We start from the raw sequence: 934,538 nt of genomic DNA, 5'->3' as shown, positions 1-934,538 counted from the left end.
TTTTCTGCACATAATATCAGGGTCTGTAAGGAAATGCTCTGTTGTTACAGATGAGGAAACTAAGGTCTGAAGAGGTTGAGCGACTGGTCCAAAGTCACACAACTACTTAACTGTGTATTAGACTTGAACATCAGGAGTCCTAAACTCTTTCCATCATACTATGTAAAACCAGACTTCTTTGAGACATTGTACACTCCCAGGATTAGTAGATATGCAGCTCAGCTTTCAAGCCTTCTCTCTCCGTTTCTGTCTGCCCTCCCGCCTGCCTGTCTGTCTCTGTCTCATTCTGTCAACACTTTCCTCACAGGGTTGTTGGGAGGATCATATCAGATAATATTTGCAAAGCGCTTAGCACAGTTCCTAGTGCATGGTGGGTGCCAAATAAATGTATATTCCCTTCTCCTTTCCCCCTTCTGTTTCGCTCTGCTTCTCGGTGTCTGTCTCACTGTCTCTGTCTCATAGGCTGATAAATATTTCTACACTTCCTTCTTCCTCCTCGTTATAGGGATAGGGTAAGTTCTTATTGATAAGGTTCAGTACTCGTGTTTGTACTTCTTTATGTTGGGACACAAGGGATTTCATATTGTGCATGTCGGGAAATTCCTATTATTTCTAACTAAAAAATAAACTAATTTTTAGACAAATATACACAGACAGAAAACACAAAGGTTACCGATATCTCACTGGTTCTTTAGTGTCAGTTAATCTCAAAAGTGGGGAATGTATTCGCAGTGGACCAAAGCATGACTCCAAGGGGTCTTTGGCATAAATCTAAGAGATCACTAATAGGAAGATAGTTCTCAACTTTGCTAACTGCAAGACTTATCTCCAATAGCAATCCTACATACTTCAAAATCCATATTGCCCAATATTCCACTTTGTCCCCTCCTCTGACTGGCTTCCTATGTTGTTATGGCCATCAGTCCCTTGGGATACATAACTAAATCCTGACTTTGCAACTTGCACTAATATCCACAGGCAACATTTTCTTTCCCCCTCCCCATTGTATCCATGCCCTGCCTTCTCCTGCTCCCCAGTTCACTCATGGTGAACTTTGTGTTCTAGAACATGCTATGGGGTGGAAAATCAAAACTATGAACTGCTTTTCATTTTAGTGGGACAAAGTGATTAGCATCGGATGAATAGGAATGAACAGATTTTGATTTGTATCAGACTTCATTCCATCTTTCCCCAAACCTCCTCCAACTCCCCACCCCATCCCACCTGCTGCCCCCTCCATCTCAGAACTTTTTCATTTCTGTAGAGTACCTCCAATCATTACAGTCACCCACTTTTAAAACCTCCCTTTCATCCTTGACTTCTGACTTTCCCTCACTGTTTGTATTCTATAAGTTGCCAAATATTATTAATTCTACCTCTACACATTCTCTTAAATCCATCCTTTTCCCCATATGCCTGCAGTTACTTCCTTCATTCAAGTCCTCATCATTTCTCACAGACTATTAAATTAACTTCCTAATTGTTCTTATCTCAATTTTTCCCCTACTTCAATCAATCAATCCACTTCACAGCTAACTGATTGATAGTCCTAAAACACTCCTGAGCAGGTCTACTAAGTTCTACTGGCTACTTATCAATATTAATATCAATTATTATTTTATCTTTGTCTTAAATATTTTATAGTTTTTCTTTCATTATGTACATAATTATTAGCACTACAGCATATGTAGTTAATTAGTAAATAACTAAACACAAACACGTAGAAAGTAAATGCTTTAAATTTTTTATTGATGTCATATATGATAAAAAAAGATATGGAGACCACTACTCTTTGATGTTTACCATCCTTCCTATGGTTTATATTTTTATCTACACATCTATCTATATCTATTTATCTATCTATATCTTCTTATGTTTTATATCTATGTTTATATATCTTACTTATATTTATCTAGGTATACAGATATGAAATACAATATGTAATCCTGGCTAATTATTATACTATGTGTATGATAACTTACACACAGTATCAATAGAGATTCCCAAGTCTTAATTTAGAAATAAATCTGCATATTAATGTTATTTACTATTTTTGTAAGGATTAGCTTTTAGCAAAAGCAAGAAGCAAGAGATCCTGCAAACCAACATTCCACACAGAACTCTGAGTTTCTGAGTTTCTGAGAATAGTTGGTGGACTCTGGAAAGAGGGAGAGTCTGTTTTTTCCCTAGAAGTCAGGAGAGCCAAGAGGGTTTCTGTTTGGTATTTCTGGGGTGCACCCAGAGAGTCATTGATTCCCTCTTTGTTGGCTTTCTTAATATTCTGCCTGTTCCTGCCTGCTGTTGCTGCTGGTGCTGCTGATGTCAAGTGGATTTCAACAGAGCTATTACTGGAACTACTGCTTGAATAAAAGAGGACTCCTGTGTTGTTGTTAGATTCTTTGACTTTCGTCCTTGTTCCTACCAAAACCCCCTAACCTTAATTACTAATTTAAGAATTTAGTTTAGAGGGCAGAGTCAAGATGGTAGCATAGAGGCACAAAAGTTCAAACCTCTGAAAACCCTTCCTTACTGATTACAACTAAATGTTCCTAGGGGACTGAAAATCAAACCTAACAACAAGACAGAGCCAAGGAACCCTCCTGCTGGACTCAATGTAAAAGGTACACTCCCCAAAAACCTGAACTCGAGAGCACTCTGATTTAAGGGGAAGGAAGAAGGAAGGTCCCAGGACCCCTCCCCCAACTAGAATGCTGAGCCTCCAGTGGTAGCTGGAAGCTCTGGGCGGGCAAGGATGCTGGTCTAGAGGGAATACCTTGTGAGCAAAGCTGTTCCAAGGTCAGAGTGTTGAACACAGGCTGTGAGAAGTGAAGAGCAGGCAGCCTAGTTGCAGCAGAAGAGACACTCCATATTGCCAACCCCCTTCCCAAGGTTTTGGCCTCAGTGCACACCCAGGTCTGCAACTCAGCTAAGTTTAATCTCATCAAAGCCTTCAGAGGGCAAGGAAGCTCAAGCTCCAACACCCCTCCCCAAAAGACTGCACAAGAGATTTGCTGACTAAGCCCCAAGGGTGAAGGAAAGCCCAAAACCACAGATCAAACACAGAATGAAAGGAGCAAGATTGCAGGCAACTGCACTCTTTAGACAATAGCCCTTCTTTAGAAGGGGTAAATATGAGCAAACAACAGAAAAAGAAAAAAGCAATTACAATTGACAGCTTCTATACATGCAATAAACAAAGAGCAAATGTAACAGAGAAGGATGAAGGAACACCAAGCAAAAAAAAACAGGAACTCCAGCAAATTGGATACAGGCTTTGGAAGAACTCAAAATACAATTCAAAACACAATTAAGAGAGGCTGAAGACAACTAGGAAAAGAACTAAAAAAGCAAGATAAGTCATCTGGAAAGAGAAAACACTGTCTTGAAAGCCAAAATTAATCAGCTTGAAAATGAGGCAAAGGACACAAAAGATGAGGCAAAGAAGATGAGAGACGAGGCAAAGAAAAGGAAAGATGAGGCAGAGAAGATGAAAGATGAGGCAAAGAAAATAAAAGATGAGGCAGAGAAGATGAAATATGACCTCCAAAGAAAATCAGACCAGAAGGAGAGGATGGCCAAAAAGCCAGGAAAGAAATCCAGTCTTTAATATACACAATACAACAACTAGAAGCAAGCAATATCACAAGGCAGCAGGACACAATTAAAAAAGAAAAAAAAAGAATGAAAAATATGAGGAAAATATGAAGCACCTCATTCACAAAACAGAAGATTTATAAAATCATTCCAGGAGAGACAACTTAAGAATCATTGGTCTAACAGAAGACCATGACAAAATAAAAAGCCTGCACACCATACTACAGGAAATTAACAAAGAAAACAACTCCAATATTCTAGAACAAGAGGGAAAAGTGAAGATTGAAAGAATCCACAGATCACCTCCTATACTTAATGCCCAACTAACAACACCCAGGAATGTTTCAGCCAAATTCAAGAACTATCAGACCAAGGAAAAAATATTACAAACTACTAAGAAGTAATTCAGATACCATGGAACCACAGTGAGAATAACACAGGATTTAGCTGCCTCTACACTGAAGGACTGAAAGGCATGGAATATGATATTCCGGAAAGCAAGGGAACTATGTCTACAACCAAGAATCAATTACACAGCAAAACTGACAATATTCTTACAGGGGAAAATATGGTCATTTAACAAAATAGAATAATTCCAAGCATTTGTAAAGAAAAGACCAGACCTGAAAAAAAATTTGATGCCCAAGCACAGAACTCAAAAGAATCATCAAAAAGTAATTAAGAAAGAGGGGGAAAAAAACATTTTTTAAGAGACCCAATAAGTTAAAATGATATATATCCCTATAAGAAAAGAGGTCATGGCATAAATACATACATATGTATATATATACAACTAGAGCTAAAAAAAAGAGGTTAATACTAAAAGAAATGGGAAAAGAAACAAAAGGGGGTAAGTTTATATTTCACAAAGAAGCTACACTGGAAGGGTAAAGAGATTGGAGATAAGAAATGCTCAACTCTTATGTGTATTGAATTTGACTCAAAGAGGGAAAAACAATACAATCCATTGGGACAGAGAATAGATTTGCGCCCTATGGGGAAATAGAAGGGTAACAAACTGACTGGTGGGGAGGGAAGCAGTACAAGGGAGGGAGAAGGTGGGGGGGGGGGTTAGTATCAAAAGACTGTAAAGAAAATAAGAGGGAAATAAGAAGGGATGGGGGTAGAAAGCGAAGTAAAAAAGAGTGAGAATTAGGGGGACTGATTAAAAACAAAACATTGGTATAGAAGGAAATAGAGAAAGAAGAAAAGGCAAGAATAGGAGTGAACATCAAAATGCTTGGAAATACGCAGCTAGTAATCATAACTCTGAATGTGAATGGAATGAACTCACCCGTAACATTCAAGAGAATAACAGAGTGGATTAAAAACCAAAACCCTACCATATGCTCTCTACAAGAAGCAAATATACATAGGGTTAAAGTAAGAGGATGGAGCCAAATCTATTGGACATCAACAGATAAAAAGAAGGCATGAGTCACAATCATGATATCTGACAAAGCCAAAGTAAAAATAGATCTAGTTAAAAGAGATAGGGAAGATAAGTACATCCTGATAAAAGGCAGTATAGATAATGAGGAAATATAAGTACTCAACCAAATGGCATAGCATCCAATTTTCTAAAGGAGAAACTAGTGTACCTCAAGGATGCAATAGATAGAAAAACTATACTAGAGGGGGACCTGAACCTTCTTCTATCAGAACAAGATAAATAAAACAAAAAAATAAGTAAGATGTAAGAAAAGTGAATAAAATCTTTAAAAAATTAGAGTTAGTAAATATGTGGAGAAAAATAAATAGGGACAAAAAGGAATACACCTTCTTTTCAGCAGCACATGATACATTCACAAAGATCAACCATGTACTAGGCCATAAAAACATTGCAAACAAGTGCAAAGGAGCAGAAATAATAAATACAACCTTCTAAGATCACAATGCAATGAAAATAATAAATAGTAAGGGTACATGGAGAGGCAAACCAAAAATTAATTGGAAATTAAACAATCTAATTCGCCAAAATCAGTTAAAGAACAAATCATAGAAACAATTAATAACTTCATTGTAGAAAATGACAATGATGAGATATCCTTTTAAAACCTATTGGACGCAACCAAAGCAGTATTCAGGGGGAAATTTATATCCTTGAGTTCATATATCAACAAATTAGAGAGGACAGAGGTCAATGAATTGGACATGCGAAATAAAAAAAAAAACTAGAAAGAGAACAAATTAAAAATCCTCAGACGAAGACTAAATTAGAGATCCTAAAAATCAAAGGAGAAATTAATAAAATTGAAAGTCAAAGAACTATTGATTTAATAAATATGATTAGTAGCTGGGACATAGAAAACAAAATTAAATAGACAAAGTACTGGTCAATCTAATTTAAAAAAGGAAAGAAGAAAACCAAATTGATAGTATCCAAAATGAAAAGGGAGACCTCACTGCTAATAAAGAGGAAATTAAAGCAATCATTAAAAATCATTATGCCCAATATATGGCAATAAATATGGCAATCTAGGTGATATAGATGAATATTTACAAAAATATGAATTTCCTAGACTAACACAGGAAGAAATAGATTACCTAAACAACCCCATATCAGAAAAAGAAATTGAAGAAGCCATCAAAGAACTCCCTAAGAAAAATCCCCAGGTCCAGATGGATTAAAAAATGAATTCTACCAAACATTCAGAGAATAACTAATCACAATATTATACAAATATATATTTGACACAATAAGCAAAGAAGTAGTTCTACCAAATTCCTTTTATGACATAAATATGGCACTGATTCCAAAGCCATATAGGTCAAAAAACAAACAAAGAAAACTATAGACCAATCTCCTTAATGAATATAGATGCAAAAATCTTAAATAGGATACTAGCAAAAAGACTCCAGCAAGTCATCACAAGGGTTATCCACTATGACCAGGTAGGATTCATATCAAGAATGCAAGGATGGTTCAATATTAGGAAAATCATCCACATAATTGACCATAACAAGCCAACCGACAAAAATCACATGATTATCTCAATAGATGCAGAAAAAGCCTCTGACAAAATACAAAACTCGTTCCTATTGAAAACACTAGGAAGCATAGGAAGAGAAGGGCCTTTCCTAAAAATAATAAACAGTATATATCTAAAACCATCAGCAAACATCATTTACAATGGGGATAAACTAGAAGCCTTCCCAATAAGATCAGGAGTGAAACAATGATGCCCATTATCACCTTTATTATTCAACATTGTACTAGAAACACTAGCAGTAGCAATTAGAGAAGAAAAAGAAATTGAAGGCATTAAAATAGGCAATGAGGAGACCTAGCTCTTTGCAGATGATATGATGGTCTACTTAAAGAATCCTAGAGAAGCAACTAAAAAGCTAGTCGAAATAATCAATGACTTTAACAAAGTTGCAGGATACAAAATAAACCCACATAAGCCATCAGCATTTCTATATATCTCCAACACATCTCAGCAGCAAGAATTAGAAGGAAAAATTCTATTTAAAATCACCTTAGACAATATAAAATACTTAGGAATCTATCTGCCTAGACAAACATAGGAACTATATGAACACAACTACAAAACATTTTCCACACAATTAAAACCAGATCTAAACAATTGGACAAACATTGATTGCTCCTGTGTAGGATGAGCTAACATCATAAAAATGACAATCTTACCCAAATTAATTTACTTATTTAGTGCCATACCCATTGAACTACCAAAAAACTTTTTTACTAGAAAAAGTCATAACAAAGTTCATTTGGATGAACAAAAGATCAAGGATATCCAGGGAAATCATGAAAAAAAAAAAACAAGCGAAGGAAGGAGGCCTTGCAGTCCCAGATTACAAACTCTACTATAAAGCAGTGGTCATCAAAACAATTTGGTACTGGCAAAGAGACAGAGAGGAGGGCCAGTGGAATACACTTGGGGTAAGTGACCTCAGCAAGACAGTCTATGATAAGCACAAAGATCCCAGTTTTGGGGACCAAAACTGACTATTTGATAAAAAGTGTTGGGAAAATTAGAAGACAGTATGGGAGAGATTAGGTTTGGATCAACATCTCACACCCTACACCAAGATAAACTCAGAATGGGTGAATGACTTGAATATAAAGAAGGAAACTATGAGTATAATAGGTGAACACAGAATAGTATATATGTCAGATCTTTGGGAAAGAAAAGATTTAAAAACCAAGCAAGAGCTAGAAAAAAAGCCACAAAATGTAAAATCAATAATTTTGATTACATCAAATTAAAAAGGTTTTGTGCAAACAAAACCAATGCAACCAAAATTAGAAGGGAAGTAACAAATTGGGAAACAATCTTCATAAAAAAAACCTCTGACAAAGGTCTAATTACTCAAATTTATAAAGAGTTAGACCAATTGTACAAAAAAATCAAGTCATTCTCCAACTGATAAATGGGCAAGGGACATGAATAGGCAATTTTCAGTTAACGAAATCAAAACTATTAATAAGCACATGAAAAAGTATTCTAAATCTCTTATAATCAGAGAGATGCAAATCAAAACAACTCTGAGGTATCACCTCACACCTAGCAGATTGGCTATCATGACAACAATGGAAATTAATGAATGCTCTAGAGAATGTAGCAAAATTGAGACACTAATGCTTTGCTGGTGGAGTTGTGAATTGATCCAACCATTCTGGAGGGCAATTTGGAACTTTGCCCAATGGGCACTAAAAGACTGTCTGCCCTCTAATCCAGTCATAGCCCTGCTGGGTTTTTACCCCAAAGAGATAATAAGGAAAACACATGTACAAGAATATTCATAGCTGCACTCTTTGTGGTGGCCAAAAATTGGAAAATGAGGGGATGCCCTTCAATTGGGGAATGGCTGAACTAATTGTGGTATATGTTGGTGATGGAATACTATTGTTCTAAATGGAATAATAAAGTGGAGGAATTCTATGTGAACTGGAATGACCTCCAGGAATTGATGCAGAGCGAAAGGAGCAGAAACAGGAGAACATTGTACACAGAGACTGATACACTATGGTACAATTGAATGTAATCGACTTCTCCACTAATGGCAATGCAGTGATCCTGAACAATTTGGAGAGATATATGAGAAAAAACACTATCAGAGGAAAAACTGTCGGAGTAGAAACACAGAAGAAAAACAATGCTTGAATACATGGGTTGAGGGGATATGATTGGGGGTATAGACTCTAAATGAACATCCTAATGCAAACACCAATAACATGGAAATAGGTTTTTATCACGGATACATGTAATACCCAGTGGAATTGGGTGTCAGCTATGGGAAGGGTGGTGGGAGGGAAGTGAGGGAAAGAATATGATTCTTGTATCCAAGGAATAATGTTCTAAATTGACTAAATAAATGAAAATATTTTTAAAAAAGAAAGAAAAAAGAATTTAGTTTAGAATAATTATAGAAGGTATAAGGGTTTTAATCTCTGTTTGAGTTGAGTTAGTTATTCCCCAATTCCCTTTTCCCTTTTAACTAAATAAAGCTATTATTTATATAGTTAGGTAGATAGGTAGGTAGGTAGTTTTGAACCCTTCTTTTAACCCACCTATTACACTATGCAACATTCTGGTATAGAAAACACCCAGCACATTTGCAAAGTACCAAATAAAAACCTCATGAGTAACAAAAGTGGTATTGACATGGGAAGAATCTACAGTGAAATATAGTAAATATCACCTGTTGAAAATTTGGTAGATTTTTTTCTTTAGGACATCCCTTGTCCATTCTTTATTTAATTAATTTACCCAAATTCACAGTCTTTGACAACCACAGCAACCAGGAACAGAACATATCTCTTTCACAGCAACCAGGAACAGAACATATCTCTTTTCCCCCTTGATTAATTTAAAGGAACAAAAGGAACATTATCTACATTATCAGAGGGCATCCACAATCAGAAATCCATTGCCAGTTTCATCATTAACATTATTGACAATGAGGAGTATGATAATTGTCTCTATCAATCTCAGAATCTCAGAATTATTAAGGAAATTCAGTGGCCATCTGGTTCAAACAATGATTGAAGAATTCTCTTATAATCTTGCTGAACAATGGTCATCCAGCCTCCATTTAATGGCCTCAAAAGGCAGCACACTGACTGTTTTTCAACATCTCATTTTATTTGGGGGCATTCCTCCCTTTTAGGAAGTCATCTTTATAGTGAGCTTAAATCTACCTCTCTCTAATTTCCATTAACTAGTTCTGCTTTCTGTGGCCAAGAAGAACAAATTAATTATCCTCATCACAGCCCTCCAAATACTTTAAAAGAGCTATCAATCCACTCTGAGTCTTTTTTTTAAAAGCTAAACCTCCCTAATTTCTTCAGCTAATATTTATGTGGCATGGTTATAAAAAGTAATATTAGAAACAGACTCTCCACCCTGGACATTACTCCTGAGACCTACAGTGCCTCCCCCTAGTCCCAGCTCAGATAACAAGAGATAAATGCCAAATACATTATATAGGAGATAATTGCTCTAGGGGTTCAAAGGAAAGAGATAGAATTGTAGCTATAATGTGTCATGCAGCATAGAATAGAATGTAACAGCTTGGGGTTTCTCAGAAGAGCCAGTTATGGGGACTCAGTGCCCAGAACTCTGAGCTAGTCCAGCAATACACAGACTCCAAGCCCCCTGCCCAAGCAAACATCTATAAGCAAAGAAAAATATAATGTGAATTACTAAAAGAAGTTATACAAGTTATTTTTTAAACATTTGAAATGATACTTCATGTAAGAATATTAGAGTAAAGAATTAGAAAGGGAAAATGGTAACATAGAGGAGAGATAGATGGAAAGGCAACACAAATGGTACAAAATCTTACACAAATAATATATTACCTAAAAATTAGAATGGGCTAGACAGAAATCATTCATTTCATGAGATAAGTAAGTCAAAAAATTGTTTAAAAAAAGATAAAGTTTCTCATATTAAAAACAACTGACCTGGAAAACAGATCAAGAAAATATACTTTATGCTTGTTGACTCTGGGGGTTGGGGAAAAGGGGAGGGAAAGAAAATGAATCATGTAAATTTGGAAAAAAAATATTTTTAAATAAATAAGTAATTATTTAAAAAGAAAAGAAACTATAATTTAAAAAACAATGAACTACCTAAAATCACACACACACACACACACACACACACACACACAAAGTACCTTAAAAATTATATTTCAAGGAAACATTAAAGAAAAGACCACTTGTCTTAAAATTGTGAAAATAACTACTAGTCTTATTCTGTAAGTAAATTCAAAGGGAAAATGCTCAAGAACATCATACCCAAAGCCCAAAACTTCTGTTATTGAAAATGTTAAAGAAAGTTCTAATTCAGAGGAATACACAGGATCACACAAAATTTAGTGAACAACCACTATAGAACAGAGAAAATGCAACATAAAAATTTTAAAGTCAAAAGATATATTTTTAGGGAGTGGCTAAGTGGCTCAATGGATTGAAAGTCAGGCCTAGAAAAAGGAGATTCTGGATTCAAATCTAGATTAATATACTTCCTAGCTATGTGACCCTGGGCAAGTTACTTGATCTCCATTGCCTACCCCATGTACTCTCCTGACTTGAAACCAACATACAACATTGATTCTAAGATGGAAGTTAAGGGTTAAAAAAAAGATATACATTTATAACCAAGAGTAAATTGCCCAGAAAACCTAAATACAATCCTGAGAGCAAGAAGAGAAGAATCTTTAATAAAGTAGATAACTTCAATTATTCCAAATGAAAATAATTATATTGCAAATGAGCCATCAAAAACTACTTATAAGGATAAAATGTTTTCATTTTAATGAGCAATAAGGGATGATACAAATGTTCCCTTGGACCCTAAAAATCACTGGGGGCCTTAGAGTCAAGCAAGATGGAAAACCTGGTCTGGGGGAGGGGGTTGTTTTGTTGTTGTTTTGTTTTGTTTTTATTGCCTTAGAAAAGGAAAGGAAAGAGGGATGGGAATGGCAGAGAGGGGTTGATCTCACAAACTTGGAGGTACAAGCAGAAATTTATATACACAAGTAAAGAAGCAGGTATTATATGAACCTTAGTTTCATCTGAATTAGTGAAAGGAAGAATAAACACATGCACCAATACATGAATTTGGTGTAGAAATACTTCCACTTAAAAGGAAACAGGAAATGGGGAAGAGGAAAAGAAGGAATGAGGGGATGAGAAATAGTAGATCAAGGAATTGATTAAACAAAACAAACCCAAAGTTCAGAGAGGGCATTAACAAGATAGGTTTTAGAATAAAGAAAGATAAGAACTTATGATTAAGGTCTAGGTAAAAGGAAAAGAATGGGCAGCTAGAAGGATTTAGGAATACTCATCTTTCTGAGTTCAAATTTGACCCCAGAAACTAGCTGTGTGACCCTAGGCAAGGCCCTTAACCTTGTTTGCTGCAGTTTTCTCATCTGTAGGATGAGCTGGAAACAGAAATAAACCATTTCAGTATCCTTCAAATCGAGTCACAAAAAGTTGAACATTATTGAAAAACAAAAGAGGAAGAGAATAGGGTTAAGGGAGTAGAAACATTTTATCAAAAAAAGAGTATTGGTATTAAACATCCCACTTCCCTCTTCTTAAGAGGAAAATAATAATACAGGGCTGAAGGAAACAAATGATTAAAGGTTTTGCATAAACAAATTCAATTAACTAAAATTAGAAGGGAGACAAACAGTTAACTGTGGGAGGGAATATGTATCCAGTTTCTCTGATAAAAATCTTATTTATGATATATATGTATATGTATGTAAAACAAATTCAAATTCATAAGAATGAGTTGTTCTCCGATTGATAAATGGTCAAAGAAATAAGTAGGAAGATCCCAAAGAAGCTATTCATAGCCATATAAAAACAAATCACTAATAAAAGAGATATGCAAATTAAGACAACTCTAAGCTTCCATCTCATACCCATTTTGTCAAAAATGATAAAAAAGGAAAATTATATTGTTGGAGGGACTGCAGGAAAATAGAAGCATTGTTAGAGCGGTGAATTGGTACCCTCATTTGGGAAATCAGTTTAGTACTGTGGCCCCAGAATTTTTAAACTATGCATATAAATTGACATAGCAATTCTAAAGGAGACTGCATCAATTGAGGAACAGCTGATTCAATGATAGTATATAAATGAAGTGGAATACTCATGTAATATAAGAAAAAAAGAAACCTTGGTAGATGTATATGGATTAAGGCACAGTAGAACTAGTCAGTTGAACTAAGAGAAATATTTACACTATAACAGCAAGATTATAAAATGAGTAGTTTTGAAAAACTTAAACACTCTGAACAATCCAAAGAGCAGTTGTGACTCTGAAAAAACAAATGAAGAATACCCATTTCATGGCAGAAACTTGATATGCTAATACATACAATGAGACACTTTTTTAGATGTGGCCAACATGGGAATTTGTTTTGTTTGATTAGGCTTATTTGTTAGAAGGGTTTTGTATTTTTTTAAGTGGAATATGGGGTGGAAGGGAGAAAAATTAATGCTTCAGCCTTGAAAAAAAATAATGTTTAAAAAATTTTTAATTTTAAAATAAAAATTATAAATAAAATGAAAGTTAGGGAAGACTAGAAAGAAACACATAGAAGCAAGCCAGCTGTGAAAGTAACAGGTTGACATTGTTATATTTTTTATAAAGAAAAGAAAATTGTACACAATACAGAGCTCCAGTTTTATGTACAATCTTCCTTTACTGTACCAACTATATATGGAAATTCCACCTTTTGTTGGGTATTTGTTAAAATTCAAAAGAAAAAGAGAATTTTAAAAAGAAAAGAAATGGACTGTTAGAAGCTGAGCATCAAGCTGAGACTTACTGAAGGAGAAGTGAAGACTGAAAAGAGAAAAAACTAATGTTCCCTGAAATATCAGAAGGGTGAGTTTTGTCACACCTATGTTCTACATTTGTGTCCCATTATTATTGTACTCTTAATTTAAGCCAACTCTTCCCATGGATATTTTGTAGAGTGAGTCCCAGATTTATGGAAGAAATATTTTGTAACTACTATTCTTATTAATACTTTTTTAGTATATGGCTTTTATTTTTTTGTTCATTCATTTCAGTACTATCTGACTCTTTGTGACCTCTTTTGGGATTTTCTTGGCAAAGATAGAGCAATAGTTTGCTCTTTTCTTTTCAAGCTCATTTTACAAATGACGAAACTGAGGCAAATAAGGTTTGGTGACTTGTCTAAGATCATACACCTATTAAGTGTATGAGGCCAGATTTTAACTCAGGAAGAAGAATCTTCTGACTCCTGACCCAGAATTCTATCTATTGCCCCATTTACCTGCTCTGTGAATGCTTTCAATTTTTTTTTAAATCTTACCTTCTGTCTTGGAATCAAGTGGGAAGGGTTAGACAATGGGGATTAAGTGACTTGTCCAGTATCACACAACAAAGTGTCTGAGATCAGATTTAAATTTAGGATCTCAAGTCTTCTCTAGGCCAGGCTCTCAATCCACTGAGCCACCCAGCCGTCCGACCATGAATGTTTTTTCTAAGAAAAAAAAAAAGAAATGAAAAATAAAAAAGTAGCAATCTCTTAGAGTCCTTATATAGCTGTTCTCAATTTCCAATTGTTAATCTATTTGCTTACGAATTCTGGATTTTTCCATTGGAGCAATAAGTGATAGAGTCAGAGATCAGCATGCAAAAATCTAATTATACCTGTGGCATTTCTTACTAAATGTGCTTCATACATTGCTGATAATAGTCCTCCAGAAATTAGCCACCATGTATAACAATGTTTTGATGTGAAGAGTTCAGAGTTTCCACCTGAGAATCATTTCAGCCCATTATCTTCCTCCTATCGCTGTAGAATAAAATACCACCTGTACCCCAACCCTGCACCTATTACTTCTCCAGTGCCAAGTCATTTGGGGAATTCCCTTGACTGAGAATTGGCAGGATTTATGCTACTTGAGAGAGTAAGGCATGGTCTCCAGGATTTTAAGTGCTGTGGGAGATGGGGCCCATGTTCAGAAACTTCGCAGCATAAACATTCAGAAACTTCACATTTCTTGATGGTTCTTATTCTTGTTTTTGATCCCAGGAATTGGCTCACTTGCTTCCTTTTCTATCTTTTGCTTCTCTTTATATATATGTTCTTAGAGATCATCTCAACCTCTATGAATTCAATTATTATCTCTGTGCAGGTACCTCCAAAATCCAGGGATGGTGTCCCAAAAGTCTTAATGCAGATTTGAGTTAGTAAAGCTTAAATCTGCATTAAGACTTTTAGGACACTTGGTAAATACAGCCCTAATCTCTCCTTAACTTCATTCCATAATCACTGGCTGGCCATTTACACCTACATGCCTTTAGGATACCTAACATATGCCCAAAATAAAGCTACTTATCTTCTCCCACCCCAAAATCTATCCCTCTGTCAAACTTTCCTCCACAATATCTTTCATCCATCTCCTTCAATTCACTCAGAGCCTTCACCCTAATTCAGGTCCTTCATTAAAACATACCAACTTAATTTATATTTTATCCTAGAAGCAAACCTCTTCGCATCTCAGAGCCTCCAGAAAATGTGAAGGTTGGATGAGTTGATCTCCAAGGTCCCTTTCAGCTCTCAATCTAGCTCCTCATCTATAGGAAGCTGCTGTAGATTTATGAAAAGGCAAGTGGCAAGGTCACAACTGTGTTTAAGAAAATCACTTGGGTAGTTCTTTGCTAGATAGATTGGGAAGAGACTGAAACAGGAATACAAAAAACAAAACAGGCTATTACCATTGGACAGGCAAAAGGTGATGATGGCCTGAATTAGAGTAGTGACTGAGTGAATTGAAGGAAATGGATGTTGGTTAGACAATTAGCTTTAAGAAAGCATTATTTATTAGAAAAAGAACAGTGGTTATAAAACATCTTCCACACATTAGAGATATAGTCTCCCACAATTATATACACAGTCTCAGGAAAAGTGGTTACAAATTAAACTTCCTAATTACTAGAAGTCCTTTGCTAAAATCCTCAGGATTACAGGTACGGTATAATTTTTCTACTAGGTCCTTAGGACAGCTTATGTCTACTTTTCTTCATCTTCTTAAGCCTGTTCTCAGTTCCTCTTGCAAATAAACACTGCCATCAGCTGTTGCTATCCTAGAGACTATTGGGATGCATATTAAAAAGTACAAATCCTTAGTCTTCTGAAGCTTAAGAAGTTCTGTAGCTAAGAGGAAATGGGGGACAGGGAAGGAAACTGAGGCAAGGAATAGGTCTTCCCCCTATCCCCTAAGGAATTCCTTGTCAGAGTTTGACTAGAACTGCTTTCTCCTGACTCCAACACTTGCTGGAATCTTTAATATCCCAACTAGCTTGTTAGTTTTATACAGGCTGCACTTGGTTTCAACCAATCCAAAAAAAATTCCTTTAAGATGTCATTGCAGTCTTCCACAGACATATAAATCATAAAGTACTCTTCATATTCGGTATAAAGTCTATGACTGATTGAATGATTCAGTGTGAGATATCTCAGCCTAGTAAAAAACTGACATATGAACTCCTCTAATTAAGATATTAGGATATAGCATCTTGTCACTTACTTTTTAAGTTAGGTGGGGTAACTGATCAGGCTCAGACCTACTTTTTACTATCCTGTGCATTTCTAGTTACAGATACTAAAAGAAGGGGAAGGGATATTATGTAATAAAAAGAAGAGTGAGTTGAGAATGAGAAAACCTTTCTTTCTCCTAGTTCCAGTTCTGCAACTAACTTTCTACTTTTACCTTGGACAAATAATTTTACCTGTGAGACTCAGTCCTTTTATCAGTAAATTAGGAGAATGAATTAAATAATTAATATCATTTCCATCTTAGAATTCTATGATTCTGTTCTGGATAGGAGGGAAATTAAATCATAAGCAGAATAAAACTTTTAGATGGAGGGGAAGAATAGAAACGGTATGGAGCTAGGTATGCTGCCAAGGAGACAATAAGACCTAGTTTACTAGAAATGAAAAAGTCCCTAAAATACAGAAAATATGTTATATTTGGTGAGGAAGGTGAAGAAGAAATAGCTTTGGAGAGAGAAGAATATCCTACTCTCTACTTCCCTTCACTTGAAATCAGCCTTGCAGAACCTTTTCTGGACCAACCCTAAGGTGAGGCAGAGGTGTGATTCTAAAGGAAGGGGGTTCCAGGCAGCAGTTGATAGAAAAGAGGATATATTAAGAGCCACTAGGACTCCAGGGCAACAAAGTCTTAGTGGAGACCCTCTGACATATTAAATTGGTACACATAAAACAAAAGGCTATTGTGTTTAAGTCCCAAATTTAACATTAATATTAAAATAATTATTAGCCATTTATTTTGTTCCATTAAGGAACATTTAAGATGAAGCCTTCAGGAGGATACAAGCCTATAACCTAGGCCAAAATATCCCTTTTTCCCATATCAATAAGGATTATTAAATCTCTACCATATGTCATGCATGATGCTCGGTCCTAAGGATACAAATACAAAGAATGAAATAATCATAGATCACAAGGAGCTGACATTCCAATGTGTGAGACAACAATTACATATATAAATAGATACATCATGAATCAAAAGTGAATAAATATAAATATATACAATGCAGCTAAACATAATATAGTTCAGAAGTGAGACCATTAGCATTTGTGGGGACCAGGAAAGAAGATGATGTTCTGAACTGCAATCTCAAAGGAAGAAAGAATTCTGTGAGGCAGAGGTGAGTGAACTGTAACTTCTAGACATTTGGCTTGGCCACTGTTAAGGCACAGAGATAGTAGATGGATTACCATGTGAAGAACAAAAGAGAGAAGACTAGTGTATCTAAACTAGGGAGTTCAAGAGGGAGAGTAATGTCCAGTGGAGCAGAAAAGATCTGCTGGAGCTAGAATTTATATGCTGGAATATAGAACTTAAATATCTAAATAGTAGAGGTTATAATTTATCCTAGAGACAATTTGAAGTCACTAGAATTGGCTAACTGGGAGGTTATGTGTTCAGATCTGTATTTAAATAAAATTATTTTAGCAGTAGCATATAGGATGGTGTAACAGTTAAAATTTAGGGGAGACTGAGACAGGTAGAAATTAGTTTCTCTCTGCAAGGAGTATTATATTTTATGAGGTTTGTTAAAGGTTGAGAATTTAAGAATATACAAGTAAGAAAAAAACACATGCCTAGGCCAGAGGCCTAGACAAGACCTCACCTACATTATGGAAAGAGCCACGTCTCCCCAAAACGGAAGTCCAAAAGAGAGCGCAAAAGCCTTTGCAATCAGCTTAAATCCCTTCTTGATCTCGGCCCAGGTGAGATTACAAAGCATTCTGGGGAAGTGGAGCAAAGGCTTGGGGGGATTGAAGTCCAGAGTTTGAGTCTATTTTTACATTCCCCGGATTGATCGTTGTTGGGGGGCGAAGTTTCCTCAAAAAGGAACATGAGAACATAATCAACTTAAACATTACATTAATTTGAGGATAAGGGAAAAACAAAACAAAACCAATAATTGCTGAATGCATTGACAAAAAGCCAGTTAGGGGGCAGTCCCCTTTGGCATGAAAGTATACATACAAATAAATGTTCAATCAACCACACCCAAAGTTCAATTTTTGTGCAGCTGTCTGGTTTGGAGGCTTCTTCATGGTATCTCCTCCAACAGTTCAGTTCTGGATTCAGAGAGGTAGCATCTACTTTACCTAAAATTCTTCTCAAAAAGAATTTAAACTTTGCAATTTAAATGATATTTTTTACATTCCCCTGTTAAGAGGGTGATTGACAAATACAGGATCACTTAGGGATGCATGGCTGAGGTATGAGGTATATGAATCAATTGGCAAGAGAAATTAACAAAAACATCAGAAAAATACAAAAAAAAAGAAAAATTTCTGGATGAAAATATAGACTATCAAAGTCTTATGTGTAAAAATTCCAAGTAAAAGAAAAATAAATCTATAACAGGTCCTTGAATCAAGGCCCAATTAAAATGATCGAAGCAATGATGCATTTACCCAGTCAGTGGCCAGGACTACAGAAAGGTACTACATTATGAAAGGCAGAAAAGAAAGGGACCAGATTATAGAAGCCAAGTAGGAGCCAAGTTTGGGGGATACTCGTCTGTGAGTATTTTCAGAGTCAGTGTGGACACAAGGAAAGCCTATGTCGTAACAACATGTTAAACACAGTAACCTCTAGTCTTCACACTAGGTTCAAGACCTTTGTATTGGCCTAGAAGTGCATCAATCCATCCTGGATTGGCTTTTCTTTGGCTCTGTGCAATGGCTTTGTTGTGTATATCTTGTCCTGGAATCAGACAGAATCATTAAGCAAAGTCCCATAATTTATTTAAATAATTAGTGGCATCATTTTTATAGTCACAAGCTTTTTGGGGCATGCATTAGCAAATGTATCTTAAACTTGTAGTACTGAAAAATCAAAAAGGTTAAAGAAAATCTTAATGCTGGTGTCATGTGCTTCAAATATAAAAAGAGAGAAAAAATTAAAAAAAAAACTGAAAAAGTATATTGCACATGCAAGAAAAAGATAATAATAAAAGCGCTTTAAAAATTCAAAAATGTAGCTTATAATCATTGACATGCTGTGTCAGCTAAGAAAATATAAAATGCAAGTCTTTCTCACCAAAAATGTGATCCATATCCTCTTCATGTCTGACCATGCTCTACTGTGAGTATAAGGCAAATGAATTGAACAAGGTTAACAATTTTTTCATTTTTAAAAATACAGTAGTACAAATATGTAGTTATCAATATCCCCAAAATTCTCAATAGCCCAATTAATTACAATAACAAACAAACACACTATCATATTTCACATAAGTTGCTGTATGGCATTTTTAAAACCTATGAATTGATGGATATTTGTCACAATTTTTACAAACGTAGCAATCTTTCAACCTTGATATTTAAACATATTTTTAAACAAAGTAAAACTCATCTTGGGTTAAGAATATAATCAAGAAATCTATATATCATTCTGGTGCAAGTAAAGTAATGAGCTGAAGAGTATAAATAAAGGGGTGCTCCTTTTTGGGGAGACTTTTTAGGGGTACAAATGCCCTGAAATTAACTGCCCAACTTCCATTCACATATTTAGAAATGCGGGAAGGTTGGGGGTTATAAAATGTATTTCACTTCAGCTACTAGAATGGGCCTTACCTCGTGGTAGGGGCAGGCAAAAATAACCAGAGATTGTTAAAAAAAAATTCCAAAAATCATATTTAAAAAACCCTTAAAATCACTTGAGATATTTAGCACATTAATTTTCCAAAGGTTGCTCTACAATTATAACCAGTCCTGAAGTCCATCTATGTGATAATTTACAAAGTCAAAATAGAAAGGCTGTTTTTTTTTTTCATATGGGCTTAATTACAATAATATTTGTTCAATAGTTATAGGGGAAAAGCAACAGAATTTTAAAACTCAGTACATTCAAAATAAATTCAATCAACCTTCAGTGTAACAGAATAATATTCAATCCAGTAATATATGAATTTAACATCACAAAGTTAAACCTTAAATAAAAAATGCAATAGAATACAGAGATTTTTATAAACTATTGGAGTTTGAAAAGCCTCAAAATTTATCCTTTAGTCTCTTTGAGGTTCTTTAGGTGTGTTTTTTTTTCTTTTAATTAAATATCCATTTAAATGTCTATTGTCCGAAGGCAGAATGGTAAGGGCTTGACAATGGGGTCTGAGCGATCTGCTCCGGGCCACACATCCATGAAGTGTCTCAGGCCAGATTCCAACTAGAGACCTCCCCTCTCTGGGCCTGGCTCCCAGTTCGCTGGGCCACCCATTTGCCCCTTCAAAGTTAAAGTTGAATCTTTGGGCTGAGTCTGTTCCCTGACAGGCAGGTGAAGTCAATGAAATTACCAGAAGAGTCAAAAGGTATTCTTTTAAACAGCCCATTGCTATTAAGTTTCTGTTTGAAAAATCTGTTTCTTCTCCTTTCCCTTTCTCTCTCCCCTGCTGATTCCTCCTCCTGCCCCAGTCCATGTGGAGCCCAGGCCGCCCAAGTGGAGCCAATACCCCCATTTTGTTACCAGCTGATAGAAATGAGTCCTGAGTGATCTGCTCCAAGGAACTGGGTTTGTTGGGAAGGCAGGTCACCAGGTGATTGCAATCTTGGTGGAATCAGGTGGGCCAGGTGAGCGAGAGAAAGACCGGGGGGTGGGCAGGGCTGGGAGCCGGAGTGCAGACAAACAGGGCCGGGAGCTTGGGCACCAGGTGAGAGGCCAGGAGCAGAAGCAGGAGCTGGAGAGGGCCGCAGGCAGGAGCTGATCAAGATGGTTTTCTAAAAAGCATCTTGGAGAAACATGGCTTTAAAAAAATCATTATCTAGGCTAAAAAATTTGAGAAGTTCTCATCCAATCTAGTGGTTGCCAAAAACTGTAACAGTTAAAATTTAGGGGAGACTGAGACAGGTAGAAATTAGTTTCTCTCTGCAAGGAGTATTATATTTTATGAGGTTTGTTAAAGGTTGAGAATTTAAGAATATACAAGTAAGAAAAAAACACATGCCTAGGCCAGAGGCCTAGACAAGACCTCACCTACATTATGGAAAGAGCCACGTCTCCCCAAAACGGAAGTCCAAAAGAGAGCGCAAAAGCCTTTGCAATCAGCTTAAATCCCTTCTTGATCTCGGCCCAGGTGAGATTACAAAGCATTCTGGGGAAGTGGAGCAAAGGCTTGGGGGGATTGAAGTCCAGAGTTTGAGTCTATTTTTACAACGGTTTGGAGTGGAGATAGACTTGAAGCATGGATAATAATTAGTAAGATATTGTCATAATCAAAGCAAAAGTTGATAAGGGCTCCAGCTAAGATGTGTATAAGGAATGGGACATGAGATGCCATGAAGACAGAAACTGCAAACTTTGGCAACTAGTTGGATATGGTTAAATTTTTTTGTGGTTGAGACTGAAATATATTAATTAAGTGGTCGCCTGGGATTTAATTTCTAAATTGTAATATGAATTACTAAAGTAAATGGAATTTGTGGTAGTTTCATTTACAATATGTACAATAGAAGGAAGATATTAAGGAATGAGACAGATAAATCATCTCCTTTTCCTCATCTTTTATTTTCTTTGCCTCATCCTTCATCTCTTTTACCTCATTTTCAAGGTGATTAATTTTGGCTTTCAAGACACTATTTTCTCATTTTAGTTCAAGTGCCTCTGTTTCCAGATGACTTATCTTGCTATTTAAGTTCTTTTCCCAGTTGTCTTCAGCCTCTCTTAATTGTGTTTTGAATTATATTTTGAGTTCTTCCAAAGTCTGTGTCCAATTACATTGGGGTTTCTGTGTTTTTGCTTGGTGTTCCTTCATCCTTCTCTGTTCCATTTGCTCTTTGTACATTGCCTGTATAGAAGCTGTCAATTATAATTTCTTTTTTTTTTCTTCTGTTGTTTGTTCATATTTTCCCCTTCTTTTCCCCCTGTAGTTGCCTGCACTCTTGATCCTCTCATTGTGTTCTGAATCTGTGGCTTTTCTGTCAGCCTTCACCCTTGGTGCTTAGCAAGGCACTCTGAGCAGTCTGTGGGGGAGGGGTGTTGGAACTTGAGCTTCCTGGCCCTCAGAATGCTTGATGAGATTAAGTCCAGCTGAGTTGAACTTGCAGAGCTGGATATGCCCTGAAATCAAAACCTGGGGGGAAGGGGAAACATGGAGTGTCTCTGCTGCTGTGACTAGGCTGTGTCCTCTGTGCTTCTCCTCAAGCTGCCTCCCAGCCACCTGTATTTGGAGCCCTGAGCCTGGCACAGCTTTGCTCTCAAGGTACTCCCTCTAGGCTAGCACCCTTACTGTCCCAGAGATTCCAACCACTTCTGAAGGCTCAGTACTATGGGTGAAGGAGGATGCCTGGGACCTTCCTTCTTCCTTCCCCTTAAACCGGAGTGTTCTCCAATTCAAGACTTTTGGGGGGGGGCGTACCCTTTCAGTTGAGTCCAGCAAGAGGGTTCCTTAGTTCTGTCTTTTTGTTAAGTTTGGTTTACAGTCCCCTAGGAGCATTTATTTTATAATTGATGAGGAAGGATTTTCAGACATCTGAACTTTCACTGCCTCTATGCTGCCATCTTGACTCTGCCTCCTAAAATTTCATTCTGAATGAAGGTCTGCTGCAAAATATATGGGTAGGGGAGATTAGAAAAACAGAAAACACTGGATCCAATGACTATTTGCCTCCCTAAAATTTATCCAGCTGAGAAACCTCATTTCAGCCTGGCAATGAGAGATTGCCTAGGGGCTCATTATTTTTAATAATCTACATTAATAAACTCCCTAAAATAGCAGGGTAAAGAACAATAATAGGAAACTCCCTGGCCATTGCCATGGACTAAATCTCAACTTTACCACTTTTACTATATCATCAGCAGGCCAGGTTGCTTTGAAGGCAGGAATCTGAGGGAAAGGACCTCTCCTTCTCAAGAGGAGGAAGAGGAGATGAAAAGAAGGAAAGTGCTGAGACCAAATGGGAAGGACCCAAAGCTAAATTCATGGAAACAGAGTGAAGAGAAGTGAATGCAACAGAAATGGTCTGGGAGATTTAGCTCTATCCCCTTCTTTTTGGCGGGCTAAATCCTTTCTTTAACTAAATTTTGTTGTCTATATCTGCTGGCCACAGAAGGTTTACAGACCCAAAACTAGAAGGAAAGCTTAGAGATTACTACTCTGACTCCTTTATTTTAAATGTGTCCTGTCAGTGCCTATCCCTCTACCTCACACTCACTGTCTAAATAAAACTATATTAAGGGTACCTTCATCCTCAATTGTTAGTCAGATGGCACAGCTACCTCATGGTAATGATTTTTACTGAAAAGATATTGGATGAATAATCATTCCCCCCATGCAACCTGGAGCACAATCTCCCACAAATGCATACAACATCATTTAAAAGAGGGGATATATGCTTGCAGAAAAGCAAAAGTAAGGAATGAATGTTGCCAAGATAACACAAATCTTTATCAAGGTCCTGATGTCTTTTCTCTCCTTTTACTGTCCTCATACTGCTTCTCTTAGTTGAAAAGTGTCTGTGCTTGGAAGGTTACTCACCTAATCAAACTTCCTGGACCTGATCTTCTTAAAGTTCAGCTTAGTTCTAGCTATACTTCTCTGTCTGCTTTTTGTTGAGCATATTATCTACTATTGAGAGAGAACTTTCACTCTGATGTGCTAACACTGATAGGGAATTAATAAATTATTTTCTCTCTTCCGACCAATTCGATCTAAAATAGGTAGAAGGTAAAAGGTGAACAATAATTTTTACTTAAGAACTTGGTTCTTCCTCCATATCAAGCTTGCTTTAATTTTCAGGGATGACTCCTTCAATGTACAGAGCTCTTCCTGTCTCAAATGATGCTAGAGTGAACAAGTCTACCTTTTAAAGGCTCCCTAGAGTGTAGTGGATTCTTCAGTCTGCCAATGATTTTCCTATAATTCTATCCAATTGTATTCAGAAACTTCACTCATTTTAAAGGAGCAAACTTCAAAAGTGCTTTAGTAATATATCTTTGTATGAATATTTCCTTTGCTCTTTCTTTTCACTATTTTCTCAGATATTTTTGATTTCCCCAGAAAACCATTCTTGAAAATTAATTTATATATATATACACATATACATACACATATATAATATAATTATCCCAAAAATTATTTGAACTAATTTTGGCACATTCCCAATTATGATGATGTGGAGAAGTTTCAAGTGCGTTTCAAGGACCTTGCACTAAGAAGTCTAAGCAAAGTCTACTTGGTATATTTCTAGAATAATATCAAATGGAATGGAATAGGAACTCCCAGCCTAACAGAGATAGAGGGCCTGATATTATAACACCTCTACAAATATGATTACACAAATTAAATCAAGCAAATATTTTTTAACCCTTACTTTCTGTCTTAAGAACTACTCTAAGACCAAAAGACTTAGACAAATGGGATTAAATGGCTTGCCTTGGGTCAAACAACAAGGAAATATCTGAGGCCAGATTTGAACCAAGGTCCTCCTGACTCCAGGCCTGGCACTGTTGTACCATCTAGCTACCCCTAGCAAATAGTGTTTTATGAAATTCTGATCAGCTACCAATTTTCTTGATGCTTGTAGAATCCTATCCCAATTCAAAGACAATGAAGAAAAGATAAGAGGGAAAATATGGTCTAATACAAGATCCTAGAGGATGAAGGGTTTCCTTGTCAGGGACCAGAGATATGGAGTTGACTCTCCTTTAGGTGAGAAATCAAACCATTCCTCTCTTGGGGGCCCACAACAATTAGGGAACACAAATTATTTCTAATTAAACCTTGCAACACATAGGAAAGGAAAAAATCTCTAATTGATGGCTATAACACATTTGGGATAAAAGTTGTCTTCAGTGGATCTTGCATTCCCCAGGGCATTTCTAATGGAGGTTCAACTCTTCTTGATAAGACAAGCAGAATTTCTTAAAAAAGAAATCCAAGGGTAGAACCAAGCTGGTAAAGAATGCCCAGGGACGCATTTGATTTCTACCAAATTATTCTCCCAAAACCAATGACATAATGTCTCAAAATGAAATCTGGAGCAGAATAAAATATGTCAAAGTAATTTTTCAACCTGAAACAACTTAGAAGGAAGGCCAGCATAAGAGATCTATTGCACTAGAGTGGAGATGGAATACAATGTACCAGGGCAGTGTGAGGATAGGATTAACTTTTCCTTTTGTCTATTTTTAGCTAATCAAATCAGGAACTTAAAGTATCCCTACTTACCATTAAGTAGGAGAGTTCACAAGTAACTTAATAGAGTAAACTCACACCTTCAAAGGCCACTGCCCACCTGCATTGGGCAATGCTAGGCAAATTGAAAGACTGCCATTGGTTTCTGTGAAGAAAGAGGAGTGACAGTAAGTGGCATGAAAAAAGAAGCATAAAAGAAGAGACCAGCATGGTCTAGAGGCTTTCCTTTAATGGCTTCTGAAGAGATTTGATTTCAGAGATTCCTGGTGTTTGGAGTGAGTGTCTGAGATTTCTGCCTTGGCCTTGGAGAAGGCTGCATTGGTAGAACTCTGGATAAATACACCATGGGGACCTCTACCTGAGGATTATGGGGAATTCCATGTGGAAACAAGGGATGTAGAGAAGCCCCTCCCAGGACTGTTCCTGGCTTCTCAGGAGAAGGGCTGATAGGCTTATTAGAATCTGTCTCTACATTTTTCCACTTTCACTCTTTCTGCCTCTTAGTAAATAAATCTTCTAAAAGTCATTTTGACTTAAGCTATAATATTTTTAAATTGGCAACCACAATATTGCTTTAGAACTTTCATATTAGCATAAAAACCTAAATTTAAACTCTTGCAGCAGGTCCCACAGAGAAACAATTGAATCAGCAGCCAAGGCTTCCAGAATTCTCACTCATGTATGGCAAGGAGGGTCAGACAATTACTCAGAAGATCACAGGGCTCCCTTTATTGGCTCTAGGTGCAAGTCTCTTCTTACATTATCCACACACAAAACCTTCAGCACAGTTACAGGGTGAGGAGGAACATGAGGATAAATCAGCGCTTGTAGCCACAAGTGGAGGGGACCCTGGTCACAGTTTCAAGGAATAAAAGGTACTTGGAGTTACTTACAGATCAGAGAATAGGCCCATATAGTATTCTTTGATAATTTTTTGTAATATATACAAGATTTTCTTGATCATGGCTTTCAGATAGTCCAACGATTCTCAAATTATCTCTCTGAGATCTATTTTTCTAGGTCAGTTGTTTTTTTCAATAAAATATTTCATGTTTTCCTCTGTTTTTCCATTCCTTTGATTCTGCTTCATTATTTCTTGAGTTCTCATGAAATAATTAGTTTCTAGATCTGATTTTTAAGACTTGATTTTCTTCTGTTAGTTTTTGGTTCTCCTTTTTCAATGGACCCATTTCTTCTTGCATTACTTTTATTTCTTCTTGTATCATTTTCATTTTTCCTTGCATCACTAGCATTTCTCTTTTCCACTTTTCCTCTGCCTCTCTTAATTGGTTTTTGAAGTCCTTTTTAAGTTCTTCTAGGATCTGTTTCCAATCCATGTTTTTCTTTTGGACTTTGGGTGCGTTTCATTTGTTTTCACTGTCCCCTTCTGTGTATGTATCTTGCTCTTTGTCTGCATAAAAATTCTTTAGTTAGATGCTTTTTTTTCTTGTTTGCTTATTTTCCTACCTAATTATAGGTAAGATGGGGGGGTGATGTGGTGGTCTGAGGGCTAAGAGCTCTGAGAACCCCTTCCTCATGCTGATTCAATTGACCCTTAAAATGCTGATAGCTTAAAGATTTGCCACAGGTTTAGGTATAAGCTTTTGATCTCACTCTGATCTTGATCAGGTCAAGGGCTGGTCAAATTTCTAACACCAGGCTTAGGCTCAGGTTTTTGGTCTCACTGTGTACTTGATTCAATCAGGCACACCCTTGATTGTCCTATTTTAGAACTCTACCCTGAGCTTTAGGCAAAAAGATCAGTACTTAGAACTTAGAACTATCATCCACCCCCAAAGTGTGAACTAAATCCTTATCCCAAATCCAGACTAGAATTTCCTGGCCTGGGGCTCCAGACTTCTTCACAGGTTTGAAATTTCAAGGGATTTGGGTTGGCTTGTACCACTATTTGCTCAGGCAGGGTCTCAGGGATTGGATGTTGGCTTAGGCATAGTTATGTTCCTGAACCTTAGACAGCACATGTGGTGTGTGTGTGTGTGTGTGTGTGTGTGTGTGTGTGTGTGTGTGTGTGTGTGTGTGTATTGCTCTTGGCTTTCTTTTTCCTCTTTGTTACATCTTCTTGCTGGCTCTGCTCTCCTTTCACCTCAGTGCCCCCGATATTCATTGTCTACCTTTTGAGTTTTTCTTTTCTAGAAAGTTGTTTCAACCTGTCTCCTTGTTGGTTCTTTCACTACTGTATTCATTTAGTGACAATATTTTAATCTTGGTTGGAGAGGATTCTCATGGTGTCACAGAGCTGCTCTGGATTACTCCACCCCTGGAACATCTAAACACACTTCTCCTTACATCAAATCACCTTGAAATAACTTAAAGTAGATAAACCCCAAGTGCCAGCTCTGAAGATTGCTACAGAAAGAACTTGAAGCTTGGAACAGTGTTTCCTTCCCCACAGTTACAGAGCCCAACTTTTAATAGTTTTTTAAACTAAAAGAAAAAGGCAGGAAAATGAGAAGAAAGAAGAAGGAGAAGAAGAAGAAGAAGAAGAAGAAGAAGAAGAAGAAGAAGAAGAAGAAGAAGAAGAAGAAGAAGAAGAAGAAGAAGAAGAAGAAGAAGAAGAAGAAGAAGAAGAAGAAGAAGAAGAAGAAGAAGAAGATCCAAGAAAAAATATTAATTGACTTCAAGCTGAAAAAAAATTAATGGAGGAGTTCAAAAAAGATTTTAAAAATCAAATAAGAGAGATAGAATAAAATTGGGAAAACAAATTAGAATGAGCCAGGAAAATCATAAAATAAAAGTCAGCAGCTTGATAAAAGAGGCACAAAAAAGTACTGATGAAATTATTATATTAAAAATCAGAATAGGCCAGTTTGTAAGAGAGGCACATAAATCCAAGGAAGAGAATAACTTTTAAAAAAGCATAATTGGTCATATGTGGAAAGAGATAAAAATTTCACTGTGACAAAAAATATTTACAAAGCAGAATTGACCAAATGGAAAAGGAAGTACAAAAGCTCACTTAAGAAAATCATGTCTTAAAAATTAGAATTGGCCAAGTGGAAGCTAATGATTCCATGAGAGACACCATGAAACAATCAAAGTCAAAAGAATGGAAAGAATAAAAAAAAATATGAAATATATCATGGGAAAAAGCACTGACCAGGAAAACAAATACAGGTGAGATAGCTTAAGAATTATTGGTCTACCTGAAAGTCATAATCAGAAACAGATCATAGACCTCTTCTTTCAATAAATCATCAAGGAAAACAGCTTTGATATTCTAGAAACAGAGGACAAAATAGAAATCAAAAGAACCAATTAATCACTTCCTGAAAGATTGAAAAAGGAAAACTCCCAGGAATATTATAGCCAAATTTCAAAACTCCTGGGTGAAGGAGAATATATTGCAAGCAGTCAAAAAGAAACAATTCAGATACCATGGTGCAACAGTCAGAATAGCACAAGACTTAGCAGCTTTATAAAAAGGATCAGAGTCTAGAATATGATATTTTAGAGGGCAAAAGAGCTACTAGGACTTTAACCAAGAATCACTTATCCAGCAAAACTAAGTATAATTCTTCAAGGGAAAAACTGCATATATAATGAAATAGAGGATTTTCAAACATTCCTAAAGAAGAGAGAGGAGCTAAATGGAAATTTTGACTCTCAAATACAAGACTTAAGAGAATCATAAAAAGATAGACAGTTAAGAGAAATCCAAAAAAAAAATCCCAATATGTAGAGGATTCTTGTTACCCGTAAGAACTTTGTCATTATTAGGACAATTAGGAGTTTACATGGACAGGGCAAGGGTGTGGGTTGATTATGATGGGATGTTATAAAAATTAAATTAAATTAAGACATGAGAAGGGGGAATACATTGGGAGGAGGAAGGGAATATTAGAATAGAGTGAATTATAGCACATAAAAGAGGCATGAAAGAGTGTTCACAGGAAGATGGGGAGGTGGTGGGGAGAACATGTGAATCTTACACTCATTAGAAATTGGGTGAGTGAGGGAAGAATGTACACAATCAGTCTGGTATAGAAAGCTACAGGAGAAAAAAGAGAAGTGAATAAGAGAAGAGGTGTTAAGGCTAAAAAAAGAGGGCAAATTGGGAGAGGTAAAGGTCAGAAACTAAACAGGAGTAAATATGATGGAAAGCAATGCATAGTAATTATAATGGTGCAAAAAAATTTTACAAGTCTCTCTAATAAAGGCCTAATTTCTTAAACACATAGAGAAATATATGGAATACAAGCCATTCCCCAGTTGATAAATGGTCAAAGGATATAAGCAGGCAGCTCTCAAACAAAGTAATCAAAGCTCTCTATAGTCATAAAAAATGTGTTCTAAATCACTATTATTTCAAGAAATACAAATCAAACAGCTCTGAGGTACCACCCCATACCTATCAGATTGGCTATTATGACAGAAAAGGAAAATGAAAAAACTTGGAGGGGATGTAGGAAAGCTGGACACGAATGTACTGTTGGAGGAATTATGAACTGATTCAAACATTCAAGAATGGAGTTTAGACCAATTCCCCAAAGGTATAAAACAGTACATACCCTTTGACCTACCAATGCCATTACTAGGTTTGTACTCCAGGTATCAGCATCATATTTATGTCATAAAAAGAATTTAGTATGATTCCTTCTTTCTTTATTTTGCCAAATAGTTTATTTAGTACTGGGATGAATTGTTCTTTAAATGTTTGATAGAATTCACTTGGGAATCCATCTGGACTGGGGATTTTTTCTTAGAGAGTTCTTTGATAGCTTGTTCTACTTCTTTTCCAGAGATGGGATTATTTAAGTATCCTATTTCCTCTTTTATATACTACTGGGAAATTTATATTTTTATAAATATTCATCCATTTCCCCTAGATTATCAGTTATTGTCATATAATTCAGGAAAATAACTCCTAATGATTGTTTTAATTTTCTCTTTATTAGAGATGAATTTGCCCTTTTCATTTTTGATACGAATAATTTGGCTTTCTTCTTTCCTTATTTGAATCAAAACTAATTCTCTATTTTTTCATAAAATTAACTCCTAGTCTTAGTTATTAGTCAAATAGTTCTCTTACTTTCAATTTTATTAATTTCTTCTTTGATTTTTAGGATTTCCAATTTGGACAACTGGGGATTTAAAATTTGTTCTTTTTCTAGTTGTTTTAGTTGCATGCCCAATTCATTGATTTGCTTTTTCTCTATTTTATAGATATCCAGGTATATAAATTTTATTGATATTCAGGTATATACATTCCCTTCCCCCCTCCCAGAGCTGCTTTGGCTGGATCCCATAAATTTTGATGTTGTATCCTCATTGTTATTCTCTTTAATGAAATCATTGAGTGTTTCTATTAATTGTTCTTTGACCCATCCCTTTTGAAGAATTGAATTATTTAGTTTTCAATTAATTTTTAATGTTTCTTTCCATGAACCCCCTGTCAAGGAAGCTCATCCCCTCCCCCTCCTCAGTAACTTTACCTGTCTATCAAACATTCCTGACACACCACAGTTGTGTCAGGGTTGCGTCGGTGTACGTTCTGTACATCAATAAAAGTTAAGGTTTGGGGCAGAATCGGGGGAGACCAACAAGACGACCAGGGGGAGACCAAGGAGAAGATGAGGAGAGAAACTGTGAGGAGAAGAGACAGAGCAGGCAGGTGAGGGGGAATAAGTAAGAAACTGGCAGGATGAGGCAGGTTACTTAGGAATGATTGTCTACCCTTCCTAATAAACTTTATAAAAATATATATATGTGGGTAGTAGAAATATTATTTTTTTCATTATTACAGATGGCAACCATAGTCAAGGATTTTTTTTAGAACCTTAATTTTCTTCTGAGAGAAGATTTAAGTCTTAGGTAAAGCTTAAGTAAGATAGAAGCTGCTTCAGTTATCTAGCCTGCCTTCATATTCGAAAGTACCTTGGCAGAGAGAGGGAACTGACTGCTGTTTTTCCCCGGATCAGATCAACTCCTGCCCTGGTGGCATTCTCCCCCCCCCCCCCCCCCCCCCGCCCCCCACTCCTCAACCCACCCCTTTTCTTTTTCTTTCAGCTTGAATAGGGGTGAAGGGGACCTTTTTGCCCAGGGAATGAGGTGGGTTTTAGGACCCAACAGGAACTCCTGCTCTTTTATTTTCCACAGCAGGAAAGGTCCTAGAGTTCCTCCTTTCAGCCTAGTGCAGTGCAGAGCTGGGGGATGCCTTGAATGGATCCTAGGGGTGCTTCCAGGCTGTGGAGTAGAGTTACGGACTCCCTGGGGCAGTACCAACACAGAACCAGGGACCCAGGCAGGGGAGTGGCTGCTCTTTCAGTCTCCCCAGGTGGCCACCCCCCCCACCTGACCAGACTGGATCCACTTTAAACCAAGGGGTACTAGGACCCAACGGATCTTTTTCAGCCCAGAGTCTGCCTGACTTTCCCCACAGCTGCTGCAGCAGGGATGAGCTCAGTCACTCATTAAATTAATTTTGAGGTTCCTTCCAGGCTGTGTTAAGATTAGGAACTCCCTGCCTCCCCCCCCAACTTTGAAGGGATTTAACTCCATTTTTCTTTCCCTTCTCCCTTCCCCCCCACCCAAACAGTCCTTAAACCTGGGCTAGGAGGAAGTGTTCTTTTGAAATTTGTTCTCTCTCCCTCTCCCACCCTCCAACTTTGCTTGTAGCCACATTTTACTTGGGAGCTCCTGTCTTCATTAGCATTTTAAAAGGCACTCTAAGCTTTCCTGGAAGACTGCCAGTCTTTCTTTAGCATTTAAAAGACAATTTTTTTTTGCCTTCTCTTTAGCTGACTACATGCTTAGATGGGTCTACCCACAGGTGCCTTCTACTCTACCTGCATTTATAGTGCCACCCACTGTCGAGAATTAAAACTGCAGGAAAAAAATTTCCTTTGCTACTGTTACTAGTGATCCAAAATAATGCTATTAATTTGAATACATTTAAATAAAAGGATTATTAATAGGAAATATTAATAATAATAAATTTAAATTAAAACCAAATTTCCAAATTTGAACAAAGTCAACATTAAATCAAATTAATTACATGCAATATTAAGGGATAAATTTAGAACACAATAGTAATAATACTATCAATAACAATAATTAATAAGTTTCAATAACTTATTAGCCTTTATTATTAATTACTAATGGCTATTATTGATTATGGATACTTGTTTTGGCTTATGGTTGCTAATTATTAATAACAATGATTATAATAAATGCATATTATTTATTATTGATAATATCATTAATAGTTATGATAAATGCATATTGTTAGTAATTATTAATAGCAACAATTATTAAACTAAATACACATTCATTATTGATACTATTGCTGTGTAACAATAACTGTTTCTTTACATTAGCTTTTTATTTTAAACCTCTTATTGCTTTCCACATTAACATTGAAGAACTTTGTGTCTCCCTTTTTTTATGTTTTAGGAACTTTTAATTGTTTAAGCTGATCATTTAGCAAAACTCATACGAGCTTAAATAGGACATACAGACTATACAATATGGAAATACTGCAACACACCAAAGGAAATCAGGAAATATTCCTCCTGATTCAGCCCTGCATAAACTTTTAAATTGTTGGAATGATCCAAATTTACCTAAGGAGAATTGGATGACAAAGAAAGAAGCTAGAAAGCTCTGTAAAGCATGAATGGGCATATCTTTTACCTGGCCAAAATATGACTCTTTTGACTTCAAGATCTTAAAAGATTTGAAGTTAACCATTAAAAACAAAGAGTCCAAAGATTATAAATACTGGTACTTATGGGCATATTTCATAGATGAATCAACTATTCCCTCCAGTAAGAAAACCTTTCTTTCTTTTGAACCAAACCATTCTAACTTAACTCCTTCAGTGAAATCTAGCAAGACCTATGAGAAGGTTTCTCCTTATACTGATCCAAACCAGGGCTTGAACCCCTCAACTCTTCTCCCTGTCAGACCTCATTCATCCCCCACTCCTCCTATCCCTTTTCCTCCCAATTTACCTCTCTACCCTTCTTTGCCCACCCATCTTCCCTATCCGCACCTATACCATCCCTACTTTCATCCTTTTCCTTATCCTCCTTCCTACTCACCTTACTGTGACCCCTCTAGACCTCACCCATTCTACTCTTCTCCACCCCATCCCCAACACCTCCCCCATTCCTCTCCATCCCAGGCCCTTCTGATCCTTTCACTCTACCTCCCCACCTGCTGACCAGCTCCATTCTACCACCCCACCCCCTTCCCCTACCAGCCTCACTACAACCCATTCCATTGAACTCCAGAATACAGGTCAAGCAGAAGTTGCCACAGATGATTCAAATAAAGGTCTTTTCCCTCTAAGAGTTGTCCTTACATATAACAGATGTAGAGATTTAGTAAATGTTAGACATCATACACCCTTTTCTCCACAGGACATTGAGAGATTCAAAGAAAAAACACCTTCATATGAAGCTGAGCCTGAGGTGGTGATAAGTTTGAAAGCATTTTTCGCACATATAATCCCATATGACTTGATGTAGAAGATTTGCTCCAAGCCTTGCTAACAGAAAGGGAAAGAAATAAGATTCTTTTTCTTGTTAATCAGGCCCAAGGAGAGGGAACAGCTCATTGGTCAACTGAAGATCCCAAATTCAGAGCAAGATTACTTACAATTATGCCAGGCTAGAAATGCATTGATAAAAGCTATGAAAGCATGTTCTGATAGGCCTGGTACATGGACTAAATTTGAAAATCTTAAGCAATAAGATAGTGAAAATCCTGCCCAATTTATTGATTGGCTTATCAAGCTAGGAGGAAGATATATTGAGCTTGATCTGGATAGGGAAAGGGATGTTAGACAAATCAGAATGCAATTTGTCAAAAATAGTTGTAAGGTAGTTAGGAATTATTTTATGACTAGCTGTCCAAATTTGCCTACTATGGACCTTGAAGAATTGAAAAGAGTAGCAGTTTATGCTTTTGAGGGACATGAGGAAAAGGAGAAAGAGAACACTGATTTAGTAGAAGCATTAAGGAAGGAAATAAAGGAATTAAGGTCTAAACAAGGTGAGAAAGATAAGGAGAATGCTACTTTAGTAGAGATATTGAGGAAGGAAATAAAAGAATTAACTGAAACAGTTGTAAAGGTAAAGCAAGGAGAGATCATAGCTCCCTTACAAGAATCCACAAAGCAACCACTAACGTTATTTTTGTGGAAAGATGGGTCATGTGATTTTAAATTGTAAGAAGAGTAATCAGATAAAAAGGAATGGAAGTTTCAGGAATAGTAATATAAATAGGAGGAATAGTTATTCGAATGAAGCTAATCAAAACTTACACCCAAACACCTGTACTCAATGTAGGAAGTCCCCTCAGCATGGGAGACTCCAGAGGTGTGGACAAAGGGATTGTGATGACTGATGGTACTTGGGAAGGGACAGAACCTCAAAGAGTCTGGAAGTGAATTTTTAAGCCTTTTCAGATCTCACTGCCTTCTTGATGTTAACTGTTTTAGTTTATTCCCCTCCCCAGAATGGAGAAGTCTGTGTAACTCAATTCTAAATACAAGATGTATATAATTTAATGTTAACCAATTTATGAGTTATCAAAATTGAAATTTTCTGTTGCATTGCCTTTATTTGTACCTCCACTATGATTGTACTATAGAAGAATACCTTTTTTGCCTTTGTTAATTGTCACACAGAGCTGATGGATGAATCCTATCACATTGGTTTCAACCTATATACAAGTTTTGGAGAATTTACTTGTCTAATAATCTCAATTGATTTTTTTTTTAAACCCTTACCTTCCTTCTTGGAGTCAATACTGTGTATTGGTTCCAAGGCAGAAGAGTGGTAAGGGCTAGGCAATGGGGGTCAAGTGACTTGCCCAGGGTCACACAACTGGAAAGTGTCTGAGGCCAGATTTGAACCTAGGACCTCCCGTCTCTAGGCCTAGCTCTCAACACATTGAGCTACCTAGCTGCCCCCTAATCTCAATTGATTTTAATGGGTATTCAGACATGGTTTTCAGATATCTGGGAGCATCACTACCTCTAATCATATATTTGCTTGCCTCTTGAGTTGTTTGTAACAAGAGGTAAGGGTCTATTTGTAGTTGAAGTAGAGTGCAATAGCATTGTTGTATTTTCCCATCTCTGCATTTATTGTAAATGTAATGGATGACGTATCTATAGGGATTTTCACTTTTTTAGTCCTCAACTCCACATGAAAATGGTTGGGACATATTGGAGACAGTTCTGTTACACTGTTACAGTCTCATTCATGAGGGAGGGAGGTGCTCAAGTGGCTTAGTTATCTTGTGATGTATTATAATCTCATTCAATAGGTGGGAATGATTTTTCCTGTGAAGCCTAGTAGTTTAAACATGGATTTCTTCTATTTGTAATTCTTCATCACCAGTACAGAGGTTTTTTCTGGGTTTCTCTCCCACCAAATTTTGGAATTATGGTGATGATAGACTTTGTTAAAAACATCTTTGCCAAAGTTGAAAGATTGGCTAAATCTGTAGAACTTGTGACAAGCATTCATAATTTCAAAGGTTTTTACATGTCACACAGCAAGTCATGTAAATCCTAATGATAGTGGGTTTATTTGCTATTGTCATTAATGGACTCTTATAATTTTGGGGATTTTGGTACTTCTTAGAATCTGTATTAGTTGTTGTACTACTGTTTTTAAAAGACTTTTACCTAGTGAAAGAACTCTGTATGCTCACATTGTGGATCCTGACCAAGTTAAGAGTGATATAAATTTCATTTCTGAGTGAGCACCTTTTGTGTTGTGTCTCTGCTTGGCTAACACATTGTCACATGGAATGTGAACTGTGAAATTATGATTTTTTCATTTTTTTCCTCTTTATGTTTACAATAGGATATTTGATTTTTTTCTTTCTTCTTTCCTAACCTTGGTGATACTTAACGTACATGAGATCAGTATTAATATTTTTTTACTTGAAGGATAAAGTTTACAGTATCTATTAACTCTAGTAATATGCATACCCAAAAGGCTTTTGACTATGGAAACCTGCCATTTATTGATAAATGTTCTGGGACTTTGTTTAAAGATTATGTATGATTCCAGGAGAAGGGAACAAAAGAGCCACTATAAAGTGCCAAGTAGCACAAGGTCAAAAAGGACCAAAAATCCAATCCAGGGAGGATTGTTGAACTTCTATGCCAATACAAAAGGATTTGAACCTAGTGTGCAAATCGAGGTTGCGGTGCTTGACATATGTTAAGATGCAGGACTTCCTTGAACCACACTGCATGTACAATACTTTGAGTCATGTGCCTCAGGTTGGCTATCATCCTGGCTCCCCCATCTCTGACAGTGATGGTACAATCAGATCAGGGAATGATTTTCTCATTTGCCGCTGAAATTTAGTCCTTTCTCTCTTATAGTTTGGCAATTTTCTGTAGTCCTGGCTGCAAACGGGTTAAATGCTATATTGCTGCTATTGTCCTACAGGCTTGTGAGACATAAGTCACTTTAATTGGTCCTTGCTGTGATTCACCTGTTACAGGTTTAGTTATTTTTATTTTTTATTCAGACTTTTATACACGTAAGATTTTTTAAAAAATTTTATCCTTCATTTCTTATTTTTATACAGAATTTCATTAATGTTTACTCTTTTATTTGGGATTTTTTGAGTGTTTTGTTTTTGTTTTGTTTTTTCTTTTGACAATTGTTTCATATACCTCATAACTCAGTCATGTATCCCAGTGTGATTCTGGTGTTGGTCAACACCCTCCTTGGGGGGCGGGGGGGTTGTGTAATTATCCTAAAATGCAAGATTTAAAATTTTTTGGAGAAATTTTAGAAAAAGAAACTTGCCAACACCCAAAATCAAGAAAGTGGATCCTTTTGGAGCAGGTGCTGTAAAGATGCCTGAAGAAGCTACACATTGCATCAAAAGACCCAGAATGAACTTTGGGATCTAATGAACTGAACTGAAGGGGTTGAACATACTTTATTCTGAATGTAAACTCTTATGCCAAAGGGGACTGCCCCCTAGTTTGCATTTTGTCAATGAGTCTATCAATCAGTTTTTGTATTTTACTCCCATCTCTAACTATTGTAACTCATTCTTAGAAAAATGCAATATTGTATGTACTTTTAGCTAGAAGGCATTTAGTTATAAGATAGTTATATTTAAATGATCCATTGGGGAGACGGGTCTCCCAAAGGACCACAGGGGGATTGTGTCAAGGAAGCTCATCCCCTCCCCCTTCTCAGTAACTTTACCTGTCTATCAAACATTCCTGACATACCACAGTTACTCCAGGGTTGCGTCAGTGTACGTTCTGTACATCAATAAAAGTTAAGATTTGGGACAGAATTGGGGGAGACCAACAAGATGACCAGGGGGAGACCAAGCTGAAGACCATGAGGGAAGCATGAGGAGAAGGGACAGGGCAGGAGGTGAGGGGGAATGAAAAAGAAACTGGCAGGCTAGGATCCATGCAGCCAGGTTACATAGGAATGATTGTCTACCCTTCCTAATAAACTTACTAAAATATATATCTCTGGGAAGTAGAAATATAATTTAATTTTAATTATTAAAACCCTTATTGATTATAATTTTCATTGCATTATGATCTAAAAAGGATGAAATTATTATTTCTGTTTTTCTGCATTTGGTTGTGATGTTTGTTGCCCTAGTACAGTGATGGGCAACATTTTGAGCCCAGTGTGTCAAAATTTGCCAGAAAACCAAGCATAACTCAGGTGATGTGTCACTTCAAGACAAAAAACAAACACAATTTCATGATACTTATAGTTTAAATAACAAAAATGTACAATTATAGTATATAACTGCATTTAATAAAATAAAAACTAATTATTTAACTTACCTGCTTAGTGACTTCTTTGTTCATCTGTCAGTCAGTTTCTTTTGTTGGTCTTGATATTATTTAATTTGTCTGGGGTGCCAGGAACTAAGTTAAGTGAGGGGGAGGGGGAATTCTTTTTTTTTTTAAACATTATTTTATTTGGTCATTTTCATACATTATTCACTGGAAACAAAGATCGTTTTCTTTTCCTCCCCTCCCCTTCCCCCCCCCCTTTCCCTCTCCCATAGCCGATGCATGATTCCACTGGTTATCACTTGTGTTCTTGACTCGAACCCATTTCCCTGTTGTTGGAATTTGCATTATAGTGTTCATTTAGAGTCTCTCCTCAGTCTTATCTCCTCCAACCCTGTAGTCAAGCAGTTGCTTTTCATCAGTGTTTTTACTCCCACAGTTTATCCTCTGCTTGTGGGTAGTATTTTTTTTTAGATCCCTGCAGATTGTTCAGGGAAATTGCATTGATACTAATGGAGAAGTCCATCACCTTCGATTGTACCACAGTGTATCAATCTCTGTGTATAATGTTTTCCTGGTTCTGCTCCTTTCGCTCTGCATCACTTCCTGGAGGTTGTTCCAGTCTCCATGGAATTCAGGAGGGGGAATTCTTTAACTAACCTATTAATGACTTTTTTGTTGCTGAGTTTCATTGGCTAAATCTTTAATTTAAGGTTGGTATTTTGTACACTTCAAGCGCAAGCAAGCACTACTAACTTCATCTGTCAATCTGTTTCTTTTGTTGGTTTTGATATTATCTAATGCTGAGAATAAGGTCTCACAAAAGTACATAGAAGGAAAAATTGTGAGTAAAGCCATTGCTATATTTTTCAGGGTGCTAAAAGTGTCTGGTAATTCGGTTCCAGGCACTCCTCCTTTGCACATGGACTAGAGCCCTGCCCAGTCTTCCACTGGACTAACCCCATCCCACCCCTCCCCAGCCAGCTGGCCTGGGGACACTGAGAGAACAGTGGCTGCCACCCATCAACCTACCTGGTGCTCTTTCTGTGCATGTGCTCCTCCCAGTTGCCTGGCATGCACCACCTGCTGCTTGCTCCCTGCCCTTGTGGCTAGCAAGTGGAGCAGCCCTTCCTGCCCCTTCCCCCTCCCCCTCCAGGCTATGCCGGGGCATGGCCACAGCCACAGTTGCAGGCGTGTGGCTTCCTGGGTGCCTCCTGGGTCCCAAAGTGAGCTGAGCCCTCATGTGGCTGCATGTCATGTCATTGAAAATAGCTATGTTTGTTAGTGCTGACATGCATGTCATAGGTCCACCATCATGACCCAAGTACATGGTTGAGTTTTTTGTGAAAGTACCATGTGCTACTGAAAAGAAGCTAAATTATTTTTATCCCCATTTGATTTTTTCCAGAGATCTATTAAATCTAACTTTTCTAACATTTCATTCATTTCCTTTACTTATTTCTTGTTTATTTTTTAGATAGATTATCTAGTTCTGAGAGGTGAAGGCTGAGTTTCTCTATTAGTATAGTTTTATTGTCTATTTCCTCCTTAAACTCATTTGGTTTCTCCTTTAAAAATTTGGAGGCTATACCATTCAGCACATATATGTTTGTATTGATATTACTTCATTGTCTATACTACCTTTTTATCAAGATGTAATTATTTTCCTTATTTGTTTTAATTAGATCTATTTTTGCTTTAGTTTTGTCTGAGATCATGGATTGCTACTCTTTTTTTTTTATCTTAGCTGAAGTCCATTAGATTCTCTTCCATTCCCTTACCTTTACTCTGTGTGTGTCTAACTACCTCAAATGTGTTTCTTGTAAACAACATATTATAGGATTCTGGTTTATGATTACCATCATATCAGAGTATGATTAACCTTTGTGTATTCCTTTCCATCTTGTTTTCCCATTTTAATCCTGTACTTTCTCCTTTTACCCTGTTCTTCCAACACAAGTGTTTTACTTTTAATCACCTCTTCCCATTCCTCCTCCATTATTATTCCCCTCCCCACCACCACATTTTTCCCCTCTTCTACTTCTCTCTAGGGTAAGATAGGATTCTATACCCTAATGAGTCTGTTTGTTATACCCTCTCTGAGGTAATTCTGATCAAAATAAGGTTTTAAACATTGCCTGTTACCACCCTCATTCTCCCCCACTACTGTAATGGTTGGGGTTTTTTCCCCACATCTCTTTAGGTGATATAATTTATCCCAGTTACCTCTCTCTTCCCTTATCTCTCTTTTCTTTATTCTTTCACTCCTTGATTTTTTCCCAGTTTATCCTAAACAGCTTACTCCCATACCTTCTGTCTATGTATATTTCTTCTAATTACTATGATAATAATAAAAAAAATTAAGAGTTACATATATCTTTTCATGATTAGACATATGGTTAAACTTGCCAAGTCCCTTAAATTTTCACTTTTTTCTTGCTTACTTTCAGCAAAGCAATGGGCTGGGATTATCCTGAAAGATTTATGACTGGGAATGGAGAACGGAGTTTTCTTTCACATCAGTATATTTATGGTTTTTGGTTATGTTCTCACAACAATGAATAATATGGAAGTATGTTTTGCATGACAATAAAAATATATTTTTAAAATTCTCTTTCTTATTTACCTTTTTTTGCTTCTCTTAAATTTTGTATTTGGACATCAAATTTACTGTTTAGGTCTGATCTTTTCATCAAGAATGCTTGGAAATCTTCTATTTTATTAAATGACCATTTTCCCCCCTGAAAAAGTATAGTCAGTTTTTTAATGGGTAGGTGATTCTTGTTTGTAAACCCAGTTCCCTTGCCTTTGGGAATATCATATTCTAAGCCTACTAATCCTCCAAGATAGAAGTTTCCAAATCCTGTGTAATCCTGACTGCGATTCCATGATATTTGAATTGTTTATTTCTAGCTGTTTGCAGTATAGAGACCCAGATGGGAGGAATAGCGACCCCCCCACGGGAGTACTATAACATATATCTGTGGGAATAACCTGAGGTGGAAAGAGGAGGCTAAAGAAAATGGGCAAATAATAATGACTCAAAGACAGAAGTAGAAACACACGGGGAGTAACACGAACTCCGAGGAAGCAAGAGCAATAAGAGAACAGGTGGGGAGTATCAACCCCTTGCTACTCCTAGACAGGAGAGTCTGCTTTGGGGATGACAACGTCACTAGAAAAGTGGGGGGAGTCACCACTCCCTGGTTCTGAGGCACTGGGGCAAAAGAGTCGCTAGGAAAGGTGGAGTCTCTACTCCTGGTGCCGAGGCACTGAGGTGACAGGAGCGCTAGAAAGGGGGGTGACTCAACTCCTTGGTGCCTCCTATAGACAATAAAGTCTGAGCATTAGTAGGAGGCACTGGGGGCGGCACTAGGAATGAAATACAGAGTAGCAAGAATGGTAAGAGGAGAGGAGGGTAAGGGAGAGAGAGAGAGGCAGTGAAGGCCAAAGGGCCTGGTCAGAGATAGCTGGTAAGAGATCAAGAGAAGAGTTAGTAAGGAAGGAGTTCGAGCTTGTCCCCTGGTATTTATTGAAGGTATTAGGAATGTATACGTAACATGACATGGGTATTTCCATTGGTCAAATTGACAATGATGATATCAAAGAGGTGGGGATTAAATCAACCCCGCATTTTGCAAATGAGTGTAGTCTGAGGGGCAACACCCCAATGGAACTTAGCGCTTTGCTAATGACCTTACAGTATGACCCTAAGGCAGCGTGGCCAAGCCAAGACCTAGCCCAAGAATTTGCCCGGCCCTTGCTAGTGTCTGGGTGTGTCCCCTTTCATACAATGACCATCAGGAGGTCTGACCAGGTGTCTGGTCAATACATCAATCATACTATCCAGATGCTAATATGCCTGGCATGCTACATGCAGTATTTTCTGTTTGACCTGAGAGCTCTTGAATTAGGCTATACCATTCCTGGGAGTTGTCATTTAGAGATTTATTACAGGAGGTAATCTATGGATTCTTTAAATTTCTTTTTTACCCTCTTATTTGAGAACATCAAGGTAGGTTTCTTTGATAATTTCTTATAATATGATATCTAGGCTGTTTTTTTACATCATGCCTCTCCTGGATCTATTTTCCAGATCAACCTTTTTTTAATGAGATCTTTCATATTTTCTTCTTTTTTCATTCTTTTGATTTTGCTTTATTGTTTCTTGATGCCTGATGAAGTAATTAGCTTCTACTTGTCCAATTTGAATTCTTAAAGAATGATTTTTTCCCATGACCTTTTGAACCTCCTTTTCCATTTGGTCAATGCTATTTTTCATGGAATTCTTTTCTTCATTGGATTTGTGTGCCTCTTTTAAAGCTCTTATTTTCTTTTTGCATTACTTTCCTTTCCCTATTTTTTCTCTACCTCTCTTATTTGATTTTTTAAAATTCCTTTTTGAGCTCTTCCCTGGTCTGAGACCAATTCCCATTTTTGTTTGAAGTTTTGCATGCAGCTGCTATGATCTCACTGTTCCCTACTTATTCTGTGTCTTTTTCTTCTTGTCCCTAAAAAAAAACATTTTATGGTTAGGTATTTCTCTTGCTGTTTGTTCATTTTCCTAGCCTTTAAAAAAACTTTTTAACTTTTATTTTTATCTTAAAGGTGGGCTCTGTCCTCAGGGAAGGGGGGGCACTCTCTTGAACTTCAGTTTTTGTTTTTGTTTTTCTTATTTCTTCCTTCTCTAGTTCTGATTTTCTGCAACTTTCAGTTCTTTCAAGGTGATATGATAGCCTATGGACTGGGAGCTCTGTAAATTGCCACTGTTGATTCAATCTCCTCTAAGGACTGTTATGGCTTGCAGAATGCAGAGCTACTTTGCCCTAGGTCTCAAGGCTTCACCATAGGCTTGAACAGGCCAAATTACACCATGGATTTGGTGTCTCACTGCAGGCTTGGGCCAGGGCTTGGGACTTCAAGGAGGGGCCTAGGGTGCTCTGCTGTTGGCTTAGTCAGGGTCCTAGGGTCTCAAAGTTGGTTTTTGCCCAGGTTCAGAATCTAATGCTATAGATGGGGGCAGGGGGTTGAAATCCTTTGTGCATAGTTTTATTTATCGTTTCTGTCTTTTTTTCAAGTTGTTTTCTGTAAGAAAGTTACTTCACTCCATCCTTTTGTTGGTTCTCTGACTCCAGTATTCATTTTGAGGTGCTATTTTAAGGTTGGTTTGAGAGGATTCTCAGAATAGTTTTCTGTACTACTATTCTATCATCTTGTCTCCATTCCCCTTTATCCCAGAATTAAAAAAGGGGGGGGGGACCTATGTGTACAAAAATATTTAAAGCAGCTCTTCTTAGGGGGCAAAGATTTGGAAAGTGAGGGGATACCCATCGATTGGAGAATGGCTGAGTAAGTTATAGTATATGATTGTATTGTGCTATAAGAAATGACAAGAAGGAAGAACTTAGAAAAACTTGGAAAGACTTACATGAAATGAAGCAGAGTAAAATAAGCAGAATCAGGAGAACACTGTACAGTGACAGGAGTACTTTACAATGAACAACTGTGAATAATAGCTATACTCAGCAATACAATGATCCAAAACTATCTCAAAGGACTCATGATAAAAAATGTCATCTATTTCCAGGGAAAAGGATGTGAGTCTGAATCCAGATCAAAGCAAACTTTTTTCACTTTCTTTCTGGAGTAACACCTCCATGCAAGAAGAGAGCCCTTGGGAGGCATTACTGCCAATTAAATACCAATAATGTGATCTTGCCAATGTGGAGATGCAGGAGAGATTATAGGGAATTCTGGGAAATATGAAGAACTTCTGGGAAATGAAGGTTAGAGTTCAAAATCTCCATTTATACACATGATTATACATGTAAAATCTATATGAGCTTGCTTACCATCTCAATGAGGGGGTATTTGAGTGAGTGAGGAATAGAGGGAGAGAATTTGATACTCAATATTTGTTTTAAAATATTGGAAACTGTTTTCACATGTAATTGAGGAAAAAATTAAATTAAATTAAAAAAGAAAAATACAATCCAGGAAATTCCCTAAAAGTTATGAAGCTCAAAATGTGGGGAGGGTGGGATTTCATACTTAAAGATGATTACTGGGGCTTTTTATATATACTCAAAAGGAAATTTTTAAAAATTACAGTTGATAAACCCCCACAATGTGCTCTAAGTATGCACTAGTATTATAAGTACCAGTATTCTGTGAATGCAGCATCTATACTGTTTATAATAGTAACAGGCATAATAATACCATCAAAAGCAGCACTTTGGCATCCAGTAAGGCAAAAGTTGCCTCAAAGCAACTGGTATGACTTGTAAAGTACGCACAATAGGGAACAAATTGTCTAATTAAGTCTGAAAACAAAAGAAAAGAAAAAATGCAAAAATTTCCACTCAAACCTTACAAAATTGGACTATGCCAGATGGAAGTCCTAGACAAGCCTTCAGAGTATAGCTTTCCCTTTGGTGTTACCCCTTCAATTCATATTCATGGTTTGGTTACTAAGGGAATAAATACACCAATCTCAACTTATTTTGTGGTTTAAGAGGTTAAAAATATAGTTCAAAAACTCTAACCAGTGCCTGTACCTTTAATTGTCAGTCATTTTGCTCAAAGCAGAGGCATTTTATGAATAGCATAACATGAACAATTATAATAAACATTTCCTCCCATAAACCTTTGGCACATGCTAGCACAAATACCCACTGTTCAATGGGAAAAGTGGGTCCACACATAGTCAAGAAGCTAGGGACTACATATTACAGACTTCACTCCAGCACTGAAGATGTCCAGTGATTTTTCTCATATTGTAGTATCCTCACATTTCTTTCCCTGGATGCAACATCTCTGTTAAGCAAGTTAATCAATAGGACCCTCTAGGTCTACTCTTTTCTGCAGCTCATTTTGACTCTGAAGCTGAATTATTTGGCTCTGCTCATCTTTTTTAGCTCCCATGTTTCCTGATGAGTGACTTGCTCCCTTGCAAGGTGCTATTTTTACTAGGGGAATGGGAGAGAGAAATATTCTCCCTGCCACCTGCTGGACTCTGGTAGAAGTGCAAAACAATTAGGGAAACAAAAGTGGCACAAAAATGAAGATAGCAGAGAGAAGAGATTTCAAGTAGCCATGAACAACTGGAACTTTTTCTCCTTCAAAGGTAGAATGAGTAAAAATGTCCTGAATTTTCTTAGCAATAATTTCATCTTTCAAAAAGGGAAAGGAAACAACTAGTTTAAATTTTATTCTAAATCTGATTCTCATTAACTAGAAGGAACTGATTGCTGTTATAAATTACTGGAACTTTGGAAGGTGGTGACCATTCCCTCTTGGAATTTGTGACCTAGATTTGGGGAAATTAGGTTTAAAAGTTTTCAGAATAAATACTGGTAGAATTTCACAGATCGATACTTTAAAAACTCATGGAAAACAGAAGTACCATGAAATAAAACAAGAAATGTTATTTTACAGTTCAAAAAAGGAAAGAGCACAAAGGACTCAAAATACAAACTAAACTTCAGTTCTTGGAAAAAACTGGACTGGATCATTAAAAGGCTTATTGGTCAACACCCAGAAAAAGAAGTAATAAAGCCAGCATGACTTCAGCAAGAATTGATTATGTCAAACTAAGCTTATTTCTTTCCTTTTCTCTTTAACCAGATTATTAAACTAGCTGATTAGGGTGATACTATTGACATAATTTATCTAGATTTTAGTAAAGTCTTTCTTTTGGTAAAGATATTTTATTTGACCAAGTACATGTAATATTTTCTACATAAATTTTCTTAAGTTATATGATCCAAATTGTCTCTTTCCCTCCCTTCCCTCTCCCTTCCCAGAGATGATAAACAATTTAATATAGGTTATATATGTTTCATAATCTAGCAAAGCTTTTTAAAATTATTCTTACTTTCTATTTTAGGATTGATATTATTAAATATCAGTTCCAGGGCAGAAGAGGGGCAAAGGCTAGGCAATGGGGGAGGGGGCAAGGTCACACAGCTAGAAAATGTCTGAGGCCAGATTCAAATTTACCATTTTACCAGATTCAGTCTTCCCATCTCCAAGCCTGGTTTTCTATCCACTGAACCACCTAGCTGCCCCTTAGCAAAGCTTTTGATCAAGTATCTCATATTATTCATATGGAGATGGAGACTTGTAGACTAGAGGATAATACAATTAGATAGATTGAGGATTAGTTGGATGGCTAGACTTAAAGAGCTTTTAGATGATAGATTCAAGATTAGAAAGGGTCTTGTCAAACTACCCTGGAACTAAATCTATTATAATGAAAGTTAATAATGACAAATATAACATACTTAGGCACACAAAAAATCAGAAAATCAGCTCCACAGGTATAAGATGAGAGAGATGGATGGACAACAGTAATTCTGAAAAAGAACTTATAGTTTTAGTTAGCTTCCAGTCCAATGAATCATCAGTGTGATGCAGCAGCCAAAAAAAAAATGGAATTCATCCTCCATGTGGCAGTCCTTTAAATAGTTGAACACAGCTACCATATTCCTCTAACTCCCTCCTTCCCCTACCCCAGTCATCTTTTCTCTAATCTAAACATGTCCAATTCCTTCAAGTGATTCTCATATGGCATGGACTCAAGACCCCTCACTAGACTGGTTACCCTCCTCTGGACAGTTTCCAAGTCATCAATGTTCTCATTAAACTAAACATATTATTTCAAATGAGGTCTAGTGCATATGAAGTACAGTAGGACTATCATCTCCTTACCTCTATCTAGATTATGGGGTGGGAAAACTAACACTATTACTGCCTGTTTTGTAATGTTGGCAAACTAAGAAAGCTTTTTTATGTTTTAAAATACAGTCAAACTTAATTTTAAAATGTAAAAATTATTCTTAGTTCAGAGCAAAGAACAGTAGTCTTTGGTGCTAGGGCTATAGATTGCCAACCCTTGCTCTGAATGCACCCCAATAATGCATGATTTTTTTTCTTTATTGCCATTTCTACCTCCTTTATAAGCACATCTAGAGCTGTGATGTTGGGTTATAAATGTAGTGATTCCACTTTCTGTGACGGGAGAAATAGTTTGTTAGAAGAATTTTTGCCAGTCTTCCTCATTTATCTCTAGTTTGTAATCCTCTATCAGTTTTCAACCTTAAATGCCCTTGACTTTGCTTAGTTAGTTACCTTGCCAAGTTTCCTTTAAACTAATTTTACCCTTCACCATTATTCTCTGCTCTAAGAAAAAATGCTTTGTATTGAATGGGTGATGCTGCTGGTTGATTCTCAATATTGACCCTGGCTCTAGGACAGACTGCATGCAGAAAGGTAATGAATGACTTGCTACTTACCCTAATAATATAATCCTGCCCCATGAAGTGGATCACTGTGCAAAAAGAATCATTCTCTGTGCTGCCCCTTGGTGTTTCTGATTCTGCTCCTGCTCATAATTGCTTCTTTACATTGAGAAACCAATTCAGAACTGCAAAAAAATTGGTATCACCCACCCTCCTAATGGTCCAAATTTGGTCCCTCTAAAGAGTGGGAGAGATCAGGGTCTGAGATTTGTGGTCTTAATTCTTCCATCTCTAATTACTATATCAGGAGACCAATAAATTACTATCCTTTCTTTTATTTTCTTTTTGCTGAACTTTCTGGCTTATTTTTTTCTTCCCAGTTTTTCCCATGCCAAATGTCACCCATCCCTGAGATTAGCATTGTCTGGTAAAAAAAAAAATCTTAGACATTTATGTCATGAAAGGTCATTTAGACCTTCTAGTCCTTGCAACAGAGGTATGAGGTAGGGTAATAGAACTATCTACCAACATCTCTTGCCATTAGTTCTTTTCATTAAAAAGGAATTGAAACTGTGCTTGAAACCTAATTGGCTACATTCAAACCCTTAATGGAACTTCCTGGTAACCCAACTACAAAAACGACCAGAGGTAACTATGCTCCTCCCTCAAGCTTCTGACTGACACACAAGCATGACTAATGCTAGCAAAAGTAAACTGTATGCAGTTGAATCAATACTGTATCTTCACTAATATTTCTTCCCTACTATGGCGAAGTAAGCTTCCTTTTGCTTGCTGTTAGATGGTTTATAAGTGCCACATTTTGTTACAGTCTTGAACCTGAGCTTCTAAATTAACCTGGTTAACTTCTGGTGTACTCTAAGGTACAAATTCTTTTTTGTTATTCTGATGTCACTTTTAGCAAGAAAACCAAGGCCAATACAATTCAAGTTCTTGGAGCAATATGCATATTTATTGGTCAATGGGAAAAGATCTCATTTAGAATAACAATATCAAATTAAAGTTTAATGATGGTATTAAGATAATATGGGTCTCAGCACTCTATGGAAGAAAGGAAAGAAGAAAAGAAGGAAGGAAAGGGGGAAGGACATAAGCATTTATTAAGTGTCTACTACTTTCCAGGCACTGTGGTTAAGTGCTTTAATGATACCTCCATTGGTCCTCAAAATAACTCTCAGATATAAGTACTCTTATTACCCTTGTTTTACAGTTGAGTTGAAGGAACCAAGGTAAAGAGGTTAATTTATTTGCCCAGAATCACTGAGATCATAGAAGAATCTGAGGTCAGATTTGCATTCAGGTCTTCCGGACACCAGGTACAGTGCTCCTTCTACTATGCCATATAGCTGCCTTTCCTGAAACATTGACAAATGTAGAAGCAGAATTAGGCCACATAGAATTAAGGACAATTTTTATTTGGCTTTGTTTCAAGTGTTGCCATAAAAAAAATCATAACTGCATGGACAGATTACTAGTAATCTTACCTTACCTAAGTAAGGCTTACCTCTCTATAGCTATCTAAATTGGTCTTCAAAAAAAAAGTCGGGCTATACCTGAAACTTTATCAACATGGTAGAAGGAATGAAAGAAACAAACATTTATTAAGTGCCTACTATGTGCCAGACATTGTATTAGATGTTAAAAAATATTCCTTTTGATCTTCACAAAAAACCAAGAAGCAGGTACTATTGTTATCCTCATCTTATAGGTGAGGAAACTGAAATAAACAAAAGTTAAGTAAGTTGCCTAGAGCCATAATAAGTAAATACTAAAGGTCAAATTTGAATTCAGGATTTTCTTTTTTTTTATTTTTAATTTAATTTTTTTTTGGTTACAATAATCACTTTATTTCCCTCCTTCCCCTCCACCCACCCTTCCCACAGCCAATATGCAATTTCATTGGGTATTGTGTCCTTGATCAGAACCTCTTTCAATGTTGTTTGCACTAGGATGTTCATTTAGAGTCTACATCCCCAACCATATCCCTTCGACTCATGTATTCAAGCAGTTATTTTTCTTTGGTGTTTTTACTCCCATAGTGTTTCCTCTGAATGTGGATAGTAGTTTTTCTCATAGATTCCTCCAAGTTGTTCAGGATCACTGCATTGCCACTAATGGAGAAGTCCATAACATTAGATTGTACCACAGTGTATCAGTCTCTGTGTACAATGTTCTCCTGGTTCTGCTCCTCTCACTCTGCATCAATTCCTGGAGGTTATTCCAGTCTCCATGGAATTCCTTTGAGCACCACATATATACCACAATTTGTTCAGCCATTTCCCAATTGAAGGGCATCCCCTCATTTTCCAATTTTTGGCCACCACAAAGAGCGCACCTATGAATATTCTTGTACATGTCTTTTTCCTTATTATCTCTTTGGGGTACAAACCCAGCAGTGCTATGGCTGGATCAAAGGGCAGACAGTCTTTTATCACCCTTTGGGCATAGTTCTAAATTGCCCTCCAGAATGGTTGGATCAATTCATAACTCCACCAGCAATGCATTAATGTCCCAACTTTACCACAACCCCTCTAGTATTCATTACTTTCCTTTGCTCTCATATTAACCAATCTGATAGGTGTGAGGTGATACCTCAGGGTTATTTTTATTTGCATTTCTCTGATTATAAGAGATTTAGAGCACTTTTTCATGTGTTTATTAATAGTTTTGATTTCTTTAACTGAAAATTGCCTATTCATGTTACTTGCCCATTTATCAGTTGGAGAATGGCTTGATTTTTTGTACAATTGGTTTATTTCTTTATAAATTTGAGTAATTAGACCTCTGTCAGAGGTTTTTGTAATGAAGATTGTTTCCCAATTTGTTGCTTCCCTTCTAATTTTGGATGCATTCGTTTTGTTTGTACAAAACCTTTTTAATTTGATGTAATCAAAATTATTGATTTTACATTTTGTGGCTTTTTTTCTAGCTCTTGCTTGGTTTTAAAGTCTTTCCTTTCCTAAAGATCTGACAAGTATACTACTCTGTGTTCACCTAATTTGCTTTAATTTTCCTTCTTTATATTCAGATCATTCACTCATTCTGAGTTTATCTTGGTGTACAGTGTGAGATGTTGATCCAAACCTAATTTCTCCCGTACTGCCTCCCAATTTTCCCAGTAGTTTTTATCAAATAGTGGGTTTTGGTCCCCCAAACTGGGATCTTTCTGCTTATTATAGACTGTCTTGCTGAGGTAATTTACCTCTAGTCTATTCCACTGATCCTCCTGTCTGTCTCTTAGCCAGTACCAAATTATTTTGATGACCACTGCTTTATAGTATACTTTGAGATATGGGTCTGCAAGTCCTCCTTCCTTTGCATTTTTTTTTCATGATTTCCCTGGATATCCTTGATCTTTTGTTCTTCCAAATGAACTTTGTTATGGTTTTTTTCTAATTCAGTAAAAAAAATTTTTGGTAGTTCAATGGGTATGGCACTAAATAAGTAAATTAATTTGGGTAAGATTGTCATTTTTATGATGTTAGCTCATCCTACCCATGAGCAATCAATGTTTCTCCAATTGTTTAGATCAAATTCAGGTTTTTCTAATAACCTCAGTGCCAGCAGTTTATAATGAATGCCTCCGAGAGACCTTTAATTTGGACAGCTGTATACTTGTGCTATATGTAAGATATATACAAATTATTGGGGAGTGATTTTAATTGCTAAAGGGAAGGGGAAAAGGCTAGGTTAGGAAACATGAAAGAACCTAGGTAGGAAGTGACAGCTGATCTGCATTTTGAATTCTAGATTCTGAGGCAAAGGTGTGGAAAATATATAAAATATATAATTTCCTAAATAACAGGCATTCCCAAATTGATAAATGGTTAAAGAAATGAATAGGTAGTTCTCCCTTAAAAGTCAAAGCTGACCTAGCTACTCTATCTGACTAATATAGTCCCCAAAATTAACTAACTTTCTATCCTAAACTAAAATTATAAACTTAATAAATAGAGAGGAATAAGTCAGATTTCTTTCCTGCTGCTCAGATGAAATTTCAACTTTTAGAAAGTCACCAAATTCTCTACTTAGCCTTTACTCTCTCTCCTGCCACCTCTGGCAAAAAAAGAGGTACTGCAACCACTCTTGTCTGCTAAGATGTTTTTCAAGAAATAAATTCACCAGATCTTCTCCAACTCTCAGAAAAAGTTCTTTGGACTACCTTCCTTGACCCGGACAGACCAGAGTTTCCATTGGCTCAACTGACTTTCCCAAGGCTCCTTGAGAAAGTTCTCTTCCCATCATTTCTCTTTGAGATTCCACACTCTCTTAAAGAAGTACAACTCACTCAACTCTTCTCTTATCCACTTATTTAAAATCTATGAGTAAATTTGGCTATTGATTACCTAATTACCAAACAACCTACTACACTATAAAAATTTGAAGATGAATTTACCTGACACCAGGCCTGGGCCCTCTATCCACTGTCACCTATTTGCCCATAACACAGGTAGACATCCATTCTTTGAAAATTTTAGTTGGGGGGCATGCCACTATCTCCTGAGACCATTCATTCTCCTTCTGAGGACTTAGAAAGTTTCACTGTTAGAAAGTGGTTCTTTTTGTCTTCCATCATGCTTAAAATAGCCTTTGATTTGAGCTTTTTAAAATATGAATAAAATAAATACAATACACCCTGACACACACTCTCAGTCAGTCAAAAAAGCATTAATATGCTTTCTATGTGCCAGACATTGTCTAAATCTCTAGGGATACAAAGAAAAACAAAGACAGTCCCTAACCTCAAGGGACTCACATTCTAACTTCAGAGAAAATTTGTAAATAATAAGATGAATACAAGACACATACAGAACAGATGGAAAGTAATCTCAGAGAAGGCATTGGAGACCAGCACCTAGGAAGGGTCTCCTGCATAAAGGAGGATTTGAGGTGAAGTCTTAAAGGAAGCTAAGGAAACTAACTGGCAGAAATGAGGACAGAGGGCCTTCCAGGCTTAGGAACAGAACAAATGCAGAAACCCAGTATATAGAATGTTTATCTAAACAGCATTATTTGTGATTGAAACAAAATAGTGAGTGCAACTTCAAGAATGAGAAAGCTATTTTTAATATTTTAAACATTTTTTCTCCCACTAATGTGCTTATTTTCCTGAAAAAATAATTGTCACGTTCAGCTTTGATGATCTGACAGATATGAGGTAGAAAATCTATGAATGAATTTAATTTACTCTTTACTTTATATTCTGCAACTTTGCTGTAGTATTTTTTCATATGTTATGGGCAATTTGTTTTTCTTCCCTTGAGAACTACCTATTCATTTCTTTAACCATTTATCAATTTGGGAATGCCTATTATTTAGGAAATGATATATTTTCAGAAGATATGGCTGTAAAGATTTTTCCCAATTGTAAATAATGATAATAAAGATGATAATGATAGTTAGCATTTGCATGTTGCTTTAGAGATTTTTTTTAAAGTACATCACAATTACCTCATTATATCTTCAAAATGAACACTAGAGGTAAGTGTACTTATTATATCCATCTTATAGATGAGGAATCTGAGGGAGACAAGTTAAGTAACTTTGTTCAAGATCCTACAGTTGGGAAGAGTCTAAGGCTATAGTAGAAATCAAGTCTTCTTTATTTCAGGTCAAGTTCTCCTTTGTGTTTCTCTTCTAATCCTCTCCGTAGGATTTATTTGTGAAAAATATTAAAAAAAAATTAATTCCATTTATTTATTTAATTAATTTAGAATATTTTTTGATGATTACAAGATTCATGTTCTTTCTTTCCTCTCCTCCCTCCCCACTTTCAGAGAGAATGAGCAATTCCACTGGATTTTACTTGTATCATTGATCAAGACCTATTTCCATATTATTAATATTTGCAATAGAGTGATTTTTTAGTCTATATCCCCAATCCTTCCCAATGAACCAAATCATCTAGTAAATGTTTTTCGTCTGTATTTCTACTCCCACAGTACTTTCTCTGGATGTGAATAGTGCCCCTTCTCATAAGTTCCTCAGAATTGTCCTGGATCATTGCTTTGCTGCAACTAGAGAGAAGTTGATTCCATTTGATTATGCTGCAATGTATCAATCACTATGTATAATGTTCTCCTGGTTCTACTCCTTTCCCTCTGCATCAATTCCTGGAGGTCTTTCCACTTCACCTGGAAATCCTCTAGTTCATTAGTCCTATCAGCTCAATAGCATTCCATCACTAAGAGACACCACAATTTGTTCAGTCATTCCACAATTGAAGGGCATCCCTTCATTTTCCAATTTTTTTTTCCAACACAAAGAGCTCTTTTATAAATGTTTTTGTACAAGTCTTTTCTCTTATTATCTCTTTGGAGTACAAACCCAGCAGTGCTATGGCTGGATCAAAGGGCAGACAGTCTTTTTTTTTTTTTTTTAAATATATTTTATTTGATCATTTCCAAGCATTATTCGTTAAAGACATAGATCATTTTCTTTTCCTCCCCCCCACCCCCCATAGCCGACGCGTAAGTCCACTGGGCATTAGATGTTTTCTTGATTTGAACCCATTGCTTTGTTGATAGTATTTGCATTAGAGTGTTCATTTAAAGTCTATCCTCTGTCATGTCCCCTCAACCTCTGTATTCAGGCAGTTGCTTTTTCTCGGTGTTTCCACTCCCATAGTTTATCCTTTGCTTATGAATGGTGTTTTTTTTTTCTCCTGGATCCCTGAAAGTTGTTCAGGGACATTACACCGCCCCTAATGGAGAAGTCCATTACGTTCGATTATACCACAGTGTATTAGTCTCTGTGTACAATGTTCTCCTGGTTCTGCTCCTCTCGCTCTGCATCACTTCCTGGAGGTTGTTCCAGTCTCCATGGAACTTCTCCACTTTATTATTCCTTTGAGTACAATAGTATTCCATCACCAACATATACCACAGTTTGTTCAGCCATTCCCCAATTGATGGGCATCCCCTCGTTTTCCAGTTTTGGGCCACCACAAAGAGCGCAGCTATGAATATTTTTGTACAAGTCTTTGTGTCCATTATCTCTTTGGGATACAGACCCAGCAGTGCTATGGCTGGGTCAAAGGGTAGATATTCTTTTGTCGCCCTTTGGGCATAGTTCCAAATTGCCCTCCAGAATGGTTGGATCAGTTCACAACTCCACCAGCAATGAATTAATGTCCCTACTTTGCCACATCCCCTCCAGCATTCATTACTTTCCTTTGCTGTTATGTTAGCCAATCTGCTAGGTGTGAGGTGATACCTCAGAGTTGTTTTGATTTGCATCTCTCTGATTATAAGAGATGTGGAACACTTCTTCATGTGCTTGTTAATAGTTTTGATTTCTTTATCTGAGAACTGCCTATCCATTTCCCTTGCCCATTTATCAATTGGAGAATGGCTTGATTTTTTGTACAATTGATTTAGCTCATTATAAATATGAGTAATTAAACCTTTGTCAGAGGTTTCTATGAAGATTTTTTCCCAATTTGTTGTTTCCCTTCTGATTTTAGTTATATTGGTTTTGTTTGTACAAAAGCTTTTTAGTTTGATGTAGTCAAAATTATTTATTTTACATTTTGTGATTCTTTCTATATCTTGCTTGGTTTTAAAGCCTTTCCCCTCCCAAAGGTCTGACATGTATACTATTCTGTGTTTACCCAATTTACTTATGGTTTCCTTCTTTATGTTTAAGTCACTCACCCATTTTGAATTTATCTTGGTGTAGGGTGTGAGGTGTTGATCTATTCCTAGTCTCTCCCACACTGTCTTCCAATTTTCCCAGCAGTTTTTATCGAATAGTGGATTTTTGTCCCAAAAGCTGGGATCTTTGGGTTTATCGTATACTGTCTTGCTGAGGTCGTTTTCCCCCAGTCTATTCCACTGATCTTCCTTTCTGTTTCTTAGCCAGTACCAAATTGTTTTGATGACTGCTGCTTTGTAATATAGTTTGAGGTCTGGGACTGCAAGGCCCCCATCATATGTGTTTTTTTTCATTATTTCCCTGGATATCCTTGATCTTTTGTTCTTCCAAATGAACTTTGTTATGGTTTTTTCTAAATCAGTGAAGAAGTATTTTGGTAGTTCAATGGGTATGGCACTAAATAGATAAATAAGTTTGGGTAGGATGGTCATTTTTATTATATTGGCTCGTCCTATCCATGAGCAGTTAATGTTTTTCCAATTGTTCAAGTCTAGTTTTAGTTGTGTGGCGAGTGTTTTGTAGTTGTGTTCATATAGTTCCTGTGTTTGTCTTGGGAGATAGATTCCTAGGTATTTTATTTTGTCTAAGGTGATTTTGAATGGGATTTCTCTTTCTAGTTCTTGCTGCTGAGCTGTGTTGGAGATATATAGAAAAGCTGATGATTTATGTGGGTTTATTTTGTATCCTGCAACTTTGCTAAAGTTGTTGATTATTTCAATTAGCTTTTTGGTTGAATCTCTAGGATTCTTTAAGTAGACCATCATGTCATCCGCAAAGAGTGATAACTTGGTCTCCTCCTTGCCTATTCTGATGCCTTCAATTTCTTTATCTTCTCTAATTGCTACTGCTAGTGTTTCTAGTACAATGTCAAATAGTAGAGGTGATAATGGGCATCCTTGTTTCACTCCTGATCTTATTGGGAATGCATCTAGTTTATCCCCATTGCAGATGATATTAGCTGTTGGTTTTAGATATATACTGTTTATTATTTTTAGGAATGACCCTTCTATTCCTATGCTTTCTAGTGTTTTTAATAGGAATGGGTGTTGTATTTTATCAAAGGCTTTTTCTGCATCTATTGAGATAATCATGTGGTTCTTGCTAGTTTGCTTGTTGATGTGGTCAATTATGTGGATGGTTTTCCTAATGTTGAACCAGCCCTGCATCCCTGGTATGAATCCTACTTGATCATGGTGAATGATCCTTCTGATCACTTGCTGGAGTCTTTTTGCTAGTATCCTATTTAAAATTTTTGCATCTATATTCATTAGGGAGATTGGTCTATAGTTTTCTTTCTCTGTTTTTGACCTGCCTGGTTTTGGAATCAGTACCATGTTTGTGTCGTAAAAGGAGTTTGGTAGAACTCCCTCTTTGCTTATTATGTCAAATAGTTTGTATAGTATTGGGGTTAACTGTTCTCTGAATGTTTGATAGAATTCACAGGTGAATCCATCAGGCCCTGGGGATTTTTTCTTAGGAAGTTCTTTGATGGCTTGATGGATTTCAATTTCTGATATGGGATTATTTAAGAATTCTATTTCCTCTTCTGTTAGTCTAGGCAGTTTGTATTTTTGTATATATTCATCCATTTCTCCTAAATTGGTGTATTTATTGCCATATAATTGGGCAAAGTAATTTCTAATGATTGCCTTAATTTCCTCCTCATTGGAGGTGCTGTCCCCCTTTTCATCTTTAATGCTGTGAATTTGCTTTTCTTCCTTCCTTTTTTTAATTAGATTGACCAGTACTTTGTCTATTTTGTTTGTTTTTTCAAAGTACCAGCTTCTTGTCTTATTTATTAAATCAATAGTTCTATCACTTTCGATTTTATTAATTTCTCCCTTAATTTTTAGGATTTCTAATTTGGTTTTCTGCTGGGGGTTTTTAATTTGATCGCTTTCGAGTTTTTTCAATTGCATTTCCAATTGATTGATCTCTGCTCTCCCTTGTTTGTTAATATGAGCTTTCAGGGATATGAATTTGCCTCTGATTACCGCTTTGGCTGCATCCCAAAAGGTTTGAAAGGATGTTTCGCCATTGTCATTTTCCTTGATGAAATTATTAATTGTTTCTATGATTTCTTCTTTAGCTAAACGGTTTTGGAGTATCATATTGTTTAATTTCCAATTGGTTTTAGATTTGGTTTTCCATGTACCATTACTAATCATTATTTTTATTGCCTTGTGATCTGAGAAGGCTGCATTCATTATTTCTGCTTTTTTGCATTTGTGTGCTATGTTTCTGTGACCTAATGTATGGTCAATTTTTGTGAATGTGCCATGTGGTGCTGAGAAGAAGGTGTATTCCTTTTTATCCCTATTTATTTTTCTCCATATGTCTATTAATTCTAATTTTTCTAAGATTTCATTCACTTCTTTTACCTCTTTCTTATTTATTTTTTGATTTGATTTATCTAAATTTGATAATGGTTGGTTTAAGTCTCCCACTAGTATGGTTTTATTGTCTATTTCTTCCTTCAATTCTCCTAGTTTCTCCATTAGAAATTTGGGTGCTATATTATTTGGTGCATACATGTTGATTAATGATATTTCCTCATTGTCTAGAGTCCCTTTTAACAAAATATAATTACCTTCCCTATCCCTTTTGATCAGGTCTATTTTTGCATTGGCTTTATCAGATATCATGATTACCACTCCTGCCTTCTTTCTATCAGTTGAGGCCCAGAAGGTCTTACTCCATCCTTTAATTCTGACCTTGTGGGTGTCAACCTGCCTCATGTGTGTTTCTTGAAGACAACATATGGTAGGGTTTTGGATTCTAATCCATTCAGCTATTCGTCTACGTTTTATGGGTGAGTTCATCCCATTCACGTTCAAAGTTATGATTGTCATTTGTGGACTCCCTGGCATTTTGATTGCCTTCCCTAATTCTAACCTTTTCTTCTTCGGCTCTACCTTTTAGTCCAGTGATTTACTTTGAATCAGTCCCCCTTGTCCCCTCCCTTGATGTTTCCCTTTTTAGTCCCTCCCTTTTTGTTCCCTCCCCCTCCCCCCTCTCTTTCCCTCACTTTTTGTTCTCCCTCTCCCCCTCCCCCCCTTGGTTTTCCCTTCTCCTTACCCTTGTTGGGTAAGATAGAATTCAAGATCCCAATGGATCTGGATGTTTTTCCCTCTCAGAGTTGATTTCCCTGAGATTGAGGTTTAAGTAACCCCCCCCCCTCTCTTCCTCTCCTTCTTATAGGAGTTTTCTTCCCCTCCCCTTCCCCTGTGAATCTTTGTGTGAGAACCATTATTCTATTTGGTCTTTCTTTACCCCCTATTTATACATTACATTTTCCCCACATATTAGTATACATAGGTTGATATAAATGTAGTCCTTATAGAAGAGAGTTTGAGTAAAAGAAGATAACATTTTTCCCCTTTCCTTAATATTTACCTTTTCAGGTATTCCTTGCTCTTTGATTTTCGGTATCAAACTTTCCACAGAGCTCTGGTCTTTTCTTTGCAAAAAGTTGGAAGTCTTCTATTTTGTTGAATGCCCATACTCTCCCTTGGAAGTATATAGTCAGTTTTGCTGGGTAGCTGATTCTTGGTTGGAGACCCAGCTCTCTTGCCTTTCTGAAGATCATGTTCCATGCCTTACGATCATTCAGCGTAGAACTTGCGAGGTCTTGTGTGATCCTGATTGGCATTCCTTTATATCTAAATTGTCTTTTTCTGGCTTCCTGTAGGATTTTTTCTTTTGTTTGATAGCTTTGGAATTTGGCAATTACATTCCTGGGAGTTGTCTTTTGGGGGTTTAGTGTAGAAGGTGTTCTGTGAGCTCTGTCAGTGGATGTATTGCCCCCTTGTTCTAGAATCTCTGGGCAATTTTCTTTGATTATATCTTGTATCACCATGTCCAGTTTGGTGTTTATTTCTGGCTTTTCTGGGAGTCCAATTATTCTTAAATTTTCTCTTCTCCCCCTGTTTTCCAGATCTATCACCTTGTCGGTGAGATATTTTATGTTCTCTTCTAATTTCTTGGTGTTTTGGCTTTGCTTTATTAGTTCTTGCTTTAAAGCCTGGTTTTCTTTTACAGTTTGGTCAAACTGGTTTTGTAGATGCGTGAATTTCTTTTGCATCATTTCCCACTTTTCCTCCCAGAGGGCTTCCATCTTTTTGGTCCTTTCTGATTCAAATTCTTCATGGGTTTGTGGAGAGTTTCTATTTCCTTTGGAAGATTTTGGAGAATTTTCTTGTATATCTTCTTCTATCTGCTCTGTATTTTGTATTTTGGCTCCATAGAATGTGTCCAGAGTCACCCCTTTCTTCTTATTTTTCTTGGTATTTTGGGGCTTCTGTGCTTCTGTGGAATTTGTCATCTCTGAACGTGGAGGATTGGCTTTTCTTGTCTTTGTCTGGTGATCAGTGGCTTTAGTCCTGGGCAGATGTTGGTTCTATGAGCGTTCCCTGGGTTAAACTGAATATGCCTCACTGGAACTGGAATGGAAGGGTCGGACCACGAGGCCACACTCTCCCCCTGGCTCGATTTCCGGAAGTTGCCTTCAGAATCGCTGGCCGTGAGGCTGTTTCGTCGGCCTGCGGGGGGATGGGCTGCCGCTTCCCCAAGCTCCGAGAGCACAGACTTTCACTGAGACTTGGATAGCAGGATCCAGCCCGTGAGGCTGTCTTGCCCGCCCTGAGGGTTGCTGTTGTTTTGACCAGCTCTCTGCAGCGGAGGCCCCAGGCAGTAACTTTTACCTGGACCGACCAGCTCTTTGTAGCGGAGGCCCCAGGCAGTAACTTCCACCCGGACCTACAGGCTCTCTGCAGCGGAAGCCCCAGGCAGTAACTTTCACCCGGACTGGGACTTGGGTAGAAGACCCTGAGGGTTGTTGTTCCTCAGACCCTGCTCTCTGAGCCTTCCGGGAGCCTTGGACTCTGCGCTCCTACCCCTGAGGTCCGAGGGATCTCGGGTTCTGGCTTTTAAGGGGAGCCGTACCTTTTGAACCGGGTCCAGGTCCAGGAGGAGGGTTCCCAGGGTCTGTGCTGTTGATCGTTTTGAATTTCGGCGCCTTAGGAGCTTCTAGTTTGAGATCGGTCGGGAAGGGTTTTCCGGAGATCTGAACTTCAGCTTTCTCTAAGCCGCCATCTTAACCGGAAGTCCCCAGACAGTCTTTTATCACCCTTTGGGCATAGTTCCAAATTGCCCTCCAGAATGGTTGGATCAATGCACAACTCTACCAGCAATGCATTAGTGTCCCTATTTTGCCACATCCCCTCCAACATTATTATTTTCCTTTGCTATCATATTGGCCAATCTGCTAGGTGTGAGGTGGTACCACAGAGTTGTTTTGATATGCATTTCTCTAATTGTGAGAGATTTAGAACACTTTTTCATGTGCTTATTAATAATTTTGATTTTGTTATCTGAAAATTGCTTATTAATGTCCCTTGCCCATTTATCAATTGGGGAATAGTTTGATTTTTTTATACAATTGATTTACCTCCTTATAAATTTGAGTAATTGGACCTTTTTCAGAGGTTTTTGCTATAAAGATTTTTTCCCAATTTGTTGCTTCCCTTCTAATTTTGCTTGCATTGGTTTTGTTTGTACAAAACATTTTTAATTTAATGTAATCAAAATTATTCATTTTATATTTTGTAATATTCTCTCTCTCTCTCTCTCTCTCTCTCTCTCTCTCTCTCTCTCTCTCTCTCTCTCTTGCTTGATCTTAAATTCTTTCCTTTCTCATAGATCTGACAGGTATGGTATTCTATGTTCACCTAATTTACTTATAGTTTCCTTCTTTATGTTTAATGCATTTACCTATTCTGAATTTATCTTGGAATAGGGTGTAAGATATTGATCTAAACCTAAATTTTCCTATACTGTTTCCCAATTTTCCCAGCAGTTTTTTTTCAAATAGTGAATTCTAGTCCCTAAAACTGGGATTTTGGGGTTTACCAAACGCAGTCTTGCTAAGGTCATTTACCCATAGTCTATTCCATTGATCCACTCTTCTGTCTCTTAGCCAATACTGTATTGCTTTATAGTACACTTTATGATCTGGTACTGGTAGGCCCCCATCCTTCACATTTTTTTCATTATTTTTCTTGATATTCTTGATCTTTTATTCTTCCAGATGAAATTAGTTATGATTTTTTTCTAATTCTATAAAAAAGTTTTTTGGTAGTTTGATAGGAATGACACTTAATAAGTATATTAATTTGGGTAGGATTGTCATTTTATTATGTTAGCTCACCCTACCCATGAGCAATTGATGTTTTTTCCAATTATTTAGATCTAGTTTTAATTTAGTGACAAATGTTTTGTAGTTGTGATTATATAATTACTGTGTTTGTCTTGGCAGATAGATTCCTAAATATTTTGCATTGTCTAGAGTGATTTTAAATGAGTTTCTCTTTCTAACTTCTGCTGCTGAATTTTATTAGAATAAAACAGAAATGCTAATGATTTATGTGGGTTTATCTTATACCCTGCAACTTTGCTGAAATTGTTAATTATTTCCACTAGCCTTTTAGTTTATTTTCTAGGATTCTTTAAGTATACCATCATGCCATCTGCCAAGAGTAATAGTTTAGTTTCCTCATTGCCTACTTTAATCCCTCCAATTTCTTTTTCTTCTCTAATTGTTATTACGAGCATTTCTAATACAATATTAAATAACACAAGTGATAATGGACATCCTTGCTTCATTCCTGATTTTATTGGGAAGGCTTCTAAGATGTACTCCAATTCAGATGATACTGATTTTAGAAATATATTGTTTCTTATTTTGAGGAATAGCCCTTCTATTCCTATATTTTCTAGTGTTTTTAGTAGGAATGGATGTTGTATTTTGTCAAAGACTTTTCTGCATCTATTGAGTTAATTGTGATTACTCTTGGTTTGATTATTAATATGGTCAATTATATGAATGGTTTTCCTAATATATAATATAAATTCCTGGTATAAATCCCACCTGGTCATAGTGAATAATCCTTGTGATAAATTGCTGAAGTCTTTTTGCTAGTATTTTATTTAAGATTTTTGCACCTATGTTCATTAAGGAGAGTGGTCTGTAGTTTTCTTTCTATGGCTTTGGTCTGTCTGACTTTGGAATCAACACCATATTTGTGTCATAAAAGAATTTGGTAAGATTCCTTTTTTGCTTATTTTGTCAAACAATTTGTATAGTTTTGGTAATAGTTGTTCTTTAAATGTTTGATAAAATTCATTTGTGAATCCATCTGGCCATGGGGGTTTGTTCATAGGAAGTTCCTTGATGACTTATTCAATTTCTTTTTCTGAGATGGAATTATTTAAGTATTCTATTTCCTCTTTTTGTTAAACTAGACAATTTATATTTTTCCTAAATATTCACCCATTTCACCTAGATTGTCATATTTATTGCCATATAATTGGGCAAAATAGTTCTTCGTAATTGCCTTAATTTCCTCTTCATTAGAGATAAAACCATCCTTTTCATTTTTGATGCCATTAATTTGATTCTCTTCTTTCTTTTCTTTTTTTACTAGATTAACCAGTACTTTATCTTTTTTGTTTTTTCAAAGTTCCAGCTCCCTAATATTACTTATTAGTTCAATTGTTCTTTTACTTTCAATTTTATTAATTTCTCCTTTAATTTTTAGGATTTCCACTTTAGTATTTATCTGGGGATTTTTTTTTAATAAATCCTTACCTTCTGTCTTGGAATCAATACTGTGTATTGTTTCCAAGGCAGAAGAGTGGTAAGGGCTAGGCAATGGGGGTCAAGTGACTTGCTCAGGGTCACACAGCTGGGAAGTGTCTGAGGCCAGATTTGAACCTAGGACCTCCCATCTCTAGGCCTGGCTCTCAGTCCACTGAGCTACCCAGCTGCCCCCCTGGGGATTTTTAATTTGTTCTTTTTCTAACTTTTTTAGTTTCATGCTAAATTCATTGATCTCCTCTCAATTTTGTTGCTATAGGCACTTAAAGGTATACATTTTCCCCTGAGTACTGTTTTGGATTGTATCCCAAAGATTTTGATATGTTGCCACCTCTCTTTAATGCCCCTCTTTTATGAAGTCCATAATTATTTCTATGGTTTCTTTTCTTTTCTTTTTTTTGCATGGGGCAATCACCTTTACTAAGACAAGTACCCAGTAGCCTCACTGTACTTTCCTCTCCTTCCTACACTCTTTGATCCAGTCAAATCACACTCTGCTCTTCATATACACTTAATGTTCGGTCGCCATTCCTTTGCACTCACCATCCTTTGCCTCATGGAGCCCTATTTTTTTCCCCAATTTAAACATTATTTTATTTGGTCATTTTCAAACAATATTCCTTGGAAAAAAAGATCCTTTTCTCCCCCCTGCCCCAACACCCTTCCCCTAGCCAAAGCACAATTCCACTGCGTATTACATGTGACCTTGATTCAAACCCATTTCCATGTTGTTGGTATTTGTATTAGGGTGTTCATTTAGAGTCTCTCCTCATTCATGTCCCTTCCACCCCTGTAGTCAAGCAGTTGCTTATCTTTGGTGTTTTTACTCCCACCATTTGTCCTTTGCTTGTGGATAGTGTTTTTTCTCATAGATCCCTGCAGAATGTTCAGGGACATTGCATTGACACTAATGGAGAAGCCCATTGCATTCGATTGTACCACAGTGTTTCAGTCTCTGTGTACAATGCTTTCCTGGTTCTGCTCCTTTCCCTCTGCATCACTTCCTGGAGGTTGTTCCAGTCTCCATGGAATTCATCCACTTCATTATTCCTTTTAGAACAATAGTATTCCATCACCAACATATACCACGATTTGTTCAGCCATTCCCCAATTGAAGGGCATCCCTTCATTTTCCAATTTTTGGCCACCACAAAGAGCGCACCTATGAATATTCTTGTACATGTCTTTTTCCTTATTATCTCTTTGGGGTACAAGCCCAGCAGTGCTATGGCTGGATCATAGGGCAGACATTCTTTTATCACCCTTTGGGCATAGTTCTAAATTGCCCTCCAGAATGGTTGGATCAATTCACAACTCCACCAGCAATGAATTAATATTCCGACTTTGCCACATCCCCTCCAGCATTCATTATTTTCCTTTGCTGTCATATTAGCCAATCTGATAGGTGTGAGGTGATACCTCAGAGTTGTTTTGATTTGCATCTCTCTGATTATAAGAGATTTAGAGCAATTTTTCATGTGCTTATTAAGAGTGTTGATTTCTTTGGCTGAAAACTTCCTGTTCATGCCCCCTGCCCATTTATCAGTTGGAGAATCGCTTGATTTTTTGTACAATTGATTTAACTCTTTATAAATTTGAGTAATTAGACCTCTGTCAGAGGATTTTGTTATGAAAATTGTTTCCCAATTTGTTGCTTCCCTTCTCAATTTGGTTACATTGGTTTTGTTCGTACAAAACCTTTTTAATTTAATGTAATCAAAATTGTTTATTTTACATTTTGTGACTCTTTCTATGTCTTGCTTGGTTTTAAAGTCTTTCCCTTCCCACAGGTCTGACATATATATTTTTCTGTGTTCACCTAATTTACTTATAGTTTCCTTCTTTATGTTCAAGTCATTCACCCATTCTGAGTTTATCTTGGTGTAGGGTGTGAGGTGTTGATCCAAACCTAATCTCTCCCACACTGTCTTCCAGTTTTCCCAGCAGTTTTTGTCAAATAGTGGGGATTTTTTTCCCCAGAAGCTGGGCTCTTTGGGTTTGTCATATACTGTCTTACTGGGGTCACTTACCCCAAGTCTATTCCACTGATCCTCCTTTCTGTCTCTTAGCCAGTACCAAATTGTTTTGATGACCACTGCTTTATAATAGAGTTTGAGATCTGGTCTATGGCTTCTTTTTTGACCCATCAGTTTCAAAGAATTATATTATTTAGTTTCCAATTAATTTTAAATTTGTTTTTCCATGGAGCTCTGTTTATTATAATTTTTATTGCATTATTATATGAAACAGTTGCATTTATTATTTCTGCTTTTCTATGTTTGTTTGCAATATTTCTATGCCCTAGTACATGGTCAACCTTTGTATATGTACCATGTACTGCTGAGAAGAAGGTATATTCCTTTTTATCTTTGTTCAGTTTTCTCCAGATATCTATGAACACTAACTTTTCTAGCATTTCATTCACTTCCCTTACTTCTTTGTTATTTATTTTTCAGTTTTATTTATCTAGTTCTGAAAGGGGAAGATGGAGATCCCCCATTTATATGATCTTACTATCTATTTCCTCCTTGAGCTTCTTTAATTTTTCCTTTAAAAATCTAGATACTATGCCATTTGGTGTATAAATGTTTTGTAATGATATTACTTCATTGTTCATAGTACACTTTAGAAAAATGTAATTTCCTTCTATATCTGTTTTAATCAGATCAATTTATACTTTAGCTTTGTCTGGTATCTTGATTGCTACTCTTGCTTTTTTTAAAAATTTAGATGATGCATAATAAATTCTGCTACAGCCTTTTACCTTGAATCTGTGTGTCACACTGCCTCAAATGTGTTTCTTATAAACAACATATAATAGGATTCTGGTTTTTAATGGACTCTGCTATCCACTTCCTTTTAATAGGTGAGTTCATCTCATTCACATCCCACTTCCTGCTCCCTCCAATTACTTCCCTCTGTCCTTGTCTTATTCCCCTTCTACTTCTCTGTGGGTTAAGATAGATTTCTATACCCCACTTATTAGGATAAGACAGAATTCTATACCCCACTGAGTATACTTGTTTTACCCTCTCTGAGGTGGTTACAATGAGAGTAAATTTTAAGTATTTCTCATCACCACCCTTATCCTCCCCTCTCTGTAATGATTTTCACATCTCTTTAGGTTATATAATTTACCCCACTTCATCTCTCCCTTCCCTTTTCTCTCAGTGAAATACTCTCTTTCAGCCCTTGGTTGATTTTTTAAATATATTCATTTACATACATATAATATGCATATATTGTTAAATATATTTACATATATTTCATATCATGCTATACATCATATCATCATAATCAGCTAACTTCTCTAACCCTGGGCTTTAGGCAAAAAGATTAGTACTTAGTACTTAGAACTATCATCCACCACAAGGTGTGAACTAAATCCTTAACCCAAATCCAGACTAGAATTTCCTGGGCTAGGGTTCCAGACTTCTCCAGAGGGTTGAAGTTTCAAGGTGTTTGGGGATAACTCTATTTGCCTATGCAGGATCTCAGGGTCTGGCCATTGGCTTAGCATAAGTTCTGAACCTTGGACAGCAGATGTGGGGTGGGCATGTGTGGCTTGCTCTTGGCTCTTTTTTTTCCTCTTTGCTATAGCTTCTTGCTGACTCTGCTCTTCTTTCACCCCATGCCCCAGATGTTCTTTGCCTACCTTTTGGGTTTTTCTTTTCTTGAAAGTTGTTTCACTAGTTGTTGGTTCTTTCACTCCTGTATTCATTTTGTGGCACTATTTTAACCTAGGTTGGAGAGGATTCTCATGGTGGCACAGAGCTGCTCTGAATTACTACACCATTTTGGCTCGTGTGATCCAATTTTTGAAAAAAACTCACCAACAATTTCTTTTTTTTTTACTTTTAAACATTATTTTATTTGGTAATTTTCTAACATTATTCATTGGAAACAAAGATCATTTTCTTTTCCTCCCCCCCTCACGCCTCCCCTTCCATAGCTGATGCATGATTCCACTGGGTATCACATGTGTCCTTAATGCAAACCCATTTCCATGTTGTTGGTATTTGCATTAGGGTGTTCCTTTAGAGTCTCTCCTCAATCATATCCCCTCCACCCCTGTAGTCAAGCAGTTGCCTTTCCTTGGTGTTTTTACTCCCACAATTTGTCCTCTGCTTGAGGGTAGTGTTTTTTCTCTTAGATCCCTGCAGATTGTTCAGGGACATTGCCTTGACACTAATGGAGAAATCCATTATGTTCGATTGTACCACAGTGTATCAGTCTCTGTGTATAATGTTTTCCTGGTTCTGCTCCTTTTGCTCTGCATCACTTCTTGAAGGTTATTCCAGTCTCCATGGAATTCCTCCACTTTATTATTCCTTTTAGCACAATAGTATTCCATCACCAACATATGCCACAATTTGTTCAACTATTCCCCAATTGAAGGGCATCCCCTCATTTTCCAATTTTTGGCCATCACAAATAGCTCAGCTATGTATATTCTTGTACAGGTCCTTTTCCTTATTATCTCTTTGGGGTACAAGCCCAGCAGTGCTATGGCTGGATCAAAGGGCAGACAATCCTTTATCATCCTTTGTGCATAGTTCCAAATTGCCTTCCAGAATGGTTGGATCAATTCACAACTCCATCAGCAATGGATTAATGTCTCAACTTTGCCACATCCTCTCCATTGCTGTCATGTTAGCCAATCTGATAGGTGTGAAGTGATGCCTCAGGGTTATTTTGATTTGTATTTCTCTGATTATTTGAGATTTAGAGCACTTTTTCATGTGTTTATTAATAGTTTTGATTTCTTTAACTGAAAATTGCCTATTCATGTTACTTGTCCATTTATCAGTTGGAGAATGGCTTGATTTTTTGTTCAATTGGTTTAGTTCCTTATAAATTTGAGTAATTAGAGCTTTGTCAGAGGTTTTTGTAATGAAGATTGTTTCCCAATTTGTTGTTTCCCTTCTAATTTTGGATGCATTCGTTTTGTTTGTACAAAACCTTTTTAATTTGATGTAATCAAAATTATAGATTTTACATTTTGTGGCTTTTTTTCTAGCTCTTGCTTCATTTTAAAGTCTTTCCTTTCCAAGAGATCTGACGAGTATACTATTCTGTGTTCGCCTAATTTGCTTATAGTTTCCTTCTTTATATTCAAGTCATTCACCAATTCTGAGTTTATTTTGGTGTAGGGTGTGAGATGTTGATCCAAACTTAATCTCTCCCATACTGTCTTCTAATTTTCCCCGCAGTTTTTACCAAAGAGTGGGTTTTGGTCCCCCAAACTGGGATATTTGGGCTTGTCATAGACTGTCTTGTTGAAGTCATTTACCCCAAGTCTATTCCACTGATCCTCCTTTCTGTCTCTTAGCCAGTACCAAATTATTTTGATGACCACTGCTTTTCAATATAGTTTGAGATCTGGGACTACAAGGCCTTCTTCCTTCCCATTTTTTTTTTCATGATTTCTCTGCATATCCTAGATCTTTTGTTCTTCCAAATGAACTTTGTTATGTTTATTACTAATTCAGTAAAAAAGTTTTTTGGTAGTTCAATGGGTATAGCACTAAATAAGTAAATTACTTTGTGTAGTATTGTCATTTCTATTTTGTTAGCTCGTCCTATCCATGAGCAGTTGATGTTTTTCCGATTGTTTAGATCTAGGTTTAATTGTGTGGAGAGTGTTTTGTAGTTGTGTTCATATAGTTCCTGTGTTTGTCTCAGCAGATATATTCCTAAGTATTTTATATTGTCTAGGGTGACATTAAATGGAATTTCTCTTTCTAATTCTTGCTGCTGTGATGTGTTGGAGATATATAAAAATGCTGATGGCTTATGTGGGTTTATTTTGTATCCTGCAACTTTGCTAAAGTTATTGACTATTTTGATAAGCTTTTTGGTTGATTCTCTGGGGTTTTTTAAGTAGACCATCATATCATTTGCAAAGAGTGATAGCTTGGTATCCTTACTGGCTATTTTAGTGCCTTCAATTTCTTTTTCTTCTCTAATTGCTATAGCTAGTGTTTCTAGTACAATGTTAAATAATAGAGGTGATAATGGGCATTCTTGTTTCACTCCTGATCTTATTGTGATCTTATTGCTTCTAGTTTATCCCCATTGCAGATGATGTTTGCTGATGGTTTTAGATATATACTATTTATTATTTTTAGGAAAGGCCTTTCTATTTCTATACTTTCTAGTGTTTTCAATAGGAATGAGTTTTGTATTTTATCAAAGGCTTTTTCTGCATCCATTGTGATAATCATGTGATTTTTGTTGATTTGCTTGTTAATATGGTCCATTATGTCTATGGTTTTCCTAATATTGAACCAGCCTTGCATTCCTGGTATGAATCCTACATGGTCATAGTGAATAACCCTCATGATCACTTGCTGGAGTCTTTTTGCTAGCATCCTATTTAAGATTTTTGCATCTTTATTCATTAAGGAGATTGATCTCTAGTTTTCTTTCTCTATTTTTGATCTGCCTGGCTTTGGAATCAGTACCATATTTGTGTTGTAAAAGGAATTTTGGAACTCCTTCTTTGCTTATTCTGTCAAATAGTTTGTATAATATTGGGATTAGTTGTTCTTTGAATGTTTGATAGAATTCATTTGTGCATCCATCTGGACCTGAGGGTTTTTTTCTGGGGTTTGTGGTAGGTAGTGTATTTCTTCCTGTATTAGTCTAGGCAATTTATATTTTTGTAAATATTCATCCATATCTCCTAGATTGCCATGTTTATTGCCATATACTTGGGCATAATAATTTTTAATGATTGCCTTAATTTCCTCTTCATTAGCAGTGAGGTCTCCCTTTTCATCTTGGATACTATCAATTTGGTTTTCTTTTTCCTTTTTTAAATTAGATTGACTAGTATTTTGTCTATTTTATTTGTTTTTTCAAAGTACCAGCTTCTACTCTTATTTATTAAATCAATAGTTGTTTGACTTTCAATTTTATTAATTTCTCCTTTGATTTTTAGGATCTCTAATTTAGTCTTCATCTGAGGATTTTTAATTTGTTCACTTTCTAGTTTTTTTTAATTTGCATGCCCAATTCATTGACCTCTGCCCTCTCTAATTTCTTAATATATGAGCTCAAGGATATAAATTTCCCCCTGAATACTGCTTTGGCTGCATCCCATAGATTTTGAAAGAATGTTTCATCATTGTCATTTTCTTCAATGAAGTTATTAATTGTTTCTATGATTTGTTCTTTAACTGATTTTGGAGAATCGAATTGTTTAATTTCCAATTAATTTTTTATTTACCTCTCCATATACCCTTACTAATTATTATTTTAATTACTTTGTGATCCAAGAAGGTTGCATTTATTATTTCTGCTCTTTTGCACTTGTTTGCAATGTTTTTATGACCTAATACATGATCAATCTTTATAAATGTACCATATGCTGCTGAAAAAGGGTGTATTCCTTTTTGTCCCTATTTATTTTTCTCCACATATCTACTAACTCTAATTTTTCTAAGATTTCATTCACTTCTCTTAACTTTTTCTTATGTATTTTTTGGTTTTATTTATCTAGTTCTGATAGAGGAAGGTTCAGGTCTCCCACTAGTATAGTTTTTCTATCTATTTCATCCTTGAGTTCCCCTAGTTTCTTTTTTAGAAATTTGATGCTTTGCCATTTGGTGCATACATGTTGAGTACTGATATTTCCTCATTATCTATACTGTCTTTTATCAGGATGTACTAGATCTATTTTTACTTTGGCTTTGTCAGATATCATGATTGTGACTCATGCCTTCTTTTTAATAGTTGATGCCCAATAGATTTGGCTCCATCCTCTTACTTTAACCCTATGTATATTTAACTTCCTCATGGGTGCTTCTTGTAGATAGCATATTGTAGGGTTTTGGATTCTAATCCACTCTGCTATTTGCTTGCATTTTATGGATGAGTTCATTCCATTCACATTCAGAGTTATGATTACCAGCTGTGTATTTCCCAGCATTTTGATTTCTACTCCTAGTCCTGCCCTTTCTTCTTTTACTATTTCCTTCTATACCAGTGTTTTGTTTTTAATCAGTACCCTTAATTCCCATCCTTATTTTACTTCCCTTTTTACCCCCTCCCTTCTTATTCCCCCCTGATTTCCTTTATATTCTTTTTAAACTGCCCCCCAGCCTCTCCCTCCCTTGTACTGCTTCCCCCACCCCCAGTCAGGTTGTTATCCTTCTACTTCCCTATATGACAGAAATCAATTCTCTGCCCCAATGGATTGGATTGTTCTTCCCTCTTTGAGTCAATTTCAATACACGTAAGAGTTGAGTATTTCCTATTTCCAACCTCTTTACCCTTCCAGTGTATTGATGTTCTCCCCCCTCCCACCATGAGCTTCTTTGTGACATATAAATTTACCCTTTTTGTTTCTTTTCCCATTTTTTAAACATTAACCTCTTTTTTTAGCTCTGGTTGTATATATATATATATATATATATATATATATATATATATATATATATATATAGTTGTGTCTTGGCATTTCATTCTATACACTTTGTCACTCTTCCCTTTAAGTGTAATTATTCTAGCTTCCCAGGTGATGATAACAATTTTTAAGAGTTACTAATGACCCACTCTTTTCTTATAGGGATACATATCATTTTAACTCATTGGGTCTCTTTAAAAAAGTTGTTTCTTTTTGTTTTGTTATGTTTTTCTTTTTTTTCCCCCTCTTTTTAAATTACCTTTTGATGATTCTCTTGTGTTATGTGCTTGGGCATCAAATTTTCTGTTCCGGTCTGATCTTTTCTTTACAAATGCTTTAAATTCTTCTATTTTGTTAAATGACCATACTTTCCCCTCTAAGAATATAGTCAGTTTTTCTGGATAGTTGATTCTTGGTTGTAGATCTAGTTCCCTTGCTTTCCTGAATATCATATTCCATGCCTTTTGGTCCTTTAGTGTAGATGCAGCCAGATCCTGTGTTATCCTCACAGTGGTTCCCCGGCATCTGAATATCTTCTTCTTAGCAGCTTGTAATATTTTTCCTTGGTCTGATAGTTCTTGAATTTGGCTATAACATTCCTGGGAGTTGTCAATTGGGGATTAAATACAGGAGGTGATCTGTGGATTCTTTCAATATCTACTTTCCCCTCTTGTTCTAGGATATCAGGGAAGTTTTCTTAGATAATTTCCTGTAGTATGCTATCCAGGCTTTTTCTTTTTCATGGCCTTCTGGTAGACTAATGATTCTTAAGTTGTCTCTCCTGGAACAATTTTCTATATCTTCTCTTTTGTGAATGAGATGTTTTATATTTTCCTCAATTTTTTTCATTCTTTTGATTTTGTTTTATAGTGTCCTGCTACCTTGTGAAGTCACTTGATTCTAATTGTTGTAGTCTGGTTTTTAAAGACTGGATTTCATCCCTGGCTTTTTGGACATTCTTCTCCTTCTGGTCTGATTTTCTTTGGATCTTTCATCTTTTTGCCTCATCTTTCATCTCCTTTGTCTCATTTTTAAGCTGGTTGATTTTGGCTTTCAAGACACTATTTTCTTCTTTTAATTCAAGTGCCTCTGTTTCCAGATGACTTATCTTCATTTTTCAGTTCTTTTTCCAGTTGTCTTCAGCCTCTCTTAATTGTATTTTGAGTTCTTCCATTGCCTATATCCAATTTCCTGGGTTTTCTTTTTCTTTTTCTTTTTGCTTGGAGTTCCCTCATCTTCTCTGTTCCATTTGCTCTTTGTTAATTGCCTGTATAGAAGCTGTCAATTGTAATTTCTTTTTTCTTTTTCTGTTGTTTGCTCATATTTACCCCCTTCTTTACTCCCTGCTGTTGCCTGAGCTATTGCTCCTATCATTTTTTTGTGTGTGGTTTTGGGCTGTTTTTTTCTGACTTCACCCTTGGAGTTTTGTCAGTAAATCTCTCAGTGCAGTCTTTGGGGGAGGGGTTTTGGAGCTTGAGCTTCCCTGTCCTCTGGAGGCTTTGATGGGATTAGGTCTGCCTGGGTTGCTGTATGTGCTCTGAAGCCAAAACCTTGGGAAAGGGGTGGGCAATATAGTGTGTCTCCTCTGTTGCAACTATGCCTCCCATTCTTCACTCTGCCTTTCTCCTCTGTCTGCTTCCCCTCTGCCTGTGTTGGATGCTCTGAGACTGGCACAGCTTTGCCCACAAGATACTCCCTCCAGACCAGTGCCATTGCCTGCCCAGAGGTTTCAGTTGCTGCCAGGGGCTTAGTGCTCTAGGTGGGGGAGGGGTCCCAGGACCTTCCTTCTTCCTTCCCCTTAAACCAGAGTGTCCTTGAATTCTTTCTTTTGGGGGCATACCTTTTAAGCTGAATCCAGCCAGAGGGTTCCTTGGCTCTGTCTTGTTGTTAGGTTTGATTTTCAGTCCCCTAGGAACATTTAGTTTGCAATCAATAAGGAAGGGTTTTCAGAGGTCTGAATGTTTGCTGCTTCTATGCCACCATCTTGACTGCCTGTACTCTTGAGTACTCTTGAGAAGAGAATATTCACAATGTGATGATAATGCTACTTATTACATTTATGTAGCATTTTTCACATGCATTATTTCATTGAATGCTGTTTTTCTCACTTTATAGATGACCACCCTGAAAACCAGAGTGGTTAAATGTCTTACCCATTCATACATGTAGGAAGTAATGGTAAAGCTACAACTCAGAACCATGGATTCCTGAGTCCTGAACATGAAATGTCTCTTATAGGTCATCTAAGCTCTCCTCTTTATTTTACAGATAAGGACTCTGAAGTCCTGAGAATAGAAATAATATACCCATGGTCATAAGACTACTAAGTGGTAGAATCAGTATTTGCCACCATATATTTATAGAACTTTGCGTTGGAGGGGGTCTTAGAGGCCAACTAATCCTATCATCTCATTTTACAAGATGAGTACATTTGAACCCAGATTTTCTGACTCCAACTGCAGGGCTATCATACAGTTATAAAAAGATGACTAATTTATTTTATTTTCTAGGTTATATTTATTTAATGTAACTTCCATTTATTAAAAAAGAGGGGGGAAGTGCTACTATTATTTGCATGAAATGTGCTTCAAGGTATTTTTTTTTCAAAATAGGAATGCTTTTAACATTTAGAAATTTTAATCTTGTCTATGATTAGAAGGATATTTCCCATTAAACACTAAATGGATTTATCCCAAATACATTACTATGGCAGGGTTCTCAAGTTACCCCTCCCCCCAAATTTTCTTTTTTAATAATAATACAAGAATGACAACAGTAGTAATTGGTCATGAATATAAAAATACTTTCCTCTAATGTCATGTTAGAAAAGCTGCTGATTCTTCTAGATGGTACAGAGGATATAGTGTGCTGGAGTCAAGAAAACTTGAGTTCAAATCTGATATTAAAATCTGACAACTTAGAAGTTGTCTAACCCTGGGTGAGTCACTTATTCTCTGACTTAGTTTCCTATTTGTAAAATGAGGATAATTTTAATACTTACCTTCCAGGGTTTTAATGAAGATCAAATGACATTGGATTTATAAAGTGCTTTGTAGATCTAGATAATTGTTAGCTATTACTATTACACTTTTATTTATTGCTTGAAGAGTTTTATAAACAATCACCAAAAATGATGATTATTATAGTCCAAATTTATATAAGATTTGCAAGCACCTTTTATGTATATTATTTTAATGACTTCTCACAACAACCGTGTGAAGAAAGCAGTTCAGGTATTTTTTTCAATGTTCAGTTTATAGATGAGGATACTGAAGTTGGGAGGAGTAAAATAACTCTAGTTAGTGTCATTAGCAACCAGAGATAATTCCTTTTCCTAAACATTTGAGTAGGCAGCTAGGTGATGCAGTAGCTGGAGTGCCAGGCCTGTAATCAGGAAGACTTACATTCCTGAGTTCCAATCTGGTTTCAGACACTTAACTAGCTGTGTGATCCTGGGCAAGTCATTTACCCCTGTTTGCCTCACTTCTTTATTTGTAAAAAGAGCTGCAGAAGGAAATGACAAACCATTCCAGTGTCTTTGCCAAGAAAACCCCAAATAGGGTCATGAACATTTGGACATGACTGAAAAAAGGCTAAGGTACCCTAAGGTTACTGGCTGACCAAACTTGTGTCAGGCTGCCCTGTGTTAGCTCAGAGAAACAACAAAAGGCTGTTTTCCACTAGAAATGGATTGCTCACACATTTTTCTTTTGTTTTTGAATTTTCATTTTAGTTCCAAGTTTTCTCCTTCCCTCCAGGCCCTCCCTCAGCCACTGAGAAGGCAAGTGATACGATTCTCATTATACATTTCACACATTTTTCACAAGAGGATTTGCACTAACGGATTAGAGCTACTGAAGATAGAAAACCTTTAAATTAAAGGATGATGAAAAAGCATTAAATTAGTATGTAGGTTTTCATTAATGCATGTCAACGAAATGCTGATACCTCTACATTTCTGAGGGTATTCTACCAATTAGCCTCAGGTTTATTCCACAGAAGCCTTTCTCTTAGCTGCCAAAATTTAAGCAGCACCTGGTGAATTTTTTTCTGCCACCTTTCCATAATGTCAATCTAATTTATTGAAATAGTTAATGGTTAATTGTAGGGTCATGTCAATGAAGATTCTTCAGACACAGGTGGTATATTTGACCCTGTCTGGCCATCTTTCAAATGCCTGTCATTAGTCTCATGAGCCAATTCTGATGACAGTGTGGGCATGATTAAAATCATATCCATCATTACCCTGGAAAAACAACTCCAACTGTATCCCCTACTGATTAATTGTGGGTCAACAGTGTTATTTTTATATGTGTAGACAGCACATTTAGACAATACTTATACAGTTACTGCCAAGTGGTTTCAAAATAATCTATGCTACTTCTGTCTGACATACTTATCACCAGTGTTGACATTTCCAATTCAAAAAAAAAATCTCCAAATTTCAGAGAGTTGGTGCTAATTAGACAGGTGGCTTATAGTAATACATGCTGTGATAACTTCGTTTTGTAGTAATTGTAGACACTGTGTCCATATAACTGTAGCTCAAAAGTTCTGGTTTAGAAACATTCATTGTACAGATGTATGTGTGTGTGTATGTGTGTGTAATACCCACAAAACAGAAATTCAAAGATTTTCAGTGACAATAAGACATTTTTTTTAACTGTAGATCCCTTTGTATGCTGAAAATGGGAAGCTGATAGGCCTACCTCCTAGGCTCAAAGAACTTAGGAAAGCAATTTAGAGAAGACTATGTTTGCATGGCTATTCTTTATGAATGTAAAATTTGTCATAATGGAAATACAACTTGCAAATCAGTTTTGGCTACTCTCTTAGGTAACCTTCAGGGGAATGTTACTGGAGAGCAATTGTTTTTGTCCTTTTCTAGGCAAATATCCATCCCAATCTTCATTTTTAAATATAAAAACTATGTTAGGAAGATATAGGTCACCTATAGTGCTATTATTGGATAAATTTAATAATGAAATAGACTGATTTACATAGTTTAAAGAACTAGATTGTATTCTTTTTATGTTTTCATATTTTACTTTCTTTCAAATAAATTTTATCATTTTGTGGCATATCACCTCAATCCATTCACCATGGCCAATAAACTTTCCTTAAAAAAAAAGAAAAAACAATTAAATAAGATCAACCAGAATTGTGACTTCATGTGACAGTATCCAACATCTCAAATCCAATCCTTGTACTTCTTTGTTGAAGGGGATGGGGTGGAAGCATCCTTATCTCCTCTGGTTCCAGCTTTGGTCATTTAAAAATAATTACGGAGCAAATATTCTAATTCTTAGATTGGGATAACCTCTTTTCCTACATGGTACCTCCAGAATATTCACCCCAGGTTTAAGTATATACTCTATATGTTCACTTCCATTCAAAATGATAGCTTATATGGGTTTCCACCAATATATTTACACATTAATACAAAGTCAAGGTATGCAATGAAATAACATAGTAAAAACATTTGCAATAGAATATTCCCTTTTACTGTAAAGTATAAATATGTACCCTATAAATAAGGAGAATGAGCATACATAGGGATGGCACACAAAGGGGCCACAGGTGAAGGTATGTAGAAATAATTTAAATCTCTGATGATATCATTTACCTTGCCTTTCCCCACACCCAATGACAACTGGAGGTGTTGTACTACTGCTCTTATTGGACTTTCTTTTTATTTTTTAAACCTTACCTTCTTTCTTGGAATCAATACTAAGTTTCTGATCCAAGGGAAAAAAGCAGTAAGTGCTAGGCAATTGAAGTTAAGTGACTTGTCCAGGGTCACACAGCTAGGAAGTATTTGAATCCAGATTTGAACCCAGGACTTTTTGTCTCCAGGCCTGGTTCCCAATTCACTCCATCAACAAGCTGCCACTTTTATTGAACTTTTTCAATGGATATGTTGTTTTATGACTCCTGGTTTCATATCATGTTAATTACTGTGCATATATTGACCCTGGCTGTGTCACTCTCAGATACAATACTCTGCTGGTTCTTATTAGTCTCAGTTAAATGTCTGAGTAACTCCTGCAGACATCGTCTGCTGGGCATTGCTTCATGCTGCTTTCTCCAGGGCCCATCTTTCCAGGATCATCTTAACTATCTCACTCTTGGGTCTGATAGGGTATAATGATTAGAATTTTGTCTTCATAAAGACAAGCTGATATCTAGTTAGTCATGGTCACCTTGCCCAACTCCCCAATCTGGGCTAAGATTAGGTCCTTCACTTTTGACTTGATATCTAGCTAGAGATCAAAGCCTTCTGTTATAGATGATGGACTAGTTTATGGTTATTTACTTTTTGATCCTCCTCAAATCCTTTTCAGAATGGCCTAAACTGAATTTGAACCAGAATGAAAGGCAAACTAAATAGCTAAGGTCATTTCCATCTTATCCCTCTAAACCACATTCCTATCTTTATTTATATATCACTTTCAACAGTAAAGCCTAATTGTTTTGGCACTCTGTTTTGACCTGTGGAAAAAATTTGTCTTCCTGAACTTATAAGTAAATGTATAATCCTAAAGTTTTCATTTGTATATTAAATTCATTATTAAAACAAACTCTTTGGGTATATTACAATTTGACAATGAGGACATTGAGTACCTTGGGCAGCCAGTATAGGAATTTATCTTTTAACACTTTAATTTCACCTGCACTGCAGTTACAATATAAAAAAACCGAGTGTCTAGGGTAGCAATATTTTTGTCTTTTATAATTCCTATCTTGAACTTTATGTTCTTGATACATAAAAATAAGTATTAATCCAGACTTAATTACTATGTTTGCAGTCTTGGGTAAAACATTTCCCTTCTCTGAGTTCAGTTTCCTCATATGAAAAATGAAGGGGCTGGATTGCATGATCTCTCCAGTCCCTTCCAAATCTAATTATCTATGAACCTATGAGTTTAATTAAGAGTTGCAAGATTACCAGCCCCATATGTAAAATGAAACAATTCCTTTCCAAATGAACCCATCTGCCAGATTTTTGAGTTGTCTATAAAAAAAGAAGAGTGGTTATCTGGCCAAAAGTTACCTAAAGGACCTTGAGGAGGCAGGAAATGTTTTTCTTTAAATTTCAATTTTGTGATCAAATCCTGTTTTAGTCATATATAATTTAAAATTGTAATAATGTCCTCCTTTCTACTACTCCTCAATAAAGGAAGTTTTTCCACCATGGAGGACTGAGTGCAGGGAGCAGGATGTAGGGTAAAGGCAAGAGTTGCAGTTGATGACAAAAGAGGGATCTTTTCCAGCACTTGTCATCTCAATCTGTTGTTCACTTAGGACATTCTAGTTGAATTAGAGAAGAGAGAATAGAAGGAAATGAAATTGTCCCTTCTAATCTCACCAACTCTGAAAGGATGAAACTGATGTGGAATTGTTACCTTTCAGTTTGTGATTTCTTTCTTTTTGTAAGGTTGGTGTTAATTACTTACCAAGATATCATAAAAATCTGTTAAAATTTGCCACAGAGTGCTAAATGTGAATGGTAATATTCATTTCAGTGTTGTATTAAAAATAACAAATGTCCAAGCCAATAAACAGAGCTCAGGAGTGGTATAGAACAGAGATGGCATTAGACAGAATGAGGACTCTATTATAGTATTATTAAAGGTCAAAAGAAAGGACATAAAGAACTTCAGTCATCTAAAAGGAAGGTCAGAAGATAATTCCGTTGTGTATGAAGTAATATAATATAATACAAAGTAGCAAATATGTTTATAATATGGAAAGATCTCCAGGGCTCTGCAATCTTTCCAAACGTGACATTCAGTTGGTTTGATTATGGACAGGCTTATTCAATTACATCATTGAATGTTATTTTGTTGTGTAAGGTTTCACAGGAGGTACTTCCAGAAGCAAATAACTAATATGAACTGATGATAGATTTTTCCATTGATAAATGGCATCACAGCCCACTGGCTTAAGAAAACCCTAAATACTTGTTAATGTAAGTTTATACATTTATCATTCTACTACTGATAATTAATACTATATTCATAATTCTATTAATTACAAAAATTTTGGTCACATCTATAATTATCTCCATTGAAACACCTTTCCTTTTTTGCCTCTCTCTTCTCTCCCTTCTCTAACATTGGCAGATTGTAAAACATCTTATAGAGTAACATGGATTTCAGATAGTTTAGATGACTTTCCCATTTGACTCAACCAAGGTATTTGTAGCTTTAAGTCCAACTACAATCAACTCATACTTATCCTGTAATATCTAATACTTTAATTATCAGTATTTGTGGCTAATAGTTTAAGTAACTTCCCCATGGTTATTTGGCTCATGTCAGAGCAGGGATTTATTTAGTTTTGTCTTTGTATCCTCAACAAGACAGAATGCCTGGCATTTAGTAGATGCTTAAATGCATTATGAATTAAAGTCAAGTGAATTCTTAACTATTTCTTTGTTTACTGATGCATACAAATGACTGATGAACCTAAGGCTTTTATTCAAACAAATAATTGATTAGACTTGGTAACTAAAACATTGTATAAAACTGAACTTTGTATAAAATCTTGCATGCTTATATAAATAGATGATAGATGGGCAGTTATGTAGATATCTATAGATAGAATAGATGAGAGGTAGATATATAGGTAGATGGATAGATATATGCTAGATGAGTAGGTATGTCATAGGTAGATAGATAGATAAATGGATAAATGGATGGATGGATGGTTAGACACAGAGAGATAGGAAGAAACAAACAAATAAACAAGAAGAAAAAAGAAAGCGATAGATGGATAGAGAGATAGATAGATAGATAGATAGATAGATAGATAGATAGATAGATAGATAGATAGATAGATAGATAGATAGATAGGTATAGGTTTGTAACTTTGACTTAATCAGTGTAGGGAGCTCCCAGTGAGAAATTCCCTCTACCGATATATATTGGCAAATAGTGTGCTATTCAGTCTCGAAGAATTGTTTCTCACTTAACTAAGGGTTAATTCATATATCCAGTATATGTCAGAGGTGAGACTTAAAGCCAGATCATTTTGATTCTTATCAGCACACACTCCAGATTACCTCTCAAATGCAACATATATGTCAAATAAAAATAAAAAGTGTGTGGGGGGAGGGGGAAAGAGTATTAAAAATTGAATATTGAGAATTGGGAGAGTTGGAGTTAGCACTTGAGCTGAGTCTTGAAGGAAGCAAAAGATTCCAAGAGATAAAAGTGAGTTGGTAATGAATCCTAGTCATAATAGACAGTCTGGTTTAAAGGCACTTCAATGGCAGTGAATATTGTGTATGAAAAGCAATGAAAGGGGCCATTTGGCTGAAATAAAGAGTGAGTGAAAGGGAGTACTAGATAAAAGTCCTGGACAGAAAGATTGGTTGGAGTCAGATTATGGATAGCTTAAATGCCAAAAAGAGAAGTTTATATTTTATTTTAGGATTGACAGCAAGGAGTTCTGAAAGATCCATGTTCCTATTAACTGACTACTATCCTTTGAATCTGTGTATGTTGTAGTTTTTATTGCTTTGTTGCTTTCTCTCATCCCAGAAACCAGTCCTTTCTCCTTGATTATAGTTTCATAGACAATATCCATTTGAGTCCAAATAGCCTTTAGTAGCTGGCATCATAGATAAGATCCTTCATATCTCCCTTGTTAGCCATCATTGAACTCTGAAGCATATAAATCCCATACTCTCATCCTCCTCAACAAAAGACTGCACTCAAAGATCCAAAATCATCAGTTTGGAGGCAGAGGTAGGTGAAAACTCTTTTCTCTCCATCAACAAACATTCTGAACCTCTTCAAAAGCGGGGAGCATCTCTAATAGTATAAGAAATGGGAAATTCACATGTAGGCTCTGAGACTAACTCAAGCCCCAATTCTCACTACCAGGCTGGATCCCAAGAGTCTTTCCTCAGGGTCTGAAGTGAAAACTTAAGTGATTGTTTCTCTAGTGCTTTTTCTCACATGCCCTTAACATTGTGCTTCTCCAATTGGTTATCTATTGATATTAATTAAACAGCCAGAGTTAACTGGCTTTTAAAACTGGATATTTACTAAGGTGATATAGGTAGACTAGTGCTCCAAATAGTCCTCCAAACCAGGTTCACACTCTCCTATAAATACATATTTTCCAGGGGAAAGTTAGATCAAACAAGAAAAATACACGTGACAAAATTCACATCCCACTTAACGGAAGTTCTCTTCTCCTTTGGGAGAGACCCCCTGAAGATCCCCTTAGTCTTAAGGGATAGGTGTGAAGGAGTTGTTTGTTGGACTCCTTGTAAAGTCTGGAAGCTGCCTTTCCCCAGTGTGTCCTTTCCTCCAGATGCAAATGCTGCTGCCATCTATTGCTATTCAAAAGAGACTGCAAAGTAGTCCTTTCATCAGCTTAATTCCACTGGTTCAAGGGAGGGAGAAAAAAGAGATTTTTCTTCCTCCAAGTTATTTCCTGTCAGGGACATGGGTGGAATAGAATAAACTACAGGACTATATAGGCATTGAAATACCTAGGTTCTATATTACTTTGCTATTTTATACAATAGTATAGCCATGGTTGGGTAGTTAAGTGACCTAGTGGATATGTCATCAAGTCTGGAATCAGACACAAAGGGAAATCATGTAGCTAGAAGAGATTAATAGATGGGAAATTCATGTTTCCAGTGATGCAATCCCTGTTATCTTCTGGTGAAGTCATAACGAAGCTCTACTGTCTCCATTGGACATATCATCTTTGTCAGATGCATTCCACTAGATGCATAGTTTCCACTGGATGACACCAGGCATGACTCTACTTGGTAGGTGGCTATGAAGCCCCTCTCCCCATTTCCAGCTTCTGGCTTTAGCTGAAGTCCTTGGCTATAGTCTTAGCTCTTCCTGAGGAGTGGAATAGTCCCTGCCATCCTCATCTATTTTAGAAAAAAAATCAGCCCCTCCTTTATCTCGACGCCAGGACCAGAAGAACTCTTTCTGCATATATGTGGGGGAAGTGGGGAGAAGGGGTGCAGGCTTTTCAGTTTTTTTCCATTAAAGAGTGATCCAGATATAGGGCCTCTGATCCTTGACTTTCAAGGCTTGGTTTTTAGAAACTTTAAACTTGTAGCTGTCCAAATCAATATATTTGTGTAATTTCATCCAGCAATGTTCTGAAGTAGTGGAATAGGAGTAGAGAAGGTGAATGATGAGAATAATCCAGGGCTTGGATTTAGTAAAGGCAAAGTGTCAATAGGACAAGGAAGCTAGGAATTCAAAATTGATTAACTAATGAGTTATGATTTTGAAGGGAGGAAATTAAATCCACAGAAGAGATAATCTGGGAAAGCATGGAGAGATAAAGTAATGGGAAGTTTTGGTGAAGACAAAGAATAAATTTGAGAGTGAGATGAGGGCCTGGTAGGGATGAAGGAATGAGAAGGCTATAGCTAGATTACCAAACTGTAGAGGGAGCACTGTTGTGGGGGAGGACAATGATATGTCTGAAGTATTGTTACATGTGCTAGAATAAATAATAATGAATTAAGTTTTAGTTATGTGTGACTAACAATAGTTTACATGTTTGTAAGCCCTTTGGGTATCCCTTATCAAATATGGGTGCCCCACAATACCTGCCCATATTTCAAGATACTATGTGGGTCCAAAAAGAACATTTGAGTTCCCACTAGTGCAATTACTTTTTCTCTGGTCAGTCAGAGGATACAAGTAGTTGAAAGTGAAATCATTAAATTAAATGGCATAGTAAGAAGATATGCAATAGAACATTACCTGCCTCCCATAAACCTAAGATAACATTCTCCTACAAATATATGAAGACATTTAAGCATGAACAGTGCATAAGGGGCTTAAGAGTAGGGATATTTGTGGTGGGACACCTTCAATGCTTCAGGAGGACTGATGGTAATGTCTTCTGACAGGCACTATATCTGATGCAAAGTAGGTGCTTTTAAAGTATTTGCTGATTGCTTGATATAGTATTTTATAGTTTCAAAGGATGTCACAGATGGAGGAATGGGCTTACTCTCAGAGACCCCTGCTAACTGATCTGTAATATTTATAGGGAAAGATGGGTGGAGAAGAAGAACAGGGGATAAGGAAGGTTTGTAGCAGGGAATGGAGGAGTTGAAGGGAGAGAGGGAATATGGTTGCCAGTGAGGCAAAAGGAGAGAGATGCCCCCTGCTGAGAGGCTATTTTTGAACAAAATGAGGTGTCTGAGAAATGGGCCACTTATGATAGCCTGTGGGGATGTCTTCTCTATGGATTGATGCTGAAGATGCCTCAGAGCAGGTAAACATGGACCCTCCTGGGGGACAAGCCTTTCCCCAGACTTTGGTCGCCCAGCAGGGGTCCTATAAGAACTGTTTGTAATTGAATGACTGTTCTGAGGTTCAGCTCCCTCTATGCCCCATGAAAAGATAGTCCTTTTATCTGACTGAGATATCCAAATAAGATAAATTTTAATAACAAGTTCAGATTGGAGAGGTATCAGGGAATAGGGATTTCCCTATATAAAGTTTTAGTTTTTCTCAGCTTTGGAGCTGAGACCAGGCCTCACAGGCTGGTAGAGGGTTTCTCTTATTCCTGTCTTCGCTATATCTGTGGTAGTTTTCTTAATTTCAAAATCTTAGCACTAGATAGCAAGCAACAAGAAAGTTCTGACCTTAAGAGCTGGTTGGGCCTGTCTCTTTGGGCTGAAGAAAATAGAGGCACTTCTATCCAGAGACTAAGAAGAAGCAACTCCTCCCACTTCCAAGGCCAGGAAGGAAGTGCTCATCACAAGACCAACTGCCACTCCCAGTTTCCCCTTCCCCCACCAACTGTCAATTTCTTCTCTCTCTAATATTCCCACTGTTGCTTGTTCCAACACAGTGGTAAAAAGTCAATAACTTGACATAGTTTTCCTTTCTACAGATTCTGTTATACAACTTCTTGGTTTTGGGTTTGCTGTCATTATATGCTATAGGAAGCCCTCCAGAAATCACTGACCAAAACAATAATCCCCAGCAACAACTCTAGCTATCTAGATAGTCAGATGTTGCCCAAGGACAAGTATTATAAACTTACAAAATACAGCCCAATGACTTCTCAGATTTGAAAAGATTTCCATGGCATACAAGCTGTTTCACTGGAGTTCAGTCTATCAACTATCTCTGGGAATGAGAGAGACCTGGAAATCTGCACCATCAGTCAGCTACTTAGAGGTCATAAACTCCTCCTTGCCAGAAACATCATTACTTTAATATGAGATTCTCACTTGACTAAACCTTAGCATTAGGAAACAAAAATCTTGTACCTACCTTGTTTCAATATTCCAATTGTTTCAATATTCCAAAAGCACAAACACATTACCTTAATCATTTTAACAACTGCCAGGAATGGAAAAAGAAACTATTAATTATACATATAGTAAATTGAAGTTCAGGAAGTTTTATGACTTGCCCACTATCATAACTAGTAAGTGTAAGCTAGAAATAAGTTCTTCTGACTCCAACTAGGGTCAGTGTCATTACACCATACAAATCTAAGGTGTAATAGTGAATAGGATGCTGGGGTTTGAGGCAGGAAGACTTGAGTTCAAATTTGGCCTCAAATGCCTATGAGATGTGTGATCCTAGGCAAGTAACTTAATCTCTGTTTGCCTCAATTTCCTTAACTACAAAATGGAGACAATAACAGCATTTATTGTTATGAAAATCAAATGAGATATTTGTAAAGTCCTTAGCTCAGTTCCTGGTATGCTGTAGGCATAATATAAATCCCTATTCTCTTCCCTTTTCTTACATTCAGGAAATTAAATTCAATCAGTGTTTTGATTGTACAGGAACAGCCAAGGTAGATTTAATTTAACCTATGATTTATCATTGGGAAGTACCTCAATATTTCAAACTGTTGTGAAGATTTAAAAAAAAGTATATAACATCAATTATTCTGGCTCTAGTATCCCTGAGAAAAATATGTAAAATCAGACCAAGTAATGCTGTTTTCCGTTTGCTGCAAAAATATAGTCCCTTTTCTTTCTTTCATAATGTGACAACTTTCTGTAGTCCTGGCTACTGATTAGATAAACTGTTGTAGAGAAAGAAAAAGGCAGCAGCTCCAAAGAGAGTTCATAGTTTTTTAGGAGTTTGTGAGTGTGGGTGGGTGGGTGGGTGGGGTAGGGGAAAAGCCTTGGCAGGAGAAATGTGGCTTAAAAAATTTTATCTAGGCTATCTTAAAAAATTGAGAGGTTCTTCTCCAACTAGTGGTTGGTATCAATGTACAAATTAAAATTAGACCTCAATAATACAAATATTATATTTTAGAAGATTTATTAATTATCATTAGAAATCAAGGAATAAAGAGGATATAAAATAAGACCACATGCCTATGGCTGATTAGTCCATTTCAAAATCCCCACTCACCACCATCATGTTAACTGACAGGGCCAAAAAGAGGGCAGGACCCTCCATGTCCCCGCCTAATATCCCCTGTCTACAGGAAGTAGGTAACAACAGGAAGTCAGTGGGCTCCAGGGAAATGTACTTCTTTTTTACGGTAACAGATTTTCAATTATACACCATTCTCCTGAGCCAATGAAGTTTCAAAGATTATTTCATTGACTTTTTAGGGGAAAACTAGTTTAGGCTATGTGGCTTAGTAGATATTGTACCTATTCTTTTTTTGTTATGATTTTTTTCCACCCCTTCCTTCCCCCCTCTTAGAGCTGACAAGCAATTCCACTGGGTTATACATGTATCATTGTTCAAAACCTATATTGCACCTATTCTTTAAGGGTAAGGTCCAGAAAGTTTTGGTTTTCTAAGGGACCTTCTTCCATTTAAATCACCTTAAGACTAGTATTGAACAACCCTAACCTTTGTAATAGAAGTTGACTGATACAGGCTGCACAGAAGAAGGAACTTAGTTCATGTTAAAACAAAAAGTAGAAATAAAAGGCCTCCAGGAATGAAATTGCCCATTGAAGGAACATAGTACCAAGGGAGCTAATATAGAGGAAAGCTAAAGTCAGAATTCCCTTTATTTACCTCTTCCCCAGTTTGGGAAGGATCTTAACCACCTGCTCCATCTGGGGAGGGATGTCAGTTCACAATTGATTTCCTAATGTCAACTGGTGTTAATGAGTAGGAGCAGGGCCAAGAGCATCAGGGTCACAGAACAAGTATGACACTTCTAGTTTAGGCATCAATCCTTATCTTGAGTCAGGGTCATTTGTAGCAAGGTAGCTAGGAAGTGGTAAGTCTCTTGCATATGACTGTATTTTGAGGTCTAAGCTAATAACAAGACTTATCTTCTCCCATTACCCACACAATATTCTCAAGTCCATTAACCAGAATAACCAGATCCTACTGAGAATCCAACCAAGGAGGATAATACCAATTTTTTACCTTTTTAGAATCTTCTGCTAGGGATTCAATGTTGTCACCAGTTCTGGTAAGGCATCCCCTTTCTTAAAGTAAATTCAATTTATGTAAAGACATTTTCAATTTCCCTGTGTCTTTAGAAAGCAAAATACCACCCCAAAATGTCACTCCTTTGTTCCCTGAGCCCCAAGATGTTATCTGAACCATCACACAGGAAAAGAGATCTTCCTACTGAAGGACTCTAAGCCATTTCTTTTGACCATCAGGAACCCTTTGAAAGAGCAGGGACCTTGAGGCTCTAGGAAAACTCCATGTAGGGAAGGAGAAAGTGTCAGAACTATAGCTAAAATCATTTGGTCTTATAGGATAAATCTTCTTGGAGTTTGAATTTAGGAAACATCTGGACAGGAGCAGCACTGATTTGTCATGTTGTATATAGTAGTGATGTCGATTTGTAAGAGGGCATGGACAGTCTAGAGACTTTTTTAATGTAGTTCTGAATTGCTTTCTGGAATGGCTTAATCTAATTCTCAGTTCTGCCATTGCATTAGTGTTCCTGTACTCTGACATTCCCTCTAACAATTGTCAAGTTTCTTTTTTTGTCATCTTTTCCAGTCTCATGGATGTGAGGTTGGACCTCAGTTTTAATGTTTTAATCTGTATTTCTCTTATTATTACTAATCTCAGGGTTTTTTCATGTGACTATTGATAGCTTGGTTTTCTTTCTTTGGGAATTTCAATGCTATTCAATGCATATAAAGAATTGTCTATTTATCACACTCTCTCACCTTAGAGTTTAGCTTTCATTTAAAAAATTATATTGGAAGGATGTAGCTAGGTGGTAGATTGATTGTTAGAGATGGGAGATTGTGGGTTCAAATTGGCCTCAGACATGTCTTAACTGTATAATTCTGGGCAAATAATTTAACTTCCATTATCTACCTATTTCCTCTCTTCTGCCTTTGAACCAATATGCAGTATTGATTCTAAAAGGGAAAGTAAAAGTTTTTTTTAAAACAAACTTTGTAATATTGCTTTTTTTCAAATTATCTTTGCTGCACAAGAATAGTGAAAGACCTTGAGTTCATGTCATATGAGGATTAGCAAAAGGAATTGGGGACACTTAGCTTGAAGAAGAGAAGAATGAGGGGGTTAGAGGAATGGGGCATGGTATCTCTAATATTTGAAGGGCTGTCAAGTGAAAGAGCAATTAGACATGTTCTTGTATCCATAAAGCAAAACCAAGAGCAGGAGCAATGAGTAGAAGTTGCAGAGAAACATTTAAGCTTGATAACAACTCAGCCCTTATCCTTCTTGGTTACAAGGCAGTTGTTTTTGTCTTTCAATATTTTTTATTTAACTGATTTTTTTTTGTTTGAGCAGTGCCATTTTACAGAGAGTCCTTTAACAATTAGAGTCCTTCCTTTACAATTAGAGCTTACCAAATATGGAATGGTCTACCTTGGGAGATAGTGAATTTTCTATCTCTGGAAAGAAGTCTTTCAGTCAAAACTAGATGTCCACATAAGGGGATTCATATTTGAGTGCAATTTGAACTAGATAACTTCTAACATCCCTCCTAAACTAGGATCATGTGATTTCATTTATGTGGCATGATACAGTAGAAAAAGTTTTCAATTAAGGAATCAGAATTTAAGTTCTTGCTGCTATTTGCTTCCTGTGCGATTATGGACAAGCCATTTCCCCATTCTGGGCCTCAGGTTTATTATCTCTGCGATGGCAGTGTTGGATTAGGTGGCCTGTAATGTTTCTTTTATCTCCAAACCGATAATTCTATGAATTGGGTTAGAGAGGGATAACTTTACCTACCAAATTTACCATTGTGGAAGCCTCTTAAAGAGGTAGGGTCCTACAAACTGAATAAATATGTCCAAGGTACTTTCTAGGGATAGGCACAAGATAATATCTTGAATTGCTTTATTCACTGTTCCATTTTCTAGGCTTTTTACAAATAAATGAAATAGCTAGAACATTCCACTGCAAAATGAAAGCTATTATGATTTGGGCATTCATTTAGGTCACGGATTCCTTTTGCCCTGGTTAAGGTGAAACTGGGGACTCTAAGCAAAATGGTACTGTTCAAGCCTAAAAAATCAGTTAAATAAAAAATATTGAAAGAGAAAAACAAATTGCCTTGTAACCAAGAAGGATAAGGGCCAATTTGTTTGAATTTCAGGAAAATCTAGGGCTCTGAAAAGATCAAGTAGCATCTGACCTCATTTTCAGAAGGATATGGGACCAAGAGAAACCTTTCATTTCTCTAATTTTATGGAAAAATTACAGATAACATTCTTTCTTTACCTTTCCTCTTGTAATTGTACTCAAAAACATAATATAATTAAGGAAACAAGTATATTAAACTAGAGTTTTGTTGTGTTTTTTTTTTAACAGAAACAAAAAAACAAAGCCTCAAGCAGTGATGTATTTCCCAGAAGATTGGGCTAAATATTCCTAGATGAGAATGAGCCTTTCTTATCAGCAAAATTGAACAAATATAGCAATATGTTCCAGGACAATGCCATCAGATTTATTCTTCTCTAGGGGCAGGACATAATGAGAGAGAGTTTTCACCTTGATTATCCATCTACCTAATGCAAGCATAATTGGGGTCATATTTGTTCATTTTTAAAAACTGTCCTTGCTTCTGGATTAGCATGTGACACAGAGCTGGCTGGTGGGAGGAGGTGGGGAAGGGGTGTTACTTTGAGATAATGAGGATGTTTCCTTATTAACTGCTGATCAGGGAGAACTGATAAGTGATCAGTGAATCTTTAAATGAGTAATCCTACATTTGGTATTATCTTCTCTTCCGAGTTTGGTGGATTGGATGGAGTATACTTGGGATTGCTTCCCATAAAGGGTTGGGAATGGGCAGCTAGGTGGTTCAGTAGATCTGGCCTGGAGTCAGGAAGTCAGGAAGATTCCTACTTCCCAGGTTGAAATCTGGCCTCAGACACTTACTAGCTATGTGACCCTGGGAAAGTCACTTAACCCTCTTTGCCTCAGTTTCCACAGCTATAAAATGACCTGGAGAAGAAAATAGAAAACTACTCCAATATCTTTGCCAAGAAAATGAGGTCATGAAGAATCAGTCATGACTGAAAAATGACTAGACAAAGGGTTGAGGAGGCAGGACTTACCCTTTCCCCTGTAATAGAATAGATGCTAGAGGAATACTTGAGGATGTCTATCAATTCCCTAGATGACTAATTGATTATTTTTCCTACCCTCCTCCTCCCTCAATACTTCCTTTCACCTCCCACTTCTGAAGCCTTTAGCTTCACCCCTCCCTCCTCCTTCCCAGAGTGGACTATGAGGTTTAGAGAAAATACTCTTTCTCTCTTTCTCAAGTAAGGGAGTTTATTGGGAAAGACAGGACAAGGATGGAAGACGAGGTGAGAGGAATGGGGTTATCTCTAGTCTATAAGGAGGGTTAGGAGGATTTGAGAAATATCAATCCTGTCACATCTGTGACACTAAAGTCTGTCAGGGAGATGGGAGGATAACTGTTTAATCTTCTTTCTTCTTCCTTCAAACTCAAATCTCAGAGACACCAAAAATATCTTCTTCACCACACTCAGCCACCAGCAAAAGTTAGTTCACAAATTTCTTCCCCAGCTCCCAAAACCACACTGGTTCCTCAGCCTAAGAGAGAAGCTAACAGGGATCCTGTTCAGAGCTTCTCCTCCTTTCAGCCTGACTTGGCTCTCCAACTGTCTTTCCTGGGAACATTCTATTTGGAATGTTCTTTTTTGATTGACAGCTGAGGTCCTTTACTTTGTGTTGCATGCTTGGCTTGGCTTGTAAATCCTCTCCTTTAAACCCCCAAAACAATTTCAATGCAGAACTGAATATATAAGGCACATGTTCTATTAGAAATGCCTGAGCCAAAGTTTGGGGCTGCCATTTTTGTGTTCTTTTCTGACCTTAGGAGAGTAAGTATCTTTTCTGATATGGTGTGTGCAGACTTAGAGATGATGTCAGTTGGAAAGATCAGGAGCTCCTGAGTCCTTCTGATTGGAGTTGACTGGTAGAAAAGGAAGGAGTTCCTACCTATTCTAAGTTGTTTGAATAACAAGCAATCACCAACAAAAAGTTGGACCCAAATCTCTCCCATTTTACTAGAACAAAAGGACATGGAATTGTTTAGACAGTACAGAACAATGCTTATTCTACAAATTCCAGAACTTTTCTATCTTCTGATGAGAATTAAGTATCAACTTCCTGGGAGAAAATAACAGTAATAATTGATATTTATTATTTTTGTCAATGTGTGCTTGCTAATTATGTTCAACTTTTCTTATGTATGTAGCAAATAAATATGTAGCAATACCTGATTCACATTGTAATCAGTTCCATATGTTTTATTATTCTCTTAGAGTCAACAAACATTTTTAAACATTTTCTATGTGCCAAGTACAGCTACTTAGTACCCCAAGAGACTTAGGAATGAGCCCAAAACTAAGTTATAAGTAAGTTATCCCTGGGGTGCTAGAATAGTAGTTTAATAGGTAAAAAGGATGAGAAAATGAATTGTATTTATTTCCTACATATAAGAACATTTCAGAAGACACAAAAGACAGACAGTGTGCACTGACAGGATTAAAACAAGATTCAGTAGTTTCACTTACAATTATAAGGAGTCTGATATTTAAACATGATTGAAACATAAAACAGTCTGTGAGTCTTTGCTCTATTAAAACAAAAAACCTCCTGTCACTATCTTTGGCTGTCTATCATTTTCTCTCATACAGAAACTACCAAGGGGCAGCTAGGTAGTCCAGTGGATTGAGAGCCAGGCCCAGATATTGTCAGTAGGTCCTGGGTTCAAATCTGATCTCAGACAATTGCTAGCTGTATGACCCTGGGCAAATGACAACCCCCATTGCCTAGCACTTACATTTTTCTGCTGTAGAATCAATATATAATATTGATTCTAAGATAGAAGGTAAGGATTATATACTTGGGTGACTGACTGTCCTCTTCAGTCTTTTCCCCCCTCTATTTAAAGACCATTTTTTCTTGTGTCACCTCCTCTAAATTTTCATGTCTACCAATCACAGCAGATGCTTTTTTCCAGGACTGCCCATTCTTTAGTTCTCACCTTCTTTGGTTAGATTTTCTCCAGGACTGTTCATTCTTTAGTTCTCACCTTCTTTGGTTAGATTTTATCTTTTTGGGTTACTTAAATCCTCTTTTATTAAGTTTACCTTTTGTAGTTACTTAACACATTTTTGTAGTTAAAATCTAAAAATAGATTGTAGCTTACAATTCTAGCTTCACTATAAAGGAAGAGCTAAGTACCTTCATTGTTACAATCAGGAGATAACTAAATCCAATCTTCACAATGGACATCCTTGCTTCACTCCTGATCTTATTAGGAATGCATCTAGTTTATCCCCATTGCAGATGATGTTTGCTCATTGTTTTAAATATATGCTGTTTATTATTCTTAGGAAAGGCCTTTATATTCCTATACTTTCTAGTGTTTTCAATAGGAATGTGTTTTGTATTTTGTCAAATTATTTTTCTGCATCTATTGAGATAATCATGTGATTTTTGTTGATTTGTTGGTTGATATGGTCAATTATGTGGATGGTTTTCCTAATATTGAACCAGCCTTGCATTCCTGGTATGAATCCTACATGGTCATAGTGAATAACCCTCATGATCACTTGCTGGAGTCTTTTTGTTGGCATCCTATTTAAGATTTTTGCATCTATGTTCATTAAGGAGATTGATCTATAGTTTTCTTTCTCTATTTTTGACCTGCCTGGCTTTGTAATCAGTTTCATATCATATCATAGAAGGAATTTGGTAGAACTTTTTCTTTGCTTATTATGTCAAATAGTTTGTATAATATCAAGATTAGTTGTTCTTTGAATGTTTGATAGAATTCACTTGTGAATCCATCAGACTGTGGGGATTTTTTCTCAGGGAGTTCTTTGATTGTTTGTTTAATTTCTTTTTCTGATATGGGATTATTTAAGAATTCTATTTCTTCTTCACTTAATCTAGGCAATTTATATTTTTGTAAACATTCATCCATATCATCTAGGTTGCCATATTTGTTGCCATATAATTGGGAAAAATAGTTTTAAATAATTGTCTTAATTTCTTCTTCATTAGAAGTGAGGTCTCCCTTTTCATCTTGGATACTGTTAATTTGGTTTTCTTCTTTCTTTTTTTTTTCATTAGATTGACCAGTAGTTTGTCTATTTTGTTTGTTTTATCAAAATACCAGCTTCTGGTCTTATTTATTAATTCAATAGTTCTTTCACTTTAGATTTTATTAATTTCTCTGTCAATTTTTAGGATCTCTAATTTGGTTTTCATCTGGGGTTTGTTAATTTGCTCTCTTTCAATTTTTTGACTTGCATGTTGAAATCATTGACCTCTGCCCTCCCTAATTTGTTAATATATTAATTGAAGGATATAAATTTTCCCCTAAGTACGGCTTTGTCTGTATCCCATAGATTTTGAAAGGATGTCTCATCATTGGCTTTTTCTTCAATGTAATTATTAATTGTTTCTATGATTTGTTCTTTAACTATGTGGAATCATATTATTTAATTTCCAATTAATTTTTGAATTGGCTCTCCATATACCCTTACTGATTATTATTTTTATTGTATTATGATATTAAAAGGTTGCATTTATTATTTCTGCTTTTCTGCATTTATTTGCCATGTTTTTGTGCCCTATTACATGGTCAATCTTTGTGAATGTACCATGTGCTGCTGAAAAGAAGGTGTATTCCTTTTTGTCCCTATTTATTTTTCTCCATATATCTATTAACTCTATTTTTTCTAAGATTTCATTCACCTCTCTTACTCTCTTTCTTATGTATTTTTTGGTTTGATTTATCTAGTTCTGATAGAGGAAGGTTCAGGTCTCTCACTAGTACAGTTTTTCTATCTATTGCATCCTTGAGCTCTACTAGTTTCTCCTTTAGAAATTTTGTGCATACATGTTGATTACTGATATTTCCTCATTGTCTATACTGCCTTTTATCAGGCTGTAATTGCCTTCCCTATCTCTTTTCATCACATCTATTTTTACTTTGGCTTTGTAAGATATCATGATTGCAACTCCTGCTTTCTTTCTCTCAGTTAAGGCCCAATAGATTTTGCTCCAACCTTTATTTCTAACCTTGTGAGTGTCTATCTGCCTTGTGTGTTTCTTGTGGACAATATATGGTAGGGTTTTGGTTTATAATATACTCTGGTATTTGTTTTCATTTTATGGGTGAGTTCATCACATTCATGTTAAAAGTTACTATTGCTACTTGTGTATTCCCAATATTTTGATATCCTCTCCTAGTTCTGTCCTTTCTTCTTTTTGCTATATCCTTTTAAACTAGTGGCTTGCTTTTAATCAGTCCCCCTAATCCCCACCCTTAATATGCTTCCCTTTCTGCCCCCTCCCTTTTTGTTCCCTTAGTTTTTTTAGGGTCTGTTAAGTTCCCTCATCCATCTCTTTCCCTCCCTTTTTGTATTCCCCATCCCCCTCCCCACCTTAGTTTTCTCTTCTCACTTTTCCTGTAGAGTAAGATAGAATTCAATACCCCAATGGATCTAGATGCTGTTCCCTCTCAGAATTGATTTCACTGAGAGTAAGGTTTAAGTATTAGCTATTAGCACTCCCTTCTCCTTCTTATAATAGTATTCATCCCCTCCCCTTCCCATGGGCCTCTTTGTGTGGTATAGATTACCCTATTTATCTTATTTCTTCAAGTTTCTCTTGGTGCCATCTTTGATTACCCCCCTCCTTTTTCTTTTTTTGGCATATCATCGTATACCACTTGTTACCCAAATCTCTTCCTGTGAATGATTCTTCTAATTACTAAAATAGTGAACATAATTTTTGAGAGATACAAATAACATTTCCCCCATATATTATTTATAAACAATTTGATCTTATTGAAGCTCTTAGAGAAGAAAGTTTGAATTAAAAAGAAAACATTTTCCCCTTTTCCTCTCTCTTTCTTATTTACCTTTTCATGTTTCTCTTGATTTTTGTGTTTGGACATCAAACTTTCCACTTAGTCCTGGTCTTTTCTTTACAAATACTTGGAGATCTTCTATTTTGTTGAATGCCCATACATTCCCCTGGAAGTATATAGTCAGTTTTGATGGGTAGGTGATCCTTGGTTGAAGACCCAATTCTCAGAAAGGAAAGATCCTTTCTGAATATCATATTCCAAGCCTTGAAGACCTTTAGTGTGAAAGCTGCTAGATATTGTGTAATTCTGTTTGGTGCTCCTTGATATTTAAATTGTCTCTTTTTGGCTTCTTGTAAAACTTTCTCCTTAGCTTGGAAGCTCTTGAATTTGGCAATTAAATTCATGGGAGTTGTCTTTTGAGGTTTTAGTTTAGAGGATGTTCTATGAACTCTTTCAATGTCTATTTTGCCCCCTTGTTCAAGAACATCAGGGCAGTTTTCTTGAATAATTTCTTGTAGTATGATGTCAAGATTTCTGTTTATTTCTGTGTGTCCAGGTAGACCAATTATTCTCAAATGTCTCTTTGTGATCAGTTTTCCTGATCCATCATCTTGTCAGTGAGATATTTTATGTTTTCTTCTATTTTGTCAGTCTTTTCACTTTGTTTTATTAATTCTTGCTGTTTTGCAAGATCATTGGTTTCTAATTTCCCAATTCTGGTCTTTAAGGCCTGGTTTTCTGCTATAATCTTTTGATTTTTCTTTTCAGTTTGGTCTATCCTGCTTTTTGTGGCTTCCAGCCCAATTGGGGATTTTGTCCTTTAGACTTTTATTTTCTTTTTTGAACTATTTCCCACATTTCCTGCCAGAAGACTTCCATCTTTTTGGTAAACTCCAATTTAAATTCTTCAGGAGGTTGTGGCCAATTTCCATTTTTTGGGAAGGTTTTGGTGCATTTATTTGTATTTCCTCTTCTGCTATTTCCTCTGTGGTCTGGATTTTTCTTTCATAAAAATTATCCAGGGTCAACCCCTTTTTCTTGTTTTTTGTGGTTTTGGGAAGTTGTTCCTGAGCACTGTTTGCCATCACTATAGTGGTTTTTCCTTCCCTTTCCTGTCAGAAATCTGAGTGAGGAGGGCAAGCTCTCTGTGTATGGAGCTAAGGAGCAAGGATTTTGCCTGAGGCCAGCTCTCGAGTCTGCAGCTTCTGCTCTTTGCTGCCCTTCTCTGTGCTATCTCCCCTAGGCTGCCCATGGTCTGCGCTCTTCAGCCTGCTGGGGTTTCAGGTTCATCTGCCCTCAGGGTTAGGTCTTTGGTGGTCTTAGTCAGCTGCCTAGGACCTAGAGGTGGCCCCTCACTTGCTCTAGAGGTGCTCCTCACTCACTCACTGATTCTAGCATGCTGGCTCTGACTCTGGCTCCCTAGTTGGTGTGGGGGAGGTTGGATTGGCTCGCATTTTGGTGGAAGCTTTTTCACCCCCTTATGGTGTAGAAATGCCCAATTCCCACGTACCTTCAACGCTGCACCCTACTATAGAGTCCCTTCGTTCATATGAATTTGTTTTTTTTTGGCCTTTTGAGGTAGTCTATATCAGTAGGTGTTGAGGAGAGGAAGAGTCCTGCATCTAGACTGCCTCCATGTTTACTCGGAAGTCTCTCTGTCCCCACTCCCTTTTATATGTTATATTCATCCAGCAGAATAAAAGCTCCTTGAATGCACAGACTACCATATCCATAGCATTTAGCACAGGGCCACACTTGGTAAACATTCTGTGCCGCCCCCCTCCTTTGTCACATCCAAATCCAGCACCTACCAAGAAAGGAAAATGCAAAGCAGACAACATATTTAGGGAACCAGGTACAAACTCATCTAGCTGAATGTCATGCAGTGGTATCACTGCTGAAAAAAGATTGCTGTCTGTCCACCCAGTCTCTTTATGGGACTTCTAATAATGGAAAACACTATTTGTCATATGGGAAAGTAAAAGGAAGAGGAGTCAGAGGCTATCTTTTATTTTTATATTAAAATAATTTTTGTTTTCTGTTATTTTGATCTAAATATAAAAAATGAGAAATCCACATGCAGAAATTAAAAAACAAAACAGAAAAAGAGAATTGTATATATAATCATGAATCTTGATTGGCTACAGTTTGATTTATTCCAAAGAATATAACAAATTCAACTGTTTCAAAGCTTTTCTTCTTTTCTGTCTTCTGTGAATTAAAAAAAAAAACCTGTTTTAATAAACTGTTCCTATTTTTTCTTAAATAATAATAGGTAAACAAAACAAATCTGCATATCAGTCATATTTTTTAAATGTCTAATCTTTATCTTAAAGTGTATAACCTCTCAGTCAAAAAGGGAATAATATTCTTTAAATGGTTCTGATGAAGTTAGTCACTACATTAATCAGAATTCTTGAGCCTTTCAATTTAATTTTCTTTGACATGCTATATTCATTGTAAAAAAATTTTCCCAGGAACAAAAGATCTAGAATATCAAGGGAAATACTTTTCACCTTATATTCAGCTAATTAGAATAAATAGGAATAATCATTGTTGTGGAAAGGCAGACATATACTTCCAGACGTCAAAATATATTATGAAGCAACAATAATCAAAACCATTTAGGGGAAGTTAGATTTCTCAGCAGACAGAGAACCAGGCCCAAAGACGGGAGGTCCTGGGTTCAAATTTGTCCTCAGTCACTTCCTAGCTGTGTGATCCTGGGCAAGTCACTTAACCCCCATTGTCTAACCCTTACAGCTTTTCTACCAATACACAGTATTGATTCTAAGATGAAAAGTAAGGATTAAAATAAATAAATAAATAAATGAAATAAAAACCATTTGGCACTGGTTTAAAAATAGAAAAATAGATCACCAGAACAGATTAGATAAGGAAGAAACAAATAGTTGAACCTAATAATACATTCAGAAACATAATTTATCTAAAAAGCATACCTTTAGCAATAGTAGGTGCTTAATAAATGTTTATTGACTTATGAACTGATAAGAACTTCTAGGAAACTGGAAAAAAATTTAGAAGAATTTAGATTTAGATCAATATCTTAAGCCTTATTCAGTAATAAATTCAAAATTAAATACATGCCATGAATATTAAGATCACACCATAAAAATGAAGAGAAATAGATTATATACCTTTCCTAGTTATGTTGCAAAAAATGATGTCTTAATTGAACAGGGAAAAGAGGTAATTATGGAATATAAAACATCAAATTTGATTACATGAAACTGAAAACCTTTACAAAGACAAAATCAAGGGACCTAGGATAAGAAGATAAGCAGTCCACTGAGGGAAAATATTAGTATAAAATATCTCTGATAAGAATTTGATATCCAAGATATGTAGACAACTACAGAGGTCTCTCCCACCCCACCTCAAGTAGGGATAGTCAATATTGGAGGAACTGTGGAAAGACAAGAATATTAATTCATTGCTCCTGGAGTTATGAGTTGGTATAACCATTTTGAAAAGTAATTAGTAATTATGCAAAGAAAATTACTTAAATATTCATGCTTTTTGTCCCATAGAGATCTTTGGGGGGGGGGAGAGGAAGACTCCATGTACCCAAAAATATTTATAGCAGCATTTATTACAGTAGCAAAGAAATGGAAACAAAGTAGATTCTCAACCACTGGGGAAAGGCTAAATAAATTATGGTATAAAAGTGTAATGGGATATTACTCTGCTGTAAGAAACTACAAACATAAATACCAAGAATCTTGGAAAGGCTTACTATATTCATTAAAAAACAATGTAAATTGATACAATAACAATCAGAAAATAATTGAAACAAAGTGTCATATGAGATGATTCCTCCCACAGATCCTTTGCAAAAGTTGGAAATTACAGGTGTGGAACACTACATATAGTAAGAGATTTTTTTTTCTTTCTAGATTTATTGATTGGCTTGGTCCATTTTTTTCTATTTTTTCCCCTTTTATTCTTTGTCATAAAGGATTCCTCTCTATTGAGGAGAGGAGTGATTACAAGGGGAAGTACATGTGATGTGAAAATATAAAAGATACCAATAGTAACATAATTTTCAAAAGGAATTATTCTCCTGGTTTTGTTTACTTCATTCTACACCTGTTCATAAAGATGTTCCTAGATTTCAAGGAATCCATTCCTTTCATCAATTTAAGTTATCAGTTTATTGTCATATAACTGGACATGATAGTTTCTAATAAAATCATTTATTCTTCATATTTTGTGAATTCTCCTTTTTCATAATTGTTACAAGCAATTTGGTTTTTTACTTTATAAAATATCAATTTTTGTTCCATTTTAAAAAATAGTTTGTTCCTAACCTTATCAATTTACTTTTTTCCACTTTTAATTTTATTGATCTTTTCTTTGATTTTAAGAATTTTTATTTTGGTGTGTTTTCTTTTTTTTTCTTTTCTATTTTTCTTTACTTGTATACATGATTCATTTTTTCTTTCTTATATTAACAAAAGTGATTAGAATTTTTAAGAAAATATTTCTCATAAATACTCTTTGACTATATCTCAAATATTCTGGTATGTAATATTACTATTTTAATTTTATTTGATGAAATCATCAATTATTTGACCCATTGATTATTCAAGATTACATTATTTAGCCTGAAACTACTTTTTACTCTTTCTTTAAAGTCCTTTATTAGTTAAATTTTAAGGTGTTGTGATCAGGATAGTGTTTATATAGTGATTCTGTTTTTATGTATTTTTGTCAGTGAAGTTTTTATGTGCTAATTTATGGTCAATTTTTATGAAGGTGTCATACACAGCTGAAGAAAAAGTGTTCTTCTTTTGATTCCTATTTAGAAATTGTTAGTGATACCTCATTCCTAAGTTTTCCAAGATTTTACTTAAGTCCTTTATTTTTTTATCTTTCTGTTAGATTTGTTAGTTTTGAAAGGGATGCATTGAATTAAAATATTTTTCTTCCTATTTCTCTCTGTAAATCAGTTAACCTTTCCTTATATATTAGATGTTATGTCATTCAATGCATTGTATTTTTATTAGATTGTAGTTTATAGTGCCTTTGATTAGTTGACCCATTTGTCTTTTTTAATTGTTTATTTTGCTAAGAAATTATTTTCAGGTTTCTTGGTGGAACTATGAAATACAGAATGCTTGATTGCTGTGCTGGCCCAGTCTTCCTGCTGTAGATTCATCATGGGCCACCTGCACTTTCCACTGCATTTGTCTCTTGGACTATATGGGTTGCTGTAGTGGTACTATCACCCTTTGTAGTTTTGGTCTATAGTACCAGGGTGCCAAGATGCCAGTTCTATATTTCAGACTTCTTGGAAGTTAAGCATCCACATCCTGGTCCTGTCTTCACGTGTAGTGAACTTTTGGGGGTCAATTATGTGCTTTGTTACTCTGAAAGGATAATGCTAAGAATCTATTGACTTTAGGCTTCAGTTTAAAGTACTAACTTCTCTCTCCTTTGCCTTGCTTATCCTCAAAATGCTCACAGGCTTCTGGCAATCTTCTTGTGAAGGAGCAAATAAATCAATGAATAAACAAGACATTTATTAAGTGCTCATTATGGGCCAAGCATTGTACTAAATGCTGAGGCTATAAATGGGAAAAACAAGGGAGACCCTGCTCTGAAGAAGTTTACACATTAATTGAGAGAAAAAAACATATAAAACAAATTTCAGCAGCATGACATATAGAAAGACCTGAAAGTCATAAGAATATAGAGGCAGAATAAATGGGTAGGCCTCTGATGCATGACTGGATTAGATAAGAGAGCTTAGTGGTGTGGTTATATTGTAAGGCCCAGAAGACTTTGGTATGAAGTGGTAGGTTCAGAAATGGTGGCACATGTCAGTAATCCCTGCTACCAGAAAGGATGAAGGCCATGAGTCACTAGAGCTTAGGAGATCTGAGTTAACAGTGACCTAGTCTGATTGAGTGTTCATATCAAGATCAATATCAATATGGTGAGTTTCTAAGAAAGGGGGCCACCAGGCTGCCTATGGAGAGAGGTAAACCTAGCAAGGTAAAAAAAAAAAACAGGGTGGATGAAAGCTCTTGTACTGATGAAAATATTGGAATCAGGCTGATGGGTGACTGTTGTACTTCCTATCTTGGCAAAATGTGAAGACCCAGTCCCCCAAAATCAAACAAACAAAAAAGAATGTAGCATTATGACAGATGGCAAGGTGTCAGAGTCCTGTATCTTACTAGAAGTCTTAGAGTTGGTTACTCCCAGCTCATCCAAGTGTTGTGAGAAACCACATGGATTTTCTTATTGATGCCCTACATTGGGTCTAGATTATTTTGGATCAACTGATAAAAGCAGTGGTACTATGTTTAAGCCACTCATAATAGCTCATAGAAATCTATTGTCAAATTTCCTGTGTGAGTATTTACATATCACAAATGATCAAATGCTGCAAATTAGGACTGGATTTATTATCTTATTGATTTTCTAGATTTAAGAAAGTGGTGGAGAAAATATTAGTCATTCAAATTAAACTTAAAAACATATCATCCTTTTCTGAAGAGTCAGTTGCTAATGTTTACCTGCACACCATTGGTCAAAGGAAAAGAGAAAGTGTTCCTCTACAGTTCAGTTTTAAATTGGATAAAGAAATGTATTGTGACTCTCTTTGATTTTCTTTAAAATTCTTCTTCTCTTGTATTTTTAGAACTTTCTGAAGTGTTTGGGAGAGAGCTGAGTTCCTCTGGGATCTTTTTCCTCACCATCTTTATTGCTTTGGTATGCATATAGCAAGGACTGACCTATCTTCTAGCTATCTCTCTTCCTTCACTTTTTCAGATATCATCATATCAGGTATCATTTGGGAATTTTTGTGAAGGGTCATCAGGAGTGGCTTTCTCTACCTTTGGCATCATAGCAACTACTCTCACAGCAGAAGCTCAGCTTAATAAACTTGAGTTTGAGTCTCTGTTTATTCTTTTTTGAATTTTTCTGATTATAGGAAATTGAGAAGCTACTCCAAAATGAATATGTCCAGGCTTAGAAGGAGCCTGTGAGTTTGAGAGCCTAGATTCTCATTATAGACATACTGTGCTGTGAGAGATGCCCTTTCTACCACTACAATACTTCTTTGAGGAGAAGACCTTTTAGTTAGGATCCATGTCCTTCTGGTTTGGCTTACCAGAAGATATGGACCTGGGAGAAATTTTTTGAACAGTACAGAGCAAAGCTGAAATGTGAACTGCTGTTATTTCACAGTTTCACAAACTATTTTATGCATTGCTAGTTTTAAGTCTCAACTTTCTGAAAAAGTATAGCAATAGTCATATTATTGCTGCTTAAATTCTTCTTGTCAATATGTGATTCTCAGTCTTTTGTGCTTAGTATTTCCTTTGCATGGAGGAAATAATTAACTGTTTTATACTTAATGTCCATTTCTTAGAAGGCACTCCCTGCCTTTTACAGAAACTACAAGCATAAGCTAAATTCAAGTAATTTTCCCAAGGTTCTAGAGTGAGTACAGAAAAAGCCAAAGGTTAGAAGAAAGAGTCAAGAGCTTCTTTTAGGTTGTCAGTTTCCTTCAGGACTGAATCAAAATAAATAAAATATGCATAATGACTAAAACAATGTAAATGAAAATCAATCAATATTTGTTAAGCTCTTACTAAGGGCCAGGTACTGTGTTCCCTTCAAGTCCCACCCCTCAAAGAGCTTAGAATATAATGGTTAAGAAAAATGAAAAAAAATTCAAACAAGTCATATACAGGATAAAGGTGTGGCACTAGAATTAAGATTCATTGAGGGAAGGCTTCTAATAAAAGATGGGATTTTACCTGGGACTTAAAGGAGGCCAGAGAGGTTAGTTGGCAGAGTGGAGGAGGGAGAATGTTTCAGGTAAAGAGGATAACCAGAGAAAATGCTTGAAACTGAGAGACAGAATATCTTGTTTGTGTAACAGCCAAGAGGTCAATGTCACTGGATTGAAGAATCTGTGTTGGGGAATAAGAATGGAAAGGTAGGAGGGGGCTAGGTTATGAATAGCTTTTGAAAGCCAAACAGAATTTGGTATTTAGTATTTGATCCTGGAGGCAATAGGGAAACTGAAAAATTCACTAAAAGGAAGTTGAATGGTGTATAACTAAAAACATTGTCACAGTCTCTCAGAACAAATAAATAAATAAAACCCACCTTCCATATCATGGCTGACAGTTGGAGAACTACAAGAATTACATTGTCAGATGGGGTCACTATATTGGACATGTTTGTACAATAATTTTTTTTATCTCAAGAAGCAAGTTAAAAAGAATGACATAAAGAGAAAAGCATCACTAAGTCATATTTTTAAAAATAAGGTCTCTGTTAAAAAAAGCTTTATATAATCTTTTAAATGACCATAAGTGATATCTTAGGGTCTCAGATTTTAAGCTTATGATTCTGGAAACCTTGATTGTTTAAGATCTGCTGCTTTAAAATTTTTTTTAAACTAATTTTGGATGGAATCATAGATTCAGGGCTAGAAAGGCCGCTAGTGATCCTCTAGCCTCCCTGAATCATAGTATTTATTGTAATCTATCCACTTGCCCATAATTGGTGTCAGAATTGTAACTGGCAATTTTTGTCATCAGGCAAGAAACACTAATCACACCCTGAATTCATAAAGGGGATAAGGAGAGCATTGCAGAAACCTTGAGCCACTGAGTGATTTTCATTGGGGAGTCTATTGTAAACCAAGAGATGGAGGGGTGGCAAAGCAAGGATAGTATATATGGAGGAACTTGTCTGGAATACTGCTATGGAGAGGTTGAAGGAGAGAGGAGAAAGAAATCTTTTGCCTTTCTGTGTCTCTCTAGTGCTTAGAATAGTGCTTGACACCTAATTGGAGCTTAATAAAAGGAGGCAGCTAGGTGATGGACCTAGAGTCAGGAAAACCTGAGTTCAAATCTGACATCAGATACTATTTGTGACCCTGGACAAGTCACATAAATCCTGTTTTCTTCACTCCACCAGAGAAGGAAATAGCAACCATACCAGTACCCTTGCCAAGAAAACCTAGTGGACAGTATGGTCCATGGGGTCATGAATAATCAGACATAAACCAAACAACAAAAATAATAAAAGTTTATTGACTAACTGATTGACCATCAACTAATTATTGCCAATGAAAAGCTGTGTGGCATGGCCTCACACGCCTCAAAGTCAAGAAGGGTTGGGTTCAAATACAGCCTCTGACACAAATCAGATATATGAATCTGGACAAATCATTTAATTTCTCAGTGCTCCAAATGACTTTCTCATGGTATAAAATACAAAACACTTGTACATCAGCTTTAATGGGAAATATTTCTTCTCTAAGGGTTCCACTAATAAAATCACAGGTTGATACCCCCAGATTTCTAACTAAATACTAAACCCAGTTGTTTCCATAGATGTGGACTAAAAATACCTAAAAGCAGCCCCTGCAAATTTTGGTGCCCTTGGGAAAAGCTAGTTTTGGTTGGTGTTCTAGTTTGTGTCTATGTCCATGTCAAGTAACAGGGACGCTAGACTAGATGGATAACTATAAGATTCCAGTTCATGAGGAAGAGAGCTGGTGGGAAAGAAAATTTATCACAATGGGCAGGAGCACAGGATAAGGTAAAAAAGACAAGGTTATAAACTCTGTGGTCAATGAAGTTTGAGGCTACACAATAATTCCTATTTCACCTTACATCATTGGGGAATAGGGTATTCTACATAAATTAATTATACAGATAATTGAAAATCAGTGCTTTAAATGGCAATTCAATTAAAAAAAACAGTTGTGGATAGGATCATAGATTTAGAGCTGGGAGAGCTCTGAGGTTATCTGGCCCAAACCAAAATATTTTTTAAATATATCACACACTTCCTTGCCTTATTTATATTGAAAATGGTTTAACCTTTCCTTAATGACTCAAGGTCAGGATTAAATTAATTAGTTTTCGTATGATGCTGCAAGACAGATTATAGAGATGTAGAGAAATGTTTGTCCCTAAACTAAATGTTCCTCTCATTCTGTGATTTTTTTTTGTTCTTTTGAGTTTTGTGGTTTTATAGCTCCTCTTGTCACTCATAGATTGCTGTCACACAATTGTCAGTGTATCTGCTTCTAGCATCTCTTGTAATTTGTTATTTTTAACTTGCTATGGGATAGTAAGCCAGATGAACAAGATTGTTTAAATTGTGTCCAAAATAAGAATAAACAGATACTGAGTAAAAGGATGGGGAAGAGGGGTGGGGGGTCTTCTATAAGTTTAGGTGCAAGGGCTTTATGTCTCAGAAGCCTTTTTTGCCTAATTTCAAGTCCTTGGCTCAGTTCCGAAAAGGTAATATTGTCCAGTGAGTGTTTTGTACAAATGAAATGCTACTGTAGGCAAATGGCAGTCTGGAAATTCAAGACCAGTGAAATGCAGGGCAATGGCATAGGTCCAGGCAAGAGATGATATCAGGTACTCTGAGGTCAGCATGATTAAAGATCAAGTAAAAGGCAAAGCTGGGCAGGCCACAGTCAAACACAGTCTGAGTGAGAAAGTTAAACTCAAATAAGAGGTTGTTGCAGAAATATATTTATATATTACATATTTGCATGTATATTTGTATCTATGAATCAAATTGGTATTCATTATTATTGTTCAGTCATTTCAGTTTGTCCAATTCTTCATGACCCTATTTGGGGTTTTCTTGGCAAAGATACTGGATTTGTTTGCCATTTTCTTCTCCAGTTAACTTTCCAGATGAGGAAACTGAGGCAAACAGGGTGAAGTAACTTGCCCAAGGTTACACATACACACAGTGTTCAGGGAAGACCTCTGGTGTAATGATTTTCCAAGCCCTTTTCAGGCCTACTTTCCTCCTTTGGTATCCAATTGCCACCCAGGTCTCACCACCACCTCCAAAAAATTGTAACATGAGCAATGGCCACACTCCAGTAAACTGTTCCTTTAGGTGGGCTAAGCCTTGTTGAGGGTAAGCTACCATTGAGTTTGTAGGGTGTCTCCCCCAGGCATGTGAAGACTCCCTGCAGTGGAAGGAGCAGATGAGAACAATTTGTTCCAATGGCCATAAAGCTGGAGAAGCATTTGCTGGAGAGCTCTTAGATTTTGATTAAATCTCAAAGTAGTCAAGGTCATCTACTGTTTCCTGAGCCATGACTAGTCATCTTGACCTTTGTCTTGCTATTGAACTTCAGTGACTCAGGAAGAGATAGTGAGGCTGATGACTTTGTGCAACTCTGCCTCACTTAAATCCAATTTATTTGAGTCAAAAGAAATCCCTAGGGATGTTGTTTTTGTCTTCTTTGAGAAGGAACGACAATCACCACACACACATCATTTTTTATGTTCTTTGTATCCATAGTTTAGGAATGAACCCATGATTTCTGAGTAGAAGAAAGCAATGCAGTTTCTGTCTATCACTCCTCCAAACAGAAAAAGGTAGAGTCTAGCAGCAGACCCAAACCCAGGTTAGGAACTTGTACCTCTAATGCTTCACAATGTACCTGGTACATAATAAGAGTTTAATAAATGCTTATTGAGGATACTTTCTCCTTCCCTCTTACCCCCACAACTCAGATGAAAAGGTGTCACATATTGCTAAGTTAATGCCTCTAAGTGAAGTGAGTAAAACTAGGAGAACATTGTATACGGTAACTGCAGTGTTGTAAAGATGATCAACTGTGAAAGATTTAGCTACCCTAATCAATACCATGATCCAAGATAATTTCAAAGGACAACATGAACAAAGTTATCTACTTCGAGAGAGAATTGATGAACTCTGAATGAAGATACTTTTTTCACCTATTTTATTTCCTTTGCTTTTTTTCAACATGGCTGATATGGAAATGAGTTTTTTTTAATAACTTTGCACATATAACTGATCTCATATTGCTTTGTCTTCTGTGAATCTTGAAATTTCTCAGACTTGTGAATGTTAAAAAATTTCCCATTGGAGAATTCTCCATTGGGACAATTCCCTATTGGGACTATTCCCCATTTTAAACAGTGAAGCTACTTAGATCTAAAATGTGAGAACTCTACTTAGATCAGAAATGTGAAGACCTCTACTCCACCCATACTTAAGCCTGCTTTAGGGGAGAAAACTCCTTGCTGAACAATGAAAAATACTTACCCCCATACTTAAGCCATGCCTATTTTTAGAATTAATACAAAGGGGTGCTAAGTACCTATAAAGGTCAGGCAACTTGTGAACTTACAAGGAGCAAAGAGGAAAAAACTTACTCAGAGATTCTAGCCTACTCAGGTGTGGATTACTAAAAGGATTAGTCTACTCAGGTGTAAATTCAGAATGGGCTGTCCTTTGGAAAACGTCTACTGTGATTGGTAGATGGAAGAACTTAGGGGAGGTGACATAGGAGAAAACCCCCTATATAAGAAAAGGACTGTCTGTTGAAAAAAGATAGAGTCTCTTGAGAAAGAGTCTCTAAGGAGGCTGTTAGAAAGAGAGTGCTCTAAGGAGGAGGCTCTGAAAAAAACAGTCAGCTGGGAAAGGCTGTCTTGAAGGGTCTCTCTTGAGGCTCTAAGGAGGCATTCAGATTCAGGATTGAGCTGGTGAAGTCAGCTGAGATGGAGCTGGCCTGGTGTCCCCCTGAATCCTTGCTTGAACAGATCTTATGGTGAGTGATTAAGGACTGACTGATCTTTTTTTTTAGGGCTTAGGCCTGGGTTGGCCAGGGCTGCCTGGGCCGACCTATTCTTTTCTCATTTATTTCCTTTCTCTCTCTCTCTCTCTCTCTCTCTCTCTCTCTCTCTCTCTCTCTCTCTCTCTCTCTCTCTCTCTCTCTCTTTGATTCCTCATTGTATTATTAATTAAATTCTCTATAAAACCCAGTTGACTTTGGTATATTCATAATTGGGAATATTTCCCTGGCGACCACCTTAAATATTGATTTAAAACAAGACACTGTAGTGAAAACATATTTTCTTTGGTCAAAATTTACTCACCCACTCTTTATCTTCTACAATTTAAGTTTTCCACTATTTTAATCATCACAGTTTATACAACCAACTATTTTAATTCTTACACTTCTCAATGGGTAAGCAAGAGACTAGAGGGTAAGAGAGAATTTGGGACTAATTTTTTTCTAATGAATTTTAAAATTAACAAAGCATAATTATTTTTTAAAAATAAAATTTATGCCTTAACATATACCTTCAAATACATTCCCTCCAGTTACCCCCATAATCTGCCTCCTGTATCTTCATTGTATTCTTTTCTCTTTTAACTGGCAAAATATATTGGCCATTTTCTAACCTTCATTGTGGGATCATAGATTTGGAATGGGAAGGGACTTAATTCATGATCACCATTTTACAAATGATAAAACTAAAAACCAGAGAGGCTAAATGACTTACTCAAAGCCATATACATTATAAGTATCAGAGCCAGAATTCAAACTCAATTCATTTGACTCCAAATTTAAGGAACTTGCCTGACCTTTTCTTGACACCTGATACATTAGATCGTCTTCCTTAATAATACTCCAGTGGATCCATGACCTCATCAGTCATTATATTGCCTAGAATTAAGCAGATCACATTCTATGCAGATCCAGTCCTACTTAGTCTATGGGAATCTTGACCATATTCTCCATAAGCTTACCAGAGGCAGTCCACCTAATATGTTGGAGGCCTTCCTTTTTCTTTCTAGGAGGTGTTTGAGGTCATTAAAGAAGCATTGCAATTTTTGAAAGGCAACACAGCTGGCTATCCAAGACAGTTCTTGAGCACACGAGGTTTGACATTCTATTAGATCATGTACCTCATTGTACTATCTGTCTTGCCATTGTAGAATATTCTTCTTCCTGTTGCTTTTGGCTTTTTTCTCTAGGGCAAAAAAAATCACATGAATGCTATCATTGTTTCTGGAAAGGGCAGATCAATCAATAGCCCTTTGGTTCCATTGGCCATCACTTTTATTGCCCAGACCAAATCTCCCTTCCCTGGCTATTCCTCCTTTATATGTCTCATCTCTCCATTAGAATATAAACTACTTGAGGGAAGGAACTATCTCACTTTTTAGCATACTTCTTGGCAAAAGGCAAAGAATAAGTTTTTCTATTCATTCTCTTCCTCCTGAATTCAATTCTGGGTTTAACTTTTTGATCTCTGCTCATCATCCTAAGTAAAATGCTAATGGGTGAGTTCTATAGGTTGTCCATCCAAGTGTGGGTCATAATACAAAATGATATCTTTCATCTCCTTGATATTTCCTGTGTAGATGGTCAGACCAAACTCTTTTGGGTAGTTGTAATTCTTTTTCAGGAAGTTTTGTAATGACTCAGGGCTTAGTGCAACCTGCACAATGTCATCAGGAAACAAGAGCATCTGGAGGAACTCACCATTTGAACACTTTTTTCAACTTGGAATCTGCATTTGATCTTCACCATGAGTAGAAATTAATCTGGGCAAGTCTATATCTACATCTACATCTACATCTACATCTACATCTACATCTACATCTACATCTACATCTACATCTACATCTACATTTACATCTACATCTACATCTACATCTACATCTACATCTCTGCATCTTTTTTTTTGTGCTTCAACTGATGTTTATGCCCCAGGGATTATTGAACAGGATTATATCTTTCAAGGTACATTAAACAATTTGGAGGTATGAATGGAAGACACTTGATTGAAAAGTTTATAAGATAACATTTTATTCAAGTCAAACCAATAGGCACTTATTTAGGACCTATTGAATGCTAGGAACTGGAAAATGTAAAAAAAGGAAAGAAAACATAATCCTTGCTCTCAAGGAGCTCACAGTATTTTTGGGGGAGAGGGAAAAGACAATGTGAAAACAACTTTGTACATATAAATATTTACAAGATAAACTAGGAATAATCCTAGAGGCCTAAAATTAAATGAATAGACGGAATAAAATACTCACAAGTGTATCTTCAAAGCAAATTCAAGAAAGTACGTGAACATAATTATAAAATATTTTATGCATATAAAGTTAGATTTAAATAACTGGAAATGTATTTATTGTTCATGGATGGGTAGAGCCAATATAATCATTAAAATGACAATCCCACTTAACCTAATTAGAATACTTCAATGCCATCCCAATTAAATTACCAAAAAATTATGGAAGTGGAAAAAAATAATAAAATTCTTTTGGAAAAACAAAAGGTCAACAATATCAATGGAAATAATGAAAAAAATATTACAGAATAAAGTGTAGGACTATCATATTTCAAACTATATTATAATTCAATAGTTCTTAAAATTATTTGGTAATGGCTAAGAAATAGAAAAATAGATTAGTGGAACTGAATAGACATATAACAAACAGTCATAAAAGATTATACTAAAGGGGGCAGCTGGGTAGTTCAGTGGATTGAGAGTCAGGCCTAGAGATGGGAGGTCCTAGGTTTAAATCTGGCCTCAGTCCCTTCCCAGCTGTGTGACCCTGGGTAAGTCACTTGATTCCCATTGCCTAGCGCTTACCACTCTTCTGCCTTGGAACCAATACACAGTATTGATTCCAAGATGGAAGGTAAGGGTTTAAAAAAAGATTATAGTAACCTTGTGTTTGACAAAGGTAAAATCCCAAGCTTTTGGAATAAAAATTCACTATTTGGTAAAAATTGTTGGGAAAACTGGAATGTAATTTGGCAAAAACTAGACAGACAAATATCTTACACCATTTACCAAGATAATATCAAAATCAGTAAATGAACTAGATATAAAGGGAGATATATCAACAATGATAGGATCAGAGAACATATTATTTATCAGATTTATGGATAGGAGAAAAATTTCTGAATAAACAAGAGATAGAAAACATTGTGAAATAGAAAATAGATAATTTCAAATACAAAAAAACTGAAAAATGTTGTAGAAATAAAACTAATGTAATTAAGATTAGAAGGAAAGCAAGTAAGTTGGAGAAAAAATTTATAGACATTATCTCAAATAGGGAACTAGGTCAAATATATACAAATATAAGCCATTCCCCAATTGATTAACTTGAAATAGATAAACAGACAGTTTTTGGATGAAGAAATAAAACCTATATTCAACTATATGAAAAATTGCTCTAAATCATTATTGATTAGAGAAATACAAATCAAAACAATTCTGAGAAATTATCTCACCTGCATCAGATTGGCTAAAATGGTAAAAGGGCAAAATGACAAATGTTGGGTTTGGGAAAATAGAATACTAATACATTGTTGGTGGAATTGATGTTGGTGAATTGATGCTACCATTTTTGAGAGCAACCTAGAATTAAACTCAGAGTTACCATGTATACCTTTTGACCCAATAATACTACAATTAGGTTTATTTCCTAAGGTGATTGAGAAAAAAGAAAAATAACATTGTTTTAAAATCTTTATAGCAGCTCTTTTAGTGGTGATAAAGAAACTGAAGGGATGTCTATCAATTGGGGCAAGGGTGAACAAGTTGTGATAAATGATTGTAATGGAATAAACTTGTGCCATAAGAAATTACAAACAAGATGATCACCCCCAAAAAAGAAATGATGCAAAGTGAAGTGAGCAGAACTAGAACATTGTACACAATAACAACCATAATGCTTGAGGATCAACTGTGAATGATAATTTATATTAACAAGGCAAGGATCCAAGACAAACTCCAAGGGATTCAAGACAAAAAAGATTATCCACCACTTCAGAAGGAACAGAGTCCAAATGTAGATTGAAATACACAATTTTTCATTGTTTTCTCCTTGAATTTTTCTCTAATGTAAGTAATAGGAATCTTGTTTTACAAAACATGACAAAAGGGGAAATATGTATTATATGATAATAATGACAATTTCTATCATATTCCTTACTTTCTTGGAGAGGCAAGAGGGGTAAGAGGAAGGTTAAAAAAAGAATGAGTCATAGATTTTGGAAGTATATAATGTGAGAATTTTTTCCTCTTGAATAAGCATAGTTATAATTTATTACATATTTATAACAAATCACATGTATATTGTTATGTAATATTTTATATTATGCTATACTTTTAAAAAGAGGAGGAGGAAATAGTCCCAGAGGGCAGGCATTAAGATAAAGGTGATCTGGGGAGAGCACTTTGCATATCTATTGAAAACAATTCTTTTTTCCTATATAAAAGACAATGAGCAGGTGGGATTTTGAATTATCCAGGATTTTCAGTCAATTATCTGACAGTAAAAATGTGCTTCATTGGGGCAGTTGGGTAGTGCAGTGGATAGAGTACCAGACTTGGAGTCAGAAGGACCTAGGTTTAAAAACTAGCTATGTGATCCTGGGAAGGTCACTTAATTCCAATTGCCTAACTCTTGCCACCCTGGGTAAAGGTTTTTTAAAATATGGTTTATTTCCAGAAAAAAAATCTAACCTAGTAGAATAAGGTTTATTAAATCCTAAATTAAATCCTAAAAACCATTGGCAGTAAGGACTTACAACTTCACAAAGACTGATGGGAAAACTAGGGGAATGGCTGGGAAAAGGAAATTAGGTTTAGGTCATCCCAGATCATATATCACAATAAACTCTAAGTGGATACATGATCTAAACATAAAAAGTCATATCATATGAATATAATTAGACAAGGGAATAAAATATTCTTTTCACAACCATGAACAGTGGAAGAGTTCTTTACCAAAGAAGATATGGAAAGGACCATAAAAATTAAAATGGTCACTGTTTATACAAAATTGCAAATCTTTTACAAAGTGAACTGGGAAAAAATCTTGGCAACAAATTTCTTTATAAAGGTCTAATAACCAAGATTTAGGAGAAATTGATAGAAACACATAAGAATAAGGATCATTCTCCAATAGATAAATGATTAAAAGACATGATCAGTTTTTTAAAAATAGAATAAATAATAGTATCAATAACCATAAGAATATTTCTCTAAATTACTACTAAGGGAAATTAAAATTTAAAAAATGTAAGGTTCTATCTCACACTTAGGTTGACAAAAAATTAAGAAAAAAGAAGTAAAGAGCAATTGTTAGGTCTGTGAAAGAACAGGTAGATTGTAATTCACTTTTGGTGGAACTTTGAATTAGTCCAGCCATTCTAGAAAGCAATTTGGAACTATGCCCTAAAATCTCTAAACTACATACTGAGCATATACGAAAATATTTAGAGAAACAGGGTGAATGCTGATCAATTGGGAAATGGGTAAATGAACTATGCAGTATGAAAGTAATGTACTATTGTGCACTACAAGTAATGACAAAAGGAATGGAGAGGGGAGAAAGTATGACTTTATTAATCTTCTACTATTATATGAGGTAGGTGCTATTAATATTTCCATTTTGCAGTTCAGGAAATTGAGGCTGACAGAGGTTAAGTGACTTGCCCAGGGTCACATCACACAGCTAAAAAGTGTATGAAACCATATTTGAACTTAAATCTTTCTGACCCAAACCCAGTGTTCTCTCTTACTGCTCTACCTACCTTCCTCTAGGATGAACTTAGAGAAACCTGAGAAGACTTGTACAAACTAATGCCTTAATGTTTTTGCTGTTTTCTTGAACAGCAAGCAGTAGGAGGGAAATTTATACACTGGATGCAATATTATGAAGGAAAAAACAAAACCAAAAAAACCCTTTGAATGACTTCACAACTCCCATCAGTGCAATGACCAATCACAACTTTAGAAGCCCGAGAATGTTTGGCTTCCTTCCTCTTATTTGAGAGGTGAAGGATTGGAAGAACAGAATGAGATTTATATTTTCAGATATGACTGATATATGGATTTGTTTTTCTTACCTATGTTTATTTGTTACAAGTGATGACTTTTATTTTGGGGTATAGAGAGAGTTGTGGGTGGATAATTATAGTAATGCCAGGGGAAAAAAGGCATCAATGAAACATTTAAAAATACACAAAATAGAAAAAGGAAGTTAAGAAGAAGATACAAATGGAAGAGTTTTGTTACAATTTCTATCTCAGAAAAATCTCTTGTTATCTTTCAGGTAATAAATATAAGGCTCCTTTCTCAGGCACCTGGCCTCAATCAACTCAAAAGCCTCTGAGGATACAAATATAAAAGTTCCTGCCTTCTCAGAGTTTATATGCTAGTGTGGTGTGTGTGTGTGTGTGCACGTGTGTGTGTGCTTGTGCAAACTGACTGATATTGAGGAGTGGTGGCCAGAGAAGGGAACCATAATCAAGGTAGTGACATGGATCCTGAATAGAGCCACAGGGTTGATAGTCACATTCTTTTCAAGGGCAAGGGTGATATTAATCTATTACTTCTTCTTGCATTGAGTATCATAAAACCCTCCTGATTATCCTTCCTTTCTTTAGTCTATTCCCTTCCAATGTACATACCACCCTTTTACTGCCCAAGTAATCTTAATATACTTCTCTGACTACGGTACTCCTTGCTCTACTTTAGGGACTGCTTATGGTCATCATTAAAGGCATTCAAGGACCTCTACAGTGTTGCTTTAATTTACATGCCAAGATTATCTCATGCTGCACTTGCTTCATAGTAGTCTACATTTTCTATCAAACTAGATGACTCTCCTCCAGTCTCTTTTTCTGTTTTTTCTCCCTATGCCTTTTCCCAAGTGATTCCACAGGTGTATATATAACCTATCCTTGAACATGCATGATGGAGGGGACCTTATACCCCCTACTTCAGAGCAGACTCACATAGACTCTGGCTGCCTTCTATCTGCATTATATAAATAGTAGAAATTTTGTATCTTTGAACTACATCTCCCAGCATTCCATTTCTCTTTCATCCCCACCTTGTGTGCTTGCATATTGTATTTAGTTGCATGTAACTCCACCTCTCACTCCTCTTCTCTTGTGACCACAGCTGAGTTAGGTCCCTTTTTACTCTAGCTTTTTGTTTTAGTTATTATTAATACATCTTATTAAATATGGTACTTAGAGTTATTATATATTAATTTTTAAGCTTATAGTATCAAGGATACTTTTAATTAGCCACCTGGCCTGAATCCTATGAACTTACTAAGTAAGCAATCTCTTCCTCTCAGGTTGTCTTTTCCTGCTGGCCTTAAGATATAAGGATGACACTGAGCTCCAAAGGGTTGGGGAGGGGATGCCCTCTATTCCTGACCAGCACCATGAAAGCACGGCCTCTTCAAAAACCCTTTTCAGGGGCAGGCAGGTGGATCAGTAGACAGAGAGCCAGGCTGAGAGATGGGAAGTTCAAATCTGGCCTCAGACACTTCCTAGTTGTGTGACCCTGGACAAGTCACTCAACCTCAGTTGTCTAGCCCTTACTACTATTCTGCCTTGGAACCAATACACAGTATTGATTCTAAGATGGAAGATAAGGGTTTGTTTGTATGTCTTAAAGCCCATTTCATGGATCTCTTCTTTGTATCTTCTTTTCTTTGGTACAGGCCCTATAAGATCTCTAAGGGCAAGTAGCACCATCACTTCACACACACACACACACACACACACACACACACACACACAACCCCTACACACTTCTTGGACACTCATTCAATAAACATTTATTAACTATGTGCCAGACATTATTCTAGGCATTGGGTTAAAGAGCAGGGTATTTGACTATGGGACATTTGTACCTGTACTAGTAGCAGCTGTGGCAAAGATATCAGGCGACAATGTGTGAGGGGAAAGTGACTCACAAAGAGAGAAACTACCAGAAAACAGATTTCACTTGGCACCGATCAGACTATGTGCAGTGAAAATGAAATGTAAACTGAAAATTACTCAGTGAGAGTTGCCTATGATTTGTACTTCTTTTACTTGACAATTCTTCAAAAGTTACATAGTGAGGTTATGATTATTGTTTATCACTTCCCTTCCTGTATGGGAATAAAACTACCTGTTGATTTTTGATTCTTGTTTGTTCTTTAGACAACTTTTTTACTTCCTCCTCACCCCCACTGGGAGAGGACTCATTAGGTCAGATCCAAAAATAGAATTGTTGACTCAGGAGTGTAAGGTGTGAGGTAGCATTAAAGCACTGAGAAACTAGTTCCCCACTGAGAAGATAACTAAGCTTGAGAGCATTATATCCAGGACAAACTTTAAGTCAAGTAAAGGAGAGAGATTAGCAAAGGTCACTGGTCCTATGGGCCTCGCCCTAATGGTGCCTGATTAGACATTGTGCCAACCTGAGACTCCTCACTGCAATTCTATCTGTTGCTGTCCCTTTCTTCCTTCAGTGTCCAATTCAGATGTCACCTCCTCCCTGAAGCTTGTCTTTCTCTTTTTTTTTTTTCAAACCCTCACCAATACTGTATGTTGGTTCCAAGGCAGAAGAGTGATAAGGACTAGGGACTGGAGGTTAAGTGACTTGTCCAGAGTCACACAGCTAGGAATTATTTGAGGCCAGATTTGAACCCAGGAACTCTCATCTCTAAGCCTGACTCTAAATCCACTGGGCCACCTCACTGTCCCCCATGAAGCTTTTTTTGACCTCATCTCTTCAGTGAAAGTGGTCTTTCCCTTTTCACATAGACTTTTTCTTGTATTTTTATTTGCAATCATATTCTTATTTCTTATATATTAGTTATTTGTGTACCTGTCTTCCCTCCCCCAATTTCAATTGATTGAACTACCTTCAGAGCATTACGTATCTCTCTTTGGATCCCCAAATCTAGCAGTGTCTTGCACTTAACTTATAAATCCATCATATAAAATCGTACATCATATAAATGTCTCTACCAATGAATATTGCAAACTTCTGTGACAAGGTAGGCAGTCTTGGAGAGCTGTGGCTAAAAACCGCATTACCTACAGTTGATCTAGTGATAAGTCTTGAATTTAGCTAGGTTGAACCTTAGCTTAGAGTTTTCCTGATGAAGATGCATTATTGCAGGGTCTTTCCTGCCATCTGGTGTTCATGAAAAGAAACATCCAGAAACTGGATTAAATAGGAATGTTCTATTACATCTGAGTGAAACTAACTTCTGTATAAAAGTTCCTGTCCATTCAAGGGAAGGTGTTCTAAAAATCCTTTAAAGGTCTGAATATCCAAGATATTTAAAAATTTAATACAAACACATAAGGTTAATAGTCACTTCTCAATAAATAAATGGTCAAAGAAAATGTACTGACAGTTCTTAAGGGAAAAAATCCAAGCTATTGACAACCACATGAATAATGTTCCAATAACTAGAGAAATCCACATTTAAAAAGCCCTGAGATTTTACCTCATAATACATCAACTTAGCAAAGAAAGAAAAGAGGGGAAAAAGGAAAATACCAATTGTTAGAAAGGTTGTGGGAGGACAGGCAGTATTAGTAGAGTTATGAATTGGTATGACCATTCTGGAAAACAGTAAGAAACTACACCAAAAAAAGTCACTAATATGCTAACACTATTAGGCATATATCTCAAGGAGGTCAAGGATAGAAGGAAAGAACTTCTATGCATAAATATAGATATTGCAGCATTTTTTATTGTAGCAAAGAAATGTAAACAAAACAGGTATTCATTAATTGGGGAATGGCTAAACAATTGTGATATATAAATGTCATTAAATTTTATTACATCATAAGAAATGAGGAACATTCCAGATTAAAAAAATGTGAAGAGATTTTTTTTGGGGGGGGAGACTGATGAAGAGTGAAGTATATAGAAGCAAGAGAATGATTTACATGACAATAAGTAAAGAAGAAAAAACTGAAAGACTTCAAAACTGGCCAAAGCAATATCATGATTTCAAAAAGTGGAAGAGAAAATATACCTTCTACTTTTTCAAAGAAAAATGAACTAGAGGTAAATGCTAGCTACCATCAGCTTCATAATTTGTCTATTTAATATACATGCCTGTATGCAGGTGTGTGTATCTATGTCTATCTGTCTAGACTCAGGTGGGAAAAGTGAGTAATGATAGATATTTAAAAGGTGTATTAAATAAGCAAATGATGATGCTGATGATGGCATTTATACAATGGTACCTTGACATGCAAATTTAATTCATTCCATGGCCAAACTCATAACTCAATTTGCTCATGTGTCAAATCAAATTTCCCCATTTAAATGAGTGGAAATGAAATTAATCTGGTCCAGCCCCCAAAAAAACATGTAAATTTTTTGTTTTATATGCTTTGAAATATGAAAGTGTTCTTTATAAGTATCAAATAAATATATTTATAGATAACAAGAAAGAATGCAAGGAAATAAACTTGCTTATGAAATGTTATTTACCTTTAAGGTTCCACCAAGATGCTGGTGGAAAAGGTTTTCATTTTGTGCACTATTGCTTAACATAACTTACTCTCTACATACATAATGCTACATTTAAATGCAAAATTGACTTTACACATTACTTATGATTTGTAACTTTATTGCTAAACTTAATTGCTATTTTTTAACTTTACTTGATTATCATAATTTTCTTCATTGAATTTTGGCTGTTTTGCCACACTTTCCTTGATTTCACTTACAGACTGTTTCATCAAAAACCTTTCCATGATAATTTGTTTTTTCCTCCCTTTCAGAATGTTTCGATAATGGGTGAAACAAGTGCCATTACACAGCTTCAACACATGACCTGCTGCAACTTTTTCTGGGTGTGTCTTTTCAATAAACTGTTTAATTCCCTCCCTCCCCAATCCTCAACATTTCCTTAATCTTGCTTGTATTGATTACTTCATTCACCTTGGGCTCCTCCCCATTAATTTCCATGTAAAACCTTTGTTTCCATCTGCTGCTGCTGCTATAACTCCTTCAATTCCTCCCTCATCAGGATCCCTAGTTAAAAGTTAAGAAATTTGCCCCAAAAATTGATAAAAAAGACAAAATAAAGAAGAAAGCAAAAGCAATTTAATACAGATACTCACAAGGCCAAATAAACACTGAACTAAATGAGACAGTCTCATGTAACCTGTGAAACCAAATGTTCATCAGGCTATCTAGTGAGACACGAGTCTCAAATATACACTTGGGACTTAAAGCAAAAAATCCCAATCATGAATGTTCATATCTCAAATTGCTTATGACTTAAGCTGCTCGTGTATCAAGGTACCACTGTATATTGCTTTAAGGTTGCAAAGTGCTCCACAAATATTATTTCATTTTTCTTTCACAACTCTGGGAGGTAGGTGCTATTATTATGTCCACTTTGCTGATGAGGAAATTGGGAGAGACTCAGTTAAGTGACTTGCCATCTATTAATGGCCTTAATTAATAAGTCAGTCAATAAATATTTAGTATATCGGGTGTTTGAGTTGTTCATGGAGGACTAGTACCTCTGATGTTAGGACCTGCTAAGACCTTTTCAGAGCTGTTCATTCATCTTTGGTGTCCACCTCTTACCTAACTCTCACCTGTGGCTCCAAGAAATTGTAGCATGCAAAGCAGACTTACTCTGTTAAAACAGTCTTGTCAGATGGTCTAAACCAGGATGAGAGTAATCAACTGACTTCAAATCTATCAGTGAATTAAGAGGGGGAGGGATGTATAGCTTAAGTATGTGAAGACCTCTCCAAGTGGAAAGGATGGAAGAGAGGAATTTTGTTGTATAATAGCCATGAAAATGGTACTGTGGCATTTAGAGCTTGGTTAAACATTGAAAATGAAATGTCATCCACTGCATCCCAGGTCATCACCAGTCATCCTGACTTTTGCCTTGCCATTTGACTTTGAAGACTTTGAAAGAGAAAGTAAGGCTGACAAGTTTGTATAACTCTGCCTCATTTGAATCCAATTCATGAATAAGTCAAGAAATCATCACATGATGTCATTGTTCTTTGAAAACCAAGGACAAACAGTAGAACAAAAAAGTAAGTGCCTAACTATGTGCTACAATGGGCTGGGCATACAAAAAGAGGCAACAGACAGTTTGTGACTTCACGGAGCTTGCAGTCTAATGAGGTGGGCAATGAATAAATATGCCACAAGTATGTATATATATGCATATAGATAGATAGATAGATAGATAGATAGATAGATAGATAGATAGATAGATAGATAGAAAACAGATAGGAGAGGGAAGGCACCAGAATTAAGAGGGATTGAGAAAGACTTCTTTTCCTGATTTATAATTAACTAAATAAAATAATTGTGTACTTAGGTACACAGATAGTAGAGAGGGGGAAAACAGAAAGGGGAAGGGTAATAAATAGAGCAGTTTGTTTCTATATTTAAAAAAAATTAAAGTAAAAGTAAAACTCATTATAATGGAGAAATCTCCTGGGTTATACGATATTTTGTCCTGGGCTTTTGATTTTATTGGCATAGCAATTCCAGTTATTCTAAATCCCTTTGTCAAAGGAGATAATAGATGCAGAACTTGAAGGGACTTAAAAAGTCATCTATTCTAACTCTCTTGTTTTATATAAGGTAACTAAGACCCACTTAGGCACCTATTGGATTGCTATGGAGTGCTGGGCCTGGAATAAGGAAGATTCATCTTCCTGAGTTCAAATCTGACCTCAGACATTTACTAGATGACCCTGGGCAAGTCATTTATCTCTGTTTGTTTCAGTTTCCTCATATATAAAATGAGCTGGAAAAGGAAATGGCAAATCATTTCAGGATCTTTTCTAAGAAAAGCCCAAATGGATTCTTGAAGAGTTGGACTGAGCTCAAAAACAATTGAACAAAGTCAAACTGAGGCTCCAAAAGGTTAAGTAATTTGCCTAAGGCTATACTGCATAATATAGGGTGTTCCAAAAGTCTTAGTACAGTTTTAGTTTTTAATAGTTTCAAATAGCACTAAGACTTTTGGTACACCATACACTGGAAAAGCAGAGGAGTTGAACCCAGAGCCTCTGATACTAGAATTAGTGTTTTTTCCTCTATAATCTACTGCTTGACACTTTTATAATAGTAATGAGGAAACTGAGAGTCTTAGAGAATTGCCTGGGGCAATGAGAGTGCTGATGACTTACTCAGAGTCTCTGAATCCTGTGTTGATCACAGTTCCCAAGGTTTTAGAAGTTATTTGCCTTTACAATATTATTGTTATTATATAAATTGCTTTTTTTGTTCTGCTCACCTCACTGTACCTCCGTTCATAAAAGTCTTTTCATCACTTTCATCCTTTCTCACAGCACAGTACTACTTCCATCATGTCATACACCATAATTTGTTCAACTATTTCCTGATCTGATTAATACTTCCTCAGTAGATTCTATGATTCTGATCAGGTGGTGAGAAATAAGAAACAAGTGATATATGATGGTACCACTGATTTTATGAAAGAATAAGAAAAAGTTCTTCTTTACTTTGGTGGACCTTGTTTGAAGGATTTATGAATAGGCACAATTAATAATGATCCATATTGAAAAAGCATGGTGGGCTCATGATCTGAATTGCTGTTGGACATATACCATGATAATTTTAGGATTACACTGACGTTCCCAAATTATGTAATAAAGAGGGATAGAGGATGATTATATCTATAGGTATATGGTGCTTAGTGTTCCTGTTCTGACTCCTTATTTCTTTACCTATTCCTCTTAGCAGGGGAAGGGCAAGATTAGAAGGAGAGATAATCAGTGAAACTGGATAAACTGGATCTAGGAGACTGACTTCTGGAAAGTAGAGACTTGAAGCTATTCAGATTAGTCTTGATAGCTTAATTGGGAGTATTAGTTGCAGCCAAGGCCTTGAGCAAAATTTCAAAGCAGACAAAGTTTGTTACCAATTTTACTGTAAACGTCCATATGGTGTGAGCTGGGTCTATTGCCACATGTAGAGGAAGCACTCCCTTTGGGCTTTCTCCTCCTACTGGTCAGCTCAAGGACCAATGTGAATGCTCCCCCGGGGTGGGGAACAAGCACACCTTATCCATACTTTGTGTATGAGTATTACTCTTGCCTCCTTATCTAGATTCCTTTCCCACTTCCTACTATGCTTTCCCTTACTCAGCTTTTATTCTGTCCTATAGTTCCATAGTCTCTAACTATTTTTAACTGAGTATCCCTATTAGTGAAAAAAATTTTAGTTGTGTGCTCTCACATATATATCTTTATTTTATTAGATTGACCAGTACTTTGTCTGTTCTATTTGTTTTTTCAAAATGCCAGATTCTAGTCTTATTTATTAATTCAATAGTTCTTTCACTTTTGATTTTATTAATTTCTCCTTTAATTTTTAGGAACTCTAATTTACTTTTCATCTGGGGATTTTTAATTTGTTCACTTTCTAGTTTTTTAATTTGTATGCTCAATTCTTTGACTTCTGTCCTCCCTAATTTGTTAATATATGAACTCACGGATATAAATTCCTCCCTGAGTACTGCTTTGGCTGTATCCCATAGATTTTGAAAGGATGTCTCATCATTATTATTTTCTTCAATGAAATTATTAATTGTTTCTATGATTTGTTCTTTAACCAATTTTGGAGGATCATATTACTCAATTTCCAATTAATTTTTTATTTAGCTCTCCATGTACCCTAATTATTACTTTTATTGCATTATAATCTGAAAAGATTGCATTTAATATTTCTGCTTTTTTTGCACTTGTTTACCATGCTTTTATGCCCTATTACATGGTCAATCTTTGTGAATGTACCATGGGCTGCTGAAAAGAAGGTGTATTCCTTTTTTGTCCCTATTTATTTGTCTCCACATATCTATTAATTCTAATTTTTATAAGATTTAATTCACATCTCTTAACTTTTTCTTATTTATTTTTTGGTTTGATTTATCTAGATTTGATAAAGGAAAGTTCAGATCTCCCACTAGTATAGTTTTACTATCTATTCCTTCCTTCAACTCCATTAGTTTCTCCTTTAGAAATGTGAATGCTATACCATTTGGTACATACCTGTTGAGTACTGTTATTTCCTCATTGTCTATACTGCCTTTTAGCAGGAGGTAATTACCTTCCCTTTCTCTTTTAATCAGACCTACTTTTACTTTGACTCTGTCAGATATCATGATTGCAACTCCTGCCTTCTTTTTCTCAGTTGAGGCCCAATAGATTTTGCTCCAAAGTTTAATCCTTACTCTGTGAGTGTCTACCTGCCTCATGTGTGTTTCTTGTAGACAACATATGGTAAGATTTTGGTTTCTATTCCACTCTGGTATTTGCTTTCATTTTATGGGTGAGTTGATCCCATTCATGTTCAATGTTATGATTGCCACTTGTGTATTCCCCAACATTTTGATATTCTCTCCTAGTTCCACCCTTTCTTCTTTTGCTATATCTTTTTAAACAGTGGTCTGCTTTTAATTAGTTCCTCTAATCCCCATTCTTATTATACTTCCCTTTCTGCTCTTTCCCTTTTTGTTCCCTTCATCTTATTTTTTAAGGTCTGTTAATTTCCCTTCCCCCTCTCTTTCCCTTACTTTTTGTACTCCCTGCCCCACCCCACCCCCCACCTTGGTTTTTCCCTTCTCACTTTCTCTGTAGGGTAAGATAAAATTTGATGCCCCAATGGATCTAGATGCTCTTCCTTCTCAGAATTGATTTCACTGAGAATAAGGTTTATTAGAACTCTCTTGAACTTCCAGTCAAGATGGCGGCTTAGAAGCAGCGAAGTTCAGACCTTGGAAACCCTTCCTTACCGATCGCAAACTGAGTGCTCCTAGGACACCGAAATTTAAGCTGAACAACAGGACAGACCCAGGGAACCCTCCTCCCAGACCTGGATCAAAAGGTATGGCCCCCCAGAAGCTAGAACCCTAGATCACTCGGATCTAAGGGGTAGGCAGAAGGAAGGTCCCAGGACCCATCCCCCCCAACCCAGAGTGCCGAGCCCACAGCAGCAGCAGGAACCTCAGGGCTGGCAAAAGGGCCTCAGGGCTGGCTATTTTGAAGGACTCTCCTTGAAAGCAACCTGAGACAGTCTCTGGGGTGCCCAACACAGATGGCAGAGAAACATAGAGAGAAGGGGGGAAGCCTGTAGCCCCCTGGCTGGGTCCCTCCATCTGAGTCTCTTGGTGTAGTCTCTGGGGGTGGGTTGTTGGGGGTTTGAGCTTCCCTGTCCTCTGGAGGCTTTTGATTGGCTTAAAGTCCAGCAGTCAATGAGGATGGGTGGGGAGCCTGGGCTTTCCCAGGAAGGTAGATACACATAGGGCGAAAGTAAGAGGATGGAGCCCAACATATTGGGCATCAAATGATAAAAAGAAGGCAGGAGTAGCAATTATGATATTGGATAAAGCCAAAGAAAAAATAAATCTAGTTAAAAGAGATAGGGAAGGTAATTACATCCTGATAAAAAGCAGTATAGACAATGAGGAAATATCAGTACTCAATATGTATGCACCAAATGGCAGAGCATCCAAATTTTTAAAGGAGAAACTAGAGGAGCTCAAGGATGAAATAGATAGAAAAACTATACAAAATAAACCCACACAAGTCATCAGCATTTCTATATATCTCCAACCCAGTTCAGCAGCAAGAATTAGAAAGAGAAATTCCATTTAAAGTCACCCGAGACAATATAAAATACTTAGGAATCTATCAGCCGAGACAAACACAGGAACTATATGAACACAACTACAAAACACTCTCCACACAATTAAAACTAGATCTAAACAATTGGAAAAACATTGATTGCTCATGGGTGGGACGAGCTAACATAATAAAAATGACCATCCTACCAAAACTTATATATCTATTTAGTGCCATACCCATTGAACTACCAAAAAACTATTTACTGAATTAGAGAAAACCATAACACAGTTCATTTGGAAGAATAAAGGATCAAGGATATCCAGGGAAATAATGAAAAAAAATACAAAGGAAGGTGGCCTTGCAGTCCCAGATCTCAAACTATATTACAAAGCAGCGGTCATCAAAACAATTTGGTACTGGCTAAGAGACAGAAAGGAGGATCAGTGGAATAGACTTGGGATAAATGACCTCAGTAAGACAGTCTTTGACAAACACAAAGACCCCAGCTTTTGGGACAAAAACCCAGTATTTGATAAAAACTGCTGGGAATATTGGAAGACAGGGTGGGAGAGATTAGGTTTGGATCAACACCTCACACCCTACACCAAGATAAACTCAGAATGGGCGAATGACTTGAATATAAAGAAGGAAACTATAAGTAAATTAGGTGAACACAGAATAGTATACATGTCAGACCTTTGGGAAGGGAAAGATTTTAAAACCAAGCAAGACTTAGAAAGAGTCACAAAATGCAAAATAAATAATTTTGACTACATAAAATTAAAAAGTTTTTGTACAAACAAAACCAATATAACTAAAATTAGAAGGAAAGCAACAAATTGGAAAACAATCTTCATAACAAAAACCTCTGACAAAGGTCTAATTACTCAACTTTATAAAGAGCTAAACCAGTTGTACAAAAAATCAAGCCATTCTCCAATTGAAAAATAGGCAAGGGACATGAATAGGCAATTTTCAGTTAAAGAAATCAAGACTATTAATAAGCACATGAAAAAGTGTTCTAGATCTCTTATAATCAGAGAGATGCAAATCAAAACAACTTTGAGGTATCACCTCACACCTAGCAGATTGTTCAACATGACAGCAAAGGAAAGTAATGAATGCTGGAGGGGATGTGGCCAAGTAGGGACATTAATTCATTGCTGGTGGAGTTGTGAATTGATCCAACCATTCTGGAGGGCAATTTGGAACTATGCACAAAGGGCGATAAATGACTGTCTGCCCTTTGATCCAGCCATAGCACTGCTGGGTTTGTACCCCAAAGAGATAAAAAGGAAAAAGACATGTACAAGAATATTCATAACTGCACTCTTTGTGGTGGCCAAAAATTGGAAATACTATTGTGCTAAAAGGAATAATAAAGTGGAAGAATTCCATGGAGACTGGAGCAACCTCCAGGAAGTGATGCAGAGTGAGAGGAGCAGAACCAGGAGAACACTGTACACAGAGATTGACACGTTGTGATACAAGAGAACGTAATGGACTTCTCCAGTAATGGCTTTACAATGTCCCTGAACAACCTGCAGTGATCTACGAGGAAAAAAAAAAACTATCCTCAAGCAGAGGACAAACTGAGGGAGTAAAAACACCGAGGAAAAGCAACTGCTTGACTACAGAGGTTGAGGGGACATGATCAAGGAGAGATGCTAAATGAGTGCCCTAATGCAAATACCAACAACAAGGAAATGGGTTCAGAGCAAGGACACATGTGATACCCAGACCAATTGCGCGTCGGCTAGGGAAGGGGTGGCAGGGGGGAGGGTTTTGGGGGGAGGAAAAGAAATTGATCTGTTTCCAATGAACAATGTATGAAAATGACCAAATAAAATAATGTTTTTTAAAAAAAAGAACCCTCTTACTCTCCTTCTTATAATAGTATTCTTCCCCTCCCCTTCCCATGGACATCTTTGTGTCATATAGACTATCCTATTGTGAGGGTAGCCATCGGGTTGTCGTCGACCCCTGGTGAACTAGGGTTTTGCTCACCCAGCATGTGAAGACTGTTTCAGTGGAACAGGCGGAAGAAACCAACAACAAGGTTCAATGGCTAAGATGGCGATACAGCAAGGCACTGTGGAGTGCTTAGGGCGTGTTGGAGCACAAAAGAGAACACAGCCATCCAATGCAGCTGATGAAGTCTCCAGGTGTAATGACTTTTCGTGCCAATGGACCCAGGCTTCCAATGCTGAGAGAGTGGGACTGTCTCTGTGCATCGACTTTTCCACTTAAATCTTCACGCACAAGTGTCTTTGTGCACAAAAACGCACAAAGACAATCGTCATCCTTGGTTACCAAGAGACTACTACTCATTTATCTTATTCCTTCAAGTTTCTCTTGGTGCCATCTTCTATTCCCCCTTCCCTTTTTCTTTTTTTTGCATATCATCTTAGACCATATATTACATCAATGTCTACCTATGAATGATTCTTCTAATTACTATAATCATGAATATAATTTTTGAGAGTTACAAATAACATTTCCCCATATATTAATATAAACAATTCAATCTTATTGAAGCCATTAAGGAAGAAAATTTAAATTAAAAAAACATGTTTTTCCCTTTCCCCTCTTTTATTTACCTTTTCATGTTTTCTTGATTTTTGTGTTTGGATATCAAACTTTCCACTTAGTTCTGGTATTTTCTTTACAAATACTTGGAAATCTTCTATTTTGTTGAATGCCCATACTTTCCCCTGGAAGTATATAGTCAGTTTTGATGGGTAGGTGATCCTTGGTTGAGGACCCAATTCTCTTGCCTTTCTGACTACCATATTCCAAGCCTTGTGGTCCTTTAGTGTAGAAGCTGCCAGATCTTGTGATCCTGATTGATTCTCCTTGATGTCTGAATTGTCTCTTTTTGAGTCCTTGTAAAATTTTCTCCTTAGCTTGGAAGCTCTTGAATTTGGCGATTATATTCCTGGGGGTTGTCTTTTGAGGATTTAGTGTAGAGAGTGTTCTATGAACTCTTTCAATGTCTATTTTGCCCTCTTGTTCAAGAACATCAGGGCAGTTTTCTTGTATAATTTCTTGTAGTATGATATCAAGATTTCTGTTTATTTCTGGGTTTTCAGGTAGACCAATGATTCTCAAATTGTCTCTACAAGACCAGTTTTCATGGTTTATCATCTTGTCAGTGAGATATTTTATATTTTCTTCTATTTTGTCAGTCTTTTGATTTTGCTTTGTTAATTCTTGCTGTTTTGCAAGATCATTGACTTCCAATTGCCTAATTCTGGTCTTTAAAGACTGGTTTTCCAGTATAATCTTTTGATTTTCCTTTTTGATTTGGTTTGTCCTGATTTTCATGGCCTCTTGCTATTTAATTTTGGTCTCCAATTAGGAGTTCCTTTCCTTTAAACTGTTATTTTCTTTTTGAACCTTTTTTCTACTTTCCTTGCCAAAATTCTTCCATCTTTTTGATAAGCTCTGATTTAAATTCTTCAAGAGCTTGTGGCCAATTTCCATTTTTTGGTAGGTTAGGATGCATTTATTTGTATGTCCTCTTCTGCTCTTTCTTCTGTAGTCTGGATTTTCCCTCCATAAACATTATCCAGGGTCAATGCCTTCTTCTTGGTGTTGGGAAGTTGTCTTTCCCAGTCATTGTTTTCCATCATTAAGCTCATTTTTCCTGCCCTTTCCAGTCAGAAATCTTAGTGAGGAGAGCAGGCTTTCTGTGTATGGAGCTAAGGAGTGTGGTTTTTGCCTGAGTCCACCTCTTGAGTCTCTGTTTTTGTTTCTACTATTTGCTGCCCTTCTCTGTGCTATCTATGTGTGGGTGCCCAAGGTCTGTGCTCTTCAGCCTGATGAGTTCTCAGGTCTACCTGCTCTCAGGGGTACATCTTTGGTGGTCTTAGTCAGCTATCAGGGACCTAGAGGTGACACTCGTTTACTCACTGATTCTAGTGCACTGGCTCTGACTTTAGGGCACTGGCTCTGTGTATGGAGGGTTGATCAGCTAATGTTTTTTGTGGCAGCTCTTTCACCCCCTTATAGTGTGGAAATGCCCAAATCCCACGTACTTTCAATGCTGTGCCCTACTATGGAGTCCCTTCGTTCATATGAATTTGGTGTTGGGTTTTTTTTACCTTTTGAGGTAGTTTATATTGGTAGGTGGTAAGGAGAGGAAGAGTCCTGGATCTACACTGATGCCATGTTTACCTGAAAGTCATATATCTTTATTTTAGATAATACACATATGACAAAATATATTACATGTATAATGGGTATTTGATACATGTCCAAACAACCTAAAATGGTATCTGATTTTTTATTTCTATTAAAATTATGTTATTTCAATGCACATAGTAAGCACTTAGTAAATAATTCATTTATTCATCACCCCGCTGGGAGGCTCTGAGGCCCTGCTTCTGGGTGACAGGAGGATTGGTGAAGGTGGGAACATTCTACATTGTTATTCTCAGTGATTGGGAACAATCTCTTTCCTTTGGCTACATAGTTGAAATTGGCTTCATCTTTTCCCTCCCCTAAAACCATTACCTTCCATATTAGAATCAATACTCTATTGGTTCTAAGGCAGAAGAGTGGTAAGGGCTAGGCAATGGGGGTTAAGTGACTTGTCCAGGGTCACACAACTAGGACGTATCTGAGGCCAGATTTGAAATTAGGACCTCCCATCTCTAGGTCTTGCTCTCAATCCACTGAGCTAGCCAACTGCCCCAAATGGCTTCCTCTTTAAGTTATGTGCTTGTGACAATTTCTTTCCTGTGGAATTCAGGAGTTGAGGACTTAGCCACTCCCAGACAGTGATAGCATGTGGTAAGAGAACAGAACCTTCACACTTCCCATCACATTCTCCTTCACACCTCCCATCCCAGACCACATGGCCCTGAGAAATGGGCTTTCGGTCTTGATCTATTTCATTTATCCTTGTCAGTTGTAGGTACAGGGAGTGGAGCCCTTCACCTGGGAGTTCCAGGCCAAATGTTATAATCCAGGCCAGATGTTGTAGCCAACCCACAGGAAAGTCCTCAGAGGTCATGGTCCAAGGACACTAATTCAAAGTGGGGCTTTGGATTTGAATTAGATAGGGCCAGTGTTACATAGGAATTGAATTAAACTGTAGATTTAATCCCCTCCTCTGTCCAGAAACTGAGATGGTATTAGTGGACAAACAGTAAGTTTGTTCCTTAGAGGCATTGGAAGAAATGTTCACTCTTATTATACCTTTGAAATAAACATTCCTTTGGAAAACTTAACATAAATATTAAGTGGTTAAATGGACCTAGGATGCTTGGACTCCTAAAACTGAGAAAAAACAATTGTCCAAAGGCTTGAGCAAATGGCAGAGATGAGATATTCTTCACCCAATTAACTGGTAAGGTTATTGGAGAACTCTGGGATGAGGGATGTAACATGGCCCCCAGAGAATAGAAAGATAAAATAATCAATATGAAATGTGTAACAAGACTAAGGGGGACATGAACCACAGAATCTTAAAATTCAAAAGGGATCTTAGAGGTTATCATGTGAGCCTTTTACAGAATGCAAGAATCTTCCCTCCCAATATTTCTGACTAGGGATTATTTTGTCTCTATTTCAACATTCATTGATTTCATTAGACAGCAGCCCTCTTTCTCTTGAAGTCATCTCTGGCTTTTAAAATGTTCTTCTTTAGGCTGATCTGAAATGTACCTTGTTGTGATTTTTCACTCTTTGATCTCAAATCTGGCCATGTAAGCATCACAAACTCTTGCCCTTTCTGCATGATGGACCTACTTGAACACATCTATTACATATGCTCTTCTTTTTTTGTTCTCTAGATGAAACACCCTCAATTCCTTTAGCTGATAATAATGATATTGATAAATAGTATTTATATAGCCATTTAAGAGATTTTCTTTTCTTTTTTTTTTTTTTGTAATACAACTCTAAGACTTAAAACACACTTTACAGCAAGCCCTGATACAGGTAGATTTCCTCATTTCTCATATGAGGAAAGAAGCTAAGAGGGATTAAAATGACTTGCTCAAGGGGACATGGTGAGGAAGCATTATTATATCCTTAAGAAAAGATAGATAGGAATCATATGCACTAGTCCTCTGCCTTTTCTTAGGGCAACAAAAACCAAGTTGATTGTCTTCTTCCAGATACAGTCTAGCTTATCAAGGAGCTCACATTTTGATGGAAAGATAACACTGAGAAATAGAAATACAGTTTAGAGATGGTTTATATCTCCCAAAGTTGTGATATTACTAATATCTTCCAGCTTTTCCTTGTAACATAGGTCATATCCATCCTTCCTATTTCCATTTTGTGACAGGGATCAGTTTTCCTTAAAAGGAGAAGCAGTAACCCCAGAATCTAAACAGCCCCTATTTCTTTGTGTGAAAATTTATTTCTAATATTTTATTTCTATTTCTAAATTTTAAATTGAAGGTTGGGCCTGTCCCTAAAACCTCTTTCTTCATTCCTTTGTTCCTAGCAAATCTAAGGATTGCTTTTCACATTTCCTACCCCAGAGTATCTACTAAGTTGGGTTGATTGAAATTGAAGATTGAGAGCTCCCATTTTGCCCAGTAAACTAAAAATCTAGCTTAGGCCAGATGTGTCTGTAGGCAGTAGGACAGCATCCTGGAGTTCCTTGTTGTGGTGAATGGACAATGTCACTCTTAACTGGACATAACCTGATTTCTTTATCTAGACATTAGAATCCTAGGACTAGGAATGGAATTTTCCATCATCATGAAGGAATCAAAGAAGGATTGTAAAAAAATATTCTTCCTCCCATTAGATTAGGGAAGGGCTGAATAAAATGCTTCCAAAATTATATTTAGTGATACTGTATATCTTTGATCACTGAGAGAGACCAATTAATTTATCAGTTATTGCTAGCCTGCTCAATAAATTTATTTTCCTACTTGGAATCCAGTCTCAGAATTTTTAATTTTCACTCAACATAGTTTCCTAGTCCCCTAAAGCTCAAAAAGTATATGGAACTGGAAGTGGGAGAGGGTGAGGGTCTCTTAGTCAGGTATGTGAGTGGAGAGATGAGGACCTGTAATAGAGATATGCCTGTCTTTTGTAATGAAAAGGCAGGTGTATAAAAAGAATTTGTGAGAACCTCTACTAGAAAAAAACTGTTTCATAATACACATTTTAGTGTATAAAGAGGAAATCAGAGTTCTAAGCAATGAATCTCAACAAGATTTTCTTGGTGACGACAGTCAACTCTGGATTTCTAAAAAAGTGGCACATTTAAATAGGTCCATCAAATGGAATAGCACATTTTTGGGGGCCTGAATACAAGTATATAAGTAGTTTTCAATAGACAGAATTTATAGGCAAAATTTTCTATCAAATGTCTGGTAGATATTGATCTGGGGCCCAACAATCTAAAATGTTACTAAATGTTTAATTTTGTGGTCAAAGTCTGTCCTTGTAAAGTAAATAAGAAAGTTACTGACCGTACCTGACTATAACATACAAATCAGGTAGAGACCTTGAACCCATAGTCAATGTCTTGTCTAAAAATTAGGACAAGGAAATATTTGTAAAATCTCTTGCAAAATACACTGTGAAGATCAATTTTATGGAGATAAGTAAAGGTGCATGCATCCACACAACAACTATTTATTCTGTTAACTGTCTATATATTGTGATTCATAGTACATCGCTCTTAACACAAAAATACAATATCTTTGCTATAAATATTTCTTCAATTTTAATGAAGCTGTGGCACACAGTGGCCTGGTAAAATGTCTTAGCAGACAGACTAAACCAGGTTGAGGGTAAACAACAGGCCTCAAACCCATTGATGAATTAGGGAGATATCTTTCCTATGCACATGAAGACTTCCTCCAGTAGAATAGGTGAGAATAATTTGTTCCAATGGCCATGAATGTAGCTGAGCAGATACTGGGGCGGGGGCACTTTGTGTTTTTTCAGACATCAAAGATAATAAGGTCATCCACTGCATCCTAGGCTATCACCTGTCATTTTGGCTTTTGTTTTATCACTGAACTTCAATCACTCTGGAAGAGAGAATAAAGCTGATGACTTCATCCAACTCTTTCCCACTTAAATCCAATTCATGCATGAGTCAAAATATTACCCTTTGATGTCATTGATCCTTTTGGAAACAAAGGATGAACACCTTTACTTTAGTATTTATACATTCTCTAACTGGTCAGGAAAATTATACTGCTCCATTACAGCAGAAGGCTTTCTTTCGGTTTTGATTTACATGGTCTATTTAATAACAGTCAGCTCCTCAGGTTAATGTTGGCATTTGTTCATTGTTGAACATTGAAAATAAAATATGTATTGATCTAACATTCAAGTTACACTTAATAATGCATCTCAAACTGAATATAAAAATTATTAGTCCCTTATAATGTTTGATATTAATCTTCAAAAAAGTCTAACTTGAGAAAAAACATATCTGAGAATCTGATTATTTGAGTTTTTAGATTGATTACTCAAACAACTATGACTTAGGGAAATTCTGAGGTGGTCCAACAATGGAGGAATTGATATAATCAGGCATAGTTCATGAGCACAATTCCCCTACCAAGCAACACTCTCAATTCATCTATTTTCTCTCCCAAGTGATTGTCTATGGCCAACACTCCCATGTTTTCATCTGTATCCAACGATAATTACTAATGAGTGCAAAAGGCTGGAGAGCTTTATCTTTTTCCTTTCCACAAAGGCCTGCTCTAATCTAGAGTCAGGTATGGAGTATGTTCCAAGTTCAATACTGAGTATGGTCTTTAATAAACCAAGTTAAACTGCCTTTTACAAACTCTTTGGTTCTATTCCACTTCAGTGCTCTGGGAGAAAATTGCTTAAGCTGAGATTAGGTCCACTTCTAGAATCCTTCTAAAACAGAAAGTGGAACTGTATTCAATGTACATTAAGAATTGGGTGTTGGACAAGTATTTGTTTCCTATTCACATAAGAAATGCTAAACACAAAACCCCACAAGCATACTTTGACAGAAAAGACATAAATCAGGATTCATTCATAATTACTGTGATGATACTCTCCCAGGAGGCTAAGGCTTCTCATCAGAACATGAAGCAGTCTGGGGGCTTGCTGAATTAACATTTTTACTTTTTACCTCAGCACTGCATTGTCCCCACAATATCTAGGTCTTCTGGCCAATCAGGTCAAAGATAAGGCTCTTCTTTTTTTGGGTGGTATTCTTCTCTCATACAAAAATTCCCCCTGCCTCCAGGTAACTCTGGCTAAGGAATCTAGAACCTCTGGGTCTCTCAAGCTTCTGAGGGCTTAGACACATCCATGTCAAGTTGGTTGTTTGGTCACTTACACTCAGGAAAGAAACAAAAACAGAGGCAATTAGGGCTTTCAGAACTAGTTTCCAGTTCATTTTGTCAGGAGATATTTCTTGCCAAATTCTCACAGCTGTGGAGTGGTCAGTATGGGTCAGAGGGAAACTTTAGGGAAGTTTCTGAGCTATATAATACCATCTTCAGGGCCAAAGGAAGAGGACAATAGGGGTAGAGCACAGGGCTTGAAATCAGGTAGATTATTCATGAGTTCAAATCTGGCCTCAGATACTAGCTGTGTGACCCTGAACAAGCCACTTAACCCTATTTGCCTCAGTTCCTCATCTATAAAAAGAGCTGGAGAAGCAAATGGTAAACAACTCCAGTATCTTTGCAAAGAAAATTCCGAATGGTGTCATGAAAAGTCAGACTGAATCAACTAAACCACAATGAGCCAATGCTGCTCAATTACCAGTAAAGGGAAGGTGCTGACCTCCCCAAAGTGCCCAAGCACTGAGCTAGTATATTTTGAAGACAGGAATAAGGTAGGGATGTCTGCAAATACCCCACTCAAACCCCACTTAAACATGTTCTCTCTCTCTCTCTCTTTCTCTCGCTCCCCCCCGCCCCCCCGCATTCAGATAATAGTAGGACAAAGATAAAAGTTCTAAGAAATGTTGAAGAGAAACAAGTAGGACATTGTCAAGATTTAATATAGGAAATGTGGAGAAAAAGGAGTCAAGGATGATCCCAGAGTTTTAAGTCTTAAGGATCAGGAAGACTATGAATGTATTGACAACAATGGAAAGACTGGGGGAAGAAGGAAAACTTAAGATGAGATGGTATCTATAAAAACCGTTTGGAAATCTTAAAGCAATATATAAATGTTAGCAATTATTATCAGTTTCAAGTGGCAATTGAATGTTCAAGTGGAGATATCCTGTAAAATCATAAAGTTAAAATGGACTTAAGTTTTTCCGTTCAATTCTCACTTAATCAATTAGGATAATGTAAAACTTTGTGATTAAACCAAGATCATCTGGCTAAATAGAGCAGAATGTAGGCTAGAAATTGGATCTTGGCTACCAGTTCGGTATTTTTTTCTACCCAAGCATGATGTCTTTCTGTGAAACTGGGAAGTATGAAAATGAAAATAGAATGGAATATCTGAGTTAAATAAGCATATTAGATGTTATTAGCATACATGCGGAAAGGATAAAAAGTTGTCTGTGTCAAGATCGAAGATGTTGTTGAAACAGAGAAAACATCAAAGATTTCACAATGAAACTATACAAATTATTGTAAATGATTAGAGAATACTAGATATGAGTTGTTTCCAAATATTGATACTTTATCTTTTATTTACAAAGGTCAAAGTAAGTGAAAATAGTTAATATTTAAGCACTTTCCTGTTTGCATCTTTCTTTTTAACAGAGAGAAGTCATTTCGGTTGCTTGTGTGAGAATCCTTCATCATGATTTCTCCTGTGTTAGCCCTGTTGGTGAGTTTTCTTTGCCATTGTGTGATTGAAGGACGGAGTAAGTATTTTTTATTTGCAAAATAATTAATAACTCAACTATTTAATACTTATAAAGGTTGAAGAAAATTTGATAAGTTCCTTTACAATATTGGTGTTAAGGGATAAATCTAATATTTATGTCATGGAATTACCATGCATTATTAAACTTTTATAACGTACAGATGGGAATAGAATTTGAAAATTGGTATATACAAATTTATATAATTACAAACATTTATTCTAGTGGAAATTTACCATGTTAATGACCTAATATACTGTTCAAATATGTTAAAACATGTCTCATAAAGCCTTCAGAATACTTGTCTTTTCTAATAAAATAGTTACATAGACCATGGTATGCTAGAATCTAAGAATGATGATCATTTAAATTTACCATTTATTTGCTTTCCTACTAGATAGAGGGCTGAACCTAAAACTGGGAAGATCTGAATTCGAATCCAACATCAGACAATTACTAACTGTGGTACGAGGCAAGTCATTTAACCTCTGTCTGCCTCAGTTTCCTCATTTGTAAAAAATGAGGTGGAAATAGCACCTATATTCAAAGATTATTGTGTGGACAAAATGAGATCATATTTATAAAACACTTTGCAAACTTTAAAAGAACCATAAAATGTCATTATTAATATTATTATAATTATTCTTTTTAATGAATGTATTCTAAAGCCGTCTTCTACAATGAAGTATATATTGTTAATATATACCTTAGGATCTTATTTACTTTTTCAACATTAATTCTACCTCACTTTTTGGAAGATGACTTCTGTTATTAAAGATGTTCTTGCCTACTCTCTATAAAATTCATAGGATCATGATTTTAAACCATCACCATCTCATTTTATAGATAAGGAAAAGTTAGAGACTGATATTTGCTCATGTTCACAAAGGTAAGTGTCAAAGACAGGATTTGAAGCCAGGTCCTCTTACATCTAGCTTAGGTGGTACAAGTGATAGAATACTATTGAATCAGGAGGATTTCAGTTCAAATCCAGTCTCATACACTTAATAGCCATGTGACTCTAAGGAAGTCACTTAGCTGGCATTTGCCTCAGTTTCTCATCTATAAAATGAGGACACACTGGAGAAGGAAATGACAAATAACTTCAGTATCTTTGCTAAGAAAACTCCATGGGCAAGATTCTATGGGGTCATGTAGAGTTAAACATGACTGAATGTCTGAACAACGACAATAACTCTGATGCCCAAGTCAACTTTCTTTCAACTGTTTTTTATTGTCTTCTCTTAGTTTATTGTAAAAGTAGTAGAAAAAATGATAAGAGAAAGTGGCAAGGAGAGTCCTTGGCAAAGCTGTAATTAGAGGAAAGATTTTAGGTTTTTCCTCTGTTCCTTTACTTTCCCCTCCAATGTATCCAGTGCCCTTATTCTTTTCCTGAGCTCCCGATGGCCACCCATTCCTGTGGCCTGCTCTCTCTTTTCAACAATTATATGCCATAAACCTTTTCTTTCTTCCTTCTTCCCTGTCAAAGTTTGTTTCATATTTTTAGAGTTTTTCTCTCCTTTCCAAATACCTAAGTCAAATAGAAATACTTATTGTTGATAAAGGAGTAGTATGATGAAGGAGTATATGATCCTTTCAAAGTATACATGTGTTTTTATGAGGCAATTTTCTAGAAATATTGACTTAAACTAAAGCAATATGTCCTTCGGGAATTTCAGGTTCTTGTGATAGTAGGATGAAGATACTTTTGGAAGCGTATGATGCAAAGGGCTCTATGTTCAGTGGTGCCACTTGCACATTTCTGGCTCCTACCACCCCTTTTTGCTTTCTAAGGTTTCCTAAATACCAGATATCTAATAGGAAGACCACAGGAATGTCCTTGGCCCCCTTGTCTTTTCTTCTTCCCTTATAATAGAATCCTGATCTTTTAGATAATTTAAGGAAAATTCAAAATAATACATGATGTATATAGTAGGAAAGTTTATAAAATAGTTGGAAAGGGTAGTGCCATAGGAGATCTTGATTTTGAGTAGTGTTGACTTGGATGACCAATTCTGCCCCTAATTGTGTGACTTCAGGCAAATCGTTAAACGATTCTCATTTTCCTCATTTATAAAATGAGGGTGTTGGTCTAAATAATCTTTGAGGCCCCTTCTAGATCTAAGTTTATAATCCTATAAAAATTCATATAATTTAATCTTTTATTTTCTTTTTTAAATAACTATTACCTTTGGCCTAGAGTTTATACTGAGTATTGATTCCAAGGCAGAAAAATGATAAGGACTAGGCAATTAGGGTTAAATGACTTGTCTAAGATCACACAGATACTTGAAAGTATCTGAAACCACTTTTACCCATGTCCTCCTGACTCTAAGCCTGGTGCTCTATCTAATCTTAATTCTAAGTACCAACTTGGAATACCGAGTCTACAAGTGGTATGGGGGAGTTAGAAGACCTGAGTTTGAGCCTTGGCTCAATACTCAGACATTCATGACCAAGGACAAGTCGCTTATAACCTCTATGAACTAAGTATCAAATCTAAGACAGAAAAGCAGTAAAGACTAGGAGACTAGAGTTAAGTGGCTTGCCTGGCACCACATAGCTAGGAAGTATCTAAATCCAGATTTGAACCCAGGTCCTTCTGAATTCAAGCCTTGAACCCTTCTATCCACTGAACTACCTATCTTCCCCCCCTTGTAATACTTTTAATTCATACTCCACAGAGTTGATACAAAGAAAGCCCTTTGTAAATCTTGTACCACTCTGTAAATGTTAGTAACTATATTTTGCTTACTCTTATCTAACTTCCTTCTGCCTGATTTTGACTGGGGAATATAAATTCTAGCTGTGTTTCTCTGGATTTGGCTTGCCACGATTGCTGAGTTTTGATCTTCTAGAATCAATTTGCCAGGGTATTCTTCCCACTCTACCATCTGTGTAATTAGAATCCGATACCCTAAAAACTGATACCCTAAAACCCAGCAGCCCACTTTCCTCACATTACATGCTGACTAGGGAGGATATAAATTTGGTGTAGCCCTGCCTCTTGCTCTCTTCTCTTCCTGTCTGGGTTTTGGTGGAACAGGCTTTTTAAGTAGGCAAGGAGAACTTAGTCACGTAGTCTTAATTTTGTTAAATAATTAGGTTTTTTAACTTCTATTTCCTTTTTATTCCTTCTACTTCAAGTGATTATTAATAAAGTCTATAAAATATAATTCTTAGAATGTTGGATATTAGTTTAAATCCTACATATATACATTTAGTTCTGAATTGTGTGATATGAGAGGCTAGGGCTTGGATAAGACGTTTCCAAGTACAACCCTACATACCTCTCTTCTTCACATATCCTCATTTTACAAACCTGTGTTAAATTTATGGTTGAACTGAACTATTTAATTTGTGGTCGCCAGGGATTTAATTTCTAAATCCCAAAATGAATTACTAAAGTAAAATATAATTTATGGTAGTTTATTTATAACAGAGAGAAAATATTAAGGAATGAGATAAAGGGAGAGAGAGCTCTGCTTCCTCAGAGCCAGGTAGAATCCTAAGGCCCTAATCAGGGAAAAGGAGTCTCAAGATGATGGGCCTTTCTTGGAGGTTCACACCTCCATAAAGGGCAAGGAAATCAGCCTTTACACTCACCAAGGCGACCATCTAAAAAGAAAGCAGTATGAGGTCTCCTGTATGAGCTCCTCCAGGGGTCAAGTTCCACAGCCAAGTGTCTTCACTCCAAGTCTGAGTGTCTGTCTCCAGTCTCTCCTCAAGTGTCTGTCTTCCCTCCAGCTCCTAGTGACTGTTCTTCACTCCAAGCCAGAGTGAGTCTCTTCCAGTCCAACTCTGAGTGACTGAATTGATCTTCAGTCCAAGTCCAAGTGACTGATTGATCCAATGTGTCCCTGTTTCTACTATTTAAAGACCTTTTTCTCTTGTATCACCACCCTTAAATTTTATATCTACCAATCACAGCAGATGCTCCTCTCCAGGACTGCCCACTCTTTCACACCTGGGTCACAGACACTCCCCACACACACACACACTCAATGTATAAAACGAGTGTTCATACCTTTTTGTGGTTAGTTCACACCTTTTTGTAGTTAGTTCACACCTTTTTATGGTTAAAATGGGTAGATCTACTTTAAGTACTTGTTTTATACTTTGGGGATTTAAATCTAAAAATAGACAAGTATTTACAATTTAATCTTCATGATAAAGGAAGAGCTAAGTACCTTCATTGTTACAATCAGGAGAGAGCTAAATCCAATCTTCTCACCTGGAGACATCTAGATATCCCAGTGGCCTGGACCTAGAGTCAGGAAGGCCCAATTCAAGTTTTGTCTCAGATACTTACTAGCTGTCTAAACCTAGATTAGCTCCTTAATCTTTGTCTTCCTCAGTTTCTTCAGATATAAAATGCTGATAATAATATTGCCTACTTCTCAAGGTTATTGTGAGGATCAAATGAAATAATATTTGTAATATACTTAGCACAGTGTACAGTAGGAGGTTAAAAATGCTTTTTCATTTCCTTTCTCCTTCATCAACTTCCTTCCCTCCTTCTCCTCCTCCTGGTCATCACCTGAGAGAATACCTTCTAAAAAGTTTCAGCAAGAAAGGAATCTCCATCAGCTCTCTCACCCTGGGTTTTAGGCAATAGTATGCTGATATATGTTTAAGTATTGACTCTGGGGGGAAATGTATGCATTATTATTTGCATTATTAACATTTCTCCATCATTTTCTTAAACCTAGACAATCAATAAAACAATAAATCAAGCCCTAATTTGTAGCAATGATCATTTATGAGGTATAAATGCTCACACTGAAAATTTAACATTCTGCTCTCTCTAGCTGGTTTGAGCTGGTTCCAGTATATTTGTGGTTCAAGCCTTCACGTGTCCCTCATTTCTTCCTTATATGGCTGCCTCTATGTTTCAATTTTCAACAGACCACTTCTCTCTCATTTTTCTCTTTCTCTTTTTTGGCAGTGGTATCCTAAAGTAAGTTCAACTAGTTCCTTGAAACAAATTTTACTAAATTTGCTGCCTTTCTCCCCAGTTATTTTTGGATAATTGACTATTAAAGGCTAAATGACTGTTGTTTTGCTACTTCTATCTGAGCAGTTATATATGACACTGGCTCCCACCAAGCATCACTGAACAGAGGTCGCCAACATTCTTTCTATAGCCCTCTTGTTTCCAGATGAATAATTTCTTTTCTTGCTCTGAACTAATACTTCAATGTAGGCCTGTCCCTAGCTCTTTGTTATTAGCTAAGCTTAGCTGGTAGAATCATTGTACATCATTATAGGTCTGGATTTTGAAAGACAGCATAAATTTAAATGTCAAATCTGTTTTTTGGTGCAGGGAGGGGGTGGATCCTAGATCTGTGATTTCATTAGTCTAGGGAACTCCTGATAAGGAAACTATCTATATCAATGCAAAATAGCAACCATTTTTCAATTTATATTCTTAGAGATTACCTTGGTCAACTGAGATGAAGGCATGTGAAGTTACCTTTAACTAACAGACCTCAACAAAGAGAAAATTTCCTGACTTATAGCCACCTTACATTATTTTTACATAGTCCCATGTAACTTTCGGGATGCATTTATATTAATATGCATTAATAGTGATCAGTTGATTATAATATAAAGGACTGTCTAACCATTTATCTCCCATAGAAGAATATAAGCTCTTTGCAGGAAGAAACTATTTTTTCCCTAGTATTCCAAGGTCTTATATAGAGCTGGTACATAAATGAGTATACTACTTTCTAAGACATTTTTCCTGTATTAAATTTGTTTTGCTCTATATTGATTTAGGCTTTACTACAACATAAATATATTATTAAGGGCACTTACTTAGGTAAAAAATTGTTTGAAGGATACATTTTTTTTCAGAGTGGGCATGAAAATCTCAGAACTTTTAACACTCCTCCCTAAAAACACTGTTTGTGAAGAAATCATTTCATACTTCATTTATTTGTTTGCAAGCAAATAAAAACCTAGACCACATCTCTTTTTTCCTTTCTAATGCTGGGCACTGAGTAAAATAAAGCTAACAGAAAGACAGTGGGACTTGATATTTATGTACTTTGTTTAATTTTTTTAAAGCATTACTGATATGTTTTTATATTACAGTAATTTTTGGATAAATCATGTTTCTTTATTAACCATACTCTTGTAACAAAGAAAGATAGTTAAAAACAACAACTACAAACAACAATCTAATAAAGTGATCAAATCTGGCAATCTGTGCAATATTCCATTTCTTTTTGTTTGTTTTAGTATTTTACTGTCTTTATTTTTTTATATTACAAATACTAACAGATTACTCTCACTTCAGAAGTCTCTTCTAACACACAAAAAAGTTAAGTAAAACTAATAATACAATGACCTCATCTGAAAGTGCGTTCAAAACTTAACATCCATAGTATCTTCCCTGTATTTAAAAAAAGAACAGAAACCTATTTTTCTCTTCCTCCTACTTCCTGTCCCATTGAGGAAAAAAGAAAAATAAATTTCTTGTAACAAATATGTTTAGTCAAGCAAAACAAATTCATTTGATGGTTGCACACAAAAATATGTATATCTCATTCTGTAAGCTAAGTTCCTCACTTTTTTGTAATGGATATGGTATGTTTCTTCAACAGTCCTGTGGAATCATATATTATTGTTGCACTGATCATACTTCTTACAGTTTTCAAAGTTGTTTATCTTTATACCATTGTTGTATAAATTATTCTGGTTCTATTCATTTTTATTCTTTAGTTTATAAGCATCCTTGCCTGGGCTCATTTTGTAATATTGATGTTAAAATAAAAATTGTTCTATTGGTTCTACTTGCTTCGTTCTGCATCACTTCTTCTAAGTCTTTTCATATTATTTTAATAATCATCAATTCTTCATTGCTTCTAGCACACATTTCTTCCAGAGTTCTTTCTACCAAAAGAATTGATATGTATTTTATCATCTCTTCTCCAGGGTCAAGATTATTCATTGCAATTTCTTGGGTTTTAATTTCAATTTTAGTTTCTCATTTCTTAGTTACATATATTATTTTCTTGGTTCTTACTTCTACCTTCCACTTATATTTCCACTTACTTCCACCATACATCAATTTGTAGTTCTTGCCATACTTTTCTAATTCTTCCTATTCCCATATTTTGCTTTTAAAAAGTAAATGTAGAGGTTCTACTGAAAGTTCTTGCTTTGTTTCAGATTGTCCAAAGCCACAGGAGTTACCATTTTCTACAGTTGTTCCATTAAAATGGAGTTATGAACCAGGGGAACAAATTTTGTATTCTTGCAAGCCTGGTTATGTGTCGAGAGGTGGAATGAGAAGATTTATATGCCCTCTCACGGGAATGTGGCCCATCAACACCCTGAAATGTCAACGTAAGTCAGCTCTAGGTTATATCATCTTTCCCCAACTGGAATGCAGGGGAATCTTTGGGACCCATTATGGGTTTCTGTGGGAGTGTTCAGACCCAACCAATACTGTAGAAGTTAAAGGAATGACAATGAACAAGAACTAAAAAAAGAAATTTGGTAGAAAAAAATTATGCTTATTTGGGAACAGGAAAGATTAACCTGGAGATATTGTGACAGTACAAGATAAGATTTCATTACAAAACATAAAGGAAGGGGAAAACATTAATAAGAAATGAAAAAATGATACCTTAAATTCAACTTAATTAATGCCAAATGGGTGCAAAGCAGGAAGAAGTTACTGAGGCAATATTATATACCATTGTGCTTTTGCATTGAAATGAGAAAAGGTATATTTGAAACAAGTTTGCAACTTTTGAACTATTGTTCGTCCTTACTATTCTCCATTAGCTTAAAATAAATTCCTTAGGTTGCATATGCAGTACAGATAATACAATCAAGTAAGTCCAGTATTTTTGATAATGTGTGTAGTCAGATAAATTTATCCAGACCATCTCTGTGGCAATCTAGGTCAATAAATAAGTACTCAAAAGTTACAATAGAAATTGTTCTGTGGTCTGGTAATTTTGGATACATGTCCTTTTGACAATCTATTAAACTTATTTTATAAAAAATACTTATACATTAGATTTTTAAATGGAAAAGTCTATGAAAGTATATTAATTTTTGCTATTTTTCAAATTACAGCAAGAATATGCCCTTTTGCTGGAGTTTTAGAAAATGGAGTTGTGCGCTATACAACCTTTGAATACCCTAATACTGTGAATTTTACTTGTAATAAAGGGTAAGATTTTCAACTAGAGATTTAGAGTTGGAAGAGACCTCAGGGGTTATCTGGACCAATTCCCATATTTTAGAGATGAGGAAATTGAGTGCAAAAGAGTACTTTGCCCAAGGGCAAAGAGATGGTAAGTGGCAACATCAAGATTTGAATTCTGTGGAATAAATTAGTTAAGTAAAAGGTTCATTTCTATATTCTTCAAATAGAGCAAGGGCGGGGGAGCATATTGAGTGTCTCAAATTAAATTTCTACTGATTCATCTCATTTTTGGATTAATCATTTGCCATTTATGGGCTTCTTGTTCTGTCTTTTTGTTGTATTACTTATAAAGGTAAGAATAGTGATTAAATATTCTTTGCTGAACTAGTTTCTCTACTAAATTAAAAAATAAGTGTAAGAAGATTATGATTTCTAGAAGATATCATTATTAGATTTAATTTTCCTATTTCTAAAATACTGAATTCTGGAAGAGGTAGAGTTAAAACAGTAAAACAACACAAGGATTTCATTTAAATTCTTAGTGAAGTCTCAATAATAGGGTTCAAGAATAAAAGATTTTAGGAATGAATTGAAGAAGTGAGGCAAATAAGATTGCCTTGCTTATAGAATAGGGAAAGTAAGTAGCAAATTCTGATGGGGAGAACAATGAAGATGTGCTCATAAATTTTTATAAACTGGAGCTCCAAAAAAAGTATGTGTGATCTGTTTTTAATAATAATTTGCATTATTAATATTTTCTGAATTATTAATACATTATTATTCAAATATATGTATTTATATTTATCATTATTAACATCTGAGGTTGAATTAAAATCTGATCACAGATACTAGTTGCAAAGCCGTAGGCAAATCACTTAAATGTTGTCAAATGGGGGTAATGACAATACCTCTCAAGCACTGTTGTGAGGATCAAATGAGATAATAATATATGTAAGCGTCACTTAGCATAATGTTATGAAAAGTGTAGGTGCTAAATGTTTGTCCTCTTCCTTTCCTTTTCTCCACACTTTTTTTTTTGGCTAGCCAATTAAAAAAACAATAGATCAAGACCTAGTTAATTTGTGGCATTTGCTGATTTCTGGGGCACAAATGCTTATATTGAGAATTTAACAATTGGATCCCCTGAGCCTGTTCAAGATGATTCCAGCATGCCCTTATCAATGAGGAAGAACAGAACCTATTTATTTTTCACATAGTCAAACATAACCAGTAAGAAGGCATTTATTTGCTGCCTACATGTCAAGTCAAGTATTTGAGATTTTGTTGGTATTGTACTCCCTCTTGATAAACATCATGATCCCTCTATAATTTAGTATTTGAGAATACTAAATTAATCTCAGCTAAAGATTGACCTTCTAAGGGAAGCCTTTTCCAGTTCCTCTTAATCTTAATGCCTTCCCTCTGAGGTTGTATCCAGTTTTCTAAGTACTTACCTTGTTTGTGTATACTTGTGTGCACTTCCTCTCCCACAATAGAATGTAAGTTCCTTGAGGACAGAGACTGTTTCTTTTTATCTCCAGCACTTAGTACCTTGCCAAGATCCTTCATCTCTAAGCATATCATCCTATAATCTTGTATGTTTTACTTTTCAAGCAGTGATACTGTGATAACACTGTCCTTAAGAATAAATATTGACAGTAGATCTTTGATTCAAAATAGAGGTGAAGGAACACTATGAGGCAAACAGTTCTTTTATCTGATCAAAGACTTTTTAGTGTCACCATTCAATGAATTCATGAGCCTGTTGATAACTGACCAACCCAAAGAAAGTTCTAATGCCAGGAAAAAAAAATATGAATAGCAAACTTTGAGTCAAAAATACATTTTCTTTTATATATTGTTAGTTTCTTCCCCAGAAAATGAATAGCAAAGATGCTAGGTTTGATTCTTGTCCTTGCTCCTGGGAAGAAGGGGGCTATCATAGCATTTTTCCCTTTCTGGGGTGTTCAGATTTGTGATTTCATCAGTAAAGGACTAGGTGGTACATTGGAGCCAATAGAGGAAATCCAACCTTGGACACTTATCTGTTATGTGACCCTAAGCAAATAATTTAACCTATTTGCCTCAGTTTCATCTAATGTAGCATAAAAATGACAATAGCACTTACTTCCCAGAGTTGTTAAGAAGATTCAATGAGAAAATATTTGTAAAGCACTTAAGAGAGTAACTGGCACAGAGAAGGCTTAAGCTTAATAAGTGCTTCTCTCCCTCCCCCCCCCCCATTTCCTTTGTATGGGAACTCCCTCCACTAATTCAGATCAGCACCTTTGCCACTTAAAGTTTTAGAGCTGGAGCATTGAGAGATTAAGTGACTTGCTCATTTTGGCATAACCAATATGTTTCAGAGGTAGGTCATTCTGAATATTGAGTTGAACATACTGTCCATCATTTGCACTTTCTGATGCATAAAATAAGCAATTAACATTGCTAGTGGTTATAAATGGGAAATTCTGGATGATTATTCCATCAGAAATATCATCATCTTGTTCCTTAGTGACTTGTCTATGGCATGAGAATTGTGCTTCCTCCATTTCCCATTTCTCATGACAATTTATTCTGTTTGCTGATATGCTGAGACCCTTACTGTAGGGCAAGCAAATTGCTCATTTGGAAATGGTATATTTTCCCTTTCATGTCTGGAAGACACTTATGATCTGTTAGAATAAATTATCTCATTCCACAATGTAACAATTTCCCCATTTTCAGATTTCATCTCAATGGGACTGCTTCTGTTAAGTGCACAGAAGAAGGAAGATGGAGTCATTCCCTACCCATCTGCTCTCGTAAGCATCTAAAGTTCCCTTGAATTCTCCTTTCCTGGCTCAGAGGAGTGCAACAAAGGGATGCCTTTAGAACTATAAATGGAAAAAATCTTTTCTCTACAGCTGGGATTTTTACCTAATTTAGAATAGAGAATGCCTTTATTAGAATTGGTGGTTGCTAGGATTGGTACTTCCAATATTTCTATAGAGCTTTTTACAATTGTCATTGTGCCTCTGGGGCGGTTGATATTATATAATTAGCAGTATTCTGGGGAGCATCCAGGGTTAGGTCCAATCCCATTCCATATTGGGTCTTGCCTCTATCAGGGATTAGGATTTAGCATTCATACTTCTCTCCAGGAAATGTTGCAACAGTAATTGCAGATAGGATACTGTTTCAGGGCACTGAACAGGAGGAAACATTTTCAAGCCCCTAAAATTGTGGGTTTATGTAAATCTAATATGCTCATCTGTAGGGCATACAAATTATCTGGCAAAATAAGAATTATTCTTCACATATGAAGTATTTATTTAATGTAGTGAATAGAATGCTAGATTTGTGATCAGGAAGACATCGGTTCAATTGTGCCTTAGACATTTATTGGGAGACCTGGGCAAGACATTTAAATTCTTTCAGTTTATAAAGTCCTCATGTGTAAAAGGAAGATAATAATAGAACCTAATTCTACTGAGAGAAAGTGAATAACACATATAAAGTGAACCTTACCAGCTAGTAATTATTATTATTGCATGTTAGATGAGATCTATCTCAACTAAGGGAAGTGGAAGCCACATCAAATGCCAGGAGCATATTATTTAAAGCATACAAAAACAACAACTGATATCTTAAATCCCACAATACACAACAGATCAGTTAGAGTTTGATTAATCACTTTTAAAAAATTATCTGTAAGGGGAATCTAGGTGACTCAATGGATTAAGTGTCAGGTCTAGTGATAGGAGGTCTTAGGTTCAAATCTGGCCTTAGTATTGATTCTAAGATACCATGTAAGGTTTTTTTTTTTTAAGAACATTGCCCACTGAATTTACCCGCTATGTGCCAAGCACTGTGCCAAGTACTGAAGATACAGAGAAAGGCAAAAGATTGTTTCTGTTTAAGATAGAGGTACCCTCAAAGGTAATGGAGGAATTAGGACGATTTGGAAGAAAGGTAATAAATTTAGTTCAGGACTTACTGAGTTTAAGTTATCTATGGGGCATTCAATTGGAGGTGACTAATAAACGATTGGACATATGAAAATGAAGATCAGCAGGGATATTATTTGAGAATCCTCAGCATAGAGATGATAACTGAATCCATGAGAGTTGATGAGATCACAAAATGAAATAGTATATAAGATAAAGAAAAGATGGCTCAGGACAGAGCTTTGGGGGACATCCACAGTTAATGGACATGATCTGGTTGAGGATCCAGCACTCTATCCATTGTGCCACTTAGCTGCCACATGGTAACCATTATTATTTTTGTTATTATTATTTTGAAACGGGGCTTCCCTATCTCACCATGCCTAGGAACTCAGTAGCCACTTATGAGTCCAAGATTATTGTTGCATGGAAACATTAATCTGTTCTGTTTCCAACTTGGATTAACTTGCTCCTCTTTAGGCTACATGGTAGCCTTTCCTCTCATGTTTCTGGGGACTTTCTATATTGGTGCTAGACTTGAATGGTCATCCAATTGACTTTTGCACTACTGAAGTTCAGAAATCCCAAGCTAAAGCAATCCTCCAGCTACAGTCTCTCCACTAGCAGAAATTATAGGCATGTGCCACCATTCCTGGCTCCTAATTATAACATAGGATCCAGGTGTTATAATTCACTGGACTTTGGTGTTGGAAGATCCACTATTTAACATAGTTTGGATTTTTAAATATATTTTAATTGAGTCCTATAATTTTATATTACTTTAAAGATTAGTTTTAGCTCACAATTGGAAACTTTTTTCTCTCAACACTGTGATTTACTTTTATTTTCACTTTATTTCTATCTTTGCTTTTTTGAAGGGATCAAGATTTTAAGATTCAATTAGTCATTTAGAAATTGTGATATTTTCTTTTTTCAGCTATAACTTGTCCTCCACCATCCATACCTAATTTTGCCACACTAAAACTGCATGGGACTTCAGCTAAAAACATCTCCTTCTATCAAGACACAGCAGGCTTTGACTGTTTGCCCCATTATGCAATGTTTGGGAATGACACAATTACATGTACAGAAAATGGAAATTGGACTGAACTACCAGAATGCAGAGGTAAGTGCAACAATAAGCCAAAATAATTATTTTATTGGTCAGGAATGTATCTTACATTTTGAGAAAACTCATTGCCAAATATTTATCACCACATACCTGGGTCAATTGCAAGAAGTATTTATGAAGGCAGCAATAAGCAAGATTTGGCAATTAGATATGTGTAGTGAGGGAGCCTGGGGAAGCCATGATAATTGAAAGTTATTAACTTGAATTCCTAGAAAGATGGCAGTGCCTTCAACAAAAATAGGGAAGGTTAGTGGGGGAGGTACTTTAAGAGGGGGAAATAATGAATTCTGTTTAGGACACATGAAGTATAAGATGTCTACAGTCATCCATTTTGCAATGTCCAATGGGCAATTGATAGTACAGTACTGAGACTGAGGAGAGAGACTGGGATTGGATATATAGGTCTGGAAATCATTTCCATAGAGATGAGAGTAAAATTCATTAGAATTGATTAGTCAGGTAGAAAGCAAACTAGAAGAAAGCAGTTAAAAAGAACTCAGAAAGTAGAGAGTGTTTAGGAAGAAGGGTATTTAAAGAGAGGGTGTTCAATGTAGTAGATAGGCAGTGAAGGATGAAGATTAAGAAAAGACCATCCCAATTGACAATTGACAAGAAAAAGCAGTTTCAGGTGAGCAATGAGTATGGAAACCAGTTTGCAAAAGGGTGAGGAGTGAGTAAAAGGAAAGAAAATGTAGACAGTGAGTGTAACAGCAGATTTATTGAGGAAGGGATGAGTAATGTAGTATAGATAAGTGGTTATAGGGTCTTGTGAAGGGTTTTTATTTTGTTTTTATTTATATCAATAAGGGATATTTGTGCATGATTGAAGGCAGTTGGGAAAGAACCAGTTAATAGGAAAAGGGTGAAGACTCAAGGAGTGGTGGGGATAGTGACTGAGAATGAATGGGATCAAGTACATAAGGAGATTTGTCTTAGAAAAGAGAAGGGTTACCTCTTTGTCAAAGACTGAATGAAGAAAAGGAGAAAAAATACAAGATCATGTCAAGGAGTTTTGAGATAAGAATGGAATATGGAACTCATAAGAAAACCTCAATTTTCTCAGATCAGCTGAGAGGGTTGGGGAAGAAGACACAGGAGGCTTGAGGAAGGAAAAGGAGGTAGCTATAGCGGGGAGTGAACTATGGAATCAATCAATTAGGGAAGAATAAAAGGATTATTTGTTGCAGCCCAGTTGATATTGGGTAATATGAATTTCCCAGTCAACATAGGAAACTGATCCTGAATAAGAGTAGAGGAGACTTAAGATGAGAGTAATTCATGGCTGAAATTTGGCAAGAAAAGAATAGGGCAAGAGGCCAAAGAATTCTAGAGGAGAAAGCAATATAGAGTTGAAATGGCTAATTATTAGTTTATAGTTGGAGCAAAAGGAAAGTGAAATCAGAGTGGGCATCATGGCCCCAGAAAATACTGAAATAGGTAGAAGAGAGGTAAAGTGTAGAAAGAGGTAGAATGAACAGAAATTCCGGGTAGGTAAGTAAATATCAGAGTTTCTAATTATGGAAGTGGATTGTTTATGTATAATAAAAAGATCTAGTATACTTCCATTCCTATGTGTGCCTGAAGTGGAGTGAAGCCTTGGTTGGACTTTGAAATATATGCTTTTATTTCTAAGAAAAGTTAAATTCTTTTCAAATATTTATTGTGAAAAATCTATCTAATGACTCCAGAGCAGAAATAGCTGTAGGTGTAAGGGTCTTGTGTTTATAAGGACCAAGACCAATAAACTCAGTGAGTGGAACTCATTAACTAAATATTTATTGAAGGCTGATCTTGATGGAGTTAGGGTACCAAAGGGCTACTTGATTATATACTTAACTGTAGGATTCATATAGAATGAGAACACCAACAAGAATTTGTTCTGTTATTTCTAAACTAAATAATGATGTTGTGGGAAAGGTTGGAATATATTAATAGATCTATTATATTTTTATTTTCTTATTCAAGAGAAGCAGGATGTGATTTTTTTTTCTTTTGGAAAAAAGTGCCATAAAGATTGTTAGCAGCTACATATAATTTGTAATAAATGCCTTGTAATTCAACTGGTTTGGCAGATGGTCAATAATTATCACAGATTTTTAAATGTTTTTAAAATAACATCACTAGAGGCCCTTGAAGAGGAAAGAAAATAAATTATTTTTGCTTTTCAAATGGGCAGAGGTACACAGAGGAATACACAAGGTCATAGGAATGTGCTGGAGTCAACTCATATTGGCTCATGAGAGTCAGTTGTTAAATTTCTAGCATTCCCACCTCAGAAGTTAGTAAATGCTATACATTAGGACTTTATTAGTTGTTCTATCACTTGGCTAGCCACCAAAAAAAGTGATGGAAATTGTTAATATTGCAGATTTACTTTAAAAGTATGCCATGTTTATTTTTTTCCCCTAAGAGAGCTTTGTTAAACATTTGCTGGTATATGGCTATCTATCATAAAGATTTAAAATTTAAAACTCGTAATACTGATCATCCATTATAAACCATAATTGCATTGTTGTCTCTTTCTCTTTAACAAATATTTCTGTGTATATATTTTCAGAAGTAAAATGTCCATTTCCAACAAGACCAGATAATGGATTTGTAAACTATCCTGCAAACACTGCACTTTATTATAAAGACAAAGCCACTTATGGCTGCCATGAGACATATGCCCTAGATGGACCAGAAGAAGTAGAATGTGGAAAATTTGGTACCTGGTCTGCATCACCAACATGTAAAGGTATGGAAATGGATTATGTATCATGGAAATTCCTTTAAAAAAAAAGAAACACCCCTTACTTTCTATCTTAGAATCAATACTGTGTATTGGTTCTAATGCAGAAGAGTGGTAAGGGCTAAGCAATGAGGGTTAAGTGACTTGCCCAGGGTCATACAGCTAGAAAGTGTCTGAGGCCAGATTTGAACCCCGGGTCTCTAGGTCTGGTTCTCAATCCACTGATCCAACTAGCTGCCCCCTGGAAATTCTTTGGAATTATCTTTACATGCCATATAATTTGTACTATAGTCATGCAATGGCTACTAATGATTACTGTCCTATGCAATAGTAACTGTATTTCACATGATGACTTCATATGAAGGAAATTTGCTTGGGATTAGACTTGGCATATATATATATATATATATATATATGTGTGTGTGTGTGTGTGTGTGTGTGTGTGTGTGATGAGTGTTGGAATGTATGGTTCCAGGTAAGGTTAGGAGATCCTTCCATGCTAAAAAAGACTTTAGGTATAACTGTGGCAACAAACTAAGCCTACCTATGGAAGAACACATCACCAGGAGGATAGTCACTTGCTGATGGATTAATTTTTTCCAGCTATCATAACCTATGAAACAAAAATACAAATTGGCCATTTGTTTTCTCTGTCCCTCTTTCTCATCTGCAGTGATAGTGGTAGAATGACAGGGCAATTAGAGGGTACTAAGAATCACATTTTTTAGATCATCTATAAATTTTAATTTAATTATTGACACTTTGAAAGTGAAATTTTTGCCACATGATACTGTCAGGAGTGAAAAGAGTAGAACCAGGAGAACATTATACATAGAGATGGACACATTGTGGCACAATTGAACATAATGGACTTCTCTACTAGCAGCAATGTAATGATCCAGGACAGTTCTGAGAGACTTAAGAGAAAGAATTCTATTCACATCCAGAGAAGGAACTATGGGAGTAGAAACACAGAAGAAAAGCAACTGCTTGATCACATGAGTTGATGAGGATACGATTGGCGATATAGACTCTAAACAATTACTCTAATGCAAATATTAATAACGTGGAAATAGGTCTCCATCAACGATACATGTAAAACCCAGGGAACTGCTTTATAGCTTACAGGAATGGGGAGGGAGGAGAGGAGGAAAAGAACATGAATCATGTAACTGTGGAAAATATTATAAATTAATCAATTAAATAAGCAAATTTAAAAAATAAAACATAAAATATACTGCTGGTGGGGAGATGAATCATATCACTCTTGCATTTTGATTAAACAAAACCATAGGAAATATAGGATAGAAAGAGAAGATGAGCTGGTCATATGGTGACAACAAAGGATCACAAGTGATCATTCAGTGTACTCTACTATTACCTTTAACATGTCAAGAAAAATGAAGAGAGGCCTTTATTACTTTAGGTGAACCTTCTGTGGTGAATTTATAGGGGGAAATGGACAAGATTAGCCAAGAATAAACAGGCATATGTGAGTAACAATCTAAATCAAAGGAAGGATCTTTCAAAACGATAGACTTCAGATCTATTTGAACACTTTATTATATACTAAATATAGTCTAACTTGTGTTATTGTTATTTAATACTAGAATATAAACTCTTTGAAGGTAGGCACTGTTTTTCATTTTTGTATATTACAGCACAGTGCCTTCCTAGAGTATGAATTGATTAGCAGAAAATAACAAGAATTTCATCATGTGAATTATTGGTGACATTGAATTTAATACTTTCTCCAGTTCACTTCATGGACGACCCATAATATGCACCCTCCCCAAGGGAAATTTTCACCAAGCATTCTATAATTTGATTAAATATTCACAAATCTTCTTTCTTCCAGCATCTTGTAAAATTCCTGTTAAAAAAGCTACTGTGTTATACAAAGGCGAGAAAGTGAATATCCAAGACAAACTTAAGAATGGAATTCTGCATGGTGAAATCATTAGTTTCTTCTGTAAAAATAAAGAAAAGAAATGCAGTTATACTGAGGATGCACAGTGTTTAGATGGGAATCTTGAAATTCCCAGCTGCTTCAAAGGTGAGTTTAAAAGCTTAAGCTTTAAGGAAGAAATCACAAATTACTCAGTGTTCATTTCTTTTTGTCTTTGACTCTAGTGAGCTAATGATAATATTATCATTTCTTTGGTACATGGCCTTAATGGGATAGCTAAGTGATACAGTGGATAAAGTGCTGGGGTCTAGAGTCAGGAAGACTCTCTTCCCAAGTTCAAATCTAGCATCAAATACTTATTAGCAAGGTCCTGTTTATTTTTTTAAATACTGTTTTTTTTGGCCTTAATTTCCTCATCTGTCAAATGAGCTAGAGAAGGAAAACACTGTAGTATACTTGCAAAAAACAAAACAAAACAAAACAAAACACCAAATAGAATTGTGAAGAGTCAGAAATAATTGAAAAGTGACTAAACAACAATTGCTTGTCACATTTCGTAGTGAATAATTCCATCCCTCTCTCCTTATTTACATTCCTTATTAACCCAGTGGGCATACATGTGTGCATGTGTATGTAGGCTGAAGCCCTAGCTCTCAAAGTTACCTAGATTCTCTTATTTCTTATCCTGAATCTATAGAACTATTTGCTACATTTTTTCTCTCAACTTAAACAAAGTAACTTCATTCAAGGATCAAAATCATCTTATGTGACTTAAATATACATATACATATATATATAAATTTTGTTTATGGATATATATATATATATATACATATATATATAGTTTGATCTTGTTAGGAAGCTCTCTTAAGAACTGTACATTTCACTTATAGTAATCATCTTTTTTTTTTCTTTCAACAGAACACAGTTCTTGGGCTTTCTGGAAAACAGATGCATCAGACAGAGAGCCATGCTAAAGTTGTTCACAAATTCAGAATTCAGTATGAAATATTTGTATCCCTTAAAGTAAAAGTTGGAGGGAAAAAATACCCAAGTTGTCTGTTAAATTCTTTCAGCTCTTCTAAAACTTTTTAGTGACTCGAACATCTGGAACACCATCATTTTCATAATGGTGAAGTAGACAGTGGAACCACTGTTCAGTATAGTTCAATTTCCCAGCTCTGTTCTGTTATTTCAGAAAGACTTGACCTCAAAACTCCAGATAAATGAAGTATAAGTGGCTTTTAGCTTGAATTGTCTATGCATTTTCCTTAAGTCTCTATTATGTAATATCCCAGAGAATCTATTAAGCAGTAAATTGGATAGACAGGCTATAATTAAATACAAATATTTTATATTTAACAATTAATAATGTAATGATTGTAGTTGTATTCAAATATATTTTGCAGAGTTTATATTTCATCTACTGTGAGGTGTTCTGAGTAATTCTCATAAAGCTATATTCACCTATAGTCCCAGACCAAGAACGAAATTACTTAATTTACTTTTAATAGAATTAGGTTGGACTCTGTTCTGTTTCTGTATTCTGTAACAAATTTGAGGGCCATTTTTTATGTAGCCAGGTTGAAGATGGCTGGGTGTTATGTTCAGGATAGTCACCTGGACAAAGCATATCACGTGGCTCTCACTACTGATGCCTTGTTCATAGCTAAAGTTTTTCTTGCAGTTCAAGAGCAGTCAGGCACATGGATAGGCTTGGAGATGAATAAAATTGAAGAAATTCTCTCTGTGACTCATCATCACTTCAGCCTGATCTGAGGAAAATCTCTTTTCTTTTTTGGGTTCTCTCTCTCTCAGTCTCAAATAGCATACATATTGTTTTGGACTGAAATCATTGTTACTGCCCCTATTCTTTAACAATGGCTCTGATAACACAGAAATACAAATAAGCATTTAAATAAACAAGCTTTCTGGTTGTGATGGTTTCTGGGGGTTGGATTCTTTCTCTGCCTCTTCTCTCAATGGGAAGAAAGTAGTTTGATCAGGAAATGAGCTTTTCAAGGGCTGGGAGTGATTTAGGTTTGTAAAAAGCTATAGACTGGGCTCTAGACATCTTACTAATCACCATAATTCTGGTTGATCTGCTCTTCACTTCAGTTCAACTCTGGCCAGCTGTCTACTTGCCTTCCCAGAGAGCTGTCTGGATCTTTCTGCTTTCCTGAATCTTCATGCCTTAGTTACTCCTCTTCTTGTTCCATTGTACAAAAATTTCTATTTTACATGCTTTCCCCAATTTCTGTCACAGAGACAGGTCTTAATCTCCTATTCCATGGAGACTAAGAAGAGCATGAGAGAGTTTGCAAGTCCTTTTATCCATTTCTCCTGGAAGCTTCTGTTCCAGAACATAAGGTTCTTTCCAAGGTCAGAAAAAACTCTTAAAACTTTGGGATAACTTTGAGTAATTCCTCCACCATCATTCATTCCACAAAAACTCCAAGACAACATCTCTGAGGGAAAGGTTACATTTATAGAAATGATTAAAACTTTCAAGGTGAAAATGATGATTTGATGTTGGTACCTCTATTAGAATCCAGGCCTAAAACTAGCTCAATGATAGTTAAAATGCAATAAAACATATATGGACCATAAAACAAAATAAATGCCACTTTACTAATTAAGAGTTTTCTTTAAACCCTGCCTTCTGTCTTAGAATTAATACTGAGTATCAATTCTAAGGCATAAGAACAGTAAGGGTTAGGCAATTAGAATTAAGTGACTTGCCCAGGGTCACACAACCAAGAAATATCTGACGCCACATTTGAACTCAAAACTTCTTGTCACTACACCTGGTTCTCTATTCACTGAGCCACCTAGCTGCTCCTAAAAATCAACATCAAAATTAAAAGGATACAAAATGTAACTCCTCATTTATCTCCATGCAAGCAGGGAACTAAGAAGACAATATTCCCTGTAGAGTAGGAATTCAGCTATATTTGTTAACTGTATCTTTTTAAAACTTCAAGTAGCAAGGAAGCGCTTTAAAGGATGAACTCAGCACCATACACCTTAGCTAAGCTGCTCCCTAAGGTACAGAATGTCAGCTGTCCAGAGGCAGATATAGTGGAGGAAGCCCTGGACCTAGAGTCAGAAAATCTAAATTTAAATCTGGCTTCAGATACTTACTAGTTATGTGTCCCTGGGAAAATTATTTAATATCTATCTTCTCTCAGTTTTTTTTCAGCTGTAAAATGAGGAAAATAATAGTACCTACCTCAAAGGGTTGTTGTGAGGCTCAAATGGGACAATATTTTAAAGTACTTAGATTTAGTAGGTGTTTAATAAGTGTTCATTTCCTTCCTTCCTCCCAAGGAAGAAGGGAAACAGAGACTGAGGGGGGAAAGATGAAAGGGAAAGGAAGGAGGAAGCAGTTTGGCAATGGCTTTAGAAGCAGAAGGAGTGGGGACATGCACTTAGGAACAAGCAGACTGCTTCTTTCCAGCACTTACCCCTCCATCCCACTTAATGCCTACACAAAATCAGCACAGTTTCTATCACATCCCACCCCTTGGTGCCAAGGTCCCCAAAATTTTCTATGGAACTTTTCACCACCAAAATAATTGTAAAAAGCAATAGTAGAAAAATGAAGGAGACACTAAATGTAAATATCAAAAAGAATATTCTGGAGAATTGTGGGAGAGTGATATCAGGGGGAGTTCATAAGAATCTTCTGAATTATAAACAATCATGTTGGCCAGGAGCAGCATAAGAAACACCAGTTTTAGCCCCTAATACCACCCATTCAGTGTTAGTCCATCAACCAAAACAATCCTTTCTCTCGAAACCCTATCAGGAAAATGCTCCAGAAGTTTGGTCCCTTTAGAGATTTTTGCCAAACAGCTACCAGCTTTTTTTCTCTGGGAGTTAGATGAATACTCTCTCACCTTGATCCAAGAGCTCAAAATAGATTCCCACCTTTCCCAGGTAAGTTCATCTGCTATGAATGGATTTGCCATAAAAGAGTTTCTTTCACCTCTCTCATATCATTAAAAAGCAATTCTTCCTGATAGTTCCACTCCTTGGTCCCCCAAGTTTTTCTAAAAAAGAACTGTCCAAACCACTATAAAAGAAAGAAAACATGACAGTTAAGGGGAATTGTTTCTCCAGGCAAGTAGAGAGTTAGAAACCTTGGGGTGTGGCAACTCCACAGTTGATGGAACCATAAAAAGGCCTGGAAAATATCAAATGTGACTGCATTTAAGTAGACCATCCTGATTAAGTGAGTCCTCCAGAAAGTATGGTTCCAAGAACATGCTGGATGGGTGAGCACCAACGCCTTTCTTGGATTAGTGCTAATTTATGAACAGGTTCTGAGAGATAGGATACCCAACCCTAATAATCAAGACTCTGGTGATAAAACTCTTATTTTTTCTTGTGTTCCATAATACCAATTGTCTGTGGTTGGTATGGAAGCTGGAAAAACCAGTAAATATAGTAGGTTTGGCCCCAGTTTTAGCCTTCTCCTCAATAAAATGCATGCCCTGCTTAAAGGTTCATAAAAAGTATCTATTTCTAAATAAGCTGTCATATTAGTAGATTTAACTGGCACTATAATCTCTTACTCTAGATATCAACTCCATTGAGGGCAAATTTCTTGCCCTTGATGGAGAAGAGTAGTCAAAATAATTTGTCCTTCATAAGCAGGTGCAAAACCATGTGATATTATGGTATATTTAAAGTTCTAAGGAAGACATTCTAATTGGCATAAAAAGGAGCACAAATGGCCAGAAATAAGTATATTGTCCTTAGTTAAAAGGATCATGGGATTCCACATCCACTACAACATATCATTAGGAATTAATAAAAATAAAAATCTCTTTGTATCTATCTTGCAAGGATCTCTCAAATACCAATCAGCCGCTAGGTGAATGTAATTCAGCCCACTGAGATTTGTGAAACCCAAAGAAACCATGTGTCCCCAGTTATGGATGAATCCAAGTGTATGGTATATATTTCTCTTGAGGGGCAAAACGATCAGAAAACACAGCAAAAAGAGGTCCCCTGGATCCCTGTAGGCAGGGGTCCATTGAATTGTTGGGGGAACTTAGTGGCTAGAACACTGGACCTAGAGTTGGGAAGACCTGAGTTCAAATCCACTCCCAGACACTTATAAATTGTGTGACATTGGACAAGTCATTTAACTGCTATCTGACTCATTTTCTCCAACTGTAAAATAGGGCTAATTGCACCTATTTCCCAGTGTTGTTGTGAGGATAAAATGAGATGATTATAAAGAATTTAGTATAATTCCTAGAACATAGTAAGTACTGTATAAATTTTAATTATTATTATTTGAGAAAAAGCATTACAGCTGTACCTGAAGACCTCAACTTCCTGAAACATCACAACTTGTTATTTTGGTTTTTATTATATTTTAAACCCTCACCCTTTGTCTTAGTATCAGTTCTAAGAAAGAAGAAAGACAAAATCTAGGTATCATAGTTAAGTGACTTGTTCAGGGTCACATAAGTAGGAAATGTCTGAGGTTAGATTTAAACTCAAGTCCTCTCATCACCAGTCCTGGTACTCTATTTAACTGCTCCAACATCACAATTTGTTAATGAAGAGCAGTGAAAACTGAGGGGACCAGTTGGGCTAGATCTTGGATGTACTATGTCCATTTAACAATGGAATCATACTGTGCTTACCCATTTTGTTAGAGGAATTTTCTCATGTCACCCACTCAAAATAGGTAACTCTAGACTAAGGGTAATAGTATAACCCTGTATCATTTATTCAGTAGCAATAAGGGTCAAATAACAGAGAGGTAACTACTTTTCAAATGTAATACAGCAAAAATGTATGACTTGAAAAGCTTAAAAGTCAACTAGCAACATTCACTAAACATCTGCTATGTTCTAGGCACTATTGTAAGTGCTGATGATAAGAAGAAAGGTAAAAAATAGTGCTTTCAACAAGTTCATGATTTAATGGAAGGGAAAACATGCAAACACTTATTTACCAACATGTTATATACAGGATAAATGAGAGGGAAGGCACTAAGATTAAGGAAGACTTCTTACAGAAGATGAGACATTATATGATATTTCAAGGGAGCTAGGTAGAAAAGAGGAGAAGGGAGAAAGTTCCAGGCAAAAAATACTTGGAGTCAGGAGATAGTGTCTTGATCAAAGACCAGCAAAGAGGCTGGAGACACTGGATTACTGAGTTTGTGGAGAGATATAAAGCAGTGGTATAAAACAAATAGAAACAGATCCCTGTGGGCCTCATATTGACTTAGAAAATAATAAATTGACATTATGCATGTCATATTCAATATTTTGTTAAACATTTTTCCAGTTACATTTTAATCTGGTTCAGGCCCCGCTTGGGGATTTTACAGGTGCTTATGGCAGGCCTGAGTTTGGGACAACTGGTGTAAGGTGTAAAAATATGGTAGGGTAAGAAGGGGCCATATTATGGGGGGTTTTAAACACCAAACAGATGATTTTCTATTCAAGCCTGGAGGTGATAGGGAGCCACTGGAGTTAGTGAAATGAAGGCATGACAATCAGACATGTGATTTAGGAAGAGAAATTTGACAATTGAGGGGTGGATGAATTGGAGGAAGGAGAGACTTGGAACAGAGAGATCAACCAAATGACTATGCACCAGTCCAGGTATGAAGTGACAAGGATCTAAACAGTGTCAAGAAGATGGAGAAATGAATGGGAGAGATGGAAGAAACTTAGAAATGACAGGATTTACTAACAGATTGAATATGGAGGGGAAGATAGTGAGTAGCGGAAAAGACATCTGGTTTGTGATTTGGGATGACTGTGAATATAGGGGTACCTTGACAATAATAGGGAGTTCAGGAAGAAGGCAGGACTTTTTTTTGAGGGGAGGAAGGAGAGGGTGTGAGTTCAGTTTTGGACATGTTGAGTTTTAATATAATCTTGAACTGGGACATTGTTTTTGATATCTAATAGGCTACTGGAAAAGTGGGACTGGGAGTCAGCAGAAAGGTTAGGACTGAATAAATAAATATGAGAATCATCAGTATAGAAATGTTATCTGAATCTATGGGAGCTGATGAGATCAAGTGAAATAGTATAGAGAGAAAAGAGATGAAAGACTGAGGGACTTCCACAGTTAATGGACATGATCTGAATGAAAATCCAAGAAATCATCCTTAATTTAACCACATTTTTGGCACCTACCAAAGATTCTGCTGTCTGATTCCTATAATAAGATACTTGCAAGAATATGAACCCCACAAGATCAAAAGGACCCAAGAAAAGAGATTGCCATCCAGCTTCCTTTAGATCTTCCAAGGCTATATACTTGAAAGAGTCAGACTTGTGAATAACTTGGTAAATGAGGGTCATCTAAATATCCAGAGATTGATAATATGATTTCTCTAAAGCTTGAAGATTCCAAATAAGCCTCATGACTTCCTTTTTAGTTGGTAGGGTGTGTGTGTGTGTGTGTGTGTGTGTGTGTGTGTGTGTGTGTGTGTGTGTGTGTTGTGTGCAATCATCTGGGCTTCCCCCATCCCATGTATTCCCTGTGTTCTCTTGGAGTTTATCTTCTATCCTTTGTTTCTCATTAGTTTTTACCCAAACTAGAGCCTCTGCTATCTTGACTTCATTCAGTCCAGACAATATAAAATTGTTAATATAAAATGGACATCAATGCTCCAGAAGGTGGAGTCTCCTTTGAATTGCTGTTCCTAAAGCATGGTAGTATAAAGGTAAATTTAAATAACTCTGAGAAAGGACAATAAAGGTACATACAACTCTTCCCCATGTGAAAGTACCAATCTCAGTCATAGAAATAAAGTAAAAGGCATTGGCATGACCATTTACCCTACCTATACTACTCACACACTGGGGTCTGGGTTACTTGGTCTACATCTCTGATAGACAGAAATGGTCAGAACAATCAGTATAATAAACTGACTGTCCAAAAGGAAGGCTTTAATCAGGTATAATTATTGATTATAAAGAGTTAAGGGGGAGGGATGTGGGCATAAATCTAATCCACCAAACCCAACTCTTTAAAAAATTTAACCATTTACTGTGTGACCCTCAATGGGGGAATCAACTGTAGAAGAAATTTATCTCTATGGGGCTAAGTATATAGAACTCCCCATTTTATCCAATTGGAAGGGAGCTTCCAATTAATTCAGCTGGCTTTATAAGAACAAATTCTCTGTAAGCTGTCCCAATCAAGGGAACTCTGCAATTGAGGAGGTCTCTGAATTGACTCCATTAGACCACATCTTTATTAGCCATTGCTATAATGATTCATCAACTTATTACATTTCTTCTCCCTGTAACTGCCCAAGCTCTTTTTTTGGTAAAAAACCTATCTACTCTCTGACTTCTTTTTAGGGGAAGTGATTCCTAGGAGACAGTGTTCCAGGTGGTAGTAACAGAATCAACCAAAAACCTTTTTAACATCTGTTCTTATTCTGATCCATCTTCACTTCTGCTTCTATTCAATTCTCCTGTAATCCTAATTTATGTAGGTTTTAAACACATTCTCTAGAAAAATCCCTGGTAGTCAGAGACCATATTTTCTACTTAAAACTGGCTTCTACTAGTGTTGCCCTCTTATAAAATTAAGAGATCCATGAAAAGTATTCTGCCTTCAAGGCAGAATTTTTAGTTTCTTTACTCTGCCTTTGATTGCTTGATACATAAGGATGATTTATTTTCACTGTCTTTGCATTGACCATACAGATTATCCAAAATAGTCAATAAAAACCATGGAATACTAAAATTTCCACTTTCCTTATCAAGCATTCATCCTGTCAATTCCATTTGGATAATACCACTTTCTTTTTATTCCCATAAATTCCAAATAAGATTTTAACAATTAGAAATCAAGTATTGTATTTGGCTTTGTAGAAGTATATCTATTCCTCCTCTTGGCCCAAAATTCTATATTTCATAAATATTAAGTAATATGTCTTCAGTCTGAAACTATTTACAAACCCATCTGAATGAAGAAAACCTCATCATTTCTTAATCATATTTCTAGGAAAATATTGTCTATATTAACTTCTTATTTTCCTTCCTTTATTGTTTGTAAATGAGAGGCAGAGTCAACCCAGGAAGAATTCTTCACTGAAATAGAGTTATGATCAGACTAAAGGAAGAAAGAGGACTTTGATTTAGTTAGTAGAAATATTTGTTAGTTCACCTTTGATCAAGCTAAAAATATTCCATAAAGAAGGAATTCTTAACCTTTTTTTTTGTGTCATGGACCCCTTTTGGTGTCTGAGTTCCTCTATGACTTCCTTCTAAATATTGTTTTTAAATAAATTAAAACATAAAATACCATAAAGGAGATAAATTATATTGAAATACATTTATCAAAACATTAGAAACAATAACAATTTCAGGAACTCCATGAATCTGAGAGATGGAGTTGAGAATCTTTTCCTTAGAATGAAAAATGAGAGCCTGAAAAGTTTAGGAAAATGATTCTCCAGGATGTGCTGATATGCTAAAGAGACTGTTGTTCTGTTTGATGAATCAAGCTGCTACATGAATTGTGTTACCATGTTTTATTTTATTTGTTTATTTTTAAAATCCTTACCTTCCATCTTAGAATCAATATTGTGTATTGGTTCTAAGGCAGAAGAGTGGTAAGGGCTAGGCAATGGGGGTCAGGTGACTTGCCCAGCTAGGAAGTGTCTGAGGTCATATTTGAACCCAGGATCTCCTGTCTCTGGGCCTGGCTCTCAATCCACTGAGCCACCCAGCTGCCCCCATTTTATTTTATTTTTTGAGAATTTTTTTCTCAATTTTTTGAGAATACTATAAATAATACCATGGAAATGATTTGGTCAAAGCGAGATTTTCTGCTAAGCTTAAAATCTAGTTCAGCTCACAGGTCTTATTGTGTTCCTGCTGTTGGTTTTTATTGTCTAAACTGGCTCCTTTCATGAGAAGTCACACGAATTCAATTAATTAAGCATTTTTTTAGCACTTACTAGGTGCCAAGCCCTGTGCTAGGCCTGGTGATACAAAGGCAAAAATAAAACAGTTCTGCCTTCAAGAAACTTACATTCTATTGTGATGGGGCATCGCCTAACAAAGACTTGTCACAATTACATGACTGTACATTTATATTCTCTGGGTCCTATAGTAGGTAGAAACCACCTTTTTCAACATGCACTTCTGGTTTCACTATCTGCCAGTCATGTAATATGTTTTAACTACCCTTCTTTCTTCAGTATTCTTATCAGGTTCTTTATCTATTTGTAAAACAGTGACAGGAAGACTATGGGAAATGTTGGGAATTTTTTCCAGATAATATGTTTACATTAAAAAAATTTTTTTAATTTTAATTAAATTTAAATTAAATGTCTGGAACCAAAACCTGAAAGAGCAATGCCTTGTTGTCTAAATCAAAAGGGTTTGATTCTAAAGCCACCTAGCTGCCCCTAACCAGGAATTCTTTCCCTGCAGTTTGTGGACTTGACTATTTTTTGTTTTTTAAACATAGAGAAATGCTAAGTATCAGTTCCAAGGCAGAAGAATTTTAAGGGCTAGGCAATGAGGTTAAGTGACTTACCCAGTGTAACATAGCCAGTAAGTATCTGAGGCCAGATGTGAATTCAGGGCCTCTCATCTCTAGACCTAACTGTCTATCCATTAAGTCACCTCATTATCCCAAGATACCTTTAAAAAATAATTAATTTGGAGCAGCAAGGTGACTCAGTGGATAGAAAGCCAGACCTGGAAATGGGAAGAACTGGGTTCTCTAGCCTCTGACAGTTCCTAATTATGTGGCCCTGGGCAACTCATTTAACCTTTGTTGCCTAGCCTTTACCATTCTTTTGCCTTGGAACCATTCTTGGCATCAATTCTAAGACAGAAGATAAGGGTTTAACAAAATAGAAAAAGGGGGGAAAATCTCAATAACTGTATTTTAATATAATTAAAAAATAGTATTACATATTATAGTTTATGCATTTAAAAACTTTATTCCATAAAGAAGTCCATGGTACAGATAAAAAAGTTAAAACAGCTTTGCTCTAGAGAAAAATAAAAAAAGGCTATATAGCATCTCTTCTTGGCTATAATCTTCAGTATATCCAGTGTTCAAAGAAAGAGATGGGCTAAAAATGATGAAGGCAAAGTCAATGGCCAGATACAATAATTTCTTTAAATTGAGCAAGGAGATAGCTTGATTTCTGACATCAGGAAAGAATCCAGAATGGGTCTGAGGTTTTCTCCTCTCTATGTAATCAAGACAACAATTTGTTTTAAGAGCCATAAAATTAAAATGTCCCCAAACACTCTATTTCTATTTTTTCTTCATGCCATCTACCTATGGTTAACATTTTCATTTCCTGAATACACGATAATTCATAATTTAAACTCTTGTGGCTTATAGACTGAAAATTCTGAATAGCTTCCGATTGCACTCAAAGAATTTTACTGGCTAGAGGATTATTTTGCTTTTTATCTCTAATGTGATTATATAATAGTAATTCTTGTTATTTATAAATCATCTTCCATCCAAAGAGCTCAGAATCATTCATCTATCTTATTTTAATGTTACCAAGTATATTAATAATGCAAATTGGTGAACCAATAACTGAAATTTTTTTATCTAGTATGTCAGATTATGCATAAGTACTGAATCTAAAGCCATCACTGGCTTAGAAACAATAAATGAAAAGAAAATATTATGATATGTTACATTTTATGAACATTTTATGGGAGAAAATGTTCTGTTAAAATTATTTGCCAAATCTGGAAAGAAAACAAGGACATTTTCCATTATAGTCAGCTCTTGATCATCTTTTCCAAACAGTAGCACTTTATCTAATATGTTCCCTTTATGTTTGCCTTTGGAGTATTTCTTGTGCTTCCAATTCAATAATGTATGATGTTTGTACTGCTTAAAATCAAACAATAGACCTCATTATGTTAGCCCACAAAATGTTCAAGTGAAAAAAATTTTTTAAGGAAAGTTGGTTGATTATTAAGATACCACAAAAGATAGAGGCAAATATGCTAATTGTCATTGACAACTCCAGTTTCCATTCCCCATCTTCCCCAACTAATGGTAAGGTGAGGCATATTACTGTAGTCACCGTGGCTTAAGATAAGGAGATCAAAATCAGGTTGTCATGCCCCTTTCCCTCTATCATGTTGATTCTGGGACTGCTTATAGCTTTTCCAGTCCGAGTCTTTTATAGAGCTGATTCTTGTTCAGGTATGGGAGGTAATAGCTGACCTCAGAGATCCATTCCAATACTCAGATTCAGTGAAATAATTACAATGTTCCATCATTGTCTTCCTGATAGCTTCATGTAGGAATGTACTTGGGATAATGGCATGATGTAAAATTTTCAACCAAGCTTTCTTTAATTTGATTTTTGTCTTTGTGTGTTTCACTGTTTTGTGAGGTGTTATTGTATGTGATCTTCCATCTACTATCTCTCCTTGGTAGTGATTTACAAATGAGTTCATATTTTAACCTAGTGTTGTATCTCATTTTACTTGACAAGGAAATAAATTATTTGCTGGTTGATGTGGTTTCTGGGCTCTCATGGCTTCTACATTTTGCTAATATTGAGTGAATTTTTTCATAAAACAATACTAATCAAGTCCAATACCTTCACTTTTTTTTCATTTCTTAATATCCATGGCTTAGTTTAATAAGTTAAGTTGAAGCTATTACAATTTAAGCAGTATTTTTTTTATTATTTTCCTCCCTTCTAGTTTGCTATTGTTTTTTTAATCTTTTTAAACAAGTTGATGGTCTAACTACAAATTGGCAGCAAATTCTGATGAAAATTGAAAATCATATATTAGACATTTCTTATTTGTTAAGATAGTTACATATTTACAATATTGTGAAGTGTTTACCTAAGGCATTTCAGCTCTCTTCTTGAAGAAAATATTCATTCTGTATAGACATGAAAAGCTATTTTAAAATATTGAATACTGTGTACCCCAAAGAGAAAATCAGAATAGTAATAAAATATTACATTTAATTTCTATGATATCTGTATCATCAGTCTATTATGATGAACTATTCAAAATGAATAGATTGCTTCAATTAAACTCTAGTTTCATTATGAATTTGAAAATTGTCTAACACCATATGGAACAAATTGGATCAATATTCACAGCCAGCCAGCAGCAGCAATTAAAAACCACTCTTGTGTGAAGATAATTAAAATTGAACTTGATCAGGCTAAAATTATGATTTTTGTCTTGGAAAAGAAGCAGGGCTATTAAATGACCATTTTAGAGAAAATTATAAATTTGCTAAAATAGATATCGATTAAATGCAGATTGTACTGTTCCTTTCTTTCCAGAAATTTTAATGAGTCATTTAAAACAGTATGAACTGTTGGGTTGACTAGAGGTCAAGATAGATCCAATTAAAAAATAATTTTTTTATAATAGAGCTGAATGCCCAAGTAAGGGAAGAAGGAAGGGAACAGCAATTAGTAAGTGTCAATTATTTGCCAGGCACTGTTTTGAGCCTTACAACAACTCTATGAAGTAGGAACTATTCTTATATCCATTCTACACTTGAGGAAATGGAGATAAAGTGACTTGCCCATGGTCACATGGCTAGTAAGCACCTAAGGCTAAATTTGAACTCAGGTCTTCCTGACCTTATGCCCAGCACTTTGTATAATGAGTGACCTAGCTGCCTTGTCTATTTACCTCAGGTTAGGAAAATAGAATTAGATATGAGTGACACACACTTAGCAAGATATTTATAAATCAGTGCAATAGTGACTGGTGTGAGATAGGAATAGTATGTCATTAGAAGGCCAAAAACAAATTAATCAACCAAAATATATTTATTGAGTATTATTACATGCTAAATAGTGTTATTATGCAAGATGCTATAGAAGATAGAGTGGAAAATGTGTGTCTTTGTTCTCAAAACATTTGACATCTGGTCAGGAGATAATAGGATTATAGATTTATAGAGGGATGGGACTTAGGAGCCATATAAGTGAGTGCTTTCATCATACAGATGAGGAACTAGAGAGATTCAGTGACTTTCCCAAGGTCACAACGGTAGTAAGCACTAGAGATAGTATTTGAACCCTGCTTCCTAACTCTGGAGTCAATGCTAACACATTCTCCTTGGTTAAATAATGAGAACCACCTGTAGACCTTTCTGTCCAGCATAGGGATACAGAGAAAGACTGCTGGAATTCTGCAAGAGTACTGAATTAGATAAGCTGAGATAAGTTGGGAGTATAGCAGCAAAGTCATCCAAGTCAACTGGAGAAACCTAATGTCAGCAAAGCCTGGAAAGCAGAATCTCTGAACTCAATGGTCTTAGGGTCATCCTGAAGTTCCATCACAGGAGTTATGTGGGAGTAATTCCAGAATCCTCTGAACAAAGCATCAGGAGGAAGGGTCTCCAATAAAGCCTAACATGGGGGGAAGGAGTAGAGAGAGGTTCAAGAGTCATGTGGAGGACCTAGGCAGAAGGCAAAATTGGAGCAGACTCAGAGTCCCAGGAGAGGCTTAGTCTTAGACACAATACACATGACAAAGCAGTCCATTCCAGAGTACAGAAGTAGAGCTGACCCAAGTATGACACTCCTTCCCTCAACCCAGGCTGATGACAAAAAAAAACACTAACTCCTGATGTGGAAATACCTCAGACTGGAAGTCCAAGGAGTATACCCCAAAGAATAGTGCAACCTCACAATGAGTCCACTTAAAGCCTCAGAGAAAACATTTTCTGTTTACAAGCACCTACTTATAAGAAATTACATGATCTTTTTTAAAAAATGAAATAGCTAAGGAGGAAAGAATGGCAAGTAAAATTGACACCCTAGAACAGATGGTGAAAAATATCACATTAGAACTGAATCCCCTGAAAATCAGTTAGCCAAGCAGATAATGACTCTATGAAACAATAGTATATAATATTAAAATAAAATAACAAAAATTTAAGAGAAAAAAGTAAGAAATATACTATCCAAAACAATTGTCTAGGAAAACAGAGCAAGAACAATATAAGAATTTCCAGACTCTCTGAAAATCATGAACAACAAAAAAGCCTGAATACCATATTTTAAGAGATTATAAGGTAACAATTAGAATTCATAGAATCAGAAGAGAAAATGAAAAGAGAAAAAAAATCCACTGGTTACTTCTTGAAAGAAACCCCAGAATGAAAACTTCCAATAACATCAAAGTCAAAATTTAGAGATTTTAGATAAAATGAAAATATCACAAGCAGCCAAAAAGAGGTTTCAAATAACCCCCAGACACTATCAGGACCAAATAAAACTTTGTTGCTGTCCCTGTAAAAGAGATGAGAGGAGAACTTGGAATCTACCATTCCAAAAGGTCAAGAGTAAAATTATAGAGGAAAATATGGATCTTTAATGAAATAGATTTCTAACTATTCTTGATGAAGATGTAAGAACTATGTAGAAATTTTGTAATAGAACAGGACATAAGTGAAACAATAAAACACTTATTTATTTGAAAGAGACTATGTGGAGCTGATTTAAAAACATGTCAATAAGGGTATAAGAAAGAAGTGGCTTCTAATAACCCTCTGTCTTTTAAGGTCATGTAAAAATATATAAATGGGTAAAACCCTGTGGACTTTTTATTCTGGTTTGATGGTCTCAGGAGAAAACAAAAAAGGGAACTTTGGAATAGGGAACAAAGGAATAGAAAGGAGTCAAAATCACTCACATAATAGTAGTTCATATTTAATCATGGAAGACAGAATGGAGAAATATACATTCCATGAAACTTACTTTCATCTGAACTGGAAAAAGGAAAACGAAACATAATTATAAACCCATAGTCACTCCACCATCCCAAGCCTCCTCTCCCTCCACATTAATATCTCAGCATAGAAAAACATTAAACTCAAAAGGGAAATAGGAGGTAACACAAACAAGAGTGAAAGAGATGGTTTAAGAGGGAGGGCAGAATAAGCAAGAAAAAAGTCATAAAACAAATTAATTTCAAAAAAAAGACTCTGAAATGAGGGAATCAAAAAGAACCAAAGAAAGAGTAAAAAGATGGAACCAAGGGTGAGGTTAGGAGAAAAAAAGAGGTACAACCAAGTAAAAACAGAATATTTCATTTATAGATCAAAAGTATCAGGGAAATTTCTTCTCTTTTACCACCTTTTTATTTGTAAAAAGGAAATCATAGGAGTAAGAGAGGAAAAAAAATACACATGAAGGGACAGAATTAAGGTATATTTATAATTAACAATCAATTATAAACAAAAATAATATATACCCACAAAACAGAAGAGATTAATAGGATAGATTAGAAACTGTATTCAATAAAATGTGCCTCATAAGAAACACACTTGAAAAATGAAGATTCATATGGAGTTAAAATAAGGAGCTGGAGTAAAACCCACTTTATGCCAGCTGAACTAAAATAATCAGGGATTTTAATAATACTTTCAGATAAGGACACAATAAATAGACATGATAAAAAGATATAAGCAAGGATATTACACTGGGTTTAAATGCAATATCAGTATTGCAATCAGTACTCAAAATATATACACCAAATAACATAGTATCTACATTCTCAAAGGAAAAATGAATCACATTGGGGAGAGAAAAACAGCAAAACTATAATATTGTAGGAACTTCAATGTAAATTTTCAAATCTAGACAAATCTAACCAAAAGATAAACAAGAACTTAAAGATCTAAATAACCCCCCCCAAAAATTAGAGATGGCACATATCTGCTGATTATTGAATGGGAGTTGAAAGGAATTTATATACTTCTCCCTTTAAAAAAGCTGACCATGTTTTGGGGCATAAAGCACTAATAAAAATATAGAGAAACAAAAATACTAATTATATCATTTACTGATCTTGTTACAGTAAAATTATTTGAAAGGGAACTTAAGGAGAGAATCAAAAAATTGAAATTATATCCAGTTAAAACAATTGGATGTTACAATTCTAAAATGAATCAACAAATAATTTATAGAACTAATAGAAGGTTTCATTAAATAAAATAAAATAATGAATTGTGAAAACCAAAAAGTTTGTATCAGAAATGAAGGAGAATTCATAATAATTGAAAAGGAAATAAAGAATTTCTCAGAAATTATTTTTCCCTATAATATGCCAACAAAAACTGAAAATTTATAGGAAATGAATAGGAACAAAATTTAAAATACCTAGATTGACAAAAGGAGAAATGGACTATTAAAAATTAATAGAAAAAAATTAAGAAGATATAAATGAACTCCAAAATTTGGACTTACAAGTAAATTCTAGTAAGTATTAAAATAAAAATTAATTTTAATAATACATCAATTATTTTCTATACTAGGAAAAGAGCCTCTTCTTATGATACAAATATGGTTTTACTATACAAACTAGGAAAAGATAAAGCAGATAAAATTATTGACTGATACTCTAATGAACATTGATGAAAAAAATTACATGACATATTAGCAAACAGGATACAACAATATATTAAGATTGTACACTATTATCATCTTGGATTTATATGAGGAATTCAGTGTTGGTTCAAAATGAGAAAGACTATAAATGTTGAAAATATAAATAATAAAAACTCATGATTAAATTAACTGAAATGGAAAAGGTTTTTGACAAAAAAAGAAATAGCCATCCATTTCTTAAAGACTGTGGAAATCATGACTGTTTCCTTAATATAGCAAATAATACCTATAAAGCCAACTGCAAGCATTGTATGTAATGGAGTCTATTCCAATAAGATAGAGGCAAAGCAAAGATATACTCATTACCACTACTACTATTTACCATCACCCTAGAATTGTTAGCTACTGCAAAAAATACAAGAAAAAAAATCAAGAAAATAAGCCAAGAGGGAAGAGGGATCAAATGTGTTCTTTTTTTATAGTTTACATGAGTATTACTTAGAAAACCTTAAGAACTAAAAATTAATTTCAGTGATTGATAACTTTAGCAAAGTTACAGGATAGAAAATAAATCTAAATATATCATCAGTATTCCTATATATTACCAACAAAACCCAGCAGGAACTGCTAAAAAGAGAAATTCCATTCAAAATAACTACAGAAGATATAAAATATGTGGGAGTGCATCTATAAAATTTGATCTAAGAATTATATTAATTTAATCATAAAACCCTCTTTACAGAAATAAAAACAGATCTATGCAACTGGAAAAATATTAATTACTCTTAGGTAGTTGAGGCACATGACTATGGCTTTAGTGTACAGTGGGATGTATACCTCTGAGGTTTGATATAAACATGAGGGAGGGGTGAAAATGGTTGCCTAAAGATATAACAGTAGGTAGAGAAAGAAAGGTTCAGGTTGCAGAAGGGAAGACAGATTATCATTTAGTGAGGTATGAATACATAAGACTAAGGAAAGCAGGAAAGGGGACTTAACTGTGTCTATTATAATAGTCTTTAGCTTATCCACCATGCCCTGAAAGGAAAGCTGTCACCTACCCTCTGGACTCTCAATTAGAGTGTACATTCTACTATACACCTGACTCAAAGTAGTAAGTCTGCATTTATAGGGCAAGGGAGTCACATGCTTATATGCCTGTGAGTAATAAACCGGTAGATTTATGGTCCTCTGAGTATTTATGTTCCTTCTTGGAACCTTCTTACCTATGACCTTCTCACACATGTACTGCCTCACTTTCCTGCTAAACAAAATTACTTCAATGCAGTGCTACTGATATTACTGTTATTGGTATTTATTGAAAAAATGTAAGTGCACAGTATTTAAAGTGAATACTTTTTTTGCATTACAAAGGCATACACTATATAACAATATTTTAAAAGAATAAATTATTGCCTTTACTAAATGTATATTTCTAGTTTTCTATACTAAAATGCTAATTTACCAGTCTAATTGATGAAATCATAAAACACAAGTCCAGAGGACTGGAGACAAATCAGACCATCTACTTTCCTGCCATAGGAAATAGTCTTAAAATCCAGAATAAGACATGCATTTTTAGATATGACCAATGCTTTGCTAAACTAGGTTGTGAGGGGCTTGCTTCCTGTTATTGTTTTCAGTGTTCATTTTTGGGGGAAGAGTATAGTCATAAATGCTTGTAAAAGTAAGTAAGCAAAAAAAAAAGTAAGAATAAAATCAGTTTGAGAATAATGCCCCTTTTCTATATGATTTAATGAAAAAGGAAGAAAAAGAAATTTGGTGCTCCCTACCATGATAAAAACTAATGTGTGAAAAAACAGCTGGTTAATATATGAAGGAGAGACACAGACTGTATTGGGGATTGGATAGAGAACTGTTTCTGGAATGAATGAATGGACTGAGATAACCTTTTCAGGGGGGAAAAATTATTGAATGTAAAGCATTGTGATCCCTTATTCTCATTTGTATGCCACCTTTTAGGATTGGAAAACTTCACACTCACAAATTGATAAATTATGCCATTGTTTTAAAACAATGGGAAATGCTGATAGTTACATTTCTTGAGTTTTCTTTCATTAGGAAAGATGAGTCACTGACCAAGAGGCTGTGAAGAAGGTGTGTTACAAAGTCAGCAGAAGAATTAGCTAATGGGAAGGCTTCAACTACTGTGCTGAGAGTCTGTTAATTGTTTAGAGAAAGGTTGAATTTTCATTGAAGACAGTTGAATTACTCTAGTGCCATTTACTGTTTGAGAGATATGGAACCTCTCAAAAGTGTCCAGTTTCTTTTTACTGGCCTTCCTGGTTTGAGATGGAGAATTAAAAGAGAAACAATTGATTTTTGTAGTTGCTTGCTGGAAGAACTGTTTGGACAATGTACAATCCTGATGAGTAAAGACCTGACTGGACTTTTCTGCATTTCCTTCATCTTAAGTTTTGAGGTGAACTCTACTTTGCTATATGAAACTTTTGAGAGAATCATGGTACTTTTCAGCTAGCTAGGCTAGTCTGAATAGACCAAAGAACTGATATTAGGATCCTTATAGTTTTTTGGTTTAAGGGTCCTCTTTATAACTACAACAGCATGATACTTATGTATCTGTTTAAGAGTGATTCTGAGTTGAATGCACTTGTCATTGTTTCATTAGTTTAATAACAGAAGATGAATTAATTTGCAAAAAAAGAAACAACTATCAAAGAAATGGTTTTGTGTACTGTAAATGCTTCACAAAGGGACCAAGATATTGAGATATTTAGTGTAGAGTTGTAGGATATGAATTATCCTACTTATGTGTATCTCTTCTGAAGGTTTCCATAAGTGTATGCTTACTCTCCCCCATAGACTCCTCCACTTGTAAAGATGGGAAAGTGTGACTCAGGTATATATGTGTGGACTATGATGTTTTTTTTTATTATTATTGCATTTGTCTTACATTGCAAAATAGTGATGCTATGGTTATCTTTGATTTTATCTTTTCTTTAAATGAATTTTTTGTTTTAGAGTTAATGGTGCCATGATAATTGACTTTGTATAAATGGGAAACACACTAGTGCAGGTTCAACAACTACAATGTTAGGGAACATGTATTTCACCCACTTCCAAATAAGATTACCCTTTGAATTACCAATCAGAATCTTAATCTTGTGAATGTGTCCTTTCTTTGAGAACCTCAGTGTTGTTGGAGTAGGGGCAGGTTTATTTGATCAAGCCAGCTAATAGAGTAAGAGGGGTTGCCATATCCACATAGGGATTTCATATAACTTTAAAACACAAAAATCAATCTGTCAGCACTCTTACTTCCTTTCCCTTCTGGCCTCATTGTGTGTGTATAGTGCTGTGTGTAGCTTTATTGGCATTTTTTTAATAATGGTTGTAAGAGTACTCTTAGTTGAGTTCCTCAGAGTTCTATTTATATAAACTGGACAGTCCCTTTTAGAGATTTAATGTGCCACTTTGGATGTGCTATGTCCATCCTGGATCATGTGAAATGAAAGACCAGCTTCTCTTGCTTCATGAATAAACTATCACAGAAAACATTTTCCAATAAACAACACAGACAGACAAAAACAAAAACAAGTTCCTTCAGGAACATGACTTCTGGAGTAGATTTAAAGAAACTCCTTTTTCCCACTACCCACCTCCTTTTGAATATCTTGAGGGTCTTAATTAGGGTAAAATTCAAGTATGAAGGGAAAAGTTAGGAATGTAGAGTGTAGAGACAAATTACCATTTACCAAAGAAAATAGTTTTGTTCAGCAAACTGTTATCTTCTTAGCTCCTACATGCTACACTGCTAGAAGTAGACTATTAGGAGTATTGAATATATTTTGTTTATACTTTCTTATATATAATGTCTTTAGAATATAAGCTACTCAAGAGGTGAGATAATTTTACCTTTGTCTTTGTCTCCCTAGTGCCTAGCTCAGTTCCTGCCACGTGATAATAACAAAAATGTAATTAATTCTTGTTTGAGTCATGTTATGAACATAATAATGGAGACATTAAAATAGAAATCAATTCAAATTATAGCATATGCAATGAAGGTAGTCTTAGAAGTCATCTAGTCTATCTCCTTACTTTATAGAGGAGAATACTGAGGCACAGAAAATTTAAGTGAGTTGTTTAAGTGACTTAGCTCACATAGGTAGGAGAGATAGAATTTGAATGCCATTTTTCTGAATAAGGGTAGATAAAACATTAGAGTTTTGGTAACAAGACAGACTCAGCAATGTAAATGTGGGAATCTTCAACATATATAATAATAGCTAAAGCCATGAGAAGGAAATAACAAAAAACAATTACTTTTGTAATTTAAATGTCTTAAAAGATTAGTGGATATTAAGAATCTAATTTTTAGCTTTTATAAATAAATGACTATAAAATAAAATTTAAGTAGGCAGTCTTTTTTTTTGCCATGATTCGTTCTTAGAAATTACATAAAACAGATTGTGAAGAAGTGGGTCATATTTTCCTACTGCAACAGCAGTAGAAAGAACAGTAAATATGGAACTGGGAGATGTGTTTGAATACTGGTTTGATTTAGGAGCTATGTGGACAATTCTCCAAGAAGCAACACTTCTCAGGAAATCCCTTTCTTTCTCTTGAGCAGGGATGTTTAATATTTTTTGTGTTATGGGGCTCCTTTGACAGTCTATGGATTTCTCAGAATAATATTTTTAAATGCATAAAATACATTGCAGCACAAAGGAAACCAATTATATTCAAATTCAATTAGCAAAATATTTTATAAATCATGTTCATGGACACCAAGATCCCCTACTCTAGATGGTCTAATCCCTTATTCTGAAATCAGGCATGTGATTGAGAAGGAAGAGTAGGAGGGCTGTGAATAAGGCCATTCCCTCATTTTTCTTCTGACAAGTTAGCAAGCACCTAAGGAATTGGATTCTAAGTCCCTATAACAGAAAGCAGGGGAAGCAAGTGGAATTAGTGGTAGTGGAATATCCAAGAAGGGGGAAAGACTAGGGCCAGCAGTTAGTGCGATTAACTCTATCTGGAGCTAGCCAGTGATTTCAGTATGTTCCCTTAAAAGCTGACATCTCATCAGATTTCAATTGGAGTATACAATTGTTGCCAGAAAGATCCCTTAAAAGCAAAAAAAAAAAAATTTCACAACACTCCTCTGGTTCTTGTCCTCATACACCCATGACTTAAACTCATACATAGTGACAGCAGGATCATAGAGTCCTTGGACTGAAACTGTGTCACTGTAAAAAAGAAGATGGTTGGGAAAAATTGGGAAATAATGTCAAACAGGTATTTAACATTAGTGATTGTCGGCTTGTAAGTAGAGAACTTGCACAGATCAGAGCAGCAAATGTGGACCTCCAAGATAAGAGATTATGGCTAGAGACTTTTAGAAGAAGGTATTACCAATCCATGCACTAGGAAATGGATGGCAAGGGCCAGAGGCCATTGAGAAGGTGGCAGAGCTGAAGGCAGAGGGGACTCTGGGATCGTCCTACTTACTGTACTCTGCCTTTTTAATAAATGCTTTAAGTAGAGGAAGGGTAGTTGGTTGAGGAGGGGTTAGCCACATTTAGTTCATGGAGTAATAGAGGAATAGAAATTGAGTAGAGTTGAAGGCTTAAGTTAATATAGAAGAGATGCTATTCAAAATACATTGTCACCTGGATGAGTTTTTCTTACAGGCAGACTGGAATCAACCAGTTGCTGAAGGATATTAAGGCTAGAAGAGATCAACAACACTATGCTGGGACAGAATTAGATCTCTGTAGCAAACCATAGAGTACTCTGGCCACCGGGAAACTACTTTTCTGTCTGTTCTGGGAATCCCTAGCAGGACTGGAGCTGAGGCAGGAGAATGATGTATTTTGTGGGGTAAAAACTTCATTTCCCTCCTCTCACTAGGTTATCCTTCTGGTCCCAGGATATTCCTGAGATGATAGACAGGTGCTGGACATGCCTGAAGAGATACTACAGAGCCAAGATTGGAAACCATTCTGTAAAATCATCAGTTCTGATTGGCATACAACTCTGTTTATGTTAGATTTGGCACCTCAGTGAGATGTCTGCAAAGATGCTGAGAAAGAGGAATCCTGTTGTGAAATTAAATGAAAAATAGTAGCAAACTGTACTTCATTTAAGTGAATGCTCTTACATTTAACTTCTTTTTTTCACTGAATTCACTGAAATGCTATTTTTTGTTCAAGAGAGCCAAAAGATTCATTTCTCACAAAGGGGCCTTAGATCTGGTCTCTCATGGACTGGATTGAGTCCTGGGGAAGCCTGACCTCTAAAGAGAGAGGTCAGGTTTTTCCTCCTTGTCTGTGGCTTTTTATGCTGACACTCTGGAAACCCGGGGAAATTTTTTCAAGCACAGATTTGGCTTATGTCTAGGACCTTACCAAAAGTGATTAACAGTTCCTTCCAAAAAGGTACTCAATTAAAATAGATTAGGCCTAAGGCCTATTTCTCTCACAATAAAAGAAATGCTTTAAAAAAACCCAAATCCCACAAAGTATATATCAACAAATAATTAAAACAGATTTAAGCCTAGGCATTTTGCATGTCTCTCCTCACTGATGGAAAGAGTGATTACTGGTGCTTGGTCTCTTCTTGAGAAATGGAATCAGCAAGAGGTTGTGAATGGAGAAATGTTTCTTCTGGCTTCTGGCTTTGAGAAAAGACACTTATAATTCCAAGCTCTCTTCTAAATATCTAGCTGGCTCAGGGGATAGAGACCTGATTTGGAGTCAGGGAGACCTATGTTTAAAATCCTAACTCAGGCAATTTACTACTGTGAGAACTTGAGTCTCTTAACTTCTCTCTGCCTTAGTCTCCTTCTCTGTTAAATGGTGTGTGTGATCATAGTAGCACCTGCTTTACAAGATTGTTATTAGAATCAAATGAGATAAAGCATTTTTCAGATCACATTATTATTATTATCTTTAAGGAGAGGCTCCTGGAGGACTTTGGGAGGAAGCTAACATGTAAAGATGGTACCTGTAACACACTCTTTTTTTTCTAGCTTCTTGCACTAGGAACGGTAATTTCCTCTAGGGTGATATCCAGGAATATCTCTCTCTCTCTCTCTCTCTCTCTCTCTCTCTCTCTCTCTCTCTCTCTCTCTCTCTCTCTCTCTCTCTCTCTCTCTCTCTCTCTCTGTGTCTCTCTCTCTCTGTGTCTCTCTCTCTCTGTGAAATATCTCATTCTCTTGCTTGCCCTTTGACCTACCATTGCTGGATCTGTACCCCAAAGAGATAATAAGGGAAAATACTTGTACAAAAATATTTATAGCTACACTCTTTGTGATGGAAAAAAAATGGAAAATGAGGAGGTATCCTTCAATTGGGGAATGGCTGAACAAATTGTAGAATCTGTTGGTGATGGAATGCTATTATGCTGAAAGGATTAATGAACTGAAGGAATTCCATGTGAACTGGAACAACCTCTTGGAAGTGATGCAGAGTGAAAGGAGCAGAACCAGGAGAACATTGTACACAGAGACTGATACACTGTGGCACAATCGAATGTTAATAGACTTCTATTAGCAATGATCCAAGATAATCCAGTGGAATTTATGAGAAAGAACACCATCCACATCCAGAGAAAGAACTGTAGGAACAGAAACAAGGAAGAAAAATGTATGATCGATCACATGGTTCAATGTGGATATGATTGGGGTTTTGACTTTAAAAGATCACTCTATTGCAAATATGATTAACATGGAAATAGGTTTTGAACAATGATACATGTATAAACCGGTGGAACTGCTTGTCAGCCCTGGGAAAGGGGATGGAAGGGTGGGATGGAAATCATGAATCATGTATCTATGGAAAAATATTCTAAATAAATAAAAAAATCTCATTCTCAGAGGGAGAGCTCATTTATTTACTTTTCTGGCATATCCTAATCTCTCTGACTTCTTTGATTTCTGTTTGATATTGGCTTAGATTAAAGGGCTTATTTGTTTTTCAATCTTCATGATGGTTTGTGTAACTAGTTCTTGGTAGAGAGTCAGGCTTTCAGATATAGTTTTGAGTACTTTATTAAGGGATAGTGACCAGGAAGAGGAGCATGAAACTCATTTTCTCTAAACTAGTAATATTTGATGGGGGCAGATAGTTATAGTTATAATGGAATACTGCCTTTCTAAGGAAAGCAAAATGGTTAACCTTGCAGCCCCAATCTTCTACTCTCCTCTAGGCAGAAATCAAAATATTCCTTGGAAAGGAATTGAAGAGACTCTAAAGAATTAAAGTCACCACTCCCTGAGAGATGAATTTAAATAAATTTATGGTGGGGGGGAAGTAAGGGGAAGAAAAATTCTTTTCCCACTCCTCTTCCTTTCATCCCTCCTCACCTCTCGACTGAGAAGGAATGTCACAGTCCTAAGCCACATGTTCAAAAGAGGATATGAGTATAGGAAAGAAAATTTTCTCTTCTTTTAAAATTGACTGAGTGGGAAAACTTTTGCTGTTCAGTGGGTAATCCTCTTTGATTCAGCTACTTGTCACATGAGGAACAACTAAAAGTTCTACTTGCCACATCTTGATGGAAGTGGCTAGGGTCTGGGTTTAGAACTGTGCTAAGGAAGTACTTCAGTCAGAACCCATTTCTCAATGGGAGCAGTCATGCTACAGACCTAGTCCCAAGTATACTCCATGAGATGGTCATTACTACAATTATATAGCCTACACATTTTCAAAAAATGTAATAAGGGCAGCTAGATGGCTCAGTGGATAGAAAAGCAGGCCTAGAAATGAAAGGTTCTGGCTTCAAATCTAGCTTCGGGTACTTCCTAGCCATGTGACTCTTGACAAGTCACCTAACTCAAACTGCCTAGCCCTTACCACTCCTTTGCCTTGGAAATGATATTAGTATAAATCCTAAGACAAAAGGTAAGGGTTTTAAACATGTAAAAGAAAAAAAAAAGACAAAATATGTCACAATGTAACAACTATAATATAGAGGTCATCCAGAAGTGGGTGGAACTGTTTGGTTGAGAGCTATTCCTTCTTCCATTTGGTCTATTTTTGTTCTTCCGTCTTAGAATCAATACTTTGTATTGGTTCTAAGGCAGAATAGCGGTAAGGGCTAGGCAATGGGGGTCAAGTGAGTTGGCCAGGGTCACACAGCTGGGAAGTGTCTGAGGTCAGATTTGAACCCAGGACCTCTCATCTTTGGGTCTGGTTCTCAATCCACTGAGCTACCCAGCTGCCCCCCTTCCATTTGATCTTTATTTCCTCTACCCAGTTATATTACTTTGGATTTCCCCCTTATATATTCCCAGTGCCTAACAGACAGTAGACACTTAATAAAAACATTCCTTTCTTGATTGGTTAATTGTTTTAATATAGTAGCAAAATAGAATGCGATTTGTGTTGTTGTTTTTTAAACTCTAGAAGACTTCAAGGAGTCCTGGAGCATTACTCTTGTTTCTTTTTAATAAGCATCTACCACACGTGCAGACCCCATCAACTTTGGGGTCTGCAAGTGTGGTAGTTCTACTATGTGGTAGTTCCAGGAGAATTGTAATGTTATGTAAGGGAAGAGACTTGAAGGTACAGCAACAGACAGAATTGGCTTAAATGGTTTTAATCATCTAACTACATGTTGAATAGGAAGCTTTTTGATTGGCTATGGTGGCATTCAAAAAGACTTGTTAATCCAACATCTTACACCACATTTCACAATATATCTAGGTGGATACATGGCTTTTATATTTAATGTCATAACATAAATATATTAGATAAGAAATATGTATTTCTCATGGCTATGGGTAGGAGATATAGTCTTAACCAAATAAGAGAGAGAAGCAATTACAAAAGATAAAATACCCAAGAAACTGGAAAGCTTTTACACTGATAACAATTAATGTATCAAGGATAAGAAAGGAAGAGATCTAATAGGAAAAAACCTTCATATCAAATTTCTCTGATAAGGATTTGGAAGCCAAGATATATAAACAATTTATTTATATACATACATATATATATGTATATAAATAACTCATAGCCATTCTCCAATGGATAAAGTCAAAAGATATGAACAGTTCTTAAAAGAATTGTAAAATATATTAATTGTATGAATGTTCCAAATCATTAATAAGATAAATGCAAATTCAAAAAAATCCTGAAGTTTCATCCCACATCTTTCACATTGACAGAGATCACAATGTTGGAAGGGTTATAGGAAAATTGGCACTGTTGCATTATTGATGGTGCTGTGAATAAGTATAACCATATGGAAAGCAATTTGGAAGTATGCAAATAAAGTGATTAAAATGTCTATACCCTTTGACCTAGAGATTCCATTACTAGGCTTATACCATAAGGAAGACTTAAAAAATGATTCAAAAATGAATGTTGCAAAATTATTAAGAATAAGTATGACTAAAAAGAAGAGTTATGAAAGGACATTCCCAATTTATCCTTTTGTGAAGGTGAGAGGACAATTATTGTTGCACTTAGTACTTTTTTTCAGATTTTTTTTCGGACATATTAATTGGTTGTGCTTAAAAAAAAATGCTATTTGATCCTGGGTTCAGATCTGGCCCAGACATTAGCTGTGTGTCCCCAGGCAAGTCACTTAACTTTCATTGCCTAGCTTTTATCACTTTTCTGCCTTGGAACCAATACAAAGTATTGATTTTAAGACAGAAGGAAAGGCTTTTAAAAATATTGTTTGATATATAGGAGGGCTCTCTTGGAAGAGGAAGGGGGTGGGATACTGGGAGAAACTAGGATGATATAGGAAACAAAATATATCAATTAAAACATTTAAAAACAAAACAAAAAGACCTGTCAGCTTCAACTATGTTATCTTTGCTTCATTATTTTCTGTGAAATTTGGGGGACTCCTTTGTTCATGGAGTCCAATGAAGGTTATATAGTCTTCAATCTTTGTAGTTTCAAGAGGCTAGGAACAGGGAGATGAAAGCTGAAATCCAGGTCAATTCTCTCCATTAATTCTCTCCTCTCGACTCCTCCATACCCTGCAACAAACCTCCCATTATCCTCCGGTTTTTCATATCCTCCCCATCTCTCCCAACAAATATTACATACTTCAATGATGTCTTAAGACTCAAGGAGCAACTTTTGGGGATAAACTTTGGAACATAGTCCAGTGGAAGGATTCATTGGGTGGACATGCTGCATCTGCTTTTGAACTTGGTAGAATCATTGCTATATAGGAGCTAAGTCAAGTTTTGAGCCTAAACTTTCCTGCCCCCATCAAAGTAGAATGGGAAGATTATGCATCCAAAGAACTGAGGAAAATATTTATATATCAGTTTTCCAAAAACGTGAAAGATATCTCCTTGTAAAAGCAATCCCATATTAAGTGGCAAAATGGAACTGGAGGTGTTAGTCAAGTTTCCCTTAAAGTGAAAGGACACAGCCTGTCAGATACTTACCTTTTTTCTTTAAGGCACCTGAAGGATAGATGAAACAGACCAGACCATGAAAATGAGTCAGAGCATAATTTTACACTTAAAAAATAAATTTTAATGTTTTTGTTATTGAGTTTTAAAAAAAACATTTATTTATACTGTAAAAAATTAGTTCCCAGGCATCTCTTCTCATCTCTCCTTCCTGCACCATAAAAGGCATCAAAAGACAAAAAATATGTATATATACATAAAATATACAAATTATGTTTTTCATGTTTCCATTTATTATTTCTTTTTCTGAGGGTGATCATTCACAAGTTATTCTTTAAACATTAGTTCTGTAGCTGTATATGCTTTCTTGGTTCTACTTGTTTCATATAGATCTCTCCAAGTTTTTTTAAAAAATTAACCTATTCATTATTTCTCATGGTGCAGTAGTTTACATTCCATCATATGAGTGATATACCAGAGCTTGTTTTACCATTCCTCAATTGATGGATATCACCTCAATTTCCAGTTCTTTGCAGAAATGGACCGAATGATGTTATTTTGGGGTCTGAGGGTATACACAGTTTTATAATTCTCTGGCCATAATTCAAGATTCCTCTCCAAAATGGATCAGTTCATAGTTACATTAACAGTATATTAGTGTCCCATTTTTCCACATACCCTCCCACATTTGTCATTTGCCCTTTTATCATTTTAGCCAATCTAACAGTTGTGAGATGATATATCAGAATTATCAGAATTATTTCGATTCAATTTCCCTAATCAGTAGTGATTTGGAGCATTTTTTCAAATGCCTATATATAGTTTTGATATCTTCATACAAAAACGTCTGTTCATACCTTTTGATCATTGTTATTCTGAACCTGACAAATATCAACTAACAGGAGTATTATAGAAAAAGAAGATTGAACATGGAACCATAGAAAGGTATTATATACAACTTGCATTAGGTAAATATTCAGCATATTTGTTTCAAATCTATCCTGTTTGCCCGTGGCTCTTTCTAAACCACCTTGTGCTTTCTTTGCATTAAAAAATTGCTTTAACCCTTAAAAAAATTTTTTTTGACATCACATTTGAAAATCCTTTTCTCCTTCCCAAATTCCTCCCCTCATTAAAAAAAAACAACAACACCTCTATAACAAGGATAGTAAAGCAAAACAAATGCACAAATTGACCATGTCTGAATATAAAGGGTAACCTAAAAGTTTTAGCAACTATATTTCTATTACCTACTTATCTAGTTAGCCAACTATATTAACCTATATTTTGAGTGCCCTGACTCTCTGTCAGGAAGTGTTAACAATACTTAACTACCAATCCTCTGCAGTTGTAGTTGGTCATTACATAGATCAGAGTTCTTCAGTTTTTCAAAATTGTTTTTTATGGAATATGTAGTTATTGAAGAAATTTTTCTAGTTTTGCTCATTCCACTCTGCATTAATTTGCATGTCTTCCCAAATCACTCTGAATCCATTCCTTTTTATCACTTAAGGCACAATAATATTTCAATACAATGATAGTATAATTTGTTTAACCATTCCCTAATTGATGGGTATCCTTTTAGTTTTGAATTCTTTTCTTTAACAAAAAGTACTGCTATAAATATTTTCATACATATAGTTCCTTTTCTTTTTTCTAGTATATATTTTTGGAATAAAACTAATAGCGGTATTACTAGATCAGAAGATATGAACAGTTTAGTATTTTAGGAACACCATTTTCTTCTTGTTGACCTATCTGATTGTACCTTCTCAGTCATCATTGTTGGATCCTTATCCAGATCATGCCCTCTAACTATAGGTGTCCCACAGGGTTCTGTTTTGGACCCTCTTTAATTCTCCCTTTATACTACTTTACTTTGAAATCTAATCAGCTCCCATAGATTTAATTACCATCTCTATGCCACCTATCTGTCCTCACCACCCTACTGGTCTATAACTGCCTTTCAGATATCTCAAACCAGATGTTCAGTAGACAACTTAAATTCACCATTTTTAAAACTGAGAGGATAACAAAAATGGATGAGAAAGTGAGACCCAACAACATTTTTTTTTTACAGGAAACACACTTGGAAGGTAAAGATTAACAACATTTAGAAAGGGCTCAAGAAAAAAAAATCATTTCTCAAGTGGACTCAGTTTGGTAGAAGGGATTTTATCACCAAGGTGCTTCCTATACTAGGAGGAAGGCAAAGGGGAGTAGGGGAGATCAACACCAGCAAGATGGCTGGGGTGTCTTCACCTGAGTGGAGAAGGGTGTAGCCCGCTCTACATGGGTCTAGCCCACTCATTTATAGGGTGGTTGTCAGGGATGAGGTAACCTGGATTGCCTCCATTGGTCAAGATAGGCCACTTGGATGATCCTGAGAGAGGGTATGGAACCTAGTTTCTGGGGTGGGGGAGAAGTTCTTAGGCTGCTGGTCAGTTTTGCAGGAGTGCATTTGTCCAGGTCTGCAGATAAGTCCTGGTGCCCTGCCAGGCAAGTGCTAGTACTAGCAGGTGCTGGGGGAGGGGCAGTTAGTTTCAGGATTGGGGGAAGGAAGGTTTTGGTCCCCTGGTCTATCACATACCAGAATATTTAGAAAAGCACTTTTTGTTATAACAAAGAACTGAATCAAAGTAGATACTGTACTCATTCCCTGGGAAACATAAATTGTGGTCCATCGATGTTTCTGAAATGTTATTATAGTGTACAATAGACAGTATGATGTGTACAGAGAAGCTGATGCAAACTAGTATGTAAACCTAGGAAAGTAATACATACATAAAAACCACAAAAATATAAATAGAAAAACCAACAACTATAAAATGATTGAAACTGAATGTGGCAAAATTAGGAAGAATAATGAGTTATAAAGAACTTTAGGTTCAAATAAGAGATATGAAGAAGACACTTGTGTTTCTTGAAAGAGGTCTTGGTCCATTGCATATATGAAGTAGTATTTTTTTTCATGTATTAGTTGGCTTTAATGGATTCTTTTTCTCTTCCTTTTCTTGTTATACGGGATAGTTCATTGGGAGAGGAAGGAGGAAAGATGCAAAGGGAAATCCAGGTGGTATAAAAATTTTTTAAAATCGATAAAAAATATTAAAAAAATTTTACTACTTTGCCATTACTTTCTGGGCTTGATGATGGGCCTGAGCGAATCTGGACCTTCCAGGATTTAATTAATAATAACAATACTTGGCATTTATATAATTACTTATGGTTATCATTTTATCCTCACACACACAAAAAAAAACAAAAAACAAAAACCCTGGGATGTAGTTGTGCTGCTATTATTCTCATTTCACAGATAAGGAAACAAACAGCAGCAAAATCACTTGCCCAAGAACACACCGCTAGTGTTTGAGGTTGCATTTGAACTCCGGTCTTCCTAACTACAGATCCAGGGCTCGAATCACTGTACCACACCAATATCATTAACCCAATTCCGGAGATGAAGAACTGGAGTCTCAAAGTTATTTATTCCTTGCAACCTCCAGGAGGGCAGTCTTTGGTATTCTCTAAAATTGTCTATTTCCCCGAGTACTTAGCTCAGTGCTTTTGGTAGCCGCTTGGTGAATAGCGGTGTAAGTGAACTGCACTGAGCTCAGTTTCAGGGATTTTCTCTTGTCTCTCACTAAGTGTACGCAAACAAGAAACAGCCTGAGACGAATTCAATTTTCTTCACTAATTCCGGCCTAGAACTCCAGAGTGGTTTCTTTAAAGAAGCCTGCCCACTTTCCCAGCCCGCTAGTTTTCAGGAACTCTTGGAAATCCGGTTCTTCCCAACCTGAAGATGGTGAGGGGTCAGAGAGGCCTGAGAAATACGGGATCCAGAGCTCCGGTAAATTTCAGGCTGCGTAGTCTCGGCGGGCGGTGGAAAAAAAGGGGAGGGGGAGATCGCTATAGCAACGGCCCCATCCATTGGCGGTCCGGGCCTGGGAGGGCGGGCCTTCAAGGACGGAAGTCCTCCCCTCTATCCCATCCTTCTACCCTACTTGCTGGGCGGCCCGGGCGGTGGCTGCGGCACACTAGGAGGAGTAAGCTGTGGTTTGAAATCGTTTGGCGGCGGCAGGCGGCGGCTGTGGCCGCGGGAAGCTGACAGGACGGCTGATCGTAGGGGCGCCAGGTTATTGTAGCTTTTTAGGATTTTTAATTCTTCTCCCATGCAACCCAGGGTCCCGAGTGGGAGTTGGGGAGGCAGTGGCGTAGGGTCCACCGCTCCCTCTCTGTGTGGAGGTCAGGAGTCCTTCCTTAGGTTCGGGGGAGATGGAGGAGAAACCCCTTCTCCCCCACCCGCTATTACTGTACCTTTTATTCCCCTCTAGTCTGGGGTCGGGACACGCGCTCTGCCCCCAGGGCGACTCACATTCTTCTACGATCTTTCCCGGGGCCCAGGCCGGGCGTGGAATCTGTGGGAGCCTATAGATTCCAGAACGTCCCACCTGAAGAGAAATATGAGGTCTCTCTTTCCCGGTCTCTCTCCCGTACTTTCCCCCTTTTCCCCCTCCCCCAATTGGCTCTCGGTTAAACCGAAAGTCCATCTGGACCAGTCAACAAATATCTTCAAGATCACACTGTAATCCAGGCACTGCGCTTGGAGCTGGGATTTAGAGTCAAAAACGAAACAGCCTTTTGCCTTCAAAGAACTTACATTCAGTCAGAATTAAAAAAAAAAATACGGTAGAAGCATATGGTGTGAACAGACTCTATCCTGATAGAATCCGTGGATCTGAACATAGTTAACAATCCACAGACATCGCCTCCCCCACCCCCCCATGTGGCAGGTACTGTGCTAATCACCCTAGATACACAAAGAGGTTCACTAATCTTAATTGGAGGGTAGGTGGGTGCACAGTGTATAGAGTATAGGGCCTGGAGCCTGAAAGACATCTTCCTGAGTTCAAATCTGACTTCAGAGATGGTATGACCTCCAGCAAATCACTTAAACCTGGTTACCTCAATTTTCTCATCTGTAAAATGAACTGAGAAGGAAATGGCAAATCAGTATCTTTGCTAAGAAAACCAAAGGGGCGGGGGTCACTGAAGAATCAGACATGAACTGAATAACAGCAATCTAAAGGAGGAAACAAAAACAATATTTATTAACAAGCCATGTGCAGTATAAAAGGGAATTAATAGACATAAAGCACTAGAATTAAGAGAGATTGGGAAAAGCTTACTGTAAAAGATGATATTTTAGTCAAAACTTAAAGGAAGCCAGGGAGGTGGAGATGAGGGAGAGCATTCTCAGCATGACTGGATTGCCAGGGAAAATGTTGAGTAGAAATAGAGTTCTTTTTCTTGGAATTGCAAGGATGCCAGTGCTATTGGATAAAAGAGTTAAGAGATATGGAGTAAGGTGTAAAATGAAAGGTAGGAAGGAGTTAGATTATAAAGAACTTTGAATGCCAGAAGAAGATTTCGTATTTGATCTTGGAGGCAATAGGAAGCCACTGGAGTTTACTGTGTAGAAGGGATGACTTGGTTTGACTTGCACTATAGAAAATCACTCTGGTGGCTGAATGAAGGATGGATTAGCGTGGGAAAAGATTTACTGCAGGCAGACCCATCAGCAGATTGCAATTGTCTAGGCATAAGGTGAACGGGGTCTGTATTAGAATGGTGGCAGTGTTGGAGAAGGGGGCTCATTTGAGAGAGATTGCAAAGTGAAACTAACAGACTTTAGCAATAGATTGGATATGGGAGTGAGAGATAGTGAAGAGGCAAGATTTAGCAACTGATTGTCTTGTATGGAGTAACTGAATACAGTTGAGGATAATGCCAAGGCTGAGAGCCTCTGAGGAAACTGAAGTATATTGGTACCCTTAGAAGACGAATGGATTTTTGGAAAAGATAATGAGTCCTGTATTGGATATAATGAGTTTGATACGTTTAGTGAATATATAGTTTGAAATGTCAAATAGGCATTTAATGATGTGGGTCTAGAGCTTAGGAGAGACTGGTACTGGATAAATAGTTGGGAAAGAGGAAATGACTAAGCTTCTTCTAGTAGTTTGGCCAAAAAGTGATAGAGGGCAATAACTTGAGAAATGGTTGTGGCCAATGTGTGACCGCAAAAATGTGGGTTTCCAAGACTGTGAATTGCCAAAACTGTAAATGTTTCAGCCAAACTGTAAAGATATTTTTTAGAGTCTTGATTTAAATAAAAAATAAGTGGTCACCATGGGAAAATTCCCAAATATGAAAATACCCAAGTCAGCTGGGTTTTATGGAGATTTTAATTAATACAAATGAAGGAATCATGGGAAGAGAGAAAGAGAGAGAGAGAAAATAGTAGAAAGGGCCTAGGCCATTAGGCCTGAGCCTTAAGAGAAAGCGAGTCAGTCTTTATCACTCACCACAAGATGGTATCCAAGCAGGGTTCTTCTACTCCAAACTGAAATTAGCCTCCAAACTGAATTCAAATTGTAACTGAATTCAATTGCCCTGAACTTGTTCCTTTGCTTCCTTTTAAAGAGATTTTTCTCTTATGTCACCTCCCCTAAATTTTCACATCTATCAATCATTGTAGACACTTTTCCCCAGGACTGCCCATTCTTAGTTCTCACCACTCTTTAGTTCTCACCTTCTCTGGGTAGATTATATCTTCTGAATATTTCACACCTCTTTTGTTAAGCTTGCCTTTTGTAAATTGCTTGACCTTTTAGTGATTAATTTAACCTTTATAGGTATTTTGTATTAGATCTAAAAATGGACCATCTAGCTTAAGGTTTTTGCTTCACTATAAGTAATAGTTGGGGACTTTTCATTGTTCAATCAGGAATTTGCAACTTTATCTTCCCCTAAGGCACTGTCTGAGCAGGGTGAAGTAATTTCAAAATTCTCAATACATTCCTGACCAAGTACCTCCATTGTAGAAAATGGGGAATAGCTTAATCAAATCTTCTGAAGTACAGTCTGAACAGTTTTAAGATTCACAAATGCAGGTGTAAGAAAGGGAGAAAAGAGCATGCTTGTCTATACAGTTAAAAGAATATAGGTAGGATGAGGTCAGAGATTAAAGAGGAAGGGGATGATTGAGTCTGTGAGGGAAGATTCTAAGGAATGGATTCAAAGGCATTCAAAGAGATCAGTCTTGGCAAGAGCAACCTTATTGTCAGAGAGTGAAAGGGTTAGGTAGAGGGTCAGGGATGACACCAAAGGGTTTTGGTATATAGAATAGAGGAGAAGAGATGTTCCATGCCAAAGTCTGATGTGAAGTCCTCAGGTGAGAGGGAGCAGAAAGTGGGAGGCATAGGAGGTTTAGATTTAGAATATCATGTGAGGGAAGTCAGATATAGAATCCATTAGAGAGGCATAGAAAGATTACTTTGCTGCCCGAATTCTGGGGTTGGGTAGATAACAAATATGTAATGGACTCCAACAGCTTGATTGCTTAACTACTTCCAGCTTGCTTCGAAAGCATGTGAGTAGTACAAGAAGAAGCAGATGGTAGGAGTAATCCCAAATTGTTCAGCCATACCCAGTTGGGGTTTCCTTGGCAGAACTACTGGAGTGGTTTGTCATTTCCTTCTTTAGCTCAGGGTTAAGTGACTTGCCTGGAATTACACAGATAGCAAGTTCCTGAGGTCAGATTTGAGCTTAACAAAAATGAGTCTCCTTGACTTCAGTCTAGGCATTATCCACTGTGCCACCTAACTGCCTTCAATCTAAGGTTAGAATTTGGTAGAGCACGAGTCTCTTGAGAACAGAGGACAATGTGGACCTTGAATTAACTAATTATAGAGTTGAAATAGTGAAGGGAATAAAGTGAGGTTAGAGAAAGAGTGATTGATATTTTAGGACTAGTACTGTGGGATGAAGGAAATGGAATAGATTCAGAAGGCTCAGACATAGGGAAAATTGAAATAATAGTTTGGAGGGAGAATGTCAAGAGGTTTTGATTATGGAAATTTTTGAATATGAATAAATAGTTCTATGGTGTGATTGTGGATGCTTGAAGTGGAATGGTAGAATAAGTCATAGGATTTGAGGAGACTGATATGCTGGAGGGTTAGGATCTTTGAAGGAACATTAATTTAGGTGTTTAAGCCTCCTTGTATGAAGGTAAGAGTTGAGGAGAGGAAGAATATGAAGTATACTAAACTTGAAAAAGGAGGGAAATGATTTGGGAACCAGTATACATCAGCGCACCATGAACTGAATTGAATGATAAATTTGAATCTAGTGAACTAGTGAACTTCTAGTGAAAAGGCTACTGAATGAAACAAAGGGGTATTCAAGTTGCTTAGAAAAAGACTGGGGAGCAATGAGTATTCCTCTAGGTCACTGAGATGAAGCCAGGAAGTAAAGAATGAAAGAATGTACATCCAGAATTGGAGAGGAATATAGTGGTGTTTGACAGAAGCCAGATTTCATTGAAGGCCAGAGAAGGAAGGAGCTAAAGAAGACTAGAATGAAGCAAAATGTATTTTCTGGAACTAGGATTCTAGAGGCTATAATGAGTATAATAATGATAGAGTGCAGTGGACTTGAAGTCAGTATGACTGAAGTTAAAATTCCACTTAAGATACCTACTAGCTGTATGATCTTCTGCAAGTCACTTAACTACTCTGGGCTTCAGTTTCCCAATCTTTAAAATAAATGGGTTGGAATTCATGGTATGTTAAGGGCTCTATCACCTCTAAATCTATGATCTTATTCCTGAGTGGTAGAGTTGGAGGATAAAGATTTGTTGATAGGTTATCACTAGTACTCCTTTCCCTTTCAATTCTTTCCCCCATCCCCCTCCAAAAATCATTTCTTATAACAAATTAACATAGTCATCCAAAATATAATGACTATGTCTGAAAGTGTTTATTTCATTCTTTTCTTTTATGTCAATGGGAAGCATGTCCCCACTTCCCATTTGTAGTTGTAGTATTGATCTGTTTTCTTAAGTCCAAAGTTTTTTTTTTGTTTTTTTTTTAAGGGTTGTCTATAAATTGTTCTCTAGCTTTGGCACACTTCACTTTATATAAGTGATTATAAATCTTCCCAGGCTTCTCTAAACCTACTCCTTCATTTTTTTTTTTATAATTCAGTAATATTTGGTTACATCTATATACTATAATTTGTTCAGTAATTCTTTTTTTGATGGGTATCTTCCTAGTTTCCCATTCTTTGTTACAACAAAAAATTCTATGAATATTTTTCTATAAATGGGTTCTACTTTTTTTCCCTTTGGAGTTTATGCCTAATAGTGGTATCACTGTGCCAAAGAGTACAAACAGTTTAGTAACAACTTTTTGAATATAAGAAAATTTAGGTAGTGTTGTCATTTTTGTTATTTTGTCATAGCCAAAGCAAAGGTGATTACTACCTACCTCTCCACTTATTTAGATCTGTCTTTTTTTCTGTGTCTTGGAATCTTTTCCTGTTATATTTGGGTAGCTCCACTTAATAGATGGCTTCCCAAATAGTTTACATTTTCTATAATTTTTTTGAATGGAATTTTTAAAAATCTTCTGATGGGTTTTGTATAAATGGAGATTTTGAATCTTTGACTTTATTTCCCAGATTTCCCAAAATTCCCTATAATCTCTCCAGCGTCTCCATGTTGTTGCGATCACTTTATTGGTATTTAAATGGTAGAGTTGGCCCTTCTCCTTGCTAAGACACCTTACTTATGCTTCAAATTCTGTTTCATCTCATTTGCTTGAGGAGCTTGCCCATCTATCATATTCTCTATTTCATTTTCAGTCTATTTCCTTTCTCTAGAATACCCCATTTATAAAACAAAAACAAAAAACAACCTTCATTTGATCCTTCCATCAACTCAAGCTATTATTTTATTTTCTTCTTTTTCACTGTCAGACTTTTCTACAATGAACTCACTGTACTCACTTTTGCCATTTCCTTCATTTATCACTCTTCTCAGGCTTCTGATAACATCACTACTAAAATGACTCTTTCCTTAGGTTGCCAACAATACCTTTACAGCTAAGTTCAGTGCCCTTTTTTCTGTCTCTTTCCTTTTCTGAATTCTCAGTGATTTTTTACTCCATTGATAGCTCTGTCATTTGGAATGCTATCTCCTTAATGGATTCCTTGACACTGCTTCTAATTATCCTCCTGTTAAACCATTCTTATTTATTCTCCTTTGCTGGATCATCATTCATTTTCTGCTTTCTTTCCATGGGTCTTCTGCAGGGATTTTTCCTATCCCTTTTCTATCTCTATAGTTTCTCCTTGGGAAACTTCAGTAGTTTCCATGGATTGAAGAACCATTTCTGTGCAAATCCTGAACTTCACTTGTGTCATCAATTGCCTGCTAGTTAATCCCTTCTACATATTCTGTAGGTATCTCAAATGTGTCCAAACAGAATTCATCTTCTCAGGCAAACTTGCCTTTCCAAATTGTCTTATTTCTATTTAGGATACCACTACCTTGTAACTTTAGTGTCATCCTTGACTCTTTCCCCCACCTTCCATTCAGTTAGTTGCCAGATCTTGTCCATTCTATCTGCATGACATCTTGTTGCCCTTCCATTCTCTCCCGTTATGTGGTTACCACCTAATTTAGGCCCTCATCACTTTTTACCTTGACTGTATAAGGATAATTTAGGGTTGTAACCTAATCTAAATTAATTTGGTCACCAGAGAAAATCCCAAATAAAATACCCAAGTCAGTTTGGAAAGTTATGATGATTTTAATTAATATAGAGGGAAGGAATTAAGGAGAAGAGAGCTAAAGAGGGTATAGGATTTCTCCCACCTGACCTGTGCCAGGGGAAGTTCAAGACCTTTGCCACTGAGGTCTTTGAAGAAGATTAGAGGCTTTTCTAAGAGGATAGTGTTTGGAAGGTAAAGGAGAAAAGAATCAGCCTAAACTCTGAGAGAGCTCAGTGAAGATGCCTCACCTGAACTGGGATATTAAACTCACCGCCAACCCCGGACAATAGCTGCCACCACGGCAAGATGCCAAAATGCTCAGCAAGCTGCCACCAGAGCCACCTCTCCACAGAAAGAGGCCGGAGAGAGGCAGTTACGAGTGGTTGGTTAAACTTGACCGCGTAAATATGGTTTCAAATCAAAAATATAGTGGTTGTCAGGGAAAAATTCCCAAATACGAAATATACCCAAGTCAGCTGGGTTTTTATGAGATTTTAATTAATACAAATGAAGGAATTAAAGAAAGGGAGAGAAACAGAGTAAGAGGGAATAGTAGGAAAAGGGCTAGACCAGCTTAGGCCAGTCTTAAGGCTTAAGCCTTAAGAGAGAGATCAGTCAGTCTTTTATAAACTCACCACAAGATTTGTCCCAAGCAAGACTCTAGTGTTCAGAAACCCACCAGTTCACCTTTGGCCAGCTGAATCTCCAGCTAGCCACCCAGTTCTCTGAGAGAGACTTCCTTTTAAAGAGAATTTTCTCCTATGTCACCTCCCCTAAGTTCTCACATCTACCAATCACAGTAGACGTTTTCCAAAGGACAGACCATTCTTAATTCACACCTGAGTAGACTAAACTTTTGAGTAGTTCACACCTGAGTAGACTAAAATATCACACCTCTTTTGTTAAGCTTGTCCCTTGTAGGTTTGCAAGTTGCCTGACCTTCATAGGTACTTAGCACCTTTCTAAAAATAGACTTAGCTTAAGGCTTTTGCTTCACTATAAGTATGAGTTAAGTACTTTTTCATTGTTCAGTAAAGAGTTTACAACTTTATCTTCCCCTAAAGTATGCTTAAGTATGGGTGGAGTAGAGTTCTCACATTCCTGACTAAGTCCCTTCATTGTTTAAAATGGGGAATGGTCTTAACCAAGTGTTCTGAAGTAGGGTCTGAGAATTTTTAAGATTCACACAGCCCAGGGGTCTGTCAGTTGTTTCTGATTTGTCATTAGCTAGCACATGTCTGTCATAGGCCATCCTCCTAAATACTTAATCCTTAAGTATGGGTGTAGACGTTCCTGTTTTTGTTAGACTAAGTATGGTGGAGTAATCTAAAGTTCACAACTGTTGTAATAGACTTGTATTTCATCTCCTAGCTTCTCATTTTATTTTACTCTCATCCATTCTTCCAACAGTTATCACAATGATAATAGTTAGCATTTATATAGTATTTAAGGTTTGCAAAGCTTTATGTATGATTTTCATTTTAAAAAATATTTTATTCCCCCCCATTACTTATATACATAATTTAAAAAATCTCTTATCTTCTGTCTTAGAATAGATGCTATATATCAGTTCTAAGGGAGAAGAGCAGTAAGGGCTAAGCATTTGGGGTTAAGTGACTTGCTCAGGGTCATACACACATATTATACACACAAACACATTTATATATTGTAAGGGGGAAAAGAGGTTTATTTTTAAAAGCGTTGGACTGGATTATTTAAGTGTGGTGGCCAGGAATTTAATTTATTGCAAAGAGATTTATTTACAAAATGTAGAAAGAGTGAAGTAAGAAAATAAGAGAGAGAATAGGGTAAGATATCTAGCTTAAGCACTAAGTAATTTACTCTCCTGTCCCTGGTTCAACCTGGGCAGGGAGAGTTAGTCCTTAGGTCTCGGCAAAGCTGAGAACCTGGGGAAGTCTCTTCAGAGAAATCCAGCAGTTAAGAGTCAGCTTTTTCACTCACCACATGTCAGTTCAAAGGAAGAGATTTTAGAATAGCCTCACCAGGAAACAGGGTCTCAGGTCCCGTCAGCACATTCTTCACCCACCTCTACTTCAAAGAATGAAGAACTGCCAGTAGCACTCCATTCAGGAATTTGTAACTCCCTTTTAAAGACACTTTCTCTTATATCACTTCCTGTGCCTTCCCCTAATTCTACATCTACCAATCACAGTTGGAGTCCTGCTTTAGGACTGCCCAGGAGGCAGTCAGTCCATTCTGATTCATCATTCACTATAGCACACCTGGGTCACAGACCTCCCACACTCAAGTGTGAATGGAGTGTTTACACCTTTGGTGATTAAATCTAAAAAAGGGCAGGGGTTATATTTTAATCTTCACAATCAGGGGAGAGTTAAATTTAATCTCCACAATATGTATATATATATATATATAAATATTATATATATATAATATTTTTACACAAGCAGATCATTTTCCCTTGTTTAAAAAAATCTCTTTGGGATACAGATCTAGTAATGGTATTGCTGGATCAAAGTGCAGTTTTAGAGTCCTTTGGGCATAGTTCCAAATTCTTCACCATAATAGTTAAATCAAAATTTTTAAATCAGGTTAAATCAGAACTCCACCAACAGTATGTTAGTGTCCCAATTTTTCCAAATCCCCTTTAACATTTATCATTTTTCTTTTCTATCACATTGGGCAATCTTATATATGTGAGGTGTTTTCAGAGTTGTTTTAATTTACATTTTTCTAATCAAGAGTAATTTAGAACACTTTTTCATATCACTATTGATAGTTTTGATTTATTCACCTGAAAATTGCCTATTTATATCCTTTGACAATTTCCAGTTGGAGAATGACTTATATTTTTATTAATTTGACTCATTTTTTATATAGTTGAGATATGAGACCTTTAATCAGAGATATTTGCTGCAAAAAAAATTTCCCCAGCATTTTGCTTTCCTTCTAATCTTGACTACATTGGTTTTGTTTGTACAAAACCTTTTAAATTTAATATAATAAAAATTGTCCATTTTATATCCTATAATGCTCTATTTCTTGTTTGGCCATAAATTCTTCCCTAAGCTATAGATCTGACAGATAAATTATTCTATGATCCCTTAATTCGCTTATGATATTACATTCTATGTCCAAGTCATGTATCCATGTTTACCATATCTTAGTATACAGTATGAGATGTTGGTCTATATACAAACTCTGCCATTCTTTTTTTTCTGTTTTCCCAAAAGTTTTTTTGAAATAGTGAGATTGTGTCCCAAAAGCTTGGATCTTCTGATTTTCACTAAATTACTGTGGTTATTTACTACTGCGTATTATGTACCTAGTTGATTCACTGATTTACCACTCTGTTTCTTAGAACTAGATTGTTTTGATGATTCCTACTTTGTAATACAGTTTGAAATCTGATATTGCTAGGCCACCTGCCTTTACATTTTTTTCATTAATTCCCTGGATATTTTTGACCCTTTGTTCTTCCATATAAATTTTATTATTTTTTTTTAGCTCTATAAAATAATTTTTGGGCAGTTCAGTGTGACACTGAATAAGAAGATTAATTTATGTAAAATTGTCATTTTTATTATATTGACACATTTATAATGAGAAATTAGTTATGTCATCTCATAGGAACTTTGTAATGTTAGAGTCTGACTTTTTCACTAATTTTCCCCTAAACCTTTAGTGGATTCACACTATTTCTGGGACAAAATAGAAACTCCTTAGCCTTGCATTTAAGGTCCTCCTCAATCTGTCTTCTATATCCTTTTCAGTCTTATTTCATACTAATATGTTGTTCCCCAAATGTAATACTCCATCTCCCTCTTTGTGTTTACACAAGCCGTCTCTAATACCTAGAATGTACTCCTTTACTAATTGCCTCTCAAAATAAGTCTTCCTTTATTCAGCTCAGATTACTACTTCTTCCATGAAGGCCTTTCTGATTATTCTTCCTTCTTTTTCTACCCTAAGCACATTGTTAAGACTGTTCTCTTCTTTAATTTTTTTCATATTATATTTTTCTCCTAATAATAATTTTTAATTATAGCGAAGAAATGGATGATAAGTCTTCTGGCAGGCAGCTTTTGTTGGACTTTATTCTATGTCTGTTAAAAGCCACATATTCAAAACTTTTCTTGTATAACAGAAAGATCTCCTAGAATTTGAGTTCAGTATTCAAGAACCCAGTGTCACCTTCCTAATTAACCTTTGGTCTTGTTCAGAACATTTTAAAATAAAAGTTTATCATAATTTCTTAGTGGGAACAGATTTTTTAAAAGGAGAAAAATCTCCAAATAACCAACTGCATTTTATTTTAATAATAAAACGCTATATTTCATTATAATATATGAGTAAATGTTGAGTCCCTTGGCATCTATATAATTTGGACTTATTCATCATTCTGTTGCACAGTGCCTTTCTCAATAAATGCCATCCAACACTTTTTAAAAATATCTTTTTATACTGTTATTGCTTGTTGAATCAAGGCAGTTTACTTTGATACAAGTTCAATATCACTTCCCTCAAGAATTAACTCTTCTTTTGAGGCTTGAGAAATTGCACAAGCAGCATTTGGGCTTACATCCACTGGATTTTTCTACCCATGAAGTTTCTGATTTCAATAAGTGAACCATTTTCTTTAGTACAAATGTTTGATTGGGAAGGGATCACATATAGCTCTCTTATTATGGGGAAACCCCCTGGTAATGCTTTTAATTTTGTTTCATACTTGACAACAGATTGGGTGAACTGTTGCAAGTTTTTCCAACATTTAGATTTGAATTTTCTTCAAAGGACCCTTCATCATAATTTTCTGGACTCTTAGAGATATATTAACATTTTATGAGATGCTGAAAAAAATATGGTTGCTGAGAATGGTCTTCATTCTCAAAAGCATAGATGGTCCAAAGAGCTGTTGTACTTATTTGTATATATATACTGGATCCCTCAGAATAATGTAAGCTCCTTGAAGGAAGAGACCATTTGGATTTTCTTTATGTCCACACACACAAAAATGAAAGATATGGATTAGGCATTTCATGTTTTTATATATTTTTAACTTTAAAGATAGTATGATAAACAGAAGGAAAAATAATCTTGCCATATATCTAATCATAATTTCCACTTTGCATTATTCTTAGTTTACTTTCTGCTATTGGTAGATAGCAGAAATTTCTTTTTGAAAGTCTTTGTGGATGATCTCCTTTTAAGGACTTTTCACTGTGCTTTTTTGCACTAGCTACCAATTCATCTGCAACATGGTCAGATGAGTGGAGATTGGGATTTCAGAATTCTAATATGATTTATCTCTTCTTAATGACTTTGCCTGTCATTAATTCTACTTGGACTGGACTTTTTGGACTAATTATTGTAATTATTGGACTTCATTTTTCTTTTCTATAAAATTAGCTTATTTTAAAATAACTCAATAAACCATTTTGAAGAACCTCTTTGCCCATTTCACAGTGGTTTATTGATGGCTATTCTTTTTCATCTCTTCCCTAGTCTCATGCCACCAAAACCCCAAAAGAAATAATTTGTTTTATATATTTTTGCTGTTGCAAAATGTGTGGCTTTATGGGCAGGTATGTACCATATGTGATATGAAGTGGATATACCTTGCTTAAGTCTCAGTATATTTCTATTTGTTTTTTAACTGAACTTATAATTGCTCTCCAACTATGTATAATAATATATAGAAGTACAAATTATAACCATTGGTTACTAGACCTAATGGTTTAAAAATTCAAGATCTAATGGAATATGTTATACAAATCAAGAAAGAATTTGTTATAAAGTTTTAGGATATAGAAGGAACAAAGCTGAAAAGAGAGGACATATAGCTTTGCTTTCTAGACTTATTGGTACACGGAACAAATGTTTTAAAACTACAAAAATAGATTTTAAGTCACTCTTTCTCTAATATGTTTTTTAAAAAAATAAGGACATAATTTAAAAAAATTAAGTAAATGCTTATTATAGACCCTATATATAATTCCTTTCACAGCAGGACTCATAATTTAAAGGAGTCACAATTTAGAAGTAATTTTACTAAAAAGGCCCAGAATTGTGACATTTCTTACTTTATATTTAATATTATTGGCAAATGGGAAGACATGTGTACCAATTTATTTAAAACTTTAACTCTTGTAGACTCCTTGATTGGAAATGGCAAGAGAAGAAGAAAAATGGGAGAGCTTGGATGCAGAATTTGATCACTACGTGGTAGATATGAAGCCTTTTGTTCTAAAATTACCTCATCATTCAGGTAAGACTGCTCAGTTTATTTCTTATGTTAAGATTTGTATTTTGAAATTCAGTTGGGGAAATATTATGGTCCAGGTAAAAGTCTTAGAATCATGGGACTTCAGTTCAAATCCTATTTTTACTACCTGTGTGACCTTGGATGAATTAATTTAACCTCAGGTTCTCTACATCTGTAAACTGAGAAGGTTGGACTAGATATATATGATAATTTGATCTTTGATGCTATAATCAATTGATCCTATAATTAATTGTTTTTAGGATATTTTAAATTGTCTCTAATAACATTTGGTCATACTGAATAACTTAAAAAGTTGAAAAAACCCAATTCTTTCTTAACAAATAAGAACAGAACAATCCAGTAACATTTTCTCCCTTGTATCAGAATAAATAAATAGGAAGTTCACTGTCATACTATATACTCTGTTATAAATGAAACAATTTTATAACAAAGTCCTTTTGGTACTTTGACACCTTAATAAAAGAACATTTCTCAGTGAGCTTTTGATTTTCAAGTAGTAGTTGAAGGTAATAAAAAGGGACCTTAAGCAAAATTAAATATTTAGCATAGTAAATCTTTAGGGTCCACAGCCTTTCTTTTTTTCATCCTTTTTCTTCCTAAGGTATAATTTTCTCCTGTTTTAGGCACAATATTTTCCTTCTAGCCTCTATAATCACAAAAGAATATGATCATATATTCATTTATTGAGTGATTAAACTATTAAGAATGAGTTTCTTCCAGTATGTTGATTATTTCAATATTTGCATGTTAAACCTTTTGCCTATAGTTGTGAATGAAAGATTTTTACCCCTTTTAAAAGGTTTAAAGTATGGTACAAAATAATAGATATCAAGGGAACCATTTCTTCCACCATGAAAAAAGTGCTTTAAAACACAAAAAACAGAAAACTTAACACATGCTTTAAATACAAATTATGACTTATTACATCTTTTATAGTTTTTTGAGAGAGATTTTCAGGAGACTTGTGTACTAGCTTAACAGATATTCATGTTTGCTTTATATCTCTGAACTGCAACTCCGGGTTCATATTTTCTGATCATGTAGTCATGCATAGCTCATCCTTCTGGGAGTAATCATTTTCCCTTTAGGAAGGGTATAGTTGCAGGGACTACCTTTCATTGGCAACTAGAACACAGTTCAGTAACTCTATAACTCTTTAGCTCATGAGTTATCTACCAAATCTAGAAACATCTGTTTCTCAGAATTGTTGTTTTATCACCTGTGTTTAGGGAAAGAAACACAAAACAGAAGAGAGGTAGTCAAGGTCCTGAAGTCCAATATTAGGCTTATCCAGGCATCTGTTCTTTACTGCGGTGTGCTTATATCTACCATAGCTCCTGCTAGAGATAGAGAAGAGGGGTGGAAAAGGGAAAAAAAAATTCTCTCCCTCATCCTCTTTCACTATCAGGAAGTTGAAAGTTTTTTAACCAACATGTTTAAAATAGTGAAAGAGGGAAAGCAAAGGCAGAGACTCCTTTTAAAGCCCACTGGATAAACAGTTCTTCTTGGTTCAGTTAACAATCATTTTTAACACAGGCCTGTTGTCATGGGGACAGAGAGACCATATAGAAACCTCTGATCTTGCATGTCCTTTAGCAGAGTGCACATGTCTCATTGAAGTGGCTCTGCTCCATAGAAATTACTCCAGTCTATCTTGTTGCCACAGATAAATTTAGTCGGGGAGTGGGTTGTAGTAGTTTTCTGTGGCATGGAAAAAAACGCTTTTTAGTGTTTACAATGGACCAAGTACTGTGTTAAGCACTGAGGATAGAAACAGAAAATTGAAATAGAACCTATTCTCAAGGAAGTCACATTCTATTGAGAGAGACAACATATAAAGGAATTCTCTCATGTTTATGGACAAGGAGACTGAAGGTTTAGGTTGGGCCATGGATAATCTCACTTGTAGTAGGAGGAAAGAAAACAAAAATCTTCCTATTTTAACTAATCTTGAATTTTTTGAGTAATATTTTTTTATTTTTATATCACCTATGTTTCCTATACACCTCTCCCTCTCATAGTCATTTCTCATATGAAAGAATAAAGTAGGAACAATAAAGGTTAGTCTTTTTAAATTTAAAGATAATTTTTATTTGCTTATGAAAAGGGCAGCTCAATATAGTTAAATGAAGAATAAAACATGTTTTTCTGTTCAATGTAATTAAAAAACTTCAAACTTAAAACAACACAGAAATCTAAAGTAACAACATTGCATTTAAAATACTTATTAAAAAAACAAAATGCTGCTAAAACAATTAAAACTAACCAATTGTTATGAATAAAAATTAATTTTGGAGCTTTTTATACTAAATTTATAAGTATTTATTAGTAAAGAGAAAGAAACAGAGAAAGAAGAAAATTATACCAACCTAAACTCAAAGTGTCCAGCTATGTACTTCATCTTGTCCTAGATTCCCCATGGGCCCTGGTCCATTTCACAATCTGGGATGAGGGGTCCCAGCTACCCACATGGTCAGACCAGACAAATTAAGGCCAGGCAAGGAATGGGCTTGAGTTCAGGAAAGAACCAGAGCTCTAGAGACCCAGTTCCTGTATTCCCAGCCTGATGTGGTCCCAGCCAATTGGTTACTGCTTGCCAGAAATGGTTTACATAGATAAACACTGGGACTTCAAGAGAGCTCCTTTCACAAGCCCCACAAATGGCAGAGAGAATGAGCCTGTTTCACCTGCTAGCTTTTCAAGCTTAGTCCAAACCCCACCTTAAGATACTCCAATGGGCCAGGGTTTCACCTCAGTCTCCACACGTCACATCTCCTCACTTCTGCTGGTCAGGAATCTTGCCTGCCACGCTGACAAATTAAGACTCATGACTCTGTGATCCCTATTATGTAAGATTTCTGGGATAAAATTGTCTCCTAGTTATTTAATTCACACAGAGTATATTAACTGAGGCTAATATTAGTTGAAGTGTTTGACACCTGTGGTCCTTCCATCCTCTGTAACGAAGAAAGGGAGAGACATATTCTTTAGGGCTAAACTTTGTTATTATAATTTCACAGCATTTAATTTCCTAAGTTTTCTTGTTCTTTCCATCTATACTACAGAAGTTATTGGGTATATCATTTACTTCCTTTACTTTGTATTGATTCATAAATGTTTCTGCCTGCTTCTCTGTATTCATTATATTCATAATTTCTCATAGTATAATACTATTCTATTATAATTATGTGTCATAACTTAAGATATTTTCCAGGAAATTCTGTATTCAAGTCCAATATACTTGATTGTATGACCCTGGGCAAATCACTTCACACTTCAGTGCTCTAGGCAATTTCTTGGACAATAAATTGGAGAAAAGGTGCTTTTCTTCATTGAAAATTTCCTTACTTGCAATTCCCTCCATTGATTAAACTACTAGTTTGGAACCACCTCTATTTTCCCTGCTTCCTCCCCCACCCCCCCCCACCTCCCCATTCTTTCAGTCACTGGTTTAAGCTCATTCGTTTCCTCCAGCTGGAGTACAAGTATTGTCAGTACAGAGGGGAAAAAGCCCTACTTGCCCATCTTATTTATGGTTCTGATAAATATCATTTTTAAATTTTAAAAAAAATTTCCTCCTTTTTCACAGATTCTGCATCATTTTTTTACTGTTCCTGTTATTTCACAGTGTTAGTTCTTCACCCATTGACATCACTACTTCTGCTAGTGAAGCTACTAGGGACAAAAAGCTTTGTTTCTGTTTTTTTTTAAACCTTTACCTTTCATCTTGGAATCAATACTGTGTATTGGCTCCAAGGCAGAAGAATGGTAAGGGGTAGGCAATGGGGGTCAAGTGACTTGGCCAGGGTCACACAGCTGGGAAGTGTCTGAGGCCAGACTTGAACCTAGGACTTCCCATCTCTAGGCCTGGTTCTCAGTCCACTGAGCTACCAGCTGCCCCCTGTAGCTTTGTTAACAAAAAATATTAGGGGCCTTAAGGCATATTGGCAAGAGTATTAGATTCAGAGTCTGGAAATACCTCACTTTGAATTCCTCATTAATTGTAGTATGTACTAGTTGTGAAAGTAAGGGTTGACTAAGGGCTTAACCCTTCTGAACTCTACAGAGTTTTTTTTTTTTTTTTGTTAAATGGGAGTACTAATATCTGTAAGGATAATTTAGGGTTGTGACCTAATCTAAATTTGATTTTTGGTCACCAGGGGATATCCCAAATAAAATACCCAAGTCAATTAGGAAATATATGGTGGTTTAATCAATATATAGGGAAGAAATCAAGGAGAAGAGAGAGGGAATAATTTGGGTTTCAGGAGAAGGGTCTTGGGGGTTAAGTTCAGCCAAGATTTGTAGACCATGACAGAACCAGTCTATTAGCTGAGCTATAGGGAAGGTGTTTTACATCTCCATTTCGGAGATGTAATTTTCTGTATTTTAGGTTCAGATTTTTGCATAATTTTCTATATTTTAGCTTCAGATTTTTGCATGGTTTCCTGCATTTTAGTTTCAGATTTTTGCATCTTTTTCTGCATTTCAGCTTCAAATGTGTTTATGTTAGCATTTCTTTTTTTTTTAACCCTTACCTTCTGTCTTAGAGTCAATACTGTGTATTGGCTCCAAGGCAGAAGAGTGGTAAGGGCTAGGCAATGGGGGTCAAGTGACTTGCCCAGGGTCACACAGCTGGGAAGTGTCTGAGGCCAGATTTGAACCTAGGACCTCCCATCTCTAGGCCTAGCTCTCAATCTACTGAGCTACCCAGCTACCCAGCTGCCCCCTATGTTAGCATTTCTTAACACAATATTGAGGAGTACAAAAATGACATTACCTAATGACATAAGAAATTTGAGGTATCCCAAATTCCTTAATGTCCCTAATTCTTCAACTGCCATATAAATGTCGGAGAATGTAGTATTCATTTATATATATTTTGTAGTTATTTCCCTAGTGGGCCTCGCAAAATATGTGGGGAGCAGGACAAGGCCAAAACTTTCTTCAGGTTTCTCTCAGTGCTAATTAAGAGTAATCTAGGCAGTATTGTCAGTGAGGGTTGCCTAATTGGGTTGTTTGTTCCCTGAGGGAAAGGGGATTCTTAGTTAAACAACTTTCCCAGTCCTGCTGCTTTTAGGTTTTTTAAAAAAGCACAGCTGTTTTCAATTCAAATTAAGGAGAAAAGAGAGAGAAAAAAAATGTTTTATACTTATCTGCTCTACCAGTTGTGTTTTGAAGCCAGTTAGCTGTTTAAAAAGACTGACTGATTTGAGCAAGTAATAAAGAGAGAAAGGAAAGAGTTTTCACAGAAATTTGAGGGTCCTCGTCACATCCTTTGTGGATTATGCAGACTATAAGGATAATTTAGGGTTGTGACCTAATCTAAATTTGATTTTTGGTCACCAGGGGATATCCCAAATAAAATACCCAAGTCAGTTTGGAAACATATGGTGGTTTAATCAACATATAGGGAAGAAATCAAGGAGAAGAGAGAGGGAAAGATATAGGATTTCTCCCACCTGGCCTGTGCCAAGAGAGTTCAAAGTCCTCCGCCATGAGGTCCTTGAAGATTAGAGGCTTTCTCTAAGAGGATAGTGTTTGGAAGGTAAAGGAGAGAAAAATCCATGTGATCTCAGAGAAGAGCCTCACCTGAACTAGGTTACTAGGCTTCCTCCAGTATGGTATCAAGGAAAACTCACCACCAAACCGGACAATAGCTGCCGCCATGCCAAGATGCTGGAATGCTTAGTACGCTTGGCCAGCTGCCGCCAGCTACCTTTCCACCACAAAAGAGACCAGAGAGAGGAAGTGATGCAAAATATATAGAGGATTTTACATCCCTTTCCTGCATCTCACCTGTACCAATGGTAGCTTAAGCTTTACTTAGGGAAACCCAGGAGTCTGTTTCTGATTTGTCATTTGCTAGCACATGTCTATCATAGGCCATCATCCTAGATACTTAATATGAACATAATTACATTTATATACACATATTAGTTATTATTACAGTTTTCTTGCTGTGCTGGTAGATGGCACATAACACAAGGAATTAGGAATATATTAATTCAAAACTGGCCTCATATACTGTATGACCCTGGGCAAATCACCTATTTTCTTCATCTATAAGATAAGCTAGAGAAGGAAATGTCAAAGCACTCCACTTTTTCCAAGAAAATCCCAAATAGGGTCATGAAGAATTGGAAATTCCTGAAAAAAAACAACATTGTTGCTGTAAAATAACTTGGAAAAGTGAAATTTCAGTAAATAATTATCATGTGATTCATGTTTAATTGATAAATAAAAAAATTTAAACTGATCATTTTGAAGAAATGATAAATTTTGGAAATAGACCAGGGTTTAAATTCTGTCTCTGATCCCTACTGTATGATTATGAACTGGCCACTTTAACTATCAGTGCCCCAGGCAATTTTTAAAGGTTATATGTTACATATTATTTTTTATACATATTTGTGAAAGGAGTAGAAGTAACTCCTCATATTATTTTTACTTATAATTTTTATATGAAATATGTCAAGTTTCCATTATTTGTTCCTAATTGAAATTTAAGTGATTTATTTAGACTTGCATAATTTATAAACCAAGAAATCAAGTTTTTCAGAAATATGACTCATATTCCCATGCTAGTAATGACATTTGCAAAGTGGTAAATCCAGTACTAATACATTTTATAGGCACAACAAATAAACCTGACCTTTATAAACCCAAGGGATTTAAGGCAGAATTATGATTTTGTTAGAGATATAATCTTCAATTTTAATTTGACTGATGATAGATTAATGTTAAAATATAGTTTTTATGAGAACTAAAAGTATGCTTTTGCACATCAAAATTGTTTAACCAATGAATGTGGATTAGAGAGTGCAATGTTTTTAAAGTAGATTTTTAAAAGGATAATTGTTTTATGGAATTATCTGTAAATAATACTCAATTACTTTCAGGGATATTAATAGTAAATCCTCTGAATCAGATAAAAATCCCTCAAAATTATTCCTCTTAATGGATAAAAGTTTTGAAATTTATTTTCCTAGTAAGTTTTTAAAAAGCTAAACAATGATTGTATTTTATCTCTTTCTAGATTTCTACAGCCGGAATTACAGATGGATTTCTACAGTACAACTATTAAACTTGATTTATTTCTATATTTTTAGAAAGACCCTTACATTACCTTTTGCTTGCAAAAGTTATATTTATTCCAAAATTATTTTTTTTCTGAAAGTATTTGTTAATAAAAATTTTCATAACAGTTATCAAAGTTATATTCTTGGGCAAAAACAGCTCAACAAAAAATTTATTTAAGCATATCACTGTTAGATACTAGAGCTACAGACTCTTCTTTAGCACAAAAGACATGTACACAAATAACAAATCAAAGGAAAATGAGAAGAACAAAGACAAAAAGTTTACAAAACTGCTCACTATATGTTTTTTGTAATGTCATCTTTTATTTTCTGGAGAATATGATAGTAACGGATGTCATATTTTTCTAGAGCGACAAAGGTGTGCACTTTGGATTAGAAAACTCTGTGAACCTTCAGGAGCAGGCACAGGAATAATGGGTAGGAAGAATCGGAACTTGTATGCAAAACTGTTGGTACATATGCTTAAACGAGGAGTTTTAGAAGGTCCTTTTACATACCGACCTGAACCAGGAACATTGAAAACTTTACCATCTTACATGGTGAGTATCATTCAAATATAATATTTTATTTCTTTAGAAGGGATTGCTAGCTTATCATCGCTTCTGCAGAAAGAGTATTCCAACTTTTGGTTAAAAAAAAAAGACAACCCCCCCGAATATTTAGGACTTTGAGGTTTCATACCAGTCTGCCTTTCAGAAAATAAAGTAAAAATCAAGGGCCTAGATATTTAATCTTAAATTACTTCTTCCTTACTATTGTGTCTTGTATCTAACTTAAATTATTGTTAGAATGCATACATATATGTATACATAAAATATATACATAGGTACACACATATTGAGAGTTCAAAACTTTTATATTTACTTCTGTTCCTCTTCATTATTTTACTTAAAGAGAAATGGACTTTTAGAGAATAGCTTTGCAAAATGATTGTGGTTTAGCTGTAGCCATCAACTTAAAAGATGGATTCTTTCCCATTTCACAGCTTTAATTTTTATTTATATATAATGAACAAATAATTTTTCTTGGATAAAATTCAGCCCTATAAAAGCCTGTGAAAATTCTTTCAAAACTTGATAATATTAAACGAAGAATTGTACTTTATAAATCAACTTTCAAAAACACATCAAACCTTATTTTGCTATCAGCATTTACTATGTATCATGAAGAATGCTGTTGAATGAAATTGTATCAGAAGACCTCAAAGTTCTTTCCAACTTAAAATTACATTATATTATGATAATTAAGTTTCTGTAGTAAAACATGGGCTCTCTAATGTCAGTCAGAAGTGCTACAGGTTGATTTATTTTCCTTGGACAAAAAAATGCAACATTTTTGTTGTGGATGTGGTGGATTCATGGCCCTAACCATTGTTGGAAGGTTGTTGAATTTGAGTACCTAAGTACTCTGCTAGAGTATCAAATGATGATCATGACAGTAAGGAACAAATTTGTAACATTTCTTTTACCATTTCTTAATGGATATCTTATACATCTTGGCAATTAGTAAAATAAACTTAAGACATATTTTCTTAAAAAAGGTTAAAATTAAAATTTCTTATATTGGTTTGCTGCAGATTGAGTCAGATGTCTGTGGCTTTCTATGAAAAATTTAAGATCAGTAATTTTGGGGAGTAGTAGTTATATGAGATGTTATTGAACTAAAAATGAAATAAGCTAGATTACTAAATAAATTGCCATTATATTTTAATGTTTATAAGACTAATTCTCTGTTCTTTGGGATGGAGGTCAGGCTTTCATATACCCACAAAGAGAAGGACCTCTTTGGGGGAATTTGTGCAGAAAAAACAAATAGTTTTCTCTAAAGAATACATTGTTTTGCTATATTTAATGGGATAATGATCTGGCACAGTGATTGTTGGACTGAGTGGAAGTTGCTTAGATCTTAATGAAAAAAAATAAAATTTTCATATTTCACTGAACTTCACTCAAAAAAAGTATCAAAATAGAATTTACAAATCAATTCATTTTTTTCACTGATATATTGCAATTTCAGGGCTATTTTATCTTTCTGGTAAATTTCATTTGATAGAGGTTTCTGACACTTTGGATTTGTCTGGTTCTTAGTCTAAAAGTAATTAACATAACAATCTCTAAAAAGAATGCTCTGAATTTAAAGGACACTGCAGGAAACCTATTGATAAAGCTACTAAGAATTTTCATGTAATACAAATAATTATCTCAGAATTTTAATGGATCAAAAATTTTAATTTTAAATCAGTGTTTTTTTAATTTGAATGTTGCATGTATTTGAAAATCAAATAGCTTTTTTTCCAAAGAATTTGAATTTTTCCAAAGAATCTGAAAGCTGATGGAAATGATAACCAATTGAGTTATGATAGTACATTTAAAAAGATTTCTAAATTGTTTTTTAATAGTCCATCTATTTGGATGAACCAAATTTAGCAAGAGCAAAATGTTCAAATTCAGAGGGATTACCAGACTGGGTAAAGAGTGAATTAAGGACAAGTGAACACAGACTGAGTAATTCATGGAGACTTTCATCTGATGAAGAGAGTATATTTATGCAACCACCACCAACTGGACACAGGTATGCCATAAAGATAAAACTTTTTACTTCTGGCTATTTTTATATACTGCCAATTTATTTAGTTCCTAATTCATTTTTATCATGTAAAATGAGGAAGTTAGAATAAATGCTAATGTCCTTTATGGTTCTATCATCTTTTTAATTATACTTTATCGTAAATGTTTATTTACTATATACATATACACATATATACACATTCATTGCACATATATTCATTTACCAACAAAAACTGATATTGTATATTTCTATAAGTGGTTTTGTTTTTCTACTTAATAAGGAAGAGCACAGAATTTTAGAATGGGCAAATTTTGCACCTAGTCCAGTTCATACCTGAAAGAAATTCATCATTGTAACATAATGACAAATGGTAATCCTGTTTCAGCTTGAAAATCTCTAATGAAATGGAATTCTGTACTTCCAAGGAAGCTATTAAAGCAAATAAATTTAGTCATGGTGCATTGTGTTTGGTTATCAGATCTATTAGAAACACCGATTTATTAATTTATCAAGCAATTGCTAAGACATTTGAGCATGGTCAAACTTTTACCCTGGTGCAGGCCCTCATCACCTCATGCCTGGCCTCCCTGCCTCAATTCTCTTCCACACTAGACAATCCTCTACTCATCAGTCAAATTGAGCTTCCTTACTTGAAAGTCTTACCATGTCACTCCTTATCCCCCATTCAATAAACTAGTGGCTTCCTGGCATTGTCAAGATCAAATATAAAATTATATATTTCCCCTTAAAACCCTTCATAACATGACCCCTTGCTACCTTTCCAGATTTCTTTTACCTTACTCACCCTTCATAAACTAGTGTGATCCCATGTCATTGTTCACCTTTTTGTTTCTCACAAGTGCTATTCCATCTCCTTGCTCTGCATATTTTCACTAGCTGCCTCCTAGATCTAGAATTCTTTAGACTCTTTCCTCTTTCCTCTCTTGAAGTCTCAGCTATGACCTCACCTTTTTATTTATTTATTTTTTTAATATATTTTATTTGATCATTTCCAAGCATTATTCGTTAAAGACATAAATCATTTTCTTTTCCTCCCCCCACCCCCCATAGCTGACGCGTAAGTCCACTGGGCATTAGATGTTTTCTTGATTTGAACCCATTGCTTTGTTGATAGTATTTGCATTAGAGTGTTCATTTAGAGTCTATCCTCTGTCATGTCCCCTCAACCTCTGTATTCAGGCAGTTGCTTTTTCTCGGTGTTTCCACTCCCATAGTTTATCCTTTGCTTATGAATGGTGTTTTTTTCTCCTGGATCCCTGCAAGTTGTTCAGGGTCATTACACCGCCACTAATGGAGAAGTCCATTACATTCGATTATACCACAGTGTATTAGTCTCTGTGTACAATGTTCTCCTGGTTTTGCTCCTCTCGCTCTGCATCACTTCCTGGAGGTTGTTCCAGTCTCCATGGAACTCCTCCACTTTATTATTCCTTTTAGCACAATAGTATTCCATCACCAACATATACCACAGTTTGTTCAGCCATTCCCCAATTGATGGGCATCCCCTCGTTTTCCAGTTTTGGGCCACCACAAAGAGCGCAGCTATGAATATTTTTGTACAAGTCTTTGTGTCCATTATCTCTTTGGGGTACAGACCCAGCAGTGCTATGGCTGGGTCAAAGGGTAGATATTCTTTTGTTGCCCTTTGGGCATAGTTCCAAATTGCCCTCCAGAATGGTTGGATCAGTTCACAACTCCACCAGCAATGAATTAATGTCCCTACTTTGCCACATCCCCTCCAGCATTCATTACTTTCCTTTGCTGTTATGTTAGCCAATCTGCTAGGTGTGAGGTGATACCTCAGAGTTGTTTTGATTTGCATCTCTCTGATTATAAGAGATTTAGAACACTTCTTCATGTGCTTGTTAATAGTTTTGATTTCTTTATCTGAGAACTGCCTATCCATGTCCCTTGCCCATTTATCAATTGGAGAATGGCTTGATTTTTTGTACAATTGATTTAGCTCATTATAAATATGAGTGATTAAACCTTTGTCAGAGGTTTCTATGAAGATTTTTTCCCAATTTGTTGTTTCCCTTCTGATTTTAGTTACATTGGTTTTGTTTGTACAAAAGCTTTTTAGTTTGATGTAGTCAAAATTATTTATTTTACATTTTGTGATTCTTTCTATATCTTGCTTGGTTTTAAAGCCTTTCCCCTCCCAAAGGTCTGACATGTATACTATTCTGTGTTTACCCAATTTACTTATGGTTTCCTTCTTTATGTTTAAGTCACTCACCCATTTTGAATTTATCTTGGTGTAGGGTGTGAGGTGTTGATCTATTCCTAGTCTCTCCCACACTGTCTTCCAATTTTCCCAGCAGTTTTTATTGAATAGTGGATTTTTGTCCCAAAAGCTGGGATCTTTGGGTTTATCGTATACTGTCTTGCTGAGGTCGCTTTCCCCCAGTCTATTCCACTGATCTTCCTTTCTGTTTCTTAGCCAGTACCAAATTGTTTTGATGACTGCTGCTTTGTAATATAGTTTTAGGTCAGGGACTGCAAGGCCCCCATCGTATGTGTTTTTTTTCATTATTTCCCTGGATATCCTTGATCTTTTGTTCTTCCAAATGAACTTTGTTATGGTTTTTTCTAAATCAGTGAAGAAGTATTTTGGTAGTTCAATGGGTATGGCACTAAATAGATAAATAAGTTTGGGTAGGATGGTCATTTTTATTATATTGGCTCGTCCTATCCATGAGCAGTTAATGTTTTTCCATTTGTTCAAGTCTAGTTTTAGTTGTGTGGCGAGTGTTTTGTAGTTGTGTTTATATAGTTCCTGTGTTTGTCTTGGGAGGTAGATTCCTAAGTATTTTATTTTGTCTTAAGGTGATTTTGAATGGGATTTCTCTTTCTAGTTCTTGCTGCTGAGCTGTGTTGGAGATATATAGAAAAGCTGATGATTTATGTGGGTTTATTTTGTATCCTGCAACTTTGCTAAAGTTGTTGATTATTTCAATTAGCTTTTTGGTTGAATCTCTAGGATTCTTTAAGTAGACCATCATGTCATCCGCAAAGAGTGATAACTTGGTCTCCTCCTTGCCGATTTTGATGCCTTCAATTTCTTTTTCTTCTCTAATTGCTACTGCTAGTGTTTCTAGTACAAGGTCAAATAGTAGAGGTGATAATGGGCATCCTTGTTTCACTCCTGATCTTATTGGGAATGCATCTAGTTTATCCCCATTGCAGATGATATTAGCTGTTGGTTTTAGATATATACTGTTTATTATTTTTAGGAATGACCCTTCTATTCCTATGCTTTCTAGTGTTTTTAATAGGAATGGGTGTTGTATTTTATCAAAGGCTTTTTCTGCATCTATTGAGATAATCATGTGGTTCTTGCTAGTTTGCTTGTTGATGTGGTCAATTATGTGGATGGTTTTCCTAATGTTGAACCAGCCCTGCATCCCTGGTATGAATCCTACTTGATCATGGTGAATGATCCTTCTGATCACTTGCTGGAGTCTTTTTGCTAGTATCCTATTTAAGATTTTTGCATCAATATTCATTAGGGAGATTGGCCTATAGTTTTCTTTCTCTGTTTTTGACCTGCCTGGTTTTGTAATCAGTACCATGTTTGTGTCATAAAAGGAGTTTGGTAGAACTCCCTCTTTGCTTATTATGTCAAATAGTTTGTATAGTATTGGGATTAACTGTTCTCTGAATGTTTGATAGAATTCACAGGTGAATCCATCAGGCCCTGGGGATTTTTTCTTAGGAAGTTCGTTGATGGCTTGTTGGATTTCAATTTCTGATATGGGATTATTTAAGGATTCTATTTCCTCTTCTGTTAGTCTAGGCAGTTTGTATTTTTGTATATATTCATCCATTTCTCCTAAGTTGGTGTATTTATTGCCATATAATTGGGCAAAGTAATTTCTAATGATTGCCTTAATTTCCTCCTCATTGGAGGTGCTGTCCCCCTTTTCATCTTTAATGCTGTGAATTTGCTTTTCTTCCTTCCTTTTTTTAATTAGATTGACCAGTACTTTGTCTATTTTGTTTGTTTTTTCAAAGTACCAGCTTCTTGTCTCATTTATTAAATCAATAGTTCTATCACTTTCGATTTTATTAATTTCTCCCTTAATTTTTAGGATTTCTAATTTGGTTTTCTGCTGGGGGTTTTTAATTTGATCGCTTTCGAGTTTTTTCAATTGCATTTCCAATTGATTGATCTCTGCTCTCCCTTGTTTGTTAATATAAGCATTCAGGGATATGAATTTACCTCTGATTACCGCTTTGGCTGCATCCCAAAAGGTTTGAAAGGATGTGTCGCCATTGTCATTTTCCTCGATGAAATTATTAATTGTTTCTATGATTTCTTCTTTAACTAAACTTTTTTGGAGTATCATATTGTTTAATTTCCAATTGGTTTTAGATTTGGTTTTCCATGTACCATTACTAATCATTATTTTTATTGCCTTGTGATCTGAGAAGGCTGCATTCATGATTTCTGCTTTTTTGCATTTGTGTGCTATGTTTCTGTGACCTAATGTATGGTCAATTTTTGTGAATGTGCCATGTGGTGCTGAGAAGAAGGTGTATTCCTTTTTATCCCTATTTATTTTTCTCCATATGTCTATTAATTCTAATTTTTCTAAGATTTCATTCACTTCTTTTACCTCTTTCTTATTTATTTTTTGATTTGATTTATCTAAATTTGATAATGGTTGGTTTAAGTCTCCCACTATTATGGTTTTATTGTCTATTTCTTCCTTCAATTCTCCTAGTTTCTCCATTAGAAATTTGGGTGCTATATTATTTGGTGCATACATGTTGATTAATGATATTTCCTCATTGTCTAGAGTCCCTTTTAACAAAATATAATTACCTTCCCTATCCCTTTTGATCAGGTCTATTTTTGCATTGGCTTTATCAGATATCATGATTACCACTCCTGCCTTCTTTCTATCAGTTGAGGCCCAGAAGGTCTTACTCCATCCTTTAATTCTGACCTTGTGGGTGTCAACCCGCCTCATGTGTGTTTCTTGAAGACAACATATGGTAGGGTTTTGGATTCTAATCCATTCTGCTATTCGTCTACGTTTTATGGGTGAGTTAATTCCATTCACGTTCAAAGTTATGATTGTCATTTGTGGACTCCCTGGCATTTTGATTGCCTTCCCTAATTCTAACCTTTTCTTCTTCGGCTCTACCTTTTAGTCCAGTGATTTACTTTGAATCAACCCCCCTTATCCCCTCCCTTGATGTTTCCCTTTTTAGTCCCTCCCTTTTTCTTCCCTCCCCCTTCCCCCTCTCTTTCCCTCCCTTTTTGTTCTCCCTCTCCCCCTCCCCCCCTTGGTTTTCCCTTCTCCTTACCCTTGTTGGGTAAGATAGAATTCAAGATCCCAATGGATCTGGATGTTTTTCCCTCTCAGAGTTGATTTCCCTGAGATTGAGGTTTAAGTAACCCCCCCCCCTTCCTCTCCTTCTTATAGGAGTTTTCTTCCCCTCCCCTTCCCATGTGAATCTTTGTGTGAGAACGATTATTCTATTTGGTCTTTCTTTACCCCCTATTTATACATTACATTTCCCCCACATATTAGTATACATAGATTGTAGTCCTTATAGAAGAGAGTTTGAGTAAAAGAAGAAGATAACATTTTTTCCCTTTCCTTAATATTTACCTTTTCAGGTATTCCTTGCTCTTTGATTTTCGGTATCAAACTTTCCACAGAGCTCTGGTCTTTTCTTTGCAAAAAGTTGGAAGTCTTCTATTTTGTTGAATGCCCATATTTTCCCTTGGAAGTATATAGTCAGTTTTGCTGGGTAGCTGATTCTTGGTTGGAGACCCAGCTCTCTTGCCTTTCTGAAGATCATGTTCCATGCCCTACGATCATTCAGAGTAGAACTTGCAAGGTCTTGTGTGACCCTGATTGGCATTCCTTTATATCTAAATTGTCTTTTTCTGGCTTCCTGTAGGATTTTTTCTTTTGTTTGATAGCTTTGGAATTTGGCAATTACATTCCTGGGAGTTGTCTTTTGGGGGTTTAGTGTAGAAGGTGTTCTGTGAGCTCTGTCAGTGGCTGTATTGCCCCCTTGTTCTAGAATCTCTGGGCAATTTTCTTTGATTATATCTTGTATCACCATGTCCAGTTTGGTGTTTATTTCTGGCTTTTCTGGGAGTCCAATTATTCTTAAATTATCCCTTCTCCCTCTATTTTCCAGATCTATCACCTTGTCGGTGAGATATTTTATGTTCTCTTCTAATTTCTTGGTGTTTTTTTTTTTTTGCTTTATTAGTTCTTGCTTTAAAGCCTGGTTTTCTTTTACAGTTTGGTCAAACTTGTTTTGTAGATGCGTGAATTTCTTTTGCATTATTTCCCACTTTTCCTCCCAGAAGGCTTCCATCTTTTTGGTCATTTCTGATTCAAATTCTTCATAGGTTTGTGGAGAGTTTCCATTTCCTTTGGAAGATTTTGGAACATTTTCTTGTATATCTTCTTCTATCTGCTCTGTATTTTGTATTTTGGCTCCATAGAATGTGTCCAAAGTCGCCCCTTTCTTCTTATTTTTCTTGGTATTTTGGGGCTTCTGTGCTTCTGTGGAGTTTGCCATCTCTGAATGTGGAGGATTAGCTTTTCTTATCTCTGTCTGGTGATCAGAGGCTTTAGTCCTGGGCAAATTGTCGGTTCTATGAGCTTTCCCTGGGTTAAACTGAATATGCCTCACTGGAACTGGAATGGAAGGGTCGGACCACGTTGCTTTCCGGAAGTTGCCTTCAGAATCGCTGGCCGTGAGGCTGTTTCGTCGGCCTGTGGGGGGATGGGCTGCAGCTTCCCCAAGCTCCGAGGGCAAGGACTTTCACTGAGACTTGGATAGCAGGATCCAGCCCGTGAGGCTGTCTTGCTCCAGGCAGTGACTTTCACTGGGACTCGGATAGAAGGCCCTGAGGGTTGTTGTTCGAGGACCCTGCTCTCTGAGCCGGGCTGGGCTGCGGCTTCCCGGAGCCTTGGACTCTGCGCGCTCCTACCCCTTAGGTCCGAGTGATCTCGGGTTCTGGCTTTTGAGGGGAGCCGTACCTTTTGATCCAGGTCCAGGTCCAGGAGGAGGGTTCCCAGGGTCTGTGCTGTTGATCGTTTTGAATTTCGGCGCCCTAGGAGCTTATAGTTTGAGATCGGTCGGGAAGGGTTTTCCGGAGATCTGAGCTTTAGCTTTCTCTAAGCCGCCATCTTAACTGGAAGTCGACCTCACCTTTTTAAAGAAACCTTTCCCAGTACTTTAATTTTAGTGCCTTCCCTCTGAGATTATCTCTAGTTTATCCTGTATATCTCTTATTTGTACGTAGTTGTTTTCATATTTCTCCCTCATTGGCTTGTGAACTTCATGAGAACAGGGTTTTTGTTTTTGTTTTTATAAAAAGAGGGCTTTCCCTAGCACTTAGTGTAGGGAAATGATGGTGACCTATGGCACCTGTGCCAAAAGTGCACACAGATACCTTTCTGTGAGCACGCCTACAGTCACTTGCCAGAGCTCATTACTAGAAAGCCAGAGAGTCTGGGGCTAAGCTGTTCCTCTCTCCCTCTTCATGTGCCTGAGGACATTCCTCACTTCCCCACCCCTCTACCCATCAGTCAATGTGAGCATTTCCTCTCTCCCCTGTCTGGGATAAGAAGCTGGGATCGGGGGCTCATATGCTGTGTGAGGGGACAGCATAGATGGCAACCTGTTGAGTCTGTGGCAAAGGTGATTCTCATGGTGGTGATGGAGAAGAGCAGTTTGAGGGGAATCTTAGGTCACAATGTTGCACATAGCTGCATGGGAGCAGAGCACTCAGGCTACTCTCCTCCCCTTCATGCTCCTCTCATAACCCACACCCCTGCCTAGCAGCTCAAAGGACACCCTGAAAAAAATAAAAGGAAATGAATAGACAAGTCAATAGAAGGCAATATGTTGCAATTAAAATAGGAGAATTAAAAGGGTGGTTATTATTCATTAATAGGAACTAGAAAAGGCCTGACCATAGCAAATTCAGAATTTCTGTTGGCCTCATAGCTAGGTTAAGGATGGTAAATTAATTGAAGTAGCTGAACTAGCTGATTTACAAATGAAATAAATAATTTTGTCTGTCTATCCTATTTAGTATTCATTGTGCCTGAATAAGAAGTAGAATAATGGCAATGAGGTGATTTGTTGGATAGGGGGAAAAGGAGGATCTTAACTCCCTAAATGTTTGTTAGTCCAATAGTCTTCCTACTTTTGATTCTCTTAATCTCTTCTTTGAGTTTTAGGATTTACAGTTTGGTGTTTAATTGTCTATATTTCAAGGTTCTGCTCTGCTCCTAAGATAGAGGTAAAATTATGCTTGGAGTAGGACTAGTTGCCTTTTGGTCCCTTAGTGTTCACTTTGAAGTGGTGACCCAGTTGGTTTCTTGTGGGCAAGCTTGTAGTTGTTTCATCCAACTGGATTCCATTCCCCTTGCTGCTGGTTTCCCCTTTATCCTCTGTAGTGAGCTATTCCCTGCTCTGCTGTTTCATTGCCTTGGGCCTTGTGGAAACATGTAGGGCTGCTTCGGGCCCTGCCCTTTTGCTACCACAGGCCATGTGGAAGTGAGTAGTGGTGGTACTGGATTGTTGCCCCATGGAGAAATTGAGTAGGGGCTCTCTACTCTTGCCACTTCCTTACCTTAGACCATGTGGGAGCATGTTAGGCTGGTCTGCATTCTGCCAGTTCCACTGATGTCACATACACTGGGTTACTCTCCCTTCTCATCCTGGTGAAATGTGTTCCTCCCATTTTCCTTTGTTTTGAGCTGCTTTATTTTTTATTTTTGTGTGTTTGGAGGGTTTGAGCAAACTAAATATCCCCTTACTCTGTTATCTTAGCTTCCAACATGCAACTTCTATGACCCCCATTGCCTAGCCCTTACCAGTCTTTTGCCTTGGAGCCAATACACAGTATTGACTCCAAGATGGAAGGTAAGGGCTTTTAAAAATAAAATAAAAACAAAACAAAACAAAATAAAAAACAAAATTGCATGCACATAAAGAATTTTTTTGGAAAATAAAATGCTTTGACTAAGAGCTAAAATTATTTACACTTGAAAAAATATTTTAAATGCCCTTTTTTTGGTAGCCTATTAATTTAGTTGCCTTTAATTCAAAAACAGTGAGGTATTTGGTGGTTTTAGTTATTGTTAGTAATATTAATCATTGTAAGCCTATTAACCTGAAGTGCTGTAAGTGATAGGGAAATGAGTTATTAATTTAGTCATATTGATTTAATCATCTAAGCCATATTACTATTCACCATAATAGAAAAAATGTAAATGAATGAGATCTTTATTTAAAAATAAAATTGTATAGCATTTGATGGCTATACTGAATAGATAGATATAATGAATTTCTTTTAGGAGAGAAAAAAGAAATCCAGCAAACTCAGAAGAATATTTACATTTTGGGTAATTAGAGGGAAGGGTATGTGATTTTCATAAATTGAAAGTATTTAAATTATTATCTAGTTAGACAAGCATAATTATTAAATGATTTCCATTTAATATTTTGAATCTATATGTATGCATATTTATATATTAGTAATGTTGGTCCATAGTTCTGTTTCTTTGCTTTGTCCTTTTCTAGTTTAGGTATTAGGACTATATTGTCTCATAAAAAGAATTTGATAGAATGTTATTTTTCTCAGGTTTCTGGAATAGTTCATGTAGCATAGCAACTATTGGTTCTTTAGGTCTTTGATGAGTTCAATAATTTATAACTTGTAGAGATCCCTTAAGTCATCTGCATAAGATCAAATAGCAATGTGCAATTTGGGTTTACTATTCTTTGGGAGGGGTCTAGTACTGTGGTTTCATCAGTGTGGGGACCTCCCTGTGCAAAAACTCTCTCTACCAGTACAGATTGGAAATTTCTATAACTTTAGAGTTTTAAAGAGATATTTAGGGTTCTAAGAGGTTAAATGTGTAGTCCATGGACATTTAGCTGCTATGCCATTACATCTTGCTGCTTATAATCTCTACCATTAAGATGTTTATTTTTAAAATGATATAAATTTGGAGAATTTGAAATGTACCACAAAAATGCTTTTTAAATGTTTATTGTAGTTGTCACATGGAAGACTTCTTTCATAAAGATAATAGATTTATGGAAGGGTCCTTAGAGGTTTTCTAGTTCAAGCCCCTTGGATGAGGATATGGGTCAAGAAAAGAAATAACTTGTTCCAGCTTACAAAGTAAGTAGCAGTGGAAATATTTGAACCCAGATCTTCTGATTGAAAACCCAATATTCTTTCTACTCCATTGCATCAATGAGTAGATTTCAAGAACTATTTTAATCAATGATCAGTATCTCATAATTAGTAAAGTAAAATCAACAAAAGATTTAGGAAAAACATGCTTAATTTACTTGTGGGCCAAGTGAGAAGGTAAGTTATTGATAGTAATTAGTACAAATATACTAGTTACCATCAAATAATTTGGCATATAATAGCTTTTTGGAATACCTTTACTTATATATTTTCTGAATAGTTTAATTTTTGATTCTGCCTAACAGCTTACCATGTGTGGAGGTAAAAAAGCAACATACCTTTGTCAGTATTTTACAGAACTCATGTTTGATGAAAGCAATAAATCCTCTAGCTAAATATAACAAAGTCCTTTTGTGAATTTTAGATTTACTCCACTCTGCTTAGTCTAACAAAACAGGAATGTCTACCCCCCTACTTAAGGATTAAGTGTTGAGAAGGATGGCCAGTGACAGACATGTGCTAGCAAATGACAAATCAGAAACAACTGACAGACCCTCTGGGCTGTCCTAAGTCAAGCTTAAGCTACAATTGGTACATGTGAGATGCAGGAAGTGATGTAAAAACAGTTTTTATATTTCGCGTCACTTCCTCTCTCTGGCCTCTTTTCTTGGAGAGGTGGCTCTGGCTCTGGTGGCAGAGAGGTGGCTTGTGGCAGTGTGCTGAGCATCTTGGCATCTTGGTGTGGCTGCAGCTATTGTCCGGGTTTGGCGGTGAGTGTCCTGGATACAGTAACTGGGAGAAGCTTAATATCATAGGTCAGGTGAGGCGTCTTCTCTGAGCTCTCTTGGAGTTTAGGCTGATTCCTTTTTCCTTTACCTTCCAAAACACTATCCTCTTAGGAAGCCCCTAATCTTCTGAGAAAGTCTCGTGGTAGAGGTCTTTGAACTCCCCCTGGCACAGGCTAGGCAGGAGAAATCCTGTACCCTTTTCCCTCTCTCTTCTTCTTAATTCCTTCCCTCAATATTAATTAGAACACCATAAAATTTCCAAACTGACTTGAGTATTTTATTTGGGATTTGAATTAAATCCCTGGTGACCAATTAAATTTATATTCAATCTCAACCCTAAATTTACCCTTACACTTTTTACCTTACTTCCTAATTCTGGTATCATAACTTTTTTTTGTTTTATATTATGTCTGTGAAAGAATATTCTTTTTCTAAATTTACCTATTTTACATTGTGTTCACAATGGACTTAGGTAAAAAATTAGTATCTTTAAATGTTGACCTAACACCTCCAATCAACTCTGCAAGAAATTGTTTTTAAAAAGTTTAAGAGGCTTATACTATTTGACACATGTATGTTTTTTATAGTGAATAATTTAGTGTTACTTAGAACTGAAGTTTAATGCTGCCTCATAAATTTTACAGCCACTTCAACTTGTCCTTTGAAAACCCTCTTTAATCTTAAAAGATTTTCCCCCTTAGTGTTTCTTTTTTGATCACTTTATAAAATCCTGCTTTACTTAGACCTTTTTGTATGTGAAGTATTTCTAATGGCATTTTAGATTATGCTGTTTGTGCCCTAGCCTTTTTATATTATTAAAGATGCAGAGTCCTTTTGAAGCCTTTTTTAAAGGACTCTTTTATTCAATAGAGATGGTAAGTGTGCCTTACCTTCATTCTTCTTATGAAAGAAAATATGGAGCCTCGATTCAAATTCTGTTTGGAAGTATTCTGAGGCTACCATATTCTCTCCCCCATCAATCCTCACTACATTTACACTCGGCCAAACTTAAAATTTATGATTGTTTTCAAATAAGCAACTTACTCAGTACATAAAAAAGATAGTCCATTGTGTTTATTGCCTCTTATTTCTTTTCTATATTATTTGGTTTAAGATCTACATTATTGAATATGATTTAAAAGAAAAATTTTAGGACCTATGTTCCAAATTAACTATTTCATTCAATACTGTTCTTAATTTGTACTTTTAATCACCTGTTCTCATGATTAAATCTTTGCATGTTGTTATACACAGTGAGATATTTTTTGGTTTCTTTTTCATAATTATTTGGGCTACTTATAACCTATTACTAAGTCAGTTTAACTTCCCAAGTTGCAGTTTCCTCATTTGTAAAATGGAGAGATTTGGTTAGATGATCTCTAAAATGTTTTCCAATTCTTAAATCTATGATCCTATAAAACTAAGACATTGGCTCGACTCTGTTTCAGTCATTTTTTCTTTTTTCTTTGTCATCTTAAAATTCTAGCAAGTTCACTAATTCTTTCAAGATACTAAAATAATTTTATATTACTGCAGTAATTAAATGAATGACTAATATTCAAACATGTCTATATAATTCAGTCAACAAGTATGTATTAAGTATTTATTATGTGCTAGTCATTGTACTAAACATTGAAAATAAAAAAGGGAGTATAGATAAAGTCCTTGCTTTCAAGAAGCTCACATTCTAATGGCAGACTGGCATTAGAATTGTTTGGGAAAGATCTTTAGAAGGTGGGATTTTAGCTGAATCCTCAAGGAAACCAGGGAAACAAGAGATGTGAAGAGGCAGAGAATTTTAGCCATGGGCTACCACCAGTGAAAAAATATAGTCAAGAAAGGAAGTGTCCTGTTTGAGGAAGTAGGCCAGTGTCATTAGATCATAGAGTTCATGGAGGTGAATGGAAAGATGGGAGATCATAATGCCAAAGAGATAATTTTATATTTTATTCTTGAGAAATATGAAGCTATTGGAAGATATTGAATAAGCGAGTGGTGGTATGGAGTAGGGTGAGACTTGAGGCAGAGAGATTACTTAGGATATTATTGAAATGGTACAGACTTTACCAGTGAAGTGCCAGAATGTGGCATAAAGGAAGGATCTATGTGACAAGAGAGAAAAGAATATAAAGTATACTTTTTTTCACCCTTACCTTCCATCTTAGAAACTATACTGTATATTGATTCCAAGGCAGAAGAGCAGTAAGGGCTAAGCAATGGGGATAATAGACTTGCTCAGGGTCACACAGTGTCTGAGGTCAGATTTGAATCCAGGACCTCCCATCTCTAGGTCTGACTCTCAATTCACTGAGTCACCTAGCTGTACCCTACAGTAAACTTTTGACAACAGGTTAAATATGTGGAACAAGTCAAGCGAGGTGAATGATACAGAAGTCATGAGTTTAGGTGATTAGGAAGATGTTGGTATTCTTGACAGCTGGTACCCTTGACAGAGTTAGGAAGAGAGAATTTTGGGGAAAGATAATGATGCTTATGCTATTTTGGGAATTATTTAGTTCCAGATACTTATCTGGATACTTATACTATCCAGATAGATAGGACATCTAATTAAAAATGTCCAAAGGCAGTTGACAATGTGGAACTGGAACTCAGGAGAATAAGTAGAGATAGATATATAGTTCTGGGAATCATCTGCACATAGATAGTATTTGAACTCATGAGGCTGATGAGATCACTAAAGTCAAAAAAAGAAAAGAGAGTCCAGAAAAGACCATTGGAGAACACCCACAAGTTTGATCTGGATGAAGGAAGAACCAAACAGGTAGATGGTAATGAAAACTTAAAGAAGAGAGAATATCTAGAAGAGGGTAATTGGCAGTGTCAAAGCCTGCACATAGATGAAGAATGGTTAGGACTGAGTGAATGCTATGGGATTTGGCAATTAAGAAATATTTGCTAATGGTGAAGAGAATATTTTTAGTTGAATGATGATGTCAGAAGCTGAATTGCAGATAATTTAGAAGTAAATAAAAGAGTAAGTGGCATCATTTCTTGTAGATGACAGTCTCAGGGAGTTTAGCTAAGAAATGAAGTATATATATATATGTATATATATATATATATGTATGATAATATCCAGTAAGAATGAGTGGGGATCAAGGGTACACAAAAGAGGTAGCCTTTGGCAAGGAGAAAGGCCCATTTTCCCACCCAAAATAGGCCTGGAGACAATGAAGATGTTTAAATGATAGAAGAAGAGCAAACAAGGAGAAGATGGGGGTAAACTCTTGACTAATTGCCTCAGTTTTTCTTGGGAAATATGAAATGAGGTCCTCAACTGAGAGGGCAAGTAATCAGTGCTATGGGAAGTGTGACTAAAGATTAAAAGGTTTGGAATGGCTTTTGTAGTGAGTAGAATAATGAATTGACCATGGAAGTATAAAAAGATTGCCTCTCAATAGCAAATGCCCATTTGAGATTATGTAACATAAACTTATGGTGGAATTAACTTTTTTTTTAAACAGATGAGGATTTCTATAATTTTGAAGGTCTTTAAGTCTATATCATATGAAGGTTGGTTGAAAAAATGGGCATTTTTAGCCTGGAGAAGGGAAGACTTTTGGGGGAGAGGAGGAATTACACTGATTATATTGTCCTCAGAGGACAAGAATCAGGAGTAATGAGTAGAAGTTGCAAAGAAGCCAATTTAGGTTTGATGTCAGTAAAAACTTTCTAATAATTCGAGTTATCCAAAACTCACTATAATTAGAGCTATTGACAGGTAATAGGTTCCCTTTTCCCTTTCTCTTCTTTGAGTGCTTCAAGCAGAGATTGGTAACTGCTTGTCAGGTATGTTACAGTAGGGGATTCCTTTGAGTGTATGGGTTGGACTAAAATGTAATTATGGCCCTTTCCAACTCAAATTCTGTGAATATCTATCTATCTATCTATCTATCTATCTATCTATCTATCTATCTATCTATCTATCTATCTATCTATCTAATCTCATTGGTGTGAATTCAACCTCCACTGGGATAGATGTGTTTCCTCATCTTCTCTGATACTCATTCATAGACTCTATAATTTCTTCCATGGAAGATCTACTAAGGGTACCACATGCCTTCTGCTGTACTGTTTAGGAGACATGTAAAGTGGTTAATTAAATTAATTAATGTTTATTGTAGACAGTGTGTTACATAAAAGTCAACCTCCAGTGTTCCACTGGATTCTAGAAGTGGTTTTAGTTCTTAAGCAGCAGAGCACCAGCTAAAACGTTAACAAGTTTGACAGGGTGGTAAGGTTGTATCCCTATCATCCAAAGACTAGTGTAAGTAAATAGGCCTTCAGGCAATCAAAATAATAATAGCTAATATCCATATAATGCTCCAAGATTTGGACTTGATACAGTTCTCTCTCTTGTTCCTAACAATAACCCAAGAGATAGATGCTGTTATTATCCCCATTTTACAATTGAGGTAACTGAAACTAAATGAAGTGTGTCTTGTTCAGAATTGCACATCTAGTAAGTGTCTAAGGCAAGATTTGAACTCAGATCTTACTTTATTCTAGTCCAGGGTTCTGTTTACTATAGCAAAATGTTTTCTACCACATCAGTTCACAAAGACTATCTAACAAGGAACAGATGGATTGTGATTTGCACTGAGTACTTCCATTGATAAAAATCACAGATTGTTAAGGTATTGAAATAGTATATTAATTTTTAACCAGATTTATAATACTTATGATTTATTTTTCTTGTGTATTGTATGTACACCATAGTGATACAATATGGCATTGTGGATAGAATCAGAAAGATCTAGGTTTAAGTCTAGCTTGTGAGACAAACTTTCTGACTGGTAAATTAGTAAATCTCTCCGCATTGCTGATAGCTTTCTCAGACCTAGAATTGTAAGTAGTTTCCAATTTGAGAATTATCCTTACACTAATGAAATCCACAGATATGGACTAGAAAAAAGAAATAGAAGTCATCGTATAATTAATATGTTCAGTCTGTGCCCATTTTATAGGACTTGAACCAAAAGTTTTCTATTTTAGATTATTATGTATACTTATGATTGCCAAATCATTGCTTCTGTGACATTTGGTTATATATTTGATTTATCTGAGGGCAAGTTCTTAACTAGGGGCATACCTACCAATTAATGACAAAATCTGATGCATTCTTCCCCCTCTCTGTGAGTGCAAAGACCATATTTGGCTATAATATGATGAATACATCTTAGAATATTATGTAGTGTTTGCTTTGTGCAGTTTAATAAAATGGCCAGAAGATGGTGATAATGTATAGAGATAGGGACTGAACTTGGGACTTTGTTGGTTGGGAACTCCCAGGGAGGAATGTCCTCTATTAATGAAGGTTTACTCCTTCTAGAGTTACTAACAATCTTACCTGCCAAGCCTAAATCAATCTTTATTTTTTTCCTCAATCCTGTATCCTTTTTTTTTACTTTTCTTCAACCTTTGACAGTGTTGATCACCCTCCCCCTTGATACTCTCTTCCTTCTCTCTCTCTCTCTCTCTCTCTCTCTCTCTCTCTCTCTCTCTCTCTCTCTCTCTCTCTCTCTCGATAGTACTCTCTCCTAGTGTTCTTCATCCTTATTTTCTTTTGCTGTATCTTCATCAAAGTCACATATGCTAACTGTGGGTGTCCCACAGAACTCTTCTCTTCTCCCATTATACTGTTTCACTTGATAATCTCATCAACTCCTATGGATTCAGCTAGCCTCTCTGTGATGATCATTTTATTCAGCCCTAATCTTACTGCCCAGCCACCTATTGGACAGGAACATCTTGAAGTGAATTGCCATAGACATCTTAAACTCATGTCCAAAACTGAACTTGTTTCCCCTTCCCCTCCCCCCCACTTTCTCTTCCTTCTAAATTTCCCTGTACCACATCAAATGTACCACAATCCTCAAATGAGATATTTAGTTTTTTTTAATTAATTAATTTATTTAGAATATTTTCCATGGTTACATGATTCATGTTCTTTGTCTCCCCTCTTCTCTCCCCCCTCCTGGAGCTAACAAGCAGTTCCACTGGGTTATACATGTATCACTGTTCAAAACCTATTTCCATATTATTAATATTTGCAATAGAGTGATTCAAATGAGATATTTTTAAAGTACTTAGCACAGTGCCTGACATGTAGTAGACGATTAATACCCTTCCATGCCCTCTCCATTCTCCCAGGCTTAAAACCCAAATTATCACCCACTACTGCTCATTTTTCTCATTCACAATATTCCATTTGTTGCTGAGATCTGCCAGTTTTTGCCACCATCCTAGGGGTACAGACCCCTTATCACTTCACAGTTTGATTATTGTAATATCTTTCTAATTTGTCTCCCTGCTTCAAAGTCTCTCCCTACTCCAATCTGTCCTTGACTTAGCTTTCAGTGATCTTCCTATAGTGCAGGTATGACCACATTACTTACTCAGTAAATTCCAGTGGCTATCACCTCCAGGATCAAATAGAAATTCCTGTTTAGAGTTCAAAACCCTTTATACTCTGTCCTCTCTTTTCATTCTTCTTATACCTTATACATACTTTCCCCCCACATACTATGTGATCCAGTGACACCAGCATTCTTGCTGTTCTTTGAATAAGAATTAGTTTCCAGATATTTTCACTGACTGTCCCATGCCTAGAATGCTCTCCATCCTCCTTTGTCTCTTGAATTCCCTATTTTTCTTCCAGTCCCAGCTAAAGTCTTATCTTCATACAAGTCATTCACAATCCTTTTTAATTCTAGTGCCTTCCTTCTGTTGATTATTTCTTGTTTATATCTATATGGTTTATTCATAAATGGTTATTTGCATGTTGTCTCCTCCATGAGAATGTGAGCTCCAAGTGGTCAGAACCTATCTTACCTTTCATTGTATCCCCAGTACTTTGTTTTGGTGCCTGGAACATAGTAGATGTTTAATAAATGTTTATTAATTGACTTGTCTACATATTTTAGTTTTAGACTATAGAAATGACTTTATCTCTCAGTTCTCTAGGCAAGAGAAGTTAAGTAACTTATGTAAGGTTGCAAAGCCATTGTATCAAAAGTGGGTTCTGAACCCAGGTCTTTTGGGCTTTCAGGTCAGCTTTTTATCCATTAAATATTCTGGAGTGATGAAGCTTCTTTTTTTGCTGGGATTGGGGAGATTAGGGGGTATGAAGTAGGGGATAATAGGAAGTTCATGATAGATAACCTTTATGTTCTCAGTAAAGGAGGAAATGAAGCCCTCTCTGGACTGGGATTGATATTAGAGGGTTTGGGAAGAGGTTTAAAATAGCTACCTTGAGAATATGAGAAAATCAGAGAAGAATCAAGGGGTTTCCATTCAGTAGTAAGGTCCCAACTGAAATTTCATAATGTAAATTTTTAGTGGATTTTTATTTGATTGTGCTACCTTTTTTTAGTGATAGTCAGGAGACCACTTAATTAGCTGGACATATTCCCAGCATGGTGCCATCTCCATGATGAAATTTAGATAATGAGAGATTAGTAAGAATTATAAGAACTTTGGGTTAGCTTGAGCATAGACCTAATAGGACCAAACATAGCAGTTGATGTCATGTTAGAGATAGGTTCAACAGAATTTGTTTTTTTAACTCTTACCTTCTGTCTTTGAATTCATTCTATTTTGGTAAATATGCTTAAATGTACTCTAGAGACTTCCCATGGATTCTATTAGAAAGCCAAAGCAATTGATCACTGACTGGCAGCTGGTACACTATCTCCTTCCCCAATTACTCATGGTGGTCCATTGGTATTTCACTGAGGGAGGAACATGTTTTGGTGGCAAACTCTTCAACTCACAGGTACTTTCCCATGAGCTGCTCATGAAATGATCGTTTGAAGCATAATTGCTCACCATAAAAATAATTCTGGGACTCTTACTGTAGGGATTTATAGAAAATCATTAACCACACTCATTGCTCTTGGTGAAGCAACGAAAGTATGGTTAAACAGTATTGGAATTCATGATAATTTGAACACAGGCCAGGATTATGTTTAATTTTGCATTAACATTTTAAAAATTGCTAAATTAAATTAAGTTCAGCAAACACATTTAATATATAACTTGTTAAGATATAATGATTAGATGAGACATGGTCCTTGTTCACATAGAACTTACATATTTGTAGGGAAGATTCGACATAATAAACATATAAATAGAAAGGAATACATGAGAAATGCAAAAGAGGTGGTAACAGATAATTATTGATTGGGGATATCAGGCAAAGTTTCATTGATTAGGTGGCATTTGAATTGAGATTTAAAGAATAAGTAGGGTTCAACAACAACAAAACCAAAAAATATTTTTGATGTAGTAAATATGGAAGGAATTTTGGTATAGTGGGTATATAAAAGCACTAGTTTTAAGGATAGAAGAATTGACTGCAAATTCACTTAAACTTTGTTGGACTGCAGTTTCCTCATTGGTAAAATGATGGGGTCACTTCTAGTTCTAATTCTGTGATGCCAACATTGAAGAGTAAAAGCATTCCAAGCATAAGGAACAATGTTAGTGAATATACAATGGTGGGAAATCATAGAATGTATTTAGTAAATGTTGAAGAGTTTAGTTTGGGTAGAGTTTGGGTAGAGTTAGAATACTTTGATATAAAGCTGAAAAGATACATTATTGAATGCCAGTTGAGTGATGCTGAATTTCAGTTAGTAGATAAAAGGGAGCTCTACTAAAATCTTTAGGCAGAACTGACTGAATTAGTTCTATAAAATGTCTGGTGTATTATAAAGAAGGAATTGGAGGAGGAAAAGAATTATTCTAGGTGTCCTAGTAGATTGTTATTATGGATTTTAATCAAGATAATGATGATGATAATAAAAGTATTTGTTTTGTATCTTAAGATTTGCCAAATGCTTTACATGTTACCTCATTTGTTCTTTGTAACAATACAGGGAAGTAAATGTTAGTATTATTTTCCTTTTACAGATAAGAACACACTAAAGCACAGAAATCTCGATTATTTGTCCAGAGTTACAAAACTACTTAGTATATGAGGCTATATTCAAACTCAGGTCTTCTTTACTCCCAAGCTGCTATGGAGTGGTCTAGCCTCCCACAGGAGATGGGGTCTTGGAGGTGGGATGGTGTCGGCAAAATGATGAATGGGACACAGCTTTCTATTCAACCTGCAGCACAGGTTTCACAGGATAAACTGCTCCCCCTTGGCTGAGGCTTGGCTTTATTTTATACCCTCATATTCACACATCTATTTGACACACAGTTTCATTCTCAACATACATGTTTCCATAGAACTTAACAGCTGATGTGGAGCCTAAGGAGATAGTCAACAAAACATTGTTGCTAAGTGCAGGGTCAGAGGGTAGAATCAACATGACCCAGATACAGGTTGAGGAATTGAGAGCACAGATTTGCCAGAAGTTTTTATGCCTAGAAAATAGGGTCCTATCTAAGTGGTTATATAAGAATCCTTAGGTTTAATTTTGTAAGTGGGAACTCCTGGTATTATTCAGGGATACCAGAGTGGGACATCTGTATTAACACTGTAAGCACGTTGCTCTCATCTATTTTTCCTGAGGCTAAGTAAAAATAATAATCATAGCAATTCTAATAATAAGGGGATGTTAATAAGGAAAGTCACTTAGGGGGGTTTCAGTGGGTGTTTCCATCCTTCCTGGGGGCTGCTTTGCAGTCCCTGTTTTCCACATGTGACCTTGTCAAACGGCGTGGTCTTTGATGGCTCCCAGCATCAAGCCTTAGCACTCTACACACTGTGCTATCTACCTACTTTTTTACATAGATGATAACAGGGGAAAAAGATTCAAAGGTATAGATGTGAAAGATTTTAGAGTCATGGAATACATATGCTATGGTAACTGATTGGATATGTGAGGAAAAGGAAGAGTCAAAGCTAACATAAAGCATTTTTTAACATGGAAGACACTTTCAGTTTTTTGAGTTATAGCACCTTTGTTCATATTTTACCTCAGATATTTATTACTTATGTGACCTTTAACAAGTCTTAACTTTTCTGGATCTTATCTTCCTCATCTCTAAAAAAGAAGGGTTTGGGCCAGGTGACCATCTCTGACCTTTTTTGTAGTTAGAGATGTAAATCTGGAGGTTGGAAGAGAAGTCAGTGTCAGAGATGTGGGAATCACTGGTATAGTAGTAGTCTCTAGGAAGCCGAGAATGACTATTGTCTTTGTGCATTATCATCTATTGATGTACCCTCATGTGGCTTTGAAGTCCAAAGGCTGAGGTGCAGAGTTTGTGGCACATGGGGCATGGGACGCCAGTTGTTACGGGAGGTGTGGTTGTGGCCTGGTGTTGGCGTTCACGCGCAGCGGCAAGACGTCAACGTCGTTCATCTTCAAAGGTGGTGGCGGCATGGTTAATGTGGGTTCGCCAGCTGCTTCTGACAGAGGCAGCGAGTTCTAGTTGCTTTGGTGTAATGCCAGCCCACTTCAAGTTTGACTTTAGCTGATCCTTGTATCTTTTCTTTGGTTGGCCTTGTTTTCTGAGTCTAGCTGACAGTTCACCATAGGTATTCGCTGTGGGTCCATGCGGATGATGTGTCCAGACCATCGTAGCTGGGTTTTGAGGACCATTACTTCTATGCTGGTGGAGTTGGCTCTGTCGAGGAGTTCCTGATTGGTGATTCAGTCCTGCCATCAGATCCTCATGATTGGCCAGAGGGAGCGTTGGTGGAATTGCTCCAGCTGTTTCATGTGCTTCTGGTACAGTGTCCATGTCTCGCAACCGTACAGGAGCAAGCTGAGGACCACTGCGTTATACACTTTGAGCTTCATTGCAGTGCTTACACAGCTGTGTTGGAGGACTTTGCAGCACAGCTGCCCGAGTGCCTGGCTGGCCTTTTGGATCCTGGCATTGATCTCGTGGTCTAGGGACCCGTCGTTGACTATGGTGTTGCCCAGGTACTTGAAAGTGTTGATGTTGGAAAGCTGTGTGCCATTGATAGTTATGCACGGCTGGTTAGTTGGCCTCCCTGGTGCAGGTTGGAACAGCACCTCTGTTTTGCTGAGGCTGATAGTTAGACCAAACAGTTTTGTTGCTATAGAGAACCTGTCCACAATGGTTTGAAGATGATTTTCTTGGTGGGCCATGAGAGCACAGTAATCTGCGAGGAGAGCTTCCAAGATGAGTCTCTCTGTTGTCTTTGTTTTTGCAGTCAGGTGGTGAAGGTCGAATAGTGAGCCATCCAAACGGTATTTGATGTAGATGCCCAGGTCTAGATCCATCACAGCATGTCGTAATACTTGGGTGAAGAATAGGTTGAACAGCACAGGAGCAAGGACACAGCCTTGTTTCATGCCATTGGAGATGTTGAAGCTGTTGGAAGTCACTCCACCAGCTAGGACTTCCCCTGTCATGTCAACATGAAAGAGCTGGATCAGTTTGACAAATTTTGCTGGGCAACCGAGCTTGCTAAGGATCACCCAAAATGCTTCCCTGTTTACTGTGTCGAACGCCTTCATCAGATCTATGAAGACAATGTAGAGACTCAGGTTCTGCTCAAGGCATTTTTCCTGCATTTGCCTCACCGTGAATACCATGTCGATGTTTCTGTGATCTGGTCGGAAGCCATGTTGTGATTCAGGCAGGTTCTGCTCTGAAACAGATAACAGGAGTCTGTTGAGTATAACACGGGCGAGGATCTTTCCAGCAGTGGAGAGTTATGAGATGCCTCTGTAGTTGTTACAGGCTGCTCGTGCGCCTTTGTTCTTGTATAGGACTATGATAGGGGCATCTCTGAGTTCTGAGGGCATGTCTTCCTCTTCCCATATGCTGGTCAGCACTATGTGGAATGCCTGGAGCGCCTTTCCATTTAAGGCCTTGTACACCTCGGTTGGGATCCCGGCTTTACTGGGTGCCTTGCCTGCAACTCATTTGTTTAATGGATTTTTGGACTTCTTCTAATGAAGGAGGGACATCAAGTTGCTTGATGATGCGGTTTTGGGGGATCTGGTCAAGGGCCCTTTGATCGACTGAGGATGGTAGGTTGAAGAGCTGGCTAAAGTGTTCTTTCCACCTGTTGCTGATGCCTTTTTTGTCTTTTATGAGAGTGTCACTGTCAGAGGATAGCAAGGGCATGATGGCAGATTTTAATGGCCCATAGACAGTCTTGAGAGCACTGAAAAATTGTTTATAGTTTTTCGTGTCAGCAAAGCACTGGATTTCTTCTGCCTTTTTTTCCCCACCATTGGTCTTGCATTTTCCTGATCTCACACTGCGCCATGGCTTGGAGAGACTTGAATCTGTCCTTTTTAGGAGCAGAGTTTGCGTTATTTTGCCACTCCATAAAGGCTTCAGGGAGGGGTGGCACCCTTGGTAAGGAAGGCTTGTCATGCCCTCTTAGGGCAGCTCTCCAAACTCTGACCCCTACCTGACACCCAGCTCTCACTTTTGGCTCCCAGTATTTGCTAGCATGTGGCAGCGGCCACACCCCGGGCAATGGATTTGACAGGGCGACCAAACCTTGTGAGGGTAGCCATTGGGTTGTAGACCCCTGGTGAATTAAGGCTTTGCTCACCCAGGATGTGAAGACTGCTTTGGCCGAACAGATGGAAGAAACCAATAAGAAGGTTCAACGGCTGAGAGGGTGATGCAGCAAAGCACTATGGAGTGCTTAGGGCGTGTTGGAGCACAAAAGACAACACGGTCACCCAATGCAGCTGAGGAAGTCTCCAGGCATAATGATTTTTCGTGCCACTGGACCCAGGCTTCCAATGCCGAGAGAGTGGGACTGTCTCTGTGCATCGACTTTTCCACTGGTATATAGGTGATAAGCTCAGGGCACCATATAGCATTGCCAACGCTAATGTAATATTTATTGGGAAACAGAATAGGATTGGGAAAAATAGGGATAAATGGGGAATAATGGGAGGTTTGTATAGGGGTAAGGAGGAGTTAAGGGTAGAGAGGGAACACTGTTTGGTGAAGCAGGGGAGGGAGATGCCCCCTGCTGAGAGGAAACCGCAGGGGTCCAAAGAGGTGTGTTTGTCTTTGAATGACTGAAACTGAAGTTCAGCTCCCTCTATGACCAGAAAAGATAGTCCACTTATCTGACTGCGAATTCAAATAACATAAAGTTTAATAACTAGTTGGGATTGGAGTTTTTTCTCAGTTTCAGACCTGAGGCCAGGCCCCAGAGGCTGGCGGAGAGTTTGTCCCACTCCTGTCTACTCTCGTTCTAATTCAGAATCTTAGCAGTACACAGAAAGCAAACAAGAACAATTCTAACCTTCAGAAGCCTGTGTCTTCGGGCTGAACCAAGAAGAGCATGCCACTCCAGACTGGGCTGAACAAGCTCCTCTCTCCTCCAATACCCGGAAGCCAGTTCCACCCGGCAGGAAGGAAGTGCTAGTCACAAGACCCAACTGCCACACCCGGCAGGAAAGAAGTGCTCTAGCCACAAGACCCAATTGCCACTCCCAGTTGAGCCCTTCCCCCACAAACTGTCAGTCTTATTTCCTTTCCACAGTCGTCCCCTTTTTTGTTGTGACCTTCCCAAGGTCACATATTTATATTATAGTTACCAATTTACTAAATCTACTCTAAGGAATTCTTAGCAGGAAAATTTGGGCAAGGGTAGTTTGGGGGTTTTACAATAAATTCATTACAATAAATGTTGAACAAAACTATTACAAGAAATTTGAATCTTAGTGCTAATACTACTTACTCTACATTAACTAAAACTAATATCTTATTTACAGAAATTATTTACATATAATACAACAATATACATTGTTCCACATCATGATGTCAGTCAACTAGAAATATCTATTGATCTTTCTATTTGCCTAAGACCTTATGGAACTAACTATATACATATTTACATTTTGCATTAATACAATTTCAGACACTTATTTATATAAACAAGGTCTCTTAATATGTCAGTTTGTGATTTTGTGTTTTGTGTCTAATAGTGTTGTGTTGAATTAATACTCATCAAGTTTCTTCAGATTTCCACTTCTCATGTTGACTGATGGATCTCTTCTTTCTTCCATGTTATGTAGTGATGCATGCTATTTCCCTAAATGTGAAATTACTTTTGTTTTATTATTTCAACACACTCAGTCTTAAATATAAGTCTCATTTTCCATCTGTCCTCTAATATAAACAAATTTACAAGTTCAAAGTCTTAGCTGTCCATTTCAGCTTTTTTTTGTTTCATTTCTAAACTAGTAGCTATTAAACAAATTTACAAAGTTCAAAGTCTTAGCTGTCCATTTCAGCTTTTCTTCTTTGTTTCTTGTCTCTAGCGTCTTTTCTTGATGCTTTTCCTCTGGGCTGGTTTAAAATCTTTTCCTCTGGGTTGCTTTTCCTCTGGGCTGCTTTTCCTCTGGGTTGCTTTTCCTCTGGGCTGCTTTTCCTCTGGGTTGCTTTTCCTCTGGGATGCTTTTCTTCTGGGTTGCTTTTCCTCTGGGCTGCTTTTCCTCTGGGCTGGAAAGTTGTCTCAAACATTATGTGTCACTATTATTTCTTTATTATGTGCTTTTATGTTAATCAGTTTTTGTTTTCATTTCTCAGCACTATCTGTTGTCTAATTATCTTCGATGTCTGTTACAATGGTGTTGAACTTTTTCTGGTTCACGTGGGAACAGTGAAATCATGCGTCGTTCCCTGCAACTTTTATAGCTGTTGGGGTAGTAAGCAATACTTCATGTAGTCCACTCCATTTTATGTCTGTAACCAATTTTCTATTGAAATTTTTTAAGTATACTATATCTCCTGGTTTGATGTTGTGCAAATTGTAATCCAGGAGTACTGTTTGTTGTATCAAGCCCATTTCATGCAATTCTGCTAATCTTCTCTGTAAAGCTTGTATGTATTTTGTTAATTGACAATCTCCACCTATCATGGCAATGTAAGCTGGTTTACAAGTCCTTCCTTGCCAAATTGCGTGTTCATATAGCATCTTAAATGGAGAGATGTGCAAATCTTCACTGGGTCTTATTTCCTTTCCACACTAAGAATAATCATATTAAATAGTTCTGAAAGTAATAAAATTGTATTTCATTAAAATATTCAATACAGATTCAGGCTTTTCACTAATTTAGATATATTCTAATCCAGAGTCCATTTTAATTAGATTGATGAAAGAATTGGCCTTCATTCTATAAAAAACATAATTCCATATTGTGTAATTTGATTTTGACCAGATTAAAACAAACCTTGTACTCCTATATTAATTTGTAAAGATTTTATATGAGAATCTTTAAAAATTATATTTTGTATTTTAAAATAGATTATAAGCATTATTTACAGTGTAAATAAATTATGCTTTTAAATCCATATAAATTATTAGAAAGATAAAATTCACTACTTAGAGATAGGCAGTTCAGTTCAATAGTTTTTTAACATCTATTTTGTGTTAGGTGACCTGGGATACAAATAGAAAAATAAAATATTCCCTCACCTCTAGGAGTATATGTATGAATTACTTAGAGGAAGAGAGATTATTTACCATGTATACAGATAAGTAAATAGGAAATAATATGAAGAGTATAGGGAAAAAAATGAACAAACAAGTACTATGATGCAACTGTTCTCCCAAATAAAGTTGCCCTGGCCCAAATAATTTTGCAATAATGTTAGTAATTTTACAATTAAGTGTAATCCAAATTCTAGAAGTTTCACACTATAAAATCTTTTGTCTGGTCTTTGGCACCATTTTTGCCATCCAGTTCAGCCTCAGCTCCTTATTTTTATCTTATATCATATAAGCATTTTTAAAAGAGGTCACTGATAAGAGGCAAAGTTGCCTTTGTCTTTAGTGGCTACAGCCACATCACAAAGACAGCTGCAGAGTTACAAAAGAAAATGAAAATAAAGTATTGAGATGAAAGATTTTTTAGTCTAGCCTCTGCAAATTTAAAGTCATAGTCCTTTTACAAAGAGAGGGTTAGGTACTTGGATTCTGAATCTCCAACTTCTTTTTGCCTCTTCTCTTCCCTAAGTTATATTAAGGCTTCTCAAATTTTTTTCCTTCTTTTCTGTAGAAGTATCCTTCCCAGTTATGGATTGATTGTTTTGTCTTTTAAGAAATAGCATCCAAAATTTTATTTTATAGTCTTGATCTTTAGCCATATTGTAAAGCAGGATTTCTAAGGAGGGTTTTTAAGTAGGAAAAAATTAGCAGCTCTTTCTTTATATCTCCATTTTTGGAAGTCACAATATTCTTTAGCTCCTCTGTGCAGTCTCTGCAAACATACAGAAGACCTTATTTATCTGTTTCTTGTCCTTAGACCAGCTACCACCCCTCTCCATATCCTCTCATGCTTTGTCACCTAGAACAGAGGTTCTTAATGTGTGTGTGTGTGTGTGTGTGTGTGTGTGTGTTTGTGTGTGTTTGTGTTTGTAATGGGCCCCTTTGTCAGATGAGTGAAGCCTAAGGATCCTTTTTCATAAAAATGTTTCTAATGGGATAAAAAATTCATAGAATTGCAAAAGAAACTAATTTTAGTTAATAAATTAGTAAGAGAAAAAAATTAATAGATTTCAAATTAAGAACCTCTGATTTAGAAAAATATTCCATTTCTCCACTGATTTCCTTCCAGCTGAAGACCCTTGGAATTCCTTTAATGACTTGAGGTCTCACATATTAGTTATGTTGGTATATCTAAGCAGGTCTATTCAGTCCACAAACTTGAATGCCAGCATTGGTGAACATTTTAGAGATCACATGCCCAAACTGCACCTTTAAGCTGCCTTACACCAGAAAGTGGAAGAAGGAAGTGCTCAAATTGGGTGGCTGGGTGTAAGAGCAGGGCATGCAAAAAATGTCCTCTGGTGCTGTGGAGAGGGGGAACAGAGCAGCCCCCTCCAGTATGCCTTCACTAACAGGGCACAGGACATTGCAAAGACTGATTTTAAGTTTTTATAATCTAAATTCTGTTTGCACATTGTTTTTTTCCCCATTTCCAGTTATATGTGTGTGTGTGTGTGTGTGTGTGTGTGTGTGTGTGTGTGTGTGTGTGTGTGTGTGTGTATTTTAAACATTATTTTATTTGGTCATTTTCAAACATTATTCATTGGAATCAAAGATCATTTTCTTTTCCTCCCTCCTGCCAGCCGACGTGTGATTCCTCTGGGTATCACATGTTTCCTTGATCGGAACCCATTTCCATGTTGTTCGCATTTGCATTAGGGTGTTCAATTAGAGTCTCTCCTCAATCAAATCCCCTCAACCCCTGTAGTCAAGCAGTTGCCTTTTCTTGATGTTTTTACTCCCACTGTTTGTCCTCTGCTTGTGGATAGTGTTTTTTCTCCTAGATACCTGCAGATTGTTCAGGGACATTGCATTGACACTAATGGAGAAGTCCATTACGTTCTATTGAACCACAGTGTATCAGTCTTTGTGTATAATGTTCTCCTGGCTCTGCTCCTTTCATTTTGCATCGCTTCCTGGAGGTTGTTCCATTCCCCATGGAATTCCTCCACTTTATTATTCCTTTGAGCGCAATAGTATTTCATCACCAACATATACCACAATTTGTTCAGCCATTCTCCAATTGAAGGGCATCCCCTCATTTTCCAATTTTTGGCCACCACAAAGAGTGCAGCAATTCTTGTACAGCAGCAGAATATTCTTGTACAAGTCTTTTTCCTTATTATCTCTTTGGGGTACAAACCCAGCAGTACTATGGCTGGATCAAAGGGCAGGCAGTCTTTTATTGCCCGTTGGGCATAGTTCCAAATTGCTCTCCAGAATGGTTGTATCAATTCACAACTCCACCAGCAATGAATTAATGTCCTGACTTTGCCACACCCTCTCCAGCATGCATTACTTTCCTTTGCTGTCATGTTAGCCAATCTGATAGGTGTGAGGTGATACCTCAGAGTTGTTTTGAGTTGCATCTTTCTGATTTGGAACAATTTTTCATGTGCTTATTAGTAGTTTTGAGTTCTTTAACTGAAAACTGCCTATTTATGTCCCTTGCCCATTTATTATCAATTGGAGAATGGCTTGATTTTTTTGTACAATTGATTTTACTCTTTGTAAATCTGAGTAATTAGACCTTTGTCAGAGCTTTTTGTTATGAAGATTGTTTCCCAATTTGTTGCTTCCCTTCTGATTATAGTTACATTGGTTTTGTTTGTACAAAACCTTTTTAATTTGATATAGTCGAAATTATTTATTTTACATTTTGTGACTCTAAGTCTTGCTTGGTTTTAAAATCTTTCCCTTCCCAAAGGTCTGACATGTATACTATTCTGTGTTCTCCTAATTTACCTATAGTTTCCTTCTTTATGTTCTAGTCATTCACCCATTCTGAGTTTATCTTGGTGTAGGGTGTGAGGTATTGATCCAAACCTTCCACACTGTCTTCCAATTTTCCCAGCAGTTTTTATCAAATAAAGGATTTTTGTCTCAAAAGCTGGGGTCTTTGGGTTTGTCATAGACTGTCTTGCTGAGGTCACTTACCCCAACTCTATTCCACTGATCCTCCTTTCTTTCTCTTAGCCAGTACCAAATTGTTTTGATGACCACTGCTTTATAATATAGTTTCATATCTGGGACTGCAAGGTCACCTTCCTCTGTATTTTTTTCATTATTTCCCTGGATATCCTTGATCATTTGTTCTTCTAAATGAACTTTATTTTTTTCTAATTCAGTAAAAAAGTTTTTTTTGGAAGTTCAATGGGTATGGCACTAAAGAGATTAGATAAGTTTGGGTAGGATGGTCATTTTTATTATGTTAGCTCGTCCCACCCATGAGCAATTAATGTTTTTCCAATTGTTTAGATCTAGTTTTAATTGTGTGGAGAGTGTTTTGTAGTTGTTTTCATATAGTTCCTGTGTTTGTCTCAGCAGATAGATTCCTAAGTATTTTATATTGTCTAAGGTGATTTTGAATGGAATTTCTCTTTCTAATTCTTGCTACTGAGATGTGTTGGAGATATATAGAAATGCTGATGAGTTATGTGGATTTATTTTGTATCCTTCTACTTTGCTAAAGTTGTTGATTATTTCCACTAGCTTTTTTGTTGATTCTCTAGGATTCTTTAAGTAGACCATCATATCATCCTCAAAAAGTGACGGCTTGGTCTCCTCATTGCCAATTTTAATACCTTCAATTTCTTTTTCTTCTCTAATTGCTACTGCTAGTGTTTCTAGTACAATGTTGAATAATAGAGGTGATAATGGGCATCCTTGTTTCACTCCTGATCTTATTGGAAAGGCTTCTAGTTTATACCCATTGCAGATGATGTTTGCTGATGGTTTTAGATATATACTGTTTATTATTTTTAGGAAAGACCCTTCTATTCCTATGCTTTCTAGTGTTTTCAATAGGAATGGGTGTTCTTTTTATCAAAGGCTTTTTCTGCATCTGTTGAGATAATCATGTGATTTTTGTTGGTTTGTTGTGGATATGGTCAATTATGTGAATGATTTTCCTAATATTGAACTATCCCTGCATTCCTGGTATAAATCCTACTTGTTCATAGTGAACAACCCTCCTGATCACTTGCTGGAGTCTTTTTGCTAGTATCCTGTTTAAGATTTTTGCATCTATGTTCATTAGGGAGATTGGTCTGTAGTTTTCTTTCTTTCTCCATTTTTGACCTGCCTGGCTTTGGAATCAGTACCATATTTGTGTCATAAAAGGAATTTGATAGAACTCCCTCTTTGCTTATTATATCAAATAGTTTGTATAGTATTGGGATTAGCTGTTCTTTGAATGTCTGATAGAATTCACTTGTGAATCCATCAGGCCCTGGGCATTTTTTCTTAGGGAGTTCTTTGATGCCCTGTTGGATTTCTTTTTCTGATATGGGATTACTTAAGGATTCTATTGAAGAAGTCTTCTTTTGTTAGTCTAGACAATTTACATTTTTGTAAATATTCATCCATATCGCCTAGATTGGCATATTTATTGCCATATAATTGGGCAAAGAAGTTTTTAATGATTGCCTTAATTTCCTCTTCATTGGAGGCAAGGTTCCCCTTTTCATCTATGATACTGTTAATTTGCTTTTCTTTTTTCTTTTTTTTAAATTATATTCACCAGTGCTTTGTCTATTTTGTTTGTCTTTTCAAAGTACCAGCTTCTAGTCTTATTTATTAGTTCAATATTTCTGTCACTTTCTATTTTATTAACTTCTCCCTTAATTTTTACGATCTCTAACTTGGTTTTCTTTTGGGTGTTTTGTTTGCTTTCAAGCTTTTTGAGTTGTATGTCCAATTCATTGATTTCTGCCCTCTCTAATTTGTTAATATATGCACTCAGGGATATGAATATTTCTCTGACTATTTCTTTGGCTGCATCCCATAAGGTTTGAAATGATGTCTCACCATTGTCATTTTCTTCAATGAAATTATTAATTGTTTCTATGATTTGTTCTCCAACTATCCGATTTTGGAGTATCATTTAATTTCCAATTGATTTTTAATTTTGCTCTCCATGTACCCTTACTGATCATTATTTTTATTGCTTTATGATCTGAAAAGGTTGCATTTATTATTTCTGCTTTTTTGCATTTGTATGCCATGTTTTTATGACCTAGTGTATGGTCAATCTTTTGTATGTGCCATGTGGTGCTGAGAAGAAGGTGTATTCCTTTTTTTCCCATTTATTTTTATACACATGTCTATTAACTCTAATTTTTCTAAGATTTCATTTGCCTCTTTTACCTCTTTCTTATTTATTTTTTGATTTGATTTATCTAAATTTGATAGTGGTTGGTTCAGATCTTTCAGTAATATAGTTTTACTATCTATTTCCTCCTTCAATTCTCCTAGTTTATCCATTAGAAATTTGGGTGCAAAACAGTTGGTGCATACATGTTGATTAGTGATGTTTCCTCATTGTCTGTACTCCCTTTTATCAGGGTGTATTTACCTTCCCTATCCCTTTTAATCACGTCTATTTTTGCTTTCGCTTTGTCAGATATCATGATTGCAACTCCTGCCTTCTTTCTGTCAGTTGAGGCCCAATAGGTCTTACTCCAACCTTTAATTCTGACCTTGTGAGTATCTACCTGCCTCATACGTTTCTTGAAGACAACATATGGTAGGGTTTTGGATTCTAATCCATTCTGCTATTCATCTACGTTTTATATGTGAGTTCATCCCATTCACATTCAAAGTTATGATTGTCACTTGTGAATTCCCCAGAATTTTGATATCCTCCCCTAATTCTGACCTTTCTTCTTTTGCTATAACCTTTTAAACCAGTGGTTTACTTTAAATCCCTCCCCCTAATCTCTTCCCTTGCTATGCTTCCCTTTCTAGCCCCTCCCTTTTTGTTCCCTTCTTGTTTTTGTTTTTTTGGGGGGCTCTGTTAATTTTCCTCTCCCCTTTCCTTCCCTCCTTTTTTGTACTCCATATCCCCTACCCCCCTTAATTTTCCCTTCTCTATTACCCTGTTGGGTAAGATAGAATTCAAGATCCCAATGGATGTAGATGCTCTTCCCTCTCAGAGTTGATTTCACTGAGGAAGGTTTAAATAATACCAGTTAGCACTCTATTTCTCTCCTTCTTATATGAGAATTCTTCCCCTCCCCTTCCCGTGTGTATCTTTGTGTGACAAAGATTATTCTATTATTTTATTTCTATTTCTTCAAGTATATCTTGGTACCATCATCGATTCCCCCCTCCCTCTTTCTTTCTTTTTTTTTTCTCAAAATCATCTTAATGCCCCAATCTTTCCCTATGAGTGATTCTTCTGATTACTCTATTAATGCATGTAATTTTTGGGAGTACACATAACATTTCCCCTATATATTAATATATATAATTTGATCTAATTGTAGCCCTTATAGAAGAGAGTTTGACTAAAAGAAAAAAAATTTTTTCTCCTTTTCCCTTTCTTTCATATTTACCTTTTCATGTTTCTTTTGCTCTTTGTGTTTTGATGTCAAACTTTCCACTGAGTTCTGGTCTTTTCTTTACAAATACTTGGAAATCTTCTATTTTGTTGAATGTCCATTCTTTCCCCTGGAAGTATATAGTCAGTTTTGATGGATAGGTGATTCTTGGTTGAAGACCCAGTTCTCTTGACTTTCTGAATATCGTGTTCCAGGCCTTGTAGTCTTTTAGCATGGAAGCTGCCAGGTCTTATGTGATTGTGATTGGTGCTCTTTTGTATCTGAAGTTTCTTTCTTTGGCTTCTTGTAAGACTTTCTCCTTAGCTTGGAAGCTCTGGAATCTGGCAATTACATTACTTGGAGTTGATTTTTGGGGATTTAGTATCGAGGGTGTTCTATGAACTCTTTCAATTTCTATTTTGCCCCCTTCTTCAAGAGCTTCAGGGTAATTTTCTTTGATTATTTCTCGTAATATGGCATCAAGATTTTTGTTTATCTCTGGTTTTTCAGGTAGACCAATGATTCTCAAATTGTCTCTCCTTCCTCTGTTTTCCTGGTCTTTCACCTTGTCAGTCAGATATTTATGTTTTCTTCTAATTCGTTAATTTTTTGACTTTATTAATTCTTGCTGTTTTGCAAGATCATTGTCTTCCAGTTGCTTAATTCTTGTCTTTAAAGACTGGTTATCCTTTTCAGTTTGGTCTGCCCTGCTTTTTGAGGCTTCCAGCTGTTTCTCCAATTGGGAGTTCTTGTCTATTAGACTGTTGATCTCTCTCTCTGAATTTTTTCCCGTTTTTCTTGCCAGAAGGTTTCCATCTTTTGGATGAGCTCCAATTTGAGTTATTCCAGAGCTTGTAGACAATTTCCATTTTTTCGGGAGGGTTTTGATTTTGTTTAAATTTCATCCTCTTTTTCCTCTGTAGCCTGGGTTTTCCCTCTGCAAAAGTTTTCAAGAGTCACTTTCTTCCTATACTTCTTGGAGGGTTGGTCTTGGGCACAATGAGCCATCCCTTTGGTGGTTTTCCCTTTACTTTTTAGTCAGAAATCTGAGTGAGATGGGAAGGTTTTCTGTGGAGTTAGGTGGTGGGGCTTTTGCCTCAGGCAGGTTCTGGTGTCTCCGCAGAGTTCACAGTTTGCTAGAAAGCCTGTGGTCTGTGCTTTCCAGTGTGCAGGGGGTCTCCTGTGTAATTGCTCTTAGGGGTACATCCCTGGTACTTCTTGTCAGTTCCCAAGGACTCTGGTGTGCCCCCCACTCACTATAGTGAGGAGCAGGGCTTTTGCCTCAGGCAGACTCTGGAGTCTCCGCAGTGTCTGCAGTTTGTAAGAGTACCCGTGGTCTGTGCTCTCCAGTGTGCAGGGGTCTCCTGTGTAACCATTCTCAGGGATAGATCCCTAGTAGTCCTAGTTAGATCCCAAGGACCCTGGTGTGCCCCCCACTCACTACAGAGACGTCCCTCGCTCACTTGCTGTCTCTGGTGAGTGTGCTGGTCCTGACTCTGCTTCTGTAGGTGTCAGGTCACATTTGGGTGCGAGCTTTTTCTCCTTCTTATAGTGTGGAAATGGTCAAGCCCCATATACCTTCAGTGCTGCACCCTACTGTAGAGTCCGTCTGTTCTTCCAAAGATGATTTTAATGTTCTTTTGAGGCAGTCTATTTCATTGGGTGCTCGGGACAGGAAGCGATTCGCATCTAGATTGCAGCCCTGTTTACCTGGGTCTCCAGTCTCCAGTAATATATTTTTGCTATGGAACTAATTGACCTTTGCAACTTAGTCTCACCTTAAGTTGTACTTGAGGTTGTAATAGAATGGTTCCTATAATGTTTGTATTATTTTATGGAGCGTTTATTAAGTATACATATTCTATTGTAATATTTTCTGATTTTGTATTTATAAAGCACATTTTTTCAATTCAGTTCAAAGAACATTCCTCAACAAAAATAGGAGTTTGTAGAGGGCATAGTTTTTGTTTTTATTTCTTTGATATAAATATAATTTCGAACATATTAAGAAGCAAATAGACACTTGGTAATGCCAGATTGATGTTATGGAGAGAAATTAGAGATAGACATGTAAATTTGGATGTCATCAATTTAGAGAAGATAGTTAAACCTATGGGAGCTTATATCACTAAGAGAGAGTATATAGAGAAAAGCGATGAGAGATGACAAGAGTTTTGGGGAGATTTCTACACCTAGAAGCAGGCTGACAATCCAGCAGTAAGGACTATGAGGGCATGATCAAAAGGAAGGGTAAATATAAGATCATAGGCTTAGAGTTGGAAAGAATTTTTGAGGTAATCTAGTCCAAACCCTTCATTTTTCAGATGAAGAAACAGGTTATATAAAAGTAAGTGATGGAGTCAGGAATAGAACTCAGATACTTTGACTTGAAATCCAGCTCCCCCCATCCCCCATGAATTTCGAGTCTTTCACAAGAATTAAGAAAGAACAGCAAAATTCGTGGAGGTTAAGGAAAGGAAGCATATATGAGGAAGTGTTTAAAAATGTCAAAAACATTAGATATATAAAGTAAGAACAAAGCCATTTGAGTATTGCAGGAGTTTTAGGAGCCAGATTGCAAGACATTGAGAAACAAGTATTTATTAAATGCTAGCTCTGTGCCAGACACTGTACCAGTAGCTAGAGCTATCAATAAAAAGAATTAAACAATCCCTACTCTAAAAGACTTTACATTTTATCAGGACAAACAACATCTCTCTCTGTCTGTTGGTACATAGTTATTCAGATCATTCTTTCCATCCATCTATCTATCTGTCTATATATCTATCCTTACTTCTAGGCACAAAGAAATGGGATATTATTCTATCTCCCTCTTATTAAGGTTCATCTGACCTGGACTGTGCAAGGTAAGTAGGATGAAACTGACTACCAGACTCCTAGCATTATTTGGTTTATTCTCCCATCCCAACTCTCACCTCCACTTTACTTCTAAAGCTTAGCTTTTGGCTCATGTCTAGGTTCTTCCCTAAGAAGAAAGTGTAAGGAGTATTCAATGTATAAATAAATTAATGCATAAGACAGGTATTTATTTCTTATACACAAATGAAATGCTTAATGCAAAAGACTTATAAGCATATATTTAAAGAAAGACTTCAGTAGGAAAGAAAAGAAGATTTCACTAGGTTGAATATTAGAAATATATGAATAATTGATATAATCTACTGGAAATGACTACAAGTAATGGTATTAAGGGTATATGTAGAAGGGTGAAGAAGATTCATAAGATACTGAGAAAAAGAATAGTGTGTTGAGATGACTTTAAAGGGGTTTTAGAAAATAAAATAAAAAATGAACTCATGGTGAATGACAAAATTATTTCAGTAAAATAAGATGGCAAGTCCTCAATTGAGGGAATGGGATGGCTTATGGAGAAAACATTTGGAAAAAATTTCTTGTGGGGAATGAGATGGATAAACATAATGGGAGAAATAAAAGTATTTTCTATAGTGAGAGCTCAGTTAAAATGCATAACATCAATTTATAGTATACTTAATCAAAACAATGTGACTTCCTGCATCAATATTTAGCAGCATATTTATACGTATATGTATGTCTGTGTATATTTTATGTTTTAACTCGATGTGAGAGTTATAAAAGTGGTCACCATTTATAAAATATTAGCCCCTAAGTCAAAAAGACTGTTAGCAGCTTTTATTTACAACAAGGTAGAGATAGTGAAAGTGGGAAATATAGGAAAGAGACAATGCCTGGTCTAATCTACTAGCCCTAAGACCTTCTCAGGTGAAGTCTGACTCAACCCCTGGCAGGGGCTTCCCCAAGTCCCAATCTCTACATGGATTTCCTGGTAGTCCTTAGCCAGAAGTCCCAGGGTGTCTTCAGCCACAGTTCCACCAATGCAGAATGATTCCAAGGAAAAGCATGCCTCTTCAGCTCTACTCACTTTTATGGAATCCAAGGGAAGAGTTTCTCCAAGGAACCAGCCTCTCCAAAACCAAGAAAACAAAGAGTCCTCCTCAAGCATAGCTCATCAATGCAGAGTGAATGAATCTAGTCCTTGGGCTTGGCCTTTTATCCCCCTTTTCCCAGTTCACTTCCTGTCTCTCCCCCTTTTTACAGAAACCAGTTGCAGTCTCCCACTTTGTCTAGCACTGCCCAAGGGGTGGTCCGACCAGTGCTTGTGGCCTTTGGGGGTATGAACTAGTAAGTGACTTCTGAGCTCTCTTACTTAATGGTTAGCTAGGTACTAAGTAAGGGTATTTTAAGTTCTTGATTTGATTAAAAGTAGGTAAAGGGAGAGTTAATTCTATCTTCCCTATATATGTATATATATATGTTCATTTATGTATATATATATATAGAGAGAGAGAGAAAGAGAGACAGAGACAGAGAAAGAGAGAGACGTAGAGAGAAAGAGAGACACAGAAAGAGAGGGAGAGACGGGGGGGGAATGGAAGGATTTAGTTGGTAATGGGGTAATCCTGGGCTTTATTCATTTATATATATATTTTTTTAATTAATTATTTTATTAATCAAAAAGTAGTAGGGGAAAAAATATGGAAAAATAGGAAAGAGATACATAGTTCACTTTCCTTATTGCTCCATTTAGCTTGCTATTCTGTGGCTGCCATTAGGACCCCCTAGCCACACTCAAGTGGAAGTCTAGTCAGCAACAAACATGGAAGAGAAGAGATCAAAACCTGCTTTTGTATCAGTTTATCAAACCTTTTCTCTGCCCACTAACTCTCACACATCACATCTTGGGAGTACTTTCTATTTTTCTATTTTGCCTGCCCCTATCTCATGATACTTTTTCTTTTTTCAAAATTTATTTACTTATTTTTTAGAATATGTTTCCATGTTTGCATGATTCATTTTCTTTTATTGTCCTCTTCCCTCTCTGCTCCCAGATGCAACAAGTTCCGGGTTATACAAATGTGGTCACGTGATACCTATTTTCATATTATTCATTTTTGCTATAGAGTGATTTTTTAAAAGCCTAGACTCCAAATCATATACTCATATATACATGTGATAAGTGATGTCACATGTTTTGCTTTTGCATTTCTACTCTTATACTTCTTTCTCTGAACGTGGATAGCATTCTTTTACATAAGTCCTTCAGGAGTGTCCTGGCTTGTTCCATTGTTAACTGTTACTTGTACCAAGTTCTATTTCATTGAATTTTTCCACAATGTTTTACTTTCTGTGTACAATGTTCTTCTGGTTCTGCTCATTTCATTTTGTATCAGTTCACTAAGGTTCGCCCAGTTCACATGGAAAGCCTTCAGATCATAAATACTTACAGCACAATAGCATTTCATCACCATCATATACCACAATTTGTTCAGCCATTCCTCAATTGATTCTTTAGGATTCTTTAAGTAGACCATCATATCATCCTCAGTGATAGCTTGGTCTCCTCATTGCCTATTTTAATACCTTCAATTTCTTTTTCTTTTCTGATTACAGTTGCTAGTGTTTCTAGTACAATGTTAAATAATAGAGGTGATAATGGGCATCCTTGTTTCACTCCTGATCTTATTGGGAAGACTTCTAATTTATCCTTATTACAGATGATACTTGCTGATGGTTTTAAATATATACTGTTTATTATTTTTAAGAAAGGCCCTTCTATTGCTATACTTTCTAGTGTTTTCAATGGAATTCGTGTTGTATTTTGTCAGAGGCTTTTTCTGCATCTATTGAGATAATCATGTGATTTCTGTTGGTTTGGTTGTTGATATGGTCAATTATGTGAATGGTTTTCCTAATATTAAACCATCATTGCATCCCTGTTATAAATCTCACTTGATCATAGTGAATAATCCATGTGATCACTTGCTAGTGTCTTTTTTGCTACTGTTCTATTTAAGATTTATGCATCTATGTTCATTAAGGAGATTGGTCTATAGTTTTCTTTCTGTTTTGGTCTTGCCTGTTTTGGGAATAAGTACCATATTTGTGTCATAAAAGGAATTTGGTAGAACTCCTTCTTTGCTTATTATGTCAAATAGTTTGTATAGTATTGGGGTTATTTGTTCTTTAAATGTTTGATAGAATTCACTTGTGAATCCATCTGGCTGTGGGGATTTTTTCTTAGGGAGTTCTTTGATGGCTTGTTCAATTTCTTTTTCTGAAATGGGATTATTTAAGAATTTTATTTCTTATGATAAGCTAGGCAATTTATATTTTTATAAATATTCATCCATATCACCTAGATAGATGTATTTATTGCCATATAATTTGTCAAAATAGTTTTTAATCATTGCCTTAATTTTCTTTTCATTAGAGGTGAGGTCACCCTTTTCATCTTTGATGCTGTTAATTTGGTTTTCTTCTTTCTTTTTTTTATTAGATTAACCAGTACCATATCTATTTTATTTGTTTTTTTCAACGTACTAGCTTCTAGTCTTATTAATTTAATAGTTCTTTCAGTTTCAGTTTTATTTCTCCTTTAATTTTTAGAATTTCTAATTTAGTTTTCATCTGTAGATTTTTAATTTGTTCTCTTTTTAGGTTTTTAATTTGCATGCCCAATTCATTGTCCTCTTCTCCCTCTGACTTCTTAATATATGCACACAGGGATATAAATTCCCACTGAGTACTGCTTTGGCTGCATTCCATAGATTTTGATATGATGGCTTCTCATTGTCATTCTCTTCAATGAAATTATTAATTGTTACTGTGATTTGTTCTTCAACCAATCGATTTTGGAGAATCATATTGTTTAATTTCCAATTAATTTTTATTTCCCTCTCCATGTACTCTTACTAATTATTGTTTTTTGTATTATTGTCTAAAAAGTTTCATTTATTATTTTTGCTCTTTTGCATTTGTTTGCCATGTTTTTATGCTGTGCTACATGGTCAATCTTTATGAGTGTACCATGTGCTCCTAAAAAGGTGTATTCTTTTTTGTCCCTATTTATTTTTCTCTGTATATCTATCAATTCTAACTTTTCTAAGATTTCTTTCACATTTATTACCTCTTTCTTATTTATTTTTTGGTTTAATTTATCTAGAACTGATAGAGGAAGGTTCAGGTCTGCCACTAGTATAGTTTTACTATCTTTTTCTTTCTTAAACTCCAGTAGTTTCTCATTTAAAAATTTGAATGCTATACCATTTGGTGCACATATGTTGAGTACTGCTATTTCCTCCTTGTCTATAGTGCCTTTTTTCAGGATGTAATTGCATTCCTTATCTCTTTTAATAAGATCTATTTTTACTTTGGCTTTATCATATATCATGATTGCTACATCTGCCTTCTTTTTTTCAGTGGAGGCCCAATAGATTTTTATCTAGCCTCTTACCTTTACACTGTGTACTTGTCTGTCTCATGTGTGTTTCTTGAAGACAACATATAGTAGGATTTTGGTTTGTAATCCACTCTGTTATTTGCTTCTGTTTTAGGGGTTAGTTCATCCCTTTTATATTCAGAGTTATGATTACCACCTTTGTATACACCATCATTTTGATTTCCTCTCCTAGTCCTGCCCTTTTTTCTTTCTTTGTTTCCTTCTACAAAAGTGTTTTGCTTTTAATCAGGTCCCCTAATACCTACTCCTTTTTTACTTTCCTTCCCATCCCCAGCCTTCTTATTCCCCTCTTATTTTCTTTGGCCTATTGACTTTCCTCCCCCCTATCTTTTCCTCCCTTTTTGTATTCCCCACTCCACTCCCCCTCTTGATTTTCCCCTCTCAACTAGATTAAGATAGAATTTGATACCCTAATGGATCTAGATGCTCTTCTCTCTGAGAGTTGAGTCCACTGAGAGTAAAATATAAGTATTACCTATTCTTCTTCCTCTCCCCATCCCATGTGCCTCTTTTTATAGTATAATTTATCATATTTTTCTTATTCCTTCAAGTTTTTCTTGTTGCCATCTTCTATCCCCCTTTCTTTTTACATATTCTGTTAAACCATTTAGTATCTCAACCACTACCTATGAATAATTCTTCTAACTACTATGATAATTAATATGATTTTTAAATTTTTCAAGTATAATTTTTCCATAAAGGAGCATAAACAACTTACTGAAGCTCTTAAAAGAAAGAAATTTCCCTTCTTGTTATTGTTTACCTTTTCATGTTTCTCTTGAGTTTTATATTTCAACCTCAAATTTTCCATTTATTTATGATCTTTTCTTTACAAATACTTGGAAATCTTCTGTTTTTTAAATGCCCATGCTTTTCCCTGGAAGTATATAGTTGTTTTGATGGATAGGTGATCCTTGGTTATAGGTCCATTTCTCTTGCCTTTCTGAATATCATATTCCAAGGCTTGTAATCCTTTTAGAGTGGAGCCTGTCAGATCCTGTGTAATCCTGATTGGTGCTCCTTGATATCTGAATTGTTCTTTCTGGCTTCTTGCAATATTTTCTGTTTAGGTTGGAAGCTCTTGAATTTGGAAATTACATTCTGGGTGTTGTCTTTTGAGTATTTAATGTAGAGAGAGATCTATAGACTTTTTCAATGTTTATTTTACCCTCTTTTTCAAGAATATTAGGGAAATTTGTTTGGATTTCTTCTAGTATGATGTCAAGCTTTCTGTTTATTTCCACATTTTCATGTAGGCCTATGATTCTCAAATTGTCTCTCCTCAACATGTTTTCCAAGTTGGCCATCTTTTCAATGAGATATTTCATATTTCCTACTAATTTGTCATCCTTTTGAATTTGCTTTATTAATTCTTCTTGTCTTATGAGATCATTCGTTTCTACTTGCCCAAATTTAGTTTTTAAAGACACGTTTTCAGCTATGATTTTTCATATAAACAAAAAAACACATCCACATGTGTGATTTTTCCTTTTGGTTTGGTCTGTTCTGCTTTTCATAGTTTCCAGCAGGTTACTTCTGATCTTCAGTTTGCTCATCATTTCATTTGATTTCTGGGTTTCTTTTTCGAAGTGGAAGATTCTGCCTTTTAAACTGTTATTTTCTTTTTGAATGATTTCCCGCTTTTTTCTTGCCAAATTTCTTTTATCTTTCTCATTTGGTTCATCATCTCAAATCTCAGCTCCTTAGGACCTTGTGACTAATTTCCATTTATTTTGGAAGGTTTGGATGTGTTTTTTTGTTTGTTGTTCTCTGCTATCTTTTCTATAGTCTGGAATTTTTCTCCATAGAAATTATCGAGGGTCAAGGTTTGTTTCTTGGATTTTTGGTAGATGCTGATTGCAATTCCTTGGTGTGGGTGGCCATTTCTGTACTAGTTCTTTCTTCCCTTCCCAGAAGAAGGAGGGCAAGCTCTCTGTGTATTGAGCTACAGAGTGGTTTTGCCTGAAGCTATTTTTCAGTCTTTGCTGAGTCTGCTGTGTGCAGCTCCTCTCTGCCCTTTTTCTGCACTCGGTCTTCTCATTCCTCAGCTTCCTGGGGTTCCAAGTCTTGCTGCTCTCTGGTATAAGTCTGTGGTGTCCTCATCCAGCCCACCAAGAACCTAGCGATTGCCCTGTGCTGGCTCTGACTCTGCACTGGCTCTGACTCAGGCACTGTAGGTGGGGTGATCAACTCGAGCTTTCGTAGAAGTAATTTTACCCCTCTAAGGGGTAGAAATGTGTGAGGGGTTTTTTATAAAATGTTGGACTGGATTATTTAAGAATAGGGTTGCCAAGAATTTAATTAATTTCAAAGAGATTTATTTTAACAATTTATTTATAAAATATAGAAAGAGTGAAGGTAAGAAAAATCAGAGAGAAGATAGGGTAAGATATCTAGGCTACACACTAAGTATTTTTCTCTGGCCCCAGGCTCAAATCAGGCAGTGCTAGTTAGTTCTTAGCCGTAGGGGCCTTGGTCTTGAGCCAAGGACCTGGGGATGCAGGGAACCTCTCTCAAGTGGCTAGGTCTCTCCTGAGGCTAGTCTCTTCAGAAAATCCAAGGAAAGGAGTCAGTCTTTCACTCATCATGTGTTAGTCCAAAGGGAAGCAGTCTGAGATCTCAATCCTGAGCTCCTCCAAGGTCAAGTGGAAGAAGATAGGCCAGAAAGCCTCTCTGCCAGAAAGCCTCTCTTCTCAGTCAAAGCTCCTCCAAAGTCAAGTCCAAGACAAAAGACTGAAGAGAGCCCTCACAGGAAGTTTTTGGCATTTTTAAAGATCATTCCTTTTCGTCACTTTCTGTGACTTTCTTCCATTTTACATGTACCAGTTACAGCAAAAGCTTTGCTTAGGACTGCTCAGGGGCTGTCAGTTGATTCTGATTGGTCACCCATTAATGCACATGTGGGTCACAGACCTCCCCCACTCAAGTGTAAGTGGGGTGTATATGCTTCTGCTGATTCAATTTTAAAAATGGCATAGGAGAGTTAATTTAATCTTCATATCCCCTTATAGCGTGCAAATGCCCAAACCCTGACTACATTCAAGACTGTGCCTTTTGGATGAGCACCTTCACTAGTATGATTTTGGTTTTTGTCATTTTGAGGAGCTTTATAAGTGGATGATTTGAGAAAGTCCTTTGAGTCAACTCTGTGGCCATTTTAACCTGTATATCCCCTGTATAGTTTGGAGGATCACTTCTTTATAGTTTGAGATCTGGTAAAGTTAGGTCTCCACCCTTCACATTTTTTTCATTATTTCCCTTAATATTCTTGTTCTTTTTTCTTCCAGATGAACTTTGTAATAATTTTTTCTAATTCTATAAAAAAAGTTTTGTGGTAGTTTGAAAGGTTTGGCACTAAATAAGTAAATTAAATTAGGTAGGATTTTCATTTTTATTATATTAGCTTGTTGTACCCATGAATAATTGATGATTTTACAATTGTTTAGATCTAGTTTTAATTGTGTTAAGAGTGTTTTTGTTTTGCCGTTATGTTCATATAATTCCTAAATTTGTCTTAGCAAAGAGATTCCCAGGTATTTAATTTTGTCTAGAGTAATTTTTTAATGGAGTTTCTCTTTCTCTCTTTTGCTGCTGGGTTTTGTTGCAAACATATAGGAATACTGATGATTTATATGGGCTTATTTTGTACCCTGTAACTTTGCTAAAATTATTGATTGTTTCTACTAGTTTTTTAGTTGATTTTCTTGTATTCTCTATATATACCATCATATCATCTGCAAAGAGTGGTAGTTTAGTTTCCTCATTGCCCATTTTAATACCTTCAATGTTTTTTTTCTTCTTGAATTGCTACTGCTAGAATTTCTAGTGCTATATTAAATAATAGTGATGATAATGGACATCCTTGCTTCACTCTTGATATTATTGGGAAATCTTCTAACTTAGTCCCATTGCAGATGATACTTGCTGATGGTTTTAAATAAATATTGTTTATTATTTTTAGGAAAGGCCCTTCTATTCTTATACTTCCTAGTGATTTCAACAGGAATGGATATTGCATTTTTTCAGAGGATTTTTCTTCTATTGAGATAATCATGTGATTTCTGTTGGTTTGATTATTGATATGGTAAATTATGAGGATGGTTTTCCTAATATTAAACCATTCTTGCATTCCTGGTATAATTCCCAATTGGTCATAGTAAATAACTCTCATAACTTGTTGTAGCCTTTTAGCTGTGATTTTATTTACAATTTTTGCAAGTATGTTCATTAAGGATATTGTTCTATAGTTTTCCTTCTCTGTTTTTGGTCTTCCTGGCTTTGGAATCAATGCCTTATTTGTATCATAAAAAGAGTTTGGTAAGACTACTTTTCCAATTTTGTCAAATAGTTTGTAGAGTATTGGGATTAATTGATCTTTAAATGTTTGATAGAATTCACTTGTGAATCCATGTGAGCCTGGTGATTTTTTCTGAAGGAGTTTTTTGATGGCTTGTTCAATTTCTTTTTCTGAGATAGGATTATTTAAATATTTAACATTTTTTCATTCATGTTAATTTGGATCTCTTCTTTCTTTTTCTTAATTAGATTAACCAATACTTTATCTATTTTATTTTTTTCAAAATACCAACCTGGTTTTATTTATTAGTTCTATAGTTCTTTTACTTTCAATTTTATTCATTTCTCCTTTGATTTTTAGAATTTCCAATTTGTTCTTTATGTGAAGGTTTTTAATTTGTTCTTTTTCTAGTTTTCTTAGTTCTATAATCAATTCATTAATGTCCTCTTTTTCTTTTTGTTAATATAGGCACTATGGGATATAAATTTTCCTCTGATGGTTTTGCAGTATCCCAAAATTTTTGATAAGTTGTTTCCTCATTGTCATGCTCTTCAATGAAATCATCAAGTGTTTCTATGATTTGTTCTTCAACCAATTTTGGAGAATCCTATTATTTAATTTCCAATTAATTTTTGATTTTCCTCTTCATGTACCCTTACTAATTGTAATTTTTATTGCTTTATGATCTGAAAGAGTTGCATTGATTTGTTCTGCTTTTTTGCATTTCTTTCCAATGTTTTTATGCCCTAAAACATAGTGAATCTTTGTGAATGTGCCATGAGCTGTTGAAAAAAAAAGGTATATTCTTTTTTCTCCCTATTTATTTGAGAATTCCCACTAGTATAGTTTTACAATCAATTTCTTCCTTAAGCTCCTTTAGTTTCTCCTTCAAAAATCTGGATGCTATACCATTTAGTGCAAACATGTTGAGTACTGATATTTCTTTATTGTCTATATTACCTTTTGTCAGATGTAATTACCTTCCCTATTTCTTTAAATCATATCTATTTTACTTTTGCTTTGTCAAATATGATTGCGATTTCTGCTTTCTTTTTCTCAGTTGATACCCAGTAGATTTTGCTACAGCCTCTTACCTTTACCTTGTGCATTTCTACCTGTTTCATGTGTATTTCTTGTAGAGAACATATATTAGGATGTTGGTTTCTAATCCGCTCTAATATCTGCTTCCATTTTATGGGTGAGTTCATTATATTCACATTCAGAATTACTATTACCACTTGTGTATTACCCATCATTTAAATTTCTTCTTTTAATCCTTCCCTTCTTTCACTATTTCCTTCTATACTAGTGTTTTGCTTTTAATTATTACCCTTTTCCCCACCCTTACTTTATTTTCCTTCCTCCCCCCTTCTCTTCTTATTCTCCTCTTATTTTTCTTTAAGGTCTATTAATTTTCCTCCACCACCCCCCCCCACACCTTTCCCTCTCTTTTAATACTCCCTGCCCCACTTCCCTCCTTCATTATTCCCTCTCAATTTCCCTATAGGGTAAGATAGAATTCTATACTATAGTAGATCTGGCCATTCTTCCTTCTCAGAATTTATTCCACCAAGAGTAAGGTTTAAGTATTTCATATTATCACTTTCTGCCTCCCCTTCTTATGATAGTATTCAATCCCCCAACCCCTGCTGCCATGTACCTCTTTATGTGGTATATAATTTATACTATTTTTCTTCTTCCCTCATGTTTTTCTTAGTATCATCCTTACTTCCCCCTTTTTAAAAATATCATCTTAAACAATTTAGTACCACAACCTCTGCCTGTGTTAATGAAAATAATTTTCAATAGTTATAGATATCATTTTCCATATAAAATATAATCAGTTTAACCTTACAGAAGCCCTTAAAATGTTTTTCCCCCCTTTCTTGTTTACCTTTTTATGTTTTTTTTTTTTTAATTTTGTATTTGGGCTTCAAATTTTCCATCTAGTTCTGATCTTTTCTTTATAACTACTTGGAAATCTTCTGTTTTGTTAAATGCCCATACTTTCCCCTGAAAATATATAGTCAGTTTTGATGGGTAGGTGATTCTTGGTTGTAGACCAAATTCTCTTGCCTTTCCGAGTATCATATTCCAAGTCTTGTGATCATTTAGTGTGGAGGCTGCCAGATCCTGTGTGATCGTGACATGGGCTTCTTGTTATCTGATTTGTCTCTTTCTGGCTACTTGCAATATTTTCTTCTTGGCCTGGAAGCTCTTGGATTTGGATATTACATTCTTGGGGGTGGTCCTTTGAGGATTTAAAGTAGAGGGTGATCTATGGACTCTTTCAATGTCTGTTTTGCCCTCTTGTTCAAGAATATCAGGACAGTTTTCTTGGATACTTTCTTGTAATATAATATCAAGAATTTATTTTTTTTTCCAAGGCTTTCAGGGTGACCAATAAATCTCAAATTTTGTCTCCTGGATCTATTTTCCAGGGCTATTGTCTTTTCAATGATCTATTTCATGTTTCCTTCTATTTTTTCCTTCTTTTGATTTTTTATTTTATTAATTTTTGCTGTCTTGTGAGATCATTAGCTTCTAATTGCTCAATTCTTGTCTTTTAAAACTGATTTTCAACTATGATCTTTTGATAATAATGCTTATACTACCTATTTCATAGGATCATGAGGAAAGTGCTAAAGTGCTATATAAATATGAATTGTTATTCTGGTATCTTTTCAAGTGATAAATCCAATGGTAGTATGTCTATTCTTCTTTAGAATGTTTTGTCTCCAATATTTAGAACAAGAATAGGAAGAAATTTTAAATACTTATTTTGTATCTGAATTTAAGATCTATTTGTAAATAAAGAAGCCACCTTTTCAAAATAACGTAAGAAGTATGACAATCAAGTAGTGGCTAGATTTGCAATATGGATATTCTTTTAAGGATACTTAATATATTTTGTGTAAATGAAGCAAATATTAAGTGATACACATTGATATTTTTCTTATCCACTTACTATGGGTATACAATTTCTAAAACAAATAGTACTAATTCCACATAAATAAGAATGCCATTAGAAGAAGCTTTGTATATGTTAAGCTAAAGTAATTGAATTCCTGAATTCCTGATTGTTATTGTTTTGTTGTATAGCAGTAAACAACGATCTACTGGGGAGCTACGAATGAGATCACATTCTGTGAGTCCAATTCACCGATCAGAGGAGGAAAATCTTGGCACACATATTGCTGTAAGATCAGGTTTTGTTATTATTGATTGTTTCTTGTCTTTAAGTACTAAGTTTAATTCCCCACTAGGTTTTCATTCTGTGTTCGAAGAATTTTAAAGGTTTATATGCAAGTAATGAGTAAAGCTAGTATAGTATAGAATAATAATCACTGTATTTGGAGTCAGAGGACCATAATTTAATTCATTTTTCACTTACAATCTTTGTAATCTTGGACCTAAACTTCATCAAATGCAAAATTAGGAAGTTGGGCTAGATTGATTCTAATAGCTCTTTTAGCTCCTTATGCATTATCATTATTAATAAACTACTAGATTCCTGTTAGAAGATCATTTGTATAGCATTGCCCAGATATATATATATATATATATATATATATATATATATATATATATATATACTGATCTTGAATTAATGATGATATATTTGGATGATATATTACTTGCAAGGTTCAAATGAGATGAAATTCTTTGCAGATCTTAAATTGCTATATAATTACATATTGCATTCTCTAACTGGTTTGCTCCCTTAGAAATCTATGACATTGGTTCCAAATAGGTTCAGGTGATGCAATACTGGATAATTTAGCATATGCTGTAAGGAAAAGCAATTCAAAGCTTATGCCCTATGTCATGATGATTTATTTATAATTACCTTTGTATATGAAGTTAAGTACTTCTGAAACACTTGGCATGCTTTGATAATAGTTATATTCTCTTGCCTCTAAATGTGAATATATATTTGTTATCTTAAAAAAAACTATACAAATTTGTTAGCACTGAAGTTTTCTTTCAGATAATATTTTTCAGGATAAGGATAAAGATTGGATTGGGTTAGATAACTCTATTGGCTAGATTGGAGAACTGTTTTTACTGGTATAGGAAGGTCCCTGGGGACTTTAACAATGCTAGTGTTCATCTTCTCTGCAACTTATAGCCTTAGGGAGTTGACTGGAGAGTCAACTGAAGTCAAATTAAATGATCCACCATTAGTATGTGTCTGAGGGAAGACCTGAACCCATTTCTCTTTCTCTAAGGCCAACTCTTTATGCACGATACTATGCAGTTTTCCCTGAAAAGAAGATGATGTTTTATCATCAAAGTTACCTTAGTATCTTTTTGGTAAATTTATTATCATTATTATTTTTAGTATTTTTTAGTAAACTTACTATCTTTAGTTGATATCTACATGAGAAGTTTTTCCTTTGTCCCACTTTTTATTAGGCTATTTGTATATATTGCCTTAACTTGAATATCTGATTATCATCAGTTAACCACAGTTTTTCTTGGATTTTTAAATGTTTGGCATAATGGAGTTTTTATTTATAAAAGAATAACTACCATTGTGGTTATAGAATCATAAAGTTAGAAATGGGAAGAATCTTAGAGGTAATTTAATGTTTTAAAACACATTTTCCCTTTTAGTTCTAATGTATGAATAAGTACAGATGTTAGGATAAAGATATTCTTGGATATAAAAACAAAACTTTTTAACAAAGGTAATGAGACAAAATGATCTTTCCATGAGTTTTTTTAATTGCTATGGTACACAATTAATCTTTTTGTAAAAGAAATTAAAGAAAAAAGTGATTAATTTTTAATACTGAATTTAAATTATGAATTATTGTGTTATGTACTATAGTGAAATGTGTTATGAGCATTATGATAATAATGTATTATTTTTTATCAGAAACAGTTTTCTTTGAGGCCACTAAGATTTCACATACACAAAAATAAAGTAAATCATCTTAGGTATTCATTGCTTTGTCTTAATTTTTTAAAAATGTTTATATTTCAGAGAGATTACTTCAAGAAATCTTCAATATCTATGGATGACAGTGAACTTGAAGCTCGTCTTAATAGTTGGAATCTTGGGGTAAAATAATTTTATTATTTTATTTTGAAGGTAATACCAAGGAGCTGAAATAGAACTAATTTCCAAAGTTACCAACATAGAATAAGTATTTTTGAACCAAGTGCTTACTAACCCTGGAAGTTATAGTAAAAAAGAGTGTTGTACTTTGGAGATTTTGATTTGAATTCCATTCTAGATATTTCCTAACCATTGGACCACAAATTACTTAAAGACTTAGCTTTAGTTTTCCCTTTTTGTAATGGAAATAACACTTCTTTTACTACTTACTTTTGCAGCATTGTTAGGAGCAAAGCACTTTGCAAAACTTAATGCACTATATGAAAACAAATTATCCTTAGCACTGGGTGGTATTCCAGAAGTAAAAAGCCTGGACAGGAAATTAACAATTTTATTCCCTCAGTTTTGTTGAGGAGGTTTAGGTGTAGATGAAAAATTTAAATTATAATACTGGCTAACTATATGAGAAAATGATAGATTCTCATGATCAAATGCTCTATTATTATAGGAGATGAGATGTTTATTGACTAGAATGATTGGGAAGTAATTCATGCCTTGACTTTAAGTGGGGAACATTCAAGACAGAATTTAGAAATAAAAAATTGGGTGTGAGGATGGACATGGTTATGCCTCTTGAGACTCAGTCAAGTAATTTTTAACCATGTATTGTACACAGAAAATAAAGAGAGGATGAAACTATAGGTCACCTGGCCAAGGAGAGGAAATAGATGAAGAATTCTGGAAATACCTCATAAGCATAGCTTATAGGCACAGTAGAGTCAGTGGATAAAATAGAGACTTATTTTTTCCAGACTTCTATTGAAACATTTCCTTAATCAGAGTAATTAATAACTTCTTGGATTGCCTTAATGATAATTTCATCCTTTAAAAAGTAAAGAAATCGGGGGCAGCTGGGTAGCTCAGTAGATTGAGAGCCAGGCCTAGAGATGGGAGGTCCTAGGTTCAAATCTGGCCTCAGCCACTTCCTAGCTGTGTGACCCTGGGCAAGTCACTTGACCCCCATTGCCTAGCCCTTACCACTCTTCTGCCTTGGAGCCAATACACAGTATTGACTCCAAGATAGAAGGTAAGGGTTTTTATAAAAAAAAAAAAAGTAGAGAAATCAACAAGAGGAAATTCCATTCTTGATCTTCATACTAACAAGGAGGAACCAACTGGTATTTTAGAAATGGTGGACCTTGCTGGCAATTACTACCTCTTCCTAGAGTTTGTGTTAGAGAAGTAGAAAAAAAATTAGGCATAATCTGAAACTCATCCTATATTTGGAAAAGCATATTTCAGAGGAAAGATAAGGATCAGTTCATTGAAATAAGCTAAATGCTATGGGGATGTTAAAATAATTTAACTATAAAAATGTTGCAAATAAGAACAGCCAGGAATGTTAACATGGGAATGTTAAGTGGGGGGAACTCCATGTTACTGTTTGGGCCTGCTCAATGGATAACTGCTGGAGACAGATGGAAAAAAACCAAACAAATAAACTCTAATAAATATTGGAAAAGGTGTGAGGAAAGGTAATGAAGGTTGAGGATTAGGATCCCTAAATCTAAGAGGGGGTTAATCTTCTACCGACTTCCTTCTAGTTTGCAAGAACTTGCTTCTTGCTCAGGATTCCCTGAGCCTAATTTACAACTCCTTATCACTGAACTGAATCCCCAGAATCTATGCTAAATAACCTATTCTAAAAATTATCATATATATACATATATATGTTATCCATTGCCTTCTTGTATCCCTTTAAATCACTCTTCATTTCCCAGTACATTCTCAAGTACTGTGGAAAGTGTTTTGTAGTTGTGTTCATATAATTCCTGTGTTTGTTTTGGTAAATAGATTCCTAAATATTTTATATTATCTAGGGTGATTTAAAATGGAATTTCTCTTTCTAACTCTTGCTACTGAGATGTGTTGGAAATATATAGAAATAGTGATGATTTATGTGGGCTTATTTTGTATCCTGCTACTTTGCTAAAGTTATTAATTATTTCCACTAGCTTTTTAGTGGATTATCTAGGATTCTTTAAGTAGATCATCATATCATCTGCAAAGAGTGATAGTTTAGTCTTCTCATTGCCTTTTTTTTTAATACCTTCAATTTCTTTTTTTCTTCTCTGATTGCTATTGCTAGTGTTTCTAGTACAATGTTAAATAATAGAGGTGATAATGGCCATCCTTGCTTCACTCTTGATCTTATTGGGAAGGCTTCTAATTTATCCCCATTGCAGATGATGCTTGCTGATGATTTCAAATACATACTGTTTATTGTTTTTAGGAAAGACCTTTCTATTATTGTACTTTTTAGTGTTTTCAATAGGAATAAGTGTTGTATTTTGTCAAAGGCTTTTTCTTCATCTTTTGAGATAATCATGTGATTTCTCTTGGCTTGGTTGTTGATATGGTCAATTATGTGGATGGTTTATTGTTATTTAAGATTTTTGCATCTTTGTTCATCAAGGAGATTGGTCTGTAGTTTTTTTTTTTCTGTTTTGGTCTTGCTTGTTTTTGGAATCACTACCATATTTGTGTCATAAAAGGAATTTGGTAGAACTCTTTCTTTACTTATTTTGTCAAATAATTTGTACAGTATTGGGGTTATTTGTTCTTTAAATGTTTGATAGAATTCACTTTGAATCCATCTGACCCTGGAGATTTTTTCTTGAATTCTTTGATGGCTTGTTTAATTTTTTTTTCTGATATAGAATTATTGAAGTATTCTATTTCTTCTTCCATTAATCTAGTCAATTTATATATTTGTAAATAACCATTCATATCACCTAGATTGCCATATTTATTGCCACATAATTGGGCAAAATAATTCTTAATAATTACTTAATTTTCTCTTCATTAGAGATGAGGTCACCCTTTTCTCTTTGATGCTGTTAATTTGGTTTTCTTCTTTCCTTTTTACTAGATTAACCAGTACTTTATTTGACTTGTTTATTCAAAGTACCTACTCCTAGTTTTATTTATTAATTCAATAGTTCTTTTGCTTTCAATTTTATTAATTTCTCCTTTAATTTTTAGGATTTCTAATTTAATTTTTATTTGGGTATTTTAAATTTGTTTTCTTTCTAGTTATTTAATTTGGATGCCCGATTCACTGACCTCTTCCCTCTCAGCTTAATATATATGCACACAGGTATATAGATTTTTTTTCCTGAGTACTGCTTTGGCTTCGCCCTATAGATATCGATATGATATCTCCTCATTGTCATTCTCTTTAATGAAATTAATTGTTTCTATGATTTGTTCTTTAACCTCCTGATTTTGGAGAATCATAGTATTTAATTTCCAATTAATTTTTGATTTGCCTCTCCAGGTACCCTTACTAATTATTATTTTTATTGCATTATGATATGAAAAGGTGTCATTCATTATTTTAGCTTTTTTGCATTTGTTTGCCATGTTTTTATGCCCTGTACATAGTTAATGTTTGTGAATGTACCATGTGCTGCTGAAAAAAAAGGTGTATTCCTTTTTGTCCCCATTCATTTTTCTCCACATATCTATTAACTCTAATTTTTCCAAGATTTTATTCACTTCTCTTACATTTTATTTTTTTTTTTGGTTTGATTTATCTAGAACTGATAGAGGAAGGTTCAGGTCTCCCACTAGTATAGTTTTTCTATCTATTTAATCCTTGAGCTCTACTAGTTTCTCCTTTAGAAATTTGGATGCTATGCCATTTGGTGCATACATTTTGAGTACTGATATTTCCTCATTGTTTATACTCTGTTTTATCAGGATGTCATTATGTTCCCTATCTCTTTTAATCAAATTTATTTTTACTTTGACTTTATCAGATATCATGATTATGACTTCTGCCTTCTTTTTCTCAGTTGATGGCCAATAGATTTTGCTCCATCCTTTTACCTTTACCCTGTGTCTGTCTGTCTACCCTCCTCGTGTGTTACTTGTAGATAATGTATGTTAGGATTTTGGTTTGTAATCTACTTTGTTATTTGCTTCCTGTTTTATGGGTGAGTTCATCCCATTCACATTCAGAATTATGCTTACCACCTGTGTATTCCCCATCATTTTGATTTCCTCTCCTAGTCCTACCCTTTCTTATTTCGCCATTTCCTTCTATACCAGTGTTTTGCTTTTAATAAGTCTTCCTAATCCCCACCCTTATTTTACTTCCCTTCCCACCCCCTCCCTCCTTGTCCCCCTCTTATTTTTCTTTAGGGTCTATTAAATTCTCTCCCCCTCTCTTTCCCTCTCTTTTTGTACTCCCTGGCCCACTTTTCCCTTTGGCTTTTCCCTCTCAACTTCCTTGTAGGCTAAGATAGAATTCGATACTCCAATGCATGTAGATGCTCTTCCCTCTCAGAATTAATTCCACTTAGAATAAGGTTTGAGTATTACCTATTAGCATTCTTTTCCTCTCATTATAATAGTATTCTTCTTCTTCCCCTCCCATGCACCTCTTTGTGTAGTATAATTTACCATATTTTTCTTATTCCTTCAAGTTTCTCTTGGTGCCATCTTCTTTTACTGCCCCATTTCTTTTTTTTATATATCATCTTAAATCACCCTATCCACTACCTATGAATAATTCTTCTAACTACTATGATAGTTAATACAGTTTTTCAAAGTTACAAATATCATTTTTCAATTAGGAATATAAACCATTTGACCTTTCTGAAGCCCTTAAAAGACAAAAATTTCCCCCTCTGTTTCTTGTTTACCTTTTCATTTTCTCTTGAATTTTGTATTTGGACATCAAAATTTCCATTTAGTTCTGGTCTTTTCTTTAAAAATACTTGGAAATATTCTATTTTGTTAAATGCTCATACTTTCCCCTAGAAGTACCTGGTCAGTTTTGATGGGTAGTTGATCCTTGGTTGTAGACCCAATTTTCTTGCCTTTTTGAATATCATATTCCAAACTCTGGGATCCTTTAGTGTGGAGGCTTCCAGATCCTGGGTAATCCTGATTGGTGCTCCTTGATATTTGAATTGTCTCTTTCTGGCTGCTTACAATATTTTCTCCTTGGCCTGGAAGCTCTTGAATTTGGTGTTTACATTCCTGGGGGTTTTCCTTTGAGGATTTAATGTAGAGGGTGATCTATGAACTCTTTCAATGTCTGATTGCCCTCTTGTTCAAGAATATCAGGGCAATTTTTTTGGATAATTTCTTGTAGCATGATGTCAAAGTTTCTGTTTATTTCCAGGTTTTTAGGGAGGCCTATGATTCTCAAATTGTCTCTCCTTGACCTGTTTTCCAAGTTAGTCATCTTCTCAATGAGATATTTCATGTTTCATTCTAATTTGTCATCCTTTTGACTTTACTTTATTAATTCTTACTGACTTGTGAGATCATTAACTTTTACTTACCCAGTTCTAGTCTTTAAAGACTGGTTTTTAGCTATGATCTTTTGATTTTCCTTTTTGGTTCATTTTGTCCTGCTTTTCATGGTTTTCAGCAGGTTAATTCTGGTCTCCAGTTTGGTTATCATTTCATTTGATTTCTAGGCTTCTTTTTCCAAATGGGAGATTCTATCTTTTAAACTGTTATTTTCTTTTTTAACTATTTCCCACCTTTGTTGCCTAGTTTGTTCTAACTTTCATACTTAGATCTCCATCTCCATTCTGATTTCCTGAAGAGCTTGTGACTAATTTTCATTTTTTTAAAAATATTTGGATGTTTTTTCTTGTTTGTTGCCCTCTGCTGTCTCTTTTGTACACTGTTGTTTTTCTCCATAGAATTTTATCTAGGGTGAGTGTTTTTTCATGTGTTTTTTGTGGTTGTATATTGTAGTTCCTGGGTGTTGGGGGGCATTGCTGTATTAGTGTTTTCTTCCCTTCTCAGTCAGAATTCTGAGTGAGGTGTGTAGGCAGGTCTCTGTGTATTGAGCTAGACTGGTTTTTGCTCTGTCCTTATTTTTCAGTCTCTACTATGTCTGCTATGGTTAACTCTTCTCTGCCCTATCTCTGTGCCCAAGTTCCACGATCCTCAGACTTCTGGGGTTGCAAGCCTTGGCGCTGTCATGGGTAAATCTGTTGTATCCTCAGCCAGCCCCCTGAGAACCTAGAGATTACCCTGAGCTCACCTCTGTCTCTGGCAGGGTAGGTGGAGTGGGGTAGGGGTAATCAGCTTGTGCTTTGGTAGGAGTGATTTTGTCCCCTTATACCGTGTAAATGTCTAAATCCTGGATACCATCGAAGCTGAGCCGTACAATAGAGCTACTTCACTCATTTTAGTTTGGTTTTTGTCCTTTTTAAGAGCTCAATTTCTGTCGGTGGTGAGGAGAAGAAGAACCCTCCTTCTACTTTGTAGCCATTTTAGCCCAGAAGTCCCCATGTGTTTTTATTTTGAGTAGTAATCATAATAAATTGTATTGTTTCTCAACATACCTCTGCTATTTTAAAAATATCATAAAGGGGGCAAGTTGGGTGGCTCAGTGGATTGAGAGCCAGGCCTAGACATGGGAGATCTTAGGTTCAAATCTGGCCTCAGCCACTTCCTAGCTGTGTGACCCTTGGCAAGCCACTTTACTCTCATTGCCTATCACTATTCTGTCTTAGTATTGAAACTATAATACTTAAATTAAAGTATGATCCTTAATTTCCATAGCTTATTAATATTTACTTGAACAGGAGAAGGCAGACAGAGAGAAAAGGCCTAATTTTATCCTGTCATGTGGTCAGTCACCCAATGGACCCCTTAGCCACATTCCTTTTGCCACATGTGGGAGAGAATAGAGAGACTCCACTTTCTGCATACTCACTTTATTCTGTCTTTACACATGGATTAGTTTCCCAATCATTTTCAGGTCCAGTGCCTAGGTCACTGTCTAATGACCCACCCTCCGTGGCCTGACATAGAAGCAGGCAGGACACAATGGGTCATTCTGGGACAGGGCTTCTCTCATACAATTTTAAGATAGAAGGCAAGGATTTAAAAAGCAAGAATAAAATATTCAACAGTAACTTTTAAGACAATGATTCTTAAGCTGAGATTTATGCACTGTTTAAAATATTGTGATTTGGGAAATTTGAGATCATTTAAGCTCTGAGATCATTTAAGCTCTGAAGTTCTGAGCTGCAGTGGCATAAGCTTATCAGGTATTCCTATTAAATTTGACACCAATATGTGCCCCCTAATAGCACATGTATTTGTGTGTCTGTGTAAAATCAGGAGGGGTTGATCTAGCTTATGTTGGAAATAGAGCAGATCAGAATTCCCATTCTGTATAAAATGTGGTATCAGACTAATGAATAGCCATTTTACTTTAGCCTGCATTGGAAATAGGGAGACTTAATCTCAAAAAACCCTAACTTTTTTGGACATCTATTTTAGTATAATTGATTTTATGCATTAAAAAATTATTCTGAAGATTCATTAGGTTTTGCCAACTTATCAGAGGTGTCCATGACATACCCACAAAAGTTTAGAATTCCTGTCTTAAGAGATAATTACAACACTGATCTATTTAGAAGGTAGTTATTCCCCTTAAAGTAGTAGCATTCCTTAGATGAAGATTTCTGCCAATAGCCTGTTTTCTAATTTATTTATATAAGTTATAAAATAGTAGCTTTCTTTTAAGGAAGGTACTTACAAGGAATCTTACAATTCTATATTACCTTAACAATTAAGAATCTTAAATGTTTATCAATATATTACTTGAGTGTTAGCTTGTTGTGGGCAGGGCTTATATTTGTAAAGGTCTGGATTTTTTTAATCTGTTGCCTTATTTATATTTTTTTACTTTTCTTTCATGTTTCTCACAGAAGTTTTTTTCCCTCTTTAAGACTCATTTTCCAATAGTATAATTAAATTCTATCAAGGATAGAGTACTTACAAAACTTTTTTCTTTCTTTCTCATTGAAAATTTAACAATTTTTGAAATAGTCTCTCTCTTAGCTTATATATCTCCTTACACTCCTCCCCTTGCTCAGTATTGATTGAGGTTTTAAAAAACACTATCTGTCCACTCAGATCTTAAATGTGGGTCTGTGGTTAAGTAGCCAATACTATGTATTCCTGTTTCCCATTTTCCTCACCCAACACCCTCACTCTCCCTACCTTGTGTGTCCTCAAAATTAAAGTATTACCATTTAGATCAGGTCTGCCTGCTTTCTGACACCAAAGATGGGGACTGAAGATTTGGAGAGAATCATACCTTTCCCCAAAGAGGAGAACTAGCTCAAGTCCAGGGCTGAGGATTGACTCAGGTCTCAAAGGGGAAAAGTGGCAGTTGGCATATTGGGAAGATCCAGAGGCAAGACATTTACCTTGCCTCTCAACAATAGCTAATATCAAGAAGGGAGGCTGTTGGGTCATTTCTCTAAATCGTTCTCCTCCAGTTCTTAACCTCCACCTCCTAAACCCTATCTCTTAGGGGACATATTCTGTCCCTCTGGAAGCCAAATTGTGCTATCTTCTTCAAAGGGAAGAGAGGCGAAGATCGATCTTTTCCCTTTCTCCATTTCTTCAGCCCTTTCATACCCTCTCTCCAGTTCCCCAGTGTATATGTGTGTGACCTCTTTCTGGTCATACATTAGACGTGCATTTTAATTGGTTTTTGTCTTATTTATATGATATTACTAGAGTTTCATCATTCTTACAGAGAAATTTCCCCTCTTTGTTTTTTATTCACTTTATATTGGTATTCTTTTTTTAACTGTTATGAGAAAATAATGTTTTGTAGGAAAAAAGCATGAAAGTAGTTAATGTTTAAACTAAATGTTTATACATCACTTGAAATTCATGTTATTTGTACATTACAAAATGGGAACATTTAACTTAAAAGCACATCTGACTGATATTACTAAGTCAGAAAATAGATTGCTTATTTTCCAAAATATGTACTATGGTACCCTCTTTTCATTTTAAAAATGAGAATATTATGCATTGCACATCATAAAAGGGTTATGAAATCAATCAAAATATTACAAACAAATAAAGATTGGTGTTCTGTTTTTACTTCAGTTAGAATAAACTTTCATTTTTTTCAGCTTGGCTACTTGATGAAAAATATTCAGAATTACATAGAGTCCATGATTTTTATAATGCCTTTATTTAATTTGATGGATGAACAAGATAATTATTACTGGATTCAACATAATTAGTAATGAAGATACTTTTATATCATTATTATAGCTGTAAATGAGGATTAAACTAACTCACAAATGATTTTCATTAGAATATAAGATCCTTGAGAGTAGGGATTGTTTCATTCTTTGTATTTGTTCTCTAAATCATGTCACAGTGCTTGAAATGAATACATAAGAAATCCTTGTTTGACTTATTGCTTTTTTAATTAAAGTTAAATTAAAATAAAAAATTAAAATTAAGGTTTAATTAAAATAGAATATCGTATAGAAGTTTGTCCGATTTTGTTTTCTTTCATTTGTATTAAAAACTACTGAGAGATGGGATCTGCTTTAGGTTCTGGGAGCCTGTATTTTTAATGTGTTGATGACAGTGAATGTGTTTACAAAGTGTGAGCCACAGTAGGGAGCACTCAAAAGGTCAATGGAAAGGCAATCACCTTTCAAATAATGGCTGGAATGATAGCAACTGTGATGTTAGTAGAATTAGTAGGAGTGGGAGATAGCTATTTTCCAATACTATGTGCACATGCCCCATAAGGAAGGCCAGTACAAGTGATGTTTCTGGCATTTTCCTAGAGCAGTGGTTATCAACCTCTCAATTTGTAGCAATGAGAATACATAATGCATATCAGGTATTTACATGCTGAATCATAACTGTAGCAAAATTACAGTTTTGAAGTAGCCACCAAAATAATTTTTTGGTTTGGGGTCACTGCAACATGAGGAACTGTATTGTGGGGTCACGGCATTAGAAAGGTTGAGAACCACTGTAGAGGGATTAAAAACAATGAAAGGCAGGATTCCAGATTCCAAGCACAATAACTGCATGGAATAAATTGATGTTAGTAATTAACTACTAAAATGGTATACTTGGTTTTAGGGAAGCAATTATGTTATACCATAGCAGTGGTTTTTAGGATTATTTGATTGGAACAAGGCCACAGATAATTAACAACAATAATGATAATAATAGCTAATATTTACGTAGTATTTTAAGGTTTGTAAAATGCTTCTTTTGCAACTCTCTGTGATCTGGGAGTTTTGCCAATGCTTGGTCCTGTGTGTGAGTTGTAACTCTCCAGGATTGGAGCTTATAGGATTAATTCCATAAGCCTCATCTGTTCATGAGTCCTTTAACATGCCAGGAACACACACACAAAAAGAAAAAGCCACCTTTCCCCTCAAGGAGTTTACATTATCTTAATCTTCTATGATCAGAGTGCCCTTTCCAAATTTCTCTTCATGCTGTCTATAATCAACTTTGAGATTTTTGACATCAGTTTTCCTCTATGTTATTTTCTGCACCTGTCATAGCTTTTGTTAATTTCATTTAAGTATTAATTCTTTGGATGTCACCTTGCCTTTCTGAGCCTCAGTTTCCTTATCCAAAAAATGAGTTTATATTAGATTTTTCTAAGATTCCTTCCAACTCTTCACATTTTATTCCTTAGTGGAAACATGGAACAAAATGAATGGTTACACTAATAGCATCATAAAAAGGTTTTTTTTTAAAGAACCATTATTATTAGCTCCTAAGGAAGTACAGATAATAAAATATGGGAAAGGGGTTCCTGTTCCCTGTAGCACTTTGCTATGAAAATAGTTTTGACATACCAATATAATGTAAGCTTCGTGAGTGCAAAAACTGCTTAGTTTTTGTCTCTTATCTCCATATCCAAGTACATGCTTCAAAAACAAGATGTCTAATAAATGTTTGTTTAATTGAAAATACTTTAAATTTATGCCCAAAATCCTGGTTCAAATGTTATTTAAAAATATTCTATGGGAACTTAAATTGTAAAGCCTCTTAAATTGTAGTCTTTAAAGTCAGTTAACTAAAAAGTAAAAAAAAAATCCTGGGTTTTAACCAATCAATAATGAAAACTTAATTCCCTGTTTTGTGGTTTGCATATGTAATTCCTTTTCCAATCTAGTTTGTTACTCGTGGATATAATATACCTTTTCCCTTATGTAGTTCCAATTCTGAAGAAGCCATCCTATAAATTTATTATAGGACTTTTCTTTTAAGGTGTAACTAGACTTCTTCACTCCTACCTCTAGGTTCATGGTCATTTTGGAGGTGGGTTTGGTAAATTATTTCTCTTCATCCAAATAGAGCTCAACAATTATAGTTTTATCTATATATACTCATTTTTGATGGAGGATAACAATTGGGGGGGGAACAATATCTTAGAGTTGCAGAAGAGTGTTTTTCACTTGTATAATTTAGACATTTATAAAATACAAAATTTGCCTTTTGACATTTGAAGTCTTTTTACAACCTAACCCTTTCCTGCTATTTTATTCCTTTTCATGTGCTCCATAATCTAGTGACCCTGGCCTTCTTGAGAGTAGGGATTGTTTCATTCTTTGTATTTGTTCTCTAAATCTGATACTCCTATCTTCCAACTCATTGTTTTTTACTTATTGTATCTATGACTAGAATGATCTCCCTCTTTTCCTCTTGTTTCCTGGCTTCCTGGCCTTTCTTTAAGACTTAACTCAAATCCTTTCCTGGTTCCTCTGAAATCCCTTTCCAATTACATTTTGCTTATATTTTTTGCTTGTTGACTTCCTAATTAGAATGTTAGACTGCAATCTTGAGGACAGGAACTGTGTATTTGCTTTTTTTTGGTATCCTTAGGACTTCTCACAATGTCTGACATAGGATTTAATGCATGTTGGCCAACTGTTTAAAATGATCTATCTTTTTGAAGTAAAATGTTCTTCATTATTTTTTTGCTGCTTGGTGATGTTTCTTTTACAATGCAGAATAATTCTTAAATGCTGCATTTTTTAACATGGCCAGTAATTTAGGACAATGGTCTAATGGATGTGTAAGATGCTGAAAGATACAAAAAAACAGTGCAAGTATTTGGTCAGATGTCCCCTTTTTTCCCTACGCAGTTCTAGTCCCTTCTCCCTGCCTTCAGCCAGTGTTGTCTCCCATGCAAGCTTCTCTCTAGGCAGCCAATAGGCAGGTGGAGAGTTGTTTTCCCTGCCTAGTCCCTCTCCTGACCTTACAATGGCAGCAACACACACTTAATATGTTCCCTGGACCAATTAATAACTTAACTTAATATGGTTTCCTGGACTACAACTGAGTATCTTTTCTATAAGGAGTACTTTTTGGGAAGACATGGAACATAAGCCATACTCCAGCTTTTTTGTAGTGATTTTCCCTAACACTCCAGGAGTCTGGCCATAGTAAACTAATAAGAAGCAGAAAAACCCGACTTCTCTCTTTTAGTAGTCAGGCTCCCTAGAATTTAATCTATACTCTGTGAGTCCAGAGAACAGTTTCTTTTTGGATAACCTGGAGTCAAGAACTTCCCTTTCTGAGAAGGATTCTGGCTCTGGGCCTTCATTGACCAGGCCTAGTCCTTGTGGAATTTAACCACAAAGTGAGGGGTTCAGGCTTTTTATCTCACATTTGAGCTTATTTTTTTCTGCTCTGGGACAGAACTCAGAAAAAGTATCTAAAACAAAGCCTAGGAATAGTCCTTAGGGGTTTTTTTCCCAAAAGGGATTAATGGAGTACCATCTAGAAAAATACTCAGTATATTAAATCATTATCATTCTCCTTGCTACCCCCTGCCCTCAGCCTCTTTTCTCTGCTGACCTTCAGGAAGACAAGGCTTATGCTAAACCTAAGGAGAGACAAAAAAGATAAACCAAGAACACCAGACAGAAGTGGAAGAAAGTAGTCATTGGTATAAAGGGAAGGCAGTGGCAACTGCTTTTCCCAGTGGGCTCAGGTTTCAATTTATCAAGCATAGAACTTTCAACCCTGTCCTACACAACCTTCCTTTCTCTCACGTTACACCCCCTGTACCTTTTCCCTACACACACACACACACACACACACACACGCACACGCACACGCACACGCACACGCACACGCACGCATGCACACACATACACACACAAAGCTATTGGACAGCTTAGAAGAAAATGAGTAAGGCTATTCACTCAGAAGAAATAAGGATCTACCTAACTTCCTGCTTGCCATAGCCTTGTGTTTCCCCCACTCCCAATCTGGAGCAACTGTGCTTCCCTCTTCTCCATAAGAAAATCAGTTAGAAGCATTTCTCTGTCTGTCCTGTCCCTGCCTCTCCTTCTTTTGGAGCAACTACCCTCCATATATGGAACTTGACTTCCAGCAACTATGTCCTTACTTCTTTGAAGTTAAGGAAGATGAAAATTTATTAGCTGAATTTTAACAAATACGTTTGCAAAGTAATTGATAGGATTGAAAACTACCATAATTTAGTCAAAAAGTACCAGTAATGATATAATTTTTCTATTTGGATATATCTATCTTTGGAAAAAGACTTTGTTTTCTAGCAATAATACTCATCATAAAAAGAAAGTTTAGAAATAAACGGGTTAGAAACAGATTTGAATCACTTTGTAATAACATTAATCAAGATTTTAAAGATAACTGAGCATATTAAATCCCATAACACTTGCTAAGATGTTATAATAGAAATATTTTCCATGAAAACAAAATTTTTATGTTATTAGTAAATAAAATAAAAAACTGAGATACATTATATTTCATCTTTAACTTATCAGCTTAACTTTGATCTTTTTCATATATTTTTGTAATATATGTTATAGATTGGTTACAGTACATATTTTAAAATTAAATGCATATTTGGGGTATGTGCTCCAAAACTTTTTACTGATTAGGTGCACAATTTAAAAAAAAGGAACCAATGATTTAGCAGAATTGAAAATAACCAATTTACAAAGGTTCTTTCTGGTCACAGGTATAGAAGAGAATGCATGTTATTAATTTTTTATTATTTAAAGGTTCTCATTAAAGTTTTTAGAATCTTTTTATTTTTAATTTTCTTTTTCATTATAAACTCCATCATCAACAAACTTTAAAATTTCAATATATAAAGCACAGAAAAGGAGGATTATATATGAAACTATGAACTATTATGTCTAGTTTGGTTTTTGAAACATATATTAAATTGAACACAGTAGTAACAAAATTAACCTGTTCGTTTGTATTTCATTCTAAGCTTCCTTCTGCTCCTTTCTGTACATTTTAAAAAATATTTCATTCTCATTGTTTTATTTCTTTTTTTCTTGCCTTAATATTTCTCATTACCTTTAAAAAGACTGGTATCTTGAGATGAATCTTTACATAACAATAGTGTTATGCATCTCCTGTGAATCATTAAACAATTTTTTGCATGTTACCAAATTACTACAAATTATCCCTGTGGGTTTTGTAATAAATAGTATTAACATTTTTTAGGAAGAGGAACTGAAGCACTAAAGTCAAGATTTAGAGTATGCATTCAATCTTAAACTTTACTATATTTTATGTTTTCTTCTTAACTTTTTTGAGTATTACAGACTTACCATAAAATAAGTTAACATAAAATATATTTTCATGTAACAATTCAGTTTTTTGTTATAAGAAAATCTTTACACACTATAAGATCTAATTTTGATTTTCTGATTTCAGATCGAAAATCCAAGATATCTACGAGAGAAGCCCATTCCAGTATCTTTGGTAGGTGTTGAATGACTTGATTTTTTTTTCAGAAACAAATATTTTCCTCTGAAGTGTATGTTTAAAAGTATTCTCTCTCAATCTTGTTTATGGAAATGAATTCTCTTTTTAATCAATCTTGTTTGCTATATTGATATTATTCAAGCATTTTTATATCTACTAATAGCTCATCTTACTCAGTTACAAATTAAAAATAAGAAAATGCAAACATTCTTAAATATATTTTAAAGTATATATGAGGCTTTAAAAGGTATTTAAATTAAATTAAATCTTTCTTATTCAGCAGATGACTGCTAAATCAAATCTAGGGAAGGCCAGTAGTTTCCATGATGAACAGTTACTCCTTCTTATACATGAAAAAGAGGTAGGATTGAGATATTTCTAAAATATATAATAGGTGATATAATTTGCATATTTGATCTAATGTTAGCAATTCCTATTTAAATATTAGACAAATTTTTCATTTTTATTATATAGTTATATATAATTTTGATTTGGTTTATAATTCATGCCTTTCTCTTTTTTACCTTGTGATACTTCTTTTTCTTTTTTATGTCTTCCTTTCTTTTTCCCCTCCCCATCTAAAATCTTAGCACTGAATCTAGCTATCTAAAGCCTTGAAGTATGATATAATTTGGAAATATTACCTACCGTATCTAAGTAGTGGCTGTGCTGCTCAGATCGATCATTCCACTTTCTCCCTTATCAGAATTTACTTGTATATTTCATTCCTGTTAAGTCATTGACAACTCGATGGTTGAGTTGATAAACTAATACATTTAATAAATCATAAGGATTTTGTGTTACTCCTCTTTGGATGTTTAAAAAGGAATGCTCATAGGTATGTTGACTTATTAACAAAGGTGGCACTTTTGTAGGAAGTAAAGCAGGGAGATTTTTGGATGAGATGAGCTTCTGGAAACCTCTCAAGGTGTAATATGTAGGCAAGCATCAACTATATTTACCTTCCAAAAATGCTTCATGCGCTCTCTCTCTCTCTCTCTCTCTCTCTCTCTCTCTCTCTCTCCCTCCCTCTCTCTTACTCTTTCTCCCTATTTTTAAAAAGTGTATTCCACATTATTAATTATTTATGATAGTTTGATCATGTATGAAAAATTTTTGTGTTGGGTATTTTGGAAGTGATAATGTGATAAATTTGGAAATACTGAACTGGATTCAGTTTGTGTAACAATGAAGATTATGATACAATCTTGAAAAATCTCTCCCTCTCTTTTTTTTCTCTCTCCCTTCCTCCTCCTCCCCCCTCCCTCTCTTTCCATCTCTCCCTCCTTCTCCCTCTCTCCCTCTCTTTTCCTCCTATTCCCTCTTTCCCTCTCTTTCCCTCCCCCGCCTCTCTCTGTCCCCCCACTCCCACTTCTCTCCTGACAAAATAATTTGATTACAGGTTTATGAAGCCAAGTATTTTGTTAAACTTTGAGAATACAAAGAAGAAAGTGAAACATTCCCTGTCCTGAAATATATTCTAATGATGGAGACAACATATGTGTAGAGTGTTCCAAAAGTCTTGGTCTGCTTTGAAGTTTTAAGTATATACATATGTTTATATGTATATGTATATCTATATACATATGTTTATATGTATATCTATATTCATATATAAATATCTATCTGTGTAGCTATATAAAATAGCACATAGTTGTGAGGAAAGCACAGGAGTTGGAGGTTCAGGATAGGCTTCCTGTGGAATATGGTGCTTGAGCTAAGTCTAGAAAGAAACCAGGGATTCTAGGAGGCAGAAGTAACAGAGGGAACACCTCTTCAGGAATGGGGGAGAACTAGTACAAAGTCAGGAATTATGGTGTTATGTGTGGGTAACAGCAAGGAGGCCAGTATGATTAGACTGCAGAGCACATGGAGAATCTTGTACTATAGACAAGAAAGGCAGGAAGGGACCATTTTGTGGAGATTTGTAAATGCCAAACAAATTTCTCTTTGGTCGTAGGGAATTTCTAGAGTTTTTTTGAGGGAGGAAGAAGCAGGTAGGGAGATTGGGTACCTTTCATGGAAGATAGATTGGAGTGGGAAGAGATGTGAGCCAGGAAGGCCAAATATTAGGATAGTGTAGGGGTTCAGGTGAGCTTATGAGGGCCTGAACTAAGGTGGTGGCCCATATGCATAGAGAAAAGAGGTGGGAGTCTGAAGTGAAACCTTTGTGGATATGGAAATAATAGATTTGGCAACTGATTGTCTATGTGGGGTAAGGGAGAATGAAGACATACCAGATAGATAACTGACAGGATGGCAGTGCCCTCAACAGAAGCATGTTTTGGGAGATGAATAAGAGATACTGAGTTCTTTTTTAGACAGATTGGGTTTTAGATGTCTCCTAGACAACCATTTTGAATTGTCCAGGAGATAGTTGGTGAAAAATAAACACATAGAGTATCCATGGGGTCAGAGAATCATAGATTTTAGAACTTACTTTAATATCAGAGTTCAACCTTTTATAGGTAAAGAAACTTAGGTTCAGAGAAGCTAAGGGATTTTCCCAGGTTCACATCAGCAGTCAATGTCAGAGTCAGAATTTGAACCCAGGTCTTCCCTATTCTGGGTTCGGTGCTCAATTATGTTAATTTGCTTTTCTGATGTAGGACTTCAGCTCAGTGAGAAACTTGGGTTAAAACAAAGACCTAGGAGTCATCTGAAGAGATTTGATAATCAGACTAATTGAAGCTTATAAAATCACTAAATGAGAGAGTATATAGAGAAAGAGTTTAAGGTTCTGGAAAAAAGCCGTACAGAATAAACAGTGGACATCGCATTGAATGATGAATTAGCTTAAAAAAGAGTGATCTTACATGTGTCAGGAAAGAGTATCATAAAAACCCATAAAGAAGAGTATCACAGCTGCAGAGAGATTGAGAAGGAAGAGGACTGAGATCAGAAAATATTTAAGAGATCATTGATCACTTTGGAGAGAGTCATTCATATTGAATAATAATGGAAGCCACATTGCCAAGATTCAAAACACTATGGGTTTCTCAAAATGTTATTGCTAAGATACATTTTAGAACTCCATTTCTGAGGATTAAGAAATTAGTAGGATAAACTTGGCTTTCATTTTTAAATCAAAATAAAAAAATTAAATATTGTAAGATGCAGAATTTTGGGATTTGCTATGGAAAGGGTTTTTTTGTATGAAATTAAATTTTATTTCTTTTCCTTTTATTAAGGGGCTCTTAAGGATTTTCTAATTTCACATTTAGAAGTTTGTACTTTTAAAGAAGATGTAGCTTCTGGGGGCAGCTGGGTGGCTCAGTGGATTGAGAGCCAGGCCTAGAAATGAGAGGTCCTAGGTTCAAATGTGGCCTCAGACACTTCCTCTCTGTGTGACCCTGAGCAAGTCACATCACCCCTTTCTTTCCCCACTCCCATTGCCTAGTCCTTACTCTTCTTCTGCCTTGGTACCAATACACAATATTGATTCTAAGTTGGAAAGTAAGGGTTTAAAAAAAAAAGATGTGGCTTCCTTAACATCCTATTTGTAAATGAAAGTTAAATATCTACAAAAGAAAATTACATCTTACTATTGGAGACTATTTTAAGCCTTTTCAGAACAAGTTCATTTTTTTTATAATGGAGAGGATATTAATTTTTCCATTGTGTAAACTATATTCATTCTTACTTTAGTAAAACTCCATCTACTTATTATTCAGTTGCTATAAGTTATAGATTGATAATATTTTTACCTGCTGCTGTTTTAGAATTAAAAATACTATTGAAGAATTTACAAATGAAATAAGGAGCTAATTTAGATATAACATTACTTGTATTCTGATCCTCCTTCTTTAAACTGAGGTTTTTAAATTTTTGTAGCTTTTTTTTGGGGGGGGGGTTCGTTATTAACTGCCTCCTATTACATTCCTTATAATTTTTTTCTTTTAATTTTCCCTGGTGTTTAGTTTTTCATTGGAAAGACTATATCACCTAGAATAATTAAGAGGACACTTTGGCTTTTGATGTTTATGATAACATATTAATACAGGATTAAACAACACAGTTCTGCCCATGTAAATGTATTTTAAAAACAGAAAACCATTTAAAAGTGTTCTACTGCATTAGACTCATTTTTAAATGTGTGGCTTTTTTCCACTTACAACCTTACATTTTTTGGAAGTATATATTGAAAAATATGACCCTTTCTGTGGCATCAGTGATACATTTGCAAATAAACATGAGCTCACACTGTATCTTAATATTGGATTTTGAAAAATGCCCTAGCTAAAATAATACTTTTGTGTAATTATGTCTTTTTACTTATGAAATGTACTAAATAACTTTTTCTCAATCATTTCAAATTTTTGAAAGTATATATAGATTAACAATGTATATAAGATCTATTTTTGATAAATTTCATGTAGCTGAAATCCTTTTTTTGACTAATACTAACAGATTCAATTAGAGAAGCATTTATTAAGTGCCTACTGAGGGCTAGACATTGTATTAAGCATTGGGGATACAAAGACAAACATGAAACAGTTCCTGCCCTCGAGGAGCTTGCATTCTGCTAGGGTGAGTAGCAACATGTATAAAGATAATGAAATGCAAAATATATACAAATAAAATAAAAAATTAGCTTTTTCTGGGTGGGGAGGGTAAAGTGCTAACAACTGGGGTTTCTAAGATTGATGTCCTCCAGGATTGTGGTACCAGAACTGAGATCTGAAGGGAAATAATGACTTATAAGAGGTAGAAGAAAAGGGAGAGACCATTTTGGGGGTAAGCTGAAGGTTGGTAAGCAGAGAATAATGGATTTCTTTTAGTTTATTATATATCTTTAAAAGTTTCAAAATCTTTTTGAAAAAGATTTTATTTTTTATTTATAACATATATACATGTTATAAACAGCGGGATTTGCATTTATTTCTTGAAGTAGTAGTAAGCTTCTGAAACCCCTGGAGTAGTAGAGTGACATGATTAGTAGACTGTACCTTTAGGAGTAACAACTTGGCAGTGTTAGAGACAAAACTTGTAGGAAAGGCTTAGAGTTAGCCATGAGTGGAGGGAAGGGGACACATGTGAAGAGATATTAGAGTAATAGAATTGATAAGATCTGGGAACTGGTTAAATGTGAGGGAGAGTTGAATCAAGGATTGATTTGAGAGTGAGAACCTGGGTAAGAACCTAAGGATTTAAAAGGATGTTCTTGAGAGAAATTATGAAGTTAGTAAAAGGAGGGAAGTTTTTGTTTTCTTTTTAAAAATAATTTATAATTTATTTTTTAAGCATTCTTTTCTTTTTAAATTGAGTTCCAAATTCTCTTCCTCCCACACACTACTCCCTACCTACTGAGAAGGCTAGCAAAATGATATCAGTTAGATATGTGAAATCATGCAAAGCATATTTCCATAATAACCATATCACAAAAATGAAAAAAAAAATTAAAAGGCAATAAAATTATACTTCAGTTTGCACTCATAGTTCAGCCTTTCTCCCTATATGGGGTATACCATATTTTTTATTATGAGGCCATTTTAATTGTCTTAAATCCTTGTATTGACCAGCAACTTTAACAATCGTTCATTACAACATTGCTGTTTCTATGTACAATAATCTCCCAGTTCTTCTAACATAATTTTGCATTGGTTCATATAGGTCTTGTCATGGTTTTACCAAAGCTCCCTTCCTCATAATTTCTTATAGCTCAATGATATCCCACAATCATATACAACTTATCCAACCATTCCCCAATTGATGACTATCCCCTCAATATCAGATTCTTTGCCACCACAAAGAGAAGTGCTATAGTTTTTGTACTTACAGATTCTTTTCCTTTTTCTTTGATCTCTTTGGGATATTGACCTGGTAGTAGTATTGCAGGATCAAAGGGATGCACAACTTTATATTCTTTTGGGCCTAGTTCCAAATTGTTCTCAGAGTAGTTGGACAAGTTCACAACTCCACCAGTAGTTTATTAGTGTACCTATTTTTTTTCATCACCTTCCAGTCATTTCCAATGGGTGTGAGGTGGTACCTCAGAGTTTTTATTTGCCCTTCTGTAATCAATAGTTTTAGAATTTTTTTAATTGACTGTTTTATTTCTTCGTTTGAAAGCTGCTTTGTTCACATCGTTTGATAATTTATCAGTTGGGGATGGCTCATATTTTTATAAATTTGACTCATTTCCTTCTATTTTTGAGAGATGAGGCCTTTAACAGAGAAACTTGGTGTGAAAAAACTTTTGATATTACTTCATTGCTTCTGGCGAGTTAAGTTTTTCAGTTAAAATAATGAGTTTGTTTTTAGGTACTTTTGAGATATCTGGGTGGAGATTTTTGCCAGGACTAGAACTTTGGATTTATAGATTTGGGAGTAATCTACATAGAGGTGATAATTGAACCCATGGGAATAGATGAGATCTCTAGGAAAAATAAGAGAAGAGATCTCCAAATGATGAGATTGGCAAAGATGATGGGACAGGGATGGTTATCCAGCAAAAAAGAATAGGAAGAGGCAGGAGGAGAACCAAATTTCTTTCAAGGTTCAAAACCAGAACTTCTTCCAAATTTTAGTTAAGTCCTGCCTTCTGCAGGAAACTTTTCCCCGTCTTCTGTCATTTTAGTGCCTTCCCCTTGATATTATTTATAATTTATCCTATATAGATCTTTCTTGCATACTGTTTGTGTATTTTCTCCTCCATTAGACTATGAGCTCCTTAAGAGCAGGAACTATCTTTGCTGTTCTTTGTATCTGCACTGCTTAACATAGTATCTGGCACATGGTAGGCCCTTAATAAATGTCAGTTGATTGACCAGGTGAATAGGGTCATGAATGTCCAGGGGAAGAGTACAATATCCAAGGAGATAAGAACAATGTATTGAGTCAGATACTATAGAGAGGTCAAGAAGGATGAGGATTGAGGAAAGGTCTTTAGAAAATATGTGAATTTTCATGGATTTTTTTTTATAATGAACATTAACTTTAAAAATGAAAATTACATTTTGAACTTCATTTGTCAAGTTACATTTGACAGAAGCATATTATTATGAGATATTCTAAAGAAATAACAATGGCCAATCATGACTCCAAAAGACAAAGGATGAATCATGCTTCTCTCAACTCTTGGCAAAGAGGTGGTAAATCAGTTGCAGAAGTTAAGACTCTCATAGATTTTTTTTTTTTACACTTTTGAAATGTCATTTTACAAATTGTTTTTTGGTTCTGTTTACTCTATGTCAGTTGAGATAAGCACTCCAGATTTCTGTGATTGAATGGTCCCCTTTATAATTTTTAACAATTTGATAATATAACTATTTCATTAAGATGTCGGGAAAAAAAAGTCTTTACCTTCTTTTTTTTCCCCCCTTTTTGAGGAACAAGCTTAACAATGACTCAGTTTGGTGACTTTTTGGGTATAGTTTCAAATTGTTTTCTAAAATGGTTTATAGCTTTATACTTTATAGTTTTATCCTTCATGACAACTATACTTTTATTCTAAAAATTTTGATATGTGATTTCATCATTATAATTTTCTTTCACAATTATTGGGCTTATTCTTCCAGTTACTTATTGTTTAGGATTTCATTGTTAAATCTCCATTTGGTTTGGTGTCTTTTGTTTGTGTTGTCTGAACTAACTGCTATTTTTATTGCACTGTGGTCAGTAAAGGAAGTATTTACTATGTTTGCTTTTTCACATTTTTTTGCAATATTTCCTTTTCTTAAATATTTTTGAAATATTTATTTAATTAGATGATTTAGAATATTTCCCAATGGTTACAAGACTCATGTTCTTTCCCTCCACTCCACCTATGTGATAATTAAAATGTTTGGGAGCAAGGGAAATATATATATATCAATTATGACCACTGAAATATGTTTTCTACTGTGTCTTGGTTTTACATAAATATAAGATGGTTGCCAGGGAATATATTCCCAATTTATGAATATGCCCAAGCCAACTGGGTTTTATAGAGAAATTTAATTTATAATACACTGATTAATCAATAGAAAAAGAGAGAAAGTAAGAAAGGAATAAGAATGAATAAATTAGTCAGTTGGTTTTATCACTCACCCAAGATCTCTCTAGGTAAGGCTTCTCATGCCAACCTCAGGCTCCACCTTCAAGAGACCTCCTTTCAAGAAATGTTTCCAGAGAATTCTCCTCCTTCAGAGCCAGCCTTCTCTTCTGGTCCTCCAACAGAGCAACCTCCTCAGTCCTCCTTCAGAGCCACCTCGCTCAGAGCAAAAAACTCTCCTCTCAGCAGAAAACTCTCCTCCCTCTGTCCTCAGACCCCGCTATCTTTAAGGAAACCATCTAAGTTCCCTCCCCTCAGTTCTCACATCTCCCAATCACTGTCAATGTCTCCCCTGTGCCAATGGTGGCTCTAGTTTAACCCAGGACCTCCCAGAAGTCTGTGGCTTTGCACATGTCTGTTGAAGGTCATATTCTCAAATAATTAAATCTTGATCTTTGCTGCAGCCCTTCCTAAATCCTGTTAGACTGAGTAAGGTGGAGATTGTAAGTTCCAAGACCTGGTTCTGTCATTCCAAGTATCTCTATTGTATCAATTCTAAAATCAATCATGACTTCCTGTTCTATGCTTAAGCATAGGTCAAAACCCTTTCATTTGTTTAGCAAAAGGTTTCTGTCCTAAAGTAATCTTAAGTAGGGAGGATAAGGATCCTCCCATGCCACGGGGTTTCACATTCCAATAGAGTTCTTACTATTAGTAGGAAATTTTTTCCAAGTATGAAATTTCCCAATGGTGAAATTTCCAACATTCATAAGTCTAAGAAATTTTAAGGTTTACACCCAATGCCCTCCCATATCTGATTTGCAATTCAAAATCAATGGGGATAAACTAGAAGCCTTCCCAATAAGATCAGGAGTGAAACAAGGATGCCCATTATCACCTCTATTATTTAACATTGTACTAGAAACACTAGCCAAAGTGATTAGAGAAGAAAAAGAAATTGAAGGTATTAAAATAGGCAATGAGGAGACCAAGCTATCACTCTTTGCGGATGATATGATAGTCTACATAAAGAGTCCTAGAGAATCAACCAAAAAGCTAGTTGAAATAATCAGCATTTCTATATATCTCCAACCCATCTCAGCAGCAATAATTAGAAAGAAAAATTCCATTTAAAATCACCCTAGACAATATAAAATACTTAGGAATCTATATGCTAAGACAAACACAGGAAATATATGAACACAACTACAAAACACTCTCCACACAATTAAAACTAGATCTAAACAATTGGAAAAACATTGATTGCTCATGGGTAGGATGAGCTAACATAATAAAAATGACAATCCTACCCAAATTCATTTACTTATTTAGTGCCATACCCATTGAATGACCAAAATTTTTTTTTTACTGAATTAGAAAAAAAACATAACAAAGTTCATTTGGAAGAACAAAAGATCAAGGATATCCAGGGAAATCATGAAAAAAAAAATGTAAAGGAAGGAGGACTTAAAATCTCAGATCTCAAACTATACTGTAAAGCAGTAGTCATCAAAACAATATGGTACTGACTAAGAGACAGAAGGGATGATCAGTGGAATAGACTTGGGGTAAATGACCTCAGCAAAACAGTCTATGATAAACCCAAAGATCCCAGCTTTTGGGACCAAAACCCACTATTTGATGAAAAGTGCTAGGAAAATTGGAAGACAGTATGGGAGAGATTAGGTTTGGATCAACATCTCACATCCTACACCAAGATTCACTCAGAATGGGTGAATGACCTGAATATAAAGAAGGAAACTATAAGCAAATTACTGAACAGAGAATAGTATACTTGTCAGATCTTTGGGAAAGAAAAGGTTTTAAAACCAAGCAAGAGCTAGGAAAAAATCACAAAATGTAAAATCAATAACTTTGATTACATCAAATTAAAAAGTTTTTGTACACACAAAACTAATGCATCCAAAATTAGAAGTGAAGCAACAAATTGGGAAACAATCTTCATTACAAAAACCTCTGACAAAGGTCTAATTACTCAAACTTATAAAGAGCTAAACCAAATGTACAAAAAATCAAGCCATTCTCCAATTGATATATGGGTAAGGGACACGAATAGGCAATTTTCAGTTAAAGAAATCAAAACGATCAATAAGCACATGAAAAAGTGTTCTAAATCTCTTATAATCAGAGGAATGCAAATCAAAACAACTCTGAGGTATCACCTCACATCTAGCAGATTGGCTAACATGACAGCAATGTAAAGTAATGAATGTTGGAGGGGATGTGGCAAAGTTGGGAAATTAGTGTATTGTTGGTGGAGTTGTGAATTGATCCAACCATTCTGGAGGGCAATTTGGAACTATGCCCAAAGGATGCTAAAAGACTGTTTGCCCATTGATCCAGCTATAGCACTGCTGGATTTGTACCCCAAAGAGATAATAAGGGAAAAGACATGTAGAAAAATATTTATAGCTGCTGTCTTTATGGTGGCAAAATTTGGAAAATGAGGGGATGCCCTTCAATTGGGGAATGACTGAACAAATTGTGGTATCTGTTGGTGATGGAATACTATTGTGCTCAAAGGAGTAATGAAATGGAAGAATTCCATGGGAAGAGGAACAATCTCCAGGAATTGATGCAGAGTGAGAGGAGCAGAACCAGGAAAACATTGTACACAGAGACTGATACACTGTGGCACAATCAAATGTAATGGACTTCTCCATTAGTGGCAATGCAGTGATCCTGAACAACATGGAGAAATCTATGAGAAAATCCACTATCTACATTCAGAGGAAACTGTGGGAGTTGAAACACCTAAGAAAAACAACTGCTTGAATACAGGGATGGAAGGGATATGGTTGGGGATGTAATCTCTAAATGAACATCCTAATGCAAACACCAACAACATAGAAATAGGTTCTGATGAAGGACACAAGTAATACCCAATGAAATTGCGAATTGGCTGAGGGAAGGGTGGGTTAAGGGGAGGGAGGGAAAGAATGTGATTAACTAATTCAAATGGGGAAAAAAATAAAATAAAAGCAAACATTTAAAAAAAACTGCTTTCTGATTTCCTAGAAATTTTTACCGAGTAGTGAATTCTTATCCCCAAAGTTTGCACCTATATTTTTGTCAAATACAAGATTACTATGAACTTTTACCATGGTTTGTTGTATGACTGTTCTGTTCTTCTGATCTACTTTTCTATTTTTTAGCTAGCACCAGACAGCTTTGATAATTACTGCTTTATAATATAGTTTAGAATGGAGTTTTGTTTTTTTATGATTAATTATCTAGATTCTCTCCTCCTTTCCAATATTGAGCCATTCTTATATCCCTGGTAAAATCCTACTTGGTCAAAATGAATAGTTTCATGGATAAATTGTTGTAGTATGCAAGGTTTTGCTTAAAATTTTAAAGTCAAAGTTTATTAATAATAGTGGCCTATTATGGGGGAGTGTTATAATGAGAGTTCCTCAGGAAGGAATGAGGGCAAGATTACAGAGAATGGGCAAGAAAGCACTCATACCTGGAATTTCTGCACTTTGTGATTTAATCCACACACTACTCTCTACTCAACAGTCCCAAGAGTTAAGATATAATTCTGAGCCATGGGAACTAAACAATAGCAAAATGGATTCTGGGAAATGTTATCTTCCTCGGATTCTGGGAACTCAGTATTTTCTTCTAGCTTTAAACATATGGACATCTGGAGCAAAGACCTTGAATCCCTCAGTCTCCTTATCTCAAAATTGCTCTTCTCTGAGTTTGTACACCTCGCCTGAACTTACTCAAGAATGCTACAGGGGAAGGCAACAAGACAAGGAGGGTTTAATCCTTTATGTCCTCTACCGTGGCCTATGATAATTTTCTTTATTTTATTGTATTTTTCCCTGATTTAGGTATTAGGACTATATATCATAAAAGGATTCTTCTGGTAAGGTGGTTTCCCCATCAAATTTTTGAGAACAATTTGTGAAGTCTGAGGTTTAACTGTTCTTCTAAGTTTTTATGTAAGTTTTATAGAAGGGGGCAGCTGGGTAGCTCAGTGGTTGAGAGCCAGGCCTAGAGATGGAAGGTCCTAGGTTCAAATTTGGCCTCAGACACTTCCCAGCTGTGTGACCCTGGGCAAGTCACTTAACCCCCATTGCCTAGCCCTTACTGCTCTTCTGCCTTGGAGCCAATACACAGTATTGACTCCAAGATGGAAGGTAAGGGTTTAAAAAAAATAAAATTTTATCGAATTTCCGGACCAGCAACATTTTCCTTTGGTAACTCTTTTACATATAGATTTATTTACTTTTATGAAATTAAGTTATTTAAGAGCTCTATAATATTTTATAATTTTGAAAATATTCTTCAATTTCTTTTGAATTCTCAGTTTTGTTGGCATATGGTTGTGGATAATGTGTTATGTTATTTTTTATTATGATTTTGCTTTGATTACCCATTACTCATTTGCTGTCTTATTGATATAATTTTCTGTTCTCTTTCTCATCAATTTATCTCCGCCATGCCTGTAACATTTTTTCACATCACCCACCCCTCTACCCAGCAGCCCTATGGAGGCTTTCTCCCTCCCACATGTGTGGTAAGGTGTCAGGGGTGGGGCATACCCAGCATGTGGTGGGGGGAAGGGCACAGCACTCCATCTCTTAAATTTTCACCATCACTGCCTTAGGGGTTTTCTTCTTAGTTCTTTTTTCCTCTCTTGCTTTTATCTAGCAAGGATCTTTTTGCTCTCCCCTTTGCCTTTTTCTTCTTAGTCAAATAGATTCCCTCTTCTTTTCTTCTCTTTCAACTGTTCATTAGGTTGTTTTGCATTTCATTTTTTGTGACTCTTTCCAAAAAGGATTTCTCTTATTTTATTTTCTATCTTCTATTTCTGTCTATTTGTAACCTTCGTTATCTGATTCTATCTAAAATTAAATTCTTTTTAGTTCATAAAGAGCTTTTCCCACAGAAGCTCAGAGAGGTAGTGGGTGAAATCGTTTGAAATTATAGTCATATATCCCCAATCCCTAGTCCAATGGATTGTGTCTTAGGACAAAGCTTAATTTATTGTCATTTTTGTATTTATGAGCTTCACTAAGTACTTTAATCAGTGTATGACCTCAACCCCAACTTTTAATGATGATATTGGTTTGTTGTCTGTGGTTCCTTCAGTGTAATGTAGTTTCATTGTTTATCACATTTAGTATTTTGAATGTTTGTTTTTGCTTTGTCTGATAGTATGAATGCAATTTCTGCTTTTTTTATCCACTTGCTGAATAATACATTTTTTTAGCCCTACATTTAAATTTTGTTTCTATTTTTTAAAAAATGTGTTTCTTATAGACAAAAGAGTTATTTTTGCTATCCTTTAGTCATTTTGTATTATCAGTTACTTATCTTCCTTTTTTTTTGTTGTTTAAAGTTTCTCATGTCATCGTAAGTATCCCAAGTGTTCCTTCTATTCCTCTCTGTGCTACCCCAAGAGCCATCTTTTATGACAAATAGTATTTTTAGAGAGGTGAAAAAAATCCAAAAACATGTGCAGTGTCTTTGTGGACATTCCACCTCCACAAAGGGGTTGTTTTTCATATCTCTTCATTTGAGTCTTAGTGGATCTTTTATAATTTTTAACATTTATTTTCTATTTTTTGGTATTTTATTTGTTCTTTCTACTTACAGTGTTATAGTTACTGTGTATGTTGTTTGCTTTTCTTTTTATTTTAATTTTTAAAACTCTTACCCTCCATCTTGGAATCAATACTGCATATTGGTTCAAGGCAGAAGAGTGGTAAGGGCTAGGCAATGGGGGGTCAAGTGACTTGCCCAGGGTCACACAGCTAGGAAGTGGCTGAGGCCAATTTGAACCTAGGATGTCCCGTCTCTAGGCCTGGCTCTCAATCCCCTGAGCCACCCAGTGCCCCCTGTATGTTGTTTTCTTGTTTCTACATACTTCACTGTGTATCTTTTCATACAGATCTTTCCATGCTTCTCTGCATTTATTATATCATTTCTCATAGCTTGATAATATTACATTACATTAAGTACCATAGTTTGTTTAGCCCTTCCCTAGGTGATGGGCTTTTACTTTGTCTCCAGTTCTTAATTTTGGAATATATTAGGGCTTTTTTCCACTGATGGCTTCCCTGGAGATAAGCCCAGTAATAGAATCTATGAGTCAAAGAGTAAAGACTATAATTTTTTTTTTTGCCAAATTCTGAATTGCTTTCCAAATTAGTTTGCCTTTTTTTTTTGCCAATGTATATGGTATGAAGTAAAACTTCAGGGTTCTTTTGATTAGCCTTTTTTATTTAGAACATTTTTTTATGTGATTGTGAATACTTTGCATTTTTTCTTTTGAGAATTGTTTGTTTATATCTTTTGATCGTTTGTTAATTAGGGAAATGCTATTAGTCATACATATACATATATACTTATATTTAGTAATTGTTTATATATCTTTATTATTAATTGTTAATATAGTTTAGGTTGAGTTGTTTTCAGATGTATATTTTTATCTTTTTTCATTATTTTTCTTTTAATATTTTACTGATGATTATTTTTGTTCTGCCAATGGTGGCCCAGTATATGGGTGGTGATAACTCCCAGATCGATAAAGATTCTTCCCCTGTGTTTTAAAACATTATGTTTTTCTGTTGGTGGTGGTGTGTGTGTATGTGTGTGTGTGTGTGTGTGTGTGTGGTTGTATTTGTGACTTTTTTTTTAAACCCTTACCTTCCGTCTTGGAGTCAATACTGTGTATTGGCTCCAAGGCAGAAGAGTGGTAAGGGCTAGGCAATGGGGGTCAGTGATTTGCCCAGGGTCACACAGCTGGGAAGTGTCTGAGGCTAGATTTGAACCTAGGACCTCCCATCTCTAGGCCTGGCTCTCAATCCATTGAGCCACCCAGCTGCCCCCTGTAGTTGTGACTTTTTATGCCTTATGCCTGCCGATTCTTTTTTTTTTTTTAAGTAATCATGATGTAACAGTGTAAGGAATCTTTGAACTATATGTCACTGGGCTTTCTCTTTCCCACTTCTTTTTAGTATATTTCTTACTATACTTATCAATTCTCATCTTTGCTTTGAAGTCACCAAGTATGAAAGTGTAAATTGATTAAATTTTTAGAGTTAAAAAATTAAGGCATCAACTACAGTGTATGACTTATAGAGTTTAAAAGTTCCTTTAATAATAGAAGTGGTATCTGGTTAATAGAAACCCAAAGCTTTTTGTTCTCAAAATTAACTACAAAGATTGAAGCCTTTATTTAGTGGCTGTAAACTTTTAAGGTCTCCCATATTTGAGGATCCTTGAGATTCTATGCCATATATATTCTGTTAACTTGGAGCCTTAAAAAAATTGTTGCCTTCTGTCTTAGAATCGATTCTGAATATCATATCCAAGGTAGAAGGGTAGTAAGGGATAGGCAACTGGCATTAAGTGACTTGCCCAGAGTCACAGAGCCAGGAAATATCTGAGGCCAGAAGTGAAACCATGACTTTCTGTCTCCAAGCCTGGCTCTCTGTTCACCAAACAACCTACCTACCTCAACAAAGGGTTTTAGAGATAAATAATTGTGTCCTATAGCATTTTATACTAATATATTAAACCAGAAATAACCACTTACATTAAGAATGTATAAAAACTACTTTATCTTGTCTGTTTTCCAAAATTTGTAGAAATGAAAAATTATTTTCCTATACCTGCACAAAATAGAATAGAAATATTACCCTAATTGATACAATCTTTTTTTTTTGAATGTTGGCCATTTGCCTCTAATTCTATATTTTTTATTTCTTCTTTTAAAAATATTTTTATTATGAACTTAACCAAATAAAATGGGCATTTTCATCCAAATAATAAGACAGAAGAAAGAAGATTATATAAAAAATTATGTCTAATTTTGTCAAATGTAATTTTCTTACAGTAAGTTCAACTTGTCATTTAAAGTTGCCTTATTCCTCTATGCTTCTTTCCTCGTCTCTACTCTGTATTCTTTTTTTAAAAAATGTTATTGAATTAATTGATTTAGGATATTTTTCCAGGGTTACAAGATTCATATTCTTTCCCTACCTTTACCCAAACCCCCTCACATAGCCGATGCGCAAATCCTCTGGGTCTTACATATGGCATTGATCATGATACATTTCTATACCATTGATACTTGCAGTAGGGTGATCATTTTGGGCCTATATCCCCAATCATATCCCCATCGACCCTTGTGATCAAGCAGCTGTTTTTCTTCTGTTTCTTTTCCCACAGATCTACTTCTGAATGTGGATAGTATTCTTTCTTGTAACTCCCTCAGAATTGTCCTGGATCATTGCATTGCTGCTGATAGAGAAGTCTATTACATTCAGTTGTACCACAGTGTATCAGTCTCTGTGTATAAGGTTCTCCTGACTCTCCTCCTTTCACTGCATCAGTTAATGGAGGTCGTTCCAGTTCACATGGAATTCTTCCAGTTTATTATTCCTTTGAGCACAATAGTATTCCTTCACCAATAGATACCATAATTTGTTCAGGCACTCCCCAATTGGAGGGCATCCCCTCATTTTCTAATTTTTTTGCCACCACAAACAGTGCAGCTATGAATATTTTGATATAAGTCTTTTTCCTTATGATCTCTTTATGGTACAAACCCAGCAGTGGTATGGCTGGATCAAAGGGCAGACAGTCTTTTAGCTCCCTTTGGGCATAGTTCCAAATTGCCATCCAGAATGGCTGGCTCAATTCAATACTCCACCAGCAATGCATTACCTAATTGATGTAAACTTAAAGCACTATATGAAGCTTTTGCTTTGACAATTTGGAAATTGTTTTTAAGTTCTTTACAAATTTTTTCAGCTTCTTAATCTATAATTATAGGTTAACATATTGTTATTTTCATTGTGGTATTTTTTCAAATATTTAACATGGAATCTTTAATATGACAAAACTAGTACCTCATGAAAATATGTTTCTTTTTTCTTTTGGGCATATGATAAAATCAGTTCTCCTATTTCCTATCTTTGTTTCTCTAAGGAGTATTAATCAGTCTGCTTTCATTTACTTTCCTTCTTTCATTTATTTTTGTTCATAGCAAGAATGTCCAGATAGAATTAAATTTCTCTACAAGTACATATATATGTATATATAAACATGTACTTACATTCTCTTTACATATGTACATATATTTATTCATCATTGAACAAAGATTTCAAACTTAAATTACTAGTAGCAAAGTTGAAATTTTTAGATAGTGTAAAAATAGTGATTTTAGCACCCTCTTTTATCTTTTCACACTATTTTAAAGTATTTCTTTGTTTCATTTATTGCTATAGCCAAAAAATTCATTAGTAAGTATGATGAGACTCCATATTTAATTGTTGTATATCTCAACCACTCATTGGTGATGGAGCCATACTGTTCAGTGATAAGAATATGATCCTGGAGAGATGGGCTAAGCTCTTCCATATTGTTCTCAATAGTCCTTCATTAATCAATGCTGAATCCATTGATTAAATATTTTATTAGGTTGAAGCACCTACCTTGAAGAGTTGTTCAGAGCATCAAATGTGATAATATTGATAAAATGGGCTTAGCCCAGTGTCTGGCACATAACTGTTTTTTGCCCTTTGTTTTAAAAGAGAACCAATCAAAGTTTTAATTTGCTCCTGCCTTACTTCCACCTAATTGTGTTATATATTTTTTTGTTCTAAGACTACCTTTCCTGAATTTTTAATATTTAATTCATAAATAGCTGAGACAAATCTTGCCTTTAAGTTGCCTGATATCCCTTGTTTGTCATGTCAGTGTTTTGAGAGAGCACTGAGAAAGAGAGAGGGGCTTCTAGTAAGAGATTGGAAGGTAAAACTCAGCCCATTGTTTCAGTTATGCTTTCTAGCTGGGGGCATAAGCAAGAATCACTTCACAGAATCACTAGAAATGAATGCCGAAGGTTACTTATGAATATACATTTACATTGCTGTCCAGCTTTTGAAGTGCTGAAAAAAAGTATTTTTTTGGTGGAATTTGCTTTTCTGGGATCAGTCTTGGCAATTCTCTCTCAACTGAACTTGAGTTACCTATTGGTTGAACTTTGCTGGTCCAGATCATGGCCTGTCAGCTGCATGTTTGTGCCACTGTCTACTTTGTCCCCAATTGCCTCATACAACCCATCTCTAATGGAAAATAGTCTTTTGCAATATTTCTGCCTGTGTTAATGCTTTGGCTCATTTGGACCACTCATTCTCTATTTATGTTGATACAGCCCACTTGACTATGCCTGATTTTTGCTTATCCCTCACTATTTATTGGCTAACCATATCCTTTCGCACATATGTCTGTAAATTGACTTTCACCTTTTTTTTAAATCTCTCTGGGAACCTGACTGTTTTCCCTTGTACTTTATACAGTGGATTCCTGTTTAGCAATGTCCTGCCTATCATTAGGCTTTACCATTGGTCAGAACCGACAACAATATTCAGGTTCCTTTGTCTATGCCAGTGTTCCTTAATGTTTACATAGGGACTAGAAAGAGTGCTAGCCTATCTTTCTTCCATCATAAAATATCTGTGCTGTATCCTTCTTCTGTTCTTTTAGTGTAAGTAGATAATTATAAATGACATGTGTGTGTATTACACTAACATCTAATATGATACATGCATATTTTGTACAGGTGGTTTTTAATTCATCTTGAATTTTGTAATTGTAATATAAAACTTTTAAAAAAATAGATGCTCTCTATTTAAAAATGTGTCAGTTTGCTTTACATTTATAGCTGGACAGAATATAGAGCAGATGCTTTGCAACAATATTTGGCCTAACAAAATGGATTTTATTATGAATATAGCTTAGAAGAATTATTTAGTGAATGTAATAAGGTTTTTAAGTGGTCATTCATTTCTACAATTTGTATTTATTTCATTTTTCTCAATATTTTTAGTAAAATATTTTACATTTTATATACATTTTCATTATTTTCAACAAACATTTAATTATGAAGGAAATTTTATGCTGTTGGAAGGGGACAAAACATTTTAGCAAACATAAGATGAATAAAATCATTATCCTTAAGAATATTAGTGTCAACAGAATAGTATACATGTCAGACCTTTGGGAGGGGAAAGGCTTTAAAACCAAGCAAGACATAGAAAGAATCACAAAATGTAAAATAAATAATTTTGACTACATCAAACTAAAAAGCTTTTGTACAAACAAAACCAATGTAACTAAAATCAGAAGGGAAACAACAAATTGGGAAAAAATCTTCATAGAAACCTCTGACAAAGGTTTAATCACTCATATTTATAATGAGCTAAATCAATTGTACAAAAAATCAAGCCATTCTCCAATTGATAAATGGGCAAGGGACATGGATAGGCAGTTCTCAGATAAAGAAATCAAAACTATTAACAAGCACATGAAGAAGTGTTCTAAATCTCTTATAATCAGAGAGATGCAAATCAAAACAACTCTGAGGTATCACCTCTCACCTAGCAGATTGGCTAACATAACAGCAAAGGAAAGTAATGAATGCTGGAGGGGATGTGGCAAAGTAGGGACATTAATTCATTGCTGGTTGAGTTGTGAACTGATCCAACCATTCTGGAGGGCAATTTGGAACTATGCCCAAAGGGCGACAAAAGAATATCTACCCTTTGATCCAGCCATAGCACTGCTGGGTCTGTACCCCAAAGAGATAATGGACAAAAAGACTTGTACAAAAATATTCATAGCTGCGCTCTTTGTGGTGGCCAAAAACTGGAAAGCGAGGGGATGCCCATCAATTGGGGAATGGCTGAGCAAATTGTGGTATATGTTGGTGATGGAATACTATTGTGCTAAAAGGAATAATAAAGTGGAGGAGTTCCATGGAGACTGGAACAACCTCCAGGAAGTGATGCAGAGCGAGAGGAGCAGAACCAGGAGAACATTGTACACAGAGACTAATACACTGTGGTATAATCGAACGTAATGGACTTCTCCATTAGTGGTGGTGTAATGTCCCTGAACAATTTGCAGGGATCCAGGAGAAAAAAACACTATTCATAAGCAAAGGATAAACTATGGGAGTGGAAACACCGAGGAAAAGCAACTGCCTGAATACAGCGGTTGAGAGGACATGACAAAGGAGAGACTCTAAATAAACACTCTAATGCAAATATTATCAACAAAGCAATGGGTTCAAATCAAGAAAACATCTAATGCCCAATGGATTTACGCGTCGGCTATGGGGGTTGGGGGGAGGAAAAGAAAATGATCTATGTCTTTAACGAATAATGCTTGGAAATGATCAAATAAAATATATTAAAAAAAAAAAAGAATATTAGTGTCAAGTATTGGGCAAACAGTTTTTGAAAGAAGTTCTTAAGGTTCAGTGGGTAGAGTTCCAGGCCTGCAGTTAGAAGGACTTGGATTCAAATGTGGCCTTAGATACTTCCTAGATATGTGATTCTGGGTAAGTCAGTTAACTCCAATTCCCTAGCTCTTATTATTTTTCTATCTTGGAATCAATACTTAATATTGATTCTAAGAAAGAATTTTTTTAAATACTTAAGATTTTCCTATATGAATAATGTTTATAAGATTTATATGAAATATATTGTTATTTTACTAAGCCTCTGATAGGCCTCACTCTGAAAAGAATTGTGACTTAGGGGATAGAGAGCTGGCCTTGGAGCTAAGAAGACATAGGTTCAAGTTTGTTATCTGACACAAACTGGCAGTAGGATCACAGGCAAATCATTTAACCTGTGAATACCTTAGCCAATTTTCTCCCGACCATAAATTGTTGATAGAAAGAGCTTCCTTACCTGGAAGTTACCTATACTAATAAAGTAAAAAGGCCAGCCTCAATTCTGATAGTCTCAATCAAAGAATAGATAACATATTCAAAAAATACATGTACACAGTCAGAAGACACATGCAAATGTAAAAGTTGAGGATGAAGATGGGATATTCATAGTTAAAATATTCCATAAAAGGTCAAGGAAAATATGTCTGTATCTTTGTAAAACTGAAATAATTTTGGGCACAAAATTTACTTATGGAAAATGACCTTTAAATTTTAGTTAAAACTAAAAGAAAAATCTGTGTTTGAAATTTTTTGCCAATTAAAAAGGAGGAAATGTTTAAGTTCCTTGTGAAAGAGTGATGTTTAATTACATTTAATTTTATATGTCCCAAAGCAAGCTAATTTTTACAATTACATTTTTTCCTTCTGAAGTTGGAGATGAAAACAAAAATTTTGGAAGGTAAATTTCATGAGGAGAAGCTTAAATTACAACAGAAACATGATGCTGATGTCCAGAAGGTAAGGTAAACTTGTTCATTAATCAAATATTTAATGCATGCCTATATCCAAAGAATTCTGTGGAAGATATAAAGATGTGTAAAACTGAAAAATTGGAATTTTCTCAGGTAACTGATAGCCTAGTAGGAATTTTTGAAAGCTATTTATTAGACTGCTTTAGAGCTCAAATTGAACAGATATTTAGTAAATTATTTTACTTAAAGTGGGAACAAAATAATAATCTTAAACATTTGGGAAACAATAATATAATTAATTTTTAAAATACTTATTAGCATAAATGAATTGTCAAAATTGAATCCCCAGAAACGTGTGATGTTTGACAGTTATATTGTGATAATTCAAAAATATTTATAAAGTACCTCTTTTGTAATTAATATAATGCTAGGTACTGGAGAAGATACTAGGATCACAATCTAGTAGGAAAATATGACACCTTCACAAAAAAAACTAATACAAAATAGTACATGATAACTGTATAGCTGAGGGTCAAGAAAAGGAATAGATTCAGGGAGCAAGTTATATTTGAGGTATAAATCTGAGATATATTTGAGCCTTAAAGGATTTCACTTGATAGAAAATATTATATTTAGAATTGAGGAAACTGAGGTCTAAGAAACTTGAGTGACTTGTTGGAGATCACACAAATAGTAGAGCTATATTTTGAAGCCAGACTCCCTTATTCTAAATCTATTGCTCTTTCTACTACACTTCAGGAACATTAAAGGGTATTGTGAATACTTTGATAGTAGTGTAGTATTTGGTGGAGAAGAATACCATGAGTTAGGTCAAAGGAGGTGGAATAGGAGTATGGAGGAATTTCAGTGAATGACTGAATTTGAATTTTATTAAGTAGAGAGGAGGGAGAAATTAAAGGAACTTGAGCATTATGATCAGATCTATGAATAATGAAGTTAAGTTTTGTTTGGGTTTGGATGATGAAATAGAGTAGAAATGGGAATATTTGTTAGTTTGAAGGCTGTTATAAGTCTAGGAGCTGTATAAGTGAGTTTCTTGGATGAGAAATAGAATAGATGGGAAGGGCAGATAACAAGGGATTTTGTAAAGATGTAATCAATGAGACTCTGTAAGTAATTTTATATGGGAGTTGAAGGAGAGGGAGAGTCAGAGATATTGAAATTCTAACATGGAGGACAGAGTGAGTGGTGGTGTGATTGATAGAAATGTTGAAGTCAGAAGGAGAATCAGGTTTTTCGGGAAACATAATAAGCCTAAGTTTGAGATTTTGGTGGGTTATTCAGGTGGAATATCTTTTATGCAGGTGAAGACATGAGTCTAAAGTTTGGGAAGAGTTCAGGTTGTGAATTATAGTTTTGAGAGTTATGTAAATAGAGGCAGTAGTTGACACCAATGAAATAAATGTGATAGTTAATGTCAAAAGTATAGGAAGAAGAGTGGAGATTAAGGACAATACCTTAGAGCAGTGATAGTGAAACTTTTAGAGACCATTGTGCTCCCCACAAGTGCTGGGCATACTGTGCTCTCTCCTTACCCCACAGAGGGGAGGGAGAAAGCATTCCCATTGGGCTGCTGGGTGGAGGGAGGGGTGAAGTAAGAAATATTCTCAGTGAGTGTAGAGAGGGGGAGGGGAGTTACCTGAATGCTCTGCTCCTCTCCAGCTCTGCCACCTGTGAGCCACTCATCTGACCCCCTGTGCACTCTCATTGGCTGCTGGGCAGTGAGGCGGGTGATGTAAAAAATATTAGGCAAGGTGGAGAGGGGGAGGCAAACAGCTCTGCCTGAATCCCTCTGCCTTTCTAGTAACGAATTCTGGGGGAGGAAGGGTGGTGCTTGTGCCCACTGAGAGTGTTCTGTGTGCCACCTTTGGCACCCATACCTTAGTTTCACCATGATTTCTTTAGAGAATACCATAATTATATTGTTCAGGATAAGTATTAATGGAGAAGGAGCATTTAGGTAGAAGAACCATGAATTTTTCTAAGAAGCCAAGGGATGACAGTATCTAGAAGGTGATGAGAAAGAGTTTGTTTATCATATGTTGGAGGAATGTGAAGGAGGATGAGAATTGAAATTGATTTAGTGATTAGGTGATTAGTGACCTTTGAGAGTAATGTCAGTAGATTGGTGGGTGCAGAAGCCAGATAGCTAAGAATTAAAGAGTGATTATTAAGTGATGAAGAGTAGACTAGGTGTAGCCTACACTTTAAAGAAGTAACACTTTTAGAGGAGTTTTTCTATGGGAAGAAGAGTTGAAAAAGACTTCTTAAAGATTTTTGTCCTACTTAATCATTTTTATAAGCAGATGGATAATAGAGATAATAGAGATAGAGATAAGTGAATCTCAATAGAGATAAGTGATGGTGTGAGTGTAAGGAAAGGATTACTGTAATAAGATGACCTGGGAGAAGATGAGATCAAGATTATAATTAGGGAGGTTAATTCTTATTTGGAAGAAGATTATATCTCCTCTTCTGAGTAGGAAAAAGTGTTGGGAAATAGTGATAACTGGATAGTTAAAAGAAATGATTTGATTGGAATGAGTACTTTTTTCACTGACATAGATCAGATCCTCTCTTAAACTTAATGAAATCTTTAAGAGTTTCTGTGACTAGAAAATGCACTGTCTTTAAGCCAACTTGGTGATAATCAGAATCAAAGAATCAGTGAATTTTAGAAATAGAATGGACTTCAGTAGCCATTAGTCCAAACCATAAACTTTCAGAATTCCTGTTATAAAATACTTGAGAAGTGGTCGTCTAATACCAAGGAAGGGGAAATCTTCTCTTGTGGTAGCCTATTCCAGTTTTGGACAGTTCCAGTTGCTAAAATCTTTCTCTTGCAGTCAGATGCACATCAAAGCATACTATCTTTCACATTAGTTTATCTAAATTTTATTTTGGGGTTTTGGTTCCAATATGGAAGTGTGTTTTGCATGGTAATACATGTCTAACCCATATTGAATTGCTTACCATCTCAGAAAGAAGGGAAGGAGGCAGTTTGGATCTTATAATTTTGGAAAACATATGTTGAAAATTATTATTATGTGTAATTGGGAAAATATCTTTGAATTAAAAAAAAAGTTTTCCTTGAACTAAAGCCTAAGTCAGCTACTTCACACTTTTCCACCTATTGTTCCTGGTTTTGCTTTCGAGGGTCCTACAGAACAAGTTTAATCTTTCACTAAGTTGCCAACAGTTGAAATACAGCTTTAATGTTTCTCCTACTTCATTCTTCTGTAGGCTAAATTTGCCCAGTTCCTTCAACCAATCCCCATATGAAATGGACACAAAGTCTGTCTTGGTTGCCTTTCTTTGGACACCACCAGTCTTGTCAAAGTTTCTACATTATGGTGTACATAAAACTTCACAATACTCCAAAGGAGGTAATAAATGGACAGTATATAGAGGAACTATGACTTCCCTATTCTTGTCAGCTAAACCTTTTACTGAAGCTGAAGATGGCATTCGCTTTTTTAGCTGCCACAACACACTGCTAAGTCATTGATTTTGCAGTCCTCTAAAATCCTCAGAACTTTTTCAGAGCAACTGCTGCCTAGCCATATCTCCTTCATCTTATACTTCTGAATTTGATTTGTATATATATGTATAAGACTTTGATATTTATCCCTAGTGAATTCTTATTGTGTTTAGCCCAATTCTGTACCTTGTCAAGGTCCTGTTAATTCCAAGCTATACAATATACTGTTAGCTACTCTTCCCAGTTGTCTGTCTTCTGTAAATTTGATGAGTGTATGTTCTCTGTCCTTTATCCAAGTCACCAATAAATATCTTAAATAGCATAGGATGAAACACAGATACCCAGAGTATTCCACTAGAGACCTCCTATCTTTTGAGATTGACTGTTCAATAAGATCTTAATATATCTGATTGTATTGCCATCTAATTGTTCATCTTTTCCACAAAATCATATAAGATTTTTCATCAAAATCTTTGCTAAAACCTAAATAAACTATACTCAGAGCATTTTCCCTCTTTTAGCTTCCCTAAATGCTGTCACAATAGGAAATAATGTTAGTCTAGAATGCTTATTTTTGTTGACAATACATTGACTCGTAAATACTGCTTCTTTATTCATCAAATACATGAAAGGGTTAAATAGTAGTTTAAAAAAATAAAAGAGCAGCTTTTAATAACTTAAGTTTTAATGAGAATATAACAGTTATAAATTGATATTACCCCTTTAAGACAGAGAAACAAAAACTTCTAGCACATTTTAACAATAATTTAGTTTAATTAAAATGGAGATAGTAAAATAATATAGTAAATGAATATAGTAAAGGAGGGAAATATAGGAAAGAGGTAGAGAAATAAATTTCCTACTATCTAACTGGCTATCCTAGAACTATCTATAACAGCCTATAATTACTATCTAAAACTGCTTATATTTAGCTATAACTGCCTATAACTTCCGCTAATAACAACCACTCCAGAAAGTTCCAATCCAATCCAGCTTAATCAAAACCAACCCAATCAATGTTTAATCAAACCCAAATTAGTTCTGTCAAAGAAGACCAGCTACCTTCCAAAAAGTTCAAGTTAGGGAAAAAAACCTAATAGCCCAAACCAAAATCCAAAATCCAGAAGGCCCTCTTATGGCTAAAGCCAAAAGCCCTCTCAGTATGCTCAGACCCGCCTTTATATTCCAGCAATTTAACACCAATCACCAACTAATCACTAACCCACACCACCAGCAACTAACTCCCCATGACCAACTCACTCCCAGCAACCAATTTTCCCGCACCTGCCAACCCTAACTGTCAGCAACTGACAGCCTGACCAATTGACACACGGCCCCTTTTATAACCTTCATCTACCTCACTTCCTGTCTTAATGGTTCCTATTTCCTGTTACTGTGGACCGGTTAATTCCTACACATCTCTAGGGTAAGAGGACCTCCAGATCCCCTGTTAAATTAGAGAAAAGGAATAAAGAATTCCTTTCTACATACATCTTTAAAGATCTTTTTTTAGAATTTACGTATAAATCAGAGTCAAATTTCTTGGCTTGTAGTTTATAGGCTTTGTTCTTCTCTTTTCTTGTAAAACAGAGATATTTTTCACCCTTCTCCAATACTGTGCTAGCTCTCTTTTTCTGTGGTCTTTCAGATATTATTGGTAGAGATTAGTAAGCACATCTGCAAAGATATGAGGGAATAGTCAGTCTGGGCTAGATCATATGAATTCATCATAGGCATTTAGGTGAGCTCTTACTGTCTCCTTATTTATATTTGCTATTAACTGTTTTAATGATTTTTTATTATTATTTCCAGAATAAAGCTTGTTTTCCTTCTGAGAGAAAAGTAAAATGGAATAACAGCTGAACAGCTTTGCCTTTTCCCCATTGTCATTTATCATCATTTCATCTGCCCTCTCAAAAGTTTTATCTTTTCTTTGATCCTTCTTTTCCCTCAATATAGTTTTAAAAAAAAAACCTTATTTTAAGGGTTAAATTGATCATAGAACATTTAGAATCTTTGAAATATGGATAAAACAAATGGAAAGAATTCTGATTGGATAGTTGTATTCTTCTTATTATGGTAGTTGACTTCTATTATTAAGTATTTGAGAATGGGAGAAAAATTTGTAACCATTCAGAAGAATGATATAGTTATGAAATATAAATTTGAAGTGGATCAAATTAATGTAATTTCATTACTATATCCAGTAATAATTGACATCCTGAGAGCCAGAAGAAAGACAGAGTACATTATAGGGAATTCTCAAGGTTAAGGATTAGTAAGCTGGAGGTGAGGGAAAATTTGGACAGGGTAGCAAAAGATTTCAGAGTGGTGGCTAGTGAATCATTCAAGTGGCAGAACTTGTAGTTGAGAAGGTATAGTAGGGAGTAAAGCATGTGTGTGGGAAATCAGAAGATTAAAGATTGGTCAAGGGTTAGGAGCTTATGATGAAGATGAAGAGCAGGTTTAGTGCAAGTAAGAGTTACAAGGATAGAGATTGTTAATAGATTGTATAATTTGAAGATGTGTGGCAATCGTGGGATTGGAAAAGAGGGGTTTGTAGATTTGTCTTCAAGGGCATTCCAGTTTTAATTAGAATGGAAAAATAGAAAGAATATTTGAGAAAAAGTTTAAGGATGCATTATAACTAGGACTGAGGATTACAGAGGGCAGAGAGGAATGGGTGAAGAGAGAATTATGAGAAATTGAGTGGGCCTGGGAAAAAATACAATCAAACTGAGTAGGAATTGTGACATTTAAAAGTAGTGGGAGCCATAAACTGTAGTGATTAAATATGGTGGAAGACTTAAATTGTGATAGATAAAAGAGTGGGTGAGTAAATTGTGACCACAGAAAATATGTTTCACTACAGTGTCTTATATCAAATCAAATATAAGGTGGTCCCCAGGGAAATATTCCCAATTATGAAATATATCCAAGTTAACTGGGTTTTATAGAGAATTTAATTAATAATACAATGAGGAATCAAAGGAAGAGAGAGAGAGAGAAAAAGGAAATAAATGAGAAAAGAATAGGCCGGCCCAGGCACCCCTGGCCAACCCAGGGCTAAGCCCTAAAAGAAAAGATCAGTCAGTCCTTATTCACTTACCATAAGATCTGTTCAAGCGAGGATTCAGGGGGACAGAGTCTCCCCAGAGGGAGTTCCAACCAGAGTCAGCCTCCCTTGAGAGACCTCCTTAGAGATTGTCTTTCTCTCAACAACCTCCTTAGAGGCTGTCTCTCAAGAGACTGTTTTTACTTCAACAGTCTGTCCTTTTCTTATATAGGGGGTTTTCTCCTATGTCACCTCCCCTAAGTTCCTCCATCTACCAATCACAGTAGATGTTTTCCAAAGGACAGCCCATTCTGAATTCACACCCGAGTAGACTAATCCTTTTAGTAATCCACACCTGAGTAGGTTAGAATCTCTGAGTAAGTTTCTCACCTCTTTGTCCCATGTAAGTTTGTCTGACCTTTATAGGTACTTAGCACCCCTTTGTATTAATTCTAAAAATAGGCATGGCTTAAGTATGGGTGTAAGTATTTTTCATTGTTCAGCAAGGAGTTTTCTCCCCTAAAGCAGTCTTAAGTACGGGTGGAGTAGAGGTCTTCCCATTTCTGATCTAAGTAGAGTTCTCACTGCCCAAATGGGGAATGTTCCCAATAGGGAATTGTCCCAGTGGATAATTCCCCAATGGGGAATTTTTTTAACATTCACAAGTCTGAGAAATTTCAAGACTCACAGAATTAAAATTCAGGAGGAAAAACTATGGATATTGAAATTGTGTTGACAGGGATTATGGTCTACTGGAGTGGGAGAACACTGTATCATCATGTAAAAGTTAAAATTAATCTCAAACAAAAGTATTATATTTTAAGAGATTTGTTAAATGATCATTAGAAGTAAAGGAATAACAAGGCAACAAATAAAAAAACCATGTGCCCATGGCAAATCAGCCTGTTCAAAATTCCTCCTTACCACCGTTGAGACAGGAAGCCAAAGAGGCCAGAGCAGGAACACCCACTGAATTTATCCCCTGTCTACAGGAAGTACATATGGACAAGAAGTTGGTGGGCTCCTGGGAAATGTAGTTTTTAGTGTAACAGATTTTCAATTACATATTCCCCCCTGATGATCATTTTGAGAGACTAGTCTCCTCAGTTGATCATTTAACATAATCAACTTTTAAATTACAATAATTTGGGGATAAAAGGGAAAAAGAACAAATCAATGATTGTTAGATGCATTGACAAAAATGCAATTAGGGGGCAGTCCCTTTCAGCATAAGAGTATACATACAAAAGCAAATGCATTCAACCCTATACAGTTCAAATCACCACATCCCAAAGTTCACTCTGGATCTTCTGGTACAGTGTGTGATCTGTGCAGGCATCTTCATGGTGCTTTTTCCAAACAGTTCACTTTCTGGATTCTGAGAGGTACCATGTTTCTTATCCTAAAATTTCTCTCAAAATAACCTAAACATTGCATTTTAGAATAATAATACATTCCCCTCTGAAGAGAATGTTGAAAAACATAGGGATCACTTAGGGATGCATGACTGAGTTATAAGGTATTTGAATCAATGAACAAGAGAAATAAAAAACATAAAAATAATCCAAATAAAAGAGAAAAATAATTTGTGGATGAGATATGAAATGTCAAAGTCTTATGTGTAAAAATTCTAAGTAAATGAAAAATAAACCTATAATAATGCTTTGAATCAGTGCCCAATTAAAATGATTTATGCAATAATGCACATACCCAATCAGTATTCAGGACTAGATAAAGTATGCCACTCTATGAAAGACAGAAAAGGGACTAGATTTATGGAAGCCAGGTAGGAGCCAAATTGAGATACTTGGTAGAATGTGGAACAAGGAAGACCTGTGCCTTTGACATATGTCAAAATAGCCGCAACCTTGAAACCCAAACAAGTTCAAGTCCTCTTGTCTTGGTTCAAAATTTCATCAAGTCCACTGGGATTGGTGGGTCTCTTTGACCTTGTACTTGATAGGCACTATGCAGGTTAGCTTTGGACTTCTTTGGCACTATGCAGTGACTCTCTTTGTATTCCCTTCTCCTAGAATCAGACAGAATCATTAAGTAAAGTCTCATAATTTTTTAAACCATCAATGGCATCATTTTTATGGTGTAAAGCTTTTTGGGTATGCACTGTACATTAGGGCAAATATATGTTTTAACTTATATTACTGCAAAATAAAAAAAAAATTAAAGAACATCTTCTCATTACCTGTGATGTGCTTCAAATACAAAAAGGAGAGAAAAAATAAAACTGAAATACTATATTGAACATAGAAGCAAAAACATAAGAAAGTTTTAAAAATAAAAAATATATAGCTTACAATCATTGACAGTGTCAGCTAAGAAAAGGAATAATACAAAGGTTTCTCACCCCCAAAATGAGACCTATTTCATTTTTAACTTGACCATGAACCACTGTGTGAGTGCAAATGATTTTCCAAATAAAACAGCAGTATAACAGGTAATGCACATTCAAGAAGTATCAAAATCCCCAAAGTTATAATAGCCCATTTAATGATAATAGAAAACAAGTCCACTATCATTAGGATTCACATGAGTCTGTGGTATGACATTTTAAAAAACCTTAGAAGCTAATGGATACTTGTCACAAGCTTTTTGGGTATAGCAATCTTTCAACCTTGGGTGAGATATTTTTTAAAAAATCTATTACTGCCATCATTACAAAAATGTGGCAGAGGAGTCTAGAAAAGACACAAACCTCTGTACAGTTGATGTTGGGTCTAAAAAAAAGTCACCAAGAATCTAGATCATTCTGGTGAAAGGGTAGAGTAAGCTGAAGAGTTACAAATGAGAGATACTCCCAAGAGGAATCCATCCAGGAGTATCACGCCTCGGACTCCAGACTCTTTAAAGTTCCTTTGCTATACATTTAAATTCCTTTTCTCACAATAAGGGAGAATTCCTCCCTGAACATAGTGTGGAGGAATCCCAAATTGGATCTATCTTAGAGACTGGGCAGGCCCAAATGACAAGGGGTTTTAGGGAGATGACTTTCTTTCAGGCAAGATAATCAAAAGAACCAGTGCACTCAGGAATGGTAGGAAGAAAAAATAGCCTAAAACTGGGAGCTGTTTGAGATAGGTAATGCATTGCTCTTTCATAGAGTATGCCATGCTTGCTATTTTACTTCCTGTTTGGAAGAGTAACCTTCCTTCCCCTTACCCTAGAGGTAAAATGCTAGGGAGCAGCTTGCTTCCTCTACCACATGGACAGGGAGTTAGGAGGCTAATTATTGCCTAAGAGAAACACACTGGGACTTTTACCAGCTGCCCAGAAATTGACTCCAAGGACTCCTAGTTTGTGAGTTCCAAAGACACAGGGGCAGCTACCAGCAGCACAACAAGAGCAGCAATAGCAGTCAGAGCCAGTGCCAGAGGATCAGGAGATCAGGAGCAGATAGCTGGAACAACACAGGAGACTAGATTGGCAGTAGTAACTCCACAAGTAGCAGTGATAAATGCTAAATGCTACTTGAGCAGATGGGTGAGAGAAGCGGCTTATCTATTCTCTGCCAAGGCCCTCAAACTAAAGCATCCAGGCTGGTAGGGCAAGTGGCCAATAAAAAGTAGGGATGGCAGAAGTAGGGCAGTAGCTCTGAAGAGAGTTGGGAGTTCACGAGGGGCGAGGAGAGGGGGAGTCGTGGTAGGAGAAACATGGCTCAAAAAAAATTATCTAGGCCATCTTGAAAAACTGAGAATTCTTTTCTCCATCTTCTGGTTGCCAAAATGTAAAAGTTAAAATTAATCTCAAATAATGAAAATATTATATTTTAAGAGATTTATTAAATGATCATTAGAAGTAAAGGAATAACAAGGCAACAAATAAAAAAACCATGTGCCCATGGCTAATCATCCTGTTCAAAATCCCTGCTTACCACCATTGAGACAGGAAGCCAAAGAGGCCAGAGCAGGAACACCCACTGAATTTATCCCCCGTCTACAGGAAGTACAGTCAGGAAGTCAGTAGGCTCCTAAGAAATGTAGTTTTTAGGGTAACAGATTTTCAGTTACACAAGCATGTGGGTATTATTAGAGGTAAATTTTTCAGTGTACATAAATTAGTTAATAAAACCAACTTGTATAATTAACCCAAAGTTCTAAATGGAATGTAGAGTAGAAATTCAAATGAGAGGAAAGGAAAGTTTAAGGATATGGAGTGGTTATTAATATATGAAAGATGAAAAGTAAATGGCCTAACAGAGAAGGAATGTAGAGATTTATGCAAAAGAACTTGGTTTGAGTCTTGGCTCTGCCACTTGCTCATTATATATCTTGACACAAGTCTGATTCTTTCTGAATTGGAGTTTCTTTATTAAATGAGGATGATAATACTCCTAGGATGACTTTGAGGAAAAAGCTTTGTAAACTACAGTGCTAAGACTAGAACCCAGACTGATGATTCCATTGGTTGAGGGAGCTTCCAATGAGGGATTTCCCCTATCAGTGGAGGCTGGCTACTAATACAACTTAAAGTCTTGGCTGTTATGAGCATTTAGAACTAAGAAGTTGCCCACAGAGTCATAGCCAGTATGTATCAAAAGTTTAGCTCATTCAGGTTCTGAATTGTTAAATTTATTTGTGGTTGGTCTCTGAATATTTAATTATGTGGTTGCCTGGGATTTAATTTCTAAATCCCCAAATGAATTATTAAAGTAAATGGAATTTATGGTTGTTTATTTACAATATTTACAATAGAAGGAAGATATTAAGAAGAGGGAAAGGGAGAGGGAGAGGGAGAAGGAGAAAGAGAGAGAGAGAGAGAGAGAGAGAGAGAGAGAGAGAGAGAGAGAGAGAGAGAGAGAGAGAGAGAGAGAGAGAGAGAGAGAGAGAGAAAACTCTGCTTCTTCTGATACCAGTTAGGATCTCTAAGCCCAGACAGAGGAAAAGAGTCTCAAGAAGATGGGCCTTACTTGGAGGCTTCATGCCTCCAGAAAGGCAGGGTCACTAAGTCAGCTTTTCACTCACCAGTGGTGACAGTCTAAAAAAAATCTGGGTGTCTGTATTCTGGTCGCTCCTCAAGGTTCTGTCTTCCAGTCGCTCCTCCAAGTCAGTGCCCGAACCTCTGAATGACTGTCTGAATGTCTGAGTCTGAATGAATTATGATCTGAATGTTTGAATCTGAATGATCTGAATGTCTGAATCCGAATGAATGATCCAAATCGAAATGATCTTCTTCTGCCTTTTGGTCCTCTTTTTAAAGATCTTTTTCTCTTGTGTTACCTCCCTTAAATTTCATGTCTACCAATCACAGCAGAAGCTTTTCTCCAGGACTGCCCATTCTTTAGTTCTCACCTTCTGTGTTTAGATTTTCTCCAGAACTGTCCATTCTTTAGTCCTCACCTTCTCTTGTTAGATTATATCTTTTTGGGTTACTTAACACCTCTTTTGTTAAGTTCACCTTTTGTAATTACTTAACACGTTTTTGTGCTTAATTTACCTTTTGTAGTTAGTTAACACCTTTTTGTAGTTAAAATCTAAAAATAGATTGTAGCTTACAATTCTAGCTTCACAATAAAGAAAGAGCTAAGTATCTTCATTGTTACAATCAGGAGATAGCTAAATCCAGTCTTCACAGAATGGTCCAGAAACCAGTGATCTATCCCACTTCAAACTGTATGCTGTAAAGTGTTATTAACTATGATAATAAATTTAGTGTCCTGTTGTTTTTTGCCCACATTGATGTTTATGAACAACCTAATAATTCATGCTTGTATAACTCTTCCATAATTATATTTTATGTCCACCTTTCTCCTAGATCTCTCTTGATACTGGCATTATATTTCTTGTGTTAAAATAGAATGTCAGTTCAAAATAGTAGAGATTGGCCTTTCTGGTGATATTACTTTAATTTTTAGTTTACTTTTAAAAAATCTTTTGTTATAAATGAAGCTTTTAATAAATCACTGTGTAAAATATAAATTGTTATTGCTAGAATCCTTGGTTCTTTGAATATTTTGAAGGCAGCAATATTATTGATGGAGCTACCTAGTAGTTATCCTTCACTCTCACTATGTAATGGGCACATGCTTTTCCAAGTATATAAATCCTCAATGGAGATTTTTATCACTTCTAATACACAGGTAATCATTGGCAATATGTTGTACATTAGCATCATGTTTTATTTTTTTTAAACCCTGTTATAATCAATACTAAGTAATGATTCCAAGGCAGAAGAGTAGTAAGGGCTAGACAGTTGGGGTTAAGTGACTTGCCCAGTTACACAGCTAGAAAAGGCCTGCCTTGAAACCAGGACTTCCCATCTCTGGCCTGAGCTGTCTAGCTGCCCCCATCATGTGTCTGTTTATGACCTTTCAGATGACTTTCAAACTTGATTTTTCCAAATTCTCTAATCACTAGAAATATGGAACATTTTTTCATATGATTAGAGGTAGCTTTGATTTCTTCCGCAAATTGCCTGCTTATCTCCTCTGACCATTTTTCAATTGAGGAATCACTTATATTCTTATAAATTTGACTCAGTTCTCTCTGTGGGTTCAGATCTTTCCTCAGACATTTTATGACCCTAAAAAAGTATCTTTTATCTTTCTCCTTTATAAGGTGATGATACTCACATCTTATTAACAGGTTGAAATGAGGATCAAATGAGATAATATATATTTTACCAATCTTACAGTATTGTATAAGTATAAATTATCATTATTATTAATGTTAAGTTGTATATTGTCATGTTCCTTGCTGCAGAAATCTTTCACATCTATTTAATGTGTAAGAAAAGCAATACTTAATAAAATGTTTTATATGTTTACAGATTTTAGAAAGAAAGAACAACGAGACAGAAGAATTGAAAACTTTATATAAAACAAAGCAAAATGAAGCTGATGATACTATTAAAAAGCTTGAGAGAAAAGGTGATGTAACATGACCTTTTTAATAGAAATTTCATTCTATTTTATTTTCATTTTCTTATAGGTAGGTGGTTGTATATTAAAAAAATTGTTTCTTGCATTAGATTAACCTTTGGTAATAAGGAGCCCAAGATAAATACATGCATGTTGCTAGACTTGCTCATGACGATAGCATAAATGATATTTTTTATTGGGGACAATTCTCTATGGTTCTTACTTAACAGATAACCTCCTGATCATGTTTACTTTATCAGATCTTACATGAATTACTGTGCTGGGGGGGTTTAGGGGACCTGTTATAACTACCTAAAGCCTAGGAAAATAACTCCTATTTTTCTTCTACAATTCAGCAAATATTTATTGAGGGCCTACTATATTACTGTCATTATGCTAGTATATTTTATCTAGTGCCATTTTTATCCTCTCCGTGTTTTTTTTTCCTTTGTCATTCTTTTACATGTGCTCCTATAAATTCTACATGTAGTATTTATTACATTTACTTCTCTCAGTCCTTTTTCTGTAGGTGCCAGTGCAGTTCTTTGACCATCCTTCTGTTAACAAATCTACATTTTACTAGTAGGCACTACAAGGAAATAACCAAGATGTCTATGCAGTACTATGCTTCCAATCCTCTGGGCCAACAAAGCTTATATTTGTCTAACAATTAGAGAGCCATGCAAACAAGCATATGTATAGTACTATTACTTTGGTGTAATCCTGTGTCAATGTATGATCATTCAGTGACTCTCAGGATGGTCTCTATTTGGAGAGATCACTTGGAAGGAGTTAATGGAAAGAACTCAGGATTTGAATTGGTGGAAAGGAAGAATAGTGGTTTTGGAAGAGGGAAATAGCATATAGAAATTTAGGAATTAGAATAATCTGAGTTGGTTCCAGTGAGATTGAATTTCAGGGCCAGTAGAGAAATTTAGATAGGGATGAGAGCACAATATTGTTATGGATATCCTTAAGTGCTAGAGTTAATAGAGTTTGTAATTTATGCTGTTGGCAATATAGAATTTTTGAAGATTTTTAAGTGGAGGAGTGGTGAGATAAAGTGATGTTTAAAAAAGAATATCTTGCATTATTTAGAAGTATGCTTAGGACATAGCAAATATTTAATATATACGTATTCAAATACATATATATTAATAGTAAGTTGATGAATGATTAATGAAACAAGGATCTGAGGTAAGTATGAAAGATAGGATCAAGAGTTTAGGTGGAAGGACTAGGTTTGCTAAGCATGATGAATACTTTCTTTGAAAAAAGGGAGAGAGACCTCCCCCCCCTTTGGACCCCTCCGCCCCCAGCCCCATCTCTCCCCTTACCCTCCCCCAAGACAGGAGGACACAGTCTGAGCTTCTGGGCCAAGGGGGCTCACACCTGAGCTGGACCAGACAGAGGTTGCACCTGGCCTTATGGGCTGAGAAGAAAGCCAAGGTCATTGCAGTGATGAATGTCGTAGAAGAAAACCAGGGGCCTGGGGAGCCACAAAAAGTGGAGGAGGCCAGTCCTCCTATTTTGCAACAACCTACTGATGATGCTTCTCCCACTGTGGCCACCACACCTGAGCCAGTGGGGGCTGATGCTGGGGACAAGAATACTGCCAAGGCTGCTGCTGATGAGCCTGAATATGAGGATGGCCGAGACTTTGGTATTGGGGAGTTGGTATGGGGAAAACTTCGAGGCTTCTCCTGGTGGCCTGGCCGAATTGTATCCTGGTGGATGACAGGCAGAAGCCGAGCAGCTGAAGGCACTCGATGGGTCATGTGGTTTGGAGATGGCAAGTTCTCAGTGGTTTGTGTTGAGAAATTGATGCCACTGAGCTCCTTCTGCAGCGCCTTCCACCAAGCCACATATAACAAGCAGCCTATGTACCGGAAAGCCATCTATGAGGTCCTTCAGGTGGCCAGCAGCCGCACTGGGAAGCTGTTTCCGGCCTGCCCGGAGAATGATGAAAGTGACACAGCCAAGGCAGTGGAGTTGCAGAACAAGCAAATGATCGAATGGGCTCTGGGTGGCTTCCAGCCCTCTGGCCCCAAGGGCCTGGAGCCACCAGAAGAAGAGAGAAATCCCTACAAAGAAGTTTACACTGATATGTGGGCCCCAGTAGAGCCTGAAGCTGCTGCCTATGCCCCACCTCCACCAGCCAAAAAACCCCGAAAGAGCACAGCAGAGAAGCCCAAGATCAAAGAGATCATTGATGAACGCACAAGAGAGCGGCTGGTATATGAGGTGCGGCAGAAGTGCAGGAATATCGAAGACATCTGCATCTCCTGTGGGAATCTCAACGTCACCCTGGAACACCCCCTCTTCATCGGAGGAATGTGCCAAAACTGCAAGAACTGATTCCTGGAGTGTGCCTATCAGTACGACGATGATGGCTACCAGTCATATTGTACTATCTGCTGTGGGGGTCGAGAGGTCCTCATGTGTGGGAACAACAACTGTTGCAGGTGCTTCTGTGTGGAATGTGTGGACCTGTTGGTGGGACCAGGTGCTGCCCAGGCAGCCATCAAGGAAGACCCCTGGAACTGCTACATGTGTGGGCACAAAGGCACCTATGGGCTGCTGCGGCGGCGAGATGACTGGCCGTCGTGCCTCCAGATGTTTTTCGCCAATAACCATGACTAAGAGTTTGACCCTCCCAAAGTTTATCCCCCAGTCCCAGCTGAAAAACGGAAGCCAATCCGGATGCTATCTCTTTTCGATGGAATTGCCACAGAACTATTGGTGCTGAAGGACCTGGGGATCCAGGTAGACCGCTACATTGCCTCAGAGGTGTGTGAGGACTCCATCACTGTGGGCATGGTGCGGCACCAAGGGAAGATCATGTACGTGGGGGACGTCCGCAATGTCACCCAGAAGCACATACAGGAATGGGGCCCTTTTGATTTGGTGATTGGAGGCAGTCCCTGCAATGATCTTTCTATTGTCAACCCTGCTCGGAAGGGTCTTTATGAGGGCACTGGACGGTTCTTCTTTGAGTTCTACCACCTTCTGCATGAGGCCCGGCCCAAGGAGGGCGATGATCGCCCCTTCTTCTGGCTCTTTGAAAACGTGGTGGCCATGGGGGTCAGTGATAAGCGGGACATCTCACGCTTTCTAGAGTCCAACCCTGTGATGATTGATGCCAAAGAAGTGTCAGCAGCGCACAGGGCTCGCTACTTTTGGGGTAACCTTCCCGGTATGAACAGGCCATTGGCATCTACCGTGAATGATAAGCTGGAGCTTCAGGAATGTTTGGAGCATGGCAGGATAGCCAAGTTCAGCAAAGTGAGGACCATTACGACTAGGTCAAACTCCATCAAGCAGGGCAAAGACCAGCATTTCCCTGTCTTCTTGAATGAGAAAGAGGACATCTTGTGGTGCACTGAAATGGAAAGGGTCTTTGGCTTCCCAGTCCATTACACGGATGTCTCCAACATGAGCCGTTTGGCAAGGCAAAGACTGCTGGGCCGGTCATGGAGTGTGCCTGTGATTCGCCACCTCTTTGCCCCCTTGAAGGAATATTTTGCCTGTGTGTAAGGGACATGAGAATGAACTGGGATAGTGACATCTAATCAAAGCAAAACCACCAAGAACAAGAGGATGGAGAGAAGTAGCAGCACCCGGAAAAGAAAAAAGGAATTAAAAACAAAACAAAACACACACACACAAAAAACCCCACCACAGATATGAAAACATCACCGAGCAAAAGGGTTGGACATCATCTCCTGATTTTTCAATGTTAAACTTTGATCCTATTTAAAAAAAAAACCAAGCTTCCCCTCAAAAAAAAAAAAAAGGGGAGAGAGAAGCCTGGCTATCTGAGTAAATAATGGTGGTGGATGTTGTTGTTTAGTCATGTCCAGTTATTCATGATGCCATTTGAGGTTTTCTTGGCAAAGATACTGGAGTCGTTTACCATTTCCTTCTCCAGTTTATTTTAGAAATAAGCAAACTGAGGAATATAAAATTAAAAGACTTGCCAAGGGTTATACGGCTGGTAAATGCCTGATTTGAACTCAGGAAGATGAGTCTTTCTAACTGCAGGCCCAGCACTCTAACCACTGTGCAACCTAACTGCCTGAGAATGATGGTGCCACTGAATAAAAATGAGAAAATTGAGAAGGTGGGTTTACGCCTTGGTGGGTGAGAAGATGAGTATTTTGGTATTTAGATTCTTTGGCTGAAACTATATTTTTCACTGAAAACTAGTTCAGTAGATGCCAGTTAGTACAATAGATGGCAGTACAAAGTACAATACAATGAGAATATACATATTTTTATATATGATTCCAACATTGACAGTTGCTGAAATTTAAGAATTGATAAACATGAATTATTTCTTTTTGTTAATATTTTTCAACTGTCAAAAAGTTCATACAAATTTCATGTCTTTTTAAGTCATAAAATTTAAAATTGTGCTAGAGCAAAATTAAAAATCAGTTCTTAAGCCATTTCAATTTTTAAATCTAGTTTAGTTTTGGCACCATTAAAAAGTTACAGTTATCAAAGCCTTTGGTTTACTTGATTTAATATGCTGTACATATTTTCTATAAAATATAGTAATTAGTGAAGTTTCTTTGGGAGTTGTCAGGATTCATTTTTGTTAGCAAAAAAAAAAATATTCTTCATTAAGCTGAGAAAATCTTAAATTTGAGCAAAGTCTGCTGCCAAATTTGGATTTATAGCTAAATGCCATGGATTTATTAAGGCTGAAATTCTACTTAATTCACAGACAGTTTGAATAACCAGTAATGAAAATTGATATTTAAGTAGCAAGAAAATATTTTAAATAATTTTTAAAGAAGTAACAGCAAAACTAAATGTGTTTAAAACACTACTTTATTAGGATAATATTGGAAAATGCAATTATCTTTTGATTTCTATATCAAATTTGCAATGGTCTTTGAAAGTTATATCTTGGATTCATCTAACACTTGATTTTTTTTGACAGTCCAGACTCTTATTCGTGACTCCCAAGTGATTAGAGAGACTAAAGAAAATCAGATTACAGAGTTAAAAAAATTATGTGAACAAAGCACAGAATCCTTGATCAATGATTGGGAGAAAAAGGTATGGTACATAAAATAAACAATTAAGGAATAAAATTTCCTGAGTCATTTTATGAAATATTTTTCATTGATCAATTTCTCAAAATATAATTCTTTAAAGAATTTTGTTAAATGGTTGTAGTGTCTTTTGCAGCTACCACACAATACTTTACAATATTTATTTATAGGGACCTTAAAGTTAAAAATTTGAATTTTTTTAACTCTAGTCTAAATTACAACAGTGGTATTATTTCTTGCCTATTAATTGATGCAATAAAAGTCTCACTATTCTGACCACAGCCACACAGTTACTTTTGAATTTATCTGTAATTTATATTTTATAAGAATTTACATTAATATGAATTAGTAAGATGGTGCTGAAGGTTAACAGTAGGCAGACAGCACCAATAGACAGCAGATACTTTGCTGCCCTGGGTTCTGCCACATTGAAGATTGGCCAGGGAAGTTTAGCTTGGATAGATTTATGGAGTTTTTGTTTTTTATTTTGGCTTTCTCTTGCTACTAGATATAGTTTTCCCTCTTGTCTTTGCTTTCCCCTTTATTTAATATATCCATAGTCTTAATTGCCTCTGCTTAATTACATATAGTAGAAAGAGTATTGGACTAGGAGTTCAAGAACTGAGACTTGTATCTTGACTTCTACCACTTATTATTACTCATCTTCTCTGAGTCTTATTTCTCTTATTATTAAAATAGGTATAATACTATGTATTTTCCTGTCATAGGAGTATTGTGAAGATCATGAGATTCTCTCTAAAGTCACAAACAAATAAAAGCCATCTATTAATATCTGTCTAGTTAAGAATGCCCTCTTCTATCTTTTCCCAATATTCCTAGTCCTTGATTTCCTATTTGAGATTTCTTTATAGGAAAAAAAGAAGAGAGAGTTTTTGTTCAGCTAATTGCTAATGAGTGTATTTAGATTTCCATTTGGAGTAGATATCCTCATATATAATAAAAATACAATAATACAGTAAAAAGGGATGCCATTGATAAATCTGCCAGTTAGTCATGAGTACTGTTAGATGATGCCACTTGAACTTTTTAAATGGGAGTCATAGAAATAAACAAGATATCTGCAGGAAAGGAAACTGTTTTTTAACAGGATATTGTAGTTCCTCATGATTTGTGGAGGCTGAAGTAGAATCAAACATTGAGACAATTCAGATTATTGTGCATTGTCCTTGGTAGTGTGCTAAGGATGAAGAGATCCAGGGTCATATAAATGTAACCAACCGAAGGCTTATAGAGTGTATATGGACTTTTTCATCATTTCAGAGCATCTACAGAATGCAGATCACTTCACTGTCTTCACAAATAGATGTAATTTTACAGACATGACAATAACAATTCAACACTGCAGATAATTTAGTTTCCAACCCTGAGAATGAAATCTAGTAAGGTATAACATGCGTGCCAAGGTGTTGAAACTTGACTTTTATCTCATCTTGGAAAATGTTACCATTTTTAAAAATGTGAAGAATGATTAAACTTCAGAATCACTACAATGATATATTTGCTGAAAATACCAAGCAGCAAAAAGTATCTGTTAGATATTAACAATAGATTTTTCCTAAACCCAGGAAATAAGGATGAAAGACATTTTAATATTATTAGGTTCAGGATTCGATCCTACAATTTCAGTAGCAAAGGAAATTCCCTGTTGAGACTCTGTCCTTCAGTGCAAGCAACTCTGTACCTCCCGGTTTTAAAGAGCTGTCAAGAGCCTGAGAGATTAAGCGATTTACCCAGGATTTTGCTGCCAGTATGTGCAGAAGAGAAATTTTAAAGGCTTTCACTCTCTATCCACCATACAACTCTGCCTCTATTATTACTATGGACGTTCTTCTTTTTCTATTTTATTTTAAAAATTTTTTATTGAGAATATTTTTTCATGTTTAAATGATTCATAATCCCTTCCCTCTCTCTGCTCTCTCCTCCCCCCTTCCAAAGCTGACAAGCAGTTCCACTGTGTTAGACATGTATCATTGTTCAAAACATATTTCTGTTATTTATATTTAAGTAGAGTGATCTTTTAACATCAAAACTCTAATCACATCCCTATCACTCTGTGTGATCCAGCATATGTTTTTCTTTTGCATTTCAGTTCCCACAATTTTTTCTCTGCATGTGGATAGTGTTCTTTCTCACAAGTTTCTCTGGATTGTCCTGGGTCATTGCATTGCTGCTAGTAGAATAGTCCATGACATTCGATTGTGTCACAATAATATATCAGTCTCTGTGTAAAATGTTCTCCTGGTTCTGCTCCTTTCATTCTGCATCAATTCCTGGAGGTCTTTACCAATTCACATGGAATTCCTCCAGTTCATGATTCCTTTCAGCACAATAATATTCCATCACCAACATATACCACAATTTATTCATCCATTCTCCAAACAATGGACTCACACTCATTTTCCAATTTTTTGCCACCACAGAAGCATGACTATGAATATTTTTGTACAAGTTTTTTTCCTTATTATCTTTTTGGGGTACAGACTCAGAAGTGGTACATCTGGGTCAAAGGGCAGGCATTCATTTGAAGCCCTATGCACATAGTTCCGAATTGCCCTCCAAAATGATTGAACCAATTCACAAATCCATTAGCAGTGTATTAATGTCCCAATCTTGCCACATCCCCTCCAACATTTATCACTTTCCTTTGCTGTCATATTGGCCAATCTGCTAGGTGTGAGGTGGTACCTCAGAGTTGTTTTAGCAATCTCCTTTTTAAAAAGGTTATATTCCAAAAGTTCTTCTGCAAGTTATTTCAGTTTTCAGGATGAATCATAAACCCTTTTTAGATTATACTTTGTTATACATATTAGGTTATTATAATTTTCTATTGTATCACAGTTATGTTTATTTATAATATTTTAATTATTTGTGTAAGTGTCCTTTCTTTTATTGGGCTATGAGCATGATGAAGACAAGGACTTGAGCATATGGGTCAGAGGCAGAACATGAACCCAAATATTCTCTACTGTGGCTAGATCTCTAGTAGAAATTTAGGGCTTCCTTTTGAATAGTTGTAGCAGCCCCAAACTTCATAACCCTGCAGCCAATCTGAGAGTGAACCACACTGAATTTTTCATGTCAGTCAAAAGGCTTACTATGTCATAGACATTATGCTAAAGAACGGTAAAAACAGTTTATACCCTCAGGGAGTGTACTTTCTAATACAAACAATAACAAAAAAATGATTACTTAAATGACATGTACAGAGTAGATGGAAAGTAATTTGTAAAGGGAAGACATTAGCATATTTTTCAGCCAACAGACATATATACTCTATTATTGGGCCCATTCTTGAAACTTTTCTAGTTTGTCATAACTTGTCAGAATTAGTGCTCCAGTGGAGGGGTGGATTGGTAGAATGGACTGGGATTGGATCACCTTAGTGAGCTTGTGTTCGATGAACCCAAAGATCCCAGCTTTTGGGAAAAGAACTCACTATTTGACCAAAACTGCCTGGAAAATTGAAAAACAGTATTTAGATTTAGATTGACATCTTACAGTCTATACATACCAAGATAAATTCAAAATGGATAAGTAACTTGAATAAAAAGAGTGAAATCATAAATAAATTATGTGAACATAGAATAGTATATCTGTCAGATCTATGGGAAAGGAAGGAATTTGAGACCAAGCAAGAGACCGAGAACATTGCAAAATGTAAAATAAAAGACTATGACTATATATTTGTATTAAATTAAAAAGGTTTTGTACAAATAATACCAATGCAACCAAAATTAGAAGGAAAGCAACCAACTGGAAAAACATTTTTATAGCAAAACTCTCTGACAAAGGTTTAATTTCCAAAATATATAAGGAACTAAGTCAGATCTACAAAAAATCAAGCCATCCTCCAATTGACAAATGATCATGGGACATGAATAGAAAGTTTTCCCGTGAAGAAATCAAAACTACCAATAAGCACATGAAAAAGTATCCTAAATCCCTCCTGATTAGAGAAATTAAAATAAAAACAACTCTGAGGTACTGTGAACAAGGGGATGACGAGAAACAAGAAAATTTGAAGTTTGAAGAAATGCTTCAGAAGAGAAGCAAATGGAACCTCACAAGACCTGGTGGGATAGGATGGAATTCCATCCAGGTTCAAAAACAGTTGGAGGAGAAAAACCAAAGTTTTTCTTATCTGGGACTCTTTGAAGCTGGGAGGGCATACTATAAATCTCTTAATCCTCTGCTTGAACAGAAGATTTCAATTCACAACTGGAGCCAATTTTTCAGATAAAGACTTTTTTTTTTTACCTTAAGGGAACCCAGAGCTTATTCCTAAAAAGATACCTAGGTCAAACCCTCAAAAGCTATATAGGAAAGAAATCTTAGGGACTTCCTCTTCCCACTGCCCTTTCATTTCTTTTTCAACAACTTTATACTCAAATAAATTGGATATCTTGATTTATAATAGAACTTGAATCAGAGTCTATGTGTTAGGAGGTGAGCTTCAAATCCATCAGTTAAGAAGGGGACTGGGGGAAACAGACTTACCCTTTAGTCTAGACTGACTAACTCAATTGGTAAAGCTCAACTTAGAGAAAAAGGGAGGAAGTGTCATGTAGTATTCAGTCTCCAAAAGCTGAACATTAGCTTCTCGGCCTTTTGGCTAAGATCAAGTGTAGTATCTGTTCTTATCAGTTTAATATCTGATACATCCTCTATCCAAGGACAATATATTAAATAGATTTTTGTAACAGGGAGATGGAACAGGAGCTTGCTCCTTCCACTCCACGCATCGACCTGGTATTGCAGTACTTCTGGGCAAAGGAGAAATTTACCCAGATGTTTCTTCTGTGTAAAAATGGGTCACATGGTCCGAGACTGTTATTTAAAGGCACAATTATTCCAAGCTAATAACAAACAAAGGTCTTGGAAGAGCAGCAATAATGCACAAACAAATACAAAATGTTGTGATTGTAATCGCAATAAATTATTGCAAGCACCAAATTTAGAAACCATTGAGAGATACATCCAATAAGGAGCAAAACTATGTTATTAGCAAGTAGTCTCAGGTGCTGCCAATCGAAGTCAGCTATGAAGCCAGGTGCATGGGGTAACATCAAAAAGGTAAAATGGGAAAGGAAATAGGAAAAATGAAAAGGAAGGAGACTACATGCAAATAGAACTTGGGGTGCCAAAAGCACAAAATAAAACTAAAGAACAGATAGAAGAAGAAATACAATTAGATAATGATGTAACAGATTAAAGAGAAAATTTTTGGAACAGTAGAACAAGCTACGAAGAAAGAGGAAGAAACAGAACTGGCAACAGTCTGTAATACACAAACTGTAAATGAATTAATTGAAGCATATGAGCAAACAACAGAAGGGTCCAATGGGGAGGAAAATGCAATAACAGAGAACATTCAAATTAGCAGACCTCCTGGAGACAATGACATGGAAAGCAGGGATGATATTACAAAAGAAAATACCAATGACATAATAGAAAAGTCAACTTTAAATCCTTATGCAGAAGAATTCCAACCAATAGTAACTGCACAAGAAAAAGCAAACACAAACATTACTATGCCATCCTTAAGTCTCCATGATAATTCAATTCCATTGTAAACTGATGATGAATTTCAAAATGAATGTTCAAAGCAACAAGAAAAGTCTGTAGATGAAGAACAAAACTGGGATTTGAACAAAATAGAAATAGAGGCACCTATGGTCCAAGTGTGCCAACAAAATGAGAACACAGAACCAAGGGTCATGATAAAAGTGGGTAATGAGATCTACCCAGCTCTTATCAATACAGGGGCAACTAAATTTGTTTTAAAAACATCTCCCGAAGACAGCCAAATCACAAGTTACATATAAATAATGGGGGCTACAGGGAAAAAACAGAGAGTACCAAAACTGTAATATTTATTGGGAAAGGAAATGGGATTGGAAAACTGGGGGATAAAGGGAAGTTTGTATGGGGTATGGAGGAGAGAGGGTATATTGCTTGGTGAGGCAAGGGAGGGCGATGCCCCCTGCTGAGAGGAAGCAGCAGGGGTCCAATGAGGTCTGTTTGTCTTTGAATGACTGAACTGAAGTTCAGCTTCCTCTATGACCAGAAAAGATAGTCCACTTATCTGACTGCGAATTCAAATAATATAAAGTTTAATAACCAGTTGGAATTGGAGTTTTCCTTAGCTTCAGAGCATAACGCCAGGACCCAGAGGCTGGTGGAGGGTTTGTCCCACTCCCGTCTACTCTATATCAGTCCAGTTTTGTATAATTCAGAATCTTAGCAGTAGATAGAAAGCAAACAAGAACAGGTCTAACCTTCAGAAGCCTGTGTCTTCGGGCTGAACCAAGAAGAGCATGCCACTCCAGACTGGGCTGAATAAGCTCCTTTCTCCTTCCACACCAGGAAGCAAGTCCAACCCCGGCAGGAAGGAAGTGCTAGTCACAAGACCCAACTGCCACTCCCAGTTGGCCCCTTCCCCCACAAACTCTCAGTCTTGTTTCCTTTCCACACTTCCTTTTCAAAGCTCTCCTCGCTAATACAGTACCACCTTATACCTAGCACACTGGCCAATATGGCATCAAAGGAAAGTGATAAATGTTGGAGGGGATGTGGCAAAATTATGATACCAATGCATTGTTGGTGGAGTTGTGAATTGGTCTAGCCTTTGTGGAAGGCAATTTGAAACTATGCAAAAAGGGCTTTAAAAGTATGCCTACCTTTTGACCCAGCCATACCACTTCTGGGTTTGTATCCCAAACAGATAATAAGGAAAAATACTTGAACAAAATAGTCATAGCCACACCCTTTGTGGTGGCAATAAATTGGAAAATGAGAGGGTGTCCATTGACCAGGGAATGGCTGAACAAATTATGGTATATGATGGTAATGGGATATTATTCTGCTGAAAGGAATAATGAACTGGAGTAGTTCCATTTGAATTTGAAACACCTCCAGGAATTGATGCAGAGGGAAATGACCAGAACCAGGAGAACATTATACATAGAGACTGATACATTATGGCACAATTGAACACAATGGACTTTCCTACTAGCAACAATGCAATGACCCAGGACAATCCAGAGGAAATTATGAGAAAGAACACTGTCCACATGCAGAGGAAGAACTATGGGAACAGAAATGTAGAAGAAAAACATTTGATGATTGATCATGTAGTTCAATGGGGATGTAATTAGGGTTTTGATGTTAAAAGATCAGTTTACTGCAAATATGAGTAACATGGAAATAGGCTTTGAATAATGATGCATGTATAACCCAGTGGAACTACTTGTCAGTTCCAGGAGAGAGGAGGGAAGGTGTGTGAGTGTGTGTGTGTGTGTGTGTGTGTGTGTGTGTGTGTGTGTGTGTAAAATTCATGAATCAAGTAACCATGGAATAATATTCTAAATTGAAAAAATGAAGACCAACTAAAGTTAGGGCAAATAATTTATAAGTATAGTATGTCTGTATTAAGCTATTGAAAGTACTGGTGAAGCCAGGTATATGACCCAGTAGCTGCACCACTGGGTCTAAAATCAGGAAGATCTGAATTCAAATTTAATCTCAGATACTAATGTGACTCCAGGTAAATTATTTAACCTGTCTAACTTAGTTTAACCACTTACAAAATGAGGTGTGGTAATAATAGCACATAATTCTCATGATTGTTGTACTAATAAAAAGAAACTTTGCAACACTAAAAAAAAAAAAGAATAATTAGTACTCCACTGGCATACTCTGAGAATCTAAGCTTACTTATAATATCACTGTGAGATAGTCAAGTACTATAGGCTCCAAGCATGTGAGGATTTTGAAAAAAATTGAAAAGTGGGGTATTTTAAGGTACTTAAAAAATCCATTGATGTGATTTTTAATTATGTTTTTATTGTGCAGCTTCATAATGTGGTTGCAGAGATGGAGAGAGAAAAATTTGAGCTCCAAAAGAGACATACAGAAAATATCCAAGAACTGCTTGAAGACACAAATATACGTCTTTGTAAAATGGAGGAAGAATACATGGCACAAACAAAGGCTACGGTAAGAATTAATATATAGAATCTATAACTGGATGGATTTTTTATACCTTCAGTTATTATACAGAAGATAAATAAATTCTTTGATTAAGTTAAAATTTTATATTTCATTTCAGAGTTTATGAATCCTCTGACACATTCATAAAATTATAGATTTAAGTTAGGATGGACCTTAGAAATCATTAATTCCAACCCCCTCATTTTCTTAAACCTTTACCTTCTGTCTTAGAATTAATACTGCATTTGTTCTGAGGCAGAAGAGCAGTAAGAGCTAGGCAATGGGGGTTAAGTGACTTGCCCAGGATCATAGAGCTAAGAAGTGAAGCCAGATTTCAACCTAGGACATTCCATCTATAAACTTGTCTCTGAGTCTGTTGAAACCACCTAGTTATCCCCTATGCCCTCATTTTAGGTTATGAAACTGAGGCAGAGAGAGATTATGATTTTCCCAAGCAGAACTGGGTTTGAACTCAGGTTTTTTAACTTTGAATTCAATACTTTTTCATATAATAATATACTCAGATGTTCTAGGGAAAGACCATGCTTTCCATACCCCTAGCAAATAGATGTAAGGCAGTAGTGGAATCTAGTGACAAGATAAAGGGACAAAGATGATAAAGAACTTAAGATGTCAGGTGCAGCAATTAGAGGGATCAAAAGGCATTTTCCAATTACTTGCAGAGTGCAATGTCTGTTATTTCTGCCAATAATAAGTTTTACATGACTTATCCACGGACTTCTGGGTAAAAATGGCTGCAGCTTAGATGCAGGAATCGACCTTTCCTCAACGCCTACTGATATAGTCTACTTCTATAGGAAAAAGAAACCAAATTCATATGAACAAAGGGACTCCACAGTAGGGCACAGCATTGAAGGTATGTGGGATTGGGCATTTCCACATTATAAGGGGATGAAATAACTTCTACCAAAACTCGAGTTGATCTACCATTCCCCACCCCACCTACAGAGCCAGTGCACTAAATTCAGAGCCAGCAATCACTAGAATCAGTGAGCAAACCAGGGGCACATCTGAGTCCTCAGTAGCTGACTAAGACCACCAAAGGCCTGCCCCTGAGAGCAGCTAGACTTGAGACCCTAACAGGTGGAAGAACACAGAACTCAAGCATGGAAATAGCGCAGAGAAGAGCTGCAAACAGTAGAAAATGAGAAGTCTTGAGATGTGGCCTCAGGCAAAAACTGGGCTCCTTAGCTCTATACACACAGAGAGCCTGCCCTCCTCCCTCAGACTTCTGACTGGAAAGGGAGGGAAAAACCAGCATAGTGATGGCAAAAACTCAACTTCCCAACACCAAGAATAACAAGAAGAAGGCTTTGACCCTGGATAATTTTTATGGAGAAGAAATCCAGACAACAGAGGACATAGGAGAAGAGGACCTTCAAATAATGCATCCAAGCCTTCCAAAAACAATGGAAAATGGCCACAAGCTCTTGAAGAATTTAAATTGGAGCTTATCAAAAAGATGGAAGAATATTGACAAGAAAAGTGGGAAATAGTTAAAAAAACAAACAAACAAGAAATCATAGTTGAATACCAAAAGGTTAAAGCAGAAAACCAGGCCTTGAGGATCATAATTGGGCAATTGGAAACCAATGATCTTGCAAAACACCAATAATTAACAAAGCAAAGTCAAAAGACTGACCAAATAGAAGAAAACATAAAACATCTGAAAAGATGATAGATCAGGAAACCAGAGCATGAAAGGACATTTTGAGAATCAGCGGTCTACCTGAAAACCCAGAAATAAACAGAAAGATTGACATCACACTACAAGAAATTATCCAAGAAAACTGCCCTGATGTTCTTGACCAAGAAGGCAAAATAGACATTGAAAGAGTTCATAGAACAACCTCTAAACTAAATCCTCAAAAGACAACCCCCAGGAATGTATTTGCCAAATTCAAGAGCTTCCAAGCTAAGGAGAAAATTTTTCAAGAAGCCAGAAAGAGATAATTCAGACATCAAGGAGCACCAATCAGGATCACACAAGATCTGGCAACTTCCACACTAAAGGACCACAAGGCTTGGAATATGATATTCAGAGAGGCAAGAGAATTGGGTCTTCATCCAAGGATCACCTACCCATCAAAACTGACTATATACTTCCAGGGGAAAGTTTGAGTATTCAACAAAATAGAAGATTTTAAAGTATTTGTAAAAAAAAGACCAGAACTAAGTGGAAAGTCTGATGTCCAAACACAAAGATCAAGAGAAAAATGAAAAGGTAAATAAGAAAGAGAGAGGAAAGGGGGGAAAGTGTTTTTCTTTATTTCAATTTTCTTTTTTAAGGGCTTCAACAAGATTAAATTGTTTATATTCATATATGGAAAAATGTTATTTGTAACTCAAAAATTATATTCACTATTATAGTAATAAGAAGAATCTTTACTAAAGATTGGGGTAATAAATGGTCTAAGATGATATGCAAAAAAAGAAAAAGGGAGGAGGATAATAGAAGATGGCACCAAGACAAACTTGAAGGAATAAGATAAATAGGATAATTTATATCACATAAAGAGGTGCATAGGAAGGGGAGGTGAAGAATACTCTTATAAGAAGGAGATTAAGAGAGTGCTAACAGGAAATAATTAAAACTTATTTTAGTGAAATCGGTTCTGAGAGGGAGGAAGATCTAGATTCATTGGGGTATAGAATTCTATGTTATCCTACAGGGAATGTGAGAAGAGAAAAATTAAGGGGGAGAGTGGGATGGGGAGTATAAAAAATAGGAAGGAAAGAGGGGGGGTAGTGAATTTAATAGACTCTAAAAAAATAAGAAGAGGAAAAAAGGGAGGGGGCAGAAAGGGAAGTAAAATAAAGGTGGAGATTATGGGGACTGTTTAAAAGCAAACCACTGGTTTAAAAAGATATAGCGAAAGAAGAAAGGGCAGAACTAGAAGAGGTTATCAAAATGTTGGGGAATACAGAGGTGGTTATCAGAACACTGAATGGGAATGGAATGAACTCATCCATAAAAGAAAAGCAAATACCAGAGTGGATTAGAAACTAAAATCCTACCATATCTTGTCTACAAGAAACACTCACGAGGCAGGTAGATACACACAGGATGATGGTCAAATGCTGGAGCAAAATCTGTTGGTTTTCAAATGAGAAAAAGAAGGCAGGACTTGCAATCATGATATCTGAGAAAGCCAAAGTAAAAACAGATCTGATCAAAAGAGATAGGGATGGTAATTACATCCTGATAAAAGGCAACATAGACAATGAGGAAATATCAGTACTTAATATGTATGCACCAAATGGTATAGCACCCAGATTTCTAAAGGAGAGACTAGTGGAGTGGAAGGATGAAATAGATAGAAAAACTATACTAGTGGGAGACCTGAACCTTCCTCTATCAGATCTAGATAAATCAAACAAAAAAAATAAGAAAGAGGTAAGATATGTGAATGAAATCTTAGAAAAATTAAGAGTTAATAGATATGTGGAGAAAAATAAATAGGGACAAAAAGGAATACACCTTCTTTTCAGTAGTACATGGTACATTCACAAAGATTGACCATGTACTAGGGCATAAAAACGTGGCAAAGAAGTGCAAAAAAAGCAGAAATAATAAATGCAACCATTTCAGATAAAAATGATAATTATTAAGGGTTCATGGAGCAGCAAATCAAAAATTAATTGGAAACTAAATAATATGATTTTCTAAAATCAGTTAATTAAAAACCAAGTCATATAAACAATTAACAATTTCATTGAAGAAAATGACAATGATGAGACATCCTTTGAAAATCTATGCGAAATAGCCAAAGCAGTACTGAGGAGGAAATTTATATCCTTGAGTTCATATATTAACAAATTAGGGAGTGCAGGGGTCAATGAATTGGGCATGCAAATCCAAAAATTTGAAAGTGAACAAATTAAAAATCCCCAGATGAAAACTAAATTAGAGATGCTAAAGATTAAAGGAGAAATTAACATAATTGAAAGTGAAAGAACTATTGAATTAATAAATATGTCTAGAATCTGGTACTTTGAAAAAACAAAATAGGCAAAGGAATTGTCAATCTGATGGGGAAAAAAGGAAAGAAAAAAACCAAATTAACAGTATGCAAGATGAAAAAGGGGACCTCACCTCTAATGAAGAGGTAATTAAGTCAATCATTAAAAAGTATTTTGCCCAATTATATGGCAACAAATATGGCAATCTAGGTGATATGGATGAATAGTTGTCAGTAATTGGGTTCTATGGCTTTCCAGAATATCATATTCCATGCCTTTCAGCCATTCAATGTAGATGCAACCAGATCTTGTGTTATCCTCAGTGTGGTTCCATGGTATGTGAATGGCTTCTTCTTAGCAACTTGTAATATTTTTTCCTTGGTCTGATAGTTCTTGAATTTGGCTATAACATTCCTGGGTGTTGTCAGCTGGGAATTAAGTCCAGGAGGTGATCTGTGTATTCTTTCAATCTCCACTTTTCCCTCTTGTTCTAGAATATCAGGGCAGTTTTCTTGGATAATTTCCTGTAGTTTGAAGTCCAGGTTTTTTCTTTTGTCATGGTGTTCTGGTAGACCAGTGATTCTTAAGCTGTCTCTCTTGGAACGATTTTCTTAATCTTCTGTTTTGAGAATGAGGTGCTTCATATTTTCCTCAATTTTTTCATTCTTTTGATTTTGTTTCATAGTGTTCTGCAGCCTTGTTAAGTCAATTGATTCTAGTTGTTGTATTCTTTTTCTTAAAGACTGGATTTCATCCCTGGCTTTTTGGTCATCCTTCTCCTTCTGGTCTGATTTTCTTTGGAAGTCATCGTTCATCCTCTTTGCCTCATCTTTCATCTTCTTTGCCTCATCTTTCATCTTCTATGCCCCATCTTTCATCTCCTTTGCCTCATTTTCAAACTGGTTGATTTTGGCTTTGAAAACACTATTTTCTTGTTTTAGTTCAAGTGCCTCTGTTTCCAGATGACTTATCTTAGTATTTAAGTTCTTTTCCCAGTTGTCTTCAGACTCTCTTAATTGTGTTTTGAATTGTATTTTGAGCCCTTCCAGAACCTGTATCCATTTAACTTGGTTTCTGGATTTTTGCTTGGTGTTCCCTCACCCTTCTCTGTTCCATTTGCTCTTTGTTCATTGCCTGTATAGAAGCTGTCGATTGTAATCTCTTTTTTCTTTTTCTATTATTTGCTCATATTTTCCCCTTCTTTACAACCTGCCATTGCCTTAGCTCTTCCTCCTCTCATTTTTTTGTGATTTTGGTCTTTTCTTTCTGCCTTCATCCTTGGAGTTTTGTCAGTAATTGGGTAATTTTTGGCTGTAATCCCTAAAATCTCATATATTTGATTTAAAATTCCATCTGTAAAATGGGAACCTTTATCTGAGTTGGGACTCCAAATCTTGGAATAATTTCTCTTAGCAAGATCTTTACAAATGCTGACATTTTTAGCAGATAGAAATGCTTCTGGCCATCTAGTCAATTTATCTACCAGTACTAAACAAATCTTATACTTTCCTGCTTTTGGCATGCTGATATAATCTATCTACAGATTTTCAAAAGGGCTGTATGTTAATGGCCTCCAATCAAAACCTTTTTTTCTTAAATATATACTAATTGAATCTTTGCCATATAGAAAGGCTTGAACAGACTTTATTAGCCACAGTGGTTATTCTTGTAACCACTCATACCCTTTTTATTGTATCAATAAAGGCTCATGCCCCAAAATGTCCTTTGTTATGTATAGATTGGCATATATGGTTGTAAAAAAATTTTAGTAAGATAGGTTTTCCATTAGATGTCATCCAGATCCAACTTTCTTCACTAGCTCCAAACCTTTGCTTCCATTTATGAATCTCACCATCCTGATGTGCTTTTTGAAGATCTGTTGACTCGATGATAGAGAAATTCATAATGTCGGCTGCAGCATTCTGTGCTGCAAATTTCGCTGTGGCATCAGCACGGTAATTACCCTTGGGCACTGGATCTCTACCAAAAGAACAACATTTGCAGTATAGCATAGCCAATTGCTTTGGTTTTTGGATAGTTGCCAGCAACTTTCTTATAATCCCAGCATGAGTTATCTGTTTCCCTCCAGATGTTATAAAACCTCTCTGTTTCCAGATCGATCTAGTCACATGACAGATTGAAAACGCTTTTCACAAATCTGTAGGCAAGATAGCCTTCAGCCAATATACAAGCATGTTTTAAAGCGATTAATTCTGCCCCTTGAACACTCATACTCGTGCGTAATTAAGCATACCATAGCGTGTTAAACTCTGTTATTACTTCTGAACCTGTGTGTTATGTTTATAACAGCGGAGTGGGGAGGAGAAGGGAATAAAGGGATGGTGAGAGAGAGAATAAGTGTGTGTGGTAGTGTAATATTTATTGGGAAAGGAAATGGGGATTGGAAAAATGGGGGATAATGGGAGTTTTGTATGGGGTATGGAGGAGTTAAGGGGAGAGAGGGGATGTTGCTCGGTGAGGCAAAGGAGGGAGATGCCCCCTGCTGAGAGAAAGCAGCAGGGGCTGATAAGGACTATTATTCCTGGAATGACTGAAATGAAATTCAGCTCCCTCTATGACCAGAAAAGATAGTCCACTTATCTGACTATGAATTCAAAGAATATGAAGTTTAATAAACAGTTGGAATTGGAGTTTTTCCTCAGCTTCAGAGTTGAGGCCAGGCCCAGAGGCTGGCGTAGGAATTTTCCCACTCCCTTCTACTCTATATCAGTCCTGCTTTGCCTAATTCAGAGTCTTAGCAGTAGATAGAAAGCAAACAAGAACAGGTCTAACTTTCAGAAGCCTGTGTCTTCGGGCTGAACCAAGAAGAGGCGGCACACCACACCAGACTGGCTGAACAAACTCCTCTCTCCTACAACACCAGGAAACCAGTTCCACCTGACAGGAAGGAAGTGCTAGTCACCAGACCCAACTGCCACTCCCAGTTTCCCCTTCCCCCACAAACTCTCAGTCTTGTTTTCTTTCCACAGTGGAAATTATCAGTGATGAGTTAAAATCTGTTTAGCTCTCATCTCCCTAATGAAAGGATTCAAGAGGGGTATCCCTCTAATGATATTTAAGCAGAGGTGGACAGAGACTGATGCCCAGACTCGAGGCTTCTTTGGTTTGATGAATAGACTTTTCCCTAGGCCTTTGTTAAAGCCTGGGACCCACAAAAACCTCCTCTGGACACAGTCCTGTTGGGAAAGGCTGAATGGTGGTCAACGCTGGATTTGACTTTGACCAAAGCTTGGTAGATAGCCTTTCCCAGTTCCCTCTTTCTCCCCTTATAATTGTCTTTATTATCCTTTAAAAAACAACCTTAATCTTACTGTGATTTACTCAGAAGGGTGGTTTGTTTAACAGGAAATAGGGAGAGTTAGGAAGGAGGGATTAGGAGACCATATAAAGTCACATAAGCAGTTTGTGTCTTCTCTGCTCATCTGAGCCAAGTGGTTAGGCTTCTGCATTTCCTCTTCCTTTCTTGTAAAATATCTACTAGACTAATCTAAAGTAAGTCCATAGTGTCTTTCCTGGGAAGGCACAGGTTGGGACAGTCTTTGGGGTGACCCCTGCAAGTCTTAGGGGTGAAATTCCCCTCAACAGCAGATGGTGGTATCTCTGCTCCTTTGCTCCAGTGAATTCAGGAAACTTTCTGTTCCTTGAGGACAAGGAGAAATTGAGGAAATCTTCAGGTTTCCCAGTTTTGGGTCCTGAACTCAGGTCTTCCATTCCCTTCTCACTCTGAGTCCAGAAAGCAAAGACCCCCTCCTTTGTTCCATTTCCCACAAGCCTCTTTTCTCCTTCCAACTGTCACTCCTGTCCCTGCTTGCAACATTCCAATTGGTTCCTTTCTGTGCCTTGCTCATTCCTTTATGTGTAATAAATACTATTTTGCACAAGTGAAGAGCCATCCGTGAAAAGCAGAAGATCAGGATTTTATATTGGTATGTCTTAAATATCTTGTCTTGGATGTTCTGCTATCCCTATACCGGTCATGCATTCATGTAGTGGTTCCTCATTAGTTGATAAGTCAGGTAATACTGTTGCTGGATTTAAAGCACTATACATTTTGAGTTGTATGGTTTCATATCTCAGAAGAAACTATTTCATACTTTGCTATCCATTGATCAGAGAACACTTGAGCCTGAAATCTAAGCATAAAGGCTTCATCTTGATGTGAGCAATATACAGTGAGTGGACACACAAGAACCAAATCTGCAGACTTCTGCACCAACAATGCAGCAGCTGCAACACCATGGAAGCATGGAGTGATTCCAGCTGCAATTGGGTCCAACTGTGCACTGTAATTAGCTACAGGGTGGTGATTTGGTCCTAGGGTTTGTACTACAACTCCTGAAACTATTCCTTTACACTCATGAACAAATAACTGAAAAGGCTTAGAGTATTCTGGGATCCCAAGGGCTGGAACAGCCTCTTTAAATTTTGTTATTGCTTGTAGATATTCAGCCTTGATTTTCAGTGGTTCAGGTTTTGAATTTTTTGTTAGATCAGTGAGACATTTGGTCAATTCACTGTATCCCAAGATCCACTAGCTACAGAATTCCATTATGCCAAGTATTGCCCGCAGTTGACTCTTTGTTTTTGGTGCACTAAGCTTTTGGATGTCAGCTAATTGCTTTTGGGAAATACTTCTAGAACCCCCCAATAGTATGAACCCTAAATACTCAATTCTTGGCACTCACCACTGAAACTTTGCTTTGTAGATCTTATGTCCTTGCTTATACAACTTACACAAAAGAAATTTGCTGTCCCTTAAACAGACTTGTGCATTTGGAGACATTAGAATAATATTATCAACAAAATGCACTTGCTTGCTTTCCTTAAACCGAATAGTCTTTAGGTCTTTATTTAGGATTTGGGAGAACAGGGAAGGACTTTCACAGTATCCCTATGGAAGAAGACTCCAACAGTAGTTATTTCTCTCCTAGGCAAATGCAAAATTTTGGGGGGAATCTTTATGTATCAGGATAGAAAAGAAAGCAGAACATAAGTCTACTGTAAAATATCTGGCACGGCTGGATATAGAGGAGATAATTGTAGCTGGGTTTGTGATAATTGGGTGGGGTTTTACAACATAATCATTGATTGCTCTTAAATCCTGTACAAATCTGTAGGTGCTATGCCCATTTTCATCTAATTTTGTTTTTTTTTCACTGGGAGTATTGGAGTATTGAATTCTGATATGAAGGGTACTATAATTCCTTGCTGTACCAATGATTTGATGATTGGCCTTATCCCTTCCACTTTTTCTTTGCTTAAGGGATACTGAAGGATACAAGGTAGAGGGCCCCACTTTGTAATTACCCTAACAAGAGCTGCTGAATAGAGTAATCCTATATCTGTAGAAGAAGATGCCCAGAGAGAGCTTGGTATATCATCTGGTATAGAGTAAACTGAACTTCTTTGTCCCTCTGTCTGAACTGTATCTAAGAATAACACAGGAAACAGGCTTAAAGATTTCGCAAACTATAAAATTAAATGTTTTAGCATTTCATTATCATTCAAAATAATTTCTGTATTTTTATTTTTAAATCAAACTGTTGAATTAAAATTAAGCCTTTGTAGACGTTCATTCTTCTATGGGCAATATCTTAAGGCTTCATAAAATAATTTTCCGAACAAACAAAAAATTTTCTCTGGAAGTTGTAGTAAGCAAAGATATTCACCACTTGTCTTTTCCTCTTAAACATCCCATTATAACAAAGTTCTAAAGATATGTTTCCAGAATCCTCTTTACTGTTTTGTAGCTCTCAATTTGCACAGAAGATCCCTGTCAAGTAAATTTGCTGGTGAATTTGGCATCAAAAGGAATGAGTATTCTATAGACAAAGGACCCAATGATACCATTTTGGGTTTCATTTTCCTTACCCTTTGTGGTCTCCCAGTTATCCCCACTAATTCCATAGTTCCTACAGACTTGCATTCCTTAGGGGATGTTTGCAAGACAGATTTATTCATTCCCGTATCCACCAAAAGATCACAAATCTGCTCCCCTACTCTCAGTGATACATGGGGTTCCATGCTATTCAGTGGTGAATGTGTCTGCATGACTGATGCCAAAACAGATGAATCTGGGAATTTTATCTCTAATTCCACATCCCCATTTACTTCAGCCTTCAATACTTCAATAATTTACCACATTCTGTTTTTCCCTTCCCTCCTTTTCTCTCAGTGCAACTCTCTCTTTCAGCCCTTGATTGATTTTTTACATGTCATTCATATACATACATATCATATACATACATATCATTTCATATCATCACATTTACATATATATCATATCTTCATATACATGTTATCATAATCAGCTTACTTTTCCACCTTCTTTCTGAGTAAATTCATTCTGTCTTCTCTACTATTGAGAATAATTTTTGAGAATTACAGAAATCCTCTTTCCATGTAGACATATAAAGATTTTTACCTTAATAAGTCCCTTAAATTTGCTCTTATTTACCTTTCTGGCTTCTCCTGTGTCTTGTATTTGGCCTTCAAATTTCTTATTTAGGTCTGACTTATTCCTCAGGAATGTTTGGAAATCTTCTATCTTATTGAATGTCCAATTTTCCCTCTGAAAGAATATACTCAGTTTTGCTGGATAGGTGACTCTGGGTTGTAAACCTAAATCTTTTACCTTCCTGAATATCATATTCCATGCTGTGTAGAGGGAAATTCATCATCTTCCCCTCCTGGATTGCTGACTCAGTTCGTCCCATTTTTTACTTGCCTGTGCTGTGTCCATGGAGGCAAAAAAAAGGATGTAGGTGAACCCTACCTAACTGTAATTTCCTGAGCAGGCAGTTGAGATGGATGGAGAATCCTGCAGTATATGCTTATCTACCTTTTCTATTTCAAGTGATTATTAATAAATTTTATAAAAAATAATGACTTGGAGATATTAATTTTAATCTACCAATACCTTCCAATCCTTTAATGTAGAAGCCTCTAGGTCCTGAGTGATCCTGATTGTAGCTCCATGGTATCTGAATAGTTTCTTTCTGGCTGTTTGTAGTATTTTTTTTCCCCTTGGCTTGGTGGCTCTTGAATTTAGCTATTACATTCCTATAAGTTGTCAGCTGAGGATTTTTTCTGGAGGTAAGCTGTGAATCCTTTTGATTTCAGTCTTATTTTTTGTTCAAGGATCTTTGAGCAGTTATCTTTGAAACTTTCTTGTAATATGATATCCCAGGTTTTTTCATCATCATGGCTTTCAGGTAGTCCAACAATTCTCAGATTGTCTCTCCTAGATCTGTTTTCTAGATTGGTTGTTTTTTCAATACGATATTTCATGTTTTCCTCTGTTTTTTTTTTCATTCTTTTGATTCTGCTTTTTTGTTTCTTGATTTCTCATGAAATCATTAGTTTCTAGATGGTCAATTCTGGGGGGGAGGAGTCAAGATGGCAGCTTAGCAAGCAGCAAAAGTTCAGACTTCATGGAAGACCCTTCCTTACCGATACAGACTGAATGCTCCTAGGGCACCGAAATTCAATCTGAACAACAGTACAGAAGTGGGGAACCCTCCTTCTGGACTCAAATCAAAAGGTATGCCCCCCCAAAAGCCAGAATCCGAGAATACTCAGGGCTAAGGGGAAGGCAGAGGGTAGGTCCCAGGACCCCTCCTGCACAACCCAGAGGGCTGAGCCCCCAGCCGCAGAGGGAACCTCTGAGCAGGCAAAGGGTGCTGGTTTACAGGGTCTACCTTGTGAGCAGCGGGACACCGGGCTCGGAGCATCCAGCTTGGACAGCAGGGAGGAAGCCAGGGAGAAACGGGCGGTGGCTGGGTCCCTCCATCGGGCTCCAGTCTCACCCTTGCCTCGGGCACATCCAGACCAATCCAGTTGAACTAATCCCATCAGAACTCCTCAGAGTTTAGGGAGGTGAGCAAAGGCACTTGTGGACAGTGGAGAAGCAGCTGGAGAGAACCGGAGAGAGCCTGGGTGGCCCAGCCTTCCAGGAGTCTTCAGAGCCTCAGTGCTTCATACCACATACAGCCCAACCCACGTGAACTCATTCCAAGCAAAAGCCTCCAGAGGACAGGGAAGCTAACATTCCTCCCCTAGAGACCATACCAAGAGATCTGACAAAGCTCCAAGAGGGGAGACTGACAGCCCCAAAACCAAAACAAAATGAGAGGAGCAAGAGCACAGCCAAATACGGGGAGCAAAGAAGGGACAAACACGAGCAAACAACAGAAAAAGAAGAAAGAAATTACAATAGACAGCTTCTGCACAGGTAATGAGCAAAGAGCGAATGAAACAGAGGGGGAGGACCCAGCAAAGGAAAAATCAGAAATCCCAGAGAATTGGATACAGGCTTTGGAAGAACTCAAAATGCAATTCAAAACACAATTAAGAGAGGCTTAAAAACTAAGATAAATCATCTAGAAACAGAAAATAGTGTCTTGAAAGCCAAAATCAACCAGCTGGAAAATGAGGCAAAGGAGATGAAAGATGAGGCAAAGCAGAGGAAAGATGAGGTGAAGAAGATGAAAGATGACCTCCAAAGAAAATCCGAACAAAAGGAAAAGGATGACCAAAAAAACGAAGGATGAAATCCAGTCTTTAAGAACCAGAATACAACTTGAATTGAGCGACCTCACAAGGCAGCAAGACACTATAAAACAAAACCAAAAGAATGAAAAAATTGAGGAAAATATGAAGCATCTCATTCACAAAACAGAGGATTTAGAAAATCGTTCAAGGAGAGACAATTTAAGAATTATTGGCCTACCAGAAGACCATGACAAAAGAAAAAGCCTGGACCTTATATTACAGGAAATTATTAAAGAAAACTGCCCTGAAATCCTTGAACAAGAGGAAAAAGTGGAGATTGATAGAATCCACAGATCACCTCCTGTACTTAATCCCCAACTGACAACACCCAGGAATGTTATAGCCAAATTCAAGAACTATCAGACCATAGATGGTCAATTTTGATTTTTTAAGACCTGGTTTTCCTCTGTCAGTTTTTGGTTCTCCTTTTTCAATTGCCCCATTTCTTCTTACTTCACTTTCATTTCTTCTTGCATTACTTTAATTTTTCTTCTCTACTTTTCTTCTATCTCTCTTAGTGGGTTTTTGAAGTATTTTTGAGCTCTTCCACTGTGTCCAATCCATATTTTTCTTTTGGACTTTGTGTGTGTTTACTTTGATTTTGCTGTTCCCTTTTGTGTCTGCACCTTACTCTTTGTCTCCATAAAAACTCTTTAGAGTTAGGTGATTTTTTGTTGTTTGCTAATTTTTCCTATCTAATTATATGTTGACACTGTTTTCTGGGAAGTTGGGGTACCCTCTTAATCTTCAGTCCTTCCTTGATACTATTTTCAGCTTATTTTATGGATTGTTACTAGTTTACCAGAAGATCTGGGGGCTGAGAGCTCTGATAGCCCTCTCCCCATGCTGATACAATTGATCTGTGAGATGCTGATATATTAAATGCTTTCCTCAGCCTTGGGTATATATGCTTTTGATCTCAGTCTGAACTTGGTCAGGTTAAGTGCTGATCAAATTCTAGCCCCAGGCTTAGGCTTAAGTTTTTAGTCTCACGGTGTTCTTGATTCAATCAAGAGCTCCTGTCCTGGAGCTCCACCCTTAGTTTAGGGCAAAAAGATCCTAGGGAGGCTCCCCCAGAGAACTGTGTCCTCACTCACTAAACAATTATGTCCTCATCACAAAGCCAGACAGATTCCTGGCTTCACTCTGGTCCCACTTAGATCAGACCCCTTCAGCCCAGATTGCCCTGGACTGGGACTCTAGACTTCTCCACAAGTTTGAAATTTCAAAGGGTGTGAGTTGGCTTAAACCACTATTTGCCTGGCAGACTCTCAGGGTCTGATTTAGTTTGGGATTAATTTCAGGAACCTGTGAGAACAGATGTGTGGGGAAGTGGAGTGTGTGGTTTGCTCTTGGCTTGCTCTTCACTTTGTTGCTATGCTTCCTGCTAGCTCTGCTCCCCCATCATCTCAATTCCCCAGATGGTCTCTGCCTACTTTTTGGGTTTTTCGTTTTTTTGAAGCTTGTTTCACTCTGTCTCCTTGTTGGTTCTTTCACTCCTTCATTTGTTTTGTGGTGATATTTTACTCTTGGTTGGAGAGAACTTTCATAATGAAATGGCATTGCACTTCTAGTTATTCTCCCATCTTGGCTTCACCCCCAGAAGTATCTAATGGAGCATTTCTTAAAATGGTGTCCTATCTTTGTAAAGCCAAGAGCTAGCACTATCTATCATAGGGATAAACTGGATACCTTCTCATTAAGTTTAGGGGGGCAGGCAAGAATTTCCATTATGACTTTGATTATTCAATTTGGTTCAATGCTACCTATAAATATAAAATAAGAAAAAGAACTTGGAGGAATTAAAATAGACAATGATGAAACAAAATTATCACTCTTTAGAGACAATATGACAATATTCTCAGAGGAACCTAGAGAATTGGTTGAAAACTAGTTAAAACAACTTTTTAAAATTTGCACGATATTAAAAAGACCCACATAAATCATTATCATTTCCATATTCTATAAACAAAACCCATCATATATATATATATATATATATATATAGAAAATATCTATAGAAAATATAAAATATATGGGAGACTACCTGCTAAGACTAAACAAAACCTGTAACTATCTGATCACAATTATAAAACCCCTCCACACAAATAAATACAAAGTGGAAAATAGTTTGCAAAAACTAGGCATACTGAAAAAGAAAACTATAGACCAATCCCCTTAGTGAATATAGATGTAAAAATATTAAATAAGATATTAGCAAAAAGGACTATAGCAAGTTATCACAAGAATTATTCACTATGAATAGGTGAATTTATACTAGGAAAGTAAGGATGGTTTAATATTAGGAAAACCATCCTCATAATTGACCATATCAATAATCAACCACAGAAATCAAATGATTATCTCAATAGATAAAGAAAAAAAACCTTTGACAAAATACAGCACCCATTCCTATTGAAAACATTAGAAAGTATAGGAATAGAAGGACTCTTCCTCAAAATAATAAACAGTATAAATTTAAAACCATTGGCAAATATCATCGGCAATGGGGACAAGTTAGAAGCCTTCCCAATAAGATCAGGAGTAAAGCAAGGATGCCCATTATCACCTCTATTCTTTAATATTGTGCTAGAAACACTAGCTGTAGCAATTAGAAAAGAAAAAGAAATTTAAGGGATTAAAGTAGGCACTGAGGAAACTAAACTATCACTGTTTTCAGATAATATGATGGTATACTTAATGAACCCCAGAAAATCAACTCAAGGACTAGTGGAAATAATTAATAACTTTAGCAAAGTTGCAGGGTACAAGATAAACCCACATAAATCATCTTCATATCTCTATATTTCCAACACAATTCAGCAGCAGGAGTTAGAAAGAGAAACTCCATTTAAACTCATTCTAGACAGTATAACATATTTAGGTATCTATCAAGACAAACACAGGAATTATGTGAACACAACTACAAAACACTAAAAACACAATTAAAACTAGATCTATACAATTGGAAAAACATTAATTGCCACTGGGTAGAATGAGAACAATCCTACCCAAATTAATCTACTTATTCAGTACCATACCCATCAAACTACCAAAAGGCTTTTTCATAGAATTAGAAAAAATTATTGTAAAATTCATCGAGAAGAAGAAATCAAGAATATCATGGGAAATAATGAAATAAAATGTGAGCAATGGGGGACTAGCAGTACCAGATCTTAAATTATACTATAAAGCATTGGTCATCAAAACAATATGGTACTGGCTAAGAGAAAAAAAGAGTAGATCAATGGAAGAGACTATAGGTAAATGTCATCAGAAAGCTAGTATTTGATAAGCCCAAAAACCTCTGCTTTTGAGACAAGAACTCACTATTTGACAAAAAAAATGGTGGGAAAAATTGGAAAACAGTATGGGAAAAATTAGGTTTAGATTAACATCTTACACCATAAACCAAGATAAATTCAAAATAGGTAAATGACTTAAGTAAAGAGTAAAATCATAAATTAGGTGAACACAGAATAGTATACCTGTTAGATCTGTGGGAAAGAAATGAATGTAAGACCAAGAAGAGAGAGAGAACATTACAAAGTGTAAAATGAATGACTTTGATTACATCAAATTAAAAAGGCTTTGTACAAACAAAACCAATGCAACCAAAATGAGAAGCAAAGCAACCAACTGGGAAAACATTTCCAAAACAAAAGTCTCTGACACAGGCCAAAATACTTAAATTTATAAGGAGATAAATCAATTGTACAAAAAAATCAAGCCATTCCCTAACTGAGCAAGGGACATGATTAGGCAGTTTTCTCATGAAGAAATAAAAATTTTCAATAAGCACACAAAAATAGTGTTCTAAATCCCTCCTGATTAGAGAAAAAAAATTAAAACAACTCTGATGTACCACCTTACACCTAGCAGACTGGTCAATTTGGCAGCAAAGGAAAGTGATAAATGTTGGAGGGGATGTGGCAAAATTGGGACACTAATGCATTGCTGGTGGAGTTGTAAATTGGTTCAACTATTTTGGAGTACAATTTGGAATTATGTGCAAAGGGCTTTAAAAGAATGCTTTCCCTTTGATTGTAATATTTATAGTTAAAGATGGGTGGATAAGAAGAACAAGGGATATGGAAGATTTGTAGCAGGGAATGGAGGAGTTGAAGGGAGAGAGGGAATATGGCTGCCATTGAGACAAAGGAGAGAGATGCCCCCTGCCAAGAGGCTATTTTTTTACCAAAATAGGGTGTCCGAGAAATGGGCCACTTAGGATAGCCTGAGGGAATCTCTTATCTATGGATTGATTCCGAAGATATCCCAGAGCAGGTAAACACAGACCCTCCTGAGGGACTAGCCTTTCCCCAGACTTTGGTCACCCAGCAGGGGACTTATAAGGACTGTTTGTAATGGAATGACTGAACTGAGGTTCGGCTCCCTCTATGCCCCCTGGAACGATAGTCCACTTATCTGACTGTGATATTAAAATAAACTAAATTTTAATAACCAGTTTGGATTGGAGATGTATCAGGTTCAAAACTGACTTTGTTTGGCAGCACCTGAGACTACTTTCGAATAATGTGGTTTTGCTCCTTGTTGGATGTATCTCTCCATGGTTTCTAAATTAGGTGCTTGCAATTAATTCTTGCAATTACAATTACAACATTGTTTATTTGTTTGTATTTTATTGATGCTATACTTTATGTTGCTTTTCCAGGTCTTCTGTTTGTTATTAGCTTGAACTAATTGTGTCTTTAAATAACAGTCTTGGACTATGTGACCCATTTTTCCAGATAGGAAACATTTGGGCACATTTCTCCTTTGGTTGCTTTGTGTGTAATTTCTTGTGGGTTTGTATGATTGCAGAGTGGCTAGATTTTTTATTTCTTCAATTTCTTTATGTTTAATTGTGCTATTTGCCTCATTGAGCATGGTTTTAAGCTCTTTTATTATTTCATCTTTTTCTTCTAGGATTTATTTATTACCTATAAATTTATAAGTTTCAGTTTTTCTTAAATCTTCCAGACTTAGTGTTTCCCAGTCTGGGCATTGCAGTTTAAAATATGATCTAATAGGTGTGTCTAATAGGCCTTTCACAAATTGTCTCCTCATGTGTTGGAGATTTTGTTCAGTTAAATTTTCAAATCCAAGCACATCCTCTGCTACTTAAATCACTCTAGTGAGGAACTTTGATGGATGTTCCCCACTTTACTGTCTCAATTTCTCAAATTTTCCCCAAGTATTTGGTCTTTTTGAAAAAACAGTTCATTGCCTCTAATAGATCTTCTCTGGCCTTTTTTAGATAACATAGATTTTCATTATTTGATAACTCTAAGTATATTCCTTCCTCTGGCTATGATGTTAAATTTGGATGATGGAAGGAATCAATTTGAGAAATGAGGAGAGAAGCCAGGATAAAATTAGCTGTTCAAAGTGGGATGGCCTGAAAGGAAGAGAGATTGATACATTCATTTTTTTCCTTAAAAAAGACCTAACATTGTAATATTTTAACAAAATTATTTTGTTATTATAAATTGTTTAAAATAACCCACAGACACCCATGAGGCTCCGAAATTTACAGAACAAAAAGCACTTGACAACTTGGTAGAAAAATGATTTGAGGCTGACTCTTCCCCAATGGGGGAGGCTACTGGCTACCTGCTACCAGCCCAGTCCACTTAGTTCTCTTCCAGAACTTCTGTCTCAGGAAGGACAAACTTAGTTTTGTGCTTGTCAAAGAGTTTCACCAAGGATTCCATGTACATGCCATGGTATAGGTCCATGTCCTGGCTTGGATGCTCAAGTTTGGGAATGGTGATGGGCTCACCCACAACTGTGGTGATAGGCTTAGCGTATGACACTAGGCCCCAAGTGTTGAAGGAGAAAAAGCCATAACCATGGAAGAGACACAGATATAGTATAGACAGGAATAAGAGAAAACCTCCACCAGCCTGTGAGGCCTGGCCTCATGACTCAGCCATAATAAAGCTGGTTTTATACCCCCCTCCCAAAGGAAAAAGACTTATACAAAAGCATTTATAGCCACTATCTTTGTGGTGGCCAACAATTGAAAAATGAGTATGTGTCTATCGATTGGGGAATGACTGAACAAATTGTGGTATCTGATGGTGATGGAATATTATTACGTTTAAAAGAATAATAAAATGCAGGAATTACATGTGAACTGGAAAGACCTCCAGCAATTGATGGAGAGGGAAAGGAGCAGAACCAGGAGAACATTGTACACAGAGACTGATACATTGTGGTGTAATCAAAGGTAATAAACTTTTATACAAGTAGTAATGCAATGATCCAGACTGGAAGAATGCTATCCATATCCAGGGAAAAAATGTGGAAAAAGACACAGAGAAGAAAAATATATAATTGATCATATAGTTCTATGGGGATATTATTAGGGTTTTGGCATTAAAAGATCATTCTACTGCACATGTGAATAACATGGAAATAGGTTTTGAACAATGATACATGTATAACCTAGTGGAACTGCTTGTCAGCCCTGGGAAGGGAGATAGATAAGGGGTGGGAAAAATTTAATCATGAAAAAATATTCTATATTTTAAAAAAATGATACTTTTGTTTCTTTGCTGTCATTGCTTCCTCTCTTATATTAATCATTTCTACAAATTGATATTTCCACAACTATATTTATTAGCAATGGAGATAAAATATATCCTTGCTTTGCACCTCATAATTGACAGTTTTATTGTTTCTCCATTATATTAATCTTTACCATATTAAGAAAAAAATAATTTATTTTTATTTTAATGCTTTAAAATGAGTATTATGCTTCATCAAATTTCCTTTTCTGCTTCTATTGATACAGTTATGTAGTTTTTATTATTTTTATCTTAAGTAGTGTTTCTTGTATTTGTAGTTTTCCTAATAATGAACCAACCCTGAACTGGAATAAAACCAACCTGATCATAGAGTATAGTATTTTAAATATACTGCTATAGATTCTTTGCTAATATTTTGTTCAATACTTTAATGTCAGTATTCATTAAGGAAGTCAGCCTATATTTTCTTTCTCTGCTTTATTTCTCCCTAGATTAGATATCAACACTATATTGCACATGTATATATTTTGTAGACAAATGCTAGTTGTTACTCTTCATTACTTTTTGCAAATATTTTATGTAACATTAGAATGAATTGCTTTTTAAACATTTGACAAAAATCACACACCAATTTAGTCTAGATTTTTCATTGGAAGTTCTTTTTATGAATTTATTAAATTTATTTTTTTCATTTATTGGTCTTTAAATTCTTACTTTTTCTTCCTTTGGGCATTTTAAATTTTGTGAATATTTCTCATTTCTATTTTTTTTTGGACAATGATGAGGCAAAATGGCTCATAATAATTTTATTTCCCCTTTATTTATCATAACTTTTTTGTTTTTATTAATATTTGCTATTTAGTTCTCTTTATCAATCCAGATTAGCTATTGGTTAACCTTTTGAAAAATTAGTTCCTTCAAGAAAACTACTACTCAGTTCTGTTCATCAATTCAGTGTTTTTTACTTTAATTTTGTTCATCTCTTTTTTGATTTTCAGAATTTGTATTTTTATATTATTTGACATCTTTTAAATTACTGATTTTATAGGTTTTTTAGTTGCATATGAGTTCTCTGAGCACTTTTTTCTGTTGATGAAAATGTTTTAGAAATATAAAAGTTACTTTTTTGAGTACTTTGGCTATATTTTAAAAGTTCAGCTTTATAGTTTCAGTGTTATAATTTTCCTTGAAAATATTATTTGCATTTCTCACAATTTGTTTATTTCCTCACCAGTTCCTTAGGATCTTTATTTATTTTTCTATGTGCATTTCAATACTTTCTTTAAATGCCCTTTATTATTTTTTTATAGTCAACAAGGTATTTAACATTTCGGCTTTTCTATATTGTTTATAACATTTTTGTGCCTCACTAGGATCGTTTTTTTAATATATATTTTATTTGATCATTTCCAAGCATTATTCATTAAAGACATAGATCATTTTCTTTTCCTCCCCCCCATCCCCCATAGCCGACGCGTAAATCCACTGGGCATTACATGTTTTCTTGATTTGAACCCATTGCTATGTTGATAATATTTGCATTAGAGTGTTCATTTAGAGTCTCTCCTCTGTCATGTCCTCTCAACCGCTGTATTCAGGCAGTTGCTTTTCCTCGGTGTTTCTACTCCCATAGTTTATCCTTTCCTTATGAATGGTGTTTTTTTCTGCTGGATCCCTGCAAATTGTTCAGGGACATTACACCGCCACTAATGGAGAAGTCCATTATGTTTGATTATACCACAGTGTATTAGTCTCTGTGTACAATGTTCTCCTGGTTCTGCTCCTCTCGCTCTGCATCACTTCCTGGAGGTTGTTCCAGTCTCCATGGAACTCCTCCACTTTATTATTCCTTTTAGCACAATAGTATTCCATCACCAACATATACCACAATTTGCTCAGCCATTCCCCAATTGATGGGCATCCCCTCGTTTTCCAGTTTTTGGCCACCACAAAGAGCGCAGCTATGAATATTTTTGTACAAGTCTTTTTGTCCATTATCTCTTTGGGGTACAGACCCAGCAGTGCTATGGCTGGATCAAAGGGTAGATATTCTTTTGTCGCCCTTTGGGCATAGTTCCAAATTGCCCTCCAGAATGGTTGGATCAGTTCACAACTCCACCAGCAATGAATTAATGTCCCTACTTTGCCACATCCCCTCCAGCATTCATTACTTTCCTTTGCTGTTATGTTAGCCAATCTGCTAGGTGTGAGGTGATACCTCAGAGTTGTTTTGATTTGCATCTCTCTGATTATAAGAGATTTAGAACACTTCTTCATGTGCTTATTAATAGTTTTGATTTCTTTATCTGAGAACTGACAATCCATGTCCCTTGCCCATTTATCAATTGGAGAATGGCTTGATTTTTTGTACAGTTGATTTAGCTTTTTATAAATTTGAGTAATTAAACCTTTGTCAGAGGTTTCTATGAAGATTTTTTCCCAGTTTGTTGTTTCCCTTCTGATTTTAGTTACATTGGTTTTGTTTGTGTGAAAGCTTTTTAATTTGATGTAGTCAAAATTATTTATTTTACATTTTGTGACTCTTTCTATGTCATGCTTGGTTTTACAGTCTTTCCCCTCCTAAAGGTCTGACATGTATATTATTCTGTGTTTACCCAATTTACTTATGGTTTCCTTCTTTATGTTTAAGTCACTCACCCATTTTGAATTTATTTTGGTGTAGGGTGTGAGGTGTTGATCTATTCCTAGTCTCTCCCACACTGTCTTCCAATTTTCCCAACAGTTTTTATCGAATAGTGGATTTTTGTCCCAAAAGCTGGGATCTTTGGGTTTATCTCATACTGTCTTGCTGAGGTCGCTTTCCTCCAATCTATTCCACTGATCTTCCTTTCTGTTTCTTAGCCAGTACCAAATTGTTTTGATGACTGCTGCTTTATAATATAATTTAAGGTCAGGGACTGCAAGGCCCCCATCATATGTGTTTTTTTTCATGATTTCCCTGGATATCCTTGATCTTTTGTTCTTCCAAATGAACTTTGTTATGGTTTTTTCTAAATCAGTGAAGAAGTATTTTGGTAGTTCAATGGGTATGGCACTAAATAGATAAATAAGTTTGGGTAGGATGGTCATTTTGATTATATTGGCTCGTCCTATCCATGAGCAGTTAATGTTTTTCCATTTGCTCAAGTCTAGTTTTAGTTGTGTGGCGAGTGTTTTGTAGTTGTGTTCATATAGTTCCTGTGTTTGTCTCGGGAGGTAGATTCCTAGGTATTTTATTTTGTCTAAGGTGATTTTGAATGGGATTTCTCTTTCTAGTTCTTGCTGCTGAGCTGTGTTGGAGATATATAGAAAAGCTGATGATTTATGTGGGTTTATTTTGTATCCTGCAACTTTGCTAAAGTTGTTGATTATTTCAATTAGCTTTTTGGTTGAATCTCTAGGATTCTTTAAGTAGACCATCATGTCATCTGCAAAGAGTGATAACTTGGTCTCCTCCTTGCCTATTTTGATGCCTTCAATTTCTTTTTCTTCTCTAATTGCTACTGCTAGTGTTTCTAGTACAATGTCAAATAGTAGAGGTGATAATGGGCATCCTTGTTTCACTCCTGATCTTATTGGGAATGCGTCTAGTTTATCCCCATTGCAGATGATATTAGCTGTTGGTTTTAGATATATACTGTTCATTATTTTTAGGAATGATCTTCTATTCCTATGCTATCTAGTGTTTTTAATAGGAATGGGTGTTGTATTTTATCAAAGGCTTTTTCTGCATCTATTGAGATAATCATGTGATTCTTGCTGGTTTGCTTGTTGATGTGGTCAATTATGTGGATGGTTTTCCTAATGTTGAACCAGCCCTGCATCCCTGGTATAAATCCTACGTGATCATAGTGAATGATCGTTCTGATCACTTGCTGGAGTCTTTTTGCTAGTATCCTATTTAAGATTTTTGCATCTATATTCATTAGGGAGATTGATCTAGAGTTTTCTTTCTCTGTTTTTGACCTGCCTGGTTTTGGAATCAGTACCATGTTTGTGTCATAAAAGGAGTTTGGTAGAACTGCCTCTTTGCTTATTATGTCAAATAGTTTGTATAGTATTGGGATTAACTGTTCTCTGAATGTTTGATAGAATTCACTGGTGAATCCATCAGGCCCTGGGGATTTTTTCTTAGGAAGTTCTTTGATGGCCTGTTGGATTTCATTTTCTGATATGGGATTATTTAAGAATTCTATTTCCTCTTCTGTTAGTCTAGGCAGTTTGTATTTTTGTATATATTCATCCATATCCCCTAAATTGGTGTATTTATTGCCATATAATTGGGCAAAGTAATTTCTAATGATTGCCTTAATTTCCTCTTCATTGGAGGTGCTGTCCCCCTTTTCATCTTTAATGCTGTTAATTTGCTTTTCTTCCTTCCTTTTTTTAATTAGATTGACCAGTACTTTGGCTATTTTGTTTGTTTTTTCAAAGTACCAGCTTCTTGTCTTATTTATTAAATCAATAGTTCTATCACTTTCGATTTTATTAATTTCTCCCTTAATTTTTAGGATTTCTAGTTTGGTTTTCTGCTGGGGGGTTTTAATTTGATCGCTTTCGAGATTTTTCATTTGCATTTCCAATTGATTGATCTCTGCTCTCCCTAGTTTGTTAATATAAGCATTCAGGGATATGAATTTACCTCTGATTACCGCTTTGGCTGCATCCCAAAAGGTTTGAAAGGATGTGTCGCCATTGTCATTTTCCTCGATGAAATTATTAATTGTTTCTATGATTTCTTCTTTAACTAAACGATTTTGGAGTATCATATTGTTTAATTTCCAATTGGTTTTAGATTTGATTTTCCATGTACCATTACTAATCATTATTTTTATTTCCTTGTGATCTGAGAAGGCTGCATTCATTATTTCTGCTTTTCTGCATTTGTGTGCTATGTTTCTGTGACCTAATGTATGGTCAATTTTTGTGAATGTGCCATGTGGTGCTGAGAAGAAGTGTATTCCTTTTTTTTAATTTTTCTCCATATGTCTATTAATTCTAATTTTCCTAAGATTTCATTCACTTTTTTCACCTCTTTCTTATTTATTTTTTGATTTGATTTATCTAAATTTGATAATGGTTGGTTTAAGTCTCCCACTAATATGGTTTTACTGTCTATTTCTTCCTTCAATTCTCCTAGTTTCTCCATTAGAAATTTCTGTGCTATATTATTTGGTGCATATATGTTGATTAATGATATTTCCTCGTTGTCTAAAGTCCCTTTTAACAAAATATAATTACCTTCCCTATCCCTTTTGATCAGGTCTATTTTTGCTTTGGCTTTATCAGATATCATGATTACAATTCCTGCCTTCTTTCTGTCAGTTGAGGCCCAGAAGGTCTTACTCCATCCTTTAATTCTGACCTTGTGGGTGTCAACCCGCCTCATGTGTGTTTCTTGAAGACAACATATGGTAGGGTTTTGGGTTCTAATCCATTCTGCTATTCGTCTACATTTTATGGGTGAGTTCATCCCATTCACATTCAAAGTTATGATTGTCATTTGTGGACTCCCTGGCATTTTGATATCCTTCCCTAATTCTAACCTTTTCTTCTTCGGCTCTACCTTTTAGTCCAGTGATTTACTTTGAATCAGTCCCCCTTGTCCCCTCCCTTGATGTTTCCCTTTTTAGTCCCTCCCTTTTTGTTCCCTCCCCGGCCCCCCTCTCTTTCCCTCCCTTTTTGTTTTCCCTCTCCCCCTCCCCCCCTTGGTTTTCCCTTCTCCCTACCCTTGTTGGGTAAGATAGAATTTAAGATCCCAATGGATCTGGATGTTTTTCCCTCTCAGAGTTGATTTCCCTGAGATTAAGGTTTAAGTAAAAAACCCTCTCTTCTTCTCCTTCTTATAGGAGTTTTCTTCCCCTTCCCTTCCCATGTGAATCTTGTGTGAGAAAGATTATTCTATTTGGTCATTCTTTACCCCCTATTTATACATTACATTTTCCCCACATGTTAGTATACATAGATTAATATAAATGGAGTCCTTATAGAAGAGAGTTTGAGTAAAAGAAGATAACATTTTTCTCCTTTCCCCTTTCCTTAATATTTACCTTTTCAGGTATTCCTTGCACTTTGTTTTTCGGTATCAAACTTTCCACAGAGCTCTGGTCTTTTCTTTGCAAAAAGTTGGAAATCTTCTATTTTTTTGAATGCCCATACTTTCCCTTGGAAGTATATAGTCAGTTTTGCTGGGTAGCTGATTCTTGGTTGGAGACCCAGCTCTCTTGCCTTTTTGAAGATCATGTTCCATGCCTTACGATCATTCAGAGTAGAACTTGCAAGGTCTTGTGTGACCCTGATTGGCATTCCTTTATATCTAAATTGTCTTTTTCTGGCTTCCTGTAGGATTTTTTCATTTGTTTGAGAGCTTTGGAATTTGTCAATTACATTCCTGCGAGTTGTCTTTTGGGGGTTTAGTGTAGAAGGTGTTCTATGAGCTTTGTCAGTGGCTATATTCCCCTTGTTCTAGAATCTCTGGGCAATTTTCTTTGATTATATCTTGTATCACGATGTCGAGTTTGGTGTTTATTTCTGGCTTTTCTGGAAGTCCAATTATTCTTAAATTATCTCTTCTCCCTCTATTTTCCAGATCTGTCACCTTGTTGGTGAGATATTTTATGTTCTCTTCTAATTTCTTGATATTTTGGCTTTGCTTTATTAATTCTTTCTCTTTTACAAGATCGTTGTCTTCGAGTTGCCTGATTCTGACCTTTAAAGCCTGGTTTTCCTTTTCAGTTTGGTCAAACTTGTTTTGTAGATGCGTGAATTTCTTTTGCATTATTTCCCACTTTTCCTCCCAGAAGGCTTCCATCTTTTTGGTCATTTCTGATTCAAATTCTTCATGGGTTTGTGGAGAGTTTCCATTTCCTTTGGAAGGTTTCGGAGCATTTTCTTGTGTATCGTCTTCTATCTCCTCTGTATTTTGTATTTTGGCTCCGTAGAATGTGTCCAAAGTCGCCCCTTTCTTCTTATTTTTCTTGGGATTTGGGGGCTTCTGTGCTTCTGTGGAGTTTGCCATCTCTGAATGGGGAGGATTAGCTTTTCTTATCTCTGTCTGGAGTTCAGAGGCTTTAGTCCTGGTCAGATTGTCCGTTCTATGAGCTTTCCCTGGGTTAAACTGAGTATGCCTTAAGGCAATGACTTTCACTGGAACTGGAATGGAAGGGTCGGACCAGGGGGCCACACTCTTCCCGGGCTCTCTCTGTTTCCCTGCTGCTAAGGTGCCCCTTCGACTGGACTGGGCCAGGTTGCTTTCAGGAAGTTGCCTTCAGAATAGCTGGCCGTGAGGCTGTTTTGTCGTCCCTGAGGGTTGCTGTTGTTTCAGAGGACCCTGCTCTCTGCGGGGGAAGGGGCCATGGCTTCCCGGAGCTCCGAGGGCAGTGACTTTCACTGAGACTTGGATAGCAGGATCCAGCTGGTGAGGCTGTGTTGCCTGCCCTGAGGGTTGCTGTTGTTTCAGATGACCCTGCTCTCTGAGGGGGGCGGGGCTGCGGCTTCCCGGAGCTTTGGACTCTGCGCTCCTACCCCTTAGGTCCAAGTGATCTTGGGTTCTGGCTTTTGAGGGGGGCCGTACCTTTTGATCCAGGTTCAGGTCCAGGAGGAGGATTCCCAGGGTCTATGCTGTTGATCGTTTTGAATTTCGGTGCCTTAGGAGCTTATAGTTTGAGATAGGTCGGGAAGGGTTTTCCAGAGATCTGAACTTTAGCTTTCTCTATGCTGCCATCTTGACCTGAAGTTAGGATCGTTTTTAAAAAGATACCAATGGCAGCTAAAAAAACCATACACACACACACACACATATATATTCTTTTCTTTTTTTCCCATTTTGTAATTACCTCAATTTCTGTTTAAGTTCTACTAAGGAATGCTCTATATGGATTCAGATCCCAATTCTTGTAAATATTTTTTTTGTGTAAACTTGGGATAATCTCTTCAATTTTGTGGTCCTCACTTCCCTTGTTTTTAAGATGAGGGATTTTGTTTTTGACCTATTAGATCTCTTTAGCTTTAAAATCTATATCCTTCATGATATATTAAGGGATTGTGAAGATTAAAATTAAATCTCAACAATCCACCATTTTGTGGCCCGTCTTCTCACAGAAGTGGCAGATAATGGATCAGTAGTTAGATTCTCGGAGAGGGGCAGGTGCCATTGATTGAGTATCATGCCCTTTTCCCTGTTTATCAATCCTATTTCTTTTTTTTTTTAACTCTATTTCTTAAATATTTCAATTCTTTCCTAATTGTCTCCATGAAATCATTAGTCTCTTCCTCGTTTTTCTTTGTTTATGTTTTGAAACATAAACAGCATCTTTTTCTCAATTCATCAAGATCCATTTCAGGCCACTTTAGACAATGAGTTCTAAAATAATCCCTGATCACTTTGCAAGAGTTATATGGCAAAGTGCCTTCTAATTTGTCTTATGTTATATTTGTTAGAAAGATAAAATCTAGGTAACAACCCCCAAACTCAGTGAGCCTATCCATGAATCTGTAGGGTGTCTTATCATCCAATTGCTTACATTTTTCAAATTCTGTCCATTTATCTGTGTTTTCAGAGCACTCTCTCATTGCAATTAGAATGGTCTCCCTGCCACGATATAGTTGTAAATAATCTTCAAAGATTATTTTTCTTTGATTATTATGCCCTTCAAGGGGCATGCTCGCTGTCTTCTAGTTCCTTAATTCTGGTCCTTAGGGACTGGTTTTGCTTTTCAGCTTTGTCTGCCCTTCTATTAGATGCTTCCAGCTCCTTCTCCAATTGTAAAGTCTTGTCTATCAGACTGCTGATCTCTTTCTTCCATTTTTTTTTTCCAAAAGGTTTCCAGCTTTTGGGTAAGCTCCAGTTTGAGATCTTTCAGAGCTTGTGGATAGTTTCCATTTTGGGAGGCATGTTCTGATTTTGTTTGGATTTCATCCTCATTCTCTTCTTTTCGTTGGGTATTCCCTCTATAAAAGTTTTCAATAGTCACTTTTTCCCCCCTTTCTTCTTGGAGGCTTGATTTTGGGACATGTGAGCCATCCCTTTGGTGGTTTTATTCCACTTTCTTTTTTTGGTCTAGGGTCTGGGTAATGTGGGCGGGTTTTCTGTGAATTTAGGTTGCCTCAGACTAGTTCTTCCCAGCCTTGGAGGTTTCTTAGAACACAGGCCCCTGTGCTCAGCGCAGCAGCCCCTTTGCTCAGCTCAGCCTCTCAGCACCCCTTTGCTCAACGTGGCCGCCCCTTTGCTCAGTGCAACCTCTCAGCGTGGTCGCCCCTTTGCTCAGTGCAGCCTTTCAGTGCCCCTTTGCTCAGCGCAGCCTCTCAGCTCAGCCACCCCTTTGTTCAGTGCAGCCTCTCAGCACAGTCCCCCCTTTGCTCAGCACAGCCTCTCAGCACCCGTTTGCTCAGTGCAGCCTCTCAACGCGGCCTCCCCTTTGCTCAGCGCAGGATTTTCCCGTGAAACTGCCCTGAGAGGTTGTTTCCTTGCAGTCTTTAGATCCCAAGGACCCTGGTGTGCCCCCCCCCCCCCCAGACAGAGACACTCCTCACTCACTCGCTGTCCCAGTGAGCGCTCTGATAGCTTACTCTGGTTTGGGGTGGGGAGGGGCGGCTCAGTTCAAGTTTTTGTGTGAGCTTTTCCTCCTCCTTATAGTGTGGAAATATTCAAACCCCACGTACCTTTGTTTCTGTGGGGTACTGGGGAGTCCCTCCATTCTTCCAAAGGTGATTTTTATGCTCTTTTGAGGTAGTCTATTTCATTCGGTGCCGGGGAGGGGAAGCGAGTCCTGTCTAGATTGCAGCCATGTTTACCTGGAAGTCTTTGTGACTCTTTCTAAGTCTTGCTTGGTTTTAAAATCTTTCCCTTCCCAAAGGTTTGACATGTATATTATTCTGTGTTCGCCTAATTTTCTTATAGTTTCCTTCTTTATGTTCAAGTCATTCACCCATTTTGAATTCATCTTGGTGTAGGGTGTGAGGGCAGGAATAGTTTTGTTAGAAGGATCTAGGGGCTTGAATTGGTTGTGAGGTGGGAGAAGGAACAGGAGAAGATGGGATTTCAGGAGAAGGATCTTGGGAAGTAAGGTCAGTCAAGAGTTGCAGAGCATGAGAGAGGTAGTTCTGCAATTGAGATATAGGATAGGGGTCTTCCATTTCTATTTTGGGGAAAGGATTTTCCTCATTTACAGGTTCAGAAACATGCTTGTAAAAATCATACATGTTTTGGGTGGAGTCAGTATTTGCCATTTGACCATGTAAGAAGTATCTGAAATTCTCCAATTGGTTTTGCATGTCTGCCTGCATTTCAGCTTTAATTTTCTTTGTATGGTAGCATTTCTTTTCACAATATTTAGGAATAGAAAAATAAAATTACCTAAGAACATAAAGAATAGGAGGCATTCTGAAACCTTTAAGGTTCCTAATTGTGCAAATGCCAGAAAACTTTCATATAATATAGCATCCATTTTAATTTATTTATTTTAATTTATTTATTATATTTTATTTGTTAAATTGCTCATAATTCTGGTTTTAGTCAGTAGATGGCACTACTCACTAGGGGTTAATGTCAGGGTTTGAAAATTGAAGGTAAGGGTTTGGTCCCTTTAAGGATGTCACACCTTGATTTGATTAACTCTTTGGTTGGAGGGTGGGTGAGGATTAACTCCTTTTGTTGTAGGCTAAGTATAGGAGGGGCATTTGGAAGCAGCTGACTTCTCCCTTAGGGTGAAAATGCTAGAATAATGTGTTTCTACCATGTGCTTATAGGAAGCAGCTTCTGGGAAACTTTCTTGAGTTGGCCACGTGCCAAAAAGGTTTTTATAAATTATTTTTATCTTATTTGGGCTGTGAAAGTCTCTTAGGGTAAAGAGGACCGTTTTTGTTGTTGTTGTTGTTGTTGTTGCTACTTTAACACTACTCTTCCTCACTGATTTCTCCAGGTTTTATTTCTCACTTAAGTTAAACTGTATAGATAGTGGGGTTTGGAAAAAAAAAAAACAAACATTTTCTGTTGGGGCATATGGAGGACTATTTTACCCCTCTTAAGAGGAGTGAAAGCTTTTCCTCACAGGTTTTTGCCCTCATAGCTAATTAAGAGACAAGATAACATAGTTAAAAGATAGAATCTTTCTCAAGGTGAGAACTTAAGGGTCTGCTAATTGGGTTGTTTGTGAGGGGGGGGGGGTTTGCTATGTGAGGCCTCAGGGTACAGCTGCTAAAATTAAAGGCAGCTGTGCTATTTTTTTTTAGGGGAAAAAAGGAAAAAAAAATTGAGCTCACCTTCCACAGCTGATTTGTGTAGACTCAAAATAAGCTATTAAAAGCTGAGTTAGGGATAGTTACAAAAGTAAAGGAAAAGTTTAGGAAAGTTAAGAAGATTGAGATATTTTGTCACAACTGATGTGGACTGCCAATTAAAATGTAAAGGGGAAATGTGATTGATTTTAAAAGGGCTGAACTTGATTATTTAAGAGTGCGGTAGCCATGAATTTAATTAATTCCAAAGATATTTTATTTACAAAATGGAGAAAGAGTGAAGTAAGAAATCAGAGAGAGGATAAGATAAGATATCTAGCCTAAACACTAAGTAATTTACTCCCGGTCCCTGGGTAGGGAGAGTTAGTTTCTTAACCTGAGGGGCCTCCGCCCTTGTAGTCGAGGCCCTGGGGATGCAGGGAATCTCTCTCAAGAGGATAGGTCTCTCCTGAGGTTAGTTTATTCTGAATATTCAGCAATTAAGAGTCAGCTATTCACTTACCACATGGCAGTTTAAAGGAATATGGTCTCAGGTCCAGTTAGCAGATCCTTCTGCCCCTCTTCACCCTCCTCTACTCAAAAGCATGAAGAATTGAACTCCTTCAAAAGTTGTCACTCTTTTTTAAAGACATTTTCTCTTGTGTCACTTCCTGTGTTTTCCCCTAATTTTACATCTACCAATCACAGTTGACATTCTGCTCTAGGACTATCCAAAAGGCAGTCAGTCGATTCTGATTCATCACCCACTATGACACATGTGGGTCACAGACATCCCACTTAGTAACTAAATGGGATGTTTACACTTTTGGTGATTAAACGAAAAAAAAGGCAGGGGTTACAATTTTAATCTTCACAAATAGAGGAGAGTTAATTTTAATTTCCACAGGATTTTCTTAATCTATTTTTATTCATTTATTTTTAGAACCAAATGGTAAAAGAGTTGGAGGCACGTGTCCAGCAACTGAGTGGAGAAGCTGAAAATAGCAATTTACAGTGGCAAAAATTAAGTCAGGAAAAAACGGAATTGGAAAAAACCTACCAGATGACATGCTGTGAGCTGCAAGAAGCTAAAGCAAGGTAATAACTAAAGTGTAAGATGTATTTGAATTAGCTATAAAGTAATGATACTAACCACTCAAAATATTTTCTTTAATTTCTCTTAACACTTTATACAGTCACTCTTGTACATTATAATATGTTTAATCTAAGAGATACTATTTTTTAATTTCAGTGATAGTATAGTTTTAAAAAATAATGAAAATCCATTTTCAACTTACTGTTCCCTTTGCTTTTAGGAACAACTCACTTAATAAAGAAAAGGATGAAATCACAGCAGATTATGAACAAAACATAAAACTATTACAAACCAAATATGATTCAGATATTCAGATTATGAAAGAAGAGCATGCTGTGTCTTCTGCTAAGGTATTGTATTTCAGAAATATGGAATATTCATTATTAGTGTTATCAAATTCAAAATTACCCAGCATTTTCTTAATAAGAAGTTTCAAAATCACAGAATAATAGAATTTTTTTAGATTAGTTGTTTTTAAAATTTATCTTTGTAACAACTAACTTTCTGTTAATATATTAAATTCTTTGTTAGCACAAGATATTATTTCTTGAGTTAGATTCTCCTATTGTATATGGCATAACAGCTTGCTAAAAATAATATTTGCCCTTAAAACAGGAGACCCTGGTTTACATCCTACCTTTGCAAGGTACCCATTGTATGACTTAACCTTTCTTGTTTTTAATTTTCTTATATGAATTAGATAACCATTAATATTTCTTCTATTTTTGATACTCATGAATTTTTTGATTTTGTGTTTTTTCACCTGGAATAGTTTTATTTTTCTTAGTATTCTAAAAGAAAGAATGTAATACCTCTTTTCTACTTTGAATATTGATGGAATCTGGTCCATTTAATGACTAAATATATATTAGATTTGTGTTTTAATTTCATTCATGTCAATAAATGTTTGTTAGTGCTCTTTGTGTTAGATCTCTTTTTGTGAGAGAACTTTGGAATGCACAGGTGAATAGAATAGCATTTTTCCTCTCAAATGGCTGATAGTTTAGAGAATATAGAAAACAAAAGCAGAATATTACAGAATGCCTTCTAATTACTAAAAATATAAATTTTCACAAACAACCTTCTGACTAAAGTAGTCATTTCTGTAACTTATCTTTTTAAAAATTGGACATTAGTGTTTGGGACTCTGTGTGGAAACACCTTCCGTAAGTTCAAATCAGATTCCTCTGTAATTTAAAGCCTTAGGAGTCAGCTGGACACTGAGAAGGAAGGGGACTTGATCTGTGTCACTGACTAATATGTGCCAGAAGCAGAACTTGAACCTAGGTCTTCCTGATTCCATGGTAAATACTCTATTCCCCATCCCATGGTGTCTTTCCTTTTATATTGGTTCCAAAATGAATTAACTTACTGAAGCCTAGTGCACAGAGAAACCCATTGCAACATTTCTAGCAATATCAAATAATTATTTTGTTAATTAAGATTTTCTTATGTTTGAGTTCCGAGTCAACATTTAAAAAACAATTTTGGTAAGCCAATGGCTATTTTCCAGTAGTTTTATTATTCTTGTTTAAAATCATATGTAAAACTTTAATTATACTTTAGTGGATGCATAGTTAGATGTGCCATGACAAATTGTATTTCTTATGATAAAGTGTATTTTGCTTCTGTATGTAATTTTTTGGAAAGAGCAGTCAAGTTATTTCCTTCAGCACTAAATATTGGAGCTACAGTAAGGTCACCATTATGGTTTTGTTGTTCAATCTTAATAGGCAACTGAGTTGACTGAGAAGTTGGAAGATGATATATGTCAATTAAAACAACAGCTACAAAAATCAGAACATCAAAGACAACAGCAGCTAAGGGTAAGCCCTGAATTTTTTTTTATTCAATAGAAAAATTTCAGAACATCTTTTTGCTCTATGTATTGATATAAATCCATGTTTTAAATTTCTTACAAATAACAATAGGCAATTGATAAAATAAAGAAAATACTCTGGTCTTTCCATAAAATGTATAAATACCCATTTCTTCTTTCTGTGTAATACACATAAAAAAAGAATACTAGAATATGGAGTTAAATTTTAAATTGTGACTTCCGGTTAAGATGGCGGCTTAGAGAAAGCTAAAGCTCAGATCTCCGGAAAACCCTTCCCGACCGATCTCAAACTATAAGCTCCTAAGGCGCCGAAATTCAAAACGATCAACAGCACAGACCCTGGGAACCCTCCTCCTGGACCTGGACCCGGTTCAAAAGGTATGGCTCCCCTCAAAAGCCAGAACCCGAGATCACTCGGACCTCAGGGGTAGGAGCGCAGAGTCCAAGGCTCTGGGAAGCCGCAGCCCGGCCGGGCTCAGAGAGCAGAACCCTCAGGGCCTTCTACCCGAGTCCCAGTGAAAGTTACTGCCTGGGGCTTCCGCTGCAGAGAGCTGGTCTAAACAACAGCAACCCTCAGGGCGGGCAAGACAGCCTCACGGGCTGGATACTGCTATCCAAGTCTCAGTGAAAGTCCTTGCCCTCGGAGCTTGGGAAAGCTGCAGCCCATCCCCCCCGCAGGCTGACGAAACAGCCTCACGGCCAGCGATTCTGAAGGCAACTTCCGGAAAGCGAGCCGGGGGGAGAGTGTGGCCTCGTGGTCCGACCCTTCCATTCCAGTTCCAGTGAGGCATATTCAGTTGAACCCAGGGAAAGCTCATAGAACCATCTGCCCAGGACTAAAGCCTCTGATCACCAGACAGAGATAAGAAAAGCTAATCCTCCACATTCAGAGATGACAAACTCCACAGAAGCACAGAAGCCCCAAAATACCAAGAAAAATAAGAAGAAAGGGGCGACTTTGGACACATTCTATGGAGCCAAAATACAAAATACAGAGCAGATAGAAGAAGATATACAAGAAAATTCTCCAAAATCTTCCAAAGGAAATAGAAACTCTCCACAAACCCATGAAGAATTTGAATCAGAAATGAACAAAAAGATGGAAGCCCTCTGGGAGGAAAAGTGGGAAATAATGCAAAAGAAATTCATGCATCTACAAAACCAGTTTGACCAAATTGTAAAAGAAAACCAGGCTTTAAAGCAAGAACTAATAAAGCAAAGCCAAAACACCAAGAAATTAGAAGAGAACATAAAATATCTCACCGACAAGGTGATAGATCTGGAAAATAGAGGGAGAAGAGAAAATTTAAGAATAATAGGACTCCCAGAAAAGCCAGAAATAAACACCAAACTGGACATGGTGATATAAGATATAATCAAAGAAAATTGCCCAGAGATTCTAGAACAAGGGGGCAATACAGCCACTGACAGAGCTCACAGAACACCTTCTACACTAAACCCCCAAAAGACAACTCCCAGGAATGTAATTGCCAAATTCCAAAGCTATCAAACAAAAGAAAAAATCGTACAGGAAGCCAGAAAAAGACAATTTAGATATAAAGGAATACCAATCAGGGTCACACAAGACCTTGCAAGTTCTACTCTGAATGATCGTAAGGCATGGAACATGATCTTCAGAAAGGCAAGAGAGCTGGGTCTCCAACCAAGAATCAGCTACCCAGCAAAACTGACTATATACTTCCAAGGGAAAGTATGGGCATTCAACAAAATAGAAGACTTCCAACGTTTTGCAAAGAAAAGACCAGAGCTCTGTGGAAAGTTTGATACCGAAAATCAAAGAGCAAGGAATACCTGAAAAGGTAAATATTAAGGAAAGGGGAAAAATGTTATCTTCTTTTACTCAAACTCTCTTCTATAAGGACTACATTTATATCAATCTATGTATACTAACATATGGGGAAAATGTAATGTATAAATAGGGGGTAAAGAAAGACCAAATAGAATAATGGTTCTCACACAAAGATTCACATGGGAAGGGGAGGGGAAGAAAACTCCTATAAGAAGGAGAGGAAGAGAGGGGGGGGGGTTTACTTAAACCTCAATCTCAGGGAAATCAACTCTGAGAGGGAAAAACATCCAGATCCATTGGGATCTTGAATTCTATCTTACCCAACAAGGGTAAGGAGAAGGGAAAACCGAGGGGGGGAGGGGGAGAGGGAGAACAAAAAGGGAGGGAAAGGAAGGGGAGAGGGGGAGAGGGAGAACAAAAAGGGAGGGAAAGAGAGGGGGGAGGGGGAGGGAAGAAAAAGGGAGGGACTAAAAAGGGACACATCAAGGGAGGGGACAAGGGGACTGATTCAAAGTAAATCACTGGACTAAAAGGTAGAGCCGAAGAAGAAAAGGTTAGAATTAGGGAAGGCAATCAAAATGCCAGGGAGTCCACAAATGACAATCATAACTTTGAACGTGAATGGGATGAACTCACCCATAAAACGTAGACGAATAGCAGAATGGATTAGAATCCAAAACCCTACCATATGTTGTCTTCAAGAAACACACATGAGGCGGGTTGACACCCACAAGGTCAGAATTAAAGGATGGAGTAAGACCTTCTGGGCCTCAACTGATAGAAAGAAGGCAGGAGTGGTAATCATGATATCTGATAAAGCCAATGCAAAAATAGACCTGATCAAAGGGATAGGGAAGGTAATTATATTTTGTTAAAAGGGACTCTAGACAACGAGGAAATATCATTAATCAACATGTATGCACCAAATAATATAGCACCCAAATTTCTAATGAAGAAACTAGGCGAATTGAAGGAAGAAATAGACAATAAAACCATAATAGTGGGAGACTTAAACCAACCATTATCAAATTTAGATAAATCAAATCAAAAAATAAATAAGAAAGAGGTAAAAGAAGTGAATGAAATCTTAGAAAAATTAGAATTAATAGACATATGGAGAAAAATAAATAGGGATAAAAAGGAATACACCTTCTTCTCAGCACCACATGGTACATTCACAAAAATTGACCATACATTAGGTCACAGAAACATAGCACACAAATGCAAAAAAGCAGAAATAATGAATGCAGCCTTCTCAGATCACAAGGCAATAAAAATAATGATTAGTAATGGTACATGGAAAACCAAATCTAAAACCAATTGGAAATTAAACAATATGATACTCCAAAACCGTTTAGTTAAAGAAGAAATCATAGAAACAATTAATAATTTCATCAAGGAAAATGACAATGGCGAAACATCCTTTCAAACCTTTTGGGATGCAGCCAAAGCGGTAATCAGAGGCAAATTCATATCCCTGAAAGCTTATATTAACAAACAAGGGAGAGCAGAGATCAATCAATTGGAAATGCAATTGAAAAAACTCGAAAGTGATCAAATTAAAAACCCCCAGCAGAAAACCAAATTAGAAATCCTAAAAATTAAGGGAGAAATTAATAAAATCGAAAGTGATAGAACTATTGATTTAATAAATAAGACAAGAAGCTGGTACTTTGAAAAAACAAACAAAATAGACAAAGTACTGGTCAATCTAATTAAAAAAAGGAAGGAAGAAAAGCAAATTCACAGCATTAAAGATGAAAAGGGGGACAGCACCTCCAATGAGGAGGAAATTAAGGCAATCATTAGAAACTACTTTGCCCAATTATATGGCAACAAATACACCAATTTAGGAGAAATGGATGAATATATACAAAAATACAAACTGCCTAGACTAACAGAAGAGGAAATAGAATTCTTAAATAATCCCATATCAGAAATTGAAATCCATCAAGCCATCAAAGAACTTCCTAAGAAAAAATCCCCAGGGCCTGATGGATTCACCTGTGAATTCTATCAAACATTCAGAGAACAGTTAACCCCAATACTATACAAACTATTTGACATACTAAGCAAAGAGGCAGTTCTACCAAACTCCTTTTACGACACAAACATGGTACTGATTCCAAAACCAGGCAGGTCAAAAACAGAGAAAGAAAACTATAGGCCAATCTCCCTAATGAATATAGATGCAAAAATCTTAAATAGGATACTAGCAAAAAGACTCCAGCAAGTGATCAGAAGGATCATTCACCATGATCAAGTAGGATTCATACCAGGGATGCAGGGCTGGTTCAACATTAGGAAAACCATCCACATAATTGACCACATCAACAAGCAAACTAGCAAGAACCACATGATTATCTCAATAGATGCAGAAAAAGCCTTTGATAAAATACAACACCCATTCCTATTAAAAACACTAGAAAGCATAGGAATAGAAGGGTCATTCCTAAAAATAATAAACAGTATATATCTAAAACCAACAGCTAATATCATCTGCAATGGGGATAAACTAGATGCATTCCCAATAAGATCAGGAGTGAAACAAGGATGCCCATTATCACCCCTACTATTTGACATTGTACTAGAAACACTAGCAGTAGCAATTAGAGAAGAAAAAGAAATTGAAGGCATCAAAATAGGCAAGGAGGAGACCAAGTTATCACTCTTTGCAGATGACATGATGGTCTACTTAAAGAATCCTAGAGATTCAACCAAAAAGCTAATTGAAATAATCAACAACTTTAGCAAAGTTGCAGGATACAAAATAAACCCACATAAATCATCAGCCTTTCTATATATCTCCAATACAGCTCAGCAGCAAGAACTAGAAAGAGAAATCCCATTCAAAATCACCTTAGACAAAATAAAATACCTAGGAATCTATCTCCCAAGACAAACACAGGAACTATATGAACACAACTACAAAACACTCGCCACACAACTAAAACTAGACCTGAACAAATGGAAAAACATTAACTGCTCATGGATAGGACGAGCCAATATAATAAAAATGACCATCCTACCCAAACTTATTTATCTATTTAGTGCCATACCCATTGAACTACCAAAATACTTCTTCACTGATTTAGAAAAAACCATAACAAAGTTCATTTGGAAGAACAAAAGATCAAGGATATCCAGGGAAATAATGAAAAAAAACACATACGATGGGGGCCTTGCAGTCCCTGACCTAAAACTATATTACAAAGCAGCAGTCATCAAAACAATTTGGTACTGGCTAAGAAACAGAAAGGAAGATCAGTGGAATAGACTGGGGGAAAGCGACCTCAGCAAGACAGTATGAGATAAACCCAAAGATCCCAGCTTTTGGGACAAAAATCCACTATTCGATAAAAACTGCTGGGAAAATTGGAAGACAGTGTGGGAGAGACTAGGAATAGATCAACACCTCACACCCTACACCAAGATAAATTCAAAATGGGTGAGTGACTTAAACATAAAGAAGGAAACCATAAGTAAATTGGGTAAACACAGAATAGTATACATGTCAGACCTTTGGGAGGGGAAAGGCTTTAAAACCAAGCAAGATATAGAAAGAATCACAAAATGTAAAATAAATAATTTTGACTACATCAAACTAAAAAGCTTTTGTACAAACAAAACCAATATAACTAAAATCAGAAGGGAAACAACAAATTGGGAAAAAATCTTCATAGAAACCTCTGACAAAGGTTTAATCACTCATATTTATAATGAGCTAAATCAATTGTACAAAAAATCAAGCCATTCTCCAATTGATAAATGGGCAAGGGACATGGATAGGCAGTTCTCAGATAAAGAAATCAAAACTATTAACAAGCACATGAAGAAGTGCTCTACATCTCTTATAATCAGAGAGATGCAAATCAAAACAACTCTGAGGTATCACCTCACACCTAGCAGATTGGCTAACATTACAGCAAAGGAAAGTAATGAATGCTGGAGGGGATGTGGCAAAGTAGGGACATTAATTCATTGCTGGTGGAGTTGTGAATTGATCCAACCATTCTGGAGGGCAATTTGGAACTATGCCCAAAGGGCGACAAAAGAATATCTACCCTTTGACCCAGCCATAGCACTGCTGGGTCTGTACCCCAAAGAGATAATGGACACAAAGACTTGTACAAAAATATTCATAGCTGCGCTCTTTGTGGTGGCCCAAAACTGGAAAACGAGGGGATGCCCATCAATTGGGGAATGGCTGAGCAAATTGTGGTATATGTTGGTGATGGAATACTATTGTGCTAAAAGGAATAATAAAGTGGAGGAGTTCCATGGAGACTGGAACAACCTCCAGGAAGTGATGCAGAGCGAGAGGAGCAGAACCAGGAGAACATTGTACACAGAGACTAATACACTGTGGTATAATCGAACGTAATGGACTTCTCCATTAGTGGCGGTGTAATGTTCCTGAACAACTTGCAGGGATCCAGGAGAAAAAAACACCATTCATAAGCAAAGGATAAACTATGGGAGTGGAAACACCGAGGAAAAGCAACTGCCTGAATACAGAGGTTGAGGGGACATGACAGAGGACAGACTCTAAATGAACACTCTAGTGCAAATACTATCAACAAAGCAATGGGTTCAAATCAAGAAAACATCTAATGCCCAGTGGACTTACGCGTCGGCTATGGGGGATGGGGGGGAGGAAAAGAAAATGATCTTTAACGAATAATGCTTGGAAATGATCAAATAAAATATATTTTAAAAAAAATTTAAATTGTATGATTTTTAAGTATTTGGCTATTATTCTTAATGAAGTTCTGGTTTAAAAATAATCATGGATTGTTGTTTTTAGTCATTTCCCCTAATATGCTTGTCATGTACATCTTCTGTAGTATTTATTTTTCAGTTAATTTCTTTCTCTACTTCAAGTAGAAATAAGCACAATAGACTGAGAAATATCTAAAATGCTTAGCTCCATTATGATTTAGATAGTTTATTTAAAATAAATGACTAGATCCTCTGGAAGAGAAATTGTTTGTCATACTATTCTATTTAATTTAGAGAATATTAAACCTCTTTAAGGAGATATCTTGATAGAGTCAGTAAAGAACTGGCCTCAGTCAGTAAGAGTTTCTGCTTCTGACATGTATTCTCTGTGATTATGCACAAGACACTTAATTTCTCAATTCCTCTTAAATTCTCTCAAACAATAAATTGCAGAGAAGGAGTTCATTGGCATTGGTTAGATATTCCTTGCTGAGAGATTTTTATACCTTGAAGACTTAGCTGGAGACCATAACCTCAGATTAATACAACTGAGGTGAAAGACTCTTGAGTTTGGACCATTGGTCCAGTGGTCTGTATGTTGGAAGTAAGATGGACTGTATGTTACTCAGGGTCCAGGATAGTTAAATTTAAGCTCCATATAAAGAAGTTTTAATACTTCAAAGCAACTATGGCCATAGTTGCTGGCTTATTCCAACTTAATTTTTTATTTATTATTTGACAATTGAATTTTTAGATCTGCTTTCATAAAAATGCAAAATTATTAAAGCATTTAAGTACTTACCATGCCTGGCACTGTGGTAAGTGGTAGGGATTGAAATATAATAATATATTCTATTATTATAAATACATATATTATATAAAAATTTATATATGTATATAATTAAAACTAGATATTCCCTTGCCTTCCAAGACTTTCATTATAAAGTTCAAGATAACATATAAAGAGAAATGGGGGATGATGGTGGACAAGGCATGGAGGAACTATTACTCAGTGATATAGTTTGGAGATTACCAGGAAGCGTTATAGAGGCTACAATTTGGTCAAAATAATGGCTAAGTCTACTTATTAGTGTCCAAGTTTGTGTCAGGGATAGACTCCAAGTTTTCAAAGAAGAAGAGATAAAGTAAATGCCCAGAGATCTGGTGGTTTGGTTTTGAAATGGAAAAAAGTTTTATTTGAGGTATGTATATTTGTCTCATTAAGTTGCTTTTATTGATAGCTAAGGAATATTTTTAGTTATATTAAAAGCAAACTTTTATTTTTATAGGAGCAAGAAAATATATTCCAGCAGGAGAAATTTCAATTAGATCTCAATTATGAAAAAAAGGTAAGTTTTCTTTTTGAATAAGAAAGTATAAGCTATTTAACATATCAAACAATATATAAATTCAAAGAAGGCCAAATGATTATGAGGACAGATCTATAAAACTATTTTTAGATCAGGGGTGTCAAATTTACCCTTGCTCCTCCACTGGCTCACAAAACTCCTGAGTATAGCTTGAATTAGAAGAAAATGTAATAGGGGTAATGTTTAACAAATAAAAATACAACATAACATAAACAGCTTGTGTTTTTCTAATAAAATATGCAATCTTCAGGGTTCCATTTCTTTTTTGAGTTTGACCCCACTCTTCTAGATAACAGGAAAGGGAAGAAGCAGTCTATTCTGTGTCAGGAATGGTGGTATTAGCTTTACAAATATAATGCCATTTGATCTTCATAACTATCCTGAGAAGTAGATATTCTTCTTATTCTCATTTTACATTTGAGGCAGGTGGAGGTTGCCAAAGGTTATACAACTAATAAGCATCTGAGAACAGATTTGAATTTGTCTTCCTGACTCTAGACTCAGTGCTCTATCTAGAAATGATAACCATTTGTTTCTCATATTTAGTGTTAATAAGGTATTGCAGTATATATAATATTGTGCTCCAATAAGAAAGACCTGAGTTGAATTTCTGCATTACTAATGTTATCACTAGCCCTGTGACCTTTGGTAAATCTCTTAACCTCTGAGTTTTCTTATCTTTAAGATAAGGGTAATTGTTGCAACCCCTTCAGGGGTTGTGAATGTAAATTGCTTTGTAAACCTAAAAGACACTTAAGAAATTTTATTATTGCACATTTAAATAAGATTACTGTATTTCACATTTAATCAGGTAAGGATTAAATTTATAAATTTGTATAATAAGAGTTAAAAATTCCAGGTTATAACTGATGTCAGTCTCTAAATTATGCAGCCCTTGAAAGGAATTTTATAATGTATACAGTAGAAGCTTTAAGTATTTGTTAGAAAGCTATATGATTAAAAAAAAGGATTTTAGAAGTTAGAAAACTATATGATTAAAAAAGGCACTTCCATTCCTATACTTTCTAGTGTTTTCAATAGGAATGGGTGTTGTATTTTATCAAAGGCTTTTTCTGCATCTATTGAGATAATCATGTGATTTTTGTTGGTTTGCTTGTTAATATGGTCAATTATGTGGATGGTTTTCCTAATATTGAATCATCCTTGCATTCCTGGTATGAATCCTACCTGATCATAGTGGATAACCCTTGTGATGACTTGCTGGAGTCTTTTTGCTAGTATCCTATTTAGGATTTTTGAATCTATATCTATATTCATTAGGGAGTTTTCTTTCTCTGTTTTTAACCTGCCTGGCTTTGGGATCAGTATCATGTTTTGTGTCACATCCAGAGAAAGAACTGTGGTAGTAGAAACAGAAGAAAAACAACTATCTGATCACATGGTTCAGAGGGGATATAATTGGGGATGGTAGACTTTAAACAATCACCCTAGTGCATGAATCATGTATCCGTTGAAAAATAATCTAAATTAAATAAAAATTTCAAATTAAAAAAAATTTGATATTTGATAGAAAATTTGAATTTGATAGAAACACCTTCTTGGCTTATTTTGTCAAATAATTTGTATAATATTGGGATTAGTTGTTCTTTGTCTAAATGACTTTAAAAGACAAACAGAGGACTTAATATTGATCCAGTAGGCAACAGGAAGCCATTAATGCTTATGGTGAGTATAACAGTGATTTTGTTCAACTTTCCCATTGGGCAATTCTGTAATATTTATAAGGAAAAATGTGTGGATAAGAAGAACAGGGGATATGGAAGGTTTGTAGCAGGGAATGGAGGAGTTGAAGGGAGAGAGGAGGGAATATGGTTGCTGGTGAGGCAAAGGAGAGAGATGCCCCCTGCCGAGAGCCTATTTTTTTCAACAAAATGGGGTGTCCAAGAAATGAGCCATTCATGATAGTCTGCGGGGATGTCTTTTCTATGGATTGATGCCAAACATTCCCCAGAGCAGGTAAGCATGGATCCTCCTGAGGGACAAGCCTTTCCCCAGACTTTGGTTGCCCAACAGGGGTCCAATAAGGTTGTTTGTAGTTGAATAACTGTCCTGAGGTTCAGCTCCCACTAGGCTCCCCAAAAGATAGTCCTCTTATCTGACTGTGATATTCAAATAAGATAAATCTTAATAACCAGTTCAGATTGGAGAGGTATCAGGGAAGAGGGAAGAGGAATTTCTCTAGATAAAGTTTGAGTCTCTCTCAGCATTGGAGCTGAGGCCAGGCCTCACAGGTTGGTGGTGGGTTTCTCTTATTCCTGTCTATGCTATATCTGTGCTAGTTTTCTTAATTTCAAAATCTTAGCAGTAGACAGCAAGCAACAAGACAAGTTCTGATCTTCAGAGCTGGTTGGCCCTGTCTCTTTGGACTGAAGAAAATAGAGGCACTTCAATCCAGAGACTGGGAAGCAAAAACTCCTCACACTTCCCACGACAGGAAGGAAGTGCTAGTCACAAGACCAATTGCCACTACCAGTTGCCCCTTCCCCCACCAACTGTCAGTCTTGTCAATTTCTTCTCTCTCTAATATTCCCACTGTTGCTTGTTCCAACACAGTGGCAGAAAGTCGAAAACTCATTTTAGTTTCCTTTCCACAATTCACTTTAGTAGTTGTAAATAATGCATTGGAGTAGGGTGAGATCTGAGGCTATTGCAATCATCCAGGAAAGGGGTAATGAAACTCTAAACTGTCATAATGGCTAAAAAAGAAGAGAGAATGGGATAGAGGTGAGGTATGTAATGGAAATAGAAGCAATAAGATTTGGCAACTAATTTGAATATATAGGGTGAAGAAGAGAAAAAATTTGAGGATAATGGTGAGGTTTCAAATGTTCATGACTCAAAAGAAGGTACCCTCAATAGAAATATAATTCTTCTGTCTTTGACCTCATTGTTCACAAAAGCCTGTACCCTGAAATTTCTAGAAAATTGGTACTTAGGTAAATGATTCATTGATGAGATTTATTGTTTTGCAGCATAGCAAGTAGGCCAACAAGGCATATACAAACACAATATGACCACAGAAACAAATTCATTTCCATTGATACAAGAAGTTCACCTAGTAGGAGGGAGAGCTAGCCATTCAGAGAAAAATATGCTTAAAGTTAGAGTTCAAGTGATGAAATTATATCCCCTAAGAATGGCTTGGTTCAATTGGTGCCAGATATAGGAGGGGGCATTCCTAATCAGACCTGATGTGTTGGAAAAGTTCTCAAGGTCCTTTATTGTTACCAGGCTTGGAAGAAGCTCTTGTAGGAAGGGTTTCCTTATTAGGACCACAAACCAATGGGAGGATCTAATATTAACTACCTAAAGGAATAAAAGGAGAATGACTTAAGACCTCTGTAGCAGGTCAAAAGTTCATCTAGTCAAAACACAATCAGCCTTACATGTCTGACAGGGATTTAATAATATAAAAATATCACTGTCCTGTCTACACGCTCTGGCCCTCTTACTCTAAATAACTCCATTTTGGAGTCCTACCATTATGAATATAACCTCAAACTATAACTATACTATCAAAACATATCGTTTGCCATTATCACTAGTATAGGAGAAGGATGAGTTTGATGGATATATGAGATCTGTTTTAAACATGTTGAGTATGAAATGCCTATAAAACATCCAGCTTGAAAGTTGTTTGATTGTGGCTCAAGAGAGGAACTAGGTTAGATATATTGATTTGCTAGTCATCTGCTTAAAAATGGCAGTTAAAGCCATTGGTGCTGATGTGGTCATCAAATGAGTTTAGTGCATGAAGGGCTCTGGAAAAAGCTTTGAGGTATTCCTACAATTTAGGTAATATGATATTGATGAACTTGCAAAGCATCCTTAAAAGGAAAGGTTAAAGAGCTAGGACTATCAGGAGATTGTAGACTCGTGAAAATCCAGAGAAGAATGAATATCTGACTAGAGAGATTGGCCAACAACAGTGTCAAGTGTTGGAGAGCCGGAGAGACAGAAAGAGAATGTGTGTGTGTGTATGGATATAAATATATATATATATATATATACATATATATATACACACACACACACACACATATATGTATGTATGTATGTATGTAGTATATATGTATATATGTATGTATGCAAAGAGATATATTAATGTATCTCAAAAGGCTAACACATAAAATTATGTCATAATCTGGGCTATATGTATTCATTGTATTTTCCTATCTGGATTATATGACTGATGTTTTTTAAAGGTTTTAGAGGTCACTTAGAGTGTCTTTGAATATTCTGAAACTTCATATAATCAGCACAATGTCACCTGAAGATTGTTGTTGATTGTCTTTTGTTTTGAAGAGGACCAATGACATTAGGAGGTGATATCTTGACTTATGTATGGATTGAATTTGTGAGGCAAAGTTGTATAGAATCATCAGACTCACTCTCTTCTAGTCATTGAAGTCCAGTGGTAAGACAAAAGTCAGGATGACTGGCAATGGCCCAGGATGCAGTGGATGTCTTCTCATGCTTATGTAGATGGCCCCCTTTCTCAATGACAGATTTGTAGGCCATTGGTTGCCCTCAACCTGCTTTAGTCCATTTGCTAAGATGCATTACTGGGGTGTGACTACTGGGAATACTGCAGTTTCTTGAAACTATAGGTAAGAGTTGAGAGCCAACTGGACACTAAAGATGGATGAGCAATCCCCAAAGGGATCAAGCCCTTACACCAGAGACACTAGACTCCTCACCTGAAAATAAAAGTACCAGGAAAACCCTACCATCTATAGGAACATATTTTCTTATACAAGACATCCTCCATGAGAATGATAAACACCTTTGGTAAACATAGGCTTATTGTTTTATGCCTCAGTAGATATTTATAGAAGATAGTTACAGTTATTTCTTAGGTTCCATCATTAAGGTATATTTCATATTCTTGATATATGTATGGGAAACACCTTGTTGAACAAGAGCCTTTAAGATGTCTTTTTGTTTCTGCAAATTTGAATTTTTATTATAATGAACAAACAAATACAGTGAGATTTTGTATTTTCTATTTCTGTTAGATTTTTAACTGTGAGGGTTTCATCTCTGGAAAATCATTATGAAAGTCAACAAGCTGTTGACTCTGAAAGACAGAAAATGGAAAAAAGTAGAAAAGAAGTGTAATTATCACCACTTTTATCAAAAAATATAACTTATACAAAGTATTTGCCACCACAAGGACAAAAGAGTGAAGAAACTTTTAGCCAGCAAAATATTATTTTCTTGCCAAATGGAAAAAACATGGCACAGTATAATTTCCAACTTAGAGACTGAGATAATATAAAACATTGTAAGGAAAGTTGATGGACAGTTAAAAAGTTTTATCTTACAAGATGATAGAAAGAAGTAGAATGGGAAATAAATTTCCAGAGCCCTAAGATCATATAAAAGAATTTATAGAAGAACCTGGAAATAAGAAAACCAGTAGATGCAAAGTAGTACAGATATTCCTGCAATTCTAAGGCTATCTGTTTTTACCATCAATGATGTTAGAGTGACTTTGCAACATTTGTTCTCTACTACCTCATGTGAGAAATTTGAAATCAAAATTAAGAAGATAATATTAAAATGAGTGACTGACCAAATGAAATACTCAAATGGATTTGTACTCATCTGTTTGCTTCCTCCAATTATGCAGACCTCAGTCCATGATGACTCTTCATTTTCATCTTATATGATTCATCCATATACTTTGATAAGTTCCCCCACAGAGGCCTTATCTTTGGAACCTGGGAATTCTTTCTCTTTCTTATGCTTTTAAGAGAATAGGAAAGTAATGGCAAAGAATTAGAAACTGAAGAGATGCCCATTAATTGGGGAATGACTGAACAAGGCATGCAGATCTGATTGAATACTATTGTGTTATAAGAAATGATAGAGATAGGGGGCAGGTAGGTGGCTCAGTGGATTGAGGGCTAGGCTTAGAGATAGGATATCCTGGATTCAAATCTGACCTCAGATACTTCCTATCTGTGAGACCCTCAGCAAGTCTCTTATCCCCATTGCAAGCCCTTACTGCACTTCTGCATTGGAACCAATAGACTATTGATTCTAAGATGGAAGATAAGTGTTTATTTTAATAATAATAATAAGAGAGACAGATTCAGAAAACCCTTGGAAGACTTATATGAACTGTTGCAAAATGAAGTGAACAGAACCAAGAGAACAATTTATATAATAATAATATTATAAAAATAATAAATTGTGAAAGATTTAATAACTGATCAGTAAGATACCTATGACAATGAAGATCTCATGAAGAAAAATGCTGTACAGCTCAAGATAGACAACTGATGATCTGGGAGTTCAGATTAATCATATATTTTCTCTTATTCTCTTTTTAAGCTTGGCTAATGGAAAAATCTGTTTTGGATAACTTCATACATGTAATGAAAATTTTATTTCTTCTCAGTGGGTTGGGAAGAGCACAAAGTGAGGGGAAGAATTTGGAACTCAAAATAGAATTAAAATTTTAAAACATGAAAAAAAAGTTTTTGAAAAAAGGGAATAAGTGTTAGATGCCAGATTTTATTCTAGGTTCAAATTTAGCAAGCTGTGATAATAGTTATGAAAATGGGTGAATGGAACAGGTAGGCTTTCAAAAATATTTTGAAAGTTGGTAATGAAAACTCTGAATGTAAATGGGATTAACTCACCCATAAAATGGAAGCAGGCACTATAGTGAATTAAAAACCAGAATCTTAATGTATTTTGCTTATAAGAAACATGTTTCAGGCAGGGTGACATACATAGAATAATGTTAAGGGACTGGAGTAGAATTTATTGTGCATGATATAACATTCAAAAAAAGGAGTAGAAATCATGGACCCAGACAAAGTTAAAGGAAAAATAAATATAATTAAAAGAGATAAGAAAGTTACCTCTTGCCAAAAGTTACTATAAACAATGAAGTAATATCACTACTAAGCATATATGCACCAAATGGTATAGCCTCTAAATTATTAAATGAGAAATTAAATAAACTTTAGGAGAAAAGAGGTAATAAAACTATACTAGTGTGGGTTTTCAACTTCCCCTTTTCAGAGTTAGGTGAATCAAATAAAAAAATAGACAGAAGTAAAGGAAATGAATGAAATCTTAGAAAGTTAGAACTAATAGATCTCTGGAGAGAATTGAATGGGAATAGAAAGGAATATACCTTCTTTTCAGTAGTATATGGCTCCAACACAAAAACTGACCATGTATTAGGACATGAAAACTTAACCAAATGTAGAAAAGCAGAAATACTTAATACATCTTTTCCAGATCATAATACAATAAGATTATATTAAATAAAGCTTCACAGAAAGACAAATACAAAATTAATTGGAAACAAAATAATCTAATGCTTTAAAAAGGGTGTGTCAAGGAACAAGTTAGAGAATTATTTTATTAATGAGAATGATACTGAGGAGACAGCATATCAAAATTTATGGGATGCAACCAAAACAATACTTTGAGGAAAATTTATATTTTTAAATGCTTATAGAGAAAATGCAGATCAATGAATTGTGCATGCAACTAAAAAAATTAGAAGATTAAATTAAAAATTATTAAATTTATTAAAAATTAAAAATAAAATATATTAAATTAGAAATCCCCAAAAATTTAAAGAAAAATTAATAAAATTGAAAGTAAGAGAACAATTGAACTAATAAATAAGACTATGAGTTGGTTTTAAGAAAAAAAAACAAATAAAATAGGACATTGGTTAATTTGACTTAAACAGGGAAAGAAGAAAATCAAATAATCAGTGTCAAAAATTTGAAGGGTGAACTCACCACCAATGAAGAAGAAATTGAAGCAATCATTAGAAGCTCTTTTGCCCAATTATTTGCCAATTAATCTGACAATCTAAGTGAAATGGATGAAAATTTACAAAAAACAAGTTGCCCAGATTAGCAAAAGAAGAAATAGAATCCTTAAATGATCCCATATCAGAAAAAAGAAATGGAAAAAAAACCATCCATCAACTTCACTGAGAAAAAATCCCCAGAGCCAGAGGGATTCACAAGTGAATTCTATCACACATTTCAAGAACAACTAATCCCAAGACTACATAAACTCTTTGGGAAAATAGGCAGAGATGGAATCCTACTAAATTCTTTTTATGAAACAAATACAGTTCTGTTATCTAAGCCAGGAAGAACAAAAACAGAGGAAGAAAATTATAGGCCAATTTAATTAATGAATATATATGCTAAAATTGTAAATAAGATACTAGCAAGGAGACTACAGCAATGTATCACAAGGATCATTCATTATGACCAGGTGGGATTTACACGAGGAATGCTGTTCTGATTTATCAAAATCTATCAACATAATTGACTGTATCAATAACCAAACTAACAGAAATCACATGATTATCTCAATAGATATAGAAAAAGCCTTTGAGAAAATACAACACCCATTCCTATTAAAAACACTGTAAAGCATAGGTATAAATGGGTTGTTCCTTAAAATGATAATAAGTAGTATCTGTCTAAAACCTTCAGCATGTATCGTCTCCAGTGGGAATGTTAGAAGCTGTCCCAGTAAGATCAGAAGTGAAGCAAGGGTGCCTGTTATCACCACTATTATTTAATATTGTATTAAAAATTCTAGATTTAGCAATAAGGAAAGAAAAAGAAATGGAAAGAATTAAAGTAGGCAATAAGGTAACTAAACTATCACCTTTTGCAGATGATGATAGAGAATCAATTTAAAAAACTAGTTGAAATAATAGCTTTAGTAAAGTTGCAGAATACAAAATAAATTTACATAAATCGTCAATATTTTTATGTATTACCAACAAAGTTCAGCAGCAAAAATTAGAAAGAGAAATTCTATTTAAAACCACTCTAAACAATATAGAATACCTGGGAATCTACTTGCCAAGGCAAACATAGGCAAACAAAACACTTTTCACACCAATAAAGTCAGAGTTAAGTAATTAGAAAAATGTTAATTTCTTCTGGGTAGGCCACACTAATATAATAAAAATGACAATTCAAATTAATTATTACTCATTAAACTTCCAAATAACAATTTTATAGATCTAGAAAAAATAATAGCAAAATTCATCAGGAAGAACAAAATGTCAAGAATATCAAAGGAACTAATGAAAAGAAAATACGAAGGAAAGTAGCCTAGCAATACCGGTTCTTAAACTATACTATAAAGCAGCAGTCAACAAACCAAACTGGTGCTGAGAAAGAAATAAAATGGTAGATCACTGAAGTAGATACTCTACACAATATACAGGAGTAAATGGCCTTAGCAATCTAGTACTTGATAAACCCAAAGATACCAGCTTTTGGAATAAGAACTCACTATTTAACAAAAACTGTTGTAAAAATTGGAAAACAATATAGCGGAAGCTAGGTATTGACCAATATTTCACACCCTGTGCCAAAATAAGATAAAAAATTTCAGGAGGAAATTGGAGATGTAAGCCTGATAAGCCTGTAGATCAGGAAAGAGATTGTATAATTATTTCTGAGAATCATTAGCATAGAAATGATAATTAAATACTTGGGAGTTAATGAGATTGTAAAATGAAATATTATAGGGGATGAAAAGAAAAGGGGCTATGATAAAGACTTGTGTGACACCTGTGGTTTCTGGGCATGGCTTGGATCAAGACCCAGCAAAAGAGAGTGAGAAAAAACTGTAAGACATGTTGGAGAGCCAACAGATAGAGCATTTGGTAAAAATCTAGAAAGAAAATATCAAGAAAAAGTGAGTCATCCCTTTGATCCAGCCATAGCACTGCTGGGTCTGTACCCCAAAGAGATAATGGACAAAAAGACTTGTACAAAAATATTCATAGCTGTGCTCTTTGTGGTGGCTAAAAACTGGAAAACGAGGGGATGCCCATCAATTGGGGAATGGCTGAGCAAATTGTGGTATATGTTGGTGATGGAATACTATTGTGCTAAAAGGAATAATAAAGTGGAGGAGTTCCATGGAGACTGGAACAACCTCCAGGAAGTGATGCAGAGTGCAAGGAGCAGAACCAGGACAACATTGTACACAGAGACTAATACACTGTGGTATAATCGAATGTAATGGACTTCTTCACTGGTGGTGGTGTAATGTCCCAGAACAATCTGCAGGGATCTAGGAGAAAAAACACTATTCATAAGCAAAGGATAAACTATGGGAGTGGAAACACCAAGGAAAAGCAACTGCCTGAATACAGAGGTTGAGGGGACATGACAGAGGATAGACTCTAAATGAACACTCTAATGCAAATATTATCAACATAGCAATGGGTTCAAATCAAGAAAACATGTAATGCCCAGTGGATTTACGCGTTGGCTATGGGGGATGGGTGGGGAGGAAAAGAAAATGATCTTTGTCTTTAATGAATAATGCTTGGAAATGAACAAATAAAATATTATTTAAAGAAAAAGCAAATTTAAAAAAAAGTGGATCATCAACAGTGCCAAAGACTTCAAATTGGTCAAGATACAGATTGAGAAGAGGATATTAGATATGGTAGTTAGGAAATTATTGGTATCTGTAGATAGAGAAATTTTGTTTGAATGATAGATTTGGGAAGATGGCAAGAGTAAAAAGTGTTTTGAGCTTGCTGAAACCCACCTCAAAAAACCACAAAATAAAAAAAATGCTTCAAACAAATTTTTGATCAGTAAAACTAACAGAAGAAAGAGTGAAATATGGTTTCAGCCAAAGAAAATATAAGGGGACAGCACAAAGGATCCATCTAACTGAGGTTAATTGAATCAGTAATGTGAGTAGCCTGGTACAAGTAATATGCTGAGGATCTTGAGGAGTGACTTGAATGCAAGTACTTTGGGAAAATCCTTTGTTGAAGGAACAGCCTTGGCACTTACAACACCAGGAGAAATTTTCAGCTGAGAAGTGGAATCCAATTAAACCCACCACATATGACCCCTGGGGAGACTCGGTTGATATTGCTCTCTCTGACCAACAAGTAGAGCTGAGCTTCAACATGTAGGCAAGACCATGAAAAATGCCCCACAAAATGATAAAAAGACAAAGAAAAGCCCTGCTATTCTGGAAAGTTATTTTGGGAAAACAGAGGACCAAAATACAAACTCAGAAGAAGACAGTAATGCCAAAACAGAAATGTCTGAACCCTCAAAGGCAAATGTGAAAAGCTGTTTGGTCCAAAATAAAGTTCTGGAAGAGCTCCCAAAGAGGATTAAATGATAAGATTAGAAACCAGACTGCAAAGTTTTAAGAAGGAAGTGAGAGGAAAAGAAGCGAAGGTACCTGTTATAGATGGCCTTGAGGCCTATATTATTATTATTATTATTATTATTATTATTATATTTAATTTAGCCTCATAATAACTAGCATTTATATATAGCACTTTAATTTTGGTAAAGTACAAATACCTCATTTTATCCTCACAATGTAAGTAGGAATGGGTGCTATTAATATCACAATTTATATATAATAAAACTGAGGCAAAGATTAAGTGACCCTGCTAGTAAGTATCTGAGACAGGATTTGAACCTAGGTCTTCTGTTCTCCGGATCCAACATTCCCTTCACTGTGACATCAACTTAGTTACCACAAAAAGGAGGAAAAGATATCAGGATAATTGTTCCTAGAGATGACTAGATTAATTGATTTTTTTTTTCAGGATGAGGAAGATGTAACCATATTTGTAGACAGAAAGCATACAATAGACTGAGAGAGACTGAATATTAGTGAGAGAGTACTGATGAAAGAGAGGACAATCTGTTGGAGAAGACAGCAATGAATTGAATCACTCAGTTATCTGTTCACATAGGGAGAGACGATTTTTCTGAGTCTTCCTTATACAGGAGAGGGAGGACTTTTCCTGTAATTAATTCAGATGTATTCCCATTTTTGGAAGGGTTAGAAGAAATATTTCATCTCGGTAGATATGTGCTTTGATTATATAGAATCATTACTTGATTTGATTTTCCTGTATTCTTTGAGATTTTACCTTACCTGGAATAAATGAAAAATTTCCTTTGTGGATGAAAATATTTAAAATTTATTTTAACTTTTTCCCCCTCAAAATGAAGAATAGCAGTTTATGTTTCTAGTTGTTTCAGGGCATCATTAATTTTGGTTAGGTTTTGATACTTGTAATATAATACCAAAATTATTTTGTATTATTGACTATAGTTCCCTTAGTACCTTTTTAAAAACATAAATGTTGCCTAAAGTTAAAAACAATTTAAAGTAATCTTAAAAAAAATTTTTTTTTTGTGGGGTTTTCTTGGCAAAGATTACTGGAGTGGTTTTCCAATTCTTTCTCCAACAAATTAAGGCAAAAAGACATTAAGTGACTTTCTCAGACTTTCAAACAGTGTCTGTTTGAATTTGAATGCAGGTCTTCCTGACTGTACTGAATTGCCTTCAAAATTTATTACTTATTTATTTTTACATTCTTTTCTTTTAAAAATCTCAGTTCTATAATCTATCCCCCACTCTTTATTGTTAAGATTATTTCTCCTTCATCTATTTCCTATAACAGTTGTTTCCAAGATGAGATATTTCACATTTTCTTCCTTTTTTTTCCATTCTTTTGACTTTGTTTTATTGTTTTTTGATGCCTCATGGAGTCATTAGATTCCATTTTTCCAATTCTTATTTAAAAAAAAAAAACTTTCCTTCCAATAATCAGTACTGTATATTGGTTCCAAGGCAAAAGATCAGAGTTAAGTGACTTGCCCAGGGTCATACAGCTCGGAGGTGTCTGAGGCCAAATTTGAACCCAGGACCTCCCATTTCTAGGCTTGGCTCTCAATCTACTCAGCCGCCTAGCTACCTCCCAACTCTAATTTTTAAGGAATTATTTTCTTAGTGAGTTTTTTCTCTTTTTTTTATTTGATCTGTTTAGCTTTTTAAAAAGTTTTTTATTCAGCAAATATATCTCCTTTTTTTTTTTTACTATTTGGTCTTTTCTTCAGTGATTTGGAGTGCTTCTTTTACCATAAAGCTAATTTTGTTTGTTTAAGGTACTATTTCTTTCAGAGATTTTTTATGCCCCTTTTCACTAAGCTATTAATTGTCTTTTCAAAATTTTATTACATCACTCTAATTTATTTTTTCAGTTTGTTCTTTACCACTCATATCTCTGTCTTAAACTATTCTAGGTGTTCTTACTGTGCTTTTAACAGTTAGCATTTTTCTTGAGGTTTTGGTTGTAGTGGTTTTTACATTGTTTTCTTCTGAGTTTATGTCTTGGTCTTCTCTGCCACCACAGTAGCTTTTTATGGTGAAGTTGTTTTTTTAAGTTATTTACTCATTTTTCTTGCTATTTCTTGTATTTGGACTTAATGGGAAAATTGGGTCCAACTTACCTGCTAAGTCAGGAGATATTGTTCCAAGCCTTAAATTTTTTTGTGCTACTATTTTGAGAGCTAATTCTGGGAGCCTAAAAGTTTTCAGTTCTTCTAATTTAGAGTGATCTGGGGAAAGATATGATTATTGCTTTGCTGGCCTGTGTTTTAGTCTTTGTTAGTCTTTGCTCAGGAAGAGTCCCATTCCCCTGTAGCTGCCTTAAGTGCTGGTGCTCCTTTTGGCCCTGGAACTGCAATCAGGTTCCCCACTCTCCTTCAGCCACAAGCACCAGTGTTCCTCTCTATATTGGAAGTGTGACCAGTGCCTTTCTCTTTTTTAAAAATCAGTTTATTTAGTCAATTTCGAACATTATGCCTTGGTAACAATAACCATGTTATTTCCCTCCCTCCCCTCCACTCACCCTTCCCGCAGCTGATGTGCAATTTCTTTGGGTATTATTTGTGTCCTTGATCAGAACCTATTTCCATATTGTTGGTATTTGCATTAGGATGTTCATTTAGTGTCTACCTCCCCAGCCATTTCCCCTCGACCCATGTATTCAAGCAGTTGTTTTTCTTCTGTGTTTCTACTCCCGCAGTTTTTCCTCTGTATGTGGATAGTGTTCCTTCTCATAGATTCCTCCAAGTTGTTCAGGATCACTGCATTGCCACTAATGGAGAAGTCCATTACATTCAATTGTACCACAGTGTATCAGTCTCTGTGTACAATGTTCTCCTGGTTCTGCTCCTTTCACTCTGCATCAATTCCTGGTGGTCATTCCAGTTCACATGGAATTCCTCCACTCCATTATTCCTTTTAGCACAATAGTATCCCATCACCAACATATACCACAATTTGTTCAGCCATTCCTCAATTGAAGGGCATCCCCTCATTTTCCATTTTTTTTGCCACCAGAAAGAATGCAGCTATGAATATTTTTACATGTTTTTCCTTATCTCTTTGGGGTACAAACCCAGTAGTGCTATGCCTGGATCAAAGGGCAGGCAGTCTTTTAGCGCCCTTTGGGCATAGTTCCAAATTGCAGGGCCTTTCCTCCTTTGTAAATGACCACAAATGTTCCTATTTTGCTTTTAAATGTGACCCAGTATTTCTCCTAGGCAATAGAGTTGGCAATCAGTTCCAGCTTCATCCATTGCTAGCAAAGGGTTCTCTGTAATTTTTTTCTGACTAGTTGTTTGAACCCCTTGGCCTCAGAGTTCCAGAAGATGCTGTTGCTGCTGCTGTTTTGGCTGTCTCTAAGGCCCACTGGTGCTTTTACTAAGCTCCCAAAGGGTCTTCTACCCCCTTTGTCATAGACCTTGTCTTGGAATAAAAAAATGTCTCAATCTTATCTTTTATTGACTCTGCCACTCCCAAATTTGACTTCGGAAGTTATTTTAAAGTTGTTTGGAGAGTTTAAATAGTTGCTGCCTGTACTCTGACCATCTGGACTCTGTCCCAGGTCTTACCATTGTTTTGATTTATATTTAAATTTTCACTTCTTTGTAATAATAGGTTCTTGGCTTCCAGAATGAATTTGAAAAGGAGAAAGGAGATTTTCAAAAGAAAATTCGTAAATTGGAGGAGGTTTTCAGGTATGTTAATATTGTCACAAGTTTAATTTTTCCTTGAAATGATCTCATGCTAAATTTATATGTAAATCAAGTTACTTGCATATTCGCTTAATGTTTCTGATAGAATCCAGCTACTGTTCACTTCAGTGGTGTTTTCATTATAACAGCCTATTTTAAGGATTTTATTCCTAGTCTTCTAAAAATATTTAAAGATAAAGACCAATTCACATCTTTATTCAGTGATAGGAATATAAGACAAGATAATAAAAAAAAAACCCTCTTACCTTCTGTCTTGGAATCAATAATGTGTATTGGTTCCACAGAAAAAAAGGGGTAAGGGCTAGGCTATGGCAGCAAACTGACTTGCTGAGGGTCATAGAACTAGAAAGTGTCTGAGGTTAGATTTGAACCCAGAACCTCTCATCTCTAGTCCTGACTCTCAATCCACTAAGCTGTCTCCAAAGACAAGAGAATTTAATTGGTTTCAGATACTTGCTATTAAATAATTTGAAACAAAATTTAAAAAATTTAAGACATACAGGTTGTTAAGACATCATGAAAAACCTCTCTTTTTGGTGTGAAATCATTGTAATATAAATTTAGGATTGTTTTCCAGTATCAAGGATTGATAAAGTTTGTATTCTGGATATTACCTACTAAAGAACTCAGTATCAGTTTATTGATAGTGACATCTAAAAGCACTGCAACATTTAAGTTTAAGGTTATTTATCTTATAATTTAGAATGTGAGGACTTAGATGTTTTCTTAATAAAATAATACTATTTACATCCTTAAAGTCACATTGACTATAATCATTTTTGAAACTATTGCATGAATATTTTGAGGTTTTGTTTTCTTACTCTTTTAATTGGATTGGTTAATCCATTCACATGAACATTTTGAGTTAGGTTGATATTTTCTTTCTTTTATCTCTAATACTTATTTTTCCACAATTTAAGTTTCCCTTCTTTTCCTGTATAAAACAAGTGCAATGTCTCTTCTTCATTTATTAGATTAATTGACTGTAAGGTGATCTCTCTATTCCTCATATCCTCAAGAACTCTTCCTTAGACTCCAATTCTGGTTCTTACCTCCTTCTCTAGTTTTCTAATTTCACTTATATTATATTCCTCTACCTTATTTAATTCTTTTCCTCTTCCCCCCCTCTTTTCTCAGTTAAGTAGTTGATCAAAATAATCCTTTTTCCCAGGAACAATTTTTATATTATTATTGCCTTGTAGAGCTTGCCCCTTAGACTTCTTTTTAGAGAATAGTATTCCATGGTAAGGATTTTTCTAGGTTCTTGATTATGCAGTTCATGATTAACCTTCCCTCTCACCATGGTCATTTTTTCTCTATTCACCTTGAATTTTCCCTGCTCCATCTCCTTCTGTTCTTCTGATTTTTGCTTATTCCTTGGTGTTTGCATTCCATTTGTCTTGAGTCTAAAATTGGTCTCTTGAGGTACCAAATCCATGAAAATTAATCCATTTTTGAGGTCCTCATTGTCACTTTTTGAATATCTTTTTCCTCCCATAGAAGCATTAGTCAGTGGTACCGCCTTCTATTGCTGAAACAATATTTCCTACTTTCCTTCCTTCTGTTTCTTTTCTTTTTTCTTTTTTTCTTTTTTATCTTTTATACTTGTTTATTGATTAACTTTTTATCTTTCCCAAATTTCTACTCTCACAATTATTATTTTTTTTTAGTTTTTAAACATTATTTTATTTGGTCATTTTCATACCTTACTCATTGGAAACAGAGATTATTTTCTTTTACTCCCCCATACCTAACGCCACCCCTCCCCTAGCCGACTCACAATTCCACTTGGTATCACATGTGTCCTTGCTCCGAACCCATTTCCTTGTTGTTGGTATTTGCATTAAGGTGCTCATTTAGCATCTCTCCTAGATCATGTCCCCTCAACTTCTGTAGTCAAGCAGTTGCTTTTCCTCCATGTTTTTACTCTCACAGTTTGTCCTCTGCTTGAGGGGAGTGTTTTTTCTCATAGATCCCTGCAGATTGTTCAGGGACATTTCATTGCCTTTAATAGAGAAGTCTATTTCATTCAATTGTACCACAGTGTATCAGTCTCTGTGTACAATGTTCTCCTGGTTCTGCTCCTTTCACTCTGCATCACTTCCTGGAGATTGTTCCAGTCTCCATGGAATTCCTCCACTTTATTTTTATTTTTATTTTTATTTTTTTAAACATTTTTATTTTTTAATTAAAATTTTTTAAAAAAATTATTATTTGGTCATTTCCAAACATTATTCATTGGAAACAAAGATCATTTTCTTTTCTTCCCTCCCCCACCCTCCACCACCTCTCCCATAGCCCATGCGCAATTTCACTGGGTATCACATGCTTTCTTGATTCAAACCCATTTCCATGTTGTTGGTATTTGCATTAGAATGTTCATTTAGAGTCTCTCCTCAATCATATCCCCTCCACCCCTGTAGTCAAGCAGTTGCTTTTCATTGGTATTTTTACTCCCACAGTTTATCTTCTGCTTGTGGATAGTGTTTTTTAGATCCCTGCAGATTGTTCAGGGACATTGCATTGACACTAATGGAGAAGTCCATTACCTTCGATTGTACCACAATGTATCAGTCTCTGTGTACAATGTTCTCCTGGTTCTGCTCCTCTCACTCTGCATCACTTCCTGGAGGTTGTTCCAGTCTCCATGGAATTCCTCCACTTTATTATTCCTTTTAGTACAATAGTATTCCATCACCAACATATACCATAATTTGTTCAGCCATTCCCCAAATGAAGGGCATCCCCTCATTTTCCAATTTTGCCACCACAAAGAGCACAGCTATAAATTTTTTTTACATGTCATTTTCCTTATTATACCTTTGGGGCACAAACCCAGCAGTGCTATGGCTGGATCAAAGGGCAGACAGTCTTTTATCACCCTTTGGGCATATTTCCAAATTGCCCTCCAGAATGGTTGGATCAATTCACAATTCCACCAGCAATGAATTAGTGTCCCCACTTTGCCACATCCCCTCCATCATTCATTCATTACTTTCCTTTGCTGTCATGTTAGCCAATCTGCTAGGTGTGAGGTGATACCTCAGAATTGTTTTGATTTGCATCTCTCTGATTATCAGAGATTTAGAACACTTTTTCATGTGCTTATTAATAGTTTTGATTTCTTTAACTGAAAACTGCCTATTCATGTCCCTTGCCCATTTTTCAATTGGAGAATGGCTTGATATTTTGTACAACTGGTTTAGCTATTTATAAATTTGAGTAATTAGACCTTTGTCAGAGATTTTTGTTATGAAGATTGTTTCCCAATTTGTTGCTTCCCATCTAATTAATGTTACATTGATTTTGTTTGTACAAAAACTTTTTAATTTGATGTAATCAAAATTATTGATTTTACATTTTATGATTTTTTCCTAGCTCTTTCTTGGTTTTAAAATCTTTCCCTTCCCAAAGATCTGACATGTATACTATTCTGTGTTCACCTAATTTACTTATAGTTTCCTTCTTTATATTCAAGTCATTCGCCCATTCTGAGTTTATCTTGGTGTAACGTGTGAGTTGTTGATACAAACCTTCACACTATCTTCCAATTTTCCCAGCAGTTTTTATCAAACAGTGGATTTTTGTCCCAAAAGCTGGGGTCTTTGGGTTTGTCATAGACTGAGTCTTGTCATAGACTGACATAGTCTTGCTGAGGTCATTTACCCCAAGTCTATTCCACTGATCCTCCTTTCTGCCTCTTAGCCAGTACCAAATTGTTTTGATGACCACTGCTTTGTAATATAGTTTAAGATCTGGGACTGCAAGGCTACCTTCCTTTGTATTTTTTTCATTAATTCCCTGGATATCCTTGATCATTTGTTCTTCCAAATGAACTTTGTTATGGTTTTCTCTAATTCAGTAAAAAAGTTTTTGGAAGTTCAATGGGTATGGCAATAAATAGATAAGTTTGGGTAGGATGGTCATTTTTATTATGTTAGCTCATCCCACCCATCAGCAATTAATTGAAAAATGTTTTTCCAATTGTTTAGATCTAGTTTTAATTGTGTGGAGAGTGTTTTGTAATTGTGTTCATATAGTTCCTGTGTTTGTCTCAGCTGATAGATTCCTAAGTATTTTATATTGTCTTGGGTGACTTTAAATGGAATTTCTCTTTCTAATTCTTGCTGCTGAACTGGGTTGGACATATATAGAAATTCTGATGACTTATGCACTTTTATTTTGTATCCTGCAACTTTGCTAAAGTTTTTGATTATTTCGACTAGCTTTTTGGTTGATTCTCTCGGATTCTTTAAGTAAATCATCATATCATCCACAAAGAGTGACGGTTTGGTCTCCTCATTGCCAATTTTAATACCTTCAATTTCTTTTTCTTCTCTAATTGCTACTGCTAGTGTTTCTAGTACAATATTTAATAATAAAGGTGATAATGGGCATCCTTGTTTGACTCCTTATTGGGAAGGCTTCTAGTTTATCCCCATTGCAGATGATGTTTGCTGATGGTTTTAGATAGATACTGTTTATTATTTTTAGGAAAGGCCCTTCTATTCCTATACTTTCTAGTGTTTTCAATAGGAATGGATGTTGTATTTTATCAAAGGCTTTTTCTGCATCTATTGAAATAATCATGTGATTTTTTGTTGGTTTGCTTGTTGATGTGGTCAATTATGTGGATGGTTTTCCTAATATTGAACCAGCCCTGCATCCCTGGTATAAATCCTACTTGATCATGATGAATGACTCTTCTGATTACTTGCTGGAGTCTTTTTGCTAGTATCATATTTAATATTTTTGCATCTATATTCATTAGGGAGATTGGCCTATAGTTTTCTTTCTCTTTTTAACCTGCCTGGCTTTGGGATCAGTACCATGTTTGTGTCCTAAAAAGAATTTGGTAGAATCCCTTCTTGGCTTATTCTGTCAAATAGTTTGTATAATATTGGGGTTAGCTGTTCTTTGAATGTTTGATAGAATTCATTTGTGAATCCATCTGGACCTGGGGATTTTTCTTAGGGAGTTCTTTCACAGCTTGTTCAATTTCTTTTTCTGATATGGAGTTGTTTAGGTAATTTATTTCTTCTTCTTTTAGTCTAGGCAATTTATATTTTTGTAAGTATTCATCCATATCACCTAGATTGCCATATTTGTTGTCATATAATTGGGCATAGTAGTTTTTAATGATTGCCTTAATTTCCTCTTCATTAGAGGTGAGGTCTCCCTTTTCATCTTAGATACTGTCAATTTGTTTCTTTTCTTTCCTTTTTTTAATTAGACTGTCTAGTACTTTGTCTATTTTATTTGTTTTTTCAAAGCACCAGCTTCTAGTCTTATTTATTAAATCAATAGTTCCTTGACTTTCAATTTTATTGATTTTTCCATTGATTTTTAGGATCTCTAATTTAGTCTTCATCTGAGGATTTTTAATTTGTTCACTTTCTATTTTTTTAATTTGCATGCCCAATTCATTGACCTTTGCCCTTCTTAATTTGTTAATATATGAACTCAAGGATATAAATTTCCTCCTGAGTACTGCTTTGGCTACATCCCATAGGTTTTAAAAGGATGTGTCATCACTGTCATTTTCCTCAATGAAAATATTAATTGTTTTTACGATTTGTTCTTTAACTAACCGGCTTTCGAGAGTTATATTGTTTAATTTCCAGTTAATTTTTGATTTATCTCCCCATGTACCCTTACTAATTATTATTTCCATTGCATTGTGATCTGGGAAAATAAAGAAATTTATTATTTCTGCCCTTTTGCACTTGTTTGCAATGTTTTTGTGCCCTAATACATGGTCAATTTTTGTGAATGTACCATGTGCTGCTGAAAAGAAGGTGTATTCCTTTCTGTCCCTATTTATTTTTTTCCACATATTTACTAACTCTAATTTTTCTAAGATTTCATTCACTTCTCTCACCTCTTTCTTATTTATTTTTTGGTTTGATTTATCTAGTTCAGATAGAGGAAGGTTCAAATATCCCAGTAGTATAGTTTTTCTATCTATTTCATCCTTGAGTTCCTCTAGTTTCTCCTTTAGAAATTTGGATGCTATGCTATTTGGTGCATACATATTGAGTACAGATATTTCCTCATTGTCTATACTGCCTTTTATCAGGATGTAATTACCTTCCTTATCTCTTTTAACTAGATTCATTTGTACTTTGGCCTTGTCAGATATCATGATTGTGACTCCAGCCTTCTTTTTATCAGTTGATGCCCAATAGATTGGGCTCCATCCTCTTACTTCCACCCTATGCATATCTACCTTCCTTATGTGCATTTCTTGCAGATAGCATATAGTAGGATTTTGGATTCTAATCCTCTCTGCTATTCACTTGAGTTTTATGGGTGAGTTCATTCCATTCACATTCAGAATTATGATTACCAGCTGTGTATTTCCCAGCATTTTGATTTCTAGTCCTAGTCTTGTCTTTTCTTCTTTCACTATTTCCTTCTACACCAATGTTTGTTTTTAATCAGTCTCCCCAGTTCCCACTCTTATTTCACTTCCCTTTCTATCCCCTCCATTCTTATCCCTCCCTTATTTTCTTTGCAGTCTTTTTAAAACTACCCCCCCTCACCCTCTCCCTCTCTTGTAGTGCTTCCCTCCCCTCCAGTCTGTTTTTTACCCTTCTACTCACCTATGTGAATCTTAAAAATTCTCAGACCCTACTTCATAACACTTGGTTAAGACCATTCTCCATTTTAAACAATGAAGGTACTTGATCAGGAATGTGAGACCTCTATTTCACCCATACTTAAGCATGCCTTAGGGGAAGATAAAGTTGTAAACTCCTTGCTGAACAATGAAAAATACTTAACCCATATTTATAGTAAGGCAAAAGCGCTTAAGCTGTGCCTATTTTTAGATCTAATACAAAAGGGTGCTAAGTATCTATAAAGGTCAGGCAACTTGTAAACTTGCAAGTGGCAAAGAGGTGAGAACTGACTCAGAGGTTTTAGTCTACTCAGGTGTGAATTACTCAAAAGTTTAGTCTACTCAGGTATGATTTAAGAATGGTTTGTCCTTTGGAAAACGTCTACTGTGATTGGTAGATGTAAGAACTTAGGGGAGGTGAAATAGGAGAAAATTCTCTTTAAAAAGGAGCTCAGAAAGGGCTCCGGGATATATTCAGCTGGAAAGAGTCAGCTGGGAGATTCAGCTGGCCAAAGCTGGATTAGAGAAGGCAGCTGGCCAAAGCTGCCTTGAAGGGCTTGGTGTCTGAACTTGATTGAGCTACCTGAAGCTGAACTGGTGTCTCTCTGAACACTAAAATCTTGCTTTGGACAGATCTTGTGATGAGTTGATAAAAGACAGACTGATCTCTCTCTTAAGGTTGGCCTAAGCTGGCCTAGCCTTTTTCTCATTATTTCCTTTTTTTTCTCTCTCCCTTTCTTTAATTCCTCATTTGTATTAATTAAAATCTCTATAAAACCCAGCTGACTTGGGTATATTTCATATTTGGGAATTTTTCTCTGGCGACCACTTTATATTTTGATTTAAAACAAGACACTGTCTTGAAACCATATTTCTGCAGTCACAATTTAAGCCAACCTCTCTTTTATCTGTAACAGTTTATGCCAACCACTTTTTTAACTGTCACACCTATAGGGCGCAAATCTATTCTCTGCCCCAATGGATTGGATTGTTCTTCCCTCTTTGGGTCAGTTTCAAAGTGTGTAAGAGTTGAGTATTTCCTGTCTCCAACCTCTTTACCCTTCCAGTGTATCTATGTTCTCCCCCCTCCCGCCATGAGCTTCTTTGTGACATATAAATTTACCCCTATTTGTTTCTTTTCCTATTTCTTTTAGTATTAACCTCTTTTTTTTTTAGCTCTGGTTGTGTGTATATGTATATACACACACATGTATATGTATTTATGCATGTATATATCTATATACCTATTTATGTCTTGTCCTTTAATCCTATACAGTTTGTCACTCTTCCCTCTAAGTGTAATTCTTCTAGCTGCTCAGGTGATAGCAACAGTTTTTTTTTCCCAGTTTTTGATAGCAACAGTTTTTAAGAGTTACCAATGAGCTCTTTTCTTATAGGGATACATATTATTTTAACTTATTGAGTCTCTTAAAAATGTTTTTTGTTGTTGTTTTGTTTTGTTTTTTCTCCCCCTCCCTTTTTTTAAAATTACCTTTGGATGATTCTCTTGATTTTTGTGCTTGGACATCAAATTTTCTGTTCAGGTCTGGTCTTTTCTTTACGAATGCTTGGAATTCTTCTATTGTGTTGAATGACCATACTTTCCATTGTAAGAATATAGTCAGTTTTTATGTGATGTGATTATTGTTTGTAGACCTAGTTCCCTTGATTTCCAGAATATCCTATTCCATGCCTTTCAAGGTCCTTCAGTGTAGATGCAGCCAGATCCTGTGTTATCCTCACTGTTTTTCCGTGGTATCTGAATTGCTTCTTCTTGGCAGCTTGTAATATCTTTTCTTTGGTCTGATAGTTTTTGAATTTGGCTATAACATTCCTGGGTGTTATCAGTTGGAGATTAAATACAGGAAGTGATCTGTGGATTCTTTTAATCTCCACTTTCTCCTTTTGTTCTATGATATCGGGGCAGTTTTCCTGAATAATTTCCTGTAGTATTATGTCCAGGCTTTTTCTTTTGTCATGGTCTTCTGGTAGACTAATGATTCTTAAATTGTCTCTTCTGAAATGATTTTCTAAATCCTCTCTTTTGTGAATGAGATGCTTCATATTTTCCTAAATTTTTTTCATTATTTTTGTTTTGTTTTATAGTGTCCTGCTGTCTTGTGAGGTCACTTAATTCCAGTTGTTGTATTCTGGTTCTTAAGGACTGGATTTCATTTCTAGTTTTTTTGTCATCCTTTTCCTTCTGGTCTGATTTTCTTTGAAGATTGTCTTTCATCCTCTTTACCTCGTCTTTCATCTCCTTTGCCTCATTTTCCAGCTGATTGATTTTGGCTTTCAAGACACTATTTTCCCATTTTAGTTCAAGTGCCTCTGTTTCCAGATGACTTATCTTAATTTTTAAGTTCTTTTCCCAATTGTCTCCAGCCTCTCTTAGTTGTGTTTTGAGTTCTTCCACAGCCCGTATCCAATTCTCTGGGATTTCTGATGTATCGTTTGCTGATCTTTCCCCCTCTGTTCCGTTTGCTGAGTAGAAGCTGTCTAATGTAGTTTCTTTCTTCTTTTTCTGTTGTTTGCTCAGTTTCACCCCTTCTTTACTCCCCGTATTTGTACTCTTGCTCCTCTCATTTTTTTGATTTTGGAGGCTTCTGTCAGTCTCCCTTCTTGGAGCTTTAATAGGAGATCTCTCAGTGTACTCTCTGGTGGAGGGTTGTTGGGGTTTTTGTTGGAGGCTTTTGATTGGATTAAAGTCCAGCAGTCAATGAGGATGGGTGTGGATACTGGGCTTCCCTGAGTTCTGGAGACTTTTAATGGGATTAAGTTCAGTTTAGTTGGGCTAGGTGTGCTCTGAGTCCAAAATTTCCTGGAAGGCTGGACCAAATATGGAGGATCTTCACAGCTCTGGCCAGGCTGCCAGGTTTATGCTCCCTCTCTAGCTCCTTCCCTGCCGTCTGTGTTGGACGCTCCAAACTTGGCATAGCCCTGTTTGCAAGGTATGTCCTTCAGACCAGTACCTTTGACTGCCCAGAAGTTCCTGTTGCTGCTGGAGTCTCAGCTTTCTGTGTGGGAGGGAGGATGGGTCCTGGGACCTTCCTTCTGTCTTCCCATTAAACCCAAGTGTTCTCGTATTCCAGGTTTTTCGGGGTGCGTACCTTTTGAATTAAGTCCAGCAGGAGGGTTCCTTGGCTCTGTCTTGTTGTTAAGTTTGTTTTTCAGTCGCCTAGGAGCATTCAGTTTGTGACTGGTTAGGAAGGGTATTCAGAGGTCTGAACTTCTGCTCCTTCTAGGCTGCTATCTTGACTCTGCCTCCCCCCTATTTTCTTTTTTAAAAAATAATTTGCTTGTTATATTAAAGTATCCTCCCATTATGTATATATGACTATGTCTTGCATGTTTTTATTTAACAATTCTTTCCCTAGAAGTTTAAGTTATCAGAATATTTCTGTTACTGTATATAATGTCCTCTTTGCTCATTTTGCCTTTCATAATTTCATGTAAGGCTTTCCATTCTTTAAAAAAATAGCTTCATCTTTTCTTCTAGTTCAATAGTACTCCTTTACTGTCATATGGTACGAGTTGTTTAGCCATTTCCTAAATGGTGAATATCCCCTTAATTTCTATTTCTTCTCAAACACAAAGAAAATTGATTTAAATATTTTATAATATATAAGTTCTTTTCCATATTCCCTTATCACCTTAGGAAACAGACAATCTTTTGACTATCAGTTAGAAAACTTTTAATTTTTATAAATTTGGTTCAATTCCCTGTATATTTGAGAAAAGAAACTTTTATTAGATAAATTTCCTATGAATACATTTTCCCCAGATTCTTTCTTTTCTTCTAATTTTGACTGCATTTGTTTTCTTTATATTAAAACTTTTAAATGTCATCTAACCCAAATCATCCATTTTACTTCTATATGCTGGCTCTTGGTTTTAGATAGATAAATACTTTTTTCTTTTCTTTTTTTTACTTCATTTTAAGAAAGGCTTTATTCTTGTGTTCTTATGTTTTCTAAAAAATTTAATAAAATATTATATTTTGCCAAACTTTTTCTGCATGTCTTGACATAATTATATGATTTTAGTTATTTTTCCTATTGATAAGATCAGTTATGCTTATAGTTTTCTTAATATTGGATCAACTATGCTTTCCTAGTAAAAATTCCACATGTTCTATTATCTTTTGATCTGGTTTAATTCATTTGTAAATTCATCTGGTCCTGGGAATTTTTATTTAGGGAACTCATTGATGGCTTAATAAATTTATTTTTCTCAGAGAGGGTTATTTAATATTTTTTTCTACTTATGTTATTTTGGGCAGTTTACATTTTTGCAAATCTTCATCTATTTCAGTTATATTTTCATTTTTATTGGCATATAATTGGACAAAACAGCTCTTAATAATTGATTTAATTCCATTTTCATTAGTCCACTATGTATATCTAACCAATTATTTGTATTTAATGTACCAAAATCAAAAGCAAATAGTTCAGTTTATATATAATATAATACATATTATATATTAATATAATAAAATAGTTCAGGAAAAACTTGTATTTTCAGTGAGCATTAGAACAAGGACACTTTCAGATCTTGTAATTATTATTGTTGAATATAATCTAGCTGTGTTAATTTAAGTTGATGCATCACATGGTGCTGGTCTATATTTTTAGGCAACTCAGATTCTTTTGTAAATTTCAACATCTGTTTTTCCTGATAGTTGAACCAGTATTGTTATAATCCCTCAAATTTTCTCCACATTTTCAAGTCATGTACATTATCAATTTTCTCTTTAAGATTAGCATGATATTTTTATATTCTTACTCTTTGCATTTTTACAAGTTAGAATATTTTGAATAATCTCCCATCAGAGACTTATATCTTTCACTGTGGGAATGCTCCTCATTTACAGCATATTGTTCTTCTTTAGAGTGATATCCCTCCCTTCACTTCCAGAGCTTTCATCCTAAACCACCTCTCTGCTACCTCAGTTCCCAATTCCTGCAACTCCCACTCTCCCTTTGCCCCTTTGCTCCCTTTGCAGTAGGAATCCTAGTCATTCATTTTTTGATAATATGCTTTATAGTGATACATCACCCATTTCCCTTGATCTTCTACCTCCCTACTCTTTTATAAAATCTCATACTCCTACTATTTACTAAAACAAAAGATACTTGCAGGGGGATATTGTTAGTGAGGAAGAAGGCCATGATGTTTTGTTTATGTTATCTTAGTTTAATTTTTCTTCCTTTGCCTCTAAGTCTTTATAATATCCCCCAAATTGGTGATATCTTAGTCATCTTTCTTCTCTTATCTTTATTCTTTCTTTTGCTCTATCAATCACTTTAAAAAGAAAGAATAATCTGAAACTTGAGATAATTTTGTTTTTTAATATTTCTTTGTTATTTATATCAATTAATCTTGTGTTCCTGTTTCCATTGTTTGCAAGCAAAATACTCTGAACATCTAGATTCTTTTTTTTTTAGAAATGCCTAACATTTCCCCCTTTTTGTTTGAACATCTATCTTTTTCCATTGATGATTAGACTCAATTTTACAAAATATATCTTTTGGGGTTCAGCTTGTACTCCAGTTCTTTTGGAAATATTCCATTCTAATCTCTAATTTTTGGAATTTTTGCATAGTCCTTTGTTAATCAACTTATTTAAAAGTGTTTCTCCTGGTTGATTTCTGGTTGAGTTTGTTTGTTTGCTATTTAAATTATTATATATCCCTACTGGGTGTTATAGAATTTGAAGCCTGTGATTCTTTTTTTTTTTTTGCTTTGGGTGATCTATGAATTCTCTGAGACAGTTCTTTGTTTTTTATATTCATGTATTATTTCTGGGAGAAATCAGGTGAGGCCCAAAATATCGCTGGTAAGAAAAGCAGTTATTTATCTACTCACCTGTAGGAGCGTAAAGTCTTTGGTCTTTTCATTGTATGCAGCATATAAAAGTAAATTGTAACATATTCACTTAGCATATAAAACAGAGGTACTACAAATCTTGTTATTAATAGTTATGATATTGTCCACTACTAAAAGACTCTTTGATGGATTCCTAAACCTCAAGACTTACTTTTAGATATCATTGAGAGATGGTAGTCAATTCTTGTGAGTTTTCTAACTCTTTTTTTTTTCTTCCTATATATAGTCTTTAAAATACTCCTGGAGGTGAAATACACAAGCTTATTCTTAAAATATACAATTCCATAAGGGATTGATACTACCTTCCTGATAGCATGGAATAAGTAGGCTATATGCAATTTTACATTTTGTTGCAGTTTATAGTCTGACGTAATATAATTGTAGTTAAGAACATAAAAATGGAGAATTAAGTAAAAAAATCATTTTTTCATCTAGTATGGCTAGACAAAATGCAGCAATAAATGGATCAGAGGATAGAGTACTGGGCTCAGAATCAGGAAGGCTAATCTTCATGAGTTCAAATCTGGTCTTAGATATTAAGTAGTTATGTGACCTGTGCAAGTCAAGTAACTCTGCCTCAGTTCCTCATCTGTAAAATGATATGAAGAGGGAGAAGACAAAGCACTCCAGTTTTGTTTTTTTTTTTTTTTGCCAAGAAAACACCTCAATTAAGGTCAAAGATATAATAGAAAAATGACTGAACAACAAATGACTAGTAATATATTCCCACTAATATTTTATTAAGTTGAAGTTATCATATATCATATACATATCAACTAAAATATTCAAACAGTTGTGAGGCTTGGTCTTATAGTGTAAAGAACACAGAATTTACATTTGGAGAGTGGTTTAAAAAATCAGCTCTGTAAAAGGGGCAGCTAAGTGGTGCAATGGATAAAACACTGTGCTTGGAGTCAGGAAGATTCGAATTCACATTTAATTAACGACAGTAGCAGTGTCACCCTGGGAAATTCAATTCAGTCATTTTTATTTGCTTCAGTTTCCTCATCTGTAAAATAATCTAGATAAGGAAAAGGCAAAATATTTAAGTGCCTTTGCCAAGAAAATTCCAAGTGGGATCAAAAAGAGTCAAACAAAAATGATAGAAGAACAACAAATATTGGACAACTCAAGTAGTTGCTCCAAGCTTGAGTTTTCTCAGAGAGAAAATGAGTATGGTTAGTCACATAATGTTTGTAAATTGATAACATACATGCTGTTCATTAAAATTAACCATGATGTTATTAATTCCTTTTTTTGGGATGTGAAGGAATTCTCTCTGGCTCTGAAGATTCTAATGCTTAGAAAACTACTTTGTTTACCATTTTTCTAGTTTAGAAGCAGCTAAATAGAAAAGCCCCTAAAAGATATGACTAATCATGTACTCATAGTTTATGTAAAAATGCAACACTTTTGAGGGGCCCAATCTATATCGAACACAATTTGTTTATAAATAAACAAGAGCTGAAGAATAAATTCCCTTCCTGCCTTTTCACCTTCATCAAGGCTTAGTTTTAGGAGAATTTAATGATGTATTTGAATTGAACCCCAATACTGGTTCAACAGAAAAAATATCTTCACAGTGAAAATTTTTTTTCCTGTTTCTTGCAAAAAACATATCAAGTAACTATCTGATTGATTTTCTAAACCCTGTGAATCTTTGAAAGTTTTGTGTATATATTTTGGATTCTACAAATATCAACATGAATTATTTCCTACTATGAACATTAATTGGGGAGTAACATTAAATAAGGATATATAAACTATCTAAAAGCTTTTAAAACTCAGTATATTTACCATGGTATTTTAATCAGAGACAATGACATTTCTTAGATTTATGCTTCTTTATGATTTTCTTAGCCTAATACAATATTATATTTATTTTTTTAGGGTTTAAAATGTGTATTGAATTTGAGATTCGCTTTTACAAAATAATTCATAGAAGTTTTCTATACCCCTCCATTCTTTATATTTTTTCCCATTTGAATTAGTTTATTTAGTCAATTTAGAACATTATTCCTTGGTTACAATAATCACATTGTTTCTCTCCCTCCCCTCCACCCACCCTTCCCACAGCCAATGCACAATTTCATTGGGTATTACTTGTGTCCTTTATCAGAACCTATTTCTATGTTGTTGTTTGCACTAGGATTTTCATTTAGAGTCTACATTCTCAACCACATCCCTTCGACCCATGTATTCAAGCAGTTGTATTTCTTTTGTGTTTTTACTTCCACAGTATTTCCTCTGGATGTGGATAGTGGTTTTTCTCATAAATTCCTCCAGGTTGTTCAGGATCATTGCCACTAATGGAGAAGTCCATTACATTCGATTGTACCATAGTGTATCAGTTTCTGTGTATAATGTTTTCCTGGTTCTGCTCCTCTCACTCTGCATCAATTCCTGGAGGTTGTTCCAGTCCCCATGGAATTCCTCCACTTTATTATTCCTTTGAGCACAATAGTATTCTATCACCAACATATACCACAATTTGTTCAGCCATTCCCCAATTGAAGGGCATCCCCTCATTTTCCAATTTTTTGCCACCATAATAAGCGCAGCTATAAATTTTTTTTTACATGTCATTTTCCTTATTATACCTTTGGGGCACAAACCCAGTAGTGCTATAGCTGGATCAAAGGGCAGACAGTCTTTTATCGCCCTTTGAGCATAGTTCCAAATTGCCCTCCAGAATGGTTGGATCAATTCACAACTCCACCAGCAATGAATTAGTGTCCCTACTTTGCCCCATCCCCTGCAGCATTCATTACTTTCCTTTACTGTCATGTTAGCCAATCTGCTAGGTGTGAGGTGATGCCTCAGTGTTGTTTTGACTTGCGTCTCTGATTATAAGAGATTTAGAACACTTTTTCATGTGCTTATTAATAGTTTTGATTTCTTTAACTGAAAATTGACTATTCACGTCCCTTGCCCATTTATCAATTGGAGAATGGCTTGATTTTTTGTACAATTGGTTTAGCTATTTATAAATTTGAGTAATTAGACCTTTGTTAGAGATTTTTGTAATGAAGATTGTTTCCCAATTTGTTGCTTCCCTTTAATTTTGGATGCATTAGTTTTGTTTGTACAAAACCTTTTTAATTTAATGTAACCAAAATTATTGATTTTACATTTTGTGATTTTTTTCTAGCTCTTGCTTGGTTTTAAAGTACAATATTATATTTAAATAAATAAAGTTAGTGCCAAGAATCTTTACATAGGTATAGTAGCAGCTATTACTTGGCACTGTTTTTGACATCAGGTATATTGCTATTTTAAAAGACTTACCTGACAGGAGCAAGGATTTATAAAAGAATAAGCTTACTTAGTTTGTTAAGCTATAGTTATCAAACAAAGGCGAGGTCAAATATTGAAAATTCTGGATGAGAACCTAATCTCCTCCTCTATTCCCTTTGTTACTTCACAGAAACAAATGTGGTGACTCATGTAACATAACAGTCATGGAGTGCAAGATCTCCCTAACCAAGATGGTGTAAAACTGCCCCAGAAAGTATTTTTTTCAATTTGGAAAATTGTATTTAATTATTTAATTAAGAGTATTTTCCCATGATTACAAGATTCATGTTCTTTCCCTCCCCTTTGCTAAAACCCCCTCCCAGAGCTGATACACAATTCTACTAGGTTTTACATGTGTCATTGATTAAGACCTATTTTCATATTATTGATATTTGCACTAGGACAATAGTTTAGAGTCTGTATCCTCAATCATATCCCCATCAACCCATGTGATCAAGCAGTTGTTTTTCTTCTATGTTTCTATTCCCACAGTTCTTCCCCTGTATGTGGATAGTTCTTTCTCATAAGTCCCTCAGAACTGTCCTGAATCTGCTAGTAGAGGAGCCCCGTAACATTCAATTGTATCACAGTGTATCAGTCTCTGTGTACAATGTTCTCCTAGTTCTGCTCCTTTCATTCTGCATCAATTCCTGGAGGTCATTCCAGTTCACATGGAATTCTTCCAGTTCATTATTCATTTGAGCACAATAGTATTCCATCAGCAACATATACCATAGTTTCTTCAGCCATTCCCCAATTGAAGGGCATCCCCTCATTTTTCAACATTTATTACTTTCCTTTCCTATCATGTGTGAGATTTAAAATTGGAAGCCCATAAACTGTAGTGAGTTAAAATGGTGGAAGATATAAATTGTGATAGATATAAGAGAGGGTGAGTAAATTTGACTGCAGAAAATACGTTTCACTACAGTTTCTTGGTTTTTAAATGAAATATAAGGTGGTCACCAGGGAAATATTCCCAATTATCCAAATACCCAAGTCAACTGGGTTTTATAGAGATTTTAATTAATACAAATGTGGAATTAAAGAAAAGAGAGAAAGAGAGAAAAAGGAAATAAGTATGAAGGGCCTTAAGCCAACATGGCCTAGATCTGAGTCTCAAGAGAGAGAGATCAGTCAGTCAGTCTTTTAACACTCACCACAAGGTCTGCCTAAACAAGGATTCTAGTGACATCAGGCCAGCATCATCTCAGCTGCTTTCACCAGCTCCCTCCTCCATCTGAATGTTTCAGAATCAGTCCTTCCTCAAATCTGAATGTTTCAGAATGAGTCCTCCTCAATCTGAATGTTTCAGAATGACCTCCAGCTCTTCTCTGAGCTCTTATTTTTAAGGGCAAAATCTCCTATATCACCTCTCCTAAGTTCTTCCATCTATCAATCACTGTAGATGTTTTCCAAAAGACAGCCCATTCTGAATTCACAGCTGAGTAGATTAATCTCTTTAGTAAGTCAGAAAAAAAAATGTGTCGACTAATTTCATTAAGAGAAAACCTCTGAGTAAGTTTTCACCTTTTAGGTCTAAGTAGTTTACAAGTTGCCCCACCTTTATAGGCACCTAGCATCCCATTGTATCAATTCCAAAAACAGGCATGGCTCAAAGAACTCCTTTCCTTTATAAGTATGGTTTTCAAGTACTTTCATTGATTAGCAAGGAGTTTTCTCCCCTAAAGCAGTCTTAAGTAGGGCTGGAGTAGGGATACTCCCATAGCAAGGAGTTTTCACATTCAAGTAGAGTTCTCACTATCTGGTAGGGAATTATTTCAAGTAGGGAATTGGAGGATTCCTCAATGTGGAGTAAAACATTTTTAACATTCATAAGTCTGTGAAATTCTAAAGTTTACACATGTTAGGCAATCTTCTAGGTGTGAGGTGGTATCTCAGAGTTGTTTTGATTTACATTTCTCTGAGTATAAGATATTTAGAACACTTTTTGATGTACTTATTGATAGTTTTGCTTTCTTTATCTCAAAATTACCTATTCATGTCCCTTGTACATTTATCAATTGGCTTGTTTTTTTGTACAATTGATTTAGCTCCATATAAATTTGAGTAATTAGACCTTTGTCAGAGTTTTTTGTTATGATGATTTTCCCCCAATTTGTTGCTTCTTTTCTAATTTTGGTTATATTGGTTTTGTTTTTATAAAACCTTTTTAATTTAATGTAATCAAAAACTGTTTATTTTACATTTTGTAATTTTTTCTAACTCTTGCTTGGTCTTAAAAATCTGTCCTTTCCCAAAGATCTGGCACATATACTATTCTGTGTTCACCTAATTTACTTATAGTTTCTTTCTTTATATTCAAGTCATTCACCCATTCTGAGTTTTTCTTTGTGTAGAGTGTGAGATGTTGATCAAATTACAATCTTTCCCATACTGTTTTCCAATTTTCCCAGCAGTTTTTGTCAAATAGTGGATTTTTTGTCCCCAAAGCTGTGATCTTTGGGTTTATCATAGACTGTCTTGCTGAGTCTATTTACCTCAAGTATATTCCACTGATTCTCCCTTCTGTCTCTTAGCCAGTACCATATTGTTTTGATGACCCCTACTTTATAGAACAGTTTAAGATCTGGTTCTGCTAGGCCACCTTCCTTCATATTTTTTTTCATTATTTCCCTTGATATTCTTGATCTTTTGTTCTTCCAAATAAACTTTGTGATTGTTTTTTCTAATTAAGTAAAGAACTTTCTGGGTAGTTTGATGGGTATGACACTAAATAAGTAAATTAGTTGGCTAGGATTGTCATTTTTATTAAGTTAGCTTGTTCTACCCATGAACAGTTAAAGTTTTTTCAATTATTTAGATCTAGTTTTAATTGCGTGGAAAGTGTTTTTTAGTTGTGTTCATATAGTTCCTGTGTTTGTCTCAGCAGATAGATTCCTAAGAAGAGGGTGTTGAAAAACACAGGGATCACTTAGGAATGCATGACTGAGTTATGAAGTGTATGAATCAATTGGCAAGAGAAATCAAAAATAGAAAAAATCCAAATAAAAAAGAAAAGATAACTTCTGGATGGAATATATACTATCAAAGTCTTCTTTCTGTGTAAAAATTCTAAGTAAAAGAAAATAAATTTATAACAGGTCCTTGAATCAGAGCCCAATTAAGGTAATGTCTATCCTACAAGTCTGTAGGACAAAATGTAGTTATTTTTCACTTACCCATTTGCAGCCAAGACTACAAGAAGTTGCTGTACTATAAGAGAGAAAAAAGGACTGATAGGGAAGTATCATTAGCTGGTCTGATTTTTTATGCATTTTTCTCAAGGATACTGAAACCAGAACAATTGTATATGCATTTGATATAGAGTGTGTATTACAAGGAAGTCCTGCATTTAACATGTTAAACAGCCGCAGCCTTGAGTCTCATACATAATCACGTCCTTGAACTCTTTGCACACAATACCATCAATCCATGTAGGATTTGTTTGGTCTCTTTGACCTTGTGCTCGATTGGCTTTGTGCTTTTTTGGCACTGTACAATGGCTCTTTTTGTGTTCCCTTCTCTTGGAATCAGACAGAATCATTAAACAAAGTCTCATAATTTTTTTAAAGAATTAGTGGCATCATTTTTATGATCTAAAGCTTTTTGGGTATGCATTAATATTAGAACAAATGTATTTTAAACTTATTTAACTGCAAATTCAAAAAAGTTAATGAAAATCTTTTCAATACTGTTGATATGTGCTTTAAATACAAAAAGGAGAGCAAAAATAAAAAAAAAACTGATATAGTATATTGCACATGCAAACAAAAACAATAATAAAAGACTTTAAAAACAAAAAATATAGCTTATAATCATTGACAAACTTTCGGCTAAGGAAATGTAGAATAAAAAAGTTTCTCACCAAAAAATGAGATCCATTTCCTCTTCAAACCTGGCCATGATCCACCGTGAGTGCAAAACAAATGATTTTCACAAAGTAATAGTTTTTTTTTATAAAGAACAGTAGTACAGCATTCAAATGCACATTCAAAAAGTATCAAAATCCCCAAATTTATTATAACCCATTTAATGACAATAGCAAACAAACCCACTCTCATATTTTACATAAGTCTGGTGTATGACATTTAAAGAAAAAAAAAACCTTAGAAGCTAATAGATACTTGTTACAACTTTTTCACGTATAGCAATGTTTCAACGTTGGCTGAAATATTTTTTTTAATTCTATTACTACCATCATTTAAAAAATGTGGCAGAGTCTAGAAAAATGTGACAATTTACTAAGCCAAAATAGAAATTATGGGCTTATTCAATAATATTTGTTCAGTATAGTTATAGGGGAAAGGTAACAGAATATAACAGTAGTTAAAACCCAGTACATTAAAATGATTCAATGTAACAGAATAGTATTGAATACATTAATATATGAACTTAAAACCACAAAATTAAATCTTAAACAAAGCAATCAGCAAAATATTATAAAATGCAGAGATTTTTATTAAAAAATGGAGTCTGAAAAAGCTTTAAAATTTAGCCTCCAGTCTCTTTAAAGTTCCTTTTCTCATTGCTTCTTGGCCTTTTGGCTAAGATCAAGTGTAAAGTTCCTTTTTCTATCCTTCAGATTCCTTTTGTCAGTGCTCTGGGATTTTCCATAGTGAGGGAGAACATGAGTTTGAGTAATCCCAAACTGGATGAATCATAGAGACTGGGCAGGCCCAAATGGCTGAGGGTTGTAGGGATTTGAATTTCTCCCCTGAATCTCAGGCAAAAGAAGTAAAAATATCAATGCACTCATGAATGGTAGAAACTGTTCAAAATAGACCAATGCACTCTTCTTTCATTGAGTACACCATGCTTGTAATCAACTTCCTGTTTGGAAGTGTATCTTCCTGTTCCTTGTCCCCCTCCACCCCCCCAGGTCCCGTGTCATGTAGAGGCTAATTGTTGCCTCAGGGAAGAACACCCAGTTTTTACCCGTTGGTTTGTGATTCTGAAGACACAGTGGCAGCTACCAGAAGCCTAGCACCTAGACTGGGGCCGGGTGAACGATCTGGGTTGGGGTCTGGAGGAAGCAGTATTAGCAACACCAGAGTCAGCAGCAAGGAATTGAGGAACTCAAGCAGATGGGCAAGAGTCCTCAAACTGAAAACAGCTGGGCCCATAGGGAGGGCAAGCAACCGGGCAAAAAGTAGGAAAAGAAAAAAGGCAGCAGTGCCAAAGAGAGTTCACAATTTACGGGGTGGGTGGGTAGGTGGGGAAAAAGCCTTGGCAGAAGAAACATCGCTTAAAAAATTATCTAGGCTATCTTAAAAAAAATTGAGAGTAATTCTCATCCCTTCTGGTTGCCAATACCCCAAATTAGAATTTAATCTCTAACATAGTAAAAATATTATATCTTATGAGGTTTATTAAAGATCATTAGAAATCAAGGAATAAAAAGGATACAAAATAAAAACCACATGCCCATGGCTAGTTAGCCATTTTCAAATTTTCCCCACCTTACCACCATCACTGCTGATGCTACATCATGCAAAAAAGAGAGAGTCTGGGAGGCATTACTGCCAGCTAAATACCAATAACATGATCTCACCAATGTGGAGATGTAGGAGAGATTATAGGGAATTTTGGGAAATACCAAGGACTTCTGGGGAATGAAGTCAAAGGTTCAAAATCTCCATTTATACAGTCTTGAACAATGAACATTTATCGTATTATTTAGATGTATCTTTATTTTTCTGATGTGATTTGAAGCTGTGTTCATATAGCTCTTGGCAGGTAGACTTTCAAGTATTTTATATTGTAGTTTTTTAAAGGGAATTTATATATAAAGAAACACTGATTTTTTGGGGATTTATTTTATATCTAACAACTTTGCTGAAGTTGTTCATTGTTTCAGTTAGTTTTTATTTCACTCTTTAAGTAGATCATCCTATCTCTATGTTTTCTCAGTAGACCATCATATCATTTCAAAAAGCAATAGTTTCATTTTCTCACTGTGCTTATTCTTTAAATTTCTTTTTCTTATCTTATTACTATACGTAGCCTTTCTTGTGCAATATTGTATAGTAATGGTGATAATGGACATCTTTACTTTATCCCTGCTGTTATAGGAATGGCTTCTAGCTTATTCCCCAAGTCTTTCTTTTTCTTTTAACTTAGGGCTCTCTGCCTTTTAGGGTATGGTTTTTCCACATGTCAGAACAATGGAAAGAGAAAATACATGAGATAGAACCTCAGAATTACTTATCTCTGCTCTCTTATAATCCTCCCCTCATCAGAAACTGTTGACTCAAGTTCCAGGAACATCTTGATTCACTTGTTTGAAGATGCTTTAAAATATGAATTCATAAATTTTTTTTTTGTTTAGCTTGAACCTTGTAACTGGATAGATGTCAGAAATTCTAAAGAAAGTTTATCTTTTTCTTTTCTAGTTAATAGATCATACTTTAATATCTCTTTCTTCTCTTTTTACCTCCTCCCCCCACAACTACATTTGAGGAATGAAACATGCATATACCATAATGCAACATTTAACCACATTTTTTAAATCTTAAATTGGTTTTAAAGTAACACTGTAATAAATAAACTTTTATAATCTTAAGAATCAAATATTGAGGAGAAGGCAAGAATTAAAGCATAATAACAAAGAATGAAATAGTGTGTACTTAAAAGTTCTGTTCGCAGCTGCAGAAATAATAGGTTTCTTTTTCTTTGTGGCTTCTCTGGCACTTAGCTACAATCTTTGTCTTAGCATCTTGGCATTTGCTCTCCTTTCAGTTTTTTTTTTTCGGTTTTAACTAGTGACAGTTACATTAGTTCTACTTCTGGACCTTTAGCCTGATTGCCCCCATCTTCTTTTGTGTTCACTGGTACCTAGTGAAAATGTTGGACACAATGGTTATACTTTTTCTTGCCCTGGCATCAATTCCTGACTGCCCATTTGGACCCTAGTACACTTGCCTCTGGGATTCATCCTCACTTTTCTATTCTCAGGGTTCTAGTTTCTGTGACCCTTCAGGAGGAAATAAACATTGGGGTTAAATGTCAAAGGACAGTTGTTTTCTTAACACCTTTTATGTACTAATTTGTAAATTGTCTCACCTGTATGTAGATCATCTTTTTTTAGATTTCTTGTACCATAAACAACTGAGGCAATGGATAGAGTGTTGGGCCTGAAATCAAGATCTGAATTAAGATTTAGCCCCAGGCATTTACTAGCAATGTGACCCTGGGCATGTCACACAGCTGTTTCTGGCTTCCTCAGTTTCATCAATTATATAATGGGATACTTATAGCACATACCTCTCTGAAATAGGAGGCTCAAATGAGGAAATATTTGTAAAGAGCTTTTGTTAAGTGCCTGACACATAGTAGGCACTATAGAAATGCTTATTAACACTCTTTTTCTTCTACCTATTTGCAAATAGACTAATTTGTTTGAAAGAATAAAGAAGCAAAATGGTTTGATGAATATGTGCTTTTCTTTTATTAGGCAGATTCACTGAAGGATAGGAAATCCTGAGAAGGAGGATGCCAATCAGCTTTTCATCCCCTCACAATTCAAATGTTAGAAAAATCTCTGTGTCTCTCTAGTGGTAACTATTATATTCTTCAGTCATTTCAAGGGATGTTTAGTTTGGAACTCTGAGAGGAAATTCAAACTTGAATATGAATGAATTTAAAGAGAGCTAAAGACTTTTAAAATACAAGTATAGTTGTTGCTTTATATGATAGTATTTGATAGAAGATTTTCTGTAATTTCCTAGGGAGAAGGAGGAACAGCTGAATCGGGTGACTGAGATACAGAGGCTCCAGGCCCAGCAGGCAGATGCTGCCCTAGAGGAATTTAAGCGGCAGGTTGAGCTGAACTCAGAGAAAGTCTATGCTGAAATGAAACAACAGGTGAGGTCACTGTTCCATCTTTTCTGAAACTCACTCTCTGAGGATGATAAATTCTAATCTTGAAATACCCAGGACATAATTCACTTTTTATAGTACTATATTAAAATCTTTTTGATTCTTTGATAGAAAATAAGCAAGGAATATAACTTGATTCTTCCTTATAAAAAAGTGAGAATGATTGTTATAAGAGTTACATCCACTTATGTATGGATAGAGAGAACTTTTAAAATATTTCCTCAGTAATGGCATGGCTATTGTTGCTAAAACTCCATTCATAAGAAAATATTTTATTTATCAAAGCTATTTCTATTTCCATATAATAGATGATAAAATTGTTGATGTGGTTCTAAAAATTTCCCTAGATTAAATAGTCCATAATAAATGTTATTTTTGTCTGTGTCCAGGTAACAATCACCCTACATAAAAAATACTACTTTATGGTGTTTGCAATCCACATTTACTAATTCACTCCAAAAGTTAAATTGAATTTATTGTGAAGGTCAGAATTAAAATTTATGTAATTCTTTAATTCTGTGGTTATACTTTTATTTTTCTCCTTTGTCTTCATTTTAGAGATTCCTACCTTCTAGCAAAAGAACATGCAGATATAGAACTCTATTAGAAGCTTGGAAAACCTGAGACAGGAGCAAAATATATTAAATATGTTTTCCTCTTTTTTTTTACTACAAGAAAAGATAACCTGTGCTACATACCAGAGACATGTATTATTAGTAACATTCTTCTCTAGCTTATTAATCCTGGTTTTCAGTCTTGTCTGTCTTTTTCTTATTTCTATCATTCTTTTTCATTTTTCTCATTTCCCCCACTTTCCTCAGATTAGTACTCAAGGATATCTTTTAGTTCTGCCAAGACTAAAGACTAATGAAGTGTCTTACCACTGCCCCATTAGATTCACTTAATCGTTCCTCAAAAAAAAAAGTCTTTATTAAGGTCCTAATTTGTTGTCATTGCATTATGCTAGTTTCCTGGTCATACAAAGATATAAGATGACAGTTCCTATCCTTTATATCCAATAAGGGAAGTGAGATAGGTAGACAATGGAGTCTCACATAAGCTAATCTGTGATGGAGGGAAAGTAAACATCCATACATATGTTGTAGGAAAATTTGACAAGGAAGATCTCACTTTTAGCTGGGGAATAGGAAGGGGATCAAGAAGAAGATGCAGAGGTCACCCTTGAAAGAAGAGCAAAAAGAAGACAGAAGTGAGAATTAGGGACATGCTTCTCTTTTGCTAGTTTTTTCCTTTTTAAAATTTGTTTTAAAGATTCTTTTAAAAAAATGTGAAGTTCCAAATTCTCTCTCTCTCCAGCCCCTCTACTACCCACTTAAAAGGGAAGCGAAATGATATCAACTATGCATGTAAAATCAGACAAAATACATTTCCACATTTTCTATGCCAGAAAAGGCAAGAAAAATAAAGTGAGAAAATTATACTTCAATTTGTGTTCATTTTCATTAGTTTTCTTTCTGGAGGAGAGAGAATAAGAATCATGACAATTGGAAAAAAATTTAAATAATATGTTATATCCTCTATGCTGATTGCATTTATAGTCTAACTGGTAACTGGTAACATTGGCCTTGAAAAATCTTGAATTTTATTTGTCATGCCTCCATTGGAATTCTTACCATGTTTCTTTCTCCACTTTTCTTAACCCAATATATTGGAAGTTTTGAGGAGGAAAGAAGATTCAAAGCTAAGGCTCAAAATTTCCAATAGATATGAGATACTCTAAAGAAAGATATACAGAATATTGATCAATATTTTAAAATATACATAAATTAAATTTTAAAATAAAGTCAAATGGTTCAGAAATATTAAATAATAAAGAATGCCAAATTATAGCATCTCTACAGTGACTATGATAACACTGATTCTATAAATTGATACAATGAAAATCTTTTTCAATACTTTATTAACCACACTGCAGATTTAATTAACCTGTAATTTAAATTGTAGTACTCTCTATCTCTCATTCAAAGATCCATTGTGCAAATCTTTAAGGTCACTATCTCTTTATAATATGAAAACTGCATACAAAATTTAAAGTGAATTATTCAGCACAAAGCACATCAGTATCAGTAAGGGAAAACTCAAGTTTCTAATGATTTCAATTAAATATATCCAGTTTTATTCCCTTCTTGACAATGCTACTAAGTGAAGATGGAATACTATAGTTTCTTGGCTGAATTATATTCTCCAAAATTACAGTGCCTCTGGAGGTACTCAGAATGTTTTTACCAATACAGTTGGGAAGAACCATTGTGAACAAAAGGACAAGACAGAGGTCTGGGGCATTAAGTTGTTTGACAAAACATATTGTAGACATGTTTCATCTAAATCATAGACAACTTTAAGACCTAAATAAATAGTAACATAATTAAGTGTATCTCACATTATGCTACCTCTGTAACTGTAATTAACTTTTATTAATATCATTTGTTTTTGCTAATTATACTTATCCCAAAGCAATAAAAGGTCATAAACATTTGTAGCCTTATTAATGTGGCAAAAAAGGATAATTTAGTACTTTTAAATTGATTTTCTTAATACTCTTGCTTAGTAGTACCTTAAACATAGTACATACTTTATGATATTGGTGAATTTTAAATCCTAATCAAATGCAGGCTTTTTTCTCTCTGTGTCCTCATCTGTGGTTGATACCTTTACAATAAAGATTCTCAGTCTGACCATTAAATAATCTATTTAGCAAAAAATATAGGGAGAATGTCAAGATTTCTACCCGAACATCTCCCTAAATATTTAAATTTCTTGCTCAAAGATCTATGAACATCTCTGGTATTTTAATTGAAGGAAATAAGGAATAATTTTGACATGACCCTGGCAATCAAGAACTAGAGTCCTAATCTTACTCATGCACAATGGACAATATATATATATATATATATATATATATATATATATATATATATATATATATATATAACATCTCCCAGGAAAATTATAAGCAAGATAACTAACATAGCTATGTTTTTGTTCATTTTATTACTTAGTTTAAATTTTTTAGAAGCACCCTTATATAAATCTATAGTTTTGTAATACTTGTCCATTACTTTACTTTTCAAAATTCTAAAAATGAAATAGTGATATAGAGCATTTTTTGTATCATTCATTTTTTCTGAAAGTTGTCAATTCATATCTTTGCCCATTAATCAGTTGAGGGAAAACCTCTTATTTTTATAAATTTGAGTCAGTTCCCTATGTATTTGAGAAATAAAGTCTTAATTAGAAAAACTTGAAAAATTTTAATTTTTTTCTATGGTACTATTTAGAAAAATGTAGTTCCTCTGATTAGCTTTTTTAATTTAAATTTAATTTAAAGTCTGGTTTTGCTTTTGCTTTGTCTGAGATCATTGTTGCAATAGATTCTGCGCCAGCCTCTTAATTTAAATCCACAGGTATGTCTTTCTTTTTCAACTGTGTTTCTTATAAGAAAAAAATTGTTGAATTCTAATTTCTACTCCATTATGCTACATATTTCTGTTTTATGAATTAATTCTTCCCATTCCTAATTATGACTGATTAATACCTGGGTATTTCTCTCTATCCTATTTTCTTCTGTTTTTCTGTTTTTCCCTTTTTATCATATCTCTCCTCAAAAGTCCATTTTGCTTCTGACCATTGCCTCCCTTAATCTATTCCTTACCCTATTTTCTTATCCCTTTTTCTTCAGATTTTCATGTTGGGTAAATAGATTTCTTTATCCAACTTGTGTGTATATATATTTTCTGTCTTTGAACCAATTTAGATGAAAATGAGGTTCAAGTGTTGCCCACCTTCTCACAACCCCCCACATATATGTGATAACTTTACCTTTCTCTCAGTTTGTCCATCTTCATCATTGCTTCACTTTTTTTAGAACATCCCAACATCATCAACTTAGACCTTGCCCTCTGGCAATGTAGACCCCTTCAAACTGCCCTAGTAATGATAAAGTTCTTCGGGATTACTTATATTAGCCTTCCATATAGTAATATAAACAGTTTTGTCTCATCGGATCCTTTATTATAATTTTCATATTTACCTTTTTATGTTTCTCTTGAGTCTTGTGTTTAAATGTCAAATTTTCTATTCTGCTCTGATCTTTTGATCAATAATGCATAAAAGACCTCTATTTCATTATATTTCAATTTTTTTTCTCCTGGAGGATTATACTCAATTTTGATGGATAAGTTATTTCTTGGTTGTAATCATAGCCCCTTTGCCTTTCTGGAATATCATATTCCAAACTTCTATTCCATTTTATTATTATAATTTTTCTTTCTGTCCATTTGAAATATTTTGTCTTAGACCTGAGACTCTAAAATTTGGGCAAAAGATTGCTGAGAATTTTCATTTTAGGTTCTCTTTCAGGAACTAATTATTGGATTCTTTCAATTTCTATTTTATACTCTCCATCCAATCTAGAACTGTGAATGGACTCTTGTGCCCAGTGTCCCCTTACAAAGAACTTCAAAATGAAACCTCAAGTCATATTTTGGAGGAGCAGAGCCAAGAGAAAGTCTAGTTTGAGACATTTTTTCAACCTAAGGAAACTTAGGATGTTGATAGGAAAAGTCTGTAGAATTGGAGTGGAGGTCTGTCTGGAACCTAAATACAGCAGAGGTAGCAGTGTATCAGCTTCAGGAACTCTCACTCACAGACTATAAAGAAGTTGGACAAGTATTTAGAAAGAGATTACAGGTGCACTCTTTGCTGCTACTGGTTAGAGCTGGTGCTGACTGGCAACTGTATTGTCCATTCACAATTGTGTTCAAAATTCCAGGGTAAAGAGAACACTAATGGTCAGCCAGAAGGGAGCAGAGGCCCAGGTTACAGTTCCAAGGTGAGGAGGAATGCTAGTGCTTACAACTGTAGGAGACCAGGCACTATTCCTCAATGAAGATCAGAGTGCATACCTAGAGAGCAATCATCATACTTTTCCCAGAATCATACCACTTTGGAAGAACCAAGAATTTGCAGTCTCTCAGAACTATCTCTGAAAACAGTGGCAGAAAAAAATGCTTGGCACTATGCCTCCCTACTTCCAGGGGAACAAGAACTCAACGTTAACATAAGATTCCTAAACTTGTCTTTTTGTTGTTTTAATTATTTCATTTTGGGGCCAGGTAGCTTTATCCAATGTAGTATGATTCAATTCTTTCAGAATGTCTCCTCATTATCTTTTGCCCCATAGTATTTTTGATGTTAAAGAGAGTACTTTTTTGATTATTCTTTTTTCTTTATTTCTTCTCTTTGTGGTGGCAAAAATATTGGAAAATGAGGGGGTGTCCATCAATTGTGGAATGGCTGAACAAATTGTGGTATCTGATGGTGATGGAATACTATTGTGCTGAAAAGAATAATAAACTGGAGGAATTCATGTGAACTGGAATGACTTTCCTGGAATTTATGCAGAGTGAAAAGAGCAGAACCAAGAGAACATTGTACACAGAGACTGATATACTGTGGCACAATCTAATGTAATAGACTTCTCTACTAGCAGCAACGCAATGATCCAGGATAATTCTGAGGGCCTTATGAGAAAGAACGCTGTACACATCCAGAGAAAGAACTATGGGAACAGAAATGCAGAAGAAAAACATGATCAATCACATGGTTGGATGGAGATATGATTAGGGTTTTGATGTTAAAAGATCACTCTACTACAGATATGAATAACATGGAAATAAGTTTTGAACAATGATACACATCTAACCCAGTGGAACTGCTTGTTGGCTTCAGGCAGGGGGAGGAAAGAGTGAGGGTAGGGGGGAATCATGAATCATGGAACCATGGAAAAATATTTAAAATTTAAAAATTTCTTAAAAATATTTTCATATATACCAAAAAGAAAATCAAAAGAGAATCGGTAACTGATAACAAATTTCTCCAGATCATCCTATTCTTAGATTGCAGTGTACTAAATTCATAAAACTCTACATTATTTTTTATAACATTTTTTTATTTGGTCAATTTCAAACATTATTCCTTGGATACAAAAATCATTTTCTATTCCTCCCTCCCCTCCTAACACCCCTCCCATTGCCAATGCACAATTCCACTGGGTATTACATGTGTCCTTGATCCACACCCATTTCCATGTTGTTGGTATTTGCACTAGGGTGTTCATTTAGAGTCTACATCCCCAATCATATCCCCTTGACCCCTGTAGTCAAGCAGTAGTTTTTCTTCAGTGTTTTTACTACCACAGGTTTTCTTCTGTATGTGGATAGTGTTTTTTCTCATCGATCCTTCCAAATTGTTCAGGATCACTGCATTGCCACTAATGGAGAAGTCCATTACATTAGATTGTACCACATTGTGTCAGTCTCTGTGTACAGTGTTTTCCTGGTTCTGCTCCTCTCACTCTGCATCAATTCCTGGAGGTCGTTCCAGTCTCCATGGAATTCCTCCACTTCATTATTCCTTTGAGCACAATAGTATTCCATCACCAACATATACCACAATTTGTTCAGCCATTCCCCAATTGAAGGGCATCCCCTCATTTTCCATTTTTTTTTGCCACCACAAAGAACACAGCTATGAATATTCTTGTACAACTCTTTTTCCTTATTATCTCTTTGGGGTACAAGCCTAGCAGTGTTATGGCTGGGACAAAAGATAGACAGTCTTTTAGTTCCCTTTGTGCATAGTTCCAAATTGCCCTCCAGAATGGTTGGATCAATTTACAACTCCACCAGCAATGCATTAATGTCCCAACTTTGCTACATCCCCTCCAGCATTCATTACTTTCCGTTGTTGTCATGTTAGCCAATCTGCTAGGTGTGACTTGATACCTCAGAGTTGTTTTGATTTGCATCTCTCTGATTATAAGAGATTTAGAGCACTTTTTCATGTGATTATTAATGGTTTTGATTTCTTTAACTGAAAATTACCTATTTATGTCTCTTGCCCATTTATCAATTGGGGATTGGCTTGATTTTTTGTACAACTGATTTAGCTCTTTGTAAATTTGAGTAATTAGACCTTTGTCAGAGGTTTTTGTTATAAAGATTATTTCCCAGTTGATTTCCCTTCTTATTTTGGCTACATTGATTTTGTTTGTACAAAAACTTTTTCATTTGATGTAATCAAAATTATTTATTTTACATTTTGTGACTCTTTCTAAGTCTTGCCTGGTTTTAAAATCTTTCCCTTCCCAAAGGTCTGACATGTATACTATTCTGTGTTCACATAATTTACTTATTGTTTCCTTCTTTATGTTCAAGTCATTCACCCATTCTGAGTTTATCTTGGTGTAAGGTGTGAGGTGTTGATCCAAGCCTAATCTCTCCAACACTGTCTTCCAATTTTCCCAGCAGTTTTTATCAAATAGTGGATTTTTGTCCCAAAAGCTGGGATCTTTGGGCTTGTCATCGACTGTCTTGCTGAGGTCATTTACCCCAAGTCTTTTCCACTGATCCTCCTTTTTGCCTCTTAGCCAGTACCAAATTGTTTTGATGACCACTGCTTTGTAATATAGTTTGAGATCTGGTACTGCAAGGCCATTTTCCTTTGTATTTTTTTTTTCATTATTTCCCTGGATATCCTTCATGTTTTGTTCTTCCAAATGAATTTGTTATGGTTTTTTTCTAATTCAGTAAAAAAGGTTTTTTTGGAAGTTCAATGGGTATGGCACTAAAGAGATAGATAAGTTTGGGTAGGATGCTCATTTTTATTATGTTAGCTCGTCCTTCCCATGAGCAGTTAATGTTTTTCCAATTGTTCAGATCTAGTTTTAGTTGTGTGGAGAGTGTTTTATGGTTGTGTTCATATAGTTCCTGTGTTTGTCTCGGCAGATAGATTCCTAAGATTTTTATATTGTCTAGGGTAATTTTGAATGGAATTTCTCTTTCTAATCCCTGCTGCTGAGATGTGTTGGAAATATATACAAATGCTGATGACTTATGGGGGTTTATTTTGTATCCTGCAACTTTGCTAAAGTTGTTGATTATTTCAGCTAGCTTTTTAGTTGATTCTCTAGGATTCTTTAAGTAGACCATCATATCATCTGCAAAGAGTGATAGCTTGGTCTCCTCCTTGCCTATTTTGATGCTTTCAATTTCTTTTTCTTCTCTAATTGCTACTGCTAGTGTTTCTTGTACAATGTTAAGTAGTAAAGGTGATAATGGGCATCCTTGTTTCACTCCTGATCTTATTGGGAATGCATCTAGTTTATCCCCATTGCAGATGCTGTTGGATGATCATTTTGGATAGATACAGTTTATTATTTTTAGGAAAGACCCTTCTATTGCTATACTTTCTAGTGTTTTCAATAGGAATGAGTGTTGTATTTTGTCAAAGGCTTTTTCTGCATCCATTGAGATAATCATGTGATTTTTGTTAGTTTATTTGTTGATATGATCAATTATGTGGATGGTTTTCCTAATATTGAACCATCCTTGCATTCCTGGTATAAGTTCCACCTGATCATAGTGAATAACCCTTGTCATGACATGCTGGAGTCTTTTTGCTAGTATCCTATTTAAGATTTTTGCATCTATGTTCATTAAGGAGATTGGTCTGTAGTTTTTCTTCTCTGTTTTTGACCTGCCCGGCTTTGGAATCAGTACCATATTTGTATCAATCTTTGTGAATTTACCATGTGCTCCTGAAAAGAAGGGTTATTCCTTTTTGTCCCATTTATTTTTCTCCATATATGTATTAACTCTAATTTTTCTAAGATTTCATTCACATATTTTACCTCTTTCTTATTTACTTTTTGATTTGATTTATCTAAATTTGATAGTGGTAGGTTCAGGTCTTCCACTAGTATAGTTTCAATGTCTATTTTCTCCTTCAATTCTACTAGTTTCTCTATTAGAAATTTGGGTGCTATACCCTTTGGTGCATACATGTTCAGTAGTGATATTTCCTCATTGTCTATACTGCCTTTTATCAGTATGTAATTACCTTCCCTATCTCTTTTGATCAGATCTATTTTTACTTTGGCTTTTTCTGATATTATGATTGTAACTCCTGCCTTCTTTCTGTCAGTTGAAGCCCAATTGGTCTTACTCCATCCTTTAATTCTGACCTTGTGAGTATATATTTGCCTCAGGTGTGTTTCTTGTAGACAACATATGGTAGGATTATGGATTCTAATCCACTCTCCTGTAAGGGTTAAAATTATGGCTGAGACTGAATGTAATATTTATATTTGGTCACCAAGGATTTTACTTATAAAATCCTAATGAAACACCCAAACTCAGCTGGAAATTTTATGGTGATTTAATTGATATATTGGAGGAGATTAAGAAGAAGGAAGAAGGAAGAGGCTAGTACTGGGCAGGAAGATTAGGATATCTAGAAAGTAAGGTTTGAGTGTGAAGGAGGGAAGAATCAGCCTGACCTCCAAAGGGGCTCAGCAAAATGCTAGAACCTGAATCAGTTCAAGGGCAAAACTCGCCACAAACACTCCAAGATGTCGAAATGCCTAGCTCATTCCTCACTCTCAGCCAGAGTCGCCTCTCCAGGGAAAGAGGAGGAGAGACAAAGTGACGTACCTTGTATAGACAATTTTACATCACTTTCCTGCATCTCATCTATACCAATGATGACTTAGCTTGACTTAGGACAGCCCAGGAGTCTGTCCTTTTTTTCTCTATATATCTGTTGAAGGCCATTTTCTCAGATAATTTAATCTTGAGTTTGATGCTACCTTCCTAACCTTGTTAAACTAAAAAGAATGGAGAAATGTGGAGTTTCCAAGACCTGATTCTGTTATTCCAAGTATTTCCATTGTTAGTGATAAGGAAATAGCTAAATCAGATCTTCTAAAGTACAGTCTGATTAGGGTGGAATATTTTTCAAATTCACACTCCTATTTGTCTATGTTTTATGGGTGAGTTCATCCCATTCACGTTCAAAGTTACTATTGTCACTTTTGAATTCCCTAGCATTTTGATATCCTCTCCTAGTTCTGTCCTTTCTTCTTTTGCTATTTTAAACCTGTGGTTTACTTTTAATCAATCCCCCTATTCCCCTCCCTTAATATGCTTCCCTTTCTGGCCCCTCCCTTTTTGTTTTCTTCTTGTTTTTTTTTTTAGGGTCTGTTAAGTTCCCTCCCCTCTTTCTGCATTCCCTTCCCTCCTCCTCTAAGTTTTCCCTCATTCCTTACCATGTAGGATAAGATAGGCTTCAAGATCCCAATGGATCTAGATGCTCTTCTGTCTCAGAGTTGATTTCACTGAGAGTAAGGTTTAAGTATTACCTATTAGCACTCTCTTCTTCTCCTTCTTATGAGTATTCTTCCCCTCCCCTTCCCATGTGTATCTTTCTGTGACAAAGATTATTCTATTTATTTTATTTCTTCAAGTATCTCTTGGTACCATCATCTATTCCCCCCCTTTTTCGTTTTTGCATATTATTTTATAGCCCTTAATGCCCCGATCTTTTCATATGAGTGATTCTTCTAATTACTATAATAATGAATACAATTTTTGAGAGTTACAAGTAACATTTTCCCCATATATTAATATAATTTGATCTAATTGTAGCCCTTAAAGAAGAGAGTTTGAATAAAAAATTTTTTCCTCCCTTTCCCTCTTTCATATGTACATTTTCATGTTTCTCTTGATCTTTGTATTTGGATAACAAACTTCCCACTTAGTTCTGGTCTTTTCTTTACAAATATTTAGAAATCTTCTATTTTGTTGAATGCCCATACTTTCCCCTGGAAGTATATAGTCAGTTTTGATGGATAGGTAATTCTTGGTTGAAGACCCACTTCTATTGCCTTACTAAATATTGTGTTCCAGGCCTTGAAGTCCTTTAGCATGGAAACTGCCTGGTTTTGTGTGATCCTGATTGGTGCTCCTTAGAATCTGAATTTTTGGCTTTTTGTAGAATTTTCTCCTTAGTTTGAAAACTCTGGAATTTGGCAATTAGAGTACTGGGAATTGGTAGTGTAGAGGGTGTTCTGTGAACTCTTTCAATGTCTATTTTGCCCCATTGTTCAAGAACTTCAGGGCAGTTTTCTTGATTACTTGTATGATGTCAAGATTTCTGATTATTTCTGGCTTTTCAGGTAGACCAATGATTCTAAAATTGCTCTCCTTCCTCTGTTTTCCTCATCTGGCACCTTGTCAATCAGATATTTTGTTTCCTTCTATGTTGTCAGTCTTTTGACTTTGCTTAGTTAATTCTTGCTGTTTTGCAAGATTATTGGTTTCCAGTTGTTCAGTTCTGGCCCTTAAAGCCTGGTTTTCTACTTTAACCTTTTTGGTATTCAGCTATGATTTCTTGTTTGCTTGTTTTTTTAACCATTCCCCATTTATCTCACCAGAAGCCTTCCATTGTTTTAATAAGATCCAATTTAAATACTTCCAGAGCTTGTGGACAATTTGCATTTTTCTTAGAAAGTTTTGCTTTTGTTTTAATTTTGTCCTGCGTTTTCTCTGTAGCCTGGGTTTTTCCTCCATAAAAATTTTCGAAGGTCACTGTCTTTTTTTGTTTTCTTTGGAAGGATTTTTTTTTAATTTTTATTTGGTCATTTCCAAACATTATTCATTGGAAACAAAGATCGTTTTCTTTTCTTCCCTCCCCTCACTCCCACCACCTCTCCCATAGCCCACGTGCAATTCCACTGGGTATCACATGTGCTCTTGATTCAAACCCATTTCCATGTTGTTGGTATTTGCATTAGAGTGTTCAATTAGAGTCTCTCCTCAGTCATATCCCCCCCACCCCTGTAGTCAAACAGTTGCTTTTCATCAGTATTTTTACTCCCACAGTTTATCTTCTGCTTGTGGATACTGTTTTTCCTCCTAGATCCCTGCAGATTGTTCAGGGACATTGCATTGCCACTAATGGAGAAATCCATTACCTTCGATTGTACCACAATCTATCAGTCTCTGTGTACAATGTTTTCCCGGTTCTGCTCCTTTCACTCTGCATTACTTTCTGGAGGTTGTTCCAGTCTCCAAGGAATTCCTCCACTTTATTATTCCTTTTAGCACAATAGTATTCCATCACCAACATATACCACAATTTGTTCAGCCATTTCCCAATTGAAGGTCATCCCCTCATTTTCCAATTTTTGGCCACCACAAAGAGTGCAGCTATGAATATTTTTGTACAAGTCTTTTTGTCCATTATCTCTTTGGGGTACAGACCCAGCAGTGCTATGGCTGGATCAAAGGGTAGATATTCTTTTGTCGCCCTTTGGGCATAGTTCCAAATTGCCCTCCAGAATGGTTGGATTAATTCACAACTTCACCAGCAATGAATTAGTGTCCCTACTTTGTCACATCCCCTCCAGCATTCATTACTTTCCATAGCTGTTATGTTAGCCAATCTGCTAGGTGTGAGGTGGTACCTCAGAGTTGTTTTGATTTGCATCTCTCTGATTATAAGAGATCTGGAACACTTTTTCATGTGCTTATTTTTGATTTCTTTTTTCTTTTCTTTTTTAAAATAATATTTTATTTGATCATTTCCAAGCATTATTCATTAAAGACAAAGATCATTTCTTTTCCTCCCCACCCCACCCCCTATAGCTGACGCGTGATTCCACTGGGTATCACATGTGTTCTTGATTCGGACCCATTGCCATGTTGTACGTATTTGCATTAGAGTGTTCATTTAGAGTCTATCCTCTGTCATGTCCCCTCAACCTCTGTATTCAGGCAGTTGCTTTTTCTCGGTGTTTCTACTCCCACAGTTTGTCTTCTCTTATGAATAGTGTTTTTTTTCCTAGATCCCTGCAGATTATTCAGGGACATTATACCGCTACTAATGGAGAAGTCCATTACGTTTGATTATACCACAGTGTATTAGTCTCTGTGTACAATGTTCTCCTGGTTCAGCTCCTCTTGCTCTGCATCACTTCCTGGAGGTCGTTCCAGTCTCCATGGAATTCCTCCACTTTATTATTCCTTTGAGCACAATAGTATTCCATCACCAACATATACCACAATTTGTTCAACCATTCCCCAATTGAAGGTCATCCCCTCATTTTCCAATTTTTGGCCACCTCAAAGAGCGCAGCTATGAATATTTTTGTACAAGTCTTTTTGTCCATTTTCTCTTTGGGGTACAAACCCAGCAGGATCAAAGGGTAGACATTCTTTTATCATCCTTTGGGCATAGTTGCAAATTGCTCTCCAGAATGGTTGGATCAGTTCATAACTCCACCAGCAATGAATTAATGTCACTACTTTGCCATATCGCCTCCAGCATTCATTACTTTCCTTTGCGATCATGTTAGCCAATCTGCTAGATGTGAGGCGATACCTCAGAGTTATTTTGATTTGCATCTATCTGATAATAAGAGATTTAGAACACTTCTTCATGTGGTTATTAATAGTTTTGATTTCTTTATCTGAAAACTGTCTATTTATGTCCCTTGCCCATTTATCAATTGGAAAATGGCTTGGATTTTTGTACAATAGATTTAGCTCTTTATAAATCTGAGTAATTAAACCTTTGTCAGAGGTTTCTATGAAGATTTTTCCCCAATTTGTTGTTTCCCTTCTGATTTTAGTTACATTGGTTTTGTTTGTACAAAAGCCTTTTAATTTGATGTAGTCAAAATTATTTATTTTATATTTTGTGACTCTTTCTATGTCATGCTTGGTTTTAAAGTCTTTCCCCTCCCAAAGGTATGACATGTATACTATTCTGTGTTTACCCAACTTACTTATGGTTTCCTTCTTTATGTTTAAGTCATTCACCCATTTTGAATTTATCTTGGTGTAGGGTGTGAGATGTTGATCAATTCCTAATCTCTCCAACACTGTCTTCCAATTTTCCCAGCAGTTTTTATCGAATAGTGGATTTTTGTCCCAAAAGCTGGGATCTTTGGGTTTATCGTATACTGTCTTGCTGAGGTCTCTTGCCCCCAGTCTATTCCACTGATCATCCTTTCTGTCTCTTAGACAGTACCAAATTGTTTTGATGACTGCTGCTTTGTAATATACTTTAAGGTCTGGTACTGCAAGGCCCCCATCATTTGTGTTTTTTTTTTCATTATTTCCTTGGATATCCTTGATCTTTTGTTCTTCCAAATGAACTTTGTTATGGTTTTTTCTAAATCAGTAAAGAAATATTTTGGTAGTTCCATTGGTATGGCACTAAATAGATGAATAAGTTTGGGTAGGATGGTCATTTTTATTATATTGGCTCATCCTATCCATGAGCAGTTAATGTTTTTACAATTGCTCAAGTCTAGTTTTAGTTGTGTGGAGAGTGTTTTGTAGTTGTGTTCATATAGTTCCTGTGTTTGTCTTGGGAGATAGATTCCTAGGTATTTTATTTTATCTAAGGTGATTTTGAATGGGATTTCTCTTTCTAGTTTTTGCTGCTGAGCTGTGTTGAAGATATATAGAAATGTTGATGACTTATGTGGGTTTATTTTGTATCCTGCAACTTTGCTAAAGTTGTTGATTATTTCAATTAGCTTTTTGGTTGATTCTCTAGGATTCTTTAAGTAGACCATAATGTCATCTGCAAAGAGTGATTACTTGGTCTCCTCCTTGCCAATTTTGATGCCTTCAATTTCTTTTTCTTCTCTAATTGCTACTGCTAGTGTTTCTTGTACAATGTTAAGTAGTAAAGGTGATAATGGGCATCCTTGTTTCACTCCTGATCTTATTGGGAATGCATCTAGTTTATCCCCATTGCAGAAGATATTAGCTGATGGCTTTAGATATATACTGTTTATTATTTTTAGGAACAACCCTTCTATTCCTATGCTTTCTAGTGTTTTTAATAGGAATGGGTGTTGTATTTTATCAAAGGCTTTTTCTGCGTCTATTGAGATAATCATGTGATTCTTGTTGGTTTGTTTGTTGATGTGGTCAATTATGTGCATGGTTTTCATAATATTAAACCAGCCCTACATCCCTGGTATAAATTCTACTTGATCATGGTGGATGACCCTTCTGATCACTTGCTGGAGTCTTTTTAAGATTTTTGTATCTATATTCATTAGGGAGATTGATCTATAATTTTCTTTCTCTGTTTTTGACCTGCCTGGTTTTGGAATCAGTACCATGTTTGTGTCATAAAAGGAGTTTGGTAGAACTCCCTCTTTGCTTATGTCAAATAGTTTGTATAGTATTGGGATTAACTGTTCTCTGAATGTTTGATAGAATTCACTGGTGAATCCATCGGGCCCTGGGAATTTTTTCTTAGGAAGTTCTTTGATGGCCTGTTGGATTTCATTTTCTGATATTGGATTATTTAAGAATTCTATTTCCTCTTCTGTTAGTCTAAGCAGTTTGTATTTTTGTATATATTCATCCATATCACCTAAATTGGTGTATTTATTGCCATATAATTGGGCAAAGTAATTTTTAATGATTCCCTTAATTTCCTCTTCATTGGAGGTGATGTCCCCCTTTTCGTCTTTAATGCTGTTAATTTGCTTTTTTTCTTTCCTTTTTTAATTAGATTGACCAGTACTTTGGCTATTTTGTTTGTTTTTTTTTTTTGTTTTTTCAAAGTACCAGCTTCTTGTCTCATTTATTAAATCAATAGTTCTATCACTTTCGATTTTATTAATTTCTCCCTTAATTTTTAGGATTTCTAATTTGGTTTTCTGCTGGGGGATTTTAATTTGATCGCTTTTGAGTTTTTTTATTTGCATTTCCAATTGATTGATCTCTGCTCTCCCTAGTTTGATAATATGTACACTCAGGGATATGAATTTAACTCTGATTACCGCTTTGGCTGTATCCCAAAAGTTTTGAAAGGATATCTCACCATTGTCATTTTCCTCAGTGAAATTATTAATTGTTTTTATGATTTCTTCTCTAACTAAACGATTTTGGAGTATAATATTGTTTAATTTACAATTAGTTTTTGATTTGGTTTTCCATGTACCATTATTGATCATTATTTTTATTGCATTGTGATCTAAAAAGGCTGCATTTATTATTTCTGCTTTTCTGCATTTGTGTGCCATGTTTCTGTGACCTAATGTATGGTCAGTCTTTGTGTATGTGCCATGTGGTGCTGAGAAGAAGGTGTATTCCTTTTTGTCCCTATTTATTTTTCTCCATATGTCTATTAATTCGAATTTTTCTAAGATTTCATTCACTTCTTTTACCTCTTTCTTATCTATTTTTTGATTTGATTTACCTAAATTTGATAATGGTTGGTTTAAGTCTCCCACTAATATGGTTTTACTGTCTATTTCTTCCTTCAATTCTCCTAGTTTCTTCATTAAAAATTTGGGTGCTATATTATTTGGTGCATACATGTTGATTAATATAATTACCTTCCCTATCCCTTTTGATCAGGTCTATTTTTGCTTTGGCTTTATCAGATATCATGATTGCCACTCCTGCCTTCTCTCTGTCAGTTGAGGCCCAGAAGGTCTTACTCCATCCTTTAATTCTGACCTTGTGGGTGTCTACCCGTGCCTCATGTGTGTTTCTTGAAGACAACATATGGTAGGGTTTTGGATTCTAATCCATTCTGCTATTCATCTACGTTTTATGGGTGAGTTCATCCCATTCACATTCAAAGTTATGACTGTCACTGGTGGACTCCCTGGCATTTTGATATTGCTCCCTAATTCTAACCTTTCTTCTTCAGCTCTACCTTTTAGTCCAGTGATTTACTTTAAATCAGTCCCTCTTTTCCCCTCCCTTGAGATGTTTCCCTGTCTAGTCCTTCCTTTTTTGTTCCTTCCCCCTCCCCCTTCTTCTTCCCTCCATTTTTTGTGTTCCCTCCCCCTTCCCCCTTGGTTTTCCCTTCTCCCTTCCCTTGTTGGGTAAGATAGAGTTCACGATCCCAATGGATCTGGATGTTCTTCACTCTCAGAGTTGATTTCCCTGAGAGTAAGGTTTAAGTAAAAACTCTCTTCCTCTCCTTCTTATAGGAGTTTTCTTCCCCTCCCCTTCCCGTGTGAACCTTTGTGTGAGAAAGATTATTCTATTTGGTCTTTCTTTTCCCCCTATTTACACATTACATTTTCCCCACATGTTAGTATACATAGATTGATATAAATGTAGTCCTTATAGAAGAGAGTTTGAATAAAAGAAAAAGATAACATTTTTCTCCTTTTCCCTCTCCTTCATATTTACCTTTTCAGGTAGTCCTTGCTCTTTGTGTTTGGATGTCCAATTTTCCACAGAGCTCTGGTCTTTTCTTTGCAAAAAGTTGGAAATCTTCTATTTTGTTGACTGCCCATACTTTCCCCTAGAAGTATATAGACAGTTTTTGATGGATAGCTGATTCTTGGTTTTAGACCCAGCTCTCTTGCCTTTCTGAAAATCATGTTCCATGCCTTACAGTCATTCAGAGTGGATATTGCAAGGTCTTGTGTGACCCTGATTGGCATTCCTTCATATCTAAATTGTCTTTTTCTAGCTTCTTGTAAGATTTTTTCTTTTGCTTGAAAGCTTTGGAATTTGGCAATTACATTCCTGGGAGTTGACTTTTGGGGATTTAGTGTAGAGGGTGTTCTGTGAGCTTTGTCAGTGGCTGTATTGCCCCCTTGTTCTAGAATCTCTGGGCAATTTTCTTTGATTATATCTTGTATTACGATGTCGAGTTTGCTGTTTATTTTTGGCTTTTCTGGAAGTCCAATTATTCTTAAATTATCTCTTCTTCCTCTATTTTCCAAGTCTGTCACCTTGTCAGTGAGATATTTTATGTTCTCTTCTAATTTCTTGATCTTTTATCTTTGTTTTATTGATTCTTGCTCTTTTATGTGCTCGTTGTCTTCGAGTTGCCTAATTCTGACCTTTAAAGCCTGGTTTTCCTTTTCAGTTTGGTCAAACTGGTTTTGTAGATGTGTGAATTTCTTTTGCATTATTTCCCACTTTTCCTCCCAGAAGGCTTCCATCTTTTTGGTCATTTCTGATTCAAATTCTTCATGGGTTTGTGGAGAGTTTCCATTTCCTTTGGAAGGTTTCGGAGCATTTTCTTGTGTATCATTTTCTATCTCCTATGTATTTTGTATTTTTGCTCCATAAAATATGTCCAAAGTCACCCCGTTCTTCTTGTTTTTCTTGGAGTTTTGGGGCTTTTGTGCTTCTGTGGAGTTTGCAATCTCTATCTGAGTGGGGAGGACTAGCTTTTCTTATCTCTGTCTGGTGTTCAGAGGTTTTAGCCCTAGGCAGATTGTCCTTTCTATGCAATTGTTTTTCTGTCTTCCCGGGGAAACCAGGAATTGTTGGTGTTTCCATGTTACTGCCCTCCTCAGTTCCCTCCCGATGCTTCTCTGTTGCCTTACTTCCACACTCTGAGCCTGGCTCGGCCTTTTCCTCTGGGTGTTTGTTTCTGTGCCTTAGCTGGCCAGGAGAGCCAGCACTCTGAGGTGGGAGGGGCCACAGCTTCCCGGAGCTCTGAGGGCTCCTGATAAGGTTAACTTTCTCTGGGTTCAACTGAGTATGCTTTGAGGCAGGGACCTTGAGACTCGGATGGAAGGATCCAGCCTGGGTGCTGCAGGCTCCACTGTCTCTTTCTTTTTCCCTGCTTTCTGTGTGCCCTCGCGACTGGGTCAGGTTATTTTCAGGAAGTGGCCTTCAGAATAGCTGGCTCCCGAGGCCCTTTTGCCAGCCCTGAAAGTTACTGTTGTTTCAGAGGACCCTGCTCTCTGAGGGGGAGGGGCCGTGGCTTCCTGGAGCTCTGAGGGCTGGTGGTTGGATTAACCTCAGATTGAGGATGCCCTGAGGCAGGGACCTTCGGTGAGACTCAGATGGAAGAATCTGATCACGGGGCTACAGGCTCTGTTTCCCTGCTGTCTGGGTGCCCCCTCGACTGGGTCAGGTTGTTTTCAGGAAGAGGCCTTCAGGATAGCCGGCCCTGAGGCTCTGAGGTTCCCTCTGCTGCCTCGGACTCAGTGCTCTGGGTTTTGGCATGGGTCCTGGGACCTTCCTTCTGCCTACCCCTTAGGTCCAAGTGATCTCGTGTTCTGGCTTTTGGGGGGGCCTTATCTTTTGATCCAGGTCCAGGTCCAGGAGGAGGATTCCCGGGGTCTATGCTGTTGTTTGTTTTGAATTTCAGTGGCTTAGGAGCATATAGTTTGAGTTCAGTAGGGAAGGGTTTCTGGAGATCTGAACTTTAGCTTTCTCTAAGCTGCCATCTTGACCGGAAGTCCCCAATAGTTTTGATTTCTTTGGCTGAGAACTGCCTGTACATGTCCCTTGCCCATTTATCAAATGGAGAATTGCTTGATTTTTTGTATAGTTGATTTAGCTCTTTGTAAATTTGAGTAATTAAACCTTTGTCAGAGGTTTTTATAAAGATTGTTTCCCAATTTTTTGCTACCCTTCTGATTTTAGTTACATTGGTTTCGTTTGTACAAAACCTTTTTAATTTGATGTAGTCAAAATTATTTATTTTACATTTTGTGACTCTTTCTAAGTCTTGCTTGGTTTTAAAATCTTTCCCTTCCCAAAGGCCTAACAGGTATACTATTCTGTGTTCACCTAATTTACTTATGGTTTCCTTCTTTATGTTTAAGTCATTCACCCATTTTGAATTTATCTTGGTGTAGGGTGTGAGATGTTGATCAATTCCTAATCTCTTCCACACTGTCTTCCAATTCTCCCAGCAGTTTTTATCAAATAATGGATTTTTCTCCCAAAAGCTAGGGTCTTTGGGTTTGTCATAAACTGTCTTGCTGAGATTATTTACGCCAAGTCTATTCCACTGATCCTCCTTTCTGTCTCTTAGACAGTACCAAATTGTTTTGATAACCACTGCTTTATAGTGTAGTTTGAGATCTAGGACTACAAGTCCTCCTTCCTTTGCATTTTTTCCTTCTTTTTGTCTGTTGATGCCCAATAGATTTGGCTCCACCCTCTTACTTTCACCCTATGTGTATCTACCTTTCTCATATGTGTTTCTTGTAGACAGCATATGGTAGGGTTTTGGACTCTAATCCACTCTTCTATTCGCTTGCGTTTTATGGGTGAGTTCATTCCATTCACATTCAGAGTTATGATTACTAGCTGTGTATTTCCCAGCATTTTGATTTCTGCTCCTTTTCCTGCCTTTTCTTCTTTCACTATTTCCTTCTACACCAATGTTTGCTTTTGAACAGTCCCCCTTGTTCCCACCCTTTTTTTACTTCCCTTTCTATCCCCCTCCCTATTTATCCCCCCCTTATTTTCCCTATAGTCTTTCTAAAATTAACCCCCTGCTCCCTCTCTCTCTTGTACTGCTTCCCTCCCCACCAGACCGTTTGTTACCCTTCTACTCCCCTATAGGGTGCAAATCTATTCTCTGCCCCCAATGCATTGGATTGTTTTTCCCTCTTTGAATCACTTTCAAAGCACATAAAAGTTGAGTATTTCCTGTCTCTGACCTCTTTACCCTTCCAGTGTATTAATGTTCTCCTCCCTCCCACCATGAGTTTATTTATGACATATAAATTTACTCCCATTTGTTTCTTTTCCTATTTCTTTTAATATTAACTTATTTTTAAGCTCTAGTTATATATATATACATATATATACATATATATATATATACATATGCATACTCATGTGTATGTATTTTTGCATGCACATATCTATATACCTATTTATGTCTTGTCCTTTCATCCTATACAGTTTTGTTGCTGTTCCCTGTAAGTATACTTCTTTTTGCTGCCCAGCTAATAACAGTTTTTAAGAGTTACCAATGACCGCTTTTCTTATAGGGATACATATCATTTTAACTTATTGAGTCTCTTAAAAAAATTTTTTGTTTTTCTTTTTTCCCCTCTTTTTTAATTACCTTTTGATGATTCTCTTGAGTTCTGTGCTTGGACATCAAATTTTCTGTTCAGCTCTGGTCTTTTGTTTACAAATTCTTGAAATTCTTCTATTTTGTTGAATGACCATACTTTCCCCTGTAAGAATGTAGTCAGTTTTGCTGGGTAGTTGATTCTTGGTTGTAGACCTAGTTCCCTTGCTTTCCGGAATATCGTATACCATGCCTTTCTTTTTTTCAGTGTGGATGCAGCCAGATCCTGAGTTATCCTCACTGTGGTTCCTTGGTATCTGAATGACTTCTTGGCAGCTTGTAATATCTTTTCTTTGGTATGATAGTTCTTGAATTTGGCTATAACATTCCTGGGTGTTGTCAGTTGGGGATTTAGTACAGGAGGTGATCTGTGGATTCTATCAATCTCCACTTTTCCCTCTTGTTCAAGGATTTCAGGGCAGTTTTCTTTAATAATTTCCTGTAATATAAGGTCCAGGCTTTTTCTTTTGTCATGGTCTTCTGGTAGGCCAATAATTCTTAAATTGTCTCTCCTTGAACGATTTTCTAAATCCTCTGTTTTGTGAATGAGATGCTTCATATTTTCCCCAATTTTTTCATTCTTTTTGTTTTGTTTTATAGTGTCTTGCTGCCTTGTGAGGTCACTCGATTGAAGTTGTTGTATTCTGGTTCTTAAAGACTGGATTTCATCCTTCGTTTTTTGGTCGTCCTTTTCCTTTTGGTCGGATTTTCTTTGGAAGTCATCGTTCATCTTCTTCACCTCATCTTTCCTCTGCTTTGCCTCATCTTTCATCTCCTTTGCCTCATTTTTCCAGCTGGTTGATTTTGGCTTTCAAGACACTATTTTCTGTTTCCAGATGACTTATCTTAGTTTTTAAGTTCTTTTCCCAATTGTCTTCAGCCTCTCTTAATTGTGTTTTGAACTGCATTTTGAGTTCTTCCAAAGCCTGTATCCAATTCTCTGGGATTTCTGATTTTTCTTTTGCTGGGTCCTCCCCCTCTGTTTCATTCGCTCTTTGCTCATTACCTGTGCAGAAGCTGTCTATTGTAAGTTCTTTCTTCTTTTTCTGTTGTTTGCTCGTGTTTATCCCTTCTTTGCTCCCCGTATTTGGCTGTGCTCTTGCTCCTCTCATTTTGTTTTGGTTTTGGGGCTGTCAGTCTCCCCTCTTGGAGTTTTGTCAGATCTCTTGGTACAGTCTCTAGGGGAGGAATGTTAGTTTCCCTGTCCTCTGGTGGCTTTTGATTGTATTGTCTTTGGAAGGATTTTGAGTCTCCTGTGTGCAATTATCCATCACTATGGATATTTTACCTTCCCTTTTTAGTCAGAAATCTGAGTGAGCTGGGAAGGTTCTCTGTGTATAGAGTTAAGGAGTTGCTTACTCTAGAGGTTCCCCTTGCTCAGTTGCTGGTTCTGGTGGGCGCTGGATCTAGCTGTTTAGGTGGGGTGGGGGAGCTCTACATTATTAAAATTACTTTATAGTAATCACCACAGCTATGAAAATGAGATTGTTTTAATCTTCCATACTAAAAAAATATATTTACCTTTTCTTGAATATAAGTTAAGATGATATTAGGGGTGATGTTTGTTTTACTTGAAGTTAAATGGAATATAGAATGATCTACTGACTTCATGACTTAGAGTCTTTGGTATCTATGGCAACAAAGGATCGCATAGTTTTCTATGTAGTTTAACCATTTCAGAAGTACTTTCTAAATTTTGTTGAATTAGGGAATAAGAATGGAGTGGGGCCTGGCTTTTTCTGTCAGTATAATTAGCATTTAAATGAATTTATAGATTTTATTTCTTTATAATATCATTTATAACTCATTTTCACCTTTCTTTACCTTATATGATTTTATGTATGCATGTACATATTTTTAAAGTGAGCATTTGAATTACTTATTTTGAATAAAATAGGCAATCTTCTCTTAAGAATTATTTTCAGTGTTTAAAACTAAGATTTTCTTATTTTATATTTTCAACAATTTATTTTTTCATTGTTCAGTTGTTTCAGCTCTGTTTACCTCTTTGTGACCCCATTTGGGGTTTTCTTAGCAAAGATACTGAAGTGATTTGTTATTTCCTTATCCAATTCATTTTACAGATGAGGAAATTGAGGCAAACAGGATTAAGTAACTTGCCCAGCATCACACAGCTTTTAGTGTCTGAGGCCTCACTTGAATTCAATAATTAAGTCTTGATGACACTAGACCTGGCACTCTATGTACTGTGCCATCTATCTACCCCACACAATTTTAATCTCCAGTCTTATTTCATACTTTGCTAAACTAAGAAGTAACTAAAATTTTTTCACATATGAAGATCTAGATTTAGATCAGATATTCAGAATTATAGAATGAAACAGGTTCTTCTGTTTATTCATTCATTGATTTGCTTATTAATTCTATAATAATTTATTGAATTCCTGTTTTGTAGAGATCAATTGTTGAGGGCTAAAAGGGATGCAGAAAAAATATGGAGTATCTTTACTATCTAGGAACTTATAGTGTATTTGAGGAAATATTCAAGTTATATCTGAATATTCAAGTTAATTTCTACAATATAGCCAAAGAACATTTCATTTTATTGACTATAATACAGTGATATGGAAAATAAATGCCATAGAAGTTTAGAAAATGGAAAATCTGAATTTTGGGGGGAGAAGCAACATTAGATTTGTAAAATAAGCATTTTTTAAGTTGTTTTGTGAGATGATGTTGAGAAGATAGAAAAAGTGTGAAGAATCTTAGATATTTTGTTCGGGACAGTTTATAGAGAGCTTTGATTGTCAGGTTGAGAAATTTTTACTTCATCCTATATTTAAGGAGCTACTAAATATTTTTTTTTAATTTTAATATTATTTTATTTGGTCGTTTTCATACATTATTCACTGGAAACAAAGATCGTTTTCTTTTCCTCCCCTCTCCTCCCCCCCCCCCCCCCCCGCCTTTCCCTCTCCCATAGCCGACGCATGATTCCACTGGTTATCACATGTGTTCTTGACTCGAACCCATTTCCCTGTTGTTGGAGTTTGCATTATAGTGTTCATTTAGAGTCTCTCCTCAGTCTTATCTCCTCCAACCCTGTAGTCAAGCAGTTGCTTTTCAGCGGTGTTTTTACTCCCACAGTTTATCCTCTGCTTGTGGGTAGTATTTTTTTTTAGATCCCTGCAGATTGTTCAGGGATTGCATTGATACTAATGGAGAAGTCCATCACCTTCGATTGTACCACAATGTATCAGTCTCTGTGTATAATGTTTTCCTGGTTCTGCTCCTCTCGCTCTGCATTACTTCCTGGAGGTTGTTCCAGTCTCCATGGAACTTCTCCACTTTATTATTCCTTTTAGCACAATAGTATTCCATCACCAACATATACCACAATTTGTTCAGCCATTCCCCAATTGAAGGGCATCCCCTCATTTTCCAATTTTTGGCCACCACAAAGAGCGCAGCTATGAATATTCTTGTACAAGTCTTTTTGTCCATTATCTCTTTGGGGTACAAGCCCAGCAGTGCTATGGCTGGATCAAAGGGCAGACAGTCTTTTATCGCCCTTTGGACATAGTTCCAAATTGCCCTCCAGAATGGTTGGATCAATTCACAACTCCACCAGCAATGAATTAATGTCCCCACTTTGCCACATCCCCTCCAGCATTCATTACTTTGCATAGCTGTCATGTTAGCCAATCTGCTAGGTGTGAGATGATACCTCAGAGTTGTTTTGATTTGCATCTCTCTGATTATAAGAGATGTAGAGCACTTTTTCATGTGCTTATTAATAGTTTTGATTTCTTTGGCTGAGAATTGCCTGTTCATGTCCCTTGCCCATTTGTCAATTGGAGAATGGCTTGATTTTTTGTACAATTGATTTAGTTCTTTATAAATTTTAGTAATTAAACCTTTGTCAGAGGTTTTTATGAAGATTGTTTCCCAATTTGTTGCTACCCTTCTGATTTTGGTTACATTGGTTTTGTTTGTACAAAAACTTTTTAATTTGTAAATATTTTTAAGGTAGGAATGAATAATAAGATGAAATAAAATATACTAGAACAAAATACAAGAAACGTTGAAGGTGAGAAAGCCTGGAGATTATGAAAAGAATCTAAGTATGTAGCTCTAAAATCATTAGACATCAATATAGAAATGAGTTGAGGCCATATGGCAAAATTAGGAAATTTTTATTTGACTACCCCTGTTAGTAAATGTTTCAGTACCCCAAATGAATTATAGTAAGTACACGGTCTACTTCTGAGTGTACCTTGATCATGAGGAAATGTGATTTAGCTTTATAAACAATCATTTGCCAAGCATTATTATATGTACTATGAATTTAAAGAGTTGTAGGACAAGGGAAATTACAGTTAAGATTATTTATCATGTTATGTTTGTAAATACAAATAACTTTGGCATACTATGAAATAATTCTGTAACCAATTTTTAAAATTCAGTAGGGTTGTCAGATAAATTCATAGAATTTTATTGCATTTATATTCAATATGCCTTGTGTAAGTGCTCAAATAATTATTCAGTAATGTCTAGATAAGAACTTCTTAACCATGTATTTTTGTACCATGGATACTTTTGACAGTGTGGTGAAACCTATGAACCTAGTCTTCTGAATTTTTTTATATTAACCATTTATATTAAAATATGGTCATCAAAATATTTTTTGATATTTTCACAGACCCCAGGTTGATCCTGATCTGAACTATTCAAAATCTTCAACCAAGGCCCTATTTTGTTGCCTATTTGTAGTTAGTGGTGATCTTGAATTTTTAATCCCTAAAATTGTGCTTTCCTGGCAAACTTAGAGGAGACCTTAAAAGAGGTAAACTTATGGATAAGAGTTACAAAGGCTCAGTAGACATAGAGGGTAAGAAATCTGCATTGTTGCTAAGAACATCCAAATTAATAATATTACAGATGTATTTGAATATTGAAAAAATCAACAATGCTAATTTTAATTTCAGGCCTCTGCTTCAAATTTAAAATCTCAAATAAGTTAGATCATGCTTCCTCTAGAAATTCTTTACCTGATTTGATTCACTACTTTCACTAAGAATTGAATTTGAGAGCAGTTAAATATTTTCTAAGCTTTTAGAATTAATCCTCAGCTTTATTTTAGTTCTAAATTTTAGTTTCTAAATAGGACTTGATGGATTTTTAATGGTAGTAAATGATACATAAAGGTGGGGCACAATACACTCCTTAAATTTTCTTCTGACAGGAGGTACTAAAATCATTGCATCATGATGTTGTAGTACATAATTAATAAAGTCATATATAGCATAGAACACAATAATATTTTACTCTTTTAAATAGCAGTTTAAGAATTCAATGCATTGAATTTTTCTTTCTTTTTCAAATTCTGAAATGGTGATCCTGATAAAATTTGTAGATGCTGAAGAATTGTAGTGCTATTGATAGTCGTAGAAAATTTATAACCTTTACTATAGAGGATATTCTTCAAGTTGTAAGTGATCAAAAACCATTGTTAATTGACTTCATCCTTCCTGCTTTTACAAAAGATTTTAGTAATGTCATTCTTAGGTGTTAAAGGTGGGCCATTAGTACTATTGGTTGACAATGGGGATATATGAAAACTGGAAAGTTATATGAAGGGGGGAAGGATGATATGTATGTGATTTTTTTTTGTATTGTACATATGCCTAGAAATTGCAGAATGTGTGTCTATACCATAAGAATAGATATCTTGTTTGACATTTCTTAATAATGGACACTGTTTTTTAAAATGTAACTCTCATTTTAAATTTTAGATGGAAAAAGTGGAGGCAGATCTAACTAGATCCAAATCTCTTCGTGAGAAACAATCTAAAGAGTTTTTATGGCAGTTAGAAGATGCCAAGAAAAGACATGAACAGCAGGTTGGTCTTTTATTTCAGGAATGTTATTTTAGCTTTTTAATGACATTGTATTATATCAGAAAAATCAAAATGTCTCTGTTATAGTTGTGTGCTGATCTATTATTTCAAATAATATTTTATATAATAACATTCTAGTAAAGGAAAAAATTGCAACTTTTCCCATAAAGTTCATTATGATAAGACTTTACATATTTACTATTTTTCTCTATATTGATAACTTCTTATTTCTGGTTCTTCTTAATATAAATGTCAAAATTTCTAATTTCCTTTTTGTCTCCATTATTCAGTATATTTTGCATGTTTATTAGAACATTTTTAAAGGGGATTATCTCAGCTACCTAGACTACAAGAAAATTTTATGAAGGCTCTGAGGATTTCTATGACTTTAGTATAACCATAGACTGGAAGCTTTGCCATAATTTCTTTCTTCCCCTTGAATTTTCTATCACCTGAAATATGCAAAATAAAAAATAACTCTCCCCCTTTTTTTAGTCTTCAATTATAGTTCATGCAGAAATCCTGTTCTTTTATTTTGTTGGTATAAATGAATCCAGTAAACAAATACTTTTCTCTTCATTTGTTTTTTGGCTATGATTAAAGTTTTTTGCATCTACGTGCTTTATTGTTTTAATTTCAATTTGAACAAGTAGATTTTCTTATAGAACATTCTTTTAAGCTAGAACATTTTATATATTTAATCACTGAACAATTCAGTATGTTGAATAATAAATTGTCGATACATTTTTGTGTATATATTATAATGTGATTTAATGATTTGAAAATACTTAAAATATTCTTGTTATATGTTATATATTTTGATAAGAAAATGTATAGTTGCTGGCACATAGTAGGCATTTAATAAGTGTTTATTGAATTTATTGAATTGAAATAGCATAAAGAATGGATTGAGGGTGAGAGAGAATGAGTGGGATGGGAATGCCTCTTTGATATCTTCTCAATTAATCAGACAGTATTAAGTATTTACTAAGTTCTAAGCATGATTCTAAGATATGTATGCAAAAAAATGGGAAAATCAATTCAAAGAGATAATTTTCTTTTTTTAATGTGTAAAATTTTATTTAATTAATTAATTTAGAATATTTTTCTCTGGTTACAAGATTCATGTTCTTTCCCTCCCTTCCTCTCATCCCCCTGCCATATCCAACACACAATTCCACTGGATTTTACATGTGTCATTGATCAAAACCTATTTCCATGTTATTGATATTTGCACTAGGGTGATTATTTAGAGTCTATATCCCCAATGGCACTAAATAAGTAAATTAGTTTGGGTAGGATTGTCATTTTTGTTATGTTAGCTCATTCTACCCACTAGCAGTTAATGTTTTTCCAATTATTTGGATCTAGTTTTAATTGTGTTCATAGAGTTCCTGTGTTTGTCTCAGCAGATAGATTCCTAAGTATTTTATATTGTATAGGGTGATTTGAAGTGGAATTTCTCTTTCTAACTCTTACTGCTGGGATGTGTTGGAAATATATAGAAATGCTGATGATTTATGTGGGTTTATTTTGTATCCTGCAACTTTGCTAAAGTTATTGATTATTTCAATCACCCTAGTTAAGGAGATTGGTTTGTAGTTTTCTTTCTCTGTTTTTCATATAACTGGCTTTGAAATCAGTACTGTATTTGTGTCATAAAAGGAATTTGGTAGAACTCCTTCTTTGTTTATTTTGTCAAATAGTTTGTATAGTATTGGGGTTATTTGTTCTTTAAATACTTGATAGAATTAACTTGTGAATCCATCTGGTCCTGAGGATTTTTTCTTAGGGAGTTCTTTGATGGTTGGTTCAATTTCTTGTTCTGATATAGGATTATTTAAGTATTCTATTTCTTCTTCTGTTAATCTAGTCAATTTACATTTTTTAAAATAACCATACATAACCCTGGATTTCCCATATTTATTGCAATATAATTGGGCAAGATACTTCTTAATAATTACCTTAATTTCCTCTTCATTAGAGATGAGGTTGTGCTTTTCATCTTTGATACTGTTAATTTGGTTTTCTTTCCTTTTTCTATTAGATTAACCAGTACTTTGTCTATTTTAATTATTTTTTCAAAGTACCTGCTTCTAGTCTTATTTATTAATTCAATTGTTCTTACTCTTTTAATTTTATTAATTTCACCTTTAATTTTTAGGATTTCTAATTTAGTTTTTATCTGGGGATTTTTTACTTGTTCACTTTCTAGCTTTTTAATTTGCATGCCCAATTTGTTGACCTCTGCTCGCCCTAATTTGTTAATATATGCACTCGGGATTATAAATTCCCCTGAGTACTGCTTTGGCTGCATCCTATACATTTTGATATGATGTCTCATCACTGTCATTTTCTTCAATGAAATGATTGTTTCTATGATTTGTTCTTTAGCTAACCAATTTTGGAGAATCATATTATTTAATTTCCAATTAATTTTTGATTTGCCTCTCCATGTACTCTCAGTAATTATTATTTTATTGCATTATGATCTGAAAAGGTTGCATTTATTATTTCTAGTCTTTTGCACTTGTTTGCCATGTCTCTACACCCTAGTATATGGTCAATCTTTGTAAATGTACCATGTGCTTTTGAAAAGAAGGTGTATTCCTTTTTGTCCCTATTTATTTTTCTCCATATATCTAATAACTCTAATTTTTCTAAGATATCTTCACATCTCTTACCTCCTTCGTATTTGTTTTTTGGTTTGATTTATCTAGATTTGATAGAAGAAAGTTCAGGTCTTCCACGTATTTCCTCCTTCAACTCCACTAATTTCTCCTTTAGAAATTTATATGCTATACTATTTGGTGCATACATGATGAGTACTGATATTTCCTCATTGTCTATATTGCCTTTTATCAGGATGCAATTACCTTCCCTATCTCTTTTAATCATATCTTTTTTTACTTTGACTTTGTCAGATATCATGATTGTAACTCCTGCCTTCTTTTTCTCAGTTGATGCCCACTAGATTTTGCTCCAGTCTCATACCTTTATACTGTGTGTGTCTATCTGTGTGTGTCTATCATCTGCCTCATGTGCGTTTCTTGTAGACAACATATGGTAGGATTTTGGTTTCTAAATCACTCTCCTATTTGCTTCCATTTTTATGGGTGATTTCATCCCATTCACATTCAGAGTTATGATTACCACTTGTGCATTTCTCATCATTTTGATTTCCTCTCCTAGTCCTGCCCTTTCTTCTTTCACTATTGCCTTCTACACCAGTGCTTTACTTTTAATTAGTCTCCCCTAAATCCCACCCTTATTTTACTTCCCTTTCCAACACCTCCCTTTTCATTTTCTTTATTTTTCTTTAGGGTCTATTAAATTCCCTCCCCCCTTTCTTTCCCTCCCTTTTGGAACTCCTCACCCCAACCTCCCCATGGTTTTTCCCTCTCTGTAGGGTAAGATAGAATTCAAAGCCTCAGTGTATGTAAATTCTCTTCCCTCTCAGAGTTGATTCCACTAAGAGTAAGGTTTAAGCATTACGTATTAGCACTCTCTTCCTCTCCTTCTTATAATAGTATTCTTCCCTTTCTCCTCTCATTCTCTTCTTTATGTAGTATAACTTATCTTATTTTTCTTATTCCTTCATGGTTTTTCTTGGTGCCATCTTCTATTCCCCCCTTTCTTTTTTTTATATATCATCTTAAACCCCTTAGTACCCTGTCCACTATCTATGAATAATTCTTCTAACTATGATTAATACAGTTTTTGAGAGTTACAAATATCATTTTTCCATATAGGAATTGAAACAATTTGATCTCACTGAAGCCTTTTAAAATATTTTAGCCTCTCTTTCTTGTTTATCTTTTCATGTTTCCCTTCAATTTTGTATTTGGATATCAAATTTTCTCTTTAGTTCTGGTCTTTTCTTTACAAATACTTGGAAATATTCCATTTTGTTAAATGCCCATAGTTTTCCTTGGAAGTATATTGTCAGTTTTGGTGGGTAGGTGCTTTTTTTTTTGCTTTTCTGAATATCATATTCCAAGCCTTCAAATCCTTTAGTGTGGAGGCTGCCAGATTCTGTGTAATCCTGATTGGTGCTCCTTGATATCTGAATTGTCTCTTTCTGACTTCTTGCAATATTTTCTCCTTAGCTTGGAAGCTCTTGAATTTGATTTGACAGTTATATTCCTGGGGGTTGTCTTTTGAGGATTTAATGTAGAGGGTGATCTATGGACTCTTTCAGTGTGTATTTTGCACTCTTGTTCAAGAATATCAGGGCAATTTTCTTGGATAATTTCTTGTAGTGTGATGTCAAGGTTTTTGTTTATTTTCAGGTTTTCCAATAGGCCTATGGTTTTCAAATTGTCTCTCCTGAACCTGTTTTCCAAGTCAACCATCTTTTCATTGAATTATTTCATGGTTCCTTCTAATTTGTCATTATTTTGACTTTTCTTTTTTAATTCTTGCTGTCTTGTGAGATCATGAGCTTCTGTTTGCCCGATTTGGGTTTTTAAAGACTGGTTTTCAGCTTGTCTTTTATCAGTTATCTTTTGACTTTCCCTTTCAGTTTGGTATATCCTGCTTTCCATGGCTTTCAGCAGGTCATTTCTAGTCTTTAATTTGCTTATTATTTCATTTGATTTCTGGGCTTCTTTTTCCAAGGGAGATTCTTTCTTTTAAACTGTTATTTTCTTTCTGAACTATTTCCAACCTTTCTTGCCAAGCTTCTTCTATTTTTCTTACTTGGTTCATAATCTCAAATCTCAGCTCCTTAAGAGCTCATGACCAATTTTAATTTTTTTCCAAGGTTTGGATGTGTTTGTTTGTTTGTCATCCTCTGCTGTCTCCTCTATAGTCTTGGGTACATAGAAATTATCCAGTCAGAGGCTTTTTCTTATTTTTTTTTGTTTGTATTTTGGTACTTGTAGATTATAGATCTTGGATGTTGGTGGCCATTGCTTTGGTTTTTTTTTTCTTTCTTTCCCTGTCAGAAGTCAGAGTGAGGAGTTTAGACAGGTCTCTGTGAATCCAGCTACAGAGCAGTTTTTGTCCTGAGACTATTTTTCAATCTTTGCTGCATCTACTGTGTGCAGTCCCTCTCTGCTCTATCTCTGTGCCCAGTCTGTGGTGTCCTCAGCCAGCCCTCTGAGAACCTAGCAATTGCCCAATGCTCGCTCTGACTTTAGCTTGCTTGTGTTGACTTAAGCTTTTATAGGAGTAATTTTACCCCCTTATAGTATGGAAATGCCCAAACCCTGCCTACCTTCAAGGCTGTACCCTACAAAAGAGCCCCTTTACTCATCTGATTTTGGTATTTGTCCTTTTGACGTGCTATATTGGTAGGTGGTGAGTAAAGGAAGCCCCTTGCTACTACACTGTGGTCATCTTAGCCCAGAAGTGCAAGACATCTTATTTAATCTTAGAGAGGAATTTATCCAGGAGGCTGGTAACCTGGTAATACTTTTTTTCTTTTGACCACAATAAATGACAAAACAAAGGAAATTTTAAAATAACACTCAATCCTGTACATCCCTTTTATAATTCTTTAGTGATGGTGACAAAAGGGGACAGAAGGTGTTAAATACAGCATGACTTTTAGATCATCAACAAACTTTAATTGGCTATTGATGCTTTAAATGTGGAATATGCATTGTTTTAGGAGCTAAATCAAAGGAACATAACATTTGTTAAGTACAAGGACTACATTTGTTAAGATAAGAACTCACTCTTCTATGAAAACTGCTGGGAAAACTAGAAGCAGCCTGACAGAAATTAAGTTTAGGTTAGTATTACCTACTGTATACTATAATTAAGTCCAAATGTATACTTGGTCTATATCTAAAAGGTCTAATCTTATACATATTAGAGGAGCAAGGAAGAAGTTGCCTTTTACTGCTATGGGTAAGGGAAGGTTCCTTTACTAAGCTAGGTATATAGAGAATCACAGGAAACAGGTAATTTTGATTACATAAAACTGAAATTTTGTGAAAAGAAAATCATTGTAATTAGATGGGGGGAAATCTTTGCAAAAATTTTATCTGATAAAAGTCCAAAATCTCAGATATATTGGGACTTGATTGAAATATAAAAGAATAAGGACCATTCCCTGATAGATTTATGATCAAAAGACAGAAACAAGCACTTCTCAAGAGAAGAAATTCAAGCCGCAACAACTACATGAAAAATGCTCCCAATTTTCTTCATGATTTTCTTACAAAATGATCATTATGAAGCATTTCAAAAGGATAGCAGTCAAAACAGAATGAGTAAAGGGCCTCTTCTGCTGGACACAGCATGAAAGGTAGGCAGTAGGAGAGGATTCCCATATTATAAGGGCTCAAAACTGCACAAGGAAAAGGATAGGCTGAAAGCACCACAGACTTACCCCTGAGGCTTAATAACTCAGGAAATGGAGGGGGGAGTAGGATAGCCACATGGCTATGGAGGTGGCAGCAGGGGCTGGAAAGATAGCCTCAGGACAAACTGCTTTGAAGTACACTACACAAAAAACACCACAGATCTACCAGCCCTTACTCAGGCCTCTGACAGGGAGGGAATATAGTCCCAAGACTATAAATAGTCTCAAGCTATGTGACCATCAACATGCAGGAATCCCAATCCTCTAGAGGGAAAAGGAGTAAACAAAAACAAAAAAAAAGCTCTTGACCCTGGAAAATTTCTATGGAGAAAAAGTGCAAAATATAGAAGTAACAAAAGAGGATGAAAAACAAAAAAACTATGCAACCCCCCCCCCCAAAAGTGGAAATTGGTCACAAGCTCTGGAAGAACTTAAAAAAGGAGTTCACATACCAAGTACGAAAGATAGAAGAAAAATGGGAAGAAAAGTGGGGAAAATGAATGAAAGTAATATAAAATGAAAAAAATGCTCCTACTCAAGAAGAGAATTTTAAATTATAAATGTTTGAGGCTGCTTCTCACACTCACAACACTAAGATCAGTGACAAAGAAAGGTGAATGGTTTTCTAAAGGTTTTGGAGGATAGTACAGTAATTATGGATAGCTGATGCTCTGAATTAGTCTAGTCATTCCAGCAAACAATTTAGTTTTGACCTCAAGAAGTCATTAAGTTGTAGGTACCTTTTGACCCAGAACTGTTTTTCCAGCTTTTTCTGAAATCATCCCACTTGCCATTTCTTATAGCATAGTAGTATTCATTATTATCATATATCACAAGTTGTTCAACCATTCCTCAATTGATGGACAATCCCTCAACTTCCTATTCTTTGCTACCACAAAAAGAACTGTAATAAATAGTTTTGTAGAAATACATCTTTTTCCTTTTTTTCCCCTTTTTGGGATAGAAAAAGAAAATGACAGACAATGGAGGGAATGTGGAAAAATAGGTTGATGGAGTTGTGAACTAGTCCAACCATTCTGAAGAACAATTTGGAACTCTGATCAAAGGACTATAAAACTGTATGTATCTGTTGACCCTAGCAGTGCCATTTACTAGGTCTGTATCTCAAAGAAATAAAAGAAAAGGTTCCATATGTATAAAACTAAACCAGCTCCTTTGGTGGTGGCAAAGAACTAGAAATTGAGGGGATTCCCATCAATTGGAGAATGACTGAACAAGTTGTGGTATATGATATTGATAGAATACTATTGTGTTATAAGAAATGTTGAGGAGGAGGATTTTAGAAAAACCTGAGAAGACATATAAAATCATGCAAAGTGAAGTGAGCAGAACTAGGAGAACATTGTACACAGTAATAGCAATATTGTAGTGATGATCAACTGTGAAAAACTTAGCTAATTCTGATCAGTACAATTATCTATAACAATTCCATTCATTGGAACTTGTGTTGAAAATGCTACCCACCTCCAGAGAGAGAACTAATGTATTCTGAGTATAGATTTAACTATAATTTTTTCACTTTACTTTTCTTGCCTTTTTTTGTCAAGGTAGCCAATATGGAGTTATATTTTGTATGACTTCACATGTATAATTGATATCATTACTTGCTTGCTCAGTGGAGGTATAGTGACAGGACAGTTAGAGAAAATTTAGAACTAGATTTTTTAAAAATGAAAATAAAAATTAAAAAATTAAATTTGTTTTAAGCAATACACAGACAATAACAGAATAAAGTTCAAAAGTGCCTACAAACCATCAAGACAGTATTGAAATTACTTCAACTCCAATATATACATTTAAAACTCTATATTTTCATGCAGTTGTATATAATCTCTTCCAATTTTTGTATACAAAAATGTTTATGTTGATGTTTGTTAAATTCATAATAATAATAATAATAATAATAATAAAATATTTAAATGCTAGTTTGTCCAAACCACAAAGTACTGGAATGGGACCAGATTTTAAGACCTTTAAAAGCCAAATAAATAGTTTATATTTTATCCTGAATACAGAAGAAAGGCAGTAGATTATATTGAATTGGAAAATGACATGGTCACATCTACACTTTGGCAAAATCATTTTGACAACTGTGAGGAAGATGGCTTAGAGTAAGAAATGACTAGAGGTAAACAATTCAGTTCTTATAAGGTGATGAGGGCCTGACCTGAGTTGATAGCTTCAGAGGTGGAGGAATTAAAATGGAGGAATCTGAGCAACATCCTATACCCTCTTATGACATTACATGCTACTCAAAGAAAATGCTATTTAAATGCATTTGGGCATCACACAATACTGATACATCTGCTAGTTGTATTTACTTCATTTTGTCATATAAAGCTGCCCCTGCCAGAGTATGACCACTACTCTTAGTAGATGCTATTCTGCTGTGATGTTTTTTGGCTTACCGTCTTCACTAGTTTGAAGCTGGTCTCATTTTAGTATGAAGACCTTTGCCCCATTGGCTGTGGGAAACTTCTACTATAACTATGAGACTCCTAGCAACATAACTTCAAGGGTAATAGGATTACACACATCTACAAGGTCAGGGTTCATTGGAGAGCAAAAGGAAATTAAAGCAAAAAGAAATGAATAATTCTCTAAGGGTTAACTAGTGATTCATTGACATAACCAAAATACAACTGGAATTTTTGTGTCTGTGATCGGATGTGGCATGGTTTTGTTATTTCCTTCCCTACTGAGAATTTTGAAGGAATCTGGATAAAATCTAAAAATATAGTTAAATTTGGAAACTTCTATACTTCTCAGTTTAGATCTAATCAAACACTTCTATTACTCTCCTTCAGATTCATGCTACCTCTGGCATGGTATCAACTTTTCTGTAGACTTTTGTCAAAGTCTATTCTTATTCAATCTGATATTAGCTTAGCCCATTCCTTTCTCTAACAGTTCATATTTGTCTCACAGGGCAGCCCTGTCTTTCAGTAAAGAGGGACACTTTTTTTTCTAATATCTTCATCTCTTTTCAGTCTTGATTTACATTCCTGTGAGCAATGCTTGAATCTGCATCTTTTGTTTGTGTCATGATTAACTGTTCCTTTTAAAGCATGTAGATTCATTAGGCATTATACTTGATCAGCTGGAAGTTCTGCTGTCTCAGAATATTTTGTAAATGAGTAGGACAAATATCAATTTATGCACTTGTATGAGGTCTGTGCAAGGTAAAAGACAAGCAACAATAAGTCTAAATGACTTCTGCAACCTCCACTTCAAGGAGGCTATTATCTCACATGATGCTGGATTTTACTGTAGGCTTCCCCACTCTCAAAAATACATGGCATGCCTGGAAACTGTGAATAACCTTAATAGCATAGTACATTTACTCTTATGCCTAATTAGTCCTAGTACTACCAAGATAGTCTAGATTTCCTTCAGCTGTATGCACTCGTCAGCAAAATAATTTACATTTGGGCATCACAGTTGATATACTATTTAACTACTTCCCAATAAAGATGATAATCTCTTTCATCTCTTACCAGGTATAAATAGATGAAATCAAACATGCCAGCTGAAAAGTATCTCTGCTGCTATTCTTTCTATCATTAAGATAATTCTTAGATCCTCTTGCTTATAGCAATGTTCCTATTATATCGCTAGTCCATTCTCTATTCAGCAAATACATTTTCCAACTCCTCAAACTATGGGTATGAGCAATGTTTGACTACCCTCATTCCCATAACTTCCATACTAGAATTCTTTGGCAGAATTCTGAGCTACTTAAACTTATTTTTAAAACATCATTTATTCAATAGATACCTTATATTTCACTACTTTTATAGACCTGTATAGGATTAAACCCATATCTTTTTGCTGGAGTTCCTGATTATTGTAGACAGCTGAATAGTCTGATGTCTTCAAGAAACCTAGAGCTCCTAAATATGTTACCAACAATTCTATTGGCTATTTGACTAGAAGAATTATAGACTGAAGAACCATCCTAAGAATCTGAAAGTTATATACATTCTTACTGATTGAAATTTTTCATTGTTAACATTTTAGTAGACTTAATGTTTTGAGTATCCCAACAGTGTGTTTCTAGAAGGGATTATGAGTTCAATTTCCTTATGATCAGAGTTCTTTTTATTATTAATTATTTATGAATTACTATTATTAATGAATTGATTTTATATTAAATATATTATATATTATATTATATATTGTTTTATTAATTATTATTAATTATTAATGAAGTTAGGAACCTTGATTCCTTAGACCAGTGGTTCTCAACCTTTCTACTGCCATGACCGCACAATACAGTTCCTCATGTTGCAAACCAAAAAATTATTTTGGTGGCTACTTCAAAACTGTAATTTTGCTACAGTTATGATTCAGAATGTAAATACCTAATATGCATTATGTATTCTCATTGCTACAAATTGAGAGGTTGAGAACTGCTGCCTTAGACTCTAAGGTATTTGAATTTACAGAGACAGAGACAACATGTATGGAGTATGTGTGTACATATTTGTATGTATATGAGAATGGAGATAGAGACTGGACCTTTGATTTCCTTGGTATAAGGGATGCTTAGGTGAGAAAACTCCTTCTACCAACATAGATAAAGATAACTTATAGTCTTAGAGGGTCACCTAGAGTGATGAGAGATTAAATGACTTGTTTATGATCATTAAAATATCTTATATCATCCCAAAAAGCTTCCCACAGTAAGCAACACTTGAGGTGAAATTGCAAGAACCCAAGGATTTCAAGAGAGAGAGGTGTGGAAGGGAGAGCATTCTAGGCTTAGAGTACATCTAGTGCAAAGACATGAAGATATAAGATGGAATATCTCATGTAGGATTGCAAGTAGAGCAGAATGTATCTGCGATGGGACTTGAACCTACATCTTCTGGACATCAGTGCCTTTTATTTATCAAGTGGACCATGCTGCTTCTCAGTATTTTGTTGATGAAATATACTCCTCATTGTCCATTCAGATAGTGAAGCAGAAATTGGAACATCAATAGGAACCATAAAACAGATATAGACTTATCCCTACTTTAAAAAGTTATAAACAGATCTGGCCTGGTCCAGAAGTTATATGGTAGAGATCAATTATGTAGTTTCAGGAGCCAGATGAGAATAACATTCAGGAAGTGGCCACTTGAATTAGATAGATAGATGATAGATGGAGAGAGAGAGAGAGAGAGAGAGAGAGAGAGAGAGAGAGAGAGAGAGAGAGAGAGAGAGAGAGAGCACCTAAGTAGTAACTCATTTAGTTAGTATTTACTTTTGTAGAGTTTTCCAATCCCCAAAAAGATGTGTGATTGGATAAAGTGTGAAAAATCTGAGTAGTGGCTATACCAAACAAGAGGGAAATTGGGGGGGGGGGGTAAGTTGGAATAGTAGTGTGGTGTACTTCAGAGACTTGGGTTGTAATTCACTGCTAAGGTAAAAAAAATGGACTCAAGTTGGTGATTGACCTGTTTCCTTCTTTAAAAATAAAAGTTTAGACTACAGTATTGGACTCAATTTTGATATGGGTAGTTTACATTTTAGTTTTAGTTTGTTTACTACTTTACTGTCTTCTTAGGCAAATTATTAACCTTTTCATTTTTCCTTGGTAAAACTGATAGTGTAATTAAAATATACTTTCTTAAAATCATTAGAATTTCCCTTGGGAAAGTTGCAATATAGATTTAAGGCAACATGATTAGTATAATTTTGAAATATATTTTAGAGGGCTTGATCATTCTTAGTGACTATTCTTTCATTCATTGTCATAGTTTTTTTTCTTGTATGATTTGTAAGTGATCAGCTACTAAATTTAAACTGCTTCCATTAACTCAGTTAATTTGAAGTTTAAAAGATATTTAAAGAGTCAATTATTATAAATAATAATTACCCTTTTAACTTTTACCTTAAGAAATTTGTGTGACTAAATCAAAATTTTCTAAACAATTAAAAAAAGTGGGGAGAATGTTTGAAATTGTAAAACTAAGCAAAAATGAAATGTATCCTAGAAGTAAAAATCAGACTGCATTGAATCATGTTCTTTTTTTTTTTTTTTTTTTTTAAGTTTTAATATTATTTTATTTGGTCGTTTTCATACATTATTCACTGGAAACAAAGATCGTTTTCTTTTCCTCCCCTCCCCCCCCCCCCCCCCCCCGCCTTTCCCTCTCCCATAGCCGACGCATGATTCCACTGGTTATCACATGTGTTCTTGACTCGAACCCTTTTCCCTGTTGTTGGAGTTTGCATTATAGTGTTCATTTAGAGTCTCTCCTCAGTCTTATCTCCTCCAACCCTGTGGTCGAGCAGTTGCTTTTCAGCGGTGTTTTTACTCCCACAGTTTATCCTCTGCTTGTGGGTAGTATTTTTTTTTTTTTAGATCCCTGCAGATTGTTCAGGGAAATTGCATTGATACTTATGGAGAAGTCCATCACCTTCGATTGTACCACAATGTATCAGTCTCTGTGTATAATGTTTTCCTGGTTCTGCTCCTTTCGCTCTGCATCACTTCCTGGAGGTTGTTCCAGTTCACATGGAATTCCTCCACTTTATTATTCCTTTTAGCACAATAATATTCCATCACCAACATATACCACAATTTGTTTAGCCATTCCCCAATTGAGGGGCATCCCCTCATTTTCCAATTTTTGGCCACCACAAAGAGCGCAGCTATGAATATTTTTGTACAAGTCTTTTTGTCCATTATCTCTTTGGGGTACAAGCCCAGCAGTGCTATGGCTGGATCAAAGGGCAGACAGTCTTTTATCGCCCTTTGGGCATAGTTCCAAATTGCCCTCCAGAATGGTTGGATCAATTCACAACTCCACCAGCAATGAATTAATGTCCCCACTTTGCCACATCCTCTCCAGCATTCATTACTTTGCATAGCTGTCATGTTAGCCAATCTGCTAGGTGTGAGATGATACCTCAGAGTTGTTTTGATTTGCATCTCTCTGATTATAAGAGATGTAGAGCACTTTTTCATGTGCTTATTAATAGTTTTGATTTCTTTGGCTGAGAATTGCCTGTTCATGTCCCTTGCCCATTTGTCAATTGGAGAATGGCTTGATTTTTTGTACAATTGATTTAGTTCTTTATAAATTTTAGTAATTAAACCCTTGTCAGAGGTTTTTATGAAGATTGTTTCCCAATTTGTTGCTACCCTTCTGATTTTGGTTACATTGGTTTTGTTTGTACAAAAACTTTTTAATTTGATGTAATCCAGATTATTTATTTTGCATTTTGTAATTCTTTCTAATTCTTGCTTGGTTTTGAAGTATTTCCCTTCCCAAAGGTCTGACATGTATACTATTCTGTGTTCGCCTAATTTTCTTATAGTTTCTTTCTTTATGTTCAAGTCATTCATCCATTTTGAATTTATCTTGGTGTAGGGTGTGAGGTGTTGATCTAAGCCTAATCTTTCCCACACTGTCCTCCAATTTTCCCAACAGTTTTTATGAAATAGTGGATTTTTGTCCCAAAAGCTGGGATCTTTGGGTTTGTCATATACTGTCTTGCTGAGGTTGCTTGCCCCCAGTCTATTCCACTGATCCTCCTTTCTGTCTCTTAGCCAGTACCAAATTGTTTTGATGACCGCTGCTTTATAATATAGTCTGAGATCTGGGACTGCAAGACCCCCTTCCTTTGTATTTTTTTTCATTAATTCCCTGGGTATCCTTGATCTTTTGTTTTTCCAAATGAACTTTGTTATGTTTTTTTCTAAATCAGTAAAAAAAATTTTTGGGAGTTCCATGGGTATGGCACTAAATAGATAGATGAGTTTGGGTAGGATGGTCATTTTTATTATATTGGCTCGTCCTACCCATGAGCAGTTAATGTTCTTCCAATTGTTCAAGTCTAGTTTTAGTTGTGTGGAAAGTGTTTTGTAGTTGTGTTCATATAGATCCTGTGTTTGTCTCGGGAGATAGATTCCTAAGTATTTTATTTTGTCTTGGGTAATTTTGAATGGGATTTCTCTTTCTAGTTCTTGCTGCTGAGCTGTGTTGGAATTATATAGAAATGCTGATGACTTATGTGGGTTTATTTTGTATCCTGCAACTTTGCTAAAGTTGTTGATTATTTCAATTAGCTTTTTGGTTGAATCTCTAGGATTCTTTAAGTAGACCATCATGTCATCTGCAAAGAGTGATAATTTGGTCTCCTCCTTGCCTATTTTGATGCCTTCAATTTCTTTTTCTTCTCTAATTGCTACTGCTAGTGTTTCTAATACAATGTCAAATAATAGAGGTGATAATGGGCATCCTTGTTTCACTCCTGATCTTAATGGGAATGGATTTAGTTTATCCCCATTGCAGATGATATTAGCTGATGGTTTTAGATATATACTGTTTATTATTTTTAGGAATGACCCTTCTATTCCTATGCTTTCTAGTGTTTTTAGTAGGAATGGGTGTTGTATTTTATCAAAGGCTTTTTCTGCATCTATTGAGATAATCATGTGATTCTTGTTGGTTTGCTTGTTGATGTGGTCAATTATGTGGATAGTTTTCCTAATGTTGAACCAGCCCTGCATCCCTGGTATGAATCCTACTTGATCATGGTGGATGACCCTTCTAATCACTTGCTGGAGTCTTTTTGCTAGTATCCTATTTAAGATTTTTGCATCTATATTCATTAGGGAGATTGGCCTATAGTTTTCTTTCTCTGTTTTTGGCCTGCCTGGCTTTGGAATTAGTACCATGCTTGTGTCATAAAAGGAGTTTGGTAGGACTCCCTCTTTGCTTATTATGTCGAATAGTTTGTGTAATATTGGGGTTAACTGTTCTCTGAATGTTTGATAGAATTCACTGGTGAATCCATCAGGCCCTGGGGATTTTTTCTTAGGCAGTTCTTTGATGGCTTGATGGATTTCAATTTCTGATATGGGATTATTTAAGAAAACTATTTCTTCTTCTGTTAGTCTAGGCAATTTATATTTTTGTAAATATTCATCCATATCACCTAGATTGGTAAATTTATTGCCATATAGTTGGGCAAAGTAGTTTTTAATGATTGCCTTAATTTCCTCTTCATTTGAGGTGAGATCCCCCTTTTCATCCTTGATGCTATTAATTTGCCTTTCTTCTTTCCTTTTTTTAATTAAATTAACCAGTACTTTGTCTATTTTGTCTGTTTTTTCAAAGTACCAGCTTCTAGTCTTGTTTATTAGCTCAATAGTTCTGTCACTTTCTATTTTATTAATTTCTCCCTTAATTTTTAGGATCTCTAGTATGGTTTTCTTCTGGGGGTTTTTAATTTGTTCATTCTCAAGTTTTTTGATTTGCATTTCCAATTCCTTGGTCTCTGTCCTCCCTAATTTGTTAATATATGCACTCAGGGATATGAATTTTCCTCTAAGTACTGCCTTGGCTGCATCCCATAAGGTTTGAAAGGATGTTTCGCCGTTGTCATTTTCTTCAACGAAATTGTTAATTGTTTCTATGATTTCTTCTCTAACTAAATGATTTTGGAGTATCATGTTATTTAATTTCCAATTAATTTTTGATTTGGGTCTCCATGTACCCTTGCCGATCAATATTTTAATTGCCTTGTGATCTGAAAAGGCTGCAGTTAATATTTCTGCTTTTCTGCATTTAAGTGCCATGTTTCTATGACCTAGTGTATGATCTATTTTTGTGAATGTGCCATGTGGTGCTGAAAAGAAGGTGTATTCTTTTTTGTCCCTATTTATTTTTCTCCATATGTCTATTAATTCTAATTTTTCTAAGATTTCATTCACCTCTTTTACCTCTTTCTTATTTATTTTTTGATTTGATTTATCTAAATTTGATAGTGGTTGGTTCAAGTCTCCCACTAATATGGTTTTACTGTCTAATTCCTCCTTCAATTCTCCTAGTTTCTCTATTAAAAATTTGGATGCTATACCATTTGGTGCATACATGTTGATTAGTGATATTTCCTCATTGTCTATACTTCCTTTTAGCAGAATATATTTACCTTCCCTGTCCCTTTTGATCAGGTCTATTTGTACTTTGGCTTTGTCAGATATCATGATTGCAACTCCTGCCTTCTTTCTATCGGTTGAGGCCCAAAAGGTCTTACTCCAACCTTTAATTCTAACCTTGTGAGTGTCAACCCGTCTCATATGTGTTTCTTGAAGACAACATATGGTAGGGTTTTGTGTTCTAATCCAGTCTGCTATTTGTCTGCGTTTTATGGGTGAGTTCATCCCATTCACGTTCAAAGTTATGATTGTTATTTGTGGATTCGCTGGCATTTTGATGTCTTCCCCTAGTTCTGACCTTTCTTCTTTAGCTTTCTCCTTTTGAACCAGTGATTTACTTTAGGTCGGTCCCCCTAGTCCCCTCCCTTGAGATGCTTCCCTTTCTAGCCCCTCCCTTTTTATGCTCCCTTCCCCTCCCCCCTCTCCTTCCCTCCCTTTTTGTGCTCCCTCCCCCCTCCCCCTCCTTAATTTTCCTTTCTTTCTTGCCCTAATGGATAAGATAGAAATCAGGATCCCACTGGATCTAGATGTTCTTCCCTCTCAGATTTGATTTCACTGAGAGTAAGGTTTAAGTACTTCCACTTCACGCTCTCTTCCTCTCCTTCTCATATGAGAGTTCTTCCCCTCCCCTTCCCATGTGTATCTTTATATGGGAAAGTTTATTCTATTGATTCCCCCCCTATTTCTTGAAGTTAATCTTAGTATTATCACGGTTCCCCCCTCCCTTTTCCTTTTTTTGCCCCAACTTTCCCCAAATCTTCTTGATTCCCCAATCTTTCCCTATGCATGTTTCTTCTAACTACTCTTATGATGATACAATTTATGAGAGTTACACAAAACATTTTCCCCACATATTAATATATATAATTAGATGTAAATGTAGTCCTTATAGAAGAGAGTTTGACTTAAAGAGAAAGATAAGATTTATCTCCTTTTCCCTTTCTTTCATATTTACCTTTTCATGTTTCTCTTGCTTTCTGTGCTTGGATATCGAACTTTCCACAGAGCTCTGGTCTTTTCTTAGCAAATGCTTGGAAATCTTCTATTTTGTTGAATGCCCATACTTTCCCCTGGAAGTATATAGTCAGTTTTGCTGGGTAGTTGATTCTTGGTTGGAGACCCAGCTCTCTTGCCTTTCTAAATATCGTGTTCCATGCTTTGCGGTCTCTTAGTGTGTTAGCCGCTAAGTCATGTGTGATCCTTATGGGAGCCCCCTTATATCTGAAGCTCTTCTTCTTGGCTTCTTGTAGGATTTTCTCCTTTACTTGGAAGCTCTTGAATTTGGCAATTACATTCCTAGGCGTTGTCTTTTGGGGATTTAGTATAGAAGGTGTTCTATGAATCCTTTCTATTTCTATTTTGCCCCCTTGCTCCAGAACGTGGGGGCAATTTTCTTTTATAATCTCCTCTAGAATAGAATCCAATTTGTTGTTTACCTCTGGTTTTTCTGGGAGACCGATGATACGGAGATTTTCTCGTCTTCCTCTGTTCTCCAGGTCCGTGACCTTCTCAGTGAGATATTTTCTGTTTTCTTCCAATTCATTAATTGTTTGGGTTTGCTTTATTGATTCTTGCTGTTTTATCATCTCACTTTCTTCGAGGTCCTTAATTCTGGTCATTAGGGACTGGATTTGCTTTTCAGCCTTGTCTGCCCTTGTATTGGATGCTTCGAGTTCTTTTTCCAATTGAGCAGTCTTATCTGTCAGACAGCTGATCTCTTTCTCCCATTTTTCTTTCCAGAAGGTTTCCATCTTTTGGATAAGTTCCAGTTTGAGATCTTCCAGAGCTTGTTGATAGTTTCCATTTTGGGAGGCGTGTTCTGAATTTTTTTGGATTTCCTCTTCATTCTCCTCTTTCCCTTGGGTACTTCCACCATAAAAGTTTTCAATAGTCACTTTTTTCCCTTTCTTCCTGGAGGCTTGATTTTGGGCCATGTGAGCCATCCCTTTGGTGGTTTTATTTCCCTTTCCTTTTTGGTCTGGGGTCTGGGTTATAAGAGTGGTTTTTCTGTGAATTTAGGTTGCTTCAGACTAGTTCTTCCCAGCCTCCGAGCCCAGGTATTCAGCTCCGCCCAGATAATCCGTGCGCCTTGTTCAGCGCAGCCCGCCCGAAGTCTGCTGGCTTCTCCAGTGAAAGCGCCCTGAGACGTTTTTTCCTGGCAGTCCCCAGATCCCAAGGACCCTGGAGTGCCCCCCCAGACAGAGACGCTCCCCACTCACTCGCTGTCCTGGTGAGCGCTCAGGTAGCTCACTCTGGTTTAGTGGGGGAGGTGGGGTGGGGGAAGGGCGGCTCAGCTCACTTTTCTGTGCAAGCTTTTCCTTCTTATTTTAGTGTGGAAATGTTCAAGCCCCACGTACCTTTGCCTCTGTGGGGTACTGGGGAGTCCTTCTGTTCCTCCAAAGGTGATTTTATGCTCCTTTGATGTAGTCTATTTCGTTCGGTGCTGGGGAGAGGAAACGTGCGGCGTCTAGATTGCAGCCATGATTACCCGGAAGTCGAATCATGTTCTTTATTATCCTAAGAGCCAGTTTGAGATCACGTTTGAGAAATTTTGTCTTTTTAGCAATATTGTATGAACTTTACAGTTGCATAAGTTAAGAAAATATATATTTATCTATTTCAAAAAAGCAATGAGTATTCCAGTGTTAGACAAGCACCTAGCCACAAAACTTTAGTGGTAGTATATTTTAATTTTTAATTACCTTGCATAGTATATGAAAAGAAATTTAATTAATACCCATGATTATGAGTGTTTTGTTTTCACATGATGGTAGATTTAACTCTTGAAATTAATAAAATTTGTTTTAACTTTGATTATTATGCTTTATTTTGCAATGGCTAATGAGACATCTGTGGGGTTAATAAACATAAGATTGGTTGATGATTTTTTCCAAAAACTAGTGTCAGTTTGCAAAGGGTTAAATAAATTTTAATAATTTCTGCTTTTCTAGAGAATTTTGGAATGAAAAGTATTTTGAAATCTATGAATTATAGTTTGACCATTTAAATTTTGAGATTCTTGGTTTACATATAGTAATAAGATATTCTAAATTTCCAAAAGAACAAAGCAGCAGGAATGAATGCAGAAAATATGCCTCTAGAAAAGAATGCTATAGCTTTAAGATAAGGTAGTCAGGCACTTCACTGCACAAAACAAGATCGATTTTGAGCAGGCTCCTACTGTTAGCTTTTTTGGAGATGGATTCTCACATTGAAAATAACATTCTTCATAATAGCAGATTTTTCCCTGAAATCCACCAAAACTGAAGAAAAATCCAAGTGACTGTTTTTAGCAGCTGTGTGTCCTGGAGTTCACTGGGGAAGCTGGCTTCCTGCAGTCCCCTATTCATCACCTGCTTCAAAGGCAGCCTGGCTGGCTATAGTTTGAAGGCCAGGTAGGGTGCCATTGTGCACAGTCTGGGAGGATTAGTATCAAAGCTGCGGCAACCAGGCCCTTGGTCTCGAGCTGCCATTCAGTGTAGCAGGGAGAGGCTAAGATTGGCCAAGGTCACAGTATCCAGTGTGGAGTGGACTGGGAACGGATCCTGAGAATAGAATGCTTTTTATGAAATCATGGCGCAAGCTTGCGGCACAGCAGGTGTTCTTCAAGAACACATACGTCTATTTATAGCGGTGTACCGTAGCTAATAATGAGATAATAGAGTCTTGTTTTTATAATTTTATTTTAAAAAGACAACTATATATGTCATAATCCAGATGAGTATTTAACTCAGCTTTTATTTGAGAATCATAAAGAAACCTTTAGCCGTTTTCATTGTTGTATTTTACACTTATCTACTTAAGTGAAGGGCAAAGGATACTATTAACCATTTGTGGTTTCCAATGTTACTGACCAGCAAAAGTAGGATTCATGGGACAGTATATCTCATATATGACATTTTTCTTTTTTATGCTGAAGCATTTTGTGTCAACAGTTTACATAAGGATTTAGTGAATTTGTTTAATTTATTAGAATATTAAATTCCTGCGCTAATATCCTTCAAATTCAAGAATCCTTTAGAGGTGAGGTAGTAATGACGTAAAAATAAAATTTCTAACTTGATCAAATTAAGGAAAAAATTAAGCTGTACATGAGTTGTCATGACGACAAGGATGTTCTGTTGATGAACTGTACTCCTCATTGTCCAATCAGATAGTAGAGCTGAAACGGGAGCATGAACAGGAGAAGACGCACCTATTCCAGCAGCATAATACAGAGAAGGATTGCCTAGTCCGAGATCATGAACGGGAAATTGAGAAACTGGAAAAAGAGCTCCGCGCTGCCAATATGGAGCATGAAAATAAAATTCAAGAGTTCAAGAAACGAGATGCACAGGTAATTATCAATAATATTTGATGAAACGGGTGCCTTAAGAAAAAGTCATCAGCGTTTAAATGTATTTTCAGTATTCTTGATTCACGCTGTTTGATCATTTGCAAAACTGACATATAAATGTGATTTTTTTGTTTTCTTTTGGCCCTCTCATGTTTTGTTGCTGAATAAGACTTTAATAGCAAAAACCACAGGTAGCCAGATTAAAAATCCCATGGTGCGCTATAACTTGGCCTCTTGTTTATAATCTTGTCTCAGTTTCTTTCATGATAGATTTTTTTTAAGGTATCTATCCCTCACCCCTCCTTTCAGCCTTGGTAAATCCCTATGAAATACATCTGGGTCAAGCCATTGCTTTCTGTTTTAATCTCTGCAGGTAACCATAAATCATTTATTTTAATATCTGACTTTTTTCTTCAGTGTTGCTTTTTTACTATACTATGTATTTATTTAGTTCAGTTATAAGATGATTTAATTTAGGGGTTATTTCCCATCAGATTTGTTGTTGTTGTTTTCCCTACATACAGATTACATTCCCCACCCCCAGCCTCCACCCCCCAGCCTCCATCTCTGTGGTCCCTGTTGGAAGCCATTTGGCAGAATAACCCCCAGCTGTGGTAGCATTTGACTCTTCAAACTTATAGATGAAATGTGCCCTGTCAGCATGGAAAATGATCTTTATAAATTTTCTGATGAAAAAATAATCTTATTGTGAAGCAGTGTTTTTGATATTACTTTTCATATGTATATATTTAATCAAAGGCCTGTTTGCTTCCAGTTAAACTTTGCTGTGAATATTAATAGACAGACATTGAAGGTAAATTATAACATAGGAAATAATTTTATTTCCTAATTCCACATAGAATCATTGTTGTAGGCTATATCCAAAGAACTCTTTTTTCTCCATGAAATTTTACTATGGTATTCACTCCACAATAAGATTTTCCTTTCACCCCACCCCCCACATGCTGTAACTCACTGGCGATAATATCTCTATCTTTTTGTTATGATTTGTGTTTAAGTAGCATCCCAAATATTCAAATATAATAGTGCCACTGACAAAAAATCTCAATATTTCGAATGGGCGTAGGAAATATAGGCGGTAATGGAGTAAGTTGAGATTATTGGTTATTTCTTTCTTTGATTTGATTCTGGATAGTCTTTTAGTAGAATAGCTGTCACCCATACATAATCTCTACCAAAACATATTTGTAAAGGATAATTTAAATTTTTTTATATGATAGTTTTCAAACATTAAAAAAAATTTCAGTTGTATGTGTTATAATAAACTATTCAGGTGATCACTGCTATAAAATATGCATTATACTTTTCTACTAATTATTCATTGAAATCTTTATAAGATATATGCCAGTTTTCTGGAGTTAACTACTTATTTGTTTTGTAAATACTCTTTAAAATTTTACATTCTCTATTTATGTCAGACTATATACAGTTCTTTTCCATACCAAGACCAAGTTTGACATTTAATAAGTACAGGGCTCTTTTATGTCACTGAATTCATTAACTAGCACATAGACTTCAGAGATTATTTGTACAAGCTTCCAACTACTTACAATTTTATCATTGTAAGGATAGGTAGTACCAATATAATCTCTAGTAGTTATATTTTGAGAAAATCTTTGTGCTTTTGTACATGTAGTGACTACTATTTAGGGTGTGGTTCAACCAGTGGTTATAAGATATGATAGGCTTTGGAAATAGTATATGAGATTTAATTACTTTGATTCTATAATAATGACATTTTAAGAGTTTATTGGTGTTTCTTATTGTTGAAATATTCAATGTAAAAGCCAACGACCTGCTCAAATACCATATTTTAGAACTATATTTTCTTATAGTTTATGTTTGTTGTTATGTTTTAATTGCTGTATATCCCCACCCTGACAATACCAGGAAGCTGTACACAAAGGATGTTCCTGATTAAAATCTGAATCATTTTTTTTCTGGGCAAGTTAATTAAAGAATACATCATTTTTAACAAAATCTAAGTTTAAAACTTTAGCATATCTAATACTATACTTTTATAATACTTGGAAATTATGTTATTTTTGCTTTTACATTGATGATATTATTCCAGAATTTCTTCCTTGAAACTGCTAATTCTGTCCCTTCAAATGTGTAATCTGAAAAGATATGTTCATATATTTTAATTGCTTGACCATTGACTGATCCAAATTAAAAAAGAAATCATAGACTATATTTGTGAAATAGATTTTCTCAAATTATTGACTTTTCTTTTAAAGAATTATAGAGCAAAGGCCTGCTATGTGTGAAATCCAGAAATTTAGTTTGTTTGTTTTTTTTTTTTGGTTCCATATATTTGAATTTCTAGTTAACTGTTTTGCTTCCTCATTACAGTAATGGAGGTTTTGGTGAGAAACATTATTGTTTAAGTACATTCCTCCCACCAACTCCAAAAGACCAATTGAATTTTGTTTATATATTTCTGCTTGATAATTTTATTCTTTTAAACAATGGGGTGATGGCATTACTATAAATATTTGCTTCCATATTTCAACTTCATCCTAATGGGTAGTTCATTGTTATTATAAAGCATTAAAATGTAGAAATGTTCTCCTACAAATAAGAAATCAATAGGACTCCCTTTTATTTAATACCTTTCAAAATCATGGATGCTATTATTCTCTCTATTTTTGTTTTTTTTCCAGTAATTGAAAATGTGTTTAGCACCACTATGTATACCAGTGGTTTATTTTTAAATCATTTTAATATTGTTATTATAAGTTAATTATATTTTAGTTTAATATATTTAGGAAAATTGATCTTTTGATGAGAACAATTGATTTTTGGTTTAATATTCCTTGAATTTTAATTGTCTCCTTTATTTTGAGAGGATTTTCATGTCTTTGTACCAAATTAATTTCAAAGAAGTCACTAACACAGCCTGGGGATTACTAGGAGCCAAAATAATTTGTAATTCCTAATCTCTTTTTCAGTAACTCTACTGTTTTTCAAATCAGTAGATTATATTTGTTAGAATTACTTTTAGAAGCAGTAATTTCATTCAATTAATGGACTTTAAATCCTGCAAAAATAATGAGGTTTATTTCTCTATCATAATTGTATATCATATTCCAGTCTTTATTCTGAATATAATAACAATTAGTTAAACCTGAAGGTTTCAGTTGCCTTTCTAATAGTAATCATTTCTTGAGTAAGAGAACCATAAATTATAGCTATGACTTCTTGATTGGTTATTTGAGAACCTAATCTTTGTAAGGATTGCTTGGTGTTATAAATTTAGCATTGAAATTAGTATTCTTTTTATATATGTGATATTTTCCATAAAAAAGTCTGCCCATTGGAGAGGTCCTCAGTCATAAAGGTAATTATTGCCTGTATGAACATTCAAGGAACTGACCTGTAACCAAAGTAGTCACTATTGTTTGTAAAAATTAAATGAAGTATAATTACAAAAAAGCTATCAGATATCTCTAAAGATATTAATCTAAATATCTAATTACAATCCTCTCTTTCGAGGAAAAGAAATTCTAAAGCATTGGCAGCAGATTTGTTTTTTCTCTAAACTGGAAATCATGATTCATATAGTAGCAACTTTATACAAAAACCTACAATTAGATTTAGATTGGGTCAAAGGGTATTGTTTCAGATAAGTAGCTAATTTTTTTAGTGAGTCTATCAAATAAAATCTCCTTTATTGCTTCTCTTTCCCCTTCTTTGAAAAGAACTCTATTCATATTATAACATTTTATTTTCAAATCTTATGACTAAGTATCATTCAGCAAAATAATCTCCATTATTTTGGAGTGATATGACACAGATATGGACAGCATCTTATTGGAATTGCAGTTGGAATGTAGTTTTCTCTGTTTGATCTATTTTTTAATGATCCACAAGAAATAAATAGATCTTATGGTCTCTTCATATTCATCATTTGTGTGACTGTGCAGATATTATCTGCTGTATTATTTAAATAATATTGGCTCTTCTCATACTTTTACCAGACATACCTTTAATACATATGTGGCTAATTTACATAAAGGTTTTATGGAATTGCTTTTTTTGTTGTTGGTAATAGAGTATGCTAGTTTGTTATTTTTTTCACTTAGCATTTTTACCTCATTTGATTATCTTGAGAATCCATTCCCACATGGGCACATAACTGTATCTCTTTCAGCCTGTATTTCATCTAGGAATTCTTGGTTTGGCACAAAAGATTTTTTTATCTTTTTCTTTATTGCCATGTCCAGTTCTTCATATAATACATAACTGAGATGTTAAAATACAAATATTTGTTATCCAAATATTTGTCATCTTCCTTCCAGATTCACATACGAATAATCTGGCTTAGTTTTATCTCATCCAAAGCTTTCTACAAATTCATTTTCCCCCTTCGTTTCTCACCATTTGAAAGAGTGCATTGATTATAAGCTTCTATGGTCCTCCATATGATTACACTCTGCAAATAAATAATTTTATAAAACATTTTTGCCCTTAACTGCTATGGCTCCTTACTTGATGAAGAGACCTATAGTTTTCTGGCTATTATAGTTTCTAAGCTCTTTTGTCCTTCTTAGAGGGTTAACTGCTTTAAATATTAGGAAATATTATGTCCTTCATGTGTTTTCCTTTATGCATTTCCCATTTTCAGGGTCAGGAGCTTTTTTGAGTAGATCAGATTGGAGTTGTTACAATTGCATGCTATATAATTAATCTCATTTTTGTCCTTCTAATTTGGCATTGACTTTGTGCTTTGGTCTAAAGTCAACAGTCCAGCATACAGCTATTTGGGAATGACAGTAATGAGTTATTTCCCATAAAAATATTTCAACTTCATTTATTCTGATAATGTTCAGCATTCACTGTGTTTATTAGCACCATTCAACTCTCTTCTTGAAAGAAAAAACATCCATGATGTTTAGAAGTGTGATTTCTATGTAGTTCACAGGCTTTGGTTTCTCTTGTTTCTTGTTCCTGAACAACATTAATAAATTTTTCAACATCCTTCCTTTTTTTTGGCATTGAAATTTCTGAGTTGTGGATGTTGACTTATCTTAGAGGAACTTAGTTCTATGTTTCTATATCACTATATATCCTTTGCAGTAGAGGTTGGCATATAACCTTTAATTATTTAATATTAATTGTCTTCAAAGTATTTTTTTTCCTTTTACTGAGCATGAGATGAGCACTATAAGGCAAGATGATCAAATGTACAATGAAATGGTTGTTGCTTTTGGAATGATACCAACTTCATCAATTCTTTTGATTTGCTTCTCCATGGAGAGACTATAAGCTATCTTTCCACTTACTCATTTCCTCCAATAAGATGTATATGTACAGCATAAGTCTTTGTTGTTGGACAAAGGTCTTAAAGTTAAAATTACCAATGGTTCAATTAATATTTACAAATTGTCCAAAAACTATTAACATCATTCTACCACCATCACTGCAGAAGGAGAAGAGCCTCATTGCAATCAGCCTTCTGTATTTTTCTTTACTTTTACAAGTTCCTATATCCAAAAAAATTCACTGTATCATGACCAGACTACTAGTGATGATCTCCTCTGTACCTGGCTAAGTTATTTTTTGGAAATCAAATACAGTCTGTTGCAAAGACCAAATTACCATGATAGAATAAGCTAGATTTTATCCATGAAGCACAGATTTGATCTTTTAAGATTTTATATTCTTTAAAAATCATAATTATAGGGGGAAGGCAAGTAATTCAGTGGATTGAGAGCTAAGCCTAGACATGGGAGATGCTAGATTCAAATCTGATATTTCCTAGCTGTGCAATCTTGGACAAGTCACAACACCAATTTCATATGACTCTTGCCACTCTTCTGCCTTGGAACCAAAAATCATAATTACGGTATTGAAATGTCAATGAATTTTGGAATTGGGGCACAAGATGTAACTTCAAATTTTAACTTCATATATTTGATGAAATAGATTATTAATTAATTTTGCAAATAGACAATTTGTACTTTTTGAAGGCTAAATATTAAGTTCTGAAGATACTTATACATGTAACTTCAACTTTTCAACCTAATGCCTATAATCATTTCTATGCTAATATATATTTTATTTTCAGAGCATTTAGAAATGTTAGTTTAAAAATTTTAAACTTTTAAAGCAGCTTTGTGATTTATGAGATGACATTTATTCATTAATTTTTTAAAAAATGTTGAGTTGATTCATTTTGCATTTTGCATTGTAGGCTGAGTCCTACCTCACTGCTCTGAGGAAGCACACATTTATGAATTCTAATGATTTCCCCTATTTCCTCTCCTTTTGTTGTGAATTTTGCTTTGCTATTTTTGATCCTGAAAGTTTGATTTTTTTCTACTTGGTTCTACAACATAAATATTAAATAATTCAGTGTTTTTATTATTTTGCTTTCAATCCTGCTTGACATTTTCAGAATTTTTATTTTTGATTTGATTTGAGTTTTTTTGCTTTTTTGCTTTTCAATTTTTTTCATTTCATAGTTAATTTAATATTTTCATTCCATTTCTATTGATGAAAGTGTTAGGAAATTTCTGTTTTCTCTTACAGACTGTCTTAGCTGCATCCCAAAAGTTTTAGCATATTGCTTCATGTTTGTAATTTTTTAATGAATTTTAAAATTATTTATGTTTTATTTACTGGACTAAATTAGTCTTTCATTAAATTCAATTCTCTTATTGAAATATCCTTTAATAATAATATTTTTCATTTAACTGTAGCCAACACAGTAAATATTTAAATGTTTCTGTTTTTCAGCATTTGTTATAAGGTTTTAACTTCCTAGACCATGGCCAGTTTTTGAAAATTATTATCCACATTTGAGAAATACATATAATTGTTTCTGGGTTAATTCATTTATCATCAACAATCTCTCATATCCAAATTTTCTAAAATTCTTTTAAAGCCCTTATCTTTATTGTATATTTCTACATATAAAAGAAGAATATTAAAGTTCTCTGTTATTGTTTTGCTGTCTATTGCTCTCTATTATTTAATTAACTGTTCCTTTAAGAATTTAGGTATTCTGCCATCAGGAATGAATGTATTTATATGTGTATATACAAAGTATTTAATATTGTGAGTGTGAAGTCCCCTATCCCCTTTTATGATTATAATAGCATCAGCCATTATGATTATTTTTGTAACATAATCAGTTTTGAGTTAATAGTCAAATAATATAGTTTGCTTTATAAGAATTATAAAGATTAGCTAAGGGAAAAATAGTTTAGGGTGGTTTCAAAACTCATTTATAGGCATTTTGATCTTAAACCTATAACCCAAGAGTTTCCATTAATCCTACCACACCTCTCTTTGTGTATGACAAGATGGACAGACAAGAAGAGGAAGACTGGTCTTGTTTGTATTATAAGACTGTCAACCCAATGTGGAAGGCTGGTCTTGTTTGTATGACAAAAGAGCCAACAGGAGGTGGAGGGCTACTCTTGTTTGCACATATCAGTCAGTCAACTGCTGACTCCTAATATTACATTGTAATCGTCAGTAAAAACACTAAGACCCTGTCTGAGGTTTGGGAAGGTCAGCTTTAATAGTAGATATAAGTTACCACCTTTTTTATACTTTCTAGTTTAATCAGCACTTGCTTCATTAATTAAGAACTACACATGTGAAAGACTTTTGCATCCATTCTATTTTAGTTTTGATTGTATTTTCTATCACTACATCATCAGATTTCTTGGCATAAAAAAGGCTATCCCCTAAGAGTTGGGGTTTCTGGTTCTGATCTTGACCAGAGTCTGGCTTTATTGTGAGACTGGTTTCCTCTCAATAAACCTATTTTAGCTTGGAGTTTTGTGCCGATGTGATACATTTTCACCACAATATATAAAAATATTGCTATTATTTCATTATTTATGGTGCCTTTTAGTATGTTTTCCTATCCTTTCTCAAACCATATCTGTTTTTAATTCATGTGTTTGCAGAGACCATGATTACCAACTGTACTTTTTTTGAGTGAGCCTGAAGCATGATAAATTCTGATCCTGCCTTTCAGGTTAATTGTGTGAATCCTTATGTTCTGCATGTGTTTCATATGAAACAATATATTATTACATTCTGCTTTCTAATCCATTCTGCTATCTTCCTTAATTTTATGGGAGTTTATCTCCCTTATATTTATAGTTTTAATCATTAGTTCTGTATTTCCCTCCATCCTCTATCATTTTTTTACTTTTTCCTCCCCTAATTCCTCTTTACAGAGGAAAGTAGTATTTAGGAATGTAATCAACATTTGTAGTTAAAATTTAAGTGGTTTGTTCTCCGCTGACTCTTCTTTTTTTATCTTACCAATATATTTGATTTACTTGATTTTCTCCCTTTTTTCACTTTTAAATCCACTTTTTAATTTGTCCTATAGAGTCTATTTTTGCTTTACATGAATTACATTTTTCTGCTTTAAATTCTTCTCTTATTTCTTTGTTCCCATCTATTTCCTATTTGAATTTAATGTATTTCCACTCCAATCTTTAAGAGATATGTGTTTGAATAAGTATATATGTCCAACTCACCTTTGTCTGCTTTAGATAAGATTGTAAATGGGCTCTCTGGGCCTAGGCATGTGCTTTCTTATTTTGTATTTTCTTTAATTCTTAATCTTTAATAAAACTTCATAAATATAATACTTTTAGCAGAGAAACTAATTTTAACTGTTACATCAAGGAGATAGGTCTTCTTACTATAATATTAATTTTACAGGTAAAAAAACTGACATGTTTTGTGACTTGCCCTGGGTCACAGAGCTAGGAAATATCTGAGGCCAGATATTAACTTAGGTCTTCCAGATAACAGATCCAGTACATCATCATACTCCCTAGCTGCTCCAGAGAACATAACTGAATTAATAAGAAGTTAGTTCATATAGAATGGATTTCAGTGAGTAGTCATCTCATTTTTATAGTCTCAAGCTTTTGGGGCCTATATTAGCAAATGTATTTTAAACTTATAGTACTGCAAAATCAAAAAAGTTAAAGAAAATCTTAATACTGGTGACACGTGCTTCAAATATAAAAAGGAGAGAATAAATAAAAAAACTGAAATAGTATATTGCACATGCAAGAAAAATATAATAAAGAGTTTTAAAATTCAAAAATATAGCTTATAATCATTGGCACACTGTGTCAACTAAGAAAATATAAAATGCAAGGCATTCTCACGAAAAATGAGATTCATATCCTCTTCATACCTGGCCATGATCCACTGTATGTATGAGCAAATGAATGTTACAAGGTGTTTTTTTTTTAATAAAGAACAATATTACAAATATGTAGATATCAGTATCCCCAAAATTCTCAATAGCCCAGTTAATTACCATTATCATATTTCACATAAGTTGCTGTATGGCATTTAAAGAAAATGGATACTTGTTGCAAGTTTTTACAGACATAGCAAATCTTTCAACCTTAGTAAATATTTTTAAACAAAGTAAAACTCATTTTGGGTTTAGAACATCATCAAGAAATCGAGAGATCATTCTGGTGGAAGTAAAATGAGCTGAAGAGTATAAATGAGAGATGCTCCCTTTTTTTGGAGGCTTCTAGGGGTACAAATGCCCTGGGATTAACTGCCCAACTTCCATTCACATTTTTAGAAATGCGGAAGTTGGGGGTTAAACTTGTATTTCACTTCAGCTACTAGAATGGGCCTTACCTCATGTTAGGGGCAGGCAAAAATGACCAGATATTGTTAAGAAAAATTCTAAATATCATGTCTAAAGAACCCTTAAAATCGATTTGAGATAATTAGCTCTTTAATTTTCCAAAGGTTGTTGTAGCACTTTTCTGATGGAGTCCATTTATTCTCTATCTGACAATTTACAAAGTCAAAAATATAAAAGCTGTTTTTATATGGGCTTATTCAGTAATGTTCATTCAGTATGGTTATAGGGGGAAAGCAACAGAATATAACAGTAGTTAAAATCCAGTACATTAAAATGACTCAGTGTAACAGAATAGTACGGAATGCAGTAATATATGAACTTAAAATCACAAAGTTAAATCTTAAACAAAACAATCAGCAAAATGCAATAGAAATACAGAGATTTATATAAAACATTAGAGTCTGAAATGCCTTAAAAAAATATAACCTTCTGTCTCTTTAAAGTTCCTTGGGTTTTTATCCATTTAGATGCCTATTGTGTCAGAAGGCAGATTGGTAATGGTTAGGCAATGGGGTTTAAGCGACTCATCCAGGGCCACACAGCTGGGAAGTATCTGAGGCCAGATTTCAACTAAGGACCTCCCATCTCTAGGCCTGGCTATCAATCCACTGAGCCAACCAGGTGCCCCTCCAAAGTTGGCTAAAGAGTTGCAGGGAGCTGAATTTTCCCCCTGAAGTAACAGTATCTGTGCACTCAAAAGATATCCTCTTAAAGTAGCCATGCTTTTAAGTTTCTGTTTGGAAACATCTCTTCCTTCTTTCCCATTCTTTCTCCCCTCCTATGATCCCCTGCCCTCATTCCATGGAGACTAGTCGTAGCCTAAGGGAAAATTACCCCCGTTTTTATCAGCTGATAGAAATGAATGTTGGGCCTGGGGTGATGAGCAGTCTGCTTCGAGACTAGAGTTTGCTGGGCAGGCGGGTCACCAGGTGATCGAGATCTAGGTCAAACAGGTCAGGATACTGGGAAAAGAAGCTGAGCCGAGCTAGCCAGGAAGGGGAGGGCAGGTGAGCGATATTGAATCAAGAAAGTCCAAAGTGGATGGCTGCCGGCCAGAGTTGATCAAGATGGTTTTCTATAATAGCATCTTGGAGAAACATGGCTTAGAAAAAACAAACAAACCAGGCACTAGCTTTTAAAGGCTGAACTAAAGATCAGAAGATTGAGGGTATTTCATTTTTTCGAAGTGTTTTGCCAAAACTGTAACAGTTAAAATTAGTTTCTTTGCTAAAAGTATTATATTTTTATGAAGATTTATTAAAGATTAAGAATTAAAGAAAATACAAAATAAGAAAGCACATGCCTAGGCCCAGAGAGCCCATTTACAATCAATTACTCTACATCCTGCCTGGTAGAGCCGTCTGAGCCCAGATGCGGAAGCCAAGAGAGAGAGCAATAGATGGAGTTCCTTTAAATAATATTTTGTGATCTCACACTCAGGGAAATTCAGGGAGATTCGGGGATATTAGAGGGCAATTTGGGAACTCGCAAGGACTTCTGGGGATTGAAGTCCGGGGTTCAAATCTCCATTTTTACAAGGATCAAATGATGTAATAATTATAAGGTCTTTAGTGCAGTGCCTGGCACATAAAAAGTGCCATATAGTTTTAACATCATTAACATCATAATCTCTGGCAGGAGGTAGGTGACATGTTTTGCTTACTTTTACTTTTAAGTCCTCTAGACCCTGGTCTATCTTTACATTGATCAGAGAACTCTTTCAAAGTTGTTTTTAAATAATATCATTGTTATTTTTAATAATATTGCTTAAATTATTCCCTCTCTGCATTTTTCTCTCTGTATCATTTTATAGAATCTTTCTCCTCTGATAGGGTCCATCATTTTTTATAGCATAATAATTACCGTTCACATTTGTATGCCACAATTTGTTTAGGCATTACCAATAGATATTTACTCCCTTAGTTTCCTTAGTTTCCAGGTTGGGGCTACTAAAAATATAAATAGTTTTGAACACATGAAGTTTGTTCTTATATGATCAAATTAAGGGTTTTAGGCCTTAGTAGTATTATAGCTGGGTCAAAGGGTATATACCACTTAGTATTTTGGGAGGCATACTTACAAATTGTTTTCCATATGGATTATATCAATTTACTCTTCAACAAAAGGTGCATCATCATAATTTTCTGAAACTCCTCCAACATTTACCATTTTCCTCTTTTGTCATTTCTGCCAAATTGATATGATATAAGATGGAATCTCCCAATTGCAATAATTTCTATCACTATTACTCAAGTATTCTACTTCTCTGATTATGAACTCTGACATTCTTTTTACCATTTATCTTCCATTATTCCATCTTCCTTCCTTCCCAAATGTATTCTTCAGCCTCATCAAAAATTTCTAATCCCCTCTAACCTTCAGAACTTTCTCAGGCAATTTGTTTCTAACTTTACTTTTTAACCATTTAAGCTCTATACTCTCCTTTACTGTTTAATCCCTTGCATGCTTGTCCTAGACCACTAGAGGGAGTAGGGGGAGGGGAGGGAAAGAACATAAATCTTGTAACCAAGGAAAAATATTCTAAATTGACTATTAAATAAAATTTTCAAAATATTAAAAACTTAAAAAATAAAAGGAAAAACTACAATAAAATAAAATGAGATTCATCTTCCTTTCTTTTAATCTCATAGCCCCTTGGTATCATTTTCTTATTCTCTTCTTTCCCTGACTTCCTGATACAGAAGTAATATTTTTCATTACCAAAGCCAACTTTAATGTGTGTTTAATCCAACTCCTTTCTGCCTCATCTCTTAGATAGAAACAAATAAAAACATTTCATTAAATCCTACCATCCCCTCAGGCTTTCAACTTATTTCTTTCCTTCCTTTTCAAGGAATGTTCTAAAAGTCTCTACTGTCAATACCTCAGTTTCCTTTCTTCATTTGCTTCTCATCATTGCAGTCTGGCTTCTGACCTTATTAATCAACTGAAACTACCTTTTCCAAAGTTATCAGTGGTCTCTTAATTGCAAATTTTTATGGTCATTATTCAATCCTCATCCTTCACAATCTTTCTGCTTCATTGACACTTTTAAACACTCTCTCCTCATGGATATTCTCCCCTCTTTCTTTTAGAAATAATCATATTTTCTCCTGCCTATCAACCAAACCCACATGCTTAGAATATATGCCCTTTTCACTCTTGCCTCAAAGAATCTCGTTTCTCCTTCAATACCTGCCTCTATATGAAGCCTTTCCTCATCCTTCCAAATATCAGTACCTTACATCCTAGATGACTTTGTATTTAACCAGTTTATATTTATTCCCTTTATAGTTATTTCATTCATATAGTTATTTCACAGTTATTCATTATTTCATATACTTATTATTATTTTATTTGTGCTTCTATATAACCATATAGTTTCCCTCATTATAATGTAAGCTGGTTGCAAGAAAGGATTATTTATTTCTTATATTTATATCCTTTGCAAGTTCACTCTCAGATTCATATGCCAGCTTTTCCAATTTTACCAGATCGGTCAGAATTATGAATTTACTTGCTTAGCTTTTAAGATCCCATAATCTTGAATGTGAGAAACAGAGAAATCTTTATACATAGTCAATAATATTGTGTAGCATTAAATAGAATATTTAGTTATATATGTATATTTGTAAATATATTAGAAAACTTTGCAAAAAAGAATTTAATACTTTCACTTTACCATTTTAAAGAAACCATACACTATTTAACTTATGTTAAAACCATCATGATCCAGTTTTCATTTTAATTTATTTAAATGAAGATATATTTTTTAAACATTATTTTATTTGGTCATTTCCAAACAGTATTCATTGGAAACAAAGATCATTTTCTTTTCCTCCCCCTCCCCCTCCTCCTCCCACCACCTCTCCCAGTCTACGCATGATTCCACTGGGTATTACATGTGTTCTTGATTCGAACCCATTTCTGTGTTGTTGGTATTTGCATTAGAGTGTTCATTTAGAGTCTCTCCTCAGTCATATCCCCTCCACCCCTGTAGTCAAGCAGTTGCTTTTCCTCGGTGTTTTTACTCCCACAGTTTATCCTCTGCTTGTGGATAGTGTTTTTTAGATCACTGCAGATTGTTCAGGGACATTGCATTGACCCTAATGGAGAAGTCCATTACCTTCAATTGTACCACACTGTATCAGTCTCTGTGTCTAATGATTTCCTGGTTCTGCTTCTTTCGCTCTGCATCACTTCCTGGAGGTTGTTCCAGACTCCATGGAATTCCTCCACTTTATTATTCCTTTGAGCATAATAGTATTCCATCACCAACATATACCACAGTTTGTTCAGCCATTCCCCAATTGAAGAGCATCCCCTCATTTTCCAATTTTTGGCTGCCACAAAGAGTTCATCTATGAATATTCTTGTACAAGTCTTTTAACTTATTATCTCTTTGGGGTACAAATCCAGCAGTGATATGGCTGGATCAAAGGACAGACAGTCTTTTATTGCCCTTTGGCCATAGTTCCAAATTGCCCTCCAGAATGGTTGGATCAATTCACAATTCCACCAGCAATGAATTAGTGTCCCTACTTTGCCGCATCCCCTGCAGCATTCATTAGTTTCCTTTGCTGTCATGTTAGCAATCTGTTAGGTGTGAGGTGATACCTCAGTTGTTTTGATTTGCATTTCTCTGATTATAAGAGATGTAGAGCACTTTTTCATGTGCTTATTAATAGTTTTGATTTCTTTGGCTTAGAACTGCCAGTTCATGTCCCTTACCCATATATCAATTGGAGAATGGCTTGATTTTTTGTACAATTGATTTAGCTCTTTGTAAATTTGCGTAATTAAACCTTTGTCAGAGGTTTTTATGAAGATTGCTTCCCAATTTGTTGCTTTCCTTATGATTTTAGTTAAATTGGTTTTGTTTGTACAAAACCTTTTTAATTTGATGTATTCCAAATTATTTATTTTGCATTTTGTGCCTCTTTCTAAGTCTTGCTTGGTTTTAAAATCTTTCCCTTCCCAAAGGTCTGACATCTATACTATTCTGTGTTCGCCTAATTTTCTTATAGTTTCCTTCTTTATGTTAGACCCTCCTATTCCTATGCTTTCTAGTGTTTTTAATAGAAATGGGTGTTGTATTTTATCAAAGGCTTTTTCTGCGTCTATTGAAATAATCATGTGATTTTTGTTGGTTTGCTTGTTGATGTGGTCAATTATGTGCATGGTTTTCCTAATATTGAACCAGCCCTGCATCCCTGGTATAAATCCTACTTGATCATGGTGGATGACCCTTCTGATCACTTGCTGGAGTCTTTTTAAGATTTTTGCATCTATATTCATTAGGGAGATTGGTCTATAATTTTCTTTCTCTGTTTTTGACCTCCCTGGTTTTGGAATCAGTACCATGTTTGTGTCATAAAAGGAGTTTGGTAGAACTCCCTCTTTGCTTATTATGTCAAATAGTTTGTATAGTATTGGGGTTAACTGTTCTTTGAATGTTTGATAGAATTCACTGGTGAATCCTTTAGGCCCTGGGGATTTTTTCTTAGGAATTTCTTTGATGGCCTGTTGGATTTCTTTTTCTGATATGGGATTATTTAAGAAATCTATTTCTTCTTCTGTTAGTCTAGGCAATTTATATTTTTGTAAATATTCATCCATATCACCTAGGTTGGTATATTTATTGCCATATAGTTGGGCAAAGTAGTTTTTAATGATTACCTTAATTTCTTCTTCATTGGAGGTGAGGTCCCCCTTTTCATCCTTGATGTTGTTAATTTGCCTTTCTTCTTTCCTTTTTTAAAATTAGATTGACCAGTACTTTCTCTATTTTCTCTCTTTTTTCCAAGTATCAGCTTCTAGTCTTGTTTATTAGTTCAATAGTTCTATCACTTTCGATTTTATTAATTTCTCCCTTAATTTTTAGGATCTCTAGTTTGGTTTTCTTCTGGGGGTTTTTAATTTGTTCATTCTCAAGTTTTTTGATTTGCATTTCCAATTCATTGATCTCTGCCCTCCCTAATTTGTTAATATATGCACTCATGGATGTGAATTTTCCTCTAAGTACTGCTTTGGTTGCATCCCATAAGGTTTGAAAGGATGTCTCACCATTGTCATTTTCCTCAATGAAATTATTAATTGTTTCTATAATTTTTTCTCTAACAGATTTTGGAGTATCATATTATTTAGTTTCCAATTGATTTTTTATTTGGCTCTCCAGGTACCCTTACTGATCAATATTTTTATTGCTTTATGATCTGAAAAGGTTGCATTTATTATTTCTGCTTTTCTGCATTTGAGTGCCATGTTTCTGTGACCTAGTGTATGATCTATTTTTGTGAATGTGCCATGTGGTACTGAGAAGAAGGTGTATTCCTTTTTGTCCCTATTTATTTTTCTCCATATGTCTATTAACTCTAATTTTTCTAAGATTCCATTCACTTCTTTTATCTCTTTCTTATTTATTTTTTGGTTTGATTTATCTAAATTTGATAGTGGTTGGTTCAAGTCTCCCACTAATATAGTTTTACTGTCTGTTTCCTACTTCAATTTTCCTAGTTTCTCCATTAGAAATTTGGATGCTGTACCATTTGGTGCAAAAATGTTGATTAGTGATATTTCGTCATTGTCTATATTCCCTTTTAACAGCATATATTTACCTTCCCTATCCCTTTTGATCAGGCCTATTTTTGCTTTGGCTATGTCAGATATCATGATTGCAACTCCTGTCTTCTTTCTATCAGTTGAGGCCCAAAAGGTCTTACTCCATCCTTTAATTCTAACCTTGTGAGTATCAACCCACCTCATATGTGTTTCTTAAAGACAAAAAATGGTAGGGTTTTGGGTTCTAATCCAATCTGCTATTTGTCTACATTTTATGGGTGAGTTCATCCCATTCACGTTCAAAGTTATGATTGTCATTTGTGGATTCCCTGGCATTTTGATATCTTCCCCTAGTTCTGACCTTTTTTTTTAGCTATATTCTTTTGAACCAGTGATTTACTTTAGGTCAGTCCCCCTAGTCCACTCCCTTGATATGTTTCCCTTTCTAGCCCCTCCCTTTTTATACTCCCTTCCCCTCTCCCCTCTCCTTCCCTCCCTTTTTATACTCCCTCCCCCAGCCCCCTCCTTAATTTTCCTTTCTTTCTTACCCTGTTGGATAAGATAGAATTCAGGATCCCACTGGATCTAGATATTCTTCCCTCTCAGACTTGATTTCACTTAGAGTAAAGTTTAAGTAATACCACTTCATGCTCTCTTCCTCTCCTTCTCATATGAGAGTTCTTCCCCTCCCCTTCCAATGTGTATCTTTGTATGGGAAAGATTATTCTATTTGGTCTCCCCCCCATTTCTTGAAGTAAATCTTAGTATTATCGACGATTCCCCCCTCCCTTTTTCTTACTTTGCCCCCCCTTCACCAAATCTTCTTAATGCCTTAATCTTTCTCTATGCATGATTCTTCTAACTACTCTCATGATGCATACAATTTCTGAGAGTTACACAATACATTTTCCCCACATATTAATATATATAATTTAATGTAAATGTAGTTCTACTTGAAAAGAGTTTGACTTAAAGAAAAAGATAAAGATTTATCTCTTTTTCCTTTTCTTTCATATTTTCATGTTTCTCTTGCTTTCTGGGATTGGATATCAAGTTTTCCACTAAGTTCTGGTTTTTTCTTAGCAAATGCTTGGAAATCTTCTATTTTGTCGAATGCCCATACTTTCCCCTGAAAGTATATAGTCAGTTTTGCTGGGTAGTTGATTCTTGGTTGGAGACCAAACTCTCTTGCCTTTCTAAATATTGTGTTCCATGCTTTGTGGTCTCTTAGTGTGTTAGCCGCTAAGTCATGTGTGATCTTTATGGCAGCCCCCCTATATCTGAAGCTCCTCTTCTTGGCTTCTTGTGGGATTTTCTCCTTTTCTTCAAAGCTCTTGAATTTGGCGATTACATTCCTGGGGGTTGTCTTTTGGGGATTTAGTATAGAGGGTATTCTATGAACCCTTTCTATTTCTATTTTGCCCCCTTGCTCCAGAACATGTGGGAAATTTTCTTCTATAATCTCCTGTAGTATAGCATTGAGGTTTTTGTTTATCTCTGTTTTTTCAGGCAGACCAATAATTCTCACATTGCCTCTTTTTCCTCTGTTTTCCTGGTCTGTGACCTTTTCAGTGAGATATTTTATGTTTTCTTCTAATTCATTAATTTTTTGGCTTTGCTATATTAATTCTTGCTGCTTTGCAAGCTGACTATCTTCCAGTTGCTTAATTCTTGTCGTTAGGGACTGTTTTTGCTTTTCAGCTTTGTCTGCCCTTCTATTAGATGCTTCCAGCTCTTTCTCCAATTGTGAAGTCTTGTCTATCAGACTGCTGATCTCTTTCTCCCATTTTTCTTTCCAGAAGGTTTCCATGTTTTGGATAAGCTCCAATTTGAGTTCTTCCAGAGCTTGTGGATAGTTTCCATTTTGGGAGGCATGTGTTGATTTTGTTTAGATTTCATCCTCTTCCTCTTCTTTTCCTTGGGTACTCCTGCCATAAAAGTTTTCAATAGTCACTTCTTTCCCTTTCTTCTTGGAGGCTTGATTTTGGGCCAAATGAGCCATTCCTTTGGTGGTTTTATTCCCCTTTCCTTTTCGGTCTGGGGTCTGGGTGATATGGATGGGTTTTCTGTGAGTTTAGGTTGCCTCAGACTAGTTCTTCCCAGCCTCTGAGGTTTCTTATTGCGCAGGACCCTTTGCTATGGGCAATCGCCGCTCTGCTCAGTGTGGCCACCCTTATGCTCAGCGCGGCTGCCTCTTTGCTCAGCGCAACCTCTCCTGTGTTCAGTGCGGCCGCCCCTGTGCTCAGCATGGCTGCCCCTATGCTCAGCACAACTGCCCCCTTGTTCAGCGCGGCTGCCCCTGTGCTCAATGCAGGATTCTCCCGTGAAACTGTCCTGAGAGGTTGTTTCCTAGCAGTCTTTAGATCCCAAGGACCCTGGTGTGCCCCCCCGGACAGAGAAGTTCCTCACTCACTCGCTGTTCCAGTGAGCGCTCTGATACCTTACTCTGGAATGGTGGGGGAGGTGGGGGAGGGGAAGGGCGGTTCAGTTCACGTTTTTGTGCAAGATTTTCCTCCTTCTTATAGTGTTGAAATGTTCAAACCCCACGTACCTTCGTTTCTGTGGGGTACTGGAGAGTCCCTCCATTCTTCCAATGGTGATTTTTATGCTCTATTGAGGTAGTGTATTTTGTTCGGTGCCGGGGAGAGGAAGCAATTCGGGTCTAGATTGCAGCCATGTTTACCTGGAAGTCCTAAATGAAGATATATTATATTTACATTATAGTACCTTATTTAAAACATAAGAATGTTTGACATAAGTATAAAATACATATGGAAATTTCCCTACAATATTATGCATTATTATATCTTCATTTACTGAAAGCATTGTGAATATATAGAATGGCTTTAAATGGGCAGTCTAGCCATCTATCAATATTAGTATGCAGAGGTTATATTCAGCTTCCCCAGTGACAAGGGCAGAAATTCCCATTTAAAATGAAGTCTGTTGTTTTATTTTAATCTAGTCAAAAGTCCAATACTATGATTTAGGGATATATTGTATGAAAGTGCTTTCATTAAGTTACTGTGTATTTAATTAGCAGAGATATTGCAAAATATCTTATTCATTGAAGCACAAATCTTTATGTCACTAGATTTTTTCCTCCATTGTAGAAATATTTTGTGTCTCATAAGCATACAAGTAATATTTACCCTAAAATTTAATTTAAAATAGAAAATTTGGCCTTGGGAAATTAAAATCTTGAATTTAAATGAAAATATTTACTAGGTCAAAATAAAAAAGTAGATAGACCAGACTATACATGTCAGTTTTCTTAAGAACAGATTTATCTCTCTTTATAAAAATGTTGTGCTATATTTCTTCAGAATGTATTCCACATATTTTTAAATGTAGCAGTTACCATAGAAACTATATTTAATTGCATGTAGTCTTAGATACAATGCATCTTTCTAAAGAGAACGATTTTTCAATAACATGTATCTTACTAAAATTAGAGTTAAATTAAATAGTAATGGTTGGCTTTTAAAACTTTTTGTGTTGTTCATAGAAATGAATTAATTTTTAAACACTGATTAAAAAGGTAAAGAAAATTAATGAAATTATAGAGAATATAATCATCTCTTTACAGTGGTGAAAATTGATTGCCTTGCAAAGGGAATACAGTATCGCAGAATTTTAAGAGTTGGAAGGGATCTCAACAACCATCTAGTCTAAGGGGTCTTAATCTTTTTTGTGTCATGGACCTCTTTAACAGTCTGGTAAAGACTACAAAATCTTCAAAATAATATTTTTAAAGCATAAAATAAAATACATAGGATTACAAAAGAGATTATGATGAAAAAGTGTGATTTTTCCAATCCAAGTTAATAGGGCCTCTGAAATCTATACAGGGATTCCTTGGCAAACCATGGGCATGTGTGCTATACGTTCACCAACACAAGTGTAATCCAACCCATATTTAAAATGAGTCTTCTCTAGACCATCTTACAAGGAATGATCTAACCTCTACTTGAAAATTTTTATACAAAGGGAGTCTACCACCTTTCCAAGCAGTCTTGTGCACTTTTGGATACTTCTAAGTTTGTCCTAATATTATCAAGCCTAAATTGGTGTTTTGGGAAATTTTACCCATCTTTCCTTGTTCTTCACTCTGAGGCTAAGTAGAATAATTCTAATCCCTCTTTCAAATGACAATCCCTAATAATAGCACAGAGGACTTCCAGTTAAGATGTCAGTATATTGGGCTTTAGAGGAATCCAGTTATCTTATAAACACAGATAAAACTCCAAATGTCTTCCAGAAAACTAATGAAAAATAACTGAAAGCTGCTTTGCTCCTCCCTATGATTATACAAGACTATACAAGAACACCAGAAACTATTGGAGGTGCTGAGCACAGACAAGGGAGAGTAAGGAAAAAGCACATTGTTCCCATTGTAAGGCCCAGGCATTCCACTTGAGCCATGGCAAGTTTAATTCTCAGGTAACATAACACCTAGGCAATCCAGTTCGAAGCCATGACAGGATACAAGACCAGACTAGCACCTAGGTATCCTGTGCCCACCCCAGAACTGAGATAGTTTATACTAAAACCAACGAAGAGAAGGCCAGACTAGGGTCCTAGAACTCATTTCCAAATGATATAAGAAAAAGGGGTCACGGGCCCACTGTGAGAGTCAAAGTGAATATATCTTACAGAAGTCCTGCCATCAGCACAGTTGGTATCTGTTTGAGGCCTATTAGCAAAAGATAGGACCAACCTCAGGACTAAACTGTGCAAGGAAAAGGGATGGAGCTTAAGCCAAAACCTTACTTGAGCTACAAGGAGACCGCCTAATTCTAGTAATTTAGAGGAGAAATCTGGCCACATCATTGAATGGAGCAGTCTGATGTTGAAGCACAAAGCCCTAATCCAAAAACAGAAACTAGATGTATGAGTAAACAAAAGAAAATACCAAACACAATGAAGAAAAATTATGCTTTGAGATGGGACAAAGAAAAGAGAATAATTACACAGCAAATTTAAGCTCAAAGAAAAGAATGACTTGGAAACATAGACAATAAGATTATCTGAAAGATATGGAGCAAGAAATAAAAATGTATCATTAAATGAAATGAGAGCTAATGGGAAGGAAAAGTAATGGTTTAGATATTAAAGTGATAATGCTTATCTGAAATTGAACTACCTAAAAATTGGATCAAAGAGAAAGCAATGAATCAATAAAAGTATTTTTTTTAAATCAAAGATTGTAAAAAAAGAATAAAATGTAAAATATTTACTATTAAAAACAACTGACCTAGAAAATAGGTATGGGTGGCATAATATAACAATCTTAGACTAAATGAATATTTTGATCAAATCATGGTATTTCAGATTCTTGAAAACAGTTATTATGTTCTTCCTCAGTCATCTCTTCTCCAGGCAAAATATACTGAAAATTTTGTCTACTATATCATACTGCTGGCTCATATTAGTCATACAGTACTCCAAAAGTCCCAAGTCTTCAAAACCATTCCCATCTTACAATGCCTGCCCCTTTCATATTTGTAAAGTTAATTTTTGAATCCAGATGTGAAACACTTTTTGTATATTTATTCTGTCATGCAATTTAGTAATTATTTGTCCTACCTTCTTGTCATCTGAAAATTTGATAAGTATTCATGTATACATTTATAAAAATCATTGTTATATATAATTTACTTATTTATTTAAATACATAAAATTAACATAATCAGGATTTCTTGGAAATTAGAAACCCAAATGCATTTTAGAATTTCATATCTGAAAAGTTTCTGTCCAATCTAGTTTAACCAACAACAGGAAAAAAGAACATCTAATATAGAAGTGTGTGGTAGTCAGCTTTTACCAACTCAGGAGATCTGACTGTTAAATTTTCAGTGTAACTATTTATACCTCAAATTTGGCAAGGAAAAAAAAGTGTTACAAAATTTGTTGTTTTGTTGATTGTAGACTTAAGAAAGTGTTGGAGAAGATGTTAATAATGCAGATAAATTTTAAATGTGTAATGTATGTTTTTTCCACATAGAGCCAGTTATGAAACATTTATCAGCACACTCACTATTTTAGAACTAAACTCAAGCTTTTCTGAGGGAAGATCCTAGAGACAAGGTTCAGATTTAGATTTAGAGCTGTATAGCACCTGGTAGATCATCTATTCTAATTTCCTCATGGTAGAAATGAGGTCTATAAAACCAAAATAAAAAAATAATGGCAGAATCAGAAATGAAATGTGGGTCTCCTAGATTTTCCACCCTATCACATTGTTTCCATTATCTATGACATCTTTGGAAGAACTTACTTAGCATAGGAAAGAAAAATCTTACCTTTCTAAATTTGTCCCTATAACACCAATAGTAATAATAGTGAATAAGATTATTAAATTGCCATCATTATCCAGGAAACCATGTAAAATAATGCTAACATTTTATACTCAATTTTATGTGCCAAGTGTCAAGCAAATTTCAGTTATTTTGCATACTGCCATTTAAATTCCAATTTTACTTTCAAATTGGTTCCCATATTTTAGAGAACAAAAAAATGGTTGCCAATCTTAAACAAAATAACCAATAGTTTCATCTTTTCCCTCAATAATCTTTACAAGAGCCAATACCAAAGCAGTGGTAATTAGCACATTTGAATTTCCTTTCCTACATCTACTCTTACCTGACCTTTGTGGCAGTTCCAATTATCAGTAAAACAACCAAAGGAATTGAGGAAAAACAAACCACTTGCATAATCATCATTTAAGCAATTGAGAGATGACTCACATCTCAATAAATAGTAGTTCTTAACAATAACTGAAATTTTTCTTTTCCTTTTGAAATGAATTGAAATACATATTTGTGTTCAATTTCAGAAGCTATAATTTTTAAGTGCTACATTTTACCAAAAATTGAAAATTTTATTCTCTCGGCATTTTAGCATTTTGACATTATTAATATTAATTATATTAGTTTTTAGCTGAAATCCAACAAAGATTTACTTTCTTTGTACCTCTTTACTGAAGAGACTATTTTTTTCATGTGATTTCTCTTGATCTTCCATCATAAATGGTATAGTTTATGGTTTAGTTTTTCTAGTAACAAAGTAAAAAATTCCAGGTGATTTTGGGTCTGAGTTTTTGTATTATGCAAGTGTGAACATTTTATTATGAGTTTATTCTCAGAGATTTTGTAGTAAATAGAAATAAATGACCCAGCTTTTTCTATAAAAATATTTTACAAAATTATTTATTATATGAATAATTGAAGGGGTCAAGATGGCAGCTTAGTAGCAAGGAAAGCTGAAACCTCTCTGAATATTCTTTCATACCATTCTTTAAAAAGTCCTTCAGAAAGACAGGAATCCAAATTCAAAGGCAAGCCAGAGTCAAGGGGCTTTTCTGCTGAACACAACTTGAAAGGTAGGCAAAGAGAGTTGATTTTCATGGGATAAGAGAGAATTTTCGTGGGATAAGCAAAACTGCACACAGAGGAGTACTGGCCAACCACCCCTCCAAATACCATACTTGGTTCTGTGATCATGTGTAGGCTAACTCCAAGACTTTGGACTGGGGCTACACCAGCAAAAGAGCACCTCAACCACCCTTTGAAATCCCAGACCCTGATACCAGCCTGCAGCATGGTCCAGAAGTACATCTACTGGGGCCCTTTCAAGCTTCTACCTCAGGCTATATTAAAGACTTAGCCCCAGGGCAATTTAGCTGACCATGATCTGCAAACCCACAAAAGAGAGAACAAGTCAGCAAGCAGTTTGTAGAATTCCTAGTCCACAGACCAAAAAATAAGGCTGGGAAAATGAGCAAACAACAGAACCAAAATAGGATGGTAAAATTCAAGAAACTACAAGCAAAATGTCAAAAAAAAAAGGGAATTGGTCTCATTCTGGAAGAACTAAAAAAGGAATTTAAAAAATCAAATAAAACAGGTTGAAGCAAAATGGGAAAAAGAAATGAAAGTAATGCAAAAAGAAAACAGTTTAAAAAGTAAAATTGGGCAACTGTAAAAAGAGGCACAAAAATCCAAGGAAGAAAAGAATAGAATGGTTCAAATGGAAAAGGAGGATCAAGAGGTCATGGAAGAAATTCAGTCTTTAAAAATTAGAGTTGGACAAATAGAAAGTAATGACTTTATGAGACGATGTTAAGAAGCAATAAAACAAAATCAAAAGAAGGAAAAAAAATCAAAGAAAATTTGAAATATCTCATTGAGAAAACAAATGACCTGGAAAATAAACCATGAGAGACAATTTAAGAATTATTGGATCACCTGAAAGTCATGACCAGAAAAAAAAAAGGCCCAGACATCATATAACAAGAAATTATCCAAGAAAATTGCCCTGATATTCTTGAACAAGAGGGTAAAATAGACATTAAAAGGATCTACAGATCACCTCCTGCATTAAATTCCCAAATAACAACTTCCAAGAATGTTATAGCCAAGTTCAAGAGCTCCCAGGTGAAGGAGAAAGTACTACAAATAGCCAGAAAGAAATATTCAGATATGGAGCCCCAGTCAGTATTACACCAGGTGTGCCAGCTTCCACAGTGAAGGACTGAAAGGCTTAGAATAGTATATTCATTTCATAAGGCAAGGGAACTGGGTTTATAACCAAGAGTCACCTACCCTTCAAAATTGATTATATTTTTTCAGGGATAAGTATGGTCATTTAATAAATTAGAAGATTTCCAAGCATTGCCAAAGAAAAGACCAGACTTAAACAGAAAATTTGTTGTCCAAATACAAAATTCAAGAGAAATATAAGGAGGTAAATAAGAAAAAAAAATGGGCTTCAACAAGGTCAAATTGTTTATATTTCTATATGGAAAGATATCTATAACTATGTGAATAATTGACATCTTTGTAAATGGTAAGTATATGTTCTTCTCACATACTCTGTAAGTAAAAGTTAAAAAAGTCAAGCTAGGAATTCATTCAGCTTTCCTGTCTTAGAGGCCTTTCAGTTTTCATAAAAGCTCTGTCATTTTTCTATCTATTGAATTAAATTGTTATTCATTATATAAATCTCAATAACATTTAAGTATCATTTTAGAACATTATGTTATTTTATTATTTGTATATTATATATATTTATAATAACATTATGTTATTATTATCTAGTAGTTTATTTTTTTTTAATTTTTGTTACTTGAAGAGGTAAAAACCTATGAAAAAGCCTTTGAAAGAGAGCACAAAGTCTTACAGATAGATATAGGTTCAAATATGGAGACTTGCTGAAGGTCTTCTGATGCTTCAGAAATAAGACAATATATAGTTTTGATTTAATCTCAATCTCATTTTGGTCAGAGATGAAATTCTAAAATATATAAAGACTGCAAAAATGTCAGATTATACATACTCTTTGACCCAGTAATATTACTTCAGGATGATACCTCAGATTGAAGAGGTCTAATATATTAAAAATATTCATAGCAGCTTTTAGTGGTAGCTAAGGAGATGCCTTACTATTGGGAAATAACTAAACAAATTATGATATAGGAATTTAATTGAATTATACCATAAGAAATTATAAAATGGGCTCAAGGAAACTTGAGAATTCATGAATTGAGATTAAACCCACCAAAGACTTACTTTCTTTGTACCTCTTTACTGAATACTGATACATGATGAAATCAAAAGAAACAAGAGCAATTTAGGCAATAACTTCTTAAAGAAAAACAATTTTCAGAGATTGATAAATTCTGTCACAAATCAGAATTTCAGAGATCTGAAGATAAGTCATTCTACTAACTTCCTAATAGAGAATTTAAAGACTCAAAATACTGGATGGCAATTTGGAAGTATGGCCAAAGGGCACTAAAAGACTGTTTGCCCTTTGATCCAGCCATAGCACTGCTGGGTTTGTACCCCAAAGAGATAATAAGGAAACATACATGTACAAGAATATGTATAACTGCGCTCTTTGTGGTGGCAAAAAGTTGGAAAATGAGGGGAAGCCCTTCAATTGGGGAATGGCTGAACAAATTGTGGTATCTGTTGGTGATGGAATACTATTGTGCTCAAAGGAATTATGAACTGGAGGAATTCCATGTTTTTTAAAATCCCCTTTATTACTTTAGAATACATCTCTCCTTTCTTCCTGATTACTCAGTATGTTGGGAATAAATTATTTTGGAAGGAATGTTCTGTCCCTAGTTGTATTAAAGGGGTCTCAATATCTTGACTAACATTGCTATTTTTAGTTGTATAACTGAAATAGTTTATAATTATGGAAGGAAGGGTAATGTAGAGGTAGAAGGTAATATGTTCCCTGTTCTTGTAATTCACTTATGATGTCTTCTTTTATATCTAGGTCTTGTATCCATTTTGGACTTATGTTAGTGAGTGGTATAAGATCTTGGTCTATACCTAGTTTCTGTCATAATACTTTCCAGTTGTCCCAGCAGTTTTATAGTAATTTCTTATTCCCAGAATCTGGATCTATGATTTTGCCAAATATAAGGTTACTATAATTTTTTTACTGCTGTTTAATGTATGTAGGTCCTGTTTCATTGATCTACCTTTCTATTTATTAGCCATTTATTAGATAGTTTTTATATAGTGCTTTATAGTAAAATTAAATATTTAGAACTGCTAGATCCCCTTCCTTTACATTTTTAGTAGTTCTTTTGATATATTTTATTTTTATTCTTCCAAGTGAATATTGTTCTTTTTCCTAATTCAAATTTTTTTTTGGAATTTAATTGGATAGCATTGGTAATTAGGTTAATTTAGGTGAGATTGCCATTTTAATTATATTGACTCTGCCTATCCCTGAACAATGAATATTTCTTCAATTATTTAAATCTGACTTTGTTTGTATAAAAAGTGTTTTATAATTATGTTCATATAATTCCTTGATTTGTTTTTACAGATGTACTCCCAGGTATTTTTTTCTATCGGTATTTATTTTAAATCTCTAGCTCTTCAAATTTAATCTTATTAATAATATTTTGCCTTCTATTAATATTAATTGGAATCATGCCTAGTTTCATGAGGTAAAAGATATTTAACACTTGAATACTTAACAATGTCAATGATAGAAATTGATGTCAAGGGTACAGTAAGCTTCTTTTTCAAGAGGAAAACAGTATTTCATATTAAAGCTTCATTTTGTCATTATATAAGTTTGTATATACAGAAATGCTTCATAAACTTTAAGATCCCATAAGTTAAACTAATTATATCTTTTTGTTTTTAAACCTTGATGCTCTAATTAGAAAATGTGATGATTTTGGTTTTATGCTAGAAATAGTTTTTCTACTTAAAATGGATGGAAAAATTGTATCAAAACTAAATTTTACATTTTACATGAAAAGTTTTTCATAGTCTTTACTAATTGCTTGAATAATTATATAGTTTTTGCTTTCTTTTTACATATAGAATCATATAGAGAAAGCATCAAGAGAATCTTTGAAAAGGAAAACATCTATCTTCCAATATAAGAAACTATTTGTTTAGTCTTTACCTATGTATAAAATATCTTTTACATTAAAAACAGACTTTAAGTTTTAATATTCAATATAATAAAAGAGTGAATTACATGGACATATTTGATGCAAAATATATTATTAATCAACTTTGTCTTACTTTAGATTTAAAAATATACAAATAAAATATAAGAAGCCCTCGCCTGAAGAAAGATACATTTATTGTACATTTACCTTTGATTTTACAAATTCTACCAATTCTCTTATAATTGATTTAGTTAATAAAAGACATTTTAAAATGCAAATATATCTGATAATGTTAAAGATAATATCTATCATTCATACCTTCTCTAAATTGGTTTAATTAATTTACCTTCCAACATCTGGCCAGAAATTCTTAACCTGGAGTCCATGGGTCCCTAAGGGGAATTTGGATAGGTTGCAGGAAACTCCTGAGATTTAGAACTTTTAGTATTTTGTTAGTTGTATTTCAGTATAATTAGTTTCCTTTGTAATTCTGTATATTTTGTTTGGTGTAGGTTTTGTGGAATGATAGGGTAGAAATGGGGAAGGAAAGTTCATTTTGGATTAGGAGACATTGTGGGAATGGATTGATCTGGTTAACTGAGATGCAAGGTACAAGAACTATGGAATGAAAAAGAAGAAATTTCAAGTGATGAAAAAGTATTACAGAAAGAGAGTTTCCAAAGACAACATTTTGCACTCACTAAATTTTGCTTAACACCAGACCTTCTCACCCTTTCCCCCATTTCTCTCTGAAATTCCATGTGAAGCTACTTTTCTTTTTGGAGAATAACTTACAGGGAAATCCAATAGTCTTGCCTACTTTAATGAACTCAAGTATCCTTAGCAAACCTTTTTCCAAGTTCAAGTGCCCAGAGGGTAAATTCAAGCTTTCTGTGAGCCCTTTTCTGGCCCTCCCCCAGCCTCATTACCAAATAGAACTGAGGGAGGACATGCTTGCTTTAGGCAACTGGACAGAGGGGTGAAGCCTGTAAAAAAAATGTCCTCAGGTGCTGAGAAGAGGAATAGAGCAGCCACCTCTGCATGTGTGCCACATCTTTGCCAGTACCAGACAGTATCAGGGTAAAGGAAAACATGGGTATCAAAACTGATTTATGTTTTCCCAATGTCAGTGGCTCAGACCACCCAAGTGTAGGAGACTGGGAAAGTGGTCTTCTGTGAGACTGTGTACCTCAGTAATCAAGAATGTCCACACTCTCAAAATAATCATAACTTAATAGGAAATGGTGAAAAGAAGTGAGTACTAAGGCTAGGCATAATAGCAATTCAGGCTGAGCATTATCTCTGTTTTGTAATCATTTCCTGGAGATAATGCTTGAAACGGAGTGTCTATTGGATCATAGCAGTTAGAACTGCCAGGGACCTTAAAGATTATCTAGTCCATTCCTCTTGTTTTATAAATGGAAAAACCAAGGACTGGAGACTGGGAGTGACCCAAAACAAACAAAAGAGAATTGTAAGCTATTAACAAACTTAAAAGAAAGTGTTCCAGATTACTGATAGGGGAAATGAAGATTGAGATTTTATCTCCCACATAATGATTTAATAAAGATGAAAATATGGGAAGTCAGTGTTGTAAAGATGGATGCATTATTATACTCTCTTTAAAGTTAGTGTCCATCAACTGAGGAATAGCTAAACAAATTATAGTACATAAATGTAATAAAATATTGCTAGGTTGTATGAAATAAAGAATATAAACAGTACAGGAAAGTGTGGGATTCAACTGATGCAAAGTGAAGTAAGCAGTTCTAGGAAGACAGTATGCACAATGACTTCAACAATTTAAATGAGAAAATTTTAAAGATTTAGTTTGAATGATGTCAAATTGTAGTAACTAAGGTTGGTCCCAAAGAGGATAGAAGTTACGAACTGCAGGGACAGTCACTATTGCATGGAATTCTCCATTTGTGACTTTGTGACTTCTTGAACTGTTAGTTAGTTTTGCTAACCTGTTTTCCCCCTCCTTTTTATTGTATTATAACGGGAAGGATTTAGAAAGATACACTGGGGAATGTAGGTAATAGAAAAACATAAGGTAATAAAAAATTTTAAATATAGCAGAGTCCAGAATCCAATTAAAGTTTTTTTATTCCAAATTTTTTACTTTTTCCCCACTTCCTGAAATATATAAAATAAATTTGTTGATTTGGGGTGTCTGGAGTAGGCCAACCAATTTTTTTCTTAATGAAGCAAAGAAAACTTGTTGCTTCAGAGGAGTTGAATGTATACATTCTATATTTCATAATCAATACCTATGTTGGTATTAGATTTCCATTCCTGCCCTTCCTTACGTGTGAGTTTATAAGATTACTTTCCATGGGATTCAGACATCAGAGCCATAGTCATAGTTCTTTATATTTTCTAAAAGAGCAGGGAACCCTTGTTAGGTATCTGATTTGTCTTGGCATGTGTTTCAGTTACAGGAATGAGCCAGGGGATATAAGTCAGGTATGTAAGATCACAGCGTGCATTAGCTTTTGATGATACTTGGTCTTAGGTTTTGCTTTTGTTAACCTGGCATGTGTCATTAAATATTAGTATTAGCCTTTTCCTCTCCTTTTGTGTAAAAGATTTCCTACTCTTCATTACACAGTACCTAGGAAGGAAAACAATTCCCTGATATTTAGGATATATTTTCTGCTTGCTTTTGTGGGACCTAGTTTCCTTTGAGTGAGCGGAGAGGAGAGTTCATTCTCTCTATTGAAGAGAAAACATCTTCTGCACTTCCCAAACACAACACCATAGGGAAAACTTATGCCTCTTTCCTTTGTTGCACTATACTTACCTTCTGGGTGATCAGAAGCCTACAGTCCTTCCACAGGTGTTAGGGCTAGACCAGCCAACAGTGGGTGAAGAAGATAGTGCTTAGTAGGTGTTTCTCTATGGTGATTAGAAATTATAAGCTACTTTGGGGAGGAACAGGATATTAATACTGTTGTTATGTTAAAATTATGGAGTTTTTTTGTTTATTGGTTTTACCAATTACATGTAATATCAAATTTCCACACAAGTTTTCCTAAGTTATATAAACAAACTTATCTCCATCCCCCACTTCCTTTCGCCCTCCCAGTGCTGGCAATTGATACATGTATTATCACATAAAACATTTCCATATTGTTCATTTTTTGCAAGTGAGTAATCTTATAAAACAAAAACCTCAAAACATTAACCAAAATAAACAAGTGAAAAATCATATGCTTTCATATATAATCTGACTACAACAGTTCTTTCTCTGGAGGTGGATGGCATTCTTTGTCCTAAGTCCATCACAATTGTCCTGGATCATTCTATTGCTGAGAATAGCTGAGTCTATTGTAGTTGATCCTTCCAGAATTTTGCTGTAACTATCACCATTTTTATTTTTTATTTCTTTTAATTTTTTCAGTTACAATACTCACTTTATTTCCCTCCCTCCCCTCCACCCACCTTTCCCCTGATATGCATTTTCATTGGGTATTACTTGTGTCCTTGATCAGAACCTGGTTCAATGATGTTGTTTGCACTAGGATGTTCATTTAGAGTCTACATCCCAACCATATCCCCTCAACCAATGTATTCAAGCAGTTGTTTTTCTTCAGTGTTTCCACTCCCACACTTTTTCCTCAGAATGTGGATAGTGGTTTTTCTCGTAGATTCCTCTAGATTGTTCATTGCATTGCTACTAATGGAAAAGTCCATTACTTTTGATTGTGCCACAGTGTATCAGTCTCTGTGTACAATGTTCTCCTGGTTCTGCTCCTCTCATCAATTCCTGGAAGTTGTTCCAGTCTCCATGGAATTCCTCTACTTTATTATTCCTTTCAGCACAGTAGTATTCCATCACCAACATATACCACAATTTGCTCAGCCATTCCCCAATTGATGGGCATCCCCTCATTTTCCAGTTTTTGGCCACCACAAAGAGAGCAGCTATGCATATTCTTGTACATGTCTTTTTCCTTATTATCTCTTTGGGGTACAAACCCAGCAGTGCTATGGCTGGATCAAAAGGCAGACAGTCTTTTATTGCCCTTTGGCCATAGTTCCAAATTGCCCTCCAGAATGGTTGGATCAATTCACAACTCCAATAGCAATGCATTAATGTCCCAACTTTGCCACAACTCCTCCAGCATTCATTAGTTTCCTTTGCTGTCATGTTAGCCAATCTGCTAGGTGTGAGGTGATACCTCAGAGTTGTTTTGATTTGCATTTCTCTGATTATTAGAGATTTAGAGCACTTTTTCATGTGCTTATTATTAGTTTTGATTTCTTTGGCTGAGAACTGCCAGTTCATGTCCCTTGCCTATTTATCAATTGGAGAATGGCTTGATTTTTTGTACAATTGGTTTAGTTCTTTATAAATTTGAGTTATTAGACCTTTGTCAGAGGTTTTTATAATGAAGATTGTTTCCCAGTTTGTTGGTTTTGGATGCATTAGTTTTGTTTGTACAAAAACTTTTTAATTTGATGTAATGAAAATAATTGATTTTACATTTTGTGATTTTTTCTAGCTCTTGCTTGGTCTTAAAGTCTTTCCTTTCCCAAAGATCTGACAAATATACTATTCTGTGTTCTCCTAATCTGCTTATAGTTTCCTTCTTTATATTCAGGTCATTCATCCATTCTGAGTTTATCTTGGTATAGGGTGTGAGATGTTGATCCAAACCTAATCTCTCCCATACTGTCTTCTAGTTTTCCCAGCAGTTTTCATCAAATTGTGGGTTTTGGTCCCCAAAACTTGGATCTTTGGGCTTATCATAGACTGTCTTCCTGAGGTCATTTACCCCTAGTCTATTCCACTGATCCTCCTTTCTGTCTCTTAGCCAGTATCAAATAGTCTTGATGACTACTGCTTTATAGTATAATTTGAGATCTGGGGCTAAAAGTCCTCCTTATTTTGCATTTTTTTTTCATGATTTCCCTGGATATCCTTGATCTTATGTTCTACCAAATGAACTTTGTTATTTTTTTTCTAATTCAGTAAAAAAGTTTTTTGGTAGTTCAATGGATATGGCACCAAATAAATTAATTAATTTAGGTAGGATTGTCATTTTTATTATGTTAGCTTGTCCTACCGGGGGCAATCAATGTTTTTCCAATTGTTTAGATCTAGTTGTAGTTGTGTGGAAAGTGTTTTGTAGTTGTGTTCATATAGTTCCTGTCTTTGTCTTGACAGATAGATTCCTAAGTATTTTATATTGTCTAGGGTGATTTTAAATGGAATTTCTCTTTCTAATTCTTGCTGCTGAAATGAGTTCGAGATATATAGAAATGCTGATGACTTATGCGGGTTTATTTTGTATCCTGTGACTTTGCTAAAGTTGTTGATTATTTCAACTAGCTTTTTGGTTAATTCTCTAGGATTCTTTAAGTAGACCATCATATCTTCTGCAAAGAGTGATAACTTGGTCTCTTCATTGCCAATTTTAATACCTTCAATTTATTTTTTTTTCCCTCTAATTGCTAATGCTAGTGTTTCTAGTACAATGTTAAATAATAGAGGTGATAATGGGCATCCTTGTTTCATTCCTGATCTTATTGGGAAGGCTTCTAGTTTATCTCCATTGCAGATGTAATTATGGTTTTAATTAAAAGGTTTGCTCCTGTGTTAAAGTGATAAGATTATTAAGTAATAAGCTAGGCTAGTGTTTAATGGAATTTATATGCCTAAAGAATGTTTTAAGGGGCAGAATATAACTAAGACTTTGAGATGATGTCACACCTGATTATCGGGCACATTTAAAATGTTGAGTTATACTTATTTTTTTTAAATCAGTTTACTTTTTAAATGGCATTTAATAGAAATCAGATTTTGTTATAGATAGAAATGCATCAACAATGCAAAAATAGCATTGTAAATATTCTCAATTAAAAATGGATGGCAAATTACTCCTATTTTCCTATGTTGAGTGAAGACACAAATAGCAGTAGATTGAACACCACCACCTACATATCTTTTGCAGCTTGTTTCTAATTAAACCATATGGAATATTTTCTTACTGGTTTATAAATATTTCACTACTCAATAATTGCTATAATTGTGTTCCTACAATATGAAACAATTAGTCCCACGTTAAAGTGACACTATATATAATAAAAGGTACATATTATGGTACCATATATCATTTTTTGTGAACATTTTAATAACCTGACCTTTATCTGGTAAAAAAAAAGCCTTCTGTGTTTATATAAATAGAAAAGTAAACATTTTCTACAACAATTCTAAATAGGGATTATATGTTCTTTTCATTTTTAACTAGAAATCTGCCTTGAAGTTAGCAGATGGATCACATTGTGCTGGATGTAAATCAAGAGCAAGAAGGCCAATTCCCACACATATGCAAGAAAAAAATTCTTAATAATTTCTTCCTGAGGAATTTTCTTAGCATTCTTTAAGATTGTGAGGATAATTATCCAGAACAACTCAAATTGGCATGGAAGAACCTGTTTAGAAAGGAAAATACTACTGAGAGTTCTACTATAAACTCCTTTCCCATCAATGTCATAGAGAAGTTATTTCCAAATATTATATACACTGCATTTTAGCTCTTTCTTTTTGTGAGTGGTCTTGCTTTAACCAGGGCTGCTATTTTTCCTAGGTAACTTTTTATTTTAGGCATGGTGACAATTCACAGTTGTTTAGGTTCAGCTAAAGAATATTTTAAAACTTTAATTTGTTTTGACATGACTTAGTGCACAAATTAATTATTTGGGCACATATTGTTCCATATACATGAAAGGCATAAAAGTTTAGTGAATCACATCCCTAACTACCATATGCAAATTGTGATGTTACTAGTGATCAGGCTAGGAGAACAAAAGCTGACAACAGGCAGTAGTTCAAAATTTTGCTAGGTTCACAAAAGTACTATGAATATTTGAAGGAAACAGAATAGTTGTGGACTTCCTGGTAAAGTGACCTTGTTCTTATCTAGCTCTAAAAGAATTTGAAATAAAGTATTCATTTGACCAAGTATAAAAATGTCTGCTATGCAGTTATAATCATATGTCATTAATCAGAAAATACTGCAGAAACTCTGACAAATTAAAAACACAAGGATGTATCTGCAAGGGCTTTTTTTTTAAGTCATTAAAAAGCTGCTTCACCTCTCAGGCAAACTCTTTAATGGCAACTTCTTGCACAGTGTACTGACATCTTCAAAGGCTTTGACATCTGTCGGCCTTTGAACTACCATTAAAAAATATTATCCCATTTCCATTCTTTTATGCCCATTTTTTTAATTATAGCCTTTCTTTCAAGTTGGGGACATGGTTAGCTTAAATGATGCTGTCCTTTCGTTTTCAGCCACCCAGCTGTGGTTTGAATAAATTGATGTAGAATCAAAGGCGGGACTTTAAAGGAAAAAGGTTTGATGGACTTGGACTCCGAACCAGATGAGGTTTTATGATGAAAAGTGTTTAATCCCAGCACAGGCATTGCTTCTATCAGTTGAACAGTACAAAGCAATTCATATATATAAGTTCACGAGAAATGATTTATTTTTTTTTTAAACAGCACAGATCTCTTCAGGACTTGCAAATGTGGCATTAGCTAATATTCAGAGAGCTGATTTCCTTTCATCCACCAGAAGCTTATGATTAGAGTACAGTTCTCGAATTGGAAATGAGAGCTGCAACACAGATTTAAAGCTGTGCTGTCTGATTTGTATTCAGTATACATGTCACTGCGGGACAAGCTAGTCTAGGCCAAGCTGGTTCAGAAAAAGGAAAGAAAGCCACAATTTATCTTCTGAGATTTTGAGTAAAAGCACTGCCAGTTAATTAACACAAGAATCACCTGATTATTTTGTTCAGGTATTTGGTAGATTGATAACTCCCAAAATTGAGTGAGTAAAATTTAACAATACATTGTTTTAATTTTTATTGAATTTCATTCTTGCAGTTGTCCACACTGAAAGGCATTGTAACATGAAATGATATAGTAATAATCACCAAGTACATTCTAGATTACTAACATGGATTTTTAGAGTAAGAAAACATAATTTCAAATAATTGTAAGGCTATTGCTTTAAAATAATTATCTTTCATTAATACCTTTACTCATAGAAAGTTATTTTTATGCAAAAGTAATATTCAATATATATTTTTTATTTTTAATAACAAACATATCAATTCAAGCTTTTAAGTTGCTAGGGATAGGTCATGATTTGCATCACTGCAAAAATACCCACAGATCACAGAAGCATTGTAGTATAGGTGTCATCCAAAATTTGAGATTCCAAAAAATAACCTTCTGAACAAAAAAATGATCTTAAAATATCTTTGTTTCCATCCTATCTTAGAGAGTAATAATAAACTGAGTACTTAGAATATTTATTTCTAAAAATAGTGTACCTACACATGCTTAGTCATTTTATTACAAATTTGCAGATAGTTTTTAAAAATAATGCTTTGGACATGCTAAGATTGGTATAAAATTAGAGCAATTCTATAGTTAAGGGAAGCAAAACTATAAGAATATTTAAAAACTAACAGAATAACTCCATTTTAAATTCTACCCAAATTAAGTTATTTTTCTCCTGTACCATCTCTTCATCTCCTAGGATGCTTCATCCTCTCATTTTGATTTTCTCCCTTTTAACTTGTTCTTATAAAAGAAGTAAAGATATTTTCAGAATGCATGAAAATGCTCAACATCAATTCTATACCTGTCTATAGCTAGTTGTTATATTTTGCTTATTTCTTCAAGTATAATTCTAGAGCTAGATGACAGCATTTCAGTTTATTGAAAGAATTACCTCAGAGATTTAATATCTGTCAATATATTTAAAAATGCATTATGACTGTTTTAAACAGTATCATCATATGAATTCCTGTTTCTTGCAATATATTTTGTAACCATTTTTCCTCCTTTTAAAAATATTTTTCCTTTCTCCCTATTGAAATATCTCTATATTAACTTATTCTATTTTCTTTGGCTATTCCAAGTTGTTTTGAATTCTAATCTTGGTAGTCCAAAAACTATGCAAACTCCTAAACTCAGTTTTTACCTGCAAACTTATTTGGGATACTCAACATTTTATCATCCAAATTCTTGATGGAAATATAATGTGGGGAGATTTATAAAGACCTAAACCCAGAATTAATCCTTGCTGAATATCTCTAGATATATTGTCTAAAGTCAATTTCAAGACTACTTGGAAAGTAGTAATGTCTTCACCTGTTCTTTAGCTTCTTCTTGTCCATGTTTGGGTCTTCATAATGATTTATTCTCCCTTAATGTTAGCTCCTTTCCTCTAAGGTTACCTATAAGTCATTCTGTATATGTCTTGTTTGTGCATAATTGTTTGTTTGCATGTTTTCCCCTCTATTAGGCTGTGAATTCCTTGAGCTCATGGACTTTCACCCCCCTTTTTTTTTAAGCCTTATCCTTGGTACATGTAAGCACTCTGTTAACTTATTATGAGCAAGAGAGGTGATCAAACATTCCTAACCATACTGCCTAGCAAATACCTTTTCACTGGGTAATTTAATTGCCATATCAGAAAAATGAAAAATAATACTATGAACAAAACTTTAGTATGTGGAACACAAGTTCTTGAAGCATATTTGAAATTATAAACAGATAATCTATGAATCAGCTACTAGTTTTCTCAGTGTTTTGTTGAATGAAAAAGACATTTGTCCTGTATGGTTCTCAAATTTTATATCAGCTCATACTTCAAATCTTGTGAAAGAATGAGCAGGCCCAGTTGATAAGATAATTGACTCTACAACTTTTCCCTTGTATTTAAAAAAAAAATCCTATCTCTGACAAAATCTAGTGTTTTTTTATCTGCTTCCTTAAAATGGTGGCTGCTAAATCATGTGTTAACCGGACTGTAGATATATGATACTTTTTTTCCTTTCTGAATTATTTCAATATTTTTTCATTGATGTAGAAGCTCTGAATTTTGACTATAATATGCATGAGAGTTTTTATTTGAGGGTTTTAGGGGCTGCTGACCAGTGGAATTTTTTCTATTTCAACATTGCCTTCTGGTTTGAAGAGATCTGAATAGTTTAGCTTCTTTCTTTCTTTCTTTCTTTCTTTCTTTCTTTCTTTCTTTCTTTCTTTCTTTCTTTCTTTCTTTCTTTCTTTCTTTCTTTCTTTCTTTCTTTCTTTCTTTCTTTCTTTCTTTCTTTCTTTCTTCCCTCCTTTCCTCCTTCCCTCCTTCCCTCCCTCCCTCCCTCCCTCCTTCCTTCCTTCCTTCCTTCCTTCCTTCCTTCCTTCCTTCCTTCCTTCCTTCCTTCCTTCCTTCCTTCCTTCCTTCCTTCCTTCCTTCCTTCCTTCCTTCCTTCCTTCCTTCCTTCCTTCCTTCCTTCCTTCCTTCCTTCCTTCCTTCCTTCCTTCCTTCCTTCCTTCCTTCCTTCCTTCCCGTACATTCTGCCTTAGTATCAATTCTAAGGCAGAAGAGTGTCAAAGTCTAGGCAACTTATGTGGCTTGATAGGAACAGATAGGAAGTGTTTGAGGCCAGATTTGAACCTAAGTCCTCCCAATTCCAGGCCTAGCACTCTTATGTACTGTGCTTCCTAGCTGCCCCTAGGCACTTTTCTTTATGATTTCTTGAAATGTAATGTCTAGGTTTCATTGGTCATGGTTTTCAGGGAATTCAATGACTTAAAAATATTTTTTTCCTACAACTGTTTTCCAGGTTAGTCTTTTTTTGTTTTTTACTTTTAATTCCTTATTGTCTCATGGAATCATGGAATTCTATTTGGTCTATTATAATTTTCAGAGAATTTATTACTAGAGCAACATTTTATAGTTCTGATTCTTCTATAACTTTCATTTATTTTTCTAGTGTTTTTTCCCTCTAGGGTTCATGCATATATATGTAAAAATTCCTTTTTAAAAACTCTTGCTTCATATTTTCCAGAAATTCTAGTTGGATTTGTGCCCAGGCCATGTTTAATTAAAATTCCACAAAAAGGGAAAAGGGAGTTTCAGAAGTGATGAGAATTGGTGGGAAGCAGATGCCTTAAAGTAGATTAAGTTGAAATAATTAGAAAGAAAAAGTATTCTATGTACAAAGGAAAAGCAACTCATAATGCTAAGTATGAACATTAAACAACCTGAATTTAGAAGTTTACATTGTGGTGCATTATATTCATACATCATATTTTTGATCCATTACAAAGTGATGGAAACTTTATTTGTTTCCAGTTCTTTGCTAAAGTGAAAAAGTGCTATCATTTCTTTCCTTCTTTCTTTGATCTTAGAAGGAAAGACGTTGTGCCTCATATGATGGGAGTATATGGCATATATAGCTTAATAACTTTTAAGACATAATTCCTTTGCTTTCCAGAATGGCTGGATAACTTTAGAGGTTAATACACTAATCCTCCCACAGCACCTCCAAAATTCTAATTTTATTTTTTTTGGTTATATTTGCCAATCTTATGGGTATAAGTTAAAACTGTAGAGCTGTTTGAATTTACATTATATGATTATAGATGGGAAGGTAGTAAGAAATTTTTAATTACTGTTATGATTAAAAATCTCTGGAGACTATCTTAATTTATAATTATTTATTCAACAATAAAAAGTAGGTCAGGGAAAGAAAAAGCACCAACCACATGTGGATAGCTGTTCCCTTCCCAAGCCTCCTCACCTAGTCAGTCTTCCCCAAGCCAGCTATGTGATCCCACTCCAGACACACCTTCTCACACCATTATTCCAGGGCCAGAAAGAACCAGATTTCCCTTCTTGACCCAAACTCATTTATTCATGACATCACTTTCTTGATCTCTCTGATTGGCCAGACCTGAGCTCAGTAAGAGTCAGAAGTAAGGCTTTCAAATGGCAGGAGTCCATGGGATGAGAGACAAGCATCTTCCACATATCAGGGATCCATGAGAATTCTGGCATCCTCCCAGAATGCTATTTATTATCCCCATTTTATACATACTTAAGTGGCTTGTCTAGGGTCACACAGCTAGTGTCTAACAATGGATTTGAACTCCTATATTTCTGACTTAAGGTCTAGCACACTATCCATTCTGCCACCTAACTACCTTTGTTTGCCTTTCTTACATTGAGAACTATTGATATTCTTTATTTTATCAGTAGGGAATAGTTCTTTGGTAAAAGTTTTTTTTCCTCCTGTTAACTTTTTCCCTTTCATTTCTAATTGCATTGCTTTTGTTTGCAGAAAGCCTTTTCACTTTTATATAGTCAAAACTGCCCATTCATCTCTTCCCATTTCCTCTACACTGTCTTTTGTCAGGAATTCTCCCCTTTCCAAAATTCTGAACGTGTATTATTCCATTCTCTAAATTATTAACATGACCTTTTATATGTAGATTTTGCATTAATTTGGAGCACACTGTGCTATATGTTGTGAGTTAATTGATTTAAACCTAAATTCTAGCCAATTGCTTTCCATTATACAGCTTGTCTAATTTAGCCCTGACCCCAGAAGTTTGTGCCTCTGAGTTTTTGGAACATTATGCCATTTTGTTCAATTACTTTTCCATGTTGTATGCTTAATCTGTCCTATTGATCATCTTTTCTGTTTTGTTTTTGCCAGTATCAAATCATTTTAATAATAATTACTTTTTAGTATAGTTTCAGATCTGGTATTGCTAAACTTTCTTCTTTCTATTGTTTTTAAGTATTTCTCTTTAGATTCTTGAAATTTAGTTCATTCAGATGAATTTTGATATAATTTTGTTTGGTTCTATAAAGTAAATCCTTCAATAGCTTGATATGGCATTTTATCTGACATTAATTTAATTGGTGTTATCATTTTGTTATGTTAGCACAATGCAACCATGAGAGATAGATTCCAGTTGTTTGTCTTCTGTTATTTTTTTCCAAGAGTATTTTGTAGTTGTAGTCATAGAATTCCTGGGTATATCTTGATAAGTGAACTCCCAACTATCTTATCCATTTTATATTAATTTTGAGCAGAATTTCTTTTTCTTACTCTTTTTTGATTAGTTTTATTGAAAATATCCTGAAAGGCTGATTATTTTTTGCTTTGCTTTTCTGCCCTACTTTACTGAAGTTATTAGTTGTTTATATTCATTTTTTTATGTTTTTGGTTTCCTAAGTAAACAAACCATCATCTTATCTGCAAATAGTGATCATTTTGTTTCTTTCTGCTGATGCTTAATTCTTCAGTTTCTTTTTTATATATTATTTATGTATCTCTTCACATTAATGTTGATGGAGAACATTCTTGCTTTACCTCTAATCTTAATGAAAAGGTTTCTAATGTTTCACTATTATTTTTTCTTTGGACTTTTGGATATATACGATTTACTATGTAATGGAAAGTTCAATTTATATCCTTTTAAATAGTTTCATATAAAATATTTCTCAAAAGCTTTTTTGCTGTATCTATTGATATGATCATGTGAAATTTATTATTTTTATTATCAATGCGGTTTACTTTATTCATATTTTTGCTAATATTTAGCCAACCCTGCATTCCTAGCATAAATTATACTTGGTAATATTTTGTAATCCTTTTACTATATTTCTCTAACCTCTTTGCTAATATTTTTTCAATATCTCTGTATTAATATTAATGAAAGGCTTCAGTTAACAGTTTGTTTTCCTTTCCTGATGCCTATAAATATGTGTACATTTTTCCCATTCTCATTAAGGCATCACTGAATCATGCCATGACATATTGTCCTCTGATTTTCTTCCCCAGCTCAACTAAACACCTTGGAAAAACCTATACTCAATTTTAAAACCTTTAAAATCTAGTTTCAAAGCTAATTAGCTTTGAAATAGTTTGAAAACTCAAACTATTCTATTGTTATATACTATATCGCTTTCTAAATCCTAGTCCATCTTGACTTTTTAACCATGCTTTTGGTATGGTTTTCCACTTTTCTTTAGGAGTTGTTTTATATATAATTCATTTTTTTCTAATATTAGGTTATTTAAAAGCTCTATGTCTTGTTTTGATAATCTGGGTATTTTATGTTTATAAATTTTTAGCCATTTAAGTCATAAGTTTTGTTGATGTGATTGTACAAAAAAAGCTTTCTGATAATTACTATTATTTCTTCCAGTTGTAAATTGTTTTTTCAGTTTTGATATTTATCAATTCATTTCCCTCTCCTTTTAATCACTGGAGTAACTCTCTCTTACCTGTGACATCTTCTCCTTACAACTTTATCATAACATGGGAATGAGACTTTAATCAATTTACAGCAAGCCAAACACTCATTTCTATTAAAAGCTTTAAAAATAATAATTCTAAGTGGATATTTTATATTTAGAAAATAGTATTTATATATAGTAGCAAATATTTTGTATAGTGGAGATGTTTGTGGGGCCTTTTCAGTAAGAAAATAGATAAAATAAAGATTCTCATTATCATTCAACATAGTGACAAAAATGCTAACTATAGATGTAAATTTTTTTGATGAGTTGAAATGGAGGGGAGAGGCATAGGCAACTTTCTTTTTTGTAAATGATAGGCATAGATATCCTTGGAGAGTCAACTAAATATTAAATAAAATAACTTCAATAAAGTTGCATGATACAAGGTAAACCTATATAAATCATCAGCATATCTCTATATAACCAACAAAATTCAGCAGGAATAGCTAGAAAAAGAAGTTCCGTTCAGAGTAACTTCAGTTTATAAAGTATCAGAGAATGCAACTACCAAGATTTACCTAAGAATAATATGGATCTAACTATAAAACATTCTTTGTAGAAATAATGGCAAACATATACTTAGGGAAACATTAATTATTCAATGGTAAATAGAACCAATATAACAAAATGACAGTACTATCTTAATTTCTTATAGAGTACTGTACTCCAAAAATAATAATTTGTAGACAAAGAAACTATAATAATTAAATTCATTGGGAGAACAAAAGATTGAGAATCTCAACAGTAATCATGAAAAAAGTGGGAATAAAGGGAACATAATACCAGATGTCAAACTGGACTATAAAAAAATAATTATGAAAATGATGCAGTACTTATGAAGAAAGTCCAATATTGGTCAGAGTAACAGAGTGGGTATAAAACATAGAGAACAAAAGTTCAGTTGTATTCTGTTGTTATAAACCCAAACATATCAGTTACTTAGAGAAGAAATCACTATTTGACAAGACTGCTGGAAAAACTGGAGAGTAGTCTGGCAGAAATTACTGTATGTGTATGGTATACTGCATGTACACCAAGATAGTCACTAAATTGATACATAACCTAGATATAAATAGTCAAATCATGTTAAACATTTATCATTTACTTATTTTTAACACTTTTTTAAAAATTGAGTTCCAAATTGTCTCTCTTTTGCTTCTCTGGCACACATTGAGAAGGCAAGCAGTGATATTAGTTATACATATAAAACAATGCAAAACACTTCTATATTAGCCATGTTGCAAAAAAAGGGAGCAAGAAATAAAAAGAAAGTGAAAAAATATACTTCGATCTGCACTCAGAATTCAGAAATTCTCTCTCTGTAGATATTTTTCATCCATGAATCACTCAGAATTTTCTTGAATCACTGAATTGATCAGGAGTAGCTAAGTATTTCATAGATGATCATCATTACAGTGTACAGTGACCTCTTGGTGCTGCTCACTTCTCTCTTCATCAGTTCATTTATATAGAACCCACTGTATGCCAGGCACTGTTCTAATAACTTTACAATTATTTTTTGATTCTCACAACAATCCTGGGACATAGATGCTATTATTTAGTTACATTTTACAGCCAAGAAAACTGAGACAAACAAAATGTAAGTAATTTTTTCCATGGTCAGATAGTAAGTGTCTGACTGATCCAAATTCTCCCTCTTCTTCTTCCGCCAACTTAGATGGCACACAACTTCACATGGATTTTAAATTAGCGGTAATGTAAAACATTTTCCTATATTAATCATTATGTGGAAGAGAACTCATAACAAAAAAATGTGAAGAAAGTGATATATATAGATATATATAGATATAGATATATATAGTATGTTTCTATTTGTATTCAGACTACCAGTTCTTTCTCTGGAGGCAGATGGCATTTTCCATCAGGAGCCTTTGGAGATTGTTTTGGATACAAGTCAGTCAATATTGCTGTTACTATGTTCAATGTTATCCTGGTTCTGCTCATTTAATTTTGCATTAGTTCATGTAATTCTTTATAGATTTTTCTGAAAATCATCTTTTTCATAATTTCTTGCAGTCATATATTACAACTTTTTACCATTCCCCAATTGACAGACATTTCTTCAATTTCCAATTATTTGCTAACACAAAAAGAGTTGTTACAAATATTTTTGCATTAATAGGTTCTCCCATCTGATTTGTAAAACAAAAAAAATCTCTTTGAGCTACAGACCTAATTGTGGTATTGCTAGATCAATACCTTTGGGCATAGTTCCAGATTGCTCTCCATAATAATTGGATGGGTTCACAACGCTACCCAAAAGAACTGGATTTGACTGAAACAAATGGTCTGTACAGTGCCTTGGTGTATCAATTTTACCATGTGCCATCCAGCATTTATCATTTTCCTTTCCTCTCATATTAGACAGTCTGATTGGTGTGAGGTAGTACCTCAGAAACTCAGTTATTTTTTTTTAATTTTTATTTGGTCATTTCCAAACATTATTCATTGGAAACAAAAATCATTTTCTTTTCTTCCCTCCCCACCTCCCACCACCTCTCCCAAAGCCCATGCGCAATTCCACTGGGTATCACATGTGTTTTTGATTCAAACCCATTTCCATGTTGTTGGTATTTGTATTAGAGTGTTCATTTAGAGTCTCTCCTCAGTCATATCCCCTCCAACCCTGTAGTCAAACAGTTGCTTTTCATTGGTACTTTTACTCCCACAGTTTATCTTCTGCTTGTGGATAGTGTTTTTTAGATCCCTGCAGATTGTTCAGGGACACTGCATTGCCACTAATGGAGAAGTCCATTACCTTCGATTGTACCACAATCTATCAGTCTCTGTGTACAATGTTTTCCTGGTTCTGCTCCTTTTGCTCTGCATCACTTCCTGGAGGTTGTTACAGTCTCCATGGAATTCCTCCACTTTATTATTCCTTTTAGCACAATAGTATTCCATCACCAACATATACCACAGTTTGTTCAGCCATTCCCCAATTGAAGGGCATCCCCTCATTTTCCAGTTTTTGGCCACCACAAAGAGAGTGGCTATGAATATTCTTGTACATGTCTTTTTCCTTATTATCTCTTTGGGGTACAAACCCAGCAGTGCTATGGCTGGATCAAAGGGCAGTCTTTTATTGCCCTTTGGCCATAGTTCCAAATTGCCCTCCAGAATGGTTGTATTAATTCACAACTCCACCAGCAATGAATTAGTGTCCCTACTTTGCCACATCCCCTCCAGCATTCACTACTTTCCATAGCTGTTATGTTAGCCAATCTGCTAGGTGTGAGGTGATACCTTAGACTTGTTTTGATTTGCATCTCTCTGATTATAAGAGATGTAGAACACTTTTTCATGTGCTTATTAATAGTTTTGATTTCTTTGGCTGAGAACTGCCTGTTCATGTCCCTTGCCCCTTTATCAATTGGAGAATGGCTTGGCTTTTTGTACAGTTGATTTAGCTCTTTGTAAATTTGAGTAATTAAACCTTTGTCAGAGGTTTTTATGAAGATTGTTTCCCAATTTGTTGCTACCCTTCTGATTTTATTTAAATTGGTTTTGTTTGTACAAAATCTTTTTAATTTGATGTAGTCAAAATTATTTATTTTACATTTCGTGACTCTTTCTAAGTCTTGCTTGGTTTTAAAATCTTTCCCTTCCCAAAGATCTGACATGTATACTATTCTGTGTTCACCTAATTTACTTATAGTTTCCTTCTTTATGTTCAAGTCATTCACCCATTCTGAATTTATCTTGGTGTAGGGTATGAGGTGTTGATCCAAACCTAATCTCTCCCATACTGTCTTCCAATTTTCCCAGCAGTTTTTATCAAATAATGGATTTTTGTCCCAAAAGCTGGGGTCTTTGGGTTTGTCATAAACTGTCTTGCTGAGATCATTTACGCCAAGTCTATTCCACTGATCCTCCTTTCTGTCTCTTAGCCAGTACCAAATTGTTTTGATAACCACTGATTTATAGTATAGTTTGAGATCTGGGACTGCAAGTCCTCCTTCCTTTGCATTTTTTTTTCATTATTTCCCTGGATATCCTTGATCTTTTGTTCTTCCAAATAAACTTAGTTATGGTTTTTTCTAATTCAGTAAAGAAGTTTTTTTGTAGTTCAATGGGAATGGCACTAAATAAGTAAATTAATTTGGGTAGGATTGTCATTTTTATTATGTTAGTCCTACCCATGAGCAATCAATGTTTTTCCAATTGTTTAGATCTAGTTTTAGCTGTATGGAAAGTGTTTTATAGTTGTGTTCATATAGTTCCTGTGTTTATTTCGACAGATAGATTCCTAAGTATTTTATATTGTCTAGGGTGATTTTAAATGGAATTTCTCTCTCTATTTCTTGCTGCTATAATATATAGAAATGCTGATGACTTATGCGGGTTTATTTTGTATCCTGCAACTTTGCTAAAGTAGTTGTTTATTTTGAGTAACTTTTTGGTTGATTCTCTAGGATTCCTTAAGTAAACCATCATATCGTCTGCAAAGAGCGATAGCTTGGTCTCTTCATTGCCAATTTTAATACCTTCAATTTCTTTTTCTTCTCTAATTGCTAATGCTAGTGTTTCTAGTACAATATTAAATAATAGAGGTGATAATGGGCATCCTTGTTTTACTCCTGATCTTATTGGAAAGGCTTCTAGTTTATTCCCATTGCAGATGATGTTTGCTGATGGTTTTAGATATATACTGTTTATTATTTTTAGGAAAGGCCCTTCTATTCCTATACTTTATAGTGTTTTCAATAGGAATGGGTGTTGTATTTTATCAAAGGCTTTTTCTGCATCTATTGAGATAATCATGTGATTTTTGTCAGTTTGCTTGTTAATATGGTCAATTATGTGGATGGTTTTCCTAATATTGAACCATCCTTGCATTCTTGGTGTGAATCCTGCCTCGTCATAGTGGATGACCCTTGTGATGACTTGCTGGAGTCTTTTTGCTAGTATCCTATTTAAGATTTTTGCATCTATATTCATTAGGGAGATTGGTCTATAGTTTTCTTTCTCTGTTTTTGGTCTGCCTGTCTTTGGGATAAGTACCATGTTTGTGTCGTAGAATGAATTTGGTAGAACTCCTTCTTGGCCTATTCTGTCAAATAGTTTGTTTAATATTGGGATTCATTGTTCTTTGAATGTTTGATAGAATTCATTTGTGAATCGATCTGGACCTGGGGATTTTTTCTTAGGGAGTTCTTTGATGGCTTGTTCAATTTCTTTTTCTTTAATGGGCTTGTTAAGGTAATGTATTTCTTCCTCTTTTAGTCTAGGCAGTTTGTATTTTTGTAAGTATTCATCCATATCACCTAGATTGCCATATTTGTTGCCATGTAATTGGCCATAATAGTTTTTAATGATTGCCTTAATTTCTTCTTCATTAGAGGTGAGATCTCCTTTTTCATCTTGGATACTATCAATTTGGTTTATTTCTTTCCTTTTTTTAATTAGACTGACCAGTACTTTGTCTATTTTATTTGTTTTTTCAAAGTACCAGCTTCTAGTCTTATTTATTAAATCAATAGTTCTTTGACTTTCAATTTTATTAATTTCTCCTTTGAGTTTTAGGATCTCTAATTTAGTCTTCATCTGAGGATTGTTAATTTGTTTGCTTTCTAATTTTTTTAATTTACATGCCCAATTCATTGACCTCTGCCCTTCTTAATTTGTTTATATATGAACTCAAGGATATAAATTTCCCCCTGAGTACTGCTTTGGCTGCATCCCATAGGTTTTGAAAGGATGTCTCACCATTGTCATTTTCTTCAATGAAGTTATTGTTTCTATGATTTGTTCTTTAACTGACTGGTTTTGGAGAATCATATTGTTTAATTTCCAATTAATTTTCGATTTACCTCTCCATGTTCCCTTACTAATTATTATTTTCATTGCATTGTGATCTGAGAAAGTTGCATTTATTATTTCTTCTCTTTTGCACTTGTTTGCAATGTTTTTATGCCCTAATACATGGTCAATTTTTGTGAATGTACCATGTGGTGCAGAAAAGAAGGTATATTCCTCTTTGTCCTTATTTATTTTTCTCCACATGTCTACTAACTCTAATTTTTCTACGATTTCATTCACTTCTCTTACCTCTTTCTTATTTATTTTTTGGTTTGATTTATCTAGTTCGGATAGGGGAAGGTTCAGATCTCCCACTAGTATAGTTTTTCTATCTATTTCATCCTTGACCTCCTCTAGTTTCTCCTTTAAAAATTTCGATGCTCTGCCATTTGGTGCATATATATTGAGTACAGATATTTCCTCATTGTCTATACTGCCTTTTATCAGGATGTCGTTACCTTCCATATCTCTTTTAACTAGATTTATTTTTACTTTGGCTTTGTCGGTTATCATGATTGCGACTCCTGCCTTCTTTTTGTCAGTTGATGCCCAATAGATTTGGCTCCACCCTCTTACTTTCACCCTATGTGTGTCTACCTTTCTCATATGTGTTTCTTGTAGACAGCATATGGTAGGGTTTTGGACTCTAATCCACTCTTCTATTCGCTTGCGTTTTATGGGTGAGTTCATTCCATTCACATTCAGAGTTATGATTACTAGCTGTGTATTTCCCAGCATTTTGATTTCTGCTCCTTTTCCTGCCTTTTCTTCTTTCACTATTTCCTTCTACACCAATGTTTGATTCTGAACAGTCCCCCTTGTTCCCACCCTTATTTTACTTCCCTTTCTACCCCCTCCCTATTTATCCCCCCCTTATTTTCCCTATAGTCTTTCTAAAATTAACCCCCCACTCCCTCCCTCTCTTGTACTGCTTCCCTCCCCACCAGACCATTTGTTACCCTTCTACTCCCCTATAGGGTGCAAATCTATTCTCTGCCCCCAATGGATTGGATTGTTTTTCCCTCTTTGAGTCACTTTCAAAGGACGTAAAAGTTGAGTATTTCCTGTCTCTGACCTCTTTACCCTTCCAGTGTATTGATGTTCTCTCCCCTCCCACCATGAGCATCTTTATGACATATAAATTTACCCCTATTTGTTTCTTTTCCCATTTCTTTTAATATTAACCTATTTTAAGCTCTAGTTTTATATATATATATATGCATACTTATGCATATGTATTTTTGCATGCATATAACTATATACCTATTTATGTCTTGTCCTTTCATCCTATACAGTTTGTTGCTGTACTTCTTTTTGCTGCCCAGGTAATAACAACAATTTTTAAGAGTTACCAATGATTTCTTTTCTTATAGGGATACATATCATTTTAACTTATTGAGCCTCTTAAAAAAATTTTTTTTGTTTTTCTTTGTTCCCCTCTTTTTTAATTACCCTTTGATGATTCTCTTGAGTTCTGTGCTTGGACATCAAATTTTCTGTTCAGCTCTGGTCTTTTCTTTACAAATTCTTGGAATTCTTCTATTTTGTTGAATGACCATACTTTCCCCTGTAAGAATGTAGTCGGTTTTGCTGGGTAGTTGATTCTTGGTTGTAGACCTAGTTCCCTTGCTTTCTGGAATATCATATTCCATGCCTTTCTTTTTTTCAGTATGGATGCAGCCAGATCCTGAGTTTCCTCACTGTGGTTCCTTGGTATCTGAATGACTTCTTCTTGGCAGCTTGTAATATCTTTTCTTTGGTATGATAGTTCTTGAATTTGGCTATAACATTCCTGGGTGTTGTCATTTGGGGATTAAGTATAGGAGGTGATCTGTGGATTCTATCAATCTCCACTTTTCCCTCTTGTTCAAGGATTTCAGGGCAGTTTTCTTTAATAATTTCCTGTAATATAAGGTCCAGGCTTTTTCTTTTGTCATGGTCTTCTGGTAGGCCAATAATTCTTAAATTGTCTCTCCTTGAACGATTTTCTAAATCCTCTGTTTTGTGAATGAGATGCTTCATATTTTCCTCAATTTTTTCATTCTTTTGGTTTTGTTTTATAGAGTCCTGCTGGATTGTGAATTCGTTCGATTCTAATTGTTGTATTCTGGTTCTTAAAGACTGGATTTCATCCTTCGTTTTTTGGTCGTCCTTTTCCTTTTGGTCGGATTTTCTTTGGAAGTCATCTTTCATCTTCTTCACCTCATCTTTCCTCTGCTTTGCCTCATCTTTCATCTCCTTTGCCTCATTTTCCAGCTGGTTGATTTTGGCTTTCAAGACACTATTTTTTGTTTCCAGATGACTTATCTTAGTTTTTAAGTTCTTTTCCCAATTGTCTTCAGCCTCTCTTAATTGTGTTTTGAACTGCATTTTGAGTTCTTCCAAAGTCTGTATCCAATTCTCTGGGATTTCTGATTTTTCCTTTGCTGGGTCCTCCCCCTCTGTTTCATTTGCTCTTTGCTCATTACCTGTGCAGAAGCTGTCTATTGTAATTTCTTTCTTCTTTTTCTGTTGTTTGCTCGAGTTTACCCCTTCTTTGCTCTCCGTATTTGGCTGTGCTCTTGCTCCTCTCATTTTGTTTTGGTTTTGGTGCTGTCAGTCTCCCCTCTTGGAGCTTTCTCAGATCTCTTGGTACAGTCTCTAGGGGAGGAATGTTAGCTTCCCTGTCCTCTGGAGGCTTTTGCTTGGATTGAGTTCACGTGGGTTGGGCTGTATGTGGTATGAAGCTCTGAGGCTCTGAAGACTCCTGGAAGGCTGGGCCTCGCTCTCTCCAGTTCTCTCCAGCTGCTTCTCCACTGTCCGCAAGTGCCTTTGCCCACCTCCCTGAACTCTGAGGAGTTCTGATTGAATTGGGTTCAGCTGGATTGATCTGGTTGTGCCCCGCGGCAAAGGTGAGGCTGGAGCCCGATGGAGGGACCCAGCAATGGCCCCCATCTCTCCCTGGCTTCCTCCCTGCTGTCCAAGCTGGATGCTCCGAGCCCAGCACCCTGCTGCTCACAAGGTAGACCCTCCAATCCAGCACCTTTGCCCGCTCAGAGGTTCCTGCTGCTGCTGCCGCGGGCTCAGCACTCTGGGTTGTGCAGGAGGGGTCCTGGGACCTACCCTCTGCCTTCCCCTTAGCCCTGAGTATTCTTGGATTCCGGCTTTTGGGGGGCGTACCTTTTGATTTGAGTCCAGAAGGAGGGTTCCGTGCTTCTGTCCTGTTGTTCAGCTTGGATTTTGGTGCCCTAGGAACATTCAGTCTGTATCGGTAAGGAAGGGTCTTCCAGGAGGTCTGAACTTTTGCTGCTTGCTAAGCCACCATCTTGACTCTGCCCCTCCAACTCAGTTATTCTTGATGACAGGCCAAGTATTCTATCCATTGCCCCAAGGTAGTGAATTTAAAATGTAGAGAGACACCCATTTTCAGACATTCCCCTGATGTGAGAATTCATTTTGCCAGACTTTGTAGCTATGTATTGAGGTACTTATTTTTTGGAGTGAGAGGGAAGAGAGTATTAGTGGGCAAGACAGATGAATTTTTCTAATGTTGGTTAATTCCTAAATAAGAGAATATGATTTTTTGAACATTAAGTAAAGACAGATGGCCCCACAGGAATGAGTGAGAAAATAAGTCAGTTCAGAAGTTAGTCAAAAAGTTAATCATTCTAACAGGTTAGAATCCCTTATTCTGGAGCTGGAGTTCCAGAATTTTACCACACTCCTAAAAGAGAATTATTTTTGGAGGGAAAGGGTTTTTTATCCCTCTCTGATCCCTGCCACTGCCCATCTTATTAGGGAGGCACTACTGATTTCATTCACCTGCAATGGATCTAGCTGGGATCTAAGAGTCTGAATCAATAACAAGATCACAGCAACCTAGGAGCAGAGAAACACAAAGAACAGAGGAATGCACTAGCTACCCAAAGGAGGAAGTAGTTTCATGATGCCTTACCCCTTGAATCTGAGAAGAATATTCTCAATGGACTCAGAAAAGACTTCCAGTACATGGGAGTTGTGATGAGTTACTCTTTTGCCACACTCTACATATGCAACTCTCTGCCCTTATATAATGAATCGAAGCCCATCCTTTCCATAGATCAAATTTTTTTGTGGGAGAATGTACACAAGGATTTTGGTAGAAATATTTTGGTTCAATTATTTTTACTATATCACCTCAGCAAATGACTGGAAAAAAAAGATCAAGAACATCAGTACTAGAAACTCAGTTCAAACTTACTTCTAAAATCCAGAAAGAGTAAGTAGCAACCCACATTTGGATGCCCAAACCACATTTGTGAGTGTAGATTAGGGTAGTGACCTGAGAAAGGAACCTACCCTAACTTTTGTAAATTTCTATTTAGATCCTAAGTACTTTTCTTATGTACCTGTTTGGTAGATTTGTCTATATCTAAAAGGAGAACAATGAATTCAGAAACTTAGTTTTGTTATATTATTTCTTCCTGTAATTTGATTAGTTTTCCTTTAAGAATTAAGATGCAATGCCTTTTTGAAACTGGTAAATTAAAATTTTATTTAATTATCCATGATGTCTTAAGGCATAATATTTTTTCTATTCAATAATATTTTCCCAAACCTTTAAAAGTAGTTTTTACCATTTTTTCTAAAATTTTGAATTCCCAATTCTCACCCTCCTTCACCTCCCCACAAGGCTATAAACAATTTAATATAGGTTATATGTGTGCAATCCTGCAAAACATATTTCTATATTAGTCATATTATGGAAGAAGGCACAAATATAAAAGAAAATTTATGAAGAAAATAAAGTGAAAAATGGTATGCTTCTATTTTCATTCAGACTCCATGAGTTCTTTCTCTGAAGATGGATAGCACTTTTTTTTTTTAATCATGAGTCTCTTGGAATTGCCTTGGATTATTTTTTTTATCAGAATACCTGATATAAATTGCTGTTACTAAGTACAGTGTTTACCTGATCCTGCTCACTCCACTTTGCATCAGTACATGTAAGTCTTAAAAGGATTTTCTGAAGTCGTCGTGCTCCTCATTTCTCATAGCATAATAATATTCTATTACAGTCATGTATCATAACTTGTTCAGCCATTCCCCAATTGATGAGCATTTCTCTCATTTTTCAAGTCTGTCATCACAAAAAGAGCTGCTATATACAAATAGTTCCTTTCCCCAACCTCCTTTTTAAAAAATCCACAAAGAACATTAGTTTCCCAGTTTTCTCACATCTTCACCAACATTTATCATTGCCTTTTCTTTCTTATTGACCAATTCAATAGTTGTGAGGCGGTAACTCAGAATTATTTTATTGCATTTCTTTTAATTGAGTGACAGTGCATTTTTCATAGACTATCAATAGCTTTGATTTTTTTCATCTTGAAACTACCCATTCCCCACAACCATATAACAAAGAATCTCCACTATAATCTTGACCCATACAAAAATTACCAGTAGAATTGAATAATTCACTATTCACATCATTTGACTATGAATTGAGGAATGACTTATATTCTCATAAATTTGACTGAATTCTCTGTGTTTTTGAGAAATGAGACCTTTATCAGACACTTGCTATTAAAAGATTTTTCCTAGATTTCTGTTCTCCTTCTGATATTGGTTGCTTTGGTTTGTTTATACAAAAAAACTTTTAAATTTAAAGTAATTAAAAGTATTTATTTTGTAATGCTCTCTATTTCGTGTGATCATAAATTCTTCTCTTATCTATAGATGTAATAGGAAAACTATTCCATAATCTCATTTGAATTTTGACTGTATCTTGATACAGTGTGAAATATTGCTCTATATACCTAGTTTTTGCCTTACTAATTTTTTTTCTGTTTTCCCTTCATTTAAAAAAAAATCCAATGAGTGAATTCTTGTCCCAAAGGCTTAAAGCTTTGGGTTTATCGTACACTGGGTTACTATCATTTACTGTGTAGCATGTGCCTAATCTATCCCACTGATCCACCACTCTGTCTTAGCAAGTACCAGACTGTTTTGATGATTATTATTATTTAATAAAATGTAAAATCTGGTACTGGTAGGCCACCTTCCTTTCCATTAAAAAAATCCCTTTATATTCTTTATCTCATTTGGAGTTTTCTTGGCAAAGATCCTGGAGTGGTTTTCCATTTCTCCAGCTTATTTTACAGATAAGAAAATTGAGGTAAATAGTAAGATTTAGTGACTTGCCCAGGATCACATTGCCTGAATTTGAACTCAGGTCCAACACCTTATCTTCTGCATCATCTAGCTGCCCCATATCTTTATTTCAGATGTTTTTCTTGTAAACAATATATTGCTGGGTTCTTCTTTCCAATCCATTCTGATAACCCTTTTTTATTCACATTTGCTGTTAATTTTTGTGTATTTCTCTCCATCATCTCTTATTTTTTCCCCTCTTTTCTTGCTTCCTATTTATAAAGAAGGGGATTGAGAACAAGAATGTCATTAATTATTGTAATATGCAACTCAAGTCTCTTTTCTTCTGCTCCTTTCTTCACCATGCCCAGATCCTGATCTGTTTCTTACTTACTCCCTTTTTATGCCCCTTTTTGTGGTCCCTCCTCTACTCTACTTCTTCTATACCCCTTTTCCTCTTCCTTTGTTTTTTTCCCAGTTATGTTTAGTCTTTCTATACCCATACTCATTATAGATCTTCTTCATTTTCTTAAATGTATTTACTTTTTATGTTTCTCTTGTTCCCTGTATTTGAATTTTAAAATTTCTACTTAAATCTGGTCTTTTAATTAGAAATCCTTAAAAGTCCCCAATTCTATTTTTTTTCCTCCAAGATTAAAGTCAGTTTTAAAGAGCAAGTTATTCTTGGCTATAGTCCTTTATGTTTTGGCTTTTGAAACATAGAAATTTTTTTTCTTCTTTATATAAGTTACTGCTAAGTCTTCTGTGATCTCCTGGGCAACAATGTCTTTGAATACACAATGCCATCTCAAAGAAAGTGGACCCCCTTCCATCAAGCACCACATACTTTCTCCCTTGTCCACAAAGTCCTTTTACTGTGGGAGTCTTCACCCCTGTCTTGAGCTTACTTTTCAGTTCTACAATTCAAATCTTTGCCTTCTCTAGCCCTCTCTATTTCCAAGGGACTATATAGAAACCATGATAATTTTACTGTTCACTCATGAACTTTGTAGAATTGCACTATTTTTTCCATTATATCCACATGATATCTCCACCACTTCACATCAATTTGTAGTTCTACTTATTTACCTTGCTTTGGTTTCTTTTGAAATAGTTTGGGGATTAAACATTTTGATCAAAGTTTTACCCCCTTTTCCCATAAATTCCTCAAATGCTTTGTTGAATATAGATCTTTTTTCATTGTTAGTTAAGCTTAGAGTATGTCATTTTAGGTTTCAGTTTAAGATCTTTTGTTTTTCAGAATATATTATTGCATTTTCTTCTTTCAATGAATTCCCATGGTTGCAGAATAATTTTGTTACATGAATTTGTCTTTTCCTTATGTTTGAAGGTCATATCTCTTGACAATTTGCAAAATTTATTGTTTGTCATTGAAATTGCTTAATCATTATATGTCTTGAAGTTAGAAGCAAAAAGCATTTTTCTTTTAACTTTTTCTTGAGGAAATCTGTGTTGCTTGCATTCAGAAATTTGAGGCAGTTTTAGTTCCTGCATTCTTGTATCCAGATTTTTATTTTTTATATTCTTCATGGAGACCTATTATATATTTTTAAATTTTATCTTTATATTTAGAATATTTTCCATGGTTCCATGATTCATGATTTTTCCCGTACCTCTTCCCTCCCCATTCCTGGCGCTGACAAGCAATTCCACTTGGTTATACATGTATCATGGTTCAAAACCTATTTCCATGTTATTCATATTTGCAATAGAGTGATCTTTTAACATCAAAACCCTAATCATATCCCCATCGAACCATGTGATTGATCATGCTTTTCCTTTGCATGTCTGTTCCCACAGTTCTTTCTCTGGACATTGATAGTGTTCTTTCTCATAAGTTCCTCTAGACTGTCCTGGGTTTGCTCCTCCATTGGGTCCTCCATTGCTGCTAGTAGAAAAGTCTATTACATTTGATCATGCCATAATGTATCAGTCTCTGTGTACAATATTCTCCTGGTTCTGCTCCTTTCACTCTGCATCAATTCCTGAAGGTCTTTCCAGTTCACATGGAATTCCTCCAGTTCATTATTCCTTTCAGCACAATAGTATTTCATCACCATCAGATACCACAATTTGTTCAGCCATTCCCCAATTGAAGGGCATCCCCTCATTTTCCAATTTTTTCCCACCACAAAGAAGGCAGCTATAAATATTTTTGTACAAGTATTTTTCCTTATTATCTCTTTGGGGTACAAACCCAGTAGTGGTATGGCTGGATCAAAGGGCAAGCATTCTTTTAAAGCCTTTTGTGCATAATTCCAAATTGTCCTCCAGAATGGTTGGACAAATTCACAACTCCATCAGCGGTGTGTTAGGAGACCTATTATATTTTTTAAATATTTTCCCCATGTATATGTAAAAAAATTAACATTTGTCTTTTGAAATTTTGAACTCCAAATTCTCTTCTCTCAATCCTCTCTCCTCTCTCTAAGCAAGCAATTTAAGATAGGCTATACGTTTGCAGTCATGCAAAATATTTCCATATTAGTCATCGTGCAAGAAAATAGAGACCAAAGACAAACTAACAAGCAAAAAAAAAAATAAAGTTTAAAAAGTATGCTTTGATCAGTATTCAGACTCCACCAGTTCTTTCTCTGGAGGTGGATAGCACATCTTACCATACATCCTTTGAAATTATCTTGGATCATTTTATTGCTGAGAATAAGTCATTCACAATTGATTGTTCTACAATATTGAAGTTACTGTGTCCCCTCAATTTCCATTTTTTGGCCACCTAAAAAAAGAGCTGCTATAAATATTTTTGAATGTATATGTCCTTTTGACTTTTCTTTGAACTCTTTGGGATACAGACATAGTAATGGCAATGCTCAGTTAAGGGTATACACAATTTTATAGCACTTTGGTTTAGTTCCAAATTATTCTCCAGAATGGTCATACTAATTCACAAATCCACAAATAGTGCACTAATATGCCAAGCATTCCACATTTCTCCCTACATTTGTCATTTCCTTTTCTGTCATATTAGCCAATCTTATGTGTTGACTGGCATCTCATAGTTGGTTTAATGTGCATTTCTCTAATATTAATTTAGAGCATTTTTTCACATGAGCAGAGATATCTTTGATTAGTTTATCTGAAAACTGTCTGCTTATGTCCTTTGACCATTTAGCATTTGGAAAATGACTTGTATTCTTATACTTTTGAGTCATTTTTCTATGTGTTTGAGAAATTAAGCCTTTAACAGAGAAACTTGCAGCATAATTTTTTCATGGATATGATTACTTTATATTTCCCTCCATCCTATTTCCCTATACTTTTCCTACTTTCTTTTTTCTTTTCACACTGAACATCCTCAATAGTGTTTTGCTTCTGACCATATCCTCCTCTAATCCACTCTCCCTTCTATCAACTACCCTCCAACTACCCAAGCTAGTTCCCTTTTTACTTTCCTATAGTGTAATGTAGATTTCTATATTCAACTGAGTATGTTATTCCCTGTTTCAGCCAATGCTGATGAGAATATGGTTCAAGTGCCACCCCCACCCCTAACATCCCCCATCTTTCCTTCCACTGTAAAAGCTCTTTCAAACCTCTTTTACATAAGAATATTTACCCCATTCTTTTTTTTAAGCCCTTACCTTCCGTCTTGCAATCAATACTGTGTATTGGTTCCAAGGCAGGAGAATGGTAAGGACTAGGCAATGGGAGTTAAGTGACTTGTCCAGGGTCACACAGCTGGGAAGTGTCTTGAGGCCTGATTTGAACCTAGGACCTCTCGTCTCTAGGCCTGGCTCTCAATCCACTGAGCTACCCAGCTGCCCCCTATTTACCCCCATTCTAACTCTCCCTTTTCCTTTCTCTCAATGTATTGCTCTTTCTCACCCTTTAACTTTATTTTTTAAAATATGATCCCATCATTTTCATATGCTTTCTATGTATACTCAATGCCCTAATAAACATAACATTCTTAGTGGTTAAAAGTAGTATCTTCCAATGTTGGAATGTACACAATTTAACTTTAGTGACTCCCTTATAATTTCTCTTTACTGTTTACTTTTTAATGCTTCTCCTGAGTTTTGCATTGAAAGACAAATATTCTATTCATCAAGAATGCCTGAAAAGTCTCTGTTTCATTGAGTGTCAAATTTTTCTTCAGAAGATTTACTTGATCATTCTCAGTTGTAACCCTAGCTTCTTTGTTTTCTGGTATATCATATTCCTAGCCCTCTAGTCCTTTCATGTAGAAGTTGCTCGATCTTGTGTTATCCTGACAGTCATTTCATGATTTCATGATATTTGATTGGTTATTGTGGGAAATTTTGTTTTGGGGGGGCTGCTTGAGGATTTTCTCTTTTACCTTGGAGCTCTGGAATTTGGAATACTATTCCTGATAGTTTTCATTCTGAGATCTCTTTTAGGACATGAAAAACATGATTAGACAATTTTACCCTCTGTTTCTAGAATTTTCTATCAAGGCAGTAATTTTTTAAATTTTCTTTAGATCTGCCTTTATTTGTATAGATTGCTTTATAGATGTGTTCATATAGTTTGAATGTAATAGCAGGTAGACTCCCAAGTACTTATATTTTCATTAGTTATTTTATTTTAAGTTGATTTTGTTTTATTTTTTATTTTATTTTATTTTAATAACAAATTTCCACATAAGTTTTCTTAAGTTATATGATTCATGTGGTCTTCCTTATTCCTTTCCCCCTCCCAGAGATAACAAGCAATACAATCTGGATTAAAAATGTATTATCACACTAAATATATTTTCATATTATTCATTTTGGTAAGTGAATTATCTTATAAAAACCAAAACCCCAAATCATATACCCAAATAAACAAGTGATAAATAATATGTTTTCATCTGCATTTCTACTCCAACAGTTCTTTCTCTGGAGGTGAATAACATTCTTTTTTCATAAGTGATGTGCAGGGTTCCACAGCTAAGAAGTATCTGAGGCCAGATTTGGACCTCAGACCTCCTCTCTTCTTTGCCCTGTGGGTTCAGCTATGATTACTCTAAGTTTTTCATAATTACTTAGGGGATGGGGAGTGGAAAAGGGCTAGAGAAATGAAGATATCTGAGGAAACGGATTCTCCTCCATCTTCCTGGTCACATGACCCAGAATCTCCACAGCTGTTTTCATGACTACAGAAGCCACCAATTTTTACTCTACATTTTTATGTTTAACTATTTGCATAAAGAGAAAATACTAGAATGAATACAGTAGTTTTCAAATCTTTTTTTGTTTACATATATGTATACTATTTTATTCTAAGATGCTTCTTTTGTTGAGTAATATATCTGTCATTAGCTATCTTGCCAAAGCCAGGAAAAATAAACAATCATATCAATATAATTTAGCTCTCAGTTCATCATTGGATATGTATGAATAGAAAAAAAAAACGAATGTTGCAGGATTCTAGCATGTAGTGGAGTCTGTTTCTACAATCTTAGAAAGTGTTCTTTTATAAAAATTAATTGAATCTGGCCAAAATATTATAATCAGCCTCATAAATCAAAGGATGGACACATCCTAATGGTGGCTTATGAACTAGGAAACTAAAAACACACTCTAATAGCCTCAGACAATTCCTACAATTCCTTCAGGATATAATCATTGAGCTCTGGAATTGTATCAAAGTGGAGATTGAGATAAGTTCCTCAGATATTGTTAAATATACTTTTGGAATAATCATTTTGGCATGTTTGTGTAAGATAAAAAAAGGAAATTAACAAGTGTAAGTTTAGGGGAAAGCTAATTATTTCTCTTTTAGATATGTTAAATATGATAAGCTGAAAATTCCAGAAAATTTCAAGTAGGAAATAAGAGATGCAAAACTGAGGCACATATGAATAATGGATTTATAGATTTGGGAGTCGTTTGCATTAAGTTCATTTTTTAATTCATAGCATTTGGTGAGATTAATAAGAGCAGATAAAGATATAAAAGACCAGGACAGAGCTCTGGGGTGCCCTTATAAATATCGAATAAGACATGATTTATGAAGCAACCAAGGAGATGAAGAGAGAGGAAAAATATAAAAGAATCATAACAGAGGAGCATCATGACAACTCAAGGAAGGAGAAAGTATCAAGAAAGAAGTAGTCAGCTTTCTCATATGATATAGAGAAATCAAGGATGAGAATTGAGAAAACACTTCTGAATTTAGTAACAGAAATTGTTGATATTCTGAACAAAGCAGTTTCATTTGGGTGCAGGATATGGAATCTAGATTGAAAGATGGTAAGATATGAGTAAATAAGAATAATGAGCATAGGCAGATTTTTCTAGGACTTTGAAAGGATGAAAAGATATTGCTTAAGTGGATGGTAGAGTCAACTAAAGGGTTTTTTTTTTTAGTATTATGGAAATTTAAGAATATTCGTTGACACCAAAGGGAAAAATGCCAATAGATAAGGAGGGCCTGAAAATTAGGAATACAAAGGGAAATATTAAAGGGACACACTTCTCAAAATTGGGACATTAATGCATTGCTGGTGGAGTTGTGAATTGATCCAACCATTCTGGAGGGCAATTTGGAACTATGACCAAAGGGCACTAAAAGACTGTCTGCCCTTTGATCCAGCCATAGCACTGCTGGGTTTGTACCGCAAAGAGATAATAAGGAAAAAAACATGTACAAGAATATTCATAGTTGCGCTCTTTGTGGTGGCAAAATTGGAAAATGAGGAGATGCCCTTCAATTGGAGAATGGCTGAATAAATTGTAGTATATGTTGGTGATGGAATACTATTGGGCTCAAAGGAATAATGAACTGGAGGAATTCCAAGTGAACTGGAATGATAGTCAGGAATTAATGAAGAGTGAAAGGAGCAGAACCAGGAGAACATTGTACACAAGAGACTGATACACTGTGGTATAATCGAATGTAATAGACTTCTCCTTTAGTAGTAGTGCAGTGATCCAGTACCATTTGGAGGGATTTATGAGAAAGAACTCTATCCACATTCAGAGGAAAACCTGTGGGAGTAGAAACACAGAAGAAAAACAACTACTTGATCACATGGGTCAATGGGGATATGATTAGGGATGTAGACTCTAAATGATCACCCTAGTGCCAACATCAACAACTTGGTGATAGGTTTTGATCAAGGACACATGTAAAACCCAGTGGAATTGTGTGTCGGCTATGGGAAGGGGTGGGGGAAGGAAAGGGAAAGAATATGATTCTTATAACCAAGGGAAAATGTTCTAAATTGACCAATTAAATAAAATTTTCAAAAAAAGTAAATCAAAATTTTTTTAAAAAATTAAGGAACACACTTCTTAAGGAAATGGCAAAGAATGAAATCAACTTTCAGGAGTATTGCAGTTAGTCTTAACAACAACAAAAAAAAAAGGCCAACTCATTTTCTGAGACTAGAACGAAGGAGAGGATGAAAGATTTTGTATGTAGAGGTGATCTAGAGTATGAAATTGAGTAGGAAGTGGGATTTACCATGGATACTTTCCCTTTTTTCAGTAAAATATTTGGCAGAGAGGCCTCTGATGAATGGAAAGTATGTTGGTACTACAGATGACTTGAAAAAAGATTTGAAACAACCACTATAGGAATAGAAAGTCAGTCATGGAGATGGTTATGTCAAAAGAATTATCATGAAAAATTTTAAATTGAATTGAAATTAGATAATATAAATTTGTAGTGATCCCAGTTAGCACTGTTATTGTGATACTTTTTCTTGTGATAATCAGTAGTATATAAACTAGAGTGTAGAAGACAGATGGCAGGAGTCATCCAGAGTTGGAGTAATAAAATAGACAATGGTAGGATAAGGGGACAGGGAATTCCCAGCAGAGGACATTGTTGATATTAATGACTGGTCTAGATTTTGAAATCAGGAAAATGAGGCCAGGGCAAAGCAAGAAGTGATGAGGTTGAAGGTAAGAATAGATTTAGGGTTCAGAAGGAGTTGGTAGAGGTGAAAGAATAAGGTTGTGGGCAGATAGATGAATTTCAGAGTTTGGGATTCTAAAGTTGGACAGTTTGTGAGTAATATCAAGAATATTACTTGTCCTGTGAGTGTCTAAAGTGGATGAAGTTACAGATCAGACATAACTTTCTATCATTTTTATCAGATTATAAAACTATCGTTTCAACTCTTTACTCCTCCACACCTATTCTTCATTCTCAAAAATAACTTCATCCCAAGGTATTCTCTATGTTCCTCTTCTATAACCTCACTTTCTTCTCCTTGATCCTATTATTAACATGTTTAACTCTACATTGTTCCTTACTCTTGAATCCCTTATCCCTCTGACCTATTAAAGCTTGTGCCTTGTCAGTCCCCAACCTTGGATTACTTTCAATATCTACCTCCTCAGAGTTATAAGGAAGAATATTATCCACATCCAGAGAAAGAACTGTAGGAGTAGAAACACAAAAGAAAAAATTTGATTTATCACATGGTTCGATGGGGATGTGATTAGGGATGTTCACTTTAAATGATCACTCTATTGCAAATGTTAATAATATAGAAATAGGTTTTGAACAATGATACATGTAAAACCTAGTGGAATTGCTCATTGGCTCCAGGAATGGGGAGGGAGGAGGAGAGGGAAAGAATATGAATCATGTAACCATAGAAAAATATTCTAAATTAATTAATTAAATAAAAAAGAAAAAAATCTACCTTCTCAGCTATTCACACACTACTAAATGGGTCTCAAGGAAATCATGCAATATTATTGACTAAAAATTTACATATTCTAATCTCCACTGAACCCCCAACAAAACAGATAATCTTTGCCCCTTCATGATTGATTTTCTGTCTTCCACAACTTCTCTTCTCTCCTTAATCCTATATCATCCTCACTGTCAAACCTTTACTCTTCCCAGCTGGATGACTTTTTATTTAGCTCAGAAAATAGAGACCATTCACCATAAACCTTTTCACTCAGTCTCCTAATCTCAAAGCATCTGGACTTTGTCTCTTGACACAGTATTGATTCTAAGAAGGAAGGTAAGGGGTTTGTTTTTTTTTAATCTTTTTACTTATTTTTTACATATCTTAAACAGCTTAATATTACAGCCAATACCTATGAATATTTCTTCTATATACTATGATAATGAAAACAATTTTTAAACATTATATTATTTGGTCATTTTCAAACATTATTAATTGGAAACAAAGGTCATTTTCTTTTCTTTCCCCCCTCCCACCACCCCTCCCATAGCCAATGCACAATTCCACTGGGTATCACATGTGTCCTTGATTTGAACCCATTTCCATGCTGTTGGTATTTGCATTAGGGTGTTCATTTAGAGTCTCTCCTCAATCATGTACCCTCAACCCCTATAGTCAAGCAGTTGCTTTTCCTCAGTGTTTTTACTTCCACATTTTGTCCTCTGCTTGTAGATAGTGTTATGAAAATAATTTTAAGAGTTACAGATATAATTTTTCCATATAGGAATAAAATCAATTTGACCTTATTGAAGCCCTGAATTTTCCCTCTTGTTTAGTTTTTTATGGTTCTCTTGAATTTTGTATTTGGACATTATGTTTTCCATTTAGTTCTGTTCTTTTCTTCAGGAATTCTTGGAAATCTTATATTTTATTAAATGTACATACTTTTCCATAAAAGCATTTATTCAGTTTTGATGGGTAGGTGATTCTTGGTGGTAGATCCAGTTCTCTTGCCTTCCTGAATATTATATTGTGATCCTTTAGTGTGGAAGCTACCATATCCTGTGTAATCCTGATTGGGGCTCCTTGATATCTGAACTGTCTCTTTCTGGCTGCTTACAGTATTTTCTCCTTGTCCTGGAAACTCTTGAATTAGGCTATAACTTTTTAGGGAGTTGTCTTCCGGGGATTTAATGTAGGGGGTGATCTGTGGACTCTTGTTCAAGAATATCAAGGCAGTTTTCTCTGATAACTTCTTTTAATATAATATCTAGGCTTTGTTGTTGTTGTTCTGGGGTTTCAGGTAGTCCAGTAATTCTCAAATTGTCTCTCCTGGATCTGTTTTACAGGTCTTTTGTCTTTTCAGTGAGATATTTCATGTTTCCTTCTATTTTGTCATTCTTTTGATTTTGCTATATTAATTCTTGCTCTCTCATGAGATCATTAGCTTCTATGTACCCATTTCTAGTTTTTAAAGACTGATTTTCAGCTATGATCTTTTGATTTTCCTTTTTGGTTTAGTCTATCTTCCTTTTCATGGCATTCAGCAGATCAATTCTGATCTCCAATTTGCTTATTACTTCATTTGATTTCTCTGTCTCTTTTTCCATTTGAACAATTGTCTTTTAAGCTGTTATTTTCTTTTTGTATTACTTTCTTTTTCCCACCTTACTTCCTATCTTTCTTCTATCTTTCTAACTTGGTTCCTGAACTCATTTTTGAGTTCCTCAAGAGCCTGTGACCAAATTCCATTGGGGTGGGGAGAGTTGAATGTGTTTGCTTATTTGTTACTCTTTGTTGTTTATTCTGTATTTTGCTCCTTTTCTCCCTAGAAATTATCCAGGATAAAAAGCTTTTTTGCTGCTTCTTGTTCCTTTTGTTTCTAGTGGATTGGGGTTCCTGCATGTTGGTGGTCATTGCTTTCTTAGCTTCTGTCTCACAGTGCTCTGCCTTGGTGCTATCTTCCCTTCCCTGTCAGAAGCCTGAGTGAGGGCAGGTAGCTCTGTGAGGTTCTTTGAGTAGCATGTGCTTTAAAGATTCCCCCCCCCAAGGCTATCTTCCTCAGTTTCTGTAGCTTGAATTTTCAGCTGTACTGTGAATTTTTCCCTGAAACTACCTTACTTGCCCCTGCAGCCTTGGCTATGATCAGTGGTGTTATTGCCCTTGCTATAAGGACCAAGCTCCTTATTCAGCCTCAAATCACACTGCTGAGGCCTGGCACAGCCCTTAGGGGTAAGTCTGTTGTGATTTCAGCAACCCCTAAGAATTTGGAGATTACCCTGACCCTCACTTTAACTAGCGTGGTAGGTGGTATAGGGTAGGAGTGATCAGTGCATTTTGATTAGTGCAGTTTCACCCTCTTATAGCATGGGAATTACCACTCAATTCCTCCCTTTCATGTTGTGTCTAATGGGAGAGCCCCTTTACTCATCCAGTTTTGATTTCTGTCTTTTTGAGATACTTTGTAATGATCAGTTGGAAGGAGATTCAGAAGGCTCCTGCTACTATACCATCATCTTGGCTCCACCTCTTTTTAATTTTTTAATCACTTAAAAAAACAGTTTTTAATAATTGTTTTCTGATGCGTAAGGATTCAGATTTTCTCCCTCTTACTCTTTCCCTCTCCAAGGGTGTAAATAGTCTGATATAGGTTATACCAATGCTCTCATTGAATACATATTTCTATATTGCTCATACTATGACAGAAGTCATAAGTCACACATACAATAAAAAATCCATTAACGAAGTAAAGTGGAAGATGGCAATCTTTGAACTATACTCAGACTCCAATATTCTTTCTTTGGCTGTGGACAGCATTTTTCACCATGAGTTCCATTTAGATATCTTAGGAACTTGCTTTGCTGAGAATAGTTTAGTCCTGAGCATCGTATAATATTTCAGTTACTGAAATTGTGGTGTCTGCTAGTGATGGAATACTATTGTACTATAATGAATGATAAACTGCTTGATTTTTTTATAAGAACTGGAAAGACCTCCATGAACTGATGCAGAATGAAATGAGCAGACCAGAAGAACATTGTACAGAGACTGATACACTGTGGCCCAATCAAATGTAACAGACTTTTCTACTAGCAGCAATGCAGTGACCCAGAATAATTCTGAGGTACTTATGAGAAAGAACACTATTCATATCTAGAGAAAGAACTGTGGGAGTAGAAACGCAGAAGAAAAACATGATTGATCACATGAGAGAGCACTGTTTACTTCACTTTGCATCAGTACATATAAGGCATTCCAGGTTTTTCTGGAATCATCCTGTTCATTTCCTATGGCACAATAATATTCCATTATAACCATATACAACAATTTCTTCATCCATTCCCCAAATGATGGACAACCATTCAGTTTCTAGTTCTTTGCCACTACAAAAAGAGCTGCTAAGAATATTTTTGTATAGGTAGATCCTTTCCCCTTAGCTCTGATCTATTTGGAATTCAGACCCAGTATTGGTATTGCTGATTCTGAGGATAAACAGAATTTTCTTTGGTCATGGTTTCACATTGCTCTCCAGAATGGTTTTATCAGTTCACAGTTCTACCAACAGTGTATTAGTGTCCTGATTTTCCCACATTTCTTCCAACTTTATCACTTTTGTTTTTGGTTTTGTTAGCCAACCTGATAGATGTGAGGTGGTATCTCAGAGTTTTTGTCATTTGCATTTCTCTAACCAATAATGATTTAGTGTGTTTTTCTTATACAATATTGATAGTTTTAATTTCTTAATCTGAGAATTATCTATTTATATCCTTTGACCATTTTATTTAATGTTTTAATTATTTTAATGTGTTAATAGTTTAAGATAATGTCCTACTCTACAAGTTCATAAATGTTAGTGTAAGAATTAAATTAGGGTTTTGCCTCAATATGAGAATTATAAAAGGGTATTGTGGTCGCCAATTAGAAAATATATTATCCTTTAAGTCAAAATGACTGTGAACAGTTTTTATTTGCAAGGTAGAAAAAGTGAAACTGGGAAAAGGAAGGAGACAGAGCTTTAACAAGACTACCAGCCCTAAGTGCTTTTCTGGCGAAGTTCAGCTCAGCCCACAGCAAGGGCTTCCTCAAGTCCTGATCTCCATGTGAAAGTCCGGTAGTCTCCAATAAGTCAATACAGAATCCAAGGGAAAAGTCTCTCCACAAACTGAGGAAGGAATCTCTGGAACCAGACTCTCCAAATGCCAGGAAGGGAATGGTGTCCCAGATCATGTTGGTCTCTTTTTATACCCTTTTCCCACATCATTTCCCCTCTCTCTCCCTCTTCACAGAAACCAATTGCAGTCTTTCAATTTGCCTAGCACTGCCCAGGGTGGGGGAAGTGCTTGTGGCCTTTGGGGGTGTGAACTAGTAAGTTACTTGTGAGCTCTCTTACCTAATAGTTAAGTGGGGATCAAGTAGGGGTACTTTACATTCTTGATTTGATTACCTAAAAATAGACAAAGGGAGAGTTAATTCTATCTTCACAATAGTAAGATGTTCAAAGTGCTCAAAAGCCAATTTAGAAGCAGGTTTATTTTTTTTAAGTGCTTAACTTGAAATCAGGATATCTGGCTTCTGGTACTCACTAATTGTGTAAACATGGTGAGTCCTTTAATTACTTAGTTTATAATATGAGAAAAATATTTGCACTATTTTCACTACAGAGTTTTTGTGAAGTCAGTATCCTTGTAAAATTTTAAAACATTGTGTGCCAGGATTTGCTTGACAAATTACTAGTGGGTCAACAAACTGGGATGAGAAAAATGATTCTGGGATTACAGGAGAGCCAAGCTGCCAGACTGACAGACAGACACAGAAAATCTTCTTGCTGGACAGTGACAGAATTTAATGAGTTGGAGTACACACTTTGTAGGGAAAATGATGTAGACTAAGGGATTAGGTAAGCCTTTTGCAATAACAATGGTTAGTAATCATTTACAAGATAGTGACAATGGATGTAGATTACCTCAGTGGTTCTAAACAAAGTTTTCTATATGATAATAAATCACATAATGGAACCATCTAGTCCAGATTCTCAGGGAAATGTTTGCTTCAATGTGTCAGAAACAGCCAAGAACTTATCAAGTGCTTTGGGTGAGATCATACATGCCTGGCTCTAGCTAGCTGATGGCTCTATTTTATTGGGATCTACTCCCACTACTGGGGGCTACAGTTGTGGCCTAGTAGATAATCAACAATGTTTTCAGGAAAACCTAGTTTCAGGTTCTCCCTCTGATATATAGTAGTAATTGCATAACCAAAGGCAAGTCATTTAATGTGTTGGTGTCTCAGATATTTCTTTAAAACATCAGTTACTGGTTACTTTCTATGTTAGTGGACAAACTTTGAAGAAATATTTTTGTACCTATAGTTTTCCACATTAATGTTTAACCCAGAAAAAATAAAATATGTGAAAGGAACTCCATAATCCAAAAATTTTAATTTTAAACAGTCTTAGCAACTAGCATTTATTTAGCCTGAACAAGATTCTCCTCTAAAATATTCTAGACAAATGTTCATCCTCCCTTTGTTTTAAAGATTTCCAGTAAATTAAAACCCATTGCCTCGGGGGGGCAATCCGTTCCACTTCTGAAAAGTTCTATTAGGAAATTTTGTTTATAGGGAACCTAAAGTTGTTTCTCTTTTAGTGTAGCCCTTTTCTCTTATTCTGCTTCTCTGGAAAGATAAATAAATTTAAGACTCCTCCAGTAAGACAGTTATGCAAATATGTAAAGACTGTTAAGGCTTCTCCATGCTTAACATTCCCATTTCAAATAAACCCAATATGGCATGATCTCAATACCCTTCACCATCATTGCTACCCTTGTCTGGGAGTTCTCCAACTTATCAATAGTTTTCCTAAAACATGCTATTCAGAACCAAACATCATCCTCTTAAGTGTAATCTGCCTGGGTCAAAGTACAAGGGTATTATCCTATGTGTATGTCTCTCTTAAAGCCTCTCAACAGCTTTCTAATAAAGTAATCAAAATATCCATATTCTCAGACCCAGAGATTTTGCTACCTAACCTGTACCTGAGGTATGTATAAGGATTCATTTACACCAAAATATTTAAAGCAGCCCTTTACATGGTTGCAAAGAACTGGAAATTAAGTAAAATGCTGATCAATTTAAGAATGACTACATGCATTATTGTACATCAATGGACTTATTAGTGGATTATAGGATATAGTAAATATGATGTCTACAGGGAAGCCTTAAAAAACATGTTAACTGATATGAAATGAAGAAGAACCAGGAAAACACTTTCAAAATTATAATGGTGGAAAAGAAAAGAATAACAAAACAATTAATATTGAATATTGCTAATTTTTAATGACCAAGCTTTGACCCAGTCAGTGTTTTACAAATTTTGTATGTAACATCAGACATTTTGATGTGTTAATTACTTTTTGCTTAATTTTTTCCTTTTTCTTTTTAAAAATGGTATAATGGATAACTAAGTAGAGGCAGGGGGAGAAAATTATAAGTGATATAAGAAACTAATTAATTAATTAACATCAATAAAAATTATTGTAAAAATTATTGCATTCTCTTTCTTACCTATTATATTCAATTTTGATACATATTCATATTGAAACCTACTTAAACCCCTATATCTTTTTCAGATAAATTACCATCTAGCTACACCTGCCCTTTGTGAAGGTTAACTTGTGAAGGTTAAGTTTTAAATCCAAGGGCAATCATTAAAATTTATGCCTTTTAATTTAATCTTATTAGTTTTGACCCAAGGTTCTAACCTCATGAGATTTTTTTTTACTCCTACTTGGAATTCAGTATATTAGCTCTCCTACTTATCATTTTCAATTTTGATAAGCATACTTTGTATGCTTGGGCTCCAACTGGAGTAATCCTGGTAATTTTTCCCACAGAATTTAACTGCTTACCTTTATGCTTCTGAGTCCTGCCCCACTCACTGAACATACTTCTGTATTCAAGTTCTCCCATATTTAATAGTAATTCATACATTTCATTGAGGAAATTTGCATTGCTTCTTTCCTTAGACCCTGAAAAGTCTCTCTCACTTTTCTTCATGAATGGACAACCCTTGTAAACACACACACACACACACACACACACACACACACACACACACAAGCACACACACAAACACAAACACAAACACAAAGAAAGGAAGCAGAAAGAAAGAATACTGGCCATCTAGCTAGGTCAGATCAGAGAGCCCAGGATTAGTAAGGCAGTTGTCTTATTACTCTTAATAGCAATAAATGGAAACTGTATTAGGAGTCCAAGTTTTATTTAAGGTTTCTATGTGAAAATAGCTATGGCCTTTATAAAAATGCCTGCCCCTGGCAGAATGGTCTTAAATATCTCTGACCATGCCTTATAATTATCAGGTGCTATCCAATACTACTTATAATCAGAATCATCATGCTTATTCATGCTTTCAATGACCTCATCACTTATACACTTTCCATTTGTCAATTCATTCTACCTGCCTTGTGTCAGTCAGAAAGCCCTAGATGATCTAATTGGTCTAACCCATTTTGTCTAACATGAATTAAGAAGAAATGCAGAGGAACATTATTCTCATTTTAGAGATAAAACAGGAAATAACTAAATTATATTTATGACACTTAATTATAGGCCAATCAGAATCTCAGTAATGCAAGGGAAAAGATTTTGTTTAAAAATATACATGCATAGACAAAGCAGTAAAATCAATAAAAGCAAAGTATAATGGATGTGGTTGTTTTTTTTAAAGAACAAAAATTCTACCCATTATCAATAATACTCCAATTCCAATCATTTTCATGATTTGGAAACAAGTTGCTTGCATGTTTACATAACCTAGCAATTGTTAAAATATTTACCTCAAATAAGTGTAAGGTTCTCACTAACTTTGCTACATAGAAGCTTTATTTATATGCATGTCAGTATAGTTATGAAAAACTATCCTATCCTTTCTTAATGTCTATTTAAAATTAGTATAATAGAACTTTTTAGTGTTTTCTCTAAGAATTCTCTTTACTGTAGTTGTAAAAGGGAGGGGTAAAAGGTAACTTGCTGTAATGGGAGAAAGAGGAGGGGTGAGTGTGATGAATCAGGTTTACTCAAAAATTAAAATAAAATCTTTAATAGTATTATTTTCAAGTCATAGGATTATTGTTTTCAAAATTATATGTGGATTCCCATACATAAAGATGTATAATGGAATTCCTTTTCCAATAATCAATGAAATTATTTGTAATCAAAAACTGCTTCTGTTTGCCAGCTAGTGTATGATTACTTAACTCTAGCTGTGGGGAGAAAGAAGGGAGGGGTAGCAAGGACTCAGAATGAGTCATCAAGTTTGTATCCTAGCAATTCTAAACAGTTCCTTTGAGGGGTTAATATAATTAACTTTTCAAAATGTGAGCTTAAATTTCTATCATGAATGTATTATGATTCACACAGATGCATTTATAGAAAAAATTGACATGTTGCTGTATAAAAAGAAATCTAGATATTTTCTCAAAAATTTATCCTAACCACTTGAACCATAAGTCTTTCAATTCTAGTATATTCACATTAGCATCTTAAATGCTTAATCCAATTATTCATAAATCATTTTATTAATTTTGTTGAACTAATGCTAACATATCAATTGTTTTCATTAAAAGGAAGGCATGTTTTCTAACCTGAGCTTCTTTAGGATTCTGGATTTGAAGTTTGTACTTTTGCAGTTGTATCACATAGCCAAATTGTGCAGTTTCACTTTAAAAAAACTTTTATTCCTGTATGCTTCTAGAAAAGCTCATATTTTTACTTAATAGTAGTTTATAGAAATTATAATATTTAGGGATACTCAAATAAACTCTTAAAGTTCCTGTTACTTCCTTAAGCCTTAGTTGTAATATGTTTTATTATCAGATCAAGATTTATTCCAGCTATCAGCTAACCTCTCAGGTTTTTCAAATTATATCTCTAAAGTTTAGATAAGGTAGCTGAGAACTTTTATCTGTTTAAAATATTTTGTTGTATTGGTCCTTTAATATAAAGGTAAAATAATTGCAAGCACTTTTGTTCTCCTTCCTATACCTGAGGAAGGGGCAAAATTACTTTTGGAACATTTCCAAGACAGTAGCTGCTTGACTGCACTTGTAGTCTGAGAAGATCATTCCGTTCTTTCCAATCCTTTTTTAAAACTTTAGTTACATGTTTTTAAAACCTTGATATTAAATCACTCCCAATATATTAATTAAGAACTTAACAACTTCTAAATGGACTTCATTTAGAGTTCCTTACCAATGTTTCCTTAAGATTCCAGTTTTCCTTTCAAACTTCTGCTCCACACAGAATAAAACCTTCAGTTTTTGTCTCTATTACTCTTGCTATAAGTAGGGGAGAAGTGACTACGTTTTATATAGATGTAATAGTCTATTAATGAATCTTATTTGATTTCTGGACTGGTCAAATTTCCTTTGCCAATTGCACTATTCACAATCTGCATAAAAATTAATTTTCATCACAGCACAATTTCATACATATTTTGTGTACATCTATTATGACATTATAACAAATTATATTTGAATAGATATGTTTCTTCTTATTCATAGCACATATATTCCCAATCAAGTATAACATTGTTTAAAACTTCCAACCTTACCCATACATCACATACTTAACAACTATGCAAATTCACATATTCTAATTACTAGTTCTGAACTTATAAAATCTCAATGCTAACATGCAATCACTTGCTGCTGTCTTTGAATGACATCTAATTTTGAAACCAAACATTTAATTCTTAGAAAAAGTTCTCCACTATAACTGTTGTCTGAATTTTACACTTAAATATCTTATGTTTTACTAAGCATCCAGTATGTTTTTTTGCCTTTTAAAAAGGAAAATCCCTCTTGGTGTCAAACTGTCTATTAATTACCTTCAACCAGTTCTGAACTTATTGCAATCACTATCTCTTGTTGGTCCTAGAGTTGATAAACAGACCTCTCACTTGAACAGAATCGAATTTAGCTACCATATCACTTCTAACTGAGACACAATCATCACCACTTATCATAGTACATTTTCAGACTAATTAGTAGTTTTCCAAGTTTACCTATGTAGATCTTTACACATAACAAACATTAAACCCATACTAAGGGAAGCATGCTTTTAGGAGTTAAGGTGTTTACTCAAGATCTTGAGAAAGAAATAAAAAGGAAGAAGAAATGAAATCTTCCATCTTGCTGTTTCCAAGATACTGTCCCTTTAAAATTGTTAGAGGTGAAAAATGTTTTTTTGGCTCCGGGAGCCTTAAGTGTATACATTTGAAAAATCAGGTGACACAAGGGATTGAAAAATGGGCTTTTCTCTGCTAGAGCTGAAGATCTGGGGGTTGTGGAGGTGAAGGAGGGAGACCCCTCATTCCTGACCATTCACTCCTCCTTACCTCAGGTGGGGGAGGGGGTTGTTGGTGGTTGTCTAGCGCAAACGAGAATGTTATAAGATTTTAAGTTGGGGCTAACTTTTTTTGTGTGTGTCTAAATCTACCATCTGTACATTGGGGAACCACAGAGTGCAATTTTGAATAAACTGTAAGAGCTTAGTCAGCTGTGACTTGCTTACTTTTCTCTCTTTTACTCCCCTTTTCTGAAAACTGTGTTTAATTATTTCAGTGAATAGCTTTCTTTCTTTCAATTTACTGTTTCCCATGGCAGCCCTTTTCTTCTCCTTACTTCTCCTGTTCTGAACTGCTCCTCTTATATTGTGAGCCCTGGATTACCCCCCAAACCCTGCTCCATCCACAGGGTCCCGGAACATCTTCTGGGGGGAGAACCTGATCCGTTCAAAACTTATGGGGCTTCAGGGAAGGGGACTTACCTAGCCGGGAATGGTCCCTGTTCGGGCACCAGAAATGCTATGGGCAAGGTCCAGCCTCACTCATGACTCCAGGGGTCCCCGACAGGTGGCAAATGATCAGTCAAGAAAATAACAAATGGAAGACAGTTGTATTTTTACAGCCATGGGAATGCTTTGCATCTAATAGCTGCTCCACCATCCCCAGGCTTGATGTTTATTTTTATACCCATTTTCTTGGCACACAGATACATTACCTAACGACATGTCTAAATGGAAATGATTGGAAAAGTGATACATTAACTTTTAACAAATCACTTGATTAGCATTCTATATTCTTGTATTGTGATTACAGACAGCATAAAGGTTTCACACAATGATTCTGTCACAGATGGCTTAATTTTCTCATTACCCTGTGAGGAGTTTTGAGCTTACAAACAATCAAAGAAAATTACTTATTGTCTTTAATAAAAGGGAATAATCAATCAAGAGTTCTTAAAAGACAATTCAACAATCATATCATTGAGGTCTTGGGGTACTGGGAACACAATTCAGATTTAATATTAGACTGGTCATTTTTCAGGGTTTACTAGGGAGTTTTCCACTGGCGAGTTACTGGTTTGTGAAGTTGAGTCACTGAGGCATATTGAAGCTTGGTGTACCTGTACATTTTGTATGGGCCTTTATGATTGATTTGTGTGTTGGCTTCATGAGAATAAGTTTCTGTGAGTGGGAAAGTTCTGGGCTTCCCCTATAGCTGCAGTTTTACAGAGGGTTATGTGTCTAAGTAAAAGTTAACCCATGGTAGTCTTTTGGGATTGGGTTTTAAGGTCTGATCTTTTGGTGATGTTTTGGGGGATTCAGGTATAGGTATTTTGCTTTTGCATTATTCCTTCTAAGACTAGGGGGAATAATAATCATGTCAATTCCATAGGTAAGGGATATTGATGAAAGAGGTCAAGCAAAGGGGACTGAGTGGGCAATCACTTCTTGCCAAGGGCCATTCTGTGGTCTCCTTAGCTCCTACATGTGACTCTGTCAAGGCATTGTGGCCTGATGGCTCCCAGAAAAGGGACTTGTCCAAGTTACCACAAATACTAAGTAATGAATCTGGGTATTCTGATCCATTGCTGTTTTAGAACTGTGTTGTTTCTAAGCAAATGAATTAATTAATCCCCACCAGGTTGACTTTTCTCTTTTTAGAAAAAGTTAGTAACATCTGAAACCTTTGAATGCTACACATTGCACAATCAAGTCAGACACATTTATAATTAACACCACAAATACATGCATCGGGATTTTGTAGTCTGAACTTTTAAATCAATTTTGTGACTTGAAAGAGGAAAGGAGAGTATGTGAACAGACAGAGGGCTCCTGTGATCACCATGAAATATAAAAAACCTAGAAAAAGGTCTCCATTGTATTGAGCAGGTCTTTGCTAGAAGACAAAATAAGATTATTTTAGTTGATCCTGGAGGCAATTGGGAGCTACTAGAGTTTGCTAAATGATTGATGACATGGTCAGATTCATACTTTAAAAAGACTGTTAAATATTTTGAAGCTATTTCTTTTTATTGGGTTTAGTTGGATAGTGGAGTGAAAGATAGATGGGTTAGGAGAGAGTAAACTTGGAGACCAACTAAAAGACTATTATATTAGCCTAGCATGAGATGATTGTGTTGCCTATTTGAGGGTGGTAGTGGTGTCAGAAAGAGAAGGGGACTAAACCAAGGGAGGTTACAAAGATAGGAAATGCAAATCTTTTATATGGTATTTATGTAATTTAATGTAAAGGAACCTCTACTCACTGACCTTTCTCTTCTTTTCCTATGTCATGTTTTTTTTTAACTTCCCCATCCCTGATGCAAGTTAAGTTTGCCCTTTCTCTTGAACCTGTTAAGGTACTTCTTTCAATCTTTTAAGGAACACTGAATTCTCCTTAATAATATAAAGAAGAATTTTACTCATTTTACTTCTATCAGCAGACAAATCGACCTATGTTTTTTATATAAGAACCTTTCATTTGTTATTGCAGAAATATTATTAGATGTCACATCCAACAAGTCATTGGAAAATTCCTTCTGATTCTTATAATTGCTGCTCTTGATACCTTTGGTTCCATCTCACCTTTGCTGCTTGACATTGTCACTAAATCCCACCACTAACTGCTGTTCCACTGTATTCTGGTGGCAAAGATAGGTAGTATGTTTCCCTTAAAGGCTTTTGAGAATAGTACAGTGGAAAAAAAACAAATCAAGAGAAATCCAAGTCAAAACCAACTCTACTTTTTTACTTCCATTGAGATGTTGGGCAAATTGCTTAATAACTATGGTATTATTCTCATATATGTAAAAATGAGTGAATTAGAATACACAATATCTAAGGTTCCTTCTAGTTTTATGGTTCTATTATTTTTTCAATTCAGGTTTGATTAGCAGATTCCTTCCAGAATCTTATTGCAAGCAATAACTATTCTTTCCTTGGCATTAAGTGTTCTTCATAAGCTACACTCCTTTCATTAGCTATATACCTTTATAGTCTTATTACATACTTACTTCTGCCCTGTGGACTCTGCAATTTAGTGACATTGGCCTCTTTGAGGTTCCTCACATTAAAAACTCCCTTACCAGATTCTGAGCATTTCCACTGGCTCTCACTTTTGCCTAGAATACTTTCTGTCCTTTTCTTTGCTTTCTGGTCACTCTATATTCCTTCATCATTCATTCTACAAACTCATACATTCTATCAAAAGTATTTAAAAATTTATTTCTATTTTATATTTTTTCAATCAATGACGAATCTACCTTCTCTCTCCTTCCACATTGAGAATGACAGAAAAACAAAACTCCTTTTACAAATATGTATAGTCAGGCAAAATACATATCTGCTTTGGTTATGTCCAAACATACATATCTATTTTTGTGTATATGTGTGTGATTCTACATTCTGAGACCTTTACATCCATCAGAAGATGGGTAGCATGTTTTATCATCAGTCCTCTCAAATAATGGTTGTTCAATATTCTGATCAAAGTTCTAATTCTTTCAAAATTATCTTTACCATATTGTTGTCATTGTGTAAGTTCTAGTTCTTTTCAGTTCTTATATATCTAACTAGTTTCTCTGAAAACATTCCCTTTACCATTTTTCACATCACAGTAATATCTCATTATATTTCTATATCATTTCTTGCCCAGCCATTCCCCAATCGATGGGCACCCCCTCAGATTCCCATTCCATGCTCAAAAAAGAGCTATACATATTGACATACATCATTAGTTAAACATTTGTTTTGCTTAGGAATATTCTCGTCCTTATTCTAATTTGCCTTCTCCTCTTTCACTATTATTTCCCTGTTGAATTAAATGTATTCCTTTACTCAATCTTTGTGTCTGTTTGTTTTGGCCTTCCTTTTTTCCAGTATAGATGAGAGTAAGATTCAAAAATCAGCAGCTCCTGCCACCCCCTCCTCCTTTTTTATATAGATGTTTCTTCACACACTTTGATTTTGAGATAATTTTCCCTAACTTGACTTTCATTTCCAATTTCCCATCATGTTATTCTTCCCCATCATTTCCAATATTCACTTAAAACTATCAAGACATTACAGAATACTCTCAGACCATGTCTAATTCATTATATTCCCTTCATGAACCCTGATGACAGTACGATTTAGAGTGGACATCTGTATCATCTCCCTATATTTGAATGTAAATGGTTTGCCTTTATTTAGCTCTATATGATTTCTTATCCATTAATACAACCACTAGGTGTGTATCCCAAAGACATCAAAGAAAAGAGAAAAGAATGTATTTGGGTTTTTTCTTCCCAAGATATGCATTATTAAATAGTTTTCTTCATTTCACCCCACAGCAAACAAAGTAAATAATGGAATTTGAGAATAATATTTTTATTTCATTTGAATTACTTTATTTAGTCAATTTAGAACATTATTCCTTGGTTATTATTTCCCTCCCTCCCATTCACCCACCCTTCCCATAGCCGATACGCAATTTCATTGAGTATTACTTGTGTCCCTGATCAGAACCTATTTCCAGTTGTTGATGTTTGCACTAGATAGAATGTTTGGAATCTACATCCCCAACCATATCCCCTCAACCCATGTATTCAAGCAGTTGTTTTTCTTCAGTGTTTCTACTCCCACAGTTTTTCCTCTGAATGTAGATAGTGATTTTTCTTATAGATTCCTCCAAGTTGTTCAGGTTCACTGCATTGCCACTAATGGAGAAGTCCATTACAATTGATTATACCACAGTGTATCAGTCTCTGTGTACAATGTTTTCCTGGTTCTGCTCCTCTCACTCTACATCAATTCCTGGAGGTTGTTCCAGTCCCCATGGAATTCTTCCACTTTATTATTCCTTTGAGCATAATAATATTCCATCACCTACATATACATTGGGGAATCAGCTATTCCCCAATTGAAGGACATCCCCTCATTTTCCAATTTTTGGCCACCACAAAGAGTGCAGCTATGAATATTCTTGTACAAGTCTTTTTCCTTATTATCTTTTTGGGGTACAAACCCAGCAGTGCTATGGCTGGATCAAAGGGCAGACAGTCTTTTATTGCCCTTTGGGAATAGTTCCAAATTGCCCTCCAGAATAGTTGGATCAGTTCACAACTCCACCAGCAATGAATTAATGTCTCTACTTTGCCTCATCTCCTCCAGCATTCATTACTTTCCTTTGCTGTCATATTAGCCAATCTGCTAGGTGTGAGGTGATACCTCAGAGTTGTTTTGATTTGCATTTCTCTGATTATAAGAGATTTAGAACACTTTTTCATGTGCTTATAAATAGTTTTGATTTCTTTAACTGAAAATTTCCTATTCATGTCCCTTGACCAATTATCAATTGGAGAATGGCTTGATTTTTTGTACAATTGGTATAGCTCTATAAATTTGAGTAATTAAACCTTTGTCAAAGATTTTTGTAATGAAGATTATTTCCCAATTTGTTGCATTCCTCCTAATTTTGGATGCATTAGTTTTGTTTGTACAAAAACTTTTTAATTTGATGTAATCAAAATTATTGATTTTACATTTTGTGATTTTTTTCTAGCTCTTGCTTGGTCTTAAAGTCTTTCCTTTCTCAAAGATCTGACAAGTATACTATTGAGTGTTCACATAATTTGCTTATATTTTCCTTCTTTATATTCAGGTCATTCACCCATTCTGAGTTTATCTTGGTATATGGTGTGAAATATTGATCCAAACCTAATCTGTCCCATACTATCTTCCAATTTTCCCAGAAGTTTTTATCAAATTGTGGGATTTGGTTCCAAAAACTGGGATCGGTGAGCTTATCATAGACTTTCTTGCTGAGGTCATTTACCCCTAGTCTATTACACTGAATCTCCTTTCTGTCTCTTAGCCAGTACCAAATTGTTTTGATGACCACTGCTTTATAGTATAATTTGAGATCTGGGACTGCAAGTCCTCCTTCCTTTGAGTTTTTTTTTTTCATGATTTCCCTGGATATCCTTGATCTTTTGTTCTTCCAAATGAGCTTTGTATGGTTTTTTTTCTAATTCAGTAAAAAGTTTTTTGATAGTTGAATGGGTATGGCACTAAATAAGTAAATGAATGTCGGTAGGATTATCATTTTTATTATGTTAGCTTGTCCTACCCATAAGTAATCAATGTTTTTCCAATTGTTTTGATCTAGTTTTAATTGTGTAGAGAGTGTTTTGTAGTTGTGTTCATATAGTTCCTGTGTTTGTCTCGGCAGATAGATTCCTAAGTATTTCATATTGTCCAGAGTGATTTTAAATGGAATTTCTCTTTCTAATTCTTGCTGCTGAAATGGGTTGGAGATATATAGAAATGCTGATGACTTATGTGGGCTTATTTTGTATCCTGCAACTTTGCTAAAGTTGTTGATTATTTCAACTAACTTTTTGGTTGATTCTCTAGGATTCTTTAAGTAGACCATCATATCATCTGCAAACAGTGGTAGCTTAGTCTCCTCATTGCCTATTTTAATGCCTTCAATTTCTTTTTCTTCTCTAATTGTTACTGCTAGTGTTTCTAGTACAATGTTAAATAATAGAGGTGATAAAGGGCATCCTTGTTTCACTCCTGATCTTATTGGTAAGGCTTCTAGTTTATCCCCATCACAGATGATGTTTGCTGATGGTTTTAGATATATACTGTGTATTATTTTTAGGAAAGGCCCTTATATCCCTATGCTTTCCAGTGCTTTCAATAAGAATGGGTGTAGTATTTATTAAAGGTCTTTTCTGCATCTATTAAGATAACCATGTGATTTTTGTCAGTTATCTTGTTAATATGGTCAGTTATGTGAATGGTTTTCCTAATATTGAACCATCCTTGCCTTCTTAGTATGAATTCTACCTGGTCATAGTGAATAACCCTTGTGATGACTTGCTTGAGTCTTTTTGTTAGTATCCTATTTAAGATTTTTGCATCTATATTCATTAAGGAGATTGGTCTATAGTTTTCTTTCTCTGTTTTTAACCTGCTTGGCTTTGGGATCAGTACCATATTTGTGTCATGAAATGAATGTGGTAGACCTCCTTCTTTGCTCATTCTGTCAAATACTTTGTATAATATTGGGATTCGTTGTTCTTTGAATGTTTGATAGAATTCATTTGTGGGTGAATCCATCTGGACCTGGGGAATTTTTCATAGGGAGTTCTTTGATGGCTTCTTCATTTTCTTTTTCTAATATGGGGTTGTTTAGGTAATCTATTTCTTCCCCTGTTAGTCTAACAAATTATATTTGTGTAAGTATTCATCCAAATCAACTAGATTGCCATATTTGTTGCCATAAAATTGGGCAAAATAGTTTTTAATGATTGCCTTTTACTTTCCTCTTCATTAGAGGTGAGGTCTCCCTTTTCATCTTGGATACTGTCAATTTGGTTTTCTTCTTTCCTTTTCTTAATTAGACTGACCAGTACTTTGTCTATTTTATTTGTTTTTTTCAAAGTACCAGCTTCTACTCTTATTTATTAAATCAATAGTTCTTTGACTTTCAATTTTATTAATTTCTCCTTTGATTTTTAGGATCTCTAATTTAGTCTTCATCTGAGGATTTTTAATTTGTTCACTTTCTAGTTTTTTGATTTGTATGTCTAATTCATTGAACTCTGCCCTCCCTAATTTGTTAATATATGAACTCAAGGATATAAATTTCCCCCTGAGTACTGCTTTGGCTGCATTCCATAGGTTTTGAAAGTATGTCTCCTCATTGTCATTTTCTTCAATGAAATTAATTTGTTTCTATGATTCATTCTTTAACTGGTTTTGGAGAATCATATTTTTTTTATTTCCAATTAATTTTTTATTTACCTCTCCATGTACCCATACTAATTATTATTTTCATTGCATTGTGATCTGAGCAGGTTCCATTTATTATTTCTGCTGTTTTATACTTGTTTGCAATGTTTTTATGCTCTAATACATTGTCAAATTTTGTGAATGTACCATGTGCTGCTGAAAAGAAGGTGGATTCTTTTTTGTCCCTATTTATTTTTCTCCACATATCTGATAACTCTAATTTTTCTAAGATTTCATTCACTTCTCTTACCTCTTATTTATTTATTTTTTGTTTGATTTATCTAGTTTCGGTAGAGGAAGGTTCAGGTCTCCCACTAGTACAGTTTTTCTATCTATTTCATCCTTGAGCTCCACTAGTTTCTCCTTTAGAAATTTACATGCTATGCCATTTGGTGCATACATGTTGAGTACTGATATTTCCTCATTGTCTGTACTGCCTTTTATCAGGATGTAGGTACCTTCCCTATCTCTTTTAACTACATTTATTTTTACTTTGGCTTTGTCAGATATCATAATTGGGACCCCTGCCCTTTTTTTATCAGTTGATGCCCAATAGATTTGGCTCCATCCTCTTACTTTTACCCTGTGCGTTTCTACCTTCCTGATGTGTGTTTCTTGTAGACAGCATATGGTAGGATTTTGGATCCTAATCCACTTTGCTATTCGCTTGCATTTTATGGGTGAGTTCATTCCATTCACATTCAAAGTTATGATTACCAGCTGTTTATTTCCCAGCATTTTGATTTCTACTAGTAGTCTTGCCTTTTCTTCTCTCACTATTTCCTTCTACACCAATGTTTGTTTTTAATCAGTCCCCCTGCTTCCCACCCTTATTTTACTTCCCTTTCTACCCCCTGCTTTCTGATTCCCCCCTTATTTTCTTTGCAGTCTTTTTAAAACTCCATCCACCCACCCTCTCCTTCCCTTCCCACCAGTCCATTTTTTACCCTTCTTCTCCCCTATAGGGTGAAAATCTATTCTCTGCCCCAGTGGATTGGATTGTTCTTCCCTCTTTGGGTCAATTTCAATGCACATAAGAGTTGAGTATTTCCTATCTCCAAACTCTTTAAGCTTTCAGTATATTGATGTTCTCACCCCTCCCACCATGAGCTTCTTTGGGACATATAAATTTGCCCCCTTTTGTTTTTTTCCCATTTCTTTTAGTATTAATCTCTTTTTTTAGTTCTAGTTGAGATATATATATATATACATGTATGTGTATTTATGTATACATATATCTATATACATATTTATGTCTTGTCATTTCATCCTATACAGTTTGTCACTGTTCCCTCTAAGTGTAATTCTTCTAGCTGCCCAGGTGATAATAACAATTTTTAAGAGTTACCAATGAACTCTTTTCTTATGGGGATACATATCATTTTAACTTAATGGTTCTCTTTTAAAAAAAAGTGTTTTTTTGTTTGTTTTGTTTTTATTTTTCTCTCTTTTTAAATTACCTTTTTATGATTCTCTTGAATTCTGTGCTTGGGCATCAGATTTTCTGTTTGGGTGTGGTCTTTTCTTTACAAATTCTTGGAATTCTTCTATTTTGTTGAATGACCATACTTTCCCCTGTAAGAATACATTCAGTTTTGCTGGGAAGTTGATTCTTGGTTGGTTGTAAACCTAGTTCCCTTGCTTTCTGGAATATCATATTTCATGCCTTTAGGCCCTTCAGTGTAGATGCAGCCAGATACTGTGTAATCCTCACTGTGGTTCCATGGTATCTGAATGACTTCTTCTTGGCAGCTTGTAATATTTTTTCTTTGGTTTGATACTAATTGAATTTGGCTATAACATTCCTGGGTGTTGTCAGTTGGTATTAAGTCCAGGAGGTGATCTGTGGATTCTTTCAATTTCCACTTTTCTCTCTTGTTCTAGAATGTCAGGGCAATTTTCTTGAATATTTTCCTGTAATATTATGTCTACGCTTTTTCTTTTGTCATGGTCTTCTGGTAGACCAATGATTCTTAAGTTGTCTCTTCTGGAACGATTTTCTAAATCCTCTGTTTTGTGAATGAGATGCTTTATATTTTCCTCATTTTTTTCATTCTTTTGAATTTGTTTTCTATTGTCCTGTTGCCTTGTGAGGTCACTTAATTCTAATTGTTTTATTCTGTTTTTTAAAGACTGGATTTCATCCCTGGCTTTTTGGTCATCCTTCTCCTTCTAGTCTGATTTTCTTTGGAGATCATTTTTCATTCTCTTTACCTCATCTCTCATATCCTTTGCCTCATCTTTCATCTCCTTTGCCTCATTTTCAAGCTGGTTGATTTTGGCTCTCAAGACACTATTTTCTGTTTCCAGATGACTTATCTTAGTTTTTAAGTTCTTTTCCCAATTGTCTTCAGACTCTCTAAATTGTGTTTTGAATTTTTGGGTTTTTTTGAGTTTTTCCAAAGTCTGTATCCAATTCACTGGGATTTTGATGATCCCTCCTCCTCTGTTCCATTTGCTCTTTGTTCATTGCTTGTATAGAAGCTGTCGATTGTAATTTTTTTTCCTTTTTCTGTTGTTTGCTCATATTTACCCCATCTTTATTCCCTGTAGTTGTCTTGCTCTTCTCATTTTTTTGACTTTGAGGTTTTCTGTCAGTCTCCCCTCTTAGAGCTTTATGAGGAGATCTATAGGTGCCATCTGTGGGGGAGGGATGTTGGATCTTGAGCTTTCTTGTCCTCTGGAGGCTTTTGATTGGGTTAAAGTCCAGTAGTCTGTGGGGGAGGTGTGTTCCCTGACCTTTGAAGACTTTTGATTGAATTAAGTTCAGCTGAATTGACCTGGATGTGCTCTGAGGCCAAAACCTCCTGGAAGAGTAGAGCAATATGAAGGGTCTCTGCCACTGTGTTCAGGCTGCCTGGTCTGCTCTCCCTCTCCAGCTACTTCCCCACCACCTGTGTTCGATGCTCTGACCTTGGCACAGCCCTGTCCACAAGGTACACTCTCCAGACCAGCCCTTTTGCCTGCCCAGATGTTCCCACTGCCGCTGGAGGCTTAGAGCTCTAGATTGGGGGGAGGGGTCCTGGGACCTTCCTTCTTCCTTCCCCTTAAACCCTAGTGTTCTCATATTCCAGCTTTTGGGGGGGGGGCATACCTTTTTAATTGAGTCCATTGGGAGGGTTCTTTGGCTCTGTCTTGTTGTTAGGTTTGATTTTCAGTCCCCTAGAAGCATTTAGTTTGTAATTGGTAAGGAAAGGGTATTCAGAGGTCTGAACTTTTGCTGCCTCTATGCTGCCATCTTGATGCCACCTCTCTATTTTTTTTTGTTTTTTTTAAGAGTTTATAGTAACTTTTTGTGGTAGCAAAGAATTGAAAATTGAGACCAGGCTCATCAATTGGTGAATGATTGAGAAAACTGTGGTATTTAATTGTGAGAAATGAAGAGCAAACTGGTTTCAGAAAAACCTAGGAAGTCTCATATGAACTTATGCAGAGGAGTAAGAATCAGGAGAACATAGTATGTAATAGCAGCAATATTAGAAGAATGATCAACTGTGAAATACTTAGCTACACCAGTCAAGGCAACAACCCAAGATCATTCCAAAGAACCCATGATAAAAAATTTTATCTACCTTCAGAAAGAACTAATGAATTTTGAGTGCATATTGAATGTTACCTTTTTGTATTTGCTTAATTTGTATTGTATTGTTTTGTTTTGTTTTTGCATTGTTGCTAATGTGGAAATATGTATTGCATGACTTCACATTTATAATCAACGTCAAATTGCTTGCCTTCTCAAGGGGAGACAAGTAGAAGGAGGGAATTTAGAATTCAAAAATTTTCAAATTCAAAAATAGAAATAAGTAAAAATTATTTTTAAGAGGACCATTATCCTCCCAGTCCCTCAGACTTGAAACTTAGGTGTCATCTTTGACTCTTCACTATTTCTGTCCTTCTGCTTCCCCTGTCCCAGCAATGAGAGGGGCCAAGGCCTGCCAGTTTCATGTTTTCAACATCTCTTGAATACATCCCTTCTCTCCTCTCTAGCAATGCCACCACCCTGGTGCAAGCTCTCCTTACCTCATCACTTCATACCTGAAATATGCTATTTCAATAGCATAGTAGTAGGTCTGTCTTTCTCAAACCTCTCCTTGCTCCAACCCATCCTTAATTGACCTGCCAAAATTATTTTCCTAGAGCACAGGTCAAGCCTACTCAGAAAACCACTCTCCCTACTCACTCCCTACTTCCAACTTTTTTAAGTAAACATTTTAGTAACATTTTATTTTTACCCAATAATATGTAAAAACAATTTTAACATTCTTTTTTATGTTGATTTCCAAATTCTCTCCCTTTCTCTCTTCTCTCCCTCCTCCCCTCAGATAATAAACAATATAGTATAGATTTTATGTCAGCAATCCATAGTAGTCCTTTTGTGGAAGAAAACTCAAACCAACCTCCCCCCCCAAAAAAACAAATAAAGGAGTTAAATACAGTATCCAGTGGTATGTAGCCATATTCCCATCAGTTCTTTCTCTGGAGGCAAATGGCATTTTTTATCATGAGTCCTTTGGGATTGTCTTGGCTCATTGTATTTTTGAGAATAAGAAAGTCATTCATAGTTTTTCATTATATAATATTGCAGTTACTATGTATAGTGTTCTCTTGGTTCTTCTCAAAAAGTAAATATTTTTTGATGGGCCAGGTTAAATATTGAGGAAATGTAAAAAGTTTTCTTGAATGCAGTAATCCTTGAGCTGAGTCTGGGAAAGAGCTATGATTCTAGGAGATGGATAAGAAGAATAATATTCCATGTCAGGGAGGGGTGTCTCCAAGATCAAATACAAAATCCTATTTTTGATGTTAAAAGCTGTTCATAACCTAGTCCATTCCCTACATCCTTCTGATATTCTTATACCTTACTCTCCACCTTGTCCTTTTCAAATGAGTAGCACTTATGTACAAGACATACTATCTCTTTAGTCTTTTTCTCTGTCTTTCCCCTATGCCAGGAATAATCTTCCTCCCTCGTATTTTCTTCTTTGCTTCTCTGGCTTCCCTAAAATCTAAACTCAAATTCTATCTTCTACAAGAGCCTTTTCCATCCTCTCTATTAGAGTTTTTGCTCTTTTAATTATTTTCAACTTATCCTCTATATAGCTTGTTTATACATTTTTTTTGTTTGTTATCTCCAATATATTGTGAGCTCCTTGTAGGAGAAGACTTTTTACTTCTTTTTGTATCCCAGTACTTAGCACAGTTCCTCACACAGTACCTCGCACAGAGTAGGCACATAATAAATGTTTATTTAATATCTTATTAATAATGCTAATTTTTAATTCTTTGGATACTATAGGCTTATATAACTCAAAAAACTACTCTACCAGTAGAATATTCTTAAACATTTATCTTCTCTTAGAATCAATATTAAGTATCATTTCCAAGTCAAAAGAAGGTAAGGGCTAAAGAACTGGGCTTAAGTGACTTGACCAAAAACAAATAACTAGGAATTATTTGAGTTCATATTTGAATCCAAGACCTTCCATCTCCAGGCTTGGCTCTCTATCCACTGAACCACCTAGTTTCCCTTACACCAGCAGAATATTGACACAAATAAAGATGGACCTTTATTAGTGGGAAAAGTTTGAAGTCATTAAAAAAACCTTAGGTGAATGTGGGGCATACAAGTATAAAAAAACAAAGCAATCCTTAATCTCAAGCAGTTCAGTGTTGATATGGGAATCATTCCCAAAGGCTGTTTAGCTCGTTCTTCTTTTATTATTGAGTTCTCATCCCCATCCATTATTGTCCATTTGTACTGAGTTGGTCATAGGTGTTTGTGTCTTTGACTGCTTGTGTGTATGCAAGCTCTGTAAGTTATCCAGCTAACTTCATTCATAAAAATTCCTCATCTACTTGTTTTATCCTAAGTAGATAATTAGTCTTGGCTCTTTTGTTATTTCAGATCTCTTCCAGGAAACTGTAGCATTTTGGGATTTGATGGAATTAGCATCAAGGGACTTCATCATCTAAATATACATATATATTTACATATATACATACATATTTCAGTGCTTATAACAATACCTGTCACAGAATATTTATTTAATAAATGCTTGTTGACTGACTAATTATAAGAAATCCCTCTTCAACTTGAACCCTATTAGATTTCTTCCATGATTGTGACAAACAACTTTATAAACCAACTCAGTGAGTTTTAACCTGGAATCCTTGAACTTATTAGACTAGACCAAGGTCTTTACTTGTGGTCTTTGAACTTTTTTTTTTCTAATTTGATAACTGCATTTTAAGATAATTGGTTTCCTTTGTAATCTTATGTACTTTATTATGCAATTAAAAACATATTCTGAGAAAGAGGTCCTTAGGGTTCACCAGTCAAAAAAGGTTCATGATACACAAACCAAAACAAACAAACAAAAAGATTAAAGACCCTTTCTATAATTCCATGTTTTATGCCATATTTAATGTTAATGATCTGTGGATCACTAAATAAAGCTCTCTCTCTGTCTTGTTTTCCCTACAAGAAATCTTGAGGTTTTTTTGATATATGAATGGTAGATACTTTGTGGTATGATAACCTTAAAGCTAGCATTTTACTTTAATCAATCATTTTATAATTTGAAATCACCAAACAATAAGCAGCAGAATCAATTCTTGTATTCTTTATAGCTTTCATTCAGTTATGTGGTAGTAAAGATATAGTCTACTGTGGAAAATCAATTCCAAATACCTGCCTGTTTCCTACTAATACTCTTTTTCAAGGATGTTTTTCTCAGTTATGATAATTCTACTATAAAATTGATATTGATGGGAAAAAAGGAATAAAGATCAAAAAATTCTCTTGTTTGCCGTTTTTTGCCTTTCTAATAAGATTTGTTTTGTTTTACACTTTTGTTATATTCTTCAGATACATGTGAACTAATCTCTAACTTCACAACATATATTTTCTTCATTTATTTAAAATAGCTGCTTTTTCCTTCTTTCTTTTCTATCTAGAAATGGTAGGGTCCAAGTACAGTAGGGAGTCCTATCTTGATTTTGAAAAGTTTGGTAAAATATCTAACTAAGTAAAATCATCCTGACATCATTTAAGGATAAAAATGAGGAAAGGATAACAAAAAGAAAAAATTGGAAAAGATTTATAAAATTTTTATATTTTAAAAATCTAGTTGTCATCCTTAATTTCTCAATCTCACTCTTCATATCCAATCAATTGCCAAGTTCTATAGTTTATTCCTTTATAGTTTCTCTTTAATTTATCTCCTTCTTTCCTCTGTCATTGCTACCAGCTGCTCCTTTATATGGTCATATCTAACTGCCCTGGGATAGTAGGCCATTCTTTTTTTTTTTTAAATTAATACTTACCTTCTGTCTTAGAGTCAATATTGTGTATTGTTCCAAGGTGGAAGAGTGGTAGGGCCTAGGTAATGGGGGTTAAGTGCCTTGCCAAAGTCAAATAGGTGGAAAGTATCTGAGTTCAAATTTGAACCTCGGACATTCCATCACTGAGATATGACTTTAAATCCACAAAGCCACCCATATGCCCCCAAAGTAGGCAATTTTTGTGAATAGAACTTCCAAGAGGGACATCACATGCAATTTTGGTCAATTCTGGGTCAACTGAGACTCCTGATTTAGCAGGCACATTTATCCTTTCTTGTCTTCAAATGATTTCCTCAACTTTATTTTCTCTTTATTCTTTTCTCCTTATTCTTGATGGGATGAGGAAAGATTTAAGATCTAATAACTGGAGAATTGGGGTGGAATAAACTACTTTTTATTTCTTTTCTGCATTTCATATATATATATATATATACACATATATGTATGTGCATAGAAGTATCACACATGTATATTACTTCTCTGTATTGCATATACATATATATCTATATGTATTATATAAGTATCCTCTACCATTGCTTTTTATCAATAGAGAAAGGCATCACCAATTTAGAACAGTAATAATATTTTCCAATCTTATTTTACACCCACAAAATACATATCATACTGTTTTCACAAAAATGTCTTAAGAGTATCTTTATTTGAACTGAAAGCAAGTAATGTTTCTCAGAATTAACTTCATAATTTAGACAAGTGCTCCGCAAACTTTTTTTGATCATGACTCTCATCAATAAACATTTGCATAGTCACCCCAAAATTTACATATGTATTTATTTATAAAACATGCATATATTACCATTTTATATTATGTATTATATAACAAATAGAATTTGCTTAAATGAGCAGATAAAGATAAACTAATATATGACCATAGAGTCAATAGGGGGATACAGGAGTTTATTGAATACAGAGGCGAGAAGTAGGAGAGAACAGAGAGAAGAAGTGCTTAAGGAAGACAGTATAGTTGTTTTGGAGACTTGGAGATGGGGTAGGATGCAATCCTTTCTACTCTTCCCTTAATTGCAGACCCCTTGGAAGTCAAACTATATATCACCTTGAGTCTTTTCCCTAGCCTCTGTTTTGATGATCATTTATTTATATCATATATAGAAACACAGTTTTAGAATATCTGTGTCTTCTAATCATATATTGTTCATACTTTTACTTAATAAATATTTATTAATTGCTTATGATGTCTAAGGCATTGAATTTAGATTCTTTTAATCATTTATTTACCTTGGTAACTAAATTAATAGGGCAGTGACTCTGGACCCATGATGGTAAAACCTATGTGTGCCACAGGGGACACTCAGAGTCCCCTCTGTAGGCATATGGGCTGTCACCCCAGCCCAGAGTTTGCCAGAATTCATTGTTAGAAAGCCAAGAGGGTTGTGGAGCTGAGCTGCTCCCCTCCCTCTCTCTACACATGCCTGTGAACATTTCTCATATCACCCACCCCTCTAAAAGATTTGCCATCACTGCTCTAGTGATATTGGGCAACCCTCACAGCATTTCATTAGCCAGATATAATTTATTATCTGAAGTAGCTTTATTTTGGATTTCTCACTCAGAACCTTATTGTTAGTTTGAATGCTATTAATCCAACTGTCATCTCATTGATTATAATCGAATATAATTTTAAAATTGAAATTTATGATTAAATTTATTAATTTACCTGGAATATAAGTCTTTGTTTAAAGTTCTTATTAATATGGAAATATGAGATTTGATTTTTCAATGAGGTCAAGTGGAAAGAACATGAGACTAGTAGTGAGTCCTAATCTAACTGCCATTTAGTGCTCTGGGTAACCCTAAGAAACTCAAATTCTTTGGACTTTAATTTCCTCATACATAAAAATGGGAATAATACCAATCTACCTACTTCAGTAGGGTTGTTTGTATGAAATAGAATGCTAAATGTAAAAGCACTTTTAAAAACTATCAAGTTCTACACAAAAAGGTTTTAAAAATGAAGTTTATATATATATATTATATAAATATATTTATATTAATTAAAATTACGTGAGCATCACTACTTTAATTATACTCACTCCTGTCAACCCTAGATCCATTTTTTCGATGTATTAATTATGAAATTGATATGGCAGGTATATAATCTGATTAACTTGCTTTTTAAAAATAAGCTACATTTATACAAGAAAAATAGTGTTAACAAATGCTACAAGAAAAATAATATGTAATTTTTACCCTACAGTTGGTAATTTGACACAATTATAAATTGTGTATCTTACCTCTTGGTTTCTTCTTAAATTTAGAATTGTTAGGAAAAAATATAGGTCATAGCAAGATGATTCTATATCCATGGCAACATGATTTTTTCTGTTTCTAACTTGACAATACATTTATTTTATTGCTAACACCTTTTAGGAACTTAAAGTAGAGTAGCTACTGGATTACTACTACTACCTCTTCCTAAATTGTTCAGCAGAAGACTTGAAGATAAGTTTAAGTAACATGTTAATGGATGTCCAGACTATTGGCAATAGTGTATCAGGGGTTGCCAGGTAAAGGGCAGAACCAGAGCAGCTAGTCACTTACATTGGACTTCTTGTTAATGAAATTTGGAAAGGTAAGTATACCAAAAACCTAACAAACAAAGAAGACATATCCAAAAGTTTATAGTCATGAGTGTTTAAGAACCTAAGCCACAAGCTAATAGGAAGGCAGGTATCAGAAGCTAAAATAATCAAAAGGTTCAAACTTTGGGTAAACAGTTAAATGAAATCAAAACATTAGTGATCAGAATACCAGGAATGTGAATTTGATTGTTGAGTCAAAGAACATTACAGAATCTTGTATATGTATACTCCCCTTCTGGATGGCGACTAATCTTGAAACTTGGGTTAGATTTTAAAATAGTAGCACAGCCAGGTAAGTAACTACCACTGATTAGGGAGGAAATAAGAACACAGTAGAAACACCTTTACATATTAGTACTTTTTGGTTATTAATCGTCTTGGAAATGGCTTCGTAGTTATGAATAAATACATTGTAAAATGGGTATCAAACTAGGTTTGCACACTTTATGATTTTAGGACTATAAAGAAGTAGGTCTTGGGGCTTTGGCAAATATAATGGCAGAAGTTAGAAATTAAGAATTTGTATAGATATGAATGTGACACTATTGATGAGTATGGAATTGCATTGAATTATATAAGTATATTTTTATACTTGAAAATGTGTTATAATAATGACTCATATTTTGTATTAAATTTTCATCAGAAATTGAATTACAAGGATTTTCCTGGGGTTTTAAAGTAACTCATCAATCTTAATACCTTCTGAGGGCTGCATAGTACTAGCTGCAGTTCCCTTACTCTGGACTGTCCCCTTCTGCTTCTTGCAACTGTTCTGAATGAATCTGCTATAAAATTTATGTTATATAACATCAATTATGTCCTCACTGCTGCTAGGCAATCCTACTTTACCTCTTATCAACTCACTCTCTCACTTTCCATAAAAAAAGCTCTTCCAAACTTTTTTCATCTTCCCTCAACACTTCCATTCCCCACCATTCTCTCAGTTGAGAACCTTTCCTCATGTTTTAGAAGAAAAAATTTTGTCATTTTGTCACTCTGAACTTCCTCTTCTTTTTGCTTCCTCACCTCCTATCACTCAGGTGTTTTGCTCTCCTTCACCCTTGGCTCACATGATAAAGTAGCTTTACTTCTTACCAAAATTAAGCCCTTTACTTGCTTGTTCAAACAATCATTTCATTCCATCTCATCTGCTCTAACATATAATCTGCTGTTCTGGAAAAAATCTCTTACCTAATCTTTCTACTCCTGCTATCAAAAGTTTTATATTTCTTCTATCCTTGGAAGCTAAAACTCCCTGAAGAGGCTATCTACATGAAATGCCTTCACTTTCTCTCTTCTCACTCTCATCTTAAACCTTTATAATCTGACTTCCAACCTTATCATTACAGTGAAACCACTCTCTCTAAAGTTACTAATGTTCTCTTAGTTGCCAAATCCAGCAACCTTTTCTCTATCCTTATCCCCCTCAATATCTGTAGCTCTTGCCATTGTTGATCACCCTCTCCTCCTTGATAATGTTTTCTTTCTAGTTTTGGAGACACCACCGTCTCCATACTCTGCTATGTATCTGATCATTTTTCCTCTGTCTCCTTGGCTGGATTCTTCGCCAGATTATAATCTGCTACTCCTACACTTGGTAAATTTAGCTGAATTTGAGGATTGTTATATTTCTCTAGATTTTAAAAATACTTCTAACCAATATTTAATTCTCTGCAAAGAACTAACCCAAAAAGGAGATATTGCGTTCAAGATGTCTATTGAACATCCAGTTTAAGATGCTTGAAAGGTAGTTGGAATTGTAAGATTTTCTTATCTCTAAATATCTACTTAATGAACAAAGCAATTATGTAAAAAAAGAATTATTAGGCAATTCAATCTTTTTTTTATAAATGTGCTACACATTTAAGGTATTATCATGTGTTTCTAGCTACAAAGACAAAAATTGGTCATTATGTTACTAAATTCCATTTTTTAAAAAATTCTCCATTGTATCATCTGTTCCATTTATCTACTTCTCTACTTTTAACCAATTATAATTGCTCTAATGTTGGTGTTTTATAATATGGTTTTGAGGATTTGGGCATGGTGACACATACCTGTAGTCCCTGATTCCAGAGTCTCAGGTTAATGTATCAATTGAACCTGGGATTTTCTGAGATATAGTAGGACTGAAGTCAGTTTGATATCTGCTTTTTCTGGCACCAGTATGATGAGCTACCAGGAACAGAGAGCTTCCAATCTGCTTAGTGAGATACAAATCAAACTAAGTAAAGACAGGTTAAATAAAACTTCTTTGATGATTAGTATTGAGATCTGACCCATTAGTGGCCACTATACTTACAACCTACTTATGTATGTGTATCCCATCTCAAAACAAAACAAAACAAAAAATATGATTTCACATATGGAAGTACTATTCCTTCTCCAACATTCCTATCTTTTAAAAAAAAGTTGTATATGTGTATTGTATATATGTGTGTACATACACACCATATTTTAGTTCTGTGATCTCTTGGGAATTTGTATTTCATCAGGTGTTGATTCAATTCCTCTCTTGTAATATTTATTTAGAAACAATTACAACATTTTCCATGTCATGTTACTCAGCTTTGCTTGTAATTTTATTATTTTTCTCAGTGATTGAATGGCTTTTTATGTAAGCTTTGAGCTGGATTTTTTTTTGTCTTTTTTCCTCATATTCACCTGTCATTCACTTTCTGATTATTCCTTATTTGATGATGAACTTGTGCCCAAGACTGGACCTTAAAGCTTCCTTAGCCTAATCAGGACCTTAATTTCTTTCAAATTTATTTTGTTTGTTTAGTCTATGTCTGAAAATGGCTACATTGAAATCCCTCCCATTATAGCCTACTCCTATGAACCATATAGTATTATTGCCTTCATAAACACTGGTCTTCAAAGTAAGGAGATTTACAGAAGGAAGATGCCTTTGTTTCAGATCTTTTAGAATATAAAAGTTTATTTAGGAAAATCATCTGAAATTATTTATACTGGCAGTATATTTGAAAAGACATTACCATTTGAAATGTTTTTATTTTTAGAAAATACACAAAATTAGGGGGAAAGCAAGGTATAATCTTTTTTTAAAAAAATAATCCAAAATTTATGCACCAAAATATTTACTTCTCAAATTATTTCAACAAACTTAATGATTTTTCATTGATTTATAAAAAAGAGTTTGCAATAGTAAAATAAATTAAATCCATGAGTCCTCATTCATAAAATATATTTAACATTCTTCTTATATTGAAAAAAGGAATATAGCAATATGTACATCTTATGTAAAATATATAAAAATAAAGTTCAAATAAAGAGCTTAAACTTCACATGAATAGTGCAGATAGGAGACTAATTTTCTGAAATGATCTGACCAAAAAGCTAAATGCAGAAAAATAGAAACAAGCTTCATTGTCTTGAATTTTTTTAACTTTTTTTTTCTTGAACAATTTTACAGGGAATGTTTCAGAGCTGAAAGGTCCCTTTGAGATCATTATCTGAAATGATCTTGATCCACTCATTTCTTTTAATATCTGTGGCATTGTCTAAAGTCATGACTGCCACTACTCTTTTTAAAGTTCCCTAGAAACAAATAGTTGATTTTGATCCTTCCCCTTATTTTAACTATATATGCATATTTATAGTCCAAGTATGTTTTTTTAATTTATATTTTGATTTTAAAATCCATTCTACTGTCCTTTTCTATTTTATCAGTAAGTTCATCCCATTTGTTTCATGTTTATTATTTTTAATTGAATATTTCCATCCATGTTTTCCATTTTCCTCCTATTATTTACTGCCATCTCTTTTCAAAAAAGATGGTAAATGAGAATTTGATTACAATTTAAACAGTCTCCCCAACTTATTTGCCTAGACTCTTTGTATTTTGAGGGAAATGTCTGAGCCTCATTTGGTCCTGATTTGTACTTTCTTCAGATCCTGCTGCTGCTTACTGTTCTTCAAGGATCTCAATGGTTCTTCAGGCCAAGGACATTGATAGTTTTCAATGCAACCATCTTGGTCAGATTTAGAACAAAGTTTAACTGCTGACCCCAGTTTAGGTTTGGGTGACACAACTGCAGTCTTGCCCAGGATTAGAGTTCTAGTGCTCCTGGTTCCAGCCCCTTAGTCATCTAGCTAAAATATTCTGTGGGTTCAGAGTGACAGAAGTGCAAGTTCCTCCTTAGTCTTTCCTATCCTGACTACTTTGCTGCAGGTCCTACATCAGACTAGGTGCTGAATTTGAGACCATACTCCATGGTTAGAGCCACTCAATTGTTCGTTTTTATTTCTGTTCCTTGCCAAGTACACCACCTGAGCCATCAGCTTTTCTTTGCCACTTTGCAGTCATAGGTTAGCAATTTCCTAATACTGGGTCTCTCCTCAGTCCACACTGGTTCTGTGACCCAGCTCATCAGTACTGTGACCCAATGAGTGACAAAGCAAGCAATTCACTGTTGTTGCTCCTTCCTGCACAGTGTGAATCCCTCTCTGCTGAAACCAGGACCACTTCTTGCCCTAACATATAGCCATAGCCCCAGTTCAGTTTAGCTATTAGAAGGTGCTGCAAAGTGCCTTCTTGGCTAGACTATCCACAGTGCTTATAGACCTATAATATCTTGGTCTAGTGCTTACACTTTCTAGATTTTTGTCAGAATTATAAAGAGAACTGGGCTATGATACTTCCTACTACTACTACAACCGTCTTTATTGGCCTCTTCAAGAATTTGAGGCAATGTCAATGAGGATAAGAGAATTAGAGAAGGCTGGTAATATTTTTTAAATGGCTAATAATTAATTGGCACAGGGACATGACAAGCAATAGAAGCTGTTGAACTAATATTAGGTAGGAATCAATAGATTGATGTATAGTAATAATAATTATTATGAAGCTCACAGTTTCCCAGATTCTTAAGGGCAGAGATGATTTAACTTTTGCCGTTCTTTCACCAGCACCTACCACAGTGCCTAGAACATAATAGGCATTTAGTTTTTATTCACTGGTTGATGGAGTAATTAACCTGCAATTTTATTGGTAACTAAATCTTGTTTTAAGGGAAATCCCCCTTATAAATGCAGATTGGTATCTTTTCTGACCAGTTTTGTGTTTTTATCTCTTTAAATTAAAAGGTTTTTTCCCTTCAATTAGTTCATTGGGTAACAAATTTTACTTTCTATTTGAAAAGGCTAATTTGGGTGATTCATTCTTTACTAAAAGAATACAAATACTACCCTTAACAATGAATTTTGTTCTCATTGAAACTGCATTTGTTTTGAAGGCCTAGAATTGTGGCTTGTGCTTTTTAAAAACAATTATACTGGAAAAATCAACACATTAGTTTTGAAATAGTTTATAAAACAAAGCAATATGTTTTCTTTATTGTAGGATCTGAGCCTCTAAATTATGTGCTTCTTAATTTAATTAGCCATAGCCAATATCATTTTAATATATCACATTTGTACTGCTCTTTAAAATTATATGCTGATTTAACAGTAGTAGATTTTTTGCTTGAAATTGAGCAGCCTTTGCCATGGTATTTTGATGCACTTGGTATTTGAGTTCATAATCAGATAAATCATCATGTTAAAAGAGGAGCAAACGGTACTGCTTTGCTAACAGTTTATTTTTATGGAAGTGTTCATCCTGAAATGTCTGGTATAGAAAATCCAATGTATAGAAATAATATTAGACATTATCTGTGAGACCATCTCCACTAGAAAATGAAAAGCAGTCATCAGTTTCAAACCCTACACAACAGTAGCGCCAATTGCAAGGCTACATTATCTGCAGAGGTAGGCATGAAATGGATTATTCTACTTCTCTTGTTCAACAGATCAGTATATCTCTTCTGTTTTTTTGAGACAAAAATGCCTTATAGTACTTGTCAATTCTAGTCTGGTGGATTAATCAGGTGGAAGTGTCTATAATTCAGAAATTTTATGTGGAAATGATTATATACTTTAAAATAATAAAATATGGGATTTTTCATGTCAAATTAAATAATTTATTTGTTATAGCTATAATGATGAAATGACTGTATTTTCATAATTTCATTCAGGATTCCTATCCCCTAAATTAGTCCTAATCTTTATTTAAATTTTTTTATTATATCCAGGTACCTTCTTGACTTGGTTCCTATGTAGAAAAAATTTAATTAATTCAATATTAGTTGAGGGTATCTCATGCCTAATTTCAAGAGCATTCTATCAATTCCTTCAGGAAATTTTGGCATAGAATTGCCACTCAAAATGGTAGAAATATATCTAAGTTCTTAGTGCAATAATATGAATGATTGAAAGGTTTCCTTAAGACTACAATATATGCTTAAGAGCTGCAAGTAGAGGGAAGAAGGAAGGAGGAGATAGCATTTCCATTTATTTTCATAATACTTAAGACTTTTTCTAAGAGTACCATTCCTAATAAGAGTTCTTCTCTTAAAAAAAAAATAGGTTATCTCTGATATGGAGGCCCAAGTTCACAAGTTGAGAGAAGAACTGATTCAAGTAAATTCTCAAAGGAAACAACAGCTTGTAGAGCTTGGACTTCTTCATGAAGAGGAAAAGCAGCGAACAGCTAGAGACCATGAGACTATTGTCAACAAATTGAAGGCTGACTCAGAAAAGATGAAGTTAGAAATGAAAATGACATATGCAGCTGAAACAGAGTTAACACTGGAAAAGGTAAACTATGCAAGTGAACTCATTATTCATTGCTTTTGTAATAAAGTCAAAACTCTAAATGTCACAGGTAGTATAAATTATTAGCCCTTTCTCCATTACGAAGTTCATAATTTGAAATTTTTGAAGTAATTATGAATCAGAATTAACATTTTTCTTTATTGTAACATACATTTGTCTTGAGAAATTTGATTAATTTTCCATATTTTATAACCCTGCCAAAGTAATAATAATAATACCTAGCATTTCTTATAGAATTTTAATATTTGCAAAGCACTTTATGAATATTATCTCCTTTGGTCCTTATAATAACCCTAAAGATAGATGCTATCATTGCCCCTATTTTTACAGAAAAGAAACTGAGTCAAACAGAGGTTAAATGACTTGCCCAGGATCATTCAGCATTCAACAAAATTTGGATTTGGTTCATGTCTAGGATTTCTCCTGAAGGGATTAAAATTCCCATCTAGAAAAGTTACTTAATGTATGAACTAGTAAATAAAGATATGAAATAGTTATGTATTTTCTCTACCCCTAAAAATTTTGATCATAAGTGTTTATTAAAAAGTATTTAAAACATGAAGCATTAACCCATAAATCTACTTATACTCTTCTAAGGGGGTTAATAAATAAAACATGAATCACTTTTTAGGATCACCAATTATTTTACTTTTAACTTAGATGTGTACACAGCTCACTAAAGAGCAGATATTCTAGCAAATTTGCACAACTCATTTCTGTGAACATCTTCTCTTTTAAGAGGAATACAGCTACAGAAGGATTTCTTTTTTTCCCCCCATTTGAATTAGTTTATTTAGTCAATTTAGAACATTATTCCTTGGTTACAATAATCACATTATTTCCCTCCCTCCCCATTACCCACTCTTCCCACAGCCAATGCACAATTTCATTGGGTATTACTTGTGTCCTTGATCAGAACCTATTTCCATGTTGTTGATGTTTGCACTAGGATGTTCATTTAGAGTCTACATCCCCAACCATATCCCTTCAACCCATGTATTCAAGCAGTTGTTTTTCTTCGATGTTTTTACTCCCACAGTTTTTCCTCTGAATGTGGATAGTGGTTTTTCTCATAGATTCCACCAAATTGTTCAGGGTCATTACATTGCCATTAACGGAGAAGTCCATTACATTTGAATGTACCAAAGTGTATCAGTCTCTGTGTACAATGTTCTCCTGGTTCTGCTCCTCTCACTCTGTATCACTTCCTGGAGATTGTTCCAGGCCCCATGGAATTCCTCCACTTTATTATTCTTTTGAGCACAATAGTATTTCATCACCAACATATACCACAATTTGTTCAGCCATTCCTCAATTAAAGTTCATCCCCTCATTTTCCAATTTTTGGCCACCACTAAGAGCACAGCTATGAATATTTTTGTACATGTCTTTTTCCTAATTATCTCTTTGGGGTACAAACCCAGCAGTGCTATGGCTGGATCAAAGGGCAGACCATCTTTTATCGCCCTTTGGGCATAGTTCCAAATTGCCCTCCAGAAGGGTTGGATCAATTAATAACTCCAATAGCAATGCATTAATGTCCCAACTTTGCCACATCCCCTCCAGCATTTATTACTTTACTTTGGTGTCATGTTAGCCAATCTGCTAGGTGTGACTTGATACCTCAGTGTTGTTTTGATTTGCATCTCTCTGATTATAAGAGATTTAGAACTCTTTTTCATGTGCTTATTATTAGTTTTGATTTCTTTAATTGAAAATTACCTATTCATGTCTCTTGCCCATTTATCAATTGGAGAATGGCTTGATTTTTTTGTACAATTGGTTTAATTCTTTATAAATTTGAGTAATTAGACCTTTGTCAGAGGTTTTTATAATGAAGATTGTTTCCCAGATTGTTGCTTCCCATCTAATTTTAGATGCAATAGTTTTGTTTGTACAAAACCTTTTTAATTTGATGTAATCAAAATTATTGATTTTACATTTTGTGATTTTTTTCTAGCTCTTGCATGGTTTTAAAGTCTTTCCTTTCCCAAAGATCTGACAAGTATACTATTCTATATTCGCCTAATGTACTTATATTTTCCTTCTTTATATTCAGGTCATTCACCCATTCTGAGTTTATCTTGGTGTATGGTGTGAAATATTGGTCCAAACCTAATCTCTCCCATACTGTCTTCCAATTTTCCCAGAAGTTTTTATCAAATAGTGGGTTTTTGGTCCCCAAAACTGGGATCTTTGGGCTTATCATAGACTGTCTTGCTGAGGTCATTTAACCCAAGTCTATCTACTGATGCTCCTGTCTCTTAGCCAGTACCAAATTGTTTTGATAACCACTGCTTTATAGTATAGTTTGAGATCTGGGACTGCAAGTCCTCCTTCCTTTGCATTTTTTTTTCATGATTTCCCTGGATATCCTTGATCTTTTGTTCTTCCAAATGAACTTTGTTATGGTTTTTTCTAATTAAGTAAAAAAGTTTTTTGGAAGTTCAATGGGTATGGCACTAAATAAGTAAATGAATGTGGGTAGGATTATCATTTTTATTATGTTAGCTCATCCCACCCATGAGCAATGAATGTTTTTCCAATTATTTAGATCTAGATTTAATTGTTTGGAGAGTGTTTTGTAATTGTGTTCATATAGTTCCTGTGTTTGTCTCAGCAGATAGAATCCTAAGTATTTCATATTGTCTAGGGTGATTTTAAATGGAATTTCTTTTCTAATTCTTGCTGCTGAAATGGGTTGGAGATATATAGAAATACTGATGACTTATGCGGGTTTATTTTGTATCCTGCAACTTTGCTAAAATTGTTGATTATTTCAACTAACTTTTTGGTTGATTCTCTAAGATTCTTTAAGTAGACCATCATATCATCTGCAAAGAGTGATAGCTTGGTCTCCTCATTTCCTATTTTAAAACCTTCAATTTCTTTTTCTTTTCTAATTGCTACTGCTAGTGTTTCTAATGAAATGTTAAATAATAAAGGTGATAATGGGCATCCTTATTTCACTCCTGATCTTATTGGAAAGGCTTCTAGTTTATCCCCATTGCAGATGATGTTTGCTGATGGTTTTAGATATATACTGTTTATTATTTTTAGGAAAGGCCCTTCTATTCCTATACTTTATAGTGTTTTCAATAGGAATGGGTGTTGTATTTTATCAAAGGTTTTTTCTGCATCTATTGAGATAATCATGTGATTTTTGTCAGTTTGCTTGTTAATATGGTCAATTATGCGGATAGTTTTCCTAATATTGAACCATCCTTGCATTCCTGGTATGAATGAATCTTCCCTGGACATAGGGGATAACCCTCGTGATTACCTGCTGGAGTCTTTTTGCTAGTATCCTATTTAAGATTTTTGCATCTATATTCATTAAGGAGATTGGTCTATAGTTTTCTTTCTCTGTTTTTGACCTGCCTGGCATTGGGATCAATACCATGTTTATGTAGTAAAATGAATTTGGTAGAACTCCTTCTTTGCTTATTCTGTCAAATAGTTTCTATAATATTGGGATTCGTTGTTCTTTGAATGTTTGATAGAATTCATTTGTGAATCTATCTGGACCAGGGGAATTTTTCTTAGGGAGTTCTTTTATGGCTTCTTCAATTTCTGGTTGATTTTGGCTTTCAAGACACTATTTTCTCTTTCCAGATGACTTATCTTAGTTTTTAAATTCTTGTCCCAATTGTCTTCAGCTTCTCTTAATTGTGTTTTGAATTGCATTTTGAGTTCTTCCAAAGCCTGTGTCCAATTCACTGGGATTTCTGTTTTATCACTTGTCTCCTCCTGTGTGGTGTTTGTTCTTGGTTCTTTGCCTGTGCAGAACCTGTCAATTGTAATTTCTTCTTTTTCTGTTGTTTGCTCGTATTTACCCCCTCTTTACTCCCCGTATTTGTCTGTGCTCTTGCTCCTCTCATTTTCTTGATTTGGGGGCTTTCTGTCATTCTCCCCTCTTGGAGCTTTGTCAGATCTCTCAGTGCAGTCTCTGGGGGAAGGGTGTTGGAGTTTGCCCTTCCCTGTCCTCTGGAGGCTTTTGATTGGATTAAAGTTCAGCAGTCAGTAAGAGATTGGTGTTTCAGCCTAGGCTTCCCTGAGTTCTAAAGACTTTTGATGGGATTAAGTTCAGCTGTGTTGGGCTAGGTGTGCTCTGAGGCCAAAAACCTCCTGGAAGGCTGGAGCAATATGGAAGATCTCCAGGGCTCTGACTAGGCTGCCAGCTCCCTCTCTAGCTCCTTCCCTGCCATCTGTGTTCAACACTCTGAGCTTGACAGCTCCCTGCCCGCAATGTACACCCTCCAGACCAGCACCTTTGCCCACACAGAGGTTCACGCTGCCACTAGAGGCTTAGCACTCTGCGTGGGGACAGGGGCATGGGTCCTGGGATCTTCTGTCTTCCTTCCCCTTAAACCCAAGTGTTCTCGGATTCCAACTTTTTGGGAGGTGTACCTTTTGAGTTGAGTCCATCAGGAGGGTTCCTTGGCTCTGTTTTGTTGTTAGGTTTGATTTTCAGCTCCCAAGGAGCAATCAGTTTGTGATAGGTAAGGAACGGTATTCAGAGGTCTGAACTTCAGTTCCTTCTATGCCGCCATCTTGACTCTACCCTCTACAGAAGTATTTCTTGCTGCCAACACTCAGACTCTGCCCAATGGCTCTGCACCTTTTGAGCTTACAAAGTAGCCACTAAATTTTGAAACATTCATCTCAGAAACACTATTCAGTCGCCATTATTCAGAGAAATAAATACAAAGCAGAAGCAGCAGCTAATGGCTTAAGATCCAATCTCAGACTTACTAAATAACACACACACACACACACACACACACACACACATTTTTCTTACAAGATCTGTGCTGCTATAATAATTTGTTTCTGGGGAAGGGTCAGAAAAGAAGGTAACCTCAGTTTGCTTGGAAGTTTAAGAAAGAGCTAGAAGGGTCTGACACATTTTAATTTTGAAATTGAGAGAAAGCAGAAGTTGTTTCTCTTTTTAAATCTGCTCCCGCTCCTATCTCAATCACAAATCCTGTTGAGCACTTCCTCTTCTCTAAAACAGAGACCAAAGTACCAACTAGATGCTTCTAATTGCAAATGCCCATTATCAAGAGACCAGAGCACAAGTATCAGTACAAATGACAAAAGAGGCCACAAAAAGAATGAATTCATTTAGCTTCATCATCCCAGTTAGAAACTATTATAATTATTTAGATTCCATGGGGTATACAGCACCATTTAGGCACTTCTCTGAGGAAGTTAAAAACCACTTGATTAATTTTATTTTTTGTATTTTTTATTTGGAAATTTTTAATTAATTAATTAATTAATTAGAATGTTTTTACATGGTTACAAGATTCATGCTTTTCCCCCCCAAAAAAACCCTCCCATAGCTGGCCACTGGGTTTTACATGTGCCATTGAATCATGTTTAATTTAACAATAGCATAACTTTTTATGCAGAATGTCTGGCCATATTTATGATAAAAACCCTTATGAATATTATGAATATTACAGATTTTACCACATATTACTAAAAAGAAAAGTCATTTCTAAATGTGTGCCAATATGAATTTTAGCTAATTTAACTGTTTGCAGGGAGCAATCTTAGAAAACTGAAAATACTTTCTAAAACAACATTATCTTTTTTCTATAAATGTAGAAATATACACCAAATGGCATATGCTGTTATTAAATGGAGATTCCTTTATACTGAATTTCTATTGATCTGTTTAAGAATTTTATGTTCTCCAATACATTTCTTTTTATTCAATTTTTATCTATGTCTTTTTTTTATTTATTTTTAAATATCCTTCCTACCACTCTCAGAGAGTTAGTTATCCCCTATATCAAAGACTTTTCTTTAAGGGAGTAGGGGAAAAAGAGAAAGAAGAGGGGGTAAAATGATTATGTAAAAATGATTAATACATTAAAAATAATCTGGTGTTATTTACAGTGTTTCACAATTGTTGACTTATTTCTTATTAGAATCCATACTTCCACTTCCTTTTCTCTCTCCCTTCTTAATTCCTCTATTATCTGGATTTCAGTCCCATTATTCAATTGAAACTGCTCTTTCTAACATTACAGATCTCTTCATTGCCTTTTCTCAACCCTTATCCTTCTTCACCTTTCATAAGCCTTTGGTAATGTGAGTTATCTTCTTCTTAATATTCTTTTTCTCCATATTTTCAGGGATCTGCCCTATTTTGATTCTCTTCCTGTTTGTCTAACTGTTCCTTTTAGTCTCCTTTGCTAGATCATCATCCAGATTGTCCCTGATAACCATACGTGTCCCTCACATTTCTATTCTGAGTCTTTTGTTTTCTCTTTTTATACTATTTTGTTTGATCTTGTTACCTCTCATGTATCTAAGTATCTTCTTATGCAAATTATTCTCAGATGCATTTATCTAACACTAATATCTCTCTTGACCTTCATGAAGGCTTTTATCTCCAACTGCCTATTGGATATCTTAAACTAGATGTCCTATAGACATTTTTAACTCAGCATTTCAAAAATGATATTCATTTTCTTTCTCACTCAAACCTTTCCCTCTTCCTGACATCTCTTTTACAGTTAAAGGCTCCTTCATCCCCCCAGTCACCAGTGCTCACAATATAGATGTCTTCCTAGACCCCTCAGTCTATTTCCCCATACACACATCCAGGCCACCACCCCCATTATGTTCAATCATTTGACGAGTCCTATAGATTATGCCTTAATAGCATCTTTCATATATCTTCACTTCCTTGATATTTGCTACCCTAGTGCAGGACTTCATCATGTCACATCTGGACTATTTATGATAGTCTTCGGATTGGTATCCTGCATTGAGTTTTTCCCTACTACAGTCCATCTTCATGTATCAAACCAAACTTCCCAAAGGTCAAATCTGAACATTCAGTAGATGACAAATTATAGCATCTTAGAATCAAATACATCATCTGACTTTTTAAGTCCTCCTCCATAATCGAGCCCCTTTCTACCTTTCTAGTCTTCTACTTTCTTCCCACCTCCATTGTTTATCTTAAGTAGATAGATGTATATTCATATATATTGTGTATATACACACATATGTATGCACACACAAGTATGTATATATACACATCCATGTACGTGTGTGTACATATACAAACAGACACAGAGAGGTATTTGTACACAAAGTCGTTTGCATATTGTTCCTCTCATTCAACTATAAACTCCACGAGGATGGAGAATGTTTTTTGCCTTTCTTTGTATCCCTAGTCTTAGTACAATACCTGGCACATGCTACTATGTGTTTAAAAAATGTTTTTTGACTTGACCTGCAATTTGTTTTAGTTGTCTTCACATCTGATACCAAGTCCTTATCAAAGATATTTGATACAAAAATTTCTCCCCAACTTACTGCTTCCCTTTCTTATACAAGATGCATTTAATTTTGTTTGTGTAAGAGTTTTTCAGTTTTATGTACCTGACTCATCCTTTGTAATTGCCTTCATATCCCTCGTGTGTTTAAGGATGCATTCACTACTCATAGCTATGAAAGGTTTTTTAACTGCTTCTCTTTTAATTTTTTAAAGCTATAATCTTTAATATCCAGGCTAGAATTATTTTACTGAGTACTGTAGTTCCTTTTTCAGTTAATATTACTGTATTTACTCAGCTCATGGTTGCATTTTCAATTCTAAGGAAACTTGGTTAGATTATATGGAAGGATTTCCATCTTATATTCTTCTTATGAATTTTAAAATATAAGATTAGATAAAGAGTCAAACCTAGGGTCTTTCTACACTGATATTTGTTCACTGACATTGAACTAGAGGCCAGTGTATTTTTGGTCATGTCCTATTTTCCAGAATTTTATAGTTATGCCCTCAAGTACTACTACTTTTTCTTAGCAATCTGTAGATGAATTTGTCATTGAGTATTTACAAAGCACATACAGTATATATAGCAATATAACAATCGCTACTATAAGGAGATATGTCAGGAGATTTACAATTAAATTTGGGAGGTAAGACAAACATGAATTATATTGATTAGAGAATAATATGATATATAGTACAATATAGAGAATAGATTAGTTATGAGAAAGAATAAACTACATTTATCAAAATCTATTTTCTACTAGAAATGTATGTATTTTGCTCTGTAATTCAATCTGAACTCTCCACTAGTTTTTAAATACTACCCAAAATTTTCCAAAGTCTCTAGAACCAGGAACTGATATGTTAAATATGTGAAATTATTGAAGAAAAAGCAAAAAGTAATTAGAAGAAAATATCCATAGTCCACAAATATACATTGAGCTTTACCTTGTTAGACTGTGGAAAAAGTATGATTTTGTTCTCCAAAGACTAGGAGTCAAAATCAAGATGATTAACTTTAGATCATCAGAAAATCGAGCTAAAGAAACAAAAAACTCTGTTATAAGGCTATTCCATAATAAGAAAATGAGAATAATGCTACAATGAGACTCCAGTGTATGTTTGAAGGGCTGATCCTGGTTTCAAATCCTGTTATAGCAGTGAGACAGAGTCTAGAACAATGCCTTCTTCAGGCACAGAGATAACTAGGATTTTCAAAGACTCCAATAGTAGAGAACCAGCTCCCAACTCTTTCCTATCCCTCCATCCTCTCTTTGCCCCCAGCCACCATATTCAAGCTATTGCCAAAGCCTATCAGTACCACCTTTATAACCTCACGCTAATGTGCCTTCTTCCCATCTCTGCCACTGCCATGACCCCCCAGGCCTGATTACTGTAGTAGCATGTTGGTGGTCCACCTGCCTCAAGACTCTCCCACTCCAACCTCCATTCAGCCTCTACAGTGACTTTCCTAAAGCATATGTCTAACATGTCACTCCTCACCTCTGCTCTGTAAACTCCTGTGGCTTCCTGTTGTCTCCAAAAATAAACTCAGAATGCTCTATGTCCATGTTGGCGAACCTATTGCCTGCATGCTAGAGGAGCCTGCTTCCTCCCCTCCACCTATCTGAAGACTTTAATCCCTTCACTGCCCCTCTGCCTAGCTGCACAATGGGAGCAATTCCTCCCTCCCCTGTCTGGGGTAAGGGGGCGTCTCACATGCAGCAGGAGGGTTGCAATTTGGGCACTCGGTCTCTAAAAGGTTCACCATCACCACTCTACATAATGTTCAAAGGCCCTCATAAACTCCTGCCATCCTACTTTTCCAGCCTTTTTGCCTTCTTATACCTTACTTCTCAGGATTTATTTTCAATCCAGTGACATCAGCCTCTTATCCATTCTACAAGAAGAAGATTCTCTGTATTCTCAAGACATTTTCTCTGGCTCCTCTTCTCCCCCATGCCCATAATGCTATTCCTATTCCTGTCCCCCTACTGGCTTCTAAGACTTTCCTTAATGCAAAATAAAACTCAGTTTTCTCAGGAGGCCTTTCCCAACTGCTTTTCATTCTTTGTTAATTATTACCTATTTATCTTACATATGGCATGTTTGCATTTATTTATTTGTTATCTCCCCCACTGGATTGTGAGCTCCTTGAGAAGCCTGGATTGTCTTTTATCTCTTTTTTATAATCCTAGGTTTAACATAATTTCTTACATACAAGTAGTGTTTAACAAAAAAAAAATTTCTTTAATTGATTGAGTGATTATTAAATATGTGCTACATTCCAGGCACTGTTCTAAGTACTAAAGATTCAAACCCAAGCAAAAAGAGAGAGCCTCTGCCTCAAAGAGGTTACATTTTAATGGATAAAAATGATACCATCCCTGATCTGGAGATGCTTGTTTTCATGTATTCGATTTTTTACCCCCTGAAAAATGTTGTTTTATATAGTCAATCTATAGAGCAAAGTATTTTGTTCAATGATTTCAATGATCCAGTAGTAGAGATTACTAGAAAACTCCCAAGTCATTTCAAAAGGAAGAAACAGATTTGAAATACTTTGTAGTAAATGAAAACCCTTTTCATCACTGTTCTGTAGCTAGATTTAACTTAGCATCAATTATTCAGAGGGAAAACTTTCCCTTTAAAAATATATTCTTTAAAAGGGTAGGTTGATAAGTATTTGATGCCACATGAACTAATTGAAGAAAGTAATCTTTTACAGAAGCCAGGACAATAGTAGCACCTATATTCCTTCTTCAGACTGGAGGTAGAGATGAAGGGAAGAGAGCAAGACCCCATTATGTAGTGATAGCAGCATTGAACAAGGAGTTAGAAGACCTTAAATTGGCTCTCTTTATTCAGTCTTCCTACCAACATAAATGTGGAGTTAGATCAATGTTTAGTGACAGAACATTTCATAGAGATTTTATTTTTAACCATTTCAGAAAAAAACTGAATACCCCATAATTTTTAACTTTAAATTAATGTCTAGTTTACTAATCAGTACTTTTTATTCATTGAGAGTGAATGCAGATTTATAGTTTTTCTTTTAAGGATGTCCAGTGCATCAATTTAGGCAGCTTTCTCTGTATTTTATGTCTCTCACTTGTATGTTAGTCTCAGAAAAAAATTTAAAGGTACATTTTTTTAAACCCTTACCTTCCTTCTTGGAGTCAACACTGTGTATTGACTCCAAGGCTCCAGGGCTCCAAGGGTTAGGCAGTGGGGGTTAAGTGACTTGCCCAGGGTCACACAGCTCGGAAGTGTCTGAGGCCAGATTTGAACCTAGGACCTCTCGTCTCTAGGCCTGACTCTCAATCCACTGAACCACCCAGCTGCCCCCATTAAAGGTACTTAAAAAAAAAGTGAATGGTTCTTGAATGTATGACTAATCCAGCATTATGATTACTGTGGATCAGTTGTTCTAAAATTACTTCCTTATTGGATGTGCTGGTACACACTGCTATAATTCCTGCTCCTCTGGAGACTAAGGCTAAGGCAGATCTTATGAGCTTGGGAGTTCTGAGCAACAGTGGGCTAAGCATATTTGGATGTCTACACTAAAGTTTAGTACTAATATAGTGAGACCCCAAGATTGGGTGCTTATCAGGTTACTTAAGGAGAGACAAACCAAGTGACAGCAAAAACTAAGCATGGCAAAACTCCTCTATCGATCATGGTGTCTTCAGACCTGAGAGTGACCCTTTCATTTCCACCCTGGGTGAGATAGGAACATCTAAACTTTAAACATATATATATAAATAAGTGAATGAATAAATTTTAAAAATCACTTCCTTGTAATATTAGGATATATAAATTTTTAAAGTGTCCTTTTTTTTAAGATGTCAGGAAAAATCTGAATTGTTTTGAAGATCTTATGATAATGCTATATGTTTTTAACTGTAATATGATATTAAAGTGCTTCAATTACAATTTATATATTTTTAGGCCAGAAGCTTTTTTTTCTTATGGAAATTATTAAGTTCTGTCAGCTGCCTGGCTGTCATATAGAGATACAGTAAATCACATTATATTTTGTCATGGATTACACAGAGGAATAAATTTGGGAATAGAGATCAAAGTATTTTCACAATCATATCTAAGTATAGGAAGGATGTTTAACTTGTAGAAAATTTGATTTAGGTGAAACTGTTGCAGTTCTCATATGAATTTAAATGAATCTGGATGTTTGGCTGAAAATGAATAAGTTAAAAATCCCAAAATTAGCTTCCTTCTTTATGTTTAGTTCATAACATTAATCTCTAACACAGCTGTATGATGTGAATATACAGAAATAATTATATCCTGTCAATGTTCAGGTCTGGTAAAATCACATTTATGTATTTTAATTGTTTTCAAAATTAAGTAAGCACTGTATCTCATTTTTCTTGGGACTTTTCTGGACGTCCCCATAGAAAGACACTTGTAACATTGTTCTCTGGGTCTGTGGAACTGTTATTTTTGTTTTGTGAGTCTTTTGTTGCTTTTAAAATAAATAAGATAGATCCAGGTGAACTTCTTAAACTACATTGATTCAGATCTTGGTTGTCATTAGTTTTTCTCAGACTTTCAGTTGATACTATGTATTTATTTGGAACAGAAAATCCCAGTTATTTAATTTTATTACATCCCAATATTTTCTTCCACTAGGCTATCCTCCATTTTTTAAAATAAAAACTTAAGTGGTATATAACTTTAGTAGAAAATGATGCATTATAAACTTGTCTTTTAGTATTTTCATGTAATAAATTGCCATCAATGACGTGCTTTACTAACTTAAAGTTTAGCACAGAGGTTATAGTGTTATCTAACTATACTTTATGATACATGGATTTAGGATGTTAGATTTAAAATTGGAAGAGACTTTAGATATCTTCTCAAGTTAGGTAGCACAGTAGATTGAGTGTTAGACATGGAATCAGGAAGTATTAAGTTTGAATCCTGCCTCAGAAACTTATTAGCTCTGTGATCCTGGCCAAGTCACTTAACCTCTTTTTGCCTCAGTTTCTTCATCTGTAAAATGGAGATAATAGCATGTACATCACAGAATTGTAAAGATTAAATGAAATAATATTTGTAAAGACCTTTGCAGATATTGAAATGCTATATAAATTCTAGCTATTATTATTTTACAAATGATAAAAATATCCCCCCATGAAGTAAATTTTCAATTTTGGTTCTCTTGCAGTATTTAGAAATTTTATTTTTTGTTGTTCATTTGGGTCTGACTTCATGACTCCATTTTCAGTTTTCTTAGCAAAGATACTGGAATGGATGTATTACATGCTTGCACATGTAAAATCTATATAAATCTATATTGTTTATCAATTTATCATCTCAGGGAAGGGGACTAGGGGAGGGAGGTTGGGAGAAAGGGAAAGAATTTGGAAATCAAATTTTTTTAAATGTTTAAAAAATTGCATGTAATTGAGGGAAAATTAAATATTATTTTAAAAGAAGATACTAGAGTAGTTTGCCATTTCCTTCTCCAGCCTTAAATGGAGATTCTAGCAGCATATATTCAGAAAAAAAGGAAAGGCTGAGAAAATATATGTTAAGATTAGGTAGAGGGTGTGCATGAAGGGGAGGTATGAGGTGTGAATTCTAGGTTTAGAGTCCTAGGATTGTCAAGAAGGAAGAAGTTTCTAGAGGATAGTCAAGGTCTGGAGTGCCACCTAAGGAGAAGTAAAAAGTGAATTAGAGCATAGTAATCTGTTGCATTCATGTAATATAATTTCTTGGGCCATTACCTAAATGATAAATTCTGATTTGTTACCACTAAAAGATGTGCCATAAATATATTTATATCTATGTATTCATTTCCCCTTTCTTTGATTTCTTTTCAAGGTCAAAGATTATAAACAAGTTAGGACATCGTTCCAAACTGCTTTCCAGAAGTCAGAGCTCCCCCAACAACACATAAATGTATTGTACTGTACCCTTCCAATATTTGTCATTTTCCCCCTTTGTTAGCTTTTTCAGCTAATGTGTGAAGTGCAGTGTCAGAGTTGTACTAATTTTCATTTCTCTAGTAATCAGTAATTTAGAGTGCCAGCCTATTTTTATTTTATAGCTTCATTGCTCCAATCATATTATCTCCCACCTTCAGATCGTTAATTGCTCTCTACTGTTTACCAAATAAACTTTTGACTATAATGTACTTTTCCGGTATTATCTTCTAATACTCACATATATATTTTCAGAATCTAAGTCTTAGAAAGAATTCTCAGAGGCCATGTAGTTTGATCTTTTCCTAAATAGTACAAATATTTAGCCAGTTAATTGGCTTTTCTTAAGAGATCCTCAATGAGGTAAATCTATAAACTCCAGAGGCAACTCATTACATTTTTTAATATCTGTAATACTTAAAAAAGTTTTTCTTGTATGCAGACAAAAATCTATCCTTTTAAAAACTCTGCCTTATAGCCCCAGTTCTGCCTTCTAAAAACAAGCTGAATGAGACTAATCCCTCCTCCATTTATATCTGCCTTTCATTACTCCATGTTCCAACCAAACTGAAGTTCTTAATATTCACAAAAACCTGTATTTCCGCCTCTCTGTTTTTCCTCAGGCTATTCATTCCCTTCCCCTGAAAAAATACTTTCTCCCCCATCTCTACCTCTTCTATCTAACTCAAATGCTACTTCCTTCATAAAGCTTTCCCTGAGATATGAATAGGTAGCTTTCAGAAGAAGAAATCAAAACTATCAATGATCCCATGAAAAAGTTTTCTAAATCCCTCCTGATTAAAGAAATACAAATCAAAACAACTCAGAGGTACCACCTGACAACTTAGGAGATTGGTCAATATGACAGTAAAGGAGAATGATAAATGTTAGAAGGGGACATGACAAAACTGGGACACTAATGCATTGCTGATGGAGTTGTGAATTGATCCAACCATTCTGGAAGGCAATTTGGAATTATACCCAAAGGATTTTAAAAGAACACCTGACCTTTGATCCAGCAATACAACTACTAGGTTTGTAGCCCAAAGAGATAATAAAAAGGGTTGTGCAAAAATATTTGTAGCCGCATTCATTGTGGTTGGAAAATTGGAAAATGAGGGATTGTCCCTTGATTGGGGAATGGCTGAACAAATTGTGATATCTGATGTGATGAAATGCTATTGTGGTATAAGGAATGATGAACTGCTTGATTTCTATAAGAACTGGCAAGACTTCTGTGGCCTGATGCAAGGTGAAATGAGTAGAATCCGAACTTTGTACACAGTAAATGAAACATTGTGGGACAATCAAGTATAATAGACTTTGATACTAGTAGCAGTGCAATGATCCTGGATAATTCAGGGGGACTTATGAGAAAGAATGCTATCTACATCAAGAGAAAGAACTGTGGGAGTTGAAACACAGAAGAAAAACATTATCACTTGTTTATATGGGTATATGATTTGAGGTTTTGGTTTTAAAAGATTATTATAAAAATGAATAACATGAAAATAGGTATTGAGTGATAGATAATACATATATAACCCAGTGGAATTGGTTGTTGGCTTTGGGAGGGGAGAGGTTTAAAATAAAACATAAATTGTAAAACTAATAGGCAATGGATAGATTATTGGTTTTATAAACTGATTATGATACTCTGCTTGCTGGGCTTACAAAGTATCTTCAGTTTACATCAGTGAAGCGAAGCTCATAAGTGAACTTCTCTTCAGGGCCAGCCACAAGAATGCTAAGGAGACTCTTCTCATAAAAAAATTAAAATATTTATTGAAAATATAAGAATTAAAAGAATTTCTAACTCTAAGGGATTCTAACTATGAATCTTAAAATTGCTCAGACTATATCTTAGAAGATTTGGTTAAGCTATTCCCCTATTGTAACAATATAGGTACTTGGTCAGGAATGTATTGAGAACTTTAAAATTACTCCACCCTGCTCAGACAGTGCTTTAGGGGAAGATAAAGTTGTAAACTGCTTACTGAACAATGTAAAGTCCCCAACTCATACTTATAGTGAAGCAAAAGCCTTAAGCAAGGTCTATTTTTAGATCTAATACAAATACTAAGTACATAGGTATTTAATTTAACAAAGGTTAAATTAATCACTAAAAGGTCAAGCAACTTACAAAGGGCAAGCTTAGCAAAGAGATGTGGAATACTCAGAAGATATAATCTAATCAGAGAAGGTGATAACAAAAGAAGATGTGAACTAAGAATGGACAGTCCTGGGGAAAATGTCTACTGTGATTGGTAGATGTAAAAATTTAGGGGAGGTGACATAAGAGAAATTTCCCTTTAAAAGGAGCTGGCTATCTAAACTTAGTTGGGAATTTGGAGTTAGTTTGGAGGAGCTGGCTCTCTGAACTTAGTTGGAGTTTGGAGTTAGTTTGGAGGAGCTGGCTCTCTGAATTCAGTTCAGGAGTTGAGGATTTCAGTGAAGGACTGGAGTTTTGCTTGGGACAATCCTGTGGTGAGTGATAAAAGACTGACTAGTCTCTCTTAAGGCTCATGGTCTTGGCCCTTCCTACTATTTTCTCTCTTCTCTCTCTCTTCCCTTAATTCCTTTATTTGTGTTAATTAAAATCTCCATAAAACACAGCTGACTTGGGAATTTTCATATTTGGGAATTTTCTCATGGTGACCTTATTTTTGATTTAAATCAAGACACTAAAAATTATCTTTACAGTTTTGGCAATTCACAGTCTTGAAACCCATATTTTCATGGTTACAAACTCCACCCAAATAAAACTCCCTGGTTCCACAAGGAACCGCTTCTCCTGTGTCCACAGGTTACACTGATGATCCTTCCTAATCTAACTAACCCAAATTTTTACTATTCTAAAACTGACACTATTATCCTTATAATTCTTATCTTCTCCAAGTTATAAAAATAGCAAAGGCTAGCTGGTTGAGTCTCAGCAAGAACCAAGTTTGGACTCTGAGAAAAAGAGAGAGAGAGAGAGAGAGAGAGAGAGAGAGAGAGAGAGAGAGAGAGAGAGAGAGAGAGAGAGAGAGAGAGAGAAAATAATCCTCACTACCTCCCAGAGAGTAACTCCCAACTCCCCTAGAGTAACTGCCACACCCAGAGTGTGTAACTGTCACAGAAAAACTATTAAACTATCAACATTTGAAAGTGACACTGTCTTAGATCTGCTTTAAACTCCAATTCTTTCTCAAGCCAGCTTCTCTACTTTTTATCTCTAAACTATTATAACAAGACTTAATTTCTAATATCATCCTTATAATTCACTCCCCCTTTAATGGAGAGATAAAAAATCTCTCCCCTATGCTCACTATTCTATGTAATTCTAAAGCTATACCTAACATTATTATTATATTCCCCCCAAAAAATATTCTTAATCTTATGTTTATCTTATACTACTCTTTTTGCTACACCTAATCTATTCTAACCTGCATTATGGATATAAATCAAAGAAAAGAAAATTTCAATGAAAACAAATAATCAATGAAAACATACTTACACAAATGCAACTGCAAAACATACAATTACAGAAATTCAAAATGCAAAATACAAAATGCAAACTTTTAAAAAACTTTTGAAGCAATAAAATAGTTACAAAAACCAACTTATGTTCTACAAAAAACTAAAGTGTATCTAAAAAAATAACTATGCAAAACTCATCTTACAAATCCTATTTGAATAATTCAAATGAAACTTTTTACTATGCTAAGACCTTATCCTATCGCTAATACAGAAAACCAAAACTACATTAAAACTCAAAATCAACTTGCTATTCTAATAAAAATCAAAATCTTGTAACAATTTATGTACACATCTACATAAATATACAGATATGTAAAATTTCTTCACCTATGTATATGTTATATACAAATTATTTACATGTTGCAGAAGGAAAATAAACTTCTCCCCTTAAGATAGTTTCAGAAAACCTTAAAGATTTTCTTTAGAAAGATATGTATGTTCTTCTAACATTATCTCCTAGGAACACATAAAGTGTTCCCGTGAGATAAGATCTTATTAATTTAATGTGTACAATCATTATTATCTTCCCAAGGTGATTTATGTGTATTCATCCATTTCAGTGAATGTCCATCACCTGGTTATGATGTTGCAGAGTTTGTGAGAAATGTGTCTTATATGTGTATATTATTTTATAGTGAATACTTACAAAATCTTTAAAATCACCTCTGCTAATGTCTCCTGTTTTTGTGCTGTTACTACGTAGTGTTTGTTTGCAACTATAGTGGAAGTGTATAATGTTAGAATGACGCAAAATTCTTACAGTTCATGTCCATAATCAGTCTGTGTTCCTCTTCTCTGTGTTGATTTTTTTCTGCAATGTCTTTGTTACAGTACCATCATCCTTTCCACTGTCATCTTCTCTGTTGTCTTCTCCTTTGTCTTGATCTCCATTTTATTCGTCATCTTCTTGAATAATTTCTTCTTCTGATGTCTATTTGACTGCAGCCATGTTGTCTAATGTAATCTCTTCTGCTGCTGTTGCTTTTTTTCACATGCAAGCAATAGAGCCACAATTCTTTCTCTAATACACAACAGCTGCAGGTGTTGTCAGAATAATATGGAAAGGCCCTACTCATTATGGTTGTGTTGTGCTAATTCTATTAAAGTTTTTTATGTAAATTGAATCTCCAGGTTTTATCATAGAAAAGCATAATCTAATGGATCCCCTTGCATTAAAATTCCCATTTCTTGTAATTCTCTAACCCTTGTTTTGTTATTCTGTGATGTATTCAGCAAGTGCAAGATCTCCAAGCATAGATACATAAACTGTCTTAAAACTTTTTGCCTACAATGGTGAATGTCCAAATAACATTTTATTTGGTGAGATGTGCACATCTCCTCTTGGTCTACTGCACATATAGAACAGTGCTAGAGGCAAAATCTCTGGCCATTTCAAATGAGTTTATGTGCATAATTTCCCAACCATACTTTTTATTTCTTTGTTTAGTCTCTCCACATGACCAGAATTTTGTGGGTGATATGGGTCATGAAATTTTGGCATGATACTCAGATTCTTGTGAACTTATTTTAGAACCCTTTGTCACAATCTATTCTCAGTAGTATACCAAATCTTAGAATTATCTCTTTCAACAAGATTTTGGCTACAAAGCTTGATGTGTTTTTGCTAAATGGAAAAACTTCTGGTCCACTATCACTGGACAAAATTTAAATTGTCCTGATTGGCATGTTGATACAATCTATTTACAAATGCTCAAATGGTGTGTGAACTAGTGGATGACCACCAAAAGTTTTTTGCTTAAATATGCTTTGATTGAATTGTGCTCACACAGAGCAAGCTGAACAGATCTTATTTGGCACCGTGCTGATTCCTGGAACTATCCAAGTTCTTTTAAGAGTATCAATTAATGCTTATGTCCCAAAATGACCCTTTTTGTGTATTGCTTGTCATATGTAAGAATAAAATGCTTTTGGACGAATTGGTTTTCCCACCGATGCTATCCAAATCCCATTTCCTTTTTTAGCCCCAAAATTTTGCTTCCACTAATTATGCTTTTCTAAATCTGTGGTATCTATAACAGAGAGATTCATAATGCAAGCTGGAGCATTTTGTGCAGCATATTGTGCAGCCATATCAACTCTACAATTTCCTCTAGCAAGTAAGTCTTGTCCTAAAGAATGCCCTTTGCAGTGAATCACTGCCAACTCCTTTGGTAGTTGGAGAGATGATGGTAATTCTTGAATTATTTCTGCATGAACAATTCTTTTCCTACTAGATATTAAAAATCCTCTCTGAAGCCAGAGAGAAACAATGGAATGGCAAATTCCAAATACATACTTGGAATCAGTGAAAATATTTGCACATTTGTCTTTTGCAAGCTCACATGTGTTTTAGAGCAATTAATTCTGCCCCCTGAGCACTTAGATTCTTAGGCAATGAAGCAAACCATAAGGTATCAAATTCACTTACTACCACAGCACCTATAAATCTTATTTCATTCTGCATATATGATGATCCATCTGTGAATAAGATCAAGTCAGGGTTGTCAAGAGTTGTGTCTGACAGATTTTTTCGATGTCTTTCTATTAATTGCACTACAGGTTCACAATCATGTAATGGTTCCCCTTCTGTTAGTAAATTGGGTAATAATGTAGCTCGATTTAAAGTGTTGCATCTCTTTAGCATTATATGTTTATTCCCCAAAAGGACTATGTCATATTTAGCTAGGCGTTGATCTGAAAATGCTGTGTACTGAACTTTCACAGAAGTGCCTGGACATCAAATGGACAATAAACTGTCAGTGGGCAGCCTAACATTAAATCTGCTGATTTGGTAACAAACAATGCAGTTGCTGCCACCCCTCTTAAGCATGGAGCTATTCCTGCAGCTATGGGATCTAGTTGACCAGAATAATATGCAATAGGACATTGGTTTGGTCCTAAGCTCTATGTCAAAACTTCTGAAGCTATTCCCTTTCACTCATGGACATAAAGCAAGAATGGTTTTGAATAATTAGGGGTACCAAGAGCAGGAGCTGATAATATTTCTTCCTTTAACTTTGTAATTGCTTGCAAATTCTCTGGTTTTAGCTTCAGTGGCTCTTTCTCAGTGTCTTTCATTAAAGCAGTAGATGGTTTTGTCAGTTCACCATAATTAGGTATCCATTGTCAGCAAAAACCTATGGTCCTAAGATAGCTCTGAGTTGCCATTTGGTTTTAGGAGCACTTAGCTTTTGTATTTTTCCTACTGTCTTTTGGGAAATGTTTCTGGATCCCTGAATCAGCAGAAACCCTAAATATTCTACACGAGGAAGACATCATTGAAGTTTAGCTTTTGATATTTTTGTGTCCCCTCTTGTAGAGCTTACACAGGAGATGTTTACTATCATGCTGGCACACTTTTGCAGATGATAATGCTAGTAGTAGATCATCTACAAAATGAATGAGCTTACTGTCCTTGAATTGGATATTTTTTCAAATATTTAAGATTTGGGCAAACAATGAAGGACTTTCACAGAATCCCTGTTGTAAATGTGACCATGTATATTTATTTCCCTGCCACGTGAATGGAAATATCTTCTGTGAATCTTTGTGTATAGGCATTGAGAAGAAAGCAAAACATAAATCTACCACAGTAAAATATTTGCATGACTTAGGATAGATGAAATAATGGTAGTAGGACTTGGTACAACTAGGTAAAATTTTACTACATAATCATTATCAGCTCTTAAATTTTGAACAAATCGATACACTATTCATCCTTCAGCATCTAGATTGGGGTTTTTCAACAGGTAAAATAGGGGTGTTATATTCAGAGATGCATGGTATTATTATGCCTTGCTGCAATAATGAGTTTATTATCAGGGTGATCCCATCAATGACCTCTTTACAAAGGGGGTATTGTGGAATGCATGGTGGTGGACCTCCTTTAATCAGTACTATAACAGGGGTTGCTGGTTTTAATAAGCCTACATCTGTAGAATCTGTAGTTAATAAGCCTTTTGGAATATCATTTGGTATCTGATTGATGGTTTTCCCTTCCCCCTCTGACACTACTGTATCTAGGAATAAATACAGGGAAAAGATTCAGGGTTTCTTCTGGGAGTTTCAAAGAAATATCTCTGGTTGGTGTACATATTATGGTTACTCTCAATTTACAGTCCACTAGATTTATTGGGGAATTTGGCATTAAGAGGAAAGAGTGTTCTATGCTTAGAGGTTCAAGTGAACCATTCTTGGTTCTAATTTCTTTACTCTTTGTGGTTTTCCCATCACACCCAAAACTTCCATTGAATCCACTGCTTTTCACTCTTCAGGGGATTTCCGCAACACAGATTTGGTAGCACCTGTGTCCAAGAGATAATCATAAACTTGGGTTCCTATTTTTAGGGTTACATGGGGTTCTGTGCTATTTCCTGGAGAATGGACAGGTATTACAGGAGCTAACCCACTAGGATTAGCCCTTGTTCCTGTTCCTCATTCTCTAATTCTACATTGAGTTCTCCTGTACTAATTTGCCATGTTTTAAAAACCTCTTTGTCATTTTCATTACTTCTTATTTTCATTGCCCATACTTCCTAGTCCATTTTCTCTGTATACTAGATTATTAACTGCACAGTCCTTGGCACACCTTCATAATAAAGTTGTACCTTTTTGAATATAGAGTTTTTGGAGATTCCCACCAGCTACTTGGGAATATTCTGGACAAGTACCTGCTTTGATATAGTCTTACATAGATTTCAGGTCTGGGGCTAGATGTAAATTATGGTAGCATCCAGTATCAAAATAATTTAGGTAGTTTGGTCACCTATACTGGAATGTGTTGTTAAATCTGTTATTGAATCTGTTGTTAAATCCATAGTTTCCATACCCATTTTGCCTGAATTCATTAAAGTGATTAAACCTATTGCTTTGGTTTCCCCTGAAGTTTTGTCCAAAGAATTGTCCCCTAAATCTGCACTCTCTCATGAGATGACCAGGTCTGTCACAAAGATAGCATCTTGGAGTTAATCTGTATTGTCTGGAGTTGTAGTTATTTCTGGGTTGTCTATAAGTTCTTAGTGCAGCTACTGTTCATTGGATTTGAGTTGTTGTTTAGCTCTCTGATTTCTTTGGTTAAGTTATCAATTATAACATTTTTCTCTCCTGATTACCTATCTTTTTCATCTTGGAAATCATAATTAGCAATTCTCTGAATTTCATCAAAATCCATATCAAACCAATTTGGACAGTTACTCTGAAAATAATTTCAGATCACAGGGCATGCATTTTTCACAAACTGCCTGTGAATGTGATTTACATTTTCCCCTGTTAAAATATCTAACCCAATCCATTTTTCAGCACAGTCAATAATTCTATTGAGGAAAGTGAAGGGAATTTCTCCCACTCCCTGCTTTAGGCATTCAAATTTAGACCAGGTTCCTGGGAATCTGGAATTTTGCCTCAGTTTCAATTATTGCCTCCCTGCCTGTAGTTAAGTTTCTGTATCCCACAACAGACTTAATGTCCCACCCAGGATCCTCAGTTGGCAATCGGCAATTCAGGGGTTCATATTCGTGCCCTCTACAAACAACTATTTCTCCCTCTTTGTCAATAATTCATCCATAAGGATGTCAAAGTCCAAATAAAAAGGATTGTAAAGCTTAATTAAGTGCTTGAACTACTTTATAACTGCCATTGGTTCTTCTTCATTTGGGGGGATATTTTTCTTAAAACTGTTGTCTATATCAGCTTGTATAAACCTTTTGTGGTACATGAGATTCACTATATCACACTCTGGGGACAGTATGGGTATCTCTCTTAAAGGAAACATATAAGCTGGTGTGCTTTATAATGCTTCTGTTTTGATTTCTAATTTAGTTGGTTTATCTGATTTAGTTGCACCCTCTAATTTAGTTGCATCATGTTCTTTGCTTTCTGCCATTGTCCCTTTAGCCTTAAGTAATTCTTCATATTGAGTTTCCATTCTATCTAGTTTAGTCTCTAGATAGTACACTTTTAACGTTAGATCATTCTTTGAAGTAGCTTGTTTGATGTTTGCTTTTAAATGTTTAAAAATTAAAGATTGCCAAAGTTTCAATCACATGTAAAAGCACCTGAAAAACAATACTAACACAGGGACATAAGAGATTAGTTCCAGGAGTATCAATAAAAATAATGACATTAGAAAGTCATAGGCAAGTGAATTTTGTATATATTCCAGTATAATAGTGAAAAATGACAAAAGCCATATTTAACAAAAAATCCGATGGTGGTTTTATATAGCTAATTGACCAGCTTTTCTGAGAGCACAGAGCCTTTGAGTCAAGTTGACTGGAAGATAGGTTTTGGAGCCACCTAGAGTTCAGCTCACTGTTACTACAGCTCATAGTGAAACTGTTAGCTCTAGCTATAGTTTCAATGGGATGGCCTTCTGTGACAACGATTTCAACTGCCCAAGTTTACAGTTGGACCCTTAAAATCAGATTTTCTGGTTCTTCGTCCTATGTAACATGCCAAAAGCTGTAAAAATAAAAGGCAGACTGTAAAACTAATAGGCAATGGATAGATTATTGGTTTTATAAACTGATTTTGATATTCTGCTTGCTGGACTTACAAAGTATCTTCAGTGTACATCAGTGAAGTGAAGCTCATAAGTGAACTTCTCTTCAGGGCTAAGCACAAGAATGCTAAGGAGACTCTTCTCATAAAAAATTTAAATATTTATTGAAAATATAAGGATTAAAAGGATTTCTAACTCTAAAGGATTCTAACTCTATCCAAATACAACTCCCTGGTTACACAAGGAACCACTTCTCCTGTGTCCACAGGTTACACTGATGATCCTTCCTAATCTAACTAACCCAAATTTTTACTATTCTAAAACTTACACTATTATCCTTATAATTCTTATCTTCTCCTCCAAGTTATAAAAATAACAAAAGCTAGCTGGTTGAGTCTCAGCAAGAGCCAAGTTCAGGCTCTGAGAGAGAGAAAGAGAGAGAGAGAGAGAGAGAGAGAGAGAGAGAGAGAGAGAGAGAGAGAGAGAGAGAGAGAGAGAAAATAATCCTCACTACCTCCCAGAAAGTAACTCCCAACTCCCCTTGAGTAACTGCCACACCCAGAGTGTGTAACTGTCACAGAAAAACTATTAAACTATCAACATTTGAAAGTGACACTGTCTTAGATCTGCTTCAAACTCCAATTCTTTCTCAAGCCAGCTTCTCTACTTCTTATCTCTAAACTATTATAACAAGACTTAATTTCTAATATCATTTTTATAGAGGGAACAGAGAGAACATGAATCACATAACCATGGAAAAATATTTTTAAATATTTTTAAAAAGAAAGAAAATAATTGATATAAAAAATAGAAAGTTAAAATTTTTAAATAAAGCTTTCCAGTCCAGTTAAAAATTATCTTCTAGTTCTCAAATAAAACATGAAGATGAGCTTTTTTTAATGAATGGAAGGATGAATGCATGTGGACTCTGCTGAATTGCATACATTTCAGGTTGATAACCTAGAATTGAGCTATCCTTTATGGAGTTTTACCTGGAAATACCCCTTTGCTCTATGTAATTAGTTTTACAAACCTTAAAGTACCATATATAAATGTCAGCTGTTGTTAATCTCTTTTGCTCCATACTAAAATTGTTTTATGTTTTTAATGTTTTAAATATAATAAAATAAAATAAATAAAAGAATAAAACACATGAACCCAAGAGTATAGTGTTTGGAAAAGAAAATTCTGGCTTCTTAAATTGTTGCAGAAAAAATTAATTTCAAAGACAAAAAATAAAATCAATGATAAAACCACCTTGCAGTTATGAGCTGATCTGGTCCATAATTTTTAAAGGCATATTAAATACAGATTCATAGTTAGTATGGTAAAGGACAAATTTACCTTTGTAAAGATACTTTTGGTAAATTTATCAAATGTACATGGTTACATTTGATATACTATTGTACAGTTTTCAAGTTTAATGATCAATGTAATCAGGTAAACAATTAAATATAGAAAACAAATTCCCATTTATCTGGCACATATTGTAAATTTATAAATGATCAAATAGAGAAAAATGAATCTATTCATGGATGATACTTTCTTTTATGTGAATTTTTAGTCATCATCCTCCAATGAATATATTTTTATTTCATAAGATTGGGTTGTCATTTATTTGTTTTTTAATGCCATCTTATAATTAAACATACAACATTATCATAAGATCTTTAAATTAGAAAAATATTTTAAAATTAGATAAAAATGATCATAGTAGTATGATTTGTGAATATGCTTATTACTTTGTGGTATCTAAATTTTCAATTCAAAATATGTGAAAAACAAATTTCATCTAGTAATGCATGTTGAATAATTTTAATAATAATTTATTTCATATGATATATTTGGATTAAGGTATTGCCTTTAAGCAGTCAGTTAATTTTTTATAATTGGTTTAGTATACAACATTAGGGCTATTCTTCTCCCCTGAAATATTTTAAAAGATAATATGAAATGTATATTAAGATGTTAAATAGCATCATTTCCTAAACATAGTCATTTTCCCTTGAGAAATGTCCAATTATTCAACATTAAGTTTTGGTGCAGATTATAATACTACTAAAGCTAAAATAGAAGATAGGCATTTTAAGTATATATAATAATAATTGCTTGTACTTACATTTTTGCTTTGATATTAAATTCAATGCTGCACATCAGAGAATATTTGCTTCTTCCCTAGAACAAATTAATAAAAAGTTCTATTCTCTTTCTCTCCTTTATATGTTTGCATTTTTACCCACAAATTAATGAACTTCAACTTATATGGCCATTGCCTCAGAGAACTCATGTACATGCAAGCTTTTAAAACATTTCTTAATTCTTTACCCAGCCTGAAATTTTACTTCATTAGCTTTAAACAACTGTGTAGACTATATCAATTAATGTACATTTCTTTAATATAATGCCTGACACATAGTAGGTGAATTGTGATTCATTGATAGTTTATAAACCATAGAAAATGGTTCTCATAAAAATTATTAAAGGAGCAGCTAGGTAGCTCAGTGGATAGAGAACCAGGCCTTGAGAGAGAAAGATCTGGGTTCAAATCTGTACTCAGACATTTCCCAGCTTTGTGATACTAGGCAAATCATTTAACCCCAATAGCCTAGCTCTTGCTCTTCTATCTTGGAACCAATTTTTTTAAAATTTTATAATATTTTTCTATGGTCACATGATTCATGTTCTTTCCCATTCTTTTTCCCTCCCCCCTCCCAGTACTGACAAGCAATTCCACATGTTTCATTGTTCAAAACCAATTTCCATGTTATTCATATTTGTAGTAGGGTGATGTTTTAACATCAAAACCCTAATCATGTCCCCATTGTGTTTTTCTTCTGTGTTTTTGTTCCTACAGTTCTTTCTCTGGATGTGGATAGCATTCTTTCTCATAAGTTCCTCTGGATTGTCCTGGGTCATTACACTGCTGTTTGTAGAAAAGTCTATTACATTCGATTTTGCCATAATGTATCAGTCTCTGTGTACAATGTTCTGGTTCTGCTCCTTTCAGTCTGCATCAATTCCTGGAGGTCATTCCAGTTCACATAGAAATCCTCCAGTTCATTATTCCTTAGAATCCAATAGTATTCAATCACCATCAGATACCACAATTTGTTCAGCCATTTCCCCAATCAATGGACACCCCTCATTTTCCAATTTTTTGCCACCACGAAGAGCACAGCTATAAATGTTTTTGCACAGGTATTTTTGCCTATTATCTCTTTGTTATACAAACCACTTGCCACAATGGTTCATGGAAAGCCCTAGTTTATTTGTACAAATTTTTAGCCAAGACATTTAAAAATAGCAAATTAATCAAATATGTAGATGATTTATTCTTGGATTCAAAAGACATAGAAGCATGTCAGGAAGATAGTAAACACCTTTTCAAACTACACAAAAGAGGGCATAAGATCTCAAAGAATAAAGTTTCGTGGTGTCTCCTTAAAGTATAATATCTGGAGTTCATCCTGACTGTGGGTGCCTGCTCTATTTCTCCCAAATGAATTGAAAATATTCAAAATGTAAGTGCTCCTACCACTAGGAAACAGTTGAGAACAATTTTAGGAGCAACAAGGTTTTGTAGACAATGGATTCCTTGCTATGGGGAAATTACTAAACCCCTTATAGCACTAACAAGGGATTTGGTCCCTGAACCCCTCAAATTGGAGCCAGAACACTTGTCAGCTCTATCAGATGTAAAACAGGCTATCCTGTCTGCCCCCCGCTCTAGGCATCCCAGATTATAACAAGCCATTTGCTTTGTATGTACATGAGCGAAGAGGGGTAGCTTCAGGTAGCTTTTAACTCAGACTTTGGGACCTTCTCAGCACCCATTGCTTATTATTCTGCCCAACTGGACCCAGTAGCATCAGGAGCACCACCATGTCTTAGAGGAGTAGCTGCTACGGCCTTACTAGTGACAAAAACTGTCAATCTAGTATTGGGATGGCCATTAACAATTATGTGCCCACATGAGGTAGAAGCATTGTTGCTAAGACATAGAACACAGGAATTCTCGGATCAGCGAATTACAAAGTATGAAATAACCTTGTTAAACATTAAAAACATTACCTTGAAATGCTGTACAACCCTTAACCCTGCCACCTTACTTTCAGATTTACCAACTTCAGGAGAACCATTACACAGTTGTGAAACACTAGTGTCCATGGCAGAAAAGCCTCAAGATAATCTCTTGGACACTCCCGTAGACAATTCAGATCTGGTCTTATTTACTGATGGTTCCTCTTTTAGGCATACGCTACACTGGAGTTGCTCTAGTCACAGAATTTGTCACTGAGTGGTCAGCTTCACTGCCCTCTAATATTAGCGCTCAAGGTGCAGAACGCATAGCTCTGAAACACACCTGTATAATTGCCAAGGATAAAAAGGCAACGATTTATATGGATTCTAGATATGCTTTTGGCATTTGTCACTCAGTCGGGATGCTATGGCTCCAGAGATAATTTTTAACCTTAGTTGGAAAATCTATAGCTAATGCAGAAATGATTAATGAAGTTCTTTCTGCTCTCCAGCTGTCTGAAGCCCTAGCTGTAGTTCATTGCTCTGCCCATACAGGTGGCAATGACTCTGTCTCTAGGGGAAATGATTGACCAGATGCCACTGCAAAGCTAGCAGCCATAGAAGGGCTGGAATTAATTTTAACACTAACAATCACTGATGACTTAAATTTATCACTTTCCTATAATGAAAAGGAAGTGGAATAATGGAAGCAAAAATTCAAAGCAAAACAGATTAATGGAGTATGGGTGTCATCTGAAGGAAAACCCCTGCTCCCTAGAAGTTTCTATCACCAAATTTGCCAATCTATTAATAAAAATGGTCATTTTGGTACCCAAGGCATCATGGACTCTGTTAAGAGAGTATGGATAGCCTCTGGTATAATTGCTATAGCCTCTAAAGTGTTTACAGTCTGTTCTACCTGCCAAGCATATAACCAACATGCCTTTCGTGGCAAAGCTTTTGGTGGGCGTCCTGTGAATTTTAAAACTATTCCACCCTAATCATACCATTCTTTAGAAGAATTGATTTAGCTATTTCCTGATCAATAACAATAAATATACTTGGAATAACAGAATCATGTCTCGGAAACTCTACATTTCTCTTCCCTTTTCATTTAACAAGATTTTGAAGGTCTGCATCAAACTCAAGATTTAATTATCTAAGGAATGGCCTTCAACAGACATATGCAGAAAAAAGGACAGACCTCTGGGCTGTCCTAAGTCAAGCTAAGTCCTCATTGGTACAGATGAGATGCAATAAAGTGATATAAAAATATTCATATAAAGCACATCACTGCCTGTCCCTTCCTCTTTCCCTGGAGAGGCGACTCTGGCTGGCAGCATGCTAGGCATTACGACATCTTGGGAGTGGTGGCAGTTATTGTCTGGGTTTTGGCGGTGGGTTTTGTCCTTGACCTGATTCAGGTTCAGGCATCTCTGCTGAGCCCCTTTTTGGAGTTCAGGTTGATTCCTTCCTCCTTCACACTCCTTACTTTCTAGATCTTCTAATCTTCTCACCCAGTACCAACCAGGCGGGGGGAGAATCCTTCACCCTTTCCTTCGCCCTTCTTCTTAATCTTCTCTACTTATATCAATTAAATCACCATAAAATTTGGCAGCTGACTTGGGTATTTTATTATTTGTTTTTTTCATTAGGATTTTTAATAAATAAAATCCTTGGTGACCTAAATTAATTATACATTCAGTCTCAGCCATAATTTCGCCCTTTATAGTCCTCTGGCTTACACACTTTTTGAGCACCTACAGATAGATTTCATAACAATGCCAAAGTCCGGAATAATAAATTTTGTCTAGTCATAGTAGATCAACTGACCAGATGGCCAGAAGCATTTCCTGCGACCTGAACTACAGTGGCTTTTGTTGCTAAGGTCCTTTTAAAAGAGATTATTCCTTGCTTTGGCCTGCCAACATGTATTGATTCAGATAGAGGAAGTCGTTTTACTGATTCTTTCCTAAATCAGATATATTCTTGCTTGGGGATAACTCCCAAATTTCATGTACCAGATCATCCCCAGAGCTCAGGCCAAGTTGAAAGAATGAACAGAGAACTTAAAAGTATGATTGGCAAATTATGCATTGAAACACATTTAAAATGGCCTGAAATTCTCTGGCCCTATTTTATCTTAGAAACAGGCCTAGCAAAGACCTACACATCTCACCATTTGAGATGCTTTTTGGACATCCACCTATATAGGCTTAGCCTTTCTCCTCCATATATACATCACTATTAGGGGGAGATACTACTATCGCTTTCTATATATAGGAATTACAGCACAAACTGTGTGAACTCCATGAATCCGGAGCTGCAGTACAAGCCAGACCACTAGACTTTTCACTTCATGACCTGAAGCCAGGAGACAAGGTGTATATTAAGAATTTCCAGCATACTGGAGCAACTCAGCCCTCCTGGGAAGGGCCATTCAAAATATAAAGATTGGAGAAAAGGACTCTTGGATTCATTGCTCACATGTAAAGAGAGCATCTTCTGTTGAGATTGATTGACTGTACCCTATCACATGCATTGGAGATAATAATCCCTTGACAAGTAGATGCTGTTTTTCGAGAACACATTGAATTCATGATTTTTTTCTTTCCCCCTTATTTTTATTATTGCCTTTCTTTTATTTTTTATTAGAATATTTGATTTCCCCCTTTTTTCTCAGTTCTTATACTAAACGTATATACAATTAATATTTTTCAGCAGTAATATAAGTTATACATATATATGTGTGTATATATATATATATATATATACACTTGCTATAATATCAATGCATACCCAAAAAGCTTTAAACTGTGGGAACCTGCCATTTATTGATAAAATGTTATGGGATTGTGATTAATGTTTGTGTCTCATTCTAGGAAATGGGATAAAAACAAGGAGCACAGACTTAACCTGAATAGTGCCAAAAAGAGTACATAGGAAAAACTCGTGTGAGACTCAAGCTTGCAACGCTTGACATATATTAAGTCGTATGACTTCCTTGTATCTACATTTTTTGTGAAGTACTCAGACAAGTACCAAAGTTTGACTATCATCCTGGCTCCCCATATGCCTGAAGATGGCAAAAAATCAGACCAGGGAATGACGCTTCCTTATCAAAATAAAATTCTAGTTCTTTTTCTTCTTATAGTATGGCAACTTCCTGTAGTCTTGGCTGCAAATGGGTAAGTGAAATTTTACTGCATTCTGTCCAAGACTTGTGGGATAGAAATTTATTGAACCCTAATACAAGGGTCTATTATGAATTTATTCTTGCTTACTCAACATTTTATGTACATAGATTTGGGTATTTTTATTCTGATTTTGAATTTTTTTCTTTCTACCAAAAGTTTAACTTTTTCCATTTTTTTCCTTTCTTTATATTTTTGGTTGTTTTTTTTTCTCTTCTTTTTGATAATTGATTCAAATACCCCCATAACTCAACATTGCAACCTGAGCTGAACTGGATGTTTTTTAACCCCCACTTCGGGAGGGGGGGTTGTATTTTAATAAAAATACAAGGCTTTGAAATTTTGTCCAAAAAAAGATCTTCAAGGAAGAAGCTTGCTAACTCCTAAAAATCCAGAGAATTAACTGTTCCAGAAAGATGCCAGAAAACCTACACTACAGTAAAAAGATCCAGAATGAACTTTGGGTGTGGTTGATTGAAATGAAGTTTGATTGAACATTTATTTGAATGTATACTCCTATGCCAAAAGGGGACTTCCCCCTAATTGGTTTTTGTCAATGTGCCCAGCAAACATTAGTTTTGCTGTCTGTCTTCCTTCTATTTCCTTCTTCTATCTAAGTACTGTAATATCCTCTTAGAAGGTGAAATTATGGATGCACCTTCAGTTAGAAAATTTGAAGGTGCAGGTTGATTATGTTTAGTGATCAATTTAGTCTCCCAATTATCATCAGGGGGAATTATGAACTTTAGGTTACTCCACCCTACTTAGTCTAATAAAATCAGGAATGTCTATTCCCATACTTAAGGAGGACACACATGTGCTAGCAAATGACAAATCAGAAACAACTGACAGACCCCTGGGCTGTCCTAAGTCAAGCCTAAGATATCATTGGTACATGTGAGATGCCAGAAAGTGATGTGAAACCGTCTATATATTTCATGTCACTTCCTCTCTCTGGCCTCTTGTACAGTGGAGAGGTGATTAGCAGCAGCTGGCTGAGCATGTTGGCATCTTGGCATGCCAGCTGCTATTGTCCGGTTTTTAGTGTTGAGTTTTCCTTGATACCATACTGGAGGAAGCCTAGTAACCTAGTTCAGTGAAGCATCTTCTCTGAGATCTCTCAGAGTTATAGGCTGATTCTTTCTCTTTTACCTTCCAAACACTATCCACTTAGAAACCTCTAATCTTCTTCAGAAACCCGTGGCGGAAGATTTTGAACTCCCCCTATCACAGGCCAGGCAGAAGAAATTCTATACCCTCTACCTCTCTCTACTCCTTGATTTCTTCCCTATATATTGATTAAACCACCATATATTTCCAAAATGATTTGGGTATTTTTATTTGGGATATCCCTTTGTGACCAAAAATTAAATTTAGATTAGGTCACAACCCTAAATTATCCTTACAAAACCCAACAATTGTATGGTTGGATCAAAGCAAGCCCTTTGGGCATGGTTCCAAATTGCCCTCCAGAATGGTTGAATTAATTCACAACTCCACCAGCAATGTATTAATGTCCCAATTTTGCCACATCCCCTCCAACATTCATCACTTTCCTTTGCTGTCATATTGGCCATTCTGCTAGGTATAAAGTGGTACGTCAGCATTGTTTTAATTTGCATTTCTCTAATCAAGAGGGATTTAGAACATTTTTTCATGTGTGCTTATTGATAGTTTTAATTTCTTTATCTGAAAACTGTTTATTCATGTCCCTTGACCATTTTTTAATTGGGGAATGGTTTCATTTTTTTTGAATTTTACTTAGTTCCTTATGTATTTACCTTTGTCAGAGAGCTTTGTTATAAAAATTTTCTCCCAGTTTGTTGCTTTCCCTCTAATTTTGTTTGCATTGATTTTGTTTGTTCAAAACCTTTTTATTTTAATATAATCAAAATAATTCATTTTATATTTTGTAATATTCTCTCTCTTGCTTGTTCTTAAATTCCTTCTCTTCCCACAGAACTGACAGATATACTATTCTATGTTTACCTAATTTATTTATGATTTCACTGTTTATATTTAAAGTCATTTACCCATTTTGAATTAATTTTCCTATAGGGTGTAAGGTGTTGATATAAACCTAATTTTTCCCATACTGGTTTCCAGTTTTCCCAGTAGTTTTTGCCAAATAGTGAGTTCTTTTCCCAAAAGCTGGGATCTTCTGGTTTATCGAACACGAGCTTGCTGAGGTCATTTACCCCTAGTCTATTCCATTGATCCATCCTTCTGTCTCTTAGCCAGTATTATATTGTTTTGACAACTACTTCTTTTATAGTACACTTTAAGATCTGTATTGCTAGACCAACCCCATCATTCACATTTTATTTCATTATTTCCCTTGATATACTTGATCTTTGTCCTTCCAGATGAACTTTGTTATAATTTTTTCTAAATCTATAAAAAAGGGTTTTTGGCAGTTTGAATAGGGATGGCACTAAATAAGTAAATTAATTTGGTTAGGATTGTCATTTTTATTATGTTAGCTTGTCCTACCCATAAACAATTAATGTCTTTTCCAATTATTTAGATCTAGTTTTAATTTGTGAAAACTATTTTACAGTTGTGTTCATATAATTCCGGTATTTGTCTTGGTAGATAGATTCCTCAATATTTTATATTGCCTAGAGTGATTTTAAATGGAGTTTCTCTTTCTAACTCCTGCTACTGAATTTTGTTGGAAATATACAAAAATTCCAATGATTTATGTGTGTTTATCTTGTACCCTGCAACTTTGCTAAAGTTGTTAATTATTTCCACTAGACTTTTAGTTGATTTTCTAGATTATTTAAGTATACTATCATATCATCTGAAAAGAGTGATAATTTAGTTTCCTCATTGTCTATTTTAATCCCTCCAGTTTCTTTTTCTTCAATTGCTACTGCTAGCATTTCTAGTACAATATTAAATAATAGAGGTGATAATGGGCATCCTTGCTTCACTCCTGATCTTATTGGGAAGGCTTCTAACTTGTCCCCATTGCAGATGATGCTTCCTAATGTTTTTAAATCTATAGTGTTTATTATTTTGAGGAATGAACCCCCTATTTGTACACTTTCTAGTGTTTTCAGTAGGAATGGGTGTAATATTTTGTCATAAGCTTTTTCTGTATCTATTGAGATAATCATGTGATTTCTGTTGGTTTGATTATTGTTATGGCCAATTATTTGGATGTTTTTCCTCATATTAAACCATACTTCCATTCCTGTTATAAAAGCCACCTGGTCATAGTAGATAATCCTTGTGATAACTTGCTGGAGTCTTTCTTAAGATTTTTGCATCTATGTTCATTAAGGAGATATGCCTATAGTTTGTTTGTTTGTTTGTTTTTTGGAGTTTTTGGTCTGCCTGGCTTTGGTTAGACTCCTTCTTTGTTTAGTTTGTCAAAACTTTGTATTGTATTGGAATTAGTTGTTCCTTAAATGTTTGAGAAAATTCACTTGTGAATTCATCTGGCCCTAGGAATTTTTTCTTAGGAACTTCCTTGATGGCTTATTCAATTTATTTTTCTAAGATTGGATTATTTAAGTTTTCTCTTTCCTCTTTGTTAATCTCGGCAATTTATAATTTGTAAATATTCACCCATTTCACCTAGATTATCATATTTATTGTCATATAATTGGGCAAAATAGTTCTTAATAATTACCATTATTTTCTCTTCATTAGAGGTGAGATTACCCTTTCCCTCTTTGATACTGTAATTTTATTCTCTTCTTTCTTTTTTAATAAGATTAATCAGTATTTTATCTCTTTTGTTTTTTCAAAGTTCCAATCCCTAATCTAATTTATTAGTTCAATAATTCTTTTACTTTCAATTTTATTAATATTTCCTTTAATTTTTAGGATTTCCAATTTAGTTTTTATCTGGGGATTTTCCATTTTTTCTTTTTCTGATTTTTTAAGTTGCAAGCTCAATTCATTGATCTCCTCTCTCTCAATTTTGTTGCTGTAGGCACTCAGAGATATAAAGTTTCCCCTGAGTATTGCTTTCACTGTATCCGATAGGTTTTGATATGTTGTCTCCTAATTATCATTCTCTTTAATGAAGTCAGTAATTATATGATAACAATTACAAATCTTTTCACACAAATAAAGTCTGATCTAAACAATTGGCAAAATGTTAAATAATACTCATTGGTAGCCTAAGCTAATACAATAAAAATTATTATTCTACATAAATTAGTTTGCTTATTCAGTACCATAAAATCAAACTACCAAAAATATTTTATAAAGCTAGAAAAAGTACTAACAAAAATTTATCTGGAAGTAGAAAAGATCAGGAGTACCAGTGCAGTTAGAGAGTTTGCATAAATGAGGAAAGGGAAGGACTCAGGGGAATGAGTGCTAATCAAGTCTATCAAGGAACAGGTTGCTGTCTGGGTCTCTAATTTTTATATTACTAAATAAGATGAGCAGTAAAATAGTAGGCAACCCAGGAGAGAGTAGTGTCATGAAAACCTATAGGGAAGAGAATATCAAGAAAAAGAGGGAAATTGACAGTGGTAGTGCCTGCAGAAAAGTCAATGAGAATAAGAATTGAGGAAAGGTTAAAAATTTGGCAATTAAGAGATTATAGTAACTTTGTAGAACATAGTTTCATTTGAATGATGAGGCTAACTGAATGTTCAGAAGAGAGTGAGGGTAATCTCCAGATCAATTTTTATTTATAACACCATCATTTTTGCACTTGTTCCTCAATAGACTTGATTCGGTATAATACCACGTATGGGTATTAGATGGCTGCTAAAATCCTTTCCAGTATTCAAATTCTGTGATTCTAAAAGTTCAAATTCCAGCCTTTCCATTTACTCTCTGTAACTTGGTATAAGTCACTTACTCTGCCTGGACCTGATGTTTGAATTAGATGACATATAATTTTTTAGGCCTAAATTTATGATTCTATGTCAGTGTTTTTAGCACCTGATATCTTTATTCTTTTAAGAAATATTGCATGCCCTGACAATACTGACCATTGAAAAAATAAGATCTTTATCATGGTCAATTACAATGATGGATTTTATTTTATCTTCTGCATTTATGTCCAAATATAATATATGTGTATTTGCACAGATGCATGCATATATACACATGTATATTTGCATATATGGATGCATATATACTATAGCATTTAAAATATATCCCTACATGAAATTAATTATATTTTAAAATATCCTGTAATTCAGATAGGTTTTCCTTCAAGGAGCTTGCATTTTTATGAGAGAGACAGTAGGCAAACAAATATATAAAAATCAAGCTTGATATAGGAAAAAATAGGAAATAATTAAAAGAAGGGAGAGAAGAATGAAGACTTGGATGGCCTGAGTTCTAAAAGGAATTGGCCAGTCAGAGAAAGGGGCTATGTTATAGTGTACTTTCTTAGGTGAGGAGTCTGCTGGTGATATGGTAAAGAAAGTCTGGAAACTCAGTTATGGATCCTGGAGAGGAAGGAAGATGGCCAGGGTTTTTTTTTTTCCTTAAGATGTAAGTTGTAAGAGGTATATTAAGTTTGGAATGAAGGTAGGGGTGAAGTTAAGCTGATTTTTCTAACTAAAACTTAGTAAGATTATAGTACATAGATCTTTAATGAAATTTTCTTGACTCTCAGAACCATGGTTAGAAAATGAGTTTATAAAGTCTGACCAGTAGAAATGTTGTAGATTCTGAATCCTGTTTGCCAGTACTCAATTGACTAACCATTTAAGCATGTTGACATGATTTACAGACTTCAGCTGCCTTTCCACAATCTTGTAAGTGCAAAAATTTTTTTCTCCATTTCACAGCTGAGAAAATTGAATCTTGGGGATGTTAAATGATTTGACCAAGGAAATATATACAATAAGTGTTGAATTCAGGTCTTCTGACTGACATTTTCAATTACTATAAAATCTTACTTTTTAAACTATAGAAGGTAAAAGCAAATGGAAGTAAAAACAGTTCCTTAAAACCCTAGTTTTCAGTTTGGGTAGGTGACTAACATTGTATGTTAAATATTAACCTCCAAGGTATAATTTCACACAAAATATTTAACACACCTTTTCTTTTTTTAAGTTCTGGAAATTTTTTTTTTAAACTCTTACCTTCCATCTTGGAGTCAATACTGTGTATTGGCTCCAAGACAGAAGAGTGGTAAGGGCTAGGCAATGGGGGTCAAGTGACTTGCCCAGGGTCACACAGCTAGGAAGTGTCTGAGGCCAGATTTGAACCTAGGACCTCCCGTCTCTAGGCTTGGTTCTCAATCTACTGAGCTACCCAGCTTCCCCCAAGTTCTGGAAATTTTTATTTAATTAATTTACAATATTTTTCCATGGTTACAAGATTCCTGTTCTTTCCCTCATCCCTCCCATAGCCAATGCACAATTCCACTGGTTTTTACATGTGTCATTAATCAAGACCTATTTCCATACCATTGATATTTGCACTAGGGTGATCAGTTAGAGTCTTTATCCCCAATAATATCCCCATCAACCCATGTGGTCAAGAAGTCGTTTTTCTTCTCTGTTTCTATTCTCACAATTCTTCCTCTGGAGGTCTCTCAGAATTGTCCTGGATCATTGAATTGCTGCTAATAAAGAAGTTAATTACATTTGATTGTACTATAATGTATCAGTCTCTGCGTATAATGTTCTCCTGGTTCTGCTCCTTTCACTCTGCATCAATTCCTGGAAGTCATTCCAGTTTACATGGAATTCCTCCAGTTCTTTATTTCTTTGAGCACAATAGTATTCCATCACCAACAGATACCACAATTTGTTCAGCCATTCCCCAATTGGAGGGCATCCCCTCATTTTCCAATTTTTTTTCCCAACACAAAGAGCGCAGCTATGAATATTTTTGTACAAGTCTTTTTCCTTATTATCTCTTTGGGGTATAAACCCAACAGTGCGATGGCTGGGTCAAAGGGAAGACAGTTTTTCAGCCCCCATTTGGACATAGTTCCAAGTTGCCATCCAGAATGGTTGGATCAATTCACCACTCAGCAATGTATTAATGTCCCAATTTTGCCACATCCCCACCAACATTTATTACTTTTCTTTGTTGTCATGTTAACCAATCTACTAGGTTATACACCTTTTCTCCTTTTATCCAAGTAAATAGTAATTAACTAGCTTATACCAAAAGTTGTGTGTGTGTGTATATATATATATATATATATATATATATATATATGTGAGATGTTAACCAAAAAAAAAAGTGAGGGAAATCTGTAATCTGATTGTAAATTTTTTTTTCTCTAAACTGATGACAAATAAGGTAAAAAAAGAATCTTTCACAATCAAATTGTCCTGAAACATTCTTTCCCAGCTGTAGCATATAAGTAAATCTACATCTATAATCTGTGGTTCAGGTGGTAGTCTCTCGGTGACCAAGAATGACATGTCTTTGTGCAGTTTCATCTACGGTGTACTGTCATGTGACTTTGGAGTCCAAAGACTGAGGCGCAGAATTTGTGGCACATGGGGCATGGGACGCCAGTTGTTACAGGAGGTGCGGTTGTGGCCTGGTGTCGGCGTTCACGCGCAGCGGCAAGACGCTGTGATTCAGGAAGCATTTATTAAATACCTACAGTTTGCCAAGTACTTTGGAAGCCACCAGGAACACAAATATAAAATGAGAAAGCCCCCAGTTTGCTTTTATTCTGCTAGTCCAAAAATGGAATTGCATATACCTTTCTTTCTTGAAGACTAGTACCTATTTGGCAATAGTTGTATCATGAGACCTCAAATATGCAGTGTCACTAAAAAAGACTGTCATTCCAAAATGTATTTCCTTTTTATGCTAAATAGACATGCTTAGTTAAGATGAAGAAAGAAAAATATTTGCTTATCCAAATTTTATCCCTGTAGACTACTTTATCCCTTCTTTCTTATTCATTTATTCAGAAGATATAAATGGCACACTTATTAAATTTGCATATGATATGAAGCTGGGAGGGGTAGCTAACGTTTTGTTGTTCACTCATTTTAGTTGTGTTAACTCTTCTTAACCCAATTTTGGGTTTTCTTGCCAAAGATACTAGAGTGGTTTGCCATTTTCTTGTCTAGCTCCTTTTACAGATTAAGGAAACTCGAGACAAACAGAGGTAAGTGACTTGCCCAGGGTCACACAGCTAGAAGTGTCTGAAGCCAAATTTGAATTCTGGTCTTCCTGACTTTAGACTCTGTGTTCTATTCATTGTGTCACCTAGCTGCCCCTATGGCTAAATGTGCTGGAGCACGTTTTTTAATCTAGTAAAATTGTGACAAACTTGAATGAAGAATCAAGTATTAAAAAATAATTAGGGATAAAGGTAAAAATCTTACATTTGGACTCAAGTCTACTACACAAATATAAGATATGGGAAATGTGACTAGAAAACAGTTAATGAGGGAGAAACAGAGAGATGGAAGTGTTAATGGACAGCAAACTCAGTGAGTCAATATATGTAATACAAGAAGTCAGAAAAGTAATTGCCTAGATTACATCATTGTAATTAGTAGTATCCAGAAGAGGAAATTGATGATACTATTCTTTTACCTTGGTTATACCATGTCTTGAATATTGTGTCCAAATCTGACTGCCACCTTTTTAGGAAGTCTGTTCAAATGATTTACACCTGGAGAAAAGAGTTCTTAGAAGTAACATAATAACAAGCTTTCAAATATTTGTAGTTTTGTGTTGTAGACGAGTGATAAGACTTGTCACCTAGAAAGAGAACCAGTGAATAGACCTTAGAGAGAGGCAAATAATAACTAAGAAAAAATTCCTCACACTTTTAGTTGCCCAGAATCATAGTGTGCTTCATGAGAATTTAGTGAGTTCTTCCCCTACAAGTCTTTTGACAAGAGACCAACTACTTATGAGGGATATTTCAGGTAAAGTTTGTACTATATAGCTTTAGAGGGCTCTTCCAAATCTATGATTCTATGCTAATTATTTTTGAAGTCTTTAAACAGAGCTATAGTATATAAATTAAAGACTGAAAAATAATTTTATTTCTGAATACTTTTGTAGTACATAGCAGGAAGTCCAAATTTTCTCCTCTTCTCAAATCTTCCGCACCCTAACCTGGACATTTGAAGCAAAGAAGCTCACCCCATACTTTGCCCTGAAAATAAAGACCATTCAACTTGACCTTCCTTTTCATCTCACAACTCTGACATCATCCCCTATTCTCTCCTCCTTTACTCCAATCTCTTACAGAGAGCCTGAACTTTTCCTCACCAAGGCTGGCTTCTTGACTTTATATCTTTGATTCCATCCCCTTTCATCTACTTCAGCCATTTGACCCCAAAATTATCCCATCCTCTAATCTTTCCCCTCTCGTTGTCTCCTGTGTGCTTCCCTGATGGCTACAAACATTCTAACAGCTTTTTCCTGACCCTACCACTCCCTCATCTATCAGCCTATCTTCCCTTTCACAGCCAAAAGATGTCTATAAATGTATCACCATTTCTTCATCGTCATCATTAGAACATCATTATATGCTAGCATTTATATAGCATTTAAAGCACTGTATATGCACTATGAAATACTTTATATATGTTAGCTTATTTGAGCCTCACAAGAATCTTGTGAGATAGGTGATAGAAATAATAATGGTAGTAAGATACTAATAATAGTAATTTACTGATGAGTATCCTGAGGATGAGAGTAGTTAACTGGGACTTGCCCAAGGTCACACAGCTAGCAAGTATCCATGGCAGAATTCAAACTCAGATCTATTCTCCATCCCTTGTTATCTGGCTTACAATTTTACTAGGTTGAAACTTCTCTTTCAAAGTAATCAGTAATCAGTAATCAAAGTAATGATCTCTTCCTTGCCATTTCTGATAGCTTTTTCTCAAGGTTCTTCATCACTGGCATTTAACCTCTTGTCTCCTGGAAATCATCTTCTCTCTGGGTTTTCATTGTCCTTTTCTTTCCTGATTCCTCTCCTGCCTGTCTGACCAGTTAGTGCTTTTTAATTTCCTTTCATGAGTGCATCATCATTCCTATCCTATACCCTAACTGGCTGTTCCATAAAGTTTAGTAGTTGGCCCTCTTTCTGCACCCTCTCAGTGATCTCACCAGCTTCCCTGGGTTTGGTTACCACAATGTAGATGACTCCCAGCTCTGTCTCCAGCCCTAGTCACTGTCTGGTTCTCCTATGCTATGTCACCAGTTGTCACATTACACATTTCTAACTGGATGACCTAAAGACACGTGATACAGCATATCTAAAAGAAGAACTCATTAACTCATTCCTCTTAACTAGCTCCCCTTCTGAACTTAACTATTTCTGTTGGGAGTCCTCCCGTTGTTCTAGTGACCTAGGTTTACAATCACAATCATCCTCAACCCCTCACTCTCTCTCACCTCCTCATATCCATTCAGTTACCATATCTTGTCAGTTCTGCTTCTGAAACACCTCAGAAACATTCTCTCTCTCTAATTACATGGCCACTACCCTAGTTCAAGCCCTTATCACTATTTACTTGCCTCCTTTGGTCTCCTTGCTTTAAGTCTATCTCTCTAGTCCACTCTGCATTACTGCACCAAGCTATGTTGCTCTTCTCATAATGGCTCCTTCTTTCCTAAAGGAGTATATACAAATTATTCTTTTTGGCTTTTAGAGGCATTTGTAACCTGGCCCCAAACTACCTTCTCAGCCTTAATATATCCTACTCTCCATCATTTACCCTCTAGGACAGCCAAACTCTCCTTCATATCCCTTACCCTTGACATTTCTTCCTTGTTTCTCTACAATTCGACATGTTGTGCCCATTTCCAGAAAGAAACTTGCTTTAGTTCCACTTCTTAAAATTCTTAGTTTCCTTCAAAGGTCAGCTTTGACATTATCTTTTACAAGAGGCTTTTCTTTACCCTATCCCAGATACTAGTGCCTCTCCCCTCCCTCAATTTATCTTTTATTTTTAAGATATATGTGCATATACTTAAATTTATACATGTTCTCTTCTGCTTTTAGAAAGTAAGATCCTTGATAACAAGAACACTTTTCATCCATGTCTTTCCCAAGTGCCTCTGATAGTATTACTCTAAGATAGAAGTACACAGTGGTTACCTAACTTGATTGATTAATCCATTTAGTCTTTTAAATTTAAATTATAGGAAGGTAACCACCTAACTTTGTTGCTAATTAATCTATGTTATAGTTGATGGATACTAAATACTAATGACAAGAATAGAAGGCAATAATCTGTCACTTATTAATTTGATTATCTTGGATTCTTGATTACTTGAGGGAAAAAACCCTGCATACAGAGTGTTTATTTTAAAGCTATTGAGAGCTCAAACATGACAAAATTAGATGTGCTCATTTTTTTCTGAAGCTTCTCTAAAATTTACTCTCAAGATGAGATAAAAAACGAAGAAACTCAAGTTAAGTTGAAATTTTTGTTTTAATATCTGTGAATTAAAGCAAGGTTTCAAATTGTATATGTCCTGGAATTTATTGATTTAGCAGATTGTTGCATAATTATCTATAATCTAAAAGTTGGAATAATCTATATCTAAATGCCTAGTTTTAAGGAGGTATTTCTCACAAATTTTCATGTGAAAAAAACATTAAAAGCATTTTAATATGCAAGATATGATAATATTTGGATATATGCTATATTTCAGGATTTGAGAAAATATAATTATTTCTACTCTTAACTAAAAAGAAGTATCTTACAAAGACAAAACTATACAATTTAATTTTACTAAAATATATTTTTGCTTGAGTTAGAGATGAGTTTATACATTGTTTAACTAGACATCAGTCCATTTATTTATATGTTGACATAAAAAAAAACCTCTCACTGAAGTGTTTGTAGTGCATAAAATGTTGCCATTCAAGGTACTCTCTTTTAAGAAAAGGACCACTGTTAAAGTTTAGCTACTACTGAGAACAGTACATTGAGCCATATGAGTCATTAATAGTTTTGATTAATTAATTTGAACACATTTTGATTGGAAATGATTGAAAGCAAAATCAGAATACAGGGCACAAGTCAAATAAAAGCTGGCATAGGTTAAGGGTATTAGACTGTGGAAGGGAAATGATTGCTTGATTTAGAATCAAAATTACAAAAGGGAAGCAGCAGTGTTCCAAAAATAGTGATGACAATTTAAAGATAGACTTTGCTAACTTCCCAATTTGTCTGGGTTTATTCTGGTTGTCAACATCTTTTCTTTTTATGTCTCTGGGCAGTTTCCATTACAAATATCTTTATGTCAAATGATGCTTCTATAGTACAGGGAGGGGAGAGAGAAAGAGGGGAAATCACCTGAAAATGTTAATGTTATCCAAAAACAAATGTATTTTTAAAATAAATAAAAGATACAGGCTATATGACCCTAGTTGTAGTGACTTCAGAACAACTACAAATTGCAGGAGGCCACATGAATATGATAGAAGTAGGAAAAAGACTCAGCCAAAAAAAAAATATTGAGATGAAAGATAGTATCAGTAATATATATTTTTGCCCCCACCAGAAATTCTACTTAAGGAAATAAAGGAGTATTTTAAATCAGTACCTGTTCTTATTCATACTTTAATATTGCTTATTCCACCATTTCCCATTCTGTATTGTGTGGAACCTTGTTTTTCTGCAAGACAAGATTAGGAGATTTATGAAATGTTGATTCTCATAAATTTTTTGCCTCTGAAAAAAAAAAACTACAAAATCATTTTACTTTAGTAGTTCTTGACTTTACTCAAAAATGTGTACTGCCACTATTGAGGATACAGAGAACAGAATCCTAGGTGTAGAGTCAAAATATCTGAGTTAAAATTCTATCTCTGGCGCTTCTTACATGTGTAACCATAGTCAAGTCACTTAAGCTTTTAGCCTCAGCTTCACCACCTATAAAACAGATAATGATCACTAGGGTAGCCACCTCATACTATTTTTAAAAGAATCAAATGAGAGAACATACTTAAAACTGTGAATTTTAAAGCACTGTCTAAGAATCAGGATTTCTTTTAACTTCTCCACACTTTAATAGAAATTTCACATTGATTACTGTCCTTAGAAGATTTTATCGCCTCATGACCAACTTCCTGGTGCTAAGTCTCCCAGATTTAACTAGGCTAAACTTTTAATCAAGGATTTTTAAACTGTGTGTGTATAAACTTGTTTACTCACACACACACACGTGTGTGTGTGTATATATATATATGTATATACATACTCACATATAGATATCTATATCTCAATTTATTTCTTTTGTATTCCTACATATTTTTTTATCTACTTAAAAAACATTATTCTAAGAGGCTCATAGGCTTTAGAATTCTACCAAAGGAGTACATTTTACAAAAAAAAAAAAAGATTAAGAACCGCCTTCAATGATGGGCAAAGCCTTTTACTTCATTTGTGTTTAAAGATTTTCTAGCTTTGGATAAGACCTACCAGAACCTACTCTCTCATAATTCAAGTAGTCTCTCAAGAGCCCATGATCAAGTCCATTATCCCAATATGTTTGTATAAAAATAAACATTTTTTATGTGTAATACTTTTTCAGTATGAAATTAGGTTTAATTTCCTCCAATTTGCAGTAACTTCCATAAAACCTCCCTGTTATCCTTTAAAAAAAAACAACAAACCTTACCTTCTTTCTATTTTCAGTTCTAGGACAGAAGACTAGCAAGGGCTAGGCAATTGGGATTAAGTGACTTGCTCAGGGTAACACAGCTAAGATGTGTCTGAAGCCAAATTTGAATCTCGACTCTAGATCTGGCACTGTAATTCTTTCTACTATGCTTCTGAACTGCTCCAAAGAAAATGTAGCCTGACATATTTTATATTTTGGTGAGGTTTTTTAGGCCAACAGGATAAAATGATTTGCCTAGGATCACAACAGCTAGTGAGTATCTGAGGTTGAATTTGAACTCATCTTTCTGATTCCAGGCCCTGTGTTTTATCCATTGTGCCACCTAGCTGTCCCCTCCTCCTTGTTATGCTAAGATTATATCATACCCCCCCAAAATTCCAGACCAAGCTTCCAGGAATCATTTAAGCCCCCAAATTAGGGAAATGTTTTCTTATATCAGTAATTAAGAAAAAAATTAAAAGTCTTAGTTGGAAAGTCTTAAAAAATTAGAATGTAGTTAGAAGTTGTACATTTATGAAGGGCCAGATCAGAAGGTCACCCTTTTTGGCTACTACTTATTCATGTCAGGGTGGTGGTTGTTTTTTTTTCTTTTTCTTTTTCCCAAATAAGGTTAACTAGGGGGCAGCTAGGTAGCTCAGTGGATTGAGAGCCAGGCCTAGAGACAGGAGGTCCTAGGTTCAAATTTGACTTCAGACACTTCCCAGCTGTGTGACCCTGGGCAAGTCACTTGACCCCCATTGCCTAGCCCTTACCACTCTTCTATCTTGGAGCCAATGTGTATTGGCTCCAAGACATAAGGTAAGGGTTTAAAAAAAATAAGATTAACTAATGTGATTAAATAGTATTTCCTATTCGATTTACTATCTTCTCCCAGCATTCATTTTATTTATTCCATATATTAGAAATTGTTATTTAGTTTGCCATAAAATTATTCAAGACAGTTAAACTCTTCTATACACTGTGTTACTGAATTAATTATGAATATTAAGCCAAGCCATATTGAAATGTTTGAAAGATTATTTGCCTCTCATTCCAATTTATTTTAAATTCTTCCTTTTTAAATGAATTTTCATTTTTATTTCAAAGCAAAATCTTATAAATTATCTGTAATCAGATTTTGATAATCAGTTAAAATCACAGTTTGACAAATTACTTTTTTGTTCAGTTTTCCATTTTTTCCAAGACATTGATACAGGCCCATTCAATGATGACTAGCAAGTTCTAACTTGAACATTGCAGGGATTGTATATTTGGTGATTTGAATTTGGGAGATTGTAGAGTTGACTATGAGCTTGGTTTCCTTTTAGCCAAGGGGAAGTGAGGAGTAAGTGCCCCTGTAATGACAGCTTTCATGAGCTAACAAGTCCTTCTACCTTCACAGCTTTCAAAGAAAAATAACAACCTTGTCAATGATATAAAAGTTAACTTTTAAGTCATTTCTAGTAATGAATGTTTCATCAGAGTTATTCTGCATAGTCAACACTGACAGCACATGAACTAAGGACAACACACTTCAAAAATCAGTGAATGGCTTCAACTCATTGATCCTAAAGAAGCTAGATTTGTTATAGAGCCATGAAAGTTTATTATAGATATTAGAAAATTAATGTATTCATATATCTAGTAATTTTTCTCTATAGTAAGGTAAAAATTCTTTGTATACTTAACAGGATTATAGTTGTAAAGTTTATTATGTAAAATACCCCAAAAAGGCATTCTTTCTCATTAATTCTGTAGAAGAGTGTTTTGATAAGATAATTTAGAAAGATGGGTCAACATAGTGAAAAGAAAATTTGCTTTAAAAATTTATTAGTGAAAGGAATACTTTACTGATAGACATCCATATGTACTTTATATACATAATTTCTTCATGAATTAACAGTGTTGGGAATACTCTTCTCATCCTTGCCTTTTCATCTTATATGATTCTTGTCCCAGCCTTTCTTCCTTGGAAACTCTACAAAAACACTGGAAACCTCGTCTGGATCTTTTAATAGGCGCCAATCTTCATGAACTGCCTCTTCTTCCTTTCCCTGTATCTCAGTACCTCTTTACATAATTCTCTAATTTCTCCTTTAATCAATTGACTTTTCTCCTTGTCAAGGCCAACCTCTTTTTTTGTACTCCTAAACCCATCCTCTTCTTGTGAAATAGAAACCCACAAACACCATATAGACAATTTAAGAAAATAAAATCAAAAGGCCAAATATCTCCAAGTCAATGTAGAAAGTTAGATTTTATTGGAAGAGGGCCAAGTCCTCCAATAAAAATTTTCTCTTGCATGGACCCCGGCAAGATCCTGCCCAGAGGCTGAGACCTAGTTTTTATAACAAAATGAATACTTCTGTACAAGATCACAAGACATAACATCATATAGGCCTTATTTAGAAACAATTACCCAATTACAAAGCTGATTGGTTAGTTCATTTCAGAAAGCCCATATTAGTCTTTTGACTAATGACTAGAGACAAGTCAAATGACCATTACCTCTCTCTCATCTAATCTGGAGGAAGAGATGACTATTTCCAAATAGGAAAGGGTACATGATGTTTGTGCCATATTGGGACATGAGATCTGGATAGTCAGCATCTTATGATAAAGGGAAGTACAAATTAAGAAGAGGTTAGATATCCCATTAGAAGCAGTTTTTATGCTTTAGTTAGAAATCCTTTTAAAAATTATGAATTTTACTGATTGTATTAAGATTATAGTGGAATTTATACTAATCACTTTAGAATCACAATGCTGATTATCTTAAACCTATCACTATCACTAAAATCCAATCAAGTATAAGGGGGTAGGGGTATTTTTTCCCCACACTCCCTCCTCTTCTCTAGCAGACTGAATTCCAATTTTTTTCCCTCTCCAATCTTTAATCCCTTCCTATCTACCAATTTCCACCTTTCCTCTTCTCTTTTTTAAAATATATTTTATTTGATCATTTCCAAGCATTATTCATTAAAGACATAGATCATTTTCTTTTCCTCCCCCCACACCCCATAGCCGACGCATAAATCCACTGGGCATTACATGTTTTCTTGATTTGAATCCATTGCTATGTTGATAATATTTGCATTAGAGTGTTCATTTAGAGTCTCTCCTCTGTCATGTCCTCTCAACCGCTGTATTCAGACAGTTGCTTTTCCTCGGTGTTTCTACTCCCATAGTTTATCCTTTGCTTATGAATAGTGTTTTTTTTCTCCTAGATCCCTGCAAATTGTTCAGGGACATTATACCTCCACTAATGGAGAAGTCCATTACGTTCGATTATACCACAGTGTATTAGTCTCTGTGTACAATGTTCTCCTGGTTCTGCTCCTCTTGCTCTGAATCACTTCCTGGAGGTTGTTCCAGTCCCCATGGAACTCCTCCACTTGATTATTCCTTTTAGCACAATAGTATTCCATCACCAACATATACCACAATTTGCTCAGCCATTCCCCAATTGATGGGCATCCCCTCGTTTTCCAGTTTTTGGCCACCACAAAGAGCGCAGCTATGAATATTTTTGTACAAGTCTTTTTGTCCATTATCTCTTTGGGGTACATACCCAGCAGTGCTATGGCTGGATCAAAGGGTAGATATTCTTTTGTTGCCCTTTGGGCATAGTTCCAAATTGCCCTCCAGAATGGTTGGATCAGTTCACAACTCCACCAGCAATGAATTAATGTCCCTACTTTGCCACATCCCCTCCAGCATTCATTACTTTCCTTTGCTGTTATGTTAGCCATGTGAGGTGATAACCTCAGAGTTGTTTTGATTTGCATCTCTCTGATTATAAGAGATTTAGAACACTTCTTCATGTGCTTATTAATAGTTTTGATTTCTTTATCTGAGAACTGCCTATCCATGTCTCTTGCCCATTTATCAACTGGAGAATGGCTTGATTTTATGTACAGTTGATTTAGCTCTTTATAAAAATGAGTAATTAAACCTTTGTCAGAGGTTTCTATGAAGATTTTTTCCCAGTTTGTTGTTTCCCTTATGATTTTAGTTACATTAGTTTTGTTTGTGCAAAAGCTTTTTAATTTGATGTAGTCAAAATTATTTATTTTACATTTTGTGATTCTTTCTATGTCTTGCTTGGTTTTAAAGTCTTTTCCCCTCCCAAAGGTCTGACATGTATACTATTCTGTGTTTACCCAATTTACTTATGGTTTCCTTCTTTATGTTTAAGTCACTCACCCATTTTGAATTTATCTTGGTGTAGGGTGTGAGGTGTTGATCTATTCCTAGTCTCTCCCACACTGTCTTCCAATTTTCCCAACAGTTTTTATCGAATAGTGGATTTTTGTCCCAAAAGCTGGGATCTTTGGGTTTATCGTATACTGTCTTGCTGAGGTCGCTTTCCCCCAGTCTATTCCACTGATCTTCCTGTCTGTTTCTTAGCCAGTACCAAATTGTTTTGATGACTGCTGCTTTGTAATATAGTTTAAGGTCAGGGACTGCAAGGCCCCCATCATATGTGGTTTTTTTCATGATTTCCCTGGATATCCTTGATCTTTTGTTCTTCCAAATGAACTTTGTTATGGTTTTTTCTATGGATATGGCACTAAATAGATAAATAAGTTTGGGTAGGATGGTCATTTTTATTATATTGGCTCGTCCTATCCATGAGCAGTTAATGTTTTTCCAATTGCTCAAGTCTAGTTTTAGTTGTGTGGCGAGTGTTTTGTAGTTGTGTTCATATAGTTCCTGTGTTTGTCTCGGGAGATAGATTCCCAGGTATTTTATTTTGTCTAAGGTGATTTTGAATGGGATTTCTCTTTCTAGTTCTTGCTGCTGAGCTGTGTTGGAGATATATAGAAAAGCTGATGATTTATGTGGGTTTATTTTGTATCCTGCAACTTTGCTAAAGTTGTTGATTATTTCAATTAGCTTTTTGGTTGAATCTCTAGGATTCTTTAAATAGGCCATCATGTCATTTGCAAAGAGTGATAACTTGGTCTCCTCCTTGCCTATTTTGATGCCTTCAATTTCTTTTTCTTCTCTAATTTCTCCTGCTAGTGTTTCTAGTACAATATCAAATAGTAGAGGTGATAATGGGCATCCTTGTTTCACTCCTGATCTTATTGGGAATGCATCTAGTTTATCCCCATTGCAGATGATATTAGCTGATGGTTTTAGATATATACTGTTTATTATTTTTAGGAATGACCCTTCTATTCCTATGCTTTCTAGTGTTTTTAATAGGAATGGGTGTTGTATTTTATCAAATGCTTTTTCTGCGTCTATTGAGATAATCATGTGGTTCTTGCTAGTTTGCTTGTTGATGTGGTTAATTATGTGGATGGTTTTCCTAATATTGAACCAGCCCTGCATCCCTGGTATAAATCCTACTTGATCATGGTGAATGATCCTTCTGATCACTTGCTGGAGTCTTTTTGCTAGTATCCTATTTAAGATTTTTGCATCTATATTCATTAGGGAGATTGGTCTATAGTTTTCTTTCTCTGTTTTTGACCTGCCTGGTTTTGGAATCAGTACCATGTTTGTGTCATAAAAGGAGTTTGGTAGAACTCCCTCTTTGCTTATTATGTCAAATAGTTTGTATAGTATTGGAATTAACTGTTCTCTGAATGTTTGATAGAATTCACTGGTGAATCCATCAGGCCCTGGGGATTTTTCCTTAGGAAGTTCTTTGATGGCTTGTTGGATTTCATTTTCTGATATGGGATTATTTAAGAATTCTATTTCCTCTTCTGTTAGTCTAGGCAGTTTGTATTTTTGTATATATTCATCCATATCCCCTAAATTGGTGTATTTATTGCCATATAATTGGGCAAAGTAATTTCTAATGATTGCCTTAATTTCCTCTTCATCGGAGGTGCTGTCCCCCTTTTCATCTTTAATGCTGTTAATTTGCTTTTCTTCCTTCCTTTTTTTAATTAGATTGACCAGTACTTTGTCTATTTTGTTTGCTTTTTCAAAGTACCAACCTCTTGTCTTATTTATTAAATCAATAGTTCTATCACTTTTGATTTTATTAATTTCTCCCTTAATTTTTAGGATTTCTAGTTTGGTTTTCTGCTGGGGGGTTTTAATTTGATCTGTTTCGAGTTTTTTCATTTGCATTTCCAATTGATTGATCTCTGCTCTCCCTAATTTGTTAATATAAGCATTCAGGGATATGAATTTACCTCTGATTACCGCTTTGGCTGCATCCCAAAAGGTTTGAAAGGATGTCTCGCCATTGTCATTTTCCTCGATGAAATTATTAATTCTTTCTATGATTTCTTCTTTAACTAAACGATTTTGGAGTATCATATTGTTTAATTTCCAATTGTTTTTAGATTTGGCTTTCCATGTAAAAAAAATCATTATTTTTATTGCCTAGTGATCTGAGAAGGCTGCATTCATTATTTCTGCTTTTCTGCATTTGTGTGCTATGTTTCTGTGACCTAATGTATGGTCAATTTTTGTGAATGTGCCATGTAGTGCTGAGAAGAAGGTGTATTCCTTTTTATCCCTATTTATTTTTCTCCATATGTCTATTAATTCTAATTTTTCTAAGATTTCATTCACTTCTTTTACCTCTTATTTATTTTTTGATTTGATTTATCTAAATTTGATAATGGTTGGTTTAAGTCTCCCACTAATATGGTTTTACTGTCTATTTCTTCCTTTAATTCTCCTAGTTTCTCCATTAGAAATTTGGGTGCTATATTATTTGGTGCATACGTGTTGATTAATGATATTTCCTCATTGTCTAAAGTCCCTTTTAACAAAATATAATTACCTTCCCTATCCCTTTTGATCAGGTCTATTTTTGCTTTGGCTTTATCAGATATCATGATTACCACTCCTGCCTTCTTTCTGTCAGTTGAGACCCAGAAGGTCTTACTTCATCCTTTAATTCTAACCTTGTGGGTGTCAACCCGCCTCATATATGTTTCTTGAAGACAACATATGGTAGGGTTTTGGATTCTAATCCATTCTGCTATTCGTCTACGTTTTATGGGTGAGTTCATCCCATTCACGTTCAAAGTTATGATTGTCATTTGTGGACTCCCTGGCATTTTGACATCCTTCCCTAATTCTAACCTTTTCTTCTTCGGCTCTACCTTTTAGTCCAGTGATTTACTTTGAATCAGTCCCCCTTGTCTCCCCTCCTTTGATGTTTCCCTTTTTAGTCCCTCCCTTTTTGTTCCCTCCCCGGCCCCCCTCTCTTTCCCTCACTTTTTGTTTTTCCTCTCCCCCTCCCTCCCTTGGTTTTCCCTTCTCCCTACCCTTGTTGGGTAAGATAGAATTCAAGATCGCAATGGATCTGGGTGTTTTTCCCTCTCAGAGTTGATTTCCCTGAGATTAAGGTTTAAGTAAAAAACCCTCTCTTCCTCTCCTTCTTATAGGAGTTTTCTTCCCCTCCCCTTCCCATGTGAATCTTTGTGTGAGAAAGATTATTCTATTTGGTCTTTACCGCCTATTTATACATTTTCCCCCCAATGTTAGTATACATAGATTGATATAAATGTAGTCCTTATAGAAGAGAGTTTGAGTAAAAGAAGATAACATTTTTCTCCTTTCCCCTTTCCTTAATATTTACCTTTTCAGGTATTCCTTGCTCTTTGTTTTTCGGTATCAAACTTTCCACAGAGCTCTGGTCTTTTCTTTGCAAAAAGTTGGAAGTCTTCTATTTTGTTGAATGCCCATACTTTCCCTTGGAAGTATATAGTCAGTTTTGCTGTGTAGCTGATTCTTGGTTGAAGACCCAGCTCTCTTGCCTTTCTGGAGATCATGTTCCATGCCTTACGATCATTCAGAGTAGAACTTGCAAGGTCTTGTGTGACCCTGATTGGCATTCCTTTATATATAAATTGTCTTTTTCTGGCTTCCTGTAGGATTTTTTCTTTTGTTTGATAGCTTTGGAATTTGTCAATTACATTCCTGGGAGTTGTCTTTTGGGGGTTTAGTGTAGAAGGTGTTCTGTGAGCTCTGTCAGTGGCTGTATTACCCCCTTGTTCTAGAATATCTGGGCAATTTTCTTTGATTATATCTTGTATCACAATGTCGAGTTTGGTGTTTATTTCTGGCTTTTCTGGAAGTCCAATTATTCTAAAATTATCTCTTCTCCCTCTATTTTCCAGATCTGTCACCTTGTTGGTGAGATATTTTATGTTCTCTTCTAATTTCTTGGTATTTTGGCTTTGCTTTATTAATTCTTGCTCTTTTACATGATTGTTGTCTTCCAGTTGCCTGATTCTGGCCTTTAAAGCCTGGTTTTCCTTTTCAGTTTGGTCACACAGGTTTTGTAGATGCATGAATTTCTTTTGCATTATTTCCCACTTTTCCTCCAAGAAGGCTTCCATCTTTTTGGTCATTTCTGATTCAAATTCTTCATGGGTTTGTGGAGAGTTTCCATTTCCTTTGGAAGGTTTCGGAGCATTTTCTTGTGTATCGTCTTCTATCTCCTCTGTATTTTGTATTTTGGCTCCGTAGAATGTGTCCAAAGTCGCCCCTTTCTTCTTATTTTTCTTGGGATTTGGGGGCTTCTGTGCTTCTGTGGAGTTTGCCATCTCTGAATGGGGAGGATTAGCTTTTCTTATCTATGTCTGGTGTTCAGAGGCTTTAGTCCTGGGCAGATTGTCGGTTCTATGAGCTTTCTCTGGGTTAAACTGAGTATGCCTTAAGACAATGACTTTCACTGGAACTGGAATGGAAGGGTTGGACCAGGGGGCCACACTCTCCCCCGGCTCTCTCTGTTTCCCTGCTGCTAACGTGCCCCCTCGACTAGACTGGGTAAGGTTGCTTTCCAGAAGTTGTCTTCAGAATAGCTGTCCATGAGGCTGTTTTGTTGGCCCTGAGGGTTGCTGTTGTTTCAGAGGACCATGTTCTCTGCGGGGGAAGGGGCCGCGGCTTCCTGGAGCTCCGAGGGCAGTGACTTTCACTGAGACTTGGATAGCAGGATCCAGCTGGTGAGGCTGTCTTGCCGGCCCTGAGGGTTGCTGTTGTTTCAGATGACCCTGCTCTCTGAGGGGGGCAGGGCTGCGGCTTCCCGGAGCCTTGGACTCTGCGCTCCTACCCCTTAGGTCCGAGTGTTCTCGGGTTCTGGCTTTTGAGGTGGGCTGTACCTTTTGATCCAGGTCCAGGTCCAGGAGGAGGATTCCAAGGGTCTATGCTGTTGATCGTTTTGAATTTCGGTGCCTTAGGAGCTTATAGTTTGAGATCGGTCGGGAAGGGTTTTCCGGAGATCTGAACTTTAGCTTTCTCTAAGCCGCCATCTTGACTGGAAGTCTCCAACTTTCTTCTTAAAAATATGCCTAAGCCTCCCCTCTCCTTACATCATACTGTATCTTTCCTTCTAGATATTGACCTATATCTTCTCCCTTCTGTAGCTAGATTCCTACTAAAAGCTGTCTCCTAATCTATCTCATCTTCTGTCATTTTTCAATCCACTGCAATCTGGCTTCCAACATCTTGACTCACCTGAAACTATTCTGTCTAGTTACCAATGATCTCTTAATCATCACATCTGATGACCGTCTCAACTTATCTGCAGCATTTGACTTCACTGATAATATACTACACCTAGATCTGTTGGGTTGTGTGACAATGTAATTAATCTCTTGCTTCTTCCCATCTCAATCCCCAATCTTCTCCAGGCTCTGATGAAAGCCAGTTCTCATCAAGGTTTAACCTTTCTACATGTACCTTGATACTATCTCCTCTGATTTCTTGTCCCTAGATACATTCTCCCTCTCTAATCTTCAATATTTCTCTATTTTCTGTTTCCTTTCCTACTGCATGTATGCATTATACAAGGAATCTGTAATCCTTTCTTTAACTTTGTTCATATTAATTTTAAAAGGAATTATTCATAAGAGATAAAGTAATTGCAACTGTCAACAGAAGTCAAGATACTAAGAAGTTTTATGCGGCAATAATCTGATGAATTAACAACAGAAAAGGCTAAACTGTGATCCCCCAATACCCATACACTCTGCTTGGGTAACAGTGGAACTCATGGGCTTTGTGCTCTGAGATCCACTCAGTAATTTCCTTGGTACTGCTGCTGCAGTCTCTGCCAGCACACCTCACAACTCACTTGTGCCCATCTCTTTATCCCATGAAAAGGAAGAAGTATTAGAAAACATTCTTTGCCTAGGAAAGCAATGTGATGTCCTGCAAACAATGCTTACCCAGACAACATAATAATAAGGGAAGGAATCAGTTTCTTTCAGATATATAACACTTGCCAGTGTCAGGGTTACTCCAAGCCTGAATATCCATCTGGGGCTGGATGTGAGGCCCAGATGTTACTTGGGGCAGGGGCTGAGATCATTGAAAAAGTCTCCTCAAACTGGGAGTCTGAGGCAGCCTCAAAGTCCAACCTTGAAGGATCTACTGTCAAAGGGAAAGAAGTCAAAAAATAAGCCACATATATAAGCACCCCCCACCACCAAAAAAAAAAAAATCATTTAATTACTAAATATTTCAGGAGGAAAAAAACAGTCTTTTAAAAAACTTCAAGCTCATGCATATATATTATTATGGAAGATACTAAAGGAGAGATGGCTCCAAAGCAAGTCCAAACACCTTTGAATAAAAATTGAAAGACAAAGGAAAATAAACCAACACCTGATAAGGCAGAAAACTTTTAGATTCCCAAGAGAGTATAGAACTACAGAAGGATGTTTCAGTGATTCTAGAGAGAAATAAAATTTGAAAGCAGAACTTATGTCCTACGTAGCAGAAATAATTGACACAGAATAAAAATCTCAAATATATAGTGGTGAATTGCTTCAAAGAAACAAAAGACTAAGAGTTGGAAGAGAATAAAAAATTTAAAAAATTTTGAATTTCCCAATGCAAAAAAAAATTAAAATAAAAGAAGCCCTTAACTCCTGACCACAGAAAACAAAATATCAATCAAAAGAATCCTCCAAAAAGGAAAAGGAGTTGTAGAGGAATGTATGCTATAAACTCCAAGATACATCATGATTAAACTGAATAATTCCAGTGTCAGTCAACAAATTCTGCAACTAACCAGGAGAAAAGCCTATTTGAAAATTTGAATAACATAAGAATGTTCTATACCCATCAGAAACCACAAAAGGGAAAAGATTAATGTGTTCTGAAGAGCAACCCACGGTACATACTCTAGAAATTTGAGTCCAATCATTAATGAAAAGATGAATATTCAAAAAAGGGAAAGATCTGAAGCATTCCTACCCAAAAACCCAGAACATATTGTTGCAATATTGAACTAGATAAATGATACTAGAATACTATGAAGTATACAAAATAAACTAACTCATTTCTAGACATTATTAAAAGGAAAATTAAAAACTAGAAAACCTAGGGTAACTAGGTGGTTCAGTAGATAGAGATCAAGCCTAGAGTCAGGAAGCTCCTCTTCCTCAGTTTAAATTTGGCCTAAAAAACAGTATCTGTGTGACTGACCAAGTCACATAACCCTGTTTGCCTTAGTTTCTTCATCTGTAAAATGAGCTGGAGAAGACAATGGCAAACCCTCTAATATCTTTGCCAAGAAAACTCCAAATGAGGTCACAAAGAATCAGACACAACTGAAAAACCACTGGCCTTTGAAAGTCTTAAAGCACAATATAATATTACATAATATTACATGCTATTTATGCAATCCCTGCAGAAAGATTCAGCTTCATGAATTCAAATATGGACTTAGACACTTAATTAGTTCTGTGACCCTAAGCAAGTTATCTAACACTAACCCTGTTTCAGTTTCCTTATCTGTAAAATGAGTTGAAGAAGGAAATGGCAAACCGCAACCAAATCTTTGCCAAGGAAACCCCAAATGGGGTCATAAAAAGTCAAACACAACTGAAAAAGAAATGAACAACAAAAGCTAGAAAGAGGGAGAAAACTATGCAGTTAAATAACAACAAAATAACCACAAGGACCAAAAGATGAAAGCAGAATTTAAAAGGAAGAAATGATAGTGAAGATGGAAAACATCATGGACTATATCTTGAAACACACTGCCTGTAAGTGAATCACTGTTTTTGTCGGATTAAACAGCAAGATGAGAAAGCACATAAAAGAGAAGGGGAGAAAAAAAGATAGAGGGGAAATATGTGTAACAAATCAGTGGTAAACAGTGAAGGGAAAGGAATTCTTACATTCTCTGAGGAAGAAGAAAGGCTACAAGAGAATGGATGAACGGAGCAGAAAAGGGAATATATTGATTCATTGATGGTAGTGGATCCTATAGAATCTTAGTAGGAGACACAGGAATACTCAGTGGGAAGAAAGGCATTCTACAATGGGAGATGAGAACCTTAAAATCGGTATAAACAGAAGGGATTTTGTATGTGGATCACTTCCTCTGTTGCCTTCATGGACAGAGTCCTGCTTTGGGGGAAGGGGAAACAGAGCTCCTTGGAGGGGGAAAGGGGAGCGGGGTTTGACATCTAGAGAACATGAAGAGAAGAGAACTTAGACCTAGAAGGACATTTCATCACAAATGGGGGAAAAAGTATCATGTCAGAGACTATAAATAGACCATAATAACCAGGGACAAGGAGAATTTCTATTGTGAGGAACTCTATCTGCTGGAGGAATTAATATTTTTTAAACAATATTTTATTTGGTCATTTCGAAACATTGTTCATTGGACACAAAGATCATTTTCTTTTCCTGCCCCCTTCCCCATAGTCAATGCACGATTCCACTGGGTTTCACATGTGTGCTTGATTCAAACCCATTTCCATGTTGTTGGTATTTGCATTAGAGTGTTCATTTAGAGTCTCACCTCAGACATGTCCCCTTAACTCCTGTAGTCAAGCAGTTGCTTTTCCTCGGTGTTTTTACTCCCACAGTTTGTCCTCTGCTTGTGGATAGTGTTTTTTCTCCTAGATCCCTGCAGATTGTTCAGGGACATTGCATTGACACTAATGGAGAAGTTCATTACATTTGATTGTACCACAGTGCATCAGTCTCTGTGTACAATGTTTTCCTGGTTCTGCTCCTTTCACTCTGCATCACTTCCTGGAGGTTATTCCAGTCTCCATGGAATTCCTCCACTTTATTATTCCTTTTAGCACAATAGTATTCCATCACCAACATATACCACAATTTGTTCAGCCATTCTCCAATTGAAGGATATCCCCTCATTTTCCAATTTTTGGCCACCTCAAAGAGCGCAGCTATGAATATTTTTGTACAAGTCTTTTTCCTTATTATCTCTTTGGGGTACAAGCCCAGCAGTGCTATGGCTGGATCAAAGGGCAGACAGTCTTTTATCGCCCTTTGGGCATAGTTCCAAATTGCCCTCCAGAATGGTTGCAACAATTCACAACTCCACCAGCAATGAATTAGTGTCCCTACTTTGCCGCATCCCCTCCAGCATTCATTACTTTCCATAGCTGTCATATTAGCCAATCTGTTACCTGTGAGGTGATACCTCAGAGTTATTTTGATTTGCATCTCTCTGATTATAAGAGATTTAGAACACTTCTTCATGTGCTTATTAATAGTTTTGATTTCTTTATCTGAAAACTGCCTATTCATGTCCCATGCCAATTTATCTATTGGAGAATGGCTTGATTTTTTGTACAATTGATTTAGCTCTTTGTAAATTTGAGTAATTAAACCATTGTACGAGGTTTTTATGAAGATTGTTTCCCAATTTGTTGCTTCCCTTCTGATTTTAGTTACATTGGTTTTGTTTGTACAAAAGCGTTTTAATTTGATGTAGTCAAAATTATTTATTTTACATTTTGTGATGCTAAGTCTTGCTTGGTTTTAAAGTCTTTCCCTTCCCAAAGGTCTGACATGTATACTATTCTGTGTTTGCCTAATCTACTTATAGTTTCCTTCTTTATGTTCAAGTCATTCACCCATTTTGAATTTATCTTGGTGTAGGGTGTGAGGTGTTGATCCAAACCTATTCTCTCCCACACTGCCTTCTAATTTTCCCAGCAGTTTTTATCGAATAGTGGATTATTGTCCAAAAGCTGGGATCTTTGGGTTTATCATATACTGTCTTGCAGAGGTTACTTGCCCCAAGTCTATTCCACTGATCCTCCATTCTGTCTCTTAGCCAGTACAAAATTGTTTTGATGACTGCTGCTTTGTAATATAGTTTGAGATCTGGGACGGCAAGGCCCCCTTCCTTTGTATTTTTTTTTTCATTATTTCCGTGGATATCCTTGATCCTTTGTTCTTCCAAATGAACTTTGTTGTGGTTTTTTCTAAATCAGTAAAGAATTTTTTTTGGAAGTTCAATGGGTATGGCACTAAATAGATAAATAAGTTTGGGTAGGATGTTCATTTTTATTATATTGGCTCGTCCTACCTATGAGCAATTAATGTTTTTCCAATTGATCAAGTCTAGTTTTAGTTGTGTGGAGAGTGTTTTGTAGTTGTGTTCATATAGTTCCTGTATTTGTCTCGGGAGATAGATTCCTAGGTATTTTATTTTGTCTAAGGTGATTTTGAATGGGATTCCTCTTTCTAGTTCTTGCTGCTGAGCTGTGTTGGAAATATATAGAAATGCTGATGACTTATGCGGGTTTATTTTGTATCCTGCAACTTTGCTAAAGTTGTTGATTATTTCAATTAGTTTTTTGGTTGAATCTCTAGGATTCTTTAAATAGACCATCATGTCATTTGCAAAGAGTGATAACTTGGTCTCCTCCTTGCCTATTTTGATGCCTTCAATTTCTTTTTCTTCTCTAATTTCTCCTGCTAGTGTTTCTAGTACAATGTCAAATAATAGAGGTGATAATGGGCATCCTTGTTTCACTCCTGATCTTATTGGGAATGCGTCTAGTTTATCCCCATTGCAGATGATATTAGCTGATGGTTTTAGATATATACTTTTTATTATTTTTAGGAACAACCCTTCTATTCCTATGCTTTCTAGTGTTTTTAATAGGAATGGGTGTTGTGTTTTATCAAAGGCTTTTTCTGCATCTATTGAAATAATCATGTGATTTTTGTTGGTTTGCTTGTTGATATGGTCAATTATGTGAATGGTTTTCCAAATATTGTACCAGCCCTGTATCCCTGGTATAAATCCTACTTGATCATGGTGGAAGACCCTTCTGATCACTTGCTGGAATCTTTTTGCTAGTATCCTATTTAAGATTTTTGCATCTATATTCATTAGGGAGATTGGTCGGTCTATAATTTTCTTTCTCTGTTTCTGACCTGCCTGGTTTTGGAATCAGTACCATGTTTGTGTCATAAAATGAATTTGGTAGAGCTCCCTCTTTGCTTATTATGTCAAATAGTTTGTATAGTATTGGGATTAGCTGTTCTTTGAATGTTTGATAGAATTCACTGGTGAATCCATCAGGCCCTGGGGACTTTTTCTTAGGGAGTTCTTTGATGGCCTGTTGGATTTCTTTTTCTGATATGGGATTATTTAAGAAATCTATTTCTTCTTCCGTTAGGCTAGGCAGTTTATATTTTTGTATATATTCATCCATATCATCTAGATTAGTGTATTTATTGCCATATAATTGGGCACAGTAATTTTTAATGATTGCCTTAATTTCCCCTTCATTGGAGGTGCTGTCCCACTTTTCATCTTTGATGCTGTTAATTTGCTTTTCTTCTTTCCTTTTTTTAATTTGATTGACCAGTACTTTGGCTATTTTGTTTGTTTTTTTCAAAGTACCAGCTTCTAGTCTTATTTATTAGTTTAATATTTCTATCACTTTCAATTTTATTAATTTCTCCCTTAATTTTTAGGATCTCTAGTTTGGTTTTCTTCAGGGGGTTTTTAATTTGTTCACTTTCAAGTTTTTTTTTTATTTTCATTTCCAATTGATTGATCTCTGCACTCCCTAGTTTGTTAATATATGCACACAGGGATATGAATTTACCTCTGATTACTGCTTTGGCTGTATCCCATACGGTTTGAAAGGATATCTTGCCATTGTCATTTTCTTCAATGAAATTATTAATTGTTTCTATGATTTGTTCTCTGACTAACTGATTTTGGAATATCATATTGTTTAATTTCCAATTAATTTTTGATTTGGTTCTCCATGTACCCTTACTGATCATTATTTTTATTGCCTTATGATCTGAAAAGGCTGCATTTATTATTTCTGCTTTTCTGCATTTGTATGCCAAGTTTCTGTGACCTAGTGTATGGTCAATCTTTGTGACTGTGCCATGTGGTGCTGAGAAGAAGGTGTATTCCTTTTTATCCCTATTTATTTTTCTCCATATGTCTATTAACTCTAATTTTTCTAAGATTTAATTCACGTTTTTTACCTCTTCCTTATTTATTTTTTTATTTGATTTATCTCAATTTGATAATGGTTGGTTTAAGTCTCCCACTAATATGGTTTTACTGTCTATTTCTTCCTTCAATTCTCCTAGTTTCTTCATCAGAAATTTGGGTGCTATACTATTTGGTGCATACATGTTGATTAGTGATATTTCCTCATTGTCTAAAGTCCCTTTTAACAAAATATAATTACCTTCCCTATCCCTTTTAATCAAGTCTATTTTTGCTTTGGCTTTGTCAGATATCATGATTGCAACTCCTGCCTTCTCTCTGTCAGTTGAGGCCCAGAAGGTCTTACTCTATCCTTTAGTTTTGACCTTGTGTGTGTCTACATGCCTCATATGTGTTTCTTGAAGAATAAATATAGTAGAATTTTGGATTCTAATCCATTCTGCTATTCGTCTACATTTTATGGGTGAGTTCATCCCATTCACTTTCAAAGTTATGACTGTCACTTGTGGACTCCCTGGCATTTTGATAGCCTCCCCTAATTCTGACCTTTCTTCTTTATCTATAACCTTTTAAACCAGTAATTTGCTTTAAATCAGTCCCCCTAGTCCCCTCCCTTCATATGTTTCCCGCTCTAGCCCCTCCTTTTTTTCCCCTTCCCCTTCCCCTCTCCTTCCCTTCCTTTTTGTGTTCACTACCCCCTAACCCCCTTGGTTTTCCCTTCTCCCTTACCTTGTTGGATAAGATAGAATTGAAGATCCCAATGGATCTGGATGCTCTTCCCTCTCAGAGTTGATTTCACTGAGAGTAAGGTTTAAGTAAAAACTCTCTTCCTCTCCTTCTTATAGGAGTTTTCTTCCCCTCCCCTTCCCATGTGTATCTTTGTGTGAGAAAGATTATTCTATTTAGTTTTTCCCCCCCTATTTCTTGGAGTATATCTTAGTACCATCAACGATTCCCCCCTCCCTTTTTCTTTTCTATCCCCCCCTTTCTCCATATCATCTTGATGCCCCAAACGTACCCTATGCGTGATTCTTCTTACTACTCTAATGATTCATATAATTTTTGAGAATTACATATTACATTTTCCCCACATGTTAATATATATATATAAATTGATATAAATGTAGTCCTTATAGAAGAGAGTTTGCATAAAAGAAAAAGATAACAGTTTTCTCCTTTTCCCTTTCCTTCATATTTACCTTTTCAGGTATTCCATGCTCTTTGTTTTTCGATATCGAACTTTCCACAAAGCTCTTATCTTTTCTTTGCAAAAACTTGGAAATCTTCTATTTTGTTGAATGCCCATACTTTCCCCTGGAACTATATAGTCAGTTTTGATGGGTAGCTGATTCTTGGTTGAAGACCCAGCTCTCTTGCCTTTCTGAAAATCATGTTCCATGCCTTACGGTCATTCAGTGTGGATATTGCAAAGTCTTGTGTGACCCTGGTTGGCATTCCTTTATATCTAAATTGTCTTTTTCTGGCTTCTTGTAAGATTTTTTCTTTTGCTTAAAAGCTTTGGAATTTGGCAATTACATTCCTGGGAGTTGTCTTTTCGGGATTTAGTGTAGAGGGTGTTCTGTAAACTCTTTCAATGCCTGTATTGCCCCCTTGTTCTCAAATCTCTGGGCAGTTTTCTTTGATGATATCTTGTATTATGAGGTTGAGATTATTATTTATTTCTGGCTTTTCTGGTAGGCCAATTATTCTCAAGCTGCCTCTCCTTCCTCTATTTTCCAGGTCTATTACCTTGTAGGTGAGATATTTTATGTTCTCTTCTAATTTCTTGGTCTTTTGGCTTTGCTTTATTAATTTTTGCTCTTTTGCAAGATCATTGTCTTCCAGTTGCCTGATTCTGACTTTTAAAGCCTGGTTTTCCTTTTCAGTTTGGTCACACTGTTTCTGTAGTTGCCTTTTTTCGTGTTTCAGATTGTTGATTTCCTTTTGCATTATTTCCCACTTTTCCTGCCAGAAGGCTTCCATCTTTTTGATCATTTCCAATTTAAATTCTTCAAGAGTTTGTGGAGAGTTTCCATTTCCTTTGGAGGGTTTCAGAGCATTTGCTTGTGTTTCCTCTTCTATCTCCTCCGTATTTTGTATTTTTGCTCCATTAAATGTGTCCAAAGTCACCCCCTTCTTCTTGCTTTTCTTGGTGTTTGGAGGCTTTTGTACTTCTGTACTGTTTGCCATCTCCATCTGAGTGAGGAGGACTGGCTCTACGTGTATCTGTCTGATGGTCCGAGGCTTTAGCCCCAGGCAGATTGTCCTTTCTCCGCAGCTGTTCTGTCTTCCCCGGGAAGCGCAGAGCCTGCCCTCCCCTGCCTGCTGGCATTTCCTGTGTTACTTCTCTCAGTTCCCTCCAGTTGCTTCTCCACTGCCTTACTTCCATGCTCTGAGCCTGGCATAGCACTGCCCGCAAGGTACCTCAATGCCTTTGCCGGCCCTGAGGTTTCTGTTCTTTCAGAAGACCCTGCACTCTAAGGGGGAAGGGATCATGGCCTCCCTGAGCTCTGAGGGCTCCTGATAGGATTAAGTTCAGCTGGGTTGGGCTGAATGAGCCCCGAAGCAAAGGAAAACCTCCTCTGCAGTCTGTGTTAGATGCCTTGAGGTTGGGCCAGGTTACTTTCAAGGTAAGCCCTTTGCCCTTCGGAGCAACCCCTTTGCCGGCCCTAAGGTTTCTGTCCTTTCAGAAGCTCTGAGGGCTCCTGATGGGATTAGGTTCAGCTGGGTTGGACTGAATGAGCCCTGAATCAGGAATCTGCTCAGATGGAAGGACCCATCCAGGGGCCTACAGGCTCCCCCCATCTCTCTCTGTTTCCCTGCCATCTGTGTTGGGGGCCCCCAAGACTGGCCCAGGTTGCTTTCAAGGTGTGTCCTTCAGAATAACCAGCCCTGAGGCCATTTTGCAGGTCCTGAGGATCCCGCTGCTGCTGTGGGCTCAGCACTCTGGGTTGGGGGCAGGGGTCCTGGGACCTTCCTTCCACCTTCCCCTTAGATTCAAGTGATCTAGGATTCTGGCTTTCAGGGGGCATACCTTTTGATCTGAGTCCAGAAGGAGGGTTCCCTGGGTCTGTCCTGTTGTTTAGTTTGAATTTCAGTGCCCTAGGGTCATTCAGTTTGTGATCGGGAAGGAAAGGTTTTCCGAGGTCTGAACTTTTGCTGCCTCTAAGCCACCATCTTGACCAGAAGTCACCAGGAATGAATATTTTAAAGAGTGGGTCATAACATAAAAAAGGGAGGGGAGCAATATCAGTAGGGTAAAACATAGAAATTATTTATGAGGGAACTCAGAATAAGTATTTTAGAAGCTTTTATTGCATGAGAAACAGAAACAAAAGAATGAATAAATAAATTTTAAAACTATAAATCAGAAATTTAAGTTTAGAAAAGACAGGGAAGAGAATTTATGAAGAAAATGAAATTATTTTTAGAAAAAGGAGCAGAAAGTAAAAAAAAAGAAAAATTTGATGGAGTGATAGGAGATACTTTATTTAATAAAGAAAACAGGCGAAACAATTGTATAACAAAAAATAGAAAGAAAAAAAGAATTGAAACATAAAAATACAAAATTAGGACAAGTGACAAATTGAGGGATTGAGGAATTCTTAAGGGTGAAAGAAAGAGATCCTTTGGGAACAGAAATAATCATTTTAAAGTAGATTAAGTTAAATAAGTGAAGAGACGAAATACTGTCTTTTAAGAGGAAAAGCAACCAAAAATTCTAATTCAGAAAAAAGTTATTAAAACCAAATAGAGAAAGATATATACTTCTTGGAACTTTAAATGTGAATGCATTAAATAGTTCAAAGAGGAAAAAAGTGACAAATTGAACATTTTTATCATACCTTCAAAATTTATTGCTTATAAGAAACACAGCTAAAAAAGCAAAGAAATACACAGAATAAAAATGAGATCGAACAATTGATTATCTATCAAGTAAATCCAAAGAATTCGGAATCGCAATTGTGCTATGAGACAAAGGCAAAGCAAAAATTCACAAAGTAAATAGAAATAAACAAGGAAATTACATGATGAATGGAACCATCAACAACAAACCAATGTCATTGTTAAACTTTTATGTTCTAGCTAAATTCATAAAGGAAATACTAGTTGAACTACAAGGAAATTTCAGTGACATCTCTGTTTTGGATAAATTAGCAGAAAGAAAAATAAAAGGGGAAATGTAGAAATGAACAAATTTCTGGAGAAATTAGAAGACTTCTAATAGGACTGCTAAGAGGATATCCATATTTCTCAGCACCACATGGAACTTTTACAAAAATTGACCAGGGATTAGAGCAAAGGGATATTGCAAACAAATGTAAAAGGCAGTAAATAGTAAAGGTTAAAATAAAGCAGTTTGACAAAACAAGGTGAAGGAGGCTAGAGACCAGTTCCTCTAGTGAAAATCTGAGTATTTCAATAGCCTACAGCTTATTATGTGTCAATAGTAATTTAGAAGGGGGCTGCTCTGTGGCAGTAAAAGCTATGCCTGTAGATGAAGTCCTGAATTCAAATCTGGCCTCTGGACATTTCCTAGCTGTGTCACCCTGAGCAAGTCACTTAATCCCAGTTGCCTAGCATTTACTGCAGTTATGCCTTAGAGCTGTAAACCTTGAAATTTCTCATACTTGTGAATGTTAAAAATTTCCCCTTTGGACTGGGAACATTGCCCATTTTGATGAGAAAACTCCTTGCTATGGGAAGGACCTCTACTCCACCCATACTTAAGACTGTTTTAGGGGATAAAAATCCTTGCTAAACAAAGAAAGTACTTGGACCCATGCTTATAATAAGGCAAGGAGTTCTTTGAGCCATGCCTGTTTTTTAGAATTGATACAATGAGATGCTAGGTACCTAAAAGGGTCGGGCAAGTTTTCTCTTAATGAGATTAGTTGACTCAGCTGTGTTTTTACTGGTTCAGACTTACTGAGGAGACTAGTCGACACAGCAGCATTTTTTCTGGTTCAGACTTACTGAGGAGATTTGTCGACTTAGCAAGAATTCAGATGGGCAGTCCTTTGGAAAACGTCTACAGTGATTGGTAGATGTAAGGACTTAGGGGAGGTGACATAGGAGAAAAACCTCCTACATAAGAAGCAGAATCCTTTTGGAAAGGAAATCCTTTTGGAGGATCTCTGATGAGGATTGCTTGGGAAGAATCTCTTGAGAGAGGCCCTGGAGAAGGGAAGCTCTTGGAGGACAATCTCTAAGGAGATCTCACTGGAGCCCCTCTGAGGGGACTGTCCCTCTGGAGGCTCTGAAGAGAGGCCCTTCACCCTCTCTGGTGAAGTCAGCTGAAATGGAGCTGGCCTGGTATCACTAGAATCCTTCTTAGACAGACCTTGTGGTGAGTGTTAAAAGACTGACTGACTGATCCCTCTCTCTTAAGACTCAGGTCTAGGCCATGTTGGCTTAAGGCCCTTCATACTTATTTCCTTTTTTCTCTCTTTCTCTCTTTTCTTTAATTCCACATTTGTATTAATTAAAATCTCTATAAACCCAGTTGACTTGGGTATTTGAATAATTGGGAATATTTTCCTGGTGACCACCTTATATTTGATTTAAAACCAAGACACTGTAGTGAAACATATTTTTTGCAGTCAAATTTACTCACACTCATATCTATCACAATTGATATCTTCCACTATTTTAATCACTAGTTTAAGACATCAACCATTTTAAATCTTACAGAGCAAATACTTATCATACCAATTTTAAGACAGAAGATTAGGTTGGGTTATTTTTTTTCTTGTTGTTGTTTTTAATAGTAATTTAGAAGTAAGTCAATGCAATCTTGGACTACTTTGAGAAGCACAGTGTCTAACACTAAGAAAGTGATAACCTTTTTTATTCTCTACACTGGACCAACCATGTCTATTTAGTTCTAGATGTTATATTAGAAAATAAATTGTTACACTTGAAAGTGTCCAGAGAAAGGAATACAAAATGTTTAAGGGCCTTAATATTATATCTTAAATGATCTTTTGAAAAATCTAGACATTTTTAGCACGTAGAAAAGATTTAGGACAAGATAGCTGTCTCCAAATATTTGAAAGACTAACATGTGAAGAAGGATTAAATGTGTTCTTCTAGCCCCCAAAGGAGAGAACTAGGAACAATGCATGAAATTTACAAAAAGGCACATTTTAAATTTGATATAAGTAAAAATTTCCTTATAATTATACCTACTCTCAACTGAAAAGTGGTGTCAAAGAAAGATAATGGCTGCCTCTCTGTTGAAATTCATGAAACAAATGTTGAGTGACTGCTTTGGTGGTATTCTATGGAGGATTTTTTTTTTCATTTATTATTTGTCCTACATGACCTCTGTGGGCTTTTATAACTTTACATTTTGACTATGTAAAGTGAATTGAATTAAATTGAAATATGCATTATGGATGCTTTGACTCTCCTAAGATTTGTGTCCCATGATTTTTTTAGCCAAATACCTTGCTTTTCTCTGTAGATACTTCAGAAGAAGAGTTAATGACTAATACCTAAGCACATATAACATGAAATGAACTATTCTAAAATATTCTGAAAATATAACAATAAAAAGTATACAATCTTTCCCTACAAGCATTTTGTAGCCTATTTGGAAAATTTGGGTCAGTGATATAAAAGATAAATAATTGTTCAGTTATATGCTAAGAAGAAAGTGAATGGTGCAATAACAGTATAACAATCAGAGGAAGAAAACTTTGGGGAGGAGGGTGTGGCAGCTTGTATAATCCACAGTTCTAGCACTTATTCATTTGATTTAGGCATTTTGTTGCTTTATAAATCTTAAATCATAGTGAGTCACATTTCTACCATTATTTGAATATTTTGGTTTCTTTTTATCTTTAAACTAAAGTGAAAGTTTATTAAACTTCCTCATCAAAAATTTTATGAATCTCCTTTCCTTTTTCCTCTTGATATTAATACCTTCTTTTCCCATTTGCACCTTTTTCATTTTTTTCTCTCTTTCACACTTATAGTATGTCTAATTCTCTCTCCTTTTCTCCTTCTATCCACAGAATATGCATGTTTTACTAATAATTGGCACCAAGGGTACAATTGGGGGGGGCCTTTTAAGTGATTAATAGTTGGCTACACATCAAAGGCAAGCCCTGTGGTTTTTGTGGCTGCCACAAACGGGCGTTGTACTTGGCAGTGATCCCAACTGCCTGGTGATAGGCATATCAAGGAGATGCCAAGCATCTAGGTCAGCAGTGAAATGTCTGGACACGTTCTTCAGCTAACCTAATCTGGTTTCCTTTTGTATATGTGTGTATTTGTGTTTTTCAGGCCAATAGCAGGTTGAAGCATATTGAGAAGGAATACAGTCAGAAATTTGCTAAATCCTCACAGGTAAGCAATATTTTTTAAAAAATTCAATATTAGTGACTGCTTTTGACAGTTAAAATTAATTCCAGACAACTTCCCTTCTGTGTTTCATGGGACAATTTCATTGTTCCCTTATTTTTACTGGATATGCAAATAATCAAAATAAAAGTTTCTTATTTTAACTATCTCTGCTCATAACTTTGGGTATCTTGTGAAACAAGCCAGTACACTTCAGCAGCCAAAGCTGTAGTTTATTTCACAAGGGAGGTGATACACAACTTCCATCCATGGTCTTAAGCTCTGGATATCATATTGTGCTTTTCTGAATTTTAGCACATTCTGTTCATTTTTATGGCTGCTCTTCAGTAAAATTTAAAATGTAAAACAACTCTCAGCTACATCAGTAACTCTGCTGGTAACTCAGATGGCAATGTGATACAGTGGGAAAATCACTAATTTCAGAAAAGCAAGGTTCAGATCCTCCCTCTGACATTTATTATCTGTGACCTTAAACAAATCACTTAAATTTCTTGAACTTCAAATGACCTCTAAAGGCCTTTATATCAATGATTTCTTCCTGTAAGAGAAAGGAAAATATGTTTGACATTAAATCATTATTTATGTGTTACTATTTAATATTTACCACCCATTTATTAATTTCAAGGTGAATCAATGATAGAGATTCCCAAGGGAAATGTAAGAATCCTGTCTCCTGGACCTTAGATAGATTAGTATTTTGTAGCAGTTTGAATTAAATATACTGTATTTAAGACCCATTTTATGTGCTTATTTTTAAAGAGAGAGAGTTAAGCAGTAAAGAGTCAGTTAGCTAGAATATGGCCCTATAGTCAAGAAGAGCTTATCTACAAATTCTACCTCTGACATTAGCTCTGTGATTTTAAAGAAAGCCCTTAACCACTCTGCACTTAAGGTACCTCTTTAATACTTATCTACTATGGGGTTGCAATCTAATGGTGGAATGAATTTTCACACCAATTAAATCACATATCTTTAGTGTAGTGACATTTATTAAGATGGTATAAAGATAATAGATCATTTTTTTCTAGTCAAAATAAACGAAGTAAACAAAAACCAATTGTAGTAGCTAGCTTTCAGAAAATATGAGCAGAAACTTTTGTTTTCATTATATCTGAATTCTGGAAGATAGTAACAGTTGACAAAGGGGAACAAATGTAGCCATAGGGCGGGCCACATTATCTTTTTGAGAAAAAGTTTCTTTTTATTTATACACAAACACACACACATAATGTTGGAAAACTTGGGATTTGGCTTTTTCTTTTAGAAAATTATATAATTAAGCTTTTAAGAGCAACCAAACCAACTCATTTCTCCAAAAAAGTTAAATTCCAAGAGAAGTAATATTAAATTAGTCCATAATTTTATATTTCAAATGCATGTTTTATGATAGTCATTACAATTTGGGAAATGATATGCTCTTAAAATGATCTAGGGGGCAGCTGGGTAGCTCAGTTGATTGAGAACCAGCCCTAGAGACGGGAGGTCCTAGGTTCAAATCTGGCCTCAGACACTTCCCAGCTGTGTGATCCTGGGCAAGTCACTTGACCCCCATTGCCTAGCCTTTACCACTCTTCTGCCTTGGAGCCAATACACAGTATTGACTCCAAGACGGAAGGTAAGGATTTAAATTTTTAAAAATGATCTAAACAGTTTTTTTTAATTTCAAATGTTTATAAAAATTGATCATTATTTTTGATTTCCAGTATTCAAATATTTGGAGAAGGGGAATATATCTTTTATAAATATTGGAGAAGAATTCATAACTTTTTTAAGATATTTTTTCAAAAAATTAAGTTAAAATAACACACAACAAATTTCTATTAGACATATGATGTGTCCTTTTCCTCCTACTCTTTTGTTATTATTATTATTATTGGATAAAATTTTCACTTTTCATCTGATTTTAGTGTCATGTATTCCTAATCTGAAGTAGAAAACCTGTCCCAAAAAATTAAGCAGTTAAGGAACAGAGGTTCCCCATATTTCTCTCACATGTAATTAGTCAAATGATGGTCCAGGTGTGCTAAACCTAATTAAGAGAACATTTTAAGTCATTCCCTGGCCCAGGCCCAAAAGAGCATATTTTAAATTGTCGATGATCCCTATTCCTTGTCAAAGTCATGGACCTGTATGATCCATGGTATCAGGTATCATTTGTGATTGTAGGAGCTACCCTTATATTTTGGAAAAGGTAGTATAACTTCCAAATGGATACCTGACCCACACAGTCTAGTTTATTCACAAATAGCATCCAGTGCAATATGTCTCTTTTTATCTCTTCTAAATATTTCAGATTAAACCTTTAACTGTGCTGCCATTTGAAATATGCAATTGGGTGAGTTAAGGCTGGAATTTTAACCTTTCTAGATTCTTTTATTGGGGCGGGGGTTGGGGGGGGCGCTTAAATTAGACTGCTATCATTTATATAATGTCAATTGCTTAACAGTATGATAGACCATTGCAACTGTCATAAGGTTGTGCTGAGACTGTATTACTCCAATGTACAACTCCCTGGCTTCTCAGTTCTAACGTTGTACACCAAGCTGACGGTCCAAAACATTTCTTTTTCTGACTGAACAAATAGTTGTTCCTGTTTGAAATGACAAATTAAAGCTGGCTTCTTTTGACAATCATATTATAAGCTGGATACTATTGACAACTCTCTAAAAAGACCATAAATAGAAATTTAACACTTTACCCAATTTCTTTTGATCATTTCATTAACATTTTGTTCTGAGCAAAAGACACCACATTCCTTAGCTATATACCATAGAAACCAATAGTTATATCCAATTCTATTGAAACATTTAATTGGTTATTAGATTATTAGGTTATTAAAGATTTCCACATCTTTAAGTAAGCCTCAATTTATTCTAATGCATGATTTTTGGCAAAGCTTCTATATTCCATTCATATATGCATTATTTGCCAAAGAATGTGTAATTTAGTTTTCTGCATGAAAAAAAGTATGCTTTTTCTCAAAATATCCTGGACCATGTTGCTAGTTCATTTCTCCAGATATGATGTTTATTACCTCCTGATTTCCTCTTGTCATAAAACCTTCTGAAATGAGAGATATCTCTAGTTTCATGCCCCTTTGTCATTTAAGAAGCACAGTTATCTTTGTGTTTTCAATCTTAAGTCAGTCAAGATAATGTACAGCTTGCTTTTCTAAGAATTTTTTTTTTGGCTAAATAAATTCATGTCTGGTGGCCAATTTCACCAAACTGACCCATTCCTCTTTAAATCCCATCAGATACATAGTCCACTGCAAGTTCTGTACAAGAAGACTTTCCAATTTAGTAGGTCCTGCCAGAGGTTGTGTTCTACTAACATAACTTTATATATTAACAACAAAAAACACCAAACAATGACAGTAACAATAGCACCCTCAATGCCAATGTCATTTTCCATATTATGAAAGGTGAGGCAACACAAAGTAATGGAATACCATCTAGGATTATGTCTAACAGGAACCCTTTGTGTTCTGGTCAACATTATAGAAGGCCTAAAAGGAATCCTGAAACCCAGGTTAATTTGCCCTTTCGATTAGCATCACAACCAGTGTGATGAAACATTTCAGTTAATGGGATGGATTGCAGGCTAACCCCACATGAAATCATTGTGGTTATCGATTTGATGCAGAGAATGGTATAGTGGGTGGTTCAGCTTCATGTTATTGTAAGAAGACAAAACAAGTGGACAAATTGCTTTGGTTCAAATGGCACTGAAGCAGGAAAAAGAATGAGTACACATGAAATGTACTGAAGTGACAAGAATTTTCATTACATGCCAAATACTATATCATACTAAAAATGGAAACAAATCCCATCCGTTAATGATAAGCATTTCTCATTGGGTTGTTTTTTTTTTTAATCTCAGTGCTTCACATTATTTAACTTTAAGTTAGACAACAGTGGATTGCTAGCCATTGCATGACAATCATACATAAGAGCTTCAATACTAAAACCAGAAAGATGAAATTAGATAAGTTGAGGAGCTACTTAAAACTGAAGGAGGCAGACTTTAAGACTCTGGGGTGCCTGAAAATCTTCATTTAATGCAAACTCCACAAATTATGCCTAACAATGTATGACAAACATTGCTGAAACATCAGATGATTTTTAAAAGGAGATGGGAATGAGACATTTTCTGTTTGATAGCTATGTCAAGAGTAGGAATTAGGAGAACTTTTTCATAAATGTAAAGTAAAAATCCTTTTTTTACAAAGGGACTCTCAGTTTCATCTATAATACTAATCACTATATGAATTCATTCAGCAGAACTATCAATATTTGCATGTTTTGGGTGAAGAATACAACTTGAACCTAGGCAACCAAGAGAACCTCTTTATAACAAGTGCTAGGAGATCTACATAACTATCTAGGCGACAAGCCAAGGAGCAGGCTGCAGAAAAGACATTACTTTAATTAGGCTCTTCAAAAATTTCTATCCAATCTAAGATGGAATTCCATAAGATCCTCTGACATAGGATTCTGTTTCACAGGGTACTACCAGGGCTTCCCTTTCCTGCTGGAAACATGAGCTTATCTCTACTCAATAAAAATTCTTTTTTGCTATCTCATTGTAATTTTTGCTTTCCTAATGCTCCTGAAATGCCAACTTAGGCTTTCCATGGACCATAACAATATTAATCAACAAGAAAACAATTTATCCCAACATGAAGTGTAAGTAAAGTTATAACTATCATGCATAAGTATATTTATATGACAAAATATGCAAAAGCATATCAATATCTGCAGTTGTTGCTCTGATAAAAACTATAGAAGAGAAGATGGAGCTATCAACAAATATTCACTCTTGAGAAAAGAATACAAACATCACCATGTAGAAGCAAATTGAGAGAACTCTTACTGATCCATGGAAGAACACTGGAAGAGGGGAAGATAGGTGGCTCACTGATTGAGAGCCAAGCCCAGAAATATGACCTCAATATGACCTGAGGTTCAAATATGACCTCAGACATCTCCTAGCTATGTGACCCGGGACAAGTCACTTAATCATCATTGCCTAGCCCTTACCACTTTTCTGCCTTGGAACCAGTACATAGTGTTGATTCTAAGATGGAAGGTAAGGGTTTTTTTGAAAAAAGGAAAAGAAAAAAAAAGCAAAACAGTGGAAGGTTACATCACAATATCCACCTATTATTTTGGTGGAAAACTTGTAAACCATATTACTATATTGTTCATATCTTTAGATAAGAAAAAAGGAAGCATATATGAATGTAGAAAATATGAACATTTCAGAAGTTCAAGATTTACTTAATTAGTGATTGAAAGCAAAATTGATAAAGTTGAGATGATATATAGAGTCAAAACAGTACATAGTCATCTTCTCTAAACATTAAAAAATATAGAGGGATTTATGTGCCCAGATGTAAACAGCTGAATCTATAGGACAAACAAAAAGAGAAACCCAAGGTAAAATCCTTATTAATTAATACTAGAGAACTTTTATCATTAAACTATTTATTCAGTCTCCTTCTCCCAGAAGTTTCCAGGATCCTGTCAAACATAATTATGGGCTTGCTTCCACCCAGAGCTCAGATTAGGGACCACACTCTCCTCCTCTGTTCAAGAATCTGTGCCTGCCTCCAAAGAAAAAGGCTGAAAATGTCACCTTCTGACTGGAGATGATCTCTAGGTTAGGATCCTTCAAAACTACAAAGACTGTGATCTAAAACCCCACCACACAAATAGCAGCAAACTCCAATACAGCACAGCTGGATCAGAAAAGAACTGTTTGGGGACCAACATTGGGCTATTCTGAGCCCATAGAAAAATGGAACCAAAACTTAGATCTGGAGCCATCCTATTTCTCTCTCTCCACACCCCACCCCTACCACAAGAGGGTGCACTGGGATACAACTCAGGCAATAATCTTTCAGTTGTTGTTCAGTTATTTTCAGTCATGCATAACTTTTTTTGACCCTCTTCGGGATCCTCTTTGTAGAGATACAGGAGTGGTTTTCCATTTCTTCTCTGACTTATTTTACAGATAAGAAAACTGAGGCCAACAAGATAAAATGACTTAACAAGAGAGTAAGTGTCTGAGGCCAGATTTGAATTCAAGGAGATAAGTCTTCCTCACTTCAGGTCTGGCACTTTATGCACAGCACCACTTAGTTGCCTTAAATTATCTTACATCCCCTGATTTAGTATGAAGCTGTCAGCTTTTCAGCCCAGTCTTAGGTGTGTATCCATCAGTGGAGGAAGAATCCATTTAAGTAATAAGAGGATATTTTTAAAAGTTTGAAACTCCAAAGATTTCAAGTGGAAAAACTATTGATAAAAGACTAGAGGACAAATAAATGAGAGAACATCTTTAAATGAGAAGGAGGAATACTAAATCTTCCAAGGGCCTTCAAAACTCTGTTAATAAATTTTATGAGACAAAGAAAAAGCATGGAACAAAAATAAACTCCCAAGTAATTAAAATGAGGGGTCAACAAATCACGGATTGCAAGACACCACCATAAAAAGGATGAAGTAAAAAAAAATGGTCACATATATGATTGTAAGAAGTCTAACAACAAAAATGTAAACTGGATCAAATAAGGAGTAGGAACCTTGCTAAATATTAATAATTGAATAATAGAACAGGGACATGAATGGAGATGACATACTCTAGCGTATTTACAAAAATTGAAAGTGAAAGAGAACTATTGATTGAAATGATTAATAATGACAAATTACTTTAAGTATACAAAATACACTGATATAATGAGAATATAAGGGTAGTAGATAGCCATTTGGAAAATTATCCTTCATTTTAAATATGCCACCAACAAAAAAAAAATGGCATTTTTATGGGATAAAGAGCCACTTTGTTTTTGCCTTAACAGTGTCATCTCCCCAAAATAAAAATTATATGGCTTCCAACATAAAGAGGTGAGTCAAATTAAAGTATAAAATTATATTTACATATGACATCAAGTTGCATTTATATGTATGCTCTAGCTGCATATGTAATATGCATCTACAATCATCTAAAGAAAAATAAATTAAATATCTTTCACCATGTACAATATTTACCTCCAGCTGAAGACTATAAAAGAACTAAGATCCTAGAGTCGAATCAGAAGACCCTACAAACATGACATCTACATGAACTCAAACAATATGTTGACAAAGAAGTGTCAAACAAATTACTGAAGCATACAGATTTTGTTTATAGAAAGACTTGTTTATGATGTCATTTCAGAACCAGGTCATTGCCCCACAAATTAAAGAAAGGTTTTCCTTAAAGAACCTTGTCTTACTAACGGACAAAAATTATGCAAAGAAAGGGTAGAAAATGAGCAACACATCATTTCAGGCTGTAAAAATTTAATCCCCACTGAATACCTTGGAAGACATGATTCGGTGGATAGAATTATAGATGAGAAAGAAGCTCTCTTCATTTCATAGACTGACAGGCAACAAATCCCCATACTACAAATACAAACCTCAAAATATGCCTGACAATTCAGCCAGTAAATTCTACTGGAACTAGGTCATTATCACAGAACTCTCACAATTTCATGGATGTAATAGATCCAGAAAAACTTAAAAACATTTTTAGTGGTAGCCATCCTAAAGCCTCATAATCTCCAAACTGCACATATTGAGAAACTGTCCAAATATAGAGACCAAGCAGACATAATCAAGATCATGTGCAAAAAAAGGATAAACTATATATCTTTCATCCTCTCTGTTTCTGAAGCTGAACTGAGGATGTTTTCAATGAACTTAAGAAAAAGTATGCTTACATACTAATGCTTTTATTGAGCTATGAAAATCAGTTACTTTATTTGTGCAAGAGCAAAAATATTAGGATATTAGGATATAGATATAAAAGGATATTAGATATAAAAGATATAATAGGGCTAGTATTTTTTCCTAAGAATGTTTATATACAAACTTCATTAAAAAGATGAGAGGAATGAAATATTAACACTATCATGACACCTATATCAACAAGTTTTCCCATAGAAACTATATCTAAGAGCCACATTGAATGTTGTCAAAATGGCAGTTTGATGGCAGTTTAGAGAATTTGCACTATGATTTTATGAGTAGTCAGTTTGGAGAAGACGGTTAAGAGTGATAGCTTAAAAGAAGATAGATACTGTTGTCTTATCCTGTGTGATGGCATAGGAAAAGACAGGAAGGAAAAAGTTTAAGCAATTTTCTTGATAGAAATATTTGAAACTTTATTTTGCAAGGAATCAAAGATAATTCTTGGAGAGACTTTGCATAGTACTTTAAGTAAACTGAATGGTAGAATTGTGTTTCCAGAAAATAGCCCTCTGCATGTAATATAATTAAAGGTGACACTGGCTTTGGTCTTTCTTAGTTAAAATATTATAAATAGTCATTTATGTATTTGTGTTACTATTGATTATGTTAATAAATTACAATAAATTTAATGTTGAATTAATATAAGATATTAGGATTTTTGAAGTGAGGACAGGTATAATCAACTTCTTATGTGGAAAAAGGCTTCTCCAGTTTATTAAATATTGCCTCATAAACTAAAACAAAGGTTCCAAACTAAATGATTAGTGAAATGAGGTTGCAATTATATTAAGCAGAATATCTACACATACTCCTACAGTACCCTGAATTTTGAAATAACAAGAATCAATATGACAATAAATAGCAGGCTAGAGGGGTGACCAACAAGTGTAGTTGTTAGAGAGAGAGAGAGAGATCTGATAATACTGATTCAGAGACAGAAGTTTACATCTCTGAAAAGATGAAAAGTAGACAAAATTGTTTTATTTATGAAGATGAAAAACTTAGAAAATAAAGATTTCACCAGTTGGATACATGAGAGTATACCTGCCAGCCCAATTTGAGCAAAGTCATAGAAGTGCCTTTTGTTAAACTTTAGCCTAAATTAGAATGTAAGTGACGAATGTACTTGAAAGAGGAATGTAGATGGGGTGTATAAGAAGATGAATTTCAGTGTAATTGAAATGAGAATGTGTCTGGGACTGGGAAATGATTCAGTAGAAGATAAGAGATTGACCTGAACCCTGAAACCAATAAGAACCATCTTATTATTCATGTCAACTATTTGATACAAGAACACCACCACCAAGGTGCAGCCATAGAAATTGGGATGTTTTCTGCTAAAGAAGTAAATTAAATGGACATAGCTATGGCAAGTACATTTAAGAAGATCATTTTTACTTGTTCAGAGACAGCTGATGTCTATGAAGCCTGTATCAAGATTCAAGTAGTGGTATATGGTTCAAATGTGTTACCACAATTGAAGGAAAATAAAATTTTGCTGAAAGACTTTGATGTTTAGAGGTTAAATTTGAAACAGAAATTGAATAAATATTTGATAATCAAATAGAAAAGTTTTATGTGATATATCAGATCAAATAGAAATTGGAGAAAGACTTGTCTTTTCAAGAAATAAAACAAGCTATCTATTTGATTAAAAAAATTATTAGAAGGTTCTTAAAAAAGAAACTGTCACATCGCAGCAATAACTCAAGAATGTTAAAGCCCAGATCATTAGCTAGCTGAGAGAATTGCTGAGAACAGTACTGCTAGGAATAAAGCAGATGCTACATACAGAAAATCAATATCTTTTCTGAGACCTGAGGAAGATCCCAGTTTAGATGAAAGGGTGAACTCAACCTAGAGGCAATGCAGTTCCTGCCTAGAACTTCAACTTGAAGGTCTTGAAGGGTAAAGAAATAAACCATAGAATTTAAAAATACTAATAGTGAGCTTATAAAGTCAATCCACTTAAATAAGAAAGATCAGTAGACAAGAAATAAAATTAAAACTCTCTAACCAATTGGTTAGATGATGATAACTGTATGAGCAATGATTATTATTTCATCTATGTATATATTTCATTGTCAAGATGTAGATAGATTATAGACAGATAGATATTAGAGAGATAAAAAGAGACATAATTTAGTACTTTTTAATTTGTTAACTTTTTTCTGATTAGGATTATTGCTAGTGTATTTTTGTCCTTATTTTTAAGTCTGTGGATTGCATTATGTGTAAAATTATAAAATATAAGTGCAAATTTGATATAACCATCAAATGATTTTCAGGGAACTTAAAATGTGGGGGCATGGAGAGAAATCTAAAACTTTCATGGAATATTACATATAACAGTAGATAAATATGGCAACTGTATCTATAATCTTTTCCCATAGAAATTCTCTGTAAGAAGAGATTATAAATATAGTTGCTTTACCTTTAAGAGCCAAGTATAATGTAGAAATGGTAGTTTGGCTAGCAGTTTGAAGGGTTTTAATTGTGATTCTATGAGGAGTCAGTCTGGCAGGATGCTGTTAGAAGTGATGGCTTGAGAAAAGCTGAAGAAAACTGTTCTGTCTTGTCTAGGTAAGCACTGGAGAAAACAGAAAGAGGCCTGAGAGATTTTCTAGAGAAAAGAAGGGTTTTGGTTTTTTTTAGATTCTAAAGAAAAATAATTTAGATTTGATTTTAGAGGAAAGAGGCCTAAAAGATTTTCCTAAAGAAAACATAAGCTAAATGTTGCAAAGACAATTCTTGAAAAGAGACTTTACTCCCTTTGAATAAACTGAATAGTGAAATTATGTTTCCATAAATAAGGAAATAAAATCTACTATGATCTTTCTCAAAGTTCAAATATTGTACATAGTTATTTACCATTGATCATGATGATGAACTAGATTCCCATTAACTTTAATATTTAATAATAGAAGACTTTTCAATAAAAAGTGAAGTTTGAGCAGCTTCTTATGGAGAAAGAGGTGAAATAGTGGAATGAGATTAGTAGATACCATAATCTGTTGCTTCTCTTCTGGGTCATGCATCCAGCTGGATCCATTCCTGTCCCTGCCGAACTTAAGGTAGAGAATAATGAGGCCAGTGAAACATGACTTGCTCAAAAAGTAGGTAGTTAAGACAACTTTGAGATCCAATCCCTGGTGAAATTGCTATCAAAGAGAAAGAAACCAAAAGGCAAACCATAGAGTATAAGGAAAAAAATACTGAAATTTCCAGCAATCTCAGGAACAACAAAATTTATCCTAGAACTTTGAGTCCATACATCTATAAATATCACAAGACAATGGAAAATGAGTCACCTATCACCTGATGAGTCAGAAGACCCAGTTTTCCTGACTAGTTTAAGAAAAAATTAAGAATTGTGAAAAAGAAATATGTGGCCTGCAAAGTAGAAATAATTGGCAATTAGTCAATAAATATTTATTAAGTACCTACTGTGCCCCAGATGCTAAGTGGTGAAGATGCAAAGAAAAGCAAAATACTGTCTTCACTTTCAAACCCAACAGTCTAATGAAAAAGACAATATCTAAAGAACTAAGTATAAAAAATATATACAGGATGAAATCAAAATCAGAAATGCACTAGGATTAAGGGATATAGAAAAGACTTCTTATAAAACATGAGATTTTAACTGGAACTTGAAAGAAGCCGAGAAAGCCAAGAGGTAGAAATAAGGAAGGAGAGACTTCCCGGCATTAAGGATAGCCACTGAAAATACCCAGACAGAAAATGGAGTATCTTATTCAAGGAACAGCAAGGACACCAGTGTCCTTGTATTACAAAGGTGTAAGAAGACTAGAAAAGTGGTGGGGCAGTTATGAAGAGCTTTGCATACCAAATGGAAGGTTTCATATTTGACCCTTGAGGTGATGGGGACTGATTAACGTTTTTTGAGTGGGATAGAGGGTTGACATAAATCAGGCCTGAGCTTTAGGAGGATCACTTTGACAGCTTAGTAGAGCTTAGTGGGAAGAGATTTGTAGTAGATTATTGCAACAGTCCAGGCATGATATGATGAGGGCTTGCAGCAAGGCAGCAAAAGTGTCAGAGCAGAGAAGGAAACACATAGAAGAGATGTGAGAAAGATGGAAAGAAGACTTAGTAATAAAACTTGGCAAAGACCTGGATATCTGGGGGTAGGAAGCAAGAGTGAGGAGTCAAAGATGACACCAGATTGTGGGAGGCTAGGACAGTTGTGGTCCCCTTTATAGTAACAAGGAAGTTAGGAAAAGGAGAGGGTTTGGGGGGGAAAGATAATGAATGCAATTTTGTAGTGTTGAGCTTAATATTTAATATAGATCATCCAGTTCAAGATTAGGACCTTGGACATATAAAAATGGAGTTCAGCAGGGAGGTTGAAACTTGGTTAGGTAGATTTAGCATCATTTACATAAAAAATATAATTATTCACTTAGCTCTAAACACAGGGTTGACTATGTATTCTATTCAGTAAGCACCAGTGACTTAAAAAAAAAAGAACAAAATAATTTAATCCATGGGCACTGAAAAGATCACACAAAAGATCACATAAGTAACATACTATTGAAGGAGAAGAGTAGATGGCCAAAAGCAAAATCTATGAGGGCACTGATTAGTAGTTGTGATTTGGATGATTTATACAGCAAGAGAGGCTATGATCAGACTGATAAGAGGTTACCTCCAACCCATCCCTACCTATATGGGCTAAAGCCCTATTCATACCCAAAGAGTTTCATATATTCTTCCCAGATTAGAACTCATTTTCTCTATCTTCTAGGATATATAAAAGAAAGGGTATTGTCATGAAAACCTAGAGAGAAGAAAGTGTCAGGGAGAAGAGAATGATAGATCAGCAAGCAGCAGAAAAGTCAAGATGAGGATTGAAAGGAGCTATTGGATTTAGCAATTAAGAGATCATTGATAACTTTAGAGAATGCAATTTCCATTGAGTTAGGGATTTGGGAGCTAAACTGTAAAGGGTTAAGAGAATGAAAGGAAAGAAATTTTTGGTATCTATAGAGATTTTAGCTACAAAGGGAAGGAGTGATATAAAAGCATAGCTAATGGAGATGGATGGATCTAGTAAGGCTTTTTGAGAATGGAGGAGATATAAGCACGTCCATGAGCTTTGGAGAGGTAGTCAGTATCAATAAGATGTTGACGATAAATGAGAGAGTGGGAAATAGAAAGGACAATCTGCTAGAGAAGATAGGATAAAATTGATTCACTTGTGCATATAGAGAAGCACCTTTTCATGTGAAACTGAGACAAAGGTAGAAATTATGTAAAATTAATTTTTATGGATCCAGCCAGCACAGTCTCATGATTTTCCCCTACTTCATTCAGCATCATGAGTTAAAGCAAAGATAGTAGAAAGAGGGAATAATATTGAGCTGATTCTTGGCAGGGCAAGATTATAGTTAGAATGAAAGGACAAGGGACTCAGAAAAAGATAGTATAGATTTAAAGAGGTTTGCTGCTAAGAAGTCAAGACTGGGAAAAGAGGAATGTGTAATCAGCAGAGGGATGATGGCCTGGGTAAACTGTGGAGTGGAGGGACTGGAATTCCCAGGACAAAGAACAGGGTTTGGAGTAAAGTCTGAGCTAGATGGGGAATGACTATATATTCTAATCAGATTAGGCAGTTTCTGAGTTTGAGAATTTGGAAGTGATGGTAAGTATAACCATCTCTCTGTGAGGCTGAGATGGAATAGAGGAGGAAACCATGCTCCCTATGGGCTCAATACCAGTATCAGTACCTGATACAACTGGTCTGGGTGTGCAGAGATATCATATTAGACACATAGACAAACAGATATTGCTATTTCTAGGGAACTGTTAGCTCCAACCACTCCCTACCTATATGGGCTAAAGCCCTATTCATACCCAAATAGTTTCATATATTCTTCCCAGACTAGAACTCATTTTCTCTATCTTCTAGGATATGTAACTAGATTTGACTAAATTATATCAATTTGATTAACATATATCAATTAAGGCTGCCAAGTAGTATTCTTGGTCAGGACCTTGCTTAATGCTTCTATGAGTGGAGAAAGAGAGGAGAATCAAGACCTCCAATTGACTAAGTCCCATCTTCTTCCCCCAAGATAATGAAGTATTATGGTTTTGCATATTTCACATTTGCAAATTATGTGTGGATAAATTTTTACTTTGTGATGGATATGAAACTAGCTTACACACTAAGAGGTCTATTATATAAAAAAAAATTTAGGTGATTGAATTTCTTTTTTAGGAAGTATGAAGAAATTCTAACAACTTGATATAGAACAGTTAACTGCATTTGCATAGCTGAAATATCAGCCATATTACTTTATAAAGCTATGGAATTAGTCAAAAGAGCTATCTCTAATAATCTAGAAGAAAGCCAACTATGAGAAAGAACCATAGATGAGGATATCTTTGGCACTGAAATGTGCCTATGGTCACAAAGCTAGTAAGTGTCAGATGTAGTATTTTAAACCCAGGGCACTCCTAACTCCACAAACACTTTTTTTTTCCTTTCTGCCTCTCAGACTCCTTCAAGCTATGCTGTTTTACAACAAATAGCTGTCATCTAACTCTTTCACTTCCACCTTCCATAGCATGTAGCCCAACTTGTAACCTTAATTGGCCATTCCAGAACCAGCACAAAGATTTTGCTAATGCTAGCCTGTATAGAAAGCCCAGTGCCCTAATTATGGTTCTCCTGGTTAATCTTTTATCTGTTTGGCATTGACACATAAAAATAAAAGAGCATTTCATACCTACTGATGTTCTGCCCCCCAGGTTAGCTGCTGTGCGTTCTTCATTGTAGTAACTCTGCACATGTAGATCCAGGAATATAGATATAGATACTAGGCATCATGACATAGATAGTGGGTAAGAGGTGGCCTTAGAGTCAAAACCACCTGCGTCCAAATCTCCCCTCTTCCTTTCCCACACCCCACCAACTTGTTTTTACTGTGATTCTGGACAAATCACCTAACCTCCCAGAGTCTCCTAGAGTAAATGTTATAAAGCATTTGCCTATCAATAAGTCAGAGGAAATTTTCTCTTAAGAATTCCCTTAAAATACAAGTCTGGGCCAAAATACACATACACACACACACATACACACACCACAGTCTCTGTAGATATACATATGCCCCTGTACTGATACACATGTGCACTCTCCTTTTCCATTTCATCCCTATGGTTCAGCTTTCTCCTCCATATAACAGCTAAAAAAACTGAATTATAAAAACATTAATTGACTTACTCATAATAACTGAACTTGTCATTTTAAACTAGGATCAATCTAGTGCTCTTCAATTGAATTCAAATATCTGAAGGGACTTAGGATCTACAGTCAGAGCATGGTATTAATTTACTTCCCTGCAGAGCATTCAATTGTGTAGAATTCTGTACCTTTCTGATGAATGTGTGGGAGAACCCAGAATGAATCCTGTTATACACAGAGTCAGCATTTGTAGGACTTGAAAAAGACAGAGCTTCTGTATACAGAGGATTCTCAAATCTGACCTTAATTTCATTTCAGTTCAACAAGCTTCAATTAGGTGACTCTTATTTGCTAAACACCCTATTAATCCCTGGGGAATTTAGGGAAAAAACCTACCCTCAAGGAACTTCTATTAAATTGAGGGAAATAACACATACAGAAAATTGGATAAAAAATATATACACAAAGGAAGAATAAAAAATTTTATTCTATGTAGGCTAGAATAAAATAATCTGTTTAAATTATATGGTGCTAGTTGTTGACAGGTCAAAATACTTTAGAGTAGCATCTTAGTTCATTTCAGTGGTGAAATAAAGAGGTGTCAAACTTAGAGCCCTGGCCTTGCCCAAGTGCAGCTGAAAAAGATTAAAAGAAACTTGGAAGTATTTAACAAAATAAATAAAAATATAGTGCCACATAGGTATTGTTAATTTGTGGACTTTTAAGTTAATATACTATGTGATCTGTTTCTGTTTGAGTTTTATGGCTTATAATTTTTTTAATTCTTAAAAATCTCAAACATTTAAGATTTTTGAGATCACAGATGCCCTTTGTTCTAATGTATTATGGGGCATTAGAGTAACAGAGTCTTCCAAATTAGTTGAGTTAAGTTTGGTGCCATTTATAATTTTTATTATAAGTATTTTATTGTGTGAAATGTTATACATAGTAGTGTGATATGCTAATTAAAATAGAAAGTTGTGTAGTTAAAGTTTGCTGGATCTTATCTACCATAAATACTTGTAGAAATCAATGCATCTTACTGCAGAATTAGGACTTACAGCCTGCTGTTCTCATTTCAGATCATAACTGAACTTCAGACAACGATTTCCTCTCTGAAGGAAGAGAGCAGCCGCCAACACCTGGCAGCTGAAAGGCGCCTCCAGGAAGTGATGAAGAAGTTTGAAGAGGAAAAGAAGCAGATGATTAGAGATAATGACAGAACAATCAAGGTAACCTGGAAACTTTTGTCACCAGTGGTTCTTGCTGCTTTCATGCAATATAAAAAAAAAAAGTACTGTATTCTTTGCAATGGGCAAATCAATGCAAATATCAGTCTAATTCACATAACTCTGTAATTCCATTTACTCTACTTTACTTCCTTGGAAAATATAACATTCCCACATAGAAATAGTCATAATGAGAAAGTTTTGCCCATTATGGTGGAGGATGTTGAAAATGTCTTGTTTTTGCCTGAAAATTAATATAGAAAATTGAAATGGCAACTTCAGTCCATTATTCTCTCTCTCTTTTTCAAACACTTACCTTCCATCTTAGAATCAAAATGTATTGGTTCTAAGGTGAAAAATGTTAAGTGCTAGGCAGTGGGAGTTAAGTGACTTGACCAGGGTTACATAGCTAGCAAGTATCTGAAGTCACATTTGAACTCAGAACTACCTATCTTTAGGTCTGGCTCTCTATCCACTGAGCCACCTAGATGCCCCCACAATATTATCTCTTAATAAATGTAGCAGTTGGTACCTAAACCAAATTCATTTCTTGCCAAATAACCTTTCTCTATTCAAAAACATAATAACTTTAAGTGTGGAATGTTACATGTTTTATTTATGCTTATCATATTATATGTTTACATTAGTGCTTAGAACATGGTTTACTTTTCGATGACTTTGGAGTAATCTACTTTTAGTAAAAACAGAAAACTATGGTCCTTGATTCTATAAATGTTAGGCAAGAAAGTTTCACAGTTTTATCTTTTTCCTCAAAGCAGAAAAAGGAATGCAAAATTCAGCATCATGCAGTATTTAATCAATGAGGAATGGCATTAGGAAACCTTTCAAAAATTTAGTTTAAAATGAAAAAAGGAACTTGGTAATAATTTCGTTATTCTTGAATTCTTGAAAGTTACACATTAAACCCAATGAAGCCTGCTTTTGAGTCCTTCCTCCCCATACCATTCCTACCCCTATGCCCCACTACTTTTCTGCAACAAATAATTTTAGAAGACAGAATTTAATAAGTTAATGCATATATACATTTTGAGATGTACTCAGGCATTAACAGAACTACATAATCATAGAATTTTAAGGCATAAAGGAAACTAAGATTATTTAGTCCAAATACTTCATTTTTAAGTTATTTTATTACTTTTGTATGTGACATTTTCTCTATTTTCCTTATGGTTTTTGTTTCCCCAGATGAATAGTTAAAGAAAAATAAGAGCTTTGTTTTTATGTTCTTTTTTTAAAATCTTTTAAGTTTTCACACATAGAAATATATATTTCACAGTATACAAGACAATATCCTTCCGACCAGGTCAGCCATGTTGATTTGTTAAACTGAATTACACAATTTGACTACAATTAAAAACTATGCGTATTTAAAAGATCCAATTTGTAGCAAATATGTCTTTCCCATTTGTATTTGCAAATACTGATGGAGAGAAGTCATTAAAAATAAATAAAAGTTAAAAAAAATTAAATCCCATTACAGACATACTCTGCATAAAGTAGTCCAACTCCACATCACTGTGCTAAGATGTTCTTAGAAATAAATGCCTCTATGAAGTCACGAAATGCTTTCCTTCTGCCAGTGTTCCATTTATTTTAGTGTTACTCTGAAACTAATGGCCCTGTCCAATACCATTCATCAAATGCTGTATTTTCATGGAAATAATAAAGTTAATCATGTGTGCCTAAAATAACTAAAAGAACATATGTTACAACAGACAAGTAGGTGTAGAACCATTAAATGATATTTCTGTTTTAGAACAATTTAAGTAGTAAAATCTCTTTCAACACTATCCTTATCTTTTCTCAGTTTAATTATTTTAGCTATTATTAGTTGTTTACCTTTGTATGATAATTTCAGCGAAAATACTATTTCAGAAATAGATTTGTGGGGAGAAGCTAAGTGGCTCAGTGGATTGAGAGCCAGGCCTAGAAATAGGAGATCCTGGGTTCAAATGTGACCTTACACACTTCCTAGCTGTGTGACCCTGGGCAAGTCACTTAATGCCCCCATTGTCTAGCCCTTAAAATGCTTTTGCCTTGGAACCAATACATAGTATTGATTGTAAAATGGAACATAAGGTTTATTTTTTAAGAAATAGATTTGTATTCAATAATAATCATATGGATCCCTACATTACTACATATATGTAGGGCAGAAATTCTCAAATTTTTTTTTGTTTGTCATGAATATTGGCAGTATGGTGAAACCTGTGGAGCCTTTCATAATAATGATTTTAAATACATAAAATTCATAGGATTACAAAGAAAACCAATTTATTGAAAATCAGTTGTCAGAAACCTTGGTTTTTTTTTTTAAACTACAGGTCCATAGGACCCAGGTTTAGAGTTTTGTTTTGTTTTTTAGTTTTTCCCTTGCCAATTATGAATCCCTGACTTATGTTTGTAACTAATATGGCATGTCTTTACAAGCAGTCACTAATGAAGCTAACTATGAAAAATAATCTCTATTACACATCTCATCTATACTAGTACAGAGATAACTCATTTCATTAGTCTAGTAATGTTTTGTGGATGGAATGTTTATACTAGAAAACTGCCTAATTGAAAAGAAATCATGTGTAAGACAGACTGTCCAAAAGGAGCTGTTTACAGACTTCTTGGGGACACTAATGTGAAATAATAACTAAGGCGAAATATAAGAGTGCTTTTCAAAACTGTGTCCTTCAGTCAGTGCCTTAGGCATTCAAAGAGAGGAAAGATTCTTCTCTCCCCCTATGCATACTATAGAAGTTGAGTGCCTTGAGGTTAGGAATTTTCACTTTTCAAAGAAGTAGTATTTTAATTAGAGAAATGCAAACAACTCTGTCATTTCACCTCACACCCACCAAATTAATAAAGATGACAAAAATGCAAAACAACTAGGGTTAGTGAGGCTATGGAGGAACAGGCATACTACTAATACACTGTTGGGGGAGTTGTGAAGAGGTCTGTTATTCTGGAAAGCAATTTTGAGCCATCCCCCAAGCCATATATATACCCTTTGACCCAGAAATATCACACAAAAATCATACCCTAAGATTTCTCCCGACATAGAGACACATAAAATAAATCAAAGAAAAGGGGAAAGAATTATATCTATAACAACATTCAGAGTCCTTTTTTACTGTAGGAAAGAACCATAAACAAAGGGAGTATCCATCAATTGGAAAATCGCTGGACAAGTTAGTTATTTGAATGGAAGAGAATATTATTGCACCATAAAAAATTATGAAAGGGATAGATAGAAAAAACATGGGAAGATCTATATAAAATAATGCAGAATAAAGTGAGCAGAACCAACCAAAGGAAAAATATATTCAATGATTACAATATGTTGTTGATTTTTTAAAAAGATAACTTCAAAAGAACTTTTAAGGTTTCTTTCTAATCTTACTAATCTAATCAACCATAACTCCAGAGAACAGATGGTGGAAAGAGTATTCATCCTGATAGAAAGGTGATAAAGAGGAGGAGAATAAGATATATAAAGCCAATATGTATATTTATTTTACTTGACTATGTTTATTCATTACAAGGGAGGGTTGTTTGGTTTTTTTTTTTCATTTGGGACATCAGGAATTAAAAGAAAGGGAATTTGTGATAGTGATGCCTCTCCCCCCCCCCCAAAAGAGATGGTCATTATAAGTTCAGAGGGGCATAATAGAACAGGATGGCTTTGAAATTAACATGTTGAATGTATTATATATTCCCTTTTAAAAATAACACTGAATATAATAGCGCTTAATGGTTTTATATATAACCCTCTCTTCTGTTCTTTATATATGGAAATGTTTGTTAAGTTAGAATACCAAAAATTAAATTATTTTAAAAGAAGCATTTTGTATTTTTATCTCCATTGATTAGTACAGTGCCACATAGTCACATAGTGAATATTTAATACATGTTGATAGATTGATGCATGTAAGTTGGAGTAGTTAGGGAAAGTGTTGTGTAAGAAGCAGACTTAAGCCAAACTTGAGGAATTGACAACCAAATTTCAAGGGGTATAGTTGAGGGGAAAAGAGGATCTATCAGTAGGAAAAAATAGTAATGTAAATGTAGTAATATAGTCATGTAAATGTAGTAAAATGTACATGTAGTAAAAATGTAAATGTAGTAAAAATAGTAATGTAAATAAGAGCAAAGAAGCAAAAATAAGCATTCTATTTTCTGGGGATAGTAAGAACACAAATCTGACTTGAACACAGGGCATTTAGTTGTAGGAGATAAGGTAAACTGTTATCTTATGCCCAAGTAATGATAGACCTTGAATGTCAAGCTAAAGAATTTGGATTTTATTTAGTAGGTAATAGGAAAACATTATATACTCCAGTAGAAAAAGGAATATCTTTTGTTGTTGTTCAGTTGTGTCTGACTATTCCTGATCCCTTGGACACCAGGACTGTCCATAAAGTTTTCTTGGCAAAGATACTAGAGTGGTTTGCCATTTCCTTCACCAGTGGATTAGGGCAAACAGAGGTTAAGTGACTTGCCGAGGACTGTTGTCCCAGTGTTCTCTCCACTGAGCTATCTAGTTGTCTCTCTTGCCTTAAACAATATCTTGGGGTTGTTTTTCTGGCAAACTCCTCTTGGGTCTGCTTATTTGTGGTATGGAGATGATCCCAACTCTGCCAATTGAGTACAAACTCTAATAGGTGTGTTATGTTGAAGAGGCCTTACCTTTGGAGCTGGAAATGGGCTGTGTATCTGCCATTCATGAACCAGCCTCATTAAACTCAGAGAGGTTTGTCACCAGAAAGTTGACCACTGAGTAATTAATTGTATATTTGTGATAGGGCCACAAAACTATGCTAGGAGTTAGATTACAATTCTTTTGTGTTTTATTAAAGCAAGTTAAAGTTGCAAAATTTATTTTTTTACAAATATAACCAGTACTTTAATACCTCTGCTCTTTTGCTTCTTTCTTCCCCTTCAGGGCACTTTAAATTAAGTAATCTAGTTTACAAGCATTCTCCAGATGTCTTTAACCCTCCATAACATTATTACATATGCTTTATAGTCTTTGATAGTGTCACAAACCTGATCCTGATTTCCAGTTTTGATTATTAGCAAGCATAAGCAAATTTGTTGATCTAAACTAAGCTACCAATTAGTCATGAAAATGGAATTTAAACAAAGAGTGGTTTACTTGGTGATATCAGAGCTCTGCTAACTGTTCATATAGTTAAATAGGCTCTTTCCCTGCAAGTGATTCCTTAGAAAGAGCTTGTACAATGTAAATTCTAAAAGAGCCCTTAACAAAGAGTAGTGGAAAGGAAGACTGAAAACACCTCTCAAATAAGTAGTAGGAGTAGGGAGACCTTTCATGAAAGAAAGTTTGTTCAGTGAAAAAAGAATTACATATATCAATTTTAAAACTTCCACCTTTTGTCTAGTCACACTCTAAAGAAAAGTCAATTAGTATTGGTCTATTAATATTGTTTATCTGATAAATCATTTCACTGATTGAATTATCACAGTTATAAATCCCATTTACTGGTGGAGTAGACACAGTGGCAAAATAGTTAAGTGGTAACTGATATAGTTGACCAGGGTAGGCAAATTTTAACTAAATTGTCCACCGTTTAAAAAATTTTTAGTCATACGATTTGTTGACTTTAGAATAAAGAATAAAGAAAATATTTCATGCCAGAGCTAAATTGTTCAAATATTAGTGAAATGACAACACTGTCATTATATACACATAAGTTCATTTGTGAGAATTGTTAGAAACATTTCTATAGAAAGGCTCCAGAAGAATCTTCTGGCATCACTATACCGGTGATGCTGAGTCCTTTCTTTGAAGATAGTGTATTGAAAGATCCTCACTGTGAAGCCAGATGTCCAAGCAGAGCATTCATATCAAGGAGAAATGTTGTAGAATTTTTGCTTGGAGGCATAGAAAAGGGATTTTAAAGCATTGATGCATGTCTCCCTTAGCCACTGACTTGAGTTCACAGCAAAAGGTCAGCTGCCAGTAGGATATCTAGAAATCTGGTCCATGTTACCAGAAGGGCTTAAGAAAAATGAAAGAATGTTTCAAAAGATTAGGAAATTATCACTGTGCTAAAAGCTTAAAGAAATCTATTTTTCAAAAAAGAATTACAAACCTCATTGTGGGGTTTCAGGAGCATTGAGAAAGAAAGAATTCTTAACTGTCTGGCATCAGATGACTTTGTAGCCAATTCATCATTTAACTCATCTCCCCTGTATTTATGTATTGAGAGCACAAAGGAAAAGAGCATTTTCTTTGTGCCTTCCTAAATTGGTATTAATACTACTACAAATTTTTTTAAGTTTCTCAATACATTCTAAAAGATTAATATGCAACCTAGCCAAGTCAAGACAGAACCAGTTGGTCAAAAAGCATTTATACTGTTTACTGTTGTGTCAGGCACTGTGCTAACCACAGGGGATATTAGGAAAGTGAAAAAACAACCTAAAGCCTAGTTATTAAGTATGTAACCATTTCCCAAAGTGGATGATCTGAAAGATTAATAGTGCTAAGAAAATTTGTAAACAGAAACCAACAAAACAAATGAATATTTTTTCTATTGGAAACATTTGTCATTCTTTAAGAGAACTTTTTGTCTTCCCACCTCATATTATAGCTAAAAGAACTTTAAAAGGTGGTGTATTGCCCAAAGACTCATTTAGTAGCAGTGTAGGTTGAATATCAATATTTCTAATTTTCAGCTTAGAGCTCTTTCCACTATGTCTCATTCTTCCCTTGAATTTTGCTGACTTGCATAGTTGGGGAATGAAATGTTCTGAGTCAAATATACTGTGAGAGTTGCCACACATGTTCTATTTGAATGGCTATTTTTCAAAAATAGAGCCCAATTAAATTCATTTAATATTAAAACTATTCTGAATGTAATTTAACATTAAAAAATTATTAAGAATACACTTGAAGAGCTCTCAGTACCTTCTCGAATGGAATATTTAGAAGAAATATTTTTTTGGTATGACTGGCATTTATTATAAAAAGTTCAAATTAATCAAATGCTGAGTAATACTTTAATTAGAGTCATTCCCTTCTTTGGTCCTAACTAATGTCTGGATGGCCTGAAAGACTTAACTATGGCTTCTAAAGGATTACACTCATAATCCAAGAATACTTAGACATTGCAAATATCTAACCACTGATTAACATAAATAACAATAATAGGTAAGGATGTATGGATTTATTTCCATTCCTAACTACTCCCCCAGCTCAATTAGTTATATCATAAGATCTAAGCAGAGATGATATATTCATGTATTAAAAAGGTATAAACACTTTGTTATCCTTTTAGAAAGTATGAAATCTCTGTGAGTGGGAAGTGATCAATACCATTGATTGTTCAATGACTGCCTATCTGAGTGACTTAAAAATGAGTTGATGCAGTTTGAGAGTGAGATAGTGTTATAGTAAAGTGGAGGAAGAATCTGTCCCCTGAGCTGAAGATCACTCTTTGAGGTCAAGAAAGGAATTTTTCTCTTCTCCCCAAATCCCATTGACCACGGTATCTAGTAGTAGATACCCAGAAAGACACGTCATACATTAATAGGAGAGTTTGAGGTAGAGTTGAGGGAACGAATATATACCCTACAGACAAACACAGAATACAAAGGGCAGTCAGTTGATGTCAAAAACAGCTTCAAGAAATTTGACCCCAGGCCAGCAAAGATGAGAGGCAAGTATGGACTCAAGAGAGTTGGCACTGACATTTGAGAGTTGTACTGCAGAGAGAAGCAGACTCTGGATGCCCAGTTGAGCAGTTTACCCAGATGAAATACTTGCGCACAAGGGAGCTTCATGAAAACTAGTGGAGGAAAAAAAAAGGACATTACGGGCCTTGCAGTAGCAAAGGACTTTTTTTGTTACCTTGGCCTCATGTGTTCTCCATGTATATGGCTCATTATCAGTGTTCTCTAAGTTTGGACTCACTTTTATTATAGATGCTCTGTGTTTTTTGTTGTGGGAAAATGTGCCTTAGATTGATGGTGGAAGTATTTTGTAGCTACTGCTTTTACTATACCATCTTAATAAATGTCTTTCCTGTGACTTGTGGTAGACAATTAATGGGAAACAAACCAATTAGGCTCAAGAGTTATAGGGAGTCCAGTCCAACAGAGTTCCTAAAGTTATAATCATCCCAATGGGTCTTCCAAACCTGGCAGTGCTATATTGGGGGAGTTATTCAAAGGGAGCAATGTACCATGAGATCTTCATTTAGATATATTTCATCCCCAACATATTTGCAGAGATCTACTAGAGAGATTCTTCATCTGGGACTCTCCTTCTTGTATGCCCTCTTATTGAAAGGATCTACTAGAGAAGAATTAGCATGTTATTTCTTTTGGTTTTTAGACTGTAATTAGTGCTTCACAAGTTAGATTAGTTTATCTGATACATTTTTTCTTGGTTAATGATCATCTACTGATAGCTATTATATTATCTTATGTTATATTATATTATTAGATTAGATTAGATTAGATTATAGGAGTAGTTTTATTGTATGAAAGCTATTATGAGTAGAATTGATGTTTAATCGCTAGGATATGATCAGCCTAGAACACCTTGGGGTAGCAAATTCATGTTAATTTTATGTTTGGATTTTGAGCAAACCTAGACTGTTTGCCTTATTATAACATGAGTCTAAACACATTGTCTGAGATCTTTGTAAACTGCATGGCCAAAGGATAGTTTGATTAATAGCTTAGAAACTCCAAGTAATCTTCAAGTACCTAACCATTTTCAGGGAGTACCACACCCCTTTGGATCTTTTGAGTGTCAGTGATTAAACATTTATTAAGCTCTACTATGTACTAAAAAGTGTACAAGTTCTAGGCCTAGCCAAAGATAATCCTTGTGTGCAAGAAACTCACAATCTAATGAGGAGATAATAAACAAATATACACAAAAAATAATAAGGGAATAAGGAAAAGATAAAAGGCATGTGTAATAATGATTAACATATAGAGCTTACTATTTGCCAGGCAATATGCCAAATGCTTTACAAATATTAGCTTATTTGATCTTCACAATATCCTTGGAAGGTAGAGGATATTGTTATCCCCATCTACAAATGAACAAACTGAGAAAAATAGAGGTCAAAAGTGATTTGCTTAGGGTCACACAGCTAGTAAGTATGTCTTAATTTGAACTCAGAACAAAGGGGTTGGGAAAGCCTTCCTGTGAAAGATGGAATTTTAATTGATACTTAAAGGAAGCCAGATATGGGGTCAGCCAGAAAAAAATGGCCAGAAAGGGATGGAGTGTCTTGTTTGTGGAATATTAGGAAGGCCTGTGTCACTGGATTGAAGAATATATAGCAGAGAGTATGAAGATTAGAAAGATAGGAAGGTCTAGAAAGACTTTAAGTACCAGAGACGTTTATTAAGTAAGGGAGTGGCATGGTTGTTGTACCTGAGCTTTAGGAAAATCATTTTGCTGGCTTAATTGGAGGATGGATTGGGAGCAACTTGAGTAGTCAGAATTGCTGGTAATTACAATAATCCAGACATGAGGTAATAAGGACCTGCCCAACGGTGATGGTATGGTCAGAGGAGAGAGGAGAGAGTGTTTAAGAGATATTGCAAAGATGATATTGGCAAGCATTAACAAGAGATTGGATATGGAGGACGAAAGATAGTGAGGAGTTGAGGATGACTCCATAGCTTTTAAGCCTAAAGGACTGAGATAGTGGTGGTGCTCTCTACAGAATAGGAGAGGTAGGAGGAAGGGGAGGATTTACAGAGAAAAACAATGAAATCCTGTTTTGGATAGTTTGAGTTTATAATATCTGCTGGAAATCCAGTTGAAGATGCCTGAAGGATAGTTGGAGCAGAGAGATTGGGGTGGTAGATATTTGATAATCATCCGCATACATACAGATGGCAGTTAAATCCATAAGAACTGATGAGATCACCAAGTCAAAGTAGTATAGAGGGAGAAGAAAAGTGGGCCCAGGACATAACCCAATGAGATACCTACAGTTAAAAGAGCAGTCTGATAGGTAGAAGTGGTTTTTTTTTTATCTTTTTAAATGAACCTTTTTTACCTAAAGAAAGCTGAGTTTAGCTCTATGTGAATTGTCTGATGTATTGCCCCAGAAAAAAACATTGCAGGTCCATTGAGAGATTTTCATGTAAAATTTGTGTTTCAGAATCCTAGAAGAAAAAAAAATTTTTTTTACTGACAATAAAGAGGTTTATCACCAGATGAGGAGAGTGATTCTCAGCCAATTCCAGATCCCCTTTCCTTGCTGGAATCTACTAAGATTGGATTTTTCCTGTGATAAGGGAAAGCTTGATTTTCCTTTCTTTATTGCCTTTGACAAAGGTCTCTGGAGGCACAAAGAAGAGCAGTAATCTATAAGTGCTTTGTAAAATGATAATGTTTGTTAAATTTTACACCATTTATTTTGGTGAGTTTAATATCTAGGTCCTTCAGTCATGGTAGATGTACTTCATAGAAGAGTGTTGACTTATGGATTCACTATAAACTGTGCCATATGCCAAAAAGCATTCTCATTTGCTGGAGACAGCCAATGTTTAAAGAGAAGGACAGTTCAATAGAAGGTTGATGTGTACCCCCTCATACTTCAAATTAATTTGATTTTGCTTTTTTTCATTTGTACCCCCTCATACTTCAAATTAATTTGATTTTGCTTTTTTTCATTTGATTTTCAGAATTTCTGTTTTTAGTGTTGTTTTTATTTGTTGCTTTTCTATCTTTTTTTTTTTTTAATTTCTGTTCCGGGTTCATTGATTCCCATTTTCTCTTTTGTTGCTACTGAAAATGTTTAAAGTATAAATTTTCCTGTAAGGACTGCTTTTACTATTTCCCCAAAGTCCCCATATGTTGCTTCATTGTCAGTTTCATTGGTGATGTTTACTATTATTTCTGTGCTTTTTTTCTTTAACATAATTTAATTAATATGATGCAATAAAGAATTATTCTTTAAAATTAAATTCTTTAATCTCCATGTAAGTTTGAATCTTTCAAAGGGCATTTATTGCCTTCAGCCTTTGACACTATTGATTATCCTCTTGTCCGTGATACTCTCTTCTTTCTAGGTTTTTAAGACACAATTCTCCCCTAGTTCTTCTCCTACCTAACAGACTATTCGTTCTCAGTTTCCTCCTTCATTGAGCTCATTCTCTTTTAACTGTAGATTTCCCACAAGGCTCTGTCCTGAGCCCTCTTTTCCTCTCTCTATGATATTTCACTTGGTGATCTCATCAATTCCCATGATCACTATCTATGCTGACAATTCTTAAAATCTTCCTATTCTGCTTCAGCCTCTCTGCTGACCTCCAGTCTTGCTTCTATGACTATCTGTGAGACATCTCAAACTGGATATTCAACGTGGCCAGAAGAGAACTCATTTTCTTTCTCCCTAAACCCTCCATATCTCTTACCTTTCCTATGTAGAAAGCACCATCATCTCAGTCCTTCAGTCTCACAAACCAGAAAGTATCCTCAGCACCTTACTCTCTCTCAGCCTTCCTTCCCAATATCCAATCTGTTGCCAATGTCTGTTAATTTCACTTTTACAACTTCTCCCGAATACTCTCCCTTCTCTCTTCTGACCCTTCCACCACTTTAATGCAGATGACTACCACATTCCTGAACTGTTACAACCTGCCGTTGGGTCTACCTAAATAAAGTGTAGGTCCAGCCATGTCATTAACTCCAGTGGCTCTCTATGATCTTTAGGATTCAATACAACGTCCTCTTTGATGTTTAAAGCCCTTCATGACCTAGATCCCTCCCAACTTTCCAGTTTTCTGACAACTTATTCTCTACCACATATCTTTTGATCCAGTGATCCTAGTCTTCTTGCTGTTCCATGGATAAGACAGACTGTGGGTGTTTTCTCTGGCTTTCTCCCAAGCTTTAGAACACTCTTCCTCCTCAGTTCTGCCAATTGATTTCTCTAACTTCCCTTAAGTCCCAGTCAAAATCCTGTCTTTTACAGGAAGCCTTTCCCAGCTCTTCTGAATTCCAATGTCTTCCCTATTAATTATTTTCTATTTGTCCAGTCCTGCTTATATATTTGTTTGCATGTTGTCTTCCCTAATAGATTATAAGATCCTTTAAAGATCCTTTAGGGCAGGGACTATTTTGTTTTTCCAGTGCTTAGCCTGGCACATAGTAGGTGTTAAATATATGTGTGTTGATTGACTGGTACATTGATGATTATTCTGTTAGGGGATCAGTCAGAGGTTTAATCCCTGGCCAAGCTCAGAATCACTTTTCCTTCCTTCGCACAGAGATTTCTGGAAGCTGGAACTCTATCATTTCAAAAGTAATAGTATTATTTTTAATCTTAAGAAGTAAGCAGTGATTTTCCTTATATAATTTTATCATGAATTTCCATTAAGGGACTATCTTGATATGTTTTTTATAACCTGGAGAGTAATTACCAATTATAGGCAGCTATATTCCCATATGCCTCCCACAGAAGTTTTCAAATATGCCATCCCCAAGGCCTAATGTTGTAGAAACTGGTAATGTCATAATATAATTCTATGGTAATATTATAAAAAATTATTTTAGATTGTTTCAGTATTCCATTAATGCAGAAGAGGTTTTGAATAGATCAAACTAAAGACATTTTCTAGGAGGGCTTTACACTATTATATATTTTATCTATCTATAAGTTATTTAAATTCAACAAACATTAGACATAGTCCTCATCCTTGGGGAATTTACAATATAGTAAGGGATTTAAGTAATTATATCTAACTACTTATTATACAAAATGGAATATGGTAAGTGCATCAGAGAGATATAATACTGTGTGCAAGATCTGAGAAACTGAAGAACATTTCTAACTTCAAGGAAGGCCTCATTGAAGGAAGTAACATATGAAGTGGCTTAGGATTTTAGAAGGCAGAGATGTGAAGTAGCCTTTCAGGTCTAAGGAGTGTCAGCAAAAACAGAGAGATGGGAAATAAATCAAGGTCTTTAGGGGAAATAGCAAGTGATCAAGTTTTGCTTAGATATACAATAGCTGGAGGAAAGAGTATATGTGAAAAGATAGTTTGGCACTGTAAGGGAACATACTAAAGGTCAGGCTAAGAAATGTAGGCTTTCATTTCTTAGCCAATAGGAAACCCCTAAATGATTTTGAGTCTTATGATTAGATACATATTTTGTAAAGAGTAATATGGCTCTGTTGTCAGGAATGGATTGTAGAAGGATAAGATTGGAGGTTTACAGATCATATAGGGGATCATTTCAAGCAGCTGTGCACTGATGAATGTTTAACAACCTGTTACAACAACAAGATGCACATGCTACATATTTAAGTTTAATCTATATTAACATTTTCTCCATTGCTTTCTTAAATCTAGACAATCAATAAAACAATAAATCAAGCTTTTATTTGTAGTATTTGCTGTTTTCCAAGGTGTAAATATTCACACTGAAAATTTAACAAAGGGATTGAACTGGCTCCAGCAGAGTCCTGAATGTAGTTGTCCAAGAAGCAGGTAATGAAGTCCTGTACTTGGGAGGCAGCAGTAGGAAAAGAGAGAAGGGAGCAATTGCAGAGACACAGTAACAGTATATTCAAAAGGACTTTACAGTTGATTTGGATGCAGGAGGTAAAAGAGAGAACTTAAATATAACCCCAAAGCTTGGATAATTGGTTAAAGAATCATGTCATTAACAAAAATAGGGAAGTTAGGAAATAGAAGTCTTTGTATATATTAGATTTTAGGTGCCAGCTGATCAAACATTAAGGATATTGAATAGTTGAAATAGATCATTTAAGAGAATTTTATAATGATCTATGATAGTATCTTATATTCCTCCTGACCTGCAAATTCCATGCAAGCAAGGGCCCGTCTTATATAACCTTTATCTTTCCGGTGCCTATAACAATTGTATGCCTGAGGATTCCACTAACAGATGTTTCTTAAATGTTAAATGAAACCATAAATATGAAGTTGCCAGTTACCTGCACAGAGATGATGCCAGCATCTACAGAAATAAATGAAATATGAAGAAAAAAAGACAAACCTTTGGTCACCCCTGAATTAAGGGAATAAAAATAGAAAGAGGTGATAATGAAGACAGACTAGAGAAAAAGAGAGACTAGAAAAGGAAGAAAAAATATCATGTAAACCAAGGGAAGAGAAAGTAAAAGTATATGGAAAGAAGATGGTGATCAACAATGTTAACTGCAAAAACGATGCCAAGTAGGATCAGAACTAAAAAGAAGATAATTTGGATTTGGTCAAGAGGACATTACTTATTGCTTAATGGTGTATATGTGTCTTTTTCCCACAGACTTGTTGGGCATTGAAAGGTGGTATACTTAAGGGTTAGTGATATGTGTGAAGGAATAGTATAACAGAAATCAAGAAAGTGGAATCTTCTACTAATTCTACTATTAAGCCGGGTACTCTGGGCCTTTCATTTAAACCCTCTGAGCCCTAGTTTCTTCATCTCTAAAAAGAGGATAATAATATCTGCCCTGCATATTTCACAGACTCAAGTGAGATAATATATGTAATTGTGACTTGTAAATTGTAATTCCAGCAGCCATGCTGGTATTCCTAGACTGAACTCCTGGAGATTATGGACTGTCTTTTCCCTTTTTCCTTGGCACTTAGCACATTACTTGGTACATAGTAGGTGCTTAATAAATGCTTGTTGACTGACTGACTGTTTATGGTTACAGAGATGAAAAAGGTGGCAATTGGAACAAAGTAGCTAACATAGCAGCAGGGCAAGGAGTAAGAAAATTGGGGTGTTAAGTGTAGAATAACTAGTGCTGCCCCAGATATATGAGCCATGAAAGGAATTCATCAGACTAGGAACTTGAACTCTAGGATAGTAGTGTCTGAACCAAAAGGGGCAAATTCCTTCAGGGAATGGCCTAAATTTAGATAGTGTTGCCCAGGTCACAAGCCAGAAGATATTAAAAGTGAATAGAGGCTTTCCTAATTCTGAAGCCAGCTCTCTTTGCACTCTTCTACACTGCCTCTCCATAACTGACATTATCCCTATTAAATTTCATTTTATTAGATTTTGCCCAATGACTTGGCATGTCAGTTTGATCTTTTTGCATCCTAATTCTGTCATCAAGTGTGTTCACTATCCCTTTCAGCTTTGTGTCATCTACTTATTTGATGAGTATACCATCTCTGCCTTAATCTAAGTTTTTGATAAAAATGTTAAAGAGCACAGAGCCTAGCCCAGGTTGCTGAGGCACTTTCCTAGAGGCCTCCTGCCAAGTTACATTGAACCTTTACATCTATTCTCTGAGCCCAGTTGTTCAACCAATTCCAATCCACCTATTATCATCAAGTCCATATATATCATCCATGAAAATAGCAAGAATATTGCATCAAATATTTTGCTAAACATAGAGAAACTATATACCATTCCCCTCATTTAGTAATCCTAAGAAAGGAAAATAAAGTATTCTTGATTCAAAATTCATTGGTCGAGATCTGTGATTTTTACCTATATATTTCAAGATATATTTCATATATCTACCCATTTAGATCCTCTCTAATTTATAGCCTTGAACAGCTACCTGGAGCATTGAGAAGTTCATGATTTGCCAACATAACTAATATTTGTCAATAATGGGACTTGAGCCCAAGACTTCCTGACTCTAAAGCATGTCCCCTCCACTCACTGTGCCATTCTTACTGCCTCCTAAGTATATTTGCCAGTGATGAAAGAAAGCCATACTGAGACTGGGCACCAAAAATTACATTGTTATTTACTTATTCATGTTCTATCTCAAATCATGGTAAAGTCTTAATGCTTCATTCTGCCCCATTCTCTGTGTATATATCTCTATTCCTTTGGTGTTTAAGTATTTAAAGAGACACAGAATGTACAGTTTACAGAGTAGGTATATACCAATTCAAAAAAATTTTCCAAGAAACTGCATGAAAATTATTAAATTAAGCAAAATACAATTTTTTCCTCCTTACCTCATCCATATTCCTCATATATTTCCAACATTTTTGTTTTCCAAATTTATCTAATTGGATAAAATTAATGTGATGTATTCATGGCATATTAAAATAGTACTAACATTTTAATTTCTAGATGGTTCTATGAATGGGGAGGTAGCGTGTCAATGGATAGCCATGGCTATAAAAGGAGCAATAGTACCAATTGAAAATAAAGATCTAGAGTGGGAAAAGAATATTGGGGTAGTTGATGGTTTTTGAGAATTCTTTAATATTGGAAACATAGTGAAAGAAGTAGAATTAAAAACAAAGAAACAACCACTGTTATTGTTTTTAAAGAGAGACAGAAACCTTTTACATTTCTGTCTCTTGCTCCAGGATTTTTCATAAAGCCCTCTAACCACATAAATAAATATTCATAAGGTTGTTCAAAATCTCATTAATAACACATGATTTGGTGGTACAATATTTCACGGCAACATATGATTTGCATCTCAGCCCTGTTTGACTTCAAATCATAGGCAATTAATAAATTAAATTCAAGAATTTTTATGAGGTAAATCTTAAGTACACCACAAATTGCATGATTTTTATGTGTAAATAATGATGAAAGGGGACAATTTCCTTTGATGTCTACAAACTACACTGTAAAATATGCAGAAATGTACTTGAATTAATTAGAGCCAAAAACAAATAGACTTGTTCATAAAACAAAGCAGCATTCTTAAAAACAAGTGCTACCACAACCACCCCCACACACACCATTATTATTCATTCTCATATTTTATATTCTTACCACATTGAGAGGCAGAATCATGCCAAAATTGTAGTATATGCTAGCCTCTTTTTCCTAATCCAGAGAACTGGATTTTTTTCAGTTTTGACCCCACAATTTCAGCTCAGTCTGTTCCACACTTGGACTACCAACCATGCTATTTACCTTTTCAATGTGTTTTGCTAATCATCTTTGCCATTAATATTTCATCACCAATAAAATTATTTCAAATAATAGAAACTACTGGTTTGCAGAGATATTTTCCTTTCAGTTATTCAAAATAATGATTAATCTTTTAAAATAAATAAGCAGCATCAATAAATCCACATTTATTGAAGCTCCAAGAATTGTCTTGTATTGCCATTAGAATTATTCATAAATAAGATCTTAATATAAATAACATTTTCCATAGGCACCACAAAAACATACTCAAAATAGAATGTAAACCAGATGAAGTGGTACAATCAGTAGAAGGCAGTAACAATGATAATAGCTCTCATGACTACAGTGCTTTGAACACCACATTTTCTTTTGTACCAAAACTGCTTTTTTATAGTCTTCATAAAGCACACCTAAGGTACTAAGTAATTTTCTTTTACAGTGTTAAAGACTGGCATATAACCAACAGTCCTTTCCACATAAAATCCACAGGTAGTCTTCTTTTCATTATACTTGTATCTTTTGTGCTGAGGACGATGTCATAGATATACATTCAATAAATGCTCATAGATTGATGAACACCCTTTATAAAATTATTAACTTCTCTTTTTTTGTTGTTTTTTTTTTTGTTTTTAATCAAATAGAAGCTGGTCCCTGAGTATGGTTTGTCTCAGGTGGTCTTGGGCCACATTTCCTCTAATAGTGTTTTGCTTTTGTCATTATTTTTCTTCTGTTTACATCTCTTTTAGAACTTACACATCCAATCATCTAACATCTTTTGGCTATTCATTCCATTTTTTAAGAATTAAAATTATAAAAAGCAAAAGGAAACTAAAAGCTAGAGAAACAGGGAGAGCTCACCCAGTCTCACACGTGGAGAGAAAAAAGAGCCAGAGAGGGAGATGTTACCCAAAACTTATATACAATAACGTAAAGGTAAAGGACACATGTAAACAGAAAGGGAAAAGGAATTTGGGAATGAGGGAAGAATTCTGGGAGATGAAGAACAAAGGATACAAAATTTCCACTTTTGCAATTTTCATGTCTAATTCAACAGGATCAGTGTTATAATGAGATAATTACCAAACATAGTCATGCTATGAGTTGTCATATTTCCTTTTATACAAATGTAGGGGAGGATACTATATTGTACTACTCTCCATTAACAGAATGTCAAGACTGAATAAAATCTTAAAGATTATTTTATCTAATATTCTCGTTTTACACATCTAAATTACTCTACATATAGTTGTGTCAAATAATTTTTTAGAATTGAATTAAATGAAGAAGTTGAAATCCTGAGAGAAAGCTCTGAGGCATAGTAAGAAGATATTTGCTCCTGTTACTGCCTAGTTATCATATGTGACCTTGGACAAATCACTTAATCTCTGAGTCAGTTTCTTAATCTTTGAAACAAATTAACATCTATGTTACCTAAGTCACAGGTTCATTGTGGAGATCAAGTGAAATAATACATTTACATAAAGTATTTTACAAATCTTTCTGGATACATTATGAGATCATTAATAACTTACCCATGTATGTGCAGCAAATTTATTACAAAGAAATCATCTTCCAGTTCTTTGGCCAGTGCTAATTCCAAAATACAGCATATTTTATTATTCAGTTGTTTTTCAGTTGTGTCCATCTCTTCACACTTCCATTTGGTCTTTCTTGGCAAACATACTGTACTGGTTTGCCATTTTATTCTCTAGCTCATTTTATAGATGAGAAACTTAAGATAAACAGTGCTAAGTGATTTGCCCAGGGTCACACAACTAGTAAGCATTTGAGGTCAAATTTGAACTCGGGTTCTCTTGACCCTGGGCCAATGTTCAGTCCACTGCTCCACCTCACTGCCTTTACATAATTTTAAATGCATTTAAGAATAGAAATTGTCTTTTTAAAAACTTGTATATATAAAATACATATATGTAAGCTACAAAAAAGATAAGGAGAGAGATTTCTCATAATCAGCTCATTATAGATTTAAGCTAGAATTTTCCTATAGAAGCTATGAATAAACATCTGAAACTTTTTCTTTTTTCTGGCTTGTTAAAATTACCTTTTTTCAAATTGTCAAAAAGTTGTCCTTATGTCAATCTTAGGAAAGAGGCTTAATTTAGAGACAATCCCAAAGGAGGGTATCTTCTACAGCTAAACAAATGTGAAGATACAAATACAGCTCTTCTCTATAGATTACATTAAGGAAATGATGAATTCTTTTTTCAAATAGAAAGCAATTTTTATGGGATTTTATGAAGTTTAAGTGACTTTCTGTAACAACAAAGGATTAATAAATGATCTACATTCAACACCACAGCCTTATTTCACATTTTTGTAGGATACCAACAATAGGCAGCAGAAGGTCGTAAACTTTGTGTTATTTGACTTCAGAGGAGTTTTCCAGAATTCAGCTAAAACGTAAATGTTTTCTGAAACTTGATTTTTTCCCTTTCTTTTTTAAATGTATTATTTCACTGGGTTTTACATGTATTATCACTCTCAATATCTATTTCCATATTATTATTCATTTTTGTAATAGTAATCTTTTAAAATCCAAAATTCCACACCCAATACCCATATAAACATGGGATAAATCAATTGTTTCCCTTCTGTGTTTCTACTCCCACAGTTCTTTCTTTCCATGTGGATAATATTCTTTCTCATAAGACTCTTGGGGATCATTGCATTGTTATTGGTAGTGTGACAGTTTATTCAGACATTCCCCAACTGAGGAACACCCCCTTATTTTCTAATTTTTTTCTAGCACAAAGAGAGTGGCTATGAATATTTTTGTACATTTTTCATCATTATCTCTTCAGGCTACAAACCTAGTAGTGGTGTTGCTGGATCAAAGGGTATGCATTCTTTTAAAGCCCTTTGGGCATAATTCTAAATTGCCTTCCAGAATGGTTAGATCAATTCACAACTCTACCATTAGTGTCCCAATTTTACCACATCCCCTCCAACATTTATTATTATCTTTTACTGACATATTGGACAATTTTCTAAGTATGAAGTGGTACCTGAGAGTTGTTTTGATTTGCATTTCTCTAATTAGGAGGGATTTAGAAAACTTTTTCATGTGCTTATTGATAGTCTTGATTTCATCATGTGAAAACTGCCTATTCATGTCCCTTGACCATTTTTCAATTGGGGAATGGCTTGATTTCTTCTACATTTGACTTAGTTCCTTATATATTTGCAAAATTAGACCTGTGGCAGAGAACTTTGTTATAAAAAAATTTTCCCCACTTTATCGCTTTCCTTCTAATTTTGGTTGCATTGGTTTTGTTTGTACAAAATCTTTTTACATTTAATATAATCAAAATAATTCATTTTACATTTTGTAATGTTCTCTATCTCTCTCTGGGTCTACCTCATAGAACTGAAAGGCATACAATTCTATGTTCACCTAATTTATTTATTATTTCACTCTTTATATTTAAGTTTTTTACCCATTTTGAAATTTTGAAAATACCCATTATCTTGTTATAGGGTATAAGATGTTGATCTAAACCTAATTTTCCCCATACTGTTTTCCAATTGTCCCAGCAGTTTTTATCAAATAGTGAGTTCTTGTTCTAAAAGCTGGGATCTTTGGGTTTATTAAACACTAGCTTGCTGAAATAATTTACCGCTAGTCTATTCCGTTGATCCACCCTTTATCTCTTATCCAGTACCATATTGTTTTGATGGTCACTGCTTTGTAGTACAATTTAAGAGATTAAGGTCTAGTACTGCTAGGCCCCCATCCTTCAATTTTTTTTCATAAGTTCCCTTGATATTCTTGACCTTTTATTCTTCCAGATGAATTTAGTTATACTTTTTTCTAATTCTATAAGAAAAGTTTTTTGGTAGTTTGAATAGGGATAGCTGAATAAGTAAATTTTTTTATGTAGAATTGTCATTTTTATTATATTAGCTCGTCCTACCCATGAATGTTTTTACAATTGTTAGATCTGGTTTTATTTGTGTGAAGTGTTTTGTAGTTGTGTTCATATAATTCCTGAGTTTGTCTTGGTAGATAGATTCCCAAATATTTTATATTGTCTAGAGTGATTTTAAATGGAGTTTCTATTTCTAACTCTTGCGCTAATTTTTGTTGGAAATATATAGAAATTCTGATGATTTGTGTGAGTTTATTTTGTACCCTGCAACTTTACTAAAGTTATTTCCATTAGTTTTTTAGTTAATTTTTTAGGATTCTATAAAGTATATCATCATATCATCTTCAAAGAGGGATAGTTTAGTTTCCTAATTGCCAATTTTAATTCCTTCAATTTCTTTTTCTTCTCTAATTGCTACTGTTAGCATTTCTATTACAATATTAAATAATAGAGGTTGATAATGGTCATCTTGATCTTATTGGGAAGGCTTCTAACTTGTCCCCATTGCAGATGATACTTGCTGATGGCTTTAAATATATACTACTTATTATTTTGAGGAATGGCCCTTCTATTCCTATACTTTCTAGTGTTTTCATAGGAATGGGTGTTATATTTTGTTAAAGGCTTTTTCTGCATGTGTTGAGATGATCATGTGATTTCAATTGGTTTTGTTGTTGATACAGTCAATTATATTGATAGTTCTCCTAATATTAAACTATCCTTGCATTCCTGCTATAAATCCCACCTGGTCTTAGTTAATAATCCTTGTGTTGACTTGCTATACTCTCTTTACTAGTATTTTATTTAAGATTGTTGCATTGATGTTCATTGAGACTGATCTGTAGTTTTCTTTTTCTGTTTTTGGTCTCCAAGGCTTAGAAATCAGTACCATATTTGTGTCATAAAAATAATTTGGTAAGTTATTTTGTCATAGTTTAGATAGTATTGGGATTAGTTGTTCCTTGAATGTTTGATAAAATTCACTTGTGAATCCATCTGGTCCTGGGTATTTTATCTTAGGGAGTTCCTTGATGGCTTGTTCAATTTCTTTTTCTGAGATAGGATTATTTATCTAGGCAATTGATATTTTTGTAAATATTCACCCATTTTACCTAGCCTATCATATTACCATATAACTAGGCAAAGTAGCTCTTAATAATTATCCTAATTTACTCTTCATTAGAGGTGGCATTGCCCTTTTCATTTTTGATACTTTTAATTTGATTCTCTTCTTTCTTTTTTTGAATACAGTACATATTTTGTTTTTTTCCAAAAATAGCTCCTAGTCTCATTTATTAGTTCAATAGTTCTACTTTCAATTTAATTAATTTCTTCTTTAATTTTTAGGATTTCCAATTTAGTTTTTATCTGGAGATCTTTTAATTATTCTTTTTTCTAATTTTTGAAATTGCACACCCAGTTCATTGATCTCTTCCTTCTCAGGGATAGACATTTTTCCCCTGAATACTAATTTTGCTGTATCCCCTTTATTTTGATATGTTGTCTCCTTATTGTCATTCTCTTCTATGAAATCAGTGATTGTTTCCATGATTTGGTTTTTGACCCACCAGTTTTAAAGAATTAGATTATTTGGTTTCCAATTTTAAATTTGCCTCTCCATGAACCCTTTTTAATTATAATTTTATCACATTATGATCTGAAAAAGTTGAATTTATTATTTCTGCCTTTCTGCATTTGTTTGTAATGTTTTTATGCCCTAATACATGGTCAATCTTTGTATATGTGCCGTGTCCTGCTGAAAAGAAGGTATAGTCCTTTTTATTCCTTTTCAGTTTTCTCCAGATATCTATTAACTCTTAATTTTTGTAACATTTCATCCACTTCCCTTACGCCTCAATTATTTCTTGGTTCAATTTATCTAGTTCTGATAGGGGAAGGTTGAGGACCCCCAGTACCCAGTAGTTTGGTTTTACTCTCTATTTCCTCTTTGAGCTCCTTTACTTTCTGCTTTAGAAATCTGGATGCTATACCATTTGGTGCATAAATGTTTAGTATCACTATTATTTCATTGTTTATAGTTCATTTTAGCAAGATGTAATTCCTTATCTCTTTTATTCAGATCAATTTTTACTTTAGCTTTGTCTGATATCATGATTACTACTCTTGCTTTTTTTTTACTTTAGATGTTGCATCTAAATTCTGCTCCAGCCTTTTTTTTACCTTTATTCTGTGTGTATCCCTGCCTCAAATATGTTTCTTATAAACAATTTATAGTAGGATTCTAGTTTTTAATTCACTCTGCTATCTGCTTCCATTTTATGGGCAAGTTCATCCCATTCACATTCAGAGTTATGATTACAAACTGTATATTGCCCTCCATCTTATTTTCTCCTTTGGTTCCTGCTCTATTCCCTTTCACTCTGTTCCTACTCACCAGTGTTTTGCTTTTTATCACCTCCCCACTTCTCCCTCCTTCCAATTATCTCTCCCTTCCATTGTCTTATTCCCCTTCTACTTTTCTGTAGGATGAGATATAATTCTATACCCCAATGAGTATATTTGTTTTTCCCTTTGTGCGCTAGTTACAATGAAAATAAAGTTTAAGCATTGCCCATCATCACCCTTATCCTCCCCTCCCCATAATGATTTTTCATGCCTCTTTATGTTATGTAATTTACCTACATTCTATCTCTCCCTTTCCTTTTCTCTCAGTATAATCCTCTTTTTCAACCCTTGATTTTTTATGTATCATAACATGTACAAATATAATTTCATATCATCATATGTCATCATACACATCTCCACCCTCTTTTAAAGTATATTCCTTCTATCTGCTCTGCTACTGAGTAATTTTTGAGAATTGCAGATATGTTCTTTACATGTAAAATACAAACAATTTGACCTTAATGAGTCCCTTAAATTTTCTCTTTTTTATTTATGTCTTTAGGCTTCTCTTTGGTCTCATATTTGGACTTCAAATGCTGAATAGATGACTCTAGGTTGTAAACCTACATTTTTCTCCTTCCTGAATATCATATTCCATGCCTTCTGATCCTTTAATGTAGAAGCTACTAGCCCCTTACAGTACTGGGCGATCCTGATTGTAGCTGCATGGTATTGAATTGTTTCTTTCTGGCTGCTTGCAGTATTTTCTCCTTGGCTTGGGGGTTCTTGAATTTAGCTATTCCTGGAAGTTGTCATTTAAAGATTTCTTTCTGAAGGTGATCTGTGAATTATTTCAATTTCAATATTATTTTCTTGTAAGAGGATATCTGAGCAGTTTTCTTTAATAATTTCTTGTATTATGATGTCCAAGATTTTTTTTAATCACGGATTTCAGGTAATCCATTAATTCTTAAATCATTTCTCCTGGATCTATTTTTCAGGTCAGGTGTTTGTTTTTCCAGTAATAAACTTCATGTTTTCTTCTTTTATTCATTCTTTTGATTTTGTTTTATTGTTTCTTGATTTCTCATGACTTCATTAGTTTCTTGTTGCTCAAGCCTGATTTTTAAGACCTGATTTTCTTCTGTCAGCTTTTGATTCTCCTTTTGCATTTGACCCATTTCTTCTTACATTGCTTTCATTTCTCTGTCCCACTTTTCCTCTGCCTCTGTTAATTAGTTTTTAAAGTCTTTTTTGAGCTCTTCCAGAATCTGAGAACAATCCATATTTTTCTTTTGGACTTTGTGTGTTTCCTTTGCTTTCACTGTCCCCTTCTGTGACTGTACCTTGCTTCCATAAAAAATCTTTAGAGTTAGGTTTTTTTTTTTGTTTGTACATTTTTCCTACCTTCTTATAGGTAGGCTCTATTTTCTGGAAGGTTAGGGTACCCTCTTAATCTTCAGTCCTTCCTTAATGCTACCCTTAGCTTTTTTTTCTGGATTTCTGCCAGTTTCAGTTCCTCCAAGATGGCATGATGGCTAAGATTCCAAACCTGGAACATCAGATTTGGTGTGGGGGCATGTGACTTGCTCTTCACTCCTTGCTTAGTCTCCTGCTGACTATGCTTCCCTCTCACCCCAGTGCCCCAAATGTTCTCTGCCTATCTTTTGGGTTTTTCTTTTCTTGAAAATTGTTTCATTCCATCTTCTTGTTGGTTCTTTCACTCTTGTATTCATTTTGTGGTGTTATTTTAATATTGGTTTGAGAGGATTCTCATGGTAACTCTGAGCTTCTTTGCTTTACTCCACCATCTTGGGTACCTTCCACCACTACCCCCAGCCCAAGAAGTCCCTTCTAAAACTTGATTTTCTAAGTTTTCACAGTTTTGCTTTGGAAAGCTTCCAAGAGTATTTATTTTCTTGAATAATCTTCCATCTTCCTTTTGTGTTTCTTGCTGTTATTTCCACATAAATAGATTTTGCATCAGCATTTACTTAACATTCAAAATAGAGTTTGTCTTAAAAAAAACACCTAAGTAAAAAAAAATTAAGTAGCTTTGAAAAGATTGGAATGTCTTTCTCCCTCTCTTCTTTTCACTTTTTCCCCTCTAATTTTTTTCTCTCTCCCTGCAACAAACTTTGTAGTATAATGGTCTTTTTATCTTATAGTATAACACCTCTCATTTTTTTGTGTATCTGCACATTGAAGAACTTTCCATAGCTAAGAGAAGAATCATACTAGGGCTTTTATTCAAGGCAAGAAGACTCCCAGTCTTTCCTCTGAATTATTCCCAGTACTATCTACCAAGCAGCTCTGAAAAGTAGAATTCTCTTTTTCTTCTGGTGTTTATCCACATTTTTTCATGATGTACCTATACTTAACCACAACATAAAATTCCATTTTAAGCATTAATAAAAATGAATAAAGGATACTAAAATAATATAAGACAAAACTAACATAAAAGTAAATAGAATTAGCTGTTGGAAACTCATTTATCCTGCTCTCTAGAAATTTACAATTTCCAATCTATTCAAGTCCCCTTTACCTAAAATGAAAGAATACATTTTGGGGCAGGGAAACCAATGCCCATATTTTATAGATCCCATGTAGGTTTTAGATGAGAAGAACCCAAGGTCTTTCCCTTTATAGCATTTTCTTGCTTCTCAAAGAGAAGAAATGAAGGCACCTAGTACTTTTTAGTATTAGTTTCTACTAGTTTCCACTTTTCAACCAGAGCCAAATTCCATACCATAATTAGCTGACCAGAACCAGATATAGAATATCTATGCATGCTTCAAAGTCCATATGGAAATTGCAGCAGTTGACACGCTGGCCTTGCTCACAAGGCCTGGGCCCTTTAGCCAGGCCCCTGTTATAGTCTCTTCAGTCTCTTAACTTCATGTTGGTTCATGATTAGAGATGAGAAGTCATGCATTACATAAGTTTTTTTTTTCAGTTTGCATTTATGAATCCTTTTGTTTTAGGTATTTCTTTTGGGTTGGAGGATATAAATTGATATCCTGTAATTAATATGTATATATACCACTTTCTATCTTATTAGCTGATTTTATTAGAAAGAATAATCTGTTAATACTTTTTGGAAAGACTCCCTCAACAGGAACTATATGTATGCTTTAAGAAATTTTCCCAAGCACATCCTCAGGTAGAGGCAAACAAGTGAGTGATTTAAAAAAAAAAGTCCTAATGCCTTCTCTTTGAGCTTCTACTGTATTGAACCTAGTCTATGTGAGTTAAGAATTCTTGTTTTTCAGTTAATTCAAATTGTTTATGACCCCAAGAACCATACTATCCTTGGAGTTTTCTTGGCAAAGACACTGGAATGGTTCACCATTTCCTTCTCTGATGGATTATAACAAACAGATTAAGTGACTTGCCCAGGATCACATAGCTAATAAGTGTCTACAGACAGATTTCAACTCATATCTTCCTGCCCCCCAGATCCAACACTATATTCACTAAGGCATCTAGCCGGTTTGAAATCCCACTCTCTACACCTATTGGCTATGTAACTAAACAAATTATTTAATCTCTGAGTGCCCAAGGCAAATCTCTAATTTAGAAGTTATGGAGAGATACTTATTTACACTGGTAAAATGAGTCCCTTATCTTAATCCATTGGCTTCAAATTTAAAATGAAATATATCTCTTCCTGCTTATATTGACTTAGAAAACCACAAGTTAACACTATCGTATTTTATTTTTATTTATTTTTTTAAACATTTCCCAATTACCTTTTAATCTGGCTTTGATACTTGAGAATTTTATTGGGAGGCAACTGGGTCCTTGACACCTGTGCCTTATAGGACCAATAAAAAAAATTAATATTCCATTACTTTGACTTATTTACATATATTAGGTTACAGAAGAATGTTATTAAAAATAATTTAAATTTGACCAAATTTAAAATTGGCCAAAGTAAGCATATTAAACTCATATGAACAAAAGAAATATTTTTGGTTTTTCAGGAATAGCAATAAAAGTATAAGGCTGTTTCTTTTAAAATTTCTTTTTAAAGTATAATTAGTATTGACAAACATCAACAGGCAGGAACATTTCCATTTGCCAATAATAAAAAAAAATTGTAAATGAAATTGTGAATCAAGCAAAACAGTTTCACACATTGGTCTTCTCTAAAAACATTTGTCTCATTTTATACTTTGTCATCTTTTTCCAAGCGATAAGAAACATGCTTCATTATTAGTCTATTGGAGTTATGACTGTTGATTGCATTGATCAGCATTATAATTCTTTCAAAGCTATTTTTTTCGATATTGTAGTCATTTAAATTGTTCTCTTGGTTTGGCTCACTTCACTCAGCATAAATTCATACAAATCTTCCCACATATTTTTCTGAATTCATCCTATTCGTCATTTATTACTGAATAATAAATAATGTTCCATTATATTCATTTAACATAATTTGTTCAGCCATTCCATTCTTCAATAAATGTGTACCCATTTTGTTTCTAGTTCAATACTACAATGACAAGTTCTACTATGAGTATTATTTCCCCATTTTGGTATTTCCTTCTTTCTTTTATTCCTTTGGTATCATTTTAATCCCTTTTATCAATGAATCAAAGCATGGTCATAGTTTAGTAACTTTCAGGTCTTAGTTTCAAAATGCTTTCCAGAACAGCTGGAACATAATAATTCACTAATCCAACACAAAGTTTATTAGCATATATATTCTCCCACTAAGTATCTAACGATCCTCATTTTCTTTTGGAACCATCTTTGCCAATATAAGATGTAACTTCAAAGTTGTTTGGATTTTTTATATGACTACTGCCAGTTTAAATTTCTTCTTTTGAGATCTGTTCATCAATTATTGGAAAATTACTCTTGTTTTTTATGTATCCATTACCTCTGTATCTTAAATATCCTATCTTTATCTAAAAAATTTGCTACAAAGGTTACTGATTCCCATCTAATTCCAAATTCATTAACTTTGCATAAATATGTTCCCTCTTTACCATGTTCAATCAGAATCTCTTCCCCTAATTCATAGTTGTGAGAATCATTTCTTGCTTTCTCTATCTTGTTTATCTAATCATAATATAGTATATAATGTGAGATATGAGTCTTGTTATATTGAAACTAAAGCTATTATTGATAAGCTAAAACTTATATTAAACCTATTTTATAGATGGTTGTTACGGGTTTAAACTATTGTGCAGGTGGTTGATAAACGTACTGAAGCAGTTTGGTACAACCTTTATTTTAGTAGAGGTGGGATAGTAAACAGAAAGACAGAAACTAGGAGCGTATATATCTTATCTTTTTAACTACTATGCCTATAGATCAAAATGGAGAAAATAGTTATTAGATTATATTACAATGCCTATATTAATACCTTATACTAAATCTCTACTAAACCTTGAGCTAGAATCTTCTTGCCTGCCTACTCTGACTAAAGATAATAATTTCTCTAACTTTCCTAAACTAAATTAATGTCTTTTTTCTTTCAACCTCCTTAACTCCTTATCTGAAAACCAAAAGCTGCCAGAAACCAACTGTCAGAGAGACCTCTTGACAGATAGTGAACCTGAACAGCTCAGAACTCCTCTTCCCTCCACTTCAAATGGTAGACAGTCACTGCCTTCTAGTATCAAAGATCAAACTCAAATCTTCACTGCCAGTTTCTCCTGGTATAGAGAGAAAACTCAACCAGCACCTTCCAACTCCTCTCCAACCAAAGCCAGAGCAAAATGGAGTTCCTAACTGACTCTCTTCACTGGTTTTATGGTTTTCTCTTAAAGAGCCAGAAGTAAGATCTGTCTGTTCCTTCTTCTTAAAGTAACAGAGTCAGAGTTATCTGTTGCTGCCTCTTAAGGAGACAGTGTACAGATTAAAATCTTCCTCTGATCTAAAACTTTTGCTCCTAATGAGACAGTGTGAAAAATATGAAATTCCTTCTAACAGCCTTAATCTCATTCCTTCCAGAAATTCCCAATTTTCCTATCAGGTTTTGCCAAATTTGAATGTCCTTAACCCCAGCAGTTGATTTCTTGAGTTTATCAAACACGATTATCATATCTAATCCTTCCTGACTTTTGTTTACCTGTCATTTTAATTAATGAATATCTCAATTTTTTAAACTAGTATCAAATAGTTTGATAATTATTGCATTGTACTGTAGTTTGAACTCTTTTACCATAGGACCTTTTTTCTTCACTTTGTTTCATTATTTCTTGTTCAATTCTTGACTGCTTATTCTTCAAGATTGATTTTATTTTTTCTAGTTCTATAAGATCTTTTGGTTTTTAGTAATATGACACTCAATTTGTAAAATAATTTAAGTTGTATTACAAAATTGGTTTAGATATCTTTGAGTGGGTGCTCTTGGAAATAAAACAGGCAGATAGGGATAGGACTAGTGGGCAGTTACCTGGAGTGTATGTAGCATGTTGGAGGTGGCAACAATAGATACTTTAAAATATAACTTTTTATAAATGCACATATTTTAATGTAAATATTCTACTTTCCATGTCACATAACTATTTATTTTGTGATAAATCAAATTGAATGTCATAGAAAAGGATTAAAAATTCAAGGAGAAGAAATACTCATAGGGTCTAATTTTCAATCCTTGTCAGAGGGACACATATGATTCATTTCCTAACTATTATGACAAAGGCAAACTGTTTATGAAGTCTAGATTAACCTATGCCTACTTTTCCATATTAAATTGGGATCCTCTTTGAGGGTTTATACTGCAACTCCACACTGCACAAGCCCATAAATAGGTGTTAGTTTCCTATCAGTCTTACAATGAGCAGAGAAGTGAAAGTTCTGAATCTAGAAGCATCTGAAGTAAAATTATTTGAGAAAGACTTCAAAATTATTCATGTTCATATAACATTAGCAATGTGCAATTATCAACATATCATATAAAAAGAAAACCTTAGCATTTAATTTTTAAACTGACCTTTGTTCTGTTTCTAATACCTTTGGGGATCATATGCTCTTTGTTTTAGGGACTAATTTGCTTTTGAGTCAGTGAGTTAATTATAAATTGCTTTCGGGGTCTAGTTGGGCTCAGACCAACTAATCCCCTCTCAATTTGATGTTTCCCCAGAAAGCAATAGATAAAAAATAGAAGTCAAAGTGGAAATAATGAGAAAATATATTTTGGATATTCAGAGATGTAGAGACAGCAACACTAAGAAGTGTTTCATTTTCCTTGATTGAATTGGGAAAGGGCAGTGTTATTGGTCATTATACATGTCCCTTAAGAAGCCTAGATTACCAGGTCTGGTAATCAGCTGTAGGAGGCAGCAATAGAAGAATCTGACCCCTGAAAGGGAATTGCTCTTGAAGAAGGGCATTTCTTGTTCCTTCCACCTCCCCAACTGCCATCACACTTTAAAGTAAGCTCACCCATTAGGACACACTATATTTAGTAGGGATTAGAGACCCTTATCAGATAGATAGACATAGGAGAGTAGTGACTACTTGTGAGGCAAGAAGCAAAGGCATACACTCTCCAGCCACTTCTAGCACAGATGGGAAATGGTAGGAAAATGAGCATTTAAATAAGACCTAGACATAGAAAAATGCAGCAAGGAAACAACTCCAAGGCATGTATAATGGCCCTTGCCCCCTGGCCAGCAGAAAAGACTGCTGACTGTGAAGACAAATACACCTGAGGGGCCCAGAAAAGTTCTGTACTGAAGAAGGAACAGATAAAATCTCTAGAAAGTGAAAAAAGAACATCAGGATTGGAGGAGTGAGTTAAAATATTCTGTAAGTTTGTACTCATTCTTCCTATGAATAATGTGGTTCTTTGTAGAAGAATATTATTCCCAGGTCTATGGGAGAATGTATTATAGCTACTATTCTCATTTTATCTTTTTTTAATAAATTGTACTTTATCTTCATTTCCAAATTCCCTTCCCCAACTCATTGAGAAGGCAGGAAATTCAATACCCATTATACATGAGAAGTCATGCAAAACTTAAGTCTACATTATTACCTATATTCTACAGAGGGGAGCAAGAAAAATAAAGTTTAAAATATACTTCAATTTGCACCCTGAATCTATCAATTCTGAATCCAGAAGTGGATAACATTTTTACATCATGACTCCTTTGAATTCATGATGTATCATTATATTGATCAGTTACTAAGTCTTTCACAATTGATTACCTTTTCAATATTGTTGTTACTCTATAGAATGTTCTCCTGGTACTACTCACTTCACTTTCTATTAATTTATATAAATTTCATATTTTTCTGAAATCATCCCCTTCATCATTTCTTATATAACAATAGCATTCCATCATATTCATATACCAAACCTCATTCAGTAAATCCCCAGTTGATGAGCATCCATCCCCTTAATTTCAAATTCCTTGCCAACACAAAAAAATGCTGCTATAAATATTTTTGGACATATGGGTTCTTTTCCTTTTTCTTTGATCTCATTGGGATATAGACCTAGTAGCAGTATTGCTAGATCAAAGAGTATGCACCGTGTTACAGATTCCAAATTATTCTCCAGAATAGTTGGACTGTGTCACAGATCCATCAGTAATGCCTTAGGGTACCTATTTTCCAATATCACCTTCATCATTTATCATTTTCCTTTTCTTTCATATTAATAAATCTGATGCATGTAAGGTGGTACCTCAGAGTTGCAAAAGCTTTTTAATTTCATGTAATCAAAATTATCAATATTGTTTCCCATAATCCCCTCTATCTCTCATTTGATCTTAAACTCTTCCCTTATCCATATATATGACAGGTATATTTTTCCATGCTCCCCTAATTTACTTATTGTTGTCACCCTTTATGTCTAAATCATTTATCCATTTTGACCTTATTCTTGGTATACAGTGTGAGGTGATGATCAAAGCTCAGTTTCTGCAAAACTGCTTTCCAGTTTTCCCAGCATTTGGAGTGAGTCAGATGATTGGGTTCTTAACCCAAAAGCTTAGATCTTTGGGTTTATCAAACATTAGATAAATTACTCTGGCCTTTTTACCACTGTGTATCGTATACCTAATCTATTCCACAGATCCATCATTTAACTTCTCAGCCAGTACCAGATCATTTTCACAATTACTACTTTGTAATATAGTTTAAATCTGGAGCTGCTAGGGTACCTTCCATTTTTCATTGATTCCCTTGATATTCTTGACCTTTTGTTCTTCCAGATAAATTTTGTTACTGCCTTAAGTAGCTATACAAAATAATTTTTTGATAGTTTGATTGGTATTGGTATTAACTAAGTAAGTTAACATAAGTAAAATTGTTAGGGTGTGTGTGTGTGTGTGTGTGTACCCTGATTATATACATATACATAAATTTTTCTTCAACCTACCTATAAGCAATACTTCTCCATTTAGATCGGTCTTTATTTGTGTGAAAAATATTTTGTAATTGGGTTCATATAATCCCTGGGTTTATCTTGGTACATAGGCTCTCAGGTATTTCATAATGACTGCAGTTTTGATAAATGGAATTTCTCTATATCTTCCTGCTTTTATTTGTTGGTGATATATAGAAATTCTGGTGATAGGTTTATTTTGTATCACGTATTTATTTGTATTGTGAAAGGAAATTCTTGGTCCTATTTGTCTATTCTGACTTTACTTTGCCTAGTTGGAGTTAACACTTTGGTTAACAATAACTTAAGTACCCCTAATTGGTACCTCACTAGATTGTGAAGACAGGATTAACTCTTCTTTGTCTACCTTTTGATTGAATCAACACAAGATTGAACTAGGTGGAGGAGCTCACAAACCACTTAGAGAATTCACACCCTCAGAAACTCAATCAGCCAAGAAACTTTGAACCCTTTTGATGAGAATTCACACCTCCAGAAGGTGAGAAGTGGATCCCATAGACACTGTCCCCCTGGGCAGTGCTAGGCAATTTGGAAGTTGTGGGTGGCCCCTGTGAAGAAGAGAAGGGACAAGAAGCCACTATAAAAGGCCCTGAATTTCTGAGGCTGGGAGTTTGGCTTGAATAAAGAAGTCAGCTTCAAGAAGAAAGTTGGCTTTAGAAAGAAAGTCGGCTTTAGGAAGAAAGTCTGCCTCAGGAGTCACCATCAGCTGAAGTCATCATTTTGACCTACCTCTTGGAGGGAACTTGGGTGAGTGGATAGCTTTCCAGTTGAAGGTCAACAAGTCTTGGCTGAGTTGAGCACCAGAGCAATATTTAGTTTAGATAGGCTAATGTCTTCTCTACCATTTTGTATTTCTTTACTTTTACTCATTCTACCTCTTTTGTAAATAAAAGATATTAAAGGTCATTTTTACTTTGAGCAATAATACTTTGAATTGGTGACCAAAATTATTATTTATAATTTTCATATATTTTAGTCAAACCATTAATTTTTAATCCCTACAGTATCCTTACACCTTCATTTAAGTTGTTAATTGTTTCAAAATTTTAGTTGATTTTTTAGACTTAAGTATACCATCTTATCATCTTCAAAGAGTGATAGTTTTATTTCTTCATTACCTATTTTTTATTCCTCATTTTCTTTTTTTTTCTTATTACGATGCATAGAATTTCTAGAAAAATATTGAATAGTGGTGACAAAGAATATCACTGCTTCTCTCCTGATCTTATGAGAAGGCTTCAAGTTTATCCCTGTTGAAGATAATTCTTGTTTATGGTTTTAAATAAATACTGCTTTAAAAAAATTCCATTGATTCCTATGCTTTCTAGCATTTTAATAGGAATGAATAATTAATGATAGGTATATTTGCAAAGATGTTTTCTTTATCTATTGAGACAATAATATGGTTTTGGTTATTTTTATTGATTTAGCCAATTAGGCTGATAGTTTTCTTAATATCAAACCAGTCTTGCATTCCTGGTATAAATTCCACCTAGTCATAATGTATAATCTTTCTGATATATTACTATAATCTCCTCACTAGTATTTTATTTAAAATTTTTGCATTGATATTCTTTAAGGAAATTGATCTACAGTTTATTTTTCTCTTTTACTCTCCCTAGTTTAAGTATCCAAAATTTATTTTTGTCAAAAAGGGAATCTGTTAGGATTCCCTCTTTACCAATTTTTTCAAATATTTTATATAGTATTGAGATGAATTGTTCCTTAAATGTTTGGTAGAACTCATTTGTCATTCCTATTCAATTTGGGTTTTTTTTAAAGGAGTTCACTGATGACTTCATGAATTTCTTTTTTTTCTAATATAGATTTATTTAAGTATTCTATTTCCTCTTTTGTTAATTTGGATAGTTTATATTTTTGCGCATATTTATTGATTTCACTTAGATTGTCAGTTTTACCAGCATACAAATAATTCCTTATAATTGTCTTTTTTTAAACAATATTTTATTTGGTCATTTCCAATTATTCATTAAGACAAAGATCATTTTCTTTTCCTCCCCCCCACCATAGCCGATGTGTGATTCCACTGGGTATCACATGTGTTCTTGATTCGAACCCATTTCAATGTTGTTGGTATTTGCATTAGAGTGTTCATTTAGAGTCTCTCCTCAGACATGTCCCCTCAACCCGTGTAGTCAAGCAGTTGTTTTTCCTCAGTGTTTTGACTCCCAAAGTTTGTCCTCTGCTTGTGGATAGTGTTTTTTCTCCTAGATCCCTGCAGATTGTTCAGGGACATTGCATTGCCACTAATGGAGAAGTCCATTACGTTCGATTGTACCACAGTGTATAGGTGTCTGTGTACAATGTTTTCCTGGTTCTGCTCCTCTCGCTCCGCTGATCACTTCCTGGAGGTTGTTCCAGTCTCCATGAAATTCCTCCACTTTATTATTCCTTTGAGCACAATAGTATTCCATCACCAACATATTCCACAATTTGTTCAGCCATTCTCCAATTGAAGGGCATCCCCTCATTTTCCAATTTTTGGCCACTACAAATAGCTCATCTGTGAATATTCTTGTACAAGACTTTTTCCTTATTATCTCTTTGGGGTACAAACCCAGCAGTGCTATGGCTTGATCAAAGGGCAGACAGTCTTTTATCGCCCTTTAGGCATAGTTCCAAATTGTCCTCCAGAATGGTTGGATCAATTCACAACCCCACCAACAATGAATTAATGTCCCTACTTTGCCACACCCCCTCCAGCATTCACTACACTCCTTTGCTGTCATGTTAGCCAATCTGCTAGGTGTGAGGTGATACCTCAGAGTTGTTTTGATTTTCATCTCTCTGATTATAAGAAATTTAGAACACTTTTTCATGTGCTTATTAATAGTTTTGATTTCTTTGGCTGAGAACTACCTGTTCATGTCCCTTGCCCATTTATCAATTGGAGAATGGCTTGATTTTTTGTACAATTGATTTAGCTCTTTGTAAATTTGCGTAATTAAACCTTTGTTAGAGGTTTTTATGAAGATTGTTTCCCAATTTGTTGCTTCCCTTCTGATTTTAGTTACATTGGTTTTGTTTGTACAAAAGCTTTTTAATTTGATGTAGTCAAAATTATTTATTTTACATTTTGTGACTCTTTCTAAGTCTTGCTTGGTTTTAAAGTCTTTCCCTTCCCAAAGGTCTGACATGTATACTATTCTGTGTTTGCCTAATTTACTTATAGTTTCCTTCTTTATCTTCAAGTCATTCACCCATTTTGAATTTATCTTGGTGTAGGGTGTGAGGTGTTGATTCAAACCTATTCTCTCCCACACTGTCTTCCAATTTCCCAGCAGATTTTATTGAATAGTGGATTTTTGTCCCAAAAGCTGGGATCCTTGGGTTTATCATATACTGTCTTGCTGAGGTTACTTGCCCCAAGTCTATTCCAATGATCCTCCTTTCTGTCTCTTAGCCAGTACCAAATTGTTTTGATGGCTGCTCCTTTGTAATATAGTTTGTGATCTGGGACTGCAAGACCCCCTTCCTTTGTATTTTTTTCATTATTTCCCTGGATATCCTTGATCCTTTCTTTTTCCAAATGAACTTTGTTTTGGTTTTTAGTAAAGATTTTTTTTGGAAGTTCAATGGATAAATAGATAAATAAGTTTGGGTAGGATGTTCATTTATATTATATTGGCTCATCCTACCCATGAGCAGTTAATGTTTTTCCAATTGCTCAAGTCTAGTTTTAGATGTGTGGAGAGTGTTTGGTAGTTGTGTCCATATAGTTCCTGTGTTTGTCTCAGGAGATAGATTCCTAGGTATTTTATTTGGTCTAAGGTGATTTTTAATGAGATTTCTCTTTCTAGTTTTTGCTGCTGAGCTGTGTTGGAAATATATAGAAATGCTGATGACTTATGTGGGTTTATCTTGTATCCTGCAACTTTGCTAAAGTTGTTGATTATTTCGATTAGCTTTTTGGTTGAATCTCTAGGATTCTTTAAGTAGACCATCATGTCATCCGCAAAGAGCGATAACTTGGTCTCCTCCTTGCCTATTTTAATGCCTTCAATTTCTTTTTCTTCTCTAATTTCTCCTGCTAGTGTTTCTAGTACTATGTCAAATAATAGAGGTGATAATGGGCATCCTTGTTTCACTTTTGATTTTATTGGGAATGCATCTAGTTTATCCCCATTGCAGATGATATTAGCTGATGGTTTTAGATATATACTGTTTATTTTTTTAGGAACGACCCCTCTATTCCTATGCTTTCTAGTGTTTTTCATAGGAATGGGTGTTATATTTTATCAAAAGCTTTTTCTGAGTCTATTGAAATAATCATGTGATTTTTGTTGGTTTGCTTGTTGATATGGTCAATTATGTGGATGGTTTTCCAAATATTGAACCAGCCCTGCATCCCTGGTATAAATCCTACTTGATCATGGTGGATGACCCTTCTGATCACTTGCTGGAGTCTTTTTGCTAGTATCCTATTTAAGATTTTTGCATCTATATTCATTAGGGAGATTGGTCTATAATTTTCTTTCTCTGTTTTTGACCTGCCTGGTTTTGGAATCAGTACCATGTTTGTGTCATAAAAGGAGTTTGGTAGAACTTCCTCTTTTCCTATTATGTCAAATAGTTTGTATAGTATTGGGATTAGCTGTTCTTTGAATGTTTGATAGAATTCACTGGTGAATCCATCAGGCCCTGGGAATTTTTTCTTAGGGAGTTCTTTGATGGCCTGTTGGATTTCATTTTCTGATATGGGATTATTTAAGAATTCTATTTCTTCTTCTGTTAGGCTAGGCAGTTTATATTTTTGTATATTTTCGTCCATATTGCCTAGATTGGTATATTTATTGCCATATAATTGGGCAAAGTAATTTTTAATGATTGCCTTAATTTCCTCTTCATTGGAGGTGATGTCCCCTTTTCATCTTTGATGCTGTTAATTTGCTTTTCTTCTTTCCTTTTGTTTAATTATATTGACCAATACTTTGTCCATTTTGTTTGTTTTTTCAAAGTATCAGCTTCTAGTCTTATTTATTAGTTCAATAGTTCTGTCACTTTCAATTTTATTAATTTCTCCCTTAATTTTTAGGATCTCTAATTTGGTTTTCTTCTGGGGGTTCTTAATTTGTTCGCTTTCAAGTTTTCTTATTTGTATACCCAATTCATTGATCTCGGCGCTCCCTAATTTGTTAATATATGCAGTCAGGGATATGAATTTACCTCTGATTACTGCTTTGGCTGCATCCCAAAAGGTTTGAAAGGATGTCTCACCATTGTCATTTTCCTCGATGAAATTATTAATTGTTTCTATGATTTGTTCTTTAACTAACGGATTTTGGAGTATCATATTATTTAATTTACAGTTAATTTTTTATTTGTTTCTCCATGTACCCTTACTGATCAATATTTTTATTGCCTTTTGATCTGAAAAGGCTGCATTTATTATTTCTGCTTTACTGCATTTGTATGCCATGTTTCTGTGACCTAGTGTATGGTCAATCTTTGTGAATGTGCCACGTGCTGAGAAGAAGGTGTATTCCTTTTTGTCCCTGTTTACTTTTCTCCATATGTCTATTAACTCTAATTTTTCTAAGATTTCATTCACTTCTTTCACCTCTTTCTTATTTATTTTTTTATTTGATTTGTCTAAATTTGATAGTGGTTGGTTCAAATCTCCCACTAATATGGTTTTACTGTCTATTTCCTCCTTCAATTCTCCTAGTTTCTCCATTAGAAATTTGGGTGCTATACTATTTGGCTCATATATGTTTATTAGTGATATTTCCTCATTATCTAAAGTCCCTTTTAACAAAATATAGTTACCTTCCCTATCCCTTTTAATCAGGTCTATTTTTGCTTTGGCTTTGTCAGATATCATGATTGCAACTCCTGCCTTCTTTCTATCAGTTCAGGTCCAGAAGGTCTTACTCCATCCTTTAATTCTGACCTTGTGTGTGTCTACCTGCCTCATGTGTGTTTCTTGAAGACAACAAATGGTAGGGTTTTGGGTTCTAATCCAATCTGCTATTTGTCTACATTTTATGGGTGAGTTCATCCCATTCATGTTTAAAGTTATGATTGTCACTTGTGGACTCCCTGTCATTTTGATATCCTCCCCTAAATCTGACCTTTCTTCTTTAGCTATAACCTTTTAGTCCAGTGATTTACTTTAAATCAGTCCCCCTTGTCCCCTCCCTTGATATGTTTCCCTTTCTAGCCCCTCCATTTTTCTTCCCTCCCCTTCCCCCCTCTCCTTCCCTCACTTTTTGTGTTCCCTCGCCCCCTGCCCCCCTTAGTTTTCCCTTCTCCCTTACCCTCTTGGGTAAGATAAAATTCAAGATCCCAATGGATCTGGATGCTCTTCCCTCTCAGAGTTGATTTCACTGAGAGTAAGGTTTAAGTAAAAACTCTCTTCCTCTCCTTCTTATAGGAGTTTTCTTCCCCTCCCCTTCCCATGTGTATCTTTGTGTGAGAAAGATTATTCTATTTCGTTCCCCCCCCCCATTTCTTGGAGTATATCTTAGTACCATCAACGATTCCCCCCTCCCTTTTTCTTTTCTATCCCCCCCTTTCTCCATATCATCTTGATGCCCCCAACTTTCCCTATGCATGATTCTTCTTACTATTCTAATGATGCACACAATTTTTGAGAGTTGCACATTACATTTTCCCCACATATTAATATATATAAATTGATATAAATGTAGTCCTTATAGAAGAGAGTTTGAATAAAAGAAAAAGATAACATTTTTCTCCTTTTCCATTTCCTTCATATTTACCTTTTCAGGTATTCCTTGCTCTTTGTGTTTGGATGTCCAATTTTCCACACAGCTCTGGTCTTTTCTTTACAAAAACTTGGAAATCTTCTATTTTGTTGACTGCCCATACTTTCCCCTGGAAGTATATAGACAGTTTTGATGGATAGCTGATTCTTGGTTGAAGACCCAGCTCTCTTGCCTTTCTGAAAATCATGTTCCATGCCTTACGGTCATTCAGAGTGGATATTGCAAGGTCTTGTGTGACCCTGATTGGCATTCCTTTATATCTAAATTGTCTTTTTCTTGCTTCTTGTAAGATTTTTTCTTTTGCTTAAAAGCTTTGGAATTTGGCAATTACATGCCTGGGAGTTGTCTTTTGGGGGGTTTAGTGTAGAGGGTGTTCTGTGAACTCTTTTAATGCCTGTATTGCCCCCTTGTTCTAGAATCTCTGGGCAGTTTTCTTTGATGATATCTTGTATTATGATGTCGAGATTATTATTTATTTCTGGCTTTTCTGGTAGGCCAATTATTCTCAGATGGTCTCTCCTTCCTCCATTTTCCAGGTCTATTACCTTGTCAATGAGATATTTTATGTTCTCTTCTAATTTCTTGGTCTTTTGGCTTTGCTTTATTAATTCTTGCTCTTTTGCAAGATCATTGTCTTCCAGTTACCTGATTCTGACCTTTAAAGCCTGGTTTTCCTTTTCAGTTTGGTCAAGCTGTTTCTGTAGTTGCATTTTTTCATGCTTCACATTGCTGAGTTCCTTTTGGATTGTTTCCCATTTTTCCTACCAGAAGGCTTCCATCTTTTTGATAATTTCTGATTTAAATTCTTCAAGAGTTTATGGAGAATTTCCATTTCCTTTGGAAGGTTTTGGAGCATTTGCTTGTGTTTCCTCTTCTATCTCTTCTGTATTTTGTATTTTTGTTCCATAAAATGTGTCCAAAGTCACCCTCTTCTTCTTGATTTTCTTGGTGTTTGGAGGCTTTTGTACTTCTGTACTTTTTGACATCTCTATCTGAGTAAGGAGGACTGGCTCTTAGTGTATCTGTCTGATGGTCCGAGGCTTTTGCCCCAGGCAAATTATCCATTCTCCGCAGCTGCTCTGTCTTCCCAGGGAAGCCCAGGGTCTGCCCTCCCCTGCCTGCCGGCATTTCAGGTGTTACTGCTTTCAGTTCCCTCCAGTTGCTTCCCCACTGCCCTACTTCCACGTTCTGAGCGTGGCACAGCACTGTCCGCAAGGTACCTCAGTGCCTTTGTCAGCCCTGAGGTTTCTGTTCTTTCAGAAGACCCTGCACTCTAAGGGGGGAGGGGTCCTGGCCTCTCTGCACTCTGAGGGCTTCTGATGGGATTAGATTCAGCTGGGTTGGACTGGATTTGCCCTGAAGCAGGAACCTTCAGTGAGACTCAGATGAAAGGACCCAGCCAGGGGGCTACAGGCTCCCCCCATCTCTCTATGTTTCCCTGCCGTCTGTGTTGGGCGCCCCCGAGACTGGCTCAGGTTGCTTTCAAGTTGGGTCCTTCAGAATAGCCAACCCTGAGGCCCTTTTGCTGGCCCTTAGGTTCCCGATGCTGCTGTGGGCTCAGCACTCTGGGTTGGGGGGGGGGGATGGGTCCTGGGACCTTCCTTCTGCCTTCCCCTTAGATCTGAGTGATGTAGGATTCTGGCTTTTGGGGGGTGTACCTTTTGATCCAAGTCCAGGAGGAGGGTTCCCCTGCTCTGTCCTGTTGTTCAGTTTGAATTTCAGTGCCCTAGGAGCATTCAGTTTGTGATCAGTAAGGAAGGGTTTTCAGAGGTCTGAACTTTTGCTGCCTCTAAGCCGCCATCTTGACTGGAAGTACCCCCTTATAATTGTCTTAACTTCATCTTTATTCATGGTATACTCATCCTTTTCATTTTTATAACTAGTAATTTTATTCTTTTTTCTTTTTATAATCAAATTAACTAATAGTTTATATATTTTATTGTATTTTTTTCATAAAACCTGCTCCTAGTTTAATTTATTATTTTAATGATTTTTCATTTGCATTTTACTTTCAATTTCATTCATCTCTACATTAATTTTCAGGATTTCCATTTTGGCATTTAATTGGGGATTTTTGATTTGTTCTTTTATTTAAAATTGTTTTTAGTAACATGTCTAATTCACTGATCTGCTCATTCTTTTATTGATATATGCATTTATTAATGTAAATCTTTCCTTATGTACTATTTTGACTGTATCCCACAAATTATGGAATACTGTCTCATTGTTGTCATTTTTCCTAATGAAATTACTGATAGTTTCTATGATTTATTCTTTGACCTCATTCTTTAGGATTAAATTATTTAGTTTCTAATTAACTTTTAATCTATGCTTCCATAGCCCTTTATTAGATGTAATTTTTATTTTATTATGTTCTGAAAAGAGTTCATTAAATAGTATGCTTTTTTTTTGTATTTGATTGAGGATTTCATGCCCAACTACATGGTCATTTTTTGTGCAGATACCATAGTATAGGTCAGAAAATTATATATTCCTTTCTATTCCCATTCAGTTGGTGGTATTTTTTTTCATTTTTTTATTGTCCTGCAAAATACAGTTCTATATTGGTCATTGTTGTAAGAGTAAACATACATAGCCAAAATCTCAAAATAAAACCATAAATACACTGATGTGAAAGATGACTCCAACAGTTCTTTCTCTGGAGGTGGATTGCATTCCCCATCATAAGTCTTCTAGGAATATCTCAGATCAATGCATTACTGAGAGTAGCCAAGTTTTCACAGATAATCGTTGTCCAATATGACTATTACTGTGTACATTGTTCTCCCAGTTCTACTTATTTCACTCTGCATCAATTCCCACAGATCTTTCCATCTTTTTTCTGAAATCATCTTGTTTATCATTTCTTATAGTGCAATAATATTCCATTACGAACATATACCACAATTTGTTCAACCATTCCACAATTGATAGACATCCCCTCCTCAATTTCCAATTCTTTGACACCACAAAAAGAACAGCCATAAATATTTTCATACAAGTAGATGTTTTCCTCTTTTTTATCATCTCTTTGGGATACAGACCCAGTAGTGTTACCAGTTCAAAGGATCTGCACAGTTTTATAGCCCTTTGGGTATAGTTTCAAAATGACCTCCAGAATAGTTGGATCAGTTAAAAACTGATCCATAACAACACAACAATGCATTAGTCTCCCAATTTTGCCGTATCCGCTCCAACATTTACCACTTTCCTTTATTGCCATATTGCCCAATCTGAGTACCTCAGAGTTGTTTTAAGAACATTTTTGCATATGATTATTGATGTCTTTGATTTCTTCTCATGAAAATTGCTTTTTCATATCCCTTGACCATTTGTCAATTGGGGAATGGTTTATATTCCTATAAATTTGACTTAGTTCTTTATAAATTTGAGAAATTAGACCTTTATCAGAGACAATTATTATAAAAAATGTTTTCCCAATTGTTTCCCTTCTAATCTTGGTTAGATTCGTTTTGTACAAACATTTTCAATTTAATATAATCAAAATCATTCATTTTACAACTTATAATATTCTTTGTCTTTTGTTTGGTCATACATTCTTTCCTTCTCCAAAGATCTTCCAAGTAAACTATTCTTTGTTCCCCTAATTTGGTTATGGTATCATTTTTTATACCTAAATCATATATTTTGGTGTATAGGGTGTGAGATATTGGTCTATATCTAGCTTCTGCCATAGTGTTTTCTAATTTTCCCAGAAGTTTTTGTTAAAGAGTGAGGTTTTATTCCAAAAGCTGGGATCTTTGGGTTTATCAAACAACAGGTTGCTAAGGTCATTTGCCCCTGTGTACTGTCTAATTTGTTCCACTAATCTACCATTCTATTCCTTAACCAGTACCAGATTGTGAAGAGAATTTAGTTTCCTTATTGCCAGTTTTAATTCCTTCAATTTATTTTTTTGTTTTGTTTTGCTTTGTGTTTTGTTTATTTTCATGAGCACTTTAATAAAGGGAAAGAATTCCATTAAGAAACCACTCTCCCTATTTTAAGCCTCGTTTGCTATTAAAAATCAGAATATCATCAAACAGTTATTCTATAATTGTTTCTTTTCTGGATTCCCATATGACATATTAAGAATTTTTTAATATTTTATCTTTTGCTTTTATAGCACATTTCTTTCTCTTTTTTGCATTTTAAATTTATTTTTAAAATTAATTGATTTAGACTATTTTTCAATGTTTACATGATTCATGTTCTTTCCCTCTCCTCCTGTCTACCACCTCCTGGAGCCAACGAGCAATTCAACTGGATTTTATATGTACTGTTGCTCAAAACCTATTTCCATATTATTAATATTTGCAATAGAGTGATCATTTAAAGTCAACATCCCCCAATCATATCCCTATCAAACCAAGTGATCAATCACATGTTTTTCTTCTGTGTTTCTAATCCCACAATTCTTTCTCTGGATGTGGATAGCATTCTTTCTCATAAGTTCCTCCGAATTTTATCCCTATCAAACCAAGTGATTAATCACATGTTTTTCTTCTGTGTTTCTAATCCCACAGTTCTTTCTCTGGATGTGGATAGCATTCTTTCTCATAAGTTCCTCAGAATTGTCCTGGATCATTGCAGTGCTGCTTGTAGAGAAGTCCATTATATTTGATTATGCCACAGTGTGTCAGTCTCTGTGTACAATGTTCTCCTGGTTCTACTCCTTTTGCTCTGCATCAATTCCTGGAGGTCTTTCCAGTTCACATGGAATTCCTCCAGTTCATTATTTCTTTCAGTGCAATAATATTCCTTCACCATCAGATACCATAATTTGTTCAGCCATTCCCCAATCAATAGAAAACCCCTCCTTTTCCAGTTGTTGTTTTTTCCCACTACAAAGAGCGTGGCTATAAATATTTTTGTACAAACATTTTTTCCTTAACTCTTTGGGGTACAAACCCAGCAGTGGTATGGCTTGATCAAAAGACAAGCAGTCTGTTAAAGTCCTTTGCACATAATTCCAAATTGCCCTCCTGAATGATTGGATTCACAACTCCACCTACAGTATATTAGTACCACAGCTTTGCCATATCCCCAACAACATTTATTACTTTCCTTTGCTTTCATGTTGGCCAATCTGCTAGGTATGCAGTGGTACATCAGAGTTGTTTTAATTTGCTTTTATCTAATTATGAGAGATTTAGAACACTTTTTCTTGTGCTTCTTGATAGTTTTGATTTATCTGAAAACTACCTATTCATGTCCCTTGCCCATTTTTCAATTGGGGAATGACTTTAATTTTTTGTACAATTGATCTAGCTCCTGGCACCAACCTCTTCCACCCTTCCATTGTATTGGTCTTTTCACCCTCGCCCCCCCCTCCATATGCTTCTTCATAAAATACAAATTTACTTAATTTTTTCTCTTTTCCCATTTCTCTTAGTATTTTCCTTTTTTTACCACTAGATTTTTATATTTTTTGACATATCCTATACTGTTTGTCACTGTATGCTCTAAGTATACTTCTTCTAGCTACCCCAATGATAAAAACAATTTTAAGAGTTACCAGTATCATCTTTTCATATAGAAATAAATATCATTTGAACTTATTAAACTTAAAATGTTATTTTTCTTTCTTAATTACCTTTTGGTGATTCTTTTGATTTCTGTATTTGGGGATCAAATTTTCTGTTTAAGTTTGGTCTTTTCTTCAGGAATGCTTGGAAATCTTCTATTTTATTAAATGACCATATTTCCCCCTGCAAAAATGTAATCAGTTTTGCTGGGTACTTGATTCTTGGTTATAGACCCGGTTCCTTTGCTTTCCAGAATATCATATTCCATGCCTTCTGGCCCCTCAGTGTGGATGCAGCCAGGTCCTGTGTAATCCTAACTGTGGCCCTATTATATCTGAATGGTTTCCTTTTAGCAGTTTGTGATATATTTTCCTCAGTTTGGAAGTCCATGAACTTGGCTGTAACATTCCTGGGTGTTATCAACTAGGGATTTAATGCAGGAAGTGATCTGTGGCTTCTTTCCATCTCTATTTTACCCACTTGTTCAAGAATATCAGGTCAGTTTTCTTGGATAATTTCCTGTAGAATGATGTCCAGGCTTTTTCTTTTGTCATGATTGTCTGGTATTCCAATGATTCTTTTTTTTTTTTTCAGATTTTATTTTGTGGTTTATTATAGAAACCCATTAGTCAAGCAACAAACATTTTTTTTTAATTATCTTTTTTTTATTTATTTATTTATTTTTTTTTTAAATATATTTTATTTGATCATTTCCAAGCATTATTCGTTAAAGACATAGATCATTTTCTTTTCCTCCCCCCCACCCCCCATAGCCGACGCGTAAGTCCACTGGGCATTAGATGTTTTCTTGATTTGAACCCATTGCTTTGTTGATAGTATTTGCATTAGAGTGTTCATTTAAAGTCTATCCTCTGTCATGTCCCCTCAACCTCTGTATTCAGGCAGTTGCTTTTTCTCGGTGTTTCCACTCCCATAGTTTATCCTTTGCTTATGAATGGTGTTTTTTTTTTTCTCCTGGATCCCTGAAAGTTGTTCAGGGACATTACACCGCCCCTAATGGAGAAGTCCATTACCTTCGATTGTACCACAGTGTATTAGTCTCTGTGTACAATGTTCTCCTGGTTCTGCTCCTCTCGCTCTGCATCACTTCCTGGAGGTTGTTCCAGTCTCCATGGAACTTCTCCACTTTATTATTCCTTTGAGCACAATAGTATTCCATCACCAACATATACCACAGTTTGTTCAGCCATTCCCCAATTGATGGGCATCCCCTCGTTTTCCAGTTTTGGGCCACCACAAAGAGCGCAGCTATGAATATTTTTGTACAAGTCTTTGTGTCCATTATCTCTTTGGGGTACAGACCCAGCAGTGCTATGGCTGGGTCAAAGGGTAGATATTCTTTTGTCGCCCTTTGGGCATAGTTCCAAATTGCCCTCCAGAATGGTTGGATCAGTTCACAACTCCACCAGCAATGAATTAATGTCCCTACTTTGCCACATCCCCTCCAGCATTCATTACTTTCCATAGCTGTCATGTTAGCCAATCTGCTAGGTGTGAGGTGATACCTCAGAGTTGTTTTGATTTGCATCTCTCTGATTATAAGAGATGTAGAACACTTCTTCATGTGCTTGTTAATAGTTTTGATTTCTTTATCTGAGAACTGCCTATCCATTTCCCTTGCCCATTTATCAATTGGAGAATGGCTTGATTTTTTGTACAATTGATTTAGCTCATTATAAATATGAGTAATTAAACCTTTGTCAGAGGTTTCTATGAAGATTTTTTCCCAGTTTGTTGTTTCCCTTCTGATTTTAGTTATATTGGTTTTGTTTGTACAAAAGCTTTTTAGTTTGATGTAGTCAAAATTATTTATTTTACATTTTGTGATTCTTTCTATATCTTGCTTGGTTTTAAAGCCTTTCCCCTCCCAAAGGTCTGACATGTATACTATTCTGTGTTTACCCAATTTACTTATGGTTTCCTTCTTTATGTTTAAGTCACTCACCCATTTTGAATTTATCTTGGTGTAGGGTGTGAGGTGTTGATCTATTCCTAGTCTCTCCCACACTGTCTTCCAATTTTCCCAGCAGTTTTTATCGAATAGTGGATTTTTGTCCCAAAAGCTGGGATCTTTGGGTTTATCGTATACTGTCTTGCTGAGGTCGTTTTCCCCCAGTCTATTCCACTGATCTTCCTTTCTGTTTCTTAGCCAGTACCAAATTGTTTTGATGACTGCTGCTTTGTAATATAGTTTGAGGTCTGGGACTGCAAGGCCCCCATCATATGTGTTTTTTTTCATTATTTCCCTGGATATCCTTGATCTTTTGTTCTTCCAAATGAACTTTGTTATGGTTTTTTCTAAATCAGTGAAGAAGTATTTTGGTAGTTCAATGGGTATGGCACTAAATAGATAAATAAGTTTGGGTAGGATGGTCATTTTTATTATATTGGCTCGTCCTATCCATGAGCAGTTAATGTTTTTCCAATTGTTCAAGTCTAGTTTTAGTTGTGTGGCGAGTGTTTTGTAGTTGTGTTCATATAGTTCCTGTGTTTGTCTTGGGAGATAGATTCCTAGGTATTTTATTTTGTCTAAGGTGATTTTGAATGGGATTTCTCTTTCTAGTTCTTGCTGCTGAGCTGTGTTGGAGATATATAGAAAAGCTGATGATTTATGTGGGTTTATTTTGTATCCTGCAACTTTGCTAAAGTTGTTGATTATTTCAATTAGCTTTTTGGTTGAATCTCTAGGATTCTTTAAGTAGACCATCATGTCATCCGCAAAGAGTGATAACTTGGTCTCCTCCTTGCCTATTCTGATGCCTTCAATTTCTTTATCTTCTCTAATTGCTACTGCTAGTGTTTCTAGTACAATGTCAAATAGTAGAGGTGATAATGGGCATCCTTGTTTCACTCCTGATCTTATTGGGAATGCATCTAGTTTATCCCCATTGCAGATGATATTAGCTGTTGGTTTTAGATATATACTGTTTATTGTTTTTAGGAATGACCCTTCTATTCCTATGCTTTCTAGTGTTTTTAATAGGAATGGGTGTTGTATTTTATCAAAGGCTTTTTCTGCATCTATTGAGATAATCATGTGGTTCTTGCTAGTTTGCTTGTTGATGTGGTCAATTATGTGGATGGTTTTCCTAATGTTGAACCAGCCCTGCATCCCTGGTATGAATCCTACTTGATCATGGTGAATGATCCTTCTGATCACTTGCTGGAGTCTTTTTGCTAGTATCCTATTTAAGATTTTTGCATCTATATTCATTAGGGAGATTGGCCTATAGTTTTCTTTCTCTGTTTTTGACCTGCCTGGTTTTGGAATCAGTACCATGTTTGTGTCGTAAAAGGAGTTTGGTAGAACTCCCTCTTTGCTTATTATGTCAAATAGTTTGTATAGTATTGGGGTTAACTGTTCTCTGAATGTTTGATAGAATTCACAGGTGAATCCATCAGGCCCTGGGGATTTTTTCTTAGGAAGTTCTTTGATGGCTTGATGGATTTCAATTTCTGATATGGGATTATTTAAGAATTCTATTTCCTCTTCTGTTAGTCTAGGCAGTTTGTATTTTTGTATATATTCATCCATTTCTCCTAAATTGGTGTATTTGTTGCCATATAATTGGGCAAAGTAATTTCTAATGATTGCCTTAATTTCCTCCTCATTGGAGGTGCTGTCCCCCTTTTCATCTTTAATGCTGTGAATTTGCTTTTCTTCCTTCCTTTTTTTAATTAGATTGACCAGTACTTTGTCTATTTTGTTTGTTTTTTCAAAGTACCAGCTTCTTGTCTTATTTATTAAATCAATAGTTCTATCACTTTCGATTTTATTAATTTCTCCCTTAAGTTTTAGGATTTCTAATTTGGTTTTCTGCTGGGGGTTTTTAATTTGATCGCTTTCGAGTTTTTTCAATTGCATTTCCAATTGATTGATCTCTGCTCTCCCTTGTTTGTTAATATGAGCTTTCAGGGATATGAATTTGCCTCTGATTACCGCTTTGGCTGCATCCCAAAAGGTTTGAAAGGATGTTTCGCCATTGTCATTTTCCTTGATGAAATTATTAATTGTTTCTATGATTTCTTCTTTAGCTAAACGGTTTTGGAGTATCATATTGTTTAATTTCCAATTGGTTTTAGATTTGGTTTTCCATGTACCATTACTAATCATTATTTTTATTGCCTTGTGATCTGAGAAGGCTGCATTCATTATTTCTGCTTTTTTGCATTTGTGTGCTATGTTTCTGTGACCTAATGTATGGTCAATTTTTGTGAATGTGCCATGTGGTGCTGAGAAGAAGGTGTATTCCTTTTTATCCCTATTTATTTTTCTCCATATGTCTATTAATTCTAATTTTTCTAAGATTTCATTCACTTCTTTTACCTCTTTCTTATTTATTTTTTGATTTGATTTATCTAAATTTGATAATGGTTGGTTTAAGTCTCCCACTAGTATGGTTTTATTGTCTATTTCTTCCTTCAATTCTCCTAGTTTCTCCATTAGAAATTTGGGTGCTATATTATTTGGTGCATACATGTTGATTAATGATATTTCCTCATTGTCTAGAGTCCCTTTTAACAAAATATAATTACCTTCCCTATCCCTTTTGATCAGGTCTATTTTTGCATTGGCTTTATCAGATATCATGATTACCACTCCTGCCTTCTTTCTATCAGTTGAGGCCCAGAAGGTCTTACTCCATCCTTTAATTCTGACCTTGTGGGTGTCAACCCGCCTCATGTGTGTTTCTTGAAGACAACATATGGTAGGGTTTTGGATTCTAATCCATTCAGCTATTCGTCTACGTTTTATGGGTGAGTTCATCCCATTCACGTTCAAAGTTATGATTGTCATTTGTGGACTCCCTGGCATTTTGATTGCCTTCCCTAATTCTAACCTTTTCTTCTTCGGCTCTACCTTTACTTTGAATCAGTCCCCCTTGTCCCCTCCCTTGATGTTTCCCTTTTTTGTCCCTCCCTTTTTGTTCCCTCCCCCTCCCCCCTCTCTTTCCCTCCCTTTTTGTTCTCCCTCTCCCCCTCCCCCCCTTGGTTTTCCCTTCTCCTTACCCTTGTTGGGTAAGATAGAATTCAAGATCCCAATGGATCTGGATGTTTTTCCCTCTCAGAGTTGATTTCCCTGAGATTGAGGTTTAAGTAAACCCCCCCCCTCTCTTCCTCTCCTTCTTATAGGAGTTTTCTTCCCCTCCCCTTCCCCTGTGAATCTTTGTGTGAGAACCATTATTCTATTTGGTCTTTCTTTACCCCCTATTTATACATTACATTTTCCCCACATATTAGTATACATAGGTTGATATAAATGTAGTCCTTATAGAAGAGAGTTTGAGTAAAAGAAGATAACATTTTTCCCCTTTCCTTAATATTTACCTTTTCAGGTATTCCTTGCTCTTTGATTTTCGGTATCAAACTTTCCACAGAGCTCTGGTCTTTTCTTTGCAAAAAGTTGGAAGTCTTCTATTTTGTTGAATGCCCATACTTTCCCTTGGAAGTATATAGTCAGTTTTGCTGGGTAGCTGATTCTTGGTTGGAGACCCAGCTCTCTTGCCTTTCTGAAGATCATGTTCCATGCCTTACGATCATTCAGCGTAGAACTTGCAAGGTCTTGTGTGACCCTGATTGGCATTCCTTTATATCTAAATTGTCTTTTTCTGGCTTCCTGTAGGATTTTTTCTTTTGTTTGATAGCTTTGGAATTTGGCAATTACATTCCTGGGAGTTGTCTTTTGGGGGTTTAGTGTAGAAGGTGTTCTGTGAGCTCTGTCAGTGGCTGTATTGCCCCCTTGTTCTAGAATCTCTGGGCAATTTTCTTTGATTATATCTTGTATCACCATGTCCAGTTTGGTGTTTATTTCTGGCTTTTCTGGGAGTCCAATTATTCTTAAATTTTCTCTTCTCCCCCTGTTTTCCAGATCTATCACCTTGTCGGTGAGATATTTTATGTTCTCTTCTAATTTCTTGGTGTTTTGGCTTTGCTTTATTAGTTCTTGCTTTAAAGCCTGGTTTTCTTTTACAGTTTGGTCAAACTGGTTTTGTAGATGCGTGAATTTCTTTTGCATCATTTCCCACTTTTCCTCCCAGAGGGCTTCCATCTTTTTGGTCCTTTCTGATTCAAATTCTTCATGTGTTTGTGGAGAGTTTCTATTTCCTTTGGAAGATTTTGGAGAATTTTCTTGTATATCTTCTTCTATCTGCTCTGTATTTTGTATTTTGGCTCCATAGAATGTGTCCAGAGTCGCCCCTTTCTTCTTATTTTTCTTGGTATTTTGGGGCTTCTGTGCTTCTGTGGAGTTTGTCATCTCTGAACGTGGAGGATTGGCTTTTCTTGTCTTTGTCTGGTGATCAGAGGCTTTAGTCCTGGGCAGATGTTGGTTCTATGAGCGTTCCCTGGGTTAAACTGAATATGCCTCACTGGAACTGGAATGGAAGGGTCGGACCACGAGGCCACACTCTCCCCCTGGCTCAATTTCCGGAAGTTGCCTTCAGAATCCCTGGCCGTGAGGCTGTTTCGTTGGCCTGCGGGGGGATGGGCTGCCGCTTCCCCAAGCTCCGAGAGCACAGACTTTCACTGAGACTTGGATAGCAGGATCCAGCCCGTGAGGCTGTCTTGCCCGCCCTGAGGGTTGCTGTTGTTTTGACCAGCTCTCTGCAGCGGAGGCCCCAGGCAGTAACTTTCACCCGGACCGACCAGCTCTTTGCAGCGGAGGCCCCAGGCAGTAACTTTCACCCGGACTGGGACTTGGGTAGAAGACCCTGAGGGTTGTTGTTCCTCAGACCCTGCTCTCTGAGCCCGGCGCGGCTGCCGCTTCCGGGAGCCTTGGACTCTGCGCTCCTACCCCTGAGGTCCGAGGGATCTCGGGTTCTGGCTTTTAAGGGGAGCCGTACCTTTTGAACCGGGTCCAGGTCCAGGAGGAGGGTTCCCAGGGTCTGTGCTGTTGATCGTTTTGAATTTCGGCGCCTTAGGAGCTTCTAGTTTGAGATCGGTCGGGAAGGGTTTTCCGGAGATCTGAACTTCAGCTTTCTCTAAGCTGCCATCTTAACCGGAAGTCCCTCCAATGATTCTTAAATTCCCTCTTCTGGAAATGCAAATCAAAACAACTCTGAGGTGTACCACCTCACACCTAGCAGATTGGCTAATATGACAGCAAAGGAAAGTAATGAATGTTTGAGTGGATGTGGCAAAATAGGGACATTAATGCATTGCTGGTAGAGTTGTGAATTGATCCAACCATTCTGGAGGACAATTTGGAACTATGTCCAAAGGGCACTAAAAGACTGTCTGCCCTTTGATCCAGCCATAGCACTGCTGGGTTTATACCCCAAAGAGATAATAAGGAAAAAGACTTGACAAGAATATTTATATCTGTGCTCTTTGTGGTGGCAAAAAATTGGAAAATGAGGGGATGCCCTCCAATTGGAGAATGGCTGAACACATTGTTGTATATGTTGGTGATGGAATACTACTGTGCCCAAAGGAATAATGAGGTGGAACAACCTCCCAGAATTGATGCAGAGTGAAAGGAGCAGAACCAGGAAAACATTATATACAGAGACTGATACCCTGTGGTATAATCGAATGTAATGGACTTCTCTATTAGCAGCAATGCCAATGATCCAGAACAATTCAGAGGATCTTATGAGATTCTTACATTATGCACATTCAGAGGAAAAACTGTGGGAGTAGAAACACAGAAGAAAACCACCTGCTTGATCACATGGGTCAATGGGGTTATGATTGGGGATATAGACTCTAAATGATCACTCTAGTGCAAACATTAATAATATAGAAATAGCTTTTGATCAAGGACACATGTAAAACCCAGTGGGATTGCGTGTTGGCTAAGGAAGGGAGTGGGGAGAAGGGAGGGAAAGAACATGATTCTTGTAACCAAGGAAAAATATTCTAAATTGACTAATTAAATAAATTTTTAAAAAAATAAATTATCTCTCTTGGATCTATTTTAGGTTCTATCAATATTTCATATTTTCCTCAACTTTTTCATTCTTTTTATTTTGTTTTATCGACTCTTGATGCCTTGTGAAATAACTTGCTTCTAGTTATTCAATTCTAATTTTTGAAGACTGAATTTCATCCTTGGATTTCTGAGCCTTCTTTTCACCTATTTTTCTTTGAAGATTGTCTTTCACTTTCTTTGCCTCATTTTCAAGCTGATCAATTCTGGCTTTAATGGAACTATTTTCTTGTTTTAGTGCATGTGCCTCTGTTTCCAGATGACCTGTTTTGCTTTTAAAATTCTTTTCCCAATTTTCTTCAACCTTGCTTAATTGGTTTTTGAATCGTGTTTTGAGTTCTTCCAGAGTCTGAGTTGAAATCACTGGAGTTCCTGAGTTTTTGCTTGGTGTTCCTTGGTCTTCTCCTACTCCTCCTGTATTCATTTTGTGTTGGAGAGGATTCTCGTGGCAGTTTCAAACGTCTCTACTTCTGCTCCACCATTTTGGCTCCAGAACCAGAAACCCAATGTATACAGTAGACGGGAGTGGGACAAACCCTCCGCCAGCCTCTGGGTCCTGGCCTCAGGTCTGAAGCTGAGAAAAACTCCAATTCCAATTGGTTATTAAACTTCATATTATTTGAATTCACAGTCAGATAAGTGGACTATCTTTTCTGGTCATAGAGAGAGCTGTACTTCAGTTCAGTCATTCTAAAACAAACAATCCTTATCAGACCCCTGCTGTTTCCTCTCAGCAGGGGGCATCTCCCTCCTTTGCTTCACCAAGCAGTGTTCCCTCTCCCCTTAGACTCCTCCTTACCCCCATACAAACCTCCCATTATCCCCTTATGGCATATGAGGATATTCCTGGTGCAGTCCAAAATCGTCTCACTGAATCAATCACAGCTTGGGTTCCACAGTGTCCTTGTGCATATATTGCATTGCACACATGATAAAATAAATTTTTAGGCAGGATAAGCTTTCCTAGTTGTGAAAACCATATTCCTCTTATTTGTTTTACTCCTAAGTTCCTTATCCATGATTGAATTTCCTGCTCATTATAGGCATCAGTTAGATTGTCCTGTTCAACTATTGAGAAATTCAATACATGAAAAGGTCCTTCTCTAGCTCCAAATTTTGCTGTAATGTCAGCTCTATAGTTTCCTAAAGACACACGATCATTAGCCCCTGTGTGTGATCTACAGTGGATTATTGCCTTTTCCTTGGGAAGTTGTACAGCCTCAAGAAGTTGCATTATTACTTTAGCACATGCGATCTCTTTACCTGCACTTGTCAAAAATCCTCTATGTTTCCATATTTCTGCAGTGGCATGAATTACTGAAAATGCATACTGGGAATCTGTGTAAATATTGACCCGTTTATCTTTACCGATTTGCAAAGCATTTAATAAAGCAACTAGCTCTTCCCCTTGAGCGATCACGTGCTTTGGTAAGGACGCATACCATAATATCTTTGTTAGTGTTACTACTGCTGCTCCAGTATACCTTTCTCTGTTAACTCTCATGCTCGAACCATCGGTATACATTTCAATGTCAGGTTGTTCCAGGGGAGTGTCTTTTAAATCATTTCTTTGTTTTTCTACTACTGATATTGTTTCTTGGCAATTATGTATGGGTTCCCCTTCCAACAGCAGATCTGGAATCAAGGATGCCGGATTCAATGTTTGGCAATGTTTTAAAGAGATGTTTTCGTTGCTTAGTAACACAATTTCATATTGAGAAAGTCTTTGCTGTGTGAAAGCTTGTAAATGATATTTCTTCAATATGGATTCTAGTTGGTGTGCAGAGTCGACATTAAGTTTTGATCCTAATACCAAATCAGATGACTTTTGGATCATGGTTGCTGTGGCTGCGATTGCTCTCAAACAGGGAATCATTCCTTTCTCAATTATATCTAGCTGTGTACTATAATATGCCACTGGCCGAAAATTGGGTCCTAAAGTTTGGATTAACACTCCAGAAGCTATGCCTCTTGCTTCATATACAAAGAGATGGAATTCTTTGTTGTAGTCTGGAATACCTAATGCTGGAGCTGTTATGATTGCTTCTTTGATCTGTGCCAAGGCTTGGAGATGGTCTTTCGTTAGTTTCAAAGGTTCTGTGACTGTGTTTTTGGTTGTCCGTAAGGCATTTTGTTATTTGGCTATAACCTGGGATCCATTGTCTACAGAAACCTGTCACTCCTAAAAAAGCTCTCAGTTGTTTCTTAGTCTTTGGCACACTGAGCTTCAGTATGTCTTCTACTCTTTTCTTGGAAATCTTTCTCATTCCCTTTTCCAAGATAAATCCTAGGTATTCCACTTTAGGCATGACCCATTGTAGTTTTGATTTGGAAACTTTGTGACCTTTCTTATATAGCTCTAGGAGGAGTTTTTTACTATCCTGGTAACAAACTTTAGCAGATGGGGATGCAAGAAGAATGTCATCCACATAGTGCACAATTTTGCTTTCCCTGAATCAGATGTTCTGTAAATCTTGTTGCAAGATTTGGCAAAATGCTGTTGGGCTATCACAGAATCCCATTGGTAATCTTCCCCATGTCATCTGAGTCCCATTCCAAGTGAAAGCAAAGATTTTTTGGCATTCTTTGCAATTGGAACGCTATAATAAGCCCCACACAGCAGGAAGGAAATGCTAGTCACAAGACCCAACTGCCACTTCCAGTTGGCCCCTTCCCCCACAAACTGTCAGTCTTGTTTCCTTTCCACACCCCTTTCAAGGGCATTGGCACAATTTTCCTTGAAAATTTCTTAAAGTATAATGTCTATAGATTCTTTTCTTTGATTATGGCTTTCAAGGTAATCCAATAATTCTTAAATTATCTCTCCTCAGTCTTTTACAGTTCAATTATCTTTCCCATGAAAAACTTCTATTTTTTCATTCTTTTGAGTTTGTTTGATTTTTTTTAAACCTAACCTTCTGTCTTAGAATTGATACTCAGTATCAGTTCCAAGGCAAGTTAAGCAGCTTACCCATGAGCACACAGCTACGAAGTGTCTGAGGCCAGATTTGAACCCAGGACCTCCCAGCTCCATATCTGGCTCTCTGTATACACTGAACCACCTAGTTGTCCCTTGTTTGATTATTTCCTAATGTCTAATTGGCTTTTTAGCTCCATTTACCCACTTCTGATTTTTAAGAAATTATTTTCTCCAGTGATATTTTATACCTATTTTTCTATTTGGCCAATTCTACTTTGTATACAATATTTTACTTTTTTCCCAAATTACATGTAAAAACCATTTTTAACATTTATTTTGTTTTTTTACATTTCAAATCCCAAATTCTCTCCCTCCTCTTCCCTCTTGCTAAGAAGATAATCTGATAAAGATTTTACATGTGAAATATTTTTTATGAAGTTATTTTCATCATGGAATTTTTGTATCACTTTTTCCATTTCCATTTGTCCATTCTGTTTTTTAAAATGTCATTTTCTTTCATATTGTTTTCTCTCTTTTACCAAGTTAATTATCTCTTCATAATTTTCTTCCTTTGTTTTCATTTACTTAAGTTTTCCTATACCACTCTTATTTGATTTTGAAGATCATTTTTTAAGTTCTTCCAGGAATTCTTGTTGGAAGGGCACAATCAAGGTAGTAAAGAAAATATAATTGTTTGCCTTTATCACTACTACCTAGTCCCAACACTGGTATTTCATCCTTGTGGGCTCTAGATTAGCCTCTACCCTTGTGTCACAGATTTTTCTTTCTAACGTCCTAAGTTGTCATGGATAGAAGAATGTCCATGACTTTTTGTTGACTTTGCTACTCCAGAATTGCTTGAAGTATTATTTTATTTTCCTTACCCCAATATTCTTATTTGGAAAATTATCTCATTTCTGTTGAGGCATTATTGATTGGAGGGGGATGTTGGGAAAGCTTGCCCAAGTGCTTCTCTACTATACCATCTTGGCTTTACCCCTGAAAGTGACATGGATATAATTTTTTTAATAAAAATTATTTTTCTTTGTAGAAAACAGTGGTTTTGTTTTGACATTGGCCACAGTATTTTTCCTTTTTATAGTAAATCAGTAGCCTAATGAATATTATATCAATAACCTACATTAAAGCATAATTTCATAGCAATATGATATGTTGCAACAAGAACTAAAATCATTCCTACTAGAAAGGAATTCTCTCTCATGTGAGCATATGTACTGAGTTAAAATCTCTAAGTCTTTTTACACCAAAATCAGAGTGGGGGAGAAAGACAGAGACAAAGAGAGAGATAGAATCAGAACTTAGGTTTGGGGACTGGGTGATTGTTTTGTTTTAATACTAAAGGTAGGGCAAAAGAAAAAAGTATACTATTGTGTATATGAACCTATTAGTGATCCCTTTAATGACCAATGTTCTGATTTTCTTTAGGCTTATGGTTTGAACCATTCTTTATAGCTGTAGAATCATTTAATAAAACTATATTTTGTCCTTGAGATTGTGTGCTGGTTTTTTTTTAATCTGGAAAAGTTTGAATGAAAATAATTACCTTAAGATAAATACTGAGTAGAATTTTAATTGAAGACTTGAAGTTACTTTTGAGAAAAGATGTAGTTTCTCTCTGTCTCTCTGTCTCTCTTTCACTCTCTCTCTCTCTGTCTCTCTTTCATTCTCCTTCTCTCTTTTTCCCTCCCTCCCCCCTCACCCCTAACAGAGTTTTCAATAGCCTCTATAGACAGTGACACTACCCAATAGTTTTGTAATCTTTGGGTAGTCCCAAATTTGTATCTCCACAGTCAGAGGATAAGACTTGGTTGTATTGCTTTGTCCAATAGTCACTATTCAAAGTTTATACCTCTGACATGAAAATGTGAAGAGATTTTAATTCTATAATTTGCATGCATTATGCCTCAGCCTTCAATTATTATTTTTCTTTAAAGCCTTAAACATGAAAATATTCAGCTTTTGAAGTTGAATTATATACCTAAGAAAACTTGCCCACTGGAAATGTTTTTGATTGTTTTATTCTGTTTATTATGCTGAAATAAGACAACACTACTCAAATTTTTATAAGCATTATTTTCAAAGATAATTATTTGTATTTAGAGTGGCCACAGTTTTGTCCTTATAATTAGTGATTCTTTAACTTAAATCAGAGACCGGCTAGATCTTATTTTTATTTGACATGCAAAATATCAAAGGAGATCGATTTTAATTATAACATTTCAAGATGAAGAAAAATTAAAATTATTAGCATTTTAAAAAATCAATCTTATTAGTGCAAAAGATTGCTCCATTACTTCCTTTACTTTGTATCCTAAATATAGTGGAAAGAAAATTATCAATTCTGCCCATATCTTGATTTATTGTTTCTGCCTTCCCTATTCTGAATGAAGAACTATTTTTGACCTGTTAGAATTTAGAATATGACTTCATCTTAATAACACTTTTACTACAAATAGCACAATTAATTGTAATGTTTAATGCTGAGTTATGTAGAGCTTTACTTCAACCAAGGTCCAGATCCAAGGTTTGCTTCTCTTTCTTTCTAGACTATAAACTCTAACTCCAATTACTGTTCCCCATAGCTGGAATTCTTTCCCTTCATCTGCAACTTTTCATTACCCTAGCTTCCTAAAAGACTCATCTAAAATACCATCTATTCAGGAAATCTTTTCCTACTAATTCTAATGCCTTCCCCCTTTTGATTATTTCCATTTTAACCTCTCTATAGCTTGTTAGTAAATAGTTGTTTACATGTTGTCTCTCCCATTAGGCTGTGAGCTCCTTCAGATCAGGGACTATCTTTTACCTTCCTTAAATGCCTAATAAATGTTTATTGACTGCTTACATCATATATCCCTTTTCCAGTATAGTGCTGTGAAAAAGTCTACAAATGAATTAGCAAAATTAGCAAAATCACCACTATGTGAAGACAACTCAAAGCTTTTGCTCTAAATTTTCCCTCCCTCCCTAGGTCAGTAGAATTGTCTACTTTGTATAAGGATAATATATTGTTATTAGTAGGAATGGGAAATTTTCAAATTCAGAGATCTCCCCAATAGAATAATATAAGCTTCCTAGGGGTAGATTTGCTTCTCTGTTTTTATCACACATAGCATATAGTAGGAGCTTAATAAATGTTTGCTCTATGTATCCATAATTAAATGAATCAATGGTAATTCTATAGCAGAAAAAAACTGATACTTTCATCATTATCACCAATCCATTCGTTCAACAAACCTTTATTAGTTCCTCACTAAAATCTTTCCCTATTAGTCAACTTTCAAAAACAAAATATAGTTTCTTTGAATGGACCATTTTTTTCTTTTCATTTGGTAGCAACAGAACATTTATAGTTGCAATCATTTCATGCTTGTCCATTTGATTTAGAGCTTTGTTCCTGAAGTTTCTATTTTGAATGAAACTAAACTTTAATATCTTACTAATTTCTCTATAAACTGTGCTTATTTCAAGACAGATTGTCTGTGATCAGATTATTAAATGTGGTGCTTTTTTTTCCCATACCAACAGAGAAGCAATTAGTGTTTTCAAAGGAATTGGGCGTCATATATATTAACTACTAAGACAATGTGGTTTGCTCTCAAGGGTTTTGAAGAATAAGGAATGTTTACACTTTAATTTCTTTTAATCATTACCATTGTCTTGGATAGACAAATCAAATTATAATGTGTCCATTCCTCTTTTTTTTGAGAATTATAGTATATCTTCTTTGGTGGAGTAAAGCTTAGTATCTTAGTTCACTTGTTTCTGTGTTTTGAGAACGGTAAAATATCTTCCTTGGAAAACAAAATATTTCATGTCTTTGTTCACAGACTAACATAAAGCACTCTTTAAGGTCAAATATATTATAGACTTTTAGCAATAAATTTATTGTGCAAGATTTAAAAGCCAGTTTAATTTGGAGAAGGAAAGGATTGTCTTTTTGGTGGTGATTCAAATTAATAACATACTTAGGAATGACATTACTTTTGCACTCTGAACAGTTTAATTGTTCAATATCCGTTAGTTTATACTGTTAGCCAGATGCTGGCTAGCAAATTCCTTAATTACCTACATTTTTTTTCTTGTAACTTGAAAAAGTATAATTCTTTGTGTTAAATATTAAATTTAAAGGCTTATGGATAAAAGTTTGGGTTTTAAGGACTGACCTGGGACCAAAGTTTCTACTATTACTATGGAATAATTATTGACATATCAACATAGTTTCTGGATAGGCAGACTCGTATGACAGAAAAGGTACTGAATAATTGTCTTCCAATTTCAGTATTTCACTAACTAGTTCTATAAGATGAAGCAAGTATTCCTGCCTCTTTGGATCAGTCTTTATCTGTCCTTATACAGCAAAACAGCCTTGTATTTCTTTTGTATGTATTCTGTATATACTTAAATACATACATGTTTTCTCTTCTGATAGCAAATAAGTCCCTTGAAGAGACCAACCACTTCATTTTTTTCACGTCTGGTACTTATCATAGTGCTTAATATATTGTTGTTCAATAGTGTCCAACTCTTTGTGATCCCATAGATCATAATGTGCAACGGTTTTTCTTGGCAAAGATTCTAGAGTGGTTTGCCATTTCTTTCTCCAGTAGATTTAGGCAAATAGGTTAAGTGATTTGCCTAGGACCACACAGTTAGAAAGTATCTGAGATTCTAGCTATCTTTACTTAGTACATAAGAGGTACTTAATAGAGATAGTTAGGAAGCACAGTAGATGGATTGCTAGACCTGGAGTTAGGAAGATCAGAGTTCACATCTGGCCTTAGATACTATGTGACTAGGCAAATCACTTAATTTTTTTGACTACTCAATTTTTCCTCAAATGTAAAACTGGATAATAGTAGCCCCTACCTGTTGTGAAGTTCAATTTTTTTAAATATTTATAAAGCTCTTAGCAGAGCTCCTGGCACAAAGTAAGAACTTAGAAATGTTTGTTCCCTCCCCACCTTTGTAGACTGACTTGTTATTAAGGAACTAAATGAGAACAGCTCTAAGGACTTTTTGACTGTTAAGATTCTTATACTGAATTGTAATGTGAATTTTATTGTTTTAATGTTTAGTTTCAGAATTTAATAATGGAGTAGATATTGTCTTACTTTAAACCATAAATGTATATTTAAGTTTAAAAGCCATTTTGTGCAAACCTCATGAAGTGGCTAGTACAAGAATTGTTGTCCTCATTTTACAGGTGAAAAAATTTATCATCCAGGCAAGTTAGATGATTTGATTTGTCCAGGATCACATAACTAATAAAAGTTGGAGCCTAGGCTTGAACTCAGGTCTTCTAAATCCAAGATCAATTCCATTATTCCATACTATCAAAGTATTTATCACTTTCTTGAAGTATAATGCATTTGGAGCACATGTTTTTTAAAAGGAAAAAGATTAAAGGTAGGAGAAACTTAGATTTCTGTTTAGATAGAACAGCCTTTTTTAGTTAAACAATCAGCCATTGTTATGCCCTGACACTTAAATTATAGGCCTTATATAAGTTGAAATTTTTATGAAAACCAAATGTTATTATAAAATTCCAGATTAATGCATTATAGAATTGTCATTCCATTTAAATGATAAAGAGCTTCATTGCCAAATATCTAATAACTATACCTGATCAAATTATTTGGAAAGACTTTATAGTGAAAATTATTTCATCTTCCAGTTTTTTTTCATTTGGTAATATGAAATTCAGAATTCATTTTTATTTATAAACCATACATTTCATCCACAATTCAATTCAACATTTATTTAACACCTATTATTTTTATAACATTTGGAGAATACAACAATAAAAAAGACTTCATTGCTGGCTTTTTGGAACGTATAGTCTAGCAGAGGAAAGAATGTATTTGTGCAAAAACTATGATGTAAAATAAATCATAATAAGGCCGTAAGAGAAGTACAAAGTATATGATATCCATCTTTTCTGATATGTTGACTCCTAATTGTCATTCTCTTCAATGAAAGCAGTGATTGTTTCTATGATTCATTCTTTGACTCACCTGTTTTGAAGAATTAGATTTTAGTTTCCAATTAATTTTTAATTTGCCTCTCCATAAACCCTTCTTAATTATAATTGTTATTTCATTATGCACTGAAAAAGTTGCATTTATTATTTCTGCTTTTCTGCATTTGGTTGTGATGTTTTTATGTCTTAGTACATGGTCAATCTTTGTATATATACCATATGCTGCTGAAAAGAAGGTATATTCCTTTTTATCCCTATTCAATTTTCTCCAGATATCTATGAATTAACTTTTCTCAAATTTAATTCACTTCCCATACTTCTTTCTTATAGATTATATGTTATATATATAATCTACATAGATTATATATATATATATATAGGGAGAGAGATTGTGCTCCAGCCTCTTACCTTTACTCTGTGTGTGTCTACCTGCCTCAAATGTGTTTCTTGAAAACAGAATATGGTAGGATTCTGATTTTTAATTCATTCTGCTATCCATTTACATTCAAAGTTATGATTACTGTCTGTATATTCCCCTCCATTTTGACTTCCTCTTTTAATCCTGACTTTTCTCTTTTCACTCATTCCCTCCACTCCAGTGTTTGGCTTTTAGTCACTACTCCCCCTTTGCCCTTCCTTTATATTACTCCTCTTCCGAGCACCTCCCTTCTTATTCTCCTACTTCTTTATAGGGTCTTTTAATCACCCCACAAGTTCTCCCTTCCTTATATTACTCCCTTCCCCACCACCCCCTTTATTATTCACCCTTCTACTTCTCTATAGGGTAAGATAGGATCACAAACCCCAATTAATCTGGTTGTTCTTCCCTCTCCAAGCCAATTCCAATGAGAGTAAGGTTTAAGTATTACCCTGTCACCACCCTCATTCTCCCCTCCATTGTTATCATATTCTCCCTGCAGCCCATGGTACTTTATGTGATATAATTTACCCCATTTTACTTCTCTCTTCCCATTTCTCTTAGTACAATCCTCTTTTTTCACTCCTAGGTTTTTTGACATTTCACTACCACTACCTCTATGTATGCTTCTTCTAACTACTATGATAATGATAATTTTTAAGAGTTACAGATATCATCTTTCAATATAGGAATATAAACAATTTGACCTCATTGAAGCCCTTAAATTTTTTTCTCTTTCTTATTTACTTTTTTTCATGGTCTTAGGTGCAGCCTTTTGCTGGTATAGCCCCTGACCCGAGATCCTGAAGTTAAACTATACTCTTTCACAGAGCCTAGAGCAGTAGGTGGCAGGTGGGTGGGGATCTTCCAGGACTCCTCTGTGTGCAGTTTTGCTTCCAGTTCCCCTTTATCCCATAAAAATTGACTCTCTCTACCTACCTTTCAAGTTGTGTTCAGTAGGAAAGCCCCATGACTCCACTTTGTTGGGTTTGGATTCCTGTCTTTTTGAAGAGCTTTTAAAAGATTGGTTTGGAAGGATAGTCTGAACAGTTTGGGCTTTTGTTGCTACTAAGCACTATCTTGACTCCATGCAACATCCATCTTTTATGGACATATACTTTGTATTTTTTTAAAATCCAAATGGCATTCTCAATAACTGAAATAAATTTTCCTAGATATTTTTATTAAAACACGATATTCTTTTTAGTCTTATAATCTCTCTGATTAGTTGTTTTGGTGCAGCAGATGTTAGTAATTTCCCTATTATTGGCAAGAAATTTTTAGCAAATTAGATCATGCTAGCTGACTAAAAATATAAAAATACGTCACAATACTAGATCTATTTGCACTCACCTCTATTAGAAATAATTGATAAGCTCCAAAAGAAATAAGAATTGGAAAAATTTCAAATTCATTCTGGTTACCAAAATCTGCTTTGATTGAATGTTTTGGTATTACCTCATACTGTAAGATATTCAAGTATAGCCTGAATTTGATATAATTATCTTTATCATTTCAAATTATGTAAATTATTCTCTTTAGTTTAACTAGTTTTGTCCTTGTCTGTGGTTTCCTAAGGCTATTGAAAAATGCAAGTTTTATTTTTATTTTTATGTTTTTAATTGTTACCAATTAACTTTGATATATCATACAGATCATGAATAGGTCAGTGATGTACTCTTGTTATTGTTTAAAAGGTATCTATTTTTTATTTTGATTAAAAAATACAAATAGCTAACCAATATAATGATAACACATTGTTGAATATAATTTCTGTGTTCTCCCAAATCTTAGTACTTCCTTCAGTATCTACTAACATGTTCTTCTTAATTATTTCTCAACTCTAATGTCATCTCCCTCTCTATTCATGCTTCAACTCTGCTTTTGTAAGATCATAGTACCATCAGGTTAGAACTAGAAATCATCTAGTACAATTCCTTATTTTACAGTTGAGGAAACTCAGGCCCAGAGAAGCTAAATGACTTGCTTTAGGTCACACAGCAAATGGCTGAGCCAGGACTTGAACCTGTCTTCTGACTCTTTCCCTTGCTCAAAAATCCCATAAAGATAAATAGTATTTCAATTAATGTGTAAACAATTTAAGAACTCAGTACTCTCTCCTCACTGTCCCTACTATTTTTCCTCCTTTCACTGCAGAATAAGAAAGTAACCTCATATATCTGAAGACTGTACACATACTTCTATAAACTAGGAACACATAGATTGGTTTCACAATAAATATTTATTGGTGTCATTTTATTATAAAAACAATAATATCACTTTACAGTTTTCAAAGTACTTTATAAATATTGTTTTAAAAATTTATCCTCGCAAGGACTCTAGAGAGCAGATCCTCTTATTATCTTCATTACAGGTAAGGAAACTAAGGCATAGAAAGATCATGTGACTTACTTAAGGTCCCATAGCTAGTAAATATCTGAAGCCAGTTTTGAATTCGGATATCACTGACTATTAAGTCCAACTGTCCCTCCACTATGCCACTTCTCTTCCTTTGATTTGAAATGAATACAATTCTGCCTCCCTTTATATAATAAAAAAAAGTCTTGGTCTAAGTACATGACAGATATTGATGTTATTTAACTAAATTAACAGAAAGTGTTTAGTTTTTATAAATCAGTTCTCATTTGTCATGGGGACTGACTATTTTCATTACATTTTCTTACAGTAGGAGACAGCTATACAAAGTGTCATTTTTATTAAGTTGAACTTTTTAGAAACAATAAAAATGAGGAATAACAGAATTGTGCCTTTTATTGTCAGTTATCTCTAAACTGTTTCTCTGGTTTAACATGTTTGTTTTTTCCCTGATTCATGTTGTTTTAGGCTTTACAAGATGAGCTGGAAAACCAAAGCATTGAGATACGCTCCACAGAGAAAAAACTGCAACATCGGGAGATGGAATCCCAGGAGCAGGTACCCTCTATGCTTTTCAATTTTCTACACTATACTCTACTATATTTCTTACTTTGCTTTTTTTGTGCCTTTGGAAAAACATCTATCTTATCTAAAGACTGAAATCCAAGTTGTTTCTGCAACTAATGCTAAATTTGTATTTTCAAGAGACACCATTATTTTTGTTTGATGGCTTAGTATTTAAATAACATTACTTTCAGAAATAATTGATAATTTTTGCTAAAAGACTTACTTAGTTGAAATTATGCTCTTTCTTCTTACATATGAATTCATTATTTGTCTCTGTTCTAGTCCTATCTAACATAGGTCTGGGGTGGGGCACTGTCTGTAGTGCTGCCTCAAAAGAAGTGGGTAAAGAAAGTAGAGAACTGAGCTAACAAAATCTAAAGACTACTCTGGAGCAGAGAGACACTCATATCCAAGACAGGTCTGAAGAAAAAAACCACAAATGACAACCAGGATGGAAGCCAGCAATTCAGAAACCAAGAGTCAGGCTTCTTGTTTTTCCATTATTCCTCCATGGAATTGTACTCAACAAGTTAGAGATAGTCGTTTATGTTCTTTGTTAGTGCTTTAGGTTGCCAATACACTACTTAAGTTGTCTATCTATGTATAATTAATTTTCTTCATGGATATCAGCTAGTCATAGGATCTGAGATTATAAGTTAAAGTTTCTTAATTGTCTAAAAACTATGATATTCTTAATACTCTCTACTCAGTTGTTTTTTGTTGTTGGTTTTTTGTTGGGTTTTTTTTTTTTTTGGCTTCTCTACCACTATCACTCCAGCAATACAAAGGAGCTACCTGGGACCAAGGGCCAATTTGTATTTTTGCTTGGATTGCTGTGGTTAAAAAAATAGCTAGTCTGAGGAACAAAGACAAAGTCTATCACCTGTTCTATTCAAATAACTACTCCAACTTGAGAGAATCTACTAAGGTTTTTGTGCAGAGCCCAGAATCAATTCCATACCACAATAAGATAGTAGCACTTTATTAGAGGACACCTTCAGGTAACCAGAGTAATAATAACATATTGATTCATAATCTTGAATGGACAGGGATGAATAAATAATAAGAGAAATGAGAAGACAGCCAATTTGACCTGCTAAAGGAAGAACAGATGAAAGTACCTATGGAATTTGGCAGTAGAATCATATTAGCATTGTTCCTGAAACCTATGTTACTCAAAGTTTATCTAACATAACCTTTTGTGTAGTATTTTAATTTATTTTTGGTTCTGTGTAAAGAAAGAGAAAGTATATTTCGGTAGCTTATTGCACTCAGTGTCTTGGGATACCCCAAATTATCCTATTTCTGTTTAAAATTATTATAAAACTGGTTTTATTTTGTACTTTAAATTGGGTATGAAATTTTTAAGAGTATTTTTAAAATGGGGAATCAAAAGTAAAATGGGGGAAATATCTGATATAAAATAGAAGAGATTTTTAAGTACTCATGATTTTCAATAGATTTTTAGTATTAAATATTTAACCAATAATCTTTTTGTTATTAAAGTTTTTTTTTTTAATTTTATAGTAACACTAGAAAAAAGACATGATATAGTGGTTAGAGAACCAGCCTCAATGTCAAAAGGTTTAGGTTCTAGTCTTGTCTCTAACACTTTGTTTCTGTAACCTATTCAAAGTCCTGTGGCCAAGACATTAGGAATAGTATTCTTGAAAGACTCAGTTGTGCCATATTAATGATAATTAGGTAAGCTTCTCAGATCTGCTATAATCAAATGTTCTATTGTGGTCTCCTCCTTTCCATACTCCATGCCACTATTCAATTTAATACCTCATTACCATTCTCCTCAGTAACTATAATAGTACTCTAACTAAACTTCCCATTTCTAATTTCTTCCCCTCCTGTTTACCTTTCTCAATGCTGCTAAAGTAATGTTGCTCATGCACAGGTTTGATTGTAGTACTCCCTCCCCTGCTCAAAATATAAGATAAAGTTGGGTTTGAACTTACCTTTCTTTCTAGCCTTACTTCATAAAAAAAAAATATGTGTATATATGTGTGTGTGTGTGTGTGTGTGTGTGTGTGTGTATCTTCATATACCATCCCCCCTCCTAGGCCAACCAGACCAAAGCACTAGCCTCTGATCTCTTTATACTGCCTTTCTTGGATGGATTTGTTCCCAACTGCTGTGCCTCAGATGAAGGTCTTCCCTTCTGCAGTGGAAATCCTTCCCTCACTTCAGTACACAACTCATGTACCATTTGCTCCACAGAAACAATCCATCTAGCTTCAAATATCTCTTGATGATGTTTGATTTATATATATTTATTATATTCTTAATTGTGTCAGAGTTATTTGACTGTGCATTTTAACTCCCTACTAGATGGTGAATGGTCTGAACAGTATCGCTTTTGGCAGGGTAATGAGAGGCCTTCTCTTCACCAGCCTTGCCATGCATGTCCCCTGACAGGCCTAAAGCTGTGGTTGTGCAGGAAACATGAGGTGGGAGTTAGTCAGGATTGTGAAGAGAAGTGTTAAATTTTATTATGGTTGGACTTGAATATATTAATTGGTGGTTGCCAGGGATTTAATTTCTAAATCCCAAAATGAATTATTAAAGTAAAATGTAATTTATGGTAGTTATTTATAACAGAGATAAAATATTAAGGAATAAGATAAAGGAAGAGAGAGCTCTGCTTCCTCAGAGCCAGGTAAAATTCTAAGGCCCTAATCAGGGAAAGGAGTCTCAAGAGGATGGGCCTTTCTTGGAGGTTCACACCTCCAGAAAGTCAGGGAAACTAAATCAGCCTTTACACTTACCACAGTGACCTTCTAAAAGGAAAGCAGTCTGAGGTCTCCTGCACGAGTTCCTCCAAGGGTCCAGTTCCACAGCCAAGTGTCTTCACTCCAAGCCTGAGTGTCTGTCTTCCAGTCTCTTCCAAGTGACTCTTCTTCACTCCAAGCTTGAGAGACTGATCATCCAGTCCAACTCCAAGTCAGAGTTCTTCCATCTCTCCCCTCTGTGGTCCTCTAAAGATCTTTTTCTCTTTTGTCACCTCCCCTAAATTTCACATCTACCAATCACAGCAGATGCTCCTCTCCAGGACAGCCCACTCTTTCACCCATGGGTCATAGAACTCCCACTCAATGCATGAAGTGGGTGTTCACACCTTTTTTGTTAGATCACACCTTTAGTGATTAGTTACTTTTTGCATATTAAAATGGGTAGATATACTTCAAATACTGAGTTAACACATTTGGGGATTAAAATCTAAAAATAGACTGGGGATTACAATTCAATCTTCCCAATAAAAGAAGAGCTGTACAGTACCTTCATTGTTACAATCAGAAGATAGCTAAATTTAATCTTTACAGAAGAGACAAAACAGGTTCCTTCAAGGATTTGATAAACTAATATATAGAAGAGTCTGGTTCTTTTTCATCCAGAGGGGAAGAATAGGAATAATGAGTGGAAGTTACCAAAAAGGCCATGTTAGGCTTGATGGGAAGAAAGACTTTTTAATGATGAAAGCTATCCAAAAGTGAAATGGACTGCATCCAGAAATAGTTCTTCCTCATTTGAGGTCTTTGAGTGAAGACTGGATTATTATGTGCATTATGGAGATTTTTTTTCAGGTACAGATGGATTAAAAAAACACTGATCCCGTCCAACTTTGATTCTATAAAGTATGTGTTCTAAGGACATAACAGTAAGGGTCTGTGTTCCACAGAGGTCACACCATTTTCTGCACTATTTCCTGTTTGAAGCCAGGTTCACCTCCCCAATTTCCCTAAATCAGCTTCAGCTGGCAGTCCCTGATGGCCACCAACCATATTAAACTTCTAGGAAACAACCTTCTCCAAACAACACACACACACACACACACACACACACACACACACACACACACACAATCTTTGCATTCATTGAACTTACAGACCAATTGGAGAGATAGTATATACACAGATAATTATGATATAAAACAATATGTGATCAATTCATTAAAAAAAAACAGTGTGCTGTGGGAGATAAAGTGAGAATGGGGGTGATCACAACTTGAGAGAATTCAAAGCCTTTAAGAAGGTATCATTTGAATTTGGTTTTAATGGGTGTGTGGGAAGTCCTCAGAGGACAGTGTGATGACATTCTAGGCATAGAGAACAATATGGAAGAAGGCAGCAAAGCACAGGCTATTTTAGGTAATCAGCAAGTAGTCCAGTTTGGTTAGAGTATATTCTGAAATAGGTCTGGAAAAGCAGGGTGGCACCAGATTTTAGAGGAAGTTAAATGGAAAAATAGTTTCAACTTTATTCTATATGTAATGGGGACCCATGGAAGATTTTTGAGGAGGGGAATGAGAACCAACTACTAATAAAGAAAATAATATAACATATAATTGATATAATATTATATATAATATAATTAAAATATAATACGGAAGTATTTAATAAATACTTCTTGAAGTAAAACAAATTGAATCAACTGGAAGACAATGTGATGTGGTCAAAAGAACATAAGATTATATGTTGGAAGACCCAGTTTTACTGATTTATTTTCATTCTTCAATAGGCAGCTAGGTGACCCAGTGGAGAGAGTGCCAGGCCAGGAGTCAGGAAGACTGATCTCCCTATGTTGAAATCTGGACTCAGATACTAGTTGTGTGACTCTCAACCCTTATTATCTCAGTTTCCTCATCTGTAAAATGAGCTGGAGAAGAAAATGGCAAATTACTCCAGTATTTTTACCAAGAAAACCATACATGGGGTCACAAAGTATTGGACAATAGTAGTATCAGTAGTATTTCTATTACTTATTACTAGAGCTACATGGCCTTAAGGAAATCATTTCTCCTTCCAGGGTCACAGGAGTAGATAATTTCTAGTTTGTTTTAGACCTAAAATTCTATGATATTGTAGCTGTCTTATCCAAATTGTACTTCCATTATTATTTCCACTGTGATTACATTTTGTATCACTTAATTCCTTTGGAATATAAATATTAATTATTTAGAAATAATCAAAATTATTTAGAAAGTTTCATGAGCATGTTACTTTTTTAAAATTTCACTGAAAGTTCATTCAAGCTCAAGAGTTTGCTTAAGTAGTCAAAAAATATTGAAATAATCATCTTTTTTCTTTTCTTTTTGTTGTCTAACAAAAGTTACAATAATAATAGCTAATGTCATACTAGCCAATCAGGCATATGAGTTACTAGGAAATTTTACCCTCTTTTTAATGAATAAATAATGTCCCCATACTGTGTTGTATAAAAAATCAAAATCAGGCTTGATAGAATTAGAGAGGAGCAGTTTCCTGGACTTTAAAAAAATTCTCTTTTATCCTTGAACTTTTAAAAACATTTGAAATGTTTCTGTTTTTCATGAAAGAAAAAAAAACTTTAAATTTTATAACAAAAAAATGACATTTTAAAATTGCTATGTTTTTAATTAAAAGCAAAAGACTAGTTTTCCTCCAGTCTTGTTGGACGGTGCCTTAGTGTCCAATATTTTCCTTGTCATAATTGGATATCACTATTCTTATGTTATATCCAAAAGTGAGTGATGTCAGTAAATTAGCTCTTTTAACTATAACATTATTGTTTGATTCATTTATTTTAATTCTTTTACAAAACTTAAATAATATCAGCTAGTGGATGTGAAAAAATTATCACAATTATTTACAGAGTTAACATGTTCCATATGAAATTATATCAAAACAACTCAAAGATTTTTAAAATTAGACAATATCTGCTAACTTCACAGAAAAGAAACCAAAAAATATCACTCTACATTTTTTAAAATCTTCAATCCACCATGAGTACTAAACAACTAAAACCACCATTTTCTTTCTATATACCCAGTAGAGATAAGATGGGTACTCATTGCACAGTTGCTGTGTTCAGGTACAAATAAAATTGACAAATAAAATTGTTATATAGAATTAAACTGTAAAATTCACTTTGATGAATGAACACTGTATTCATTTATTCTTCTCTTTCAAACCTTTGCCTTCCATCTTGGAATTAATACTATGTATTGGTTCCAAGGCAGAAGAGCCTTCTGCCTAGCCTTAGCTTAAGGGCTAGGCAATGGGGATTAAGTGACTTGCTCAGGGTCACACAGCTGGGAAATGTCTGAGGCCAGATTTGAACCTAGGACCTCTCATCTCTAGGCCTGGATCTCAATCCACTGATCTACCCCCTGCTTTCATTTATTCTTAACGAGATTGAAGAATTATTAGTCCTTGATAAATCATCTCGTGTCTTATAGAGAAAGAAGACAGAATGATTAGATTTCAAGTAAATAGAAATAGTAAAAGAAGAATGTAATACTTTTTGTTGGGGGCGGGGGGGAAGTGTGCTTATACATAAAATGTTAAGTGTACCAAGTGCTTCAGAGAGACAGAGTCTCCTACTCTACTAAAACAACTCACTAAAATACAAATTCTAACATAATATCAAGAACCCCTCTAGCAATCCAAGTTTCTTAGCTATTAAACAGGTTTTTGGAGTTGCTTTGGTTACTCAGTTTTCCCTACAGATTTTTAAAAGGAAAAACTACTCAAGAGATATAATTTTTTGAGAAAACCAGTCATCACATGACACATCCTTCCATTCATTCATTTATTTGTGTATGTATATGCATTATTTACTGCTTCAAAAAAAAATTGTGACATCTCACCAACACAAATCAAAATTCCTCCATTTAACCTCATTAGTGTAGCAAAAGAAAAAAAAAGGAGAAAAAGAAAAGAAAACAGAAAAAGTCATCAGATAGCCTACACTCTTCCAAAATTAACTAGACAAACTTTTCGGTGACAGTCACCAGGCTCATACCCAAAGCTTTTCCAGCTTTTATGACCTACCAGAATTTACACTCCATGTGTGCAAGCCTTTGAGAATCCAGACTCATCACCAAAAACCATGATTCCATGGTGGAGTAAGACTATAGTAAAGAATGATTTCATTCAGTGGGAATTTATTGAGCACTTATTGCCATCAGAGTATAACAGTAAATAAGACAGTTTCTTCTCTTAAGGAGTTTGGTTATGCACTGAAGACCACCTATCATGGTGACATTAACAACTACTCTGAATCTTGTCATCCAGCCACCTATATATCCTTCTGGACTATTATTTCATCCATATCTCTCTGTTTGTTTGTTTTTTTCACAAGAATGTCATTACTTTATAAAAAGGATGACTAAAATCTAGGAATATATCTCCATAGTGTCTCCTTCATCTACGAGTTTAGTAATCCTTTTTTAAAAAAGGCAAAAAAGATATTAGTGTGGTATAAACTATTCTCAGCAAAGCCATTTTTACAGTATTGCTTCCATTTCACTTTTATAATCTACTTATGAACTTCCCTAAGAAGCAAAGTCTAGATCACTGGCCGGTATTTTTTTTTTCACTAAACATTATTTTATTTGGTCATTTCCAAACATTATTCATTGGAAACAAAGATCATTTTCTTTTCTCCCCCCCCCCCCCCCTTCCCACCACCTCTCCCATAGCCGACACATGATTCCACTGGGTATCACGTGTGTTCTTGGTTCGAACCCATTTCCATGTTGTTAGTATTTGCATTAGAGTGTTCATTTAGAGTCTCTCCTCAGTCGTATCCCCTCCCCCCCTGTAGTCAAGCAGTTGCTTTTCCTCGGTATTTTTACTCCCATAGTTTTTCCTCTGCTTGTGGGTAGTGTTTTTTACATCCCTGCAGATTGTTCAGAGACATTGCATTGACCCTAATGGAGAAGTCCATTACGTTTGATTGTACCACAGTGTGTCAGTCTCTGTGTATAATGTTTTCCTGGTTCTGCTTCTTTCTCTCTGCATCACTTCTTGGAGGTCGTTCCAGTCTCCATGGAATTCCTCTACTTTATTATTCCTTTTAGTACAATAGTATCCCATCACCAACATATACCACAATTTGTTCAGCCATTCTCCAATTGAAGGGCATCCCCTCATTTTCCAATTTTTGGCCACCAGTGGCCAAAGTGCAGCTATGAATATTCTCGTACAAGTCTTTTTACTTATTATCTCTTTGGGGTACAAACCCAGCAGTGCTATAGCTGGATCAAAGGGCAGACAGTCTTTTATCACCCTTTGGGCATATTTCCAAATTGCCCTCCAGAATGGTTGGATCAATTCACAACTCCACCAGCAATGAATTAATGTCCCTACTTGGCCACATCGCCTCCAGCATTCATTACTTTCCATAGCTGTCATGTTAGCCAATCTGCTAGGTGTGAGGTGATACCTCAAGGTTATTTTGATTTGCATCTCTCTGATTATAAGAGATGTAGAACACTTTTTCATGTGCTTATTAATAGTTTTGATTTCTTTGGCTGAGAACTGCCTGTTCATGTCCCTTGCCCATTTATCAATTGGAGAATGGCTTGATTTTTTGTACAATTGATTTAGCTCTTTGTAAATTTGAGTAATTAAACCTTTGTCAGAGGTTTTGATGAAGATTGTTTCCCAATTTGTTGCTTCCCTTCTGATTTTAGTTACATTGGTTTTGTTTGTACAAAAACTTTTTAATTTGATGTATTCCAAATTATTTATTTTGCATTTTGTGACTCTTTCTAAGTCTTGCTTGGTTTTAAAGCCTCTCCCTTCCCAAAGGTTTGACATGTATACTATTCTGTGTTCGCCTAATTTTCTTATAGTTTCCTTCTTTATCTTCAAGTCATTCACCCATTTTGAATTTATCTTGGTGTAGGGTGTGAGGTGTTGATCTAAACCTAATCTTTCCCACACTGTCCTCCAATTTTCCCAGCAGTTTTTATGAAATAGTGCATTTTTGTCCCAAAATCTGGGATCTTTGGGTTTGTCATATACTGTCTTGCTGAGGTCTCTTGCCCCAAGTCTATTCCACTGATCCTCCTTTCTGTCTCTTAGCCAGTACCAAATTGTTTTGAAGACCTCTGCTTTATAATATAGTCTGAGATCTGGGACTGCAAGGCCCCCTTCCTTTGTATTTTTTTTCATTATTTCCCTGGATATCCTTGATCCTTTGTTCTTCCAAATGAATTTTGTTATGTTTTTTTCTAGATCAGTAAAGAAATTTTTTGGAAGTTCCATGAGTATGGCACTAAATAGATAGATGAGTTTGGGTAGGATGGTCATTTTTATTATATTGGCTCGTCCTACCCATGAGCAGTTAATGTTTTTCCAATTGTTCAAGTCTAGTTTTAGTTGTGTGGAGAATGTTTTGTAGTTGTGTTCATAAAGTTCCTGTTTGTCTCGGGAGATAGATTCCTAGGTATTTTATTTTGTCTAAGGTAATTTTGAATGAGATTTCTCTTTCTAGTTCTTGCTGCTGAGCTGTGTTGGAAATATATAGAAATGTTGATGACTTATGCAGGTTTATTTTGTATCCTGCAACTTTGCTAAAGTTGTTGATTATTTCGATTAGCTTTTTGGTTGAATCTCTAGGATTCTTTAAGTAGACCATCATGTCATCTGCAAAGAGCGATAACTTGGTCTCCTCATTGCCAATTTTAATGCCTTCAATTTCTTTTTCTTCTCTAATTGCTACTGCTAGTGTTTCTAGTACAATGTCAAATAATAGAGGTGATAATGGGCATCCTTGTTTCACTCCTGATCTTATTGGGACTGCTTCTAGTTTATCCCCATTGCAGATGATATTGGCTGATGGTTCTAGATAAATACTGTTTATTATTTTTAGGAATGACCCTTCTATTCCTATGCTTTCTAGTGTTTTTCATAGGAATGGGTGTTATGTTTTATCAAAGGCTTTTTCTGCATCTATTGAGATAATCATGTAATTTTTGTTGGTTTGTTTGTTGATGTGGTCAATTATGTGGATGGTTTTCCTAATATTGAACCAGCTCTGCATCCCTGGTATAAATCCTACTGGATCATGGTGGATGACCCTTTTGATCACTTGCTGGAGTCTTTTTGCTAGTATCCTATTTAAGATTTTTGCATCTATATTCATTAGGGAGATTGGTCGGTCTATAATTTTCTTTCTCTGTTTTTGGCCTGCCTGGCTTTGGAATCAGTACCATGTTTGTGTCATAAAAGGAATTTGGTAGAACTCCCTCTTTGCTTATTATGTCAAATAGTTTGTATAGTATTGGGGTTAGTTGTTCTTTGAATGTTTGCTAGAATTCACTTGTGAATCCATCAGGCCCTGGGGATTTTTTCTTAGGAAGGTCTTAGATGGCCTGTTGGATTTCTTTTTCTGATATGGGATTATTTAAGAAATCTATTTCTTCTTCTGTTAGTCTAGGCAATTTATATTTTTGTAAATATTCATCCATATCATCTAGGTTATTATATTTATTGCCATATAGTTGGGCAAAGTAGTTTTTAATGATTGCCTTAATTTCCTCTTCACTGGAGGTGAGGTCCCCCTTTTCATCCTTGATGTTGTTAATTTGCCTTTTTTTAATTAGATTGACCAGTACTTTGTCTATTTTGTCTGTTTTTTCAAAGTACCAGCTTCTAGTCTTGTTTATTAGCTTAATAGTTCTATCACTTTCGATTTTATTAAATTCTCCCTTAATTTTTAGGATCTCTAGTTTGATTTTCTTCTGGGGGGGGTTAATTTGTTCTCAAGTTTTTTGATTTCCATTTCCAATTCATTGATCTCTGCCCTCCCTAATTTGTTAATATATGCACTCAGGGATATGAATTTTCCTCTAAGTACTGCTTTGGCTGCATCCCATAAGGTCTGAAAGGATGTCTCACCATTGTCATTTTCCTCAATGAAATTATTGTTTCTATGATTTCTTCTCTAACTAACCAATTTTGGAGTATCATGTTATTTAATTTACAATGAATTTTTGATTTGGCTCTCCATGTACCCTTTCCAATCAATATTTTTAATGCTTTATGATCTGAAAAGGTTGCATTTATTATTTCTGCTTTTCTGCATTTGAGTGCCATGTTTCTGTGACCTAGTGTATGATCTATTTTTGTGAATGTGCCATGTGGTGCTGAGAAGAAGGTGTATTCTTTTTTGTCCCTATTTATTTTTCTCCATATGTCTATTAACTCTAATTTTTCTCAGATTTCATTTACCTCTTTTACCTCTTTCTTATTTATTTTTTGATTTGATTTATCTAAATTTGATAGTGGTTGGTTCAAGTCTCCCACTAATATGGTTTTACTGTCTATTTCCTCCTTCAATTCTCCTAGTTTCTCCATTAAAAATTTGAATGCTATACCATTTGGTGCATACATGTTAATTAGTGATATTTCCTCATTGTCTATACTCCCTTTTAACAGAATATATTTACCTTCCCTATCCCTTTTGATCAGGTCTATTTTTGCTTTGTCAGATATCATGATTGCAACTCCTGCCTTCTTTCTATCAGTTGAGGCTCAAAAGGTCTTCCTCCATCCTTTAATTCTAACCTTGTGAGTATCAACCCGCCTCATATGTGTTTCTTGAAGACAACAAATGCTAGGATTTGGGGTTATAATCCAATCTGCTATTTGTCTACTTTTTATGGGTGAGTTCATCCCATTCACGTTCAAAGTTATGATTGTCACTTGTGGATTCCCTGGCATTTTGATATCTTCCCCTAGTTCGGACCTTTCTTTTTTAGCTATATCCTTTTGAACCAGTGATTTACTTTAGGTCAGTCCCCCTAGTCCCCTCCCTTGATATGCTTCCCTTTCTAGCCCCTCCCTTTTTATGCTCCCTTCCCCTCACCTTTCTCCTTCCCTCCCTTTTTATACTCCCTCCTCCCACCCCCTCCTTGATTTTCCTGTCTTTCTTACCCTGATGGATAAGATAGAATTCAGGATCCCACTGGATCTAGATGTTCTTCCCTCTCAGATTTGATTTCACTGAGAGTAAGTTTTAAGTAATACCACTTCACACTCTCTTCCTCTCCTTCTCATATGAGAGTTCTTCCCCTCACTTTCCCATGTGTATCTTTGTATGGGAAAGATTATTCTATTTGGTCCCCCCCCATTTCTTGAAGTAAATGTTAGTATTATCAATGATTCCGCCCCTCCCTTTTTCTTTCTTTGCCCTCCCTTTCACCAAATCTTCTTGATGACCCAATCTTTCCCTATGCATGTTTCTTCTAACTACTCTTATGATGCATACAATTTTTGAGAGTTACACAATACATTTTCCCCACATATTAATATATATAATTTGATATAAATGTAGTCCTTATAGAAGAGAGTTTGACCTAAAGAAAAAGATAAGATTTATCTCCTTTTCCCTTTCTTTTATATTTACCTTTTCATGTTTCTCTTGCTTTCTGTGATTGGATATCAAATTTTCCACTACGTTCTGGTCTTTTCTTAGCAAATGCTTGGAAATCTTCTATTTTTTCGAATGCCCACACTTTCCCCTGGAAGTATATAGTCAGTTTTGCTGGGTAGTTGATTCTTGGTTGGAGACCCAGCTCTCTTGCCTTTCTAAATATAGTGTTCCATGCTTTGCAGTCTCTTAGTGTGTTAGCCGCTAAGTCCTGTGTGATCCTTATGGGAGCCCCCCTATATCTGAAGCTCCTCTTCTTGGCTTCTTGTAGGATTTTCTCCTTTTCTTGGAAGCTCTTGAATTTGGCAATTACATTTCTGGTGGTTGTCTTTTGGGAATTTAGTATAGAGGGTGTTCTATGAACCCTTTCTATTTCTATTTTGCCCCCTTGCTCCAGAACATGTGGGCAATTTTCTTCTATAATCTCCTGTAGAATAGCATTGCGGTTTTTGTTTATCTGGTTTTTTGGGGAGACCAATAATTTTCAGGTTGTCTCTTCTTCCTCTGTTTTCCAAGTCTGTGACCTTTTCGGTGCGATATTTTATGTTTTCTTGTAATTCATTAATCTTTTGGCTTTGCTTTATTGATTCTTGCTGTTTTGTAATCTCACTGTCTTCCATTTGCTTAATTCTGGTCGTTAGGGACTGGTTTTGCTTTTCATCTTTGTCTGCCCTTCTATTAGATGCTTCCAGCTCTTTCTCCAATTGTGAAGTCTTGTCTATCAGACTGCTGATCTCTTTCTCCCATTTTTCTTTCCAAAAGGTTTCCATCTTTTGGGCATGCTCACTGTCTTCCAGTTGCTTAATTCTGGTCATTAGGGACTGGTTTTGCTTTTCAGCTTTGTCTGCCCATCTATTAGATGCTTCCAGCTCCTTCTCCAATTGTGAAGTCTTGTCTATCAGACTGCTGATCTCTTTCTCCCATTTTTTTTCCAAAATTTTTCCATCTTTTGGGTAAGCTCCAGTTTGAGATCTTCCAGAGCTTGTGGATAGTTTCCATTTTGGGAGGCATATTCTGATTTTGTTTGGATTTCATCCTCATTCTCTTCTTTTCCTTGGGTACTCCCTCCATAAAAGTTTTCAATAGTCACTTTTTCCCCCCTTTCTTCTTGGAGGCTTGATTTTGGGCCATGTGAGCCATCCCTTTGGTGGTTTTATTCCACTTTATTTTTTGGTCTGGGGTCTGGGTGATATGGGCAGGTTTTCTGTGAATTTAGGTTGTCTCAGACTAGTTCTTCCCAGCCTCTGAGGTTTCTTAGAGCGCCGGCCCCTGTGTTCAGCCCAATCGCCTAGGCAATCAGCACGGCCCACCCAGGTGTTCAGCTCCGCCCAGGTACTCAGCGCAACCGCCCCGGAGTTCAACTCTGCAGCACCCTTTGCTCACTGCAGGATTCTCCTGTGAAACCGCCCTGAGAGGTTGTTTCCTTGCAGTCTTTAGATCCCAAGGACCCTGGTGTGCCCCCCCCCCCAGACAGAGACACTCCTCACTCACTCGCTGTCCCAGGGAGCACTCTGATAGCTTACTCTGGTTTGGTGGGGGGGTAAGGGGGGAAGGTCAGCTCAGTTCACGTTTTTGTGCGAGCTTTTCCTCCTCCTTATAGTGTGGAAATGTTGAAACCCCACGTACCTTCATTTCTATGGGGTACTAGAGAGTCCCTCCATTCTTCCAAAGGTGATTTTTATGCTCTTTTGAGGTAGTCTATTTCGTTCGGTGCCGGGGAGGGGAGCGAGTCGCATCTAGATTGCAGCCATGTTTACCCAGAAGAAACAGCTTACTTTCTAATGCAGATCATAAACCATGGTTGGAAGCAACTATCATGTTGTTGTGGGGTGCTCCTCAGGAGGACAGCAAGACAGCAAGAGTGGAGTAACCTAGAGGGTTGCACCTAGAATGCCTCAATTCTGGGGTTTTTATATTCTTTGAAAGCAGTGAGGAGGTGACTCTGGAGCAAGGTGTTGGGGACACTGGCCTGTATTTTATAGAGACTATTCTTTTTCATTTTCTGAAAATTGTGATAGGTGTTCTTCTCTAATCTTGTGACACTTCACCAATTTTTCATGATGTTGTAATTATCATTGACAATAGGTCAGCAATCAGATCTGCCAATTCTTTCAGAGGATATAAATCTTCCCAAAAAGAGAACACAAATTCACCAAAGTCAACTAGATACTCTTACTATATTCTTAACTATCATGAGCATCAAACACTTCTTAGTATTTGTGTCATGTCATTGCCAATGTTCATTCTCCTTTGTAGATAAAACAAAGACAAGGCGAATTAAGCAGTTTTATACTCCTTTTTATCAGTTATCATCCCATTTTGTTACAAACTATAGCATTATTCTGTTTTTATCTTCCTTTTTCTTTAGTATAATTTTTGAAAGCAAAAAAGAAGACTTTTTAATTATATTTAGCTTCCCCTACTCTTTAGGATTAGTCATGCTTCACTGAGTCATTTTCTATTATGTGACCTTGCTTCCATCTTCTGAATATTACTTTTTAAATGTAACTTAATTAGTGCATTCCCTGTGTTTTCCTCTTATTTTCTTCAGAAAGATTTCTGTTTTCTTCTCACTGAAATTGTTTAGCTTAGTGTAGAATTCTTAAGTATCTACCATTTCTCCCAGACTGACTTCCCCTAAAACATTAAAAATCAATTTTTCCAAAATCTAGAGTATATCAGGCTATACAGAGATTTCCTCATTTTCTCAATCACAGACTCTAGGACAGAATGGTCACTTCACATCTACCCCATCATTATTTCTCCATTAGCAACCAGTTTCTCTTTTTTTAGTGAGAATCAGATTCAGAGTAAAATTTTCTCTTATTGGTTTCTCTACCTTAAAAAAAATTTTTTAGTTGATAACTTTTGTTTCTTACATCACCATATTTTCCCAAATATTCCTTCCTTCCTATATATGTTCCAAATGGCATGGCATACAAATTTCTTAAAGGAAAAGTTAAATGCATTACAGAATAAAATAGATAATAAAACTATATTAGTGGGGAACCTCAACTTTCTCTGCAGAACTAGAAAAATCTAACCATAAAAGAAACAAGAAAAAAGATGGAAATGAAAGAATTTTAGAAAAGTTATGTACAATAGAACTCTAAAAAATTGTAAGAGAATAGGAGTATTCCTTTTTTCTCATATGAACATGGGCACCTTTACAAAAATTGGCCATGTATAAGTACATAACAACGTCACAACCAAATTCGGGAAAGCAAAAATATTAAATGCTTCCTTTTCAGACCATACAGCAATAATATATATAATATATATATATATATATATATTATATATATATATATACACAATAAAGGGGCTACAGTAAAATAGTTTAAAAATTGTTTACTAATCCTAAAGAATTAGTGGGTTAACGAATAAACCATAGGAACAAAAAAAGAATTTCATTAAATTCTTTAAATATTCATTTCATTAATGAATTAAAAATTCATTAAATTCATTAAATAAAGAGGAAAAATAGCAATGAGACACAACATTAAAAAATATATGGGAAGCAGCCAAAGAAGTACATAAGGGAAAATGTGTATCTCTAAATGCTGAAATCAATAAAACAGAGAAAGCATATTAATAAATTAGTCATGGAAGTAAAAAAAAAAACTAGAAAAAGAACAAATTTTAAATCCCAGTTAAATTCTAAATTAGAAACTTCAAAATTAAAGGAGAGCTTAATAAAATTGAAAATAAGGAAACAGTTGAACTAATAAATAAAATTGAGTTGGTTTTTTTTTAAAGAAAATTAACCACTGACTAATTTTATTTAAAAAAAGCAGAAAACAAAATTACTTGTACCAAAAACACAAAGGGTGAATTTACCACAAATGAAGATAAAAATTAAAGCAATATTAGAAGCTATTTTTGGCTAATTATATGTCACTAAATCTGACAATCTAAGTTAAATGAATGAATGTTTAAAAAATATATTTTCCAAATCAACAGAAGAGAAAATAAAATACTTAAATAAGCCTCTCTAAGAAAATGAAACTGAACGACCTATCAATGACCTCCCTAAGAATCCTTTCAATCAATTAAATTCACAAATGAATTCTAACATTTAAAGAACAATTCCAATACTCTATAAACTCTTTGGAAAAACAAGCAAATAAAAGAGTCCTACTAAATTCCTTCTACAAAAATATTGTACTGATGATAACTAAATCAGGGAGAGCAAAGTCATAGAAAGAAAATTATTGACCAATTTTCCTAATGGATATTGATGCAAAAAAATTTAAATACAATACTGGCAGGGAGAGTACAGCACTATATCACAGAAATCATACACTCTGACGAGGTGGGACTTATACCAGGAAGGCAAAGCTAGTCCAATTTTAAGAAAACCATCAACATAATTAACCATATAAAAACAAAAAACTACAGAAATTATATGATTATCTCAATAAATGCTGAAAAAGGTTTTTATTACAAAATATAACACACATTCCATTAAAAACACATGAACGCATAGGAGTAAATGGAACTTTCCTTAAAATGATAAATAGCATCTACCTAAAACCATCAACAAGCACTATTTGAATTGGGGATAAACTAGAAGCCATTCCAATAAGCACAGGGATGAAGCAAGGATACTGATTATTAATACCATAATTCAATATTCTAGACATGCAAACTGTAGCAGTTAAAATTAGTTTCTCTGCTACAAGTATTATATTTTTATGAGGTTTATTAAAGATTAAGAATTAAAGAAATATGCAAAATAAGAAAGCATGTGTCTAGGCCCAGAGAGCCCATTCACAACCACTCACATCTTGCCTGCTAGGTAGAGAGCCATGTGTGCCCAGAAGCCGAAGTAGGAAGAGAGAGAGAGCGGAGTCCCTTTTAAAAACCCCTCTCTCCTCATGGCCCAGGTGATGACCTCACCTGAGATTATGGGAAACTCTGGGAGCTACCAAGGACTCCTGGGAATTGAAGTCTGGGGTTCAAATCTCCATTTTTATATAGCTATAGAAATAAAAAAAGAAAACAGTAGAAGGAATTATAATCACCAATAACCAAGCTATTACTTTTTGCAGATGGCATCATGGTGTACTTGGAGAATCAACTAGAAAAGTAGTTGACAAAATTAATAGTAGTATAGTGGGCAGTAGGAGGAAGAATAAAGCTCATACTTTCAAACAGGTATTACTGTTGGGGATGAGAGTGTAGGGCCTTAGTAATTCTCTCCTATTAAGTTGGGTAGAGGTACCCACCTCTTTGGAGATATGGAGTCCCATCCAGCTGTCAGAAAGCTCTGGATTTGCTTCAGCTCCATCCTGTTGTTCCTGCTTGGGTGAGTGGGCCAGGAATCAGTTAAGGTAGGGGGCAAGTGGTACTAATGCAGGGCTTGGGTCTTAACCTGATTTGATAGTACTGCTGCTCTGATTCCTAAATTTACTCAAAAGAGCATGTAAAATAATGTTACATAGTATAAAATGCTATAATTATAAAGTCACTTTATCTCTTTGAGTCCTAATTTCCTTATCTGTAAAATGAGGGAGTTAGACTAGATAACCTCTAAGGTTCATTGTGACTTTGATCCTATCATAGATTCAGGGCATGGCAAAGAACTGAATGGTGAAAGAACGAAAGATATGAAGGAAGGAAAGGAGAGAGGGAGGAGGGAAGGAAATATTTTAACAGATAGGAAAAGACTTGTTATTGATGTGGGAGTCATCCCAAAATCAATTAAAAGCCAGATCATCAGCTTATTAGACCTAAAATAATAATAAATAAAAATCAGAAAGAAAGAATATGAATAAAAAAGGCCATGAAATTGAAACAACTCAATTATAAACGATTAAGTAATTGATCAAAATTTTAATGTGAACAACACAAATGACCTTGATACCAACTATAATAAGTTTATTTGGAAGTTTAACCAGTAAAAATTAATTATCACCAAAACAGCCCAGAAAATGCCTGAGCCAGCAAACATCTTCAACAAGACAACTTAAAGAAATTGAAGAAACGAGTAAAAAATAGGGGAAAAACTAGTTCATTGCTCTTTCAGCAAAGAATGTCTGTAGATTCCTAGAGCATCAATTTAAAAATTAATTGCAATGCTTAACAATGTTAAGAATTTATTTAAGCATGTACTATGTGCCAAGTACTGGAATAAGCTCTAGTGATAAGTGAAAAAAGAAAAAAAAATTAAATCCCTGTTCTTAAGGAGCTCACAATCAAATGGGAGACAGCATGCTAACAACTATGTACAAACAAGATGTATACAGGGTAAATTAGAGACAAACTCAGAGGAAATGTATTAAGATTAAGGGCTAGGAAAAGTTCCTTATTGAAAGTGAGACTTTAGTTGAGACCTTAAGGAACCCAAGGAAGGTAACTGGAAAAGATGAGGATGGAGAGAGTTCCAGACATGGTGAACAGTCATTGAAAATGTCCAGAGTTAGATAGAGTATCTTATTTGAGGAATAACAAGAAGGCTAGTGTGAACTAGTGTCACTTAATTGTAGAGTGTGAGGGGTTAAGGCATTATAAAAAACTAGAAGGATAGTAAGGAGCCAGGTTATAGAAGGCTTTGAAATGTAGAAGATTTTATATGTGATCTTAAAGGCAATAGGAAGCCACTGGAGTTGATTGAACAGGGAATGACATCATCAGAATTGCACTTTAGGAAGATTGGTCTTAAAGCTCAGTGATGGATGGGCTGATGTGAGGAGGGACTTGAGTCAGGCTTTTGCATGAATACAAGCATGAGGTGATGAGAAGTTGCATCAAAGTAGTGCTGGTGGCAAAGGAGAAAAAGAGACATATATGTAACAAAAGATATTACAAAGGTAGACTCTAGAGAGCTCAGCAAGTGATCAGATACATAGGATGAGAGAGAGCAAGGAGGCAAGGATAAAACCTAAAATGTTTGAGTACTTGGAAGGATAGTGGTCCCCTCATCAGTCTATGGAAGTAGGGAATAGGGGAGGAGACGAGAGGAAAGACAATGAATCTTTGATGAGTTTGAGTATCTATTGGGCAATGATAGTTATTCATAGGTTAGTATTCCTGGACCAAAAGGTATGTCATCTAATGACTTTTTATGCCATGTTGTTTTTGAGCAGTTCCCCAGTCGAATTACAATAATTACAGATCTTGTATTTTATTGCTGATCTTTAAATTCAGTCATCATCGAGGGTAACCAAAGAAAACTATTATCACACAAAAAGACTTAAACAAAGAGATATTATAGGAACAGAAAATAAATTGTACACAGTCAATATTAAAGGGGATGGATTGATCTGATTTCTATATTAAAGGTTTAAATTTCCACTTTCTTTAATGGATTTTTAAAACAGCAAGATTGGATGATCTTGGCTGACTCGCTTGTATTAAAATCTATTTAATAGTACTAACAGTACAAAACTCTACATTTTATCCCAAAGTACATAATGAAAACAGGACTAATAATTGCAACAGAATGAATTCAAAGAGTTTTATTGACTTTTCATGTTTGATGGTTATTATTCTAGCTTGTTTAAAACAGTTTTAATAACCACAGTATATTTACAAATTCAAACTAATTCCTCAGTTCCCATGCCAACAAAATCCATTTGTTCCCAGGCAGCTAGTATGAGGCATCCCTCCAAAACCTGATTTGTTATGCAGGGTACAGTCATGTTTAATGTTGTCCATACTTCATTCTGAATGAAAGCTTACATATTTCTCTAAGAAAGCCTGTGAAGTACATATCTATTATTGGGAATATTACAGTGTAAGAGTTTAAATAAGATATATACCTTATTTAAATAACCTTTATGAGCCTTGAAAGATTTTGTATAAAAAATTAAATCAACAAATGCATATTCCTAAAACCACACTAAAATGCATTTATGATCCAAGTCTAATTAGGTTTTTTGAGGTGAACAAGAGCAAGTCTTCTCCTGAGGCTGTATAAACACCTTATGTCATCAATGCACCATGTTATCTCTGTTTTCTTGGGCTTACTTTGTTTTTAGCTGGGAAGGCTTACTCTGCTTGAGGGAATAAAGAAAGGCTAGATGCTTGCTATGCCTGCTGCATCTTTTTAATCCTTCTCTTGGCTGACATATCAAACCCAAGTATCAGCAGAGCATTTGCTGCTCAACTGCAGCTGTTTTCTGTAAAACGTTTCATATATTGTTGAAGCTCTCATTCATTTACATAGTGAAAACTGGAGTGGGATAAAGAGAAAGGGAAAATTCACAGAAGAGCAAAAGTTTGTCAGTACTAGTTTGATACTGTTTGGTGTTGTGACAAAAACAGTCTACTAATTATAGCTCAAAGGTAGTAAAGATCTCTCCTCTAGAATTATATCCTAAATAGATTTAAGCACAAAGACAGATGATGACCTCAAGGGAAAAAATATGCCCCATGTATGCCAAAATATTTATTTCAGTATATTTCTATAGTTGTAGCAAAGGTCTGGAAACAAAATAAGATACCTAGCAACTAGAAAATGGCTAAATAAATTGTAGTAGATGAATTAATAATGTATTGTATTGTAAAATACAATGAATTAATAATGTATTGTATTGTAAAATAGTGTATAATGTATTACTCTGATATAAAAAATAACTATGAAGAATACAGAAAATCTTGGAAAGAAAGACATATGAACTGATGCAAAATGGAGTAAGCACAATCAGAAAAACTAATTAGGAAGTGTCTGAGGCCAGATTTGAACCTAGGACCTCCCATCTCTAGGCCTGGTTCTCAATCCAGTGAGCCACCCAGCTGCCCCCTTGGCTAGCTTTTCTAAACATTTCTTTCCCATTTTATTATTTTTTATAAGATTTGGGGATAAGTACTTATAACTATTTGGAAGGAAGAGGAGGAATATCTTGGGAAGTGAAAGTGATATAAAAACAAGAGATAACAGTACATTTTTAACTGAATGACATAATGGTGCCTGCTGTTTTCTGACTTTTCTTCTTAGAATGGATATATCCTTTCCCCAGAAGGACTTGAAAAGTATAAGGGGAAAAAAGGGGAGAACATTTGATCAAGGTTTGATCTATAATACTTTTCTTTAATTCATATGTATAATAAGCAGAATCAGGCATTAATAACAGACCAATTCATTTTTAACCTGAATAACCAAACAAATTTTCTTGGATATATAAAAAATTATCAGTGTCCATAGGTAGCATTCAATCATGGCTTGTTTTCCTAGTCGCTATTAGGCACTGAGTACATAAAATTGAGTGAATAACTAGAAAGAAGAAAAAGAGGAACCAAAGATGGTAAAAGAATATCATGGATTAGTAGTCATGGTTAAAAGAGGGAGAGATTTTTGATGACTATTTTACTGAACACAAACTGAAAAAAAGTATCACATATAACACTCATTGTAATTCCCTTCCTATTTATATTAATTAATTAGTCAATTTAAAATATTTTTCCTTGATTACAAGTCATGTTCTTTCCCTCCCCTTTCCCCACCCCTCCCGTAGCCAACACAATTCCACTGGGTTTTACATGTGTCTTTGATCAAAACCTATTTCCATTTTGTTGATGTTTGCATTAGGATGATCATTTAGAGTCTATATCCCCAATCATATCCCCATTGAACCATGTGATCAAGTAGTTGTTTTTCTTCTGTGTTTCTGCTCCCACAATTCTTCCTTTGTATGTGGATAGTTTTTTTTCTCATAAATCCCTCCAAATTGTTCTGGATCATTGCATTGCTACTACTAGAGAAGTCGATTACATTCAATTACATGACATCCTTCTTTATATTCAAGTCATTCACCCATTCTGAATTTATCTTGGTGTAAGGTGTGAGTTGTTGACCCAAACCCAATCTCTCCCATATTGTCTTCCAATTTTCCCAGCAATTTTTGTCAAATAGTGGATTTTTGTCCCAAAAGCTGTGATCTTTGTGTTTATCATAGACAGTCTTGCAGAAGTCACTTACCCCAAGTCTATTCCACTGATCTTCCTTTCAAACTTTTAGCCAGTACTATATTGTTTTGATGACCACTGCTTTATAATATAGTTTGAGGGGGCAGCTGGGTAGCTCAGTGGATTGAGAACCAGGCCTGGAGACGGGAGGTCCTAGGTTCAAATCTGGCCTCAGACACTTCCTAGCTGTGTGACCCTGGGCAAGTCACTTGACCCCCATTGCCTAGCCCTTACCACTCTTCTGCCTTGGAGTCAATACACAGTATTGACTCCAAGACAGAAGGTAAGGGTTTAAAAAATAATAATAATAATAATAATATAGTTTGAGATCTGGTGCTGCTAGGCCCCCTTCCTTCATATTTTTTCATTATTTCCCTGGATATCCGTGATCTTTTGTTCTTCTAAATGAACTTTGTTATGTTTTTTTCTAATTCAGTAAAAAAGTTTCTTGGTAGTTCAATGGGTATGGCACTAAATAAGTAAATGAATGTGGGTAGGATGGTCATTTTTATTACGTTAGCTTGTCCTACCTATGAGCAATCAATGTTTTTCCAATTATTTAGATCTAGTTTTAATTTTGTGGAAAGTAGTTTTCTTATATTTCCTGTGTTTGTCTTGGCAAATATATTCATAAGTATTTTATATTGTCTAGGGTGGTTTTAAATGGAATTTCTCTTTCTAATTCTTGCTGCTGATATGTGTTGGAAATATATAAAAATGCTGATGACTTATGTGGGTTTTTCTTGTATCCTGCAACTTTGTTAAAGTAGTTGATTATTTCCACTAGCTTTTTAGTTGATTCTCTAGGATTCTTTAAGTAAACCATCATATCATCCACAAAGAGTGATAGCTTGGTCTCTTAATTGCCTATCTTAATACCTTCAATTTCTTTTTCTTCTCTAATTGCTACTTGCTACTGTTTCTAGTACAATGTTAAATAATAGAGGTGATAATGGGCATCCTTGTTTCACTCCTGATCTTATGGGGAAGGCTTCCAATTTATCCCCATTGCAGATGATACTTGCTGATGGTTTTAGATACATACATTTTATTTTTCTTAGGAAAGGCCCTTCTATTCCTATACTTTCTAGTGTTTTCAATAGGAATGAGTGTTGTATTTTGTCAAAGGCTTTTTCTGCATATATTGAGATAATCATGTGATTTTTGTCAACTTGCTTGTTGCTATGGTCAATTATGTGGGTGGTTTTCCTAATATTAGACCATCCTTGCATTCCTGGTATAAATCCCACCTGATTATAATGAATAACCCTCCTGATCACTTGCTGGAGTCTTTTTGCAAGTATTCTATTTAAGATTTTTGCATCTATGCTCATTAAGGAGATTGGTCTATAGTTTTTTTTCTCTATTTTTGACCTACCTGGCTTTGGAATCAGTACCATATTTGTGTCATGAAAGGAATTTTAGAACTTCTTTGCTTATTCTGTCACATAGTTCGTCTAGTATTGGGATTAGTTGTTCTTTGAATGTTTGATAGAATTCACTTGTGAATCCATCAAGCCCTGGGGATTTTTTCTTAGGAAATTCTTTGATGGCTTGTTCAATTTCCTTTTCTGATATGGGATTATTTAAGTATCCTATTTCTTCTTCTGTTAATCTAGGCAATTTATATCTTTGTAAATATTCATCCAAGTCACCTAGATTGCCATTTTTGTTGCCATATAAATGGGCAAAATAGTTTTTAATGATTGCCTTAATTTCTTCTTCATTAAAGGTGAAGTCTCACTTTTCAGTTTTTATACTGTTAATTTTGTTTTCTTTGGTTTTTTGGTTTTGTTAATTTGGTTTTCTTCTTACCTTTTTTATTGGATTGACCAGTACTTTGTCTATTTTATTTGTTTTTTTTTTCAAAATACCACTTTCTAGACTGATTTATTAATTCTGTGGTTCTTTCACTTTTGATTTTATTAATTTCTCCATTCATTTTTAGGATCTCTAATTTAATTTTCATCTGGGGATTTTTAATTTGTTCACTTTCAAGCTTTTTGATTTGCACGTCTAATTCATTGATCTCTGCCCTCCCTAATTTGTTAATATAGTAATTCAAGGATTTAAATATCCCCCTGAGGGCTGCTTTGGCTGCATCCTATAGATTTTGAAAGGATGTGTCATCATTGTCATTTTCTTCAATGAAGTTATTAAATTGTTTCAATGATTTGTTCTTTAACCAACTTTGGAGAATCATATTACTTAATTTCCAATTAATTTTTCATTTGCCTCTCCATGTACCCTTACTATTTATTATTTTTATTGTATTATGATCTGAAAATTTTGCCTTTATTATTTTTGGTTTTTTGCACTTGTTTGCCATGTTTTTATGCCCTAGTACATGGTTAATCTTTGTGAATGCACCATGTGCTGCTGAAAACAAGGTGTATTCCTTTTTGTCTCTATTTTTCTCCATATGTCTATTAACTCTAGTTTTTCTAAGATTTCATTCACATCTGTTACCTCTTATTTATTTTTTAGTTTTATTTATCTAGATTTGATAGAGAAAAGCTCAGGTCCCCCACCAGTATAGTTTTACTATCTATTTCCTCCTTCTACTCCACTAGTTTCTCCTTTAGAAATTTGGATGCTATACCATTTGGTGCATACATGTTGAGTACTGATATTTCCTCATTGTCTACACTGCCTTTTATCAGGGTGTAATTACCTTCCCTATCTCTTTTAATCAGATCTATTTTTATTTTAGCTTTGTCAGATACCGTGATTGCAACTCCTGCCTTACTTTTCTCAGTTGAGGCCCAATAGATTTTGCTCCAACCTTTAATTCTAACCCTGTGAGTGTCTACCTGCCTCATGTGTGTTTCTTGTAGACAACATATGGTAGGATTTTGGTTTCTAATCCACTCTGCTATTTTGTTTTCATTTTATGGTTGAGTTCATCCCATTCACATTCAAAGTTATGATTGCCACTTGTGTTTCCCGAATATTTTGATATCCTCTCCTAGTTCTGCCCTTTCTTCTTTTGCTATATCCTTTTAAACCAGTGGTTTGCTTTTAATCAGTCTCCCTAATCCCCACCATTATTATGCTTCCCTTTCTGCCCCCTCCCTTTTTGTTCCCTTTTTATTATTTTTAAGGTCTGTTAAATTCCCCCCCTTTCCCCTCCCTTTTTGTGCTCCCCACCCCACTCCCCACCTTGCTTTTCCCTTCTCACTTTCCCTGTAGGCTAAGATAGAATTCAATACCCCAATGGATCTAGATGCTCTTCCCTCTCAGAATTTCACTGAAAATAAGGTTTCACTATTTTCCATTAGTATTCCCTTCCTCACCTTCTTATAACAGTATTCTTCTCCCTCCCCTTCCCAGGTGCCTCTTTGCATGATATAGATTATCCTATTTATCTTATTCCTTCAAGTTTCTCTTAGTGCCATCTTCTATTCATACCTTGCTTTTTCTTTTTTTCATATCATTTTATACCACTTATTACCCCAATCTCTACCTGTGAATGATTCTTCTAATTACTAAAATAGTGAATATATTTTTGAGAGTAACAAATAAAATTTTTCCATATATTAATATAAACAATTTGGTCTTATTGAAGCCCTTAAAGAAGAAAATTTAAATAAAAAACATTTTCCCTTTCCCCTCTCTTTCTTATTTACCTTTTTATGTTTCTCTTGATTTTTCTGTTTGGATATCAAACTTTCCCTTAGTTCTGGTCTTTTCTTCACAAATACTTGGAAATCTTCTATTTTGCCCATACTTTCCCCTAAAAGTATATAGTCAGTTTTGATGGGTAGGTGATCCTTGGTTGAAGGCCCAATTCTCTTGCCTTTCTGAATATCATATTCCAAACCTTTAGATCCTTTAGTGTGGAAGCTGCCAGATCTTGTGTTACCCTGATTGGTGCTCCTTGATATCTGAATTGTCTCTTTTTGGCTTCTTCTAAAATTTTCTCCTTAGCTTGGAAGCTCTTGAATTTGGCAATTACCTTTTTGGGGGTTGTCTTTTGAGGATTTAGTTTAGAGGGTGTTCTATGAACTCTTTCAATGTCTATTTTGCCTTCTTGTTCAAAAACATCAGGGCAGTTTTCTTGGATAATTTCTTGTAGTGTGATGTCAACATTTCTGTCTATTTCTGGATTTTCAGGTAGCCCAATGATTCTCAAATTGTCTCTTTGATTCGGGTTTTCCTGATCTATCATCTTGTCAGTGAGAAATTTTATGTTTTCTTCTATTTTGTCATTCTTTTTACTTTGCTTTATTAATTCTTGCTGTTTTGAGAGATCATTGGCTTCCAATTGCCTAATTCAGGTCTTTAAAGACTGGTTTTCTGCTATAATCTTTTGATTTGCCTTTTTGGTTTAGCTTCCAGCTGTTTCTTCCATTTGGGAGTTCCTGTCCTTTAAACTATTATTTTCTTTTTGAACTATTTCCCACTTTTCTTGCCAAAATTCTTTCATCTTTTTGATGAGCTCCAATTTAAATTCTTCAAGAGCTTGTGACCAATTTCCTTTTTTTTTTTTTGGAAGATTTGGGTGCATTTATTTGTATGTCCTCTTCTACTATTTCCTCTGTAGTCTGGGTTTTTCCTCCATAAAAATTATCCAGGGTCAATGCCTTCTTGTTTTTCTTGGTGTTGGGAATGTTTTTCCTGGGTATTGTTTGCCATCACTGTAGTAGTTTTTCCTTCCCTTTCCAGTCAGAAGTCTGAGTGAGGAGGGCAGGCTTCTCTGTTTATGGATCTAAGGAGTGTGGTTTTTGCCTGAGGCCACATCTCTGTAGTCTCTGCAATTTCTACTGTTTACTTCCCTTCTTTGTGCTATCTCTGTGCAGGCACCCAAGTTTTGTGCTCTTCAGCCTGCTGGGGTCTCAGGTCAACCTGCTCCCTGGGGTAAGTCTTTGGTGGTCTTAGTCAGTTGCCAAGGACCTAAACGTGCCCCTCGCTCTTTCTAGAAATGCCTCTCACTCACTAACTGATTCTAGCACACTGCCTCTGACTCTGCAGTAGGGGAGGGTTAATTAGCTCACATTTTGGTGAAATCTATTTTATCCCCTTATAGTGTGGAAATGCCCAAATCCTACATACCTTCAATGCTGTGCCCTACTGTGGAGACCCTTTGTTCATATGAATTTGTTGTTTTGTGCCTTTTGAGGTAGTCTATATTGGTAGGTGGTAAGGAGAGGAAGAGTTCTAAGTCTATCTACACTGCCGCCATGTTTACCCAGAAGTCCCATCATCTTTCTTAATAACATTTTTTGAGTTACTGAGTTTATTATCATGTGATATCCAATAGATTAACATTGCTAGAGTTATTGTGCATATCATTTTATTAATATTGCTTATTTATGTTCTTATGAGTGTAAAGATTAAAATTTAGGGGAGAGGGGGAGACTGAGGCAGGTAGAAATTAGTTTCTCTCTGCAAGGAATATATATTTTTTAGAGGTTTATTAAAGGTTAAAGATTAAGAATATACAAGTAAGAAACATGTGCCTAGGCCAGAGGCCTAGACAAAATAACCTCACATCATGGAAGAGGCGCCTCTGCTCCAAAAACGGAAGTCCAAAAGGGGCCGAGCCCTTCAAAAGCCTTTGCTTAAATATCTTCTCGATCTCGGCCCAGGTGAGATTACAAGGCATTCTGGGGAAGTGGAGCAAAGGCTCATGGGGATTGTAGTCCTGTATTCGAGTCTATTTTTTACATCCCCCCGTGTGATCATTTGTGGAAAAATTAATTTTTCCCCAAAAGGATCATAAAAACATAATAAACTTAAAAGATTACAATAGTGTGAGGATAAGAGAAAAAAGAATAAAACCAATAATTTCTGAACACATTGACAAAAAGCCGTTAGGGGGCAGTCCCCTTTGGCATAAAAGTATACATACAAATAAATGTTCAATCAACCACACCCAAAGTTCAATTTTGTGCAACTTGTGGTCTGGAGGCTTCTTCATGGTGGCTTCTCCAACAGTTCAGTTCTGGATTCAGAGAGGTAGCATCTTCTTCACCTAAAATTCTTCTCAAAAGGAATTTAAACTTTGCAATTTAAATAATGATATTTTTTACATTCCCCCGTGTTGTGGGTGATTGATCAAAATCCCCAAAATTCTCAATAGCCCAATTAATTACAATAGCAAACACACTTTCATATTTCACATAAGTTGCTGTGTGACATTTTTAAAACCTATGAATTGATGGACATTTGTCACAATTTTTACAAACGTAGCAATCCTTCAACCTTGGTATTTAAACATATTTTAAAACAAAGTAAAACTCATCTTGGGTTTAGAACATAATCAAGAAATCTATATATCATCCTGGTAGAAGTAAAATAGTGAGCTGAAGAGCATAAATAAAGGGGTGCTCCTTGTTCTTGGAGGCTTTTCCCAAGGGTACAAATGCCCTGAAATTAACTGCCCAACTTCCATTCACATGTGGGAAGGTTGGGGGTTATAAAATACATTTCACTTCAGCTACTAGAATGGGCCTTACCTCATGATAGGGGCAGGCAAAAATAACCAGACTGTTAAAAAAAATTCCAAAATCATATTTAAAAAACCCTTAAAATCAAATCATTTGAGGTATTTAGCACATTAAATTTTCAAAGGTTGTTAATACAATTATAACCAGTTCTGAAGTCCATCTATCCTCAGCAAAATAGAAAAAAGCTGTTTTTTCATATATGGGCTTATTCACAATAATATTTTTTCAACACAGTTATAGGGGGAAAACAACAGAATTTCAAAACTCAGTACATTCAAAATAAATTCAATCAACCTTCAGTTCACAGAATAATATTCAATCCAGTAATATATGAACTTAAAATCACAAAGTTAAACCTTAAACAAAAAATGCAATAGAATACAGAGATTTTTTAATAAACCATTGGAGTCTGAAATGCCTTAGAGCCTTTAGTCTCTTCAAAGTTCCTTGGGTTGTTTTTTCTTGTTTGTTTGTTTTTAATTATCCATTTAAATGTCTATTGTCCGAAGGTAGAGTAGTAAAGGCTAGGCTACAGGGTTCAAGGGATCCGTCCAGGGCCCCATAGCTGGGAAGCATCGGAGGCCAGATTTTAACTAGAGACCTCCCGTCTCTGGGCCTGGCTTCCAGTTCGCTGGGCCACCCATTTTCCTCCCCAAAGTTAAAGTTGAATCTTTGGGCTGAGTCTGCTCCCAGACAGGCAGGTAAAATCAATGAAACTGCCAGAAGAGTCAAAAATCCTTTTAAACAGCCCACTGCTATTAAGTTTCTGTTTGAAAAGATCTGTTTCTTCTCTTTAGTCTTTTCTGTCTTTCCCCTCTCTGATACCCCAGTGGCCAATACCCCCAGCCACGTGGAGGCTTAGCCTAAGGGAAAATTGCCCATTCTCCTTTCCCTCTGGTCTCTCCCCTCCGCCCACGTGGCCAATACTGTTACCAGCTGGTCGCAATGAGTCCTGAGCGATCTGCTCCAAGGATCTGGGTGATGAGCCGGCTGGGGTCGGAAGCCAGATGGGTGAGAGACAGACTGCCGGGGTGGGTCGGGCTGGGAGCTGGAGCACAGCTCAGGCACCAGGTGAGAGGCCAGGAGCAGAAGCAGGAGCTGGAGAGGGCCGCAGGCAGGAGCTGATCAAGATGGTTTTCTAAAGAGCATCTTGGAGAACCTTGGCTTTAAAAAAAAATTCTCTAGGCTAAAAATTTTTTGAGAAGTTCTCATCCAATCTAGTGGTCGCCAACTGTAAAGATTAAAATTTAGGGGCGAGGGGGAGACTGAGGCAGGTAGAAATTAGTTTCTCTCTGCAAGGAATATATATTTTTTAGAGGTTTATTAAAGGTTAAAGATTAAGAATATACAAGTAAGAAACATGTGCCTAGGCCAGAGGCCTAGACAAAATAACCTCACATCATGGAAGAGGCGCCTCTGCTCCAAAAACGGAAGTCCAAAAGGGGCCGAGCCCTTCAAAAGCCTTTGCTTAAATATCTTCTCGATCTCGGCCCAGGTGAGATTACAAGGCATTCTGGGGAAGTGGAGCAAAGGCTCATGGGGATTGTAGTCCTGTATTCGAGTCTATTTTTTACATGAGTTCATTCAAAACTTTCAGTGTTTCTCTGTGTGTTGTCATAACATGGGGCTTTGCATGTTGTGTTACCCCAATGTGAGCTGCTTAAGAGCAAGGGCCATATTTCTGCATTTCTTTTTGTCCCTGGCACTTAGTAGAGTGCCCATCACACATTTATGGGGGGGGAGGGGGAGAAGCATAGGAAGGGAAAATAGGCATCATAGTGATCAGATTGCTATTCCTGAGATCAGGAAAACCTGAATTCAAATCAGACACCAACTTTTTGAGCAAATCACTTGATCTCTTCCTTTTGTGATTTCTTCTTTAGCATCAATTGCCTATGCTATTCATTTGACAATAAAAATGAGAAGGTTGGACCAGATGGTCTTGAAGGTTTCACCTACCTCTAAATCTGTGACCTTATGATTTTAAACTTCTTGAGGGCAAGAACTACATATCATCAGCATTTCTTTGCAGATAGTAGTTACTCGTTATTTACTGATGAATACCAACTTAAATGGAAATTTCCCTTTACAAGAGAATTTTAAATGAAATTGTTGGTCTCTATTATGCATAATTGTTTTCTTTTTAGGGTCAGCACCATTTTTCACATGATTAAAAAAAATTTTTTTCCTCAGATTTCCCTGCTAGTGTCCTAGTGTTCATTATTGCTTAATTTACTAACAATGTCCAGGATATCTCCTCTTACATCATGGTAATCTAGTTACAAATGGTTGTTTCAACAATTATTTGACAATAAGGAAGTTGCTAAGTATATTGTTGTTTAGTTGTATCTAACCATTTGTCACCCAATAGACCTTACCATGCCAGGCCTTTCAGTCTTCCACTATCTCTCTAAGTCTTTACAAGTTCATGTTCACTTTTTCCATAATGTTATCTATCTATCTCATTCTTGCCATCTCCTCCTTTTATCTCCAATTTTTGCCATCAGGGTCTTTTCCCATAAGTCCTATCTTCTCATTATGTGAGTTAAGTATTTTAGTTTCAGCTTCTGAATTTGATCTTCCAGTGAATAGTTTGAATTAATTTTTTATATTTACTGATGTGATTAGCACCCCAGTTCAAAAGTTTCTATTCTGCATCACCCAGCTTTCCTTATAGTCCAACTCACAAAGCTACATGTTGTTACTAGAAAAACCAAAGGTTTGACTAGATGGACCTTTATTGGTGGGGTAATGTCTCTGCTTTTTAATATACTGTCCAGATTTTCCATAGTTTTCCTTCCAGGGAGCAAGCATCTTATAATTTCATGACTGCAGTTGTCATCTGCAATGACCTTTGATCCCAAGAATATGAAATCTGACACTGCTTCCATTTCTTCTATTTGCCAGGAAGCAGTGGAACCAGTTGCCAAGAACCATGGGTGGAGGAGTTGGTTTGTTTTTTGTTAAATTTCAAACCAGCTTTTACACTATCCTCTTTCACCCTCATCAAGAAACCTCTTAATTCTTCATTTCCTGCCATCAATAGTATCATCTGAATATTTGAGATTGTTGATATTTCCCTCAACAATCTTAATTATGACTTTTGATTCATCTGACTTGGTATTTAACATGGTGATCTCTGCATATAAGTTAAAAATGTGGCAATATACAGTTTTATTGTACTCTTTTCCCAATCTGAAATCAGTCAGTTGTTCCATGTATATTTCTGTTTCTTCTTAACAGTTTCTTTAGGAGACAAGTAAAATGATTTGGTATTTCTATCTCTTTGAAGACCACATCCTGTTGTTATCCACACAAAGGCTGTTAGTGTAGTCAATGAAGCAGAAGTAGATTTTTTTTCCCTGGAGCTCCCTTGCTTTCTCCAAAATCCAACTAATGTTGCCAGTGTGTTCTCTAGTTCCTATGTCTCTTTGAAAACCAGCCTGCTCTTCTAGTAATTAAGCCTCACTGGCATTTCAGATGAGCCCAGTTCTTCACTAATTTGGCTCAGTAATGCCAGGTATAAATAAGGCTATTTCTGGAGATGGTTAATGGATAATCACCATCAATAAACAATAAGTAGCTACTATTGTAAGGCTGAACAATTGTAAAAGACTTAAGCACTCTAAATAATGCAAAGATCAACTACAATTCCAGAGAACTGATGAAAAAGAATGCTGCCCACCTCCTGAAAGAGAGGTAATGGGCAGATAAGCAAAAGGAGACACACAATCTTGGACATGATTGTTGTAGGTAACTATTTTACTTTTACCAGTTACTATTTTAACTATTTGTTCATGTGATGTTGATTTTCTTTTTTTTGAATAGAGTTAGAGATGGAGTAGAAGAAAGAAAACAATAAAGCTTGATTACCTCTTAAAATCCTAAGAAAAATAGTTTCAATTGAAGAAGCAATAATATTCAGAAAATTACACCCATTTCCAAAGTAAGATGCTGGAAAATTATTAGAATCTTTTTTTATATTATTAAAATAAAGTACAAATATAAATATACAATTAGAAGACCTATGCCATACTGTTTGCCAATGTCATGGAAGAAACACAAGCTAGATTTTTTTTTAAACCCTTACCTTCCATCTTGGAGTCAATACTGTGCATTGGCTCCAAGGCAGAAGAGTGGTAAGGGCTAGGCAATGGGAGCCAAGTGACTTGCCCAGGGTCACACAGCTGGGAAGTGCCTAAGGCCAAATTTGAACCTAGGACCTCCCATCTCTAGGCCTGGCTCTCAATCCACTGAGCTACCCAGCTGCCCGAATAAGCTAAATTTCTTGTGAGAGTGCACTACAGGTTTCTGAGGAATTGGTTTGTTTCTATTTTTCTTACTATGCCATTCCCTTAATTTCTTTTGCTTTGAACTAATCATAACCAGTGACTATTAAAACTAAGTACATACACACACAAAAGTAAAAGCAAATCCTCATCAGCTATAATTTTAGAGCATACAGATATGAAGAATACCTAAATTTGAGGTAGCTGTTATCTAAGGAATCTGCCCTAAAAATTAGGAATAAGGGGTATCATTAGGTGAAATGTATAAGAAATCTTTTATAGAAAATAGGACTTTCAGGTCAGGGGATTAGGGAAAGTTTTATGAAAGAAGCATTTAGTTGGACCTTGAGTGAAGAAATAAACAAAAATAGGGTCAGCTCACATAATAAGAATAGGAATAGAGGATATGATTTTAGAATGTCATTTGAAAAGGTTTCCTCACCCTCCAAAATACTTTCCTCATTTATTGTGCCATAATTTTAAGAGTTTTCATACATGAGAAGATAAAATCATTATAGTGACAGATAAAACTTAAATTCTCATAAGAATGATAACACATTTAAAAATTCACACTAATATATAAAATAACAAATACTGAGACTTTTAATAAATGTATATGAGATGTTTTGGTGAGAAGGTTGCCAAAAATGGGAGAAACATAGAATGAGTAGTACAAATTGTAGACCAAAGAAAAATCTTTCCTACTTTCACATTTTGCCTAGAAATAGCTCTGGAAGATCTTTACAAACCCATCTTTAGCTGAAAGTGTGGTACCTGAAAGATAAATGATTCAAAGGGTAGAAGATGGAATTCATCAGGACTGTAACTCTCCTTGCCTCTTCTCATCTCAATTTCTGGATCATTCACCTGATCCAGATACTAATACTAATCACAGTGTCTCCCAAGGATTTGTGTTCCCCCACCTCTCTTCTCCCTCAATGCTATCTTGCTTGGGGATTTCTTTGGCTCCCATTGGTTCAATTATCACCTCAATGCAGGTGATTTCTCAGATCTGTTTATCTAGCCTAAATCTTTCTCCTGACCCCCAGCCTACCTCTTGGACACCTTGAATGGGACCCATTTTATACACACCTCAAATCATCGTGTCCCAAACAGCTTGTTTTTCCCCTAAAATGGTACACTCTTCTGAACATCCCTATTACTATTGAGAGCACTACCATTCTTGCATTACCAGACTTGCTTACTCACACATCTCACATATACAATCTCTTGTCACATCTTGTCATTTCTACCTTCATGACACCGTTCATATAAGCTCCCTTCTCTCCATTCATATTGCCACTACCCTGATACAGACTCTCATCATTTCTCACTCAAACTATCTTCTGATTGTTTTCCTTATCTCAAATGTCTATACTCAGTTGTCAGTGATCTTCCTAAGGCTCAAGTCTTAGCATATCCCACACTCCTCCAACCCAGTTATCCCCAGAATGGAGCACCTCTAGAATCAAGTATAAAATCCTTCCTTTTTAACCTGGCCCCTTCCTACCTTTCCAGCTTTCTTATGTTTTGCTCCTATCTCTATACTACACTCCCAAAACACTAGCTTCTTTACTGTCCCATGCATTGTCATTAGCTGCCTAATATCCTGGGAATGCTCTCCCTTGTCATATCAACCCTCTAGCTTCCTTTCCTTCCTTCAAGACAAAATTCAAATCCAATTTTTTGAAAGGGATTTCCTGATCCCTTCATTCCACTCCTCACTACTATTTACTTCCCTCTGTATATGTAAACATAGTTATTTACATGTTCTTACCCATTAGAATATTAATTCCTTGAGAACAAGGAATATGCAAATCCTTTTTTTTTTTTAATTTTGGCATCCCCAGCATTTAGCACTGTGCCTGGCACACAGTAAGCACGTAATAGTTTTTGACTAACTAACTGCATCCTGCCTCCTTTATCCCCACAGAGAAAAAATTCTTACTTATAAAGTAGTATACAGAATGTTGGATTTGGATTCAGATTACTAAAATTTGAATTCTAACTCTGCCACTACCTGTGTGACTGGGTAAGTCATTTAACCATTGTGTGCTTCAGATTGCTTAACTGTAAAATGATGGTGTCGGCTTAGGAAACTGAGTTTTCTTTCCTGGATTTGGAGTCAGGAATTCAAAAATAGCCTCCAGTATTTACTAGCTGTGTGATTATAGCTAAGTCACTTAGCCTCTGTCTGCTTCAGTTTCCTCCTCTATAAAATAGGGCAATAATAACTCAGGATTATTGTGAAGATAAAAATGAGAAAATATTTTTAAAGGACTTCATACTTAAAGCACTATATAAGTACTAGCTATTAATAATCATTATTGTTAAATTTATCAATATTAATATTAAGAACAATAATACATTTTCCGGGAAATATTACCTATTAGTTGGTATCTGTTATTGTCAAGAGAAAGCTTTTATTCATATCATATAATATGACCCAAAGCATAAAGTTGCCCAAAAGTAATAGGTAGAAGAGTGGGTTTGGAGTTTTTCTTGTCCTTAAGCAGGATTTTCTAATTAGAGAACCTTGGTTTAGAAGAGAAAGATGTTGAAAAACAAATCACTAAGTAACTAAGTCTCTTGGATATATTGGAAGTTAATGCAAAATTTCAGCAGAAAATTTAAATTTTATAGTGAACCATAGAGCATAACTTGAAAATAAAAGATGTTTGTACTCATGAATGGCTTTTTGCTAGCTAAATAATGGAGAGGAATTTAAATCTGGCACTTTCATCAGTTTATATGTTATTGTAATTGTGTGTTCTTGCTAAGACTAGTAAATACACTAGTCATGCACCTTGGGGGTCCATACCATTTTTCAGTGGATAAATTTGGAATCCTGACAGCCTTTCATTACCATTAGTAATTAAACCCTTTTAGATGAGCTCAGTACAAGGTAAATCATTATGATACTGAGCTCCTAATTGTAGTGGCTCAAGTTAGAATGTGGCTACCATTCATTTTTCATGGGTCAGGCAGATATTTGTTACTTAGAATACTTACATGATTCATTGACTTCAGCCCAAATTTCCTTCTTGTTGAGTTAAATTTATACCATAAGAATGTGTCTCAATCCTGAAACTGAAGAATGTATTCCTGAAATATTATGGCAGTGCTCCATATTTAACAGTCATTCCTTGGCAAGGAAAATAATAGTTTAAAATCTTTCCATATTACCTTAAACATGTACATAAAACATAATGTGAGAACAAGGACAAGAAATATAGATTTTATATTATAAATTTTGATAGGTCCCCTTCTACTGTGTGTTCTAAGTAATTTGCTATCTATTGTTAACAAAGTGGTATTGATATTAGCTCTTTTCCTTATGTGATCCTTCCATTTTCTTGCTATCATAGAAATCTGATTCTACATGAAAGATATTGCATTCCCAGTTACCCTTTTTGTTACCAGGTATAGTAGATATCTTTCTTGCTCCTCATTGCACTTCCAATCTGTTCTCTATCAACCTCTCCTTTAAGGTTCACTCTATCCAGATATATCATGCTATCTAAATCCTATTACTGCTGCCAGACCATTCTTTCACTTGTTGATCAATCTCCTCAAATATTTTTGTTTCCCATTCCATCAACTTCATTAATTGTCATTAGCTCTACCTTCATTCTACCTCTTCTACATACAAGGATGGCTATAGACTTAAACTTGTGTTTAATTTCCATAGCCTTAACCTTTTGCATTCTTTTTTCTGATGATATCCTTATATCTTTCCATCATTTCCTCTCTTACCCCTCATAAACGTATTCTCTTGTCACAACTCCAAAGTCACTCTATTCCTTCCTTACATGCTAACTCTTTCTTCAATGCCTACAAACTTGCTAGATCTCCCATACATTTGAAAAAAAAAAAAGGCTCTTCACTTGACCCTACCATCTCATTAAACTATCTTCCTATATTTCTCTTTTCTTTCTCATCCAAGCTTTTAGGGGAAAGTCATCTAAAGAATCATTGCTCCTACTTTCTCACTTCTCAGCTTTTTTCAACCTTGCTTCCTTCCCCACTATTCAAGTGATACTGCTCTCTTTAATGTCATCAATGATCTCTTTGTTACTAAATCAATTTTTTGTTATCCTTCCTCTTTCTTCTTGGCTTCTTCATAGAATTTGTTAACAATTACCTACCTTTTCTGAATACTTTTTTTCCCTAGGCTTTCATAACACTCTTATATGATATTTTTCTAATTGTATGAGCAATACTTTTCAGTGTCTTAGGCAGAATTATCATCCACATTCTGCCCCCTATGCCAGAGAGAACCACAGGGCTCTCTCCAGAATTTTTTCTTTCTCTTCCTCTTGATAATCTTATTAGTTCCAATGGAATCAACTATGCATATGATTCTCAAGTCTGCCTATCTAGGCTTCTTCTCTCTTCAACACCAAGCTGTGAAATTAGATGTTAAAGCTTTTTCAAAAATTTCTGTAGGGTTACCTGGGTAGCTCAGTGGATTGAGAGCCAGGCCCAGAGATGGGAGGTCCTGGGTTCAAATCTAACATCAGATACTTCCTAGCTGTGCAACCCTGGTCAAGTCACTTAACCCCCACTACCTAGCCCTTACCATTCTTCTGCCTTAGAACCAATATACACAGTATTAATTCTAAAATGGAAGGTAAGGATTTTAATTTTTTTTAAAAAAAAAACCTTTCTATGACTTAACATCGAATCCCCCTAAGATCAGATGTGTAGTAAGCAAGTAAGTTTGCTTACTCCAGATGCCACTGTTTAAGTAATATCTTGAAGGGGACAAAGAAAAAAATAATTATTCATCACATTTCATTGTGTTACTGTTATAAAATAAGAAGGGGAAATGGAGAGCTGTGTAACAACATAAATGGCCATTGTTGGATGAGGGAAGCTGAAGCATTTGCTTTTTCCCCTCTCTCGCTAAGGGTCTACTCTCAGCTTTGGACCTTCAGGGTCTTTTTTTCCACACATATTTTTATACCATTTCTCTTCACTCTACTCAAGAGACCTAGGGGGAAAGTAACTTAAAACTTAAAATTGGCTCATGTCTACAGTCTTACTAGAAGGGAAGTAGAAAGATACTCAATGTATAATATAGATCAGGTATATGGAAACTGTTTCTTCTGCAAAAAGGAAATGTTTAACACAAAACATTAACAAACCCACATTGGCAAAAAAAAAAATTGTCAAAGAAGCAATAATTTATAGTTACTGTTAACCATTCCCCCAAGTAAATAAATAATTGAGACTTTTAAAATGTGGAACTTTTTTGGGATAGCTGGATAGGGATTTCACATTCTTCTTGACTATACACTGTCTCCCCCAAAGTTCAACATCTTCTCCCACAACACATTAGGAGTGTGCTTCTCCTGTCAGTGGTCATTTCCTATAACAACTGTAGTAGCTTTAGAGGGTATCTCCTAAAATACAAGCAGCACTAACAGGAGGGATCCAGGAGCTCCCAAAATATAGAATTTGCAAAGTTGCTTTTACTACTGAAAATGTTAATTTCAGAATTACTATTCTGTTGTCTATGCTCAGGAAAAAAATGCAAAGCAGCAGCTAGGACTTTGGATTGAATCTCAAGCTCCTCAAGATCAGCTTCACTGATGACTGTGTAACTTGTTTAACATTGCTTATGAAATGGAGGAATCACTTATACTTCCCTCATGAGAAGTCTAGGAAGAGACTTAAAGATGCCTGACATGCATGACAGATGGGAAGAGAAAGAATCTAGAAGGAAGGGTAACCCCCTTAAAAGCCTTCTGAGTGAACTTTTCCTAACACAACTTTGGCAAAGGCCCCTGTTTAGCTCTTCTGATAGCTCTCATGGGGAGAAACAAAGGGATCACCTTAGATTTACTTTCTCATCCCAAAGTGCCAAATTGCTTAGCAAAGAAGTAGCATATATGCCAGAAAGGACCAAGTCAAATATGTCATCAGAAGAGACCGAGGTTCAAAGATAGTACCTATGGCCCTGGTAAGGGGCCTAACTCAAGTATGTTTAATGGAGTGTATATTCTCATAAAAGCTAATGAGAGTGGATTTTCCTGAATAAGTTCATTATAAAAACAAGTGAGAAATCAAGAGCAAAGATACAGGTTTTGAAATCATCTCCTTAGAGTCACTAACTAACTATAGGAATAGATAAAATCACCAAGGTAAAAAGGAATATAAAGAGGAAACAGAAGCAGGTTTAGGATGAAACTTTTATAAATTATGAACCTAGAGGAGCCAACAAAAGGAGGCACTGCCATATGGTAGGTATCAGAATAGTGTATGTAGTGTTATAATTAACCTTGAAGACAGTATGTACAAAGATAATCTAAGGATCATGAGGTTTTCAGAAGAACCTATATAAAACCCACATGCTATGCTTCAGGAAATTATATTTAAAATTTTTTCAAAACTTCTGAATCAACAAGGCATTGATCATGAGAATCCACAGATCACCAACAAAGGGGGGAAATGTTCAAAACCCAAAACACATAGTGGTTAGAATTCACAATATTTCAATAATAGACAAAAAAATTTTTACAATCAACCAAGAAAAGGTATTTCAATGGTGAAAGGAAAGGCATTTTGAACAATACATAATTATTCCATTTTCATATGAAGCCAGAGGAGAAAATGTAATAGCACATTCCAAAAAGTAAAAAAGGGCTCAAGATACAATCCAAATTAACATTAACAGCAGATTCTGCAGACCTCTGCCTGATCATCTACCAAAAAAATGAACATTGAACAAAAGAAAGATATTTGAGACATTTGGCTGGGAGTCAAGGGAAGGGAAAGGGGGAGAAAGAATGTTATTAGATTTGCAAACAAATACATAGAACAGAAACATAAAAAGAGGAGGCAAGCAAGGTTCAAAGAGGTGAAGTTAGTTACCTAAGTTAAGGCCAAATAAGATTATGTAGATAAAATGCTTCTCAAATTTTAAAGCACTACATAAGTGTCATCCTTCTCTGTGAAAATCCCACAAAGAACTGACTGCATGACTTAGACCCTGGGCTTTCTGATTCCTCATCCACACAATGCTGCTACCTCTTTCCCCAATTTGCTTTGTGTGCCTCTGCTATATAATTTAGACTTAAAATATCCACTTGATTCAGAAGAAACAAAAATCTACCATAATTTTTCTGAATTTCTCAATGGGTACTTTGCCTCCTCTGATCTTTCTAGACTAATTTTCTAGGGTACAGTAAAAATTAGAGCTATTTGAGATTCAGCAACACTGAAAAAGAAAAAATTCTTCTATTCAGGAATTACATTGCTTTATCTTAGGCTCATATATTTTTTATTTATTTTGCTAAATATTTCTGAATTATATATAAAAAGAATTTTAACTCATTTTTTAAAAATTATGAGTTCCAGATTCTTTCCTTCCCTCACAGTCCCTCCCCCTTCCTTCAGAAGACAAGCAATTTGATATTGATTATACATGTGAAGTCATGCAAAACATTTCTTATATTATTGGCTATGTGGTTTTTTCAAAATCTTATCACATTGTTAACTTCCACATTAAAATATTTAGATGTTTATTAATTAAATGAATTAATTCCTAAAACAGATGTAAAAAAAATAGGAAGGGGAGACATGAGCATGCTTGTAGAACATCTTCTCAATTCTACTTCCCCATCTATCACATTGATCCACTTCTCTTCATTCCTATAGCCACCATGTTAGTCAGGTCCTCAACATCCCCTGGACTACTGCACTAGTCTCTTTATTGGTCTGCATTCCTCTACTCTTTTTACCCTTTCCAATTCATTCTCCAGATAACTTCTAAAATAATCTCCCTAAGGCTCAGGTTTAATGTTACTCCCTGTAGGGTAAAAATGCAACTTCTCAGTCTAATATTTAAACTAAACTCTCTACCTAACCTACATTTATTAAGTTCACCTTTTTTCCCTTCACATTCTCTATCTGCATTCTAGTTAAATTGACCTATCATTTTCCAAACTCAATATTCCATCTCATTTTTACATTTTCACAAACTGTCCCCCATGCCTGGAAATGTACTCTTTCCTTATTCCCACCTGTCAGAATGCTTTATTCAAGACTGCTCAGATGGTACACTCTCTGTAAAACCATTCCTAACATACCCTGTTGCTACTTACCATCTCTCTCCTCAGATTATATTGTGTTATGCATATAGCCTCTATTTCAAAAGCCTCACATACAGTCTATAGAAATTATGACTGTGTCTTTAAGAAGAGAAGCTAAAAGAATAGAAGAATTTTTTTTCTTTTTCAGTGTTGCTGAATCTCAAATAGCTCTAATTTTTACTGTACCCTAGAAAATTAAATGGTATAGGATTGTGTTGTCAGAAATAGATGTCATCTGTGGTTACAGTGAGAGTCACTGACTGATCTATCTTATAATGAAGATATTGTAAATAATTGTCTGTCTTTGTTTTACTATTTATTTTATTATTAACAAATCATATGCCACATTCAATCATATGAGATTAAGATATTTAATATAGAGATATGAATAACAACCATTGGGAAATTGATTTTCTCCAAATTATTAAGTAAATATTTGATAAACTGAGTTGAGAAGTCTGAACTTAAATGATTAAGAGATATGTGGAAAATTGTATTATTGAGGAAATATCCAAACATACCACTATATTACCCTCAGAGCTCAGAATATAAAATTAAATATGAGAAGTCAAACAGCAGGTTGAGGGGGTGACTGACAAGTAAGTTTGGTGAACTTTGTAATTCTATTACATATGAAGGGTCATCCTTCTAATGCTGCTACATAATTATCTTTAGACACGTTATATCCTGATAAAATATAAGATTCCAGAGAAAAGGAACTAAACCATCTTTGTTTTTGTACCTTTAAATATTTAGCATAATGTTTTACACATGATAATCACATAATTGTCTGTTAAATTTAAATTTGTTTGCAAATGGGAAGGAATCAGTGAAGGAAAATTTCAAAACAAGAGAGATAGATGATTACTAAAAGAGTTATGGTCTCTAAGGAAATGAACTTGGGATGGTTCAAAAGTATAAACAAAATTGTTACTCAGAGGCAAGAGGCAAGGAGAAAAATATGGGAAAAGATACAGAAAAGGGAGAAAACTGAGGAAGTTTATATCTTAATCATTCTAGCTATATGACCTAGCCTCAGCATCAAAAATATGGAAGCAACATGATACAATAGAAGGGAGCACTGACTCTATAGTCAGAGGACCTTGATTCAAATCCTCCCTCTGATACTACCTATATGACCTTGAGCAACTCATTAAATCTCCTTGGATCCCAGGTTCCTCACCTGTAGAATGAAATTATTGTAATATTTATCTGAGTTCAAAGAAGAATCCTGCAAAGAAATGTTATTTGTTTTGCTGAGTAAACAGCTACATAGATGGATGTGGAGAGAGAAAAATAGAGGGGGGATGGATGGATGGATGGATGGATGGATGGATGGATGGATGGATGGATAAAGTAGATAGATAAGTAGGAAGGTAGATAGCTAGCCACTGAAGTGTCTCCTCTGGCTCCATATTTTTGATCCAATGTCCAAAATTATATTGATTTTCTCCTTCCTTCACCTTTTACCAAAATAAAAATTCACACTTATGTTTCTAATAGTGTTGATGGCTTCACCATTTTCCCAGTCATGAAGGTATAGAACCATGAAATCCTCTTTTACTGTTCCCTCTCTGATGCCATTCCCCCTCTCTAATCAGTAGCCAATTCCTGTTGATTCTACCTTTACAGAAACTCTGACCCACACCCACTCTGAAGCTATTCTAGTTCATGCTCACATAACTTCTTGATTAGACTGTTCGAATAGCTCTTAACTCCTGCCTATTCTTCCCTATCCCATTCATCCTTCACATTACTCCCTGCATTATCTTCCTAATGTAACATGTCACCAGTTCATTTCCCTACTGAAAAACCTTCCATGGTTCCCTGTTGCTTTTCAAGTAAAATGTAAAAATTCTGAAGTCTGAGGCCTTCCACAGTATGGCTCTCACCCATTTTTCCAGCCATATCATATACTACTACCCTTTGTCTACTCAGTGTTCTAACCACATATGCTTAATTCCATCCCTCTTTACCTTAACATACATTACCGTCTTTAATGTCTGTACTTCCCAAAATTCATACTATCCTTCAAAGTCAACCTCAAGCCATCTCTTCCATGAAGCCTTCCTGAATTCCCTGATTTAAAAGTTGTGGTCTCTGAAGACCAGTTTGACTGCTGTAGGGAAGGGTGTAAGAATGTGCAAACAGCTAAAAAAAAGCCTGGAACAAGATTGCCAAGAACTTCAGAGGCTGAATAGGAAGTTACATTTTATCTGAGAGTCAGCGGGGAACTTCCAACTTCTTTGAGCAGAGTATTGTCACTAACTGGGCTATTGTCATAAAAAAATGAGAAGTGGTGAGGGCCAGAATTACAAGTGCAATTACAAGTGGAAGCACAGCCCAAAATAGGCTCCTAAGAATTTTTGCCATCTACTTCTTCTATACACTCCTCTCTACTCTTTCACCACCTCCCCTACTAAGGCAAACTTTCTTGAGGATGTTATTTTACTTTTGTCTTTCCAGTACCCAGCACAATGCTTTACAGTAATATAGATAGTTAAAAATGTTTACTGAATCAAATAGATCTTTCCAGTAAAGTAGGAAATAACCATGCTGAAAATGAAGGAAGTCAGGCTTAGGAGTGGGCTTGGAATTTAGTTAAGTATGGAAAAGGTTTGGAACATCTTTTATTCAGTTACAGTAGCAAGGTAACAAGAAGAGATAAATAGAAAGTGCCAAATGGCATTGAGTATCCAGTTATGACAACAGAACAATAGAACACTCATTAATATAGTCCTTTAAGGTTTGTAAAGAATTTTACATATATAATATCAACTTTATATATGCATATTCATATATATGTATCATCCGATTTGATCTTTAAAACAATACTGAGGGAAGTGCCATTATTAGCTGACCATTTTACAGATAAGAAAACTAAGGTTTACAGAAATTAAGTAACTTCAGATCTAGAGCTGAGGCCATTTAGTCAAATTACCTTATTTTGCAAATATGGAACCAGAGAACCAGAGATGCTGTCACTTGCTGGTCACACATTTTATATATAGGATGTGAACCCCAGTCCTCCGACACTAAAGTTAGTTCTTCCTTCTATTCTACATGGTCTCATTTCCCTAATATCAGCAGCCAGAAAGTATCTGAGGCCATATTCAAACATAGTCTTCTTGACTATACATCTATCACTCTCTACTATATCATATGGCCTTTTGGTTAAAGTGTTATTTGTGATTTGTAAGTAACAAATTGAAATGACATTTCTTCATTCAGCAAACATGTATTAAGCATCTTCTAAGTACTGTGGTAAAAATAAAATAATGAATAAAACCTGATCCTTGTCCCCAAGAAGCTTTATAATCTAGTTGTAGGAGAAAAAAGATATGAATAGATAAATATAATGTAAACAGAAGTATGTTAAATGCTTAGGAGGAATATAAAGTGCTCTATATTGAAATAAAGGAGAAATAGGAGATTGCTCACAGAACAAACAGCTGGGGGATGAGTAGAGAAAGCAGATGATGAACGTTAGCCTGCCACAAAAAGTGCAGAGAAGGATCTTGTGTAATAAAGAAGACCATAGCATTCCAACCAAATAGGTAGTTAAATGAAGTCCTAAGAGAACACCTGGACTGGAGGAATGGACAGGGAAAGGGGAGACTTAATGAGAGTCAAGGCTTATGTAAGGACAAAAAACAGGTTCAATAGGAAAAGTAGAGCACAAACAGGTGATGGCATGAGGGTAGATGTTCAGATTGTAAGACTTTGGAAATAGAGCAGATTAGAGCCAAAGGGCCAGGAGGTGGTTAGAGTGGAGTCAAGGTCTTTAGAGTTGAGGAGGTCAAGGAACTTTTAGATCAGGGTATTAGGTGAGTTATCAACCATTCAATAAGTACCTAGGGAGAAGCTGATAGTGAGTAAAAGTGGGAAACAATTTATTTTTTGAAAACTCACATGTAGGTCGTACAATCCAGTTCTACTAAAATCTGGCATATGCATTTTCCAAAAGCTCTGAGTTATACAAAATTATTCTTTAAAATCCAAAGAACTGATGGATGATGGGATAAATGGGAGTTAAGGGCATCACACTCAAAAATTTTGTCAGTAACATTAAAAAATAGAGGAATACAATAAAAAATGGGAGTATGGTGTTTATAAATGTTAAATGGTTAAGAAACACACAAAAGCTATTGTAAATAGTGTCAGGGTCCTCAGCCTTGGGCTGTTGTGTGGCTTCACTAGCAAGTTGGACCAGTCAAAATTCCAGGTCTCTGGCAAGAACCTCTGGGAGAAAAGGGATTTTAAAAGCATTTTTAGACCAGCCCTTTACTCACAGCTCCTCCCATACCAGAGTATATACCATAAATACAGCCCTTTACCTTGACAAAGGCCTGAAGTTCGCTTGTAGTAGAGGACAATAGAAGAGTTACAGCTTGTGAGTTATTGTAAATTGGTACAGTCTTCTGCATTTTCCCTGTTTCTCATGGAAGAAATTAGACAGAAGCAAACTCAAACTTTGAATTATGTTCAAGATGTTCCCAAATATATCAACTGCATTGAAACAAAAACACAACATTATACCAGAACTGACTGTACTAAATGTCAAACTCCACCATTAATTGATTTTAAACATTTTTTAAAAAGGCTCTCAGAAAGTGTATATTTTAAAGGTTTCTATACTTAGAAATTGCTGTACTTCTTATATCCTTTTAGAAATTGTTTTACACTCTTTCTTTCTTATACTAAGATAGAATAGCATCACGGGCTAGGCAATTGGAGTTAAGAGACTCTCTCGTCCAAAGTCACACAGCTAGGACATGTCTGAGGCCAGATATGTAATCTAAGTTCTTCCAACTCTAGGCCCGGCTCTCTGTCCACTTTGCAAGCCCCTAACCCAGATCTTCTTGACAAAGCCAATAAATACTCTTTCTACAATATTTTAGTGTTTCTTCTATAAGGAAGTAAGGAAGTTTGGGATAAGTGAGCAATTTGCCTTACTTCTGCCACTGAGAAGATAATCTCAATACAAGAAGAAAATCACAGCCCCAAGAGAGACAAAAATGGAGGGAAAAAAAGCGAAAGGTCACCAAAGATTTTAGTCAATTAAATAAACATTTCCATAGCATACATTCACCCTAAATAATGAAAATAGTCCCTTCATTTCCTGAACTTAGATGGTTGTTTAGCATGATTTCCTACAATGATATGAGCAATAAGCTTTGCTGTATTTTCTATGAATAGTTTCCCTACAGAGAGAATATAAATTATTCCAGTTTCCAAAGTAAGCTGCTAAACTTTAATTCCAGTCAGCAAAACGAATATAAGTATTTAATATTTACAAACTCCAACACCCTTCCTGGATAGGGCCAAGAGGCTAGATTAATTTAACCCAACTAAAAAGGGTAAAAGAAGACTTTCTCAAGGCTAAAGAAATAGTAGCAGAACAGAAAGATTGCATCTCCTCTTGAAAACCTGAAATCCCTTTTACGGGCTGAAGAACTAAAGTTTTTAAGATCTCCCTCTGCAGGAGAAAGAGGGGATAAAACAGCTGCAGGTCTTGTGCTGTCATTTTCACAGTAAAATCCAAACACCCTTTGATGGCAACCCCTGTGGTGGAAAATAAAACAAATGTGAGCCCTGCCCAAACAGAGCCTAATAACCAAAGCTGTTCATTAAAGTTTGTTTTTAACTTTTAAAGGGGGGTACATAGACTTTCACTGTGATCTGTTTTAATCGTATGTGTTAATAAACCAGAAGAAAACTTCAAACCAGTATCAGCATATGCTATTTCTCATAATGTGAAAAGAAACAGCTGGGCTCTGATTTTCATTCTCCTATTAAATTTTTAGGAAATGCACTTGGAAATGTTATATGAACAATGTATATGTTTTCAAGATTGATTAAAAGAAAAAGAAAAAAGGTTCCCAGACTGTAAGCTTCTTGAAGGCTTGAGAGATGTCTTATTTTCTTTGTATTGCCAGTGCCTAGCATAATCTACTGAATATAGCAAACAGACAGTACTTTGAGCATAGTAGGCAGTGTGATATAGTGGACAGTATACTTTGAGTTAGAAAGGCAAAGTTTCAATCTTGCCTTTACCAGTTTCCTTCTCTCTGTGTGTGTGTGTGTGTGTGTGTGTGTGTGTGTGTGTGTGTGTGTTTGAATTGGGTAATATCTAGTCACTTGCAATTCAGAATTCTGTGATCCTATGAAATATTTGTTGAATGTCTAAATATGTGACATAAACTTTAGAGGACAAGAACATGCTTCTTTTTTCTCAGTCTTTCATCTCTTTGACTTCTTGCCATCCTTTGATAAATGCCAAGGCAGTTCGAAAGAGAACTAATGTTTTTAAAAGAAGAAAATAAGAATGAAATAGGTAAGAAACTTAGTTCTCTCAACACAGAATTTAAAAACACAAAGAGCAGAACTTTTAATAAATGAATACACAATGGATACTCTCTTCAAATAAGTACTGGTACTTTAAAATCTGGATCACCTTCCTTGAGTCCATGATTGACATTCTTCTCTGGTACAAGTAATCATGTTCCTTGAAGTTGCCTCCCTCCTCAGGGTGACTACTTTCTGCATCTATTTGTCCTTGACATATCACTCTTCTCTTGAGCGGTTGTGTTGAGTCCTGCTAGTCTAGCCTCTCTGCTACTGGTTCAGTTTCACCAGCCTTTCTTGGGTGGCTGGGAGTCCAAGAGAAAAGCTACTTTCTCATACACCCATACCGATCCCTCTCAAGGCTGAGAGCTCCAACTTGGGAATCCTCAGTTCTAAAATCTGGAGCCTTCTGTGGACGGATTGGTAATTGTTTGCATTTGTCTCCACCACCATGTTAGGAGATCTTTGAGAGCAAGAACTGTCTTTTGTCTTTCTTTAAGTCCCCAGTACTTAGAGCATGGTACCTGGCACAGAATAGATGCTTAATAAATGTTAATTTACTGACTGTTTACTCTTATTGTATGTACATCGGCCCAGCAGTGAAAAGTTTCCTCCACAGAAAGCGAAGAACCAAAAGAATTGGACAAACTGTTTTCATTTATTTCTATTAATATAGGCACTGTTAGTTTATTTATTCAGTTATGTTAAGTACTTACTTACTTAATAGAGTGGAGAAAAGACCTTCTCTGATTCCCACACTGCAAATCACTTACTTATTATTTTTTTTAATTTTATTTAATTAGTTGATTTTAGAATATTTTTCCATAGTTACAAGATTCATATTCTTTCTGGAAATCACTTACATTCTCTGTTGTACATTAGGGAAGAGGGATATTTCAGCCTAATACCTCATTCACAAAACAATTTTAATATCTATCAGAAGGAGGGGGGAAAAGCATGTGATTTCTGAAGACATGGATATAGAAAGCTTTGAGTTTAGATGGTATAATCTGTGGTTGAAAGTGTTTATGCTAAAAGAAAAACATACTGATATATTTCAAAAAAATATCAAACATTTAGTAAATAATTCATCCACTAATTCTAACCAGTACAAAAAAGTATTTTGGTCAACATAACTAGGCATATTCTTCTCACGAATTTGGTTGTAAGTGGGCATATGGGTGACTCAGTGGATTGAGAACTAAGCCCAGAGACAGGAGGTCCTGGGTTCATGACCTCAGACACTTCCTAGCAGTGTGACCCTGGGCAAGTCACTTAACTCCCATTGCCTAGCCCTTACACCATAACCAAGATGGAAGGTAAAGGTTTAAAAAAAAAAAACTTGATTATCAGACCTACACAATTAAGTTGTTTATATGCTCAGGTGTTTGAATTGAATTTATCATTAATGGAGTCACTCAGGTCAAGAACAATTTTGTGATATTCCACACTCTACTAACTAAAGTTCATTAGAGCAGGTCAAGGAAGTCAAGGTTATTTCAAATCAAAGAAGACCTAACCCAAAAGTGGATACCAAGTTATTGCTTATCATCTAAGCAAAACATAGAGGTGTTCAGAAACAAATTGTTACTGGGCCAGCTGGGGTCTGCCAAACCTTTCCTGGCCATGCTGTTACATACTAGCAGAAATTTCCATCTATAAGGTCTCTTTCACCCAACTACTATAACTATGGCTAAAGTTACTTTAAAAATAAATAAATAAATCAAGTTACTTAAGTGTTCCCCACAGGTCAGTTGAAGATATCAGGTCAAAACCAATTACTCCAAAAATGTCTAACATAACTTAGAAAACCAGACATTTGCTCTCCATTGCATCCTTGCTGGAATCTTTCATCTCACACATACACATAGAACACATAGACCCCTTTTTAGTTTTCTTTTATGTTGCCTTCCCTCCCCCATCAAATCATAAGCTCCTTGAGGGCAAAGCTTATCATTCTTTTCTCTATTTGCTTCCCCAGCACTTAGTATAGTGTCTAGTACACAGTTAAGGCTTAAAATGTTTATTGACTGACTGACTATGCAAGGGCATACTGAAATGTGAATATGTTCACACAGAAGTTTAATTTATATATTTGCATGTATGTATGCATGTATATCTATACACATAAATTTGTGTGTGTGCATATGTACAATGTATTTATATATTATATATAGATATCTGTATGTCATCCACAAAGGCTAAAACAAATAGTCTTTGCCAACTTATTTGACTTTCTAAGTATACATTGCTATCTCATCTAATACTTAAAAGTAACAGGTTAAACTCAATAGTTTCTATTCTATCACATGGAAAATTTGTGTAATGTCTCTTAAATCAACAGTAATTTATGTAATTTTGTCCATGATAAACCCATATCACAAGTGTTTATTTGGGGGGAAAAATCCACAAACTAAGTTAAGTGCTTTCTAAAAATGAGTCAGTCACTTTTACAATATAAATCTTGGCTACTACTACCTTCCATAGAATTGCTTTTTTTCCTCTTCATCAGCTTAAAATTCTGTGATTTTTTTTGCAAGCATAGATATATTTACTTATATACAGATATAAAACATAATAACATAATATACAATTTGATTAAAAAATATTATAAATTATAATAAAAATGCTTATCCAAGAAAAACAAATTCTCACATTAGGTATGTCCAAAAGCTTGTCTTATTCTTTTTCCCCCTCCCTTCCACCCTTCCCTCACTCCCCCAAGAAGCAAATGATTAAGATATGTAATTTTTTAATTGAATTATTTGCTCTACATATATACTAGAAAGGCCATGGTGAATTGTCACTGGTTGTTTGCCAGGGTGTTTGGCAGGGGTTTTCCTCCTTTTGGATAAGGGCCTAAGCTCTCTTTTCCCATTGATTAAGAGGTAGAGAGATTTATGCACAAAATTCTAGTCATCACTAATTAAAGCTGCTTAATAAATCCTGTAACAATGAGACATCACTTTTTTTGTACTATTTTATGTGTTTTGTGTAAAATCTCTAGCAAAATGAGGGTCTTTTAAAAAATTATTCCAAGGCTTTCTATGCATATAAACTTAAGTTTTAGAGCTAAGCTCTTAGATTGTCTCATTTGAAAAAAAAAAAAATTACCTCAACACATTATTAGAAATCCCTTACCAAATCAAATATTTTGAAAATAAATCTAAGTGAAAGCTATTTTCTTTGCCTGTAGCTGGAAAATTCCCATGTAATGAAGCTAACCACTTAATTGAGAGGCAGCTTGGAATAGTAGATGAAGGGCAGCCCTCTGAGTCAGGAGCACCTCTGTTCCAGATCCACCTCTGACTCATATTCACTGTGTGACCAGCCAAATAACTTAAACGCAGGCAATTAAAATGCAAATTTAGAACATTTGTAGACTGCATGGGTTGAGGGAGTTTCTGGATCTCCTTTGCCAGATAAAATAAAAATTCCAAATAAAAACAAATAAATTCATTAATTCCCAGTGCCTAGCACAGTACCTAACTCATAGTTGTTTTAGAAATGTTCATTGATTGCTCACTGATTGGAGCATCACAAAATAAACCTAATCCCTCTTACATATCTTTTCTTATCAGACTTGTGATTTCATAGTTTAGGAAGATCATAATGCCAATGCAAATCAGCACTTGCTCTGCAATTTATAGTTTTAGAGAGTTCCTGGAACAATGGGAAATTAAGTGAATTGCTACAGGCCACATAGCTAAGGCCTGTTTGAGGTAGAACTTCCTGACTCAGAGGCTAGCATACTTTTGCATCACACTACCCTTCATTATAGCTCTTCAAATTATTAAAGAAGTTTTTCTTGGTTTTAACATTTTTTCCAATCACAGACATTTATTTTTGTTCCATCCCACCTAACAAGATTTTTAACACACCACTTGTAACAAATACACATAGTCAAACAAAAAAAATTCCCACACTGGCCATGTCCAAAAATGTATGCCTCTTCCTGTATCTTGAATCCATCTTCTTTCAGAAGGTGTGACTACAATTGTGGTTAGTTACTGCTTTAATTGGAGTTCTTTTTATTTACTTTTGGGTTTGTTTTTACATTATAGAATTTCCAGGTTACCCCAATAAGAACTTTCTTGTAACAAAGTAAAAGAATTAAGCAAACTTACCAATACATCATCTAAAAGTGAATGTAACATTCCATATCTATAGCATTTCCTCCTCTCTTTTGATGAACATTTGCTGTCCCTCCCATACCCAACCCCATTAAAAAATCATAATCAGCCGGCACCTGGGTGGCTCAGTGGGTTGAGAACCAGGCCCAGAGATGGGAAGTTCTAGGTTCAAATCTGGTCTCAGACACTTCCTAGCTGTGTGACCCTGGGCAAGTCACTTAACCCCCCTTGCCTAGCCTTTACCTCTCTTCTGCCTTGGAACCAATGCACAGTATTGATTCTAAGACAGAAGGTAAGGGTTTTTAAAAAATTATAAACAAATTTCTTATAACAAATACACACATTTAAAAAAGAACAAATTCCCTAATTAGTTGTATACAAAAATATGTCCCATTCTACACCCTAAATCCATTACCTCTTTGTTAGGAGGTAAATAATATATTTCAGTATCATTCTTCTAGAATTATAAATAGTCATTGTATTGACTGTACAGCTCTTGCAATTTTCAGAGTTGCTTATCTTCCTAATATTGCTGTTGTACAAATTGTTTTCCTACTTCTGCTTATTTCATTCTGTCAGTTTATAAGTCTTCAAAACTGTTCATTTTCATAAAATCGAGGTAATATAAGGTCTTCTGATTCTGCTTACTGAAATCTGCATCATGTTTATATAAATCTTTCCATGTCTCTTTGAAATTATTTAACTCAATTACAGCACAATAGGGTTTCATTAAATTCATATACCACATTTTATTCAGGCTTCCTCAATTTATGGACATCCTTGAGTTTCCAATTTTTTTTTTTGCCACCACAAAAAAAGCTGCTCTAAATATTTAAGTACTAGTAGGACCTTTTCCTATTTCTTTGATGTCTTTGGGGTCTAGGCCTAGTAATGGTTTCACTGGATAAGAGGGTAAACACAGTTAAGTTACTTTGGAGCACACCCTTTTGGGATGCAGTTCCATATTGTTTTCCCAGAGTAGCCAGACCAATTCACAGCTCCACCAAGCACATTATTGTTCCTATTTTCCTATAACCTATCCAACATTTATTATTTTCATTTTATCCTATCTACACATTTGACACTATACCCTAAGGACCATAAGATCTTTCTACTTAACTTTTAGTTGAAATTTATATATGATGTCTTCCCTATTACAATGTGAGTTCCTTGAAAGAAGAAACTTTTTCTTTTCTAAGCTTAGTACTTTGAACATAGTAAATATTTAACAAATGTTTTAATCATTTATTTTATTTATAATAATATAACATGTAACATAACGATATAATACATATGACTAGTAAATTATAATAAACATATTTATCCAAGAGAAACAAATTCTCATGTTAACTATGTCCAAAAATCTACTTCCAATTCTTTCTTTTTCCTCTCACTCCTTCCCCAAGAAGGCAGGTAGTATAAATTTTACATATATTATCATATTACATATATTTCCCTATTCGTCATGTGGTAAAATAAGACATATTATTTGCACTAGAGATAAATTCATGGAGGAAATAAAGTGAAGGATAATATGTTTCAATCTGCATTTGGATTCCATCTGCTCCCTATCTGCATTTGGATTCCATCTGCTCCCTCTATGGTAATTAATTTTCTTTTTCTTCATAAGTCTCTTAAAGTTGTTCTGAATCCTTGCCTTTTTGATAATAGTTAAGTCATTCACAGTTACTGTGTACAACATTTTCCTGGTTCTTACTTCACTTTGCATCATTTCATATAAATCTATCCAGGAATTTTTGTGATCGTCTTGTTTGCCATTTCTTATGGCACAGTAGTGTTCCATTACAATCATATGCCACAATTTGTTCAGCCATTTCCCAATTGGTAGACATCCCTTTAGTTTTCAGTTCTTTGTCACCACAAAAAAAAAGCTATTATAAATATTTTAGAACATAGTTTCTTTTCCCTTTTCCTTGATTACCTTAGGGAAAATCTATTGGATGTATTACTGAGTCACGTTACATAGTTTTATAACTCTTTAAGTATAATTCCAGATTGTTCTCCAAAATGGTTAGATCAGTTAACAATTCCACCAGCAATATTTTTCCACATCCCTATTTTTCCACATCCCCTCCAACATTTGTTATTTTGCCCTTTTACCATTTTAGCCAACCTTTATTATTGATATTCATTTCTCCATTAATGATTTAGAGCATTTTTCATATAGTTACATATAGATTTGATTTCTTCTTCCAAAATCTGACTATTCATGTCTTTTGACCTTTTATCAGTTGGAGAATTGCTCATATTCTTATATATTTGACAAAGTTCTCTATATATTTTAGATATGAGACTTCAATCCAAGAAATTTTTCCCCAACTTGCTGCTTTCCTTCTAATCTTGGATAAATTACTTTTATTTTTACAAAATTACCAATTTCAATTTAATGTGTTAAAAAATTATCCATTTTAAATTTCACAGTGCTTTATGTAATGGGGGAGTGTATTTGGTGGTGAGAGAGAGAGGGAGAGAGAGAGAGTCCTCTCCCCCCTGAAGGGTATCTGATATTGAAATTTGGCCAGGAAAGAGGAGGGTGAGTCTGTGGTTTCCTGCCTTTAGTCTTCAGCCTGTGATGGCCCCTCACTAAACCTGCCTTGTTTACTCCCCACAGCTAAGCTGTTACCCAGCAAAATTCTTTCTTTAGTCAGTTGTAGTGGATATAACAGAGTTTATTCTAATGTAATAGCGATGTAGGATGAAATTAGGAAAGGCTGGTAAGTTGAGGAAAAGGGGAAGAGGAAGGAGGAGTCCCTAACTGTCTAAAATCCTCCCTCCAAAGTTGAGGCCACTTGGGCTTAATGGCCTCAAGCCCCTGAGGGGTTCAAAGTGATGAACCCTGGCTTTAGCCCTATTCAGGTGAGGAGACTGTGATTATTCTTCTTGTGGAGTCTTCCTTTTCAGTCTCTGTCCACTTGTTGGAGGATTGGGGGGGGGGGGTAGAGATGAAGAATTAATGAAAGAAAGGATTTCTTGGAATCAGGACCCAGTCAAAGACTGGACCTTGTCAGTAGCTGTCTCAAAGCTAGAGAGCCTGGCTCCAACTGCCTCTCTCTGGGTTCCTTTCCTCAGGAGTCCAAATCTTCTCACCCCTGCAGCTGCTGGAATCTTTGCAGCCACTCCAGTCTTTTTCAATTTCCAAAAAGTCTCTGGGTTTTCTTCTCTCACACACTTCTCTTGTTCATTCATAAATTCTTCATTCTGGTAAGTTACATGTTCCCTGTTCAAATTTGTTTATAATATCTCCCTTTATACCTAGGCCATGTGCCCATTTTGATCTTATCTTGGAAAATGGTATAAGATCTTGGTCTGTAACTAGTTCTGCTAAACTAATTTTCTGGCTTTCCCAATAATGTTTACCAAAGAGCAAATGCTTATTCTAAAAACTTGGAGCTTTGTCTTTGTCAAATATTCTGTTACACTAATGTGCTTGTCTATTTCTTAATTCCAGATAGTTTGAAATCTGGTACTGCTAGAACCTCCTTCCTTAACATTTTTTTCATATTTTCCTGTGATATTCTTGGCCTTCTGTTTTTCCAAATGTATTGTTATCTTTTTCTAGTTCAATAAAATAAGTTTTGTTAATTTAATTTAGATGGTATTGAATAAGAATATTATTAGTTTAGGTAGGATTGTCAAGAAGTTCTTTCATAGCCTGTTCAATTTCTTTTTCTAAAATATATTTATTTAAATAATCTATTTCCTCCTCTGTTAATCCAGGCAATTTATATTTTTGTAAGTATTCATCTATTTCACTTGAATTATTAAATTTGTTGGCATATAATTGAGCAAAATAACTCCTAATAATTGGTTTGATTTCAATTTCATTACTGGTAAATTCAGTCTTTCCATTTTTGATGCTAGAGATTTTGTTTTCTTCTATTTTTTTTAATGCTTTTTTATTCATTGGTTCATTCCTCTTTTGTCACCATAAAATTTGATGAGTTCTAAGTGGAGGTTCAAAATTGCTTTAATTTGAGGTAGCTATGTGGTGCAGTGGATAGAGCCATGGTCATGGAGTCAAGAAGTACTAAGTTCAAATCTAGCCTTAGACACTGTGACTGGGAAAGTCACTTAACCTCTGTTTACTTCAGTTTCCTCAACTGTAAATGTAAATGAAGATAATAATAGCCAAGGTTGTTGTGAGGAGCAAATGAGTTAATATTTGTAAGGTATTTAACATAGCCTGGAATATAATAGGTCCTATGAAAATTATAACTATTATTATTATTAATTTTCCATTTTCTAATTTTTAGAAAGGGTAGTTAAGTGGCACAATGGATAGAACACTGGGTTCTGGAGTCAGGAAGACTCATCTTCCCTGGGTTTGAATCTAAACTCAGACACTTACTAGCTGTGTGACCCTAGGCAAGTCACTTAACCCTGTTTGTCTCCATTTCATCTGTAAAATGAGTTAAAAAAGGAAATGGCAAACCATTCCAGTATCTTTATTAAAAAAAAAAAAACACCCTAAAGGAGTCAGTGAAAAACAACTGAACAACAAAAAAATTCAATTGGAAGTATTTTTAAAATATAATTGCCAGGGGCAGCTAAGTCACTCAATAGATTGAGAGTCAGTCCCAGAGGAAGAACCCAGAAGGTACTGGGTTCAAATATGACCTCAGACACTTCCTAGCTGTGTGACCTTGGGCAAGTCACTTAACCCCTATTGCCTATCCCTTGTCACTCTTCTACCTTAGAACCAATACACAGTATTGATTCTAATAAGAAGGTAAAAATTTTTACTTGAAATATATGCATATATTTTAAAGACTGGATTTTAAAGACTTGGATTTCTTCCTTTAAAAATTACCTACCTGTGCCCTTTGATCCTTTATCAGTTGGGTGATAAACTTTATTTTTGTCCATCTAAATCAATCTAAATCAATTCCTTATATATCTTGGAAATCAGCCCCTAAAGAAATTTTTCACATACACTTCATTCATATCACTGATATTAACCTCAAAAAGGCATTATTGGACCTACATTCACACAGTAACAATATTTAGAGAAAATTGCATAAAACTTACTCTTTGTCCTTTCATTCTCTCCTTGACCTCTTCACAGCATTTTATAATTTTAAATCTACCCTCTTCTTTTGAAAAAAAGCCCTTTTTGGCTTCTCACCCTTTTTCTGTCCTACTGTTTACCTGTTTCTTTTTTAAGTTCTCTCTTCCTGACCATTATATGTTAACATTATCTAATGCTTAATTCTTGGCCTTCTGCTTTTCCCTTCCCACTCTTTGCTTGGCAGAGAACTCATCTATCATCACTGGGAATGACTCCCAAATCTATAACTCTGGTCCAGCTCCATATTCCCAGTTCTAACTTGGATGTCCCTTGTGTTTGAGGACACAGTAGATCTGAAATCAGACTTTTCCCCATCCACTTAGAAGAGCTCCCCTCTCAACTTTGCTGCCTCAGTCACACCGTATTTCTTCACCTTCACTTGAAATCTTAGAATCATCTTTGATCCATTCTTCTCCTTTATTCTCTAGTTCTCCTCAGCAATGGAATCTCATGAATTGTTCCTTCTAAATACCTCCTTATCTATTCCTTCCTCTCTACCTTTCCATTTCTACCACCCTCATCCAGACTCTCAAACCTCACCCATAGATTACAACAGTCTCCTAGCCAGCCCCTCTAACTCCTAGGACCCCTCACCGCCGACTGGCTCAATAGATTCAATTGTGGAATGTTACATTCCACTACTACTAATTTTCCTTAAAGGCAAATTTCTCCAACCTCTCTGAGTTTTCCAGGTCCTTCATTGTCCCTTATTTATTATTTTTCCGCAAATAATAGTCAAGCAGAGTTCATAAACAGATTTCTTCACTTTCCATGCCTATTTCTTCTTTCCTGTCTACAGTCTTTCTTTCTCAATTATAATATTCTCCTCTTTGCCCTCTGTGTAAATCCTACCTCTCTTTTAAGACCCAGATCAAATTCCACTTTCTCCACAAAGCCTTCCCTTATTATTCCAGCTTTTAATTATCTCCCTCTCTTCTGAATTTCTAGACCACCAGCCTGCCTTGCACACTTGAGCTGTTGGTATTTCATATGTGTTAGGGTTGTCTAGTCAATTAGGTTATGATCTAGATTATAATTATTTGTTCTATTTCTTTGTTTCCTTGAAGAGTAGGGTATATATCTTGGGCATTTGAAAATATTTTTAATTGGTTGATTTAATTCAGTATACATTATTTGTATGCAAGGAATTGTGAGGAGAAACCACAGTCTCCATGTTTTTAGAATTATTAAGTTCTTATCACACAGAATTGTTTTCATAATTTCATGATACTTATATCAGAATTTAGAGAGCCTAGGACAGAGAACTGTCTGCAGTTCAGGATCAAGAGGGTTAGAGGATGTTGCTTCAGGAAACTGAGCCACCTGAATGGAAAAAAAAAGGCAATTAGGAATCAGAAGGATATTCTGAGGAAGAAAATGGCTATTATTTTGGCAAGAAAAAGGAAGAAATGATGAGGTTTTGCAGATGCTATGGATGAATATTTAAAAAAACAAAAAACACTGACAGTGAAGAAAGAAGAGACCTAGGGAGGGGATAGAGCAATGTCTGTTCCTTAAGTATGAACCTCTAGGGTGGATTGCTTTTTCATCTTCTCAGCAGCCTCACACACCCACTGTGATTGCCTCCCATCTTACCTTATTTGAAGCTCTCTCATACATTTTCAACCCTGTGTACTGATTAAAGACTTGATTTTTATTTTTCAAGAAAGGTTTTCAGAGTTGGTTTCCTCTTGCCCTTCTGTAGACCCTTGTTAACTTTTCCATATTGTTATTCATGTGCCTGAGGTTATAATTTACTACTGATACTACATGCCCAGTATACATGAATACATGTTTATATTACACATAGCTAGTATCATTTGGATTTTTACCTAATCCCTTTTGATAAAGCCAAATTTTTCTCTGAGATATACTTCCTATTGCTTCTGTAGTTTCTTTCTGAAGCTGAAATCACATTTAAGTCAGGATACAAAATATTAATTTATATTTAATATTTTAATTTAACATGAAATTAAAATATTCTTAGTAACCACTTAATGTACCAAGTCAGGGATAGACTTTTTAAGTTAAATATTTGAAAATTTGGCAGTTAACATAGTCCTGGGTTTTCTTGCCACTCTTTTTCACTTTACCTAAGAAGACAGAAGTCTTGTCTACCCCACACTTTACCTTTTTGTGGCAGCAAAGATTTGGAAACACCCACAGCTGGACCGCTAGCTTGAACTAAAGCTTTAGGCTCATCTCATTGCCTTTATTTTGATGCCACTGGCATCTCTGTAAGGAAATAAGAATTTCTTTCCTTGCTGCTATCATTACACTTTTCCCTAAACCAGGTGCATGATATCCTTCAAGCCTTAGAGCTCTGCAGCTGTTTCATAAATCAACTACCACCTTTTCCCTTGAGCCCAAACACATTATCTAAATAACAGGCTTAACTCCCTTATGGAATAAAGTGGGTCTTATGAGCAATAATGAATTGGAGTCTACTGCTAACCAATATAGTGAGCTGAGAAGCAAACCACTTTGAAAGGAAAACTGCAGTTTTAACATTTATTAAAGAGAGAGAGAAATATGAATATTAAAAAAGGTTATTTAGAAATTTTGTGGCTATCTTAACTTATTTTTCATTTCATATTTTAGTATCAAAGCACACAAGATATGCTTCAGTGAGCCTTGCTTAAAATGAATTTTTCTTTGCAGTTGCTGTGGCAACATCTTTAATACCAGATAAAATGAAATTTCTTAGAAGAATAGAATGAATCTTTTCCTCTGGCGCATACACATACACACACATACATCACAAAGCCACAATCATTTTGTATGTGTCCTTTGCTCCAGTACTTTTTTTTACATTCTCATTTTATATCATATTTAAATATAGCCTATTGCTTTGTAGTCAAAGAACATCATAATAATAGCTAGCACATATGTAGTATTTTAAGGTTTGCAAAGCACTTTACGTGTTATCTCCCTGGATCCTCACAATAACTCTATGAGGCAAGTGCTATTATTATCATCCCTATATTACATATGAGGAAATTGAGGCTGAGGTTAAGTGACTTGCCTATTATTACATAGCTAGTGACTGAGAATTTGAACCCAAGTCTTTACAGCTCCAAGTTCGGCTCTATCTACTGTGCCATCATACTCTCTCTATATCAGAATCTGAAAATGTAACCGCTTGCAGTTACAAATTAATATTTTTGTGGGTGGACACCTGAGAAGGAGATTGGAAACTAAAGAATAATGGTAAGGAAGAAAGGAAGCGAGACAAAGGAATAAAGACTCAGAGACAAGGAGTTAAAAAACATGGGCTCCATTTTGCTGCTCCTCTGGTGGTATTGAGAGAGTGATCTGCACATGTCCCAAAACTTTTATTGGAGAATTTAGCAGTGTGGAATGGGAGGTAGCTAATGAACATGTGACATGGCATAGGCTTTAACATTGGCTCAATTGACAATCACGTAATCAAAGAGAAGGAGGTTAATCAAACATGTGACTTGGTAAGGAATGTGGTCTAATAAGGAGGTAGCTAGTACCCTGAGGCAGCTAATGCCCTACCCAAGAATTCTTTTGACCTTTGGACTGAAGATTTGGAAATACAATGATCAATAAGTAATATGACCATGTGTCTGGTATATGAGTACTTAGGTTACAATATCAATATATCAATAATACTTTCAACATGAGAATATACCTGGGATGCTACAGAAAAATATATACATAAAGAATCCTTTTACTATAGACAAGTGGCTATTAATCAATTCCAAAGAAATATAGCCTTTTCCTCTTCTCTTGTTTGGGTTCACTTGATGACTACCCTCCTCACTAGATAGAGTTTACCTAGGATTCTTTCCCACCTCCTTGAGCCCCCTTCTCTCTGACCCCCCAAAGCCAGATGTCCTTATGTTGCCTTTGGCTGCCCAAACTTCCCCACTGTGGTCTCATATTACTCCTGGGTCCAAAATTACCTCTAGCACCATCTTTTTCTTTAGAACTTCCTTTATTCTGTCCATCAGAATTCATTCTTTTTGCTTAAATTAGTTTTTATTAATGTTTTCAGTTTCTTATATCATGATAGTTTTCCCTAGTATTCTTCCCCTTCCCTATCCCAGATAGCAATCCCAGATAACAGGTAGTATTTTTTAAGAGGGAAAAAAAACAGTGCAAACAACTCATTGGAAAAAATCAGAAAATGCATACAATGTGTATCACCTGTGGCCATCTCTTCACAAAGAGTTGTCTTCTAATACCTGAGTCCTACTTCATCTTGATAATATTCTTACATTCACTTTTTATTTTATTTTTCCCAATCACATACAGAAATAAGTTTAATATTCATTTTCTGATATTTTGTAAGCCAAATTTTTCCTCTCTCTTTTCCCCTTACCCTCCCCATGGCAGCAAGCAGTAGAAGTTATATATGTGCTTACAATACTTATGTTGAAAAAGAAGACATATTCAATAAAAAACACTCATGAAGGAATTAAAGAGAAAAATGGAATGCTTTCATTTGCATTCAGACTCCAGATCTTTCTATGAATCTTTTAGAGTTGTCTTGGATACTTGCACTGTTGATAATTGTTATATCATTCACAGATGATTAACATATTTTATTGCTGTTATTGTTTACAATGCTCTTCAAGTTATGCTCACTTTGTTCATATACAAGTCTCTACAGTTTTTAGAAATCATCATGTTTGTCATTTTTTATGGCACAATAATATTCCTTTACAATCATATACCAAGACTTGTTCAGGCATTTCCCAAATGATAGACATCCCTTCAGTTTCCAATTCTTTGCCACCACAAAAAGAACTGCTATAAATATTTTTGTACAAGTTGGTCCTTTTCCTCTTTCTTTGATCTCTTTGGAGTACAGGCCTAATCGTGGTATTGCTGAGTAAAAGAGTATTACAGTTTTATGGCCCTTTGGGCATAGTTCCACGTTGCTTTCCAGAATGGTGGTTTCAGTTCATAGGTCCATAAACATCATATGAGTGACCTAGTTTTCCTACCTCCCCTCCAACATTTATCATTTTCCTTTTTTTGTGATATTAGCCAATCTCTAATAGGTATGAGGTGGTACCTCAAAGTTATTTTAATCTGCATTTCTTTGATCAATAGTGATTTAAAGTTTATTTTCAGTTTAAATTTCTTTATCTGAGAACTTCCTGTTCATATCCTTTAAGCATTTATAAGTTGGGGAATGATTTTTATTCTTATAAACTTGATTCACTTTAAGAAATGAAGCCTGTGTCAGATACATTTGCTACAAAGAAACCCAGTTTTTTCCCTTCTAATCTTGGTTGCATTGGTTTTGTTTGTGCAATACTTTTTTAATTTAATGTAATGAAAATCATCAGTTTTACTTCTCATAACATTTTCTGTCATTTGGTCATCATTTTTTCCCTTATCCATACATCTGACAGGCAAATTATTCTGTACTCCCCTAATTGGTAAAACATATATGACATTATTTGTTTGAAAAGTATTTTGTAATTGTATTTTTAAAGTTCCTGGGTTTGTCTTGGCAGGTAGACCTTCCAGGTTATTTTAAATAAGATTTCTCTTTCTTTTGGTTATTGGTAGTATATGAAAACACTGGGTTTGTTTTATATCTTATAACTGCTAAAGTTGTTCATTGATTAGTTTTTTGGTTGATTCCCTAGGATTCTATAAGTATACTATTATATCATCTGCAAAAAGTGAGAGCTTTGTTTCCTCATTGCCTATTTTAATTCCTTCAATTTCTTTTTCTTCTCTTATTGCTATAGCTAGTGTTTCTAGTACAATATTGAATAAAAATTGTGATAGTGGACACCTTTTCTTCACCCCTTGTCTTATTAGGAAGCCTTCTAGCTTATCCCCATTACAGATTCTACCTGGTGATGATTTCAGATAAATGCTCTTTATAATTTTAAGGAAAGCTTCATTTGTTCCAATACTCTCTGGTGTTTTTAGTAGGAATCGGTATTGTATTTTGTCAAAAGCTTTTTCTGCATTTATTGAGTCAGTCATATGGTTTCTATTGGTTTTGTTATTGATATACTCACTTATGCTGATGGTTTTCCTACTATTGAACCATCCCTGCATTCCTAGTATAAACCTGCCACCCCTGGTATATGATACTTGTGATAGAATCCTTGCCAATATTTTATTTAGAATTTTTGCATCAAAATTCATTTTGGAGATTCGTCTATAGTTTTCTTATACTGTTTTTGCTCTCATTTTAGGTATCAGCACAGTAATTGTATCATAGAAGGAATTCACCTATTTTTCTAAATAGTTTATATAAATTGCAATTAATCCTTTAAATGTTTGATGATAGAAATCACTCCAAAGGAAATTTGTTGATGGCTTGTTCCAATTTCCTTTTCTGAGAAGGAGCTAGGTATTCTATTTCCTCTTGCAGATTTTTTAAAATATTCATCTATTTTCCTTAGATTATCTCATTTTCTAGCAAATAATTGGGCAAAATAACTTCTAATAATTGCTTTAATTTCCTCTTTATTTGTTATGTATTCACCTTTTCATCTTTGATACTGGTAATTTGGTTTTCTTCATTTTTTTAATTAAATTACTCAATGATTTATCTATTTTTTCATAAAAAATCTTATTTTATTCATGAGTTCAACAGTTTTCTTACTTCCAATTTTATTAATCTCTTCTTTGATTTTCAAGATTTCCTATTTGATCTTTAATTGTTAGTTGACTGACCAATTCATTGATCTATTCTTTCTCTATTTTATTAATTTAAACACTTAGAAATATAAATTTTCCCCTAAATATTGTTTTGGCTGTATCCTGTAAATTTTGGTTTATTGTCATTCTCCTTAATGGAATTGTGCATGGTTTCTGTGTTTTTTTCTTTTGATCCACTCATCCCTTAGGATAAAATCATTTAGTTTTCCAACTAATTTTAGGGCTTTTTTCAACAACTGTTTATGGAATGTAATTCTGAAAAGGTTGTATTTAATATTTCTGCTTTTCTACATTTGGTTGTGGAACTTTTATACCTTTTAAATAGTCTCTTTTGTGAAGGTAGGTACCATGTACTACTGAGAAAAAGGCATATTCCTTTCCCTTCCCATTCAGTTTTCTCCAGATATCTATCATATCAAACTTTTCTAAAATTCAATTCACCTCCTTACCTTCATTCTTGTTTAGTTTTTGGATGGACTTATCTAGTTCTGAGAGGGGATGGTTGACATCCCCCACTAATATAGTTTTCCTGTATATTTCCTTCTGTAATTCACGTAACTTCTCCTTTAGGAAATTGGATGCTATGTTATTTTGGATCATGTATGTTTAGTATTAATATTACTTCATTGTCTCTTGTACTTTTTGTCAAGGTATATTTTTCTTCCTTATCTCTTTTAGCTTGATCTATTTTTATTTTTCCTTTGACTTAAGATCATGATTACTACCCTTTCTTTTTTTTTACGTTGCCTAAAGCACAATAGATTTTGCTCCAGTCTTTTACCTTTGTTCTGTATGTGTTTCCATGATTTAAATGTGTTTCTTGTAGACAACATATTGTGGGATTCTGGTTTTTAATTCACTCTGCTGTCCTCTTCTACTTTATGGGCAAGTTTGTGCCCTTCATCTTATTCTTCTATCCCTGCTTATTCTTCTCTTTCTTTCCCTGTTTGCAGATACTTTTCTTCTCAGCACTACCTCCCCTGATTCAACCCCCTTTTGTCCTTTCCTCTTTCTCTTATTTTCATTCTCTCCATTTCCTTATTGAATAGGATATATTTCCATAATTGACTATGTTATTCCTGCTTTGAACTAATTCAGTTTAGAATAAAGTTAAACATTTCCTGCTGGCACTACCCCCAATTTCCCCTCCATTGTTTTAACTCTTATGTGCCTCCTTGTGTAAGATAATTTATCTACGTCTTCCTTCTAATCCCTTAATTTCATATTTTTGAATATTATTTCATCATATTCCACTTATACCCTGCCCTCTATTTATACTCCTTCTCATTGTCTTAATAGTGATAAAGTTCTCAAGTATCACTAGTATATTAAGTACTTTAAGTAACATAGATATCTTAAGCATCTTAATTATCACCTTCCAATATAGGCTTATAAACAGTTTAACTTAATTAAATCCCTTGAGTTTTCTCTTTTCCATTTACCATTTTATTATTCTCCTGAGTGTTTTATTTAATCCTTAAATTTTCTGTTTCTTTAATTTTCATTTTTTCCCCTGGAGGAATATGCTTTGTTTTGCTGGGTAGGTAATTCCTGAATCCTAAATCCTTTGCCTTCCAGAATATCATATTCCAAGTTCTCTGGTCCTTTAATGTAGAAGCTTCTAGGTCTGGTGTAATCCTAACTATGACTCCAAAATATTTGAATTGTTTCCTTCTGACTGCCTATTGTATTTTCTCCTTGGCCTAGGAGTTCTTGAATTTAGCAATAATAGCCCTAGGCGTTTTTATTTGAGGATTTCTTTGAGAAGATGATCAGAAGATTCTTTCAATTTCTTTTTTCTTCTCATGTTGAGAATATCAGGGTGGTTTTCTTTTATGATTTCTTAAGATATATAGTCCATGCTCTTTTTTTTATTCATACATTTCAGGTAATCCAATGATCATTAGATTTTCTCTCCTCGATCTATTTTCTAGGTCATCTGTTTTTCCAATGAGAGATTTCAGATGTTCTGTTATTTTTTCATTCTTTTGGCTTTGTTTTATTGTTTACTGATTCCTTTTGACCAGTTCTCATTTTTAGGAAGTCATTATCTTCACTGGGCTTTTTTACTTCCTTTTCCATTTGGCCATTCTAGTTTTTTTTAGAGAGTTGATTTCTTCACTGTATTTATTCCAAGCTATTGAACTCTTTCATTTCTTTTCCGAGTTTTTCATCTGTCTCTCTTATTTGATTTTTTTAACTCTTCCAGGAGTTCTTTTTCCTTTACATTTTCCTTTCAGGGTTCACATGTTTCCCTTTTGGCATTATTGTTCTCTTATCAGTTTGTATTTTGATCATCCTTGTCATTAAAGTTACTTTATGTGGTCAGGTTTTTTCCTTTGTCTTTAGCTCATTTTTCTGGGCTCTTTTGGGACTTTGTCTACAAATTAATTTCAGTACCCCTAGGGTAGAAGAAGTATTGCCCTGGGCTTGTACTGTGGTCTAGACTCTGGTGCTTTCAGTTGGCCTAGCTGCCTTTGGGTCCTGTAGTCTCTACTTCAAGGGATTTCCCATAGCAAGCCAATTGCCTATGCTGGATTGGGCCAGGTTCTGCTCCTCCATTCCCAGCTTCCCTAGGTGGAGTACACCAGATTGGCCTGGGCTCCACTCTCCACAGTACTGCTAGATTGAGTTAGATTCTGTTGCCCTCAAACCATTTTCCCCAAGTACAACATGGTTTCCCTGTTACCCCAAAGAAACAGGTCTCTTCTACTGTTCTTTCATGTTGTCTTGGGATGAAATACTGTTTCTCTCTGACTTTTGTTGGCCCTGTTGCTCCAGAATTATTTTTTGGGGGGGTGGTTGTTTGGAGGTGGGTTTGGGTAATGTCAGAGCATTCCTTACTCTAGCTCCTAAAAGTGAAAGTCTAAACACATTCTCTTACATAAGAATCTTGCAATATGATTAAACCAACCTATAAATTTATTTTTAATTTATTTAGAATATTTTTCCATGGTTATAAGATTCATGTTCTTTCCCTCCCCATTCCCAGTGCTGACAAGCAATTCCAGTGGGTTATAGATATGTCATTGTTCAAAACCTATTTCTATATTATTCATATTTGTAAATAGTGTTCTTCTAAAGCCAAAACCCCAGTCATATATCCATCAAATCACATAATCCATCATGTTTTTCTTCTGCTTTTCTATTCCCAGCATTCTTTCTCTGGTGTGGATAGCTTTATTTGTCCTTTGCATTGCTACTAGTAAAGAAGTCCATTACATTGGATTGTGCCACAATGTCTCAGTTTCTGTGTACAGTGTTCTCTTATAAACCAACCTATATTAAAGTATAAAAAGCTGGCTCTTTATACTGTAACTCTTCCAAGAGTCTTTGTTTTAGATTCAAATGAATTTCTAATTAGTAGACTTTTAGGGAGCATGAAGGAAATATCTTTGACTGGGACTCTTCACATAGCTCATCTTACTCCTCCTAAATATAGAGTTGGGGGTATGGGTGGGAATAAGGAAAGGGAAGTTCTGAGGTATAATCTGATTTCCACTTCAATAATGAAGGTGGCAACTCCCACAACAGATGAAGATTAATTCACCACCACCACCCTTGCCCCTTGCCATCTTAATTTAACCAACCCCATGATTCTAATGTCTATTTTATCCAGACCTTCAATACCTGAGGCAAGAGCACATGTCAGCTGGAAGTTCTTCAAATCCCAAAACTATGAGAGTCCCCTACCAGAGAAGCAGGAAAGTCTATACCATCTTGTCTTCATATTTACTGGCATTTCCTCCTTCAATAGACCCCATTTGCAGTCACTCTTCAGAATGATCTCAGAGCAGCTTCCTGAAACTTAGTAACCCCTTCCTCTCCCAATAATTAACCTCAGAAATATTTGACTATGTAAAAGTTATATAAACTGCCTACTATGTACACATAATTAAATGTGTAGCATAATAGCAATTATGTATATCATTAAATATCTTTCAAATTACTTTTGCTGTAAGTTTCATCTTCCAATATCCAGAACACTAAAGATTTTTCATATATATGCTATTCAAATATGCAGGGCAAATATGTTTTTGCAAGACAGCTGTCTGATGTAAGGCTTGCAGTTTGTAACTATACATCAGGACAAGAGTAAATCAACAAGCATTTATCAGGCACTTAATACGTTTTAAGTACTACTGTGAGCAATATAGAGAATGAAGCAATCCCTATTCTCAAAGAACTCATATTCTAATAGGCAACACAGGTACATATAAGCAATCCCTATTCTCAAGGAACTCATATTCTAATAGGCAACACAGGTACATATGTCAATAAACACATATGCACATATAATAGAAAGAGAATAAATACAATTAATTAGTATATAGTGGTAGTCTCTCGGTGACGGAGAATAACTATTGTCTTTGTGCATTATCATCTATTGATGTACCCTCATGTGGCTTTGAAGTCCAAAGACTGAGGCTCAGAGTTTGTGGCACATGGGGCATGGGACGCCAGTTGTTACGGGAGGCGCGGTTGTGCCTGGTGTCGGCGTTCACGCGCAGCGGCAAGACGTCGACGTCGTTCATCTTCAAAGGTGGTGGTGGCATGGTTAATGTGGGTTCGCCAGCTGCTTCTGACAGAGACAGCAAGTTCTAGTTGCTTTGGTGTAATGCCAGCCCACTTCAAGTTTGACTTTAGCTGATCCTTGTATCTTTTCTTTGGTCGGCCTTGTTTCCTGAGTCCAGCTACCAGTTCACCATAGAGTACCTGTCTTGGTATTCACTGTGGGTCCATGTGGATGACGTGTCCAGACCATCGTAGCTGGGTTTTGAGGACCATGACTTCGATGCTGGTGGAGTTGGCTCTGTCGAGGACTTCCTGGTTGGTGATTCGGTCCTGCCATCGGATCCTCATGATTGACCGGAGGGAGCGTTGGTGGAATTGCTCCAGCTGTTTCATGTGCTTCCAGTACAGTGTCCATGTCTCGCAACCATACAGGAGCGAGCTGAGGACCACTGCGTTATACACTTTGAACTTCATTGCAGTGCTTACATCGCTGTGTTGGAGGACTTTGCAGCGCAGCCACCCGAGTGCCTGGCTGGCCTTTTGGATCCTGGCATTAATCTCGTGGTCTAGGGACCAGTTGTTGGCGATGGTGCTGCCCAGGTACTTGAAAGTGTTGACATTAGAAAGCTGCGTGCCGTCAATAGTTATGCATGACTGGTTAGTTGACCTTCCTGGTGCATGTTGGAACAGCACCTCTGTTTTGCTGAGGCTGATAGTCAGACCAAACAGTTTGTTGCTGTAGAGAACCTGTCCACAATGGTTTGGAGATGATTTTCTTGGTGGGCCATGAGAGCATAGTCATCTGCAAAGAGAGCTTCCAGGATGAGTATCTCTGTTGTCTTTGTTTTTGCAGTCATTAGACACCCAGGTCTAGATCCATCACAGCATGTCGTAATACTTGGGTGAAACATAGGTTGAATAGCACCAGAGCAAGGATACAGCCTTGTTTCACGCCATTGGAGATGTTGAAGCAATCGGAAGTCTCTCCACCAGATAGGACTTCCCCTGTCATGTCGACATGAAAGAGCTGGATCAGTTTGACAAATTTTGCTGGGCAACCGAGCTTGCTGATGATCACCCACAATGCGTCCCTGTTCACTGTGTTGAACGCCTTTGTCAGGTCTATGAAGACAATGTAGAGGCTCAGGTTCTGCTCAAGGCATTTTTCCTGCATTTGCCTCACCATGAAGACCATGTCGATGGTGCTGCGATCTGGTCGGAAGCCGCATTGTGATTCAGGCAGGTTCTGCTCTGAAACAGATGACAGGAGTCTGTTGAGTATAACATGGGCAAGGATCTTTCCAGTAGTGGAGAGTAGTGAGATTCCTCTGTAGTTGTCACAGGCTGCTCATGCACCTTTGTTCTTGTATAGGGCTACAATGGAGGCATCTCTGAGTTCTGGGGGCATGTCTTCCTCTTCCCATATGCTGGTCGGCACTATGTGGAATGCCTGGAGCGCCTTTCCATTTAAAGCCTTGTACACCTCAGTTGGGATCCCGTCTTTACCGGGTGCCTTGCCTGTACTCATTTGTTTAATGGCTTTTTGGACTTTCTCTATTGAAGGAGGGACATCAAGTTGTTCAGTGGTGCGGTTTTGGGGGATCTGGTCAAGGGCGCTTTGGTCGACTGAAGAGGGTTGGTTGAGAAGCTGACTGAAGTGTTCTTTCCACCTGTTGCTGATGCCTTTTTTATCTTTTATGAGAGTGTCACCATCAGAGGATAGCAAGGGAGTGGTGGTGGGTTTTAATGGCCCATAGACAGTCTTGAGGGCACAAATAATTAGACAAATACAAAGGAGTTAGGAACAGCTTTGTGTCATTAGGTACTGCTTGAGCTGCATGTTGAAAGGAGTAGAATTATAGGAGGTAGAGGTAAGTAAATGTGTCTCCATATATATGGGACAGCCAGAGCAAATGCATGGAGGCATGGATAGAATGTTGTCAAACAGAGAAAAGGTCCATTTGGCTAGATTATGGAGTACAGAAAGAGGTGTGATATATATTGAAGTTGGAAGAATGTTGGGAAGAGCTAAACTGGAATTTATATATTTCCTCCTAGAAGCAATGAGGAATCACTAGAGTTTATTGAATGGGGAAATGACAGAGATCTTCGATTAAGGAAAGAAAATTTGACAGCTATGTGGGAGATGAAGCAAGACCAATTAAAAGGCTGCTGGCAGTAATATGGGTGAGAGTTGATAAGGGCCTGAATTAAAGTGGTGACTATTTAAAAAGACAGAACTTGTCAGATCCAAGAGACGTGAAGGAATAAACATCAAAATTTGGTAACTGATTAGATATGTAGGGTGAAAGAAAGTGATGAGTTGAGCATAATGTCAAGGTTACAAACTTTTGAGAGACTGGAAGCATGGTTGGTACCTTTAATGGAAATAGGGGAAGTTTGGAAGAATAACAAGTTTAGAAGGAGAAAAATGAGGAGTTTTCTTTTGTACTTGAGTTTGGGATATTTCCATAACAATTAGTTTGCAATGTGATGTGGGTCTATGGCTTAGGAGAGAAGATGGAGCTGGATATAGCGATCTGTGTGTTATTTCCATAGCAATAACAACTAAAGCTATGGAAGCTGATGGGCGGGTAGTATGATATGGCTGATAAGACTATGGTGTAAAGGATAATTTTAGCATTGTGACTTAAAATCTAAATTTAATTGGTCACCAGGGAAAATCCCAAATAATAAAATACCCAAGTCAGCTGGAAATTTTATGGTGATTTAATTGATATAGTGGAGGAGATTAAGAAGAAGGAAGAAGGAAAGCGAGTAGGATTTCTCCCCCCTGGCTAGTACCAGGTGGGAAGATTAGGAGATCTAGAAAGTAAGGTTTTGGAGTGTGAAGGAGGAAGGAATCAGCCTGAACTCCAAAAGGGCTCAGCCAAGATGCCTGAACCTGAATCAGCTCAAGGGCAAACTCGCCACCAAACCCAGACAAATAACTGCTACTACTCCAAGATGTCGGAATGTCTAGCATGCTGCCAGCCAGAGTCGCCTCTCCAGGAAAAGAGGGAGAGAGAGCAAGTGACATGCCTCATATAAATGGTTTTACATCACTTTCCTGAGTCTCATCTGTACCAATGATAGCTTAGCTTGACTTAGGACAGCCCAGGGGTCTGTCTGCTTTCTCTGCACATGTCTGTTGAAGGCCATTTCCTCAGATAATTAAATCTTTGAGTATGGTTCAGGCATCCAGACCTTGTTAAACTGAGTAGGGTGGAGAAATGTATAGTTCCCAAGACTTGATTCTGTTAAACGAAGTATCTCCATTGTTACTAATCAGGATATAGCTAAATCAGATCTTCTAAAGTGTGACCTGAGTAGGGTGGAGTAGTTTTAAAATTCACAATTGGAGACTAAGAAAGAGCAGTGAGACATATAGGAGGAGCAGGAAAGTATAGCATCCTGGAAACCCTGAAGAAGGGACCATTCAGAAACCAATGCAGCAGAGAGGTCAAAAAGGAAGAGTATTGAGAAAAACATTATATTTGGTAATTAAGGGATCCTGGTTACTTTGAAAAGAGTAATGGAGGGAGAAAGTTGAAAGAAATCAGGTTCCAAATGGTTAAAGATAAAGAAAAATACTATCTACATAGAGAATTGATGGGGTCAGAATGCAGATTGAAATATTTTTTTCTGTTTCTCTTCCTTGTTTTTTTAAACATAGCTACTGCAAAAATATGTTTTCCATGACTTTATATATACAATCTATTGTAATTCTTGCCTTTTCAATGGGTGGGGAAGGCATAGAGGGAGGAGATATGGAACTAAAAATAAAATCTCATTTTTAAATGGTTGAGAAGTTAAGAGAAAGGAAAGGAGATAAAGACAAGAAATATAAACAGCTTTTTCTAGGAGAGAGAAAGATGAGAAAGGGAAGAGATAGAGGATAGAGGGAGAGGTAAGATAGTAGGGTCTAGTGAAAGTTTTTTTTAAGGATGGGAAAAATTTGGGCATATTTGTAAACACTAGGGAAAGAACCAGTATATGGTGAGAGATTAAATATTGAATAGGGCAGGGATTGTTCAGAGGACAATTTGCTGGAGAAGATAGGCGAGTATGTAATCAAGAGAATGGTCTTGGCAAGGACAAACACAAGCATCACTTCATTTTGAGAGACTGGAGGAAAGGGAAGAATGGGTAATGTCCAGAGTTTTGAGATGAAAAGGAGGGAAAAAGAGAATTCATAAGAACATATCTCCCATTTTCTCAGTAAAACAAGAGGCCAGGTTCTTGACTAAGTATTTGGGGAGAAAGAGAGATGTTGGGAGAGTTGAAGAGAGAAAAGAATGAGGCCCCCATCAGGATTAAAACCACATTAGCATCATGCCATCCAGAACTTTACTTTTCTCTTTATCAGTTATTGAGGAGATGGGATCAGGTAGAGAGATAGCAAAGACCTTGGTGAAGACAAAAGAATATGTCTGGTGTAATGTGGTTGGAGAGCAATAATGATGGATATATATTTTATGTATGTGTATATGTTTATGTTCGTGTGTGTATGTATTGGTGTGCATAATATGTGGAGAAAGAGAAAGAGAGGAAGGTGGGGAGGGGATGTGGAGAAAGTAAGTAGCCAAATCGGTAAGACAACATGCTGAATCCCCACCCCTGATTGTCCCAATTAGTACACAGGTGTGTCACAGACTGAAAAGAGATCAGAAACCATTGCTCTAGCTGAATCTGCAATATCCTCTTCCTTTTGCTGTTTCAGTGATTTAACCACACTTATGTGGTTATTAACCACAAAGATAGAAGTCAAAATAAAGGATTAATGTCCATGATTCTGACAAGTAGATTTTCTTTCTACTTAGCATAATATTTTTTGAGATTCAAGATGGCACACATTTTGCTAATAGACATTTTCTTTCATAGACAAGGAGATTTTAAATCTATCACAGTTTAAATTCACTTTGGTTTTGTAACAGATTAATCTTGTGTATCTTTTTGTCTCAGGCCCACAAATTCGTTATTAACTATAAGAAGCTAAATGGAAGGATTTAGGTACAAACCAAATATGTAAACAATCGTAGATATTAAGACATCAATGAGGATATTTGTTTAAAAAAGGAGAAAGATATATTTTTCTGGAGTTATGTTTGCTGTAACTAAAATGAATACATATAATAATAAAGGATAGACTAGTTCAAAATTTTAGATGTGAGGTTGATTTAAACTGAGTGACAAGAATTCCAAGTTATGGCTTGTGTACATTCAATAAAATGTTGCTTATAAGTTCTTATTTACAAATATATTTTAATCTTAGGTAACAATTTTCATTTCATTTTAGTCAGCTGCCAGATGTTGCTATTGAAATTCAGTCCAAGAGACTGTGAGAAATGCCAATATATATGCAAGCCAAAATATTTCATTTACATAGGCTATTTTTCATTACTTCATCTTTTCCCTTAGGAATGAAACATAAAATTATAACATATCATCAAAAGCCACTTTGTTCAAGATTGGAAAGTGATATCCCAGCATAGTTAGCATAATATTTTAATATGTACTAAAGTGTTTCCTTAATACAAATCACTTCACTAGTTCAAATCAATTTTGTTCCACTAAAAGCCTTTGGGATTGGCAAGAAAATTCATCCAACAGATTTTTATTTTAATTTCTTTGGTAAATCCTGAGACATGCCTCATATACATAGTTGGATACATTTTCATATTGTATTCAGAAACACCTGTTTCCAAGTATATCAAGCAAATTGTTTGTTATAAATCTGTAGTATTCGGAGCAAAGCATATATTAAACCAATCAATCTGATCACATCTTAGCTTAGGAGATAGAGATGCAAAGGCACCAAAATAGTAAAGTGCTTCCACAAATACAATATCCACCTACACCTTCATACTCGGGCATATGCCCTTTACAAGTAATCTGTGTACTCATACTCTTCACTCAGTTATTCCACCACTTGATTTATAGGTGGATTTCAGCAGGGTAAGAAAGAACCATCCATAGCTGTGGTCAAACCATCTATCTTTCACTGTAAAGCTGAATAAGTCAGTAATTATTCCAACAACACATTTGCATTCTGAATGCAAGAAACTGATAGGATGAGCTCTCTTCAATACTTGTTTACAGAGGCCTAAAGTAGTCTTAGCTCCCTATTTGCTTGGTAAATGGACTAGGAAAATGTTTTCCCCAAAAGAAAATGAATAGTCATGAGGATGATTTGGTTATGAAGATTCCCTCTTATCATTTCAGCAACCTTTTAGACGTGTCCTTGGCCCTATGTGGCAAGTGGACCAGATTCTGGGTTTATGTCCCCAAATTGGGAACATGCCAGAAATTAACCTTCCCTACTCACACACACACACACTGAAGCACCATTATCTAACATCCATAATACACTGTTCAAGTAAAACAGCATTGAAAATAAGTACTATCAGAATATACAATAATAATGGAGAATATTTAACAGCATTTCTGTTTAGTCTGAAGCTGAAATCAAGTTTGCAGAGATTTTTAGGAGTATATAAAATTTCATGGGAAATATCCCTCCCTAACAAGGATTTTTCATCTATGATATCTGTTTTCTTTCAGTACATCTTGGCCACCTGATTTCTGACCACAGCTTAAAATAAATGTTACTATCTTCAGAAATGAACGTGATGGCATTTTTAGACTTCAGATGATCATGTTTATGGTTTAGACTAAAAGAATAAGCCTACATTTCCTCACTTCTATTTCAGCTAACCTATATACGGCAAGAATATGAAACAAAACTCAAAGGTTTGATGCCAGCATCTCTAAGACAAGAGCTTGAAGACACCATTTCCTCTTTAAAATCCCAGGTAATTACTAAAAGTGTTTCTGTTTCTATACATCTTCTGAAGGTATGTTCCTGAAGTTCTGGCAACATTACTTTTTTTAAAAGAAATTTGTGATAGAGAACATTACAAAATGTAAAATGAATGACTTTGATTATATCAAAGGGTTTGTACAAACAAAACCAATGCAACCAAAATTAGAAGGAAAACAACAAACTGGGAGAACATTTTTGTAACAAAACTCTCTGACAAAGGTTTAATTTCCCAAATATATAAGGAACTAAGTCAAATTTACCAAAAAAATCAAGCCATTCTCCAATCAATGAATGGTCAAGGGACATAAATAGGCAGTTTTCACACGATGACACCAAAACTATCAATAAGCTCCTGAAAAAGTGTTCTAAATCCCTCCTGATTAGAGAAATGCAAATTAAAACAACTTTGAGGTACCACCTTACAACTAGCAGACTGGCCAATAAGGCAGCAAAGGAAAGTAATGAATGCTGGAGGGGATGTGGCAAAATTGGGACATTAATGCATTGCTGGTGAACTTGTGAATTGGTCCAACCATTCTGGAGAGCAATTTTGAATTATGTGCAAAGGGTTTTAAATGAATGCCTGCCCTTTGACCCAGCCATACTACTGCTGGGTTTGTACCCCAAAGAGATAATTAAAAGGGTTGTACAAAAATATTCATAGTCGTGCTTTTTGTGGTGGCAAAAAAAATGGGAAATGGGGAGAGGTTGATTGGGGAATGGCTAAACAAATTGTGGTATCTGATGGTGATGGAATACTATTGTGCTGAAAGGAATAATGAACTAGAAGAATTCCATGTGGACTGGAATGACCTCCAGGAATTAATGCAGAGTGAAAGAAGCAAAACCAGAAGAACATTATACACAGAGACTGATACATTATGGCACAATTGAATGTAATGGACTTCTCTACTAGCAGCAGTGCAATGATTCAGGACAATTCTGAGGGATGTATGAGAAAGAACACTATTCACATCCAGAGAAAGTACTGTGGGAGCAGAAATGCAGAAGAAGAACATATGATTGATCGTGTAGTTCTGTAGTTCAGTGGATATATGATTCGGGTTTTGAGAATGACATGGAAATAGGTTTTGAACAATGAAACATGTGTAACCCAGTGGAACTGCTTGTCAGCTCCGGGAGTGGGGAGGAAAGAATGGGGAGGGTGGGGGGGAATCATGAATCATGTAACCATGGAAAAATATTCTAAAGAAAGAAAAGAAACTTGTAAAACAAGTGTGGCAATGGGCAAGATCCTGAATTGACATCTAAAGTAAATGTAGTTAATATTACATACTATACTGTATCAGATGGTTCTTTTTTTAATTTCAAAGTGAATTAATTTATTTGTTTTTTACATTCAATTCTCAGCTATCCCCTTCCCTTCTTCCCCCACCCACACTAAAGAAGGTATCATTTGACAAAAAGATATATATGTATATATAAAACTATGTCTTGCTTTTCTATTTATCAGTTCTTTCTCTGGAGATGGAAATACACAAGTCATTCTTCAAACAATATTTCTGTTGCTGTATATAATGTTCTCTTTGTTTTACTTCCACAATTTAGAAAAATTCTTCATTTATAGCCCCTATCTTCCTAATACAGGAAATCATTCTCTCTGACTGACTTAGAAAAATAAAAGTTTTGGATAATGTTTCTACCTTTATCCTTTAGTAAACGCTGTAAAAAAGAAAGGGTATGATGCATTTGCTCATTTTTCTTCTTCCTAGAAGGGCATTTTAAAGAAATCTTTGGAAAAAAACTTGGAAACTAAGAGGATATCTATCAGTTGAGGAATAGGTGAACAAATTATAGTATATGAATATAATATATATTACTATACATGTCATAGAAATTACTGCGCATAAGAAAAAATGAAAATATGGCTATAAAAAAGTCTTAAATGAATTGATGCAGAGTGAAGTGACAGAACTAGAAGTGTTTAGATAGTAACACCATAAAGAAAAACAACTTTGAAAGATTTAATTCTTATCAGTGAAATGACTAATGTACAAAAGGCCAATGATAAAAAATGCTACAACCTCACAGAGACTCGAGGAGAAGTTTGAGATGTACATTTTTAATATGGCAAAATTATTTCTATTATCAAGTTATAGTACCTTTTCCTTGTTATAAAGAAGAATTTTTCCTTTTTTAATTGGTAATGGAAGGTGAGGGAATGGTTGGAGAGATGGCAGGGATGTTTAAAAGAGATGGAGAACTAACAATAGTAATACCAACAAAAAAAAGATCATTGTAGAATATTATTTTTTTTTGTAGAATATTTTTAAAAATAGGAGGTTTAGAAGGAGATGAACATGACAGCTCTGTTATTAACAAACTGAATTTATTATATTATTTTAAAAATGCAAGGCATATGTAATAGCAATTTGTGGTTTCATGTAATGTTCTCTTTTTTGTTCATATATGTGTATATTCATATTATATTCCTACACAAACACACAGATATATATATGTATATATACTTATTTGTTGGTGATTGTCAAGTTTAAAATAACAAAAAAAACAACATTTAAACTATTTGAAGTTCTTTTTTTCCCAGATCCTGTCAGTGATGATAACTTTTATACCATTTACAATCCACATTCTAACAAATTCTCATCCTTAATTTTTGGTACTAATCCCAAAATCCCATCATTCATCATAATATTGATTACAAATTGAATGGTAACACATAAAAATAGAAAGTGGCTCACAAGCCTGAAGTCAGGAAGATTCAATTTCATGAGTTCAAATCTTGTCTAAGACACTAGCTATGTGACTCTAAGAAAGTCATTTGTCCATGTTTGCCTCAGTTTCCTCATATGTAAAATGAGATGGAGAAGGAAATGGCAAATCGTTAGTTATATTTACCAAAAAAAACCTAAATGGGTTCACAAAGAGTCAGATGCTACTAAATAACATTTTGATTAGTTTGCTAAAGTGGTGGTAAAAAGTGCTTCAGTTGTAAGCATTATCTATAAGGTTTCCAGCCCAGGCAAAATGAATTACAATATTTTTAAGGAAAAAATCCTTTGAAGAAAATTATAAGTAATGTGTATTTTTTATTAAGTCTGCCCCTAGAAAATAGTTATTTTACATGAAATTAGTTGGGGTAACAAAGATAGTTTATCAAATGTCAGAGCAAAACAAGAGAGAGGTTTTAAAATAATGAAGTTTAATGTTTCTTGCATAGACTAATTAATTTGAGATATGCAATTATTTCAGTTTTAGGGTGATGTAAAAGCCATGATATGAGGAAATGAATTTTAGCATAATAGGAAAGACCACAAGATTTTGAATCAAAGGATTCAGGTTCAGAATTCCAAAAAGCAACCTTAATACTGTCATTTTTTTAAAAATCATTTAATAACCTATCTAGCTCTAGAAGTTTTCTCATCTCTAAAATGAGATGAAGCAAACTAGACATCTCTTAATTCCTTTCTATCTCCAGAGTTTAAAAATATATATGTAAAACAGTTAGCAATTAAGTTTCTTACTTTTTTATTATAAAGATATTTTGTTTTACCAATTACATGTAATAACAAAATTCCACATGAGTTTCCCAAAGTTATATGATCCAAATTGCCTCCCTCCCTCCTTTCCCAACTCCTTTTGGGAGCTGGCAAGCAATTCAATCTGAATTATACATGCAAAACATTTTCATACCTGCAAAACATTTTCATATTGTTCATTTTTGTAAGAGAATAATCATATAAAATCAAAACCCCAAAACAAAAACCCAAATAAGCTAAAGTGAAAAATCATATGCTTTGATCTACATTCTGACTCCTACAGTTCTTTCTCTGGAGGTGGATAGCATTCTTTGTCAGAAGTCAGAATTTCCTGGATCATTGTAAGTAGCTAAGTCTATCACAGTTGATCATCCTACAATATTGCTATTACTGTGCACAGTGTTCTCCAGGTTCTATAATTAATCACATTTCTAATAAATTTGAATGGCCTGGTATAATTTGTCTTCCATTATAGATGTAATACGCGCTTTAATGGGAATTTACATTCTCTGTTTAGCGTATGTAAGAATGAACTTGGAGCAAAATTTAAGACTATTATATTCCCTTCAGTGATGTGTCTGTGAAGGGAGTTTGGAGAAATTTGGTCTACTTAACCACCCAATGCAGTTGATATAGTCACAGGATGTAATCACAGATGATGAGGTGTTAAACCTATTAACACATTAACACCTCATCATCTGTGATTACATCCTGTGACTACATCAACTGAGCTGAAGACCTAGAGAGACCAAATTCCCATCTCTTACATGACTTTCATATGAAAATGAAGTTTTCTTTAAAGCTCCTTATGTTTCTACTTCTCAAAGTTAATTAGAAAGATTGTTGTGTTCTTCCCTAGCATGCAAAGTAATTAGTTTGTAGCTGGGAAAAGAAAGGGTTAAGTGAAGCATATTTTCAGTTGAAATTAAAAGCTATTTTAGAAGTCCAATTGAACTATAGTTTGGCTAATAGAAAACTTTCCAGAACATATACAAAGAACTTTACATCTACAGAGGATTTTTAGGGGGAAATTGCCATTAATTGCCATTGTCTACATGAAACTCTTAGTCTTCCCCTCCAAAATTACCTTGTTTCAGCTTGTATTTGTTTTATTTATACCTCCCTATATAAGTATAATGTAAACTCTGTTCTAAGTCAGTCTCTTTAAAGGCAGATGCTGTTCTATTGTATTTGTTTCCCCACTGCATAACACAGTACCTGGCACATAGTAGGTGCTTAATAAATGCTTGCTGACTAATTGATGATCCACCTTCAGGGCTTCTATTATACTCCATGTCATTTCACTATAACAAAAGCAACTTATCCTCCTAAAAATGACTATTGACCAAGAAACAGCTTGATGCCAGCTGCATTTGTGCCATGTAATTGGCAGCTGCACAATGTAGTCCCAGACTATTCAGTGAGCAGAATCCAGTTTGAAAGCACAGGTTTTACATCCTTTGAAAATGTTTGAAATTCCTGTTAGAAAGCATCAGATAGAGGTCAGTGGAATCCTTGCACCTGTCAAAAGTATTAATTGTTCCAAGGGTCAAGAGGACATATGGGTAAAATAAAGAACCAAATAATATTAGAAATAAGCAAACAAATGTGCCCATTGGATATGTATCAGTTTTTTTATGTGTTGCTATTATGAGTTTGTCTTGCTTTTTTAATAACCTTCTTTCAGACTCTTCTAGTTTTATGTGATCTTGTATAATTATGTTTCAATGCATAGCCAGATTATCATAAAACTTGAGTCGATGATGAAGTCCTAGCAAACACGAAAGTAAGAGAGCAAACAATTCTGAAACTACTAATACAATTCCTAATCCATAAAACTTTGATTATGGCATGCATCAAATAAAAATCATTTTAGCTTATTTTATGAAGTGTTTTAGGACTCACACATTAACTATGGGCATCCCTGATATTCTAAAAATGTATAAGACTTCAAAATATTGAATGAAATCAGACACTTACTTTGTGACATGGGGGAAGCCAAAATATGTCCAGTTTTATACTACATCACCCTCACTCAGCTCTTAGATGCTGGAAATTAAATGTCATTTCATACATGAAAACACTAAATAACTTAAAATTCAGCTTGCTTTTCTGCATAAAAATCACTTTACTGGCATTTAAGTGAATTATTTCTTGACTATTCTAGTTCCTACTAATTCCAATAGACTATAAACTGAAAGCCTTCTTATTTCACAGATTTCTTTATATTAAACTGAACATCAGCATAACTACAAATTTGAAGGCAAGTTTTTTCTTGCAGATAATTTAGAGCAGGGATTCTTGGCCTTTTTATGACTTAGAACCCATTGGCAGTATAGTGATAAGCCTCTAGACCCTTTCTAAAAATTTTTTTTCAAATGCATAAAATAAATTATATTGGATTTTGAATGAAGGAAACCAATCATAGTGAAGTAATTATCAAAATATAAAAAACCCCTAATCCAGGATACAGATAGACTACCCAGGAACAGAGAACTTGTTGAATAATGAACTCCACAGAACAATCATAACTCTTTTTTCATATTGAAATTCTGCTTCCAATAGTTCTCTAATCAGCTGGCACTGAAAAATCAGTTTCTTAGATCTAAATATTCATGGCATCTTGCTTTAATGAACTTCATAGTTCATGCAGTATGACTCTTCCATTTTACATTAGAGCAAACTGACACCCAAGGTAAATGATTTGGCCATAGTCACATGACTAGTAAATAGCAGAATTAAGATCTGAAGCTGGAGGGGACAGAGCCAAGATGGTGACTTATTAGCTGCAAAAGCCAAAACTTCTTTGACAGTCCTTCCAAACCAATCTTTTTTGAAGTGCCTCAAAATAATAGGAGTCAAAAACCAACAGCAAGACAGAATAAGGGGGATCTCCCACTAGACACAACTTGAAAGGTAGCAGAGAAAGTTGATTTTAATGGGATGGGAGAACCAAAAGTAAACTTGCACACAGAGGAATGCTGGCTGACCTCACCCACCCACCCCCACCTACTGCACCAGATTCTGAACCTGAGCAAAGGCCAACTTCAGGATCCTTGCACCCTGCCTACATCAACAAAAGAATACCTCAGATGTACCCCCTTAAAGTCCTAGACTCTGGCACCAACCTGCAGTGTGGCCCGGAAGTCCATAGCACTGGGCCTTTTTAAACATACACTGGGGTGAAAAACTAGCCCCAGGGAAAAATAGTTCACAGTGCTGATCCCTGCAAGCCAGTAACAGAGGAGACAATCATTAGCTTTCAGAATTCCCAATCTATAAGCCAAAAAAAGAAGAAGAAAAGGCAGAGAAAGTGATCAAACAGCAAAAGAAACTCCTAACCCTGGAAAATTTCTGTGGCAACAAAGAGCAAAGCACTGAATTAACGGGGTAGTGTGTCCAAGCAACCACATGCAAAACTTCAAAGAAAAATGGAAACTGGTCTTAAGTGCCAGAAGAACTCAGAAAGGAATTCAAAAATCAAATAAGACAGGTCGAAGAAAAATGAGGAAAAAAATTGAAAGTAATGCAAAAAAATTGAAGCTATCTTCTTACCCCAAATCCAGACTTGTTTCTACTGTACTCTGGGGTCCTTTATCAGTATTATAGTGTAAGGGTAGGCTCTCAGAGTTGGAAAGGATCTCAGAGATCATGTAGTATGCATTCTTCCCCCAAAATCTTCCTTAGAGTGCTACCCAATGAGTAACTGTACAGTTTTTACTAAAAGTCCTCCAGTAAGAGAAAGGTAAACTACTTTTAGATAGCTCTAATGATATGGAAATTTTTTTCTTACTTCAACCTAAGTTTTTCCATAATAAACCCCTTTTTCTGAGTATGCCTTTTGGAACAAAGTGGAATAAGCCTAATTACTCTTCCATCTCATAATCTTTCACATGCTTGAAGATCACTATCATTTCTCTCCTAAATTTTCTCCTTATTGGACTGAATATCTCCAGTTCTTTTAACTTGTCCTGCTCCCTACGATATGGATATGAAATTGAGTCCCTTCACCATCCTAGTTGCTATGATCACTTTCCAATGGATCAGTGTTGTCCCTAAAATGCAGTACCCACGATTGAATATAATGTTCCGTGTATGATTAGTCAAAATAAGCATCAAGTACCTTCTCTGTGGAAGTGATGCTACAATAAGTTCTGGGGTTACCAAGAATGACAAAAGACAGTCCATGGCCTTAAAGGGTTCACATTCTAGTTGGAGAGACAAGCAAACAAAGTATATGATCATATATATAGAGAAGTATATATATATATATATATCATATATGATTATATTTATACAGGCTAAATGAGAAAGGCTTTCAATAGATTGTGGGATTTTAGTTGGGACATGAAAGAATCTGGGGAATCCAGAAAGCAAAGATCAAGAAGGAAAGCATTCCAGATATGGGGTACCAACAGAGAAAATGTCTGGAATCAAGAAATGGAGTGGTGGAACAAACTACAAGGAGGTTGAAGATGAGAGGGAGGAATAGGAGGGACTTTGAACACTAAAACAGAGAATTTTGTTTTTGACCCAGGAAGTGATAGGGAGCCACTAGAGTTTATTGAATAAAGGTGTACATATTTAGTGTAAGATGCAGTCTAAACAATATTTATTAGATTTCTTTATAGCTTTCCCAGGTCAGACCCAATTGGTTGAAGTTCTTCTATTGATAGAACATTATGCCACTACATTCAAATGCTTCTGAGTGGCTTTGAACTTAATTTGCTCCACTAATCAACTTCTTTTTTTTTAACCAGCACCAGACCTGCTTTGTAATGTAGTTTGAGATCTGGTTCTGCTGTGTTTCTTCCCATTTTGTTTTCATTATTTCTCTTGAAAAACTCAACTTGCTCCTCCAGATGAAATTTCTTATTCCATCTAGTTGTACAAAGTAGATGTTTGGAAGTTTGGTTGGTACAACATTGAATCTATAAATAAATTTCAGTATTGTTATCATTTTTCTTATGGTCTCAGCCCAATTAGGAGCAATTATTACCTCTACAATTACATAATCCACTTTTTATCTCTTAGGTGATTCTCACTTCTACATATTTCCTGTGTACATTGCTAGTAGTTATATTTGTGAACATTTTATACATCAGTTCTTTCTCTGGAAGTGGATAGCATTTTTCATAAGCCTTTCAGAATTGCCTTGGATCATTGTATTGCTAAGAATATCTAAGTTTTTCAAAGTTAATTATCATTTTAATATTGCTGTTCCTGTGAACAATGTTCTCCTGAGTCTGCTCATTTTACTTTACATCAATTCATATGTCTTCCCAAGTTTTTTCTGAAAACATCCTGCTCATCAATTCTTATAGCACAATAATATTCCAACAAAATTATGTAATACAACTTGCATAGCCATTCCCCAGTTTATGGGAATCCCCTCAATTTTCAATCCTTTGTCATCAGAAAAAAAGAACTATCATAAATGTTTTCATATATATAAGTCCTTTTCCTTTAAAAAAAAAAACTTTAGGATACAGACCTAGTAATGGTATTAATGGATCAAAGGGACCTTTGGGCATAGTTCCAAATTGCTCTCCAAAATGGTTGAATCAGTTTACAACTCCACCAGCAATGTTTTAGTGTCCCAATTTTCCCACATGCCCTCAAAATTTGTTATTTTCCTTTTCTGACATGTTAGTCAATCTGATAGATGTGGGATGGTTCCTCAGAGCTTTTTTAATGTGCATTTCTCTAATCAAGTGATTTAGAGCATTTTTTCATATGGCCCTAGATTGCTTTGATTTCTTTATTCAAAAACTGCCTGTATAAATCCTTTTACCATATATCAATTGGGGAATGACTTGTATTCCCATAGATTTCACTTTGTTCTCTATGTATTTTTTTCATAATTCTGATTGTGTATTTCACTCCATTTTATTTTTCCTGTTTATCCTTCTCCCCCTCTCCTTTCATTCTGTACCACTTCAAAAGCATTTTGCTTCTGACCACAACATCCTCCAATCCACCCTTCCACCACCTCCTTTAATCTGTCCTCCATTCTTTCAGCTCCCCTTCCATTTCTATTCACAAATAAGTGTGTGTTATTCCCTTTTTGAGCAAATTCCTTTGGCAATAAAGTTTAAGCATTTCCTGACAACCCACCATGATCTCCTTCATTGTAAAAGCTCTTTCATGCCTTTTTATGTAAGATAAATGACTAATAATTCCATCTTCCGGGGGCAGCTGGGTAGCTCAGTGGATTGAGAACCAGGACTAGAGATGGGAGGTCCTAGGTTCAAATCTGGCCTCAGACACTTCCCAGCTGTGTGACCCTGGGCAAGTCACTTGACCCCCATTGCCTAGCCCTTACCACTCTTCTGCCTTAGAGCCAATACACAGTATTGACTCCAAGATGGAAGGTAAGGGTTTTAAAATAATAATAATAATAATAATAATCCCATCTTCCTTTCCCCTTCTCACAGTATATCCTTCTTTATCACCACTTAATTTTATTTTTTTTAGATATCATCTCTTTAAAATTAATACACCTATACCCTTTCTAACTACTCTAATACTGGTAAAGTTCTTAGGAGATGCAAGTAGCAATTTCCCATGTAGGCATGTATAAAATTTAATCTTATTGGCTTCTTTATGGTTTCTCTTTCCTATTTACCTTTTTATGCTTCTCTTGAATCTTATATTTGAAAATTAGATTTTCTTTTCATTTCTGGTCTTTTCATCATTTAAAGTACTCTATTTCATTTAAAATACATTTCTACTCTTAAGAATTATACTCAGTGATTGTTAGTTGTAATCCTAGCTCCTTTACCCTCCAGAATATTATATCACAAGCCTTATAGTCCTTTAACGTAAAAGCTGCTAGATCTTGTGTTATCCTGAATGTGGTTCTATGATAGTTGAATTGTTTCTTTCTGACTGCTTGCAACATTTTCTTCTTGATTTGGGAGCTCTGAAATTTGACTGTAATATTCCTTGGCGTTTTCATTTGAGGATCTCTTTCAGAAAGTGCTGATTAGTGGATTGCTTCCATTTCTTTTTTACCCTCAGGTTCTAGTATATCAGGGCAGTAATTTCTTGAAGTATGATGTTTATTATGGCCTTCTAGTAGTTAAATAATTCTTAAATTATCTCTTCTCAATCTGTTTTCCAGGTCAATTGTTTTTCCAATGAGATATTTCATATTTGCTTGTGTTTTTTTATACTTTTAATTTTGTTTTGTTGTTTCTTTTTCTTGATAACCCTTACCTTCTGTCTTAGATCAATACTAAGTATTATAGCTAGGCAGTTGGAGTTAAGTGACTTGCCCAAGGTCACATAGCTAGAAAGTATCTGATTTGAACCCATGACTTTCGTTCTCTATCCACTGAGCCATCTAGCCATCCCTGTTTTGTATTTTCTTGATGTCTTATGGAGATGTTAACTTTGTGACAGAGGCCTAATTCTAATTTCCAAGGCATTATTTTCTTTAGTAAATTTTTGTACCACCTCCATTTGGCCAAATTCTACTTTTTAAGAAATTGTTTTCAGCAAATTTTTGTGCATCTGTTTCCATTTGGCCAATTCTGCTTTTTTATGGAGTTTTTCCTCTTCAGTAGACTTCTGTGCCACTTTTGCCAATTGACTGATTCTGTTTTTTAAAGTATTGTTTTCTTCAGAATTTTTGTCTCCTTTTGTTTTCATTCTTTTTTAATGATTTTATTACATAATACACATTTATTTTCCAATTTTTCCACTACCTCTTATTAATTTGATTTTAAAATCCTTTTTTTTAGCTTTTCCCAATTCACATATTTCTTTGAGACTTTAGATGTAGCAATTTTGACTCTGTTGTCTTCTTCTGAGTCTGTGTTCTGATTTTTCCTTTTACCATAATAACTTTCCATGATCAAGTTGATTTTTTGTTGGTTGTTCATCTTTGAAACATATTTCTTGACTTTTAACTTTATGTTCAAGTTGGGTTCTGCTCCCATTGTGGAGAGGGCACTGTCCCAAGTTTCAGGCTACTCTTTTAAGAATTAGTCTAGGGCGTCTAGGTCTTCAGTTCTTCCAAGGTGGAATGATCTAAGGAGAAGTGTAGTCATTATTTTCCTTGCCTGTGCTCTTGTCTGTGAATGACCACAAACACTATTTTCCACCCTGAAACTATGACAAGTGGTCTCTGCTCCCTTGTAACCACATACTCTTCAGAGGGCCTAGGACCCAGAACCACATATGGGCAGCAGAGTCTTGTACTGAGGACCAACAAAGATTCCCCTTGAAATTTCTTCTGATGAGTTCTCTGGCTCTCTTAGTATCTTTAGGCTAAGAGTTCAGGAAGCCATAACTGCCAGTTCAGGCCCCCACCCAAGGCCCACTTCTGCTGGCTTGTACCAGGATGTAGAGTCTCACTGCTGGTATACTGGGTATAGCCTGGCCTAGACTATGCTCTCTTTTGTTGGTTCTGTTGCTCCAGAAGTTGTTTGAGGCATTATTTTTAGATCATATTTTGAAGGAAATTTGGGAGAGTTTAGGCAAGTACTTATCTTTACTTCGCTATATTGGCTCCATCCTTCAGATGCATTCTTGAAAATTTTATTTTGTTGGACTCGGTAAAGGATGTTTTTAATATTTGTCTTTCTAAATTTACAGTATATTTATGCCAGAATTTACTTATACATATTTGTTGATTGGTAGATCTCCTAAGTTAACAATTAACTAGTTAATGAGTATCTGAATCTGGCTATTTATCTAATTATATAATATTATCACCTAAACCCCTGGCTTTTCTATAAGGAACATGAAAGATTTTGCCAAATGATCTGTGGGTAAGTTATATATTCACCATATTCACCATTCCTCTAGGTTAGGGCAGTGACCTTGAGGGAAGCCAAAACAATGGGGATCCTGGCCTTGGGGGTGGAGAAATGCACAGTAGGGTAGGTACCAGAAATGAAAACATAAACAAAACTTTTGGTCAGTAACACAAAATGTACCTTCAATAAATCCTCTAAAACCATATCAAAAACATTGTGTAAATGAAACTAAATTAAATTAAGTCAAATCAAATCACAGCACATAAGTTGTATTGAGATGAATCTACCTTCTTCATATTTAATATATTTTCCAGGTTAACTTTCTGCAAAAGAGGGCATCCATCCTTCAAGAGGAATTGTCAGCATACCAAAGCAGAAGGTATGGATTGTAATTAAGAATGCCTTCTGAGTGATTGTGCTTATATTTTGCACCTGTGTGTCTTGGTTATTGAAGTTTTCAAAAGTCTTCATTAAATGCTTTCAAATGTTAGCAATTTCTAAAAGCACCTTGTTCTCTGTAAATAGATTGTCTTTAAGAAGTCATCCTCCTCTTGTAATCACAGCAACTAGTTCTATTAGAATCTACACATTCATTGCAAGACTAGTGCTTCCCTCAATCTTAATAGCAAGGCATTAGCTGGATGAACACTTACATGTTTTAAGTAAATACAGCCTTCTTTTATGATAACAAGATGAAGCAATTCTCAGCATTACAGAACACATCTTCTAAGTGCCAAAACCCTAGAAACTTTCACTCTGTTATAGATTTTGACACAGTCCAAAGTAGAAAGATAGTAGTTGGTGTAAAACAGACTTATGCTTTTCTTATCAAAATTCACCTAAATCTATTGGACTTTTTATAATAAACTGTTTAATTAGGTCATTGATGCAAGGCTGCTTGTACAGGCCAATTTGATTGAATTTTCAAGCAAGTGACTGGGGGTGGGGGGGCAGGAATCAATCAAAACAATTATTTCCACTTGGTATAAGCAATAATTGGATGATTTTTTCACGAATTTGTAAATCAGATGCAGATACAAAACAAAGAAGTAACTAAATTTGCTATTTTCATTTTCAGGTAATTGAAAGAGAAAATACAATTGCAGCAGCAGCTCGGTTCTCCTAATGGACTTCTTTCAACAGGTTTGAAGATTTGGATACTGTAAAATTAAGCTGTGAGATTAGTGAATAATTTTATTAGTTAAAAATGTACCTAAGATCATAAAATGGCATTTCATCATTCACACTGTGGTTTTTGGTCATTTTTTTGTGTCTACCTGAATTATTTTTTTCATTCTATTATTTCTGATTATCATATTTCACTTGTGTGTTTGAGTGTATGCTAAATACTGCTTACACTGGAAAGCAAAATTATTTCTATTTCTACATCTCATTATTACTTCCTAAAAGAAATTTACCTATTATGTATAACAAAAAAAAATTTATATTATATTTTCTCAATTTCTAAGATATTTTTACATTGTTTTCATGTTCTTAAACTATCCCTTTATACCTTTTAATATTATTAATTCTTTTTTGCACATCATTTACTAGCATCTTAGTCCCATGGTTTGTTTCCCCAAGAAAACACTAAATGCCTGTACTCTACAAGAGAAAATCATCTTTTCTTTAGACAGGAACAAATCTGTACCTTTTGCTTAAAATTTAGATTTTAGAATAAAACCACCAGATCTCTTGATGACAGCTAAGGTACTCATGATGTTGGTTCCCACACACAGACTTAGGGAAACAAAGACTTTGCAGAATGGACCACAACATTGTAAGCTTTTTCAGGTGTTGGTTAGAGAGAGTTAATTATCTTAGCATACTCTGAGGGCTGGCATGGTGTAAAGTGAAGAGTGCTGGGTAGGGAGTTAGGAGGCCTCGTTTATAATCCTAGTTCTGTCACTATTCAATTGTGTGATTTTAGGCAACTCATTTCCTTTCCTTGAACCTCAACTTCCTTTTTTATAAAAGGAATAAGTTAGATGAATTCTGATGATCCTTCCAATTAAAAAGCAGTATACTTTTATTTTCTTCTTTTGAGAGAGCATACCACTAAAGAAAATAGCCTACTTTCATTGTCCTATTTTCCATTCATTAATTGTTTTTATTATGTCCAAAATTTCAGGATTGTATGATTAGTGCACAACTTATCCCAAAGTAACTACAGCTGATACTGATAATAGATTGCAGCCTACCACTTATAGCAGAAAGGGACCATCAAGATCATCTAATCCAACACCCTCATTTTATTCATAAGGAGAATGAGACTCAAAGAAGTTAAGTCATTTGCCCAATGTCACTCATAAATGTTAGAACTTGTATTCAAATTCAGATTCCTGATCCTGGATCCAGCTCCTTTTTCCACTCAACAAAGATACGATATACAAGGCTGCCTGCCTCAGTTTTCAGTGAGGTGACTCTTACTGAAAGATGTTAACTATTACTCTTATAAATACATATTTAAATATTAGCTCTTCTCTCCCTCAAATGCCAATATGCCCTTGCATTTCCATACAAGCTGCTCACCCCTTGATTTGACAGGGAGTTTTGGCATTTAAGAGGATAGCACATGGGTCGATGGGGATATGATTGCGGGTGTAGACTCTAAACGATCACCCTAATGCAAATATTAATAATATGGAAATGGGTCTTGATCAACGACACATGTAAAACCCAGTGTAATTGCTCTTTGGCTATGGGAAGGGGGTGGGAGGAGGGGAGGGAAAGAACATGAATCATGTAACCATGGAAAAATATTCAAATTAAATAATTAAAGTTTATGAATAAAAAAAAGGAGGATACATCTACATCTGGGAAACAGCTGATTCCACAACTAGTTTTGGATGCACTGCGGTGTGATGTCAAGGTCCCTTTGTAACACCCTTGGAAAATTTGGGTCATGAGAGACTCTTAATCATCTGGTTTACTGTAAAAGGACAAGGGCAGAAAGTTTATTTGAACTTTTTCAAAGTTCTTTTCTGTTTCCCACGCCCATCTCTGTTATGTGCTGCTCAAGGATTAATTACTCTTTTTTGTACTTTAACTGAGACATAGAAATGATAAGGAAGTAACTGGTTTTACAACCACTTCCAATGCCAGGGCTAACTTTAATACAAATAGTTCTCTGGGGCCATTCTTATGAGGCAACATTCTTAAACAGGCTTATCTTGACTGGACCTAACCTGCTCCCACCCATATCTAGGAATAGAATGAGAGGTAATTCTACCTCACTATTCCCATTGTTGTAGCACTTCTGGCCCTAGAAGCTTCTAGCTCTCCTTTAGAAAGGTCAGGATTAATTTGTACACAGAATAAATTGAGAGAAAACATAGAGTAGTGGACACAAAGCTGACCTCAAAGCCAAGAAGATTTAGGTTCAAATCTGAAATCTGGCAGTATAACTGGCTGCATGACCAATCTCTAACCCTGTCTTTATAAATTATTATGCTGGGTTAAATAATGTTCAGGAAAGAAAATTGCAATAAGTGTTATTAAACAACAACTAAAAATATGTTATCATTAGTATTGGCATCATTAGTCAGTCCTAAGTGGGTAATGAAAAGTCTAATCTATGAACAGTCACACACACACACACACACACACACACACACACAAACGCAACAACAACAACAAAATAAAAGACTCATATAGACCAGGAATAAAACACTGAAGTTCAAACTCATAAAATTTAATTAGCAAGTTATTTTGTTGACCAATATAATTGCTTTAAATTTTCAAAATTATCTTGTGTTCTATTGAATTTGAAGCTAGCATTTTGAATAGATACTTCTCTTTTATGAAGAAATATTTGGGACAGTGGCAGGCTATTGATTTTTCTTCCATTTTAAAGGTTATGGAGTTGTAAATATATATTGGTGAATCTTCTGACCTCAGTACATAAATTCATTTTCATTTCTGAAGTGAGTGTGCACATGAAAGAGACTTGGCCCGTGAAAGGTAGTTCCATTTGGCTGTGGACCACAGAAGCAAACTATCAACAGCAGTAATTTTGTGAGTGCTTAGTTAAAGGTGATGTGCTTGCATGATCGCCCACATATTTCACAGAATAGTAGACAAATTAACTGCTGAAGAAATGAAGTATAAAAATTGCCTCATTATGAAAGGGTCTGAGGTTTTGTCCTTCCCTGTAAGTGGTGGAAGAGTATGTGTTAGTCACAAGGAACTAATTTACTTTACATCTCAAGTTATTATTCTTGGCTGGTATGCCCAGATCATGCACCTGTGTGTTCACTTGTCAACAAATAATTATTGTCAACTTCCAGTGGCTGATGAAGCTAGTGAAACAGGCTAAACAATGATAAAGCTCTAGGATTACCAAACTTCTGTTGAGTATTGGAGCAGATAGAAGGTATAATTCATAGTTTTTTAAGAGCATGTTATCAGGCATTCTTAGCTTGTTTTCCAATAATTTTTTTAGAAAAATTTTATAACCATACATCAATAAATTGATTTCCTTTATATTTTATTTTGTACATTTAAAAATATTCTGAAAAGGAGCCCGTAGTCTTCACCAGACCAAAAAAATCCACAACACACACACAAAAAAGGTTAAGAACCCCTGCTTTGAGATAAGGATTATCATTTCCAGGTACTATAATTTCCCTCATCAAGATGAATTGCTGCTATAGGATTCACTAAGGGGAAGAAGGAAGAAAGAGGGGGAAAAAAATTCACAGAATGGGAGAAAAAGAGAGAGAAGAAGGGTGAAGGGGGCTAAGAAGGGAAGACTTGCTCCCTAATCTTAAAAAGAATTGCTTCAAGGGAAATATCTACATGGATTAGAACATTATCCTATAATGTTTCACATTAAAAGTGATTTCTTCTGAAAAATACTTATGCTTGCAATGATGAGTAATCTCATTAATAACAACTATATGGAAAGCATAGTATAAAACTGAGTATGAATGAACAATTAAAGGCTATCTTATTGAAGTATATCACAATTCATAGATAACAGTGGTGTGTAGAAGCCTTATTCCTAAGAGCAAAACAAAAGAAACAACATCAAAAATTATGAGAAAAGTTTCATAACATGAGGTCATTTTAATCCATGGTAAACTGTCTATTCTCAGTTTTCATGTTTCATTTAGAAAGGTCATTTCTTTTAAGTTTGTCATTATGGGAATTTTGTTCTTTAAAGTATGTTATCAAAGAGTGTAGAAATTGCAAGTTACTGAAACTAAAATGCATGATCAATTTTAAGTCAACTAGCAAAAATCCACTTAAAATTGGATGTGCTTTTGTGCTTGTAGTTTCTTTGATAAGACCAGAAAAAGATAGGCAATTGATCATTTTGGAGTAGGAAAAGAAGATAATCAGTTATGACTTTTTTCAATAGTTAAAATGATTCTTATGCATAGTACTTAAGAATTTAATTTAGGAAACAATTACATAATTTGTCATTGAACAATTATATAGTAATCATTTGAATAAATTTTGAAAAGCTAAAGTTTTGTTCTAAATATTTATGTTTTCTATTTGTTGTATAAAGTGGTCACTATTTATATTTTATGATTTTTCTCAAAGAAAAGAACATAAATAAATTTCAAATATTATGATTTTTCATGAAATGTCTTATAATTCTGAATCCCTGAAAAATATCCATTTTGGATAACCATCGAATGCCCATTTTCCCAAACAAAAATATTATTATAGTTCTTAATTTCTAATAAAGCCAGATGTGGTATCCTTCACTGACAATCCCAATTAGGGGGGAGGGGACTCTTAAAGGTGGGAATCTTGAATTTTAATGGGTTAAGCTGACCTAGTGTCTCTTGCCAAGATGATGTGCCCCTGGGAGCCAAGATCCACCAAGTTTCCTGAGAGACAAACTAGCCAAAGTCAGAAGTGGAAAAGGACAAAACTCTCTGCTGATCAAAGTAGAACTAGATGAGTGAGTAACCCTTATATATACTTCCAGCAAGAGGAAGCACACAGGGAAACACAGTCTTTAAAAAAAAATCCAATAAAACATTCAAATCTAGAGGTAAATGCTGCATAACCAAAGGAAGATAATGCTTTACATTCTGTTCCCCATAGAATTGGAACTTAAGACTCCTAGCTAATAAAATGTTATTGCATTCAGTATTTCTCCTAAGAGATCAGATAGAAAGCCACCTACAAAAAGACTGAGTTGATTCCTCATTGAAATAAATGGAAAATTTGCATATTTAACAAGTATTTGCTCACTACCTAATGCATGAGTAATATTGTTTTTTGTTGCTTGGTACCCTGTTGGAAAAGAAAATTAGTTCACTTGAATTACTATCACATATGAAATTAGAATTTAAGGAACTCTTGGGAACCCCTTAATAGTTAACAAAATCATTTTCCTCTTGTGATTTTTTTAAGGAAACCAATGCTACTTACCTTTATGGCTTGATGGACCTTCAACATCATCCTAACAGGACTACAGGTTCACAAAAGGCTATGGTTAAGAGGGTTTTTCCAATATCAATGGAAATTTTAGGTGGAAGAACTTGAACTTGATTTGATAGGAAGAAATTGTTATCATTGAAATACCTTAAAACTACATTATGTTCCTTGAAAATGTCTACATAATGATAAATCAAACTTCTTAATGCCCTATTCATCTTCTCATCACTGAAAGAGAACCTTTATTATTTTTTTAACCCTTACCTTCTCTCTTTGAATCAATATTAAGTATCAGTTCCAAGGCAGACTTACTAGTAAGGGTTAGGCAACTGGGGTTAAATGAGTTGCTCAGGATCACAAAGGAAGTGTCTGAGGCTACATTTGAACCCAGGACTCTCATCTCTGGGCCTGGATTTCTAAGATCTACTGAGTCACCTGGCTTGCCCCAAAGAGTATCTTTAAATGACTTTAACCCTCTTCTCATCCTGATAGTAGATAGATAACATGAGATTGACTTACCTCCTTAGGACTTTCTCCACCAGGCCAAAGGAAGCTTGCTCCACCTCTGAACTGCTTAACACATTGGAAGTTTCCTCTGTCCTCTAGGCCTCTCCTAATTGACTGGAACTTCCCAAAACCTCCATTTAAGCAAGAGGACCAGGTCAACCATGCCTTCCTTCCTCCCCAGTTCATACCCCTGACTCATGTCCACAGACTTTCTCGACTAAGTCATTATCCCTACTCCTCCACAACTCTTCAGCTTCCTTTTATATGTTGTCTTTCCTCATTAGAACGTAAGCTCTTTGAGGACAGGGACTGTCTTTGTGTGTATAGTTTATATTTCTAGCACTTAGCACAGTGACTAGCACATGGTAACTATTTAAGAAATGTCCAATGACTTGCTTAGTAGGCTGAAGCTAGGGTTAATTTTATCCTTTCTTACTAATAAAGACAGTTCACTGGACCAAGTATTCAATTTTATTTCAAGTATAAACCATACTTCAATCATCCTATACACTATGAAAACAGCATAAATAATTTGTTTTATTGGCAACAGTCCTACGACTTTATGTAGACCACATAGAGACAAAGACACATCACTTTAATAAGCAAAAGTTTTTTTAAGAGCATAGGAAGAAAAATACTTTTTCCCAGAAAGATTAATATTGTCCCATGATACTTATTTAGAACATATCTTAAAAGGATTATAGCATAAGCTATCAGGGTATCGAATTTAACTTTATTTTAAAAGTATTCAGACACAAAGGAAGTTATGTGATATGGATGGATAGAGCCCCAGGCCTGGAGTCAGGAAGACCTGGGTTCAAAACTGGCCCCAGATGCTTCCCAGCTGTGTGACCCTGTGCAAGTTACTTAACCTTGTTTGCCTAGCCCTTGCCCTTCTGTCTTAAGTTGTTTCTAAGACAGAAAGTAAAAGTTATTTTCAAAAAGAAGTATTCTGACACCAATGGAAATTTCTCCAGAACTAAATTGATCCTCACTATTTTGTTTCATATCTTGACCAAAGTTGTCATTTACCTGACATTAGCTCTTCAGGTATAAGGAAACTGGTTCCATTCATGTAGTCTTTGAACACAATGGAATTTGCAGCCTTTGTAGTGTCAATAATCTCATGTCAGAATCCTTTTCACAACTTTTTGGTCCATTGTGTATAAATTTGTAACAAAAATATATTTGCAAAAGGATTGCTCCATAAGTTATGACATGGAACTAAGAAGTATTACCCTCATAGTTCTGTTCCTTTTCTAAGTTTGGAATCTGGAAGTTATTCTCCATCTAGAGTGGTATTTTTATGATGTTAGGGAAACCTTCTCTAACTGAGTTCCCACTGTGTTATCTAGTTTCATTCTACAATATTTATTTATACATTGTGCATACATGTTTGTGAGCTGCAAATTAGCAAGATTAAAAACAACTTCCTATGCTTTTAAACCTTCCAGGAATTTTCTGATTGTCATTAACATATTTCAAGTATAAACCATACTTCGATCATACCCCAAATCCTAACAATACCCCCAAAAAGTCCTTTGGGGTACTCTCACATCTCAGTCCTCATTCTTTTTTACCTCTCTCCAGTCTTTGACACTACTTTTCCTTGGTCCACTATTCTCCTTGATGTTCTCATCTCTAGGATTCCAAAACACTATTTAATCTCCTGGTTCTCCTCCTACCTATTAGACTGTTATTTCTCAGTCTCTTTTGCTGCATTCTCAGGTCGGTCACACCCTCTAACCCTAGGTATCCCATAGTGTTCTGTCCTGAGCCTTCTCTTCTCCCTCTGTACTACTTGACTTGGTGGTCTCATTAGCTCCCATGGATTTAATTCCATTCTCTATGCTGATGATTCTCAAATGTATCTATCCAGCCCTAAGCACTCTGCTGGCCTCAACACTTTGCATCTCCATCTGCCTTTCAGACATCTTGAGCTGGATATCTAATAGAGTCTGTCCTATACTTAACATGTCTAAAATGAAATTCATTATTTTCCCCCTAAACCCTCCCCTCCACATTTCTCTATTGCTGTCAAAGATATTACCAGTCCTCCAAGCTCACACTCTAGGTATCATCTTTGACTCTTCACTTTCTCACCCCTCCATATCCAATCTGTTGCCAAGGCTTATTGATGTTACCTTTGCAGCATCTCTCAAATATTCCTCCTCTGCCTTTTCATACTGCTACCTACCTCCTTGGTTGCAGACCATCCTCACCTCATGCTTGGACTGGCCTGCTGGCTGGTCTACCTGCCTCAAGGTTCTCCCCATTCTGGCTCTCCCCATTCAGTCACCAAAACTCGGGTCCAACCAATTCTCCCTCCTACTCAATAGACTCCAGTGACTTCCTATCACCTCTAGGATCAAGTTCAAAATCCCCTATTTGGTGTTTAAAGCCATTCATATCCTAGCTCTCTCCTACTTTTCCAGTCTTCTTATACCTTATTCTCCACTACCTACTCTTTGATCTGGGGTCCCTGGCCTCCTTGCTATTTCATAGACAAGATACTCTATCTCTTGGCTGTCCCTCATTCCTGGAATGCTGAATTCCTGAAATGAATTTATTGTCTAGTAGATGAGATGACTTAATTCACACATATAAAAAGTACTTCAGCATTTATAAATTACTTTTCACATCTCAACTTCCTAAGGTGGCTAATGGAGAAGGGTTATCACCTCTGGCTGGGGGTGGGATTAGGAGCAGATCCATAGAGGAAGTAACTTTTGAGCTGAGCCTTGAAGTGGGTAGAAATTCAAGAGGTGGATATGAAAGTTAAAGGAGTAGAGAGAGTCAAACAAGGATCTGTGTAAGAAAAGTCATCAACACAATGTGATCAGGAGGATTTAGTGTCAAACGTTTGAGACTAGCTCAGAATCTTACTCTCTGAGCCACTAAGTAGGTTGTCACTTGAACTGTCAACTTCATCTATAAAGTGAAAGGGTGATGATAATCTCAAAGATTCCTTCCATTTCCCAAATCAGATTAGAACTAGATCACAAAGGACCTTGGCTGAGCTAGCATGTCAAGTATATTCAGACTCTGCTGTACTGTTGACCTCAGCCATTATTTTAAAAGCACCTTAGAAAAGGGACTAAGCAATGACTGCATCTATCCTTTCTTTTAATTATTTATCCAAAATGTAACCAGAAGATCCATTTTCCAAAATTTTAAAAATATTTTATATCCTACTTATAATAGAATTATAAAATGTCAGAGCATCTTATCTTTTCTTGACAATTTTTTTCTTGACAAATGATTTTTCAGGCCCTCCTTGAACACTTCTGGTAACAGAGAACTCACACTATTGCAAAAAGTAGCATATTTCATTTTTTTACTACTAGAAAGTTTTTTTTCTTATTTTTAATTTAATTCTTTCTCATTTTTAATTTTAAAGAATTTCTTATTTTCTTATTTTGCCTGTTGATGCTAGTTCTCTTACCTGCTTCCCTGTCTGCATGACAATCTTTCAAGCATTTGAAAAAAAAATAGATGGAGAAAATGGAGAAATCGATGGTTTTTATCCCTGTCTCCTCCTACCTTACTTCAGCCAGCTGTGACTGGCATTAATTTCTAAGAATGCCCTCTTATTCTGTTAAAGACTACATTCAGCTGTTCTAATCTTATAAACATCTGTATATGACTATGAATTCCTTGAACCCCACTTTTGAGAACATTGGTACATCTTGGGGAACAACCAAGGAGATAGTGACCTTTCCTAAGGCAGGGCTGAGATATTAACTCCAGCCCATTGTTGTTAAAGAGCTTCTTTCTCTCCAATTGATGGGCATGGGCAAATGAGCCGTTGATAGATTTCATGACTACACTCCCAAGGGCAAAATTAATATGAAATCTGGGTCTTTTAATAGGCTCCATCAGACTATGTTCCTCATCAATTTTGCTGTGTAACTAAGAATCCCGATTCACTAGCTGCAGCAGAACCCTCCAACTCTATAGCAACACCTAGTGTTACATGTTGTTCTGGCAATTCATAATGAGATCAACAAGTAAAATACAAAATTTTTTTTAAAGAGGTCCCAATGCAGAAAGAGTAGGAGACACTCACGGGGGCAGGGATGAAATCCCCCAAAAAATAGACTTGAAAAGAAGGAAGAAAGGAAAAGAGCGAAGAGAAAGCAGAGTCACAAGAACTCAGAAGAATGTATCCAGGAAGAGATGGTGTTCAACAATGTCGAATGCTGTAAGGAGGTTAAGAAGGATACAAATTGAGGAAAGGCCATTATATTTGTCATGTAAGACATAATGAGTAACTTCCAAGAGAGCAGTTTCAGTAGAATGATGAAGTCAGGCACTAGACTGAAAAGGGTATATAGAATTAAGTGAGAGGAGAGGAAGTGAAGACATCAAAGATAGGTAAGTTACTCTTTCATACACTTTTCAAGGCATTTCTCCCTACTTCATCCAGGCTGGAAGGTCAGGACTCACTCCTATGTCCAGGTCCACAGTCATCGGCATACTCCATCTCTGACTTGGGCTAGTTTGTTCCTCCTTAGGCAACCTGGTGGCCTCTTACTCTGAGGGGACTCAGCATATTAATGTGATGCATACGGCCAATCACCTCACTGTAGATCAGAACTCTTGAGCTCCAGAAATTTGCCAGCCCCATTTTCCCCATTAGAAAGGGAAATACCAACCTGCACCTTCACATTTGGCTTATAGATAACTTTAAAGGGGGTTAACTGAGAAGTAATAGAAAGAGAGGAGAGCTAGGAGGACTGGTAGTGGTTAGACATGGGTATGGATGAAAAGAGCAAGAAAGTATGCAATAAGAATAGATTTACAAACTGGAGATGGCATTGGGGTCATCTGCTCTGGAAATGGAGGCTTAGAATCAAGAGTACAGGTGGACAGGCATAACCTGGGAAGGAGAAAGACCCACTTAATAAAAGATGATGAGAAGGAAGAGAGAGAGAGAGAGAGAGAGAGAGAGAGAGAGAGAGAGAGAGAGAGAGAGAGAGAGAGAGAGAGAGAGAGAGAGGGTCCTCATTTGGAGCTGATGGGATCTGGGGGAAAAGGTGTTGCCAGGGACTTAGAGATAAGAAGGCATGGAACAGGCATTGCGGGAAGTGGAATAGAGAATTGCCAATGCCTTGGTTCAGGGAGGGTCCAATTGAGCTGAACGCAAGAACACCAGAAGGAGATCTAGCCAAGTTTAAGAAAAACGGAACTATTATCTCATAATCCTTTCTTACATAGCAGTGGCCTTTCAAGCTTCTTTGTTAGAGTGAGTGGGCTTCCTTTTTCCCTTTCTACACTTTTAAATTTTTATTTAATTAGTCAGTTTAGACCATTATTCCTTGGTTACAAGAATGATGTTCTTTCCCTCCCTCTCCTCCCCCAGCCCTTGCCATAGCAGAGGCGCAATTCCACTGGGTATTACATGCGTCCTTGATCAAAACCTATTTCCATGTTGTTGGTGTTTGCATCTCTCTACATTTTTTAAATGATATATAAAGGTTATTTTCTTTCTTATCTTCCTATCGCTATCCCTTACTGTCTCGTTTCTTCCCCATCATTCCCTCCACCAATAAAAGTCCTCCCTTATAACAAATAATATAGTTGAGTAAAATAAAAAGTATGTCTCACGCTGTACCCCTCTTCTGAGGGGTGGGAAACATGATTCAACACTAAGGTTCCGAGTCATAGTTGTTCACTGCATTGATTAAATTTTTTTCTAAGTTGATTATAGATTTAAGTTCTTTGATGTTTTCCTTTACAGAATTATAGAAAAATATACAAATTAGCTCACCTCACTAGATTCAGCATGAGTTCTCTCATTTCTCTTAATCCATCCCTTTCAGCATTTCTTACAGATCAATAATTTTCCATATATACATGTCATATGGCTATTATAGCTTTCATGTTTTCTATTTTTGAACTACATGGTCACATTTTTTAATCAGTTATCTATTAGGGAATTTCTCTTATTCTTAAACATTTGCAACAATTCACTATATATCTTAGATATTAGAACTTAATGAATTAAATTTTCAGTAAAAATTTCTTTCCCCAGTTAACTGTTTTCTTTCTAATTTAACTACATTGATTGTATTTCCGCATTTCAGTTTTCAGAAATTTTTCAGTCCATTTCAAATCTTATCTCCCATAATCTTTACTATTTCTTGTTTGGTTAAAAAGCTTTCCACATCCATAGTTGTAAAACATATCTTCTTCCTTGCTCTTCTAATGTGCTCATAGTATAACCCTTGATATGTAGGTCATATATCCATTTGGAACTTATTATTAAGTATGAGACAATAATCTAAACTTAATTTTTGTGGGACTTCATTATAGTTTTATCAACCGTTTTTTTTCTTTTTTTTTTTAACAAATAGTGAGTCCTGGTTCTAGTGCCTTCAAATTTATCCAATACAATGCTATTGTGATGAATTGCTTCTGGGTCTTGATCTGCAACCTGATCAGTTCCACTGATTGACTCTTCTATTTTTTAATCAATACTAAAAAGTTTTGATGACTTCTCTTTTGTAGAATTGTTTAAAATCTGATAATTTCCCTAAATATTTTTGACGTTTTTTGTCTCCAGATATATTTTGTTATCATTTTGTACAGTACTATAAAATAAGTCTTTGTTAGAGTGAGTTGGCCTACAATATTATACTAAATCTATACATTTTTGTTATATTGACATTTTATCATATTGGCACAGTCTAAGTGTGAGCAGTGACAAGGGCACAGTGGATAGAGCACTGAGGCTGGAAATCAGGATTATTTTTACAACTTCAAGTCCAGCTTCAGACACTTACTAGCTGTGTTATGTTGGGCAAATAATTTAACTGTTTGCCTCAGTTTCCTCATCTATAAAATGAGCTGGAGAAGAAAATGACAAATCACTACACTATCTTTGCCAAGAAAATCCCAAATAGGGTCACAAAGAATTGGATAGGACTGAACAACTATGAGCAATTACTATATTTCCAATTACTTAAGACAGTCTTATTTCTGTAAACAGAGTTTGTAATTGTTCATATGATTCCTAGATGTCGTGGTAGACATACTTCCAAATAGTGCATATGGTTTGTAATTATTGTGAATGAAATTTCTTTTGATAGCTCTTTCTGTTGGGTTTTATATTCAATGTATCCCAAAATACTGATTATTATGGGGGATTTATTGTATATACTGTCACTTAAATTATTGCTTCAATAAATTTTTAATTGTTTTTACCCCTGCTCTTATTAGAAACACCTCTAGCATTTCTCCATTCTAGATAATGCTCACTCTTAACATACTAAGTAATGGTCCATTCCTGTGTTTTTTTTACATAAATATGTCATATTTTATCAAAAGCTATATGAGAGACATGAGAATACCTGAAATATCCCCCAGTGGATTTCTGCCACTGTTAGGGCAATCAAAATGAGGTTTCTAAACTTAGGAACAATTTTTTTTTTTAAGTAAGCTCAATCTGAGACTTAAAAAACAAGATCAATTAGTCCTAAACAAGTGTGAAACTCCCAGGAAAGGGATTGACACTTAAGGTTGATTACACAGCGGTCCTAGGCCAACAGGCAAACATTATGCCATGAACCCATAGTCTAGAAGGTATTACATTCACATCACAATAACGCAAGCATTTCAGATCTGCTTACAAGGAAAAAAGAAAAATTATGAACAGATATGAACCATTCTATTGTACTTTTGGCAAACTGCTAGGCACTAATATTTTGGGATGCAAAATCCATACTTTTTATGTTTTATCTGGTAGAGAAATATAATAACTATCTATAGTAAACATTCAAGCAATACTTATTTTTTTAAACTAGTCTGAATTTTTCTAATGAATTCAGAAAATTTAGATAATGAGAGTCCTGTGTGGGGAATCTCTCATAGGTCTCCATAAATGGTATTGCTGGGCATAAGGATATATATACACAGTTTTATATCTCTCTGGACATAATTCCATATGGTTCTCTGAAATGGTTGGATCAATTCATAGTTCCACCAACAATGTATTAGTGTCTCCATTTTTCCACATTCCCTCCAACATTTGTCATTTTGCCTTTCTATAATTTTAGCCAATCTAATATGAGATATTTCAGAATTGTTTTGATTTTCATTTCTCTAATCAATAATGATTTAGAGCATTTTTTCATACACCTATAAAAGGCTTTGATTTCTTCATCCAAAAACTGTCCAGATCTTTTGCCCATTTGTTAATTGGGGGATGGTTCTTCTTATAAATTTGACAAAATTCTCTATGGTTTTTAGATATAAGACCTCCATCCAAGAGATTATCGATCAAATTTCCCCCCTGGTTTTCTGCTTTCCTTCTAATCTTGTCAACATTTCATTTTATTTGTACAAAACCTTTTCAATTTAATGTACTCAATTATCCATTTTATATATTGCAATGCTCTCCAAATCTTGTTTACATATAAATTCCTCACCTATCCATAAATCTGATAGGTGATATGTTCCCTGTTCTTCTAATTTGCTTATGGTATCTCCTTTTATGTCTACATCATGTAAGCATTTTGATCTTATCTTAGTGAAAAGTATAGGATATTGATCTATACCTAGTTTTTGCCAAACTACTTTCCAAATATCCCAGCAATTTTTACCAAATAACCTGGATCTATACTTTTGTCAAATACAAGGCTACTATAATCTTTTACTACTGTTTGTTATGTGCTTGTTCTGTTGCATTGATCTACCTTTCTTTGTCTTAGCCAGTACCAGATAGTTTAGATAATTAATGCTTTATAATGCAGTTTAAAAGGTGGTACTGCTAGACCTCCTTCCTTTATGTTTTAAAATTAATTCTTTTGACATTCTTGATCTTTTGTTCTTCCAAATGAATTTTATTATTTTTTCTAGCTTAATAGGATAATTTTTAGGTAATTTGATTGGAATGGCATTGAACAAATAGATTAGTTTAGGTAAGATTGTCATTTTAATTATATAGGCTCTGTCCACCCATGAAAAATTAATATTTTTCCATTTATTTAGATCTTATTTTGTATTTTCCTTAAAAGTGTTTCATAATTATGTTTGTGTAGTTTCTGGGTTTGTTTTGGCAGGGATACTCAGATATTTTATTCTATCTGTGGTTATTTTAAATGGAGTATATCATAAACTTTTTTTAGCCCTGTCTTCCAACTTAGAATCAATACTATGTATTGACTCTAAAGCAAAAGAGCAATAAAGGCTAGGCAGTGGGAGTTATATATTTGCCCAGGGTCACACAGTGAGGCTATGTCTGAGATCACATTTGAACCCAGGACCTCCTGTCTCTAAGCCTGGCTCTCAATCCACTGAGCCACCTAGCTGGTTCATATAATTTATATTTTTCCTCTAATTTCCTCTTTCCCTCTATTTACAAAAAAAAGAAGAAAGTTGAGGAAGATAAGGAATTGTTCAGCCCTAGCAATATATAATTATAGGGCTCCTCTTTCTGTTCTTTTGCCTTGCCTCTCTTCACTAAATCCAAGTCCTGGTCTCTGCTTATACTTGCTTTCTTTTTTTAAAACCCCTTCTTATAATCTACTCCACAAAGCTTAAGTGTTTTTTATACCGTCTATTCACTCCCTCCTCTCTATGCTGTCCTGTACTGCCCCTCATCCCCGTTCCTATATTTGCCTGTTTCCCTAGTGAATTTAATATACTATGTCAGACTCTGTGTGTGTGTGTGTGTGTGTGTGTGTTTTCAACTCTCCTTTGGTTCAGCTAAAAAAAATGAGATTTTTGAAGTGTCTGTTCTCCCTATTGCTTCCTTCATATTTGCAAAGTCTTCTTACTGTGTATAATGGTTGGTCATTGCATTGATCAGAGCTCTTAAGTCTTTCATTATTTCTGTCCTTGTATACAGTTCTTCAGGTTCTGCTCACTGCATAAGATCATACTATCCAGGATTATCTGAATTTGTCTTTTTTCATCATTTCTTATAGCACAATAATCTCTTACATTCCTATACCACAGTTTGTTCAGACTTTCCCCAGCAGCCTAAGATGTGAGATTTATCTGATGCCTTTGCTCACTTCCCCCTTCTTCTATGTTTATATCCAACTCTTCTCACACATCCCAATTATAAGAAATAGCAAATTCAACCTCTTTCTTCCTTTCTACATTAGTGTATTCCTTTTATCCTCCCTTCTATTTCTTATATTCTTGGAACAAAACCAGTTTACTTTGAGCTCTGTTTTCCTTATTTAATACTATTAATACCATCTGAAGACATTAAGGTTCTTAAGAAAGACTTGTTTCTCCCCCCACCCCCATTTGAATATTAAACACTGAATCATCACACAGCTCCTTCCAAATCCTCAAATAACTTTACCTTTCTAGATTTGTCTTGTTCAACCATGTCCAACTCTTTGTGACCCCATTTAGGGTTTTCATGGCAGAGTGGAGTGGTTTGCCATTTACTTCTCAGATTCATTTTATAGATTAAAAACCTGAAGAAACAGGGTTTGAGTGATTTGCCCAGAGTCACAGAGCCAGTAAATGGCTGAAGCTGGACTTGAACTCAGGAAGATGAGTCTTCCTGGTTTCAGGCCTGGCATTTTAGCCACTGTGCCCTCTAGCTGCTAGGTTTCTCTTGATTCATGTTTATATTTCAAGGTTCCTACTAAGTTCTGACTCTCTCATCATAAATATTTGAAAATCCTCTATTCCACAGAATTCCCCCTGCAGTATTATACCCAGCTTTTCAGTGTAAGTCATTCTTGCAGGATCAGCCTTTATCTATCACCTTTTGAAATATTGTACTGCAAAATCTCCTCTCATTTATAGTTTCCTGATCTTATATAATCCTGACTGTTGTTCTTTGGTGTTTAATTGCCTATTTCTAGATGCTTAACAGTTTTTTGAATTTGATATTAGTGACTTCAATATTGGCTATGACATTCCTGAGACTTTTCTTTTAGGGGTTTCTTTCAGGAGGTGATCTATGCATTCTTTCTATCGTTTTCATTCATGCTTTTCTGAAATATAGTATGCAGGACTTTTTTTTTTAATCCTTACCTTCTGTATTAGAATCAATACTGTGAATTGGTTCCAAGGCAGAAGAGCAGTAAGGGGCAATGGAGGCTAAGTGACTTGCTCGGGGTCACACAACTAGGAAGTGGCTGATGTCATATTTGAACCCAGGACCTCCCATCTCTGGGTCTGGCTCTCAATCCACTGAGCCACCTAGCTACCCTCTTTGTGCAGGACTTTTTTATTTTGGTTTTCAGGGAGTCCAATGATTTTTTAATTATTTCCCTTTGGGCTTTTTTTCCAGGTTAGTTGTTTTTAAAAATATTATATATTTTGCTTTTCCTTCTATTTTTTCCATCTTTCAATTTTACACAAATTTTGCTGGGTTGTAAAGTCATTACTTTATTTTTTATTTATTCTAATTTTCAAGGAATCTACTTTTTGGATAAGAACTTTCTCTTCTAAGTGTAACAGTCAAATTAGTTTCTCTACTAAAAGTATATTTTATGAGGTTTATTAAAGATTATTAGAATTAAGAAATAAAGAAAATACAAAATAAGAAAAGCACGTGTCTAGGAGGGCTGAATAGCCCATTCAATTTCACTTACTACATCTTGAGAGACGCATGTGCTTAGAAGCAGAAGCAGAGAGCCAAGTAGTCGGTACAGTCAGTTTAAATACAAGTTTTGTTCTAGGCCCAGGTGGGGATTCCAGTGAGATTATAGGGAATTCTGGGAACTACCAAGGACTTCTGGGAATTGAAGTCTGGGGTTCAAATCTCCATTTTTATATAAGCTATTTATACTCTTCCCAATTCTTTTCTCTTTTCATCTAGCTTGTCACGTAAACCTTGTGGAAAGTCAGGTGTGTGTGTGTGTGTGTGTGTGTGTGTGTGTGTTTAGTATCTACTTGTAGTTGTTGCAAAATTACCTTTGTACATACAATAATTTTTATATTGATTAGTGTTTTCTTTAATTTTCTCATCTCTCCAGCTTTAGTTGTGGAATTGGGGCTTTGTAACAAGATCAAGCTCTGCCTCTCTGGAGCTACACTTTTGGATGTGGTAGCTGACTCTACTTAATCTTTTCCTGGTTTCCTTCACTGAACTCTTCCTCTCCTAAGACTCCACTGGATCTTAGAGTTTTTGAACACTGGATTTCCAAGGCCTTCTCTGTTTCTCAGGAATGAATATTAGGGAACCCTAAGTCTCTGCTCCCATTCCCTAGGGCTTCCAAAGTTCCCACCTTTGGGGCTTTCTTGGGGAAGTCTGCCACTTTTTCTGCCTCCAGTCATTTAGATTTACATATTACATGCCCCTTTCTGTTCAAAATGGGAGATTATCCTATATTGGAAATGACTTTTCTTACAGCCCCATCTTTTATTGCTCTGTAACTTCTAGATGACCTCTTATGTAGTTCTAGGGTAAAAGAAGTCTCCTTCTTAGTGGGAGTAATTTATCAGTGAATTTCCTCAATTTCAGGCAACTGTCTTGGCTTGAAGTGTCAAGAGGACCCATTTGAAATAGTGTCATAACTTTCTCTAGTTATACTCAGCAATGTGTAATTAGAAAAGACAGGCTAGATGGAGAGAGTAACCCAGAGTTAGAGTTTGACAAGACATAAAGGGGCTAGAAGACAAGCACACAAGCAGTCTGTGCAGAGCCAAACCGGTTAGCATTGCAAGAACTCAAACTGGGAACATTATGGATATTTGAGTAAAATAGAAAAGAAGTGGTGCTATATTGGGAATAATTTTATCCCTCCAAACTGTTTCATTGACAAATCTGACAAGCTTGTCATCTACACCTTCATTCAAGTCACAAGTGAATAGCATAAGATGAAAGACAGATCCCTGGATCACTCCACTAGAGTGATCCACTCCACTCTTCATTAAGGCCAATTAATAATTATTTTTGGTTTCTCATCACTTGACCAGTTCCAAATCTACTTAACTATATGATTATTTAATCCACAACTTTCCATGTTATCCACAAAAGAACATAAGAAACTTGGTAAAATGTTTTGATTAAAACTTAAGTATATATGATGACTACAGCATTCTCTTGACCTACCAGGTTAGTTATTAGAAACAAAACAAAAAAAATTAAGAAGAAGAAAAGAAATGAGGTTAACCTTACTGCTAATGCTACACCTTCTGCTTGGAAACTTCTACCTGAGTTTCACCCACTCCCTATTGCCCTGATTTAATGAAGCCCAATTAAATAAAAAAACAACCCCAGAACTCCAACAATGCTTCATCCTGGCCATCTACCTGCTGCTCCATAGCTTCATACATATTCCTCTTCCTTCTATCCATGGCTCAGACCATAGAAATCAAATCAAATATTTACTGTTGCTTCTGAAAGGACAGATCAGTCAACTGCCTCATGGCTCCAGCCATCATCACTGTGCCTTCCCTAGATACCCTTCCTTTATATTGGTTGTCTTCCTGTTTTAGAGTGAAAGCTCTATGGAGGCAGGGGCTGACTCTCCTGAGTAATTGTATGCCTGGCTATTGCATCTACCACAGTGCCTCACTTATTAGGCATTTAGCATTAATAAATGCTTTTATATTAATTTGTTCCTGACTGTTGATGGTGAATTAATGATCACTAATTTGTCATATAAACATTCACAAACCATCTATTTAGTAATGTTTTGTAGAATTTTGAGCTAGACTGCCTTCCATTGTTATTTTTTTTATTAATTTATTTGTTGGTAATATAAATATTTCCAGGTCTCATCCTCTCTCATCTTCCTGCACTAAAGAAGACCCCCCCAAAAAAATATATATGGATGCATAAACTATGTCTTTCATGTTTTTATTTGTCAGTTTTTACTCTGGAGATGGGCATTCACAAGTTATCCTTCAAAGATTATTTCTGTTACTGTATATAATGTCCTCTTATTTCTACTCATATCACTTTTCATAATTTCATGTAGCTCTTTCCATTTTTTTTTTAAATTAACCTGCTCATCATTTCTTATGGCACTGTAAGTATTCCGCCACAGTCATGTGCCACAACTTGTTTGGTCATTCCCCAATGGATGGGTATCCCCTCAACCACACAGTTATTTTTTAAAAGCCAAAGGCAGATCTTTACATTATCCCTATCAAATTTATCTTGTTAGAGTCAAATCATTGTTCCAGCTAATGTGTTTTTGAATTCTGATTCTGTTTTCCAAAATATTAGCTATTCCTCCAAGTTTTGTATCTTCCAAGGACTTCATGAGCATATCAATATCTTCATCTAAGAACTTAATTAAAAGGTTGAATAAAACAAGACCAAGAACAGAGCCTTATATAATACAGTTTTGGTTCAATTAAATATTTATTAAATATCCTGTGTCCTTTGTAAGAGACATACAAGAAATGATCCCTTAAACCATATTCTCTAGGTCTAAGATCCAACAACGTTACCTTTTCCTAGTGAAGGTAAGTTCCTTGCTGATAGACTGTTTTAATTTTTGTCTCATTCCCAAGGCCTTGCACATAATAGGTACTTAACAAATGTTTATTGCACTGAAATGAAAAAACGACAGAACTGTTTAACTGCATTATTATCCAGACCACATCTTGTCCACAAGGATATTAGAGATTTATTTTGGCCTGGCTTGTCCTTAGTGAACCCATGCTGGCTCTGCCCCATCCCTAAGGGCTCACAAACAAGCTGTTTAATAACATTAGAAGTATTTTCTCTTCACATCAAAACTCAGTTCCAATTAAAATGTAGACTAAATATGGAATTCCACTCTTAAAGACTTGAATAAAATTACCCCAAATGAGCTAGAAATTGTCTAAAAAGAAATGAGATTTCTAAAAATGAAATAAAAATATTATATATTACATATATCTCTAATGAATAGATCAATAATAGATATGTAGCCGAGCCATGGAAATGGCACACCATGGCATATAGCTGATTAGTATGTTTTCCTTCTAAAAAAATGTAAATTTCTAAGCAGGAATGGGCCAACTTGCTGGACATTAAGCCCACAAAAATGATTTGTGTATTTGAGGTCCCAGCTGTATTAATCCAATGCTTTTGTCATGGATGATTTATGAAAATTCAAGGAAATAGTTTTGAAAATTCATCTCTTCACTAATCATGCTGTCTGCACCAATTTAGAAATTTCACAGAGAAGCCAAATGAATTCAGTCATCTTGCAAACTAGCCCTCAGGATAAATCATGGTAATAATGATCCTTTGGTGGGGAAAGAGGGAAAAGGTTCATTGCAATCAGGTTTGTATTTTTGCATTCAATTCATAGATTTCTGGAGTTTCTTTTGGCTTCCAGTCCTTTTTATTTTCCTTCAAAGACAACTTCATATCTTAAACTAAGATAAAATCAGTTCCATAACTAACAAAGAAGTTTAAAGAAAGCTAGAAAAGATACTAAGAATATTTTATTCTAACTGACAAGATTTCATTTAAATAGTGAAAGCAAGAGAAGGAACCATGAATGTGTGATTTCTTTAATACTGGGTTCATAAAAACAAAACCATTTTTTAAAAAGGAAATTAAACTTCTTTAAATTCCAAAACTACATGCAATGCCTTCCTGCTAAATGTATTTTGACATCCTCAATATCTTTAATGGGTTTTCAAGGTGCTCACCATAATACAGCCTGTCTGGTTGGCAGGGAGACAAATCTGTAAGCTGTAAATATCTTCTTTTGCTTAGGTATTTGGAGGTTTGGCACAGCAGTTTCCCTCACACCAACATTTGAAAGTCATAAATAGGGATTTAGAAAGAAAAGCAAAAAAAAATTATAATTCTATCAAAATATATTAGATTATGAGAATATTTTGATGGGAAGAAAAGGAAAATGGCCAATTTGTTGCTATAAAGGAAAAATGGAAAAGATATTGTACATTGAAGAAGGATAATTGGTTTCTTTGTAGAATCAACACAGATAGTCTCAGGAGTGAGGAAAGGCTGTGATATAAATGCTTTGTTGCTGACCCTTAGGAAGGACAAGTACTCAAAGAGACAGCAAACCAAGCCCGTCCTTGCGTGTAACTTCTGACCCAGTGAGAGGATTCGGTCAGCTCCCAAGCTGGCACAATGCCATCCTAACAGATGGGATTGAATTGCCCCAGACCATGTATATACTTTCCGTGTGTTTGAAGGGAGGGCTCCCAGCTGGGAATGTCTGTATGACTGCCCATCCTCAGTATGCATGCCAAAGGTTGAGGGGCTCTGCTGATGCTAATCCATCTCTGGGCTGAAAGTGTTTTTCAAAATAGAAGAATAGCCACAGAGCTGTGTGAGCTGAAGCTGGAGCCTAGTTGTCTCTTTAAAGCCTGTCAACATTGAACTTGTCCATTGTCAAAATCAGAGTGATGGTGTAAGGTCAGTTTGTAAACTTAGATTTGGGGACTTCTGTGTTGCTCAGAACCTAAGGGGCGCCACAATACAGCCAGATGGCTTCATCAAAAAGCAAGCTGAGAAATGTCACTGGTGATTATAAGCATGATTTCAGAATACTCGGCAGAATTGGCTACTCGGTGGAATGGATTTTTCAGTTGGGGACTTTAGAGACAGGCTGAAGAGGGTCTCCACCTGGGAACATTATGAGTACTTGAGTAAAAATGGGAGTGGTGGGATCTATATGACAGTAGCATCTGAAACCCTCCAAAACTTATATTTCAAACAAGAGACAGTGGTAGGGAAATACATGGAGAGGCAACCTTGGAAACAGGAAGACCTGAATTCAAATTCTTATTCTGACATGTTTTGGCTTTGTGACTCAGGGCAAATCACTCAACACCTCAAGGCCTTAGGCAACTTTCTAAGGCAAAAATTGTAGACTTGCATTAGTAAAAGGAAGTTGCTTCATGGGGAGCTCCCTATGAAATCACAGTTGCTATGATTGAAAATATTCATCACCTGGTAGTTGAACTTCTGGGATGAGTTTTCTCTGAATTAGCTATGCTGATCTTCAGGCAATAAATGCAGAGAGTACATCACCAGACTTGTACGTGGTCTTTCCAACTTGCACAAACAGCTCAGAGACTTTGAGAACCTTCCATGCAATGATGAGGCATCAAAATGGGACTTTTATATAGAATAATATAAAATAACTTGTGAAAAAAGGTCTGAATGGGGAAAGGTAATAATGTATCTTAATGTCTAACTCTAGAGTCAGAGGATCTAAATTCAAATACTACCTCTGATGCAAATAATAAGTGTGACCTTAAGCAATCAATTAACCACTGTTGACCTAAATTTACTAATCTGTAGTTCAATTCAGTAAACATTTATTAAGTGCCTACTATGTGCCAAGCACTGTGCTAAGTGCTGAGACATAAAAAAGAAAAAACAATCCCTTTCCTCAAGAAGCTTACAATCTAATGGTGGAGACAACAAACAAACATGTACAAAGCAAGATGTGTACAGGATAAATAAATAATTCAAAGAAGAAAGGACTAGAATTAAGAGGAGTTAGGGAAAACTTCCTGTAAAATGTCCTGAGAGCTCCATTTCAACTAGGAGAACTGGGAAAGAATTCATGAAAGAACTGGGCTTTGAAAGACAGGCAAAATATCAATAGGAAGAAAGCAGAGGGGAGCAATAAGGGAACCACAGGAAAGAAGATGAGGAAAGGCACCAAGATGGGAAAATATAGAACAAATGAATTGGAAAGGTGAAAGGTCACCATACTATAGGGAAGGACCTTGAAAGCTGAGCTAAGGAATTTAAACTAGATTGGATAGACACCTCAAAGCCTTTGAATAAGTTCAAAAAAAGGAGTGACATGACCTGCCATAATGCATACACAGGAGTAATCTGGCAAGTGTGAAGGATAAGCTAAAGAGGTGACAAATCAGAGGTGGAAGATTGTTTAGGAATTGACTTCAATAATCCAGGTGGATGATAATGTGACTCTAATGCTGATTGAGTGACAGTAGAAATAGGAAAGAGAAGATAAATGGCAAAATCTATAGCATGAGTAAAATTTACAGGGCTTAGCAACTGATTGGATATGATTATTGAAGATCCAGAAATTATACTGTTGTCAAATACAAAAAATCAGAAAAATGGTGACACCCCTGCCAAAAAAAAGAATAAAGTCAAAAGGCAAGCAGATTTGGGGGAGAAAGATACATTTGAACATGTTAGGTGCTCAAAGGACATCTAGTTAAAGATACAGATGTAGGGCTCAGGAGAAAGGTTATGGGTTAGAGCAAAGTAAAAATAGGAAAGTCAAAAATAGATTTGGGAACCTGGAAAAGATGATGAATTTCTATATAAGCCCTGTTTAGTTTGTGGTACTAAAGGTTAGTCAGGGAAACATGTGGGACTACAATTTTATAGGAGAAGCCAGAGTGAGAGATCCAACTTTCAGAACGTTGGAGAAACAGCTTTGCATAAAAGTCATAATCAAAACCATGGAAGTAAATGGCATCACCAAGAAAAGGAGGGAAAAGGGGCAGGGGAAGTGATTAAGAACATAAGGTATAATACGTGAAGTCCCTCTAACCAAAAAGAAAAAAGAAAAAAAGAAAGAAAGAGAAAGAAAGAGAGAGAGAGAGAGAAAAGAAAGAAAGAAAGAAAGAAAGAAAGAAAGAAAGAAAGAAAGAAAGAAAGAAAGAAAGAAAGAAAGAAAGAAAGAAAGAAAGAAAGAAAGAAAGAAAGAAAGAAAGAAAGAAAGAAAGAAAGAAAGAAAGAAAGAAAGGAAGGAAGGAAGGAAGGAAGGAAGGAAGGAAGGAAGGAAGGAAGGAAGGAAGGAAGGAAGGAAGGAAGGAAGAAAGAAAGAAAGAAAGAAAGAAAGAAAGAAAGAAAGAAAGAAAGAAAGAAAGAAAGAAAGAAAGAAAGAAAGAAAGAAAGAAAGAAAGAAAGAAAGAAAGAAAGAAAGAAAGAAAGAAAGAAAGAAAGAAAGAAAGAAAGAAAGAAAGAAAAAAGAAGAAAACTTTGCTATAATGGTTTAAACTTTCAGTATACTCTGTGGAAATAATTTATGCCATCTTGAAAGAGAAATGCTACATGTACCAAGAAAAAAGGCTTTCATTCCTAAATTCAGGACCAAGGAATGTTATTCTCCATTGAAAACTTATGCAGAAAAAAACTAGAGTTCCTTCATTTTTCAATCAATAGATGGCCTTCATTTTCCCTTGTCTTTACCTTATCATGGATATATAGATGCATATTTGGAGTTGAGGATGATTTAAGTGACTATTGAAGATGTCGTTGATAGGATTCTTAGAACAAAAGGCTACTCTAAAGATGTTTAGAATTTCATTGAAACATTCTCTCTTCTAAGGAGGATTCTACTAAATTATCATTGAAATCTATAGTTTGGCTCTCACTTCTGTAAAATGAGGGAGGTAGTCTAGAATAGATGATACCAAAGTGCCCCTCCAACTCTGACATTTTGTTTCTATGGATCAGTTCATCTGCTTTTCATTTTTTCATGTTAATATTTGGTAAAATATTGTAAAACTTGTCATGGTAATATTCCATGCCATAGTGGTTGGCTTGGTGGGTTCAAATTTGACTTCAGATACATCCTAACTGTGTGACCCTGGTCAAGTTATTTGACCTCAGTTGCCTAGCCCTTGCTGTTCTTCTGCCTTGGAACTGATACTTGTATCTATTCTAAGAAAGAAGGTAACAATTAAAAAAAAAGAAATGAAGGAAGGAAGGAAGGAAGGAAGGAAGGAAGGAAGGAAGGAAGGAAGGAAGGAAGGAAGGAAGGAAGGAAGGAAGGAAGGAAGGAAGGAAGGAGAAAAACAAACAAGAACAAAGAAAGAAGAGAAGGAAAGAAGAGAAGGAAGAAAAAGGAGAAAGAAAGAAAACATTTGTGGCTAGGGGGCATGGTAGGATTAATTGAATGGATGAATAAAACATTTACTACATGCAAAGCACTATGCTAAAGGCTAGGGATGCAAGTAGAAAATCTGACACAATCTTTGATCTCAGAGCTCAAATTCTTATAATAAAGAAAATACATACACTGGAGGTTTCAGCTATAAGTCAGATGGAAAGATACCCTGGTCTGCTTTGAACAAGTAAAGCAGAAATGTACCTTTTTTAATGTTGTTTCCATTGCTAAAATAGTTGTTTTTTTTTCTAATTTTGAACCACATAACAGTGCTATGGACTTTGGCATCAGGACCTTGCTCAGGGGAAGCTAGGTGACTCAGTGGATACAATGCCAGGTCTGAAGATGGGACGACCTGGGTTCAAATCTGGCCTCAGATACTTCTAGTTATGCCATCCTGGGCAAGTCACTTAATCCCAATTGCCTGGCCCTTACCACTATAAGACAAAAGGTAAGGATCTTTTAAAAAGGATCTTCTTGGGGCAGCTGGGTGGCCCAGTGGGTTGAGAGCCAGGCCCAGAGATGAGACGTCCTGGGTTCAACTTTGACCTCAGACACTTCCTAGCTGTGTGACCCTGGGCAAGCTACTTAACCCCCATTGCCTACCCATTACCACTCTTCTGCCTTATACACAATATTGATTATAAGAAGGAAGGTAAGAGTTTAAAAAAGAAAAAAAAAGGATCTTCTTTTCTGGGTCTGTCAGCACCTGTGGTTTCTGAGCAGGTGGGGGCTGAGGCACCTGCAAACAATTCCCAGGTCCCAACGTTCCAAGGGTTGCTTCCCAAGATAATAATATTGATTTCCAGAACTAAACTAGAAGCACAACAGGTAGTCTGGGGATCACTGGCATTCCTGGGTCTCTTGAGCTTATCTGCCCTTTAATAGCAATTCATCAGTTGTTGATGGTGATGAGGTAGATTTGTCCCCTCTCCACAGGGATTGGTCTCCTCAATGATGATGGCTGGGGGCCTGGAAGCAGACTAGAAATGGAGCTGGTAATCTGCTATTTTCACTCTTGGGTTCAAAGCTGTCTTTGTTGGTGTCTGATGAGGTGGTGGTGTTCAAAAGTGATGGCAGTGGTTTTATCATCACCTTTTGCCTCATGGGTCTTGCTCTGATTCCCTTAATAAGCTAGACTGAAGCTACTCTTCTGATGGAGATTAGGCATTAAAAAAGGTTAAAACCTTTGATGAAGAATGACTAGCAGGGTATGTCAAGATACTGTCCAGTCCATTGTCTTCGGGTCAAATAGACATTTGCCTCCTTTATGGAGAGGTCTCAGATGCAAATTAAGCAGGGGTGTTTACCAGGTAACCCCCAAACAATTCCCCGATACAGTATCTTCATACTACTCTGCCATTCTTAGTCTTGCAGGCTCCACTGGACTCTGATCCACTGGATGCTGCCAGATTCAGCTTCACTATACATTTTTCTGCTTATCAGCTTTTCACTGTGAAACACTGCCTGGCCATGTAGTCTACCACATCTAACTTTTGGCTTAACTGAAATCTTTGACCAGGGCGCCATGATGCTTTCTCAGGAAAACAGACAATTTGTTTTTTGGTGATGGTGTTTTTTTTTTTCCAAACTAGATTCCACATACAAAGACTAGCAGAGGTCTTGGCTCTAAAGCAGTGGTTCTCAACCTTTCTAATGCCGTGACCCCGCAATACAGTTCCACATGTTGCGGTGACCCCAAACCAAAAAATTATTTTGGTGGCTACTTCACAACTGTAATTTTACTACAGTTATGATTTGGAATGTAAATACCTGATATGCATTATGTATTCTCATTGCTACAAATCAAACATAATTTAAGCATAGTGATTAATCACAAAAACAATATTTAATTATATGTTGAGAAATATTAATCCAGCAGGAGGCAGCCTGAGCGCTGGGGCGGGAGGTAAGTCCTGCCTGGGGAGGGGGTCCGCAGACTCTGCCTTCTTCTTCCTGTCATCTCCTGCCAGCTCAAGCTGAGGCTTCACTTTGCTGGGGTTACTTGGCTCCATTATCCACTCCAGGACTCATTGTTAACCCCTCCAGAGCCAACGCCTGGGTGCTCTCTCTGGGTCTCTGTTTGAGTCTAGTCTCCAGGCAACAGGGTAAATCCATCACCCCTCATAGGGGGAGAGCTGCTGATAGGTAACTAATATTAGTACAATGTGCGGGCAGCAGGATCCCCGTTCTTTCCCCAGATCTTGCTGTAAAGTAGCATGATTTCTTAGCGGCTAAAGCCATCAGAAATATGTATTTTCCAATGGCTTTAGGCGACCCCTGTGTTTTGGTCCTTCGACCCCCACCAGGGTTGCCACCCACAGGTTGAGAACCACTGCTCTAAAATTTACCATTTCTTGAGTAGGATCCCAGGTCCAAGAATCCCCAGATTCTTGATTTCTCTCTTTTCCTTAACTGCAACTTTCTGCTAGAAGACACCATTACCAAGAAGGAAAAAAGAGGAGAAATCCCTTACTTTCCCACCCACTGCTTTCTGTATTCTGGAAGAGGCACAATGGAAAGGGGGAAAGCCATCTCTGGAACTGAGTTTTTCTCCTCAAGATTCAGAGTTTAGTTGCTTCAGGACTAGCTAGCGTTTTTTTTAAAAGCCACCATGGGGTTAGCAGGTTATCAAACTGACCCTCTCTATTTTGATCAGGAATAATCGTCTGTCTACTTTATACCTTTTCTCTATTTTGATCAGGAATGATCATCTGTCTACTTTATACCTTTTCACTTATAAGCTGTAACTAGACCATTCAAAAGATGCATTCCTCTTACAAGCTGTGAAATGAGGCAGAGTCTCACAGAAATTTAATCACGTGTATTGACGGACTCTATCAGGGATGTCCAATTCAACTTTCTGCTAACATGCAAGATGGATTGTCCCCAAATTTACGAATGGTCCTCATTCCATAAAGTCACCTACAATATTAAGAAGTCCAGTTTTGGTTTCCCCAATTACAATCTGATGAATTGGGGTCCTAGAAACAGATAACCTGATTATTTTTCAACTGGTTGAGGAGGATATGTGAAATCCCAGTAAACAAAAAGCAAGAGTAGGTTTCTTGTCTGAAGTCTCTAAAAGTTACTACCGAGTTGACTTAGTGTTAGGTAATATCAACAGGTGGGTATGAAACTCTATACAAGGGTTTCCACCTACATCATTGAACCTGCAGTACAAACTCACTTAGATTTTTTTTTTCTCTGAGTTTTTGAGATAACATTTCTAGTTGAGTTCTGCCAAGTCTGGTTATAGTGTTAATGTTTTAGAAATTCCCTAATACTGGTACTCCTTCCAATTCTTTTCATTGTATTTAATTTCATTGGTCACAGCCTTGGGCCATGCCCACACTTCTTTACAACACTGCCTAGCCCTAGACCTTATAGATGTGGTATTTAAAGCAAAGTATGTTCATCAGACCCAAGATTTGATGTGGGCTTGACCTTTTCTCTTTTTTCCCCCTGCAATTCTGATGTAATAGGAAATATAATATCAGCTAAACTCAGAGCTAGCAGAGACCTTAGTCCTCATTCTACAGATAAGGAAGTTAAAGCCTAGAGAGGCTAAGTGACTTTTCCCAAGCAGAATTTCTTAAACCCTGCTAAGATTAGGATTATGAGGAGAGAGAATAGGAATGATGATTTTTATCATTGCTCATTGGTCTCTACCAAGTGAGAAAATATAGAGAGAATAGAAGAGGGCTAGAAAGGACTCTGAGACTATTGTCACAAAACATTCTAGAGGTTTAATATTTATATTAAACAAGAGGTATTAATATTTATATTCCATTATTCCAGTGGCATTAGAAAAGTCTCTTTGCCTTTCTCCAAATATCTCTTCTAACCTTCCAGAGATATCTTAAATATCACAATTAGAAATTAATTCCTAAAATCTCATCCCCATTAAAGTACCTAAGTCTTGTCAGTCACTCACAATGTGAAGAGGTGCTTCTGTGATCAGTCAGGTCTTGAGGTCAGAGGTAGGACAGAAGGACAGAGCGTGAGAATTCTGAAGTGGGAATGGGTGCAGGAACCACTAAATGGAAAAGGGGGATCAGAAAAAGGAAACTTTATTTCACAATTTTGCCTAGGTCTGACTTGTATAACTGTAATTCAGGATATGTATGGGATGGGGCAGGGAAGGACAGGAAAGAGGGACAGAGACAGAAACAGAGAGACAGAGAGAGAAGAGAGGGGAGAAAGGGGGAGAGAGGGGAAGAGAGAGGGGGGAGAAAGAAGAAGGGAGAGGGGGAAGAGAGAGGGAGAGAGAGGAAGGGAGAGGGGAGGGAGAGGGGGAAGAGAGAGGGGAGAGAGAGGAAGGGAGAGGACAAGAGAGAGAGGAGAAAGGGAAAGAGAGTGAGATAGGAGAGGGAAGAGGAAAGAGAGAGAGAGAGAGAGAGAGAGAGAGAGAGAGAGAGAGAGAGAGAGAGAGAGAGAGAGAGAGAGAGAGAGAGAGGAGAGGAAGAAAGGAATAGTCAAACACTCCTAACCTTCTTTAAGACTTCTAGAGAATTAACAATAAATTTCCTCACCAAGTCCATCCATCTGAGGCTTCTCATTACATGCATAAGAAACCAGAGACAAAAGAAGAGAAAAGGAGTTTCTCAGTAGCAAAAACAAGGAATCCCAAATATCCAAACTTGCTAGAGAGCAAAAACTCTGTCATTTTACTTACTGGACTATTACACCCAGGATTTGTCTCCTGTAAAACACTATAAATTATTTATGGAATTAAACTTAGTTGTCATAAAGCAAATCTCCAAATACCCATTGTTTCCAAGGATTCTGGGAACTTGACCTTTCTAGATTTAAAGTACCATAAACTGGTGAAAAAGCAACAAAACTTAAATGGATGCCCAAACCAGACTTTACCATGACTAAAAAGGTTCTTCTGAGTATATTCTAGGTCTTTGCCATGCCCTTTTCTCTTCTCCCTTTATTACTTAGTGATAACATCAGCTCCAATGGATTTAATTACCATCTCTATGCTGATAACTCTCAAATCGACCTATCATACTCTAACCTCTCTGTTGATCTCCACTGTAGCATCTACAACTGCCTTTTCAGATACTGCAAAATGCATATCCAGTAGATATCTTAAATTCAACATGTTCAAAGCTAAATTCATAATCTTTTCCCCTAAACCCTCTAGGCATGGGAGACAGCCAAAGAAAACTTTCAGAGCCAAGAGATGGAGTGTCTTTTATGTGGAACAGCAAAGGGAACCCTTCCTAACTTCCCTCTCACTGTTAAGGACAATACTATTCTCCCAGTACAGTACCTCAAAATCTAGGTGCCAACTTTGACTTCTCATTACCTCTCACCCTTCCATATGCAAATTTGTTGCCAAAAACTGTTGATTTCATCTTTGTAACATTTTTCAAATACGCCCCCATTGTCTCTTCTGAAACCACCACTATTCTCGTGAAGGCCCTTATCACCTCATGCCTAGACAAATGCTGTTGGGTCTTCCTGCCTCAAGTCTCTCCCCACTCTAATCCAAATTTCTCCATTTAGCTACCCAAGTGTTTTCCTTTCTTTTCTTCTTTTTTAAAAACCTTACCTTCTGTCTTAGTGTCAGTTCTAAGACAGAAGAGTGGCAAGGGCTAGGCAATGGGGGTTAAGTGACTTGCCCAGGGTCACACAAGTAGGAAGTATCTGAGGCCAGATTCAAACCCAGTTCTTCCCAACTCCAGGCCCTAGCTGTCCCAGAAGTGATTTTCTAAAATGTTTATCTGACCATGTCACCTCCCTCCTCAATAAACTCCAATGGCTCCCTCTCACATGCAGGACCAAATATGAAAATCTCTGTTTAACATTCAAAGCCCTTTATAACCTAGCCTCTCTGCCTCCCACCTTTCCAGTCTTTTTATACCTTACTACCCATCATATGCTCAGTGGTAGTTCCTCTTGTTCCACACACAAGACACTCCACCTTTTGCCTCTGGAAGTTTTCCTTGGCTGACCCCCATGCCTAGAATGCCATCCCTCCTATCTCTAACTCTTGGCTTCCCATTGAGTCCCAGCAAAAATCCCATCTTCTACCAATCCCTTTCCCAGTGCTTCTAAGACTTTTCCTCTTTTAGTTATTTTCTCTCTTTTTTTGTATATAGCTTGTTTATACATATTTGTTTTCTTCTTGTCTCTAGTAAGTTCCCTGAAGGCAGGGACTGTCTTTTACCTCATAGTGTATCTCTAGCACAATACCTTGTACACAGTATTTATTGACTGACTCTCTAATTAAACATCCCCAAATCTTTCCAATGATCCTCACATAAAGTGTACTCAAGGCCCTTTCTCTCCTATTGACATCTTCTAGACACTCCATTATTCTTCATAAACTCTGCTGCCCAAGAACTGAACACAGCACCCCAAGATCACCTCCCTATTCCCAGAAGCTATGCCCCTGTGGATGTAGCCGAAGAACACATCACCCTCCTAACTCATATTGATCTTGCAGTCTACTAAAACTGCCATTAATGTCAGTCATTATTATCTCTTGTAAATATAAACATTTATGTTATATATAAATGTGAGCTATTAAAATAATAATTATTATTTATAATAATTAAAGCTATTAAAATAATAATTAAAATAATAATAACTAATAATAATAATAACTTACATATATGTATACATCATTTTAAGTTTTGAAAAGCACTTTACACGTGTTACCTCATTTGATTGTCACAACAATCCTGGAAAGTAGGTGCTATTTGTTATCACCCCCATTTTATAGATGAGAAAACTGAGGTAGCGAGACTTGTAAGTAACTTGCCCAAGGTCACACAGATAAGTAACTAGGGCAGGATTTAAACTTGGAACTTTCTTGACCCTTAGTCTAAGACTCTTATCTACCTAATCTTGAATTAAAGCTCTATATAACTGGGAAATGTGCCCTGACTATCCAAAAAGTTAATTTGTTAGATTCACTATGCCAGTCACTAGACAGATCATACTTGGAATACTGTGTTCATTTCAGGAAGAAAGACACTAACAAGCCAGGGCACATTCAGAGGAAGACATTCAGAAGAGTCTAAAAACTAAATCAAATGGACAAATGAAGCAATTAGAGTTGTCTAGCCTGGAAAAGAGAAAACTCAGGCACACAATAAACTACTTTCAGATATGTGAAGGGATGCCATCAGGAAGAAAGAAGAGACTTATTTTACTTGGTCCAGGATGTATGGAAATGACAAAAAAAACTTCAGCTTAATAGAAGGGAGGACAACTTCAGTGCAAATTAGAGCAATCATCTCTTTGACTGTGGGCCTCCCTTCTCCTGCTGAACCTGAGTAGAGGAGTGCTGCTCTCCACTCAGTGATGAACAACTGGTCATATCCTTTACAACTCAGTGACTCTGAGCTCCTATAATCACTCAAGCCTTATTCTACACCCCCTACTACCAGATTCCTTATTCCCATCCACCTCAATTCTCCCAACCCAAAGTTTCATCCTAACATCACCCAGCCTTTCCACTGTGCCCTCTGAAATGCCTGTTCCATAGGAAGCAAAGTTCTCTTCATCTTAAATCTAATCCTCTTCTTCCATCTACCAATTCTTTCTAAATCCTGGTTTCACAGTCTCCCTGGCCACGCTTTTCAGTACTGGCTATACTTTCATTCATTCTTCTCAGTTTGCTGGTTGAGGCAGAGGAGCTGAAATACTCCTTGCTCTCCATTACTACTTCCAGGTTTTCTCCCTTCCTCCATCACTTAGTAAACTTTCTTCCTTTGAGAAGATGTGTTTTAACATGTTATTATATTATAAGATATATTATTGATATCTACCACCTAATCAAAATCCTGGTATCTACTGTCTACAGACCTCCTTCCTTCCTCAATGAGTACAATTCTTGTCCTACAGTTTTCCTCTCCTGCCCTAATACTCCAACATAAATGTTCATTCTCTCTCGAATACCCTATACACTCAGTTAGTCCCCCTAATCACTTCCCATGAGCCGCTCCTCCACCCCACCTTAGCCACACATAAAGATAGTCATGCCTTTAATCTTTCCTTCACTCACAGAAACACCACCTCCATATTCAATTTTAAATTCTTCTTTTCCAACCATAATCTATTGATATTGTCTCTTTCCCTCTCCCTTCCCTTATTAAACTCTCATCACTGTCTTCTAATTTCCCTTCTCAACTAGAATCCCATCTTGTACGGGAAGCCTTTATCTATACTATGACCTCCAGTCCCTTGACCCCTCCATTCTCTCCCAGGCCATCTCCCCTGTCCTAGTCACTTTCCTCTCCCCTCCCCATCTTGACTCCTTGATGAAGTGTTGTTCTCTTCTTTGGAAACTCTAATCCCTCTTTCATATTACTGAGTAAGCCTCAGTCAGCCTTGTATCACTTCCACTATTTGTCACCTTCATGCCTATACACATGCTGCTGAATGAAGGTGGCAAAATATCTCACAACTGTTCTGATTGAGCCCATTACAAATTTATTTTATACAACCTCATCTGGGTTAGCACTAAGCAACCTTATTTTACCTTCTTTGTTGACTCACTGTCCCACTCTCCATAGTGGCTCTTCCAAACTTTTTCATCCCTCTTTAGATTTCACATGACTCCCCCTCTCACTCTCTCAGCAGAGATCCTTACCTCCCATTTTCAAGGGAAAAAACAAAGGATATTCCTGAGATCCCTTTTTAATTTTCTTCCTCATCTCCTATCACTCCAATGTTTTCTGTCACTTTCCCTTCCTTTGCCCCTATCTCATATAATAAAATAACCTTATTCCTTATCAAGGATAACTCTGATACTTCAAGACATCCCATTCTATCCTGTCTCTTCCAGTAGATTGCTCCCTCAGTCATCTCTACTCTCCCTTAATTTCAATCTTTCTGTCTACTGATTCATTTCTTACTAACTACAAACATTCCCATGTCTCCTCTATCCTGAAAATAAAATACTCACTTGATCATTCTATCCCTGCCAACTCTCCTTTGTTCAATATCTCTTTTGTCCTTTGTAGCTAAACTCTTCAAAAAGACTATCTTCCCCCTTTTCACTCTTTTCTTAACCCCTTAAAATATGCTACTGGGCCAAATACAAATCTCTGATATTCTCCACTTGAAAAATCTTTCCAGTGTGACATCAAACCCATTAACATCTACTCTTTGAATCTCTCCTTCCAGCTATGAATTCATCTTATTACTGTCTAATCTATATCTCCTCATATTCTTCATTAGAATAGTATGAGATATTTTATCTAAAGCTTTGCTGAAATCCTGGTAAACTATAATTATACCATTCTACTCAGATGTCATTTAAGTCATTCTGTCAAAAAGAGGAAGTGAAGTCAATGTGGCATGACCTGTTCTTGATAATACCAGGCTGATTCTTTGTAATCACCGCTTCCCTTTCTAGGCTATCGGTTCTAAAATATTCCCAGAAATCAAAGTCCAGTTCACTGACATGGAATTTGTTTACTCTATGCTCTTCCCTGTTCTAGAAAACAGGGACATTTTCCCTTCTCTAGTTTTGTGGTACCTCTCCTTTTCCCCACTGTCTTCCAAATATCACTGTTGGTGGCTTACCTGTCACACCTTCCAGTTCTCTTAGAATCATCTTAATCCAGTTGAATTGAATTCATCAATAACAATGAGGTTCCCTCTTAACTATCTCCTTAATTATCTTGGGAATTCATTCCCTGGAAATAGCTTTTGTTCTGTCATTTATAATCTATAGGTCTTTATTCTCCTTTGCAGAGAAAACAGAAACAGAATTAGAACCAAGCTGATCCACTTTTCCTAAAGAAAAGTTCTGACCACTTTTTTAAAAGATCCTCAACTATTCCCCTAGTCATCTGTGGAGGGATAAGATGATCACTGAATTTATGAGAGATGGTGAAGTGACCAAGAAAGGAAATGTTGAAAGAGAGAAATCCTAGGTTACAGCCTTGCTTGTACAATGGAGTGTGCTGGATTTGGAGTTAGAGAACCTGCCTTAAAGTTGTTATTGCTGTTGTTCAATCAGTTCAGTCATGTCCAACTCTTCATGACCTCATCTGGGATTTTCTTGGCAGATGTATTGGAGTGGTTTGCTATTTCCTTCTCTAGTTCACTTTATAGATGAGGAAACTTAGACAAACATGGTTAAGTGACTTGCTTGGGGTCACACAACTGGATTTGACTTCAGTTCTTCCTGACTGTGAGCCCAGTGCTTTATTCACTGTGCCACTTAGCTACATGCCTTCAAGTTGTAGCTATGCCATTTACTACAAGAAAGAATGGAGAAGGCAGATAAAAGATGTTTTACAAGACATGTTGGGCCACAATTGAGCAAGAGGCTCCAAAGGCATAGAATAGTACATAATTGAATAAGTTTACTAGAGAATCAATATGGGCAGTTTGGTGGCACAGTGGCTAGCATACCAGGCTTAGAGTCAGGAAGGCTCATCTTCATGAATTCAAATCTGGACTCAGACACTTACTAATTAAGTGACCCTGGGCAAGTCACTTAACCCTGTTTCCCTCAGTTTTCTCATTTGTAAAGTAAACTAAAGGAGGAAATGACAGACCACTCCAGTGTCTTTTCCTAGAAAACCCCAAACAGGGTCACAAAGAGTCAGATATGCCTTAAAAAGACTAAACACCAAGGATCAACATAAGACCAAGGATAGTAAACAAGGAGAACAGGGAGAAAGTGACAAGAATATAGTAAATTCAGAATATATCTTAAGGGACACAAAGGGAGAAAAAGGGATAGATGGAAAGATGAAAGTTAGAATCAGAGGGAAGGTCTTCAGAAATATTAATCATTATGGATTATAATAAGATCAAGGCTATGTTTATCTTTGTGTATGACTGATAAGGAATGAAGGAGTAGGCTGTGGGAGTTGATAATTTGATGAATTGAGAGACTAGAATATTACAAAGGACAAGATTGTGTTGTTTGGTGTCAGTAATGTCCAACTCTTTATGACCCCATTTAAGGTTTTCTTGGTAAAGACACTGGAGTGGTTTGCTATTTCCTCCTTTAGTTTACTTTACAAATGAGAAAACTGAGGCAAACAGGGTTAAGTGACTTGCCCAGGGTCACTCAATTAGTAAGTATTTGAGTACAGATTTGAATTCATGAATTCATGAATTCCTTCTCCAGCTCATTTTACAGAGGAGTCAACTGAAGAAAACAGAGTAAAGTGAGTTGTCCAAGGTCACACAGCTAATAAAAGTTGGAGACTGAATTTGAACTCAGGTCTTCCTGCCTCCAGTTCCAACACTTTATCCAATACATCACCTAAAAGGACATGAACATGTATATAAAAGTATGAGAGTCAGGACTTAAAGGAAAAGTATGAACCATATATTGAGTACCTTGAGATTGGAGGATGACTCTGGTACCAGTAAATGAATATAACAAGGATGTGTATAGAGTAATAGAGATACAGAGTAAATATTTGCTGAATGGTGGGAGGGTCTGGATATGGCTATGTGGAACAAGAAGCATTCCTACTGTTGCTTCTAGTCCAATATGTGAGAGAGTTCATAATAGAAGGGACATATGATTAGGGATATGTTGTCTTCTAGAAGGAGCCAGATTTATATGAGTGCATGAAGACAAAATAAGTATAAAGTGAGTTTCTAATATGGAGGGTAATGTGTTAAAGATAGAAAGGACAATGGAAATTGATGGGCAGAGCAAGTTAGGGATTCAAGAATGGTAGAACTGAAATGGATAAAGATAAGGAAAAATTAATGGAGAATGAGAATTTCACCCAGGCATCTTGTAACAAAATGGAATTAGGAAAAGTGAAAACATAAGCTTGCTGGTCCTTTGACTGGTTGTCCTATAATGGCATAGGAAGGTGTTAGCCTAACATAAATAGAAAGATGTAGTTGGCCATCTAAGCCTGGTCCTGACTAGAGTCATGTTATGCTCCAATTCTTTTGCCTTATCCCAAGATGGTAGAGGATACTGCACAGAACAAACTTTCCTCTTGGACAAGATCCAAAAATCTTGTATCCAATGATCTAGTCCTGGATCCTGAAAGTAAGAAGTCTGAGGTTCTGATTTCAGTAAAACAAGCTCATTTCAAACAATCTCAGGACATAGTTGATGTGACTTTCTTTTTCTTATTTCTCTGAGTTCCTCAATGGAAAACAACCACAGACCAATGTAAGTGGAACCTTCCTGATTCTAATGGTCTGACCAGAATGTAGCTTAAAAAACAAAAAGAAGAAAGAAAGGTAGGAAGGAAAAGAAGAAAGAAAGGAAAGGAGGAAGGGAAATTGACTCTTTTTCAAATTAAAATCTTCCATGTTACCAAATATGATTTCTAAATGTGACATTTCATTTTTATTGCAATAAAATATTCCAGGACAAGATGACATATCAACCATGTCTCACAGGTCTGGAGCCTTTAAGACATCTCAAAACTCATCAGGACCCAACCATATTTTACTAATAGAATGCACTAGAGATGGACATAGTTAAAATATTTCCATTTTGTTGCCAATTTGCACATATAGGTATCCCTTCCACATTGTGATTTTCCCCATCACAGTTTCAATATATCTTTTGCAATATCTGAAAATGGCACGCAAAGGCCAGCAGACAGCATGGAAAAATTTTAGAAACTATATAGTCTCTGACCAAATAATTAACCCAAAATTTACAAGGTATTATAAAAATCCCATTGAAAAAAGAAGAAAAAGAAACAATTCAGACTTCTCTGATAGGATCAGATGACCAAAATATTTTACACAGATTTTCTAGATTCCAGGAATACCACACCCCTAATCCCCAAAATGTGGAAGGGATACCTGTATATTTGTGAAGAAATACAAATACAACCTTAAAAAGGCCATATTTTATCATCCAATCAAATGTCAATCAACAAGTACTTATTAGGTGTCTAATATATACCAGACATTGTCCTAGACATTGAGGAGATACAAAGGTAAAAAGTAAAAAATTCCTTTCTCTCAAGAAGCTTACATTTTATTGGGAAAACAACAGATCTGTGTACATATATATTATATACACATATCATACATACATATGCACATATGAGTTTTTGTAAATGGATATGTGTATGTATATATAGAATAAATAAAAACAGAAAAGAAATAGAGTCTAGACCTATAACTTCCTGAATATAGGGAATTCCTAACAATGGAACTTCTACCAGGGTAACTTAGCTCTTTTTCTGCTTCTAGTTTGAGGGCTGCCTAGAGTATTGAGAGGTAATGTCTTCCTCAGTGTTAACACAGCCAGGATGTATCAGTCCAAGTACTGTCTCTGAAGCCAGTTTTCTATCCACTCACTATACCATAGCTAATTTCTACTATATACAAGTTAAGCAAAGAAGAGAAGCACCATTCAGGGAAAAGCGGGGGTTGTGGTATGGATTGGGAAAGGTTTCATACAGAAAGTGATATTGGAGCTATTTCTCTTTTTTTTTCCTGCAGATAATTTAGATTTTTTTACCTTTTATTTATTTATTTATTTTTATCACACAAAACACATGTTCATATTGTTCATTGTTGCAAGTAAATAATTATGTAAAACCAAAACCCCAAAACAAAAACCCAGATAAACAAGTGAAAAACCCTATGCTTTCATCTGCATTCTGAATCCAACAGTTCTTTCTCTGGAGGGAATAGCATTCTTTGTCATAAGTCCCTCAGAACTGTCCTGGATCATTGTATTGCTGAGAGGAGCTAAGTCTATCATGGTGGATCATTCTACAATATTAAGTTACTGTGTATAATGTTCTCCTGGTTCTGCTTATTTCACTCTGCATCAGTTCATGGAGGTCTTTCCAGTGTTTGAACTATTTTTTGAAGGAAGAGAAGGATTCTCTGAGGTAGGGGTGAGGAGAGAATGAGTTCTAGTCAAGGTAGAGTGTTCCAAGGGGAGTAATATAATTGATTCTGGTTGGAGTGGGTTGTGAAGAACTTTAAAAATCAAACATAGGAGTTTATATTTTTTTTCTCCAGAGGCAATGGGAAGCCTCTGAAGTTTACTAAGTAGAGGAATAACATGATTAGACCTGTGCTTCAGGACAATCACTTTGGCAACTGTGTGGAGGATGGATTGGAATGAGGACAGATAAGGTAGGAAGACTAATTAGGAAGTCATTACAATAATCCAGGTGAGAGACTGTGAGAGCCTGATGGTTTTTGTGGAAGTCAAAAAAGATTCAGTGGGAGAGACACCATCACGGTAGAAATCATTGGCCATATTTGCTCTTTGTTTTCATAAAACCTAAAGACACTGACTTAAAATTTTACTCATGAAAGTCTCCCCAGACCGCCAAGCAAGAATTCTTTAATGGTGAATCCAAACTTAATCAGTATGGGTAACACCCACAACTCCTGAAAGACAAAAGAGTTTCTTCAGCTTGAGGTAATAGGATATTAAAGAATGACATGATGAGTCAATCCAAAATGCTTCTGAAGGATGATGAGGTTTCTTAGGAATTTATGAGAGAGAACAAGGTCAGAATAATGCCAACAGTAATCATGAAGGGAGGAGTTTTAAGGATTAAAACACAACTAAGAAATTCTGTTGAGTCTTTGAACCCCCAATTTTATGGCTCTTTATAAGTATTACAGAGACAGTCTTAACTGGTAAGATAGAGAACAGTTTGGAGTTAGAATTCACATCTTACCTCTGACACTTTCTACCTATGATGAATTCATTTGACCTCTATGAATCTTGGGCAACTCTTTAGAACTTATCTTCTGTTATAGACTGGTTGAGACATGCTCTGTGCTGGTGGAAGTTCTCTAAGCTGACAAAATCACACCACTATGGATATTACAGTCATCCAATAAGGAAAAGAGATGTGAATCCCCTTTGTTAGAAAATGTTGATGCATTTGGCTTCTGTTTTGAAATATTTTCAACTTCATACAACTTGACCTAGGAAATAAGTTTTCTTACTGAGAACAGAGAAAAGAATATCCACCTTAGGTTTTGGAAGGGGGGGAAAAATCTAAATTTCATGGGACTCTGTGACTCTCTAGGAACTTCCCTTTTCCTCTAGCTTTGCTAAGTGGATAACTGGTAATGAGAAATCAGTAAGAGCCAGTACTGATTCAGAGTTGGGGTGCCAGCCAGTTTGGACTTGTGGACTTCCAAGGAGTGATGTAATTATTCAGTCAGTCAAAAAAGGATTTATTAATGCTTACCATGACCAGGAATCCTATTAGGCTACTAGGGAAGACAAATACAAGAACAAATCAGTCTCTGCCCTCAAGAAGTTTACATTTAAAGGGGAAACTGCATGTGCAATACATAATAATAATAGCTAGAATTTATATTGCACTTTAAAGATTGTGAAGCACTTTACAAAAATCTCATTTGATCCTCAGGATGACCCTAGGAGATAATTTTTTTTTTTTACAAATTTACAAATTTTACAAATTAAGAAACTGAGCCAGCAGGGGATAAGTGACTAGTCTAGGGTCACAAAGTTAGAATCTGAGATCATATTTGAACTCAGGTCTTTCTGACTACAGATTCACAGCTCTATTGCACCACCTAGCTTCCTATATGTACTTGTGTTTATATCAACAATGCTACCTAGCTGCCTATAAAATAATTATAAACTTGGGAATTATGACAATATACTGATGAGAAAAATCACCAAATCCCACATTTTAGAGTTGGAAGGGACTTAAGCAGCCTTTCTTTTCCAGTCCATCCCTGAATGGAATCCCCAATTATCCCTACATAAAATATGCTCCAAAATAATGTCAGTGACAGTAAGCCTTAGCAGTTATCTCAGGATCAGTAGTCTGATAATTTTAGCTACTAATAAATATTCTGAGAATGACTTTGACAACTAGTGCTATCTTAGGGGAGGAAGATGGACAAATAATTTTTTAGAAGTTTTAAGAAAAGGAAAAAAGAAAACTTTGAACTTTTGATATTCAGATTTTATGAGACTACAAGCAACTATATTGCAAAGAAACTCTTATTATGCAAGCAAAAAAAATCCTTCCTTTGTTCTTTCCTTCCTCTTTTCTTCTTTCTTTCTTTCTTCCTTTCTTTCTTCCTTTCTTTCTTTCTTTCTTCCTTTCTTTCTTCCTTTCTTTCTTTCTTCCTTCCTTTCTTTCTTCCTTTCTTCCTTTCTTTCTTTCTTTCTTTCTTCCTTTCTTTCTTCCTTCCTTTCTTTCTTTCTTTCTTCCTTTCTTTCTTTCTTCCTTCCTTCCTTCCTTCCTTCCTTCCTTCCTTCCTTCCTTCCTTCCTTCCTTCCTTTCTTTCTTTCTTTCTTTCTTTCTTTCTTTCTTTCTTTCTTTCTTTCTTTCTTTCTTTCTTTCTTTCTTTCTTTCTTTCTTTCTTTCTTTCTTTCTTTCTTTCTTTCTTTCTTCCTTTCTTTCTTCCTTTCTTTCTTTCTTCCTTCTTTTCTTTCTTTTTTTACTGAGCCTATGATTTAATTTAATTTCAAGCAACTCCCAAACAGAAATTCCTTCTACCATTGCCTGGTAGCTAGGAAATATGGTAGATAGAGCATTGGACCTGGTTTTCCCTCCATATATCAGGAAGGCTCATCTACCTGACTTCAAATCTGACCTCCATCATTCACTATCTGTGTGACCCTGGGCAAGTCACTTAAACCTGTTTGTCTCAGTTTCCTCATCTATAAAATTAGCCAGAGAAAGAAATGGCAAAGCATTCTAGTATCTTTGCCAAAAAAACCCAAATAGGGTCACAAAAAGTCAGACATTGAAATGATTCAACAACTACCAATGTATATCAGTACTTGCTCTGCTGTTTATACTTTTAGAATGGCAGAGACAGGCACTCAGTGTTTAAGGAACTTGTCTAGGGTCACACAGCCAATGCTAGTCAGAGGTGGGACTTGAACTAAGACCTTCATGACTCATGAATAATTATACCATAAGTTGCATCCAATAAGCTATCCTTAATATAAAAGCTTCTTCTACTTAGGAAAAGTCTCCTAAAATGAAATTATAATTATACTTGCAATAGAAAATAAGTAATAATGCATTGTATCATCATAATAATATATTTATATTAATATATAACATAATAGCATAATAACAATAACAATTATAATAATAATGCTTTGATCTGTCATTTAGCCTCAATTTTACAGGTAGAAATTCACATACATGAGAAACACCTTGAATGAATGAGTCTGATCACAAGCAAAGCACTCATTAATGAAAATGGCTACTTAAGAAACCCTGCTCTCCTTCCTCCCAGCCCCAACCATAAAAAAGTAAAGCCACTATTGTAAAGGATAATTTTAGCGTTGTGACCTAAACTATATTAATTGTTGATTGCCATGGATATCCCAAATAATTTTTAAAAAATTTACCCAAGTCAGTCTGGAAATTTATGGTGATTTAATTAATATAGTGGAAAGAAATTTAAAAAGAAGGGAGAAGGAAAGGGTGTAGGATTTCTCCTGCCTGGCTTGTGCCGGGTGGGAAGATTAGAAACTCTAGAAGGTAAGTTTTGGAGAGTAAAAGAGGAAGGAATAAGCCTGAACTCCAAGAGTGCTCAGCCAAGATGCCTGAACCTGAATTAGCTCAAGGGCAAACTCACCACTAAAACCCAGACAAATAGCTGCCACCACGCCAAGATATCAGAATGCTTAGCACACTGCCAGCCAGAGTCACCTCTCTGGGGAAAGAGGGCAAAGAGAGGAAGTCACGTGCCTTATATAGATGGTTTTACATCACTTTCCTGTGTCGCATCTGTACCAATGATAGCTTAGCTTGACTTGGCCAGGGGTCTGTCCGCTGTTTCTGCACATGTCTGTTGAAGGCCATTTTCTCAGATACTTAATCCTTGAGTATGGTGTAGACATTCCTGACCTTGTTAAACTAAGTAGAGTGGAGAAATGGAGAATTCCCAAGACTTGATTCTTTTTTTTTTTAATTATTTATTTAAATTTTATTTTTTGGGTTACAATACTTACTTTATTTCCCTCCCTTCCCTCCACACAGCCTTCCCACAGCCAATGAGCAATTTCATTGGGTATTACTTCTGTCCATGATCAGAACCTATTTCCATGTTGTTGTTTGCACTAGGGTGTTCATTTAGAGTCTACATCCCCAACCACATCCATTCGACCCATGTATTCAAGCAGTTGATTTTCTTCGGTGTTTTTACTCCCATAGTGTTTCCTCTGAATGTGGATAGTGGTTTTTCTCATAGGTTCCTCCAAGTTGTTCAATATAACAGCATTGCCACTAATGGAAAAGTGCATTACATTCGATTGTACCACAGTGTATCAGTCTTTGTGTACAATGTTCTCCTGGTTCTGCTCCTCTCACTCTGCATCAATTCCTGGAGATTGTTCCAGTCACCATGGAATTCCTCCACTTTATTATTCCTTTGAGCTCAATAGTATTCCATCACCAACATATACCACAATTTGTTCAGCCATTCCCCAATTAAAGAATTAAAGGGCATCCCCTTATTTTCCAATTTTTTGCCACCACAAAGAGCACAGCTATGAATATTTTTGTACATATCATTTTCCTTATTATCTCTTTGGGGTACAAACGCAGCAGTGCTTTGGCTGGATCAAAGGGCAGACAGTCTTTTATCATCCTTTGGGCATAGTTCCAAATTGCCCTCCAGAATGGTTGGATCAATTCACAGTTCTACCAGCAATACAACAATGTTCCAACTTTACCACACCCCCTCCAACATTCATTACTTTCCTTTGCTGTCATGTTAGTCAATCTGCTAGGTGTGAGGTGATACCTCAGAGTTGTTTTGATTTGCATTTCTCTGATTATTAGAGATTTAGAGCATTTTTTCATGTGCTTATTAATAGTTTTGATTTCTTTGGCTGAGAACTGCCTATTCATGTCCCTTGCCCATTTATCAATTGGAGAATGACTTGATTTTTTTTTGTACAATTGGTTTAGTTCTTTATAAATTTGAGTAATTAGACCTTTGTCAGAGGTTTTTGTAATGAAGATTGTTTCCCAATTTGTTGCTTTCCTCCTAATTTTGAATGCATTAATTTTGTTTGTACAAAACCTTTTTAATTTGATGTTTCTCCAATTGTTTAGATCTAGTTTTAATCGTGTTCTCCACACAGGTCATTCACCCATTCTGAGTTTATCTAGGTATAGGGAGTGAGATATTGATCCAAACCCAATTAGTATTTTGTAGTTGTGTTCATATAGTTCCTGTGTTTGTCTCAGCAGATAGATTCCTAAGTATTTTATATTGTCTAGGGTGATTTTTAAATGAAATTTCTCTTTCTAATTCTTGCTGCTGAAATGGGTTAGAGATATATAGAAATACTGATGACTTATGTGAGTTTATCTTGTATCCTGCAACTTTGTTAAAGTTGTTGATTATTTCGACTAGCTTTTTGGTTGATTCTCTAGGATTCTTTAAGTAGACCATCATATCATCCTCAAAGAGTGATAGCTTGGTCTCCTAATTGCCAATTTTAATACCTTCAATTTCTTTTTCTTCTCTGATTGCTACTGCTAGTGTTTCTAATACAATGTTAAATAATAGAGGTAATAATGGGCATCCTTGTTTCACTCCTGATCTTATTTGTTTATTTAGTTTATCCCCATTTCAGATGATATTTGCTGATGGTTTTAGATATATACTGTTTATTATTTTTAGGAAAGGCTCTTCTATTCCTATATTTTCTAGTGTTTTTAATAGGAATAGGTGTTGTATTTTATCAAAGGCTTTTTCTGCCTCTATTGAGATAATCATGTGATTTTTGTCAGTTTGCTTGTTAATATGGTCAATTATGTGGATAGTTTTCCTAATATTGAACCATCCTTGCATTCCTGGTATGAATCCTACCTGGTCATAGTGAATAACCCTTGTGATGACTTGCTGGAGTCTTTTTTCTAGTATCCTATTTAAGACTTTTGCATCTATATTCATTAGAGAGATTGGTCTATAGTTTTCTTTCTCTGTTTTTGACCTGCCTGGTTTTGGGATCAATACCATATTTGTGTCATAAAATGAATTTGGTAGAACTCCTTCTTTGCTTATTCTGTCAAATAGTTTGTATAATATTGGGGTTAGTTGTTATTTGAATGTTTGATAGAATTCATTTGTGAATTCATCTGGACTTGGGGGGTTTTTTCCTAGGGAGTTCTTTGATGGCTTGTTCAATTTTGTTTTCTTATATGCAGTTGTTTAGGTGATCTATTTCTTCCTCTGTTAGTCTAGGAAGTTTATATTGTTGTAAGTAATCATCCATATCACCTGGATTGCCATATTTGTTGCCATATAATTGGGCATAATAGTTTTTAATGATTGCCTTAATTTCCTCTTCATTAGAGGTAAGGTTTCCCTTTTCATCTTGGATACTGTCAATTTGGTTTCCTTCTTTCCTTTTTTTAATTAGACTGAATAATACTTTGTCTATTTTATTTGTTTTTTCAAAGTACCAGCTTCTAGTCTTATTTATTAAATCAATAGTTCTTTGACTTTCAATTTTATTAATTTCTCCTTTGATTTTTAGGATCTCTAATTTTGTCTTCATCTGAGGATTTTTAATTTGTTCACTTTCTAGTTTTTTTTAATTTGCATGCCCAATTCATTGACCTCTGCTCTCCCTAATTTGTTAATATATGAACTCAAGGATATAAATTTCCCCCTGAGTACTGCTTTGGCTGCATCCCATAGGTTTTGAAAGGATGTCTCATCATTGTCATTTTATTCAATGAAATTATTAATTGTTTCTATGATTTGTTCTTTGACTAACCAGTTCTGGAGAATTGTATTGTTTAATTTCCAATTAATTTTTATTTACCTCTCCATGTACCCTTACTAATTATTATTTTCATTGCATTTTGATCTGAGAAGGTTGCATTTATTATTTCTGCTCTTTTGCACTTGTTTGCGATGTTTTTATGCCCTAATACAAGGTCAATTTTTGTGAATGTACCATGTGCTGCTGAAAAGAAGGTGTATTCCTTTTTGTCACTATTTATTTTTCTCCACATATCTACTAACTCTAATTTTTCAAGATTTCATTAACTTCTCTTACCTCTTTCTTATTTATTTTTTGGTTTGATTTATTTAGTTCATATAGAGGAAGGTTCAGGTCTCCCACTAGTATAACTTTTCTATCTATTTCATCCTTGAGCTCCACTAATTTCTCCTTTAGAAATTTGGATGCTATGCCATTTCATGCATATATGTTGAGTATGGATATTTCCTCATTGTCTATACTGCCTTTTATCAGGATGTAATTACCTTCCCTATCTCTTTTAACTACATTTATTTTTACTTTGGCTTTGTCAGATATCATGATTGCAATTCCTGTCTTCTTTTTATCAGTTGATGCCCAATAGATTTGGCTCCATCCATTCTCTTACTTTCACCCTATGTGTATCTACCTTCCTTATGTGTGTTTCTTGTAGACAGAATATGGTAGGGTTTTGGATTCTCTTCCACTCTGCTATTCGCTTGCATTTTATGGGTGAGTTCATTACATTCACATTCAGAGTTATGATTACCAGCTGTGTATTTCACAGCATTTTGATTTCTACTTGTAGTCCTGCCTTTTCTTCTTTCACTATTTCCTTCTTCACCAATGTTTGTTTTTAGTCAATCCCCCTAGTTCCCACCCTTATTTTACTTCCCCTTCTACCCCTACCTTCTTATCCCCCCTTATTTTCTGTGCAATCTTTTTAAAACTACCCCCACCCTCTCCCTCCCTTATACTGCTTCCCTCCCCACCATTTGTTACCCTTCTACTCCCCTATAGGGTGCGAATCTATTCTCTACCCCAATGGATTGGCTTGTTCTTTCCTCTTTGGGTCAATTTCAATGTATGTAAGAGTTGAGTATTTCCCATCTCCAACCTCTTTACCCTTCCAGTGTACTGATGTTCTCTCCCCTCCCACCATGAGCTTCTTTGTGACATATAAATTTACCCCCTTTTGTTTCTTTTCCCATTTCTTTTAGTATTAACCTCTTTTTTTAGCTCTAGTTGTATATTTATATATATATACATGTATATGTATTTATGCATACATATATCTATATACCTATTTATGTCTTGTTATTTCATCCTATACAGTTTGGCACAATTCCCTCTAAGTGTAATTCTTTTAGCTGCCCAGGTGATAACAACAGTTTTTAAGAGTTGCCAATGACCTCTTTTCTTATAGGGATACATATCATTTTAACTTATTGAGTCTCTTTAAAAAAGGGTTTTTTTTTGTTGTTGTTGTTTTGTTCCATTTTTCTTTTTTCCCTCTTTTTAAATTACCTTTTGATGGTTCTCTTGAGTTCTGTGCTTGGACATCAAATTTTCTGTTTAGGTCTGGTCTTTTCTTTACAAATGCTTGGAATCCTTCTATTTTGTTGAATGACCATACTTTCCCCCTGTAAGAATATAGTCAGTTTTGCTGGGTAGTTGATTCTTGGTTATAGATCTAGTTCCCTTGCTTTCTGGAATATCATATTCCATGTCCTTCAATATACAGTCCTTCAATGTAGATGCAGCCAGATCCTGTGGTTCTATGGTATCTGAATGACTTCTTCTTGGCAGCTTGTAATATTTTTTCTTTGGTCTGATAGTTCTTGAATTTGGCTATAACATTCCTGGGTGTTGTCAGTTAGGGATTAAATACAGGAGGTGATCTGTGGATTCTTTCAATCTGCATTTTCCCCTCTTGTTCTAGAATATCGGGGCCGTTTTCTTGAATAATTTCCTGTAGTATTATATCCAAGCTTTTTCTTTTGTCATGGTCTTCTGGTAGACCAATGATTCTTAAATTGTCTCTCCTCGAATGATTTTGTAAATCTTCTGTTTTGTGAATGAGATGTTTCATATTTTCCTCAATTTTTTTCATTATTTTGGTTTTGTTTTATAGTGTCCTGCTGCCTTGTGAGGTCACTTAATTCTAGTTGCTGTTAAAGACTGGATTTCATCCCTGGATTTTTGGTCATCCTTCTCCTTCTGGTCTGATTTTCTTTGGAGGTCACCTTTCATCCTCATTGCCTCATCTTTCATCTCCTTTGCCTCATTTTCAAGCTGGTTGATTTTGGCTTTCAAGACACTATTTTCTGTTTCCAGATGAATTATCTTAGTTTTTAATTTCTTTTCCCAATTGTCTTCAGCCTTTCTTAATTGTATTTTGAATTACATTTTGAGTTCTTCCAAAGCTTGTATCCAATCTGCTGCAATTTCTGATTTTTCCTTTGCTGATCCCTCCCCCTCTGTTTTGTTCACTCTTTGCTCGTTATCTGTACAGAAGCAGTCTATCGTAATTTCTTTCTTCTTCTTCTGTTGTTTGCTCATATTACCCCTTCTTTGCTCCTCATATTTGTCTGTGCTCTTGCTCTTCTCATTTTTTTGGTTTTGGGGGTTTCTGTCAGTCTCCCCTCTTGGAGCTTTGACAGAAGGTTTCTCCCTGCAGTCTGTGAGAGAGGATTGTTGGAGTTTGGGCTTCCCTGACCTCTGAAGACTTTTGATGGGATTAAGTTCAGTTGGGTTGGGCTGGATGTGCCCTGAGGCCAAAACCTCCTAGAAAGCTAGAGCAATATGGAGGGTCTCCGTAGCTCTGTCCAGGCTGCCAGCTCTATGTTCCCTCTCCAGCTCCTTCCCTGCCACCTGTGTTCGATGCTCTGAGCCTGGCACAGCCCTGCCTGCAAGATACACCCTCCAGACCAGTGCCTTTGCCCTCCCAGAGGTTCCCACTGCTGCTGGAGTCTTAGTACTCTAGGTGGGGGTGGGGGAGAGATCCTGGGACCTTCCTTCTTAAAACCTTCTTAAAGCCTTCCCCTTAAACCCAAGTGTTCTCAGATTCTGGTTTTTGTGGGGCGTACCTTTTGGATTGACTCCAGCAGGAGGGTTCCTTGGCTCTGTCTTGTTGTTAGGTTTGATTTTCAGTCTCCTAGGAGCAGACAGTTTGTGATCAGTAAGGAAGGGTTTTCATAGGTCTGAACTTCTGCTGCTTCTAAGCCGCCATCTTGACTCCGCCCCCCCCCCCCAAGACTTTATTCTGTTAGAACAAGTATCTTCATTGTTACTAATCAGGAAATAGCTAAATCAGATCTTCTAAAGTATGGTCTGAGGAGGGTGGAGTAGTTTTAAAATTCACACTATTAGATGATGAGAAGATTTAAGTAGACTTAGCAGTTACAGATTCTATTTCCAGATCAGTTACCAATTACAATTAAGAGTAACTTGCCCAACTTTGAATTTCCTTGAGTATCAATATTTTCCCTACTGAAATGATGAGGATATATCTTTCCCCTACATACTATCCACTCATTCACCATCCATTCATTCAATAGTAATTAACCATGCAAAACACTTTGACTGGAGATTAGTGAAAATATAAAATATAATCACTGACTCTATCTTTGAGTAGTTACATTTTAGATTTAAGTCTGGGTGCTCAAAGTAAACCGTCCTTATTTCATTTACTTAATGAAGCAATGGATAGATTGACTTGTAGAAAAACCCCACAGTATCTCCCCTGAAAAATTCACAAGTGATGTTAAAAAAAAATTATTGAATTCTTTGGACTTGAAATTGACTACTTTCCACCTAACATTGGTTTCACTATTAGCCTGCACTCCTAACTATATTAACATTACTCCTAAATTTCATTTCCTATGTTAATCCATTAATTTTTTTTTTAGTTATCAAGCATTCAATTTTTCTACCTTTCAACTACCACCACCCACAGGGGAAAAAAAAGAAAAAGAAAGGAAAGAGGAGCTACTATAAACATTTTTGTACACATAGGACCTTTCCTTCCTTTGATATCTTTGGGGTATAGACCTGGAAGTTGTACAGCTATCAAAGCTGTATCAGAGCAGCCCAGCAATTCCAGATCTCAAAGCATACTACAAAGCAGTAATTTGCAAAACAATTTAAAATGGATAAAAAAAAATAGAGATCAGTGGACCGGGTTAAATATACAACATAAAGAAAAATTTTAAAACCTAGTAACTCTGTGTTTTATAAACACAAGGACCCTAGTTACTGGGATAAAGATTCAGTATTTGATAGTAGGAGGAGGGTAAAAAGAAGGAGGAGGAGGAAGAAGAAGAAAAGGAGAGAGAAGAGAAAATTGAAACCACTTTAATACTATTTAAATGATTGAAAACAAAAAAATGAGAAATGGCAACAATATTGATTGTAAATAATTTTAATCAATGTCAGTTAATTAGTCACCTAGCAATGATTATTAATCTATTATGTGACAGGCACTGTACTAAATGCTGAGTATACAAAGAAAAGGCAAAAGACACTCTCTACTCTCAAAGTTAACAGTATAATGGAAGAGACGAAAACAATTATGTACAATCAAAATATATACAAGATAAGTTGGAAATACTCCATAGAAGGAAGGTACAAGCATTATGGGGAATCAGGGAAAGCTTATCATAGAAGATGAGACTTTGACTTGAATTAAGCCTGGAGGGGGATCTGAGGAGGGATGATATTCACTAGAAAAAGTCAGTAAATATTATGGAATAATTTGTTATGAGGAACAGAAAGGAGGCCAGAGTCACATCTGGAACTGTCTTTTAGAGTCTCATAGACATCTTAAACTCAGTATAAACTCATTATCTTCCCCCGCCCTCAAGTCTTCCCACCTTCCAAGCTTCCCTATTACTATCTAAGGCATCATCAACAGCCATTAAAGCTCAAAACCTAGGTGTCATCCTAAATTCCTTACTCTCTTTCACTCCCTATATCTAATCTATTACCAAGGTCTGTTGATTTTACTTTCATAACATCTTGGGGAAAAGTAAATTTAAAAAGACTTGGAGACATAGGAAAGGACCAGCTTGTAGAGGACTTTGCTTTTAATTTCAAATAGTGGATGTTATATTTTATTCTAGAGAGAGCCACTAGAGTTTATTTGCTAGGAAATTCTTTACACAATGCCTGGCACATAGTGGATGCTTTGAAAAATGCTTATTTCCTTCTTTCTGCCTTCCCTGCCTAACTTCCACACTTCATTCCCAGGCCCACCAACTAATTCCTTTCTCATCACTTTATTCCAATCATCTCTATGAAGGATAACCTGTAGGTGACTTTTCCAGGTGTCACAAGTAGAGAATTCAAGGCCCACCATTGCTATCTACTTTGGGACCTCATCTCTAGGTTGTGGTCATAACGTTTAAAATGCTTTTTTTAAGATATAGGTTTTTTTATAACAGTAAGCTTAGGCAACATTGGCTATTATGAATGAAAGGGTAAAGAACATGAATAGACCTGCCCTTTTGGAAGATTACTTTAGCAACTGAGTGGAAGATGGACTAGAGTAAGGAGAGATGAGGCAGGAAGATTAACCTGCAGGATATTGCAATTCTCTAGGCAAGAGGTGATGAGAGCCACCTCACAGTAAAAAGAGAGAGGTGTGGGGGTTACGAGAGATGTTATGAAAATAAGAGAGGCTTACATAAAATATGTTATGAAATTAAAGTCAACAGACCTTGGCAATATATTGGATATAGGAAATTACAGAGAGAGTAAGGAATCCAGGATGACACCTAGGTTTTGAGCTTTGGTGGATGTTAATGTCTTAGATAGTAATAGAGAAGTCTGGAAGGTGAGAGGACTTGAGAAAGGGGAAAGATAATGAGTTTATATTGAGTTTAAAATGTCTATGAAATATCCAGCTTGAGGTATCTAAAAAACAGTTCCAGATATGACCCTGGAGGTCAAGAGAAAAAGGTTAGGACTGGATAAATAGATCTAAGAATCAGCAGTATAGAAATGATCATTGGAAAGCCCATGAGAACTGATGAAAGCATCAAGTAAAAAGAGTAGAGGGAGAAGATACTCAATTTAGCAGGCATAATCTGGATGAAGATCCACAAGAGAATAAGAAGGAAGGACATACAAGGAGGAGGAACACCAGAATAAAAAGGAGAGGGTGTTCAGGAGGAGAGTGATCAACAGTTTTTAAAGGCTGTAGAGAAGTCAAGAAGGATAAGTCATTTGGAACTTTGGAGAGAGCAGTTGAATGATGAAGTCAAAAACAAAACTATAAAGAATTAAAAAGAGACTGAGAAGAAAAGAAGTGGAGGCACATATGGTAGATAGTCTTCTTGAATTAGGTGCACAAGTGTGGAAAGATATGGGATAACAGCTAGCGGGGATGTATGGATTAAGTGAGGATTTTTGTTTTTAGGATGGAAGAGATATGGACATGTTTGTAGGCTGTAGAGGAGCAGAGAGGTTGACAAGTTGAGATTTAAGATAAGAGAGTAGAGATGCTTGGGGGGAAATTTTGCTGGAGAAGCACAAGAATGAGCTCATTTGTGCATATGTTTACTTTGGTAAGGAGAAGGTCTACCTCTTCATGTAAGTCATGTGGCAAACTTATGAAAGGAGATTAGTAAGAGTCATACAGGGTAAGCAGGCAGATGCTTTTTCTGTTAATGCAGATCTCAATACACACATGCCTGCCAGTGACAAAAAAATACTGTCCAGCAAAACAAGTGGACACATTAGCTTCATTTGGAAGCATATAATTCATTCTGTACCAATAGTCTCCCACCAGAAAAGTGTATCGTTGGAAAATCTTGAACCCCAGGACTACGTTCCCCAGAATTCCTTTTGTATTTCCCAGCATCCTTTTCCCTTCGTTTATGTGCATTTTTACGTTATTGGTTATAGCTCCTCCCTCTCGCTCTTCTTTCTGAAGATCGAGATTTGAGTTCGCTCCCTTTTAACTCTAGTTTTTATTTTAATAAATCTTATAAATATAATACTAGAGTTATTGTATATTAAATTTAATTCTCACAATTGGGATGTTTTGTTATCAATTCTTTGAAACCAAGATTGCTCATTACATCATTTTGAGTTCTGACGTCTATTGCTATTGTTTTCTTTTACACTACTACAGTAATTTCAAATATTGTTCTCATGATGTGACGATTAAAAATTCAAAGATATTGAGTTCCAGGCAAGAAAAATCAATTTATTGATTAGGCTAGCAATAACCAATACATTAATTGGTCTATGATCTCTCTCAGTGATCAAAGACAACTTATTAAGAGTGTTGAGTCACTTAAATACAGTTTTGAAAAATTATTATTCAATCCTCCTCTAAACAACCCAACACATCTCTAATTGGTAGATACCTAATGAGGAGGTGGTCTAATATTTTCCAATCTCTCTCTAATCCTCTCATGATGATGACAGAAAGTCATATGCCTGATCATAAGATTCCAATATCCTTGCTGATCTAGATGGAGAAATCAAGTTAAGTTTGGCCAAGACTGACTTTCCTCTATTCATCCCAAAGGGGCAATCAAAGACAGGGTCATACCACACCCCAAGCATACTTTGTCAAAACTTGTTTTGTTTATTAGACAGGATGTAGCTTATATTCTCCATCTTAATTTTCTCTATTTTATTTATTTTTATTTTTTGTAAAGATCTTTTATTTTATCAATTACATCTAATAACAAGTTTCCACAAAAGTTTTCCAAAACTATATGATCCAAATTATCTCTCTTCCTTCCTTCCCTACCCCCTTTTGGGAGCTAGCAAGCAATTTGATTTGGGTTATACAAGTATTATCATGAAAAACATTTCCATATTTTTCATTTTTGTAAGAGAATAATAATATAAAACCAAAACCCCCCAAATAAAGTAAAGTCAAAAATCATATGCTTATATCTGCATTCTGACTACAACAGTTCTTTCTCTGGAGGTGGAGAGTATTCTTTGTCATAAGTCTCTCAGAATTGTCCTGGATCATCGTATTGGTGAGAGTAGCTAAGTCTTTCACAAATGATCATCCCACAGTATTGTTGTTACTGTGTATGATGTTCTCCTGTTTCTGTTTATTTCACTCTGCATCAGTTCGTATGGGTCTTTCTAGTGCTTTCTGAAATCATCCTATTCATCATTTCTTACAGCATGATAGTATTCCATTTCTATCATATGCCACAACTTGTCTGCCATTCCCCAAATGATTTCCAATTCTTTGCCACCACAAAAAGAGCTGCTATAAATATTTTGTACAAGTAGGTCTCTCCTCCTTTTTGTGATAAAAACTTAGTAGGGGATTAAAAGGTATGCATTGTTTTATAGCCCTTTGCACATAGTTCCAATATGCCCTTCAGAATGATTGAATTAATTCACAACTCTACCAACAATGCATTAGTGTCCCAATTCTGCTATATCCCCTCCAACATTTATCACTTTAATTATTGCTGTTTTAGAAGCTGCTTTGGAGCAAGGAATATAAGGTACATTCCTAGGTCTGTCAGGACAAAGAAAATGAGAAAAAGCTTCAACATAAATGTAATGTTACCAAATAATATTAGAAATCAAAAGATACAGTATTAAAAACAAATTTTCTCAATCAAGTATCTCTTTTCCCAAGAACAGAGTCTCTGTGCATTATTTCCTTATTCCTCACAATCCTCCTATTAGTCAATCGCTTAGCATTTATTAAAACTCTTCTATGTGCCAGGCACTGTGTTAAGCATTAGTGATCCAAAGACAGGCAAAAATTAAACAGTCCTTGCTCTGAAGAAGCTCCATCTAATGAGGTAGACTCCACACCAACAATCACATACAAACAGATTTAGAAAGGATTACTTGAGGGCAATCTTCTTGTAGAAGGTGGAACTCTGGACTTGAAGGAAACCAGGGAAGCCAAGAGTAAGAGAGGAGAAAAAAGATCTTTGCAGTGATAGAGGGAGAGCCAGTGAAAATCCTTGAAGTGAGGAGAAATAGAAGCCAGGAGACCAGTGTCACTAAATCAAAGAATACACAGAAGGAAGTTAACCATCATAAACTACATTGAACTACAGTAAAGGCTCAACAATCCTAGTCATTTTGACCATATTATAGATGAAGAAATTGTGGCTATAAGAAGGGAAATTACTTCCTGGTTATCATAAAATAAGCTAACAGAGATGGGGCAAGAACTCCAAGTTGCATGACTCCCAACCCATACCTAATTGCATTAAATCTTCCTATTTAACCTCTTAATTGGCTGTTGATTTTTTATTATTTTGAGATGGGAGTTCTTTAAATTTTTTTTTATTTTAATAACAAATTTCCACATAAATTTTCCAAAGTCATATGATCCATATTGTCTCCCTCTCCACTCCCGAAGCTGGCAAGCAATTCAATGAGGTGGGAGTTCTGATGCCTAAACATAGTATTAACTGTATAGTCTTTCAGGTTCAACTTGGTTTAAGGATGATAACCTACCTACACTGGACAGCTAGGAGACTCAGTGGATAGAGCACTGGGCCCAGATTCAGGAAGAACTGAGTTTAAATCCATTGTCAGAAACTTACTAGCTGTGTGACCCTGGGCAAGTCACTTAACCCCATTGACCTCAGTTTCCTCATCTGCAAAATGAGCTGGAAAAGGAAATGGCAAACTACTCCAGGATTTTTGCCAAGAAAACCCCAAATGGGGTCATGAAGAGTCAGATGTGATTGAAATGACTGAAAAACAAAAAACATTGCCGCTAGATTTGGAAACCAGCTATCTCTGCCTGGGGCCCTGAATGAAATGACCCCTTTTCTTTTCCACCTAGATAGGAATCACTTTGCAAACTATCCAGCCTGTTGTCAGCTGCTTTCTTTGATGGACTCTGTTTGAATAAGGCCTAAGTAGGCCTGGCATCCCTGATGTACAATATCTGGATTCACCAGATAGGATTACAGAAGAGGCTTTTCTTCACCAAAGATGGGTCTGGAAGTTGGTGTGCATTTCTGCTCTGATGTAGAATCTCCAAGGACATTTTCACTTTTTAAGAAGTATGCAACCCACCAAGCTCTTCAGTGGTGAAATGAGAAAATGGGTTAGTAGAATACATGCCAGGAAGGGAAAAACACAAAGAAAATAAGATTGGGGGCCAATGTTTTGCCTATGAATTACTTTGATGGGCTCCAGGAAAACTTGAACAAGATGTTACATCAACAATTCCCCTGGCCCAAAGAATGTCATGCCCAGAATACCAACACTAAACCAGCTTTCCTTTTTTGAACAAGTATTTTATCAACATCTTTTTCCCCTTTCAGTCACTATTGCTGACATGCCATCCTCTTAAATCATCCTCTTAAAATATTTTCAACTTCATTGGTGGGATGATGCTCATCACGCTGGTGTCTGACTTTATGTTCCTACTTTAACTATAATCTAGCTTCCTCATTTTTAACTACTAGTCCAGTAAATCTTGGGTCAAGAGAATTGACTTAGATTCTTAGGGCATGTTTCTGAAAAGTGAGCATAACCAATGTCAAAATTGACTATTTCCAAACATGTTAGAGTTGAACTTGACAGATGTCACTGGCTGGTATAATCTTCATTTTATCAGAAGAAGGGAAGAGGGGGAAGGGGAAGGTAGAAAAGGGGGAGACAGGCAAGTTACAACCAAGGTTTCATTCAGGTGTTTCTCTTAGAACTCTCAGGCTAAAAGGGGGAGAGAGATTTGATCACTTTTAAGCATGTTTTTGCAAGATGTTCAAAAGGAAAAAGAAAGGTTAAATATTAAAACCAAAGTTTGGCAGGCAAACTATTCCCTTTACTCAATGCATTGCTTGTGGTCTTTTGAAAAAAGAAAAGAATTTTGCTTTGAAAATGCCATGCTCCAAAGTAGTTTTCATAAGTTATTTCTAGGGGAATTGATTCCAATTTAGGCTAAATGGCTGTTTTGGTTGCTGCTTTAAAGGTATTTCAAACTATTCTAAGTATCTTCTTTTTTTTCCTCATACAACAAAAGCTCCCTCCCACCTCTCCCCACCCCACCTCACCATTCCCAGGCTCAACAGACTTCTTCCCTTGGATACGGAGTGGGAGGACAATGTCTTCTGCCTGTCAATGGAGAAATAATTACAGAACCAATTCATTTTCAAGGCTCCATCATGATTTTTTTTCTATACCATTCAGGATTATGCCCTGTTCAACCCATCCTGTCAATAATTCCCCCACCCTTACCCAAGATATGACACTGAAGGTGATTCCAGTATCCTTAAAAAATCCACAACATCCAAGAGCTGCGAGATTGTTACAAACACCTCAGCATGCCAGTCCATCTACCTTAACAGAGCTCTGAATTGCTACTTCTTCCATCTAAACTAATTCAGTCTCCTCTCTCCTCCAGCATCTAAAAGAAGGGAAATGTCATTCCTCAGAATCACCTCCAATCATTTCAAGGGACCTGGGCTCAATCTAATTCTGGTCATTGGTTTTTTGGTCATTCTAAAAGGGATTCTAAGATAAATAGATGGCATAGATGGCACTAACATGGGCAGGCAACCCAGGAGAGTGCAAGAGATCTTTTAATAAGAAAAAAAATTATGAATGAAGTTTGTGCTGGATGTAGGGGGAAAACCCATTGATGGCCAACAGGAAACAGATTCTGAACCCCAAAGGAAATTCATTCTACCCAGCTCAGAATAAAGGCAATTGTCCAGTTTCTTCCATCAATATAAAGGACTGACTTAAAGGATTCAATTCCCAAGGTAAAGTCATTTGGCCTGAATTATCCAGTTTGATTGATTGGCTTCAATGATCAAAATTACTAATTCATGTCTATATCTCCACCACTGAGTGCTGTGTTCCATTTGAAGACAACAGGAAGCAGCAGTATCCTCTCCAGACAGGAACACTTTAACTGTCTTAACTAGAGAGGGAGCAATTGGACTATGGGGATGAGTCAAGCTGAGCAGATGTCTAAGACCCAGGAGGTTTGCAATTCTGTGAAGTTAGGTTTCCTGCATCATAAGGTGTTGGGAAGGGTAATAATGTATATTTAGTGCTTGTACCTTGTGATTGGGAGGCCAGAGGATGATATATTAATTTTTCTGAATGACTTTGACAAGAAGAGAAAAACCATGGCACACTATGAAAAGAAATCACATAATTTCACAGGGGGAAGGGAACCCAGATGAAGCTCTTCTCTCCTGTTTCCAACAGACCTCCTGAATATTTTTTCTTAAAGTATCTTTTTCTGTCCAACCTTTACTTTCAGAAAAAAAGATCTGCATAGGAATTCTGACTCTGGATATCCCATAATTTATAAAATAGATGACTTCCAGCAAAACTGGCTGTAAAGTAAATCCTATTTTCCAGTTGGCTTCCATTACAAGATCAGAGATATATTTCCTTGAGAAAAAAAATCATATCATTGGTTGGAATATGTTAGTCACATCAGGATCATGATTTTGATTCCCTCATGAGGCAGTTTACTTTACTGCACTCTAGGACTATCCAGAGGGCATCTTACAAACATGTGCTATTAGTCACAAGGAGCCCCAGACCGGAAAGTGAAGGTTGATGTAGGGCTGCCAGGCCTTCTACATCCTCTGCCACCACAATCTAAGGTCCTCTAGATCTCTTCTGCCTCCTGCAATCAACCAGCACTTTCATCTAACCTAGTGATGATAATGGAAGACCCTTGTATCTTACCTGAAATCTGCCCCCAGTTAATTTCCTTTTAAAGGCGATAGATGGCACAATGGATAGAATGTTGGGTCTTAAGTCAGGAAGACCCATGTTCAAATACAGCCTCAGGCACTATCTGTGTAAGAACCCCTTAACCTCTGCCTCAACTTTCTCAATTGAGTTAATAATTTTTAGGCCAAATGAGACAATATTTCTAAAACTCTTGGCATACAGTAGGTGCCTAATAAGTGCTTATTTCTTTCATTCCTAAAGTCTCTTTCTTGAGAGAACCCCAGTACTTTTGGATCTTAACTGAGCTAAATGGCAGAGAAAATGTTTGTCTGCTTTAAAAACAGGGAACAATGGAAAACCCTGGACCATTTCTCAAGGGCATTTTTTAGACTTTGAAGGGGAAAAAAAATCAGTAATCTGCTGATTTATCAAACATGTGCCCAGTTTCCTAAAGGCATTTTGATTTAGAAGAGACACCTAGATTCCCCAGTCAAAGTTGGAACAAAGGGAATGCAAGGAAGTCAACTGCTTTGTGGGCAATATCATTGTTAGAGATAAAAGGGATGCAAAATTTTGAATATTAGTCTGTATTAATGCCAGAATATTCTGATGTCCATGACTAATAAATACCTGTCTCTGGTAATCATTTGAACTACAGTAAAGGCTCAACAATCCTAGTGGATGGGGTTGTAGTTTTCCAACTTTGCCTGAGCCATACAAGACCATCCCCTCTTGCCAAAGCCCTCCAAGCTAACCAAAGAGAGGCCAGCCAGAGTCCATCGCTATCCAGAGGCATTTAGGTAGTGCAGTAGATAGAATACTAAACTCATAGTAAGAAAAACTTGAATTCAAATCCTGCTTCAAATAAATCTTAGCTGTGTGGTCTTGGTAAGTCATTAAACCTTTCTCAGCCTCAATTATCTCATCTCTAAAGTGAGTTGTAAAGATCAAGTGATATATGTAAAACACCTTGCAAACCTTAAAGCACTAGCTAAATCCTAGCTCTTATTAGTAGTAACTAATACATATACTAATCATTAATTCCAGGATCCATTTCATTGAGCATATAACTTTCCAAAACTAATTCACAAAATAAAAAAACACAGAATCACTGGGTTTAGAGAGGGATGGACCTTAGAGATAATCTAGTTGAATCCCCTCATTTTGCAGCTATAGAAACTGTCTCCCAGGGGGCTAGTGACTTGGTCAAAGTCACAAAGATAAGCTCTATCAAAACTTGGATTCAGACCTAGTTTTCCTAACTCCAATGCTCTTTTCCACTGTCTATACCATGGGTCATTCATCTTCTTTGGGTAATTAGTAGAGAATTTTATGAAATTTTAAAAAGTATTTTCAAATAAGTAAGAGCATTTATTTCAAAGTTCTTTGTAGCTCTCCTTAACCTTTCTTTCTCTTTCTTTCTTTCTTTCTTTCTTTCTCTTTCTTTCCTTCCTTCCTTCCTTCCTTCCTTCCTTCCTTCCTTCCTTCCTTCCTTCCTTCCTTCCTTCTTCTTTCTTTCTTTCTTTCTTTCTTTCTTTCTTTCTTTCTTTCTTTCTTTCTTTCTTTCTTTCTTTCTTTCTTTCTTTCTTTCTTTCTTTCTTTCTTTCTTTCTTTCTTTCTTTCTTTTTTCTCTCTCTCTTTTTCTTTCCCTTTCTCCACTCCAACCTCCATATATTTTTTCCACTGTAAACATCCCTGATCATCTTGCTTTCCAACATTCAAAGACAAGGAAAAAACACTGTAAAATGGAAAATAGATGGGTAAAGAATGGCTTGTTGTCATTTCCTAACACCATATGATTTAGTCTTAATAATACTTTCTAAATCATATATCTGCTCATGGTAGAAAGAAATTTCCAACTAGTTGATTTCTGGCAAAAATACAAATGAGAATTCTGCAATTCAAGTAGGAGTTCCTCCAGGGTCCTTATAAATCATATTATAAAGCTGCTTTTATGTATCTAGGATAATTATACTTGATTTGAAGAAGTTTGTTTTTTGTTAACTTTAGCATTATTTAATTGGGAGCAGATGCCTTTTGTCATCTTATATTGTCCAAGCACCTTTCACCCCAATACAGATGCCTGTGTTTACAAAAAGGCATTAAATCAGTAATAATCACATGTATAAGCACCTACAGAAATTTACAGTTGCTTGGACCATCTTGAGTTTCCTTTGCTTCTCATTAGTCATGTGTCTTCTTAAATTTCTAAATAATTTGCAAAGTCACTGGGCATGCTCAGATCCACCAGCAAACCAGCCAGGGAAGTCCATTTCATGTGTGAGAACTTCTTACCTCAGTGATTCTTACCCATGGCTCACCCACTTCATTTAAATGGAAGAAATAGAAGAGCAACTTAAACAGAAAGATGGATTTTTCTAAAACTATCACTTTAAAAGAATACCCTCTCAGAGATCATGTCCCTGGGAGAGAAAAACCTTAGGCTACTGGAAAAACCACGATAGGTCTTTTCATATTAAGTGTTCTACTTTTCAGAACCTGCCACTGCTGTTGGGGGTGAGGGATTTTTGAAATCCCTCACCCCCAACAGTGTGTATATAAATAAAAGAGAAGAAATAAAAATCCAAGAGAGGGGACTTTCACATATGCCAACTGACCAAAGAAATTGCCCTAAGATTAGGTCATACCCTTTCCAACCTGAAAAGCGCTTTCCTTTATTTCCTGCATTAAATGCATAGCAAAATGAAGAGCATCACTGTTGAGATCACCAAGCTCAGTTTGTCAGTCAGTCAGTCAGTCAAAAAGCTTTATTAATGGACTGCTAAGTGCAAGGTACTGTGCTAAGGACTCTTCCAACAAGTCAACAGTGTTACCTCCCTTGTCATTCCCAGGGAAAAGGGAATATGTAGCCAATGGCTTAGGGATTGGCAGGTGGATCACATTCTTTTGCTCTGCTCTTCAACTCAAGTCAAGAAAAATCAGTGTGGTACAGATGGGGGAAAGGAGTGGCTTTAGAGTCAGTGGACCTGGGTTCAAATCCTGATTATTATTCAAATAATAAGTGATCACTTAGATCACTTATTACCATGACTGACTCTAGACTGGGTATTTAACTGCTAGAGATTCAGTTTCTTCACCTTTCAAATGAAGGAATTGTACAAAATAGCCCCTGCAGTCCTTTTGAGGTCTTTATCTGTGTTATTAACTCAAGCCTGAGGACTCAACAGTTTCAGATCTTAGAAACCAGGACATGATAAGGTGCAGGATAAGGCAAGTAGGATGGGTCTGTCCTGTGCTTAGCTCACCACGAAGGGAAAGGCAGAGACAAGTGGGGGGGGAGGGGAAGAGAGAAATAAAAATATCCATCTGTTCCCCTCTGCATAGCTCCAACTTCCACAAAAGGGACCCTTCTAACCCCTAGAGTTCCATGTTATGGCTTATTGGCTTGGTGGTTGCAAATCCTGTCAGGAACAAGCAGATGGAAAGGGGCGCAGTCCAGATGTTGCCTATAATAGGGTTTTGAAAAAATGATGAGAGGATAAATTGGCAACAAGGGCAAAAATGGGAACTTTCATATCTTCTGTTGTTAACGTACCTGTAAGAGAGGCAGAGACAGAGAGATAAAGAGAAGGAGAAAAGAGGTGTGGATCTACCCAGATAGGGAAGCAGACACTGGAAATGGCCCATGTGAAACCCATTCCTGTCTCTATAGGACTGTTTCTTGTTACTTAGTGAAAGCTCATTCATTCATGGGATCCTGCAAAGACTATGACTCTTCCCCTCTGTGTTTTAAGCCCTTCTGTATAGAGAAGCATTCAAAATGGAATTAAATTGGAAAAGGAGACATAAAACACACATTTATACTTTAGTTAGCAGCATTTTTTTTTTAGGGCGAAGACCAGACAACTTTGAATGATCCTTAAAAGGACCACAACCCAGCTAGACTTTTGCAAGAAACAGGTGTGATTTTGTTTCTGATGAGGAAGCTCTGGGAGGGATCAGCTCTAATCTTTGGTTGAAGAAGCAAGGATGAAAGTTATTGTTTTTTTGTTTTAATTTTCTCTCTCCAACTACCCAACCCCTCCCTACCACCCTGTGGTGGGGTGGGTGGAAAAGTGAAGTACAAGTCTTTTAATAAGCCATTTCCTGATGCAAATCTAAAAGTGCGTCCCTTTCTCCCCACTTTCACCGTGTTATATCCCAAGTCCAACATCAAAGTCCTAATTAAAAACTCCTACTTTGTCTTTTGCTTCTTTGCTTTCCCTTTCCCTTTCCCTTTCCCTTTCCCTTTGATGAGGGCTGTACTTCTCTACTCTCCCCTAAATTCTCTCTTTCTCTTTCTCTCTAGTATAAGAAAACTCCGGGGAGAGAGTAGGGAGGAGAGAGAAGTTAAAATTTTCCGTTGTTTGGGGTTTGGGAGGGCGGGGGGGGGGAAGGGATCATTGTGGTACACACACACACAGAGCTTCCTCCAAAGCAGACCGCAGTTAAGGATAGTCACGCCTTTTTTTCCTAACTCCTTCTCTACCCCCTACCCCATTCTTATGAAGTTTCCATTGATTATTGTCCTGAAATTCCTTGGTCCAGTCATAGATAAAAGGATAATCACTTCAAAGAGAAGAGTTAAGAGTTTAACCCCAAGCTAAAAGAGTGGACAACAAGGTAATTGAGGGTAATAACTGATCACAGACTTGCTTTCAAAGGATCCCCCAGCCTCGCTTTCAGGTGGCTTTCATTTTATTAACATTTGTAGCAGCTCCACTTGAGGAGATGGTTTGGAGTCATTTACAGACTTCAAAGCTAAAGGTAACACTCCAACTGCAGAACCTGACACCAATTTTGGTTTTAGCGCTCACAGCAGCCTGATGGGATCAATTGCTGTTAACCCCCACCTTTTTCTACACACACCCCCTCCCCAAGCAAATATCGGGAGCTGAGGAGATCAAAAGGCTCACCCCTTTCTTACCTCTCTCTTCCATTCCTCCAGCCCTGGCACTCCTCCGTGTTTGCAATTCCATCGGAAAATAAAAGGGGGACCAGCGAAAAGGACTCCCCAGAAAACAGGCAGGAAGGCTAGAGGTGAGGATCACCTGGGCTTGAGCCTTCTAAATCTTCTTTACCGTGCTCTGCGGAAGGGCACATTTCAAAGGGAGCTGGAATATATTCGAGTGACAATAATAATAATAACAACAGTAATATATGAGATTCTCCTGGAGCCAAAAGACAGAGGAATAATAATAATAGTAATAGTAAGTCTCTAATCTCAAAAGGAAGAACAGACTTATTAAAACCTCTGCTACGTTGTCAGGCACTGTGCTAAGCACTTTCCTTTTTTTTTTCTTTTACATATATTATTATCGCGTTTGATCCTTTGCAACAACTCTGGGACATAGGTGCTTTTGTGATTAGTCTCATTTTATAGTTGAGAAAACTGAGGCAGGCAGAAGTTAAGTCACTTGTCCAGAGTCACTCCTTGTATCTGTGCCTTCTCTGCTGTGTACAGAGTGTGAGGAAACTTGTCAAATAATTAGTAAGACGAGAAGCCCCAGTTTGGGGAATGGGGACAGTGAGGTGGTCAGTGGGTAGAATGCTGGGCCTGGAGTCAGGAAGATTCATCTTCAGGAATTCAAATCAGGCTTTAGACACTTACTAGCTGAGTGACTATGGGCAAGTCACTAAACCCTGTTGACTAGTTTTCTCTTCTGTAAAATGAGCTGGAGAAAGAAATGGCAAGCCAATTGTCCAGACCTTTGTTCAGAAAACTCCAAATGGGATCACAAAGAGTCAGACACAATTGAAACAAAACCAACTGTAAATGACTATCAGCTACACTGAAGATCTGCATTTCTAACAAATATCATTGACCTGAAAAATTTCAAGACCTGGAGGGGACCTCAAAGACCATCTAGTTCACACCATATCTGTAAAAAGCATCTCTGCTTCAACCCATTTAACACTATCATCTGACCTTTGCTTGAAGACCTTGAGTGAAGGGGGATGGGCACTACCTAACACTTTTGAGTAACTTGATTGTTAGCAAGTTTTTTCTTTTAAAAGAGGAATTTAAATTTTATTTTTAAATTAAATTTACCTTTTTGCAACTTCTACCTAATCTTCCTGTTTTAGTCCTTTTTGGGAACCAAACAAAGCAAGTCCCATCTGATAATCTTCCTTCCTTCCTTCTTACCTTTCTCCTCTTTCTTCCTTTCTCTCTCAAAACCCTCACCTTCCATCTTATAATCAAATCTATGTATTGGTTCTAAGGCAGAAGAGCAGTAAGAGCTAGGCAATATGGGTTAGCAAAAGACTACACTTTGTTGTTGCTGTTCAGTCATTTTGGCATGGGCATTGTACCCCCCAAAACTATAAAAGTGTTTCAGGCAAACTGTAAGCAGGGAAATCCTTTGCCCCCTTACATTCTAGAGACTCCTAACCCAAAACATCTGATAACTCTGATAAAACCCTGAGAGGATTATCCTCCTTGGATAGTCCTTTAGATTTGAGATGGACACAGAGATACACTTCCTTGATATCATCAAGTTGTGTCTCAACATTGATCTGAGATGAGGGTCACCCCCTATATCTTCAGGCAGACCCTGGTTAGATGACCAACCCTCACCCCCCATTCCTCATGCTTCAGTGCATACCACTCTAGAGTCACATCTTCTCTGTGGCACAGAGTCACGTCTTCACTGTTGTAAAAAGCATAAAGACCCCAGAACTGATCTCATCTGGGAACAGCTTTCCATCTATGCTGTTCCACCTAGGAAGCAATCTTCCACCTATGCTGTCCTCCTGGCCAGATTCAACATTACCTTCTAAATTAATAAATTTCTCTTTTTATTTTTAAGCTAAATTTTGGAGTCTTGCATCCCTGCAAAAGGCACCCTTCCTGAACTCCGGGGGTTCACCTCAAACTCCTCACCACAATTTCAGTCATGCCCAACTTTTCATGACTCCATTTAGAGTTTACTTAGCAAAGGTACTAGAGTAGTTTGCCATTTCTTTCTCCAGCTCATTTTACAGATGAGGAACTGAGGCAAACAGTTACATGACTTGCCCAAGGCCACAGAGCTATTAAGTGTCTGAGAATAGATTTGAATTTACAAAGATGAGTCTTCCTGACTCCTGACAGGGAACTTTATCTATAGTACTACCTAGTTGCCCTTATTTTACACATGGATAGCTTTTTAATAGAATGTTCATGAAATGATTGAAGAATGGAATTTCAAGCATTTGTCAAGATAAGGAGAGGACCCAGGAACATAACTGGAACCCCTGAAGTCACTTTAGGTGGTGAGGAGAGTTGGGGAAATAAGCAATTGATTAGCATTTACTATGTCAGGGTTTTTAAATATTTTTTTACATTTACAAATGCCAACTTCACCTTTTTTTTTAGGAAAAAAAGCATGTAGAGCAAAGGTCTAGTATTGTGGTACAATCTGTATCCATGGAAATTATTTATTATATTGGATTGCACTCAAAAACTGAACTTGATTATTATCTTTATTCAAATTAGCAAAGCACAACAGTCATAGATTTTTATCATCCAGAGTATAAAAGCTACAGTGGAAAAGGAAGCTTTAGTGGGCAGCTAAGTGGCTCAGTGGATTGAGAGTCAGACCTAGAAGTCCTGGGTTCAAATTTGGCCTCAGACACTGGCTATGTGACAAGCCATTTGACCCCCATTTACTGCTCTTCTGCCTTGGAACCAATACACAGTATTGATTCTAAGAGAAAATAAGGGTTTTTAAGAAAAGAAAACTTTAGTCTAGCCTGGGCTATATAGGAATGAATGAATGAGTGAGTTAGAGAATGGAAAGGCATTTATTAAATAGTTACTATATAGCAAGCACTGTGCTAAGTGTCAAGAATGCAAACACAAGAATGGGAATAGTCCTTATCCTCAAGGAGTATACATTCTAATAGGGAAGAACTACTAGTCCATATAGGAGATTTTTAATCAAGATGAATATCTTGGTTTGGAAAGTAATAGAGATAGTAAGTAGAATCATAGGAGAGTAGATTGGTATAGCCTTTCTAGGAACAATGACTTATTGGTTTCCAGTTGCTTGTGGAAGTAGGAGAAAAGATACAATAGTATACAAAGCTTAGAGGTTGGGCACAGTAACATGTCAGCTAATTCAGAGATGGCCAGGCAGTAAAGCAGAATTGTAGCTAGAACCAGGTCTACATGCAATAAAAGTGTCTATGCATTGGACATTCACAGAGTAGAAATTCCAAGTATGAAAAAGTTAAGTTCTCCAAAGCTTGGTCTCTAATCTTCTAGCATGAAGGTTAATGACCAAGGAACAATTATGAATAACTCTGAGTTAAGAAAGTCTAACTATGAATTATACAATTAGAAACCTCCATGATCACATACAGATTATCCACTTTTATGATGACCCTGGTACAATTTGTTTCTTAATATAATCATAACCCTCATCCCAAATTTTCCTTTCAGTGCCACCTTTCCCTGGCATCATTAAGGAATGTAATCTAATGTTAGGAGCATAGTATTTAATGGGAAAGAGATTTTAGAGATCATCTCATTATAAAGTATGAAGGGGTTTGATCCAACTCAGCTAATAAAACCACAAAATGTAGTTATGTAAGATAAAGTTTGACATGGATTCCTTTATGAGGTGTGAACTCTTTTGATTGAATCAAGAAGAGGCCTTTGTATTAGCCAGGCAAACAAGATAATCATGTTTGTGATGACTTTAAACACCTGGAAGGATTTTAGTAGTGAACTAGTCAAGTAGCAGACCTACTGGACATAGCCATGAAGAACTCTAATTTTGAGAACTGAGTAATTCATTTCCAGTATTGAAGCCCTGAGAGGGGGCCAAAAGAATTTCTCACTTTTTCTTCCTCTCTATCCCACTCCCATTGATTGACTGTGTCACTGGAGAGATTATATGCTATACCCAACTGGAATGAGAGAGGCTGGACTAGTAAGACACCACACATTAAGGTAGGAGAAGAATGACCAGCTAAGGAAAAATGGAGACAGAAAGCCAGTCATTTAAGGAGGGAAGCAGCTTCAAGAAGCATGACCCCTCCCATTACGCCAGAGAGTCCTGGCTATGGACTCAAAAAGGGATTTCCTTGACATAAAATTTCCAGAAGTTGTGAGAATATCCATTATGCATGACTTGCTACTGTTGTACTCTATTGGAAAACTCTCTTCCCATGGACATCTGGGTCCCAGGCTATGGAGGAAAATGTTTTGAACCAAGTGTTCTTACCAAATCACTTTAGTAAACATCTTTGCTGAAACTTAATTATATCTATCAGTCAATGGGATGCACATTTGTGGGGGCTCATGAGCAAAAGTATTAGAAATCCAATCCTGCAGAATTACCTTTAGAACCATGAGAGTTGTAGCTAGTATCTTATCAGGACTCAAATTGTGAGTGCAGGTTTAGTGAGTGACTCCAGAGAAGGGACTACATAATCCAATTCTCTCATTTTATCTAGATGGAGCCGGAGGTTTAGGAGAATTGAAGTGAAGAGTTAAGGGTTACATGAATAGTAAGCAGCAGAGGTAGGTAGGGTTCCTGAGATGTGAGAGACCAGCTCAGAGAGACAAGGGACGGGGAGAAAAGGGCTATAAAAGATGAGACCATAGAGGAGATTGAGGTCCTTGGGGGTGAGTTTTCTGGGATTTATTCTTCTACTCTATTCAGCATTGGTGGCTCTGGTAGAAGACACCTTTGTGGGCTGGTAAGACTCTTGCTCCAAAGAGACTACCGGACTTCCAAGTGGAGATCAGAACCTTGTTGGGAAGTGAACTGAAATTCTACGGATCAGACTTTAGAGTGGTAGGCTAGGAAATAAATTTCCTACTTCCTTTCTTATTTCTTTCTTATACTAAATTAAATTGTTAAGAGTTACTATCATACTCGTGACTTAAGAGTTAATTTTACAAACAGCGACCATAATAATTTTTTTACTAATATTATTTAACAAAACCAGTTTCTAAATATTACATGTAGCATTTTAATTATTACATTTATTTTTATTATTACAATATTCCAGTTTGGTGCTATAGCTATCAGTAAAGGAAGTTATGCCTGTGGAAAATAGATCTACCATCTTCAACTCCACCAATATCAACCAGTAACCTTCTGCCATTACTGACTGGGTAATCCCAAGAGACTGGGGTATAACAGTATCCTCCATACCTATGGCCCTGCTTTTATCCCCCTCCCTGAAGACATCATCCAGGAGAGGAATTTCTCTAGAGAATAGATGAACTGACCCCACCAACATGATAGATAAAACAGCCTAGCTGAAACAGCAAGTCACTATGAGGGAAGGAGAGAAAGCAGAAGATAAGTCAAACTACTTAGTGGTACCACTAAGATATAAACTACCACTAGTACCATGTAACCTCAGACCCTGTATCCAGAACCCAGAAGCTTTAGGAATAACAGCATTCCTCAAACTTGCTTCCAAACCAGACCGTCAGGCATCATCAAAAGAATCAACTATTATGGAGATGATCCTGGCAACTGATTCTGCAGGTGCTGCTGCTCCTGCCTTCTCAGAAGTCACAGCTACTGAACACCAAGAAAATAAAGTTTTGCCACCAAAGTCCTTGGCATTGACTTGTGGTTGAAATCTCCTATATGGGTTGCCTCCTCATATTGGAATGTGAGCTCCTTAAGATCAAGGATTGTCTTGCTTTTCTATTTGAATCCCCAATGTTTTGTACAGTGTTTTTGCACAAAGTAAATGTCTTTTCACTCATTTATTCAATTATTTATTGATTATAACTAATGCTATCTATCTGTCATTCAGAGGTGCAGTCTTTTGTCTAAAGGTACAAAATTTTCTATATGTGAAGCTAGATCTCTAATACTTATTAAGCCAGGGGCAACTGGCTCATTATTTCATATACTAACCAATTCTCTAGCCTGCATATGTTACCATGTATGTATTATTTTTGGAGGACAGTACCATTTTGCATTTGTTTGGTACTTCTAATATTCACAATGGATTACATATGTTATCTCATGTTTATTCTTGCAACAACCCTAGGGGGTGGATGGAACATTTTTTCAAAAATAAATATTTTGTTTATGACTAAAAAATATCACTGTAATTTCCCAATGATTGCAATGTAGAAACTCCCCTGTAATCAAAATAGAATTAAGCAAAACAAACTAACATATTGTCCATGTCTTAATGTCTCATTCTGTCTCTTGTAGTATATGTGCTGCCAAAGTGAGCACATTCTGTCTCTTGTAGTCCATCACCTCTTTGCATGAATTCCTTCAAAGCCACTTGGAGAGTGAGCAGCAGAGCTGAAACTAGAATTCATGTCTCCTCACTCTTTTTAATGATACATGCTGTAGTCATTGTTATGGTTCACTGGAAACCAAAGAAATTAAAATGTGTCCTGCCTTTTTTCATACTGTGCCACTGAGTCTATGTGCTCAGCTTCTTCCCATCCAAGTGGAATCTCTCAGTCATGTATATCATTAGCTCAGATTTTCCTAATTTTAGAAATGTAGGTGACTGTTCCATGGTGGACATCTCTTTCTCTTTGACTTCTTTCTCATCACCAACCACACTATTTTGGCTTATCATCTGCTAATTGATTTTCAGAAATAGTAGGTTTATCTAGAGATTATCTTGAGTCCTTTTAGCCAATGAGGATGGGAGGTAAGGTTTTTTTTTTTCCCCATTGAAAGCTCTTGGGAAATAGTTGTTAAGATCTTCTATTCATCCTCAGTCACCATCAGGGTAGAACTTCCTTAGAGGTAAGAAAAGGAGTAACTTGCTAAGTGGTCATATATACTATAAAGAACAACAGTGGCTTATGGAGATTCTAGTGACCATCCAGATCCTAACTTCTGACAAGCTAATCCCTTTTAGGAGCAAGAGGAACTGGGCTGGTGGGCCTGAGCTAACCTTTTAAAAGAAAGTCATGTTGTAGAATGTATGCAATGCCCATGACAAAACCATCCCAAGATTTCATAAATGAGTTGTTCCTCCTTCAGGTTGTTCTTGGGTTTTTGTCTTTTCTTTGGCTCCTCCTTTGACTCTACAGTCCCTTCCCTTGTACTACATGGGTTTTGGGGTTTTGACATCTCTGTTACTACTTGGCCCTCCATGACTTCTGGTTTTGACCTAAAATCCAGGATGTCTAAAAATGAGTTGCCACTAGAGCTCAGTTTTCTAGGTGACCTTCAGAAGGAGCTCTTTCCCCAAGTCCGAGCAACAATGAGAAGAGGAGACATTTGATTTCCTGTTCTTAGCATTGGCCAATGGTTTCTGTTCTGGTGGTTTATTCTCCCCTCTTCCTGCAAGGGAGATGGGAGTAATGATACCCACCACCATATACCTTTGGCTTTTTAAAAAATTCAATAATATATTCTACCTGCAAGTGACTTTGGCTTTATTGTCCTTCTTCACACAGGACACTTTATCTCCTGACTATTGTTTTTCACAGGCCATTCCACATGCCTCTATTGTTCTCTCTTCATCTTTGCCTTCAGATTTCCCTGACATTCTTTGTCTCAACTAACACTTTACCTTCTGCAAGAAGTCTTTCAAAGCCCTCCTTCATGGTAATGAATTCTTTCTGATATTATCTCTATCTTATCCTAGTTTGCATGTTGTGTCCCTCATTATTAGACTGTAAGTTCCATGAGAGCAGGGATTGTTTCTGTTAGCAATGCCTGCTTCAATGTAAGCACTTGATAAATGTTGGCTTGACCAGGTTTGGTGATACAACATCCATTTGAACTTCATGGACTCCCAATGTTGGCAATCCAGCACATTCTTCCTTACTGTGGTCCAGTAGTTATGCCTGACCACCAAGTTAGTAGAATATTACACTGACTTGCTTTGTGTATATTTAGGTGTAGTATGGATGTGTCTTTGTGTGACTGTGTGTGCATGTAAATCTTACAGAGAGACTGTCTTACCATGTTTACAATGCCCAGAACTGTCTATAGACCCCATCCCCCTGAGGCCAAAGAAATAAGATCATGATATATTTGTTCAATACTTATTTAAGTACCTCCTACGTCCTGGGGATACAAAGTCAAAAATGAAAGTCTGCCTCAGGAAGTTTATCTTTTTTTGGAGGAAATAAGTACTCAGGCAAATGCAAAATAGATACAAATTATAGTAGGTTCATTGAGTGTATTTGAACAGGCCATTCGGCATGTATATAGAAGACTCCATCACAGCTGCTCCTGTTGAAGTGTTTTTCTTCTTTTAAAGTCTAGTTCACTTGCCTTCTTTGCTGATCTTTGCAGCTAGAAGTCATATCTCCTTTCCCAATCTTGCGTCCTTCTTGGACCCACTGTTATCCACTTATCACATCCAGACTCATATTATGCTTGTTTATGCATGTTTTCTCTTAACTATACTGTAAATCCCTTAAGTGTACAGACTGGATCATTTTTCACCTTTGTAGCCCAAATAGAACATGTAGCACAATAAGAATGCTACACAGAATGGGCACTAACAGAGGTCAAATTGTTTTAATTCATCGTTGTGATTGTTCAGTCATTTTTCTGTCATGTCGGAGATCCCATTTGGGATTTTCTTGGCAAAGAAACTAAAGTGGTTTGCTATTTCCTTCTCCAGCTCATTTTACAAATGAGAAAACTAAAGCAAACAAGGTGAACTGACTTGCCCAGGGTCACACAGTTGGTACATATCTGAGGTCAGATTTGAACACAGGAAGATGAATCTTCCTGATTCCAGACCTCTTAAACCATCAATTGTATTACTTACTTCATTACAGTTTGTTCACTCATGCTGTGACAATTGTTCCAGCCTGTTATTTAGTCAGTTTAACAGTGGAATATCCAGATAAATTGAGTCAATCAACTAGCATTTATTAAATGCATACAAGATGCCAGTCATTGTACTTAGTAATGTATTAGGAAGAAGACACTGGATCCTAGGAGTTAACGACTTAGTGGGAGTGACTAAATTATTGTGATATTTTAAGAAGTATAATCAATTACTTCAAATGGAAATTGCCACAAAAAAATTTTTTTTAATTGTGATTTTTAAAAGAAAAAACAGAGTTAGGATTTCATTGATGTAGGAAATTCCCAGTGAGAAAAGTTCTTCTTTCAAAGCTGGTGACAACTGCCTGGAAAGTTATAATTGTTTGATAAAACATTAAAAAATTAAAAGCCCTCAGGGAAATTAGACTTGTGGCTGTGAGACCCATAAACACCACTTACTAACCAGGTAACCTTTCAACATGTTATTTAACCTCTTCTTTTAGTCTTAATTTCCTCCTGTAAAGGAGTGATAATGATACCTGCTTTTCCCACTTTGCAATACTTTGGCAAGAATTAGTTTAAAATATAGTTGCCTTGGCTATACCCATCCTAAATACCTCCCTTAGGGTCACAGCTCTAAGTTTGAGCCCATTCTTTCTATAGTTGCTGTGCATATTTAAGCCCCCATTTTATGGAGGAAATATTTTGTAGGTACTATTATTACTATCTTAGTAATGCCTTTGTCAAGATCTAATTGTGTCTGCCAACTGCTTATTAATGGGAAACATATTGGCAATGGATTACCAACCAGTAGTGTCAAAAATACAGACCTATAAGGTTACCCAGGCACCCTGGGCCAGAGCTACTCTTTGTGGACCAAACCAATTAGAGTTAGTACAAGTTGGGGTAGTATGCCATAGGGGATGCTATATAAACAAGGACATGGAGACACCAAATTTGCCTTTTTAGGATGGAAGTTGGTAACTCTTCCTTTGAGACCTATAAATTTGGGAATATGAAGCTTTTCTTTTAGCCCCTAGATAATTTATAACAGTAAGCTCTGTGTTTTGCAGATGTCACAAGGGATAGAGAAAAAGGAAGCATCATCCTATTGTCTACCTATCATTTTGAAATTACTTTGTATTGCCTTGCATATATTTTACATGTAGAACTTGAGAAAGAGTATGGTTGAATATGGTGGATTTGAAATTACAGAACCAGGATTCAAATCTTAGTTCTCTTGTGACTTTGAGTAAATCACTTAATTTCTCTAAGCCTCAGTTTCCTTCATTATAAAATGAGATTAGACCAGATGACCTGAGGGGTGTCTCCCAACCCTAATCTCTGATCCTCCTCCCAGTGAACTGTAAACTCCAAGAGAAAATAGACTCACTTGGTTTCGTCTGTATACCTAGCTAAATAGCACAGTACCTGGTACAGAGAAAGTACTTAATGAATGTTTGAATTGGATTGAATTCTCCCTTACCTTCATAGAATCAGAGATTTAGAGCTGGAAGGAACACCCGTGACCACTGAGTATAAACCCCTTATTTTGCAGACAACAAAACTGAGATACAGAAAGTTTAAATCATCTGCCTAGCCCTCTGTAGTGAGAATCTGAAGCCAACTTTGAATGCAGATCTGCCCTTCTCTGCTTCTCCTCCCAACCTCTAAGTAGCGATCAGTACCCTTTTAAAAGAGCTTTCCTGGCTCTGTTGGATATTTGTAGGCCTGGCATGTTGGCCCTTAAGTTTGTTAGCTCTGCCTGCAGGCTGTTGCTCTCTTGCCAGCTCTCTTTTAGCAACCAAATCTTTGTAGACTCCTCCTAGAAAGGGGCTCTGGGGCATTTGCTTTAAGCTTAGTTGTTTTCATGACCTCACTAAACTTTTAGAAAAGGGAGAAGGTGCCTTTCTGCAGAATCTGGTTTCTGTAGGAGATTCCCCCCAGGGGTAAGGGACAGACTCAGAGATACAAATTCCCAGTTGCCCTGTGAGATCACCCCCTTTTTGCTGTAAGCCACCAAGCAAGGGCTGTATAGCATAAGAAGAGTTAAATTCTGGGTTGAGGCAGCGGTATTCAATTTCTTTATTTCCTGTTGATGGCATTACTGCTTTCATAAAACCATTGACACATGTTGCTTTCATCTGTTTCATTTCAAGACATGAGTACATTCTCTAGAAACTATGCTTAATAGCTAAACTCAAAACATTTGGATGTCTTTTCCTTCTGTGACTCTGCTGGTACACTGCATTCTCTTTGGAGCTGTTGGGATTTTGTTGTTGTTGTTATTTTCAGCAACTGTTTAAACACAGCAAAAAGAAGTTAGTGGAAAAATGGGTAGAGGTAGGGAATTCCGTGACAGCAAACTCATTTCAATGTGATGAGACACGAGATGATTCTTTAACCACCAGGAGGAGCTCATGAGCAAGATCAGCACTCTGGGCTTCAGAGTTGAGTGTTTCAGGCAAAACCTTGGGGTCTTGACAATCACTGGGTAACCAGCATGCACAGTAGGAGCCTTGAAGCTTCCCGGAAGTCTTGAAGTCCTCACTCCCCTCTCCATTGGGGCTTCCCCCCAGGCTTTGAAGAATACCCACAATCTGTTACCCAAAGCCTATCTGCCCAAAGCAGTAGCTTCTCCTAATGACTTTCACTATTCAGACTTTTGTGTATATAGAAAGTAAATTAATGTAGGTCTGTTTTTATTGGTCTTGGGTACTTCAGAACTTATGAAAGGTATCACTAGTTCTCTCTTTATGGCTCTGGCTTTCATTAACACTAAGCAAAAAAAAAGTCTTCTATCTTTGAAAAGGGAATATAATAACCAAACTGAAATCAGTATTAATAACTATTAATATTTATTTGAACATTTTAAATAATATGAAAGCAAAGAAATCAAAGCCCTTCTCCTTTGTGGCTCTGGCTTGACTAGTCTCATCAGTATGGCAAAAAAAAAATGTTAAATTGAGGGAAATGAAGTCTTTACTGGAAGCAGAAGCATCTGTTTCTCTCTGGTTGGAAAGATAAGGGGCAGGAAGAAATCATTACCTCAGAGGAGGTCCCTTTTGGTGCATATATAGATACATACACTATATATATGTGTGTGTGTGTGTGTGTGTGTGTGTGTGTGTGTGTGTGTGTATACCTCAGTTATGTCTAGAATCTATCTTACCCAACAGAGAAATAGGAAGGAAAGGGGTTATAAGAGAAAGAGGAAGGGTATGATAAAAAGGCAGGGTGTGTAAGGGAGGCAATGGTCAGAAGCAAAACAGACTTTTGAGGAGGGACAAGATAAAAAGAGAGACAGAAGAATAAACGTAAGAAAATGGGATAGAGGGAATACACAGTAATCATAACTGGGAATGTGAATGGAAGTGGATAGTATAATGGATTAGAAATGAGAATCCATCAATATGTTGCTTACAAAAGACACACTCAAAACAGAAAGACATACACAGAGTTAAAACAAAGAGCTGGAACAGAAACTAATATGTTTCAGCTGAAGTAAAAAAAAAAAGGCTGGGAAGGCAGTCATAATTAAACCTAATTTTAAAAGATAATCAGGGAAACTATATTTTGCTAAAATGTACTTTAAACAATTAAGTAATATGAAATATTAACAGCAAATTTCTCCAATAAAGACCTTATTTCTCAAATATATAGAGGACTGAGGCAAATTTATAAAAATAAGAGCTATTCCCCAATTGATAAAAAGTAAAAGGATGTAATGAGATGGTTTTCATAAGAAATCAAGTTGTTCTTAGATGAAAAAATACTTTAAGTCACTGTTATTTTGAGAAATGCAAATTAAAGCAACTCTGGGATACTACCTCACATCCATAAGAAATTACAAATGCTGTGAACAGAAGGAAATAGGGACACTAATATACTGTTGGTACAGTTGTGGTCCAACCATTCTAGAGAATTATTCGGAACTATACCCAAAGGGCTATAAAATTATGTATACCCTTTTATCCACCAATACCACAATTAGATCTGTATCCCAAAGAATCAAAGGAAAAGGATCTACATGTACAAAAGATTTATAACTGCTCTTTCTGAGATGACAAAAAATTAGAAATTGAAGGAATGCTCATTAATTGGGGAAATGGCTGAATAAATTGTGGCATATAATTGTGATGGAGTACTATTTTGGTATAAGAAATGATAAGGTGGTATGGTTTCAGAAAAACATGGAAAAGACTTATATGAACTAATACAAAGTGAATTGAGAAGAACCAGAACATGATTGTGCACAGTAAAAGCAATGTTGTAATGATGATTAACTGTGAAAGACTTGACTACTCTGATCAATACAATTTTCAAGACTATTCCAAAAGACTCATGATGAAAAAATGCTATCCATCTGGAGAGACAGAAATGAATTGAGTGCTAATTGAAATATAATTTTCTCACTTTATTCTGATTGCTATTTTTTGTAATATGGCTAATATGGAATGATTTGAATGATTTCACATATAACTGATATATTTCTTGTCTTCTTAATGGTGAGACTGAAAATTTAAAAAGAAAAGAATGCTTAAAATAAACAATATATGTTTTTTATGGGATTTGAAATTCACTTTTACAAACCCAGGTACTTCTTATTGAGTCAGCAATTAAGAATAACAAATTTTCTTTTCCTATAATACTTTCAGCATTTCTACCCCCTTTTTTCCTCTAATGTACCCAGAAACTTCTCTGAAAATTCTGTTCACCATACTTCCTCCTCACTCAGACTCTTAGCAATATATTCCTTTCTTCTTGGTCATCTCCTTCAGTATCACAAATTTATGAAATGCAGGGATGTTGCAAAAGAGCCTGATTTTTTAATTAATTAATTTTTAAATTTTGTTTTTAAAAATGTTTTTCCATGAAGAATTCCATGTGAACTGGAACAACCTCCAGGAATTGATGCAGAGCGAGAGGAGCAGAACCAGGAGAACCTTATACACAGAGACTGAAAAACTGTTGCACAATCAAATGCAATGGACTTCTCTACTAGCAGCAACTCAATGATCTAAGACATTTCCGAGGGACTTATGAGAAAGAATGCTATCCACATCCAGAGAAAACATTTTCCCATGTTTATAAGATTCATTTTCTTTCCCTCCCCTTTTCCCTCCACCCTCCCAGAGCTGATAAGTAATTCCACTGAGTTTTACAGATTTTATCATTTGATACCTATTTCCATATTATTCATTTTTACCATAGAGCTGAAACCCCAGATCCTATATTCATATAAACAAGTGATAAGTTATAAGGGTTGTTTTTTTTTTTAATGTTTCTACTCCCACAGTTTTCTCTCTCAATGTGGATAGCATCCTTTCTCATAAGTCTGCCAGGAATGTCCTAGATTATTGTATTGTGACCAGTAGTAAAGTCCATTACAGTGTATATAGTACCACAATGTTTCACTTTCAGTGTACCATGTTCTCTTGGTTCTGCTCATTTCACTCTGCATCAATTCTTGGAGGTAAAAGAGCCTGATTTTTCAACATAGAGAATTTATATCTACCCTCCTTCATTCAGCTGGAAAGGGGCATATTGTGGGGCTGAATCAGAAGAAGAATCTGTTAAGAAAAGTGATATCATTAGGCATTCTCAAAATGCATCTGTCTAATGTTGAATGCAAAGAAATCTAGACCTGTGTATAGCTTTAAACTGTCCAAGAATTAGAGTCTTAAGATAATATCAGGTTAGAAGACATGAGTTATAGACATATTTTAAAGAGATGTAATGATTATAAAGAGGGATTTTAGATCCATTGCTTAGCAATAGAAACTCCTCTCAGAAAGCCAGTGGAGTTTTTCTGTTCTCATCTGATGAGTGTTGACCTTTTCGCCCTGTGGATTTGATAGTACTCAAGAAGAGGGGTGCTCAAGTAGACTTAGTAACTCCTCCTTTCTTCTAGGATGAAATATAAACTCCTCTGGTCGACATTTAAAGCCCTTTACAATCTAACTCCAATCTATCTTTCAACACTGACTTTACATTACTTCCCTTTGTATACCAAGTTATCTAGCTAAATTAACCTATTTGCAGTTCCAATGTTCAAGTTAAATGCTACATCCTTTTCTATTTTTCTTTATTTCTCCCAATTGTGAGAGGTCTCCTCTCCTTCACTTCCTCCTTCTAAAATTGCTTGTTTACATATTATTATTTGTGTAGCAAGGATTATGGGGTTTGAGACCAACTACGTTCACTTTCAGACTGCTACTTGACTCATACCCATATTAAATTTTATCATCACAAACTCTAGGATAATCCAGGGATATGTTTATAAATTTTATCATTAGTAAAGTTTCAACATATCTTTCTATTAATTAGTTAAGCAAAACTAGTTCATTAGATATTATTTAGAAATAATTTATTATTATTTAGAAACCTCCTTTCCCCATTGTAGTTACTTCTCTCTCTCTCTCTCTCTCTCTCTCTCTCTCTATATATATATATATATATATATATAATGCATTAATATTCTAGGACTAAACAAATACTAAAATTACTTATTAGATAATTTGTTAACAATGACATAAATAAAATACATAATTCTTTAAAATATTTTAGTTCTGAGAAAGAACACATGCCAGATTCACCTCAAAACCTCCCTGTAATTTGATGATTTCACTTCTAAGAAAATAATCTCATAGTAGTTAGTTCATTCAGATTAACAAAAACATCTCTTCCAAAATCTTCTTTAAACTCTTCAAAAGATAAAAATTACAATAGTTTCATAAAACAAAAATCTCACCATCTTTTCTCTCTATCTTCTCCAGCTTATCTCATCATCCAAGTTGGGAAAAATAATCTCTTTCTCTCTCCATCGATGAGAGGAAGACAACTTCTTTACCTTATTTTATGCCATCATTCTTAACAAACTCTTTCAATACTAACTATTCAAAAATCATTTTTATAATATTTATTAAATAATATTTTTGTTACAAGGATTTCCCCCTTTTTCCCAATGGGAGTGAAAGGGAGAGAAAATATAATTTTGTTCAGTGAAAGTATTAAATAATAGTGAAGATAGTCCTAGCAAGAAAGATATTTCTCCTCACCTTTTTTCTGTTGCCTACACAAACTCCTCATAGTTTCCCAGATGAAAGTTAAACTTTAAAACTCCCTGCCTGATTAGAATAAGCCCCTCACAGAATGAGCATTGTGACTGTTGCTTCTAGCTTTTACCTTCTTAAAGAGATAGCAAGTTTCTCTCCTGTAGAAGATTTTTGAAACAAGGGTCATACAGTATATATTATCTTTGTACTTCTTTCCCTCCAAATAGCATATAAGCTCCTTGAAGGTATGGAATTGTTTCCTTTTTTTGTTTTTACCTAACTCAGAGCCTGGCACATAGAAGGCAAGACTTAGATAATTGTTGAATTGAATTGAATTGCTGAGTTGAGTTTTCAGGAGGCAGCAGGAAACTGAGAAAACTGGGCAAAGAAGCTAATTCCAATCTGTTCAGTTTTGTTCACATTCAAGTTATCCTTAAATCTTGTATCTGGTGCTGAAAGTGACCAAATGAATAATTCCATGCCCATCTGTCTTTATCCAAACCACTGTGCCCCTCAGCACCAAGGTGTGTATTGGCTTCAACCCTACTCACAAAATGGAAGGGGTAGTATAAATAGTGATAACTTTTCTTTTGATGTAAGAAGCCTCTTGGTGGTGAAAAAACAAGTCATTCTTAATACTCCTTTTGTTACTGAATCACCCAGAAAACAAAGAAAGTAGCACTTAACTATTTCAGGGCAAATTAGAAATGGGGAGGAGTGGGGAGGTAGAGAATTAGGAACTAATTTACTGCTGTGATTGGAATTAGGAGTCTCAGCTCAAGGACTCTTTAAAATTAGGAAACAAACAATTTTTCTTTACCCATTTCAGTTCCTTCATTTGGTGGTGAATGCTTCTCCAAATGAATGTAGGAAAAAGAAGCCCATGATAAGACTCACATGTCCAAAAGAAATTTATTAAAATGTATTTTTCCCAGCCAGATAGAGATGGTAGAATGCTGTGGCTCTCCAGTTAGGGATGGTTTTCCAGCTTTCTTTAAAAAAAATAAAATAAAAGTACCGTCTCTATGGTGTATTAGAGATGCTCCTTCCTTTGGAGGATTCTAGAATGGCAATTTGGGTGGGAGGAACATGCCCTGCTTCCAGGATATAGTAATTGGTGGAAGAAAATTAAAGCCATGAGATTGGAATGTTTCCTGATTGGAATGTTTTACTCAAGATTATCCAATAAGGGGAATGTGGAGGATCTAATCTATGATGTTCGGTGTTACAGGGCCATTTGAGACCAGATGGACAATGGTTTATGAAAGTATAATTGGGGAAAGATGAAGAAATCTGGATTAATTTAGAGGTGAAAGCAAAAGAAAGCAAGCAGTAGCTAGCATTTAGGGGATACTAGCCATGTATTATGAGAAGGAATCTTTTCTCTGTCTTTTAAACTACCTGGTTTGTACAAGGAAAATGGTCTTGGGTGTCTTCTAGGTGAATGGATTAAATGCATTGAGTTTGCTTACAGCTTTCTTCTCTTAGTAGTCCATGTATAAAATAGTCACATTCCATAGGAGAGGAAGAAACTAACAAGAATTCTAATGTTAAGAAAAAGGCCTCTATTTACCATTATATGTGAGCATATTTTATAACAAACAATATCAATTCTTTCATATTTCTTGAAGGAAAGGTGGCATCTGGGGCTACAGAAAATGCTAGAGAGCAAATATATTTACCTATATACATATATGTTATTGAGGGAAGTATATAACTATAAAGACTAGATGTTATAGAAAGCATTGCAACAGTTAAAAGTTTTTCTGTTCCCACCACAAATAGATTGCTTTAGGTAGAGGTGTTCTATAATAAGGACAAAGTATGAAAATAATAATTAATAATAATGATGATAATAATAACTGCCATTTATACAGAGCTTTAAGTTTACAAAGTGTTTTAAATACATTATCTCCTTTGATCTTCTGAGGTAGGTATTTCAGGCATCATTCCCATTTTACAGATGTGGAAACCAAGACTAGAAAAGATTAAGAGACTTGTCTATAGTCACACACCTAGCAAATGTTATAGATGGATGTAAATTTAGCTGCTGCTGATACCTAATCCTGTCCTCTGTGTACTACTCTACATTGCCTCTGTTGTGATTATTTGGGGTTTGTTGCTCTATATGTTAATAAAACTACATCAAAGTGGAAGCCAATTTAGAAGAGAAAATCCAAATGCAAGTTTCTTCAGTATTAGAGATACACAATACTGTTCTGACCTCTTAATCCAATGGATCAGTTCATGTAGTTTTAGGAGATTTTTATCCTGTTCACAGATAATCTGATTTTATGGAGAAAGGGATGCTGAGGATTATTCTAAAGCAAGTTTACCTTCTCTTTCCATTGTTAGCCAAAGAAGTAGTTGGGGATAAAACTGGCAATAGAAATGAATTCTAAATACAGACTGAAGCTAGCAAGGCCATACTTTGTTCTTCTAGGCAAGAGTATTCCTTATGACTGTGGCTGTGATACAAAAGGACTTCACAAAACCAGTTGGGTTTTCCTTGCTAAGCCATTGGGCTGGAACTTCTAGAGAGTAGAACTGGACACTGCTTCTTCCTTTGTCCCAGAAAAATGCAGAAAGTGCTTATCATTATCTTCAGACCATTGTGTCCCACCTTTCTGGGTATCCTGAGCCTCCTCCTAAGTTTGACAACATGAACTAATTTGGAGTCTAGTTCCTTTTCCCATTCATTCTCTCCCTCCTCCCTATGATCCTGTTCTGACCCTAGACTCTGAACCATAGAAACAGATATCCTTTTTAATAAGGGCCAGACTTGGATATCAGAATAATCTCTAAAGAGTCCTTGAAGCCTTTGTCATTAAGGAAGTTTTTAATGTGTCTGTCTTGGGTTTATGGCCTAATTGTTCCCTTTATGGTACTTTTACTGCCCTATGGTTCATAGATATAAGCACTATTGCCCTTAATGGATGAAGATGGTGCCACTGATGGGAGTATTGTTGGTGGATGATCATCTCATCACCCTCCTCAAACTTTATGACTGTTGAATCCCTCTCACTTTCAGAAAATTTTGTCTTTGGGTTCACTCTCATGCATGCAATCATTTCTGACATGGTTCTAATATTTTCACTGTCCCTCACAGCCATAGCCTTTTTGGTCATAAAAAGCACCAACCCAACTCTCAAAGCTCTGATTATATCATACTTCAGTTCTCCAAAGATTATTTTTGGTTCTCAGAGTAGTACTATGCAGAACTATTTTTATATTTATATTTATTTGGTCTTTTGGTCATTGTTGACTTAAATGAAAAATTTATACTTGGCATGATAAGGGATCAAAGAAGAAATGGTCCTTACATTCAAATAGTTTATAATTTAGTTATTTTTAAAGACAGGCCTATATGAAATAATTAAAGAAGAGAAAGGAATATGTGTGTGTATAGACATATATATATGCATATATTTTTTTTTCTGACACCTTGACACCTTTACAAAAACTGGTCATATCGGGTAATAAAATCTCACAAACAAATAAAGTAAAGCAGAAACTTTATAGGCATTGTTTATTGATCACAATGAAATTCATTATAATTGTTAAAATATATAGCCTGTGAGGAAATGCTGAAAATCAATTGTAGTTTAAATAATTTCATCCTAAAAAAAAACACAGTGGTTAAGAAACAAATCATAGAAATAACAGATTGATTTATTAAGGGAAGTAACAATGATGAAGGAGTATACTAAAACTTTGGGGAAACCTTGTTCTGCTTTGGAACTGATGTACAGTATTGATTGTAAGATGGAAGGTAAGGGTTTAAAAAGGGAATTAGGCAGGACTCTAAAAATACTAGAAAAGCAAAAAAAAATCAGTAAACAATAAATTAGATGTTTCAAAAATCAAGGAAAAGATGAACAAAACTGAAAGCAGGAAATACTAAATTTATAAATAAAATGAAACTTGTGGTGGAGGGGGATTAAAAAAGATAGTTGCTCTGATTAGAAAAAGGGAAGGAACCCAAACTCTCAGTATCAAAAATGAAAAAGAGAAATTTACAATTGAAGATAAAATTAAGAAAATGATCAGTTTTGATATTTTGCCCAATTATATGCCAACAAAAAAAGAAACAAAATTATTAAACTTTGTAGGAAATAATCCCCAATTGATAGAAGAAATAGATTTAAAATAAATCTAGTTGCAGATGAAGAAATTGAACAAGCCATCAATGAACTCCCAAAGAAAAAATTCCATGACCTGATAGATTTAGACATGAACTCTATCAAATATTCAAAGAATAATGAATTTCAATAAGCTGTTTGCAAAAGTAAGAAATTGAGGGATCCTTTCAAACTCCTAATATGATGAAAATATGGTATTGACATCTAAAAAGAGAGATAAAAGTGTAGACCAATGCCCCTGATTAATAAGGATAGGGATAGGGAATGAATCTGAGATTTCACTGTTATGATGTACTCCTGGATGAGGAAGCTTTCTGCTCATACAGAATGGTATCTTCTCTGCAATTTATTGTTAGTTAACTAGAGTGCTGAGAGGTCATAACTTTCCCAGGGTCAGAAAGCTAGTATGTACATCAGGCATGACATGAATCTAGGTCTCTTTAGTTTGAGGCCAACTCTCTATCTATTCTACTATTCTGCCTCTCATGATCACAAGACACAAAAATTAAACTATTTGTAAGAAAGGCTACAAAAACATATTAAAAAGATTAAATATTCTGACCTGATTGGATTCATATCAAGAATGCTAGGTTGATTCAATATAAGGAAAATCATAATCATAGCAGACCATATTAATAATAAGAATAATAAAAACCATCTGATTACATCAATATATCCTGGGAAAGCTATTGACAAAATTCAACACCTGTTTCCATTAAAAACCCTAAAAGGCATAGGAATAAAATGACCTTTTCCATAACATGGCAAATCCTGTCTAAAAACAAGAATCAATATTATTCGTAATGGAGAAATGCTTGAGGACTTTCCAACAAAATCAGGGGAACGTCTATCATGACCAAAATTATTTGATTTAGTGTTAGGAATGCTAGCTACCACACCAATTAGGGAAAAGAAATTGAGGGAGCAAGCTAAAGAATTAGTTAAACAAGGGTGAGATAACTTGATACAGATTGTATATATGTAAACACTAAAGCAATTCAGAGTATATATATATATATGTAAATACTAAGGCAATTCAGAGTAAGAGGAAAGACCATTGTGGGGTAATTTCCTGTTTCTATAAAATCTTACAAAACTATTCATAGGAACAGCCTCTTCAGCTGCTCCTTTTTAAGTAGTCTCACTGGCCACTCCCAGACAACCCCAATAAAGGGCCCACCTGTCATTGCTGATGAAGGCAGTGATAGGCATTGGACTTTAAAGCTTTTTTTTTTTTTTAAGGAAGAAAGGTCTACAGATGGAGAAGGGAGAGATTCTGTACCCTTTGTGCCAAGAGCAAGAGCATCATGCCGGGTTGGGCATAGATGCCAAGTCACCAAGGGAGGGCTAAGACCAGCATTCCTTATAACTAGACAATTTGTCTCCACAGTGACATAGCTTTGTTTGTTTTCATCTGGTATCTTGGATATTTCATCTTGAATCTTGGCTTCTCAAGTCTGATTTTCTTTGTCCATCCCATTCAATTTGACCCACTTCCCTTACTGTCCTATTCTAACTAGACTTCTGTTAAAAATGCATCTGTAGTTCCAGGTGTTGCTGTCATTCATTTTATAAAAGAAGGAAGGATTCAGTTCCTTCTTGTCTTGTGGTCCTTTTATTGACTCTAAAACATTTTTCTATTATGAATTGAACCTTAGTCAGCAAACATAAATTATTCCATACACAAATGGGAAAAAAGAAAATTATACTAGATAGTATTAACAATATTTATTTATTTAAATCCATAGGTCTTAACCTTATGCCAATGAACCTGTTTCGATAGATAGATACATAGATAGATACATAAATAGATACATAGATACATAGATAGATAGATAGATTAACTGTCTTTAATATAAATGATCTCCTTTGTAATCCTCTGTATTTTGTTTTTCTAGGAAGGGGCTCATAGGCTTAACCAGAATGCCAAAGGGATTCATGATACATAAAGAGTTACTCTTTGACCTAAAAGATAGTATATTCCTGTACTTCTCACTGGATGTCAAAGAATTAGTAGTAAGACTGATTGATAAGGTCCTATTTTCAGAAAAGAAAAAAAAACCCATAACATAGACTAAAGGTTTGGGAGTTGGAAGATAATTGGAACCCATATCCTTCCCACTCCCATCCCATTGTCTTGAAATCACCAAGGAAATTAAAAGAAAGAATATATGTTTATGGAAAGGTAATCATTTGAATTAACCTAAATAACGTTGTCCTATATTTTAAGCTGCATTGCTATTTCAGGACCCGACTAAATTATAAATTCCTACTAATCTAGTATTTAGAGGCCAAACCACCTTCCCAACTGCAGCCATGAGGTCAGGCCTTCAGGGCCAGGAAGGTGTTTACAATTTATTCTAAGGGGATACCATTAGTCAGTTTTTACTTGTAGCTTCCTGTTTTTGTATAAAACACAAATACATTTTTCCTCCCCCAGCCCTCCCTGGGTAAAATGGTGAGCCAATTTCTAGTGTGTGGAAATGATTATATACTGTGAGTTATTCTGAGAGGAAAAACAACATGATAATGTTGAATATATTTCTAAATGCTACTAGGATGCTCAAACTTAATAGCCTTGTACATAATAAATCTTCAAGATGTGATAAAGTGTTTTTTTAGTGTCAGTAAGGAGGGTGGTTATGAAATTGTTCCAAGTGTCCTTGGGAACAAATGGAATTTAGTACCTTATATTGTACTCATATTTTAATCAATCAATAAACATTTGGAGGCAAAATGTGGATGATGATTCTGCAAAAGAGGCTAAGAAACATAATATGGAAGTAGGTTTTGATCAAGGACACATGTAAAACTCAATGGAATTGTGCATCAATTACGAGAAGGAAAGAACATTACACTTGTAACCAAGGAAAACTATTCTAAATTGACTAAATAAAATTAAAAAAAAGTGGCTGAGAAGGATCAGTCAGACAGGTAGGAGGAGAATCAAGATAGATCAGTGTCATAAAAACCCAAAAGACAGAGTATATAGGCAGAGTTTGGTCAGCAGTTTCAAATGCAATGCAGAGATCAAGGAGGATGAGGACTGAATTAGGTTGGGCAGTTAAGAGATCACTGGTAACTTTGAAGAGGGCAGTTTCAATTGAAAAATAAACCAGAAGCAAGACCATAGAAGACTATTAGAAAGGAGTCAGAAGAGAGGAAGTGGAAGCAGAGTATAAGCACCCTTTTCAAGGAATTTGAGAAAGGAAGGAAAGATATAGTATAATAGCTATCGGGATAAATAGGATTTTGTGAAAATTTGTTTTTTAGGATAAGAGAGACTTAAATATGTTCTGCAAGCATCGGTGATAGAACCAGTAGATAGGAAGAGAATGGAGATAAGAGAGATGATAGCAGGGACAAAGTTGGAGAAACTAGGATAGCATGTGAACAAGACTTTATATGTAAAGGGATTGGTGAAGAATGGGGTCACCTTTCCATCAAGACATTGGAGTAAAGGAAATAGTGGGGATGTTGTCAAGGGGTTGCAGAATGAGAAAGGAAAAAGACAGAGATCTCAATTCCCTCAGTAAAGTATGAGACAAGATCCTCAGCTGAGGAGAGGGTATGGTGAGGAATAGTGTGGGAGGCTTGAGAGAAAAGGAGTTTGAGGACTGGCACTATGGTGAATAGAAATTAAAAAATCAGTTAGGAAGAGTAAAATGATTGCCTTGTTACAGTGAAGGTCCTGGTCAAATGAGATAACATTTCTTTGTAGTAGAGTATAATTGAATGAATTCCTCTAGCTTTATTCAGCAGCACGTGGGTGAGTAGGAGAGGAGAGGGATGGTGAGAGTAATCCAGGAGCAGAATAGTGCTAGACCAAGGGATTAAGGGATTCAAGAGTGGAAGATAATATAGAGTTAAATTGGTTAATCAAAGGGCCAAGTTTGGGAAGGGAAAATAGTGTAATGGAGTAGTTGTGATGGTCTGGGAAAGTACTAAGAGGTTGAAGAATTGAAAGTCAAGGTCATAGACTTAGGAGAGGTAAAATGGTAGGATATTATAATTGGATGAAGATGTTTCTGGATTCTTGATCTCTGAAGTGGAACCCTTGTAAATGATCACAAATGATAAACAAGCTCTAGAGTGTGAACATTCTCATGTATATCTGAAGTGAGGCAGGAGAAGAGCAAGCCAATTGGGGAAGTAGGAAGTTTTGGTTTTAGGGAAAATCAAAATGCATGCTGATATCCCTTGGTATATATGGAGGGTAGGAACTAAGGTAGAAAAGGAGACTGTGAGCCATATGCTGAATTCATTCAATTATTTATATCCAGGTACATAGCAGGCAGTATGGTACAGTGGAAAGCATTGGACTTTGAGTTGAGAGAATTCTATTTTAATTCCACCTTTGACACTACATGTATGGCTATGAGAGATTCATTTAATCTCTCCATGCCTCAGATTAGTCATCTGTAAAATAAGAATAATAATACTTGTTATACTTAACCTCACAGAATTCTTAGGAGGAGCAAGTTATATAAAGTATGGATAGTGGTTTGAAAATCTTTAAAGGACTATGTAAAGCTTAGTTTTTACCTAAATATTTACTATTAGCACATCTCTTTCTCCCCTTCTAGACTAGAAGCTCCTCAAGGGCAAGGACTATTTGATTCTTCTTTATATCTCGCAGAGGGCTTCCTTAGCACAGCCTCTTTTACTTATTACATATCTATTTCATAAATTTTTGTTAAATGGAAGATCCAGAAGTCTTCCTTCTATGACTGTTACTACAATATTGCCCCAACACAGAGAAACTGCTGATGGATCTGAGGGGGTGGAATTTCTTGCCTTTGCCTGAAGAAGGACCCTCAGCTCAGGACCAATAGACTTGGCCCAGATTCAATCCTGGTCAAGGTCAGGGGGATCTTAGTCTCTGAAGAGAGGTGTCAGCTTCTTTCCTACATGCCTTGGCTCTTTACACCCACACCCTGAAGGCCCAGGGAAAATCACTTAAAGCTTAGGTTTAGTTTCATGTTTAGGCCTTCCCAAAAAGCACTAAAAAGGTACTCAGCAAAATTGTAAATCAAATATAGAGCATTTATTTATTAACTTATTTCTGCCACTCCAGAAAAATGCTAAATAAACACACACATACACACACACACATACGCACAACTCATAAACTCTCATTTATAAAGATGCAAACATAAAGAAGCAGAAACTCATTACTACATATCTTCCTAGTGAGTTGAAATTTAAAATATCCAAACTTTAAGTAGAACGTATTTGTAGGACAATTGAAAAGTCATTTCATATTCACCTTTGCTTTCAAAGTCCATAGATTCCAGCAAGCTAGGCTAGGGGAACGTGGTGGGTAAGTAGACTTTTCTTCTTGACAATGGTAGTCTGCTCCAAGAAGCATTTGAAATAGCCATAGGTCCTTCTGGTCAACCAACATAAAAGTGACTGAAGCCTGTGTTAGTCAAATATCAAAGATGCCAAGGTCATTCACTGCATCCTGGGCCGTGGCCAGTCATCCTGATTTTTGTTTTACCACTAGATTTTGATGACTAGAAGAGAGAGTAAGGCTTCTCACTGTGCAACTCTGCCTCACTTAAATCTAATTCATGCACAAGTCAAGGCATCACTATGTGATATCATTGGTCCTTTTTGAAATGAAGAATCAACAACCTGCTGAGGGACTCAGAAGCTCCTAAACTCTTAAACTCATAAGATTTTCTCCATGTTGGAAACATCCATCTTCTGATTACTATTTGGTCACTAATATAAGAGGAAGAGGCAGCCAAGAATGCAAGGTCCAGGTTTAAGGTTACCTGGAAGACTATTTTTTTACTAGTCATGTATGAGTAGATTTCCCCTCACAGCAAGTATCTGAAAGGGAGTTATTTGCCATCTTTCAAGGACAGGAAGGAAGACTGGATCACAGAGCAGTTATTCTCTTTAATGTCTACCAAATTTGTTTTTCTTTTCCCCTAATATGAGGGCCAGTAGTTGATTGTGTCATCCCCAGAATCTCCAAGTTCTTCAGCACTGAGCAAATGGATGTAATCCACTAAGAAGGACCAGAGCAAATTTGTGAGTCTAGGGACCCAATTACAAAGAGAGAACCTGTAGCAATAAAAGGGTTCCAACTGCAGTCATGTATAATCTGGCCAGAACTAAACAGGAGATTTCTCTTGATATAACCCATTACAGTATTATTACAATGAATTACCCCTTTAACATTTTTGGGGAACTGAATATTGCTAATGATGGTGTGAAGAAGAAATCAAAAAACACCATTAGTCATTTCATCTGTAAAAACAAAAGAAAACTTCCCCCAAACTCTGACAAAAAGTCAAGGTAAAACTGACCAAGCTTATACAACAATGATAAAAAATTCCTTCTTTACCAATTGTTCTAAGCAATTTATTTAATATTGGAATCAGATTATTTTTAAATAAAGGGAGATATTATAAACAAATTAGAACAGGGAGCATATTATGTATCAGATTTATGGATAGGAGAATAATTTATGAATAAATAAGAGATAGAAAGTATTGTGAAATTGCAGACAGTAGCTTGGATAGATATCTCATATCTAAAATATAGAGAGAACTTTCTGAAATCATATAAGAATATGTGCCATTTCCCAATTGGTAAATGGTCAAAAGACATAAATAGATAGATTTTGGATAAAGAAATCAAAGCTATATGTAACTATATGAAATTTTTTTTCTAATTTATTATTGATTACAGAAATTCAAATCAGAATAATTGAGATATTTCACACTTATCAGATTGGTTAAAATGATAAAAGGGCAGAATGACAAATGTTGGAGGAGATATGGAAAAATAGGGACACATACATCATTGGTGGAACTGTGAATTGATCCATCTATTTGGGAAAGCAATCTTAAATTATATTAAAAGTTATAAAACTATGTGTACCTTTTGATGCAGTAATATCACTATTAGGCTTACTTCCTAAGATGATCAAGGTAAAAGAAAAAGAAACTATATGTTCTAAAATATTTTTAGCAGTCCTTTTGTGCTGGCAAAGAACTGGAAACTGAAGAGGCTCTATCAATCAGAGAATGGTATATGATTTTAATGGAATACTATTGTGCCATAAGAAATGACAAACAAGATGATGATGATTAACCATGAAAGACTTAACTATTACCATCAATGTAAGGATCCAGGACAAGACCAAGGGATTCATGATGAAAAAGAATTTTCACCACCTTAGGGACAGACTCTGTAACACAGATTGAGATATACCATTCTTCACTTTATTTTCTCCATAAATTTTCTCTAGTGTAAGCAATATGTGTCTTGTTTCATGGCATAATGAACTGGGAAATATGTATATAATATATGTAAATATATGTATACATATATGATAATATATGTAAAACTTATGTCATACTACTTGCCTTCTTCGGGAGAGGGGAGAGGTGGGAGGGAGGAAAAAAAGAATAAGATAGATTTTTGGAAATAGCTAATGTGAGAATTTGTTTCTCAGAGATAAAACATATTCATAATAAATCATATGTATTATATTACTGTTGAGTTACATATTATGTTAGATATAAAAAAAATAAATGGTAACTCAAAAATGTCATGTAAAAAGCTCCTTGGGATAAAAGGGAATTTTGTCCAAAAAAATAAAAAATAACAGGATGATTATTATTATTTATTAACATCATTATCAATAACTGAAGATGCATACTGATAGGAAGTTTTAGAATAACAAACACATAGTTTGCCTAGGTACCAGTCTGTTAGAGACAGAATATGAATGGATAATGTAATCTATACAAAGAACTATGGAAGCATAGTAAAGGGTCTAGAAACTATAGCATGTATAGAGTTTTTGAAAGAACTGGGAATTCTTAACCTAAAGAAAAGATGATGACTCGGGGGGACATAATAACTAGTATTTATATAGTACTTTAAGGTTTTAAAAGAACTTTATAAATATTATCTCATTTTATCCTCATGATAATTCTGGGAGATAGATGCTATCATTTTCTACAATTTACAGTTGAGGAAACTGAGGCAGGAAGCGGTTAAGTGATTTACCTAGGGTCACATAACTAGTAAGTACCTGAGGCAGGATTTGAATTCAGATTTTCCAGATTTCCCATGTATCCACTACATTACTTAGCTGCCCACGCTATCATGAGGCAGAGACTTGAGATCTGTTCTGCTTAGGTAAAACTAGGAGAAATGGCTAGAAATTGAAGAGAGGTAAATTTAGACTATGTAAATGAAAATTTCCTCACAGTTGGAACTATTCAAAAGTAGAAAGGGATACCCCTCAGAGAAGATAGGATCCTCCTTCCCAGAAGTGTTCAAGCAAAGGCTGAAGGCTAATTTTTTTAGGTTTCTGTAGGAGATACTTTGTTCCAACATAAATTAGACTATATAATCTCTGAAGTTCCTTTCAATTCCAAAATTCTGTGATTGTTCTATAAGGATATTTGTGGAGAAGGAATCATAAATTCTTTGCTAATAACATTTTAACCAATTATTGCTTTTACATATGCCTAGAAATTGGAGAGAACTGAGGCAGAGCAAAATAGTTAAGGTATAAAAATATATGAAGTCCCATGGGAAAATGGGAGTGAGTGGGGAAAGTATTTGACTTGCTGACAGACAGTAACATGAAAGCAGCCTAGAAGAGTATCATGAGTAGATAACCATTTATTACTACAAAAGTGTTCGAAGCCCTTGGTCTACCCATCCTTCTGGATGACATGAAATTAAATACTTTAAGTCCAGTGAATGAGCAGAAGAAGGTCTAAAACATTTATATACTACTGATATATTAACTACTTACCTTGAAGAAGGTGAAAAAATTTTAAGCAATAAAATAAACACATGGACATTCAATAATTTAGGAAAGTGTGACAAACTGGTCATTTACTCTGAATTTACATACAGACACAAACATGCACACACACACAAATCCCTCCAACCAGTGAAGTTCTTTGAAAAACTGAAATAATTGATGATCCTAAATTATTCTGAAGTCTTATGTGAAATTATGTAGTTTGTCTTTTTAAAATCTATATTAAATTTAACATGATCATTCCCAAATTACCCTTTTATATTCCTTCTTTCTGCCCTTATTTTAGTATTTTTGTGTTTTATTGTTGCTCCTTTCTTTTTCTCTTCTGCTCTCTGCATTATTGTCAGTACTTATCCATTCCTCACCAATATACACCGAAACACCCCAGCCCTTAGAATAGAAGTGCTCCCTTGTAACAAGTAGACAGGGGGGAAAAAATCACACATTGACAGTGTTTGAAAGCATATGTTTTATTTTGCACTTCTAGGCTATTATCTTTTTGCCAAGAGGTAGAAAGCATAACTAGTTATTCATCAATCTTATGAAATCATGATTGGTCAGAGTTCTTAGTTCTTTCAAGGTTGTTTTCCTTTATATCATGGTATAAATTAATCTAGTGGTTCTGGTGTGTACTTCATTCTGTAGCAGTCCATACAAGTTTTCCTTGGTTTCTCTGAATCTCTCCTCTTTGTAATTTCTTACTGTGCAATAATATTCCATTTTATTAATATATCATAATTTGATTGGCCATCCCCTAGTTGATGGGCACTCACTGTGTTTCTAGTTCTTTGCTATAACAGAAAAGTGCTTCTATAAATATTTTTGAACATATGGGACAGAGTAAACTTTTTTCTTTGACCTCTTTGAAGTATATAGCTAGGATTGGTATTACTGGGTCAAAGGGTATGCACAGTTTCGTAGCTTTTTGGCTTTAGTTCCAAATTGATTTTCCAGATGGTTGTACCACTTCATAGACCAGTCCCTGTCCTTCTTTGCATAGACCCTCCAAATTTTTTTTAAATTTTCCTTTGTATCATCTTTGACAATCTCAAATGTGAGATGGAACATCATGGTTGTTTTAATTTGCATTTATTTTATTTTTAGTGATTCGGAACCCTTTTTATGTGGCTGTTGATAGCTAACATTTCTTCTTTTGAAATTGTTTATATTTTTTGATTATCTATTATGGTATAGTTCTTTGATGTATTACATATATACACACACACATATATATGTATCAATTTCCTATTTGTCTTAGTTATCAGATATTGATCAATAAAATTGCTGCAAAGATTTTTTTCTCCCTAGCTAGCTAACTTTCCCTTCTAATTATAATTGAGGAGAGAAAAGGAAGAAAATTATTTACTGTTAGGCACTATAAGTATTGTTGTAGTTGTTTTTACAAATAATAACTCATTTGATTCTCATAACACCCCTATGAGATAGATGCTACTATTGTCCCCATTTTACAATGGAGGAAATTGAGGCAAATGGAAATAATTGTCTTCTCCAGGATTACTTAGCTACTAAGTGTCTGATGCCAGACTTGAACTTAGGTCTTTCTGAATTCAGGCCCAGGGCCACTCTTCAATTTCTTTTACTTTTGCTATTGCTCTAGACTATAGTAAATGAGGAATGGTAACACTGAATATTATTGCTTTATCTGAGCACTCTATCAAATGCAATGCTGGGTGCAGTGATTTTATTTGTGCAAAAGTTTGTGTTTCAATTTTATGTAATCAAGATTATCTGTTTTATCTTTTATGATTATTTCTATCCTTATCATACAGTAGTATCCCATCACAATCATATGTCACAACTTGTTCAGTGATTCTGCAATGGATAGTCATCTTCTCAATTTCCAGATCTTTGCCACCACAAAGAGAGCTGCTATAACTATTTTAGAATATATAGGTTCTTTTCCTTTCCTCCTCTTCTCCTTGGGAAACAGATTCAAGAGTGATATTGCTAGGTCTAAGGATTTACACAGTTTTATAACCCTTTGGGCAAAGTTTCAGATTTCTCTCCAAAATGGTTGGATCAGTTCATAGTTCCACCAACAGCATATTGGTGATCCCATTTTTCCATATCACCCCTGACATTTAGCATTTTGTCATTTTATAATTTTAACCAATCTAATGGGTGTGAGATGATATCTCAGAATTGTTTTGATTTGCATTTCTCTAGTCAGTAATGATTTAGAGCATTTTTTTCATATGACTATATATACTTTGAGACCTAATCTGAGAAAATGTCTATAAAATTTTCTCATCCAATTTTCTGCTTTCCTTCTAATGTTGACTATATTAATTTTAATACAAAATCTTTTTAATTTAATGTAATTTAAATTACCAATTTTATATCTTATGATGCTGTCTATGTTTATTCATAAATTCCTCTCCTATCCATAAATCTGAGAGGTAATGTTTCCTGTCCTCCTAATTTGCTTATGATATCTCTATGTCTAGATCATGTATACATTTTGATCTTGTCTTGATAAATGATGTAATATATTGGTTTCTACCAAACTACTTTTTTAGTTTTCCGAACAAGTTTTGCCAAATAGTGAATTCTTGTTCCCCAAAATTTGGATCTTTATTTTTGTCAAATACAAGGTTAGTATACTCTTTTATTACTGTTTGTTTTATGTATGTTCTATTCCACTGATTTACCTTTCTATTTTTTAGGCAGTACCAGATAATTTTGAAAATTTCTGCCTTATAGTACAGTTTAAAATCTAGTACTGTTAAGCCTTCTTTTAATTTTTTCATTAATTCCTTTGATATTCTTGAGCTTTAGTTATTTCAAATGAATTCTGTTATTCTTTTTCTAGTTCAGTAAAATAATTTTTTGGTAATTTAATTGAGATGGCATTGAATAAATAGATTAAGTTAGATGAGATTGTTGTTTTAATTATTATGGCTCTGCTTATCAGTTTTGTGAAATATTAAGTCCTTGCCTCAGGAGCTGGTGTTCTTAGGATTATTATTGTATACTCCCAAATTCAGTTGTCTGCTCTTCTTTACCTATACTGTTCCATTGATCACTTTTTCTGTTGTTGTTTTACTTGGCACCAAATAATTTTGATGATTACTCCTTTATATTATACTTTAATAATATCTGGTACTGCTGGCACCCTTTTGTTTTCTAATTGTAATTTTTTAAAAGAAAGTAACTTGTAAATCCCAACTTTTTTCTTCATGATATTTTGTTATAATTTTGACTTTCTATAAAATGCTACTTTGGAAATTTGATTGGTATAGTGCTACATCTATAAGTTGTTTTGGATGTTTTCCCATTTTTATTATATTATCATGAATAATCAATATCTCTAATGATTTTTCTTTCACCATTTTAAAAAATATTGTTTTCTAGTGATATCCATCTATGATTTTCTTATGTCTTAGGAGGTAGGTTCCTAGAAATTTCATTCATCCTGTAGTTTTTTTAATGAAATTTCTTCTATCTCTTTTTGATGGGCTTATTTTGTATCCAGCTATTTTACTGAAGTTACCTAAAGTAATTTCTCTAAGTCATCATATCACTTCCAAAAAGAAATAATTTTTAATTTCTTCTTCATTTATTCTGATTCCCTCAATTCTTTATCTTATCTTATTGTAATAATATTTCTAGAACTATATCAAATAATATTTGTGGCAATCGACCTCCTTGTTTACCCTTAATCTCATTGGGGAAATATCTAACATGTCTCCATTGTAGATGGTGTCAGATGTTAGTTTTAGATGGATATTGTTTATTATATTCAAGATAGGACTGTTTACTCCTGCACATTTTCTGTAACAAAATCCTTGTGATGAAACATTAGTTTCATAAAGTATGATGTTTCTTTTCTTTTTTTTTTTTAAACCCTTACCTTCTGTCTTGGAGTCAATACTGTGTATTGGCTCCAAGGCAGAAGATGGTAAGGGCTAGGCAATGGGGGTCAAGTGACTTGTCCAGGGTTACACAGCTAGGAAGTGGCTGAGGTCAGATTTGAACCTAGGACCTCCCGTCTCTAGGCCTGGTTCTTAATCCACTGAGCTACCCAGCTGCCCCCACGTATGATGTTTCTGATCAAAAGCATTTTCTGCAACTTGTGATATAATCATGTCATTTTTATTCTTTTTCTATTAAAATGGTCTATTTTGTTCATAGTTTTCCTAATATTGAGTTCCTAATATAAATCCAGCCCTGTAATACTGTAGTCTCTGGAGCAGCTAGGTGGTGCAATGGCTAGAGCATTGGGCGTGAGTTCAAATTCAGTTTTAGACACTTTGGAGCTGTGTGACCCTTAGCAAGTTGCTTAATTTCTATTTGCTTCAGTTTCATCATCTGTAAAGTGAGAATAATAATAATAGCACTTATGTTCCAGGGTTGTTTTGAGCATCAAATGAAATAATAATTTTAAAGCACTTAACATAGTGCCTGATATATAAAAAAGTACCATAAAAATGTTAAGATTTGCAAGAGAATTTATTATCTGATTTTTTTTCCTAACAACAACCCTGGAAGACACATATACTGTTATTATTTATATTTTAAGGTGAGGAAACCAAGGTATACAGAGGTTAAGTGACTTGCCCATGGTCACACAGCTAGTAAATGTCTGAGGTGGATTTGAACTTAGTTTTTCCTGATTCCAGGTCCAATACTGTCATACCACCTGGCTGTGTTTTATAGCAGTAGAGATAATGAGTCTGTTCAACTACTAACTAGTTACTAATATTTAGCAAGCCATAAATCAGAGAACTATCTTTTTAACAAACATATATGTCACTGTCTTGGAGGGTGTAGAACACAAAGTCCAAATTAAAGGTTTCCTTATAGATAGTGAGGTCCTCTAGATGTTCTTCTTTGTGAATTATATTGTGTTGATTGTATCGAGCTCCTGAAACTCCTAGAAAAATCTATGTAATCACTCAGAAGTTTGTCCTAAACATCTCCACAGAAGAAACCAAGTGGATAAAGAATGTCTATTGTCAAAACTCTGACACGAAGTTAAATGGCAACCCATAGATTTATATAAGCTCTATGCATGGACTAAACCTAGAACTGAATAAAAGGAGAAGGAGGAGAAAAAAGAGGAGGAAGAGAAAGAAGAGTGGGTTAGATTGTCTTTGGGGAAATTACCCAATGAATGACCCCACATTTCTTCCTGAAATAGAGGCTGATATTTTTCATGTCAATATTTTATGGTGATCAATGTGACTATGAGTCATGGAACAATATAATTTCTGAAAAATTAAAATTATGGGCCACCCAAAAGGGCAATAGAGAGACACCTGGTAGGCATTGAGGAGACAATATATTCCTATCAAAGAACTATCATGGAAAAGGAGGACTGACCAAATAGGCAGAGCAAGAGATAATCCATGAATAAGTCAATGTACCCCCCTCATACTTACCCAAGGTAAAGAGATTTTGATGAAGGCTTTAGCGTTTGGGGAAGAATCACCTGTGGGCTATTTATTTTTTTAAATTTAACTTTATTAATTAATTCAGAATATTTTTCCATGGTTACATGATTCATGTTCTTTCTCTCCCCTCCTCCTACCCCCCCTCCTGTAGCCCACTCGTAATTCCACTGGATTTTACATGTGTCATTGATCCAGACCTATTTCCATATTATTAGTATTTGCATTAGAGTGATTGCTTAGAGTCTACATCCCCAATCATATCCCCATCAACCCATGTGATCAACCAGTTGTTTTTCTTCTGTGTTTCTACTCCTGTGAGTTACTTATGGGGTAAATGCCTAGGAGTTATACCAGGATGTGACAGCAAAAAGAGAGTATCCATCTGAGTGAGATAATATATCAGTTGAAACATTAAAATAAACCAAATGCCACTCAACCTTTTACTGATGACTTAAGAGGCATAATGAGCATCATTTGTTGTACTGTGCTGTATGCAATATACTAGGCCTTGCAGGGCTATTGAGGAAGGTACAGACTTGTTTTCCCCAACACTAAGTAGACCTAAATTACTGTGTATCTTGCATTTTTGTCTTAACATTTTGTAATTTTTTTTCTACAATCATATCATTTAATGCTTCATGTGAGCAGTTAATACATCAGGATCTTAAATGCTATCCCCCCCCTTTTTGATTTGTGCCTTAAACTCTGTTCTTGGTTTAGAAGCCAATTGGACAAGTTTATTAGAATTGCATGCAAAATAGAAATAAATAGGCTATGAATAAGGTTAGAGGAGAAGGAAGAGTAAGGAATGGAAAAATGTATCATCTTCTTATATTTTGTGTAAGAATTTTACAATGTCTATTCTGGCTACTGAGGCCTCTTTTATTTCCTTATTTGAATTCAGCTCCTAGGTGGGTAGAGTTGCTGAATAACTTAATCTTGGTTGTGTGAAGTGTTAATTGTAGTTATAGCTTACTCATCTGTAATTATGACAAAAATCATATTATTTTTTAAATCCTCATATATCACAAAAGTGGCTTTTCATTCAGTATTTTTCTTACTATTTTAAAGAATCATGAAATTTTCCAGGAAAGTTTGCAGTTATCTATTCCTCCCTCCCTCCTTCCCTCCTTCTCTCTCTCTCTCTCTCTCTCTCTCTCTCTCTCTCTCTCTCTCTCTCTCTCTCTCTCATTCTCTCTTAATCTTTTTCTCTTCCTCCTCTTTTTTTTCCTCTTCTTCTCTTCTCCCTCCTTCTTTGTAATCCCATACCTTTTATTTTATTCATTTAAAACATTATTCTAAGAAGGGGTCCATATGCTTGACCAAAATGCAAGAATACATGACAATAAAAAAGCTTATGAACCCCTGTCTTGGGTCAATTCCTGAAAATGACTTGCTCAGTCACACAGCTAATAAGGATCAAAGAAAGAATTTGAATTCAAGACTTGATAACAAAACTAGTACTCTCTCCACTATACCATGTTATTCCTATGTTCTATATAACTGTCAAAGAAAGTAACAATCCAGGAAAATAGAACTTTGCACCTCCAAATAGGCATCAGCAAAGATATTTATCAATAGTCCCTGCTTAAGCAAAGCTCTTACTTTGCACACTATTGTTTTGAATCTCTTTGTACCTTTTGAGAAGGATACACAAGAAGGGAAGCTATACTGAAGTGGGAAGGAGGAAGGAGCAATAGTTGATATTCCATGAAGAAACTCTGCTGTTGATGCTACAGGCAAGGGTCCCATCTGGACCAAGGTGCATGTACATCAATTGCAGATTGGCTTTCTGACTTTTTTTTTTCAGTTAACAAACATGTATTTTCTTTCTTTCTGATCCCACTCCACTAGGGAAAAAAAAAAACACCTTTGTAACAAATATGAATAGTTAATCAAAACAAATCCCCATACTGTCCATGTCCAATAATTTGACTTATTCTGCATGTTCAGTCAATCACTTCTCTGTCATGAGAAGAAAGCATTCTTCATCATCAGTCCTCTGGAATCAAGCTGGTCACTGCATTCATCAGAGTTCTTAGTCTTTAAAAAATATTTACTTCTATAATATTGCTTTTGTATAAATTGTTTGCCTCTTTCTACTCACTTCACTCTGAATTAGTTCTTCCTTAGGTTTCTCTGAAATTATCCCCTTAACTGTTTCTGATTGAACAATTCAGTCATTCTGAAGCTACTTCTGTTGTGATTTTCTGGAAGTCCCTCCTTAACCTATTGGCAAATATGTTTTACTTCAAGGAGAAGCCATGGGTGATGCTGTGACTAGGAATTATATTGCCATCTCCCATTTGCTTTTTTCCTTTCCTATACTCTTTCCCTTGCAGTAGTAAAGTGCAACACTTGCTTACTTTGAAATATCAAAACCTAGAAAAAATTCTCTTCTGCACCTTATGGATTGCATGAATCATATTTGAGGAAAATGCTTTCTGGTAATTCTAAAATCAACCCCTTCAACAGTCACTGCATTTGAATCAGACTATGTTTTTCTTGGTTCTTCTTTATCAAATGCCAATGACAAATTTCAAAATAAATCCAACTTGTTTTTGAAGCTCTAAGTGTATTTCCAGATAGAAGTACAGAAGAAAACATTTTATTATGAAAAAGAATTTTCCTGTCATGTAGTCTAGAAGGCTGTAAATATCTTGGATTCAAGATAGAAGGACAAAATGGTAGTGAGTAAAGGGAGTGAAGTTTGGGAAACAAGAGGCATGCCTTCTAGATCATGATGAAATGTGTCATTTTCTTTCTCTGGATCTCAATTTTCCTTAACTATAAAATGTAGAATTTGGTGCAAAAGCTGTCTTCCATTTTGGACATTTCTATGATTCTATGTGGAAAGGAATTAAAGTGCATTTGATCAGATTACAACACAAGTTGCAAAGAGAGTCTTTGTATGGGAGATAGCATGGTATATTTGCAAGAGTGATGACTTGGAATCAGATAGTTCTGGGTTCAGAACTTCCTCTGATGTCAACTGTGTGACCCTAATGCAAGTCAATTAACCTCCCTAGGCTTTGTTTTTCTTTCTTTAAAAAAATTTTTATTGATATGCTTTGTTTTTTATATTACATTTACAGATTATCCCCACTCCAAAGCTCTTTTGTTAAAAAAAAAACAATTAAGCAAAACTAACAAATGACCTCATCTGAAAGTGCATGTAGCATTCTACATCTGTAGCACTTCCCCTCTATTTTTAAAAGTTTTTTTTAGCAAAAGAGAAATGTATTTTCCTTCCCTCCCAGAATCCTACTTCATTGAAAAAAAGATAAAGGAAAACTAAGTCCCTTCTAATAAATATGTATAGTTAGGCAAAATAAATTCCCTCATTAGATATGTGTCTATATATGTGTTATATTTAGCAGTTAGGTGGCACAGTAAATAGAATGCCAGGTATAATGTCAGGATGATTCACCTTCCAGAGTTCAAATTTGGCCACAGACACATACTAGCTGTAGGACCCTAGGCAAGTCATCTAACCCTTTTTGCTCCAGTTTCATCTGTAAAATGAGCTAGAGACAAAAATGGCAGACAACTCCAGTATCCTTGCCAAAAGAACTCTAAATAGAGTCACAAAAAGCTGGGTATAAGTGAACAATAATTATACATATATATATGTATGTATATACAAATATGTGTGATATATTTAACTTAGCAAATAAATAGAATATTTCATCCAGTTCTCTAGAATTGTGGATGGTGATTGCATTGATCATAGTTCTTATAGCTTTTAAAGTTGTTTGTTTCACAGTTTTTCTGTTATTTCATACATTATTCTCCTGATTATTTTGTTATATATCAGTTTGCAAAAGTCTTTAAGTTTTTGTTGGCTTTTATAATATGTAACATAACATATTGATGTTATAATATGTTCTGGTTCTGTTTACTTTATTCTGCATCAGTTCAACCTTGATTTTCCCATTTGTAAAACAAGGGAGTTAGTTGGGCTAGCCATCCTCTAAGGTGCCCTCTATCAATAGATCTATGAGCTTGATGAGGAGAAGGTTATTTCAGATGGTGTAGAGCACAGGACAGGAAGACAGTTTGGAATCCTGCTGAGGCACATTCCCAGTTTTATACAGCATGCCCTTTGACCTCTTGTGTGGCTTATCTGCTTTAGATTCTTTCATTTTCTGTTGTAAATGAAAGAAATCCATCTGACTTTATAAATACATCAAAGTGAGAAATAAATAAGCTTGTGGATGCACAGAAAAGTCTGCCTCAATTCCAAGAAGTCTTCACATTTCTGAAAGCCATTTAGATGAGCAAATAAAGTACAATAAGAATAAGAAGATTCTGAGTGAGTGACAGGTCAGAAAATCTATCAATTCAACAACAAGTATTTATTGACTCTTACTATGTGCTAGTCATCAAGGAAGATGTTCTGTCATTTTTCAATTGGGTCCAACTCTTCATGACCTCATTTGGGGTTTTCTTAACAAAGATACTGGAGTGGCTTGCTGTTTCCTTCTCCAGCTCTTTTTACAGATGAGGAAACTAAGGTAAACAGGAGTAAGTAACTTTCCCAAGTTCACATAGCTGATAAGTGTCTGAAGCCAGAGTCTTCCTGATGAAGATGAGTCTTCCTGACTCCAGACTTGGCACTCTATCCACTGGGTCACCTAGCTGAGGAGAATACGAAGATGTACATAACAGAAACACAAAGAGAGACAAAGTGCTGAAAGTGGAATCAGGTGAAAGATGTCTAATGAGGGGTAAAACCCATTTTAGGGTTTGATATATTGATGGATGTATTTTAACTGGCAGAGGCAGAGAGGGGGAGTATTCCATCTGTGGGCTCCAGAGATGTAGAAAGAAAGGATGTGTAAAGAGAAGTGGGAAATAAGGCTGCAAAAGTGGATGAGAGTTTGATTTTAGAGGACCTTATATGCTAGACCAAGAAATTGAGATTTAATTCAATATGACATTGATAGGGTTTGAGTAGGGAATTGATATAATATGAACACCTTAAGAAAATGAAAGTAATTAGACCAAGCTCCAAATAGCAAAGGTCTACTTGGAGTTTTGGAGATATTTATTTTTCTTCTTTTTTTCTCAGCTCCTTTCTGAGGACAAAGTCTTACTGGATCTGTTTGATAGTATAGAGAACATTGGATTTAAAAGACATACTAATTTTGTTTTCCTAAAATGTTGATTTTGTTCTCAAGTTTCCATCTGCTTCTCATAAACTGACAAAAACTTAAAGATGCTGGATTCCTTGAACTCCAGCAGCTTGTACTTTCAATTATAATAAATGGTTAAAGTCCTTAAAAGTAAATTTAGTTAGTATATTTTTAATTATTGTTTTCATAAATGGTCATTTAAAATTTAATAAAACAAGCATAGTTATTTTATGAGCAAACCAAGTTGCATGTAATACAATTTTATGTCCCTAAAGAAGCTGTTGGAAAAGGCATTGGAAAAATTAATATTACATATATTTCAATGTAATCCTTCATTTCTGTTTTATCTTCCCTCAAAACCTAGAACCTTGCATTTTACCTGAGGGTTTCAAATTTTCAGGGAATTTTTGAATGCCTGATGCTATTTTGAAGGACTAGTTAAAGAGAGGGGAAAAATACATGAATATTAGGAAAGATGAAAGAAGGGAGATAGAGGAATGGTAAGAGGGCAATTCTGGTATAATTAAACCTAACAGAAACTCCCCTAATCATCCTTTCTTCAAGAAGGACCAATTAGACCTACACATATTTCAAATGAATTTAACCTATTGGGTGACATGCAGAAAGGAATGACATGAGGGATGTTGATCACCTTATAGGTACCAGAAAAATTTTGGATTATTAGATAATGTAGAACAGTGTTAGTTAATTAGTTAGGGAGCTCAGTGCTTCAGTCAAATAAAAGGCTAAGGTACTTATTTTGTTATAAACAAGGCCCAACTTTGAGTTGTTAGCCATATTCCCTTAGTAGGCCTTTACTTTAAAATATCTATCTAATTTTTATTGATAGTTTTTGTTTTGACATCACTTCATTAAAAATAAATTCCTTTCTTCTCTCCTTCATACCTTCTAACAAAGTGGGGTAACAAAGAATTCAGCAAAACTAACCAACTCATTAACTATGTCTAGCAAATATGTAGTATTCTATGTGGGCAGTTAGGAGACCATTGGATAGAGCATACTGCCTGGAGTCTGGGTCTTCCTATATTCAAATCTAGCCTCAAACACTTGCTAGCTATGTGATCCTGGGCAAGTCACTTAACCCTGTTTGCCTCAGTTTCCTCATTTGTAAAATGAACTAGAAAAGGAAATTGCAAACCACTCCAGCATCTTAGCCAAGAAAACTCCAATTGGGGGTCACAAAGAGTTGGATGTGACTGAAACTTAACTGTAATCACATGACTTAACCATGGCAAAGGTATCCAAAGTTCTCTTCTTTTGCAATGAAGGGAATGGGCCTTTAATTTACAAAGTGCCTTAGACAGGCAACTGACAAAAGGAGAAGAGGGTTGACAGTCTGGTGGTGGTACATAATTGTAGTTCCTGCTGCTGGGGAAACTATTGGCCTGAGTTGAGGAGTTCTGAGCTTCAGGAGGGCTAAAATTGATTGGGTGTCTTCACTAAATCTGGCATTATTATGGTGAATTCCTAGGAGAAGAGGGCCATCAGGCTGACTGACAGCAGTCCAGGTTGATAGTTTAGATTGGAAAAAAATGGAACAGGTTTAAGGTTCTGTGCAGAAAGTACTGGGATTGAGTCATTGAGGGGCCAATGTACTAGTCTGGAAGAGATAGAGGCCCTGTCTCTAAAAACAAAACAAAACAAAAACATCATTGGACTGAGCACAGAAAATGGGTTCTAATTTCTGTTCTACCTTTTTTTGACTGATGTGACCTTGAGCAAGTTCTTTTCTTTGGTCCTTTGGTTTCCTCACTTATAATAACAATAACTGACCTTTAATCCTTTAAGGTTTATAAAAACTTTATTATCCAACCTTTTCCTAGCAACAACATTATGAGGAATCATTATAGATAGATATCTTTTAAATGAGGGAGTTGGTTAAGATGATTTCCAAGATCCTTTTCATCTCTAAATCCTGTGATCTGTGATCCTTGGGCTGGCCTTGGATAGGGCTAAAGGAAGTTATTTTAGGTCTTCTATTTTACAGGCTCTCCTGCGCTAGATTAGCCTGAACAAATTATCTCTGGTAAGTAGTAGGAATGGCAGGAGAATAAGCCTTCTTTGCTATGGTGGGTGATGGGCTGGTTGACTTGCTCTTGACAAATATTTTAATTTTTCAGCTTCTTTTAAAAACTTTCTTCAGAGTAACTGTGACCTTTTCTAATAGGATCCTCCTTCATCTGGAGGCACTATCCATTTCCCTAATCCAAGTGAGACCTGTCTCCCAGACTCATCCCAAAAGAAAGAAGAATCTTCTCAATTAAAAACAACATTGCTTGTTGGAATCCCTAGCTCTAAGATCCTGTCTAATTTTTCTTCTTCTCTTGAATGGTTAAGGTAAGGTCCGACCTAAGAGGGGGGAAATGAGGCAAATGAACTTTCAGGATCCCTTCTAAAAGATTCTTACTCCCTTAGATTTGTTTTAGCTATGTTTAGTTCCTGGGGGGAAAAAAGACCACTCTTTGCTTTACCCAACTTGTCTCTTGTTAGGTGGAGTGTGCTGCTCATTCTCTGTGGGGTGGTTCTCCCTCCCTCCCCCTTCTTTTTTAAAGAAAAAGAGAAAACAGTGAGCATGTGCAGTAATCCATCACCTTGCTTTCCAGTTTCCAGGCAACAGTACAGGATTACAATTGGTCACATGATATATCTGCTGCCAGGGAGAACAGGGAAAAATGGAAAACCATACTCTTAAGAAAGAGACAGGTAGAGAAGGCTTTGGTTTCTCCTATGGCAGTATGAGCAACAAGTGGTCAAATGATCCCATAAATCTAGGAAGTCATGTGTCTTTGGTACTAGCCTGTAGTGTTTGATGATGGAAGAAGCATTAAAAAGGAAACGTCATTGAATTAGATAGGTGAGTGCCTGGACAAACATATTCCCTGGAAATCAAATGCTCTGATATGTTATTACTAAGAGAGAGGACCAGGTACTCATTCCTCAGTTCTATCTCCACAAAACCATCAGGAAGTAAAGGGGAACCCTATCCATAGTTCTTAACTTTCCAGAGTGGATTCAAGGAATGAAATAAAAGTCCCGTGAAAGCTATGAGAAGGAAAAAGAAAAACTACCCATGAAGGCAAAATGTCCACTTTCCATTTTGAAAACCCTCTCTGAATATTGCCTGTTTTAATTGGATTTTTCTTGTGTTGAAGCTCTTAATCTGGAGAAACTAAACAAATTTCAGTTATTAATATACCCTTTTATACCAATGCTCACTGTAGAAATAACTCAATGCCTTCAGACCTGAAAGATGGCCACATTAAGTATATGTGGACCTGAATGTCTTCCCCCCACAAAGAACTTTGATCTATCTTTTGTTTTTACATTGTATTCATTTCCAAATATATCCTTTTCTTCTCCTCTCCCTAGCTAACCAACTCTTCTACCTAAGTTGTTGGGTTTTAAAAATATGTTGAGCAGATCCAATTGACACATTGACAAAAGCTGACAGCATATACAAATAATCACCCATCTCTCCAAGGAAATGAAGATGGGTACATTTTCCAGTCTCTTTTCCTGGGCCACTTTTGAACACTATATAACTACACAGAATTTAGTTTGGTGTTATTGTTCTTTTTATCTTGTTACAGTCACTGTATGCAGCTAATGTTTCCTACATTCAGATTACTTTATTCTATATTGGTTCATTTAAGCCTTCCTATGCTTCCCTGAATTCTTCATACTCATCATTTCTTATTATGCAATGATATTCCACTACATTCTTGTACCACACTTTGTTTACCCATTTTCCAATTAGTGGGCATCTATTCTGTTCCCAGGCTTTTGCTACCACAAAAACTGGTACTTTTCTATCTTTGGCCTCTTTAAGGACTATTCCTAGCAAAGTGATCTTTGGGTCAAAGGGTGACATTCTAATCACATTTTTCTCCCCACATAATTCCAATGTGTTTTTCAGACTGACTGGACCAATTTATACTCCATCAACAGTGCAAGTGATACAAACTATGAAGGGACAGACACTTGCATTATACTCCTGGGCTTGAATGTTGAATTCTGAGCTCACCCCACAGGGTTCCTCTTCTCATGTCCCTCTTTCCTCCCAACTACACTTGTCTTGCCCCTACACTTAGGGACCCCCTAAGGCAAAAATGGTTCCCATACTCCTCCCTTTCTCTTCCCCATGATGGATTCAGAAAACATTTCATACACAAAACCCTATATCAAAGTCATTTTAACAAGCAATAATTAAATATCTACTATGAAAGCTTACATTCTGTGTGTGTAAGGGTGGAGTGGATAGAATTGCTTAGGGATAACATGTAGTTCTATGTAGAGGGAAATCAGCCTGCCAGTTTACCAAGGAGATCAAGGGTATTGTGTGTGTTTGGGGGTGGAGGTGACTTTGTGGTTTCTATTTTGACAACAGTGGTTCTGGGGCCCCTCTACCCCTTTCTCCTAAAGACCAGTCAGCTTCTGGTTAACCTCATCCTAGTTTGGCTCACTAAAATAACAAAAGAACAGCCCTGCTCTATAGAGGCTAAGGGCACAGAGTTGCCAGTTGGGGGGCGTCAGACCTTGTTTTCTTTTACTTAGTTGGATGGGTAAGGAGAGATCTATCCTTTTCTGTTCATGACAGGTCACAGCCGAATAGCAGGGTAGAGTAGGCACCTTTGCATTTTAAAAGGATTCTCATAGATTAAGTTCAGCAAGAAAGACAAGTGACTTGAAAAATGGCAATTTCGAAATGTTGCGCTGAGTAATTTTGATTTTGTGAGGGAAACTTGTCACACACACAGCGGGTTGGAATTCTGGATGCACACTGTACTTTAATTAAAAAAGAAAGACCAAGAAAACTTAATAATTAAATCGTCACGTTGTAAAGGGGGTTTCATCGCACTAAAAGGGAAAAGGCACCTCCCTCATCTCTTAAAAAAATTGTTTTCCCCCCTTCATGTTCCTGGGTCTGAGGACTATTTTCTTCCCAGCCACAAGAGGTTATGACCACAGGTCTTTTGAACGCTCTGATAGGGGAGAGAACTTGAACAGGACATAGGGCTGAGGGTGGGGAGGGGGAATTGAGAAGCTTTCAAAACATTAAAACCTTGTGTCTGGAGAAAAAATATTCCATGGCTGTTTAATATTTAACACATGGGAGGATGTGAACACCTTAGAACAGTTTGGTGGCTACGAGACGTCGTTTGTGTGTGCATGTCCCACTAATGAAAAGAGGCTTGGGATAAGAACAAGGGGTGACGTTGGGGATTTTCATCTTAATTGGATTGGGAAATGCCTTCTAATTAGGTGTCAAGATTGTTTCCCTCTAGAGCACCTAAGCATCGACTCACAAGTCTCCTTCCCCTTTATCACTCATAGACCCAGCTCGGTTGCATTAGTCAGCTGCAGTCGTAGTTGCACAAAACTCATTCAGACTCACATACATGCACACATCCACTCATGTGTGTGCTCAGGCTTGGGTTGGCTGAAATCTTACCAGTATAACTCACAGGTATGAAACCACCTTCTTCAGTAAGCAGGCTAAAGCTCCCCAGGGAAACTTTAATTCAAAGGGAAAAGGAAAGGGAGGAGGCACGGGGCGGGGGCGAGGGCAAGTGTTTGATGATAGGGGAAAAAAAAAAAGTCGAAAGCGGGGCTTGCAGTACTGGATACAGCCAGAATGCTACACATAAACTTGCATTCCAGTGCTGGGGGGAAGCGGGGCACCAAGCCCGGCGGTTGGGGGTGGGGCGGAGGGCGGGAGGAACGGAGAAGAGAAGCAGGCATTTAAAGAAGTCAGAAACTCAAGTTCTGAAAGGAGAGAGGTCAGCAAGGGAAGGGTTAAAATGGGAACTGGAACGTGCTGCGGCTGAGGGCGGCTACGGAGACTGGGGGTGATGGACTCAGTCGGGAGGGGGTTTGTTGGAAGTGGGGGGGCCTGTCCCTTTAAGGCTCCTCCGGCTCTGTGGGGATTGCTGGGCTAATATGATTGGGGCGGCGGGATCACTTACTTCTGACGCTCCAAAGCCTGGGGGAGTTGGCTCGAGATTGCTTCTCTTTGATAAGGTCCTGGTAACTTAGTAACAACTCCGGGGATTAAAAAAAAAATAATCCATGAAATGGATGTAAATATCTGCCTGTATTCTGAGTCTTCAAACTCCTTTGCAAAAAAAGCTATGTTTATATATATATATGTATTATATATATAGTAATGCATATATAACGTGCAATGAAAAATTCTCATCGAAGAAATGTTTTGAGGTGAGGGAACCCAAAATTATAACTCACTCTAGCTCTTCTCGGCCTGGAATTCATGTCCTTGGCTGCAGTGAGGGGGCTGCGGCAGAAGGGGAGCAAAGGATTGGGGCAGCTCTCAGATCCGGGGGTGGGGGGTTGGTTGGGGGAGGGCTGAGGGTAGGGGGCGGGGGGGGGGTTGGCGAAAGGTATATGTGTGTATATATATGTATGTATGTGTGTGTGTGTGTGAGAAGGTTATATTCCAGAGGTGTGGGTTAGTTGAAGGGGACCGGAGTGTTGCAGAAAGGCGCTTATCTCCCTTTCAGGACCGTGCTTCTCGGCTCCTGTCTTTGATGTGCACAGTTAAACCCACAGCTCAGTTTTTGTTGGAATAGCCCGGAGGACATTTGGTGCATGGAATGACTGCTGGAAACAAGACCTGTGTTGAAAGAAGGGGAGGGGGGCGGCTCTAGGAGGAGGGAAGGGAAACTGGGATGGTGGTGGCCGAGGCTTCGAATCTTTTGCATAAAAAGGGGTGGTGGAGCGATCCCATTCAACATCCCCCCCCCCTTCAGTTAGATTAAAAAAATATTCATACATTACTGTTTAATTTCCACCGCCTTCCTCACGTTCCCCCCCCCCCCCAAGAAAAAACTGCCCAGGTTCTCTGATGTCTTTGCAAAGCTGGGCAGGACTGGGGTGTTTGGGTGCGGAACCCCGGTCCGGGCCAGGGGGCCCAGTGTTAGGAGCCTTCGAGGTTTCGCGGTGGTGCAGACGAGTGGATCCACGGTAAGTTGCAAAGAATGCAATGATCCCGGCGCTGGCCCCTCTCTGGAACCCTTTGATGTGCTCTTGGCTGAAGCTTTGAAGTTTTTCAGGAAAGCTATTTCGGTGCTCGCTCCCAGGCAAGGGAGGAAGGGAGCCGCGAACTGCGTAAGGGAGGGGAAGGTTGAGGGGAGGTGGGAGTAGATTCTTTATCAGCCCCCCCTCCCCGACTCCCCCAGTTCTTGATTCTAAAGCAGAAAGATCTATGGCAAATACTTATCCAAGTGGGGAAGTGTGTGTGCGCTGGGCGGGAGGAGGGGGGAGGAGGAGGTAGGGAGAAATCTTTTTGTGGTCTGATTATTATCATTATTATTTATGTGTGCGCGCTCCACCCCCCCACCCCCACCCCGCGTCTGCGTGTGTGTTTGGTAGGTGAGATGAAAGGCTGGCAGTTCTCCCCGTACCCCTCCACCCCTCTTTCCCCCACCCCTTTCTCCTCCCTCCTCCCCCTCCTCCAGCGACTCCCTGTGAAGTCCTAAGGGGCCCTGAGAGCTTAGTTAGGGGGTCAGTTGTTGCTTAGGACGCGAAGGAAGCAAGTGGTTTAGGAGTTTGGTGAGGGTTTTTCCTCCCCTCACTCTCCTCTTCCGTCTTATATCTTTAGCCCCTTTTTTGTTTTGTTTTTGTTTTTGCCGAGAGAGAAAGAGATAGACTTCCAGCCCCGTCGCCATTTCTGGAGTTTTATTTTTTTCCTTTAATTTAATGTGTGTGGGGTGGTGTTTAAGGATTGGTCCTTTTGAAGATTCTTCTCTTGGCGGCCCCGGTACCCTGGCGCCGGGTGGATTGTAAAGACTTCTCCTCCTCCTCGTGTCTTTGGTTCCGAAAGGAAGGGGTCCGGTTGCTTTTTTTTTTTTCCCCTCTCTGGGGGAAAGAGTGGGAGGACTCTATCCAGGGAAACCCTTTTGGAGGAGATGAGAACCCGGCTTCGCTATGCCTTCGCCTTTCAGGTAGATCTACTAGCCAATACTTGGATTTAACCTCATTTTCTTTTCCACTGCCCTTCTCCCAACTGGTTTCACTCGCCCTCTCCCTCCTCGCTCCGGCTTCTTTCGCTTTTATCTTCTATTTCTCTAACCCTCCTCTGGACCCCAGGACCGCAAACCTCCAGATCAGATGGCTCAGGTTGCGGGACTCCAACATCCCGGAACCACCCCAGCTTTGGTTCTTAGGTCTGCAAACTTCTCCAATGTATGGTTAAGGCTATGAGGTTCCTACTTTCAGCACACACACACACACACACCCCTCCACTCCCTCTCCTCACTGCCGCACTTTGGTTCGCAGCGCCACAGACCTCCCCATTTGATGGTTCTGGGGCTCCACCGTCCCAGAACCCCCCCCCCCAATTGTGGTACAGTCCCCACGTCTAGGGTCTCCCTCAAGTATTCTTGATTGCTCTGTTGGAGGATTTTCTTTATTTTATTTTTTGGCGGGGGCGGGGCAAGTGGGCTGATGCGGAGCTTTTGATTTTTCTGCAAGGCTATTGAGAATGTCTCCTTCCCCCTCTTTGCTTCTGAATTCTTCTTTCTAATGTTATGCGGGGAAAAGGTGTGTGTGTGTGTGGGAGGGGGCTGACCCCCTCCTTAGCCCCAGGAAAAGTTTGGGGATTGAGAGGTAGTGAGTTGGTCGGGTCTCTGGTGTGTGTTGGGGTGGGGGGGGGGAGGTTGGTGGAGGAGTGGGCCGGAGCGGATGGCCCTGCTGGTAACAGTTTATCCCTTAAGGGCTGAAAGTATCCCTTAGGTTTCTGAGGAGCTGGGCGGGGCGGGGCGGCGGGGGGGCAAGGGGTGACTTAAATCAAGGTTTGAAAGCTGCTAGAAAATTGCGTCTTTTGGTGTGTGGAGGTGTGTGTGGGGGGGGTCACAGGCAACATCCACTGTATGTTCCGTGTACAACAGCTTCAGCACCGGACTGGGAGTGCTCTTTTCTGGGGATCATAATCTGAATTTTTAAGGAGTGAGAGAAGAGAGAGAAGAGTGGAGAGGAAAGGGGGTGTGGTGGCAAGGAATGGGAACCATATGCCGGAGGAAGAGCACGTTTCGAGTTCTATGTAGCCAAAGCCAAGTTGGGGTAATTGAGCGAAATTGGTTTCACCTGCCAGCGACCTGCGACTTCAACTTTGGGTCTCTCCGATGTTATCCGAACTGGGGAGGGGAGGAAGAAGGAAGGAAGCGAGCAAATAGTGGTGGAGGTGGCTCATTTGGAGACCCGAGCGGCTCTTTGCTGTATGGGGTTTGCTGGATGGAGTGGGTTTATTGAAGGTTATTTCTTCAACCCTTTCTGCTTTTTTTTTTAACCTCCTAACTGGAGAATGTGCAGGGAGTTCGGGTTTCTCTTTTGAAACGGTGTATCTGATACTTTTGATTAGCACATTGGAGATAGCTGGGTTGCCTGATTTGAATGTGAGGAGTTGAAAAGCCTGTTTACTTTCTCGCTTTGATGTTGGGTGGATCTGGTTTTGATTAGATCAATACTCTTTTCTCTCCCTTCCACCATCCCTCCCTCCCTCCCCCATTTCCCCTTGCAGAGAGAAGGTTCAGAGGAGCCTTTGCTGACTTGAGAGAGATACCACGCTGATTGCCGAGGGGAACTGGAAGAAGAGAAGAAACTGTGAGAAACACTCCATCGCCATGAGTAGTGCTGTGTTGGTGACTCATATCTCAGACCCCAGCAGTAGCTTCAGAGAGGACGCCCCTCGCCCCCCAGTGCCGGGAGAAGAAGGAGAGACACCATCATGCCAGCAGTCTGCCCACCTTGGTCAGGGCAAGAGCCCAGTCACCAAGGCTATGCCTATCTCTTCCAACACTAGGAGGAATGAAGATGGCTTGGGGGAGCCTGAAGGCAGGGCATCCCCAGACTCCCCTCTGGCCAGGTGGACCAAGTCTTTACATTCCTTGCTGGGTGATCAGGATGGGGCATATCTTTTTCGGACTTTTCTGGAGAGGGAGCAGTGTGTGGATACCTTAGACTTTTGGTTTGCCTGCAATGGATTTAGGCAGATGAACCTTAAAGATACCAAAACTTTAAGAGTAGCCAAAGCAATTTACAAAAGGTACATCGAGAATAACTGTATTGTCTCCAAGCAGCTGAAACCAGCCACCAAGACCTATATAAGAGATAGCATTAAGAAACAGCAGATAGATTCCATCATGTTTGATCAAGCTCAGACTGAGATTCAGACAGTGATGGAGGAAAATGCCTACCAGATGTTTTTGACTTCTGATATATACCTCGAATATGTAAGGAGTGGGGGAGAAAACCCAGCTTATATTAACAACAGTGGACTTGGGAGCTTAAAGGTGGTCTGTGGGTATCTCCCCACCTTAAATGAAGAAGAAGAGTGGAGCTGTGAGGACTTTAAAGGCAAGATTTTGCCTACAGTGGTTGGCCTGTCCAGCAAAACTCTAAGGGCAACAGCAAATGTGAGGTCCACAGAGGCTGTTGAAAATGGATACAGGTAAGAACTTTTGGTGAAGAGCAACTCTGTGAACTTTTTATTTATAAAAGAGGCAGTGAAAACTCTTTCTGAAGTAAGATACATATTCTGCTGGGTCTTGCACAGCTTGTCACCAGCACCTGTAAAGAAGGCTAGGCAAGAGCCCCTCACACCATAATGAGAAAACATTGTCACAAGGATTTGTTGATTCAGCAGCCTGTTAGCAATCAACTCTGATCTTGTTGTTCTTTGATTAAAAAAGGGTGATGAAGTTAGAAACATGAAATCTACCAGCCTTAAAAACTTAAATAAGTCATTAGAGTGGGTTAGTTCTTTCAGTGTGCCTAGGGTTTTGGAAAGAATTGAGTGAGAGTAAAGCATTTTTTAAAGGCCTCTGAATCACCAAATCCACCAAGCCACTATTTGTGGACAAGGTCATTGTACTGTCCATTTGTATGGAGTTTAATTATGCAAAAAGGAAAGCAGCTGGAAATAATATGTACACTTATATTACTTTGGTTAAGCCATATAATTTTGACTTTCATGTTAGGTTTAGAACCAACAGAATGCTTTAATGTTAATAAATAACATAGATTGTGGTTCAACTCAAATTGAATTAGATATTGTCCAAAAATAAAATTCTGGATATAGAGAATCTTGTTATGTTTTCCAGGGCTTTTGCTTTTGTTTTCAGATGGCATATTAGCTCAGGGTTTTTTTTTTAAGTACTTTATGATTTTGGAGATTCTGCTTTAATCCATGAAGATCTTAACCCAAAGTATGAATGCTTCTGGAGTACTCTTTGTTGATTCTAAAGGTAGTAATTTAGAAAAAGGTCAACTCTTTTAAGATGCTTTATCTTTGGAACAGCTTCCAGCCTACCTGTTCAACTGACAGTTACCTCTATGTTGTTGGGTTTTTTTCCCTTTCTTCATTTTCCAAATGGACTAGGTGAAAGTTAACCTTGTAGTTTCAAAGTATTGTCTCCAAACTCAAAAGGAAAAGGAAAGACTAGTCTCTTTGATAGGTTTTATGTAGCCAAAAAATTGTGGACTTTCTGACTTACTAGATCCACAGGTTCTGAACTATTGTTTCCTTTCTAGGGATTTAATTTTATCCATTGTGCTTGGGCCTTTGGGAACAGATAAATGGTAAACTAAATGATGGATGAAAGGATGAAGAGAATAGAGTGAAGCAATGGCTTAGATGCTGGTCCTCCAAACAGGGAGAGGCTTCTTGTCTACTCCTTAGGTAGACTGGAGGGGTGGATCCCAAATGTTACATATACAAAATAAAAAATAAGGGGCCCTCTTGGGTTCTTTGCTTCAGGATCTTGAAGGATGCTTTTCTACATGCTTGCCATTGCCTAGGTGATGATATATGACCTCTGAGATACTTGCCCATATGCTGGTTAAATCTGTCATCCTATGAGCCTATATTCAATTAAGTAGTCTCTACAGTTACTGTTAAGGGTTTATTCTTCTGCATCTGCCTCTAAGCCCATGTACCTTAGGGAGGACTTAACTTTTTTATTTTGAGAAGTTTTACCTTTGCATGTTAATTTCCAGGTGGTCTTGTTGATTTAAGAATGATTGGAAAAGACCAGTGCACTTGTGTTTTGTCTTTAGTATTTAAGCTCTTTGAAGGTAGGTTAATGGCCAGGTGGAGACTACCTAGCCCATTGTGGGCATGCAATATGAATGGCTCCAGTTGGGTTGTTGGAATTAATGCTGTGAAGTATTAAATGGGATCAGGAAGATTCTGGTCTGTTAATGAATGCATCTAGGGCTGCCTTCTCTCTGGGTTGTGGAAGTATAGTAATTGGTACATTCTCTTATTTAGTTTTTCATGACACCATTGACTAGTGGTATGTGGATAATTGAGGTATTTTATATACTCTCAAGATACGTTAGACCACTTTTTTTTCACTCTTCAAATTCTTCTCATTGTCAGAGTTTCTGAAGACTCAAATTTGAACTGTTGTCCTATCTTGTCTGAATATTTCTTTTTTGATGGGGACCTATATAAGAAGCTCCTCTATCACTGTCAGTGTAGTGTTTGGGGGATTCCTGGGACACATTGAGTTTGAAGTGTCTTGCCCACTATGTGTCAGTCAGGACTTGAACCTAGGTCTCCTTGACCAGTCCTGTATTTCCTAAACCACACTACCTCTCTGGAACATTAAATTATCTTGACATGTTTTCTTATGCCTGGGAGGTTGGGTGATAGACTGATGTAGAACTTCCTTTTCTTTTGACTTGGGTAAATTTTTAATCCATAGATTTTGGAAGTTCCCCTGCCTTGTTTCCCACCTTTATAAAATGTAAAAACTTCCAAGGCCTAATCAATTGTTTATAAATAGGACTATCGTCCAATTTAGCCCTTCTAGCTGATGTTGGGTTCTTAAGGGTATTTTATTTTATAAAATCTTTTATTTTATTTTATTATCTTTGAGCCTCACAACCTTATTAAGGATAAGTGCTACAGCTTATTATCTGTTTTTGAGAAGAGCATAAACACTTGTTGATAGATGAGAAATTGAGGGTGAGAGAGGCCAAATCTAGCAAATCTGAGATTGGATTTGAACCTGGGCCATTTAAAACTGTTTATAAGCTTCCTTGTTCCAGTCACTTTAATAATGGTTAGATGAACATAAGTGGCCCACTTGGGAAAGAGAGACTGTAGCTTTGAATATGTTTGGGTTCTCTGTCTTTCAAGAGAATATAGTAAATGCTCTTAAGTTACAGCTTTTGGTAGGATTTGTTCTTTAAAACAAAACAAAACAAATGGCCTACTATACTTCCATATGTGCTAATGGAAGTTATATGGAATTCGGGGCTTATGGTAATGCATTTATTTTGGGAAAGAGCAACCGGAGAGACTTTAGTTTTGGGTATAGATTTTTATCTCTACCAAAGAGCACTCAATTGTATTCTCTTTAGAGTGCTGCTTTGGCAGTGTTTGTGTATTCCTCCAAGGTAGACTCATCTGCCTCCCATTAAATCCTCTGTTCTAACATCAGTGAGCTTGGCCTTCCTTTGAAATAAGTTGGGCCAAGCAGATGGCCCTCTACTGGCTCAAAGTGCTTCCTGTCCTTTGAAAGAACTCACTGATGAGGCCCGACTTGTGTGAAGCTATTGGAACCAAGTTTGGCTTCAATTATTCTTGATGCCACAGTAAAGCTACGCTAGGAGACCAGCATTCCGTGATTAAGTTAGAGGAGAGGTCCTCTGACGGCCTGGTAGCCTCTAAAATATACTCGTGCGTGTATTTCTCAAGAGTCCTAATTGTCCCCTGATGTGTGTGAATCCAAGAATATGTTGAATGCAAGTTAGTGTGGCCTTAGGAAAAGAGGGAGTGTGCCTGCTTTTATGCAGCAGTCTTGTTCAATTGTCAGAGTGGCTACTTGAGAGCCCTAAACTGACAGGCAAAGATTTATAAACAAATACTTTAAATTGCATTGGTTGTGATAGGGGATCCAGAAAGGCCAGCTCTATTGTACTGTCTTTGTAAAGGGGGCCTTTACTATGCCCAGTGTATGGAAAGCAACATGCTGTGTGTCATCTTGTCAAGATAAGAGATAAGAATAGTCTGGAAAAAGAAAACCCCAACAATCAGACCTTCTTGAATCTCCAAAGCAACAGCCACCTGACAGCTGAAAACACTTTGCATATTAAGGTGGAAGACTGAGTTGACCATGCTGTATGAAATTTGCATCTTGGGCTACCATTTTCCATTGGAATTTAAAATCCTTGCAGGCAACTTGATGCAAAACAGTACTAGAGAAAAGCAATCAAGACATCTGGGTACAATTACTGTAGCTTGGTCAAGTTTTTTTTTTTTTAAGTAATTACAAGAAAACAGCCCTAATCAATTTTCTTAAAGTATGTGGAGATTTCTGCAAAGTTCTGCGTTCTTAAAAACTGAGCTCACTTTTTCTCTTCCCCTCTGCCATCTTGTTATGATTATAGAAAAATTCCAATACTTTTTTATTCCTGTTAACTGAGTTAAGAGCAATATACTCCCATTTTTAATTCCTGCTCAAACAGTAGTCTAGTATTTTGGAAGTGAAAGGAGAAGGGGGTTTATTTTAAGAAGCCCATGTGTCAATTCTCAGTGCTAAACTTTGAGTGGTTTCAAACGTGGATGAGTGAACATGTGATTTTAGTCAAATGGTCTTGTATGAGGAGCGGAGGGGTGTGATAGGCCAGCAAAAAGGAATTTCTAGGGAAAGATTGATTAAATGTAGTTTCTACCATTTGGCTGGAAGGTAACCTTTCCCAAATGATAGATTGTTGTTATGTTAACTTGAGAACTATGACTAAAGTACAGGAGATAAGAAGGCAGCAAGGGGGCTCAGTGGGTTGAGAACCAAGCTTAGAGATGGGAGTTCCTGAGTTCAAGTGTGGCCTCAGATACTTCCTAACTGTGTGCCCCTGGGCAAGTCACTTAACCCCCATTGCCTAGCCCTTACCAATTTTCTGCCTTGGAACCAATTGATTCTAAGATGGAAGGTAAGAGTTAAAAAAAAAAATATATGGGGATATCAGATACTTAAGGGCCCTCTAATGGTTGACTTGGTTCTGGGTTCTTCTACATCTTGAGACAAAGGGAAGGACTGAATGGACTTTCAAAGAAAGTGCTTTAAAGTTTGGGATTCTAATATTTTTTTACAGGAATACTCTTAAGGCCTCACCACACATAGAATAGAAATTCACTGTTTTTTCATTCCAAAATATCTAAAAATGGAAAAGAGATCATGAGGATTCTGTAGAAACTGAGGCAAGGGATATAAAGAGGCTTCTTGCTTCTCATTGGTGAGAATTAACAACTAACTGACTTAAAGTGCTTTTAAAGTTTGCTGAACACTTGCCATGCATTATCTCATTTGAGACTCATGACAACAATGCTAAGGGTATTTTTATACCCATATTTCAGGTAAGGAGACTGAAGCTAAAGGAGTTTCAGATTTACTCAAGGGATAGAGTAGCTTGTGGACATTTTGGGGTAAAATAAAAGCCATGTCTTCCTGAATCCAAGTCCAGAAACATTATGATTGTTAGTATAATTATGTTTGATTTTTATTTGAAGAGACATAAAAGGAAAGGTAGGTAGCTCAGGGGGATGGAGTGCCAGGTCTAGAAGCTGGATAATCCCGAAGGAGTCACTTTATTTATTTATTTTTTTATTTAAAACCATACCTTTTGTCTTGGAGTCAATACTGCCAGATTTGAACTTAGGACCTCCCGTCTCTAGGCCTGCCTCTCCATCCACTGAGCAACCCAGCTGCCCCCATGAAGGAGTCACTTAACTCTGTTGGCCTAGTCCCTGCCCTTCTGTCTCAGAATTATTACTAAGATAGAAAGTAAGGGTTAAAAAAAAATCTGTATCTTCTTAGGGGCAGCTAGGTGGGTCAGTGGATGGAGAGCCAGGACTAGAAAGGGCAGGTCCTGGATTCAAATATGGCCTTGGACATTTCTTAGTTTGTATGACCCAGGACAAGTCACTTAATCCCACTTGTCTAGCCCTTACTGCTCCCCCCTACCTTGGAACCAATACTTGATAGGCTGAAGGTAAAGATTTTGAAAGAAAAAAAAAAAACCAACAGACCTAGGCAAGATGGGTTTTTAAACATTTAACCCATCCCAGTCCTTCCAGATAAGACTACAAAACCATCCTAGAGAATTTCATCTGTTTTGAAAGAATTTCAAGAAAGATAAGTTTTCCCCATTCTTCTCTTCCATCCCACCCCCCCCAGCTATTCTATTTGTTTTCCCTAGCTTTTTTTTTTTTTTTGAGAATTCTACCCTATTGTTGCTCTTTTCCCTACCTCTCTCTGTTTACACTTCTTTATTGTTCTGCCTTCACTGAAGATAGTAATGAATAATGATCCCATCAGTCCTCTTTGAGAACTCCTCAGATATTTGGTTGGCCTAGATCATCTCTCTGCCATCTTTCTTTCCAGACTGAACCTTTATAATTTTTCCTACTGGATCTTATTTTCCAAGCCAGTAATAATTTCCAGTTTTTTGTTTTTTTTTACCTACCCCCTTTCCTTATTCTCTCTGTCCTTTGATATTAGTGAGTGCTGTAGCAGAAAGGAGTTCAGGACTCAGAGTCAGGAGAATCTTGGGGCCAAACTGCTACCCTGATGCTTACTAGTTGTTTGACCTTGGACAAGTCATATCTTAACATCTGACCTTTTTCCTCATGTGTGAAATGAGGATAATAAATCTTAAAGTACTCCCCCCCCCTTGCTCTGAGGAAAGAACTTTGTGCACCTTCAAGCACTATATACTATGAGTAATTATTAAGAAAGCCCAGAAATGTAGTTTATAGCTTATTTTGTTTGTGTGAGAGAGAAGGGAGGCTGATTTATAATTTCTATGTTTACAGTAAATCTGTTTATATTATATTCTCAGGGCATCCTATTCCTGGGAATTATACACTCACTTGAGGATTCTAAGATTTCATTTTTACTTTCCTGGAAAGCTAAATTTGGAGTCTTCTGGAAATTGGTACATAACTTGAGTTCTAGCCTCTCTTTTATTAGCAGAGTCACTTAAATCCATACGTTTACAAACCTGTCTAATGAAATTGGATTCAGATAATAGATTTAGATTTAGTCTATGGTGACTTCTCAACTCTCCATCCATCTTAGAAGGTCCTTAAAGACAATTGTTCCTATTCTCATGTCTTCATCATTTTTTTTGTGCCCCATAGTACCTTGTATAGTACCACCATGCACTAAAATAGCGAAATGACATTTGATTGACTTAATTTTATCTTTCAATTGCCCTGTTTTTAAGCTAGAAACTACCAGGAGTTCTTAATTTGTGTGTGTGTGTGTGTTGTAAACCCCTTTGGAAGTCTGTTGACTTTGAACTCCTTGGAATGATGTTTTTAAATTCATAAAATAAAATAACATAAGATTACAAAGGAAACCAACCATATTGAATTTGTTATGAAAATATTTTTAAAAACCAGATTCCAGGTTAAGAACCTCTGACATAGATTGTAGTTATTGCTGTCTGAGGAGGTATATTCTATATTCTGAGCCTTAATACTAGTCGTCATTCAAGAACCACGTTCTTGTTTGGATTCTTGCAGATCAATTTGAAATCTTTCTTGGGCCTGTCATTAGCCTTCTCTACTTTTTCATTTCTGTCTATATTTATATCCTTTGTTCTTTCAGGAAAGCATGGTAGGTCTAGCTGAGCTTAAATATCTCCTTTATTCTTTGTAAGCAGCCTCCCCTCTCCCTTACACCCACCCCTCCAAAGGTCAGGCTTTAATGGGGGAGCTAACTTTAGTCATGCTGTCAGTATTAGCACTGTCCTGCTGAAAGAGGTCCATCTCTACCTCCTTAAGCCCCTTACTGGTCACACCAGAGGAATGCAACCCAGCAGGGGAGGAGCAGACACTTGTTATGTGAGGGAACTCTGTAAAGACTGAGCTTAAGAGGTTGAAGGTGGGGAGCCAGCCAATGGCCAGCGAAACAAAAGGCCTAGAGATGGAAGAAGGGCCAAGGACTTCTTTCCATTTAAACAGCTGTGCTGCTCACTTGAATCCAGCTGGCCCTTAACCATCCTTGGCACAGGGATGGTGGTTAGTGTGTATAAATGTGTTGGGGGGGTAGCTTGGTACAAAGAAGGTGGAAGAGAGTTCAATACACACCATTATAATTTTTCAGGGATTGCCTTCCTGGCTTAACTCATCCCAATTCTAAATGTTGAAGCAAACTCGTTTGCTAGACTTTCCTCCCCAAGCACTGACTGGTCAGGACAGATCCTTTAACTTGAACCACTTGAACTATTTGGTGCATGCCGTGATAGTTGTGGGAGAAGTCAGTTTCTGCCAAATACATAATCTTTCAATAATAGTTAACCTTTTCTCTCAGTCTCCCTCTCGGGTCATTCACCTCCCTTCACTACTAATGAAAAAGTTCCCATTTCTCTCATCAAATATTAATTTAAAGTTTCCTTTTCTAGCATTCCTGGGAAACAACTCATCAATCAGCCTTACCTGGGCCAACTATGTACATAGGCCAGTAGGAAATGGGACAGAGAAGGTGAAGGGAAGGCTGTCTGTTCTCCCAAACAGTCTGGGAGCAGTTCAGCTGCTGAGGTTGGGGGGCAGGACTTTTGGGGTCTCTTATTTTTGCCAAGATTAAATTACTTAATGGGAATGAGAACACAGGCATCCTGCCTAGGGGCTAGAGTGGATATCATGGGTTGGAACTGGGTGATCACTGCCCAGCTCCCTCTGTGGCCTTGGTCACTGATGTAACTGTTGGTTCCTAGGGTAGATTACTGACTGGGCTCTTGATTGCACTTTTTCTTTTTAGATCCTTCAAGAGGAATGATCCAGTTAATCCTTACCATGTAAGCTCTGGCCACGTCTTTGCTCCAGCTGCTAGCGCCAATGACAGTGAAATCTCCAGTGATGCGCTGACTGATGATTCCATGTCCATGACTGACAGCAGTGTGTAAGTGTGTCATTTTCCTGGGTGAGGGTGAGGAGATGAAGTCTGCTGAAGACACACAGCGGTCTACCTTTGGCCTCTTGCTTCCCATCTTGGGATGGCTTGTTGTTTTGTTTTGAGCGAAATTCAGAATGCTTCTACGTTTAGTACTTTGAGAGGAGCAGAGAGAAACTATAAAGTTGGATTACCAGAATCTTCCGTTTGGAAGGGATAGTTGCTGATGGCGTCATTCTCCCTAGGCTTTCCAAAAACCATCTCTGAAAGTCAGGGCTCCCACCTTATTCTTTTTATCCTCAACAGCAGGAAAGAGAACAGCATTAGTGGGATTCAGATTTAGGCCTTCTCTTGTTTGTCATGGTGAAAAGAGCTTGGGACTGGGTGTTTGGTTGACTTCAGGTTCTACAAGATGTGGCTGTAAGAGATATTTTATTTTCATAACAAATTTCCACATAAGTTTTATAAAGTTATATGTATGAGATTTTTAAAAAGAAATATCCATATTCAGATATCCAGCTGGTGGCTCATTCTTTCAAAAACACTCTGTTTTTGAAATGTTCCTTTGAGGATTGGTTTGATTTTTTTTTTTTTTTTGGAAAGAGCCAAAAATCCTCCTGAGTCAATTCTGGGTAATAAGATGTGTAAATTTTTGTTGTTGTTTTTCATTGTGACCCCATTTGGGGTTTTCTGGTAAAGATCCTGGAGTGTTTTGCTGTTTTCTTCTCCAGATCATTTTACAGAGAAGAAAACTGAGGCAAACCAGGTTCGGTGACTTGCCCAAGGTCACACAGCTAGAACCTATTTGAACTCAGCAAGAGGTGCCTTCCAGACTCTAGCACTGAATCCACTGCACTCCCTAGGTTGCCCAAGATGAGTAATATACAGCTGGTTAATACCATTTTGGATCCCAAGTGATGCATAAGCTGTCAGCCAATGAGAATTTTCTTGCATTTCTCAGTCTTTAGAGGTGATCATGAAAAATATTTTGAGCAATGACTGCTGCAAAGGGATACATTTGTACATTCCGTGCACTAACTTCTTTGGTGAACCACATTCATTTCTTTAGCCACACCTCAAGAATTCAGTTCACCTACTAGCTGACTATATGATATGAAGTAGCTCATATGCCTTCTGAGCCCAAGTTTCACTTTTCTGTAATTTGAAGGTTTTGAACCATATTGATAGCCAAGGGTTCTGTTCCAGTTTGCAATGACTATCACTGATGCATTGGCTTTGTGCCTTCTTTTTTCTGTTGATAAAAACTTCAGAGACCTTTGGGAGGTAAAAGGTGTGATATAATGGGGAAGGGAAACTTTATAACATTAATGTTAATAGAGGAAAACTATAAAATAATAAGTTAACAAACATAGCTGGTTTCAACTATCCAAGTAAGGGTTGATGTCTTCAGAGTATGGGAATATTACTTGGAGAATAATTGATGACAAATCTTTGCCCTTTTTAGGGTAAACAAGATTTCTATTAGCAGCCAAGAGTGTTCTGGACAGATTATGGTGGGAAAAGGTGGATGGTCCAGCTGGTTATGCAATTTGGGGCTGAAATTAATGACTTATTCAGCATAAAAGAGAGGAGATGGAGGTGATAGATAATGTGTATTTTCCAAATGAATGAATTATCCGTTAATATTAGTAAGATGCATCTGAAGTATTATGTACCTCCCTACCTTCTTAAATACATAATTTAACATTTTTTGATGACTCAATAATCATTGTGAATGTCATGTATTGTACTATACTAAATTGAATGAAGCCAAATGGGTTTATTGAGAGGTGTAGGGCTGATAACTCATATAATGAGTGACCCAAACTGGTATGCTTTTGAGCTTTGTCTCCGCTTCTTAGAATTTCCTTTTCTCTTCCTCACCTACTTTCAGTAGTCACTTCTCCCAATCATCACAGAATTACCAAATCTTAGAAGCCATCCAGTCTGGGAGTTTCTTTTACAATACACTAAACTTCAGTCTCTCTGCTTTTTCTTGAAGATTTCAAGAGAAAGGGGAACTCTGTTACTTTCTAGGTTAGTTCATACCACTTAATTAGGAAATTTTTCCTTTCATCAAGCCCATTTCTGCCTTTCTTCAGCTTGTACCCATTAGTAGTCCTAGTGTGGTCCTCTGGGGGCCTTGCAGAAAGCTTAATCCTGCTTTCCCAGGATTGCTCTTAAAGACTTAAAAGGACTCTTAAAGACCTTTCCCCACCTCCCCAGTCTTTTCTAGGCCTAAACATAGTATTATAAATTTAGAGCTAGAAAAATCTTCAGAGAATATCTGGTCTACCTCACTTTATAAATTCCTAGTTTCCTCAACAAGAGGGTATGGTCATGTGGCCCTTAGCCATGTTGGTTGTCTCCTTCTGGATACTCCAATTTTATTAATATCTTGTTTATTTTTTACAAGCATTTATTATCTTAGCCTCCCAGTCTCCCACCCCACATTGAACAATTTTTACAAATCCTTCACAGTAAATATACATGCTCATGAAAACAAATTCTCCCATTGGCTATATCCAAAAATGTGAGTTTCATTCTACAATTTCAGTCCATCATATCCCTGGCCCAAAATGGGTGGCATGTTTTGGCTAGTCTTCTGAACTCGTGATTTATAATTGCCTTGGTAAAAGTTCTAAAGTCTTTCAACGTTGTTTCTCTCTATAACTTTGTTTTCCTTGAATATGTTGTTATTCTAGTTCTGTTCTCTTCACTAGTTCATAAAGTCTTCCCAGTTTGCTTCAAAACTGTTTTGTCATTTCTCATGGTACAATAATTTCATTTCCCCACTAGGTTGACACCCCCTTAGTCTCTAATTTTCTCTTACTTTTTTCTCTACTCCATTCTCTACCAATATTAGAGTAGGATTCTGTTACATACTTATGTATACCATAATAAGTTAAGACTTTCCTCAAACAGGTACTACCTATTTAATTTCAAGTTCTTTGTCCACCCTCCCCCCAGAACTACTTTAAATATTTTTGTACACGTGGGTCCTTTTTTCCCCTCTCATTTGAATTCCTTTCATTTTGAACACTTTACCTTTATCAATGCATCTGAATTAGCTTCTTTTTTTGGCTGGCATATCTTATTGCTGGCTCACTGATCTTTAGGACATATTGAGTTAGTATTCTGCCAGTATCATCCCTTACTTTCTGGAGTTTGTTGCTTTTATCTTCTCCAGATTAAGAAACTTGATGAACATGTAAGAGTTTTTTTAATCAAGTAAAAATGATCATTGATGGTTGGTTTTCTTGTGCTTGAAAATAAGGAACTTTGATAAAGGAATTTTTGTATTTTTAGGCTACTTAGAAGTCTTCCTGATTGATTGTGACTTTCTCCCTTCTCTTACCAGCCTGTCTCTTTCCTTCTAGTCTTCCTTTTTCCCCCATTCTAAATTTTTACCCCATTAGCCTTCCCATTGTAATCGAACTCACTCTTGAACATCTACCATTCCAAACACACAACAAATCCTCAGTTAGAAAACTTTTATCTTCTGCTTTGGGATGTCACTAGGAAAAATCAATCAATTAGTACCCAGAAATAAGAGAGAGAATACAAATTTATGGTGCTTTCATTTCAATTGGTCCTTCATAATTGCTCACAAATCCTTTTACTACTAATTCTCTCTACCTCATTTTCCCAGTTTCAAACCTTGTTCTCAAGCTTTCAACCTTCTCCCATCCCTACTCACATCGTTACAGCAGATTATTTAGATTGAGACCATCTGAGGGGAGCTACTTAGTTTCCTCTTTTCCATTCTTCAGCACTCAATGTTATCAGCTACTCTCTTCCTTATAGTTTCAAATATTCCCTTCTAGGATTTTGCTCTAGCAGTCATTGTCTTCCCCATCCCTCCCATATATCTTTAATCTCTCTCTATCCAACTGACTCTTTCTGATTATAAACATTCCCAGATTTGCTGACCCCCCCCCCCAAAAAAAAAGCCAAAACTCCAAACTTCGTTGACACTTCTATACCACCCAATCACCCTTCCTCCTCTCTCTCCTTTATTACCAAACTTCTTGAAAACATTTTTGCATGCAATTCCTAGGCTTTTTCATCCTTCATTCTTTCCTTAGTTCCTTGTGTTGTGATTTCCAGCCCCACTGCCCTTCTTTAAGGTCACCAGTGACCTTCTAATCACCAAATCCAATGACCTTTTTTCAGTCCTCACCCTACTTAACCTCTTGGATTATTTTGTACAGAACATGCCTTTCTTTTGGATTTCTTCTTGCTTGACCTCAGAGACGTTGTAGTCTTCTATGTCTCTTCTTGAAGATTCTTCCCTCAATCTTTTTTTCTTCTTTCTTTATGTTTCTTTTGCAATTTCATTTATTCTTTAGCTTTCAAGAGTCTTTATCTCTAGTTCTGACCTACAAGATATTAGCTGGCTCTCCCAGTAGTGCCTCAAATTCAGGTCCAAAATTAAATTTGTCTTTTCCTTCAAACATGCTTTTCTTTAACTCTCTGCCCCCTAGTCATTGATATTGACTTTATTTGTGTTATCTTTGACTTTTTTCTATTTTTCTCTCATCTGAAGGTGCTTAGTAAGTTCCATTGATTCTACTTTCAAAATATCCCTTCTATCCGTCCCCTCTTTTTTCTGTGCTTTGCTTTAATACTAGTTACTCTTATTTAACATCCACTTGAATGATTGAAAATAAGCATTTTGCTACTTGACTTTTCTGCCTCCAACTAACCAATGCATCCTACATACTAATTCAATTCATGGGACAGCAGTTTAGTCTTCCTTGATTCCATGTTCTCTTGAATAAAAATTGGACTCCTTTGCATGGCATTCAAGTCTCTCTATTACCTGGTACCAGCCTTCCTTTCCTACCTTTTCTCATTTTTCCCACTTAAATATCCAACTCAATTGTAGTATTTACTTCCCAGTCAGAAAACACCTTGAACTTTCCTACTTTGAAACCTTTATTCTCTATGCTTGGAATGTCCCCCTTCCCTTTTTTTTGAGTTCCTATCTACCTTTCAGTGACCAGCTCCCATGCTCCCATTTCTTTTGGTAAGGGCTTTCCTTCTTGGACCTTGTTTAATGTCTTCAGCAGTTATGTTTTTTTTTTTACATTGCAAATAAGATTAATTAATTCACATACCCATTCTAGATAATAAAATACCTAGAAAAATCTAGAAAAAACTAAAATTTAGTGCAGGATCTTTGCAATATCTTTATTTCTCTCATCATCTAACAATGTGCTCTGTCAGTGGTGGTTGACCATACAGAGTAAAGGCCTAATAGATTCTGAATTATGATCATAAAATGTTAAGAGCTGAAGGGAACCTTACAGATTATCTAGATCAATCCTTCTCATTTTACAGATGAGGAATCTGAGGCTCAGAGAGGAGAAAGAGGCTTGACTAAAGTCATGTAGCTAGTTAGTGACAAAATCAAATTTGAATCTGAGTTTTCTAACCCTAAATCTAGTGTTCTCTCTACTTTATGTGTACCTCTGTGAATTGAAATAAGATAGATTCGATTTTCATTTTCCTTTGGAAAATATTTGGGGGTAGGATTGAGATAGCTTGGAACTTTTATCCAGATTCTAAAATACACAATTAAAAACAAAAAAAAATTTCAAAGCATCTTTTATTTTAAGACCTCCACCTATATAAATAGTGTTTAGGTCTCTTCGGTTTATTAATAGCTATTCAGGGAAAAAAATGTATATAATATGCTTTCCTCTCACACCTCCCCATCTCCTTTTCCCAAAGGAAATGCTTGCTTGGCTTTATTTGGAGGTGGTTCTGCTTATGCTATTTGATCTTAGGGCCCTCCCAGGGGGAAAAGAACGTAACTTGCCCCATGCCAGCTGTACCTCTCTAAGTCCTTTGTAGAACTGATACTCTGCATGTGGAAGCCGCTTGTGAGGGAATAGATGAAATCATCCTTGAGTAGCCATTGTGCTTTGTGATTAATTTGTGGTTCAATGTGTGCCATGTTGGTATAGTGGCATCTCTTATTCTTGGAGCCATGGCATGAGTTAAATATAAGGAAAAACCCACCAGCCTTGCCCGTTGAGCCTTGCCTAAATTGTAGAAAAACTCAAAACTAAGGAAAAGGTAAAAAAAACTTTTTTTTTAAAAGAGAACTTTTCAAAAGAGGGCCACTAAGTAATATGAATAGATTACTTTTGACTGGTAAGTCACAAACCAGTGAACCCATTAGAAAGTTCTTGTGAGGTAGTCAGACTTTGGAACCATTGAGCAAGAGTTTGTCCTGATTAAATAAGAAAGCGGGTCTGAGGAAGCTTTTATTTCTGACCAGTTCTGGGTGTGTGTGTGATCTCTTGCTGCACAGCATTCAGGGGGCTAGTCATTTCTGCACTAGTGTGTAGGGTGGGTCACTGGGGATTCCCAGGGCTGGGATTATACCCTCTCTTCATAGCCATTTGAATTGTAGGCCTTATACAGATAAGAGCACCAAGTGAGAAATAAAATGTGTGGTGGATGAAAAGCTGAACTGAATTGCTTTCAGTCCATTGTTGGTCTAGGGGAGCTTAAAGGGGATAAGAGGGTAGCAGGCCTCTTTGAAATTTACTTGAACAAGTGAATGGGAGCTCCTGGTAAAGCAGTCATGAAAAGAACCCTGGCTGTTTTTTCCTGCTATAACAATAGACAGTGCAGACTGTGAGGAGCTTGGGGAAGCTGGGTTGATTGGACTACTGGGAGCCTCAAGCTTGGGGAGGAGAATTAGGGTAGGCAAGGGGGGCGGGAGTAGGGGTGGGCATCATATGTGGGCCTTAGGTTTGAGTTCATTAGACACCCAGAAAAAGCTATCTTCTTCATCCTTGGTAGAACTGATTCTCTGTTCACAGCTTTTTGCCAAGAATTCCAGGTAGTTGTTGAGATGAGACTGGTTCTCTCAAAGGCAGAGAAGCTAGAATTTATTGAGCCAGAGTTTGAAAAAGAATTCTTTCCCTTCTCCCCAAGGCCCATTGGAAGACTATTTTAATGGGAAATAGGCCGCCATATTTAAAGTGGCTGGGAATGTGGGTCTCTGTACTGTAGATCAGTGAACATGCTGTTTTATGAGCCTATTACTGAGAGACTTCCAACCTCTGAAGAAATGACTTTTTAAAAGGTTCATTGCCAGTAAGTAGAACTAAGAAAAGGGTACACATAATAATGACAACAATGCAAATGGAAAGAAGAAAACAAACCTCAAACTGAACTCAGAAATTAGAATGACCAAATTTGACCCCAAAGAAGAAATAGGAGAATGTGACTCTTCCCCTCCCTTCCTTGCACAGAAAGGGGTGGGGGGGAAGACTATAGGTGTGGAACCCTATCTATTATCTATATAAATCTATATATTCATAAATATATAATGACTGAACTTTTAAAACATTCTTTTTTTTTTATTCCTTGTTCTAAAGGCTCAAGGTTGTCTGGCAGGGGAGGGAGGTATTTGGAAATAAAAGTGATTCAAAGAAAAAAATCAATAAAAAAATTTTAAAAAGTTCACCTTCTGGAAGCCTAGCAGGGATCCTAAATGTCCATCCAAGGGCTTTGGGGCAGAAGTCGTTCCAGGGGGTCTACACTTAGCTGTGATAAAGTGTAAAGCCTGACTATCAGAGACTGTAGGCTCTTTTCTTTCCAAGTATAGCATAGACACTTAAAAGTTGCCAAAAGCCATGCAGACCGTGTTCAGCCTTTTCTCTCTCTCTCTCTTTTTCTTTCTTAGGTGATAGTTGGCTTTTATACTCTGGATCAGCTCACTTCTTTGAAGTTGTGGGATCTAGGTGTCAAATCATGAAAAAGATGATTTCCATTGGGGTGGGAGGAGGAGTCATTTTTATTATTATTATTTGCTTATATCTTATTTATGGATTGACTTTGGACACAAGGGAATGAAACTGAGCAAACTTCAAATATTACCTTATCTTACAAACCAGCCTTTTGATGTTGGCAAGATCACAAACTCGTTTCAGAGTTGTTGCCAAATGAAGACGGGAGTGAAGGCGTGTGCGCAGGAGTCTTGATATTTCAAAGCCACAGTCAAACCACATTCAGGTTAGGTCAGGCACAGCTGAGTCAAAAGGCTAAGCTAATTGGCTCAACTTAAATGGCATCTGACCGAGTACACACTTCAAAACCAATGTTCCATAGAAACAGATTGACTGGGCACGAGGCTAGTTAGCTAAAATGTTTATAATTAACTTTACTATTTAGTGCCTAAAATTTGGTAGTTCTTCAGCTCGCAATCCTAACTAGCCAAGAATATGGTTCAGACATTTAGAACTGGAAAAGAAGCTGACTGGAATGTGGGGCTGTTTTGTAAGAAGATTCGCCTGGGAATTTATAGTCCCATCTCCTTGGAGACTCTTCTAAAGCCTATTTATTGAGTGCACAAGTTACAACCTTTATTTTCTCCTGCACTGTCCAGCAGGAGTTACCTGAGGTTAAGTATTGAAACTGCAACAAATGTGATGATGCGGGGATTTTTAAAAATCACTCATAAATCTAGCAGTGACCTGATTTCTTTTCCTCCATCCAGCCCCCTTCGTTGACATTCCTTATTTCCTTACCTTAAAGTGACATAGATGAAAATAACATCAGAGACCAGAGTAACCAACCACCATTCCTAATCTTGTGTAGTTCAAGAGAAAGTGGGTTGGTTTTGGAGTCTTGAGAATTGCCTCCATCGCCTAAGATTTGTGTGACTTTGGGCAAGTCACCTCTCTTGGCATAAATTTTCTCATCTGTAAAATGAGAGAGTTGGTGGTAATAGGTAGTAGCATTTAATATTTCATATTAATATTTAGTGCCTAAAGATTTATATAACAATCAAATACATTATCTCATTTGAATCTCACAAGGACATCATTGGGGTAGGTAAGATTTATTCCAATATGCAGATGTGGAAACTGAGGCTGGAAAAAGGTTAGGTGATTTTTCCAGGATCACATCCTGAACTATCCAGAACTAGGGTCTAGTCTAATGTAGGATTAGACCATTCCTCCATTGAAATCCAATATTCTATGTTCTGTGCAACCTAGCTGCCTACCTAGGTGATCTTATGATTTTATGATCTCTGTTGAAGGGGTGGAGGGTAGGGCAGAGATTTTAAGGCAAACAGGTTTTTTAAGGGTTGTATTACCCTTTGGGAACTTCAAGACAGTTAAGTTATGTTCCTCTTACAAAGAGCTCTGCCTGGCTAGTCTTTTAATAATTTAATAACTGGTATCTAGCATAAGGGTCTTCCATTTGGAAAACACATGCCTTTAGAAAGAAGCCTTTGAAAGCAAAGACCAGAAGAAGGGGGTCTGGCTTCATTATTTTTCTTTTTAGGTCCTACTTCGCTTGTCCTCATTCTCTCAACAGCTTCCAGCTTGCAGGAGATCATATTGGGGTTGCATAGGTAGCATTGGGACAGGGTTTCACAAGTAATATTCTACATGAAGCTTTTATTGTTTAGTAGTTGTTTAATCAGTTCAGACTCTTGGTGACCTCATTTAGGGTTTTCCTGGCAAAGATGCTGGAGTGGTTTACAGTTTTCTTCTCCAGCTCATTTTACAGGTGAGGAAATGGAGGCAGAGTTAAGTGATTTGCTCAGGGTCACACAGCTAGGAAGTGTCTGAGGCCAGATTTGAGGTCAGGAAGATGAATGTTACTGTTGGCTGCTAATCATAAAGCGTTAAAAGGGCTTCCATATGTATTTTTACCTTCCTTGACTTGCACAGAAGGGGTTAAATGGCTTGCACAAAGACACAAAAGTAATAAATAGCAGAGTCTGGATTCTAACCCAGGTTCTTTGACTCTAAACCTGGTATTCTTTCTAGTATACCACATTGCCTTTGCAGGTCAACTGATTCCACAATGGATTAGAGAACTGGACTTCCAAGTCGGAGTTCATATCCGACTTCAGATACTTACCAGCTGTGTGATTCTGGGCAAGTCATTTAACCCTGTTTGCTTCAGTTTCCTCATCTGTAAAATGGATAATAGTCCCTGCCTCACAGGATTGTTGTGAGAATCAAATGAGATCAAATATGCAAAGCACTTTGCAAACTGCTTTACTTTATAAGTGCTAGCTATTAATTTTTAATTTTATTATCTATTTTTATCATTAGTTAATTTATTATTTTAGTTATTACTAATTAACTTTAAAAAGAAGGAACTGGGAAATTATTCAAATGATTTGTAAGAGAGAATTTTGAAATGACAAGGAGTTTTGATGATTAAGCTCCTGATACATACATTGAGTTTAAAATAAGTCTGTTACTACCATGACATACATCTCCTTTCAAATGCTCCTTAAGAGAATTTATCTCCTAAGAGTACAAGAAAAAGCTGGTGTTTTCGAATTATGGGGTTAAGGAAGATATGAATCAATCTACAGGAACTTTTTATAAAGTTAGGAAAAAATTAATCATTGTCTGGGACAGTTGAATGTAAGCTGGGCCTAAAGCAGGGGCAGATGAGTAGATCTCAAGAGGCCTCTTCCTGACTGCATTTAGTATCTCTAGGTTCTCCAAAGCTTTTAATTTTGTTTTTGGATTCAGTATCTCTAGGTCCTCCAAAGCTGATGGCTTTTAATTTTATTGTAAGGTATGACTGCCATCAATTAGGAGCATTTGAGTGTGGTTGACATAAGAGGATGCTGATTTGTTAAACTGGCTCAATTTAACCCTGGACATTTGTGTTTGCTTAACTTTCCAGAGATGGGATCCCTCCTTACAGAATGGGGAGCAAGAAGCAGCTACAGAGAGAAATGCATCGAAGTGTGAAGGCCAATGGCCAAGTTTCTCTACCTCATTTCCCAGTGAGTACTAGATTGGAGGAAAAAGAAACAGTCACATCAGCCATGTGATGGCTATGCATTGTGTGAAAGGAGTGGGTGGAATGGCATTCTGCTCTAAGATCTCCCCATGTTGAGCATATGAGGAGTTAAATTGGTAACAGCCTTGTGTGTTTGGTTTGGGCGGAAGAGTGCATGTGGAAGGGTAGATTTTTTTTTTTAAATGGTTGTAAATGATGACTGAGGCTGCAGGAGTGGGGAATGCTCAATCAACCAGTGAAGCATTAAGTACCTACAATGTGCCAGACACTGTGCTAAGCTCTAGAGATTAAAAAAACAAAAATGAGACCGTTCCAGGAGCTTACACTGGATGTTAGCTAAAAAAAAAAATACAGTCCTATCAGAACATCAAAAATAACTTTTTGCAAGAGAAGGTCTCATTCTTCCACACAGCCAGAGAAATTTGCTTTTCTACAAACAGAAACATTGGGGAAGGAATTGATTAGAAGTTGAGGCTGTTGATAGATGTGATCAGGGCTCTTTCTAGTGCAGGGGTTCCCAACATTTTAGTCTTGCACCTCCTTAGCTTTCAGAAAATAATCTTGTATCCCTTGTTCAGTATGAAAGGAAATAAATTCTGGACTTCTTTATACATAAGCATACAAGGGATAAAATAGAAATTTAATTTCAGTAGAATGATAGTTACCATATATTTTTCATGGTCCTTTGATTAACTTCTCATACCTCCCCCTAGGAGACTGGTTTTAGTGCAGCTAGCTGTGGGATGAGGTAGGATACTTCTTGCAGGGTGTAACCTGATTTTGAGTCCTTAGCAAAAATTACCTGGCATCCCCAGGTGCATGTCCTCACCAAAACTACTTGCTTTCTTGGTGAGGAAGGAAGAAAGTCATGGCTGGATAAAACTTCTGGGTCTTCTTCTTTTATTTCCAAGGCTCATCTTGCATGTTGCTATCCTGAGATTTTAGGGTTGTCAAGGAAAACATTTAATCAGAGGAAAGAAGGTTCTCAATTTATAGCAAATGTCTCTGTTTATAAATTCTTCCTGCTAGCTTTAGAGAATCCAGTTAGCTCAAGTTATGTTGCTTTTAGAAAATTAACACAGTGAATTGCTAATTCCACGGGGCCCATGTGTGAGATTGGAGTGAACTGCTTGTGAAAGCTGTTTATAAAGGTGGGCACAAACTTATCCTGTCTTAAAATGAATAGCAAGACTTTTTTTTTTAGTCTATATCACCATCTTCTCTTGGTCTCCTCATGTCCCCTATCCGTCCCCACCAATCTCCCCAAACCAAAACCAACTCTACAACCAGAAAAAACTCCAGATGATATTCTAGCTTTGGAGGGATGTGTGTGTGTGTGTGTGTGTGTGTGTGTGTGTGTGTGTGTGTGTTTATATAAAGAAAAGTTCTATAGCTCAAGCTTGTAAATTAGATTATTTTGTCCTGGGGTGTGCAAATCGACTTTCTCCATAAGGCAGTGCTTTGATCAGGGGCTGAATAGAGCCAGCTTGTGTAAGAATGACAATTTCCAACAGAGTGGCCTTTTTCTCCCCTCACATCATTTCTCCAACTAAGTGGTTGCCGTAGCGAGGCCTGTCTCATCTGGTGGGGAGAATGCTGGCCTTGGCAGCTTGGCTTTCCGCTTCAAAAGAGAGAGGGAAAAATTAGGGGGAGAGGGTGAAGAGGGTGGGGGGCTAGGGGTAAGGGGGGAGGAGAGATAATAGGAAGTGGCTAGAGAACTCTGTGGTAGTGGGTGTTCTCCGTGCTTGCTTCTTTTGGCAGGCATCCTTGTTGCCTTTTTATATTCTGTACTTGATTTGGAGATGTTCCCTTTTCCCTTGACAGATCAGCTTCAGGCAGCCAGACTCAGCAGTGTTCTGCTACTAGCCTGCAGCAGCTTTCTTCATTTTCTGTACAAAGAGATGGTAGGGGGGGTGGGGGGTGGAAAAAAGAGAGAGATCTAGGACACTGTTGAGACAACACTACCTCAACACTACCGCCCAGTGTGCGGTCAGGAAATAAATTACCACTTCTTCTCTGATCTGGAGCAGTTTGACGCCTTTTTTTCCCCCTTCCCAATCTTATTTTTTTTAATTTCCAACTCTTTCTGTTTAGACTCTACTTTTTATTCTTTGAGTTGGTTTCTCCCCTCCCCACCTCAGTGGGCTTTTTTTTTTTTTTGATGTTTGACAACAGTCTTTGAAGATTTTCTACTTCAGAGTGGCTACTGATGGGCTGGTTGTACTACAGAGAGAACAAGCAGGGCTTCTCAGAGTGCGACCAACTGCTCCTGCCGAAGGCAAACGCTGGTGGGGACGATGGCTCTCCATGAGGCCGAGGCACTGGCTCATAAAAATCCCAAGCAGCCGGTGCCTCGTTGCGATCGTCTTTTCATCCAAACATGGAGATGCATCGAGCATAGTGGGGCTGGGGTAGCTCCGGTGAAGCTGCTGCCACCACCATTTGCCCTGCCTGCTAAACATGACTCGTCCCTTCCTTCCTGGTATTTTGTAGAGAACCCACCGCCTGCCTAAGGAAATGACACCCATCGAACCCGCCATTTTTGCCGCCGAGTTGATCTCCAGGCTGGAGAAGCTAAAGCAAGAACAAGAAAGCTTGGACAATCTGGAGGAGAGGCTGCAGCAAATTAAGGAGGTATGAAGCTTGGGGTGTGTGTGTGTGTTTATATTTGCTCCTATCCAGCTCCTTTCTTCCCTTATCCCTCCTTTGTCACCCCACTGCCTTCGATGACGTAAGGGGAATGATGGGAAATTGGGGTGGGAGGTGGGTGTAGCCCAATCAATTCTTCCAAGCAGATGGGTTTTCTTTTCTAGGTGTGGAAAGCCTTCTAGGCTTATATGAACTGCCCCAAGATTGAGTATATTAGAAAGGGGGTATTTAAGTGGGTTTCTTTTCATCTCTCACCTACCTCTCCCATATACTCACTCTCTGGCTAACTGTATTCCTTTGCAATTCTGATTGTCACTTCCAGGATGAAGAGAAAGAGGGCTTAGAGTTGATACCTGTAAACACTCGGGAGCTAGCCTTGCAGCACCCGCTTTCCCTCTTGCCTTATGGCAGCTACGAAGAAGACCCACAAGCGATCCTGGATGACCACTTGTCGAGGGTTCTGAAGACTCCTGGCTGCCAGTCCCCGGGCATGGGGCGGCACAGTCCCCGTTCCCATTCTCCTGACCACCACCACCACTATCGCCCTCTACTCCAGCCTGGCGGTCGGCTGCCGCCCCCAGCAGCCTCCTCAGCTCTCTGTCCGCTTGGCAAAAGCTTTGTTACAAAGCAGATGACTAAACACGTCTACCACCACTACATCCACCATCACACCATCCCCAAAACCAAGGAGCAGATTGAGGTGGAGGCAGCTCAGAAGGTGCAATGCTTCTGCCTTGGGGGCACGGATTATTATTTGTGCTCAAAATGCAAGAATCACTCCAAGGGAGTAGAGCTGGGACCAGTGGAGCAGTTTGGGTAAGTGATGGGCACGTGATGATAGATTCTCTTTTGGGGGGTTATTTCCTCCTGGCCAAAAAAGCCCCAGGGAGATTCTGAAATGGATCCAAATTATCCCATGAGTTTGGGTTTATTTTCTGTATAATCTGGAAGGAGAGGAGGGTAGGCACAGATGTGTGAGGATCTCCTCTTTCTTGATAGTTTATCCCCACCTTCCAATTCCCAGTTGACAAATTCCAAGAGTCCTAGAGATTAACTGGATCTCTCTGGGTGGGGGGTGTGCTTCTTCTTGGTTCTCTTCCAGCAGCAGAGGCAATACCCTCTCAAAGCGGAATGGAAAGGTGACAGAGCCGTGTTTGGCTTTGTCGGCCAAGGATGGAGGTGTCCTTGTTGGGACCGGGCTACTCCAGCTACCTGGGAGTGAGGGAGACAGGTCACAGAACGTCTGGCAGTGGATGTTGGAGAACGAGAGACAGAACAAGCACAAGCCTCATAGGTAAATACTTGGTTGGCACGATCCACAGTCAGTCCAGTACAGGACTCGAGATGCTGCTGAAAACAAATGAAATTATGTTCTTCTGTCACCTTAATAGATTACAAGTTAAATTGATTATGGCGGGTTTTTCTCCCCCCTCTTTTCCCTCTCCTCTTAGAATAGGAATTTCTTCTTGGAAGTCATATTCTGTAGTATTTTAAAACTCATTCCTTTTTGCTTTTGCTCTGCCCATTTTTCTTCTCAGTGTCCAGAACACAAAAAAAGCCTATCCTTTGGAGTCAACCCGGGGAACCATTACCGATCGACCTGCCCGTCCCCACCTGTGGGGGGGTAACATGGGGCACTCTCGTGCCATGCCACATGCCCATCCCTTCACACAAGACTCTGGCATGGCCTCCCTGGGCCCCCCTAACACCCTTGCTCAGCTGGAAGAGGCTTGTCGTAGGCTGGCTGAAGTGTCTAAGCCACCAAAGCAACGGTAAGTGGAAAAAGACAACTGAGTCAGTAGGTTGACTTTGCTGTCAGGTGGAACTCTTTGCCCAGTTAATAACAGTAATTACGTTTTTACACATGTGATCCAAAAACAAGGCTTTGATATTCCCATTTTGTAGGTGAGGAAGCTGAGGACGGCAGAGGTTAAGTGACTTTCTTAGGCAGTCAGCTAGTAAGTGCCTAAGGTGAGATTCAAACCCAGGACCTCCTGGCTCCCCATCCAAGCCAGATCCCACACTTCCTCCCAATCAAATGGTGCCCCTTAATAATCTGGCATTTATAGAGTACTTTAATGTTTTCAAAGTGCTTTTTTTTCTAGATTAACTCATTTGATCCTCATAACCCTATGAGACGGGGAGGTGCATTTTACAAATGGGGGAAATTAAAACCGAGAAAGGTTGTGATTTGTCCCAAGGTCCCTTAGCTAGTAAATGTCAGGAGCAGAATTTGAATTTAGATCTTCCTGACTCTTAAGTCTAAACTGGTCTTTTCTATCCTCCTTCCCTCCTCTACCATTCTGAGCCATGACCAGATTTAGTTTCCAAATCTTAGAGACTTGCCCCAGACTCCTGGGAAAGCCTTGGCTGATGTCAACTCTGGTGCTAATCAGGGCTAAACCTGTTTCTGTCAAGGGCTCAGAAAACAGACCAGGTGAAGGTGAAGCTTTCCTAGAGATGGGGGATACTTAGGGAGCTTCCCCACCCTTGGATTCTAAAGCCTGGACATTGACCTGGCCAAGAAGACCATTCTGTCCCTAGACAAAATTAGCTAGCATTTCTATCGCCCTGTAAGGCTTGGAAGCATTTTACAAACATTATTTTATTTGATCCATAGAGCACTCTAATGAGACAGGTTACTATTCATCTTCCTCATTTTACAGATGGGGAAACTGAGGCTGAGAGACATGAAATAACTTCTCCAGAGTTCTACAGCTAGCAAGGTTCTGAGGCAGGATTTGAACTTGGGACTTTTCCTGACTTCAAATAGAGCAGTCTCTCAGACCCCTGCAACATTTAGCTCCTGTCATTCTTCTTTTTAGTGAAAGTATATGGATGAATAGCACAAAATCCCTAATATCAATTAACAGCAAGGCCTTTGGTTGGTTCCCAAAAGAACTCTTTTAGGTGCATATCCTGGCATTTCTGATCTATGTGACTTTGAGTAAGTCTTTTAACTTCTCTAGGCTTCTATTTCCTAATTTGTAAAATGAGAGCATTGGATTAGATGGTCCTAAAAAGGTTCCTTAGTTGTGGTCCTGTATTAAATTGATTCTATTTATGTCTGTGGTAGACAAAAGTCCATGTGCAAACTTTTGTATTGTTTCTAATTTGGAGTGCATTTAAAACAAGAAGGAAAGCAAAGGAAACAAACTTTTATTAAGTATTGTACTAAGAATTTTATAAAAATTAGCTCCACTGATTCTCACAACAACCCTAGGAGGTAGGTGCCATTATTATCTCTCTTTATTAGTTGAAAAATAATCTGACCTATCTGTGTGACCTATGGCAAGTCACTTACTCTCCATTGCCTACCCCTTACTGCTCTCCTGCCTTGGAACCAATACACAGTATTGATTCTAAGATGGACGAAAAGGATTTAAAAAAAATAGTTGAGGAAACTGAGGCAGAGGCTAAATAACTTGCTCAAGTGGCACTTTAGTAAGTGTTTGAAGCTGGATTTGAATTCAGGTCTTCCTTACTCCAGGTTCAGGGCTCTAGTCACTATGCCATTTAACTATCCTTCTATACTTTTCTGATTCCAAGGGTGGTGATGAATTGTGCATCTCTGGGTGTTATCTCCTAGGTGCTGTCCATCAAATCAACAAAAGGAAAGAAACCACTCTGTTGGCCACTTGGGAGGTGTCTCCTTCTGCAACCCAAATCTAGCCTCAGAAGAGTGAGTATATAGCTAGCATTGTTCTAAGTCTCTTTACTTTTCATATCATTAGTTTCTTGGAATATTTATCCATAGCTGAAGGTCAGCTTTTTCACATACTTTTTTGCCTGTATTAAACGTTTATTGGGGGAGGTAGAAAATGGAGGCATAGGTTATCCTCAAGCTGATCCAGAAATTACTTCTCTGTCAGGTTTTTATCTTTCTGATTGTTTGGCTTATATTTCCACATACAAACCAATGGAAATGGGAGGCAGGTGGGATTGGATTAGAAATAAAGAGGTAGGGGCAGCTGGGTGGCTCAGTGGATTGAGAGCAAAAGGTAAGGTTTAAAAAAAAAAAGAAAGAGGTAGGTGGAAAGCAGGAGAAAATAATATGGAAAATCAACAAAAAGAAAGTAGATACTCAAGAGAATTATGAGTGCCTCTGCTAGCACAAAAGGGTTATTTTGTTAGCGCATTAAGGGTGATGTATAGTCACCAGACTTGGAAAAGGCAACCTTTTAACTTTACTCAGAAAAGCAAAAACCTTTTCCCAAATCTTCCTTCTTCTTTTTAAGTTTACTTTCTTGCAAAGTGGACAAAGAATATTGGATTAGTTTAATTACAGGATGGTTTTTTTTTTTAACAAGAACTTCTTAACAGCGTTTTCAAGACATCAAAATAATTAAGGTTTTCTTCCTTAGCCTCCTCAGCAATGAGTAATGTTTAAAGTTCTGACTAGATCCTTTCATTTTTAATTGATTGACCTTAAGAGTAACAGTTTTCTTAGCATTTCTTTTTCTGAAACCACTCTAAAAACTTAGCCCAATAATAGAATCTTCTAAATTTTTCTCTCATAATTTGACCTTTTTTTAACACTGAGCATTCTTCAGAAGTATCATTGGGCAGAGCTGCATAGCATTCATTGTATTTCTCAGTTCTGTGGCCATATCTGGTCATCCTTGCAGAGGACTTCTCTGGACATCCAATTTATTTTAACTTATTATCTGATCAGAGGAGTTTGGGAGAGAAGCCATATGCAATTTAAGAAGTTAAAAAAAATCCTTTCCCTATGTATCCTTGCTTACAAAAGATGCTCCATTAGAAAACATTGACCATGTGCTAGGTCATAGCAATCTATTAGGCAGATGAAAAATGACAGAAGTATTAAACTTCCTACAAATACATCCTATAGGGACTATAATAGAAGAAAAATAATAAATAACATTTGAAGAACATATTCAAACTTAGATGAGGCTTAAATAGTCCTAAAGCATTCTTAATCTGTGGGATTGGCGAGTTGTTTTTTTTTCAAACATTTGGTAATTGCATTCCAAAATAACTAATTGACTTCTTAAAATCCTTACTTTCCATCTTAGAATCAATACTGTGTATTAGTTTCAAGGCAGAAGAGTGGTAAGGGCTAGGCAATGGGTGTTAAGTGATTTGCCCAGGATCACACAGCTAAGAAGTGTCTGAGGCCACGTTTTAATCCATGACTCCCATCTCTAGGTCTGACTCTTGAGCCACCAAAAATTGGTTTACTTTTACAATCTTGGGTTTTTTTAAAAAATACGTTTAAAAACATTCTTCTGAGAAAGAGTCTATTGGTTTCTTCACCAGATTGCTGTAGGGGAACCCACAGCACAAAAAAGGTTAAGAATTCCTATCCTAAAGAAAATGTGGGTCAATGAATGATTCATAAAAGCAAAAGCAGTCATCTTTGAGGATGCAGTCCCTTGACCAGAAAGAGACATGGGTTCAGTCAGACCTAGCCTGGGGCATTGCTAACATTCTGTGTATCCAAGTGCCCCTCAGACTTAAAACTCTAGCTTTCTGTCTCTGCCAAGCATGCTTTCCCACCCTTCCCTTTTTCTTCTTCTGTATTTGTTTATTTGCCTCAACCTGTTGCATCTCATTTTATTTCAGTCACAGAGAGCCAAAGAAACTGGCAAGTGTTCACTCTCTTCAGGCCAGTGAGCTGGTTGTCACTTATTTTTTCTGTGGAGAAGAAATTCCATACAGGAGGATGTTGAAGGCGCAGAGTCTGACACTTGGCCACTTTAAAGAGCAGCTCAGCAAAAAGGGAAATTATAGGTAAGAATCCTGTGGCTTCTTTCTTCTTCAGGGTTTGTTTGCTTAGAACTAAGAGCCAGAGTCATGAGGAATCCTCCTTGGCCTGACCCTACCCACAAGGGGTAGGGGGAAGTGGGGAAGGAAACTTTAAATGTTTTCTGAGGATACTGGGTTGCAAATTTTTGTGGAGGTGTTTAGGTTCCCCTCCCTTCTTTCTCTCCCTCTTCTTCCCTTACCCCTACAGAAATAGTCCACTAGATGCAGGGAAGGGTGTTGGTAAAACTTTTGTGGTTAATGGGGCTTCTCAGGCCTTATTTATCCTTATTCCTTTATAGGTCGGGATTATAGGAATTTAGATTGAGGGCTGTAAACAATTTAAAGATCATCTTGTTCAATCTTCTCATTTTATAGATGAGGAAACGGAGACCTAAGAAAATTGAGTGACTAGTTCAAATTGAAATAGGAAATGGCAGAACCATAATTTAAACCTAGGACCTTGGACACACCAAATCTGGAACTTAAAATTTTTTTATTATTCTCTTCTCTCCTCACAAAACTTAATAATACTCCGTTCCTAACATTTGGAACCTGAGATGGGTCATCTCTAAGGAATTTGTACTCTTTGATAGAAAGGGAAAATGTAGAAGGCTTGGGGAAAAGGAAGAATATGGGTTACTCATCACAATCTAAAGGAAAAATGAAGGACTAAAGTCATCCCTGGGGAAATTTATGGAATTAACATACCTGTAGACCAGCCTTTTTTGCCTGATCCATAGAACTATTTCAACCCTTTCCTTTACTCATAAAGTTAGGGTTACTTCAAGAAGGTACTTGGTGTACTTATAGGCAGGTGTGGGTTTTGGAAAAACCCATCTTTCTTGTTCTCTAGGCCCAAACCCATGATTATTCTTGATTTCTTTTTAGTAGACCTTGGTTGCCTTCTGTTAATGCTATTGGGGATACTCACAGATGCCCACAAATTTGAATGAAAAATTTCTCCATGACTTCTAAAATAATACACAATTTATGTAGGAATTCTGATTTCTTTCTACTTGATTTGTTTTAGTTATCAGTCATTCCTTTTACTCTCCATGTTGGCTCTTTCTTGACTAACTGAACCATTAGCAGGATCACAATTCATAATTTGAAAAAGTCATCCAATTTTGACAAAATGCTGGATTTTTTTTCCCCTCCAGCTTCTAGCTTCAGTCAAGCATCTTGGCAGCAGGGTTTTAGCTGTGCCTACCCTTTGGTGAAAATGAGATGTGCCTCTTCCCTCTCCCCCTCCCCCCCAATCCTCTGGGAGCAGGCTGGCTTTGGGTATAGGCCCCTTCTGGCCAGAGATGGACAGCAACACTGAAACCATGGGAGGCTTCCAGATGAGGGTTTCATTTTTATTAGCTGCCTTGTGCCAGATATTCAGAGACACTCTTGTAGTTAATTCTTTAGAGTATTCCAGAGAATAATTCCTAAGAAACTCCAGAGAATTAAAAAAAATTTTCTTTTTGGAGCTTAAGGGAAATATGTAAGTTATTGTTAAACAAGATGTTTCTAGGCTTAGATGTTTCCCCTTTTACAAATGTAGGTGGAGACAATACCAAACATTTATAAAAGGGATTTTAGAATGTTCTTCTCCCCCCCCCCCCTTTTTTTTTTATCTTGAACAGACATGAGGTGAAACTAATTACACAAATGTGTGCACCTCCAGGGATTCATTTTGATCTTAAGCTTTGACTTTTGGCTGGACTTTGAGTGAAACTGCAGGTGAACTTCAGGGGGAAAAGGGCCATTGAGTTCCGAGGAGCAAGCAGGGACTGGAGGAAAGACTAACCCAGCAGCTTTGGTCACATCTGGCATTGATTTCTTTTTAAGGCACACTTAATAAGCATGTCTTTGAAGCCTTTGCCTTTCATTTAATGCACAAAGACTTGCACAAACGGTTGACTCTCAAATTCTTTATTGATTGGATCAGGCTGTAACCCAGGCCCTTCGAATCTGTCTTATCTCTGCTTTCCAGTTCCAAAGTCATTTATCCAGTTCCTTCTTTGGATTGGGTCATGGGGGGGTTAGGAGGGGTGTAGGGAATTGTGACACTCCCCCCCCCCCCAACACCTCACAACAATCCTCTTTGAAAACACTATGTTAAGTATTGGAAACCAGAAAACAACAAAATACCCAAAACTTACGAGGAGTAGGACTGTGGGGTGTGGAGTAAGGGGGAACCTGGGCCCTGTTGAGTAATCTCAACATGGCAGGAGTTCAAAAACGGAACAGTAACTCCAGACTTGCCAGATAATATTGGTGCCAGATGTCAGAAAAAAACAAAGTTTGCCACATAAAACATGTTTCGGTGGAAAAAGCCCGTTTCTGCAAGAAAATGAGGGCAGGCTACATGTTTGAAGTTGTTGGAGGGGGGAGGATGTTGCTGCCTTTCTCTCCTCTCCAAGATGAGGTGGCAATTATGTAAAAGATTGTAGCATATTTTCTCAGGGATGCAGGGCTTCAGACAAGATTTGTAAACACCAATGAGATTTGGAGATGGGTGGAGGGCCACTGGTGAGAGGAGACTTACCCTTCTATTTAAAAGGGAGGAACAATGACTTTTTTTTATCATTCCAATTTTTTTAAGACAGCTTTTACTTTTTTGTTGTTCTATACTTGAGAAACATCAAACTTGAGCAGTTCCATATATATAGGATAGAAAAGATTGTATGTGAAGCCACAAATCCCTTCTTTTAAAAAATATATATAATAAATTCAACATGTTAGTTTCAAAGCTATCCAACTTGCATTTTTAAAAAATAATGATAAATTTGACACAGTTTCAAAGCTGTCCTATTTTTCACTGTTGCCTTCTAAACTTCCTCTACATTTTTTTAATGGTACACTGACTTTCTTTGGATCTTTTTTTTTTATTTTTTTTGCATCCATATTGTTAGGACTCCCTTTCCCCCCAAGCCCGACTCCCAAATTGGGGGGGGGGGGGAACAACCCTCTCTTATAACAAATAAGCACATTAGAGCAAAACAAATCCACACATTGACTCTATCTGAAACTGTGTGTCTTAATCCTTCCTTTGATCCCCCCACCTCTCTTGTCAGGCACATCACCCCCATTTGTTCACTGCCTTCTCTCTTGGGTTACCCCAAGGACTCAAGTTCTCCCATGTGAAATGTTTTTATGGGGTAGTGCTCTGCTGATGCTCTAATTCAGCTGGAAATGCTAAAAACAAGTACCTTGACTAAATACAGCTGTTTTTCTTTACTCAGTCTTATCTCCCTTGAAAGCATTTGGCTTGCCTTTATTAAAGTGGGGGGGAGGGGGAGAAGGATCTTAACTGTAACTTGGGGAAAATTCATTCTTTAAAAAAAAAAGAAAGAAAGAAAAGGAAAAACAACAAACCACAAACCCCAAGACAATGGATTATGTGTAGGGGGAAAACAGCTCTTTTCTTCCTCCCTCCCTAGAGTATGGTGACCTTTAACCTGTCAATGGTCTTTGTTGGTTGAAAATTACAGAGCACAAAGGGCAGCTTTTAATCTATTTGAGGGTCTCCTTTGCCAGTGATCAGATGGCAGAGTGCACTCACTTTTTGGTTTCTTTGGGAGAGTGGGGAGTGGGCAGCTGGAAGAAGAGTTGTTGCTGTAAATTTAGCCCTTCTACCAGAGGCTAGTCATTTGCTCATATGCAATTAAACAACCTTAGAAGGAAGAATGGTAGAATGGGATTAAAGGAACCTTTAATCAAGTTGCTGAACAGCCTAATTCAGCATAATAGAAGGGTCCTTTAGAGTTTGATACTTGGGGAAGAATGAGGCTCTGCTAGGGGAAAAGGAAGGTGGCTATATATGTAATGAATCCATTGTCTGAGCAACCCTAAATAAAGGGAGTATGTTACTGCCCAACATTTACTGTTTATCTGTGGTTGGAGTACTTAGTAGATACCTTCATATGACTATTGGGGAGGGCATTCAAAGAAAGTCAAATATAATTTCTATACACACAATCAGACCAATAATAGGAATCCTATAATGTCCCTTTCAGGAACAGTCAAACTTTCTCATCTTGATAGATGAGAAAACTAAAGTGACTCTAGAGGAGGAAGTATCTAACATTATAATTTAGTGCCCAGTATTAGATCTAGAGAAGCAATATGGTACATTGGGAAGAGCATGGATTTGAAGTTAGAGGATTCTAGGTTCAAATCCCATCTCTGCCACTCTGATACATGTGTGACACTGGAAAAATCACACATTGAACCTGAGGTTTCTCTTCTGTAAAATTAGGGGATCGAACAAGGTGACTTTCAGGATCCCTTTTGGTATAGAATCAATGATCCTGTCATCTCAAAACTTTTTATAGAATGGCCAAATATGCTGCCAAGTATACTCCCCTGTAGGGTATCCCCCTAGCCAAAGGGTTCTTCATCTTATCCTTTATAAAAAACTTGAAATTCTATTTAAAAATTTCTATATCGGGTAACTTAATTGTAGGAATTGTTTTCCCCCCAAAACCAAAACTACTTGGGCAGATATTGCTATTATCTCAACTATTAGTTTATATATGCAATTCCCTGGGGCTTTTAAAAATGATGGGATTTCATTCCTTCTTTTGCCATTATCTAAGTTCTACTTCTTAGCACTTATGCCCCATCTATAGTTATAATCGTAAATTGGCTGTTGGCTGAAGTTTTATCCCTTCATTCCCCCACCCCTTCTGTCATTTCAACTGTTCAGTCATTCAGCAAGTACTAAATGCCTTCTGTGAATGCCAGGCTGCATGAAGTGCTGGAGATAAAAAGTGAAAATTGTCCCTGGCCTCAAGGAGCTTAGCATCTAGCTAGGAGAGGAGAAATTCTCTGTGTGTATATATACATACTTACAGGATTATCTGCTCTGTTATTTGTTGGTTCTCCCTCAGTTTGCTTCTTGCCTTGTTATCATGTTCATTGCCATTGTTCTTAGTTCTAGGATAATTCTAGGGTTATATTTGGAGATTTTCTCATTAATCAGCTCAGGGCTCCCATTCCAGTTTATTATATCATTTAAGAAACTAAAGAAACTTTTTCCATAAGCAATTGCTTATATTTCTCTTTATATGAAAACCCCTCATCTCCCAGGATTAAGTTATATAAATTACCAGCTTTGTATTTGTTAACAAATATAATCAATAATAACATAAAACACAAATAACTGCAATATTTTAGTCCTGAGAAAGATCACAGCCAGGATGATTCCTAGGAATTATTGTAACTTCCAGTGACTTCTTATTTCTAGAAACATAATTCTATTCTTCATTTCACCCAGAGTTAAAATGGTTCCTTCAAGAAAGATCTCTTCATATTCTTTCTCTAGTTTTCCTAGCTTCTCTCCAATTGTGAAAGGAAAATTCTCTTTGGTTTCTTCCAAGCAGTGATTTCCACAACATCCTTTTATCTCTTAAAGCCATGGTAGCTAAATCCTCTGGAGAAAAGAACTTTTAAACAGATGTTACATGCACATGTGCGCACACACACATATTTATGTATACACACAAAATATATAAAAAATGATTGTAAATAGAAAGCAATATCAGTGGATGGTATCTGGCAAGGTGAAACAGGTACTGAACCTTGAAAGGAACCAAGGATTCTGAGTAACAAAATAAGGAGAGGTAGTAAAGAGTAACCCGTAGATAGTCATTGAGATGAGCTGGAGGCTGTATATGAGGACCATCAAGAATACCATGGGGGAGGGGGAGGAATTATCTTTTTTTCAAATGAATAATGTTTGAAAATGACCAAATAAAATAATGTTTAAATCTGAAAAAAATACCATTTTTAGATTTAGACTTTAAGAAAATCAGTTTTTCAGATATGCAGAATTTTAATTGGGGAGATAAGAGACCTTGGCAAGGATGACTAGTTAGAAGGCTGTTGTAGTAGTCTAACTGAGAGGAGACTAGGGCTTTGGACTAGGAAATTGTCTGTTATTTTCAAGGTAGAGAAAGATAAGATTTGATAGGTTGTGAGTCAGTAGAATAAGGGCTTGTTTTAAAGAGCAAGGTTTTAAAACTCAATAAAAAGATGATGGTACCCTATTCAAAAATAGGAAAGTTTTCAAGAGTGGTAGGGTTTGGGGAGAACAATTAGTAAGTGAACTTTAGCATATGATGGGTTTGAGATGTCTCTGGGACATGAAGTTCAAAGTGTCGGTAGGCAGTTGGTAATATGGAATTGGATCTCAGCCTTAGAAGGGAATCTAGGACTAGAAATAAAAGTCTGGGAGTCATCAGCATAGAGATCATAATTAAACCCATGTGAAATGTTGAGGTCATTGAGAGAGCTCTTCAATACCCATCCCCACCCACTTCAACCCTACCCCTCATTGGAACACCCATTCTAGATCTTTCCATATTTTACACAGTGCTTTCTAGAATCCCTGTCTTGCCTGTGCACCTTCCTCCTATAATAAACTTCATTTGATTTAGAGGTTTTTTGTCTCATGTTTCTTCCATCTTTTAGTACTGAGACCAGGCTTTTGGTTGCCATCATTTCTTTGACCATCCTGTCTAGAACTGGTTGAAATTTCTCTCATACCCTCATATACTCTTTCCTTGTTTGCTCATCAATTCCTCCTAGAATGGGATCCTTCCCCATTGTCATTTTTTATTTTTTTACTGCTGCTTTTACTCGGCATCATCTCCTACTTTGAGGTTTGTTCTATCCAGATCTATCGCTCAACTTTTTCAGTGCCTAACTCATAATGCCTTTCCACCTCAATACTTGTCTTTAACAAACATACTGATCTTCCTTCCCGGTGAAATTTCCTAGTTTCTGAGTCTACTAAACACCTATGACTTATTCTATCACTTTATCTTACACATAGGGATGATTATGTGTCTTCAATCTTAACACTGAATGGATTCCAATTCCATGATCAAAAACTCTTCAATTCTTTTTTTCTGATCAATAATATCCTATTCTTCTTTCCTTTTACCTTACTCTTCCTGAAACCTATTCTCTGCCTTCATTTCTCTGCTTTCTCTCTTCACCTAGTATTCACCTCATACTTTATGGAGAAAATGGAGATCAGTTGCTAGAAGCTTCCTTCTTTTCCCCCTGTTCATTTCACAACTTTTTGATACACTAAGGAGTGACTTACTAAGCCCAGACACTAAAATCTATGTAGTGACAAGGAAGAGTTATGGATGACACTAATATACTAGAAAGATAGTGATGCCTCAACAGTAGGAGGGAAGTCTGGAAGTACTAAATGTACACTAGAGCCCATCACCTCTCATCTTATCCTACACATAGCTCTCACTATAAATTGCCCCTCTTTCCAGTCTTCCATTTTTCTCCTTTCTATGGTTTCCTATCCTGCTGCCTACAAATATGTCCAGATATTGCTTATCCTTAACCCTTTCCACATCCTTCCATCTCCACTAGCTGTTGTCTTCGTTTCTTCTATTTTCTTAGTCGACCTCCTAGAAAGTTACCAGTACTTGGTACCACTTCTTCATTTCTTCTCACTTTCTAATATATCATCATCGACTTCCATCTTTATCACTGAAATGACCATCTTGAAAGTTACCAGTGATTTCTTAATTGCCAAAACTAATGGCCGTTTTAAAAATCCTAATCCTTTGTGACTTGTTGGCAGCATTTGACAATAACTCCTCTTAGATCCTCTTGATTTCTTCTGCATTTTTGTGACACCATTTTTTTTCTGTTCTATCTGTCTGACTGATCATTCTCAGTTTCCTTTGCTGGTTCATTATCTATAAAAGTCCTCTATTTTCCAAGGCTCTAACCTGAGTCTTTTTTCTGTGTTCTTACCTGGTGGCCATATCAGTTCCCATTGGTTTGATTATCTATAGGGAGAACTCCCAGATCTATAGCCTGTATTCTTCTTGTCTCATTTGAGCTTTAGTTCTGCATCACCATTTGCCTATTGGAGATTCCAAACTGAATATTCAGAAGGCATCTCAAACTCATACTGTCTAAAAGAGAACACACCATTTTTTCCTTTAAAATTTCCCTTCTTCCAGATTCCTCTACTACTGTTGAGGGCATCACCATCCTTCCAATATAATCTTGGTGTCATCCTTAACTCTTCTCTTTCACTATACCAATATGTCCAGTCAGTCCACAACAAAGCTGTCATATGGCCCCATCTTTATCCTTATTCAGTCACCTGAGTTCAGCTCCTCCCCTCTTGTCTAGACTATTGGTCTCCGTAGTTCTCTAGTTCCTCTCCCCGTTCTATTTCATCTTCTACTCCAGCTGCCAAAATGATTTTTCCTAAAAAGCTGACATGACTAGATAATAAACAGCTCATTAAACTCTAGTGGTTCCCTATTACTCTTTAGAACAAAATATAACCCCAGTTGCATTCATTTAAAGTTCTTCACAGTTTAATCTCATCCCATTTTTCCAGATTTCCATATTTTTACCTTCATATACCGTATGGTACAGCTATATCAGCTTGATTGCTGTTTTATCACAGATGGCTTTCCACCACCACCTTTATACTGATGGTCCCCAATGCCTGAAATGTCTGAAATACCCTCACCACTAGCTTTGACTTAGAATCTCTGGTTTCATTCAAGATTCAGCCCTGTTACCTCATTCTACATGAGATCTTTCTGGGTCTGTCCAGCTGCTATTGACTTCCTTTCCAATGTTATTGTGCATCCATGTGTATTTTGTAGATGACTATATATCTTCATGTAGGTGACTATATATCCTCTTAGAATGAAAGTTCCTTGAGGACAAGAACTGTGACTTTTTTGGTCTTTAATCTCCAGCCCTTAATATAGTTCCTGGCACATAGTAGGCATTTTAATAAATGCTTGCATACTTGCCGGTATTATAGAAAGAGTGGTAGATTTGGAATTAAAAGACCTGGGCTCAAATCTTGGATCTGCCACTTTACTGGCTATGTAACTTTTGGTAAGTCATTTATTAACCTGGCATTGGGATGTCAAGGCATCTGTGAAATTGGTTGGGGGAACTGAAATTTAACATTTCTTTCAATTATGAGTTTAAATAAAATTACTTTGAGTTTATTATACATAGAATTTATAAACAGTTGAGAATTCCTGACTCTTGAGCTTTAATGTTCTCACATGTGGAGACATTCTCTAAAGGCATCCTGCTCTAAATATTATAATGCTGTGAATCCCCAAAATGCCATTTCATTGAATGTTTTTTTTTCTTTCTTTAAGGTATTATTTCAAAAAAGCGAGTGACGAGTTTGACTGTGGGGCTGTTTTTGAAGAGATTTGGGAAGATGATACAATACTTCCAATGTACGAAGGAAGGATTCTGGGGAAAGTAGAAAGAATTGATTAATTTTTATTTTGTTGGTGATGGGTGGTAATGGGAAAAAAAATTTTTTGCATCCGTTTCTTAAGAACAGTTGAAACAAAGCTAAAGATACCTGTCTTGGAAATGACAGGGGAAAAAAAAGATATTTTGAAGGAAAATTGGAACAATGAAGAAAAAAGAAATCTAGGAAGACTTGGCAAGTCAGCCTTCATTTTTCACTGGGTATGGAAATAAGAAAAGCCCTGAACTATTTATTAAAAAGATGACCACTCTTGGCTGTTGAAGATGCAAACCGTTTTTGAGAGACCTTCTTACATATCACTTCCTAGAGATCTGAAATCCCTAAACTAAGAAAAACTGTATAGCTTACCTGAACAGGAATCCTTACTGATATTTATTGATCATGTTATTTCCTTTTTACATCCAGTTAATGGATATGCTGCTTTAACAGTGGAGAGAGGAAAGAGGAATTGTGTTCTCTAATTGTTTTATTCAAACTTAGGAGTTTAGCTAGGAGTGAATTAATGATTTCTATCATTTAAAAGGAGTTTAACTTTACCAAGTATTTCTCCAAGTGACGTTAGACTGTTTTAATGGTGCCCTACTCTTAAGAGGCAGCACAATGTGCAGAGAGAGAGGGTGAGGAGGACCTGGGTTCCAGTCCTACCTCTGACACATCCTGGTTGTGTAACCCTCAGGTAAATCAATTAATCTCTCATTGCCCCAGGCTCTAAGACTTTAAGCTGTCGACCTGTTTTGGTAGGGGAAGTTTTCCCACTTGGGAGTTCCTTATACCAATAAAATCACAGTTCTAGCCCCTATTCCTTTCCCTATACTATTAATACACATTAAAATTGGTGAATTATTAAAAAAAAATCTATGCTGCTCTAACTTGTGATAAAATATTTAAATATGTTGCATTATCACTATAACATAAGAACAGTATTTGATTGGAGAATTTGTGTAGCATGGGTGCTGTGAGGATCTAGCTGAGATCCCTAGTTTATTCAGTACCTGATTCATTAGTTGGATGGTCTGAGTGATCTTCCTTTTGAGATGCTGCATCCTTCCTGCCACCCCATCCGGAGGACCCAATCATATACAGGATAAAATAAGCGCATGCCATGTAGCTAGCTCATGTAGGAGGTGATTTTAGCATGCCCTTTATTAAAAGTGTGCAGTGTCCTCAAGATCAGGGGAAGAGTCAGCCTTTGTATTGAAGTCTTCCCTCCTTCCCTTTCAGTCCCTGCCTTGAACCTCGATCCTCCCTTTCCTCTAACCCCATTAGAGACCTCAGAAGAAACTGCACCAAAATTCAGAAACAGTTCTTTCACCCATCCCCCATGGCCCCCAAATAAAAAAGGGTGGATGCAAACCCAGAAGCAGCACCTCCATCCCCAAGAGTCCTTCATTTTGATGTTTGAGTTTTTCATGTTAAGTTAATGTGTGCATTCTGTTTGTCATTACTACCTTGTACTGTAAGTCTGTATATATTGTATGGTGAAAGATTATTAATACACTATCTCTAGTGTTTGAAATGGATTCAGTACAGTACCTGTGCCTGCATGGTGGGTTATACCGTGTATCGCCCTATATTCAGGGCTCAACTTTCCCTTGTTTTTTGAAAGGGGTTTATGTATAAATATATTTTATGCCTTTTTATTACAAGTCTTATACTCATGACTTTTGCCATGGCGTTTTGTTCTACTTACACTGTAAATTATGCATTATAAAGAGTTTCATTTAAGGAAAATTACTTGGTACGATAATTATTGTAATTAAGAGATGTAGCCTTTATTAAAGTTTTATATTTTTCAAATTAGCATTGTGTCTGAATTCTTGGGAGAAGAGGAGTATCATAATTTTCCAACTGTAGTTTATCCATTTAATTCTGTTTGGCTATCATTATCCCATGTTTTTATCAGGTGTGGGATTTTTGTAATTATATTAGATCTATGTGGCTAGCTTTACTCTCATGGACCTGTGATCTCATCATTGTGGTATGTACTCCCTCCAACAATTCAGATTTAGCTTCCAAATTGTATGAATCTTGTCCATGTCTTAGAAAGCTCTCCATGGTGGGGAGATTGGGGTGGATCATTCTGAAGTCCTCCACAACAGGAAGGGTGCAATATTCTGCAGGTCTTCTTCTAGATAATAATAATAGTTATTTTAGATTTAGATTTAGATTTTAGATTGCCTAAACAGAGGGGGTATTTAAGCCCTATTCCCTTCTCTCCCCTTTCTATCTCTCTCTCTCTCTCTCTCTCTCTCGCTCTCTCTCTCTCTCTCTCTCTCTCTCTCTATCTCTCTATCTCTAATTCCTTTCTTCCTCCTGTTTGTAATTAAACTCTATAAAAGGCTGACGGCTGATTTGAGTTTTCATTTAGGAATTACATAGCTGAATTCCTTGGCGACCTTAAATTAATATATATATCAGTCTTTTAAAGTGATTTCCTTGTCACAAGATACAATAGATAATAATAACCATTACCTGAGTACTTCATCATTATTTCATTTCACCTTCACAACAACCTCGGAAGGTAGGTGCTAATATTTACCCCTTTTTATAGATGAAGTTGTTCAGTCCTTTTCAGTAATGTCTGATTCTTCATGACCTGGTTTGGGGTTTTCTTGGAAATGATATTGGAGTAGTTTGCCATTTCCTTCTCTAGCTCATTTTACAGATGAGGAAACTGAGGCAAACAGGGTTAAGTGATTTGCCCAGAGTCCCACAAATAGTGTCAGCTTTGAACTCAAGAAGGTGAATCTTTTCATCTTTAGACATTATTATGTTTTGTGACCTAGTTGTCCTTTGATAGATAAAGAAATTGGCAAATGGAGTTTAAATGACTTGCCCAAGATCACATAGCAAAAAATAGCAGAGGCTGCATTTGTCTTCCTGACTCCAGACTCGGCATTTTATTCATCTTATCATCTAGCTGCCTCCCCTCTTAACATTGCATATGACTGGCTCATCTTCTTTTTCAAGTTTTACATCTTGCTGAAAGCATCCTTTATACAGCTTGGTAGAGAGTATGTTGCATATTTCCTTTAAGACTTGGGCCAAGCACCATCTTGAGCTTCTCCTTTGCCATTTTGGTGGTTTCTAATATATTTTTGCACTTAGTTACACAGTAAAATGAGTATTATTGCTACAAAGATAGGGCTTTGTTTCAGGCAAAAGTTCAGAGTTATTAAAAAACACTGGGCAAGTTTCCAAAAACAATCCATCCTATTTTCCTCATTGCTGATCTGTTTGAAACATTTGGCACTCTTCTCTCTGGCTTTTAATGATTCAGTTGACTCCTATCTGATAATCTTGGCCAACTTTGCAGGATCATCATTTTTGCCCTAATGCCTGCTCATTTCTTCTTCCCTGCTTCTATTTCCAAGTCTCTATTTCCCACTTTGCCTCTGTTGTTCTAGTTCAGTCTGTCTCTTCCCTACCC

General features: G+C 35.8%; 4 protein-coding genes, 1 long non-coding RNA gene and 1 other non-coding gene across 18 annotated transcripts; 5 read left to right on the top strand and 1 right to left on the bottom strand.

Moving 5' to 3' along the window:
- The first annotated feature begins 134,338 nt into the window (after positions 1-134,338).
- APOH (apolipoprotein H) lies at positions 134,339-154,310 on the top strand. Of its 2 annotated transcripts, none has more exons than XM_001370192.5 (8): positions 134,339-134,490; positions 141,673-141,849; positions 142,591-142,687; positions 145,391-145,467; positions 147,530-147,718; positions 150,282-150,461; positions 152,314-152,511; positions 153,286-154,310. In XM_001370192.5, the coding sequence occupies exons 1-8, from the start codon at positions 134,427-134,429 to the stop codon at positions 153,339-153,341; spliced, it is 1,038 nt and encodes a 345-aa protein (XP_001370229.2). In that variant the 5' UTR covers positions 134,339-134,426; the 3' UTR covers positions 153,342-154,310. The 2 variants fall into 2 exon arrangements, with proteins under 2 accessions (XP_001370229.2, XP_007482827.2); XM_007482765.3 differs by having other exon boundaries at positions 134,355-134,453.
- A 30,792-nt stretch (positions 154,311-185,102) lies between these two features.
- Positions 185,103-780,526, top strand: CEP112 (centrosomal protein 112). 7 transcript variants are annotated; one of them, XM_056817267.1, is made up of 29 exons: positions 185,104-185,253; positions 197,874-197,988; positions 205,458-205,648; positions 207,508-207,680; positions 255,194-255,290; positions 257,085-257,162; positions 271,731-271,778; positions 272,065-272,142; positions 292,919-293,005; positions 306,297-306,396; positions 311,339-311,457; positions 319,329-319,472; positions 350,718-350,872; positions 351,091-351,220; positions 352,604-352,696; positions 360,532-360,591; positions 375,442-375,521; positions 399,078-399,213; positions 425,685-425,792; positions 446,220-446,402; positions 543,322-543,552; positions 556,730-556,807; positions 611,111-611,173; positions 613,482-613,523; positions 627,283-627,432; positions 692,356-692,445; positions 766,884-766,985; positions 779,597-779,661; positions 780,361-780,526. In XM_056817267.1, the coding sequence occupies exons 2-29, from the start codon at positions 197,889-197,891 to the stop codon at positions 780,362-780,364; spliced, it is 2,985 nt and encodes a 994-aa protein (XP_056673245.1). In that variant the 5' UTR covers positions 185,104-185,253; positions 197,874-197,888; the 3' UTR covers positions 780,365-780,526. The 7 variants fall into 7 exon arrangements, with proteins under 7 accessions (XP_056673247.1, XP_056673245.1, XP_056673244.1 ...); XM_056817266.1 differs by having other exon boundaries at positions 272,062-272,142; XM_007482762.3 differs by lacking the exon at positions 556,730-556,807 and having other exon boundaries at positions 272,062-272,142.
- LOC103093345 (DNA (cytosine-5)-methyltransferase 3A-like) lies at positions 307,735-310,128 on the top strand. The gene is given in 1 exon segment (XM_016430688.2): positions 307,735-310,128. A coding segment is annotated over 1 exon segment (2,076 nt). The 5' UTR covers positions 307,735-307,848; the 3' UTR covers positions 309,925-310,128.
- LOC130457610 (U2 spliceosomal RNA) lies at positions 316,067-316,258 on the top strand. Its single transcript, XR_008916915.1, has one exon. It is a non-coding gene; the product is annotated as a U2 spliceosomal RNA (small nuclear RNA).
- A 74,607-nt stretch (positions 780,527-855,133) lies between the features above and the next one.
- LOC103093216 (uncharacterized) lies at positions 855,134-860,254 on the bottom strand. The gene is made up of 2 exons (XR_008916425.1): positions 860,134-860,254; positions 855,134-855,370 (listed from the first exon to the last, which is right to left on the bottom strand). It is a non-coding gene; the product is annotated as an uncharacterized LOC103093216 (long non-coding RNA).
- A 29,116-nt stretch (positions 860,255-889,370) lies between these two features.
- Positions 889,371-932,908, top strand: AXIN2 (axin 2). Of its 6 annotated transcripts, none has more exons than XM_056817265.1 (11): positions 889,371-889,437; positions 893,193-894,122; positions 902,449-902,589; positions 913,270-913,372; positions 915,883-916,023; positions 916,361-916,854; positions 917,144-917,332; positions 917,577-917,810; positions 919,628-919,720; positions 921,628-921,795; positions 930,984-932,908. In XM_056817265.1, exons 2-11 carry the CDS (start codon positions 893,296-893,298, stop codon positions 931,108-931,110), a joined length of 2,517 nt encoding a protein of 838 aa, XP_056673243.1. In that variant the 5' UTR covers positions 889,371-889,437; positions 893,193-893,295; the 3' UTR covers positions 931,111-932,908. The 6 variants fall into 6 exon arrangements, with proteins under 6 accessions (XP_056673243.1, XP_007482821.2, XP_056673242.1 ...); XM_007482759.3 differs by having other exon boundaries at positions 889,378-889,437; positions 917,141-917,332; XM_056817264.1 differs by lacking the exon at positions 889,371-889,437 and adding an exon at positions 890,132-890,638.
- Positions 932,909-934,538: the final 1,630 nt, after the last annotated feature.

The sequence above is a fragment of the Monodelphis domestica genome, chromosome 2 (genome assembly GCF_027887165.1).
Source record: "Monodelphis domestica isolate mMonDom1 chromosome 2, mMonDom1.pri, whole genome shotgun sequence".
Lineage (NCBI taxonomy): Eukaryota > Metazoa > Chordata > Mammalia > Didelphimorphia > Didelphidae > Monodelphis > Monodelphis domestica.
This window is presented reverse-complemented; position numbering and strand designations above follow the sequence as displayed.

Bases quoted from the DNA above. Each gene is read 5' to 3' on its own strand.
- APOH (XM_001370192.5), top strand. From the start codon at position 134,427: ATGATTTCTCCTGTGTTAGCCCTGTTGGTGAGTTTTCTTTGCCATTGT. The intron at 134,491-141,672 runs GTAAGTATTTTT...GCTTTGTTTCAG, and splicing joins TTGTGTGATTGAAGGACGGA to ATTGTCCAAAGCCACAGGAG. The intron at 152,512-153,285 runs GTGAGTTTAAAA...TTCTTTCAACAG, and splicing joins AATTCCCAGCTGCTTCAAAG to AACACAGTTCTTGGGCTTTC.
- CEP112 (XM_056817266.1), top strand. From the start codon at position 197,889: ATGGCAAGAGAAGAAGAAAAATGGGAGAGCTTGGATGCAGAATTTGAT. The intron at 197,989-205,457 runs GTAAGACTGCTC...ATATTTTTCTAG, and splicing joins AAAATTACCTCATCATTCAG to AGCGACAAAGGTGTGCACTT. The intron at 257,163-271,730 runs GTAAAATAATTT...TTCTGATTTCAG, and splicing joins TTAATAGTTGGAATCTTGGG to ATCGAAAATCCAAGATATCT.
- AXIN2 (XM_007482759.3), top strand. From the start codon at position 893,296: ATGAGTAGTGCTGTGTTGGTGACTCATATCTCAGACCCCAGCAGTAGC. The intron at 913,373-915,882 runs GTGAGTACTAGA...GGTATTTTGTAG, and splicing joins TTTCTCTACCTCATTTCCCA to AGAACCCACCGCCTGCCTAA. The intron at 917,333-917,576 runs GTAAATACTTGG...TTTTCTTCTCAG, and splicing joins AACAAGCACAAGCCTCATAG to TGTCCAGAACACAAAAAAAG.